Consider the following 1,120,330-nt stretch of genomic DNA (forward strand, 5'->3'; position numbering starts at 1 on the left):
CAAACTCTGGCCCACAGACTGGACCAAACACCGTTTAAAAGTTCAAGTCATGTTCTAGAAAATCAGTTGCCCCAAAACCCAAGTACCAAATGTTAGCGACCCTGCTGCTGACACTATAGAAGATGTTTCAAAGAGCAGAACACCTCAAACCCCTAAACGCAGCTGGAAAAAGCAAGCAAGTTCGGGTGCCACTGGCTGTCAGAATGGGAAATTAATAAACAGCTGGCAATAGAAATTAGATAGTTTAGAGGTGGCCCATCGCTGCCTAGCTAACTGTGTTCTGTGGTGTTCAGGAGCTCACTTGGGAGGAAATTTGTTAATAGAGAAGTTTTTTCAGGGGAAGGATCGCTCAGTGGTTTGGCCTGCTAAACCCAGGGTTGTGAGTTCAATCCTTGAGGGGGCCATTTGGGATCTGGGGCAAAAATTGGGGATTGGTCCTGCTTTGAGCAGGGGGTTGGACTAGATGACCTCCTGAGGTCCCTTCCGATTCTATGTATTCTAGTAAGAGAGACCTTTTCCCCCAGCATCTCTCTTTCTCTGATTTTACAGAATCATTTGGCCTCAAAAATGTCAGTCCTTCCTCAGTGTTGCATTTTGCTGCCAATTCAAAGACTGGCAAGGAAAAATCTGCCAACTTCTTGGGTCTCGGTTATAAATGAGAACATTATAAAGGAGAATTTGTGAGTTAGTTCATTTGTAAACACTACAGCAAGTCACTGTGTAAACACGTCGCTTGTGTTCCTATTATTTCTCTCAAGCAGTTTACCTGGCATCCCACACTGCATGCCAGGATTTTCCTCTCCTTAAGTTACCACAGTTCCTTCACACTTAAAAAAGCCCAGCTTCTTTTCATACTATTTAAAAAACAACCACCACCCAACCCTTTAATTAATCTAATCACAAAGCATCTTGATAATTAGGGTAGGAGAGTCACTGAAAACGTTGTGAATACAAATCAGATCTGCAGGTGCACTTGCATGGCAGGATACCATTCTACTGCAGCCAAGTAGGGAATGAGAACAAGTCAATAAGTAACAGAGGGCTCCAGGTATGTTGCTCATTTGAAACTTTTATCATCATGCAAAAAATTTTTTAGAAAATTCCTCTACAGGCTGTAGTAGCCATTCACATAAAAATACAATTTGAAATCAATGAAAGTCCTACCAGGTTTGGCCCTGTTCATGTTACTCAGAGAGCAGGAATTGGTTTGACAGAGGGTCTTTCATATTCAAGATAATCTCAACGTATTTTTCAAAATAAGGAGTTAGATGCAGATGGTGCAGGGGCAAATCAATCAGCAGTGTGCTGTCAAATGGATCAGCTGTCATGTGCACAGCAGTGGCTGGGACACCAAGGTAATCCCCTACTCTTCAAAAATGAGCAAGGAACCTTCTACCTGCCTCCGAGGCAGGTTTAAGGTTTTGTCTGGAGGAGGGTCTCTCTCTAGCAGGGCAGCGTCTTCCTAGCCCAGAACTACAGCATTAGCAGTAGAAGACAGTGTAGTCTAGTATTTGAAGAAACCTAATCCTGACATTGGCTTGCTGGGTTATGAGACAAATCCATGTTCCATAGTATTCTTACCTGTAAAATGGGGAAATCTAACACCTGTGCAAAGTGCTCTGTAATCCCTGGGTGAAAGTTATTACCTATGGGTATCATTATTGACCCCAGTTCTGGTGTGGGCATGGAACGCACAATTCTATGCGTTAGGAGTATGAGCAACACCAGCTGCAACTGACACAAACCACAATTGGGGCATTAGCTGACTATGAACAGAGGAAAGAAGCAGACCAGATTGAAACATCAATTCTGTTCACAAAATATATTTATTGTTGATACAGAGTGAGACATAATTTTCAATACTTGATGACAGTTGGTAGCATAACATGATCATAGGTTCCTGACAGAATGTAATTAAAAGGCTATTTTACACCTTGCACTCCTTAAGTATTGGAGTTTTAACATGATTCCAGCAGAGGGCATGGCAAGGGAAAGGGGGACTTTTTGGTTACATAATCTTAGTAATAAGTTAGGCAAACATTCCTTCAATTGCATATAGAAAGGAAAAGTTCTTAACAACCAGCATTCAACACAGGCCCTAGAGTATGTAGTAGCAGTTGGCCAGTTCACATAGTGTCACCCTCCCCTGGGACACTAAGCGTTACGTGCCCCTGGATTTGACTGCATGGAGTTACTGAGCAGATTCTACAATGAAATAGCAGCGTTTGGAGACAATTTCCCCTCCTCTAAGGTCAATGGGAGATATTTTTGCTTTACGTTTTTTCAATCACCAATAAGCGAGTTTTATGACGACTGAACAGCACCCTCGGATGTCTCATTTCTGATGTAATAAGATACAGGTCTTAGCTTTTCAAACGGCCACGCTGATTGAACTGTGATGGCTGCTGCTCTTGAAATGGTTCTTCCCGTTCTTCTCTTTATTGGTGTGCTCTGTAAATGGGCTGTCATCTTCTTGGAGAAAATGCCCTGCTGCTGGAATTAGAGTTGATGGCTTTTTGCTTGATTTGGACGTCGCCTTACCCTCCTCTACCAAGCATGCTCTGCTAAGAAAAGGGGAGGAAAAAGCACAGATTTCAACATTTAAAGCTACACTGGATGCTCTCTTAAATGTCAGCAACAACTACACACTGTTTGCAGGTTACCCGTATTCAAGGGAAGATGTTGTAAAGCAAAAGTGTCAGCATATATGTAACCACAGTAAAAAGTTAGGGGACCAGGAAACAGAATGAATCAGTGCTGTAGACTCAATGAGCAGGACACCAAAAGCACACCGAAAAGCTGGAGGAAAAATTCCTTTTATTCTTCCTAACAGTATTGCCTATGGCTGCTAGCCATTTTAGGCCCCTTTAAAAAAAATCTGCCCTTACAGTAAGGAAAAACTCATCCCCAAGGTCAGTAGGTTAATCCTATTCCTAAGTTCTTTAGGATACCACCTTCCATCACATTTTAAAAATATCCCCCCCTACCCCCTGCAATTTCCTGGTGCCCGTGAGCCAGGATCAAACTAGCCTGGCTAGCTTTGAACATGTCACACTGACCACATGCTCCACTGACTATTTTCCAAGCACCATCAGGCCACACAGATGTAACAGCATTGAAGTTTCATATTGTGTGGCTACCCCAAGTACTCCATTATCAAGAGTTCACAAGCTGCACTGATGTTCCTTCTAGCCCCACATCAGAGATCTGTCAAACTCCACCAGCATACCCTGCATCTGGAAGGGAGAGTACAGTAACTCCTCCCTTAGAGTCGTCCCCGTTAACTTTGTTACATTGCTGATCAATTAGGGAACATGCTTGTTTAAAGTTGTGCAATGCTTCCTTATAATGTTGTTTGGCAGCCGCCTGCTTTGCCCACTGCTTGCAGGAAGAGCAGCCCGTTGGAGCGAGCTGGGGAGGGGCTTGGCGCCAGGGTGGGCCGGCAGCCCCCCATCAGCTCCCTGCTCCCCTAAGATCCCTGTGTGGCAGCTGCCCAGCAGGCTATCGATTACTAGGCAGTTCAGGTGTCCCTCCCACCACTGCCCTGTGCTGCTCCTGCCCTCTGCCTTGGAGCTGCTCCCGGGGGCCTCCTGCTTGCTGGGGGGAGGGGGTGTTAGGGGTAGGGGAAAGAGAGTGTCCCCTCCCCCTGCTCCTGCACCCCATCTCCACAGAGCACGGTGGGGGGGGGGGGGAATGGGACATGACAGGGCTCAGGACAAAGGGAGCTTGCTGGCAGCAGCTGCTGTCTCAGCTTGCTGATCTGCTTAAAAAGGCAATGTACTTAGAGTGCGGTCAGCGTACTTAAAGGGGCAATGTGCGTTTCTCTCACACACAGGGTGTGTGTCTCTGTCTCCCATGCTGTCTCCCCTCCCTCCATTCATGATGCCTTGTAGAGTGTGAGTCTGCATTAACAACGTGTTAACCCTTGAGGGCTCAGCCGAGTTCTAATTCATCATTTAGCAGTAAGCCATTCCCTGGGAAATATCCCACCCTCTTATTCCACCACCTCAACCAAGCTTCACAATCATCATTGTGTATGTATGTGTGTGTGTGTATAATCTTTTGTCTGGCAAAAAAAATTTCCCCAGAACCTAACCCCACCCCCATTTACATTAATTCTTATGGGGAAATTGGATTCATTTAACATCGTTTCGCTTAAAGTAGCATTTTTCAGGAACATAACTACAGTGTTAAGCGAGGAGTTACTGTACTGTACCAGGCAAGGGGATCCACCATGGATATAGAGACCCGGATGGTTATGTTCCTGGGCTCGCTGAGGATTTCCTATTGCTATGGCCTGTGGGAGAGGAGGTTGGTGGAAACAAAAACATGTAGAGGTTCCAAGAGGTAAGGGAGGATAGGTACCTGGCTCAGTAAAGAGCATACCACTAAGTGGGAGTTGGTACTAGACTGGCCAGCGGCATGGTAAAAGCATGGTGGAAGCTGGAGGGCTTGGAGGTTAACCAGAAGGAATCTGTTGCTCCTAGTCCTTGGTGTCCAAAAAAGGTAGCAGTGGTAGGTGCGGGACTGTGAATCTTTAGGCCTAATTGAGGTCTGAGCCCCAAATGCAGGCCTTGAAAAGTTACATGGTCTGGTATGACAGGGGAAAAGCCAGGCTACCATCAGTTGGCAATTACTTTAGTAGTTTATGGTGGTACAAGGCAGAGTTTCCAGCTCACCAGTGGTGATTTGGGAGTCGAGAGCCCAGGAATTTAGAGATCAGGAGAGAGGTGGTTAAGGAATGGGGGCTGTTCTCAAAGTGTGCATGTGTGTAGCAAAATAAAGGGAAAAGCTGTAGGTTGTCATTTATAACTTTAACCACACTCACATGATACATTTATTATAGCTCAGAAGATAACCCGCAAGGAGCAGTTCGGGTGTAAGGAAAAGATTGCACTGAGGAACAGTTCCTGGGCGGATCATTGCACCACAAGCGTATGTGTGAAACAAAGAGAACTGCCCCAATGATCACAAATATTGATCAAAACCCAGATTAAATAAATGAGGACAAAGTAAGACAGGTGAGTTTTATATTCCTTAGTTGCTATTAGAAACAAAGCAAAGTAAAACTTTTATTAGTTAACAAAATATATAATCTAAATCTTTACAGCATCACCTAAGAGTTTTCTGCAGAACTGACAAAGGCTATTTTAGCGAGAAGGCTCCACTGCAGTGGTTATATGAAAACTTGCATGTAACTGCTGTTGGTCTGAATATTAACATTACATAAATTTAACACTGCATAAATTAACATAGGAAAATCTTAAAGGATCTGGGGAAAAGCTCTGCAAGTCACAATCTTAAAATTATTTCTTTTGCTTAGGATCCTGCTAACACTGAAATCCTGAAGGTGAGGAAAGAAATTGCAGGTATTGGCCCATCCACAGATTTTTGCCTGCAGCATTTCATCTCCACCCAGAAGGATGTGCTCTACGGCACCGAGAAGGTGGGATTGGTTGAGTGGGGGGTACTTTCTCCTGCTCAACAATAAACAGCAGGGGCCCGCATAAACTAGGAAGAAAACCTCAGAGGCTGAAAACTGTGGGCCGTCTCCTTTTGTTAAAATGATCTTAACAGATTGTGCAAATATAGTGGATCCGTTATCGCCGTGAACGAGGTTTCAGCCTGATTTCTGAATTACAGCTCAGTCATTGTCATGTATGCTGCCCCGTTCTCTCTTCTGGTTGGTTGCGAATGGCAGCACCGTGCTTTGCCAAGTCTTTACAGCATCAACTTAAATTCTGTAACTAGTATCACTGACGTTAGAGAATTAGAGAGTTGTTAGATCCTTTTGTCCACTTCCAGTCAGTGCAGGGCCATTCCCATTTATTTTATACGTGGCCAATCTTGTTCCGAGTATAACAAAGCAGTGGGGCTTCCACTATTTCCTTTGGAAGGCTGCTCTCTTCAAATCACCCACTGGTCATTTTTGTTGCTCTTAACTCTCTCCTCTTAGCCAATATCCTTCTGGCAATGTACCTAGAGCTCAATGGAATGCTCCAGGTTTGTGGCACCATTGTGAGTGGAGGGACTATCACCAGCCTGCTCTGTGATGTGATTCTCATGTCTCATATGCTGCCCACTATCACCCCTATTTCAGTACCAATGTGGACACAAGAACAAATGGATATAAACTGGCCATCAGGAAGCTTAGACTTGAAATTAGACGAAGGTTTCTTACCATCAGAGGAGTGAAGTTCTGGAACAGCCTTCCAATGGAAGCAGGGGGGGCAAAAGACATATCTAGCTTTAAGACTAAGCTTGATAAGTTTATGGAAGAGATGATATGATGGGATAGATCTTCAACTATTAACGGTAGATATGCCCAATGGCCTGTGATGGGATGTTATATGGGGTGGGATCTGAGTTACTACAGAGAATTCTTTCCTGGGTGTCTGGCTGGTAAGTCTTGCCCACATGCTCAGAGTCAAGCTGATCGCCATATTTGGGGATCGGGAAGGAATTTTCCTCCAAGCCAGACTGGCAGAGGCCCTGGGGTTTTTTTGCCTTCCTCTGCAGCGTGGGGCACGGGTCATTTGTTGGAGGATTCTCTGCACCTCAAAGTCTTTAAACCACGATTTGAGGACTTCAATATTTCAGACATAGGTGAGGGGTTTGTTACAGGAGTGGGTGGGTGAGATTCTGTGGTCTGCGTTGTGCAGAAGGTCAGACTAGAAGATCATAATGGTCCCTTCTGACCTTAAAGTCTATGATTCTATTTCAGTATTACTGCTTACCCAGTTTCTCTCCCTCCAGCCAGAGCATCTGCAATCAAATTATTCTCCCCAAAAGCAGCAGCAGTTTTGTTAACTGCTGCCTATGTTTCTAGTTTCTGTAAATTCTCTATTGGTTGTAACAGTTAGTCTCATTTTAATACCATGTGCTAATTTCACCAGTTTGCCGTTTCTTCTCACTCTTCCGAGTCATTAATGAAGGTGTCAAAGGAGAATGGTCCAAACAGTACTCCCTGAGGCACGTACCTCTTCCCCACTTAATAAACTGCCTTTTATTGCTACCTTTCGTTAAAGTCTTTTAGCCAGTTTTCACTCCACTTCTGTTTTCCCAGCCATGCCAAATTTAAAGAATTTTTTAATTCAGATTTTGTAGACAGTATCAAGCGCTTCACTAAAATCCAAATATATCACATTTATTGCAGGGCTTGGTCAAATATGGCTTTATTCTGGTTACGAAGCACTATTAAGGTCCACTCTCTGCTACAAATTGGAATCATGATTGTAACTAGGCTGGGGGACAATGTTTTGTAACCAGGCTTTCTGGCAGTGATGTATTTGTAGTGTACGCTAGGCTAAGGCTTGATACCATGTTTCAAAGTATTTTCAAACACAGCCTAACGTGGCTGTAGAAATTGGCATCCGCGCCTAGCACAGCTACAATTGTACACCTGTACTCAGAACCTGTGCTGTACAGACAGTGTCGGGGTGTAGTATAGATGAGACTACAACTCGAAAATGAGGACCGACTGGTAGCAATGGGGGAGTCTGTAGCGTAGGCAGGGTTCAGGGGGCTTTCCCAATGTCTCATCTATATCTGCTCTGCGTAGACTAATAACAGGGTGATAGAAATGCTGGTAGACAGTCTAGATTAATGCTCTCATTGTTACTATCACTGGTAGTACTGCAACAGTGAAAGAAATTTAAAAAAAATGCCGATGAGGACTCTGCCATAGCGTCTACCCTTAATGATAGTAATAAGTATCCTTCTCCCCCACTATTACAATAGTATGAATAATACACTTCTATTTATTAGACCAGCTTCCTAGGACTTCAGGTAAAGATTTACACATTTGAAGTCAAGATGTCAAACTCCTTAGTATTAGCAGCTCTCCGGGCTTTTCTCAGAAGGGGAGAAAAGACGAGATTGAGACATAAGATTACAGACAGGGAGAGAAATGAAGAGCATATTGAAGAAAGGGTGAAGTGATAACAAGCATGATAGGCAAGAAAGAGGAGTCAATAAATGCAATTTATGAAAAGCGCAGAGAATTCTCTGCCTGAGCATAAGTGCCCAGCTTCCCCACCTGGACACTGGATTAGTTAATTGGTTTTTAATATCTTGGTCTCGTCCCCCTAACAAGTTTTTTCCCCCTTTTGTTTTGCTTCTGGTAGCCAACACCAGTTAACATTTTGCTTCCTGAATCCTCTTTCTATTTATCCCCCTTAGCACACATTTTCATTTGTTAATATTTGCTGTATATTACTATAATATTTAACACGGATTTCATAGTAATTGTACAATTTTGGTAATAAGTAGGTAAAAAATCATTCTATTTACAGCTGTAACACATGAAGGATGAAAACTGCTGATCATTATGACAATGCAATTGTTGTTTCTGGCTGCAAATATTTCCGTCATAGAACGCTTCCCTGAGTCAGGTATATTAAGGTAGTAACTTGAATGAATCACCATTCTTGGAGCATGTATGAATGAGACTGAGAAATGGGCTTTAAAAAACCCCCCATTCTTGTGCAGGAAACATTTGCAACCACTCAAGAGGTTTGGCAAAAAATGGACACTTATTGCCCCCCACCCCCTTCTCCTCACCCTGCATCACAAGAGGATATGAGCATCTCCCAAACATGAATGAATTCATCCCTGTGAACACCCCTGTGAGGAAGGGAAGCATTGTTCATTGTTTATATTAGTTTACAACAGGTTTATACATGATTTAGAGATGTTAAAAATGTTAACAGTAGGTATTATAGATGATTATAAGCACATCAGTAGAAGGTATTATATATGGTTATAAGCAATCTAGAACTATTGATTAACCATTGACTAAAAGAACTACTAACACCCGTATCTATAAACATCCACAACAACATGCCGGAGAGGAAGATGCTTAGTTCAGATTTCAAAGCAGAAAGGCACTGCATGCCAGTAAGTGAAAATGTGGAAAAATTAAATATATGCAGATTAGCAGGGTCTGGCTGGTATGCACCCTAAAGGGTAAAGGGAATTTAGCTAAAGCATTTAGTGAACTTCAGGCAGTTATCTCTGAAGAGACCCAGAGAATTAAGGAGGTTCCAGAAGGCTGGAGAAAAAGCAAACCCTTTCCAGCTGGTGAGTGCCCCACTGGAAAAAATGCAGTCACACTTTTCGTGCTCAAGGGAGTGCAAGGAATGTTGCTGTGGTCAATGCCTGCATGGCGGTCCAAAGCTTCTTGCATTTCCTGACACCTTATGTGCCTGAGCAGGGCTCAGTCATAATCTGCCCCAAAATAATAAATAAAATGGCATTAGGTTTGGCAAAGGAAAAAGACTGGGTATCATGAAAAATTTCATTAGCAGTGAGATCTGTTAGACTGTGGAACATCAAGGGACGTGTGGGAGCACAATTGCTTAGTGCATTTATAACTGGATAGGAAGACGCTCAAGAGAACACACTGGAGGGAACAGCCCTGCATTCCTAGGGGAAATAGAAAAGGTGACCTAATTGGTCCTTTCCATTTCAGATCTTTATACTAACTGTATACTACAGTGAATCATGTTTGGTTGGGACTACTCATTCACAATAAGAAATTAACCACCAAGTGAAGTGGGGAGCTTCGCTAAAAACGTAAAAAATTCCATAGCTTGGATCCCTCTCCACACAGTGCAAACATACTGCAGCTGTTCGGGTGGAGGCCTTTCTTCCAGCGTTGCTAATCCACCAGGGATTCCTATTTCAAAAGGAATACACTAACTACATGGACAAAGGATTATAAGGATGGAAAGAGAGAAGTTTATTAAGTGTTGCCAACCTCAGATGGTACGGGCTATTTTAGCACCGCAACACAACGGTGACTATTTGGCTGGATTGAGATTCCACAGCAGCAGACCATTAGCATATTAATACCAATAAAGATAGCCGCAGTACAAATAAAGCTGCACTGACCCAGAGTTACTGTCAAAAGGCTGAAGTGAATGGATATGGTGAAACTCTTGCTAGTATTCACTACAGGTGTAACTAACTACAATAAAGGAAACAAGGCTACATTATCAGTATCAGAAGAGTTTGCTAAAACACTGGAGCAGGAGCGCTGATGTTTTCCTTTCAACTACTGGAGTTCACCAACATTAAAAATTGAGATCAATGGTCTTATTTAAGCACTTGCTTTTATACATATAAAGCTGTGGGGTGTGTGCATTGCTCCCACTGATTTCTTCAAAGACAGAGAAATTCACAGATTCTAAGGCCAGAAGGGACCACTGTGAACATTCAGTCTGACCTTCTGTATAACACAGGCCATAGATAACTCCTGTCTGAACCACACATATAGCTTTTAGATTAGAACAAAATCCACCCTTGATTTAAAAATTGCCAATGATGGAAAATCCACCACAACTGTTGGTAAATTGTTCTAAAGGTTAATTACCCTCACAGTTAAAAATGTACACCTTCCTTCTAGTCTGAATTTGTTGAGCTTCAACTTCTAGCCACTGACCTTTGTTATACCATTGTTTGCTAAACTGAAGAGCCCATCGTCAAATATTTGTTCCCTGAGTAGGTCCTTACAGACGCAATCAAGTCACTCCTTAACTTTCTCTTTGTTAAGCTACACAGATTGAGCTCCTGGAGTCTATCACTGCAAGGCATGTTTTCTAATCCTGTAATCATTCTTGTGGCTCTTCTTTTAACACCTCCCCCCCCCCAACATTCTTCTTCAATTGTGGATACCAGAACTGGACCGTACTCCAATAGCTGTCGCTCCAAGGCCAAATACAGAGGTAATAGAACCTTCCTATTCCTACTCAATATTCTCATTCATGCATCCAAGGATTGCATTAGCCCTTTGGCCACAGAGAGAGACTGAGAGCTCAAGTTCAGCTGATTACCCACCACAACCCCCAGGTCTTTTTCAGTCACTGCTTCCCAGGATACAGTCCCCTGGAAGTAAGACCTAAGTTCTTTGTTCCTAAATGTACAACTTTACATTAGCCGTATTTAAAATGCATATTGTTTGCTTGTGCCCAGCTTACCAAGAGATCTTCATCATTCTGTATCAGTGACCTGTCCTCTGAGCATGGAATACGTCCCTTGGTACTTACATTGGAGAAGGCCCCAAACCAAGACCCCAGAACTGAACCATCATGAAATATTGTTATGTTCAAAGAACTGAACCCAAGCTTAGAGGCTTGAGTCTATCTCTAATTTAAACACATACTTTGCTCATTTCTAGCCTCTTTCTCCTATGCTGCGCTAATATGTCAATACAACTAAGTGTGGTGAGTCAGCTAGTAGCACCCAAGTGCTTCAGTTACTAGCATAGCTGCAGGTTTGGTTGCTTGTTAGAGTACATAAAGAGCTGCACTTTCACAAAATAAAATACCCAACTGCCACACTATTATGATGTGTATACATCAAAGACCCCTAAAAACTACACCGTGCAGTTACAAGCCAGATACAAAAAGGAATGTTAAATCACTGGCTTTTGAAAGGAGTCACAGACTTTTAAACAAATCTATTATATTTTGCAACTATTCATTTAAAAAATCCTTCAGACATAAGTGGCTAATCAAACTTTTATAGAACATCGGAAGTTTACACTATATGGTAAAATTATAATGCTAGCAAATTAGGCTGCAAAAGGATAGGATAGGCAGGTTACAATGCCACATTCTGGGAGTTGGTTGTACATCAAAAATCAAAACTTCCTACAATCTGACTGGTTCGCTGGCCAGTTTAAGACATGCATTAACTTGTTACTGAAATGGGTGATGTTATGGGTTGCAATTTTATGACAAAAATACCACTCAGATGAATCCGTTTATCTTGCAGCTAAAATCATAGGTACGAGGAAACATTTGCTAACTGTAATGTCTATTACACTGTGGAACAGTCTCCCAAGGGAAGTTATGGAAACACTTTTGCTTGAGTAATTTAAAATTAGACTCTACAAAGCACATGAAAACATACTATTAGGAACAATCCTGCATTGGCAGGTGAAAAGGATTAACAAGATGATCCAACAGTTTTTTCCATTTTATTTCCATAGGCCATTCAGTAGCTGCATTCTTCTACCCACCTGTTTGGCATGATTGACACAATGAAGGTATTGGCTGGCTAGTGCAGAGCAGCTGAGGGTCTCATGTGAGTTTTGCTGATAACATTGGAGAATCTTACTCTGCAGATCAGCACAGACTGGATGAGACTCATATCGCCTGGGGAAAGAAAAACAGAACAACATTTTACAGCTTCCGACTGAGAAAGATTTCATGAGGGCTTTATCCAGCCCTTTTGTTAAAAGTAAACCAAATAGTAAAAGTGAAGGAAAATTTTGTAGAGTTAGGAAGGAAAGCTGCTTCCAGACGATACTGTGCTTTTACCTGAACAACATAAAATACAAGTGCAAAAGGGAGCTATAAACTATTAGGACCAGAGACCAGCTACATCTTCTAGATCCAACATTCAGTTCTAGTTTTTAGAGACACTAACACGCAATTTACTTCACCTGCGCATAGGTCTCTAATTAAAAGGCCCCAAAGCTACTAAACAGGCCTGGTTTCACCTACAATAAGAAAAAGTTACAGAAAGAACCACAAGGTAAGTCAAGCCTCACCAATGCATATCTCTGTGACATCTTAATACTTCTGCTGGTCATGTTGTGCCTGTGTGCATAGGACAGGCAAGGAATGCTATCTTCTTGGACCTGGCCCACAGAGCACATAAAGGACCCACTATTGCCACCAGATGAGGGAGATGACCTTCTGCTCAAATGATATCCTATTATTTTTAGAGCTCAAGGCTGCAAGTTCTAAGCCCAATTCCCTGGTACGTATGTGATTTAAATAAGAATTTTGTCTGTTTTCTTCACTGTATGGGATTCGTGACACTTGCATCAACCTCTCTTGTTAACGCAATGTAGCCATTATCTTCAATGGGAGCTGTGGGAATTGAACACATCTCAGGACCAGTCTTTTAAAATGTAAGCTGTTTTGGGCAAGTATCTTGTCATCTTGCCCTTATCCATGAAGTGCTATCCATGCCTATAGCGCTGCAGAATCAATACATAATTCCTGAGCTCTAAGCATGGCTCAGACACAGATACCCTCTGTAAACTTGTGCAGGTCAAACTGTCACTATTTTCCCATCTGTAAAATGGGGGTAGAATGCATGCCTACCTCAAAGCTAAGAATGTTTGCAAGGTGCTTTCAAGATGAAAAGTGCCAAGTATTATTAGACTGACTGGCGACCTGGGTGTGTTAATTGTAAAAAAAGGCATTTCTATGGCATTCATCACTACAGCATAAGGCCAAATGATGTTTTTTTAAACCCAGTAGTAAAATGCTTTTTTATTGACTATAAATAAACACAGCTTTAAACATTATATGATTCTTCTACTTTGAAGACTAATATTCATTTTATGTGCATATATAGCATACTTAACTTGTCTTCCAGTTAGTCCTTCAAGGAACCTGAAACTGGCTGCTCAAATATACATTCCACAATACATTATTTTCAGCTCAATAAGGTTAAAAAAAAAAAAAAAAAGACTCATCAAGCCAGAGTATCCTCAGATGAATATTTTGCTCCTTATTTGCTGTTTGGCCTAGGCAGCTCTATATTGTACTAGAGTATGAAAGTAAACTGCAATGCACAATACTGTTCCTTAGGGACATTTGCTTCTTGGCAGCCTCTCAAGATGTAGTAACCCCCCCCCCTCAAAAAAAAAAGAAGGTTAAATCTCCTTGATTTTACAGTATATGCCCATATAAAACATCTCTCTCTTACTCTCTTCATCCAGTACCTTACATCTCCATGAAACACCTAAAACAGAATTTAAATCCAGTCCCATTACATTCTGACATTCTTTATGATCTGAAAATTCGGACTTCTGTGGATTCTTATGGATGACGATTTTCCCTTAATCCCGTCTCTGCTGATACTAGCAAGCGTTTTAGAGGCTGTTGTACATCAGAACGTATGACCACAGAATGTTGTACACTGACTGATTAGAGTGAGGTCTTTGGCTGTATCAATATCAAATAAAATGTGAGGGGAAGCACAGCATATGCTCTTTGCAGACTTATGACTCACCACTCTGATGATTCTGTTTCTACCAAGATTCATAGATTCCAAGGCTAAAACCAATGCTCATTTTACCTGACTGAAAGCCTACTCTGGACTGATAATCGAATCAGTTAACAGAAAATAAAGACATGCATACATTGACCTAACCCTGCCTTAATTCACAAGTGACTTTAAAAGTCTGCCATGTATTGTGTCCCATATAAATTGGGAGGTTGGGGGAAGGAAGGAAGGAAATGGTTCTTTATATTTTCATTATGTAAATTTGTCTAAATACTATTTCAATAGTTTTAGGCCACAGACAAGCTTTTGTTTGTTTTTTTGAGTCATCCTATTAGCAACACAGTTCAAAGCCCATAAATTATTTTTTATTTGAAATGTGTCCAGGTATACTTTTATGCTGCTGTCAGTACTACAGCACTTCAGGGCCTTTGATTTTCTGTCTGTTAATCACTTGTTTTCATAATGTTTTTAAAAAAGCACCTGCATCCACTGCCAAGCTCCTCAGACATTCGAACCTGGTATTTATGGGAGCTCAATGCGAACAGATGCAGTTCCTTGAGTAGACCATGGCCATTTGCTTGGATTAGTCTGCTCAGGAAGAACACTGGGCCTGTACTGATCTGCTATGCCTGTTATGCTACCCTAATGCACTGTTTTCACTTTTGAGAAACGTCTAAATGAGATACTATCTAACATTAGGTGGCCATAAAACACAAACTGTGGTACCTTCCATTTGGAAAGAGATTCCAAGATGCTTCCAATGTGCATACTGGTAAGTCTGCCATACAGTTACCACTTGATTTCTGAAGAGGAATGCACTCTCTCCTTATGATGTACAGAACTGCTGTTAGGTGGGCATCACAGAAAGCAAATGGCAAGACAACTCCTTGGAAGGGAAACTAAGTATCTACCTATAAGGGAAGATTTTATAAGGTTTTATAAAAGTGGTTAAGGGCCTGGTGGGTTTGACTGAGGAGGAAAGGTTAAAAGAGTTAAATGATGAAAATGCTAATGAAGTGATACGTGTAATGTATCTTCATTAAGCAATTAATGTATGTATTTCAGGGTTGTTTTTTGTTATTTTTTTTTACAGCGGTCATCACCATTGTGGCTTAAGAGACCACCACGTAATATCCACCCTAATCTACTGTTGATAAATATGTCCTGCCTCTGTTAGATCACCCTGTTCAGAAACAGAGTTTTATGATTCTTAGCCACTCATGATTTACTGTATCTATGGGGTGTGAAAGCACTAAGGAAGGAGAGGAAGTGTTTAGGGTAGTCCAAGGAGATATAATGAGAAACAAAGGTGTTAAATTAAGAAAAGGTAAATTTAAGATGACCATCAGGAGAAACACATCCTGACAGTGAGATCTATTATACTGTAGAACAATTATCCACAGGAAGTGCTGGAATCTTCATCACTTGGGACAGTCACAATGAGACCAGACAAAACAACAGAAAAAATATAATGTAAAGAACAGTCTCTTGCCTGGTAAGGGGATGAGCTGGATAGCTTGATAAGTCTTTCCCACCTCTAATAGATGCAATTCTATGATCACTTTAAGAAAATAACACATCCAAGAGATTTAAAATAGAAAGTTGCTGGTTTTCATGGCAAAAATCAGAATGAGAAACAGGCTGATCTAGGCAGTCCACTATATGGAACAACTGCAACAATTTGTTTTTGAACTTATTACTGTATTACTTCTTGATCTGCTTTTGCTTTCCTAGCTGCCCCTTAAGCACCTGACATGCTAAGAGAATGCTTCTGTGTATGAGAGTACGCCTTAAAGGATGCCATTCACCCACCCTTTCAATAAAGCTGATGTAATGGAAGTTGGTAAAGATAATAAAATGAAAACAAAAAAGAGAATAAGAGGTTGTTGTTTTTTAAATTCACATTCTATGCTATGGGATGAAGAACATATTTAATGAAAGGGACTTTTCTTTCTATCTATATATCTACCTATCTAGTCTTTCTCAAAGAACTTAGCTCATTATAGTCCCAGGGGCTCCAAGAAAGGAACCCTTTAGAATGTTCAAACAAAATGTCAACCAAAGAGGAAATCTGAAGCCAGCATGGTAAGCTACACAGTGTCGTAATAAAACGGGCATCCTGAATGGAAGAATTTGAATGGCTGATGAGTTTCCAACTGTGCAGGTAACTGGTATGATCCCATAGGATGAGGAATCAGACAATTGTCAGAAGAATGTAAAAGCACACATATAAAAGCACTAACACACTTTGAAACATACAGGATACACAGATTTCTCAGGTCATGGAGTTGCTCTTTAGCTTTAGGCCTCTCAACAATAAGGCACATATTTATGTGTGTGTATATATACAGACAGACAGACACACACACGTACACTTATCAGGAAGTGAAACATGTAGTTTCCAGTTGAAACTGCAGGGAATTTAGAGGGACATGAATCCAGTTAACAAAACTGGATTTTTGCCCAGAAGACTTGATTTATCACCATCTCTCATAAAAGAAGTGCCATTGGATCTTAATGGACAGAGGTGGCCAGAGCCTCAGTTTTATTCCTCATTCAAATGCTGGCACCTTCCAACAACACTTATCATCATTATTATTATTTGTGTTACTCTAGTGCCTAGGAATCCTTGTCAAGGCCCAGGACCCCATTGTGCTAAGTGCGGTACAAACAGAACAAAAAGATGCTCCCTGCCCCAAAGAGTTTATAATCTAAGTATAAGGCAAGAGACAAGAGATGGATACTGACAGATGGGGGAGTACACGGACACAATGAGACAATATTGGTCAGCATGACAGGGAGTGGGAGTGGTCTCCACACACCGATAGCTTAACTGTTGTCAAGTTTTTCTGCAGGCATCATGTAAAAGATATTTGAAGGTGGATAATGAGGTGACTTTTCAGATGTTGACAGAAAGCGTGAAGGGAAACTCAGAGGAAAGCACGATGGTGCTTGTTAGAAAATTTAAGATGAGGGTAGGGCTGATGGTGGCTGGCATCATGGGCCAAAAGAAGGCGGGAAATGACATCTCGATAGCGAATGAGAGATGATAGGCATAGGGTGGGGATAGGCCATGAAGGGTCTTGAAAGTGAAGACAAGGAGGAAGAATTCTATAGTATACCTATGGCCTGTGTAAATTGCATTTTTATTATTAATTATTATTATTATTATTATAATGCTTTTAAAATTCACAGCAGCACCACAGGTGTTTGGATTTAATGGGATACGCATGGTGCTGAGTCATTCCCCCACCCCGAACTGATTTTTCCACTATCAAGGAGGATGAAGCAGGCATCCTAGCTTTCACCTAAATGCTGAGGCAGTGCCTGCTTGTGGGGAGTTAGCGGGCCAGTCCCACCTCAGTGGGGATAGGGAAGGCTGCAGGAGGTCTCACTACATGGCGCCACCCCTCTACCCCACCCTGGCCAAGGACAGAGATTGGAGCTCGGCTTACTTCTTATTCAGCTCCAGCCTCGGTCCCTGCTGCTTCTGCTTCCTGGCCAGCTGGGTAGGGCCCCCTCAGGCACCTGCTCATGCTCCAAGTGGTAGATCCTGGTTTCAGTACCTCACCAGCCAGCACTTTGGTTCCAGATCACCGTGGGCCAGGCTGGGGTTCCAGATCACCGTGCACTGTTAGCCCTACCTCCATCTCCCTGCTAGCAGGGCAGGAAACTAGCACCACCATGAGCTGTTGAAGTGGCCCGATACCATGATTTTTCCAACAGCAGGGAGGTAGAAGCAGATGTCTCTGCTTTTGCCTCCCCGCTGTTGGAAAAATAACAGTATTGGGCTTAATTTAATAATTTCTGTGCAACCCTTGAAATCGTGATTTTCATAGGGCCTTAGTTATAACCTTATCTTGACAGATAAAGGAGGACTGATCACAGAACAAAAAATTAGTGGTGGTACTAGGTACAAGTCATCATAACTTGATCACATTTGTTATGTGCAAGCAGAACCTGAAGCCCAAACTAGGAATGCATATACGTGGTGATTTAAAAGGCCAGTTTCACAAAGCGGACAACAATTATAAGCCAAACCAGGTGAGAGAGAGAATTTCAACAGAAACATCTGAATGATACTTGGGAACTGTTTAAGCAAATTTTACTAGATGCCCCAAAAGCCACAATAAAGAAGGCCACAATGATTAAAAAACTGGCTTAGAGGGGAAGTGAAGGAAGTTATAAAAAAAAAAATACATAACAAATGGAAGAAAGGGGAAGTTGATAGTAATGACTATAAACCAGAAGCTAAGAATTTGTAGAAAATTGATAAAGGAAGTAAAAGGACACAAGGACAAAAGGAAATCCAGGGCCGTCCTTACCCATACACAAAGCACGCAGCTGCGTAGGACAGTGCCCTGTGCAGCTGCATGCTGCTCCAGCCCCTGCTCCAGCTCTTCCCCAGGCCCCCGACCCTGCTCTGACCCAGCCCCGCCTCTTCCCTGCCCCAGCCTCCCCTGAAGATTGCAGCCAGGCCTGACCCTGCACTCACGGCATGGTAAGCAGAGCAGCCTGGGGCCCCAGGCCTCCAAGGGGGGGTAGGGGCTGGCCACTTCCTGCGGGAAGTGGAGTGATCCAGCCCCAGCCTGCTCAACTCCCCTGGCTCCTATGCTTGGGGGGAAGGGGAGACCCACCCCCCAACACTCGCCAGCGGTGCGGCTGGGAGCCAGGGGAGCGGAGCAGGCTGGGGCCGGGTCACTTCACTTCCCACAGGAAGCGGCCAGCTCCTGTCCCCCATGGAGGCCTGGAGACAGCCCCCCCCTCCCCTGTGGAGGCCTGGGGGGGCTGCGTAGGACACCAGAATAGCTAGGGATGACCCTGGCAAAATCTATCAAGAGTTCTTATTATCCTGAACTATATTACGGACAAAAAATTCCTCAGAATGGCATTGATACAATACTAGATGGAAATGGTAGAACTAGCCATAATAATGCAGAAAAGGAAGAAGCGTTCAATAACATTTCTGTTCTGTATTTGGGAAAAAAACCCATGTAGTCAGATCATATGATGATCATGCCATCTTCCATTCCAATAGTAACTCAGGATGAAGTTAAACAGCAGATACTGAAGGTAGACATTTTTAAATCAGGAGATCCAGATGACTTGCAGCCAAGAGTTTTAAAAGAGTTGGACAAGGACAATTAATGTTCATTTTTCAATAACTCTTGGAACACTGGGAAAATTCCAAAAGTCTGGAAGAAAGCTAATGTTGTGCCAATATGTAAAATGGGTAAACAAGACGACCTGGGTAATTATAGATCTATCAGCCTGACTTTGGCACTGGGCAGAATAATTGAAAGGCTGATAAGGAACTCAGTTAAAGAATTAGAAGAGATTAATATAATTAATGCCAATCAATATGGATTTATGGAAAATAGTTCCTGTCAAATTGGAAATCTTTTTCTGATGAGATTACAAATTTAGTTGATAAAGGTAAGAGCATTGATGTAACAAACTTCTGTAAAGCATTTGACTAGGTATGCCTGAAATTTTGATTAAAAATAGAATACAAAATTTACATGCACACATTAAATACATTAAAAACTGACTAACTGACAAGTCTCAAAATCTAATTGTAAATGGGGAATCATCATGGAGCAGATGTATTTCTAGTGGCTTCCCACAGGGATCAGTTCTTGCCCTTCTGCTATTTAACATTTTCATCAATAATCTGGAAAAAATTTGCAGATGACACAAAGACTGTAAGCGTGATACATAATGAAGAGGTCAGGACGATGACACAGAGTGATCTGGATCACTTGATAAACTGGGCACAAACAATGTGTGTTATAAATACGGTCAAATGTAAAGCCTAGCAACAAAGAATTGAGGCCATACTTACAGGATTAGGGACTCCATCCTGGGCAGCAGTGACTGTGAAAATGACTTGGGAGTCATGGTGGGTAATCAGCTAAACATGAGCTCCCAGTGTGATGTTCTTGCCAAAAGGGATAACGAATTCCTTGGATGCATAAAGAGGGGAATATCAAGTATGAATGGGGAGATTATATTACCTCTGTATTTGGCCCTGCTGCAATTACTACTAGAATATTGTCCAGTTCTGGTGTCCACAATTCAAGAAGAATGTTGGTACATTGGAGAGGGTTGACAGAAGAGTCATAAGAATGATTAAAGGATTGGAAAACATGCCTTATAATGACAGACACAAGGATCTCAATCCAATAAGCTTAAAGGCCAGACCTACAATAAAAAATTAGGTGAACCCAATTATGTCACTCAGGGGTGTAAAAAAATCCTCACTCCTGAATGACGCAGTTAACCCCGGGTGTAGACAGCACCAGGTCAATGGGCCTACCACCGCCTCTCAGGAGATGGATTAACTACAGCAACGGGAGAATATGTTAACCTTCTCTTTCACTATTTCTTCACTAGAAATGCTGCAGTGGCACATCCGCAGCATTGAAGCTATGCCGCTTTGCCATTTCTAGTGAAGACACAGCCAAAGAGAAGGTTAAGGGGTGACTTGATCACAGGCTATAAGTACCTACATGGGTAATTGGGCTATTTGATAATGAGCACTTCGATCTAGCAGACAAACAGTACAACATGATCCAATGGCTAAAAGTTGAAACTAGTCAAATTCAGACTGGAAAGAGAATGTGTGTTTTTAACAGTGAGCACTTAGCGATTGGAACAATTTACCAAGGATTGTGGTGGATTCTCTATCAATGGCAATCAAGACTGGATGTTTTTCTAAAAGATACTCTCTAGTTCAAACAAGAATTAAATCAGGGAAATCCTATGGCCTGTGTTACACAGTAGGTCAGACTAGATGATGACTATGGTCCCTTCTGGCCTAATAACCTGTGAATCTACATTTGATGCAACAGGGATAGCCTGTGGGGGATGCAAAGAATGGGGTGATACGGTGAAACGACTGGCTAGGAAAAAGATCTTTTCCACAGCATTCTGAATGAACCTGAGTAGGGTAAGACTGCATTTGTCAAGGCCAGCAAAAAGGATGTTGCCTTTATCAAGATGCAAGATGATGAAATCCAGCATGACAGTTTTAGCTCTGAGAATGGATAGGAAAGGCTGTATCTTAGACATGATATGCAGAAATAATCAGCAAGGTATAGACAATGTCTGGATGTGAGGATCTACACAGAGGTCTGAGTTGAAGATGATACACATGTTATGGGCCTGAGTGACAGGCAAAAAGATCACTATGGACAATACCACAAAACAACATAATGTTCACTGCTTTAGTAAGGACTTATGTGAAGGGAGCGCTTTCTACCAAATCACGTCCTAGAACCATGTGAGGGTTTCTGTTCAAAGTGGTAAATAATAATCAGAAAACAAAGGGGAGAGTAACAAGAAGGGACATGATACTAAAGATATATTTTGCACAGTTATTTTTAGTTTCAGAATTCATTTTCCCCTTTGATAAATTATTCAAGACTACCTTCCCACATTCAACACATCACAAGTCATGTGTGGATTATGAAATATGCAAAACACAAATCAAACAATAATGTTCTTTTAAAATATTTTGGCATTACTGCAGTGTAACCAAAATCTACAATGGATATTTCTAAATGGTCCACAATCAAACCCCCATCCATCTACAATCCAGCTGCTTATAACGTGGAAAAAAACACCACCTGAAGACTAAGTGCTCTACAGTTTGATTCTTGTTTGATTTACACTTGACTTTTTTGAGACTTTTTATTGAGACTTTTTTGGTAGATGAAAATGAAAGTGGAACTGTTCCAAGAAAAAACTATAATTAAAATGGTGAAAGTAGACAGGATTAATTTCTCTTCCATCATGATTCAGAATACGGAATAAATGAGGAAATGCTGTACTAACGACTTCTGCACTGTGACCTTGAAAAGAACTCACTCTGCCCACCGTCAAATGAATCAACCATTTATATTACTAGCAATCAGTTACTAGTGTTAATTTCTATAATAGTAAGCCAAAAGAATCTAAAAACGAACACGTATGGTGTATTACAGCAGACTAAATTCAGCATTGACAAACTGCATACGAAAATTTCATAAGCGTCTCGACTTCTCCCTCCTTCCAAGGGGAAGTAAAATCTACTTCACACATTTTGACCTATGAAATTTATAAAAGAGGATAGAGAACATTCAGTTGTCTCTTGAAGGCAATGTTAAACCTTCAGCTATTTCCAGGATGTTAACACAAGCTTTGTACACTGCCCAAAAAGTCACGTTTAACAAACATGACTGGCAGAAGGCTCTATTGACCATTTTATATGTCTTCTTTGCCCTTTCTCAGCTGGTAAAATACCACTGTCTGGCAGGCTTTTCCTGTACTTTTTAGTATAATCTATGAGACGTATATAAATGGAAACCATCCCCAGCAATGCAACACTATATTTACTGAATAAGGGAGTAGCATTAAGATTAAAGGGAAGGAATTAAGACCCCAATGCAACAAAGCATGTAAGAACATGCATAACTTTAAACACTAAGTAGTGCCATTAACTTTAATGAGATTACTCATGTGCTTAAAGTTATAAACATGCTTAAGTACTTTTTGGATGGGGGCTTAAAATTAGTCTTAAGGATCAGGAAAGATTTCTTAACAGTAGGACCCTATTAGGTTGAGGAACCATCTCCCAAGGGAAGTAGTAGAAACCTTATTACTTGGGACATTCAAACCTAGCCTGGACAAACCATTAGTAAATGTGCTGCAGGAAATAACCCTGACCTAGAGCCTTCACAATGACAGAAGTAATGTGATTTAGAGAAGTTAAAAGCACTTGTACAGCATGTCACCACATGCACAGTACATGACTCCTGTTGACTTTGATAGGCAGATTTAGACCCAATAAATTTGTTTCAATCTATGCTGAGTTTCTGTTCTTCCAAAACATTATTCCTTTAAAAAAGCAAAGTATGCCATTACAATATATTATATAAATGCACAGAGGTCACAGTTAGTCACACAGTTGCTGTGGGAACCACAATTTTGGCATCCTGACTTGCAAGTGTTTACATTTTCAGCCATGACACTACAGGAACAGTTTGCTTTGACTATTAAGATATTTTTACTATGTATTTCAGGATAAACAGTGTCTTGATACAACAGTGATGGGCATTTTAGAAATTCTAAGACAGGTAGAAAAATATACTCCCTTAGTGTCAAAAATATAAATCAGTAAACCAGAATTTATTCAAAGAAACTCTAGATGGTGTGGGGGTGCATGCACCTGCATACTTGCCTTCTGTACAATTTGAGAATGGTAAACATTTCCTGGTCTTGTGATGGGAAGAGTTTCTGTGCAAGTCAGGAGAATGGTAATGACAAACAGCCAGCTATACATCTGCTGTACCACAGGGCAGAGAAATATAGAGTAACTCTCCCATGAGGGTGCATCTAGTCATTCTGGTATGCACAGAAACACACACATTTATATCACACATGTGGTTATATAATCATCATATAAACACACATATTTCAAATACCATAGCATGAAATCAAAATGATAAAAATTAACTTTAAACTATACTTGTGGCGTTAGCTCTTTGCCTAAATCTTTCTAACTAGAGAGAATTGTTGAGGCAGAGTTGCTCCCTGGGAACTGGCACTGATACTTTGGCTGACATTCCTGAAAGAGGCGACTAGTCTGCATGCTTCTTATGACCACCTCTTTTCCAGGACTGGTACATGTAATGTAAAATAAACAAGTTCCATAAAGAATATACTCAGCCACTGCATCATTGACTTTTGCAGACGAAAGTCAACCTGCAAGGCCCTGAAATCTGCTATGCAATGCTGAACTACCATACAGTAGTCAAAAGAAGAAAAAGAATAGAGGGAGACAAAAGCAAGGACCAAAAAACCCCAATGAGTAGCATAAACCAAAGGTATGATAGTGTAGGGATGCTGAAAGGTTTTATTGCCAATTGTTTCAGAAAAGCTGCATGATTCTCTTCTGACTCTGTAAAACTCACAAGTAACATGGTCACCCCAAACTCATAGCAATAAAAATTTTATAGCAGCACACACTAATACAGAATCTTGCTTTCATTTTATATATATGTATGTGCTTGGCATAATTCATTTTTTAAAAGAATTCTAACAGATATCAATGTTTCTTTTTAAGCTTTTTAGACTTTTATCTATTTAATTTTTTACAGTTGCGGGTAGTTATTGGGGGCAGTCAATTATTTAATGACTGTAGATGTTGAGATTCAAAAAGTTAAAGCTTTATGAATGCTGTATAATTATCTGCAGCTCCAGCTCCGCTAATGCCGGAATTGGCTATTTTAGCGGCGCTGTAAATATGTGCTTTATGCAGCATTCTTTACCTACAATGCATTTTATACACATTAAGGTGGGACTGTAATAAGTGCTCAGACATCAACTTTCTTACTTCGCCTATCTGTAAATTTTGATTATTTCGATGGAAATATTTTTTCATCAGTTTGTGTGTGTACACAGTGACGCTATTTACAGATATTTATTGATAAATTTAATCCTTCCAAGCCTAAATATATGCAATACTCCGATGTATAGACACACTCTTCCTGAACATCAAAGGTCTCTATAAAATCTACATCACTCTCTATAAAATACCCTGAGGCATACAGCACTATGTTCTGGCACATTACCCCCTAAATATTATTCTCTTGTGTAATATAAGTTTAACTAGTTTTTTCATGGGGAGAGCCAGGAATTAGTGCACAGTCTGAAAGTCTGTTACTGATCACAAAAGAAAGAAATGCTACGGGCAAGAGGTACAGTATAGAGAAAGCAACAAAGGATTTAACTGCTGCTGAAACAGGTTACAATTATTTAAGGGAACTGAAGTTTCCATTCTTCTTAAAAGATGATGTGACAGTAAGATTACTGTATATCCAGATGTATGGATTACAGAAAGCATGTCTTGGATTCACAGTGATGAGCTGCATTTGTTATATGCACCTCTTGAGATCTCTCATTAGGCTGTCATCCTGTCTTTAGGAACTGACCACAGTGTTCAAGTTAACTTGTGATGAGCTAAATTAAATAGCATTGTGTTGGCAAACAAAACCAAAAAAATCAAGAGGCATAAGTCACCTCTGCAAGTACTTTTGATAAGGGGATGCTAGATCTGATTGGAATATTGCTTATCTTTTAACCCTCTCTTACTGTATATTGGAGAAATTTAAAAGAAACTTCCTGAACATCTGTTAGACCTGCCTAACATAGTTATATGGGGAAATGTGCTTCTCACCATGAATACATTTTGAATTGTATTTAGACTAAATTAAGTATTCAGAATAATATAAGATTTTCATGTTAACTTAGTATTCCCTTCACCACCTAGTGGTAAACACCTTCCTGAAATACAGACATGATGTCTGACACTAACAATATATACAGCAGTGTTCTTCAATCGTTTTGGACTCAGGACCTACTTGTAAACCTTGATGGTCTGTCACAACCCAGTGCAAAAAACATCTGGCTTACTAAATATTTTTTTACTCATTAAATGTAATATACACATTAGCATAATAAGTAAGTACTAAATAAGCACATCAGGTGTACCATAGCAGCAGCTCCAAAGGATGTTGTGAAGGCCAAGACTATAAGAGGGTTCAAAAAGAACTAGATAAGTTCACTGAGGTCCATCAATGGCTATTTACAAAAGTATCTTCAAATTTAATTGTAATTATGACAACCTGTGGTAAGGCCTAAACTTATCATGATCTATTAACATCATTTAAATTAAATACAAAATAATATTAAACAGTACATGTTACTGTTGACATTTTAAATAAAAGTCAAAGAACTGAACTGCGGAAGTTACTGGCTAACCAGCTGGAACCAGAGATTGTTGAAATGTTAAACCAGCTTTTGACAGCGGTAGCTTCTTCTGTGGATGCAGAGAATATTTTCTTTATTTCACTTTATTCAACTAGTTCAATTTAATGACTAGTTCATTCAAAGTTCAACTAACTGGGAGTTGATAAAGCAGGAAAGCGTCTCTTCCTCTTACAATCTATGACTAAGAATTAGATGTGAGAAGTATTTATTAGTTCTAAAATCTTGAAGGACATGGTGACCCGCAACAATCGCTTCAATTCACTAAATATTGATTCTACTGTATTTAATAAATCAGTTAGTTTTAAATACAAAACATGTTTTGATAAACTTTTTTTAATGCCTCCAGCACATTTAAGGTAGTTTTATTTAACTAAATTTTTTTTAAATGCTGATTTTGCACGTTTTTCATAGAATTCCAATTTCCATCCAAATAGAGCTTAACACAAAACATAAGTAAAACATAATAATCTAGTACATTAGAAACACATCAGTCACCATTTTCTATTAATCTGAATAAATTTATTAAAGGAATTATATATCTTAAACATACATGCGTAGAGATACAGTGCACTGCCTGGATTAGCAAAAGTAGTAACAAATTTAGTGTAAAGACTGTTGTTAGTTGCAAATCAACATGTTTTAATGGTTACCAACTCTTGAGAATCCACTTTTCTTTTGGAAAGTAACTGCAAAGTACCAATGCAAAAGAAGATTTAAATCAATCTTGTACAATCTATGATTCATTATGGAAGCAACTGTTGATCCAAGAGAAACAAGATGATTCCTGTGGTCAGCTGCAGATGGAAGTTTTTTGGTGCTCTTGGGCACTGTGGTTACTTAGATGTCTAAGTGAAGCACAGGGTCTGAGATGACCCCCCAAAGGAGTGACCAATCTAACAATCTGAGGGCGATTACTTTGATGGCGAGGACTGTAACAGAGGAGGTGAGATTTCAAAGCACTTTTCCCTTCTTCCAGTATCACTTCCATCAAATACCAATAGGCAATTTCTAAACTATTCCTTTTATGTCTTATTATTGATCGAGCCACCAGCAGGAAAGCTACCCCTTTTAAAGGGGTGAAGTAATGTACCTTTTTCACCACCGGTTGTGTAAAACAGTCGGAGAACACCAAGCAAAGCTATAGCCTGTTATCCACTCACATAGTAAGATGGTTCTATTGTAAACTGCACTCTGCACTGACTGAAAGCACCCATCAGTGATACCGAGAGCTCAAAGAGACAATAATGAACATTACTGTAGTTAGTTATTGTTTGGTCTACTTACAGCCCCATTTTATAATGCCTCAGCCATCAGAGCTATTTTATGTGATGTCTTTTTCATGCATCAACTTTTTTATATATCAAAGCAAAAGCCAACACTAGGCAGTTTCTCCTGCAGCCTGTTTGATAATAAATGTTAACACTGAACCCTGGCTGTTATCAATCTTCATAAATGTGTCCATGATATGGCAAGCCTGTTCCACATTACAATGAGCCTGCCACTAATGCATGCACAGGAATGACCCAACGGCTTAATGGTCTTCTAAATGGCTTGAAAAAGGGACCAATTTTACTGGGGAAGGAAGTTTCAAACAAAATTTGTTTTCCCTTTCCTTAAGTATATATGACAAAAAGATTTCACTTTACCTTTGGTCTATCCCTCTCTTGTTTGAGAAATGGTTATAACCTACTTTAATACTAATTCGCAAACATACAATAGAGACCCCAGGGAAATGGCATGTAGTATTCAGGCATTTCTAATAAGAGAAACTTGTTATGAGGATTTAATTAGCTCCTTTTGGCAGATATCTACATGACTGAGGATGTTTTGTCTCCAAGTACAAGAAACAAACTTTGACAGAGATGACTAACTCACTTTTGAAAGTGTACAGCCTATTAAATAACTCTCAATGGCTATGTGGGGCAAGAACCTCATTTATATGTAAGTAATATTTGGGAAGTAGTTGGAAACGCTAATAGGGCAAGCTGTTACTCGAGGTTATTGAGCAAAAAAGCCCATGTGTATGGGGGGTGGGGGGGCCCTTGTATGGTCTTGACAGCGTCTGTATTTTAAATTCCACAGGGTCTAAGGATAAGAATAATCTTACTTGCCTAAATGCTCTATGGTTTGTATGGTCCTGGATACATTAAAGACTGCCTCTCTCTTTGTGCTATAGAGTGGCTGTTGATATCAGCTAAGACAGTCATGTTAAGAGCCTAAAAACTATTCATAGATTCTAAGGCCAGAAGGGGCCAAACTATGATCATCTAGTCTCACCTGCACAACACAGGCCACAGGACTTTCCTGAAATAATTCCTGTTTAAAATGGTGGAGCATGGTAACGGACCTTTACAGTGATGAGTCCTCAGGTGTGGAACTCACTTCCCCTGACTGTCCATCAGAGCCTTATCTGTGGACCAAACAGATGGCTACTTGCAAAGACTTTTTACATGGGGGAAAATGTGAGGGGTCTGCCATTTTTTTTGCTTGAGGAAAGAAGAACCACTGAGCTGGAATCTTACTGGAATTGACTCAATCTGTAAATAATTGTTTACTGTTTTCACAGTATATGCTGATTACCATATTTATATGAAGAGTAATAAATATACTAAATACATCTATTATACTGCATCAGGAACAATCTTAGGGGGGGAATGGGAAGGAAGGAAGGATACATACACTGAAGCAAAGGAAGTAAATTTCACTGTTCAATGTGAGCGGAGAAAGACGCATAGCAAAACAGTGCGGACAACGGGCAATCTACCTCACACAGTTGCATCAATGCACTTCAAACCAGACCTGCAACACCTCATAATCCTGGACTTCCTTTCCGTAGTGTATGCTACACAATGCAGCACTTTCTAAAGTATATTGTCCATCTTGATACATCATTGACAAAACAGTCCATCTCTTCAAGGTTAATGGCCAAGGACACAGCACTCAAGTGGTCTCCTTAAAGATGCACATGTTAACAAACTCCACTTCAATTCAATAATTTTCTTTGGGTTGTAAGCCTTGGATTAGTACATATTTTGACTCTGTACTGCAGTAAGAGAGATGGGGAGGAAGAGAAGCATGTGAGAGGGTGAAGGAGCTTACACGTTTTTACATTGAAAGCTTTCTAGTTTCAACTACAGATCCTTCCTGGGGAACATAGCATTTGTCCTTACAAATATACTGCTCTAGAAACAGGTATGGGTCAAATTTCTGTCACAAAACAATTTTCAGCACTCATCTCTCTTCAGTGCTGGAAGCTGGGGTTGTGTCGTTAATATTTCCAGTCAACTATCACTACATATATTTGAATGGTCACCACTGTTAATGTCAGAATTCAATTTACTACAACTCAAACAAAACTTCTGAGGAAATTTTTGCTGAAAAATTAATGAGATGGCTTTTGTGTGTTCAGAAATTAGGCATGTATTTTAAAAATGGCAAATACCGTGGCTAGATTTAAAAATGGGTTAGGACATTTTATGACCAACAACAGCATTTGTAATTACATGTTAAAATAAGAGTTGTTGAAACACACACTTCACGGCTGCAGCAGTAATCACTAGATGAGTCAGAATGGATGTGAACATCAACAAGATCAGAAATAATTCAGTATGGCACATGGAGATAACTAGAAATAATGGGATAAAATTAAAGGGGAAATACAGACTGAACACCAGGAAAAACTTCCTGACAGCAACATGCATTAAGCTGTTAAATAGTCTGCTGAGACAAATGAATAAAGCTGAGGAGTTTTATAAAAGAGAGGTTACTTATTTTGGGTAAATGGAGTTCTTCTAGATGTGTGATCCCTATCTGTATTCTATGTGGGTATGCATGCACTCCACACACTTGAGACTGGAAGATTCTTGCTAAAGTAGTGTCCATTGGTAAATGCCTGCACACTTTCTCTCCTCAAGCTCCAAGCGGAGGGCATAAGGGACAGTGTGAACCGATTGCCTCTCCCATTCTTTCTCTACCGTGAAACCAAGTGTGATCTGAAGCAGAGGGGCAGGAGGGCGGATAGTGGAATACAGAAAGAGACCACACACCTCACAGAACTCTGATTATGGAAGGTAGGTAACCTCTCTTTCTTCTTCAAGGGCTGATCCCCATGTGTATTCCACTGAAGGTGACCGACAAGCAATTCTCATGAAAGAGGTGGATGCAAGGACCCTTGCGGTATTGAGGATTGAAAGATCACAGACCCAAAAGAATGCATCAGCTGAGAAAGTGTGCACCAGGGCATAGTGTCTTGTGAAGGAATGAATAGGACTCCATGTGGCTGCTTTGCATATGTCCACAAGAGGTACTCCTCCAAGCGCAGCTACTTAGGCAGCCTTTGCTCTGGTGGAGGGGGCCCTCACTCCGTGTGGCAGAGGAGTCTGACAGCTGGCAAAAGAGGAAGATACACTCCGAAATCCAACTAGACAGTTGGTGATGAGATTACCAGCTCTCTCACGCATTCTGCAAGGACAAGAAAGAGTCTGCGTGACTTCCTAAAGGGTTTTGTTCCTTGAAGACAGAGTGCCAACGCTTGATGCACATCCAAGGAATGGAGTCTCTGTTCCTCCTGGGTGGTATGAGGCTTCCAAAAAAAAAAAAAAATACAGGTACATTTATGGACTGATTTTTGTGGAAATCGGAGACTACTTTGGGGACAATTTTAGGGTGGAATCATAAGAAAACCTCATCATCACGGAATACTGTATACAGTGGGTTGGCCATTAGGCCCTCAATTCAATGATGGCTACCAGGAAGGTAACTTTCATAACTAAATGGGATAACAAGCATATTGCTAGTGGTTCAAAAGGTGGTTTAGTTAGTGTCAAAAGGACCACGTTAAGGTCCCAAGCTGGAACATCCGTTACTGGATGTGTGAAGATGAAAACAGTTGTTAATCAGAGAGTGGCAGACACTGATTGCTGCTACATGACCCTGTAGCGGGGTGGTTACCCACTCTGGCCCTGACAGGGCTGAGGCCAGCCCGGGGAGAGGGCTGGGGCTGTGGGGAAAAGCCCAGGCTGATTAAGGGAGCAGCCGCAGCTGTGGCCAGCTCAATCAGGCCCAGCTGGCCCCTATAAAAGGCTGTGAGCCAGGAGCCCAGTCAGTCTGCCTCTGCCTGGAGAGGGAGAAGGGCCTGGCTGCAAGGTGCTGAGCAGGACACCTAGGTGGAATCTCCTTCCTTAGAAGTTTTTAAGGTCAGGCTTGACAAAGCCCTGGCTGGGATGATTTAGTTGGGGATTGGTCCTGCTTTGAGCAGGGGGTTGGACTAGATGACCTCCTGAGGTCCGTTCCAATCCTGATATTCTATGATTCTATGATTAGAGCAAGGCTAGAAAAGGGTCAGAGGAGCTGGGAGCTCCGGCCTCGAAAGCCTCAGGCTGCAGGCCTGACTTCAGGCTGAATACGTGCAGGGTTGCAGAGGGGCAGCCCAAGGGTAAGCGGAGGCAGGAGGTCCAAAACCTCCTTGCCGGTGATGAGTGGCGTATACACTGCAGTCTGCCCCCGATATAAGGCACTAAGTGGGGACTGGCAGTAGCCCAGACTGAGGTGAGGTGGGGTTAGAGAGTGGGGTTTCCCCTGGGTCAGGAGACCCAGAACCCGAGAGTGTGGGGGTACTGCCCTGGGGCAGCACCCCAGACAAAGGGGCACCGGGTCCTGGGACGGACACAGGGGCCGGCAGTAAGGCGGATCACCGGCCTGCAGAGGGCGCTCCAGGGCTGGACAAACTAATTCCCAATGACTACCAGCAGGAGGTGCCGCAGGGGTGAACTGAACCTTTACAGACCCTGAAGTGAGCGAAGGGAGAGATCAAAGGATTTCAAGGTAAGCAGATGGTCTAAGATGGTAAGGACAGTTGAAGAAGAATGCGGAACCAAAATTGCTGTGGTCACCTGGGAGTGATGAGAATGATCACCGCTGTGTCCTGCTGGATCTTTCTGAGAACCCGAGCTAAGAGTAGGATGGGAGGAAAGGCATACATCAGACTTCCTGACCATGAGATTGAGGGCATCTCTTCTGGAGTTTGCTCCCTGAAGAAGTTTATTGTTCACTTCTTGTTATCCCAAATAGGTCCAGAGATGGGGGTCCTCACTGTTGGAATATGTTGCTTACCATTGAGCTGTGAATCTCCCATTAATGATCTGTTGAGAAATGACAGCTGAGATGTTGTGGCTCACAGGGAAGTGTACTGCTGATAGTGTAATAAGATGACACATATACCAATTTCACAGCTGGACTGCATATACGCAACGGGATGTAGATCTTGCTTCCCCCGCTCCTTGATATAGAATAAAATTGTAATATTGTCCGTCACCTGGACATAATGGGACTACATAAATGGTAGGAATCTTTTGCAGGCCTCCTGAACTGCTCTCAATTCCAGAAGATTTATCTGCATTCTTGATACATGAGAGCCATGTACCTGGGCTTGTGCATTTGTCTAGATGCACTCCCCAACCTAACAGAGAAGCATCCATGATTGAGGCCTTCTGAGGAGGTGGGGAGAGTCTTACACCAAACTGGAGAGTCTTGCACCAAACTGGAGAGTCCCATGACCTATGAGGATTTGTAACTAACTTGTCCACACTCTACTTGCTTGGCGCACAAACTGTGCAAAGCCAAGCTTGCAGGCATTAGACGCCACGTGTGCAGGATGATGAGGTATGTCTGAACTGATGTTTGTGGTCTCTGTCTGAGCTGATTGCTCAGAATGTTCATGGACTGGAACTTCCTCCGTAGGAAGGTAAGCTCTATCTCACAGTCTGTGTTGGAGCAAAGGTCGACTTTTCTATATTTATGTAGATTTCTAGTGCTGTTAGGAGAGTAAGGATGAAGTTAATGACATTACTTCCCAATGAGACCTGTCGGTCAGAAGCCAATCATCCAGGTATGGAAAGACTACTGAATTGAGATGAGATTCTTGATGCTAGAGTGACCACTCTGAATCTGAACTTCTGCATAAAGATATTGAGGTGGTGGTAGTCTAAGATGGATCTCCATCCTCTGTCTTGGGGACACATTTGGATTGGAATCCTTTTCCCCAGTGCTGAGGTGATACATGCTCTATCACCCCTTGTTAAAGTAGTATTCTTTTGTGAAAGTGGTCCCTGAAAGGGGATAGGGAAGGGCGTTTGGGGAGGGGATAAGAACTCTATGGTGCATCCAAAGTGAATGACACCAAGGACTCATCAGTTTGTTAAAATTGTTTACCGTCAAAGGAAAATGTGGGCTAGCCAGCCACCAAATCAAATCTTGGAGGAGGGAGAACATGGCCTCCAGGTCAGTTCACAGCTCTGGGAGGTCCCATCAAAAGTACTTCTTGCCTGGTGGTTGAGGATGGAAAGAGGACTATTCTGCTTGGACCTTTGCAACCTCTCTTTCATGGTGTTTCATAGCCTCTTTGATGGAAGAATGGTTGAGCTTGTGGTCTAGGTTTATATGGTCGCTTGCTGTATTTTCTCCTGGCAGCTGTGTGTAAATAGCCAGAGACTGGAGGGTTGCCCATGAGTCTTAACGAGTGTAAGGATTTGTCAGTCTTTTTGCTGAATAAGTTGTCCCCTTCAAAAGGCAGGACCTCCACAGTTGCCTGTTCTTCTCTGGGGAACCCTGAGGAGTGAAGCCAGGATTCCCACTGCATCATAATAGCAGTTGCCATTGATGGTGATGCTGAAGAAGGAATATGATATATCCAACAGGACTGCCGGATCCAGTACTACTACTTCTTCCATGGGTTCCAGAAGGAGCTCGGGCTGGTCTCTGGGAGGAGAGGAATAATGACTCCCTACAGGACCATACTAACTCTGTGTAATGTATATACAGTTTCCATGGTCCCCAATACGGCTAATGGGAAGGGTCCATCATGGGCTGTGGTGGTCCCCAAAGTACCGATGGTCGCAGGGAGGTTATACTGCTCTACAGTGTGGTGGAGGAACCCAGGAGGTACTAGATTTTGCATCTGGCCTAATCTCCCTGGGTGGTGGCTATGATGGTCTTTCCTTAATGCTGGAAGTTTTCTGATGATAACATAGGGTCCAATTCTAATGGTGGTGCCCTTGGTACCATCAATATCTTGCTGGTAGATGAGAGCGGCAAAGAGTCTCTCTCTTCATAGTAATCCAGCACCAATAGTATCAAAATCTCTCTGGTGAGGAACAGTTCTGAAAGGAAGGGAGAGTATGGATCAGACTGGACCATATCCTCAGTTGCAATATACCTCTCCCCAGATAGGAGGGGTGAAGCCTTTTGTCTCCCCATACCAACAGAGCTGGTATAGGAAGTCCATTGGAAGATTTATCTTCTGAGTGCAAGTGTGACAGTATTATTAGTGCTCACTTTTTGAGCGATTTCTTTGCTGGTTCTGCTGGTAGCAGAAGTCTGGGCTTGCGGTGTGTTTTTTTTTTTTTTTTTGCTTGATACTGCTGGTGAGGTGATAGCTGCTGGTACTGGCACCAAAGTGATCTTAGTCTTCCGAGCCTGAGAATCATGCCTTGGGTCTTTGGGTCCAGCACATTATGATTCAGTTGACTTAGAGTTAATCTTTTTAGAAAAGGATTTGGAGGGGGATCTCTAGAATGCAGACAGTGCCTCTCTTGAGTAGAAGTGATGGTACTAGAGGGTGCGCTTCTCAATAACTCTGCCCCATGCACAGGGGTCAGACTGAGGTCTCATCTCTTGCTCCACAAGGTATTATCTGAGTGTCAACTCTCATGCTTGATGGGGCCAGCATGTGAAGGAACAGCAAATTCTGGACTTGCCAGAAATGTGGGCCTCTCCCAAGCAGTACAAGCACATCTGGTTGTTGCTACTGACCGGGAAGGGTCTTGGGCAGAAGACGAAGTCCTTGAATCCTGGTATTTTGGGTACAGCTCTATGTCCATGTCAGGAAAAAGGAAGGAGAGGGACACCAAAAGAAGAAAAAATGGACTAACTATACTAAAAGGACAAACAATCTAGTAAGAAATATTTTTTAAACTGTTTGCAGTTAAGTCGAAGGAAGAGTTCTGAGGACACTGGAGTGTTCTGTCTCAGACCACGTGGCGGTAAGAAGGAACTGGAGAGGCCGTCAGGCTGCATTGTCCCTTATACACTCAATTTTGAGCACAAGGAAAGAAAGCGGAACAATGGACACTACTAGCAGGCATCTTCCAGTCCCTTGTACATGGAGAGCATATGTACCCTCAGTGGAATAGAAACAGGGACCAGCTAGTGAAGAACTAAAATAAAACAGTAGTAACAGTACTGCGGGGAATAAGCCTGCAATGGCAGGGAGATGGGCTGGAAGAACTAATAGTTCTTTTCCACATCTACTATAGTTGCCCCCTTCCTCCAAAAAATATGATATGGTGCAGTTGGCTTTGTATATTAAGAACGGTTTTTTTTAAGCATTAGATATAGATCTTTGCCAGAAATAGGATTTTTGACTTGATGGACCTAGACCTAACCTGCTATGGCAAGGCAAATATAATAGTCTGTGTGTGTGCGCATGCAGGCATGCACTCATGCAAGTAGCAGGGTCTGGCAACCTGGAATGTACTGAACACTGACTGGTGAAACTAAATTTAAGAGGATGTCTACAATTGAAACTCACTGTCAAATTCAAGATGGAAAGAATAAGACATGTTAAGAGAGATAACATTCATAACTGGTTACACACTGCCTTGGATTTATTACATGTTTTTGAGCAAGGTTTCTGGATCTAATCATAAGGGAATAAATATGGTGTGCCTGACTTTGTTTTAAAAAAAAAAAAAAGAGAGAGAGAAGTTTAAGTTTACATCAGATTAGCGGTGCTGTCATGCTGCTCCCCTGCTCAAAGCAGCGTGGGCAGCATAGCACACCAGCAATATGCAGTTCCAACAGAGAAGACATAACCAAAAGAAGAAGTGATGTGTGGGACAGGGAAACAATACAGTACTGCATGATCTGTATCACACTGCATGTTAGGAACATAGGAACTGCCATACCAGATCAAACTCTAGTTTCATCTAGTTCAATAGCCACAGCAACCAGTACCAGATGCTTCAGAGAAAACAACAGGCAGATATGGAGTAATCTGCAGTAGGCAGATATGGAGTAATTTTCCCCCCATGTTAGGTCTCATTTTATCTGTAAGAGTTAGAGATTGCCTTAAGCCTAGAAGCACAAGATTTAATATCCCTTTCAAAATTTTGTAATAATGACAGCTCTGGATAGAGAGGGAGAACAGAAGTTCACTATCTGCTTTCTCTAGAGCATTCATTATTTTATGTACTTTTATCATGTCCCCTCTTATTTGTCTCCTTTCTAAGGTAAACAATCCCAGTTTTCTCAATCTCTCTTCAGTTGATGAATAGGAAAGGATGAAAAGCAGCAAATGTTAACTGACAACATTAGTATTCTGTATCCTAAGCAGGAACGAAGACGGCTAGAATAACTCACACGCACCCGCGACAAGCAGCAGCAGAACGTAAGGTTCAGGGACTATTCTGATAACATCCCTTGAAATGTAACACTATCACACCACCAGGTTTACTTTTGAGAGAAGGTGAGCTAGTGATTTGAACAAGAAATGGGACCCACTAATTCCTGAACTCTAGTTGCAAGTCTGATACAGACCCCCCCTCTGTGGTCTCAGGCAAGTCACTTAACCCCTAGTGCATCTGTGTTCCCTTGTGCTGGGCACTGTTTGTTAAGCACCTTTAACAGAAGGAGTACAATATAAATTCGAAGCATTATCATCAGGGCTTCACATATTTCATAGACCCCTAGGGTTAGAAGGGACCACAATGGTTATCTAGTCTAACCCCCTGCCAAGATGCAGATTTGTTGTGTCTAAACCATCCAAGTCAGATGGCCATCCAGACTCCTTTTAAAAACCTCCTGTGAAGGAACTTCCATGACCTCCATAGGCAGTCTGTTCCATTGTCCTATGGTTCTGACAGTTAGGAAATTTTTTCCTGATATATTATTTAAATCTGCTATGCTGTAATTTGAACCCACTGCCTCTTGTCCTGCCCTATGTGGCAAAAGAGAACAACTTTTCTCCATCTTTTTTTATTGCAGCCTTTAAAGTATTTGAAGACTGCAATCATGTTTCTCCCCCGCCCCCAATCTTCTCATTTTCCAAACTAAACATACCCGGTTCCTTCAGCTTTGCTCATCTGGCTTGCATTCCATCCCTTTAAGCCTCTTTCTCACTCACTTCTGGATCCTCTCCAGATTTTCTACATCCTTTCTACACATTGGTGACCAAAACTGGACATAGTACTCCAGCTGAGGCCTAACCATCGCCAAGTAGAGCAGTATTATCACCTCCCATGATTTGCATGCTATGCCACTATTAATGCAACCTCAAATTGTATTTGCTTTTTTTGCAATAGCATAGCACTGACAACTGTTGTTAAGGTTGTCATCCACCACCACTCCCAGATCCTTCTGAGCAGTGCTGCTGCCAAGCAAGTTAGCCCCCATTCTGTATTTGTGCGTTTGGTTTTTCCTCCCTAAGTATAGCACCTTAAATTTGTCTTTGTTGAATTTCATTTTGTAGTCTATAGCCCAGATGATCCCTTCTAATTTTTTACGCTATCTTGCAAATCTGATCAGTGTGCTCTCTATTCCTACATCCAGGTCATTAATAAAGATGTTAAATATATCACTGGACCCAAAACAGATCCCTGTGGAACTCCACTTAAGACCCCCTTCCAATCTGACATCATTCCATGAATAGCTACTCTTTGTTTTCAGTTGTTTAATTATGTATCCACTTAATGGTAGTTCTGCTGAGCCTGCATTTCTCCAGTTTACTTATCAGAATGTCATGTGGGACTGTGTCAAAAGCCTTGCTAAAGTCCAGGTATATAATGTCCACTTCATTCCCCCATCCACCAAACCAGCTACCCTGTCCTCCAGAATATTCGCAAACTGAACTTTTTTATAATTTTTAAATTTTTCTCTGGTAGCTTCCCAGGGATCAAGGTCAGGCTGACTGGTCTATAGTTCCCCAGCCCCTCCTTTCCCCCCTTTTTAAAAATGGGCACTACGTTAGCCCTCCTCCAGTCTTCCAGCACCTCTACTGTCATGCATGGGTTTATCGCCAGTGATTATCGCCAGTGATTCTACAGCTCCATTATTCACCTCTTCCCAACTGCTCGTTGAAGAATTTTGTTGCATTTAACCAATGAACAAGTGAACTGAGTGGTCACTGACAGTGCTGTCTTCCTGAGTCTGCAGTCAGAATCAAATAACAGCTCAGATGTGAATTTTCCTGTTCATTTCAATGGGCTGTTAAAACTGAAATCTAAAGATGACAATCCCAAACTACTTCCCCACACCTCCACAGGTGCTAAAAGTCCCAACAGTTTCCAGGCCAGTTGCTAATCCCTCCAGCATCACCCCCACCCCCCAGCCACCTACAAGGCAGTTGTATTGTCAATACAAACATCTGCAACATACTTAAAAATGAAAATGTGGGGACAACATAAACTAACTTGAATTTAGTTTCAAAATTAATAACACCAGGACTATTGTTCTGGTTGCATTATACATTTTCCTAATTTAAATGAAGCTGCAACAGAATTTTCAGTCTGCTGCCACAGAGTGTCTTGCTGAAGAATCTAGGGCTAGATTGCCAAAGAGTATTCAGCACTTGGTTATTAACTAAGGTCCATCAGTGGGTTCCCTATGGCACTTTGAATTCTAGAGTCCATTGTGTTTCCATATGGACACACAAAGCTGCACTGCACTTAAAAATGAACCTATGCTCAGAAAAGTAGCTGCTTAAAATGACACTGTTCCCCTCCCCCTGGGTAACTTCGAATCACATCAGCTTCCTACAGTGAAAAAACAATTCCTCACTCCAATTAATCCTTCAGAACTCACACAGTTAAGGGAGATTCTATTTTGAGCTAGATTCTATTTTGGTTCATGCATCATCAACATAACTACCAGATGCTAAATTCTACCTAGTGAATCTTTATGACTGGTGATGATGGAACAGGCAGAAAGAACTCAGCTTGATTTGCAGGTCACATGTGGAACTTGTAATGCTGGTAATTAAAAAAAAAAAAAACAACCCAAACCCCAAACAAAATCCCCCCTACCAAAACAAGAAAATCTAAACAACTTTTGACTTATGACCTAGTCCAATTTGAACTAGAAGCCAGTGAGGGAACCTAAATACTACATGGATCCTCACAATACTATTTTTTACACAATCCATTTTCTGAATATAACAGCACTTTGCAATAAAGTGAGTATTTGGTGTTAGCCGTTTCCAAACTGTTTAATGCACACTTCTGTTTGACAACAGTGATTGCACTTAGCTCGATTCTATACGGAGTGACTGCAGTCTATTTTCTTCACTCATTTTGCAGCTCAAGTATTAGATCAACACTACTGCAAAAAAAGAAAAGAACTGGTTAATTACAACTAGCAGCAAATGAGCTATAATGGAGGTGTTATGAATGTAAATCAGTGACGCCTGATGCAGCAACAGCAGCATCTGTGCATGCAGCTTGCAAAGTAATGAGATTGTGATGATGTACTGGCATCCTGCTTTGATCACTTCATCTTGTTCAAGAGCTCTGCTGGGAAAACAAAGGTTAGTGGACTGACCTCCCTTCCTGCAGCTTGCACATGCACAAATAATATTAGCAATTGATCAAGGACTGATTTCTTTCCAACCCCTTTTCAGAACGGATGGTTTCATAGTTGGAGGCCATGGGTAAACAGATAGCACAAACTCCTACAATATGAAGTGTCATGTTCTAACATGTTGAGGTAATTGGCAATTCATTCTTCACCCTGTAACCAGAAACAGGTGTATGCTACTTTAAAAAAACATACCATCAACTGTGCAAAATGTGTTCCCTCTCATGCAAACAGGTTTGCTGGTACATGCTCAAATGCGGGGGCAGTGAGATTTGTAGATTTTCAATCTACAGATGGCTCAGATGCAATAAAAAAAGAATTTGTAAATCTTAGCAACACAAGATTAAAGAAACAGAACAAATGCATCAAAAAAGACTGCATTTTTTAGCCTCCCTTTGTTTTAATACTGTAATTGGGAAAGGGTTGACTTGTGCTTATGTTAATTCCCAACAAAGCATGTTTAACACATTTAAACAAGAGGCTTTAGTCCTTGAAAGGGATTGTGAAGCCAGATGCATCACTGCAGAGTTTATTTGCCAGCTACACTAAGAACCAGCAGTTCATATTGGTTGTGGGTCACTCATGAAACTGCAGCCAGCAGCAAGAGCATCCCTTAATGAGCACATCTATCAATTTTCAGGGGACTTGGTTGATTACCATTACACAAAAATAAGTACCATGCCAATTTAACTGTTGGCCACTGAAGCGTGAAGGAAGTGTTTCACTCACTTGATTTCATAAGGAAGTCTATAAAATTACTTAACGTGTCCATGTGAGGAGATATGGGAGGCTGGAGGCATTTTAACACAAGTGTGTGTCCATCCACGTTAACATGTGATGATGGGAAAAGATACAAGCTGCACTAGTACATTATCTAAATAGATGTCTTCTTCCTATGCTCATTCTGAAGGGTTATTCCATCAAATTACCTTCCAGAAAAATCTGTATTTTTCCTATTTTAATGAAATCATAAGTTAATGTCAACAAAAAGAAGTTTCTAACTACTGACTTGTTCAAGTTTTAAAGAAAAGCTTTTTTAAAATCTCACATGCAAATGCCAAGTTAAGTGAAAAACTGGTGATTACTTGAGGGGAGCATCTTTAATTTACCTAAGGTTTATACAAGGGGAAGGAGAAAAAGACATACAAGACATGGCTTAGTTCTCTTAATGAACAGGTTTATTATAGTACTGGTTTAAAAAATGAATAAATAGGTGAGTAGACCTACCATAAACCCATTGAAACCTTATTTGTTGGTCTACAGACATAGTTCTCAACACTCAAGTTATATTTGTTGAGCATCTCAACAAAATACTTAACATTTACATGCAAACTAACATGATTCTGTGCTTAAATTACAGCACATGAAGAAATCACAGATTCTTCTCTAAAATCCTCCGCTTCCACTTCATTCAAAATGAATCTACTCCTACCTAAAATGTACATAATTAATATTTCATACAGCTTGGTTGGGTATTCTACATTCCTAATGGATTGTATTGATCAAAGCAAGAAAGTTGAATGTCTATACTGCTGTAGGAAAAACTAAAATTGTCATAGATGAAGTGATCATTGTTTCATAGGTTTAATATGTTGAGTGGAGCTTCTGCAAAGCAGAGGCAACAAATAATGTTTCGGACTCAGACATGTTGAAACTCTGTTCAAATTGTGTCCCTCTAGACATCATACACAGACTACATAATACCACTTACAATATTGGTGAGCATGGTAGACCTGAGTTTAATCATTGTTTCGTTATTTACCAGGGCCAGCCCGAGGGTTTTTGATGCCGTAGGCGAACTATGACTTTGGCATCCCCGCTGCCTCCCCCCCGCACATTCAATGTAGAGAAAAATGAGACGTCTAGAATGAACTTTTAAATTATTTACTTGGCATTGGAAGTGAACAATGTAAACATAAAAATAGATTTTTTTTTATTTTTATTTTTTACTTTTCATTAATACTAACACAATTATTCTGTATAAAAAAAATTAATTTCCGTCTAATTTGGCACCCCTTAAAGCCTGGTGCCCATGGTGACCGCCTTGTTTGCCTATATGGTCGGGCCAGCCCTGTTGCAGACCTGCCATCTGTCAGCATCCATCTGCTGTCTCTTGGCTTTTACTTAAATTGCAAGCTCTTTGCAGCAGTGACTGTCTTTTTGTTCTGTGTTTGTACAGTGCCTGGCAAAATGGGATCCAGTCCATTTACTAGGGCTCTTAAGCACTACAGTAAGGCAAACAACAACAACACTGCGCATTCCCTCTAGCATAACTTGTTATCCAAACAACAAGAGTCCCTCATTCATGATGTGTAGGTAGTGCTATAAATCGTGCCATGTTCCCCCCTAAGGTTCCCACTAGGGTTGAACATGATTTCAGTATGGAATTATTTTCAGAACACTGAAATCCAGAATTTAATTGCAACTTTTAGTCCTGAGGGAATTCTGCACCAAAACATTACAAATTATGCATATTTTATTTGTCAAAGTAACATAATATAATCAGACCATTTTCAAATATTTTGGTAATTTATTACAAAATACTTGTCAGCAAGTATGTCTGTAATAATACAGACAACAAAAAAAGATTCAGGAACTGTTTTTTGACAAATAGATTCCTTAGTAGGCATATTAGCACATCCATATGGCTCCACAGCAAGGGACAGAGTCTTGCATGCATACACGCCCAGCCCTGCCCCCGTGATCCAGGTGTAGGGCAGGCAGGCTCAACCCAACAGGATACAAGTGTGCAGGGGCTTATTGTACGGAAATCCAGGTGTGGGGTGAGAGGGTTCTGTGTGGGGCAATCTGGGTGCTGGTGGCTCAGTAGGGGGTCTGGGGGCAGGGGGGAATCTGGATGCATGGGGGCTCATTGGGGAGTTCTGCGGAGTGGTCCAGGTGAAGGTGGTAGACTCAGCAGGGGTGGTCTGGGTGTGGGGGAGATGGGGCTCGGCAGGGGAGTCTAGGTGCAGGGTGCTCAGCAGCAGGGGTTTGGGTGCTGGAGAAGTGGGGCTTAGTCAGGTGGGGGTCTGGGTGCAGCTGGTTGGGACTCAGTGCAGTGGGGGTCCAGGTGCAGGAGGCTCGGCGGGGTTGGGCTGGGTGCGGAGATGGGTGTCCAAGTGCAGGGGGTGGGGCTCAGTGGGAGGGGAGGGGGGTCTGGGTGTGTGGGGGGTCTGGAAGATTGGGGGACAGCTCCTCATACAGTGACTCTCCCCCCATGGCTGGGGAGCAGTAGAGGTAGGAAGTGGGGGGTGGTGGGGGTGCGGACCTTCCTGCAGCTGAAGGAGGTTCCAGGGGATGGGTCTGACCTCGCCCTGGGAGCAGCCCATGCAGGGGAAGAGGAAGTCCTGGCCCCATCCAGCTCAGCTGGGACTAGCAGCTGGAGCCCAGCACAGGGTAGGAGCCACCGGCTGTGGCGTCCCCAGCCCTGCCTCCCGATGCAGTGATTTACATCTCCCCCGGCTGCTCCCGATGCCCGAAACAGACATGCGTTCCTCCCTCCACCCCCGACCACTGCTTGGGAGGAGTGCATGAATCAGTTTTTCTGCAGAGAAAGAATAAAATCTGTGGAGGACATTCATTCTCCGCTTGCGCAGTGACGCAGAATTCCCTCAGGAGTAAACTTTACCACTAACTTATTGAATAACCTGGAGTGAGTCCAACCTCTGTGCCTCAGTGTTGGAAAATTAAATGTCATGTAGAAGTAATGTAAAATGTGCATGCTACCATTTACCCTTAGACGTACTGTGAGAATTACTTAATATTTGCACGGCACTTACACATGTGGGGTTTTAAGAATAGTATTGTCTAATATTTTACCAGGGGCAAGTAAAAATAAAATGACTAAGTGCTAATACAGCACTAATAAGTTCCGTGCTACCTTTATAAGAGGAAGAAGCTAGGTTCCTCAATTTTTTTTTTTAGATTCCAATGACCTCTGCCAAGCAGGGCTTCCAAAGAAGTCAGTGGGAGTTCAGCTCAGTGAAGGGCTGCAGAATCTGGCCCACTTTTTCCAAATATTTTTCAGTTTTCAGTTATTCAAAGACACTATGTGGTATTTTTGCTGGGATTCAGTAAATACTACATATTATTTTAAAAGTGAATTAATGCTCATGAAAGGTGAAAGCATGGAAGATTGAAGCTGTTTATCCATAAATGTGTCTAAACACAGGCAACAGCGCAAGCTAAGGTATTTTGATGAGCTCCCCATCTATGGAGTCTATAAGTTCACCAAGAAGACTACTGAATTCATCTTCATAAAACCCTTGTAAAACCCATTTTTCAGATGGGGACGCTGAGGCACAGGATGATTAAGTGACTCACCCGAGACTACACTGGTGATAGAGCAGGGAACTAAACCCAGATCTCCTCAGCCCTGTCCAGTGCTTCAACCACAAGACCATCCTTTCTCTCTGCACTGCACTTTTAAAGTACAGAAAGTTAACACCATTGCTTTAGGATCGGGCAATAATATTTCAAGGTCTGTTTTCTTCCTTGTTCATTTAGACAAAGGACAAGTTGACAATAACCTCTTCCTAAACTTTTACTGTAGTACTTTCTTTAGGTCAACAAGTTAAGTAAAGATGATTCAATAAATTGAGCAGATCTCCTTCCTGGCGTATGTACAATTGACCATAAATGATCAAAAGCAATCTGTGCTCCTAAATTCACCTTCCAGACAGGGACCTGAAAGTGTTTTACAAACATGAATAAATTAAATTTCACAGCACACTAGTTGCCAGTTGGAGGAATACCTCATTATTATCCTCTGCCACGCCCTCTGGTTCTCCCATCCAATTATGGATCCAAAGTTCTAATCTTCAAGGCCCTGAACAGGCAGATGCCTGGCTATCATATATATATATATATATATATATATATATATATATATATATATATATATATATATATATATATATATATATATATATATATATATATCATGTCTCCCATCAGAGCTGTGGAAGTTATCTAGGATCAGGTGAAGCTATCAGGTCCCACATAGAAAGAATATTTAGAGGAAGGTTCTAAACTAGCCACTACAGTGAACTCACTGCGAAAAGAGATCAGAATAAGCTGAGAGGTCTTACTAAAAACATTGTGCATTCCCTCTAGCATAAAGTTAGATCAATCACAAGAGCCAGAGGCAATCCCCACAATTGTAGGGCTCAACAACATACAGGCAACCTCACAGTGAGAGGAGAAAAACAAACAAAATCCACCAACAACATCCATCAGTAGGCCAAACTGAGTGGTACATAGAGGCCTCTATGGCCACATCTACCCTACACATCACTGGGGGCAGCATATAGTGTATGTATAGCTACATGCTGCAGTGAAAGCAACACACCCTTTTCCCCTGCCGGAATCTTTCCCTGAAGCAGGGGAAGGGTTTAGCAGCAGAGAGTTGGTGGAGCCTTTCCCTGCTGCACCCCGAGCTGCCGGAGTCTTTCCCTGCTGCGAGGAAGGGCTCCAGCAATGGAGAGCTGCCCGAGCCTTTCCCCATTATGGAAGTCGTTCCCTGAGATGAAGAGAGGCTCCACAGTGGGGAGCTGCCCAAGCCTTTCCTTGCCACCTCCCCCCTGCAAGCGCCATTCCCCACTTGGGGAGTCTTTTCATGAGACAGGAAAAGGCTCCAGAAGCAGGGAGGCAGAGGGACACTGTTAAAAATAGCAGCATAGACAGGGAGGCACAGCTTAGGCAACTAGAGAGAGAGAGTAAGTGTATGGAATGGACTCTCAGACATACCCACCCCCTTCAGGTATGTCTTTACTCTACTTGTCTGAGACACTGCTATTTAGATCTGTGCTAGGGGGCTATGAGGTTATGCTCTCTATATGCCACTGAAAAAATTGTGCAATGTACACATACCTATGGCTAAAAACTATCTGTGTACCTTAATTTTATACTGGTGTCTAGATGTCGGAGTGTTTGGCACTCTATAAACAGAGACAGAAAAACAGTGTTACAAAGCAGGAGGCCCAGAATTTGGCTCCCTCAAAGGCACTGGGAGTTTTGGAGCACTGAAGTGACATTCTTCGTTCCTGGAAAGAGGCTTACCTTTGTTTTGCTCTGCAGCAACACCACCTGGACAGTCCACAACAGCGTGACCTAATTCCCAGAGGGCACCTGGATTTCATCAGTACCTCACAGCTTGCATTTCCTGGCAAAGTCCCCCAACGACTATGGAAAAGTTCTCTCCAAAACAGCAGCAGTACTAGCAAGGTAGTTTTGTGGTATGGGTAGAAATGGAACCGGTGAGGGGCAATGATACAGTTTGTAAAAATGCACTAATGCACAGCTGTTAAAGCTGAAATCCACCAAATGAAGTAAAAAACCCACAGAGGTGAAGGTAACAACATTTATTTTAGGTAGAATTTGGCCTCTACAATTATTTTATCCCTAACTGAATAATCAAGATGTTACTTGGCTCTGAAGACCATGGGGGAATAAAATGTCACCACTACAGCTGCCAAATTTCCTGCTACCAGCCCTCCAAATTAAAGGAAAAACCCATACAGATGCAAAATTTAATTAGTCAGTAAAAGCCCAAATCCTCACCCAAAGCCCTGCTCATCCTGTAATATTGCATTCTTTTCTTCTTGTGTATACTTCTAATTATGAGGGAGACATCTTCATAATATAATAATTCTGGTTATAATGTAACTGCTGGTAACATAACTCCTACATTAGAAAAGGCAGCATGCTCTAGTAATGTTGTTTTAATATAATTTGTGTACTGCAGGAACTGACTGAACCTGATCATTTAGAATTTGATCAATGTGAATTAGTGTCTTAGAGAGATAAACCATTTGATGATTTAGAATTTGATCAATGTGAATCTGGGCCTTAAAGAGATAAAACATTTATCATGCACATTTGGAATATCACACTAATTCATGCAGCACTGAAGTAGATAATAAGCAGGCATCAATAAATAGTGCAGACAAAATACAGAGGATCTATGAGTTCTCTGATACAAGTCTATATAGGGTATTTAGTCTTCTCCCCTTAACGAGTGAATTGTGCATAAAGCCCACTGAAGCCACAAATGACATAATTTCAAGGACTGAAGGGAGGAAGGTAAGGAAAATGCAAGAAAGATAGGTAGATAGTTATTTCAAACTCCTGAAATACATTTTAATTTAAAAGTTGAAACAGAATTCTAAGCTATCTGGATGAAACTTCCTAAAATTCGGGACATGTTTAAAATGATTAGTGGAGCAGCTTCGTAACAATACCACAATTAGTGCTATTAATTTCACACTTTCAACTTGAAATCATACTAACATGCAGCACATTGGTTTACACATTTAACGGAATTATAAATTTAGCAGTTCAACCTTATTTAATTCTTCTTTTACAGCCAATTAAACAAGCTCTTTAAACATTATTGCTTGAAACCCTGTCCTCCATCCTTACATTCAATTACACTGACACAAGAAGCGGCTGGTGATACCAAAAGAGCATCATCTTTAGGTTTCACTAAATCATTCATAATTTATGTATCAAACCCCACACCAAAGACAGTGTTAAAATAGCATTCATTTAGTTTAACCCCACAAGAGCATGGAAATTTACAGTTTTAAAAAGAGACTTTTACATGAAGGAAAATGTGAAATATGGGGTAATAAAATCCATTTGCATCCCAAGTGTCCCTCACTATTTTTGCTAATTATGAAACATATCTGAATTTATAAATGTACTTCCAAATACCTTTTCTTCTAGTCTTTTCTGCCTCTATACAGCAATGAACCATATCTGGAACCACTAATCAGGCTACCCCAACAAACGCTGGCATCTTAGCTTACATACACACTACAGCGTAGGTTGGTATAAGTCAGTGGTTCTCAAACTGTGGGTCGGGACCCCTAAGTCATTTTAATGGGGTCACCAGGGCTGGCTTAGACTTGCTGGGGCCAAAGCCAAAGCCTGGGCCCCATCACCCGGGGCTTCAGCCCTGGGCATCGGGGCTCAGGTTACAGGCCCCCTGCCTTGGACTGAAGCCCTTGGGCTTCAGGCTTGGCCCCCCCGACCCAGGGGGTGGGGTTCGAGTGGGGTCAGGCTTCGGTCCTCTCTCCTAAAATCTCCTGTTGGCTTAGAGTGTCTGCATTAGCAGCATAGCTGCACCACTGTAAGCTTTGCAGTGTAGCCATAGCCTTGGATAAAACAGGATTGGGATACAAACCTCCCCTTTTTAAAAAACACCCTTGTATTTGGCCCTCTGTATTTATTATTAGCATGGATTTCAAGGAGACTACTCTCATGCTTAAAATTAAGGATATAATTTTGTCAAGAGATAGAGTCACCCTGCCCCCCTCACCCCAGACCTTGTCTCCTCCACATCCCCGGTGTCCTCCACATAAAGTGCCCTAGCCATCAGCCTATTGGCTATTCTGGGGTGAATCAATCTTTCTAGTTTTTTTGCTAAAATTTTCAAGAGGTCTTGGTATCATCCCAGTGGGTAACAGGGAACGTTTTAATGTTCAATGACAAGAAAGCCATTTCTCACCCAGGTCTATTTTTACAGTCTGTTGCCAAAGTGTATTTGAGTACAACTATCAGAAACTGCTGACAAGACGGACGAGTTTGCCAAGGTGCACTTGGGGACTTGGTCATCTATGGATGACCGTAAACAGGAAACAACTGGCTTCAAAAGTGTTTACGGGAGACAAGGAAGGTGAGATAATATCTTTGACTGGTCAAAATTACTTCACCCATCTTGTCTCCCTCATATCCTGGGACCAACACGGCTACAACAACACTGCAAACAACAATGGAAGATATAGTCTGAGGGTATATCTACACTGCAGTTAGACACCCACGATTGGCCCACACCAGCTGACAAGGGCTCACAGAGCTCAGGCTAAAGGGCTGTTTAATTGTGGTGTAGACTTTCAGGCTTGGGCTTCATCCCAAACTCTGGGACCCTCCAACCTCACAGGGTCCTCAAGTCTGTGCTCCAGCCCAGGCCTGAATGTCTACACCATAATTAAACAGCCCCTTAGCTTGAGTCAGCTGACACAGGTCAGCTGCAGGTTTTTAACTGCATTGTAGACATACCCTAAGGATCTAATCCACGAATCATGGGACTGGAAGGGACCTCAAGAGGTCATCTAGTCCAATCCCCTGCACCCATTGAAGGACTAAGTATTATCTAGACCAGGGGTCTCAAACATGCAGCCCGCGGGCCGAATGCGGCCCGCCAGCTCCTCACGGCCCCCCGCAGCATTTACCTAGAGTGGCTCCGGCCTGGCACGCACCGGGGGCAGAGCAGGCTCCCTCCCTGGCTGCCTGCCTGCCCTTCCCCCGCACAGCTCCGGGAAGTGGCTGGAACCTGCGGGGGGTGCCACAGGGGTCTGTGTGTTCCCCCATTCCCGGCCAATGGGAGCCTCAGGGGATGTACCTGGAAGAGCGGCCAGCACAACACACAGACCCCTGTGCCCTCCCCCCCCGCCAGCTTTCCGGAGCGGCACGGGGGCAGGGCAGGCAGACAGGGAGCCTGCCCTGCCCCCAGTGCGCGCCGGGCCGGACCCACCCCCTGAACCTCTCCTGCACCCCAACCCCCTGCCCTAAACCCCCTGCCGCACCCCAACCCCCTGCCCTGAGTCCCCTGCCGCACCCCTCCTGCACCCCAACCCCCTGCCCTAAGCCCCCTGCCCTGAGCCCCCTGCCACACCCCTCCTGCACCCCAACCCCCTGCCCTGAGCCCCCTGCCACACCCCTCCTGCACCCCAACCCCCTGCCCTGAGCCCCTTGCCGCACCCCTCCTGCACCCCAACCCCCTGCCCTGAGCCCCCTGCCGCACCCCTCCTGCACCCCCTGGGGGCAAGGAGGGGGCAGAGTTGGGGTGGGAATTTCAGGGAAGGGGTTGGAATGGGGCAGGGAAGGGGTGGGGCCTCACAGAAGGGGCGGAGTGGGGGCGGAGCCAGGGCAGCGTGGGGTGGGGGTGGTCAGTGGTGCAGCCCTCGGGCAAATGTACTAGTCCTCATGTTGCCCTTGTGGTCATTTGAGTTTGAAACCCCTGATCTAGACCATTCCTGACAGGTGTTTGTCTAACCTGCTCTTAAAAATCTCCAATGACTGAGATTCCACAACCTCCCTAGGCAATTTATTCCAGTGCTTAACCACCCTGACAGTTAGGAAGTTTTTCCTAATGTCCAACCTAAACCTCCCTTGCTGCCATTTAAACCCATTGCTTCTTGTCCTATCCTCAGAGGTTAAGAAGAACAATTCTCCCTCCTCCTTTTAACAACCTTTTATGTACTTGAAAACTGTTACCATGTCCCCTCTCAGTCTACTCTTCTCCAGACTAAACAAACCCAATTTTTTTGATCCTAGATATAACATCAGTTCACCTGTTATGCTTCCTTACTTGCACATGCAGGCCAAACTTCCCTGAAATTATTTTCCTTCAATGGTCATTCATGTCTCTGTTGACAATCAGAAGGAGGAAGTCTCAACAAGTCTGAGGATTTCACAATCCCATTCCCCATATCCCCTTTGCACAACTATTTTTCTGGTTAAAAGAGGACTGAATGGAATGCTTTTCACAACTGGTTTTTAAACTTCCCAGATGATTTTATGTTGTGTGATGTTAGGTACTACACCTAGAACCCTGCTGTTTAGGCCAGGCCTGTAAACACCTGGAAGAGCCAGGCAGTACTTGACTGATTTTGGAAATTGTTGGGGGCTGGAACACGGCAGGCCTCCCAACTCTGCAAATGAAGTCACTGGACATAAGTCACAATAGCTACTACCACCTACCAAACTATTATTTCCCTTATTTCATATCTACTAACATGGATCAGCATTCATGTTGCGCTCTCCATCAGTACATGGCCTGGGCCAGAAAAGCTAATGATCCAGCCAGCGGACCAAATTCGGTAATGAATCCTGGTCATGTGTCATGTTGCGCATACGCTAAGAAAAATATATATTTTTTTAATTAAAGAAAGGAAGGAGGGTGCTAATTAGATGTTTCAAATTCAACGATGTTGATAAAATTAATTAGCCCCATAGATGGAAAGGGAGGGAGGGAGGGAAGGAACAACTGAATGAGCAATAGCAACCAAACCATCTTCTCACTCCTACTTGCAGTCCCTCCAGATCAAGGTTGAAGCACAGTGTCATTGTGTAGTTCAATCAATACTTGTTCGATGGTCAGAAATGTTCAGTCCATAAGGCTGCAAGCCTGGTACCTTTAACCAGCACTAAATTAACATAACACTAAACTAAAGAGAGATTCTCAAATAATATGTAGATGAATACACAATGAAATGGCAAACCGATCCAACCACTGAAACATGTAGTAATTTTATATTAAAGTTGTTAAAGACTTTTATCATTTTATTAAGCTACTATAAACCAGACGTAGTCGGGGGCAGGGTATCAGAGCTCTACATAGGCTTCCACACCTCCACCCAAAATATGGCCACAATTCCATAATTTTTGTCTCCAGTATCTATTGGTAGATGGTGAGAGTAAAGGGTTGTAAAAGGTTATTTTCATACTCATACAAAAATGATGAATGGCACTTTCTGCTTAATGGAAGAATTGGCAGAAACTGGAAGTCCAAAGCTAAGGGTCAGAGTCTCTTTGGTCCATCAATTACTGCATCTTCATTTAACCATCCTCAGGTCTAATAATAATTCAACCTGACCTTCGCTATTACAGGCAAAGTTAAATCACTGATTTAAATACCTTTTATGCTAAACAAGAATGGGATGACTACTACTGAAATGCAAGGTTGGCACCCAAGTTCTGGTATTACATTAACGAAGATGCATGTTTAAGGAGTACAGTTTTTCAAAGCATTCTTAAATAGAATCAGGTGTAAATAAATTAATATACTACTAACTGTGCCGTCAAGGTACATAATACAATATGGGCTGACTACCAGATTTCACCAAAATTCTTTCATTTCAATAACCAGTCCTGCAAAAATATATTTCATTTGCCACCTTCCAAGCACAGGCTGCTAGGTCAGGTGGAGAAATTTTTTCCTATTTTAATATGAACACAACTTCATCATATTCACATACTCAAAAAGTATCGGGGGGCGGAGGGGGAGTCTTACTTGAACCTAGCTTCCACTTCTTTGACAGCTTGTTGGTATTGCTCCGTGGTTACTTTGTAGAACTGTGCACTCTGAAAAGAGAGGAGAAAACGTTATGACCTAACGAATATTTACAGTGGTGAAAACATTCCTGGCACTCTACAGAACGTATAAAGAACCCAGGTCCCTGCACTGAACATCTTTCAGTATAATCCTGACAAACAAAAGGTGGGATAACTGTTAAAGTATAAGACGAAGCAGAAGCATTATTGGTGAGCAGTTCACTGCAGAGCTAGAATGGAGAGTTTTCTTATCCAGAGAAAATATTCTATATAGAAAAATGTTTCCATCCCGACTTGGGATGACAAGTCAAAATTTCAAAAACGGTCACAAACCAAAAATCCAAAAAAATTTAGTTCGGGTCAAAATGTCTCATTTCAGTTTTGACTTTACGGTAGTTTAAATTTCTAAACAAAAGCCTCTTTCAAGTTGTAAAACTGGAAATTTTTATTTAGAAAATGTTGAAACAAAATGTATTAACAATTTAGCAACTTCCTCAATTTTTTCATGTTAAAAAATTAGTAGAAACTGACTCTTTCCCCCCAAAAAGTTTCAGTTTCAACAAATCTGCATTTTCTGATGAAAAAGCTTTTAGTCAAAAAATTCTGAACCAGTGCTAATTCTTTGTATAGTAGGAAGGCTGCATAAAAAACTGGTTTTAAGGAAGAACTGGAAGGGGAGGATGACTGGAACATAAATCAGGAGGCTGTTGCCATCATTGAGGGATTCATAATTTTTACATGATTGGATAATCCATAAATGGAATCCTTATTGTTGCGTGTGTATGTATTTACACTTGTGTACACTCAGACTTTATGTGGAGGTGATATTCATGTCATAAATTGCAGTTATGTTATAAATTAACCACTCATCCTCTGACTGTCCAACTGGCTCTTTGCTCACCAGTTCATTTCTTTCTAACTTATTCTAATAGTCCAGACTTTGAGTAACTTCCAACAGCTGCTATTTTATCTTTTTAAAATCAAGCTGCCTTTGTTAGATAGTTTTTCCCTTTCACCAACAAGTGATATGGGGCGGTTGCTGACCTGTAACTTTAGGTTCTTTGAGAAGTTTGGTCCTTAGCTGTATTCCATTGTGGGTTATGCATGCACACCATGTGCCCAGTCTCAGAGAATTTAAAAGTAGGGCCTGTTGGTTGGCACATGAGTCCTAGTTCACCTCTTGCCTGGGATCAAGGGGATAAAGGGCAGAGTGGACCGACTGACTCTCCAGTTTCTTCTCTACCGCAAATCAGATAGGATCTGAAGCAGAGGGGAACGAGGGTGGATAGTGGAATACAGATAGGGACCACACATCTCAAACCTCCCCTTTTTCTTTGAGCGATGGTCCCTATTGTATTCCACTGTGGGTGACTGACATGCAGTACCTATGTAGGATGAGAGTGCAAAAATGTAGATGGTAGAGCTGAGTGGAGGACTGCCATCCCAAAGGAAGCATCAGCAGAGGAGTCCTGCACCAGAGCATAATGTCTCGCAAAGATGTGAACAGAGATCCACGTGGCTGCTTTACAGATGCCAAGGAGGAGTACCTTCTGAGTGATGCCACAGTTGTTGCTTGTGCTCTGGCAGAATAAGCTCTTACCCCAGGGGAAGGTTCAATAGCTGACAGAATAGAATGCAGCCAGAGATCCATTTGGAGGCTCTCTGGTTGGAAATGGCATGCCCCCTGATTCTTTCTACTGTAGTGATGAATAGTCTCTGAGATTTCCTGATTGGTTTTGTTCTTTGCAGGTAAAAGGCCAAGTCCTGCCAAACATAAGGGAGTGGAAACGTAATTCCTCTGTGGAAGCGTGCGGTTTTGGGAAGAACACAATAAGTAAATCGACTGGTTAAGGTGAAATTTGGAAACTACTTTAGGAATGAATTTAGGGTACAGATGCAAATAAAACTTTTCCTTTTGGAACACAGTATAAAGGAGGCTCTGCCAACATTGCTCCAAGCTCACCAATCCTTCTAGGTGAGCTGACGGCTACAAGGAAAGTGACCTTCATGGAAAGGAGAGACATGGAGCAAGAGGCTAAAAATTCAATGGAGGGCCTTGTGAGTACTGAGAGAACAATGTTTAAGTCACACTGGAGAGTAGGCTTCTGAAAAGATGGAAAGATTCTGATTAGGTCTTTCCAGAATCTACTGGACAATGGATGTGCAAAGTCCACGTAGGCCTGAGAAGGTGTATATCATGCACTGATTGCCACCAAGTTGACTTGCAAGGAGCTGATGGATGAGTCTGATGTCTTCAAAGAGAGGATATAATCCAAGAAGAGAGGAGTATGTGCAGTTTCTGGGATAATGCCCCTTTGACATGCCCAAGAAGAGAAGCGCTTCCACTTAGCTAGGTAACATCTTCTAGTAGAGTCCGTTCTACTACTAGAAAGGATGACTTTCATGGCTGTGGAGCATGAACATTCTAAGGACGATGCCCATCCAAATATCAAGCCCAGAGGTGGAGCGTACACAGAGCGGGGTATTTGATCTTGCCATTCCACTGGCTCAGGAAACATTGGGAGGATGGTTGATGGTTGGGAAGACATGTAGGAGGTTGGGAAACCAAAACTGTCTAGGCCAAAAGGGGATGATCAGATCTGTCCTGCTGGATTCTGCATAGAACCTGTGGCAGGAGCACCAGGAGTCTTGCGAACGGGGTAACATAGGTACCCAAGGCCAAGACAGCTTTACAATCCTGCAGTCAATGCTGCCGATACATCCTCTAGCTCTATGGCTATTGCCATCGTCCTGTGCAGGGAATCGTGGTTCCTTAGGGAGGTCCAGAATGCCAATAAGGACCTTCCCTTCAATGAATCACACTTCCCTTCAGTCAGAAGATGGATAAATCCCTGCATACCCTGAAGGACTCCAGAGCTACCTTCCACTCACTGGAGATACACAGGCCTGCCCATAAGAGGAAGTTTTAACGCCCATTGTTCAGACCTAAGCATATGGCTAAGCAGTTTTTCCATCAGAGGCCCTATGAACTACCACGCAAGAGACAGAGGGTTCAGAAGTCCCGCTTTCCTTCACCCTCTGCAACAAGCTCTACATCTCAGTCTCTGAATCAACATTATTTTTGACGGGAGCTTGAGAGCCGCGAAAGACTAAGGCTATCTCTACACTAGTGAGCTTACAGCAGCATAGCTGCACCAATGTAGCTGAGTCGCTGTAAGATATCTAGTGTAGCTGTTCTAAGCCAATGGGAGAGAGCTCTCCCATCAACATAATTAATCCACCCCTAACTGGTGGTGGCAGCTATGTTGGCGGGAGAAGCTCTCCCGCCAACACAGCACTGTCCACACTGGTGCTTATGTCAGTATAATTTATGTCACTCATGGGGGTGGTTTATTCCCTTTTGGAATAGCAACCGCAGCCAGAGTCTTTACTAAGATATTCTTGCCAGTAGCAGCTCATGTCTGACATCGTGGTCTCACTGTCTTTCCCTGCCTCGACAATTGGCTCCTTGTTGGCAAGTCCCACCAGGAAGCCTACTCATCAACTTCTGTGTTGCTACACCTCTCCTCGCTGGGAATCAGCATAAGTGCCAAAAATTCTGTTTTCTCTCCCACACAACCTCTGGATTTCATCAGGGCCGTCTTGAAGGACAGATTCCAGACCATGAACAGTATCATAGCTCAGATCACAGATAACCTCGAGTACTGGTCAAGACATGGTGAGTGTGGATGAATGGAAGAAAGGACCCACACACTCTCCAGATTGCTCGTAACTCCTGAACCTTGATGTGCATCTATCAGACCTTGGAAACTAGCTCTGTCCTGCTGCGGAAGGCTGTCAGTGAACTCTGCAAACTTGGTGTAGTTCAGGAAGTTGAATGTAACCGTTAGTGCCTGGTAACTGGCTAACCTGAACTGGAGGCTGGATGATAAGAAGACCTTTTTCCCCAACAGATCCAGGAATTTGCCCTTTTTATCAGAATGAGTAGACTGAGGATGTTGCTGTGCAGCACTTTTAGGAGCAGACTGGACTACCAGGGAGTTGGGAGCAGGGTGAGAAAACAAAAATTCTGCTCCTTTGGGTGTTACTTAATGGGCCATCAACTTGAATGGTCCATTCACAATGTGCTGGCTAGACTGGATGTAAACTACCTTGTGGGTGTCACTCACATTTGAAATACTGGTACATAGTCAATATTCATAACTTCATATACAATGACAGCACATGTAATCCAATGATCAACAGATCAAGGCTTTTAGAATGATACCTTACAAGGCATACTTTGTACAAAACATGTCATAATTACATCACCATGGTAAATATGGGGGTGTCAATGTGTTGCTTTGGGGTACAGAGTGTCACAATTAGCTCACCCATCTTGTCTCTCCAGAAATGTATTTCCATCTTCCCTAAATTCTGGAATGCCTCTCCCCCTGACTCCACCAATCACCACTTTCAAAATGCAAGACAGGCAAGATTCAACCCATGGGCAGTAAAAACTTTTCTAGACCCGAAAATGTTGGAGCTTCACAGTGGGATGTACAATATTCTAAGACAGTTGACTAACAAGTTGTGACATTTTATGTCTAGATAATGTACTTTTTTGTAATTTTAAAGAGGTTTTTATGGCTTGATCTGAGCTCATCTGAACTCCATGTCAGCACAGCTGGACTTAGGGTAGATCAGCTGAGACACCTGGCTTCATAGTAGGAAGAATAAAAAATGAAGTCAGTCATACAAAACTGTTCAAAACTTCCCTAAACTAGTTTTCTGTAACATGTGGGTCATATACAGAGCACTTGATGTGGTGTGCTATAATGGGTTTGGCACTTGCTAGACCTGATTTAGGGCATTGACACTCTTGAGTAATGTGGCATCACAAAAATCATGCCATTATGCCAATGAAATCTTTATTCCACACCATACTATCACATATTCTACTTTTTTACATATGCACTTTTAAAACTCGAGTTTAATTGTTTACACAGAGTTACAATTCGAGGTTAATTACTATGGCATCCATAAAACATTTAATCTATTTAGATAGCCACAACACAGTCCATGGAAACTATCATTCTAGATTTTCTTTTTTGGGAAAGACACTACTATTTAATTGGGACAGACTGTAACAAGAACAGTTTACGAAAATGTACTGTAAAGGCCTTAGCCTTGATCTTGAGGGATCATCCTTTTGTGAATGCAAAAGCGGATTTGGTCTTCATGATCAGTTGGTCACAAGAGCTTTCCTGAGCAAGTGTTATCTGTGCCAAATGACGTTAAAAGAAAAGCCACAAAGCGGGTTACTGTATTGGAGACTGATCTGAAACCACAAACTTATTTCACTTAGTACTAAAAGAGCAACTCTTTCTGGAAAGGTAAAAAGATAGACATTTCATAGTCTGAGCCACTGTGTCTTCTAAAGGTTTTCCTAATAAATTACAAACTAACTTGAGCTCTTCAAAAATCAAAGAAAAGAATACTAAACTCAGAAGAAGGGTGAAATTAAATTTCAAGTCAAAACATCACCACAAATTATAACAAATTGTGTAACACATACCACAGCCAAAAGCACATAACCGATCACAGAGGGCATGGTGGTCTACTGCACTCCTGCTTCTGTGATCCGGACCTAATAATTCATTTGTATGGGAATTGAGGTTTCATGCACATGACTGGAGGTAGCGTATTTTTTAATAAATCAGTAAGAAAATGAAAACGGAATAGTCTTCACACCAGTGACCTCTTTACATTTAAGCAATCTTGTCTGCCCAATGACAGTCGCAGCCAGGTTTCTTGGACGTAGATAAAATCAATAGGTATGTGATTAGACAGTACACTGACTATAGCGTGAGCATGGACAGGTCACTATTTGAAATGATGAATAGCCCTCTATCAACCTATAGTCCCTTACGATGCTAACATTTACTATAATCTTATTTGGGCTGCAATTTATCTTTCTCGTGCCTGATCAATAAAGATGAACACAACAGTTGTAAGGATCGATTGTAATTTTTTATAATTTTCAAGCATGAAGGTGCATTTTTGACACACAGACAATATTCCAAGTGTACTTGTTCTATTTTTTTAATTGCCGTTTGAGTGATCAAATGAGCTGCTACTAAGAAGACATTTGTCATCTTAGATTGAGTATATCATGTGTTTCTGTGTAATACCTTCCCTTCAGAATTCACTCAGGATTTTATTTCATGTATATAATTGTTTACAATCCAGAGATGAAGTCATTTTAAAAAAATCCTCCCCACTTCTTAGAATAATTTCACCAGTAGCTAGTGCTGAGAATACTGACTAGAAAAGATGCTTGCTATAACATGCTGTCAATTGGAAATTACATGACTGCATTGTCTACTAATGGACTAGCAGAGTAACGGTTGAATTAATAATAGCTTTTATTTCCTCTACTGTTCATGTGGAATAGCCCCTCAATACACCGATAAATACACATCAATGTTGCATGTCTACTGTACATGCACACACACACGTGCTATACTATAATTATTTATTACATACCAGAAAAAACATGTTAAAAGAACAAGTCAAGCACTCAAAAGTTAGGAAATACCAGAATTAAGGTGTCAAGATTCTTTCCCCACTCTGAACTCTAGGGTAGAGATGTGGGGACCTGCATGAAAGACCCCCTAAGCTTATTCTTACCAGCTTAGGTTAAAAACTTCCCCAAGGTACAAACTTGCCCTTGAACAGGATGCTGCCACCACCAAGCGTTTTAAACAAAGAACAGGGAAAGAGACCACTTGGAGACATCTTCCCCCAAAATATTCCTCCCCAAGCCCTACACCTCCTTTCCTGGGGAAGGCTTGATAATAATCCTCACCAACTGGTACAGGAGAACACAGACCCAAACGCTTGGATCTTAAGAACAATGAAAAATCAATCAATCAGGTTCTTAAAAGAAGAATTTTAATTAAAGAAAAGGTAAAAGAATCACCTCTGTAAAATCAGGATGGCAAATGCCTTACAGGTTAATCAGATTCAAAACACAGAGAATCCCTCTAGGCAAAACCTTAAGTTACAAAAAAACATCAACACAGGAAAATACATTCCCTCCAGCACAGCTTTTTTTACAAGCCATTAAACAAAAGAAAATCTAACGCATTTTCTAGCTAGATTACTTACTAACTTTACAGGAGTTGTAAGGCTTACATTCCTAATCTGTTCCCGGCAAAAGCATCACACAGACGGACCAAACCCTTTGTTCCCCCCTGCTCCAGATTTGAAAGAATCTTGTCCTCTCATAGGCCATTTTGGGTCAGGTGCCAGCGGGGTTACCTTAGCTTCTTAACCCTTTATAGGTGAAAGGATTTTGCCTCTGGCCAGGAGGGATTTTATAGCACTGTATACAGAAAGGTGGTTACCCTTCCCTTTATATTTATGACATAAGGTTACCTGTGCAACCTTAATTCTTCCCCATTGTGCATATGCATTATGATACAGTCTTTAATTACACGATCACATACTTTCTCCATACAACCCCTGCTTCAATCAGTGCACGCCTGTACTCACTGAATGGGTAGCTAGTCAATATTTCTTTTTATCCTCATTGTTCAATATGTGGCCCCAGGCATTATTGAGTGCACACCATCCAAACTCTGCACTGAATACAGCATAATTAATTGCCTCATGGATTTTTCTACGATGCCCTCACCATAGTATCTTAAATGTGAAGTTAAACTGGGAGGTAGCATTATTATACTCATTTTACACATTGTGAACTGGTGCAACCACTACTGAAATGCTGTGACCAGTCCTGGTGCCCACAATTAAAGAAGGATGTTGATAAATTGGAAAGGGTTCAGAGAAGAGCCACGAGACTGATTAAAGGATGAGAAAATACTCCTTATAGTGATTGATTCAAAGAGCTCACTCTATTTAGCGTAATAAATAGAAGGTTAAGAGGTGACTTGATTACAGTCTTAAGTATTTACATGGGGAACAAATACTTAGTAACGGACTCTCCAATTTAGCAGAGAAAGGCATAATACAAGCCAATGGCTAGAAGTTGAAGCTAGAAAGTTCAGACTGGAAAAAGGGCTAAATTTTTAACAGTGAGGGTAACTAACCATTGGAACAATTTACCAAAGGTCACGGTGGATTCCCCATAACTGACAATTTTAAAATCAAGATTGATGTTTTTCTAAAAGATATTGTCTATGAATTACTTTGGGGGAAGGTCTATGTTACACAAGAAGTCAGACTGATAATCACAATGGGCCCTTGTGAAACTATGATTTAAAGGACTTCACAATACCTTTTTCTATTGCAGTTTGAAGAGCAAATGAGCAAAGGTAGTAAACTGTTTTATCAGCTACCTTGGAAACTAAATGAAACAATGATTTTCTGTTTAATTTTGGCATCTAAAAATGTTTCCCTGAATCAGAGAGGTGAATTGTGGCAGATAGTATAATGTTAGATAAAGGGGAGGCTACAGAAACAAGTATGCTGTGTGAGAGGAACGGGAATGGCTACCAAAACTAATATACTGCATGAGAAGAATGGAGGTAACTGAGGAATTGACTAAAGTATTACTGTATTCAACTGAGGCTGGCCCCAGCAGGTGTGAAGGCATTAGACACACAATGAAATCACCACATCTTCATCATGCACATTAAAGGCAGACCTCACCACTGTGAGTCAACCAGGGGAATTCCCTGTGTATTGCAGTAGTGCTTTGATGTGGCTCTGTCCACAGCAATGCAGAGGGGTATGACCCTGGGGAAGGGCTAGCGCAGACATTTTTGAAAGAGATACATTAACCCAAATACCTGCTTAACAAATATGCAGGAGGTAATAGCCCACACTGTGAGCTCCATTTGCAGAGCAAAAATAACAAGGATTCCTTGTGGCACCTTAGAGACTAACAAATTTATTTGGGCATAAGCTTTCGTGAGTTAGAACCCACTTTGCCAGATGCATGGAGTGAAAATACAGGAGCAGGTATAAATATATGAAAGGATGGGGGTTGCTTTACCAAGTGTGAGGTCAGTCTAACGAGATAAATCAATATCCACTGGAACTTCATGGCCATGGGGAGGATATACCTTGATTTTAGAAAGACTTTTGACACACTTCCAGAAGATATTCTCGTACACAAGCTAGGGAACTGTAGGCTAGATGAAATGACTATAAAGTGGATGCACAAGTAGTTGAAAAACCATACTCAAAGAGCAGACATCAGTGGGTAACAATCAAACTGGAAGGACTTATCTAGTGGAGTCCTGCAGGCGTCTGTCCTTGGTCTGGTTCCAGTGAGGTTAATTAATCACTGGAACAATTTGCGAAGGGTTGGATTCTCCATCAAGCTTGGATAATTTTTATTTACAGGATATGCTCTATTTCAAAGACATTCTTTTGGCCTGTTTTATACAGGAGGTCAAACAAAACAATCACAATTGTACCTTCTGGAGTTGGAATCTATGCAACACAGTGAACCAACAGAAGTTAGGATGTAACCAAGTCCAGATGACTGTGTAGTGGTGTTGGGAATGCATTTCATTTAGTACTCTTTTTTGTACCCTTTGTTATATGTTTCTTTGAAAAGGTGTACTAAAATTAATTGGATCTTATGGAAGAAGTGCATTTTCAAGAGGAAACCAATGGGGAATGTTGATTTTGGTTGTGGAGGGGGTCCTGGATAGAAGGGGACTTAATCTACTATGTAAAATTAGGAACATTTTAAACTAAAATATTCAGGATGGAACAGAGACAAATAACTAACAATAATGGGATAAACTGAATAAAGGAAAATGTAATTTGAATACTAGAAACACATTTTAATTCTGTCAGACTCTGGAATAATCTTCCTCCAACAGAAGCAGTGGAAGTCACATGTTATGCAGAAATAGGGGAAGAATTCTCTTTGCTGGTAGCAATGATTTTCAAGTTTTGTATTAGAAAACAAGTTCCTACAGAAGCTTACAAGTTCAGTTGTTTCATCTCAAAGCACAAGTGTATTTTTTTACCTATACTGAAAATCTTCAGAAGGTTTTCAGCAAGTTTGAAGCTCTAAAAGTTATTCTGTCATCCAAGCTGACAAAGGTTATCAACAGAATCAAGAGAATGTGAGAACCCTTGTTAAATTTCACTAAAGGAGCAGTACCAACATAACCTATTTCATACCAGAACTCCTTTTTGCTGTTGACGTTTTTCTTTATGTGCCTTTAACTTTTAAAACCTGAACAAATTCAGTAGGAAGGTATATTCCACATAATCTATTTAAAGATTTTTACTTAATAGTTACGTTGTTTTTAGTTTATTTGACAAAGAAAGGGATATGGTCCTTTTATACAAGACTAAAATCTGACTTTTATTACAAGTTAGTGGCATGAAAGATAAAAACAAATTGCTTAATTTTCTGAGGGGCTAAGCACCTGCAGCTCCCACTGAAGGACACAGGAACTCTGAATGCTTGGCACTTTTGAAAATCAGGCCAGAAATTTAAAATTAAAAGCTCCTCCCACCCGAAAGGGTTAAAGCAATCATGATCAGAAACAAATTCACTCAACAACAGCTACAACTACAATGACCCTCCACAATTCCTTCCATAACCCACAATTCCTTCCATAATAACTTTCTGAAGGTTATTTCCATCTCTATGCCTAATGTGACCAAAACACACGTTTGCATCCACTGAATTCCGACACATCAGGGTCTGCTTCTCTCCAATAATATTTCTAACATAGGCCTGGACTGCCTAAGTAGCTGGGTTGTGCAGTGAAGGATTCCTCCAGGGCTAGAGAGTAAGGAATCTCTCTTGTGGCAGTCACTTCACAGCAATGGAACTGATGAGAACACTAATCCAGCCTCGGGGCTGGTGTCCACACTGCTTGCTCGCCACTATATGGGGCTAGGAATAGAGGTTGGAAAGTCTGTGGGTGCTTCTACCCCCAAATCTCTGTAGCATAGTGATGCACAGGGAACTCACATGTGGCTAGGTTTCTTGGAACACACAGGATGCATATCTCCTGTGTGGGCTCCCTAATTCCCTCCCACTGTGCAAAATGGTTCTGCTGCAAGAGGGTCCTTGCCCTGGGAAAGAGGCTAGGATTCATCTGTAAGAGAGATGTTAATTGTCTCCATTTATCTCAAAGGGATTGATCTTTGAAACTTCTGAAGATGCAACAAGTAAGCGTAACAAACAAAACGAAGGGATGGGGGAAAGAATACGAACCTAAATAGATAACATTACCTATTATAAAGCCTAACGATGAGCACAACTTCATGTTCCAAATCATGTTAAAATAGTTGTTAGTTTTTTAATCTACGCCTGTCTCTTAATTGATTTTAACTGTGTCATTGGAAAACCAGATGTACAAATTATACTACAAGCAAATTTGTATGTTGTTTAATATATTATATTTATTCTGCCTTGAATACTATTGAAGTGTTGCATGAAGGAAGTTATCAGTTTGCAAGTCCATAAGATCAGTGCCCTTGTCAAAGTGCTTTATACTAGATTCCAGTCATTTATGATCTCCCTCATTGGGTCTGATTGCATATATTTTTTCCATCCTATAGATGAAGACTGCCAAAGAGCAGATCAGATTTCCAACACCAAATGTTCAGTATAGTGATACATCTCCTAAGTTTGTGAAAGAAAGCGTATCAGATCAGCAAGTGAAGCAAAGCAGAGAATTCAGATATGACCTTTTCATCTGAGCTTCCAAGCTCAACTTTTAGGGACACTTGGCTAACATAACTATTAATATCTCTAAAGCCTCTCCCAAGATACGCTTCACTTCACTTTTCTTTCTTACTAGAACACTGATCTCTAATTGGTTAACACTCAGAGCTGCCAAAGAAAATGAAAACCTTTACTAAAAGGACAAAACTATTCAACATTCTTATTGCTATTCACCCTACCATCAAATCTGCATGTAATTGTAGCATATTCTCTAATACAAATGTTCTCAATCTTACAGACATACGCTCAGATGCACAACTATATTTAAACATCCTATTGATGACAGTATGCCTAATCAAAACCAATCCTGTTTTCAACTTTTCTTCCAAGTCTCACCATGTTTTCAACATTACATGTTACAAATTACATTCTCACTAAGGAACCATATTGTTATTTCTCAGTACTCTAAAGGGCCCTGTCATCGCACACGACTTCAGAACACTGAGGAACCTTAACTGGCAAGTGAGAAGTCGGCACCATTCTCACATCTGTATTGCTCACAATCTAATGCCAACTGTATGTATGCAGTAACTATAATGGCATTTACAAATGGATGTCTGATATTTAAATTATGTACCAGCTTTCATCCCAAAGGATCCCAGTGCATTTTATAAACTTACACTCAAACTGAATATAAAGGAATTATTTATTTTACCACTGAAAGAAAACCACCTCTGGAGTAAAACGTGTTAGCTGATTAATATCCAGCAACACTTCCAAATGGTTTAGGTCAAATAGTAAATAACTCACTACAGCGGAAATTCAGTGAAGCAGAATATCATTATCAAAGTAAGGATTTGGCCAGGACTCTGGTGGTTCACATACCAAATCTGCCCTGTGATTTTTAATGACCATCATTGGTCAGAACTTCTGTTTCATATCCTATCTACAAAAGAGCAGTACAGAGTTCCCGAGGACTACGCTGAGGTAGTGATTCAATATTTATTCAGCAGAAGAGTGCTACCTCCTGAATCACCAATGCTGCACTTCTGCAATACTTAGATGCTCCTTGAAGATCTCAAGATACCCACGTGCACAAGCTTCTCTCAGCTTATGATACCTGACAGGATCACAGAACAGTCTTACTACAGCTATTTCTAAAAGCACTTATTGCCTCATGGTATTTAAGGCAGTGAAATTACATCACTTAGGATGGAATAATTTCCTGAACTGTTAAGAGTAAAGAAACATTGACAAGATGGGACAGGAGTCCTATGTACAGAGAAATACACTATTCCTGGTATTTAAGTTTAGACCCCATGCACACACACTAGGAAGAGGACCCTCTAATTAAAACCATAAGATATTTATTAATTTTAATATATCTTGAGCACCTGTGCAAACTACATCTGCTAAATGTCATTAAATGTACAGCAGGACAAATTTTTTCACCTGAATAGTAAATTTGCTAAAAAAAAATATGTAGTTCTGGGGCAACTGAGATTATTGGCAAATTCCGATCAAATCTGGCAAGCAGATTCAGCTGAATAAGAAAAATGTGGGAATTTTTTTTAATGTCCAGTTTTGCATCAAATCTTCATTTCAACTGAAGCATCATTTTGAAATGTCATTTCAAAATATCATTTCAAAACTGTTTTGTTCCAAAATGTCATTTAGAAATGATATTCAAAATGTTTTGTTCGGCCCAAAAGACATTTTTCAGTCACACCTTAGTGAGGGGGGGGAAAAATAAATGAAAAAATCAGTTTTGGTACAAAATTAACTGAATTTTTTTCTCCCCCGATTTTTCAATTCAGCCCTCAAACTGAAAATATTTCTTGCTCAGCTCTAATTAAATGCAGTATTCTTTGCAACCATGTTTTCTATACATTTGTGGCAGTTTTTGGTATCTGCCCTCCATCCAGTTTCCTTTGGGAGTACCAACAGCAAGAAGAACTCAACATTTCTTTTTGTCAGTATCTATGCCTTCCTGTTAATGCTCACCACCTCAAAGAGCCCATACTTTCTTCTTCGAAGACTCCTTGTGATATTGAAGACAATTAACCACTTAAAGTTCTTCCTTTCATTCTCCATCTTACTTCTCTCCTCTTTTCCTTTTACAAAAAAATTCCTTGTCATATTTATGTCAACTCACAATTCTTTGGTTTTCACTGTATTTCCTGATTATTCTCCTTCCAACATTGTTTTCTCCTTCAAGCCTTTACTGTTACAATATCTTGCCAAACAGCCTTCTTGTTTATTCAACTATTGGCTGTAGGTGTTTCCTAACACTCTGTCGTCTTCTGTATACACTTCTCCCAACCATAGTTTTAGCCTTACCACTCTAAATTCTTTTTTCCCAGTCAAACTAATCATTGCTACCCCTACAGATCAGAGAGAGCATTCTATCTGTGCAGAATCTATATTCTCCAGAGATCCACAATGTACTACTTACCAGTCTGCACAAAATTTTAGCCACCTCTTTAGTTTGCAATCTGCTGCTATTTACAGAGTCCCAAGCATAGTACCAGTGCATTTCTGTGAAAACTAAAACACCTTCAAACATCCTTTTCTTAAGGCTGCTTCATAGTTTTTCAGGCCTGGTTCACAGGACCCAAGAATCTGCTTCTATGCTGCTCATTCCAGCATGAACCAGGTCTACTGATCCCTCAGTTCTTGCTTGGGAGTTGTCCACCAGGATTGGTCTCCTACTGTGGCACCAAGGAGGAGATATGAACTAACCACATTTTAGATTGTAATCTATTTGGGACAGGGACTGTCATTATTATATGTTTGTACCATACCGTAATGTAATAACCTACAACAATGGGGCCTATCTAGTTATGGTCTGTAGGTGCATCCACAATATAAATGTTGAACAGTAATTCTGGGGAGAACTATACACAGTAGAATACACTTTTCCTAAATATCAAGTTTCCTGCCACAACAACCCTACTTAATTCTCCTTCCCCCATTATGAGTAGTGGATCTGCCCATCCATATTACTATACCATGCTCATTACCATAGTATATGGATGGATCTATACATGGACTTTTAAATTTTGATTCTTGCACTTCACTGCATGTACCCAGCTGGCTTTACCCTATACTCGTAAGTATTTAGAATGTGCTTCACACTTTCAGTGCTTTCTCCCCCTTGTTTTACTGCACAGTAACACTGGCCTCATCTGTATTAAACACCTGAAATTCTCATGCCCTAGACATGGTCACTTGTCTTTCAAATCTACAGTGGTAAAACACTAATTTCACAGTTATGAGATTTAGCAAATGTCTTTCAAGATGTAATTCACTGTAAAATTACTTCAAGTTACAATAATTATTTGCAACACTGCCTACTGCCATATTTATTTTTAAATTCTCCTGGGTGCTGTGTAAAGTGACAAGTCTAGTTCTCAGAATCAGCACTTTTGATCTTACAGTGCTCAATGAGCTGACTCCATGCTCTGTCCTGTGGATGAATTCACTAAGAAAGTATCACATTTGTGGTATTTGCAAATTGCAGCTTTCCACTTTATTCTACCATCCACCTCATACTATTCCTAAAGCCTGCACCAAAAGAGAAGCAAAATAATATCAGTCAGTAAACTGTTATTCTATTTACCATTAGCAAAATGGCAGTTTAAAATTTTACAAAGGTTGCGGCAAACACACATATATTGTTTAAGACTGACATCTTTAACATAAAAGTACACTTCTTGTAAGGGTCCATTAAGGAGTCCTTCAATTTTATATATCAACACCTACAATTTCCTCTCGATTCATGGTAACAGCTCAGTGAAAAAAATGCATAAACCTAATTCAACTTCCCAATAAAGGAAGGAAAGAAGAGAAATTTCCTCAACTTCCGTTTTTCCCAGAAAGGTCTTCCTAGTTTCTTCTCTCTTTCCAAACAAAGGCTCCACTAATTAGGTGGGTGGCCATTCATTCTCCCGTGTGCGGCCACCCTGAATGGAGCTCGTGGACCACAGTTTGAGAAGCACTGCTCTAAATGACTCATGTAGAGTTTTACGTTAGTTATTGCCCAATGCTACCACATTAGACTTTTTAGAGTGTAAGCTCTTTGGGGCAATGAATGTCTGTTTTATGTTTTGAGCAGTGTTGTGTACAGTTAGTACTAAACAAGTCAACAGCAAACAAGAAAAACTTGGATGTGAGTAGAATATCTGGTTTAGTAGGTGATGTTAGGTACTAAAAATGCTGCAACACCAAGGAAAGAGAGCGTGTGTAATGGGCAGATGAGCTGTAGCTCACGAAAGCTTATGCTCAAATAAATTGGTTAGTCTCTAAGGTGCCACAAGTCCTCCTTTTCTTTTTGCGAACACAGACTAACACGGCTGCTACTCTGAAACCTGCCTTATGTCTGAATTCTCTTGTTTGTGTCTCTTTCTTAATGTCTTCAACATGAGTGTGTAATAGTGCATATAAATACATAAGCCCTTGTGTATATACGATCTACAGTAATGTATGGGGTTAACCTCTCAGATATGGGGGGAAAATAAAGATTTCAAACATGTCAGCAGAGTATCTACTCATTTCAAAGGCATGATTATCTTCCCATATTTCAAAGGAAAAGCCTTTTGAAAGATCTGGCACAGAAATATGCATGTGAACAGAAGCATATTGTAAAGTTTAAGCTTTCAGGTATAATGGTTCTCAGTTACAAGGCATGAGATGCTAGAATACTTGATTCTTTGTGGTACATTCAACAAAGCAGAGTACACCACCAGCCTGGCATTATCACCTCTGTCCAGCCTCCAATCTGATGGTTAATGAAAACTTTTGTTTGATTGTGGCGTACAGCCCTTCCAAAACTGTACCAAGCTCCGCTCAACTTCTGGGTTGGACCTTATTCATACTGCACAGATAAACGGATTTAGAAGCCAAAAAACTCTGAAATGGTTAGGTCCAATATAAAAAGTAAAGCCAGTTGCCAACCTCTTCTTTTTTGTAAGGAGTGGGGGATCCAGGAATTTAACCAAATACAGGGCTGATGTGTATCAAAGGGGCTCTGATCTTGTCAAGGCAGCATCTGACCAGCAACTATGGGGCTTTTCCACCTAGCCCTTTATTTCCTGTTACCTCCTGCACCTCTATAACATTCCTCTTTGGCTGTTAAAACCAATTAGTAGCTCTGCACTGGTCAGCAGGGATTGCTCATAAGTAATGCAGCAGTCCTACTGAACCCTCCTCAGAGGCAACCCTACTGAAGCCAGCAGTTAGCCTCTGTGCAGAATCTAAACATGCACTTCACAATGAACATCATATGACATATGGTACCTCTCTTCCCACTGCCTCCTTTGTCAGCTGTAGTATGTCTAATGTAGGACCAAATCCTGAGGTCTTGGTCTTGATTCATTCCTTACTCTGGCAAAACACTCACTGAAGAGATGATGCAGTCATTAGATTGTTAACTCTTCAGGGCAGGGACCCCTTATAGACTGTAAAAATTACACCTAAAAATATGGGGAAGACCTATACGCCTAAAACAAGAATAAAAATTGATGCTCCACGCTGTGTAATCATCCAGGGAGTGAATTGCATCCCTTTATGAAAAATTGCTTTAATGAACAGCACAAAAGAAATGTAAGTGCAGTTCTTATAATCTGGAACTCATAATGTGAATTAAATTCTTGAGCTATGCTTTCCCCATACACACATTCACACAAATGGTGATCCACCAAAAACTTGTGTGCCTGAATCAGAGCTTATTGCTCAGTGAACCTCAAACAGCATTACAAAATCCATCAGCTGCCACATGTAAATGACCCTTTCCCAGGGCTCAGCTTCAGCAGTCCTCCTTTGCTGGAGAGAGCCCTCCATTCAATTGAAGGCCAAGTTATTAAGAAATTGTTTGTCGTCGTAGATTGGATTGATCGTTTGTTTCCTGAATTCCTTTTCCTATCATTTACTCATTATACGCCTCCTCCTGATAGGAGAGGACATTTATTTGCTTCTGCATTTATTGTGCTGGCAAACAGAAACATTCTGCAGCATTTCCTGGGGGTTCTCTCATTTATCTATTGGATAAGAGACTGAAGTTTTCTAAGGGCAGAAAAATTAAAATATCACTCAGGCTGACAGCAATGAAAATGAGGGTCTGTTTGTATAAGAAGGCTGTTTCTGAGCTTTGGGTTTACAAGGCTATTTACTAAAGAGGGTTGCAACATTTCATATAGCTACCACTTCTCGTATAATAAAAAAAATTCCTGGCTGTTTCCTAGCTGGATACGCAGATACTCTGAACAGAAGTGCTGAAATATGCCATGTTCTAATGCACATCAGAAAATGGTATTGGTACCTGTTTAAAATGGAAAATACACTTAAAATTATGTAATTTTCTGTTTTAAGGTACATGCCTACCATCCATTGCACGATGGAGCAGCGTGTTCCCGTGATTAGGAACAGGAACTGGGTGTCACGAGTTCTCGGCTGTGTTTCATAATGTCACTGACTCTGTGACCTCAGTCAAGTCATTTAATTTTTTGGTGGCTCAGATTCCCCACTTAGCAAATAAAGTTTATATTTGCCAGCGTCTCAGGAGTCAGATGGGCTGTATGTAAATCACTTGGAGACTTTATGATGAAAGGAGTTACTGAATTATACCTTTATACAATCAGTAAGCATTTTAAAAAGTCTCCTAAAATTTCAGTATGTTGCCTGTAATGTGATGCACTTGAAAGAGTAAGGTAGGATTTTCCCTCAGTTGTTACTTTCCAAAGGTAAATTCAAGCAAGTTACCCAATCTCACATATTTTTAAGTAAAATATTTAATGGCACAGATTTCATATAATCATTTTTATTGTTTATATTACTGTTTGTGCCTAGAGGATCAGCACCCAGTTGAACTAGGCACTCTACAAACACACAGGAAGACACAATTCCTTAGATTTTACAATCTAATTTAAAACCGAATTAAACACTTGGAAGTAAGAAGCAAACAAAGAGACTGGGAGAGAGACAGACAAGGATAACAGAAAAAGGAGGGTGTAGTTACAGATTAGCTACATACATATATAAAAAACTTCTCATGTCCCATATAACACAGGAACCTGTTTGTTAACGTTAATAGCATGTTTACTTGTTTTGGTCAGTACAACCTCTTAAAAATTCCCTAATTACATATTTTAGTTTAGCTCTAGAAAAAGGAGGGGACATCAATCCTACAGGATGGAATTACTTACTCTCTCACACCTTTCAGAATCAGATTCTACTTGCCAGTAAATTCCAGTTTTAAAGCAAGCAAGGGGCAAAGCTGGCAGGACCAGTTCCTATTCTTCCTGACTTTGCAGGTGGGAATCAGAAGAAAAATGGGTGGAATCCAGAGGAACTGTCCACTATAAGCTTCTTTACAGCAAGAATTGTTCCCATATCCTCAGTCCAACCCCAGGTTTTCCCAGTAGTTTCATTTAATCTACATATTCATTCCTAGTAATAATTTGCACTGATGTACATCAGAGGATCACAAAGTGCTTTACAAGTATCAAGAGTCAGGTTATTCTTATGAGGTAGATTCTTATGAGGTAGAAAAATCCTGACTCATGGCGACTGACTATTATTGGACAACCAATAAGTTTCTATCATTAAACCTCCTAAGAGGTTAATAACACTGAGGTCCAGAACAACATTAACCATATTGCATAAATCCATGCTTCTCAAACCACGATCTGTGGAGCCTTCCCTGGAGGTTTGCAGAAGGAAACATTAAAATCAAGCAGGGAGGGACTAGAGCGCTGGGAGTGCAGATGGATTCATGAGGGATCTCTCTTTTACAAAGTTGTCTGTAGAGTGAAGTAGTCATAGAACCTCAGGACAATATATAAATAACTGCTTTCTGATTGGCTGCAATGAGCCCAATGAAAGTTAATACTCCCCTCCTTCTTGGGTCAGTAAATCTCGCATTCACTTACAAAGTCAACAAGGGCCTGATTTTCAGAGGTTCTATGCACCCAGGACTCCAATAGAAGTCAATGCTTAGCACCTCTGAAATCTACACTCAAGTCTCCTTATTGGAAGTTTGTAGTTACAAATGAGTAAACTACAGTTGCTTGTCCAAAATCGTACTGCAATTCAGTAGCAGAGCCAAACCTGTTAGTCCTGACTCCTACTCCTTTGATCTAATCAGATAAAATAAATTCCTTCATGATTGTGATAACAGTGTTTCAGTCCTCTCCCTTCTAGATGTCTTATTTACTAGATTCACTGTAATCGGACAAAAATCACTATCTTTGAAACAATCCCTCTAAAAACTTACTTTTAAAAGTTCATTCAAATTGGCTTGGATAGAAACCATGATACATCCACTGAACACTGGCTGCAGGACTATAAAGAAAGTGTAATGATAAAGGGAAATGTAAACGGCACTAACTCACACTACACTCAAGTAGGAGATGTTGAACATCAATGAGGGCTCAAGAAACAATACAAATTCACCAAGTGAGATCAGAATTAGAACAAGAAATAAAATTGTCGTTCTACCTGGAAAAAGTCAAGCCAAGATGTCTGGGAGAAAATAATTTAACACGCAAAAGTTTAACAGGAAGAAGGCACTTTGAAACAGCAAGTGAGTGTCTAAAGATTGGAAGGAGACTTAAGGATGAATTCCAGACAGCATGTTAGGTAAGAACTTCAATATATTATGGCAGAAAAAGAGTGAAAGCTTTGGATTGCATTTGAAGAGGAATCACATCACAGTATAGGGAGGTGGTAATCATCTATACAGCACGGGGAAATTGGATGCATTCAGTTCAGGACACCAACACAAGACAAAGATATAAAGCAAGAGGGACTAAGAAAAATTCTGTAAAAGTGATAAAAGCGGTAGACGAATAGATTTATGGAGGAAGATTAAAAGAACAACCTCTAAGAACACCAATACTTTTCCTTATATATTTCCAGATGGTTCACACAGTATCCAAACATCAGGTATTAGTATGTTTAAGACAAATGAAGCACTGAAATGTGGTATAAGTTATTGCTACTTAACACACAGTATTCTGCTATTACTGATTTTTATACAAATTAAAGAAAACATAAAGCACAAGACGGATAGTTCCATATTTTGCTTTGCATTTGAAGTGTAGATATAATAATTTTCACAGCCAAAAAAAAAATCAATTTCTTTTGCATGTCTTGGGAATCTGGAAAAATGGATCGTACAAACAGCCTCTATAAAACATGGCTATTCCTGGTGCTACTATATCTTTTCATAGAAACACAGTTTATGATAAAGAAAAATGACCTGAAACATTATTGTATTTTTGTCTCATGTAGTTTATATGTAGAAAAGGAAAAAATTCTCTATTGAAAGAAATGTTTCTCTACACAATAATGTCTATTATTCAGTGTAGTGCATCTGCTTTTTTTTTTTTTGTTATTAAGTGACATTTCAGGACTGCTATTGATTTGATGCAAGAAAATGAAAGATGGGAACGAAAAGTATTTTTTAAACAAGAAAAATGTCATGGAATATAAAGGCAAGGCTGACTTGTGATGGTTGTTGGAAAATACAGTTTTTTTTAAAGTTAATTTAGTGGAAGGCCGTAATAGAAGATGAGTGGAAAAAAAAATCAGTTTAAAAAACAATTGTTTAGAACTATAATGAGGCTCAGCCAGATATGGAGCTAGTGCACTAAAGCAATACTATAGTCAAAAGGCTACAGTTCAGTCTCTGCCTTTTGTCAATCAGGTTGAGGTTAGAGATTTTTTAACTGATTCCTGATCTCAATATGCCAGGCAAAGAGCTCCCTCAACAACAGGGTAATCCCAAAAATATAATGTAATCTAAAGAGAAGAATTTTCCGGCATTTGCAACACGATACTGGATCTCAAGGTGAGTTGACAGCTTTATTATGTGAAATTGGCAACATTACATTCTGGTCAGTACTAAATAGGGTATTGCTATGAACAGTATAGAAACACAAAGCATTGCAAAATTATGATGAACTCCCAGTTTTATCCTTCTGGTGCTGAGTCTGAGTTAAAGCATAGAAAAAATGGTTACTCACTTTCTCGTAACTGTTATTCTTAGAGATGTGTTTTTCATGTCCAATCAGGTGTGTGCTCGCAAACGTGCACAGTAACCAGAAGATTTTTCCCCTAGCAGCAACTGTAGGGTCGGCCTGGGCGCCCCCTGGAGTTGCACCTTCATGGCACCCAATACAGAGCCCTGCTGACCCTACACTGCCTCAGTTCCTTCTTGCCGGCTACTCCAACAGAGGGGTAGGAGGGTGGGTATTGGAATGGACATGAACAACACATCTCAAAGAACAACAGTTATGAGAAGGTGAGTAACCGTTTTTTCTTCTTCAAGTACTTGCTCATGTCAATTCCAAACAGGTGATTCACAAGCCCAAGAACAGGAGGCGGGGTTGGAGTCATCCACTGATTGGAGCACTGCTCGTTTGAAGGCCGCATAGTCTCTGGCCTGCTGAGAAATCGAGGAATGCTGTTGACAAAGTCTGCGCCCTGGTGGGGTACGCAGTAAACAGGGGTGCGGGAACCCCCGCCAGGTTGTAGCATTCCCGGATGCAGGATGAGATCCATGACTAAATGCATTGTGACGACAGGTGTAGGCCTTCCATTCTGTCTGCCACTGCCACAAATAGCTGGGTCGATTTTCTGAACGGCTTCGTTCTCTCAATTGTAAAAGGCTAGTGCCCTGTGACATCTAGTGAACGGAGTCTCTGCTCCTTGCCGCTAGGATGCGGCTTAGGCTAGAACACCGGGAGAAAGATGTCCTGGTTAATGTGAAACTGTGACACAACCTTCGGGAGGAAAGGAGGAGGCAGCCTGAGCTGCAACTTGTGCTTATAAAACATGGCGTAAGGGGGTTCGAAGGTTAGGGCCCTGAGTTCAGACACCCTCCCAGCCGAGGTTATCGCCACCAGGAACGCCACCTTGAAAGAAAGGTAGAGCAGGGAGCATGACGCCACAGACTCAAAAGGTGGTCCCATGAGTCTAGTAAGGACCAGGTTGAGGTCCCAGATCAGGACAGGCTGACAGATGTTAGGGTATAGCCTATTGAGCCCTTTTAAGAACTGGCTGACCATTGGGTTAGTAAACAGAGAGCGGCCCTCCTCGCCCGGGTGAAAGGCCGAGATGACGGCTAAGTGCACCCTTATTGAAGATAACAAAAGCCCCTGCTGCTTCAGATGGAGGAGGCAGTCCAGAATAAGTGGCACTGATGCTAGTGTTGGGGACGAATGGTGTTGTGCCGACCAGATTGAAAATTTCTTCCACTTAACAACGTATGTGGCTCTCATAAAGGGTTTTCTGCTGCCAAGGAGGACCTGTCTAATGTGGTCTGAACAGGAAATCTCCATCGGGTTCAACCATTGAGCTTCCATGCTGTGAGGTGAAGCGACTCAAGGTTCGGGTGTTGAAGACAACCGTGATCTTGTGTCAGGAGGTCTGGGAAGAGCGGCAGGGTGATTGGGGCTTCCACGGACATGTCTAGGAGAGATGTGTACTAGTGCAGATGGGGCCAGGCTGGTGCTATCAATATGACCTGAGCTCGTTCCCTCCGGATCTTGAGGAGTACCTTGTGAATGAGCGGTATGGGCGGAAAGGCGTATAGGAGACCTTGCACCTGTGCTCCTCATGAACCTCCTCCACTGCCCCTAAAGATAGGAGCGACTGCACCTCCTGGATAAGGAGCTGCTTGTGAGAAGGGTCCCTGAAGAGGGACGGGGAAGGGGGGGGTGGAAGAGTGGGAGGGCACAGAATTGGATGGAGTATCCCCTCTCTACCGTGCGGAGGAGCCATCGGTCCGAGGTAATACAGGACCATGCATGGTAGAAAGGGAATAGTTGGGACGAGAAGGTATGGCGGGATGGATCCAGTCTTTGGTGTGGTATACCATCCTCAACCATGCCTTCAAAAGGCCAGTTTGTGTCCTGAAGACAGATTGGGTTGTCCCGAGCCCTGGCCAGAGGGTTGGCGCAGCCTTCTCCTGCCCTTCCGATTCCTCCTTTTGGACCCGTCTTGGCAGTTCTGCTGACCAAACCGCTGCTGGGGCTGAGGATGGACTTGTCTCTGCTGAGTTGAAGGAGTAGAGAGGCCCAGGGACCTGAGGGTGGCTCTGGAATCTTTAAGGCTGTTTAGCCTTTTGTCATCTTCTCTGCGAAGAGAGTCTCACCTTCAAAGGGCAGGTCTTGGATGGTTTGCTGTACCTCACAGGGGAGGCCAGAAACCTGCAGGCATGAGCCCCTTCTCATGGCCACTCCAGTAGCCATAACTCTGGTTGCTGTATCTGCCCTGTCAAGTGCTGCCTGAAGGGACACTCTGGAGATCAGTCTCCCTTCGTCAACCAAAGCCGAAAATTTGGCGTGGAAGTCCGAGGGGAGCAACTCCGTAAATTTAGCCATTGCCGAGCAGGCATTGTAGGAGTACCTGCTGATGATGGCCTACTGGTTGGATACTCGGAGTTGCAGTCCCCCCGTGAAGCAGACTTTTCGCCCAAAAATGTCTAATTTTTTGGCATTCCTATTCTTCGACGAAGGGCCTTGAAATCCTTGCCTCTCGCGCTGGTTAGCAGCATCCACCACCAGAGAATCAGGCAGAGGGTGGTAATAGATGCTTTCATAGCCCTTGGAGGGCACAAAGTACTGGCGCTCATTGTGCTTGGTCGTAGGTGGCAGCGAGGCCGGGGTCTGCCAAAGGGTCTTGGTTATGTCCATGATTGTCTTTATCAGTGGTAAAGCGATAAGGGCAGGGCCGGAGGGAACCAGGATGTCCACCATAGGGTCCTCATCATCCACAACTTCCTCTGCCTTAACGCCCAGAACCTGGGTGACCCGTCACAGCAGCTGCTGCAACACCCTGGAGTCTTCCAGAGCTGGGGCTACTGAAGTGCCTGCTAGGGCCTCATCTGGTGAGGAGGAGGAGGAGACCACCAGGGGAGAGAGTGGCTCCCTACCGTCCCCACTCAAGCTATCTCTTGACCCTGTGGAAACTGCAGTAGGTTGGCCTGGTCCCGCTGCTGTGAAAGGCGCAGGTGTCGATGCCAATGTTGGTCCTCACACCAGTGCCGGTGCCTGGTGCAGCATGTGCGCCAGGGTTCCTGTAGGTGTTGTTGCAGCCAGCGCCGATGATGGAGGCGGTCTCGGTGCCATCGTCAGTGCCGAGGGTGCTGTAGCTGCAATCGGGGCAGCTGAAGCCTCCGGTGCTGAAGTGGTCGATGTCAGTGCTGGTATTAATGACTGAGGCATTGGCTCCGGTGCCAAATGTGGCAGAAAGAACGTCGTGGACACCACTGATGCTGCACCCGAGTGGGACCCCTGGCTCCGACCCTGGGCTTGATGGAAAGCCCACGGAGTCCAAAAGGGCGACTGCGGTGGATTTTGCCATTGAGGGGCCACTGCATCGGGCGGGACCACCTATGGCGAGGAGGATCTTCTGCTTCTGCTATAGTCAGAGCGGTACAAGTCTGACTCCGACTCTGACTCCTAGTAGGAGGACCAGGGTGGTGTTGCTCCTCTCGAGGTAGAGCGTCAGGAAGCAGAGTGCTGAGGTGATGGGGATCGGCGTGTCATCATCGCTGACTTTCCCTTTGACTGCACGGGATGCTGGGATGGAACCTGCGGTACCGGGACACTCTCTTGTCTCGGCGGCAAGAACAGCGCCATGAGCCTCAATAGGTTCTGCACCGCCTCGAAAGCCTCTGGGGTGGACGGGAGCGATAGATGCTCCGATGGGTGCAGTGAGCGAGATGGGCCTATACTCGACTGCCTCGCTTGGGCAGGAGTCAACGTGGCCCCACTCTGAGTCTCCGAGCCATGGCATGACTGAGGTGCCACTGGTGGCTGGTCCCTGGGTCTTGCTGAGGGAGAATGGCCTCTCTCTGACCTCTTTTTATTCTGTTCCGGCAATTGGGACTGGTGCCGAAGGCTGGAATGTCCCCAAGAGGCTCCATGACGGTGCCAAGCTTCCTTACCAGTATCTTTCTTCGGCACTGGATCCTTCAAAGACGGCGCTGGAGCACTTCGCCTCGAAGACAACATGCCAGAAGGAGGATTCCTGGTGCCTGGGTCTGACTGATGTCGGAGAGCAGTCTCCATAAGAAGAATTTTGAGACGCTGCTCCATCTCCCTAATGGTTCTTGGTTGGAATTCCCGACAGATCTTGCAGCGGTCTTTCTGGTGACCCTCACCCAGGCACCGTAAGCAGGAGATGTGGGCGTCACTTTTTGGCATGCGCATCGCGCAAATCTGGCAAGTCGTAAAGCCTGGGATCGCGGCAGGCCCCGATAACAAATGGGGGTGGGGAGGAACCCCCATAGCTGAAACTTATAAAGAAGTACTGAATTATACTAACTACACTATACTATACTAATATATATATACTATATATTGGAAACTAACTATGTAGAGTGAATAAAGCACTGCTAATCCACTTGCCGAAGCAAGAGAAGAGCAAGGGGAAAAGTTCCAGCTACCGTCACAGGAGGTAAGAAGGAACTGAGGGGGTGTAGGGTCGGCAGGGCTCGATATTGGATGCCATGAAGGTGCAACTCCAGCCTATGGTTGCTGCTAGGGGAAAATTCTTCTGGCTACTGTGCACGTGCACACACCTGACTGGAATGGACATGAACAAACACTCGAAGAAGAATGAATAGTTTGAAAGCCCAAGCTCACAGGTGGGAATTTGGCAATCTGGATCTAATTTTAGATCTGCTTCTATTCTCATCTCTGCCACAGAACTGCTGTGTAAACTAGGCCAAGTCACATTATTTCTCTCTGCCTCAATTTCCCCAACTGCAAAATGGGGGGGCAGCAACACCAACCTCACAGAGATGCTATGAGTTTTAATTCATTGTCTACACAATATATTAAGATTTTCAAATGGACATCACACTATGTTTTCTTAGTTATATGTGAAGGAGTTCTGCAAGCAAATACATAGGCTTTTGTTTTTTTCAGCCCCTGTCATTGTCTATAGACAGGAGGATACAGACGCAGTATCTAGGCTGGCATATAGTGATGCTGGAGAAATTTAATTAAGTTTTATAACTAGCCTGCTCTGTGGATGATATTAATGTAATCACATCTCCCTTTCCTTACTCCACTAGCAACACTTAGGACTTTGGTTTATACAGGAAATAGCGTTCTTGGACACATTTTAAATGAAATTCAAAATGTCAGGCAAATTTTGCTGCACTTTTCCCATCCCAACCCCTTGTCTCTTGCCTGGAACCTGGGTGAGAGGGAGAACAGATTCCATTATGGACAACACTTTGCAGGTCTGACATACATTTTCAGCACATGAAGGCTTTATCTTGACCAGGGTTCAAAAGGTGTGTTGTTACCTCATGACAGCTAACCACCTTCCAAAATCCAAAATCCTAGCCCATGCTAAGATGGTTGAGTTAAAGCCTAGTCTTGCACCTCCTAGGCTTTAGCTCAATCAGCTTACCAGGTCCTAAAATGTATCTTGCCTTGCATCTTGCTAGAGTTTTGGAAAGCACTAGTTAGATCGAGACAGCTGATATAACCAAATATCCCATTTTTAAATCTTAGCCAAGATATGGCCAGATACTATGACAAGAGGCACTATGACTTGTGAATCAGGATGGAATCAATGGCATGGCATGGAGTTATGGGGCACTCTGGTGCTGGAGGGGTCGCCTTTCAAATGAGATATGTACACCTAAGTCTTGACCTCTTGCAATCACTAAAGATCCCAACCTCAGCTGTTGCGAAGGGATCAATGTACTGATTACTTATTATTCACATAGTGTTTGCAAAATGTCAAGTGCTAAGCAGTTTTATTAGTGCTGTTGTGTACTGTTATAGTTAGTGGTTTAGAATATGTTAAAACCAGCCCAGGCACAAAAATCTATTTGCCCATCACTTAGCATTATGACTGACAGTATCAAAAAACTTACTGATATTTTACTTGTTCAGCAAGGAAGTTATTCACCCTGGTCAACCAAATACGTAGAACTTTGCCAGTTAGCCAAGTTACACCCCAGAGGTAAATTAATTAATTCTCAAGAACATTCAGAGACAATGTTTACAAAGCTCTCAGTTCCTCACATAAAATGTATTACATACAACTGCATGTTATCATCATCTAAACTCATTTTCCACTCTGATGGATCCAACCCAAAGTCTCCACACATTTTATTGATATCATTGTCATTTGATTCTGAAAGCCATCAATGAATGAAGTCCAAACTTGTACAGAGAAAATGCGTTTGCTGTACTAACTGCAGCTCTTAAACACAGGACAAAAGGAGTTGAATCCTTTCCCGGTTATAAAATTCTTGCTGATACACTAATGCAATATCTTCAAGAAAAGGAACAGGGTGATAGCTTATTTATTTTTTAAATTAAACATGCTTACACTACTGCCAATATATTGTAGAGAACATAAAGGTTTGAATTGATTTACATTGCTTTGTTATAAAACTTTTTGATTCTCTTATTATCTACACCTTGCAAGCTGCAGCTGAGTTGTTGAGTCTCAGAAAGGGTAAACAAAATACTGGAAAATATGAACAAACGTGAAACCTATATTGTTTGAATCTTAGTACTTATGTTCATTACAAACTCAAAAAAAGGCAAGACTTGGCTCTGAAGCTGAACTGTATATTATCTTCTTTTCAGAGCCCTGGGGCTATCATTGCAAAGCACAGTGGTCCATTCTAAGCCCTGAATAGAGAAAAGGAAGAGATCATTAAATTATAATTTCCCTGCACAATTGGTATGAGCATTTCCTACCAACCGGATTAATTTGAACGCAAGATCCCAGAATAAAGCTGCTCAGCAGAAAGGATGGCAGTTTAATGTCTAGTAAATTTGATTTCTCTGAAAACCCTGACACATCATAATAGTGAAATCCTATTTACTGTAGCAAACAGGATGGATTATACTATTTAATACCTGGTATAGTGTGTGCCATCAGCTCACGGCTTTGTGCTCATCTTACCTTAAGGTTAATACTCCTTGACAGCCTAAACGGTAAATAGAATCCCCAAATTAAGTGCTGATCCGATGATTTGTAAATCCTTCCTCAAAATTTAAGTCACGAAAAAAATAAAATGGATTCAGGTGAGACTATCATTTTTCCAGAACTTATGTCTAAATTCTTAGGCTCTGATCTGACAATAAGCTTTGCACAAAAAGAGCCTCTGCACCCATAAGAACTCCACTGAAATCCACAGAGGTCTGCCAACAGAATTCACTGCAGGATCCGGACCTCAGACTTTAAGCTATTTGAGACAGGGATTTTGTCTATCTCCGAGATTGTACAGTACCTACCATGATGTAGGGGGCCTCTGAGGGCTACTATAATATAAACAGTAAATACTAACAATATCTAGCTCTTTTAAAATACATACACGTACTCTGTACACTGCCCAGTGAAGATATTTTTAGGAAATCAGAAGCATAGGAACTTATTGCCTTGACTGAGCCAAAGCCTGACCAATATTAGGGCTTATTTCTTACCCATTCATATGAGACTGGCAGAAGTTAAATAATTTTGTGATATATTAGCTTATTAAAAACTCCTTCATTCTTGCTCCCACAAATAGGGGCATGATTCCCATCAGGATAGAGCTGAACACTAAATAGCAACTGAATGTAAGTTGTTTCACTTCCTATAAATTGTATTACTTATATAGTACCATAGATCTGCATGGCACTGCTAAGGTGAAGAGAGACAACCAGCATTTCTCATGGATTTAAAAATACTCTAAAGCAGCAGCAACTGGATCAAGGAATGGTGGAGCACAAGACACACTATGAACAAAATTAGTACAAATTATTATTATTTTTGTTGGCCTCCAGATAACACAGTGATAAGCACATTAAGAAATGCAAAGACAGATGAGATTTTGAGACAACGTAAAGTTAGACCAATGACAGAATGACTCATATGGCTGATCAGGACTACGGCAAATACAAGAGGGGGACACAATTCTTGGTGTGTGTTAGAAAAAGAGGTCTTGGGAGCCTGCACAGCTTCACAGACAGAAAGTAGTAAAACCTCATCTCATCAATTCTTACACTGCAATTTTAAGGAAAAGTCAACATATTGTATATGTGAACGTTTAGGGTACTATAGAATGTAGAGTGGTTCTATCAAGAGATATTGTTCTATGGGCCTTTTTTTAAATCTAATTTTCTGTTAATTTTTCATTTAACTTACAAGAACCATAAACAGACAATGAAAAATATCTACAACTGCATTACAGCTTCTATTACAATTGCGACAAATAAAGGTACCAGGTCCTGTTTCCATCAGCATAAAAAAAAGTGACCCAGAAACCTTATATCTATATCCTACAATTACATATGTACCAATCCTCAGTGGTCTGTTCTGATCAGAATGTGTGTAAGGAGCAATGTCCATAAATCTCTTGCGTATATACAAAGTAGAATATGCCCCTTTAGGGCTGATGAATGAATTTCTTTCTGAAAGTCTAATGTGGGAACTCTTAAATAATGAGTTTATAGCCTAACCAGATATACTGTATCTGAAGGTTATTTTTTAACTTCTTTGTTAAACTATTCCATCTTGCTTAGCTGCTGTGGAGTATGCAATAACTCTTAGTTTATGTGTCATCTTTGACCTAGAAACACTAGCAGCTGTTGGGGGAATCACTGTTTTTTTGGAAAGTACCAAAGGATTTTTAGCACATAAACCAAATTTATGAACAGCTATTGCCCCTGAGAATTGAATTGTTTATGTTTTAGTACCACAGCTGTCACTGGTGCACAGTTACTTTGTCCTGTATTAATCCCCTGAAAAGGTTGACACATCTTCACTCCAGTCACTGAAATATTTTATAAGTGACATACTTCATCTGGCAGTGAATATGTATAATAATTTCTCTCCGTAAGGAGCACATTGTGCTGACACTAATCTGTTCTGTTGTCATCTCCCTTTATTATCAATGTCCACACTGTTTTTTCAGCAGCACAGAAGAACACAACTGTGAAGCTTCTAATTGAAAAAAAGCTAACTAATCAAAAAGCCAATTAATCATACAGATGAGCTCTGACACTTAGTGATGCAATAGACACAAATGCCACCTATTAGTAACCAAGGTGTTGTTAAAATGTGCTTATCTGATGTAAGAGTGATCTTAAAATTTAATTAGCATGCTTCACCACAGATGACAAGACTAATAATACAAATTTCTTCATATTGACATTTTATTTCTCCAAGTTCCCATCTTTTTATTCCACTCTTATCTTCTCTCTGTTCTACAGCACACACCATTATTTGTGTGCAGACTTCCACTGAAATCAATGAGAGTTTAGAAATAAACTACATGCTACACTACTCTATTAATTTGCACATTATAGCTCCCTTTTAAGCCCACTTCCACCATTCTCTACAACATTGAGACTCCAACGGCCTCTCCATTCCTTCCTTGGTTACTTTCACTTCTATTTAGATCACGGTGCTCAAAAATTATCAGCACTGTTTTGTCTAACAAATGACCCGGAGGTGGGGGGCGACATCCAGGTAAAAAATATCTCAAAACTTGGATGCAGTTCAGATCTTGACCTGAACTTTGCACGTAGCCCCTGTTGTTCTTCCAGTCCTGCACACCCCAAACCTGTTCAGAAGATAAACCAGACTTTGAGGATAGGGCTCATCTCATTTCAGCACCTATGGAACATTCACTGCATTGGAACCTACATGCCTCAGACTTGATTTACAAACAAACAAAATAATCACCTTGCCAAAACAGTGGTTCTTTAATATATCAATACAAAAGGCAGAATGAAGAAATTAGCTTTATAACATGCCATGAAAAGCACCCAACTCTGACAGATAGAGGGCACACACTCCACGGCTGAGAACTCTCAACTGAGAATGTCCTGCTCTCATTCTGAGGAATTCAATTTCAAGAGGAGAAACCAAGATAGAACCATAGAACATTAGAGTTGGAAGAGATCTCAGGGGGTCATCTAGTCCAATCCCCTGCTCAAAGCAGGACCAACCCCAACTAAATCATCCCAGCCAGGGCTTTGTCAAGCCTGACCTTAAAAACCTCTAAGGATGGACATTCCACCACTTCCCCAGGGAACCCATTCCAGTGCTTCACCATCCTCCTAGTGAAACAGTGCTTCCAAATATCCAACCTAGACTTCCTCCACTGCAACTTGAGATCATTGCTTCTTGTTCTGTCATCTGCCACCACTGAGAACAGCCTAGCTCAGGGGTCGGCAACCTTTCAGAAGTGGTGTGCTGAGTCTTCATTTATTCACTCTAATTTAAGGTTTTGCGTGCCAGTAATACATTTTAACGTTTTTAGAAGGCCTCTCTAAGTCTTTATTATGTAACTACACTATTGTTGTATGTAAAGTAAACAATGTTTTTAAAAATGTTTAAGAAGCTTAATTTAAAATTAAATTAAAATGCAGATCTTATCAGTTTAGTGCAGTGGTTCTTAACCTGGGGTGCACACACCCCCTGGGGGTGTGAGATGCCCTTTCTGGGGGTGCGAGACATGCGAGATTTTTTTAGAAGGTAAATAATCAAAAATGCAAATTAAGCACAAGCACATAAGTACAACTACTTTGTTTCATCAAACCTATGTATTTATTAACATTATATATTTTTAAGGATTACTGTAATATACAAAGTTTTTACGTTTTCAAGTTTTTAAGCTAATTGTAATTTTTGATAAGGGGTGCGAGAACATATTTTGAGAACTCCAGACCATCAGTGGGCTGAGCAGGACCAGGTGTAGTGTATTAAATTGCTCCCCATAGGAATGTGCTACTTACGGCATACTACTTACGGCTGCCAGTCCTAGTGCTTTGAGCAGCATGGTACAGGGACGGGGAACAGGGGTGGTTGGATAGGCGTGGGAGTCCCAGGGGTCCTGTCAGGGGTTGGGGGTGTGGATAGGGGTCAGGGCAGTCAGGGGACAGGGGGGCTTGGATGGGGGGGTGGGGTCCCAGGGGGTGGTTAGGGGTGGGGGGTCCCGGCAGGGGGGTGGTCAGGAGACAAGGAACAGGGGGAGTTGGATGGGTGCGGGAGTTCTGAGGGGGGCAGTCAAGGGGCAGGGGGTCCCCGGGGGGGGGGGGACTAGGAGTGAGGGGTCGGGGGAGGTTGGATGGATCGGGGGTTATGAGGGGGGAAGTGGGCTGGCTGTTTGGGGAGGCACAGCCTTCCCTACCCCAGTGTAGAGTATTAAATTTCTCCCCATAGGAATGTGCTACTTACGGTATACTACTTACGGCTGCCAGTCCTGGTGCGCCGCAATTAGCACATTCCTACAGGGAGAAATTTAATACTCTACACCGGTGGACAGAACCCCAGACTGGCAGCAGGCTGAGCTGCTCAGCCCGCCGCTGGTCTGGGGTTCCGTCTGCCGGCTCCTGCCAGCCAGGGTCCCAGCCGCCGGCCCCGCTCAGCCCGCTACTGGCCTGGGGTTCCATTCACCCAGGCCGGCAGCGGCCAGGACCCCAGCTGGCAGGAGCATGCCAGTAAAAATCAGCACTCGTGCCGCACGTTGCCAACCCCTGGCCTAGCTCCATCCTTTTTGGAACCCCCTCCTTCAGGTAATTGAAGGCTGCTATCAGATCCCCCCTCACTCTTGTCTTCTGCAGACTAAATAACCCCAGTTCCCTCAGCAGAGGGAAGATGCAGCAGAGATCCTGTGTCCCTTGACACATGGGAAGGAGTCGTTCATTACAAATCTTCAGCATTGCACAAAAAGCTGGCACTAAAATCAGTACTGTTTGTTATCTCAGTTATATATGCAACAGTACACATTCAACACAGGTATCCTAGATCTCAATTCCACTGAGCTATTCTACTCTGGCCCCTTTTCTCAAGTCTCCTCTGCCACTTTACCTCTGTATCTGCTCTGAATAAACAAAAAGTCACTGAAGGATAAAATGCATTTTACTGTATGTATATGATGTAACTAAAAATATAAAATGACTGTTTATTGATTATCCTTTGTCATGCCTCCTGGAAACCCCCAACTATTACACAGAGCTATAAGAGACATCCTGCTACCAACAAGCCCAAACCAAACTGACAAAAAAGCTTCCCTAGTATTCCTCCGTAAGGTCAAGCAAATGCTTGGCCAAAAAAGTAAGCCTTGCAACATGCGCCACAATCTACAAGATTCTAGTTTTGGTAGAGCACCAGAAAGAAGGAGTTCAACAGCTGAGGAGTCTCAGCTGAGAATGCATTGAGACTCCATGTCTCAATGGTCCAGCTATTGTGTCATCTTAGTGGCAATTTAAAATAAATTGGTATCTGGTCATTTCAAAATATATTTCATTGCCAAAATAATAAGAACTTCATCTGTCTTGTTTGCAAAAAGTAGCTCAAACCATAAAAACACTACATCCCATCTATCCACTAACTAAAACGCTCATTGTAGCCAATTATATACACTGACAATTTGTGCAACATGCTGTCCTCTCTAATCCATTACAAAGTTTTTAGTCGCCTGAATGACACATCTGTATATGTGAATAATTATAAATTACAGTAATATCTTAACCATATTAAGACTTATCAAAACCAAGAAAACTCAAGGTATCCAAAGTTAAGGCTGGCATATTATTCCTAGATTATAAAGCCAGAAGGAATCACTGTAATCAAGTCTGACCTTTTGTATAAAGCAGGCCCTAGGACTTACCCCAAATAATTCCTGTTTGACCTAGAATATCTTTTAGAAAAAGAGCCAATCTGGACTCAAAAAATGCCAAAACCCCAAGTTGTTTCAATGGTTAATTATACTCACTGTTAAAAATTTACATCTTGTTTCCAGTTTCAATTTCTCCTGCTTCAACTTCAGGCAATTCATGTTGTTATACCCTGTGTTTGCTAGACTGAAGAGCCCATTATCAAATATTTATTCCCTATATACATACCTATAGACTGTAATCTAGTCATCCCTTAACCTTCCTTGAGTCTATCACTATATAAGGCATGTTTTCCAATCCTTTAATCATTCTCATGGCTCTTATCTGAATCCTCTCCCATTTATCAATATTTTTATTGAATTGTGGACACCAGAACTGGATACAGTATTCCAGCAGTGGTCACACTGTGCTGAATATAGAGGTAACACCACCTCTTCCACTCATATTCGATATTCCTGTTTATGCATCCAAGGATTACACTAGCCTTTTGGCTACAGCGTCACACTAGAAAGCTCATGCTCAGCTGATTATCCAGAGGGCCTTTAATCCATGTAGTTTCTTGGATGAAAAATGCAAAGCTATGCAAGTTGAAAGTTGTCCCAAATTTTGGGACATGCCTTAAATGATGTCAAAAAGGTGAGAAGCGTGATCTGTTACAAAATTTCATTATGTAAGATGCAAACATTAATAGCAATACATCTTTTTGAAATATTTACTCCATTGAAAAGAATGCATTTCATTACACTTCCACTATCGTTAAGCCATCTGGATTGTTCCAACAGTTTGCAGTGTAGTTTCAAATTCTTTTGAGGTAAATTTGCTAGTGCCTTCTAAACATGTCAAATTACTCTAACACTAAAGGTGAATCTTTCCCTGCATGTCTTGGTGGTTTGGCTAAGAGCAATGATCTCTGCCTAACCAAAGATGTGATTGTGGGTTTTTTTTTTTTTAATTTATTTTTATTTATTTGGAGGAGGAGGGGAAGGGGAAGATAATTACGTTTGAAAGTTGTAATTTCACTCATAATCTTGAGAATGTTGGGCAATGTCCAATGAAACAAAACCAGTTCACCTACACTGGCTCTTCATCCTGTATGCCCTTTATTGCTGGAAAAGTAACCTCTTGTGAAGATAAAAACAGTGTGTGAGTAAATATTGTGAGAAATGAAAACTCATCTTAATCATAGAATATCAGGGTTGTAAGGGACCTCAAGAGGTCATCTAGTCCAACCCCCTGCTCAAAGCAGGACCAATCTCCAATTTTAGCCCCAGATCTCTAAATGGCCCCCTCAAGGATTGAACTCACAACCCTGGGTTTAGCAGGCCAATGCTCAAACCACTGAGTTATCCCTCCCCCCCCAATATGACAATTATATTAATGACAATATTAGTCACCAAGGAATCAAAAAATGATTCTCAAAATAACAACCTCTATCTTCAGTCTTCACTTGTCCTTCTCAAACAGAAAGACAAAAACCAATTAATTCCATCATTTTAATTCTGGCTTATGAAATTCTTTCTGTTGATCTTTAAGCTTAAACAGAAACCACAAAGTTGGTCACAGAAATTAACAAAACTCTTAATTAAACAAGAAAAATGGTCTCACCCTCTCTTCCAGTCGAGCTAGCTGCTCTTTGTAGTATGCATCGTGCTTCTTCAGTTCTCTGTCTTTCTCTTCCAGCTGCTTGGCCTAAAAAAAGAAATGTAAAGATAAAACTGGATCAAGAAAAAGCAGCGCTTGCAGAGCAAAAAGTCTAGTATAAATTGTATCAGTAAGTAGTATACTGCATTTGAAGACTGGAGCCTAATAGTTTTTGCCAAAACAGTATTCAGTATTAATAAGAAGAGGATTGCTGCATTGAAAATGTAAATGTAATTGTCTACTGTATCATTATTATTATTTGCTCAACAGCTGTATTTGGAAATGTCACAAAGGCGCACAAAGCATACCACTCTGAAATTAACTCTTTACTGGAAGGTTATCTTCATGGACAACTATTGCATTTAAGAAAACTTTCCATTAATTCCAGACAAAAGCCATGTGTACTCAGAATGTTAGCATATTAAAAGTCCAAAAATAAAATGGAGATTTTGGTGTGTACATGGCCATGGACCGCACACCAACACACACATTTGCATGTGATTTTAAAAATGTCTTTAAATTATCAGTTCTGCATTGGGCCCCGATCCAATATAGCACTTAAGCATTTGCTTAACTTTAAGCTCTTTATTATTCCCATTGACTTCAATGAGACCACTCAGATGCTTAAATGCTTCATTGGATCAGACCTTAAAGCACAGTGTGCCTATTGCTCCATTGTCCTGTTAGGGTACCATTAAAAACAACTAAACATCAAGGCCCTAAAGTTGAGACACCCTCAAAATACATTCATAGGAAAACTTCTAATGATTCACAAACAAAACTAGACTTTGAACGAAAACCTGTGTTTAAAGTAGTAAGAAATATTGCCATTAAAGAATCATGTTTTGTACAATTCCCATCCCCACCACACACACACTTTCTAATAGGGTAGGCTTGAACTGAACAACATATAATGACTTACAACACTGATATATAAAATGAATTGTTAGCTATATTTTAATGATTTGTAACTATGGGTAGTGAATGAGTACCAATAAGGTAATGAGAAAAGGAGTACTTGTGGCACCTTAGAGACTAACCAATTTATTTGAGCATGAGCTTTCGTGAGCTACAGCTCACTTCATCGGATGCATACTGTGGAAATTGCAGAATACATTATTATATACACAGACACCATGAAACAATACCTCCTCCCACCCCACTCTCCTGCTGGTAATAGCTTATCTAAAGTGATCATCAAGATCAAGATCATCGGATGAAGTGAGCTGTAGCTCACGAAAGCTTATGCTCAAATAAATTGGTTAGTCTCTAAGGTGCCACAAGTACTCCTTTTCTTTTTACCTAAAATGAGTTATTGATCTCTACTGAGTGCCTTTCAGCCAAGCACCAACATCACAGAACCCACCACAACTAACACCCATGATGGTAGCATCAGCTGGAATGCCAAGGAGACTGGAAATTGAGTTACCTTCTCTCTCCTCGAGGCAGCATCTTTAAATCACATTGCCAGAGCCACGCTAGGAAACTTACAAACTCCACTCTCTATATTGTACTTTTTTTGTGGACACAGGACTTATTCTGCTCGTCAAGCCCAGGGAATTCTTTTTTGGTATTCAGCATGTACCATGTTTTTAGGCAAATAGTCTTTCAATGTATAAAATATGTACTCTGCATCCCTCGTTTTGTTCCGTTTTTCTACTTACCTTTATTTCTATCTCCTGAAGCATGTAAAGTTAAAAACAAATAAAGTCATGAATTCAGTGCATGAATGGAGGACATAAAGAATACAAAAGAGACCAGTGTGTGGGTAACGTGTCAGAAATCCAAGGCACATCAGAAAGCTATAGGAAAAATCATATTAATCACATTTATGCAGCCTCGCAAAAAATCTGCTCACCCAGGACGACTCATTTTATTTTCCACTACAATCATCATAGTAAAGGGCAAGCTATTACATTTGTGCCTGAGCTGGTAAATTTTTATGACAATTTTGTAGGGCTGCATGTATGGTCTAGGAATCAAGATGGTAAATTGGAAACACTTACATGTCATTATACTATTATGGTGTGAAGGAATCCACTGTATTACTAAAATACAATGTTCATTACATCTGAAATATGCTTCCAAGAAATAAAAGATTCTGAAAATGCCAGAATCATCAAAAATTGAAATATTTGTTTGTTTTTTTTTTAAATCAAGTGCCTATCAAGATCACCAAAATATATTTACATTTCAATACTACAATGTGGGAATATCATCACACAAGAACCTTTCCGTGAGGGGGCAATTAAGAAATTACAGCATCAGCATAACAGGCACTAGCTACAAAAACTTTACCAGCTCCTCTCTCTATAAAAATCATCTCACCTCTCAGATTCCAAATGCATTATCATCTTAGCTGTCCTGTGCAACTTCATTCCATGTGTGACAATACCTACCATGATCCCTGAAATACTTGAAAACTAACGAACAAAAGGAATACCCAAGTATGGTTAAGTAGCAGAGTAATAAAGAAAATGTAATGAATATTCCATTATGACTATTCCAAATGCTCACAGTAATTTAATAAGCTTTAGGTCTTAGAATTCAATACTATAAATACATCACCTGATCCTACTGATGAGACGAAGTCACCCAATGAAACGGTCTTTGAAAAGTCAACAGAGTGTAAAAAATGTCATAATGCAATTCACCTTCCACATTTCCAAAGATTCACAACTTTAGGAAATTTAAGAGTAAAACACAAAAAAGTCAAATATAAATAGTAATGACTGGGGAGACCACAAAGCACCTAATCACAAACTCATTCTCCTCAACTAGTTCAACCGCTCAATTAAAACCAATTCCCTGTTCTTCACTGAAAGAAACCAATAGTAGCAAATGAAGAGATGCTTCCCAGAAATGAAAACAGGAAGTGGTAGAATGAGAAATATACAGAAGACCATTAAACTTGAAAAAGCAGTCTTAAACCCTACCTGTTCCAAACTAAAAACTGTGGGACATGGTTAAAACTTGATAAGACCCAAGGACTTGTCTATACAAACACTTAGTTTTCAGCAAGCGAGGAGGCGAATCTACCTTGCACTAGCCTGCCATGCGTGAAATGTCTATGCGTACCCTGCTGCCGTACACTAAAAGTTCCCAAGTGTGCTTTGATCTACCCCATTTTTAAATGGGAGAAGATCAAAGGGCACGAGGGAACTCGTAGTGCACAGCAGTAGAGTTCATACAGACTGTCATAAATAGAAAGGGAAGGGTAAACCCCTTTAAAATCCCTCCTGGCCAGAGGAAATCTCCTCTCACTGTAAAGGGTTAAGAAGCTAAAGGTAACCTCGCTGGCACCTGACCAAAATGACCAATGAGGAGACAAGATACTTTCAAAAGCTGGGAGGAGGGAGAGAAACAAAGGGTTTGTGTGTCTGTCTACATTTTGTCTTTGCCGGGGATAGACCAGGAATGAAGCCTTAGAACTTTTAGTAAGTAATCTAGCTAGGTATGTGTTAGATTATGATTTCTTTAAATGGCTGAGAAAAGAATTGTGCTGAATAGAATAACTATTTCTGTCTGTGTATCTTTTTTGTAATTTAAGGTTTTTGCCTAGAGGGGTTCTCTATGTTTTGAATCTAAATTACCCTGTAAGGTATTTACCATCCTGATTTTACAGGGGGGATTTCTTATTTCTAATTCTATTTTTATTAAAAGTCTTCTTGTAAGAAAACTGAATGCTTTTTCATTGTTCTCAGATCCAGGGGTTTGGGTCTGTGGTCACCTATGCAAATTGGTGAGGCTTTTTATCCAACATTTCCCAGGAAAGGGAGGGTGCAAGTGTTGGGAGGATTGTTCATTGTTCTTAAGATCCAAGGGTCTGGGTCTGTAGTCACCTAGGCAAATTGGTGAGGCTTTTTACCAAACCTTGTCCAGGAAGTAGGGTGCAAGGTTTTTGGGAAGTATTTTGGGGGGAAAGACGTGTCCAAACAGCTCTTCCCCAGTAACCAGTATTTGTTTGGTGGTGGTAGCGGCCAATCCAAGGACAAAAGGGTGGAATATTTTGTACCTTGGGGAAGTTTTGACCTAAGCTGGTAAAGATAAGCTTAGGAGGTTTTTCATGCAGGTCCCCACATCTGTACCCTAGAGTTCAGAGTGGGGGAGGAACCTTGACACAGACATTTAATGCATGGCAGGCTTTTGCACGGTAGATTGACAATCCAGCTTTCTGTGAACTAAGTGTTTGTATAGACAAGTCCTAACACAGTTAACATGGTTATGTCCTGTCTGTGCACAAAACTAAGCAATGTTATAACTGTCCCTAATTTGTGCAACAGCTTTGGACTTTGCCAGGCTGCAACATGGTTTCATATCACGTACAACCCAAGAGCAAAGAATGTTTTATTCACGCTGGGAGACTACCATTTTGTAGCCTAGTTCCTCTTTCTCAACTTGGCAGTCTCTAAAGTATAGAGAGAAGTTAAGAACATATCCATAAAAATGTGTATCATGCTAGCTATAACCATGTTAAGCACCATTTTACTTTCCATCCATGTTATTGCCAGCATGGTTTTCCCATCCAATAATTCACAAGGACATGGACAGCGCTAGCCAAAACAATGTTATAGACAGACCTTTAAATAGTTAAAATCATAATTTAACATGATTTGTAATTGTGTTAGAAGCAGACCACTTATTACAAAAGTGTAGGATTGTGAGTGTTTCAAGATAGATTTTTATCTGTATTTGAAACTATCTATGAAGAAAGGACTGCAGATAAGGTAAAGATGGATCAAGATAAAGAGTCAAAAGTTCTGTCAACGATGGCCAGGAAATGGTCATATTTCTAGTAAATGGTGCTTAAAACAGGGTTTCTGCTCAAACCTGAAAAAATGGCAACTTTCAACACTATTTTGAAAATTTGCTTTGAAAAGGAAAAGGTGTATTTGGAAGTAATGTGCTTCACCCATAAGAAACTCTTGTCAAGGAGTTCTGCTTTTTGCACCTGCCTGCGGGATCATTTAAGATACTCAGAGTATGCAGCACTATCCTACTACACAAGTCAATGGCAGAAATTAAAGAAAGTGAATATTTAATAGGTCACAGAAACTATGGAATATGTAAAAATCAAGGAACCATTACACATTCACATTTACAGAGCAACCTTGGATGCAACTACTTGTAGAACTAAAATTCTTCTTTTCTTTGGTAGGCTTAGAACCTACTAACCTGCACAGAGAATGTCAGTTTTTAGTTAGGAATTTCACGTGCACGTTACAACTACAATAGCTGTTCCCTTTGTACTGAGATCTCAGCACTGCAGCCCACTATCTTAGTGCCTGTCATCTATGCTAACTGTAGTAAAACAGCATTACACTTGTCGTTCTGGATGCAATTAGTTTTACGACAGTCCCAGTCAAGCTGCTATAGAACATGATCAGGCATACGTATATATCGTATCAGAGAAACCGTATGTGCTGCTACTAAAGCAGAAATCAAATTTCGTTTGCTTGAAATTTGCCAATTTATCAGGACTCAAAAAACAGAAATGACCAGATATCATTAAAATATATATATATTGGGAATGTTTTTATCTGGCTGCTAGTTGAGTTCTTCTCCAAATTGAGAAAGAGCCAGGACCATAAATGTAGGATTTCCACCACACCTAAGACACTGACGTTTGAACAGTCCGCTGTCATCAGATGTTCGGCTGCGTGCGTGTTCTTTGTGCGTGCCACACTGATTTTGGCCAGATAGCCCATACAGCAAGCTCTGATTAAACTGCCCAATAAGATCACCAGACTTGGTTTAGTAGCAAAGGCGCCCAGCCAAGTTTATTGCTGACGAAGCACGGTGCTAATGCTGTGGCTCAATGGTTACAGGTACACTAACACATGTATGCCTGTGACAATGGACGCAGCTTAGTCAGTAGCGGGACTTTCCACTGCCCGCTTGGCTGGGCAAAGACGCTTTCTCTGAGATACATTTTTATGCATCAATACAAACAAATTACGTATTACCCCTTTCATGTAGTTAGATGCCACTCTTTGACATGGCTAACCCCTCCCCACCACCACCACCACCTTGTACCTAATGGTTTGATTAAAACATTTTCATTCATTATGCTGTCATCCTGACCTTATCTTTAGAATGGGTCAGTGTGTTTTTGTTATCTTTGGGGAATGTGCTGGTATTGAGGTGTTTTGGTACCACCTTTTTGGAACATGTTTGTGTATATATTTTTATGCCTAGCACTATTTAGGAATGTGTGTTTCTGCAATATTAGCCCTGTTTTTGCCAAATTTTGTAAGCAGGGCTTGCCTCTTGCTCATAACTTTACTTTGCTTTATATTAGCAAGTTTGACCATTACTTTAGTTTAGGCCTCATACCAGGCCTCTGATAAAAGGGCTTATGTCTTAGGCTCTCTTCCTATTACAGCCACTAACACATCCTGCTGAGCAGTTATTTTCGTCTGTGCACTGACAACATGGAGCTGACAACATGGAGGTAGCACCTTTTGGAGAACCTTTCTTACTTGCGCTTTCATTCCTGCATCAGGAAACGGGCAGAGCTTCCGCCAGACACTGGTGGGTATTCTGGTGGCATTTTCTGACCCACCAAAGGCACCTGACAGAGCTTATGATGGAGCAGAGAGAGAAGGAAGAGGACGGTGACAAACTGGCTGATGTTCCTCATGATACTCGCTACAACTGCTGATGCCCCCTGTATAGACCAGCACTTCTGGAACATCAAGCACAGACTGTAAGTCCTTCCAGACCTGGGATGAAGCAGCAATGGGTCCAGAACTTTTGCATGACAAACATTACATTTCTGGAGCTTTGTGAGCAGCTTGCTCTGACCCTCCAGCATAAAGACCCACGCATAAAGGCAGCTATCCGGGTGAAAAAGTAAGTTGCTATAGCCATCTGGAAGTTGGCTACCCCAGACTGCTATTGGTCTGTTGCCAGTCACTTTTGTGTTGGAAAGTCGACTGTGGGTAAAGTGGTGGCGGAGGTTTCTGAGGCAATCAGGCATGTGGTTTACCCCAAGATGGCGGGCATAAAAGATATTACTGAAGTAATTGCTAACTTTGAGAGAATGGGGTTTCCAGTCTGCACTGGGGCCACTGATGGGGCTGTGTGCCTATTTTGCCCTCCTCAAGGAGCACATGATTACATAAACCACAAATGGTACTTACTGTTATGCAAGCCCTCATGGACCATAGAGAGCAATTTATTAATGTCAAAATGGGTTGCACTGGAAAAGTTCATGATGACAGGGTTTTTCACTGATCAGGAGTCTATATTCATGGACAGGCTGGGACACTATTCCCACCAAATGACACTATCATAAATGGAGTTGCTGTCCTCACCGTTATTCTGGGGGATGCCACATACCACTTTTTGCCTTGGCTTGTAAAACCATCCCCTAATTTCAGAAGCCCTGGTAAAAGATGGTTTAATTACACTCAGCAGGTATAAAATGTTGTTGAATGTGCTTTTGACAGCTTGAAATCCTGTTGCAGATATTGCGGTTTGCTGTGCTCTTCACAACCTTTGTGAAGCCAGAGACGAGCCATTTCCCCCTAAAGGGACCTATAACAGCGAGGGGCCACTGAATTGGTACCCTCAGCTAGGAAGTGCAGTTACCACAGCTGGAGCTGGATGCACCTGGGCAACAGAAGGCAGAGGTGCTTTGTGCTCCCACATTATGGACTTCTCTGGCCCAATGGAAGAGGGGAAGTAGTACCTTTATGAATGTGCTCTGGACGAATTTGGCACAAAATGTTTTTGTTACAGCACCCCTTCCTCCACATACGTACACACAGTTCACTGTTTCCAGGCAGCTCATTACACTGTTGAGTGGTCACAAAGCAGCGTACTTACAGGCACAGCAATGTAAGGGTATTCTTAAGAAACAGGAATGCACGAGCAAAAATCTGTGCCTTTGCCTTCCAAGTGAATTTTACTGCATTTTAATGTTTGCATTTCCCAATCACCATTTTGAACTCCACATGGGGGTGGGAGGAAAGCCAAGCAGCTGATGGTATACAATCCACCACTAGCTGGGGCTTCTAATATCTCTCCCATTCCTATTTTAATAAACATTAGAATGGAGCCAGAAACTACCAGGCTCAGGGCAGCCTCTGTTCCTTCTGTGTCTGCTCCAGGCTCTGCAATGGGCTGTTCCTTGAAGGGGGGGGGGCATCAACAGCTCCTATGAATACACCCCCAGGATATGCTGCTGCTGCTCCTGCTGCAAAGCCTCCAATGGGACTGGTTACAGCAAAAGAATGACTTTACTGTCCTCAGTCGGCACCTGCTGCTGGCTCCCATCAGTGCCCATGCTGGATTCTGGGGCCAGCAGAGTGCCATCCCAGCTGACCAGGTCATCATGCACCACCACTGGCTCTCTGGTTGGCACAGTGCCCAGCACCCGGTCAAAATCCTCATAAAACGGGCATGATTGTGGCAAGTTGCCTGATATGCGATTCTGGTTCCTGGTTTTTCCGTACTCAGTCTTGACCACTTAATTCGCTCCCTGCACTGGTCACCGGTCTGGTAAATTTGCAACGCGGCAGCTTCTTCGCTATTTGCTGGCATGCTTGATCATTCCTGGTACTCTTAATAAGTTCACTATTTTGCTGACCTTGCACAAGAGATTTGCCAGATTTTGACTTTGCTCCCATGACCATGAAGTAGCATGGTCTGCAAAAAGACTTCTTCAGTTCAGTCTCCACAGCAAACACAGAAGGCTCTCTGATGATATGTTTGCAGCTCGGTTTTCTGAAGAGAACGGAAGGGTTAAATGCTGACTCACCAAGCTGTTCCACTACAGCAAGGAGGGTTGCCTTCATTTCCCTGGAGTTGACTGGAGATTCTTGGGATAGAGAGGACAAAGGAAGTTGTCCCATGGGACTGCGCGATACGGTTGGTGGACTCCCAGGACCCAAGTCGGCAGGGGTGAGGGAACTACATCTACATTACAAAGAAATAGGGCTTGACTCCTGGGTCCTGGCTTGAATCCTCCACCCCCACAGGGTCCTAAGACCCTAGGTCTGAGCCCTGTCCAAGAGATGTGTGTAGATAGAAGGGTGTTTTGGGCTCAGTCCTGTGCCTGAGTCCTGGCTTGATTACACTGCAGTGTAATCATTCCCTGAGAGTACACAATGACATTAATAGCCAATTCTGGTACTCTTACTCTATTAGTGGTAGTATAAAAACAATGCACCTCTATGGGAATGAGCAGTCTCGATAAAAACATTTCGTTTCCTGAACTGTGAAAGAAACTGGTAGTTTTGCCAGCCCTGTAAATAATTCAGTTAAAAAGTATCAACCAAGTGACCAATGCTATTTGTATTTATGGAATAACACAAAGCAAGCAAAATTTAAAATCACCGCAACATTTACAAAGCAAACTGCATAAGCATGCCCACTGTAGGAGAATTCACTGCTCAAATATAAACTTGCAAAGTAATATTGTATTTATGGGGCTGTAGAACACGATCTCAGTGAATATCAATTAGCCGTAACAAAATAATTAACAGTAGCCATGTATTCAATTAACTGAATGTTGCACTTTAGTTGTAAATGAGAAATTATACAAGGTTCATTGCTTCTTTACAAAGTAGCTCTAATAAACAAAGTGTTCACCTAGGTGCTGTTTAGAAAATAACCTCAGAAGGTCACCTTCGAAAAGTAGCCTACAGTCTCCCCTATTAAAAACCTAAATGATGTTAAATGTTACCAGTCATGGGAATCACCATTGCTCAGACCAAGTTCAAATGTTAAGCTAGGTTTCATTTTCAAAAGCAGCAGCTGGGGTCACGTGGTCTGGATTTGAATGCTAACAGCCAAGGAAGCTGCAAAAAAACAACCACCACTACACAATACATCGTCTCCTTCATGCAACATCAGGTGACAGAAGTACAAGTGTTTCAGCAGAAGAAAGAAAAATAGTTTTATATGTATAAAGAAATCAGGGCCGGCTCTAGGTTTTTTGCCACCCCAAGCATAAAATTTGTTGCCCCAAGCTCCGAGAGCACCACTGCCCAAGCAAAAAAAGAAAGAAAAAGAAAAAAAGGACGTCTGGAACGCTGCCCCTGGAATTGTGCCGCCCCAAGCATATGCTTGCTTTGCTGGTGCCCAGAGCCAGTCCTGACAGAAACTCACTTACCAAGAGACAATTGCGCTCTTTCCAAGCTACACACAATACAATACAAACCACCACTGAAAATGCAGCCATCTCGAAGATACAGAATGGCAGCCATGCAAACAGCCAAAGTAAAGAACAACAAAAGAGGGTTCAGGAACAAATTCATAATCTTTAGTTAGTTAACTGACTACTTGTGTGCAGTATTTGAGCTGTATATTGTCTATCATTTTGCTATCCATTGCAGCAGAAAAAACATGATCATTTAGTTTAATTTAGCAGGGTATGTTTAAAAGCAGATTTCAAAATAAGCTCTGGAAAAAATTCCCTGTTCACCACTGCCCATTGGCTCTGAGCTCCAAATTCATTAACAGCTACAGAGTTTTCAGAAGAAAACTTGTCTGAGATCTCCATAGTTAGTCTTCTTCTGCTGGAGAAGAATAGATTGCTTCAAAATAAGAGTTTTGAATTTACTATGCACCATCGTCAATTTAGAAGAGTTCCAATACTTCATCTACTGCTTTCTAAGGGCTTGTCTACACTGGCAAGTTTCTGCGCAGTTAAGCAACGTTTTGTGCTCAAACTGCAGACGAGCACACACTGCCAAGCCACTTTGAGCGCAGAAACTGCTCAGTTGCAGCGCTGCAAAAAAGCCACCTCGACGAGAGGCTCCAGCACTCTATTGCCAGTGCAGACACTTGATTACTTTCTGCGATGTAACTGGCCTCCGGAGCTGTCCCATAATGCTGCAAGTGACCGCTCTGCTGATGGTTTTGAACTCGGCTGCACTGGGTGTGCCCCTCCCCTTTCAAAGCACCGTTTCTGACAGCCCTAGCAAACTGTGCTGATCTGGTCCTGGACACAAAGCAAACCATTAACGTGGAATGCTGGTGCTTTTGAACACAGAGGCAGGTGTGTGTGTGTGTGCGCAGAGAGCCCAGGGAGGGAGACAGGGGCTGATGTCGGGGTTTCCCCCTCCCCCAGGACTGGTTGCTTCCTGCCACTGTCTGAACTTACAAGACACCATGCTGACACATACTCTGTCCCCAAAAACACTCTGTCTCTCTCCCCGCTCCACACACACACACACACACACACCACACTTCAGTTGAAAAACAGCCAGCAATGTAACAGGATGCCCATGGAACAATGGGATTGGGAAACCTGCATCATATGATGCTGTGCCTGCCCCATGAGGCATTGCAAACCCTTCCCAAAGCACCCTGCGGCCAGCTGCACAGTGGGATAGCTACCACAATGCACTGCTAATGTGGATGCGCTCCAGTGTCACAAGGAGCATAGTGTGGACATGCAACAGCACTGTAATTCCAGCGTTTTAATAAAAGTGGTATAATTTGTAGTGCAGAAACTTGCCAGTGTAGACATACCCAGCAATGAGCTGCCAGAAGCTGAAGAACCAGTTCCTCCAGACACTCCGGGTTTTCGACGGCACGTCCTTCAGTCGCTCCGGGACCCGCCACTGAAGTGCCGCCGAAGGTTCGGCGTGCCGCCGGGTAAATAAAAATTCACAGGGGAGCCTCCCCAGCCGACAGCTCAGGCAGGACGGACAGGACGGTCCCACGGGCAGCATGTGGCCCGCGAGCCGGAGTTTGCCCAACCCTTTAACAACTGGTTCTAAACCGGCTTCAACATTTAACAACCGGTTCACGCAAACCGGTGCGAAGCGGCTCCAGCTCACCACTGGACATACCCTAAGCCTGTTCCATGTAATTCCCTCTTTCTGGGGAGGAGGAAGGAAGGAATAGGTGGACAAAGGATAGACTTTGCTAAATGATCTCCAAGGCTGAGAGACTGACAACTGATATAGAGGGTTTGTAAATAAAATAAAGAACTGTCTGTCATATTGACTTGACAGGACTAAAGAAACTTTGCCAGACAAAATGTTAAGTACAGAGATGAGGGCTTTTTTGCCACTGAATAAAGGGAAATGTCACACAAAGTATCCACAGGCCTTTAGGCAGGCCAGCCTACTTAGAAGGGAAGGTTAATGTAATAAAGGGCAAAAGAGAGCAGCTGCTAGAGCACTGGTCCTCTGCAGCCCCGGGAGTATGAAGACCTCGCAGAAAAATTGCTGGCGGGGTGGCTTGAACACAATGTGCTAATGTTACAAGAGAACAGATCTCAAATGCCACAAAAATAGATTTGTCTTTCATGATGTACTCAATGGGGGTTTTACGCATGTAGGATGAGAAAGATTAATTGCTGGTACAAGCTATCATGATCACCACTCATCTTTCACTCATTGCACTGACTTCCAAAAAAGTTCAAATCTCACTTTTAATAATTATGGCCAAGGACAGGGGTGGGCAAACTTTTTGGGCCGAGGGCCACACTGGGGTGCGAAACTGTATGGAGGGCCGGATAGGGAAGGCTGTGCCTCCCCAAACAGCCTGCTCCTGCTCCCGCCCCCTATCCGCCCCCATCCACTTCCTGCCCCTTGACTGCCCCCCTCAGAACCCCCAACCCATCCGCTCCTTGTCCCCTGACCACCCCCTCCCAGCACCCTCTGCCCTAACCGTCCCCCCAGGACCCCACCCCCATCTAACCCCCCCTGCTCCTTGTCCCCTGACTGCCCCAACCCCTATCCACACCCCTGCCTGCTGACAGGCCCCCCCGGACTCCCTTGCCCTATCCAACCCCCCCGTTCCCCGACCACCCCCTCCCCCCCGCAAACCTCTGCCCCATCCAACCACCCCCTGTCCCCTGACTGCCCCCCAGGACTCCCTACCCAACCTCTTGCACTGTCATACATACGAAATGGTGCCCTTCTCTGTTTTTCTTAAATCAGTTCAAAATTGATGCTCGTTATGATAATAAAGGTATTTGAGGGGCATTCAGCCTATGCTGAATTAAACTGGGTGTTCTCAGTCCAGTTTTCAGTAACTGTCCATGTAGCAAAGTTATCGTGAAAATTGTTATCTTTACAGCATGGGCGGTCAACAACTGAATGAAGCATCCTCCTGCCCCTAGAAGGGGCACTTCTCCCTAGGTCAGCACTGAAACACAATGGCAGCTCAGAATGAGGAAAACTTTATTGCCACTGTCTGTTCTGTTTCAGAGTAACAGCCGTGTTAGTCTGTATTCGCAAAAAGAAAAGGAGTACTTGTGGCACCTTAGAGACTAACCAATTTATTTGAGCATAAGCTTTCGTGAGCTACAGCTCACTTCATCGGATGCATACTGTGGAAACTGCAGAAGACATTATATACACAGAGACCATGCAAAATACCTCCTCTCCACTCTCCTGCTGAGAGTGGGGTGGGAGGAGGTATTGTTTCATGGTCTCTGTGTATATAATGTCTTCTGCAGTTTCCACAGTATGCATCCGATGAAGTGAGCTGTAGCTCACGAAAGCTTATGCTCAAATAAATTGGTTAGCCTCTAAGGTGCCACAAGTACTCCTTTTCCTTTTTACTGTCTGTTCTGTAGCTGTTAACAGGATAAAGAGTAGATGGCGCCGCCAAGGCTGTCACTCTAGCACCTTTCACTCTTACCTCAGAAATCAAATAGGATGGCATCTTTCACCAGACCTTATTTTGTATGAAAAGAATTAGTGTTTGATTTGTTTTGCTTTGTAAACAGAAGCTCAAGAAGTGTCATCCACTATAAGTGAAAATAAGCATTAAAATAATTCTCATTGACATTATACTAACATGAGCTGCAATAACCCAACAGCTCCATCAAACACACTTCAACATCAATCACATTCAAAACCTCACAAAACTTATTCAACCCTGTATTTATTAAAAGTGTGTAAGCCTCAAAGATTATGCTGTTTTTCCAACTGTACATATATTGGTTGTTTCATAAAATAATTAAACATATTTGAAACCAGAATAATTTACTTCAAACAGGAGTTGCCATATTAGAGCTGGCTGTTGCACCTTCCCCCTTGGAATCTAATTTCTAATAAAGGGTTAAAGGCTGGATAGAGAAGGATGGTGGTAAGAAAATTTTTTTCCTTCTCAGCTACACAAGTTACTCTCTCGTGCCTGAGATGAGCATTTGTAATTTCTTCATCTTTTGCTTTGCTTTTGAGTTAGGGGAGAATAAGGACATTTCAAAGAAACTAATTTTTTTTTAACATCAGTCTTGTCCATGAAGGATGTTTGGAATATACCAGACTTACTCTTTTCAGGTAATAAAGATGAGGCACTAACAGAGACTGAGGTGTCAAAAGTAGTAGCACTGGACCAATTGACAAATTAAAAGAGTAACAAGTCATGCCAACGCCAGATGAGAGAACATCCAAGAGTTTTAGAAACTTTGGAGTGAAGTGGCTGAGTTGCTAACAAATTTATGCAATCAGCTATTCTAGGGAGGCCAGGGAATGTTTTTTAAAAGAAGAACTGACGTGAGCCTGGAAATTACTGTTAAGATAGTAATTTCTAAAATAAAGTAATTTACCTTAGTTTTAGTTCAGTGTCAAATAAGTTGGTTGAAACAGTAATTACGGAGAGTTTTATAAACAGCTAGATGAACATGAAAGGACAAATCCAATCTACTACAATTCTTTGACTGTGGAAACAAAATAGTGGTGAAAGGTAAAACAGCTGACAATCAGACTTTCAAAAAGCCTTTGACACAGTCCCTTCCAAAAGGTCTGAAAACTAAATACTCATGGGATGAGATGAAAATTACTGTCTTGCATCAGAATCTGTCTAAAAGACAAAAAGCTATAAGAAACATGGTCAATTTTCCATACTACAAAAAGTTTACAGCGTGGGTGCACAAAGTTCCATACTACAACCAGTGTTGTTTATCAATAATCTAAAGGAGGGGACCCCGTGAGATGGCAACATTTGGAGATAACAATTTGTATGTTAGTCAAGACCAGATTAAACTGTGAGGAACTTCAGAGGGACCTAATAAAGTTACAGTGAAGGGGCAGACTGATCGCTGATAAAATTCAATGTTGATAAACACAAGATGATGCATATTGGAAGGAATAACTGCTCTACTCATGTTGATTGTTCGATTATAAACTAAGCAACCATCAAGAAAAAATGACTATGCATTGCTGCAGACAGCTCAATAAGAAGTCCTGCTCCATAAGAACACAACACAACATAAGAATGGCCATACTGGGTCAGACGAAAGGTCCATCTAGCCCAGTATCCGGTCTTCCGACAGTGGCAAATGCCAGGTGCATGTGTAGCAGTGGTCAAAAAACACAAGCAAAACATTAAAATGACTATGTAACAGAACAGAATAATACAGAAAATATTACACTGATTGCTGTAAATCAATTATATGTCTTCACCTAGAGCACTGTATTCAGTTCTGGTCACCCCAGATATAGCAGAAATAGGAGGTTCAGAGACGTACTGAAAAATAATTGGAGATATGGAAAGACTTCCATATGAAGAAAGATTGGAAATGTTTAGTTTAGAGAGAACACGACATGGTAGAGGTATACAAAATAATTAGTTGTACACAGAAGATAAATTAGGCGCTCCTATATTTACTCCTTCTCATAATGCGAGAGAAAGGGGATATTCAGTGAACAGTGAAATTAAAAAACAACAAATCCGAAACTAGTTAAATGCATAATTAACCTGTAGAATTCATTGCCACAAAGTATCACGGCCAATTGTTTAGTAGGATTCAAAAGACTATGTTCTCACAACCAATATAAATATCTACTGTTATATTAGATAAAATAGTTAGGTTTTTGTATTGTATTGTTTGGTTTGGTAGAAAGGACATACACCTCATGCTTTCAGAGTAACAGCCGTGTTAGTCTGTATTCGTAAAAAGAAAAAAGAAAAGGAGTACTTGTGGCACCATCCGATGAAGTGAGCTGTAGCTCACGAAAGCTCATGCTCAAATAAACTGGTTAGTCTCTAAGGTGCCACAAGTACTTCTTTACCTCATGCTTTAGAGAACATTAATAAAAATACCTAACTCAAACTACCAGGAATTAGGAAGAAACTTTCTATATGGACTGCCCAAGTCTGTGACTCCATGGTAAGACTGTTACAGTGATCCGGGAGTTTGCATTTGTTACTGAATTGGTGAAATCGTACCAGTAGCTTAGGGTATCTAACCTGCTTTTTGGACAGCCTGACCTGAGGTTGGTATTCACATTGTGAACCACTTCAGACAGCGTGACAGGGAGTGAAATAAGAGAAGGTACATCAGTTCTATGCTCTGAGTTTGTGGGAACAATGCTATGGATCTCCACCCTCTCCCTGCCAAAAAAAAGGCAGAACAGTCATAAATGCAACTGACATTTCTACACGGACAGTTTATCAGCCCTAATAAATGTATACTGTGGTGTATACATTGAGTCCTTAATTTCCTCTCTAAACACTGAACTAACCATGTGTAAGCCAAATATTCCCACACCTGTCTTTTTGCACGCCCAAAGCCCTATAAAACACATGAGATACATGAGTGTGGTGCTTTATATCATGCAAACTCAAGGCGGCTGCTTTAGTCCTGAGAACTCTTTTCCAACCTTCATAGGCAACTAGTTTAAACCCCAAACATAAGGTTTCATTGCCCATGTAATACTGTTTTAGCTTCCATAGGTGTAAATGTTAATAATAGTTGAAATTATCCACAATATATTTCACCATTATTCATCATTTATTATTTGTATTGCTCAGAGGCTCCAATCATGACTGTCGTTCCATTCTGCCAGGTGCACAGGAAGACACAGCCTTTACTGTGTATGAGACACCATGACCTGATGGTGCATTAAGCATGGGGTTAATACTTGCAGGTATGTTCTGAGGACTGATGTTTGTACAGCATTTTGAAAATGTAAAGTCCTATATAAATGTGCCACGGGGGCTGGCCCTGTAAGGGAAATCAGGGACCAACCTACCTGTGACAAGCTCTTTTCTTGAGGCAGGACCAAGTAAACCTAGACCATTCCTGAGAGGTGTTTGTACAACCTGTTCTTAAAAACCTTCAATGACAAGGATTCCACAACCTCCCTTGGAAGCCTATTCCAGTGCTTAATTACCCTTACACTAAGGACACTAAGGAAGTTTTTCCTAATATCTAACCTAAATGTTCCTTCCTACAGATCATGACAATTATTTCCCATCCTACCTCCAAGTGGACATGGAGATCAGTTGATCTCTTTATAATAGCCCCTAACATATCAAAAAACTGTCATGAGGTTTCTCCGCAGTCATCATTTTTCAAGACTAAACAGGCCCAGTTTTTTAACTTTCCTCATAGGTAGAGCCCTACCAATTTCACAGTCCACTTTGATAAATTTCACAGTCATATGATTTTTAAAATCTTAAATTTCATGGTTTCAGATATTTAAATCTGAAATTTCAACACAGTGTTGTAACTAAGGGGGTCCCATCCCAAAAAGGGGTTGCGGGGGGGAGGAGGGGTTGCAAGGCTATTGTAGGGGGCCAGTGGTATTGCCTTACTTCTGTGCTGCTGGCAGCCATGTTGAGCTTGAGCTGACAGCCAAAAATCCTCAAGGAGATGACAGAGAGACAGGCCAAGATTTAGACCGAAGGAGATGTCTCTGGATTAGAGAGGCAGATCTGCGAGTCATCTGCACAAGGACAGTAGCTGAATTTGTGTATGAGGATGAGATTATCCAGAGATAAGGTGTAGAGGGAGAAAACAAGTGGACCCTCATAGAAGGCTGGAGGGCAAATGAGGAGGATCCTTCACAGGATACTCTGAAGGAGTGACTGGAGTGGTAGAAGGAGAACCAAGAAAGGACAGAGTCATGGAAGCCAAGGGAATAAAAAGTTTGAAGAGGAGGAGCAAGGTTGACTGTGTCGAAAGTGGCTGTCATGTCAGTACTCCATTCTCATTCTGCTTAATTCTGACATTTGGTTATTGTCATGTAAGACTGAAACTATGTCCTGGACCCACTCCCACTGTGGCTAAATATTGCATCAAACTTCCAAATGGAATGATCTTGCTTATTACCAATATATTATCAGGATTGCAGTGAAAAGTACATAAAGAGATACATAAAATAGTCACACTATGTTTATTTTTAAGAGTTCCTTCTATGAGTACCCATTCAACAGTCCAGGCATCCCTTCCAAGATTTAACATATACCAGTTATAATGAATCACTAAAATTCAGTGCCAGGTATCCATATAATCATAAGTCATTCCCAACCACAACTCCATTTTGCCACAATTCAATTTACATACCCCCATCCCACCTTCATTCTGTCCCTTCCCAGCAATGTTCTCACACAGGGTGGAAAAAAGAGACACAGAAAAAGCCTACATATCAATGTTTCCCAGATCCATAGAGAAGAGGTTCGTGGATCCCCAAAATGCTATCTAAGTCAAATCATTAAGCCTCAAAGTCAAAGCTTCAGTGTACTTCACAGAAGGTAGAGTATCCCCACCTCCAAAATTACCATGTAGAGGGTCTGATTAAATTGAGATTAAGTCATGAGTAAGTTGGAATATGAACAAGAGGCTGCTAGGCAGCTCTCTAACTCCACATTCTAGAGGCCATTATCCTCTGATCCCACTGAGGATTACCAAAAGAAGCTACACCATCTGCTCAAGGAACTCCCTGAAAAAGCAGAGGAACAGATCTGTGCAGACACATGCCTAGAACCCCGACCAGGGGTATTCTATCTGCTTCCCAAAAGCCATAAACCTGGAAATCCTGGACGCCCCATCATCTCAGGCATTGGCACCCTGACAGCAGGATTGTCTGGCTATGTGGACTCTCTCCTCAGGCCCTACGCTACCAGCACTCCCAGCTATCTTCGAGACACCACTGACTTCCTGAGGAAACTACAATCCATCAGTGATCTTCCAGAAAACACCCTCCTGGCCACTATGGATGTAGAAGCCCTCTACACCAACATTCCACACAAAGATGGACTACAAGCCGTCAAGAACACTATCCCCGATAATGTTATGGCAAACCTGGTGGCTGAACTCTGTGACTTTGTCCTTACCCATAACTATTTCACATTTGGGGACAATATATACCTTCAAGTCAGCAGCACTGCTATGGGTACCCGCATGGCCCCACAGTATGCTAACATTTTTACGGCTGACTTAGAACAACGCTTCCTTAGCTCTCGTCCCCGAACATCCCTACTCTACTCGCGCTACACTGATGACATCTTCATCATCAGGACCCATGGAAAAGAAGCCCTGGAGGAATTCCACCATGATTTCAACAATTTCCATCCCACCATCAACCTCAGCCTGGACTAATCCACACAAGCGTTCCATTTCCTGGACACAACTGTGCTAATAAGTGATGGTCACATAAACACCACCCTATACCGGAAACCTACTGACCGCTATACTTACGTACATGCCTCCAGCTTCCATCCAGGACACACCACACGATCCATTGTCTACAGCCAAGCTCTAAGATACAACCGCATTTGCTCCAATCCCTCGAACAGAGACAAACACCTACAAAATCTCTATCAAGCATTCTTAAAACTACAATACCCACCTGCTGAAGTGAAAAAACAGATTGACAGAGCCAGAAGAGTACCCAGAAGTCACCTACTACAGGACAGGCCCCAACAAAGAAAACAACAGAACGTCACTAGCTGTCACCTTCAGCCCCCAACTAAAAACTCTCCAGTGCATCATCAAAGACTTACAACCTATCCTGAAATATGATCCCTCACTCTCACAGATCTTGGGAGACAGACCAGTCCTCGCTTACAGACAGGCCCCCAACCTGAAGCAAATACTCACCAGCAACCACACACCACACAAGAAAAACACTAACTCAGGAACCTATCCTTGCAACAAAGCCTGATGCCAACTCTGTCCACATATTTATTCAAGTGACACCATCACAGGACCTAATCACGTTAGCCACGCTCGTTCACCTGCACATCTATCAATGTGATATGTGCCATCATGTGCCAGCAATGCCCCTCTGACATGTACATTGGCCAAACGGGACAGTCTCTATGCAAAAGAATAAATGGACACAAATCTGACATCAGGAATCATAATGTTCAAAAACCGGTAGGAGAACACTTCAACCTCTCTGGCCACTCAGTAAAAGATTTAAGGGTGGCAATTTTGCAACCAAAAAGCTTCAAAAACAGACTCCAATGAGAAACTGCTGAGCTTGAATTAATATGCAAACTAGACACCATTAACTTGGGTTTGAATAGAGACTGGGAGTGGCTGGGTCATTACACATATTGAATCTATTTCCCTAAAGTTAAGTATCCTCACACCTTCTTGTCAACTGTCCAAATGGGCCATCTTGATTATCACTACAAAAGTTTTTTTCTCCTGCTGATAGTAGCTCATCTTAACTAATTAGCCTCTCCCAGTTTGTATGGTAACTTCCACCTTCTCTGTATATGTGTGTGTGTGTGTGTGTGTGTGTGTGTGTGTGTGTGTGTGTCTCTCTCTCTCTCTCTCTCTCTATATCTATATATATCTTCTTACTATATGTTCCATTCTATGCATCTGATGAAATGGGCTGTAGCCCACGAAATCTTGTGCTCTAATAAATTTGTTAGTCTCTAAGGTGCCACAAGTACTCCTGTTCTTTTTTTGGTCCGATTACTGTAACTGCTCCAAAAATAAGGCACAATATGGTGCACAAAGAACTGAATTACAGTCTGAACTTCCTTGCTTTAATGTTTTTGAATCACAGCTTTTCTCTTAGCTAATTTTTATGTTTTAGAATACAAAATTGGGTTTAGTTTTCCACTGTACCCATGTAATAAGCAAACTGATAATGACGATAATATTTTTGGTTCAGCCAACTTGGATTAAATCCCGCAAACCTAGTTTTATTGTTTTTCCTTGTAGAGAAATCATATTACAATACTGAACTTAAAAAAGTATAATTTTTATCCCTAGTTGTTCTGGAATATTTTTTTTTACATAAAATATTTTTAAAAGCACTGTTTGGTTTGAGATTAATCCAGAAATATTTCATTGTGAACATTCTGCAGCTACAGATGTATGAATAGATCACTGCTGTGGAGACTCACAAAGCCTGTAGATATAAAACTCCTCTCTATTTTTTATTTATAAATAGAGAAATCCATCACAAAGCACTCAGCATGCAATAATATCCAGCCATCTGAGTGCCACATGCTTTGAGAGAGATCTAAGACAGCAACAAATTAAACTAGATCCTATTACTTTAAGGTCCAGGACTGAAAAGAGCTGCTGAACACTGGTGGTGAACCTGTGTCACTTTGATCTCTATTGTAACAGAAAAGCAAAATGACATGTTCAAATGAAAATCATTTATAATGGATGAAGGCAGGCCTGCACTCTCCTTGGACCACATATGTTTAGGAGTAATCAAAAAGGGGGAAAAAATAAATCAAATCAACACCCCTCTTCACCCCCCAAAAAAGAAAAAAGTATGCAAAGCAATTATTACATATTTTGAATCCATGGTAAAAAAATAGCTGGCAATAACAGGTCATTTCTTATCTAATTTAGCAGCTATATAAATTGATTCTAATTGTAAGTACACAGTGCCCTGGTAATGCAAATATGAAGTACTGGGGAGGCAAATAATGGTTCAAAGCAGGGAACTTGGTGCTTTTCACCACACTATTACTACCAATTTACAGTGTGAACCTGGGCAACTCAGTTCTCAGTGCTTTAGTTTCCACATCTAGGAATAGAGAAAATGATCCCTGTCTGCATTCATAAAAGTATTTTAACATCCTGCAATGAAAGGTGCTATAAAGTGCAAAGCTACACTACAGAGCCTTCCACTGTACATCCCTATGGCTCTCCTCATATATTTTGGACTTCATGCTACCTTTCAGAGTTTTTATGGTGGTAAATTGTTACTGAGAACAACATATGATCTGTGTTCCAAGCAGTAAGATCTTGGCGGGGCTTGTCATTAAACCCCCCGACGTAAATTTAGGAAGTATTATTCAAAATAGAGTGTTTTTCAATACGTTTTCTTCAATGTTAAAGTCATAATAATCACTATTGTAAAAGTGCAAGAGAAAATATTTTCAAGCTTCCTTTTGAATAATTACTAACCTAGAAATAATTCATTCTTGTCACCCATATTTTTGTCCATTTCCTCTACATCTCAAGTCCACATAACTCTGCTTATACACCACTCTTGGATACGCCAACACATTTCTGGGAACAGGGATACCTTTGTAAGGCTGCCTGGCTCACCAGCCAAAGAATACCACCATTTTTCTTCATAAATCATAGGAATATTTAAAAAACTACAGATTGGCCAGAGTCAAAAACTTCAACTTGCAAATGAGACTCTTAAATTTCAGTATATAACAGATTTGTCTGAATGACCATGCAGAACCTTTGTTAGCCCAATTTTATCTTCTTGGTTATTTCATTCAGCAACAGTTAAGAGAGGACTATGTAGATAGTTAAGCTGCCCTAGTTGTATTAGGCTTAAAAGTCAGGGCCTACGATTTGAAACTGACTAGCAATGTTGGGTTTCCAACTTAAGACACTTTAAAGATGTCTAATTTTCAGAAAGTGCTGAGCACCCATCTTCAGAAAGTCAGGCCTCTTTCAATTTCTCATGGACACTAACAGTTGAGGCACTTAAAACACTAGTCAACAGTGAAAATTTAGGTTCAGATCATCTCCCATATCTAACCTTGATTTAAGCATGTGTTCATCTAGTTTGAGAGTCATGGGAATGGTGTTCAGATCTCCTCATTGCCCTCCCAAATCCCTAACACAGCTGATAAAGTTCCTCCTCTTTGAAGAGGCCCTGGAGTTACCTACATTCAAGTCACCCAATTCAACTGTGGCCGACATCTAATGTGGCCGACTACGTTTCAGAAACAACTCAAGATTTCATGGCTTCCATGACAACATAAGATTATTCCAGGCAGGAACTAGTAACTTACAGAGCTGGTTACACTCAAATCTTGTTTTGGGGCTGCTATTTTAAACCTTCATCATGGACAGGCCTCTACTTTCTGATGTGGGGGCAATCAAATCAAGATAAAAGACTTACTTTACTGTCCACACTTGGAAGTGAAAATAACCAGATCAGTTTCATCAACAGAGCAATAGAATGCACCAGTCAATAGACAACAAGTGATGGTAAATTAAGACATATTTTGTCCACAGATGTTGATATGGTGGCTCCCAAATGCACTTTTCCTAGGCTTCATCATCAGAGCTCACCCTTGCATACTGAGAGACAGATAGAAATGAAGTGGAAGGGAAAATAAGTAGAACACCAGTAGATAAAGTCACATTTTAATTCTAATTGTGGCATAAAGTGATCTCATGACAACTGCACACAAACAAAAAAGTGGTTTCTTGCTTCTACCATAATGTCACCAAGCTCTGATCAGTGAGCATGTTCCAGCCAATAAACAGTAATTCACCAAAGACTTCATTCAGGGGCATTTTACAATGTAAGCAGTTTTCACTTTACTTGGTAGACAAAATTTTGATATCCATGAACGGCAGAACTGGTCCTGGAAGGAACAATCACACATGTTCTCTGCTTGAATCTAGCCTAAATTCACTCACTGATGTTCGAGAGGTACTAAGGGAGGTTTAGCCACCCCCTGCAAAATGGGTCCCATGTTTATCCTAGCTGATAAAATCCAGTGAAGAAACAGTGAAGCAATTATTGAAGAAGATGGGCAATGTTTACATTCAGGAAGGCCTGGTGCCAGCATCTCTTAAGGAAGCCTACAACTGCTCATGATCAAGAAATCATCTATGGACAGATTTCCTTGGCCCTGATTGGTTTGGACACTTGGTATAGTATAGATTCCACTAATTTAAATGAATGATCTCCTAATAGCAATAAACTAGAAACAAGTGTCCATGATGACTTCTCTCAGCTACTTTTGATGTCATTGAACACAATATTGCAGATCTAGTGAAGATCAATGGTTCATTCTTGAGTAGCTTCATTCCTTTCTTGTTCAGAGGACCTAGCAGGTAGCACTGGATGATTGTTTACCTGCCATAAGGGTTATCATGTGGCTTACCCCATATCAAACAGAAGATGTGTGAAGCCACTGAGGGAGATATTTTGAGGAAGAGGAAACGCTTGATTTGTCCAACATTGGCCCTAAGTTACTGTACTTTTATAAGTGTATGCAACCCTGCACTCCTTGACATAGGGCTACTGTCTTGTGTCTCATCCCTAAGTTTGAAGAAGGTAGTTACCCTTCCTGGACATTCAGCCCTCAACCTCAAATTAGTTTTTATCTGCAACACAAAATGTGTTATCAGTGGGCCAGATCAAAAATATATTTTAAAATTTAAATGCACATTAACAGCCACAAACATGAATTAAAAAAAAAATAAAACCAACACATTTTTATATACACAGCACTGCCCGACTAGACATACGTATCTCAGACTCAGTAAACTCTCAAAACGGCTGCTCCATGTAAGTTTCTTCTCTCCCTCAACCCCTTTCCTTGTGTTCAGCACTTGTCCATAAACTTCAAAGATAAAGAAAGAGGGATCATCTTCAAAGATTACCCAGAGCACTGGATGGGCACTTTTTTTAAAAAAAAATCAAAATAAATGCTGCCCGTGCGGGGAGAGCAGCTGAATCTCCAAAGACACACAGTAATTTATGCGCACAGGATTGAGCCCACTACATTTGAATGCCTTCTCCTCTGCACTGTCAGTTAGCAGTGCCTTTTATTGTTCAAACACCACCCCTTTCTTTTCAAATTCAAGCTATTCTCAGTCCTTATCCTTTTCACTCTTCTTGGACTACACAGGGCCTGAACTCCGAAGTAAAAAGTCTACTAAAGAGAATGATGGCCGAAATATCTATATTTTGCGAGTATATAGTATATTATAGCTAAACGTGGGTTTTTCTGCTATGGGTAGCTGACAACTGCAAGACTTCTACTTTAAAATTCTTTTTTTCCTTTACACATATCAATAGGAAATTTAAAAAAACTAGCAGTAGACGCAGTTTTGATTTGTTTTCCACAATGCTTCTCTCTTTCACCCCTGCTGATTCCCTATCTCATATCCTCTAAAATTAGGTATTAGCACCAGCATTTTCTCACAAATTATAGAAACAATGAATATTTAATATTAAAGTACTGATGCAGTTGTACTGCAATGAACTGCGACATAGGAGATTCCAAGCAGATAGGAGCTGGGAATGCTGCTAAGGCAAACACCAAACAGAACCCCTAAGGGATATGGGATGGAGCCAGATAGGGAGATGAGATGAGACAAGTAATGGAATATGAAGCCTTCCATCTCTAAATGGACAGTTCAAATCCAGCCCACGTCAATAATGATCAAAAAAGTTAGAATCTGACAGGTGCTTCGCCTAAATGAAAGCAATATTTCAGCTCCGGTGCTGCTCCTCATGAAAAGGAGTCCACATCGCTACTACATCTAGCATTAACGAGCAACTTAGCTGGCAATCCCAGTAGAGACGCTAAGAAAAGAATAGAGCTTTTGGTTTTAAAAATGGCTAATTAGGGCTTGATACTGAGGTGCTAAGCATCTCCTGGAGAATGCAGAGCCCTTGAATGTTCTCTGAAAGGAATGGACATAAAGAGTGTTCAATACCTTGGTGTCAAACCCTCAGTGACAACAGACTGCCCACCTGCATAGCAACATTTAAAAGGATATTCTGTACATGAAGATTACATTAATAAATCCACCATTTGTTTCAACAGTGGCCATTCATTTCAATACTTTACCATACATAATTTGAGTGGCAGCCTTTTTATCAAATACCCACCTTTTACAGCTTATTTTTACATAGGATGTTACAATCAGCCCTCAGCATTTTTATCTAGCCAGAGAGCAAACCATCTCAAAAAGATATATTGGAATTGGAAAAGGTTCAAAAAAGGGCAACAAAAATTATTAGGGGTATGGAACGGCTTCCATATGAGGTAAGATTAATAAGACTGGGACTTTTCAGCTTGGAAAAGAGATGGCTAAGGGGAGATGTGATTGAGGTCTAAAAGATCATGACTGGTGTGGAGAAAGTAGATAAGGAAGTGTTGTTTACTACTTCTCGTAACACAAGAATGAGGGGTCACCAAATGAAATTAATAGGTAGCAGGTTTAAAACAAATAAAAGGAAGTATTTCTTCACACAATGCACAGTCAACTTGTGGAACTCCTTGCCAGAGGATGTTGTGAAGGCCAAGACCATAACAGAGTTCAAAAAAGAACTAGATAAATTCATGGAGGATAGGTCCATCAATGGCTATTAGCTAGGATGGGTAGGAATGGTGTCCTAACCTCTGTTTGCCAGAAGCTGGGAATGAGCGACAGGGGATGAATCACTTGATGATTACCTGTTCTGTTCATTCCCTCTGGGGCACCTGGCACTGGCCACTGTCAGAAGACAGGATACTAGGCTAGATGGACCTTTGGTCTGACCCCATAGGGCCGTTCTTATGGTAAAGAACAATTTGTAGTTTTTCCTAGTAAGTATAAATAGACTATATATATTAAAGATGTTGTAAAATGAGAAACCCACACAATTACACTCACTAAACATTTTAAACCACTTTCCTTATTTCTAAAAATAAGGCTCCCACTGGGCAGAAGGCATTGTAAAAAACAGAACTGTTTTCCATTGCATTATGGAATCAAGAAAACTGCCAAGAAGTTACTGAATGCATCTGATGAAGTGAGCTGTAGCTCACAAAAGCTTATGCTCAAATAAATTTGTTTGTCTCTAAGGTGCCACAAGTACTCCTTTTCTTTTCACCTTGTACAGTAACGATGGTTCTTCGAGAAGTGTGTCTTTCTGGGTGCTCCAATGTAGGTGTGTCTGTGTCCCTACGCTGCTGATTAGAGAATTTCGGTTGCAGTGTCCATAGGGCCTGCACACATGTTGTCTCTCCTAATGCAGTGCCACAAGGCTAGCCATCGTGCACAGGCTAACCGCCCTCAGTTCCTTCTCTACCGCAGTCTCATAGCAAGAATGCCAACGTAGAGGGAGGGCGGGTAGTGGAGCACCCATAGGGACACATCTCAAAGAACATTCATTACTGCACAAGGTGAGTAACTTCTTCTCCACTGTTGGTGACTCCTAAGCAGTACGCCCTTTGGAGGGCGGGAACTTTAGAGTTGGGTTAGCCACAGATCTAAGTACTGTGGAGCCAAAGATGGCATCAGAGATAGAGTCTCCAGTGATTGAATAATGTTCTGCAAAGGCGTGGACTGATGCCCACGTCGCTGCTCTGAAGATCTCCGAGATGGAGACATTCTTAAAGAAGGTGCTAGATGAGGAGATCGACCTCGTGGAATGCATACAGATCGAATCCAGAGGGTCATGTTACGAATTTGGTAACACTGTCTGATGCAATTCGAGACCCACTTGGAGAATCTTTGGGCTGATATCGCTGAGTCCTTAGATCTTTCAGCCGTAGAGTGGAATTGTCGAAAGGACTTCCTGAAGGCCTTTGTCCTACTGAGGTAGAATGCAAGGACTCTCCTGACGTTGAGGGCATGCAGTATGGCCTCCCTATTGTCTCGGTGAGGCCTGTGGTAGAGGGCAGGAAGGTAAATTCACTGATTCTTGTGAAATGAGGTCACTTCAGGGATGAACCTTGGATGCAGCCTAAGTGTAAGCTTATCAGGGGAGAACACTGTCATGGGGGATGCGCCATCAGAGCGGTTATTTCCCCTATTCTTCGAGCCAAGGTAATTACAAACAGAAAAACCATTTCCACCTTTAGGTATGCAAGCAAACAGGTGGCCATAGGTTTGAAGGGGGGCCTTGTCAAACCTTTCAGCACTTGGTTTAGGTCCCACAATGGGGTAGGAAGTCAAGGTTGAGGGAAGAGGTTTGTTATTCCCTTAGGAACCTGTAGTAGTCGCACGCAATAGTATGGAGTACCTTTCTATGGGTTGATGAAATGCTGTAATAGCTACTAGGTGGACCCTGAGAGAGCTCAGGTATAACCTTGATTTTTTTAAGGGTAAGGCATATTCCAGAATATGTGGAAGAGCTGCTGACACTGGAGAGAGTTGATGGGACGTGCACCAGATCTGAAACCTGGACCATTTCTGCAAGTAACTGCGCCATGTGGAGGACTTTCTACTGTGCAGTAGAACCCCTTGTAGTTCCTTTGAGCACTATCTCTCTTGGTGCTAGAGCCATGTAGAAGCCATGCCTTGAGGCAGAGGATCCCCAAGCTGGGATGTATAGTATGCCCCTTGTCCTGAATGAGAAGGTATGGAGTGACTGGAAGGAAGATTGGTGGATACATTGCGAGCTGCACCAGGTAAGGGTACAAGGTCTGTCTCAGACACGTGGGAGCAATCAAAATTATGTGAGCTCCGTCCCTCTTTATTTTTAGCGGGACCTTCAGCAGAAGGGGAAACAGAGGGAGGAGTAAAGATGGTCCATGTCCCATGGGAAGAAGAGGGCATCACCCAGAGAATGCTGTCCAATCCCCACCCTGGAACAATATCATGGACACTTCTTGTTCTGGTAGAATGGCAAACAGATCTGTGGATGGTGTTCCCCATGTGAACAAGTTGTGAAGTACTGATGGGTGCATCTCCCATTCGTGGTCGTGTGAGAATGTGCAACTGAGCTTGTCCACTATTGCATTTTGCGTGCCTGGGAGGTAAGCTGCGGACAAGGTGACGTTGTGAGAAATACACCAGTTCCATAGTTTCATTGCCTCCATGCATAGGGAGAGTGATCTGGCTCTCTCTGATGGTTGAAATAATAAATGCAGGCTATGCTGTCCATTAGGATCTTTTCCATTAGGACCAATCCTGTTATCAGTGAGAGGAAATGGGCGCAGGGGGTTCCTAACCACTCTCAACTTGAGAAGACTGATATGCCAGGATATCTCTGCAGGTGACCATTTGCCTTGCATTGAGAGACCATTTAAATGCACACCCCATCCTATGAGGGATACTTCGGTGGTAAGAAGCAACGAAGATGGTGCCTGGGGAAAAGGGGATCCAATTGCATGCACTGGCCAGGTTCTTTCACTAGTCCAATGAGTTCTTGATCCTGGTGAGTAGTGACAGGGATTTGTTCAGACTGTCCCTGTTTGGTCTGTAAACCAAGCTCAACCACAGCTGTAGGCATCACATGTGAAGTCTGGAGTGCAGAATCACCACCGTTCCAGCTGCCATATGACCCAGGAGCCAGAGGCAGATTCTGGCTGGCACGTGAGGGCTGCATTGAGCTGGGTCTAGGTGATACCAGGGATAGAAACCAGTCTTGAGGTAGGAAGGCTTTGGCCTATAGCATGTCTAAGTCGGCCACTATGAATTCTAAGCATTGCACTGCTGCGAGGATCAACTTCTGGGAACTGATCTGTAAGCCCAGTTCTGTGAACAAGCGTACTGTGTCCTCGGTGGCTCGACAAGCCTCTTGAAGCGACCAGGCTCTGAGAAGACAATCGTCCAGGTAATGGTAGATCATTTCCCTTGTGATTGCAGATGGGCGGCTACCACTGAGAGAACTTTGGAAGATACTCTCGGGGCTGAGAGTCCAAATGAGAGGACCCTGTACTGGTAGTGGTTGTGACCCAAAGTGAACCGGAGGAAACGTCTGTGAGCCAGTAGTATTGAAATGTGAAAGTAGGCATCTTGTAGGTCAAGGCCCGAAAACCAGTCTTCCTGTTCCAGTGACAGAATGACCATCGATAAGGTAAAAAAAAAAAAAAACAGGAGTACTTGTGGCACCCTAGAGACTAAGAAATTTATTCGAGCATAAGCTTTCGTGGGCTACAGCCCACTTCACTGGATGCATAGAATGGAACATAGTAAGGAGAGAGAGAGAGAGAGAGAGATACACACACACACACACACACATATACAGAGAAGGTGGAGGTTGCCATACAAACTGTGAGAGGATAATTAATTAAGATGAGCTATTATCAGCAGGAGAAAAAAAACTTTTGTAGTGATAATCAACATGGCCCATTTGGACAGTTGACAAGAAGGTGTGAGGATACTTAACATAGGGAAATAGATTCAATATGTGTAATGACCCAGCCACTCCCAGTCTCTATTCAAACCCAAGTTAATAGTATCTAGTTTGCATATTAATTCAAGCTCAGCAGTTTCTCATTGGAGTCTGTTTTTGAAGCTTTTTGGTTGCAAAATTGCCACCCTTAAATCTTTTACTGAGTGGCCAGAGAGGCTGAAGTGTTCTCCTACCGGTTTTTTAATGTTATGATTCCTGATGTCAGATTTATTCTTTTGCGTAGAGACTGTCCGGTTTGGCCAATGTACTTAACATCGGAGGGCCATAAGAACGGCCATACTGAGTCAGACCAAAGGTCCATCTAGCCCAGTATCCTGTCTTCCAACAGTTGCCAGTGCCAGGTGCCCCAGAGGGAATGAACAGAACAAGTAATCATCAAGTGATCCATCCCCTGTCGCTCATTCCCAGCTTCTGGCAAACAGAGGCTAGGGACACCATTCCCGCCCATCCTAGCTAATAGCCATTGATGGACCTATCCTCCATGAATTTATCTAGTTCTTTTTTGAACGCTGTTATAGTCTTGGCCTTCACAACATCCTCTGGCAAGCAGTTCCACAGGTTAACTGTACGTTGTGTGAAAAAATACTTCCTTTTGTTTGTTTTAAACCTGCTGCCTATTAATTTCATTTGGTGACCACTAGTTCGTATGTCATGAGGCATAAAAAACACTTCCTTATTTACTTTCTCCACACCAGTCATGATTTTATAGACCTCTATCATATCGCCCCTCAGTCATCTCTTCTCCTAACTCAAAAGTCCGTGTCTTATTAATCTCTCCTTATATGGCAGCTGTTCTATAACCCTAATCATTTTTGTTGAGGCACAGCATGATTGTGGGGAAATACTCCCTGGTTGACCATGGCTCAGTGCCGTAATCTCGGTACCAATGGGCAGAGAATCAGGAGCTTCCAACATAGCCAGGTGACCAGCTTCATGGAATTCTGCCCGTACCGAGCATCCCAGCGTCAGTGGCAGTGCTGGGGGAGATGGAGACCTTTCCCATACTCATCTCTCTGGTGCCAGATGGGTCAATGTCGCTGGTGGTACTGATGTCAGCTCACGTACTGGGACAGTCTTAGGGCATATGCCCTCACATCTCTGTACCGAAGATTCAGTGCCCATGCCCAAAGGCCGTGAGGCATGGGTGCCAAACAACCTCAGTGCCAGTGGTGCCAAGGATACTGAGTGAGATCGCTTTCGGCTATTGCTGGGCTTGCTGAGGGGACTTCCCGCTCTCATTTTTGACTTGTGAGAAGAGTCTCTGGACCGTCCTGCTATCCTTTGAAATCAAAGGTTGAGGGAAAGACTCATGCCCGCCAGAGGACTGGGGTCGGAGGGCCGCCTCCATTATGTTTTTCAGGCAGAGTGCTCTGTCCCTGCAGGATCTCAGTCAGAGCTGCTGGCAGATAGAACACTTCTGTTGGACTGGCCCTCACCGAGGCAACGAATGCACTGGGAATGCTTGTCCGTGATCAGGATTGCCTCGCTGCAAGTGTGACACTTCTTGAAGCCCATAGAGTCGGACATACCCTTGTCCAGAGGGGTCCCCCCACCACCAGAGGTCGACACAAGAATAAAGTCTCTCTAATATCCTGGGACTGACACAGCTACAACAACACTGCATACAGCTGAAAGTTAGAAATAGCACAATATCTTTAAGTTTTTCCTTGTAACTCAAGGTATCTTCATATAACACTACAAGTACTCCTTAATGCTTAAGAAACTGATTTTCCTAAAGAACCTTTGTGTATGTGGCAAGGAATGGTGGGGGGGTTAATTTTGTTTTTTAAATTATCTAACCTTGTAGATGAGATGCAGACTTTGCAACCAACACAATCTTTCCATCAATCAAACCCAACCAGGTTTTACTGGCAGCCCTTGAGGCCAATTAGGAAACTGAAAAAGCAACCTACTGTTACCAGGTTATATTTTTGCCAATTAGAAAACTTCTTGGGTGCTCTGTGCCAATGAATCTTAGATCTCCAGGTCAAGCAAGAAGGGAAAAGCCCCTGACATCTGTGGAAATAAAGAGGAAACAGAGGACTGAAGGAAGCAGAATAGAGTCAAAAACAGTCTAAATCAAAATGTATAGTACTGTTACCTTTAACAAAATGAGACATTTTTCCGTAAGGACAATAAAAAGAGTGTGTGAATTTTACCCTCCAAGAAAGAAGCTTCCTCTCAATGGTTTCAGCAATGTATTAGTTCTAACATATCAGCAGAGAACATACTACTTCAGCCTGTGACCTCATGAAGTTCAACCCCTGATTCTGTTTAGCTTGTGGGAGACCTCCAGGAAAACTCAGAATTGCTGCCAGAAACAGTCATGGTGACTCAGTAGGTAGCTTTCTTCACTCTGCATCGGGGCTGAAATACTGTCCAGCATGGTGTTAGATGGCACTGTGCATTGCATTGCTTTTCCAGAATGACTCTTTGGAGTCATTAAAGTTCCACATAAAACTGTAGATTATAGTTGTTAAATTCAAAATCCTGACCATGTTCCTATTCAAGTAGCTAACACTCTCCTTACTTAAATTTCCTCCTGAACTTTCATACTGAATACTTTCGTCTTTAGCTTTCTGTCTTGTACAGCACGAAACACACTGTCAGTACTTATTAAATCAATAGAAAAACTACTACTTTATTCACATCCAGTATTTAACTCTTCTGTAACATTACTAAGCGTGTAAATTGCTACCACGTTCCACCTCTGGAGATGATTTCGTTGGTGACAGCAATGAGAAATACAGGTAATTTTATATTTATCTTACAAAAGCTCTTTGAACGCCCTCTAGATAAGAGTCATTATATGAAAGCTTAAAAAAAGGTATTTATAACTATCAATTTGAACATATATATATATAGACCTTATTTTCAAACTGCTTTAATCAATCCTCACAAATCCCCTTGGCAATGGTGTTCGGGAAGCATCAATCCCATTGTACAGAAAGGAAAGAAGGGAGGAAGAGACAGACTGTAGCAACTCCTTTCATATATTTATTCATCCTCACCTTGTTTTCTAGTTAACCAAACAATGTGAAAACAAATGTGATTTGCTGGTCTTATTGTTTTCAGTTGTTTGAAAGATGACACATTAAACCCAGGGTTTGTCTATATGGTGAAGTAGCGCACACTACAGGGGTGTGATTTCTAAAGCACGCTAAATGTGTTGCATATTATGGACCCGGCTGGTGCACACTAAAGTTTCCCTAGTACATTTTAACAGAGTACTGTTCAAGCACTACATTCAAATGCAGTAGGGAACCTTTAATGCGCACCAGCTTGGTCTACATGGACCAATTAATGAAGAACACATTAGTTCGTTTTAGAAATCATACCCCCGTAGTGAGCACTACCCAACCTTGTAGACAAGACCCCAGTATTCTGAGGTTAAGGATATCAAAAGAGTCTTATGGAATTATGTAGTCTGTATCTGAATACTGGCAAAAAACCAACAACGACAAACCAAGTAATAAAGTGAACTGCCACAATGGGACCAGGTTCAGCCAGGGCAAATGCAGTTTTCTCCTTTCATCCATCCAATGCCCTGAACAAGAGTGATGAAAAGTAGTTCAGATTCCATTCCTACTCAGCTCTGGGTCTTTACTAAGAACAGACCCCCAGCTGTACCCAACTGTGTCAAATTATGTGCAGTGTTTTTGTGGTTTTTGTGATTTAGGCTCCTGGGGGTTTATTAATCTATTTGCATCATAAACCTGTTGGTTAAGAAAGAAAAAACTAGAGATGCCTAAAGGCATCAACTCAGTTCTGCCAGCAGATGTTTAAGTATTACACATTATGCAAAAATGGACAAAAAGTTTCTTATCTGTATTAAGCAGAGACATTTTAAAAAAGCAAAGCACAAATAAAATTTCTTATTGTATGCTGAAATATGCTGAAACTCATTTTGCTGTAGACTTATGTATTAGTAGAAAACTCCACTTTTTAGCCCTAGACCAAAACACATACTTGAAGCTACTGTACTACTGCTTTCTCTTCAGCTAACAGTTTATGTCAGACTAAACACAGTTTGGTAGCTATTGTCAAGAAAATTGGAGTTGTTCAGGCATAGTTGCAGTTACTGATGTTATTTGTTTGGAAGCCTTGTGATTTAGTGAAATCACTAGCAATTGTTTAGCAAGTAATTAAACTATAAAGCCGAGACCTGTGATTTTCAGTCTTTTGAAAGCAATAATCATCAAAATTCCAAGAATCATTTAAATGATTCCCATCTAAGTATGCTGGCTACATTTCTGCTGTTGTCACTCATCCAGTTACATAGTTTATATGCTTACATTATTGGCTTTATCCAAATTATACATTTTCTCTCCAATTTTACTGAACATGCACTATAAATGTCCATGTTTTAACAGATCTGGATCACAAGCTTTTAATCACATGAAATGGACATGTGATTTGTGGATTTATGCTCATTCACACTGGCCATGACTTTCATTTACATAATAATAAAAACAATCCTAGTTTAAAAGGTTAAGAAGTTCCAAAAAACTGGACGATTGTTCTCAAAACCTTTTTCAAACCTAAGAATGCATTATATATATTTCACAATTCCCCTAAGTGCCTTAAAATTACACACAATTTAAACCATGATTCACATACCATACTTTGACTTCATGCAATTCTTTTCCTCATCTCAATTATGTCTTAATATTATGGGGGCTGAAATGCATTAAATAAATCATATTTCACAGACTCCGAGTAAAATAATAATACTTGCATGCATTTTTGAAGAAATTGGCCTGCAAGATAAATGTAGTTATAATGTCATTACCTTATTTTCCATATTGACTAAAATATTAGGCAGCAGAGACTGCTTCAAGCTACGGATGGTAGCTTTTAGCAAACCTTATGTTTATTCTGCTGCTGGTAATTAGCTGTTTTAGTTAATATAATTCAGCATTTACAAACAGCAATTTATCCAATATATAAACTCGCTCCTGTAATTAGCAAAACATTGTTATTGATTAAGATTTAATATGGTGGTTGCTGTTTCTGCAGTGTACTATATAAAAGGAACGATCACTAATTTGTCAGAGGACAGTTCCTAATCAGAGGACTATACTTGCACCATACAGTTTGAACTTAATTTTTTATAAAGTCTGTATTCCTAAAATCCAGAATTAAATATAAATATGGAAATGTGGAGATGCTTTAGTGAAAGGGCAATGACAGCGAAAAATAAATCCAATGGATGTGTAATACTTTAGAAGAAAATTAAATATCCAGTCTTTCCATTTAAATCCAGAACATTTTTATTATTGTTTGGGTGTTAAATTAACTGGTATCTGTAATGCTTTACTATCAACACCCATTAATGCATATTCGAAATATGATGAGTTTTATGGGGACCGAGTGGGGAAGGCTGTGCTAGGATTTTTCAAATGCAGCGGTTAACGTACCAAAAGGGAAGTTTTTGAAACAACAACATTCAGAACAGTAAGAAAGTATCAATGCTGTTTAAATATAATAAATACTATATATTTATGAATAATCTCTAGGTGTCCCTAGCCTCTGTTTGCCAGAAGCGGGGAAATGAGCGACAGGGGATGGATCGCTTGATGATTACCTATTCTGTTCATTCCCTCTGGGGCACCTGGAATTGGCCACTGTCAGAAGACAGTATACTGGGCTAGATGGACCCTTGGTCTGACCCAGTATGGCCATTCTTATATTCTTCCTGAGCAACCTGAAGGATTTAATAAGCTATATTACGCACACCCACACACCCCAGCAGCACTGAAATACAACTATCTGAGGGATGGAGGGAGGTCTGATGGCACAGCACCTGCACAACAGTGGGGAGAAAGTTGATGTTATTCAGTGTAGCCACTGAAGAAAGATGAAAGGCTGAGTAACGCAGTTAAACTCTTTGGTGGTAAGGACCATATCTTTACTTTTTATTCGGTAAAGACCTTCTCATACTTTTTGAGATTGTGTTAATAAGTAAAATAGGTTTACTGTAGCTAATAGCAATAACATTGAGAAATTGAATTTTAGAATACAACCATTGCACAAATAAATGTAACGATTCTGACACATTCTAAGTCGCCCATGTATTTAACTATTTACAATGGAATAACTAGCTTCAAGGAACCAGTAAACCAATATTTTTTTTGAAAAATCTCTTATAATTTCATCCACTTAGATTTATACAATGAACTTGGGACTTCAAGAACCACAGATCTCCACTTTAAAGAAACAAAGAGTCAGGAAAACCATTACATTCATTAAAATGTGCCTAAAATAACTAGTTTATCCACTTTGATATAGCACAGAGCACGGTTGAGCATAAATTATTTATGATGTGGTACAGTTTAATGGAGTATAAAATGGATTTCTTTTCTCACTATTAGTACAAGTTGTGATTTTTTTTGTATGGTCCGTTCTACACTCAGCAGTATATTCTATCCATTTAGAATTACGACAGACGCAACAATTTTCTATATCATTCTCTCAACTACGATCTTGAGAAAATTAGTTACGGTACCTGTCAATGTTATTCTCTTAAGTTGACATAGTAGTATCCTGCAGTGAACTACTCTGTGGAATTGTGTGGCCTTCAAACAAGCTGCAGGATGATGGCAAACCCTTCTGAAATTTGAGGAACACCCCAACACAACTTGGACAGCAGCAGTTAGTCATGATTTTGGGGATAAAGATCACAGCAAGATAATCCACTTCAATTTCACCCGGGATCAGGATCACTAACTGCCTAACCTAGTGTTTCTCAAATGCGGCCACCATAGCCTCATGTGGCCACCAGGGGATTTTTCTGCAGCCAGAACAGCCTCTAGGGCAGAGATGGGGGGCAAAGCAGCAGCCCCTCCCTACAGCATCCAGCTGTTGCTCCTGAATGCACTACATTGGTGTTGGCTGGCGCCACCAGCAGGGAATCAGTGCCATGCACCACACAACCTCTTGGAGAGTCCAGGAAGCACATCGGCAGATACATGGGGCTGGGGTGTGTGCTTAGCAGGGGAAGAACCTTCAACTCCGCAGGCAGCTGATGAGTTCCCGACCTACGTTCCCAGGGACAGAGGGGCTTCAGGAGTGGGCATCAGGCTACAGTTCACTGAGGCTCTGAGGGCAGGCTTCAGCGACCCTACCTCCCTGGCTCCCCATCCTCACCCCCCGTCGTGGGGTTCTGGCAGCAGGCTCTGGCCTTCAGCCCTCCCCAGCTCCAGCCTCTGGGCTCCAGCTCTGGACTTCAGCCCCAGGACGGTGGGACTCCGGCTTAGAAAAATTGTCAGAGCAGCCACCAGCAACAGTTGGTGGGCATACTCTGAGGCCACCAAAAAATTTCTTATGAGAACCCCATACCCTATGGAACACACTACAATCACAAGGAATAGATGAGTGGGTAGAAATTTATGCAGAATGCTTGCCCCCAGGCAAGACCTGCCCCTACTTTAGATATCGCTGCATAGAACCAGTAGCTTTTCTAGAGCACAAAACTACAGAAAATATTATGTTCCATGAAGGAACAAGAAACCAATGTTAAATTGATAATTTCCCTCAATACCCCACAAATGATAGGGAAAAACTAAGAAACCCTTCAAAGGATAAGTCTGCATTTTATATATTATTTATATAAAAATCAAGCATTCTATAAAAAAAGAAAGAAGAAAAACAACAGACAAGAAGGAATAGTCCACTGAACAAATATGATTGAGAGGGACGAAACAGACATCTCATATCAGAACACACATATTCTAGGAATAGTCTGGATAGTTTTGATTCTTTTCCTAATATACTATCTAACTTATAGTGGGTGGCGTGGGTGCAAACACACACCACTGAGTCATTTGGACATTACATTGTCTTGTGGCTCTGCATTTTAGCTGCTGATCTAGGGTTACAGTCATTTGCAATAATGTATTCTGTAGTATACTTTTTTCAGTACCTATGTGAAACACACTTATATTGCTACCCTGTCCAAAGATCTGCCTTCCATCAACCAATAATTTACAGGTAAATCTAAACATCATTTCAAGTTTGCTACAACAGAAAAACTATCTGAACATAAAAAGATCTATTCTGTGAAGGAGATGCTTAAATATGATCTTGAAGTCCAGAAATAAGATGGGTGAACTTGAATGCCTGGTATTAAATGACAATATTGATATAACAGGCATCACAGAAATTTGGTAGAACAACGATAATCAATGGGACACAGTAATACCAGGACACAAAATATACAGGATTGATAGATTAGATCATGTTGGTTGGGGAGTGGTATTATATGTGAAAGGAAGCATAGAATTCCACAAGAATTGAAGGAAGTATTCACCTAATTGCTAGACAGACTCCTTTCTCTCCCAAATCTTTCTCCCCAAAGCTAAGCAGCACAGATCACAGCTGGCAGTGCAAGTGGGGAGCCTCACGTACTGGAAAACCAATATTTTAAGTTTCTCAGGAACAATATTCCTGCAGACACTACATCTAATTCAGCAGCCATCCAGATTTGGTCCTCACTGCATTCAATACTCATGGAAGAGTTGAAACAATAGCAAAAATTGGATCAAGTATCTTTTTGTCCACCTTCATTGCTGGGGAGATTTGACGGTTAGGACACCTCCCATGCCAACGTCTGCTGATTAGTGAAACCACCAAAATCTGTACCAATTAGACTACTCTGGCCCCCAGTATCACTTAACGTTGCATGTTTTGTCAATAAAATGGGGGGGGGGTCAGGGGAAACAAGGTGGATGAAAGATTTTTTAAAAATAAAAATTTGATTTTTTATTTAAACTAAATTAAGGTTTATTTTTTAAATAAATGTATTTAAATTAAATTTTTAATTGACAACTTATGTTAAGGCCTAAACATTTTACAATATATTAAAATCATTACAATTAAACACAAATAGAATTTGAATAGTATATATTTGCTTCGAAGTTTTAAAGAAAGTCAAAACCACTGAACCGGTGGAACTCATTGGCTAAGCACCTGGAACCAGAGAGTTTGGTTGAAGTTCTAAGCCACCTTTTGACAGCAGTAGGCTTTTCAGCAAGTATAAAGAGAATATTTTCTTCAGTTCAGTTTATTCAAATGGTTTAGTTCAACGACTAGTTCACTCAAAGTTACGAAACCACTTGGGAGTTGAAAAAAGCAGAAAAGTTTGTTTTCGTCTTCCAATTTCTGAATAAAACTAAGAAGATGAGATGTCCTACTTCTAAAATCTTGAAAGATAGGTCAGTCAAAAACAATGAGTTTAGGTCACTAATTAAAGATAATACTTCCTTTGTTTAATAAATGTTTTAAATGCAAAACATGTTTTGTTAAACTTTTTGATAACTCCTTTCCTGGTGTATCAAGCAGACTGCAGGTAGCTTTATTTAACTAATTAAAAAAAAAATCAAAAAGGTGGTTTTGTGCATGTTTAATTTTTGAATGTGAATTTCCATCCAAATAGAACTTGCAACAAATCACAAGTAAAAATTTAATCTAATAAATAAATGCATCCTTCACCATTTTCTAACATAACATAAAAAAATGTCAAAATTAAGAATCTGAATAACTGTATGTTAAGCTATATAATTGTTCAAATAAATGTATATGGTATAGGCAGCAGGTTTAAAAACAAACAAAAGGAAGTACTTTCTCACACAATGCACCATCAACCTTGACCTTGTTGCCAGGGGATGTTGTGAAGGCCAAAACTATCAGTGGGATCAAAACAAGAATGAGACAAGTTCATGGAGGCCTGTCCATTAGGCTATGTCCATCAATCTCAATCGCTATTAGCCAAAATGGTCAGGGATGCAACGTTATGCTGTGTGTGTCCTTTGCCCCTGACTGCCAGAAGCTGAGAGTGGACAACAGGGGATGGATCATTCAATGACTGCCTGTTCTGTTCATTCCTTCTGAAGCATCTGGCATTGGCTACTGTCAGAAGACAGGACACTGGGCTAGATGGACCATTGGTCTGACCCAGTATGGCCATTCTTATGTATCCTTCCAGTTAGCAAAAAAAGAAGTACCAAGTTTAATACACTGCTATATTTAGTTGCAAAGGAACTTTTTTTAAGCGGTTACCAACCAGTGAGAATCAACCTTTCTTTATGAAAATAAAAAGTGCAAATGCAAAACACAATTAAAATTAATTATTTAACTCAAGGTTTCCAGCTTGCTGATTTAAATCAATCCACCCTGGGGGAAAACAGACCCAAAGAAGAAATCCTCTTGATTTCATTGACCTCAGAAAAGTAGTAGGAATCTAGGATCTCCCTCAGAGCTTTTCAATATATTTCCTGTTTCTGAAAGTCTTCTTTTCAGTTCTTCCTCGAAATGGGATCCACAGACCAATGTAAGCACGAGGTAGAAGAGTTAAAGATGTTGCACTTCACATGAAATTCCTCAAACACCTAAATAAGACTTGTGCCTTAAATATAGTCTGAAAAATTGGTTGAGGAGAACATAATAAAAGAGTGATAATGTAATACAGACCACCTCAGAATCAAACACAAGATAATACAATGACATTCCAAGGCTTCTCAATGTTTCACACACCTTGACCAGAAGGAGCAAAATATATTAAAACTCCTTTCGAAGGCCACAAAGCATTTCTGGCTAATTTCAACTTCCAGTGAAAATCCTGAGAAGCATAAACTGAACTTTGTAGACAGGAACAAAGGATATCACATGAGGGGGCACAGCCTTCATTCTGCCAATAATTCTAGAGGAGCGTTAGTACGTTTTTTAAAAATCCTGAGTTCAGTAAGACAAGGCGGGTGAGGTAATATCTTTTATCAGACCAACTTCAGTTCGTAAGAAAGAGAAAAAGTTGGTCCAATAAAAAAAATTACCTCTCCCACCTTGTCTCGCTAATATCCTGGGTCTGACATGGCTACAACACTGCATACAATGAGTTAAGAAAGAGCAGTACTGAAAAGCATGTTGAGCGAATAGCAAGTTCTGCGTTTCAATGAAACTTTACTCCCAGAATTTTCCAGCAGGTTTTCAAGAGATAACAAAATCAATGAACTCTAAATCAATAGTGTTGTATGATCAAAACAATCTCACTGGCTGATCAGGTCTTGAAGGCACAGCTACTGAAAGTGGCCTTTTCCATATTAACACTGTCACAGGCATCATATACATTACACCCATGAGCAAGGAGTATAAAGGGATAAAATGGGAAAAAAATATTCCCTCTTCAAAAGATTATCCTCAAACACAAAGAGGTGAAGAGAAGGTTCTTTATTTTGATAGAAATGTATAGAGAACAGACACCATTGTTACAACATATGATACTAAAGTATGAGTTGACGCACTACCAGACTATTGTCAGGGGAAAAAATTTTGATCTGCTGTACAAAATTTAAATAGAAAAAATTACATGTAGTTTCATTACAGACACAGCTGATAACTTAATATTTCTTTCCATTTTTAACAAATGCAGACCTAGCTGAATGAAGAACCAACATTACTTAACAGCCCTTGCCCATATTTAGAACTGTTATAAAACTGGATTGACACACTGCAAATGAAACTATTACAAGTTACTTTGGTTGCAAAGAACACCTACCAAAACCAGAAATAACATAACTGCTTTTTTAAAATCTTGAAATAAATTACACCTCGCTAAAAAAGTCAAGAACATAGAAAATTAAAATGGAGCTTGCAAACAGACATGAAATACATGGAAGGCAAAACTGATATTCAAACAGACCTAAATCCACTACTGGTTTACACAAGCAGAACTGCTTTAAATTAACCAGAATCATGCTTGTTTATACTAGTACTGACTCCAGACAACAATTTTCATTTTCTTAAAAGGAGAATTTTAAATTATCTCACACACAAATAAGAATAGTCTGCACAAGATGGAACAAAATATGAATATTAAAAATTCTGGCTATTTAAATTATATCTTCAACATAAATATATACAGAAGCCTATAAATGTCGTATTAACCTTAACATTGCACTGTTAGGAGTTTAGGACTCAAGACTCAGAAAATGCCAATGTTAAGGATGCGCGCACAGCCTCAGCTCTGCCGTTTTGTTTGTTACAAAAACATTATTTTATTTAGATATCAGCAATGAATAACCATAGGTTTTTTTCCATCCCAAGTTCTAAGCACCCTTGTCATCAGTTAAGAACACATTACACTATCATTACAAGCCTAAAGACCAACAAACCCATCCTTCTGTGCACTTAAAACCACCAGGCAGTAAAATAAAACCAAATATAACCAAAATTTCTCCTGCTTCAAATCTGCAAAGGAAACCCCATCCTCAGATCCTTCAGGCCTCCCCAAACATCTGCTTAAGAAAGTGAATTCTTGCAGCACGCCCTCAAGATCAATACTACCACCTCTAGTGCACTCCACAGCCTAGCTTCATCAGCCCAGTGAAAATAATTCAGTCCATGTCACCTCAGTACCATTCTTAACTGCCTCACATACCCATTGAATAAGAGCAATGACAGCACAGAACTTTTCAGTAACCCACAAAATATTGTTCATAGTGAAAAAGTAATTGCCCAGTATTACTCTCCAAGATCTCTCCAAAAGAAGAAAAAAAAGCCCAATCCACTCCCAGTATGGGCTTTGTATGTGTACAAACATCTCCCTCAATGCCACCTCATGATAGATCTAAATATATGATTATGGGCCTCTGATAATTAACTATGTCCAGGAGAATCAAGAAGTGCAACAATTGCACTATCTTTGATCTACTACAGTTGAAATTCCAATTTGCAAGAGCCAAGGAAGTCAGATATCCATATATTTTCTTAGAGTTTTTTTATCCCCACACCCTTTTTCGTAATCTTAATCAAGAATGGAAGATTAGATATCAGTCAATAGTTTACTAGATTGCCAGCATCGATAGATGTTAAAGTATGTGATACTAGAGATATGCTAAAGATACACTTAAGAATCTCAAACAAAGGACCCAGTACTTTGCTTGTGGTCTTCAGCAACCGGGAAAGATAAGGATCCAAAGTACATATTGGGACAAGGCTGTCCCAACACACACTGAGCTTACTCAGTGGTTCTCAACCAGGGGACTGGGAATCCTGGGGGGGGGGGGGGGGGGGGGGGCCATGAGCAGGTTTCAGAGGGTCTGCCAAAATAAACCATAGAGCATGGCCATTGTTAGACTCACTGGCACCCAGGTTAGAAAGCCCAAGCCCAGCCGTCCAGAGCTGAAGCCAAAGCCCGAGCAATTTAGCCTCACGGGGTCCCCTGTGGCATAGGGCTCCAGGCAACTGCCCTGCTTCCTAGCCCCTTAATACCAACCCTGACTGGATATGCAGGAAAACAGTTGTTGTGGCACAGGTGGGCCATGGAATTTTTATGGGGGGGCTCAGAAAGAAAAAGGTTGAGAACCCCTGGCTTCCATGACTGGCTGAAATTCAAGCAGAAAGGACATACCACTGGGCCCTTCCAGATATTGCCCTGCCTCCACAGATGCAATCATAATCTACTATTTCTCAAATATATAAAAAATTGTCCATAACCCTGGAAAGAATTTAACAGTGTTTTTCATTCCTTTATATTTAATCTAATTTTTATTTTCATAATGACCTAGTATGTCTTTATTTGACTGACTTTTACAGTAAATTCTCTTCCTAGGTATGTATTTTAATAATTTTGTCAGTGTCCTTGAAGAGCTCAGGATAGAAACAAGAGAAAAGCTCTCATCCTGAACATGTCAGGAGCCTGATGTAATACAAATGTTATGCGCCCGAAACAGATAGGTTATCATACATTTGTCAGTACAGCTCAGATTTTCAGGGATAAAATTACAAGTGGAGCTGGTAGCCATGCCTATAGTTAAGGTTGCCTAACCACTTGTTTTCAGTTACTTATAACAACTTTAACAAACATTTATCGTTCAGACTGAAATGTCACACGCTAGGTGTTTGTTTCAGCCTCAACCCCTCTCCTCTGAAATGTTTCAGCTAAAAACAGTTTAACCATTTCCAAGAAAAATGGTTAGGAAAAGGTATGTTGGTTTTGACCATCTTAAAAAAATATTACTATTTCACTAAAAGCTCTAGCATTCACATGCTTTGGAGCAGGGACTTGAGATTTGGCAAGACAAGGATGTGTGTCACCCCGGTATCAAAGATGTGTCTTTTGCTGTCCTCATTAAAAACAGCCTAAAATTAGCCACATTATAAGCCTCCAAAAAATTACAGGTTTCAGAGTAGCAGCCGTGTTAGTCTGTATTCGCAAAAAGGAAAGGAGTACTTGTGGCACCTTAGATGCATCCGATGAAGTGAGCTGTAGCTCACGAAAGCTTATGCTCAAATAAATTTGTTAGTCTCTCAGGTGCCACAAGTACTCCTTTTCTTTTTGCAAAAAATTACAGTTCATACACTCAGAGGTTTTTAGCATTTGAGGTTTTTAGCATTTGGTAGCTAAATCCTCCAAAGAAGCATCTCCACACCCTCACAGCTCCTAAGTATGCCCACTGAATGACTGGGCAAGCACCATCTCAGTACTGCAAGAAGTAAGTAGGATTTTTTTCTCAAACTGCTCTTCTCAGCAGCAGGGGGCAGGGTGGTGCCAAGCACCAGAAGTGCAAGCAGGGAGACGGTCTTGCCTATGCTTACATACCCCCAGGGCTAGCACCCAGGAAGCACAGAAGGGAAAAGAGGCAACTTGACTTGCATGCAGAGAGAGAAACTGTGGAGACAGAACCTGACAGAAATGTGGGATGAATAGGAACAGAGGGGTCAGAAACAGAAGCAGAATAATGCTGGAAGGACTGGACAGAAGCAGAAAGATACAAAGGCTGGTAATTGTGGCCAGTCAGTTTGGCCATATTATCCCAAAAGCAATGCCTGTAATTAGTTTCTTGTTTTGAAGATCCACTAATCCGTTAGCATGGTGAGAAACGCATTGTCCTTTTTTTTTTTTTTTTTTTAAGATGGTTAATTCAAATCACGTTTGTAAAACAGTATTTCACAACTTCTCATTTTCCTGATCATCATGCAGATAAACAGGGGGATCATGACATTAGGATAAGTAAGTAGCTTATGATTTTGCTTGGAGAGAGAAACTCTTGCTGTTTTTCATGCCGCCCCCTCCCTTAGGGCTACGCAATAGTAATAAATGAGAAAGTCCAGAGTACTTTATGATAGATAGTTAATGGTCCTGTGCCTGAGCCAACAGACCTCTTTCCACAGCATCTGTTACAATTCAGAGTCATTAGCATACCTTTAATGGTTTCTTTTCAAAATAATTTCTACTAGAGCATATAGAATACATCAAGGGGGGAATATCTGACATTGAAAAGGGAATTCCAAACAGAGGCAAATGTTCTTGCCCATGTAAAACTTAGGAGTAAAATACATCTTTTCAGTATACATAGAGGATATATGAATACACTATGGGCTATTATTTTCCCCACTTTAAAGTTGATTTTTGAAGCCAATTTTTGGCCTCCAGCAAGTTTTTTTTATGCTTCCGATATCTCAGTGATGAAGTGTTATTGTATTGCCCTTTTTGTATTTAGAGCACAGATACTAGCCTAACATCTTAACAAAGGAAACAGAAATGTATACAACACAGAGAGTGGTCAAGTTATTTGTACTGTGAAAGGCTGAACTGAAGGGCTGCCAACAGAGTTTTAAAAATTAAGTCACGATGGTAGACCTCATGATGATAGCTTAGAGTGTCTGGTGTTTTGGTGTAAGTGAGGAAAGACTTCCCTAGGTTATAAGTCAGACTTTCTTTTAATGCTTTTCAAGGCTGGTAAAGAGGAGATTGAGGGTAGGAAGGAGGAAAGTGTTATTTCTACATTTAAATACTGGGGAGGTACTCACAGTATGGTGATGGGGATCATACAAGTACCTAGATAAATAGATCAGTAAAGCCTGGCGTGCTTTTTGCTTTCCTATACTGTAACTAAATTGATATATTGAATTTCTCTTCCTCCCCTATCATCCACCTACTTGGAACAAGAACACATACACAAAAAAAATCACAGCTATTTCTTACAGAAGTTTGTAAAGGTGGGAGCTAGAACAAGATAGGTTCACTCATATCACTTTCTCTGAATACATTAGCCACAAGTGACCTGTGGAATTAAAGAAAAGGTAGGTAAGATTTTCATGCTAGTTTGGTGTGCACTAAAAGTCTACTTTTAGTATTTACTTTAGCTCATTTGACCTTATGGAAAAACAGAGGGAAGAGTGCTAAAGGGAAAGCCCATGTATTCACCTTCAGCAGGATTTATTCCTAGCCTGATAGATTAATTTCTTGTTGGTTGAATAAAAATTCTTGTACTCCAGCTGGTGCATTGGAGGCTGCTGGAAATGGGATTCGTCAGACTGCCTTTCCTAGAAGACAGACTGCCACTTCCTGCAGTAGTAGCTGCAGCTTTCCAGTGGCCTTTAAGGACAGCATCAATGCAGTAGTGTTGAAATAATTATGGCATGACAAGAGACTGAAATTTGAAGAATTATCTTATTTTTGGCAGTTAGTTAATTTTTAGTAAGAAGCCTGGTCCTCTTTTCCCTCTATTCCCATTCTTCTGTTATTAGCATTCACCATCTCTTTTCTAAAATTTTAGACTGAAAGCTTTTCAGGGCTGTGGTTAGGTCATTCTATTTGCCAGAGGCACCTAAAGCACATTTCGGGACACTATATAAGCAAATACATGATTATAGTAATCATATTATTATTTAATTAGGTATAATCAGACTGTTGCTAACTTTCTGTTAACATCTGTTAACTCAAACTTCTGACATACACTTGGGGGAAATGCTGTATTTGTGAAAGATACAACCCCACCTACTTTTCAAACTCAGAGCTGTTAAACTGCCCATTCCTGTCCTCTAAGTAGTCTTCCAGCAAAAATAAGACAACCAAGACCTTATATTTATAGTGGAAAAAGGGAATACATTTTAAAATCCCCAAACATTTGTTACATATAAATTTAAAAATTGCAACAATGGTATTTCTTTGTAGGTCACCATTAAGTTCCCCCATACATTGTCTGAAACCTCTCTGTCTCAGCTAGAACCATGAGCAACCCAATTTTATAACTAAATATTAAATAAGCTATCCTGTGTAAAAAAGCAAAGACAAACCACATAAAAAAAAAAAAGAACTCAACCCAAGAGATAGACAATACTGATGCTTAAACTGTAGTTAATACAGAAAACAGCATCACTGTGGGAATACAGAACATTTTTCCATCTCATTTTTACCTTATTATAAATATTAAATACTAAAAAAAGATTTCACATTTAATTTAATACAGTTTCTCTCTTTCATACACACAAACCTCCAACTTTACATTTAATTGCCGTAGCACCAAATATCAGCCTTCAAAAGTATATAAAGAAATCTCTTTAGTCAACATCATTTTATGAATAGGCAGGCTGGATGGAAAGTTCTTCATTAGTGTGTTCACACTGAAGGTCAGCCAAGTTAGTTCAATATCATACTGCATTCAGGGCAGCAGCATCTGTGACACAGTCCACCTCCAATCCAGACTTATGATGTACTGCAAAATAAGCATTCATTGAAGAAGAAAAAAATCCAAAAAATTTCTTCATTGTTCATCAAAAATTGTTTTGTGGATTAACTAATTTTCCAAAAATACTATAGATATGAAATCAGGGAGCGCTGGTGTTCCTCAGTGCAACAGCAAATAGTTCAGAGGTGTGAACTGCCCTATTCACCATTTGTCTTCCAAGAGTTACTGTTCCCTGATGATGACTATGACATGTTTATGGAAATATGTTTATGAGTGTAAATATAATGTAACTGGAATATGCTTTATGCAAAAGGTCTCTTGTAAGGTATCATTACAAAGCTTCTGATCTGAGTGTGTTCATCCTATTTGTATGAATGTATCACTCTTGTATCTAAAACTAGAAATATGAAGCATTACTCTGAGGTCGTATTTTAATTATGCAAAGTGTGGGCCATTAATGGTAACTTAGGATCTTGATGGCTCCCATTAACTAGAACAATTGGTTGTAAATGGCTCTGTTTACTTATAAACCTTCATAGAATCATAGAATACCAGGGTTGGAAAGGACCTCAGGAGGTCATCTAGTCCAACCCCCTGCTCAAAGCAGGACCAATCCCCAACTAAATGTTCCTTCCTGTGTTCCTGTGAGTCAGGCCGGAAAGAATGGAGGCTTGGGGTCTCATAGGACATGTGACCATGTCACCTGGTACTGGAATCCATCTTAAACCTGGTGCTTTTCCATTTAGGCGGAGGAGGGGTGGGGACCCAGAGAGACAAAGGATTCCCGCCTTGTGCCAAAGCTATAAAAGGGGGTGGAACAGAACAAAGGGGGCTGCATTCATGAGAAAATCCCTAGTTACCATCTGAGCTGTAACTAACAAGAACTATACCGGGGAAAGGATTGGGCCCAGACTAAGAAGGAGTCTAGTCTGTGAAAGAAGCTTATTGGAACAATTCTGAGGGTGAGATTTACCTGTATTCAGTTTCTTAAATGTATTAGGCTTAGACTTGCGTGTTTTGTTTTATTTTGCTTGGTAACTTACTTTGTTCTGTCTGTTATCACTTGAAACCTCTTAAAGCCTACTTTTTATACTTAATAAAATCACTTTTGTTTATTAATTAACTCAGAGTAAGTGATTAATACCTGGGGGAGCAAACAGCTGTGCATATCTCTCTATTAGTGTTATAGAGGGCAGACAAGCTTTATAAAGAGTAAAATGGATTTATTGGAGGTTTGGATCCCATTAGGAACTGGGTGTCTGGGTGCTGGAGATAGGTGACCTGCCGAGCAGTTTTTAGTTGAAGTCTGCAGCTTTGGTGGGTGCAGACCAGACCTGGGTCTGTGTTGCAGTAAGCTAGCGTGTCTGGCTCAACAAGTCAGGCTTCTGGAGTCCCAAGCTGGCAGTGGAAAACGGGCTCAGAGGTAATTCCAGCACATCAGGTGACAGCCTCAAGCGGGTCTCTGTGACTGAACCCATCACAATGACAATGTAAATGTAAACTACTTAACTACTAACTATTTTAAAAACATCCCAGTCATGTGCTTATCTATCATAGGTGGATCTAGAGTCTTGATGGTTGATGTCATGAATTACTGAGGTAGGGGAACTAGGATTTCAAACCTCTCCCCAAAAATGCAGTCACCCCTTAACTGCCAACCAAGAACTAAGCGGCAACTCATGCCGTTTTGAAAGGCCCAAAACTTCCACCACCTTCTGGGTGCAAAAATCCCAGCCATTTCCCATCCACACCTTCCTGAGTGCAAAAAGGCACAAGTGTCCATTCCAGTTTCCCTACCACTCCTAATAACTTCTACTGTGCAACTACACACTGTCAATATAAAATCTGCAGCACATGGAAAATATGGGTAGAGTAAAAAACTGAACATACCAAAATAAACTACAAGGAATGATGTATTTATGGCATTTTTGTATTCAATAAGATCCTCCATTTTTTAGTTTATTTGAAGCTGCAGCAGAATTCAGACGTGGGATATTACAATAAAAAGGGCGCTTACTGCAGAATGTAGGTCTACCTTGCTGCAGAGTAGGAAGAGTCCTGACTACAACTAACATTCCAAAGGTACGTTGAACGAATGTCATAAATCTGCTGATATCATGGTCACTTATATGGCTGCCCATAACTTTTGGGCTTGGCTACACTTGCGAGTTAGAGCGCATTAAAGGAGCCCTGGGCGCACTAGCTCACTACCCGTCCACACTGGCAAGGCACACAGAGCGCTCTGACTCCGCAGCTAGAGCGCTCCTGGTACTCCACCTCGGCGAGTGGAATAATGTTTGGTGCGCCCCCGCTGGAGCACTGTGGTGCCAGTGTGGACGCCCTGGTCTGTTAGTGCGCTCTGATCGGCCTCCAGAAGTGTCCCACAATGCCTGTTCTAGCCACTCTGGTCATCACTTTGAACTCTACTGCCCTGCCCTCAGGCAACTAACCGTCAGACCTGCCCTTTAAATTCTCTGGGAATTTTGAAAATCCCCTTCCTGTTTGCTCAGCCAGGCATGGAGTGCTCTCAGCGAATCTTTCCAGGTGACCATGCCTCCACGTGCCAGGCAATCCCCAGTATGGAGCAATGGCGAGGTGCTGGACCTCATCAGTGTTTGTGGGGAAGAAGCTGTCCAGTCCCAGCTGCGCTCCAGCCATAGGAATTACGATACTTTCGGGCAGATATCAAGGGACATGATGGAAAGGGACCATGACCGGGACACGCTGTAGTGCAGGATTAAAGTGAAAGAGCTGCGGAATGCCTACCGCAAAGCCCGTCAGGAAAACAGCCACTCCTGTGCTGCCCCTGCGACCTGCCATTTCTACAAAGAGCTGGACGCGATACTTGGGGGTGACCCCACCTCCATTCTGAGGACCACCATGGACACTTCAGAGCCCAGTGCAACAAGGCAGGAGGAGGAGCAAAGCAGGACAGAGGGTGCTGAGGCAGAGGAAGACACCCCGGAATCCCTAGATGTATGCAGCCAGGAGCTGTTCTCAAGCCAGGAGGAAGGCAGCCAGTCACGGTGGCGGGTGCTTGGGGAAGGACAAACATGAGGAGGTTCCCGATAAGCGGCTTTTATTTTGGGAAGGAAGTTATTCGGTGCAGGCTCTTGGGGCGAAGAGGGTTAGGGCTGCATGCATGCATAGATGCGGAATAGGGTGTTGATGTGCTCTCTCACATCGCGGTAATCGGCCTCAGTGATCTCTTCAAAGGTCTCATGCAGAACTTGGGCAATGCGCTTGTGCAGGTTTCTCAGGAGAGCCACCGTGGTCCTTGTCCCAGTAAGGCTAACTTGTCTGCACCACTGTGCCATGAGCGGCAGGACGACCATTGCTGCACGCAGGAAAGCTGCATATGGGCCAGGGTGGAAGCCGCATTGCAGTAGAAGACCCTCCCCCCTTGCTTCCCAGGTCACCCTCAGCAGCGAGATATCTTCCAGGACAAACTCCTGGGGAAAATGGGGGGACAGTGTTCAGTAAAGGGGCCCCCTGCCGCTGTTGTCTCTCACCAAGGCACAGAAACCCAGAGGACAGTACAGCCATGAAACAAATAGTCACGCTTGACCCTGAGCTTACTCACCATTTTGGGGCTCCCATAGGTTATGTATGCTCGCTTTGGGACGGGCAACTTATGCTATTGTGTAGACTGTGCTTGCCCTTAAGTACGGGGGAATCATTGCTCTGTCTGGTGTGAACAATGCTGCCTCTGTTAAGTGTTGCATTTTGCTTTTACAGATGCAACCTTGAGATCTCAGCCGCCCGTGTTATCACTGGCAGAAAGACTCCAAAGAATCAGAAAAAGGCCACATAGAAGCAAGGAAGACATGTTGCATGAAGTAATGCAGCATTCAAGTAATGAAAATCATGAAGTGCAGGAGTGGCAGGACAGTGAAAGGAGGATCCGCCAGCAGAATGAGGAGCGCCGGCACAAAAGCGTGGTGCTCCGGCAGCAAAGCATGGATTGGCTCATAAGCATAATAGTCTCTATCCAGGCGCTTGTAGCCATGCAGGTGGAGCACTACAGCGCCCGCCCCTCCCTGCAGCCCTTGTCCCAAAATTCTTTCCCTTGTGTCCCCATGTCACCTCCAACCCACTTTCCCCAACATCCGAGTTCTTACCGCCACCAGCTGCCTCCAACACTTATAGCCTTCACCACCCAACTCTGAAAACTATGACCCTTACACACTGCACTCAACCCCCATCACCATACAGTATAGCCATCCTGAAGTGCAGCACTCACTGCACAGCACTCCAAACAGGAAGGTATGATAACAGAACATATGCAAATCTGTGATTGTACCGTTCCCCACCCCACCCCCTTGCCCTTTCTGTTTCCCAAACAGTTGTGTTTCTTTTCAATAAATGAATTTTCTTTTCAATAAGTGGATTTTTTAGCTGTGAAAACATTCTTTATTATTGCATAAAGTAAAAGATACCTTAGCCCAGGAAAGCAACAGGCACTGCAAGTCAGCATAGCAAACACAGACACCTACTAACATTGGAACCACTGCACTTCACTCCCATGCAGGGCACCAGACATTACTGGTGGCTTTCAGCCTCAAATTGCTCCCTCAAGGCATCCCTAACCCTTGCAGCCCCGCGTTGGGCCCCTCTAATAGCCCTGCTCTCTGGCTGTTCACATTCAGCCTCCAGGTGTTGAACCTCCAAGGTCCATGCCTGAGTGAATCTTTCACCCTTCCCTTCACAAATGTTATGGAGGGTACAGCACGTGGATATAACCGTGGGGATGTTGTCATCGGCCAGGTCCAGCTTCCCATACAGACAGTGCCAGCGGCCCTTTGAACGGCCAAAAACACACTCCACAATCATTCTGCACCAACTCAGCCAGTTGTTGAACTGCTCCTTGCTGCTCTCAAGGCTCCCTGTGTAGGGTTTCATGAGCCACAGCATTAAAGGGTAAGTGGGGTCTCCAAGGATCACAATGGGCATTTCAACTTCCCCTAGGGTGATCTTCTGGTCTGGGAAGAAAGTCCCGACTTGCAGCTTCCTGAACAGGCCTGTGTTCCGAAAGATGAGTGCGTCATGCACCTTTCTGGACCAGCACGCGTTGATGTCAATGAAATGCCCATGGTGATCCACAAGTGTATGGACAACCACAGAGAAATACCCCTTCTGATTAACGTACTCAGAGGCTAGGTGGGCTGGTGCCAGAAGTGGAATATGTGTCCCATCTATCGCCCCTCCGCAGTTAGGGAAACCCATTTGTGCAAAGCCATCCACAATGTCATGCACGTTACCCAGAGTTATGGTTCTTCTGAGCCGGATGCGATTAATAGCCCTGCAAACTTGCATCAACACAATTCCAACGGTCGACTTTCCCACTCCAAACTGGTTAGCGACCGATCGGTAGCTGTCTGGAGTTGCCAGCTTCCAGATTGCAATAGCCACCCGCTTCTCCATCGCCAGGGCGTGTCCTTGCGCCGCAGGGTGGAGGCGAGCTCATCACACAGTCCCATGAAAGTGGCTTTTCTCATCCGAAAGATCTGCAGCCACTGCTCGTCATCCCAATCTTGCATGACGATGTGATCCCACCACTCAGTGCTTGTTTCCCTAGCCCAAAAGCGGCATTCCACGGTGGTGAGCATGTCCGTGAATGCCACAAGCAAACTCGTGTCATATGCGTTACTCGAGTCGATATCATAGTCGGAGCCCTCACTGTCACTTTGGATCATAAGGAATAACTCGACTGCCAAACGTGACATGCTGGCGAGACTTGTCAGCATACTCCTCAGCAGTTCAGGCTCCATTCCTGCAGACCGAAAGGGAAGACAGAGCACGCAGTACAAAAAACGTTGAAAGATGGCGCCAAATGTGGATGGAAGCACAGGGATTGCTGGGATACGAATCAATGCATCTCGGGGCATTGGGACAAGACCCAGAATGCCCCCCCCGGCCCCTTCCCACAAGCCACAGAGCCAGAATAGGAAGAGATGCTCTGTGGGATAGCTGCCCACAATGCACCACTCCCAATGCTGCTGCAAGTGCCGCAAATGTGGCCACGCCAGTGCACTTGTAGCTGTCACTGTGGACGGACTGCAGCCCTTTTCCTACTGCGCTCTCTGAAGGAGGATTTAACTCAAAGTGCTCTACATCTGCAAGTGTAGCCATGCCCTTTATGTTACACAACCAGCTGGAAATCTTTGTTCCAATTTTGTTCAGTTTATAATGTAGGCACATACTCCCAGCTAGTGTACCAATCCAAATCTCCACCCTGGACCATGAAAAATTATTTTAGGACTGTTTAGAATTAATGATTTCATTTCTTGCTCAATTATTTGTTAGGTAACTCAAAACTGTTTTAACTTCTTGCAGAGCAAATTTATCTTTTTTCTCATATCTTGTATTTCAACCCAAGAAAAAAATATAACCGATGTATTCTGGGAGAAAAATGTGTCAAGCCAAGACAGTAACCTATTCTAATAAACAAATATATTACAAAATCAGAATGCAAGTCCTAAGACTTGGCAAGATATTTTGTCAAAATTGAGGGGACTTTATTTGTTACTTTTAAAGATTTCTGTCAGGGGAACGTGTTTTAATCCACTACGTGCGTTTGTACCATGTCATTTACAAGGACAAAACCTGACAACTTTTTGATTTGACTTTTGTTGTGTCACACAACTGGCAGGGTATACACACTCCAAAGGCCCAGAAGTAATCAAGAGGGGGAGATGGGGAGAGAATATGTATACACATGAACTGTGCTGAAAACTAAGGGAGAATGTTATTTAAAACTTGTTCCTTTATGATGTCTGGGGGCAGAAAAGGATCTAGACTCTTTCTAATGTATTGAGTCCCTCAAGAAAAGTGATGGCACTCATTTCAAGAGACGGCACAGTACATCTATTAGCGATTCCATAAAAAAGAGTAGCAGCAAGAACAAATCAGTTCATGTATGAGGGAAGCAAAAGGAGAGTATCAAGCTTCGAATTAAAAATTAACTCAATTTGAATTCAACAGAAAGAACAAATGGATGGAATAGCAAGGTTTGTTAAGTGCTACATGAGCTGAACGCTGGGATAAAACCTTGCTTAATTTTATCTCATAGTATCTTGGGCCTAACTACTATTGAAAAATTAAGAACAGAAGACAAAACTCTCCTTAAACGTTGCTTGGAGTAAAATCAGAGTCAACTCAAGAGCCAAACAATTTTTAAATAATGATAATGAATATATTTTTAGGTCCTACACCTGCCCCCGAAGACACCTGACAATTATAGTGATTTTACAACTCCATTTATTTTCTTTTCCTATCCATGGATTTTTTGAATAGCAACAAACACAGGAAAATACTATGCAGGGGAAACAATTAAACCAACTATACACAAAGTGCTGTTAAATGCACAAAATACATAAACTGGAAAAACAAAAATTATTTTTATTGCTTCATACAGAAGAATGTTCCATTGCCTGAATGAATGCTGTAGTTGACAAACTGGAGATAAGAAAGGGAAGCAGCTCACTCATCTTAGTTCAAAGGCACCCTAAGGGAGGGTTTCAGAGTTGAAATAAAACAACCATTTAACTAGTAAATAGCTCAAATGACAAATCATAGTGGGATTACAACCTGGAGCAGGAAATGTAGCCTCATCTACAGGCCATTTTAAATTATCTTTACTATTTAACTTTCTCAGGAAAAATAAATTGCCTACCACTGTTAATAATGTAATTTGACACATACATGTGTTTTAAACATTTCTTCAAGGCATTGACACATACCATGCCCAGGTGAGAAAATCATGTTATCTAATATATGGGTAGTGCAGCGGGATAGACACCTGCTCCTGCCCTGAGGGGCTTAGAACAGCCCGGGAGAGGGCTGGGGCTGAGGCAAGCAGCCCAGGCTGAGAAGGGAAGTAGGCTCAGCGGGGGCCAGGCCCCAATTAGGGCTCAGCTGGCCTTATAAGTAGGCAGTGAGCCAGGAGCTGACACACTCTCTCAGCCTTTGGAGAGGGAGGGACCTGGCTGTAGGAAGCAGAGAGTACCTAAGTTGGAGCAGGGCTGGGGAAAGGCCTGGGGAGCTCTGGCCTGGAAAATCCCAGGCTGCGGCCTAACAGAAGGCCATACAGGTACTGGGGTTGCAAAGGGGGCCTCAGGAGGTATTTAAATGGGATGAGGAGGGACATTGTGGACCTGTTCAAAGAAGGACGTTCTATATACAGGAACAGCACAGAAACAGCTGTGGGAGAAACAGACAAATGGAGTGCAGGGGAACATATTAAGACACATGTCTGGGTAAGTGGGGAGGAAGAGGAGGAATTCTCTAAAGATTGGAAGGCAATGACTAGGACCCTGCCAAATTCACAGCCATGAAAAATGTGTCACGGACTGTGAAATCCGGTCTCCACCTGTGAAATCTAGTCTTTTCTATGCTTTTACCGTATACTATACAGATTTCACGGGGGAGACCAGTGTTTTTCAAACTGGGGGCCCTGACCCAACAGGGAGTTGCGGAGAGGGGGTATGTGTGTGGAGGGGGGGGTCGCAAGATTATTTGTGGGGGGAAGGGGGGTCGTCATCGCAGTGTTGCCACCCTTACTTCTGCACTGCCTGCAGAGCTGGCTGGCCAGAGAACGGCGGCTGTTGAGGAGGCACCTAGCTCTGATGGCAGCACCCCTCGAGCAGCAGCTCAGAAGTAAGGGTGGCAATATTATACCATGCCACTCTTTCTTCTGGCCTGCGGCCTTCAGAGCTGGGCAGCCAGAAAGTGGCAGCTGCTGACCGAGGGCCCAGCTCTGCAGGAAGCAGCACAAAAGTAAGGGTGGCAATACCATTCCATGCCATCCTTACCTCTGCGCTGCTGCTGGTGGTGGTGGAAGGTGGCTGCCTTCAGAGCTGGGCGGCCAAAGAGCAACAGCTGCTGGCTGGGAGCCTAACTCTGAAGGCAGAGCCGCTGCCAGCAGCACCGCAGAAGAAAGGGTAGCAGTTCTGCAACCCCCTACAATAATCTTGTGACCCCCAACTCCTTTTTGGGTCAGGACCCCTACAATTATAACACTGTGAAATTTCAGATTTAAATAGTTGAAATCATGAAATTTATGATTTTTAAAATCCTATAACCGTGAAAGTGGCAAGGCCCTAGCAATGACAGACTGAAGCTTGAACTTGATGGTGTAGAGAAGGGGGAGACAGAAGAGGGATTCAAAGGGAGAAGGATCACATGGTCAGATAGACAAACAAAGAACGTATGACCCTAGTATCTGCATTTTTGTACGCACTGCAGAGGGGTTAGATGGGTGTCATCGAAGCCAGTGAGGAAGTGGTTACAGTAATCAAAATGGAAGCTGAGGCTCTAGACAAGTACTAATAGCATGAGTAGTAGCAACTGAGTGACAGAAGAGTTTTGATCTTTAAAATGTTGTCAAGGAAGAAGGGATAACATGAGGTTAGACTGAACGTGAGGAAGGAGTTAATGATATAAAAAGGGAAAATATTCACCAGTAGTTCTGATGAAAAGAGATCCTCAGGTAAACAGGATTCTCGTTCCTGACTCCACAGTGTACTCCAACTATTGCTTTCATGCTGAATAAGCAAAAAGCTAGGGGTGAAAATCCTGTTGGAAAAGGTATCGTTAGAGAAGTGATACCACTAAGTTTTCTAGTGTATTTTGGTTTTTCAGATCGATATGGCATGAGATAGAGGCTCATCTTCTAGTTATCGGTGTGTTGAGAGCACTGCTAAGTGAAAGGCCCTTAAACTCTAAGAGAGCTGATTATTTTCCTTGGCAATTTTAGAAGGAACAATATTATTACTATATAGAGTAGGGTACAGTATGTTTGGGAATGAATGAGTCACGAGTACCACCGCCCAATGGCACTCCATAGTAAAACATTTAAGATGCTTCCTTTTAGAAGTAGCAAGCAATATGGTTCCAGGTTCATGACAGCCCTCTCTCATTTGAAAGCCAGTCTATGATAACTATCCATAATAGCACTTTCTCCTCTGGAACCCTCAACACTTCATATCCTCTCCTGTGGCTAGCCAGAGGAATTTACCACATCCTCAGCATTCATTCCAGACTTCCCACTTTTCCCAGGCAATCTGTCAGTCTCTTCTTAAAAAACAAACAAACAAAATGTGCACTCCACCCCATACACAGCATGTTGTGATAGTCTTACTAGGAGATATTCTAGGTTATGAGAATACTGGTAATAGTGCACATATGAATACCATGTCTTCCATAAAAGGAATGAATGTGTCTTTTTTGACAAATCCTCTCTCCTTTTAGAGGTGCTCTGAGTATGTCTTCATGGTAGATGCTGACAACCAATGAAACTGTGGTCACAAATGGGAATGGGACACTTGAGTGAATGTAACCGTGACAGAGTTATGGTGAATGTTCCCCACCAAGCCACTGGACAGAGACCCCAAACAGAACAGCTATCACAAGGGTGTGGGGTGACAACACAAAACCACTGTAACTAATATTGCCCTGTATTGCTTCCAAACTTTATCTAATTTTCCACTCTGAACACTGGTAAGAACCTTTGCTTGTAAGTTGTAAGTAATCATAAATTATTGTCACTGATCATATTCTAAAAAAAAAAAAAAAAAAATAGCTTCGCCCTGTCTACCGTAAGTAATCACATTCTGCTTCGGGCTATGTAGCTTACTTCAAATTATTTCAGAATCATCCAAAAAGACACATTTTTCTATTAAAATGATGAATGGGATAAATGAAGTATGTAATAAATACTCATTTGTAAAAAGACTTCTGTTCTCTTGAGGACAAACACCTTACCTCACCGGGTATATCTGCCCTCGGGTATTTTCTAGTGACATCGTCCCTCTAAAATATGGTTAGTATAGGACTGTTAGGAAAGAGCAAGGATGGTCAGAATATAATCTCTTTATGGAAAACAGGGAACCTCCTTTTAGTAAATCTAAAAATTGAGGACAGGTACAACAGGCCACTAAAGCAAAAGGTCATTGCATAGAAAGTATATACAGTGACTTGGAGAAATCACCCAAGGATGAAGGGGAGAACATCTGAATAGTCAAGCCACATGAGAGGAAGACGTAAATAAAATGTATTCATTTGTGACAAATGGGTCAAATTCATTCCTAATGTAACTCCACCAATCTCAGTGATGATAAATCAAGGGAAGCGTTTGGTCTATTGATTTCAGTGTTCAGAATAAAAAGGGAAGTATTTTATATCTCACATGTGATTTCGCTCGGCAAAAATATCCAATAAACTGATTAGTGCACTCACTCAAACGGCAAAAAATATTTTTAACAGAAGAATGTTTTCTACCATATCGATTTTTTTTAAATAAAGAGAAAAATTATTAGAGTCTTTTAGCGTAAAAACATTTATAAAATGTAAACAAAGATTTAATTAAGTAACTCTTGTTCCCATTTTAACATTGAGACAATGCATAAGGGCAACTTTTAAAATATATAAAAGTGTGGATGAAGAGCCATAATGATAATCAACTTTTAATGTTATGGTTAAAGCAAATGGACAGAACAATATTTCTCTACTCTTCAACAGGAAATGAGACTATAATGTCACTGGCAGCTCAGTAATACTGTTTTCCAACATGTAAGGTCTTAATGACAGCTCATTTCAGCCCAGGTAGTGAAGCAAATATGTTAACGGTAAATGCCAGGTCATTATAAGGAAATGGAAATATGCACTTTGGTTATCTATAGATTTTTTTTCCTCCATGCTCTCCCTATCTCACCCTGACACTCATGATTCAAGTGATGGAATGTCAATAAGCTATTTATGGCAAAGTTGCCACATGTAAAATCACACAACAAGAGGAAGCCCATTTGGTCTGTACACAATTTTGAGATGAAGAAAAAGTTTTTAAAACACAGGCTTCCAAAAATAAAAGTTTTCATAGGATGAGAAGTCTGCCACCAAGAACGCTACTTTAGAATTCTAAGAGCATTCCAAACCACTGCACTGGGACCTCAGCTACAGAAGCACTTGCCAGGAAAAACACCACCAATGCCAAAATTAAGTCTGTTGAGATTAAAATCGAAGATAGACAATTAAGTCTTTCCTCAGGAACACCCCCCATGGGGAACGGACAAGGGAACGACAAGATAAAAACAAAACAGGAGGGTATGACAGAAAACTATTTTTTTTGGATATTTTATCCTTCATTTTGTTCGGTATTTAGATCTCCAGAGAGAAAGACCATAAGACACTTAGTACAGAATTAATTATATAATTGTATATCCTTACAACCCTATCACCACAGTAAGTGGACCCTACAGACTAATGCATGCACTTCCTTAGTATGATTCTGATATAGGCAATCTATTTTGCACATTGGTGAAAACAATCCCAACACAGTTTTCACACAGTGAGGCTACATTAGCACTTTCGGCATTAAAACTTTTGTCACTCAGGGGTGTGAAAACCACCACCCCCCGCCCCCGGCCGACATAAATTACACTGACAGAAGTGTCTGTGGACAGCGCTATGTCAGCAGGAGAGCGTCTCCTGCCAACAGTTACCGCTTCTCATTGGAGGTGGTTTAATTATGCCAACGGGAGAGCTTTCTACTATCAGCATAGAGTGGCTACACAGGAGACCTTACAGCAGCATGAATTGGTACAGATGGGGGTATGACTAAGGATTACTAAGGATCACAGCTGCACACTAAGCAGTGTTGCCAACTCCCACAATTTTGTCATGCACCTCATGATAATTCCTGTTTGACTTAAAGCACAAGCTCCTGGAGTCAAGTGGATATTTGATGACTTCAGCCTTCATTCTTAAAAAAAAAGTAAGTTTCTAGCCCTTGTGGCTGTGAAGAAAGCTTCAAAATGTGACCCTAATGCACCCTAAAGGCTCAAAAAGCAGAAGGCAATTAAAAAGAATACCAAATCTATTATTTTTACATAATCTCATGATTTTAGTGAGCCTGATTCTTGACTTTTGAACATTTGCAATAATTAGCAATACGGCACTAAGGAAAGATAGGTTTAGGCAATGTATGAATGGCTTTTAATGCAGACCATTGGAGTTTGGAAGAGACTGCCAAAGGAATCGACAGCAACTAGATTTAGCACTTGCACAGCACTTTTCAAATGTGAGCAAGATTAATCAAATCCTGTGAGGTAGGTAAGTACTGTCCTTGTTTTACAGATGGCCCACCCAGCCACCACATGGGTTGGAGGAGGGGCAAAAAAAGCTTTCACTGAAGCTGCAGCTGCCAAGCAGTTAGTGAGGAGCAGCATGGAGGAACCCAGCCAGGACCTCCCCGCCCCCGATTGACACAGTTTGGACCCAGGTCTAAACAGAAGATCCCGCCCTTCTACACAGAAGAGTTATCTTTACCTCATGCATTTGTAATGCCGACCCACACAGGGGTGTCAGCAGCAGGGATCAAACTTGGGACCTCTGAAACTAAATGCATGAGCTTCTACCATATAAGCTAAACGACATCTGTTAGCCAAGGCTGTACCAGGCTCATCAATCTCCAGCTGGCCTAGCCACCATGTGAGGGAAACAAAGCGCCACTCCCAGGAAGCAGGGGTTACATATTTGAGGTCTCCTCCAATCACATGTAGAGCCCTACCAAATTCACAGTCTATTTTGATCAATTTCACGGTCAGAGAGTTTTAAAATTGGCCAATTTAACATTTTCAGATGCTTACATCTAAAATTTCACGCTGTTGTAACGGCTGGGGTCCCGACCCAAAAAGGGGTCATGGGCAGGTGGGACTGCAAAGCTGATGTAGGGGTGTCCCAGGATTGCCACCCTCACTTCTGCGCTGCAACAGCCACAGAGCTTACCGTAGCCAGGGCAGATTCCAGGAGGTGGAGGTGGGTCTGATCTCCCCCATGCTGCTGGGAGCCTTCAGAGCTGGCAGTAGCCACGGAGCTTCCTGCAGCTGCGGGAGGTACCCAGAGATGGGTCTCAGCTCCCCCCGAGAGCAGCTGTGCAAGGGAAGAGGAAGTCCCGTTCCTCCCCAGCCTGGTGGACTAGCAGCTGGAGCCCAGTGAACGGTAGGAGCCCCCAGCTGGGTGCCCCCTGCTCTGCCCCTCCAATAGCTAGATTTCACAGGGGAGATCTGATTTCACAGTCCCTGTTTTTCACAGCCATTCATTTGGTAGGACTCTGGTCATATGGACTGGGAAGGTACTAAGGAAGAAATACTTCAGTAGTAACAAATCAGAACCAAAGGAGCACCAGGGCCTTCTAAAGACTCAGGATTTCAGTGATGTTAAAAGCTCGTTTCATATTTGCACCTAGAACCAGCCATAGAATTTTAGAATCATAGACTATCAGGGTTGGAAGGGACCTCAGGAGGTCATCTAGTCCAACCCCCTGCTCAAAGCAGGACCAATCCCCAATCAAATCATCCCAGCCAAGGCTTTGTCAAGCCTGACCTTGAAAACTTCTAAGGAGGGAGATTCCACCACCTCCCTAGGTAACGCATTCCAGTGTTTCACCACCCTCCTAGTGAAAAAGTTTTTCTAATATCCAACCTAAACCTCCCCCACTGCAACTTGAGATCATTACATCTCATTCTGTCATCTGCTACCACTGAGAACAGTCTAGATCCATCCTTTTTGGAACCCCCTTTCAGGTAGTTGAAAGCAGCTATCAAATCCCCCCTCATTCTTCTCTTCCGCAGACTAAACAATCCCAGTTCCCTCAGCCTCTCCTCATAAGTCATGTGTTCCAGTCCCCTCATGATTTCTGTTGCCCTCCGCTGGACGTTTTCCAATTTTTCCACATCCTTCTTATAGTGTGGGGTCCAAAACTGGACACAGTACTCCAGATGAGGCCTCACCAATGTCAAATAGAGCCACTGGGGTCAAAACACTCTTCTAGCCCCAAGAACAGCCGAGGAAAAAAGAGGAGACTTCTCTTCCCTGCCCCACCCCCTCACACCTTTCTGCCCCCACCCATGGGGAAAAAAATCCCCAAAGCGGAGGGGAATTTGGGGAAGAGGAGAGGTAAGGTCCTGGATGTTGGAGAAAGACATGTTAAGAACAAAAGTTAGCAATGCTGGAGGGTGGCACTAATGTTAATGATAGAGCACACGTTTAAATAGGGGACTTTCAAAGGATAATTTTTTTTAAAAAGTTTTCTAACTGCCCACAAATCAAGTCTGAGTAACCACATGAGCCTACGTTGCCATGAATTTATTACCATCTTCCTCTTCCTCCCTTCTCTCCAATTGTTTGTTGTAGTTATCTGTTGCATCTTGTATTAGACTGTAAGCTCTTCAAGGCAGGGTTTAATGTTTTCCCATGTGCTTGTATAGTACCTAGCACAACTGACCTCTATCAGCGGAGGGGACCTTAGGTGCTACCACAATACAGAATATTAAAACAGCTGAGGCAGGGAGGTTAACTGACCAAAAATTACAGATTTAGCACTCAGAAATCCCTTTTCTGTGGAAGTATAAACTGTATAAGTCCACTGAATGCATCTGATGAAGTGAGCTGTAGCTCACGAAAGCTTATGCTCAAATAAATTTGTTAGTCTCTAAGGTGCCACAAGTACTCCTTTTCTTTTTGTATAAGTATTATCATTTAAAAATGGATACATTATTTAACATTGTGACACAAGGACTTCTTCAATGCCAAGCATCAGATGGCAAGGAGTATATAGAGATACAAGGATTGCTTGGGTTCACCAAAACAATGTCACATAAGGTCGCTAATGAAAGCCTATGTCACACTGATCAGCGTAATCATTGTGAGATGTTTGTATAGAAAATGTGACGAATTATATACACAGAGAGAGAGAGAGAGAGAGAGACAGAGCGAGCGCGCATTTTACTCAGATTGTAAATGGACGTTCATTGTGAACAATACAATACTCAATTTGCATATGACTAACCTGAGTGAGATAAGCATTTGCCCCCCCTACCCAACCAGGAGTAGGTAGATTACCTTTTGGTGACCTCTCTTAACTCAAAAAGAAAAGGAGTACTTGTGGCACCTTAGAGACTAACCAATTTATTTGAGCATAAGCTTTCATGAGCTACAGCTCACTTCATCGGATGCATACTGTGGAAAATACAGAAGATGTTTTTATACACACAAACCATGAAAAATATGGGTGTTTATCACTACAAAAGGTTCTCTCTCCCCCCACCCCACTCTCCTGCTGGTAATAGCTTATGTAAAGTGATCACTCTCCTTACAATGTGTATGATAATCAAGGTGGGCCATTTCCAGCACAAATCCAGGATTTAACAAGAATGTCGGGGGGGGGGGGGGCACAAGGGGAAATAGGTTACCTTGCATAATGACTTAGCCACTCCCAGTCTCTATTCAAGCCTAAGTTAATTGTATCCAATTTGCAAATTTATTTGAGCATAAGCTTTCGTGAGCTACAGCTCACTTCATCGGATGCAGTCTCTAAGGTGCCACAAGTACTCCTTTTCTTTTTGCGGATACAGACTAACACGGCTGCTACTCTGAAACCTCTCAAGTCACAGAGCAAGAGAAGATAATTTTGTGTGCACACACACACACACACACACAAAATTATCGTCTCTTGCTCTGTGAGTTAAGACAGGTCACCAAATGGTAATCCACATACTCCTGGCTTGGGGGGGGGGGGGGAAGGGGAGGGGTAAGAGGGGACAAATGCTTATCTCACACTGGTTGGTCATATGCAAATTGAGTATTGTATCGTTCAGAATGAATGTCCATTTACAATCTGAGTAAAATGCTAATAGATGGGGCGAGAGCTGGAGGGAAAAACAAAAATTGCAGGAATTATCCTGTTAGGAGTAAGACAATGAACTTTTGAAACTATATTTGGGGTACAGATGAACCCCCTAGGTACTCCTTCAATCTGTGAGGAAAAGATGTCAGTGGGCTTAATCTTATGAGAAGGGGTCTCAACCAAAATGGTTGAAAATGCTGGGGAAAGAACTTGATTTCCTCTATCATAACCATAACATTTATGTTTTCTTTACACTATTAAAACAATTAAGGATAGCAATGGACATTCATTTTTATAGCACTGTAGGCATGTGCAACGCTTTACAAATAATAATATGAAAAGAGTTGAACCATGGATCTTACACTCCAGATCAAGTTAAAGAAAAGATAAAAAGGTTAGAGTTAGAGTTAAACTACTTGTATAGTGTCAGAGCTTTTCATGTGACTTTGCAGCAGACACGTAAATATGGCCCGCCTTAAAGAGATTAGAATTTAATTTGGATGAACGATAATACCAACATTTAAATATGAGGTGTGAGAGACAGAGCCAAGAGAGTAAACTGACCAGCAGCAGACAAAGAGAGTAGTGGCTTTTAAAAAAAATTTAAAGGACAGTGAGTGTTACTTGGTACCTGAGAACACAGCAGGTTGCCCATAGCCACACATTTAGACAGTTTACATTTATTTAGATTAACTGTTATGTTATATTATATAGATTAATTAGATTATCGGGAACTAAAACAGATCAATAGCCGCTTTGTTTCTTAATAAAGTTTGAAAAATGGCCAAGTTGACACCTGACAGTATTTAGGTAAATGAATGAATTTCAACAGTAACAACAACAATTTAGCACTAACGAAGCACTTTTCACGCAAAGGTCTCTCAACATGTTTCAAAAATTTACAGATTGAAAAATTAAGCTGCAGAAAAGTTACCTGACTTGCCCAAATCACATAGCAAGCCACTGGCAGAGAATTCAGAAAGCTGACTTCTGTTCCCAAGCACAAAATCTGTGCCACACCCAATTGGATAGGCTGCCTCTACATGCACGGCATGCTGTTGTAAACACCATAGGACCATCCCAAATTCCAGGCAATAGGTGCCCTCACCACCATAAGGCAGTGAGATTCTCTGAATGAAGGTCCACGTGAAAAAAGACTGCATAGGATTTTTAAACACCATCATTCCATTCCCTCCCTCCCTCCCTAACAAATGACACATGCATCTTCCCCTGCAGCTACACCTCCGCTTGAAACAAATCCTCGCCCTCCAGCCAGTAAATACAAAATTAATCAACAATGAGTTCTTGATTGTTTCACCAGGCAGATGTGGCTGATGCATTCTAAGCTAAGTGAAACCTAACAATGAAAAGTGACATTTCTGCAAAATAAGCCGTTTTTTAAATTTGTGATAAGAAAAGCCTCAGTGTTCAGAATTTTCAGAGAAAATAGGCCTTTTTCCACATGCAGGTATCAGGTTTTGTTTTATTTTTGGCAGGTCGGAAGGGTGATGTCTCTCTCTTTCTCTCTCTCAACAGGATGAATAAATTAATTACAGAACCAAATAAGTTAAGAAAAGCCTGTTAAGCCCATGCAAAACACCCTCCAAAGCTTTGTTCAGCTAGGATAACAAAAATCTCTTGGTCTAGGCAAGGTTGTACAGACAATCTACTCCAACTGGCAAATCCGTGTTACATGGGTTGAACAAGAATGTGTGTATTTTAGCTGCACTTTAAGGTTCTCAAAAATGTGCTGACCATCTTTTTATAGTTCTCAGAAAGGGAAAGTCTCCAGGGTTATGCATGTATCTATTTCTACTCACATGAGCAGTCCCATTGATTTCAATGAGAATGCTCATATGAGTGAAGTTAACCAAATGCATAATGGTTTGTAAGATACAGCCTTAGATTTTTTTCAGCTTGCAAACACCCATTTGTTCATTGCTTATACTCAAAAAAAAATTTTTTTTTAAAGCAAAATGGTGCTTTCAAGCCTCAAAGAATGGTCATGGGGACTTCTCCCTGAGAACTACAAAGGCAACCGCAGTGATTGATGTGGGAAGCTACAAATCCGCCATACATTTGAAATGGACAGCAATCTAAGGTGTCAATTTTCAGAGAAAAACAGCCTGCTATATTTCACAACTTGGTTGTCAGAGAGGTTTTATATATCAGCTCTCATGAAATACAGTTCTTCAGTACATACTTTTTCAATAAGCTGGTATTGAAGTTTGGGGCATAACCATAAAAAAAATCACACACGTATATAAACATGCTATTTTGGTCTCCAGTATAAATAAGTTGGAGGAGAAAAAAAAGAAAAAATTGTATCTTAGGACAGAGGTGCCGTCTCTCTGAGTTTCCTGGGGTTGCTTGACCCCCACTCTGCCACAGGCACTTCCCCCACTCCACCCCTTCCCCCCACCCCTCCTCTTCCTGCTCCAACCCCTCCCCCAGCATGCCCCTCCTGCACGCCACATAACAGCTCATTGTGGCGGGGGGAGGCACTGGGAGAGAGAGGGAGGAGCTCACTGGCAGGGCCACCAGTGGGCAGGGGGCACTGGGGGAGCAGCCAGTGGGCGCTGAGCACCCACTATTTTTTTCCGATGGGTGCTTCAGCCCCGGAGCACCCACGGAATCAGCGCCTATGTCTTTGGAAAATTCTTAAAATCAGTCAATGTTTAACCAACCACACTGTTAATGTACCTTTATTAATATACATTTATATATAAATGTTTGTGATAAAGTATTCAGTAATTTAATATCACATAATCTAACCAGATCTCCGAACACTTAAATACTGAAAATGAACCAGGCTAGCATCTTAGTTAAGTTATTTGAATGCTCTCCTCACATAAAAGTTTTCTCCCAAAAAGCAACATACTTGTGACACTAAAAAGGACCTGTCAGTTTTAAAGTAGCTGCTCTTTTAAGGACTGTGATATTAACAGGGCAAAGAGAAGAAATCTTCTGGTAATAATCATATTTGCTAAAGAGGAAAAGCACTACGGGAGGATAGAAACATTCTACTTCCTACATTTTACAAAAGAGTTTGCCAAAAGCATAAAAATTTTAGGACACTGACATTTGTTTTTAAACCTTCACATTTACATAAAAAAACTTATTGCACTTACAAAATGCTGTGTCTTCAGGCGTTCCTCTTCTGCCGCAGCTCTCTCTCTAAGAATGGCTCTAGTCAAATGTTCATTTGAAGCAGACCGCTCCCGCTCCAGAACTTTGCCAATTTCATCACGTACATACTTTTGATCTTGTTTCAATCTACATTGAAAAAAGGGTAAAAGAATTTAGAATGGAAATATATTGTCAAATAGCTTGAATGGACAAACACATTATCATCATCAAAAGAGTACAGTACTTATGACAATGTTAAACGATTACTGGCTTTTAGAGCTCACTGAATATCCAATATCAATGCCAGAAATCTGTATATTGCAATTTTGAGACTTAATCAAAAATATAAAACTTCTGGCATTCATATTGGATATGCACTGATTTATTTTATATATATATATATATATATATATACACATACACACACGCACACACACACACACACACACACACACACACAATAAAATAAATATATATACACACATATAATAAATATATATAAAAACACACGTATACATATATTTATACACACACACACCCCTATCAATATCAATAACCCCCAACATCTATCAGTATCAACATCTCTCAATATATATTGAGATTATAAATTCAGCATCCCAACACTACCCAAATCTTAACAGCATTACCTCTGAAATTAAGCAAAATAAGGAATAAAACTAATTAAAATCTCATGCTTAAACAATACACAGTATACAGATTTTTTTAAAGGAATTCTTGTTCAAGAATCCTCAGCTCTATTCCTTTCTCTGGCACTGATACACTTTGTTACTTTTGGGCAGGTCACATCTACTCAGTGCATCCGTTTATTCATCTGCAAAAAGGGTGTAACAGCTATGTTGACATGCTTAACATCTGGAAAAAGACTTAAGAGCATCAGATGAAAGGCGCTATTTAAGTGCAAAGTATTATTATTTCCTGAATTTGTGTTTTCAGAACTTAATCATGCATTATATTAGTCCCAGAGAATTCTCAACATGAATAGAATGTAATGTCACAAGCCATAAAATTAATGGAAATCTTTACAACAATATTTTTATGAAAATGCATGTATATGTTACACGTATATGCAAACACATTTTAAAATAGTTTAGTCAATAAAAACACCTGCTTTACACATATATTCTCATACCAAACACAAAAGTAAATATCTACAAGTTCATCACCGGTAATGGAATATCAAATACTGTTTTTTAAATAGGCATCTGAAAAACAGTGAAGGCGATGAGGCTTCAGAATTTCCACTGAATGTATGTGTTACCAAGGGAGCTGCAGAGAACAAATCATGCCGCCACTTTCTGAAAAGTGTCAGAAAGTCACTGGGGTCACTTTCTGAAAGGCACCAGCATTACAGTACATTAAAGTTTTCCCCAAGGAAAATGTTTAAGAGGGGTGGGGGATGGTGGGGAAGAAGACAGAACGTGTGTCATTTTTGTGCTCAGACACAACCCCTCTGAAAGACATCAACCAACTGGGAGTTTTTATAAAGTTTATTAAGCAGCATCTTCAATTACTCCAGCAAAAAGATTATGCAGACATGGACCAAATTCCATTAAGTGATTTCCCAAGGTCCCCCAAATTAATCCAGCAGCATCAATGTATTTAATCTATCGCACAATCAATGATGCAGACAAAACACACACCAGTTTTCCTTTAGATTACAAAACTATTGTTTCACACAAAGAGAAGAAGTGTCAAAAGAGAAGTCTCAATAATTCCTTTTTTCTGAAGTAAAAGCAGCATTTAGACTTTTCAGAGATTAAAGATTCCCCCCTCCCCCCACCCACAACCCAATCACCTATTTTGTATTCTACTCTCTGCAGTTAAAGACTTGATTCCTCTTTTTATACATTACACTACTGGTAGTATATTTCACATATTTAATTACTGTATTTAGAGAAGCTGCTATTTGCTTGACTTTTTTTTTTGAAAAAGCTTGGGCTTTTTAGCTCATATTCATGTCTCTTCATTTTTGTATTTGGCATTAGGCAGAATTATGCACCTTGATGTTGTCTCCACAATCTCTTTTCCAAAGAGTCAGTTTCCCTAAACCTTATAAATAATAAATTCCTAACTCCTAGATAAGTTGTTTGATGGCTTAACTGAATTGCTGTTACGTTCAACTTCCCTGCTAGCTATACTACAATGAGAATGGAAAAGTTCCTTACCTTTTAGGAGGGGTCAGTGTGTTCCTGTTATCCTTGAGGAATGTTTTTGAACCATCCTTGATATTGGGATGTTCTGCTATCACTCTTCAGGAATGTGTTTGTGTGAGTACTCCGTGCCTAGCACTTCTTAGAAATGTGTGTTTCTGCAACATCAGCCCTGCTCTTGCCAGATTCTCTGAACTTGTAAGTAGGCAGAGCCAGAGGTTTGCTCAAAGTCTCACTTTTGATAACTTTGCTTTATATCAGCAAAGCTCAGGCTTCATACCAAGGCCTCTTATACAAGGACTTCTCAGGCTCTCTTCCTATTATAGATACAAAACTACTCAAGATAGTTAAGTCCCAAACAGACTGCAAAGAGCTGCAAAAGGATCTTACAAAACTGGATTACTGGGCAACAAAATGGCAGATGCAATTTAATGTTGATAAATGCAAAGTAATGCACATTGGAAAGCATAATCCCAACTATACATATAAAATGATGGGGTCTAAATTAGCTGTTACCACTCAAGAAAGAGATCTTGGAATTATTGTGGATAGTTCTCTGAAAACATCCATTCAATGTGCGGCAGCAGTCAAAAAAGCAAACAGAATGCTGGGAATCATTAAGAAAGGGACAGATAATAAAACAGAAAATATCATAATGCCTCTGTATAAATCCATGGTACACCCACATCTTGAATACTGTGTGCAGATGTGGTCACCTCATCTCAAAAAAGATGTACTGGAATTGGAAAACGTTCAGAAAAGGGCAACAAAAATGATTAGGGGTATGGAACAGCTGCCATATGAGGAGAGATGAATAAGATTGGGACTTTTCAGCTTGGAAACATGACGACTGAGGGGGGGATATGATAGAGGTCTATAAAATCATGGCTGGTGTGGAGAAAGTAAATAAAGAAGTGCTATTTACTCCTCATAACCCAAGAACTAGGGGTCACCAAATGAAAATTAATAGGCAGCGGGTTTAAAACAAATAAAAGGAAGTATTTCTTCACACAATGCACAGTCAACTTGTGGAACTCCTTGCCAGAGGATGTTGTGAAGGCCAAACCATAACAGGGTTCAAAAAAGAACTAGATAAATTCATGGAGGATAGGTCCATCAATGGCTATTAGCCAGGATGGGTAGGAATGGTGTCCCTAGCCTCTGTCTGCCAGAAGCTGGGAATGAGTGACAGGGGACGGATCACTTGATGATTAGCTCTTCTGTTCATTCCCTATGGGGCACCTGGCATTGTCCACTGTCGGAAGACAGGATACGGGGCTAGATGGATCTGTGGTCTGACCCAGTATGGTCGTTCTTATATTCTCCAAGAAAGGAGTAAGAGAAGGGAGGGCACCATCTGAACTTCATTCTTCGGATGAATTCACCTTTCTCAGGGCTTGGCTACGATTGCGAGTTAGAGTGCATTAAAGGAGCCCCAGGCACCCTAACTCATGACGTGTTCACAATGGCAAGACACGTAGAGTGCCCAGACTCTGCGGTTGGAGTGCTCCTGGTAATCCACCTCCACGAGAAGCATAACACTTACTGCACACCGGCTGGAGCGCTGCAGGACCAGTGTGGATGCCCTAGTCTATTAAGACAGGTTTCAGAGTAGCAGCCGTGTTAGTCTCTATCTGCAAAAAGAAAAGGAGGACTTGTGGCACCTTAGAGACTAACAAATATATTTGAGCATAAGCTTTCGTTGGCTACAGCCCACTTCATTGGATGCATGCAGTGGAAAATACAGTGGGGAGATTTTATATACACAGAGAACATGAAACAATGGGTATTACCATACGCACTGTAATGAGAGTGATCAGGTAGGGTGAGCTATTACCAGCAGGAGGGGAAGGGGGGAAACAAACACACCCTTTTGTAATGATAATCAAGGTGGGCCATTTCCAGCAGTTGACAAGAACGTCTGAGGAACAGTGGGGGGGGGGGGGGGGAGAATAAACATGGGGAAATAGTTTTACCTTGTGTAATGATGCATCCACTCACAGTCTTTATTCAAGCCTAATGTAATGGTGTCCAGTTTGCAAATTAATTCCAATTCAGCAGCCTCTAGTTGGAGTCTGCTTTTGAAGTTTTTTTGTTGAAGAATTGCGACTTTTAGGTCTGTAATGGAGTGACCAGAGAGATTGAAGTGTTCTCCGACTGGTTTTTGAATGTTATAATTCTTGACGTCTGATCTGTGAATCATTGCTCTGTCTGGTGTGAACAATGCTGCCTCTGTTAAGTGTTGCATTTTGCCTTTACAGATGCAACCTTGAGATCCCAGGCATCCTTGTTATCAACGGCCGAAAGACTCCAAAGAATCAGGAAGCGTACTCAAAAAAGCAAAGAGGACATGCTGCATGAAGTGATGCAGCAGTCCATTAATGAAAATCAAAAAGTGTGGGAATAGCGGGAGAGTGAAAGGAGGGTCCGCCAGCAGAGTACGGATACCCGGCACCAAACCACGGAGCAGCTGCTAAGCATCGTGGAGCACCAAGCAGACTCAATACGGCTCTCGTAGCAATGCAGGTGCAGCACTTCCGCGCCTGCCCCCGCCCCACAGCCCTTGTCCCAAAACTCTTTCCCTTGTGCCCCCATGTCAGCGCCAACCCACTTTCCTCACCATCCGGGTTCTTATCACCACCAGCTGCCTCCAACACCTATGGCTTCACCACCCAGCCCTACAAACTACGATCCTTACACACTGCACTCAACCCCCATCACCATGCATTTTAGCCAGCCTAAACTGCAGAACTCATTGCACGGCACTCCAGACAGGAAGGATGAGTATAACACCATGACATACGCATATCGGTGATTGTCCTGTTCCCCACCCCACCCACTTCGCTCGTCCCACATAGCACAGATGTGTCATGCCCTTCCTGTTTCCCAAGCAGTTGTGTTTCTTTTCAATAAGTGAATTTTTCAGCTTTAAAAACATTTTTATTATTGCATAAAGTAAAAGATACCTTAGCCCAGGAAAGCAACAGGCACTGCAAGTCAGCATAGCAAACACAGACACCTACTAACATTGGAACCACTGCACTTCACTCCATGCAGGGCACCAGACATTACTGGTGGCTTTCAGCCTCAAATTGCTCCCTCAAGGCATCCCTAACCCTTGCAGCCCCGCGCTGGGCCCCTCTAATAGCCCTGCTCTCTGGCTGTTCACATTCAGCCTCCAGGTGTTGAACCTCCAAGGTCCATGCCTGAGTGAATCTTTCACCCTTCCCTTCACAAATGTTATGGAGGGTACAGCACGTGGATATAACCGTGGGGATGTTGTCATCGGCCAGGTCCAGCTTCCCATACAGACAGTGCCAGCGGCCCTTTGAACTGCCAAAAACACACTCCACAATCATTCTGCACCAACTCAGCCAGTTGTTGAACTGCTCCTTGCTGCTCTCAAGGCTCCCTGTGTAGGGTTTCATGAGCCACAGCATTAAAGGGTAAGTGGGGTCTCCAAGGATCACAATGGGCATTTCAACTTCCCCTAGGGTGATCTTCTGGTCTGGGAAGAAAGTCCCGACTTGCAGCTTCCTGAACAGGCCTGTGTTCCGAAAGATGAGTGCGTCATGCACCTTTCTGGACCAGCACGCGTTGATGTCAATGAAATGCCCATGGTGATCCACAAGTGTATGGACAACCACAGAGAAATACCCCTTCTGATTAACACACTCAGAGGCTAGGTGGGCTGGTGCCAGAAGTGGAATATGCTTCCCATCTATCGCCCCCTCCGCAGTTAGGGAAACCCATTTGTGCAAAGCCATCCACAATGTCATGCACGTTACCCAGAGTCACGGTTCTTCTGAGCCGGATGCGATTAATAGCCCTGCAAACTTGCATCAACACAATTCCAACCGTCGACTTTCCCACTCCAAACTGGTTAGCGACCGATCGGTAGCTGTCTGGAGTTGCCAGCTTCCAGACTGCAATAGCCACCCGCTTCTCCACCAGCAGGGCGTGTCCTTGCGCCGCAGGGTGGAGGCGAGCTCATCACGCAGTCCCATGAAAGTGGCTTTTCTCATCCGAAAGATCTGCAGCCACTGCTCGTCATCCCAGACTTGCAGCTCTCCTGAACTTATTTATCCCTTAGATTTTCTTCCTACAGCACCTTACCTATCAGATCTCTGAGTTTGTTAAAGTCTGCTTGTTTGAAGTCCGTTAGCCTTTTTCTGAGGCTCTCGCTCCTTCCTTTCCTTAGTATCATGAAATTTATCAAGTCATGATCACTTTCATCCAAACTGCCTTCAACCTTCAGATTCACAACCAATTCCTTCATGTGAGTCAGAATCAAGCCTAAAATGCCTAGCTCTTGGTTACTTCCTCCACTTTCTGAAACAAAAGGTTGTCAAAGTCCCTGCAGCGCTTGTTCTTGTTGTTGTTTTTGGCATGGGTGGAGGGGGATATTTCTGTTATTTGTTCTAGAAGTGCCTCATCAACATCTTCTCAATGATTCAGTGGTCTATATTAGACCCCCTACCATGAACTGCCCCTGTTTTTTTTCCCTTTTATCTTTATCCAGAGACTTTCAACTGGTCTACTTCTCATGTCCCTTTTGACTCAGAACAAGTGTGTATATAAAGAACTGGTGGAATTTAGAAGCTCATCTTTATGGACACGTCATGGGCTCAGTGATGAAATCCAAGGAAGACTTCTGTGCCATTGTCTGTTCTCCAGATGGCTAGTAGTATCATAATGCCTCTCTCTCCTATTGACAGACAGAAGCGTAGAGGTACTCGGAAGCATCAGATTCATATAGCTGATAAGAGCACAGGCTTGGGAGTCAAGAGACTTTGATTCTACTCTTGGCTCTGTTAGTATTTAATTTTGTGACTAAGGCACTCTCTCTGCCTTTGACCTAGTAGCAACATCAGTATATCTAGCCATGCCCACGTGACTAGAATTAGTTAGTTTCACTGTTCTTATTGAAAAAATTATTCAGGACTTAAAATTCAAAATAAGGGCTGCTTGGGAAATATTTGTACTGATTTATTTGTGCTGCAGCTTTTGTAAGAAAAAACAGTTTGAACTATTTCATAATCGAATGTGTTACATATCTGTCAGGAAGATATGCCTGATATTCATTCTACATTCTCTCTCTCTTTTTGTCTTAATTTGTATTAACATGCCTCATTCTGCAAAATTCTTTGTCCATCTTTGGTGTTATGTCCCCTCTGAGGTACAGCCTGGCTTAACAATGACTGTTTACCTCCTATCCTTTCACTGTAAAAGTGAACCCCTTCAAGCCCCCCTAATCTTTTTGATGTCCAATGTGTCCATATCTTTCCGACACTGAGCAGTCCAGAACCGAACACAATATTTCAGGAACAGTAACTCCACAGCTAAGTCTATACCATACACCTGCTCCATGATTAGAAGCCATTGCATAAGCATCCTAAACCACAATAGCTCTATTTGCTCCCATATTGTAGTGCAAATAGTTATCTAATTTGCTGTTTTATATCAACTCCAGCTCTATTTAAATTATGATATACTGAAATTTCTAATAACTGATATTGGCTAAAAGAAACTAACAAGAGATGGTAAGAAAACAGTAACTGCCCCAACCCTAGTTCATATGATTTAAAATACTTCTCACCATGCGTACTTGAAGTTACTTGAAAATGTTCTTTTTGAAATACTTGTTGGAGTTGACCATGATTTGGGGGCAATGGCAGCATCAAGTTTTATTTACCAAAAAAATTAAATCTCTCTCAACTTATTTAAATTCACCAGAGTTTTAAGCAAAGTAGTATGCTTTTAATGTAAACTTCACTTATTTGCATTATGTAATTGGGTTGCTTGTAGGAGCTTAACGAAACAAATACAAGTTAGCTCTGTCCTAAGATTTCAAACACTTGCTTGCATCAACTTACAGTAGTTTACTTCCTTGACATCATGAACTCATTTTATTGGCATACAGTACAAACTTTACCTGAATGAGAGCAAACACTCACTAAATCTTCAATGATTACTTACATTACTAACTATTCTAAAGCAAAAAATCCAGACTTGTGATTTATATTCAGATACACAGTTACGGATCACACTTTGTCAGTTCAGTCTAATAATCGAAGAACTCTATATAAACAGACATTGCACAATGAAAATTTTAATTACACTAAAATGGAGGGCTCAGTCTAATAGCTTATATTAGACGTTGCAACAGAAAAGGGGGGAAAAAAACAAGCAACTAAAATCTCCCACTGCTCATTTATACGCTGGAAGAAATAATTTAGAAGTCTGAGGGAATGCTGAATCGGCAGTCAAGACTGCTTGCTATACATTTTTAAAAAGAAAAGTTGATAGTTGGTAACTCAGCAAAGTAATTAGATTATACAATATTGACCAACTCAACGTGTACTGCTTTCCAGTCACATTACCTCATTAAGTAAAACAAAAAGCACATAAGTGATCCTGTGACATCACCCCTGTAAGTGGCTGAAAGTAAACGTTAAGTACTAAAGGGAATTCTTGTGGATTCAGATTTAGAACCAACCGCTTTAACATTTTATGTTCTTGTTATTGTATGGCATAAAATTACACGTACAAGGTTTGTACTCCAATAAAAAGAACTCCTCCTCCTGTGTTTCTACAGCACCTTCCCACCTGAAGATCTCAAAGCTCTTCACAGCAACTATGGCAGTATTACACTATTGTCCACATTTTACTGATTAGGAGACTGAGACATACCGGGACCTACCAAGGTCACCTAGCAAGTCTCTGGCACAGCTAGAAGTCTACATCAGATGTCATGTCATCCATGTGTCAACCGTCAGATATCTGTCTGTCTCCACTCCATTAAATCAAACATGCAGCAACAGCCGTTTCGCCCCTCCTAACCCGCCCCAAAGCATTGTCAAACCTATCTTAGTAAAATGACCAGCGGAAAAAAAACCACCACACAATGTGGAAGTAAAGTGAAGGGATAAATTTTCTAAGAAGGCAGTGAGGTTTTAGCCATGTAATTCCCACTGAAGTCAAGCCAGATCGCACAATGCTTGCAACTTCCTTGCTTTTGCTAGCAAAAAGCTGAACATTAAGAACAGGAAAAGTTATACATGCTTACCCGAAAGTTCCCTTTGTCTGAAATTCACTACAACGATACTCAAACCTACTTGCTGTTTGGTGATCGAACAAGATCCATCAATCATTGGCTGCAGCAAAATGTTGCACCTTCTTAAGTTCCTTCCAGTTGAGAAAACTTACAGGAAAAAGGCAAAACTGCTCCTACTGCAGAGCATGGTAAATTTCACCTAATGACAACAGATCCAAATCGTTGGATGTTAATTCCATTTCTATTCTGAAGGACCTATTTGTCTCCAGGGTAGGCCAGATCTGTGGACCTTATAACTTGAAGAAAGGAAGTTTTCAGGTAAGCACAGACAAGTTTTATTCTTCTTCTTCATGCTAAGTTCCACAGAAACATTACAACAGATGTGCCTAGCAGTGTGCCTCCAGAGTGGGAAGCAGGCTCATCCAAAACATGGTAAGATACATAAAATCTCTTCCGTCTTCCCCTGGGCACTAAGGCATATAGAAGACTTCTATCAAAAGAAAGCAAATAGCGTTGGCTAAGACTGGATGACCAATATGCCGAATGTGGTGAACTTATGCATTACAGAACTCAATACAGGAGACGTGATTACTTGTGCCCTGAAACAGTCAGTGCTCCTAAGGACCCGATTTTGGTGCTTAACCAAAGAAGGAATATTTCTTTAATTTACATAGGGAATAAATGCTATGACAGTTGTGAGGACTACCTATCTGAATTCAAAATATAATATTGGGTCTTGTTAGAAAAAGCTCCTAACTTCAAATAAAAAAAAATCATCTGATTGAAAATCGGAGCCTATGGGTGGCCTGTCCTAATGGACAGGAAATATGATACCCACTGAAGGAATTCAGTCTCAGTAGTACTGACAGGAACAGAAAAGGGTTCCATGGTTGGGCTATATTACCTTGCAGGGTTGGAATAAAGGTCGATGCCCTAAAGAAGCATCTAATGTCAGGATTTGTACATTTCCTTTTCTTGAACATGCTAAGAACATTATCCTATTGACCCTTTTACTAGGACACATTTATACACTCACAATAAAAAAAAACCTGGAGGAACACAAGGTTATGTTTCATGGGTTTCCAATGGCAGTTAAATTATGGGCTTCACACTAGCCAGTACATTTATTTTATTTGTTGCCTTCTCTCTTTTGGGATCCATGACAGCCATAATCACTTGTTCCAAATATTTATATTAAACCTGACTGGTTCCCAATGGAGGACTGGTTCTGTAACACTCAGACCTCCTCTCTGAGATAGAGACATCCAAAGATCCAATGTTAGGTTAAATCAGGCCTGAAAGCACAGCCAGAAAGATATAAAAAGTTTCACTACCACACTCTTGTTCTTATCTTTTGTATTGTCCTGAGGAGCAACGAAAAATGTTGGAAAACATAGCAAGGACTTTTCCCAATTTGGGAGAGGTCATTCACCACTTAATTTTCCTGCGTCCTTACAAGGGGCTGCAGGATACTTAATTTACCCTTTCCAGATGCAAAGAGTTTGATTCCCAGCCCACCAAATTGACTTACAATAAGTGAGATATTTCTGGGTATAGGAGCCAGTCTGCTAGTCTGACTTCTGCCAGTAAAACTTGTTGTACATCTCCCACTTCCTTGATGGACAACGTGATACTCACATTGTTATTTGCTTCTGAAACGTGGCCAACGCTAGAAATTCACAACTGGAAGCTTAAGACACTCCATCAGAGATACTCATGGAGAATACTTGCAGTCCACTGATGGGATAAAGTAACTTAATACCGATGTGTTACAAAGGACTGACCAACAGACTATAGAGATAATGATTGGATAAAGACGGCTGAAGTGGTCTGGGCATTTTGTATAGATGTCAAAAAAAACCCACATTCCTAGACAAGCCCTTAACTGGATACCACTTGGTGGAAGATAGAAAAGAGGACAACGAATGATGAAAGAAATCTGTTGAGAAAAATGTTGTCATGAGGTACCTACAATGGAGCAAGAAATGTGGCACTAGCCAGAGGTGGAAAGAGAAGGTTACTCACACTATACAGTAACTGAGGTTCTTCAAGATGTGTTCCCCTATGGGTGCTCCACTATAGGTGTGGCAGCACCCCCTGCACCTCAGATTGGATATCTTCATCAGCAGTGCCCGTCGGACCACACATTCGCACCTCCCCCCTCTCAAGTTGTGAGCGGGATGTATATATAGCGCTGCGGGTTCTGACCACCCCCAGTTCCTTCTCTGCTGCAAAGCATATGTTTAGGGCTCAAAGCAGAAGGGAGAAGAGCGGGTAGTAGAGCCCCCACAGGGAAACACATCTCAAAGAACCTCAGTTACTGCACAGAGTGAGTAATCTTCTCTTCTTCTGAGTGATGTCCCTATGGGTGCCCGACAGGGTGGATAAAAATCAATGGTTTTTTTTTTAAATCAAAATAATTGGATTTTTTTTTAATTTAAATTGGATTTTTTTATAAAAATGCTTTTTGAGGAAAACAACTATCTAAAGATAGTTTTAATTAAGATACATTATAGCTCAAAGATATCTCATCGTGGAATAGGTATTATAAATTCTAATTCTATAGTATGAGACAATATATTCATGTAATGTTTAAGAAAAGTTTTGTAAATGAGTTCCAATAGTTCATGCATTAGGGACCCAATCTTATGGGGTTCCAGGGGCTTTGGTATAGATTATTTAGGTTAATCTTTCTACCTACCCAATGGGACTCAGTGCTCAGTCTAGAAGATACCATCAGAGATGCTTAGTTTTGCAGTTCTCAAACTGTGGATTTGTCTCTTCAATGGTAACATGCTTGTTAAGAGCAAAAGTGTTTTAAATAAATAAATATATAGAGGTGAGAAATAACAGACCTCAACCCTGTTGTCCCTCTGCAAATTTGTGTACACAAAATCAATCCCCTACCTCTCTCCAAAAGTGCAAAGTTTCAAAAAGTTCAATGAATAGAAGATAGTTGGGGGCGGAATAGATCTGGACAAGGAGAAGAAGTCTGGAGATAAATGTGAGAAGGGAGGGACAGGCAGTAGAAACAAAAGTTTCTGTTTGAGCAGCATATTCCAGAAGTCTTAAGGTCTTTCTGAGTGTAGCCTTCATTGATTTGAGATCTCCCATACTATTCTCTCATTAGAAGGGAAAACCTATAATGGCAGCAGGCTGTAAAAGAGACCCAGTTTGGGAATATTTTAATGAAGTTCCTCTACCTCTGGGTAAGACAGGCATGCGTGCAAAATGCAAACAGTGCAACAAAGAAAGGCAAAGCCTGGTTGCCAGGATGAAACAACATAATGAGGAGTGTTTCTTCTCAAGAGGAAGCTGCATTAAAGATAATGAAAGGAACAAGTCTGAACATGCAGGATCTTCAGGCTGGTAAACTTTTTTATTTCATACTTCTCTCTTTAGGACTGCCTGTTTTCCTTCTGGACTATTCTTGAATTCTCATGTTTGAGCAAAAAATATAGTTGTTACTCTATGGTACTATCATTTTAGATGCAGTTGTGATAAAAAAAATACACAACTGAAATAGGCGGATCTTCCTTTTACAATTTCACCTTTAAAGTAGTACTGAGTGTCAGTGAATGCAATGAGCAATACTAAATGAGCAGTATGGTAATAATAACTAAATAACTGCATTGACTTATTTTGTTTCGGAGAAGCCATCCACAACATACAGGATTCTGAAGACTATCCACCTTCAAGATCACCATCATTTTCTATAGTTTCAGAGTTATCTGCCAATTATGTATGTCACATAGCCACAGTATAGCACCTGTAGCAAAAAGAAAAAAAAAAAAACATCTCCATCATCCAGAAACAACCATAGATAAATTTGTGATAAGAACCAGCAGATTACAAAAAGAGGCAATTGATGAAAAAATTGCCCGGTTTGTTTATGCAACAAACTCTCCTTTCCATATGATTGAGAACCCATACTTCATTAACATGGTTCAGTCATTAAGTCATTCAGTCGCAGGCAAACTGCTGGATAAAGTGTATGAAAGAGAAATTGAGCAATGTGCAAAAGGTCCAGATGGTAAAATTGTTAACCTGAGTCTTGATGGGTGGAGCAATGTCCAGAATGATCCTGTTGTATGTGCTTGTGTGACAACAGAAGAAGGAAACATCTTCCTTACGGAAACAATTGATACATCAGGAAACACACACACAGCAGAATACTTACAAGAAGTAGCAGTAAAAGCTATAACAAACTGAAAAAAATTCAAATGTTTAGTACACAGCTTGGTCACAGACAATGCTTTGTATCTAGGTCCCTCTGTATCCTATCCCTACCCTCCAGCGTATCTACCTCTCCTCCCAGTTTAGTGTCATCTGCAAACTTGCTGAGGGTGCAATCCACACCATCCTCCAGATCATTTATGAAGATATTGAACAAAACTGGCCCCAGGACCGACCCTTGGGGCACTCCACTTGATACCAGCTGCCAACTAGACATGGAGCCATTGATCATTACCCGTTGAGCCTGACAATCTAGCCAACTTTCTATCCACCTTATAGTCCATTCATCCAGCCCATACGTCTTTAACTTGCTGGCAAGAATACTGTCCTCCTTTTATCTTGCAAAGTATTCAGAATAGAAGGGAAAGAAAGGGAAGGTATAAAGGAGCGGTGTATCCCATGTTATCAGGAATGCGTCTCCCAGAGATCTGTGTTCCAGTCCCACTCTGAAACAGAATTGAGAGCAGCTGGCATTGTGCAGTGTGGCAAAGAAATCTATGGTGGGGCATCCCCATCGGTTGAAGATGGGCTGAAGTGCTCACATATCCAGTTCCCATATGTGATCAAGGGAGAATCTCATGCTCAATGCATCCGCGATAGTGTTCTGGCATCCAGGAAAGTATGCTGCTGAAATGGTAATAGTGTGTTGGATACACCAGTTCCACAGTTTGAGTGCCTCTGAGCATAAGGAGTGGGACCTTGCTCCACCCTGCCTGTTGATATAATACATGCAGGCGAGACTGGAGCACCCATAGGAACATCACTCCAAGGAGAGCATTGGGTTGCCTCATGCGTCACCAGGCATGAGAGTACGTAATAAAAACTAATAAATAATAATAATCGGTGTGCAGTTCACATAGCTAGGAAAATCTCCTACACTTAAGAAAATCTCTTTGGGGTAAGATTGATATTATTATGAAAACCCTATCAGACACATTGACTGTTGTAATCAGACCTAATCTGCTCTTTCTGGAAGGAGCACGGCTTCAAGATCTCAGTGAATCATTGTGTTCCAAGTCGGTAGACGCTGTGCTCTCCTTTTCTGGTATCCATTTGCTGGACTAAATCAGGAAGCTTCATTTAAAAAAAATCTGATTTATCTGCATTCACCAGTTGTGGGAGCAGAGAATATACAAGTGAAGCTAGATCTCTGCCAATGGATAAGATAGAATGAGATGCAGATGGGATGCCCAGAATTAGTGGATAGTTATCATATGAACGCTGGACCTTTTAAGCATGTGCATATATGATATCAGTTGTCTCAACAGGCTGCAATAAGAAACCATTTTTTGTGTCTGACACTCCTGTTGTTGTTAACCATTACCATCACCTTCATATTCTGCTACCATTCTTCCAAGAGGACACCTTTGCCAAATACTATTCAACCATAGCTCAGGCCTCTGGTTGACTTCCCTGGCACCATGTGTCTGTCCTGAATCTAAGATGCTGGATCACTGAGTGGTAAGGAAGGGCCATTACAGAGGTGGCAGCAGGAAGAGGGAGCCAGCCCTGAAGGCCCCTTACTGCACACCGTGGCATTGCAGCATTATACTGCATCCAGTGCCCTCCATTTCCAACCTGTGACCTATAATACTGATGGACAGCACTATGTAGTAATTCCATACATATATTTCTTGTAATTAGACTTCATTTTTAATGTCACTGCTCCAAATTTGTGGTTTACTCTTCACGTAGGACACTATACGAACGTCTATCCCAGTTTTTCAAAATGAATCTATGATCCAAAGTGAGCCTCAGCAGCAGGATAAAGTTGAAAAGAAGCTACAAGTTTTTAGCATGCATATTAACCCACTTATCTTAAATTTAAAAACATTATTAGATCAAAAAGACACATATTATTCAAATTAGCTATGACATGCACAAGGTAGAATAAGCCTTGAATGACCTGATCCATGACGCGGCTCTTGAAATATTGGATTTCCACACTTGAATAAAAATTTCATTTAAAGCTTTGTTTATATTACAAGGTGTATTGGTTTGAATTGCGTTAATTATGTATTGTTACACATTTAGTTGAGACAGTATAAATCACATATTAATGCCTTCACCACTGCTTCATGTATTAATTTGGCAGATGTGTTGCCTTAATAATAACAATTATAAAAGCAACAAGTGGGAGACCTGTTGACCAATATATCTGGGCTAAAATGTGTGTGTATATCACATTATCAATATGCATTATTCATACTACCTATAGTAATTTGCATTAAGCATACAATATCTACATAACATTATATTGCATATGTATTTCTAGCAGTTATGTGGCCTGAATTGGCCTATGTCTTTCTATAATCTTATTCACTTATGCTAATACTTTGCAAAGCTGAAGTAAGCTTTGGCATTAGAAAATAGAAAACTTGTGAAAGGCAAAATACATTAATGTTTTGCCCTGGTACAAGCTGGAGAGGTACCTTCAAGGACCATTACCTGGAATGCTAACATACAAAACAGACAAGAAAGGTACAGAAAAACAAGTTAAGGAACTGGTACGAACCAGTGGGTCGGACTTTAGTGAAATATAAAGAGTTTTATTATTCGTAAAGCCTCCTATAAATACTAATAGCTGAAATGTGTCACTTTGGAAGCAAATCTTCTGGTAAGGTGAATTCAACAATGCTGCACAAGATGGCTTCCTGGAAATTGGTACTGTATTGAATTTTATTTCCTGTATTATATTTGTATAAATCTCTTATTTGCTCTCTTGCATATATTTCTTAATAAACCAAAGTGTGGTCAATCGAGTATGCAATTTACCAACAAGGGTCAAGGCAACCCCACCTTTGCCTGGGCTATGAGGGGTAAACTGTAGTCTGCCCACAGAGCTGGCCAGTCAAGCTTCCCAAAGATACATTTAATTGGTGGGGGGAGAGCGAGGAAAGTGGGACTGGAAGAGATTCAGACCTTTAATTTTGCCTTTTCTCAGCCTAACTCACTTCAAGAAGCCTGCAGAGGCACCAGTCACTGCAAACCCCTCAGAAGGAGAAGAAGAGTGGAGGGTGACAATTTCCTCAAAAACCAAACGCAGCCCTGGGACACTAGCTGGAAACTACACAGAGTGTGTTGAACTGAACTGTCAGTCTAAAAATATGAAATGAAGTTTAGAGACACAAGGTGGGTTAGATACCTTGTGTCTCTAATATCCTGGGATAGACACAGCTACCACCACGCTGCAAGTAAAAAAGTTTGGCATTTTCCTCAGAAAAGCTCAGTAGTAGCAAGAAAAAGTTAACCATGACAGGATTTGAACATAGGATTCCATTTGATATTTCGTGTCTGAGGCTTAGACCAGTAAGCCATCTCTTCCCCTTTATGAAACATTTTGTTTGGATCTAAAAAAATTCAAGAAATCTTTTATCAGGTCAGTGTGTTCAGTTTGGTACATTGGAAAATGTCTGTTCAGTTCTCATTCGAAAGTGTTCTCATTGTCTTGGATTTCCCAAGCAGGCAGGGACTAAAAGGACTGTTGAAGCAATGCACTCTATCCTGGTACAGTTCGGCTCTCCATAAGCTCTTGAGCATCCTTTCAGCAGATTCAAGAACTGCACTGATCTGTTGTGAAAGATCAACATCCAGGTCTTTTGGACAGCTCAGCCAAACAAAACGGATAGGGGAAGCAAAGAATTATCACCCCTACCAGAGAGACCCTCCCCATCAAATAGATCTGTCTTAAGATATGACTACAGAATGATTGGTGTGCAAGGTGCTTTTCGCAGTCCCCTGCCCTGAAGAGTTTAAATGGTAAACTATTTGTTCCCACACACTACCCATAAGCAACTGTGAAGGATAATCAAAGGTTAAAAAAAAATTGAACATAGAATCATAGAATATTACGGTTGGAAGGGACCTCAGGAGGTCATTTAGTCCAATCCCCAACTAAATCATGTGGATGGTATTCTAAATTTTTACTTAAAAATGTAAAGACTAAGGGTATTAGTGAACAGGATTCACTGACTGTGCTTTCTAAGCACATTACAACCATTACCAGATATGTTTCTGTCATGAGCTGGAGAGAGAAACGCTGTTAATTATACAATATTAGCCTCTGACATAGCACTGAAATCCAGCACAGCATGAACCATGTTAGCTAAACTAACAAAATGAATAATTTAACTTAGTCAGAAAGGATTCACTCTACTACCTTCACTGTTTATCTCAGAATATCAATTTCTGACACTCCTGAAATTACAGTTGTAGGTGATAAAGATTAGCACTATTCACGACTCTAGAAAAATATAATCCAGGGACAGCAGCAAAATTACTAAAAGGTTCAAAGATCGTTATAATATCAAGAGTTTGTACCCCCACCAGCCGCAATTACCACACTGAAATCCTTTATTATAATCTAATTTAGAACTCAAAATTTATAATTGGAAACAATGTAATATTAAAAAACAAATGGGAAATTTTTCTAGAATTTGAAACAGGTATTACATCGAGTGACAGATTAAACATTTTCTTTTAAGTCACTTTTGAGGGAAATAATTGTATAAATCCAAGACTGCAGTAGACTGCTATGAAGGGAGAGAGCAAGTTGATGAGTTCACAGTGATCCAGAATAAACCCTTGCCAATACATCAAAAGTTTGAACTCTATCCCTTTTCGTCACATTATCTACCAAAGCTTACATATTTCCTCGTTTATAGGCCACTAGTAGGAAAGCCATTGTCTTCCTCCGTCTGTGGAGGGCAGAAATCTGAAGATGCAAGTTGATCCTAGTAATCTAAAAGTATTCCCCAGGGTAGAGGAATGATACCACAGCACAACCTCCATGTAACAAAGAATATTTAGGGATATTACAGGACACCTTTTCATTTTGTTATGATGTGCAGGAGGCATTTTGTTGAAAATGAATATTCATTCCATCCAGCTTTCTTCATCTTTCACTGTATTTTACCAGCAGGTTTCTGTGGTCTTTCCTCAATTCAGACTGCTTACACCCTCCAAAAACTCTAGTGGAACATGTTTATTGGGCAAACTGTCATTTTTTGCTTAGTTTGACATGAGCAAGTTTGTTAATGTATTTTGACAGACTTGCATAACATCCTAAAATGTTTTGAACAATGCAGTTTAGACCATGATGCAATATTAATGAGTGAATAATGTTCCTGAATACTGGGTTTAATATTTAATAAGTCTGAGTGCAGGCTGGATGTGCTGCAGAAAGATGTGGCTGGAAATCACTGCAGCTGTCAAGGACCAGAAAAGAGGCTACAGACTCCAAGACAAACCGTTAACCTAAACTTAAGCTGGGGTCTGAGAAGTGTGAAATTGATGTTTCTTCAACTACATTTCTAGTAACTGATCATTATTCATCTGACTGAATCCAGTGCCCTTCATTAAAACTTAAATCATCTAAGCTCTCCTGTCTGCACAGACAAAAAATATGCAGAGTGAGGGAAGAGACACAGCATCTCAGGATTTACAATTGAATCAATCTGAAAGGGATTGCAAGGATGGTTGCTTACTGAAAGTCACATAGAATGTGACAATGCACTTAACATGGCACATGGAAGACTATACTAGAATCCAACAGTGAATTCATCTCAAGTAATTCTATTACTTTAAAATGATTTCTTATCATGTTTGTGCCTTTAAAAAAAAAAAAAACAGAAAGCCCCCTAACTGTACTTCTATGTAAATTATTGGATTCACACACGGCTTTGTATGCTACGGGTAAAAACACCAGTCTATTTTTGCTGCTTTTCTGTTGACAATGCTAACAGTAATTGCTTTCTTCAAAAATCTCTGCCTGATTTCATTTCTAAACCCAGTATTAGAAAGTACGCAAGTGTTCACAGAAAATGTCAGCCTTCACTGCATTTTAAAGTGATAAACTTGAAAATCATATTCGCCTGAAATTTTCGTAGCTACTATAGTTACAAGTAATACTTGTTGATATGTGACAAACTGCAAAAAAAATTTTTTTTTCTTCCAGTTTTCTTTGTTTGACAGTCAGCTTCTCTCTTCTCCCTATTGAGTAGTAGTCCCCTTACTCCCTTGCTGAAATTTTTTTTTATAATCAACTGAACAGAAAACCTTTATACACTTTTCTTTAAATAGGCATAATTTAAAAAAAAAAATAGGACAAAACAATTTAAAAGACGTTTTACTGAAAAAAAATTTTTTAAATCAAGTCCATTAAAAAAAATCCAACTGACAATGTCCCTTTAAAATATCCTGCATCTTTTGATTGTACATTTCATAAAATTTCTTCAGATTAGTGGTTATATTAAGTACCACTTCAGTAACTATATGGAATACATTTCAAAGGCTTGTGTGTCATTTCAGCCATGTGACTTTCACTGAAGTCACTGGGATTTGCATGGCCACAAGTCTATGCAATGCTTCAAACATCTACCCCCAAAGATGTCTATTCACCTGTCATTATACATATGCAGCATATTTAGTGCCCTACCAAATTCATGGATGTGAAAAACGCATCATGGCCCATGAAATCTGGTATCTCTGTGAAATCTGGTTGGGTTGGGGTGTCGCAGTATTGCTACACTGAAGGCAGCACCACCGCCACCATCAGCGCAGAAGTAAAGGTGGCATGTTGGGGAGGCGGGGTGGTCACTTTTGAGAGGGGGGTAGGGCCAGCCTTATGGGTGGGCGACTGCCCAGGGCAATGCAGTGAGAGGGTGCTGTGGTCACTCCACACACACAAAAGCCAACCCAAGGCCTCTTTAACCCCCAAGCACTGGGGAGGGGCAGGGTTGGGGGTGCCCCAGAGCTGGGTCAGACCCACCTCCAGCGGTGGCACAGAAGTAAGGGGGGCAATACCATACCATGCCACCCTAACCTCTATGCTGCTGCTGGCGGCAGCACTGCCTTCAGAGCTTGGCACTCGGCCAGCGGCTGTCATTCTCCTGCCGTCCATCTCTGAAGGCAGCGTCGCCACCAGCAGCAACACAGAAGTAAAGGTGGCTATATTATGATCCCCCTACAATAGCCTTCGACCCCCACATGATCCCCTTTTGGGTCAGGACCCCCACGGCTACAAAACTGTGATTTTTCAGATTTAAATATCTGAAACCATGAAATTTAAGATTTTTTAAATCCTATGACTGTGAAATTTACCAAAATGGACCATGAATTTGGTAGAGCCCTAAACGTATTACATATATCAAGTAAGAATTAGGCAGTTATATACATGGAGAGGAGATTCCAAAACATTTCCATTTCCCTCCACCTCGTATCCTTATCACTTCTGGAAAAAGTTCAGAAAACAAAAGCAGTGCGCCAAGCCCTTGGAATATTTTACAAAGAAAGTAGATTTTTCTCAAAAGTTATATTGTAACCTTAGCTATATGCACGCACACACATACACACATATTCTGGAGGCACTATACTGGCTCTGCACTTGAAGTTCCTTTATTCGCATTTAAAGCATTTTATTTTTCATAAGATTATCATCCCAAAACTTGCAATATTACCTCTTTGAGGAACAAGGAATTTATTTGTAAAGTCAAGGAAAAATTAAATATTAGTTCACCAGTTTAAAATGTTTTAAAGTGATCCACTTTGGTAGCCTACCAAATAAGTGGCTGAATTTTGGAGACTTGAAAACTGATTTAGGGGACAATTTCACCTGGATCTAAGGCCCAGGCAACTTTAAGTTACATAATTTGAAAATAACCATCATTATTCATAAAGGCTTCAATTTATGCCATAGAGTCCTGCGGATAGTGAATTATTTGTCAATAGATGGCAAAGGATATTTTTAGACTATATAACTTTTGATGTCTAAAATCTTCACAGGAGTGAAACTGACATTCTCCTGTCTTGCAGGACTCAACCCCATAGCTGCTTGTCGTCTGAGTGTCTTAGCAGCAGAGCTCCACTCACGCGGACCTCCACTCCTACAAACACCAAAGGCACAGCAGAGGAGCATCTCTTCTATACCCTCCAGCCAGGTAAAGGGATTTAGATCAACAGGGAAATCCTGTCATCACTATATTTATCCATTACATCTTACACTGTTAAAGTATAAATATAAATTTGTGTATGTGTGGATATGATCCAGTTCAACCATAAATTATGGGACTTGATGCAGGTATTCCTGGGAAAAGTCTGTTACACAGTAGGTCAAACTAAATTACTGTAATTCTCCCTCCTTGACTTCAGTCTCTGAAACCGCCAACATCTTCCATCACCTAAAACACAGTTGTGCATCTCCTGCTGCCTTGACTTATTTATTTTCCCTGCTCTGAAGAGCAAGGAATAGCATATGTGTAAAGAGAATGCCAGTTATAAAATGTTATTAAAATTATACACAGATTTATAAAAAAAATTCCTTTTTTGGTTCAACTGTCAATAGTTCATAGAATCATAGACTATCAGAGTTGGAAGGGACCTCTGGAGGTCATCTAGTCCAACCCCCTGCCCAGAGCAGGACCAATCCCCAACTAAATCATCCCAGCCAGGGCTTTGTCAAGCCTGACCTTAAAAACTTCTAAGGAAGGGGATTCCACCACCTCCCTAGGTAATGCATTCCAGTGTTTCACCACCCTCCTAGTAAAAAAGTTTTTCCTAATATCCAACCTAAATCTCCCCCACTGCAACTTGAGACCATTACTCCTTGTCCTGTCATCTGCTATCACTGAAAATAGTCTAGATCCATCCTCTTTGGATCCACCTTTCAGGTAGTTAAAAGCAGCTATCAAATCCCCCCTCATTCTTCTCTTCCGTAGATTAAACAATCCCAGTTCCCTCAGCCTCTCCTCCTAAGTCATGTGTTCCAGACCCCTAATCATTTTTGTTGCCCTTCGCTGGACTCTCTCCAATTTTTCCACATCCTTCTTGTAGTGTGGGGCCCAAAACTGGACACAGTACTCCAGATGAGGCCTCACCCATGTCGAATAGCGGGGAACGATCACGTCCCTCGATCTGCTGGCAATCCCCTACTTATACAACCCAAAATGCCATTGGCCTTCTTGGCAACAAGGGCGCACTGTTGACTGAAAACCAAGAGAAAGTTGCTGAAAACCAAGAGAAAGCCTTGTTGACTTAATCATTATTTGTTTCCACTAGTATCTACATTATGCTACACACTGTATAAATATCCACTGAGATGGTTTGGTGATAGGCAGCTGTACAAAACACTAAGATAGACAGTACAAATACAAAAAACAAAATGGCTTTGACCCAAAGAGCTCAAAGCCAATAATCCATCTACTATGTTAACTGTCTGCAGCTCTCAAAATTATCAATAAAAATGTCACAGACTGTCCTTGCTAATTCATGCTGCAATCTGGACACAGGCTCCTGACAATTTGACTACTACCTATTCTGTACAGAGTTCGTCTTTTTTAGGCAACTATGGTGCAACAGGATGCCTTGTTTCTAAGAGATGCAAACCAAAATCATGCACACATGAAACAGCATAGCAAAAAATACAGGAGAGTTTAACCAGTTTAATTTATGATTTTATGCCACAGGCATGAAGGATCTAACTCAGGACAGTAAAGCTGCTTTAGATAGTTTATTATGTGTTTAGTCTTGAGGTTTTTTTTCCCCCATCTTTGTATAACTTGCAATGAAATTGCTTCCCAATTTAATACTATATAAGTCTCCTCGTGGAATCTGCAAAGACAATCACGATATTGTGGCAACAATATTAATTATCCATTAAAATGAATGGGGCATTAGCGTGAAAAATTAATTAAAGTTTCTCTGCTATGCCTACTCATTTGCTACTTTTCAAAATGAAAGACCTCAGCCGGTTGAAAGCAAAGATTTGTTTTAAAATGCAAAGGGGTGAGGAGAAGAGACTGTTCCTCTCCCCTGCCCTTTTTAATCCATAACTGTGAAGTAGTATTGTTTCTGTGATGCTCTCTCTTTAAAACATAACTCACTGGCTCCAAATCATTTTCTGATCTCGCAAAGGAAAATAAACTTATCAAGATGAATCTTCATATACAAACTGTCAGTTCAGACGCTGAGTTTCGAAACGGAAGTGAAAAATTATCCCCTGAAAATTGGAATTTAAAAAGGTAACAGTGAATTTAAGCAGTGTCCTCTGTAGATCCCACTTCCAGTCTGCGAGATGCATCTCTGTATGTATTTAGGACTGGGTATAATGGTATTAATGGACAGTCATTCCAATAAGACATTGTTGGAGAATGCCAAATACTTTTCATTACAAAACGCAATAAAGGAAAATAAAATGGGCTTCCATGAGTTTGATATTCCCAAGCCGCCTCAGCCTCATAAGAAACAGGAATTGGAAACATCCTGAGACTTACATAATATTATGAAGTTGCTTTACTGAACTTTAACGTGTACAACAGATTGTGATTGTGTTTGCTTATTACAGATGTTATGACAAAAGAAAAGTAAATTGATTTTGTAAATCAGGTCAATACAGGAATGTTGTCGACAGTATTAGAGTATTTTGCCCATTTTAACATTTTGTTTTAATATACAGCCAATGGCCTTCTACCACATCCCCTGGGAATTAGATCTTGTGGAGCAGAGAATCGGTTTGGAAATCAGAATATTTCCATTCTACGTTTTTTTTGCAGAATTTCATATCCCACTATACCTCTGAACCTGGAAATGAAAAGCAGTATTGCAGAGTGTGGATTATACCTTTCCTACTCAATGGTATGATGCCCTGGTCAGAAGTCACATTTGCTTTTCTTGCCAGCTGGTAACCAATTTTTTATGGCTACTTTCTCAAGCTTGTCTGTCACTACAAATATCCTCTGAAATGAACAGGGTTGGGGTTTTTTGGTACTGTATGTTGTATTAAATAGCAACTAAGTTCAACAAGACCTGCAGAAAAAATAATATGTGATAGCATAAATATTATATCAAGGCATACATATAAGGGGGAAGAATTAAGGTTGCACAGGCTACCTTACTTGTGCCATTTCCTAAGGTTTGAGTGTTTTACTTTGCAATCTTAATGACGTTCTTTTAACAGTTATACTTTTAAATAGAATAGTTACACTGCATAGGATAAAAAATTGGAAACACTTGTTCTTCAAGGTTGCCAGGGATTAGGAAGAAACTTCCCCTACTAGCAGGTTATTCCAAAATTGCACTTTACAGGGTTTCTTGAATCTCTCTGAAGCACTTGATACTAGCCCGTCAGAGAGAGGACACTGGACTACTGGTACGATCCAATATGACATTTCCTATATTCCTAAATATAATTACCAGTTAGATAATGTCCCCAACTGCTTTTTAAGACAAAGGTCATTCATTCCAAAAGTTATTAAATCCTTGCTCCAAAACTCCCAAAATGAAAACTGTACTCTCAGGCACTCTCCACTGTAAGATGTGAGGGCTGTCAATCCTCTGTCATATAGCCAGCAGTACTGTAAATATATTACCGCTGTCTGCTTACACAACGCAACAAGAGATCATCAAGAACTCTCAGCCACAGCATATTAAACTACAAACATTATTCTGATGAAACCAGATTTTTGTCCCCCGTATGTGGGAAGAAGCAACTATTCTAATTTGAAAGGTAATATATCAAAGTTAGGTTTCAGAGTAGCAGCTGTGTTAGTCTGTATCCGCAAAAAGAAAAGGAGTACTTGTGGCACCTTAGAGACTAACACATTTATTTGAGCATAAGCTTTCGTGAGCTATAGCTCACTTCATCAGATGCATTCAGTGGAAAATACAGTGGGGAGATTTATATACACAGAGAACATGAAACAATGGGTGTTACCATAAACACTAACGAGAGTGATCACTTAAGGTGAGCTATTACCAGCAGGAAAGAAAAAAAACCTTTTGTAGTGATAATCAAGGTGGGCCATTTCCAGCAGTTGACAAGAACATCTGAGGAACAGTGGGGGCCGGGGGAATAAACATGGAGAAATAGTTTTACTTTGTGTAATGACCCATCCACTCCCAATCTTTATTCAAGCCTAGGTTAATTGTATCCAGTTTGCAAATTAATTCCAATTCAGCAGTCTCTCGTTGGAGTCTGTTTTTGAAGGTTTTTTGTTGAAGAATTGCCACTTTTAGGTTTGTAATCGAGTGACCAAAGAGTGTTTGTCTCTGTCTGAGGGGTTGGAGCAAATGCGGTTGTATCGTAGAGCTTGCCTGTAGACAATGGATCGTGTGGTGTGGTCTGGGTGAAAGCTGGAGGCATGTAGGTAGGAATAGCGGTCAGTAGGTTTCCGGTATAGGGTGGTGTTTATGTGACCATCGTTTATTAGCACCGTAGTGTCCAGGAAGTGGATCTCTTGTGGGGACTGGACCAGGCTGAGGTTGATGGTGGGATGGAAATTGTTGAAATCATGGTGGAATTCCTCAAGGGCTTCTTTTCCATGGGTCCAGCTGATGAAGATGTCATCAATATAGCACAAGTAGAGTAGGGGCGTTAGGGGAGGAGAGCTGAGGAAGCGTTGTTCTAAGTCAGCCATAAAAATGTTGGCATACTGTGGGGCTATGCGGGTACCCATAGCAGTGCCGCTGATTTGAAGGTATACATTGTCCCTAAATGTGAAATAGTTATGGGTGAGGACAAAGTCACAAAGTTCAGCCACCAGGTTTGCATGACATTATCAGGGATACTGTTCCTGACGGCTTGTAGTCCATCTTTGTGTGGAATGTTGGTGTAGAGGGCTTCTACATCCATAGTGGCTAGGATGGTGTTATCAGAAAGCTCACCGATGGATTGTAGTTTCCTCCATTTGCTCCAACCCCTCAGACAGAGATAAACACCTACAAGATCTCTATCAAACGTTCTTACAACTACAATAACCACCTGCTGAAGTGAAGAAACAGATTGATAGAGCCAAAAGAGTACCCAGAAGTCACCTACTACAGGACAGGCCCAACAAAGAAAATAACAGAACGCCACTAGCCATCACCTTCAGCCCCCAACTAAAACCTCTCCAACGCATCATCAAGGATCTACAACCTATCCTGAAGGACGACCCATCACTCTCCCAGATCTTCGGAGTGTCACGGAGTGTGGGGGAGTCCAGGCCCTGCACCCCTCTTCCTGGGATTCACTGAGACTCTCAGCCAGCCAGTAAAACAGAAGGTTTATTGGACAACAGGAACACAGTCCAAAACAGAGCTTGTGGGTACACCCAGGACCCCTCAGTGAAGTCCTTCTGGGGGAGCAGGGAGCTTAGACCCCAGCCCTGGGGTTCCCTGTGTTCCTCCACCCAGCCCCAAACTGAAACTAAACCCACCGAGCAGGTTCCCTGCTGCAGCCTCCGTTCACATTCCTGGGCAGAGGTGTTACCTCCCCCTCCCCGTCCTGGCTCAGGTGACAGGCTCTCAGGTCTCCCGTCCCCAGGGCACATTCCCAGGTCAACACTCCCCCCTCCCTGCTGCGTCACATCGTCACATCTCTCCCCCCTTCGAGACTGAACTGAGCGGGGTCACTGTGACCAGTGACCTGGGGAAGTTCGGGGCCCCCTCTCCGGGACAGCGCATCCGCTATCAGGTTGGCACTTCCCTTCACATGGACCACGTCCATGTCGTAATCCTGCAGGAGCAGGCTCCACCTCAGGAGCTTGGCGTTGGCTCCTTTCATCTGGTGCAGGGGAGAGTGGTCGGTGTACACGGTGAAGTGTCGCCCGAAGAGATAGGGCTCTAGTTTCTTGAGGGCCCACACCATGGCCAGGCACTCCCTCTCGATGGCCGCGTAGTGTTGCTCCCGGGGTAGCAACTTCTTGCTCAGGTACACGATGGGGTGTCTCTCCCCCTTTCCATCCTCCTGCAGTAACACCGCCCCCAGTCCCGTGTCGGAGGCGTCGGTGAAAACCACAAAGGGCTTGTCAAAGTCTGGGTTTGCCAGAACTGGGCCACTGACCAGAGCCTCCTTCAGCTCCCGGAAAGCCTCCTGGCACTGCTCGGTCCAGACCACCTTGTCTGGCTTCCCCTTCTTGCATAGCTCAGTGATGGGGGTGGCTATGGCGCTAAAGTGGGGCACAAATCTTCGGTAGTATCCTGCCATCCCAATAAAGGCTTGGACCTGCTTTTTGGTGTGGGGAGCGGGTCAGTCTCTGATCACCTCCACCTTGGCCGGTTCTGGCTTTAGGCGGCCGCTCCCCACCCGATGGCCCAGGTAAGATACTTCAGCCATCCCCACCTTGCACTTCTCCGCTTTGACAGTCAGCCCAGCCCCCTGGAGTCGGTCCAGCACTTGTCTAACCTGGGACACGTGGTCCTCCCAGGTCTGGCTAAAGACACAGATGTCGTCAATATACGCCACGGCAAAACTCTCCATCCCCCTCAGGAGCTGGTCCACCAGGCGCTGGAAGGTGGCCGGCGCTCCCTTGAGGCCGAAAGGCAGGGTCAGAAACTCATAGAGCCCCAGAGGGGTGATAAAGGCCGATTTCAGCCGGGCATCTGCATCCAGCGGCACCTGCCAGTAGCCCTTTGTAAGGTCCATGGTGGTAAGGTACCGAGCTCCTCCCAGCTTGTCTAGGAGCTCGTCCGGCCTGGGCATGGGGTAGGCATCCGATACAATGATGGCATTGAGCTTCCGATAGTCCACACAGAACCGGACTGACCCATCCTTTTTGGGGACCAGCACCACCGGCGAGGCCCAAGGGCTGGCCGATGGCTGGATCACCCCCAAAGCCAGCATGTCCCGGACCTCTCTTTCCAGGTCCTGAGCAGTTTTCCCTGTGACTCGGAAGGGGGAGCATCTTATCGGCGGGTGCGACCTTGTCTGCACCCGGTGGACAGTCAGATTAGTGCGTCCAGGCTGGTTGGAAAACAGCTGTCGGTACGGATGCAGCACCCCGCTGATCTCAGCTTGCTGGGCAGGGGTGAGCTGATCCGAGAGGGGGATTGTTTCCAGGGGGGAACCAGCTCTGGTCCCAGGGAATAGATCTACTAAAGGGTCATCTCCCTGCTCCTCCCACTGACCACACACAGCTAACACCACATTCCCCCTGGCATAATATGGCTTCATCATATTCACATGGTACACCCGGCGGTGGTGGGCCCGGTTCGACAGCTCCACCACATAGTTTACCTCATTGAGCTGCTTGACGACCTTGAACGGGCCCTCCCAGGTGGCCTGTAGTTTGTTCTTTCTCACGGGGATGAGAACCATCACCTGATCCCCGGTGGCGTAGGCACGGGCCCGCGCCGTGCGGTCATACCAGACCTTCTGCTTCCTCTGGGCTCTGGCCAGATTCTCCCTGGCCAGGCCCATGAGTTCAGCCAGTCTCTCTCGGAAGGTCAGGACATACTCCACCACTGACTCTCCATCGGGAGTGGCCTTCCCCTCCCACTCGTCTCTCATCAGGTCCAGGGGGCCCCTCACCCTCCTTCCATATAACAGTTCGAAAGGCGAAAATCCGGTAGACTCCTGGGGCACCTCCCTGTACGCGAACAGCAGGTGAGGTAAGTACTTGTCCCAATCCTGCGGGTGCTGGTTCATAAAGGTTTTCAGCATCATCTTTAGCGTCCCGTTAAACCTCTCCACCAGCCCATTGGACTGGGGGTGATACGCTGAGGCCCAGTCATGCCGGACCCCACATTTCTCCCACAAGCACCGGAGCAGGGCCGACATGAAGTTGGAGCCTTGGTCTGTCAAGACTTCCCTGGGGAACCCCACTCGGCTGAAAATGGTCAGGAGCGCATCTGCCACGGTGTCTGCTTCAATGGAAGCTAAGGGCACTGCCTCGGGGTAGCGGGTGGCAAAATCTACCACCACCAGAATGTATTTCTTCCCCGACCGGGTCGTCTTGCTGAGAGGCCCCACGATGTCCATGGCCACCTTCTGGAAAGGCTCCTCTATGATGGGCAAAGGTCTCAACGCCGCTTTCCCCTTGTCCCGGGCCTTCCCCACCCTCTGACAGGGGTCACAGGATCGGCAATACTGCCGGACGGTGGTAAAGACCCCGGGCCAGTAAAAGTTCTGTAGCAACCTCTGCCGGGTGCGCCGGATTCCCTGGTGCCCTGCGAGGGGGATGTCATGGGCCAGGGACAGGAGCTTGCGGCGGTACTTCTGGGGGACCACCAGCTGCCTCCTGATCCCACAGGACTCCCCTTCCCCTGGGGGAGCCCATTCTCGGTACAGGAACCCCTTCTCCCACAGGAACCTCTCCTGGCAGCCTCTCCTCATGGTCCGTCCCTCACTGAGGTCGGCCAGGTCCCTGAGCTTCTGCAAGGAGGGATCTTTCCTCAACTCGGCCTGGAACTCAGCGGCTGGGGAAGGGATGGGGCCCGGTTCCCCCTCCGTGGCCAGGTCTGAGGCCGCAGCCTCTCTGAGCCGTGCCCCTCGGCGCTCCCTCCCCACCCGAGTAGGGTCTCGCGCCTCCAGTGTGGTACCCTCCCCAGGGTCAGGTCGCAGTGCCCCTCGCCGGCTCTGGCTACGGGTCACAACCAGGGCGGTCTGGGGGTCGCTTGGCCAGTCCTCTAGGTCTCCCCCCATCAAAACTTCAGTGGGCAAATGGTGGTGTACCCCCACATCCTTGGGGCCCTCCTTGGTCCCCCATTTCAGGTGTACCCTTGCCACGGGCACCTTAAATGGGGTCCCGCCCACCCCCGTCAGGGTCAGGTAGGTGTTGGGCACCACCCGATCTGGGGCCACCACCTCGGGCCGGGCCAGCGTCACCTCCGCGCCCGTATCCCAGTATCCATTGACCTTCCTCCCATCCACCTCCAGGGGAACAAGGCACTCTCTCCGGAGGGACAGCCCCGCACCCACCCTGTAAACCGAGCACCCGGAGTCCAGAGCCTCCAGCCCTCTGGCGGGGCTGGCTGGGGGTACTCTTCCCTCCTGAGCAGGTGGCAAACTGGTAGCCCCCCTTTCCTGGGTCGCCTGCCCCTCGTCCAGCTGAGTCCCTACCCAGTTAACCCTGGGTAGGTTGGGTCTGCTCAGTTTGTCCCTGAGCCCGGGGCACTGGGCCCGTACATGGCCTCTCTGGCCACAGTGATAGCAGCTCAGGTCACGTTGGTCCCCTCGAACGGGTCGGAGGGGCCCGACACCAGGCGTTCCCCTTTGGAGGGGGTTCTCCCTATTTCCCCGCTGGGAGGCCCCATGGTGACTCTCTCTCTGCATCGGGGGGGGCCTGTTCTTTTGGGACTCCTCCCGGCTACCCCCTGACCGACTGTTCACAAACTCGTCGGCCAGCTGCCCTGCGTGCTGGGGGTTCGCGAGCTTTTTGTCCACCAGCCACAGCCTCAGGTCGGAAGGGCACTGTTCATACAGGTGCTCCAGTACAAACAGGTCAAGCAGGTCCTCTTTAGTTTGGGCCCCCGCTGTCCACTTGCGGGCATATCCCTGCATCCTGTTGACCAGTTGTAGGTAGGTGACCTCAGGCGTTTTACGCTGACTCCGGAACCTTCTCCGGTACATCTCGGGGGTCAGCCCAAACTCACGGAGCAGGGCCTGTTTGAACAGTTCATAGTCCCCTGCCTCTGCCCCTGTCATCCGGCTGTAGACCTCCACGGCTTTGGGGTCCAGTAAGGGGGTGAGGAACTGGAGCCTGTCTGCAGGGTCAACCCTGTGCAGCTCGCAGGCATTCTCAAAGGCCGTCAGGAAGCTATCTATGTCCTCCCCCTCCTTCCGCTGGGCCAGGAAGCACTTATCAAAGCTCCTTGCAGTCTTGGGTCCCCCCTCACTCACCGCAGCCGGGGCCCCACTGCTCCTCAGCCTGGCCAGCTCCAGTTCATGCTGTCTTTGTTTCTCCTTCTCCTGCTGCTCATGTTGACGCTCCCTCTCCTTCTCCTGACGCTCCCTCTCCTTCTCCTGACGCTCCCTCTCCTTCTCCTGACGCTCCCTCTCCTTCTCCTCCTGCTCATGTTGACGTTGTTTCTCCTCATGTTGACGTTGTTTTTCATGATCCTCCAGCTCCCTCATTTTCCTCTCCCTCTCCCATTCCAGCCGCATCCGCTCCAGGGATGGGGAGCTCCGCTGGGAGGATCCCCTGCTGGCTGCTGGGGTCAGGGGGCCCTCGGTATTCGCTGGGCTTCCCACAACCCCTCCCCCAGGCATAAGTAGGAAGGGTCTCGGGGTGTCCTGGGCAGCAGTCTGACCCCTCCCAGCCTGGTCAGGCCCCAGGGCCCACGCTGCGTCCGCCGGGCGGCTTCCCTCAGGGACAGGGATCGGGTCATCCAAGCGATCCCTCTCCTCCAGCTGGGCAATCAGCTGTTCCTTGGTGGACCTCCCGACGCGCAGCCCCCTCTGCCTGCACAGCTCCACCAGGTCGCTCTTAAGGCGTTTAGCGTACATCTCCCGGCTGGCCACTCGCAGGCCGGGCAGCTGTCCACGGTTTCCAGGAAAAGCACCTAGTGTGCCAGTCCTTCTTGAGGTCACCACCTCTTTGCCAGGGTCGAGCTGCAGACTCCTCCGCCCCTGGGACCGCTCGCTGCAATCCCCCGGGGGACCCTGTTACTGCAAAAGTCCTTCTCTCTGGTCACACACTCCCAGGGGTTAACCGCCCCCTGAAACCGTCTCTCTCTGAATCTTCAGCACGCCTGGTCCCCGTCAATCCCCCTTCGTTTTACTGTTCCCCAGTCACTTACTGCAGGAAGCGCCGTTCACGGGGTGCAGTAGATCCCACCGCTGCCACCAGTTGTCACGGAGTGTGGGGGAGTCCAGGCCCTGCACCCCTCTTCCTGGGATTCACTGAGACTCTCAGCCAGCCAGTAAAACAGAAGGTTTATTGGACAACAGGAACACAGTCCAAAACAGAGCTTGTGGGTACACCCAGGACCCCTCAGTGAAGTCCTTCTGGGGGAGCAGGGAGCTTAGACCCCAGCCCTGGGGTTCCCTGTGTTCCTCCACCCAGCCCCAAACTGAAACTAAACCCACCGAGCAGGTTCCCTGCTGCAGCCTCCGTTCACATTCCTGGGCAGAGGTGTTACCTCCCCCTCCCCGTCCTGGCTCAGGTGACAGGCTCTCAGGTCTCCCGTCCCCAGGGCACATTCCCAGGTCAACACTCCCCCCTCCCTGCTGCGTCACATCGTCACATCGGAGACAGGCCAGTCCTTGCTTACACACAGCCCCCCAACCTGAAGCAAATACTCACCAGCAACCACACAGCACACAACAGAACCACTAACCCAGGAACCTATCTTTGCAACAAAGCGCTTTGCCAACTGTGTCCACATATCTATTCAGGGGACACCATCATAGGGCCTAATCACAGCAGCCACACTATCAGAGGCTCGTTCACCTGCACATCCACCAATGTGATATATGCCATCATGTGCCAGCAATGCCCTTCTGCCATGTACATTGGTCAAACTGGACAGTCTCTACGTAAAAGAATAAATGGACACAAATCAGATGTCAAGAATTATAACGTTCAAAAACCAGTCGGAGAACACTTCAATCTCTTTGGTCACTCGATTACAGACCTAAAAACAGCAATTCTTCAACAAAAAAACTTCAAAACAGACTCCAACGAGAGACTGCTGAATTGGAATTAATTTGCAAACTGGATACAAGTAACCTAGGCTTGAATAAAGACTGGGAGTGTATGGGTCATTACACAAAGTAAAACTATTTCCCCATGTTTATTTTCCCCCCCACCCCCACCCCACTGTTCCTCAGACGTTCTTGTCAACTGCTGGAAATGACCCACCTTGATTATCACTACAAAAGGTTTTCTCTCTCTCCTGCTGGTAATAGCTCACCTTAAGTGATCACTCTCATTACAACGTGTATGGTAACACCCACTGTTTCATGTTCTCTGCGTATATAAATCTCCTCACTGTATTTTCCACTGAATGCATCCGATGAAGTGAACTGTAGCTCACGAAAGCTTATGCTCAAATAAATTTATTAGTATATCAAAGTTAATTACATGTCACAGCAAAAGCAGAGTTTACTTCAAAAATAAATTAAGGCTAGTTCACAAATCATACAATACCTAACATACTACCCATGTACAATGAATAAGAGAAAATGTATGCATGATTTAGAAATTAAAATACATTGCTCAAACTTTAAATGACTAGTATCAATAAAAAATTTTATTTTTATTTTTTATTTTCCAGATCTATGCCATTAAACTAGAATAAACATGCTATTAACAGAGAAGTCAATAGAAAGCTTTAAAATATACAGTACCACAAAAGATCAAGCCTCAGTATTGATTTTAATATAACATTTTTGCGCAGCTTCCCAAAGGGTTCTTTTCTAATATTGTTTTTCATTTTTCTTTCACTTTGTGCCCTGATTGGTGAATTTGTTGTTTTCCTCTGCAAAAAGCTGTCTACTGCAAGAAGCTTGTCGTATACATGAGATACTGCTAAGATCTGACAAATCAAGATGGAGAAGGGGGAAGCACTCAAACACATCAGAGTATCAATTAAATGGCAAAATGTATTGGAAATATATACTGAACCCCCCACTCCAAACTCGACCACAACAAAAGAATAAGTTTCAGAGTAACAGCCGTGTTAGTCTGTATTCGCAAAAAGAAAAGGAGTACTTGTGGCACCTTAGAGACTAACCAATTTATTTGAGCATAAGCTTCTGTGAGCTACAGCTCACTTCATCGGATGCATACTGTGGAAAGTGTAGAAGATCTTTTTATACACACAAAGCATGAAAAAATACCTCCCCCCACCCCACTCTCCTGCTGGTAATAGCTTATCTAAAGTGACCACTCTCCTTACAATGTGTATGATAATCAAGGTGGGCCATTTCCAGCACAAATCCAGGGTTTAACAAGAATGTCTGGGGGGGGGGGAGGGTAGGAAAAAACAAGGGGATATAGGTTACCTTGCATAATGACTTAGCCACTCCCAGTCTCTATTCAAGCCTAAGTTAATTGTATCCAATTTGCAAATGAATTCCAATTCAACAGTCTCTCGCCGGAGTCTGGATATGAAGTTTTTTTGTTGTAATATCGCAACTTTCATGTCTGTAATCGCGTGACCAGAGAGGTTGAAGTGTTCTCCGACTGGTTTATGAATGTTATAATTCTTGACATCTGATTTGTGTCCATTTATTCTTTTACGTAGAGACTGTCCAGTTTGACCAATGTACATGGCAGAGGGGCATTGCTGGCACATGATGGCCTATATCACATCGGTGGATGTGCAGGTGAACGAGCCTCTGATAGTGTGGCTGCTGTGATTAGGCCCTATGATGGTGTCCCCTGAATAGATATGTGGGCACAGCTGGCAACGGGCTTTGTTGCAAGGATAGGTTCCTGGGTTAGCGGTTCTGTTGTGTGGTATGCGGTTGCTGGTGAGTATTTGCTTCAGGTTGGGGGGCTGTCTGTAAGCAAGGACTGGCCTGTCTCCCAAGATTTGTGAGAGTGTTGGGTCATCCTTCAGGATAGGTTGTAGATCCTTAATAATGCGTTGGAGGGGTTTTAGTTGGGGGCTGAAGGTGACGGCTAGTGGCGTTCTGTTATTTTCTTTGTTAGGCCTGTCCTGTAGTAGGTGACTTCTGGGAACTCTTCTGGCTCTATCAGTCTGTTTCTTCACTTCAGCAGGTGGGTATTGTAGTTGTAAGAATGCTTGACAGAGATCTTGTAGGTGTTTGTCTCTGTCTGAGGGGTTGGAGCAAATGCGGTTGTATCTTAGAGCTTGGCTGTAGACAATGGATCGTGTGGTGTGGTCTGGGTGAAAGCTGGAGGCATGTAGGTAGGAATAGCGGTCAGTAGGTTTCCGGTATAGGGTGGTGGTTATGTGACCATCGTTTATTAGCACCGTAGTGTCCAGGAAGTGGATCTCTTGTGTGGACTGGACCAGGCTGAGGTTGATGGTGGGATGGAAATTGTTGAAATCATGGTGGAATTCCTCAAGGGCTTCTTTTCCATGGGTCCAGCTGATGAAGATGTCATCAATATAGTGCAAGTAGAGTAGGGGCGTTAGGGGAGGAGAGCTGAGGAAGCGTTGTTCTAAGTCAGCCATAAAAATGTTGGCATACTGTGGGGCCATGCGGGTACCCATAGCAGTGCCGCTGATTTGAAGGTATACATTGTCCCCAAATGTAAAATAGTTATGGGTAAGGACAAAGTCACAAAGTTCAGCCACCAGGTTAGCCGTGACATTATCGGGGATAGTGTTCTTGACGGCTTGTAGTCCATCTTTGTGTGGAATGTTGGTGTAGAGTGCTTCTACATCCATAGTGGCCAGGATGGTGTTATCAGGAAGATCACCGATGGATTGTAGTTTCCTCAGGAAGTCAGTGGTGTCTCGAAGGGAGCTGGGAGTGCTGGTAGCATAGGGCCTGAGGAGGGAGTCTACATAGCCAGACAATCCTGCTGTCAGGGTGCCAATGCCTGAGATGATGGAGGGGGTGACCAGGATTTCCAGGTTTATGGATCTTGGGTAGTAGATAGAATATCCCAGGTCGGGGTTCCAGGGGTGTGTCTGTGCAGATTTGATCTTGTGCTTTTTCAGGGAGTTTCTTGAGCAAATGCTGTAGTTTCTTCTGGTAACTCTCAGTGGGATCAGAGGGTAATGGCTTGTAGAAAGTGGTGTTGGAGAGCTGCCGAGCAGCTTGATTGATAGAGCCAGAAGAGTTCCCAGAAGTCACCTACTACAGGACAGGCCTAACAAAGAAAATAACAGAACGCCACTAGCCGTCACCTTCAGCCCCCAACTAAAACCCCTCCAACGCATTATTAAGGATCTACAACCTATCCTGAAGGATGACCCAACACTCTCACAAATCTTGGGAGACAGGCCAGTCCTTGCTTACAGACAGCCCCCCAACCTGAAGCAAATACTCACCAGCAACCGCATACCACACAACAGAACCGCTAACCCAGGAACCTATCCTTGCAACAAAGCCCGTTGCCAGCTGTGCCCACATATCTATTCAGGGGACACCATCATAGGGCCTAATCACAGCAGCCACACTATCAGAGGCTCGTTCACCTGCACATCCACCGATGTGATATAGGCCATCATGTGCCAGCAATGCCCCTCTGCCATGTACATTGGTCAAACTGGACAGTCTCTACGTAAAAGAATAAATGGACACAAATCAGATGTCAAGAATTATAACATTCATAAACCAGTCGGAGAACACTTCAACCTCTCTGGTCACGCGATTACAGACATGAAAGTTGCGATATTACAACAAAAAAACTTCATATCCAGACTCCAGCGAGAGACTGTTGAATTGGAATTCATTTGCAAATTGGATACAATTAACTTAGGCTTGAATAGAGACTGGAAGTGGCTAAGTCATTATGCAAGGTAACCTATATCCCCTTGTTTTTTCCTACCCCCTCCCCCGACGTTCTTGTTAAACCCTGGATTTGTGCTGGAAATGGCCCAACTTGATTATCATACACATTGTAAGGAGAGTGATCACTTTAGATACGCTATTACTAGCAGGAGAGTGGGGTGGGGGGAGGTATTTTTTCATGCTTTGTGTGTATAAAAAGATCTTCTACACTTTCCACAGTAGGCATCCGATGAAGTGAGCTGTAGCTCACGGAAGCTTATGCTCAAATAAATTGGTTAGTCTCTCAGGTGCCACAAGTACTCCTTTTCTTTTAACAAAAGAATAAGCAGCTAATGGCTCCATTCTGATCATGTACCACTGAGACCCACCTTCAGGTAACTACTGTGTACATTTTTTCAAAATTAATTTAGAGTTTTCAAGGATTTTCCTTAACAAATGGATGAGGAGGTTTAGAAATATGTCAGACAGAGGCTGCAGTAAGTTATTAAGAACATAAGAATGGACCTCCTGGGTCAGACCAAAGGCCCATCTAGCCCAATATCCTGTTTTCCGACAGTTGCCAGTGCCAGGTGACCCAGAGGGAATGAACAGAACAGGTAATCATCAAGTGAGCCATCCCTTGTCGCTCATTCCCAGCTTCTGGCAAACAGAGGCTAGGGACAACATTCCTGCCCATCCTGGCTAATAGCCATAGATGGACCTATCCTCCATGAATTTATCTAGTTCTTTTTTGAACCTTGTTATGGTCATTGCCAACTTTCTAATTAGGGTTGCCGACTTTCTAATCGCATAAAACTGAAGACCCCTTCCCCGCCCCCACCCCTTCTCCGAGGCCCTGCCCCCTGCTCGCTCCATCCCCCATCCCTTGGTCACTCACTCTCCCCCACCCTCACTCACTTTCACCGGGCTGGAGCAGGGGGTTGGGGTGTGGGACGGGGGGAGGGCTCCAGCTGGGGGTTTGGGCTCTAGATTGGGGATGAGAGGTCTGGGGTGCAGGAGGGGGCTCCAGGCTGGGGCCGAGGGGTTTGGAGTGCGGGAGGGGGTGCGGGGTTTGGGAGGCAGGGAGTTGGAATGTGAGGGGGTTGCAGGGTACGGGCTCTGGGAGGGAGTTTGGGTGTGGGAAGGGACTCCGGACTGGGGCAGGGGGTTGGGATGCAGGAGAGAATGCGGGGTCCCGATGGCACTTACCGTGGCTCCCAGGAAGCAGTCGCTATGTCCCTGCGGCCCCTAGGCACCTGAGCAGTGAGGGAGGCTCCATGTGCTGCCCTCGTGCCTGCAGGTGCTGCCCCCGCAGCTCCCATTGGTCACAGTTCCCGGTCAATGGGAGCTGTGGAGCCAGCACTCAGGGGGCAGGCAGCGCGCAGAGCCTCCCTGCCCACCCATGCGCCTAGGGAGCCGCGTGGAACCGGGCAGGTAGGAAGCCTGCCTTAGCCTTGGGCCCCTACTGTGCTGATTTTTAATGGCCCGGTCGGCAATGCCGACCAGAGCCACCAGGGTCCCTTTTTGACTGGGCATTCTGGTCAAAAACCCAACGCCTGGGAACCCTGTAAGTTATCCAACTAATGACACACAAAATGCCAAGCTATTTGGGGCCCTATAAAACAAACTTTAGCAATTCATTAACAAGGAACGTCTGAAGAGAAATTGACTGTATTCACTAAAAGCATTTGTCAGGTGAACCTCGTATAACAAAGTTTATAAGACTAGATGGTTCAAATGTGACAGAGGTTAGTAGTTACTGAAAGTTATTACCACCTGATGGTTGTTTGGTGACCTATGATAAAATGAACAGATATCATCATCACTAAAAAAAGTCACAATTAGCAACCCCATTGGCAGTCCCAACAGACTCAAGCAACTTTGGTGTGTGGCTGAGCAAGAATGACTGAATGAGATTGCAAAACAAACTAGAGGCTTGTATACATAAAAGGAGTTGCATTGGTTTGACTAAAGGTGCAATTTAAAACTGACTTTGTTAAGTCAGTGCAAGAGGCTTTGAGACCACTTATTTTGGCTTAATTTAAGTCAATTAAGAAAAGGCTTAAATTGAAGAGAAATAAGCCACTCGAACAGAAATAAGGGTTTCTACAAAGGGGTTTAAAAACCAATTTAAGTTAACTTCTGCATATTGCTGAATTTTTATAACAGAAAATATTAAGCAAAAGCTTTCCATATCATTAATACTTTTTATTTTCTTGTTTGCGTATAAAAATCAGCCATTTCAGGTCTTGGAATAGAGTGCCCAGCAAGTCTCAGAGCAGAGTTACTACTGCTGAGAGACTGAACAACATAGGAGCATATTTCTTATATGTTTTGGGATTTTTTAGCGGGAGGAAAAGATTTAAAGACAGTGATTTTTTTATGTCTCAAGAACTGAGTGCTTGACTTGTGGATGATATTTTTAACACCCAGGACAATACAAACTTGATTAGAGCAAATCTACAGCAGCTCTAATTTTCAAGCTTCCAAGTGCATGACAGCGTCTTTTGACTGATTAACTTGCTTTAAAGGGTCTCCTTTAAAAAAGGACACAATAAAATAGGCTTTATTTGTACAAGGCCTTTCTCTGTGCTTTCTGTCATTACTTTATAAGCTCCATAAAAAAAAAGGGGGGGGGGGGCACGGAAGAGAAATCAGGCGTGCAGAAAAAGGTCATTGCCAGCATCCCTCCAAGACAGTTACACATCAGCAAACTACACAGATACACATCATCTGAAGCTTTTACAAAGCTATCCACGTAAATGCACACATATGTCATCGTTGACAAGGAAATAAAAAGTTACAACAGTGTACATTTTACCTAATTAGGGAGTACAAGTCCTGAGCAGGCATTAGGATTTGTAGAATCCTCTTCCCCTCAATTTGTCCTTTTCTCATAAAAATCCCATCTCTCCCAGGATACAAAATATAAACGAACATATAGGAATGACAGAGTAGGTCATGCTGGTGGGGGAGTGGCTCTATACGTGAAAGAAAGCATGGAGTCAAATATAATAAAAATCCTAAATGAATCGAACTGTACCACAGAATCTCAACGGATGGAAATTCCATGTTAAATAATAAGCGTATAGCAGTAGGAATATACTACGAGCCACCTGACCAGGAGGATGATGGTGATTATGAAATGCTCAGTGAGATTAGAGGCTACAAAAACAGAACTCAATAATAACGTAGGATTTCAACTATCCCCACACAGACTGGGTACATGTCACCTCAGGACGGGATGCAGAAGTAAAGTTTCTACACACAATTAATGACTACTTCTTGAAGCAGCTAGTCCTGGAACTCACAAAGTGAGAGGCAACTCTGGATTTAATCCTAAATGAAGCACAGCGTCTGGTCCAAGAGGTGAATATAGTTGGACTTCTGGGTAATAGCAACCATAATATAAATAAATTTAACATCGGGGGGGGGGGGTGCAGTGGCGAGAATACCAAAGAAGCCCACCATAGCCGCATTTAACTTCAGAAAGGGGGACTACAGAAATATGAGGAAGCTAGTAAAACAGAAATTAAAAGAAACAGCAAAGGAACAGTCACAAGAGTGAAATGTCTGCAAGCCGCATAGAAACTTTAAACACACACACACACGCACACACACAGTAAGAGAGGCTCAAATTAAATGCATACCCTAAATGGAAGAAAAGAAAAAAGAAAAAAAAAAAAGAAGTAAGAGCAACAAAAAAATGCCACCATGGCTAAACAGAGTAAAGGAGGAGATTAGAGGCAAAAAGGCAATCTTTAAAAATGGGAAGTCAAATTCTAGTGAGGAAAACAGAAAGGAGCATAGAAAGTATGAGTAGGCAGGCCAAAAAAGAATTTGAACAATTAGCAAAAGACACAAAAACTAACAGCAAAAAAAATGTTAAGTACATCAGAAGCAGGAAGCCTGCCAATCAACCAACCAGCAGGGCCACTCAATGAAGACAAAACAGAGAGGCTAAATGAATTATTTGCATCGGTCTTCATGGGAGAAGATTTGAAGGAGATTCCCACACCTGTGGAACTCATTGCCAGGGGATGTTGTAAAGGCCAAAACTATAACCGGATTAAAAAAAGAATTAGATAAGTTAATGGAAGCTAGATCCATCAATGGCTATTAGTCAAGATAGTCAGGGATGCAACCCCATACTCTGGATGTCCATAAGCCTCTGACTGGGCATGGATCACTTGAGAATTGCTCTGTTCTGTTCATTCCCTTTGAAGCATCTGGTGTTCGTCACTAATGGAAGACAGGATACTGAGCTACATGGACCACTGATCTGACCAAGTATGGATGTTCTCATGTTCCTCTTCTGTTCCTCTCAAGTGGTTGGGAGGAACAAGCCCTACTAGCCAGTTCTCACAACAGACTAGCAGAGAACATACTTGACTTCATTGGCGCTATGCTAATTTACATCAGCTGAGAACACTGTCCATGATCCTCACTCTGATCACTATGGCTACGATTAGTACACATAGCTGCTAGCAGAGGGCGGATCCATGCACGAAGACAGCCCACAGTCCCAGCCAACAAGATGCCAAAATTCAGATCAATAAAAGCTCTCATGGAACAATTTACATAGTGGTCTTTACATAGTGTAAATTTACATAGTGACTACTATTTCATGGATATATTGTTTCCTCCATTTCCCCATTCACCAACTCAGAAAAGCAGACAGACAAAGCATTAGCCTTTTAGTAAAATCCTAGCTTCAGACAATTAGTACTGATTTTGTTTTGGGAGAAGAGAGAAAGCGACAGCAGAAAAAGGGAAAATATTTAACTAACAAAAAAAAAAAGTTCCTTACCAGTGAAACCGAGAACCCAAGAGTCACTGAGAAATCCAGAGAGGATGGATAAGTTAGCAATTTATTTTTTCATTATAAAAACAACCACTTCTTACAGGCACAGCAGAAGCAGTGCTCTTTCAGTAGGAAACTGAATGAGAGAAAGGTGTCTCAGGATACAGTGGTGTGTCCCATCCATAAGTATACCAGAGACACACACAATTAAAATGTTAACATTCGTCATGAATGTTTTGCCAAATCACATATGAAATACATGGACATACACACATGTACAACAGAAATAATCAAACAAAATGCGCAAATAAAATTTAGTTAAACTGAACTACTTCCAAGATCAATAAGGTTGTTTGAAAGGCAAAGAAATTTCAAATACTTGGAAGCAATAGTTATTAATGTTTGTCTTTTACAATAAGTCTCTTTCACTCATCCTCCTTGTTTCAGTTAAATAAATCTGACAGTCCATTGAGATTGACAACAAGCAAACCTCAGCTACAAGTTCATCAATATCATAATAAAAATTTTAACTTATTCTCCCCTTTTGATTTCCTTTTATACACTTTCTTCTATATCTGCCTTTTAGATTGCAAACTCTTGGAGGCAACTGGATCTGTGTCTTACACAGCACCAAGCACACCGATGAACAAATAATTCTACTTCCAAGGGCAGAATGTCAAGATATCTACCATATTGGAATTGGAATTGCTGTGCAGTTTGCATACGAAACCTGCACCTCCTTCAATATTCACCAACTTGGGGGAGGAGAGGAGTTTGCAACAGTATTTAGGCCACGGACCTGTAAATCAAATTCTAGGGTTCTGACACGAACTTTCTGTATGCCCTGGAGCAAGTCAGTTAACTCTTCTGTGCCTCAATTTTCCCATCTCTAAAGTTCAGAATGCTTACTCTTCTACCTCTCAGGTGTGCCTTGAAGCATATTAAATATTTGCATATGCTCCAAAATACCCAGATGAAAGGCACAATCTGAGCAACTATCACAGTTATTATGTAGTTAGTCACCCACCACTGTTAACAAGGATAGTTCCAAGTACCACCTACTGGCAGTAGATAGCAAGCCTGAGTAATAGCATAAGCCAGAAAACTGTGAAAGTAGAAGAACACTGGAGGGTTGGAAAATCTGAGACTTCATAATACATAAAGTTTGTTTCTTGGCAACAAACCCATCTAGCTTAATATCATTTCTCTCTATTGCGGATATGAATTTTGTTACTTCGTGATCTCTAGGGCTAGCTTAATGCTGTCACTCTCTCCCAAAGGCATGCACACTGCTCCACTGAGTTGTGCAGATTTCTCAGCAGAACTCAATGGAGCAGGCGCCTCTTGCTGACCAGAAGCAGATTCTCATCTCTGAAGTTCATGAGCCATGGCACCATCTGGCACAATGCACGCCATCTCTGTGCCATCAAGACAAATATTTCCAATTATATGAAAATCTTTTACTGGCACATCAACAGCAAGTTCAAACTACCATCATTACCGATATGAACATATAGATATAGCTAACAACTGAACATCAGAATAGTGACACAAGCCAAGTTAGAAATGCAAGGTCTATCTATCATCCTCCCACCCCCATTGAGGGGGAATCTGGAGGACTGCCCTCACCATCACAAGCACTGAAAATTTTATTCACGTATTTTATACAATTTTGTATCTTGACAAAGAATTAAATCACTAACTTCACCTCCACACTTGCTTCTGTACCAGATAATGTTCACACATTTTAACCAACTTGGAAAAACAGTGTGTGTAAACAATCATTTCCTGATTTTTACTGTTGTAAAACTGCATCTTCCCAAGCCTCTTACCTGACTCTTTTCGGTCATCTTTTACAGAATTATGTATATTTGAGGCTGTAAGCTACTCTGGGCAAAGACCTATGCTTTTTCATTGTTTGTGAAGTTTCATGCACTCACTCAATCTAAATAATTAACATGCAAAGGTTCTAACAGATGTTTAATTTTTGTTTTTTAAAGAGATGTACAGCTCTTTACACTAATTTTTATTCTTAGTTTTCAGTACATCAAGTCTAATTTGTTTCTAATATCTATATCAGGAATGTACTTACTGATATGAAATGGTGAAGAGACTATGTGAATGCTCTGTTTTATTATTTTCTGTCTTTATCCTTTTCTCAATGTGCTTCTGTTATATTTAATGAAAAATACAGGAGCCCTGCTGTGACAAATTTAACACCTGTAAATTCCCATGACTGTAACCAAAGTCTGTGTAGCTCAGTAGATGTGCCTGCACAATATTTCAAAGACAGTAAATACAAACTCCGCTGAAGTTGAACTACAGTCACAGTATCACTTCTCTTAAAAAACAAACAAAAAAAACCTTATATGAAAAGCATTTCTAATGTGGAAAAACAAACAATTCAGCTATTTAAAACAAGTGCCCATAATTAATGCTAACTCAGTCCCTCACTGGAGTACCTAAGGCCATACTTTGCAGTATCTTAAGGTTCCTTGATTGAACAAGACATGGCTAACGTGTACTGTTTCCCCAAATCATTCTGAGTATTGTCTTCATTTAAAAAGGTGTACTGAGGAATAGTCTATGTAGAGCTAGCACATTAATCCAATTTGTTAGCATGCGTGGCTGAATTCCTAGTATAACATCTGTACAGATGCTTCATTACAACATCGTTAAGAAAAGTCAGAGGACAGTCTGGTGAAAAGTGTAGAGGCAATGGAAACATAGGATGAAATTCTGGGTCCACTGAGTTAGTGGCAGAACTCCCACTGAGTTCAATAGGTTCAGAATATCACCTCATAGTGTTAATTCTTTTAGTTTAATAACTACATGTGTTCTTGAGATAATCGTGGGTTGCTCTGAAGACTGATAATTGTGTGACATAGTTCATCTTCAAAATCCCAACAACTTGCACCTTTTGGAAAATAACAAAAAACCTAGGGGAGAGAGAATCCAAATCAACTCTGGGGGAATTGTGATCTCATCGAAAATCTCTGATTTCTATTAGCCTCTCATATCGCTCAGGATTTAACTTGACATGTTCTCAGAGAAACAGATGATGGGATTCAGCATCATATCCAGTCACCCAAACACACATGCGCAAAGGTATCAAAGCCACAGATCTGTATTTTACAAATATACAAACACACTTTTTAAATTAAAAGTCTTGGAAATGTATGCTATGAGAGCACTGACAAAAATACAGCTTTCAGCTCTGTGGAAAATGTTAGGAAATGTTTGTTCAAAAGTCAGCAGTTGGAGGAGGACCTTTGGAGGAGTGAGCATGGAGAATTACCAGCAGGAGGTAGTCTGGTCTGGGCTTGCTGAAGTTGACAAGAAACATCTCTCCAGAATCCAGAGACTGGCCCATCAGGAATGACAGAGGTCCTGGCTGCCGACAGAGTAGCGGGGACACCAAATTAGGAGTACATTGGACTCCGTGGTTTATGAAAAAGAAGCCGGAAATGGGGTATGAAATAAGCTTTTCTGGGGCTTGAAAACGACAGTGGGCACTGCCAGATGATTAGGCCTGAAGTGGATTCCTAGGTTTTAATTTTACATAATAAATTACAAATTTTGTTAATTCTTCCTCAAGTGAAGGTATGGTGAAAAGTGATTTCTGCAGCAGGCTTCAAAGAACACCCACTGTCCCTATCAGGGGATCCCTGCACTTGAGGACAGGGTCCTCATAACAAAGAAGCAGAAAGAGGGGGAGTTCCAAAGTAAAATTTCAAAGTGAGAAGTTTAGTGGTGGCAGCAGGTAACCAACGCCAAGGTCACAGGAAACCTGAGGTCATGAGAAGCCCAATCCTGCAAATCCTTAAAACACATGCTCACATATGTGAGGAGTCCATTTGAACTCAATGTGTAAGTTAAACATGGACATAATTCATTTCAAATTCAATTTTATTTTTAATTGAAAGTGATGTAAAACTTATTAGATGTTGTTTTTCACTTTTAACCAATAATGAATGTGAAGTACCCCTCAATAATCAAAACTAGAAGAGAATATTTAAAAAGTTGCATTTGTATAACGAAGAACAGAGTCCAGAAGCCACTAGTACTTCTGTGTAATCAAGTCATTTCTTTCCTTTGCACTTTGATCTTTGAAGACAGCAGAAGACATCTTATAATGAGATCAGGAAGTAGCCATATACAGTGAACACATGCACTTAGATATCTCAGCTCAAACAATTACACCTTTCAGATGTTTCAAAGCATCTTTATGTTTAATAGCATTTTTACTATGAGAATAAGGTTGAAGAAAGCAGACTTTTTTTGAAAGAGGAATAAAAACACAGCTATGTTTCACATGCTATTGTGTGTAAAAAGCTATAAAGCTAATTTAGAGACATGAAAGCATAAACTCGATGTACATTCTGATACAGTCCAGCTTTAAGTGCTTTTATAAAGAAAAGCTAGCAATGAAAAAGTAATATGTTTTCAAATTAAATTGCTTACAAAAGAAATAAAAACCCAAGCACAGCTAAGTTTTTATAATAGAATGTGGTATCATTTAACTTCACTAATGTAAAGAACTGGGGTGAAAGATGTAAAAGCTATTTTTTGATGCATGAGCATTCTGACAGGCACACACCTCTCTACAAATTTCATCAAAAAAGATATTCGATGTGCTGACTGGCTTTTCTAGATAAGAGCTGTGAAAAAGATGTCAAAGGCTAGGGGTCAGAACTGGTGACATTTTTCTCTCTGTCAAAGTCTCTGACAAACGGATTGAGGGAGCAGGTGAGACGTTAATCACAACTGTATATTTTTTTTACTACTCACATGTATACCATTAGGTTCCTGCCAAATTGGCCTAGAACAGTCATGGTAGATACCCACATAGCATTTTGTTATTCAGGGAAGACTACCAACTTACTTTCTAATGCACAGCTCCAGATGTACAAGCCTTGACATATGCACAATGTAAATCACTCCCCATGAAATTTCAACAACACTTTTGTTTCATTTTTCTTCTAATAGGTGCTAATGCATGTGTAGGGAAACAGAATTAACCTAAGCTTCAAGATCTTATCTACATTTTTGCATTTGAATTAAAAAAAAAGGATACCATCAAAAGTATTCCTTCCCCATCAATGTTTATAACCATCTGGAAGGCTAAAAACTATTTTAAGCATTACATGGTAAGTGGGTTTGCTATGATATGTTCTGGACATGTTGGGCTACTAGTGTTTAAAAGTGAATTGTTTGCTTCAGCACTCTAACTCAATTTTAATGAAGAATTACACGGACTCTGCAAAAAGGTAGTGGTGGGCTGGGGAGGGGCCTTAGCAGACTGGTGTGGGAAGTTCCAGAGAAGGAAGAGGGGGTCAACATTTTGCTTCTACTAAAAAGTATGGATCATGACTCAGAACATTGCTGAGTCGGATCAAAAAGGGATCCTGGCGGCTCCAACCAGCACCGCTGACTGGGCCACTGACTGTCCGGTTGGGGGTGCCGTGCAGCAGAGCTGGCAGGCTCCCTGTTAGCCTCTGCACCGCGCGGCCCCCCGGAAGCAGCTGGTATGTTTGTCCCCCCTCCGGCTCCTACACCTACCTACGGCAGGGGTGTGGAACCTAGAACCCACGGGCAGGATTCAGCCCCATGGTTCATTTCATCCAGCCCACGGTGCCCCCCAACAGGGCTGGAGCTGCGAGCTCAGGCTCACCCCATTGTGGGGGGAAGCCCTGAGCTTCCGCGCCCCCCCGCGGGTAAGTGGCCCACGATTGATTTTTTTCTGTGGGTCAATGGCCCGTGACAGAAAAAAGGTTCCCCACCCGAGCCCACTCCCCCAGCCGGAGCCCTCACTCCCTCCCCCGTGCCCCAACCCCCCTGCCCTAGCCCTGATCCCGCTACCACACTCCAAACCCCTCACTCCCAGCCTGGAGAACCCTCCTGCACCCCAAACCTTCATCCCCAGCCTCACATCAGAGCCCTCATCCCCAGCCAGAGCCCTCACCCTCCCCACATATCCCAAACCCCTGCCCCAGCCCAGAGCCCTCAGCCCGCTCCCACACACTGAACCTCTCATTTCTGAGACCACCCCGGAACCCACACCCCCAGCCCAGAGCCCATACCTCCTCCCACACCCCAACTCCCTTCCTCAGCCCGGAGCCCCCTCCCATACTCCAACCCCTCAGCTCTGCCCCCGAGCCCAGAGCCACCTCCCATACCCCAAACCCCTCAACTCTAGCCCCACCCCAGAGCCCGCACCCCCAGCCAGAGCCCTCATCCCCGGTGAAATTGAGCAAGCGACAGAGGGAGAGGGGACTGAGTGAGTGGGAGCGGGGCCTCAGAGAAGGGGCAGGGCAAGGGTGTTCAATTTTGTGAGAGTAGAAAGTTGGCAACCCTATTGCTGAGACATCCTTCACACCCCTGCTCCCTATATAGATTACTATACTCTTCCCAGCATGAATAAACTACGTGGGCTAAACATTGGTTGCATATGGAACCTAAACAACATAAAGCCATTCACAGAGGGACCTACAGAGCAGCTTCTGTAGGGTTCAGCAGAGCCTGATCTAGAATGGAACACTTCCAACCCCATAGCTTTACATTAGCCAGAGTAATTCTAGCATATTCATAAAATGCAAATATCAACTAGAATGTAACTCATAGTATCTGATCAAGACCTCACATCAAGATCAGTGTGAAAAAATTTGCACCTCTTAAGACTGCAAGACAACTTTAAAAAAAAGAAATGAACACTGTTGAAAAACTTTTAAATAACTTTGGCACACCGCATAGAAAGAAAAAAGGAAGAAAAAAAAACCTGATGCTTCTTTCTTACTTAAGATTATTATGTACAAGATTCAAAGACTACTGCCAAGGCTGAGTTTTCTTATCATAGACTCTTCAAACCTCATCTCATTTTAAGACAAGAGAAGTGTATAAGTAGGGGCATTGCCAGCAGATCGAGGGACGTGATCGTTCCCCTCTATTCGACATTGGTGAGGCCTCATCTGGAGTGCTGTGTCCAGTTTTGGGCCCCACACTACAAGAAGGATGTGGAAAAATTGGAGAGAGTCCAGCGAAGGGCAACAAAAATGATTAGGGGTCCGGAACACATGACTTATGAGGAGAAGCTGAGGGAACTGGGATTGTTTAGTCTACGGAAGAGAAGAATGAGGGGGGATTTGATAGCTGCTTTCAACTACCTGAAAGGTGGATCCAAAGAGGATGGATCTAGACTATTCTCAGTGATAGGAGATGACAGGTCAAGGAGTAATGGTCTCAAATTGCAGTGGGGGAGATTTAGGTTGGATATTAGGAAAAACTTGTTCACTAGGAGGGTGGTGAAACACTGGAATGCGTTACCTAGGGAGCTGGTGGAATCCCCTTCCTTAGAAGTTTTTAAGGTCAGGCTTGACAAAGCCCTGGCTGGGATGATTTAGTTGGGATTGGTCCTGCTCTGGGCAGGGGGTTGGACTAGATGGCCTCCAGAGGTCCCTTCCAACTCTGTTATTCTATGATTCTAAGAGAGATCTCATCACCTATAGTATTTTTCTTACATTGACAACAAAATTCTTTATCACTAGCTAAATTCAGGCATGATTGTCAGCAATGATCTTTGCAAAACATGAAATCAGATGTTGAAAAGAAGGTCTGACAAAGCCAATCTGCTTCTTACCAAGGCAGGGCAAATGAAAATTGAATCACGGATATCCACCAATGAAAAAGTCTCAAGTCATAAAATAATAGAACCACAAAATAAAAATTGCCACATGGTAAAAATGTTTACAAATTGCAATAAGTTAATCCTAAATGGAAGTACTGATCAAAATTTCTAAATTAAATTAAAAATAGCTGTAATATTTCAAAGAGAAGAGATTTTACCCTAACATATTGATTGGCTTTACTGCTTAATCAAAGGGGACTGATTATGTTTTAGAGCGTTTGTATTCTAGTATCCAATTATATACTCCGTCAACCTAATGCAATTAAATAATGTAGTGCTGTACAGGAAACAATTGAAATATATGCAGACAATTATAGTAGTACTCATGAAATTATGATTTAAGAAATCTACCATAATGAGCCTTTCTCCCACTCAAAAGGGAAAGGACAGTACCTGGTTTATGATTTTTGTTCCATATGTTTAAAAATATATACGATGCACCCAGAACATGAAAGAATTAGTTAACTAATGACAGAACAGACATTCTCCAAAACCTGGTTAGTAATTCAAATATTTTTAAAATAATTGCTAATGGATTATTGTACACTATTTAAAATATGTCCTAACAATTTCAGGATCCAAGGCCTCATAGCCTCTTTTCCCTGTGAACCATTAAACAGCCACTCATAATAAACAACATTTGTGAGGAATAGATAATAAAAATTAAAAGGACACAAAGAAGTAGCTTCTTTCCACTGAGCTGTTAGTACAGCACTTTGCATCTTTAAAGCACTATGCGAGCACTAAGTATTAAAGCAGTTCCATAACTGAACAAAACACAGAAACATTGGACAAGAAACTAACACTTTTCCTGATGTCAAAATTTACTCTTGTTCAAGCAGAAGAGTTCTAAAGCTGTGTCTACACTAAAGAGGCTTGGTCTACATTTTAAAAAAATTAGGTAGACCTAGCTATGTCACTGAGATCTGTGAAAAAATTCACACCCTAAGCTCCATAATTAGATCGACCTAACCCCTGGTGTAGATGTGGCTAGGCTGATAGAAGAATTCTTCCATTGACCTGACTACTGCAGAAGACATGGATTAACTGCATCAATGGAAAAACCCCTTCCATCAGGGTAGGAAGCTTCTACTATGGCACTACAGTGGCACAGCTATATCACTGTTGCTCTGCCACTGTAGCAGCTGTAATGTAGACATGCCCAGAGGCTATACCAGCACAGCTACGCAAGCATAACCCCATAGCGCAGATGCAGCCTACACCAATGGAAGGGCTTTTCCCTCAGTGTAGGAATACCACCTCCCTGACTCATGGTAACTATGTTGATAGATTTCAGAGTAACAGCCGTGTTAGTCTGTATTCACAAAAAGAAAAGGAGGACTTGTGGCACCTTAGAGACTAACCAATTTATTTGAGCATGAGCTTTCGTGAGCTACAGCTCACTTCATCGGATGCATACTGTGGAAACTGCAGAAGACGTTATATACACAGAGACCATGAAACAACACCTCCTTCCACCCCACTCTCCTGCTGGTAACAGCTTATCTAAAGTGATCATCAAGTTGGGCCATTTCCAGCACAAATCCAGGTTCTCTCACCCTCCGCCCCCCCCCCCCACACACACACACACAAACTCACTCTCCTGCTGGTAATAGCCCATCCAAAGTGACCACTCTCTTCACAATGTGTATGATAATCAAGGTGGGCCATTTCCTGCACAAATCCAGGTTCTCTCACCCCCTCACCCCGCTCCAAAAACCACACACACAAACTCACTCTCCTTTGGATAGGCTATTACCAGCAGGAGAGTGAGTTTGTGTGTGTGGTTTTTGGAGCGGAGTGAGGGGGTGAGAGAAGCTGGATTTGTCCAGGAAATGGCCCACCTTGATTATCATACACATTGTGAAGAGAGTGGTCACTTTGGATGGGCTATTACCAGCAGGAGAGTGAGTTTGTGTGTGTGTGGGGGGGGGGGGGGGCGGAGGGTGAGAGAACCTGGATTTGTGCTGGAAATGGCCCAACTTGATGATCACTTTAGATAAGCTATTACCAGCAGGAGAGTGGGGTGGGAGGAGGTATTGTTTCATGGTCTCTGTGTATATAATGTCTTCTGCAGTTTCCACAGTATGCATCCGATGAAGTGAGCTGTAGCTCACAAAAGCTCATGCTCAAATAAATTGGTTAGTCTCTAAGGTGCCACAAGTACTCCTTTTCTTTTTATGTTGATAGAAGTATTCTTCCGTCGGCTTAGCTGCATCTATACTGGGGGTTAGGTCGGCATAACTGTGTTGGTCAGGAGTGTGTTTTTTCCACGCCCCAAACAGACGTACCTATGTCAACCTAATTTAAGTGTAGGCCAAACCTAAATAGCATAACTCTAAGAAAAATGCAGAGGTATTTCCATGCAGCAAAGTGTTTTCTAGGACTACAGATTTAGTTTAAAAAGAAGAAACTGGCCTGACAAGGCAAGTCAGGCTTGTGATGTCAAAGCAATTTAGATCAAAATTTAATATGAGCAGTTAATTTGTTTTAACAATGCTTAACACCAAAACGTATAATATAAGCAAAAGGACTGCTAAGAGTTTCTACTGATGGCACTGTAGTTCAATATTTACATTAAACAGATCTTATACCTCCTCAGTTACTGTAACCTATCAAAAGCATTACATAAATTTAAAAAATATAGTTACAGCTGATTACAAACAAACCTTTTTTGAGATTCAGTCTCCCTCCTGGCTTGTTCCAATGTCAATTCTTCAGCTACTCTTTTCTTTAGTTCTTCTTCATTAACTACAATTAGCAAAAAAAAAAAATTAACTTTAAACTTGACAATTTAAAAATATGTTGGAGGAACACAGTATTATGTCCAATTACAGAAGCAAGCAAAATTTTGCAAACAGTTTTTTATTTTCTTCATTTCTCTATTCAGCAATGTATGCATTTTCCTCAAATTGTCTTCATTACAAATTTTCAATTAACACACTCCCACCAAAAAAAAAAAAAGTTATGTCATGTCATAAGAGACACACACACACCCCACATAAATCTTCCTGTAACTTTGAACCTCTAACACCTTAGCATCAACAAGTAAACTGGGTTAGGAGGGAAACAAGTTCCCGTAAGAAGGATGCTCCTTTGGTAGCTCCCTTTTGTTTAAGGGAACTCTCTACTGTGGCAAGGAGAAAGAATCATATATTCGGATCCCAAAGCACTTAAGACATTAAGGTTAAAGCCAACACCCTGACCTCCACCCAGGAACTTAACAGAAATCAGTACAGTTTCCAGAGTGCTGCCTCACACATCACTCAAATGGCCTGCTGCATTTTGCATTACCCTGAGACTAAATGGTCCCAAATGGATAAGGGAAGCAGGTTCACATCAGAGAAAGATTTGCACACTTCTAGATAGGCCCAAACTGAAAAAAAAAAAAATCTTCTTCACCACTGGCTACTATTTGATCTTCCAAAAATCAGTCATGAACCTACTAAAAGTCCAAGACTGCACAGTCTGAGTCAAAAATAGCATACTCATCCCCCCCATCTCTTAACCAGGGCTAGAAAGCTCACCCATGCCAGCTACTCCGGTTGCTTTCAACAAATCATTGTCACTGCTTTGGTTTCATCTGCATTTGGCCTAACCCAGCAGAGTCTCAAATTCTCTCCAATTTCATAAAGACACTGATTATTATTATATGGGATTACTCTATTTCCAAATGTGTACCAAATATGTATTTCATATTTTAGAGCATCCCAAAAAGCTAAAAATACAAAAGGTATCAATTAACTTTAAGGAACATTGATCTAGTTCACATGTTGCAGCACACACTAATCTCCCCCAGCACCTCAGTGAGCATCACAGATAAAAACAAAAGCAATTTAGATTCTGTTAAGAACGTAGGAAATTTCTGTATTTTTATGGAGACTCAGTTTACCCACTCACTGTTTTATTGCTACCTACTTGGACTGAGACAATTACCTCTTTCTAGATACTCCCCTAGTGCTAAGGAGACAGGGTGGGGTGTCTGACCCTCTTTAAGGACCATCAACTTATTTTGCAGCTCTCCCTTCATTCTGTCAGGGCATGCCAGAAAGAGGAACTATGAATTCAGAGGAGACGTCATGAACCGGATGACTGCAGACCAACAGAGGGGTCTTGGAACCCTGAAAGGTCATGAACCCCAAAGAATGCTCAAAACTCATGTGAACCTGAGCCATTTAGGGATCTGGGGCAAAAAAAAATTGTCCCTTCGAGCCCTGATATTCTATGATTCTATGATTCACAAGTAATGGTATACATATGCTCACTGTTTTACCTGGATCTGTGTATCTCATGCTGTCTACAGTAGAGAATTATTGTTCTAGAAATCCTTCTGCAAGGCCTGTGTCTGTTTACTTCAACTATCACATGTCCCTGGAAGGGTAAACTATAAACCTGAGTGCCTACAAAGGTGGAGCTTTGAGGAAGGAAGTGTTTAAGCTTCTGGGGATCAACACTAAACTTGGGAGCCTAGGACATTTAGATCACAAGGTGCGATTTCCAGGAGAGGAGTGTAACAGATAATTCAATAAGATCTACCAAAGATATTGTAGAAAATTGCCTTAAGTTTAAATATCTTTGGAATCAACTTTATTATAAATGCAAAGTTTATGTATAATGGTGGGATTGCATGTAACTTCTCTAGGGAGGAGAAATGGCCAATGTAAACCCTGAGAAATGTTATGAGCTTCAAAGGACTATTTTAAATGATATTCTACACATGAAGGAACTTTTGGGACAAACAAGTTAAGTGGGGGAGTAGGTAAATGCAAATTCCCACCTCTGGACCCAGCCTTTTAAAGCTACACACTAAGGAGAGAACCACTGTTTAACTAACTACCTATTCACAGATCAAAGACCCAAATAGTATAAAGGAAAGACTAACCTCTGCATAGGGGTTCTTTTTCTGAGCAAAAGGCATGATGAACTTGTAACCACAGAAAAACCCTTGAGAGAGATTAGAAGGACTGAGCACTACCAGAGCTCTTTTTGGAGCTGGGGTGATCTTTGGTAAGCTTATTAGCATGTGTATAGGTTCTTTAATTGTTCTACTATGTTTTCTCTGTAATGCTATCACCTTAGAAAGACCTGTGTTGTACATTATAGCTGTGGGCAATTACACTGTTTGTAAGTTCTGAGGCAAAAGCAGCATACGCAGGGAGCAGTGCAACCTGGAAAAACCTCAGACAGGAGTGAGAAACATGTAGGACTCTGCCCAAGAGAGGTGACACCTGGGAACTGGAAGCCAAGAAGTGGGTGCCCTTGCTGGACTAGAGAAGCCAGAGCCAGTGACTGAAACCTTCCCACACAAAGCACAGTCTCTAGCTCCAACATCTCTGGCACGCTTCCTGTGCACAGTCTGTCTGGTACTTCTTGTCACAGTTCAGGACAACAGCACCTGTATTCCCTCTCCATAGTCCAGCAAGGGCACGCACTTCTAGGCTTCCAGCTCCCAGCCATCAACTCTTTTGGGAGGAGAGCTGTGAGTTTCCCTCCTGACCACTGTTTTTCCAGGCTGCGTGGTTCCCTGCCTACGCTGCTTTGTTTGCTCCTCAGAGATTGTAAACAGCGTAAATGCCCACAGTTATAAGGTACTACACAGCCATAATACAAGGACTGCAAAAAACATTTTATGTGAATCAATCTGAATATATTAAACTTAACTTTGAAAAGATATTTCAATATTTCACATCTCTAATTCAGCTCTTGGCAACATACACACGTATACAGAATAACAATTAAACTGCTCACCAGAATCAGTTTCCTGAAGTTTATTGTTCTTGTGTAAGAAAAAGGTAAAAAGAAGTCTAATGAAGCATGGAACTGTCTTTTAAAGTATAATAAATAAGATTTAGATATCAGCTAATACAGACATGACACATTTAACCTGATCAATTACATATTGATCAGCCAAATATTAATAGGGAATAAAAAAAAGTGGTAGATCACTGAATAAGATTCTATTATATAGGTGGAATGCTTCATATCTCAGTGAAGATTATAATTTCAAGAGGAGGACGACTTGGTATGAGGAAAAACAGCCTCAAAATTTCATTTGTCAGGAAAACAAAGAATCTGAAAGAAACTGCATCTGTTAGAACAGGTTCTGGGTTAGAGCAAAAAGACTTTTCACATCTAATGGTAATTTCTGCTCAGACCATACGATATTCAAAACAGACAACTGGTAAAAAAAAGGAAAAAACTACCAGAGAACTGGTAGATAAGTCTGGTCAAACAAGTGTCATCTAAGGAAAGTAAAAACAGAGCCATTGCCAAAAATTAAATAAATAAGGTATAACAAAATGGCACAACAACAAAAGAGAAAATTAAAGACAGACCCCACATTTTATTCCTATAACAAATCTTGAAATGTTTGCATCTCACAGACATTATACAGTTCCATAAAGAACTGGTGAATGGTACTTCAGTGTATACACCGTCAAAAGTAAAGCAAAGTGGTTTTGCACCATAGCTCAAAAAAATGTACAACTCCAGAACCCATCTATGACGTCAACCACACCAGTCTTCAGAATGTGCAGTGAATTTAAAATACTCATGGATTGACCAGCCCAGAAGACAGAGAGAAACATCACCCAGACTCCCAATAGCGTCAGCACATCCTCTCCCAAAACTCCAGTTCTGTGGATGTTCTGGGTTCACAATTTAACTCTTACAGGGCAAGTGACAGGTGAAGCAACAGACATACAGACAGACTTTGCCTAGGATTTTAAACACCATTACTCTTTAGATAGCATGAAAAATACACAGATCAAGACAGAACAACATGCACCTTTATATGCAGTTTCCCATCTCAGTTTCCTCACCATTCTGGACAATTTTTTGGTTTTAGGGAAGAGTATTGTGAGAACTCTTGGGGGAGGGATAGCTAAGTGATTTGAGCATTGGCCTGCTAAACCCAGGGTTGTGAGTTCAATCCTTGAGGGGGCCATTTAGGGATCTGCGGCAAAAACTGGGGATTGGTCCTGCTTTGAGCAGGGGGTTGGACTAGATGATCTCCTGAGGTCCCTTACAACCCTGATATTCTCTGACGCCAGGCTCATCATCCTGCATCTGACTTCTCACCAGAATCATATTGTCTGTCTTCCTCTGTTCTAAGTAAGCTTCCTTCCTCTCACCTTATGGTCCTGCAGTAAATCAGGACCCCACCCCCTGAAAGCATGGCGCACTCTCCTGCCCAAGCTTCCTGTGCATCTGTGAGAGACCCTCAAGTTTGTGTGCGCATCCCACCAACAGCCCCAGATTTCTTTCTTCTGCTGCTGGGGTCGTGTCTACGTTACAGGCACTACAGCACTGCAGCTATGCCACGGTAGCACCATAGCTTAGGCACACCTTACAGCAACAGAAGGAGTTTTTCCATTGTTTTAGTAACCTCACACCCCTGAGTGAAGATAGCTAGGTCAATCTAACTGGGTCTACAACAGGGTGTAGCTGCAGTGCTTAGGCGTGTAGCACTATAGCTATGTCAACCCAAGCTTTAAGTGTAGACCAGGCCTACAGATTTTCATTTCTCCAGCCTCCGAGGGCTTGCCTACACTTAGCACACTGCAGTGGTGCAGCTGCACTTAGTGAAGATGCGACCTATGCCGACAGGAGACTCCTGTCAGCAACCAAGAAGCAGTAGATATGTTGACAGGAGAAGCCCTCCCGTCAACACAGTAGTAATGTCTACATGGGGGGTTAGGTCCGTATACTATATCGCTCTGGGGAGTGGATTTTCCACAGCCCTGAGCGACACAGTTATACAGACATAAATTTGTAGTGTAGACCAAGCATAAGGGCAGGTCTACATCTGAAATGCTGCTTCAGTGCGGTTGCATCGGCAGAGAATTAGGTTGGTGTAACTACATTGCTCCGAGGATAAAATCATGGTACTAACATGAGGTTTCTAAGCCATCACTCTGTTCACAAGGATTGTAGGTTACATCCTCTTTCCCATCCTTTGTTTTCTATATTGAAAGTATCAGTTCTTCAGGACAGGAGCTGCATCATACTATACATTTGTACAATGCCTAGTAAAATGAGGCTCAATTGTGGCAGGAGCCTCTAGTCCCACCATAATACAAACAAGTAAATAAATAAAGGATGCAGCTGCAGCAGCAACTGTGGAAGTTTTAATCAGAAAAAGTTCAGCGCAAATGCAGCTGTGAGATAATTGGAGGGTCTGCTGAACTACCTGCGAGTAATGGAAGCAGTTACACAGGGTAAGGACACTACAGACACACAAACCAATGCCTTTGCATCAACCTCTGCCTCAGAAGATGGAGAGAGTTACCTAACCCAGATCTATTACTTTCAGGTAAAAAGTGGAAGCATAGTCAGTCAGAGACGAAGATGTCAAAGAGAGGAGACATTTGAATCAATTAAAAAGCAAAAAGTCATACATCTCTGAAGGAATTTAAGAATGAAGTGCCAAAGTTGCAAACAAAATTATACACTAATTAAAATCAATTACTATACTGGCGGCTTAGAGGGTACCAAATGTTTTACTTAAAAAAAGCAGCAGGGGAAACCCTGAATTATTATAGCCAAACAACTTTACTTTGGTACCGAGTAAGTTAGCTGAAAAGATAGTTACAAATAGAACTATTAAACAACTATAAATGAAAACTATTAAAATCTAATATTATTCTTTGACGATATATCAACAAAATAGTGAAAGAAAGATAACCTTTGACAAAGTTATTCACAAGAGGCTGTTAAGAAAACTAAACAGTCATGATGTGACAGCTAAAGTACTATCATAGATTAAGAACTAGTTAAGACAGAAAACAAAGCAAAAGAAAGTAGCACAGAAAAGAAAACAATCAGTGAGGTGGCAACATCTGCAGATGACTACCCTAAATCACACATGGAGACTACAGAAGACTGTGAGGAACTTAAAAGGGAACTTAGCAGGTGGACACACTGGTAGAAGAAATTCAATTTGGATGAAAAGGCAGTGCACAGTTGAAGGGATAATTTGAATTATTCATGCATGTTGTTGGTTTCTACATCAACTACAGCCATGCAGGAAATATTTGGGTGTCCTGGGCAGTTCAAAGAAAACGTCTGTTTGATGTTCTGAGATGGTCAAAAAGGAAACAACAAAATGTTAGGAGGAAAGGGAATAGAAAATAATGCCAGAACAACAAAAATTAGTAATACTCCCCAGCCCAACTTGAATACCATGTCCATTACGGCCATTCTATCTCAAAATAGATACAGCAAAGAATGGGTCTTTCTAAAAGATCTATCACCTCATCCAGAATTTACAGATTTGATAAAGGAATCACTTAGAGTTCTATGGCCCACATTATGCATTAGGTCAGATTAGATCATCATAATAGTTGCTTCTGACCTTAAAAAAAACCCAATTAATACATGACACAAGGGGTCTAAAAATGAGACGAGTGAAAAAAGTGAAAATGGTTAATTGACAGAAAAGACAGGTATATAAGATAATGAGTAATATGGAGAAGGAAAATCAACAACATTTACTTACCCTCCCATAATTCAGAGATAAGGGGACAATGAAAGAAAGCTGGAGGGCAACACATTTAAAATTGAAAAAGTGTTCTTTGTGGGGGTTTTAATACAAAATGGGCAAAGAAATAGAACCGCCTCAGTTATGTTTTATGGTATAAAAAAAAGTAATAGTCAGGAGTATAACTTAGGGCATAAGAAAACCACTGCCAAATGTTAGAAAGAAATTCTCCCTCTGGGCATACTGTTCCAGAATTCACAAAAAGAAAAGGAGTACTTGCGGCACCTTAGAGACTAACACATTTATTTGAGCATAAGCTTTTGTGAGCTACAGCTCACTTCATCGGATGCATTCAGTGGAAAATACAGTGGGGAGATTTATATACACAGAGAACATGAAACAGTGGGCGTTACCATAAACACTAACGAGAGTGATCACTTAAGGTGAGCTATTACCAGCCTAAGTTAATTGTATCCAGTTTGCAAATTAATTCCAATTCAGCAGTCTCTCGTTGGAGTCTGTTTTTGAAGTTTTTTTGTTGAAGAATTGAAACTTTTAGGTCTGTAATCGAGTGACCGAAGAGATTGAAGTGTTCTCCAACTGGTTTTTGAATGTTATAATTCTTGACGTCTAATTTGCAAACTGGATACAATTAACTTAGGCTTGAATAGAGACTGGGAATGGATGGGTCATTACACAAAGTAAAACTATTTCCCCATATTTATTCCCCCCCTCCACCCCCACTGTTCCTCAGACGTTCTTGCCAACTGCTGGAAATGGCCCACCTTGATTATCACTACAAAAGGTTCCCTCCGCCCCCCCCGTAATAGCTCACCTTAAGTGATCACTCTGGTTACAGTGTGTATGGTAACACCCATGGTTTCATGTTCTCTAGGTATATAAATCTCCCCACTGTATTTTCCACTGAATGCATCCGATGAAGTGAGCTGTAGCTCACGAAAGCTTATGCTCAAATAAATTGGTTAGTCTCTAAGGTGCCACAAGTCCTCCTGTTCTTTTTGCGAATACAGACTAACACGGCTGATACTCTGAAACCTGTTCCAGAATTGTCTACTGCAAGTACCCTGCACTTATTTCTGAAGCATCTAGTACTATTAGAAACAGGATACTGGGATATACAGGTCACTGGTATGATCCTGTATGGAAATTTCCTGTTCTTGTATACACTAAACACTTACATTACCATCAAGTATGGGACCATGCTCCTTAAGGCGGTCTCCAAAACTATCATCTGTCTCACTATCTCGCAAGGCAACTACAGCCCTATAGACATTCAAGTTAATGAAGATGTCAGAAAGAAAATTCTTAACTGCATGCTAATAATCATAAATATTGAATCAGAAAGCACAGTGTTACAAACAACTTGGCGACTTGGAACAACAACAACATCAACCTAAGGGTTTATTGTGTATTTTATTGTGCCTTCAGAATTAAACTGACTTTTCCCTCACCTTCCAATCTGAGATACAATATGCAAATAACTTCACTTTTATTGTTTGCCACTTTATAAGCACTCCAATTTGGACCACAGCTAAGTTCCACACATTATATGACAGGTATACAAGTTGAAAGCCAATGAAAACAAGAACCTTGCAACTTTCATTCTTCTTTTTTTAATCTAGCCAATTGTATAAATTGTATGCAGTGCAAGTAGATTATTAGTTTCCACCTGACCAGAAAAAATTACATGATACATGGACTGAAACACAAAGTACTCTGAGCTATTAGGTTTTGAAGCAAGACAATAGGCAGTTTGCCCATGGGATAAAAAGTCAACATGCAGACACAAAGAAGACTATAGGATATAGTTAAAACAAAAAAATCTCAAACGAAATTGCTTTTCCAAAGGGGATTGACGAGATGCCTAATATGTCTTCTCTATGTCTGATATACTGGAATCCCTAATAAGTTAAACAAACACTAGCTTGATTTTATAACTAATGAAAATCTTGTGTTTAAGGCACTAAACTGGGATTCAGGAGATCTGGATTCAGTTCCTGGCTCCACCAGAGACTTCTTGTGCTATCTTGGGCAAGCTACCTAATCGCTCTGTGCTACAATCCACCACCTGTAAAATACTGAGGAGTTGCAAGGATAAATTCATGAAATGATTGTGAGGTGCTCAGACACTACAGTAAGAGTGCATAAAAGTACCTATATAGAGTACATAGTTGGGCATTCATATTCCTTACTTAGATTGTAAACTCTTTGCTTCAGGGACTATCTTTGTGTTGCGCAGTGCCTACCACAATGGGGTCCATGAATTCCTAGACACTATGATAATACAAATAATAAAAACCACCACATATGCTAGTCAGAAATTATGGGAAGGTCCAAAATATTAGTGCTTTACAAAAAAAAGTGTTACGGCAATCTTTTGAATAATGAATACTGTATTTAAAAGGAATGAACCCATCCGTATTTTTTAATAAAAAAAAAATCCCCAACAACAACAGTTTGGGGAATGGTATTAGAAACAGGTGGGGAAGACAGAATTTTTCATGTCCAGGTTTAAATCCCAAGCAGGAGAGCAGAAACATAATCATTACCACCTGATGACTTTTTATAACCTGATTTTAATAGTGGCCTATTAAAAATGGGTTGGAGGTCTAAAGGCTGCTCTCAGCTGACTAATGTCCACAACATAAAAGCTACCACCAAAATGGCACCTTTCTTCACAGTCTCAAGAGTTGTCTATAAATGACTAGTCTTGGAGACTGAATTCCTCTCACCCTTGAAATAGGTTCCTCCAGGTCAGACGGAAGCACACTGGTAACTCAGGGAAAGCTCACACTACTGTTGCCCACATGCTGCACATGTTCTATGGATACACAGGGAGAGTATGTTTTTAAGAGATTAAAAGTCACTAATGTCATCAAGTAAGTTTTACACCAGTCTCCTGAAAGTATAGCTGAAGTAAAGTGTGCCACTGCACATTTATCAAAAATAATTAGACTGCTGATTAAAAACAAAAGCATTACAAGCCAGGAGACCTCGGTGACCCAAGACACTATCAGACACTGGCTGGAAGAGCAGAACAAAAAAACCCCAACCAACCAAAATTACTTGTTATGCTGGTCTTTGGTGGCTGTCAACTACTCCCTCGTTCTTGATCTGTTACCCTAGACTGTAAATTAGCAGGGGAGGGGCCTTGCCTAACATATATGAAGTGCCAATCATTCTGGTGGTGCTATAAAAATAAAAATAATCTTACACTCTTCCAATGGATTTTTTGGCTTCAGGACTTACTGCCCAACAATGTGAACAAGAGAACACAAGAGCTGTTATGCAGGTTGGGAAATGGAGGTGCAATGTATCTGTTATGAAGTACAACTTGTCTTTTCTTTCTACAAAATGATTTTTAAATAGTCTAGTAGTAGCCAAACAATGTTGTATATAGTCTACAAAACAACAAATTGTCAAAACCAGTCTCTCACTCCATGGAACAGTCATGAACCATCCTTCCACTCCATCAACACTAAATGAAGCACTGGGAATAAGCATCCACCTTAAAAACCAAAATATGCTTTTCTCTTTTGAAAGAGACGGGAATCCCTGAGCGGCCCTCAGGAAGTTTAATGATGTGTGTACTAGGAGAAAAAGCAGAAAAATAATCATCCGCAGGGAAGGCATACCAGAATCACTTTGGCTGACCTTATTATATACTTTCTGAATTTCTGTATTTAAGAGCAACAGATCAAATCACCAGAGTACAGCCCTGAAGAATGCTATTCCTAAGTGGATTTATTTTTTTTAAGGGCAAATGCTACCCTCAGATACATGCCGCAAACAGCTCATATTTAGTCAGGGAGCTAAATTCACCTCTAGCATAGCAGTGGCAATTCCCATGGACTTCAATGGAGTTACAGCCACTTACACCAGTAGTATTTCTGGTACAGAAGCTGGGCCTGCCTCTGAGGGCAGAATTTGGTCTTAAGTGTTTAGTATTGGAACAAAACATTAAGAGATTAGCTAGGGTAATTAACACAAAAACCTAATACAATTTTAAGCACGCACAGTTCCAAAAATACAAGAGTTAAGGTTCTGAATGCAGTATTAACTACATCATGCTGCACATCTTGCGTATTTTATGGTACATATTTTACAATATAAAAATATTAAACTAGAAAAAAAAAAACAACAAAAGATACTACCTGCACCAGATGGAATGTAGCCAAGTCAACATTATGGTTGGAAACTTAGATTTTTCAAATTTTATGACTTTTGTGACTTTAGTTGTGAAACCCTAATATTGAATAAAAATTGATTTTTTTTTTTTGCATTTATTTTCCTTGGTTTTGTTTTTACTTGCCTGTACTTAACATCTGCATTTAATGGGCTTCATTAGTTTGACATTCAGACCTTAGTAAGCTCTTGCTGTTACTACCAGCTCACCTGTGATTGCTTCCTGCAAGGCTAGGCTAAAAGAGTCACATATCAATTTACACAGATGTACATATAAAATGGAAAAAACACAGAATTTTTTTTTTTTTAAATGAAACCTTAAAGCAAAAATTTTGCTCTGGATCCTTCAATCCACAGGTGGAGAATGGGAGAGTAAGACGGCAGAGTGATAATGACCAAGTAGAGTTATCCTGCCCTGCACTAAGCAGTGCTCAACTATGATTTGAAAAAGCAGTAATTACTCCTGGGGGAATTCTGCACCACTGTGCAGTGCAGAATTTTGCAGAAATTAATGTGCATGCAGCATTTCCTTTGCCCCACAGAAATGGGCTGCAGTGCTGCTGGCTGCCACTAGGGGGCGCTGGAGCCAGCAGAGCCCAGATCACACACAGAAGACACAGCCAGGGCATGGGGGGGGGGGGGGGGAAGGCAGCTAGAGGGTTCCCTGCAGCTGCAGTTCCCAGCATGCCCTGAGGGAAGGAGACAGTGAAACGCAGGAATCTCCATACAACCTGGAACCGAGCATCAGGCTGTTTCTCCCTCTTGGTGCTTGGGGAGGGGCGCGCATGGATGCCTGGGCTGGGGGGGGCCACAGCTGTGCTCGCGGGGGAGGGGGTTGGGTGTCTGGGCTAGGAGGGCCCTGCAGCTGGACTCCTGGGGGACGCGGGAGAGTGTGGGTATCTGGGCGGGAGGGGGAGGGGGCCGCAGCTGGACTCTGTGAGGTACCGGGTTCAGATGTATTGGGGGGGAGAGGGGGCACAGCTGGGCTCTAGAGGGGGGAGGGGTTGTGGGTATCTGGTCCCCCGGCAGGGGGAGAGGGGAGCAGAGAAACAGAAACTGGGTTGTCATAGGGGTTTCTTTAACTTTCTACTCCTGGGGGAATTTTGGTGTGTCTGTATTGGTACAAATATACTTGCTGATAGGTATTTTGAAATAAATTACCAAAATAATTGAAACTGGCGTGATTATGTAATGTTATTTTGACAAATAAAATTTGCAGAATTTTAAAATATTGTGCAAAAAAAAAAAAATTTTTTTTGCACAGAATTCCCCCAGGAGTATGTCTGTGCTGCAGTGTTGGTTGCCAGAACCACACAATCATGTACAACTCTCCACTCTGCTCCTCCCACCCCAAGTTCACTCCTAACTCAAGCCGTACTTTTTCACTCCTCCATAAAACTCCTACCCTCCTCATACCCTCTGAAAATGAAATGGGCTTTGGTGAGACAGGGGATTAAGCAGTGTTACACATGGGTGGGGAAGTTGTGTGTAGGATGAGGTCAGGTTTCCTGTGGTGCTGCTATCTTAGTGTTCTGGAGATAGAAAGCACCAGCCCCTGGGTAGCCCTGCAAAAAACTGCTGATGGCTCAGGACACAATGTCTTGGGCTTTCCTACCAGCCACAGTCCCCAACCCCTTCAAACAATTCTTCCCTTGCACAGCTTTAATCTCTCCACTAATGCAAACTTCTATTCACACCCTCATGTCTGCCCAAAACCCAGCTGACCCCTCCATAGTTCAAACTCCCTCTTTCTGCTCATTGTCATCCCCAAGTGCCTGTGGAACCTGAAAAAGTTGATCTCAAAGGAAAACTTCAATGAGACTTTTAAATGCTCCCTCTATTAAAATTAGTGACCACTTAATCACAAATTATAGAAAATTCACCTGCCCCAAAACTGTAAGCATGTTGAATTCCAAGATTAATAGTTAAAATGTGGATCAGCAGGATTCAGCACTGCTTTAATTACAAATCTCAACACAGCCTAGAGTGCCTTCATGATACTTTATAAAGTACCTGTCACAAAGAGCTTAGCATAAAAGCACAAATGGATACAATTCAGAACACAAGTCGCACGGAATCTTTATTGCTGGAATGTTTCTCAGAACAGGAAGGTTTTGTAAGTTGTAAGAAATTTAGTTAAATATGGAATGCTGATGCTAGCCCAAAATGGAAAGGTGCTCTCAGTGCCAATCTTCTGTTGGGATTTTCTTCAAAAAAGAAAGCACTATTTCTATAACAGACTATGCCAAATGCACTCATAAGACAAGGTCCCTGTTCCAGGAAGCTTATAATATAAGCTAAACAAAACACAGAAAAGGGTTGCAAGGAACAGATTACTAGAGCTGGTCAAAATATTTCTGGCAAATGAAAAATGTGTCCAAAAACACACTTCATGAGAGAAAATAGTGAATTGTCATCATGAATGAAGTGCCTCTATGAATGACAATGAATAGTTATTGGGCTAGAGAGAGAAAAGGACTCTATAACCGAGTACTTAGGATACTCACGTAGGCTGCGGGAGACCCAAGTCCATGCTCCAATTATTTATACAAAGTGAAATAGTTTGAACTGGAAAGAGAGAGGGACCCACACAAGAATATCCCATAACCCGGTGTTTGAGCTTTTTTCTGAGAGGTGGCAGACCTGTGTTCAAATCCTTTCTCCACATCCAGCAGAAGGCCCTGACCACTGGGTTAAAGTTCTACCGTCAACACTACCTCCTTCTCCGGACATTTCGTGAATCAAAAAATCAGTTTCATGTTGAATGATACCTGCTTCCCAATTCACCAAAATTTTTTTCAATTTTTAGATTGTTTGACCCAAAATGATATTTTCTACACTTTTTTTTTTTTCAAACTGCATACAACCTCAAAAAATAATCAATTTCACCAACTCTAATTGTAATAAAAAAAGCACGAAATAACTGTTTTTCAAAACACGTGTATGTTTAAAGCAACCTGTAATTTCCTTGCAATTAATGGCTTCAGTGAAGAAGTGGCCAATTTATGTAAATATGGATCTAATTTTTGTTTTTTCAAATATATTTAGGCGCTTCATTTCCTTCCAGAAATATCACTGCCTGTCTGAAGTTTTATTAGACTGGTTAAAATTGCTTTCAGTGTCATTATAAAGTTGTAAACCCTTTAAACTGAACCCTCTTAACCTATCCTCCTCATTCGTCTTTGTCAAGGAGACACAGAATACTTTATTTCGGCACCTATTTAACCATATGTCAATTTGCTGTCAGGAAAAAAGCAAAACACACTTGTCTATGAATGGGAAGAAATACTCACTTTCACAGTGCTAGGCCATCCTGGACAGTATTTCTCTTTAGATTTAAATCAACAGCAACAGTGACTTGTTGTGCTGAAAGTATATTTTAGAATATTTTGTACGGTTTTTTTTGTTTAAAAAACAGGGGGTAGGAGTGTTTGGATCTTAATTTAATATTAAAGAAATAATCACATTGTAAATCATGATGTGAAAGATTTACAGTGCTGCTTTCAATAGGATAAAGTATACAATTTTGTGTCAAGACCATCTAAATTTTTTCTGCTTCTGATCTCAGAGATTCATGAATGTATTGTAAAGTTATTTGATCTCATGGTATGGTGAACTTACTGGGATCCATTTTAATTTCTCTGAACCTTGCTGAAGTCATGACTAATAATGAATGGAGGGGAAAATACGGCATTTAAAAACTCCTAATACCTATTGTCTTCATTTCAAGAATTCAGCATGTGTAGATATACTGTCCAAATATATTTTGATGCTGTAGGACTCCTAACCAGGAACATATATTTTGTTAACAGACAGCAAATAATAAGATAGATGATAAACACTGAAAGGTTGCAAAGCTCAAAGAAAAAGACAAGAGGGGTTTACACACATGGGACATGCCTCAGAAAAAAAACATTGGATTAAATCAGTTACATTATGTGGAAGATGTGATGGTGAATTTAAGTAAATCTCTAATGCAGGAAAGGGCATTGAGAACTTCAGGTTATTTTTTGTATAAACAGATCCTCCTAAGGTATGCTCTCAAAATATCAAACAGCCCTGAAGTGCTATAAGTTAGCGTCAGGTGAAGTTTTACAGAAAAAAATTGGTACCAATACAGTTGAATAACTAGAAGTGTTTCAAAGCAGGATGAATTATAGAGAACTGACAAGATGGAACAATCAAAGCACAAAGTGAATGCACTGAGCGATGCACCATGGATCAGCCAGACTGCGCATTATGTATTTTTATTCCATGGTACCTGAGAATTGAGCAAAGTTCAAAGAAAGACAGGAAAATAGCATTAGAAATAGAAAGTGGTTAGCTTACAGTATTTAGTTGAAAGGAAAGACTTCATCACTGAACCTGCAGAAAAGATCATTGCCAGTTCTGTTTATTAATTGATCTTAGTGCTAAGTAAGATCAACAAAAATCATAGCATTAAAAAAAGGAACAAAAAAAATCTTAATCATTTGTCTTCAGCTGCGAGGTGTAACAATTTAAAGCTTTGGAGAAGGGTGGCTAAGAACTCAGAAGTAGTTTATATAGTGCAAACAAAAGCTATGACCAATTTTTCTTCTTCAATCAAAACCACAAATTTTATATTCATCATCATCATCATCATGTTCCCATTACGCCTCTGGCGTTTAGGGCAGCAACAAAGCTCCTCCACTCCTGTCTGTTTCTGGCAAGTCTTTCGTTCCCCAGCTGTGCCCCATGTTTTTCAGCTTGGCTTCCACAGCTCTTCGCCATGTTGTTTTCGGGCAGCCTCGTTTTCGCTTGCCTTCAGGTGTCTATCTTACTGCTACTCTGGTGATGGAATCAGTTTCCATCCGAAGCACATGGCCAATCCATCTCCAACGCCTCCTGGTAATGATGGTGCTCATATCCTCTTGGCTGCACTGTGTCAATAGATCTTGGTTTGAGATTGTTCTGGGCCAAAAGGTACAGAGGATTTTTCTGAGGCAGGTTGTATGGAATGAAGATAGTTTGGACATGTCATATTTTCTCATTTCCCAGCATTCTGCACTATAAAATAATGCTGAAAGTACGCAGCTCTGATATGTTATGTTTATATATATTTTATGTTCATAAAAGGGTATTTTATGTGCTTCCGTAGATTTTTTAGAAACATGCAAACTCACCAGAACAAGAAAACTTCAAATTAAGTACACCACTATTGATAACAACATATCTCCCACTGTTTTAGAGAGTTGCAGAATTACTCTGACAGTCTACTAGCTGAACTTAATTTTGGTGTGATAATTTCCTTTATAGCTTTCAAGTTCCATCTGCAAAAATGTAGTTTACATACTAGATTTCACCTTATCATCATCATCCCTTTCACAGACTGCTTCCCATCAGACTGAGGGCTTTTCTACCCTTGAAATGTTACAGCGGCACAGCTGCACTGCGGTAGCACTTCAGCGTACATACACACTACCTACGCTGACCAGAAAACCCCTCCCATCAACACAGTTAATCCACCTCCCAGAGAGACAATAGCTAGGTCATCGGAAGAATTCTTCTGTTGACCTAGCGTTGTCCACGCAGGGACTTAGGAGAAATCCACACCCTTGAGCAACGTAGTTAAATTGACCTAAGTGATATAGTTAAGCCAACGTAATTTTCTAGTGTAAACCAGGCCTAAGTGTTTTCTTTTTTTCAGTCATGGTAAAACCATAGGGTTTTCAGGTTTAGGTTTCATTCTTTCTGTCTTTGATCACAAGGAATACATTTCACTGGTTAAGTTTGAGGCTTTTCTGAAAAGCCATTTTACCCTGGCCACTGTGACAAAGATCATGTCTACACTGAAGATTTTAAAGAACTCTCTCAGTGTTGATCTCACACCAGTCCACCTGCATTAGCGACACTGGAAGTAATACCAAAAGCCAATCACAGGCACTTTTGTCACTTTGCTGGCTCACCCAGCTCTCAGCAGAATTAGATGACCCCATGGTAAAGATGCCTGCAGCAAATTTGGACTAGTCTTCCTACCATTACTAAGACCAATGGGTCTGCACTTCTGCCAGACCAAAGTTGGAAAAATTCCCTAAAATTCTCAACACAGACACAGTCCAAGTAGCTGTTTCTGTGCTCCTAAACCACTTCGGTTAGTTCTGAGTACATGTGAAAAGGGGAACAAGAATCTGGATTTTTCTCTATTTATTCTGAAAGAATTTAAGTCTTTTAAACCAGAAGTGATCACAGTTGCAAATAAAGCAAAGTAAATGAAGCACAGCTTTGAAACATACAGGAAAGAAACTGAAAACTTAAGACTCCTTCGGAATGATTTTTAGCATATTATAAAAGTGACCAGAATTTGATAAAATTTGATTATATGAAGGTGAAATCAAATCTTTTAGAAATGGATATTTCCCATAACCCTACTGTCCTAGAATCGGACAAATTCATAACTGAATGAAAAGCAACTGACTTAAGCATAATTCAGGTAAAGTGAGGGGACATTGGTAGAAATGAAGAAGCATTCTGAATAACTGACAAGAGACATGGCTTTGTTCTATTGAGGGTATCTGTCTCTAACATTTTAGATTGAATAAGACCACAATACTGCATAAAAAGAAAGGATGGTCTTGTGGTTAAGGAATGTGATGGGGAATCAGGAGATGTAGGTTTTATTCCTGCATCGGTTACATATTTTTTCTGTGACCTTAGGCAAGTCACTTCAATACTATGCCTCAGTTCCCACATCCATCAAATGACAGTAATACTCAATTATCTCTGAGGGCTCTTGTAGGGCTAAATTTAACATTTGTAAGTCATCTCGTAACATTTTAAGCCTACTGGTTTGTTTGTTTTTTATTATTATTTGCACTGTATATGCACCCAGGTTTGATGGAAACGTTCATATATAATCGACGTTCACATATAACGGCTGTATTTTAAAGAATCCTTATTGAGGTTACAGAGACAAATCATCCCGATGCGTAGAAAAAATAGTAAATATGGCAGGCGACCAGCTTGGCTTCACAGTGAAATCCTTGCTGATCTTAAACACAAAAAAGAAGTGGAAGATTGGACAAATGACCCGGGAAGAATATAAAAATATTGCTCGGGCATGCAGGAGTGAAATCAGGAAGGCCAAATCACACCTGGAGTTGCAGCTAGCAAGAGATGTTAAGAGTAACCAGAAGGGTTTCTTCAGGTATGTTAGCAACAAGAAGAAAGTCAAGGAAAGTGGGGGCCCCTTACAGAATGAGGGAGGCAACCTAGTGACAGAGGATGTGGAAAAAGCGAATGTACTCAGTGCTTTTTTTGCCTGTTTTCACGAACAAGGTCAGCTCCCAGACTACTGCACTGGGCAGCACAGCATGGGGAGGTGACGACCAGCTCTCTGTGGAGAAAGAAGTGGTTCAGGACTATTTAGAAAAGTTGGATGAGCACAAGTCCATGGGGCCGGATGCACTGCATCCGAGAGTCCTAAAGGAGTTGGCGGATGTGATTGCAGAGCCTTTGGACATTATCTTTGAAAACTCATGGCGATCAGCGGAGGTCCCAGACAACTGGAAAAAGGCTAATGTAGTGCCCATCTTTAAACAAGGGAAGGAGGAGGATTCGGGGAACTACAGACCAGCCACTCAGCCTCACCTCAGTCCCTGGAAAAATCATGGAGCAAGTCCTCAAGGAATCAATTCTGAAGCACTTAGAGGAGAGGAAAGTGATCAGGAACAGTCAGCATGGATTCACCAAGGGCAAGTCATGCCTGACTAACCCAATTGCCTTCTATGACGAGATAACTGGTTCTGTGGATGAGGGGAAAGCAGTGGACGTGTTGTTCCTTGACTTTAGCAAAGCTTTTGACACGGTCTCCCTCAGTATTCTCGCCAGCAAGTTAAAGTAGTATGGGCTGGATGAATGGACTATAAAATGGATAGAAAGCTGGCTAGATCGTCGGGCTCAACAGGTAGTAATCAATGTCTCCATGTCTAGTTGGCAGCCGGTATCAAGTGGAGTGCCCCAGGGGTCGGTCCCCACGGGTCGGTTTTGTTCAATATCTTCATTAATGATCTGGAGGATGGCGTGGACTGAACCCTCAGCAAATTTGCAGATGACACTAAACTGGTAGGAGAGGTACATACGCTGGAGGGTAGGGATAGGATACAGAGGGACCTAGACCAATTGGAGGATTGGGCCAAAAGAAATCTGATGAGGTTCAACAAGGACAAGTGCAGAATCCTGCACTTAGGACGGAAGAATCCCATGCACCGCTACAGATTAGGGACCAAATGGCTAGGCAGCAGTTCTGCAGAAAAGGACATAGGGGTTACAGTGGATGAGAAGCTGGATATGAGTCAACAGTGTGCCCTTGTTGTCAAGAAGGCCAGTGGCATTTTGGGATGTATAAGTAGGGGCACTGCCAGCAGATCGAGGGACGTGATCGTTCCCCTCTATTCGACATTGGTGAGGCCTCATCTGGAGTACTGTGTCCAATTTTGGGCCCCACACTACAAGAAGGATGTGGAAAAATTGGAAAGCGTCCAACGGAGGGCAAAAAAAATGATTAGGGGACTGGAACACATGACTTATGAGGAGAGGCTGGGGGAACTGGGATTGTTTAGTCTGCAGAAGAGAAGAATGAGGGGGGATTTGATAGCTGCTTTCAACTACCTGAAAGGGGGTTCCAAAGAGGATGGCTCTAGACTGTTCTCAGTGGTAGCAGATGACAGAACAAGGAGTAATGGTCTCAAGTTGCAGTGGGGGAGGTCTAGGTTTGATATTAGGAAAAACTTTTTCACCACTAGAATGGGTTACCTAGGGAGGTGGTGGAATCTCTTTCCTTTGAGGTTTTTAAGGTCAGGCTTGACAAAGCCCTGGCTGGGATGATTTATTTGGGGATTGGTCCTGCTTTGAGCAGGGGGTTGGACTGGATGACCTCCTGAGGTCCCTTACAACTCTGATATTCTATGATTCTAACAAAACAATTATAATCACCCACTTAATGGAAAAACAATAGGAATCTCAATTTAAGTTTTCAAAACAAATCTGATTTCTCTCTTCCATTGAAAATTTTATATTGATAACACAAGGGATCTTAAAGTCACTTACCGTGCATTCTACCAAGAGCAGACATTGAAAGATCCCAAATGGCATCAATTTGAACGTTCTATCAGGGTGAGGGCAAGGCAAATAAACAGAATGGAAAGATAGAGATAACATTTGCTGCATCATATAGCAAATATCAATCTTTAACAACATGGTGACATTTAGCCTTTTCTACTACTGCTTACAATTTTTTCCAGCATGATATTTATTCACAGCTCCAAATGCTGAAAGAATCTCTCTATTCTCGGAAATCACACTATTAAAAAAAATGCTTTTTTTAAGCAGTAAACAGGACATAAAGACCTAGTTTTTATTCCTCATCAGTAAAGGCTGTTGGAAGTGTTTCACAAACAGATTAGTGTATTACTTTCATCACTACATCTTTCAAAGCTGTAAGCATAATTTATATAAAAAGATCTTTGCTTGATGATTGGAATTATATACAATAGTAATAAAGATATGAAAAATTCTGCTTTCTCCATTTAAAGTAGTCTGACAACCTTACCTCCAGGTTTTCATGGACTAACATGTCGCCAACAATAAATGGTTAGTGTCTATTCTATTTCATTTTGTATAAAAAGGTGTGAGACTATCAGGGGTCTGCTTCAATGGAAAAACTGATCTAGTGCAGCAGTCTCTATATCAAACAATATAAAATTTTGAATACCTATACGTGGGAATTGAAACTCAGCAGCAGTCATCAAAACAGTCACTTTATACATAACTTTTAATAAAGACTTGTGATGATAAATGGCAGAGGTCTTTCTAACAGATATTCTGGTTCTCTCAAGTCTAATCCCTAATTTATTCAGCTTTATAGGGAAAGATTTGTACAGAACTGTTTTCTTTACAGCAGTATGAAGCATACTCTCACATGTAGTTTACTCACCTTGGATGCAAATTGCAACACGCCATCTTCCCTTCATTTGTAACTCCATTCGATTAACAGAAATAATTGAAACCCAAATAGAAATTGAGAGATGTGAACCATTAAAATATATATGTAACTGATAGGTCACTTGTGTGTCCAAGCTTTACAATCCAGTTCAGGGATGAAAATTCTTGGCATACAAACATGGATTCTTTTTTGATGTTCTATTTAAATAGCAGGGACTGTATTTTGTATCTTGCAAAGGGGTTGTAGCCATGTTCGTCCCAGGATATTACACAGACAAGGTGGGTGAGATAAAATATTTGTTATTGGGAGAACTTCTGTTGATGAAAGAGACACCTTTTGAAGTACACAGAGGTCTTTCTTCAGGTCTGTGTAGGTCCGTGTGGCTGAAAAGCGTGTCTCTTTCAACAGAATTTGGTCCAATAAAAGATATTACCTCAAAACCTTGTCTTTCTATTCTGTGTCTTAATTATAGCAGCAGCAACATATACTGAAACAACCTACACTTATTATACAGAAGATAATCTAAAAAAAAAAGTTTACACAAAAAAAGTGACCAGATGTTTACTTTATGTAATACCAGTAACGGAAGACGAAGTCTGGTTGAAATGTCGGCATTAGATATTTCGAATGTGCTTATCACTTAAGTATTCTAGATGCCATGGACACGTGCCTGTAGGTCAGGCACAAATAATAGGTTTTTTAGAGGAAAGGGAGAGAAGTGGAAGGAAATCACAAAAACAATATGAATACAAATGTCGTCTTAATTTCAGTGAAAACACTTTTGTATTTAAGTACCACCTAAAGTGTTTGAAACACAAATCATAGCATTGTGTTTGTGCCTGCTAATCAGAAACTGAACCTGACTACAAACAACATTAACTTTACCTGTATTTTCAGTATTCAGCCAAATGAAATAAAAATTATTTTAATGGTGAAAAATAAATTAGATGTTAAATAGATTATTAAATCTGTAAGAATTTTACATATATCTATAGTAACAGGTAATACGATTTTAAAAATAAACTTTAAAATGACTATGATGCCCTTTAAAGGGACATAGTATTCACAAGAACTCTACTGCTGATAAGCGACCTGCATGCTTATAACATTACAAAATAAGAAAAACATGCCACTATAAAGGGATGCAGCAGGTAATCTTACTGCTGCCGAGAGCAGAACTAGTCTCATTTTAGTAACAAGCTAGATCTAGTACTGCCAGAAAGTAGCATATTTATCCTGCATGAAAGAGCCTCACAAAGGCAGTATTTCTCAATCCTAGCAGGGGGACACAGGGCTACAATACAAGGTCCAGCAAATTTCATCGATTATAAAACTAGAAGGGACAAATGGTCAAATGATAATCCCAAGGACAAAGAACAGGCAGAAATAACAATTTAGTGATCTACACTGCCATACTAAATATGAGTTCAATTCCAATCTGTTGTTCTCCAAACCACTGCCCTGGAATGTAGTGAAAAGAGCATACTCCACTCCTAAATTACGAGAATACAGATCAGAAGGACCTTGTGTCACTGGCTCCACATTCAGGGACCATTCCAGAAGTCTGACACAGCACTGAAAGGAAGCTCTTCAACCAGATTGTTAGTTGGCAACAACAAAACACTTAACTGAAGCAGGAGGTTGCAAAGAAGAGGAGACTCAAAACTCCAGCAAGGACACAGAACATCCTCCTCCTCTCCCAATAGTCATTTTTAACTTGGCTTTTTAAAGGGACACTGTCAAATGCAATGTAGAATTTTTTAAAATGTCTTCGAAGTTGAGACATCCCTATCCCTTGGGCTCACTCCCTTGCCAATATTTGCAGTTTTATTATAATTTTCCAACTTTTTGGAATCCCACACACACAGTCTCTCCCTCTCCCCCTATTGCTGAATGACATTTCTACCGAACAGTGGAAAGTGATTCAGTGACTGAAAAGGAGAAGCAGTAGAAGTGACTCTACACAAAATACTGTCAATTCCATAAGGCTAAATTATTTCCCCCCTCTAATCTTTCCATTACAAATAACACTTAAAAGTGCTGTAACAATAGATTAAGTTATTCTGAGAGGTATGCAATTTTTAACTTCTGAAGGTGTTTCCAAGTTTTAGTGACATTTCTGAACAAAAAGTCAAAGATCTTAAATACATGCAAGCCACTTTCAGGAAATAAGATCAATTTACAGTATTAGTAGATATATTTTTTCCTAGCTCCAAGGGGACAATAAGCAGTAAGTGGTTGCCTCCTGTTTAACTAATAAACAGCTCTTAGAGAGCTTTTGTGGAAGAAGACTATACAGTACACTTAACCTGTCTGATCTGACAGCTGATGAAGAGCTTTAGGAACACTTGGCTCCAGCCTGCACCTGCAGGTGGAAGATAATAAAACAAACCCTTTCTTTTCATGCTGATATGACAAACAGCAGATCCATAGCTCTAAAATGTTCTTTAATATTACATTAAAGATCTTTTAAGCTGCACATAAGTCATCACTGATAGAAAACAAGCACCTCCTGTTACAGCCAGGAGGCATCATTACTTTAGCAGGATGAATGGGGCTCTGTATAGGTATGTCCTTAAGAATCTGCCATATAAAATGTACTTTTTCTCTAATATTGTGAAAAAAATGAGAACCTGCAAAATTCAAAAGGTTTTCCCTCTTCACCTGGAAGAATAAAGAATTGGTTTAAAATCAAAAGTGAATTGAGTTAGACGTACTAAACTCTCCTAGCACACTCCAGTTCATTTTAATTTCGGTGACAGGCCATGTCAATTACATGTAACTCAGATAAGCATGTTCTTGATACCATATAGTACAATCTCTAATTAAACAAAGGATTCAGTAGTTTTGACATGCTAAGAATTTTTGATGCTGCTTAAGTCAAAGCTAAAGAAACCCACTTTAAAAAGGCAGTTATTGTGTTTTTTTGGTTTTTTTTTTTGTTTGTTTGTTTTTTTTAAAGAGAGAGAGCACGTGATCTCACACACACACACACCCCCACACACCAGACAGCTCCCAGGACTTTTATTCTAAATGGCATATTCCTTTACCCTCCTAAGACTAATTACCAAAAAGGAGAAACCTCGCCTGTAATACTAGCATTACACCATAACATCACATTCTTAGCCCACCCAGATTTCATTTGTTGAGCCCCGTGCAATGGCTGCCTGCCACCTTACCACCTCAAACTGTTAAAAAGGGCTCCCCATCCAATCTCTGTCTCCCCTACGCCCTCCCCAGCTCCTTGTCCAGGTCTCACTGCCCAACCAGTTCCAAGTTTCCCCCTCACAGCCAGGCTCCTCATCAGATCTCCCCACACCACACTGGTTCCCAGTTGCATTCCCAGACAGTCCCAGTCTGCTCCAAATCCTGTCTCAGGCTCCCAAGCACCCCTACACGCACCATGTTCCAGTCCATCTCTCCCCACCAGCTTCCAGTCTCAGTTCTCACCCCCGGGCTCCTTGCTCCCATCTATCTCCCAGCCAGTTCCTCTCCCCTCTGCATTCAAATCAGGAAGCTTACTCCCCTATGCTGCCCTGCCATAGTAAAAGGATCACTAAGAACACAGAGGCAGGCTACCTGCTTTCAGTTCTGGTACTCAGATCCAGCATGGTCCCCAGTCACTCAGAGTTGAGACTGCACGGAAACACGTGCTCACCCCCAGGGTTGAGCATGCCCAGTATAGATACATTTCCTAAAGATTCTAATTGTGAAGGTTTAGCAGATCTCTACTAAGGGATATTTCAAAGGGTTACAACTTGGTCAAATTTGGACAGATATTCACGAGGACAGCAAAAGGCACATCCTCAACATAAAAGCCACCTTCCCTGCCCCCACAGCCACATTTCGAGTCCCTGCTCTAAAGAACAAGGGTGCTCAAGATTTTTTAAATACAAGTCCCACCAAAATTTTTTTTTACATGGACAAAACATATTTTCCCCTAGCCTCATGCTCTGAAACAGCTGAACCATTTTGTATAAAAAACACACCACTTAACACACATACCCAGCATGGAGAATTGTAGTGGGAAGTGGTGGACAACCTTAATAATAGGCACCTGTGACGGGGTGTACCAGTCCCTTTGAGAGGCCTCGCAGTCCTACCACACCCTGCCCCAGGAAAGGAGCATTGAAAGTGGGTCCTCCAGGCCTGCCTAGAAAGGCTGCAGGGAAGTAGCCAATGAGAGTGTAGCAGGCTCAGTTAAAAGGAGCTGGAGGGGCCTGAACAGGTCAGTGGATGGCTGGGATCAGAAAGCTGTGAAACTGCACAAGTAAAGAGGCTTGAGAGAGACCCTGGTCAAGTAGGGACCGGACTGTGAAGCTCTCCAGGCAGAAAGGCCTAGGAGAGAGAACCCTAACTAAAAGGGGGCGGAGACTGTTACAAGCTCTCCAAGCAAAGAGGCCTGAGAGAAGATCCTGAGGAATCAAGACAGAGGCTAAGAAACTCTCCAAGCAAGGTGACCTGAGAGAGACCCTGCTCAAACAGAGAGCCCAAGAAGGTGATGGGACTGAGTGAGAAGCAGCCCAAGGAACATAGCAGCAACTATTAAAAGGAAGCAGCACATGGCTGCTGTTTATAGGGTCCCTGGGGTGGGACCCAGAGCAGTGGGCGGTCTTGGGTTCCCCCGCTGGCTGCTGAGGAAATGGCCTAAGGCCCAAGAAGGTGATAAGACTCGGTACTAAAAGCCCAAGAAAGGGGCTAGAATTTAAACAGGCCCAGAGATGGGCTGAAGACCCCAGAGAGGGCCAACCACTTTTTGGATTTTGTTACCCCAGAAGGGGTTTGTTCATGCATATTAACTGAGAGACTTAGCCAGAGGGCTTAGCCACTGAAGACCCACCTAACAAGGGCAAAAGCCGACAGGAGGCGCCAGGAAGAAGAAAAAGTGCAGGATTGCACCCGGCCAACAGGAAGCGTTCAAGAGAGATGAGTGCACCTCGTCACAACAGTACAATAAGCCATGCCCATAACACATACCATTCTGTTCTTAAACCCATCGCTACACACTACTATTTTGTCTGGCAGGAATGTTCTATGATCTAATCATGCATGACTGGAAATACCTCTTCTTCTCTAGCTTAAAAATATCATTCCACACTTTTAGTTGAGAACACCTAAAACACCACAGCTCTGAGAACCTAAACAGCCGAAACATAAGCCAGGTGCCAGCAGCTTTTTATTTTTGGTTTCCCATTAGTTAGTTATTGCCAGGGGAGGGTGTTTTTTGAGCACAAAATCCATATAGTTTGTGAAGAGGATCACTAACTGCAGGTGCCACCCAATAGTCAGCAAGGGCATGGCAGGTTATCTTTTTCCTGGCACTTCCCTGTTGGCAGCAACTCTGGACCTGAAGTGGTCTGTCCTTTCTGTAACTCAGCACTCTGGCCAGATCACGTTTTCTGTATGCTGTTTTCAAGGTACATAGAGTCCAGCAATTGGGGAGTCCTCTGGGTTATGCAAGGGGGCTTTTGTTCTGCCCCTCTAGTTTGAGGTCTTGGGATCTTGACTCTTCTGTCCTTAGGGTTTTTCTCCCTGTATCAGGGGTCTGCTTCTGTTTTTGGCACTTCCTAGATGTTGGTAAGGGAATCCAAGCCCACCCTCTCCACTGGATTCTGATCCAGGGACCACGGTAAGCAGCTAAGTCCTGCACCAACAAATGCTCTACTGCTGCCTCCACGGATCACTTCCTACCAGACTCCTGTTTCCCAATGGGCAAAGCAGCTGGAATCAAAGATAAAGTCTCAGACCTTCTGAGACTCACATCTCCCTTCCCTTGGAGTCCAACACATCTCAAGAGCTCGTTCTCAGGAGTTCAGAGTGCAAGTCAGTTCACCTCCACTGTATTCTGCCCTCCTAAGCTGGGCTGGTCTCCCTTTGAGATCCTCCTCCAAGCCATGCTTGCTTTGCAGGTGTGGCAGAGTGGGGCTGCCTGGGCCCAAAGCAGCTGCTTAACCCCTTCTTTACCAGTGCTGTGTTTGTATAGTCCATCATACTGTGTAACAAAAAACAGATCTGCTCTTCCTAACCTGTACACAGTTTCTAAGCAACCAGATAACGTGTTGCATATAGTATCTTCATAATTGCTGTAAAAACATTTTTGCTATATCTGCATTGCTAAATTACTGAGGAAAAAAAGACTTACAGCAAATATCTGCATTCAGTAAAACCTAATAGAGCGCTTAGAGCTTGGGGTAGGTTAGCATGAAATTCAATTTTGGCAAATCCACCTGAGACCAGGGAAGCACATAATATGCTGTACATTTGGAATGGCCTGTTTTACAGTACATATAGAAACAAAAATGGTACTTCTAAATGAATGTCTATTAAAGGGGAAAACACTGCCTGTGCACAAAAAGTTACCAGAGAGAAAGACAGAGAACTGACCACTAAAAGCAGAACTACTAGACCTACTTTAATCAAATAAATGTTAAACACACTGCTGTGGTAAACAGGAACAAACCAAGTTTCTCCTATCTATTTTTTCCTCCTTTTAGTTTTGTCTTGAGTCTCAAAAATATCCATTGGTTTTCCAAGATGTGAGCCATAAAACCGGTAAAATGATAATTAGACACAAACTTTCCAACTCACTGCTTGAGAATGTTCACGTTGCACTCTTCCACTATGCCTACCTGCTCTGATCTTGATAATTTCAAGACTATGCCAGTTAACAAGAAACCCAGCTCTCCGAACAGCAGAATCGCTGTGAATTTCAAAACAATTTTTTCTACCCTGGGTGGGGAAGAGATCCAGCTATGCTGCGAGCCAGGACCAGCTTGAAACTCTGCCAAACTCTTGCCAGTCCCACCAGCCAAGCACAGACGAGCCTCATGAAGGGAAAGGAACCTCAGTAAGTGTGTGCATGTATTTTCCCTTACAAAGTTTAACTGTAAAGATAGCACCCAGCCCATCCCTAAATTAAGACACAGGTATCAACTTTTCACTGTTTTACTCATAAAAGAAGATATAGCAGTACAACAAGCATTCTCCTGTAAGGTAGGGAAGGAACGCATGTGGAGCAGTTTGTTTATGTACACAGTAATGTCCCTTGTATTACAGTAAGGGCTCTGGAATCCTGAGAGATCTCAATAAAATTTTTATGTAGATACCCTGCAATACTCTTCCAAAGGATGTATGCCTTATTTTTCCTCCGTGGTAGGACACCTTCCCATGCCACTCTGCACTGAGTTTGGCTGGAACCATTACAGTAAACAGGCTAGTGGCACATGGGTCCAGGCAGTTTTGGGACGCCTGTGGCAGCTGTGCCTTTGTTACCCTCAGTGAGATATCAGCTAAAATCACCACCACCTGTGGAAAACAGTACCAGTATTCAGTGCCATTGCCCTATACTTGAACCCATGGAAATAGGGCCCGAAGTGTTATTATTTCATGCAATCTAAAATCTTAATGCCCTCCTCCTTGCCCTTCTGGCCCATATGCATCATGGCCGGGACTTAAGAGAAGTGCTGTGCAGAGGTACTCCAAAGCTGAAGTGTCAATAAACATATCTTTAAAAAAACTGGAATAAGGGAAGGGAGTTTTTAAATTCCTCTTTCACTGCCCATTACAGCTGTAAATCCAACAATGCATCTGTCTGTTTTATCTGTAGCTACTGCCGTTGCAGCCTTGAGGAAGGCCCTTTCCATACCAGCAGAATGCCTGACCTTGAGGAGGAGGACAAAGGAGACAGCTAAGAAGGATATGTTTAGCAAGATCCTGCAAGCAGTTTTGCATCAGATCAGAAACTCAGGGCTTAGTGGGCCAACACGGCAGATGGCAAGCAGAGGAACAGAGAAGACAGGAAAAAAATGGAGAGACACCAGGCATCCCAACAGGAAAAGGAAAGGAAGGTGCATAACAACAGCTCCCACTATAGATTTTCCAACCCCAAAATTATTTCCCACTGACCAGTAGCAATCCCATGCTGCAAGCTACCAGAGTGCATTTGCCACTTGCTTCTTAACTGTCAATGTAGTTCTCATTCTAGTGTCCTTGAGCTGGAAAGGCTGGAGTGAGCTTGGCACACAGATCCAGATATGGAATTTTCAGATGCAAAAGACAACATTCATCATCCCAACCCAACATTACAATGCTATCTCACCAATCAGTGCTCGTTTCTTAGGCTCAAAAGCAGTGCTCCACCGTCTGCAGCTACTCTGTGAATGCCGCCATGAATTGTTTTTCGCTATGCCCCTTAGCAATCTGTCCTCCCAGCTACAGAACTTTGGATTTAACTGTAAATCCACTAAAGGTTCCATAGCTGAGAACGTGTCAAAGCACACAACTGAACTTTTGGTGTACAGTAGGAGTGTCCACACAACGAGTTATTGTGTGGCGAGCTAGTGCGCTGTAGATTCACATCCTGCCCTGCTGTTCACTAACTGTGTAGGCAACCCAATAGTTCACCTACTAATAGCCAAACTAAACAGTGCATTTCCATCTGCCCCAAAGAATGCATCAACAAGATGGCAGAAAGTTTAAGAACAGCCAATAATTATTTACTGATCTGCAAGTAGATTTATCAGGTTATACTAAAATACACACTAAAACAGTTTTAATAACACAAATCAATAGGTCTATATCCTCTATTGTGGAGAATAGGGCATTATATTACACTTTCAGGGGATTGGGTGAAAAAACCTAATAAATTCAATCTCTGATTACCATAAACAAAACAAAAACAAAAAACAATTTGACTTTTTGCTTCTAATTTTTATTCTGTTTTGCACTGAAATATACACCCCACCAAGGTGGTTTGTGACAGTCCACTCAATTAAGATATGCAGCACATAAATTAAGAGGTCTCTCTCATTTCCTATGCATACCACTGTCCTCCATATACTTTTGGCATCTAGGGACATGAGTGCCAGATTAAAAATTATAGTGACAAAATGAAGAATTTGACAACTTTAGCAGGCTACTAGGTTAGAAGACATTTCACCATCTAATTATAAAATTTTACGCTGATACTGAAATGCTTTGGGTGAAAGGTTCAAACTACACACCACTGAAAACAGAGCCAAATCTGAGAAAGAACGTGGCACCAACTGCCATAAACATGCTGCAAGACAGCAGGGGTGTGACTATTTTAGTCAAGGATGCTAGGCCAAATCCCTACTCAACTAAACTGCCTTGTGATCTTTAGCATGTGATGACTGTAATGACTTCTAATCCCTATCTGATCAGCCAGCCATTCAATGCACTTTAGCAAATCTTTTCAAGGGAGTGTAAATTAAGTTTGCTGTCACCAAACAACCAAAAACTTTTATTAAAAGTGTACCTTTTCCAAGATTAAGAGTGGCCTTGCCTGGATCCTTTTTATAAAAAGTGACACCGTCCAAGCGTGGCCATGTTAGACTCTATTTTCATGTACAGACCAAACTTTTTTGTTACTTTAAAATGGTCATCACATGGTAAATGAAAAGGAACAATTATTTTCAGAGTGCAAGACTAGCAAAGGGTGAGAGACTTTACTTGCAGAGGAGCTCTTGATTAACCCAAATGGGCACTAACTTGGCAAATTCTAGTTGCATTCTTCCATGCTGTTTTACAAATCATAAACTCAAAACTAAACAAAGTACAAGCCACACAGAATAGCTCCTATTTTCCCTGAAGCTCCCCGATTCAATTGCTGATGAGCACCACCCAGTAGTCTTTCTATCCTCAGTAACAGGACGCTTCCTTTGAAGGTGCTGAAGTGTTTAAATGAAGACTAGATGTCTTCCTAAAGACATGCTGTAGTTTAAACAGAAGTTATAGGTTTGATGCACAAATTCCAGAGTAAGATTCTTTGGCTAGCATTATGCAGAATGTCAGACTAGATGATTATAATGGTCACTTCTGTACTCAAAAACTATTCCATAGTTTCAGTTGCATCTAGTTAGCTCCCAATGAGGAGCGTCTCCATGAGTTGCCTCCAAATTCTGAATGTAAGTTAACCCTTGAAACCCTAGACCATTGTCTATCTTGACAGGGCTTATTTATAGACACACCTCTGGGGTGGGGTGTTTCAGGTTTTTGAGGGCTCCTACAGGGACAACAAAAGAGCTGTACACCTGCTCACACAGCAAAACACATAATTTAGGGTACCATTTCCAAATGAAAGGACCTGGTCATGTTTTTCTCCTTTTGCTGAACATTCTAAGTCTGACTTACCGTATATACTCGGTCATAAGCCAAATATTTTTGGTAAAAAAATGACGCATCAAAGAGCGAGGGTCGGCTTATAAACGGGTCTACACCAAAATTTGATTATTTTAAACTCTATGAAATCATTGAATTGAATATCTAATATATTGTCGTTTTGTTTACCTGGAGCATCTGCAGGCATGGAGCCCCTCAGTTCCCTGTGGCCGCAGTTTGCCGTTCCCAGCCAATGGGAGCTGTGGGAAGTGGCGCCAGTTCCCCACAGCTCCCATTGGCTAGGAATGACAAACCACGGCCACGGGAACCTGAGGGGCTCCGTGCCTGCGAATGCTCCAGGTAAGCAAAACGCCCCAACCCGCCAGCAGCTTACCCTGACGGGCCAGGAGTCAACATTTGCCAACCCCTGAAATATAGGGTCAGCTTACGGGTCATACAGTTTTTACTATTTTTACATATCCATCTTGGAGGGGCGGGGATCGAATTATAAATGAACCAGCTTATGATCGAGAATATACGGTAGTTTGTTAGCTGGGGGGATAGCGGCTGTTTTATTACTCGTTTGTACAGAGGGGCCTTGATGCTTAACTGATTCTTCTAGGTGCTACTTTAATACGAATAATGAATAACCAATATTATTAGGAACAAAAACAGAAGAGAAAAAAAAGCCTTCAAAACTCAGGAAGAATCTGTTCCCACAAGGGAAGGAACGTTGGTCAGGCATGAGAGCTTTTCTTCCCCCCCTTGTAATCTGGATTGTTGCTTTGGGGTTGTTTTTTTCAAAATAGAATATTAACTTTAGAGTAATCCAGTAAAGCTAAAATGAATTAAATCATTCTCTTTGTCTATTATGACTGAGTTTCAGATATAATACACACACAGAAAAAGCACTTAAATAGGGATATCAAATTACTTTTCATCAATATTGCCCTAGGAATTATAGATATACTGTAAAAAGATTTCACACTTGTTAAATATTTTCAATACATTTAATGTTGCTCAGAAGACAGAAAATGACTCAAGCAACCTATTATGGTTTAAGATATAGTATTCGAACTTCAGATTTCATTATAGTTGTACGGAAAAAAAAAATTCCCAATTGAGGTCAACAATCATTGGCAAGCAAGACATATTCTTGCAAGTGATGTAACCTGTTACTCCTCAGCCTGCAGCTTCAGAAAACTCTACTCAATTTTTCCTACTTAAAGTTTTTGACCACTGTGAAAAGAATTAAAACAAGATATCCCAAGATAAAGGGTGCAGTCCATATGATGTGAGGTTCTTAAATCAACACAGAGATTGACTTTCAAACAAGGGATGTAAGAAAAATCTTGCAAGTCACTGCTTTATCTTATCATCTTATCAGACAAACACGGATGAGGACAAATTAGGTCTGGCTATAGTATAAACAGGTCCACCAGCATTAATGCATCAGAAGAACTCTGTAGTTCTTTCCTGAAAACACTCAAGGAAAAGTATACATTACCACATCTCTCATACCTCTCTAGCATTATTTAATCCTTTTAAATACAAGTCATTTTTTAACAACAAAAGTAAGCTATAACCCCTGCTGTACATTCTAGCAGAAACAGTCACTTCATCTAAATGTATGGTGGCTGTTTTTAAAGTTGAAAGTATATATAAGAAAGATAGTATGAGTTTCCCTAAGCTTGCAAAGGGTCAAACTGAATTTGAAGCCTTTGGAGTTCAATAAAAAGAACTGTATTGATTCCCCCAGCCTACCATACAGAGAGGAGACAAATAAAGCGTACAGTTTATGCACACTAAGATTAGACCTCTGGAATCCCTGGCTGCCAGTCCTGTGCACAGATTACCCATTCCAAATTTCCCTTTTTTCACAGTTGCCTAAACATGAAACTCCCATTCTCAACACTTGTTTCATTTTATTTTCTAAAACTGCCCACAGTGATAATAGTGAGCAACAGCAATCAACATTATTACTGTTTTACAGGGCATTTTAGCACTGTGGTGGGATATATCACAATGAGATTATCTCAAAGGTAAGGGTATGATTTCAGTCAAAAGATACAAAGTGCAGCCTCTGGAGTGGTCCTTTTTATAACAGTAACAGCACACAATGTCACAAGAACTACATTCGTTTAACTAAACTGGACAGTAGTGGGGCTGAGGCACGGCACCAGAGCCCTACTCCAAATCCCACTGAAGTCCATGGAAAAGTCAACTGGACTACACCCTGGAGTGAGGAGATCTGGTTTCCACTCCTTTCTCTACTGCTGATTGGTGTGCGATACGAGGCATGTCACCTTGCCTCTCCATGTCAAAGTTTCCCATTCTGTAAACTGGGGATAGCTCCTTACCAGGTGTGTTGTGATGCTTAATATTTGTAACACACTCAAATACAGTAGATGAAAGATGATACATTCACCTCATTGAAACTTTGCCTCAAGACCCATTTCTACCACAGTGTCTGTGATAAACTGGCAACTGATAGCAACTAAGCAAATGGCTATTAGGGAAGACTGATATTAATATTTCTGGTATATTTTTAAAAAATAGTTTTACTTGAAACCTGCTCATTGTCACATAATTGTATGCTCCTATCACTGTTATTCTTGTCCTCTCCCCTCCACTTATTTGTTGCATCTTGTCTTAATTCAGATTGCAAGGTCTTTGGCACAGAGGCCATTTTCAGCATGTATTTGTATGGGGTTTGGCACAATGGTGCCTTGATCCTAACTGGGGCTTCTGGGCACTAGCAAAATACAAATAAATAACAATCCAGGTAATCTTTAGTACGAGCTACAATTATCCTTATTTTCATCAAGACAAAGAAAACAGATGAAGTATCCATCTTAAGGCATATTCTGTATATCTCTAATAAAACAATGCTAATACTTGATTTTGATAACAACAAAAAAACCCAAAACAAGTAGGAAAAAAAAATCATCATCAGAACCTGAGAGCTACTTCCTAAACTAACATTTTATTTTCTTCCCCTGAACAGATACTCAATATAATTTAGAAAAAATTTAACCAGGGATGTTTTTCCTTTTAGGAAATTCCATACAATTAGATACCTGGCTTCCTTTTAATGAATTTTTAGAGAAGACACATTCATCAATAGCAAGAACATACATAACACTCCAATCACAGAAAAGAAAAAATAAGACAAATTTGAGAGTATTTAAGTGTTCTGACTAGATTGTTTTCCTTATCTGTTTTGTGTGTGTTTAATAAAGCATTTTAAAACATTTAGTTTTAAACAATAAGCAAGAACAATAAGCAAAACTAAGTCCATCCTTATCACTTAGCCTGGAGAGAGGGGGTTATTGTCAATGTCAGGCAAAGAAAGAGTATCAAATAGGATAACTTAAAAATTACAATATTCTAAAAACTCTCATTTTTACAAACTGATCAGCAGGCACATTAACCTACAGAGTCATTTCTACAAAATGGTAACAAGTTTATCACAGTAATTTGAAAACTTCATCATACTCTACTTCTCCCCAAATTCTCAGAAAGTATGGCCATACCTGCAGTACCTCCAAGCAACCCATGATCACCAGATGCTGATCGTCGCTGAAACTGCGGCCTTGCAGTGGACGAAGAAGGCTCCTTCATACGATCAATGACGCTCTCAGACAGCTGAAAAAAACATAAAACCCAGCAAGATAAAACAGGTTGCCAAAAAAAACCCAAACAAAACCACGGAATAAAAACCAAACATCTAAAATTTTATCACAGATTTTGAATTAGCTTTGCAAAGCAATAGGTCTTCCACCCCTACTCCTTTCTTTCTTCCTCTCCAGACAAAGCCTGGAGGTATTTTTGAAAATGGGCAGGGGGAATGAGGGCATTTGGGGCTTGCTATAGAATATGAACAGAAAGCAGCAGGGTGGGGAGTAAATTGGTCTGGGGAAATAAAATAAAAAATGGAAGCAGCATACGAAATGTAACAAGTTCTGTACTGTTGACATATTGTTTAAATTTTGTCCATCAGTTTCTCTTTTCTTAATTATTTGGATCCTAATCAAGGATCATATTTTGTGTTTACATAACCCATAGCCCAAAGGAGCCTTGACCTGACTGGGGTCTCTAGACACTACCACAATACTAATAATAACAACAGCAAGTGTAATCTTCAGCTAAATCCACTCTAACATCAGCATAAGCACAGAATTCCCACATTTGTTAATAGTTCCAATGAATATGAATTGACGTGAGAACAAGAAATGAATGCACAGATTCAAGCATAGTCTGTAATAAGCCTGTAATGAGTTGAGCCCAGGGAAATACTTGACAGTAATATTAGTAAAATGGGTGGTAATATGAAATATTTATAATGTTCCAATTTACAGCTGTATCTTGTTCCCCCAATGCACCTTTTTAGGAAAAAGTAGTAAAACTTTATTATTTACTTCCTGGTCAGATTCTCCTGTGAAAAACAGGTTCCGGCTAATTAAAATCTAGTTTTAACTTTATCAAAATACAAAACCAATTACATAACTAATAAAACCTTGTCTAAAAATATTTTATTGGTATAAATTCTTAATTGAATCTCCCTGCTAAGTCTTTGATCAAATATACACTTGAAGGTTTAAAATTATTCCATCCTCCTTATTTGCAAGGCTTAGTCAACCTCAACCCAGGTATGGTTCTGACCTTCTATCATATGCTTAAATTTTATTCATGTGAGTATTACCACTGAAGCTGGGAATATTTGTAGGAGCAGGATTTTATATTTGTACTATAAGAATTAATGTATGATTTGATCATCCTGCCAGCTACCCTTTTTGAATAGCAGAAAGGAATGACCCTCTGGGGCACTGGTAAAAATGCATCTGACAGACTGCCACTGTCTGTACCAATGTTAAGGCAGGGACAGACCATAACAATCCTTATGACTGATTATGGTCACCCTTTTGTTTTAGGATAAGTTATAATGTCTACTATGGTTTCCTATATGTATTATAAATTAGGCACTCTAGTTAAATATACATTTATTTGTTTTAAGGTTTAGTAAGTAAGAAACAGGATCTTGTATTGCGTCTATTTTAAGGAGATTAGAGGAATGCTGAAGGTCCGGGCCAAAATGTGAACTGTTTTGATTACAAGATTTAGTAACGTTTAATTTACAATGCCTTTCTTGCTCAACATAAAAACCGCTGTATATCTTTGAAGGTCTCTGTAAAAGACTGTTTCTGTGAATGAGGAGTACATGCATCAGGAAAAGATAAGGTGTGAAGGCCATTGTTAAAGTCAGATGGTCAAGAGGGGAGAAGTGAAGAAACTTAACTATACCAGAGAACCATCAACGTGCATCCATAATGAAGGAAGGGCAAATTGACAACCCTGAGGTGGAGGCTGGCACCTCTAAAGACAAGACAATTGATTAAATCGAAACCAGGACAGGATGACCCTCTCAGAGGTGTTCTGGAATGTTAACATCAAAAGATAACACCAATTAAGGAGTAACCGGTCACAAACTGACACAGCAAGATCCATAGACTTCAACAGAGAAAAAAAAGACTATAAGAACAGGGTAGCTGGCCATGGCACTTTGGGTTCATCTTGCCACAACTCCAGAAGCATCGGATTGCGACCGACAGAGCCCGGCTCCCCTGTGCGACCCATCTGGCTGGCAACTAGACTGGTCCAGACTCTAGACTGGTAACTATAAACATCAACTGGCTAACTCAGAGATGGGCAAACTACGGATCGCGGGACCCTCCTTCCCTGGGAGGCTCACCCCTAGCCCCTCCCCCCACAGCCTCAGCATGCTATACTGCTGGTGTGGTGTATTAAACTGCTCCGTGTAGGAATGCGCTACTGGTAGCCGTTACGGAGAGCAATTTACTATACTACACTGGCGCAACGCTCTGGGTGGTGCAGCTGTAGCGCTGCCAGCCACCGGTGCTCTGTGCTGTGCGGTAAAGGGGCAGGGAGTAGGGGGGGTTAGATAGAAGGCAGGGGGGTTCGGGTGGTGGTCAGGAGTGTGGAGGGGGTCGGGGCAGCCAGAGGGCGGTGAAGGGGGCGGGGGGTTGAATAGGGGCAGAGATCCCAGGGGGCTAGTCAGGAAGGAGGAGGAGTTGGATGGGGCAGTGGGGGGAAGTCAGGGACAGGGGTTCTGGGGACAGTCAGGGGACAGGGAGCAGGGGTGGATGGGGCAGGGGTCCTGGGGGGGGGGGGCACATCAGGGAACAGGAGGGGGTTGGATGGGGCAGGAGTCTCGGGGGGGGGGGAGGGCCATCAGGGGACGAGAAGCAAGCGGGGATGCGAACAGGGGGCACAGCCTGGCACAGCCTCCCCTAACCAGCCCTCCACACAATTTGCAAAACCCGATGTGGCCCTCGGGCCAAAAATTTTCCCACCCCTGTGCTAACTGCTGTATTCTCAATAAATGTGGCATATTGCCTTTTTCCCTGAAAAAGATCCCGTGTGATTCTTATACGCATAACATATTCACTAGAGTAATGCTAAGCATTTGCAATATTGGGGCATAACAGACATAGCAAGTAACAAGAAGATTCTAAAACTGCTTGATAGATAGATAGATAGATAGATAGATATAAATACAATATGAACTGCATTTGTCCATGTCCTCCCTATTACCACATCTGAACCCACACTGGTTAATTCCTAATATTTTAAAACCAAGTTTACTCTGCCAAATGTTCTATCCATTCCCCTACATCAGTGCAGTCACACTGACAGTAACAACTTTAAACCACACTGAGGTATTTAAAATACCATGAGTTTTGGGTGAAGAAGAAATACAAGGCTTTTCTGTACATTGAACTGCAGCGTCTGAGACTACCAGATAACCAGGGGAGGGGCAATGCCCATGTACACCACCAGGTATCCCTGTCTGTTCTGGAGCATTCTCCCATGTGAATGTCAGAAAAGGGCAACCACACAACAAGAACCCTACAGTGCCTTGTCTGGTAAAACTTTAATCTTCTGATGCAGGGAACAAGGCATTTCAAACCCTACCAGTGTCATAGAAAAACCTGTGCGTGTGTGTTGACCATTGACAGAATGAAAGGAGAGCGAGAGAAATAGATAGGACATGTGGAAAGGGTGAGAGGAAAACAAGAGGAAGTCAAGGAGTGGGCGCAGGCTCTTCCAGCTCAAGCCTCCCTCCTCTTCGCGTCCTCCTGTGAGTTTTCCTAATGAATCCTGACGACGACGAGATCACAGCGGCCTATTCACGGGAACGGTTCACTGCCGCGCTCTTCCGAAGCGTCCGACAACGCACCCGGCCTCCACGATGAGGGGCCTCCCGCAAACTCCGAGGTGGAGGGTCGGGAGGAGAGGAGGGGTCTCGGTGGCTGGGCCAAGGGCTCAGAAACAGGGGGGGCGGCAGGAATGCGACAGGGCCAGGCGAGAAGCGGCTGCAGGAGGGGAGGAGAAGACGGGGAGTGGGGCCGCAGAGAGGACAGGGGTCCTGGGGAGATGGGCGGGAGGGGGGGGGAGAGACAGGCGCAGGAAGAGCGGGACAGGAGGAGGCAAAGGGAGGGTCTCAGGGGCCGTGGGGGTGGGAGGAAGCTGAGCGGGTCCCCGGCCTGAGGCCGAAGGGGAACGGTGGAGGGAGGAGGCAGCTGCCGGGGGTGGGGGCCGATGGTCGGGGCCCCTGCAGTGGCTGGGGGAGCGTCCCCCGGGTCCCCGGCCCCGCTCTCACCCGCACGCCCTTCACCACCGTGATATTCTCGTTCTCATCCGCCTCGAAGGTGACGCGCCGGGCACTGCTCCCGCCGCCGCCCATCGCGGCTCCAGGCTGCTAGGCCACGGCCGGGGACAACACCAAGGAGACTCGCGCTCCCCTCCGCCAGCTCACCCCGCCACAACACCACCCACCATTGGCCGGCCGCCGGACAAGCCCCGCCTCCCACCGATAGAAGCCCCCTTCCCATTGGCTACTACGCGGTAACCATGGAAATCGCCCGGGAAAGGCAAAGGGTCCGGAAACTTTTTCTACGGAAAACTTCCAGCGGGCGGGCCCTACAAGTCCCGGAATGCACAGCGCCACGAGTGCCCGGCGAAAAGGCCCAGAGGGACGCAGTGCAGGCTGGGTAGAGTAGTCCGCCAGCGTCTCCATTGAGCGAACCAGTCTCCCGTTGCATGCTGGGAGCTATCCGTTTCTTGGCGTCTGGGAAATGTAGTTCTCGTGAGTCGATGGAGGGGCACAGAGGTCGGGTTGCCAGGTGCCTGGTTTTCGATGGGAACACTCCGTCGAAACGGGCCCGGTGGCTGGGCTCTTAAAAGTCCGGTTGGCAGCACGGACGCAGCGGGGCCAGCATGTCCCTCTGGCTCAGAGGTGGCCGCGGGGGCTCCGTGCGCTGCCCCCCGGCCCGAGCGCCGGCTCCGCAGCTCCCATTGGCCGGGAACTGCAGCCAATGGGAGTTGCGGAGGCGGTGCCCGCAGGCAGAGGCAGTGCACAGAACCGGAGGGGCATGCCGGCTGCTTCCCGGCAGACGTCTGAGGGAAACGCTGCCCAGAGTCTGCACCCCTCATCCCCTCCTGCACCCCAACCCCCTGTCCCAGCTCGCAACCCCCTCCTGCACCCAAACTCCTTCCCCAAGTCTGCAGCCCAAGCCCCCTCCCGCACCCTGAGCCCCTCATTTCTGGCCCCACCCTGGAGCCCACACCCCCAGCCTGAGCCCTCACCCCCCTCCCGCACCCCAACCCCCTGCCCCAGCCCGGTGAAAATGGGCGAGGGTGGGGGAGGGCAAGCGACGGAGGGAGGGGGGATGGAGTGAGCAGGGGCAGGGTCTCAGAGAAAGGGGGTGCAGGGGCAGGGCAAGGATGTTTGGGTTTCTGCGATTAGAAAGTTGGCAACCCTAGCACAGGGTGTCCTGAAACTGTCCTCTCCTCCTAACTCTATTTCCCTGTGTGCATCCACTTTGATACCATGTTTAATTACATCACCCCACACTATTTCTCAAATAGTCTATATATAAGGCCCTTCGTTTTTGTTTTTTACTGAAAATTTCCCAGGTTTTACAAAAGCTATTACTCAGTTTTTACCAATTTTAACCTGAATTTTGGACACAGCTTGGTTACCTGCCCAGACCTCAGGGGGACCCCACAGACCCAGCTCCCTGCTGCTGAAGGAGAGATGGGAGCTTGGTAACCGAGCCGCCATCTCTCCTAGAGTGGGCCCAGAAATAGAAGAAGGGAGGAGATGGTGCTCTCACCTCTTTACTTTTTTCTATTTGTTGCTTTTTTCCTGTCCTCCCGTTCCCCAATATTAACCCCAATGTTTATCCAGTAAACTATACGTTTTTGTAATATACACAGATAAATTCCTGAGAAATTTTAAACAAAATAAAAACCAAAATCAAAGGGCCTTGTCTATACAGTAAGATTCCAGGATTGTCACTGTCTGTGTGTCACTCTGTGCATCAATGAAAACAGCTACAAACATGTCTGAGAGCTCTTTTTGTTCAGAATATCACCAGGTTCAATCACCACTGGGATTTGTGGTTTGTTACAGTCCAGTTTTTTAAGTTTCCAGTCATTTTCGGCTTTTTTACATTTTACAGATTACAGCCATACAGGTGCACGGGTTCTCGCATAGTACAACATAAGATTCTGCCATTCTTATGACAGCCCTAGATGCACATTATATTATTTATTATTTGTATTACCACAGCACCTAGGAGCTCTAATCATGGGCTAGGCACTGCCCAAATGCAGAACAAAAAGACGGTCCCAGCACTAAAGAGCTTAAGTCTATAAAAGACAAGAAATAGGTGGATACAAACAGATGGGGGTGTACAAGGAAACAATGTGGCACTGTTCCCTCTAAGCTGTGCATGTGTGAGCACGCACACAGATCCTAAACCCTGCGCACACGGCGAAACACCGCACGCACAAAAATTTGAACAGGACAACAATTTGAACAGACATTTTTTGCACACATGGCCTGTCAAAAATTTGCACAGAAGACATTTTTTGCGCACACAGCCTGTCAAAAATTAGAGGGAACATTGGTGGCAATGTTGGTTAACTTGCTAGACAGTGGTATCATCTACACATGGTGTGTTGTCTTGTAATATTGTTTACCTTAATTTAGTTCAGTGGTTCTCTACCTTTCCCATACAGCACCCTCCCCTTAAAACATTTCAGGATCATGCCTCTTATAGCTTCAGGATCACTCCTGCCATCTAGCCATAAAGAAAGAGAGGTGATCATTACTCCCTGGACTTCTTTTGGACATTACTCTTCTGGATTTGCTGGAGTTCACAACCTCCAGGTGGAGAACCCATGTTCTATTTTCACTGTCCTGGTGGTCCAGTACCTTTATTGACATACACTTTAGATATGTGATCTTCTTTGTAAGAGACTCATGTCAAGAATAGAATCAGTAGCCAATAGTGTACAATAACTTTCCTTTCCAGTCTGCAGCATAACCTTCCTTTGACCCAGTGATATTAGGGATATTCATACTGGTGTAATTTGCTATACCAGTGTAAAACGGGTGGCTTTCCTTGATTTTAAACAGGAGAGAAGTGTATTTTGAAGAGGGAGTTGAAAGAAAAGATGGAGATTACATAGTATGTGGTATTGAGAATGACCTCAGGTTCCACTGTATTGTATTATAGATGCCAGGGATATAAGGACAGTCATGAGGCAGGAGGCAAGCTGTATTGTACATACAGCTTGTCTCCAGGAAAATATGCTCTTTTTACCTCATTCTCCCACTATCCCTATTTGTTTGTTTCATCCACCCAGAGGCAAGATTTGGAGCAGAGACTGTCTTTTTACTGGATGTTTGTACACCATCCAGAACAATGAGACCCCAATCTTTTTACTGGCTCCTCTTGACACTACTGTAATACATATAATAATAATAATAACAACAACAGTGATTTGGGGGTATCTTACATATTTTTTGACCCTTTGGACATCTCCTTAAGTCAAATTCTGCCCTTCACAGCCAAGTTCATGAAAGGACCTCATATTTATACTGAAGCAGCACTGAACCCCACCCCCCTGCAGGAAATCTGCCCCAAAGTGTTTTCTTTTTATCAAAATGGATTATTTAAACTTATGTCAACTGGGTCATTTCATTTCTTTGAAGAGATGTAAACATCATGTTGCTTGCCTCAACAGAACTGCTCATGTGTCCTTGATATATTTTCAAGCAATTTTTATTTGGATGTAAAGTGTCTGTCAGCCAACATTTCAGCAATATCCGCCTTCCTTGGGGTTTAAGATATTGCTGAAGCATTGGCTGATAGCCACTTTACTATCAAATAAATATTGCTTGAAAATATATCAAGGACATATGAGCAGTTTTCTTGAGGTATGCAACATGATGTTTATGCCTGCTTTTATGGATGTTAAACCAGTTTCTCTGAAGGGGCATTTAGCATATTATACATTCAGCACCCTGGGTAATTGTATACATTTTGGAAGGAGTGGATGGACTATATCATCTATGTGTCTATATGGTATTTGAGCACCTGCTAACCAGACGTTTGTTTGACAATTTCTTTACCTCACCAGAAATGTCTTTTCAGAGTCAAATTGTATTTATTCAGTCATCTGTGTAACAATGACGGCAATTTCCTCTTCCAAACCAGGATAATCTCCTGAAATATGTTTTGTCCTCTGTTTTGAAGAGTTCTTTATGTGATATATCTTAGAAAACATTCATGATTTGGTGTATTGAAGGTTCTAGGTTGAAAAGTTCATTGTGTTTCAACAAGAGCTATTCCTTACCAAGAATTTGTATGCCCTCAATCTTTTTCTTTACTATTTGGGATCACTGAATGCAGTGGTACATAGTCATAGATTTCAGAAAAGCAAATTTTGAGTAATTAAGGTCCAGAATTTTTCCTATGGAAAAATCCAGGGAGACAGGGAAGATGGAGGAAACTTACCTCTCAGAATTTCTTCCGATCATTCTGATGAGAGGACAAGGTTCACCACTTGTGGAATGGGCAGGAGTGTGGTCCCCCAGAATCCAGGGATCCCCCAGGATAGGTGCAAAACAAAGCTATCTGCATGGAGGAAGGATTCCCCTCTGGGCTATACAACACATTTTGTGGGGCTTCCAGGGCCAATGATGGGTGAAGGAAGCTCTGTGAAAAAGGCTGCAGCATTTACAGACCATGAATTATGCATAAAAAATGTGAGGCAAATGAACTCAGAAACTGTACCATGTCCACAGACAATCTGCAAACACATAAAAGGCTAGAGTTATTGAATAAATTATCTACTAGAATGATTTTCTTAGTCCTAATATGTAGTATACCCATTTTAAAGATGGGGAATTAATGCACAATAAGGTGAAGTCACTTGCTGGCTCAGGAGCTGAGTAACTCCCCACCAGTTTTTATTAACTGCACTCTGATTGAAAGAGAGTTGGCAGAGGAGGCCAATTAACTGAGTGGAGAATACAATTGAGGTGCTCATTGGATGAAAGTATCCCCAGTATAGGACTATATAGGCAAACAGGAAGGTAGAGGTATGCAGAACTGGCATTTGCTGCACCCTTCCCCAGAAGTAAGTAGGGAAGTCGGCTATTGATTATAAATATAATATCTAATAAGGCATTGTGGTGGCTGTGGTCAGTTACTGAGTCTGGAAAGTACTTTCAGGGGACCACCCTGCGATACTTGTCCAAGGTCACTCATCAAGTCAGTGGTAGATCCAGGAATAGACCCCAAGTCTCCTGACTCCCAGGTCTCTTCTCCAGCTATTAGATAGTACCTTCCCCCAGTCCCAAAAAAGACGACTAACACAGAGCATTGTAACAAATACAGTCTTAACAATGAGCAGAAACCCATAGGTTCCTACCAATTTCTGGTTGAACTGTACCCATTTTTGAAGTGCATTAGCAGAAAGTCAGTCTCAAACTTATAAACTTCCAATATATCAAGAGTATCTTAAATAGCTGTGTGGTAGTTTAATTAGCTTAATTATCGCATTCCCTTTTTGTGATGCTGTATGTTAAGTTCCCATGCAGCATGCTTTTATAGCCAGATTAGGAAATGCTGCCACTCTTCTGCCTTAGTTAATCATTCTTGACTGGATGCATTCCTTTGAGTTAGGATTAGTTCTCAAACCACATAATATACAAATGATATATTTGTATATATATTTTCCTTATATATTCCTGATATATTTTCCTTCCCCATGGAAGGAAAAGGCCTGGGTAGAGACCGTCGAATCGTGGAAGTCAACGAATGGCTACGCAGGTGGTGTCGGAGAGAAGGCTTTGGATTCTTTGACCATGGGATGGTGTTCCAAGAAGGAGTGCTAGGCAGAGACGGCCTCCACCTAACAAAGAGAGGGAAGAGCATCTTCACAAGCAGGCTGGCTAACCTAGTGAGGAGGGCTTTAAACTAGGTTCACCGGGGGAAGGAGACCAAAGCCCTGAGGTAAGTGGGGAAGTGGGATACCGGGAGGAAGCAGGAGCGCACAAGAGGGCAGGGCTCCTGCCTCATACTGAGAAAGAGGAACGATCAGCGAGTTATCTCAAGTGCCTATACACAAATGCAAGAAGCCTGGGAAACAAGCAGGGAGAATTGGAAGTCCTGGCACAGTCAAGGAATTATGATGTGATTGGAATAACAGAGACTTGGTGGGATAACTCACATGACTGGAGTACTGTCATGGATGGATATAAACTGTTCAGGAAGGACAGGCAGGGCAGAAAAGGTGGGGGAGTTGCACTGTATGTAAGGGAGCAGTATGACTGCTCAGAGCTCAAGTATGAAACTGCAGAAAAACCTGAGAGTCTCTGGATTAAGTTTAGAAGTTTGAGCAACAAGGGTGATGTCATGGTGGGAGTCTGCTATAGACCACCGGACCAGGGGGATGAAGTGGACGAGGCTTTCTTCCAGCAACTCATGGAAGTTACTAGATCGCAGGCCCTGGTTCTCATGGGAGACTTCAATCACCCTGATATCTGCTGGGAGAGCAATACAGCGGTGCACAGACAATCCAAGAAGTTTTTGGAAACTGTAGGGGACAATTTCCTGGTGCAAGTGCTGGAGGAACCAACTAGGGGCAGAGCTCTTCTTGACCTGCTGCTCACAAACCAGGAAGAATTAGTAGGGGAAGATAAAGTGGATGGGAACCTGGGAGCCAGTGACCATGAGATGGTTGAGTTCAGGATCCTGACACAGGGAAGAAAGGAGAGCAGCAGAATATGGACCCTGGACTTCAGAATATGGACCCTCAGGGAACTGATGGGCAGGATCCCCTGGGAGAATAACATGAGGGGGAAAGGAGTCCAGGAGAGCTGGCTGTATTTTAAAGAATCTTTATTGAGGTTACAGGGACAAACCATCCTGATGTGTAGAAAGAATAGTAAATATGGCAGGCGACCAGCTTGGCTTCACAGTGAAATCCTTGCTGATCTTAAACACAAAAAAGAAGCTTACAAGAAGTGGAAGATTGGACAAATGACCAGGGAAGAGTATAAAAATATTGCTCGGGCATGTAGGAGTGAAATCAGGAAGGCCAAATCACACCTAGAGTTGCAGCTAGCAAGAGATGTTAAGAGTAACCAGAAGGGTTTCTTCAGGTATGTTAGCAACAAGAAGAAAGTCAAGGAAAGTGTGGGCCCCTTACTGAATGAGGGAGGCAACCTAGTGACAGAGGATGTGGGAAAAGCTAATTTACTCAATGCTTTTTTTGCCTCGGTCTTCACGAACAAGGTCAGCTCCCAGACTACTGCACTGGGCAGCACAGCATGGGAAGGAAGTGACCAGCCCTCTGTGGAGAAAGAAGTGGTTTGGGACTATTTAGAGAAGCTGGACAAGCACAAGTCCATGGGGCCGGATGTGCTGCATCCGAGAGTCCTAAAGGAGTTGGCGGATGTGATTGCAGAGCCATTGGCCATTATCCTTGAAAACTCATGGCGATCCAGGGAAGTCCCAGACGACTGGAAAAAGGCTAATGTAGTGCCCATCTTTTAAAAAGGGAAGAAGGAGGATCCTGGGAACTACAGGTCAGTCAGCCTCACCTCAGTCCCTGGAAAAATCATGGAGCAGGTCCTCAAGGAATCAATTCTGAAGCACTTAGAGGAGAGGAAAGTGATCAGGAACAGTCAGCATGGATTCACCAAGGGCAAGTCATGCCTGACTAATCTAATTGCCTTCTATGACGAGATAACTGGCTCTGTGGATGAGGGGAAAGCAGTGGACGTGTTGTTCCTTGACTTTAGCAAAGCTTTTGACACAGTCTCCCACAGTATTCTTGCCAGCAAGTTAAAGAAGTATGGGCTGGATGAATGGACTATAAGGTGGATAGAAAGTTGGCTAGATTGTCGGGCTCAACGGGTAGTGATCAATGTCTCCATGTCTAGTTGGCAGCTGGTATCAAGTGGAGTGCTGCAAGGGTTGGTCCTCGGGCCGGTTTTGTTCAATATCTTCATAAATGATCTGGAAGATGGTGTGGATTGCACCCTCAGCAAGTTTGCAGATGACACTAAACTGGGAGGAGAGGTAGATACGCTGGAGGGTAGGGATAAGATACAGAGGGACCTGGACAAATTAGAGGATTGGGCCAAAAGAAATCTGATGAGGTTCAACAAGGACAAGTGCAGAATCCTGCACTTAGTACGGAAGAACCCCATGCACCACTACAGACTAGGGACCGAATGGCTCGGCAGCAGTTCTGCAGAAAAGGACCTAGGGGGTTACAGTGGACGAGAAGCTGGATATGAGTCAACAGTGTGCCAAGAAGGCCAATGGCATTTTGGGATGTATATGTAGGGGCATTGCCAGCAGATCGAGGGATGTGATCATTCCCCTCTATTCAACATTGGTGAGGCCTCATCTGGAGTACTGTGTCCAGTTTTGGGCCCCACACTACAAGAAGGATGTGGAAAAATTGGAAAATGTCCAGCGGAGGGCAACAAAAATGATTAGGGGACTGGAACACATGACTTATGAGGAGAGCCTGAGGGAACTGGGATTGTTTAGTCTGCGGAAGAGAAGAATGAGGGGGGATTTGATAGTTGCTTTCAACTACCTGAAAGGGGGTTCCAAAGAGGATGGATCTAGACTGTTCTCAGTGGTAGCAGATGACAGAACAAGGAGTAATGGTCTCAAGTTGCAGTGCGGGAGGTTTAGGTTGGATATTAGGAAAAACTTTTTCACTAGGAGGGTGGTGAAACACTGGAATGTGTTATCTAGGGAGGTGGTGGAATCTCCTTCCTTAGATATTTTTAAGGTCAGGCTTGACAAAGCCTTGGCTGGGATGATTTAGTTGAGGATTGGTCCTGCTTTGAGCAGGGGGTTGGACTAGATGACCTCCTGAGGTCCCTTCCAACCCTGATATTCTATGATTCTATGATAGGTTATAACCTGAATCCAGAGAATGGTGAAGGCCAGCATTACCAGCCATTTACAAACAAATAAATCCTAATGAGCCCAGAAACAAGTTTTCATTAAATATCAAACTACAGTTTCAAAATTTTAAGAAAAGCCATGAAAATACATGATAGGTGAGGTGACATATAAAGGCTCATTACACTTCCACTGAGTGTCAAGTTTCATTTTTCTACTAAGGATCATCCTGTCTGGTCTTTGTTGCTGCAGTGAGCATGTTGCATTTTAGCACTATAAAGTTCTGCAGTTAACCCTTTGTACAGATGTACTCCTGCAGGACATGTTCAGCATGAAAAGATTACTGCAGCCTCAGTGTTTCTTGCTAGTAAGTGTAATGCTGACCCACGCAGGGATGTTGGCAGTAAGATTCAAACCTGGGACCTCTTGAGCTAAATGCAGGCACCTCTACTGCATAAGCTAAATGATACATTTCTCTTAGCCAATGTTGTAGCAGGCTCATCAATCTCTAGACGGCCTTGCCACCACTAGAGGGGGACAGAGTGCCACTCCAAGCAAGCAGGGGGTTACATACTCGCCTTGGGTAAGCAAATGAATTCCCTCGCTTCAGAGACTTTGAATTGCCTAAAATCCCTGTATGGGCCACCACCTGTAACTTTAGCACCCTTGTGGCCAAGATGGAGTCTGCTCTGCAGGCAGCTCCGGCCAAGAAAAGGCACATGCAGAATGCAGCAGGGAAACTCCCTTCTATCCCAGGGACACTTATTCCACACTCCCTGGAGTAAATACACACACACACACACTACAATGAATATAGGAAATGAAATATTTATTAGCAGAGGAATGAATGGAGGAAAACAGAGGGGGAGATAGGGTGAGCTGTAAAACAGGGTTACATCCAACACAAGGCCCCACAGGTCCAGTGGCACTACAATATGAAAGGGCAGACACCAAGCAATGTGTCTACACTCAGAGTTCAGGAGTTCTGGGCAAAGTTCCAATCTGGCAGTGAGTCTTGGGTATTCCTGGTCATCTTTGGCACCAGTAAACTTTCGACAACAAACCCCTCCAGTGCTGCCTTCTTGCTGCTCTCTGCAAACCCACACAGAGCAATAACCTCCCCACTTAGCTAGCTACAGCCTCCCTCCTTATTCCCCATGAAACGTCACAAGCCCCCAATACTCACAGCCTATACAGCTCTGGGCAACAGTGATATTGGTCCAGCTCTGGTTTGTTCTTCTCAGGTGATTCCTCTCGCGCATAGTGGCTTCTGGCTTCTGTCCTGAGGCATCCCCGGTCAGCCACTCTGCCCCCCCTAGTTTCAGGCAGGTTCTCGGTTGCTTCACTTTGTGAGGGCCTGCTCACTGTAGTCCTTTTGTCTGGAACAACAGATGCACATACCCTGTCGCTTCCCCTCTCTCCACACCCCTGGAACAAGCAAGCCTTCCTCTTCCTGGAACCATCAGCACTTCCTCTGCCTCAGGACAAGGTTTCAAAGGGGCCATGCTCTCTAAACCCCAATGGGGTTACAGTAGCAATAACCAACAATGGCAAGGTAATCGCTGCAAGTTCTCCAGATCTAGGTGAGATATGACATGCCCCCATCCCACTGATAGCAAACCTAAGGAGCATCCCTGCACTCAGGCTGTGCCAATTAGGTATACCTGCAGAGTTGGCTCTGCCTGGAGAACTGGGAGCTTAAAAAGGTGGAGCTGGCACCAAAGCAAGGAGGGAAAGTTTGCCCAAGAAGAGAGGCTGCTACAGACTCCTGTAGCCAAAGGAGACCAGCCTAAGGCAGTGATCAGACCTCCCTTTTCCCTCCCCGTCTTTGTTTAAGGCACATAGACACAGCAGCCCTGAGAGGATTTCTGGGGACATCTGCTCTCTGTCATTGCCCTGTAACTAGATCTGAGGAGCAGCGCCAGGGACTTGAGATAAACTCAGAAGGGCCTTGGGAGTGAGCTCATCTCCTGTGGGGAACAGTGAGTTTGCCCAGGGTTCCAGAGGCGACCCAGGGGCAAGAGACAAAGAGACAATGACTGAGCCCAGGCAGAGAGCTGGCCGACTACAAGTGGTGGGGAATGCAGGCATGATGCCTCCACAGCCCCTGCATAGGGAGGCCTGGCAGAGCCCAATACACCTGCCATCCATGCAGGGAAAGTTAACTGAGATGCGGCCCTGTTACTCTGCTGGTTAGGGTATGGTTCTGGACCCAGGCCTTTAGTTTAAAAGACTAGGAAATCTGTTCCGTAAAACACATGTAGTATATTGAATAATACTATAGCATACTTTAGCATATATACACAATAGTAAAAATACGCACCTTAATCCTAGCTCTATTCTTGCTGCTGGGGGCCCTCTAGATCACAAAGCTAGGGGTTCCTTGTTTGCTGTCATCCACTCAATGTGTGAGAGGAACTGAGAAGAATAAACTAGCCTCTCTGCCCCACCCTTTCACTCTGAGGTGAACAACCCCACTGCACATGTACAAATTTAAAAATAAACCTGTCTCTAGGCAGACTTTTCTCATTTTCCCACCAATAAACAATAGCAACCAACTACTAATCATAACCCTTGTGTATGAACTCTGTGCCTGGCAGGGCTGCAGTGTCTCACTAGTTATGGTCTCTGCACATGGTCCCTGGGTGCAGTTAACTTACTCTCCAGCCCAATGAGGATCTGGAGGCATTCCTCATCACCTTTGAGAGGGTAGCATTGGCCTCTCAATGGCCTCTGAAGCATTGGGCACTAGTTCTAGCCCCTACCTGACAGGACAGACACAGCTGGCCTGTCAGAACCTTGACCCAGAGCAGGTTAGGGACTCCCATCTGATGAAGACCACTAATTTAGATTACCTGGATATTAGCAAAGAGACACATGAGCAGCGCTTGAGGGCAGAAACCTGACCCAAAGAGTCATGCACCCAGGTGGTGGGACATCATTTAAAAGAGCTTTGCCAGCAGTGAGGTAGGGGAGTATTGATCTTCCTGTCCTGAGCGTAAGTAAGTGGCAGCTAAGAATGTCCCAAAGGCTCCTTTGGTCTCAATGCCCTTAGTGGAAACCACATTTGAGAGACTAGGAATGGACATGCGGTTGGCTTTAGAGAAGAGATCATCAGGAAACCAGTAAATACTTGTAGTGGTGGACGATGCCACTCACTACTCTGAAGCGCTCAGTTAAGGCAACAGTGATCGCTCCCAAGCTTGTGAGAGTCTTTGCCCGGGAAGGTTTCCCACAGGATATATTGACTGACCAGGGCTCCAGCTTCACCTCGCAGGTGATGCGTGAGCGATGTTCCCTCCTTCAAATCAAGGCCTCGAGGACATCAGTGTACCGTCCACAAATAGATGGCCTGGTGGAAAAATATAACAAGATGTCAAAAGATGTTGAAACGATTTGTCAGGATTGAATCTTGGTGCTGGGACCAGTTCCTCCCACTGCTTCTATTTGCCACGTGAAAGGTACCCTAAGCCTCCACAGGTTTCTCGCCCTTTGAACTGCTCTACAGATGCCAGCCCTGGGGATTCTTGAATGTGTTGCAAAAGGGCTGAGAGGATCAAGATGCAAACATGCTCAGGATGACCCAATACATCATTCGACTACAGGAACATCTCAAGAAGATGACAGGTTTCAGAGTAACAGCCGTGTTAGTCTGTATTCGCAAAAAGAAAAGGAGTACTTGTGGCACCTTAGAGACTAACCAATTTATTTGAGCATAAGCTTTCGTGAGCTACAGCTCACTTCATCGGATGCTGTAGCTCACGAAAGCTTATGCTCAAATAAATTGGTTAGTCTCTAAGGTACCACAAGTACTCCTTTTCTTTTTTCTCAAGAAGATGAGCACTTTCACAAAGGAGGACCTCATCCAGGCTCAACAGAGGCAAGAATAGGGATATAACCAAGGGGCATACTTACAAACCTTCCACCCCAGAAACAGGGTGTTGCTCCTGTTACCATCCTCTGAGCCAAAATGAATGGCCCGTTGGCAGGGCCCATTCAAAGTGCTGAGACAAACAGGCCCAGTCGTTTATGAGATCAAGCTCCCCAGCAAGGGGACAGAGACAAATGTCTATCTTGTCATTTTTCTCAAGCCATGAAAGACACAGGAAGTCCTGATAGAACCTTGGCCAGGGAGTCCTGAACTAGGACCCGAGGTAGCTGCTAGCCCAGAGTCTGAACTCATACCTTTAAATGAGGCCTTGCACCAGAACAGAAAACCCAGTTGGTACAAAATGATCCAAGACTTTGATAAGATGTTTTCTACAAGCCTAGCGAGAACACACATCATACACCATCATTTGGAGACCACACTGGGACAAGTGTTTAGAGAGAATCCTTGACCCTTGCCCAAGAGGATATGGGACACATTCTTAGTAGAGGAGCAGACAATGCTGAGTATGGGGGTCATTGAGGGATCGAAGAGTGACTGGAGGAACCCTACTGCCCTGGTCCCCAAAGCAGATGGCACAGTCCGAGTCTATATTGACTTTTGTAAGGTCAGTTCCCTCACAAAGTTTGACAGTTACCCAGTGCTGCAAGTGGATGAGCTGTTAGAATGGTTTGGCCCAGCACAATATCTCAGCACGGTGGATCTTACAAAAGGCTATTAAGAGATCCTCCTGTCTCCATCCTCTCAGGAGAAAACTTCCTTTGGTCATTTCCACTTTAAAACCATGTCATCTGGCCTGCAAGGGGCCACAGTCACTTCCCAGCACCCAATTAATCAAATATCTCCACCCCACCGGCAATATGCCACGGCTTACCTTGGCAACATTGTAATTTATAGGCATACCTGGAAAGCCCATGTTTGTCACCAAAGAGCAATATTGACTTTCCTACAAGAGACCAGCCTCACTGGTAACCCTGCCAAGTGTAAGTTGGCCATGACAGAAGTGACTTATTTAGGATAGCAGATAGGAGGAGGTCTGGTGAAACTACTGATACATAAAGTCCATGCATTAAACTGCTGCCCTACACCACAGAGCAGAAGACAGATATGCCCCTTCTGGGACCTGGCAGGATATTGTCGCTGGTTCATCCCCAACTTTGCATCAATTGACCTGCTAAAGGGCAAAGAAACCAAAAGGGTCAGGTGGGACGACCAGTGTGATGAAAATTTTAACAACCTGAAGGCGCAGCTGAGATGGGCCTCTGTCCTTGCCAACTTTTGTCACTCAGGGGTGTGAAGAAAACACCTCCCTGAATGAGAAAAGTTTTAATGATGAAAAGCACCGGTATGGACAGCGCTTCATTGGTGGGAGCCGTCGATGAAGCTACCGCCCGTCATCGGGGGCTGGTTTTATAAGAGCAGCTACACTACGTACTTTACAACGGTGCAGCTGCAGCGGCACAGCTGCGTTGTTGTAAGGTGCACAGTGTAGACATAGCCTAAATTAGTTTGTAGATGCTAAGTCCCTTTCATGCCTTAATTGCCTTTACTTTATGTATACAGATGTGTTCAGTTAACCTGATCAAAGATGTGAGACGCTGCAGGAAACTGGTAATAGTACCTATGTTGTCTTCAGCTTATCTATCCCTGTTATAATAAATGCCCGGCAGTTCCCTAATGTAAATCGGTGTAACTAGATTACTCGTGTGCACACAGGAAATAGAATGTTAACTTCAGAGTGACGGGTCAGTGTATAGTCACATGCTGCACTCAGAACACTTGATAGTCTGTCTCAGCTATAAAAGAGAAACCTCAGGCCTGATCCTGCCATCTCTAGTCTGCTGAACTTTAAACAGTTACTTGGAATACCCTGGAAAGTGCATGGAAAGATGCTAACAGATTATACACCTAAGATGCCATTTGGAATATACCCTTTGGAATGATTCCAGAGAGACTTTGTGCAAACCAGCAAACGCCCCATAAATACTACAGATATGATCTAAGGACTTGCAATCATTTGTAATGTATATGATCTTTTAACCATTCAATAACTCTCTTTTATTAATAAATCTTTAGTTAGTTTACTAAGGATTGGCCGACAGCATGATAGTTGAATAAGATCTGAAATATATATTGACCTGGGGATAAGTGTCTGATCCTTTGGGATTGGCAGAACCTCATGTATGGTGAATTGGTTTTTCAATAACCTCTCATCATATAAGACCAGTTTGTCTGGATAGGAACCAAAGACTGGAATGCCTCAAGGGGACTGGGTTTGACTTCTTGTTAACCAGTGTGGTGCTGCTACAGAAGCTCTTTTGTTACTGGTTTGGTAACTCTAATGATAGAATAACTCACCAGTATTATTCATCCGATGAAGTGAGCTGTAGCTCACAAAAGCTTATGCTCAAATAAATTGGTTAGTCTCTAAGGTGCCACAAGTACTCCTTTTCCTTTCACCAGTGTTTGGGGTATGCTTGCCCTGTTTCTTGTGGTCTGCCCTGAGTGCGATATCCTCAGTCCAATCTTGGCACCAGTCACAGTGGCTACACACTGTGAAAGACTCAAACCCCAGGATTATGTGCTGGTGTCTGGCACTCCAGGCCTATGGCTTCTGGATGCAGCACTGAACTGGAAAGGAGCATGCAAATGCAGATTTTTTTCCCTGAGAGATTGGGACTGGATAGATGCCTGAACAAGAAACCTTTCTGTCTTAGGGGACGGGGGAAGTACGTGATAGGACACACCCCCATCCCACTGACAGCAAGCCTAATAAGCGTCCCTGCACTCAGGCAGTGTCAGGTGCACCTGCAGAGCACACACTTCCTGGAAAATGGGCACTTAAAAAGGTGAAGCTGGCCACAGAAGCAGGGGGGAAAGTTTTCTCAAGAAGAGAGTGTGCTAGAGACTTCTAGGTAGCCTTGTAGCCAGTGGATCCCAGCCCAAAGTAGTGACTAGTCTTCCCTTCCCTCCACCCTTTGTTTATGGCAGACAGACAATGCAGCCTTGAGAGGGGTTCTGGATGTCTGCTCTCCGTCAGGGCTCTGTAGCTGGACCTGAGGAGCAGCGCCAGGGATTGGAGATAATTAGACTCAGAAAGGACCCCAGGAGTGAGTGCATCTCCTGCAGGGAGCAATGAGCTTGCCCAGGGATGTGGACCCAGGGGCAAGAGACATAAAGAGATGATGATCAAGTCCAGGTTGAAAGCCGGCCCACTGCACTTGGGCACCCTCTTTCATTGCTGCAAATAGATCTAGACATGGACAATGCTCGTTTGCCATGCAGTGAAGCTAAGAGCTGAGTACTGCACCTCCAGTATACATGGCCAAATCCTGCTCCCATTGAAATCAGGGACATAAGTCTTAGAGACTTTAATAAGAGCAGGGGTACGCCCTTGATCCTTGAAAGGCAAAATTCTGCTCTCTGTTACGCACCGGAGGCCAACTCATATTCTGCCCTCCCAATAGGCATATGCTTCTCATAGACATCAGCAGGAGTTCCACACACAAAGGGAGCAGAATATTAGCGTCAGGTGCCACCTTGCGGAGGCGAAAGCAGAATTTTGCCCTTAGTGAGGAAAAAGAAAAGAAAAAGGCTTTGCAAAGCATCTGGTAAGGCCTGACTGCCTTCCACCTAGTGATCAACCTCCTTTGGGTTGTGTGAGCTTTGCAAACCTAAAATAAAGGCCTGATTTTGCAAGGTGCTGAGCATCCTCCACTCCCATTGCCTTTCCTGGCAGCTGTAGACATCTTGGGATCATTGCCTAAAATCACTACCCTTTGCTCTTCATGCTCTTCATGTTTTGTTCCTGTTACTTTAAGGCCAGCACCAGCTGGGATTTTTCAGCATGGCCTACGGCTGTCCTGCCAGTAGCAGTTAGCAGCTGGTATCACTGAGATAGCCACGTATAGAAAGCTGTGTAAGTCACATCTGCTTGGTTTGCTTTCATGAATCTTCATGGTTAATGACCTGATTCTGTGAGTAAAGACGAATAATTCTCATCTTTGCTGAGCAGTAAAGGGCAAATTCGTCTCATCCCATTGCTGCAACAGGATATCATGCAGTGAGCATGGAGGCCTGGCCACCCATCCAAAGCATGCTGTGAAATTCTGAAGACCAAACTTCACTGTTGGCTGGTTGGCCATTTACTATCTGGAGGAGGCGAAAGCATCCTGCGATCTACCAGCTCTCTACAGAACACCACTGGTCATTGGCCCATAGTTTCAGAACCCTGGGGATACAGCCTTGTTCTCTGTTTCCTGTACTAGATATTATACAGATGCAGTATTTTACCCCGAAGCTTTTCAGTGATGGCTAGTGTAATTCCAATATATCACTTAGCCATATACAGAAAGTAGTTGCAAGGCTTAATTAGTTAATGCATGTAACGTGCTTTGGGATCCTCAGAGGGGAGGTGTTATGGATTTCAAAGCTCAATATATTAATATTATGTCATATTATTATATGATTATTTATGTTGATACATTTTTATCAGTTTGGCATGGTGCACATCAGCACTAAGTACGGCTGCAGAATTTGCAGCCAGCCAGCCTGTCATTTCCAAGACCAGACTTGATTTATGGTCTCATTTCCTGTTTTTCCTCCCACTGCTCACAGACCTTTTCTTTCCTCTCCGTGGTCCATTTATTAAATGTAGAGTTGGAAACACAATTAGAATTTACTCAAGTCTGTAATATCTGACTACTAAATCTTCAGAAGAGTAAAAATTCTTCCCAACTTCCATCTTATCCGCGTTGCCTGTTGAACTGATTAACTCAGCTTTATTTATTGACTGAGTAAAAAAAAAATTGTCCAACTCCAAGCAATAACTATGTGAATAATTCTGAAATGCCTCAGCATTGCTAAAAGACCACAAACCCAAAAGCACAGGAAAAAATGCCTTCTTGGCACCCCATAAGTACTGATGTATGAAGCTGAAAACCTGGAGTGTTGTGGTGTTAAGCATGGATACAGCAGGTGGAACAGATAAGGTTCAAAAGAGAGGGGGAAAGCTATTAGCTGTGGATTATGGGAAGGTCCCTTCCTTAGTCAGTGCCAGCAGAAACTAGATACTGATTTAATTTGAGTCTGTTTCCTCTGCTAAGTGTCACTTTGGGATTCTAATTTGAAAATATCAACATGTATAAAAAATCATTGTATTTAAGCAAGAATTCAACCTTGTTTTTCAGAGGTGCCATTCATGCATCATTTTGTGAAGCAAAAACAAAGGCAGTGGCCAAAAAGAAAGACATAGCTCCAAAACAGCTGAACTAAAATTGTGGGGGAGGCCCATGTTTCTTGTAGACTTTTTGTACACAGCTCACCTTCAGCAAATGGATGCTAAAGCAACAGTCAGGCCAAATACAGTCAAAAGGTAGGTTTTCTGCAGAAGAAGCATTTACAAACCTAAACCCAATAACATTTCTATTATATTTATGTCATACATTTTCAACTAAACAAGGAATTCCCTGTGGTGCTTCCAACTATACATTGCAGCATTATGCTAGTGCATGAGAACTAGAGAGTGAAAATGACTGAAGACCAATTATAAATAAAAGTGACATTGACCAAGTGATTTTCATTGTCCAACATCTCCAGATACGGTGTGATAAGTGTACTAGTAAAACACATGGGGGGGCCAGATTCTTATCTCTTACCCTTGCAATTCGTTTGACTTCAGCAGAGTTACTCCTGAATTGCCCTGGTACAGGGCGAGATCATAATTAGTCCGAGGGAGTTGTCTTGTCAGTAGCTAAAAACTGCATTATACATTTTTGGGGGAAGGATTCTATTCCATCCATAGACTATGTTAATGCCTGTTTACCATAGCAAAAAGCTGTTTATAGAATAATTCTCTATATGAAGATCCTTACACCAAGCCCATCACCGTGGTATCTGAGTGCTGAGATTTCCATAAGACTTGTGACACGATATAGAAGCCTTGCTTGGCATTCTAACTATCCAGGGACCCAGTCTTTGATGCGCTGGGGAGAAGGGTGGAGAGCATGTTGTGTTTTTCTAAATGCTTTGACTATTTTGAATGCTACATTTTGTTAACAAAAACTTTTTCAGTATGTATTAAAAAAGACAGGCAGCTAAAAGAGCTGGGCAAACTATTCTTAGCAGAGAGTTTATTCAATAGATTTAGCCCTATTTTTCCTTTTGGGGTGATCTTCACCACTGTGCAGAATGCCATCTGAATGAATTACCTACAGCCAGATCATGATAGTAGCAGATTTATTTGTTGTTTGCAGTTGTTCCATGGGCAATTCTGTGCGTACGTGATGACTTGGGAAATTTCGTCCGTATAAAACTGATAAATCCTGGTTGATTTTATGAAATTTAAGAACATAAGAATGGCCATACTGGGTTAGACCAAAGGTTCATCTAGCCCGGTATCCTGTCTTCCGACAGTGGCCAATGCCAGGTGCCCCAGAGGGAATTAATAGAACTGGGAATCATCAAGTGATCCATCCTCTGTCACCCATTCCCAGCCAGGGCAGGGATCGGCAACCTTTGGCACGCAGCCCATCCAGGAAATCCGCTGGCAGGCCAGGACAGTTTGTTTACCTGCAGCGTCCACAGGTTCGGCCGATCGCAGCTCCCACTGGCCGTGGTTTGCCGTTCCAGGCCAATGGGGGCTGCAGGAAGCGGCGTGGGCCGAGGGATGTGCTGGCCGCCGCTTCCCAGAGCCCCTATTGGCCTGGAACGGCGAACCATGACCAGTGGAAGCTGCGATCAGCCGAACCTGCGGATACTGCAGGTAAACAAACCGTCCTGGCCTGTCAGCAGATTTCTCTGATGGGCCACGTGCCAAAGGTTGTCGATCCCTGGGGTAGGGACACCATCCCTACCCATCCTGGCTCATAGCCATTGATGGACCTATCCTCCATAAACGTATCTAGTTTTTTTAATCCTGTTATAGTCTTGGCCTTCACAACATCCTCTGGCAAGGAGTTCCACAGGTTGACTGTGTGTTGTATGAAAAAATACTTCCTTTTGTTTGTTTTAAATCTGCTGCCTATTAATTTCATTTGTTGACCCCTAGTTCTTGTGTTATGAGAAGGAGTAAATAACACTTCCTTATTTACTTTCTCCTCACCAGTCATGATTTTACAGACCTCTATCACTTCCCCTTTAGTCGTCTCTTTTCCAAGCTGAAAAGTCCCAGTCTTATTCATCTCTCCTCATATGGAAGCCGTTCCATGCCCTGTTCTGTTGCCCTTTTCTGAACCTTTTCCAATTCCAGTATATCTTCTTTGAGATGGGGTGACCACATCTGCACGCAGTATTCAAGATGTGGGTGCACCCTGGATTTATATAGAGTCAGTATGATATTTTCTGTCTTATTCTCTATCCCTTTCTTAATGATTCCCAACATTCTGTTTGCTTTTTTGACTGCTGCTGCACATCGAGTGGATGTTTTCAGAGAAACATGTATAATTGAATGCCTCAATGTGTATTGATTCAGCCACATGCTAGTGGAGTTTGTGGCACATACCTGGCAGCTCTGGGCTAGGGAGGTATGACAGGAACAACTAAGAATCATTAACCTGAATAGTCTTCCATTCAGGTAGACACACCCTAGGACAGGGTAGTCAATAGGCAGACAGAGGGCCAAATCCAGACCGCCATCTGCTTTTGAATGGACCCTGAAATCATTTTATTTACTTATTATTATTTTTTATTCTTATTATTTTCTTTGGAGTCTGGACCTTGACTATACCTTACCCAAGAAATTTGGACCTTGACAATAAATAATTGACTGCCCCTGCCCTAGGACAAAGAGACAGCGATAGCATACGGGAAAAGGGCTCTCCCCAGGTTGTCTGCAAAGAGTGGGTATGGAGCAATGGAAAATCGCCAGCAGAAAAGAATGAACAAAGAAACAAGGTGTTAGAAGTGTCTGTTAAAATGAGGCATGCTCACTGAGCTAAGGTGGAATCTTTTGACCGCTGGGCCTGAAAAAGCAAAGAGAAGTTTGCAGCAGAGACTCCACAACCAGGAATGGAAAACGGAGCTAGAGGAGCGAGATCCAGTAAAGGCAACCCGGGATGCCTCAAGGCACCGACCAAAATCCAAGGAATGCTCAAAAGTGGGGTGGACTCTGAGGGAGAGAACTGCATGCACGTTTATGATTTTTCAATAGCCCTGCATATCCCTAGTGCTGAGTAAAGTGTGATTGGTTTACACTGCAGTCTGTATCTTACTTGCTTCAACTGTCAGGTGTCCCTGAAAGGCAAAACTACAAAGGTACCCAGGAGTAAGGAGCTCTTGGGAGGATATGCTAGTATGACTGGGGTATCTTGGAGGGTAAGCACTGGTCATGGGAGTCCAAGATAGCTGGACCACAGGGTCTCATTTCCTAGAAGTGATAATAGAGCCAGAGACTGTGTCTGGAACCTCCCCAGGCCAGCTCAGAGCACATAGATCCAGCACAGGCATGCAGACACAGTTGTCTGGTGAGCATCCAGGAGAGGGAGCTCAGCAAGGACTGTGATAACACACTTTTTAGATTATGGGTTGCTTCCATACTACTGGCTCTAAGGATTCCTTCTTTGCACTGTGTGGTTGATTGGGTGACCAGATAGTAAGTATAAAAATCAGGACGGGGGTGGGGGGCAATTGGCACCTCCGTAAGACAAAATAAAATCGGGACATCTGGTCACCCTATTGGTTGGTCACCTCAGTCACATGGTATTGTTTCTTTTCCCTGATTCAATGATCTATGATTTATAAGCAGGATAATTTCCTTTCTTGTTTGCAAGGTATCTGAACATTTGTGACTATTCAACAAATCTACCCTGTGAATAGAATAAAAAGTGTTTGAAAAGGGCCACAAGTGTTTAACACAGTGGTTCTCAACCCACCGGCTGCTTGCGGCCCAATCAGCACACAGCCATGGTCCATGTGACATCCTCAGGGCAATACAGGTAGTATATATATTGTGTGGATGCAACCCACATAACACAGAGACCTGCATATGCAGCTCACAATGGTAAATAGATGGAGAACCACTGGTCTGACACATTAGCAAAGCGTGTGTCATGTTGCCTGTAGTGGCAGGTGCTCTAGGTGATAAGAGCCTACTACTGCTACCACTAATGGAATTACTCCTCTAACTCAAGTGGCGGAGGTCCTTAGGGCAGTGTAGAAGGAGCACCATTGCCTTCTGAGCACCCCCTTGTGGCTGAGTGTGGCTCTGCTGTGGCCTGCCTCAGTTTTCCCTCCTGAATGAGGTAATAATGAGGTCACTTACACAAACTAGTCAAGGAGAAGCCAAACACTATACTTGCTTCTCTGAGTGCTTGCGTATGTCCATTCCACAGTAGGTGTGCGCGCCGCCCATGCACAGTTGTCAGAGAACTTTTTTCCCTCAGCAGTACCCACCAGGGTGGCTCAGGCACCCTCTGTTGTCACCCACCACTGCGTGGAGATATAAGAGAGTGGAGCCACGTCCAATATCCCTCAGTTCCTTTTTACCGCCAGCGATGGTTGTTGGAGCGCTTCCAGACTTCTTGTGGCAAGTACTTCCCTCACTCCTTGTATATACCCTGTTCTTCTTGGATGTTATTTAGTAAGGTAAAGGGTAATTTAGTTAAATTTTAAAATTAGGTTTTCGTCTTTCTGATCAAATTCAAGATTCAGGACCAGGACTGGAACAATGCCTCACTCTCCAGCGTTAAAGTCCTGCCTGTCGTGCGATAAGCTGATGCTGGTCAGTGAAACGCACCCCACCTGCCTGAAATGCTTGGGAGAATCCCACATTAGTGTCACCTCTGTAAAGGATTCAGGCCTCGCTCAAAGAAAGATTGAGTGGCCTGGCTCAAGTGTTTGCTTATGGAGACAGCACTTTGCCCTCCCACCCCCCGCATCAGCGCCATCGCTTCCGGTACACACTCCAAGTACTATAGCTTCAGAACGGAGCAACCCACCAGACATGGCTACGGCTTCTCGATCTTTTTCACTGCTGCTGAAGATGAGGCTCAGTACCTTGGTCGAGTTCAGTGGTACCAAAGTCAGCTACAGGCAAAGTCTCTAGAAGAAGGTCTGAGGAGAGGCACTCCCTAGAACATTTATCAACCAAAAAGAAGATCATTGCTGTTGGAAGTTGTGCCAGGTCTGTTGAGGCCAACCCCTGAAAAATCCTCGCATCATGGGCAGGAATCATTACCTCTACCAACCATTCCCAGGGCATCTGCATCTGCAAAAGATCTGCTTAGCCTCTCAGTACCAGTATTGCTGGTGGTACAGCAAAGCTTCCAGTCAGTACCAAAGCTCCTACAGCTCCTACTACATCACATCAGGAGCATGCAGTACCGTTACCTCCCATGCTTTTTCACAAGCTGGTGCAGTCAAGAGGCAAACCAGCAATGATATCCCCGCTACCTCCATCACTGGGCTCTGATTACCTAACCCCAGTTCTGAATGGCTCTGCTCCTCCGTTGTCAGGGGACTCAGAGTCTTCTTAGTCAGACTTGGAGGTGCGCTCTTCAGGGAGCATACCCTGCCCTGGGTCATGCAGCAGTCACAGCACTGGTCTCCTTCTAAGAGCCCAGATAAAGCTTAAAAGTCCCAAGACAAAAGTCTCTAGGTTCCAACTAGCTCCTTCTGCTCTACGGCCTCAGGCTTCTCTGATACCTGGAGAGCTCTACCATCATTCCCCTGCTTGTTCAGGGTCTCTCTCAGGCCTCCCTGCTCTCCATTTACTTAGTGAGTTAATTATTCCCAGGTGGACGTGGCTTGGCTCATTCCCTTTAGTGTAACCTGGGTATCTAACTCCCCTAAAGGGCCAGCCCTGTGACAGGCAGCGCTGCAGATCAGGATTCAAACCGTGCTGACAACCTCCATGTGAGGTGGTTACAAAAGTGGCAACTGAGCCAGGTCTTGAACTCCCATGAGTCGCAGATGCTTGGGATAAGTTTCACAGGGGAAGAGTGAATGTCCAATCCCCCTTTAATAGCTGGTCCACTAGCGGCTAATAGCTTACTTCTGCTACAAGCTAATGGAATTACTCCGTTGGCTTACACAGAGGACTGTGCTGAGGTAGTTAGGTTCAGTCCCTACTGAAAACCTACACGGTGAGAGGAGCCATTACAAGAATACTTCTACAGTGAATGCTCTGATTAGTATGGATTCATGATGCTTTCCATGAAAAGTCCCATGAGCAAAATGTCACTCTGCCAGCTGTGGGTGAACAAGCAAATGAAAAGAGATGTGGATAGCAATGAAGTGAGTCTGCAGATTTAATTGTAATATCTGAACACATTTCCTTCTGTATTGACAACCACCCTCCAATAGCTGAGGAGATAGACAGCTATAGACATAGATGGCTAGATTGGGGGAGGGGAGCCTACAGTTTATAAAGAGTGAAAAGTAAATTCAATTTTATTTTATTATTCAGTTTTAATAATCTAAAGTGCTATTACTAACATGGGGCAGTAAACCCTTTCTATTTCCGTGCTTTTTTAGAGTCTGACACTGTCCCTTTAATGCAGATAAAGGTCTGCATTAAAGTACCCTGGCAATTATAGGCCAGTAAACCTAACTTCAGTACCAGACAAACTGGTTGAAACTATTGTGAAGAACAGAATTATCGGACACATAGATGAACAAACTATGGTGGAGAAGAGTCAACATGGCTCTTGTAAAGGGAAATCAGGCCTCACCAATCTATCAGAATTCTTTGAGCGAGTCAACAAACATGTGGACAACGGGGATCCAGTAGATATAGTGTACTTGAACTTTCAGAAAGCTTTTGACAAGATTACCATTCAAGAAAGAGATCTTGGAGTCATCGTGGATAGTTTACAGAAAACATCCACTCAATGTACAGCAGCAGTAAAAAAAGCTAACAGAATGTTAGGAATCATTAGGAAAGGGATAGATAACAGAAAATAACATAATTCCACTGTGTAAATCCATGATATGCCCATGGCTTGAAAACTGCATGGTGTTCTGGTCGCCCCATCTCAAAAAAGATATATTAGAACTGGAAAAATACAGGGGAGGTAACAAAAATTATTAGCGGTATGGAACATCTTCCATATGAGGAGAAATTAAAAAGACTGGAACTGCTCATATTAGAAAGGAGATAACTAAGGAGTGGTATGATAGAGGTCTATACAATCATCAGTAGTGTGGAGAAAGTGAATAGGGAAGTGTTATTTACCCCTTCACACAACATAAGAAGCAGAGGTCAGCCAAATGAAATTAATAGGCAGCAAGTTTAAAACAAACATGAAGAAGTACTTCGTCACACAACGCACAGTCAACCTGTGGAACTCATTGCCAGGGAATGTTGCGAAGGCCAAAATGATAACTGGGGTTAAAAAGAATTAGATAAGTTCATGGAGGATAGGTCCATCAATGGCTATTAACCAAGATGGTGATGAACGCAACCCCACACTCTGGTGTTCCTAAGCATTTGACTGCCAGAACTGGGAGTTGACGGCTGGGGATAGATGACTGGATAATTACCCTGTTCTGTTCATTCCATCTGAAGCATCTGTCACTGACCATTATCAGAAGACAGGATACTGGGCTATATTGACCATTGGTCTGACCCAGTATAGTCGTTCTTATGTCTTAAGGGACCAGCAAAAATGAGTTGCCTATTGAAGGCTGTTTATAACTAAGAGTCAAAGAGATTGTACTGTAGCCCACACAGAGATACAAGGGGGGATTCTCGTGGTCATTTAAAATAGAGGGTTGGCTACTGGAGGTCATCCTCTGGGTGGCTTCACTGCACTTGCATTAGTAAATACAACACTGGCTAAGGCTGCAGCACACAGCAGAGTTCCAGTTGCTTCAGCACAAAAGCAGAGGAATTGAGTATTTAACATCAACATCAGCAGAACTGTTTCATGACCTTCAACAGGACCCGGCCCCCTACTGTGTTATTCATCAGCAAAACTTGGCTGGGCTGGGGAATCATTTCAGACACACTCAAACGCCTCCTGCGGAGAGCATCAAGGGCTTGGGGACTTAACAGTGATGAGCCTCACACCGCCCATGCCTGAGTCAGAAGGGCTGGAAGCTGCGCTCTCAGAAGCTGCTTTTGATCAGAAACACGTTCTGTGCTGTCCGAAGACAGATCCACTTGAAACAGTTTCAGTTCATATTCTGACCCATCTTCCCCCTGGGTCACTCAACCCCAGCCACCCGAACTAAAACAAGAACCTTCCTTTGGCTGACATGTGTCATTCCTCTCTGGAAACCCCTCCTCTGGCTCTGTATAAACACAGGGTAGCTGTGGCTGCTCATCAGGACTGGGAGCCACTTGTTTAGAGGGCTATGGGGGCGGGGGGGCTCACACCAAGGAGCCTGCAAGTCCCTGACTGCAGCACCAAAGAGCCCTGTCCCAACCTGGGGTTGCTCAGCGCAGAAAAGGCCACCCAGTACCCCCCCCCACCCCCCAGCTGCTCCACTGTCAGCACCTGCACAGTCCTGAAAGACGGGGCAAGATTATGGTAATGAATTTGCAGCACCTCCAGGACCCCCCATCCCCCCCCCCCCAAGTCTTACCCTCTGCCTCCCTGGTCAGAGCCTACCATGCAATAGTTTCTACAGTGCAGCTTGAGGAGAAGACAGAGCTTTGCTACAGAATGTGCCAGGGGGGTTCTGGGGACTTTTTGCTCAAAGTCTGGCATCATGCTTATAAATCATTAATTGTCTAGTTTTTCCTGTTGTGTTTTGAGGGGCCTTATTGTGTTTTGAGGGGCCTTATTGAGTTTTAGGACCTTGGTATTCAATTCTCCCCCCAACTGTGGGACAGCCTTCCTAAACTGTATTTATTAAGCCACCACTCTCCCCTCAGTCAAACCTCTCTCTCAACTCACTTCTGCTGGGAAGCCCACACCAAGTGAACTAGCTAGAATATTAATTAGAAAACTTGGTCCCCAACTCTATTGGGGAAAAATAAAATCAATAGTTCTGTGTTCTGAAACTGCCTGAGGCAGGAGAGATTTCATTCTTCAAGAGTCCTTAATTTCATGCACCCATAACAAAAATGGATTTAGCAGCAGAATTGTTTCTAAAGAGAATATTTCCCAAACTTTTCCCCTGAGAGACCAATGAACCTGCATTTCTTCCATCTCATTGCAGTAGCTTTAAACAAGGCTCATCAGAAAACAGTTGGAGAAATACTCCTGTTTGCCATCTAGGGTATTTTACATGCACTGATGTTTATTTTACCAGTCGTTTAGAATGCAGCAGGTAGACTTTGAAAAACTGTCTCTTCAGCTATCTGGGATACAAATAGACTGTAATAAATAAAGATAGGTGTAGCGAGTAGGAGGAGAGAGGTGATTTTACGTCCACATACAGCACCGGTGACACCAATAATGGAATACTGTGTCCAATTCTGGTGTCTACATTATGGAAAGAATGTTGAAAAACTGGAGAGATGCAGAGAAGAGTCACAAAAATGATTTGAGGGCTGGAAAAAAGGCTGCTCGATCTGGTTAGTTTATCGAAAAGAAGACTGAGAGATGACTTGATTATGATGTGTAAGTACCGTCACAGACAGCCCATACCGGTTACTAGAATCTAGCAGAGAATGGCAGAACAAGAATCAATGGCGGAAGCTGAAGCCAGACGAATTCAAGTTGGAAACAAGGCACACATTTTTAACAGGGTGATTAACAATGGAACAAACTACTGAGGGAAACCATGGATTCCCCATCTCTTAATGTCTTCAGATGAAGTCCGGATGCCTTTCTGAAAGATACGCTTTAGTCAGGGCCGGCCTTAGGGAAAATGGTGCCCTGGGAGAAAGAAAATGGTCACCCTTTCTTTGAAAGAAACCCAAACTGTACTGCAAGAGATATCACTGCCTAAAGACTGACAGATGGTTCAACACTGCACCTGAAATGGCTCACTGGACCCAGCAGATTCCTCCCTTGAGGAGAGCCAGGGACTATCAATCAGTGAGCATGGAGAGTGTGACAGTGGTGGGCAATTCCAGCTGACCCCTGGCTCCTGGCAAGGGGGATATTTAATTTGGCATCACACAAGGAGCTCAGCAATGCGTGCTGGTCTGAAGCAGCGGCAGGGGCAGCAGAGCAGAGTGGGCAGGTGGGATTCCAGCCCCTCTGCGGGGGCAGGAGCAGCAGCAGCCAGGCGGAGGCAGAGGCAGAGGGAGTGGGGCTGCCCTTGCTGGGAGCATTGGGGCCTGGTGCAGGGCTCCTCAGCCAGGACTGCCCCTTTCTGTAGCAGCCCGCAGCTCCTGCCTAGATGTGCTGCCATGGCTCCCTCCCCATGCACGGAGCATGTGTTAAAGTTACGGAGGCCCTCCAGAGACACGCCTTGCTGCCATGGGAGGGAGAAGGGGCAGCTTGCCTGGATCCTGGGCTCACTGGGGGCTTGGACTCACTACGGGCTGTTCTCAGAGAGGGGGTGCATTTAACACCCTCTTGACCACATCACCCACCCATGAGGCCAGCCCTGTGCATAACCTCTGCTGAGGCAGATACATGGGTGTCCCTAAACACCTGACACAATGGGTATGTGGGGGCCCAGCCACTTGCCAGAATGGGTGGCTATGTATGGGGTGGGAGGCTGGTGTCTGCAAGAACAGATAAGTGGGAGTCCATCTTCTGGGATGAGCACAAGGGGGATAGAGTGTCACCTGCAGGGATGGGTGTACTGGGGTCTATAGTGTATCACAGGTCAGGCGTGTGGGGTTCCTGGTGCCTGCTAGGGCAGGTTTCGTTAATAATTCCATGTGTATGTTTTCTCTCTGAAAGCCCACCTCAGTGCTACTAGATGGCCAGCAAAAGGCACTGTCATTGGATCATAAAAATTGCTGTACCAGGACAGACCAAACAAAGCCTCTAGAACCTGTTATTTTGTCACCAACAGAGGTCAGCGCTGGGTGCTTCAAAGGAATAAGACAATGTTTGTGCTATTTAATACCCGGGACAGGAATTCCTTCCTGACCAATTGACAACCCCGGAAATGAGAATCTGGAGCCCACTGTAGTTTTATCCTAACTGCTGTCAAAATTGCTTGACACACCACGCACCCCAGGGGTTGCCAACATAAAAGGGGGAAAGACCAGGTCTCTGGGAGGTAAAATATGCTCAATATCTGCTCAGGCAGGGGCTGTGTGACAAATTTGGTATTTGAGTCTCTTCTATACAGTGATTTTCATGGGGATTACTGCAGATGCTGCTGTTATAAAGCTGGGAGTGATGGTGCAGTATCAGATCCGTCCCTCCCAAAGAAGGTGACTGGGAGCCCAGCAGGGCATCCTGAGATTGGCTGCATTGGCCTAGACTGCTCCACTCCCCCAGCTTCTCCTTTCACATTCCTCTTCTCCCTGCTGCAGGCCCGGGGAGCCCTTTAGGAATCATTTGGCTGTGAAGCTGGTGTGCTGCCCCGGGCGACACTGAGCCAGGTTCCCCCACTCCTTCTCTGTCCCCTTTTCCTGCCCCCCTTCTGGTCACTCCTCTCACTGACTTGGTGCTGGAGCACGGAGTGTCTGAGCTCCCCCTGCCCAGTCCCCCTCCAGCGGCATCAGTGACTTGCCCTGGCACTCAGTACCTGGGGGCTCAGCGTGAGACGCTCCTTCAGCTTCTGCCACAGCTGAACTCGCTGCCCCACCCACAGCGGCTAGTGGGGCCTGGAGTGCAGCCTGCAACTCAAGGTGGGCTCTGCGTTGTTGCACGGGCGCTGCATCTTGCCAGAACCCACGGCCATCCTGCAGCCCTCTGGCCACTCCTGGCTTGCTCCTCTCGGCGCCTCTGAGGAACGGAGGGGGCACGGCACTCCACACTGTCCCTCACTGCTCTAGGTGCCCTCCTGCCCGCCAGCTGCGCACACTGCTGCGGTGTGCCTGGCACCTCCCTGACCATGGCACCCTGAGCAGTCGCCCAACCCTAAGGCCAGCCTAGTCAAACACAAGTTATTGGGCTCAATGTGGGGGTAACTGAGTGAAATGCTATGGCCTGTTATATACAGGAGGTCAGGATAGATGATCTAATGGTCACTTCTGAACTTAAAAAAAATATCTGTGAATCTGTGACCATCTCGGCCATCATAGTTGTCAACTGCACTGTACACTATGGCCACTTGGAATTTCGCTGTGGGCAAGGAGATTGAATTTATGTCCTACTGCTCCAAAAGCCAGGACAGCTATTATGGGAGTGGCTATGCGAATACGATGATATAATTTTAGCTCTAAGCTACTGTCTGTGTTAAACCTCGCAGCAGGCGCAATCTGAAATAGCTGTTTCCAGAAATCTACACAGGCTCAGACTGAGCTGCTTGCTCATGCAGCTGGCAAAGGTGCTTTCATTGCAACCAGCCCGCTTCACAAATATTTAAGTATTACAGTATCAGAGCCAAGGACAATTACCGCTAGCTGTCAGCAGTATAGGTGCAGTGACACACAGCTGAACCGTTTCTATTCCACCCAGCAGAGGGCTGTGATGCTCACACACTGGCCAGTTCACTACCATCCTTTTCTGGTAACCGACTACAGAAGAATTTAGGAATTAAACAGGCTTGGGACAGTTCCTTTGCTTTGACTTAGTTTATTTTAGGTTCAGAGAGGTCCATTTTACACTAGCTACTCATGTTGCTTTCCTGGGCCAATGGATCTACTCACATGCTTAAAGTTAGGCACATATTTAAGTACCTTGCTAAATCAGGACCCTGGTAATATACAGTAAACCATACTACGAATGAGTAATTCTGCACTGTGCGGAAGCTGTGGCCGTGCAGTGGGGAACTCTTGATCATGTCTTTTGTTTTGGCAGATGTTTAGCCCCATTTTGGGAGCACGTTCGTCTCTAACGCACCATTCCGGCACACTGCAGGGTCTCAAGTTTGTGCTGATTGTGCATTAGCTCCTCTCGGTATAATTCCTTCAGATTTGTCTGTTTCCATTCTAAAAAAGAGACTGCTTGCATGTGCAAAAAAGAAAAACGAAAAAGTACTGTATTACTCGCCTATGGGAAGTTCAAGGATTGTGGAGTCCCCTGTGAAATAGCAAATTGATTAACTGCATGTGACTAGAACAGATTATTTACTCAGTAAAAGACTAGCACAAGGACTTTTATCTTATTTAGAGTCCCAGTCGTTAATCTGTTTGATTTGCCAGTTTGTAAATAGCAGGCTAATACAATTTTGAAATATTAAACCTGGGCCATGATGGCACCTGATGGAATATAAAGGGCAGCAAGTGCTCACACAAATAACAAGGCAATAGCTGAGCAGGGTTTTCTTTATCTATTCAGTTTAGATGGGGAATATAAAAAAGGAAACCAAGTGTGGGAGGGAGAAGCTAACCTGGCCTGCTCCCCATGAAAGCTTCAGGTTACACCCTGTAAAGTCCTGGTTCTTGTAATCTGTATAGTGTTTTCATCCATGGCTCTCAAAGCAGTTGACAAAGGTAAGTATAATTATCCCCATTTTATAGATGGAAAAACTGAGGCACACACTGTGGAAGTGACTTGTCTGATGTCACACAGTGTATCAGTGACCAAACTGGGAAAAAGAACCCAGGACTCCTGACTTCCAAGTCTGTGTTCTGTACTCTAGACCAGCGTTTTTCAACCTTTTTGAGACCAGGGACCGGTTTGCTGCCTTCCTAAACTGTGTCAGGGAGATCTCAGTGACTGGTGCCGGTCCACGAACCGGTCGTTGAGAAACACTGCTCTAAACCACTGCTTCTCCCATGCTACCTTCTTCCCTGCACTTTAGTATACACAAGACTGAGACTAAGTAATAAGAATTATACTGTGATAAAGTCAGTCCACTGGATCCTCAATATTTTTCTAGAAGTAGGTAACTTACATGTTAATTACACACAAAACAATATTGAAAGAACATGATTAAGGTTGTAAAGTCAAGCATGATAAAGCTAGGAAATGCCAGAATTAAAGTTACCCATACAAGCTTAATTCGGCCCCCTTGTGCATGTGCATTATAATAGTGTGTTTAACTACACGATCACATACTTTTTTCACAAGACTGCTGACTCATTCAGTGCACAGGACGGGGGGTGCTTAATGAGCAGCTGTTTAATGTGTGGCCCAATGCCTTATTGACGGCACAATATTCAAACCCTGCTCTGAAGATGGAATTATTAATTTCCTCACAGGCTACCTAATTTTCAACTGCTTTACTTTGCATTTACTAATAATATTCTTTTAATAGAGTTCTTTGTGTGTAGTTTCCTGGGCTTTTTAAAAAGGAAAATGAAAGAAACAAATTTCATCCCGTGATATCCTATTGACACCTACATGGGTCATCATCAGGGCTGAAACTTTTAGATCCACCACACACGGGCTTTTTCCACTTAAGCTAAAGGAGTAACTGATCGCAGTAGTAGTTTGTCAACCTATACATGAACCAGTACCAGAGGGGGATGAGAACCAAACATTTTGCCAGTGGGTTTCACACATATTTGCGGATAGCAGAGGAGTGGTGAGACTTGGGAATACTGGGTTCCATTCCATGCTCTCAAGGGGAGTGTGTTCTAGTGGACACAGACTCTTCTGCCCATTGTCCCCCAAGCACAACTACTTCTGCCCCATCTCCTCCAACGTGTCCCTTTCCCAGTCCTCTGACTTCTCCTCCCCAGCTTCCTGTTCCAGTCCCATTATCACCTAGCTAGTCCTCGTCTCCAGGTTTCTCATTCCAGTCCCAGTGTCCTTGCCCAGAAAGTCCTAGTCTCACCTCTCTGGACTTCCAGTCCTAGTCTCCTCCCAACTCCTAGTCCCAGTCTCCTTGCCCAGCCAGACCCCATTCCCCCTCCTGATTCCTTATGTGTTCTATCTCTCCCCCTGCATCTTGGCCCCCAATGCCCTCATCCCATCAGCATTCCCCATTCCCACTGGCTCCCAGTCCTAACCTCCTTATCCAATGTCAGTGTCCCCCAGTTCAGCTCCAGTCTCGGTGTGCAGATAGTGCCGGTTCTGCCCCCGCACCCTGGCTCCTCCTCAGATCTGTCTCCCCTTCCTCCTCACTTCCTTCCTTCCGCTCCACCGGGCCAACCCCTGGGGTTAAATAGGAGGCTTGGCCAATCAGAGAGCTGTAGAGTACCATCACTCTGGATTTTTTGGGCCGCACTTCCTATGGGACCATCAGCTATTTTAGGCTCAACGAGACCTGGGTTCTAGTCCACAGGTCCTTGCTGTTGAAGCCTGCTTGTTTCTAATCTGAAGTCTGATCCATAAACTGCTGGAGGGTAGTCCTGACAGAGGCCTATTCCCAGGGGTATCATGTGTCAGACCTTCTAGGCCTTGCCTTTGAACAGCAGGCAAAGAAAGCCTAGCTTGGAGGCCTTATCCTAGGCTTTTATTCAGGCAGATCATTCAAAATGGTTGATCCAGCCAACTCAGGCTTGGCTATCCCCAGTATAAGCTCTGGGCATGAAAATGGGTTGCTGCTGCATCTCTCCACCTGCCTTGCCCTCTCTATTTCTGCTCTCGTTGCTCAGGGAAACACTTAGGTCACCAAAATTATTCATTTCTGCCCACCAAAGAGCCTTCATACCTATGGTACCTGCCCCTTAAACCCTGCCAGCCAAATTGGCCATTTGGAATCCCACCACTCCCACCAGTGTCATTCTTGCAGTGCTGGAGTCCACCAAACTCCTGTGGTGACAGGAGCATGCCAGGTGTACCACAACTCAGAGACTAGCACTATGGGTGCCCCACCAGCTAGGCCTTGTAGGTGCTAGCCCTGGTGGGTCCCAGTAACCACTCTGATACATGGATGGGGGAAAGCGTATTTTATTAGGGCTGGTAGGAACTGGAAAGGTGCAGATACCCTAGGTGCAGAGGCTTAAACAGTTACAGTTCAAAATGAACAATGGTTTTTGTTTGGGTCTCTGAGCCATCCAATTGATAGTCAGGGCTCTTCAAGGCTAGTGCCTGGGGTGCCCTCTCCAGCTCAGACTCTGTTCAGGCAAATAAGGACTTGTAGGTTTCCGGGCCAGGCTCAGTTAGTGTCTCTCACTGGGTCCCCTCTGCACTGGTTTCCTGCCCAGCACTGCTACTCCTCGTAAGTCCCACACAGACCTGCACTCCGCTTTGACATCCTGCAGTCACAGCCTGTTCCATAACATGGCTCTGCATACGGCTCCTGGGGAATCCCCTCTGTATACAGCTTCTCTCCAGCTCCTGCTACCCATGTGGATGCCACTTGGCAGATAGAGCCCGGCCACTTCCTGGTTCGGGATCTTTCCCCTTGCCTGGCCAGGGAAAAGGGAAATACAGTAGGGAGGGGTTGATGGAAGTCATAACCCCTGCTTAGCAGATCCATCATAGGAAAATGGGGAAGGAAGAGCAAATAATTAATAATTCACTTACTACAAAAAGGCAGCTATCTTATGCAAACCTCCCTTCGGAAGGTCTGCTGTGGGTAGAAGAGTGTATGTCATCGCAAATGTGTAGCCCCCATCCACGGATTGTAATTAAAAGTGGAACTCAGCCCTCTTAACCAAATGAGTTTGACATCCCTCGCATATTCATAAATGTATTAAACAAGCTTATTGTCCCACTGACAGTTAGTTTGGAAAAGTCATAGTAAAACAGGGAGGTAGCAGAAGATAGAAGAAAATCAAATCTAATCCCAATCTTCAAAAAAAAGGGAAAGGAAGGTGATCCTGTCAGACTTACAGGATGGTCATTAACTTCCACACCCAATGAAATAATGAAACATATACTACAAGAAAAATATATGTTCAACATATATATTCTCTAGACTCCAGAGGATAATGGAAAAATTAAATTAAGGGGAAAGTTGCCTGAATGTGGATGGAGTAATCACTGCAGGATTGGACCATAATTATAAAACTCCTATTTGAGGTTGTTAAGTATTATTTCTCTCATTTTGCATGTGTGTAAACTGAGGCACTGATATGCATACATGACTTGCTTGAGGTCACATATGATTAAATCTCAGGAAAAACTTCCTAACTGTAAAAACAGTCGGGCAATGGAACAGACTGCCTCGAGAGGTTGTGGAAGCTTCTTCACTGGAGATTTTCAAAAGGAGGCTGGATGGCCATGTCATGGATGGTTTAGAAACAACAAATCCTGCATCTTGGAAGGGGGTTAGACTCGATGTCCCTTGTGGTCCCTTCTAACCCTGGGGTTCTATGATTCTAACAGAACACAGCCATAGTTGGCTGTCAGCCCCATGCTGCAGCTACTAGGCCCCATTCCCTCCCTAATAAAATTAATATGTTTTGAAGCATCGTCACCCAGTAGTAACTTCTGTATTATTCCTAATGACCTGGTGAATGTCTTCTCATGGGTCCAATTCCTGTAGTAATAGTTATACTTTATACCCAGTCCTTAATCAGGCAAAGCTTCTACTGACTTCAGTGGGAGTTTTGCCTGAGTAAGACTGAGGACATCAGAACTTGGCTCGATATTTCATAGCAGACGAGGCAGTAAACATTAGTCATTGTGGCAAACTGATTTGTATTCCATATGGCATTTTCAATGGCTTCTGGAAGACTCACAGGTGAAATAATAATCACAGACAAAGTATCTTTTTTTAAAAAATGTGTTTTTTCTCTCTATGCATCACTTCAAGGGATTTTAATTAAGTCCATGCCTGATTATGCTGGATATGACTTTGGCAGCCAAATTATAGTTTGTAGAGTTTTGTCGCAGTGCATGATTGTTCTCGGGGCAAAAACATTTCTACATCTATTCAGTACTGTGTGCTTCTAAAATATGTGAAGGAGATGTGTTTAATTCCACATGTATAGTCAGGTGATGAGAGTCCCATTTTCTTTTTCTTAATAATATATATGTGGAAGAACTTGACTTGGCTTGAGCCAGTGCCATTAACCCCGTATTTTCCTGAGCACAAAATACGTACAGCTCTCCCAGGGCACCTCAACCCAAACTAGAGCTAGGAATTAGGCTCAGAGTTGACATAGAGCCAGTCTCATGAGATCTCAGGCCTAAGATGGTGGAAATCTCAGGAGAGCTGCTGTTCTTAGGAGATTCCATCATCTAGGGAGGGCATCTGAACTGAGTCTAGAAAAATAATCTCCCTCTGGTTTTGGATTCAATCCAGAGCCAAGGACACTGGTGGATTTGGTCCTAGAGATTTGAATCTGAGTCCCCATAAAATTTAGAGGGTGGGGAAGAAGATAAATCTGAGGTTAATTTCAGGCTTCAAACCAATCCCCAGGTGTCATAAATATAAAGGGAAGGGTAACAACCATCCTGTATACAGTGCTATAAAATCCCTCCTGGCCAGAGGCACAAAATCCTTTTACCTGTAAAGGGTTAAGAAGCTCAGGTAACCTGGCTGGCACCTGACCAAAAGGACCAATAAGGGGACAAGATACTTTCAAATCTGGGGGCGGGGGCGGAGGAAGGTTTTAGTCTGTCTATTCTGTGTGATTGCTGGACACAGATCAAGGAAGCAAGCAATCCAATTCCATTAGAATCAGTAAGTACTAGCAAGGGAATGCGTAAGCTTATTTTTGTTTTGGCTTGTGATTTTCTCTGTGCTGAGAGGAAGGTGTATTCCTGGTTTTCTTTTTGTAACATTAAAGTTTGGCCCAGAGGGAAATCCTCTGTGTTTTTGAATCTTTTGTTATCCTGTAAAGTTATTTTCCATCCTGATTTTACAGAGGTGATTTTTACCTTTTTTTTTTTTAAATAAAATCCTTCTTTTAAGAACCTGACTGATTTCTCTATTGTCCTAAGACCCAGGGGTTTGGGTCTGTGATCACTTTGTAACCAGTTAGTTAGGATATTATTCTCAAGCCTCTCCGGGAAAGGGGGTGTAAGGGCTTGGGGGGATATTTTGGGGGAATAGGAACTCCAAGTGGTCCTTTCCCTGATTCTTCGTTAAATTACTTGGTGGTGGCAAAGAATTTGTGCTTTGGGGAAGTTTTAACCTAAGCTGGTAGAAATAAGCTTTGGGGGTCTTTCATGCGCGTCCCCACATCTGTACCCTAGAGTTCAGAGTGGGGAGTGAACCCTGACACCAGGCCTCACTTGTAAGGCCACTGCTTGCTGAAGTGAGATTTTTTTGTGGAGATTTTGTAAACACAAATGGGGAGGAGAATAAGATCCATTTATTATACTCATTTGTAATCATCAGGATGTGACTTGGTTTGTGCAGTCAAAAAGCCTGTTCCTATCTCACTGTACCACCAAACCAGCACGAGGGGCTGATCCTCATTTCACTCACATCAGTGTAAACCAGGAGTAACTCTGCTAAAGTCAGTGGAGAGACCCCCGTGAAAAACTGGTGTGAGAGGAGCATGAGGTCCCATGACTTACATTTTTGCTTGGTAGGATCAATGGTAATTTAAGTCAAAAACTACCTTTGTCCATTCTTTTCAGCATCTCTAGAAACCACAGCTTACAATTCTGCATCTGCTTCAGGTTGTACCTATAAGCATGTTGTAACTGGATGTGTAGACCTCACACAGGGCACAGCACAGAACAGCTATGTCAGACTCCTGCTGAGACTGCAGAAAAACCTGACCATGGGAGAATGCGGCTGGGTTAATGAACGAATCAGGTCCTAATTGAGAGGCAGCTCAGGCTAAAGGCAAAGGGCCCCCAGGGGGAAAGCTGCACTTCTGTAGCACTTGCTTTTCAAGAATCTCATGGTGCTTTGAAAATGTGAAGGCCAAGATTTTCAAAAGGTTCTGGAGACAAAATAGCCTGCTTTGGTATATTTGCCCTCTCAAGATGTTTTCAGAAAGGGCACAAGACAGGCACAAGTTCCCTTGCAATCCCGGAATGTCTTTCCAAGGGGCAGCTCTGTATAGGGTGCTGTCCACATAAGGCAGGTGTCAATAATGTTGCATGGAATGTCAAGTTTTCTATAAGTAATTGCTTCTCCCCCCTGGATAGATACCACCAATGAGCTCCCCACAATGCTTCTGAGTGTGTTTGTATTCTTGCTCCTGCCACTTCGGACCCCATCTGTATAGGAGCCATTTACACTATTTTTGCCAGTGTGTGAGACTTTATATTTGCCCAAGTTGCATTCACTGGTTGGAAGGAGGGACCATATCCCACATCCCACTCTGCTTTTTACTGTCCTGTTGCTGTCCCTTTCATTATGGCAGCAGGACTCATGCTATTTCATTCCTGGTCCCCCCAACTCTTTTTACTTTCATAATAGAATAAAATAAATAATAACTCCTTGTACTATAGGAGGCAACTTTTGTGCCTAGATCCTACGGTGATGAATGCTATAGAAAACCCTCTTAATAGAGATGGGATCCAGGGGAAAGAGGTCACCAAAACAGACTACAGGCCTTATTCTCCACTTTTATCTTATGTAGGCATTTACACCAGTACAAGGCAGTGTATTCCAACGGGTAGAGCATTGTACTGGGTCCCGGGCGACCGGGATTTATTCTACTCCTGGCTCTGCTGAATAACCCTGGGCAAGTCACTTTGCTTCTCATTGCCTCTTTTCCCCTTTCTGACTTTGGTTTGTCTTACCTATTTAGAATGTAAGATGTTTGAAGCTGAAACTATCTTTTACTGTGTGTCTGTACAGCACCTAGCACAGTGGGGGCCTGATCTGAGCTGGGGCCTTTAGGTGCAATTGTAATACAACTAATAATAATAGCGTGCAAAGTGTTACCAGATCACAATCCTGCACACAGGGAAGAGTCTTTTGTACCTCTTCTGCACTCATTTTGCATAAGTGAAAACAAAGGGGCCAGGCAGTGAAGATTCAAGCCCCAAGTCTTTCAAGCCAGCACACAGCTATGCTGAGCATACCCAGAGCTTTCTCTCTTGTCTGTGAAATTCAGCTCATAGCACATCCCTATCTGCTGAAACAATTCAATATTAACAAGATAAATTAGCACTATCAAATATTTAACTGTAGGGAAAAAAAGCTGTTTAAAAACATAAAATATCTACTGTGTAAATCTAAATTGTAGAGAATGGCAATGTTACATTAACAGAGATGATCCGGTGCTTTAATATCTTATTTTAGGCTATTTCCCCTTCGGAGAACATGCAGCACAATTGCCACATCAATTTATGAACACATTCCCATGACCACATTTGTTTGCTCTCTATTGTTTTCTTTGACTTTTATGGCACCTTGGGTGTGTCATTGCTAGAGAATAAGTGATTTTTAATCTTCTAGCTGTGGAATTCTACCACCTTTTTCCATTCAGCGCTCATCTCTTCGTGTTTTATTTTTGGCCCACAGAATTTTAGAATGTCATGAAATGTATGCAACAGACACAGCTGCAAAACTGATGGTGAATCCGACTAACATCATGGCCACAGTTATTAATAATTAACTTAAAATTATCTAGTGCCTGTCACCTCCAAAGGATTACAAGATGCTTTGCAAACTTATATATACAACGTCTGAAACGCAGCCAGCTCTGGAGCAGAGGATGAGAGCCAGTTAGCACATAAAAGAATACTTGCCAGTGTGCAGATTGTGCAGAAACTTTGCTCTCAGTAACTTCCTTATGGAAATGATCATAATAATATTAATTGATAATAATTTACACTTTTGGGGCTTTCATCAGAATCCCATTTAAGACAGTGGAATGACTCCCATCAACTTCAGTAGGCATCGTACGAGGCTCACATAAATTAAAACGTGAAAAGAACTTTAAAAGAAGAAATATTATGGAGGAGAATTCATAGATTATGAAGCCAGAAGGGCTCATTGTGATCATCTAGTCTAACTTCCTGTATAACACAAGCCATTGAACTTCTTTGAATTAATTCCTGTTTGAACTAGAGCAGCTCCTTTCGGAAAAACATCCAGCCTTGATTTTAAAATGTCCAGCAATGGAGAATCCACCAGAACCCTGGGTAAATTATTCCAGTGGTTAATTACCCTCATGATTAAAAATTTAGTCTGAATTTGTCTAGCTTCAACTTCCAGCCACTGGATCTTGTTATACTTTTGTCTGCTAGTTTGAAGACCTTTCCGTTATCAAATTTTTGTTCCCCATGTAGGTACTTATATAGTTTGATCAAGTCACCCCTTAACCTTTTCTTTGTTAAGCTAAACATATAGAGCTCCTTAAGTTTTTAACCTATAAGGCCTATTTTCTAATCTTTTAATAATTCTCGTGGCTCTTCTCTGAACCCTCTCCAAGGTATCAACATCCTTCTTGAGTTGTGGACATTAGAAGAGGACATAGCATTCCAGTAGCAGTCACACCAGTGTCAAAAACAGAGGTAATACGATCTCCCTGCTCTTACTGATTTAGTTGAGGTTGGTCCTGCTTTGAGCAAGGGGGTTGGACTAGATGACCTCCTGAGGTCTCTTCCAACCCTAATCTTCTATGATTCTATGATACTCAATATTTTCCTGTTTATATGTCCAAGCATGGCTTTAGCCCTTTCAGTCAAAGTATCACACGGAGAGCTCAGGTTCAGTTGAGCCCCACAAATTTTTGTCAGTCACTCCTTCCCAAGATGGAGTCCCCCATCCCATAAGTATGACCTACAGTCTATATTCCTAGATGCATGACTTTACATTTGGCCATATTAAAGCACATACTGTCTGCTTGTGTAACACCAAGAGACACCGGTCATCGGGGGAGCAGGATCGAATCTGGGACCCCTGAAGCTTGGTGCATGAGCCTCTACTGCATGAGCTAAAAGCCACATGGCCCTTAGCTAAAGCTGTAACAGACTCGTTTATCTCTAAGTGGTCTCAGTGCCACTAGAGGGGACAGAGCACCACACCCAGGAGGTGTGCGTGTTACACTTGCTACCAGTTTACCAAGCAATCCAGATCACTCTGTATCGGTGACCTGTCCTCTTCATTATGTTCCACTCCCCCAATTTTTGTGTCACCTGCAAATTTTATTAGTGATGATTTTATGTTCTTTTCTGATTGTTGATAAAAATGTTAAATAGCATCAGGCCAAGACCCAATCCTAGAAACATACCCACTGGAGGGTTATTCTCTATTTGCAATTACATTTTGAGACCAGTCAGTTAACAAATTTTTAATCCATTTAATATGTGCCACATTCTTTTGTATTGCTCTAGTTTCTGCTCATTGTAATATAGGTAGATTGGGGCCTATGGTTAAGATGACACCAGTATTGCTACTTTAAACAGTTACTATCAGCGGCTTATAACTCAACATTTTTACTTTTTGGAGTGAAATTGTCCCTAAAGTTCATTTTCAGCCCAGGAACAATATTTCAGATTTTTGGGTTTGGGGAAAAAAAAGATTCCTATTGTATCTAGATGGAGGTAGATGATCCAGATGGAACCACCACTGAAATGCAGCCAGTTCTGAGATCAAATACAGCAACTGGTTAACTACGCATATCAGCACCACTGAATAACAGCAGAGGGCAGGAAGTGGAGATGAATAGGGCAGCTAACTAACTGCAGGGGGAATTTTAGATAGAGATTATATGAGTTGGAATTTGGCCAGGTAACCAATGTTAACATCCTTACTACTGTGAAAATGCCGTGGGATCTTTAATGGCTATAAGTGGCAAGGAGCTTGTCTTTCACATCTTGTCTTTCACATCTCATCTGATAGAAGGAGAGCGGGGAATTAGTTTACTCTCTCTAACACTGGGCTCCAGTACTGCCAAAGTCACAAAGGATATTTCTTTTCAGCCAGATGCTGACTGCTCGCAGGAAGCTGAGAAATGCCAGTTTTAATTAAAAGCTTTATTTTCAAATACAATTCAGAGATTATAAGAGTGAAAAGGGCCTCTCCACTGGGAACCCTCAGCATGCTGCCCTGTGCAAAATGAGCATAATGGAAAGGCAAGGCGTAGTGTCCTTTTGCATCAGCTGGGGCTAACCATGATGCAGGTATACAAATCCAGCCTCTAAAGCCCCTACACAGTGCTTGGAGGGCTGTGAGCTTCCAGGAGTTGCCATTGACACTGCTGATAGGGGAAGAGGAGCCAAAGTGAGGCTCAAGGACTTCCTTTCCCCACTATGGTTGACTTATGGGGAAGAAATGGAGACAGAGAAGGGGGAGGGGAGGAGACTCCTGGGAAGGAAAGGACCAAAGGGCAAACAAACACTTGCTCATCCTCCTGTGATGGAACTGCTAAGCAGAGGACTACAACTCCCATCAGCCTCCTCCCCACTGCATTTCCCCTTACCTGGCCAGGTAAGTGGAAGGGTTCTGAAAAAATCATGGAGCAGGTCCTCAAGGAATCAATTCTGAAGTACTTAGAGGAGAGGAAAGTGATCAGGAACAGTTAGCATGGATTCACCAAGGGCAAGTCATGCCTGACTAACCTAATTGCCTTCTATGACGAGATAACTGGCTCTGTGGATGAGGGGAAAGCAGTGGACATGTTATTCCTCGACTTTAGCAAAGCTTTTGATACGGTCTCCCACAGTATTCTTGCCAGCAAGTTAAAGAAGTATGGGCTGGATGAATGGACTATAAGGTGGATAGAAAGCTGGCTAGATCGTCAGGCTCAACGGGTAGTGATCAATGGCTCCATGTCTAGTTGGCAGCCGGTATCAAGCGGAGTGCCCCAAGGGTCAGTCATGGGGCCGGTTTTGTTCAATATCTTCATTAACGATCTGGAGGATGGCGTGGTTTGCAGGTGACACTAAACTGGGAGGAGTGGTAGATATGCTGGAGAGTAGGGATAGGATACAGAGGGACCTAGACAAATTAGAGGATTGGGCCAAAAGAAATCTGACGAGGTTCAGCAAGGACAAGTGCAGAGTCCTGCACTTAGGATGGAAGACTCCCATTCACTACTACAGACTAGGGACCGAATGGCTAGGCAGCAATTCTGCAGAAAAGGACCTAGGGGTTACAGTGGACAAGAAGCTGGATATGAGTCAACAGTGTGCCCTTGTTGCCAAGAAGGCTAACTGCATTTTGGGATGTATAAGTAGGGGAATTGCCAGCAGATCGAGGGACGTGATCATTCCCTTCTATTCGGCATTGGTGGGGCCTCATCTGGAGTACTGTGTCCAGTTTTGGGCCCCACACTACAAGAAGAATGTGGAAAAATTGGAAAGAGTCCAGCGAAGGACAACAAAAATGATTAGGGGGCTGGAGCACGTGATTTATGAGGAGAGGCTGAGGGAACTGGAATTATTTAGTCTGCAGAAGAGAAGAATGAGGGGGGATTCGATAGCAGCCTTCAGCTACCCGAAGGGGGGTTCCAAAGAGGGTGGATCTAGATTTTTCTCAGTGGTAGCAGATGACAGAACAAGGAGTAATGGTCTCAATTTGCAGTGGGGGAGGTTTAGGTTGGATATTAGGAAAAACTTTTTCACTAGGAGGGTGGGGAAGCATTGGAATGGGTTACCTAGAGAGTTGGTGGAATCTGCTTCCTTAGAGGTTTTTAAGGTCAGGCTTGACAAAGCCCTGGCTGGGATGATTTAGTTGGGGATTGGTCCTGCTTTGAGTGGGGGGTTGGACTAGATGACCTCCTGAGGTCCCTTCCAACCCTGATATTCTATGATGATTCTATGAACTAGGAAGTGGCCAGGATAATCAGCTGCATGGTGAGCCAGGAGCTGCATGAGGGAGAAACCTGCAGGAACCGTGCACAAAGCCTCTTGAGGAATGCTACAGCTGGGTGCAGGTCGATGTGCAGCTTATGGGGGAGCAGCAGTAGCTAAGCAAAGAGCTAGTACAGAGGGGCCTCAGTAAGAGACACACCACTAACCGATCCTGGCCTGGAAACCTGCAAGCTCCTATTTGCTAGAATAGAGACTGGGCTGGCGAGGCCACCCCAGGCACTAGGTCCAAAGAGTCTGAATGCTCAACTAGACTGCCCCAAGGGCCGAAACAAGAACCACTATGGCTCACCTTGAACTGTAACTGTTTGCGATCTGTACCTAAGGTATCTGCAACCTTTCCCTTTCCTGCCACCTCTAGTGAAACACACTTTCCCTTAGCCATGTGGCTGAGTGGTTATTGGGACCCACCAGGGCTAGTGCCTACAAGGCGTAGCTGTTGAAGCACTTGCAGTGCTTGCCTCTGAGTCATGGTACTCCTGGCACGCAAGGGCATCCTTGGGGTTTGATGTACTCAGCAATGAGTCCTAATAATGATGCTCCACTTCCTCATTTGCTTTTTGAGATTCACCTTCTACAGTAACATTTTCATATCATTTGCAGTGACATTAACCAAATACACAGCATTTAGGTTCCATTTACTCTGCACTCTATATTGTTCTGAGTAATGGCCTAGCTCTTACTGGAGATCCTGGTGCAATGCTGTAGCTCTCAGTGGAGCTACACCTGCCTATCCCAGGTATGATGTGACCCTGCTGCCTAAAGCTAACTGGCTTTAAACAAACAGGATAGGCTTTTGTCTGGCTATAGACAAACCCATCCATTCTTCATGGGTACCAAACGGGCCTGTCAGACTCTTCCCTGGTTGCCTTCTGATCTCATGATAGGGCCTTCACCTCCCAGATCACTTCATTACCACTCACCTTCTGCAATGCAACAGAGTTAACGAGGGAGTTAGTTCTCTGCCTTTCTAGGGCTAATACGGGATTTCTGTATGCTTTCACTCACAAATATATATCTTGTGTGGTACTGCTGCTGAGATGGGGCCTATGCCTTCAGTAACACCTATGTCCCTCCCGTAGTACTGGTACAGGGTTTTGTTTAAGGCTGCTTGTATCTTGGCCAACACACCAGGGACTGAACAATGGATATCCAAAGTTAAAAGCATGAGTTGCTACAGCTTGTACTAAAGAATCAAGGCTCCTTAGCTGCATCTGTAACAGACTCCATAACCTCTGCATATCAGGCACTGAGAGGGACCTGTAACATACCAGGGTGTTGCGTTGGCAGTTAGTTAAACATGTCCAGTGTGTGTTACTCCCTGTTTCTGACTGCGTGTGTGTGTGTCAGATTCTGACCTTAGTTATAATAGTGGGAATCTGGAGTAACTCTGTCAATGGAGATATTTATGATTCTACTCTGGTGTGATTGAGAGCAGAATCAGGCCCAGGCTGAACAGCATTACATAATTTTCCTACTCCTCCCCTCTGCCACACCTAGTTTTCTTCCACCTTCTGAGCCCCACTGCTGTTGTAGTGTATCAAATTCTGTACAAATATTTAAGTGTAATAAGATAGATTCCATGAATTGATTTTCCCCAGAGGTCAGGTCAATAAGATTGTATGAGCAGCGAATATACAGTGATTGCCATTAAAAAGAGCCAGCTGTAGTAGATTAATTAAAGATATGCAGTATAGAAACGTCCACATAGCTGCAGCTTTTCTCAGCTCTCATGAGCTATTAGCTGAATGTCCTGCAACATTAGAAGCCTCACTGCCAACCTAACAATGTACAAATTTCTTTTGAAGCAATCACAGCAATGCCAGAGTTTTTGAGAATCCAAAGGGTACTTTTCCCTTTCTATTACACGGAGAAATTGCAGTGTGAAGTAAATAAACGTTTGAAAAAAAAAAACAAAACTGACCTAGCTAATATTTATTGAAGTCTAACAAGGATTGAAAAACATACTGGAAAATTTTCATCTGCTTTTTGTTTCCTCTAGATATCCGGCTTTTAGAAATAAACCATGGACTGTCCTTTCTGGGTAATTTTGAAACTAAAATATAATGTAGCATATATGTGAAATAATATGTTCCTATTAAAATGGTCTAGTGATTAGAACAGGGGCTCGGAGTGAGGACCTCTGGGTTCTATTCCCAGCTCTAGGAATGAGTGTGATCTATTGGTTAGAACACGGGGCTAGGAACCAGTAATTCCTGCTCAAAAAAGAAGAGGGACGGATGTAGACTATTGATCCCTTAGTGACTGAACTGATGTTTCCTAATTCACAAATAGGACACCTAGTTACTACAGTGATAGACTCAGTGGTAGTGTTTAGACAGATATACAGATATACAGGAGCTGTTATAAGAAAAGGAGTACTTGTGGCACCTTAGAGACTAATCAATTTATTTGAGCATAAGCTTTCGTGAGCTACAGCTCACTTCATCGGATGCAACCGGATGGAGCTATTATGTAGCACTTTAATATTGTGTGCAGATTTTGCCCTCACTTACATTCTGTCATTCTGATGGACTGAGTTCTGTAATCAGCTACACTGGTGTAAATCTGGAGTAACTCCTTTGACTTCAGTGGATTTAGACCAGTGTAACTGAGAGCAGAATCTGGCTCATCGACTATAGTGGCTCTGCCTAGGAGATATGTGAAAGCAGAATGTGAGTCCTTTGCCTCTAACTCGTCTTTTAAATATAAAAATGGAAGATTTGTAAGGATATGGGGATCAGATTCTGATCACACTTACACCAGTGTACACAGAGTGAAATAAATGGACTTGATCCAAAGTTACCCTAGGGTCACCTACAGCACAAACTGGTCCCATTGTGAACTGCACTTTAGTGCTCAGTGCAGGAGCTCAGTGGGATAGTGATCTCAGAATTCTGGAAACAGATTTTTGAGACAGAATGGTTACTCCGACAGAGTAATTACAAGGATAATTAAGGAACAATGCAACACTTTGCACAGCCCTAGGGCAAACGCTACCACATGGTTACCACAGAACAATGTGGTTTTGCCATAAAATAGAGGCACTGCTAATTACTTGCAACAAATATTTGCTGTATTAAATTTAATGAGGTGCGTGCGTGGGTATGTGTCTATGTGTAACAAACTACAAAGCCAAGGATATTATGATTCCACTAAGGAACTGGTAGTGAAAGCGAATGTAAGAGGGGAAAAGCTGATGTGGTGACAGATGAAGGATTATCTACAACTGCTCTATGTTAGCCTTTGTTGTTCATAAGCAGGAATATGTCCAAAGAGAGGCACATGCTTTTCTGTGGGAGGTTAGTGGGGTTTTAAGGAACCCACTGGGCTTTGAGGGATGAGATGATAAGTGGTTGTATAAGCTGGCCTCGTAACAATGGCTAGAGATGAGTAGGGGCTCATTTAATGCTGAGGCTATACTGAAGTTCCTGGAGATGGTCCTGATTTCCAAGGGTCTCACCTGTTCTGCAGACCCAGCTCACAGGACAATTTTTAATGTAGCTGTAATAGGCTGGTGTCTGCCCCTTTAAGGGCCCAAGGCTTGGGATCAGCTAGCCCTGATCATTAATCAGATGCAGTGGGGGAGGGGCAGGAGTTGGGCTGTCAATAAGGAAGAAAAGGCAGGAGCAACAGGGAGTTCCCTGGAGAGGCTGGTAGAGTCCTCGGGAAAGGGAGACAGTGGGGAAAAGCTCTGGGTGGGGGAAAAGCCCTGGGTGGCAGCACGCAGCCAAAAAAGCAAGAAGAATTCTGCAGAACCCAAGAGTAGGGGCATAAAGCTTGCAGAAGGGGTACCCTGGAAGGAGGCTGAACTTATGGATTGTTATGTTTAATAAGGACATGGTGGGACCATTCTTGAAGGCCTGCACAGAACAGGGGCCTTGGTAGTGGCAGAAGATCCCCTTTATGATTTCTAGGCTGTTGGATACTGGTAGGTTTATCTGAGGAATTTATCTTTATGCTTGAAAGGGTTATGCTTGTCTTAATAAGTGAGCCCGAAGAGGTGTTATTGAAATGAGGAGTTTGTGAAGTCCCTATTCAAGAGCCTGAGGAAGGGGAAACTGAGCTAGAGCACCTCAGTGTTGGGTCTTGCTGCCGGGGGGGTGGTGCTACAAGATGGAGTGTCATGTGACAGTCTCGTAGAATGATTTATGGGTACCTACACCACTTTCTGCTAACGTAACATCTTCCCATCCCAATGCTGTGTCTAGTGCTGGTTAGAAAGTGATATATGTTTTCTATACAAAATATTTTAAAATGTTCCTTTTGTCTGAAATTTCACTGATTTTCAGTGGGTTTTTGATTAACTAAAATGAAACAAACATTTTGGCTTTCAAACAACTGAAAAATGTTAGTGGTTTTGGATTCTCCCAACCTCCTTTTTTTCCCTCTCTGGAAAAGGGTGGGAAATCCATACCTGAACATATTTCTTTTGTCAAAAAACTGAAAAATCTTTACAAAATCAAACATTTTGTTCTGCTAAAGTTCTTTATTTGATTGAAAAGACTTTATTCAGAGAAAACAAATGTTTCAGCAACTAAGGGAAGATACGACAGAGTCTATAAAATAAAGACTGGTGTGGAGAAAGTGAACAGGGAAGTGTTATTAACCCTTTCACATAACACAAAATTTTCCATATCTCTGAGTGACGTAGTTATACTGACTTAAATTGGTAGTGTAGACCAACCTGAACATCCCAAACCAAAGTTGGCAAACAAGAATGTGTGCTCTGCTTAATTTGCATTTAATCAGTCATCAAGTCATTTAATCAGTCATTTAATCAGAGTCATCAAGCAGGAATGGAAACAAAGAAAGCTCAAGCTGATGAGAAAAAGCCAGTAGGGAACATCCTTCCACATAGACTCTTTGTCTCCAAGTGCCCACCTGGAAAAGTTTTTCAAGAGGGGGACTGAAACTATAAAAAGGAGGGACAAACACCCCAAGGGACACCTCTCTCTCTCTCCCTGCCCATTGCATTCACTCCACCTGAAGAGAAAAAGGAAGCAGTCGTTGGACTCTGGGAGAAGAGTCCTGACTTACAGTGTTTGGTCATTAAGACTGCTGAAAGCATGTGATGAGAAACTTTGCTTGAATCTAATATAGTTTAAGTTAGGCATTAGTACATCTTATCTTTATTTTCCTTGTAACCATTTCTGACTTTTATGCCTCATTACTTGTACTCTCTTAAAATCTATCTTGTTGTAGTTCATAAACTTGTTTTACTGTTTTATCTAATCCAGTGTGTTTAAATGGAAGTGTCTGAATAACTATTTGATATAATAAGATGGCATATTATTCTCTTTAAGGAATAACAGATTTAAAATATTTGAACTGTCTAGGAGAGATCTGGGCAGTACAGGACATACATTTCCAGGGAAATCTGAGACTGGGGGTGTGTTTGGGTCACCCTGCAGCATAACCCAGGCTGGTGAGAGCCAGAGTGTAGCCCAAGTGTGGCTGGCAGGCTGCGGTTCCACACAGACATTCAGGGGATAACTTGCATGCTGGTCGGCTGTTTGTGAGGAGCCCAGGTGGAAGCAGCTTCAGCAAGGCGTTGTAAGGCAGCCAAGGCTGCAGGGCAGGGGTGACACAGCCCCCCACTGGTCTAGACTGTACCCTCATATGTCACAGCAACTATTCCCAGCTCTAGGAATGAGTGTGATCTATTGGTTAGAACACGGGGCTAGAAACCTGTAAATCTATCATCTCCAGTGATCCAGTGCATACAGTGTACTTGGGCTTTCAGAATAGATTGGTGAGGGATGATTTCCCTTTACAAACCAGACTGATAGTTGATATAAAGTACTTGGACTTTCAAAATAGAAAGTGAGGCATGATTTCCCTTTACAAAAGCTGTGTTGACTCTTCCCCAACATATTGTGTTATCCATGTGTCTGATAATTTTGTTCTTTTCTATAGTTTCAACCAGTTTGCCTGGTACTGAAGTTAAACTTAATAGCGTGTAATTGCCAGGTCCACCTCTGGAGCCTTTGTTAAAAATCAGCATTACATTAGCTGCCCTCCAGCCATCTGGAACAGAGCCTGATTTAAGTGGTAGGTTACATGTGATAGTTAGTAGTTCTGTAGTTTCATATTTGAGTTCCTTCAGAACTCTTGGGTGAACCCCATCTAGTCCTGGTGACTTTTACTGTTTAATTTATCAATTAAGTTACTTACCTACATCCCTTAGCATGCTAGCTTACTCGCCCTCTCCTCATTTTTAAACCTGTACTTCTGGGGTTTAGGTGTGGACAGTAAGGGTATTATGGCACAACCACATGTGTGGGCATGTGAACAGTTGCTAGCGTAGATGTACCCAGCATGGGTTGTTTTGGTTATCGTACTTTTCTAATACGATTAGAGAAGTTGCTCTCAGTGGTATACCATGAGCAGCTGGAGTGCATTTGAAGTGTCAACACTCTTCTGCTGCCATTAAGCCAGCACAGCAGGTGTATCCTACATGGACGGGCCTGAAACATTCTGCAGAACAGCAGGTGCCTCCTACACGGACATAACTGAAACATTCAGTAGCAAACAAGCAGTTAAGGGACATAGAAAAAAACAGTGATGTGATAAACTAGGTGAAATAATTCATGGCGGTCAACAAACTTCATTTCTACTGCAGGCCTCTTCTTTTTGACTAGCCTGCCTAGTACTATTATACTGCTAGCAAACTCACTAGTATTCTGCTATGTACACCAGTATTAGATAGTATATTTAGTATACTCAGTAGATAAATAACCACTAAAATGGGTGTTCTGTCTAAAAAGCAGTGTGTGTGTTCCCTGTGAGATTTAAATGATCCAGTGTTATTACAAAGTGCTCTGAGTCATAACTTTGAATGTTAGACCCCATTATGACCTAGGCTGATGTGATACAACATAACAGTCTATGTCACCTCAGTGCTACATGCCAGGAATGCAAAGCAATATATGAATGCACTGAGCCACATCAAGACATAAAATAAAATAAAATAAAACCCTTCTCTAGGCTGATGCATTCTTCTATTTCTAGCTGCAGCGGAAGGATAATTCATTTAAGCAGAATTAGGTGGGCATTTCCAGAACTGATGCTCAGCTGCTAAATATCATGTCATGATACTTGCATTTGTTTTCAAAACCCAGGCTACAAACACATAATCACTTTTGAGAGGAAAAGACAAATGGAGAGTTCCATAGCTGGAGCTTCACATTGTATCTAGAAGTTGAGGTTTGCACTGAATGCACCATGATGTGCTCACTACAGGCAGATTTGTCTGTGGGCCCTGTTTCTCCAGTTTACAATGTGAATCGCATCTCTGACTTACAGTATGAAATGTATTTCATTTGCAAGTCTCTTGGCACAGGGAAGACATGAAAGACTGGGGGAAACACTTTTGTTTCATACCAAGCTGTTGGGTTCCATTTTATACTGATTCAAGGGCCTTGTTTCTGGAAGTGCATAGAATGGGGAGTAAGGCTGCTGCACACCAGCATAGTGTGAGTGAAACTGTGCAGGGGGACAAGTTGAGAGCTAGGCTCAGTTCTGCATGCTAAGCTGTGGGAAGGCCTTGTCTACTCTGGGATTTCAGCCAGTAGTGTTGTTGAAGCAGTAGTGTTTATAGCAATTAGTACATTGCAGTTAGGAAATGCAGACAATTGAAAAAGGAAGCTAAAGGTATCAAAAAAATAAATATAAATACTTTTTTTTAATTGATCACCAGTACGGTTGAGAACAATAACATGGAATTCTTTAAATATAGCAAGAACAAACAAAATCTTTACAATGGTATAGACTTGACACTAGATAAGGATAGTAAAATTGTCAGTCATGATTCAGAAAAGTCAGAAGTATTTAATAAATATTTCTGGTCTAAATTTGGAAAGAAGCAGGATGATATGTTCATATTTTATACTGATACAGCACTGTTGGAATAGAAAGTGTTGCTTTAACTATGTAAGATGTTAAATAGCAACTATTTAAGTTAACTATTTTTAAGTAGGCAGGACTGGATAACTTGCATCCAAAAGTATTAGAAGAATTGGTCAAGAAGCAATGTGAACCATTAATGTTGATTTTTAACAAATTTTGGAACACTGGAGAAATTCCAGAAGATTAGAAAAAAAGTTAAAGTTGCACCAAGATTTTAAAAGGGTAAAGGGCATGATCACAGTTAACCTGTGGAACTCGTAGGCAGGTGACGTTGTGAAGGCCAAAACTATAACTGGGTTAAAAAAAGAATAAGAACTTCACGGAGGATAGGTTCATCAGTGGTTATTAGCTAAGATGGTCAGGGATGCAACCACATGCTCTGGGTGCCAGATGCCGGGACTGGACATCAGGAGATGAATCACTCAGTAACTGCCTGGTTCTGTTCATTCCCTCTGAAACATCTGGCACCAGACACTGTCAGAAGACAGGATACTGGGCCAGACGGACAATTGGTCTGATGCAGTATGGCCGTTCTAATGTTCTTAATAATTGCTGTTCCCTCTTCTGCCAGTGTGGAGGTTCCTGGCAGCAGGAGGAACTGATCTGTTCTGCTTTATAGGTAAGAGAATTCCAGGGGCCCTAAGAATGTAGGTACAACTGGCTCCCTGCAGAGCCCAGTGATGGCTGCCTGTGAGCCAGCACTCATTGTGCTTTGTGGGAAAAGGGAACAGCTGGAGGAGCTGCCACTCTGCAGATCCTCTGGCTGTTTCCCCCCCACATTCCAGCGGGGTGCACCACATCTGGGGCTAGCAGTGGCTCTATAACCTCTCAATGGCCTAGATTGAAAGATCATCCCAGCAAGCTCTCTATATGCTCTGGTTGGGCAGCGGGGACAGCATTGGTCCCACACCCTGTCCAAAAAGCTAAAATGTAAAGAGAAAGTCTTGCTGCATGTTGGCTTCCAGCTGGAAAGATTACTGCTGGCACATGCTGCATTTAGCAGCTAGTGTGGCTGGAATGGAGACACAAAGGGAAAGTCTCCCACCCACAAAATGGCATTATGCAGATTGCGATTAGGCACCGACGGCAGCAACCAGTGGTGCAAGCATCCCGCGCTGCCGCTATCACTGCAAAGGGCTAAATTGCTCTGATTTAACTGAAGTTCACCAGTATATCTGACTAAAAAATACATGATTATAACTGCTCCTTTGTGTGTCTTTCCATGCTCATTTGAAAGAGGTATGGCAGCTCATAAAGCACAGCAACATCCCTTAAGCCCAGAGGGTTTAATGAAGAATTAACGCGATTGTAACAGCATAGCTGAAATAACAGGAAGGAAATTGAATTATTCCTCTCATATTAAATGCATATATTCTTGAACATTTCTGCCATTATAACTTTGCTAACCCATGGTGTGAAATACAGTCTGTTTTCACATGGGTGCATTAAACAAAGATGCGGGCTACAGTACAACAGATTTGAAGGGAATGGCAAGGCATCAGGATGAAAAAGCACCCCTGACGTACGGTTATATCAGTTCTAAATTGTCTCACAGCTGTTTCTAGCTCCATTAGATGGAAGACTGAGTAATTTATAGAAGTCATTTTTAACAATTTGATTGTTGGTATCTATCTGCTGAATTGATTGGCTGGGGAGACAGATCTTTATTTTTATAATAGCAATAACATCCTTTGCAAATTGCTGCTCAATTTATCCATGATGCAAACAGTGCTAGCCAGCATCCATCAATTTATATTGGGAAAATATGCTGTTATTTCTTAATTATCGGTCTAATTGTGGGAAGAGCAGAGCATGAGATGAGCTGGGCTGGACAACAAACTACAGCAGCTAGGACTCTGTCTCTTTCCCTCTTCAAACACATGCAGCTCTCATTGAGACAAATGGGACTTCATATGTACGCAAAGGTGAAGTTTGCTATTCACCACAGCTTAACCTTATGTGGAATAAAGAAACCAATCTTTCCTCCATTGAAGTCAATGCGAATATGATCAGTTCATGCCAACCATCAAATTGTTACAGATGAGAAATTACTTCCATAAATTACCCAGTATTAAGTGTAATGGTGTTGGAAACAGTCATCATGAACAATGACTTGTCCCCAAACCAGACAGGCTCTTCTGATCGAAACATAGGAGTTGCCATACTGGGTCAGATCAGCAGACCATCTTGTTCAGTATCCTGTTTGACAGTGGCCAGTACCAGCCGCTTTTGAGACAGAAACCCGGCAGTGAGCAGTTATAGGATAACCTGTCCTCCAGGATAAGTTTGCTCCTGACCCCCAAGAATCAGATGTTGTTTCAGGCCCAGGAGCATGAGGGTGTATGTTCCTTTTAAGTTCATTTTTTAAAAAAAATTATTATACCACCTCTGGATATTTTCATTTTCCATATATGTGTCCAATCCTGTAAAGGTCTTGGCCCCAATGATATCTTCTGGCAATGAGGTCCACCAGCTCGCTGTGCATTGTGTGAAAAAGTACTTTCATTTCTCAGTTGTGAATTTGCTACCTTTCAGTTTCATTGAATATCCCTTGTTGCCATATTATGAGAGGATGAACAGGAGATTCCAGTCTGCCTTCTCCATAACTATTTGTTATTCATTATATTTTTATCAAGTTCTCTCTTCCCATCTAGTATGAAGAACCCTTTTCTTCCTCCCAATCCTGGTCCCAAAGGGACTGTGGTACAAGACGTTGTTGCTGGGTTCCCAGTGCACTGTGGTACAAGATATAGGTGGTAGAGTAATGGCCACCCTGGACATGTGTTATATGCCAGCTCAGGAGCCAGAAACCCTTAATACCAACCCTTGGTGTTGGTCCTGCTTTGAGCAGGGGGTTGGACTAGATGACCTCCTGAGGTCTCTTCCAACCTAATCTTCTATGATTCTATGATTAATAGTTACCAGTTGGAAGCTAGGTAAATCTTGAGGACCTGATTCATCCAACTATGAATGTCCTCCAGACTGAGGCTTTAGAACTTCATGTAGTTAAGATGTTTCTGAGATTCAGGTTTCAGTTTTGTGTTTGACCTTTTCCCTTCTCTACAATATCCTCAGATCCCAGGGAAGAAAGATACGGACAACAGCAGAGTAAGATAAGTCACAGTGTGGTTCGTTAAGTGACAAAGAGCAATAAAACAACAGGAATCATACCATTCTAGGATTTCTTTCCCCTGGCTTTATTCAAACACACAGACAATCTCCATCAAACTGAATGAGTACAGTGATAACACTGCTGTCGCTCCTTCAATTGTCTATTCATACCCACTTGCCTGGGCAAGTAGATGTGTCTATTACCAAAGTGAAAAGTTACAAATGGCAGTCTAGGGGGGATGGCTATAAAGTTCCAGAGATCGTATGTCTAGCTGTGCTTCATCAAACATCATTACGAGCATCCAGGGCCAGAGTTTCAGTTGGTGTAAATTGACTTCCATGGAGCTACACCAGTGCCTTAAGAATCCTTCCCTGTCCAGCAGTCTGGTTTGCAAGCCCATGACTTCCTTTACATTTCTTAGCAACTGTCTTCTTCCTGACATTGTCCATGGCTTAGGAGGAACTTTGACTCCCTTGGGGAGTTGCAAAGTTCAGGACTTTGCCAACTCCAAAGACAAGTTCCCACATTTTGGACAATCTGAACAGTCCCAACTCTTTGGAAAGCTTCAAAGTTAAATTCCTACAGCCAAATCCTGGAGTCAATATTCAGTTTTTGTTGACGTCAGTGGAAATTTTGCTTGAGTAATGACCAAGTAAGAACTGGGTAAAGGCTTTGGGATTTAGCAAATGAGGGAGGCCCCTTGTAATCAGTGAGTATATAATGTGGGGGAGATATGCAAAGGCACAAAGGGCTATTAGGCACCCAATCCCCTCTGAACTTCAGTAGGAACTTATTACCTATCTCCCATTTGTGCAGTTGAAAAAAATCTCTCCCACGTGCCTAACTCTGAAGCAAGAGCGGCATCACTAAAACAATGGTGAATCTTTCCCCACTCACTATGACGAGTGAATTAATACTGAGCATCTCTTAAATCTGAACTCCAAATGTAGTTGTTATAGTAGCCAGGCAAGGTACTAACAAACTCCAACAGGACTTTATTTTTTAAAGTGGAAACCTCTTTTCCAAGCCGCTGCTGCACCCTCGGTAGCTCTCCCTCAGCCTCTTCATCTCCTCACCCCTCCTTCCTGTCCTTTCAAACTCCCAACAGCCAGTGCTCCCAATTCTAATAATTACAAGCAACATCTAAACACCACATTCCCTCCTCTCTTAAGAAACTCTCCCAATTACAATAAACATTGTTTTTCTAACCACAGGAACAAATAGGAAACAAGGCACTATACTGTTGACAGAATTATTACACTAAAAACACGATACATACAACATAACAGTCTCCAGTCCAGATAGGTGGTCGTCTGGGTCTGACGGGCCGTCTCTCAAGCCCCGGTTCCAGTGCAATGTCTTGTAGTGTTGATACTACGGTGAAGTTATCCAATGCAGATTGGGTGTTGGCATAATCTCCTCTTGGTGCATAGGCAGGTGCAAGATAAGAAGCATTCCATACCTGCTCATCAGAAAGTCGATAGGTGTAAGGCTCCTTCTTCTCTATGATTTTAAGAGGGGCTGTGAATTTATGGTCCCCTTTGTGTAAAATTCCAGGTTTTCATAGTCTAATGAAGGAACCACACTGAAACTTTGGTTCCTTAGCACCGTGCCACTTGCCTGTGAAAGCCTTAGACTTTGCTTGGTTCTGTTCAACTGTGTTTCCTCACATCATCCTCAGTTGGGGACTCAGGTTGTGCCTTTAACAATCCAGCAATGTTCAGTTTAGTATTCATCTGTTTCCCATGCAGTAACTCTGTGGGTGATCTTTGCGTTGTGGCATGTCATGTATCCCGGTATGCTTGGAAGAAATCAGTAGTGAAGATTATCCACAATCGCCCTTCCAGTTTAGCCATTTGCAAACTCTATTTTAAACTTCAGCTAAACCGTTCCATTTCCCCATTGGCTTGAGGGTAGTATAGGGATGACCTTCTGTGTAAAATGTTCCTCTCTGCTAGAAAAGTTTCAAACTTCAGGAAAGTAAATTGACTACCATTATCTGAAACCAGTTCTTTGGAGTTACCTTCTGTCATAAATATAAAGGGAAGGGTAAACACCTTTAAATCCCTCCTGGCCAGAGGAAAAACCCTTTCACCTGTAAAGAATTAAGAAGCTAAAATAACCTCGCTGGCACCTGACCAAAGTGACCAATGAGGAGACAAGATACTTTCAAAGCTGGAGTGGGAGGGGGGAACAAAGGGTCCTGTCTGTCTGTGTGATGCTTTTGCCGGGACCAGAGCAGGAATGCAGGTCAGAATTCCTGTAAAGAGTTAATAAGCAATCTAGTTAGATGTGCGTTAGATTCTGTATTGTTTAAATTGCTGATAAAATAAGTTGTGCTGAATGGGATGTATATTCCTGTTTTTGTGTCTTTTTGTAACTTAAGGTTTTGCCTAGAGGGATTCTCTATATTTTGAATCTGATTACCCTGTAAGGTATTTGCCATCCTGATTTTACAGAGGTGATTCTTTTACTTTTTCTTTAATTAAAATTCTTCTTCTAAGAACCTGATTGCTTTTTCATTGTTCTTAAGATCCAAGGGTTTGGGTCTGTGTTCCCCTATGCAAATTGGTGAGGATTTTTATCAAGCCTTCCCCAGGAAAGGGTGTGTAGTGCTTGGGGGAATATTTTCAGGGGGAGATGTTTCCAAGTGGGCACGTCCCCTGTTCTTTGTGTAACACTTTGGTGGTGGCAGCGTTTAACCTAAGCTGGTAAGAATAAGCTTAGGGGGTCTTTCATGCAGGTCTCCACATCTGTACCCTAGAGTTCAGAGTGGGGAGGGAACCTTGACACCTTCCCTGCTAAAAACATGAAGAGAGGAACTTAATTACTGTAGCAGAAGAGACTTGCGAAGTAAATGCTACCTCAGGCCATTTACTGAAATAGTCTATTAAGGTGATGGCATAACGACAGTCAATTGGAGCACTATCAAAGGGTCCTACAATATCAGTCACCACTTTTTCCCATGCCGATTGAGGAAGAGGAAGAGGCTGTAATGGAGGGGTACATGTCAGTGCTTCAGTTTGAGAGTCCATCCCTGTCCGCCAGTACAGATCCCATAGTCGTTGGTTGGTTCTGACAATTCCTTGATGAGTATTGTGTGCCAGGTGTATGAGTTTTGACTGTAATTCTTCTGGCACAAGTAGCCGGTGTGTATCTCATAGCACACAGCCATCGAGCAAAGAAAGTTCATCCCGAACTCTAAAATAAGGCAGCAAAACTGGGTCAAGGTTTTTAGGATTACTGGGCCATCTCTTTGTCAGAAATTCCCAAAGTTTTTGTTGAATTGGACACGCTGAACAAGCAGCTTGAAATTGTTCTCTTGTAACTGCAGTAAGAGTGCTTGTAATAAGCGCAGTTACTACATCCTCATCCTCCGGTGGACCATCTGGTGAAGGCAAAGGCAGGCGAGAAAGGCAATCAGCTACCCCTTTTTGGTTTCCAAGCTTATATTTCAGTTCATAATTGAAAGAGAGAAGTCTTGCAGACCATCTAGCAATACGATATCCTGCTCTTCCCAGTCCTTTCGTGGTGAGCAACGTTGTCAAAGGGTTGTGGTCTGTGTGCAACTTGAACATGCGGGCCCACAGGTAAGTTCTCCATTTTTCAGTAGCCCAGACACAAGCAAGTGTACCTTTTTTACTCTCAGCATTACTTAGTGTCCTTGAGGCAAATGCAACAGTTCTCTCTGTGTTGTCCTCATGAAGTTGTGTGAGGACATTCCCAAGTCCATAATCAGAAGCATCAGTAGTTACAATTGTGGGCAATGCAGGACTGAATAGTGCAAGTACTGGACTATGTACAATCAAGTCTTTCACTGTTTCGAAACTAGCTTGTGCATCCATTGTCCACACTAAGGTTGAACTTCCCTGTAGTAATTCTCATAATGGTTCAATGACAAAAGCATAGTTGGGAATGAATTTTGCATACCAGGAGGTAAGACCCAAGAAGGAACGTAAGGTTTGCAAATCTGTTGGAGAAGGAGAATTTGAAATTGCCAGAAGTAAGCTGGATCAGGTTTTAGTCCAGCCTGTGAAATTGTATGCCCCAGAAAGGAGAGTTCAGTTTGTCTAAATTTGCATTTGGACCTATTGAGCTTGAGGCCTGCTTTGCTGATGCAGTTTAGTACAGACTGCAGGTTACTGTCATGCTCCTCCGAAGTATTTCCAAACACGATATCATCCAAATAGCACTTGGGGCTGATGCGAGACGATATGGAACACGTTTAAAACAGAATAGTCCCTCATGCGTAATAAATACTGTGAGGTCTCTGCTATCTTCATGCAACATAACCTGGTGCTATGCGCTCTGTCAATCACAATAGCTTTATTTGGCTCCCTTAAGTCCACACAAAGGCGAATGCCTCCACCCTTCTTCTGCATCACTACTATAGGTGAAACCCATTCTGAGGAGTTAATCTCTTCAATAATGTCCTCTTGAACAAGTTTTCTAAGTTCCTCTGAAACAGCTTCCCTGACTGAAAATGGTAAGCGCCGTAATTTCTGTCGTATAGGCATCATATTATTCTGCATTTTAACTTTATGCAGAAACCCATAAGCACAGCTGAGTTTCTCCTCAACCTGGTGTTGGGTCCCAGCTGAAACTGGTGTGTGTACCGCAAGAGTGCTTTGCTGAGGAAGATCAATTCGTCCATTAACTACCCTGAGATTTAAAGCAGCCAATAAATCTCTGCCAAAGATGGGAGTGCCTTTGTGGACAATGTAGAACTCTGCAGTTACACAGCAATCACCAAAAGTAACTATTGCTGGCAGGCAGCCACGTACTGAAATACGGTTTTTCAAATAGCACACCAAGTGAAGCTTGGGTTCAGTAAGAGGCACATCTTTAAAGTAATGCAGATAGATGGAATCAGGTAGTATAGATACGGCTGAGCCAGTGTCCAACATTAGCTGAATAGAGTGTGATTTGCCTGAGAGTATGGCAGAAATGTTTACTGTGCACTTTATTTGCTCTGGAATATGTGCAGTAGTGATTTTGTCCACGCTCAACACAGTAATATCTGGTATTGTAACTGCATGCACCTGTTGACTGAACTGGCTGCTGCGACATACTTTAGCAAAATGCCCAATCTTTTTGCAATGATAGCACTGAGCTACTTTTGCCAGACATCCTATGTAGCTTGCAAGGTGTTGTGGGGATCCACAGCGAAAGCATGCTTTTACTGTATTTTGAATTTGCTGATTTGGTGGTTTTTCATTAGTTTTCCTCTTGTAATTGTTTGTCTACAAAGATAGTGAAATTTTCTGCAAAGGAGTCACAGCCTGGACTGTGCCTCCTGTACCCATACTCATTATTTTGGCTTCAGCTGTAGCTGACTCAATCTGGGTAGCAATGGTTATTGCTTTTTCTAGTGTAAGTTGTGGTTCTAGAAGTAAACGTTCTCTTACACGAAGCATGGTTGTTTTCTCAATGAGCTGGTCTCTAATCATCTCATCTGCCATGTTCACAAAGTTACAAGTTACAATCAGACTCCTCAGGGAAGCAATATACTGCATTATAGTCTCCCCTGGTTTCTGCTCACCCTGGCGAAATCTGTAGCGATTAGCGACTACATTCACTTTTGGTACAAAAAAGTTCTTTAATGCAGTGAGTGCAGTCTCATATTTATCATCGTCAAGGGGAAAAGTGTAAAATATACGCTGCCCTTCTGCTCCAAGGCAGTGGATTAGCAGAGCAGGCTTTCTTACTTCAGAAATCTCTGTAGCAGTGATTGCAAGCAGATAAGTCACAAACATATGGATCCAGGCAGTAAAAGCAATTGGAGGCTCACCTGGGCTTTGTAGAAAGGGTGCAGGGGGTTCAGAGGCAGAAGATCCATCCTCATCGCCAAAATGTTGTAGTAGCCAGGCAAGGTACTAACAAACTTCAACAGGACTTTATTTTTTAAAGTGGAAACCTCTTTTCCAAGCTGCTGCTGCATCCTCGGTAGCTCTCCCTCAGCCTCTTCAACTCCTTACCCCTCCTTCCTGTTTCCTGTCCTTTCAGACTCCCAACAGCCCGTGCTCCCAATTCTAATAATTAAAAGCAACATATAAACACCACAGTAGTGTAAATGTAAGCTTATTTAATTCTGTTCTATAGTGGTACTTATCTTGAACTCACCACTGCAGTAGCTGAGTGCCTTCCAGCTGTGCATTAAGTGATGTGAGTTACATCCTCTCCTCAACGGTTGATTGTGTGCACAGTAGAGTGTTTTGGTTTTGGAGGGTTTTATTAGGTGGGTTTTTTTTTTTTGAGGGGGTTTGTGATGAGGTGTAAATCACAAGAGCTGAATTAGGCCAAGTGGGCCCAATCAGCCAACTAAGCTGCAAATGGGGGAGATTTTGACTGTATGGAGGGAACTAATTGGAAGATAGCTCACCTGTGAGGGAACAGGCAGGGCTTCTATAGAGCCAGGAGTCTGAAAATAGTGTAGGGAAGCAGCTGGGAGGAAGCCTGCAGTCCCTAGAAGAAGTACAGTAGGAAGGAGTCCAGGCGTAAGAGCAGTAAGGTTGGTGTAGATGCCGACCTTAACAGTTCACTACAGGGCCCTGGACTGGAACCCAGAGTAGCTGGTGGGCCTGGGTTCCCCTACCAGCCACTGCAGAGTGGTATGGCTAAGGGCAGCGGATACGAGGACTGCAGGAGTTGCTGCTGGAGTGCCATAGACAGGGCACCGGGTGTGAGGACTGCCTGATGCTGCTTGAGGAGAAAGACCTCAAAAAACCACACCAGAAGAGGAAACCACTGGGTGACCTGGCCAGAGGGCGAGTCCCAAAGAGGAAGCAGCAGCTCCTGGAGTGAAAGACGGGCTGCAGACAGAGAGAGATGGAGTGCAACCTCAGGAAGGGGTGTCCACCTGGCAGAGCTAATCCCCAGAACTGGCAGGAGGAGGCGCCCTCCAGCGGTGAGTAGAGCATTCCGTCACAGGGGTTGCTCTCATTTATTTGTATGTACATGCGATGTACATATGTAAAAAAAAAATCTAACTTTCCTTCCAAATCACAAAGATGTCAATATGCCCAAGCAGATTTGCTACTTTCCTTCTGAGTGATAACATTATCTGCCTGAATATGTATATGGTGTTAGCTCCATTGGGATTTGTCAATATAACTCAGAAACAGCCTCCATTCAAATCCACAGCTTGTAAGTGACTCTCAAACCTGATTTATTAAAAACACATTTGTTTTCAAGAGCACCAGATTTCTGATTAATTTCCAGCACCATGGGTTATTTAATGCTGTAGGTTACATTGTTATTTTTGATTTTCCACAGAGTGCCTGATGGATAGAAGCTATCGTGAGCCTGTTTTTTGAGTGCATTGTTCTGTTACATAACAATAAAAATCTTATTGATGAAATGGCAGTGTGTCTTTTATATAAGGTAAAGTCATCATATCAACTCTGGGGACCGTGGGCCAAACAAATACACAAATGAAGGGAGGATTATTAAATTATGCCAGGAAAGCTTAACATTGCAGAGGAGATACCATTGCCAGTGTAACAGCTACATTTAGTTGGTGTAATGTAACCCAGCGATTCATGACTCTGATATTAATCAATGTTAGATGCTCATTTTATTTTTTTATGCTACTGCTGAATGTTACAAAATTGAGTGTCTTGTGCAGAGGGCATAAATCAATTGTAAATTAAATTAGCCTTTCGTTAGGAAGTTTTTTTCTTTTCTCTTCTACTGATAGCTATCCCCTGAAGTGGATTTATAAAGCACAGGTGGTAGAGGTGGGAAGGAACCTGCTACTCTAAGTCTTTTGGTTCATGTCTTTGCCAGTGCAAGATTGTAGCTCGTACAGCACAATCACCTGTGCACTTTTGAGAGCAAAGCTCCCTGCCCCTTGCTGTTCCCGCTGCAGTGAGAAATTGTGAGTGAGGGGAGTGAAAATTGCATTGTATGGTAGCAGTGAGATCTTCAAGCATGAAAAACAGAACTGACAGTGTCTCTATGCTCCTGTCAAAGTAACCTCACAACTCTGTGGGCTGCGCCACTGATTTAACTCATCAAACTGCAGATCTAAAGGTCAGACAAGTTTGAAGTGGAGCTATCGTCTGGAGGAAGAGGTCTCTCACATTCACTCACAGAGCACTGATGCTTTTAATAGTAGAGGAAGTAGCCTATGAATATAAATAGGCACCTTCACAAGTCATTCAACTAATGGCATTATGTGAGTTGCAGAAGTAAATATTCTTCTGCTCTCCTCCTGGCAGGGAAATATATAATACAGCCATTTTCAAAAATTTGGGATTGAATTTAGTGCTGAGATTAAAGGATTGACAGTCCGTGAGCCCAAAGCCGTAGGCAAAGAACAGGTGCAGAACACACTTATCTCCACCCCAGTTATGGGTTTTGACCCAGACCACTTCTAGAGTAAAATTCTGTTCCCACTGAGTACAATAGAGTTGCACCAATTTAAATTAGAGCAAAATATAGCCATCCATCTCCATTCAGATAGATGCTCCTTTCCGCTTCCCCTTTGTTTCTCCACAAAGGGATCACCATTATAATTTGATTGCTAAACTTAAAGACGGGGGCCCTGATATCGAAGTCTGTTGTGGCCCCTTTACGTCAACCTAGTTTCTGCAGACCTTGCCATCCTACCCTTCAACTAGGGTATCAGGAAAACTGATCCTTCCTAAGACAGTCCCAAAGTCAGTGCCACAGAGCAGCTTATCCAGGAAGGGCTGTTGGAAGGAGTTAATGCTCAGAGGTCTTCTGTGCTGACTGCTGCAGCGGCTTTGCCCTTAGTGCACTGAAATCACAAATCCAAGGTTATTCCCAAAGGCAGCTCTTCCACTCCATGGAGCTGCCACTTTAAGAAATTTGACTTGACTGAGGAGCCAGTGGAGACAATTGCTAGATCGTCATCAGCTATCCCTCAATGCGAGGATGATGTCTGCTGGGGGGAAAAGTCACTGATGAGACTTAAGATGGCTGAGGAGTCCAATTTGTGCTTTACAGGTGTTTCTCTCTGTGTGACAGGTGGCTGCTTGGAGAGACCACAACTGCTGACGAGGATGCTGTACCCTCTCCTTCCTCCTCTGCCGTGTCTCAGCCTCTCGAGCATGGCGATTGTCTTCAGAACGAACCCAGGCTTGATGTGTGATGCAATGCCATTGCAGTCTATTCCCAGCCAGCTCTTCTCAGTTCGGAGGATCAATGCCTCCCTACTTAAGATATACTTTCAGGGTGTCCTGGTAGTATTTCTTCTGTCCCCTGCAGGTCCTCTTACCATGACTTGCTTCGGAAGACAAGTATCAGCCATTCCACACAATGGTCAGCCCAGCCAAGTTGATGTTTCATAATCTTTGTCTCAATGCTGCTGATGTTAGCTGCAGAGAGAATGCTGCCCTTGATACGACAGTCTTCCCATCTGATACAGAGAATCTTCCTAAGGCAGCACTGTTGGTACCACTCCAGATGCTTAAGATGGCTTAGGTACGTCACCCATGTCTTGCACCCATAAAGAAGAGTGGGGCTGACTACTGCATTGTAGACCAGGATCTTAGTTTCCATCTGCAGATCTCTGTCAATAAAGACATGACAGAGCAACTTTCCAAAGGATGCGCTGGCACAACAGACCCTATGTGCAATCTCCACATCAAGATTGGCTGTATGGGAGAGGCAGCTGCCAACATAAGGGAAAAGCTCAACACTTTCCAGGGGCTCACCACTTTGTAGAACCACCCCTGGAAAGTGTTGAGCTTTTCCCTTACCTTGGCAGCAACTTGTCGCTGGGGCAGGCTGGTGGAGCATCTTAGTCTTCCCAATGTTGAGGCTGCAATAGGTGCCTGAGAATAGATCTAGGGTGGGTGATCAAGTCAGCCTTGGTGTGTGTGAGGATAGCACAGTTGACAGCATACCGAAGGTCAATAATAACAGTCCTGGTGACTTTATGTTTAGAATAAAGACGGCGCAGATTGAAGAGCTGGCTGTCCATGAGATACTCAATCCCAACTCCAGAAGAAAGGCAATCATGAGTAAGAATCAATCAAGATAGATAGAAAAAAGGGTTGGGGCAATAACACAGCCCTGCTTACCACCAGTACGGATGGTGAACGGGTCCATCTCCAACCCATTACAGAGGACGGTGGCAGTCATTCCATCATGAAATAGCCTGAGAACATGAATGTACTTCAATGGACAACCAAACCTAGACAGCACCTTCCATAATGCTTCACAATTGAGGGAATCAAAGGCCTTAGGTCAATAAATGCCACAAACAAAGGTTGGTGTTGTTCTCTACACCTCTCTTGGATCTGTTGTGCAACAAAAATCATGTCAGTGGTGCCCCGAGGCAGTCTGAAACCACACTGAGTTCTGGAGGGACGGCTTCAGAAAAGGGAGGAGACGGTTCAAAAGGGTGTGAGCAACGATCTTCTCAGAAATGGAGAGGAGTGCAACAGCTCGGTAATTCCCACACATTGACTTGTCCCATTCCTTAAAAATGGTCACAATATTGGCATTTTTTAGGTTGGGTAGAATTTAGATATAGAATCATAGAAATGTAGGACTGTAAGGGACCTTGATAGATCTTCTAGTCCAGTTTCCTGCACTGAGGCAGGACCAAGTATTACCTAGACAATCCCTGACAGGTGTTTGTCTAACCTGTTCTTAAAAACCTCCAATGATGGTGATTCCACAACCTCCCTAGGTAATTTATTCCAGTGCTTAATTACCCTTACAGTTAGGAAGTTTTTCCTAATGTTCAACCTAAACATCCCTTGCTGAAATTTAAGCCCATTATTTCTTGTCCTGTCCTCAGTGGTTAAGAAGAACAATTTATCAGCCTCCTCCTTGTAACAACCTTTTATGTACTTGAAGATTGTTATCATGTCCCCTCTCAGTCTTCTCTTCTCCAGACTAAACAAACTCTTTCAATCTTTCCTTGTAGGTCATGTTTTCTAGACCTTTAATCATTTTTGTTGCTCTCATCTGGAATTTCTCCAATATGTCCACATCTTTTCCAAAGTGTGGTGCTCAGAACTGGACACAATACTCTAGTTGAGGCCTTATTAGTGCTGAGTAGAGTGGAAGAATTACTTCTCATGTCTTGCTTACAACACTCATGCTAATGAATCCCAGAATGTTGTTTGCTTTCTCTGCAATAGTGTTACATTGTTGACTCATATTTAGTTAGTGATCCCCTATTGCCCCTAAATCCTGTTCTGCAGTACTCCTTCCGACGCAGTCATTTCCCAAATTTGTATTTGTACTATTCATAGAATCATAGAATAACAGAGTTGGAAGGGACCTCTGGAGGCTATCTAGTCCGACCCCCTGCCCAGAGCAGGACCAATCCCAACTAAATCATCCCAGCCAGGGCTTTGTCAAGCCTGACCTTAAAAACTTCTAAGGAAGCAGATTCCACCACCTCCCTAGGTAATGCATTCCAGTGTTTCACCACCCTCCTAGTGAAAAAGTTTTTCCTAATATCCAACCTAAACCTCCCCCACTGCAACTTGAGACCATTACTCCTTGTCTTGTCATCTGCTATCACTGAGAATAGTCTAGATCCATCCTCTTTGGATCCACTTTTCAGGTAGTTAAAAGCAGCTATCAAATCCCCCCTCATTCTTCTCTTCCGTAGACTAAACAATCCCAGTTCCCACAGCCTCTCCTCATAAGTCATGTGTTCCAGTCCCCTAATCATTTTTGTTGCCCTTCGCTGGACTCTCTCCAATTTTTCCACATCCTTCTTGTAGTGTGGGGCCCAAAACTGGACACAGCACTCCAGATGAGGCCTCACCAATGTCGAATAGAGGGGAACGATCACATCCCTCGATCTGCTGGCAATGCCCCTACTTATACACCCCAAAATGCCATTGGCCTTCTTGGCAACAAGGGCACACTGTTGATTCATATCCAGCTTCTCGTCCACTGTCACCCCTAGGTCTTTCTTAATTGATTGTTCCTTCTTAAGTATAGTACTTTGCATTTGTCCTTTTTGAATTTCATCCTTTTTATTTCAGACCATTTCTCAAGTTTGTCAAGATCACTTTGAATTCTAATCCTGTCCTCCCAAGCACTTGCAACCCCTCCCAACTTGGCATCACCTGCAGACTTTATAAGTGTACTTTCTATATCATTATCCAAATCATTTATGAAGATATTGAATAGAACCACCCCCAGGACAGATCCCTGTGGGACCCTGCTTGATATACCCTACCAGCTTGATTGTGAACCATTGATAACTACTCTCTCAGTATGGTTTTCCAGCCACTTGTGCACCCACCTTATAGTAGGTTCATCTAGGCTATTTTTCTCTAGTTTGTTTATGAGAAGATCATGCGAGACATGTGAGTGAAGCCTGATTTAAGTCGAGATACATCACATCAGCTGTTGCCTCCTACCCACAGGGGTTGTTACCCTGTCAAAGAAGGATATTAGGTTGGTTGGACAAGATTTGTTCCTGACAAACCCATGCTGATTGTTACTTATCACCTTATGGGTGATTTGTCCATGTGTGAGGGGGCTGTTGATTCCTTACTGAGACTTAGTGGGTTTTTGGTGGGCCATCTCCCAATACCAGGAGAAAGGAAAAGGACTGAAGAAGAGTCAGGATCCTAAGGCTGACAGTCCCCGGAGCCAGAGGAGTGAGGCCAGCGCTTGGAGTCAGCCAGGCCAACAAGGGAGTCAAGAACCCAGTGGGCCCATCCTCTGTGTGAGCTGGGGCTGCCAGGGGCAGAGTAGAACAGATCCAAACAGGGTGCAGCAGCTGGGGAGAGAGCAATACGCCAGAGCAGCAGGCAGAGGAAGAGCCGAGCTGGAGCAGCCCAGAGCAGGAAAGCTGGAGCAGCGCAGACCAGCCATGCTGACAGGGAGCCAGGGCCAATTTTCAGGGGGAGCCACAGGGCAAGAGCCGGGAAAGCAGACAGCTGCCGTGCCACAAGTAACCCTGAAGCCAAGCACTGTGAGCGGCTAGGGGGAACCCTCGGCAACAAGGGTGCAGCAGAGGGAGAGATCGCCAGACAAGAGACCTTGAAAGCTGGACTCATGGGGGGCATGCAACCCCAACAGGAAGGCTGATACTGGGGAGAAGGGTCCTGCCACCGAGAGCCTGAGGGTGTGTAGCTGCCACCAGAGCAGTGTCTGACCCACTGTATCACTGCAGCGCAGCCAGGCTCTGGGAGGCCTGGGACATGTGAGGAACACACAGTGACCTTTCCTTACGTCCCAGAGACTGCTGTTTATGGTGTCCCTGTGTCAATAGCGTGGGGTTCCTTGTTCCTTTAACCTTTTCTCCCTTATATTTTTAGTTGCTATTTTATAAATTGTATTTGGTTTAAACTCAGTGTAGTGGTCACTGGGCCAGGGCAGTGGCCGGGGTGGAGAGAGTACCCCCTAGCACCTACCCTAAGTGACCCACAACAAGACTGGAGATTAAGCCCCCCAGGAATCCTGGGCCCAGCCTTATCGGGATTACAAGGACTCTGCCACATGGGAGAGTGGAAGAGTCGTCGTCGAGGTCAGGCAGAGATTCAGGTAAAGGGAGTTGGGGTGGGAACTCACAACCTTTTGCTATCTGCTTCCACAGGGATAGTATAGAAGCCAGAAAAGTTCCCCAAAACAGCAGGACCGTTCCCCCTCTTATACATGGAAAAGTAGGTCAGAGTTAAGCCCACTTCCCTTCCATACTTCTCTGGGAAAATTGACTCCACGTTTGCTTTGTTCCCCACTTACGCCCCTGTTGATTGGGTGTACCAGGTCTTTGGTACCTCACTGCCTTGGTATATCCCACTCCAGGCCCCACAATCCCACTCCCCTGTATGCTCCCTGCGTAACACAGCTCCCTATGTGCCCCAGACTCTCCTACCTTGCTCAGCTTTTAAATGTTGATCCATATCGTTGATAGGTGTTGGCGTTATCAACACTGGTACATGTAAAAGCTGAATGTGGTAGCTGAGTGCGGAGCTGAATTATGTGGGGGAAGCATGTTGAAGAGGGGAATTGTGTGGGGGCATAGGAGGATATGGCTGTTTAGGCAGGGAAAATATGGGGTGGGGCGTGGGGCGAGCAGGGCTGCATACAAAAGGGAGCAAGCGGGAAAATATGCATGTGTGGGGAGGAGTTGAGAGGGGATTCATTGGTGGAGATAGAAGTAGGGTGGATTTCCCCCTGACAAACTTCCTACTGTCTATCAGAATGGCATAAGTTGTGAAGCTCATTCACTGAAGGAGAAAACAGTCCCAACCTCTGAGGTAAAATGGTTGCCACACTTGTCTTTCACGCTGGCATTCTATCTGGCAAAGAATCAGTGTTCACAGCTCCCTCTGGCCTCCTGAGGCCACTGTTGGGCATGTGGGCAGCTTAACAGTGTCTGAGAGTAACAGAAAAGGAGTAAGAATAAAGAAAGGGCTGTACCTGAGCCAGTGAACTGCTAGATTCAGGTCTTTTCTGACCAGGCCTGCCCCTCATGAAGCAGCCTTTCAATGCTCTGATAGTATCCTTTTTGATCCATCAATAAAACCCTAATTATTTGATCGTCTGAATCCGATCAGATCCTGATTTCCCCAGAGAATCTTGCTCAGAGTGCAAAAAAGAAAAAAAGGGGGGGGGGAAGCCAGCCATTTTCTCTTTAATGAGTTCATTTGCTGATGTACAAATGCTCAAATTCACTATTAATGTTAAATTAGGTGGTTAAATTAGCTAATTATGTAAAATATGAACAGAACACTCCATATGTAATAGGGAGATTTGGCAGAGAAGGGCTACTCAGCTATAGTGGTCAAGAAATCACATCCCAGGCCAAATGAATTAAGAATGTTGGAAATGCTTATCTCACTTGGATATTGGCCTAAATCCAGTATTCTGCCTACTGAAGTGGCTGATCCCCGATGCTTTGAAGGAAGATGGATTATAAAATAAATTGGCTGAAATTTTCGAACTATGTTTAGACATCTAGGAAAATGACCTACTGCGACCAAGTTAACATGGTCCAATGGAGTGGGCACTTGGGAGACCTGGTTTCTATACCTGCCTCTGCCAGAGAGCTACCACGTAACAATGGACTAGTCACTTCAACTCTTTGTGCTTCTGTTTCCCCTTTAGCTGTGTGTTCTATTTAAATTGTTAGCTCTTTCGGGCAGACACTGTCTCTCATAGAATATCAGGGTTGGAAGGGACCTCAGGAGGTCATCTAGTCCAACCCTCCATACCTCACTATGTTTGTACCGTGCCTAGCACAATGGGTTTCCCCATCTCAGTTAGGGTCTCTAGATACTGCAAGTGGCAGAACCAGGTTTTGCAGCCGGGGGGGGGGATGATGGGTCATTGGTGGTGAGCGAGTCCATCCCACACTCACCCAGCAGTGGCAGCTCCTGTCCTGTGAGGCTGGGCCCAGCTCCCCATTCTGAGTGTTGCAACCTGGCACATGGGTCGCAGCGCCACAAGAGCCCGTGCGCCATGTGGCAACGCCTGGAGTGGGGAGCCAGGCCCAGCTCTGGGGTACAGGAGCTGTCACTGCTGAGTGAGCGTAGGTGGGGTCACTCTCCAGCCCAGTGTGAAAGGCACCACACATACATCTAAAGGCCACAAGAGGGTGCAGTTGCCCCCCCCCACCCCGTCCAGTGGTGGAGCTAATTGGTGCTACTCTAGTACAAATAAAAATAAATTAAGCATTTACAGTCCCCACTGAAATCATACATATTTTACTTTAGTGTCCCAAGTTTGAAAAGTATGGATAAATGTGGATCATCTGAAAATTAAGTACATGGAGGAAAGGTCTTTCCTGAGCCTGATGCCTTATCTCTTTATGCCTTGACGTGTGAGACAACAGGCAGACAGTGCTGAGTATAACGCAGAGCAGTGCTTATGGCTGATGCACATATGGGCAGATTTATCCAAAGGTAATTCCTGGTTACGCCAAAGTTGAATTTAACCCATCATATCTTTCTGTGCCTCACATTCAAGCATGATGCAGAACTTTGTCTAACAGGCTTTTGTTGACATTTTAGCATAACTGTACACATTCACTGGTCTGTTAAAGCCATCAGATCTCATTAAAAGCCAATATTGATCCTGCATTGTGCTACCTTGCCCTGGATCTGAGTCTAGTATTCCCCTGCTGAAGCACCCTGTTGAGCAAACATATATGTCATGACCTTTGAATATGGAACTGGCAGATGTCTAACAGATCTGAATAAGCTTCCGAGTATGTGTGACAAGGTGTACCAGACCTTTGTGGCCCCCTGCTGGAGGTCCCAAGGTCATACCACACCCCACCCCAGGAAAGGAGCTGCAAAGGTGGGTTTTCCAGGCCTGCCTAGAGAGGCTGCATAGAAGCAGCCAATCAGTGCTCAGCAGGCTTAGATAAAAGGAGTTGCAGGAGCTGAGCAGGTCAGTTCCTGACTATATTAGAGGAGCAAGAGAGGGGGCTCCTTGCTGGTCACAGGAGCTTGAGAGAGAACCAGAAGATGGGTTCTGGTGGTACTGGCATTCAGCGAGCAGGAAGAGGATGTGAGAACTTCAGCCCTGAGGAAAGAGTGAAGAGAAAGGGGCTACAGTGGAAAAGGCCCAGGGAGTAGCAGCAGCAAAATTGGTATGTAGTTGCTGTTTATAGGATCCATGGGTTGGGACCTGCAGTAGTGGGTGGTCCCTGGTTTCCCCCCGGGAAAGTGGCCTAAGCCCCGGGAAGAAGACAAGTCTTGTTTAGAAGCCTGCTTGTTACAAAGATGGGGCTGAAGACCTTTGTGAAGGCTGACAGTTTGTTGAACTCTTTGCTACTGGGGAAGGGGTTCATCCATTTTTTACTATGTGCCTTGGCTTGAGGGTGGAGCCTGCCTAGCAAGGTCAATGACCTACAGGGGATGCCAGGAGTGGGGAAAAAAGATTTCAGCATCACATTCAGCTACTAAGAGGCACTTAGGAGGTGAGTGCCCCCTGTCACAGTATGCCAGAATGGTCTAACAAAGGATCCTTTAGGAGGTTTTAAGCCCCCCTACACTACAATCTAATTTAATGAGAGCAATGAGTAAAAATCTATGATTACGTAGCTGATGCAAAGAACGCTGTGAAATGCTGAAGGCTAGCACCAGAGGTGACAAACCCAAATGCACCTTTTCTCTTTCTGTGATGGAGACAATAGATCTCTCCATACAACACGGCAGGAAAGGGGTTAAGAGGGAGCCACAGAGAAATAGGAAATAGTCCAGCTGGACCTGGTCAGGGTATTAAATGATTTCTCTCTCGGGAGGAAGTGGCTCCTATCAGGGAAAAAGACTATTTACTACGCAGCAGAGCTTAGCCTTGCAATGCAATGAAGGAGTCAACAAAGGCTGATTCAGAAAGACTCTCTGCAGGAGTGGAGTCACCTCCTGGTAATAGGCTGTACATATTTGCGGGACAGCTGGAGCAAGTTGTATCCCAAAGGTTTTGTTGAACTCTGGGCTCTAGGTACAACCAGATCCCTGTATGAGGCGATTTATTGCGCCAGCCAGGAGCTAGCTGGAATGGTGCTATGGCTGGAGTGCATAGAGTCATAGAAAGGCAGGGCTGGAAGGGACTGCGAGAAGTCATCAAGTCCTGTGTTGCGGCAGGCCCAAGTAAATTTAGACCATCCTGGATAGGTACGTGTCCAACCTGTCCTTAAAAACCTCCCAAGATGGGGATTCCACAACCTCCCTTGGAAGCCTGTTCCAGAACTTAACTACCCTTAGAGTTAGAAAGTTTTTCTAATATTTAACCTAACTCTCCCTTGGTGCAGATTAAGCCTATTCTACTTGTCCTACCTCCAGAACGATTGATCACGGTCCTCTTTATAACAGCCCTTAACATATTTGAAGACTGTTGTCCGGTTCCACCTCAGTCTTCATTTCTCAACCATGCCCCATTTTTTTAACCTTTCCTTGTAGGTCAGGTCTTCTAAACCTTTTATCATTTTTGTTGCTTCCCTCTGGATTCCAATTTGTCCATCTCTCCTAAAAGGTGGCACCCAGAACTGGACACAGTACTCCAGCTGAGGCCTCGCTAGTGTTGAATAGAGCGTGACGATTATCTCCTGGGTCTTACATATGACAGTCCTGTTAATACAGCCCAGAATATTAGCCTTTTTTGCAACTGCATCACAGACTCATATGCAATTTGTGACCCACTATAACCCCAGATCCTTGTCATCAGTTCTACCACCTAGTCAGTAATTCCCTAGGCATATTTAAACTATATCCCTGCATTAAAACAGTTGGAAGAGCAGAAGAATGCAGTGACATCCTAATAGCAGATGTGGAGAAGCAACCTACTTAGTCCCATTGGGACAGGACTGGGACTGTTTTGACACTGGATAAGCTGGGTAGCTGGAATTCATTACAGACTGTAGCACCTACCAGCCCTGACCCTGTTGGGCTAGGCATGGTACAAACACAGAACAAAAGAGACAATTTCTGCTCTGAAGGGTTTACATTCTGCATCCTTAAATTAAGGGATCCACCTGGACTTGCTGAGGTTGTTTGTGCATGAGAATCAACTGGACCTGCCACACCCAAGAACAGCTGTACAAAGGCTATGGGAGTTCACATCATGCTATGTGGTAGGGAAGGAGGAATTCAGACCTCTGGTTGACACAGTGTAAGCTCTCTGAGGTTACTAAAAGTCGGTCATGATAAGCCAGATTTGGATCCTTTTGGGGCTTGCTGGATATTATAGGAAAATAATATCAGTGTTTGCCACATTAGCGCCTCCTCCCCTACTGACCTCATCAAGATAACAGTCCCCAATAAGTTATGGTATTTGAATTCAGAAGCAGGGACTTTTTTTGGGGGGGGGGGGAGACCAGGCAGAAAAGTCTAAATCCTGCATTATTATTATGTTGTAGCGCGTAAGAGTCCCAGTCCTGGACCAGGACTGATCTGTGCTAAGTCCAGGTGACAGAATAAAAAGTGGACCTTGCCCTAAACTGCTCATAATCTAAATAAGAAAGGTATAAACCCTGCAGTATTTGGGGAGCAGCTTGGTCGTGGTTCTCTGTTCCCAGTCAAGGGGAGCTGTGGGAAGCAGCAGCCAGCCCGTGGGCTGCAGGTTGCCCACCACTCCTCTAATGGCTAGGATGAGCTTGGGGTGGATGGTAGAGAATGTCATGGAGATGTGGCATGTCATCAAGGTATATGGAGCAACTGACCATTTTGGCCTTTAAAGTGCAATCTTGTGACCATGCAGACCCTGAATAGGTTAGTCTATCAACCTGTCTGGCCTCCCTCGGGGTAGTATGAGTGCCTGTCTCACAGATAACGAATGCTGGCAGAGAGATCTGTGGGGTGGCGATATAGATTACCTTCTCTGCTATTCCTACAAAAATAGGCTTGAGCTCTGAAGACCCCTAGAGTCCTCAGTGGAGATCAGCACCTGATTGTGCTAGGTGCTGCACAGACACACAGTAAGGACAATTCCTGCCCTAAAGACCTAAATAGACAAGCGAGACAAAAGGGTGGGAGGGGAAACAGAGGTGAAGTTTCTTGCCCAGAGTCACACAGGCAGTCAGTAGCAGAGCGAGGATAGAACCCAGCTATCTCAAGTCCTTGTCTAGCCCTCATCCACGGGACCATGCTACGCATGTAGACTGACTTCTGCTGATGTTGAGACACAGCACGCCTCTAGCCCACCAGTTCTCAGCGTGTGGCCTGTGGGCTGCTTGTGGCCCAATCAGCACCCAGCTGCAGCCCATGTGACATCCTCAGGGCCATTCATGTAGTATATATATTGTGTGGATGCAGCCCACATACTACATAGAGCTGCATATACAGCCCACAATGGTAAATTGGTTGAGAATAGGGTGACCAGACAGCAAGTGTGAAAAATCAGGATGGAGGTGAGGGGGTAATAGGCGCCTATAGAAGAAAGCCCCAAATATCAGGACTGTCCGTATAAAATAGGGACATTTAGTCACCCTAGTTGAGAACCACTGCTCTAGCCCCTCAGAAGGCAGCTAGGAAAAGCCCAGGGCACTTTGCATGTAGGTTCTACTGGTTTTAACAAAGCTTGCACAGTTTCACCAGTTTGGTGTTAAGGTGAAGACAGGAAAACCCAGCAGTCACCACGCAGCCCAGGAGGAGAGTGCATCTTAGAGAGATTAAATCAAATCAGGGTTTTCAGTCCTTTGAAGGTGAAGGAAAAAAAAATAGGGCAACTATTTTGGTATAAACCATCAGGCCGGGCTGAGAGAACTGGGAGTGGGGAGACAGTAACATAGATGGAGATTTGCTTGTGCACTTTGTGGACGCCGTTGTTGCTGCTGAGGCTGATATACTGGATGTGTCACTCTGACAGTACCTCAGTACGTGGAAAAAGAATATTCACATTTAGTAAAGCCCATCACAACTCTGAAGGCTCAGGAAAGACATCCCAGCAAGGCAGCGATGTAATAAGTACAAGAAACATTTCTGAAAAAGACAGGTCCTTAGCTAAACTGCGTGCACCAGGGGAATCTTTCTGCTGAAATCCTTCGTTATTACTTGATTTTATTTTTGTTATTTCTTTTCCAGCTCTGTAAAAACTGAACAATTATGGTCTTCAATTACCTCTTGGCACCAACTCTATTAATGGCCTTTATGCAGATTGCTTTTTGAACTGTTTGAGAGAAAAGATGATCTGGGTCACCTCTATGAATAGGCTTGTGTCTAGGGGCTTGTATTTTCTGGGAAGCATCATTTGGTTTTTGGGGTGAGTCCAATGAAGCAGATGGGAGGACTCTATGCCTGACTTCAGGCTTGGTCAACGGCAAAGCTTCCACTCACTTCAGTGGTGCAAGATCAGGCCTTTCAAAGAGTCCTTTCTGTTGTACTCCCGGGTCCGTGTCCTGAAGCAGGGTATGCATTAGAGCCAGTCTCCAAGCGACCTAACAAGTGCAGCTGGCTAATAGTAAGCTGGCTGGCTACACTATCTGATTGGTGGAAAGAGTCAGCAGACCAACTCTTAAGCCCAGCAGCAATTTGGTGGCTGCTCAAAGCATTTGCCCATGGAGGTGATCGCTCCTGTGCCTGCTTTTTCCCAGCCCTATTCCTGCCTTGGTCCCAGCCTTGCCTCAAGCCATGTAACTCAGCTCTGACTCCAGGTTATCAACTCCTGCTCTAACTACTAGGTCTGACTGCCCACATCCTGGACAGTTAGTTGCTCTGGTATCCTCTTTTCACCACCTCTTTACACCAAAAGTTTTAAATTACCAGGATCTAAATCTGAGCTGATGTTTTGGATCACCCTTTCCAGGTTGCTTGCTCTCTCTCTTACCTTCCCAGCAAACGTCCTAGCTTTTAAGCCCCAGGTACCAGTGTCAGTGATACAGAGCTAAGTGGTTGGGTCAATGACTGTCTACACTGACTTTAAAGTTATTGAGCCAATATGTTTTGGATCAACAAACAGGGCTAACAGGTCAACCATCCCAGCCTTGTAAATTGATTTTTTCAACAGACTATATTAGAGTCAAGGGGATTGATTGACCTGCTCTCTGGATTCTTGGTGTAAACAAACAGCTGACTGCAACCATCTGGCCAGCACTGTGCTCTTGTGATTCATTACTGTCAACAGGGCCAGACGTATGCCAGCATCCCTCTTGAATGGGCAGCCAGGGCAGGAGGCATGAAGGATCTGATATTAGAGACCACCTTCACTACGTGATAGTGACCAGGATCTAGTATTTCCCTCTAACGTGAAACTATCTTCTGGGTTCCCTTCATGTTTGGCCCTTCACACTGGGTCTGGCCAGACAAGATGCTCTAGGGAAACTTTATTATTAGGGCTGTCAATTATTGGCAATTAACTCAGGTGAGTAACTCAAATTAATCACAATTTAAAAAGATAATCGCAATTAATTGTTCTGTTAAACAATACCAACTGAAATTAAATTTCTACATTTTCAAATATCTATTACAATTATAACAGAATACAAAGCGTACAGTGCTCACTTTATATTTTATTGCAAATATTTGCACTGTAAAAATAGTATTTTTCAATTCATCTCATACAAGTATTGTAGTACAATCTCTTTATCATGAAAGTGCAACTTACAAATATAGTAGCTTTTTTGGTTATATAACTGAACTCAAACAAAACAATGTAAAACTTTACAGCCTACAAGTACACTCAGTCCTACTTCTTGTTCAGCCAATTGCTAAGAGAAACAAGTTTGTTTACATTTACGGGAGATAATGTTGCCCACTTCTTAATGCCACCTGAAAGTGAGAACAGGCCTTCGCAAGGCATGGTCGTAGCCGTTGTCACATGATATTTACAAGCCAGATACGCTAAACATTCATATGCCTCTTCATGCTTTGGCCATCGTTCCAGAGGACATGCTTCCATGCTGATGCTCATTAAAAAAACCACATTGCATTAATTAAATTTGTGACTGAACTCTTTGGGGGAGAACTGTCTCTCCTGCTTTCTGCCATACTTAAAGTTATATAAGTCTTGATGATGATCCAGCACATGTTGTTCATTAAGAACACTTTAACAGCAAATTTGACAAAATGCAAAGAAGATAGCGACAGCACTTGACCCAAGATTTAAGAATCTGAAGTGCCTTACAAAATGTGAGAGGGACAAGGTGTGGAGCATGCTTTCAGAAGTCTTAAAAGAGCAACACGCTGATGTGGAAACTACAGAATCCAAACCACCAAAAAAGAAAATCAACCTTCTGCTGGTGACATGTGACTCAGATGATGAAAATGAACATGCATCGGTCTGCTCTGCTCTGGATTGTTATCAAGCAGAAGCCATCATCAGCATAGAAGCTTGTCCTCTGGAATGGTGGCTGAAGCATGAAGAGACATATGAATCTTTAGCGCCTCTGGCATATAAATATCTTGCGATGCCAGCTACAACAGTGCTATGCAAACACCCGTTCTCACTTCCAGGTGACATTGTAAACAAGCAGGCAGCATTATCTTCTGCAAATGTAAGCAAACTTGTTTCTCTTAGCAATTGGCTGAACAAGAAAGTAGGACTGAGTGTACCTGTAGGCTCTAAAGTTTTTACCTTGCTTTATTTTTGAAGGCAGGGGGGTTTTGTACATAATTCTACATTTGTAAGTTCAACTTTTATGTTGAAGAGATTGCACTACAGCATTTGTATTAGGTGAATTGAAATACTATTTACAGTGAAAATATTTAATCAAAAATAAATGATAAAGTGAGCACTGTACACTTTTGTATTGTGTTATTGAAATCAATTTGAAAATGTAGAAAACATGCAAAAATATTTAAAGGGTATTTGTTTAACAGCACGGTTTTTTTACACTGCTTGACAACCCTATATATTATCCATTAGCCTCTTGCTTCAGCATCCAAAATGGCTGGTCTGCAAATGTTTCAGTGATGCAAACCAGCTGGTGCTGGACAACTTAAGCTTCTTCCACGCCCTAGGAATACCTTGGGGACAGCCATTTGAGGAGAGCTTGATAGGATTCCCTTCAAAACTCATCCACTCTGCTTCTGCTTCCTGGCAACCATAGAGCACCAGGACTATGGATGAAGCTCACCAGTCACTTCCCAGGTGAAACCTGGTCTCCAAAGCCAAGAGTGTAAACCCCAAGTGAGCTGTAGCTCACGAAAGCTTATGCTCAAATAAATTGGTTAGTCTCTAAGATGCCACAAGTACTCCTTTTCTTTTTGCAAATACAGATTAACATGGCTGCTACTTTGAAACCTATCATTTTCTTGGGAAACCCTGACTCTACAGCCTGCCCTCCTTCCCTGGGGATTGACAGACCCTAATCCTGCTTCCATTGGTATTTGGCCAGTAACTTGAATAGAAGCCAGCTCAGGCCCTGAGCTAACAAATGAACTGATGTCTCCTGTACAGCACTGCACAATTCACCCACTAGGTCAGAGACAGCGATAGTAAGAGGCAGTTCCAAAGGGGTTGCTTGACATCAACTTATTGCTACTAAAAACCAGGAAAGAAACACAAAGTTTCACTGCCTTAATATTTACTAGCTCCTGAGAGAATGTATGTGTGTTCAGTGGAACTAGGCTGGTTTACATCTTCTGAAAATCTGTCCCCTGATCACATGTATGTCACCTTAAGCATTCAGATGTTGCACCCCATAACTCCTGTCTGTTCTTCTGGCTTTACACGGTGCAACTCCTCAAGGCAGGACAGTGCCTGGATTGGTTATTGCTGATGTCAACATATTCATATGATCATTCTTTTATTTGATCTCAAAAGTACCCCAAATCACCCCCTAAAAATAGACTAATTTAATTGCCAGATTAGTCCTTCAAAGGATTCTCTGACCTCCATGTACATTTGTTTTCTAGTACATCTGACAATGGATTGTGCCATCCATGCAGCAATGTCTATTTAGAATGTAGCTATCCATTTGTTTGTTAATCTGTGATGGTGTTTCAAATAAATGGTTCAAATTTTCCAATAGAATTGGAATGAAATAAGAGAGGAAATGAAAATAAAGGAGAGATCCCTAAGATGAAACGAGCTAAGATTTCAATAGTGGCTGTTGGCTAAATTCTGCTCAGAGTTATGCCAGGGGTTTGGTGAAATCTGCTTGAAGCTGGTAGACATGCATAAGACTTCAAAATCCTGTCTGCTCTGTGTGGACATTAGACCCCTGGCACTTCCTTTAAGAGAAGGGGTACCTGGTTAATAATATCCCAGTCTCCACAGGCAAAGCATGTTGTACATTGACTGTTTCCCACCACCTCAGAGGTAGATGCAATTCACTGACACTTTGTGTCTAAATGTTGTACAGCATGGAGGGGAGCAAAGTGCATAAGCCCCCTCCGCCCTACCCCAAAAACCAAATGAGGTGTTGCAGCTCTCTGGAATGCTCCCCTCTGTCCTGAACCTTCAGATGACTCATCCCTATGCCAACAAAATGGGATATTTGCCATGCTGGGGGCATGAGCAAGAAGCAACCAGTCTGTGGCATGCTCCCTTAAAAACCTGGCAGACTCCCTGTCATAAATATAAAGGGAAGGGTAAACCCCTTTAAAATCCCTCCTGGCCAGAGGAAATCTCCTCTCACCTGTAAAGGGTTAAGAAGCTAAAGGTAACCTCGCTGGCACCTGACCAAGATGACCAATGAGGAGACAAGATACTTTCAAAAGCTGGGAGGAGGGAGAGAAACAAAGGGTCTGTGTGTCTGTCTATATTCTGTCTTTGCCGGGGATAGATCAGGAATGGAGTCTTAGAACTTTTAGTAAGTAATCTAGCTAGGTACGTGTTAGATTATGATTTCTTTAAATGGCTGAGAAAAGAATTGTGCTGAATAGAATAACTATTTCTGTCTGTATCTTTTTTGTAACTTAAGGTTTTTGCCTAGCGGGGTTCTCTATGTTTTGAATCTAATTACCCTCTAATTATCTGCCATCCTGATATTACAGGGGGGATTTCTTATTTCTAATTACTTCTATTTTTATTAAAAGTCTTCTTGTAAGAAAACTGAATGCTTTTTCATTGTTCTCAGATCCAAGGGTTTGGGTCTGTGGTCACCTATGCAAATTGGTGAGGCTTTTTAACCAACATTTCCCAGGAAAGGGGGGGTGCAAGTGTTGGGAGGATTGTTCATTGTTCTTAGGATCCAAGGGTCTGGGTCTGTAGTCACCTAGGCAAATTGGTGAGGCTTTTTACCAAACCTTGTCCAGAAAGTGGGGTGCAAGGTTTTGGGAAGTATTTTGGGGGGAAAGACGTGTCCAGACAGCTCTTCCCCAGTAACCAATATTTGTTTAGTGGTGGTAGCGGCCAATCCAAGGACAAAGGGTGGAATATTTTGTACCTTGGGGAAGTTTTGACCTAAGCTGGTAAAGATAAGCTTAGAGGGTTTTTCATGCAGGTCCCCACATCTGTACCCTAGAGTTCAGAGTGGGGGAGGAACCTTGACACTCCCCATGGAAATCCAATCAAGAATAATTGTGCTAGCAGCATTATCTCCCCTTCCGTAACTTCTGCCATCTCCAAGAGTAACATGCACGACAATGGAGGTTAGTGCCAGCAGAACAGCGACTGAGTGAGCATGCTGAGGGGGCATGGCTGAGACAAAGCACAAAGGGGTGGGTTCTCCATGCAGATCGATGTGGATCAGGAACATGGACAAGGAGGAGAAAGGAAGTGTGACAGATGAGGGTGGGGGTTCAGATCCAGCTGAGTTGGAAGTGGATTTTCCCCATATCTTCTCTAGCTTTATGGAGTTCCTAGGACACATCCTCCACTCTACAACACCGTCCCTACTGAAGGGGGAATGTTGTGGTAATTAACGCCAGAAGATGAACCTAGGAGAGATTTCTCAAGCACCTTTCTCTCCCTCTTGTAGGATTTTCCCAGGGAAGGGACTGTTAACCCATAAATTGCTTTGAGATCCTTCAGAATTAAAGGTGCTGTGTAATGTCCTGTCCAGACATTGGACTCAAACCTCCTTTGTATGATTGTTTTCCAAGCAGACCAAGTCTGAAATAGACTCATCTTGGCTATAAATATATTAAAAAAATAATCTGCTAGATTATTCAGTGCTCAGCTTTCTGCCTACAATAAAGTAATAGGTCATTTTCTTTGTATTTGGATAGATGTTTCTTGGTATTCAATTCCAGAGCAATTCCTTTCATGCATTTGAAATGCTGTCTTTTTCTGGGCTCCAGTGAGGCTTTTCTTGTCAAGGATTTCCACAACCCACTTTCTTCACCTGAATTACACCGGTTCTCCTCTGATACTTACTTGTGCTTGGAACACTGGAAGTTTAGATGCAGCATCCTGATAGGTTTGTTTCATATTTACTTATGGTGGCTACCAAGGCTAACACTTTCTACCAGGGGAAAACCCTCTGTAAAAAATACAAACCAGTTAAATAGAGAAGAAGTTGTGAAGAACAAGTGAGTGAATATCTGGGGACATGCACCTTCTTTTTCTGTTTACTAGAACGGTTGGTCCCTGTTCCTTGCATTGCACTCTGCATGGTGACATTACACCACCTGGATGCTGGGTGGCAAGTCAGAGCCCTACCAAGGACTGCTCCCACTCTGTTGCAGCACCCCAGAAAAGTTGGAGTGTAGTGTGCTTTGACTACACCTCCCTGTCCATCTGTCTGACATGCTGTACTCTGGGGGCTGTGAAGGATGCCATGTGTGGTCATTCTGCTGGTCCAGCCTCTTATATCAGATGCATTCCCCAGAAAGGAGATCTGCTGGCTTTACATCTATCTCAAATATTTAATTGGCCCCCCATAACCATGGGGTCTCAATCTCCAGTGTAAGGCTGGGAAGTACTATAACCCCATCTTACAGATCGGGAACTGAGGTCCACTTCCTCAGGGTTATTTAGGTGTCTAATTCCCATGGACTTGCCCAGCATCACATAGGAAGCTTGTGACAGAGCAGAGAATTGAATCCCGGTCTCCCAAGTCTCAAGCTAGTCCCCTAAACACTGAACCAGCCTTCTTGTTGGATGTGGGCAGAACTATCATAAACATGTCTGACAGGGAACCCTAGACCAGTACCAGTAAAACTTACTGGCACAAATGTTGACAGCAATCATTTCAATTTCACCAGATTTAAGAGGTGTGAATAGTAGATTCAGATTCTACAAGTTCTTACAGCTGAGGAATGAGACCAGAAGTGCTTGTGCACAGGTACAAAATGCTCCTGGACATCCTAGCCATATTTCACATACATGACCACAGTGTGAATGTTGCTTGAGTAAGGATTAGAGGAAGCATCTGATAAGAAACTCGGAGGCTATAATAGGCTTGTTCACCCATCATGTCCCACTGGCTTTAAGGTCAGCCCAGCCGACTACCCAGAAAGGGATTACACTTCAGATGAAAAAGGATTTTTTTTTAAAACCACAAAGGAAGCAGCAATTTTCCAAAGGTCCCGAAATTTACTGAGCTTGTATTGCCTGCAGTCAGCTGCTGAGGACATGATTTAGTGATATCAAGGAAATGTTTGTTACCTAAGGCTACATACTTATTGCTTTTTCTGTTGGCAAATAAAAGTCGGTTTTATTATACCCATTCCAGTTCCCCTTCCCCTCCCCAAGAAAGCTACAGTGCCAACATGCTGCTCACTGTTCTGCAGCTATTGATTCTTTTTGGTTTGTGCGCTTGAATTTATGGCATATTACCGGCTTGTCTAATCCACTGCTTGCCTGCATGCACTGTTGTGACCTGTGCCAGCCTGGTTGCTGGAAAAGTGTGCCAGCTAAACCTTGCTATGTAGCCATGTTTGTAGGAATCAGAAGTAGTTTCTGCAGCAAGCTGCTCTCTTCTTTTTCTATCTGTCTGGTATCTGTCGCTGGACTGCTGACCTTCAGGAGCACCCATGAGTGGATAGATGGACTGTCACACTGGTAGCTCCCGAGGAGCCTAATGGCCTTTTGTACACACCCTTGCTATTTTGTATAAGATCAGAATAGCAAGTGCTGCAATACTGGGCCTGATCCAGTGCTCCCTGAAGACAACGGGAATACTTCATTCTAATTAGCACCACAGAGCTTTCTGAGAGTGGTTGTCCTCAGATATTGCTAGTTGGGACTAGAAAGAGTAGGAATCTCACAAGAAAGATTATCACAATAGTTAGAATCCAGATGTGCAGATTTAAGAGGTTTGGATAAAATCTGGGAAAGCATCAGAACTTGTAGCACAGCAAGAGCTAATGGCTGGAGGTTGAAGCAAGGCAAATTCATACTTGAGAGGAGATACATTTTTCAGTGAGGGTAATTAATTATAGGAACAATTAACCAAGGGATGTGGTAGATTCTCCATCTGCAGTCTTTAAATCAAGACTGGACAGCTTTCTAAAAAAAGCCTTCTAGATATCCACAATTGGTCTTGAAGCAGGAATTACTGGGGGAGATTCTCTGGCCTAAGTTATACAGGAGGTCAGGCTTGATAATCATAATGGTCCTTTCTGGCCTTGAATCTATGAACTCAACCTGAACTCCAGACTTTGAGGTTCACCCTTCACTACAGTGTACCTTAATCATTTCAGTTTATTTGCACTACAGCAACACCAGTGTTATAAGTCCTCCAGGAAGTGTGGCATCTCTGTACATTCTCACTGCAGTCATTTGCTTTTTCCTCTGAGCCATATAGAAAAACAAATGCAAACAGGACAGGTTTAGTTACAGGCTACAGCTAGAGAATAGCCAGAAGTTGTGTTACTTCATTGGTATAGATGGTCTCCACTCTTAATAAAGTGTTTAACACTGGTCTTGCTTGTCAATAAGATACTGCAACATGCAGGGGCCAATTGAGAACAGGACCCCATTGTGCTAGGTACTGAAGAAATAGAATAAGAGGCAGAAGTGCTTACAGTCTAAATAGACAAGATAAATAAGTGGGGGGAGAAAGGGATAGCACAGACAGGGAAAAGAGTGATGGTTTGCAAGCATCATGTTAGTGCCATTTAAAAGAATCTTTGGGGTTTAGTTAGAGGAATTAGTTAAACAGAAAGGGGAGGGTGTGGGGAGGGGAGCACAAAGCGCAGTGGTAGCGAGGCTCAAGTGGAGAGAGGGGGATGAGAGGTGGCTGGAGCAAACCTCCAATCAGCACCAGGGAGAGAATGGCCACCATGGAACCTGTCTGATGACATCAGCATCTGACAGTCCCTTCTCCAGCTTCTGTGCCTGCTATACTGGGTTAAGTTTCCCTGGCCCAGCAGCTGGCTGCTCCCTGGAACTTTTCTTCCCCAAGCCCAGGTGGGTTTGGGGAGGGAAGATGCTGCATAGGTTGCAATGCTCTCTGGTGGGAAGTTGTGGGGGTCACTGACTGTGAACCTTCACTGCCAACAAACCATCTAATTTTTTTTTTAAACCAGAGATGGGAAGAGCTTTTGCTTGATTTTTATCACTCAATATTGTTTTAAGGATGTACAGGTTACATTTCGGGTTTTGCTCTGTGTTTAATGTTGCTTTACCAGCCTTGAATTGGTATTTGCAAACACTTTGCCACATCATTTGCAGATCATGAAGTTTCACCTCCACTTGTGAAAGTTCCTATGCCCTACTGATAGTTTTATAACTTCTATATCAGGCTGAGAAGCATGCTACCCTGCAGGAAGTATGTGGGGAGGACTGTTTGTGTCTTCTTGCTTGGGTGGTAGACCCACAGCAGCATCACCAGTGGTTATGCTCTCTCTCCACCCCTGGAACGAATCAACACTAGCCTCAAGTCCATTTCAAGCCTTTGCATCAGGGTACAACTTACTAAGCACAAAACTTTTGAGTACTATCAAAAGTAAACAAGTTTCCTGCCCACTACCTAACCCCTGCAGGATTACTCAGACTTTAAGGTCAGAAGGGACCATTATGATCTAGTCTGACCACCTGCAAAATGCAGGCCACAGAATCTCACCTACCCACTCCTGCAATAAACCTCATCTATGTCTGAGCTATTGAAGTCCTCAAATCATGGTTTCAAGACTTGAAGGTGCAGAGAATCCTCCAGCAAGTGACTCATGCTGCAGAGGAAGGTGAAAAACCACCAGGGCCTCTGCCAATCTGCCCTGGAGGAAAATTCCTTCCCGACCCCAAATATGGTGATCAGCTGAACCCTGAGCATGTGGGCAAGATTCACCAGCCAGATACCCAGGAAAGAATTCTCTGTAGTAACTCAGATCCCACCCCGTCTAACATCTCATCACAGGCCATTGGGCCTATTTACCATGAATAGTCAACGATCAACTAATTGCCAAAATCATGTTATCCCATCATAACATTTCCTCCATAAGCTTAATCTTAACCAGATAAGTCTTTTGCCCCCACTGCTTCCCTTGGAAGGCTGTTCCAGAACTTCACTCCTCTGATGGTTAGAAACCTTCATCTAATTTCTAGTCTAAACATCCTGATGGCCAATTTATATCCATTTGTTCTATGTCCACATTGGTACTGAGCTTAAATAAATTCCTCTCTCTCCCTGGTATTTATTCCTCTGATATATTTATAGAGCACAATCCTATCTCCCCTCAGCCTTCTTTTGGTTAGGCTAAACAAGCCAAGCTCTTTGAGTCTCCTTTCATAAGACAGGTTTTCCATTCCTCGGATCATCCTGGTAGCCCTTCTCTGTACCTGTTCCAGTTTGAACTCATCCTTCTTAAACATGGGAGACCAGAACTGCACACAGTATTCCAGATGAGGTCTCACCAGTGCCTTGTATAACGATACTAACACCTCCTTATCTCTACTGGAAATACCTTGCCTAATGCATCCCAAGACCGCATTCCATAGATGTCTATCTGCCTGGGACTCAAGGCAAGTTTCTCTGCTCCTTCTCCTTCCTAGCCTGCTCCCTACAGGATTATACTCCCCAGGCCTAGAAACCACAGGTAAACAAAAGGTTTTCATCCAACCTAGGTACTCCTATAGGAGCCTACCTGCTCCCTACAGCTCTCCTTCAACTGAACTATTTGCTGGCTTTTATGAGGACCACAGGGCTAGAGTCACAAAGGAATTTAGGCATTGCAACACCGAACTCCTATCAGCCCTGAGCTAGGCACCCAGGCTCCTTTTGCATTATGTGGGGAGTATTAGGCATCTCAGTACTGTTGTGAAACTAGCCCCAGGTGATCTTCAAGCATCACCTGGTAACTGACCTCACAGCATTAGCTAGGAGGCAGCCGATTACTCACAGTTGGAGCTGGACCCAACTCCCCTTAAGGGCCAGCCATCCTATGACATATGCTGGGTATTGTGTGGCCACAGGATGGTCAGAGATAATGCTACTTCCCAAGTTCCAATTTTGGCACTGGTTTGCTTAGTGGTCTTGGGATCCACCAAGGGACTTGGGTGTTGCAACGCTGAGCGTTAATGTGCCTAGAAAAAAATCAGAGGAACAAGACTGCACTCCACAGAGCTGAGTTAGGTGCCTAGGCAATGAACAGGGAGACAGACACCTAAGAATGTGAGCCACAAATGTTAGCATGCTAGAGCTGCCTAACACAGCCAGTGGAAGATGCTGACAAGATGTGCTAAGCCCCACCCCTCTCTCCAAGATAGGCACCTAAACCCATGGTGCAGGGAGAGGCCTGTGTCAGTTTAGTCATTTATGAAAGGGAACCCATCTCCTGAGTCAGGTGACTTAGGAACCTGAGCTGCTTTGAAGGACTGAGTTAGGGACCGCTCAATTTACACAGAAGGGCTGGAGGAGCCCACCTTATAGCTTTTAGCTCAGTGGTTAGAGCATTACAGAGGATGTGGGCCTCTCTCAGTGCCCTCAGAGGTCTCTCAGTTTGTCCCTGCTCCAGACTAGAGCAGTGCCCCAGAGCTCCTTCCCTGGAGTTAATGTCTTCATCCTCTCAGGGCCTTTCTGGCCCCAATTCTTCAGCTAGGCTACTACAGTTCAGTTCCCCTTCTGGGGTGCCTCAAGCACCAGGCCACTTTCACAGCAGCTGGCGGGTACCTAGGCCCACCCTATACTCCAGGTCCCAACCCAGGGACCCTATAGATAGCAGCTATCCATCTCCCTTTAAATAAACTGCATTGCTGCTCTAATTCCCTGGGTCACTTCCCCATGGCTCCAGCACATTCTTCGCCATTACCTCAGGGTCTTGTCCTGGTGGAATCCTAGCAGCCAACCCAGAATACCATCCACTCTCCTCTACCTCAAGCAAGGAATTAAACTCAGTCTAGCCCTTCAGCTCTTCTTATACTGACCTACTAGGCCCTGATTGGCTGCTTCCCACACAGCCACTCTAGGCAGCTTGGAGGACTTCTCTACTGCCCTTTTCTGGGGTGGGGTGTGGCAGGGCCACAAGGCCTCCAGCAGGGGGCCTCAGGGCCTAGTTCACCCCATCAGAGTGGTGTACACCATTTAAGCCAGAAGGAGCAAGAGGAAGGAAGTTATCTGTACAATTGGGTGAATTCCAGGTTTCGTGCTACACTGGACCCTACCTTCTTGCCTGATTCCTGAGCCCTGCTTTCCTGCCTAGATCCTGATCCCCACCCCTGGCCTCCAACTCTGGGCCTTGGCTTGACTCCTGATCCTGTTCCGACTGCTAGGTCTGATGACCCTGATCATGACATTGGGTCTCCTACCTCCTAGGTAGATGTCCAAACTACTGGACTACAGTGTCATTCTGACTTTCATGCATTCTCTGTCTCTGGCCCAATGAAAATTCCACTGGAGTTAAATACTTTAAATAGTTACTGGGCCAGAGAGGGAGAGAGAATGTCCCTGATCCAAGGGGAAGGGTTTGGGCCTGGAAGCCAAAGTGCACAGATGCTAGGGAAGTAGCAAAAAGACTTCAGCTTGGTAGGGCTCAGAGAGATCCGCCAAGGCAAGGAAGAGCTGCTGCGAGCAGACTTTGGGAAGAAGAAAAGAGCATCCCAACTAGGAAAGGCTGGGAGTGGCCTGCTCAAAGCAGGGAATTGAGCTGAACTTTGTAGACTTTACTGTGGGACTTTGAATTTTCTTTTGAAGTTCATGAGACCCTAATGAGGGGTGTTTAGACAGAAAGAAGCCAGTGTGTGGCATTTATTGAGGAGCCCCGAAGGCGGAAAACTCAGGCATAATGCTGCAGAGCTACCCCTGGCCCTGAGAGGGCACTGAAGATGCAGCTGAACTGACCCTGTAACATGCATATTAACTTATTAAGATTTAAGAGTCAGAGCCTAGGCACAGATTCCAGTGCTGGGGAATGGGCACTCCCCATCGTGACCTTTGGCATTTGCAATGAATGTGCAGATTGCTGTGTAGGTTAATGCCACTCCTTGCTGCATTAACTCCTTCTGTGTGGCTTTTGACTTACATGGGCAAGGAAGGAGTGAGCAGCTGCAAGGATGGTGCCAAAGGCAATAAGGCCACCCTGCTGGTGCTGTCTCCAGAGGGAGTCTGAAAGGACCACAGAGGGGCAGGTCCTCAAATATCCTGAGGATGAGTGGGCTGGGGGCCAGGATACCCCATGATTCCTTTGCTTCCTCATAATTAAATAATCAGCCCCTTGCTCCTTCCATGCCACTGGCAGCATACAGGGACCATAAAGGAAATGGGGGCATGGAGAACATCTGGCATAGAATTGGCCTCCTGAAAATAACTCCTGCTCAGGGGGCCTCCGTGCCTGGTGGAGAAGAGGTGTAAGGGCTCTAAACTGTCCCTACTTCCAGCCGTGAGTGCAGGGGATGCAGCAGGGGTATGTTGTGCATATGGCCAGGGTACTCTGCGTCAGGGGGTCTCAACCTTTTTGTTTCTGACGTCCCCCCAATATGCTATAAAAACTCCATGGCCCACCTGTGCCGCCACAACTGGGTTTCTGCATATAAAAGCCAGGGCCAGCGTTAGGGGGTAGAAAGCAGGGCAATTGCCTGGGGCCCCACGCCACAGTGGGCCCCACAAAACTAAGTTGCTCAGGCTTCAACTTCAGCCCTAGGTGGCAGAGCTCAGGACCCAGGGCTTCAGCTCTGCACCGCGGGGCTTTGGCTTTCTGCCCTGGGCTCCAGTGAATCTAACGCTGGCCCTGCTTGGTGGACCCCCTGATACCTGCTCATGGCTCCCCAGGGGGCCCCGGACCCCTGACTGAGAACTGCTGCTCTGCATTACAGCTATTCTCTGCTTCCCATGACTCATAGACTTGTACAGGAATTGGAGTGGAAGTTAGAGCAGTCTTCTGGCTATTCTAATTTATGGGGGCAGGAGCTATGGAGGGCTCCTCCACAACTCCAGAATACAGGCAGTACAAAAGTGGATTAAAGTCACTTTAGCTCCTACATCATACGTCCCTGTCCCAAGTTCAGGAATGAATTAACTGAGAATCAAGCCCCATCAATCTGGTGCATATTTTTTTTTAATAACTTATCCCAACACAGAATTTAACTCCTAAAAATAAGCTAGGTTTTTTTAAGTACCTCTCAGGAGTAACTGTGAAATCTTTCAAACTGTGGTTCTTGTGTGACTATTTATAAACAAAAGAAAATAAGTTCTTCCCCATTGCATAAATGGTTTGTGTGTGTCTCAATGCAAAAATGCAGTACAATAAAAGTATCAATCACATGTCGTGGATGACAATATTTCTGGCATGCAGCAGATTGTGGAAAACCTTCTAAGAGTCATTGCTGAGTTTCTGAGATGTCTTTTTAAAAACCTACAAAATAGTCATTCTTCAAATGTATTGAATTTCAAATTGCATCCAAATTCGTCTCAGTTCTTTTCCTTCCCTCTCCCTCTCTCCCCTCCACCACTGCCCCCGCCCCAGCCACCATGGTACGACTGCACCACTTCATTCCCTGGAAATACATGAGCAGATTTGAGACATTGGGATTTTTAGTTATATTGGGCCAAGTTTTGTGGTTTTGCTGCTGCTAAAAGGTGCTGGTTACATAAAAAGAATAAAGAAAAGATATCCATGGTTATATTCAATAGGATGAAAAAATGAGAAGGGACATAAAACCAGTTGGTCAGATCCATAAGCACAAAGGACAGGAACGGAGCTCTGGGTCATCGAATTCAATCCTCTGCTATTGCAGGCACCTCAATAGAATCCTCTTCATAAACTGATTAAGTGCTATTTTAAGCCAGTTAGGTTTCTTGCTCCCACTCCTTCTTTTGGGAGGCTGTTCCACAGCCTGACTCCTTAGATGCTTAGAAACCTCCTTCCAATTTTCAGGCAAAATTTACTCGTGGCTGGTTTACACCTCTTGTCCTTGTGCAGACATTGTTCTTTAGCTTAAAGAGCACTTCTCCCTCCCTGGTGTTTACCCCTTGGATGTATTTAGAGAGCAATCCTATCCCCTCTCAGCCTGCATTTTGCTAATATGGCAACAGTGTGTTCCTATCAAACGCATCATTTAAAAGACATTTTCCTGTTAAAAAAAATAAAGTGAAGGAGAAAAAAACTCCAAAGAATCTTCTTTCACAGTTTCCACCAGGAAAACAGCCCATCTTTCTTCAGAGATTTCCAGTTGCTTCTAAGGGAAAGTACCTCACACTTCTGATCTGATTTTCTGCAGGGATTGCAGTATCCAGGCTTGGTTGCTTTGATAGTTGAAATGCAGCCATACTTTTCCACTTAACTTAATCTCCATTACTATTTTTTCTGGGGAAGCGACACACAATGTGCCTGGGGAAATGTTGGAAGGAAAAGAACAATAAGAAAATACGTTTGAATCATATCTCGGTCTTGATTCCCAGTGTAAAAAGAGGTGACTTTTTCATCTGCCCCATAGATTGCTTAGTTCTTATTCACAAACAGAAACACAATGGCTTGAAGGCAGCTATGAGCTGGGAAACAATACTGGTTGTTGTCATACAGGAAATCAGATTAAAAACAAAAGATCTTTCACACAGACATAAATAATTCTGTGAAAGACAAAGTCATTCAAACACAACTTATCATAGGGCCAAATCCTGATTTCCTTATAAGTCTTAATTTAGTTCTTACTCAGGCAGACTTGTAAGGACTGTGTGAAAACTGAGTGAAGACATCAGGATTTTACCCATTCGGAGGAGCAGAAAGCATGGGACTGGATTTTCTGGTCTCACCCATTGTATGCAGTGTAACGCAACTGATGTCGGTGGAGTTGCTCTTGATTGGAAAACATGCCTCATAGTAATTGAATCACCTGGAATGGTTGCATGAGAGCAGCTAGGGTGCTGCTTCTAATTCCTGGTGTGTGTGGGGGAGGAATGTGGGGAGGGCAGGACATACTGTTCCTATACTGGTCCCAGTGCCTGTTCACTCAGGGAGCAAGGAAGTTTGGGTCCTCCTGTGGCATGATGGAAAAAGATCAAGCTTCAGGAGGGACATATATTGTTGTGTGACTGGAGGCGCAGGGCTTGATTCTGGGCTATGTTCAGATGGGCCGGGGCTGCAGGGAGCCACTTGCAGCAACCTGATACAGGGCTGCCTGATTCCAGAACAACTTAGGGCTGCATTGATGTAGCTCTGCCATACGCAATTGTGGGTCCCTTGTGGCTGGCTGGAGGATCAGACAGAGCAGAGTGGTGCTTCATCTTGCTCCCTCTCCTTGTCCTGCCCAGGCCGATCTCTGGAACTCCCTCTCCTTCTCTTTCATGATGGGGGGATGGGACAGGAGGTAGCAAGGGTGCCTATGCCAGCAGATTGTTCCCCTGTCCAGGGGGAATTCTTCAGTGACTGTTTAAGGCCACTTTGTGCCACTTATTATTTATTATTGTGGTAACACCTGGGTGCCCTATCAGGGACCAGGACCCTGTTGTGCTAGGCCTGTACAAACACAGCACAAAAAGACAGTTCCCTCCCCAAAGAGCTCACAGTCTAAAGTGGACTGGAAAATCGGGCCCTTAGGGGGGGCTGCTCCTGGAGGGGAGAGAACCATGTGGTGCAGGTGCTCAGTGTGTGTAATGTTGTGTATTGCGGACATAGCACAAATCCTGGATTATAAACACGGACATGTGCAGACCCTTGGAGCCATGACAGCGGACTGACTCTGCATTGCATAGACAAAGGAGAAAAAAATAGTAACCACACTCTATAAAAATCAGATTCAACATACACAACTGCTTAAGCAACTATAAGGGCAAATTCACATTAGCAGATTCAGCACTCTGCTCAATACATTCAAATACATCACATCTATCCCACTTGCCCCCCAATGAAATGGGTACACAACTTCAGAAGTGTTTGTGGTCCAGTTACAAGTCAAGTCCTTCCGGTGGCTTGCGTTTTCTTTCTGGATAGTGTCTGCCAAGATTTTGAATGCTTCCCTGAGCAAGGGGTGTGTCTGCAGCATTGTCTGATTTAGATGTTCCCTCAGAAGATGCTGGTTGTTCAGCACAGCTGCTTTCTGGTCTGATGTTATTGCTGTTGCATCAAGCTGGGGCACGAATGCACAAGCTGAATGCACTAACAATGGCTGGAAGCCATGTACTGGGTCCCCAATAATCACATACCAGCACGGTTTGACCCACTTGTAGCTGATGAGGTGCACTGATCTCTCTCACCATAGCTTAACTAATTTGACAATTTCTGACTTGTAGATGTAGATCTGGCTTTAACAAATCCAAGTGTGACCTGAGATTTCGGCCCATAAACAGCATTGCAGGTGTTTGGTTCGTCATGGCATGTATCGCATTTTGATATGCTAGCCACAAGTGTGATAGCTTTTGCTGTAACGACTTCTCTCCTCTGTCATGGATTGTAGGGCTTGTTTAAAAGTTTGTACAAACCTTTCAACCAAGCCAATTGTGGATGGATGATATGGTGCTGAGGTAATTGTCACGGAGTGACAGGTCCAATGCTCCGGAACTACTCTGTATGAAGCCAGACAGGACTCTGGGGCAGAGTCACTCCCCTCAGGGCACGCTGCCCAGGGCAATAAGCCTCTTTGGCTATGGCCTTCCTGGGTCTGACCTCAGAGCATTCAGCACCCCTGTTCTCACTGTGCACCTCCCTCAGTGGGTCCACCTGGAGGGACCCCTGGGGAAGCCAGAGGGGTCCTGCACCCTAACTCCATAGTCAGCAGTGACTCTCAACCAGCATGTAAAACAAAAGGTTTATTAGTCGACAGGAACACAGCGTAGAACAGAGCTTGTTAGAACAGAAAAGAGGACCAATCAGCAAAGTCCATCTTGGGGGGACCCAGGGCCTGGTGCCCCCTGGGCGCTCCCTCTGACCCACAACAGGAGACTGACTCACTTCCAGCATCATGACCTCTGACACCTCGGTGCCCCTCCTCCCGGCCTTTGTCTTGCTTCCTGGGCAAAGTGTCACCTGGTCACATCCCCCTCCTGGTTCTCAGGTTTTGAAGGGCATGAGCCATCGCTTATGTGCAGGCAGCTGGAGCAGTCACCTGCCCCTGAGGTTCTCAGCAAAAGTCACACACCCTGATTCCCCTTATTATTAAGCATTGGCATAATACACAGGGAAACTGAAGTACACACAGTATTCATGCAAAACGGTAAGACTCTTAGAGACTCACGTACAACATAACAAGGGGAAAAACCCCACTTTGTCACAGTAATATGTAGAATACATTTTTCCTCATGAATCACTGAAACTCTTCTGAAGACCATTGTCACTCATAATTTGCTCTGGCAGTGCAGTTTTTGCAAACAAACTTCAAAGTTTTTCTACTCTCTGTGCAGCTATGGTGGTTCTTGTGCAAAAAAATTCTGGCCATCTGGAGCGTGCATCCACATCATTCCTAAAAATGGTCCGGCAAAAATCAACATGCAGATGTTGCCAGGGAGCTGATGGCCATTTCCAGAGGTGTAATGGTGCTGGCTTAGGCATGCACTGTACCTGTTGGGATCCCGAACATTTCTTAGCAAGCTGCTCTATTTGTTGGTCAATGTCTAGCCATCATACAAAACTTCTGGCAAGTGCCTTCATTTTTACTGCCCCAGGTGACCTATGTGGAGCTCTTCTAATATTTTTGTGTGCAGTTTACCAGGTATAATAACACAAATTCTTCACATGATACTCCTTTGATGTATGGGAAGCACCCCTGCATGTGTAAAAGGGTACCAGATTAGGGCTGTCAGTATATTCCCAGCCCTTCAAAGTGGCTGCATAATCCTGAACCAGTGTGGGATCCCTCTTGGTTTCTTGCTCAAACTACAAGCCACTGGGGCACACTCAATTTGAAACAAATTGACAAATTCGATAGATTCTGTCTCTATTACAGGTGGTCCTTCAACTGGCATGAGCAGGTAGGAGAACCCATCTGCATTTGTATGTGCTTATGTTATTTTGAACTCAGTGTCATAGATGTAACCAGGTAAGAAGTGAGTCTAGTATTGCATACGTGTTGCCCTTGTCACAGAAACTCGCTTCCTCAGATGAAGGATTGCTACTAGGGGTTGGTGGCCTGTGACAATGGTGAATTTTCTCCCATATAGATACTAGTTGAATTTCTTCACACCCCATACCAGACTTAAAGCTTCCTTGTCTATTTGTGCATAATTATGATCTGCCACTGTGAGAGATCTTGAGGCAAATGCTGTAGGTGTCTCACTGCCATCTGGCGTTGTCTGCAATATAACTGCCCCAGTTCCACGTGAGAAGGCATCATATCCTAAAGGGTGGGTTCAAGTGTGTGTAAATACACTGTCTGATGTGACCAATTATTTAGCTTCCAGGAAAGGTTTTTACACTCACGTGACCAAACCCACTTTTGACCAGAGTTATAGATATTAGATATTTTTTAGGTCAGAAGGGACCGTTATGATCATCTAGTCTGACCTTCTACACAACGCAGGCCACAGAATTTCACCCACCACTCCTGCAAAAAACCTCTCACCTATGTCTGTGCTATTGAAGTCCTCAAATCGTGGTTTAAAGACTTCAAGGAGCAGAGAATCCTCCAGCAAGTGACCTGTGACCCATGCTACAGAGGAAGGGGAAAAACCTCCAGGGCCTCTTCCAATCTGCCCTGGAGGAAAATTCCTTCCCGACCCCAAATATGGCGATCAGCTAAACCATGAGCATAATGGGCAAGATTCATCAGCCAGATACTACAGAAAATTCTTTCCTGGGTAACTCAGATCCCACCCCATCTAATATCCCATCACAGGCCATTGGGCCTATTTACTATGAATATTTAATTACCAAAACCATGTTATCCTGTGCCCTCCTTGAATACTCCCAATGTCTGACTTAGTATCCCTCCCCTTTAGTGGAGTCTCCTTTTGACTGTTTTAGTGGAGTCTGCTGAAATTGACTGCAGCATCTCCATAGGTTTCCAATCCAGAGGAACTTTATGTAACCATTCACGACCCCACTGGCCCGGTTCCCACTTTCTCAATGACATGTAAGTCTAATAAACACTGCTTATTGATATCCTCCACGTTCACTTACATCACTCCAATTGGCACTATTTTTTCTCTCATATAAGTTTTTAGTAACATTGGTGTCTCCCTCATTTTGGTATTTTTAACAGTTTTATCATATTCTGAACATGAGATAAGAGACACTGCAGAGCCTGTGTCCAATTCCATTTTAAGCATTATTGCCACCACGCAGGGTGTTATCCAGATTGCTGACTTGTCATTTTTGCTCACACTATATATATCCAGGCTGGCTACTCCACTTTCAAAGTCTGTGTCACTACTGCCTCTGTCTACAGAGTGTACAATTGATATTCCTTTTTCTGTACTCTGATTTGGTCTCTTCCTTATTTATCTTACTGTGACAAACTGCTTGGATATAACCTTTTTATTACAGATTCTGCAATATGCATCTTTAAATCAGCAATCAGAAACAGCATGGAACCCTTTTCCACACCAAAAACGTGTCTGTTTGCCTGCTGAGTGGATTGACTCTTGCATTGGGTTACAGATAATTTATGCAGTCCGACTTCTGTTTTCGTGCCATTATGCAATTTTATTGCATCTCTAGCTGCAGTTTCCATTGCTACTCCAGTTTCTACTGCACATTTAAAGGCAAGATTTTCCTCAGTTAAGAGCCTCTTCTGTATGCTTTCAGTAAGCAGTCCACATACAAATGTCTCTTAGGACCTCGTTAAACCCATCCTTAAAAGCACAGAATTCTGATAATCTTAAAATTGTGTGGCAAAGGAGGAAATAGATTCACCTTCAACCTGATTCCACTTATGAAACCTGAACCTTTCTGCTATGATCAGGGGTTTGGGTGACAAGTACTCTTGAACAATTTGCACCATCTCTTTAAAGGTTTTGCTGACTGGCTTCTCTGGGACGATCAGATTGTGTGCGAACTGTATGTTTTCCCTCCCATCACACACAGTAATGCTGCTACATGTTTTTCCGGAGGAATCTCATTTACTTCAAAATACAGCTCCAGTCTCTATAAATGTGGGCCAATGCTGAAGTCCTCAATTTTTCCAATATAGCCTGCTACTTTACCTCGCCGCTGTTAGTTTAGTTGTTCAGAGTATTCATATTTGTAGCAGTCTTCTCTTCCCACCGGGACTGCAAGCAAGCTTACAGATTGTTTTGCTAGTCTGATGCCTAGATCAATGGTCTCCAAACTGGGGTGCGCGCACCCCAGGGGGTGCGCAAGATGATCCCGGGGGGGCGTGGCAACAGGAGCACTGCCGGACGGCGTTCCGCCATTCTTTTTCTTCGGCGGCAGCTCTACACATCCACTGCTGGTGTTCCCCTCCGGCGGCCCGCCTGCGGTAAATCTTCCGGTCTTCTTCCGTCGGCAGGCCGCCTGCGGCTAGTCTTCTGGTCTTCACCCTGGGGGTGCACGAGCCAAAACGTTTGGAGACCACTGGCCTAGATGGTTCTTGACATCCCAGCCTGGTTGCCAACTGTTGTGTATAGTGAACATAGCACAAATCCCGGATTTACAAACACAGCCATGTGCAGACAGTTGGAGCCATGATGGCTGACTGACTCTGTATTGCATATAGGAAGAAGAAAAACAACAAAGTAACCACACTATATAACAGGAGATTCAACATGATCAATTGCTTAAGAAACTACAACTGCAAATTCACATAAGCAGATTCAGCACTCTGCTCAATACATTCAAATACAACACATATAGCAAGAACTGGTTCTTACAACTCTTCCTCCTGATTGCATCATGTATTACTAAGGCTAAGATTTTGTCATGGATATTTTTAGTAAAAGTCACAGAGAGGTCATGGGCAAAAACGAAAAATTCACAGAGGCCATGACCTGTCTGTGACTTTTACTAAAAATATCTGTGACAAAATGGGGATCTGCGGGTCCTCACACTGCCTGAAGCGGGGCAGCTGTGCAGGGGCTAGGAGCCACTTTCAGCAGCTGGGGGCTGCGGGGTACCCTTGCTGCCTGCAGCTCCAGGGGTCCCCTCCTGGCTGTGGGGGCCAAGAGCTGTGGGGTATCCCTGTCGCCCGCAGCTCTGGGGGCCTATGGCAGCCAGGAGCTCAGGGGTTCCCCGCTGCCTGCGGTGGCTGGGAGCTTCGGGGGCCGCAAGAGGCGGCAGGGGTACCCTGAAGCTCCCTGCCCTGTGGGTAGCGGGAGACCCTGCAGCTCCCGACCACCGCAGGCTGAAGTCACGGAGGTCAATGGAAGTCACGGATTCCCTGATTTCTGCGACCTCCATGACAAAATTGCCTTACGTATTACTAATGAAACAGGTCCTGAACTCAGGTTCCCTCTCTATCAGTGTTTCTCAAATGGTAGGTCCCAACCCAATTAAGGGTCATGTGAAGGGTCTAAAGGGGTCACTTGTGCCCTGGAGGTGCTCACTCCTACCCTCACATTCTCATTTCTCTTGGTCAGCAGGCAGAGGCATGGGGAGCAGGATCTGGACAGCAGCAGTCCTGAAGAAGCGCCACAGGGGCACACATGGTGTAGGGACAGGCTGCTGACTGTCTGCTCACTGGCTCCAGCCGCTTCCTCCACACTGCTGTTGCTGCTTGGATCCCACTCCCAGTTCCCCTCGGCAGCAGGTAGCAACTTGGGGAGCAGGATCTGGACAGCAGCAGCGTGAAGGAAGCGACTGGAGTCAGTGAGCACACAATCACCAGTCTGGTAGTGATCATGGCCCACCTGCACGGAGAGAGGGGCAGGGCTGGGAGAGTGAGAGCAAGGAGGTTGGGGGAACTGAGCGGTGATGTGGGGGACAAAGTGGATTGCAAATGCACTAAGGCTGTGATCTAGCAATTACCGTAAAGGACTGAAAGCCAAGAAAGTTACAACTCTTGGAAAAGTTCACTGTTGTATTGATGAAGTTCCTCCTGAATAAGGTGATTGTTGTAGACATCAGGAATCAAGAGGCAGGACCTATTGATTTCAGCCCCACTGTAATCTCTGCAATGTGTGTGTGCAGCATAGTCAATATGAATCACCAATTAACAAAACCCAACATTGGCAAAAAGTCAATTTGAAAAAACTCCCTCCAGCCAGCATATAAAAACTCTGATTCAAAACACCATCTTCAAGCAAAGGCATGAGTAAATCTGCCCAGAAAGTCAATAAAGCTGAGTTTTCCCAGATCAGATAGGAAGCAAGTTCTAGAGCTGAGGGCTTATTTCCAAGGAGAAATTGACCAGAATAGCTATTGCAGAGTAAGATATATATATAATGTTTGTGGGTTCTGGGAGAAGGAAGGTTCTGTCACCCTGGAGGCACAGAAGAGGCCTCCATGTCAATGCTAAGTGTGTGTGGGATATCTATTTCCACCCTGTGACTGGCAGCTCTGTGGACCGTTTTTATCATCTGCATTGTTAATGTGGGGGGCAGAGTTAGTTGTTTTTTCTCTTTGTCCATGTGGTCAGGATTCAGCATCTCCATCTGGCTCTGGATCATTTTGAGCAGCACAGCCCCACTCTGCATCAGAGCTGGCTCATAGGTGGCGAACCTAGTAATCAGAGTCCAGAATCATGAGACAGGAGGCAAATGTCAGTTGCATGAGGATACTGGGAAGTCAGAAACAGAAGATAAGCTGGAGATCAGAACCACAAGGTGGGAACCAGTGTCAGGCTGGGTCAGGATACGAGGGGTCAGAGGCAGGAGACAAACTGGAGATCGGGAACCACAAGTCAGATGCTAGGAAATCAAGCCAGATCAAGATGCCACAAAATCAAGCTGGGGTAGCAGCAGGATGGAGAACAGATATTCCGGCAGTTTCCTATTCTTGCTGCTGGCTTAAGTAGGGCCAGCAGGCCAATCAGCTGCTCTGGACTCTGACAATCAGACCTTGGGGGGCATGAACCTCTCACTCACTTTGTGGGTCCCAGGTAAGCTATTGTTAGCATTTTGCCAGGTGGAAGATTAGAGCATGGCTTCTCCCAGGAGCCTTACAGGCTCTGGTTTGAGACCCATTAGTTGTGATGATCTGCTTGTATCAGGCAGATACAAATTTAGCACCAGGTGATACTGTGGAATGCAGACGTAACAGCATTGCATCAGAACCATGAAATCATGATGCTGTGTTGCCTGGTGAGGCCTTTTTGCTCCTCTCTCCCTTCAATCCTCTATTTTTTTAAAATCTTGGTAGAGTCCAAGACCAAACTAAAAATGAATAGCAATAATAATACATTTGATTGTGAGCTGCCTGGAGCAGGGACTATCTTTCTTCAGTGTTTGGGAAAGTGCCCACCTACCATGTAGAATCATAGAGTCATTGGACTGGAAGGGACCTCCAGAGGTCTTGTAGTCCAGTCCCCTGCCCTCACGGAAGGACTAAGTCTTATCTAGACCATCCCTGACAGGGTGTTTGTCTAACCTGTTCTTAAAAATCCCCAAGGATGGAGATTCCACAACCTCCCTAGGCAGTTTATCCCGGTGCTTAACCCCCCTGACAGTTAGGAAGTTTTTCCTAATGTCCAACCTAAACCGCCCCTTGCTGCCATTTAAATTTACATAAAAAGAAGTATGGGCTGGATGGATGCACTACAAGGTGGGTAGAAAGTTGGCTAGATTGTCGGGCTCAACGGGTAGTGATCAATGGCTCCATATCTAGTTGGCAGCTGGTATCTAGCGGAGTGCCCCAAGGCTCGATCCTGGGGCCGGTTTTGTTCAATATCTTCATTAATGATCTGGAGGATGGTGTGGATTGCACCCTCAGCAAGTTTACGGATGACACTAAACTGGGAGGAGTGGTAGATACGCTGGAGGGTAGGGATAGGATACAGAGGGACCTAGACAAATTGGAGGATTGGGGCAAAAGAAATCTGATGAGGTTCAACAAGGACAAGTGCAGAGTCCTGCACTTAGGACGGAAGAATCCAATGCACCGCTACAGACTAGGGACCGAATGGCTCGGCAGCAGTTCTGCAGAGAAGGACCTAGGGGTGACAGTGGACGAGAAGCTGGATATGAGTCAACAGTGTGCCCTTGTTGCCAAGAAGGCCAATGGGGTGTATTTTGGGGTGTATAAGTAGGGGCATTGCCAGCAGATCGAGGGACGTGATCGTTCTCCTTTATTCGACATTGGTGAGGCCTCATCTGGAGTACTGTGTCCAGTTTTGGGCCCCACACTACAAGAAGGATGTGGAGAAATTGGAGCGAGTCCACCGAAGGGCAACAAAAATGATTAGGGGACTGGAACACATGACTTATGAGGAGAGGCTGAGGGAACTGGGATTGTTTAGTCTACGGAAGAGAAGAATGAGGGGGGATTTGATAGCTGCTTTTAACTACCTGAAAGGTGGATCCAAAGAGGATGGCTCTAGACTGTTCTCAGTGGTAGCAGATGACAGGACAAGGAGTAATGGTCTCAAGTTGCAGTGGGGGATGTTTAGGTTGGATATTAGGAAAAACATTGCACGAGGAGGGTGGTGAAAAACTGGAAAGCGTTACCTAGGGAGGTGGTGGAATCCCCTTCCTTAGAAGTTTTTAAGGTCAGGCTTGACAAAGCCCTGGCTGGGATGATTTAGTTGGGATTGGTCCTGCACTGGGCAGGGGGTTGGACTAGATGGCCTCCAGAGGTCCCTTCCAACTCTTATGCTTATGCTCAAATAAATTGGTTAGTCTCTAAGGTGCCACAAGTCCTCCTTTTCTTTTTGCGAATACAGACTAACACGGCTGCTACTCTGAAACCTTCCAACTCTGTTATTCTATGATTCTAAAACAATACATAATAATAACAATTGGGTGACGCTGGGAATACTGAGGCTATTGAATCGGGCACGTCAGACTGGCTCCAAGCCCCTCCCACTAACCTCTTCCAAGGCTAGAACATTTTATGCCAAGTTCGCCCAGATCAACTCCGTTTCATCGACCAGCTACCTGAGCCTAGGCGGCAGGAAGCAGAACGCTGTGGAAACTACAACTCCCAGCGTGCCCAGGGCCCGCCCCACACGTTGCGGAGACTCTCGCTAGCCATATCCCGCCTCCTCTCGGCTCTTATTGGAATGTTCAGTCCCAGTCGCTCCACTCCCTCGATTCCGATTGGTCGACCTGCAGCCAGCCAGGGGGCGCGACCCTGTGTATGGGGGTGGTCTCAAGATGGCGGGAGAGGCGCCTGGGAGATACAGGAGCACCATGAGCAAGAGCAAGGACCCCTCGGGCCTGCTCATCTCTGTGATCAGGTACGGGGGCTCGCAGGCCCCCCCCCCGCCGCCGCAGGGGATGGGGGCGGCACGTCCCTTCCAGGCCCCTCGCAGTAGGGCTCGCTGGGCCACGCTTCCCCTCAGGCCCCCGGGGGAGCTGCCGTTGGGGTGGCCCCCGAGGCCCGGCCCCCGCCGTTGCAGCAGGGACCTTCTCCAGCAGCGGGGTGCCCACGGCCACGAGAGGCGCCGCTTGTCAGAGCTGAGGGCGCCTGTGGTGCCGTGACTCCAGTGACCCCCCCCCCGGATTTCAGGGACCCCTGCACAGCAGCTGCAGGAGGCCCCCATTTCTCGGGGGTGGGTGTGTGGGGGGAGACGGCTTAGCCTCAGGGGGGATCACAGGCTGTAGCTGCAGGGGACCCCAGGCTCTCAGAAGCCGCTCACACCACTGGGCGCCAGCGTGCCCTGCAGCTGGAGGGTACCCCCTTAGTTATGAGAGGCGCTTGTCTGACACAGCGGCCCTTGTGGGCATGGGGGGGGTGGCGTGTGTTGCCCACATAATCACAACAGCCCTGTTAAGTCCCAACGGCTCTGGCAGAAACAGAGCTAGAGACCGGGCAAACCCAGCAGGGCATCCCCCCTGAGTTTTTAGGAAGCCCATCATTGGGAGTAAGGGCATCCACATGCTCTGTGGAGGCTGTAATGTGTAATAGGTCCTACCCCCTTTCCCTGTCCATTTCCTTGGCTGACTTGATTGAAAAAAGAGGACCTAAGGATCTTGTGACCACAGCAGACTCTTTCTCACAGGCCCCCTGTGCCCTATTCTGGGCAACAGGACTTAGTCAGGACCATTCTCGTGATGTCCTGGAAGGACTGGGAACCTCTATATCATTGTTTGCTGGAGCACCCTGCATGCATAGCGGCCTTTGAGCTGATTAGACGAAGGCTGGTCAGAAAGCACCGGGAAGTGTACATGCAGTCTCATATCCTGTTATAAACACAGTAATTGAAAAGTTGCTGCCTTCCAGGGATTGTATTGTATTGCCTTGCAGGGGATGAAAAGGAGAAACTGCAAGCATGTCAAATCATATTGTGACTCTGCTGTTTTTTGGCTGCACTCACTCCTACAACCCCTCCTCTCTATGTCAGAGGATGATCCAGCTACTGTGCCTGGAGCTGTCTGATCCCCCTCACTCCACTCCACTAGTTTCCCTCTATCTCTTTAAAAAATACTTTTAAAATCACATCCTTTTTATGCTGCTTATAACCAGTGAGTTGGCAGCCACTTTCCCTCACTGGTGTTTACTAATGCCAACCTCTCACATACTGATGCTTACTAATATTATTTGCTGTCCCCACACACACACATCATATTGTAACTACTGTGTATTATGGGATGGTTGCATTAAAAATGCATTATAAAATTCAGTGGCTTTGTATCATCTACCTGGAATAAACTATAAAAATAATTTGCATTTACACAACATTTCTTATTTAAGGATCTTGTGCCCTATTACAAATGGTAATGACTGGAAAACAATCTGGTTTTCTTTAGTGTCCTGCAGGCGTAGGTCAGTGATTGGACACTAGATGCAGAGGACTCTGAGTTACTACAGAAATTTTTTCCCAGATGTCTGGTCGGTGGATCTTGCCCAGATGCTCAGGGTCTAACTGATCACCCTATTTGGGATCGGGGAGGAATTTTCCTCTGGATCAGATTGACAGAGATCCTGGGAAGTTTTCATCTTCCTCTGCAGTATGGATAGGTCACTTGCTAGTTTGAACTAGATTAAATGGTGTATTCTCTGTAACTTCAAGTCTTTAATTTAAGATTTGAGGATTTTAGTAAGTCAGTGAGAGGCTATGGGTAAGTCTGTCACGAATGTCATCAATTCTGTGATTTTATGAGAGCTCTGCGACTGCCTCAAAATTCCAATAATTCAGTCCCAGGTGATAGGACTTGGGCTTCAGCTCTGGGTGGCGGGGCTCAGGCTTCGGTTAAAGTCAGAGCCTTGCCACCCGTAACTTAGGTTCACGGGGCCCCTTGGGGTGTGGGGTCCTGGGCAATTGCCCTGCTTGCTGTGTACATTTTGATTTTATTTTTTATTGCTCGCATACTGGCCATGAAATAAAAATACACATCCCAAAATCTTAGCCTTATGGGCAGGAGTAGGTGGGTGAGGTTGTGTGGTCTGCAATGTGCAGGTCAAGACTAGATGATCATGATGTTCTTTCTGGCCTAAAACTCTATGGGTATGTCTACACTGCAGTTAGACGCCTGTGGTTGGCCTGTTTCAGCTGACTCGGGCTAAGGAGCTTTTTAATTGTAGTATAGATGTTCAGTTTTGAGCTGTAGCCTGACCTCTGGGATCTTTCCATCTTGCAGGGTCCTAGAGCTTGTGCTCCAGTCCTAGCCTGAATATTTACACTGCAATTAAACAGCCTCTTAGCCTGATCCCTGTGAGCCTGAGTCAGTTGGCACAGGCCACGAATGGGTTTTTAATTGCAGTGTAACCATACAAAAAGTGTGTATGAGACCACACAGAATTCCAGAAAGATAGCAACCCTTAGTGGACAGTTGTTTAGATCACATCTAAGGCATGTTGTGTAATCTTTCAAGCATCCCAGATGTGTAACACTAGTTTTTAGAGTGTGTGATGGTAACAAAATAAGAGGCACAAATAATAATACATATAGTGAGATGAAATGAGGTAGATTTCTTCAACACACCTGAAGTTTTCTGTGTCCTTGATTTAAATTTACCACCCAAAAATACATTAAATTATTGAAAGCCAAAGAAATTAATAACCTAAGTGCATTTTGTTGCAGTAGATGACCAAGTTGTAGAGTCCCGTTATAAGATAACTGCAAGAATTCATTTGAGGGAAGATGAAATGTCTAAGCAAAACTAACTCTGTGTGTGTGTATGACATGTTTATAGTGGGAAAACCAAAAGGGGCCCTAACATAAAATTCATATTCTGAAGTAATTATTTACCATAGTTTATTAATGACAGCTTCAAAAATTTTAATAATGTAAATGTGACCACCTTTTACTGCTTAAGTTGTTTTTAGTGTCACTGAGTGTGGCTAGTGAAATTGGATGAATCATGTTTATTTTCTGTTCCTGTTAAGTTTCACTTTATGGTTCTCAAACCCAATGCTCTTGGGTTGAGATTCCAGCATAGCAGGGAAGATTTAAATCTTAAAATTTCCACAGTTTTTAAAAACTGAAAACCATGTCTGTTTATTTTAGATGTTGTCACATCTCCTATCCCCCTTTTTAACCATACTTTAAATTTGGAATCCTTTAGGTTTATAGTGAAATATCCAATATTGTTATATGTTTATGTTTTACCTGTCTAGGAACTTTCATTATGGTAACAGTGCCTCTATAAAAAGAAAAGGAGGACTTGTGGCACCTTAGAGACTAACCAGTTTATTTGAGCATAAGCTTTCGTGAGCTACAGCTCACTTGCATCCGATGAAGTGAGCTGTAGCTCACGAAAGCTTAGCTCAAATAAATTGGTTAGTCGCTAAGGTGCCACAAGTACTCCTTTTCTTTTTGCGAATACAGACTGACACTGTTGCTACTCTGAAAAGTGCCTCTGTAGATAGTTTAGACCCAAACTTTCAATTTAACATTTAGATAAAATACTGCGTGAAAATATTAAAACGTTCTAGTGAGTCATGACATTTAAGAAATAAAAAATCAATGGAAGCTGTTCTTGTTTTGAATCTAAACATTCCCTGCAGTGTTTGCAATCCAGACATCATAATGAACTAGTTCATGGGAATCTGAACGTAAAACTGATTAGCAGTGAAAGGAAAACTGATCCATTAATAACTTCATTTTCTAGTTGAGTGCAAAATGTAAATGGCATAAATGGTGGAAAGGAAGTTATATTATTAAAATTCATTCTCTATGATCTTTTATTAGTAATTAAGATAAAGATGAATGTGCTGGACATCTAATGACATTTCCATGCCGGTTGTTTGGCATATCTAGAAAAATACAAGTAATTTTTATATATGATTGTTGTTATATTTGAAGTAAAACTGAAGGAACCGCATTTGAGCTCAGATGAGAGCCAACTAAGATGATGTCAAGGAATGTTTGCTACATGGGAAAGATACATGGCTGTTAGGGAAAGCCATATAATTTTGAGCTTGCAGTAAGATATTGCCAACTATAATAAGCAAAACTCTTAGTTATTTTTGGTGTAACTCCATTCATGTCCAGTCTTCTATTTGCTTATCTCGTAAGGCTGTTGTAAAGCTTAAAGGGACATCATCAACTTGAAATTTAGTTTGTTTAAAATAAAAAACTTAAAATAATTTAATCTCTACTAAGCTTGCGTCCAAGTTCTCCTGCCAGTTTTTCTGATTTTATAGTCATGGTTTCCTGTTTGTTTAAATGTGAAAGACCCACACAAAAAGCAGGGATAATTTGATGAATTTCTTTGAAACAGTGAACTGGATCAGGATCTAGATAAATGAGAAATCTTCTTAAAAGAACGTTTCCAGAAAACCAGTCTATTTCCAATGCAATGGGCTATGTATCAGAAAAAGTGAAACTGACTATACATAAAATGCTGTCAAACACAAAGAACTGTAAATGAACAGGGAAATAGAGAACATTTGAGAACCCAGTCTTTCATTTACAGTACTCTTAGGTGTTATTTGTAACAATAGTAGGTATGCTTTCAGAAAAAAATATATCTTTTTCAAGATGACAGTGTCCATTAAATTTTTGTTTGCAAAATGCTTTGAGATTTGGATACCCTTACTCTTGTTGAGTAGCCCATTACTTATTGAGTATGATTGATATTGAATATTGTGCCATCTAATGTGATATTAGTGCCAGGAGCCTAGGAATTGGAACTTTTGGATTTTATTTCTAATTTGATGATTTCTTACTCAATGTGAATAAGAGTATCAGAGCCAGATTCTCAGCTAGTGTAAATTGTCAGACTTCTATTGACTTGAGTTGATCTATGACAATTTACAGAAGTTGAGAGGATAATTTAGTGTAGTAGCATCTGCTTCATCAGGATATCTTGGGGGACTGCCTGTCATTGGCCCTCTGAGTTTTCTAAAGGTGGTCTTGTAAGGGTCGTAAGATCCACTTAGACTGTGCCAGGGTCAAAAGCTCTGTCCCTGCAGGGTTTAGAAACTCTAGAATGACCTCAGTCTCTGGGTCACTTAGAAACACCACAGTATCTTGGGATGCAGATAATCAGGAAATTGAGGGATAGTCCATAGAAAGGGCTAGCTTGCGTCTCAATAAAGTAGTACTGTGTTACTGTCCCCAGTTAGTGGCAATCCTTCCCATTGCATTGGGAATAGACTGGTTTTCTGGACACTTTCTTTTTAAGAAGATTTTTCATTTATCTAGGTCCTGATCCAGATCATTGTACAGTACCACGTTTGCTCACAATAACATACAAAGTAGGCAGAGTGGAGGAGATTATCTAATGCAGGGCTTGAAAACTTTGCTGTACACCTACGAGGAGCAGGGAGATAAAGTGGGATTGTACTAAAGCACTGTTTCTGTGACCTGCTGTGAAGCACCCATTTTTTATGTTGGCCTTGTCTGCTAGGTAGCTATTAAATTCAGGAGGAAGAGTCATTGAGTGGTTAGAGCAGCCGACTGCTACTTAGGCTCATATTGTGAGAGCTGAGCAAGGTTCTATTATTAGTGACTTGCTGTGTGGTCTTGGGTGGGTTCCATCACCTCTCTGTGCCTCCATTTTCCTATATGAAAAACCGGGATATTGCATCACAGACCACACAGTACACCCATAACATGTGGTATAAATAACTAGACAGAGAGTTGTACTTAATAAATATTTGTCAAGTACACGGATGATAGGTGCTAGAGACAGGTGCACTATTGCATCTGGATGTTCCCCCTCTCCGCTGCTGCTGCTCGCTTCCCCTCTGGCTGCTTACAGGGGGATCTCCATTCTGTCTTTCCCCCTTGCCCTCGTGGGTGCTGGAAGCAGCACCATTAGCAGTCTTTCTTATTCTCATCCCATTTCCCTCCTGCCTTGTCAGAACAGCAGAATAAAACTGAAATGATGGCAGGGCAGGGACTGTGTTTTTAATATTGGGCCTTGCATTGTGATGTTTAGAGTAGGGCACTGGGAGTCAGGTCTCTTAGGGCAGGTCCACGCGACAGGGTTAAGTCGACCTAAGTTAAACAACTCCAGCTACGTGAATAACTTAGCTGGAGTCAACGTACCTTAGGTTGACTTATTGCGGTATCTACACCGCTCTGGGTTGACGGTAGAAACTCTCCTGTCAACTTACCTTATGCGTCTCATTCCGGTGGAGTACCGGAGTTGACGGGAGAGAGATCGGCGGTTGATTTAGCGGGTCTTCACTAGACCTGCTAAATCGACCCCTGGTGGATCGATCGCTGCAGCGTCCATCCACGGTAGGTATAGGCAAGCCCTGAGATTCTGTTCTCGGCACCACTATTGATTTTCTGTGTATTCTGAAGCAAAATGCTTATCCTCTCTGTGCGTGGTTTACCCATTGGTAAATTGTGCATAATAATCATAGAAATGTAGGACTGTAAGGGACCTCAACAGGTCATCTAGTCCAGTCCCCTGCACTGAGGAAGGACCAAGTATTATCTAGACCATCCCTGACAGGTGTTTGTCTAATCTGTTCTTAAAAACCTCCTGTAATGGAGGTAATTTGTTCCAGTGTTTAACTACCCTTACACTTAGGTAGTTTTTCCTAACATCCAACCTAAATCTCCCTTGCTGCAATTTAAGCCCAGTACTTCTTGTCCTGTCCTCAGTGTTAAGGAGAATAATTTATCACACTCCTCTTTGTAACAACCTTTTTTGTACTTGAAGACTGTTGTCATGTCCCCACTCAGTCTTCTCCAGACTAAACAAACCCATTTTTTTGTTCAGTCTTTCCTCTTAGGTCATGTTTTCTAGACCAGTGGCTCTCAACCTTTCCAGACGACTATACCCCTTTTAGGAATCTGATTTGTCTTGTATACCCCCAAGTTTCACCTTACTTAAAATCTACTTGCTTACAAAATCAGACATAAAAATACAAAAGTGTCACAGTACACTATTACTGAAAATTGCTTACTTTCTCATTTTTACCATATAGTTATAAAATAAATCAATTGGAATATAAATATTGTACTTTTCAGTGTATAGTATATAGATCAGTATAAACAAGTAATTGTTTGTATGAAATTTTAGTTTGTACTGGCTTTGCTAGTGCTTTTTATGTAGCTTACTGTAAAACTAGGCAAATAGCTAGGTGAGCTGATGTGTCCTCTGGAAGAACTCTGTGTACCCCTACGGGTATGCATACCGCTGGTTGAGAACCACTGTTTTAGATTTTTAATCATTTTGTTGCTCTCCTCTGGACTTTCTCCAATTTGTGCACATCTTTCCCATACTGTGGCACCCAGAACTGGGCACAGTACTCCAACTGAGGCCTTATTAGTGCTGAGTAGAGTGGAAGAATTACTATTTGTGTCTTGCTTATCACACTTTTGCTAACACATCCCAGATTGATGGTCATATATTTTGCAACAGTATTACATTGTTGACTCATATTTGGTTTGTGATCCGCTATAATCCCCAGATCCTTTTCTGCAGTACTCCTTCCATGTTGCCTGTTACTTATTACCGTATTTTCTTCTAGGTGCTTACGAATTGATTATTTGCTCCATTATCTTTCTGGGTACTGAAGTTAAGCTGACTGGTCTATAATTCCATGGGTTTTCCTTATTCCCCTTTTTATAGAAAGGTACTATATTTGCCCTTTTCCCATTCTCTGGTATCCTGTCCTCCATGAGTTCTCAAAGATAATTGCTAATGGCTCAGAGATCTCTTCAGCCACCTCCTTAAGTATTCTAGGATGTATTTCATCAGGCCCTGCCGACTTGAAGAGATCAAACTTGTCTAAGTAATTCTTAACTTGTTGTTTTCCTATTTTAGCCTCAGATCCTACCCCATTTAGTCTGGTAGTTGTCCAATCATTGTTAATTTGTTATGGTGAAAACTGAAACAAAAAAGGCATTTACTACTTTGGCCATTGCTGTGTTTTCTGTTGTTGTCTTTCCCTTCTCATTGAGTAATGGGCCTACCCTGTCCTTGGTTTTCCTTTTGTTTCTTACATATTTATAAAGGATAACAAGAAAGCATTTTATATCCCTAGCTAGTTTAATCTTGTTTTGTGCCTTGACCTTTCTAATTTTATTGCTACATGCTTGTGGTGTTTTTTATATTTATCCTTTGTAATTTAACTTAGTTTCCACTTTTTGTACGACTCTTTTTTTGAGTTTCAGGTAATTGAAGATCTGGCTGAGCCAGAGTATCCTCTTACCATACTTTCTGTCTTTCCTACACATTGGTAAAGTTTGCTCTTGAGCCCTTAATGCCTTTCTAAAAACCCACCAACTCTCTAGAACTCTTTTTTCCCCTTAGACTTGCTTCCCATGGGATCTTACCTTCCAATTCTCTGACTTTGCTAACATCCATCTTCTTTAAGTCCATTGTCTTTATTCTGCTGTTTTCCCCCATACCATTCCTTAGAATCATGAACTCTCATTTCATGATCACTTTCATCGAAGCTACCTTCCACTTTCAGATTCTCAACTAGATTCTTCCTATTTTACACTGCTTTTGTATCTTTTAAACATGTTGTGAAGTGCTTTGAGATCTTCCAATGAAAGATACTGTGAAAGTGCAAAATATTATTGTTGGAGGCCAAGACCCAACTGTTGCAGAGGTCTAATGTTAGTCCCATCTGCCTTCATACTGTTTCTTTAAAATGTAATGAATTGGATTGAGAAAATTCTGATCAACTGATGCAAGACAATTTGGGGAATATTTTCTTATCTTGCAGAGGACAAACACGTGTATTTATATTGATTTTTCCTAACCTTTTGTTTTGTCTGTAGTTCATTGAGGCAGCTTTTGTACTATGAAACAAGCAAGCTGGCATTTAGCAAATGCTATTTTTTGAGAGATCTTGTCAGATTTTTAGTGGGTGAATGTCTGCCTTTTATTTATTGTAAGACGTTTTTCTTTCCAATTAAAGGCTGCTATTTTTAAGAAGTGGCCTTTAATAGCTGGTTTAATTGGAAAAACAATCTTTGGTTGTGACTTGATAAGACTTTGTTGTAGTCTAGGTGCAAAGCTTTCACAGAGGCATACGTACGTAGAAACACGCATCTGGATGTAAAGGAGAACTGAGGGCGCAAGTGGAGATATAGCATGTTACCAACTTTGTTTCTAAAATGTGTGCTTCTATAGATGTAAATCTGAAAGCATAGTATTCTCACACATGTAATTCCTTTTCTCTCTCTATATATAAAATAAATACTCATTGGTCTGTTCTTTTATTCTTTTCAAAGTGAACTTTGCTGAATTCATTCTTACTAATGACCTGGCATTTGATCTTCTCTTTCTGTTTAAGAGCATAGAGCTGATTTCCCAATTCATGATTTATAGCAAGGAAGTCCAATATATAGCTGTTGCACTCAGAGTAGCATGCTGGAACTCCCATATTCACCACTGTCAGCTCAACACCTGGAGGAACATCTGGAAGACAAAGACTTTGAACTGGGGAAGGGTGGTCCCAGGCTGGAAGGTAATCCCAGCCTGTGTATTGAGGAACTGTAACCTGTTTGTACCATCTCTTAGGGTGAGACACTGCTTGATTCAAATCCTGCTTAGTTTGTAGACTTAAACTGCAAATTTATTTTTGTTTCTTAAGTAACCAACTCTGATCTCTGTGCCTGCTACTTAGAATCACTTAAAATCTGTCTTTCTGTAGTTAATAAATCTTTTATATATTTTTCCTAAAACAGTGGATTTTGGTTGAAGTGCTTGGGAAATCTTAGCTCAGGTTAACAAGGGCTTTTGCATGTCCACTACCATTTTGTCAGAGTGGCGAACTACTTAATGAACTTGCACTGCCCAAGGGACCCTTGAGCAGTATAAGACAATATAGTCCTGGGGTCCAAGGCTGGGGAGCTGGAGGGAATTGGCTGGAGTCTTTCTGTAGTGGGTTCATGAGTGGCTGGGAAATCATTTGTGTAACACAGTTGGATGTGTCCCTGCCTGTGGAAGTGCAGTACTTGTCAGAGGTTTTCACCTTGACATCACCATCACAGTGTGAGAGGCAACCCAGGTTGGCGTGGGACAGAGAACTCAATGGTCCCACAGTCCAGGTTGCACCCTAGGGACCCCATCACAATAGCTATTGTCCTCATTTCTTGTATCACAGTTAGGATATAACTGTCACAAGAAGTATAGCCCAATAATTCTGATCTGTATACGCTGCAACATTTTGTAAATCTATTTCTATCACAAGCAGTGTTCTAAAACATTTTTAAAAAGACCCTTTCTCCAAGTGTTAAGACCAGCAGCCTGAAAGTTCACAGGATAAAAATATTTATCTCTGTATATAATCTGTGAACTGAATTGTAAATAATAATTTAGACTTTCTGTATTGCCCTCCCTGCTGAAGGGATGCCAAAGCAATTTTATAGACTGTATACATAGATTGACCCTATACGAATCTGAACTAAAATGCGGCACTTACTCCTCATGAAGCAATCACACTACACAGAAGCTTAGGACAGTGAGTGTGAAATGGTACCTTGTCCAGCTGAACCTCCAAGGAATTTTGTTTGTAATACTTTGGCAGAATGCAGTATTCAGATTTGGGCATCTGGCCACAATACTGGGATTAACAGCCTTACTCTTGCAAAACAATCAAGCAAAAAACACAGTGGATTTTTTTCATGACATGGTCCTGGTCATGGTCAGGAGGGCAATTTTTCATGGTCAGGAGGGCAATGGTTTTGCATCTTCAGAAAAGACTATCTCCCAGCAGCACTGTGCCCCCTCTGCAGTGCTGAAGCTTTGGTTCAATCCTGGCACAAAAAGAAGCAAGCTAACTACTGAATCACCAGCACTACTTCCTGCAGCACATAGTTAGACCTTGGAGAGCTCCCACCCAAATACTGACTTTGACCAACCCTGGTTAGCTGTGTGATCTGATGGAAATGAAGCAGTAGGTGGTATAACAAGCTTATAAATGCTGCTTCTGTTTTCATCTTTCAGATGTCTGATCTGAGTAGGATTGTACAGCTTTATTTTAATGGCTGTGAAAAATACTGGTGAAAAGATTCTGTCACTGATGGAAAATGCGGTTGCTTAATGAGCTTAACTTTTTCTTGTGTTTGAATCCATATGAGGTCTATTTGTGCTTGTTTTGGGATCCCTGGTTTGTTTAAAATTAGTAACCAGCTCCCTCTGAAGAGACTGAGATTGTTCTGTTCTATATAGGTTCTTATGCTAGCTTCATCACCAGAGTATCTGTGTGCCTTTCAGTCATGTATTAAGCAGTGTGACTAACATCTGTCATATGTAGTTCATTCTCGCTCTTATCCTCTCCCCATGGGTGTGCAGTGCAGTGTTTTTGGTAGGGTTTTGTTTTTGTTTAAATGTACACCCTGCTTGAGACATCTCACGATGTTGAATTCTTGCTGCTAATGTAAGCTCCGTTAACTGGCATCAAGTCTGTCTGCTTCACAATGTAGTATACAGATATCTTCTGCTTTTTGCTAAATCAACCAGCCATTGGTCAAGCTGACCTCTGCTGTCACGAATACTGGAGACACAAAGCTTTGGAGATGCTCATTTAAGGGTCTGGAGACTATTTGGCTCTTAAGCACTCAACTGAAGCCAAATTGCACAGATCTGCTAAGCTGATTTGGCTCTCAGTGATCAAAGGTTCACCGTCGTTTCCTGTTGGAAATGTTTAAACCTGTGTACAAGAAACAACCGAGATTAATAGAATCCAAAGAGATCGGAGAGAAACAGCGCTTTGATTAGAGTCACTTTCTCTGTTTCTCTTTTATAGTCAGTGAGTTAGTTCCCCTGATTCTTCAAGGTTCTAAGCACCCTCAGTTCCCATTGATAGGGGTGTTGGTGCTCATGGTATTATGCAATGGTTCTCAAACTTATTTGACTGGGCCCTCCTTCTTTGTGTCTGTAGCCGTTCTCAGGCCCCTTCCCCCACAAGTACATATACTGCCACCCAGCTCTGAAGGCAGAGTGGAGAGCAGCGGTTGCTGGCCGGGCGTCCAGCTCTGAAGGCAGAACAGTGACAGCAGCAGTGCAGAAGTAAGGGAGGCAATGTGAAAAGTGATGACATATCACTTTTCACAGCAGACTTATTGCACCGTTGCCACCCTTACGGCTGCTGCCACCGTGGGGCTGACAGTGGGAGCCCCGCCTCCTCCAGGTGAGGGATTGGGTGGGGAGGGGAAGGAGAGCCTGAGCCCAGGCTGCCTCTTGGTGAAGGATTATGGGTGGGAGGAGGAAGGAGAGCCTGGGTGGAGGGGCTCTGGCTGTCATCTTTGTCCCTGCTTCTTGGGTGCGCATGACCCTTCTGCATGAGCCCCAGCCATCTGGGGCTGACAGCCAGCACTCTTAAAAAAAACCACACAGCTCTCACCTCCCTTGACACATTCCTGTGCCTACCTTGGGAGGCCCGCCCCATAGTTTGAGAACCACTGGTATAATGGAAGGATATTCTGCTGGGAGAAGATCTTTTATAGTTCCATAGTCAATTTACTGTTTCCTGATATTGATACCCCCTGCTCCTCACGCCTATTAACTTGTACAGTGCTGATTTTAGTTACCTTCCTGCCAGCATCTCATTGTCTCCCAAAGGTGTATGTTTTATCTCTTAAACATTTTAACTTGTAATTTTCTCTTGCTTTTCATCTTAAACATTCATGTCACTGAATCCACAATTTAATGGGAGCAATCAGTTAACCTGTGGAAATAATGAGAAAACATTTAGCTTGTTGCTGCTCTGTTAAACATCTTTTGGATTTTTTTGTTCCTTTTGTATCCTAGGTTATCTGTTCTTTCTTTAAAGAAGAAGTTTAATGTAATTGTTTCAATGGGATTCTGTGGTAATTTCAGAACATATATTATCAGTTTGTGTTTTGAGGTTAAGTACTGCTGGAAGCTGTAGATCAGTCCATCTGGGATTTATCTTTAAGGCAAAAATTTTCAATTATAAAATTCAAATAAGTCCTTTAGTTTCATGAAGCTTCGGAAATGTATGCTACAGTGTAGATAGCAGGCAGAAAATATAACACTGTTGATCCCAGGGTGCCTCACAAAATTGTGCCCTGTTGAAATTCAGTTGCCTGTAGGGTGTAGCCTACTGGCACACAAAACACTGCACCGGAGTGGTGGGGAGGGAATTGCTAGCTAGATGTACCAGGCAAACTTCTTTCCTTATTGGATCTTTAATGTCCACACAAAGAGGCCTGATTTTGTTTTTAAGGCTTTATCTGAAAGACCCCTCGAGACCACATTCTGATGTCTGTTCTCACAATGAGTTGGACTTTACTGTGAGAGTAGTCCCCTCCAGTGGTATTACTTGTGGAGTATGGTGCTACTCAACATGGATAAACGATCCGCAGTTAACTTGCATGGTCTTTGCTTTGCTCTGTCTGGGCCTGATCCTGGGAATTGCATACCATTGTGGGTTCTAGACACAAGAATCTAATCCTGGGAGGTATTATGTTGTCCCTTCCAGGGTATTTACTTACAGTTAATATCGTTATTAAAGGACATCGTCATTAATTTATGGCTTTTATGACGATTGTCCACTTATCCCTGAAGCACCTCTTTGCTGTCTCCCTTGGTGTCCCTCATGCATGGGAATAAATCCCAGTCAAAATCTGTAAAGCCAGTGCCTTATTTTCTTCAGGATCCTCCTTAAAACTTTGCTCCTTTGGTAATGCAAACAGCAGTCTGCAACCTTACAAGGTTGAGCATGTGGCCTGTTGTGATTACTGCCCTAAGTGGCTAAGAATTGTGCACATCCTGTTGTTTGGTTACTCTGTCTCCCCTGTTCTCCACCTAACCCCCTTGTCTATCTGTTATATCTCATCCATCCATTCTTGTAAGATCTTTGTGGAAGGAACTGTCATTTTCTATAGGTTTGTACAGTGCCTAGCACAGTGAGGCCCCCTGCTTGGTTGGCTTTTAGAGGGCTTCTGCCATATAAATGTTTAATAGTGATGATAATGGTTTAAATTGAAATGATAACTCCTGTGACTGGTCTGTGACTTTAGACATCAAAAAGAGATGCATAGTTAGAGGTAAAATAATAATACTAATAATTAATAATAGGGTTTCTTTTCAGTCTGCTTTTATTATATACTGAAGTCTCGTTGGAGCTTTGCAGACATTTCCTGCACAGAGGAGACAGAGTGTTCCAAGTATCCACAGTGCACCAGTTCAGAGATTTTGTTGCTGGTAGCAACCGCTTCCTTCATTTCACTCCAGATGTTTTTTGTTGGCCTCAAATCAGGTGCCCATGTTGTCCAGTGCAACACATTGATTTTGTTTATCTTCTAGAGGACTGTATACATTCTAATATGCACTTTGGGTGGTTGTTCTGGTGCAAAATAAAACTATCTTGTAAGTTTCCTTCCAGATAGGTTATTTTGATGCTTCACTGTTCATTTTATTGTTCTCAGTTTGCTGAAATTGTACACGACACTTTATGAAACATAAAAAAGAAAAGGTCTCCATCCTAAATAATATTGACACTTAGCACTGAGTGCTTTTTATCTGTACATTTTGAAGGTGGGCAGTAAGCATTATTATCCCAACTTTACAGCTAGGATAACTTGGGCACTTACATGTTTAAGGCCTAAACTAACTTTGATGGAAGTGGATGGTATCTACCTGTATCCTTTTAAAGCCCTGGCTTGCCCAAGGCTAGAGTGTAGTTATATAAGTCCAGCTACACTGCAGCTTCTATGGTGTTTTAACTTGGACAGTCACATTGTAGCTGGGTCTCTTGACTGTTTTATAGCCATGTCTTGGAGAAAGCTAAGCCAAACCATTTTGAGTACTGAAGTAGAATGAGGACTTGACTCTACAATGTAGTGTCAAAATTAGGAATTGGGAGACTTAGCAAGGTATACAGTAGTACAGCAAAGAGCAATATGGAAACGGATGGCAGAGAAGCCTAAAGAACAATGTGGAGTGGAGTACTGTTGCGATCAGAGCTCTGTTTTCTTCATGCTCCTTAGTGATCCAATGCTCCGTTCCCTTTATTTCCAGCTAATTCAGGGGGTAATATACCCCGAATCATTTAATAGATCTTTGTCTCCTTGATCAGCTGAAAACCATATGCATGTTTTACTTTTTCTATTTTTATTTTCCTATGTATGTTTGCAAACTTTTGAGGATTACTAAATTCAGGTGTCTAATTACATAATTTCTTTACAGTTTTAATTACTGCTAAGTAATGTTCCTGTTCTTTAATTCCAGGAGTTTACAGCAATATGGGGGACTGCTTAGTATACAAAATTAGTCAATTAGAGTGGCAATTTTTCACTTCCATAAACTGCCAACACAGAAAAGTTGCTCAGAAAAGCATCCGAGGAAGTGAGCTGTAGCTCACGAAAGCTTATGCTCAAATAAATTGGTTAGTCTCTAAGGTGCCACAAGTCCTCCTTTTCTTTTTGCGAATACAGACTAACACGGCTGCTACTCTGAAACCTGTAGTAATACTGTTTTACTTCCTCAATATTTACAGCGTCATCCATCTGGGAAACTCAAAGCCACTTACAAATATTGAATGAATTAAGCCTCCCAAGTGTTTAGGAATATATTCTCTCTCTCTCTTTTACAAATGTATAAACTGAGATACAGATAAGTAACTTGCCCAAGGTAGCACGGGCGGTTTTAGTTGGAGCTGTAACTTCCAGCTTTCTAACTGTGCACTTAAATTCTCAATCTTAAATGTTACATTAACATTCTTTTCTTCCATTGAATATCCTATATCTACTCTTGTAGCCACAGAGAGAGGAGCCCAAGTTGCACTAGGATCAATAGGGCTCCACCAAGTGTGGAGGAGGATTTAAGGAGCCCATTAAGGGAGTCCGCCTCCTCTGTGAACTACAGGGACGTTCTGCATGTTCCAGCCCAATGGGATTTATGCAGTGTGCCATGGAGATGGAGTTGATGGATCCACCTGAAACATGCTTTGGGACGGGGAGAGGATTCACTCTCCTTTTGTGTCAAACTCACTTACCCAGGCTTTGTGTGGGGTGCGGGTGAAGATCTAGCCCTAATGAATACTGAGCAAAAACACTTAGTATATCTTTTTCATGCAATTTTTTGGCATATCGATGTGCCCATGAAAAAGGAATGGGAGGAAGCTTTTGGAAGTTCTCAGATACTGCAGGATGGGTGTCTTGGAAATTATGTGTGTATAATATATTCAGTTTTATGGATGCAGTCTCTCTCTTTCCCTCCATCCTCTTGATTCTTCGTTTTAAGGCTCAGCAGCCCCTATAGCCAGCAGGTGCTTTTGTGGCACAGCAGCATTATGAAAGCCAGCAATGTGGATGTTGTAAACTTTCTGAGCAGTTTGTGTGAGCACAAAGTGGGGATGATTCTTAGGAACCTTAAATCTTGCTTTAGTCTTTCTGAGTAATACCTATTGTGGTCTGTAGTGTCCCTTTTTTTCACTAACATTTTGGTAGCTCTGGTGATAACGCCTACCCGAAGACAGGTTTCAGAGTAACAGCCGTGTTAGTCTGTATTCGCAAAAAGAAAAGGAGTACTTGTGGCACCTTAGAGACTAACCAATTTATTTGAGCATAAGCTTTCGTGAGCTACAGCTCACTTCATCGGATGCATACTGTGGAAACTGCAGAAGACATTATATACACAGAGACCATGAAACAATACCTCCTCCCAGCCCACACTCCTGCTGGTAATAGCTTATCTAAAGTGATCACTCTCCTTACAATGTGTATGATAATCAAGTTGGGCCATTTCCAGCACAAATCCAGGTTTTCTCACCCTCCGTGCCTCCCCCCCCCAACTCACTCTGCTGCTGGTAATAGCCCATACAAAGTGACCACTCTCTTTACAATGTGTATGATAATCAAGGTGGGCCATTTCCAGCACAAATCCAGGAAATGGCCCAACTTGATTATCGTATACATTGTAAGGAGAAAAGGAGTACTTGTGGCACCTTAGAGACTAACCAATTTATTTGAGCATGCATCCGATGAAGTGAGCTGTAGCTCACAAAAGCTTATGCTCAAATAAATTGGTTAGCCTCTAAGGTGCCACAAGTACTCCTTTTCTTTTTGCGAATACAGACTAACACGGCTGTTACTCTGAAAATTGTAAGGAGAGTGATCACTTTAGATAAGCTATTACCAGCAGGAGAGTGGGGTGGAAGGAGGTGTTGTTTCATGGTCTCTGTGTATATAATGTCTTCTGCAGTTTCCACAGTATGCATCCGATGAAGTGAGCTGTAGCTCACAAAAGCTTATGCTCAAATAAATTGGTTAGTCTCTAAGGTGCCACAAGTCCTCCTTTTCTTTTTACCGGAAGACAGGATCTCAGTTGAAGATGAGAGTAGCAATTTGCCAGGGCCAGTGTATTTCCAAGTACTTTTTCTAGCTGATCATCTCTTAATATCTTTTTCTACTGCAGTAGTTATCTATTATGCTGCTGCATCACGTGACAAATGAGTCTGTTTTCTCTTGCTGTTGAATAATAGGAGAAGCATTCAGTGTCATTTCTATCATGGCTGTGAATAGGTATTTATTGGCTTCTGAAGGAATTATGGGTTGTGTGGTGTCCTTGTTTTTAACATCTGCTAACAGTATGTTTTGGTCCTTCACAGCACAAATAGAAAGAGATGGTCCCAGCCCTGAAGAATTTACAACCTGGTTTTAGATACAGAGCTACATGCAGCAGATGCAAATGTTAAGGAAGGGTTGGGGCAGGGCAGGACAAAGGTTTCATCTTGCAGTTACTCAGTATAGTCATGTGCCTTCTTCCATTGCAGGTAATGATTATTCAATAACAGAGGCAAATGGAAAAAGCTATAACTTTGCAGTTGGACAATAATGTGAACATAATTAGTGCAGTCTGATCGCACAGTTTACTCTTTAGCTGTCACTAAGGTAAATCCATTAATAAATTATATTAAATGAAAGAGAGAACCTCCCCATAGCTCTTATCTGGTGTGTTCCATTTTCAAAGCACTGTATGGAGGAGGGATAGCTCCATGGTTTGAGCATTGGCCTGCTAAACCCAGGGTTGTGAGTTCAATCCTTGAGGGGGCCGTTTAGGGATCTGGGGCAAAAATTGGGGATTGGCCCTGCTTTGCAGGGGATTGGACTAGATGACCTCCTGAGGTCCCTTCCAACCCTGATATTCTATGATTCTAAATATCAACCATCATAGTACCATAGAAATATAGGGCTGGCAGGAACTTTGAGAGGTCATCAAGTACAGGCCCCTGCGCTGTGGCAGGACCAAGTAAACCTAGACCATCCCTGACATCTTTGTCCAAACTTGTATTTAAAAACCTCCAATGATGGGGATTCCACAACCCTACTTGGAAGCTTATTCCAGAGCTTGATTACCCTTATAGTTAGAAAGTTTTTCCTAATGTCTAATATAAATCTCCCTTGCTGCAGATTAAGCCCATTTCTTCTTGTCCTACTTTCAGTAGATATGGACGATAGTTGATCACAGTCCTCTTTATAAAGAGCCCTTAATGTGTTTGAAGACTGTTATCAGGTCCCCCCTTAGTTGTCTTTTCTCAAGACTAAACTTCCCCAGTTTTTTTAAGCTTTCCTGATAAGTCAGGTTTTCTAAACCCTTCATCATTTTTGTTGCTGTCCTGTGGACTCTATCCAGTTTGTCCATCTTTCCCAAAGTGTGGCACCCAGAACTGGACATAGCACTACAGCTGAGGCCACCAGTGCTGAGTAGAGTGGGACAATTCCCTCCTCTGTCCTATGTAAGACACTCCTGTTAGTATACCGCAGCGTGATATTATCCTTTTCCCAGTTGCATCACATTGTTGACTTGTATTCAAATTGTGATCCACTGTAACCCCCGATCCTTTTCTGCAGTACTGCTATCTAGCCACTTATTTCCCATTTTGTAATTGTGCATTTGATTTTTCCTTCCAAAGTGAAGTACTTTGCACTTGTCTTTTTTGAATTGCATCTTGTTGAATTCTGACCAATTCTCCAGTTTGTCAAGGTTGTTTTGAATACTAAACCTGTCCTTTAAAATGCTTGCAACCCCTCCCAGCTTGGTGTCATCTGCAAATTTTATAAGTATACTCTCTCCACTCCATTATCCAAGTCATGAATGAAAATATTGACTAGTATTGGACCTATGACTGACACTGTGTGACCCCACTAGCTACACCTTCCCAGTTTGTCAACGAATCATTGATAAATTACTCTTTGAATACAGTCTTTCAACCAGTTGTAGGTAATAGTATTCTCTATATTAAAGCTGGGAAGAATGAGGTACAGAAGTTATGTGATTTGCCCAAGGCCACTTAGTGAGTCAATAACAGAGACTGGTTTAAAGTACAGATGTCTTTCATCCCTTCGCTCTTAAGGCCTGTTGCAGTGGCCTTGAAGTCAGTGGGAAAAATCTCCTTGACTCAAGGGGTGTTTTGGACCAGGTCCTAAATGTTGCTTTGGCCATTTTGGGGTAAAAACTAACCAGTTTGGGGGGATGCTACAGTAACGAACCTTCTAAAAATGCCTAGAAGTGTCCTAGGTTGGAAAAATGGATATGAGATAAAATGCCTCCTTCTGTGTGAGCTAATGACTTCTTGGAGGTGCCTACACCCTCATCTCCCAGTGGTTTGAACCGTTGTTCAGTTGTTAAGAATACTGTGAGTGTCTCAGGAAAGCTTGACTTCACTAAAGTAGGTTGGTGCAGATAGAGAGAAATACACTCTGAGTCTAATCATGCCAAGCTACTCTGACATTGTAAAGTGACCTTAAAATGTTAGACTAGAGCAGTGTATTGGGGTCCGAGCTTAGCTGAGAATTCAGAACAAAATCGTTGTTTTCACTTTGGTTCCTCTGCAAAGACAGATAATTGGGTTAAACTAGAATACAGCACATGCAATGAAAGCTTCTAGCAATATAAAATTTGCCATAATGAAGGAGACAATATTACATCAAGTCTTGTATTCTGCCTATCAGAGACGAATATCTGTTGTTTCTGCAGAAAGCAAAAAACTCTCACAACGCACCTGTCTAATGCTATAATGCTCTTGGGCAATGCCGTATATGTTGTAAGGAGTTTGATTCTGACCCCAGGACTATTAGCTTATTCAGCCTCATGAGTTGTTTTTTTTTTTTTTTTTTTTTTTTTTTTTTAAAGGAAAATTTAAGAATTTAAATGAAGTTGTTTGGAAAGGACTCGACTAAGCTCCGTAACTTGGTTAAAGGAATTTTTTCGTCTCCACTATGTGGCGAAGGGAAATGGTGCCAGTTGTTCTTCAGTGGAGCTGTTTGGAAAATGAAATTTCTGTCTGACAGAGTATTCTAATACTTGTAGATTTGTTTTCATTTTGAAACAGGATAAAAAGTTAAAATATCAAATATTTTCTTAGAATAAAGTTTTGAAAAATTTCAATTCAGAATAATTGAAATGAAAATGTTGACATTTTAAAAATTATGGAATACCATTGTTCATTCAAAATGAAATGTTTGTTTTTAATTGTCCTATAAAAATCAGAACATGTCATCAAAATCAACATTTTCCTCCGAAAAGTTTTGATTTTGATACATCTCCATATTTTTTTCAGGAAACATTTGTGGTAGAAAATTTTTGACCGAGTGTCATCTTCAGCATTCATTGGTGAGAGAGAACTTTTGAGAAAATGTAGGCTTTGTGCCTAACTCTGAAAATGATCAAATTAGGGTTGGCTTCTGATTTCTTCTGGTAACTTCCTATAATTGGAAATTCTCCTCTAGAACACTTTAACAATTAGGATCACGACCTTGAAATTTACATGAAATATCATAGTCTGAACACATCAGAACCTTCCTATCAGTGTGCAGTAAGTATTGTTAATGTGTTCTTGGGCTCAGTGGTTGGCTTCTCTGTGTTGGATGAGCTGGAGTTTCAATGAGGCCTGTTCCTTCACCCCAGGCTGAGCGTGGTGCAGTGGTCTAACCTGGAGGTATGAGAGCATGGATCACTGCCTTGCTCATCTCAGAGGAATGGGTGCAGTTTCCTGGCTAGTTGGAAATATTGTCATTTACTGTCTGTGTGGAGCAGTGATGAATCCAATAAAATCCTAAGACTCTGAGATGTATTACTTCGACAATTCAAGGGCAGAGACTTATATTTTGTGATCTTAGCTAAGGCACTGAACTAGGTTAGACTCTGCATTCACTTCCTGGCCGTGACCTTGGTCAAGTACTTAATCTCGGTGTACCTCTGTTTCCTCACCTGTAATATGGGGATTGTAACACATCCTTTCTCCTGCCATTTATTATTTTGTTTATTTAGACTGTAAACTCTTTGGGGCTTGAACTCTCTTACTATGTCTTTGTACAGCACCTCGCACAATGGGGCCCTGTTCTCAGAGCTTCTAGGTGCTACAAATTATGATACAAATAAGAACAAATTAAGTTGAGAGCATTGTGAACTGTTTGCGGTCTGTTTATAAACAGAAAAATGTCAAAATGAGTTGAATAAATTATTTGTGCGAATGGTGACAACAGTACCTGTTGAAAAGGATAAATTTAGATGGGCATCGCCGTACTGCATTCTGATGGCATAGAAGCCTGTGGTATCTCAGACCTCACTAAGACTTCTGTAGTCTAATCATTACTCATTAACTCTTTTAACATACTGCGTGGCTTCTGAGAGCAGCATTGTTCCAGTTTTGATCTGTACCTCTCCTGTAGGATACAGGCACTTTGTATTTTGCTGTGCAAATGTCTAGTGGTTTTAGCAAGCTACTTACTTTTCTCATGGTAGGCAGTTTAACTCTGTTATGAGGTCAAAAACACCTGGTCTGTATTTCAGGTCAATATTTTTTTTAAAAGAAGGATGAATGTGAAGGGAATTATTATTATTTTTTTTTTTAAATCTGTTAAACTGGGAGCTTGCTGTAGCATGTAAAATGGGATGTAAGTGTGTCCTCTAGCACCACAGTGATGTTGTTTTAATCTTATGGAAGAGTCTGTGGCACTGCTGTTATACATTATTAGCATTGTAGACAGAGAGGTAAAAATCAAAGAATTATATGAGCTAAAGATGGAAGAGGAGCTGTGAGGTCACCTACTCCATCTCCCTGTGAACGTAATATTTTTTGAATGATTTTTATTGTGTGAAGGGAAGCTAAAAGAACAACCACGAAATAAGAAAAAGAATAAAAGGTAAGTAGACTATAAAGCAAAAGTTGTCATATCACACGATTTAAATTACAACCTTTTATAGTCAAGGGTGTTGAGAGGTGTGGCCAACTTGGCTCAGTATCAGAGACCCCATATCCTGTTTGAGTGCTCCTCTCATCTTAACATAGGTTAGAGAGAATTGACGAGCAATGTCTTTCAGTCTCACACTGAAGCACAGTACAATGATTCCCAAAAAGGGTGGGATATAAGGACCTATCTCATGATATGAAGGAAAGTACTCCCTTCATCATCGCTCAGCAGTTCTCCATAAATATAACTTGTATTCTTCCCCATAAACTATCAATAGAGTACATTTAAAAAACCAAACAAACCAACCCTTGAGCTTTACTGCCTCTATTTATTTTGCATAGAATGGATGAAAATTTTACCCTTTAATCTTATGGGCAAATAAAGTGTGTCTCCTATAACTTGAATGCTTAACACACATTATTAACCTTTATCTAAGGTACTTATATGCCCCGCATTACCATAGTATCTCAGAGCCTCACAGTCTTTAATATATTTATTATCACAGTACCCCTGTGAGGTAGGGAAGTGCTATTATCTTCACTTTATAGATGGGTAGCTGAGACACAAAGAAGTTAAGAGACTTTAGGGTGACTAGATGTCCAGATTTTATGGGGACAGTCCCGATTTTTGGGTCTTTTTCTTATATAGGCTCCTATTCCCTCCCTCCCCGATTTTTCACATTTGCTGTCTGGTCACCCTAAGTGACTTGCCCAAGGTCACGCAGGATGTCTGTGGCAAAACAGAGACTCCAGCCCAGGTCTCCCATGTCCTAGGCTGGTGCCCTACCCACTGGGCCGTCATCCCTCTCAACTTCTCCTTGACTTTTTGTGTTATGTAGCATCTAGGAAGCACTGCTGTACTGTTTTTTCAGCAGTGTTATTCACCAAATCTTTATAGTCTTCTGCATAGTGAACGACAACCTTATTTCCAATGGCTTCCCTATTCTGTAAAAAACCTTGCTGTGGCCAGTTTGAGAAGTGAGCCTTTCTGGGAGTAGTAAAATAATGTAAGGGTGGTGGTGGTGGGGTTTATAGGCACTCTCAATCATTCATTTATATCTACACAAAACCTTGCCCACTGAGTTCCGCAAAACATCCTGTTTAAAAAAGAAAGCAAGAATGAAGCAAATAGTGCTTAGCTGAGGTGGGGGCCCATTGTCTCCGAAGCGGGAGAAGGTGCTCTTTTACAGCCTTTCCATTCATGGGATCTCAGCTGATCCATTTGCATTCTTCAGTCAAGGAGAGGGTCCCTTTCACCGTTTGCAGCTAGGCACTATTTTGAAACAAATTCTGCTGATAGGAGTGAGAACACTACAAAATAAACGGGGTTTATGGGGTATAAATAATTCTGTTAGACCCTTTCTTGTTACTGCTGAAAGAGGTATGGAATGAGTAGCAGTTTTTGAAAGCGCATATATCCTGGCAGTGGCTATTTTGCAGGGGTTAGTGCTTCAGCTTACTGCTCTGCTATGTGGTTTTCCTAGAATACACCATGTATGTAGGATTTGTTTCTGCTGCTCTCCTCAGAGGAAGGCAGCAGGATAAAAGCTGTATAATTGCAACCTCTTTTTTTTTTTTTCTTGCCAAGTCCTTGGTAGTCTAGAATACTATCTCTTGGTTTATAGATACCCTTGCTGTAGTCTTGGGACAGTTACATCAGTTGAGGTGTTTTTTAAAAAGGAGTGAGGGCGCAACTGCTGTTTGCTTTCTCTGAAGGGAAGGGGTAAGGGGATAGAAGCTTTGGCCCCATCTTTGCTGGCAGTAACTTTCTCTTAGGGGTAGGGAGAGCGTTGCCTGTATATATTTTTAGTGCTTTGTCCAGGCTTGTTTTAGATAACTCAAACGATATGGTTTCTACCACTTTCCTTAAGAGACTATTTCACAATCCAATACTGGTTTTAGTTTTTGTCTAGACTTCATTGTTTTAACAAGTCCAAAGTGAAAGCCAAATTGTACAGTAGTAGAGAGCAGTAGCATTCAGTGATTTTTTTTCCCTGCAAACCACTTGACCTGCTGCTCTGAAATATCTGAGTAGCCCTGGCAAGGAATTGATGAGCACTTTCACTCCTAGAACTTTGTTATTTGCATTCTACTTTTAGAGATGAGAGTGAAGGCCATTCTGGAGTTGTGTGCTGTGTCTTAAAAGGTGTAAGCCTCTCTCATCACATGTGTACAAAGCTCCCTGTGTAATATACTTCCAGATTTTCAATTCTGTAGAGTCTCGGGCTTAAATTTTCAAAAGCAGTTAGTGATTTTGGATACCTCAATTTTTGTATGCACAATCTCAGACACCTTTAAAGAGAGTCATTTTCAGAGGGTGGGCACACAGCACTTCCTGAAAGTCAGGTCTCTTTCAGGAGTCTCAAGTTGGACACTCAAACTCACTAGTGCGTTTAGAATTTTAGGCCTACTTCCTTGTCATATCCTCTGCAATTAAAATCGTTCAAAATTCTTAGTCGTGTTTATAGTCCTCACATGCCACAGTATGAGAGTCTAGATAGATAAATTCTATGGGTTTAGTGGAAGCTATATGAAGTGTGCCTGCAGTTCCTCCTGGTTGTGAAGATACACCCAGTCTGTCGGTTGATATCTCACTAATAGGGTAGTTTAACTCTCTCCAGCGAAACCAAAAATTCTAGCTCTTCTAGGGTAACAAAAAGTGACACAGGAATCTAAATGAAAATTCAAACCCTTCTCTTTCTGGGTCACAGCCCTCCCTCAGGGATCTGTTCAATATTCATCCCGCTCCAGGGTATAACAAATGTTACCCTAAATGCCAAAATTTTTACAAACAAATGTTATAGTTATGATCTGTTAAAATCTGGCTATTGATAGTGATTATACAAAGCCATGTCCTGATTATCTTGCTGGGCCTTTTTGGTAATGTCACATCTGTGCACCAATTCCCCAATTTTTCTTGTCAAAAGAAAATCCCTATGACTTCTATGTAAAATGGGTGGGAGAACATAGAACAAAGAATTGGGGCCTGGGGAGAGGGGAGACTTTTCTCTCCCACCCCAGTTCCATTCCGTTTCACCAACCTGACTGGTGACCAGGTAATGGATTAATGATTGATTAGTGGCAATGAGTCAAAATTATTGTTATATTTAAAAAAAAATAATTAAACTATCCAGATGAGAATATCGCTAAACTGTGTGAGTGCCCAGCTGTATACATTTGTCCTTTCTCATCCCATTTCCTGCCTATAGTTTGTTACCCGTACTTACTTGTGTGACATCTGTAAGCTCTTTCGGGCCAGGACTGTGTGTTTATGCATGTTCTGTGGTGCACCTGGTGCACTTCTGGGCTCAGTAGTAATAACAATTTGTAAAAAATAATTGCAATACTGTATGTATTTACTGATCTACCTGAAAAAATTAATAAAGCTCAGTAAATTGTAATAACTAGCGGATGAGAGAGAAAAACATACTTAAAAATAAAACACTTAAAGCAAGGAAGATAATAAAGGAAACTAAAAGATCTGTGTCTCATGCAAACAACTGTTATTGCTGGGTCTCAACTGAACTTTATACAAACATGTTTACCAGAGGTACTGTCCAGTCAATGGCATTTGAAGAATAACATAGTGGCTGCTTTCCAGCCAGTGGTGTACTTTAGATTTAAGAGTTCCTGTGCTGGTAAATCGCTTCTAAACATTGCCATTGTTTTGACCTTGTTGTTAGGACTCTCTCCACCAGTGATGATGTCGAGGACAGAGAGACTGAGAAGGGCCGTCTGGAAGAAGCTTATGAGAAGTGTGACCGGGACTTGGATGAGCTTATTGTTCAGCACTACACGGAACTCACCACAGCTATCCGCACCTACCAGAGCATCACGGAGCGAATCACCACCTCACGCAACAAGATCAAGCAGGTGAAAGGGCAGGCAGCACTATGTCTGGCATCTCTCTCCTCCCCTTACCCCCCCACCTCTGCACCCACCATAAAAGGCTGCATGTGTTCAGATTTGTTTCTGCATTACATATCTACCTTTGCCCTGGTTTCTGTCCCTTTTGTGATGATATAAAATTGAAGTATCAAGGTTTTCATTCAACCCTTACTTCTTCGAGAGCTGTCCCTGTGGGCGCTCCACTCTAGGTTTTGGTGTGTCCCTGCGCCTTCGCTCGGAGATTTTTACAGCAGTACTCGTACCGGTTGCACACATGCAGAGCTTGCCCCCCCGCTCTGAGTGCACCTTAATAGTACGCGTACACGACCGGTCCCCTCAGTTCCTTCTCTACCGTCCCCAGGCTGAGACGGAGCTCAGCAGACTTGTTAGAAAACTTTTTCTCCCTTGTTACTCTTACCCTTTTAGATAGATAGTTTGTTACCAATAGTGTTAGTTATTAGTGTTACCAGTAGTGTGTTAGTTTTGCTTAAAAAAAAAATAAAAAATCCGTAGCTTCTGTGAGCGCAGCCGCTTCCGACATGCCTGGCTCCCCAGGCTTTAAGCACTGCTCTAATTGTAAGGATGTCATCCCTCTGTCTGATGGCCATTCAAAATGCATAAAATGTTTGGGGAGTCCCACATCCCCCAAAAATGTGCCCACTGCAGCCAACTTAAGTCTAGGGCACGAAAGGACAGGGAGTTGAGGCTAAAGCTCCTCCTGCTGCAAAAATCCTTAGGGTCAGCTTCAGACCCAGGCTCTGGATCCGGCTCTTCTCCACACCACAGCCCCCCCACCTCTAACAAGATGAAGAAAACTTCAAAAAAAACATCACTTTCTGTCACCCGCAAAGTGAACTTCGTGGGAGAAGGCTTCTCCCGGCAGGTCTTCCGCCTCCCTCCCAGTGCTCCCTCGGCTGAGCAGTTTTGACGCGCCGGGCTCCTCCGGCGCCGCGCAAAACCCAGCTGTGGCAGTAGCACAAAGCTCCGGTGCCGAGGCTTAGGCTTCCAGTTGCCTGCCTCTCAGATGGCACCTTTTGGCACCACGATGGAAGCGGTGCCGACACATGCGGACATGCCTGACCCCTCGCAGGCTATCACCACTCTCCTGGCACCGGCACCCGCTGAGCTGGCCAGCAGCTAAACGACTTTAAAGACACCGGTGCAGAGTAACTTTTCGTCGCAGCAGATTCCTCTCGCACCGCCCTCACCACACAGAGGAGCTTCAGCACTCCAATTTACGCAGTCAAGTGACCTGCTTGTGTCACCCATTCTGCAGTCACCCTTACTGAATGCCTACTTTTCACCAAATGCTCAGCCAGGGTCCGAACAGCCTTCCTCCAGTGAGGAAGAAGCTGGTCTCCAGGAGGATTTTTCACCATATGAAATCTCTCATCCTCAGACCCCAATTAATAGAAGTCTTAGAAACATCACCTTGTCCTACTCTCAGGATCCTGTCCCGTGGTGTGTGAACCCATGGATAGCACCACCTATGCCTTTCCCACCACAGTGGCAGTATTGGGCCCCGTGGGCATCCTATCCTCGAGACCACACTCGCTATGCCACCTCAACCAGGCCCAACACCGGCCCAGCTCCCCAGGCTTACGAACCTGCCACTGATGCCAGTCACCAGACGGCACCATCACAAGTGCAGAATCAGGCACGACCTGTCTCTATCCCAGTAGACCCGCTTGTTATGCCTGACGAAGCCCTGCTTCCTATTCCCCCGTCGTCTTAAGATGACTTTTCAAAATTTCAAGACCTTTTGAAAAGAGTGGCCAGTGACTTAAGAATTAATCTGGAGGAGGTTCCTGAACAGCAGCATGAGTTAATGGACATCCTGCAACCTTCTTCTTCTTCCAGGATTGCACTGCCAATCAATTCAGCCCTTCTGGAACCTGCCAAAGCCATCTGGCAGACTCCTGCTGCAAGCTTACCTACCTGCAAACGAGCAGACTGCAAGTACTTCATCCCTTCCAAGGGCTCTGAATTTCTTTTCACCCATCCAGCACCTAATTCACTGGTAGTTGATGCAGTCAACCAAAAGAACAAGCACCAGTATCCCCGCTCCACCCCAGCTGATAAAGACAGTAAAGTGTTTAGATCTGCTTGGACGTAAAGTATACGCATCTTCCACCCTACAATTTTGAATTGCTAATTATACGGCCATTCTGGCAAAATATGATCACAAAAATTACAACAAATTCATGGACTTTATTGAGGACATTCCAGAAGCAAAGAAACAACAATTCACTGCTTTAGTCTCTGAGGGACAAATCATATCACGTACCACTCTTCAAGCGGCCCTCGATGCAGCCAATACTGCAGCAAGATCCACCACTACAGCAGTAGTCATGTGCTGAGGGTCGTGGCTCTCTTCTTCTTTTCCTCAAGAGGTCCAGACTACTATTGAAGACCTTCCATTCGACGGTGACAAACTCTTTGTCTCTACAACGAACGACGTCCTTCGCTCTGTGAAGGATTCAAGGGCAACTCTCCAGTCCTTAGGAATACAAACCCCTATGATCAGAAGGCGACAATATAGATACCAACCCTACCACTGTCCACGCTACCCCACATATACCCAGCACTTCCAGAGATCACACGACCAACAACAGCAACAACGCCAGAGACCCAGATACCAGCGTTGCCGCCCCAATTCCACATCAGTGTCTCAACCCCCTCCGACTAACAAGCAGATTTGAAGCCTTGGTCGAGGGTTTAGAAAACAATGTTCCCACTTCAGCGCTTTACACCCCCGTCCCTACTTTTGGACACCCCCTATGACCATTCTTCCATCAATGGCACAACATTACCAATGACAAGTGGGTTTTAGAGGTTATCACACTTGGCTATTCCATCCCCTTCCTATCCGTGCCTCCTACCCACCCACCCTCCCCGTCCCTCTTCAGGGACCCCTCTCACGAGCAACTGCTCTTACAAGAAGTACAACATCCCCTTCTATTGGGAGCAGTGGAGCTTGTGCTCAAAAGACACAGAGGGAAGGAGTTTACTCCCATTATTTCTTAACAAAAAAGAAAACCGGGGATGGCGACCGATCCTTGACCTCAGGCGGCTCAACAATTTTATCAAGAAGCAAGAGTTCAAAGTGGTAACCCTCGCCACCATAATCCCAGCGTTGGAGCAGGGCGATTGCTTTTCAGCCCTCGACCTACAGGACGCCTATTTTCATGTGACAGTACATCCAGCCCACAGACGCTTACTTCGTTTCACCCTTGGCTCGACACATTTTCAATACAGGGTACTACCCTTTTGCCTATCCACTGCCCCCTGTGTTTTTTCCAAGCTCCTGGCCATAGTTACTGCCCACCTCAGGAAGCAAGGAGTCATAATATTTCCTTACCCTAGATGACTGCCTCCTCAAAGCCTTAACACTTCAATTCACGCAACCCACCGTTGATTGTTTCCTATCCCTTGGCCTACCAATAGACAATGACAAATCCACATTAATTCCTACCCAGCACCTGGAGTTCATCGGAGCACACCTCGATTCCCAGACAGGAATAGCATCTCTCCCATCCGATCGCTTCAACACCATAAAGCAGCTGGCAACAAAACTTCGCAACAGTCCTCAAGTTACCGCTCGAGACATTTACAGCTACTAGGTCACATGGCCTCTTTCACTTTCGTGGTCCAAAATGCACGACTCTACATGAGGTGCTTCCAAGCTTGGTTGGCCATGGTGTACAGACCCAATGTGCATGCCCTAAACAAACCCCTATCCATACCTTTCCGAGTCAAAGACAGTCTCCTATGTTGGACAGTTCCCTCCAACCTCTGCTCTGGAGTCCCCTTTCTCCAGGAAGCTCCATCTATCATAATGACTACCGATGCATCCCTCACAGGGTAGGGTGCTCACATGTTACATCACACAACTCAGGGGCTGTGGTCTCCATCGGAAACCTCCCTGCACATAAACATCCTGGAACTTTGAGCTATAAGCAATGCCTGCCGTCACTTCCTCCTGATAATCCGTAACCAACATGTACGGATAATGACAGACCACATTGCCTGCATGTTCTATGTAAACAGGCAGGGAGGAGCTTGCTCTCATTCGCTTTGCACAGAAGCTATGAAACTCTGGAACTGGTGCCTTGTGAACAATATCCGGATATCAGCCGCCTACCTTCCCGGGGCTATGAATACCACAGTGGACGAATTAAGCAGACACTTTCCTTGGGACCATGAATGGGAGATAAACGAAATGATCATCACCAACATATTCCGCATTTGGGCAACCCAGCCATAGACCGCTTTGCAACTGTGAAAAACACGAAATGCCCCGAATTTTGCTCCAGAGCAGGACTGGGCAAGCACTCCCTGGGAGATGCATTTATGATTCCGTGGCACCGGAACTTACTCTGTGCTTTTCCCCCAATCCCGATTCTCCACAGAGTTCTGACAAAAATACGAACAGATCATGCCAAAGTGATCCTGATTGCCCCAGCATGGCCCAGACAACCGTGGTTCCCATTCCTCACCAGGATGTCAACTCGACCACCAATCTCGTTGCTTCTCATTCCGAACCTCCTATCGCAGCAACACAGCCGATTTCTCCACTCCCACCTGTCCATGCTTCACCTCAAAGCTTGGTTCCTACATGGTTCTCCCAAAATGAACTAGCATGCTCTGACGAAGTCCAAAGAGTGCTCCTACATAGCAGAACACAATCTACTCGCACCACCTGTCTCCAGAAGTGGAAGTGATTTACACAGTGGTGCTCAACTAAACAACTGCCTCCTATGTCTGCAACAATGTCTCTTCCTCTTATACTCGACTACCTGTTGGACCTCAAACAATCTGGCCTTTCTTTTAGCTCCATTAAAGTCCACCTAGCTGCTATTAGAACCTTCCATGATAAAATTGACAGTACCTGTGTGTTTGCTCATCTGATCACTAAATGTTTTCTCAAAGGACTTCAATCCCTATACCCAGATGTTAGACCCCCTACCCCTCCGTGGGACCTCCACTTAGTGTTATCTTGCTTAACTCAACAACCATTTGAACCCCTAGCCACTTGCTCCCTCTTACACGTTTTTATGAAAACAGCATTCCTAGTGGCAATCACTTCTGCCAGATAGGCAGGAGAAATAGCAGCTCTCATGGCAGACCCACCGTATACCCTATTTTTTAAGGACAGTTACCCTTCGATTACACCCCAAATTTATTCCAAAGGTCCATTCGTCATTCCACATCAATGAACTGATACACCTGCCGACCTTTTTTCCTAAACCACATGCGAACTCGTTCGTTTGAATCCACAGTGCATACTCTAGATGTATGCAGGGCTTTGTCTTTATATTTGGATAGAACCAAGCCCTTTAGAAATTCTTCTAGACTCTTTGTCTTCATCACGGAGCGATCCAGAGGGACACCTGTTTCCACCCAGAGACTTTCAAAATGGATTTCTGACTGTATCCGATTCTGTTATCAGATATGGAAAGTTATGCCTCCAGCAGACATCAGAACCCACTCCACTAGATCGATGGCTACCTCCGTGGCTTTTCTACGCAAAGTTCCCCTGACTGACATCTGTAAAGCAGCCACTTGGTCTTCTGAACACACTTTTGTTAAGCACTATGCCCTTACTCAGGGCCCCTTCTCGGATACAGGACTAGGCTGAGCTGTTTTAGCTACTGCATTTCTACCCAATCTGAAGTCCCTACCTCCTTGAGATACACTGCTTTTAAGTTACCTGGAGTGGAGCACCCACAGGGACAGCTCTCCAAGAAGAAGAGGAGGATACTCACCCTGTGCAGTAACGGATGTTCTTCGAGATGAGTGTCCCTGTGGGTGCTCCACTACTCACGGTCCTCCCCTCTACTTTGTAGTTGGGGTGGCCTCCGTTGTAGAGAAGGAACTGAGGGGACCGGTCGTGCACGTGTACTATTAAGGTACACTCAGAGAGGGGGGGCAAGCGCTGTGCATGCGCGACCGGTACGAGTACTGCTGTAAAAATCTCCGAGCGAAGGCGCAGGGACGCACCAACACCTAGAGTGGAGCACCCACAGGGACACTCATCTCGAAGAACGTCAGTTACTGCACAGGGTGAGTAACCTCCTCTTCTCTTGTCCTGTCTCCCTTCTACTTGATGATACCTTGTGCTGAACCAAATATTGAATGGAGAAGATGCCATTACCTGCCAGCTTTGAAACCACCATCAGAGTTATTTAAATAGGTCAGATTCTCAGCTAGTGTAAGCCAGTGAGGACCTGGTCTGATTTGTTACTTGACCAGCAGTAGATCACCCAAATCTACACAGCTAAAATCTCTCCATCTAGTCTATTCAGATTCTTATATTGTGCCCATCAGGATGGTCACTGATCACCTGCCACCTAGGTCATCTCAGTGACTCATCAGATGTCCACTGACCCATTAAATATGAATTTTAAGATTATTTGCATAATCAGCTCTTGAGCTGTGCTTCCTGGTGGTGTGCTTCCTATATTTTGATATAGTTTCCTAACATTTATTAACCATATGTTTCCTAACATTTATTACCGCTCTTGTAAATAACAGTGGCGCTCCTAGCACTGGTGAGGGCTTACTCTTTGCTGTTCTCTACCTCCAGTTCTGATTATTATCCCAGTTGATGAATTCGCCACTCTCCCAGCCCTTGTTTTACTTTCTCTGTGGATTGCTGTACTTAAGCCTTGCAAACCAGGTACATAAATTGTTACATTGTCTGACTAGCGCTGTGGAGATCGTGACTTGAAACCTTTCAGAGCAATGCTCCAGAAACAGTAAGCTATGACCCTTCTGAGGCAGCACACTGACCCTTCTGGTTTTTCAAATTCATTTAGCATTTTCAAAGCAAATGAGACCTCTCTGATCCCTTCCAGGGGTAAGAGTTCATTCGAAGGATTTATGTACAAAGCCTGACTCTGTGAAGGCCCAGATCAATAATCTTAAACTTGAAATAAACTATAGCCCGTTTTCACCCAATATGCTAAGCTTTACAGAGGTCAAAAACAGTTCTATAGGGACAATGACATTCCCATCTAAACTAATCACTATGGGGGGGAGGGGGGTGAAGGACCTTTGGATATTTATGTTTTCTGATTAGCTTTAGTCAACAAGTATTAAAGTAACTTTGCCCTAATCTCATGCGAGGCACCATATGTGATGCTAGACTCTGTGCCATCAGTCTAAATTATGCTGTCAAGCTTTCCATTTTGATGTTCCTCTCCTTTGTTATAGGTGGATGTTCATATTGCAACAAACTTGGACAGAAACATTTGTGCAAAAGCAAAATGCTTTGTCTGTGTTTAGTAGTCCGGATATCTGTTTGTGAAACAGCTATTTTCCTCAGCTCATACTTGTCCAGGCACTGAATCTTGTGGGGATGTGTCAGGGCCTGATTCTGATCTCATTTTACGCCCATATAACACCATTGACTTAAAAGGCATTACGGGGTCATGACAGAGGAAAATACATCTTCAGGTGTTCACTCTATCTTCTTTCATATCTCTCCTCCGTCCTAGCAGGATTTTTGAGATTAGCATTGGTATCTGCCTCTTAGTTTAACAGGGAAAAGTGAACAACTTCTCAAGGCAGAGCCGCTCTTTGGATCACTAGTCTATTTTGTACTCTGACAAGGACATCAAGTTTCAAACATTTCATTCATTTCCGTGGACCTTTTGGTCTTTCTTAAAGTGACCACCATTTTGTACAAGGCACCAACAAGGCCACTGAGGCTAAGATGATACTGTCTAGTTTAAGGGCTTGTCTCCACTACCTGCTGGATTGGCAGGCAGCGATCGATACAGCGGGGGGTTGATTTATTGCGTCTCGTATAGATGCGATAAATAGACTGCTGAGCGCTCTCCTGTCGACTTCGGTACTCCACCAGAACGAGGAGCGCAAACAGAGTCGACGGGAGAGCGTCAGCTGTCTGCTTACCACCGTGAAGGCACCGCGGTAAGTAGATCTAAGTACGTTGACTTCAGCTATGCTATTCACGTAGCTGAAGTTGTGTATCTTAGATCGACCCCACATGGTGGTGTAGACAAGATCTAAGATATGCAACAGGGCCTGTGCCCAACAGTTGCTGTGTATGGCATTCAGTTTTTCTCTGCTGTTGTGACAAGTTATGGAGCACGGAATTGTTGAGGTTTTCCCAGTGTCTGAAGATATTTCAAGGAGAGTCTGTTGGGTCCTGAGCCATCTAGAACCTTATCTTTGAAGCTGGGCTTTAATGTGTATACTTCAGAGCATGGTGCTGTTGTGTATTAATTGACTCTATTAGGAGTTGTCTTTCTTTTGGTCCATCTGTATGTTTCAGGAGGTCTCTTCACTTCATCCAAAGGAGGATAGAAGGGAAAGAGGTGCAGTTGAAGCATCGTTGTAGGTTCTTAAAGACTCTATAACTTGAAAATAAATCCAAGGGCCTCTCTGCATTTGTAATTCAGTGATGTTAGTGAGAGTTCTGGCTAAGAAGGGGTTGGGCCCTAAATATTCATGGTTTATCACTGAAACCAGATAACTGGTGTAAATGCTGCGTGTGAAGTGGTGTTAATTGCTTACTGATTTTAAGGCACTTAAATGATCATCCATTTATGGCATGCAAGAAAAATTGGGTTGTACTGACCTTATCCCAGGAGTTTCGGAATGCTGTAGAAAAGCAAGAAGTTCTTTGACAATCTGCAAGAGATGGCTTGAGATTTTAAAACAAAGTGAATGGCAGGCAGTGTACTGTTTTTTCTTAGTGTCATAGTGTCATGATGTGTAATGTAGATGCTGAGCTGAAGTTTATCCTACTTACAATCCATTTTGACATTCTTTCAGACATTTTGTTAGATAAACTCCATCTCTTGCTAACAAATTTGGTGTCACCTGCTGTGACCAGGGTCCCAGGGGGGCCACGCTGAGATTGCTCAATCAGGGCAAACTGCAAAGAATGGGGCAGGCAATCCCCAAAACTGGAGGTTATTTCTAATATTTAGATTTACCAATCCAGCAACAAAACAGCTTTTACAATACCTTACTGATTACTCAGAAGCCAGAAATGCAGTTCCCTTAAAGCAACACAGCCTTGGGCTCCCACCCAGACAGCCACGTCAAATACTTGGAGGATTACTGAAAATCTTGTTCATCATATAAAAAATTCTACCAATCCCAAAGGATTGGACACATTACCCATCAACTTAATGAGTACTTCAGATCTTACCCAATTGGCGTACAGCCAATTCTTATTAATGAAACTAAAATTTATTAAAAAAGAAAAGAGTGCCTGCGTATGGGTTAAAAGATCATTATACCTACAGATATGAATAAAGTTCTTAGGTCAGTTCATGGTAGAGATGGTGAGCTTCAGAGTTGCAAAAAGTTCTTTCAGAATTAGTTCCTTCGGTCATAGTTCAATGTCCAATATCAGGAAGACCCAGTCTGGAGCTGGGGACTTAGTCTTGCGACTCAAACTTCCCCTGATGAAGCTTAAGCAGATCTGAGATAACAGGACAGGGCCCAAGAGTTCTTTTCATAGATCCCCAGCAGCCTCTTGCCAGCAGGCATTCCTTGGGTACAGCATTGTGGCTTTGAAGTAGAAACACCTATTTCCTATGTATACACGGGTAACTAGTTGCATTCATCAGCATAAGGTAGTTATCCGTTAAGCAGTTCATAGACAGTTTACTACAAACTTCAAAGAGAAATATAGACAATGAAATTATTACACTCTAGTCTCATCTAAATGTTAATATTCCCCTTTGATCTCTGAATCAAGGATATAGTAACTGACAGGAACCATCTGTTTACATGGTTAACATCTAACAAGATATAAGTAAACACATACAATCTGTATTACCTCTAATTCTCTAACAGTACAGGTTCACATTTCAAACCTCTAGTCTATGGCTATGTTAGCTGTTTATAAGGAATAGTCCTAATTACCATCTATATACTTTTCTAATATGTCTTTAAAAATTGAATTTGGGTCATTTAGCCTGCTAGTTGCTTAACTCTTTCGGGTTTAATGTCACACCTGAGCTGCTGGTTAACAGGGATCCTCCTGTATAGTCCGCTTTCATAAAATGGAGAAACAATAACTAGAAAAGAGGAGGAGGAGGGAGAGATGCCACAAGAATGTAATAGGCAGACAGAAAATGTTTACAGAGGAACAAAATAGTAGCTATTTATTTACTTACGCTAAACAATTGGCTTCCTGTTTCATGCCTAAATGCTGAATAAATGTTGGAAACAGCTGCAAGTAACTCTTTAGTCCTGGTGTTAAGATGAACATGTGTGGAATCCCATTAAGGCTACTCCAGTAAAGAATACACTAATAGCACAAAACTTGAATTAAGCCCCAGCACCTAGCTTCACTTCATTTCCCCTGTGGTTGCTCTCATTATTTAGGGTGATTATATGATTCCTCTGTGCTAGAGAGGAATAATAAGGCTGGTTTTTAAAAAGAAGTGTATTTGATTATTGCAAGTTGAAACTCATGTTAAAATGAGTGAGTTAGGGGAAGTGCTCCAAGAGAAAGGGCATTAGACTGACCTCATCTTCAACCTGTTGCCTTGTAGGTGAAGGAAAATCTCCTGTCATGCAAGATGCTGCTGCACTGCAAACGGGATGAGCTGCGTAAGTTGTGGATAGAAGGAATTGAGCACAAACACGTCTTGAATTTGCTGGATGAGATTGAGAACATCAAGCAAGTGCCCCAGAAGCTGGAACAGTGCATGGCCAGCAAGCACTACCTCAATGCAACTGACATGCTGGTAAGATGGGATACCTAACATTGATGGTCATCTGTATATTAGAGTCAGCTAATGCAGCTCTCTAGGTAAATAGATCTTTCTCTGTGTGTCCACTGCTTGCTCTCCTCCTGCACTGTTGTTCTCTTTTACCCTGTTACGTCACTCAGTCTGTGCTTGATCTTCAGCTTGCCAACCTCTTTGGCTTCTTTGCTGCCCTCAGCCTTTTCTGACGTGGACTCTGGGTCTCCAATAGCTCTTCCTCCCCTCGTCTCTTGTCCATGGTTTTTTGAAGCCTCCTCCTTCTTTGCACTTCATTGACTCCTTTCCTTTCTTCTGTCACTGTGCTCCTTGCCTCTTGCCGTGCTGGGTTTCCTACTGCATTCATGGCCTTGGTTCTTATTCTCACTGATGACTTCCTCCACTGTAAGATCCTTCTCTTAGCTCCATCTATTTCCTTTCCCTTCCATCTCCTCCCTGACTGGCTCTTGTGCTATCACCCTGATCATCTCTCCTCTACCTTTCACTCTTATAGAATCATAGGACTGGAAGGGACCTCAAGAGGTCATCTTGTCCAGTCCCCTGCACTCCTAGCAGGACTAAGTATTATCTAGACCATCCCTGACAGGTGTTTGTCTAACCTGCTCTTAAAAATCTCCAATGACGGAGGTTCTACAACCTCCCGAGGCAATTTATTCCAGTGCTTAACCACCCTGACAGCTAGGAAGTTTTTCCGAATGTCCAACCTAAACCTCCCTTGCAGCAATTTAAGCCCCATTGCTTCTTGTTTTATCTTCAGAGGTTAAGAAGAACAATTTTTCTCCCTCCTCCTCGTAACAACCTTTTATGTATTGAAAACTGTTATCCTGTTATCCTGTCCCCTCTGTCTTCTCTTCTCCAGACTAATTCTTCTTTCCAGACTAATCCTCTTCTTCTAACTACCTTCCCAGTCATCTGCCTCCACCTCCTTCTCTGCTGAGAACTCGCCAGTTTTTTTTAGAAAAAAAGAAAATTGACTCTTGCCAGCAAGAATTTTCCTCCTCCCTCTCCCATTCTCTCTCTCTCTCATTTCCCTTTCTCCAGCTGGCAGACCCCTGCTTTCTCATTCACCACGGAGGAGGAGAGGCTTCTTGCTTCACAACTCAAGTCTCTCTTTTACTGTTTCCCTCTAATTCCTTGATCTGTGCCCTTGCTCCCATTTCCTTCCACCTGCTCTCATTGTCTGCTCTTTCTCTATGCCTCTTATTGAAGTGCTCTTTCTCCTTGGGCTCATTTCCATCTGCTTTACAAGCACACCTTTCATCCTCAGTCATGAGGAAGCCTCTCCTCACCCACACCCTCTTCTCCAATTTCTGTCCTATTTCTCTCCCTTCCTGTTTCCAAAAACCTCAGGCGTGGTGCCTAGACTTCATGACCAATTCTAGATTCCACCCCCTGCCAAAACTACCCTTTCTTTACCAGTGACACTAGTAACCTTCTGCACGGGGTGGGAGTTTTCTCTGTTTATGTTCTTCTTGATTCTGCCACAGAATTATGTTTCTTGAAATCTCCTTCACCTCCCTCATCAACTCTCTTATCGTTCCTGTCTCTCAGGATTACAACCTTAGTGTTACCTTGGACTCTTCTCTTTCCCACCTTGTAATCCATCACTTCTCAAATTCCTGTTGCTTCTTCCTCTTCAGTATTGCCTGTCCTTTCTTCACTTTTCCCCACTGCCAAAACTCACTCTTGATTTCATTTTTTCGGGTCCCTCTTCTCTATACTGTCCAAAACACGTCTCTCTAAAGTTGTCTTCCTTTCTCACATCTCGTAAAATCTCTTTTCAGGCTTCCTGTTACTCTTGGCCTCAAACTTAAACTCCTCATGTTGGCCTTTAATGACATACATAATCCTGCTTCCGTGTACAACTGCATTTTGTTGTCCCCTTCCTTCCTTTCTGACTCATTACACTCCTTCCAATCCTTTCCTGGCTGTTCTTCTTGCCTTTCTTGCCTTCGTGCCTCCTTTCGTGCCACCCTCTACATCTTGTCTGCCAGTGGTCTTCTCTGTCCTCCCTCCTTAAAAAAGCTTTTCTTCCTGGAACCCTTTTTCAGCCTTGTTCTCTTCATCCTTCTTCCCCTTATTTCAGTGGTTCCCAAACTTTAACAGCCCGCGAACCCCTTTCACTAAATTGTGAAATCTCGTGAACCTCCTCCTAATAATTAATATTTCTAGGGATTTAAGGTTAGATTTCCTCTGCTCTCTGCACTCCGTGGGGCTTCTGCTGCTGGACCCTGTTGACTGCCCCGGTCCACTGAGCTCGGGCTGCAGGCCCCGCTGACCGCCAGGGCTCGGGCTGCCAGCCCCAACTGCCCATCTCTGCTCTCCCTGGGGCTCGGGCTGCTGGCTCCCTCGCTGACGGGGGCAGGGCTCAGGCTGCCAGCCCCAACTGCTGTGCCCCAATCTCCCTGGGGCTCGGGCTGTCTGCCCTGCATCCGGGTCCCACCTGCTGCCTCCAATGCCCGGGGTCCTCTGGCTGCCATGAGTGAAATTCTTCTGGCGAACCCCCTGCAACGTTCTGCGAACCCCAGTTTGGGAACCACTGCCTTATTTGAACGATTGTCCTGTCTCTTGTCTACCTTATTGTAAGTTGTTTGGGGCAGGTCATGAATCTGTTTTATAAAGCACTATGAAAATTTCTGGTACTATATAAAATATTAAGTCAAGCCTATTCTAATTCTTGGAAGGCATTAATAGAGCCATAACAAGAAGAGCAGGGATGGCTAGGATATACTTAGATTTTGAGGTTTTTTTAGTCAAGTCCTTGACGGAGGAAATATGTTATCTGGAGTGAGAGGTGTTTTTTTTTAATACAAGAGAATAAACAGGTTAAGAAGTGGAATAAACAGGCAATGTTCAGTGAAGAAAGAGTTAATGATTGATATCTTGTGGATTAGTATTAGGACAGTTTAAATTCATTACTGTTAACCTGTTGGTTTTTCCCATTTCTGTTACACTTGACCTAGTTAAACCTGTTAAAGAGCTAGTTTGTTGGTCTTTAAAGAATGGTTGCATGGAGGGCCATACCCTGACTTTGTGATAGTGGTGTTCTTCCAGAGAAGAATAGTCCCATTTCCAGCCTGTGCTGAGTTCTGATTTTATTGCTCTAGGAAATGAAAGAAAAATGTTTGTCTGCAAAGTGCTTTGCAAATACTGAGTAATCCTTTGACTCCTCAGTTAGTATCACCCCAGTTTCATAGATGAGAAAACAAAGGTACACGTAGCTGAGACTTGCACAAGGTCGTAAGGGAAGTGAGTGTTAGTGCCTGCTCTTTGTGCTCAGGCTGCTAGACAGTACCATGTTGGTTCTTCGGTAGGGTTATCTGTTGTGACTCATCAAGATGCATTGCTGTAAGGGGTTACCATTTAGCTTTTAAACCAAGCAACGCAGGGAAAGCTGCAATTAAAACTGTATTCATGTATTAATCCTTCCATCAGTACTTTCAATTCCCATTTCAATACAAGTGCAGCTATAGCATGTAAACACAATAACTTATCTGCATCCTGACTGTTTTAATAGACAAAAATTGGTGAGGGCTCATTGGCTTTTGCTATCTTCTTTTAATTCTTCCTGTTTGTCAATGTGATGTTATAATCATGTGCTGGCTGCAGGATAATACCTTTCTCTCGTTATATGATCTGAATAGTGTATAAAATAATTATTAAACTGTCAGGAATGCAGAATGTTTATAGATGTGCTTGTCCTTTTGTTTCCCTCCTCAAGGTAAACAGCTGCTGTTGGTTTATAAAAAGCCTAAAGTGATCTGACAAGGCGCTTGTATCCCTTGCATTGAAATTGGAGAGCTGATTAATATTGTTGCCTGTAGCTTTGTGATATGTACAGTCTAAATTAGACCTTTGCAGCCTTTGTGTTGGGTTGATGCAAGCACATTAATGGCATAATTTCGGGTTGCTGCATCATATTTCTTCAGTCTGTTCTTTGTATTCCACTCACATTAATTGAAGTAATTTTGCCACTGAAGCGTATTTCAAACCCTGCATTTAAATTGAAATTTTAATTCCCTTATTGTTTGGAAAAGATGGCTGAAGATGGCTTGTTACAGGTTTCATTATCACTCAGAACACTCCAGCTGCTGGTTCTAATGTACAATGACTGATTAAATCTGGGAAGAATTATTAATATAAAAATGGCAGCTTTTTCCCAATAGTATGAGCAAGCTCATGTTTGTATGAAGTTAGATTTTTTTTTTTAAAAGTGGATTTTTTTATCCAACTGTTTACATCGGTCTAAAATTGCACAGATGAGCTTTGAACATCACTTATGCAACTTCTATGATATAGCATCCCCCAAAAATTCATTGTAGAATTGCAGTTAAGTAATGCAAGCTGAGCCAGAGAGGAGATTTGGGGGCTCTGTACTAATTGCTAGTCACATATTCCACAAGTAAAATAACTTGTTTCAAACCTCCTTCTGAGTGTGAAGATTTGAATAAGTTTGTTTGTTTGTTTTTGTTTTTTTTTAAAGTGCTGAATGTGCACAGCTCCCACTGAAGTGCCATTTGAGGGCCTTAATTATTTTGGTCTCCTGTTTTTGTGCACATTTGTAGGAATTAATAGCTGTATAATTGGAGAAAGGATACATATATTAAGTATAAATAACCATTACTAGCAGCACCATTTACTCTTGGATAGTAATTGGGCTTATGTCCACTAGGATTGACATAATATGCACTTGAGGTGGTCTGATACTGCCTCCAGTAGAGGGCAGTGCGTCACATAGTATATTGTAGACTGATACCCAGGAGGGTGGGAGAAAACACGGGGACGAGCCAGGTATTAGGAGGAGTAGAAGGGCACTGGGACTTGAACAGTGAGCCTGGAGGGAAAGGCTGTGATACTAGCTGACAAGGTGACTGCAACAAGGAGCGAGGGTGACGGGGTGTGAACGTGAGAGAGACAGGACTGGGACAGGAACAGTCTGGAGAGAACAACACAGTAAAAGAGGCAGTTAGAGGCAAAAAGGCTTTGCTTACAAATTGTAATTCAAATCTTACTGAGGAAAATAGGAGCATAAATTATGGCAAATCAAGAGTAAAACTCAAGTCAGCCTATGGAACTCATTGCCAGGGGATGTTGTGAAGGCCAAAACTATAACAAGGTTCAAAAAAGATTGAGAAAAGTTCCTTGAGGACAGGTGCATCAATGGCTACTAGCCAAGATTCTCAGGGATGCAACCCCATGCTCTGGGTGTCCCTAAACCTCTGACTGCCAGAAGATAGGACTGGATGGCAGGGGCTGGATCACTCAGCAGTTGCCCTGTTCTGTTCATTCCCTCTGAAGCACCTGGCATTGACCACTTACAGAAAACAGGATAGATACTAGGCTACATGGACCATTGATTTGACCCAGTATGGCCATTCTTATGTTTGTTTGGGGGAAGGAGGTGCAGAAGTGTCTGACTAATAGAGCACATTCCCCTTTAGAGCTTGGAAGAGAACCCAAGATTCCTGAATTGACCATTCCTCTGCTGCCAGCAAATATCTGTGAAACAGAGTGGCAAAGTGTGCAGCTCATCCTCTTCTAATGCTCGTCCATATAGAGGATGACAGCCTACTATTGGTATCAGTTATTCTGTTAGCGCAAGTGGCCGAGGTCTGTGCGGTGGCTCTAAAGGTTCCAGCCCTGCTGATGTGGATGTCAATGTGATGCCAGATGATGGAATTCGTTTTTTCAGTTTTTTTAAACCTAAGAAATTACATGCTAAAGAAGAAGAAACAGTATGTGTTCATGTCACTAAAGACTGTATCAATGTTAAAGCCACAAGGGGACCAAATTAAGGATGCACGGGCAACCTTGAGTCTGGCATTTCGCAAGTTCAAGTTCTTCTTTGCAGCCTTACTATCCTTTTAATGGATTTTTTTGTGTTAAATATTTATATAGGTAACTTTTATATTGAGGCAACTCATTTAATCCACAGGGATCCCAAAACACGTGATGAACTGTATACTTACACACACTCACTTCCCCCAGCACTAGAGCACAGCTACCGCTATGGTGGAATGTACCAGCTGTTTAACAAAGCACATTAATGTTACATAATTAGGCTAGTAGCGAGGATGGATTTCTTTTCACATCTTGCTTTACTGTGAATACTGTAAACCACACCAGCGTGCTCTCTGGGAGTTTGTTTTATTATTCTATCTCCTTGTATGGCTTCTATCACTAGTGTCTCAATGCCTCACGATCATAAATTAATTGATCTTTATAGCACCTTAGGGAAAGTGGGGAAAATTATTTATCTCTGCTTTTCAGATGAGACAGAGAGAGGCTAAGTGACTTGCTCCAGGTCACAAAGAGAGTCTGCAGCAGAGTGGGGAACTGAACTCAGATCTTCTAGGTCTCTGTTGAGTACTTAAACCATGAGACCCTCTTTTATTCTATCTGTTCTGTGGAAGTTTTACCCGAGGAGATAAAGTTGTGGGTGGGGTAGAAATTAGATTATCTCCCCATCGCATTGGGTCAGGGAGTTTGCCAACCTTCATAGCTTTTTGCTATGTTTTATCCTTCAAATATTAAGTGCTCCTGTTTAGGTTTCCTTGTGCCAGCGAGAGAAGTATGTAGCTCTCCGTTTCTGCATTCTAAGGTGAATAATAGCATCCAAGATTTCCCTTGAGAGCTAGACCTATTTCTTGAAGCCAGGTCGCATTGTTGCCAACTTCAGTTTAGTTTCTAGAATTGAGCTTGTGAAGATTACTGCTCGTTTATTGCATTCGATTAAAAGCATTCAGCCTAAGATCATTCATTCAGAATAGGAGCCTAGTTTGCAGTAAACTTAGGTCATTTTCGATTGTGCCGATGCATGTTGAGTTCACTGTCTGCCTCTGTATTGTGTGATCTCTGAATCCTAGCTCTCTAGAATCTGTCTGATCTTTTTGCGTAATTTATTATTTATTTTATTGAGCATGTCACTTTGCTTAGTGCTCTGCAACACGACTGCTGCCCTGAGGAGCTTACAAGCTAAACTAGACAAATCAGCTCCGATACCCAGAAAACTGCACAATGCAGATTCTTTGTTTTGTTGTTATAGATTGCATTCCAGCACTGAGGCTTTGAGGCCAAAGTAAATTTTTAAAGTGGGACTTGTCTGATGAGAACGTGGTCAGTTCCTCGGAAGTGGGAGACTTGTTTATAGACACATGAAAAAAAGTGAAGAGATGAGTGTAAAGTCAATGAAATAATCAGTCATGACACAGGCTTGGGATGGAGGAACTGGAGGAGTAGGAAGGAGAGATATAGAGGGGAGAAGGGAGGAATGAAGGGTTGCAGAAGCTTGTATGTGAGTTCAAGTTCCTCATCTTTGACGTGGAAGGTGATGGGAAGACAGTCAAGGGTTTTAAATAATTGAGATTTTTTCTGGGGAGAAGAGGAGAAAATTGTTCCGCTATTTTTCCACTCCCAGGGTGGAGGTGCACTACTTGGTTGCCATTTAGCCATCTCCTGCCTTTCCCTGCATCTCACATTAGTAGCATATGCTGGCAGTTATGGTGGGAAGTAGAAGTCTTATCGGGAGGATGAGCTGGAGTACTGATGAGAAGTGCAGTCAGGAAAGTAACATATACTTTCCTCATGGATTGCATTTTCTAAATGGACATCCAACTTAATTCTTAATTACTGAGGGACAATCTCTTTTGCTTTTCACAGCCAAATCTCTGTACATCTTTTCATGAGTGATGTACCCAAGTATTCAGATTCTAATATCTAAACTGAATTGTTAAATCTATTCACCTAAATTTGGGTTATTGCTGATAATGTATTCTATATATCATATGACTTTTAAAAAACTAACTTTGTATTTGTGGATAATCTAAGCACTATACCCAGATGTATAGACACTCTTTTTCCCAACCAGTGTATTACAGTACCTACCCACTTAACGTCCTCTCGATTAACGTTGTTTCGATCTTACGTCCCTGCTCCATTACAGAACATGCTCGTTTAAAGTTGTGCAACGCTCCGCTATAACGTCGTTTGGCTGCTTGCTTTATCCATGGCTGGCAGCTCCCCATCAGCTCCCTTACTCTGCCCCCCCAAGCGCTTCCGACCCGCTGGTGGACCCCGTGGATTAGCGCCTTCCCCCTGCTCCCCCCGCAAACAGCTGGTTTGTGGCGTGCAGGAGGAAGGGGGGAGGAGCAAGGACGCAGCGTGCAGGCTCCCCCTTCCCTCCCCTGCCTCCTGCCTGTGGCAATCAGCTGGTTTGTGGTGTTCAGGAGGGAGGGGGAGCCTGCGCGCCGTGTCCTCACTCCTTCCCCCTGCCTCCTGAATGTCGCCAACCAATTGATTGCTGTGGGCAGGAGGCGGGGACGGAGGGGGGAGCAGTGAGGACGCGGCATGCGGAGTAAAGGGGGAGGAGGGGGAGAAGAGGCGGGTTAAGGGTGGGGGCTTGGGGGAAGGGGTGGAGTGGGCAGGCCAATGGTTGAGCCCCCCCCCACCCCAGCAAAGTCAGTGCCTGTGCTTGCAAGAACAGCAAGAGTAGCAGGGGGACAATCCACCCTCTTCCACTCTCTGACTCCAACACCTCAACCAAGCTTCATACTCAGCAGTGATGATTTTAGTATTAAAGTGTTTCTTTAAAATTGTTTAAAACTTATACCTATATTAAATTGCTTGTTTAAAATGTATATAATGCCTTTTGTCTGGCAAAAAAAAATTTCCCTGGAACCTAACCACCCCTATTTACATTAATTCTTATGGGGAAATTGGATTCGCTTAACATCATTTCGCTTAAAGTTGCATTTTTCAGGAACATAACTACAACGTTAAGTGAGGAGTTACTGTATATAATTTTTTTTTAACATTAGCTTTAATAACGTTTTTAAATCTGTTCCAAGATAATGTTGGATATCTGTAATCCTAGATGGAAATCGAAGCAAGTATGTTGCATCTTCCTGCTAGTACGTGGTTGCTTAGGGTAATCGTAAACTGTCAATCTAGAAATCCTTTGTAGTAAACAAACATTTGTTGGTATTAATATCGTACATAATTAAAATTTGAAAAAAATTCAACTATTTGTTACTATTTATATGCTTTGTTCACTATCTGCATTTCTCTCATCTCGGGCAATGAAAATCGGTAAGGGCAGTTTTTCATTGGTTTCATCAGTTTTGCTTTCTGCATTTTCCTGCTGCGGTGTTTTGCTTTCAAACACTTCAGCAGAATTTGTTTGTTTAAAACAAATGTTTTCAATGGAGTTTAAAAAAATAGTCTGGTCCTAGCTCTTATAGAGGCATATTTTTACAAAATTTAGACCTTGGGCTATATTTAAACATTGTCTCCTTTAAATAACTCAAACAATAGTACTTCCAACATTTTTCTCCGGAGGCTGTTCCATGGTCTAGCACATCTCACCATTGGGAAGTTGCCTTGATTAAATGGCCAGAATTCTGTTCAAAAAAGGAAAATGTGAAATTTACATTCCAGTGGATTTTATTTCCTTTTGGTGGACACATTGATGTAAGCATTAAGACAAACAAGCAAACAAAATACCTTCTGACTCTGTTAAAACAACTCATTCATGATCACTTTACTCATTGGCATAGCTGATAATTTTTGTCATTGGTGATAGCTGTAGGATTTGACTGGGGAGAGAAAGGAAACAGGTCCTTTATTTATTTTTATTATAGGTAATGTTTGGTGAGAGCATGTTCTAGTGATTAGCATATGAGTATGAGAGTAATGAGTTCTTATTCTTACTTATTATGTTGTATTACCATAGTTTCTAGGAGCTCTAGTGATGGAATTAGAACCTCACTGGGCTAGGTGCTGTAAAAACAGAGAACAAAAAGACAGTCCCCGCCCCAAGGAGTATACTTCTAGCCCTGGCTCTGCTGCTGGTTTACCAGGCAAGCCACTTAAAATGCTGTGCCTCAGTTACCCTATATGTTAAATGGGTATATTATTCTAAGATATTATTTGTTTACCTCAAAGGGGCATGATAAGACTTCACTTATTACGTTTGGGAGGGTGCTTTAAGTTCCTTATAAAAGGCATTTGTGCTAAGTAGTAAGTGTTAGAACTGAGCTGGAAAGAAGTTCTGTTTTTGTATTATTTCTTGAATTCAATTTTCTGATCTTGTTTCAGTTTTTTTTTAATTTGCTATGATAGATTTAAAGATATTTGAAAGTAGAAATTCATAAGTGGAGTGTTTCTTTCCCTTTGTAACATCTTATCATTTCTTCCCTTAATGTACTATTGATAACTTCCTCGCATTCCTTTTATCCTGTGAAATCCATTATCTGAGGGAGTCTGTTGCATTAAACTGTTAGTGCCTAATATTGCCTCATTTGCATTGACACATGCTTGACCTCAGCCCCTCCACTCTCTTAGTTAATGCACCAACAAGCACTGATATCTCTCTGGAGTATTATCATTTGGCTGTTAGCTCAACTAATAACAACCATTCGTTTAAGCTGATGAAGGTTTATTAAATAAAAAACATGCAGTAATGAAGGTGGAATGGAGGTAGCTAGCATCCTGTTTTTACTGGTGAGAGTCTGCTGAGTCTATACGATAGTTACTGGATTTTCTATGGAAGTGGGGGCACCAGTACAGTTGTGATCAATTGTTTGGTTTAGAAACGAGCATTTCTGGACATTTAATTTGATCTCCACTGATTACAATGTAGACACAGTAATAAAAATAATAACCAGCCTTGTCTGTTTAATGATACATCGCCTCTTGGATGTGCCATCCAAACAGCAAATAGCGTTGTGGTTTACATTTCCATGCTTTCACACATGGGATTTGTACCGTAGCTTAGAGATCTTTGAGCTAGAAACTTCAGCTGAATAAGGAAAAATGTAGTGATGGCTTGCCTTTCAATTGATTTAAAAAAAAAAAAAAAAAGTTAAACTTCTAGCCAGCATCATCCATTATATAATTGAATGAAAATCCTTTATTTTGCCAGTGGAATCTTAGGTAGTTTTTTATTAAGCTGACTTATCAAGGCTGTTTTGTAACATTGTTAACCACTTTAATTTCTCTTATAATGCAGCTGTAGTAATGTTTTTGCAGTAATCACTGCTTCTTCAGTTATTTCTCTTGAATTCTGAATCTCACAATCATAATTTTTTCCCTAGTAAATAATGGAACACTATTAAGAGAGAGAAATCACTCAAGATCTCGAGGATAGTGGAAAGACATAAAGCATACGTCTTGCCAGACAAACTTGATTGCATGTTAAAAATAGAACTGCAAAGTTAGTGGGTGAAGAGAAAGGAGATACACTGTTATCTGATTTACCATAGTACATAGGAGCCGCAGTCATGGACCAGGACCCCATTGTGCTATGCACTGTACAAACACAGAACAAAAAGACAGTCCCTGCCCCAAAGAGCTTACTGTCTAAGTAACAGACAGGTAGATGGGGGAATACAAGGAAACAGTATTAGTCAACGTGATAAGCCATGGTCCCAGCAAACCAGCAGCCTAACTGTTGTCAAGTCTTTTGGAGGCATCATGGCACTTGAGGGTTTTAGGGAGGGATTTGAAGGAGGATAAAGTGTTAGTTTTGTGTATGTTTATAGGGCGCTCCTCCCAAGCATGAGGGGCAGTATGGAAAAAAGCACCAAGGTGCTTGTTTGAAAACGTGGAAAGTGGGTGATAGAGGCTGGCGTTATTGGCCCATTGGAGGTGAGAGTCAGCATTTCAGTACTGAATGAGAGATGATAGGTAGGATAGGCCATGAAGAGCCTTGGAAGTGAAGACAAGCAGCTTCTGTTTGATGCAGTAGAGAAGAGGGACCCAAGTATAATATATTTGGATTTTAGTAAAACATTTAGTACAACTGGGATGAATTTGGTCTAGTGTGACTCCACTGAAATCAATCCAGTTACCAGTGGATAAACTTGGCACAATGTTGCATGTAATCTTGTTCTCAAAGAGGCTTGGATAGAAACACTGTCACATAGAATGCAATGGTTATGCCAAACTGCCCATAAACAAAGGCTTATGTAAAATGTTCCCATTTGGGGAGGAAGCTGTGGTTACCTCTAGAGATTGGTGTTAATTCTTGTCTTACAGAATGTCTTCATTGACTATAAATGGGAGATTAGTGAAATTTGGAAGCAATACTAAATTGAAAGAAGTTGAAAATGCCATTGACAACAGAGAAACAGGACAAAGAAGGAGCTACAGAGATTAGAAACACAGGCTGAAAATATCAGGGAATCAACTTGAAACACTGCAAGCAGATAGACATGGGAGAAAATTATTCTTTGTAATGCAATAATAACACAAGGTCCCACATGTGATCGATGCCCCATTGTGTAGTTACTGTACAGACAGGCAGGAGACCATCTCTGCTCCGAAGATCTTACAATCTACAAAGCACACTCAAACTCTGTTTAGTGACAGTTAAGGTTGAATCAAGACCTAAATTGCCACTAAGCTGCATGGCCGTGCAGCAGCCTATTAAGCACCGCGCAGATCATTGTGGCTGCGGCGGGGACAGATGCCTCCCCACCATCCCTGGACCTGCCGTGGCAGAGGGAGGCATCCCTCCCCAGCCTCTCCCGTCCCGCACTGTACCATGTTTATAGTGACACCGAGCCCATGCTCAGCAGGGGCCCTGCCAGCCTGGCACGACACTCCACTTCACTTGTGCTGCGGCCAAGTAGCCGCAGCGCTGGCTCCTCTCCTCTCCGGCCCCTCCCCCGCTTCCAGGTCCACCGGCCCAGGGCTTCTCCCCCCTCCGCCCAATCGCTCCTCTCAGCCGGCCGGCTAAGGGTTCCTTTCTCCGCCTCCATCATTGGCAGGCAGTAGCCGCTGGCTGCCTGCCAGTGATGGTGGGGGGTGGTGTGTGGAAAGGAGCCCACAGCCACTGCCTCTCCTCTGGGCTGACGGTGAGAGATGGTCTGCCGCTTCGGGTTCCCCCAGGGAGCCCGAAGCTGCGGACCGTCACTGGTGGCCCAGACTGCGGCCGGGGGAGAGACGACCTGCCCTGGCCCGGGGGAGAGGCACCCCAACCCAGCCCTGGCCAGGGAGAGGTGCCTGTCCCGCGTCCCCAGCCATAGAGTTGCCGCAGCAGGACGAGGCGCCTCTCCACCACAGCCCAGGTGCTGTTGTGGGGAGTCCTCTCTCCCCACTGTGGCCCCAGGGCAGCCTGCACTCCAAATCCCTCACCCCCAGCTGGAGCCCTCACCCCCAGCTGGAGCCCTCACCCCGCTGCACCGCACCCTCTGCCCCAGTCCTGAGCTCCCTCCTACACTCCAAACCCCTCGGCCCCGCCCCCGCCACATGAATTTTGTGATGTGCGCCAATATGGAGGTGATGTGTCAAACAACAAAATTCATTCCGCATACGCGTGCGAAAATTAGAGGGAATGCTAATCAGCACACAGCCCATTAAATGTAAACCAGAAAAGCATGGGAATAACAAATTAAGGAAAAAGTCTTACAGTCCTTGCTACTTTCACAGTGCCTACAACAGTGTTGGCAGCACACTCTGTAAGGCTTTCGTGTCCACCTCCAACAGTCTCTGAAAAGCCTTATGGATCCCCCCTTCCTGAAACTGGTACTCCAGTGCTAAACATTAACATTACATTGATACACACTTGTATCAGTAGATTGGTACATCTGACTGTCACACACTCCCTACGTTTGGGAAGTTATTCTTCATTAATGTTGTGGAGGTTGCCATTAAGATTTTGTGCTAGAGTACAAGTGAAGAGGGAGGTAATAGTTCCACAGAGCAGGAACGCAGTGGTTTCTCTCTCTGTCTCTGGGAATCAGCCTCTTGGTTCTTTCAGTCCCAGTCACTTCATGACCGAAAGTCATTGTTGAATAGGAAGAAGTTCAGTAGGAACTAAAATGATCTGGGGCGGCTGGTAGGATTGCAGAAAGATTTGAACGAGCTAAATTTGTTTAGCTGGGGAAAGAGACAGCTTCTGAGGGACACAGACCTTAACATGTTTGTAAAATTAAGGTGGAAAAGCAGTTAGTGTAGGACATGGGAGGTGCCTATACTAGTACTAACAGGAAAATGTAAAAGGGAAAATTTAAGTTGAATATGAAGCAAAATAACCTGCTGGCGAGATCTTAATAGTCTCCCAAGGGAAGTGGCAATAGCACCATCATTTGGGACATTTTAAAACTAGAAGTATTATAACAACAAACACAGTCCTGCATTAGTAGGGAGATTGCTAGTTCTCTTTGATCTCTAACTTCTCTGATGCTATGAAACTGGTTGGCCCGTTAACCAAAGAGTTGACTCACCCCTTAATTCTCAGGAGGTAGAACAATGGAGTGTAATGGCCTTTTTAGATGACTACTTAAAAACTGAGCTGCCCACCGTCCTCATTTTTCTTAACCACTGTGCACCTTCCTTCCCACTTTTGTGTGGTGTGATTGGTCATTGCCTGTTTCTGCAGGGGTGGCTGCATTTCAGTGCTGCTGTCTGAACATAAATATATGGAAGCCTTTGATAAAAGGTGCTGTATAAATTCAAAGTATTATTTACTCATTGATTTGTGCAGCATGTTCATAATCTATCTGCCTTGTTTCCCTTTTCCATCAAACTTCTGTTCTAACGTTGTCTGCTTGAATCAGGATGAAGGTATTTCCTTCTCCATTCTCCTCCATGCCTGAGCATTGCCTCCTGTCATAGGTTAATGTTACAGTTACTTCAGTCTTTAGTCTTGATTCGTTCCTTATCCTTTTTGTTTGTGTGTGGCAATTCCTATTAGTTTTTCTCTCAGGATGATTTTAGCCATTTCTGAAATATTCTCTTAGGTAAGATCTTCATTAGCACTGAATCTTTTATAACTTTTCATTTCTGCTCTTAACTTGTTAATGTTACAGGGTCAGTTTTGAACCGTTGGAAAAATTTATTTTGAGACCAGCATGCAATACATTTCTGGTTTTTCTCACCCCACCAGAATTGACCCACCGATGGGCTGTGTGCGGGCTGTCTGCTGATTTTCACCTCATAGGATAAGAAATAGGCTACAAAACCCAACAGGAGTGAGTGAGGGAGAAAGATGCTTGTTTCCTCTTGCTTTTACTGTTACCCTGTTCTGTGTCTGTCCCAACCGTGAGCAGCACCAAATTTCTCCTCTCTCTTGCTTCGCAACCTCCCACAGTGTTCCTTTCTGAGGTAAAATCTATTCCATTTCAGAGCTGATCGCTGTGGGGATAGATGAAGCAGCAGCCAGGCACACATCAGTGAATTTTACTAACCTCAACCTCCCTCTCCTCAGCTCATCCTCCACTCAGCATCATGCCATGTCTCTAATCCTGCAATTCTGTTTCCGTGAATTTTACTCGCAACGTGTCATTTTTGGGTCCCCCCGCCAGGTAGGAAAAGCTTGAGAATCACTTATCTGATATGGGGCTACTCACACACTTAAAGTTATTGCATATGCTTATGTGCTTTGCTGAATCAGGGTCCTAATCATTAAGCCGTTCTCCACATTTTCTCTTTTTTGTCTGATCGCAAAATTCTCAGTAGTAAGAGACTATCTGTGCTCATCCACCTTTTCTTGCTGACAGTGGCAAACATTATAGGTCAGACCCCCCACTGTTGTAAGTCAGGTCTAAATTGATTTCAGTGGAGCTGTGCCAATTTGAATCTGGCCACACACGTTTAAACCATCTCTTAGTCATTTTACTTTCCTGTCTCCCACAAAATTGAATTTCTTGTTTGTTTGTTTTTTAAATCAATTCTCTCCCTTTTAAATGTCAGCATTGTCTTTATTCATACAACTGGGCAGTTAAAACCTTCTAGGTTGCTGATATTTATTTGCCATGTTGTCCAGAAAGTTCAGCTGTCTTTTTCCTTTGTCAAGTATTGTGTGTGGCTTGTTTTTTTTCCCTCTTGTGAGCTATCACATTTTTATGCTTTCCATTATCTTTCCAATACCCCTTTCCTCCATATTTTTTCATCCAGCAATTGCTTTTTGTGTTCATGTACCAAGGGGACTCTGAACTGTGAATAGACTTGTGTCCCAAATATAAACTCAGTGTTCATTCCCTACTCCCATTCTTACCATCCATTATTTGTATTTCTTCTTGCCCAAAGAAGCATCTAAGGAACAGTCCCCAAGCCCAAATTCTTATAAACCTCTAGGAACTGTGACCTCTCTGTTCATCCATCATGTAAGATGGAAAACTAATATTTTGTTCCTTATAACAGTGGTTTTCAAACTTTTTAGGCTGTGTACCCTTTTCCAAATAATATAGTCTACTGTTTGCCAGAAGCTGGGAATGGCCAAAAGGGGATGGCTCACTTGGTGATTACCTGTTCTGTTCATTCCCTCTGGGACACCTGGCATTGGCCACTGTTGAAAGACAGGATACTTGGCTAGATGGACCTTTGGTCTGACCTAGTATGGTTGTTCTTATGTTCTACTGCGTACTCCCATCTGAGATAGGCAGAGGTGATGCGTTGCGGGGGGGGGGGGGTTAGCACGCAGAGTCATGTGCCCCCCCCCCGCCTCTCCCAGATTTCTGCCTTCCATTTAGCAACAGCTTCTAGAGTGGGGGACGTGGAGGAACATTTGTGGGGGCGAAGTGGTGATGCCAGGCAGCTTGGGCCAGCTCCGTATGGCAGAGCTTGGGGAGGGAGTACCACCTTCACCCCCTGACTCACCTCAGCGGGCCATGGAGCTTGTCTGGGTGGAGGGGGTGCAACCAAAAATTTTAACTCAAATGGGAAGCTCGGCTCAAAGTTTGAATTTTTCTGCCATTACAGCGTTTTTCTCGCATACCCCAGTTTGAAAACCACTGCTTTATAACATTTCTCCTCCCCAACTCTCATCTCCTAACTCTGTTCCCAAGTGTGAAATTTTCTGAGAAATATGTTTTCTTAAGAGAGCATTAAAGGTAGATTTAGAGCTGGTTAGAAAACTTAGTTTGAAATGAAATTTTGGAGAAAAAAAAAATTGGTCACATGACATGTTTTCCAGCCATATTGCTAGCGCTCCCTTTTCCTTTGATGAAGAGCAGAATGTAGGGACTAAGTATTAATAGTATTCTTAATGCGGGATTTGAGCCACTGAGGTGATAGGGAGGAGGTTAGAAAAAACAAAGCTTGAGGGGAGGGGAATCTAATGTCTGTTCTTTACTGACACTAGAGCTGGAAGAAAGTAAGTCCTGTCATCTTACAGACCAGCTGTGCTGCTCCTAAATGGAAACAATCCCATGATATCCCGCGCTCATGGCTTCCCCTCTCCTGAATAGAGCGCTGAATTCCTTGGCTCATTCATGGGATAAATTTAGTACTCCACAAAAGCACACTATTTTCGCCATTGGCAACATGAATGCAGAATTTTGAATAAAGTATTTTACAGTATACTCGGACAGAAGATTTGATAAGTCTTTCAAAATGCTTTTATAATATTCTGGTTGCTTTTGTAATGCCAATATTTACTCAGTAACCTCAATTGTATCCTCTTCTAAGTGTACGGGTATACAGTGGTGGTGGTGGTGGTGTGTCTCAGAGACTATTTTTTGTAACTATTGATGGCTATTGGTTTTTATTGCTAAGTCATAAAGCACCTATCTGAAAGGATACCAAAGTCCTTTATCTACATAATACAGACACATTCCTTCACCCTCCTCTGAAAACCAGATACCTAAGAGGTGGGACATGGCAACACACAGAAAAGCTACACCAACATTTTAAGAGAGGAAGTGAAGAATAACAACGAATTCTGAAACTGCAGAGGCAATTTAGATCTGTACACTCTGAGTTTGAACTTGATCACTGAACTCGCTAGGAATAACGCCTCCCCTCTGCCCCCATTTTCCTTAAAGGATGTTTCTGGCCAAAACGTCAGTTTTATGTTTCCTCTGAAAGAAGACTGTAAGACATTACTGTTCCTGAATTTAAAAAAATCCAAAACTCTCACACATTTAACACTTGAAACTTTAGAACAAAAATTGAAGTGCCATTTAGATTGTAAATACGTTGGGGGTGGAGATAAGAACATAACAGTGGCCATACTGGCTCAGATCAATGGTCCGTCTAGCCCAGTATCTTGTCTTCTGACAAGTGGCTAATTCCAAATGCTTCAGAGGAAACAAATAGAACAGGCAATCATCGAGTGATCCAGCTTCTGTTGTCCGGTCCCAGCTTCTGGTAGTCAAAGGTTTAGGAACACCTAGAGCATGGGGTTGCATCCCTGACCATCTTGGCTAATAGCAATTTCATGGAGGACATGTCCATCAATGATCTAATTCTTTTTCGAACCCAGTTATACTTTTGGCTTTCACACCCTCGCATGGCAAAAAGTTCTACAGGTTGAATGTGCATTGTGTGAAGAAATACTTCCTTTTGTTTGTTTTAAACCTGCTGCCTATTAATTACGTTGGGTGACTCCTAGTTCTTGTGTTATGTGAAGAGGTAAATAATACTTCCTTATTCACTATCTCCACACCTTTTGTGATTTTATAGATCTCTATCATATCCCCCCTTAGTCTTCTCTTTTCCAAGCTGAAAGTCCCATTCTTTTTAATCTCTCCTTATATGGAAGCTGTTCCATACCATTAACCATTTTTGTTGCTCTTCTCTGTACCTTTTCCAATTCTAATCTATCTTTTTTGAGAAGGCATGACTAGAACTGCACACAGGATTCAAAGTGTGGGCATACCATGGATTTATATAGTGGCATTAGGGTATTTTCTGTCTTATTATCTATCCCTTTCCTGTACATTTAGCAGATGTTTTGAGAGAACTATCCACAATGACTCCAAGATCTCTTTCTGCAGTGGTAATAGCTAATTCAGATTGCATCATTTTGTATGTATAGATGGGATTATGTTTTCTAATGTGCATTACTTTACATTTGTCAAAATCTGCCATTTTGTTGCCCAGTCACCCAGTTTTGAGAGACCCCTCTGTAACTCTTCTCAGTCTGGACTTTGGACTTCACTATCTTGAGTAATTTTGTATCATCTTCAAATTTTGCCCCCTCACTGTTTACCCATTTTTCCAGATCATTTATGAATCATCTGGTCCTAGTACAGATCCTTGGGGAACCCCACTATTTGCCTCTCTCCATTCTGAAAACTGATAATTTATTCCTACTCTTTGTTTCCCATCTTTTAACCAGCTACTGATCCATGAGAGAACCATCATTCTTATCCCATGACTCCTTGGTTTGCTTAAGAGCCTTTGGTGAGGGATCTTGTCAAAGGCTTTCTGATAGTCCAAATACACTACATCCACTGGATCGTGCTTGTCCACATGTTTGTTGACCCCCCCACCCAAGGAATTCTAAAAGATTGGTGAGCCCTGATTTCCCTTTACAAAAGCTGTGTTGACTCTTTTCCAACAAAGTGTGTTCATCTGTGTGTCTGATAATTCTGTAAGATAGTCTCTTTGTTCTCTGTTTATATAGCACATAGCACAGGGTGGGCTCCTGCTTCGTGTCTAGGACTCCTAGATGCTACTGCAATGCAAATAAATAATACTTGTTTCAGGCTAGCACAATGCCAGCATCACAAATTAAAGTGTGTTTAAAGTGTGTTTAAAGTATTAAATTAAATTAATACTACCGTTTATCTGAATAGACTGAGGGACATTTAGCAAAACTCCCAATTAGTCAAATAAAATTATCAAAACTCCCAATTAGTCAAATAAAATTATTGAAAGGGCAGGAGCCATTCAGCAGCAAGGTGGCCTCCCCTGTGGCCGGGGGCGGCTCCTCCTCCTCGCTGTCCCTGTGCTCTGCCCTGTACATTCACTCCCATGACAGCAGGGCTACAGAGGGCTCCTTGTATTGCCATAGTGCTGATGACACCCAATCCAGGCAGGTGCTGAGTGCAGAGCAGAGGCCCCCTGGCCAGGACTCTGATCTTCCAGACCAGGACTGCAGCCTTCCCTTGCATCTTGTGCTTACAGGGATCTGGTGTCATCGACCCTGAGGCAGTGCATGGAAACCTTTGCGGCTCTGCTTTCCGCTCCTGCTCACTCATGCCAGTGGCAGCAGAGCTGGAGCAGGCTCCCTGCACTGCTGTAGGCACCATTCAGCAGCAGGGTGGCCTCCCCCAAGGCCAGAGACTTTTCCTCCTCCTCCTTGCAGTCCTGGCCAGAGGTCTTTGCTTTATTATCTGAACCTCTATGTTATCGGAATCCCTTCCTTGTTTCCCAGTGTGAGATACATGGGGGACAAGAAAGGGATTCAGATAATGTGGAAGTTTGGATAATAGGGTTTCGGATACATGGGAGTGTATTGCTAATATCTGTTAGCAAAATGGCTCCTCCCCCGCCCCCCCTCCGGTTTCTAAAATAGGTAGATTTTTTTAAATCCCTGATTTTGCAATATAGGTCACAGTTTATTCTGAAAAAGCGGCAGAGTCCTGTGGCACCTTATAGACTAACAGACGTATTGGAGCATAAGCTTTTGTGGGTGAATGAAATATAGGTCACAGATTATTCCTGGATAGGAGGATGCCTTGCAAAATGGTTAGTCTTCTTCTAAAGAATGAAACCAGAAGCCCAGGCAACTCTTTGGCCTGGGTTTGTTCTCTTTGCTGTCAACAGAGAGCAGCAGCATCAGGAGTTTATATTAAAAGATATAACTTGAAGATCCAGAAAGTTCAACTGGGTTGGCACCTGGATAGATGTGTTGGGCTCCACTGATTTCTGTGGCAAGATCCACTATGCTCCCTTGCTGGAAGATCGCACCAATCATCAACCAGTGGAGATATGTGTATTAGCTTTAAGGGGATGGGGGGTGAGGGGGAAAGGGGGCGACCCAACAACAACAACAATATTTCTAACTTACATGGAAAAGAGGAAGACTATATTCAGATCTAGTCATGATTCTGACATTAAAGATAATTGGCCCTAATCTGCAAGGGATCAAAAGAACTTGCAATACATTTTTATTAGGAAAGTTGTGCTTATATATTAAAAATAATTTTTTTTAGACAAAGGCCGAAACATAGAAAGTTGAGTCCCGCGCTGTCCGTTTAACCCTTGTGAGCTAGGTAAGTATTGTAACCATTCTAAGAGTGGATAATATAAAATAAAAGTAGTATAAGTGTCATGCCCAAGGTCACTCAATGAGTCAGTGATACCGCAGGGAATAAAATTCTAGTATCCTCATAGATTCACAAGTTATAATGCCAGAAGGGACCATTGTGATGATCTAAACTGACCTCCTGCATAACACAGGCCATAGGACTTCTCTGTATTAACTTCTGGTTGAAGTAGCACATATCTTTTAGGAAAACATCCAATGTTGATTTAAAAATGTCCAGTGATAGAGTATCCCGCACAACCCTTGGTAACTTGTTCCAGTGGGTATTTACCCTCACTGTTCTAAAAAAAAAAAAAAAAAAAAAAAAAACCTGCACCTTATTTCTAGTCTGGATTTGTCTAGCTTCAACTTTCAGACATTGGATTTTGTTATACCTTTGTCTGCTAGAGTGGAGAGCCCTTTATTATCACATATTTGTTCCCCACTCAGGTATGTGTAGGTTGAGCAAGTCATCCCATAACCTTCTCTTTATTAAGCTATATAGATCGAGACCCTTGAGTCTCTCACTATAAAGACACATTTTCCAATTCTTTAATTATTCTCATGGCCCTTCTCTGAATCTCTCCAACATATCAATGTCCTTCTTGAGTTATGGACGCAAGAACTGGACACAGTAGTTCAGCAGCAGTTGGACCAATGTCAAATACAGAGGTAATAGAACCTCTCTGCTACTCAACGTTTCCTTTTTACACATCCAAGGATTGCATTACCAAAGCATTGCCCTGGGAGCTCATGTTCAGCTTATTATCCATCGCATCCCCCTTGTCTCTTTCAGAGTCACTGCTTCCCATGATAGTCCCCCATCCTGTAAGTATGGCCTACATTCTTTGTTCCTACATGTATGACTTCACATTTGGCCATATTAAAACGCTATTGTGTGTGCCCAGCTCACCAGAATGTCTGGATTGCCTGGTATCAGCAACCTGGCCTCTTCTTTATTTACTACTCCCCCCAATCTTTGGATCCTGTGCAAACTTTATTAATAATTATTTTGTTTTCTTCCAGGTCATTGGTAAGATTATTAAATAGCATAGGGCCAAGAACCAATACTGGAGGGTCCCCACCAGGAAAAAACCCATCTGCTTGATGATTCCCCGTTTATAATTATATTTTGAGAACTGTTAGCCAGCCACTTTTTAATCTGTTGAATGTGTTCTGTATTGATTTTGCATTGGTCTAGTTTCTTACTCACTCCCAGTCCAGTGTTCTAACCATGTTTGATGGGCATGCCAGAACAGAATCCAGCTTGCTCTTCTGTAACTTCATTGGCTTTGAAGTACTAACAGGGGTAAATGCTGCTTTATGTGAGTAAAGAAAAGGGATTTGACTTTGCAGCCACACAAGAAGATAGGCTTTAGAAGATGCTGTTTTTTACATAGGGTTTATTCCAACTCCCAGTGAAGTCAATATGAATCTTTACATTGGCATCAGTGGAGCTGAATCAGACCCATATTTCCTTTTTCTCACCAAAACTGTTCTTTAAATAAAAGCTTTCCCCTTTAGCCTCTTGTGTCTTGGCAATCAACAGTAAATAGGGGTTTACTGAAGTGTGGCAGTGGCTAGGTAAAAGGCTCAAAGCCTGCATAACATTGATCGTTGGCTGTGTTGTTTACCTCTAGAATTCAATCACTGTGAAAGTGGCGTTATCAGGGGCATAACTCTCCTGCATGTCTAACTGCAAATATGAAGTGTCACAAATGCCATTTCCGAAAAAAAATTGCTGTAGTTTTTGCCAAAGAAGAAATGTAAATGTATATGGAAGTTTTTTTTATTCATACAATAAATGATTGACTATTCTATTTGTTTTCCTAAAGCTTTGCTTGAGACTTTTATGTTGATATAATAGTTTAGTTTTGTGCATGGCCTTTTTTTTAAGCTCGAGAAGAAAAAGAAGAAAAGAGCCCAGCGATGTGAGTGAGAAGTAGAATGTCAGCTTTCAAAATGCCTACTTCTTCTTTCCTCACTGCATCCCACTCCCTTCCCATTTCACAATCCTTTCCCCAGCTCTGTTTGTTGATTTAGGTCCTCCTGAATTTGTTCCTGATGTGGTGAAATGCTGAGTGTTTGCTGGGCGGTACCTAATACCCCCAGCTTTCATTGAAGTCCTGGGATGTTAAGGACTCAGCACCTCAAAGGATCAAGCTCTTTGGGCAGACACAGTCAACGCACACCATTACCCGCCCTCCCTTTTATCAAAATATGTCTACCTCTTGTCCTCAATGCCTTTTACCTGCAGGGCTGCAGCCACTTCCCTAGCACAGATCAGCAGAAGAGGGAGTCCCATCCAGTCCTTCCTGGCCAAGGGATGATGTCAGTTGATAAAAGTGGAGGATTCTTAGCTGATTCTTTCCCTTAAGAATAGAAATTTAGTATTTAATTTTTTTGATGTTGCATGCATTGGCATAGTACCTGGGCACTATTTAGAGGTCGACAGTAATACAGACATAAGTTCTACTAAACGGGCCAGGCAGAATAGAATATTACAAACTACAACCATGCACTGATAAAGTCCCCTAACCTCTGGCTGCAGAAACCAAGAATTGGGAAACTACCTGGCTAAGGAGATATGCCTTACGCTGTGCTCCAATGGGCATCAGACCTCCGCTCTCATCCACGAGAGGGAGCAAATTTCACAGGTATGGACTTCTTGCGGAAGCAGAGAAGTCCAGTTTCTTCTTATAAATTTCTCTATTACTGTAAAAGACTGCAATGGCTGAAGCTGCTTCAGGGCAATTCTGGATTTTGGGGTAAGTAAAGCAGGACATAGTTGGCCCGTGAACTGTGTGTATCTGTTAATATTTATTAAGGGATCAGACCTTAGCTTGGCTGCCTGCTTACTAAATCTCCTTGCTTTTCATTTTTAATATCTAACTGACAGGTGCACTGTTAATTTAAATTCTATGTTGTAAGCAAATGTCTTCACTTATTTTACTAACAGCATCTTAGATTATTAAAAGAGAGATTTTAAAAATTCAGTCCCCTTCCATTTATGCTGTTTTATATTTGCATGTCTTTCAGCTTGGATGATGAAAATCTATGAAATAAGTTTCATTTTTGTTGATAGTCACTTTCAGGTTTTTAGTTCTGTGATGTTTAGATTTCAAACATTACAAAGGCGATGGTATATCTCTGAATTCAAAACAACTGCAGAAACATTTCTATTGGTCATAGATTTTATAAAAGTTTGGCTTTACAAAATGTCAGTGCTGGGCCAAATGTAAATTGACAGTGTCCCTTTAATCTACTAGTTTGTCATTCCGAGAGGTTTGTGGTCAAATTCAGTTTTAGGGCACAACTGAAAATTAGCTAGGGATCTCGTTCTAGCGCACAGCAGGTGTTAGCTGGTCACTCTTGAAATGCATTGGCAGAGTTTTGTGGGAGAGGCTTGCCCGGTGCCTACCTATGTTATGCCAGCTCAAGCCACTGCCTGTCACTGTATTAAAGTCTCAAAATGAGGGAAAACATTTTTTCATGCTAAAATTGTGTATGTATTAAACCAAAAAGATTAACCTCCTAGAAGATCTTGATAGCTCAGAGTACTGTCCCCTGTTCTCACCAGACACTGCCTGTGATTCCCATGTAAATCAGACTTGGTTGGTTTAACAGTTCGAATAGGAGACTCTGAGATTCAGGACTTCTGGGTTCCATTTTCTGCTGTGCTACTGAGTCATTACCTTGCGTAAGTGAACTAAAATCTTCATGTCTGTTTCCTCTATCTGTAAAATGGGAACGGTGTGACTGCTCTTTGAAGTTTTGGGAGGTTTAATTGTGTAAGGATGTGAGACTATCAGTTTGGCTGGAGTCACTATTAAGAGAGGAGGAAGCAGACTTAAGACCAACTATTCCAGCACAGAACTTTCAAAGCCTTATTACTTGCTAAACCTATTTCAAGAAGCACTGTGCTCTGGTTTTGTTTAACAATGTTCAGAATAGATTCTCTTTCACGCAAACATCTGATGAGACGTTTGAAGGTGCTCGTGACAGTGATTTTGTTTGTATCTATGTCAGTTTTACAAGTCTACTTGTTTTTTAAGAACAAAATTAAAAATATATTTCTCTTATTTTGAATTTGTGTCTGCTTTAAACAACCTTCCGGACAGCACTCACTGCGGTGTTGATATGTACCAGAAAGAACAGAGATCGTTTCTCTTTGACTAAAGGAAAAATGGGCATTGAGGATAGTGAGGAAGATTTAGGATTAGGAGAGTGGAGCCCACATTTAATATTTAATAAAATTTAGTAACATGATAAATTGTCATATTTATTGAATTTTGTTTCCAGGTATCAGCAGTGGACTCTTTAGAGGGTCCTCTTCTTCAGGTGGAGGGACTGAGTGATCTGAGGCTAGAGCTTCACAGTAAGAAGATGAACATGCACTTAGTCCTAATAGATGAATTGCACCGTCATCTGTACATCAAATCTACTAACCGTGTGGGACAACGGAACAAGGAGAAAGGGAAAATAAGGTTGGTTTCAGGTAGTGTTAACTCAGCACTTGGGGGTGGGAGGGTGGAGGAACCACTTTCTCCCTTGGTGAGCAGAAGACTTTCCAGAGAGAGTGCTATCATCTTCTGCAAAATCTAACCTCTCATTGGGGTGAATATTTCTAGCTCCACTGGTTGAATAAAACCTTCCGATGATGGTCCCTTCTGACTTAAAGTCTATGAGTCTGTTCTGCCTTCTTGAGCCTGCAGACAGACTGCTCCACTGCCGATCCTCAGACATTCCCAAGCTGCAGCCCAGTGAGGACAGGTCAGAGTGTTGTCAGTTTTCACTGCTCCTGTTTGTAACCCTGTGGGTAGTAATGACATTGGCAGTCAGGGTAGTTTCACTCTGCTACGTGTTTAGGAATGCTATAAGTAGCAACAGAGGCAGGCAGCTAGAGTCGTTCAGTAGGGAGGAGAACACAAAAATAGAGATTGTGGAGGGGTAGATTAGTAGATATTCTCCATCCCTATGCAGTGTTCAGGAGGGTCTGGTGGGGTGGTAAGGGTAAGAACAGCGAGAGAGAGAGCATGCTTTCCTCCTCACTTCCAGCAGTCTGAGGGGGATAGAAAGCTTCAAACTAATCATACAGGTTCTAGCCGGAGGTCATGAAATTTGAGGTTTTTAGCAGAGTCTACAGACAGCAACTTGAGTGAGGTAACAGGTTGGTGCTTCTCACCTGGGTGTTGCTTCTGATCATTGGGATACCTCATTGACTTTAGTCCTCTGGCTCTTATTTGTCTGATCAGTGTTTCTATTTCAATCCCTGTGTATGAGGAGGGTGGGTGGGAAGAGATGGATGAGAAAAGCTAGAAAAGAGAAGTAAAGTGGGAGAGGGTATTCTTCTGAATGAGAGAGTGAGAAAATAGAGTGTAGGGAAGCAAATAGGGAGGTAAGAGAGAATACAATGAAAACAACAGAGAGAAAAGATGCATTATGATTTATGTTGGAAAGAAAAAAGAATAGTGTAGCGAAGCCAGGAAGGGTAAGAAGGGGTAATCAAAATAGAGGGGGCGTAGTCAGTTACATTAAACAAATTATTAAACAGAAAGTTGATTGAAGTTGAAATTTCTAAGCAGAAGGCTTGTTAATGAGTCGTCATAGTCTCTTGCTCACTCACCCCATTAATTAAAAACAAACACAAAGCTTGCTGCCCCCATATACACACTTGCTGATAAACGACAATCCTGTGTTCCTGCTGCAGGGACACTTATCTCTTTCCTGCTCTCTTTTCTTACATTTAACACACACCTTCCTGTCGTACCTCATCACTGTTTATACTGTAAGCTGTTTGGGGCAGGGACAGTCTGTCATCTGATGATAGAAATCACCTAGCAAAGTCGGGTCTGATCCTGATTGAGGGCTCAGGATACTACTGCAATATAAATAATTGAATGTTGTTGTTAATTTCACTACAATGACTTGCACAACTTTTTAATTCCTTTGAACTGGGGGTGGTGTGGATTTTGGAGGAGGTTTTCACACAGGCAGCTAGGCCTTGAGTTAGTGCGTGTCAAGAAAGTGTTGCAACCCCTAAGGTAATGTAGCAACCTCATTATAGGAGCATTCTTTGCTTTTCTTAACGTGATTTCTTGCTTGTGTTTCCCCTGCCTCATTCAGCCTCTTGCCTTTCCTTATGTGGCTGGGCAGTTTGACACACTCTTGACAGATAAATGTTAATTTATTGCAGAAAGTAATAAAGTACCTTTCCTTTTACGTAATAGGCCTTGTGGAAGAGGTGAATGTGTGTGTGTTGAGCTGCGATTTTGAAGAGGGGAGAAGGGGGTAGGATGTTGTGGAGTGGGCTGGGAGGAGATTTCCATGCTGCTTAAAAGAAGGCATGGAAGTGGACTTTATCCCTTCTAGTAACGGCGCTAGTTGCCTCATTGGATGGTTAGGCTTCCAGATCGTAATCAACTATTTAATGCCTATTGACCATAATTTTGGCATGAATTCATTTTGTCAGTGCTGGAAGAAGATCCTTTACAATAACCAAGAAACTCCCTTGGTAAAACAATACATCAAAAGTCTTGAGGTATCTGAAGAATGCACTTGAGAGCAGGGGGAATTTTTTGAAGCAAAATCCAATTTGTTTAGGTCCTGATAGTGCAGCTAAAGCCACATAGGCAGGTACAGACTCATATTAAATCAGTGAGACTTTGCGGGGGGCGGGGGGGCTGTCTTTGTGGATCTAGTTGTGGGATCGGGGCCCTGGTTTCCTCTTATGCTTATCTTTTTAAATGAGCTTGCAATAGTAGTGTCTCTTCTGTCTCATTGTTTCCTTGCGCTCTCCCTTTCTGTTTGTATCCAGCTGTTCTCTCCTGTCTTATACTTAGATTGTAAGCTTCTCAGGGCTGGGATTGTCCACGTTAATGTTTTTATAGTGCCTAGCACAATAGGATCGTGGTCTATGATTGGGGTCCCTCGGTGCTACAATAGTATGTTAATGTATTTGAAGCTGTTGGTTTGCTTTTTTCCCCCTGCCCAGTTCACTTGTGAAGGATGCCTCTCCCATACCTCTTATTGACGTGACCAACTTGCCTACACATTGGAAGTTCCTTGACGCCTCCCAGTTCAGCACTCCCGGGAGCTCTAGTGGTGAGTATGAATACCTGCATGTTTCATTTATAGATCTCTAAGTGCAATTGTAAATATCATTATCTCCATGTGTGATGGGGTGCTTACCCCACACAGTCATAAAAGGAGTTAACCAGGCCCTGCCCCAAAAGGAGCAATGGAGGTGAGTCCTGTGAGCAGTGCAGAAAGGCTGCAGGAAGCACAGTCAATCAGGGAGGAGTTGCAGGGAACAACCAATCAGGACCCGGTAGGCTCAAATAAAAGGGAGCTGCCGGGCAGGGTAGGGCTGTTGCTGCTGGGAGCCCAGGGAGTAAGAACTGCATCCCTGGAAGGCTGAGAGAACTGTAAGCACCTTGGACAGAGCTGTGGCTGGCTCCTGGTCCTGAGCAACTCTGAGTGCCCTGAGGTGAGGGTGAAGAAGGTGGTGGGGCTATGGAGAAGGGGGCCTGGGAAGTGGCCCAGGGTAGTAGAGCGGCGCTGACTGAGGTTACAGAGGAGCAGCAGGAAGCTGGTATTTACAGGGTCCCTGGGTTGGGGTCCAGAGTAGTGGGGCAGGCCTGGGGAGGTGGCTGAACTGTTAGACAGGTACACTTCTCCCCCGCCTCCTGGAAGGAGGAAATACAGATGAGAGTCGCAAAGAGGACGCTGCGGTTCTAGGAGCTGAGAGAGGAGCCATAGGGTGGAGCAGAGACAGAGTGACGGTGGGCAGACCGCAAATGTGGGTGTTGGCCTTGAGCTAATCCCCAGTACAACCAGGAGGAGGCGCCAGTTTGGCAATGAGGGCTGCACCTTGTGACACCATTTCACAGATGAGGGACACTGAAGCACAGAGATGTCAAGTGACTTGCCCAAGGTCATAGAGAGAGTTGGTGGCGGAAGCAGGAATAGAGTGCAGTCTGCTAACTCCCATTCAGATGTCCAGTACTAACATGGTTTAGCAGGTTTCTTCCTGACTAGTCATCCATTTACCTATTTTTTTTTGTTCTCTGCTCAAATTAATTATATTTCATTCTATTTGCTGCTCCTGGTTTGATTGTCTTTTTGATATACATACTTCTGGCCAGGAGGGAGGCTTGTAGTTAATTCCCTTTGGGTCCAGACATCTCCTTACCTTATTTAATAGAGGATGGCAGGTAAACAAGACAGTGCAAATTTATTTTTCTGGGTTAGAGCTAAAAAACCAGAACGTTTCTTCTAAAAGCCCTTGTGGAAACTGTTATCTGCAGAGAAACCTCTGCCTATATGCATCATAGCTTTTCAGCATTTATTTCTCTATTTTTATTGTTGCTAGGGAAATTTTCGTAATATATTTTGCACTTCCTTAGCAGTGAAAGTACTGCACGAAGGGTGAATTAAGCCGCCCAACAGCTCAGTGAGTTGAGTCGGCAGGGTTGTCCTTATTTTGCAGAGGAGTATGATGAGCTTAGAAAGAGGTGAAGTGCACGCCTCTCAGTGTGCTGCCCAGCTAAATGAGCAATGCAATATGGAGCACCCTTTCTTCATGGTGCATAAAACAGCTCCACTTTACACAAACTACAAAGGGAATTAAAAGTTAATAACCAGGTTAAGAACCTTCCTTTTTCTTTTTTGTCGAATTTTGTCCTTCTCTCATTGCCATTAGTTTTTTTCCTTTGATTCCTTTTTTCTTGTTTCTTATCTCTCCTTTATTTTCTGTCCCTCTTTCTCCTCACATTTGTCTCATGGCCCCTTTGTTTAACTTGATGGGCTTTCATTTCTCCTACATAGCACATTTCTTCAGCGCTGGTTGTTTGCTATAGAGACCGGCTCTTTATAGAGAGAATGAGTGTGTCTGTATTGCTGTTTAGGAGGGGGATGTGGGAAGAGCTTTCATTAGTGGAATCTGAGCACCAGTTGATGGATTTTTCTCCCCCACGATCTCTTGCTGAGGTCTCTCCACAGAATCTATGACTTGGTGGCTTCAATGCTGGAATATAGGAGCCACCCAAAAGTAATGGAAAATCTGGTCATTTCTGAATTTTCTGTCATTGTTGAAAGGACTGGTTCAGTGACTTGCCCAAGGTCACATGACAAGTAAGTGGAAGACATGGGAAAATGTCCCCTTATGTAAACACTAGCCTGTACTCTCTTCAGTACCTATTTGTATATTCATCTACTTCTGCTGCGTATTCCCCACCTGAAATCCTAATCTTCTGTCTGTGCAATAACAATGACTGTAGTTGTTGTGGAGCTGATGGTGATGTCCCAGAGGATTCTGACTTCAACGGGGAATAAGCAGAAGGAGAAGATGGATCTATTTAATAAACATTAAAACCATCTCTGTGTGAATATGCTCAGCAAGAATAAGATCAAGTGAGAAAAATATCAGGTATATCAGCAAAACAGCTTCTAAATAATACTAAGCCCTTCTAATTCTTCTCACTTTCAGAGGATTGCATAAACTAAGTGATGCCCATCGCATCTTGTGCAGGAGATAAGCACTCATTACTGTACAAGACTGGCCAGCAGATCATGCCAAATCCTATCAAATGTAGACCTGGCCACAGTGATGAATGCATTTTAATGTCTGAGGCTGGACTACCGTAGTTCTTTTTGTTTAGGAAGGAAGTCCATTTCCTGATGAGGTGCCAGCTTGTTCAGAATATCTGGCTGCTCACCAACAGCCCCTAAGACCACTTGACCTCAGTATGCCACTTTCTTTATTGGCTCCACATTAACTGGAGAGTGTCCAGTTCAAGGTCACTGTCCTGACTTTCTAATATTCAATTCCTGTGTGGAATTGGCCATGTGTCCCTGCGACACCATGCTTCCCACTAGAATTGACCCCCACAACAGCTGCATTGCATGGGAGCAATGACTGTGTCAACCAACAAGGGCAGGTTCATGACTGTGAGAGACGGAACTTTCTCGGAGACCAGATCAAGAGTATGGAATTCTCTGCGGGAAGAAATAAGAATGACTGATACTTTTCCCACACTTGGAGCCAAGAGTAAAATCCTCCTCTTTGCCCAGGCTTTCCCAAATATTATTATTATTATTTATTATTTATTTGTATTATCCTAGCACCTAGGAGCTCCATTCATTGATCATGACCTCATTGTGCTAGGTACTGTACAACAGAACCAAAAAATATTCCTTGCCCAAAGAGATTACGCTCGAAGTATGAAATGAGACACAACAGATGGATACAGACAGATGGGAGAGTACAAGGAAATAATGAGATCGTGTTGGTCAGCATGTTAGGCAGTGGTGTCGGCACACCAGCAGCCTAACTGTTGTTAAGGTTTTGTAGGCCTTATGGCAAAGGAGAGTTTTCGGGGGCAGATTTGAAGGAGGATAATATTTACAGGTAGCTCCTGCTAAGCGGAAAGGGGGAGAAAGCACAAAGATGTTTGTTTGAAAATGTAACAAGTGGGCACTGGAGACTGGCCTCATGGGCTAATCAGAGACAGGAGTCAACTGATCCTGAGTGAGAGATGATAGGTGAGGTGGGGATAGGCCATGATGGGTCTTGAATGTGAAGTCAGCAGCTTATGTTTGATGTGATAGAGAAGAGGGAACCGGTAAAGAGATACAAAGAGAGGGGTGATATGGTCAAAGTGACAGGCTAGGAAAATGATCTTTGCAGCAGCATTGTGAAAGGTTATGAGTGGGACAGGATTTGTCAAGGCCAGGGAAAAGGGATGTCACAGTAATTGAAATATGAAATGATGAGAGCCTGGATGCGAGTTTTAGCTGTGTGGACGGGTAGGAAAGGCTGTATCTTAGAGAAGTTATGTAGAAAGGATCTGTAAGACTTAGACATAGCCTGGATATAAAGATCTAGAGAGAGGTCTGAGTCGACACCCAGGTTATGGCTTGCATGACAGGATGACAGTGTTGTCCACAGTGATTGAGAAAGGTGGTAGTGGGGAGAGTTTGGGGAGGAAGATTGAGCTCTGTTATCATGATGTTGAGCTTGAGCTGATGGCAAGATGTCCATGAAAAGAAATCAGAGAGAGAGACTGGGAAGATGCTATTTTTCAGGCAGCAAGTAGGGAGTTACACAGCTCATTCACCAAGGTTGCTAGAAAGGTAAAGAAGACCCCTTTAAAAATGAAGGGGGTTAAGTGGGCAGCGGTTGAAGGTGAGTCTCTTACAGAGTCTCTCTGAGGGCATGTGGCAGCAGCAGTCTGTCTTCATGAGGGCACTTTATAGAATTCCAGTAAGAAACAAGCTGGAAGCCTTTGTCTTTCTGCTGTACTGTGGAATGATATTATATGATTAGAGATATGTAAATCTTACGGCAGATGGGGGTGAATAATGTAATCAAATGACACACTCACCCCAAATGTAAGAATAAATAAATTCCTCAATAGGAATAATACAGTAATTTCTAAAATTAAGTCAGTCACTGGCTGTATACCCTGATTGAGCAAGGTACTTTAAGGACGAATAGTCCTGTTGAGCTTAATAGTGGTACTTGTGTGCTTAAAGTTAGGCATGTGTTTAAAATATCTTGCTGAATAAGGGCCTTAAAAATGCAATTTTGCCTTGAAAAGTGACTGAAAAATGTCATAGTCGGTTTTCCTGTTTATTGGCTATCAATTACTTCTAATTTAAAGCTGCTCAGTTAAGTTAAACGGTGTGTGTTTTACTTGCCAGCGTTGCAGTCTCACCATGAGATCTAAGTCAAGCATGATTCTTTCCTAATGCATTATCATTGGTACTAAAGATTCAACAGACTAAATGATCCTCACAATTACATTTGAATTGCCCCAAATGCCTTTGTTACAGCTACACAAATGCAAGGGAGGGCTTACTTTGAAGGCAGCGGGTTCCACACTCCACAGGTGCAACTTGGAAGACAGTGTGGCTTGCAGAGCTTCTTTTTCCCCCTTCATGAAGGTAATTTATAGATTACAAGGCCAGAAGGGACCATTGTGATTGTCTCGTTTGACCTCCTGTATAGTACAGGTTTGTAGAACTTCCTCAAAATAATTCCTAGAGTAGATCTTTTAGAAAAACATCCAGTCTTTATTTAAAAATTGTCACTGACCAAGAATCCACCATGACCCCAGTAAGTAGTTCCAATGGTTAATTACTCTCACTGTTAAATGTACTCCTTTATTTCCATGATGCATAAACGGGGAAAAAGAATCCACTCTGATTTTCAGATCCAAGGATGAGTTTGCAGAGCTGGGACGTATAAAAAGAAACCCTTCATTTTACTTTATATTTTCTCAGTTTACAGGTAATCGTGATACAAGAAACATGGAAGCCCATGTTGCCAGTTTTATAGTCCTTGTTAGTACCGAACCATACTTTAAACTGACAGCACCAGCTGATTGTTCATATCAGGCTGGCAGCTTGAGTTTTGAAGCATGTAATGTTTTCACGCTTTTTTGTGTGTACTTAGTATTTTTTGTGTGAGAGAAGTCAAAAGATCCAAATACCTGAAACCAGTGGGCCTGCTTCTGTAATATAAGCGATATAATTTCATCCAGTTTCTCCTTTATTGAGCCCAAAAACTTGTTTGACTAAAGCTTATCTTCCAGAAAGGCATTCAGTCTTGATTTGAAGACTTCAAGTTCTCACACCAGTGCAAATGAGGAGTAACTTCACTGAAATGAATGGAGTTAAATTGGCATAAGTTATCTCAGAATCAGTGCTTATAATGCCATGTTGAGGAGGGCAACCTTCTCAGATCAAAATGCTTGTTTCCCAAAGCTAGAAAAGTCATGGAATTGTGGGTAGAACTGTGTGAAAACCATTGCTTTAGAAAGGCTGACGTCCTCCTGGCATTTTTTCCACGGTATTGATCCCTCATATGTTTTGGTATTGGAGTGAGAAGGGAGGCAGGTTAGAAAATGACTGAAGCTTGTATAAAATCATTTTTTTATGACTACCACATGGGCCAAAATAGAAATTGAACAATGGAAATTATGCAGGTGAAGGCTTTCCAAGTAATCTCAAATTAGGCCTTTGGGGCCCTATGAACTTGCATTCTTTTTGTCAAAAAGGGTTAAAGGAAGAGGGGTATAATCTGGAAAGACATAATGTATGGAAAGTAGTACATAAAATTTTACTAGCTGCCCATAAAAGCATGCATCTAAGAAAATATACCATAATAAATAGCAGCAAAATTTGACCGTCATAGGAATGAAAAACATAACCCAAGAGTCTGTTCCTTAGCTACTCTACGTGGATGAGTTATCAGCAGTGGTTTTGCTGGGGATTGGATTGGATTTGGGTGAGTAAAGTGCCTCTTGTAGCAATTTTCCTTCTTGAGAGGTGGTGGAATCATACAAATTAGGTGCCATCTATTAGGACGGATATTTTTATAGAAGATCGTCAGACTGGAGATGCACCAGGGAAATTGCTACCTGAATAAGTGTGGGAGGTATTTAATTATGGTATAAATGATTCAACTTTCTGTTGCTTTAAATCAAACATCTTTTTTGATAAGCGGATAATTGTGCATTTTCATGTTTGTTTCCTGTGATGTAGATTTATGAAAATGACTTTCCGGTTTACTGAAGAACATAAGAACAGCCATACTGGCCCAGTATCCTGCCTCTGAAAGTGTCCAGTGCCAGATGCTTCAGAGGCCATGGACAGAACAGGGCAATTTTGAGTGATCTATCCCCTGTTGTCTTGTCCAAGCTTTCTGACAGTTGGAGATATAGGGACGTCGGGGACATGGCATTGTGCTACTGATCATCTTGGCTAATAGCCATTGATGGACCTATTCTCCATGAACTTATCCAGTTCCTTTTTGAACTCAATTATAGGTTTGGGCTTTACAACCTTACAACCCTGGCATTGAGTTCCGCATGTTGACTGTGCATTGCGTGAAGAAGTACGTCCTTATGTTTGTTTTTGAATTGTTACCTGTTAATTTCATAGGGTGACCCCCTAATTCTTGTGTTATGTGAAGGTGTAAATGCTTTTCACTTTATCCACACCATTATGATTTTATAGATCTCTATCATATCCCCTTCAGTCATCTGTTTTCCAAGCTGAACAGACCCAGTCTTTTTAATCTCTCCTCATATGGAAGCTGTTCCATGCCCTTAATAATTTGTGTTGGCCTTCTCTGCACTTTTTGCAGTTCTAATCTATCTTTTTTGAGATGGGGTGACTAGAACTACACGTAGTATTCAAGTTATGAGCGTACCATAAATTTATATAGTGGCATTATATTTTCGGTTTTGTTATTTATCCCTTTCCTAATGGTTCCTGACATTCTGTTTGCGTTTTTGACTTCCACTGCATATCGAGTGAATATTTTCAGAGAACTATGCACAATGACTCCAAGATCTTTCTTGAGTGGTAACAGCAAATTTAGATTGCATCATTTTGTATGTATAGTTGCAATGATGTTTTCCAATGTGTATAATTTTGCACTTAACATTACACTTCATTGCCATTTTGTTGCCCAGTCACCTAGTTTTGTGAGATCCCTTTGTAACTCTTTGCGTTCAGCTTTGGACTTAATTGTCTTGAGTAATTTTGTGTCATCTGCAAATTTTGCCAAGTCACAGTAAACCCCCTTTTCTAGATCATTTACTGGTCCCAGTACAGATCCTTGGGGGACCCCGCTATTTACCTTTCTCCATTGTGAAAACTGACAGTTTATTCCTGCCCTTCATTTCCTATCTTTTAACCGAGAGGATTTTCCCTCTTATCCCATGACTGCTTAGTTTGCTTAAGAGCTTTTGATGAGGGACCTTGTCATGGGCTTTTTGAAAGTCCAAGTACACTTATAAAAGCTGTGTTGACTCTTCTCCAACATGAAATATGCATCTATGTGTCTGATAATTCTGTTCTTTACTGTAGTTTCAATTATTTTGCCTGGTACTGAAGTTAGGTTTACTGGCCGGTAATTGCCAGGATCGCCTCTGTAGCCTTTTAAAAAAAATTGGCATTACATTATGCGATAGACCCAGGCCAGTTGGGTACAGCAGAGTAGTAGAAGGCGGATATACTGGCCATTGGATAAGCAGTTTTCTGTTCCCTGACTGACCAGAGCAGGGGCTGCTCCAGGCTAGGGTGGACACATGACTCCAATTATCCTGCCAAGAGTCAGGTGAGGCCGTTAAGCTAATGTGAACACCTGACTCTAATTAAGGCCCCTCGGATACTATAAAAAGGCTCACTCCAGTCAGGCCGAGGAGAGCCAGGGAGCCAGAGGAGATGAAGTGTGGCTGAAGGGCTGGGTAATGAAGACACTCTCAAGCCACTGGAAGGGAGCCCTAAGGTAAGGATGAAGAAGGTGTTGAGAGAGAAGCGGGAGACCTGTGGGGAAGTGGCCCAGGGAAATGTAGCAACTCTGGCGATGAAAGGTCGGCTGCCAACAGCTGCTGCCATTAGGGTCCCTGGGCTGGAACTCAGAGTAGAGGGTGGGCCTGGGTTTCCCCCAACCCACCACTACAGAAACACCTCCTGGGAGGGGAAGACTAGTCTCCTGTCCTGACAGGGTCCTAACTGTTCTGGAATAAGCCCTTAGGGACAACAGAGACTGTGGGAGTCCTCCTTCCTGGCTTATGATGAAAATGGCTCAGTAGGCTGTGACCCTTGCCTCTAGAGGGAGAAGGGCTACGTAGAGAGTCACAGTGAGCCTCTGAGTCTAGCGTAATCCGCCAGGAAGCGCAGGACCCACTGAGACAAAGTCGGAGCTCTGCCACAATTAGCTACCATCTATTCTCTAGTACAGAGGCTCGCTTAAGTGGTAGGTTACATACCACAGCTAATAGTTCTGTAGTTTCGTATATGAGTTCCTTCAGACCTCTTGGGTGAATACCATCTGGTCCTGGTGACTTATTACTGTCTAATTTATCAATGTATTCCAAAACCTCCTCTGTTGACACCTCATTATGGAACAATTCCTCAGATATGTCACCTAAAAAGAATGGCTCAAGTGGTGGGAGTCTCTCTCACATCCTCTGCAGTGAGGACAGATGTACAGAATTCATTGAGCTTCTTTGTAATGGCCTTACCTTTCTTGAGTGCTCCTTTAACACCTCGTTCGTCTAGTGGCCTCACTGTCGGCTTGGAAAGCTTCTTGCTTCTGATGTGTATACAGTTTTTTGATGTTCATTTTTGTGTCCTTAGCTAATTGCTCTTCAAATTCTTTACTGGACTGCCTTATTATACTTTTACACTTGACTTGCCAGAGTTTATGCTCCTTTTTATTTTCCTCAGTAGGATTTTACTTCCAGTTTTTAAAAGATGCCTTTTTGCATCTAACCACCTCTTTTACTCTGCTGTTTAGCCACGGTGGCATTTTTTTGTGTGTCCTCTTATTATTTTTTATATGGGGGTATTATTTAAATTGAGCCTCTGTTTTGGTGCTTTTAAGTAGTCTCCATGCAGTTTGCAAGTATTTCACCCTTGTGACTACTGTTCCTTTTAATTTCCATTTAACTAGCTTCCCCATATTTGTGTAGCTCCTCTTTTTGAAGTTAAATGCTATTGTGGTGAATTTCTTTGGCATTTCCCCCCTTCAAGAATGTTAAATTTAAGTATATTATGGTCACGACTACTGAGAGGTTTAGCTATATTCGCCTCTTGGATCTGACCCTATGCTCCATTTAGGACTAGATCAAGAATTGCCTCTCCCCTGGTGGATTCCAGAACAAGGTGCTTCAAGAAGCAGTCATTTGTGATGCCTAAAAATTTTATCTCTGCATCTCTTCGTGACGTGACATATACCCAGTCAGTATCACGAGAGTTGAAATCCCCCGTTATTGTTGTGTTTTCTAGCACTATAGTCTCTCTAATCTCTCAGGGCATTTTCAGTCACTGTCCCCATCCTGTCAGAGGGTCGGTAATACACTCTGATTGCTATACTCTTATTTTCAATCATGGAATTTCTATCTATAGAGATTCTATGGTAAAGTTTATTTTATTTGACTCTTTGCTTTCTTTTACATATTGTGCCACTCCCATGCCATCACAACCCGTTCTCATTCCTGTATGTTTTGTACTCTGGTACTATCATGTATCATTGATTATCCTCATTCCACCACGTTTCTGTAATACCCGTATATCACTATTCTCATTTAATGCAGGCATTCCAGTTCACCCATCTTAGACTTACAGCATTTGTATATATGTTTTTGTAGAGGTAAGGCAAAGACACTGTTCTTCTTCCGAGAGCTTCTGACCTCATGTAATTCTTGGAATGAATTGCATTGTCATATGATAATAGCTTGGTAATTCACTCTAGATTCCTGGGTAGTGTTTTGGACATCTGAAGAAGACCATCTCCCCCAAGCCCATACCAAGTTACACACTGGGCTCAAAGCTTTGGGACAGGCCTCTAGAATTTTCAGTCAGTGCTGTGTAGATGTCCTTGCACTGTATACGTGTCCAGTAAAGTTAGTAGTTATTAATACTGAGTTTCTGCAACAAGGTTCCGTCCATGGTGAGGCTCTCTGGCTGTGTTGATAACATATTTTAAACATAGCTCCCGTTAAACTGGTTTCTAAGAAAGTTTGGTTGTCCAGTCTGGATGGAGCCAAACCATCGGGAAAACAGGTCTAGCCTAGGCAATTCAAGTGATTGCCAAACCATGTTAGAAACTGCTTGGCCAAAGAAACGAGTTTAGCTGAAACCTCATGAGGGGTAAGTGAGGTTCATCCAGCAAATCCTTACTTACCTGAGGAGTCCTTGTGCATGCTAATAGTTGCTTTGGTTTGTATGGGGCTACTCATGTGAGTAAGTATTTGCAGGATCAGGCCCTAAGTTATTAACTGCCTTAGCTGCAGTTATGTTTAAACAGTTCCGATATAACTATGAGGCCAGTATAGAAAGGCCTAATTAAATAAACTGCCAATCTACTGAGCTGCTCAACTGCTGAAATAGGGAGGGAAGGATGCTAATTCTAATAGAAATTGGTTCGTTCAAAACCTTGGTCCACACAACATGTCCTTTTCACTTGGCAAACAGTTTCTGAAAAAACCTAATTATCGCTAACATCTCTTAATGAGCAGTGTGAGTTTCATTTGTGCCGCTTCACAGTCATTTTATTTTGGGAATACAACAAAATGACTTAGATAAAACTGGATTTTTTTTTCTATTTCCTTCGCTGACCCGCAAAAGGAGACTGAAATCTAACTAGCAGACACAAAAATGACTTAGCAAGTAAATAATCACTTCAGTGTATTACAGTGCTTTTATTATTTTGTATGTTTTTTTCATGTCTTCTCTACCTTCTCTAAGTGCTAATGAAATAAGGAAAATAATCTTACTTGTCTTCAAAAATTCCTTACAGATATACTCTAGTTATAAACCTACAGATCTAGGTAGGTATAAAATGTATTCTAACTGTGTTGAGATTCTGACTTGATATTAATGAGTGGCATTGTTAGTGTGCATCATTAGGGCAAGAGAAAATACTGGTCAAGACACTCCATTCTGCAAGACAATCTGAACTGGGATATATATCTGCACCTGCATGGAGCCCTTCTGCCTGTGCCGAGTAGCTTGCAAGATTGGAGCCTTCGGCCTACATTTTCATGTGTGCCTCTTGCCCAATTTTACACTTTTAAGGTTGTCTGATTTCTGTGCCAAAGCTTTGTGTTCAAATGACCCATTGCTGATGTTGAATGACAGAAGAGGGTATGATAAGGGAGAAAGAGGAGTGGTCATAATAGAGAGAGAAGTAACATCTTCAGTTGTATCTTGGGCTGTGATCTAGTCAGGTCCCACGGGACCAACCTAATCTTTCTTTGAGAAGATAACTGATTTTTTTTAGACAAAGGAAATGGAGTAGATCTAATCTACCTAGATTTCAGTAAGGCATTTGATACAGTTCCACATGATAAATTATTAATTAAATTGGAGAAGATGGGGATTAATATGAGATTTGAAAGTTAGATAAGGAACTGGTTGAAGAGGAGACTGTAACACATCATACTGAATTGCTGGAGGGAGGTAGTGGAGTTCCTCAGGGATGGGTCTTGGGACCAATGTTGTTTAACATTTTCATTAATAACCTTGGCACAAAAAGTGATAGTGTGCTAAAAAAGTTTGCAGATGACACAATGTTGGGAGGTAGTGCCAATATGGAGGAGGACCAGCATATCATACAAGAAGATCTGGATGACCTTGAAAACTGGAGTAATACAAATAGGATGAAAGTTAATAGTGCAAAATGCAAGGTCGTGCACTTAGGGACTAGCAGCAAGAATTTTTGCTATAAACTGGGGGCTTCTCAGTTGAAAGAGACAGAGGGAGGAGAAAGAGCTGGGGGTATTGGTTGATCACAGGATGACTATGAGCTGCCAACTTGATGCGACTGTGAAAAAGACTGATGCAATTCCCCATCCCTGAGGTGGCTATATTACACTAATGGATAATTCTCTCCGAAGAACTCATTTCTGCTGTGATGCCCACAAGTTGACTTAATCATAACAAAAAAACTCCTTTCAATTTTATTTTTTTAACTTATTATTTAAAACCTTGCATCCTTCTGCAATTCTTTGTGTCCTGTCTTTTTACATAGCTTGTGCCCCAAGGAGCATACAGTCTCATGTCTGGGTCTTGTACACCTCTGGTGCTTAACAAATGATGAGTATAACTAATGAAATAGGTGAACTATATGTACAGTGAAAAGGTGTACTTGTGGCACCTTAGAGACTAACAAATGTATTTGAGCATAAGCTTTTGTGAGCATCTGTAGCTCACAAAAGCTTATGCTTAAATAAATTTGTTAGTCTCTAAGGTGCCACAAGTCCTCCTTTTCTTTTTGCGAACACAGAGTAACACGGCTGCTGCTCTAAAACCTGTCTATATGTACAGTGTGTGGTACACAAAATGCTTGGCTCTTGGGATGAAAAGTGCAATGAAAATGTGAGCTCTGAACTGAAATGTGTGCACCAATTGTAATATCCTAATAGCTTTGTGATTTAAGTGCATTGTAAATATCTCCTGTGTTCTCACTACCTGCTTGCTAAAAATATCCATGGTGCTTGGCTAAAGTTATCCCCAAAACTTGCACAAATAACACACTTTAGCTGTGGGAGGTTTTTTAAAGAGAATTTAAATTGGCACTGGTTGGTTCTGATTGGTTCCTGTTGCCAACTGTGCCCACATATCTATTCAGGGGACACCATCACAGGGCCTAATAACATCAGCCACACTATCAGAGGCTCGTTTACCTGCACATCCACCAATGTGATATATGCCATCATGTGCCAGCAATGCCCCTCTGCCATGTACATTGGTCAAACTGGACAGTCTCTACGTAAAAGAGTAAATGGTCACAAATCAGATGTCAAGAATTATAACATTCATAAACCAGTCGGAGAACACTTCAATCTCTCTGGTCACGTGATTACAGACATGAAAGTCGCTATTTTACAACAAAAAAACTTCAAATCCAGACTCCAGCGAGAAACTGTTGAATTGGAATTCATTTGCAAATTTGATACAATTAACTTAGGCTTGAATAGAGACTGGGAGTGGCTTAGTCATTATGCAAGGTAGCCTATTTCCCCTTGTTTTTTCCTACCCCCCCCCCCCCCAAGACGTTCTTGTTAAACCCTGGATTTGTGCTGGAAATGGCCCACCTTGATTATCATACACAATGTAAGGAGAGTGGTCACTGTGGATAAGCTATTACCAGCAGGAGAGTGAGTTTGTGTGTGTGTTGGGAGGGGAGGGGGGTGAGAAAACCTGGATTTGTGTTGGAAATGGCCCACCTTGATTATCATACACATTGTAAGGAGAGTGGTCACTTTAGATAAGCTATTACCAGCAGGAGAGTGGGGTGGGAGGAAGTATTTTTTCATGCTTTGTGTGTATATAATAAGATCTTCTACACTTTCCACAGTATGCATCCGATGAAGTGAGCTGTAGCTCACGAAAGCTTATGCTCAAATAAATTGGTTAGTCTCTAAGGTGCCACAAGTACTCCTTTTCTTTTTATAAAAACTCAAGTTATTCTTCTGTCTTGACATTCTGTCATCTAATAGGGTCTACTCTCAGTGTGTGTGCAATGCTCATAGTGGAAATGAATAGGTGAGCAAACTCCTGTAGCACAACAGGGCTGGGCTGAGCTGAGGGGACAGAGTCTGAGGTTATGCCAGTGGAAGAGTGTAATCTCTGCTGAGCAGGTCAGTCAGATCTATAATTAAAAGGATACCATCAGGGTAATATGTGTGCAAGTCAGCTGGCACTGAAATAAATTTTAACTAACCTATTAAAAATGATGCAACATAAATAGTAACATGACAATAAAGCGCATAGGAAAATGTAACAATTACATCTGCACTTTCTGGGAGGAGATGGTGTGCAGGGCAATTTTGAACTTTTGTGGGCCTGGTGATGAGCTGTCTCCAGAAGGTGCTTGAGGTTTGTAACTTGCACCTGCTCCAAGTGTGCCTTTCTAAATGACCTGACTGAAGTAGATTTGAACAGGTTTCAAGCAAGATTTGTTAGTCTTGCCCTCTTCGGTGGCCAGAAGTCATGTCATGGTCCACAGCAATAGGAATATGGGAGTGTTGGTCAGAGACTTTGTTAAAGGGATTAGATTAATACATTCCCCTCCCCTGGAGGAGATAACATAAACTCAGAAGTACCCCTCTAACATTTTGATGAATTATGGAGCTTGTATCTGGGTGGTGGTTAAACAAAGTGTAAATGTAACGAGTGGCTTTGCCTAGGACTTTATATGATGTGACAATGTACACTATAGAAAATATTTATAGTTACATTGCCTTTTACTTTCACATTGGCTTTTCAATCTTTGTTACTCAGGTTGTAAAGCAGTAAGCAACTTTTTTCACTTCTTAAATTCAGGAAAAAGATGTCCAAAATTTTGCTTTTCCTATTGCAATAGTTACTGAGGCGGAAGAAGCATGGGAAGGGCCAGAGCTGAGATGTCAATGAGGAGGCACCTGTTTGGAACATTCTTTTCTGAGAACTCTTGTTTTGACATCTTTGTCCTGACATTTAAGCAAGCCTGTTGATGGACCTTCTGTTTCAGGTGGTGTCACCTCCATAGCTAGCTCTAGAGCTCTGTGTTCCTTGTGACATGCTGTTTCTCTTGTTTGTGAAATCCATTTTGAAGTTTTCTGGTGGTTTATATAAACTTTCTTTACATTCTTGGATGACTCTAGAAGCATATTTTTAAATCACTCCATTATAGAGCAGTATAAGTTACTGGAGTAATTTGTTCTCCAGCAGTCTGAGCTTGGTTCAACACCATCAGGATGAAACAGTTATTTGTCTCTAATCTCTGTATCAGTAACCATTATGAGGTTGGAATCTCTTTATCTGTATACTTCTGAGCTGTGTGTCTGTGTACTTCTGTTAACAATCCATGTGGCCATACAGTTCTTTACAACACATTTTGGTTGGACTTGCCTTGAAGACTTTCACTTCACGTTGGCTTTTCAGTGTATCAGTTAGGTGTTTCACCCAGTCTTTAGTATAGGCTCCCTTTTGTTACTGTTCATTATCTGTAAATTAAGAAATGTTGATTAATGAGCATACTTAAAACAAAAACACATTACCCTGAGATTTTGTGGTTATGGTCTCCTAGCAACAGAACTTCCTGTCAAGATACTCCATGTTATTTCAAGGGGACTGTATCCAGAGTACTCTTAATTCTCCATCTAGTTTTTCAAACCTAATCCTTTTTCTCTTTTAGACAACTTACTAAAAGGTTCTTATTAAAGAGTGTGATTAATATCTTCAGTCTCTTGACAGCAGTAATAAAATAGAATAGGATAACATCAAATCATCATTCCATACTTTATTGTAAACTAGAATGCAAAGAGGAAAAGAAAAAGTCCTTTCCTACAAATTCATCAGGAGTTTGTTCTTGCTAAAATTGGTTCTCACAGTAAAAAATTCTCTTTTGTGAAACATGGAAGATAGCTAGGTTGGGGGTTAAAGCCTATAATTGCATTGATATGTATAGCCCTAAAATGATTATTAATAAAACTCATATTTTATGAATGTCTTAATCACACTAGAGTTCAATATACCCCAGAACTTGCAGGTAACTTATGCCTCCTTGTGTATAACCTCTGACTTTGAATCAGTCTACTTTGCAGGCTGCTATGGTTTGTGTATAGTGAAGAAATTGAGTTGTTTTGTGTTTCAGCGTTTATTCCTGCAGTAGTCCATGATAGGCAGAGTTTTGCTGTGACAAGCCAATTGGAACATTGCATTTGCTTGGTGTTGATCTTACTTTGAGTGGTCTAAACAATTGTTTGTGGTGGTGGTGTGATTTCAGTGCGAGAAGTGAGTGTGCTGGAGATTAAAGAAGATATGGAGCTGGATCCGGAGGAGAACAGTACTGTCTTCATGGGGATCCTCATCAAAGGGCTGGCCAAACTGAAAAAAATCCCTGAGACCGTGAAGGCTATCAAGGATCGTCTGGAACAGGAGCTCAAACAGATTGTCAAGAGGTCCACAACGCAAGTGGCGGACAGTGGCTACCAGAAAGGAGAGAGCCTTTCCCAGGAAAACCAGCCCAGGTAGGCACATTTCAAATGCTGAGGTATGGAGTATTGGCATTTGCTGCAAAAGTAAGCTGTGGGCTGAGGCCATCACCCTCAGAAGCACCAGCAGCCCTTTGGCTACAGCAGTAGTCTCAAAATTTTAAACATGTGCCCCAGTGACTTGGGAAACTAAGTCCCATTTAGCTTTTTGCAGGATCAGGTAATATTTTTTTAATTGTGTTAATGTACCCAGAGGTCTGGGCACTGGGCACATGGTTTTATAAAAGTTGATATGAATGAATGATCAGCAGGAGCTGATGAGCTCCTAAGACACATGGGTTTTGTTTCCATGCAGACCTCCAAAGAATATAAAAAATGATGGAGGAATCATCCTCTGATAAGGGCAAAGGGAGAATTGTTAATAAACAGAATGATATGCAATGTTTTCCATAAGGCATCTCCTGCTTTTAAAAAGTGAATTTAAAATCTTTAGAAAAACAAATGAAATAAAATGTAAGGGTCCCCAATTAACAGAAATCACATGTAGAGAGTTGGGAAACACAGCCAACCTAGACAAATTAGCTACATTTTTAATTGAGTAAGTGACAACTCCTGTCTTAAAAGCCAAAGGTTCTTTTTTCCCCCACAAGAGCCAAATTCTGTAAAATGTTAAAGATGTGTAGAGTATGCCTCTCAACACTGTTTAAATGTTGTTAAGGTTTTTAATGATGGTAGGTTCTTGATCTCAGGACTTGGCGGGTGTAATATGTTTTAGTTCATCTTAAAGCTAGAATCGGATATGAATGCCTTTTGGTGTCTTTCATGTCACTGAGCTCATTGTCTGTCTTCAGCTACTGTACTTAGAAGATATCCATAAAAATGATTACTACTAACAAATAAAATGACTAATAAAGATGACTAAAAAAGATGAAAAGCCCAAAGGATCTGAATCTATAATGAAACTTCTTATGGGCAGCTTGCAGTAACCAGATGTGCACATAACTTGTATTGTCTGTTTTTCCAAGACTGGGTGCTGACTGTTGAAAGACTGACTGGTATTCTTTCCCTTTGAAAAGTGTCATGTCCCCTTCTGCTTGGGCTGGAGGCCAGGAAGTCTGTGTTTGGAAATTCTAGAGTAATTCCTTTAGGAACTTCTCATCAAAATGATTTAAATTCTGTCATTCCATGAGAAAAAGTTACACTTCTGGAGCACAGCCCTAGAATTTCCTAATTTGACAGTGCCCCAGTTTGGATTATGAAAAGGTGTGGTACTTTAATCTCACCGTTGAATATTTTATTTTTCTGCCTATCATTAGCCTAGCCTAGTAAACTCTATAACTTCCATACTGTTCTGAAATATTAATTCACAATGCGTTTACAGAATACACAATTTTTAAAAGCCGTTTATATACTACTGCATACAGATAACAAATTTTTTTGGGGGGAATGCATTTTCTCTGTAATTGACCATGATATACCTCAATCTCACCCTACCCTGCGTTCACCTCTGCTGGAGATAAGCAGTTTGAGAGCACCATTAACCACTAGAGGGAAGTAGGAGGTTTACTTTGCTTAAGCAGTTGTAGAAATTATCAAAACTGTAGACTGCAATGTAGTTGTGTAGAACTACTGTGGAATCTCCACATAGTTGGAACTGATCTTGGCTTTTCTGTAGCTAGTCTCTCTTCCTACCTTTATCACTACCACTGATGTTTAGAACTGTACCTGGGTTCTTTAATATTTCTAGCAGTTTGTGCATTCCCTTGAACAATTATTTGGAGGAGAAAAGGTTCTGATTTTATCTCATTCATGAGCAGTTCATTAGATTGTAAATAGTATCTACAGAAATCTCTGACCTGGCTATGAAGGACAAGGTATAGTGAAAGAGTAAAACTATTGTATTAGTTTTAGTTTGAGAAGTCTGGTAACATTACTACTGATGGACAAAGATATTGGGCCAGATCCTCTGGCTGTGTAAATTGTCATCGCTCCAGTGTCTTCAACTGAGCTATGAGGTTTTACATCGATTGAAGATCCGACTCACTGAGCAGGCATAATAACTATCTCATTACCAAACCCATGCAGCTTTTCCCTTCAGAGCTCTTAGGAAATTTCCTTACTTGTCTTTACCAACTCTTGTTGCTGAGGCTTGAACAGCAAAAACAAAACAAAACATCAAACTCCAAATTACCCTGAATTAAGCGAAGGACGTTATCATTGGTAAAGTGCATGAATTATCATTGGTGACCTCATGCAAGTGTCAGCAGTCACTTCCTATGGACTCATTCTCTCTTATTGCCCAGACAATAGGAGTTGCCTCAGGGCATGTGTCACTTTCTGTCGACATGTTTATGTATTTCTTGGTGAGTGGATGCTGAGAACTTGAATTGACAAACTGCCCGAGCAGCCCTTTGTCATTGCAGATATTTGTTCTGCTCAGGTCACTTGGTCCAAAAAGACCCTCCCCCACAGCTTATGCCTTTGGAGTGAACTATTTTTGTGATGCTTTATGTTGTCTCTTTAACCCGCACTGCATTAATTTTCAGTCACCTTGTCTCAAAATGGCCTAAGAGATTTAGAAAAGGTCCAGAAAAAGGGCAGTTAAACATGATTAGAAGCTTCAGGGGACTTGACTACAAGGAGAACTGGAAAGGATGGGAACTGTTTAAATGGGAGAAGGACGTATGGTAGTTCATTAGCTAAAATGATAACTGTCACAGAGAGTGCCAGTTGGGAGCTTCCAATCAACCCATGCCATAATGTGAGAATATGAAGGCACTTGTAATTAAGAAAAAATATAAATACCTTTTTGTTCAATGCATAATATCATTGAGTGCCAACAGGGTGAACGGTTTTAAATTCTGCAAACAAGTTTACTTAATCCCTTTTATTACAAACACATCTCTCATTTATATTTTCTTATATCTGACATCTGTCTAACCTATTTAATCCAGACTTGCAAAATTTTGCTTGCTTGGGGCAAACAACTTTTTCTTTTTTCTATGGGTGACTAAATTATTATTTGGCTTCATTGTTGCCATGGTAATGGCAGGTGAATCGATTTTGTGCCTGGGCTGATAAATTTTCACAATTATGTATGTTTAATTATGAAGGTGCCCATCGGCTTCAAATTAAGGTTGCCTTCAGTTTTCCGCGCAAAGCAGGGTATAAGTCCTTTCAATATGAAAATGCCAAGCCCTCGCAAATTCTGCCTCCATGTCATATTTTGGCACCCTGGTTCTCTGGCTTCCACCCTTACCAGTTCCTCACCCTTGCTGCTTTTTTGCCTCCTCACTTGCGCCTGCTATAGTGAGCCCCTATCTTTTGTACCTAATAAGGTCTATCAAACTGAGGCTCAGCTCTCCCAAGCCTTAGGTTGTCTATCTGATGGAGAAGCTGCCTATCAGAAATATCGGAGGGGAGCCGTGTTAATCTGTATGCACAAAAACAACGAGGAGTCTGGTGGCACCGTACTCCTTGTTGTTTTTATCAGAAATAGAAGCTCTGTTTCCAGGATGGATAAAGTAGATGCTTTTTTAAAAAATTGGATTTTAAAAATTGGATTTTAAAATTAAAATTAAATAAAGCTCACTTTTGAAACATAAACCTATTTAAATTTGAAATTATGACAACCTATATTAAGGTCTAAAATTACTAAAATCTCTTAAAATCGTTTAAATTAAATAGAAATATATTCAAGATGTACTTATTTCCTGCCGAAGTTTCAAAGAAAGTCAGGCCACCAAAGTGGTTGGAAGTCGCTGGCCAAGCACCAGGAACCAGAGTTGGTTGAAGTGCTAAACCAGCTTTTGACAGCACTAGCCTCTTCTGCATATGCAGAGAGAATATTTTCTTCAGTTTACTCAGTTCTTGACTAGTTCATTCAAAATTGAGAAACTGACTGGGAGTTGAAAAAAAGCTGGCAAGCTTGTTTTCCTCTTCCTACCTCTGAGTAAATAACAGGTGGGAGGGGATGACACCTATTAGTTCTAAAATTTTGAAGGACAGGGTGACCAGAAACAACCAGTTCAATTCACTAATTGCTGTTACTACGTCCTTTGGTTAATAAAGCAGTTAATTTTAAATGTAAAACATTTTAATTTAGGTGAGATATTAGGAAAAACTTTCAAACTATAAGGGTACATAAGCTCTGGAATAGGTTTCCAAGGGAGGTTGTGGAATCCCCATCATTGGAGGTTTTTAAAAACAGGTTGAACAAACACCTGTCAGGGATGGTCTAGGTTTACTTGGTCCTGCCACTGTATAGGGGGTTGGACTTGATGACTTCTTGCGGTCTCTTGCAACCCAGCATTTTGTGTTCGATAAACTTACTGTTTTCTTATGTATCCAGAATAATTAAGGTTATTTTTATTAGTAAAATAAAACCATCTTAAAATGCTGTTTTTGTGCATTTTTAGTTAAATCCCAATTTCCATTCAAATGTAGCTTGACACAAATTACAAGTAAAAAATTAATCATCTAGTAAATGAGAAATGCATCATTCTCCATTGTCTAACATAAACTGTACAAATTAGGAATCAAAATCTTAAGCTATATATATATATATATGTGCGTGTGCCTAAAATATATGTTAAGCAATCTAATTGATTAAATAAATGTGTATAGAGAGAGTGTGTCTTCCTGGTTTGCAGAAAAAAGAACCAAATAGTGTAAAAACTATATTTAGTTGCAAATCAAGATGTTGTAGTGGTTAGCAACCAGTAAGAATCTGATTCTATGATTTCCCCCCGAAAAAAGGTTCTTATTGGTTGCTTTATGCATAAATAAACTATAACTAACTAACAAATAAATAAATAACGTGCAGATGTAAAACAAGTTTAAAATCGATTATTTAGATCATGGTTAAAATTGATGATTAAAATCACTGTTTTAAAATCAATCCACCCTGTCCATTTCTCAGGCAACTTAGTTTCCATGTTACCCCATCTTCCTGACCATTGATGTTGGTAACTTAATAGTAAGGGTACGTTTTAGTCATGGATGTTTTTAGTAAAAGTCATGGACAGGTCATGGGCAGTAAACAAAAATTCACTGTCCGTGACCTGTCTATGACTTGTACTGTATACCCCTAACTAAAACTTTGGCTGGGGCCGCTGGGTGCTCTGGCGGGGGGAGGGGGGACGGGGGGGGGGACAGGCTGGGGGCGCTGCGGGTGCTGTGCAGGGGTTGTCTCGGACACTCGCTGGCGCTGGTGGGAGGGTTGGTGGGGCTGGAATCTATGACCTCTGTGACAGACGTGGAGTCTTACTTAATAGCTGTCGGGGTCAAATAGCAGTCAAGGAGAGGGCAAGATATACAGCTCTGCTTATGGGAGCAGCATCTTTGACATTTTAAGAACTGGCTGTGAAAGCCTAAACAGAAGAGAATAGTCTTTCCTCCATGTTACAGTTACATATTTAAAATGTAATACTATCACCATAGACTAAAGCCTTCTTTCCACTGCCTTCTCCTCCTCATCCATATCCCAGGTGTTGAACGTTGATGCTTTCCCCTGGTAAACACATACAACACACACTTGCAAAGACCTATTGTAGCAGAACAGGGCTACTCTCCTCCACAACTTGTATTCCAAAGCTATTTAAGGTACTGTTGCTAACTTGAAAAACAGTGGAAGTTCCCATACAAACAACTTTATTGAAAGTTAAGATTGCTCAAATACATGCAGTCAGTTAACGTAAGGCAACATATGCAACTACACATGCCTTACCACCCAAATATCCTCATTCCCAAATGCGCATACAGACTCCTGAGTTCTATAACAAACACCTTGTTCAGTATACACCCATCTTCAAAAGCAGTATTTCTGTTCTACATCGTCCCCAGGCTGTCACTTTTACCTGCTACTAATTTGTAGGCATTTCCTAACATTAAAGGTGAAGGGAAAAGCTCCTGGTACCACAAAATGGAATTGCCTTGCAGTACAGGATTTTATATTTTGTTTCATCTGAGAGAGACTAGAGCTGCACATTTCAGATCGGGGTCCAGATTTGAACTTTTCTGGTATTTATAAAGGTGTTTGGGTCTGGGATGTGGTACAGATCATTGTTCAAAGAGAGGGGGGCAGCAATGAAGTTCAATTCGGGATCCAAACTTTCTAAAGGTCAGAGTTTTAATTAGGCACTTTGTTTCAGCCCATCTCTATTATTAGTATAATGTACAGACAAGCCATAGACCTGTTGTACTGTGCTTCTCTACCTTCCTAGACTTGTCATAGAATCATAGAATATCAGGGTTGGAAGAGATCTCAGGAGGTCTAGTCCAACCCCTTGCTCAAAGCAGGACCAATCCCGAACTAATCATCCCAGCCAGGGCTTTGTCAAGCCTGACCTTAAAAATATCTAAGGAAGGAGATTCCACGACCTCCCTAGGTAACGCATTCCAGTGTTTCACCACCCTCCTAGTGAAAAAGTTTTTCCGAATATCCAATCTAAACCTCCCCCACTGCAACTTGAGACCATTACTCCTTGTTATGTCATCTGCTACCACTGAGAACAGTCTACAGCCATCCTCTTTGGAACCCCCTTTCAGGTAGTTGAAAGCAGCTATCAGATCCCCCCTCATTCTTCTATTGCGCAGACTAAACAATCCCAGTTCCCTCAGCCTCTCCTCATAAGTCAAGTGTTCCAGTCCCCTAATGATTTTTGTTGCCCTCCGCTGGACTCTTTCCAATTTTTCCACATCCTTCTTGTAGTGTGGGGCCCAAAACTAGACACAGTACTCCAGATGAGGCCTCACCAGTGTCGAATAGAGGGGAATGATCACGTCCCTCGATCTGCTGGCAATGCCCTTACATATACATCCCAAAATGCCATTGGCCTTCTTGGCAACAAGGGTGCACTGTTGACTCATATCCAGCTTCTCGTCCACTGTAACCCCTAGGTCCTTTTCTGCAGAACTGCTGCCGAGCCATTCGGTCCCTAGTCTGTAGTGGTGCATGGGATTCTTCCGTCCTAAGTGCAGGACTCTGCACTTGTCCTTGTTGAACCTCATCAGATTTCTTTTGGCCCAATCCTCTAATTCGTCTAGGTCCCTCTGTATCCTATTCCTACCTTCCAGCGTATCTACCTCTCCTCCAAGTTTAGTGTCATCTGCAAACTTGCTGAAGGTGCAATCCACACCATCCTCCAGATCATTTATGAAGATGTTGAACAAAAGCGGCCCGAGGACCGACCCTTGGGGCACTCCACTTGATACCGGCTGCCAACTAGACATGGAGCCATTGATCACTACCCGTTGAGCCCGACAATCTAGCCAACTTTCTATCCACCTTATAGTCCATTCATCCAGCCCATACTTCTTTAACTTGCTGGCAAGAATACTGTGGGAGACCGTGTCGAAAGCTTTGCTAAAGTCAAGGAACAACACGTCCACCGCTTTCCCCTCATCCACAGAGCCAGTTATCTCGTCATAGAAGGCAATTAGATTAGTAAGGCATGACTTGCCCTTGGTGAATCCATGCTGACTGTTCCTGATCACTTTCCTCTCCTCTAAGTGCTTCAGAATCGATTCCTTGAGGACCTGCTCCATGATTTTTCCAGGGACTGAGGTGAGGCTGAGTGGCCTGTAGTTCCCAGGGTCCTCCTTCTTCCCTTTTTTAAAGATGGGCACTACATTAGCCTTTTTCCAGTCATCTGGGACTTCCCCCGATCGCCATGAGTTTTCAAAGATAATGGCCAATGGCTCTGCAATCACATCTGCCAACTCCTTTAGCACTCTCAGATGCAGTACATCGGGCCCCATGGACTTATGCTTGTCCAGCTTTTCTAAATAGTCCCGAACCACGTCTTTCTCCACAGAGGGCTGGTCATCTCCTCCCCATGCTGTGCTGCCCAGTGCAGCAGTCTGGGAGCTGACCTTGTTCGTGAAGACAGAGGCAAAAAAAGCATTGAGTACATTAGCTTTTTCCCCATCCTCTGTCACTAGGTTGCCTCCCTCATTCAGTAAGGGGCCCCCACTTTCCTTGACTTTCTTCTTGTTGCTAACATACCTGAAGAAACCCTTCTGGTTACTCTTAACTTCTCTTGCTAGCTGCAACTCCAGGTGTGATTTGGCCTTCCTGATTTCACTCCTGCATGCCCGAGCAATATTTTGATACTCATCCCTGGTCATTTGTCCAATCTTCCACTTCTTGTAAGCCTCTTTTTTGTGTTTAAGATCAGCAAGGATTTCACTATTAAGCCAAGGTGGTCGCCTGCCATATTTACTATTCTTTCTACACATCGGGATGGTTTGTCCCTGTAACCTCAATAAGGATTCTTTAAAATACAGCCAGGTCTCCTGGACTCCTTTCCCCCTCATGTTATTCTCCCAGGGGATCCTGCCCATCAGTTCCCTGAGGGAGTCAGTCTTCTTTTCTGAAGTCCAGGGTCCGTATTCTGCTGCTCTCCTTTCTTCCCTGTGTCAGGATCCTGAACTCGGCCATCTCATGGTCACTGCCTCCCGGGTTCCCATCCACTTTTGCTTCCCTTACTAATTCTTCCCTGTTTGTGAGCAGCAGGTCAAGAAGAGCTCCGCCCCTAGTTGGTTCCTCCAGCACTTGCACCAGGAAATTGTCCCCTACACTTTCCAAAAACTTCCTGGATTGTCTGTGCACCGCTGTATTGCTCTCCCAGCAGATATCAGGGTGATTGAAGTCTCCCATGAGAATCAGGGCCTGCGATCTAGTAACTTCTGTGAGTTGCCGGAAGAAAGCCTCGTCCACCTCATCCCCCTGGTCCGGTGGTCTATAGCAGACTCCTACCACAACATCACCCTTGTTGCTCAGATGCATCCGATGAAGTGAGCTGTAGCTCACGAAAGCTTATGCTCAAATAAATTGGTTAGTCTCTAAGGTGCCACAAGTACTCCTTTTCTTGTTGCGAATTCAGACTAACACAGCTGTTACTCTGAAACCTATCTGGAATAGACATTTCTGTTGGTAATGTCCTGCTTTTACCTTTTGTGTCTGTGCAGTAAGGTCAAGAGAAGGTTTTTGTCCAAGATGGCTAAGTGACATATGTGAGGGGAACACTATCTTTGGGCCTGGGGGTGTTTGTATAACTCGATAACAACAACAAACTTAATTGACATTTTCTTCTAAATAATATCAGTTGTGGTAAGTCATTGTCTTGTCACACAATAGTTACAGGCTTTTGCAACGGCACATTAATTACAATAATTGGGCAGTAAAGAAGCCATAGGAACAGCTAATGTGCCGTTCACCGAGATGAGGTTCTAGCTATAACACCTTATGTGTAATAATAAAATTTTGATGATTGACACAGCTGATAAGGCCTGATACCTCTGGTTTCTGATCTTTCATGTAGGTTTTTAAATTCTTTCATACTGTTCATCCCATAATCCAAAATGGCACGAAACCATTGAATACCATATTATTTTGAGTCTGTGTGTGTAAGTAAATGAGACTTACCTTCTCTCTCAATTTAAGAGAGGGGAAGAAAACAGATAAGCCCCTACTTCCTGCCCCCCACTATGTCTATCTAAGGTACTCGTATGGCCTTCATTACTATGTTATCAGAATGCTTTATGGTCTTCAATGCATTTGTCCTTCCTTCTAGGTTACTTCTGGAACTGCTTGAACTTCTCTTTGACAAATTCAATGCTGTAGCGGCTGCTCACTCTGTGGTGCTGGGACATCTTCAGCAGACCGTGGCCTTTCCATCCAGCCTGTATGATGGTGATGTCAAATTGTATGACATGGCAGATGTGTGGGTGAAGATCCAGGATGTCTTGCAGGTAAGGATCTCTCAAACAGTCATGCACTCAGTTTAGACGAGCAATTTTTGCTGACAATTTCCATGCCAGAAAATTCATTCATATAGAGATTCAAGAAGCATACATGCTGGAATTTGTCTTTATTGTTGGGTAAGTGTCTGTGTTGTTATAATGGACTGCTGGGTCCCAAAGCACATAAACCCCAGCAATCAACGTCTGTTTTGGCTTCATCTTTATGGTACGTGAGGAGGTGATACAAGTTACCTGCCAAGTTACCAAATGATGTTATCAAAAGCTTTCAAACAGTAACATTTAACTCAGTGTTGTTACCTTATCACATTTTCCTGTCACATAGAGTGTCACAACTGAAACCACCTGTCTCCTTATGTCAGCATGCCTTCATTGCAGTCAGCTGAGACACTCAGGCTGGAGCTGCTGCCTGCATATTTTCTCTGAAGACTCTTCAACTTTTGTTCTAAATTGTGGTATACTCTGCTGTAAAGGATTATAGAAAGTTCCATGTTTTATTTCATAGACTATCATGGTTGGAAGGGACCTCAGGAGGTCATCTAGTCCAACCCCCTGCTCAAAGCATTTTCTTTGTTGTTCAGTTTAACTGCACAGTGGTGTGTGATAACTGTCTCTACATATATAGGTATGGATAACTGCATACACCACGTGTGACTTATTAAGTAGTTTTGACTGGCTTACCAGCTCTTTGCCAATTAATCTCTTTTCCCTGGGCCTCTTTCTAGCCCTCTAGGCATCTTCAAACAGGCTCTTTATAAAGAATCAGTTTGACACACACACGTTTCTTTCTCTCCCGATGTGAATTTTAACCCTCCTTCCCTTTGTTATTATACCTGCCCAAACCTCAGGATAGATAATATTCAGCCCCAGGCTAGTGACCGTCACAAATTTTAAAAACCTTGTGCAATTAGAGCTGACTGGAACAGGTTAGTGGCAATGGTTAAGCTTGTGGGTGGCAATAGAGTGCCTAGTTCATGCTCTGGCCATGCTATCGTGGCCCTTGAGGGCCAAAAAACGTTTAAGAGCTTTGGCAGTTCTGCCAGTCTCACTCTAGGGAACAGAGGCCCAGGAGTGAGAATCTTGCACAATGTTATCTCCAGAGAAGCAGAATTACAAGGCAAGTAATTTTCCCTTATCGGCAAGAGTTGATGATGGTTGCATCCCTCGTAAATGGTGAACTATAAAATTGAGAAAACCTTTATACTGGACGACACACACGCAACCCCCACTTCCCCCCAACCGAGTGTGTCTCCTCCGTGACAGAAGAATCGAGTGAGAGAGCTTTAAACTTTGTTATTGGGACTGTTTCTTGTCATCTACCACCTGTGATGCTTAGTTGCTATAAGCCTGACTGTTCAGAGGTCAGAGGGAGTCATAACACCCTCCAGAAATGACCTAAAATAGCTTTTCTGCACATAAAAATGACAGCAATTCAAACTCCATAATCTTGTGCCCATCTGGGGCTGGAAATAAGTGCTGGATCGCCATGGGAAGCTGGGAGTCTTCCCTATTTCTGTTTGTAGAGAGCTCCTATTTATTGCACTGCAGGGTCACAAGCATTGGTGGCTAGGTGCATGGGATGGGGGGAGGCCCCCACTCCAGTGGGTGTGTGGGAGGAGCCTCTTTTATGAGGCCCCACTCTCCAGTGTGTGTGTGTGGGGTGGGGGAGGTCACTGTCTTTATCCAAGCCTCCTATGGAGGGGAGGTCCCTAAGGTGGGGTTAGAAAGCGAGCCCTCCCCACACTCAGCAGCAGTTCCTGCCCCGCAGGGCCGGGCCCGGATCCCCTCCCTGGCCCATTGGCTTTTGCTGCTCGCAGCTGAAGGGCTTGACTCTGCACTTTTCAAGCAGGCAAGACTCATGTTGTCTTCAAAGGGACTCTTCTGCTATTAGAGTAGGATGAGAGATGATGGTTTAAAACCCCTTTTAAGATACATATCATTTAGTTTATTTTAAGTATCTGGTGTATCAGTTCTCATTTGTAAAGTTTTGAACAACACGGTGAGGTCTGGAAAACTTTCTTTCATCCCTGCTAAAAAAACTGAAAAGTTTCTTACCTCTGGGCACGTCATACACAAGGCCATTCTTAACAACTTCTTGGAGCTCAGGTCAAACGTTAGTCAGAGCTGCTTGGCAGTGGTGTCCTTGACATTCATTTTAGTTGTCACTGTTTTTAATTTAATGCCAAACGAAACCAGGTAAAATGTGGCATATAAAAAGAGTAGGAGATAAGATGGTTTGTTTGGTGGTGGTGGGGAAGATGGGGGTGGGAAGGATAAATAACTCCCTGTGATCTAGCCTCCCAGTTGGCCTTGTGGTAGTTTGTGTGCAGAGCCTGAAGACAGCTGGTCAGAGGCAGGGAGCCTAGTCCCCTGAGGGGACTACAAGTTGCAGGCAGTGTTGACTGGGTTGTGCACACGGGGTGGCCTGGAGCGGAGCAGAATTGGCAGGCTGAGAAATTGCAGTGGTTATTTCTGACATGCTGGAGCGTAGCGATGTCCTGTATTTCATCTGCTGGAGCAACACTCTAGACTGCTCCTGAAGCTCTATGCCCCAGCGGCAGAGATAGACATGGGGGAAGGGGGAGTTAGGCCCCCTCCCCCAGGCCACCTGCTGTTTATGTTCATAAGATAGTGGACTTTAAAGTTGACACTTTTAGGTATAGAAAACCTTTACTGGCCTATAACTAAATTGTGTCCATTCTGGTTCTTGAACAGCAATAATTTAAGGACTGAAATTCCACATTTTTGTGAGGAAGAAGAGGAAACATTTCTCTGGCAGATTGTTTTTAAAAAAATCAGTGTTTGTTTCAATGTGTTCAGGGGTTAGGAAGGATGGAAGAAATTGTGAGAAGATGGATTAGTGGCAGAAGTGAAGTCAGGTGATGCAGTCAAAGATGAATGAAATATATTAATGCCTATGCAGTGTGTCCCATGCCTCTACAATTTTTCACATGGATAACACGTCCTCTAATAGTGTGTGTGCATGTGTAATATATTATGAAATAGCTGTTTTTCTAGCAGCATGCATACATACATACATTTGTTTGTATATGTTGGGGGTGGAGAGGCACCCTTGTGAAAAATGTAAGACGGTATTAATTTTTTTCTATCAGCTCAAATGACCTGACTTATTTTTCCTGTAGATATCTGAATGCTTCCCAGTAATATTCACTGTTAGTGCTCGATTCTGTTGTAACCCACGTGCCTAATAGGGAGATATCTCTTTAAGAGACCCATTGGTGGGAGGTAGGAGTGAGTTGTGTCTGAGTCATTGTTGCTAGGCAGATTTAGCACTCCACATCCAGAAGCTTCTGGAATTGGGTGTGGTAGTTTTGGGTATGCTCCGATAGGTTCCCTGTTGCTGGCGTCACACTCCATGAGGGCAAGTGGTCAGGGTAGCTGCTTTGCAGGGGGCCATGTGCCCTGGGTGAGTTGGGAGAAGCTGAGCCCAGGAGCAGAAAGCAGGCTGTCGTCCCTAACTCTGAAGCATTTTGCAGCAGTTTTTTTTATATCTATATACTTAGTGGAGTGATGGGTTAATCAGTTAGCTGGCTGGCTAACAGTGATTTCAGCAGAGGAAGAGTCTGCATGGATTCCAACTAAAGATTTTTATAAGCAAGTGGAGGGAAGATGTTGTTTTAGACTCAGCAGACTGTATAGATTTGGTGATCAAAGACTGAGACTTAGGTGAACTGAACCTAAGCTTTTGGGAATTCTCTGTTACTTCTCACTGTGGTTCTGTGGGGACTAAACTGTTCAGATTTTAATTTTTCTTTATTTATGTTTATATATGACTGTGAAGATAATGCCTGTGGATTATGAAATACCATATTATGCTGTAAAAATTAGATTATTATTTATCATAAAATTTTATAAAGTTGTTTAATTAAATTCATTTTTTAGTTCCTTTTGGGACTTGAGTGTGGGGAGGTTGAGCCTGTGCAATCCTTGCTGAAAATCCTTAATAGAGACTGAACTCTGGGTCTCCAGCTACTTTTCTATGGGAGTTGGGGGTTTTTTTAGGCACTGGAGAAGGGCAACGAAGTGTACTCTAGTCTAGCCCACCCAAAGGTTACACTATTATGTTACTCCTGGGGGCATTCTGTGTGGAATAAAATAAAAATCCTGAGCACAATATTTTAAAATTCAACAAGATTCTGCAATTTTTATTTGTCAAAATAACACTAAGTTATCACTCTAGTTCCAATTATTTTGGTAATTTATTTCAAAATACCTGTCAGCAAGTATGTCTGTAACAATACAGACACACACACACATTCTCCCCGGAGTAGAGATTTAAAGAAACCTCTATGACAACCCAGTTCCTGTTTCTCTGCCCCATTCCCCTCCAGAGCCCAGCCGGGGGGCCAGACACCCACAACCCCTCCCTCCCCCAGAGCCCAGATACCCCTCACCCCGACAGCCAAGCTGCAGGGCCCCCCCCGGCCCAGATACCCACACCCTCTGGCCCTTCAGAGTAACACCAGCATTTAGTTAGATCCTGCTGAAATGTCACCTGTCTGATATGCCAGTCATCTTGTCAGCTGTGTGCTATCAGGGTGTGCAATGCCATGCTGCACTAGAAAACCAAGAAACATCACGACTCTACATCTTTTGAATTGGAGAGTGCCTGTTGGGTCAGGTATCCTGCCTCCAAGTAAAGTCTTTACCAGATTTCTTCTTTTTGTGATATTAATAACTCTCCATTTGCATTGCCTTCCATCCAAGGTTCTCAATGTCCAGGACCTGTGGATCCCCCTCTTAGGCTGGGGGGGCATCCTTTAGCAGTGGATGGGCTTCGCCCGCCTGCTTCCCGGATCCCAATAGGATCCAAGGTTCTCAAGATGCATTACAAACATCAAAAAGAACAGGAGTACTTGTGGCACCTTGGAGACTAACAAATTTATTAGAGCATAAGCTTTCGTGAGCTACAGCCTACTTCATCGGATGCATAGAATGGAACGTATGCATCCGATGAAGTGGGCTGTAGCCCACGAAAGCTTATGCTTTAATAAATGTGTTAGTCTCTAAGGTGCCACATGTACTCTTGTTCTTTTGCGGATACAGACTAACATGGCTGCTACTCTGATACAAACATCAAGTAGTTTAGTTGGCAAAACCTGCATGAAATATTTTATAGATGGGGAAACTGAGATGCAGAGAGATTAAGTGATTTGCCAAACGCACAAAAGAAGTCTTTCAAAACAGAATCCATACCTACTGTCTGCCAGTCCTGTGTCTTTAAGAAAAAGACAATCCTTCTGCACTTTAATCTGTTGTATTATTTCATAGCTGGGGATAGCAGAAAAGTTAAATTGTAAAAAGTGTGCTCCCTCCAGTATGTACATATCTTTTTCCGATACTTGCCTGTAGTCATCCTGTTATACATAGGAGGGAAGTATGGGTTAGTGATTAGTGCAGGAGATTGGGGGTAGGGGAAGACATCTTCACTGCTGAGTTACTCCAGAGTTAGACTAGTGATTGGCACCCAAGTCTGAGCACCTGTGTGTGAGGAGCCACACTGCAAAATCATACCCGAGTTACTGTTTCCTCACATGTCCGTTAATGGCGCTCTGTGCTTCAGTAAGCTGAGAGCCACTGATTCTTTCCCAGTGAATTCTGGGACAACCTTTCTGTCTTTCTGGGCACACAGAGGGAATTGTGGGAATGTATTGGAGGACAATCAGCACTCAGATGACTTAGCCTGCATCCTCCTCTCTGTGAGGTGGATGGGTTACCAGCATGAATTAAAGTGGCACCTGAGCTTTAACCTATGCCCCCATCTTGTTATACCAATCAAATAAAAACCAGCAGGATCTTATTAAAGGGGAAAAGGCAGAATGCCACATTTATTGTGAATACAGAAAGAATCATATTAAACAGTTAGTTATAGCTATAACACATACACAGGTTCTGCAAGGTTGTTATCATAATTACCAGCCTTAGAGTTGCTCATGCCAAGCCACTGGCCAGGTGGCCTGGACACGAGGAGGGAGCAGGGCCTTGTCAGATGCTCATCTGATGCTCCTGGAAGTTGGTTTGCAGAATCAGACCCCAAAGTTCTCAGTTTCTAGAGTCCATTTTTATAGGAATTTATTCCTATGCCAGTCTATGGGAATTGCTTCATCATGCTGTTGCTGAATCAATCAGCAGATGGCACGTTCCTGACGGCTTCGTGCTGCCAGATGTTATCTTGTTCTTCGGTTCTCCCATCCTTGAGGCTGTTGGGTGGATTCCAGTCTGCCCTCTGGGGGTCCTCTGATTGTTTCCACTTGACGCCTTCTTCGGCCGATGGACACTGGATTCTTAGGCTGGCACCTCCCTGATCATTCATTTATTATCTACACCAAGCATCCATCCGCATACATCCTCTATCTCTATTTTAATCACAATTGTTAACAAAGCGAGATAAATACAACAAAAGGATGGGGAGTCTCTGTGTGCTGTTTCTGTTGTTACAAAGTATTGCTTTGAGAACGGACTCTGTCTTCGGATGTACTAACACAATTAGCAGCCAAAAACCAAGAGACCTCCCTCTTAATTAGTAATACCCGGGAATTTAAACTATGGGGAATCAAACTCATTTGTGATTTTAATACAGAACTTCTTTAATATGTTCCAACAATCTGGGCTAATTAGTCCAGATGGAAAGCACCACTAAACTTTCATGAGGATTTTGTGTGTGGACAGGAGTGGAGTTTGAGTCAATACTGAAGTAAGAGCCCAAGTTAACTGTGCAGTGGAAGAATACTCTGATACTTAACTCCTGGTTCTATTTCTGACTCTTCCATTAACTGTGTCCTTGGACATGTTGCCTAACCAGCCTCTGCCTATGTTTCCCGATCTGTAAAATGAGGATAATATTTCATAAGAAGGGCCATACTGGGTCAGACCAAAGGTCCGTCTAGCCCAGTAGCCTGTCTTCTGACAGTGGCCAATACCAGGTGCTTCAGAAGGAATGAACAGAACAGGTAATCATCAAGTGATCCATCTCCTTCAAAAGGGTATTGTGTGACATAATTATTTAAGTACATTAAGATCTTTGGATGAAAAGCAGTAGAGAAGTATAGTGTATTTAATATCTATTTCCATAAACTCCATATGAAATGTAGATGGCGTATATGCAATCCATATATACAGGTTCTCTTTACAGAAACTAATGACATTGTCGTTTCCTCCAAAGCTGAAAGAATGTCCATGACTTGGCTCTTTCTGTTTCCTTTCATATGGCCTTAAGTGCACTGAACTGATGCTTTTGAAATTCTGAATGGTTAGTCTCATTAACAGTATTCTTTCATTTATTGGAGAGGATCCCCGATAATGTCACGGTAAACCTGGTGGCTGAACTTTGTGACTTTATCCTCACCCATAACTATTTCACATTTGGGGACAATGTATACCTTCAAATCAGCAGCACTGTTATGAGTACCTGCATAGCCCTACAGTATGCCAACATTTTTATGGCTGACTTAGAACAACGCTTCCTTAGCTCTCATCCCCTAGTGCCCCTACTCTACTTGCGCTACATTGATGACGACATCATCATCTGGACCCATGGAAAAGAAGCCCTTGAGGAATTCCACCATGATTTCAACAATGTCCATCCCACCATCGAGGACCAGGACCAGTCCACACAAGAGATCCACTTCCTGGACGCTATGGTGTTAATAAGCGATGGTCACATAAACACCACCCTATACCGGAAACCTACTGACCGCTATTCCTACTTACATGCCTCCAGCTTTCATCCAGACCATACCACACGATCCACTGTCTACAGCCAAGCTCTAAGATACAACTGCATTTGCTCCAACCCCTCAGACAGAGACAAACACCTACAAGATCTCTATCAAACGTTCTTACAACTACAATACCCACCTGCTGAAGTGAAGAAACAGATTGACAGAGCCAGAAGAGTTCCCAGAAGTTACCTGCTACAGGACAGGCCCAACAAAGAAAATAACAGAACGCCACTAGCTATCACCTTCAGCCTCCAACTAAAACCTCTCCAACGCATCATCAAGGATCTACAACCTATCCCGAAGAACGACCCATCACTCTCACAGATCTTGGGAGACAGGCCAGTCCTCGCTTACAGACAGCTCCCCAACCTGAAGCAAATACTCACCAGCAACCACACACCACACAACAGAACCACTAACCCAGGAACCTATCCTTGCAACAAAGCCCGTTGCCAACTGTGTCCACATATCTATTCAGGGGACACCATCATAGGGCCTAATCACATCAGCCACACTATCAGAGGCTCGTTCACCTGCACATCTACTAATGTGATATATGCCATCATGTGCCAGCAATGCCCCTCTGCCATGTACCTTGGTCAGACTGGACAGTCTCTACGTAAAAGAATAAATGGACACAAATCAGACATCAAGAATTATAACATTCAAAAACCAGTCGGAGAACACTTCAATCTCTCTGGTCACTCGATTACAGAGCTAAAAGTGGCAATTCTTCAACAAAAAAACTTCAAAAACAGACTCCAACGAGAGACTGCTGAATTGGAATTAATTTGCAAACTGGGTACAATTAACTTAGGCTTGAATAAAGACTGGGAGTGGATGTGTCATTACACAAAGTAAAACTATTTCCCCTTGTTTGTTTCCCCTCCTACTGTTCTTGTAAAGTGCTGGAAATGGCCAACCTTGATGATCACTATAAAAGGTTCCCCCCGCTCTCCTGCTGGTAATAGCTCACCTTTCCTGATCACTCTTGTTACAATGTGTATGGTAACACCCATTGTTTCATGTTCTCTGTGTATATAAAATCTCCCCACTATATTTTTCCACTGTATGCGTCCGATGAACTGAGCTGTAGCTCATGAAAGCTTATGCTCTAATAAATGTGTTAGTCTCTAAGGTGCCACAAGTACTCCTTTTCTTTTTACGGATACAGACTAACACGGCTACTACTCTGAAACCTGGAGGATGGTGTTTGTGAAAGTGGATTGTCTGCTGCTTTTTAAAAATGCAACTTCAGCCAGACTAGCTGTACAAGGAAGGAATATACTCTCAAAGTTGTTAATCTTTTAAAGTCAGACTAGATCTATAGACTTCCCATTTTATTTTTGTTTCCTGTTTTTTATCCAAAAATAAACTTATTTGCATTTTACATAATTTCTTAAACAGCCTGTTGTGGAAAACGTAATGATTACCCTAGTTTGGGTGTGTTGGGTTTTTCTTTGGAAGTATGTAGGATCTAGAACATAAGATATTTAAGTTAGCTTATGACTTTAAGATATATACTTGGAAGACCGCTCAAGAGCTGAGTGGATAACGTAGACAAGATTAGTTTCAGAGTAGCAGCCGTGTTAGTCTGTATTTGCAAAAAGAAAAGGAGTACTTGTGGCACCTTAGAGACTAACCAATTTATTTGAGCATAAGTTTTCGTGAGCTACAGCTCACTTCATCGGATGCATACAGTGGAAAAATATCCGATGAAGTGAGCTGTAGCTCACGAAAGCTTATGGTCAAATAAATTGGTTAGTCTCTAAGGTGCCACAAGTACTCCTTTTCTTTTTGTAGACAAGATTATTCTCAGTCCAAGAGGTGCTCTCTCCGAGTCGGACTGAGCCATGTTGGCAGGGTGGTATGGCAGAAGTTTGCATGGCTGTTCTCATGTTATAGCTTTTCTGTGGATAGAGTTATTTTAGCCCCGGGATGTCAATCTACTGTTTCACAAGCTCTAACATTTACTTAAAGTTCAAAGAGATAAAAGAGTCTGAAAAAATTAATTGGTTTCTATGTAGTGTGCAGTCACCCACTTGAGTTCACTGTCACAGGGGCTCCCTGAGGCTTACAGTTCAGCTGATTTAAAAAGAGGATTAGGTCATTTTAGGGGCATGAACAACATTTGCTGCTGTGTGAGCAGGAACAAAAATATATACACCCCTCCTGCAACGTAAGGCTTTAAGATTCAGTGAAGGCTAATGCTTATGGGGTTCAGATGGATTTTTCTTCTATTTTATAATCTTGATCAATTAACAAGATGTATCACTGAAGATTTTCTAGGTTCATGTCTACACACTTCAGTGATTGGCATCCTAGGAGTACAGTACCTTCGCGTTTTCTTCTCTCTCAAATAATCAAGTAATGATTGATCAGATGGTAACTGAACTAGATGGACCAGTTATCTAGATGCATATAACCTTTTGGACTGCAACTGTAGTACCTTGACTATGATATAATACCTCGCAAGCTGAGGAAATTGGGCCTGATTAGTATTTGGATGGGAGACTTCCAGGGAAAATCTAGAAGAGACAGTGAGAAGTACTCGCAGATCAGCAGGTGGTGGTGGTATTTACTTGGATTCTCTTCTGCTCAATAGTACTAAAAATTCCACAGTAGGGTGTTTGGGGTGCATTTTGCTTCTACTGGTGCCCTGTTTTTCAGAATTATAATACAAAAATACAAAAATCCTGGCCATGTTTGATCATTAAATATTGCCTGGCACTTTTTATAAGGGTATGGGTGCTAATCCTTGGGCCCTGGGAAAATTTCAGTGTGTTATAACACTCTGCCAGATAGAATTCTCCTTGCAGTTTTAGTTATATGTTGTTCTTCACTTTCTGTCCTAAACTATGGAGCAGCTTAGAAACACCTGCCAGGGATCATAGAATATCAGAATTGGAAGGGACCTCAGGAGGTCATCTAGTCCAACCCCCTGCTCAAAGCAGGACCAATCCCCAGTTTTTGCCCCGAATCCCTAAATGGCCCCCTCAAGGATTGAACTCACAACCCTGGGTCTCAAGGATTGAACTCACAACCCTGGGTTTAGCAGGCCAATGCTCAAACCACTGAGCTATCCCTTCCCCCGATAGCTCTATGTTAACTTGGTTGATCTATGTTAACTTGGTATTGCCTTAAGATTGTTTATCTGCACTGTGCTTATAAAAAGAAAAAAGGGAAACAAAACCCATCATTTTACCTCAGTTGTGGCAGCACCTCAGTGACAAGTGATTGATGCTTATAGATTAAAATCCAAATTCTGCCTTGGATGCAAGTAGCAGGTGTAATGGGATACCTCGATGAGACTTGCTACAGACTCAGATTGCAGAATTTTGGCTTCCAGATTGTAAAGCACTCTAGATGTCTTTCAGGTGAAAGGCACTATATAAATCTAAAATCAGTATAAAACTCCTTTATACTTGTTGAGAACCGTGCTAATATCAGTGATGTTGGTGCACAATCTAAGCATTAAACAAAAAACTCATTAATTTTAGGCTCCATTAGAGATGCAAGGAAAAAAAACATGTTTGCCAAATGGAATAGGGCTAAATTGGTAGAAGAAAAATTTTAATTTCAAGCTTCAAAAGAGTACAACAATTAATGGGAGCATTTAAAAAAAAAAAAAAAGAGAACTACTTGATGGGTATCCTTTCAAAATTAATGCAAAAAATAAGGAAAGAAGAGAGAGAAACCCCCCAGTAATAATTGCCATAATTAGAAAAAAAATTACAGTAAGGCCTAGTGGCCGCGGGTAAGATTAGAGCCCCATTGTGCTCGGCCCCGTACAGACCCATGGTAGGAGACAATCCCTGTCCTGAAGATTCTACAGTCTCAAAAGCAAAGATAGACAAAGGGTGGGAGGGGAAACAGAGGCACAGAGAGGTGAACTTACTTGTCCAGGGTCACATAGGCAAGAGCAGGGACTAAAATCAGTGTTTCCTGACAGGGCCGTCTCTACCCATACACAAAGTACGCAGCTGCGTAGGGCACCAGGAAATTTGGGGCACGAAATTTCCAGGTGCCCAATGTAGCTGCTCCAGCCCCTGCCCTGCCTCTTCCTCAGGGCCCCTGTCCCAAGGCCCCCCACCCCTGCTCCACCCCAGCCCCACCCCCACTCCCCTGAGGACTGCAGCAGGGCTGGCCCTGCACTCACCGGCGGCGCGAAGTACAGCGGCCTGGCCCTAGCTGCGCTGCCAGTGAGTGCTGGGGGGTGGTTCCCCTCTCCCCCCAAGCCAGCTCCCCTCCCCCGCTCTGTGGAGGCCTGGCCCCCTCCCCCCACGAATAGGGCCCCAGAATAGCTAGGGACTGCCCTGTTTCCTGAATCCCAATCCAGCTCCCTACTCAGTGGACCACAACATTTTGTAGTAACAGATGGCTTCTAAGAGCAGGTGGACCAAATTTTCTTTTGTAGCTGTTGTTCAGAATGCATCATCTTGAAGTTTCTCCCAACGATTTTAAGATTATGAAGCATCTGTTTCCCATTAGTGCTTTTGAGGAGCAGACTGAAGTGTTTTTCCCAGTGAGATTGTGAAGTGGTTGGTGCACTTTAAATCAAGTTTGCATTTCAAACTGCCAACACTACTATTTTTGTTCTGAATAAGTGGTGTATACAAATGTATAAAAAGAAAGGGTGGTAAGCCTGAAAATCACTTCCGAGCTCTTGTCTTCTGGAATGATTACTCAGTGGGAGACTATAGAAGAGATTAAATAGTATCTGCAATTCAGTGGAAAAAACCCCTGCCTTAAACTGGTTCCCCAGACTCTTGAAAGTCCCATCAGTTAGGTCCATTGTTTGCTATTCTGATTCTTATCAGCATCCTCTGCTCTTCACTCTTGCAACCAGATCAGCCATCTATAATTAGGCGAGACTGTGAGTAGTTCATCAGCAATGTGGACAAGGTTTATACTGGCATAAAACCACACTTTTTTTTTTTTTGATGCGCTGAGTTTATTCACACTGCCTTTGTGTGAGCCGCTTTAGAGGCAGTGAGACATACACTTACCAGCATCATAAAAAGTACTATGGATGAGAAAAGGCCAGATGCTCATCATGTCCACACTGCAAGAGATCTAATCTTTCAGCAGTGCATGTGTGATTCATGCAGTAAACTCCTACTAATGTTAGAGAGCTGCTGATACCCCAGGGAAAAGTTTGAAAACTATTGTATTTCAAAACCTTTCTGCTGCCATGTTGTACATTTTTTTGTATTTTTCCGTTGTTATTTAGTATGCCTGACATTTACATGACAATAGGATAGGGACTTTCTTTTCTGTGTTCACCTGCTCCTGGTGTTTATTCCTGACCCAAAATCCTAATCCTCTGTATTTCTTTGACACTGCATGTTCCTTCAGTAACCATGTGTGAAGTTGGAAACTACAGGGCTACATTGCTTAAAAGCCTTTTAAAAATTCCCTTCTACCAAGAATTCTTGTTCTCCTTACTTGTACCCTGTCCTGACCTGACCTGATCATATTTGCAGGAGAATTATTAGGAACCGTAGATCCTGGACTAGGTTCTCTGGTAGGATTGCTTTGTATTGCCAGAACAGCACAAAGCAGCTGTAGTATACCCATGAATTGAACTTTGTACCTTTTTTCTTTTCAATAAAATGATACATGTTTGAATTTAGTGTTGGTGAAAGGTGCTGGCCTGACAGCCGTAGAGATTGAAGACATCTTTGTATAGGTTGAGTAGCAGAAATTCAAGGCTTTTTCTCCTTCATTCCATTGGTGTGCTTCAACCGTGGCCTAGAAGGGATCACCTCTACCAGGAGAAGGGGGAGTCCAGTCTACACGGCTTAGTTGCTTATTGACTGCTTTTGCGAGCCTGCCATTTGTGGAGGAAGATTTTGGTACGTGGACACCTGAAACTGGACCGGAGCTCACCAATTCACTTCGCACAAGCCAGCAAACAACTTGAAGATACTGTTTTTATGCAAATCGCCTTCACTAATAAAGAACGAGAGAGAAGAAATATGTAGACAGTAGGGAAGAGAAGCTAAACATCCCAACCAAGATGTTTAATGGAAGTTTTCATGAGTAGATTATTAGCTATATGTATCATGGGAATTAGCCATGCCAAGCCCCTTCGCATTGATAACCCAATCTGTGTCCACATTATCTTGCTTTCTCATTATAATATTTGTATCATGCTGTTCATTTTCAAAATTATTTATAGTCACCATCTAATTCTAACAGCTCTCCAAGGAGTTGGATCTTATCTTCATTTTACAGATGGGGAAACTTAGTGAGCTTAAGACCAAAATTTTCAGACACGTCCACTCCTTTTACGTGTCTGATTTTTTCGGTGCTCATTTTGAGATACCCAGAGCTAATTGTCTGGGATGAGGAGTATCTTCAGCTTCCATTGACTTAGAAGTGTTTAAAACATGGAATTGGCCTATTTGGTGCTTCTTAGTAACCTCATCCACGTATTTTATTCTTTGTTCCAAGTGGTTTCACCTATGCTAGAAGTTCTCAGACTTTTATATAATATAGACCATATCTTAACTGAGAGAAAGCATAATGGGCACCTTCCCCCCACTAATCCTGAGGGAATTCTGCACCAAAAAAAAAAAATTTCTGCGCACAATATTTTAAATTTCTGCAAATTTCATTTATCAATGAATGTGGAGGCTACAGCGTGGCAGTGGGGAGCACAGGCCAGTGGCTGCATGGAGGTGGGAGATGGCCCTGAAGCCTTCCCCCTCCCTGCATCCCCACGACATGGACTCGGGGGTGAGGTTGCACCTGACCCTGACACAGTGCAAGGGCCGGGCCTTCCCCAGAAACATCCCGGGGCTCTGCCCCTCTGCGCCATGGGCACCAGGTGTTGGGCAGGCAGGCTCAGCCCAGCAGGATCCAAGGAGGGGCTAAGTGTAGGGGGATCTAGGTGTAGCGTGAGAGAGTTCTGTGTGGGGCAATCTGGGTGCGGGTGGCTCAGTTGCGGGGTCTGGTTGTGAAGGGGATTTGGATGCATACGGGCTCATTGGTGGGTTCTGGGTGCAAGGGCAATGGGACTCTGCCGGGAGGTCCAGGGGAAGGTGGCTGGGGCTCAGTGGGGTGGGTCTAGGTGCAGGAGTGGTGGTCTGGTTGCAGGGGGGTGGGGCTTGGCAGGAGGGTAGTCTGGGTGCAGGGGTGGGTGTCTGTTGGGGCCCAGATGCAGGGGGATGGGTCTCGGTGGGGTGGGGATTTAGGTGTGGGGGGCTCAGTGGAGGGTTCTGGGTGCAAGGGGTGAGGCCCGGTAGGTGGGGTCTGGGTATGAGGGGGTTCAGCTATGAGGGGGTCCAGATGCACAGGGATTGGGTGGACTGAAGAGCAGCTCCCCTCACAGTGACCCCTCCCCCGTTCCCACCCTGGCTGAGGAGTGATGGGGGCAAGAAGTGCGTGGCAGGGAGATTTGGAGCTTCCTGCAGCTGGGGGAAGGGATCCTGGGGGTTCCTGGCCTCTCTATGCAGGGGAAGTGTGCTCCTACCTCATCCCCAGCTCAGCCGGGAATAGGAGGGTAGGAGCCACTGATGGGGGAGGGGTGGGCAGATACGGGGGGGGGGCTTGGTGGGAGCAGCCTGGTGCGACAGGGTGGGGCTTGGTGGAGTGGGGTTCAGGTGCAAGGGTCTAAGTGGGGGGGTTGTGGGTACAAGGAGGCTCAGGCTGGTGGCGGTCTGTGGGTATGGGGTGGGGTCCGGACGTACAGAGGTTGCGCGGACAGGGGGGTAGGTCTGACCCGGCCTTGGCCTGGGTGTCCCTAGCCTCCTACCCCCCCGCAGCGATTTACTTTTCTGCTGGCTATTCTGAGTGCCTGAAAGGCCATGCCTGCACTGCTGGGGAGGGGCATGTGACTCCTCTTGCAGCTTCCCTCTCAGAAAGTCATTTTTCTGCAGGGAACATGAATTCTGCTCCTTTGCTGTGGCACAGAATTCCCCCAGGAATACACCTCATATGTAATTATGCAGACCACCTCCCCTCCCATTCAGAATCACACAACATTCCTGTGTCAGCTACAGCAAGTAGTAATAGTATATGGAGAATATTTAATATGCTTCTAGCTGTTTCAGTGTGGAAATGAGGAAAACCAGAACCATCTGACTAGCCAGCTGTTTGTTGACCACGACCAAATACCCAGTATACCACTGGTGATCCACAGACTCCAGTTGAAAAACCTTTGGCTTACACACCCTTATTCTAGCTGCCCAAACCCTAGTCTTTAGATGGAAGCAGTGCTGCTCTCCATGCAGTGGTTGAGAATATGTTGACACTTGCCTTGTAAACCTGTTTTTATTAGTTTATAACTCATTCGTAAAAAAACTAAAAAACCCCATGCTTTGGGCTCAAGTTTGACAAATAAGACCTCAGCATGGGAGAAATTGATATATAACCAATTAAAATTGCTCTCTTTTCATTTTATAAAATCAATATAAATATAGGGAGGCAAAAGACATTAAACCTGGTTATACAGCAAGAGATTTGAAAAATAGAGAGGTTAGTCCACAACAGCATTTTATATGTTTAAGAAAATATTATACTGAAATGGACTTGTCTCTGTCAGTAACTGCGTGGACTTATTGAACAATTACTGACTGAGGAAATATCTGTTAGCTATTATCTTCAAAAACTCGTGGAAGACTGGAGAAGTTTCAGAGGACTGGCAGAGGGCCAATATAGTGCCAATCTATAAAAAGGGGAATAAGGGCAACAGCCCGGTCAGCTTAATTTGGTACCTAGAAAAATGAAGGAGCAAATAATCAAGCAATGAATTTGCAAACAAAAAAAGAAGATAATAAGGTGATAAGTAACAGTCAACATGGATTTGTCAAGAACACATCGTATCAAACCAACCTAATATATTTCTTTGATAGTGTAACAAGCCTTGTGGATAGTGGGGAAGCGGTAGTTGTGGTGTATGTTGAATTTAATAAGGCTTTTGATACTGCCTTGCATGACCTTCTCATAAACAAACTAGAGAAATACAGCCTAGATGGAGCTATTATAGGGTGGGTGCATAACTGGTGTTGGAAAACTTTTCCCAGAGAGTAGTTATCAGTAAGGCTAAGATTTAGTCACTGGTATGTTTTGTAAAAGTCATGGACAGGTAACGGGTGATAAATAAAAAATTGACGGCCTGTGACCTGTCCATGACTTTTACTAAAAATACTTGTGACTAAATCTCTACTTCTGGGGTCCCGCTGCTCCGGGCCCCTGCTGGGAAGAGCCTTGCTCCAGTGCTGGAAGTTGACTTCCCCCTAGCCGCTGCTCCTGGGGCTGCTGCTCCAGCTGTCCTGGGACCGCCGCTGCTCAGGCGCTCCCTGGAGCGAGCCACACCAGCCACTGTCCCAGTGCCAGCTGCTCGGGGCCACCTGTGCAGCCACCAGGACCACTGCTCAGGTGCTCCCTGGGGCTGCCTGAACAGCGGCTGGTGCAGCTAGCCCTGGGGACCGCCGGAGCAGCTGGCCCCAGGTTGCTCCAACAGTGGAAATCCATGACTTCCGTGATCTCCATGAAAGAATTACAGCCTTTGTTATCAGTGGTTCACAGTCAAGCTGGAAGGGTATATCTAGTGGCATCCCACAGGGATCGGTCCTGGGTCTGGTTGTGTTCAGTATCTTCATAAATGATATAGATAATGGCATAGAGAGTACACGTATAAAGTTTGTGGATGATACCAAGCTGGGAGGGGTTGCAAGTTCTTTGGAGGATAGGATTAAAATTCAAAATAATCTGGACAAACTGCAGAAATTGTCTGAAGTAAATAGGATGAAATTCAATAAGGACAAAGGCAAAGTACTCCACTTAGGAAGGAACAAACAATTGCACACACATGAAATAAGAAATGACTGCCTAGGAAGGAGTAGTGCAAAAAATGGATCTCAGGGTTATAGTGGATCGCAAGCTAAATATGAGTCAACAGTGTAACGCTATTGCAAAAAGAGCAATCATCATTCTGGGATATATTAGCCGGAGTGTTGTAAGCAAGACACAGAAGTAATTATTCCTCTCTACTCTGCACTGATAAGGCCTCAACTGCAGTATTGTGTCCAGTTCTGGGTGCCACATTGCAGGAAAGATTTGAACAAATTGGAGAAAGTCCAGAGGAGAGCAAGGAAAATGATTAAAGGTCTACAAAACATGACCTATGAGGAAAGATTGAAAAAACTGCGTTTGTTTAGTCTAGAGAAGAGAAGACTGAGGGGGGACATAACGGTTTTCAAGTATATAAAAGGTTGTTACAAGGAGGAGGATGAAAAATTGTTTTCATTAACCTCTGAGGATAGGACAAGACGCAATGGGCTTAAATTGCAGCAAGGGAGGTTTAGGTTGGACATTAGGAAAAACTTCCTTACTGTCAGGGTAGTTCAGCACTGGAGCAAATTGCCTTGGGAGGTTGTGGAATGTAGGTAATAGGAGGTTTTTAAGAACAGGTTAGACAAACACCTGTCAGGAATGGTTTAGTTGTTTTGCAGTCGTGCCTTGACTGCAGCAGACTGGATTAGATGACCTATTGAGGTCCCTTCCAGTCCTACATGTCTATGATTCTATGATACTGTATGCTTAGGGCTTAATTTCCAGAGGTGTAGAGCACCCATAGCACACCTATTGATGAAGATATTTCGCATCTCTGAACATCAGGCATTTAGTTCTTAATTATGCATTTTCTGGCACTCTGATTTGTATGGTGATTGAACAGTTATTTCTCAGTAACCATATAGTATGCAAATTCCTGTATTCTGATTGGCCAATGGCCATTAGCTAATCAAAGTGCAGGTTGGGATTTACATAAATCCTGAATAACTATACAGTGATTATTTGAGCCCGTCTGCCCTGATTGACGGCAGTGTTCAGAACTTCCAACCCCTATGCAAACAACAAACATAGTGGCTGAGATAATGTCTTTTATTGGATCAACTTCTGTTGGTGAGAGATACAGGCTTTTGTGCTTACAAAGAGCTCTTCTTCACACCTGAAGAAGAGCTCTAGACAAGCTTGAAAGCTTGTCTCTCCCACCAGTGGAATTTGGTCCAGTAAAATATATTACCTCATCCACTTTGTCTCTCTAACATGACTTTACAAGTAGCGATCAGGTAAACCAGACTGCACAGTACATTCGCAAGAGGGTTAGAGCACTGAATTTGTGCGAGCAGGAAAAGAGAAGAAATGAAATCAGAACTGCTTAGCTACAGTGTAAACTATTTAATTGATGGGCCTGATTCCCTGCTGCCTTGTACCTTGTGGGCTACTCCTGTGAAAAGTGGGTGTGAAATTATACCATTCTTTGCGGATGTATAAGTGACAACACAAGGGTGGGTGGCAGCTGAGAATTAGGTCTGGTAAATTCAATGCCAGATGCCTAGGGGACAATTGTCACTGAGTTATAGTTATTGTACTGAAATGTGCACTCTGTCCTCTTGCTCTTCTGCTCTGGCTACTGGAGTATTGGCAACCCCAAGTATTGAAAAATCATTTGTCAGGCTTTTGAAATCATGAGATTTTAAAAATAAATGCTGTGGGGTTTTTTTTTATTTGCCTTCTGGTTTCTGAGTCTGTAGGTTGTACGTTTTCAAGCTTTCCGCCACAACCAGGAGCACTAGAAACTTACCATTTAGAGAAAATGAAAGATGTGATTCTCAAGATAATCACCCAGTTCTGGGCTGGCGCTTTAAGAAAAATGCCCAACATGGCAAGAAATGACAATACTGTCTCTCTCGTCTCTCTGCTCTTTTGCTACTCCCCTCAGAACTCTTACTGCCTTAAAATCAGGCCTTAAAATCAGATTTAGTTTCTTACCAGCAATCTTTCCACACCTTCCCTTAATGTTTACTATTGTCCCGGATGCCTTAGCATTGTTTGTGTTGGAGTGTAATCTTTTCAGAGCAGCAGATTGCACTCTCTCTGGTTTATGTAGCATCATCTGCTTTGTGCCACTGCATAAAAGAGGAACATGCTGCTGACCTGTTTTGAACTTGATTAGCTTGTGAGATATGACAAGATCACACTTCAGTGTGGCATTATTACTAGTTTATGCTGCCATATTTGACAGAGAATCTCTGTTGTATATCTCAGCGAATAAACTTACTCTGAGTTTCCTATTTCTTAAAATTCAGATATAGGTAACAGTAATGGCAGCCATCTGTAGAATGGAAGGCAGCTGGTGGTCTGTATAAATGGCCTTTGTTCCCTGTCTTGTTCTTGGAATATCAAATATAGCTCCTTGAACATTGCAGTATTTGACTGGATGTATGTGTTAATAGCAGCTTATTTAGCTTAGAATCAGCACGTTACTTACCCTCTTTTGGTAAATGACTGGAAAAGACATTAACTGTGTCCACACTAGGAACTATGGAAACACATTTGCATCCGAGGAAAGGGGTGATGAGGGAATTAGTTAATTAAATGTGGCCTGTATACAGTCATTTTACTCTTGGTATGCAATGTAATTAAATGCCTTGTAAAGCTCCTTGGGATCCTTGGTTACGGGAAAAGGACTGCAGGAACGTGAGTTATTGTTGATGTATTGAGCAACCGTCAGTGAGACAGAGTTGAACAAAAAAAAGGGGTATGAATCAACAATGTAGTATTCTTTCCCGTGGTAATAGAAACTAACCTGGGCTCTTTAGCCTCTAGTATAGCTCGGCTGGAAGAACTTGAAAAATAAAAGAATAAAATGAGAAATGGATGACATTTACTTTTCGTTTCAGAATACCATGACTATATGGTTCTGATAATTGTATTTGCTTTGGGGTTCCCTTTTTCTCCAGTTGAATTCTGTACCCCATGTTTGCTTGTTTTTAACATACATTTGGACTTCGTTTTACTGGTCACTTCTTACCATAATCACTATGGAACAGTTCTTTATTTCCAATGTCTTTTTGATTTGTTTGGTGTAGGTTATTGTGAACCATCCTATAGAGTTCTATCGCAGGGAGATGAACTTTTTTGGAAAGTCCAGCCTAAGGGAGTTTGGTGCCCAAATCCCATGGTTAGTCAATCCCTCCCTTTGATGTCTTTGAAAATCCCAACCTTAATTCTCTGTTAAACTTGATAACATGTCTTAAAAGATCAGAGAAGACTATAGAAAAATAGCATTGTACAGAAATCTGTAGGGCCTTTTCATAAATGGGGTGTTACTTGTCTGGCCTGGTTGCAAGGAACCTCTCTCCTTCTGAGAGACCCCCTTTGGAAAGGATTTTTCGCCTACCTGGCCTCATTGAGCAGGTGTAGGTAGGGGTTCTGGTTTCTTTGCTTTCCCACATCTGACCTAAGACCTTGAGCGCAATTCTGGGGCCAGGAGGCAGCAAGAACAGTATTGAATGTACTACTCGGAAGGGTCATTCCACCTGCATGAGGGCTAGTCGTGACTCTAATTTCCCTTTCTAGCCTTAAACTGTCAGGAGTTGCTGTATATGAAAAGTAGAATAATCCAAATCAGATAAACCTCCCGGTAGGTCAGTAAATAGATAAATCATTGTTCTCTCTTAAGCATATTATTCAAAGTCTTTCCCTGTTGCTCACATATGACTGTGACAAAACCTAGCAGATTTACAGATGATTACCTAGGACACAATAAAAAGATGATCTCACTTTATTACAATGATTTGTTGCTGTATTTCTTTGCAGTTTAATCAGAATGTCACATGTCTGATACTCTTAGAAAAATTGCATATCCCAACCACATTAGCTACCAACATGATAAATAATGGTGCGCTTTGAATTGTTCCTCCTTGCGAACCTCTCTGGATAATTTACCTTAATTTGAGTGATGCCTGTCCTTCAAAATCCAGATTGTCTACTAGTGGAAACAGCAGAACATACCCTAACAATCTGTGGCACCTTTGTGTAGTTGACACTGTTATGCGCACCATGGCCACCTGGAAGGTAACAACAACGATTATGGTAGAACTCCTACTCCAAAATACATTTAAGCTAAGGGAGAACCTCTGCTGGCTGTTAGTAGAATAAGAATTAATGGCACACTTTTGAGAAGTTATGATTCCATCCAGCAGGGAGCAGTAGTACATGCTTGCGCACACACAAGCCTGTTCATTACAACACCATCTGAGTACACAAGGGTTTTGTGAGGGTAAGTATATTAAAGATTGTAAGTGCTCAGATATAATGGTGATGGTCCATATAAGTGCCTTAGATAGATACTGTTGAATGGGCTGAGACACACTGAGAGTTCTGAAGACAAATCCTCTTTTTTTTATCCACAAGATTGCTACAGAAATTACCATCTTTTAGTGTATTAAAAAAAAAAAAACCCAGCTACTAACTTTTCAAAATTGAAGCAGTGATCAATCCATTTCGAGGACACGTTTCAGTAGAATTCCTTTGTGATTAACATTATACAGACAATTGGAGAGCTGGCACCTAAGTATAGTTATTCAAGCAACCTGGCAGTAGCTTTTCATCTCCCTGTCTTCTCACTCTTTGAATTTCGCAAAGGAATAAGCACACTAAAAACCATTTTTGATCAGCACATTAAGTTCTGCAAATACATTCCTTCCTTTGGCTGTGGTTTTTAGTTATCCTTACAGATGGTTAGGCCAAAGCACTGGCAATCAGCAGACCTTATTACTTGGACATTGACAGTAATTCTGATACAGTTTTGGAGTTGAGGAAGTGGTTTTGGAGGACGTGGTGCCCAGCGTGCGTTGAAATGGCTGTATATCAGATAAGTAGTTAGGCTCAGCACCTTGCTAGAACAAGAATCACGGTTCGCTTGTGCTAATGATAATTTGTATTTGTCATTCATTGAAAGCTTTAAAAGCATTTGGGAAATATGAATAAAGCTTCCATGCCCCTGTGACTCAAGTATTATAGTACCGATGATATCATTGAGTAAACTGAGGTTTAAAGAAGTGGTGGTTTGCAGAAGGTCACACAGTGGCTTAGAAGTCAAATTCTGCCTGTCTTGCAGCCTGTGTGGTCACTTTGAATTCAGTGGGATTTCAAAGGGTACAAGACAGGTTACAGTTTGGCTCTTCAGTTCCCTTTCCAAACAATTAGACCACAGTGATTCTTATAATATGACGTTCTGTGCTTTACTATTAAGAGTTTTCTCAGAGATTTTTGTTGAGGAAAGAAGAAATCCTCTTTGCTACACGTGCTTCAAATTTGTTACTCTGTACATATGTTCCCACACTTGTTATATAATACAGTATTTCCTAAAAACTAAACCACTATTATCCGAGTCTTTGCAATGCCAGGATAAATGTATTCTGTTCTCAAACAGCAACAAACGCAGAATGATTTCTTAGTTCTTACAATCCATCTAAACGTGTATTCATAGAACTGTAGAAATGTAGGGCTGCTAAGGACCTCCAAAGGACATCAGATGCAGCTCCCTGTGCTAAGGCAGAACCAAGTAAACTTGATCACCCCTGGCTTTGTCCAACCTGTTCTTTAAAACCTCCTGTGACGGGCTCCCCCCGGGGTGCCAACTGGAACTGGGGTACCACTGAGCCCTCTGACGTACCAGCCTGGGCTGATGTGACAAGCTGCAAAGCCCTCCAATCTTGCACTTTCACCAGCATTCACACAGGTAGGGACACAGCCAGCTGCAGTTACATGCAGGCTTTCCAACCACCCGTCTACCAGTCCAGGACCCCAGAGCAGTACCGTCCTGCCCTGGTCAAATCTGGCCAGTATATGGGTTTAATACCTGGTCCGCCTCTCCCTCAATGTGAAGAGGACCATGCACACTAGCGGTAACCAAGCGGAGATTTTCCCCAGACACCTTAGTCAAACGTACACTGTTTTGGATTAAAACAAAATAAGTTTATTAACTACAAAAAGATTTTAAGTGATTATAAGTGATAGCAAACATATCAAAGCAGATTATCTAGTAAATAAACAAAACTACAAACTGAGTTTAACATACTAGATATGTAGGATATGAATTAGCAAATTCTCATCCTGAGCGATAAACAGGCTGACAGATTCTTAAGGCGCAAGCTACCTTTGCTTTGCAGCATGGGTTTCCCAGGTTTTCATATACAGGTTAGAAATCCCTTTAACTCGGGACCATCACTTCTCCCAGTTCAGTCTTTTGTTCCTCAGATATTACCAGGTGTGTTATTTTAGGGGGAGAGAGGTCACCAGATGATATCACACCCTGCCTTATATAGCTTTAGCATATGACGGGAACGCTTTGTTTCAAAGCTTGGTTCCCATACCAGTCTGTGGAAAAATACTACATCCCAGGATGGAGTCTAGCATCATGTGGTCTGATCACATGTCCTTGTAGAGTCATAGCAGCCATTGCTCAAGGCTGTTTGGCGTGTTCTAAGGAAGGCTCATCATCAGGTGGGAGATAAGCTTCTCCAAAGGCCTATTGTTTTTTCCTAATGGCCCATTTCCTTGAATAGGCCCTTCCCCGCTCACTATCCAGTGGGCATTACCCAGATGTAACTAGATTTGAAATAGATACATAGACAATATTCATAACTTCAGATACAAGTGGCATTAATGATCCTCTGAATTTCTATTTCTTTTATCCCAAAGTGATGTATAAAATTAACATATGTGGATCACATTAACCATCTCTGAATTGCAACTGTCTCAGGAGTGTAGTTAGGTACCTGTTTAATAGAGCAGAGTAGCATTGTGCAATAGTTTAGCACTGGAAGTGAAGAATGCAATAGTCCATGTTTTTTAATACAGAGTTAATTTAGGGAGAAAGATTATAACTCAAATTGGGGTTTGGGTGGGACACTGGTATAAACTCTTCTATTCTTTTTCTTTTTTAAAAGCACCCAGACATCTTTAATGAGTACAAGTAGACAGAACCTCAGTTTTTCATCTGATCCTAAGGACACTTATGCAGTGGATCAAATTGCCCCTGGATTGTTCTTGTGCATTCATATGCGTGTTTGTCAGGGAAGGTGAGGTGATGGGGTGGATGGTCCTAAGAAGTGACAGAGTCAGTGATGCCTTTTGCAAATTTATTTATGCACCATAAATTGTTTCTTAAAATTTACCAACTTTAGTTTTCTAATGGGAACTTCAGTTCGCTTTGTGTGTTTTCTTAAAGTATGTATTTCATTAGCTCAGTTTAGATAATCAAAGGTTTCCACTCTTTATTGATTTTTATAGTGGCTAGTGTAATTTAGTGCCCTTCTTCCTTCTTGTTATGGCTATGCGAGTAGATGTCTCAACACGCTCTTCTGGACATTGCTTACTGATTATAAAATTATTGCAGATGGAAACAGAAAGGTGTTGTTTAAAATCTGACAAACGTCCACTTGCTAGAGTCATGTTTGCTAGTGTGGAGGGTTAACTTTACAGCGCAGACTCAATTGCAGCCAACAAAAACTGTGTAATGTTTTTTAAAGCTTAGAACAACCTGTGGCATGTTCCATCCACTGCTGGCTGATTATTTTCATGATGTATTTTTGGTGCTGTACATAGTTACCCTACCAGGTCAAGGCAGAGAGGTAATTTTATATAAATGTAGGTTTAATTCTGGTTCTGAATGGAATACAAAGCCTTCCAATCAAGGGGAGATGAGAGCTGGAATGTTTTAAAGAACACAATGCATAATATTCACTCTCCTGCATCTGAAGGATCTTTTTACATGTGGCATAGCACTGTAATGCATCTTTCTCACCATTTTATTTGAGGGCTTCCCCCCCAAAGCCTCAAGTCTGTTAATCCCACCATACTCATTATCCTCCTGCATCCATGCATTCCTTTGCTGAAATTTCAATCTCTTCATGACATTTTTGGCTAAGATATAGGGAAGATAACCTGCTTTGAATCTGCTTTTAAAAATTTCCCAAGCTGTGCGAGCACAGAAATGAGATGATTTGGTGATTTCCCTTTCATGAAACTTGTAGGGAGCTGTGCTTCGTAGATTTAATAACTTTTTTGATGGGACACTGTCTTTTGCCATTTGAGCTGCAGTGGTCCCAGGGCCGGATTTCCCATTCGGCACAGTAGGCACGTGCTTAGGGGTGCCGACATTCTCGGGGTGCCTAAAAATTCAAATTTTGCTGCTCCTGGGTCCAGAAGGGGGGTGGCACCACTGAGGGAGAGATGGCCCCACGCAGTCCTGCTGGAGTGTAATGCTCCTCGCTCAGCCCAGCAGACAGTGTCACCTCCCACTGGGACTGGTGAGTGTGTCTGGGGGCAGGGCTTGGGAGAATGGGTCTCTGGGAGGGGCAGCTTGCAGGGGGGGAGTGGGAGGGTGCTGGGTAGTTGGGGCTTTGTGGGGGGCTCTGGGGAGTGGACGAGGTCTGTGTGTGTTGGGGGGGCTCTGGGTAGTGAGGGGGGTCTGTGGGCAGAGGGGTGCCTAAAAGTGGCGGAGTACCCCTACCGTCCATGGTGGTTAGGAGCTCTGAGCTGCTGCAGGAGGTGGGAGTACCCCGCAACTCCCAGGCAGTGGGGGCGGGGGCTCTGAGCTGCCGTGGTTGGCGGGGGTACCCTGCAGCTCCCTGCTGCCACAGGTGCCGGAGTGGGGAGAGGAGAGGGCTCCAAACCCCCCTGCGCCTAGGTGTGCCCAAGGTATAAATCCGGCCCTGAGTGGTACAATGAAGATATTTACATCAACACATTTTGTGGGGTTGCTTCTTTTATACTTTGATGCCATATTCAATCGCTGAAGTGCAAAGCCTGGTGTGGGGAAAGTGTCTTAGTGGTGGTGAAGTACTGAAGGACGGATCAGCTTAGAGTGAATGCCATCTCTCCCTCCCAGGATGCACTGGGCCATAATCCAATTTGTAATTGCCTTCATTCAACTGACTGAGGGTTATAAATTTAAAACAATGTCATTCTGAGTAGCAGTACCATGGTCAGATCTTGATTCTGCCAACATTTATGCACACACCTAATTTGATTCACATGAGCAAGCCCGTTACAGCCAATAGGACTGTTTATCAGAGTATAATTAAGCATGTGCTGCAAGTGTGTGTAGAAGGAGGCCTGACTTTCCTTGTTTCGTGTCCTTAATTCAGAACAGATTGCCATAAAATAATGGTTAAGTAAACCCCTGCTTACTTTTAACAGTGAACTATTAGTGGTGCAGTAATTAACAGGACAAAGTCAATCCGTTTGGACCGAATGTGTATTTTATAAATTAAAGATTTTAGTCCTCTTGAACAGAATTTATTTTTGTGATTAATTTTCTTTTAAGGGATCCTGTTGCGCCCAGGTCATTGTGCCTGTGCATTGTTGAGCCTTTGGTGCGAGAAGTACTCCCCCTTCACATTTATCTTAGCCCGCCTCTACCCACTTTTTAAAAGCATTGCAAATCTTCCCTATACTTAGCCTCCTATTCATGACCTTCCCAGCTCACTTTGCCCTTCCAGCCTTGAATTTTCACCAGCTTGGTTTATTTCATTTATTTGACTTTAAGTGGGTGGCCTTTTAATTGAATGGTTTTGTAGAACTTTGTTTTATAGCCCCCAAAGATGCGAGGGGGCACTTAATAAGTAGTTTTTGGTATTCCTTATAATTAAATCCTCTTATTTCTTCTATTTTTTTATCAATTTGTTTAGTGACAAACAACTTGCTTGTTAGTTGGCTTTAAAACTTGTCTCCCTTTATATGGAAATTTTGTGAATTGCCCATTATTCCAAGGCAGTGTTTACTATTTTTGTTCTTTTCTCATCTGAGGATGAGAATGGAAGGGATAGCTCAGTGGTCTGAGCATTGGCCTGCTAAACTCAGGGTTGTGAGTCCAATCCTTGAGGGGGCCAGTTAGGGATCTGGGGCAAAAATTGGGGATCGGTCCGGCGTTGAGCAGGGGGTTGGACTAGATGACCTCCTGAAGTCCCTTCCAACCCTGATATTCTATGAGGAGGCAGTGTTGCCTGCTGGATAAAGCAACAGACTGGGACTCTGGAGTCCTGCGTACATTTCCCGTCTCTGCCATTGGTTTGTTTAGTGAACTTGGGCAAGGTACTTCACATCCATTTACCTCAGTTTCCCCACCTGTAAAATGAAGATAATTATACTGATCTCCTTTATAAAGTGCTTTGAGATCTGTGGATGAAAAGTGCTATATAAGAGCTAGGTATCGTTATTATTTATTGTTAAATTATTTACATATTAATAACTGCTTTCTGTTTATATATTATTAATTTAGCTTCCTCGTCTCTGTTTTTGGGGTTACTGTCTGGTAAATGCCCTTTCCGCTTCCTTTATTTACTGAGACACACTGGTGGATGAAACAAACAACTGTTTTATTCTGAAGTCCAATACCATAAGGCACCTCCTTGATACAGGCTCTGTGTAATTATTTCTTTCTTGTCTTATTGATTAACTTATTCGCTCTCTCCCCCTGCAACCCAAAATGGTAATCTCTTAAGGATTTCGAACTCCATTCCTTCTTTGTCTGCTCCATTACGGTCTAGAAAAATTGCTATTGATTCCTTTGTTGATTCTTTCCTCATCTGAACAGTGGCGTTAAGAATCCAAAAGCAGTTTGATCAGCCAAGGTCTTTTGCTTCCTTAGCTTTAGTTGTAGCTGCTAAGCAACACAACCTTTTGTGTTATCAAACCATTACAAAACTGGTATGTTTTTGTTTGTTGAGACATCACAATACTGATAAGTTCAATGTGTTCAAGTTGGCAGGGTCTGATGACATTCATTATAGGGTGCTTAAGGAACTAGTTGAAGCAATCTTGGAAGAGTTAGCAGTTATCTTTAAGAACTCCAGAGGACTGGAGAAGGACAACCATCCTTATCTTTAAAAAGGGGAACAAAGAGGACCTGGGGAATGACAGACCTATCCTCCTAACTTCGATACCTGGAAAGATGCCTGGAACAAATTATTAAGCACTCAATTTGTAAGCACCTAGAGGATAATAGAATTATAAGCAATAGCCAGCATGGATTTGTCAAGAACAAATCATGCCAAACCAACCTAATTTCCTTCTTTGACAGGATTGCTGGCCTAATGGATAGAAGGGAAACAGTAGATCACAGAATCATAGAACTGGAAAGGACCTCCAGAGGTCATCTAGTCCAGTCCCCTGCACTTGTGGCAGGACTAAATATTATCTAGACCTGTGGTCACTGACCAGTCAGTCGCGATTGACTGGTCGATCCTAGAGGATCTCCCAGTCGATCGCAATCTCTGGTGGTGCAGTGGGGCTGCCACTAAGGCGGGCACCCTGCTTGCCCACGCTGCTCCTGGAAGTGGCCAGCATGGCCCCGTGGCCCTGGGGTCGGGGGCAGGGGTTTCCCTCCACACGCTGCTCCTGCCTGCAAGCACCTCCCCTCTTCACTCCCTGCAGCTCCCATTGGCCGGGAATGGGGAGCTGTGGCCAGTGAGCGTCCACCCAGTAAAACCAGCCTCTCCGTGTTCGAAGGTTTGAGAGAAAGGCAGGTATTTTGATGTACACTTGATATTTATATGGAGTATTGAGCTATAAATTTGTGACTGAGAGATGAGAGACTAAGTCATGAAGTATGGGAGATTATTGCTGAACAAAGTAAGAGAAAAAGTGAGGTGAAGATGAAGGACAAGGTAAATGGACTAATTATAAAAGCACAGCGGATGTTGGTTGAGGTTGGATGTATGAACCTCAGGAACCTAGGAGAGGAAGATATGAACTTCTGAAAATAGGAGGAAAATTGTATAGTTTAAATTTATAATACACTTTTGTAGATGAGGTGTAGCCAACTTCAGTGATAAGTTTAGCTAGAATTTGAATAATGATAGATAGCAATGATGCAAGAAAATGATTTAAAAACTAAAGTATTGACATGTAGGGCAGCAGCCAAAAGTCGACTTCAAGGGACTGGGGGCATATCTATAACCAGTTCTATTCATACATGTATTTCGGTGTTCAGATAGGTCTTGATCCTGCAGTGTGCTGAGCACTTTGGCCCTGATCCAGAAAAGCTTTTAAGCACAAGTTCAGTGGGACTGCTCACTTACTTAAAATTATGGGCATGGTTTGCTGTCTGGAGGCCAGAATGCTTAGCACCTTATAGCACGAAGGCCATAATTCTTCAATAAACTAGAAAAGTAGAGTTTTTAGAATGTGATTCAGACTTCTTTCCATGTGCTCTCCTGGGAAGTAAACCAAACAGAATATGTAAGGTTCAGAATGGCTCAGAGGCTTATCTTTGTCAGTTCTCAATATCTGGACTATGCTGCTTGTGAACAAAGTTGTATATTTGCATTGCCGTTTGGGGGCTTATATGGAATAATTTTTGGATTTCAGTTTAGTCCCTAGTCTTCATCTGAATACCACAGTCTTGAATGACAGACTTGTTGGCATTCTCAACTGTGATTAAACGGATGATCCCTCTAGATGTGAAGGTTCAGGCACATTTGTGATATTATACGTGTAAAGTCAATGCTGTACTGTTTGTGTGGATAGCTGTCTTAATTCTGGAGGGCTCTCAGTTTCACCTGAATTCTTTAGCACATAATTAAGATGGGATAATGATTTTAATACCATCAGTTTTTAATTTTTAAGAAGCATTTATGCCTATTCTAATGTACTGGAACCATTTAAACAACCATTTTCCAGTATTATATTTGTCCAAAGTATGTTTTTTGTACAACTATTGTTATTTATTAATAGAGTAGCACCTAGAGGCTCCAACCAAGACTTAGCCCCACTGTACTAGGCACTGTACAAATATGTATGGAGCAAATTTGCTCCAGAATGTAAGTAACAATTAAAGAAGACACAAGACATGGTCTTTCTAACAAAGCTAAGATAAGACGACAGCACAACCTAAGAGATCAGGGAACAATGTGCAGGATACCTTTTCTGTTTATTTTTTAAAAAGGCGGGGGAGAACATAAGGGTTTAAGAAAAGAGCAAAAAGAATAATTGTTAGAGCTTATTCCTTCACTCTCCCACTTCCCTGGTCCTTTTTGCATTAACAGAGAGCAACAATGCCCGAAGTCCGAAGGTGCAAACAATTTGATGTTTATTGGGGTGAACTTCCAGCAAGCTTAAATCCAAGTTCCTTTTTCCTTATTTTCGAATCCCAACTTACTTCCTGTTTGCCCCTAATTTATATAGTAATATTCTTAGCTATACCTTAACCAATCATTCTACTGAAATTTACCTAACCAATCTTAATATATTGTAACATATTACATCCGATGAGGTGAGCTGTAGCTCACAAAAGCTTATGTTCTAATAAATTTGTTAATCTCTAAGGTGCCACAAGTACTCCTTTTCTTTTTACAGATACAGACTAACATGGCTGCTACTCTGAAACCTGTCATATTGTAACATGATTCGCTAACCAGTTATATCCCACCACCTTAATTAGTTTACACTCAGCAAAACTAATTATACAGCATACAGAAACAATCACAGAACCAGACAGAGACCATGCAAATAAACAATAGCAACATGGGAACTATAATGACAAAACAATACAGAAGTGAGGATTTCACAAGTACATCTATAAAGACATAAGGGTTTTCCAGCTGTGTCTATTGATAAGTGAGTTCTTACCAGGCAGAAAACTATCAAACTAAATTTCCTTTTACATCTTCTAGGCTCTTCCCTTTCTCTGGAGGTGATAGATCGGATCACCTTGCTACCAGCCCCCTATTGACTAGTTTGGAATGTGAGGATGTGACCATACGCTTCCCAGCTTATGGCTGCCTCTGCTGCTTAGCCAAAGGCATTGGCCTAAGAACAGGGCCTCAGACTGTCACAGTGAGAGAAGGCCCTTACACAGATTCTTTCTTGTATACGTCTATTAGTAGCTAAATGATAAACATATACCTAAATTCTTAAAGTATAGGCCTTTACAGGCAGGCCTGAATATCTATATCCTAACAATAATGAGCCCTTTCCTGCCAATATAGTTGAAATATACATCTTAAGAAAGATAGTGGTGCATTACCAGAGAAAATGATGTACAAAATATTTTCTTATATGTCTTTACAAATGAAGGTATGCCTAAAATAGAGAATAAAAGTCTGTTCTTAGAGCTGCATATTGTGTGGGTATCACAATGATAGTGTGTGTAACAAGGAATAATTTATTTTCAATATGAAAGTGACATGGAGTTGGAAATGGATATCATTTATTATTAAAAAGAAACATTTTGCTTCTGAGAGCAAACAAGAATGAATAAATCAATTATAAACAAAAACATTTCCGGAGAGAGAGTGAGTGCATGGAACTGTAAAAAATTAAAAAGTTAAATAAAAATAAGCCTCCAATCAAGAATAAAAACTACACAGCTGAATACAAACACAAGAAGTTTGAAAGCAAAATAGGTGAACTAGAAGGCATTGCAGAGGATGACAACCTTGTTATGATAGACATTATGGAAACATAGTGGAATGAGAAATGCTAATGGGATAGCTACTCAAGCTATACAGGAAAGACAGTCTAGGTTGAAGAGGTGGAGAAGTAATGCTGTATCAAAAGTATTCTATAGATTCTAGTGAAATAAAAACTATGAGTGGAAAGGACCACACAGTTGAATTTATATGGATGCGAATCACAAACTCCTGAGAGTGTAACATATAAGTAGGAATGAACTATCAGCCCCTGGATCGAGAAAAGGAAATTGAGTACTCACAGTGCTGAGAGAAATTCAGAGCAGCAGCAAAATCTAACAAAATGATGACAATGGGTGACTTCAACTACTAGTGTAGAAACTGGTCAAATGGAACAGCAGGAAGAGGTTGAGAAAAACAATTTCTGTAAGTGATTGCTTCTTGGAACAGCTAGATCTAGAGCTCACAAGAGGAGTGGCTGTTCTTGACAGAGTCCTGGTCTACACTGGGGCGGGGAGGGGGAATCGATCTAAGTTACGCAACTTCACATACGTGAATAACGTAGCTGAAGTCAACTTATTTAGATTGACTTACCGTGGTGTCTTCACCATGGTGAGTCGACTGCTGATGCTCCCCCGTCAACTCTGCCTGCATCTCTCGCGGCGCTGGAGTACAGGAGTCGACGGGAGAGCGCTCGGGGATCGATTTATCGCATCTAGACAAGATAAATCGATCCCCGCTGGATCCATCGCTGCCCGCCGATCCGGCGGGTAGTGAAGACATACCCTTAGTCTTAGATAACACATAGGTGCTAGTTCATGAAGTGACAGTAGCTGAGCCACTAAGGGCAAGTCTACACTACAGCCTAAGTTGATACAATTTATATCGTTCAGTAGTGTGAAAAAGCCTCCCCCCGAACGACACAAGTTTTACCTCGTTCACACCGGCGCTATGTTGGCAGGAGACGTTCTCCCGCCGACATAGATTTGGCTTCTCGACAGGGTGGAGTAATTATGCTAATGGGAGAGTGCACTCCTGTCGACAGTGCGTCTTCACCAGACGCACTACAGTGGTACAGCTGCACTGGTACATCTGTGCTGATGTAGTGCTTAAATGTCGACTTGCCCTAAGTAATGGTGACCACAGCGTAATTAGGCTTACCATTCAAAGGGCAGGAAGAGTACCAGAAAGAGACATTGGTGGTTAAGGTCAGAAAAAGAGACTTCAGTAAAATGAGAAGGTTAGTCAAGAAGTCCCCGAAGTTAAAAGTAAAGGAAGTAAAATCCTTAGTTAAAAAAAAAAAAAAAAAGGCGTCAAAGGCATTTTTACCTCTGAACAAAACGGAAACCAGGAAGAACACCAGTTTGGCTAAGTGTCACTGTTGGAGATACAAAGTTGGTAAATTAATATCTTTTTATTTGGCCAACTTCTGCTGGTGAGAGAGACAAGCTTTGAAGCCACACATAATTCTTCTTCAACTCTGGGAAAGGTACTCTGAGAGATTGTCTACACTACAGGTTACTTCGATATAATTTACATCGCTCACGGGTGTGAATAATCCACACCCTTTAGCGACGTAAATTATACCGACCTAAGTGCCAGAGCTCTCTCCTGTTGGCTTAGAGCATCTCCACCACAAGTGCTACAGTGGTACTGCTGTGCCGCAGTAAGTGCTGTAGTGTTGATGTAGCCTGAGTGTCACAGCTAAATGCAAGGTGGAACAGATGGTTTAGCATAAGTCGTTAGCACATATTGTGAGGGACCATTCAATGTAGAAACTGGATTTATGGCTTATTATGAAAATCTGTAACCCACTAACACCTTCTTATCCCCTTACACCACCAGTGACCAAAGGGTGGATTAAAGAAGTGATTTTATTGCAAAATGAAAGAAAGCTTTAGAATTCATAACTAGAAATATCCTGGAGAATGTGGACACCTGGACAGATCTTGGGTCTTTAAATATATTGTTCAGTATGTTTTCCCAACTCTAGTATTGTGTGCAGATCTGCTAATGTGAGGGAGATGGACAAAACCCATGATCTGCTCTGCCTGAAACAGCAGTAATTCTTATTTAAAATAAGAAAATAAGACAAATGGGATAGTATTTGTTTAAATGCTCCTTTATCTGCTTTTGCTTCTACTTGGAAAGCTTTTCATTGGAAAATATGCATTAGCTATTTCGTCACTGCCTTCCTCCTCTCCATACCACAAATGAAGATTGAAGAGTGAACACTTTTGGAATTGAAGAACCACACAGAATTTGTTAAAAGAAAAGGAGGACTTGTGGCACCTTAGAGACTAACCAATTTATTTGAGCATGAGCTTTTGTGAGCTACAGCTCACTTCATCGGATGCATACTGTGGAAATTGCAGAAGACATTATATACACAGACACCATGAAACAATACCTCCTCCCACCCCACTCTCCTGCTGGTAATAGCTTATCTAAAGTGATCGTCAAGTTGGGCCATTTCCAGCACAAATCCAGGTTTTCTCACCCTCCGCCCCCCCACAGACACAAACCTGGATTTGTGCTGGAAATGGCCCAACTTGACGATCACTTTAGATAAGCTATTACCAGCAGGAGAGTGGGGTGGGAGGAGGTATTGTTTCATGGTGTCTGTGTATATAATGTCTTCTGCAATTTCCACAGTATGCATCCGATGAAGTGAGCTGTAGCTCACGAAAGCTCATGCTCAAATAAATTGGTTAGTCTCTAAGGTGCCACAAGTCCTCCTTTTCTTTTTGCGAATACAGACTAACACGGCTGTTACTCTGAAACCTAACAGAATTTGTTGAAGAAAGCTACAGTGAAAACCAATAATGGAAGACCTGCACTCTTGTTGATTTAAAACATTTTCAGCTGTTCAGTTTAAGATATTAAGTCCTTATACAAGGTTTAATGCAAACACTGTTAAAAACCCATCTTAAGTAAGGATAAATTGTTTCTGGGAAAGAAAGATCATCTTGATTTTCTTATTTCTAGATCATTGATGTTAAACTGTACAGTAGAACCTCAGAGTTATGAACACCTTGGGAATGGAGGTTGTTCGTAAATCTGAAATGTTTGTAACTCTGAACAAAAAGTTATAGTTCTTTCAAAAGTTTACATCTGAACATTGACTTAATAAACTTTACTATGCAGAAGACAAAACCTGCTTTTAACCGTCTTAATTTAAATGAAATAAGCACAGAAACAATTTTGTTACCTTGTCAAATTTTTTTAAAAAGTTCCCTCTATTTTTCAGTGGTTTGCGTTTAACACAGTACTGTACTGTATTTGCTTTTGTTATTATTGTTGTTTCTCATCTGCCTGATTGCATACTTCTGGTTCCAAAAGAGGTGTGTGGTTGAGTGGTCAGTTCGTAACTCTGGTGTTTGAAACTCTGAGGTTCTACTGTATTTTAATCAGGAGAAGAACATTGAAAGGGACATAATAGACTTAGACTTAGACTATCAAAAATATATTCCAGATTTTAGTTTTAGGAAGTTGTGGAATACAAGGCAAGCAGGCATATTGGATTTCTTGTAACTTTTTGGTAAATAGCAGAAAACCAAGAAGCAGACTCTACATACTGTAGTCATAGGAACATAAAAATTGCCGTACTGGATCAGACCAGTCCAGTTTCTAGTCATCAGCAAATTGCCAGTATCAAACTTCAGTTGAAAGTGCAAGAAACCCAGGGAGTTACGCAATAACTTTCTTCAGGGTAAATTTCTTTCTAACCTTCAGTATTTAGAGTTTGGTTTATGCCAGGAAGTGTAGGATTATATAGCCCTTCCGAAAGTTTTTGAGTGGTAGCCGTGTTAGTCTGGATCAGCAAAAACAACGAGGAGTCCTTGTGGCACCTTAGAGACTAATAAATTTATTTGGGCATAAGCTTTCTTGGGCTAAAGCCCACTTCATCAGATGCATGGAGTGAAAAATACAGTAAGCAGTGTATATATACAGCACATGAAAAGATGGGAGTTGCCTTACCAATTCGGGGGTCAGTGCTCACGAGACCAATTCAGTCAAGGTGGATCTGGCCTATTCTCAACAATTGAGAAGAAGGGGTGAATATCAAAAGGGGGGAAATTACTTTTGTAGTGCTAACGAGGCCAATGCAATCAAAGTGAACGTCGGCCATTTCCAACAGTTGACAAGAAGGTATGAATATCAGTAGAGGGAAAATTACTTTTTGTAGTGACCCATCCACTCCCAATCCTTATTCAGGCCTAATTTGATGGTGTCCAGTTTGCAAATTAATTCCAGTTCTGCAGTTTCTCGTTTAATTTTTGTTGAAGAATGGCCACTTTTAAGTCTGTTGTTGAGTGTCCAGGGAGATTGAAGTATTCTCCTACTGGTTTTTGAATGTTACAATTCTTGATGTCTGATTAGTATCCATTTATTCTTTTGTGTAGAGACTGTCCGGTTTGGCCAATGTACATGGCAGAGGGGCATTGTTGGCACATGAGGGCATATATCACATTAGTAGATGTGCAGGTGAATGAGCCTCTGATGCTGTGGCTGATGTGGTTGGGTCGTATGATGGTGTCCCTTGAATAGATATGTGGACAGAGTTGGCAACGGGGTTTGTTGCAGGGATTGGTTCCTGGGTTAGTGATTTTGTTGTGTGGTGCGTAGTTGCTGGTGAGCATTTGCTTCAGGTTGGGGGCTGTCTGTAAGTGATGACTGGCCTGTCTCCCAAGGTCTGTGAGAGTGAGGGATCATCCTTCAGGATAGGTTGTAGATCCTTGATGATGCGCTGGAGAGGTTTTAGTTGGGGGCTGTACGTTATGGCCAGTGGCGTTCTGTTACTTTCTTTGTTGGGCCTGTCCTGTAGTAGGTGACTTCTGGGTACCCTTCTGGCTTTGTCAATCTGTTTCTTCACTTCAGCAGGTGGATATTGTAGTTGTAAGAACGCTTGATAGAGATCTTGTAGGTGTTTGTCTCTGTCTGAGGGATTGGAGCAAATGCGGTTGTATCTTAGAGCTTGGCTGTAGACAATGGATCATGTGATGTGGTCTGGATGAAAGCTGGAGGCATGTAGGTAAGTACAGCAGTCAGTAGGTTTCTGATATAGGGTGGTGTTTATGTGACCGTCACTTATTTGCACTGTAGTGTCCAGGAAGTGGATCTCTTGTGTGGACTGGTTCAGGCTGAGGTTGATGTTGGGGTGGAAATTGTTGAAATCCTGGTGGAATTCCTCAACTGCCTCCTTCCCATGGGTCCAGATGATGAAGATGTCCTCAATGTAGCACAAATAGAGTTGGGTCTCTCGGGGACAAGAGCGGAGGAAGCGTTGTTCTCAGTCAGCCATAAAAATGTTGTCATACACTGCCACCTTAATTGAATTAGCTTTGTTAGCACTGACCCCCCCCCCCACTTGGTAAGGCAACTCCCATCTTTTCATGTGCTGTGTGTATATATATGGGAGCTTACTGTATATATATATATATACTGCTTACTGTATTTTTCACTCCATGAATCTGATGAAGTGGGTTTTAGCCCATGAAAGCCTATGTCCAAATAAATTTGTTAGTCTCTAAGGTGCCACAAGGACTCCTCGTTGTTTCTTCTGAAAGTTGTAATTTTAAATATTCTTTAAACTTTGGATATTCTTGTTATCTATAAAAAATGTCTATTTCTGCTGGGAATCCCACTAAACTTTTGGCTTCAGTTATGTCCTTGGACCATGCGTGCCACATGCTAACCATGCACTGAATGAATAAAAGATCTTGTTGCCCTATCCCTGACTTCCTCTGGACCCCTCTACACCATTCCATTCAGAGCCTTTCTGGAGATCTGCTGTGATACGCATAGGGTGCGTTCTGCCCCCAGCCCGCTCCCTTTTTCTCCCCCTTATCCTCCACACACCGTGCCACTGATGGTGCAAAGGGCCTTACTCAGGACCTTCCGACCAGGGAGAATTTAATGAAAAATGATTGATTTTGGGTGACTTATACTTCCACAGCAGCAGGTAATGTAAATCACTGGGGACTACAATTCTGCCACCTGGAACTGGGTCTCCAGATTCACATCCATCAATCTGCAGGGCTGTCGGGACATTGAAGTCTTGCCACTTTACTCTAAAATCTAAATCTTGTATGTTGGGACTTTGGAGAGTTAAAACCAACAAAATTAAACATGAAATTTCAAGTGTGAAAAGGTGGAACCAGATACTTCTTGGAAAGCAACAGGTGTGAGGCTTCATAAAGAGAGTGATGGGTGCTTTTGGGATTTTGAAGTGACATTTGGGTTGAGCTCAGAAGGGACTACTGGTAGGGTTTCTACCTCTAAGGTACAAAAAACAGGACATTTGGGATGCTTCTGAGCCATAAACCTGGACAGCTGGCAGTGCATACTGAGCACCCCAATAGATTTCCCAGGACAGCTACTTCCCAAACAGGGAAGTTGCTGGGAAAACCTTGACAGGTGGCAACCTGAACTGCTGGTTGGAGGGATTTCAGAGCTGAAATCAAGTTTGTCTGAAGCTGGGGAAAAGCAGTGAGTGCTCTTGGAAGCCTTCTCTATTGGCCTTTGGTGACAATGGTGAAAAGAAGATAGACAGACACAGCTATTTACTCCTAGAAGCTTTCACCCTGATCATTCTAGCAGGCTACAAGAGTCTTACCTGCCTCTTGATTGTGAGTTATTTACTCTCTGACTGATGCATTTAGAACTTTTGAAAATAAAAGTATATTATTCCTCCACTTATGACTGATAGGATCAGGGGGATAAAAGCTGCAGACTAATGGAAGTGAAAAAAGAAGCACTTGGGAACTGCTGGTTCCTTCTTGACAGTGATTTGTCTGTCTATAGATTAGATTATTAAAGTACACATGCTGCTTGGTTGTATTTTAAATGTGCCTGTTGGCTTTTCTTTGGCTTTGTGGTAACCCCCACTCTCTGAGCATTATTTAAAAAACCCAAAACAAACCAGTTTTCTGTCACTGTGCTTGGTTTGACCAAAGGTCCTCCCCATACAGTTATACAGATGCCCTCCTCACTTTTATTTGAGGGGTTCACATTCCTCTTTTCCACCTCTGAACTCTGTCTGCCTACACGTTGGAGGTCAGGATAGTGTTTATCTAGTCTGCAGATAGTCACCTTTGAGAGTAACAGTAGCAATAGAGTGCCTTGGACTAGCCAGCTTGCAGTGAGCAGCTGTCGTGGTCCTGCTCTCTTCCCTTCCATGGGATGCACCTGTTCTAATTTATATTACAGTAACACCAAAAGGCCCCAATCAAGATCAGGGGCCTTTTGTGCTACATGTTATACAAACACAGTGAGAAACAGTCCCTGCCTCATCAGTCTACACAGATGAAACAAAGGGTGGTTTGGGAAACAGATGCAGAAGCAGGTGGAGGTCACACAGCAGATCACCAACTGAGTAGGTCTCTTGCCCTGTCTATTAGCCCACACTCTCTGTGCCTTTTCTGTCCACTGCATGTACAAGTGACCAACTTGAGTCATTTGTTCTCGTGCCATGTTGCATGGCAAAGCTGCCAAACCACCCAGCAAACCTTTCTCATTTTTCTCAGTACCATGGATTCTGTTGACATATACAGAATGTGATGTTCCTTTAAAGTAATTTACACGTTTTGCTGCTTGAAGTCTGTGCTCGTCAAAAGAGAGAAAACCATTTGAATAGCTGCATTTGATCCACTGAAGATAAATCGCTGTCACACATCAATAAATAGGTAACTCTCATGGCTGCCAACAGTATTAGATTGCAGAAGACAATAAATTTACAGACTCCCTCGTGAGTCACAAATGTCTTAAAAAACTCACAAGTAATTATCTGAAACAGACAAGTTAATGCAGATTTGCTATCTCTTCATTTTCCCATCAGTTCTCATCACCCTTGTCTATGGTGGTAATCCAGTCCATATTTTATTTTTTAAGTAATATATGTATAAATTAAATGTACCATCACATAACTAAACACAGAGTACTGTGTATCTTCAATAGCATTGTTGAACCACATTTGTTTGTCAGGTGCAGTTGTGCCATGAAAGATGGGCTTACAGATTGGACCATGAGAATGTTTAGAAGAAGTGTAAATAGAAGCTTTAAATGGTAGGTAGCCTTCTGGAGACTGAGGATGAGGCTGCTTCTCTTTGACAGCCCTGTATTTTTAAGTGGTGTTACGGGAAGCAAAACACAGTTGTTTCACTTAATACCCTAGTAATTGGAAGAATTATGTAGCACTTTGGATAAATGAACTCACCCTTTGTCTCTGAAGTTCAGAAACACAGCGGAAAGAGAGATCCCTGGAATACAATCCCCTACAGGGTAGTATGCAAAATATGGTATCAGGATGACACTGAAATTTTTTATTCTTGCATCTGGTTCCAGTATACCGTGAGATTTAATGACACTACAAATACCCAGCCACGTTTTTATGGCCTTTTAGTTGTTGGGTTGCAGAACTGTGTACTACTGTAGATTTCATTCATCTGTCAAAGCAATATTCATGCTTAAAAATAAGCTAGTGATGCTTTTATTTCTAAACTTTGTTGGCAGTCTTTTTAGAAACTCCATGCTACTGTTGGGAAAATGTAGCCTGCTTGAGTGCTATGCATGCTAGACTGGGATCTTATTGTATGATGATTCCAAAACTCATTTGAGAAAACAAGAGTGGTGGTTATGGGTCTAACTGAAGAAAATTTCTCAAAAATAATTTGAGTCTCAGCTGAGCTCGGCAGAGTATCCGTCATTGAGTTGTCTGCTCACCATATGATCTCAGAACTCTGACTGAGTTACACAGTGGTTCAGTCTGTACCCATGGTGAAGTGCATTACTGCAGTGTGCAGAGAGTCACCTTCCTGCCAGTGAAGTCATTTGGAAATTGAGGGTGGTGTTTTGAGTCCGCATTTGGCATTTGTTAGCATCCCACAGAGCAGTGGTGGTTAGCAAGAAATGGTTGGTAGGTAGGAACGGATGACTGGCACTGCCTCTCTGGATCTAGGCAAAGGCTGGACATGGCTGGCCTTGCTGTTCGTCTTGCAAACTCCTTGCTAGATCTCTGCATGTGGTTTTGATGCTGTTTCGTGTCTTGTGTCGCTAGATGAATCCAGTCAGGGATTTAGAGAAGCAGAATGGGGGGTCTCATAAAGGAAACTGCCTGTCTCCCGAACTGGTGGAGGTACAGATATGACAATCCTCAGCCTTTGCAAATGGTTAAATCTGAAATTTTATGCTTAGCAGAGACAGCTATTGACTTTTTCTCTGACCAAAGAGCTGCAAAACAAACTAAATGATTTTAGAAGGCTTCCCCTTGCCCCTTCAGTTGCGTTCTTAGTTGCATTCTAGTACATAATTAGTATTTCTAACTGCTGTTCACAAGATAAGAGAAAATCTGCCCCAGGAATGGATGCTTTCCTCTCCCCAATTAAGAATTCTATTCAGTCTTCCTGGTGCATCTGTTCAAAGAACAGAGTGAGAAATCTCTTCAAGGTCACACACCTCCTTGAAACCAACACTGTGTTTCTCTTAATCCCATTACAAGGTCCCCAGTATCATTAGATACAAGTGTTACTGTTTAGCTTTCATTTGATAAGCTGATGAAAGGGGGAGAAAAAGACTCCCTGATGCAGAAAGACATTCAAGCAACTACTGTAATGGAGCATGTTTGGAAACACAATAATCCGCTTAACGTTGGCATTTTGGTGGCCCACGACTGGACCTTTCATAGTACAGCATAAAAGAGAGAAGGGATAGAGAGCCTAAAGGGTACTTTAAAAGGAAGAAATGGCTAGTACACTAGAGCTTTGAACAATTTCAAACTTTGATTATTTTTCCCCCACACCTGAAAATGTGAATCTTCTCTTTGCTGTGAGCTCCCCCCTCTGGCATCAGTGTCTTATTAATATCTTGTAAGATGAGCAAGCTTCTCAAAAACAGGTTTCTTACTAGCATTAGTTCAGAGGTGCATTTTGGTAAACGGTGGGGGTTCCTAGTTTTGTCTCAAAAGCTAGGGAAATCAGAATGCTGCTAACAATGTCTGCAGTGATTCTAAACCTCTGTTCATGTAACAACAGGAAGATTAGAAAACCACATTCGTTGTGAGTTTGAGTGAGAATTTCTCTTGAGCTCAGCAGCGTTCAAAGATATTGATGACCTTATAGGCAGTGCCTGAAAGAGTGGCTGTTGTATTGTGTCAAAGGTGAAAGTGCCATCGCATCAGCCTCTTGGGGTGACTAGACTTGCTCCTACAGAAGTCCAGGTCTGCCATCCTTGGTATTAGTAAGGTTATAGATGAAACCTCTCACTTTTGACCTTGCATGGCTGTTTTCTGAGAGGTGCGTTTTGTTTGCTAGGGGTTTTGCCTTTGGGCCACAACTTAATATCCAGATGTGTTCAGATCTTTAAGTTTAAGTTAATACAGCTACAAATAACAACCCTTAGCTGGTGAATCAAGAGAAAATATGGTGTTCATGTGTGTGGCATTTGTTTAAATAGAGTTGTTTTGGCACTCCATCACATTACAAAGAGGCAGCCTCTGAAAATCTTAAGACCTTATTTTTCTCCAGCTAATTCTGACAAACATAGCTAGGTATTGTATACAAACTTACTCTGTCTAGGGTTGTTTTTTTTTTTTTTAATTGGGCCTTCATAATCATTCTCTTGTTAGGTGTGTCTAGCAGACTTTTAACATAAAGCAACAGTGATAATCTTTATCAATAACAAATCAACTTTCCTATTTTTTCAACCACTTTTCATCCTCCGAATTCCTGTCCCTGTTTAGTGAGCGCTTCCTTTGGTAGTGCCCCCTTTTGTGACTGGCTGGAGGGTGGAACAGTTTTTTCCCGTTCCTGCCATTTTGAGGTCACTGGGAAGAAGTGCTGTAATTGGCCTAAACAGAGATGGAGTGGTCTGAATCTGAATAGGATTGGTGCCCAGCACCACTGACCTTTGTCCTTCCGTACTTCGTCCACTCCCTTACCGTTTAATCCCACTTGATGTTACACCTAAAATATGATGGCAAATTCTTCAGAGCAGCGTCCTCAGTATCTTCTGTTTGCACTGTAAGGTATGCAGCACACTGTTGGTTGCTGTAAATATAGTAAATACGATCAGTTTCTGATGCTGCATGTGCTTTACAGTTGTTTTCTTACTTGAGTCTACTTTTCTGTCATATACAACGTTGCCAGGGTGTGTTGACAGCTGCTAAAGATGTAACACAGTTTATTGGCACTTTAGTTTTTCATGCTGAAGGTCCTCTGTTCAGTCTCCACCTGGTGATTGTATTGTCTGTAGCCAAAATTCATTGCGAAGTGGCGCTGCAGATCGGACTCAAACTCTTGCAGAGCTCAGATACTTCTTACTATGTAATACACTGACAAAGTCCTTGTGATCGTAAGCCAGCAACTACACAGCCTGCTATTTAACTGTAAAGTGCGTGGACTGATAACACAATTAATACAAGCATCAGGATAAATTCAATACACAAGGTGAAATCAATGGTAAAAATCCGACCAACTTCAATGAGGCCAGGATTTCACCTGTAAACTTCTGCTCTCTGCATTAGCTAGCAGGTTGTATATATGTTTAATAATGAGTTTGTAATGTATGTACATGCATTGTATCGATCATTGGCAATACCAGAAGAGTGAAGGGTCATGGAGACTGTACTGCCCTCTGAGGTAGTTCAAGGTTAAAATTCAGGAGCAGTGTGTGAAATTTGCCTTGTTGCTCCCAGTGAGCCTGTCCTGTGGCTAAACACAGGGCTTCATGCTGCCATTTTAGCACCATTCAGAAGTACTAAATTCACCCCCAAAAGAAGTTTTTATACTTGTGACTCAGATGGTAATTGATGAGCTATATGCTCAGGGAGCATAAAATCCTCGTGAGTCAGATTTATGAGGGCCTTCAGGTTTCTTTGTCAGAACAGCACTGTTGTTAACAGGGATAGTGAATTACAGGGGAAGCACTGGTATGTTGGAAAACATCTTGTCATATTATTTCTGAACTGGAATATCAGTGTGCCTGTAAGACACTCTCTTCTGTGACACTTGGGGGCAGTGGCTTGGCAGGGATTAAATCCTTAGAAAAAACCAAAGAAGTTTCTGGGATATGCAGGTGGTAACAGAAAAGAATCCCAAGGCTTCCTCCCCCTTCTTGCTGTAGGAATATTGCACATTTTTTAGTCAAGTGCCTGATTAAATTTGACATTTGAAAATAGAACTTCATGCAGAAATAAGTACTGTACTTCTCAGCATTTAATTAAGATGTTTAGTTCCTGTCAAGTCTGATAGTTTCTTTTTCCTGTTAAGGGCAATACGTCTTCAACTTCTGAAATTTCAGAAACCTGTACTTAACCTTTAATCGTCATTCCATTTACATAGAAATCTGATTAACAACTTTTAAAGTTCAGGAGCTGGGAGTAAATGCAATTAAACCCGTTTTGGAGTCTGTTATTAAGAGCTGGCATTTAATGAAAACTGAGGGCATACTACTGTTACTGTCTCCACCGTAGCAGGATGTCTTAAGCAATTAGTTGGAAACATGAAATACATGAAGTGTACTACATTACCTGTGAGTTAACACGGTTGGTATTTAAACAGCATGCTGTCTTCTTCCCTTTGCTGCTGCTGTATTGAATGTGCCGGTTTCTGGATAGTAAAGCAGTTCTCATAGTATTTTGGTTGAGCTGTCGCACTGGTCATTTTGTTGTACATACTAAAGCTGTGCATTTCTTCATTAACTTAGTCTCACTCTGAAAAGTGGCTGTATGGAAAATATCTCAACCCGAATCAACAGATGAGCTTTTCTAGTGTATTCATTGATGTATGAGCTGACTTGAGTTGACCAAATATGCATTGCTGACTAGTTTTTACTCCTGTAAACACTGTGGAACCAGTGCATCTTTGGGAGACTTGTCTGGATTCTTTTTTGGCTAGGGTGACCTGACATCCTGATATTAGGGGCTTTGTCTTGTATATGCAACTATACCCCCCGCCTCGAAAAAAAGTGTCCCAGTTTTTCACACTTGCTATCTGGTCACCCTATTTTTGGCTCACATATCATTGAAAGAAATGTTAACTAATGATGATGACAGGGCCAAATTCTACACTCAGCTGCCCGTCCAGCCCCATTGTACACCTGTTCACTTTTTTTTATACTACTTGAATAAGGGGGAGTTCAATCAACTCGAAAGGCAACATGTTTAAACTCATTACAAATATACTTGCTTACACAACACTTAATGACCTCCTGCTTTTGTGCCTCTCTTGTGAAGCCTATTGCTTCTTGCACCTTTTGTGGACATACTCAGCTGGTGACCTGCACGCTTACATATGTTAGTGGGCTGTATATATTGTACAAATACTTACTAGTCGCAACAGAGAGACTGAGGATCGATGGGCAACGATGGATTGGGCAGCGATCGATCCAGCGGAGGGGTCGATTTATCACGTCTAGTCTAGTCTTGACGTTATAAATTGACCGCCGAGTGCTGTCCCATCAACTCTGGTACTCCACCGGAGCGAGAGGTGCAGGCGGAGTTGACGGGGGAGTGTCAGCTGTTGACTCACCTGCAGTGAGGACACCGCGGTGAGTAGATCTAAGTACATCAACTTCAGCTACGTTATTTACATAGCTGAAGTTGTGTAACTTAGATTGATCCCCTGCTCCCAGTGTAGACCAGGCCTAAGGATTGAAAGGCTAAATTGAATGTAGCCAATAAGCAAACAGAAGAATTACAGTTGTTACTAGGCATATGCCAATTTACGTGCCAAAGGAGATGGATGAGTTCTTCCCCTGCCCTTGGTACTAACAATGAGGGGTAAATTTTCAAAGCAGTGGTCAGTTTTTTATTTGTGTGATTTCCATTGATTTTAATGGGAGTTGCACAGCTGAAACCCGATGCATTGCTATGAAAATGTACCCCATTAAGTTTTGCTTATATCTCAAGAAAATGGAAGAAGAAAAGGAGTACTTGTGGCACCTTAGAGACTAACAAATTTATTTGAGCATAAGCTTTCATGAGCTACAGCTCACTTCATCGGATGCATTCAGTGGAAAATACAGTGGGGAGATTTTTATACACAGAGAACATGAAACAATGCCATACACACTGTAACGAGAGTGATCAGGTAAGGTGAGCTATTACCAGCAGGAGAGCATGGGGGCGGGGGGGGGAACCTTTTGTAGTACAAATTTATTTGAGCATAAGCTTTTGTGAGCTACAGCTCACTTCATCGGAAAAGTTCCCCTCTCCCCCCCACTCTCCTGCTGATAATAGCTTACATTACCTGATCACTCTTGTTACAGTGTGTATGGTAACACCCATTGTTTCACGTTCTCTGTGTATATAAATCTCCCCACTGTATTTTCCACTGAATGCATCTGATGAAGTGAGATGTAGCTCACGAAAGCTTATGCTCAAATAAATTTTAGTCTCTAAGGTGCCACAAGTACTCCTTTTCTTTTTGCAGATACAGACTAGCACGGCTGCTACTCTGAAACCTGTCAAGAAAATGGATATCCCTGATGGATTTTTTTTTTCCTCTTTGTTTTGTTTTGTGTTAAGCTTCTGACCCTGGTGGCAAAAAGCTGCCCGTCATACTGGATAATTTCTATTAAAATAATCTTTATTTAAAGAACGGCTGATGTGTAAGGGCCAAATTCAAACTCACTGTTTGTTTTCTGTCCTAATTTTCAAATTCACTCTTGGCAGTTGAAAGAAATTTGCCAGCAATCTGTTTTTTATTTTGCATGAAAGCAGCAGAACTGCTGGGAAAGAAGAGGGAGAGAGGAGGGGCAGAGGGGAGAGAGACGCCTGCACATGCACGCACATGTGGCCCTGCTAAGAGAAGAACCAATCTTCACATTTTGGGGAGGACATCTAAATAACCTGCTACATCACCGCTGTACTGTGAAGGGAATGGTAATGCCTGAAGTGGTCTACTGTATACTCTTGTAAATCAAGTGCATATTAAAAATGTAACTTCCCAGTTGCAGAACTACTCACCCATGACTTGGGAAAGGGGTCACCCTGTTCAATTCACGGTGCAGCCCCTGCTGTTACTCCTTTTGGCTAACAGCTTCCAGAAGCTGATTCACCAGGCTTACCTGGTGTGGCAGCTCTCAGCACCTCACCCTTTGGCTCTGCTTATCTTGTGTGTTGCAGATGTAGGTTAAGATGAAAACTCTAATAGCTGGCATTTCACAGGTGCATAAAGGTGGGGAGAGAGGGCATAAGGAGCCTCTTGTCTTATGCCTTTCTGCCAGCAGTAGAACACAGACTGTCTCTGTCCCCTTGCAGCCCTCAATGACAGGGAGAATCAGAGAGGGAAATCCTGGCTCTGTGGCAAATGAAAGTTTTGCCACTGCTTTCACAGGGAACAGAAGGATACCTAGAATCTGTAAAATTAGACAGACCCTCAACAAGGTGTTGATGATTAATTAGCTAAAGTTTGTACAGAACATTCAATATGTAAATTGCTATATAGTGTCATGTATGTTGGTTTATTATTTCAGCCAGAGTTCTTTTCTTGGTTGAAGGTTGAGCTCCCTTGGTCCTTCTTGAAATTCGGAGCTTAACATGTGGCCTATTAAGTGTCTTAAGGTGATGATACACAGACTGAGACTTGGGAGCTGCAAGCTCCACTTGTAGAATACATGGTCAGTTATTTTGCCGTGAGAATTATTTATATATATATATATATTAGGCTGTTGAATAATTGCAGTTAACTCACGCAATTAACTCAAAAAAATTAATTACGATTAAAAAAATTAATCACGATTAATCACACTGTTAAACAATAGCATACCAATTGAAATTAATTAAATATTGTGGATGTTTTTCTACGTTTTCATATATGTTGTATTCTGTGTTGTAACTGAAATCAAAGTGTTTTTTATTACAAATATTTGCACTGTAAAGTCATAAACGAAAGAGATAGTATTTTACAATTCACCTCATTCAGGTACTGTAGTGCAATCTCTTGGTAGTGAAAGTGCAACTTACAAATGTAGATTTTTTTTTTGTTACATAACTGGACTCAAAAATAAAACAATATAAAATTTTAGGGCTACAAGTCCACTCAGTCCTTCTTCTTGGTCAGCCAATCGCTAAGACAAACAAGTTTGTTTACATTTACAGGAGATAATGCTGCCCTCTTCTTATTTACAATGTTACCAGAAAGTGGGAACAGACATTTGCATGACACTTTTGTAGCCGGCATTGCAATGTATTTACGTGCCAGATATGCTAAACATTTGTATGCCCCTTCATGCTTTGGCCACCATATGTATGAAACAATGAATTCACACTGGTGTGGTTATTTTGGGTAAAGTTGATCCCTAATTTGGCTCTTGAACCACTGTGGTCTTAGTATCACTGGTCTAAAGACTTCTCCTTTTGCTCTGCTAATAAATATGGAACCTCGTTACTTTGTAAAATATTCTCAGATACAGAGTACATCCCTTCACAAAGTACAGTAAAACCAAATATGGTTCTGTGTGTTGTGTGTACGAAAAGGTCCATGCAATTGTTCTTGGCAGCTGCAGAAAGAACTCACAACCACATCAGACTTCTGAAATAAAAGAATTCCAGTTTTAAACCTTCCAGAGCTGGCTAAGAAGGTGTATGATTCAGTACCTAATAAAACTGCCTTTAAAGAGTTGAGTTTAAAATGCTTTTGGGGTTAATTCACCCCCCCCCGCCCCCACTGAGATGTGGAAACATTCACAGGTCTATGCTAATGGCTGTGCTAATTGAACAACTGGAATTGATAATGAATGCAGTAGAGTTGGCAGGCGTTCTGTTACTTAAATGGTTTTGTTTTTTATTTAAAAAACTTTAGTCCTTGTATGATGATAGACCTGGATAGTGCACTGAGAAAATTGAGTTTTTTTACTGTCTTGTTGTAGTTAATTTCATGCGGCGCATCAGGATTATATGGAACAGGTTGTATCGCACTAAACAGTCTTCACTGCCCCTTATAGACTGTAAAAAGAAAAGGAGGACTTGTGGCACCTTAGAGACTAACCAATTTATTTGAGCATAAGCTTTCGTGAGCTACAGCTCACTTCATCGGATGCATACTGTGGAAAATACAGAAGATGTTTTTATACACACAGACCATGAAAAAATGGATGTTTATCACTACAAAAAGTTTTCTCTCCCCCCACCCCACTCTCCTGCTGGTAATAGCTTATCTAAAGTGATCACTCTCCTTACAATGTGTATGATAATCAAGGTGGGCCATTTCCAGCACAAATCCAGGTTCCTCCTCCCCCCACCCCCAACCCACTCTCCTGTTGGTAATAGCTTTGGGTTTGGGGCGGGGGGAGAAGAAAACCTGGATTTGTGCTGGAAATGGCTCACCTTGATTATCATACACGTTATAAGGAGAGTGATCACTTTAGATAAGCTATTACCAGCAGGAGAGTGGGGTGGGGGGAGAGAAAACCTTTTGTAGTGATAAACACCCATTTTTTCATGGTCTGTGTGTATAAAAATATCTTCTGTATTTTCCACAGTATGCATCCGATGAAGTGAGCTGTAGCTCACGAAAGCTTATGCTCAAATAAATTGGTTAGTCTCTAAGGTGCCACAAGTACTCCTTTTCTTTTTGTGAATACAGACTAACACGGCTGTTACTCTGGAACCTTATAGACTGTGTTTATTCTCTCTTGGACTTACTGTGTTTGCCTTGTCCTATCTAGTTCTGTTTAAGTCTCAGTCCTTTGTGTATTTAGCCTCTGTTCTGTTGAATTTTTGATCCAGTATGGTTTGTGTAGAAAGCCGGGTTTTAAAACACAGTCGAAGAGTTTTCTTTTGACACTTTACAGGATTTGTGGGTGACAGTGGTGTTTGATTACTGAAATGCAGATAGTACAGGTTTGATACAGTTAATTAGCCCATGGCTGTATGTACTATTGGCTCAAAACATCTCTCACCAAAATTCTCATACAGGCTTTCATATCACCTCACCTTAACTTGGCTACCTCTTCTTTTGAGGGCCTCACAAAGTCCCAGCTTTCCAGTTTGTGAATAATGCTGCTGCCCATCTTCCTGCATTTACAGAGACGGGCCCACATATCATACTAAAATACCCCATTCACTTGAGGATCTGTTTTGCCATTGCCTTCCTTGTTAAAACCTTCCATGGACTTGCTTCAGCAGTCTTCACAGACAGCATGTCCTCTCTAGTCTGCTCCCTTTGCTTTGCTTTCATCAGCCAACTCTCTGCACTTTGATGCAGTTTTGCATCTGTGGGTGCCAGGGCTCCATCTGTAAACTGGCATCTAGAAAGTGCTCTCGACTGACCTTTGCTGATTGCAAATGTCAACATAAAACTTGCTTTCTCTTTGCTTGTAGCCTCAGCTTCTTGTTCTCTCTCATTAATTCTGGAATTAAAATTTAACTCTCCAAAACATTTTCAGATGTCTAGTAGGAAAGATTCTGCCCAAAGTAAAGTTAGCAACATGTAAGTACTGGCTGCAATAATAAATAACCTAAATGGACTGGTGCCATCCATCATGTTGAAAGGCAATGATAAGTTGAGAGTAAATCTTGTTCCTAATGCCAACTCCAAGTAGTGTGGTGCTGGAGATCTTCACAGGGGTGCGAAGAGGAGAATTCCCCCACTTGTCCTTCCATTTTACCACCATTAACCATTTCCTTAAAAACCAGATCATCAGGTAATCGGCCAGATCATCAGGTAATGTAAATCAGTATAGCTGCATGCAGTGCAGTGGAACTTTCCTGTCATATTCTGGTCTAACCAGACCAGTGAGGGTTTGTGTCGCTTGCCTGCCTTGTAGCCCAAAGTGCTTCAAAGGGTTCTGCTGCTGTGGTTCTCTTGTCTGCATGCTCCCAGACACCATATAAACATTGTTGTATTATATTGAGTTTTTTGATTGATGGTTTAGCAACTGTGAATCAAATGTTGTAGGAACAAATCCTGAAATCCTTACTTTGTCCTGTGGTGAAACTCCTGTTCACTTTGGTAGGCAGAACAATGTGGTTTTATTGATTTTAAAGTTTAAACTGACTGTGGTTTTTATAAGTACAGGCCAGGCTAATAATTTTTGACACTGAAATATGGAGTTTATTAAGGTCTTGCATTGTGAGGATTGCAGAGGGTGCAGAACTGCTGGAGATGTTGGGGTGGAAGAGATGCAGAAAATGTTGAGATGGATGAAGACAAGCTGAGAAGTATGTAGGGTACAATTGGCCTATGGAACTAATACAGCAGGATGTTATTGAGGCAAATAACTGAGTAAGTTTTTTTTTTTTTAAAGATGTTTTCATACATGTAAATAAGATCTGCTTTGTTAAAAATTAAAAGGGCTTCAGCTGATCCCCTGCAGGGGGCACGAAGTACTTTCCCTCATTGTGCTGTGTTTTAAAGTTGGTCAGTTGTATTGAAAGATAGTGTTTTTTCTCTTAAGAACTTGGTCTCACTGCTGGAGTCAGGACACTGGACCACATGGAGCAGTGGTCTGATCCAGTGTGGTTTCTCCTATGTGCATATTGGTATAATTTATCTGTTTTTCAATATCCATACATAGTGAGAGCCAGCCCTTCATCTTATCTTATCTATCTCTAGGTTCTGGTGACATCACAACCACCCATGTTATTTCCCCTTTTGGTTTGTGGTTGTCTTCAAACCCCTCTTATGACTGTATAACCATATTACCATACATTTTGGTGTTTGTTTGATGATGATCTTGTAGCAAGACCAGTTCTTTGTGGTTCTAGTTTAACTCTTTACTGACATCTTGTAATCCTTGAGTAAAATACTGCGTTATTCACTTCAGATATCCTGCTCATGTTAGCTCTAGATTTAGGATAGTTTCAAAATCATGGGGCCCATTATGAGTACGTTCTGTCCATGAAATGAGGAAAATTGCCAAGCTTTTTTTCCTGGAAAAGATTTTAAATGACCTTTTGTTATTTTTAAGGTTATGGATTCAAGTAAACAAAGCAAACACCTAACCAGAGAATACGGAGCAGCACTGGTACATTACTGGGGAAAAAACCCCCACAATAACCTTAGTGTAGTAATTAGTTTTTATATGGCAAGAATCATGCTTGTATTTTAAAACCTTCTCTCAGATGAAGTTTTAATTGAGATATTTTAGGAATTGAAATCAAGTTACCTTTATTTAATTGTGTTGTATCTTTTTAGAGCAATTCTCAATTGTTCCTAATTAGTGGCATGATATCGTTTGCCTAGATATTATTTCCTAGATACTATTTCTTAGTAATTTGTTTAAAAATAGACAGCACAGACCTGATGTATGCCTCTCATTATGCTCAACACTTTGATTGGGTTTGGCTGGCTCATAATAGAATGGAATGTGGAATGTGTTATCAATAGCTCCAAGATGCTTAAAGCTTCTCAAGTATATTCAGGGAGTTTAATTTCTTGACAAAAGTAAGTTTGTTTTGTTTTTGTTTTCTTAAACTGCATTAGCTTCCTTTATCTCTCCAGAGCCAACACAGCTAAAAGTGAATGAGCTGGATTGTAATCCTGTTTCTGCATAATGAACAGAATTAGTAGTTCCTGGGCCAATCAGTTAGTTCTTTGCTACTCCACTGAAGGTGTTGGGGTTGCACAGATTTTACCGAGGGTGTTATTTGCCCTTTAGAACTTCCATCATTGATGATGGGCTAGAAGAAAACTCGGCTCGATTGAGAGATCCTAAATTGAGCATGGAGGGCTGGTAGCAAGGGAGGAGAAATCTGTATTCTTATTTAAATAGAAAGTACATTTGGTCTGGTAATCACTGAGAGACAGCCATGCCATATTTTTTCAAAAATAGGACCCTCATTTTAAGCTGTATGCAACAATCCATGGTTCCTAACTCCCAGAGAAACGTACCAACCGCTGGACCATCCTTCCTCTTTCTCTAATTCAAGTACTTTACAGGCTCTGCTGGGAAAGCCTGAGGCTTCACAGCAAATAAGTGGCATAGTCAGGTTGAAAATTCAGAGGTTCTTCGCTACTAGACAGTCTTGTGTCCACACTCTCCTCTTGTATTTGTGTCCATCACTGTAGTATCTAAGTATGTACACTTGTGCTCAGTCCACTAGACCATAAGGCCTCCCTCCCTGTAATCAGCTAGAATTTAGGTGGTGATTCAACTGTTTGAATTAACAGCACTTTTAAATCTCTCCTGTTAAATATATCCATTTAAATATTCCAGGTGTGTGGTACATATATTTAAAGGGATATGATGATGTAGTTTATGCCCTAAATTTCAGTTTAAAAAAAAGAAAAAGAAACATGTCTTACAAAAAGCAATCTGAAAATAAATAATTTAATCATGCACTGTATTTCAGTAGAACTGGTATTTTGTGTTTTGGGGGGAAGTAGTATGGATATCTATGTGGTACAGAAAATTCAAACAAAGTGGCACTGAGCTGGTGCAGTAGAACCAAACATTGGAAATAATAAACAGAAGGGGAATAAAGTGTCTAATTCCTTCATTTTTAATTATCTTAAAGCCTTGTCTACACTGTGACATTTTGTAACCCCTCCTCCATCATTGCTGAACAAGTTCAGCTTCAGAGGTGTCAGCAATATTGGGAGGCCTTGTCTAGACAGGCTGCAGCTAGTGTTTTAAGCACCGTGATATGGAACCTTAATGGTAGGTATTGATAGGTCTTTAAACACCAGCTGCCAAGCTACAATAAAGTTCTCAATGTTGTTAACATCAGTGGAGTTGTACCAGTGCTGACTGCATCTGCAAAATTTTGCAAAACTTCTGGAATGTAGACAGTACTTTTATGGTGGTCTTAAATTAAGCGAGTGATTTAGGAGCTAAGCTTCATTGAAAATCAATTGGACTTAGGCTCGCAAGTCACTTAGGCACTTTTGAAAATTTTACCAATTGTCATTTTTTAGTTTAGGAGTGTCCTGTTAAGACACTTAGGATTTGTGAATAAACTTGCATCGCTGTTCTATTTCAAATGTTGCATTCCTCTTCTCCCTGCTCTCAGATGCTGCTGACAGAATACTTGGATATGAAGAACACTCGGACTGCTTCAGAACCATCAGCCCAGCTTAGCTATGCCAGCTCTGGCAGAGAATTTGCTGCTTTCTTTGCAAAGAAGAAACCTCAAAGGCCTAAAAACCCTCTGTTCAAGTAAGTGTTGTTATGATGCCAGAATAGTACCTGGCATTGAGGTTGTCTCTGGAGCATCAAGTATTGTGCACTTCAGATGGAAATGAACTACCAAAGCTGGAGCTTCTCTGTCATCCGAGAGCCGTACACTGTTTCTTCTTCACTGTAAGACATCATGCCTGCCCTGATGTGCTTACAGTCGAAGTAAAGACGAAAAGCACACAAGCGAGAGCAGAAATTGAAGGGCTGCATAGGGAAAAGGAGAACAGGACAAACAAGATCATTGTGTAAAGACTAGGCGTTTAATCATATCACATTTTAAAGGAAAAATTTGGAGTGAAATTAGAGTTGAAAGTGTGGAGTAGAATGAAGCAGATGGGAGGGGAATGTAGGCATAAGAGTGAGGGGGAGTGGGAGTTGGACATGAGAGAGGAAGAAAATATGGGGAAGCAATTTGACTGCCAGGGAGAGGGAGGTTGGTAGGGTCTGGGGAGTAATGCAGATAGGAGAAGTTAAGGCCTTGTCGTTAAGGCACTGAGTCAGGAGGGGACTTGTGTTTGATTCCCTTCTCTGCCACTGGTTTCCTGCACTAGTCTCTAACTTCTCCGGGCCTCATTTCCCCAGCTGTAAAATGGGGATGTTAATACTTCCTTTCTCTCTCCCCTCCCCCCACTTTGTCTGCCTTGTCTATTTAGACTAAGCCCGGATTGTCTTTCATTATGTATGGGGCTTAACATAAAGGGGACCCAATCTCAGCTGAGGCCTTTGGGCTCTGTTGTAGTACAGATACATAATAATAATGAGGAGGAGCTTCAGGGAGAGAGGAGGAACAGCAGGGAGCAGAGAAGGAAAATGTAAAGTCCAAATTTAACAAATCCAGTCAATCTGTTGCTCTGAGGAAACTGGAAGGAAATTAATGTGAGCATAGGCCTGTCCTGCTGGAATTGGAGGTGGGGTCCTCCTGGCTAGGTTGGCTCAGCATGTGGAAATGGGAAGAATGCAGGAACTTGGCATCCCTGGATGGCTTGCCCTAACTTCGTCAGTGGGACGGGCTAGGAGAAGATATGTCCTGCATTAACACACTCCTGCACTGCTGAAGCAGCTGTTTGTGGGGAAGGGAGGTATTGGGTGCTGGGCCTCTTTCCAGCCCTCCCTAAAGCTTCTCCTGCTTTCTTTAATCATTAAGAACCAGTCAGTGGCCTCCTTATTCTTTTTTTTTTCTTTTCTCCAAACCTTAACTATAGCAGACCCAGTTTTTATTGTCTGTGTTCTGGTAGGGCCTAAAGGGCCAGTGAGAAATCAGGACTCCGTGTGCAAGGCACAGTCACACACACACACACACACTGAAAAGATGATCCCAGCCCCAGAGAGCCTAAACATAATCCCCTGGTATCAAAGGCTTTCACTTTTTCCAGAGAGTTGGACGAACATCTGGCCCAGCCACGACTGATCCAATAGGTGGCTTTAGATCCACATCCCCAACATTTCTCTCCCCAGATTCTCTGTCTACTCCTGTCTACTCTGCCAGAACTCCCCTTTGGATTTAATTCCATTTCTAAGATGACTTGCAGATGTGCTTCAGAGCGCCACAGGGCTGCTCTCCTTTCTCCATTACTTAGCACGCAAATTCTGCAGCATTCTCAGCCCCTCTCAGTCTGAGGAGAGAGGAGGATGAATTAATCTGCTCTGTTTCACCCACAGTACTCTAAGCCTGTGTACTCCTTTCTATCAGTTGAAAATGAAGTTAAGGATAATTGGTTAACGTGATGGTGCCTAACTTCATAAGAATAGCCATCTTTTACCACTCAGGCTCCTGTCACTAAGTCACTGCTAGCACCTTAGTGACAGTGACGCTTATCAGGATCTCTCATTCTGTTATCTGTCTTCTGTCAGCTGTCACTACGTGTCTATGGAAATCTCTCTGTTGAAATGGAATTTTTCTGTCCGCCGAGGGATGCACCTGTTTGATAAAGTCATATTCTTGTCATCTATTCCATCTTCAGTTTTTTTCTCTCCAGACAGAGAGGCTCTCTTCCTTGTATTTCCATCCCCTGCTTCCAATTTAGAGAAGCCATCCACTTGTCATAAAAGTCTCCGCGTTTAGAGTCCCCACTTTGGAAATCACTTGAACAGGCGAAGGAGCCTTGCTCTCATAGATGGATAGAGCTGTATGATGTGTGAGCAGTTCGTATAGCTCCTTGGAAGCTAATTTTATAGATAACTGGGTAGAGGGAATGTGATCTAGCTACACCAGTAGAAATAAGAACTTCTGGGTTCTGTTCCTGAGATTCTGAGACTGACTTGGCGTCATTTGTTCAAGTCATTTAATTGTTCTGTGCCTCAAAATTTCCCCATCTCTGAAGTGAGTGTAATACCCATATAACAGGGCTGTTGCGTAGCTTACCTGATGAATGCTTGTAAAGAACTTTGAGATCTTCAGATGAAAGGCCCTACATTAATTCAAATTATAATGTATACTGTAATAGGCCCCAGTCAGTCATGGCTCCATACACAGTGTCCATACTGTGAAGAGCTGGCAATCTGAACAATCAAAAATGATACCCATGGTGTGTGGGAAAGGGATGGGTGTACAAGCAAGGTGGCAATGGGTCCACAACATGTTAAGCTCATGTTTTGGGGTTTTTAACACATTTGACTATATAATTGTTTTATTTATAAAAGCATAGTTTTAGAGACTTTTATCTTGGAATCATTTGCGATTGAAGTGGAGGAAAGGAAAGGATTGCATGAGTAAGAGTGCGAAGTGGAAACTGGAGGCAGGGAGCAGAGGGGAAAGGATAGAGAGGAGGGGTGGTGAGAAGTCAAGTAAAGCAGGGGGAGCGTAAAGTTGGATAGCGGTAGGAGAGGGATCTGCTGTAGGGGGCCCAACAACAAATGACAATTCAGCAACTGAGGAAAAATCCAGTCTCCAGGTCTCAGAGCTGAGTGAATGATAATGCTAGGAGGCTGATAAAGCTTGCTACTGTCGTGCCCCATCAGAAACGTCTTCTGGGCCTGGAGCCTGGGTGGGTCTCTCTGCTTCTGGTGGGAGGCTGGAAGGCTGGAAGGCTCTTTCACTTCCTGTCCCCCAAGCTCCATCTAGTGGGGGCTGCTTTGAGGAAAGACTTGAAATGGAGATTTCCATAGTTAGCTCCCTATGGGCACCTCTTGGCTGCTGCTGAAGCAACACAATAATAAATAATTGAATAGTTTGTTACTCCTAGTTTTCCAGGGGAGTACTGAGTTTTAATCACTGGCTGCAGCGCTTCCCTGTTAAGAGCTGAGGTGTGTGCTTAGTGCGTGGGTTTGGTTTTGTGGAATCCACCTGTTTGCTGGGTCTTCTCTGTTTGGAAAGCGCCTAGCTGTCAGAGCTAATGGAATTAAGTAACAAATAATTTCTCATTTAGTCTAACACAGTATCTCAATCTTTGTGGCTACAGAAAAGGCACCATGAGTTGTGTGACTGACTGCATGCTTTTTATTGCAGGTTTGAGTCGTCCTCCCATGCTATTAGCATGAGTGCCTATTTGCGTGAGCAGAGAAGGGAGCTCTACAGCAGGAGTGGAGAACTTCAAGGTGGGAAGCTTGATAGCTCATTAGTTTGGTTGATTGCTTTGCCAAGTATCTGCAGACCCTGCCTGGATGGCTCAGAACTGTTGTTAGCTCCTCTCTAACAAACCATATGTAGGCCATAGTCTAAGGCCATGTCTACACTAGCGCTTACGTCAGCAAAACTTGTCGCTCAGGAGTGTGAAAACACACCCCCTAAGTGGCATAAATTTAGGCGGCATAAGCCCCTATGTGCACAGCGCTATGTTGATGCTCTCCTACTGACATAGCTACTGCTGCTCGTGGAGGTGGTTTTATGATGTCGACTGGAGAGCTCTTTCCCATCGGTATGATGCGGCTACATGAGTGCTCTTACAGCGGCACGGCTGTATCGGTACAGCTGTGCTGCTGTAAGCTTGTAAGTGTAGACGTGGCCTAAGACTCTGTAAACTTGGCCAGCTCATATCCTCTATTTATTTGCTCTAGGTAGGAAGGCAAACACTTCTATATTTTCTTTTTTCCCTTTCTAACCGCACATACTATAGGTGTGAGTTTAAAAGGACACACATAAAACAATGACTTAAAAGAAAAAAGATCTCACTCTAAATGATGCTTTTGGAAGATTGAAACTGATGTTTGTTTCCTTACCTGAAATTTATTTTCACACTGGCACATGCACATGTGCCCTGGCTGGGTCATCTGCAGGGACTGAACTCTGCATCTGAAAGCATGAGCCTCTACTGCTTGAGCTAAAGGACCGTTCTTTTGCCGACGAGGCAGTTACAGGCACACAAGTCTCTTTACCTGATCCAACCACTAGAGGGGGGACAAAGAACCACAATGTGTTAATGTGGGTTACATGTTTTTTTAAAAGGTAGATTTGGAACGCTGAGCTGTTGTCATTAGTTTGTTGTTCATGAGAGATGGGGTGTGTATGCAACAATATATATATATATATACACACACACACACACAAAAATGTACATATATATATATGTAGCATCTTTCCTCTGAACATTGAACAACTGTAAATTTCTCTTCCTGACGGCTTTATCCATAAGGGATGACTTTTTTTCAGCAGCAGGGGAGAGTGGGACATTAGGTAAAATCTTCTGAAAAATCTTCATAGTAATATGTATAAGAAAGACCAGATTGGTTCTATATAATCTGATCCAGTCTCTTACAGCATGCATATTGCCCTAATGTAAGTTGATTATGGGATCTCCGTTGAAGTCATTGTTGTCCAGATAGCAATGATGGGCAGAGGCAGAATTGTACCCTGAAATCCTATTCACAAGAATATTGGGGTGATTTTAACAGACTCTAGATATTTACAGCTGAGGTATCAGGTGATTTGTAGTTCCAGTTCCCTCCCCAGTGACTTACATCCATCCTCCAGCCAGAAGTTGACCCTACAACGACTTGAGAGTAAACTCTTATGTAGAGTGTTCTTTTGGATGGTTATGCTATATCTAGCTTAGCTGATGTTACAGAATATATCCATATAGCAAGGCTTGGATGCTCTGTTGATGGCTCTCTGGAAAACCCTAAATTAGGTAGACAGACACCTAAATTGACACTTGACCTTCACTATGGTCTGACAGTTTGTAAAAATAAGATAGAGGTGAAAATGTCTATCTTTGAGGTGTGATATCATGGTCTAAGCACATTACGGGGTGTTCAGTTTACTTCTCTTCATCTTAGAGGCTAAAACTGTCAGCTGTAGAAACCTGCCACATGTATTTATGTGCTGTGAGAAACACGTTTGTGGACATGTGGTTAGTGGCTGTGCAAAGAAGTTTAGAAAGATAAGGCAAGTAAAGCACTGTCCTATTATAGGGAATTGGGGAAGCTCAAAGGGTGGGGTTTCATTTTGTTATTACACCCACGCAGTTCTAATATCAAATCTAAAAAATCCTGTTTTTAAAATTTTGTAGTAGTAATAATTCTAACAAGCTCTACCGTGCTGCATCTAAACTACAGTACGCACAACCCTCACCTTTCTCGTCATAAATTATCAGATTTTTCCATACCAAATGGCTGTGGGATTTAATTACTGACTGTACCAATGCCACCCATTGCATCCCAGAAATTAGATGGAGCAGCACGATCGAAATCCAAGAGTGGGAATTCCTGACAGGAGTTACATGCTTAAAGCTGTGAGAGGAGCTGCCACTGCTTCCTTTCAGTTTAGGTATCTTCCTTGGTGCTTTCAGGCGTACTGGGATTGTCCTAATTGCAACCCTCCAATATAACCACCATGTCATCTCAGGACCTGGCTAGTTTCCTATTTAGCCTTTAGAAAAGAGGGGGTGAGAAAACAATATTAACCCATCCCACGTACATTCCCTCTTCCAGATCTGCTACGGCTGAGAGGTTGTGGTGATAGTGGTTTTTCATATATAATTATGCTGTTACTTTGAATTGATGGTTTATTTTATATAGCTCTGTTTATTGATGTGATAGTGCTATACAAACATTGATGAGGCATGTTCCCTTCCCTAAAGAGTTCTCTACCCATGGCCCTCATCCTCCAAGGGATTGGAGCCTAAATGAGGCCTGGCCTACTGTAGAAAATTAGGTCGGAATAACTACGTTGCTCTGGCATGTGAAAAACAGAAGAATTCTTCCGTTGACCTAGCTACCGCCTGTTGGGGAGGTGGATTATCTATGTCAATGGGAGGAGTTCTCCTGTCAGCATAAGTAGTTTCTACACTGACATGCTACAAGTGTGCTGTTTTAAGTGTAGACAAGCCTGAGATAAGACAAGTCATGGGACAACAGTTCAAGAGAAGGGAGAGTATGAAGATTTCTGAAGAGAAGAACTGGGTTTTAAGGAAGCATTAGAAGTAGAAAAGAAAGAGAGCTTAAGTGAGATGATGAGGGAGACTGTTCCAGGCATAGGGGTGGGATGTTAGGAGTGGGAAGAAAGGAGGGGGAATCACAGGACTTAACAAGCAAGAAAAGTCATAGATGTAGGTGGAGACAAGATTATGCATCCCTTTGTGTATGAGTGTGAAAAGCTTGACTATGATGCAATAGGAGATGAGCAATCAGTGCAGGGAGTCGACAGGGAGGATAGATTAGGTGAATTTAGTAAGAAATCATCACTATTGAGCCAGAGGGGAAAGTTCCCTGTTAATTTTTTTTTCTGTGTTAAAAATCTCCCCGCCTCTCTTTCCATTATAAAGTGCAGTTGTTCCCTTTCAGCTAGCCCATTTATCTGCCTGATCCCTGGATCACAGCCAGATCTGCATTTCCATTGATCCCTTAAAATATAATTGAATTGTTCAGTCAGGTTAGTGGAAGGCTGACTTGCAACACCATGCTCCTCTGAACATCGCGAGTTGCTCTTCTCAACAGCCTTATCCATGGGGATGACTTTTTCAGCAGCAGCAGGGAGAGGGTGGAATACTAGGGAAAAAATCTGCTGAAAAGATGTTCAAAGTAACACATAAAAGAAAAACTTGAAGTTCATTTCACGCCAACTTTTTGAAATAGGATTTTAATTTCAGTTGCCTTAAAATCCACAACGATCAGGCTGACGCTTGGTCGTTAAGTGGTGCCATTTGGTCTGAAATATTGCAGTGCATATGGCATGCATTATCACCCACTATTGGAAGAGACCCTGCTGCAAGAAGGTTAGGGATGGAAACATTAATTCTTGAGGGTCTAATCCCAGTGAAGTCAATGGAAGAAGAATCAGGCCCTAGGTTTTTTTGCTTTTGTTTAAGCTGGACGCCTCACATTGTTTGCAAGAGAAGTTACATCAATTCACAGTCATTTAAAAAAATGGAAAACATAGTATTCCTTCCTCTGAGTTAGTACAGAACCCGTGTCCCAGCGTGGTGGTGATGGGGTGTAATGTTTCTGGAGGGTTCTATCTTTTTTGTATGAAACATAAAACATGGGTTCTGACCACTTATGGGCATTTGAATTCCTATGTATCTGCTGCTGATGCAGCTGCAAATGCAGGGTTGTTAACTGATGTATCTTGGTCAGATTCTAATGTTACACTTTCCTTCTTACGTTTCTCCTGCAGTTTCAGTTGGATTGGTTATTCCTCTTTACTGATAGCCTTAGGTAGGTAGTATTTTGCTGTGCATTGTCAAAAAGCTGCTGCATTTCACCTCAGAGGTGACTGCATGTCAGTGGTCAATGAAGTGATTTCTATGTATAAGCTATATTTCATTTTGCTTTTAGAGTGCTTTGGAAATGGAATCCCTTGGGATGCAAAGTGTTGGTGGCGTTGGGGCAACTGTTGCTAGGCCAGCATGTTCGTCAACTGCCGTGTGCTTTTTGTTCTCATTGTACTGGGTGAGATTTGGACATGCAGGACATAACTTTTCCATTCAGAGGAGAAAGTTATTGTGAAATACATACATTGTTATACCATTTGTGGTAGTCAGATCATCATTTTGGGGAAGTTCTTACACATCATTTGGTCTTGCTGGATAGACAGGCTATAGTTCAGCTCAGAGCTATCTGAAGTTTAAGGGTTGGCATAATTTAAGAAGATGGTTAAAACAGTTCAGTTCCATCATAACTGCAAGTTTGAACTGTATAGGGGGATCTGGATTACCAAGCTGTAACTGCTACAAAAATGGTGGTATTTGCAGTGTAGATGGGACTTAAAAGAGAATATAGAACCTTAAAGGTGGGTCATCATCTTTGCATTCCATTCTTTTGTTTTTTAGTTGAAACCATTCTGGACAGTACCATTGCCTGTCTGTTTTTTATTTGTATTATGGTAATGCCTTACGCCCCCAGCCTAGAGCTGGCCTTCGTTGTGCTAGGCATGATACGTACATGTGGAGACAGTTCCTGCCCCGAAGAGTTTACAGTCTGTTGTTTTTCATGTTTCTCTAGCTGTCATCAGCGACAGCTGAACAGTGCGGAATGTATTGGGCTCTGCATGGCAAAAGACAAATGATGATTGACATGATTAAACTCTGTGTGTATGTAGCTGGAATGGAAGAGGGGCAGCAGGGGGAATTTTGGAGCTACCTTGCTAACTGGTTCAAAGCACACAAGTACAAAATACACGGGAAAAACAGTGGCAGCCAAAAATTAAAACTCAGTGGGTTATATCCTTTTTGTCTTATGCATCTGAGGAAGGAGTCTAACCTAAGCTGCTGATCTTTCTTACCAATAGCTATTCCTGTGTTTGCTGGATTCAGAACACCTGAGGTAGAAAGGCCATAGAGCATCTTATCAGCAGGCAAATACCATAATAATGTTTGTTTTGCTAATAATTTCTAGCACAGTTATCATTTTGTTGAAGGTGCCATTGGTCATGGACTCTTAAATACATCAAGTGTTATATCAGGTCCCTGTCGCTGCAGGTAGTTGTGTAGTTGTTTGGAGTGTTTGTAGAAGCTGTGGCCTCAGTTCAGTTTATCAGCAGAACTGGTAAGGGAATTTTTATGTGCTGTGAAAATCCTGAAGAGCCTTAAGGGGACTGATCAGCATGGAAAATAGCATCCAGTCCCTCTCAGTTTTCTGTGCTAGTGCAGGCCCTAGCAGTTCATATCAAGGTCAACTTTGCTGGTGTTGTGCATCTGGGGTTTGGATTTTTAAGAATGAACTGTTAAGAGCTGCTGAACAGTTAATGGCATCTGCAGCTGCTCAGCACCTCTTAGAAGTTTGGACCCTCATTTCTTTCATCTGAGGATCTCAAAGCATTTAAAGATAAGTATTTTATTCTTATTTTATAGTTGGGCAAGCTGAAGCACAGAGTGAGTAGTCCAAGGAGTGTACAGACTGAGTAGCAAAATTAGGGTCAGAACTATGGAGTCCTCACTTTTGAGTTCCTTGTTGTTCAGAACAATAGTGCATGCTGACTAGGTGTCAGTATACATTAGCCCACCGTTGATATACTTGCTGGACTGATATTCTCGCCAGATGGTGTCTCTCTGAAATTTCAGCCTGTAATAATGTGCAGTGTATAATGATCAAAATGTTCTAGTTTCTCTATTATTCCCTAGAGTGTAAGTTCCTTGGAGAATGGCTGTCCTCCTTCAGTGTTTGGGAAGCCTAGAGCAGGGGTTTTCAAGCTTCATTGCACTGTGACCCCATTCTAACAACAAAAATTACTACATGACCCCAGGAAGGGGGACCAAAGTCTGAGCCTGCCTGAGCCCCCACACCTGAGGCTGTTGTTGGTAGTGGTGGGGGGGTGGCAAAGCCCAAGGGCTTCAGCCCCAGGTGGGGGTGGGGGGGGGCTGTCACCTGAGCCCCGCAACCCAGTGCTGAAGCCCTCAGGCTTTGGCCTGGGCGGTGGGGCTTGGGCTATGGCTTCAGCCCCAGGTGCCAGCAAGTCTAATGCCAGTCCTGGCGACCCCATTAAAATGGATCCCAACCTACAGTTGGAAAACCGTTGGCCTAGATCTGTCTGTCTACGGTAATTATATGGTCTCTATCACCATAGTATCTGAACTCCTCACAAGCTTTCGTGGGTAGAAAAACACTTCTTCAGATGCATAGAGTGAAAATTACAGATGCAGGCATTATATAATGACACATGAAGAGAAGGGAGTTTCCTCACAAGTGGAGAACCAGTGTTGACAGGGCCAGTTCGATCAGAGTGGATGTAGTCCACTCCCAATAATAGATGAGGAGGTGTCAATTCCAGGAGAGGCAAAGCTGCTTTTGTAATGAGCTAGCCACTCCCAGTCCCTATTCAAGCCCAAATTAATGGTGTTAATTTTTGTTTATTGCCCATGACCTGTCCATGACTTTTACTAAAAATACCCATGACTAAATCTTAGCCTTAATTATCAGTAACCTTATGAACATAAGGAAACTAAGGTCTTAGTTTGAGTCAGAGGCAGAATTAGAACTGAAGACTTCCACGGATCAGTTCTGGGTCCAGTTCTGTTCAATATCTTCATCAATTATTTAGATAATGGCATAGACAGTACACTTATAAAGTTTGTGCACAATACCAAGCTGGGAGGGGTTGTAAGTGCTTTGGAGGATAGGATTGAAATTAAAAATGATCTGGACAAACCTCAGCATGTTTGCCCAATCCCTTGTAATATTTGCAGGTCATAGAATCATAGAAGATTAGGGTTGGAAGAGACCTCAGGAGGTCATCTAGTCTAACCCCCTGCTCAAAGTAGGACCAACCCCAGTTAAACCGTCACAGCCAGGGCTTTGTCAAGCTTTGTCAAGCTGAGCCTTAAAAACCTCTAAGGAAGGAGATTCCACCACCTCCCTCCGTAACCCATTCCAGTGCTTCACCACCCTCCTTCTGAAATAGTGTTTCCTAATATCCAACCTAGACCTCTCCCACTGCAACTTGAGACCATTTCTCCTTGTTCTGTCATCTGACAGTCGAGCTCCATCCTCTTTGCAACTCCCCTTCAGGTAGTTGAAGGCTGCTATCAATTCCCCCCCCCACCCCCCTTTCTCTTCTGCAGACTAAATAATCCCAGTTCCCTCAGCCTCTCCTCGAAAGTTATTTGCCCCAGCGCCCTAATCATTTTCGTTGCCCTCCGCTGGACTCTCTCCAATTTGTCCATGTCCTTTCTGTAGTGGAGGACCCAAAACTGGATGCAATACTCCAGATGTGGCCTCACCAGTGCTGAATAGAGGGAAATAATCACTTCCCTTGATCTGCTGGCAATGCTCCTACTAATGCAGCCCAATATGCCATTAGCCTCTTGGCAACAAGGGCACACTGTTGACTCATATCCAGCTTCTCATCTACTGTAATCCCCAGGTCCTTTTCTGCAGGACTGCGGCTTAGCCAGATGGTCCCCAGCCTGTAGCAGGTGCATGGGATTCTTCTGTCCTGAGTGCAGGACTCTGCGTTTGTCCTTGTTGAACCTCATTAGATTTTTTTTTTTTTTTTAGCTCAATCCTCCAATTTGTCTAGGTCAGTGCTACTCAAAGTGGTGGTCCGCGGACTGGTGCCGGTCCGCGAGCCATCGGCTGCCAGCCTGTGCGCACATTTGGAAAAAAAAATTGCCGGTCCCCCACATCAGATAGCTTGAGAAGCACTGGTCTAGGTTACTCTGGACCCTATCCCTACCCTGTATCTACCTGTCCCCCCAGTTTAGTGTCATCCACGAACTTGCTGAGGGTGCAATCCATCCCATCATCCAGATCATTAATGAAGATGTTGAACAAAACCGGTCCCAGGACTGGCCCCTGGACCGGCCCCTGGGGCACTCCATTTGATACTGGCTGCCAACTAGACATTGAGCCGTTGATCACCACCCACTGAGATACACATGCAAATGATTTTTGGTGGGGCTAATAAAGCCCCATTTTTTAATTCAATTTACGGAAGTCAAATGATTCAATGTTGAAGTTGCTACAAGACAGTAGCTGGCCAGATTGTGAGGTAGTATGTTCAAACTATATTTGTATATTACTTTGTCTCAACCTTTTGCCAAAGACCAAGTGTAGCATCTGTTTTAATAGCTAAATAATCTTTTACAATAGGGATGTATCCATCCCTTGAAGTACGGAGGATCTGAAGGTTGTCTTCATGTAGGTCTGTGGTCTGGTTGAGTTACTTATTGCTGTGGCAGGGTCATGAACTTTTAGAATTTTCTGACTCTTGTGCATTTAAGATCTCAACCATAGCATACTTTGTACCCCATAAGTGGATCAGAAGTAGAGCTGCAAGAATGTGAGCTCATATAAGGAGTGTATGGATAAGTTTTACCATCAGGGAGCAGCGCCTGGAAATTGAGATGTCATATTATATATATGTTTATAAATGAGTCTCAAGGGTTCCCAGAGCCTTGGATGGATGCTCTTTGGTGGAGTTTTAAAATTTCAGTGTCCATAAATCAATACGCTTATTATGGTTTGGACCTGGGTGGAATGTTCACTATTGGTCAAGTGCTAAATCATAGAATATCAGGGTTGGAAGGGACCCCAGGAGGTCATCTAGTCCAACCCCCTGCTCAAAGCAGGACCAATCCCCAGCTAAATCATCCCAGCCAGGGCTTTGTTAAGCCTGACCTTAAAAACTTCTAAGGAAGGAGATTCCACCACCTCCCTAGATAACGCATTCCAGTGCTTCACCACCCTCCTAGTGAAAAAGTTTTCCCTAATATTCAAGCTAAGCTTCCCCTACTGCAACTTGAGACCATTACTCCCTGTTCTGTCATCTGCTACCACTGAGAACTGTTTAGATCCATCCTCTTTGGAACCCCCGTTCAGGTAGTTGAAAGCAGCTATCAAATCCCCCCCTCATTCTTCTCTTCCGTAGACTAAACAATCCCAGTTCCCTCAGCCTCTCCTCATAAGTCATGTGTTCCAGTCCCCTAATGATTTTTGTTGCCCTCCGCTGGACTCTTTCCAATTTTTCCACATCTTTCTTGTAGTGTGGGGCCGAAAACTGGTCGCAGTACTCCAAATGAGGCCTCACCAATGTCGAATAGAAGGAAATGATCACGTCTCTCGATCTGCTGGCAATGCCCCTACTTATACATCCCAAAATGCCGTTAGTCTTCTTGGCAACAAGGGCACGCTTTTTACTCATCTCCAGCTTCTCGTCCACTAACCCTTAGGTCCTTTTCTGCAGAACTGCTGTCTAGCCATTCGGTCCCTAATCTGTAGCGGTGCATGGGATTCTTCCGTCCTAGTGAAATAAATACAAGTGGAATATGCCAAGCATAAACATGATTCTGGTTTGCACTGGATAACTGGTATTATTCCTGTTAAACCTCAGCCATTGTGTGCCATTGTTTAGGCTTGTTCTGCAGTTGGAAATTCCTTACCTTTTTTTTTTTTTGGTTTTGTTGTTGTTGTAATTAATGAAATCAAAGCAAACTGCTACTAATTAAGATTTTTCTTTCCTCGTTGAGAGCTGAAGAAGCAGTGATGGCGGCAGCAGCAGCAAATGATATCTCAGACTGACAAGTGGTAAATTAAAACTTGTACATTAGGCCAGGCCCAGAAAAATGCAGTTATGTGTAGGTGCCTTGTTCCATTTGAATTAACCAAAGGGCTGTCTGAGGAGGCCAGCTGTGTTCTCTGATGACAAAAACGAATCTTGACATTTTGGATAATGAAAATTCAGTTCAGCACCTCTTAGAGATGCATATGATAATATGTTGTCAGTCAGATGCTTGCGGGGGAAACAGAATTCTTATCTTATTACAAGAGAGAGTGTGACAAGTGGACAGTCCCAGTTAAAAATATACCCCCACAAAGGAGAGACGGTGGGAGGGAGTCTGAGGTGTAGAAACTCAGTTGCGTTAAGAAGGGGAAAATTATTTGACGCGGTGAACCCTCTTTCTGGCGGCTGCCTTTGTCTCCCCAGGATGCAAAGTATCACGGTTTTATCTGAGGGTGTAGGGAGGTGGGGGGCAGAGAATCACTTTTTTGTGATTTGACAGTATTAATGCAATCATCCAGTTCAGACCTTGTAAACCCACTTATTATTTCCTCTGCGTGTGTTTTTTCTAGTTTAGTGGATTAGCTGCACTGTCTCTTCAAAGGCTATCCAATCAAAAAGGGGTTATTAAAACCAGGGTGCTTTATGACTGAGAATTAATTAGAGCAGCATTTTCATGCAAAACATCCAATTTTTTGATTAGCAATGGAGCAGGGCCGCAATTAACACTTTAGGAAGCTTACATTTCCAGCATTTTGATTCTCAGGAAATGAGATTATCAAACCAGGGTTAGACACTTAACAGCAAAAGGGGGATTATGTGTAAGAAAATAATTTGTTTCTTGATTTTGCTTCTGAGATTGCCATTAAGGAAGCAGTGAAATCAGAGGGAGTTAAGAAAGGGGGGAGGGGTGGGAGAAAAGAAATGGACGCAGGAGAGGTCCCTGTGCTTCATTAGTGTCCCGCTTGCTATGCAAAGTGCCTTCTTCGTCTATTTTAGTTTCAGCACATTTTACATTTGAAACACAGCAACAGGTTTTTATTGCACTGTTGTTATTATACAGCCTTTTCTAATAGATTTCTGGGATTCTTCCGCAGTTGTTAAATATTCAAAATATTTATATCCTTGGGGAGGAGAAAAAGATCCTTTCAGTAGACACACAGCTTTGTCTGTGTTGCTTTAAGTAGATGTGTGCTGGTTTATTTCCTAAACCATTTTCTGATCTGCTGTTGGTATCTGAGGACATAGATTGCAGCTTATTAAAGGCTGACCTTTGCCAGGAGTATGTGTCTGTGATAAGAAGCAAAGCATCTTCGTCACTGTTGTAAAATGCTGAGCGTTTCCATCTCTAGTTTAATTGTTCTCCCTGTTCAGGGAGACACAAGGTAATGAAAGTCAGACTTCGGGCTGTGGAATCTTTTCATTCCTCAGTTTGTGTCTCCATCTTACGAAAGGCTAAAAAGAAACGGATCTCGTTTGAAGGCTGATCAATCGCTGCTTGTTATTAAGTGCTCCAAAGCTGTGATTTAATGTCTTACCTCAGGGGAAAGAATTAGGGGGCACCTGTCCTGCCAGTCTAGTTATATTTTAAAATGGCCATTTAACTCCAGTTTAATCTTTTGATATTTTTTAAAATTTATATTTGGATGAAATTGTTGCTCATGAAAGTAATTAGCTAACAGTGACAGTCAGAATGCGAAAAGGCCCAGTATAAGCTGCCCCCACATATCACTTCTGCCTGGGCATCCCCATCTTGACTTGCAATGCCCATTAGCCTGCAGCAACCATTTGTCTTCCAGTGTTGGTCCCCACACAATTCTCCTTAGTTTTGACCTGCTAGTTCACCTCTCCTCCCCACTGCTGCTTTGCTAATGCATTCTAATTCTGACCTGCAACATCCTCTGCTATTCTGTTTCTGGATTTCCATAACGCTCTTGCTAAATAAGGTTCCTCGGTCTTGAATTTCAGCTTCTCCTGCTGTTCGAGTCCTTGGCCCACCATACAGCTCTGCTGGTATACCTCATTTCTGAACAGCATTGCCTCTGCTATTCCAAGTCAAGTCAAAGGATGTCAGCCATTTGATTGGGACAGACTAAAATACCAGGAGTGCTGCGCACTGAGAAAAGTCCTGTCAGTAGAGCAGCTTGCTGAATTAAGATCGAAACCCAAAGGTTCCGAAAAAGAGGTTCATGAGCCCCCCCCCCCCCGAGTCAGCTAGTCACATGCTGCTTCATTCTTTTCCCTGTATGGAGGAGAATGTTGAAGGAATGTTCAAATGAACAAAACCTTCAATGGATGAATGTTTATAAAGAATCACTTCTGAAGCTCTAGGTGACACTAGTGCTACTGGGTGGTAGGCCTCTACAATTGTGAGTTTGTGCCTTTGCAGGGTTTGTGTTGGCATGGTATAGCTGTCTGAAGCAGTTTTTTTCACAGTTGCATTCCTTCTGACTGTTATCAGGCGGGTCTAGTGAAGAACGGTGATGTCGTGTGGTGAAATAGAAAATATGTTGAGAGATGATCTGTTACTCTGCAGTGCAGATTAGTAAGAGAAATAGGAGGGTAGTTGGCAGATAGAAAATACATCTGCTGCTGATAATGCCCTACTCTGCCTCTGTTGTAGGGCTTTTAGTTATTTATGGCCTACTTTTCGGAGGTGCTGAGTAGCTTCAGCTTTCATTGAAGTTCATGAGATGTGCAAGTCCTGGACACCTTTGCCATCAGGTCACTTGGGTCTTCATCCTCTTTTGGGTCTAATTGGACATTGAGGAGTCTAAGTGAACATTAGTTGTGCATCTTGGTACCTCTGACTTAGAACAGCTGTAAAAGGCATGGGGTGAAATTAAATACATTTCAGTAATATGTCTCCCCCAAAATCTGTGAAGATTTTTCCTCCATATATACATGCATCCCTTATGCAACAACCAATGCAGAGGCATGGTTGGCTAGAGTGTATCATGAGGGGGACCTGTCAAATAGTGTTCAGCCATTGGTTTTGCAGCTCTCAGATAGTTGTTTGGCATGTGTCTTTCTCCCCCCACCCTCCCGCTGCTGAACCAGAGTGGAACATGTAAATGTTGTTTTTCTTTATTGATGACCTTTCCTCAGCGCAGCCTGCAAGCGTGGCAATATTTCTGACAGTCAATCATGGGATTCCTCTTACTGCAATTTGAAAAAGCATCTTGGTCTTTTTAGCTTCATAAAGTTTCCTTTTTCTTCATTAACCTTTTGGACTTCCACTCTCTCCTCTGAAGTATGTGTGTGTTCTTTTTGTATGGTGTGTGATAGAGAAATGTTTCATGTACCGTGGCTTGCAACAGCTGGGTGTTTAAGAACATGATTCATTGACCCAACCTGGCCCTTCATGCCCTAGGCTGACATGCAGTATTGTGTGTCAGTCTCCTCTAATACCCCCTCCATCTGTGAAGGAATATCCATTGCTACATGAATCAGCATGGACTGCAGTCCAATCTTGAGCTAAGAAAAAGAGCTGCTTCTTGTAGCTTGTTAAGTTGATGGTACAAAATTTGTCTTCCAACCTTGGTTTATTCAGTACTGTGTTATAGTCGTCCCCCATACTATGCAATCTGGACCCTATTCCTGAGTCTCAGTTGTCATTAGAGAGCCATTCACTGCAAAGCCTTCTCTGTACCATTTGAGGAACGTTACTATATTGTGCCCTCATTATCATTTGATACAAATTATCATTGCACGCCTTTGGGTACCTCTGTCTTCTCTCCCTGCAAATGTCTCCTTGTTGGCCTTCGTGACAAAAATAGTTTGCACTTCTATAGTACCTTCATCTGGAGATTTCTAAGTGCTTTAATTAAGTCTCACAACACCCCTATGAGGTAGGTTAAAGTGAAGGATGCATAAGGGATTACTTCATCCATCACAGAAAAGCATCCATGTCAAGTGGAGTGCAGCAGCTGTTAAACAGTGCACAGCAATGCCGTACATCAGTTCAGGAAGTGAAGTGAAGAATATAGTATTCAACTGAAATGGCAATGGGAACGTAGGTAGACTGAATGTAATTACCTGAGTTGGAATTTGCCCAGGACATTGGGGCTAATAACCTTCCTCTTGCAGAAAGCACAGTGGGATCTTTAATGACCACATAGGGTCAAGTCTTCTGATTTATGTCTCATCTAAAAGACTTCCAGCAAAAGGATTCAACTCGTTCTAAAAGCTGCATCTTGAATTATTGCTTTACTTTAAAAGTTCAATTCATTCTCAAGTCACTATGTTAGCATGAAATATCTGCTTGCATAGTCTTTAAATCTGGATTGTGAATTAGTTCAGAGCTCTGGGGCATCTTATTTGCTTGAGTTATTATATATGGTGCTGCTGCCCACACTTTGCTTTTCAGTGGTTTTGGATATCTTGTTGAACTCTGTCTTGCATCACAAGTAATGGATGCAGTCAAGAAGTTTCTGTCACAAGTTCTGACTTGTAAGATCAGGAACTTTCTGTCTTTCTCGCTACCCCAGTTATATAACAAAACACTAAAGACATTATTGTTTGGTATAGCGATTATTTCGCTTCTAGATTGTGTTTATCATTTTCTACGTTGTTTGGTTCTAGTTGTACAGGTTGAGCAGATGTCACTAAGAGAGTTAAGGTTTATGTTTCCTTTCTTCGTTTTGGAATTGAACCCCAAAAGCATTGCATAAAATTTGATTTGTTATAATCTACTCAGAAAACAAAAATATTTTGCTACCAGTGGACAAATGGCCCCACTTGGATGAAGGTGAGTTTGGTAGCTAAAGTGACAGTGTTTGATTTTAAAGGAAAATAGATTTATATTGCCACATATTTCTAGGTACTATTCTGAAATTCAAAAACAATCCTTCCTTTTAAAAATAATTTGTCCTCTGGACTACTCTAATTTCCACAAATGGACTATATGAACTAACAAGAGCAATGGAGAGTGTGAACAGGTACTGTATGAACTTCCTCCAGCCACAGCTTTACCGCTGCCCTGCAGTCCTCATTTAAACGGCAACCACCCTGAACCCCCCTTGTGGGACTTTTCTTAGAAGGGACCAGATGTATTGTTAATTGTAGCTTTGGAGCCACAGAAAGTTCTATGTCTGACGATGACCAGTCTTTCTGGTTTTCTCAGAAAAGGAGCACTCTCTACATGAATGAATGGAGCAGACACCTTTGGAACTGTTAATCTATATAAGAAGTTTCCAGGAATGTCACTCAGTGTGTCACGCTGAAGCCTGGAATGTCTTTTTAGTCTTTGTGAAGCAATGGAAGCAGTTACGAACATAGTTGGAAGCTCTTTTTGTTCAGAATATCACTGGGCTTTGTGGCTTGTGTAACTGTCCAATTTTTAAATTCTCAACCATTTTGACTTACAAATTACATCCGTGCAGTGTACAGCTACAGTAAGGCACATATCTATGGCCTGCCAAGAGTCCTTAAACCATTGTGATATCAGAGGTGACTAACCCAGTAATCCCCTTATTCTACAGCCAATGTGCATGCAACAGTTTCATAGGTTGTGAGAGAGAGACTGTACAGATAGATGGTGGATCACTTGGCCCAGCCACCACATCAGTGTGCCTTGCTGCCATCTACACAAATCAACACAAATCTCCCAAAACAACCAGCACGCACAATAACCCCAAATGTCACTCTGAAGCCTCAAAAATCTGTTGAGCCTGCGTGAAGCGACGGAAACAGCTGCAGGCATGGTTGAGAACTCTTTTTTTTGGAATATCACCTGGACCAGTCATTTATTGGGATTCGTGGTGTATTACCTGAAAGTTTTTAAGTTCTTGGTCATTATTGGCTTTTTTTATACACACGACTTTATAAATTATACTTGTGTGAGATCACAGGCTTTCAGCTACTAGTAGAATACTAAAATCCTTTAATCTCTGGGTTAATGATTCTAATTTAACCCACTAGTTACAAGCAAGAAATCATTTCCACCTAATGGTTTTTCTGTATCCCACAAGAAATAAGTTGTTGGTCTTAGCCCAGTTTCTAGCAGTGAGTCACTTTTATCACAAAAAGCAGCAGCACTGTTGGCTTTCTTATTGGCAATCTCAGCAAAAAGGTCAAGGATTGAACTGGCCGTGGAGACTGAACTGCCCTCTTGCTCCTTCAGATAGTACTTCTGTGGCCAACTTGGGGCATGCCATAACAGAACCCAGATAGTACTGTGTGTGGGGTTCACCAGAAGTATAGACACAGAGTAAGCTCTCTTTGGTACTGTCCTGTGTTGTACCTGCTCAGTGGATAAAGAGAGGTGTTTGGTGTTAAGCCCTGTCATTCCAATGCCTTTCACCACTGCTGAATTCACATTAAAAAAAGAAATAAAGGACATGAAACATTGTCATGATCTTTAAGGTGAATTTTTAAAAAAATACACCAGTAGCAGCTGTATTAGTATTTGCATTTTTTTTTCTCTTCTTGCTTTGACTGTCTGACCTTTTTTTTTTTTTTACTGAAGAGTTTTATCTGATAATGTCAGAATGAAAAGTTACAGTGACAGAGTGGTGGGAAGCTGGATGGAGCCCTGCTTTCAGTTAGGGTTAAAGCCATCTAGGTGAGTGTGAATTAACATTTCCCTTGTCTTGTAAAAGGTCACCCTTTAATTGAGATTCAATGCGTTTAGTCCAAAACCTAGGTTCTAGGAGACCTCTGTTCACAAAGAGGGCACAAATAGGCAGCATAATCTCATCAGAAGCTTGGGTTATATAATAATAAATCATTGAATTCAAAGCTAAGGTGACTGCTACAGAGCATAAAACAAGATAGATGCTTGAAAGACTTGCATGGCTTGTTGTTTGAATTACTAACTCAGACTTGGAGGATTTGTAGGTGTCCAGGGTTTATCTTGATAAGGAAAAACAGGTGGGGGAACAGAATTCTTACTTCATTACAGGATTTTAAAAAACATTCCGATTTGGCTTTGTTAGTTGTTGTTCATTCCAGCCAGTGTGTGAATTTGAGGTGTAATGTACTGTATAGCTGTATGCATATGAGATTTGGGAATTTACGTTACAGCTTTATTTTATGTAACATCTTTCATATACACTTAATCCCCAAAACAATTTACGGAGTTAAATGTTACACTGAAAAGTTAATTTATTTCCCCCTCTGGTATTAAGAGGTGATGATGAGCAAGAAAAGTTTTTTATGTGGTTTTATGGACATAAATATAAAGCATTTTATGTGCTATGAAGATGCAGAGGATAAAATTTGTCAAAAATGTGTAAGGCCCCCATTTTTAAAGGTGTTTAGGCATTGCTGTGCTCAGCATTGCAATGCCTAACTGATTTAGGAGTCCAGGTCTTGTCTTCAAAAACGATTTAGGCACTTAGGAGCCAAAATCCCTAAATCCCTTTAAAAATATGGACCTAGGTGACTTAAGTGCTTCAGTATAATTGAAAATCAAACTGATTTAGGCTCTTAAGAAAATATTCCAAATACAATATTATTGAAATAGTCTCTCAAATGAGATCTTAAATGAAAACGGAATGGATAAGGTCGATAGATGCAAAAAGTCTGTTCTGGGTACAGGAACTTAAGGGGAGAAGCACCCTCCAGTGGGCAGTGCCAGCCATTCCTTTGCCTTGGAGGTTAACAATAGCAGCATCTCAGTCCCTGAGTCCCTTTGAAGTGTTTCCCTGTCGTGTCTAGCTCCCTTATCCACTGAACGCTCACAGAAACGCTAGGTCGGTTGTCCCCAAAGGAGCAGTGCACACACTAGTGTGTATGATTCAGCTCAGGATCAGAACTTTGCTTAATATCACAGCACATATTTATAGTGGAAACAATACATTTATGATCAAAGATTCAAGTGACAGTGAGTAAGAATATTGGAAACAAATGGTTACATATAAAATAAAACCGTAACACGCTTCTAGAACTTAAACTTAACAGGGTAACTGCCTGTCTAAAGAAGTTTTATCTCACCCAATGTCTTCTGCAGCTTTTCAAAAAGGTTGGCTGAGGTCCCATTTTCATGAATGTGAACACACTGCCCATTTACTTCCTAGGTGCAAGATAAGGGGTTGTCTGCTTTGCCTTCTGCTTGTACTCCCCAAAGTTCATTATCCAAACTCAGAGACAGTATAACCACCTGTGTGTTGCTTCCCTATTGACTTCACACTTCCTCATCGTCTTCGTACATAAATGGTATCCATTGTGTTAGCCTACAATTAATAACTCCTTACACACTATCTGTACATACATTTCACATCAATATTAATGACCAGAGTGTCCCTGACTTTCATTTAAGACCTCACATGACATTCTTTGATGAACTGGAATGTACATACCAGAATCAGGATGTTCCTGTATCTCCCTTGCCAGCTGACATTAAGGAGTTCTTAGGTCACAACCATCTCCTTCAGCTCCAGTACTGACTCCTGCATCATCTTCTGGGATGGTACCTGTTCGTCCTCAACGCATGTTGCAAGTGGCTAGGAAGCTGTTCATGCATCCTCCAGAACCATGCCCCCTATGCTGGGTCTAGATCACAGTCATCAAGGTCCCCTTCTGGTATTGCACCACCCTGGCTCTCAGGATATTCTGATTCCTTGTCAGACTCTGAGGTAGATTTGCAGATATCTTGGTACTGAGAGTCCAGAGCTTCTTCCTGCGCCTGGTTCCATACTCACTGGCAGGGTTTTGAGAGAACTGCATGCTTGGGGCAGACTTGCGTGGGGCCTGATAGGGGCATTGTGGGGACTGGTATACTATCGGATACTTCCAGCACCCAGATCTACTTGCAGTCCTTTGAGATCCTGGTGGAGATGAAACAAACAATTGAGGACCTCCTTTTTGAAGGGTGTGCCTTGTTCTCATCCAGGACAGATGAGGCTTTGCACATGTAAAGGACTCAAGTGGTGTCAAAATCATTGGGCCCTTACAAAATATCGTGCTCAGAACAAGCTTAGGGAGCAATCTTACCCCTTCTGGCAAGCTGGACCAGTCCAAGAAGAGGCAAAAGTTACATAGCAGGAAGAAGACTACACCCTCTCTTTCCTCACTCTCCTCTTCCCAGCAGTCAAAGGCCTTGGAGCAATCATTTTGACTCTCAGGTTGAGGACAGTGAACAGCCCAACCTGGATCTCATTGTCCATTCGCCTTTCCAGGACAGGTTATCCCATTTCCTACATGCCTGGCTATCCCACTGGTATATACCCTCCAGTTCATTTCCCTCCCCTGCTCCCGGCTCCTTACAGGTTGCCTGCTCCTCTGTGCTGATCCATCCTGGCCACAGTAGATGCGTGACGTTTGTTGTACGAGATAATTGATAATTACCAGTGCAGTGTTGTCGTCCCCCCCTTCCCCCCCCCCCGACCTATTATTAGCTCTGAGAATATTTACCAAGTGCTTGGCAGTAGTGGCTGCATACCTATGCAAAAGAGACGTCCTCAGGTATCCTTACCTGGATGCCTGGTTAGTCCAAGGTCATTCTCGTCATCACATGTAGGTTGCTGTGCAGCAAATCCTGTGTTTGTTCAGTGCCCTAGGCCTGAAATTAAACAAAGAAAAGTTGACATTAGTACCTGTGCAGAGGGCAGAGTTCATCGGTGCAGTCCTGGATTTGTCCTCAGCCAGGGCTTCTCTGCCTCTTGACAGATTTCACACTATATGGGGCCTTTCTGCATCCCTCAAGGACCATCCATGCACCCCTGTGAGGACTTGTCTCATGCTCTTAGGGCTGGACCTCAGAGCTTTGCAGGTATGTCTAATGCCAGTCTATGAGCCCCAGATTCATCATCTAGACAAGCTACTGTGCCTCCCAGACAGAGTGCTGTTGTCTTTGACCTGGCTGAAGAGCCAAGACAACCTGTGCAGGGGCGGCAGCGTCTTTCCCAACAATGACTTCGGTAATGGACATGTCAACCATGGGAGGTGGGTGGGGTACACATCTGGATGACCTTCAGTCTCAATGTTTGTAGATTGCCTATGAGGCCAGATTAAAGATAAATATTTTTGAACTGCACACAACGTTCCAGGCATATCAGTACTTTGTACCACACATTCAGGGAAAGACCGTTTTGGTGCTTACCAATAGTGCTGCAGTGGTTTTCTATGTGAACGAGCAGAGAACAGCCAGAACAGAGCCTCTGCCAGGACACAGTCAAGCTGTAGAGCTTGCATATTCGGAGATCAGTCACTCTCAGAATGTCACACCTGTGGGGGGTTCCGAGTGGCCTGCTGGATCCTCTGAACCCGTGGTTCTCAAGCAGGGGTACACATACCCCTGAGAGTATGCAGAGGTCTTCCAGGGGGTACATCAATTCATCTAGATATTTGCCTAATTTTACAACAGGCTACATAAAAAGCACTAGCAAAGTTGGTACAAAGTAAAATTTCATACAAACAATGACTTGTTCATACTGCTCTATATATTATACACTGAAGTATAAGTAGAATATTTATATTCCAATCGATTTATTTTATAATTATATGATAAAAATGAGAAAGTAAGCCCTTTTTCAGTAATAGTGTGCTGTGACACTTTTGTATTTTTATGTCTGATTTTGTGAGCAAGTTTTTAAGTGAGGTGAAACTTGTGGGTATGCAAGACAAATAGACTCATAAAAGGGGTACAGTAGTCTGGAAAGGTTAAGAGCCACTGCTCTGAACAGATGCTTCAGTTTGGACCATGAATAGTCCCACAATAGTTCTAGCCTGGGTGTTTCATGTAGGGGATGTTCTGTCCCTGGGCCTGTTTATGGCTCCACAGAACAGTAAGTGTCCACTGTTCTGCTGCTGAGTGGGTCAGAGCGCAGGATTGATATCAGACACTTTTCTGTTTTGGTAGTGTAGGGAGCTCCTCTGCATGTATCTTCCGGTACCCCTGATTCCCAGGATGATGATCATGCTCGAGCAAGAACATGGCAGAATGATCCTTATTGCTTCAGCCTGGCTGAGACAGATGTGGTATTCAGACCTCTGCAAACTGTCCACTGGAGAATCTCTGCCAGTAACCAGAGACCTCCTGACATAAAGCCAAAGCCAGGTGCTGGACCCGAACCCACAAGTGCTGCACTTCACGGCATGGTTCCTTTGTGGCTGCTACACAAGAGGCATGTTGTTCAGCGGCAGTCCATAATGTGCTCCGTAATAGCAGGAGACACCTTTCACAGGAGCTACTTACATGAGTAAGTGGAAATATTTCTCTGTCTGGTCAGTCTCCCCTAATGTGTTCCCAGCGTGGGCTAATATTCAGATGATCCTGGATTATCTGTTTTACTTCAAGAGTCAGGTCTTGCCACTGGCTGTATCAGGGTGCATCTGGTGGCCATCTCAGTGTTTCACCCTCCAATTGAGAGTAAGTCTGTTTTTACACAGACTATCACATTCAGGTTCCTAATAGGTCTGGACAGATTATTTCCACCAGTCAGAGACCCAGTGCCTTCCTGGGATTTGAATCTCATGTTGTCTGCACTTATGGACCCTTTTTTTTGAAATGTTAGCATTGTGCTCATTTTTACACTCGTCAGCAGAGGTAGCCTTCTTGGTGGCCACCACCTCCAGCAGGAGTGTAGGTGAACTGAGTGCATTGGTCATGGATCCCTGTACACTGTTTTCTACAAGCACAAGGTGCAGCTGCGACCTCACCCCAAGTTTCTTTCAAAAGGGGTTTCTGATTTCCATCTGAATCATTCTATCTACCTGCTATTTTTCTTCTTGCAAACCCATATGCATAGTGATGAGCAATGACTCCACACCCTAGACATTCATCAAGCATTGGCTTTTTACCTCAATAGAACAAAGCCCTTGAGGGTTTCTTCCCAGCTCTTTGTCTTGTATGCGTAATGTCTGAGGTCTCAGCCAGTTGCCACTCAGGGGCTCTTGAAATGAATCACAAGCTGCATTACAGTATGTTATGCTGCCAAAGGAGTGACACCACCTCCTAAACTCACGGCATGCTTGCCCAGAGCACGTTCGATCTGAACAGTGTTTGTTGCATGTGTCCCAATTATGGACATCTGCAGAACGGAGACATGGTCATCCGTTCATACTCTTACCAGGCACTATGAGCTGTCTGTGCAGTCAAAGGAAGATGCAAATATATACAAGGCGGTCCTACAGTCCCTCTTCCGATGAGACTCTGAGTCCCAGCAGTAATTAATTGGGACATTACAGTGTAATGGGCATATATAAACACGTGAAGAAAGAAAAATGGTTACTTACTTTTTGTAAATGTTGTTCTTTGAGTTGTGTTGCATGTGTCATTACACGATCCACCCTCCTTCCGCAGTGTATCGGTGTGTATCATAGGTTTCCAGTGCAAAAGAATTTGAGTCTGGGGTGGGGCAACTCCACCCTCTGTGCCATCTTCACAGAGCACCAGGAGCTCATTGATGAGAGGGAGCACCAGGAGCTCATTGCCCTGACAGGTCCCGCTAGGGAAAACTCTCTGGCACCAGTGCACAAGTCGCATGCATGCACACCTACAGTGTAATGGACATATGCAGTACACTTTGATGAATAGTTACAAAAAGATACATAACCATTTTTCCTTACTGTTGGACTTAAGAGGCCATCTCTAGGGCTGACAGGGATGTTCAGGCCTTGGCTTCACTAGTGAGACTGCTAACATGGTCACCAGATAGTACTGATAGGATTGGTTTATTTTTGTGTGTAATTTAGAAATTTACAAACTGGGAACTGCACTGAGACCCCCAAAGTCATTTCACTCAAGCCATCAAATGGTAAATGACTTGCAATCACTATCAACTGAGAGAAAGCTCAACAGACAGTCTAATGTTGGAAAGCTCTACGTCCCATTACCAATCCCCTGAGCCATCCAGTCACCGCTGTGAAATCTGTCATGGCACCAGATGTTTCTGTGAGTTTTCTCCATCATAAACCCCTTTTATAACTCAGCTTGTGGCAATTTACTCCAAGTTAGTTGGAAAAACCACACTACATTTGTTTCCTCTAAGTAATGGGTACAGTTTAAGTACTTTTTGAAGATCTCATTAGTGTTTTCAAATTTCAGTCTAATTACTTGACAGTATAATAACAAAGACTTGATGTGCTGTAACTGGATTCTCTTAAATAATATAAAAAATATTGTAAGTGATTACGAGCTTGGATTTCTTCCCGTGTTCCTCTCTGGGATTTTTAATTGCAGTGATTGTGTAGTTGTGTTTGACTTAATTGTCATCAGCAGCTACTGGATAAAGTCCCCTGTGTAAGTGCTGTGTATTCATTGCACCTCAGTGGCATCTAGAGATGTGTGAATAAATTTAACAAATGTCACTTTCTTTGTGTGTTTAATGAATATATAAATGCTTTCAAATGGCCTCTTCCCGAGACTATAACTATATATTTCTCTTTTAATGGCAGATGTGCTGATAATACATGGAAAAGCTGTAATTTAGATAATAATTGGTTTATAGTGTACTTGCCGCCTTTCCTGCAGCTGGATGAGAGATGCCCATTTTAAATAACCCCAGGTTAAGTAAGTAATAAGTAACGCATGACCAGGTGTGTGCTTATGGGATATCTCTATGCCTGGGGTGAGTCATGTGGAATAAGAACTATTGCTTTTTTACCCAATAGTGAGATGGGAGAATTTTTTCATTATCTTAATTTTTAAAGTGAGTTGTTACATAATTTTTTTAACAATATATGTTTAATTATGTAAAGCCAGTAACTACACCAAGGTTAAGCAAGCTTTAAAATAACATGGTACAGAGCAAATTGTATCACATAGTTTGTATGACTTGTGGAGAAGGAAGGAAGCTATTACAATTGTATTTTAATTTAATTAGCTATTACAGTCTAATACACTGAAAAATGGACGTTCCTTTGTACACCCAGTGATATTTGATGTTTAATTTATTTGGGCCATATATGGCTAATGCATTTCTCATTATCTGGCTGTTATCTGGTTGAGTCACAAAATAAATAATAATGCTTTGAATGAACATAGTGTTGTTTTCATCCATAGATCTCAAATCACTTTATAAAGTTGAGTGAGCATTATTATGTCCATGTTACATGTAGGAAAACGGAGGCACAAAAGTGACTTACTGGCAGCCATGCAGCAAAGTAATTGCCAGAGCCAAGAACAGAACTCAGATCCGATGATTTCCCAGCTTGGTGCTCTCTTGTTGGTCACCTGTTACTCTATCCTATTTTTGATCATACCTAGCACTTGCTATCTTCCAGACATTAGTTACATACAGTGGGATTTCAGAAACTTAATCATAGGTGATTAAAATTGAGTTTATAATGGGAAGTGTCTTGAAAGCCTAACTGGTAGACATTTCAATGGCTTTCTAATACTAGTGAACTCTGTGTTTCTGAATTTTTCTGAAATTTAGACTTTTAAAAATAAAATTCCAATGTTCCCAATTTCAAATATATGTCCCAGTCTATTCAGAGATTCAGGATTTACATGCAATAAGAAAACTTTCTAATGGTGAGATCTGTTAGTATGCTGGGAAAAACCCTTTTCTTAGACATTTAAAACTAAACTTGTTGCACTAAGCATTATCAAATATAGTATAAGGAACAATCTTATGTTGGCAGAGGAATAGACTAAATCAGATCTTTTCTATCTCTGACTTTCAGTGATTAACTTGTAACTAGAGAACTGTGCTATATAAGTTTAAAAAGAAATCAGCAGTGACTTGCTGGATTGTCCCCCTCTTATTAACACTCGGGTATTTCTAAATGTGCTCTTTAACTGAGTATCTAGGTTCTATCATGTTTCTTGCCACCTTTGACTTTCTAATTCTGTTCCTTAGAACAGGAGGGTCTATTAGTGTTAATACATCTATTATGTGTGCACACAGAGGGGACATTTCCAAACAAACATCTGACAATTCTGGTTGTGTTAATATACATCTGTTAGCACTAATTGATGACTGCAATGGTGTGTTGAGTATTCCACACGTCAAAAACCTGCAGGCCTTTCTTGACTTTGTAAGGTCCTGAGGTGAGCTGAAGAAAGGCAAATGTTTACTTAGAGTTGTGATAAGTGGAGACACACTGATGGAATACCCAGTGGCATTGGTCTCACAGAGATGTCTGGCTGTAATCATTAGTTTCAGTGGAGCAATCAGTTTAACATTATACTAAACAAACGAGATAAAGCACTTGTCATTAGCATTATGCTACATCTCGGATTATATAGTCTTATTACTATTTTTTTCTCTTAGCGGCTGTTTGGAATATAGAATATTGGGGTAAGGATAAAAGGAAAGGACGGTTTTTATTGACATTATTTATAGCATCCTTTTTTCAGCAACTGTCTTCGGGGCAGGGATCTTGTCTGACTTTGTGGTTTTGTTAAGTGCCGTATATTCTCTCTTACTAGTAATCATCACTCACTCAATCCTCTTTCAGTGCCTGAATTTTTCAAAGTGGAATTATTATAACAAGTTACAGTGTCCTGACTAGTTCAGTCAAGGACACTGTATCCTCCTATCAGCAGATGGAAATGGGGGTGGGGTGGGAGGTGGAAAAAACCTTGCGACATCAGACACACTATAAATAATGCTGTGCCAGCTGAGCATCCTAGTTCTATCTTGTCTCCCACCAGATGGGAAGAATTTTTTGTCTGCTAAGCTATTTTGTTTGGTTTGTTTCCCCAGCTACCTTGCTGTTAAAGAAGCCACTTGGGAATACATAGAGTTTCCATAAAAACACTTGGAAGCTGATCTAAGTAATATACATATGTTATGTATCAAATGTTCTGGCTTGATGAACCATTCCACCATTCTTTGCTCCTCCTACATCCCTCATGACAGATAGCCTTTTTGTCCTACAGTGGTAATTGACAGGCAGAAGGACCATTAGAGAAGCTGAAAGTGTCTGTCCCTAAATGTCTCTCTAATGGTTACATTCCAGAATAATTTCACTTCTGTTTTGCCTGCAGAATACAAGAGGAGCTAGTCATCTCCCTTAATTTGTCAGAGGAAAACAGGTTTGGAAGTCAAGTGTCTGAGAACAATGAAATAAAGCCACGTGGGGGCTCTTAGTAGGTGGGGTGGGTGCTGCCTACCATGTTCTGAACTGAGTATGCTATGATTTTTATGCACTTCTGTAAGCTGGAATGCACCTTTATGTGACCATTACACTTACACAGTTTCAGATGCAACCAGCCGACAATGGAAGAAAGAGGAGAATAAACACTCTGTACCTCCACTTTGCTGAATAGAGGCCACAGGACTGATATGTGCAGAAGTGGTGAATTTAAGGAAGGAGGAAAATATAGGCTTTCCTCCTCAAGCTGTCAAAGGACAAATGCCCTACTTAGCAAGTACATGATCACCGCTTCTTGTCTCTTCCTTGCTGCTGCTTTTCCTCTGTGGAAATCTCAGAGGAGTCCTCCCTCACAAACCTTACTGCTGAGGATATGGGTTCAACACTAAAAATTATGTTAGAATCTGGGCTTCAGTTACTATGCAGAGTGTAGAAAGGATTTACTCATATAGTGTAGAAGAGACTACCCATTTCCTGTCGTAAAAAGCCTTGAAAAAAAGACAGAAATGCCATCTGAGCTTCACCACTTATGCAGAATATCTGGTATACCCAGGACCTTTTGTAGTCCTTTCCGCCTGTGCAAAGTGAATATAGAATTGAATCACACCAATTTGGTAGGTTTCAGAGTAGCAGCTGTGTTAGTCTGTATCCGCTAAAAGAAAAGGAGGACTTGTGGCACCTTAGAGACTAACCAATTTATTTGAGCATAAGCTTTCGTCAGCTACAGTTCGCTTCATCGGATGTATTCAGTGGAAGATACAGTGGGGAGATTTATATACACAGAGAACATGAAACAATGGGTGTTTGAAGTGAGCTGTAGCTCATGAAAGCTTATGCTCAAATAAATTGGTTAGTCTCTAAGGTGCCACAAGTACTCCTTTTCTTTTTACAGATTTGGTAGCGTTCCGTGCTCACATTGCATTGGTGGAAATGACTGCACATGGTTAATTGGGCCCTCATCCTCATGGCTTACACTGTATGCCATACTGAGAGATTAATGGGATTTACGGGGCACAGTACTTTCATGGATCTACTGCCACTATGGCAGGCTCTAATTATTTAATTTTATTTCTTGCAAGCATTTAACAAGGTAAAATAATTTATGATTAATATAGCACCGCATGCAAGTATGTGAGTTTGCAACAAATAGGAGACATGGTCCCTCCCCTGGAGAATTTACAATCTGGATATGATCTCAGAACCATTGTATCACTTTGGCAGGGATGTTTCTGTGCCTAATTCTGAAGACAGAGAAATTGAAGCCGAGGCTTAGAAAGAAATTTGAATTCTGCCCCCTGGGTTTAGGTACTGATTTGTCAAATACTTTTAGCCAGAGCTCATCTTAGTTTGTGTGAAACAACTAGATATGTTTCAGAGTGGTAGCCATGTTAGTCTGTATCAGCAAAAACAACGAGGAGTCTTTGTGACACCTTAGAGAATAACAAATTTATTTGGGCATTAGCTTTCGTGTTCTAGCCTACAAATTTATTTGGGCATTAGCCTTTTGTGTAGGCAAGAACACGAAAGCTAATGCCCAAATAAATTTCTTAGTCTCTAAGGTGCTACAAGGATGCCTCTTTGTTTTAACTAGATATGTGTGAATGGCTTAAAAGGAAAATTCTTCAGAAAACAAGGAAACGTTTGGAAGCTCTAGCTCCAAACTTCATTTTGAGAGGCATTCTCGGTTCACAGGGCCAAAGGAGGCCATTCTCTAGTGGCCTGACTTCTGAATCCCAAGAAAAGTCTGTAAGGAAAGAGATCTCAATTTTAGTGCCTCTAATTTGGCTAAGGTGCACTTTATGGGTTTTCAGTTACTGGCGAAGGTTGCCTTGCTTCATCTTCCGGTGACAGCCTATTTAATATCATAAGGTCCCATTTCCCAAACGGGCTAAAAAAAAATTGGCCTCTAGGCATTACTTGTGAGCAAGGATATCCATTGAAAAGTTAGGAATTAAATCCAAAAAGGTAGTCACGCCCAAATCATATTGCAGACAGTGTCCTGTGACGTATAGGAGGTCAGACTAGATGATCTGGTGGTCCCTTCTGGCCTGAAACTTATTGACTAAATAATTTTTTCCTCAATGCAGTAAATGAAAATCCTTAGAATTATTTTTTCTGGATTGTTCTGGTATGTCATGTTAGTGTCATGAGACCAGGGAGTTTGTGACTTTGTGTATTGGACCATCTGTCTGCTAGTCATTCCTCTGATAATAGAAAGCCATTCAGTTTACACTGATGGAGCAAAACTGCAGAAACACTATTCATTATTCTGTTATTCCTATTTGTTATTTCTACCACTTCTCTTTGCTGGGTCTGGTATCTCCTGAATTAGTCTAACCAAGTATCAGCTGTGTCTGATGTACTATAGAGAATCATTATAACTGAGTAATGCCGTGTGATTGAATTAAAGGTGGGGAAAGAAGATTGAAACCTTTTTCCATTTGAATATGAAGCTGATGCAAATGGCAGAAGATAAGCAAATTGCAATATGTTTTGATGAAAATGTGTGGAGTTGGAATGATAGGGTTTGATTGTCTATATTGGAAGTTAATGATGCAGTTGTGGTGAAGCAGTATGGAGGGATGAAGACAGTGGATATAATATGGTGAAATTAAACAGGCTAATTTCCGTCCTTGATGCAAGACTGCATTATTTTGAGCTATGAGTGCAGATTATTACACGGTTAGATAATGGGTTTAACCCTCTAGATGCTTTCTGATTGTGCCTAAAGACACCAACCAAAGGAAGGAAAAACTTTAGCTTTATTGTTTTTTTCCTTCATTCCCATGAATATAAAAATTCTTCATCAGAAAGTAGCCATGTCCAGTGAGTTCAGTGTAATGCAGATGGCAAGTCTCACGTCTTATGAAAGTGCTTTGGGATCTCTAATGGTCCCATAAAATAGATATAATTTGTATATTTCATCTGAAATATTTACATAAAAAGTTTCCATACAGTTTACTCTAAGTTTGATTTTAAGCTGCCCCTCAGTATGGTCTAGTTTCGGCAGGTCCAGTTCTGAACCTGCTTTTTATGTCTGTGCATGAGTGTGTGTGCACACATGCAAGTGCTACCAATTAATTGGAGGCAAAAATATTGGCGCATTCTGAAACCCCAAGGAAGTCAATGGAAAGAATCCCATTTTCTCTCTTTGGCTTTGGACCCTTAGACAGCTAGGTACTGTATTCTGAACAAATCAGGTATCTCTACGTCAACTGAAAGGATTTGCACCTACATTTAATTGCTGGCATAATTTGAACCTCTAGACCAGGAGTGGCCAAACTTACTGACCTTCCAAGCCATATACGACAATCTTCAGAAGTTTGAGAGCTGGGGCGCACCTGCCAGGGTTCAGCGCTTCAGCCTCTTGGAGAGGTGGGTCTAGAGGCTTCAGCCCCATGGTAGGTGGCTTGGGGCTTCAGCGGGGCATGCTTTTTGTGTTGCACCCTCCCCTTACCCCTGTCTGCGCCTACCCCTCCAGGAGCCGTGGTCGGGGGCCAACTCCATGGCTGGGGGCCGGGAGCTGACACTGTGGCCGAGGCCGTGGCCGGAGATTGGGAGCCGGTCTGGGCTGGGAGTAGGGCCACTGCCAGGTCATGGTCGGGGCGAGCAGCTGGGTGCAGGGCCGAGGCAGAGCTCCGGGCAGAGCAAGCCTGGTTGATGCTCCCTCCACGTTCCTGTGGGAACTGGCCAAGGCCCCGCCACACTCCCCTGAATGTTCCTTCACGCCCCCCTTGTGAGGGAATCCCACAGTTTGGGGACCACTGATCTAGTATGTAATATGACATCATATTGGTAGAACTATCTGCATTTTTTATGCCAGTGATACCCAGAGAGGAAGCTGGAAGTGCTCTCAGTTACATTTTTCTAACACCATTATTTTGCAATTATGCCCTCAGTGACACTGGCACAACCCAGGAGGAAAAAATCTATTCTCAGATTTGCACAGGTGTAACTGATTGGAAATTAGCAAAGAATTCTTTTGATGCCAAAAGGGAATAGAATCCAGCTCATTGTCTCTTACTTGTATTGGCTCTGAATGGCAAACAGGAGTCAAAAATGGTAAACATTTTTCTGTATGCCTGCATGACAAGAATAAGAATCCCCACAAGGGGGGGACCTGTTGGGTAAATGGTGTATTTTTACATAGTCACATTTCAGAGATGGGATCCCACTTTAAAATTTTTTTTCCCATTTGGTTTGCATCAGCCAGTCACGTGCAGGGGAACAGCATTGGATTAGAAAGTCACCTTTTTCTTTGGAGACCTTGGCAAATAGGAAGTCATATTCTTATCAGCTTGAATCTGTGCATTGTTGACTATTGAGAAAAGCGAATCCATAATTGATACTTCTCATTAGTGTGGTATAGCTGTTTTAACCTTAGGTAACAGAAAACCTAACTACATTGTATTTACAGCCATTTATGCTGTAAGCTGTGTGTGTGTGTGTGTTTGTGTTTTTCACTGGGATCTGGGTTGAGTTTTCCCCCTTAGCTATGGGTCTGGCGCATCTTGATTTCTGAATGTTCTTGACTGCAGCTTCTCTTGTGGTCCTAGACAGATAATTTAATGGCATGGTATTCAAATACTATATTAATTTCTTTATTTTCCGAAGACTGGTACAGGCATGTTATGTTCATAAATATGTCAAGGCTATTCCTTTTGCTGTGCAACTCCTGTTGCCGTGAATAAAAATTAAGGGTATTATAATGAATCCAATCTTACTATTTTTATTGGGTGGAGACCATTCCCTTACTAATGACTGATAGCTTACTACCTGAGCATACTTGGGCCTCATTTGGACAGGATATAATCTTTGTATACATGAAAAATAATAATGCTTTGAACAAATTAAAAAAATGGATAACACTGAATGGAGAAAGAAAACATTAATTCTAGGCCACATAAAGACATGTTTTTCCTAACACAATTGAATATATGAAATAAGCAGCTGGGAAGAATCTCTTACAACACAATCACAGTGCCATACATAATGAGTTTTTTTTTAAAAATAATGGTTGATTGTTAAGATTGCTGCTAGGAAAGAGAAAAGCTACCTCTACTAACACGAAGAAAGGTTTTTGGTATCAAGGATTTAAAATCCCATCCTAGAAGTTTCTCATTTGACTAAATCTAGAGTTTTACTTTCTCTTTGCTGATGCCAAGAGCAGAAAATGCCTCTTAGATGAAGGCTGTTATGTAAAATTGCTTTTGAAAAAGTAAGACCTCTCTCTGGTGTTTAATTTACTCCCTAATGTTTAGATTCACCTAATGCCAACAAGTAACTGTGCTGAAGCTGCACGCTGCCATTATCACTGCTTAACCTTTGTTAACTCCTTGGCGACTTTGGGATACTAGCCAGGAGAGTTGGTCTCTTGAGCTCAGTCAGTCAGAGCAGATGGACAAACAGAGGAAAAATATTAAGCATAAAAACAGATAAAACAAATACCAGAGATAAAGAAAATAAATGAATTTGAAAAGGACATGATAACATAGGACAAAATTTGATTTTTTAAAAAAATATTTGTAATCTCATAGAGGATGTTTTGTGGATTAATTTTTTTTTATCATGTACTCCCTGGCGGAGAGATTTTTGTGAGGCCTACAGAAAAACAGCACTTAGCTCTTATGCTGCCTATGCTAGCTCCACATCAGCTAATTAGCATGCAGTTTTCCCTGTAGATTTTGCGTGTTCTTGGTCTTGGTGCCTGAAAAAGAAACAAACGAAATGGAGCTATTGGTATCAGCTGCATTTGAAACCATGGTGTCAGGGGGAATATATTTTTTCCAAAAGAAAAAAGAGCAAACACCATTAAGAAATAAAATTGATTTTCAAGCATCTAATAGTTTATCAGTTGGTGCCAAAATTTTTCAAGACTTCAGGTTAAATTTTCAAAAGTGATTTAGGAGCTCATTAGAGACACAAGGTGGGTGAGGTAATATCTTTTATTGGACAAACGTTTGAGCCTACATAGAGCTGTGTGACTAAGGGCTTGTCTACATGGGAACATCCAGGGAAATTAATCTGAATTAATTGAAAGGTTATTAACGAATTTGACGTGGATTAGTTAAACTGTATTAAACCCCTGTGTGAACACCCTTAATCAGAATTAAAGTGACCTTAATTTTGTTTCTCTTAATTCACTTCCAAAGTATGTTAAACTAAACTGAATTAAGGTCACTTTAATTCTGAATAACACGTCCATACAGGGGTTTAATTTGTTTTAGCTAATCCACTTCAAATTCACACTTTAGTTAATTTGGATTAATTTTCCTGGATGCCCCCATGTAGGCCAACGCTTAGTCTCCTAAGTGTCTATTACTTTTTAAAATGGGATGTAGGCTGCTAGGAGTTTATCTGCGCTGCCCCACTGTTCACACTATGGGGATGTGAATAGCCGTGCGAACCAAAGTGCTCCACTGCAACTCCCCCGTTGCAGGCACAATCTAAAAAGTTCCTGATTTACATTAATGTAGCCCTCTTCAAACAACACTACATTAATGTGAACTCGGAACCCTTTACTATGAGCCTGCAGTGTACACACCTGGGAGTTACAGAGTAGCACTTAGGTGCACGCTGCTATTCACAACCCTGTAGTCCAAAATGTGTACGCTGTGTCACTTCGGTGCTGTAGAAAACTTTACCCTTCAGCCCCAAATGGCAGAAATCTCACTAGACCAGATTTTTTTGTGACATTTATGTTATCGACAAAGGTTACAAAGGGGGCACAGATGCTTGGGTACCTCAGTTCCATATGAAGTACAAAAGCTTAGGTGTATGAACTGAATGGAAAAGAGGGAAGATCTGATGTGGAACCAAAATGGCCGGGGGAGGTTCAGTTCGGAGATTCATATCCTGCCTCTGAAATTCAGAGGGGTCTGGAATTGAGTTTTTGGTTTTAACCCATCTCTCTGTGATAAGGGGTTTGTTGTTCAAAGACACAAGCGGCAGTAAGGTGTGCTCACCTCCCACTCATTTCAGTGGGAGTTGGGCACTGAACTGTCCTTTGTCCCTTTGGAACATCTCCCCCTAAATGCTTACACTGCCATGTGCAAAGGATGGCAGTGGAGACTGCAGAACGGAGCTGAGAGTTAAAGAGGGGTAAAAATAAAAGCGGAGAGTGAATAGTCTTTAAGCTGAGTTTCTGATGAATGCCACTTTATTCAAATAGATGAGGATACAGGGTTTACTCAGGGAGACAGGGCGGAGCTGTATGAGGTACTGAGGGATGTTTAATTTGCAGGAGAGGTATAATTTGCAGCATTGTGCTGGCTTTGCTGTAGTTCTGGTTGAAGAGGCACTGTCATTACAAGCTCCTATTTTCAAGAGTTTATAACTTTCAAAAATTGTCCTCGTGGAATGAAACTGTTCATGCTTCTTAGCTCGTAGATAAATTTGGTTGTTAAAAGTTTGCTTGAATTCCTGTCAGCTGCTTTTGAGCTAGCTGAGTGGGGTTGGACAATGGTTCTTTTCACAGTATAGGAAATGTGTCAGGATTTTTGTGGATGGGGTGTTGGGAACTGGGTGGATATTTTAGGTTACTTTAATCCCTATTTTAGACATTGCTTTACTAACCAGACATGGACTTTGCCCCTTCGTGAGATGCCTTTGACCTATTGAGACACATTTGGTCTTGAAGGTCTGAGTCGTGTTTCTGAAAGTCATTGACAGCACAAGTGCTGGATGTGAGGTACTGGCAAACATGTATCATAGCGAGCTGTGGAACTCCATATTTATGTCTGGGCATGACTCTGTCTGGAGCTCTTCACAGCTGGATTTGTTTCCGTCATTATACGTTATGATCTGATCCTGCTCCCACCGAAGTCAGTGACAAAGCTTCAGGGGTAGAGGATCAGATGCTTATCTTCCAAGTGTAAGATGGGATACCTCTGGGGTGCCAAGAGGGGACTTCAGCAAAGGGAGTTGTCATAAATATAAAGGGAAGGGTAAACCCCTTTAAAATCCCTCCTGGCCAGAGGAAATCTCCTCTCACCTGTAAAGGGTTAAGAAGCTAAAGGTAACCTCGCTGGCACCTGACCAAGATGACCAATGAGGAGACAAGATACTTTCAAAAGCTGGGAGGAGGGAGAGAAACAAGGGGTATGTGTGTCTGTCTATATTTTGTCTTTGCCGGAGAGAGACCAGGAATGAAGCCTTAGAGTTTTTAGTAAGTAATCTAGCTAGGTACGTGTTAGATTATGATTTCTTTAAATGGCTGAGAAAAGAATTGTGCTGAATAGAATAACTATTTCTGTCTGTGTATCTTTTTTGTAACTTAAGGTTTTTGCCTAGCAGGGTTCTCTATGTTTTGAATCTAATTACCCTGTAAGGTATTTACCATCCTGATTTTACAGGGGGGATTTTTTTTTTATTTCTATTTACTTCTATTTCTATTAAAAGTCTTTTTGTAAGAAAACTGAATGCTTTTTCATTGTTCTCAGATCCAAGGGTTTGGGTCTGTGGTCACCTATGCAAATTGGTGAGGCTTTTTATCCAACATTTCCCTGGAAAGGGGGGGTGCAAGTGTTGGGAGGATTGTTCATTGTTCTTAAGATCCAAGGGTCTGGGTCTGTAGTCACCTAGGCAAATTGGTGAGGCTTTTTACCAAACCTTGTCCAGGAAGTGGGGTGCAAGGTTTTGGGAAGTATTTTGGGGGGAAAGACGTGTCCAAACAGCTCTTCCCCAGTAACCAGTATTTGTTTAGTGGTGGTAGCGGCCAATCCAAGGACAAAAAGGTGGAATATTTTGTACCTTGGGGAAGTTTTGACCTAAGCTGGTAAAGATAAGCTTAGGAGGTTTTTCATGCAGGTCCCCACATCTGTACCCTAGAGTTCAGAGTGGGGGAGGAACCTTGACAGGAGTGCAGGAGAAGTGAGCAAGAGCTCCATTAGTTGCCAACCCAGCCCCCCAAGAATGCTATTATCAGAGCTCCCTCTGGCCTCCCTCTCTCCAGTACACAGTGCCTCTCAGCGAACCCTTTCTATCTGCAATATACTGCGCGCTGTATCACCAGTTCTGCCTGGTAGCCCCAGCAGAATTCTCCTGGCAGCTGCCTATCTGTTTTGGAAGTGAGGTTGCTTTTCAGATACCCCTTTTCATTGGATGTGCTCTTCCCTTCCTGTCACCAATTAAGGCGGTGGGCACCACCAGAATTTATGCTAACAGGCAGCCAGGCAGTTACTGTTGCGGCTCGCCCCCCTGCTGAGCACCTAGGGCCTTAGCCTACTGGGATTGTTAAGCAGAATGCCCCATTGAAATCAGATGGGGGTTCTTCTGAAAAAAAAACGATGGCATAATATGGCTCATAGCTAGCAGTGCCCAGTAGGGTTAGGGCTTCTCTTTAGACAAATGGGGCCCTTTGGAGCCCCAAAGTGACATAAATTTATATTTTACTTTTTTAAAAAATAAACCAAGACTGACACGTTGCTTCCCAATGGCAAGGTGGTCTCTCAGTTGTCTTTTAAAGTCTCAACAATAATGTCAAATTAATATAAGTTTATAGATGATGCACAGAGAATGTGTTTTTACTTCTAAGTTTCTGTCACAATGTTCACCAAGGAGTAGGGTAGAAAGATGCAGGAACACAGAGATTAGGTTTTCAAATTGAAAAAGGAGGGAAAAAAAAAGGTAGAAATCAGGCTTGCCCAGAATCAGAAATTAGGGGGTCAGGAAATGGAGACAGCTGGAGACATCAAGGTCCGCTCGTATCCATCCTAAATTTCTGAAGGAAGTGGCCCAGGACGTGAAAAGGACCTTGAACAGATTGATTCAAAACTTCTTTGCTAGAACTAACAAATGTTAATGAGGGCATTAGGGAATATCCAGTAAAGTACGGCTTTACAAACTGGGCATAAGCAGTACAGTAGATGATGCTTTGCAGGATATAATGAACTGTGACAGAATACGGGTACACCCAGAAGTTGTTTATAGTGATACCTCTTTGAATGTTATAGTTAAGAAATCCTCAGCATTTCCATGATTTGTTTTCTAGTTTATACACATGTTTATTCAGTTTAGTATGTCCAAGCTTTTCTTTCTGATCACTTGTCATGACTTCTAGGAGAAAAAAAGACTTCAAATATATTAATCAACTAAATAAGCATGACTTAATGATGAAAAATAGTTCCACGACCCCCTCCATCCTTTCAGCCACACCCTCAGCAGAATCTGAATAAATACCTAAACCTTGCAACATATCTTGATGTTCAACAAATCCCAGCTCTGGATGACCCTCTGCTGTCTCACCTTCACAGAACACGAATGAGCTGAGACATCTCAGTCTATCTCTAGTACTGGATAAGAGCATAAATAGAGAGGTTGTCTCTCGAAATTGTGAGCACTTTGTTTATTTATTTTTACTCTTAGCATGATTATAGCAGGAGTTTTCAGTTACAGGCATTAAAAAAAATAAAAATTCTTCCACATCTCTAGAGATTCCTTTTTGGAGCCATATCTCCTTTTGGACTGCTGCCCCTCTGAAAGTGGAATTCTTCCAGCTTTCCCTGACTTTATCTAAGCTCTCAGAATATTTTTTCTTTCTCTTATCTTAGAAAACATCTTTCATCTTTGCTTTAAGTAGTCAAAAACAAGAATTAATCAAATCATCTATCTTGGGACTTGCCCTGATTTGGGGTGTTCCTTTGGAAGTGCTAGCAACATTGCGTTTTAAAGCTTCTTATCTAGCAGGGCTCTAAGTATGGACCCTCATGTGGAAATTGGAAGGCATAGATAGAGGTTCTCACCTATTAAATCTTTTCTCCAAAAAGAGGTCTGTCATCCCTCCACCTATTTTTTTTATTTGTTTGACCATTGACATGCTCTGCCTAAGATTTTCAAATGTGGCTAGTAATTTGTTGACTCAGTTTTTGAAACACCTTAATGATTGAAGATCAGCATTTTCTGAAAATCAGGCCCTCCACTAATAGGCGTCTCAAGTGGACACCCCAAAACCTAACATGCTGAAATTCACTAGTTAGTTTAAATAATGTTGGCCTCTGTCTTTCAGCTTCTTTGTAAATACAGGACCAACTGTACATTCAGCAGAAAATGGGCACTAATAGAACGTGGCTCAAAGGATGATCTGTGCCATGTTATTTCAGAGATGTCCTCTGCTTTCTTAGCACAGCTGCTGTGATTAGGTTAGTGTTGTCACAGATTAAATCAGCTATGGAAAATTATTTCCCTGGTGAGACAAAGCCACCTCAGCTCTTTTCCAGGTCTTTATGAAAAATCAGAGTATGAATAATAGGGATTTTTGGTTTTGGACCGGGCTAGCAAATATTTCTAGATTCTAACAGAACTATGACCATATGTGTTTGCTTGGACTTTTCTTAATGTTTACATGTGGTTTTCTGGACACTTCTGGTCCGTTTGTATTGGCAGGTTTTCTGAGGGGATTGCCATCTGGTATTTTCAGCATTGCTATATATCACCTGTCCAAAGGGCTAAAGTGACTTTGCTCCTTGTCTTCCTTTCTGAGATGAGTTCATTAATTAAAAAATTAACAGAGGAGGAAAACAATACTTCACTATGCATACTTAGGATACCCTGGATCTGCCATTTACACTACTGGGGAAGAGACAGGAAGTGCAACTCACCATCAACGAGAGAGTGAAGCTGACTCTAGAGAGAGTCCTTTAACATGCACAAAGTAAAGAAACTGGTGCGAGGGGAAGAGAGAAATAATGCTTTTCTTCTGATCTTTCATTTATAATCATCCTCACTGTTACTTGAACAGTACTGTGATTTCAATTTGACCGTGTCCTTTTAAAGGAAGAGCCTTCGTCTCCTGCTTCTCTACCTAACCTGATGGGTCGTCTTACACAGTTGATGATCTTGACAAGTTCTCAGCTGGATGATCAATGAAAATCACATTGTTTTCTCTAATATGTTGTCTTAGCACATCACGAATGCTCAAGTACATACAATGCAATGACTGGAACTTTTTTTGCCATCTTTATTGTAGGCAGTCATTGAGGTGGGCTGCAGAACATTATGCAGGAAGTCCAAACATCAGAAAATGGGACATTTGGCTTTTTTTAGTGACCATTTATATATGTATCTCATTTTCCTTTGTAAATTCTTGATGTGAAAGGCCTGTACTCCCATCTGTTAGCTGACCCAGAAGCAGTGCAATTCTTTAATGTAATCACAAGACAGTCTCTTTAGATGTCTCTCATTCTAAGCCCATAGCTTCAGGATCATTTACAGCACTGGTTTTCAACCTTTTTTCATTTGCGGACCTGTAAAAAATTTCATATGGAGGTGCGGATCCCTTTGAAAATCCTATACATAGTCTGTGGACCGCCAGGGGTCCGCGGACCACAGGTTGAAACCCACAGATTTACAGCAACTAAATGTATAGGTTGTATAGAATTGCTATTCTGAACACCAGGGAACTCTTTCAGAGGGAAGAGGTTATGCACTCCTTCCCCAGCATTTAAATAATCAGTGGGCAAATGTTTTGCTTAGCAAATCCTAAATAATGCATTTCCTTACCGCCTAATGTTCTCACACCTTAACTGAAAATCACTTGCTGGCTTGCAGCCCTACCTCTCCTTTGAATACTGTGGACCCCGCATTTCATACAAACGGGTTCCTTTCATACATCCTTCTCTTTTTTGTTCTTGGTATAGGATGCACTCAGATATCTACTTTGCATTGTGATGGTCTTTGCACTTATATAAAGGCTTTCACCCAAGAGTAACAAAGTGTTTCACAAAGATGAGTTGTGTTAGCCCCACTTTTGCTATCTGTAAAAGAGGAATAAGCCCATTATGGCAGACCTGGAAAAAGTACCCTGATGACCTCACTTCCAGTGCCCCACTTCTAATTGCTATATACGCAGTCATCTTTTTTCAGGGGTGGGGGAAGGGGTGTGTGTGGAAATGCACCATGTCTGGTATGCTTCCTTCTGGCTCAGCTTTGAGTATTCGTCTATACAGACTTAAAAAAAATCAAGATTTCCAGAAGTAGGCACTAATTCCATCCACCTTTGAATATTTAGGGATTCTGTCCTCACTGCATGCTTTGTAAAGAACGTGGATGCGGGTCGCGGACTATATCTCCAGTGTTTTGTCAAAGGAGTCTCAATTTTTTTTTACCTTCTCCGAGGGTTTGGTGGTTCAACACTGAATCTCTAGTTGTATACTTTTGTTTCTTACAGCCAGGCTTCCATTTTATTTTCTTGTCATTTGGAATAACAGGTATAGAGCCATCACTCATGGTCTGTTCTGCATCAGTTCTCCTGTCAGGTAGGATTTGTGCAGCAGAGTCAAGTATTGGAGCCTACTCGGGTATCAAAAGTTATACCACTTTCATAGTCTGTTACATCTCAAACCAGGAGTGTTAGAAATAAGTGCTGTATGCCAATGGATACCTGGTAACTGCTTTTCATTGGCATCCAGTATTCAATGCCTAAATGCTACAATGATGGGTGCACTACAAATACTAAAAAAATTCATTTATAACCCTAGTGAGTCACATAAAATTGGCCCATAAATTCACATCTCTCTAATTTACCATATTGACTCTTTTCACCCCACATCCATTTTAGCTTGTTTTAGTAGCTGCCATTTCAAGAACTACTAGAGCTTGGAAATCAGTGATTTATACCATCTGAAAGCAGCTGGGGATTCCAGTTTTCAAATATTATAAAGCATTAACCTCTGACACTAGAGGTTTGTGATATATTAGCTGTTACGATCATGCTAGAAATGAAGAATGTAGGAGGAAGAAAGGGAAGTAGGATGGTAATTAGAGTGATTGTATTTTACAATTTAGGTGTCAACTGGTTTTCAAAGGGCAAAGTTCTGTGAGGTTTTACAAAGCTAATAGTCAATAAAAACAACTACTGAAAAAATTATTTCAGTAAGTTCCCCATAAGAACCCAAAGTTGCAGCCCACTGGCTTCAATGCTGTTGTGATGTGCATGCTCTTGTGATGCTTCTGCATGCCCTTTCATATAGAAGAGATGTGTAGAATTTACTTGGGATGAAACCAAGACAGTTCTATATAATAAGGCTTAGTGAAAATTACTCTAAAAATCTATGGAATTTGAGAGAATGAACTCTTTTCTACAGAATTTTTAAAGTAGAATGTTGTAGAAGAATGCAAATCTCTATTGGGGAGGAAAGGCTGGTCTAGTAGGTAGGGCCCAGGTCTGGGAATCAAGAGACCTGGGTTTAGTTCCCAGCTCAGCCACAGTCTTCCTGTGGGACCTCAGGCAAGTCTCTTCATGTACCCTGTGTGTCTGTTCCCCTTTTGTGAAATGGGGATAGTACTTCCATACCACACATCAAAATTAATTAACAATTGCGAGATATTAATATGGTAGAGCGCCGAGGGCCATATAAGTACCTAGAAGGGGCTGGTCTACATAGCGCTACAGTCCAGACTGCAGGGGTATGATTTGTAGAGCATTTTCTACAAAAAGTGCCCCAATTAAACTCTGACATCAATTTCCATGCATTGCACTTCAGTGGGATTCCACAGCAGCTGCCCCTTACAGAGAAGTCCTATAGAATTCAGGAACGATCTTTCTCCACAATTTTTAATACAACCCACAGAATATAATGTCTATCTATCTATGAGCTTGTTAAACAGTGCTGCAGTCCGGACTAGGAGGGTGTGATTTGTAGAGCACTCTAAAGTGTTGCACTCTTGCTGTTCCATGTAGACCCTGCTGGCATGAACTGAAAGGTGCCTAGTTCACATTGATGTAGTCATGTTTCAAACAGTATTATGCTAATATGAACGTGATACCTTTTAGTTCGCACCTGTAGGGTCTACATGAGGCAGCAAGAGTGCGACACTTCAGAGTGGTCTACAAATCACACCCTCGTAGTCCGGACTGCAGCACTGTTTAGACAAGCTCATAGATAGACAGACATTATATTCTGTGGGTTGTATTAAAAATTGTGGAGAAAGATTGTTCCTGACTTCTATAGGACTTCTCTGTAAGGGGCAGCTGCTGTGGAATCCCACTGAAGTGCAGTGCATGGAAATTGATGTCAGAGTTTAATTGGAGCACTTTTTGGTAAGATTGTAGTGAAGATAAAAATCTTTGTATGAATGAAAGCAAATGACAAAGAGAAGGTACAGAGCCTATAGGAGGGAAAGTGAGTTACAAATTATTTCAATATTTTGTCTTTTTGTTACAACAGCTGAAATATTTTTCCAAACCTTTATAATGTACTGAAGCATTCCATCCGTTAGCCAGCCTTCTAAAGACAATCTTCCTTCTTCAAGCCGTGTTCAGCGGTATTTGTGACAATGCCGCATGGAGTAGGCAAGGTCCTCAGAGCAAATGGAAGGCTGGCTGGCTCCATTTTTGGAGGAACAAGTTTATCTGTGTAGATTCTTATATGGTACTCATCCCCAGGGAGGCTGAGTACCCAAGTTTAAAATCTGAGGTGTTGACTGTCCCATACTGTTCAAACAATTCATTATAGAACCTGAAAAATATTTCATTTGTTAAAAAACAAAACAAAAAACCCACCCTGAACAAAGATGCCTTTGCTTGCTTGCTTCCATGTTGTGTAAGCATATGTGTGTTTATATCTTTGAGTCTTTCTAGTCTTATATTTTGAGGCCATCATTGCATCAGGGCTGCTAAGGAAGAATCTGAGAAGAGCAAGCACAAGTCCAATTATTTTGTTCACTAGAGGCAATAATTGACTTGTTCAGAAGTAATGAGATCATTCAGATGTAAATTCATTTTTGAGAGGGAATTTTAATAATGGATAGTGTAGGAAATTGTGTTATAAATGAAATAATATTTTGTTTATAAAAGGAACCAGTAATGTGACTACAGAAGGTTAAGGCCATTTCAGCTAATTCACAGCTGGAAAATAATTCTGGGAGACTGTGTTTGACTGATGCATAAATAGTATGCATTCTGGGATGTTAGTGTGAGGTTTTAACGAGGGAATTATCATATGAATACAGATCGTACATGTCCCTGAAACTGCACTAAGGGTACTTCTACACTGCAAAAGAAACTCCTACAGCAGCGAGTCTCAGAGCCTAGGTCAACTGACTTGGGCTCACACTGCAGGGCTAAAAATAGTAGTGTAGGCGTTGCCACTTGGGCCGGAGCTGCGGGAGGTCTCAGAACCCGGTCTCCAGCCTGAGCGGGAATGTCTCTGATGCTATTTTTAGCCCTTTAGCGCAATCCCGGGTCACTTGATCTAGGCTCTGAGACTAGCTGCTGGGATTAATTGATTTATTTTTGCAGTGTCGCCATATCCTGAGACTACAGGTGATAGTCTTTGGGCATGTAAAGTTTTAGGTTTTGATACAAGGGTAACCCATTTTACTGCTGTATTTTATGACAATGGAATTCCCCCTGCTGTGGATAACACAGAAGATAAATATGCAGATGCCCATACCCTGAGTTGCTCCAGTCTGGAATAAAGACACCAAAATGTAATAAAGCCGCTCAGACTAAGAAAAAAATCTTTGTTTATAGGAAAACAGTTTGAGGGCTAATTAAGATTCTTTATCAGTCTAAACACAATTTTATCATTACAGCAATACAGTAAATACTATGCAAACAAAAATAATAGTATCAAACATACAGTTTTCTTCAGTACCAAAAGATACACAGGCCACAAATTTTATGCATTTAAAACATGCATCACTGTTTTGGCACTGTCATCACCACGTCGTCCTGAGCTGAACAAACACCAAGTGCCCAGTTCTTTGCATAGGCTGATATCCTTCTCCTTGTGGTTATCTTCGTCCTGCAAGAAGTAAAAGCAGGCCTGTAATTGTCGGCCCTCGGAGCAGAGGTCTTCACCTCCTCTCCAATATGGCTATCTCCCTCTGGGTCTGGTTGAATTAATTGACTGAAGAGTTTTGAGCAGTAGCTCCCTGCCTCGCCCACATAAAATATACATCACAAACACACAATACAGTACCATATTCTTAAACATCTAACAACAACAGTTCCTTACAGGGAATCTCTAACTAAGTTTGCTTCTAACACATACCTGTAATAAGTAAAAACAGGCCTGTTAGCATCAGCTCAGGGCAGAGATCTTCACCTCCCTTCCAGTACGGTTGTTTCCCTCGCGGTCTGGCTAACTGAAGAGTTTGGTTCCCTCCCCCACTTTTTTTTCCCCCCACTTGGGAATGGAATTGGACTTCACTCTTGGAGATGCCATGCTCAGAATGCTCCAAGTGTTTGTGATTTTTTTCTTTTTCCCTACTAGTCCCAGACTAGCTGAAGTCAGTAGACAGCTCCTTCGCTCTTATGATGAAAAAACCTGACTACTACTGTTTAAAGGAGCAGCGACAGAAACATGGGTTATGCAAGCATAACTTCATCGATTTGCTAAATTTGGGGTCCTACTCAGGCCCACCTGTAAACAGAGTCCAGTTGTTGACTGATATGTGAATTCTGAGTAAATAATATTTAATGTTCTTCTTTAAGTGCTGGTCCTTATGTGTATGCCATGTGCTCTGTGCACCCAGAGATGGAGAATTTTAAAAGCAGTGTCCATTGGTCTGGATGTACACCCTTGATGAGCTCATGCCTCCAACTGAGGGGATAAAGGGCAGGTTGGCTGACCTGTTCCTTCTCACCACTGCATGGAACCTCTCGTGTCCAAAGTTTCAGCTTTATTCTTTTATCTGTGAACATATATTATACATCTGTAAATAGTTTTAGAAATTTTTAGAGGTTAAAGTTCTTTATCTGATGGTTTTACTATTTTATGGTTAGTTAGACTCCCTGACCTGGGGAACCCCATGCCTCCCCCATATCCCGTTTTGGGTACTGGACTATGCCCAGGACTCCAGGTTACAAAATTTGTGCTTCCCACCTGCACTCCTTCTTGGTCAGCGATGACCACCAATATTCCTTGTGCTGCCTTGAGGAAGCCCCCATTGTGGCAAGGTGCAATATCTGATGTTCATTCTCTAGTTGTGCCTGAGAAGGGCAGGAACTTTGTCTTAGGAATCACCTAATGGAAAAGGCCATGATGCCACAACTGAACCCAGGCTGGGAGACTCCACCCTTTACACTGACCTTACTCAGCAAGGAGTTCATCTCTTACCACAAGGTCTGACTCTGGAGCGAGGGAGCTTACCCTCACAGATCCCTCATTTAGGTCTTGCTGAGAGAGCTGGGAGCATTCTCATAAGCATGAGATTAAATCCTTCTCCAAATTCACTTCAAAGAAGTTGGATTCAGCCCTTTCTAAACCGAGCAAGTCTCTAAGCTCAGCCCAAGAGAATTTAGTAGTCCTAAATCTCAGGAGAATGATGAGAAAGCCCACAAGTTTAGGACTCCATTGCCACCGGATTGTGATTTGGAGGGCATGATGCCTCTAGAACCACCCAAGCACAAGTTCCGGGTCTGTTGGCACCTACAAAGAGCAATCAACACTGGCTATCCGTGGTACCAGCTTTGTCTTCCATGGCTGTGGCACAGATTGTCTCTACTGCAGCTCCATCAATTCATGCAAACAGGACCCCACACACCCTGGGAAGAGCCAAGATCTATGCTCCTCCTTTACTCTCCCAGATCCAGTGTCTCCTGCTCCATTGGTTCCCTCCCTCTCGAGAGTGGTCCCAACTCCACCGGGAGAGCCGACTTTTGGGAAGAGTCTGCCTCCCATTCCATCATTGGATTTTAACTTCCCTCCAGCGGCACCATCAGTACCGCCACTGGATCTGGAATCAGCTTTCTTTTTCTTGGAAGATTTTGAACTGCCTGATGAATTGTTATTTCCTCCTCCAAGACATGTCTTCTCGGAGAGGTGGTCTGGACCCACTTGGGACCAGCCTCCACCTCACCACCTGCCTCAGAGCCATTGGTACACCAAGCCATTAGGACCTCTGCAACCTCCATTCAATCCATCCTGTTGGCCATACTGGAGGCCATGGGGGACACACAACATCCCGCAGAGTGGGTCTGGTCTGCTAGGGAGTCCTCCCATCCCCTCTCTCCAAGAGGGCAACTCGAGATGCTTCCTGATCCTGTTGAGAAGGAGGAATACATGCTGGATCCAGTGGTTCTGTGAAAACCAATGAGATTGCCACATTTGTCCACAGAGGAGTTAGTAACTCCAGTGTCTTCCTTCCCTCTCCCTTCCACCCCAACCCCTTCCCCCCCCCCCCCCCGATGACTAGAAGGAGTTCCAAGAACTCCTTCTCAGAATTGCTGGTGAGCTGTAAATTCCTCTTGAGGAAATTCGGAATCCTCAACATAAGCTCCTGGACGTCCTCCAGTTCCATTTGAATAGTGCTCCCTGTTAACAAAGCTGTCCTGGACCAGCTAGAGCGGTCTGGTATACCCCAGTGACCTGAACCCCTACTCCTAAGAGGGCAGAGGGATGCTACTATGTCCCAGCCAAAGGGGTGGAATTTCTGTTCTCTCATCCTGCCCCTAACTCTTTAGTGGTCAAGGACTCCATGGAGAGATCTAGGCAGCAACACAGTTATCCTGACTGTTAAGGCGGGCAAGCATCTAGACTTAGTGGGAAGTAAGGTCTTTTCTTCTTTTAGCCTTTTGTTCGGGATAGCCAACTACCAAGCGCTAATGGATGAGTATGATTTCCTGAATTATTCAAAATGTGTGGACTTTGCTGACAGGATTCTCAGCAGGACAGAGCTCATTCTAGGCTCTCATAGAAGAAGACAAGATGGTTGCCAGGACAGCTCTTCAATCAACAGTAGATGCAGTGGATACATCTTTGAGGAATATGGCTACTCGCATTGTAATGTGCAGGGAATTGTTGCTTCATGCTTCAGAGTTTCCCAAGGAGGTTCAGAACACTATTGAAGAAGACCTGCCCTTTGATGAGAATAATCTGGTAACCAGAAGATGGATGAGTCTTTGCATACCCTGAAGGATTCCAGGGCCACCCTTTTTTCCTTGGATATGTATACTCCTGCCCCCAAAAGAAAATTTCATAAGCAGCCATACAAGCCTAAACCAGTGGCTCAACAATTCTACCACAAGAAACCTTATAAGCCACTCCATAAGAGGAAGAGGGTTCAAAAGCCCTACTTCCCTGCACCTTCCACAGCATGTTCTTTGTCCCAATCCTGAACCTCGGCTAAGCATTATTTTTGATGGGAGCTCAGGAGCTGCAAACCACCAAGTCCAGCATCTGCCAATACCCATGCACCTTTTGGGGATTGTCTGGCACTCTTTTTCAGCACCTGGTGTGCAATAACAGACAAATGAGTGCTGAACATCATCTGTTCTGGCTATGTGATAGAGTTTACATCTGTGCCCCCTCTAAACCCCTCTTCCTCACCCTCTTTCGGAGGCCCTTTGGAACTGTGGTCCTTTGTTCTGCTTTGCCATCTGCACCCTCACACCCACCTCCTACTTGAGTACTGCTTGTCAGTCACCCACAATGGAATGCACATCGGGACCAGCATTCGAAGAAGAGAAAATTACTTACAGTAACTGGAGGTTGTTTTAGGTTGGGGTCAGAGGCGCCGACTCCATGGGTGCTCCGGGGCTGGAGCACCCACTGGGAAAAAATGGTGGGTGCTGAGCACCTACTGGCAGCCCACATCAGCTCTCCCCACCCCAGTACCTCCTGCCTGCTGGCGGGCCCCGCAGATAAGTGCTTCCCCCTCCCTCCCTGCACTTCCCACCCACCACAGTCAGCTGTTTCATGGCGTGCAGGAGGCTTTGGGAGGGAGGGTAGCGAGGGCACGGCATTCTGGGGGGAGGGGGCGGAATAGGCTGGGAAGAGGCAGGGGCAAGGGTGGAGTGGGAGTGGGGTGGGGCTTAGGGCAGCGTTGGGGGTTGAGCACTCCCCCTCCCCGGCACTTTGGAAAGTTGGTGCCTGTGTGTGTGGTCCCAATATGTATTCCACTAACCACCCTCCTTCCTCTCTGCTTTGGATCATCTTTGCGTTTGTGATGGACAAGGAACTGAATAGGTGGTTGGTCTGCTCTGCCCTTTATCTCCTCGGTCAGAGGCACAAGTGAGCACGGGTGCACGTGTAGACTAATGGGCAGTGGAATTCAGATAGGGTCCACATATCTCAAAGAACCTCCAGTTACTATAAGGTAAGTAACTTTCTCTTGCTTGTGACATCTTTCAGATGCTTTCAAAAATGCACCACTGTGTCCTCCCTCTAGTGTTTAAACAGATGATTGGTGAATCCAGAAGTTTCTTGACTTTGTTAATTTCAGAAACTGTCACTCTGAACACTAAATGATATCCATTATTTAGAGGGGGGACAAGGAGCCAGAATTTCTGGGCTCTGTTCCTTGTTCTGTCACTGGCTTGCCTTATGACTTTTTGCAAGTCACTTAGGTTAACATTCCCCAACTTGGACACCTACATCCAGTGAAGTCACTGGGTGCTATCAAGCCTCAGTACCTCTGAAAAGCAAATAACTTATTACGTGCCCAAATTTAGACATCCAAGTTTCAACTTTAACTTAAACTTCTTTGTGCTTTAATATACACACTTGCAAAATAGCAGCATGTGTTGTGAGGCTTAATTAATTTTTGAGACCCTCAAATGAAAGACCCTGTTATCTTAATGATGGCCACGGTAGGATCACAGAGCTTTTGAGTCTGGGAGCTATATCTTTTTTCCTTTGGGTGGGTGAATTTTAGAGTAGAATTAATGGCTGCTGGCTCGTACCAGGCACAGTAGAAACAAGAATGTTACAGCACCTGGCGCTGCTGTAAGGACCAACCTAGGGGCACCTCTGGGAAGTGTTGGGAGGTTGGAAGCATGCTGGCTTGAGAAGGTGGAAGAAGGAGGATTGATGGATTTGAAGGGCAGAAGGCATATGGAAGGCGTTGAGTTTTGGTGGAGAGAAGAGGAATGGGAAGTATGAAACTGGTGGATTTTGGTGTTGGGAAGGGAAGTATGGGGATGATGAGACTTTTGGAGGGACTAGGATTTTTCTCTGGGCATGCCCTGTATTATTAACTGGAGTTGACCGTTCTTCAGGGAGCCCCTTGTTGTTAGCATTTTGACAGGACATCACTGGTTTCGCCCCACTCTGTCTTTTAAATTGTGTCTCGTGTGTTCAGTGTGTCATACAGGGGGACCCTGATTCTAGTTGGAGCCCCTGCAATCTGCCACAACATAATAAATAAAAATGAATAAGCCTTAACGTTTAAACTAGTCTTTGATTACTGCACTGATGTATTGTGGGGGTCCAGGATTTCTAGGAAAGTTGTGTAGAAGTTTACAGTGTTCTGTGTGATTATAATAAAAGAGGAGGAGGAAGAGAGGGGGAGAAGAATATAATTGGTTTCCTTTGCACTTTGCTGATAAACACGTTGCTCTTGTCTCCTTTTTGCTTCAGGAATGTTTGTTGTGCTGCGAGTTGTGTTCCAGGCTCCTGTTTTGTCCTGTGCTGAGGAACCTTGGTTAATTTTAATCAAGCCTGAACTGTCATTCTGGTTCATCAGTGTCACATTAGCATCATTCCCGTTCATCCATGTCTTAGCAGCAAATCTGAAATTGCTGATTATTAAAGTGGATGGAAATCACAGCTCTGTGTGTGGCCAAATAGCTACTCATCAGTTGGGTTTTTGACGGCGGCTGATAGTGTAATGCAGGCCTTAATCAAGGGCTTCCAAGTATTTTCTTTGCTGGTTTTAAACTTCACAGTATTGAATTACATTAACACATACACAGACACCCTGCCTATGTTATTTTAACATTAAGCACCTGCTTTAAACATATCTGAGCAGTGACATTCTAAAACCAGTTGGTTACTTCCTTTTTGTTAGGCTGTGCTAAGGAGACAAAGTATCACTGGCACCTAAGAAGAACGGAGAGATTAAGGAAGGGGGAGAATCATCCTGTGGGGAGTGTGAGCTCTTGTGTTTGGAGCAGGGGCCCCTGAGCCCAGACGCTACCTGTTCTATCCACTGCAGAGTTAACTCTGGCTCTTACTCGGGTGTTGCCGTTAATTCCCATCCTGCCCACATACAAATCCCTCTCACCGAAGTATTGTGATGCTTTAAACGCAGGCTTGCTGGTCCAGTGGGAGTGTGCGTTAGAATTCAGGTGCTGCTTACACTTGGGCTGGTAACTCATGCACTTCTCACTGAGCATGCAGGCTAAACCACTTAAGGGCTGGTAGTCATCCAGTGCCTTCTCAGAATTCTACTTGTGTGCCGAGAAGGACAGACAAGTTTTCCCATGTTTCACTGGGAAAGAATCATAGGGCATGTCTCCACTTGGAGCTGGAGGAGGATACATACCCCCGCTAGCTCTGATGGGTTAGCATACTAAAAGAACAGTAGATGGGATGGCAGGAACTAGCTGCCCTGAGGACATACCTCGTGACTTGGATAGGTATATACTCGGGTTTCAGAGTAGCAGCCGTGTTAGTCTGTATTCGCAAAAAGAAAAGGAGTACTTGTGGCACCTTAGAGACTAACCAATTTATTTGAGCATAAGCTTTCGTGAGCTACAGCTCACGAAAGCTTATGCTCAAATAAATTGGTTAGTCTCTAAGGTGCCACAAGTACTCCCTTTCTTTTTTGTATAAACTCAGGGTGGCTAGTCCCTCCTGCTGTTTGCACCAGCATGTCTGTACTCTGTTCTTAGCACACTAGCTCAATCAGAGTTAGAGTGAATGTCTTCTTGACCTGGAATTTGCACTCCAGCTCCAAGTGGAGACATTCCCACAGAGCGGCTCAGCTTACTCAGCACAAAAAAACGTGGGAGGTGGCCCCAGAAATCCTAGTGGCTAAGGTGAATACAGCACCAGTGAGGATACTAACTCAGGTATAACTTTGCAGTGTTGCTGCTGACAGGTAGGCAAGGCTAGGGTGGTTACTTATGGCTTGTCTACACTACCAGCCAGATTGACAGGCAGCGATCGATCCAGCGGGGGTCGATTTATTGTGTCTAGTATAGATGCGATAAATTGACAGCTGATCGCTCTAGCGTCGACTCGGGTACTCCATCTCAAGGAGAAGCGCAAGGTGAAGACACCGCGGTAAGTAGAGCTAAGGACGTTGACTTCAGCTACGTTATTCACATAACTGAAGTTGCATAACTGAGATTGATTCTGCCCCGTAGTGTAGACCAGCCCTTAGATTTGGGTTCCAACCTGAGTTAACCCTGCGATAAAGACAGGGCCGTCCTTAGGATTTATGGGGCCCTATGCGGTATTATTAAACTGGTGTGTCATGCCCGACGGCAGTCCCGGCTCGCATGTGTATTTTAGATAAGGGTGATCTTTTGAAGGTTTCATTTAAAAAACTATATGTCTGAAGATCTAAGCATTTAAGGCTAAAGATGAATAATCAGACTGTGCATCTAAAAATCGATGCAAGGATTTTTTAGAGATGTGATTTTATAAACTTCAGCAACACACTAATGAAATATTTTTAAAGCATATTTTAAATGAAGGTCCTGTAGACCAGCATGTTCTGAGTAAATATTACAGTAATGCACAACTGTTTTTGTCAGTAAATTCAGAAACTGAGGGTATATACTTGGGGTTTGGCAAATGCCTGTTAAATGGCTTCCTTACCCTTGAATGGCTCTTTAACAGTTTCAGTGTAGTGCTAATAGGTCTGGCAGACTGGAGGCTTTTTCACTTTTAAGTACTAGATCCCCTCTGGAGGAAGACTCACCAGCCTGCAAAGCCAGCTGTGTTGGGAGCCTGCAGGAAGGGTCAGAACAGAAATAGGAAGAGGGTGAAGGGTGGACACTAAGACCCAGGGCTGCCCCACGCAGCCCAGTATGCTGCATATGCCTAAGGATGGTCCTGGATAAAGACATTCCACAGAGGTGAATGACAAAAGAAAATGTAACCTGGTCCAGCAGTAGTTTGTTTAAAGCAAAAAAAATTGACCTTCCCTGATTCAGAAGCTTTCACCCTAGCAATAGTAGATGGTTTTTGTAGCAGAAAGGAAATCGGGATTTGTCTGATTTGGGCCAAGTGAGTGAACGTTTTCCGGGGTGAGGGGGCCCTCATAGGAATTCCGCAAGGAGAGCTCCCCTTTCTGCTGTAACATGGGGGCATCAGCTCAAGTGCCTCTGCTTCTGTGCCAGACAATGGAACATTTTTTCTTTCTTTTTTATTGAATAGCTTTAAAACTTAGGGTTCAGAGTACCCCACACTAGCCATGTTGAATTGATTTCAGTTTTTCTCTCTGTCCACACTAGCACTGCCCTAAACCGTTTTAATGGCTGAAAGTTCTGGGTATCTTTTCCACAATTCCTGCCTCAGCTCCTAGAAGCAGTGCGTTCTGGAAGATTTTGCAAGGTCTGCAGTACATTGTGGGACAGGAAGAGGAGCACTAGTTTAACCATTTTGGCTTGTCTTGATCCAGACTGTTCCTAGACTTAGAGATAGACTTCATTGGCGTGACAAGCTATACAAATGTTACCAAAGTAGAGAAAAAGAAAAAGCCCTAAGATGTCTGTCAGTGGTATGTATGACTCTCGCAAGGTAGAGTTATGCTAAACCCATTCTGATGAGCCATTTAACCTGTAACCAGTTAGTTATTAAGGATGCTGAAAGGTGCTTATAACCAGTTATTAGAGTAAACCGTTTGTGTACCATTTAGGGGTTTTTGTTTGTGGATACAAAGTGTTCTACAAACATTGATGGGGCATTGTCTGGTTTAACGTTAGGATAGACCATGTCTGTAGGTTTTGTTGTTTGCCCTCATGTGACTGGCCCGTTTTAAAAGGATCCAAAGTAGGGCTGTCAATTAGTCGCAGTTAACTGACATGATTAACTTAAAAAAATTAATCGCGATTAATCATGGTTTTAATTGCACTGTTAAACAATAGAATACCAATTGAAATTTATTAAATATTTTGGATGTTTTCCTACATTTTCATATAGTATTCTGTGTTGTAATTGAAATCAAAGTGCATATTTTTATTACAAATATTTGCACTGTAAAAATTATAAACAAAAAAAAATATTTTTCAGTTCACCTCATACAAGTACTGCAGTGCAATCTCTTTGTCGTGACAGTGCAACTTACACATGTAGATTTTTTTTTGGTACATAATTGTACTCAAAAGCAAAACAATGTAAAACTTCAGTGCCTACAAGTCCACTCAGTCCTAATTCTTGTTCAGCCAGTTGCTAAGACAAACAAGTGTGTTTACATTTACGGGAGATAATGCTGCCCTCTTCTTAATTACAAAGTCACCAGAAAGTGAGAACAGGCATTTGCATGGCACTTTTGTAGCAAGGTATTTACATGGCAGATATGCTAAACATTCATAGGCCCCTTCATGCTTCGGCCACCATTCCAGAGGACATGCTTCCATGCTGATGATGCTCGTTTTGGGGGGTGGGGGGAAGCATTAATTAAATTTGTGACTGAACTCCTTGCGGGAGATCCTGTATGTCCCCTGTTCTATTTTACCTGCATTCTCTCATACATTTCATGTTATAGCAGTCTCAGATGATGACCCAGCACATGTTGTTCATTTTAAGAACACTTTCACTGCAGATCTGACAAAACGCAAAGAAGGTACCAATGTGAGTTTTCTAAAGATAGCTACAGCACTCGACCCAAGGTTTAAGAATCTGAAGTGACTTCTAAAATCTGAGAGGGACGAGGTGTGGAGCATGCTTTCAGATGTCTTAAAAGAGCAACACTCCGATGCAGAAACTACAGAACCCGAACCACCAAAAAAGAAAATCAACCTTCTGCTGGGGGCATCTGACTCAGATGATGAAAATGAACATGCATCAATCCGCTCTGCTTTGGATTGTTATCGAGCGGAACCCGTCATCAGCATGGCTGCATATCCCCTGGAATGGTGGTTGAAGCATGAAGGGACATATGAATCTTTAGTGCATCTGGCACGTAAATATCTTGCGATGCCAGCTGCAACAGTGCCATGAGAATGCGTGTTCTCACTTTCAGGTGACATTGTAAACAAGAAGCGGGCAGCATTATTTTCTGCATATGTAAATAAACTTGTTTGAGCAATTGGCTGAACAAGAAGTAGGACTGAGTGGACTTGCAGGCTCTAAAATTTTACTTTGTATTATTTTTAAATGCAGGTTTTTTAGTACATAATTCTACATTTGCAAGTTCAACACTTATGATAAAGAGATTACACTACAGTACTTGTATTAGATGAATTGAAAAATACTATTTCTTTTGTGTTTATACAGTGCAAATACTTGTAATAAAAATAAATATAAAGTGAGCACTGTACACTTCGTATTCTGTGTTGTTATTGAAATGAGTATATTTGAAAATGTAGAAGACATCCAAAAATATTTCAGTAAATGGTATTCTGTTGTTGTTTAACAGTGCGGTTAATCGTGATTAACTTTTTTAATTGCTTGACAGCCCTAATCCAAACTGATTTAAAATGGGTTTTGTAACCAGTTCTTAATAAATCCAAGTCACAGTCTTCTTTGGCCATGGCAAGTTTCTTTGAGTAAGTCAAGAAGTTAAAACGCTGAAATTTACAGTACTGTTGATGAAATCCATATTCTTTAAGGCCCAGTACAAAGCTGTTGAAGTCAATGGAAAGGCTCATAGGGGTAGTGGCTCAGACCCTCATAGAGCTACTGGGAGCTGCTACAATTGGAAGCCTTGTTTCACAGCCTGGCCCAGCCCTGCTTTATGGATGGACACCGGTCTATTGTGATTGGATCCAACCTCTGAATCCTACATTCGTCCAAGCCCACTGGATCTTGGTAGTGACTGGTCACGATGCCTACTGCTGGGTCTCTCACGCACTCCCAAGGTGCAGATCTCATATCTGACATCCTTCTTGGGAACTGGGACCCCACAGTCTGGCCACCTAGGTCCCAGAGCCAATGTCACAATCTTCTCAAGCCCCAGTTGCTTACACACATGTCCTTTCCCCGCCCCAAGTCCACTTGACTGTGGAAACTCTGGTTTACTAGTTATATCCTTCGGGGACAATGTGACAGTAAAAGCAAGGCACGCATGTTTTACTGTTAAAAATCACAAGAGTATAACCTTTGGGTTTTCCCAAATCCTTAGGCTAGGTAGCACTTCTGGATCTGGCCATTATCACTTGCTTAGAGCAGCACCCCTTTTAAAATTGGCTTTATCCCCTGTTTCCCCATGTGCTGCAAGCTGGGGGGAGGCCTAGGTTTCAGTCCCCCATCCGTGACACTCTCCTCCCTGTCAGCTTCTGTGTAGAGACATTCAAAGTCAATGGCTCTGTTGGTGAAAATCCCATTATTCTACTATGGAAGAGTTGTTCACCATTGATGGCTCTTGATTGCTCTGTTGGAGTGTCTCATAGTCTGTCCATTAGGTGTCAGGTGTCTGCTACAAAATGGCTGCTCTAATCCACAGTGCTTTAGAAGAATACTAGGTACTGAATGGAATGGATGTGTAACAAATGCTGAGATTAATGCAGAAAGTTCATCCATGCCTTATGTAAAGTTATTCAGAAAAAGAGATGGAAATATTTGGGAAGTGTTAAAGACGATGCTAGCATATTGCCCAGGCAGATGTGCCATTGGGTAGCTGGAAAAAGAAAAGGGGCTGACCAAAAGAATCTCTCAACCACTAGTCAAAGAACTTAACCTGTAGAACTTAACAACACAGAGGACATGCAAAGAGCGGTCCAGGACTCACAAGGATGCCAATGCCTTGTTTGTGCCCTAAGTGACCTCTGATGGTGCAGGAGGGATTCGGGTTCAGAACCCACCATGAAAGTTGGAATCATAAATGATATTCACAAAACTAAATGGAATTCATAATTTGACACAGATGTATCCCCAAACTGTCTCACCGTGATCTGAGGTGAGAGGCTTATCTTTGTCTCAAAGTTATAAAGAAATTAATGGTGCTCAACAGATGTAAAGACAGCCCTGAGCTGCAAAATTTAGATCTGGAGCTAACTCAGGGTTTGGTTAGGCCAGTTTCTAAACAGAACCATGAGTCCACCAGTTGTTGACCAGTTGTGGTAAGCATGTGATTAATTTAAACAGAGGTACAGAAGAAGTGTTACTATCATACCAAAGCACAAATGGGCTATTTAAGAACAGAGGCACCACACACCTCTAACTTTGTCTTTTCTTGCTTTTTTTGGCATATATTTAGCCCTTCTATGGTGCTGTGAGGAATTGTGTGTGAATGTAAATTACTACCAACATTTATTTTTTTAAATCATGCTGAAGTACAGGCTGCTTCTTTATGCATAAAATAGCTACCTCGTTCTCTCTTCTGTCTAAACCTGTCTTTGAAGCCATAGTTCTCATTTATGTTGCACTTGGCTTACTTGAGGAGCGGAGTGTCTGTACTTTACTCCCCCTATTTGCCAGCTGTAACACAGATTTAAAAAAATTGATTGAAAGTGATTTGAAATGTGGGATTTTGCATATTAAATGCGCACATGGTGATGGAATGTTGTTTTCATCCTATTTATCAATGAGTCATTACTGGAAATTTCCCAACACCACAGTATAGGGAGCATGGAAATGATGACACCATTAAAAACGATTGCACTATTCAACTGATTACACACCATCACATCTCTGCTCCCTCTGAAAACTATTAAAAGAACATTACATTTCTGAGAACTGCTTCACTTTCATAATCTATTTATTTAATTGCTATGTTGAAGTTTTATTCATTGCCCAAAATCCTCAAGCCTTTTTTAATGCAGTTCAGCCTATAAAAGCATATAAAAGTTAGCTATTCTTTTCCATATTCTCCGTACACTCATTTTTGTCATTTCTCCTGTATTCAACTAGTTCACTCTCTGAGAAGATCTGTTGTGTTGTATATGATACTTCCCGGGAGTACACAGGATCGCCACCAGCTGCCTTTAGCATGAGGGAGTCTTGTCTGTGCCTGCTGTGGATCAGCTTACTGAAACCACCAGCCTTTGGCAACACAAGCACTGCCTTCCATTAGCATTAGACTCAGTATGTAAATATGCCTCCATTGTAAAGTTGGTAGTACTTTGTTTACATGTAGCCAGAAAGAGAGACATTTCTTACTTCCTGTCTGGTGGAACCATTCTAAGGCATGTCACCTTACATGCTTTAAGAACATAATTTTTGTACAGATTCATAACTCCTTAAATATCACCTGTGCATACATCTTGCAATGATTAAGGGGACCACTATGACACAGGCTTTCATTAGAGACCTTACAGGACACTCTTTGGTGAACTACAATGTAAATACCAGACCCAGGGGATCCCTGTAACCCTTGTGCTTCCCTTATGCCCTCTGCCAGATGGCATCAACAACTCCCTGGGTCACATTGTACTAATTATTTTTGTTCAGCTTTGAGCCGGTGCTAGCTTTGCATGTTAGTAGTAATAATAATTTATCAATAAATAGTGGCTCCTTGTAGAGGATCTTGAAGAACTCTACAAACATTTAACTAATTAGTCATTGCAGCACTACTGTGACAGAAGTCAGTGTTATGTCCATTTTAAAGATGGGTAACTGAAGCAAAGAATGGTTAAGTGACTTTCCTAAGTTCACACTATACCAAATCCTCCTCTGGTGTATATTGGTATAATTCCATTGATTTTGGAGTTATGCTGAGTATCTTGTCCAAAACACATGGCAGAAGCAAGACTGCATTTCGCTGGTAGTTAACATGAATCCTTCAGAGTGTATGTCAGTTAAATTTGTAAAGCTCTTTGGGCTAATAATACTTAGCCTTACAAAGTGTCTCACATCTACAAATGTTAAGTAATTCTTCAGGATGAAAGTTTCTATATAGGAACAACATTATCATTATTTTATTATTGAATAAGTGGACTGTAAATCATTTTGAATGATAACTTACCTACAAAAGAGACATCATGGTCCAGTTATCAGGGCATTAGACTTGGACTCCGGATGCCTGGGTTCTCTTCCCAGCTTTGCCAAGGACTTAACTATGTAACCTAGTGCAAGTCATTTCATCTTTGTCGGTTTCCTAACTCATTCTTTGTTTCTCTCTTGTGTTTAGATTTTAAGCTCTTCAAGGCCCTTCCTATGAGTACCTAACACAATGTGGCCCTGGTATTGTTGGGGCATCTAGGTGCTATTCAATAATACAATAGTTGCATAGCAAAAGTCAGAAGCTGTGATTTCAGTTTCTTCCTCACCCCTGCCTTCCTGTTATAAGTGGTGGTGACTGGAAAAGTTACTGGGTCCAAAATAACTTGTTCCAGGATCCTCTAGTGTGTCTGTGTTCAGATGGGAATGTGTGACGGTACTGACCCTTCAATTCATTTTAGGATGTGAAGTGATTTCTTAAATCTTGGGAGTTAGAATCATAGAATATCAGGGTTGGAAGGGACCTCATGAGGTCATCTAGTCCAACCCCCTGCTCAAAGCAGGACCGATCCCCAACTAAATCATCCCAGCCAGGGCTTTGTCAAGTCTGATCTTAAAAACTTCTAAGGAAGGAGATTCCACCACCTCCCAAGGTAACGCATTCCAGTGTTTCACCACCCTCCTAGTGAAAAAGTTTTCCCTAATATTCAAGCTAAGCTTCCCCTACTGCAACTTGAGACCACTACTCCTGGTTCTGTCATCTGCTACCACTGAGAACTGTTTAGATCCATCCTCTTTGGAACCCCCTTTCAGGTAGTTGAAAGCAGCTATCAAATCCCCCCTCATTCTTCTCTTGCGCAGACTAAACAATCCCAGTTCCCTCAGCCTCTCCTCATAAGTCATGTGATCCAGTCCCCTAATCATTTTTGTTGCCCTCCGCTGGACGCTTTCCAATTTTTCCACATCCTTCTTGGAGTGTGGGGCCCAAAACTGGACACAGTACTCCAAATGAGGCCTCACCAGTGTCGAATAGAGGGGAACGATCATGTCCCTTGATCTGCTGGCAGTGCCCCTACTTATACATCCCAAAATGCCATTGGCCTTCTTGGCAACAAGGGCACCCTGTTGACTCATATCCAGCTTCTCGTCCACTGTAACCCCTAGGTCCTTTTCTGCAGAACTGCTGCCGAGCCATTCGGTCCCTAGTCTGTAACGGTGCATTGGATTCTTCCGTCCTAAGTGCAGGACTCTGCACTTGTCCTTGTTGAACCTCATCAGATTTCTTTTGGCCCAATCCTCCAATTTGTCTAGGTCCCTCTTTATCCTATCCCTACCCTCCAGCATATCTGCTTCTCCTCCCAGTTTAGTGTCATCTGCAAACTTGCTGAGGGTGCAATCCACACCATCCTCCAGATCGTTTATGAAGATATTGAACAAAACCGGCCCCAGGACCGACCCTTGGGGCACTCCACTTGATACCGGCTGCCAACTAGACATGGAGCCATTGATCACTACCCGTTGAGCCCGACAATCTAGCCAACTTTCTATCCACCTTATAGTCCATTCATCCAGCCCATACTACTTTAACTTGCTGGCAAGAATACTGTGGAAGACCGTGTCAAAAACTTTGCTAAAGTCAAGGAACAACACGTCCGCCGCTTTCTCTTCATCCACAGAGCCAGTTATCTCGTCATAGAAGGCAATTAGATTAGTCAGGCATGACTTGCCCTTGGTGAATCCATGCTGACTGTTCCTGATCACTTTCCTCTCCTCTAAGTGCTTCAGAATTGATTCCTTGAGGACCTGCTCCATGATTTTTCCAGGGACTGAGGTGAGGCTGACTGGCCTGTAGTTCCCGGGATCCTTCTTCTTCCCTTTTTTAAAGATGGGTACTACATTAGCCTTTTTCCAGTAGTCCGGGACTTCCCCCGATCGCCATGAGTTTTCAAAGATAATGGCCAATGGCTCTGCAATCACATCCGCCAACTCCTTTAGCACTCTCGGATGCAACGCATCCGGCCCCATGGACTTGTGCACGTCCAGCTTTTCTAAATAGTCCCGAACCACTTCTTTCTCCACAGAGGGCTGGTCACTTCCTCCCCATGCTGTGCTGCCCAGTGCAGTAGTCTGGGAGCTGACCTTGTTCGTGAAGACAGAGGCAAAAAAAGCATTGAGTACATTAGCTTTTTCCACATCCTCTGTCACTAGGTTGCCTCCCTCATTCAGTAAGGGGCCCCCACTTTCCTTGACTTTCTTCTTGTTGCTAACATACCTGAAGAAACCCTTCTTGTTACTCTTAACATCTCTTGCTAGCTGCAACTCCAGGTGTGATTTGGCCTTCCTGATTTCACTCCTGCATGCCCGAGCAATATTTTTATAGTCCTCCCTGGTCATTTGTCCAATCTTCCACTTCTTGTAAGCTTCTTTTTTGTATTTAAGATCAGCAAGGATTTCACTGTTAAGCCAAGCTGGTCGCCTGCCATATTTACTATTCTTTCTACACATTTACTATTCTTTCTACACTATTCTTTCTTTACTATTCTTTCTACAGTTCTGGAAAGCCTGTGTGTATTATCTCTGTCTCTTCATTTTATCTTCTTTTACCCCAGCTACTGTAATCCTTTTAACACACAGTTAAATTGATTTTCTGTAAAATACTTCTTGGCCCAATGACCTTTCTTAGTGATTTCCTCCATATGCTCATTACCCCTTTCTGTGAAGGTGATTTTGCTAAACTCTCCTTGATTTTAATACCTTGATTTTTGAGCATATGTCCTTTCATTTTTTCTTTTTTACCATTAGCGGGAATTTCTGAATACATCTCCTTGAGACAAATTAAATTAGGTCACAACTCAGCGTCCCATCCATATAAATTCTTTGGCTTTGCTTTTTAACTTAAATGTTTGAACCTTGGCACTGTCTTTTGTTGTTGTTGTTCTCTCAGTGTGTTAGCACCAGGACAAAATTAATAAGCACTTGAGACATCACCGAATGGTAGGTCAGGTTGAACCAAGTTCTTGAAATGGAAATTAGAGCATCATCTTTTTTTTACATTCCCTTTCTTAAACAACAGGATATTGATCCAGTGGGCTGTTCTGTTATCTTCCTAGTTTGTTTTTCTGGAGGAGCATGCTTTAGTTACCTTTACATTTAACATGATGAAAGAAGATGGAGATCAGGTTTAAGTTATTATGAAGCTAAGTCTTCCCCTTCTTTCTGTACTTTCTTATTCTGACTTATACGACTGATAAAAGTCAGGGGATCTGAGGCTGAGCTTTGTCTGAAAGTTTTTGAGCTGTGAAAAAGGTTCTTGTTAAATATCTATTTAAGATTAAAGCAAGATGCACAAAAAAGCATTGATGTGTTAAATCTTAATAAGTGAATTTAGTTCCTCTTTTGGTTTTCCATGTGCTGCATTATGGGGCAATAAAACTCTGTTTGGACAGAGTCTTTCATACAAGTAATATCTGAAACCCCATACATAGTTAAATACTACAGTAAATTGGAAATTGAGAGCCTCAGGGGAGAGAGCTATTATTATTATTTGTACTACAGTATTGCCTAGAGACCCCAGTCAGACGTCAGGGCCAAATTGTGCTAGACACTGACCAAACATTTCGTAAAAATACCCCTGAGAATTGGTATCAAGGTTAACAACAAGACACAACAGATGAATAAGAGAAACAGCTGCTGCCCATTGCACTTCTCCTAGCCTTCTAGTTCCAGCCTCCTTTCTGTCCCTTGCCTTTTGATATGGGCATCCACTCTTCTGCAGCTTCTGCTGACCAGTACTGGCTCATTGTTTCCTTATACTCCCCCAAGATGGGCCATCTAGGGTATATCTATACTACCCACCAGATTGGCGGGCAGCAATTGATCCAGTGGGGGGTCGATTCATCGCGTCTAGTCTAGAAGCGATAAATCGACTCCCCAAGCACTCTCCCGTCGACTCCTGTACTCCAGCGCCGCGAGAGGCGTAGACAGTCAACGGGGGAGAGGCAGCAGTCGACTCACCGTAGTGAAGACACCGCGATGAGTACGTCTAAGTATGTCGACTTCAGCTATGTTATTCACGTAGCTAAAGTTGTGTAACTTAGATCGACCCCCCTCCCCCTTCCTCCTCCCCCCCCGCCCCTGAAGTGTAGACCAGGCCTTTATGTTCTCTCATCTCATACATTTAGATTATATGCTCCTTACAGTACGGACCACCTTTTTGTTTGTTTGTACAGCGCCTAGCACAAGGGGGTCCTGGTCCATGACTTGGGCTCCTAGGAGCTATGGAAAAACAAATAATAAATGATGTCTGGAATAGTTTACATCTCTCCTCCTCACTCTCTCTCTCCTTTTTCCAGATCTTTCTCCTTTGGCTGTGCCTCTTAATAATTATAGATCAGATATGCTGTGTGTGTGTATTTGGGATGATGTTGGGGTGTTGTGTGTGTCGTATCTATTTATTTATAATACGTAACATAAAAACATTTGATTTTAAATAGCATTTGATCTATCTGCTATGCACAAATGGAATCATGCTCCTGTAATATAGCCCTCTATTGTCTAATCATGTCCTCTGTAGAATGTATATGGATACCCAAGACTGGCTTATTTTTGATTACTGCTTTTTCCCAGCAGTATAACTGATAGCTTGCTGTGGTGTGTCCAACAATGAGCTTTGAAATACATATTTTAAAATGATCTAATCAGGCATTGCGTTGATTCCCAGAACTGGAAATGGGTTACAGAGCCTTTCAGCTCCACATCAGTGATTCAGATTTGGTACTTGTCCTTAGTGACCAAAGTTACCATCTGATGGCTCTGTGGCATATGTGAAATGAAATGATGGTCCCAGTTTTCAGTAAGCAAATATTCACATCACAGAATCCATTGTCACAATTGGCACCATCTTCGTACAGTTATTGTCAATGTCAGCAGAGGCCCCAGCCTGAATGCGTAATAATGAAAGCACTGCTGCATAGCTGTTGTTATTTCTGCCCAAGATTGAGGCCTAAGCGGAGAGCTTTGAGTTATGCATTGTATTAGCATGATAAAGGTGAGCTGAAGCCCATGTCTCCTCACACGCTTACTCTCCATTATCCCTTACCCCTTTTTTATACCTTTACACTTGTCCATAAAGCTGGTGCACTGGAGGTGGAGGTGTGGTGTTGAGACTTCATACGTGCAGTGTGTAGGGCTATGCCTATTGCTTCCTGTAGCTTTCTGAGCCTACGTGTGCCCTTTATTTATGTTGTAGTGCTACTGTTTTACACAGCCTGCTGTGTACCATGCAAGAACTCGCTTGAGCAAGAACTTAATCTGTCTCCGTCTTCTTTTCATCCCTCATAAAAAGGGGATAACGATACATACTACTTCACAGCGGAGTTCTGAAGTTTAATAACTGTTTCTCAAGTGTGCTGAAATGAAGAATGGGTCCAATCTGGCAAGCACTTGTTAGTGGAAGTGGTTCTTCTTGACGTATGTAGTTCCATTGACTTCAGTGGGACAGCAGGCTGCAGGAAGCCCTGTGTCCACTGGGCCATGTATTGTTCTCCAGGGTGCTGTATCAGTGATTACTAAACTGGTATGCTTTGGGTCTTTTGTTATCTGTCCAGCTCTGAAACTTTCACACTGCAGGAGGAGAGTGGAAGTTGGCTCCCGAGCATTTGATGGCCTACATTGTACAGTATTTTAAATGTCTTATAGCACGTGAGTGCTAGGACTAAAATTTAAGTGGCTGAGGTCAGACAGAGGGAATTAATACAGTGAGACAGCCAGTTGTTCTGAAATCACATCCAAGTATTTTGTCATATGCTGATATCGAGCCAAAGCATATGGATCTCCATATGGTGACTCTTTCTAGTTTTGTACCACCTGTAGTCAAGCTGATTTTCAATCACTGAATTCGCTTGAGAGGTAAAGCAAAATAAATATGGTAATGAAAATAAGATGGCAGTGTTAAAGTGCTGAAGTTTTGTGTGAGTTATTGTTATTACAATAATTACTAGAAGAAGAAAAAACAAGTTTATTTAATGAGCACATTAGTAATATACAAATGAGTGTTTCTAACACCTTGTTAGCAGTGGTGGGGTGGGTTCTGTGCACTTCTTTGTCTCTGAAGAGAGGGAAACTCATTTTTGTTTTGACTGAGTTTCCATGAGAAGATGGAGTTAACTCATTTCAGGTATCTTTAGAAGTAATATCAGTGATAATCCATTTAAATGTCTTCGTGATTCAGGAATAATGATATTGTGAATGACATCCTGCATTTTGATTGAATAAAAAGAAAAGCAATAAAGCTGCTCACATTCTAGCTCCATGCTATTTGCAGTAGCTTTATACCATTAAGGGAGCCTTGATTTAAAAAATGAGGAGAAAATGCAGTTTTTTTAAATGTAATTTTTCATTCCCTTTTTTTCCTCCCAGATGCATGGGCTGTGTTGTTGCTTTGTGTGGCACGCAGTCATTTCGCTACATCACATGTTATTTGTGGGAGAGGGTTTTGAAAAGTAAGTGCCAAGGCAGAGAGGATGTTCTGAGTAGCTGGGTAGTGTGGCGATGCACACACACAGTGCGCTCTGCTGCGTTCCATTTGCCCAAGTGATGCTCTAGCTCCCTCTAGCAGAAAAGCCACCCAAAAGCGGGGGGGAGTCACAGAAAAACTCCTACAATGCCTACTCTAACTGCTAGCCAGAGGTTTTCCAAATGTCAGTAAGAAATGGCTGGTGAGGACGCGGTAGCCAGAGCACCTGGAGGATTTGCTGGTTCAATGCATCCCTCAAACAGTCTCTGCCAGCAGGGCTCCTACAGTGGACACCACTTCCTATCATGCTGACTGATATCATCTCCCCCATCTGTCTGTCTCCATCTGTAGTCTCTTGTCTTATATTTGTCTTAGATTGTAAATTCTTTAGGGCAAGGGTCATCATTTTGTTCTGTGTTTTTGTACCGTGCCTAATGCAATGGGATCCTGGTCCATGACTGGCGCTCAGAGGCGCTATGGTAATAAAAATAATAATCAAGTAAAGCTGCCATCTGCTGTGCCCTAAGGGTGAATCCCCTCAGGTGTGCAGCCTTCCCCATTGGTGTGCGGGGAGCTGTTAGTGGCAGGGGGTGTGAATCAAGTCCGTTAGTCATGGTGTGTCCAAAGATCTCCTCCCTGAGCTAACAGCATGATGGTATGGGGATAGCATACCCATGTATTTTCTTCAGAGTGCCTTTTGAAGCACTCCTTGTGGCTCCCATTCGACAGCTTGCCTGATGGATGTTGATGATGATGTTGTCTTGCAGTGTGGCAGCTCTGTTCTAAATTAATCACTGGCAGAATGGGCACAGCTCCATTGACTTGGTTGTAGCCCCTGCTCAGAAGTTGGTAGTAGTTCCATACAGCCTTTAGGAACACAACTTGCTGTCAGTACACTCTTAAGGGGGGGAGGGGCTATTGCAGGGCACACTCACTAAATTCCACCTGCCCAATCTCACCCTGCAGAAGAGCTCTTTGTAGATCAGAAGCTTCTCTCTTTCACCAACAGAAGTTGGTCCAATAACATATATTTCCGCACCCACCTTGTCTCTCCAATCTTACTTGGGCAGGTGGAATGTCGTTCGCTTTTCATTATTGCTAAAAATGTGGGTAGGTTTTGCATCTGGGGTGGTAAATTGTCATGACCTCTTTGTAAGGATTGTGCTGATGGGAAGTCAGTAGAGCAGCATCGCAAGGAACTACAGAGCCAGAGGCTAGATCTGTGGGGATCTGGAGTTGGATTTGCTGCTGCTTTGGTGTGTGTGTTGTAGGGAAAGGGAGGGGAAACAAACCTGCTGATAAGAATATTCGGAGGCCACTCCACAGAGGGAAACCTTGTGGAACTTTCCTTGTCCCCTGGGTGTCTGGTTGTGGTTTCCTGGTGTTAGGGCTTATCTGGGCCACAGTGAGTAGGTGAAAGCCATTGCTATTAGAACTGTATCCTATTCCTTCCCACCACTTCCTTCCCAATGTCTTTATTCCGTGTAAGCATTAGAGCAGGGATTGGCAACCTTTGGCACGCAGCCCGCCAGGGTAAGCTCCGGGCTAGTTAGATTCCCTCACTTTGTTGAGGGACATATTTTAATAAGCACTAGATTCAATTGAAATACGGAGCAAATTGTTGCATTTCAAAGAGAGAATTTACTGAAAATTCCAAATGCTCGTGAGGAAAGTGAACACGGCATCTCTGAAAAAAAAAATACTGACTGAAGTGATTTTGCACAAACTCTATTCTTGCCTGCAGCTGCCCAGAGTTAAGTCATTAAAATACAACCAGCTACCTGTATTCTTTAACTTGCCACCAGATATGTTCTTAATAGATTGTTGTAGCTTTAATGAAATCCAGCCTCGCTGAATCACTAAACTTGCTTTCTCTTGGAAGGCTCTTTATTGGGACCTGACAGATCACTTCTCCAGTGCTTCCAGACGTCCTGGCTCTCTAATTCTTCTTCATAACGAGTTTTGTGCTGCATGATAAAATATTCATGTTAAAATAGGTTCTAAACTAATTATCTGCAGCCAGCAGTTGCCAGTGCAGTCATTTGCTATTAGCTTGGCTCAAGTTAATGGCTTGTATTGCAGTACAAATAGTCCCTCCTGGCTGTTTCCTGTCGTTGATTCTTATCCTAAATGGAATTTCCATACATATCTAGACTTAATTCTTCTTACTTTCACAGATGCTTTTTCTTCCTGCTTTTTGCACCCTGTTTTTAAAGATTAGGAGGTGTTATGTATTTTTTTCATGCAGTAGTAGCTGCAACCTCATATTCCTCTGAAACAATAATCCAATAGGTCCTGTCTTTGTATACAGTGAGCCTACATTTCAAGTCTTTTTTTTTTTTTTTTTTTTTTTTTTTTTTAAAGTGGCCAGGTATTCTTCGCAAGAATAGAAAGTGGCCGTTCTATGGAAAGTGATCTTTCTGTTTTAGCACTGAAGTTATATAAAGAAAAGAGGGGAAGGTGGCCTGTGTTTAAAAAAAGAAAAAGAAAAATTATTTTAATAATTTGATCTGTCTTGGTTTTGGATAAAAAGTTGTTAGCTGAAGTCTTTCTGACATAATTAAAAAATGTAAATCCACCCATTTTAAGTCTTAGCAGTGTACTTAACAGACAAATGTGATGTAAGAGAATTGAATAAAAGTGTGTTGGATATCATAAGGTTATTAACATCTTTATTTTTCTTTGTTGCAAGTGGGAGAGGCCATAAAAACTTTACCCCCACCCCCAAAATGATTTATAAAAATTTCCTCTTGACTTTAAAGCAACAATATTACATCTCATATGAAATATATTTTTCCTAATAATATCTTATGCCCCAGTTCTGCAAAAACTGATACATATCAATAAGCTAGCTGAAGTAATTAGGACTAGCTACATGCCCAATGTTTAGGTACATGCTTACTTGTTTGCAGGATATGGGCATAAGATTATTTAAAATGGAATGAATTTAGAAATTTCGTTTTTGCCATTCAGGCTCTTTGTTTATATTTTTGGGGTAAGTCCTATGGCCTGTGTTATACAGGAGGTCAGACTAGATTATTACAATAATTCCTTCTGGCTTGGAATCAATGAGTATTTCAGACCCTTTGCATGGTAAAAATAGTCTTGTCAATTTCACTCTTGTTTCTGTTCCGTTTCAGTTTCTGGTTTGCATACTCTAGGGGCACTGGGGTTCCCGATTCTAAGGGAAACTTTAAATCCAAATGAAACTGTTGTCATTTGAAATTTTTATAGGTGTAATTACAGCAATTCTATCAAGGTTTTGTACAAGTGGTTGGTTTTTTTAAATCTATGTTTGGGGCATAAAGAACGTAACACACATCCTTTTAAATCAGGGCTCCTCAAACTGTGATCTAAGGCTTTCAGATAGACTGTGAAGCCGTCTCTTGATTCTCAAAGTTCAGCTGTGTGTGTGATTTCCTGGCCTCCTATGGAATCCATCCCAAGCCTTTGTAGAAAGCTGTCCTCCTTAAATGGCCTCTCCACATTCTGCTGCTAGGAACTTAAATATCATGGTGATGGACATGGTATAAGAACTTGATTAGAATAGAATTGGTTTGCTCCTTTGGGAAGAGTCAAGCAGGCTTCATTTCAGATCAGTTGGGAAACAAAACAAAAATTCCGTGTTAATAGTCATCTCTGTTATGATGCCTACAAAACTCATCTGTTGATAATGGGTAGGCGGTTGGTCAGATATGCCTACTATTTACTGTGCAAAACCTGCATATTTCACTGTTACCTCATACTACCTAGCCCCATTTGTTTGTTGCATCTTGATTGTAAACTATGTAGGATAGGGGGCTGTTGTTAATTTCATATTTCTAGAGAGCCTAGCACAATAGGGCCTTAATCCTAGATTGCAGCATTTAGATGCTAATTGAATACAAATAATGAAAACAAAGAAAGAAAGAAAGAAAGAAAGAAAGAAAGAAAGAAAGTAAAGTAATTTGCTCAGCCTAACAGCAGTCAGGAGTAGCTATTCTGTCAGTTTAAGGTCTTGAGTAGATTATTGTGCAAATCAGGAACAAAGTTGCTTTTTCATATGGTTGGTCTTTGGCCCAAACGTCAGTTTCATAGTTGTCCCACAAATAAAGAGGAAAATCCTGTTAGGACCGTACAAATAATTTTTTCCAGTTTAATGATTTTCAAATCTCAAGCATGTTTTTGTGGCGAATAAAAGTAATCATGTGAAAATAAAATGTACGATGTAAATTTCCGTACCAGGAGAATGGCGGGTGGACTATTAGGGAGAGGTGTGGGGAGGAGAGAGAAGCTTTCTTTCTGTATTGAATACTGTAAAGCTCTCAAAGCTACATGGAGTTTTAAATCATGTGGACAACAGTACATTTTTTCACTATCTTGTTTTATTGTAGCTGACGTTTGGCAACATGAAAATACTGTCGCGGTGTCAATGGGATTAAGGAGTATATACTCTTGTAAAGGGAAGTTGATCTCAGAGCAGTTGAGGGATTGGGATAGTTTTGTAGTGTGTAATCTGTTCCACATTTTATTCTACTCTTCTCCTTTATATCATTCTCCTCACCATAGTATCTGAGCATCTTGCAAAAGTGCTTTTAAGGGTATCTCTACACTATGAGCTATGGAAGTGGTTCCCGGTTCACACAGGCATACTTGTGCTAGCTCACATCTGAGCTAGCATGCTAAAAATAATAGCGTAGTTACAGTTTCATGCACAGCGGTAGTGGTAGCAGGAGCTACTCTCCCTACATACACACCCAGGACTGCTGACCAGGAGCGGGGTGGGGGAAGCAATTGCCCAGGGGCCTGGGCAATTTAGAAGGGCCTGGGGGCCCCCGGCTGCTGCCGCTGCTGTAGTAGCCACGGCTGGGAGCTCCAGGCCCTTTCAAATTGCCTGGGCAGGCTGCAGGGCTCCTGGGCACGCGCGGGGTTGTGCTGGTGGTGGCGAAGGCCAGCGGGTGGGCATGTGGAAGCCCTGGAAGAGCTGGCAGCAGCTCGCTGGACACCAGCCAGCACAGGCGCAGCACAGCCCAAATATCAGGCAGACCATGTCCCCCTCTTTCCATACGCCTGCAGTGCAGGATACCCACTACATGACTCACCCCACTATATACGACCTTTCCCCTGCTAATGTGGGACCCTCCTCTCTAACATCCCTGATGAGCCTTTCTCTGGAGCTGGAGCACTGTCTCCCTGGTTCAGAAGTGTCCCAGGCAGGATCACACAAGACGGCCACAATGTGATTTTTGGGTCCACCTCTGCAAACTTTGTCCGCCCATGAGCCCTCCTGCTCTCTCTTGGTGGTTTAACTTTCCTCCTTTGGTCACTGCTGGGATCCTGGCTGTTGTTCGGGGGAGGGAGGCCAGAAAGCAGGAAGGACGTTCCCGGTTTCCTTAAACCAACACCTGCGAGCAGGAAGCTTTTACAGATCTCCCCAGGAGGAGCAAGACTTGTAAAGGTAAGCAAACTGTATCAAACTGAATTTCCTCTTGTGTGTGTCAAGGGGGAGCATAGGAGAGGTCCGATGCCCATTTGTTCTCAGCACTGCCTCCCACTCTGTGCACAGGTCTAACGATTCAGGGGAATGGATGAACTCTTGGGAAGCAACGTAGTCATCCTCTGACTCCTTGGGAATTCTTGAGCTGAGCAGCAGCACCCCAAAAGTTGTCTTAGCTGAAAATGACCTGCGTTTGTGGGGTAGGAGGACAGGGTGATTGGGTACGAGGAACGTTTCTGCTTCATCAATCACCGGTACTGATTTACGCCAGATTTCGAAGGCAGTGGCGGTGGCTGGGGTGGGCAGCTGCCCGGGTAGCGCCAAAGCCTCCCTCTGGAGCAAGAAGGCAGCCCGAGCCCATGAGCAGAGGGGCGACAAGGCCGGGGGCAGACAGCAGGCTTGGGGGAGGAAGGGGAAGAGAGATCACCCCCCACCACCCCCCACCCAGCAGCTGGGAGGGTCGCTGAGAAGTGAAAAGCAATGCAAATGATTAGCGTCCAAAGGGAGGTGACCTGCATCCAACGTTTTCCCTCTGCATGGCCAGCCTTTTCCCCCCCTGCTGTTTCAGGCAAACCTCCCCAAACCCCTTATACGCACTGCCCATGCTGTTCATTTCCCCCCCTCTTTTCCCCTGAAGGAGAGGAACGTGTTCTGTTAAACACCTGCAAAGTGAAGCAGTCATTAGAGGAAGGAGAGAGACCAAGTTTTCCTGAAGGACCCCTCCCTCCATTTCTGAAAAAAGAAAAGGAGTACTTGTGGCACCTTAGAGACTAACCAATTTATTTGAGCGTAAGCTTTCGTGAGCTACAGCTCACTTCATCGGATGCATCTGAGTGATTTCTAGCATCTCTTTACAAAGGGGTTTGAAGGAATGTAAAGGGAAGTTTTACATTCTCATTCAGCAGTATCGGGCACTCCTGTTTCATAAGAATGCTGTTAGTGTGCTCTCTCTCAATGTATTGCTAAACTGACCCTTCCTACTGCTGCGTAAAAATGCCAGTTGTTCTCAGACTGGTGGAAAATGGAGATTCCATATGATGATTGCTCCAGTTCATTGATCACTGTTGCTTTTGTTGTTTACAGCTATTCAAATTAGTATTCTGTTCTCATTACCCTGCTGCTCTAGAAAAATGATTCTTACCCTTGCACAGGAATGAAAGCTCTTGTCTTACCAGGTGATAAACAGATATGTAAAAACAAATCAATAGTGTCCATATTCAGTTTTTGCTTCGAGAGATATTTTTAATGGAGACTGTAGGGATGGAGATAGAAGAAGCTCTAAATTGGAATAATGCACCTTTATTATAGACTTTTGGCCCCATTTTCCGAGGTGTTGGACACCCGCAAATCCAGCTGAAGTTAATGGTGGCTACATGTGCTCAGCACATCTGAAAATCGAGCAGCAGGAGCTGCAGCATCTCTCACAGTGCTCAGCACCACCATCTCATCACAATGAACAGTAAACAGAGCACACAGGAGCTGTTGGTCAGCAATCTTCCCCAAAAGTTTGTAGTCTTCACACAGCCTTGAGAAGCACGCCCTACTGCATTCCGTCCAATCAGCCACATCAAAGAATAGCCATACTGGGTCAGACCAAAGGTCCATCCAGCCCAGTATCCTGTCTACTGACAGTGGCCAATGCCAAGTGTCCCAGAAGGAGTGAACCTAACAGGTAATGATCAAGTGATCTCTCTCCTGCCATCCATCTCCACCCTCTGACAAACAGAGGCTAGGGACACCATTCCTTACCCATCCTGGCTAATAGCCATTCAAGGACTTAACTTCCATGAATTTATCCAGTTTTCTTTTAAACCCTGTTATAGTCCTAGCCTTCACAATCTCCTCAGGCAAGGAGTTCCATAGGTTGACTGTGCGCTGAGTGAAGAAGAATTTCCTTTTATTTGTTTTAAACCTGCTACCCATTAATTTCATTTGGTAACCCCTAGTTCTTACATTATAGGAACAAGTAAATAACTTTTCCTTATTCACTTTCTCCACACCACTCATGATATTATAGACCTCTGTCATATCCCCGCTTAGTCTCCTCTTTTCCAAGCTGAAAAGTCCTAGCCTCTTTAATCTCTCCTCATATGGGACCCGTTCCAAACCCCTAATCATTTTAGTTGCCCTTTTCTGAACCTTTGCTAATGCCAGTATATCTTTTCTGAGATGAGGAGACCAAATCTGTACGCAATATTCAAGATGTGGGTATACCATGGATTTATATAAGGGCAATAAGATATTCTCTGTCTTACTCTCTATCCCTTTTTTAATGATTCCTAACATCCCGTTTGCTTTTTTGACTGCCGCTGCACGCTGCGTGGACGTCTTCAGAGAACTATCCATGATGACTCCAAGATCTTTCTCCTAATTAGTTGTAGCTAAATTAGCCCCCATCGTATTTTATGTATAGTTGGGGTTATTTTTTCCAGTGTGCATTACTTTACATTTATCCACATTAAATTTCAATTGCCATTTTGTTGCCCAGTCACTTAGTTTTGTGAGATCTTTTTGAAGTTTTTCACAGTCTGCTTTGGTCTTAACTATCTTGAGCAGTTTAGTATCATCTGCAAACTTTGCCACCTCACTGTTTACCCTTCCTCCAGATCATTTATGAATAAGTTGAATAAGATTGGTCCTAGGACTGACCCTTGGGGAACACCACTAGTTACCCCTCTCCATTCTGAAAATTTACCATTTATTCCTACCCTTTGTTCCCTGTCTTTTAACCAGTTCTCAATCCATGAAAGGATCTTTCCTCTTATCCCATGACAATTTAATTTAAGTAACATCGTACATAACATCGTTGAACCAACACTAGCTGCAGGTGCCATATGGCGCTAGTTCCTGAAAACCTTGCTTTGGCAATCTCCCTCGTTCATCCAACCAACATGTCTCATAAACTCAAGCTTCCTTTGTTTTAATGTCTTGATGATACCAGGTATCACTGCAGTATTCAGATACCCACATGTTTCAAGCACTTTAATTTTCTGCACTTTAGTATTCTGAAATCTGAATTGCTTTCCCTGGAAAATCCATCACCGGTGTCATAGCATTAACTTTCTCTGGTCATTTTCCCTCATGAGTTGTCAACAAATCAAACAAAAACTAGTTATGGACTAGTTTATAAATCCTGTTTGTGTGGTGGAGATGGGTTAATACAATGGGGAATTTAGTGTAAAAACTTGTTACAAAATCTGTGGCCTTTTGAATACTTTTTGTCTTCCACCCCTGACGTAAGGGGGGATATGATAGAGGTCTATAAAATCATGACGGGTTTGGAGAAAGTAAGTAAGGAAGTGTTATTAACTCCTCATAACACAAGAACTAAGGGTCACCAAATGAAAATAATAGGCAGCAGGTTTAAAACAAACAAGAGGAAGTATTTCTTCATATTTCTGTGGAACTGTTTGCCAGAGGATGTTGTGAAGACTATAACAGGGTTCAGAAAGGAACTAGACAAATTCATGGTGGATAGGTCCATCAATAGCTATTAGCCAAGATGGGCAGGGATGGTGTCCCTAGCCTCTGTTTGCCAGAAGCTGGGAAAGGGTGACATGGGATGGATCACATGATGATTACCTGTTCTGTTCATTCCTCTGAACCACTTGGCATTGGCCATTGTCAGAAGACAGGATACTGGGCTAGATGGACCTTTGGTCTGACCCGGTTTTGCCATTCTTATGTTCTTATGATGTTGATACTAAGATCTCGCACCACTCTTTAAAATTACTTTTAGAGTCTCGATTCTGATGAAGCAAACCCTTTCAGGCTTCAAGAATGTAACATAATTAACGTCCTTTAAATTCCTCAGTATCTACAGCACACATGCATCCTTTGAAGGAACAATAGTATTGATGGAATTTATGAACGATTTTTGATAGCAAAATGTATTATTTTTGAAACCTCATAATAGCATCTTAGTCTTCAAGATCTCTAATTAAAATAATCTAGCACACTGCTACACAATTCGTCATGTGCAGCGGTTTCTGTATAGGAAAGGCCCAGGATGGAAATGGTGTATTTTTATAATTTGGGATTGAGGTGTGTTAGCACAGCTGTGAGTGAAGTTGACACTGCTACTATGTTTTGTTCAGACCAGAGTTGTTCATCGGTTGCTTTCACAAGCATTAAATGTACTTACTTTTATATATTTATATTTTTAGAAAAGCCCATTTTAACATGCTATGACTTCTAATGTACATGAAGGCTCAGTAATGTAAAAAGTTAAAGGAAAATTTATCCTCCTTAAAACTCAGTGTTTCACCTACTTCTGTTTTTGGATTGCTTGTGGTTTCTGCATAGCACTGACTAGCCCCACACTAGAGTGGTAATGTTGTTTAGTGGGGTAGGCATGGGGTTGGTAGTCATGAATGCCTGAATGTTAATTTTGCTCTACAACTGGCTCTCTGTTTGCCATTAGACAAGCCACTTAACTTTTTTGTCCCATCATTCATTGATTTGTGAAGGAGTGTGAACATTAACGATGACCAGCAATACCTCACTGGATCATCGTGACGAATGATTAGTTAATGGGTGTACAGTGCTGTGAAAACGTAAAGTGCTCTCTACTGAAGTTTCACTTATTTGTTACTAATGGAGCGCTTTATAACCCAAGAAAGGTATTGGGTTTACTTAGAGCACTTCTAGATGTTCTTTCTAAAAGGCAGTAATGAGAATTGAGCTCAGACTCTGATACTGAACTGAAAGGCACATTCTGAGCTAGGCAAGGAAGACAGAAAAGAATCTGTAGAAAGGTTTCAGAGTAGGAGCTGTTTTAGTCTGTATCCGCAAAAAGACAAGGAGTACTTGTGGCACCTTAGAGACTAACAAATTTATTTGAGCATAAGCTTTTGTGAGCTACAGCTCACTTCATTGGATGCATGCAGTGGAAAATCTGTAGAAAGTACAGCTATAGCGATGGTTTGTTGTTTTGGATGGAATGGCTAATGTATCTTGTGTCTCTGATGTCACACTGGCCTGACTACTCAGGGACTCCAAAACAAAAAGGAGCCTAACATGCCATTATTAATCTTCATGCCTCTTAATAAGAGCTTTTAACTTTCATTTTCTGAACCATCAACTTTTTGCTTTGAAAGCCCTGGTGACATAACCAAATACGTTCCTAATTAGTTTTAATAATAGGAAGACTTATTAGTGATGTGTGTTGGTCTACTGGGAGAGACCATGATTGAGATTGATACCAGGGAAGACAATGAAATCAATTTTGGCATTTCAGTGGAATTTCTCTGTAAGACAGGAGCTGAAGAGGGGAAGTGGAGTACAGTCAGTGGTCAGCAGTGAATAGGTTAAATGTGAAGTTTGATCTGCTTGGTTTTAGATTGAGTGGGTAGAGACTGGGAGTGAGGGTTGGAGGGACTCTTGGTGGCATACATAACTGAAGGAGCTCTATTAACCTTTTTTTATGTTTTAGAGAGCCCTAAAGAAAAGTAGGCTTTGTGTACCAAGGCTCGAGAGTTTTTAAGAAAGTGGGTCAATCTGGTTAAATTGTGAATGAGTATTCTCCTGTGAACATCTGTAAACTGTTGAGTTTAATTGGATTGCAGCTGGTGTTGATTGTAGGTTTCTGGGGATTTTTTTTCTTCATTTACTTTATATCTCATTTCCTCTTTCCTACTGTTTCCTGGTGCAGTTTGTTTTTTCTGGTGTGTTTTAAAAAAAATTAAAGAGCCCTAGATAGAAGTGGGTTTATCTGTTAAGCCTTTTTTCCCTGCAAACACCTGTTTACAGTTGAGTGTAATTGGGCGACACCTGATGCTGAGTATGTATGGGAAGAGTAGATGGTGTTTATGGACTGACTTATTGGGTTTTACGTTGTGACATTCTCTTCTTTCAGATGCTTTGATGTCTTTTAGAAACAGGTTAGCAAACATTTTTTGAGGCTTCTTAATGCAGGGTCTGTTCTGAACAATAACTAGTGAAAAGGGCAAATTCCTATTCAGCCTGTTTTGTTTCTTTTGTGCATTTGGAGTCAGAACAGCTGAATGCAATGACAATTGCTTTTTACTCCCGTTAGTCCCGCAGAGCCAACACAGCTGAGAGGTGACTTGAATTCCGCTCCTTCTTGTGCTTCTGCAGCAGAATTGTTCCAGTCAGCTTCTCACCTATACATTAAAATTTCACCTGTGCGATTGCAGGCAGAATTGGAAGGCATTGTGGTTGTACAGGTAAAGAGCCTAATTTGGCCTTCAGAAGATGTACTACTCGAATGGATGCACAAGAAAGTAATAATGTAACTTGGTTTTCAGAAGCCAGAGTGAGGATTGCATGGTTACTGTTAACTAGCCATCTTTATTTACATTAGATGGTGAAATTGGAGTACAACAAACATGGAATCCCCAAAGCTATGTTTATAGAGTTACTTTTCAGGGTAGAAAAGCACTTTAACAACATACTTTAACCCAACTAGCACTTTTCTTTCGTTGTTTTTTTTTAAGTCACGTACCCCTTATCAAATGTGTTGCACAAATTGTACAGATCCTGGTTTGTGACCCTATGGAATCAGGCCCCTAAAACTATAAGAGAGGTGTATAGAAAATCATAGCATACAGCGGAACCCAAGAACACAAGATATCTTTACAAATGTGTACCTGAGCTTTTGGGAAAGTGCATGACGTGTTACTATTTGCCAAACTCCATACAATTATAAAAAGTCCCTAAGTGTTCCAGGGGTTTGTGTACAGGTGTCTACTAATTGCTGGCTCTGCCAGGGACCAAGATTTTTCAGTTGTTTCTCCTCCTCTGGATGTGGTCTCAGACAGGTAGATGCAGGCTGGAAAGAAGCTGTAGGTATCTTAATGGATAAATGCATTTGGTGTAGTAAAAGTGGGTCTGTCCAGTGTGCTGCAAGATTGCTGGCTTAAAGAGCTGGCCATGGTACTACCCAACATTCAGGTGGGATGGAAGGGTCATAGTTGAGATGATGTCCAGAACACACTGTGGATGCCTCTGGATGTAGTACATAGGAGGGAGAATTTAAGAAATGATTACCATAATCCTAGTATAATCCATGGTTGGTATGGCTATTTGTCCATCGCTAGTGGCTATAACCCTTAGAGAGTTTGGAGTTTGCTACTGCCTCTTAGTTAATGGGCCTAATCATTTAGTGTATGCAGTAGAGGCTTGAATTTTTAGCTCCAGAGGTTCTGGGTTCATTCCTTGCAGCCGACCCTGCTAAAGAAGCCGGCCCTGTTATGCTAGTTTAATTTGTAATTAGGAAGATAAAGTGAGCTGAATTTCAGATTTTCATATTTTACAAGTATAAGAGTCATTATATGGAAACAAAAGGAGCTGAAAAGCAGCTGTGGAGAAAATTAGAAATGTTAAGATTAAATTAGTGTTTGCCCTTCTTATGGTCTGTGTATCCTTTTAACAGAAAAATAAAATACCAAAGTGGATGAAACAGCTGATGCAAATGCACTCACTAGTAAAGAAAAAACCTATAAAGTTTAAGGTTAAAATGAAAGAGTGGGAAGACTGTGGAATGAAGTCAAGACAGAATAAAAATGATGCAGAAAAAAGGAATGGTGGAGAAAGGAAAAAAAAGATTGTACAATACGTTTGAACATATACAAACATTTTTCGTAACAAACCAGGAGGAGACAATGTCAGTGAAGGAGTAAATACAGGCTTTCAGAGACTAGGCTAATAGAGCTAGACATAGATTCAAAAAATCATCATATGAATGATTTGGCTCAGGGTTCACAAAGGAAGATGATGGAACAGTTGCCAGAAACAGAGAGAGACGTTTCCTAACGGTGGAAGAAGAAACTATACGAACTCAGGGCCATGCCAGAACAGGTGATCAAAACCCATAAATGACTGGAGTCTGACAAAGCTCAAACTGGATTCTGTCCAGAATTCTGAAGCGGGGAAAGAGAGCCGGGGAAGGAGAGCAGTGCCTGGAGATGACAGAGAAGCTAACCTAACACTTGTGTGTAGTAAATAAGGATTCTTGGTTTTGTTTCAAATCAAAAGCAGTTGATAAAACAGCAATCCTATTTTTTAAGCAAGTAAACACTGATAGAAATAAAAAATGGCAATGGCAATGTTCCTTTAAAGCGTGTTTTACCTTTCCTTTGCTTTCTGTTCATACTATCCACTGCTACTCTTTTTATGTTCATATTTGCTGCTGTTCATTCTTTGGTCATGCAGGGCAGGAGTGTGGGAATTGCTAGAGCAGGGGTTCTCAAACTTCATTGCACCACGATCCCCCTTCTTACAACAGAAATTAGTACATAACCCCATAAGGGGGGACTGAAGCCTGAGCCTGCGAGCCCCACTGCCCTGGGTGGAGGGGCCAAGCCCAAGCCTGAGGGCTTCAGCCCGCAGCGGGGGGTCTGTAACCTGAACCCCGCCACCCAGGGCTGAAGCCCTCAAGGTTCAGCTTTGGCCCCGGGCAGTGGGACTCAGTCTTTGGCCCCAGAAGGCGGGGCTCGGGCCTCAGCAAGTCTAATCCCAGCCCTGGTGACCCCATTAAAACAGGGTCTTGACCCACTTAGGAGTCTCAACCCACAGTTGGAGAACTGCTGTGCTAGAAGAAGTGGTCTGTGTGCATGAAGACGCTAGATTGCCAGAAGGCAATGGACTAATACCGTACATCGTGGTTCAATGGTGAACGTCACTGCCACTGTGTTGTGGCAAAACAGTCGATTTAAGCTCACAATTGTATAACCACAATTAAAATAAACTTGTAGGAACAAATTTTCAAAGATGTGAAAAAGCAACAAACTACTTACAGATAAACACCTAATATTAATGAGAACCAGAAACTGAAAACTGGGAGATGGTTTCACTTTAGCATGGGGAACAATACTGGTGAAAACTCCCATTGACTTCAGTGGGCTTTGGATCAGGCCTGTGGAAAGTAAAGGTTGAAATGAACATAAGCAGCATTTATCACCAAAGTGTGTGAGGGGTGGTAAATGGTGTCCATGATTTGCTAGAAGTTTATTATTGCTTCTGAAGGTAGTATCCTACAAAAAAGACTCTTTTGTAAGATCATATGAGTATGGTATATGGGATGAGCTACTTGAGCAGTTAAAAAACTAGCTTGGATATTAAAATTAATGTGCCCAATTTGTTCATTTCATATTGCAATGACCTGGAAAAGTGATATACAGTAATGTGATCAAATTTGCTGATAATTAGGGCCCTACCAAATTCACAGTCCCTTTTGGTCAATTTCACGGTCATAAGATTTAAAAAATTGTAAATTTCATGATTCCAGCTATTTAAATGTGAAATTTCACAGTGTTGTAATTGTAGGGGTCCTGACCCAAAAAAGGAGTTGTGGGGAGGTCGCAAGGTTATTGTCGGGGGGTTGCGGTACTGCTACCCTTACTTCTGCACTGCTGCTGGCGGTGGTGCTGCCTACAGAGCTGGGCAGCTGGAGAGCAGCGGTTGCTGGCTTGGAGTCCAGCTCTGAAGCCAGAGCTGCCACCGGCAGCAGCGCAGAAGTAAGGATGGTCTGGTCTGGTGTTGCCACCCTTATGTCTGTGCTGCTGCCTGAAGAGCTGGGCCCTCAGTCCACTCTCTGGCCGACCAGCTCTGAAGGCAGCAGTAAGGGTGGCATGGTACGGTATTGCCACCCTTACTGCTGCTGGTGGGGTGCTGCCTTCAGAGCTGGGCGCCTGGCCAACAGCTGCCACTCTCCGGCCACCAGCTGCTGCTCTCCAGCCACCCAGCTCCGAAGGCAGTATAGAAGTAAGGGTGGAAAAACCGTGACCCCACTAAAAACCATGCAGTCCCCCCTGCAAGTCCCTTTTGGGACAGGACCCCCAATGTGAGAAATGCTGGTAGTCTCCCCCATGAAATCTCTATAGTATAGGTTAAAAGCACACAAAAGACCAGATTTCACAGTGGGAGACCAGACTTCACAGTCCATGACACGTTTTTCATGGCCTTGAATTTGGTAGGGCCCTACTGATAATCCAAAACTGGGTGAACCCATATAAGGGAGAATTCAAGGCCATGAGTACAAGAACCTCATAATGGCTTGGATGAGGTAGGACAGGAACACCTAAAATACAGCCTGAAGGTGAAATTCAGGTCATGATTGTTGCCCTGTAGTTTGTGGCGTGTTATATGTAAGGGTACAGCCTATGGAGCCCGAAAAGCTAGATTTTGATCCTCAAGCTGGTTTAAGTTTGTGACTCGGTTCAAGTCAATTTCTCTCATGCATATTTGTCCAGATGCAGCCCTTCTGATTATCAGGTTGGACAAAGGGGGCAGGGTTTCTTTAGACTGTTGAGCGCTTGTCGGATGCCTACTGAACATGTGCAGAAATGGTTTTTCAATTGCTAACAGCCTCATTAAAATCAGGTTTCAGAGTAGCAGCTGTGTTAGTCTGTATCCGCAAAAGGAAAAGGAGGACTTGTGGCACCTTAGAGACTAACAAATTTATTTGAGCATAAGCTTTTGTGAGCTAATGAGTCACATTATTTGTTCCTGCATTTTTGCTGTGACCCCATAAATTGCATTGATGTGCTAAATTCTGATTGCTAGCTCAGTGGCGTAAAACTAGTGTAATTCAATTTAAATCCTTTATTTACTCCACATTTATAAAAACGGCAACTCCAGTCAGAATCTGTTCCCCTGTTACTCAAAGTGGGTGTAGAAGTAGGGCTATATTTTTGGAAAAGAGGAGAGCTCACCACAGTATACAAAATTCTGCAGGGAACAGAGGGTAGATAATACATGACTATGTAATCTAACATTAAATGCAAGACCAGTGGGGTATGATCTTCTTTAAAGAGATTTAAAACACAATTTCTTTAACCAGAGAACAGTTAATACATGTATTTAAACTGTTGAGAGCAGCAGAAGCAGCAACTGGTATACTTTTAAAAGACTAGCTGAATAAGTGCTATGTGTACAGGGGAAAAATATTGCAGGGCAGAACTGTGTTAACTCAAAGGAGGAGACAGATTTTAGATGAGCTTTTTGGCCTGGCTTTGTCCTAAACTTTCCTCTGTTCCAATTGGATGAAAAGATGATCCTCTTAGTCTTAACGACCATCGCTTTCAGGAATTGTAAAATTACCAGATCTCATTAATGCAGGGCTCTATCATTCATCAAAGCTCTTCTTATGCATCATGCTGGCTTCTTTTCTTTCCACCTCTTAATCTTTCTCTCATTATAACTATGTGTCTGCCCTTTGGACCTAGCTGCTTCCAAGAAGTTGACACCTGCAGAGATATTATTTGGCAAAGATTTGTTAACTCTTTCACAGTTGGAATGGTATGCTGAGCCTTCAGTGGAGGACAAAAAAAATCTGTTGACAGCTGCTGTGTAGAATGAGCGCTGCTGTAAATATCATAGCAACAAAGACCAATGAAGGGATGGCACACTAATGAAAAGTAATTATTTGTATAACTATCCATTGTGTACTCTTGATAAATTATTAGTATAGTTTCCTGCATGTACAGTTGCGCATCAACATTTCTTTTGCAAAGCTCCACTTCGGCGGCTCTCTTCTGATCGAATAAATTTTTCAGATGTGCCTCATGTATTTGGATAATTCAGGAAAAAAAGATTTAAAAATAAGACCAACTTTCCATGGATTGTAGCCCTCAAAGAGGGAACGTATCTTCACAAAATCTAGTACTCAAAATGATACTAATAGTTGTATAGCTCCTTTCATCTAAAGAACTAAAGCACTTCGCAAACACTCATTTTGCAGAAGCACTGCAGTGATCACGTGTTTTAGCCAAATGAATACTGTTTATAAAGGAATTGTCAAGAGTTTTTTAGAAATACCTGTCACTGGTCCAGTGTCTTTGTTCATTGATTAGGGCTCTTATCTCTCTCAGTGGGGGATGCCAATTTAATGATGTATTTTGCTGTTTTAAACCCAGTTTCAGGAGCATATTAGGGCTGAGAAAACCCATGTCCCGTTGCAAGTAAGAATTTGAAAGTTGTTTTAAGTTGATTCTGTAAATATATATATTTTTAAGTTGGCTGATTTGTGAGCTGTCCTACTTCCTCTTAAAGTAACCAAGTCATTTTTTATATGTAGTTTATTTTAAAATAACTTTAAAATTTGCATTTGGCATTTGATTTAGTACTGCTCTACATTCTTCTTTTTAAAAAATTGCACTATACTCCATCAATAGAGCACACGTTAAATGGATCAAGGACTGGCCAACTGACAGTCTTAAAAAGTAGTTGTCCAGGGGAATTATAGAATCATAGAAACCCCCTGCACTGAAGTAGGACTAAGTATACCAAGACCTTTGCTGTCAGGTGTTTGTCTAACCTGTTTTAAACAACCTCCAATGATGGGGGATTTCACAACCTCCCTTGGAAGCCTATTCCTGTGCTTAACATCCCCATTTGATGACATAAGGATAGTTTTTGTTGAGGGTTCCACAAGGATTGATACTAGCCCTGATGCTATTCATTGTTTCATCAATGATCTGGAAGTAAATATAGAATTGCTGCAGATGATACAAAGACTGTCAGAGTGGTGAAATGATGTTAGGATAGTCAGTCATACAGGGCGATCTGGATCACTTGGTAAGCAGGGCCCATTCAAACAAAAGTGGGTTTTAATACAGCCAACCGCAAAGCCATGCATCTAGGAACAAGGAATTTAGGTCTCACCGACAGAATGAAGAATTGTATCCTAGAAAGAAGTGACTCTGAAACGGAAATTCAGGGTCTGCATTTTAAAGAGAATGTTGAAAAAATTGAAGAGGTGCAGAGAAGAGCCACAATATGATTGTAGGACTGGAGAAAATGTCTTTCACTGAGGTATAAGAGCCTTCAGAGGAGAAAATACTGGATGGTAAAGGACTCTTTCATCTAGTGGAGAAAAGCATAACAAGAACCAATGGCTGGAAATTGAAACCAGACAAATTCAAATTAGGAATTAGGCACAGATTTCTAACGGTGACCATGATTAACTATTGGAACAAACTACCAAGGGAAATAGTAGATTCTCCATATCTTGATGTCTTAAAATCAAGATTGGATGCCATTTTGGAATATATGCTTTAGTCAAACACAAATTATTGGGCTCAATCCAAGGGTAACTGGGTGAAATGTAATGGCCTCTGGTATACAGAAGGTTAGACTAGATGATCTGCTATGTTTTCTGGTCTTAAACATAATATATTTCCATTAGGAGATTCATTTTTCAGTCATAATCTGCTTCACATATTGTCAACATGGCATCTCCATGTCCTGTTAATGATTTTTTTTTTATTATTATATGTCAGCCAGTTGAAAATAACGGTCTTGTAATTGATTGGCATATCACTTCTGTTGCATTGCAACTCAGAGCAGTGGGACAAAATTTAGGAGTGAATTCCCTCTTCCTCCTCCCTTTTCATTTTTTCCACTAGAAGACTTCCAGGTCCTCTACAGTCCCAACATTTGCTTGAGTTTGTCAACATAACACAGTGATAGGTGGGAGGGAGGGAAATGACTGTTCAGCCACACACTGAGGGTTAGACTTCAAAAGTGCATAAGGCAGTTAAGTACCCAGTTTTTACTGAAAGTTAATAGGAATTAAGTACCTAACTCCCTTTTGGTACTTCTGATAATGCCAGACAGAGTCTTTGTAAACTCAGGCCAAGTTCTTGTCCCCGATCCCTGAAATGGCTATTTAGCTCTACAATTTAATTCAGTGGAGTTTGACTACATTCTTATGTTGCAGAGAGCAGAGCAGTTCCTTAGGCCCATGCTTGATTGTATATAAATGAAAATAATTCCTTTTCTTGCCCTCAGCACAAAATGGCATGCATCATGGGGAATTCAAAAGATTTTGGGTGACTGACACTCGTTAACTGCTATTCACCTGCTTTGGTGGACCAGTCCTATCTCTCATAACGGCAATCTGCTTTCATGTTTCTTAGCCTGATTTCTCTTGGCAGCCAAACTGGATGTGGTTGACAGATTATGTCTGAAAAGAGCTTTGGTAATTGCTCGATCTGTTCAGCGACTATGTCAATGACAGATGGTCGCACTGAATGTTTAAAATGTTCAGGACTTCTGGATGCTCCTTAAGCTTATGAGCAGCAAGCTTTACCTACATTTCTGCTATCTATTAGCAAAAAAATTAAAATATTCCCGTGCATTGCTGTTTTCCCCCCCAAGTCTTCAGGCATGTTCCATGTGGATCTGTGTTTTCCTGATACTTTCTCCTTTTTTTTTTAAGTAGAGAACGTCTCAAGATGTTACTGCAGACTGGCATAAGTAAGTGCCAGCTGCTCTTCCAGACTCGTTAATGAATTTATTTTTGCCTGAGAACTGCACATATGGCCCAGAGTGGAAATATTGGGGTCTGTAGTTGTTGCGAGGGCTGGCAGATTTCATTTTAGAAGAAATAAATATATTTTTAATCTATGTCAGGGGTTTCTTAACTTTTTCACAGCATTGACCATATCTTAATGGGGAGATTGTGTCATGGATCAGCTCCCCTCCAATTCATAATCACATAACATCCATGTGGCAATGGGAGCAATTGCATACATGGAGAAATAATGTTAGGAAAGTAGCTAATTCATTTGTAGCTGTTTTAAATACAATGCAATTAACAGTTGCAAACAAGGGGAGCCAGCACCCTCTGACCTGCTATTCTTCTATGGAGCACCAGTTGTCTACAAATCATGGACTGAGAACTGCTATCCTACAACATATGGCTTGGGAATAGAGTTGTATACAGTAGCACATAATAGTTCATATAATGTATGTCTTCCTCTCAGGTTGAAATACTCATTTGGATATACTTATTTATTACTCTTCTTTTTAAAATTTTTGTTTATAGGTGCTTTCAGTCATTTAAGTTATTCTTAAACTTGACCACTGCCTAGGGAACAGATATGGGCTAAAGCTATTTAGGATCCTCTTTCTTCTCTCAGGTAACTTGATGACACAAATTAGGAAGAAAGATACAAATTTTCTTGAATTTTAATAGGCCTTCTAAGATTTTCTTCCCCCATCTATTTCTAACCAATTATAATATGGTTAGCTCCGTACACTGTGACCAGATTGTCAAGGTGATACCAGGTTCTAGCATAGTTCCTTTGCTGCATAGGTGGAAATGCCAATCAATCCGTGTAACAAGCCAGGCCTCCTGCACCCACCTCAGGTTTCTTTGCATAGTGCCATATGTTAATTTCCAGCTACTTGATGACGTTAGGTCAACCATACCATGTGTCAGACCTACCTGTGCCACCAGTGTGTGGTAAATTGATTTAAAATGGCGGTTACTTGCTGTTGCAAGCCATAGCGGTCTCCTAAGCACACCATTCTATGGGATAGCTGTATTCTTGTGCTAGCTACATGTCTGGAATAGAAGAGAAGTGGGTGGGAGTGGGGGTTTGTTCTTTAAAATATACTTGTTGCTATGTATTTATGTTAGAGAAGGTTTTCAGTCCTGTCTCCTTTATTGCACAGTTAAAAATTAAACATTTTTATTGGAGCTCCTCTTTAACATACTGAATATATGGGTTTCAGAGTAACAGCTGTGAGCTGTAGCTCACGAAAGCTTATGCTCAAATAAATTGGTTAGTCTCTAAGGTGCCACAAGTACTCCTTTTCTTTTTGAATATATGGGAAGGTTGTATTCCCATCACTTTGTGCTCAGTCTTAAGCCAGAGTTGTACTGTACGTTCTAATAGCAGAGCCAAGGATAATACGAACCCTCAAGGAAAGTGAACTGACATTTAAAAATACTTTTGAGTAACTTCTGAATGAATAATTGTTTCAGGTGTTGAAGCCAGCACCTGCTCGGTGTGTTCTATCTAAAGCTGCTATTAAAGAGCCGATCAGGAAAGCTAAGCCAGTTGTGATAATGCTCACTAGGAAATAGCTGCATTTGCCAGCATCAGCTTTAGATATAGACATTGGCAAGCTGGCACAAATATTCAAGGAGTATTGGCCCATTTCCGTGCTATCCTTTTTAATGATCTTTGTATTGCAGAAGATTTGCAAATTCTACAAATACCATTGTGCGGTACCTCTGTGGTTTGATTGCCACAGGTTTTACTGGTAGTTTCTCTCTTTCCCAAAAGCAGCTTCTCCAGGTTCTTGGATCTGCCAGTGGTGGGGCTGTTGGGCATTGCCCTAAAGCAGCCCTCAGAACAAAGGACACTTAGCCTTTTGGTCCAGTATGTTCTGGATATTTGTTCCATATGGTAACTGGGGTGAGAGGAACCAACTTCTGTACATATTTATTTTTGAAAGTTTTCCCCTTTCTGCACACAACAATCTGAATAAAAATAAGAAAAAGAGCAAAACACACCCATCTGGTCTACCTGGCAGAGCATCGTAGCCCCCATAGGAGACCTTCCAGCTCAACACAACAGAGAAGAATCCAGTAAAACTAAACCAAAAAGCAAAATTAAAACATCTCAGTCTTTTAAACTTGTGGTTCATAGAATCATAGAATATCAGGGCTGGAAGGGACCTCAGGAGGTCATCTAGTCCAACCCCTTCTGCTCAAAGCAGGACTAATCCCCAATTTTTGCCCTGATCCCTAAATGGCCCCCTCAAGGATTGAACTCACAACCCTGGGTTTAGCAGGCCAATGCTCAAACCACTGAGCTATCCGTCCCCCCATCACACACAGTCCTGGCAGGTTGAGTGGGTGCATAGTAAAAATGCACCATACTCAGGGGTCATATGTAAAGTGGCTAGGAGAAAATCTAAGGCAGTATGACATGAAACTTCTGCCAGTCCTTCAGTTTGTAAGTTGTATCAGTTTAGGTTCCCTTAAACCCATTTACAATGTGTAACTTATACCCCTTTTCAGATCAGCTGTGAACGTGAGCATAGTGATGTGTTCAAAAGCTTGTTTTTAAATGAGGAAGTAGTCCTTTTGACTTTCCACAGTACCAATGATTGAAAAGTGCAGTTTAATTTTTAGAGTCTGGGTATTTTTCTAAGTGGTTTCTTATGTAAGCAACTACACATTGCTATCTTGCATGCCAGATCTTCTTTCCCATCTCTCTTCCATTTGTGGCCTGTGATTCTATAATAGACTATCAGCTGATCTGAGAGAGATACTGCAAGATCTTTTTGAGCACTGGCCATGGATTTCAAATTTTGCCAGTAGTTAATTGGGTAGCTGTGTTACCTGATGTCCTTCACTGACCCTCACTAGTCTGTCTCATAATGTTGTTCTCGGGATATATTTTAATGACTATCTTTTAGCCACTGTGTTTCTTGAAATTGTAGCAGTGGTCACAATAATAATATTAAAGTAACTCACTTGACATGCTTTCACTTTTGAGTCCAGCTTTTAATTAAACAGCTCATTTCAAAAGCCATTGCTAGAAAAGTTGCCAGAAGAATTACATTAATTTGAGAATATAAGGCCAGAGTTCCCTATAGTTAGTTACAGCTGCAAATGAATGTAATATTGAATTTAATTGAGGACGTTACTGGCACCGTTGTCCGTCATACAAACCAATACCTTTTTGTTGTTGCTGTAGCTGTCTTCCAGCCTGAAAGTGATGAAATCTTTAATAAATGTGTGACTGCATGGGGTCTCCTGGGCTGGTGGTAAATACCAAGCGCCAAGATACTGTTGAAATATATTTGGAAACATAAAAATGTAGCACAGAAAGAAAAATAAAATAAAATATGTAAAATAAAAATAAACCCCCTCAAAGTCATGGAAAAGGGATGACTTTGAAACTCTCTGTAATTATTGTGCCCCAAACTCTGCGTTCAAGAGTGCTTGTTAATCCGAAAAACCTCCAGGATTACATAAATAATGAAAGAGCTAAAAATGCCTTGGTTTTGTAATGTAGATGAAGGCAAGGTGTCATGTCAGGACCACATTTACATACTAGAATTATTTAGTTATCCTGTCTTGCCCTCGAAAGAAGTGAAATGATTATAAATATTCATAGGCTCAATTAAAATATTAATGGCACACTGATACTTTTGTTTTAGGTCTCCAAACACCCGTAAAGAGTCTCATTTAAATATGATGAAGAGTGTAGGGGATAGCGTGTAAGGAGCAAGAATTGTCCTTTTGCATGGGGATTCACGCTTATCCTGAAGTTACAAGTAAATAAGTTATTTACTCTGTGTTTACCGAGCAGTATGCAGTAGTTTAAAAAAAAAAAAAACTTTGTTACAATAGTTTGATACAGTACTACATGTACACATGTAACTCCCACTGACAGTCATGGGTATTCGGGTAGTTTAAGAACTGCAGGATCAGGTCCCTAATCAACGAATTATTGAGGTCTACTAACTAGTCTGGGAACATGTGTAATTCCGTGGACAAGTTTATGATAGGAAGGTAAGGGAGATGTCATTTGATTTGTAAAAATCTACCAAATCATAATTTCGGTGGTGTCATACTCTGTGGCATGGCACAGGGGAATCACTCTCCTCCTCCCCCCCACCCCCCCCGCCCCGCCGCATGTCAAGTTCAAGGTCCTCTGATTGGTGGAAATTGTGAATAAAGTATTGTTGGAAGTGGGTTGAGTTGGGTATCATTTGAAAGCCCTTTCTCCCATGAACACTATGGTACCAAGTATGGCAAACCTAGAACAATTACCAGTGAGTAGATATATATTCAAGAAAATATTTACAAATCAAGCTCTTTTTAATTATACTTTAACACAGGGGTGCATTGCTTGCATAAAAAAGACATTCATCTTTGGTAATCCTATGGAAATTAGCCTTGACATGTGGGACTGAAAACATTTATTCATCAAAGTTATCATCAGTTTTGTCTCCATCTAGGACACTACTGCTAGACATGTTGTTCCACTGATCCTCATCCACACTGCACTTGCACATCTCTGTACAAGGCAGGCTGCTGGCCAAACATTTGCAGGTTGGTGAGCATCTGGTCTTTAAAGCACATGGGGATTTGATTATCTGACAGCTTGATTTGGGAGCACATGGTATTTCACACACAACTGGTGTGATGCGTCCCTCCTCCAGATCCCATCCATGCCCAACAGAGGAGGCTAGTTTTGGATGTGCTTGATCATCCTGGAGCCATACCATTGCTTGATAATTTGCCTTCTTGACAGCTGGTGTAAATGCATCCCTTGTTGGTGGCAATTTTTCCGAGCAAACTGAGCTATCAACGGGGCTAGCAGATATGATTGGCAGGATGCATACAAGGGTCATTTTCTGTGGCACCTCAAGTAGTGCTGAGTTAAAGACTGACCATGTTGTAACGTACCTGACTCCTGAAATGGTGTGGTATGGTAAGTCCTGGGTGTCCAAATCATTTGATGGTCCATCTTCTATCTCTTCAGCTGAAGCCATATTCAATGATTTTTTGCCTGTGGAGTACATCTCACTTTTGCATAATAGCTATGTATGGTCAAGGTTAGTGAACACAGAATGCTTTACTATAGTCTGTTTAACTGATGCATAAATGAAAACCGGACTTCATGGTTCCAGAATTTTTGCACCTTAGTAGGAAAGTGAGTCATGAAATCAGGAAGTTTCTTCAAAGAATGGTTCTTTGCTGGTCCAGACAGCCCTTGAGGCTGGGCTGAGTTGTCCCCATTAATATGCTTCTGATAGCAGACCATGACAGTAGCATGAAGAGTACCTTTGCTATCTGCTGTATATTCAAGGAAGTCTAAGTTATCAGCAGCACAACATATAAACCTACTCTTGATGAGGTCTGGGGTAACATACAACATTTCCGTGTGGCAAAGAACCTCACTTGCAATTTCAGTCTCCAGGTGGAGTACTTCATTATAGTCAATGGAGCAGGCAATGCCATGCATAAGCTGCACAAGGAATTTGCTATGGGTTTTGGAATGAATTGTTAAACCAACAGCCACGTGTAGATTTTGATTTATACCTGTGTCGCACAGTTGGGGTGTGTGTGTGTGTATGTGCATGTTGGAAACCTTGCTTTCACTCAAGCACTCGTACATGGTGCTTTGTGATAAAATGGCAGCCTTGTGTTCCATTTGCTCACTGTCATACTTGCTGGTGCTGATGTCACTGTGAGTGCAGGTCACATGATAATGTTTTTTCCGGTTTGTCAGCAGCTATAGATCCCTGAAGTGCCCACGTACTACAGGACGAAATGCTTTTCCATAAGAATTTAGCAGCTGCAAACAGATCTTCCTATTACTGTTGATACAGCAGCATGTGGTTTGTAGCTTTTAAGGATATGCATTTTGATTAATTTCTGCAGATAGTTTTTAGTAATCCTGTGCCTATATTCCACAGTTCATCTTCTGTAAGTGCTTTAAGAGTCTTTCTGATAAACATTCATTCCCCCTTCAATCCTAGTCAAAGCACACATTTCTCTGTACTTTGCCTCTGCATCGTCATTTTCAACACCATTTTCCCATCCATCAGAGTTCTGTGAGGCAGTTTATGAGCTCCAGTTGAGTTGCAGTTTGCAGTAGTAAAATCAGTATTTGTTTCTGTTGCTTTTACCTTTTGACCCAACATATTACACACATTCTTGGTGTAACACTCAATGTGATATGCAATGTCATATGCGTGAGCATCTTTTTGGTCATTGCACCCACTTAACATTACTTTCCGTGCAATGTTCTTGCTAAGAGAGACTGCTTCGTACAGTTTCATGTGTTGGAACTGGCCTTAGTTGATGCCTTTGGGCTTCCAGCTTACTGCAGAAGAAGCAGGTGTTCTTCTCAAAACGCATGCCATAGGACTTAGTATAAGGCATGTCTCCCCCACAGCTGGCACTTGTCCCAGCATCTCCAACTTTTTCCTGATGCTCAATGTACTTCGTCTTCAACCTTGCCAAAATCTGTTTGTGGATACATTTCTTATAGCATGTAAGGTGCCACCAAGCATTGTGTTTAACCAGGTTTTCCACTGTGGTATCAACTAATCAGGACTCTTTCTATCCCCATTGATGCCTAAAAATGATCCAGATCAAAGTAAAAACAAAGATTTTGTAATAAATTACTTTGAGATTGTAATTAATTATGTTATGTAATGTATGGTATGTAATCAGACATGACAAACCCATGTTAAAAAACACAGAAATTGGGCTTGTTTTTGGCTTAATTGCCTTGTGAGTTGCTTGTTGGCTAGTTTTTGGCTTGTTGTTTGTTTGGCTTGTTGCTTGTTGTAGCTTGTTGCTTCTTGTTTTTTGATTGGCTCCCAGCAAGGTGGGGGGATGGGGGGCAAGCAGAGGCCAGGGGCAAGGGGGGAGAGAGAGTTAGGGGTGCACAGCAGGCCCACCACAGTCGCAGACTGCATGCCGGGGGGATCTAGTCACGTAGAGTGGGGATTCTTAGAGATTGGCTTCTTTTGGCCTTGTTTTGAAGTGGGATTAGCTTGATTTTTGGTTTATTGTGAAAGTCTGGGTGCTTATTTAACGTATGAAAGTTGACAATTGAGTATGTAATATGTGCGTATCATTTTGGATGGATTCCAGTAATCTACCCAACTTGACCCATTTCTGATGACATCGTATTATCAAAATTTCCACCAACCAGAGGGCCTTGAGCTCGGAGCCAGGGGGCAGCAAGTCCCCTCTGCCATGCTACAGCAGGTGACACCATTGAAATTCTGTAGATTTTTACAAATCAAAGGACAGCTCCCTTACCCTTCTATGACTAAGTTGCCCATGGAATGAGATTATCCTACATTATGCTCCCAGACTTGTCCTCCTTATGTGCCTAAAAGCCCCATCAATGGCAGTGAGGAGCCACATCCACTTGTTATGCGAGGGAATAGATCCCAATGATGTGTGAATTGCTTCTTCAGTTCCGTGACCCCTTTCAGATGTGGGTTATTGATGTGACACTGGAGGAATTCACACACATGCTTACTGCACCTGGTGCAAGACGGTTTTTTCAGCAGTGTGCTCTGTGTCATTTGTTTCTAGCATTTGTAGTATCCAATGGCTCCAGCCGTCTCATGTTTTACTGATGATCCTATGTGATCACAGCACGTATAATTGACCCTGGGCACTTTAAAATAGGTTAATTTAAAGCCATCTCTTTGCAGTTAAAAATCTTCGAATTTAAGTGGTAACAAAATGTACCTGGAAGTTCACCCTATTGGATCTCTCTCTTGAAGACAGCCAGTAAATATTTCACATGATTGAGCAGATTTAACTAAAGGAATAAAAAGGCAAAATAGAAACCCGAACAACAGATGGTTCAGAAAAGTTCAATGAAGCCTCAGATCTGAATTTTTAATAAAGACATCTCCCTAGAAGAATGGAAAATAGGCATGCAGCATTCAAGAAGGTACTATGAAGGAATGTACTACCCCTTTAAGGGACATGCTGGAACCTACATCTGGGGCAGCCTAGGGTGTAATCAAGGAGGTTCTGCCTAAGGGCTGCCCTGTGAAAATGAGGAAAAGAAGCTGTGAAAGAGAGGGGAGTAGAAGCCATGCGGGCTGCAGTGGGTGATGGTGTTTTTCTCTCAGACTCTGAGAGACCAGCCTAATCAGAGACTTTGTTTTGTGGACTTGGAGTTGGGGGCCTAACCAAGTTCCTCAGGTGAGGACCTTGTGGACTGTGCCTTGTAATTTCTTCTGTCCGGAAGCCTTATTAAATAGGACATGATGTTTTGTTAGTGTGTGTTGGCTTCTCCATTCCCCAGGATGTTAAAGAAACCTATTGCCGTACCCACATCGCCATACTGGACCACAAAGGGGCGTGCAGAGGCTGCCTGCACCTTTACAGGGTCATATATATACCAGTTATTTTGCCTTTTTCCTTACAAATTTGGAGTATGTTTCATTCACATATAGAAAAACAAATACAAAGCCCCCAGACTAAACTGTGAGGTGAATGTGAAAATAACCTTTATGTTGATAAGTTGTTTGGGAGTAGGCATGGTGGAGTAGTGGGTAGAAATGTGTTTTGTATCTTGTCTGAGCAGGTGGGCAGTGGCCCATTCTTTCAGATGCTGACATAGCCTAATTTTACTTCTATGCTAGGATACCTCAGTGTCTTCTCCCTAGGATCTACTGTGAAGCTCATGCAAAAGTTTCACTAGGCCCCATACACCACAGCTCATTTCCTGTTTGGGACACAGAACCTATTACTTGATACTCTGTACTCTACATTGATTTCCCCTGCAGCCCTGGGCTTGTTGCCAGGTTGTCCTCCTAACCTTCAAACTTCTTAATGGGCCAGGGCAAAATTCCCTCAGGAGGCCACCATTCTTAGAATAATAGAATTCACAGCTACAGCTGAGGGCACTCATGATGAAAATCTCAGTGGCTGAAGCAGGGTTTCTCAGCACAATGCAACTCCCCTACTGGATGTTTTCTTCTCACCAGTGGAACATCCTACCACTAGAGATCAGTCAGATGGCTTCTCGCCTCCTTTACTGCATGGTACTTAAGTACTGACAATGTTTTTGGCACTAGATGTGGCATAAAGACAGTCCTTGCCCCAAAGAGGTTACAATATGAAAGCCGTTCACAGTCTAAAAGATTGGACATGCAGCAGTATGTAAAAAAGGGACCTTCTTAATCAACATATCTGCTCCCTGTATGTTGTCTAGATCCTACTACTTATGTCTTGGGCCTAGGTGCTGCGGTGAATAGCACAATATGAGTATGTACATAGTCAGTCATAGCCGCTTGCTTTAATGAAGGAAGCAAATTCTTATTTCGGTTTCACCTACAGAGGAAATACAGCTACGTGAGAATGAGTTGAATTCTCTTCTGCCTTCTGCATCATCCACTACATTGTCAGCGATGCTCTAGTTGCAGGCCCTTTAATATTGGCAATGCTGCACGAAGATGAAGATACGCATCTTGATTTTTGGGTTCCAGGGTGAGTTTGCAGCATTGGCAGTCAGAAAAATGGTCCTTTGGCTTGTAAAAGAAGCCAGCTTGATCAGGAAGTTATTGAACAAGAAGAAATATGGAACTCCAAGATGCTATTTGTTCAGTCACTTTTAAGAATACAATATAACACTGCTTTATTACACAAATTCTAGACTTAAAATGCTCCCTTCTTCAAGTATTACTTTCATTTCAGGGAGAACTTTGAAACTATTTTTGTTAAGAACAGATGTGGGGAAAATAGAAAAAAGATGAGTCAATTAAGTGACAAAACCTTTCACTACATCTCTTACACTATATAGGGATTCGATTGTAAGGGTTGACTAAAGAAGTGTCAGTTAATATCCTATATGGGCATATTAGCTGATGAACATTACTAATTAAAACATCGTTGTGGTCCCTTTTCACTGATACCTGTAATTAGCTGATATAAATTTGAATGATATATTATCTGTACTTACATATGACTTATAATATTGATAAGTTTCACCACAAAACTTTGCAACCACAGCACATCATCTGGGCTCTGCCTTGTGAAATCAGGGCAGTGCCATCCTCATTAAGAAACAGCTGATCCTCCATGATCAGTCACATCACCTGCAGTTGCAGTTCCAGTACTCTCATCAGGTTTACACATTCAGCTTGTTGCATGAGGGCTGCCTTGTTCATAAAAACAGGTCTGTTGTTCATAGAAATTATCACTGTTGCCAGTGCTGGTGGCAGTGCCACTGGGCAGGGTTTTAACCACATAGTCCTCTAACTATGTTTAGAGCAAATCTAGATGACAGCGTGGTTGAAATGTTGGCAGCCTCTCGATCATAGGACTCCCAGTGTTGCTATCGCTGGTGGAGCTGCACCAGGCACTGCAGTGGTGGGGAGAATGAAAAGGGGAAAAGTCTGGTGTTGTATTATTATTTGTTTTTGAGTACACATGGAGACCCCAAGCATAAACCGGGACCCCATTGTGTTAGGCACTGTATAAACATGGTCTAAAAAGTAGGGCTGTCAATTAATCATAGTTAACTCATGCGATTAACTAAAAAAATTACTGTGATTAAAAAAATTAATTGTCATTAATCACACTGTTAAACAATAGAATGCAAATTGAAATATATTAAATATTTTGGATGTTTTTCTACATTTTCAAATATATTGATTTCTCTTACAACACAGAATACAAAATGTACGGTGCTCGCTTTATATTATTTTTGATTACAAATATTTGCACTGTAAAAATGATAAAAGAAATACTAGTTTTAATTCACCTCATGCAAGTACTGTAGTGCAATCTCTTTGTGATGAAAGTGTAACTTACAAATGTATTTTTTTTTTTTTGTTACATAACTGCACTCAAAAAGAAAATAATGCAAAACTTTAGAGCCTACAATTCCACTCAGTCCTACTTGTTGTTCAGCCAATTGCTAAGACAAACAAGTTTGTTTACATTTACGGGAGATAATGCTGCCTGCTCCTTATTTACAATGTCACCTGAAAGTGAGAACAGGCGTTTGCATGGCACTTTTGTAGCCGGCATTGCAAGATATATACATGCTGGATATGCTAAACATTCATATGCCCCTTCATGCTTTGGCCAGTATTCCAGAGGACATGCTTCCATGCTGATGATGCTCGTCTTAAAAAAAAAAAAAAAAAAAGCGTTAATTAAATTTGGGACTGAACTCCTTGGGGAAGAATTGTATGTCTCCTATTCTATTTTATTCACATTCTGCCATGTATTTCATGTCATAGCAGTCTTGGATGATGACCGAGAACATGTTTGTTTTAAGAACACTTTTAAGAACACTTTTATAGCAGATTTGACAAAACAAGGTACCAGTGTGAGATTTCTAAGGATAGCTACAGCACTCGACCCAAGGTTTAAGAATCTGAAGTGCCTTCCAAAATCTGAGAGGGACGAGGTGTGGAGCATGCTTTCAGAAGTCTTAAAAGAGCAACACTCTGATGCGCAAACTACAGAACCCAAGCCACCAAAAAAGAAAATCAGCTTTCTGCTTGTGGCATCTGACTCAGATGATGAAAATGAACATGCATCGGTCCGCTCTGCTTTGGATCGTTATCAAGCAGAACCCGTCATCAGCATGCACGCCTGTCCTCTGGAATTGTGGCTGAAGCATGAAGGGACACATGAATCTTTAGTGCATCCGGCACGTAAATATCTTGCGATGCCGGCTACAACGGTGCCATGCGGAAGCCTGTTCTCACTTTCAGGTGACATTGTAAACAAGACGTGTGCAGCATTATCTCCTGCAAATTGTAACCAAACTTGTTTGTCTGAGCAATTGGCAGAAGTAGAACTGAATGGACTTGTAGGTTCTAAAGTTTTACATTGTTTTATTTTTGAATGCAGTTATATTTTGTACATAATTCTACATTTGTAAGTTCAACTTTCATTATAAAGAGATTGCACAATGGTACTTGTATTAGGTTGTAATAAAAAATAAATATAAAATGAGCACTGTACACTTTGTATTCTGTGTAGTAATTGAAATCAATATATTTGAAAATGTAGAAAACATCCAAAAATATTTAAATAAATGGTATTCTATTATCGATTAATTTTTTAAATTGCACAATTAATCATGATAATTTTTTTAATTGCTTGACAGCCCTGCTAAAAATATGGCGCTTGCCCCAAATCTCAATATAAGGTAAGAGACGATAGGTGGTTACAAGAGACAGACAGAGGTAGGCAGTGCCCAGGAGAATACCATGGAACCATCCTGCCTGACAGAAATGGAAACTGTTCAGGAGGATCCAAGGGTGACAGGAGACTTTATTGCTCAGCTAGGGCAGTTGTCACAGAATTTTGCACAGATGTTAGGAAGGGAGGGGGAGAGAGAGACACTTTAAGTATGAGTGTAGAGGAGGATATGGAAGTGCCATAATACAAATTACCATTTCTGGTGACAGGATCTAGAAGAAATGTTTGCCTCTGAAGGGTTAAATGAAATTCTTGACAGCTATGACGTGAAGGCTACATAGATATTATTGCATTTATTTTGAACTTTAAAAACCAACAGTTTGATTAGCCGGAGCAGGTTTTCCCCCTGAGGGAAGACTGTGGAATGTAATTTCATTACAAAATATAGTGCTTGGACTTGAACTGAAGTAGGATTTTTTTCTTCCCTTAGGTAATTGACATTTCTGTTTCTTGACATTTCTCCTGTTGTTAGACTAGCTTCTTCGTGCTTATTTTTTCTGGTGAAATTGTAACTTTGTCTCCTCAAAGCCAGGGATGTCTTCTCCTGTAGATAAAACTGCTAATAGTTTGAATTAGCTTACCTGGTAGCATAATAGGCAGATCATTAGACAGCAAGGATATATTGACGTATTTAAATATAGGGTACCTGAAGATACAATGAATTATAGAAAAGGAATTAAGCGGCAGTCAGTGAAAATGGATACATTAAAATTGCCGTTAGCAAAAAGTTTTGAAAAATAAAACAACGACGGGGCTTAGGGTGAAAAATGATAATGTGCTACCTACTGTATGTTGCAAAAAGAAAAGGAGGACTAGTGGCACCTTAGAGACTAACCAATTTATTTGAGCATAAGCTTTCGTGAGCTACAGCTCACTTCATCAGATGCATTCAGTGGAAAATACAGTGAGGAGATTTATATACCCTACTGTACCTTAAAAGCTCTGGGTGGATGCATTTTAAATGCATCAGAAATAGAACAAAATAATGATTAGCTTGACTCCTGCAGCCCATTGTTTTAAAGATGTCACTTGTTTGCCTGCAGCTCAAATAACATTTTTGATAGGGTGTCTGGGACTTAGGCTCTCTCTGTCCTCTGCTCGATTTCTTTGCCAGCAGTCAGCCTTTGGGCTAACACATGGTGTTGCATGTCATTTGGTATCTAATACATTGGAGTATCAGATACATGCGTGGGAGTGGAATTTATGATCTGCTAGGTCTTTTCCAACCATTATGATTCTGTGCAAGTCGTGTCACACTGGGTTGTAGCAGGGTGGAGACATCTTTCTTCTAGTCGTGCTTACAGGACGAAATGCTTATTTCACCCCTAACTGAGTAGCATATTGGCTAATCCAACAGTGACGATGCATGGTTCCCAACCTTTTCCAGTTTGATTCCTCTTCGTAGTTCATCTGCCAAAGTGCTGGAGAGCGTTTTGCTCGTAAGGTGAAGAAAGTACTCGTTCCACTCAGCAACTGACTTGCTGCTAGATGATCTTAATTGCTTTCCATGCTTACTTAGGTCCTTTAATTTTCTCCTCTGTGTGTGAAAATTGAAAAACTGAATCCCCTTCATACAGAAATTAAAAGGATAGGAATAAAAAAATTCAAAAACTCTTTAGTCCTCTTTATCAGGTATCTGCTCTCTCAGGCAGACCAGCTTCCATTGTGCCTGAGAGAAGCTGTCTACCAGTAACTTCCAGCATCTCTGTTTTAGCCCATGTATTGGTTCTCTGTGATGCAGGAAACTGTTCAGAGCTCCAGTTTTTCCTGATAACTGTGTTGCAGCAAGCCTTTGCATTACTGAGCTGCTCTTCCCAAATAACGGAACTCCTTTGCCATGATTTGATCTGACTGCTTTCCCCAATCTGTAATTAGCCTGAGCAGAGTATAGATTTAAGCAAGATATTATAAATAAATTCTCTATCAGATAAGGGTTCTCCTATTTTGGGGGGGATAGAAGAGATGTGTCTTCTGATTTTTCATGATGAACAGGGTTTTTCAAGGTAGCTTTTGTAAATACTTGAAACCAAAAGATTAGGACCACAGTAGATGTGGGGACCCTGAACTGAATACGCCTTTGCTGTTTGCAGATGCAGATGGGCTTAAGTCCACCCTTAGAAAGAAAGGGATGGATTCTCCAGCCCTCATTTAGAGATGGCACACAGCTCTTCGGAACGTAGAGCTAGCTAATAGTGAAAAGCTCACTTCATGCTCAAATAAATTGGTTAGTCTCTAAGGTGCCACAAGTACTCCTTTTCTTTTTGCGAATACAGACTAACACGGCTGGTTACTCTGAAACCTTTCCACAGTATGCATCCGATGAAGTGAGCTGTAGCTCACGAAAGCTCATGCTCAAATAAATTGGTTAGTCTCTAAGGTGCCACAAGTCCTCCTTTTCTTCTAGCTAATAGTGCAAGCTTCTCAATATTATTACACAAATGAGCCTTCACATTTAGAAAGTTTACCTCCTAGGGGTATAAGGATAACTTAGTTGTATGCCCATTCACTTCTTTAGCTCTCTCTATACCTTTTGATTTGTTTGCACTTGGCACCAAGTGTAATCATGGCCTTTGTGATGTAGACATCAGAACTGAGCTAAGGACATCCAAGTCTGTTCTCATTAGCGACTGGCCACCACCAGCTTTAGATGTGCGTGATCATATTCACACCAGTGATGTAGATGAATGAGGCCAGGTCTACACTACAATTTACACTGGCATAACTACATCGCTCGGGGTGTGTGAAAAATCCTTACCCCCTGAGCAATGTAGTTCTACCAACCTCTAACCCCTGATGTAGACAGCGCTATGTCGATGGGAGTGCTTCTTCTGCCAACATAGCTACCGTCTCTCACAGAAGTGGATTAACTAAGCTGATGGGAGAAGCTCTCCCCCGTCATCTTAGAGTGTTTTCCTTAAAGCACTGCAGCGGTGCAGCTGCAGCTTTTTAAATGTAGACCTCCTTGAGATTTATCACATCACTAGTCAGGGCATTGGGGGAGAACAGTAGTCTTGGGTGTTGTGAAGTAAATCTTCATAACTTGTGTTCTGTGTTTGTACAGCACCTAGCACAATGGTTGGGTCTTTTAGGCATGGCTGGGCATCTTAGGTATTGCTGCCATACACTTAATAATAATAATAATAGGTTTCAGAGTAGCAGCCGTGTTAGTCTGTATTCGCAAAAAGAAAAGGAGGACTTGTGGCACCTTAGAGACTAACTAATTTATTTGAGCATAAGTATATAAATCTCCCCACTGTATTTTCCACTGAATGCATCCGATGAAGTGAGCTGTAGCTCACGAAAGCTTATGCTCAAATAAATTTGTTAGTCTCTAAGGTGCCACAAGTCCTCCTTTTCTTTTTGCAAATAATAATAATGTATATCCTTTTCCTTACTGCGTTTTGAGAATCAAAAGCACCTGTCATTAGCGCTCGTAAAAGTGTGAATAAAAGTTGTTCTAAAACACAGGATGAATGCTGTTCAGAGGCTCGGTTATTGAGGGTGGAGGCTGATGAGTCAGCAAGAAACCTGGGTTTAATTTTTACAGTGAAATTCAAACCTTCATTTCCCCATTTTATTGCAAGTAGATGTTTTTTATTACAATTTGACAATTATTGCTTCTGTCTACCTTCTTGATTTTTCTGACACTGAGTTCTGTGCTTTTCAGCCTTGAAATATCTGTGTAAAAGTAGAAAGAAAAAATCCTAACAGTATTCTGGAAGATGTAGGTAATAACTGTTCTATTCTTCACACAGGAGAAATCTCGTGTTTCATTGCATCTATAACATACAGAAACATATGGAAAGGTCTATTCATTTTTTTCCCTGGAATTTGCTAAATTAGGTCCAGCATGATTCTGACACACTGGCTTTTATTAAATTGGTTTTTATTAAAGTCTGCAGGTTGTTCTTGTGCTACCAGTGGCTTTGATTAAGCACTGTGGTAGGGTCATATCCTGGAATAACAGCATTTCCAAATCCCTGGCTGTGTTTGAAAGAATTGTGATTAAAGTTCTGGCTGTTTTCCCGCAGTTGCTAATGTCTGCTGAGGGTTGAATTACCATGCTTGTTATTGGTGCTTGATTTCTGTTATAGCCCCTTGCGCTTTCTTGCCAATATCAGTGGCAGTCTCTGGAGGGAAGCAGTTTTGCATTGAAATGGGAGAACTAAAAACTGTAACAAAATTAACAGAGGGGTCTAGAGTTTCTGATGTGACTAGAGAGCCAGAGTGTTGGATGTTTTCTAATGTCTAATTCATCTTTGATTGAATTTCAGACAAGACAAAGCAAGGAGGATGAGGAGGTGGGGAAACCCATCTAAAAAAGATTATGGATGAACAGGCTGAGAAATGCTGTCCGACAGGTCATATTCTGAGCAATCTCATAATTTCTGCTCGAGCCAGGAATTGTTTTTGTGCATTTTGTTCGCTGGCATGGACAATCCATTTAGGGCTCCCCGTGGGAAAATCCATGTTATTAGCACAGATCTTTTTGCATATTGCTGGAAAATGAATTAATTCAAACTAGTTTCTGTACATATGAGAAGAAATGGCACACTTTTATGGTTGCAAATTTATAGAGACATCACAACGCAGACTCGCCATGTTGGATGATTTTTTTTAGCACTGCCTGACATATAGATCATGCTCCTGAGCAGTAATATTTTCATAACTTGTCAAAGAGCTGACATGTTTATCTGCATTAGAAATGATTCATTCATGAAAACCTGGGAAGCAAATATACCACAGTCCCCTGGATGGTATCTTAGGCACCAGAAATCCAGTTGTATAAGGTTCCTAAATCTTCTGCTTTCTTTGTTTTACATGAAGAAGGAAGGTGCTCACATACATACATACACGTGAATATACAGAGTGTATGTGTGTAACTTGTATTTCTATAGTACCTTCCCGCATATGACCTCAAAGCACTTTACAAACATTGATCGATTGATTAATCCTCGCAACAGCCCCATGAGAGAGGCAAGTAAAATAACCCCATTTTACAGATGGGCAAAGTGAGGCACAGAATAATTGAGCCGTTTTCTCACAGTCACACAGCAAGTCTGTGTAATCAAAGAGTAATCAAAGCCTTGTTGAGTCATGCTTGTGCTCCAACCACTACACATGCTTCCTTCATTTAAAAATTCTGTAAGAATTAAGCTAAGTTAAGTTATGGTAGATGAAATATGGACCTGCTTTGGTCCTGCTTTGAACAGGGAGTTGGACTAGATGACCTCCCAAGGTCTCTTCCAACCCTGATCTTCTCTGATTCTGTGACCTCCTTTTAGGGAAGATATGTGAGCAATTTCCAAGAATATAAAATAACAGATAACTATATGGCTAGAAATATCTTTGTCCTTTTTTCTCTCTTTCTTTCTCTCCAGTTATTTTTCAGACATTCACTTTGAATGTGAAACATGTCAGGAATATAAAATTTCTAGATAGGAGCTGGTTGCCACTTAGAGAGATAAGATAGTGAAAGGATGCTGTGAAAGGAAAAAAATCTTAAACTGAAGGCAGTGTGGCATGTGGGTAAGTAATCACACTTCATTAGCACTGGCACGTTCTCTGGTTTCCGATAAGGATTTGTACTGCACCCATGCCTTGGAACGGATTATGTCTGTAGACATTAATTTTAGGGAGACCAACAAAAATAGTAAATATGTGAGCTGACAAATACATTAATCAGAGTTCCTGCTTCTGAGTCCTGAACTTAAAAAACAAAAACAAAAAACCCCCCATGAATTTTAAACTTATTATGGAGCTGAAAGGAGACTTTGCATATGCGTCTGACACTCTGATCAAATGATAAAGTGGAGTCAAACTGAACCTCAACCTTTTGTACAGCCTGTGAAAATGAAGGCACATTGCAGTTTTTCAAGGCAGATGGAGTGTGAGAAACTAATAAATCAGGTTTTGAAACATTAAAGAGCAACTTATTTGAATGCATATGGTGCTGGATCTCAGACAAGGCAGTACTGGGGAGTCTAAATAGGTTTGGGCATGGAGACATGAGCAGAAAAATATGTCTGGGCATCAACTGCATGACCATATCTGAATCCATTACTTGCAATAATGTCCAGAAATTTAGTAATGGAGGATAACATTTTGTCAAAATATGCGTAGGAACCCCACGGAGTTGCAGGCAAGCGATCAGAATAAGATGTATTCAAACAAGCTATCAGCTCTCATTCTGCTAAATTTGGCTCATACATATTGTTTATAGAGCAGAAAGTTGCAAGGCTTAAGTAATAACCTCCCCCCAGCCAGTATGATAACACTTTGTTCTTTTACAGTGCTTTTCTTCCATAGATCTGAAATAGCTTTACACAGGAAGGTAAGAATCATCATTCCCATTCTACAGATTGGCAAACTAAACAGCAGAGACCTGAACTAACTTGCTGAAGTCATGCAGCAGGCTGGTGGCAGACCTGGGACTAGAATCTGGGTGTATAGCTGAACAACATTAATATATTAAACGTGGGTTGCCTGAGCTGCATTGACTGCCTATTGTACTCTGGATTGATTCTAAAGTATTGGTGTGACTCTGAACCTTAAATGGCTGGGACCAAAGTACGGAAGATGCCCTGCTGCTGTAATTGTGGTCAGTGGAGTTGCTTGAGCTGAGGCTTCCTTGGAATAATAGAAAAGCCACAGCTGGTAGGGCACTGTCTCTTTGATTTCCTTACCTTTGAAATCATGCCCCCTCCCCAGCTTTGGGTCTGAAACAGACCAAGTTTGTTGAACTTCAGGGCATGCTGCAAGGTTCATCCTTGCTCCCTGGCTTTTAGGGAGAGGGGAGATGGGTGAGGTTGGGTAGGGGTGGAAGGTTCTTTTGGGAGATTGAATTTTGTGTAAATTTTGCTGCATTGGGGCGTTATGTTTTGGAGGAGGCCTGTTTGCTTATTTATATATTTTCAAGGATTATCAAGGATGCCTGGAGCTCTCTCGTAGCAGGAGTTATATATGCTGAAATAAGTAAATAAATGTAGAAGGAAATATACACGTGTGACCCATACACAATCAGCCCAGTGTTAAGATATACCTGGCGAGACAATTTCCATAGGGAGTGCTTAAAATGTAGGGTAGTAAGAACAATGGTAAAGTATGAGACAGTGTTCCCTGTTAGTAGGCATATAACCAAGAGGTTATTAAGCTGATAGCAGGAACTTGTTTCTGATATCACTTATACCAGTAAAAATCAGTGCTAACTCAGTCACTGGATTTGAAGTGGTTTAAAACCATTGTCAGGTACTCAGAATCAGGCCATAGGTCTGCAAGCAAAAACTAGCTAGTGTGCTCAAAAATAATGATATCCTAAGGCAGGCAATATATCAGAGAGAGATGGATGCAGTAATTCATGCAAATAAAGCTGGAGAGATGGGGGGACAGTGTCAGGAGAGAAGTCAGGAAGCAATTGGAACATTGAATTGTGGGATTAACAAATCAAAATGAGTATTTTGGCATGAAAGTATTTACTATTTTTAACACTCATAAATAGTTAATTAAGGGAGCCTCTAAACTTTACTTTGAAAGTATCAAAATAAACAAGTGGACAAAGCACTAGGAATTGTATTGCAGGAAATAGTCAGCTAGGTGATCAAAGGAAACAGTGTGAATGAACATTCTAGTCAAAGGGGTCTTGTCCATCCTTGATTTTTCACAGTGCTGGGAAACATTTCTTGCCTTTAGCAGAGAAAAAAGGGTAGGGTTTTCTAAAGAGCCTAGGTGATTTAGGAGCAAAAATGCTAGTAAGTCACACAGACTTTGAAAATCTAGAGCTTTGTTATGAGTATGTTGAAAGATCCTAGAATGAAAATATACTTTATATGGGGGCATTTGAGGGAGGGTTCAAGAACTGGTTTATTTCTAGTAATATTAGGACTAGTATTAATTTTAATATTTATTGTATTTTAAAGTAGTGCTTAGTGACTCCAGCCAGCATCAGGGCCCTATTTTGTTAGCTGGTGTACGAATGCATGGTAAGAGACAAGTCCCTGCCTTAGATTCACAAATTCTAAGGCCAGAAGGGACCACAGTGATCATCTAGCCTGACCTCCTGTGTAGCACAGTCCGTAGAATTTCCCCAAAATAATTCCTGGTGCATATCTTTTAGAAAGACAAGCAGTCTTGATTAAAAAATGGTCAGTGATGGAGAATCCACCAAGACCTTCGGTAAATTGTTCCAATGGTTAATTACTCTCACCATTAAAAATTTACATCTTATTTCCACTCTGAATTTGTCTAGCTTCATCTTCCAGCCATTGAATCATGTTATACCTTCCTGTGTTTGAGCTTGAAGAGTTTACAATCTAAATAGACAAAACAGACAAAGGGTGGGAGGAGACAGGGTTACAGAGAGGGGAAGGCATGCCCGAGTTTACACAGCATATAATTAGTGGAGCTGGGAATAGAAACCAGATATCCTGAATCTCAGACTAATGGATTTATCCCCTGGACCATGCTGCCTAGGGAAGGAATAAATATAAATGATAAAGCAACATGAATTTGAAGTACAGCAAATCCAGTACAACACAAAGGATAATTTTTGGTGGATGTCCAGTTTCTGCTGATTGGAAGAGAAAAAAAAACACACTTTCCTGCCTGTCATTACTTAAGCCTTGTAATGCTAATCTTCCCTGCAAAGGAAGACCTGCAGAGAATCGCTAAAAATACTGGTACTGATAAGAGAACTAGCAGCTCCCAGAATTAGGAACGTCTAGTTTTAGTTTTGCCCCCAACATTTCAGCTTTGATAGCTTGAATTCAAATGTAGAGCATTACACCACTGAAATAAGATCAAGGGTTTCAACCTGCTCTTGTCTTGTTATGTGTTCAGATCTCACATCTACCATACAACCGGCAATCCATGCTCAGGAGATGACTGGTATTAGAATAGCTGCAGTGTTACAGGTCAGCAATTAGGAGTGTCAGTAGGCTGTAATTGGGAAACTTTCCCTCCTGACAATGATTGTTTTGCTCTTACCAGGGCTATTCATGATTAGTTTTTGTGGCTATTAAAGCCTGGAATAGGGAGAAATAATGTTAATATTAAGTGACAATCAGGTGTTGCAATTTTCTCGTCATGATACAGACAAGAGCAATTGTTTTCTAAAGGTACAAAGTATAGAGAGAATTTTTCTTAACTGTTAAGGGAAGACGGTCTTGTAGTTAAGGAACATGACTTAGACTCTAGGTCTGTGTTCTGTTCCCACTTCTCATTCCTTTGTGACCTGGGAGAAATGAGTAGTCTCTCTCTGCCTCAGTGTTCTCATACACAAAGTGCAGATGACAAGAGTTGTGGGATTGTTGTGAAGCTTAATTAATTTGCAAAACATTTGAGTTTATTGGATGAAGGGTGCTATAGAAGAGCTAAGCATAGGCATTATCATAATGTTTATTAATATAATATGTGTTGCTCATGTACTGTACATTAAGTGGGTGCATACACTTGTAAGTCTTTGAGGGGAGTGGCACTCCATCTTGATGAGCTGGAGAACTGCTTCTTAAAGAACTGAGTTGCAGAGAGCCCTGAAATCATGGTACAGTGTCACAACGTGGCCTTGAGATTATGGGTCTTCACAGCATGAGCTCCTCGTGTACTGATGTAACCTGATTATGAGAATATTTCCAGGCCATGTCAGGAATTTGGTATATGATTTAGTGGATCTTGGCTACTCCTTTTATTTAATAAAATGTCTCCTCTGCCTTTCTTCCTCTCTCCTCTTGTCTGCTGAATGGGTGAGGAAGAAGTTTTCTGTCTGTACCACTCTGGCTAGTAAAAGAGGTCCCTGAGTTACTGTGGCACACAGAGACTTTCCCAGTGATCAGTCAGATAAATCCTCTTGAGACCCAAGCAGCATGGGATCCGGGGGTTGGAAGTGGACATGCCTGATGGGAGCTGCTACTTACAAAGAGAAGTGCAGAAAGGAAGAATCAGAGCACTCTGAGATTCTCGCTCTCTTCGTCATCTGCTCTTGCCTTGTGTTTGCTCATTGTGTAGCATGACATTTCAGTGGCTCCACTACGGAACCATGTGGTACATTAGTAACAGACCCATCTCTGACTCCCACCCAGAAAGATATTCACTTCACTGATGGCACAGCATGAGGATATCATTAACTTTGAAAAAATTTCACTTCACCTCAAGTGTTTTTCCCTTGTAGCTTATTACTCAGCAGATTAAATCAGCAAGCTGGTGCTCATGAGAAGAAATGAGTGCAACAGTTGCATTTCTTGTAACAGCTGCAACACGTTTACGTTGTTCCTGGTTGCTGTAAAATGTGGCTATTGCAGTTGCCTGTCAAACTATTTTAAAGTTTAAAAAAAGCAACCAAAGATCATGCTAACATGTTGGGGGGCGGGGGGGTGGGGAGTGGGTGTTTTGTCTCTCTCTATTGTCTACTTCCTAAACTTGGTATCAGTCAGGGATTCCACTGGGAGGCCACTGGTTTCTTTGGGTATGTGTGCAAACACGCCCCCGCTCCCCGCAGCAAGTCTCAGAGCCCAAGTCTACCAACTCGGCTTGTGGGGCTTGTGCCGTGGCACTAAAAATAACAAGGTAGATGTTCCCGATCGGGCTGGAGCTTCAGCTCTGAGACCCAGGGTGGGATGGGTATCAGAGCCCAGGCTCCAGCCCAAGCAAGAACATCTGCTCTATTATTTTTAGTGCTGCGGTGCATGCCTGAATCTGTGGACTCGGGCTCTGCGACTCACCGCCTGGGTTTATTTTTCTGTGTAGACATACCCTTTGTAGGATGGATGACCGGATACCTTCTGCTGCTGTGGAGCAGCCAGGAGTATGGGACACTGTGTTGGCACAGCGATGCGTATAGTGTATTACAAAACAAAGACCGTCCCTGCTCTGAAGAGCTTAGTCTAAGGCCTTGTCTAACAGGGGATTTCAGCCATCATTGGCCAGGCACTGCACATCTGCACCATTTGTATAGGCAGACAAAAAGTCTGCATTAAGAGTACCCATTTTGTATGCAGACAAAAAAGCCGAAAGCCACAGTATGCACCCATGTAGTTTATTCCTGCTTGGAATCAGGAATAAACTCTTCTGTGCAAATCACAGTTTTTCACAGTGTAGTTGTATCTATACTGATAGCTGGCCTCCAGCTAAGTTCAGACAGAGAGTAGAGGTGGGAGGTCACAGCACAAGGAGAGGCCAAGGGAATGAGGACAGTTGTAGGTTATATTTTAATAGAAAGGTTTGTTGCAACGGTGTGCCTGTTTTTGTATATTTAAGACATCATTGTATCTTTCCGGTAAAATATTTTAATATAAATAAAATTACTTTTTTTTGTAGTTCCCACCTACGCACAGAGCATCTATTATTATTAATTGAAAGTTTAGGAGCAGAGAAGATTAAAAAGCATATCCTTCTGCCTGAGTTCTGGTTGCATAATGTGCTCAAGCAGATAAGACAGATTGTTTTATTCCTTGCTATGAAGTTCGTCCCAGTCAATAATATTGATTAGTGTAGGGTGACTTGACGTAACAAGAATAACGCCCTTTTCTTAATTTGAGCCTGTATTTCCTAATTCATGCCTCAATAGTTCATGCTTGGATGAGTTCTTCAATAAGTCAGTTAGTGACAGACGCCACTGGAAAATGCAGAGTCAGACGTTAATGGGAGAGATGAATAATTGGCACTTTTTTTCTCCTTTCTACATTTAAATTCTGTCATATTTGTGAGGGTTTTTTTAAGTTAGCTTGAGCATAAACATTTCAATTTCATGTTTTGAGAATTGTCCTTTCTTTAATTGGAAATAGAATATATTTGTGAACTGTGTATCCTTAGCTAGTTGTGTGTGTTCATTGAATCCTCTTGTTAGCACAGAAATTTTCATATGTCTTAATGTGCCCTAACTCTTCTGTTAATACTTATATACACATCTGGAGAGCTGAGTTTACTTGTTAAAGTACTCTAAGTAACTCTAAATACCCCTGGTTTATGTGGTTAACTCACTCCTCCATTTACCCACCCACCCATTTTAATGATCTCATAAAAAAACATGCAATACAGCATACAGAAATATCTTTGACAAAGATTTTCATCATAGAAATACTGTGTAGTGGAACCTAGAGGTCAAGACTTGAAGTCCTGAAGTCTGCTCTGGGTTCTGCCCTTGACTCAGAATCACTTAACTTCTGTGTATCTCAGCCCTGGTCTAAATTACAAACTTTTAGTCGGTATAACTATTGGAAAATCCATACCCCTGAGTGACGCAGTTATAGCAACCTAACTCTTGGTGTAGACAGTGCTATGTTGATGGGAGAGCTTCTCCTGTCGACATAGCTACTGCCTCTCGGGGAGGTGGAGTACTTATTCTGACGGGAGAAGCTCTCCAGTTGGCATAGGTGGTGTCTTCACGAAGCACTGCAGCAGGTCAGCTGCAGCGCTGGAAGTGTAGACAAGCCCTCTGTTTCCTTATGTATTTAATTGGAATTTTAACGTTTACCTACCTAATAGGGGTATTGTGAGGATCTCTTTGAATCAATATCAGGACTGCAAATTGTTCTATATCAGTGTTTCTTGACAACCTATCCGTGGACCAATGCCAGTCCCTGAGATCTCCCTCATGCAGTTTAGGAAGGTGACAAGCCTATCTCTGGTATCAAAAAGGTTGAGAAACACTGTTCTGTATAACAGTACTGAACTGGAGGGACCATTGCTAGGGTGGAAAGGGAGTTGGCATCTCTCACCTGATTAGTCCCTTATCTCTGTACTAAGATTGTTAACACAGTGACCAAATAGATCAAGCTGTGGTAGAGCTTTTGCATGACTTGAATACTAGGCAAAGGACTGAGGCATGTAAACTTCACTCTGAAAAGAAGATGGGAGTCATTTATTCATTGGTTCTCACCTTTCCCCCCTCATTTCAAGATTCAGTCTTCCTTCCATCTCATGGGAGATAGATATGAAGGTCAAAGAGCATTGTAGTATTGTAGATGAGAAAGAGGCTATCAAAATAATGTGACTAGGCTCTTTATTATTTATTTTTAATTAATGGATGATTCATGTGTATTATGTGCCATTACAAGAATACCACCAAAATATCCTTACAAACATAACCCAACTGACTTAGATTGCTTAGGGCTAGATTCAGCCCAGGTTCTTAGAGCCTAACACTTAGAAGTAAAAAAGGGGAAAAGGTTGTGTTTAAGACTCCATTATCAACCACAAAGTGACCAGTGCTGAGTGACGGGGCCAAGATGATAGGGTAATATAATATATCGAATGATCAAAGATTCCACAGTCAGAAATTTTTGTCATTCACATTTGAGGCAGAATAGACTCCAGCTTGCTCTCCCATCGTTTTGTTTAGGGTCAACAGGAGTACAGTCTTGTTACTGTCAAGAGATATGACACACAGAATGAATGGCTCTGTCAAGTAAGAAAATGCCAGTTTACCATTATTTTCTTTCTATATCTGTGCTTAAAGCCAATTGATAATAGTGGGATTTATCTGTGGCAGTAACTTTGGTACAGATGTAATGACACAAGACTGGTGTTTCATTTCTGATTTTAAGATCTTTAGTCCAGATTTCAGCTCTGTAAATCACACTAAGTATGTGTATACTGTACCTTCCAAGAGATGGCCTTGGATTGATTAACTGATGCAAGTGAATGTGCCAGATCAGATCTGTTTATTTCTGCTATATCTGCAAAACACTGATTTTGCATGTACTGTACCTGGAATTTCGGCAGAGAAGTCACAAGAGTCAAACAATGTGGGAAACTGTTTGACTCTTAAAAGACTTTATAAGAGATCTAAAAAAATCAATGGAGCTACACAAAACAAAACGAAATAAAAAGGAACAATAGTTATGCTATCATAAGCTACACAATATAAAAACCAAGCTAGCTCCTAAGGAAACAAACAGCAGCAGGGTGGAAGGTCCCTACCTGCAATAATATTTTGCACTTTTATAGAGCCTTTCATGCTAGGATCAAAAGCACTTTCCAGACATTATAGTTAAGTTTCCAAATATCTCTTAAAGGTAGGTGGTGTTATCCCTGTTGACCAGAGCCTGGTTGTTAGCTCAAGCAATAGAGACACTCATTCTTTTGAGAAAGGATGGTTCAGTGGTTGGGGCACTAACCTGGGACTTGGGAGACCCGGGTTCTATTTGCTGTTTTTCCACAGACTTCCTGTGTGACCTTGGGCTAGTGACTTTAACTCGGTTCCTCATCAGTAAATGGGAGAAATACTTCTAGGAGTGTTGTGAGGATAGAATCCATTTATAATATCTGATCATTTCAGAACTATGGTAATGGGGCCATATAAGTATCTAAGAAAGATAGGTGGGTAAAGTGAGGCACAGGGCAGTTGATGGTTTGTTCAAGGACACACAGAAATTCAGATGCAACAATGGGAATTGAAACTGGGGCTAACTGATGCTTAATTCTGTGCTCAGTCCTCTAGGCCAACTCTCAACCCAAACTGTTGCTAACAACCAGGAAGGAATACAGTCTCTTATGTTTACTAATGGTGATCTGATTCATGTCTTTATTTCGTCTTTTGGTCAGAAGTAAAACATTAGAAGCCCAGTTTATCCTAATAGAACAGAAGAATTGAAATATGTTCATTTAATTACAGACCTTTCATGATGCATGCTGAGGGAGGGGAGGAGCCTGAAATCATTTTAAGATGCTAATGAATTTTAGAAAGGGTACATTCAGATCTTGTAAGAAAACTCTTCTTGTGTGTTTTTGTTTTCAAGGAGGTCCTGATGATAATTTAATCGAAGGTGGTGGATCAAAGTTTGTCTGCAAACCAGGCGCAAGAAATATTACTGTCATCTTCCATCCATTACTCAGGTAAGATTTCATGTATATATATCTATAAATACAAATAAATGGAGCAAGTTAAAATAATGTGCTTTCCTGAATTGTGTTTGTCTTGCGGTTTGTTTTGTTTTGTAGAGAGGAGTGGTGTTTCTGTTTCTGAGATGAAATACCATAGCAGTGATGATGTATTGATGCTCTTGCAGTAAAGTTATTCTCCTAGATAAGTTCATGGAGGATAGGTCCATCAATGGCTATTAGCCAAGATGGGCAGGGATGGTGTCCTTAGCCTCTGTTTGCCAGAAGCTGGGAATGGGCAACAGGGGATGGATCACTTGATGATTACCTGTTCTGTTCATTCCCTCTGGGGCACCTGGCATTGGTCACTGTCGGAAGATAAGATACTGAGTTAGATGGACCTCTAGTCTGATCCAGTATGGCTGTTCTTATGTTCTTCTGTAAAAAATCTCTAGGTAGCTTTAAAGCAGATGTGCACTTCACCTCTTAAAGCTGGATAGCTCTCCTGCTGGGCTTACTTGCTTGTTTTGACCCCTTTTGCATCAAACAGTGTAATTTTTATTAATCAGGGCTGGGAAAAGTTTAATCACAGCTTGTGGCAAACTGTTGATCACTCATTGTCCGTTATGTTTAATAAAAGTCAGAGGAATATTTTCTGTGCTGCATGGTAAGTTAATTTCTCAATAAACAGGTACAACTTACGGACTGCAAATTAAGTCCCTGGTCTAGGATGCAGCATCAATTATTAAAATACATTAGAAATTCTTAGCTGAAAGCTCATCAAGGGCTGTTGGAAGTTTTAAAATATCTGAGCTGAGTTAGTTAGAAATAGGAGGCTTATTGCAGCGCTGTTCAATTTTAATCTCACCCTTTCCACCTTGTGATTAATTTTCTTTTTATCGTCAGTGCAGAATAATATGAGGTTTCTGTTACCAAGCGATAGCCTACAAACTTGTCTTGCACCTCTAGTTTTTCACATGATTCCCCCCTCTCATGCCTGATTTTCCCCTAGTCAGTCGCAGACCAGACCTCAGAATAGTACCATCTCTTAACATTATTTATATTACTATTAAAAATCACTGATGTTAGTGTGAATTTTTGCAGCACTTTATAAACATTGGGCCTCATCATAAGAGGAACTGAAACCCCCCAATTGCCATAAACGTTTGAGTGCTGTGGGCATTTATTATTTCTCAGTGTCAGAGTTATGAAGTAAAGCATGTTCCTTGCCCTGGAGGGCTAACACGCCGATATTTGTTTGAGGTGGCCATGTTTAGTGATCAGAGCTGGGAGTAAACTCCAGAGTTCTGTTCTCCTCCCTGCAGATGGCTTGCTAACTGCTTTTAAGCAAATTACATAATGTTTCTGTGCCTCGATTTCTTCAACCATAAAACGGAGATAAAGTAATATATCTTTGACAGGGTCACTGGCCTAGTGAATAACAGGGAAGCTGTAGATGTGATATATCTTGATTTTAGTAAGGCATTTGGCACAATCGTACATGACAGTCTCATAAACAAACTAGAATTGTGGTGTAGATGAAATTACGATAAGGTGGGTGTGTAGCTGGTTGAAAGACCATAGTCAAAGAGTAGTTATCAATGGTTTGCTGTCAAACTGGGAGGACATATCTTCAGGGGGTCAGTCCTGGGTCTGGTACTAGTCAGTATTTTCATTAATGACTTGGATAATAGAGTGGAGAGTATGCCTATAAAATTTGTAGGTGTCACCAAGCTGGGAGGATTTGCAGACACTTTGGAGGACAGGATTAGAATTCAAAATGACCGTGACAAATTGGAGAATTGTTCTGAAATCAACAAAATAAAATTCAATAAAGACACGTGCAAAGTTCAACACTTAAGAAGAAAAAATCAAGTGTGTAACTACAAAATGGGGACTAACTGGCTAGGTGGTAGTACTGCTAAAAGGGATCTAGGGTTATAGTAGACCACAAATTGAATATGAGTCAACTGTGTAATACAGTTGCAAAAAAGCCTGATATCATTCTGTGTTGTATGTAAGAAGACAAAGGAGGTAATTGTCCTGCTCTGCTCTGCCCTGGTGAGGTCTAGGCTAGAGTACTGTGTCCAGTTCTGGGTGGACCAGTTTAAAAAAGAAATGTGGACATGTTAGAGAGAGTCCAGAGGAGAGCTATGAAAATTATAAAAGGTTTTTAGAAAACTTGACCTATGAGCAAAGATTAAAAACATGTGGCATGTTTAGTCTTGAGAAAAGAGTGAGGTGGGGACCTGGTTAGTCTTCAGATATGTTAAGAGTTGTTATAGAGGACAGTGATCAAATATTCTCCATGTCCATTAAAGGTAGGGCAAGAAGTAATGGGCTTAATCTGCAGCAAGGGTGATTTAGATTAGATACTGGGGAAAACTTTCTAACCATAAGGATAGTTAAGCTCTGGAATAGGCTTCCAAGGGAGATTGTGGAATTCCCCATCACTGGAGGCTTTTAAAAACAGGTTAGACAAACATCTGACTGGGAAGGTCTCCGTATACTTGGTCCTGCTTCAATGTAGGGGACTGGGCTTGATGAGCTCTCATGGTCCTTTCGAACCCTACATTTCTATGATTCTATAATAGCCTATCTCTACAAGTCTTAAAAAATAAATCCCTGTATGTGGCAAGAATATATTAATTAAGATTTGTTGTGTGCTTTGAAATCCTTGGATGAAAGGGGCTACATATATTCAAATTACTACTGTATGATACTGTATGAGCCAATATCAATAAATGAATTAGATTATTTTTGTTAACAACATTTTATTTCCCCTGTCTCCTTTACATCGGAAGAAACACTGATTGCTAATTTATATGCTGTACTTTTTTCTTCTTCATTTGACAAGGAGCTTTTGCTCTTCAATTAAAATCTTTGTTTAATGAATTTACTGGCAATTAATAACTACTGTGTAAATAGCTCCAGAAAGCATGTTGCATAAAGTCATCAATCACTTTATTATGACAGAGAAAGACAACTATTATTATAATGTGCTATACAAAGTGACCATTTTACCATGGCATGTAGTTCTGGCTGTTCATCTTTAGTGACTCTGTTGGCTTGTCACAGCAATCAGATATTGCTTTATTGCTGACAGACTTTACAAGTGTGTGAGGTAAATGAAAACTTCTTTACCCCTTTTCTCTCTTCTCTCACTCCCACCTTCCCATCCCCCGCCCCAGTCAACACAGATGATGCATTTTGAATAGCAATTTTCATGACACCCTCTGGTTTCATTACCAGCTTGATGGGTAGGCAGTGGAAATAATTTGTGTCATAAAAGCCGTTACAACAAGATTTAAGATTGAAAGATCTCGGCATGCAATATGCTTGTCACACAGTGAGAAAGATGGCATTTGCAACATTTTAACTTACTTTTGTGGAGTAGCACATCAATAACTGTGAAGAGAAAAAATGGCTTTGTGGCACAAATTATCATTTACTTACCCCACTCTACAGTGAGGTGAGCCTCGGGAGTGGAGAGTTGTTAGTAATGTGATTTGTTTAGCATAATGCCACTAACCATAGAATCATAGAATCATAGAATATCAGGGTTGGAAGGGACCCCAGAAGGTCATCTAGTCCAACCCCCTGCTCGAAGCAGGACCAATTCCCAGTTAAATCATCCCAGCCAGGGCTTTGTCAAGCCTGACCTTAAAAACCTCTAAGGAAGGAGATTCTACCACCTCCCTAGGTAACGCATTCCAGTGTTTCACCACCCTCTTAGTGAAAAAGTTTTTCCTAATATCCAATCTAAACCTCCCCCATTGCAACTTGAGACCATTACTCCTCGTTCTGTCATCTGCTACCATTGAGAACAGTCTAGAGCCATCCTCTTTGGAACCCCCTTTCAGGTAGTTGAAAGCAGCTATCAAATCCCCCCTCATTCTTCTCTTCTGCAGACTAAACAATCCCAGCTCCCTCAGCCTCTCTTCATAAGTCATGTGCTCTAGACCCCTAATCATTTTTGTTGCCCTTCGCTGGACTCTCTCCAATTTATCCACATCCTTCTTGTAGTGTGGGGCCCAAAACTGGACACAGTACTCCAGATGAGGCCTCACCAGTGTCGAATAGAGGGGAACGATCACATCCCTCGATCTGCTCGCTATGCCCCTACTTATACATCCCAAAATGCCATTGGCCTTCTTGGCAACAAGGGCACACTGTTGACTCATATCCAGCTTCTCGTCCACTGTCACCCCTAGGTCCTTTTCCGCAGAACTGCTGCCTAGCCATTCGGTCCCTAGTCTGTAGCGGTGCATTGGATTCTTCCATCCTAAGTGCAGGACCCTGCACTTATCCTTATTGAACCTCATCAGATTTCTTTTGGCCCAATCCTCCAATTTGTCTAGGTCCTTCTGTATCCTATCCCTCCCCTCCAGCGTATCTACCACTCCTCCCAGTTTAGTATCATCTGCAAATTTGCTGAGAGTGCAATCCACACCATCCTCCAGATCATTTATGAAGATATTGAACAAAACCGGCCCCAGGACCGACCCCTGGGGCACTCCACTTGACACCGGCTGCCAACTAGACATGGAGCCATTTATCACTACCCGTTGAGCCCGACAATCTAGCCAGCTTTCTACCCACCTTATAGTGCATTCATCTAGCCCATACTTCCTTAACTTGCTGACAAGAATACTGTGGGAGACCGTGTCAAAAGCTTTGCTAAAGTCAAGAAACAATACATCCACTGCTTTCCCTTCATCCACAGAACCAGTAATCTCATCATAAAAGGCGATTAGATTAGTCAGGCATGACCTTCCCTTGGTGAATCCATGCTGACTGTTCCTGATCACTTTCCTCTCATGTAAGTGCTTCAGGATTGATTCTTCATACCCATCAAGAGAATAAATAGGTGTGTAGATTAGAAGACCTGGCTGTTTGGTTGTAATTAACAAGAATATCTTCTGCTACAATGAAAGCCTTCTTGCCGTAACTGCAAATGAGAGCTGCCATGACATGGACAGAACTGGTTCCCAACACTACTGTTTGTGGGATGAGGGTAGCACTGATTTTTTTTAAATAAATAACAATAATAACCCAGTAGAAATAAGGCAAAATAGCAGGAGCTGAACACATTCCTGACAATGTACTGGTTTACCAGATATAACCCAGGCAGTAATTTAGCCACTGACCTTAAAACTAACTGGCCTTACTATGTCATTTTTGGATGAAAAGAGCAGAATTTGATGGACTTTTGTAAATAATGTTGACATTTGGGAGAACTCACAGCGCAAAATCTTGCAATTAGTGCGTGTTTGCCAGACCTTTGACAACACTGTATCTTATACACTCTTGTATTAAGGGCATAGCTATTATGGAGAGAATTCCTTTAGACCAGCGTATTTTTTACTTTTTTTTATTTGTTAGGGCTTGTCTACATGAACTTTTAGTTTGTTGAAAGCTGATATGCAAACCTACCCCACGCTGGGCTGCCTATCTGCATGGCCCTTTCTGACACACATTAACAGTTCATTAATACCCTTTCGTCTAGTCCGGTTTCCAAAACACTAGATAAAAGTACATTAATGAACTATTAATGTACGTCAGTGGGATCCACATGGACAGTTAGTGTGCAGCAGGGTAATTTGGGGTGGATTCACACCTTAGCTTGCTGCAAACTAATATTTTCTGTTCTTCACCTGGTTAAATTTTTGCACCAACAGGAAAGTTTTAAAAATACCTCAGATACTAGCTGTTGTTTATTCAGACTCTTAATGACTGGAAACACTGAGCTGCCTCAGGATCACTGAAATTCCAATGAATGTTCTAATGATATAACACTCCTGTCTTACGTTTTGCTAGCCGAGTGTGCTGTCACTTAATGTCCTGCTGCGTTGAATCTTGTGTGGAGTGGTCTAAACCACAACCTTCCAGCTTTCCTGGTCCTGAGTTTGAATTAATCTCTCATTTTTGTCAGGTTTCAGAGTAGCAGCCGTGTTAGTTCTGTAGCCGCAAAAAGAAAAGGAGGACTTGTGGCACCTTAGAGACTAACCAATTTATTTGAGCATAAGCTTTCGTGAGCTACAGCTCACTTCATCGGATGCATGCAGTGGAACATACAGTGGGGAGATTTTATATACACGGAGAACATGAAACAATGGGTGTTACCATACACACTGTAACGAGAGTGATTAGGTGAGGTGAGCTATTACCAGCAGGAGAGAAAAAAAACCTTTTGTAGTGTTTTTACGTAAAAGAATAAATGGACACAAATCAGATGTCAAGAATTATAACATTCAAAAATCAGTCGGAGAACACTTCAATCTCTCTGGTCACTCGATTACAGATCTAAAAGTCGCAATTCTTCAAAAAAAACAAAAAACAAAAAAAAACTTCAAAACCAGACTCCAGCGAGAGACTGCTGAATTAGAGTTAATTTGCAAACTGGACACCATTACATTAGGCTTGAATAAAGACTGGGAGTGGATGTGTCATTACACAAAGTAAAACTATTTCCCCGTGTTTATTCCACCCACACACACACACACTGTTCCTCAGACGTTCTTGTCAACTGCTGGAAATGGCCCACCTTGATTATCACTACAAAAGGTTTTTTTTCTCTCCTGCTGGTAATAGCTCACCTTATCTGATCACTCTCCTTACAGTGTGTATGTTCTCTGTGTATATAAAATCTCCCCACTGTATTTTCCACTGCATGCATCCGATGAAGTGAGCTGTAGCTCACGAAAGCTTATGCTCAAATAAATTTGTTAGTTTCTAAGGTGCCACAAGTACTCCTTTTCTCTCATTTTGTGTTTCTATTCTGAAAAGCAGCTGTTTAAATGATAGCCTGGGGCTCCATGTTTTCTGTGTGTCTGTGATTTCCCAATAAAATATGCTCAGATTTTTTTTCTGACTTACATCTTGGGCTCTGAAAATCAAGTAGGGATCTGTCCTTTTCGCACACACGGATCAAACCTTGATCCAAAGCCCACTGAAGATTGTGGAAGTGTTTCCGTAGACTTCACTGGGCTTTGGATTATCCCCATTATCCCCAGTAATATAGGTTCTACCTGTGCACTATTGTCTTGATTGGGTTTGCCCGGGTGGAAGTGACTGGAACTTAATAAAGAGGCAAGGTGGGTGAGGTAAAATCTTTAGTTGGGCCAACTAGTGTTAGTGAAGGAGACAAGCTTTGAGCTACACAGAGCTCTTTTCCAGGTCTGGGGTGTCTCTTTCACCCACACAAATTGGTCCAATAAAAGATTAAAAAAATATTACCTAAAATATTATTAAAAGATATTACCTTATCCACCTTGTGTCTCTCATATCCTGGGACCAACATTGCTACAACAACATTGGAACTTAATAATCAGTTCTGTTGAGGATTCACAAGAAGCAATAAAATGAAGTTTACTTTTCCGTAACTGTACTGGCTCTGCGAAACTACAAAGAGTTAAAAGCAGTAAACACTTGCTTTAATCACTGAAGTCAGCAAAATGCTTGTGAATGTGCACAGAGAGCAAATCTGTTGAGTGAGGTGCTTTTTTTATGTAGCCATTTGTCAGAATAAAACCACCCTTTAAAAATGCACTTGTTTTTTATTTTGCTTCTGAACTCTTACATACTGTTACTCCAGACACAACACTTATGATTTCAAAATGTCAAAGAGGACAAATATGTGAACTGTTTTCAAAGTGTGCCTGCCTTAGAATTCATGTGGTGTAGCAAGCCAGAAATGGGAAGGGAAATGCTATGCAGCTCTGGGATATGGTCCTAATTTCCACTAGGACAAATAAGATGCACCCCCCCCGATTAATTACCAGCCCTTAATGATATACCACCCCACAAGTAATAAATGAACAATGGATTTTCAGAAGGCAAGTGGGTATTCAAAAAGAGATGATTCCTGGGAATAGATTTTTACTAGCAGGTTTTGAACATATGAAAACTAATTGCACTTACAAATTGAAAAGGAATACACATCTGATTTTCCTTAATTACATATTGTGGGAGGTGTTGAAGTATAAAAGTTAGCACAATGAGAGTCCAGTTTCTTTCTTCATCCTCCACTGATAACCAGCATCTGCTTGCATTGTTAATGTGACAGGCAGAAGGTGTTATTGGTGTGTGGACTCCCATTGGCGGAAGACAATGTGGAGGACCAAATCCAAACTCCTGTGCATTGTGGAATCTTAACAGCCTGAGTGACAAGTCTGGTCTAACATTTGCTTGGTGTTCTTCTTTCTTTGTTTGTTTCAGCTGGCATTTGAAAGGCACATGGCTCTTCAGGGTAATAATCATTTTACATATGCTTTATGGAGTATGTTTATTACCAGACAATTGAAGAACAGATGTCTGCAGTCTTGAGGCTGTGTGTGTGGAAGGGGGAGATGGACGAGAAGGAGCTGGAGACATGGGGATAACATTTCAAATTGTGAAAACCCTGTTGATCCTAATGCAGTTGAACACTGTTTGGATGTTAGGTATCAGGGCCTCAAGGGGGTATCTCTTTATTAATATCAGCCACACTTTATTAGGATCAGACCGCAATTAAGAGTTGTAGGATGGCACAGACAGCAAAATGCTGCTCATCAGCCTGAAAGAAGCAGTTGCTTCTTATCAAGTTTGTATCCATGTCAGGAAATGGAATGGGAAAACTAAACTGTCTTGGCACCCCAGTTTACCTGTCTGTCTGATGGGTAGTCTCTGTCAGATAAGTAGGCAGCTGCTTGAAAGGAAAAATTGCAATGTAATATCGCTGATCTTCTAATCACTGCATCCAGTTGCAGAGGGTGAGTAGTTAGAGAGTTTGTCTTACATAAAGTAAAAGGGACTAACAAACAGGAAGCTGCCATCTTGATAATCTGGTCATATAGTTTGAGACACAGGAAACACAGCACAACAGTTAAATACATAAATGATGGGACACCTGTCAGTTGCTGAAAGGTAAGTTTTTGTATTGCTTTGAATTCAGTGGGGGCGAGGTTAATTTAACAAATTAAACTATTAGGTCCACATTAAACTAACTCCCATAATTCTAAAATAGCAGTGTTTGTCTTACAGCAGCTTAGAAAGTTCCTGTCTCTTTCATCCATTCTATTGCTGAAACAGTGAGAAAAGCCGTGTGTGTGTCTTTGTGTGTGTGAGAGTGTGTGTGAGCGTGAGAGAGAGAGAGAACACATATAACATACTGACAGCATGTGCTTTGTCCCCCTCTAGGGGCTGGTTCTAGGGGATAATGGTTTACTCTACTGCATGTTGGAATTACTTTGTCAGCCAAGTGTTATCAGTCTGTGCTAAGGTGCTGAAGTTTGGGATTCAAATCCCATTGATAATCCATGAGGGAGTTTGTTACATATACGTAAATACTATGCATGATATATATGTAAATATACATATGTATATTTGCTTAGTAACTATTGCCTGGCAGCATTAGAAATAACCATTGCAAACTTTAATTTTTGATAGGTGTTTTATAAAATGAAGGTCATTGTTGACTTCCGTTAAAATGTAGCAATTACTAAACGCTTTGGCAGCTTTGAAAATAGCAACCTAAGGGTTTTGGATGCTATATTTCCTAAGCAGCTTTGAAAATGTCAGCTGCAAATACAGTCTGGGTGTGATTCTAAATGTATGTCTGTAAATAATTCAAATGAAAGAATCCACTTACACAACCTATAGGTACTTTACAGGTAACACTTTATATAAAAGTAATATTTATGAAGTTTTACTAGTTAATGTTTTATAAAAAGCGTTTTTCAATAAATCATAAATTGTGCTATAAAATTCTGTAGAGAAGTACTACAAAATTACATCAGTATTTCATATTACTTACATTCCTATTATATGAAACATGCAAATGGGAAAACGAACAGGTTGGTGTATATGGTGTGTGTTAATATATATGTATAATTAATTTATATTAAATATATATAATTGTCTTTGCACCATATTAAAATAATCTTGAAATAAGTTGCCAGGAAAATATATTTACATTAATAATTTAACTGTTAATGTGATTATTAAATTAAATGCACAATGTCACATAGTTTTAGGCCTAAAACTATGGTTTTACTAAATATATATGAATAAAAATGTTTTTATCTTTTTAAAATGAGTAAATTTTAAAAAATCCTCTGTATATTTGGTGAATCAAAGTGGTATTGTGCTAGTGCAGGGGAATCAGATAATGAAAATTACTCTAACTCAAAATGAAACTGACCATTCTTACTTCAGGGATCAAGCTGAACAATGTTCAGAAAACAACCAAGTAGCTTACACAGAGAAGAGAAAGTAGATTTTAAAAACTCAAATGTAATAATTTAAGATGTTAGTTATACATATAAGGAATTGTTAAACATTTGCCCAAAAAAACACATCAAACCATCAGAAACCCTGTTTAAAATGTAACTATTTATCTTTCATGAATAAGAATTTTTAATGTTGTATCAAGACATATTGCTTATAGCCATTCTGTATCTTCAGAGCACTGTACAAATATTTAGCTAGTTATTCTTAACACCAATAGTACAAGGCAGGTACTGTCCAAACTTCACACATCAGGAGACTGGAAATTACTCAAGCCGCATGGTTAATCAGTGATGGATAGCATTTAGAACTTGGGAGATCTTGACTCCTGATTCCGATAATAACAATGATGTTTAATGCCCACGTCTTTATTTTGGAATCATTAATGTTTGTTCTAGAATATGGTGAATGTTTTATGCAACTTTTCTTAGACTAGGTGTTTACTTCAATTGACCTCTGGATTTCAGGCAACAAAATCTTAAGTGAGCAAGTTGATACCCACCTAGTGAATCTTTCTCCCTGTGGTTTAATGAGTATTTAGAAGACATTTAGTTGAGGTGTCCCTTGCTGTTGACATTTAGTTCTTTATTCTGTTGACAGCAGGAATGAATGCTTCTTGCAGGCGCATCCTAACTCTCTTTCTTTTGACAGGCTCTCATAAAGTCTGTGTAGCTGAATTACAAAGACACATTTCAAAAAGCTTGTTGTTGTGACATTGCTAAGAAGAGGGTTAGTTCTGATTCAGGTCACTGCAAAAATGCTGTGTGTGAGTGGGGGCGAGATTATTAACTTCTGCCATTTTTTAATGCTTTATGAGAGCTGACAGTCTTGCTTTGTGCGTCTGATTAAAGATGACAGTTTATAAAAACCTTAAGGTAAGGCTGTTCATTTCCTCTGACAGCAAATAAAGTGCCCCCACCTCCCACACAAACACACTTGCACACCAAAAAGCTCCTAATATGTGATACATTCATCTTATATTGTCTGTCAGAGAAGGTGCTACATCAGATCTGTCGAGTTTTGAGTTTGCAAACATGCTTCGTCCATACTGTAAATCAGACAGCCTGTCATAAATTTCACATCTCTCCAGCTCCTCCTACCCCCCCCAGAACACAATCAGTGGAATCCTAAACAGCGTACACATTTTGACACACATGGTTACTTGTGCAGAATGGCTGAGAGTCCTGTTCACAATTTTCAACCCTGCCTGTTGCGAATACCTGTTAGAAGTGTATGAAACCATTTTTACATGTTACTCCTACAGATTTTTTGTTAATTAATACTTAGCAATTAGTAGTTATTTTCATCTTCAAAGCTCTCTACAGGCACCAGCAAATCTTCAGAGCAGCCTTGTGACGAAGGTAACTGAAATGTGCACGTGAGGAAACTGAGGCATAGTATTTGAGGCGGACCCAAGGCCACAGAAGACATCAGTGGGAAAAACATAACTAGAACTCTGCAGTTCCTGGCTTCCAGTTCTGTGATCAGACACCGGACCTTACTCTCTTGCCTCATGTGAGCATGCTGTCACCCAGTAGCTATAGTCTTTGAAAGAAATCTCTGCACACTTTCCATCCCTAAGGAGTTCTCCCAGTGCCTCTTTCCTGAAGAGGTTTTAATGTGTCTGTGACTCCTTGGTTTTTCAACATTCTTTCTATGCAAAGCCTCACACATTTTCTTCCTCTTTTCACAAGGGCAAACCCACTAAAATGGGTTCTGCCAATGTGAGCATATTGTCAACAGATTCGTGTGACTTTACATAAAACAGACATCTGTGGCAAGGAAATGCTCTTACTATTAACTACACCACTCCATGCTTGGAGCTGGTTACAGTGGCGACTGGCTGGATAAATGAGTTAGTTCCAGCTTTCATAACAGAACAGGATACAGGTGGTAGGCATGATTCGCAAGATGCCCAATACTGTTTCAAAAGGAACCTGAACCTTCCCATACCAACTTGGATCAGCTCTAAGTTGTAATCACCTATTGTCACCCTTATTGGCAGTCTCAGTAAGTTAGGTTAGAGATGTTTGCGGTGTTTGGAGACTAAACTTCCCTCGTCTATCTCCAGAGGATCATGTCTCCAAGTCAGGGCTGAGACAAATTCATGCAGGTTGGTGTAGTAGAAATATGCCTCCAGAATTGTACCAGAATATTGCTTTCTTATTTATTGCATGTAAACGTGACGTTTGGAATATTTTTTGCAGTAGTCTGTATGCTATTAACCAGGAAATTCAAGCTGTTTTTCCCTCTTAGTAGTCCAAACACTAGTGAAATGGGTGTTCATGTGCCTTCTGAATACTGATGATTTTTATCTTAAAGCATGTACATGACCATTAATCTGCAGATCTGACAGTGGATAAAGTTTTGTTGACATACCATATAAGATGGTGGAAAGAGGTTATGGAGGGAAATCAGAGATTCACTGAGTCCAATTCAAGAGTTTTGTCCGTATCTTCAAGTCACTCAATGGTCTGGACCCAGGGTACCTAAAAAGTGTCTGAAGCACCAGGATGAGAACCATGGTCATCAGCTTTGCTCTTCAGGCACAACAGAATTGTCCACCACAAACTACCTGTGCAGGAGACAGCTTTCTCAGAAGCCAGTCCAAGACCCTGGAGTGAGCTCCCATGAGTACTAAGAACTGCCTCAATCCTCCTCAACTTTCACTCCAAGTGGAAGGCCTTTACTTTGTCCTTGACTTCAGTAATAAATATACAGAGCACAACAGAAAATAAAATTTAAAAAATGGAACCTCACATAATTTTTCACTTGGGGAGAAAAGAGAGAAGGAGAGAACCAAATGTGACAAATTCTAGTCATGTTCCTGCGTGCACTTCTGGAACCTGCTCAAAAAATATGATGAAGAGGGTGTTATAAGAGCCTGAATAGAATAGAGTAGATCCAAGAAAGAAAATCTACAGTGCGGTAAATGTATTAAATATTAGAATATCCTGAAGCACCTTGCTAGGGAACACATGTCTTCCATAAAATTCTTTCAGTTGTTGATTCAGGGACAGAGAGGGGCACAACCAGATTCTTAATGAAAGTAAAGGCAAAATATCTTCTGCTTTTTGTCCAGATTTGACAAGGTGTAAACAATGAATAGGGATACCACTTGTATTTTCTTCTTACTGTAAACATATAGAGATCATGGATCCAAAAAAACCAGAACACAGATTTTCATGTATTTGGAATTGCATAGTTTACAGGCACTTTTACCCTAGGAAAAGTTTAGGTAATGACTATGTCAATTCTGAGTTTCAAGTAATTTATGTCAGGGGCTCTGAAACCTCTGTGCTCGTTTTAGCTGCATTGTTCTGAATTATTTGCACATAATTAGGAGGATCTTGAATAGAACAGAACGAAATTCAGAATGTCCATGGTGGGGAAAATTCTGACATTTCAACATTTGATTTCATCCCAAATTGGAACAAAAAGTTGAAATTTTTTACTGAATGGAAATTAAAAAAAAGATTCAGAAATGTTGAAATGATCAAAATGAAACATTATTTCATTGTTTCTTGAATTGACCCTAAATGCTTCTTTTCCAGTCACTTCAACAGTAAACTGCATTTTCCCATTGTGGTGCATTGCCTGATGGGAATTATGTTTTGGAAGCCTGATACTCCCAGTCGCTCTTGTGGACCAGGCTCCCTGGCCAGACTGTTATATTCCCATGATATACAGTAACTCCTCACTTAACGTCGTCCCGGTTAATGTTGTTTCATTGACACGTCACTGATCAATTAGGGAACATGCTCATTTAAAGTTGCGCAATGCTCCCTTACAACGTTTGGCAGCTGCCTGCTTTGCCCACTGCTTGCAGAAAGAGCAGTCCGTTGGAGCGAGCTGGTGGGGGCTTGGAACCAGAGTGGGCCGGCAGCCTCCCTATCAGCTCCCCCAGGTTCCCTGTGGGGCGGCTGCCCAGCAGGCTATCAATTACCAGGAAGTTCAGGTGTCTTTCCCCCCACTGCCTTGTGCTGCTCCTGCCCTCTGCCTTGGAGCTGCTCCCAGGAGCTTTCTGCTTGCTGTGCAGGGGTGGGGGGGGGGTGGGAAAGAGGGGTGCTAATGTCAGGGTGTCTCCCTCCGCCCACTCCTTCCCCCTGCTTCTGTACCCCATCTCCACAGAGCTGGGGAGGGGGGCATGACAGGGCTCAGGACGGAGGGAGCTTGCTGGCAGCAGTTGCTATCTCAACTTGCTGATCTACTTAAAAAGGCAATGTACTTACAGTGGGGTCAGCATATTTAAAGGGGCAATGTGTGTGTGTTTCTCTCTCACACACACACACACTCTCTCTCTCTCTGTCTCACACACACATGCACCACCCGGCACTTCGGAAAGTGGAGGGAGTGGTGCGCTCCAGTGAGATAGCGTGGGTTCATCATCACATTCAGTTTCTGCAGGGAGTGTTTGCAGCCACTGCCATGCGTCGATTGTGTCTCCTCCCTCCATTCGTGCTGCCTTGTAGAGTGTGAGGCTACATTAACAATGTGTTAACCCTTGAGGGCTTAGCCGAGTGCTAGTTCATCGTTTAGCAGCAAGGCATTCCCTGGGAAATATTCCACCCTCTGACTCCACCACCTCAGCCAAGCTTCATAATCATCATTGCTGTGTACAGTATTAAATTGTTTGTTTAACACTTATACTCTGTGTGTGTGTGTACGTACATATATATTTATATTTATATTATATATAAAGAAAGGGGGCCTGAACTAGACTAGGCAATGTGCTGATAGAGTAATGCTGTTCAGTGTTTTATTGAGCTGATTTGAAATGAAACATTCCAGGTCATTTCAACACAACAGAATAATCTGAATTGGGTCGATCTGACCCAAAACAAAATCTTTCATTTTGATTTTTCTGATGGAAAATTGAAAACTTTCTGGAAAATCAAGATTTGCCCATAGAACATTCCAACTTTCTGGAAGGTGCATTTTCTGTCTGAAATATTTTCTGACAGAAAATTTCCAATCAGCTGTTGTCTCAGTTCTGTTAAGAAATTTTAGCTATGCTATGGAAATCCCCAAGTAGCTATAATTGAATTCTGCAGAAAAGGAATGGTCCTATATTTTGATTAGTTGGGTCCCAAAGTAATGGCGTACCACATATATTAGTAGTAATTAGGGCTGTAAAGTGATTAAAAGAATTAATTGTGCTGTTAAACAATAATAGAATACCATTTATTTAAATATTTTTGATGTTTTCTACATTTTCAAATATATTGATTTCAATTACAATATAGAATACAAAGAGTACAGTGCTCACTTTATTTTTATTTTTGATTACAAATATTTGCACTGTAAAAAACAAAAGAAATAGTATTTTTCAATTCACCTAATACAAGTACTGTAGTACAATCTCTTTATCATGAAAGTTGATCTTACAAAGGTAGAATTATTTACAGAAAAAACCTGCATTCAGCAATAAAACAATGTAACACTTTAGAGCCTACAAGTCCAATCAGTCCTACTTTTTGTTCAGCCAATCGCTCAGACAAACAAGTTTGTTTACATTTGCAGAAGATAATGCTGCCCATTTCTTGTTTGCAATGTCACCTGAAAGTGAGAACAGGGGTTTCCATGGCACTGTTTTAGCTGGTGTCGTAAGATATTTACATGCCAGATGTGCTAAAGATTCATATGTCCCTTCATGCTTCAGCCACCATTCCAGAGGACATACATCCATGCTGATGACTGGTTCTGCTCAATAACGATCCAAAGCAGAGCGGACCGATGCATGTTCGTTTTCATCATCTGAGTCAGATGCCACAAGCAGAAAGTTGATTTTCTTTTTTGGTGGCTTGTGTTCTGTAGTTTCCACATCAGAGTGTTTCTCTTTTAAGACTTCTGAAAGTATTCTCCACACCTTGTCCCTCTAAGATTATGGAAGGCACTTCAGATTCTTAAACCTCGGCTTGAGTGCTGTTTCTATCCTTAGAAATCTCACATTTGGTACTTTTTGTCAAATCTGCTGTGAAAGTGTTCTTAAAACGAATATGTGCTGGGTCATCATCCGAGACTGCTATGACATGACATGAAATACATGGCAGAATGTGGGTAAAACAAACAGGAGACATACAATTCTCCCCCAAGCAGTTAATTCACAAATTTAATTAACACTTTTTTTTTTTAAATGAGCATCATCAGCATGGAAGCATGTCCTCCGGAATGGTGGCCGAAGCATGAAGGGGCACATGAATGTTTAGCATATCTAGCACGTAAATATCTTGCAACACCAGCTACAACAGTGCCATGTGAATGCCTGTTCTCACTTTCAGGTGACATTTTAATTAAGACGTGGGCAGCATTATCTCCCATAAATGTAAACAAACTTGTTTCTCTTAGCGTTTGGCTGAACAAGAAGTAGGACTGAGTGGACTTGTAGACTCTAAAGTTTTTCATTGTTTTGTTTTTGAGTGCAGTTATGTAACAAACCTACATTTGTAAGTTGCTCTTTCATGATAAAGAAATTGCACTACAGTACTTGTATGAGGTGAATTGTAAAATGCTGTTTCTTTTGTTTTTTACAGTGCAAATATTTGTAATAAAAATAATATAAAGTGAGCACTGTACACTTTGTATTCTGTGTTGTAATCGAAATCGATATATTTGAAAATGTAGAAAAGCATCCAAAAAATTTAATAAATTTCAATTGGTATTCTATTGTTTAACAGTGCGATTAATGGTAATTAATTTTTTTAAATCATGATTAATTTTTTTGAGTTAATCGCATGAGTTAAGTGCGATTAATTGACAACCCTAGTCGTAATTGCATACTATTACTTAGTATTTCCATGACTCCTTTCACCTGATGTTTTCAAGCCCTTTACAGGCATCAATTAATTAAACCTCACAACACCTCACTACATGTAAACCCTGATTATCTGACATGTTGATGGGGCATCTGAAACATTCAGATAATCAGGTGGAATTGTTTCTGTATGGATTTTGGATTCCTGGGATTTATTTAAAAATCAGATAATCTTAATTTGGATAATCTGGATTCAGGTAATTTGTTGAATATTACACTTCAGGAGACCAACTGACTTGCCCCAGGACACATACGTCAGAGTCAGGCCAGTGCTCAGAATCCAGATATTCAGTCCCCTGATCTAACCACTAGACCACAGTATTGCATAGCTTTTAGAGTTCTCTCTCTTAGACAACACAGCTTCCTTTAATTTTATATTTAGCATACAGGAGCTCTTTCACACAGGAAGTTTTGTGAATATACTTCATGACCTCCAGGAAGCTTTTCTCCCCCCCTTCAAATCACTCCTAAAGTCTCATTTTTACCCACAATCCCTCAATCAATCCTTTCATTCCCTACAGATTATTTAAAAAGTCACATCCTTTTTCCTGCATCTTTGTCAGAAGACAGGTTTCAGAGTAGCAGCCGTGTTAGTCTGTATTCGCAAAAAGAAAAGGAGTACTTGTGGCACCTTAGAGACTAACAAATTTATTTAAGCATTAAATTTGTTAGTCTTTAAGGTGCCACAAGTACTCCTTTTCTTTTTGTCAGAAGAGAGAAGGATGGTCCCATGTTTAGGGTGCTAGCCTGGGAGATGTCAGTCCTCTATCCAAGGTTTCCTGTGCCACCTCATGGAAGTCACTTAATCTGCCTTGGGGGGATAATAGAAGTTCCCTGCTTCATAGGGGTGTTGTAAGACTCAGTACGTTAAAGTCTGTGAGGTGCTCAAAAATGATGGTAATGGGTGGCCATATAAGTCTGATAGCATTTGTCCATGTTGTAAACTCTTCAGGACAGGGACCTGTATTTTTTCTTTCTGTTTATAAAGCTATTCACAGAGGATTTAGTACTGCATAAAATAAGGTATAACCCCATGGTAACTTGCACATAGATGCTGGACTTTACATTAAAATTATGCAATCCTCTGTTTTTTCCCATCTTGTAAATGTTTTTGAAATGACAACTGGCCGTATGATCCAAAGTGCCATTTGATCAAACTCAAGCTAAATTGCTATCTTGCACTTCAGCTTTTGATCTGTGGCTGGGTTCCTTTAAATAATGCAATTTTCTTGCCTCTAAATGCACCTCTGCTCTTCTTCCCACCTCTTTGCCTGATTTAAATGAATTTTAAAGCAAGGTGGCCTGGTGGGGATATGAAAGGAAAAGGGACATCCTTGTTCTGGATTTTGATTCCTTTGAACTTAATGGTGCTCACAAAATAACAAGTTGAAGAGCATTTTCTGCCATTCCTTTTTTTTTTTTTTTAATCCAGTGCCGAGAAGCCGGAGCTCTTATGTACTTTTTTTGTTTGTTGGTTTGTCTGGAAAGGTAGTTGAATGAAATTGATATGTTGGTTAAGGAGTTGTTGGAGCCGATATCCTTGATACGATTGCAGCAAAATCAAAATAGTGTCAAGTATTAGAGGGGAAAAAGCAGCAGGCAAATGTGATTCTTTTTGCCCCTTAATTAACTATCTTTTGAAGTCAATATCTATTCTCTTCTTTAATGCAACTGAATTCTTCCATCTTGACTTTTAAAACTAAACTTTAGATGGGACAGAACATTGGGAGAGAAGAAGTCAAAGAGGAAAGTTACAGGGCTTTTAGCAGCAGATGGCCGTGAGGTTTTTGTGTTGGTATGTCCAATGGAAAATGCTCCAGTAGTTCTGAACTCACTGTTACCTGAATGTTTATAATTTATATTTGGTATTTTGGTAGCAACAGTCATTTGTCTGTGATTTTCTCGCTATACTTCTGATCAACATTTGTGTGAATGAAATAAAATGCGCATGAATTCTCTGTTTTGTCCCACATCTGTATTAAATACTCAAAGAATTGCGTAGTTGTTTGTTTGTGCATTAAATGAGCGTTTTTACCATGGATTTTCTTCCCCAACGTGTCAAGTGTTTTCTGTTTGGAAAGATAGATCATGGTGTGTGGTTTGATGGTCAAAGAAGGCTAGTACAAGGGATCATTCATCTGGGTTGTGTTCCCAGCTCTAAAACGGATTCCCTGTGTGACTCTGGGCAGGTCACTTAATTGCGCTGTACCTCAGTTTGCCATCTATAAAATGCGATATGATGACACCTGTTAATTTAGTATTCTAGTAGTGAAGTAACTTTTGCCTCATGTGCATGTATAATGAACCATTACTGCATCTATCTACGCACCTTGGTCATCACTGAGCGAGTGATAGAAATCTGTGTGTTTGATTCTGAAGGTCATTGCTTGAATCCCTATGAACAACTATAGCGTGTTTAGTTACGTAGCCACGTTTTGTTGCATACTCACTCACTGTGGCTAGTGCTCATAAGCACATCCTACAATACCCGCAGACAGATTCTAGCCACTTGGAAGTGTCACAGAGAACTCATGACAGGAGTTCAATTAGGTATGAACTAGAGATGAAGGAGGCGTGGTCCTCATGGTCATGCACACGTTCTCCCATATCAACGTGTACCCTAATGCACGAAAGCCAGCCACATAATCTCGTTGTTGTAAGCCTTCTTGTCCTATTTCCTTACACCACCCCATTACAGTGGTTATTGCTTACCTTGTATCTGAAGTAAGATAGTGAACCCCTTTGGGGCAGGAACTCTCTTTTGTTTGTCTCTCTAGTTTCAGGTATCCTTATGACATTACTTAATTCTGATATCCAACAGTGGTCTCTCGGCATTGTCTCTTGCGGAGATGATTTTTTTTTCTTGTAGTAGGAATGGATTATGTAAGAGGATTGTGTGTTTGTATCTGGTCTCAGCCAAAGTAGTGATGCATATTAATACTTCTAGAGCAGCAAATGTGTGCTTATTTGGGTGGCACCATAATGCCTCTTCCAAGGCAATAAATATAATTTAGCTCTATTGTACTGGTTCTGTCTGTATTTTCAGGCATTCTTTTCAATCCAGTGGTATGAGTCTTATACTGGCTTGTTCCAATATTCTCTTCTTCAGTTGTAACCTATGTTAAAATGTCACACAGGCCTCTGGGCATGGAGCAAACTCTGAAGGCCTCCTATCAGTTTGATGGTTAGCCTTTCCCCCTCCTGAAGTTAGAATGGTCAAGTGGAGAGAGCACAGGATTAGTACTAATCCTGGACTTGTTGTGTGATCTTGACACATTTAATCTCTTTTGCCTTTGTTTTCCTATCTCTAAATGGGGATACTGATACTTCCTCTCCTATTAATCACTTTGATCTGTAGAGGGATAACCCTATCTAAGTGCTAATTTATTTTAATTTTGCCTTTCTTACTTTTGTTTTATAGTCAGTTGAAAGCATATTTCCTTTCATAGACAGTGTGTAATTAGAGGAGTTTTATGTAGTTTTTCTGTTGAAGCATTCCCAGTGAATCACAGATGGTTTGAGTACCGTAGACATTTATTTTAGGGTATGGGCACCAATAAATAGTTTTGCTTCTGTGAAAAATCTGGACAATAAAATACATCCAGAATTTAATTTGTGAAATGGACCCTTTAAATTCAATTTTTCCTCTTGATAGTGGCAACTTGAGGTCTTGAAAGCTAAATAGTGCCTTTTAATGTCAGGGACTTAGACCTATTTGTATCTTCATACTGGTGTTTTGTTTTTTCGGCAGTGACTGTGAAATAAATGTTGCAAGATAGAAGAACCTAAAAGCTTGACCATTTTTTTTTTTTTATGGAGGCTAAAGCACCAATCCTGTAATAGTTTTTAAAACTAATGGAGTGGTTGTTCCAGGGGCACTGAATGATGTGGTAATGCCTCTGAACAGAGAAGTGCGTCTTTTATTAAGGTGTTGCACTGGCTGGTCTGGTTGGCTTCTCACAGGATGAAAAGGCTGCAATAAACGTGTTTTATTGGTGCTGTATGTCCTGTAAAAGATACTCACCATCAAACACTGTCTCTGCTGCTTTGTCGTGTTCATAATTTTGGAGATTTTTAGGAATCCCATTATTTCTGCAGTAATCCCGGGGAAAGTGAGTATTTTAAAAGAAAAAAAAATGATTCCATATGCTAGCACTCCATAAAATGTTATAGCCCTTCTAAGATAAGGGCTCCGATCCAAGCTTCCTAGCAAATATCTGAGGCATCGTGCTTGGGATACTTGGATTGGTGCCTTTTAGTTCTGGATAAGGCAGGTAACTAGTTCAGTGGACAAGAGATAGGTTACATTGATATAGTTATTGTGATTATAAAGGTAACTCAGAGATTCTACAAATAACAAGAAGGAACAAAGATCCAAAGAACCGTCAGACTTGGTTTTCTTTAAATAGGTCCCAAGAGCTTCAGGTAAAAAATCATCATCCTTTTGTCAGTTTGGTTTTTTTTAAATGAAAATGACTGACAGCATTCTCAGAGAGCCCTGGTTTAGTTGGGGTCCAGGCAATGGATAGATCACAGCAGAGAAGATCAAAACTCTGCTGCACAGAGTAGGAAAGTTTACATTTTCTGAACTTGTATAAAGCTGAGGGGGGGAGGAAATAAGCCATCCTTGTTTCACCTTCACAAAAAATGGAGATGGGGTTCCTTCACCACTCTGCAGTCCAGAAGCACTGTTCATCTGTATTTATGAGGCACCTCCAGTTAATCATTGCAATTAGTTCATCATGGATAAATCATCCCTAGTAATACACCAGACAGTTGAGTTTCATGAAAATTGGCCTTGGAATTCACCATGAGGATCAGATTGAGCCCTTGCCTCACATAAATCATTACTCCAAGGTGAAAATCAAATTGCTATTCAGAAGTAGCATTCTGATAGAAATTAGTTAATTACAAGGAATCTATAGATTGTTGGAGTTGCTGTACTCTGCTTTCTTTGCTACACCCTCTTTCCATGCCTCATACTACTCTGTTATCCTCTCTCCTAAATATTCCCTTTGGCTCCTCCTTCACAGCTTCTTTCATACCACCCCTTAGACCTGGAGCAGTTTCCGACTCACTAAGCGCTCCCACTTTTCTCTTTAAGTCCTCTCTTAAAATCCACTGCTTTACAGAACCTTTTCAGTATTGATTTCAGTGACAGTCTGATTATCACTGATTATCACAATTAATCCTGGCATATTTCTAATATACATTCGTTGTGTTCGTGTCTAGACACCACTAGCCATTGTTTCCATGTGCTTCATCCTTGTGTTTACATGCTCTTCAGGACAGAACTTTTAATGCACTGTTTTTAACAGTACCATGTACACTTACAGTACTCTGTTTAAAAAAGAAAAAAGACTGTTGTCCTTGGGGCTCAAATCTGTGGAGGCTACTTGCAAAAAATGGGTAGTGGTTGCCAGTTTGGGATATGGACAGAGCAATGGCTCGTCGTCCTTCTACACTCAGTTCGATGGAGGACAGCAGCAGGTTTAGTTGGTGATTGTCATTCTTAAGGGTAGAACGATGCATTGTATGGTTCATTCTCATAAAGTACTATTAGTATGTCCAAGTTTCTCTTCAAATGTTTGAGGATGGTTTTTAAAATGATGTTAGTAAGAACTTTGAACTGAAAATGGTAGCTGTTGAGAGGAATGGCTAAGGCTTATAGCGGCAGATAGAGCTACGTTGATTTATTGGTGAATGTAAGACTTCACTTCAGGGCAGGATTCAGTATGACAGAGTCACCATGAAAAGGCACTTACCATGTGTTAGGCATCACAGGTAGTGTGTAGTTGAAATACACACTGGGATGTATTGTACTGTGTATGTGTACTCAGTCTCAATCTCTCTGTTTATATTTATAATATATATTTGTTACAAAAATTGGCCTCCCAGTAATCCTAGACACTTGCACAGCAAGTAAAATGTGACCTCCTTCAAAAATTAAAATCAAACCAACTAGCAAGAGAATGTGAAAAAAAATACCCCATCTTTTCTCCCTATGACTTCAAATCTTCCCAAAAGCTCAGGAGAAATAGAAAGGCCGTGAAGCATGCCCTCAAGGTTTGCGAATGTGAGTTATTTCAGGCTGCTATGCGTGTACTTTTTGAGTTTCAGAATTGAGGGCATCTGCAGAAAACAGTCTACAGGGAGCTTCGTTCCATTTACACGTAAGGGACCTCCACCTCGATTGCTTCCGCTGATCTCGGCTGTGGTGGTCTCAGACAGGAGAGAGCTGATTTTTCAGGTAGAGTGGTCCCAAAATGTCTACCAAAATTGATGGTAGAGAGTGATAGATGGGACAGATATTCCAATTTGTATCCACCTCAACTGTTTCTACAAATGACTAAATTGATTCCTACCTAGCCATGTTGATGTAGAATTACCAGATGTGCATGCACCATCATTTCCATGGTGTGCATAATCTTGGATAGAGCTGGCGAATTTTGTTCAGTGTTTGGGTCGGATTGAGTGAATTGTTTTGGCTGAAAAAAAGAGGGAACGTCAAAACAGTTCATTCTGACATTTTCACGATGAACTGTCTAGACATTTTGCTTTGAAATGACATTTGTGAAACAAAATGTCAGTTTAAATTGACCCAAACTATGTGTTTTGGGGTGTTTTTATTTTGGTTTGGGACTCTAAAAAAAAATACTAAACAAAACAAACCAGCCGCACACATTTTTGGTACTCTAAAAAAACCAAGAATTTGATTCAAAGCGAACCATTTTTTAAAAATATTTTTTCAGTTTTGCAATTGAACAGAAAAGTCAGTTGGCTCAATTCCAGGCCTGGTGCAATTTCTCGTGTACGTTTTTGCCCATCGGACCATTGACCTCTGTTTTTGACAGCATGCATACCAGTGCCCTTTCACGTTTCTGTAACTTTGTCGTGAAATGTTGAATACCCCAAATTCTTTAAAAATGTGGTATTAGTTAAATTGAATGTGATGGAGGGACATGATGCAGTTGCATGAGCACCACAGAAATCGATCGCAACTGATGGCATTAACAACAGTGAGCTATCCTGTTTACGTTCTTTCCACTGTCAGTGTTGCAAACCTTGATATAAAATAAAAGCATCGTTATCTGAATTAATTGGTCTTCAGGCCCATTTGGCTGTGAGACGTATTCATATTAGTGGAACACCAAGTGTAAGATGAGTGAAGGACAGGATGCTTGGTGTCTATTTTATTTTAAATGTCGGTCTTCAATTAAAGTATTTAAATATATGCAAAAAATGAGCATTTTTTCCAGAAGGGTGGCGTGCGTGTATGCTCTGATGATGGGATTTGTACTGTCACAAACTAAATGAAATTTAGCTAACAAATGACATTTTAAAAAAATGCTTGTTCATCTAATTTAACACATGTTGAGAAAAGAGATAAAGATCGCCTGTGAACTAATCAAAAGTGGCAGATTTTGTTCTCTTCCTTAGTAAAGCCTCTAAAGATGACACTGTGTGTGTGTGTGTGTGTGTTTTTAAATGACTGTTTTAAACTTCTAATATTTAAGTAGATCTTTTGAAAGACATGATGTGTATATTTCAGCTGGCCTTGCGAATTTTATTTTAAACAAAATTTTAAATGTAATTATTTTTTCCCCTTCCATACAAAATCAAACTGAGATAACTGGGACTGACAGTACATTTGTATAGAACTTAATAGGTGTAAATCCCTCTCTTGTTGGAATTAGCATCAGGCACAGAGAACCTGGCTTGGGGAGAAGAGGATGTCATTGTCACTCATGGGCATGAGCTAAGACTTCCCTGTGTTTTGTGGCTGGTCCCAGCAGCTTAACACAAAAACAAGTCAAATTGTCAAAAGTCATTAGTGATTGTCACTTCACAGACCGTCACTGTTGCACCCCCTTGGAATCTCAGCAGAATGTTTTTTTCCCCCTTCCCTCTTCCTTAAGTAACTAGGGCAATCTAACATTGTGTGTGGACAGATACAATTTAACCCTTGTGGAGCTTTTTGGATTTTGGATTAATGGGAGGTGGAAAATCATTACTTTTCTGGTCCAGGACCCTGGATATTGAGCTCTGACATCTATATACAAGAGAGAAGAGAGAGAGAGAGATTACTTTTTTGGTGATCTTTATAGTCTGAGAGGAAGGATGGTCCAGGAGTTAGGTTGCTAGTCTGGATTTTGGGATCCCTGGGCTCAGCTGTAAACTTCCTGTGTGACTTTTGGCAAGTCAGGTAGTCTCTCTTTGTGAATCCCACAACTGTGAAATGGGAATAATAGCACTTCCCTACTTCATGGGGTGGTGAGACTAAATACATGAAAGATTTGGGATGCTCAGGTGGGGGCACAGGTATCTTAAATTAAAAAAAAATTCGTTTGCCACTCCCTGCCTTCAACTCCAGATTTCCTCAAGTCCCTAGGGATACAGTGTCTTATCTACCCTGGGATTTTAGCATGTTAGTTCACACACATTAAAAATACAACCTCTTTTCCCACTGTAGACTTGGCCGTAAAGCATGATAGGTCAAAACCAACAAAAGGAGAGAAGGGCCGAGATGTAAGTATTCTTCTTCTTCAAGAAGGTCGTGTCATCTGATTCACTCCTTGTGGGCTGGGTCCTTCCTCAGCTAATTGGACTGTTCCTGTGCAAAAAGAGCTCCCAGCTGCCTGCTTGGCATCCTACCCATCTGGCAGTAAATTGGTGGGAGGAGCTCTCTACAAACCTAACTAGCTGCCTGCCATCCAAATAGCAGAGTGGACCCAACTCCCAAGCAGCAAATCAGAGAGAATGTGCCTTCTTTGAGAACAGATATTGGCAGATAAAGGACAACATTTTGCTTTATCTGCAGCATACAGCAGTGGAAACTGAGGAACACAGAATCTAAGTGACTTGCCCAAGGTCCCATATAAAGTCAGTGACAGAACTGGGGATAGACTCCAGATTGCTGGATTTATCTTTCTCTGCTTTCACCACACGGTTTATCTTTTCTCCTCTGGGATGTGCAAGATGCACAATCCAATAGTTGTTACCACTGCACAGATATTTTCTTTAGCTAATGCAGATTAGTCTTGAATTAGTTGCTTCCCTCCCCAGAAGAACACACTATGTGATCCTGATTGTGTGCCATAATCAACAGACTGGGCAGTGAGTGATCTGTTTCCCAGTGTATTGCTTCACTCTGTCTTGGGAACAGGGTGAACTTTTGATCAATCAACAGATGTACAGTCTAAGGAGTGTTTATGTAACTCTGCATGGTGCTTTAGGCATGTGCTTTCCACCACAGCAGTCATTGGAGTTCAGCTGCCTGGCTCCGACACACTGTAACAGGTTACTAATATGGCACCAAGATGCTACGGTAATAGGAGAATTAGAAATGCTAATAGGTAGAACGAATACAAATAACTTTCATCTCTTCATCCTCTCTCTCTCTCTGGCTGCCTTAACAGTCACTGGTATCTTGGGGTCTGTCACCTGCCTGAATAAATCCCACAAACAAACAGTAGTCACTCTTGGGTGACATTGGGCAAGTCATGCGACCTGTAAAATGGGAATATTATTACCTCTTTTGTAACTTGCTTTGAGATCTGCTAATGAAAAATGCTGTGTAACAGCTGAGTATTCTTATTATTGCTGTTTATACCTTACTGCAACAAACGTGAAGTTATGGCATTTGTCTGTGGCTGTTCGTAAGTGGATATCTTTTCCACAGATCTATTCCCCTATTTTCTTATTAGTTTCATTTTGATTATTAATTGAGACAGACAATTTAATGTAGGAAAGAGAGAGGTGTTCAGAGGACAAGAGGGATTACTGGGATGTAAATAGGTAGGCTTCTTGTGGGACATTGTCATCACTTGTGATGAGATCATTCAGTGATTGGGTTGCTACTGGTGTCGGTTATATAGGAGCCATTTTCTTTATCAGACATTGTCATACAGTATTGTAAAGCCTAGTTTACGCTTAAGTTTTGCTGGCTTAACTCTGTCAATCAGGGGTGTGACTTCCGCCCTCCTTCCCCGTGCCTGACTGACATAGCTATGCTGGCAAAACACCTAGTGTAGATGTAGTTGTCTCATCGTAAAAGTCCTTGTGGCAGCACATGATAACCAGGGGCACCCTAGACTAGCTGCCAGCAACTGGCGCTCTAGGTGAACCATGCAATCGGCGCCCCCAAACCCAAGGGCAGATCTAGGCTGAGGTTTTTGGTGAACAGAAACATTTTGCCCCTTTTTTCCTTTTAATGTTTTTTTAAGTGCTTTTTTTTTAAACAGAGGCTTAATTATTTGGTTTGTCTGTCCGTCTGTCCAACCAATGTTTCCGAGATCAGATAAAATAGAGACATGCAATTTTCAGAATGGATTTATACATGACAGCTAGATGATATTTCAGCCTGATTTCAAATAAAAATGTTAATTATAATTCATATTATTACAAATCCAAAATCATCCATTACACTATCTTGCTTTAACTGCCATTACCACCACATCCAATATAGAAAGAAATAAGAAAACTCTTCAATTAACTTTAACCTGTATTTACAAAACACTCTGAATAAAAAACACTGTGTTCTTAAAACATGACTTTTCTTGCTTTAAGTTTTGAAAATTCGATCACTAGTTCTTTTAGATCCAGTTTTCCAGCTATTTCATGCTCTATTGACATTGTGGCAAGTCCAACAAGTCTCTCTTGCACCATTGTTGAACGCAGACATGTTTTTATCAATTTTAACTTTGAGAAGCTATGCTCCCCACTAGCTACGGAAACTGGCAAAGTTAAAAGAATGCATAGAGCTATAACAATGTTTGGGAAACTCTGAGTTTATTTTCACAAACAAACTTCAGGAGATCTTCAGGAGTGGACTGTTTCTTAAATCGTCTTGAAAAAGCCTGAAGTTCACTACACAAATGTGTAGCATCAATGTCTTTTGAATTTTCATGAGTCAATGCCAACTCCATTTTATACAAAATTCTCTTATCTGTTTTGTTGTTTTCTTTTGCAAGCTGTAGATATCGTATAGAAAGCCAAATACTGACTCTAGCTGCTGCACTCAACCGAGTGAATAGCAATATCAAAGACTGCAAAGTAGAAATTCACTTTGAACTTTTGTTTTGGGTTCTGAATGGGTGTATCTCGTCCTTCATACAAAAACTGCTGTTTCTTTTGCTGAATGCAAACGGGCTCTGGTTCAAATTCTGTCGGAAAGTCTATTTCTTCAGCAGGCTCGAGAAAATCTACCAGTGTTCTTTTGAACCCTTCATCGCTTCTGAATTCCTCCAGAATATTTTTAGTTTGCTGCAGTTTTTAAATAGCAGAATATATGTTCAGGTTCTTTTCCTGCAGCTGCTTACTAGTGAGGTTAATCTCGAAAAGCATATTCTACCACAAAATGAGTGAAGTCACAAATTTGAACTCGGAAGGGCCATTTGCAAGAGCTTCTGCATCTGAATGTGCCATCTTGCCAGACGAGCCAGTAAAGGTAGTATCAGAAATTTCAATTCAGGCACCATAAATGTTTCCAGGTTCATAGCGAAAAGGCTTCAAAGCATCAACGCAACTCTCCCATCTTGTCTGACTAAGTGGTTTCGCAGTTAAAGAATTCACATGGCGAGTCAGAATCTCCCAACGGCATGTTGAGCCTGAGAAAAACACATAAACACGTTGCACCAGGTCAAAGAAACTGCTTGCCTCCAAACAGCATCTAGCAGCATCATTGACAACCAAATTCAGAGAATGCACACTGCAAGGAACAAAAAAGGCCCTAGGATTGATTTCCATCATTCTCCTTTGCACACCATTGTCTTTACCCTTCATATTACTCCCATTATCATAGCCTCGGCCACGTAAGTTTTCAACAGATAAGGATGTTGTTTCAAGCTCTTGTAGAATAGTTTCAGTCATAAATGCTCCAGTTGTCTCCTTCAATGGTACGAAACCCAAAAAATGTTACTTTATGAGCACTTCAACATTATCTTCATTTGAAGACTTTTCCATAGCCACAAAACAAATGATCATCGTCATTTGTTCAACGTGACTCACATCTGGTGTACAGTCCAGTATTATTGAAAAGTATTTTGCAGAATGGGCAGCTTCTACAATTTTCATTTTAATGGCATTTGCTAGGATTTGAGTCACTTCATTCTGCATATTTTTTCCTAAGTAATGAACCTGTGTTGCATGATCAGTTATTTTACATAGATGCTCCTTCATGACTGGATCAAACAAAGGTAGGTATTCAACAAATTTTTAAAAGTTTCCATTACCTGGAGTGTATAATTTTTCATTTCTACCACGTCCGCGGAATGCAAAATTTTCCCCACCAAGAACTCTCACTAAAGCAATCAGATGCTCTAATATTTGTTGCCAATATTCTTCCTTTTCCTTGATCACACGTAAATTTTCTTCATCGATAATTTTTCCTTTTTTTCAATTGTAATTCAAGTTCTTTCCAATTTTGAAAACACTCCAAATGTTCTGTACTACTTTCATGTGAAGAGAGAATTGAAGATATGTTTTTCCAGTCCTTCGAACCATTTTCAGTAAGTGATGTACCAATTCCTTGATTTCTGAACAACTTGCAGCAAAAGCAAAACACAGAGTCCTTCGACACTGAATATTGTAACCAGTTTTGATGAATTTCTTCCCCATTAATGAGTTTCCTCTTGTAATGCTGAGCAGAGAATTTTCTTTTATTCCCATCCTTAGAGAAGGGAAATTCATGAACTTGTTCTGGTCCATGTTCCGCGAGTATTTGCCACACATTGTCATCACATCTCGGCCATAAAGCTGGGTCCCCATACTGTAACTTGTTTGTAACTTCCTCATACTTTCTTCCTTCAACTTCATTTACTTAAATTTCTGTATAAATTTTCTCCACTTCCATATCAGTCTGATGCTGTGACGTCACAAATTGAAAAAAAAAATTCACTAAAATATTATTTATTTTTGCAGTAAATAAAAGATTTGACTTGGTAATAAATTCTCAGAAATGTAAAGAAATTAATTATAATTCATATTCCCTCCATACGCGCGTGGGAATTGAAATAATGACATCTTTGTTATTTTATTTGTATTTTTTTCATCTTTTTCATTTTTTTTTTCAATTTGATTTTTTCCTCGAATTTGGCGCCCCATTTAACTTGGCACTGTAGGCGACCGCCTAGTTCGCCTGTGTGGACGGGACGCCCCGATGATAACTCTGTTCGGGGAATGGTTAAAACTAAGAGAACGCTTTTACCAGTATAAACCGTGTCTCTGCTAGAGACGTTTGCTGGTATACCTCTGCCTGTAGAACTACACTGCCAAATCCTTTCAAGCGCAGAAAGACTTACGATGTTCTCTCTTTCATCCTTCCTTCCTTCTCTGTCTGTCTGAAGGACTGTTGAGAGTCTTATATGTTTGTAAAATGTCAAGTTCCTCAGATGCAGGGTGTTGTAGAATTACCTATTTAGTATTATTAATTGTTCAGTAGACAACACCCTGTTTTACCTATGGTTCATAAGGCATGATAGGTTTTACTGGACAAAGTGGAAGACATTTCTTTTTTCCCCAAGTGTTTTTTATTGTAATCAGTCAAAAAATGAGGGTTTTACCGCTGCTGTAATTCTCAGTACCTCTGGCTAGTCAAATGGCATGTTAGTTACTTCAGAATTACTTCTTAAGCACAACATTTTAGTACTCCTTCGGTTTTTGCTAATTGCTGTTTTCTGATTGTTATTACTGTACTTCACTCTCTGTATATATATCTTCTCTCTCTTTCTCACTCACGCGCACACACACACACACACACACACAGTCACTCATAGCTCTCTTTGCTTAAGACATGCAGAGCAGATACTTGCATTCTCCCATTTCCTGTGTTTTGTAGCTTTCTGGGAGATGATTTGTAGAGTGTAAGTTGTATTTCAATTTCTAAGAACAATCGGAGGTACCATGTCAGTTTTAGAAAGGTACAGGAGTGGGAAATAGTTGTTGAAGCAGAAACGGCAGCAAACAAAAACTGCTGATAGAAAAGGAGTACTTGTGGCACCTTAGAGACTAACCAATTTATTTGAGCATGAGCTTTCGTGAAGCGAGCTGTAGCTCACGAAAGCTTATGCTCAAATAAATTGGTTAGTCTCTAAGGTGCCACAAGTCCTCCTTTTCTTTTTGCCAATACGGACTAACACGGCTGTTACTCTAAAAACTGCTGATGTTACAGATAGAGCCCTGGGCAGATACAAAAATGAGTATCCACATTCAATACGCATCCGCAAAAATTATCTGCGGATATCCGCGGATTTGCAGGGCTCTACACCAGGGCCCCACTTAGGCTCTGATGCGCATGTGCACACCCCCACTCCCACCCCGCTGCAGCCCGGTTGGGGAAAGCTGAGCCACATGGGCAGCTGTGAGGAGCCCGCACAGAGTCGCAGACCCTCCACCTGCCCTTGGCCAGGCGAGGAGTCCAGGGGGCAAGGACACAGCTGGGGGCTGCTCTCAGCACCCCCGCACTGTGAGCAGGTGGAGGGTCTGCCGTGGCTCCCTGGCCGGGCTCCGCACTGGCCGGGCTGGGGGGTGTAATCTGTAGAGCTGCCCAGGGCAGGTGGAGGGTCCGCCGCAGCTCCCCACAGCTGCTTGCCTGGTTCTTGCTGTGGTCGGGCTGCGGCTCCAAGCTCCCCTTGCTGGAGCCGGGTTGGGAGAGCTGTACTGGCAACTGTGGGGAGCCTGCGTCCCTCCAACCGCCCTTGGCGGGAGGAGGTCTGGGGGACAGGGACAAGGGCCAGGGGCTGCTCAGGTAAAAGCCGGGCAGGCAGCTGTGGGGAGCCGCCCTGGCTCCCAGGCCCCCTGCCCAGGGCAGGTGGAGGGACCCAGGCTACCCACAGCTGCCAGTGCGGCTCTCCCCGACCCGGCTCCGAAGTGGGGGGGCTGGCGATGGCTTGGTGCCACAGCCTGGCCACAGTAAGAGCTGGGTGGGCAGCTGTGGGGAGCCACGGCGGACCGTCCACCTGTCCTGGGTGGGGGGCCTGAGCAGCCCCTGTCCCTGCCCCACAGATCTCCTGCCCAGGGCAGGTGGAGGGTCTGTGCCATGGTTCCTTACAGCTGCCGTCCCAGCTGTTACAGTCAGAGCCATGCACAGATACAAAATTTTTATCCGCATCCGCGCTGCTATGCGCAAAAATGGTCCACAGATATAAAGCGGATACCCACTGATTTGCAGGGCTCTAGTTACGTCTGCCGATGATATGAGAACTGGCTGGTTGTGTGGATGTGTAGCATAGTCACAGCATTGTTAGAGAAAAGGTTTAAAAATATGTATAAATATAATGCAGCTTAGTTTTAAAATTGTGACTCTACTGTGATCAGTGAGAGGCAAGATTTGTTGAGGAAAAAGAAGAAAGAAAATAACCATGAGATCATGAAAATCACCTTGACCTTTGCCTGAAGATTCTTTCTTTTACTGTACATCTTTTGACATTTTTGATAACCATGTCATTACAAAAAGGGGGGAAAATTCCCACCTCGCATGACAAGCCACCTCACAGAGACCCATTTTGTCACAGGCCATTAATGTTCGTCATTACATAGCTTAACGTGGCTGCCTCTTCTCTTCACTGAACTCTACAGAGATTTATCTTGGAGGGCATCCATGGGGCTGGGAGGGAAGAAATGTTGTGAAGCTCTGTGCTTAGAGGCTTCCTCTCTTGTGTAGCGTGTTGAAAAAGCCAGTCGCCCAGAGGGGGCTTGTATTGAGTTGTTGGTGAGTAACACATGGCTTCAGTGTCACTTTGGTTTTAATAGGAAATGCTTGTTCTTTAGAGATGGCTGAAGCCTGGGGTGCTTCAAGTGAGCTCCCTGGGGCAGGAATTATGGTTAGCTCATGCTGGAGCACACTACGCAGTGGGAGGATAAGGTTCACATGCTGTCCTAAGGCAGTTGCTTTGCAAAGCTGCTTTACGGAGCTAGCAACGATGGTCAACATACTTCAGTTGGAAAACTGCTGTCTTTCCGGATTTATTGGGCTTTAATTAAAGTTACGCCTATTCTCTGTTTGAGTACTTGTCACGTGGTAAGTAGTATACCAATATCCAGGGCAAGAAAGCATTGCCACTTTTCAAGCGCTGCTGCTGTTACTTTTTGTTATTTCTGTACAAAATTCTATATACAATGCTGTCATAAATATAAAGGGAAGGGTAAACACCTTTAAATCCCTCCTGGCCAGAGGAAAAACCCTTTCACCTGTAAAGGGTTAAGAAGCTAAGACAATCTCGCTGGCACCTGACCTGCATTCCTGCTCTGGTCCGGGCAAAAGCAAAACACACACAGAGAGAACCCTTTGTTCCTCCCCCCACCCACCCCCCCACCCCCAGCTTTGAAAGTATCTTGTCTCCTCATTGGTCCTTTTGGTCAGGTGCCAGCGAGGTTGTCTTAGCTTCAGACTAACATCACATCCGATGAAGTGAGCTGTAGCTCACGAAAGCTCATGCTCAAATAAATTGGTTAGTCTCTAAGGTGCCACAAGTCCTCCTTTTCTTTTTGTGAATACAGACTAACACGGCTGCTACTCTGAAACCTGTCCCTTACGTTGAGGAAGCCATGAAATCTTTAAAGGAAGTAAAAGATAAAAGAGAAAACGCAAAAAGTATCTGATCTCTGATTTATATATAGCACCAGTAACTGCGATATCCAAATGCTGATATAATCTCTCGGTTTCACTTATAAAGCACACAGCAGAATGTCTCCAGAATACATGCACCAAGTCCTGTTGTATACCCCAAAGGGTGGAAAAGTGGCAGCGATCCAGTGCTACAGCTGTTGGGTGTAAGGAGTCCTACAGGGATTGTGTTGGAGGGAACAAGGTGGCACACTACACTATTTGGGCTTTGAATCTCGCTGTTAACTTGTTCTGGATTCCTATCCCACAATTCATCATCCAGTGACCAGGAAGTACAGCCAGGGACCAGGAAGTGCAGGGCTACTGTCACCTAAAATCATCATGTTACAATGCTACTTGTTGCGTTGCTACAAAATCAGTCCTCAGTGTCATCCGTCCTCAAAGTATTTCAGAGACAACGTCTTCTAGGGCATTGAGAAGGCAGTGATTTCTCTTCCAGGAAGAGTGTCACAGAAATGACTTTCCTTCTGCAGATCTTTGTTACGTGTTGTTTTGCCTCGTTAAATTGCCTTTGCAGTTCCCGATTAGAAAAAGAACACAAACGACAAAAGAAACTGCCATAAGTAGGCCTAAATCAATGCAAGATTGGAGACAGAGACTCTGGGAAAGATCCTCTCAGTTGGCTTAAATTGTCATACCTCCATTGTCTTCAGTGTTATCAAGGGAGCTGTGATAATTTACACCGAGGATCTGCTCCAGTCCATGACTACATGGAAAGAGTAGAACAGAGGGACAGCTAGGAGACAGGGCCTTTCATACCCTTTATTTCAGAGTGTATCATGGACAGGTGCTGTCCACTCGCCTCAATCTCAGTAGTTTTAGTATTATTAGGGATACCACGGCTTGCAAGGTAAGGCATTGACTCACCTTTCTTTCTCATACTAGCCAGCGTTTTCAGTGATGTGCTCCGAGTATTAGTCTAATGACTTCCAGCAGTGGAGACTTGCCAAATCGTCATGAAAATTTGCCGGACACAGAATCTGCTTGTCTATGCTTTTACACAAGGATGAACATACTGAAAATTTTGGGACACCGAATGAGCAATTTAATTTGATTACACAAAAAACAATTAATTGCCCTAAGCAAGTATAGGTAATGCAGGTTTTCAAGCCCAAACTCTCATGCTTAGAGAACATTTACAATTATGTCTATATTCCTTTCTTTCTCCCCCTTTCTCTACCCTGTTGATGGGCTTCAGGTGGGTGTCCAGACTCAACTGAACCAATAGATGGGACCAGAAACAAATGTTTCTACAGGAGTCAGTGTGAACAAGGGGATATCTTGTTATTAATTGTCTGTCATCTTCATTTGTGTTCTGTCTAAGGCAAAGCTTAGCTGACAACAGAAGCTGCACATTCCCCTTACTATGTTTATAACTATGGAGCTGTGTATTTGTCAATTTTGAGAAATGTTCCCTTGCATTGCATATCAAATATAGTGACAAATCAGAAATATCTTGCCGATATGCTGGTAGGTATTAGCAAGAATATATATTCCACCTTCTGAATTGCATATAAAGTAGAGAGCATCATCTAACTCTCTCCTTATTAAAACAAATGTTAGAAAGGACATGCCAAATTATCTTAGTTTTTTTTTTTTTCCCCCCTCTGCATGGAGTCTTTCAGGGTTGTTTTTTTTAATCACTAATTTTGTCATTCAGCTCAGAATTTCCTAATATTGGCAGTCACAGAAGACAAGGTAGAATGTCTGTCTCATAATTACATGATATGCAAAATAATATCTCCTAGGTATAGTCAAAGATTCATTCAGAAGGTTCTACTGATATTGATAAACCTTAAGAAAACTTTGGTTAACCTTATACTGTGTCAGTCCCAGGATAATTTATCATAACTTCTGAAACTTCTGAATGGATATTTAGCTTTTACTTCAAATTTATTAATCCCATTTCCTATTCCTTCACTTCTTTTGTTGCCTGTAATTCAAGGGCAAAAAGTAAAGCATGTTTGATGAGTCAGTCTATGTAGAGCTAGAAATAATAGACTGAAATGTTAATGATATGCAAAGGAGCCTTGAAATGAGTTTAAGAATTTGTGGAAAAAGTTTAAAGATTGTTAAAAAAAAATGAGCTTAACAAAACAAAACTTACACTGACTTTTTAAAAAACTTTTTATTGTATGCATCATGTGGTGATAAACTAGTTTATGGTTTTATCTAAATGTGATCTTTTGGGCAACAGGAATTGTATGATTGTAAGAACTGCAAAAGATCACTGCAATGTACATCTTTAAAGAAATGGGCATTGATCCTCTGTTTTACCCTCTTTGGAGCATTGGCAGTGCTATACTAAGAAATGGGAACACTCTATTAAATTTCACCACTGAATACGGTGTATGTTCATTTTTTTAATGATGCTTACTTTAATCTATGCAGACAGCCATGAAAACGCTTCTTACTCAGTTGCCAGCTGTCATTTCTAATGAGGCACTTGATTATGATAGTAAAGTGAATGTGGGGGACATATAAGAACCTAGATAGACAGAAACCTCCAAAAAGCTCTTTGCCTTTTCTTCAAAGCCAAGTGTTGACACTGGAATATTCATGGATCTTAGAAAACAAGTGCAATTACTAATATTATTGATATTGCTCAAAGCTAGCAAAGATTAAGAAAATTACTACTGTATATCAATGATTTTACAAATGACTCTGGAATGGTTTTCCAGGGGTAGTTGTGGAAGCCCCATAGTGTGAGTCATTTAAAACCAGACAGTACAAAACACTCTTAAAATACACCACAGGAAACAGTCTTGCTTTGGCAGAGAAATAGAGTGGATGAGCCAGAAAGTCTTTTCCATCTCTAACTTCTGTGACTGCTTGAGATGTTTAGCCATTAAGTTTCGCTTGCACACTTTCCCAGCTGTCTGTCAGGGTTCTACAGGCAATGTGTTAAGTGTCAAAAAATTAAGTAGCTTCAAGCTTTAATAATCTATTCTTACAAGGTTCAGTGAACACATTTTAAGTATGACTTATTCAAGTGGGGATTGACACTTTTGACAACTGCTGGTTGTATATCACAACAGCAACAAAAAAATTGGCTTTGCAAAGATGGCATTGGCATATCCCTCACAGCCAAAAAAATATCATCAGCTCTTTTTTATTAATCTGCTTCATCCAGATGTGAATCGTTGCATTTCTATACTCAGATCCTATTAATATTCACCTCAATTTAGGTTATTAGAAATCTGATTGTAATATGTTGGGAGGTGAAAAAGGATACAGATGGGATGTTTTTAAGAGGTCTCTGATGATGAAACACGAGTGCAGTTGTTAAAGGGTTAATTAAGCATGCATTCTGAGTGGACTAACCTTCTGTCAGAAATTTCTAAAATGACCAAAATAACCCAAACTCCAAATAAATGTCCAAAGTAACATTTTAAATTCATGGAGTGCCAGTGTGACCTGCATGTATTATATATTCAGCTTTACAATCTCAAATACTGAGAAGATATTTAACTCATTGGACATCCTCTGTTGACAGTACATATCATCTTCACCCGTTGAAGGCCTCTGAACAACAAAAAATAACTCCCTTCATTTGAGATGAGACAATTCCCTAAAAGAAGGATGAACATAACGATCACAGCCCATTACTCTGACTGCAGTGTGTGCGTGACCATGAACCCTGAAAGCACTGCTGCTTGTCCTTTTAAAGCTGACATCTCGAACCGGGTGATCTCGGATTCTAGGCTTTAAACATATGTATAAAGAAAAGGAGTACTTGTGGCACCTTAGAGACTAACCAATTTATTTGAGCATAAGCTTTCGTGAGCTACAGCTCACTTCATCGGATGCATACTGTGGAAAGTGTAGAAGATCTTTTTATACACACAAAGCATGAAAAAATATCTCCCCCCACGCCACTCTCCTGCTGGCAATTGCCCATCTAAAGTGATCACTCTCCTTACAATGTGTATGATAATCAAGCTGGGCCATTTCCAGCACAAATCAAGGTCGTCGTCCCCCCCACACACACACACAAACCCACTCTCCTGTTGGTAATAGCTTATCTAAAGTGACCGCTCTCCTTACAATGTGTATGATAATCAAGGTGGGCCATTTCCAGCACAAATCCAGGGTTTAACAAGAACGTCTGAGGGGGAGGGGCGGTGTAGGAAAAAACAAGGGGAAATAGGTTACCTTGCATAATGACTTAGCTACTCCCAGTCTCTATTCAAGCCTAAGCCTACATATGTATGTAATGCAAGTCTCTCTTCCCTAATAGGACTTCCTCACCACCCAGCATCAGACTTCAGTTACTGGAATTTCTAAACACCTTTGCTGAATGCTTGGTCTTATTTTTAATAGCAATTTATATCTTTGTGCTTTCCCACATGCCTGACTTCTCTGGTACAAAGTAGACGGCTGTGCCATACTGATGGTTTGCAATGATAAATTTCCCATTAACTTTACTTGCCGCCACACCAGAGCAACCAAGACAAAAACAAAATGATTCCAGCTAACTAATTCTAGTTGAAGAGAGTTCCAGGTCCTCCTTTCTTTAATGTCACTGCTGTCCTGTGGTAACCTGATACTGAGATGTATTGTGTTCCCCCTGACGTATGTTACAGGAAGTAGTGACCTGACCTTTTAAAAATTTTATTAACATTTATGCGTTTATTTTAGTGTGTGATGTTGAGAGAAAAATTATTTTTCACTCAAAGAGACAGAGGACTTCCTAGGGCCTGGATTGATATCTCTGGCTTTTTCATTTTTGTAGTTGCATATTTAAAACCGCTTCTATCTGAAGTATCCTTATCTAATCTAGCTGTCTGTTTATCTGTCTTTGTGATATGTAAGTAGTTATAATGTGCCTGTCACAATGTTATCTATACACTAAGGGCTTGATTCATAGCCTGTTGAAATAAGTGGAAAGGCTTCCTTTCAATTCAGTGGATTTTGGTCTCGAATGATGAAATTTTGGGTTTGGGAAGAAAGTATATGAAGCAAGTAAAAAAGCCTTGACCTTCTCTTACCCCAGAGACTCCTTAGGCTGCCACCTGTTGTAACAGGGGTGTTTGTGTGTGTTCGGGGGGGGAGGAATGAATATCTTGTCAGCCCTATGGGTTAGGGAAGTTATTTCAGGAACTGAGTGGCAGCATTTGTAAGATGGACTCGCGCTCCACACTGTACTGGACCACACTGTAGGGGTCTGGTAATCCCTGATGAGGCTCAAGAGCAACTGGAATTTTAATTTTACTTTCATTAATACAGTTCAAGAAAGGAAAAATAATCAAACAGGCAAAACTGGAGAGGGAAACTACAAGTCAAGCCTCAGAATGCTCTCCATAAAGTCCCCACATAAAGAACCTAATGCAATCAAAGATTTATCAAGTAGGTAAGGATAGCAGGGTTTCCTATGCTGCTATGCCACTCCTCCCTGTCAACTGCTTTAATGGGAAGGCCATCAGACACACTGAACATGCCACATTCCCTCATGGTAGTGGACAGAATTTTGGCTTGTTTTGCCAGCTGTCTCACCAGTTTTCCTGCCCTTTCCCAGAAGCCTCTTTGTCCCCAGCTGGTTGAACAGGGAATCTTCAATAGCGTGGGTCTCTGAACCATAGTAACCAGTAATTTGCCATGCTGACTTGACCACTTAGACACACTTCTGTACAGTGATCTGAATGACCTGGTTGTAAGTGATCACAACCCCCCAAAAATGTGTGCAATACAACCAAAGGCAAAATAATATAACTGGGAATCAAGAGTGCAGGTTACACCTACAGGAGTGGTGGCTCTGTCTTGGAAAGCAGTGACTCGGGGGAGGACTGGCTTGATTTGACTCTTTTATGCTGGTGTAAATCACGTATAGCTAATAAGGTGGGGGAAGTTGCACCAGTGTAAGACCAGTGTGAGAGCAGGATCAAGGCATTGGTGGGTATGCCCTGTGGTTTTGGAACCAATTTAATTTTGAGAAACCTAAATGTTTTAGTTCATAAATCACTGAGTATCTTGAGCAAGATACTTCCTCAGTGTCATTTTTTTGTTGGTTCCTTGGAGCAAAGGACTGGGAGCCAGAAACGCCAGAGCTCAAATCCCAGCTCTGCCACTGACACCATCTGTATCCTCTCTGCCTCCATTTCATCCTTTTACTAAATGAAGATTCTACCACATACCTCCTTCACCAGGCTTTGGTGAAGGTGAAGACTGTTGTATCATATTTATATTTCCCAACTCATAGGATCTGCCTCTCCCATCTGTCTAGCCATTCAAATAATAACAATTTTAAAACATACACAATAATAATGATTGAAATTACTATCCTAGAAATGATACCGTCCGTTAGTGAGAACTATATCAGCCAGCTGAGTTATCAAAGTGGCACTGCCCCTCTGCACACATGTGCGTTGTCTTCATCGTTATGTAGCCATCTTGCTTTATTACATCCTTATTAGAATGAATGTTTTCCACATCTTTATGGAGTACCTGTTAATAGCATTTACTTGATTTAAGGAATGGCTCCAGTATATGAACACAACTCATTTCGATTAATAAATTTAGCACTTTAATGCTATTTATTTACTCCGCACTATAAAATGTAATGTAATAAATAATGGGTCCCACAGGGGTGTGGGGTAAGTCAGTGATCATCTTCTCAGTAGGCAGATGAACACAGCTCAAGTACAGAAATAATGATCAAAATTCACAGTGCTCCCTGGGATCTTATTTATATACGTGAATCTAATAAAGAAGGAATTACAATGCTTAACAGTGTGCTTAGTGCTGAGATCTGAATGTAATGAGACTGGGTGTGGGGAATGCACAGCCACATTAGCTAAATCTGAAAACATCAAATCAGCCTCAAATCAGAGGTCTGGGCAGCTAGAACTGAGAGGTCTAACGCTAGCCTGCACGTCATCCTTCCTTGATGGCAAATGGAGGTTCAGGGCTATATATTTCCTGTATATCTTACTGTCCAAAACCTGCTGTTGAAGGCTAATTTGGGGTTTTCAAGATTTAGCTAATAGAACTGTACCCATAACTCACATAAATGAAGACTGAGAGAGAAAGGGGAGGTGTGGTGTGTGTGTTTATATATATCCCATATATATTATATATAAAAATCTATGTTAAAATTTTATTAAGGTTGAAAATCAAGAAGTTAGCAAATGCCAGAGTTAAGGTTGCCTGTTCTGGCTTGCACGTGTTTGTTTTACGAACACTGTGTGGGTCACTATGTCTGATCACAGCTGCCCCAAACCGAATCAGATCTGCTGGGTAGTAAGCGGTTGGTATGCTTGGGATAGTCTGATCCATGTCCCAGTCTAAGATTGGGAGAATTGCAAAAGTCCTCACTGACACAGGCTAAGGGCAAGAGGCCCAAGACCTGAGCTGGGTGCAGTCAGAGAGACCAGAAAGGGGACAGAAAGGCAGCAAGCCCTGCAACTGGGACATCCTCCTTTTACAGACAGTTTTCATAGTAGATCTGCACTTGTAAGGCAGATCATTAAGAATTGCAGGCCCCCATTATATTTGGATACAGCGCACACGTTGTTGCATTGTTTTAATGACTGAGAGATAGTAAGTGAAACTGGCTAGAAACCGTTCTCTGTTTTCATTCTCCAAGCTTGAGAGAAGTGCAGAAATAAATACATAAATAGTGAAAAAAGTGAAAATTTAATATTTGTAATAATCAAAGGTATCTAATTCAGTAACCCATGTAAGGGAATTTGTTTATAATAATGTCCTTTTTAACCTGTCTGTATTGCTGGTAGCATTTTTTGTGGGGGAAAAAAGTACCTTTTTGCCTTCTAATTGCCAGCCCTGCAAACTCCACCTGGAATCTTTACTTCTTCTCTCCATCATCAGTTAAAAAAAAGAAAGAAAGAAAAAGATTCTGTAGGCCATCGTATGTCCTTAATTACAACCATGCCAGCAATATTGTCTTAAAATATTCCCTCAGTAATGTCTTTCAACCTCGTTCAGTGGGTTTCCTCAGGTATAGCTGATTAGTAAATAATTCAGTAACTGATGCACAAGAAGGAATAGAATCCACCACAGTCTCCCAGAGCTGTATTGACTGTGCAGTAGTGAAACACAATTAAGATGAAGTGAGCTGTAGCTCACGAAAGCTTATGCTCAAATAAATTTGTTAGCCTCTAAGGTGCCACACGTCCTCCTGTTCTTTTTGCGGATACAGACTAACATGGCTGCTATGAAACCTGACAATTAAGACTGATATTTCAGAGAAGTGTCAGCAATAGAGCTAGCCACAAAGATGATGATGTCGTTCCCCTCCCCCTCGCCTCTCCCTCCCCCCCCCCCCCCGGAAAATGTTGACTTTTCAGTAAAAAATCAAAAATGTTGTCCATCAACAGATAATTTTGGTGCTGTGGTGCCTCGTGGAAATTGTAGTTTATATGCCTTAAGGCTCCCATTCTCCTTATGGGCCAAGCTTCCTGGCTAGACTACATTTCCATTGATGCCCAATGGTCTCTTCCTTTTGCTGAGTCACCATGGTGCATGATGGGAAATGTAATCCATCTGGGAAACCTGGCCCATAGAGAAGAATTGGGGGAACAAAGCACCCAAACTACAACTCCCACAAAACATCACAGCAGCATTTCCAGATTGAACATTTCAACGTTTGGGCACTTGGCTTTTCCAAAAAAAATTTTCCAAAGAATTTTTCTATGGAAAGCAGCCACTTTTTAGGGGAAAAAAATCATTTAGTCAAAAATCCTATTTTCCATCAAAAACTGTTTTGATGGAAAAATTTGCACCAGCCTAAGCATCAGATAGAATACACCCAGGGAGCAGATCTGTTGAGTAAGAAGGTGCCATTTTTGTATAGACCCTTTTCCAAGTAGGGCCCACACTATAAAAAGAAATGTAATTTACATCTCACTCAGACAGTTGGAATTCCCAGTTGTCTATAGTCTGTTAAATTTCTTTTCATTTTGGCTAAATAAATCATTTCCTGCATGTGAGAATAGAGCTGTCTCTGTCCTTCTGTATATAGGAGCCATTTCACACACGCTATTCATACAGCACATGAAAGGCATCTTGCAGAAATAATTTGGGTTGGCTATTTTTAGGCAGCATCAGCAAAACCACTGCAAAGGTCTCTTCGGCCCTTGCTACACATCGTTGAGTAAAAGAAGTCTCTTGCTGCTGGAGCATTATGACCAGACAGATGCGTCTGCTAAGATCAGTTTTGCTTCTTACTGGGCAATAATTTCTCTTTTATCTCTGTAGAAAGCCTCTATGAAGGGTGGTATTTGGGGGGTGTCCAACTGGTGGAATCACAGGATCACCCATATTACCTCGGAGGCATGGTAGGCCTCAGTTTGTTGAGGTTGTATACTTTTCTGGGAGGTGTGGGGTGAGGTTTGAATAGCCTCCTTGGAACGAGCTATAATATGCTGATTCCAGCATTCATGGCTGCCTGCACCTGCCTCGGTCTCATTAATGGGATCACAGACTCTATCCAACCTGATTGTCTTCTAGGCATGCTGTTGGGACACAAAGAGCATACTTGGTGCCTTCTCTTGGTGTCCTAGAATGTGTGCGAGGGAGGGGTTGGGTAGAGGATCTTATTGGCTGCGCTGAAACAGAGGAGATGAAAAGGGCGTCTTATGCTGAGCCATTGCCAGCCATGTCTGTTTTTAGAGGAAGAATAAGAATAGACTTGATGGGGGAGGAACCAGTTTTCTTTAATCCCTCTCCTCCTTTCCCCTCATTAGGAAGCTCATACACCTTTCATCCTACAGTCATGTCATTCTCACCCCTTTGGTCTTCTTCCTGTTTAAAAAACAAAAAGTCACTTTATTCTGGCCATTCTCAATTGCAGCATTTTGGCCACTCAGGGATGTACCATTTTTGACCATGCTGTTTGCACTACCTTAGGACTACCTTTTTGTTGAGCTTCTGCAAGGAACTGCCTCATTTGGGGCAGCAAACTGTAAAATCCAGAGTACGTTCTGTGAGCTTAAAAAATGTAATATGCAGCAGCAAGAGCTGCCCCACTGCCAGGTGGGAGAAATTGGTTTAATTCCCAGGCCTTCCTGCTCAAAGGTGTAGAAGCTGGTAATACAATCAAGGTTAAAGGGTGGCATGAGGTAAAGGAGAAGTAATGTGGTGATAGTCCATTGGATTGTGCTGGCACCTGGCTAAGGTGTTGGATAGCCTTTTGTCTGTGGGGAACTGGTTTGAAGTTGTTTCCCCAGAGTTGGAACATGTCTTATACGTCAGAATTTTGTAACTTTACATACAATGTTGCCACACACGTTTTACCAGGACAATAGTATTCAATATATTATGAGTTTTCAGGTGATACGTCAGAAGGCAACGTTGTACAAAATCCATTATAGTTTTGTTAAAGGATACAGACTGTCACAGTTCGTAATAGATTTTTGGAAATGAAATGAAGGAGATGAAGGAATAAATGAAACCTTTCCTTTTTAAAACTCAGTCAAGTTGCACTTCAATTACAATGTCTCTGGTAAGAAAAATATTTTGGAATGTTTGGTTATGCCAAGTAACAATGGATGAAAAGCTGAGGCTATGGCACTTTGTTTCCAAAATATCACCAGGAGTAACTTCATATGCTTTGTAGTTTCTCTATAGCTGGTGGAGGAATGGAGTTAATGGGGTCTGAATGGCAACAAATTGGTTGCCATCAACATCTACTGACAATTTTTGTGAGATGGTGTCTGAGATATTGTAAACTCAGTGCGTGTCTTTCTCTGAATCTCTGTGGGCTTTGATGGGGTCCTACATTTGGAATAAAATATCTCCATAGAGTCTTACATAATACGGTATGAAAAGTGTTGTTAGTTGTTAATATTTCATTGGTGTCCACTCTATCTGTCCAGTATGCAGTCAAGATAGGTGTGGTAATATCTTTTATTGGACCAACTTCTGTTGGTGAGAGACAAACTCTCTGACAAACAGAAGTTGGTCCAATAAAGGATATTAACTCACCCACCTTGTCTCCTTAATATCCTGGGACGAATATGGCTATAACTACACTGCATACAGGATGCAGTCAGGTAGATGGTGGCTTTGATACAAAACTTTCACTGTGGAGAACAGGTGGAATGTGGGAGTTCACAGGGGGCTTAATAAAGACCATCTTTACACCTCACCACTGAGAAGAAAGTAAGAGCATTTGACTGTCATTTATTTATCTATCTATACAGATATTTGGCTCTCTGTGTGTGTGTGATGTTATGTACTATTTATTATAAACACCTCTAGCCCGATATAAAGTGACCCGATATAACACGAATTCGGATGTAACGCGGTAAAGCAGCGCTCTGGGGGGCGGGGCTGCATGCTGCGGCGGGTCAGTGTGTCTGGCTCCAACACGCTGTTCTGAGTGGTGTGTTAAGGGTGCCGGGCCGGGGAGTTGGATAAGGGGCAGAGGCTCTCAGGGGACAGGGAGCTGGGGGGTTGGATGGTTCGGAGGTTCTGGGGGTGGGGCGGTCAGGGGACGGGGACCTGGGCCTTGGATAGGGCTTGGGAGTCCCCGGGGGCCTGTCAGGGGTGGGGGTGTGGATAGGGGTCGGGGCGGTCAGGGGACACAGAGCAGAGGGGCTTGGATAGGTGGTGGGGTCTTGGGAGGGGTGGTTAGGGGCAGGGGGGTCTCTGGAGGGGGTAGTCAGGGGACAAGGAGTCGGGGGGGTTGGATGGGTCGGGGGTTCTGAGGGGTCAGTCAGGGGGCGGGAAGTGACTATTAATAACAGAAATGCTTGAGGCCAAAGAAACTTCGATATAACGCAGTTTCACCTATAACGCGGTGAGATTTTTTGGCTCCCGAGGACCGCATTATATCGGGGTAGAGGTGTATATATGAAACAAAGCATGAAAAGACAAGAATATAAACCAGCCTGCAGAAGTTGAGTGGTCACTAGTTCACGTGTTCTTGGGTTAGAACGTCTATTACCTTACATAAATCTCCCAGAAAACCATGGAAAGTACATTCCTTGGACATACAATTTGAAAAATGGACCTACAACAGTTACTTTTAGGAACTTTAGAGCAATCTACAGGAATCCTGACTCTGACTTAATTTTCATGGAAAGATTCTTCCCTCACCTCCACCTTGTAAGCTCAATATAATTGAGTAAAATTCCTACCAAGCCTTGAATGGATTTCAAAGCCTATTTGTGTCATGGACCCACAAATGACCTCTAAATCCTACTGACTGTTTGCCTAAATATATTTTATTTCCTAACCATGGAAGCATTGGATGAACTTTTCACACTTGCACATGTTAAAGCATTTCACAGATTAACAAGATGAGTGGCATCATTTCTTCTTAATATATGACACCCACCTCTGTAGTATCTGGGTGCTATAAAGAAGAAAAGTATTAGAGGCTTTTATAAAAACCACTGTAATATACTGTAATAAACAGCTGTATTGATCGACCTCAGTTTAAATGAAGACAGCTGCTCCATTTTTAGTTATTCACGTGTTCACTAACCCATCCATTACCCATGTCTTCATACATTTAATGCCTTCATACATTTTTTACCCTTATTTTTAGGTATAGAGGCCATCATTTTGTCAATAGTCTGTTCTAAGATTTCCAAGATTTACAGGAAAAATTTGACATCCCGATATCTTTAAAGTTTAATTGGTTTTGCCAGGTGTCCTCTTGGTTCTATTATTATTCTTGTTTGTTAGTTACAACATGCCGTTGGTGGAGCGCCAGGCATTTTAGGTTTGAAATCAATCTCTGAGTATGGACATGAGTCTTCCTCATACTTCCCGCCCCTCCCCTATTGATGATTGATGTTAACTGAATATGCTGCCAAGCCTAGAAAAATAATGTTCATACTATTGATTTTATTTAACTTTATTTTCCACAATAATTCTTTGAGAAATGGTAATTATAAAAAGAACCCTTTCTGGGCCTGATCCAAATCTTGTTGAAGTTAATGGGTGTCTCTGGGAGCTGAATCAGATGCTTTGGTGCCTATTTATTATGTATAAGTAGTTCATGTGTTTAGTTCATAAGCATAGTGTTGTAATACGGCATCTAATATACATTAGGCGGATCTGTTTTTAACTGCTCAGAGCTGGAGATATCAAGCCTGTTTTACTACTGCTCTGGTATAACACCGCTTTAATTTCAATGAAATTACACCATCATAAAACTGGAATAACACAATGGTACATCAGACTCATTGATTTGAACCATGAGGCTATTTTATCCTTGGCACAAGATATCTGACTGACTAATAGCCAAGCAGATATCATGCAGTACAGTGAAAACCCAAACAAACACAGTATGGTAAGAGGACATGTTATAGCTAGACTTCTTGGAAAGGGGAATAAGTATAGAGTTTAGCATACAGCTAGAGCTTCTTCACGTTATCTCAGAATAAGGTGAGGTATGAACTGAAGGGCTATAGCTATTCCAGAATAGCTCCCGGTCTGAACGCTCTTATTCTAGTATAAGAGTGTCCACATGAAGAGCTATTCCAGAATAACTATTGTAGAATAGTTTATTCCACAATAGCTATTCTTATCCATATCCCCATGTAGATATGCCGTTGGTGAAAGGCATCATGAAAGAACGTATAGCTTGAGATTTTCAGGGGATTTAACCACACCTCTTCAATAAAGTCGTAAGTCAATTAAGCGAATGAAAGGAGTGGTTAGGAGAGAATTGGGGTCCTGAATCAAAAACTTATATACCATGAACAGTCATTCAAAAGAATTTTCTATCCCATTTTCCCACTGGAATACAGCCTGGCTCAATTTGTATCACTATTGCCCTGTAGGCCAACATGTTATGACTTCAGATTTCACACTGAAATTTAGGCTTAAGTGTGGATGTTTTATTACCATGGTGAGGATGCTGCATGGTAAAAGGTATTAAATAAGGGTCTCTTCTACCCTGCTCTGGTGGTTGCTGTCCAAGTGGCATTTAAAGGTTCTGGGATTCTAATGCTGGAGATAATCCCTGACCAACTTTCCCTTCATTAAAATGGATTTTGATGTGCAAAGTTGCCTTTGAGCTATTGGCTGGGTACATTAGGGCTGCCCTGTTGGCTTAATATCTTAATCGTTGTCAAGGGAACCTACGACGAGATCCTGAGGTGGTGTAAATCAGTGTAGCTCCACGGAAGCCATTGGTATTACACCAGTTTACACCAGCTGAGGATGTGGTCTGGAGAGTACAAGAACATGTTGAGCCAGATTCCATATTATACTAGAAAAGAGAACAAACTTTGTGTAAGAAATTTATAATCTGAGCAAGTTTAAGAAGAGAAATTTGTGCCATGGCCATCTCTTCACCATGCACCACATTTTCTAAACATTTTATAGATTATAGTCATAGGAAACACCTTAATATGCCAGAAAATTGAGGGCTTGCAGGAGAGGGGATCATTTGTGTGTGTTTCAAATGTGTGTTCTTTCCTTTTCACTGGAAGATACTTCCCATTCTTTAAATAGTTGGTGGTTTGGCCTTGTGAAGAAAACGGTTGTATGGGGGGAAAACAAATCAAGGAATGTTTTCAAAGTCAGCCTTTCCACCAAAACCCTTCAATCTCCTGGTTCATTTTCTGAGCACTGTGACCCTCTTGAATGTCATCTGCTCTATTCCAATTCTAAAGCCTTTCTCTCTCCTCTCTCGCTCCCTTCTCTTGTGGATCTCCTCTATTCTGTCCTCTGTCCTTTCTTCCTTTGTGATGCTTCCCTCCTCCTTCTCCTCCTGCTGCTGCCAAAGGAGTTGCATTATCTGGCTCATTCTAGCTGACACCTTTTGTTAGTGTTATCAGACAGATTAGAGTGACTAAAATCTGTGTGGGTGCTGGTGCAAATTCTTCCCGGTCAACAGGTTTGTTTCCGATGATAGCTCTCTTTGATTGCTTAGCTAGAGTGGTGATTGATCAATACCAAATTTGCAGTTTATCCCAAGTCTGAATTCTTGTGAATTTAACTAGCTGAGCACTGATTTGCAGAGACTGTGTTTGCTTCTCTGGTTGACTCAAAGTTTGGTTATTTCAGATATCAAGTAGATTGTCTGTCTGATTGGGCAAAACTTCTTAGTTCCTTCCTACACTAGCTGACTTTGGGAAACAACATCCACTGTTTAAAATTAGGTTTCAGAGTAGCAGCCGTGCTAGTCTGTATTCGCAAAAAGAAAAGGAGGACTAGTGGCACCTTAGAGACTAACCAATTTATTTGAGCATAAGCTTTCATGAGCTACAGCTCACTTCATCGGATGCATTCAGTGGAAAATACAGTGGGGAGATTTATATACACACAGAACATGAAAAAATGGGTGTTATCGTACACATTGTAAGGAGAGTGATCACTTAAGATGAGCTATTACCAGCAGGAGGGGTGGGGGGAGAAAACCTAGTGATAATCAAGGTGGGCCGTTGCCAGCAGTTAACAGGAACGTCTTGAGGAGCAGTGGGGGTGGGGTGGTGGGGGGGAAGGTTTTCTCCCCTCCTCCCCCCCGCTCTCCTGCTGGTAATAGCTCATCTTAAGTGATCACTCTTCTTACAATGTGTATAACACCCATTTTTTCATGTTCTGTGTGTATATAAATCTCCCCACTGTATTTTCCACTGAATGCATCCGATGAAGTGAGCTGTAGCTCATGAAAGCTTATGCTCAAATAAATTGGTTAGTCTCTAAGGTGCCACTAGTCCTCCTTTTCTTTTTGTTTAACATTAACTAATTTAGTGCTCATCAAGGTGAGGGAGTCCTAACGCTGGCTTGAGCCAAGCATAGTGAAGTGTCAGCCTTGTGCAGCGCTGTCTGTGGAACCTTTGTCAGGACACTCATTGCTTCACTACTAATCTTAACGCTCCACTGAGTGCTGCCAATCCACCACAGACCTGTCCTGCAGTGTCTGATCCTCTCCCAGTAAGGAGACCCCACCAGGCTCTTTCTGTACATTTTAATCTAAATGTGTACTACCCCCTGCTTTTCCATTCCTGACACCATATAGTGTTCTGCCAGCGGACCTGGTTTACAATTGGCACCTATTTCAAATGACATTCCGGAACCTATTGCATTTGTTGCTAAAAATGTTGTTTGCAACACTGGGACAATGTGTGAACCCCTATGACATAAATCAGAAACCAGTTTCCATCCTACTTTCATAATGGAATAACCATCCTAAACCAACTCTAAAATGTGCAAAGGGTCCAAGGTTTACATTTAAAATATTATTATAGTCTCACTTTTGACTGTTGAGAGCAAGATCCACAGTGGATGTAAATTGATATAGCTGCATTGAAGTCTGTAAAAACAACGAGGAGTCCTTGTGGCACCTTAGAGACTAACAAATGTATTTGGGCATAAGCTTTCGTGGGCTAAAACCCACTTCATCAGATTCATGGAGTGAAAAATACAGTAAGCAGTATAAATATTGCCATCTCCTCGCATTGTAATATTTATACTGCTTATTGTATTTTTCACCCCATCTGATGTGGGTTTTAGCCCACAAAAGCTTATGCCCAAATAAATTTGTTAGTCTCTAAGGTGCCACAAGGACTCCTCGTTTTTGCTGATACAGACTTAACAGGGCTATCACTCTGAAACCTGTCACCATTGAAGTCTGTGTAGCTCTGTTGGTTTACACCAACTGAGGTCCTTTATTTCACTCCTTACTTTAGCTTTACCAAAAATGCAATGGGTGCATGTGAAATACATTGTGTTATAACAGCGAATGTTTGAGAACAATGTATCCAAGTAGAACCATTTGCTTTCCCTCTAACGTGGATCCATATAATACACATAGTCGTATCTTCAGGGAACCATGCAATTTATTAATGGACCTCAACAAAGCAGAGTTGCATTAGGTCTCTGTCAGGGTTAACCTATAACAGAGGCTATTCTGCAAGGGAGAAATGTATCTCCTAAAGGGAAAGTGAAGAAAGAGAGAGGGAGCAACAGCAAAACAAGCTCTCTCAGCGTTTTAATTTGCGTCCCAGTGGATTAGCAATAGTAGTTGTCCTTAGCAATGATAGTGCAGAGATGGTTGCTCTAAGTAGCGCGGCAGGTTGCAGAGCCCAAAGGGCAGAGTCGAGCGGTGTTTTTAAATTAATGAAGTTACCTTTGGAGAAAGATGAAACTGTTAAAATTAAGATTTTGTTTCTTTTTCTTTTTGTTTGAGAGTGATTGAATACATCTGTTATTTTTTATTAAACACGGGATTTATATTTCTCTATGCTGGTCTTAGTCAATTTGATTGAAAAATTATTGACTTCCCCTTTTATAGTCTTTGGTGAAGTTTGTGCAGTAGCGTCTGAGCACACACGGTTAAAGGAAAACATTTTTCTCTCAGATCTGAGTTTCTGGTCTTGACTGATCTTCTGTTCCTTTTACATGCACAGAGCTCAGGGTATGGACCAGTTCTGAAGATTTTGCTGCCCTAGGTAAACTGACAATCCTCTGCCCCTGAAGCATACCACAGTAACTCCGATGAAGTGAACTGTAGCTCACGAAAGCTTATGCTCAAATAAATTTGTTAGTCTCTAAGGTGCCACACGTACTCCTTTTCTCCTTGCAAACAGTTACTGCGAGTTTCACTTTCTATGAGGTGCTCTCATTCTGTTCCCTGTGTTGGAAAGCAGACTACTTGGGAAGCCGAATATTGGAATCGAGACCAAGGAGAATTTTCCCAAAGTGGTTGTGTGTTGGTTTTTTTTTTTTTTTAAACTTGAAAAATAGTAATTTTTTTTATTTCAACTTCTGACGTCAAAGAAATTTACAACTACTGATGAATGAAGTCTCAGCCATCTTGGTGAGCTAGACCAATATTATACCCATTTTACAGTTGTGTAAACTGAGGCAGAGAGCGAGAGAAAGTGATTTACCTGAAATTTCACAGTAAGTTAGTGGCAGAGACTTCTTATGTACATTATAAACTTGGAGAGGTTTTGAAAGATTTTGAGTGAATACAGGTCTCATAGGGTGACTGGCTCCTTTAAGAGGAAACAGGGTCCAGGGCACCTATGATTGATTGCCTGCTGCCCGGTTGATCTTAGTGGAAGGGACCTGGGCCTTGTAAAGTGGGAGACAGCAGCAGGCGAAGGATGGTTACCCACTGACCTCTCTCAACTCAGGGAAATAGTGGTGGTGCTAAAGGAAGCTCTGGCAAAGGCTGCAAAGAACAGGAGACCTTCAGTAATTTTGCTAAAATACCATCACAGTTGGGTCTACTCAGCATTTTTTCCTCCAGAATACAGACATCAGTGTGGCTATTATAATCTGATGTGAATTAAGTATGTGTCTGTAAACCTGTTGAGTAGAATGATATTCAGAAGGGCTGTATTTATACACTATCATTAATCAATTATATGAACCATCATGTTCTAAAATGACTGAAAGTCAAAGTATGCAGTGTTGTAGCCGTGTCAGCCCCAGAATATTAGAGAGAGACAAGCTGGGTGAGGTAATATCTTTTATTGGACCAATACTTGTGAGAGAGACAAGCTTTCAAGCCACACAAAGCTCTTCTTCAGGTCTGAGGAAGGTACTGAGAGTGTCATAATAGCTCATCTTAATTAATTAGCCTCTTACTCCACATTTTCATGTTCTCTGTATGTATGTGTATATATATCTTCTTACTATATGTTCCATTCTGTGCATTCGATGAAGTGAGCTGTAGCTCACGAAAGCTTATGCTCTAATAAATTTGTTAGTCTCTAAGGTGCAACAAGTACTCCTGTTCTTTTTACAGTTAAATACAAGACTGAAGAGGTAGTTCAGCATAAGTAGCTAGCATCTTTTGAAAGTGTTGTGCAGATCTCCTTTGAGGACTGAGGACTTGCAAGTTACAGCGCAATAAAGAAGACCCAGGAGCACTAGCTCACTCCCTGTCCACACTGGCAAGGCACTCAGAGCGCTCTGACTCCACGGCTACAGCGCTGCTGGTACTCCTCCTCGGCGAGTGGAATAACGTTTGCTGCGCTCCCACTGGAGCGCCACGGTGCCAGTGTGAACGAGGTGTTGCTTTACTGCGCTCTGATCAGCCTCCAGAAATGCCCCACTCTTGTCATTGTTGTGAAATCGGCTGCAGGAATGTGGAAATGCCCTTTCAAAGCTCTGTTTCGGAGAAACTGGCTGCTTATCAGCTCCGAGAAAAAGCAAACATTTACTGTTTGTTTTGAGTGAGTGAGAGAGAGAGAGGCGGGGGGTATCTGAACTTACAAGACAGCGTGCTGACACGCTCTCAGCACCCCAAAAACCCACACTCTCTCCCCCCACATACACACAACACACTCCCTGTCACACACACACACCCCCATTTGAAAAGCACATTGCAGTCACTTGCATGCTGGGATAGCTGCCCATAAGGCACCGATCCCAATGCTGCTGCAAGTGCCACAAATGTGGCCACGCCAGTGCGCTGTCAGCTGTCAGTGTGGACAGACTGCAGCGCTTTCCCTACTGCGCTCTCTGAAGGCGAGTTTAACTCACAGCACTCTACATCTGCAAGTATAGCCATACCCTGATAGGTCAGACATAGAGTGATGGTTTTGTGAAAAGTGTTCACCCACAGGTGGTATGGTGTCAGAGGGCCAAAGCTGCATTTTCTTCTGAGACAGGACTGCACAGGGTAGGGATTGCTGTGAGCTTTTTAATGTTGTCGCTCATGTTAATTTGTATGTGCTTCTTAAATCCAGGTCATGACTTCAAGCTCTATCTTAGTTAACAAATAAATAAAAGTAATAGCTGCCTGTCCTGTACACTGGGTTTGGCCTGTGGAGAGATGAAGTGCTACATTTTTCAGCGCTGCAAATCCTTTAATCTGCCTTACCACACACACTGTGTTCACCCAACAACTTCTAATTGCATGTCTTTTGGTAAAGGCAATGATAGTTGCTGGCACCATTTCTTTTTTCTCAATCATTGCACAAGAAAGGAGTAAAAATACTTAAAATTAAATTATAACATTTCTTCTGGTGAGATAAGAACATAGATTTGAGAAATATTATTGACCTTTATCAGCCTAACATCCTCTTTTTCAGCAGACAATCAATTTATGCAACATTACTAGCTCAATCTGTGATCTCATCTGACTTCATAGAATAGGGTAAACTGGGTCAGTATTTGGATGGAAGATTTATAGGGAAAGCATGAATGCAGTACTGAACCAAAATCCCAGTATCGCAGACTTATTGCTGGAGATGTCTTTTGTCTGTAAAAGTAATATCCTAATGGCTTTGTCATAAAAAAGGCATTTTTTTTATTTTTGCAAGAATGAGAGGTGTTAACCTTGATCCCCTGGTCAGATCCTACTTTGGATAATTACATCCCTAAATTGCCACTGCAGTTTGAATGAGATGAGATGAGGTTCCTCACTGCTTATTACAAACTGTTCTGTCGCATTGCTGTGTGGCGTCTAAATAGCTTCAGCATTCCAGCCCAGAGAGAGGTGCATTCACTGTTGACTGGAGTCTTTCCTATGCATGTAGTTTGTACAGTCAGTTAATAAAGTTCATACGAAGCTCTGGGATGTGTCCGGATCAAAGTCTGTTTATTCATGCAAGGTCAGTTATTGAAACACATTCTGTTTTTATTGAGATATGGTATGCCAAGAATTTTTGAAAATTATTATATTATTTTCTCTACGTGAGGGGAAGGAGAATGCCCTCACAGACAGACTGTAGCTTTTCAATGTGTCTCTACAGTTGGTTCATGGGGTAGGCCAATGGTATATGTATATTAAAGGCAAATGTCCATGATTTTCACATTATTGTCACATCTTCTCATGTATTTATACCTGCTCCTGTATTTTCCACTCCATGCATCTGATGAAGTGGGTTCTAGCCCACGAAAGCTTATGCCCAAATACATGTGTTAGTCTCTAAAGTGCCACAAGGACTCCTCGTGGTTTTTGCTGGTACAGACTGACACGGCTACCACTCTGAAACCTGCCCATGATTGGTTTGGTGTGGGGACCCCAGCATTCCAATCAAAATGTATCCTGCAACCCATACATTTATTGGCATGGGAGGTGCATACTGAGCACTGGATTAAGGCAGTCCAGGGCCCTAGGCATAGCACAATATAGGGTCTTCATGGCACTGCCCCCACGCCATGCTCCTGCTCCTTACTTGGAGTGGCAAAGACAGGGGTCCTCCCCATCCTCCCAGAGATTCAGGGTTAGCAGCATGGAGCCCCTTTCTCCCTGTCTGGAAATGGCAGCGGAGGTCCCCCTTGTGATGTTATTGACATAAGCTGGGACCGTATAGATCATTGTTGCAACCAAAGTCCTGTAGTGGCACCAAATCTTGTATAAAGGGGGTCAAATGAGGTGTCTAAGACAAAGTTATGGTTTGCTGGTTATGATTATGCTGTCTATATGTGTGTATCATTTTTATAGTTAAAGTTATGAATATTGGCTCTATACTGTCTGTATTTCAAACCTGTGCTATGCTTCTGGGGAACACTCCAAACAAGTTGGTGTCTGCTCTGCCTAGCCTGCTTGATGGCCCATTAAGGACCCTCAGCTACACAACTGACCCAGTGAGAGAAGGCAGACTCGCCTTATGACTCAGCAAGGTATGCAGGGACATGCCTATGGACAACTCTGAGGTTTTCCCATGCCATGTGATGGACAGCTTGTCTTTGGGACAAAGAAAGAAAGACCACATGGCAAGAGAATATAAAAAGCTGCTGCAGCTCCTCCATCTGGTCTTCAATCCTGCTTCTTACCTCTTGAGGGACTTTGCTACACTGAAGCTTTGAATCAAGGACTGAAAGACCCATCCCAGCTGTGAATGTACTCCAGAGACTTGATTTGAACCTGCAGTTTATTTGATCACTGCTGCAAGCCTGAACCAAGAACTTTGCCATCACTGTATGTCATTGATTCCATTTCCCCAGTTCTAGCTCTCATCTATATCTTTTTCCTTTTATGAATAAACCTTTAGATTTTAGATTCTAAAGGATTGGCAACATCGTGATTTGTGGGCAAGATCTGATTTGTATATTGACCTGGGTCTGGGGCTTGGTCCTTTGGGATCGAGAGAACCTTTTTTCTTTTACTGGGGTCTTGGTTTTCATAACCATTTGGCCCCATAACGAGTGGCCCTGGGATGCTGGGAAACTGGAGTGTCTAAGGGAATTGCTGGTGTGACTTGTGGTGAGCCAGTGGGGTAAAACCAAAATCTTCTCTGTTTGGCTGGTTTGGGTTGCCTTGGTGTGCATAGAAACCCCAGCCTTGGGCTGTAACTGCCCTGCTTGAAGCAAAGTGTCCTGAATTGGCTCTCTCCGTTGGGTCCCGCCAGAACCAGCCTCGTTACACCCCTCTCCTCAGGTAAAGCAGTGGTGCCGGCAGGAGCCCTTTTTTCCACTTCTGCAGAGGTAAGGGTGGCAGCGGGGACCTCCAGTACTTCCCCCAGCAGCTGCAGTTTGTGCGTGGGGGGCCAAGGCGACTGTGCTCGTCTCCTGCCACACACGCAGTCCTCTGCTTGGGGTGGTGTTGGTGGGGGGCCCCACAGGTCTTTGTGTTAAGCCTCCATTGAGAAGCATGGGGCAGTTTACATCTCAGGCTCCCTGCAGACTGAGGCAGGCATTGGAGCAGGGTCATACTTGGGTCCCATTTTCAAGCTTTTTCTTTGTGGTTTGAAGAGCTGGAATCTTTTTATCTTTTTTTAATGAAAGCAAAGATTCTGATGTAACCACATGACTCCAGGAGCTGGGGCCCTAAGCATGGGCCTGTACCTATATCTTACTACAAAGCAGAGGAAAAGTGAGCTTTTCTTATTGGTATCAGGTGCATGGTTTTCCCACAGCTGAAAGGATCTGTTCTGCCTGTCGGGTTTTTTTTTTTTTTAATTTTTAATCAACTGTATTTTGTTCCATTTGCATAAAGCGCTTCACATGTGGTTTTGGGCTGCCAGCAGTCCAGCTTGGTCCTTTGTACTGGCAAGAAATTGCCCAGCCTCTAAGCTCAAAAATTACTGATCATTCACTCCAATAACCAAGGAGGATTTGGAGCAAGAGCGCTCTGTTGCTTATCTGCCAAAGCTTTGAACCTTCTCTCTCCTACCCCATGTGCACTGCCATCAATTGCTAAATCTATGGCCACACTCCCAATCCCATCCTTAAAACTTGAAGAATGATCTGAATTTGAGTGGTTTTTAAATCTCTTTGGGTTGATCTTCTTATCCTTCACCTAAAAAGCTGTGAGTAGCTTATTGAGGCTGTGCCAATTTCCGGGACCCACGATTGGCGTGATAAAGTTGCCAAGCATTGTAGGGAAGCTTCTGGCCTGCCAACCCTGCAACAACATGACAAGCATGAGTGTAGCCTCATCCAGAGTGTTCTTGAGTGCTTGGGTTGAGATCCAAGCGGTATCACAGCTCCAAAAGCAAGCGAGTACATAAGTAGAAGTCTTTGTAGGGATCTTAATGTAGCGTGAGAGCCCTCACCAAATATTTAGGACCCATTTATAAATTCTTGGAAATGAATGTTGTTGTTGTTGTTTTAGAGATCAGTCACATTTGGCCCCGTATTTTTAGATTTTCTCTATAAACTTGGGTGCCTAAAATTAGCCTGATTTTTCCGAAGTGCTGAGCACATTTGGCTTCCAGAAAATTCATCAGGGTGCCGAAAATCAGGCCACCTCTATTTACGTGTTTAAATGTAGAGGTTATATGCCTATCTTTAACTAACCAAATTTGAGCATTTTAGTCTACGTCTTTGTATATAAACCAAATACAAATAGAAAAGTTTCCATGACTTTGTTTTTAAAAATATTCTCCTGCACCATTTGCAACCCAAATTTTGCATCGTGTTAATGCCTGAGAATGGGAAAGTGAAATTTACTAGACCATGACTGAAAATAAAAGTGACTGATTTATTTTTCATTGTCCAATTTGAGAGCATGGCAGGAAGTAATTAAAGTGCACAAATGGTAAGAGCAGTATTAGCATTGTAAAATGTTTGAGGTCTAAGATTTTATTTCTAACTTGCATCCGTTTGACAGACCCTTAACTATGGCACTGTCTACATGGCAAAAAACAGAATTTGCCAATTTGTTAAAGTCTCTTGCAGCTTTCTTGTGTTCTAGCATGATTCAGCCTGTTCTGTGCAGGACTAGATGATGATCATTTTCAAAAACTGCTCTGCTCTAGATCTATGCCTGGAGTTAGGGAATTTTTTAAGCTCAATTATAATATGACTTGGCCTCATCCACAAAGGGTAGGCTGACCTGTGCTGTAATACGTTTGACTTGCAACTGACAACCATTGCTAAACACTGTAGCAACGAACTATTGTTAAGGGTCTGTCAAACTGAAGATAATTTCTGGGTGGGGTGCCCAAATTCCAAGGTGATGAGGCCACTGTTTGTTACTAAATGGATGCTTTCTGGTTATGCAGTGTAGGTGTAGCCATGTGGGTCCCAGGATATTAGAGAGACCAGGTGTTTGAGGTAATATCTTTTATTGGACCAAATTCGATTGACGAGAGAGACAAGCTTTGAAACCACACAGAGCTCTTCTTCAAGTCTGGAAAGGTGCTCCCAGCATCACAGCTAAATGCAAAGTGGAACAGATTGTTTAGCATAAGTACTTAGCACATGTTATAAGATATGTTATGGCTTATTACAAAAACCTACTAACCCCCTCTTTTTGTCCTGTGACTGCAGAGGTGTTAACGGGCCCCTGAGCAACATAAGTTTTGCTGGCATAAGCGGTAGTGTATACATTGCTATGTCGGCAGGAGAGCTTCTCCTGCCAACATGTTGGGGGTGGTTTAATTATGTCGACAGGAAAGCTCTCTCCTGGCGGCATAGATCGACTACTCGAGAGATCTTACAGCAGCGCAGCTGTATTGGTATAGCTGTACCTCTGTAAAGTCTGTCGTGTGGACATAGCCGTAGCCTGAACTCTCAAACGTCAGGATTTTTTTTTCAGTCGATTCAATTGTTTGTTTGAGCGTTGGCCCTCCATTTCTTTTATATGTCAGATGAAGTTTCTCTTCACTGCTGGGGGGTAGCCAGGCTGTCTCTTCCCCACTTGTTAGCTTGATTGCTTTGTTTATTGGCTGTGTAAATGAATTCTCATTGCCTTTCACAGTCCTTTGGAATTAAATGCCCAGTGGAGAAACCACATTCCTTTGTTTAGGATGGGGTGACTCCTGTGGGACTGGAAACACATTTGTGCTGCTGCTGCTGAAAAAAACCAAATCCTGACATTTGAGAGTTCTATCCTGAGATCATGAGTGAGGCTTAATTTCATGCATAAATCACAACTCCTGTGATCAGTTTGAGAGCAGTGGCATGTCTGCCTCACCCACTTGGATTTTCTGGTTAAAAATTCTATTCTTAGACCTTGAATTCCTTATCTAACGCTTCAAATTTAAGGCAAAAGCAATCCCAAGCTGCAGCTGAGATTAACGGTTTTGTCATACAGTAACTCTCATCTCTTTAAAAAGAAAAGGAGGACTTGTGGCACCTTAGAGACTAACACATTTATTTGAGCATAAGCTTTCGTGAGCTACAGCTCGCTTCACGAAAGCTCATGCTCAAATAAATTGGTTAGTCTCTAAGGTGCCACAAGTACTCCTTTTCTTTTTGCGAATACAGACTAACACGGCTGCTACTCTGAAACCTGTCATCTCTTTGACAATCCAGGCCATATTAAGTGTTCATTGTACCAAGGGCCTTTTCTGTGCTTGTTCTTTTTTTAATTTGAAGTAAGAAATTAAGCTTTAGGACTCACTTAACATGTGATTTGATAGGCTTTGTACCCAGACTCCTGTCTGAAAGGTAGGATGAGTGAATTTAGAATGCTACTTAGCTAATACAGCGACAAACATCGTTCTATCAAACAGAAACAAAGAAAAGATACAACCATTGACCGTGCAGCAATTTATTTTCTGAACATCCTCTAGATTTTAATCTACAGAACCACAGAACTGTTCCATTTCCTATCATTCATTTTCTCTGTTTGCAATGATATTGAACTGCAGCGCCCATTTTTTCCCCCCCCAAAAATAAAAATAAAACTGCGAAGGGCCACAGTCTGCTATCAGATGCACCAGTGTAAACCCAGATGAATTTTGCTGAATGCAGTGGAATTACTTTGATTTCCACCATTGTAACTGAGAGCCTTTTCTGGCTGTAAGAACCCCTTCCCATTTCAGGGAAACCATATTTCTGTGTTGAGAGAAACTCTGGATGCTGCTGTGTAAGTTACACATAAAAGACAGCTGCAATGGAGCATATGGGTCATTATATTAAAGCTGGATCAAAGGCTTGTGTTTAACTGGAAGCAGATTGGGCTAGTAAAAATTCTGTATTTAGCACATAATAAGGCCAGAGGAATTCTGAATCCAGGCAGGACTCCAGAGACAGATCATGAAAACTTGTGAATCTTCATGATGAAACAGCAGCAGCTTATTTTCATGTCAACAAAATAAAAGACTGAAAAATAAATAATGCTGAATTTGCTCCTTGTAATGGTGGCTGATCACCTGGATTAAATCCAGTGCAGGTATCGCTCCATAGGTAAATGCCCTTGACATACGAAATGACTTTCTGCTCGCTCCATTGCCAGCAAATCATTACCATTTTGATGATCACACCAAAACACAATGCATTCACAGCCTTCTTGAGATCCCCGAACTGCTGTTTTGGATCAGATAACAAACACGCTTTGTGATGACTCATTGCCCTCCAGAGATGTTAACCGCCATCTATAGAAGCATGAACACCGATGGTGATATATAAGAAACTTGTCCTCTCTTTCAAGGTCTTACACAACCTGGCTCTGGCTGACCTCACTTATTCCATTTTACATCATGTCACATCCTCAGCTCCAGTAGCCTTATTGCACGGTCTCTGTTTCCCACTCCTATCGCTGTGTCTTTTTCCATGCTAATCCATCCTTGTTCACAAGTCGCCACGCTCCATATTGAGGTACCTCTTAAAGACTCCCTTCTTCTGTGATGCACACAAGCAAACCAAAAAGTCCTGAAGGCTGAGGGCGCTTAGCACCATGGAGGATCAGCCCAGTGTCTGCCCTGTTTTTCTAAACTCTATCCAACTAATTTGTCACACGCTTTGGGATACTTTTGACTGGGAAAGGCACTAGATAAAACCCAGTTCTGCTCTCTTATCTTCATACAAAAGAGAAACAATGATTGGCGTGCACATTAGCTGGTTATTGTACTACTGGGCCCCCAAAGGGGCTTCATAAACCTTCTGCTGTCAGACTTGTGCTCAGATGGAGGAGTAAACAAAAGCTGAGCTAGTGAATGCAGCAGCAGCAAAGCAATAAAATATTGGCTTTACAGGGAGAATCACAAGAGTCCTGGGTAAGGGTATTGGACGTAAAGGGAGAGAGAGGAGAGAGAACATTCACATTGTCTTTGTAGCGTAACACATTGCGACAGTGTGTAGAGGGGAGGCACAACGCTCCTGGTTCCAGGGCACCCAATGTTTCGTGACACTGAGGGGCAGCAAAGGCAATTGGCCAAGAATCGAAGTGGGGCATCCAGTAATATAGACATGCCTTTCTGTATATATATTGTTCCCTTGTACTCTGACAGTCTTTGAGAGATGACTTGACTCACCAGTTTCAAAAAATTGAGTGGTTGAATTTTGTCCTCCTGCAGTTACAATGGGGGGGGGACGACCCTGGACCACACATTATTCTTCCCATTGTAGCTTCTTAAAATGAGCTGTGGCTGAAGTCTGTAGGGGAAGGGTATGAGAAGGGTGAGAATGGAAATAGGATTTCTGGATTCAAATGCTGTACCAATAATAAGGATTTCTTGCCAGCTGGTCTGTCCGTCCAATCTCTCCATCCAGCCTCATCTTTCTTTATTTGATTATTATGTCTGCTGGGTCATGTGTACGTATATTGCTGGCATGGGGTAGTGGGTTGAGCTGTCCATCAAGGTATTTGTTGTGCACATTAAATGATGTGAGGATACTCAGAACATGGGAGAGTGGCGATTGGACATAAAGAGAGGGTTTGTCTTATATTGTTTTATAAATATTCTAAGCATCCATAACATGCTCATAAATGTGGTATCTGAGCACCTTCCTCAGTGTAATCTCTTGAGCTTTTGAGCATTCCTTTTTAAAGTAAAAATGGCCTGCTTACTCCAGGATCCATATACATTAAAGCAGGCATTCTCAACTGGGGTTGGGACCCCTCAGGGGGTCGTGAGGTTATTACAGGGGGTCACGAGTTTTCAGCCTCCACCCCAAACCCCATTTTGCCTCCAGCATTTATAATGGTGTTAAATATATTAAAAAGTGTTTTTAATTTATAAGGGGGGTTGCACTCAGGGGCTTCCTATGTGAAAGGGGTCACCAGTACAAAAGTTTGAGAACCACTGCATGATTAAAGTATCTTGTTTTGCATGTGACACTCTAGGAGGGTAATGTTTTTTTTCCTGTAAGCATTAATACAATAAAATGCAAAAGAATTAAAAGATCAATAGCTATAAGGAGATACTGGGTTACTGGGTAACTTTGAATCATTGCTTTCATGATGGGGAGGAGCATGTGGCTGGGCATTAGTTTTAGTTTTCATATCCTAAAGGGCCAAATAGTGTTGGCTGGAGTCAGGCAAAGTCCTGGCAGGTGCGTGGTGACTTATATCACAATAGCTGTGTGTCAAAAGTATATCTCACTTTTGACCTGTTGCTCCTCCATGTTTGGTTCTTTTCTTACATGCATTTAAATCTGAATCCTGACCTGTAGCACACCCTGCTATTCTAGTCCTGAGTTCATATTGCGCAGAAACAGCAGCAGTATGTATTAACTTGGGTCAGTTAGCGTGGGGCCTTTGTGATGTAGATATGGGTATGTCTACAGTGGGAATGAGCCTCCGAGCCCAGGTAGACAGACTCACATTAGCAGGACTTGAGCTAGCACACTAAAAATACCTGCGTGGGCTTTTTAGCACTCATCCTAGCCACCCAAGCTCCGATCTAGGGTGTTGGATGGTCTAAGCTCAGGTACAATGTCCACACTGCTATTTTTAGTGTGCTAACATGACCCCCACGTGTGCAAATCTGTCTGTCCAGCCTGGGAGGTTCTCTCCAAGCTGCAGTGTAGACCAGCCCTGCATCTGCTTAGGGAGTGTGTGTTAGACCATCAAAATAATAACTTGTGACATCAGCCAGGCGTTGAATCCAGGGTTCCAAAGGGAATGGCTAGTGCTCTTAAACTGCTGTGCTGAGATCTTTAGACACATCAGTGTGTCATAGCTCTGAAGTTCCTTTCTTTTGTCAGCTGATTTTATAGCCTTTCCAGATTGTAACATTGTTTTTTTTTGTAAACAAGAGTACATTGAAAACCTGGTCATGTTACAGGACGTTATTGTGTCTGTTTAAAGACACATACGATTTTTAAATGGAGCATCCATCAGTCTATCAAAAAAAAAAGTGAGGGGAAAATATTAGCCATGTTGTTGATGAAACAGAATGGAGGATACAATATGCAGCAATGTGTCTATTGAACAAAAGCAGTAGAAAATGAACTTTATTATTTCTCACTCACTGGTTCTGTCGGTGATTGAGGCATTTCAGAGAACAGCCAGGAAAATAATAGGTTGCTTTCACAACAGTAGAAGTTTAACAAATGCTCGTTCATTCTTTCTACATCATTGCTGTCATTGGCGAGAGCTTTAGTCTATGATATTGATGCTTTGCTTCATTCTTATTGCTGTATTCTTTTCAGATTCAATCTGTCTTTGATGGACCACTAAACATTTCAATTTGCTACCTATAGAGTTGGATTGAAATGCTTGGGCTAAAATGAGAAGGAAATGATTTGGGGTGAGAAAGAAGGCTTAGAACTTCATGGCTTTATGTATAAGGCATTGCACACGTTGAAATCCTCTGATAAGACACAGGTTTACTTGTGAATATCTCATAGCTGTTTGTGGTGCTAGGCAATTCAAGGGTGCTTATAAGTAAAAATGTTCTCAGTTGAATATTGATAAGCACCCTCTGCGTTGTGTGGAACTCTGAATTCATATTAACCTGACATGCACTTTCTGTTACATGGTACTGTTTTAGTGGCCATGGGGTTTGTCTAAACCTAGGTTGTACTTAGTACTCTTGAAAGAACTTTGCATACACTAACTAAAGTCTGTTATGCAGAATCACCAGGGGTGTGTTAAGGATGGAAACGCAATGGATAGGCTAATAATCAGTTGATAGTAATTAATAACATTTTGCATCTAATCTTTCAAGGGAGTAGTCTGCTTCCATTGTTCCTTCCATCTGAGGATCCCAAAGCACTTGACAAATGTTAATGAATTTTGCTTCACTACACCCCCATGAATTTTTTTAAGGATTAGTTATTCCTGCTTTATGGATGGAGAAACTGAAGCACAAGGGTTAAATTTGCTGTAGGTCGGTGGCATAAGTGGGAATGTAAGTCATATCTCTCAACTCCTACTCTTGTTATCTAATCTACCTACTGGTGGTAAAGTGTGTAGCAATTACTTGATCACACTTTGTTTCATTATGAAATATATACAAGAAACCAAATAACTAATATCAGTCAGGTTTATTGCGAAAAGTCAATAATAGGTTAGTACAGGAAAAAAAGATTCACTACGAAGCCAGTTTCTGGGAAGTCATCTCATGCAGTGTGGTTGAATTCAGCTTACACAGAAGGCTTGCTTCCAAAGTGACACATTTCAACTAGAAGTATTTATAGGATGATTTTACAAGTTACAAAATTCATTACGTATCTCTAAAATCTAACCCATCACTTCGTACTAGTTCACTAACTTGTTGTTCTGTACCTTTTTTTTTTTTCATAGATATTTAGGTCAGAAGGGACCATTATGATCATCTAGTCTGACCTCCTGCACAACGCAGGCCACAGAATTTCACCCATCACTCCTACAAAAAAAAACCTCACACCTATATCTGTGCTATTGAAGTCCTCAAATCGTAGTTTAAAGACTTCAAGGAGCAGAGAATCCTCCAGCAAGTGACCCGTGCCCCATGCTGCAGAGGAAGGGGAAAAACCTCCAGGGCCTCTTCCAATCTGCCCTGGAGGAAAATTCCTTCCCGACCCCAGATATGGTGATCAGCTAAACCCTGAGCATATGGGCAAGATTCATCAGCCAGATACTACAGAAAATTCTTTCCTGGGTAACTTGGATCTCACCCCATCTAATAGCCCATCAGAGGCCATTGGGCCTATTTACCATGAATATTTAATTACCAAAACCATGTTATCCCATCATACCATCTCCTCCATAAACTTATCGAGTTTAATCTTAAAGCCAGATAGATCTTTTGCCCCCACTGATTCCCTTGGAGGGCTATTCCAAAACTTCACTCCTCTGATGGTTAAAAACCTTCGTCTAATTTCTAGTCTAAATTTCCTAGTGGCCAGTTTATATCCATTTGTTCTTGTGTCCACATTGGTACTGAGCTTAAATAATTCCTCTCCCTCGCCGGTATTTATCCCTCTGATATATTTATAGAGAGCAATCATATCTCCCCTCAACCTTCTTTTAGTTAGGCTAAACAAGCCAAGCTCCCTGAGTCTCCTTTCATAAGACAAGTTTTCCATTCCTCGGATCATCCTAGTAGCCCTTCTCTGTACCTGTTCCAGTTTGAATTCATCCTTCTTAAACATGGGAGACCGGAACTGCACACAGTATTCCAGGTGAGGTCTCACCAGTGCCTTGTATAACGGTACTAAAACCTCCTTATCCCTACTGGAAATACCTCTCCTGATGCATCTCAAGACCGCATTAGCTTTTTTCACAGCCATATCACATTGGCGGCTCATAGTCATCCTATGATCAACCAATACTCCAAGGTCCTTTTCCTCCTCCGTTACTTCTAATTGATGCGTCCCTAGCTTATAACAAAAATTCTTGTTATTAATCCCTAAATGCATGACCTTACACTTCTCACTATTAAATTTCATCCTATTACTATTACTCCAGTTTACAAGGTCATCCAGATCCTCCTGTAGGGTATCCCTGTCCTTCTCTAAATTGGCAATACCTCCCAGCTTTGTATCATCCGCAGACTTTATTAACACACTCCCACTTTTTGTGCCAAGGTCAGTAATAAAAAGATTAAATAAGATTGGTCCCAAAACCGATCCTTGAGGAACTCCACTGGTAACCTCCCTCCAGCCTGACAGTTCACCTTTCAGTAGGACCCACTGTAGTCTCCCCTTTAACAAATTCCTTATCCACCTTTCAATTTTCATATTGATCCCCATCTTTTCCAATTTAATTAATAATTTCCCATGTGGCACGGTATCAAACGCCTTACTAAAATCTAGGTAAATTAAATCCACTGCGTTTCCTTTGTCTAAAACATCTGTTACTTTCTCAAAGAAGGAGATTACCTTCCTTATGTTTGTTTTGGATACTAGCATTCCAGGTGTTGGTCCATGAAGGTACCTCCCCAGCTTGTACCAGAGCAGAACATTAATGTATTTTGCCTTTGACAAGTTTTCTGTTTTCTAATGCAAAAGCTGACTTCAGGCTTGCAAAGTATTATGGGATACTTAGCACAAATGAACAGAATTATAGAAAGACATACACCAATTGGGGTTGCATAGCTGCTAGAAACATATTTATACAATTAATATGTGATTTATGTCTCAACACGCTGCGCAAGCGGTAATATATAATCAACACAAATAAAACTAATACATTTTCATGCAAAGCTTTAAATGCATCTTCTGTCCAGGTGTGGGAAATCAATATTTTAAAATCCCCATCATGGATAAGGTGAGTCAAAGTTTGTTTTTGCCTTGTGCATGTTGTTGCTAATTTTGAATAAGTATGTCTTTTCGATTTAATAATATTTTAAAATTTAAGGTAAGTGGGTCAACATTAAAAACTGATAGATACTTTTTATTTTTATGCTGTACTGGGGCTCACTTTGTGTTATGGATTTACTCTGGGAAAACTGGGGTAGGCATTGTTATGGTGTGTCCTACATTGCTACGTACATGAGTAAAACAAAAATTTGGAGTAGTGACATTACAAACGAGGTTTCTATATATACATTTCTTGTAATCAGTTACCACACAGTCCATCCATATTATAGGTCACTCTTATTGTTGATTGTCACCATCTGGTAAGATTAACTGGGTAGGAGACAGGAGTGGCTAGCTTCTCTGTCTCGTTGTACTGGTTCAAGCCGTCATGGCCACACACACATGATGTCAAAAACATCGCATCAGCATACGTATCCATATCCCTTAATGGAATGGCAAGCTGTATCTAGTATCCTTTAGGTTCACATTATTGAGTGGTGCACCAGTAGCTAAGGTAGATTCAGAGATTCCTTGTAGATGCTCTCTTCCAGGTAATCTCCTGAATGGACAGTAGCTACTTTATTAAATATTGCTGTTAAGATTCGTATGGGTCAAGATACCTTAAAGAACCAGGTTTCAGAGTAACAGCCGTGTTAGTCTGTATTCGTAAAAAGAAAAAAGAAAAGGAGTACTTGTGGCACCTTAGAGACTAACCAGTTTATTTGAGCATGAGCTTTATTGCTGTGCACATTGTAAGATGAGCTATTGCCAGCAGGAGAGTGAGTTTGTGTGTGTGGTTTTTGGAGGGGGGTGTGGGGGGGGGTGAGAAAACCTGGATTAGTGCTGGAAATGACCCACCTTGATTATCATGCGCATTATAAAGAGAGGTTTCAAAGAGGGATGGGCTATTACCAGCAGGAGAGTGAGTTTGTATGTGTGTATGTGGGGGGGGGGGAAGGGTGAGAAAACCTGGATTTGTGCTGGAAATGGCCCTACTTGAAGATCACTTTAGATAAGCTGTTACCAGCAGGAGAGTGGGGTGGGAGGAAGTTTTGTTTCATGGTCTCTGTGTGTATATAATGTCTTCTGCAGTTTCCACGATATGCTATGCATCCGATGAAGTGAGCTGTAGCTCACGAAAGCTCATGCTCAAATAAACTGGTTAGTCTCTAAGGTGCCACAAGTACTCCTTTTCTTTTTTCTTCTTAAAGAACCAGACATTGTGTAAGATTGTTTTGAATAACATGAGCTTCAGTTAGGATGCGGTGTCACTGACCCTAACTACAAGTTGTGCTAAAGGGGATTTGTTTGCATAATTTAACGCATTACCAATTCACCATAGTTTTGTTATCAACGGAGGACAATTCCACCTAGCTAAATGCTCTTCATTTATAAGGTCTGGTAATTTCCCTTTTTCAGTATTTGATAATGAAATGGTTATGGCAGTTAAAACATAATTCTCAAAAGCGGTACAAATCATTTCCTTACCAACATGGTTTTCCCTTGCCATCAAATTGCTTACTGCATTTAGTTCATTCATTTTTACTTGTTTGATTAAACAGCTTAGCAATGTCATGCATATTGTACACCGTGTATCATTCTTCACTAACCAGGCCCTCGATACCGTGATTTGTGGGTTTAGAGCAATGGTGCAAAAACTTTTCCAGTCGTGCCTCCCTTGCCATTAATGAAATCTGCTTGCCCTACCCTTCTGCCGCCCCACCCCCACCCCATTACTGCACAATCAAGGCTTCCTCAGCAGTGGAGCTTGGGCTGAAGGTGGAGCTGGGGGCGGAAGGGGTAGGAGCTGGGGCTAGAGGCGGAGCTGGTCAGGGGACGGAGAGGGAATGAGGGCAGGGATGGGGGTCGGGATGGGGCGGAGCAGGGTTGGTGTTGGAGTTGGACTGAGGGCGGAGCAGGACTGGAGGCTGAATGGGGTTGAGGGGCGGAGCTGGTCTGGGAGCGGAGCGGCACTGACCTCCGGGACTGAATCATATCCTTCCTGTTAAGATGCTATTATATTAATTAACAAAGAAGCATACAAGGATACATAGACTTTTACACAAAAAGCTAATTTAGACATATTCCAATGAGAGAGATTTAAAACTACACGTATATGCATGAACTCACTTTGCTTAATAATGTACAGTTTAAATAACAGTTATACCTGGCCACGCTAGTGGTTTTTATAATATGTCTGTAGTCAATTGCATATTCAATTGTCCAGATATAGTAGGTTGAAGTGTGGCTGACCAGTCTGTTGTTTATAACACACTGTGTCTTTTCTTCTTCCAAAACCAGGAGGTTTCTTGACTGTGTGCACTGATTATTCTGGTGTCTCTAGTCCGTGGGATGCATTCTTAATCTGCTCATATTGGTTAACATACTGCATTTTTTTATTTTCCGTTTCTCTTGTTTTTTCAGTAACCCGAATTTATACACAGATGAACTTAGTTTATTTACATGTTTTAGGGACCAAGACATTTATTACACAAGCTGTGCTTTGGTACAGCATAAGTTGGAAGAATGGCCTGGGTTTTTTTACTCTTTATTTTTTTCTTTGTTAAAATACATTTTTGTTCTTTGCTCTGATTTTTTCCATTCTTTAGGGAAACCCTCCCCCCGCCCCCGACCCCAAATGTGTTTAGATGCATTTGTAGTTTTTGCATAAAGACATTCGTTTTTACTTCCTTAACCTGTACATGACTGGTTTCCATAATAAATATAGTACTTGACTGCTAAGAGAAATGCTCACAATCTTCTGTCAGAAGATGTATTGTTCTCCCCTCCTGAGCAATATCATTTACCAAGATGGATGGCAACGAAATTTTTACTCAAGCTTTTTACAGTTTTGCTTGTGGTAGCGATTCCAAATATTTAACAAAATTTTAATCATAAATTTTAATAACCAAACTTTTTTTAAACATAGCACAGTAAAAATAGTATAAAATTGAAGTAAAATGAAGTTTAAATGCAGACTTATGCAAACATTTTGAGGGTGATAAATTTATGACATTTGCTTGTGCATGGGAGACAAAGGTAGCGATCTGTTAAAATTTGTTTGGTTAGCTTTAACATTTTGCAATATTACTAAACATCATATATATATATATATATATATATATATATATATATATATATATATATCTTTTTAAACATTTTGGTTATAACATACCTATTACTATATTTTCATATTTAAGAAAGGTGCAAACAAGTTTAAAAAAAACCCTAAAACAGTTGATTTTATTAATATTACCATTGCATTAATATTGAGGTTTTTTGCCTGCAGTTTTTTCTTCAAACAAATAGCCTTTAATAAATAAATAAAAACAAAAAAGTTTTCTGTTTGCTGTTGAATTATTTATCGTGACAGCAATATTTATTTATAACATACAGGCCTTTCTGAGCTTTTCAAAATAAATTTAATTGGTATTATGAGATGATGTTTATAACCTAATCATAAAATAGTACGGTACCACTAATGGTTTTTTTAATATATTTCATTCAGGCCAGGTAACTGCTGGAAATATATATGAAATATAATTTTATCCTGATATTGTGTGCTTTACACATGAATATATGTGATGTGAATAATACATATTGATGATATGATGTGTATATATATTAGCCCAGCATATATTGGTGAACACCACCAATTCTGTGGCCACCATTGCCTGAGTGCTACCTAAGCATTTTCGCAATGACAATCTCTCTTTCATCTCTCCTAGCCTATAAGAGAAGTAAGCTGATTAATTATAGAGGGCATGAGAGAGAGGAGGGTGTGTTGTGTGTTTGAATCTGTGTCTAAGAGATGAGTTTTGCGATTATTTCTGGATGTGGTACCTTTTAATCACGGGATCATTTTCCCTCTCCTGCCGGTCAAAGAATCCACTTCCCAGATTCTTAAAGCAGCAAGGAAATGGGATTTCCTTGTGGTCTTCATGAGAAACCTGGAAATTGAATGTGGAGAATGGAACGAATAAGAGGGGCAGAGTTACCTCTGATGCTGTAATCCTGCCACCAGACAGGCTGCCCTGCATGGGTAGGCCCCTACCAAACTTACGGTTGTGAAAAATGTGTCACGGACCATGAAACCTGGCTATTGTAAGGGAGGGGCATGACTGGTGGTGCCCCACTCCAGGGGCTCCTATTGTGCGTTGGGCTCCAGCTGCTAGTCCTGGCCCAGCTGGGGAGGGACAAGACTTTCTCTTCCCCTGCAGGGGCCACTCCCCGAGCAGGGTCAGACCCACCTCTGGCAACCTCCTTCCGCTGCAGGAAGCTCTGTGGCTGCTGACTGGGAGCCCAGATTTAAAGGCAGCTGTCAACTCCTGACCCGGGCGGGAGGCTACGGCCCCAGCTGTCAACTCCTGACCCGGGCGGGAGGCTGCGGCCCCAGCTGTCAGGCCCCGACCCGGGCGGGAGGCTGCGGCCCCAGCTGTCAGGCCCCGACCCGGGCGGGAGGCTGCGGCCCCAGCTGTCAGCCCCTGACCTGGGCGGGAGGCTGCCCGGGAAACCCAGACGTTTGGTAACTTTCCTCCCCATACAAAGTAACCCTCACTTCTGAGCTGCTGCTGGTGGTACTGGCTTTAGAGCTTGGTGCCTGGCCAGCAACCACTGCTGCCTAGCTCTGAAGGCTGTGCCCCCGCCAGCAGCAGCGCAGAAGTAAGGGTGGCCATCCCACGAGCCCCCTATACTAACCTTGTGGCCCCTTCCTCCCACATCCTCTTTTTGGGTCGGGACCCCCATGGTTACAACACCATGAAATTTCAGAGGTAAACATCTGAAACTGTGAAATTGACTATTTTAAAAATCCTATGACCATGAAATTGACCAAAATGGCCCATGAATTTGGTAGAGCCCTACTCATGGGGCTGCAGCGGGGAGCAGTCAGAAGACAGGAACAAGGAGGGGTGAGTGGAAGCTATGCTGGAGGTCATCCATTTCCTGGTAATGACAGCAGATATTTGATCATAGCTGCTTCACCTGGGCCACACTTTAAGGAGCATGGCTTGTCTCAGAACAACTTTCCTCTTAAGTGCATAATGGTCCTCGTGAAGAGGAAACTGAAGTCCTCTCCGTGTCCATACAACAGCACAGGAAGTAGCAGTATGGGTTTCCCAATGTGTCACCAAAATTTCTGTCCCGGGCAGTGGTGGGATGGGGCCCGTACAGCCTTTGGCCTTGCTGGCAGTCCCAACATAAGGGGTGCCACTTAATAGTGAATAGGATGCTGCCTTGTATAATGTGTTCAAGCCATAAAACATCCATTGGGGGTAACTGCTTTCACTCAGTACCAAGGTGGGGTGGATGCAAACCAGTGCCCCAGAGGTTAAAATCTCTGTATCTTGTCATCTATCCCATGAGACATCAGCCCTCCCAGGACTTTTAAAAATCTTAATCTGTCTCCTGATAGAAGTTGCTCATAAGAATTTGGCCCATTAGCATGGTAATAATATCCATGCTACCTCTGACATGGATCATCCTGCTCTGTTTTTATTTCTATTTGGTGATTCTTGCACTTCCAGTTAAAATATTGGGTTTGCTTTTATTTATCAGCATGTGAAATGACTGAAGTGCTGGCCCTATGAAGGGAAGGTAAATTTGTTTCTCTTTGAATTGATGTTCTCTTACATGCATTATTGTAGACCCATCAGAGGCAATTCTTTAGTCTGTCTTAGCCACATACTTCTATTTTGTCATGCCTACAGTATATGGGTTTTTAATAACTGTATGAAGATCAATAAAATAAAATCAGATCTGAATAGGTGGCTTTGAATGCAGTCTCTCAGAAGCTTCTTCAGCCTTTGTAAGTTATAGCTTTGTTGCTGATCTTTAATTAATGTAATTTGTAGTTCAGAATTTCCCCCCTTTGGTTTTTAAAATCTTCCACTCGCTCCAGCATACCTAGCTCACTAACATTGTATCTCTCAGCCTTCCATACCACTTGTCAGCCCTGGCCTCCTTTGTTTACCTTCTCACAACCTGACAGGTGTTGATTCAAGAGCCTTCTCCATGTTAACTCTCTCCATTTGTTAGTCTCAGAGAAATTGCCACCCTGGATGAGATCGATGGTCTGTCTAAACCAGTACCCAACACCAGATGCATCAGAGGAGGGTATAAGCTCCTCGTAGTAGGAAATAGGCAGGCTCCCTGTGTCATTCTGCATCTCATTTCATATCTCATCAGAAAACAGTTTTCTCTTTGTTGCTCCCTCTGTCTTTGTAGCTCTGTGAAGCATTTTGGGACTAGTTTGTGTGTAAACCACTGTACAAGGGAAGTTGCATTGTAGTTGAGATTGTAAATTATTTGCGGCAGATTGGACTGCCGGGTTCCTCCTGTTTACCCTTTGCCTGAAAACACTCATGTTGTCTATGCTGAGGGCAAGATGATACCTAGGGAGACACCCCACCCCACCCCACCCCCTAGGAGCTGGGTTACTCCTTCCAGAGCATTTCCAGCTGGCCCCGGGGAGCAGTGGACTATAGAAGATGTACATTATGGCATCATGACAAATGAACATAGCAGACTGTCACTTGGACAAATAAATAAAATAAAAGCGGTCACCTTTTGATTCCTATTCCTTAAAATATAGTGTAGCAGAATAATGTCATCAGTCTAAAGAGAATTATGGACTTCCCTCTGAAATATTATCTATAGAATGCTTGGCTCATTTGTTATAGATCAATATTTTCCTACTTGCTAGGAACCATGCAGAAATTAGGCCTTTAATTCTGGAACCTGTTTCTCTTTGAGTTTCTTTAATAAACTCTCGTAATTTATGGACTGTATTTTACATCATTTTCCCCTTCCTCATATCCCCCAGGGCTAGTACTCGCCAGCTATGAAGAAATGAGATATCGAGTTATTATTATTCTTGATTAAGTCAGTAAAATCCATTTGTCTTGTTAAGCAAGTAGCTCCATTTGGCGTGTTGTGCAATCCCAGATTTTACAGTTGAGGGGAGAAATTAATACCCGAGACAATGATTAATTGTTTGAAAATCAGAATTGACCATCCGGTACTCCAAGTTAGCAACGCTTTCTTGTAGCTGTACTGTACAGTTAGGTCTGTGCAGTGTAACCAAAATGACAGTTTTATGTGTAATTTCAAATTATTAACTGATGATTACTTTGATCATTGAAGAACATTTGTCTTTTTAGATGACAGAAGTCAATTTTTTTCCCCAAGTAGTTTCAGTGTGAAAATTAGGCAATGGGGAAAAAAGAAATTTGCTCTGAATCTAGATGATCCATTGGGTTAGTACACTAATTCGAGACCCCTAGCAGCCTTGGTTCTGATTCTCATTGAGACAAGATCAATTCTCACATCACAAAGCCACTACATAGGTTGTCATGACTGAAAGTACTGGTCCAGGTGAGACCCTGGGCTGGAAATGATGCAGATGAAAACTCAAGTGTTGTGGCAGCACTGTGTGAAAGAATCCTGCCCATAGGACCATTTTGCACTATACCTGACTCTAGGATCATTCCCGTTAGCATGAATTTCACCTCAGTATCACACTGAATCAGGAAAAAGAAAAGGAGTACTTGTGGCACTTAGAGACTAACAAATTTATTTGAGCATAAGCTTTCCTGAGCTGCAGCTCACTTCATCGGATGAAAGCTGTAGCTCACGAAAGCTTATGCTCAAATAAATTTGTTAGTCTCTAAGGTGCCACAAGTACTCCTTTTCTTTTTGCGAATACAGACTAACACGGCTGTTGCTCTGAAAACTGAATCAGTGTGGATCATGGATATGATACCCACACATCATTTCAGTGAGAAAGCACTATTCAGATTGTAAAATCTTTTAATTCAATCCTCAACTCTGAATTTCCTAACTTTCATCCCAGTAAATATTCAGTCCTAGGACTGGATTCACAACATTCCTTTTGTTGAATACCCTGTAGTTTGTCAGAGATAAGGTGGGTGAGGTAATATCTTTTATTGGACCAGTTTCTGTTGGTGAGAGAGACACTTTCAAGCTACACAGAGCTCTTCTTCAGGTCTGTGAAACGTACTCAGTGTCACAACTAAATACACCAACCGAAGTTGGTCCAATAAAAGACATTTCTTCACCCACCTTGTGTCTCTAATATCCCAGGATCGACATGGCTACAACATTCCATATAACTGTTTTTTCAGGCCAATAAAAAACAAATCCATCCTGCTCCCCCCCTCCGCCCCCCTTTAGAGCCTCTCTTGAGCTCAGCAGCAGTAACCACTAAGTCCTAACTGTATTTTGTTTGTTGGTAAACCAGCAGATGTTATACAGATACTTCATAATTTAGATCAGTATCCAGATTTAGAGTACCCCGAAGATCAGAGATTTTGTTTAGACCCATAGTAAAGATAGGGGTCATTTGCAGAATTCAGGTCCAGACTTGAGTCCCAAACCCCCGTTGGTCAGGTGTCCGACTTCAGGGTTTTATGGGAAAGTACAAAGCTGTTCTGCTAATTCACCCTGACAAACAGACTAGGTGGGTCTCTTTAGCTTCAGCTTGGAAATACAGAGTACGGCCACGCTAAAAAAAGAAAAACACCAAAAAAGACCTGTGGCAACGAATTTCAGAGCCCAGGGTCAACTCCCATGCATGCATGGGCTTGCACACGGGACTAAAAATAGCAGGATAGACATTCCCACTTGGGCTGCAGCCCAGGCTCTGAAACCCGGTAAGTGGGGAGTGGAGGGGAACAGGATGTATGGCTGGGACCAGGAGTATTGTGAAGGAGCTTGGACTAAGCTTTAAGTTTTGTTGGTATACATTCATAGAATATCAGGGTTGGACGAGACCTCAGGAGGTCATCTAGTCCAACCCTCTGCTCAACACAAGACCAACCCCAATTAAATCATCCCGGCCAGGGCTTTGTCAAGTCGGACCTTAAAAACCTCTAAGGATGGAGATTCCACTACCTTCTGAAGTAACCCATTCCAGTGCTTCACCACCCTCCTAGTGAAATAGTGTTTCCTAATATCCAACCTAGACCTCCCCCACTGCAACTTGAGACCATTACTCCTTGTTCTGTCATCTGCCACTACTGAGAACAGCCGAGCTCCATCCTCTTTGGAACCCCTCTTCAGGTACTTGAAGGCTGCTATCAAATTCCCTCCCCCCCTCCCGCCCCACGCTTCTCTTCTGCGGACCAAATAAGCCCACCTCCCTCAGCCTCTCCTCATAAGTCATGTGCCCCAGCCCCCTGATCATTTTCGTTGTCCTCCACTGGACTCTCTCCAATTTGTCCACATCCTTTCTGTAGTGGGGGAACCAAAACTGGACGCTATACTCCAGGTGTGGCCTCACCAGTGCCGAATAAAGGGGAATAATCACTTCCCTCGATGTGCTGGCAACGCTCCTACCACTTTGTCTCAGGGCTTTGATAGTTCAGTGAAGAATAAAGGCAAAAACATGACGAGGCAGCTGAGGTTTTGGGCCGCGACCTAGAGTGTGTATACAAGGGATTGAGAGTCAATGCAGGACTCTGCCCGTATACACACAGTCTTCGCCTCAACAGTCCACGTTGTTTGGGTCCATTTTTACTAAATGACATGAGTCCCCTTGCATTCTGTTAGCACAGGGTATGTCTACACTGTGGTTAAAAAACCCATGGCACCAACCTCAGAGCTTGGGTCACTTGACTTGGGCTTTCAGGGCTAAAAATAGCAGTGTAGGCATTCAGGCTGGAGCCTCCCCCATTGTGGGATGTCAGAGCCTGAGCATCTACACTGGGGGATCTACACTGCTATTTTATAGCCCCACAGCCTGAGCCCTGCGAGCCCAAATTAGTGGACCTGGGCCAGCCACGGCCATGCCACGGGTCTTTTATTGCAGTGTAGACGTACCCTCAGACATTCAAAACACGTGCTATAAATGTAGAGAACAGAGGTACAAAGGCTATCGTTTTAGAGAAAACTGTAGGAAACTAAAGCAGTCCCTGTTTGAGGACTCCCTGCTGCTCTGCTGTGATTTTAGGCATCTTACCTGCCTCGCATGCAGAACTTTTTAAACTCTGACAAAAGTATGTGTAAGTTAAAGGGTTCCCATGAAGCTGGTAATTGAGGACAGAAACACTTAGTGCTGGAATTGAATTCAGCAGAGAACAAAATAGAGAACATCCATATTTTAAAGGTAAATAACCAGCAAAAGGAGAAACTAGATCAAAACAAGAAATGCCTTCCTGCCCCTTCCTCTTACACTTCTGTGAGTCTGTCCTGCAGGGGGATCCAATTAAAAGGCAAATGGAGGGATGGATACATGGAACTGATAATGTATTAAGGACATTTTTCCTGTCTCAGTATTAATGGTACAGCCTTAGGTTTGGATGCAGGCAAGAAACCAGCAGCCTGGCTTGCTTTCTGCATGATGATTAAGAGAAGCAGCCTTACTTTGTACATTTATCTGCTGCTCCATCACCTTGCAATTTATGGTGTTCTCTTTGCTCGCAGGAGTCTATTATATGCAGACAGACTTTACAATATAACCAAGTACGAGGCTTTTTATTTTATTTTTACCCACTGGGATTCTCAAAATGGCAGTTTAAAGGGCCGTCATCAAGCATGACAGCTCCAAAATTCAATTTAGTGTTTGTGTTTTTCTCTTAGCTCTGTTTGCCATCCTGAAAATGCTATCTGACTCTCTAAAGAGAGGGATACAATGCTGTTAAAATCCAGCATCTCTAAAGATCCCCAGCACTGCAGATTTCTGCTCCCAGGGTTGTGTTTTGGGCATATTTTCAATCAGTTAATCCAAGAGAGTCGTTCAAAGTGCCAGTGTTCCAGCAACCTCTGTGAAATAGCCCCAACAACAACTCGAGCCTTCTATCTCCTGACCCCGCATTTGGGGAAGAACTCTGTCTCTAGTTATTGCACTTGTTGTCTCAACAGTAGCGTGTTATCAATTTATTCAGCTTATCCTACAAGGAATCCTTATCTTCCCAAACCTTGTGTCCTTTCATAATATACCATTCCATTCGGACCCCTTCCCCTTAGTTCATTAATAACATTTGCATGGTTTTGGTCTCTGTGATGCCAGCAGATCAGGTGCCAGCTCATGCCAAGGTCCCCAGGTCCCAACTGAACAGTGATAAAATACATGATTGGAAGCAGTCTGGTTCCCTGTATGTTAGTATTGCTAAAATAGGTATTGAGATTACATAAGAATCTATTTAGTGTTTAGACTTTATTGAATGCTTGTGAGTTGCTGTATGCACTTATAACATCTGTATCCCATATAGCAGCGGTCCTCAAACTGTGGGGCATGCCCTGCGAGGGTGGCGTGGAAGAACGTTCACTGGGCACACGCTGCAGCCCGGGCTAGCCCCCATGGGGGGCAGGGAGGGAGTGCCATGCTTCCAGACCCACCCTGCCAATTCCAGTCTTGCTTCACTTCCAGGCACAGCTCTGTCTCCAGACTAGATCTGCACCCAGGCCCACACCACCCCCAACCCCACTCTGCCTCCAGCTCTACCCCCATTCCCTCTCCACCCCCAGACCAGCACCTCCCCCATCCTCAGTTCCACCCCCAGCTACACTTTCAGCCCAAGCTTTGCTGCTGAGGAAGCCTTGTCTGTGCAGTAATGGAGGGGGGCTTGGACAGATTCAGTTAATAGTACTGCAGGGTTTGACTGGAAAAGTTTGCGCACCATCATATAGTAAGCTCTTCTCCAGCCACCCTCCTGCTGCGTGTCCGTAGGCGGGCCAGGGAGTGTGCACCCAGCATGCGGCATCTCCTCACTGCAGATGCACAGAGTGAGTCAGGACAACAAATCAGCAGTGTGGGCATGAATTTTTTTTTTTTTTAGGGAAGTGGAAGAAGCCAAAAAGTACAAAACCCGCAACTCTATAACATTTTAAGCAACTTTTTTTAAAAAACCAAGCCCAATTCCATATCCCAAGTGGTAAGGTAATATTTAAGCATTTGTATTGTATGCACCTGTGACTGTGACACTCACCAGACAGGAGAGAGATTAAATAAAGTGTTGATCTCTAGCAGAAGGTGTTACATCCTGGTGGACACCAGATGTGCTATTGTGGAACATTAAAGAGAACAAAAGACTTGTTCTGCTCTCCTGTCCTACCCCTCACGAAGAGGAGAGATGCAAGTGAATTCCTCCCATCATCTGAGTTTGCAGCTCAGAGCACATGAGGGTTGTGAGGAAGGGAATAAAAATCCCTGACAAGAAGGAACTGGATCTCTATGCTGCTTGGACTCTGCAGGGCAAGGTTTCCTTAACACAAGCAAGAGATCCCTGGCTTCTTAGCCTTAGGTTCCTTAGGTTTTTGTGCAATCAACTCTTAAAGCAAAGTATTTTGTTTTTGCTATTTTAGGCTGTGTCTTGGAATGGTGAGGCAATGTAGCAGCTGCAAGGAGTCAAGATATGGCCTATAGCAGTTATATAACCTATTTCTCTCGCTAGGACTGGTTTTGAGATGTCTCCCTATTTGGGAGAATTTATTATCCCTATTTAGAACAAACAAGGTATCATCTCCCACCCGCCAGAATTGAAACAAGTTTGTACTGCTGTTGCTCAAGGCAATTTCACCTGGTTTCTCATTTCCCACTCCGGCCTGGTGTGCATCAGCTGAGGATCTGGTCCAGTGACTTTAATGAACCTATGTTGATTTACACCATCTGGGGTTCTGGCCCAAATATACCACAACAGATCATTACTGCCGACTCACTTGCCTTCCTGCCTGCAGAATTGAGCATACAATTAAAATGTCTTTTTAATATTCCATAATTTTACCTTTCCATAGAAAGGTTGTAACCAAAAGTCTCCATGGCTGTACTGTAAGGGGAGTACCATTCATTCAGACATAGTTGAGCAGAGGAGGAAATTGAGGGATCAGAGGAATTCTTGCCCCTTGGACTGTAGCAGTAGATTCTCTGTTTCAGTGAGGCACAAAGCTTGTGTTTTTAAGGGAATGATTTCCTGACTTGTCTAAATGGTCTTTATCAGTTCAGTGCATCTTCCATGAGCACAGCCTAAAGCATCATGAGATTGATGCTGGTATAGCCAAGGATATCCTGGCTGTTGATTCACTGTAAAGTCTGGTGCAAGTACAGTAAGTGGGGCCTTCAGCCACAGACATGATCTGAATATTAATAAATAACACTGTACCTAGCAAAATTTGATAAGAAGCACTGCTGCTTCAAAACCAAATGGGTTTTTAGACAAATCCCCAGAGATTTCACTTCACTTTGATTGTCTCTTCTACTGCCTTACAACGATACCCAGATGGCATCTGGATTAGATTCTTTTCCGGAGACAGCTTACGTGACTTCGTTTTGCATCCTTTGACACCAAATTATATTTCCAGTAGCTCCTTTACGGAACAGTACAACCCAGGAGTTGATCTTAATCTCTGAAAAACAGGTATCCTCTAATGAATCAACTTCACGTTGGCACGACTTGCCCTTGAGAATCATGGTGCCGGTGTGTGCACTGAATCCTGCAGCCTTCTGAAGGACACATTAGAGACCTCTAGAGACCAGCCATTTTTCTCCAGGTGAAACAGCATTTCTGAAACTCAAATGGAAATCATTAAACAGTGAAAACCTATTTGCCTTACAAGAGTGGAGTTCACATGAATTTGCTGTGTTCTTAGATTCATGCTGTTATACAGAATCTCTGCTGTCGTATTTATTGTCCAGTCACAGTGGTGTTTAGGGCCTTTACCCGGTGCCAATTGGCACGGCAAAACCTGCTAAATGGAGATAGTTTAAACCCTTTTCTCATTACAGGGAACCATGGAAGCTAGAGGTGGAAAAAGGCTTATTAGATCATCCATACCACCTCTCTGCCAGTGCAGGATTGTTGTTATTTGTTATACTTATTATGGTAACACAAAGAGGTCTCCACCACCACTGAGGCCCCGCTGTTTGCTAGGCATTATGCATATACATAGTAAGAGAGAGTCCCTGCCCCCAAAAGCTTATAGTCTGAATAGGCAAGAGGGACGAGGGGTGAGAGAAAGACAGTAATATTATCTCCATTTCACAGATTGGGAACTAAGGCAGAGAGAGAGAAAGGGATTGATCCTGTACGGTGCTGAGCACTCTGGCCCTGCTTCAGCAAACTGCTTCCACATCTGTTCCCCTTTAATCCTGTGATTTAGGATTGAACTCAGGAACTGAACCCCGATCTTCTGAGTCCCAGTTCTGTGCCTTAACTAGAAGCTCATCCTTGCTCTCAGTGAATTGTTCCCTACCTTATATTTCTTTAATGTTTGTCCAGCCTAGTTTTATGTCAAGAACCAGCAATTGAATGTATTCAGAAAAAAGATGCTTATTTTAAAAGGGAATAGCAGTATTGTTAAGCCATGATTTAGGTAATTAAGTGTTCCTATCACCAGCCAGCATTTTGATAGGGCTTGCTAATGTTGCCTTTATTGATAATAAAACTGCTGCAGTAAACAGAGATGATAACTGTTGGACTATTTAACACAACATTTTGGGGCTTTTAGAGGTCAAGGGGAAAAGGGGGAAAAATCCATGACCTATCAACATTTTACCAAGCGTGTTATTTAAAAATCAATGTAGAATTATGCCACCAATCACGATGTAAAATAGCACATAATATCACTTCTCCAAATTGCCCCAAATTGTTGCATTTTAAACCAAGCCAGCTTAGTTTAAGTAATGGCTCCACACACAAACTCTGTTTCCTTGATTGGGTTATTACTATGTGAGTGTCTTAGCAAGAAAAATGAATTTTGTGTCAGTCTGAGTTGCAGCTTTACTTATATTATTTAAGAGCACTCTTAACCTCTCCCTAGGTCAATGATCATCTACTTGCAGATTGCTTTTATTCTTATTCCTTAGAGCATGTGATTCCTTTCTTTATGAGTATTATTTATAAGCCAAATGTTACTTTAGCATTTACATTAATGCTAATGAATTATTAAGATGTTTAGGAATTCATGTTACCACTTTACCATATGAAAGCTGTCGGATCCTCATTGAGAGATTTATTGCAAGTTGAAGGCAGCATACTTTGGTGACCTATGTGGAATAAGTTGTTGCTTCTCATTCCATTCTGTAACAGATGGATATTTGCATCTCAAAAATTACCACTATCCTTGTGTTTCATCTTCCCCCTTGTTGCCAATCTCATCAGAGGAGCCAAGGACAGAATGGACCACAGGAATCACATTGCCTAGGAAAGGGCCTTTCTGGATCAGAGTTGAGACCTATTCCCAGAGCATGGTCAGTAGCTTGTAGGAGTGCTGTACCTGGCCCGTGAGTAATCAGAGGTCTTTCGTTTCTGGAGCTGTCAGCGTGGAGCCGTCGGTGTGGAGCCGTGCACTTGGCCCTGGTTTTTTTATTTTTTGTCCCCTGTGGTTTGTTGATTTCTAGGTTTTGTGGCCCCTTCCTCACCTGAGCAGATCAACCTTTCATTGCTTTGATGGGTGTTGGCCACCAATCCCAGCTATTGAACAGGCTGGCACCTTTCCCCAGCATTAAATTCACCCAGTGGTTCAGTTATTAAGGCAGCAGCCCAAATGCCACTGCTGTGACTGCATTGATAGTATATTGCTCCCCTCCAAATTGATATAAAAGGGGGTAGAAGAGCAGTATCTTTTTAGATTTCTTGCCAGTTGAGAGTCGGATCCTGTGAGGTGCTGGGTAATGGGAGTAGTAAAGAGCAGAACCCGTCTCATGAGTCACTCGGCACCTCACAGAGTCTGCAGAAGTGCATCATTGTCCTGCTGGAGTTCCTAACGATAGATGCAACCATTAGGCGTTGGTGGAGGGACAAGTTTGACTTAACGCAGTGACTCCTTTCTATTTTTGATTTCTATTCTGTGTGGATAAAACACTGTGTGGATGGAACACCTTGCATTGTATTACCATCCTGTCGCAGAACGACAGAGCGCAGTACCCACGTACAACTGGAGTGAACAGCAAACTTGTGCACAGCGGCAAATAAAGGCTGTGCCATCCTTGCCCCCTTCCCGTTTTACACCGTGCATCAAGGTTCTGTTAGTGCCTCTCCTTTCAATGGTTTTTGAGGTTGTCTAGCTCCGCTGAATCCCATTCTGAATCTCCTCTGAAGTGCCTCTTTCCTTGTGGATCAGCGGAGCAGCCCTGAGTGAGAAGGAGCCAGAGCTAAAGTCAACACTTACAACTTTTTCATTAGGCCTTAAAACGTGACATTAAACATTTATTGCTGCACAGTTGGTGGGGGAGAATGTAGGGAAGGGGAGGTTCCGAAAACCTTTGGTTAACAACTTCCCGATCTTTCTGCAGGTACAAGTGATACTTCCACCAAATCAGTAACTTTCCTGAGGTTTGTGTGTAGAAGGGGTGTGTGTGTGTGTGTGTATAAGTAACATGCAGGACCTTGGTTAATGAATTCATTACTCAGATCATATATAAAATGCATTGAGGGTTGGTGGGTAAAATTTTCAAAAGCACGTAAGTGACATAGGCTCTAAAGTGACTTAATCCCTTTTGAAAAAGAGGACTTAGGTTCCTTAAGCATTTGTAAAAATGTATTCAATGTCTGTGCCAAATGAAAGGTTGTAGGGTGCAAAGGAGTGGACGGGTCCCAGAGAACTGTAGATCCTACTTTGTGGATTTAATTCCAGATATTCCTGAGATTCTGCTGCTTGAGTAATTTACAGAGAGTTGTTGCATTCAGTATTTTAAATCAGATTGGAAAGAATAGTATATGATGAGGAAAAAAAGGCTATAATATTCACCATGGTTGATGTTCTCTCCTACACTGGTGTATTCTCCTACACTACTAAGTTCATCTGGAAAGGAATTTGGGGCTCCCCTAATGTAAACATGGAAGAAATGCCTCCCTCACTGTAAATGTCTTCATTTTGGAAAGTTACTAAAAATGTTTTTGAAAGTTTTCTTAACAGGTGCACCTGGGGTAGGTCTATGCCCTTTTATTTCTTACTGGGTGATTCCCATCATGTGGATGGGTATAAGCCACATAGTTTATTGACTGTTCAGTATTGAATAGATACTTCTATTCCAGATGAGTTCTAAGCACAACAAATCCAATAAAGGGGAAAATGTATTGTGTGTTCTCTGAATATTGGAACCTCACCCCCGGGGAAATACTGACCCCATCTTTTAACTGAGCCCCTGTTTTCGTCCCCACAATAATTTCAGGTTAGTACATTTAGGCACCTCCATACCTAATTGCACTGGCAAAACATGTTCATAGCTACATAAGCGGTCTAAATTGTACTTCCTGATAGCTACAAGGATAAAATTGTAGGCCTGTGTTTGAAAATCTGGAGCTGAAAGTCTGATAGTCAGCTGATGTTGTGAGACTGCTGCCTATCATGCCAACCGATATGGTATCATTGATTCCTTGTGCTCCCCTGCCTGTCTGCATCCACTTGTTCTGTCTCGTTCTATATTTAGGATGTTAGTTCTTTGGGGTAAAGGGGACAGTTCTATTGTTCTCTGTTTGTACAGCGCCTAGCCGTGGGATCCTGATCCATAAGGGGGGCTCCTCGGCAGTACCACAAGACTAATAATATTAAAAGTCCCCAAACCACCCCAAAGATCTTGTGCATCACACTTTGGCCACAGCCACTGACAATCAGTGCACTCCCTAGAGGGTACAAGTAGAATTCATACTCTGAAATTTCTAACTATTGCCGGTTATCCTGACCCCTAATGTTATTTTTTAAAGTATTTGTGTGTGGATTTATTTCCAGTGCTAGTTTTCAAAAAAACAAAGACAGTCTCTTTTTTGAAGGTTTACAGAAATTGATGTGACAGACTGACAGCTGCTTTGGTGACAGCTTCTTAAGTGAAAACAGTCTTGGACCATTTTTGAAACTGATTGAGTCTGTGTGAGAGACAGTAATTGATCTGATGTGTCATGCAGTTGTTAATATGTTGCTGTTTATGCCTTTGACGCTAATCATTTCCTAGGTTTTGCTGAAGGTTATTATGCAAATCTGAATCTAACCTCCAGCCCCCTTTTTATAAGCAAATGTTTGGCCTGATAGACCTAGTTGTGTAAACACCCATTTTCCTAGGGTAGACATTCTGCTCAGATGGACAGAAAATATGACATGACAATACAAGTTACTTATCGTGTATTCTCAAGGTTTTTATACAGTTGTAATCAACTCTTGACAGATCAGCTCCGTAGGTCACTAGCCAGCAGACTGATGCAGCTGCTACTTGTTAAATGCAGAGAAGGTTTGGGGTGAACAAGGAATGACAAAACCTCCTAGCCACTATAGTAGGAGGCAAAATTCAGGCCTTGTCCTTAATTGTCCTTGGTCAATTTTGGCTGGTTTCAAGATGTACTGGGTTCAAATCACCATACAATAATGTAAACTGTATCTATGCTGGTGGGTTTCATTAGTGGCTAAGAAACAAGTGTAGATATGGCCTGCTGAAGAGATTGTGAGGATGATGAACTGAATTGATAGAGGTACACCCCAGCGAGATGAATGGAGGCAGTTCAGAATTCTCTGTTATTTCAGGCACTCTCTTTGCAGAGTCAGGAACACAGCACTGCATGAGTTCACATTTGGTTTCCTTCTCACCCAGAAGAGCCAGAATTTAGTTATTACTCAATATTTTTGTTTATCAGTTCTTCACCACTGACTGAGAGCAGCTTGTCAAGCCAAGTTGCCAATATTTCTAGTGAAATTACTGTGATTTAATGCAGCTATTTCAAACTGTGCCAATGTATCTGTGCAATAATATGCACTCTCCAGACGCTATACGTGGTTTTTGGAACAATCTCAGTTTTAACAAATGAAAAATCTGAAGACTTTAAATATTCAAGTGTGAGAATCTTCTTTCTTTCTTTCTTTCTTTCTTTCTTTTCCAGCAGTTGACAAGAAGGTGTGCGTAACAGTAAGGGGAAAAATAAACATGGGGAAATACTTTTACTTTGTGTAATGACCCATCCACTCCCAGTCTTTATTCAAGCCTAATTTAATGGTGTCCAGTCAGAGAACACTTCAATCTCCCTGGTCACTCGATTACAGACCTCAAAGTCGCAATATTACAACAAAAAAACTTCAAAAACAGACTCGAACGAGAAACTGCTGAATTGGATTTAATTTGCAAACTGGACACCATTAAATTAGGCTTGAATAAAGACTGGGAGTGGATGGGTCTCTAAGGTGCCACAAGTACTCCTCATTCTATTTCCAGCAGAGATCCCAGAACTCTGCTAAGAGACAATTTTTGACATTGCCAGATGGCTTTGTCTCAGTTAGTTCCTTCTCACTGTACATTGACACCCTGTAAGCAATCGTTTTGACTGCCTCCTTGAGGACAGCATACCAATCTCACCATTTATCCCACCTTTTGGAAGATGTCTATTGTTGTTTTACAGCACTTGGAACAAAATAACAGCATACAAGTGGGTGCTCAGCACTGTAAAGGAGAGAGATGTTATCCAGTTCCCCCTCTCCCTTTCTCCAACCCACCTTCCCCATTCCTTTTCAGTAACCCATCTCATGAAACTGTGTTGCTTTAAGAAGTATGGTCTCTTCTGCAATAGCGAGCTATAGACGTGGTTCCTTCTTATCGCAGAAGTAAAGGAGTCTGTTCCTGTTACTTCCTAATTCATAAAAAGACTGGTGGCCTATATCCCATTTAAGACCTCAGCATGTTGAACCACTTTATCAAGAAAATCAAGTTCAAGATGGTTTCCCTTGTTTCCATTATCCCAGGACACTGGAGATTGATATATTGTCTTCATCTTGTAGGACACATACTTCCACATGACAATACTTCCTGACCAGAGGAAATACCTTTGCTTTATATCAGGGGAGATGCACTACCAGTACACGGTGCTCCCGTATGGACTGTTGTTGGCCCCAGAAGTCTTCACAAAATGCATGGCAGTCGTAGCAGCCCACCTATGCCACTTGGGTGTCCAAACTTTCCCTTACCTGGATGGTTGGCTAGTGTACCGAGCTGCAAGCATCCATAGCAGCTTCCTCATTATTACACAGCTGGGCCTCAAACTGAATTTAGAGAAATCAAAGTTACTGCCAATGTAGTATGTAACATTCATAGGAGCAGATCTCGACACCATAACCATGGTGGCCTATTTTCCAAAGCACAGGAGTCCCGCCTTGGTCAACTTCCTGTGCAAACTCTGTGGTCATCTCAGGAGGCCCCTCTGCACATAAATGTGCAGGAACTCTGTGTTGGGCCAGGAGACATTTATGTCTACTAGGAAGAGCCAAGTGGTGCAAATCTTTACAGACAATACCTCTACCATGTTTTCTCTCAACAGGCAGGGGGTCCAGTGTCATGGTGCAACTCAGCTATAGATAGAATCATAGAATATCAGGGTTGGAAGGGACCTCAGGAGGTCATCTCGTCCAACCCTCTGCTCAAAACAGGACCAATCCCCAACTAAATCATCCCAGCCAGGGCTATGAGAAACAAAGTTACCTTGAGAGCTTTTCATCTTTCAGGAGTGAGGAGCACCATTGCAGATTCCCTCCGCAGCAATTTTGTAGACCACATAGAATGGTCACTCAGAAAGGACATCCTCCTCCAGATCTTCCATCAGTGGGGATACCCAGAAATAGACTTGTTGGCTACCAACCTGAACAGCAAGAGGTTTTGCACCAGGGCGGGCTGCAGTCCTGGTTCCTTAACAGGTGCATTTCTCCTCCTGTGGACCAATCCTCTCCTGTGTGTTTTTCCTCCAGTCCATCTCATCCCAAGGATACTCAGAAGCTGAAAACAAACAAAGCAACATTAATTTTAGTGGCACCAGCCTGGTTAAGACAGTACTGGTTCAGGGATCTACACCAACGTTCAATCAGGCCACTTACAACTTTGTTTTTATTCAGGGATCTCCTATCTCAGAACCAGGGCAGGTCTCTGCATTCCATCCTCCAAACTCTCCATCTCACCTCCACCTCACAAGTTAAATGCTTGCAAAAAAATTGTGCTCCAGAGACATCCCCGGTATCTTAGTGAGCAGCAGGAAGGATTCCACTAGAGCCACATACATAGCAAAGCGGAAGAGATTTTCCATGCAGGCATGATCTCAGCCTTTATCACCCCATTGATCAGACATTAGCCATATACTGGATTACTTACTGCATTTGAAGTCATTCTGGCCTTTCAGTTAGCTCTGCGAGAGTTCACCTGGCTTTCAGTTCTACAGTTCGTCCATCAATAGAGGGGTTTTCTGTTTTCTCTCATTCTCTGGTATCCAGATTTCTGAAAGGTCTAGTCAATGTCTATCCACCAGTGTCTGACTCAGTGCTGTCACGGGACCCTAACCTAGTTCTTTCAGGGTTGATGCTCCCTCCCACCTTTTGAACCTCTAACAACAAACTCTGTGAAAGTTGTTTCAGAGTAGCAACCATGTTAGTCTGTATCTGCAAAAAGAAAAGGAGGACTTGTGGCACCTTAGAGACTAACAAATTTATTTGAGCATAGGCTTTTGTGAGCTACAGCTCACTTCATCGGATGCATGCAGTGGGAAATACAGTGGGGAGATTTTATATTCACAGAGAACATGAAACAATGGGTGTTACCATACACACTGTAACGAGAGTGATCAGGTAAGGTGAGCTATTACCAGCAGGAGAGAAAAAAAACCTTTTGTAGTGATAATCAAGGTGGGCCATTTCCAGCAGTTGACAAGAACGTCTGAGGAACAATGCGGGGGGGGCGGGAATAAACATGGGGAAATCATTTTACTTTGTGTAATGACACATCCACTCCCAGTCTTTATTCAAGCCTAAGTTAATTATATCCAGTTTGCAAATTAATTCCAATTCAGCAGTCTCTCGTTGGAGTCTGTTTTTGAAGGTTTTTTGTTGAAGAATTGCCACTTTTAGGTCTGTAATCGAGTGACCAAAGAGATTGACGTGTTCTCCGACTGGATTTTGAACGTTATAATTCTTGACGTCTGATTTGTGTCCATTTTTTCTTTTATGTAGAGACTGTCCAGTTTGGCCAATGTACATGGCAGAGGTGCATTGCTGGCACATGATGGCATATATCACACTGGTAGATGCGCAGGTGAATGAGCCTCTGATAGTGTGGCTGATGTGATTACGCCCTGTGATGGTGTCCCCGAATAGATATGTGGACACAGCTGGCAACGGGCTTTGTTGCAAGGATATGTTCCTTTGTTAGTGGTTCTGTTGTGTGGTGTGTGGTTGCTGGTGAGTATTTGCTTCAAGTTGGGGGGCTGTCTGTAATCAAGGACTGGCCTGTTTCCCAAGATCTGTGAGAGTGATGGGTCGTCCTTCAGGATAGGTTGTAGATCCTTAATAATGCGTTGGAGAGGTTTTAGTTGGGGGCTGAAGGTGACGGCTAGTGGCGTTCTGTTATTTTCTTTGTTCGGCCTGTCCTGTAGTAGGTTGTGTTTCTTATGGCAATTATTTCTGCAAGAAGAGTTTCGGAGCTACAACTACTACTGTACTAACTGACCATCCTTACGTTTTCTGCAATCTGTGCCGCTTCAGGTGCTTTTTCTGAAACCTCGTTCTTCCAAAGCTGAAGGAAGACTTCACACTGTGGGTGTCCGTGGAACTTTGGTGTTCTACCTTGACTGAACTAAGTTGTTCAGAGCCTCTCTGAGGCTCTTTGTAGCCTATGCTGAGAGACTCAATGACCAGCCAGGGACAGCTCAACGTATTTCATGCTGGATTTCTAACTGTGTCAAAGTTAGTTACAATCTTGTGAAAATGTGTCCTCTGCTAAAAATAATGGCTCACTCTGCCACGTCTCAGTCCACTTCCTCAGCATTTTTGAGCAATGTTCCCATAACAGATAGCTGCGAAGCAGCAACATGGTCACCTGTACATATCTTTTCCAGACATTATGCCATCACTTAGGCCTCTCAGGGCAGTGCCAACTTTGGCAAGTCAATATTGCCATCTCTGTTCAGATAATCTGAAGTCCCTCCACCTGTAAGGGAACCACTGCAGAGTCATCTGCTTTGGAATGTATAGATGCACAATCGCTCGAAGGAGAAATACACTCACTTACAGTGATGGTTGTTCTTCGAGATGTGTTGTGCACGTATACCTTCCACGACCCTCCCACCTTCCCTGCTACTTTGGACAATAATTTCACAAGCAGTGAGAAGGAATGGAGAGGGTGATGATGGACACACCCCTTTCATGGCCTCGGTTCAACACATGAGGAGGGCAGGGGTGCATGTGCTACCTAGTGGCTGGCAAAAGTCTCCAAATTGAGCGCATTGGGTGTTTAGGCACACCTGCAATGGAATGCAAATGTGCACAACACATTGCAAAGACCAACCGTTACTGTAGGTAAGTAAGCATTTTTTTCTCTCCATTATATTTAAACAAGTACTGGTAGAATTTAAGTCTTCGTGTGAAACTGAAACATTGAAGCTCTTCACACACAGCTGTGGGATTAACCTTTGGCATGGGCACCAAGATACAGAAATTTGTTCGTCTTGGTTTGACTGCAGGGCATGGTGAGGTTGAAGAGGGTCTTTGAGTCCCTGTCAAAACACTGAGGTATGATCTTATTTTCTCCATGCCCCAGCCCTGAGTAATGACCTTTCACTCACTTCCTTCTGGCCCGGGGTGACAGGATACAAGTAGTCTTTGAAGCCCATCAACTCTCTCTGATGGAATCCTTACCTATCACTCACTAATTGAGCTTCACTAGCACCTGTCCTTTTGCCTGCATCTGCCTTTTTCTTAGTCCTTTTTGGATTCATCAGCCAACTGAGTAGTGAGTGCAAAGTGTAGATCCCATGCTGTGGAAATGGGATTGCTGGCTCTTCAAAGTCCCTGGACTTCCTCTGACCTGGAGTATGTTGTCTGGTTCCCTCTCCATTTCTTAAGTCACTGAGAACAAGTGTCAACAACAACTGTCCGTAGACTGCCAAGAAAGAAATGAAAATTCACAGTACCAGCAAATAGGAAATCAATATGTTTGGAGATGTTAATGACTCATTTTTAATGCAAGTGTACATGAACACAGGAAAAATTAAATGTAGAGGATCATTACTTCTCTTGTTAGGACTTTAAGATTGGCAGTACATTGCTTTGTGCAACACTTCACAACCTAGAATTCTTTTTGCGGCATTAGTTTAATACTTGAGGATTTTTATAATAGATTAACAACAATTTGATTTTTTTCTCTGGCTTTCTGTCACAGTGATCTTTAAGTGATTACCAGTCAAAGTCCATATGGGTCCAGAAGCACCATGTTGTTACTGATGATTTTTCTTTGCAGAAAGGATGTGGACAAACTGGAGAGAGTCCAGCAGATGGCAATGCAAATGATTAGGGGGCTGGGGCACATGACGTATGAGGAGAGGCTGAGGGAACTGGGCTTATTTAGTCTGCAGAAGAGAAGACTGAGGGGGGGATTTGATAGCAGCCTTCAACTACCTGAAGGGGGGTTCCAAAGAGGATGGAGCTCAGCTGTTCTCAGTGGTGGCAGATGACAGAACAAGGAGCAATCATCTCAAGTTACAGTGTGGGAGATCTAGGTTGCATATTAGGAAAAACTATTTCACTAGGAGGGTGGTGAAGCACTGGAATGGGTTACTTAGGGAGGTGGTGAAATCTCCATCCTCAGAGGTTTTTAAGGCCTGGCTTGAGAGTGCCCTGGTTGGGATGATTTAGTTGGGGTTGGACTAGATGACCTCCTGAGGTCTCTTCCCACCCTAATCTTCTATGATTCTATGATACTCCTGCTTGACATGCAGATGTAGCTAAGGGAAAGTGAGTTGGATTCTCTTTTGTCTTACGATCCACTACATCTGATTTCAGACTTTTTTTTTTTTTTTTTTTAAATTTTCTAGTAATGGTGTGAGAGGCAGAATCCAGTTGTAAGGAGAGTGATCATTTTAGATAAGCTATTACCAGCAGGAGAGTGGGGTGGGAGGAGGTATTTTTTCATGCTTTGTGTGTATAAAAAGATCTTCTACACTTTCCACAGTATGCATCCGATGAAGTGAGCTGTAGCTCACGAAAGCTTATGCTCAAATAAATTGGTTAGTCTCTAAGGTGCCACAAGTACTCCTTTTCTTTTTGAGAATCCAGTTGGATTTTCAGATCCAACCCTTAAAGACAATAAATTTTTAATGTGATATGGGGTCCAAGGGAAGCAAGTGAAGCAGTTTAAAAGAGGGGAGTGACATGGTAAGATCCAGCAAAGAAGAAAATTTTGGCTGTAACACATTCTGGATGAATTGGATGGGATAGCTATGGGACTTCTCAATGCTGAGAAGACCAGAGAAGAGAGGAGATTTCAGAAATCAAGGCAAAAGATAAGGGCATGGACAAATGATTTAGTTGTGCATCTGACAACAGTGTTACTACAGTCTACATTGTAGTTACTGCAGTGGGAATCTTCCCATTTTCTTCCATGAGCTTTGGATTAGGCCCTTGTTGTGTACAGTAAATGGTGTTAAATATGGGCTGCACACCTGTGACTTAGACATAAATGTATTGCACCTCTGTTCTATCTGCCCCCTTGTGGGGAGGCCCGACGGCCAAAACTGAGGCAAGCATCTGTGCTGAAGTGGCATTCTCTTTGGCAATGATGCTGCTCAAAAGCACAGAGCAAGAGTCCATGGCAGATTGTGAAATACAGAAAAGTGTGATTTTTTGCAAAGGTGCAGCTCATTATCTGGTCACCTAATTGCATTTTGTTTTTCACTGGCTGCTCTTCTTATCAGAGCCACACAAAACTCTGCAAGTTCAGTCAATACTTGTATATTCACAGGAGGCAATCAATACAAAAATTAAAAAAGAGAGTCAGGGTAATTAGGCTAAAGCTGCTGCTTACGAGTTTTCAATAATTACTTTAGCTGCCTTCTTTTCTTACGTCTCAAGAAAAATGGTGCATGATTGAAAGAGTGGATCTTGTTTGACTGAGGACATGTCAGAATTCTACAAAGCCAAGCAGGAAGTAAAATTAGTGCTCTTTGTTTTAGCACATAAAGGGGGCTTTACAGGATGGCAGGGAAAGAATAGGCTTGATTTGGATGGTGCCAGCTAACAGCTGTGCCATTGTGTTTTACCTGTTTGATGTCCTCTGTTTCCATACCCGGTAGTATTAGTTTCCCTGACATTAACCCAGGGACTCAAAACTCTCATTAGTGCTTTGGGGAGAGGTACTGGCTTGAGCATTTGTGGAAGTTCGGGGGAGTTTTGCTGAATCCCATAGACTAATCACTGATGCTGCACCCATGGATTTATGTTGTTGTTTTATATTTATATTACAGTAATGCCCAATAACGGCCAAGGCTGATTAAAGCAATGTGGGGCCATAGCCACAACTCCACATAGGACACCTGGTGTCCCACCCATTCTTTTGGACAGTTGGTGACAAGAACCACACACACAAGGACCATCTGCTAGTCTGGAAGTCAGCCTGCCACCTATCCGCTCCTGTGTGCTGATCGCTTCCCTTCTCCCTGGCTCATCACTCCTCCTTTTCAGGCAGGCTAAATCCATCAAAACCAAGGGAGGCCTCGGTTTCCTGCCATCCCAGCAGAGGTCTCTGCTGAGATTGCAGAGTGGTAGATGCGGGGGAGACTTGCAGCCACAGAGTCCTGTGTGAGGCACTGAAGACTTCCTTTCCTCTAGCTAGATCCTGGCGGGCCCAAAGACAGGGAGCAGTGAGCTGAGAAGGAGGCAGGCCCTGGCCAGCCTGAAAACCGACATTGAGGGCCTCCACTGATGTCCAACCACACTGCAGAGGGTTCTCGGTGTGCGGGCCTTCCTGCTACTGCAACAGAGGGCTGACAGTACGGAGACCCCCGCTCCTGCACAGCCCTCTCCTGGGGTGGTAAGAGAAACTCCTACCCCCAGCCCTCTGGGCTGGAGGTGAGGTTGACAGCCTCCACCACCCACAGACGGGCTTCTGTTCCAGAGGTCGCTTGACAGGGCTGCCACTGTGCTACAGTGCAGCAACCAGTTAACAGCTCACAGCAACACACTACGCCACAGCTAATAAGAGGAAGAAGAATAAGGGGCCGATTTGAAACTACAGTTGCAATTTGACTAGAACATTACTGTTAACACTCATGTATTAACCCATTAATGGTATTGAAAGAAGCAATCATAGTTCATACCCCTGACCTGGCTAATTGTTTTTAACTACTGCTGCTGTATTCAAATCTGATGATCACTTGTGATAAAAATGGTGCAAGACTGGCAGATCCCACATGGTAATGCTCACCCAGCTCTCTCTCACTCTATGTGTGTGTGTGTATACGTACATGTGTAAATTCTTTCTGACAAGTAAATTCTTTCTCCCTGGCACTTCAGTGTAAGGTTCCTCTGTATTTGCAGAGGGGAATTTTGAGCATCAGCTCACTCTATAAGGTATCCTGCCTTGTATCCAGACTGGATTTACTGAACAAAAAGAGGTTATACGGTGAATGTCTTAACATGAAACCTGGGATTCTCCTGTCAGTCATTTGTTCCAGCCAATAACGAGACCACACATTATCACGTCCTGGCCTCGATACTAGGAAGGGACCCATCAGTCCTTACCTGGTAAGACTGGTAAAGAAAGTCTACCTTAAATACATACACATATATATTCAAACACAGCAAAGATGTGTTTCATTATCTTGCACTGTCTTCGCTTCCCCACAGAAATTGCATGTCACTCTGGGGTTCACGCAAGGCACTCGTATCCCTGAATCTCATTTTCCGAGTAGGTTGGGCTCTAAAAGCAATGCAAAGCTATTGATGAACAGACCAATACTTGAACTAATTCAAAAGGAATGCTGAGCCCTTTTCATCTTTTCTCTATGACGTTTCAAAGCCATGGAAATGCAGCCTGTCTCTCCTCTCTATTATTCATGCTGGTGGTGTGACAGCAATGGATCCCACACTATTCCGTTTTGGCCCTGAACAGAATGTGCTCTTCTCCGTAAAGAGATCTTCACCCTAGCTTTTACAAAAAGAGAGAAAGGAAAAGAAAGAGATTGTAATATCTGAATTTATCACACTTTCTTTTACCCTCTCTCCAGAAGTTCTGCTTTTGTGTAAGAAGTGTTGGAATTAATTTAAGCGTTAGTGAAGGATGCTGGTAGATACAGCTGTAAAAGCACCAGGCCCTGCAAAGGCCCACAAAGAACAGTCAGAGTTTAGCTATTTGTGGAGGGGTTTTTTATTTTTTTTAATATGTAGAAGCTACTTGTCATTTTTCAAGATTCAAGGCAGCTTTTAAAATTGGCTCAGTGCTTTCTGGTGCTCCATTCTTGCTGTGTTGCTGTATGGTGGTGACCTAGACTTTCCAGATGATAGTTAGTCTTGTTACTCTGTGTATTCATTAGCGGTGCTTGGGTTGGGAATGGAGAGTAAATCACTGAACTATAATAATACTGCATCCAAGTATTCGTCCTCCTTCACCCCACTAGTGCACCAGCATAGATCATAACAGACTGAACATGGTCTCTGTGTGTATATAATGTCTTCTGCAGTTTCCATGATATGCTATGCATCCGATGAAGTGAGCTGTAGCTCACGAAAGCTCATGCTCAAATAAACTGGTTAGTCTCTAAGGTGCCACAAGTCCTCCTTTTCTTTTTTCTTATTGCAGTGGTGGTGATTCAAGATGTTGGAGTTGTTCCAGTATGATTTGTATGGCTTTCACATACCCATATCCCTTGGTTTCTGGGATGTCACCTCCTCTGCCCTCCCACGCCCTATTTGCAACTTGACATAGGAGATGCCCTGGAACATCAGTCTCCTTTATAAGATGGAAATACTGTCATGTGCTGTCTACTAAGAGGTGCAGGGGAACTATGCAGCATGTTCTCTCCTGGCTTCAGGGCTGATAACATCAATTCCATCATTCTGGGTGGCCAAACGTGAGAGAAACCAGATCTCTCAGAAATCATTGTGGAAATAATCACTAAACCCATTATATTCTAAATCACTAGTGCTGGTTTTGAACATTTAGGACCTCCCATCTAAATGGGTCAAATTCACCTCCTTGTTATCTCCAGTGACACAGGATTTCTGTTTTCAGGTCTCTATATCCCCTTCACATAAAAACATCCTTTTCGTTTTCTATGGCTGCTTGATTGTGGGACTGTTGTACTTCCTGGATGATTCTTTTGTGTTGGCAGAAGAATTGTCTTTGAGTTTTAAACAAATGTAGCAGTGACAGAAGCTTGTACTTTCTATAAGAGGTATGTTTAGTCTTAGCCTCACTGGGGCAACAAGAGTCCTGTCTTTATGCTTGCCCTCACCAAGCCCTGAAATCTTAAGGCTTGGTTCATCTAGGAAATCTGGTTCAGGGTAGATGTAGCCTAGGGTTTTTACTCAAGAATAAATATTTACTTCTTTTGGGTTTCTTATTGTCTGTTGTTCAAGTTGTGGCAGTCCCATTGCAACAAAGTACTGTCTTCATGTCTTAGATGGGGTGACACTGATATTGTCCCCAGCACCTGTTTTTCTTGAGGCCACCTCCCACCATCTGTTATAGAACTGAAAAAGGCAGCGTGAGGGTTCTTATTGGGGAGAAAAAGTACATCCAGCTTATGTTACCTGTATAGTTTGAGGGCCGAATTTAGGAAATGTTCTGATAGTTGGGAACTGTTACAGATGTTCTTCCCTGACAGCATTGAAAATGGTTGCTTCTGTGGTCGATTTCATAGAATCATACCAATTAGAGATGGAGGGCAGAGAGGTGTCCTATCGTAGGTCATCTTGGCCACTCCTCTGCCAGTGTAGGCTTGTTCCCTAAATAATGTCTTACAATACTGGAGAGAGAGTGAGGAAGTAGACCATGGAGGCACTTAAGCAGACACTACAATATACCTTTTTGGAACTGATGATACTTCAATTTGCTCTTCATATTCTGAATCACTTGAAAAATTTTCCTTCGTGATTTCAGTACATTCATTCCAGCTGTCATCTGGCAGCCTATTGCATACACAAACAGAGGAACAGAGGAAACCAGCTTTCTAGATTCTAAACCCCTTCATTCCCCAGACATCTTTCTGAGTGTACAGGGTAGTATTCTGGATCCTCAGCAGCCAACTGGCAGCAAATTATTTAACAAGCTCTATTGTAGGCTTGTCCTACAGCACTTTTCCACGTTTCTGCTGACAGTCCACTGCTGCTCTGAAATGTGTGTGTCCACTGGTCCATTCAATCCAATGACACCAAAGCACTAGTGGCAGAAATGAAAAAAGTGTTTCAGTCCTGGGGGGACAGCATTTGAACGGCATGCAGAAAGCTGGACACAACACAATAGTTGTCTGGGTTTTTGAAAAGTCGTGTGTGTGGGTGGCAATATTTGTCTTAAATCAAATTGTTCACCTTCTCCTAATGCTGAAAATAGATCCCAGTTCCTCTCTTTATATCAGAGATTGTTAGCTTTGGGATTGACCATAACATTTAGTGTAGTACAGTGGCTCAAGGATGTGTGATCACATCCTCCCCTAGTGGCTGAACCAGAGGGAAAGATAAAAGTCCTATTGCTATCAGATAATGGAAATTGGTTATAAATTATTGAATTAGCAGGGGAAGTTTCTTAGCCCTATCCCTGCTGGCAGCCATGGTGTCTGAACATTTGTAAGGCTTGGGTTCATAATAGGCGGGGTGCAATTATTTTTGATATAGCAGACTAGCCAATGGTGGTTTCTAACAAAACAGTTCAGATCAGATAATTCTGTATTTACTCTGCCATTAATAAAAGGATCATGCACTAGAAACACAGAGCATACTACAGTCTGTGGTCCAGGGAGAGAGAGAGAGAGAGAGAGACTCTTGTCTTTCTAAAGTGGTGTGTAAGGTTACCAAATAAGCACAAGAAAGGGGATATCAGTGTCACACTTATTAAAGTCACATAGAATATAATGATAAATACAATCCAAACCCATCACATATCTAGATGATCATGGTTTATCAAAGTAAATACTGTAACATCTTAAATTTATTTACGCCTTTCATGCTGAAGCATCAGCAAGTGCTCCATAAATGCATATACAAACTAGACTGAGTGTGAAACCACAGGGATATGTTTGCTAGAATGCACCTTCCTCCAAGGTGGAATCTTGCACCTGTTCAGTAATGCGTAGGTTCACTGTCAGTTTGGAGCATATATGAAGAACACTTTATACAGTTGAAATTGCAGGGGGAATTTAATTAGGTGGAGTATAATTACCTTACCTAGAATTGGGGCAGGATGCGGATTAATTCTACTATATTTCTAAAAGTGTCATAGGATTTCATAGGGGTCCTGGGCACTGTGATATAAATAATAATAATGCTTACAAGTGATCAAGGCCTCAATTTTTTCAGTCTGGTCTGTACAAATTTCAAGATAGGCACCTTGTCCCCTTCCCCAATTTTAACTTAAGTAGGATCCATTATTCGGCTTTCAGGGCCTGTTTCTGGTCTAATTTTCTGTGGTGTAAACCAGGAGTAAGTCCATCAAAGACATTGGACTACAATGAGAACAGAGTGAGGCCTTGAGAACCCAATAGATTAGGCAGTAATCTGTAAAGCTTTCACTTGAAAGTGGATAGAAGATCTTGAGTTTCTTGAGCTGTTTGGATTTCAAAGAGCCCTGTGTGGTTTTGAAATCGGTGAAAGTTGTACTGAACATAAGACTGCCATACAGTGAAGCTCTTTGGAGTTTATTTTCCTACACTTTCCCAAACATGACTCTTGTAAGTTGGTCACATGGCATATTTTTTTCAAATTGTTTGGCAGACCTCTTTAGAGACCTTCGTTTCATCTGCAAATAAAACCATCAAAATGTTTTGAAGGCCAGTTCGTTTTCCTGCTCACAAAGGCGCCTTTAATTGCTCCCATGAAGTAGTCTCTTGTCTTTCTCCTTCCCAATAAAGTGACATTTATTAGCATTTCTATGGTGGTTATTTGTAATTGCATTGCTGTTCCTGATGCCTGCATGTTATAATTAAATCATTTCAGATCCTAGTTACAGTGCGAAACAGCTGCACCAAATTACAGCTGAAGATGTAAGCTGAAAATATGCAGTTCCAATTAGCTAAGTATCTGGGGTGCAGTGGGGGTGAAAAAAACCAAGAAAACAAGAGGCCCAGAATAGGTTGCAGCTTCCTTTCTTCCATGCTTTGCCTGGATGCCATCTGCAAAAGTCTTCACCTAGCTGGGTGATGAGGGAGGCGTCCTGGTGTCCTGCTTTCCTTCCAGAATGATCTCCCCAGATTCCTTAGATTGGATTCCGTAACACAGAAGTCTATGGTTTTGTTTATCTTTTACTCCCAATTTTCCACCATTGCTACTGTTGGAGGGAGCAGCAGTGTAGTACCACAGAGTCAACCCTGATAAGAGCAAGTCTGCATGACCTGGTGGTTAAAATGAACACTGGTGGCTTGTTTGCTCCCATCATCTGTACCAGAGAGATAGGAAGAAGAAGGATGGTCCAATGGTTTGTGTGTTAGCCTGGGACTCTGGAACCTTGGGTTCTATTCCTTACTCTGCCACCGACTTCCTATTTGACCTTGGGCGAGTCACTTAGCCATCTGTGCCTCATTCCTCTATCTGTAATATAGGGATAGTAGCACTACCCTGCCTCAAGTGGAGGTTGTGAGGTAAATGCATTAAGGATTGCAAGGTGCTCTGGTACTACAGTAATGGGGACCATTTAAGTATCTTCAATAGATGCCTCTTTCTGCATGAATAGTAAAGGTGGGAAATTTTGAGAAGAAAAGTTTGATGTAGACAAGTCTGTGTATGTAGGATTGGAGAGGTAAGTGCGGAGATTCCATTCCAAACAGTTGTGTGTGCTATTTACATCCCCTTCTTCACTGCTGGGCCCTCTACACACTTCACAAATAACCATGCGTGAGAACAAACTCTGTTATATAACTTGGTTTATTCTTCCCTGCATGGATATCTGGGGTAGTGCTGGAATGGTATCACTAATGCTTTAAGCTATAGTGTAGACACCGTGCTGGGGATTTTAATACATCAATGCTGTCAGGGAATATCATCACCTAGGTGTGATCTCATAGGCTTGCTTTTTTTTCCACATTGTGGTCACTCAGCATGGGGCCATCTCCACTACACATATATCTTTGTCAGGGTGCCCCGTCACAGTATGCTACTCCCCAGCACAGCTGAAACACGTTTTAGTTTTTCAGTATAGGTGGGTCATGTGGAACTTGCAAAGTGGCTTCATGCTTGTCCTCAAAGGTCATAAAAAGGAGAGTGTTTAGGCCCTGTCTTAGGGCTTGTAATTTTTAAAATTACGGTAGTGGCATAGCATGCAAGTCACAGAAGGTGATAGTACCGCTCTACTCAGTGCTGGTTAGGCCTCAGCTGGAGAACTGTGTCCGATTTTGGTCACCAATGTACAGAAAGGATGTGGAGAAACTGCAAAGGATCCAGAGGCAAGCGACAAAGATGGTCGAATGCAAGCCATACGACCAAAGGCTGAAGGAACTGGGCATGTTTAGTTGGGACAAGAGGAGATTAAGGGGGGACATGATCGCAGTCTTCAATTGCTTGAAAGGCTGCCAAAAAAGATGGAGAAAAGTTGTTCTCTCTTGCCACAGAGGGCCGGACAAAAGGCAATGGGTTCAAACTACAACATAACAGATTTAGATTATATCTCAGGAAAAGCTTCCTAATGGTAAGTAGGACAGTAGGACAATGGAACAGACTGCCTAGCGAGGTTATGGAAGCTCCTTCCCGCCTAGGGAGGCTGGATGACCATCTGTCTTGGATAGGTTAGACAGAACAAATCCTGCATCTTGGTAGGAGGTTGGACTAGATGACTCCTGCGGTCCCTTCTAACCTTCGGGTTCCATAATTTTAAAACTGAATCTGAACATGGTTATGCCTCTGCTGCAGTGCGGTGTAGCACCCGGTTACATCATGTGGGGGCATTGGATTAGTACTTTCTCAGAGGGAAAAGCACCACCGCACCCTTTCCAATAAGATCCAGGTCTCCTTCATGGTCTCTCGTCCATGTAATGACCAGTGTCACTGAAATTACATGCTGCAGAAACCCCACATATTAGCACAGATTTTGGATCTTGCTATGAATGTTAGGCAAAATTTCCTGAAGATTTCCAGTGGCCCTAACAACAGCCTAGCCAGAGTTTGCTTAGCTTGATCACTGATAAAGTAAGAGTACGAAGTCTAACAATATCTAGGTACTTGTCGAATATCCATGACCCTAGTATTGGATTTAGCTACTTGATACTGTCTCTGTCCATAACTTAATGTCAATGGTGCATTTTGAAGAGCTAAATTGGTGTATGCACATGCACTAAGTATTGTTACTAATATATTATTTAAAAGCTTAAACCATCCCTGTGGCTAGATGTCACGTGATCATGTCCACTGTCTTTTTAGGAAGAATCTAAACTGTGCCTTGAAAAGGCCTCTTTAACCATGTGCTTAAAGCATGTGCCTGTTTACTTATAAAAGATAAAATAAAGCAGTAAATGTATTCCCAAGCAGCCATCTTTGCATTTTCTTAAAACATATCTGTGTTAAATTGCCTGTTAGAGATTTCTTTTTGTGTGTGTGAGAGGATAAGCAAGTGTTAACATCCTGACTTAGTATGGCTGAGGCTTGTCTTTCTTCCCATGTGTGCTGCTTTCATGGAAGGATAGTGGAATCCTGGCTTTAGATTTAGATTATGGTTGAGAAAGGATTTGACACTGAATGTAAGTCATTGAACATAATATCATTTTATAGCTGTGGTTAAGCAGCTCAGAATTTTTCTTCGATGGGGAAAGAAAAAGGGAGAAGAAAACGGTTTTAGAAAGATGAGGCTTCTCATTTCACTGTGACCTAGGCTGTGTTTGCTTTGTGATTTAGAAGTTCACAGGGGTGCCATAAAGATTCTTCAGTGTAGGCACTACCTGAAATTGGCAGGGATGCGAATAAAGATAGATGGTCATGTCTTCCTTTCTTAATCACAGTTCAGTGTATTCTTTTTTCAGATTTCTATCCAAAAAGGCTTTTGTGAAATGGCTCCAGCTCCCCGCCTTTTGAAACTGGAGAAGGCAAAGCCAGCCATTGGGTAGACGGGGGGCCCCCTCACTCAGTGGGTCATCACTGTTTATATAGTGTCCAAAGCATGCCCAGTACTTTACAGAACAAAAGAGACATGCCAGTGTGTTCAAATTTGGGTTAAACACTTAAGTCTCCTCAGCACCTCAGAAAATCAAACCCACTGATTGTAGGTGCCTAAATATGGAGTTAGAATCATAGAATATCAGGGTTGGAAGGGACCTCAGGAGGTCATCTAGTCCAACCCCCTGCTCAAAGCAGGACCAACCCACAACTAAATCATCCCAGCCAGGACTTTGTCAAGCCTGACCTTAAAAACTTCTAAGGAAGGAGATTCCACCACCTCCCTAGGTAACGCATTCCAGTGTTTCACCACCCTCATAGTGAAAAAGTTTTTCCTAATATCCAACCTAAACCTCCCCCACTGCAACTTGAGACCATTACTCCTCGTTCTGTCATCTGCTACCACTGAGAACAGTCTAGATCCATCCTCTTTGGAACCCCCTTTCAGGTAGTTGAAAGCAATTATCAAATCCCCCCTCATTCTTCTCTTCCGTAGACTAAACAATCCCAGTTCCCTCAGCCTCTCCTCATAAGTCATGTGTTCCAGTCCCCTACATTTTTGTTGCCCTCCGCTGGACTCTTTCCAATTTTTCCACATCCTCCTTGTGGTGTAGTGCCCAAAACTGGACACAGTACTCCAGATGAGGCCTCACCAATGTCAAATAGAGGGGAACGATCACGTCCCTTGATCTGCTGGCAATGCCCCTACTTATACATCCCAAAATGCCATTGGCCTTCTTGGCAACAAGGGCACACTTTTGACTCATCTCCAGCTTCTCGTCCACTGTAACCCCTAGGTCCTTTTCCGCAGAACTGCTGCCGAGCCATTCGGTCCCTAGTCTGTAGCGGTGCATGGGATTCTTCCATCCTAAGTGCAAGACTCTGCACTTGTCCTTGTTGAACCTCATCAGATTTCTTTTGGCCCAATCCTCCAATTTGTCTAGGTCCCTCTGTATCCTATCCCTGCCCTCCAGCGTATCTACCTCTCCTCCCAGTTTAGTGTCATCTGCAAACTTACTGAGGGTGCAATCCACACCATCTTCCAAATCATTAATGAAGATATTGAACAAAACTGGCCCGAGGACCTACCCTTGGGGCACTTGACTTAATGCCAGCTGCCAACTAGACATGGAGCCATTGATCACTACCCGTTGAGCCCGACAATCTAGCCAGCTTTCTATCCACCTTATAGTCCATTCATCCAGCCCATATTTCTTTAACTTGCTGGCAAGAATACTGTGGGAGACCGTGTCAAAAGCTTTGCTAAAGTCAAGGAACAAGACATCCACTGCTTTCCCCTTATTCACAGAGCCAGTTATCTCGTCATAGAAGGCCATTAGATTAGTCAGGCATGACTTGCCCTTGGTGAATCCATGCTGACTGTTCCTGATCACTTTCCTCTCCTCTAAGTTCTTCAGAATTGATTCCTTGAGGACCTGCTCCATGATTTTTCCAGAGACTGAGGTGAGGCTGACTGGCCTGAGTTCCCAGGATCCTCCTTCTTTCCTTTTTAAAAGATGGGCACTATTTTAGCCTTTTTCCAATCATCCAGGACCTCCCGCGATCGCCATGAGTTTTCAAAGATAATGGCCAATGGCTCTGCAATCACATCCGCCAATTCCTTTAGCACTCTCAGATGCAGCACATCCGGCACCATGGACCTGTGCTCGTCCAGCTTTTCTAAATAGTCCCGAACCACTTCTTTCTCCACAGGGGGCTGGTCACCTCCTCCCCATGCTGTGCTGGCCAGTGCAATAGTAGTGCCTAACCATCCAGTTCTGAACCTTTTGACCACAGTTTCTTCTTTGAGGAGCATGTAATCTAAAAATACACAAAACGTAAGGGGAGATGAGAGTGGAGAGCGGGGGCTGGGGATTGGAGGACGAGATTCACCTCAGTGAGATTAGGTGGTAGCTTTGGTTAGTTATTCACATTTCACGGACATCATATTTCTTGTAATGCATGTAGGAGGTCGGGGTGAAATGGGGGAGGAGAAAGCGTTGGGAGCAGAGGAGATGGGAGGAGAAAGAGAAGAGCCAGGGGAAGGATAGAGGCAAAAACGGGGAGAAGCATGGAGTGATTGACTATAGGTTGGAGGGTAGTGATGTAGCACAGCAGGCAAGAGTAAAGAAAACTGATGGAAGCAGAGGTTAGAATTCCAAAGAAGTTCAGATTTACTTGACTGCTGTTGGTAGGTCATGTGGTGACTCGCCCCTGGCTCCCTGAGGGCTGGGAGGGATCTCTTGAAGCCAAAATGCTTTGATAGCACACCATAAAGAATGATCCTAGCTGGATCTGGAGTCACTGGGGCTCCATGCTTCTGCCGGTACAGTGGGTAATGATGATGGGGATAGGCCAGTCTGGCACTCACTTCTGGTATCTGGCTGGTGCCAGTGCCACTAACTGCAAGGGCCTCCAAGGAAACATCCATAATAAGGAGCCCTGGAGAGTGCTCACAGCGGGGTCCTGGGACACTGGCGTGCGAACTGCTGAGTCCCGTTTGCTCTTTTACTCACCACCTCTCTTCCCCCAGCCGAAGAGTTGTAGGCGCCAGCTGAATCTGTGCTCAGGCCTGGCTCCTCAGCTTTGAATGTTGGTACCGTGGGATTCCCCAAATAGTTCTTGTCCTGTGCTCTACCTTGAGTTCCGATGAGTCTTCTTTTCAGAGTTGCTTGGGCTGGAAGGTTTGGGAGGGAGAGCACAAAGGCAATGTTTTCCAAGTGGAGCAATTCCATCAGAAAGTTTTTCTTAGATTGCCTGTGCTCAGAAATATTAACTCTAACATGCTCTCATTTAGGCTTTTAAGTTCACAGCTCGTTGAGATAAATAGGGTGAATGTGCTCATACTGTTATCTTTGCTGGTGCTGTGGTTTAATTGGTGACATGTTTCTGCAAGGCTGGGTTAATGGGGTAGCAGCGCTTGCATTTACGTTTTCATGTCTATTTGTGTCATTGAAAAGAATGCATGCTTTTTTTAAAAAAAAGAGTGAAAGCTTTGATTCTGTAGAATCTGGTGTCCTTCGATTACTTGGGTTCCCATTGCCCCTTCTTGCTCCCTAGACCGGGTTCCTAGGCTTTCCATACCAGTTGCTTCCCACCATAGCTTGCCTTTCCAGTTGGAAATGTTCATCCTTGTCAAATTGTGAGAGTACCTGCCCTGTGATGAAATTCACTGAGTCTAACCTAATGTTTAAAAAAGTATACATCAAAGAGTATATGTGGTGTATGACACACCCGTGAAAGGTCCATTTGTAACAATAGGAGCTATACAGAAGAAGGACGGTCTTGTGGTTAAGGTGCTGGATTGGGATTCAAGAGATCTAGCTTAATTTCTCAGCTCTGACACAGACTCCCTGTGTGTCTGTGGGCAAATGACTTAACCTGTCTGTTTCATCATATTCCCCACCTGTTACTGGGGATAATAATACGTCCATTCTTACAGTCTAAAACAGAAACACTGGGAGTTCTTTGGGGCAGGAACTGTCTATTATGATGTGCATGTATTGCAGTGCCTAACACAATGGGGCCACAGTAATGATTGGATTCTGCATGCACTACCTTCATACAAATGAATAACAATAACTATTCCCCGGTGCTCCTGGAAGTTTTGAGTCAAGATAGTGTTCTGATGAGATGATGCTTCTGTTGTGAGTTTTGTTGCTTGAGTATATTGTAATTCAGTATCCTTTTGGGAGGACTTGTGCATGTACAGTCCCTCTTAAAGTCATGAGGGTTTTCTATTTCTTTTTTAGGTACTTATATGGCCCTCATCTCTAAAGGCTGTGAGGCACTCAGATAGTACAATGTGTTTTTCCTCGAACATTCCCATGAGGTCAGTAACCCCATTTTACAAATGGGAAACTGAGGCACGGAGAGACTTAGGGCGGGTCTACATGGCAGCTGTAATTTCTAGCTTGGGTAGTCACACACTTGATCTAGTATCCAAAAATTGTGGTGTGGCCATGACAGCATGTGCTAGTCACCCAAGTATGTACCAAAAGGGTCAGGCAGAATTGAGTTCAGGCAGCTAACGTGCTGTCGCCCATGTGGCCATAGCCACGTTGCTAATTTTAGCACATCAGCACAAGCAAAGCTAGCATGTGTATGTCTGCCCAAGCTGGGAACTACACCTCCCCACTGCTGTGCAGATGTACTGTAAGTGACTTGCCCAAGGTCACATGGACTCTCTGACAAAGCAAGGCCAAATCCTAGGCTAGCAGCCTAACCACTGGACCATCCTTCCCCCTTTACATTTGTTTGTTTAAATTACTTACAGACTCGCTGATTATTTTAATAACAAAAGGAGAAACTGACTGACATAAATGTGACAATCAAAACTCGGACAACAGTTTACAAAATGAGTAGCAGCCGTTTTAGTGCTGCAGATGTTGACAAGCAAGTGCTTACATTTTGACACAGTTATAGAAAATATCCTGTGGGGGGGACACACCGATAGCATCTCTAGCAAAGCACAGTGCCACTGATGCCAAATTATGAGTAGAGTTTCTAGAGCCCTGATTCATGCAGTTCTATGTCAATATGTAAAGCAGTCAAGCTCAATCCTTCCTTTTAGCGGCGAGAGCAAAAAATTAAACGCTGCACTCAAAGGCCTCTGGGCAACACAGTAATACAAATAATAAAATAATAATAGGGAACATACTGCAAAATACTGGCTTTCAGCCTTAGGCTAAAAATAAACTGATGAAGAGAGAATTTAGTATTAATAATAAATCCATTCGGATACAGACCTTCCCTGATTACAGGGTGTCGTGCAAGAAATTAGCATTTTGTTGTTGTTGTTGTTTACCTCTGTAATTTAGGAAGAGACCAAGAGTGAACAAAAGATGCCCCAAGGTGCATTTCTGAAAGAAGTCCAACCATTGCAAAGTTACACAGATGAATTGATTTAATTAGCCTGTGTAACATCATTTCTGCTACAGCATCTGAGATACTCATAAGAGATGATATTATGTGATGCAGTTTCTGTATTGTTTGCCTGTTTCAAGGGTGCCTATGAGTCTTCTACACAGTATATGCCATGGAAGTCCCTCCCAAAGTCGTAGTTTAATAGTTTATATGCATTCTCTGTTTCTTTAATTTTTCTGATTTTTTTTTGTAGAGGGATGTGTGTTGGGTGTCCATATGCATGTGAATATGTCTATAAATTAGGGCTGTCAAGCAATCAAAAAAATTAATCGTGATTAATCGCACTGTTAAAATAGAATACCATTTATTTAAATATTTTTGGATGTTTTCTACATTTTCAAATATATTGATTTAAATTACAATACAGAATACAAAGTGTGCAGTGCTCACTTTACATTTATTTTTATTACAAATATTTGCTCTGTAAAAAACAAAAGAAATAGTATATTTCAATTCACCTAATACAAATACTGTAGTGCAATCTCTTTATCATGAAAGTTGAACTTACAAAGGTAGAATTATGTACAAAAAATAACTGCATTCAAAAATAAAACAATGTAAAACTTTAGAACCAACAAGTCCACTTAGTCTTACTTCAGCCAATTGCTCAGACAAGCAAGTTTGGTTACAATTTGCAGGAGATAATGCTGCACACGTCTTGTTTACAATGGCACCTGAAATTGTAACATTGTAACAAATTGTAACACAAACATTCGTATGTCCCTTAATGCTTCAACCACCATTCCAGAAGACATGCGTCCATGCTGATGACGGGTTCTGCTCGATAAAGATGCAAAGTAGACTGGACCGACACATGTTCATTTTCATCATCTGAGTCAGATGCCACCAGCAGAAGATTGATTTTCTTTTTTGGTGGTTCGGGTTCTGTAGTTTCCGCATCGGAGTGTTGCTCCTTTAAGACATCTGAAAGCATGCTCCACACCTCATCCCTCTCAGATTTTGGAAGACACTTCAGAGTCTTAAACCTTGGGTCCAGTGCTGTATCTATCCTTAGAAATCTCACATTTGTACCTTCTTTGTGTTTTTCAAATCTGTTGTGAAAGTGTTCTTAAAACGAACATGTACTGTGTCATCATCCGAGACTGCTATACCATGAAATACATGGCAGAATGTGGGTAAGACAGAACAGGAGACATACAGTTCTCCCCCAAGCAGTTCATTCACAAATTTAATTAACGCATTATTTTTTTAACACACATCATCAGCATGGAAGCATGTCCTCTGGAATGGTGGCCGAAGCATGAAGGGGCATATGAATATTTAGCATACCTGGCACGTAAATACCTTGCAATGCTGGCTACAAAAGTGCCATGCGAACACCTGTTCTCACTTTCAGGTGACATTGTAAATAAGAAGCAGTCAGCAGTATCTCCCGTAAATGTAAACAAACTTGTTTGTCTTAGCAATTGGCTGAACAAGAAGTAGGACTGAGTGGACTTGTAAGCTCTAAAGTTTTGCATTGTTTTGTTTTTTGAGTGCAGTTATGTAACAAAAAAAATCTACATTTGTAAGTTACTGTTTCATGATAAAGAGATTGCACTATAGTACTTGTATGAGGTGAACTGAAAAATAGTATTTCTTCTATCATTTTTACAGTGCAAATATTTGTAATAAAGAATAATAAAATAAAGTGAGCACTATACACTTTGTATTCTGTCTTGTAATAAAAATCAATATATTTTAAAATGTAGCAAAACATCCAAAATATTTAATAAATTTCAATTGGTATTCTATTGTTTAACAGTGCAATTAATCGTGATTAATTGTTTTAATCACAGTTAATTTTTTTGAGTTAATCGTGTGAGTTAACTGCAGTTAATCGACAGCCCTACTATAAATATATTTAATATTATGACTCGGTTATATTTTGCACTTAGAGTGAGAGTTCAACCTCTTTGTTTTGTATGAAAAATATAATGTATCTGCTTCAATTTTTCAGCACGTAATTTCTGAATTAAGCTTGAATTTCCTGAGGATTTTCAAGCAAGTTTGTTAATTAGCGTCCAGTTGAAAATTGGCCTTAAAAAACGTTCACGTTCTGAGTCTCATGATTTTTTTGAGTCCTCTTGGCTTAAAAAATACAAACTTGTAGGAAGACAAAACTGTGTATGTACGTAGAGTGTTTGCTGGTTAGGTAGTAATCTGGTTAGCTTCAAAGAAAAAATTATTAGTGGTGTTTGTCATAGCTGAATCTTTTATTCACTGCAGTTAGCTGATGGGGAACATGATTTGTGTCAGCTACTTCCTGTCCCTGACATGGTTTTTGGAACCCTTTGTGAGCAGTGTAGGAGAGAAATATAACGTTGCTTTTTGTCATATGCCCGCAGCTCTTTTCCTTACATCTGAAAGTGGGGGCTAAACATGGTGCACGGGAAATGGATTTTGCTGGTCCAGAGGCATTTATGGTGTGTCCAATAATTTGATCTTCAATTAAGGAGTAGCGTTTGCGTCCAAAATCAGTATCCCTTGAAATTGTTCAGAAGTGTAACAGTTTTGCAAAGAACAGGATCTTCGACTCTTTACTCTGTGGAGGATGCTGGTCTTCATGAAACTGGTTCAAGAGCTCCACTCATGAATCAGCTGGGCAGTTTCACAGAGATCCTGTTCTTCACAAAAGCAACAACTATTATGTCAAAAATCCTGGTCTTTGTGAAACTGTTCAGACAGTTTAGGAGCAGAGCAGCCTTGTAGTTACAGTAGATGCACTCAGGGCTTGATCCAAAGCACACTGAAGTCAGTTTGATCTCGATGAGCTTTGGATCAGGGCCCCAGAGAGTACTGAAGATTTTAATAAGCAGAGTTAGACTTAGTATTTTGGAGATGGGTTGTGAAACAGTTTTATGGCCCCTGCCCAGCAAACAAAACCACTTTCAATCTATTATGAGTACTCTGCTACGCACAGGACCAGCACAAAGATGTTGGGGATGCTCAGTGAGAGTATTATTATTATTATTTTTTTTTTTAGAAGAAAGCTCAAACTTAGACGTGTTTTCCAGTAATAGTGCATGCATTGGGATGTCCTGTAGGGTCTCCCCACCTTCCTGCTGCAGGAGTGGAGCCCAGCTGCATATTCCTTTCAATCTTAGCAATCACTTATTTTAAAGGCTATATCAGCAAGAAAAAGCGCTAGACATTTGCTACTTAAAAAAAAAAAAGAAAGAAAGAAAACGTTTTCTCCTTTGCAGTTCCTGAAGGCCAGGTCTGCTAATAAATTCATGTGGCCCCTCCTGCCCCGAGGTAATCAGTATCAAGTTCTGTTCTAGTTGTTTGTTGAAGCAGGGATATGAAGGAGTTCAGCAACCAATACGTTTACTTCCTTGGTAAGTGTATTGGTTGCTGAACCAAAAGCTCCAAATTAAATCAAGCCATTCAAAAAAACAAACAAGCCTCATCATGGCTGGGCTTTGTTTGGATTCTGTTCATTTCAGTTGGGTTACATGGGGCCTACTTTTTAGATCTTGTGTTCTCGAGACTCTTGAAATTGCTTTATAATCACCGTGTAAAACTTTGAAGTAGTAAAGAATACATTGGCAAGATCTAGTACAATTACTTTGTCATGCATCTTGTTATGTTGCCATATTTGTTTAATTAAATTCCTTGCTAATTAGAACTGTATGTACTTGCGTTAATTATTATTTGCTTAACACAATCAACAGTGTAATTCTTTTCAGTAAAGCAGCACGCTTCCTAGTTAAATTAAATTACTGATTTCATAGAATCATAGAATCATAGAATATCAGGGTTGGAAGGGACCCCAGAAGGTCATCTAGTCCAACCCCCTGCTCGAAGCAGGACCAATTCCCAGTTAAATCATCCCAGCCAGGGCTTTGTCAAGCCTGACCTTAAAAACCTCTAAGGAAGGAGATTCTACCACCTCCCTAGGTAACGCATTCCAGTGTTTCACCACCCTCTTAGTGAAAAAGTTTTTCCTAATATCCAATCTAAACCTCCCCCATTGCAACTTGAGACCATTACTCCTCGTTCTGTCATCTGCTACCATTGAGAACAGTCTAGAGCCATCCTCTTTGGAACCCCCTTTCAGGTAGTTGAAAGCAGCTATCAAATCCCCCCTCATTCTTCTCTTCTGCAGACTAAACAATCCCAGCTCCCTCAGCCTCTCCTCATAAGTCATGTGCTCTAGACCCCTAATCATTTTTGTTGCCCTTCGCTGGACTCTCTCCAATTTATCCACATCCTTCTTGTAGTGTGGGGCCCAAAACTGGACACAGTACTCCAGATGAGGCCTCACCAGTGTCGAATAGAGGGGAACGATCACGTCCCTCGATCTGCTCGCTATGCCCCTACTTATACATCCCAAAATGCCATTGGCCTTCTTGGCAACAAGGGCACACTGTTGACTCATATCCAGCTTCTCGTCCACTGTCACCCCTAGGTCCTTTTCCGCAGAACTGCTGCCTAGCCATTCGGTCCCTAGTCTGTAGCGGTGCATTGGATTCTTCCATCCTAAGTGCAGGACCCTGCACTTATCCTTATTGAACCTCATCAGATTTCTTTTGGCCCAATCCTCCAATTTGTCTAGGTCCTTCTGTATCCTATCCCTCCCCTCCAGCGTATCTACCACTCCTCCCAGTTTAGTATCATCCGCAAATTTGCTGAGAGTGCAATCCACACCATCCTCCAGATCATTTATGAAGATATTGAACAAAACCGGCCCCAGGACCGACCCCTGGGGCACTCCACTTGACACCGGCTGCCAACTAGACATGGAGCCATTGATCACTACCCGTTGAGCCCGACAATCTAGCCAGCTTTCTACCCACCTTATAGTGCATTCAACCAGCCCATACTTCCTTAACTTGCTGACAAGAATACTGTGGGAGACCGTGTCAAAAGCTTTGCTAAAGTCAAGAAACAATACATCCACTGCTTTCCCTTCATCCACAGAACCAGTAATCTCATCATAAAAGGCGATTAGATTAGTCAGGCATGACCTTCCCTTGGTGAATCCATGCTGACTGTTCCTGATCACTTTCCTCTCATGTAAGTGCTTCAGGATTGATTCTTTGAGGACCTGCTCCATGATTTTTCCAGGGACTGAGGTGAGGCTGACTGGCCTGTAGTTCCCAGGATCCTCCTTCTTCCCTTTTTTAAAGATTGGCACTACATTAGCCTTTTTCCAGTCATCCGGGACTTCCCCCGTTCGCCACGAGTTTTCAAAGATAATGGCCAAGGGCTCTGCAATCACAGCCGCCAATTCCTTCAGCACTCTCGGATGCAACTTGTCCGGCCCCATGGACTTGTGCACGTCCAGCTTTTCTAAATAGTCCCTAACCACCTTTATCTCCACAGAGGGCTGGCCATCTCTTCCCCATTCTGTGATGCCCAGCGCAGCAGTCTGGGAGCTGACCTTGTTAGTGAAAACAGAGGCAAAAAAAGCATTGAGTACATTAGCTTTTTCCACATCCTCTGTCACTAGGTTGCCTCCCTCATTCAGTAAGGGGCCCACACTTTCCTTGGCTTTCTTCTTGTTGCCAACATACCTGAAGAAACCCTTCTTGTTACTCTTGACATCTCTTGCTAGCTGCAGCTCCAGGTGCGATTTGGCCCTCCTGATATCTTTCCTACATGCCCGAGCAATATTTTTATACTCTTCCCTGGTCATATGTCCAACCTTCCACTTCTTGTAAGCTTCTTTTTTATGTTTAAGATCCGCTAGGATTTCACCATTAAGCCAAGCTGGTCGCCTGCCATATTTACTATTCTTTCGACTCATCGGGATGGTTTGTCCCTGTAACCTCAACAGGGATTCCTTGAAATACAGCCAGCTCTCCTGGACTCCCTTCCCCTTCATGTTAGTCCCCCAGGGGATCCTGGCCATCTGTTCCCTGAGGGAGTCGAAGTCTGCTTTCCTGAAGTCCAGGGTCCGTATCCTGCTGCTTACCTTTCTTCCCTGTGTCAGGATCCTGAACTCAACCAACTCATGGTCACTGCCTCCCAGATTCCCATCCACTTTTGCTTCCCCCACTAATTCTACCCGGTTTGTGAGCAGCAGGTCAAGAAAAGCGCCCCCCCTAGTTGGCTCCCCTAGCACTTGCGCCAGGAAATTGTCCCCTACGCTTTCCAAAAACTTCCTGGATTGTCTATGCACCGCTGTATTGCTCTCCCAGCAGATATCAGGAAAATTAAAGTCACCCATGAGAATCAGGGCATGCGATCTAGTAGCTTCCGTGAGTTGCCGGAAGAAAGCCTCATCCCCCTGGTCCGGTGGCCTATAGCAGACTCCCACCACTACATCACTCTTGTTGCACACACTTCTAAACTTAATCCAGAGACACTCAGGTTTTTCCACAGTTTCGTACCGGAGCTCTGAGCAGTCATACTCAGCAGTCATACTCATGTGCTTTCTGAAAGAATAGATGTGCCATTTTTGTCAAATGGTATGTTGGGTTTTTTAGTATGACTGAAATTCAGTTTGGACTAACTGGAATTTAACATAATATTTTTTAATTGGTCTTTAAGCAAGAAGAATTCCACATTCCATTTGCTACCTCAGCACAAAGATGTTTTTCTCTTTGTCAGTTAAAAAATTAGATCAGACTCCTATTCCTCACCCCATTGGATCTATTTCCAGATGCAGAAGGGAAAATATTTTGGTTTTAATTGTTGCTTCAGAGCAACAGTTCCACACAAACAAACACACACACACAAAAAACTCAGTGCGATTTGGGGGTTTTATCAGGTTTTCAGTGTTTTCCTATCTTTTTTGAACATGCAGTACTATAGAATATTGTAAATATTTCAAAACTTTTTCCTACCACACCCACTAGGCTCTGATTTCAATCTGTGAACGAAAATTGATAGCTAATTTAAAAAGTGAAAGGGAAGTGAGAGGAAATATCAAGATTCTTATTATGCCTATAAGGAGATTATACGAAGGCTGTAGGATTGTTTTAATGATAGATGGTATGAGGAATGGGAGGAGTCATTGGTAACTGGAGGGCGTGGAACAGCTATAGGGTGGAATAAACAAACTTTGGAGGTTGAAGAGAGGAGAGGAGATGAAGAGGTAAACCATTAAGGGATGCTTGATTCTCTAGAATCAGTAACTTCTGAATGACGTTACAAGTGCTGATGATACGGTTCTGTGTAAATCTGGCAAGCTCAGTCTTCACAGCAATGACTTTTCTAGATAATTTTTTTCATTTTAATTGTAGTAAGTGTGTGAGCTGCTGATCAGTACTGCTAACTAGTGTTTAGTGTTCAGTGATTATCAAAGAGAAGCATATGAATTTAACTCAGTGTGCCTCACATTGAAGAAGGCAGTCAGAAGCAAGCAAGTGAATGGACTGATGTAATAGAAACATCTGTAACAGATAATTCTTCTAAAGCAAAACATAAACATTGTCAAGAGATTAAATAGCAAGATAGAAAGGATTCTTTCTTATCCAACGAGTGCAAGTAATTGGTTTCTTGGATTTTTCAAGATCAAATGTGCCATTGAATGAAACTTTGGTCTGTTGCAGTGGAAAAGCAGATTATTAATGAGTTTGACCCCACAAGTGAGACATTTTGATGCCATTGTAGTCATTGAAATGTAGCAACACTGATAATTTAAGTGTGTTTCCAAGACCTTTCAGTAGTTCTTCAGCATCAGTATCTGTTTTCCATCACCTAAAAATGGGAAAGAACAATTAGTGAGTGTGCCACAAAACCAACTGAAAGGCAAAGGCTTAAAGGGTCCAGTTCAGGAAAGCACTTAAGTAGATGCTTAAGTCCATCCATATTTAGCATCCGTATTCATTCACTGGGGTGCTGGTCCATGACTGGGACTCCCAGACGTTAATACAAATAATAATTCCAGCTGTATTCCACAAAGCACTTCAGTGGCATCTGCTGAAGTGCTTTGCAGAATAGGATTAATTTTCTGAATCAGGGCAAAACTTTGATAAATCTTTTATGTTAGCAACAGTCACCTTCAGTGTATCAGAAAATTAACAGTGTAAGGAAATGATTGATATACTTGTGCAGGTAGAGTTAAGCTCACGGGTCCACTACTATGTGTTGCAAGAGAAGAATTAGGGGAAGGGGGGGATATAAAAGAGCTACGAGAATCAATTCTGACATTAATGCAAGATGGTTGGTCAGGTCATAAAAAATAATCTGGTAATGTCTATGTTGAAAATCCATTCTGATTTACTGCTGTTGATTTTACACCTGAAAAGAAATACATTGGATGTTGTGTCCCAAGTTACCAAAGATGTCATTCCAGAATGCAGAGAACAGTATAACAAGGTCGGTAGGGGTGGTTTTTGGCATTTCATTGTACAACAAAAACAAAATGAAGATGACAAGAGAACTTTTCTGGGGCAGTCCTCCTGCATGTCTGGCATAAAGGTGTCTGGCACACCTTTTAAAACTCACTGAAGATGTCATAACACCTAACATGGTAGAAGTTCAAAAATTCTTCCACAACCATCATCAGTCTCTATGCTGGTTGAAGCACTAAGGCATATGCCCCCTGCTTCCTGTGACATTCAGTGGTGCACTCAAGAAAATGGTGAGCTTGATTCTCTTCTTGCACCAGGATAAATCAGGAGTAATGAAATTAGTGCTGTGACATTGGTGGGTAAAGAAGAATTAGACCCATAGGGTAAATTCCTGATCCCATCAAAGTCTATGGCACAACTCCCATTGACTTCAATAAGGCCGGATTTCATGCCCAGTCTCTACATTTGAATTTAAAGACTCCACTATGTTGAGATTTGTACTAAGAAGAGTTTGGCGGAATATTTGTAGTTAACAAAGGTGTGAAAATGCTTAAAACTCAAGGAGAGTTTCACCAGTTTAGTGCCAAAAGTCTCTCTGAACATGGCAGATAATGGGGAGTAATTCGCTTCATTAAATTAGCAAGGTGATTGTATATCAGCCTTTGTTTTAATGGAAGTAGAGTTGTGATAAAAATGTACTTTTCCAGAGGAGATCGGGGGCCAAGGAGGCAGGTAAAAACCTATGTAAAATCTATACTGTCTCCTCTTTTCCTCTCTCACTTCCCAGTAGAATTACTTATAAATGTTAAGTTCTTTACCTGTTTTTTGTAGCTAAGCTTACTGGGGTATTGTCAGAACCTACCAGCTTGTTTTCAGTAATGGGATTTCTGTAAATTTCACTTTACCGGACATGCTTTCTATCTAGTTTTTAGTGTTGTAGATAGTGGAAATAAGCTCCATATAACTCTGACTGCAACATTTAAGGGGGTTCATTCAGCACAACTCAGGTTACTTAAGTATGAACACTTCAGACAGACCTGTTTATCTGAGGTACTTATAAGGTCCCCACTACCATGCTGCTGGAGAGCCTTACAATCATTTGAATGCATTTATCTTCACAACACCCCTCTGAGGTAGGATAGTTCTATTATCCCCATTTTACAGATGGGAAACTGAGACATAAAGAGGCCAAGCGACTTGCCCCTTGACTCCCACACAGGAAGTCTGTGGCAGATCAGGGAATTGAACCAAGGTCCCCCAGCTCTTAGGCTAGTGCTCTAATCACTGAACCATTTTCCAAGATCACAGCTCCAGTAACTAAAATGTCTCCTTGTCTTAAGTTCATGATCAGCCAAGGCATTTGAACTGTTGTGATGGTGTAACCCTGGACACCTATGAAAGGGATCTGTGTCACAAGGGTGAACATGTGACAAAGAGTAGCCCCGGGTGTCTAGGGGAGAAACTGGTGACATACGACTAACTAGAAAATGCAAATTCAGGGACTTGGACTTCAGTAATAGCCTCAAAGCTCTAACCCCTCTTTTGAACCCTTAAAGTTAAGTGAAGTAAGATACTCTATTTACAAATACCAATCAAAGAATAGACCAAGGGAACTTCAAGTCCTAATGATTAATGAACCCTCTCAAAGATTCCCTGAACAAGTAGTTTTTGAGAGATCAGCTCTTCCTTTCTATTCTGATGCTGTATCTGATTTTCATTTTTTTTCTGAAATCAGTCTGCAGACCCTAAAATGCGCAGCTCAGATAAGGACACATTACACCATCCTGTGGATCTAGGAGAGTATTGAACACTTGTGTAAAAAGAACTCATTTGGAGACACTGTTTTGTACATTTCCATAGGTCAAAGACTTCATTCTTCCACAAGGCAAACATGCTATGTTAAGATGGTTAATTTCCAGATTAGGAGAATCACACTTTTTCCTATTCTGTACATGTTGACATATGATGTAGCCACTTATGAAAAATTAGGCAAAATCTAGATGTTTGAGGCAACCATAATAGAGAACCTTTGGATTCTGGTATTAAAATCTTCTTACCAGGATCTGATTTCTGTGCAGCTTTTGTCACATTACCACAACATACTGGAGTTATACTATTCTTCTGGTAGATTTCTCATCTGAGAAGAGGGAGCGATTGAGAGAAATCCATAGTCAGATTATTCATATTGAAAGAGTCCCAGTTTCCCATCCGAAGTGTGGACATCCTCAACCCTCCTCTTGAGAGAAGATTCTTTTCTAGTCCTTTTACTAATATTCTGACCCTAGCAGTCACGTTTGGAGACTTCACAGCTTGAAGAGGTACAAGGTACCTCTATCATTGAATGCTAATCAATTCCTATCCTATGTATTGCACTGCTTCCTCCTAACAAATCTAACCGAGACACAGAGAGATTAATTTATGCCTTGCTCTAATTAATAAAAAAGAGAGCTAAGATCTAACCGTGTGATGTAGTACTAAGAAAATAAGCCCTGTAAGTGTCATTGTTATTTAGATATAATTGTTTCATTAGATGGCTAATAGTTTTGCAGACAGCTTCCACTTTCATGTCATACTTGTGTTCCAGTCCTTCTCTAAGGCTGAGTAGTAAGAAGCCAGCAAGGAAGTGGTTTTAAATCCATCACTTGTTTGAAACGTGAACACCAAAAGGGAGAAGGGGCTTGTGAGGAAACCAGGTTGTTTAATAAGACAACAAAATTCATTCACCAGCTTGTTTGAAAGGGGCCTTTAATATTCTGGAGCTAAATTAGGCAGCAGATCCAGCATAGGCCCCAGGCTTTGATATGTGTTTTATAATGACAGTTAATTAGATGCTGTCTGCAGCAATCATAGGCTGTCATTCCTAATACATGTCTAGTAACTTGAAGGACAGGAGAATTTCCCTCCTCCCCCCAACTGAAATCAGTTGCCAAAATTAACTATGAATATATGAAGTGTTAATTTGGCAATTAATATAGCCTTTCCCTGCATGCCAGCAAGTGGGCCCCTTTTAACTCCTTTTTCTCTATGTGCTTGACATTTCAGGCTGTTTTGTGTATACTCCATGGCAGGCAGAGAGGGATATTATTTCCTAGTAGTATTTAGGAACATCACACCGCTCCTCCCAACCTCATTCTTTCTCAGGGTATGTGTTACCTGTCATGAAGTCTTACATATTATAACATTAAGAACTGTCTAGTTCCACAAATCACTTCCAGTCACATTCCACTGCTCCACCAATGCAGGACAAGGACGTTATTACCTTAGGGGATTTGGCTCAAGCCATTAGAATGGGAAGGCAATTTTGTTGTCATTCATGCAGGTGTGCATGTGTATATATAAATATACCTCAGAAATTCCTAAGTCCCAACAATTTATTGTACTTCCTACCATACTTCAAGAAGAATGGCTGTAATTCTTCTGTTACTTGCTTAGTAGATCCAAATGCCCTGAGGTTCTTGCCTGATCCCATCTCTCTTTTCACCTTTCCCCCCTCAAAAGACTGCCCAATGAAAGTAGATCACCTTCTTCCTACTAGAAATAAAGGGCCTGATCCTGAGAGGGCTGAACCCTCAGCTTTTAGGGGCAGGTCAAGAAATATCTCCATCACATGAACAGGCCTTGAGCATCAATTCAAGAGCTATGGACAAGGCTTTCCAGAGCCCCATAAGTTGGGATTTAAACAGTTTCCATTGAGACACCATGTTAGGATGTCACAACCAATGATATCCCAAGTGCAGGTCCTCAGAGTGTTGTTGCATGTGCAAGTCATAGGTCTATATTCAATTTATAACAATACTTTACATTTTACCCTGCTACACTTATTACCCTGTTACCACCCTCCACCACAGCATTAAATTCTCTCTCTTCAGAATAAATCCAGCCTGAGTCTAGACCCTTGGTAACTTAAAACCCAACTCTGAGGCAATCAAGAAAGCAACCCATTAAGAGCTGTAGGTGCTAGGATCTTCCAGCAGCTTCTGGATTCTCTTTTACGCATTGTGGATCATGACTGCAGTAATGGTTCCTGTATGTCATGAAGAATAAGGGCAACTGCTATGATCACCATAACCAAGAACATGTCTGATTTGCCTTCATTGGATATTTGTCCTTTGGGACCTAAGAACTGGGTGCTCTTCACTGCCCCAGGTTTAGTAATGATATTTATAAATAGAGGATAGGTTAGGGCAGGTTGAGATTTCGGACCCCAGGGTCAATTCCCTTCTGTGCCTCAGGCTTCCTGTATGACCTTGGGCAAATCACGTAGTCTTTGTGTCCCTCCGTTCCCTGTCTGTAAAATAATAGCACTTCCCTAGCCCACAGGGTGTTGTGAGGATAAATACATTAAAGATTATGAGGTGCTCAAATACTAAGGGGCCTACAGACATACCTAAAATAGATTTAGAACAGATAGCTCTTTATATGTGTTAGTCAATCCTCACAGCCCTTGTGTGTGGTTGTTAGATGTATTGCTCACATTTTACTGATGGGGAAGTCGACACAGAGAAGTTGTGACTTGCCACGACCACAAAGCAAGACCTGGTCAAGGTCTGGATTAGAACTCTGTTTTCGTGGGTTGCTGGCCCTATGCTTAGACTGTACCTCATGCTGGAGATTTGTTGCTGCTGATGTCATTCTTAAGGGCTGGAGTGCTCATTTAGCATAACTTCAGCCAAAGTTCTTCTGTTCTGGCTGAAGCACAAGGACAATAGGCATCAACACACTGGAATTATGAGCCATCCATATGGCGTCTTAATAAAACAGCATATGCCAGTCCTCTGTGACCATCATGATTCAGTGGCTTATGCCAGTAGAACAGGAGGAACTATTTGCAGCCACATGATTCTGGAAGCCAAGTTGCTGGGCACCTCATTCTTCCTCTCAGCTGTTTCTACAAACAAGACCAATGTCCTACCAGATTGGCTCAGTCACAGAGAGACCTTCTGCCAGGAAGACTTATGCTAGACCCTCAAGATCTTCCTCTTCATGGTTTATCATATAGTTCAACTAATTATTGTTATATTTGCCAACCAAGCTTTTGCTTAGCTACCCATTTCCTTTAGAAATGCTGACCTTAAAAGGCAGTTCTGCTCTGAAAAGCGATTGTTAAAGTATCATTGTGGGTTTCCATGTTTGGGTATCAGTAACAATGTTGGATTATCTCCCATTCCAGCTAAGGACTAAGAGTCAAACTGGGTTCTTTCCTCCTTACACATCATCACCAGAAATGAAAGATTTTCAGACCAAATTATGTTCTCATTCAGTTACATCTGTGAGATCCCATTAACTTCAAATGATACCTTCAGTGGCAGTTTAGATGTTTCATTGTCCTCATTAGGTTTGCAGAGCTAAGAGAGAGTGAGCTGGAGGTGGTTTCTTCTTGTGTATCAGTAGAATAACTCTGATTCATTCTTGTCACTCATTCATTGGTTTCAGTTTTAAGCCAGGCTATAATGCTTTGCATCTCTATTGCACTTTTCATCAAAGGAATCTCAAAGCATTTTGCAGCCATTAACAAATTAAGCTTCATACTGTGAAGCAAGTTCTATTATTCCCATTTGACAGCTTGGGGAAAATAAGACACAGAGAGATGAAGTTACTTGCCTTGTTTCTTATAGGGCATAGATAGTGGGAATAGAACCCAGGAGTCCCAACTCCTAGTTCCTTGCTTTCACCACTAGACCACACTCTCCCTATCATGTAGCTTTGCCCTTCGTTTATAATAGCCTAACCTATATATATATTACATTTTACAAAATTAGTTCAAGATTTTGATCTGGTTCTGGTGCCTTTGACAGCATTATTAAACTCTTTGTCTTTTACTGTGAGATAATGTGGCATGCCTTACAATAACCCGTTAGTAGATTGGGAAATACTGCATAGCACTACAGCTTTATGTCTCAGTTCATCTTGCCTGGTTGTTAAGTACATGAAAATAGGAGTTTCAAACCTATCCTCCACGTATGTTGTTTAAATCAGTATATACAGTGCAGGCTATTAATATTGTGATTGGTTTCAGAGTAGCAGCCGTGTTAGTCTGTATTCGCAAAAAGACAAGGAGTACTTGTGGCACCTTAGAGACTAACCAATTTATTTGAGCATGAGCTTTCGTGAGCTACAGCTAAATGCATCCGATAGCTTATGCTCAAATAAATTTTTTAGTCTCTAAGGTGCCACAAGTACTCCTTTTCTTTTTGCGAATATTGTGATTGTAACTTTGTCTCATTGTTTTTTCTTACCGTTGAGTAATCAGCTTCAAAATCTTCCAGTCCAACCCTGTCTGGGAGTATTGCCCGGTGTGGCAAGTGTGTCTTTAGCACTCACAATCCAATTCAAAATCAGACTCAAGAAACTTAGAGCCTGTTGACTGCTGCCTACTGTACGAGGCGATTGTAGCACGACACACCTTCTGTGCTAATGGGTGTAACAGGTGGAATCCCTGAGCATCCATTTATATAAATGGCAGCTCAGCACAGTGGCCCAGTGGTTGGACTGGACGGTGAGACAACTAATTGCACCTCCATATGAAGCATCAGCCTTTTGATTCCTGACTGATAAATAGCAGAAACCCTATGGAGAAAAGGAGCTCAGACACCAGCAGTGCAGGAAGCACATACAGCTAGGAACTTAGTCTAGTGAACCAACCTGCAGGACATTTCGCCAAATAGTCTGGGAGTCTGGTGGCTGCCAGACAATTCTGTGCTCATTCTGGTGACTTTGAGATTATGTTCTATTTAGAAGAATAATCTAAAATTTACTAATAGGCACATAAAATCCTCTAGGGCCTGCCAGATCCTTGGCTTGTTTGAAAAGTCAGAGAATGTTACCCCTTTTCTGCCTTCAGTTGTTCTCTTCCAGGGCTTCCCTTGCCCCTCACTCTCTGTGATTCATCCTTATTACCATGAACACTGAATCTCTCTTCCTACAGTAGCATACAGGCAGCTGCTCAGTGGCTTCCTCCCCTGGTTATTTGTCTCACCTGCAGGCAACCATCCTCTGGCTCCACACATCTGCTGCTGCCTGTCGACCTGTTCAGGAGCTGCCTGAGATCAGTACCTTTGAGAGGTGAGACCACTGAGCAGCTGGGAGGGGAGTCTGCCAGCAACGGGACATTGGGCCAGGATGGATCAGTGGGTTGACTTTCAAAACCTAAGACTATCTCAGCCAAACCAAGTAGGTAGGCAGTTACTTGAAGAGTTTGGGAGTCGCTGTCTCAAGGCAAGCAATCCTGACAAAAGCTTGCGTCTCTTATTGCATCATGTGGCCCCAAAACAATGGTGCTATAATTGCTTCATCTAATCCCGTATTAGCCTGTAATGTGGTTTCTGTCATGTCAGACTTTTTTATTTAATTTCAATAAAATGCTAACAATATTTTGCTTCTCATTCATCCTCATCCAGGCTGCTTCAGAGACTTATAAGTAGATTGTTACGGCATTAATTTCGATTTCATGGTCAGGCCCTGTTCCTCAATAGGGATGATATGATTTTGCCCCCACTGTGTCTTCAGACAAGGAATCTACAAACATCCCTATGATGTCTCCTACCGCTTTAGAAGATTTGATATAATGGAGGGATGATGAAGCCATCAAACAAATCCTATTTACACATCCCTGCGAGTATAATTCATGCATCAGTGAGCACTCTCAATGGAAAATTACCTTTGGAGTTTAAATTTCCATTCCAAAGTTGCATTACAAAGATAATTTTGTTTTCATAGGCCACAGGGTTTTGCTTTTTAGAGACCATGAAATTTATATCTAGTTGCTATTTTCATTGTACAAGCGAAAAGCTTAAATACAAAGTTTTTAATGTCCCCGTCTATAAAAACTAGATTTTTAATGGCTTACTCAATAGCACTGACTTTCACCTTTTTTCTTTAGTTTCCCAGTGGCTCAAATGTACAGACTTTTTTAAGAAAAAAGAAAGAAACCAACTAAATACATAACTGAAAAAGCAGCCCAAAACAGATTTGATTTTAGAGACCGATCAGCAAACTCTGTGTGTCTTCTTACCGCCCGTTTGGGGTTTTATTTTAGCAAATGGTAAGATTTATGTGAGAAATCTCATTAGCACAATTTACAGCACAGAATTGCTGCAGAAATCAGTGCTGTATACTGTACACAAGGAATAGCTTTCCATACTCTCTGGGATGCAGCTGTGCCTGGATTTCATTTTAAAAATAAAAGGGGGAAGTTTGTGATTCAACGTTTTATAAATAGAATTAAGATATCAGTGATGTCCATCCACTGTTACTAGCCACAGTTCTCACTGATGGGAATAGGAACTGGTGGTGAGTCCACTACATATCATGTCAGTATTGTTTTCTTAGAAACATAGTACTGTACTTGTATAGATCTTGATTCTGAAAGTTCTTGCAGTGTGCTTTGCAAGTCACTTGTGGTATTTGCACTCCATCACCAGGGCAGACTACATGCAATGCAGGTGATGAAGGAGTGGGGCATGGGTGGAGAATGTATGTGTCTGAAGAGACATGGCCACGAGTGTAATCCTCCTCATGTTAGTGAGGCACTCAGCTGTCTGCTTCCCTCTTAGGTCTCTCTCCTGCTGGTAGGAGCCATGTTTCATGAATGCAGGATCTGGTTCCCCTGCACCATCTCTGCTACTCAATTCTCAATTTGCACAACATTCAGTGCCTGGATTGTGCAGGATCAGGCCCTTTTGAGTTTCATACAGCAATCTCACAAATATTAATCCACACAATACGCTTCGGTAGGTAAATGTTGGCTATTTTACAAATAGGAAACTGAGGCACAGAGTGGGTAAATGATTTGCTCAGGGTTACACTATGGGTCAGTGTCAGAGCCAGGAGTAAAACACAGGAATCTTGGATCCCAGTTCCCATTGCTCTAACCCACTAGCTGACAGTCTGTTCGTCTGTCACTTAAAACATGTTCTATACAGTGCTTCTTCTATGGAGAATGAACCCAATCTGCCAAAAGAATGCCAGTTAGGGGAACTGTATCCCTCTCTGTCCATGCAAATGCTGCTCCATGTAGACTTGGGGGATTTTGGTCGGAATTCAGACTGGATCAGGCAAGGTGGGTGAGCTAATATCTTTTATTGGACCAACTTCTGCTAGTGGAAGAGACAAGCTTTCGAGCCACACAGAGCTCTTCTTCAGGTCTTGAAAAGGTTTTGTCTGAGGCTTTGTCTACACTGCACTTTCGTCGGTGAAACTTTTGTCGTTCAGGGATGTGAAACCCCCTGCACCCCGAATGACAGAAGTTTTACCGACGAAAAGCGCCAGTGTGGACCGCTCTACCGCCTCTCGTTGGGGGTGGATTTATTTTGTTGGTGGGAGAGCTCCCTCCCGCTGACAAAGAGCGGCTACACTGTGCACCTCTTAGCAGCATGGCTGTAGTGCCACAGCTCTGTCGCTAAAAGGTGCCTAGTGTAGACATAGCCTGAGTGTCACAGCTAAATGCAAGGTGGAGCAGATTGTTTAGCATAAGTTGTTAGCACATATTGTGAGGGACCATTCAGAGTGGCCAATTAACACCTCTGCAGTTATAGGACAAAGAGAGGGCATTAGTGTGTTACAGACTGCTGTAATAAGCCATAAATCCACTGTGTCTTTTCCGTCCATGATTTTTAGTGTCTAGCAGAATTATGAATTTAAGCTCCCAGGCTCATCTTTTGAAAGTGTTGTGCAGGTTTTCTTTGCGTTTGAAGACTGATAGGTGAGACATAGAGTGATGGTTTTGTGAAAAGCATTCACGCACAGGTCATAGGATGTCTCATTTGAGGGTGTCTCACTCTGACCTATCAGTCCTCACCAAAATAAGTCGGTCCAATAGAAGATATGACCTCATCCACCTTGTTTCCCCAGTATCCTGGGACTGACATGGCTACAACTACATTGCATACTGGATCAGACAAAAGCCAATAAGGATTTATGTTTAATCTAGGTATCTGAGGTTCCTGTCAAACCTGTCGAAAGCATCTACGTACTATCTGGGCACCTTACACATCTTTTTAAAAAAACAAAGCACATAGGATCTCAGTTTCTTCAGTCATAATTAAATGGCTTAAACCTGATCACGATATGCATGAAATAATTTTTTCTGTGCCTTAGTTAGGAGAAGCACTGGAGATCTGGTTGCTAGGATTGGGTAGCATTACAATACCCCAAATGGTCCTCCTTTGGAACACTACAACTCCTGGAAGTCCTGGAGCAGAATCATAGAACTGTTAACTGTTTAAGCAGGAAACAATGGTAGTTTTTTTTCTCCCTCTCGGTTTTGGGAGGGTTGCTGTGACCAGCACAGTGACTTTCATGTAACTTTTGAGGGAAGGCAGCATCACCCCAGCATGAACGCTGCAGCTGCCTTTGAACAGGTATAGACTTAATTTGACTGAAGCTCCACTTATCTTGAACAAGTGGATCTGACACCCTTTGAACTGTGCCAAAGTAGCACATCACATGTAGCTGGGTCTCTTATCACTGGGCTGTAATGAGAAGGAAACATTCTCAGGATGTCTTCTCTATTTTTAAATTGCTTCTTTATAGATTATTCGTGCCATTTTCTGATACTACATGTACCCCTTTGTATTTGATTTTTTTAGTGGGGGGCGGGGTATCAGCTCCTAAGAAGGAAAAATTCTCTTTTTACAAAAGTGCGTGGGAAATTTAGTCTAGATGATCTATAATGGGGCAAATTATAAATGCATAAATTGTTTAAACTCAGGAGGGCAGTCTTCAAAACTATTCAGTATTTGGCTTGTCATTGGAGTGTTCCCATTGACTTCAGGGAGAGCAGAGTTAGACCAATGCTGAGTGCTGTTGAAAATCCCACACGTGGTCAAGAGTGGCGAGATTAAGGAACTTGGATGGCTGAGGGATTTAGCTTGCTCAGATCTAGCCTTGGGTGATGGGCGACAGGGGATGGATCACTTGGTGATTACCTGTTCTGTTCATTCCCTCTGGAGTACCTCGCACTGGCCACTGTCGGAAGACAGGATATTGGGCTAGATATATCTTTGGTCTGACCCAGTATGGCTGTTCTTATGTGCTTAACCAAAAACTATTCGCATTTCATGGCGGCTTAGTGGTTTAGAGAACTATTTGAAATGGTTCTTGTATTTCTCAGTCTTCCTCCCAGTGGATAATGTTTCACATCACAAAAACCACTATCCCTGACATGTGTCAGAGTAGCAGTCATGTTAGTCTGTATTCGCAAAAAGAAAATGAGTACTTGTGGCACCTTAGAGACTAACAAATTTATTTAAGCATAAGCGTTCGTGGGCTACAGCTCACTTCATTGGACATGGCACTTGATGCTGTTTGGCCATTTTTGGGACAGCTCCAGTAGAAAACACTGGATATCTAATGAACCACGGAGACTGAACTAGCTTCAGGTGAGTCTGGGTCTTTTACTAAGCATGAGGGGCAGGGCTGTGAATTGCACATGATGGCTCAGATTGCTTGTTTGAGGTTCTCTCGTGTGCCTGGGACCAAGGCTGAGAAAGGCGGAAGTCGTGGGGTTGGTATGTGGTTCCTCTGGCATAACTTCATCCCAGATTCAGTTCATCTCTGTAAACACGGTTGGCAGTTTTCACAATGCTGAGTTTTAGATGACATGTGATTAACCATCCTGGAAAGTTCATGATTTAGCAGCTGCAATAACCAAAGGGAAGAATCATCTCTTCACTTTTATCATGATCATGGAGCAAGAATCTAGGAAACTCTTGTGTTGAAGTTTGCCTTTGCCTTGGATCTTTGCCATCAGCATTTGAGTTTGCTTCCTTTTTAGGTTCATTCATTGCAAGTCATCAGAGAACTATGGTGATATGTGAGATGGTAAAGGAGAAGGTGGTGTTTAGATGCCAGGACATCTCTGCTTATGCTCAGTGTGTAGTTATGATGTTTTTGAGGATGTTCTCAAATTTAGTTGGATCCATGAGCTTACTGTGACAGGCCATGAAGGTGGAAGTGTATGGAGGGTAGTTACTAGGTACTTCATTGTTGTTTCCCCTTGTTGGTGGATGTTTCCGGTGTCTGTTTCTTCCTGTCAGAACTGGGGTTATGTTGATTATCCAGCAGTGGGGGTAAAGGTTAGCAGGATGTACCAGATGTTAGAAGATCTGGCAGCCGTCTTGGATGTTGTGTTTGGCTTGTGTTGTGGGAAAGGTCAGAGCTGGTGAAGATGAGTTCTAGAATACTAGAAGGAAGTATGGCAAGCTGGTAGCATTATTTATTTATTCTTTTATTGGTCCTGTGTCTTTAAATGAACAGTGCTGTCATGCTGTGGTGGTAGACTGTATGTCTTGCAATGAGGCCACACAGGCTCCTACTTCGTGAATGACAGCTCCAGTGGTGGTGGGCGGCTGCTCCTCTTTGGTTCCTGCTGTTGAGGAAAGGTTAAGAGTGTGGTCACTTACCCAGGAGTTTGACCTTTGAAAGTCTCTGGCCCCTGGATGGCAGCTGTAACCACACAACTGCATGCTTTGCAAGCCAGGGGGTGGAACCTGCCATGTCTGTGCCATCGCTAGCCTGGGAATGAGAGCTAGGAATTAGGAATGGAACTCAGGTCGCCAGCACAGCCAGGCAGAATACTCTATGAGCAGGCGTGTGCTGCAAAGATTTTGATTCCATCATTTGAATGAGACTCAGAAACATTATTTAAAGTTTGGCCAAGTGATGAGAAGAAAATGGTGGTGGTTCTAATGCCATAGCACTCGTCAGCTGGGGAGAATAAAGCACATCATTATTTTTGTTCTCAAAGGGGTAGAATAATGGAGTGAAGAGCATTTTGTGAGAGCGCTTTTCTTGTATGTCTTTAATCACCTTTTTCTCATTAACTTAATTTCTCCTACAATCAAATCATTAAGGTCACAGAAGGAGAATAAGATGAAAGAATAGAGCAGCTCAGGAGCTAACATAGGAAGTGGGGGTTGTTACAATTTAAATTAACTTTTTTAGGCTTCGTCCAGACACCTCTCTACCTTTTAACATGGAGTTTAATAGAATAAGAGATGAAGAAGACTTTTTCGCCAAGGTCAAGTGTCAGCATCCATTTAATGTCTGACGTATCATCTGTTTGGTCTTCTACATATCTACCCACTGTACTACGATCCTGAGATTAAGGGTGAGCCAACTGGATAAAATACAGCAAAATTTTCCCCTGCTGCTCATCTATACTCCAAACTCAAATCACACCAAATCTGATTTTTTTTTTTTTTTTAGGAGCAAGTGTTTAAAAACACTGGGAAATTTTTTTGTTTATATATAATTTTGTGCCTGCATCTGCACTTGTTTCTCTGCTTTCAGCAAAGAATTGGAGGTGCCAAGATGCTGTGAAAATACCAAAATGCACATGTTTTACAGTGGCCCGATATCACACACGAACCAGGGGTCACCCAATGAAATGTATAGGCAGCAGGTTTAGAACAAGCAAACAAAAGGAAGTACTTCTTCACACAATACACACACAATCTGTGGAAATTGTTGTTGGGGCGTGGTGTGAAGGCCAAAGCTATAACAGGGTTCAAAAAAGAATAAGGTAAGTTCATGGAGGATAGGTCCATCCATGGCTATTAGCCAAGATGGTCAGGGTACAACCCTATGCTTTGGGTGTCCCTAAGCCTCTGACTGCCAGATGATGTGGACGGCAGGGGATGGATCACTCAATAATTGCCCTATTCTGTTCATTCCCTTTGAAGCATCTGCATTGGCTACTGCCGGAGAAATGATACTGGGCTAGATGACCAAAGATCTGACACAGTATGGCCATTTTTAAATTCTTATGACCGTAAAACAGGAAGCTCTACAAATCATACAAGAAAGCCTAGCTATCCTTACAGAGAGTGTTAAACATATGTTACATGCTGCTCTCTCTTAAACTTTGGATATAATAATATGCCAACCCTTGTGGATTCTGCCCTCCAGCACCCGGATTCTGCCCTCCAGCACCCAGATTCTGTGGTAATGGAGTCATATAAATACTGTAGGTAGAAGGGCTCAAATTCATCCTCTGTTCCTTTCCAGAAACTCGTTGTAGACTAGGTAAGGAGGCCGAATCTAACGATGCCTGAGCAGGTCCAGGGTTCATGATTACAGACCAGCCTCCATGTAGTGGTTCTCAAACATTTGCACCTGGGACAAATTCCCAAACCATCCATGAATACACGTGACTCCAATTTACAATCTTTTAGTTAATTTTATAAATATAATATTAATGTTATGTATTTTCCAGAAGGAGGTTGAGGAAAGAATCAGCTTCACACAGTATTGTTCTCTGTTGCTTTAAGATGATGGCATGTGTACCACATTCCATCTCCTTGACCTGTTTCCCTAAGGTCTAGTGTCATACCAGTTTAATATCACCACTAATATATTGACACCTGCTGTCTTGGGAGACTATAACCTGTTCTTGCTGTAGGGTGGATGTGCTTGATGATCTGATAGGTCTTTTCCTTCTCTCACTGATGAATAGAGGGAACACATGGGAGAAGTTGTCTAAGCAGCATCTATCAGGAAAGTCTGTGAGTGTTTGGAGGAAGTTTGAAGTGTTCTGTTTGTTTTCGATGGATAATTCTCAAGGTTCTAATTCCCCTTCCCCAAGTTCCTCCTCTGCTGTTAGGTGACTGGCACATTGAACCGAAGGGTATGTCTACACTATGAAATTAGGTCGAATTTATAGAAGTCGTTTTTTTAGAAATCGGTTTTATATATTCGAGTGTGTGTGTCCCCACAGAAAATGCTCTTAGTGCATTAAGTGCATTAACTCGGCAGAGTGCTTCCACAGTACCGAGGCTAGAGTCGACTTCCGGAGCGTTGCACTGTGGGTAGCTATCCCACAGTTCCCGCAGTCTCCACTGCCCATTGGAATTCTGGGTTGAGATCCCAATGCCTGATGGGGCTAAAACATTGTCGCGGGTGGTTCTGGGTACATATTGTCAGGCCCCCGTTCCCTCCCTCCCTCCGTGAAAGCAAGGGCAGACAATCGTTTCGCGCCTTTTTTCCTGAGTTACCTGTGCAGACGCCATACCACGGCAAGCATGGAGCCCGCTCAGCTCACTGTCACCGTATATCTCCTGGGTGCTGGCAAACACGGTACTGCATTGCTACACAGTAGCATCAACCCATTGCCTTGTGGCGGCAGACGGTGCAATAGGACTGGTAGCCATCATCGTCATGTCCGAGGTGCTCCTGGTCGCCTGTGTGAGGTCGATCAGGAGCGCCTGGGCAGACATGGGTGCAGGGACTAAATTTGGAGTGACTTGATCAGGTCATTCTCTTTAGTCCTGCAGTCAGTCCTATTGAACCATCTTATGGTGAGCAGGCAGGCGATATGGATTGCTAGCAGTCCTATTGCATCATCTTCTGCCGGGCAGGCAAGAGATGAGGATGGCTAGCAGTCGTATTGTACCATCTTCTGCCGAGCAGCCCTGAGATGTGGATGGCATGCAGTCCTTCTGCACCGTCTGCTGCCAGCCAAAGATGTAAAAGATAGATGGAGTGGATCAAAACAAGAAATAGACCAGATTTGTTTTGTACTCATTTGCTTCCTCCTCCTCCCCCGTCTAGGGGACTCATTCCTCTAGGTCACACTACAGTCACTCACAGAGAAGGTGCAGCGAGGTAAATCTAGCCATGTATCAATCAGAGGCCAGACTAACCTCTTTGTTCCAATAAGAACAATAACTTAGGTGCACCATTTCTTATTGGAACCCTCCGTGAAGTCCTGCCTGAAATACTCCTTGATGTAAAGCCACCCCCTTTGTTGATTTTAGCTCCCTGAAGCCAACTCTGTAAGCCGTGTCGTCAGTCACCCCTCCCTGCGTCAGAGCAACGGCAAACAATCGTGCATCTGAGTTGAGAGTGCTGTCCAGAGCAGTCACAATGGAGCACTCTGATGGGGCTAAAACATTGTTGCGGGTGGTTCTGGGTACATTTCGTCAGGCCCCGTTCCCTCCATCCATGAAAGCAAGGGCAGACAATCGTTTCGCGCCTTTTTTCCTGAGTTACCTGTGCAGACGCCATACCATGGCAAGCATGGAGCCCGATCAGCTCACCGTCACCGTATGTCTCCTGGGTGCTGGCAGACGCGGTACTGCATTGCTACACAGCAGCAGCAACCCATTGCCTTGTGGAAGCAAACGGTACAATACGACTGGTAGCTGTCATCGTCATGTCCGAGGTGCTCCTGGCCACGTCGGCCAGGAGCGCCTGGGCAGACATGGGCGCAGGGACTAAATTTGGAGTGACTTGACCAGATCATTCTCTTTAGTCCTGCAGTCAGTCCTATTGAACCATCTTATGGTGAGCAGGCAGGCGATACGGATTGCTAGCAGTCGTACTGTACCATCTTCTGCCAGGCAGGCAAGAGATGAGGATTGCTAGCAGTCCTATTGCACCGTCTTCTGCCGAGCAGCCATGAGATGTGGATGGCATGCAGTCCTTCTGCACCGTCTGCTGCCAGCCAAAGATGTAAAAGATAGATGGAGTGGATCAAAACAAGAAATAGACCAGATTTGTTTTGTACTCATTTGCTTCCCCCCCTCCCCCGTCTAGGGGACTCATTCCTCTAGGTCACACTGCAGTCACTCACAGAGAAGGTGCAGCGAGGTAAATCTAGCCATATATCAATCAGAGGCCAGACTAACCTCCTTGTTCCAATAAGAACAATAACTTAGGTGCACCATTTCTTATTGGAACCCTCCGTGAAGTCCTGCCTGAAATACTCCTTGATGTAAAGCCACCCCCTTTGTTGATTTTAGCTCCCTGAAGCCAACCCTGTAAGCCGTGTCGTCAGTTGCCCCTCCCTCCGTCAGAGCAACGGCAGACAATCGTTCCGCGCCTTTTTTCTGTGCGGACGCCATACCAAGGCAAGCATGGAGGCCGCTCAGCTCACTTTGGCAATTAGGAGCACATTAAACACCACACGCATTATCCAGCAGTATATGCGGCACCAGAACCTGGCAGAGCGCTACCGGGCGAGGAGGCGACGTCAGCGCGGTCATGTGAGTGATCAGGACATGGACACAGATTTCTCTGAAAGCATGGGCCCTGCCAATGCATGCATCATGGTGCTAATGGGGCAGGTTCATGCTGTGGAACGCCAATTCTGGGCTCGGGAAACAAGCACAGACTGGTGGGACCGCATAGTGTTGCAGGTCTGGGACGATTCCCAGTGGCTGCGAAACTTTCGCATGCGTAAGGGCACTTTCATGGAACTTTGTGACTTGCTTTCCCCTGCCCTGTAGCGCATGAATACCAAGATGAGAGCAGCCCTCACAGTTGAGAAGCGAGTGGCGATAGCCCTGTGGAAGCTTGCAACGCCAGACAGCTACCGGTCAGTCGGGAATCAATTTGGAGTGGGCAAATCTACTGTGGGGGCTGCTGTGATGCAAGTAGCCCACGCAATCAAAGATCTGCTGATATCAAGGGTAGTGACCCTGGGAAATGTGCAGGTCATAGTGGATGGCTTTGCTGCAATGGGATTCCCTAACTGCGGTGGGGCCATAGACGGAACCCATATCCCTATCTTGGCACCGGAGCACCAATCCGGCGAGTACATAAACCGCAAGGGGTATTTTTCAATAGTGCTGCAAGCTCTGGTGGATCACAAGGGACATTTCACCAACATCAACGTGGGATGGCCGGGAAAGGTACATGACGCTCGCATCTTCAGGAACTCTCATAGAATCATAGAATATCAGGGTTGGAAGGGACCTCAGGAGGTCATCTAGTCCAACCCCCTGCTCAAAGCAGGACCAATCCCCAATCAAATCATCCCAGCCAAGGCTTTGTCAAGCCTGACCTTAAAAACTTCCAAGGAAGGAGATTCTACCACCTCCCTAGGTAAAGCATTCCAGTGTTTCACCACCCTCCTAGTGAAAAAGTTTTTCCTAATATCCAACCTAAACCTCCCCCACTGCAACTTGAGACCATTACTCCTTGTCCTGTCCTCTTCTACCACTGAGAATAGTCTAGAACCATCCTCTCTGGAACCACCTCTCAGGTAGTTGAAAGCAGCTATCAAATCCCCCCTCATTCTTCTCTTCCGCAGACTAAACAATCCCAGTTCTCTCAGCCTCTCCTCATAAGTCATGTGTTCCAGACCCCTAATCATTTTTGTTGCCCTTCGCTGGACTCTCTCCAATTTCTCCACATCCTTCTTGTAGTGTGGGGCCCAAAACTGGACACAGTACTCCAGATGAGGCCTCACCAATGTCGAATAGAGGGGAACGATCACGTCCCTCGATCTGCTCGCTATGCCCCTACTTATACATCCCAAAATGCCATTGGCCTTCTTGGCAACAAGGGCACACTGTTGACTCATATCCAGCTTCTCGTCCACTGTCACCCCTAGGTCCTTTTCCGCAGAACTGCTGCCTAGCCATTCGGTCCCTAGTCTGTAGCTGTGCATTGGGTTCTTCTGTCCTAAGTGCAGGACCCTGCACTTATCCTTATTGAACCTCATCAGGTTTCTTTTGGCCCAATCCTCCAATTTGTCTAGGTCCCTCTGTATCCTATCTCTGCCCTCCAGCGTATCTACCACTCCTCCCAGTTTAGTATCATCCGCAAATTTGCTGAGAGTGCAATCCACACCATCCTCCAGATCATTTATGAAGATACTGAACAAAACTCTGGTCTGTTTCAAAAGCTGTAGGAAGGGACTTTATTCCCAGACCAGAAAATAACTGTTGGGGATGTTGAAATGCCTATAGTTATCCTTGGGGACCCAGGCTACCCCTTAATGCCATGGCTCATGAAGCTGTACACAGGCAGCCTGGACAGTAGTCAGGAGCTGTTCAACTACAGGCTGAGCAAGTGCAGAATGGTGGTAGAATGTGCATTTGGACGCTTAAAGGCGCGCTGGCGCAGTTTACTGACTCGCTTAGACCTCAGCGAAACCAATATTCCCACTGTTATTACTGCTTGCTGTGCACTCCACAATATCTGTGAGAGTAAGGGGGAGACGTTTATGGCGGGGTGGGAGGTTGAGGCAAATTGCCTGGCTGCTGGTTACGCGCAGCCAGACACCAGGGCAGTTAGAAGAGCACAGGAGGGCGCGATACGCATCAGAGAAGCTTTGAAAACCAGTTTCATGACTGGCCAGGCTACGGTGTGAAAGTTCTCTTTGTTTCTCCTTGATGAAACCCCCCGCCCCTTGGTTCACTCTACTTCCCTATAAGCTAACCACCCTCCCCTCCTCCCTTCAATCACCGCTTGCAGAGGCAATAAAGTCATTGTTGCTTCACATTCATGTATTCTTTATTCATTCATCACACAAATAGGGGGATGACTACCAAGGTAGCCCAGGAGGGGTGGTGGAGGAGGGAAGGAAAATGCCACACAGCACTTTAAAAGTTTACAACTTTAAAATTTATTGAATGCCAGCCTTCTGTTTTTTGGGCAATCCTCTGTGGTGGAGTGGCTAGTTGGCTGGAGGTCCCCCCACCGCGTTCTTGGGCGTCTGGGTGTGGAGGCTATGGAACTTGGGGAGGAGGGCGGTTCGTTACACAGGGGCTGTAGTGGCAGTCTGTGCTCCAGCTGCCTTTGCTGCAGCTCAATCATACACTGGAGCATACTGGTTTGATCCTCCAGCAGCCTCAGCATTGAATCCTGCCTCCTCTCATCATGCTGCTGCCACATTTGAGCTTCAGCCCTGTCTTCAGCCCGCCACTTACTCTCTTCAGCCCGCCACCTCTCCTCCCGGTCATTTTGTGCTTTCCTGCACTCTGACATTATTTGCCTCCACGCATTCGTCTGTGCTCTGACAGTGTGGGAGGACAGCATGAGCTCAGAGAACATTTCATCACGAGTTGAGCTCTTTTGCGATTCTGGGACTCCATCATGGTCACCTCTGCTGATGAGCTCTGCATGGTCACCTGCAGCTTGCCACGCTGGCCAAACAGGAAATGAGATTCAAAAGTTCGTGTTTCTTTTCCTGTCTACCTGGCCAGTGCATCTGAGTTGAGAGTGCTGTCCAGAGCGGTCACAATAGAGCACTGTGGCATAGCTCCCGGAGGCCAATACCGTCGAATTGTGTCCACAGTACCCCAAATTCGACCCGGCAAGGCCGATTTAAGCGCTAATCCACTTGTCAGGGGTGGAGTAAGGAAATCGATTTTAAGAGCCCTTTAAGTCGAAATAAAGGGCTTCATCGTGTGGATGGGTGCAGGTTTACATCGATTGAACGCCGCTAAATTCGACCTAAAGTCCTAATGTAGACCAGGGCTAAGAGTACCATTCCATTGCTCCTCCTTTCTAATTGCTTCCTGTTCTCTTCCTTTCTCACATGTCCCTCTTCCACATTTGCCTTTTCTTACTACCGTTGGTGACAGTTACAAGTGTCTGGGATTGTGCACTTTGCTCTTAACACAGGCCAGTCAGTAGCTATTTAATTACAGTTTATGTATCTTAATCAGTGTGTGGGTTTTTATATAGACAAAAGTTCAGTGAGTGCATATAGAATTAGCAGAATCTTCTATTTATTTTAACTGAAACATACAGCGTCTGTGTGTAGCTAGCTCTCTCTCTGTATATCTATATTTATGATTACCTATGTAAAGATAGTGGAAGGATTGAGAAGAGGAAGGCCTTAGCCATCCTTTCATCAGAAGGTTTTAGTACTGAATGTAAATGTTTGGGGAAAACGAGCTGTTTGGTTCCTCTTTCCATTTACCCCCTTCCCTCGGTAGGGTTTATGCCAGAGCAATGTGGCATAGTTTGTGCACTCCATCTGGAGAGCTGACAGCACAGGCTGGCTATAATAATGCTTTCAGATTTCTTCTAAGTCTGTAATTAAATGACATCACTGAGTCTTAAATGCATCTGGTGTAAAAGTCAGAAGGCTAAAACATCCCATTAAAGGGAGGAAAGTGTTACTCAGTAGTAAAAGAGTTAGTCCTCCAGGAAAGCTGTTTTAAACCCACCTGAGCATGTTACATTGTAGGAAGATTAGTAGGCTGGTAAGCATGTTATGGTTCAAAATAAGCTCTTAAGGTGAAGCTGTCAGGTCAAATTTGCCCCAGTATTTAGTTTTTAAAAAGCCTTTTATAAACCTTAATAGAATGTTTCCATAAGATCACACACACACACCCCTCTATGTGTTCATTTTAAGCAATGTGCTTGTTAATTTTTAAGCATTATCTATTACCCTGAAGTGGCCTCAAACAAATCATTACAAGTGTTCGAGAGGCAAGTGGTGAAACTGCATATAAATAAAGTTGAAACTGGCTAGTCTATTTTCCTTACATAGGCTGAGAGATTTGTAAAAAGTAAACAGCATAAGTAGTGATAAGAAAACTAGATTTGTATAGCTCTTTCATCCTTAATCATCTATATTGGTGTCAGAAATGTAACTAAAGAAACTTGTGTTTTCAAAGTGTGTAGTGTTTTAAACCTGATAGTGTTTTAAACCTGACAGTGTCTCCTTAAAGTGGAGAAATACATGAAACATATTCGGTAAAAATGAAATCATGGAGTGCCAGATTAAATTAGCCCTCTCCATGGCTTCCCAGTCAAATCAACTCAATTTACATGTCAGAAGATGAATTTTCTAACTCCCCATGCCTCAGTCTCCCCCTGAGATCTGAAAATCAAGTTTGGTTCTTTCTGCCTCTTCTGTTATCACCAGTAAAAGATTCTATAGTGGGACCTTACTTAGTAAGTTGGTTGAGCAGGCATGAGACAGAATAGAATCCAACTCATTCTCCCATAGCTATGTTGGATCTGATCTGCTGGACTAATAGGATAAAAGCTTGTTTTCATAAGTGAAGAAAGTATATGTAATTGTAAAACAAATAGGGAACAGATCTATGGAGCAAGAAGGTGACATTTTTTATATGCAGGCAGTTTTCTTGCCATAACTTCATTAAAACAAAATTGCAAACCCTGAAACATTCAATATTTTATCTCATCCCCAGTTCAGCTCTTTACTGCCTATCCTCTGCTCTAATATCTCTTATATTAAAGGCCCTTAAGACATGCCACTGAAGTTAATGGAGCATCAGGACAGCACCTACAGGTTCAGCAGTACAGGATACACATTCTGCCGACATATAGCTAGTGTATTCCACAACACTTAATCATATACTTTTCCTTCCTCATCATTGCCAATTCCCAATTTGTTTCTCTTCTATAACCAGCCTTCCTCCTCCTGCCTGATTTATTAAATGAAGCCACGATCCAATTTTTGTGATGTTGCAGACATTAAATTGATCGCTGTAGGAAGTGGGCTGGAGGCAGAGTAAATCTAATGGAGACGACTTCTGTTTATACACAAATACTGTAGCTGTAATCAGCAATGATGAGAAAGAGAGGCTGCAAAATCAAAGGATATTTTAATGGACTTTATGTCTTGTTAAATTGTGCTTAGTAAAGATTTACCAGGTGCTGCATTTGCTTTATCCCCAGAAATAGAACAGTATGTTCTGTGCAGATGTGTTGGTGAAATTTTGGTCCTTTACAAATGAAAAAAATAGTATCTAACAAGACGGTAGGAAAACAAATCAGTTGATCTTATATTGTCACTGTAATTGGGCATACCAGCTTTTTAAGGCTGTTAAGGGAATCCTCCATCACTACCCCCGCCCCCCATTCCAGTTTTCTTTCTAAAATAAAACTCTGGGACAGGGGGCATGGCCGTTGAGGAAGAAGAAATGGTCTCAGGAACTTTGGGGAAATTCCAAACTGTTGGCTTTAGTTTAGGGCCTGTTTTTGAATAGTGTGGGCTGGAACTCCGTTCTCTCAGTGCTGAAGGATCAGACTGGGTATGAGGGTACCAGCCAGTATATCTCTCTGAACTGAGAGTCTTATAGTACTTGATGTTGAACTTAAAGTGCCAGTTCCTGGAGAAAAGTGATTGTGAGAACCTCATCTTTCATTTAAAAAAATAAAAAGTAAGTTTTTCTTCCTTGTGGTTATGGGGAAAAGCTTGAATATATGTCCCAAATGAACCCTAAAGGTTAAGACACCAGAACGCAAATAAAAATAATCCAAATGTTTTTGATTTTGTTTTTTTAACAAACACCTATTTTTTATAAGCTAGTCTCATGAGTTTTTGAGACCCGGCTTATAATTCTTGAACATTTGTGGTTGGCAATACTGCGTATCTGTTGTTGTTGTTTTTAAATTGTCAGAGGGACACGATCTTGAGAAGTATAAAATCCAAGAGACCATGGAAGATGTGGACGCTTGGATAAGTGTATTCCCCACATTCTTTCCCTATGAAAATAAGGTGACTGGTAACACTAAGTCACATTATGAATATTATGGGCATCACAGTTCTTCCCTGCTAGTGGGCTTCATTCCTGACTCGCAACATCCCCTCACTGTTCTGATTCTGTATGTCTTCTGAGCAGAGGCAGCTCAACTGCCGAGTGGTGGTTGTGATCTGGTCAGAGTGACCCACAAGGACTTCAAGATAAGATCATCCAACTTTTTCAATCAAGACCATCATCCAGGTCTCCAGAAATGAAGAGCTAGAGGACCTCATCATCAAGTCTTCTCACCACAGCTGAATTCACCTCCGGCAGCTTCTCAGGGAATGCAGTAGGCTAAAACATAACTGTGTGAAGCTACACACCATGGTTCTTTCACCTTCTCTATCGATCATTCGCTGGTCTGATTAACTCATGTGGGAGCAAAAGGGCATGTTGAGGTTTTTCTTCAGGTGAAGTAGTCTGTATTCATAAGGAAGCATAATAGTGAAAAACTCAAAGCTCCGTGCAATCAATATTTCATGGCAATGCCGTTCCAGAATTGAATTAGCTTAGAAGGCTTTCCTATATAACAAGACCTCGCTTTGAGGCAACCAGTCGCTCAGCAGCCTTGCAGGGGCAGCACTCAAAGGCATTTGTTTTCAAATGTTTACATGAATCTTGTGCCTAGTGCACACTGTAAAAAATGTTCAAGCTTTCCATAGTGTAGCATACAGCTGTTAACGCAGGTTCCACTACTCTTGTCACCCCCATCCCCCGGTTCCTCCAAAATGTGTCTCCCGCGAGCACCATGTCGGAATATGCCCAAAGGACTGCCTCTTACAGGAGAGCCCACTGCTCACGATTGAACCACAGAGCCAGCAGCAGCACCTGCTGTCTGCAGGGCTGTCATGTATCAGAGCTGGTGGTATACATCCTGGAAGACACTGGTTCAGAGGCTGCCTGCCTCATGGGTAAATTATGAGCGTTTTGCTAACACAGCTCTGAAATCTGATATTGCTCTGCTGCAATAAGAGCAGTCCCACCTCAGGCTCTTTCTTGTGCTAAGTCAAGCCGTGGCAGCTGCTTGTGCTGACTTATCACTACTGGAGCGGAAATGAAGACTTCTAGGAATAAGATATTCATCATTTGTATAAATGGAAAGGAATCCAATCAACACAGTGTTTGAGAGGCACAAAGGAAAGTCTCAGATAAGGCATCCCTGAGATTGGAAATGCCCCCAAAATCACCATTTAGGAGCGAGGCCAAGAGCTGTATAGGTCTGGAGACTGAATTGCCCACTGAGCACTAGAAGTGTTCTCGTCAGTTTATCAGCTCACAATTGAGGCAGATTGGCACAGCAGTGTAGGGGAACTTGCACTGCTTCTGGCTGTACTGGGATAATAGGAGACTTCAGTTATCAGTGCTGTTCATCTGGCTGTTTTTCCCAGGCTACATCTGCTCTACGGACCTGATAGCGACACAGCTAAGGTCTCCCGTGTAGCCGCTCTTTGCCGGCAGAAGAGAGCTCTCCTGCCAGCATAATTAAACCACCCCCAATGAGCGGCATTAGCTATAGTCGGCAGGAGAGCCTCTCCTGCTGACATAGCGCTGTCCACACCAGCACTTATGTCGGTTGGGGGCTGTTTTTTCACATACCCCTTTGGTAGTGTAGACAAAGCCATAATGGGCAAATACCTTGACATCTTTATACAGAGATGAGACTTTTAACTGCCAAGAGAATAACAATCAGTCTGTCCTTTTATCAAAGGCTCTCAGGATGCCTTGGGCTAGAATTTCAAAAGTGACTAATAATTTGGGATTCCTCAATTTATGGTTTCTCATGATGGGTATCCTACGAAGGGGTCTGGTTATAGAGGGCAGGTGCTCAGCACTTTCTGAAGATAGGGCTCCTCTAAGGGGTGTCAAGCTGGGCACCCCAAAAAGTGAAGCACTCGAAATCAGCATGCACTTTTGAAAATCTGGGCCTTTGTAAACATATATGAATGGAGCTTATCAGCTCCCCTATGAGGTTGATAAGCAATAGTATCCCCATTTTATAGATGAGGAAACTGAAATACAGAGAGGTGAAATGATTTTGCTCAAGGAAACAAAGGAAGTCCCTGCCAGAGCTGGCATTAGACCCCACATTGTCTAACTCCAACTCTTGTGCTGTAAGCATTAGACAAGTTGCTTCCTTTGACTGAATAGCTGGGTTCTTACAGCAGTGTTAAAAAAACCCTAAAACCAAAAACTCATTTACAGGAAGAGAGAATTGTTGGCAAAGAGCATGCACTGAAACTGCTGTAATCCCGTAAATGAGCCTATTATAGAATATACATTCTTAGATAGAAATGGGAGTAGAATGGAGAGAAACCTACCCAAAGTAATTGGGAAAAAATGTAGGGAATTTTTGAAATAGAATGTGAACAAGCTGAGCACAAATTTAAAATACAGGTGGTTACGATGACAGTATTTTATACCATGAAAATACATTAATATATCCCTAATAAAGACTGACAGCTCTACTAGTCACTGAGAATCCACCTCCACTCATTCCCTTCTTCGAACTCTGCTTCACCAAGCACAGTTTGAATTTGGGCTGAGATGTATTGTGCCATATAGAAATGCAAAATATGTACATGGTACTTTAAAGACCACAATAATATGCATAGCACTTGGGGAGTGATTTACATTTCCAAAGCACAGTCTGGCAGTAAGCTGAATTCACCCCGATGAGCTCCAGCCTTTACAGCTGTAAGCCACAGCACATGGCCCTTGGCATTGGACAGTCTAACTGGGGAGGATGGGTTTTCAGAAAGCTGCGACAATCTTACAGCAGCCAGTATACCCCAAAAAGAGGGTGGCGCTGGCTGGGGGAAGGGAGTAGCTGGGAATGCATTGCGTCAGCACATCCCCTGTGTATCCTCAGCTAGTGTGGTTCCTGTAGAGCCACAAGCATCCACAAAAGGTGCCCCTCCCTAGGGAAACCCCAAAAGGTGAATGATGATGGAGACTGTGCCTGCCAACCCCTGGAGGAGAATCCCCCTCAACTCACTGTGTCACAAGGGGCCTCACTGGCAAAGAGAGGGGCAGAGCATACTTCCCTGCACTGTCAGGAACGAATTCATCCCATGAACTAATGAGTTCAGAATAAAGCATCCCCGATGGATTTGGTTGCATTACATTCTCCTGCATTGCAGGTGTGCCTGGAGGCGATTCCCTGGGTCCCTAAAATCTTGGTGAATGACGTAGACTATTCCAAAGTCAGCAGTGTTCAGATATCAGCCTCTGAGACTGCACTGGCAGTGGCGTTTTTTGAGATGTGATGTTTATAAAGCCAAGTGATACCTGAGTGCATTGTGTGTATCTGTGCAAACTAAGGTAATTATATGGGTAATGAAACCTCATACTTCAGGACATGAGCTGAACGTGTGCCAGGGATAAGAGAGAATTTTCCCCAAGGTGATAAAATCATCTTACGTTTATACTGTGCCTTGCATCCTGAGGCCTCCTCATGAGCTTTCCCAGTCTAAGAAATTATAGACCCTGTACGGATGAATCTACCCACAGCTGGAAAGCAGCTGCCTCTGGGGTGGAACTCAGCACTTGTTTAGCAACACGCCCACGCAATAGTTTGAGAGCAGGAGGTAGAGAAAGATAGTGAATGTGATTGAAACTGCAAGGGGGAATTGAAGTAGGCAGATTGTAGTTCTTGAAGTTTGGAACTGGCTAAGACATGAGGGCAAACATCCTTGTGAGAAGAGACTTCCGTAATGACCTAACCCTCAGTTATATTAACTCATCTGAAACTCCATGCCTCCTGGAGCACTGCATGATTGGTTCATGGGTCATTATCATGGGAGTCCTCTTTCCTCTCAAGCATCAGTTACGGTATTATCTTCTGCTGGAGGCTGAACGTGATGAACAATGTTTTGATCTGGGGCAGCTCTGATACTGTAATGGATCTGTTTTTCTGCCTGTGTTTTTCAGAATCTGTTAAAAGAAAATTACCTTGATTAATCTTCCTTCTTATAATAAAATGAGCTCACTGGACCTTGTCTCAACACTTAAAGGAGTGACTATAGAAATAATTCTAAAACCTATTGGTTTTGCACATACCTCCTAGGGCATATGGTAAACTTTACACCATTTTTCAGTTGTATTCGGTTCCTTAGATGAGGCACATGCTTGTGAATAGCTGCAGTCTGGAGCACAGCTGATTGCCTTCAATCACTTTGTTTTCACCTTAAAGAGCAATATCGCTTGGCCCCATTGAGCTGAGTTTCTCTGCCAGCCTAATAATGAATCTGATTAGGCTGAAATGGTACATGGCTGAACATAGGCTGGCTTGGTTTGTACTATGGTTCACACACATACGTTGTGTTTACCTTGCCTGGCATTTGTCTCTAGCACCCCTTCATTGTGTTCCTAACCACACACAACAGCCGTGACTCAGTAGTGCCCAGCAAGAGAGCACACATGGCTACATTTACAGCCAGATCCTGTGAGGTGCTGAGCACCTCCTGTGCAGTGTTGGGTACCTGAACTCAGTGTGAGTGGGAGTTGTGGATGCTCAGCCATTGGCAGGATCAGATGAGGAAAGTGTAAGAGGAGCCCAGTTCTTTCCATTTGTGCTTCCTGCTCTTCTGTTGCCATGATATCTTAGGTGGTGGTATTTTATTAATAATGATCATTTGTTTTGATGAATGGTTTTGGGGGGGTTTTTTTGCACCTGTCTCCTCTTCATGTGCCCTGTGCTTCTCATAGGAAAAGAAAGGTGACTTCAGGCAGTAAAGAATTTTGGCCACTACTCACTTGGGCAAGATTTTATCTGGTCAGATTGCCCATTAAAACCCAGGTTGGTAGTGACTGAAATTCGTCACTTCCCACATCCTTTTCAAAATTAGTTGGTGATCTCCAGTCTGGTTCCTTGTGGTCAGTTGTCCACGTCACAGAAAAATCACCCCTATTCTTGACACTAGTTGTGATCCCTTTAGCAGCAGACACCAAGAACTTAACTTGCAATGCGCACTGAACTGCCCTTTACCCCTTGGATGAAGTCTCTCTGGGTCAAGACGGAGGCATATTCGCACTGGCGAGGCTCATGTGTCTGATACATACTATACTTTTTTGTGGCAATAAAGAAACTCTATTCTCCAGAGCCGTCAAAACGACACCTTTCTTCTGAATTCACTTTGCGGAGTAACAGACAGTCATTACGATTGGCTGATAAATGACAATAAACCTCCAAAGGAAAGTATACTGGCTTCATAAAAGCTTATTTAACTTCCCTAATTTTGGCATGGCTCTAAGCTTATCTCTTCTGTTCTCTGTAGATGGATAGAATAGGCAGAGATAGGCATGCTGCAGAATATAGATGCTTCTTAATCAGGAAGGAATGGAATAATTTAGGAAAGATGGTACTGCAGTTAATGACCATGTTTTCTCCTCAAACCAAGACTTTAAAAGCATAATCCTCATTAAAGAGCTGTAAGTTGCCTGCTTAGAGTGGCTTAGCACACTAATGCTTACTTCCTTTTTGTGCATTTTAGTGCAATGACCCCTCTGTTTTCTGCAACTATGAGGCTGAGATTTGCTGCCTCTGGGCATTATTATTCATAATGAGAGGACAGAGTTTCTAGATCCCTTTCAAGCTACCAGTTGTTATCCTTGGTGATGAGGAGAGCCTAAGAGGCGCCCAAGTCACTCCAGCATTGTCTCCGTTGCTCTGACTCTTTCATCGCTGAGCAAAAGGTCCTGGCTGCTGGTCTGCACAGCCAGGCACTTCTGAGTTCCGTTCCTGACTTTGTCACTGTCTCGCTGTGACCATGGACAAGTCACTGAGGACCGCATTTTTAGACATGCTGTTGCACCTGTGTATCCCATTGACTTTACTGGGCAGCTGGATGTTCAGCACTTCTGAAAATCAGATCCAGTGACTTGTGTGCACCTTGGTTTCCCTATCTTTAAAAGGAGTGTCGTCATGTTTCCTTCCCAAACTAATAGGCTCGATCCCCCAGCCACAGAATTTCATCAGTCACAAACTTGACCCCCCCCCCCCCCCGCACTCACACAAACAGCTTCCCAATAAACCAAGATTAATCAGATCCAGATTTGCATTGTGTACATTGAAACAATCTGGGTATTCCTTCCACATCACTTAGAGTTGCTTTTTTAATCGGAGTTCCTTGTAAAAGGGTTCTGTTAGGTTTATAATTCCTCTTTTTCCCTGCCCGTTCTGTGCATTTCCTTGCTTATTAGTGGAACATTCCCTGAGTCACCCATCGTACACTTTATGAAGCTTGTGTCCCCTGCATGGAGACACGGTGCAATAGTTAATCTCAGTCACGCAAGTCAAATATGGCCATTCTCCTTCCCTCCCTCTCCCCCCCATACACTTGAGGAAACTACACTTTTGCAGGTATGGGAGGTGGGATTATAGCAAAGGCAGAAAGATGGCCCATTGATTAGGGCACTAGCTGGGAAATTGGGAGACACTGATCTGCCACAGACTTGTTATGTGACCAGAGGCAGGCCCTTAATCTATCTGTGCCTTAGTTCCACATCTGTAAAATGGGGATAATAATACCTCAGGTTTGTTGGGAGGATAACTACCTTAAAATGTAATTATCTAGGTGCCATTGGATGGATGGATGGATGCATAGATTGGTCTCTGAGGCATCCACTGATGGAGTCTTAGGTTATTTTCATTTGTATCAGCCCTTTTATTTACCCTGGTGAGTTTTCGGACTAAAAACGCTTGATATAATTGATTGGCTGCACCCTGGTTATGCGCACTAGAGGCTAATAAATCAGTTGGATGATAATGAAAGATCGTGCCATCTGTCTGCTTATTTAATGGAGTGTCAGCAACATACCAAATAGGAAGTAATTGGATTGACAGACATAAAGCCAGTTATTAGTCTGTTGTTATCTGATTGGAAAAAGCATTCGGCGGAGCACAGAACTGTAGCAAAGCTAATCTGATAATGTCTGTTGTTGCAGGCGTGAAGTCTGCCACGCCAGATTCATAGGCTTTGAAACCCCCAGCCAAATGGAGTTCTTTCTGCATTTCCATCGTCTTTAAATTCATCTTTGCATTCTTATTACAAATCATTATAATGCAATCTAATAAAACACAGTTTGCATAAAGATGGTGCCCATTTATAAAGCTGTCACCACAGCCACTCTATTAATAGAGCCATTTTAAAGATTTATAGTCAGCATGTGCTATCTTTTACAGGAGTCCATACTGAGGAGTTGTAGGATTTCAACATGCAAGAATGTGCCACCAGATTAGATTTAAAAATAATACTAAAAATAATTAATTTTTAAAAGCTACTCTGTTCAGAAAGTAGCATGAAGTATTTGATCTTGTATGCATTTTAGATACGGTCATCAACAAATCTCATTTAATAAGGCATTCAAGGGGGGAAAGGAGGATTTACCATTCAATGGGAAACAATTACATTAACGTAGAGTGAAGATTGCTTGGTGGTATGTCGTACACTTGCACTTGCAGCAGTATCCCAATATGCTTTGTTAACACACACACATGGCTTTACTCTGCCAACTCCACTGTCACTGAAATTTACAAGCTCTTCATCTCCTTTTACAACCCATCACTCTTGCCCATGGGATTCCATTCCGTCTAACTCTATTAAAGGAGAAAAAGGGGGGAGACAAGGTTGCCCACACCACCTTTCCTCTGCCCTCTTTGAGCAATGTCTCATTATGCACATACTTACACTGGCCCTTTTGGATACCCCACTAGCTGCCAATCATCATCTTTAGGCACCTAAATACCTTTACAAATCTGGCCCAAAGTGTTTTATACACACCATTTAATTAAGCATCACAACACCTCTGTAGATCAGCCGGGGATTACTATAGATAGATTTTCAAGCTTGCTTAAATTGTAAGCTCTTTGAAGTAGAGACTACCTGCATTTTTTGTGTATTTTCTTTCTTTTACAGTGCCAAATATATTGTTGATTAGTTGAAAAATATTCTACCCATTTTATAGGCAGGAAAACTGAGGCATTGTCCCTAGTCACATAGCAACTCAGCAGCAGAACTGGCAATAGGACTCGAGACCTGACCCACAGTTCCCTGCTCTGACCGTTAGACTGTGCTCACACCCATTGCATCTACCTTAAGTTCTTGTAAATAAACTTACTGCAGAGCCTCTTTCAGACATGGTTAGTACATTAATTTTTTGCTTCTGCAGTCTTGGGTTTAAATTGTACCTGGAGCAGCAGTAGGTAATTTAGTTCAGCCGTCTCTTTGGATAATCACTAACATCACAAAACCACGGTGAAACAGAGGGCTGTTTGGCACAACTGGCAGGCTTTGCTCAAGAACTAGGGGCCAGCAAATGAAATTAATGGGCAGTAGGTTTAAAACAAATAAAAGGAAGTTCTTCTTCGCACAGCGCACAGTCAACCTGTGGAACTCCTTGCCTGAGGAGGTTGTGAAGGCTAGGACTATAACAGGTTTTAAAAGAGAACTGGATAAATTCATGGAGGTTAAGTCCATTAATGGCTATTAGCCAGGATGGGTAAGGAATGGTGTCCCTAGCCTCTGTTTGTCAGAGGGTGGAGATGGATGGCAGGAGAGAAGTCACTTGATCATTACCTGTTAGGTTTCCTCCCTCCGGGGCACCTGGCATTGGCCACTGTCGGCAGACAGGATACTGGGCTGGATGGACCTTTGGTCTGACCCAGTCTGGCCATTCTTATGTTCTTATTATGTTGAAGTGCAGGCTAGGATTGGAGTACTTCGGAGTGCTGCAGGTCAGGGTTCATGGTCCCTTGGCAGAGAGAGGTGGAGGCTTAGATTGGAATACGAGTTGCAGTGGGGTGTGATGCGGTGCAGCATTGATATCTAGTGCAGGGAGAAGCTTGCCCTGGGTGTGCTTGCTCTGCACCTTGCTTCAGTTCTCTGGATCCTCAAAGTGCATAAAAACAAAATGTCTTTCAATAGCAACTCCATGAGCATAAAAAACATACAGATAATCAAAGTGAGGCATCGGGTTAAAGGCTGAATGTATTGCTCTGAGTGTTCATATTATCTTGCCCTGCATTATAGCTCTCTGCTCTCCCCATTAGCCAAGCATTGTACTTGCTGAAACAAAACCAGAGAAGCAGAGTGCTGGGCATTTTTCAGAAAACTTTTTACCTGGACGCGAGTAATAATACTAATTATACTCTGCTTTTCTACAGTGCCTTCCCTCTCAGGGGCTCTCAGCACTTTACAAACATCACTTAAGGCTCACAACAGCACTGCAAAGGAAGTAAATATGAATGCCATTTTACTGAAGAGGAAACTGAAGCTCAGCTAGAAGAAGTGACTCCTTCCAGATCTCCCAGGGAGTTGTTAGTAGCTGTAGGGTTTGATTAGCAAGTCTCCTGGTACCCAGCCGTATGTGCTAGCTAATATTCCAGGGAACCTTTCACCTACTTATTAAAGAGACCAGAAGGAGGAACAATGCATACAGGGAATCAGGGTACATTTCTGGGAGTAAATGTTATGTGCCCAGAATCCAGCACAATTTGTTGTATGGGGGGGTTATAATATAAATGGCACCAGTTACAGAAGCCGCCATATAAAAATCTTTTACAGTGATGCAGCACTTTCATTCCAAAAGCTCCCAGACTGCACTGCGTATTAAATATGAAGTATATACTGTGTACCACAATGTAGCCAGCACTGGGTGGAGATTAATAAATAGACAGCATACTACGCAGTGGTGGGAAAAGAAGAAATGTCCAAGAGCAAGACCCCATTCTTATAGAATGTGGCACAGTGTAGTCAAAGTCCACAAGGCTCAGAGAGGACCTGAGCTATTAAGGCTTTTAAGGCCTAATCTGAAAGATGCCAAACCACCCCCTTTCTCCCGGCCAGTAAACTGCATGGAACTCAATTTATGTAACTTGGAAGGATGAAGTGCTTAGAAGGATGAATCGAAGGGAACACTTATGTGGGGGGAGCGGCGTGGTACATTGGCTTCATGTCTCATACTGCGCTAAATGTAGCAGAGCCAGAATTTTCTCTTCACACTGAAGTGCTATAAGGGAAAAGGCCTGTGTGTGTGTGTGTGTGTAGATTTATCTGATGAGATGTACTACGTGATGAATAAATAAGTGCCTCAAAAGGCCCAGCTCCCTTCACTATTTTTATGAATCATAGACTTTAAGGTCAGAAGGGACCATTATGATAGTCTAGTCTGACCTCCTACACAACGCAGGCCACAGAATCTCACCCCCCGACTCCTGTAACAAACCTCTAATCTATGTCTGAGCTATTGGAGTCCTCAAATCGTGGTTTAAAGACTTGGAGGTGCAGAGAATCCTCCAGCAAGTGACCTGTGCCCCACGCTGCAGAGAAAGGCGAAAAATCCCCAGGGCCTCTGCCAATCTGCCCTGGAGGAAAATTCCTTCCCGACCCCAAATATGGTGACCAGCTAAACCCTGAGCATGTGGGCAAGACTCACCAGCCAGACACCCAGGAAAGAATTCTCTGTAGTAACTCAGATCCCACCCCATCTAACGTCTCATCACAGGCCATTGTTCGTATCTACCGCTAATAGTTAAAGATCATTTAATTGCCAAAATTATGCTATCCCATGATATCATACCTTCCATAAACTTATCAAGCTTAGTCTTGAAGCCAGATAGGTCTTTTGCCCCCACTGCTTCCCTTGGAAGGCTGATCCAGAACTTCACTCCTCTGATGGTTAGAAACCTTTGTCTAATTTCAAGTCTAAACTTCCTGACGGCCAGTTTATATCCATTTGTTCTTGTGTCCACATTGGTACTGAGCTTAAATAATTCTTCTCCCTCCTTGGTATTTATCCCTCTGATATATTTATAGAGAGCAATCCTATCTCCCCTCAGCCTTCTTTTGGTTAGGCTAAACAAGCCAAACTCTTTGAGTCTCCTTTCATAAGACAGGTTTTCCATTCCTCGGATCATCCTAGTAGCCCTTCTCTGTACCTGTTCCAGTTTGAATTCATCCTTCTTAAACATGGGAGACCGGAACTGCACACAGTATTCCAGGTGAGGTCTCACCAGTGCCTTGTATAACGGTACTAACACCTCCTTATCTCTACTGGAAATACCTCGCCTGATGCATCCCAAGACCGCATTCGCTTTTTTCACAGCCATATCACATTGGTGGCTCATAGTCATCCTGTGGTCATCCAATACTCCGAGGTCCTTCTCCTCCTCTGTTACTTCCAAGTGATGCGTCCCCAGTTTATAACTAAAATTCTTGTTATTAATCCCTAAATGCATGATCTTGCACTTCTCACTATTAAATTTCATCCTATTACTATTACTCCAGTTTACAAGGTCATCCAAATCCTCCTGTAGGATATCCCTGTCCTTCTCTGTATTGGCAATACCTCCCAGCTTTGTGTCATCCACAAACTTTATTAGCACATTCCCACTTTTTGTGCCAAGGTCAGTAATAAAAAGATTAAATAAGATTGGTCCCAAAACCGATCCCTGAGGAACTCCACTGGTAACCTCCTTCCAGCCTGACAGTTTACCTTTCATTGTGACCCATTGTAGTCTCCCCTTGAACCAATTCCTTATCCACCTTTCAATTTTCATATTGATCCCCGTCTTTTCCAATTTAGCTAATAATTCCCCATGTGGACTGTATCAAATGCCTTACTGAAATCGAGGTAAATTAGATCCACTGCATTTCCTTTGTCTAAAAAATCTGTTACCTTCTCAAAGAAGGAGACCAGGTTGGTTTGACACGATCTACCTTTTGTAAAACCATGTTGTATTTTGTCCCAATTACCATTGACCTCAATGTCCTTAACTACTTTCTCCTTCAAAATTTTTTCCCAGACCTTGCATACTACAGATGTCAAACTAACAGGCCTGTAGTTACCCGGATCACTTTTTTTTCCTTTCTTAAAAATAGGAACTGTGTTAGCAATTCTCCAGACATATAGTACAACCCCTGAGTTTACAGATTTATTAAAATTTTTTGCTAATGGGCTTGCAATTTCATATACCAGTTCCTTTAATATTCTTGGATGAAGATTATCTGGGCCCCCTGATTTAGTCCCATTAAGCTGTTCAAGTTTGGATTCTACCTTGAATGTGGTAATATCTACCTCCATATCCTCCTTCCCATTTGTCATCCTACCATTATCCCTAAGCCCCTCATTAGCCTTATTAAAGACTGAGGCAAAGTATTTGTTTAGATATCGGGCCATGCCTAGATTATCCTTGACTTCCACTCCATCCTCAGGGTTTAGTGGCCCCACTTCTTCTTTCTTTGTTTTTTTCTTATTTATATGGCTATAGAACCTTTTACTATTGGTTTTAATTCCTTTTGCAAGGTCCAACTCTACTTGACTTTTAGCCTTTCTCACTTTATGCCTACATATTCTGACCTCAATAAGGTAGCTTTCCTTGCTGATCCCTCCCATATTCCACTCCTTGTAGGCTTTCTGCTTTTTCTTAATCACCTCTCTGAGATGCTTGATCATCCAGCTTGGTCTACAACTCCTGCCTATGAATTTTTTCCCCTTTCTTGGGATACAGGCTTCTGATAGTTTCTGCAACTTTGACTTGAAGTAATTCCAGGCCTCCTCCACCTTTAGATCCACAAATTCTTCAGTCCAATCCAGTTCCCTAACTAATTACCTTAATCTTTTAAAGTTAGCTCTTTTGAAATCAAAAACCCTAGCAGGAGTTCAGAAAAGAATGAAGATGCTGAATGCTGGGTTAACTTTGTTTGTGGAGTATTGAGAAGTCCCCTCCTTTCCCAGTTCTGTTACTAACGCTTTGCCTTCCAATGCAAATTTCTTAAAATATGCTCTGCTGGGATGATTTTAAACTTGATGCTGGGAGCCGTGTCACAATTCACTGGTGTCCCTGGCTTGTTTTTGCCAGTAAAGAAGTACATTGTATGTTGGTCATCATGAATAATCAAAAAGCCTAGTACCGGTGAATTAGAGCAATATCATCAGTCATTTCTGAATAGTCACCCAGAGAGGCATCACAGTGGCAGTGTGACACAGAAAGAGAGGAAAAAGGAGTGCCAGCATCAGCAAGTTGTTAAGTTGCCCAGCTGGCAGTGAATCCTACGTGGTGGAGAGTAAATGTAAAGCAGGCTACACAACCCAGCACTAGTGGTGAAGTCATCGTGAATTGCTTTTGTAGAGCTTGGAAATACAGTCATTTCTCATTTTGGGTGCATCTGCACTACTGAATTAACTGAAGTGATCCAACCCTGAGTTACTTCCCTCATGTTAGCCGGTCATGAAGGGAGAGTGGCAACACTGCAAAATAGCAGCTGAGTTATGCGGAGGTGGTTGCAGTGTCCTGCAATCACACTGGCCCTGTACTCATGTGGCACTAAGACTTCTGCGGACACATCCCATGGGTTATAGTTGCCACAGTTAACTGTGCCACTCTGTAAATGCTCTTGCATCGTGTGAGAGAATTTGTCTGCTCTTCTGGGGTCAGGGGCAGAAATGGTACGAACCAGGCGAATCACAACATTTAACCGGTTCTGGGTAACTGTACTCTTTGCCAGCGTGGAAAGGCATGGATCCAGCTCAGAATGGTGACACAAGGGCAAGTCTCATTTTGGGGAAAAGAGGAAGAAGTGGGGCACAAGACGCAGCTGTGTATGATTTGGCGATGGCTTGGTGCCATGAGAAAGATACAGCATACTTCCTTAAAGGGTCTGTGCAAGCTCTCCTTAAGGAGTGGAGACAGTGGGTGCAGGTTCTGATAGCAGATAAATTCCCTTATGCTGAGTGGTGGCAGTGGTCTAGGTCCACAAGCACAACATGGTGGGACTACATTGTCATGTAGACCTTTGCTGACCAGGAATGGGCCCAGAATTTACATAGGAGGATGGCGTTGTTCCTGGAGCTGTGTGAGGAGCTCACCTCGTCCTGCAAGGACACAGGGATGAGAGACATTGTACCAGTCCAGAAATGAATTGCTATTACCCAGTAGAAGCTGGCTATCCTGGTTTATTACAGATTTATGGCGAAACAGTTTGGTGTTGGCAAGTCAACTGTTAGTTCTGTGGTGGTGGATGTTTACCAGGCAATTATTGCTTTGATTCTTCCACCAGGTGTAGGGAGAAGTAACATGGTAATAGTATCTAGCGATAGAAACGGAATAAAGTTAGACTTTGGATGCTATAAACTTCACAGGACCATATTCCACTCTCAGGTACACCAGTGGAAATAGGGAAGAACTCCTGTGAAACCAGTAGCTTTACATGGTTGTAACTGGGATCAGAATCTGGCACAGATGACCCTGGAGTTTCTCCCAAATTTCCATTGCTAGTATCTGAATAATAGAAATCAGAGACAGAAAAGAAGTGTCTGTTAGGTCATTTAAATCCATTCCTCTGCCAACATTCTCCATGATATATTTTCCAGTGCTTTGCCCTGACTGTGACATTTATATCCTTTTCACAGCTTTCCTTACACAATAATGGTTTTCAGTTCTTCTGTCTTGCTGCTTTTGAAACAAAGCTGACTTCCTTATGGAAGGTCAGAAAACTGCTTCAGTTTACCACCTTAGGAAGAATCACCTCTGAATATCAGTTAAGTTCTGGCAGCTGCCAAACAACTCTGAGATATGCAGCAGCTTCCTGAAGCTTGCTGGTGCCCTCACAAGATATTAGAGGATAGATAATGTGTGATCTGAGTGGTAGTCAAATAACCTTTCCCAAAACTTTTTATCAGGCTGGATCTTGCTAATGTTTGCAACATGTTAATTACACTGTGCAGGCTTTGTTGTGGAAATCATTACTTCTGTAATGAGATCCACCTCCAACATGATTAAAATAAAAAGAGAGGGAGAGAGGCTTTGGAGCAATGAATCTGAACTCAACTGAATCAGAGCAGAAAGATATTTTCACTGATGCCTAAGCTTGTTAATGAAGATTTCCTGTGTTAGGAGACTGCTGAGATCCAGACCAGGTGGACCAAAAACTAATGTCTACAATAGCATAGCCCTCCTTTTTAGTGGGGTCTTTCGTCTCTTGGATGCACATGCCTACTTCCTATTAAAGTAAATGGGACTGGCTTGATTGCATAGAGATGAGAATTAGGCCCTCTGGGTTAAAACTGGAAATGGACTTTGTTGTAATACAGTATTACTGTTAAAATGAGCTAGCCAAGTAATGAGGGGAATAGATGCCTTTGCTACATCATTTCCCCCTCTCCTATGTATCTACAATGTCTAATTCAGGGCTCAATGGGAAAGACTCTCATTGACTTCAGTGGGAGTTGGATGACGTCCTTATAAGCGGAGACCTTTTTTTGTGTCAGTAAAGTGAAGCTCATGCCTATGGCTCTGTAGAAATAACTGGGAGAAGCCAGCAAAACCTGCGTAGCGTTACGGTTTACAGGTATGCTATGGTTTTGAGAGTATAACCCATGCTTACATAGTGTGACTTTTGTACCCCTCTAGTGACTAGTCCACATATAGACACTTATGAATCGGCTACAGCCTTTGAATTATGGAACATGGGGTCTTTAGCTTAGGCAGTAAATGCTCATACTTTTTACATCCAGAGTTCCCGGGTCCAAGGAGCCCTGGCTAATCATCCTATGCTCTAACCACTAACAATACTCCCCACTTTGATTCCATATAAGAAACAGTATTCTATCGTAGAGGCATTTCAACTAATCTAGAAACTTGTGATCTGCAGGAATTAGCTAGTTACTAAACAATAGCTGATTCAGCACAAATTAATTGTAAAATACACCTTTTATTCTCTGAAAAAAGAAAAGGAGTACTTGTGGCACCTTAGAGACTAACCAATTTATTTGAGCATGAGCATTCGTGAGCTACAGCTCACTTCATCGGATGCATACTGTGGAAACTGCAGAAGACATTATATATATATGCAGTATGCATCCGATGAAGTGAGCTGTAGCTCACGAAAGCTCATGCTCAAATAAATTGGTTAGTCTCTAAGGTGCCACAAGTACTCCTTTTCTTTTTGCGAATACAGACTAACACGGCTGTTACTCTGAAACCTTTTATTCTCTGTACTCATGTGGCCTCCATCACCATAATATCTCAGTACCTCACAAACATTAACAAATGTATCCTCACAGTACCCCTGTGCAGATAGGAAGTCTTATTACCCCCATTTTATAGGTGGGAAATAGGAGCAGAGAGAGAGAAAACTTGCCCAAGAGTCACACAGGGAGTCTGTGATAGAACAAGTAATGGAATCCAAACCGCCTGGATCCTAGTGCCTTAGTCACAAGACCATCATCCTTCCTCCCTTATACTGCTATAGGGACGAATCCTGAAGTCTTTACTCATCCAAAAAGCTTGTTGAAGTCAGTGACTGTTTTTCCTGAGTAGGGACTTCTGATTTGATAGATTTTCAGGCTGGAAGGGACCATTACGGTAATCTGTTGCCTAAAACATCCTACAGAATTCGGCCCCATCATGTTTCACTGAACATAAGTTCAATTCCAACTGGTACTGCAATGTATTAGAGGGGCAAATGCTGTATATAAGCCTCTCCCATACTTCTCTATCAGGTGTATTTTAGTCTTGACTGGCAAACTCTGTTTTCCCAGCACTGAGCAGAGATTAGCCACCCAGCCAAAATGTGCACTGCTTTTGTGATATGGGCAGAAGCTGGTGACCTCAGCCAGGATTTGAAGACAGGTCTCTGCACTCTCTACTACTTTGACCACAGAAGAGTTAACTTACATTACATTGACACCTAGTTACTTGGATGACAGATGCCTAAGATTTAGTGGTCTCCCCTTAAAGCTTGCCAGTTTTCTTAAATAACTGTTACCTCAACATTTTGCCACGTTGCCTGGGTACATCCTATAGTTAGTCCAGGGAATCCTTCAGATACTGACGTCAACTTAAGTATTTATCTCAGAGGAAGCTGACAAGCTTTAAATACGACCACCATGGACGGATCTCCAGTAAGGAGTTGTGCCTACACCTTCTGTTGGCTTGTGCTCTGTCATCTAGATGGGAGCTTGGGCTTCCATTTCCTATGTACTATTCCCTTCACACAGTCTTTTCATGTAGATAGCTGGTTTATCTTCGATATGGTTAAGGTATTTATCATTAGCACCTTCCTCAGAGATATATCAATTCAATGGTAACTGCTAATACTGTAATCAAAATAATTCCCAATGGTCCAGTTTTTCTGTGGAAATACTGTGCATTCCATCATTTTAGTATCTACTCAACTGATGGGTCTTCAATGGCAAATGATCTCTGGTGTACCCACAATGGTGGATGTTTTATATTTATTGTATTTATTATACAACGTACATATGTAATGATCAGAACCACTTGACATTTCAAGAGCCTTAATGGGATTTCACTTCAAGAGCAAAGAAAGGAATGGGAGGATGAAATGGAGTGAGGATTGTGTTGAGAATTGAGTTCTATTCCAACCAGATTGTTTTGTCAACCAATTTAGTACATGAAATAGCTATTTAGGGGGATGGAAAAAAGCAAGCCAATGATTTCATTGTAAGCAGAGTGTATTATAAGCAGCTCCGTAGTACCAGTTTCATGGGATGTTGTTTAATCACTTCTCTCCCCATGCTGTACTGTCATAGCTGCAGTCAATAGGGACATTTGATCTGAGTCCCCCTAGTTATAAAGGAGAGAGGATGTCTGGCAGGATGTTCTCTGTGTAGGTTCTATAATGTATTAAGTATCTGAAGGGTGTGATCACCCAGGAGGAAGAAAAAATTGTGTAAGGTGGCACAGGGGCATAACAGGATGAAATGAAGAGAAGGAAATTTAGGCTTAATATCACAGAAAACTTCCCAATAGTGAGATCTATCAAGCTTTGGAATATTTTATCAAGGGAAGTGCTGAAAACACCCACCACTTGGGATATTAAAATGTAGACAAGACAAAGTATTCAACAGTGTAACGAAGGGAACAATTCTGCACCAGCAAGGGGATTGACTGAATAACCGAGTTTGTTTTAATCATCTCTTATTTCAGTTTTTAGGGTTAAACTTCAAAACTTTATTTTGTTATTAGATAAATATGTACACAGGGTGACAGGGAAGCAGTTTAAGTGTCAACCTGTGAAGTAGAAATGAAAGTACAGAAAATCAGGGATGCAAAAATTCTACCAGCTCACCTAGTCTATCCACTATGCTGTTGTAAGATTGGTCCCTAGGGAATGTTTTCCAATGCATTGTACAATCTTGTTCTGAATAGTATGAAGCTTCCACCACTTCCTGGGGGTGCCTATTTCACAGCCTCATACACTTCACAGTTTATTAATTCCTCCTCCTAATCAATCTAAAATTACCTTAAAGGCTGGAAAATGATTTTGGGAAAGCCATTCACAATTAAAAGCTTTTTAAACACCCCTCTTCTGCTGTGTTGCATACAGTGAATTGAACAGATTTGTGTATGTACTGTCAATTGTTCTATTTGTCTACCCTTAGATTGTGATCTTCTCCTAGCTGATGCTGTCCCTTCTTGAATGTATGAAAAGCATCTACCACATCATGGGAACTACCGTACATTATTATTAATTATAATAATACAAAATAGTCTACAGTGAAATAAACATGAAATGATTCTGGAGTAGTTGAGTGGGGATTAGCTAGTATATAATAGGCAGGTTTTTCAAAAGCACCTAAGTAACTTAGGAGTACAAATCCCATTGACTTTCAATGGGACTTGTGCTCCTAAGTGATTTAGGTGCTTTTGAAAATCCAACCCTGTTGTTTGTTTTGGGGGCGCTTTCGGATAATAGCTTCATTAGTTAAATCAGGGTAGGCTTAACTGAAGTTGCTGGTGTTACTGGAATTCAGTGAGGCATTTTCTATATTTTTAATTACATTTCTTTTTATTAGAGGTTTAATAACAAAAGGAATAAACACCTAAGCATGAGAAGAATGATATAAGTTTCTGAATCAATCTTTTTTTTAAAACACATACAGCATAGGTAAGGCAGCCATCAAAGTTGGGAGTTAGAATGACTTAAATATTCTGAAATGATGTGCTTTTTTAAAAAATCCAAATGACTGTCATTTGCAAAAAGGCACTTCATTTTACCTAAAGTGCTTTTCTGTCTACAGGGAACACTTAATTGTAGTCACAAATCACCTCAAATGCTTTCATAGAGAGATAAAACAAGTTAAATTTGTATATTACTCTGCAAGTGCAGGTTGTGAATTGGATATGAGATGCAGATTTCCATTTTTTCCTCATCTTTTCAGGATCTACATCCCATGCAGACATTTCACAAAAATGTATATCTGATCAGTTGAATCCCACTTAGCTTCATTAGGATTTTGGACAATTAACCTGGAGTATATGCAGTAACCATGGTCCAGCATCTGATGGTGTGCTTGGTTTGCATTTTTATTTGGAGAAAGCTTTGGAGCATTTTACAGAAGGAGGAATGCAGTTATGTTAAGTAAGTGTAATTACCAAGTGTTAGGGGAATGTTCTTGATGCACCATATGACTTATTCTCACCCATCAAGAGAATGCACCCCACAGTGCGTTAACCTTTATGGGTTTTTCTTCAATTTTCATGTGCCAGTGAGAGATGGTTTTAAATGAGGCTGTTGATAGTGTTTCTTGAATCCCTTGTAAATTGCATCTGAAGGGTTCTTTTTCTAGTAAAACAATCTAAGCAGACCATTTGAATCAAACCTCTTCTTCTGAGGCTTCATCCCTTCTTTATGGTCCTATTTGGCAGCAAAGTGTATCTAAAATCTCACTCTTCGGAGAATAAAACGAAAATAGTAACTGTTGAAATGATCTATCATTGAGCCATTTTCACCATCATGGTGATTTCTTATGGGTTTTTTTATTTGGATTTATGGAAATGCATCTGATTCCAGAGGCCCATTGGCACACAGTCATGTGTGCATCACACACTCGACTGTGCCTCATTTGAGGGTTTTAATCCAGAGTCAGAAGTTTTCAATGATTTAATTTTTAAACCGTTTTATATTTGGTGAGTTTTTCACTCAAAATGACATTTCTTATCCTCTTCTCTGGGTGGGATGACTGAGGGGGTGAGTTGAGTGAGGAGGATTTTTGGAAGGCATTCTTGTGAAGATATTTATTTAATTATGATGGTCACTCAGTCAAATGTCTCATGTCTGTTGTAAAGATCAGAAAGTGCCTAGAGTTCAGATAGGTATTGTTGTAAACTGAAATAAATAATAGTGTATATACGTGCCTGTCTGTCTATAAAATATTATCGGTCAGGCTGGGAGCTGAGTAGGACTTTCCCTGAAATTGCAGCTCTTGGCTGTTTCAAGCTGTTCAGGTCCAGCCATCTGAACTGAGAGTGGGAAGACTCTCTTTCCTGAGCTCTCAATGGGACATACCCCTGCTGGGCCAAGGTCTGTGGGGGAAGAAGCTGCCTAAGTCAAATGGAGAAGGGTCAGAAGGAAGAATGGCACAGGGGGGACAGGTGGGTGGAGGGGTGACTGGTGGCCAGGTTGCTGGGTAGGGTTGCCAACCCCTGCCCCGCCTCTTTCCCCCAAGGCCCTGGCCCCGTCACTCTTCTTCCCTCCTCCCCTCTCTCGCTGTGTTTCCACTCTTCCCCCCTCCCCTCTACCTAGGGCAGGAGGGACTAGCCTGCAGAGCCAGGGCTGGGAGCTGCAGCCGCCCAATGCAGGTAGGAGGCAGCCCCGGCTGAGTAGGAGCTGGTGGGGGTGGTGACCCGGCACCTCCCCGCCCGCAGTAACCAGACTTTGGATGTCTGGTCAGGTGCCCTTTTCGACCAGACTTTTCTGTCAGACACTGGTCACCTGGCCACCCTATTGCTGTGAGATAGATAGATCAATTAAGGACGTGGGTGAGGAGGAACAGGGATTGGCTGGGCATGGAGACTGAGGAGAAGCGGCTGGGGAGCTGGCAGGAACAGGAAGTAGGTGGGGCAAGTAGATTGGGACTAGATATGGGTGGAGACTGGGACTGGGTCAGGGAGTCCAGAAGAATGAGACCGAGGATTTGTTGGGCAAGGAGTCTGAGATTGGGGCTGGATTAGGTAAGGAGAATGGGCCTGGGACAAGCCATGGTGTGAAAGTGACCAGACTGGGTCACAAGGACAGATTGGTGGTAATGGGGTAGCAGGGATCACATTTGTGGGGCAGTGGGCAGACAAGTCTGTACCCATTAGATCACATGCCCCTCTAGAGCCTGGAAGGGAACCCAAGGATCCTGAGTCTCATCATTCTTCTGCTGTTAGCAACTATCTGTGAAATGCACTGGAAAAGTGCCCCATCCCTCGCTAGTGCTGATCCACATAGAGGATGACAACCAACTACTGCTATCTGTTATTCCATTAACTCCAGTGGCAGAGCTTGAGGTTCCAACCCTGCTGTTGAGTACACGACCTTGATTCATTCCCAGAGGGGGGCCATCCCGTTCACTGAAGGAGGGGCCAAACTAATGTTGTACAAATAACCTTAATTCTGACGTTTCCTACCTTTTGAGTGCCTGACTTAGCAACCTTAATAATGTTCTTTTAATATAGGGGGTTTTGTGCGTCATATATTTTCCATGAGATCAGTTTTTTAGTGAGATCATAAATAGTGAGGGCAGGGGAAAATCACTTATAGCATCCACCCACACTGCTTAGCTGTTCCCTTTGAGATGTATTCAGACATCCTTATTAAGTTTTTACTCAGTCTTTTCTCATGCAAAATCCCCACTTACTTTAAATGGAGTCTTTTGAACCAGTGAAAATTTCAGTTTAATATCATTTAATCCTACTGTCCTTGAATATTTGCAGTGATGGTTCCTCGACCATATCCCTCAGTCATCCATTCCACTGAGTATTTGCTTTGGCACTTAATAACTTTTCTCTAATATTTAGCTTGAACTTTCTTTCCTTAGTTTTAGACCATTGTTCTTGGAAGCTTTGCTGAGCAGTCGTTAAGTTTCACACTCCCTAAATCATCTCTGCCTGTCAGCATTCACATGCACTGTGATTACTTTACAGTTCCTGTCAAGTAAAATACAAATCCCTTAAAGCACCGTGGACATGCTTCTGGTCCTTACTGAATGATAATGAGCCACTCTCGCCCTATCTGTGCCAAGAAATCACATAATATTAGAACACATGGTTACCTAACCTGGTGTAGTTTCCTCATGTAGACAAGGTCTATGGTGGTTGAAGTGGGAGTCCTTAGGAGAGTTTGGGGATAGAAATTAATGCACAAGGCTGAGAGCCAAGAATTCTGCATCTAATCCTGGGTCTGATACCAACTTTTCCTGTGGCCTTCAGCAAGTCATTTACACCCCAATCCTACAGACAGTTACGCACATGCTCAAATTGTAAACATGTGAGTAGTCCCTTTGACCTCCATGGCAGTATTCATCTGCTTAAAGCTTAGCATGCGCATATGCATTTGTGGAACAAGGCACTCTGCCTTGCTTTCCTTATCTGTAAAACAAGGATACAACTAGGGGCATTGGGAAGGTTAATTCTTATTTCTAAAATTACTTTCCAGATCAGAAATGCTCTGTAAGAAGCCCTGTATAACGAAGATTATCCATATAAAGAGTGATATGAACATTGCAAATAGATATGGGAACAAATATAAAGACACAGTAGGTCACAGCTTAATCTTGACAAGCATCCGCTTGAAGACATCCATAAATGTCGGTCCACAGAAGCTGGTGACATTGGGTGTGTTATTTCAGAGATAGGCCTCTTCTGCCTCTCTCTCGCTGCATGACTCTGCAGTTTCTCTGGTGGATAACTTTATTCGCTTTATCAATCTGTGCAAACAAGGGAGTTGCCTTCCTTTGTGTTTCTTTCCTTGTGCTTTTTGTTGGGGGAAGTCGCACTGCAGCTCTGACAGTTGAGTGAATTTTCGAAGTTATCAGAGTGAATGGGTCCCCATGCAGATGGTGCCTCACCCCGTATGTGTCGTTTTAGACTGATGAAATCAGCAGAGTGTAAGCATTAGGGAACAAATGGTTTAAATCTGATAGAAATCATGCTGCTGAAATTGACTGGACACTCCATCAATCCTGCTAAGAGAAGTTACCTCACCTAGAGAACTACATATGGAAGTAGAAAATATGGACAATTAAGAAAATCATATTGATCTGTTTGGGGGCATAGTAACTGCTAAGAAGTCACTGATAAATGCTGGAAATGTCAGAAATGCCTCTGTTCAAAAAATCCTTCCCATGCAGAGGAGGGATGGCCCAGTGGTTAAGGGACTGACTTGGGAGACTTAGGTTCAAATCCCGGCTCCACCAAAGGTTTCCTGTGTGACCTTTGGCCAATCATTTCGTCTCTCCGTGCCTCAATCCCCCCCCCCCCCCCCCCCGCAAAACAGAGTTAGTAGCACTGCCCTGCATCACCAGGTTGTGGTGAGCGTAAATACATTAAAGCCTGCAAGGTGCTCAGATACTGCTGTAGTGGGAGCCATACAAGTACTATAGATTGATAAATCAGTTAATTGTGACTTCTGTTGTTATTGTCCTCATCACTTCAAGAAATAAAGAAAAAAATGACTTTCACTTCAGTCATTTTGGATGTAAATCCAATAAACCATCTTTGCCTTGAGGGTGTCACTTTATTGATGTGAGAGGAGGTGGTTCCTGGAAGAAGCGGCTGACTTGGCCAAGCAAATTATGTCAGTGAAATACAGATGTGTTGATGAAGGAGATGCTGAAATTTTTTAGGAGGGTGGGACATTAAGTGGGGCGGGGATATTTGGAAAAAGGTAGCATGCCTTCTGCATGCATATAAGTGAATGTGATCCAATCGCTTCTCCTGGAATAAAATAATAATACATAGCACATATACAGCATTTTGCTTCCAGGGATCAATCGGTGCATTAGGTGGGGCACTGTGCCCAAGTGGATAGAGCTCTGGACTGGAACATAGGAGATCTGGGTTCTATACCTGGTTCTCAGCCTGGCTGGGTGACTTTGGGCATGGCATGTCATGTCACCTCTCTGTTTCTCACTTTCCCTGTCTATAAAATGGGAACAATGATACCAAACTCCTTTGTAAAGTGCTTTGAGATCTGCTGATGAAAAGCGCCATTTAAGAGTGAGGGATTGTTATTGTTAGAAATAAAGTGGAACATCATTATCCCCATTTTACAGAAAGGGAAACTGAGTCATGGGTAGGTAAAATAAATTATTTGCCCAAGTTCACATGCAGGTCAGAATTTTCAAAAGTGACTAATGATTTTGGGTGCCTCCATTTTAAGTGGATTCTCAGCCCTTTCTGAGGATCAGGATCCTTTAAGGTATTTCAAATTGGGTACAGTCAAGGGCATAGCGGGGGGATAAACTCAGGAGACCTGCCTGTGTCCAGTGCACTCTGTTAGAACTCCATTGCCTCTGAATCTTACAGCTCCCCCCCGCCAGCTCCCACGGTTGACCCTATGTTCTCCCACTAGCTGTATGCTTGGGACGTTACAGTGTATAGCTCATGGTAATTGTATTGTGTGACTAAGTATGATTTCCCTTTTTATATTTTAGATTTATTCAGGAGATTGAGCATGCCCTGGGCCTTGTCCCAACCAAACAATGTCCGCTCCGGGAGTTCCTCACCATATACATCAAGAACATCTTCCTTAATCAAGTCCTAGCAGAGATCAACAAAGAGATAGAAGGTGTCACCAAGGCATCTGACCCCCTGAAGATATTGGCCAATGCGGACACCATGAAGATGCTAGGAGTGCAACGGCCTCTTCTGCAGGTAACCAAGCTGAGCGATTCGCCAGCGTTTTTCTGTTGTCCCATGCCTGTGGCTGTATTGGCAGCAGAAGCAGTGTGCAATTTGTTTTTTAGAGAGATGTTTGCAAACTACTCATGCCCTCCGATATTAAGTCCCCTTAATTTGGTGGCTTTTACCTATTTACTGTTTTGTACTCCCTAACTTTTGCATTGGTGCATGGAGGGAGGAGGCAACCAAACATGACACAATCTCTCCCTCGTCGTCCTTAGCTCTCTCCTTCGCAGGGACTATTACTTGACACACCTGGCTCTGATTTGAATGACTTCCTTACCTCCCCTTTGTTCTGAAACCAGCTTTCACTCCTGTGTTGCTCCCCTTGCATTTTTCCTACTGTCTCCAACACCCACCCATCAAGTTACACCTATGTTTTCCCTGTACAGGAGGGTAAATCACACCGGCAACCCTGCAGTTAATTGCATCTCACCCATTATAGTGCACTAATCTGGTGGTAGGGCTTATTCTTCTTCCTGGGCCATAGCGTGGCACTTTCACAAGGAGTCCAGATGATGTAATCATCCAATAAACAACAGTAAATCCATCATGAAGTATTTTCTTAAAACATTTGCTACAAGGTTTTTTTTTTTTTTTTTAATATAGTATTATCTTGTGTCTGACATTTGGAAACTGGGGATGCTTGCAAATCTTACAACATTTCAAGCTGACTAAACAATATTTTGTTGTTAAGAAATTTGCCTTAAAGGTTACAATATTTAAATGGGACAAATGCTTCATTGGAACAGTTCTTTATCAGTCTCATAAGGACTAGTAGTAAATCTATTTCTTCTCCTTCGTTGGGTGATAACGAAATACTACAGAGGCCCTTTGAGAGGTCTGGTGTGATGTCTAGTGCACAGGACTGGGAGGCCAGAACTGAGTTCTAACCCTGGCTCTGATATTGACTCCTCTCATGGCCGTTTTCAAGTAATTTAACTTCTCCTCCTCACTTATCCCATCTATAAAATGGACATATTATTACTTGTCCACATGACCATAGGTGCTGGAACTACGGATGCAGCGGACACTGCCGCACCCCCTGACCTGAAGCAGTTTCCATTATATACAAGGTATACAGTTTGGTTTGATGGCTCTCAGCACCCCCACTATACAAATTGTTCCAGCACCCCTGCACATGGCAGGGGTATTTTGAGGATTGACTAGCATTTGAAATGTTCTTTGAAGATTAAAAGTGCTGTCCAAGTGCCTACATAATATGTATCACTGTCATGTATTTGCAATTTATATTTTAGTTTAGAAAAGATTAATTGTGAAAACAGTCTCTAGCAGTCTGTATTTCATGTTTTGTTATTCATACTAATGATCTTCAAGACAAATACCACCAGTCTATTGATCCAAGTACAATGGATTTGAGTAGCTGCATCTCCAACAAGTTTAGAATATATTTAAACTATCACAAACAAATGAAAGCTAGAGTCAGGGGAACGATTTTCAAAAGTGCCTAGAGGGATTTAGGCGTGCAAGTCCCTTAGATCAGTGTTTCTCAACCACTGGTCTGTGGACCAGCGCTAGTCCACGGCAGCCTCCTTGCCAGTCCCCAAGATTTCCCTGACACAGTTTAGAAAGGGAGCAGGCAGCCTCCTGGTGGGTCCCTGAGATCTCCCTGACACAGTTTAGGAAGGCAGCAAGCCGGTCCCTGGTTCAAAAAGATTCAGAAACGTTGCCTTAGCTGCTTTGGAAACTCTCCTCCTCACAGTAGAATATTTTGGGGCAGCACAACATCTCCAAACTCCTAGGTTTTTAACATGGATTTCTCTTCCCTGCAATGTGAATCTTTTACAGTCACCTGCCAGCCTCCATTTGCAAGACCAGGGGACCTAATGTATTATCAATAACATGTCCCTCATATATAATGTCACAAAATACCGTTGTTCCAGCCAAAGAGCAGCCGGGATTGTTAAATGAGCATATGGAAAATGACGGGGAGCAGGGGCACCTTTGGAGTAGCTTTTTACCTCTGGACTTCTGAGTTCAGATCCTTACGTGAGCTGAAGATAACTTTGGTGAATCTCATCCTAGCTTTGGAATAGCAGAAATGTTACAGATCAGAACTGAGATGTAATAGCAGGACTGCAATAGCAGGCAAGCTGCAAGGCAGAATCATGAAACATAAACAGAGTTGTGTGAAGAACCTTCCATTAGACTAGTAGGAGTTTTTATAGATCAGAACTAGGAAGCAGATGCAGAGCGATCTGGCTCGCTTGGGAAGCTGGGTACAAGCAAACAATATGGGTTTTAATACGGCTAAATGTAAATGTATGCATAGAAGAACAAAGAACATCGACCAGACTTTACAGGATATGAGACTTTATCCAGGGAAGCAGCTACTCAGAAAAAGATTTGGGAGTCATGGTGGATAATCATTTGAACATGAGCTCCTACTTCAATGCTGTGGCCAAAAGGGCTAATGTGATCCTTGGATGTCTGCCTGATAGTTTTACACTCAAGGAGCTGAATCAATTCAGTTTAACATAGAGAAGGCTAAGGGGTGACTTTATTATAGTCTGTAAGTACCTACATGGGGATCATATATTTAGTAACAGGCTCTTCAATCTAGGAGAGAAAGGTATCATATGATCCAATGGCTGAAAATTGAAGCTAGACAAATTCAGACTGGAAATAAGTAAATTTTTAAAATTAAGAATAATGAACCATTGGAACAATTTACCAAGTGTTGTGGTGGGTTCTCCAACACAGACAATTTTAAAATCAGGTTTGGATTTTGTTCCCAAAGATCTGCTCTAGGAATGATTCTGGGGAAGTTCTATAGCTTGTATTATGCAGGTCAGAGTAGATGATCCCAAGGGTCCCTTCTGGCCTTGGAAACTTGGAATCCATGAAAAGCATTAGCAGATCTGGGTTGGCCAGAGTGTGGTATAGTTCAACAGTGAGGTGTATCTGCACTGGTGGAAGTTTTGCATGATGCTTTCTCATCCCATGGCTGTCTCCGGTACTAATAGTTCCTCACTTTCACAGGTTCCAAATGAAAGAGGAAATAGACATGGTTGGTTGTGAGCAATGAAATCCTTTGAGACTTGACTTTCAGTCGATAGTGGAAAATCACATTTCAAGCCTGGTCTACTGGCTTCAGGGGCAGAAAAACTGTATTAAAACTGAAATAAAAAGATGTAATACAAGGCAGAGTGATTTAAGTTCAAGACTAGATGGCTTGAAACAGCATCACCAGTCAAATCCATTTGAGTTGTATAGGAAAAAATGCAGATTATTGTTGTGGGCATTCCTTGAGTATCTTGCTTTTTCTCTTTCTCTTTCACATCAGCAACTCGCTTGTGAGAATTAGAATGGATAAGTTTCAGAGTAACAGCCGTGTTAGTCTGTATTCGCAAAAAGAAAAGGAGTACTTGTGGCACCTTAGAGACTAACCAATTTATTTGAGCATAAGCTTTCGGAATAAATTGGTTAGTCTCTAGAATGGATAAGAAACCCAAATCAGTCTGCCCAAGCAGATGACCTTATCAAGAGCTGATAATTCTATTTGGTCATATCAGAGTGTAGGCTTTGGATCAGGGCCATTAAAGCTGTTAACCTTCCAAATTTGTTTTGGATTCTTAGCAAGATGATACGATATATGTCTGCCTCCTCTGAAGCCGTGTGAATTTGCTTAAGGTCCATTTGAGGTTGAAGAGACGGACTGGATTGTGATTTCTCATTCAGTTTCTATAATTTGTCAATCCTTAGTACCTTTATTGAGGCTTGCCACAAAGGGTATGTCTACACAGTAACTAGACACAGGACCCTGCGAGGTGGGAGGGGCCCAGAGCTCGAGCTCTGGCTTGAGCCCAGAAGTCTTCACAGGAATGAAACAGCCCCACAGCCCAAGCCCCACGAGCCCTAGTTGGCTGACGCAGGCCAGACAAGGGTGTCTAGTTGCTGTGAAAATGTACGCAAAGGGGCTAGTCACGGTGGTAGTTTTATGATGTAGACACACATTCACTAGGAACTGGTTTAAGAACTATTAAGAACCATCCACTCCCTTTGCATAGTTCACCTTGAGATGTTTGAAGCAAAGACCTCCATCGTAGGGGAAAGGTTTTCTGCCATCCTAACCCATCATGTCCCTCTCAAATTAGTGATGTAATTCTACAATGATTAAGCTAAAAACATTGTAGTAGGCCATTAAAAATATTGCGCTTAACTATGAATAGGGCCTCATTAAGTACTTTTTAGCCATTATTCTATAGTCAAATGGAAGATTTTGTTAATCACTCCCCTTTTAATACTGCCAGAACAGTCATGAACAAAAAACTAAATTGTTGTCAAATATTCTGCATTAACGTTCATGCTACAGTTGTTTAAATTAGTATTAAATCAGGCTGAAAACAGCTTGACAACTTCTTGTATCCTGTTCCCATGCTGTCAACATCAAAAATGATAGATCTTTTCAGCAAGGTGGCCACTACCAACAATGACTTTGGAAATGCAGTTTCAAACGTGTTTCACAGTTTATGCCAGTGAAAAGTGTTTCTTGCTGTTTGATCTTTACAACTCCTGGGCTATACAATACAAGCCAGACTGAAATTGGCCTTTAAGGCATATGCATTTACTACCATGTATCATAGCAGCATAATTTGTCATATATGGCAGGGCATAAAAGTTTCTGACAAAGGGCTGATTGCTGAAAATCTAGTTAAAGTCTCATTCAGAAATCTGAGTGCACAGCTGCTTGCTGGATAATGACTTGCTTGAGATAATTACCCGTTGCCCTGACTGATTATCTCGAACGCTAAGCTGAGTCACTGCCAGGATCACTTGTGACTTTCCTGAGGAAACATTATCAACAGCAATGGCACATTGTTTTCATCCTGTCAAATTACGGCATGTTAATAAGAAGAATGATCGCAGTGAGTGGCATTCAACTGTGGTGGTTGTTGCACACATTGGTTCAAAGTGGATTTCTTTATTATTAGTGTAAACAAATTAGTCTTCTTTAAGGTCCACTTGCAGCAGTAATCAAAATCTATTAGGCTACAACTGTGGCTGGTCAATTGAATTTCTTGGTTTTGAGGGTGAACATAACCTTTGAGGAAGCACCTGTGATTCTAATCAATAATTTCTAATAATATTTTACAATGACACGGTGCATCAAGAATATCAAAGTGCTTTACAAATAGTTACACCCTCTGTGGCAGGTGGCATCCATTTTTGCAGATGGGAGAACTAAGACACCAAGCGGTTGAAATATGTTCAAGGTCACATTTTGAGCAGTGGCAGAGCTGTAAATAGAATCCAGGAGTCCAGTTCCCAGTCTCCTGTTTGAACCACTAGACAAAATTCCCTCTCAATGGAGAATCTTCCTATTCACTTGAGTACTTCTTTACACTGATTCTTGCTCCCTCAACATACTGCTATCTCTTCTGGAAGCATTTATGCTCTGCATTGAGACAGATCATGTGACCACAGCATGGTCTAAATGCTATTGCTAGTTTAAGGCAAAATGTTACAATTGATTTGTTTTATTTTAAAAAAACAAGTTCACACGCATATTCAGTAAAGCATAGATGGGAGAACGGATTGAGTTGACAAGTTCATAAGGATTTATGTGGACATACTGGCATGGCATGCCATCATGCTGAATTATTTTCTTTATCCCCAGTATAGGAACATTCCCCTCCCCCTCTTGCCTCCCGCCCCCCACCCCCGCCCACGCCTCCATAACAGTAGTCTTAGCTTCTAGCTTCTTCAAACCATCCCACTAATGTGCTTCAAACTTGACCAAAAGCGGACAGAAGTAGGAATGAATCTAGAGGTCCGTCTCTATTGTCCGTTCAGTCCTGACTCTCATCATGAGATTGCCAGTTAACGAAATGTCTAGAGATACTTGATTAGCTACCTAGGTTCCACCACCATCTTATTTTATTTAGGCCACCAAATGTGTGTCACATGGTAATAACTTTTGGCCAATTCCAGCCCCAGAAAGATTTGAATTTATGAGTCAAAGAGATTACCAATGTGCCCATCTCATTTCTAATAATTTCTAATTACAAAATCATCCAAAGCACAGGACTTGGTGGTGATAGGGGACTTCACCTACCCAGACATCTGTTGGGAAAATAATATAGTAGGGCATAGATTAGCCAACAAGTTCTTGGAATGTATTGGAAACAATTTTTTTATTTCAGAAGGTGGTGAAAGCTGCTAGGAGATAGCTGTTCTAGATTTGATTTTGACAAATAGGGAGGAACTGGTTGAGAATTTGAAAGTGGAGGGCAGCTTAGGTGAAAGTGATCATGAAATAGTAGAGTTCATGATTCTAAAGAATGGTGGGAGGGAAAACAGCACAATAAAGATAATGGATTTCAAGAATGCAGGCTTTAACAAACTCACAAAGCTGGTAGGTAAGATCCCATGGGAAGCAAGTCTACAGGGAAAAACAGTTCAAGAGAGTTGGCAGTTTTTCAAAGAGACATTATTAAGGGCACAAGAGCAAACTATCCCACTGCGTAAGAAAGATAGGTACTAATGCGGAGAGTGGACTAGATGATACATCTAAGGGAAGGGAACAGAGGGAGACTCCGCCGATTGGAAGGCATGAGATGCACTGTCCTAGGGTTGGGGGTTCCACGACCACCGCTCCCAAGAGAAGGAGGCGGGTGGTGGTGGTCAGGGACTCTCTCCTCAGGGAGACGGAGTCATCTATCTGCCGCCCCGACCGGGAAAACCGAGAAGTCTGCTGCTTGCCAGGAGCTAAGATTCACGATGTGACGGAGAGACTGCCGAGACTCATCAAGCCCTCGGATCGCTACCTCTTCCTGCTTCTCCACGTGGGCACCAATGATACTGCCAAGAATGACCTTGAGCAGCTCACTGCAGACTACATGGCTTTGGGAAGAAGGATAAAGGAGTTTGAGGTGCAAGTGGTGTTCTCGTCCATCCTCCCTGTGGAAGGAAAAGGCCTGGGTAGAGACCGTCAAATTGTGGAAGTCAACAAATGGCTACGCAGGTGGTGTCGGAGAGAAGGCTTTGGATTCTTTGACCATGGGATGGTGTTCCAAGAAGGAGGAGTGCTAGGCAGAGACAAGCTCCACCTAACGAAGAGAGGGAATAGCATCTTCACAAGCAGGCTGGCTAACCTAGTGAGGAGGGCTTTAAACTAGATTCACCGGGGGAAGGAGACCAAAGCCCTGAGGTAAGTGGGGAAGTGGAATACCGGGAGGAAGCACGAGCAGGAGCGCGTGAGAGGGGAGGGCTCCTGCCTCATACTGAGAAAGAGGGAGGATCAGCGAGTTATCTCAAGTGCCTATACACAAATGCAAGAAGCCTGGGAAACAAGCAGGGAGAACTGGAAGTCCTGGCACAGTCAAGGAATTATGATGTGATTGGAATAACAGAAACTTGGTGGGATAACTCACATGGCTGGAGTACTGTCATGGATGGATATCAACTGTTCAGGAAGGACAGGCAGGGCAGAAAAGGTGGGGGAGTTGCATAGTATGTAAGAGAGCAGTAGAACTGCTCAGAGCTCTGGTATGAAGCTGCAGAAAAACCTGAGAGTCTCTGGATTAAGTTTAGAAGTGTGAGCAACAAGGGTGATGTCGTGGTGGGAGTCTGCAATAGACCACCGGACCAGGGGGATGAGGTGGACGAGGCTTTCTTCTGGCAACTCACAGAAGTTACTAGATCGCAGGCCCTGGTTCTCATGGGAGACTTCAATCACCCTGATATCTGCTGGGAGAGCAATACAGCAGTGCACAGACAATCCAGGACATTTTTGGAAAGTGTAGGGGACAATTTCCTGGTGCAAGTGCTGGAGGAACCAACTAGGGGCAGAGCTCTTCTTGTCCCGCTGCTCACAAACCGGGAAGAATTAGTAAGGGAAGCAAAAGTGGATGGGAACCTGGAAGGCAGTGAGCATGAGAGGGTCGAGTTCAGGATCCTGACACAGGGAAGAAAGGAGAGCAGCAGAATACGGACCCTGGACTTCAGAAAAGCAGACTTTGACTCCCTCAGGGAACTGATGGGCAGAATGACATGAGGGGGAAAGGAGTCCAGGAGAGCTGGCTGTATTTTAAAGAATCCTTATTGAGGTTACAGGGACAAACCATCCTGATGTGTAGAAAGAATAGTAAATATGGCAGGCGACCAGCTTGGCTTCACAGTGAAATCCTTGCTGATCTTAAACACAAAAAAGAAGCTTAAAAGAAGTGGAAGATTGGACAAAGGACCAGGGATGAGTATATAAATATTGCTCGGGCATGTAGGAATGAAATCAGGAAAGCTAAATCACACCTGGAGTTGCAGCTAGCGAGGGATGTTAAGAGTAACAAGAAGGGTTTCTTCAGGTATGTTAGCAATAAGAAGAAAGCCAAGGAAAGTGTGGGCCCCTTACTGAATGAGGGTGGCAACCTAGTGACAGAGGATGTGGAAAAAGCTAATGTACTCAATGCTTTTTTTGCCTCTGTCTTCACGAACAAGGTCAGCTCCCAGACTGCTGCACTGGGCAGCACAGCATGGGGAGGAGGTGACCAGCCCTCTGTGGAGAAAGAAGTGGTTCGGGACTATTTAGAAAAGCTGGACATGCACAAGTCCATGAGGCCGGATGCCCAGCATCCGAGAGTGCGAAAGGAGTTGGCAGATGTGATTACAGAGCCATTGGCCATTATCTTTGAAAACTCATGGCGATCGGGGGAAGTCCCGGACGACTGGAAAAAGGCTAATGTAGTGCCCATCTTTAAAAAAGGGAAGAAGGAGGATCCTGGGAACTACAGGCCAGTCAGCCTCACCTCAGTCCCTGGAAAAATCATGGAGCAGGTCCTCAAGGAATCAATTCCGAAGCACTTAGAGGAGAGGAAAGTGATCAGGAACAGTCAGCATGGATTCACCAAGGGCAAGTCATGCCTGACTAATCTAATTGCCTTCTATGACGAGATAACTGGCCCTGTGGATGAGGGGAAAGCGGCGGACGTGGTGTTCCTTGACTTTAGCAAAGTTTTTGACATGGTCTCCCACAGTATTCTTGCCAGCAAGTTAAAGTAGTATGGGCTGGATGAATGGACTATAAGGTGGATAGAAAGTTGGCTAGATTGTCGGGCTCAACGGGTAGTGATCAATGGCTCTATGTCTAGTGGGCAGCCGGTATCAAGTGGAGTGCCCCAGGGGTCGGTCCTGGGGCCGGTTTTATTCAATATCTTCATAAGTGATCTGGAGGATGGTGTGGATTGTACCCTCAGCAAGTTTGCAGATGACACTAAACTGGGAGGAGAGGTAGATACGCTGGAGGGAAGGGATAGGATACAGAGGGCCCTAGACAAAATGGAGGATTGGGCCAAAAGAAATCTGATGAGGTTCAACAAGGACAAGTGCAGAGTCCTGCACTTAGGACGGAAGAATCTCATGCACCGCTACAGACTAGGGACCGAATGGCTAAGCAGCAGTTCGGCAGAAAAGGACCTAGGGGTTACAGTGGACGAGAAGCTGGATATGAGTCAACAGTGTGCCCTTGTTGCCAAGAAGGCCAATGACATTTTGGGACGTATAAGTAGGGGCATTGCCAGCAGATCAAGGGACGTGATCGTTCCCCTCTATTTGACATTGGTGAGGCCTCATCTGGAGTACTGGGTCCAGTTTTGGGCCTCACACTACAAGAAGGATGTGGAAAAATTGGAAAACGTCCAGCGGAGGGCAACAAAAATGATTAGGGGACTGGATCACATGACTTATGAGGAGAGGCTGTGGGAACTGGGATTGTTTAGTCTGTGCAAGAGAAGAATGAGGGGGGATTTGATAGCTGCTTTCAACTACCTGAAAGGGGGTTCCAAAGAGGATGGATCTAGACTGTTCTCAGTGGTAGCAGATGACAGAACAAGGAATAATGGTCTCAAGTTGCAGTGGGGGAGGTTTAGGTTGGATATTAGGAAAAACTTTTTCACTAGGAGGGTGGTGAAACACTGGAATGCATTACCTAGGGAGGTGGTGGAATCTCCTTCCTTAGAAGTTTTTATGGTCAGGCTTGACAAAGCCCTGGCTGGGATGATTTAGTTGGGGATTGGTCCTGCTTTGAGCAGGGGGTTGGGCTAGATGACCTCCTGAGGTCCTTTCCAACCCTTATATTCTATGATTCTATGATAAGAAGTATGGCAAGAGACCACTCTGGCTTACCCGGGAAATCTTCAGTGATCTGAAACTCAAAAAAGCATCCCACAAAGAGTGGAAACTAGGTCAAATTACAAAGGATGAATATAACCAAATAACACAAGTATTTAGGGACAAAAATAAAAAGACCAAGGCACAAAACAGGATTAAACTAGCTAGAGACATTAAGGGTAACAAGAAGACATTCTACAAATTTATTAGAAGCAAGAGGAAGACCAAGGACAGGGTAGGCAACCAGGGACAGAAAATGTAGAAATGGCAGAAGTGCTGAATGACTTTTTTTGTTTTTTTTTTTCACCAAAAAGGTTAGTAGCACTTGGACATCAAACATAGTGAAAGGCAGTGAAACTGAGGTAGTTCAGAGGCTAAAATAGGGAAAGAACAAGTTAAAAATTACTGAGACAAGTTAGGTGTCTACAAGGCACCAGGACCTGATGAAATACATCCTAGAATACTCAAGGAACTGACTGAGAAGATGTCTGAGCCATTTTTGAATATTTTCGAAAGGTCGTGAAAGACAGGAGAGATTCCAGAGGACTGGAAAAGGGCAAATATAGTACCTACCTGTAAAAAGGAAAATAAAGACAACCCCGGGGAATTACGGACCAGTCAGCTTAACTTCGGTACCTGGAAAGATAATCGAGCAAATAACCAAGCAATCAATTTGCAAACACCTAGAAGATACTAATATGATAAGTAACAGTCAGTGGGCCACAGGGATGTGCTGGCCACCAGTTCCCGCAGCTCCCATTGGCCAGGAACAACAACCATGGCCACTGGAATCTGCGGGCAGTCGTGCCTGCAGACGGTCAATGTAAACAAACTGTTTTGCAGCCCGCCAGCGGATTACCCTAACAGGCCACAGGTTGCCCACCACTGGTCTCGATACTACTTAGTCCTGCCTTGAGTGCAGGGGACTGGACTAGATAACCTCTCAACGTCCCGTCCAGGCCTACGATTCTATGAATTCTCTAAATATTTGCTTACCCAATCTAACTGGTATCCTATCATTTAAGAAGCTTCTTAATTTATTTCACATATTTATTTTATTTATTTTAATTTTCATGAAGTGCATAATTAAACCCAAGGCGCTTGTATGGAACTGTAAAACTTACCACCAGTGTAGCATTTGTAACACCTGTGCAGTGTGTTTGAAGCTGCACTTAATAAGCAGGTGACCGCATTCTGCACTAGCGTAAGTTTCCAAATGGTATTAATATGTTGCCCCATGTAGAGGATGTTGTGGTGTCTGGATTTCTGATTTAAATTATTCCAGCACTATTAATGATAATAGTAATATAATCATACCTAGGTCTTTTATAGGGCTTTTCATCGATAGATCTCAAAGCACTGTACAAAAGAAATCAGTATCATTATCCCCACTTTACAGGTGACAACGTGAAAATGCAACTTAGCATTTATTAAATTTGCTATCTGTAGGTTCTTTTTCTAACCCCACAGACATGATTTCTCTCTCTCTCTAAATCTGTGTATTTTATAGTGCACTAACCAGTTTGGTTTCTAGGTGCCTCATACTAGTACTTTAAAATGAATTGATGGCATTAAGTATGTTTGCAATTTTTTTATGATGGCACAATTTACGGTATCAGCCCAGATTCTCGACCTTAACTTTGTGGGTTTGAGTCGGGTCTTTATCATTAATTTAAACATAGTTTGGATCTGACTTCCTCGAGTTGGAAAAGAACAGTTTCCTTGGCTTTCGGTGTTCTGCAAACCTTGATTGGAACAGGGTCAACCTTTGCATTTTCAGGGGATGTTTTAGGGTGTTGATTGGTTGCTGTCTGTTTTGATCTTTCTGCTGCAGGACTGCTTGGTGAATAAGCAGGAGAGAGGTAATGGTTTATGACACATCTGCTGACAGGGACTGAACTTCATTAGCACTCTGTCAATCTGATCTTTCAAGAGCTGACTTTTTTGAAACATATTTGACTTTACTCGCTATCAAAGGCATCTTCAGTTTTCAGTGCTGCTTAGGATGTTCAGCAGTCAGTCAAGAAGGGGGAAATGACTGGATTCCAGACCTGAAACCAGCAGGAACGGCTGTGGTTAGGGAGTAGCAAAAGTGCTAAATCTGTGAGGTTACCCTAGGAGCTAGTATGAGCATGAAGGGAGGACTGCGTCTGGGTGAATTTTGAGGCTCTCTTGTTTCTCTGATAATTCATCTCATAACTGGAGACAGTAACCAAAGCAGAGGGAGTGTCACTCCACTTGTCACGCATCAGAGATGGCTTTGCGAAAAAAAAAAAGAAAAAAAAAAGCCATCACCCTCTTCTTTGGCCTACAAATTTAGCACCTCATTGTCAGTTATAGCAGAGCAAGTCTATCAACTGTCACTACCATCCTCTCCCCCACCCCCATTTCTGCTTTTTTAAGGTCTCTGCTTCATAGGTGCAGTCACTGAGGGGTGGGAGGGGCGGGTCACTGGACTGGGGGAGGGTTACTCCAGCCTTTCTCTAGCCTGTTGATATTCCCTTCTAGAACAGCTAGAGAAACTCTACATGCATTTTCCTCTGGATCCTTCCCAGGTCTATTTATATGGTTGTACCTTTGTGATCCTGTAGCGATTGCGTGTACACCATTATCTTTGGCTTCACTGGAAATTGGTGGGAGTTTAATATGCACAACAGCTTAAGGATGGAGACTGTGGAGCTTAATCAGTAAGGTATGAAACACTCCTGAGATGCTGAGCACCACCAGCTCCCGCTGACTTGATTGGGCCTTGACGAGGACTCAGTACATTGCAGGATTAAGCCCTTAATGAGGACTTTGCTGCAGCAGCAGTTACAATATACATTCTCACCACAGATTGAGCGGCTGTTTTTAGTGGCAATGCATTGAGCAATCACTAGACCAGTAAAAGCACTAAAACGTCCTCATAAGTCGTTTTATTTATTTTTTCTCACATTCTGGCTTTTCTAGGAGTTGCTTTTGACATTTGGTTTATCCCCAACTTTTCATCTGCCCCAGCCTTGGACATAGGCATTGATTGATTATTTTAATTAGTAAAACAGCACAGACAGGCTGCCTTCACAGGATAAATATTGCACTCATAAATCTTCATTTTGCCTCCTCCGCTGAGCCCACATGGTTGGTGTCAGCAATGGCTGCCGTCGTCTTATGTCCATCGTAGAAGCCATTTGGCTTGGCCGTGCTCGTATTTATTTGAAGATTGTGCATTTTATTTGTTACTTCGTTAAATACACAAGGGCCTTGCCGTTTGGGATGCAGAGGAAGATCGGGCCTTCTCGTTAACTGATCATCAGTGCTGGCACTGATCTTTTGAAAAGTGCATGTGGGATTTTAGTTAGAACTGCATCAATAATCCCCACCACATATATCCATCCTTACAGCTCCCTTTTTTTCTTATATACTTTTTCATTTTTAATCTGATGTTTCGGTTTAGCTGTGGCTTTTTCTTTGATGGATGTCCATATCTGCAGTGTCCAGAATGCCCTTAGCATTCACTTACAAATAACTACAAAGGCAAATGCTAATAAACTGCACTCAAACGAAACACATCATTCTGTGACCAGAAAGACTCTAGAGTTTTCTTGCTTACCCCCATTTTTGCTAGGAAAGCTTAATTGGCACTCATACTTGCGGCTCTGTAGCATTTTTTGGACTTTCTGTGCACTGATTAACCCAAAGTTAATACTCTGTATCATGGCAACGCGGAAATGCTCTGTTGCCCTGGCCTCTTCTGTTTGCAGAATTAGTACGCTTTGTGACTCCCAAGTCTAATTTAGAATGTGAATCCCAAGTCCAATTTATAATGCTATATAGTGTGACGTAAGAGAGACAAGGTGGGTGAAGTAATACATTTTATTGGTCCAATTTCTGTTGGTGGAAGGGACAAGTTTTCGAGCTCCACAGAGCTCTTCTTCAGGTCTGAGGAAAGTAGCCACAGTGTCTGAGGGTAAGTCTACACTGCGACGTTGTCGACAAAACTTTTGTCTTTCGCGGGTACTTAAAAAAGCCCCTCCCCCCCCACACGAAAGACACAAGTTTTGCTAACGCAAGTGGCAGTGTGAACGTGGCTTTGTCAGCAGGAGCGCTTGAAGTAAAGTGCCAACAAAATACCGATAGAGAGCGTTCACACACACTGACTTTTAGCGACAAGCTTTTAATGTCTATCAGAGTTATGAAATTCCCATGCTCATCTTTTGAAGGCATTGTGCTGGTTTCCTTTGAGGACAAGGACTAAGAGGTCAGATATGGAGTGATCACATTGAGAAAAGTATTTTCTCACAGGTTATATGATATTTTTGTCTTTTATCATTTTTCTGTGTGAATTCATTAGAGAACATAGTTTCACCCACACCGTTGTTGGTGAGGTATTTGATGCACTTGATGAGATGCGTCATACATTGTGATAGGCATGAGTAGGAGATGTAAATCTTAAAAAGTGTGTCGTGGAGGGTATAGATCATCATGGCAGTGGTGGTATGTCTGAAGGTTTTGCATCTGTTGTTCTGGGCAGCGTTCGTCACTGTTTTCAGTTGTTGCATCCTGGTCTGTGGGGAACTTGCTTCTGATGATTAAGTTGGTGAGGTTGGAGGGTTGTTTGAAGGCCAGAAGAGGGGGTTTGGGAAAGATTTTTTTCAGGATGTGGTTCCCATCAAGTAATTGTTTGATCATACCCTGTAAATGTTCTGTGGGGGGTGGTAGGTGAAAACTAGGGGTGTGCAGTCAGCGAAGTTTTTTTTGTCTGCATTGAAACAGGTTTTCCTGGAGTATTTGGGTGGCCCTTTCCATGATGCAATCGACTTCTCTGGTGGAGAGTCCATATTTTAAGTGTGTTTATAACTGCAAGAACTCCATAGAACGTCACTTCTAGGAGAAGCAACAACACTAGGACCCACCACATGGACGCTACATGACTCCCCAATATCATTAACCTATCAAAGCTAACTCAGAAGTATTTGTAGTCTCCAAAGGACTAAACTGCTGCCCCACCATAGAATCTGATACCATGCTAACATGTGGAGAACTAGAAGAATTCTTCCACCAACTCTGCCGCAAGGAATTTTTTCACAACAAAGACGATACCACACACAACTACCAAATCCCTATCAACAGTCATAAGCAAAAGGAATCATGTGACTGGACACCCCAATAGGACAAACCCTCACACTGGATCATTACATCGATTGCTTCAGGAAAAATATTGACTGTGAGATCCTCAACGAACATTAGATCCACCACAATCTCTACCACCAAGAGGACAGCTAAATAGTCCCTGAAATCCAACCACCAAATAGCGATCAAACCAGCAGACAAAGGGGGTGCCATTGTAGTCCTTAATCGTAATGACTACGTCAACAAAGCCAATAGACAACTCTCTGAATCCCTATTAGAGAATTCAAGGAAGACCCCAATAGACAGGTCATGCATGAAATCCTTTCTCAAACTATTGCAAGAAAAACCCTACAATCTCATCCCCCACAAACCCACCACAGGACCTTCTCCCGGCTTCCCAAGATACACAAACAAGGGAACCAAGGCAGACCAATCATATCTGGCCATGGCACTCTTATGGAAGGAATATTGGGACTCATAGAAACCATCCTCAAATCACTCACCACACAAAAGGCCAGCTTCCTCCAAGATCCTAGCAACTTCCTCCAGAAGTGCCGCAACATCAAAACTTCCTCCAGAACACTATCCTTGCCACCATGGATGTCACCTCCCTATTCACCAACATCCCTCACCATGATAGCATTGCTGTCCACCTCAAATACTTACAAGATAACGTATAGGGTTTGGAAATCCACCCTAAACACATCACCAAACTCATCCATTTCATCCTCATCCACCACATCTTCACATTTAACATCAAACACTTTGTCCAAACCTTGAGAACATCCGTGCGTGCTAGGATGGCTCCCCAATATGTCAGCCTCTTTATGGGCCATCTCAAGGAAGAATTTCTGGAAAAATGCGCCACAAAACCAACAATATACCTGACATACATGGATGATATTTTCATCGTCATGACAGACAACCTGAACAAAGATTTGCAGCACAAATTCAACAACCACACCCCTATCTATCAAACTCGCTCTAGAAAACTCCACCCGAGCATCAGTTTCCCGGACACCATGAACAGCTTCAACAATGGAACCTTACGAACGACTATATCTAAAAACCTGACCAATCACCATACGTACCTTCACAGATCCACCAACCACTCCAGACACACCAAGAAATCTGTTATCTACTGCCAGGCACTCAGATACCACAGAATTTTCTCCAAAGAGAAAGTCTGGGATACACACCAAAGCACACTTAAAACTGCCTTTACTAAACAAGGACACTCCCCCAGAGAAGTAGGTCACATTGTGGAACAGGCCACCCAAATACCCTGGGAGAACCTACTTCAATAAAGAAAAAAAAAAAAACCTCTCTCAGCACACTCCTAGTTGTCACCTACCACCCCACACAGGAATACATACAGGGTATCGTCAAACAATTACAACCTATACTTGATGGGGGACCACATCCTGAAATAAATCTTTCCCGAACCCTCTCTTCTGGCCTTCAAACAACCCCCCAGCCTCATTATGTTCATAGTCAAGAGTAAACTCCCCATAGTCCAGGACACACCTACTCAAAATGGCACCAGTCCCTGCCAGAACAACAGATGCAAAACCTGCAAGACATATCTCCACTGCTACAATGAGCAAGACCCATAGGTAAGGCTACAGTCTAGTCATGGGTATTTTTAGTAAAAGTCAAAGACAGGTCATGGGCAATAAACAAAAATTCACGGCCTGTGACCTGTCCATGATTTATACCGTAAATACCCCCTGACTAAATCTTGTGGGGGGGGGGCGGGGGGAGGGGAAGTGTTGCTGAGGGGCAGTCCTGTGGGGGAGCCACTGCTAGGGGGAGGTGAGCAGCATCCATCCCATGGGCCATGGCCCCGCTGCTTGCTGCTGGGGGCCGCCGAGCAGCAGCTGCTCCAGCTGTCCCCAGGACTTTTGCTCTGGCGGTCCCCAGGGCCAGCCGCATTGACTGCTGTTCTGGCGATCCCTGGGGCCAGCTGTCAGGTGCTGCCCAAGCAGCAGCTGGCTGCAGAGCCACTCCGGCAGCTGCCAGTGTGGCTGTCTCTGGGGCCACCTGAGCAGCTGGCCTCAGGGCCAGCTGCTTGGGAAGCCCAAGGGTTAACCACACTGGCCGCTGCAGAAGTCACGGAGGTCATGGAAAGTCACGGAATCCATAACTTCCGCGACTTCCATGACACACACACAGAGCCCTACCCATAGATCCTCCACATGTCGATCACAACATATGGTGTACCTCATCCAGGGTATCAAATACTCCAACAACTATGTGGGTGAAGCCAGACAATCACTACTATCTTGAATGAACTCACAGAGAAAAATAATAAAAGGCAAAAACACTGTATCACCCATGGGCAAACATTTTTCCCAAAGCCATCACTCCATATCTGACCTCTCAGACTTTGCCCTCAAAGGAAATCTGCACTGTGCCTTCAAAAATGAGCTGGAGAACTTATATTCATAACTCTGCTAGTCACTAAAAACCGTGGTGTCAATAAAGACACTGATTTTATAGCTCATTCCAACAATTTGTAGCACACCTACTGCCTGCTAAGTCTTAATTGCCCTCTTCATTTTAAGTGGTCTCCTGCAGCCTGTGTGAACCCCCTTGTAGCGGGGCGGTCACCCCGCTCTGGCCCGGAAAGGGTTAAAGCCAGCCCTTGGAGAGGGCTGGGGCTGAGAGAAAAGCCTTGGCTGATTGGGGAAGCAGCCACAGCTGGCCCTTTGAAAGGGCTGTGAGCCAGGAGCAGTCAGTCTCTCTCTAGCTGTGGAGAGAGAAGGATCTGGCTGCCTGGGAGCTGAGCAGGGTACCTGAGTAGAGTAGTGCTGTGGACAGGCAAGAGGAGCTGGGGAGCTCCAACCTGGCAACTCCCCAGGCTGAGACTTCGGATAAGGCCCAAAGCAGGTACTGAGGCTACAGAGGTGTAGCCTGGGGTTAGGCAGAGGCAGCTGGTCCAAACCCCCTTTGCCAATGATGAGTGGCCATGACAGACTGCAGTCTGCCCCAGTGAGTGGGGGCTAGAGGATGACTGGCAGTAGCCACTCAGGCAAGGTGGGGATAGAGGGTTAGAGGTTCCTCTGGGTGGGGAGACCCAGAGTGTGGGGGCACTGCCAGGAATCAGCATCCCAAGGTAAAGGGGCACCAGGGTCTGGGAGGAACACGGGGGCCAGCAGCAGGCCAGACACCAGCCTGCAGAGGGCGCTCCAGGCTGGAAGAGCTAATTCCTGAGACAACCAGCAGTAGGCGCCGCACTGGTGAGTCATCGCCTCGCTACACCCCCTTATGTTGTAAGAATCTGTCCCAATTTATATTTTGCTCAGATACTCTGGTTACCTTCCCCAGACCCGAAGAAGAGCTTTGTGAAGCTCAAAAGCTTGTCCCTTCAACCAACAGAAGTTGGTCCAGTAAAAGATATTACCTCACCTACCTATTTTCTCTCGTATCCTAGGAGCAACATGACTACAACACTACAAACATATAGTTGTGATACACTTTTTATAAAGGACCCCAAGATACGATGCAGAGAATAAATTTTCCTACATTGCTGTTAGGCTCATTGGAAAGTCACATTTACATTAGCGTGCATTCTTTTTTCTGTGTTTTGAAGTCTGGGACCATTTCGCTCAGAAAGAATCACATTATAATTTCTAGTTTTTGAAATGTTTTTCCAATCAGAAAAGCCACTGTGTTTTAAATAATTGATGGCTAATTTATTGAATTGTCAGCATTAATCCATTCTCCTTTTGAAATGTTCAAATGCTCAAAGGAACTAATCCTTTTACAACACACTCATTTTTAATTCCATTTTTATAATTACATTATTCACAGTGGAATGTAATTGCAGATGTGTAGTGGGGGGAAAAGAAACCATGTGCTAGCCTTTTCGAGTTGTAAAGGACCCACCGCTAATTCCTGCGCCATCCCTCCTATTAGACATTTAATTATACCTGTTGTAAAAGCATATTTCAAAATGTGACATCTACCTCTTGCAGAGAACAAAAGAGAGATTAATCTATTGTTAAATGGAAAAGGTAAAGAAGCTGCTTTACGTCAGGACCCGCCCCTTCCTGACAAGGTGCGTTCCTTGGAGCGAGGGCAGAAAGGCTGCCACCGTTTTGAAGAAGTGGATTTGTCAATTGCAGAATAGAAAGCAGGAAAATAGACCCTCAAGTGCTGTGATCAGAGTATTCATTTCTGCATTATGGATTTTTTTCCCCTTTGGGGAATATAAAGGTTCTTACGAAAGTGTATAAACTTTTTGCTAGCAGTTTAAAGGTTAATAATGTTCTAAATTACATCCGAAACAATTCAGAGAAGGCAATAAATTTAAAGTTTCCCCTTTCGTTACTAATCTGTAAATAGACCTTTTCACTTAAAAATTACTGATTCTCTCTCACGCACAGAAGAGCCTGTCAGAATGGTAATTTTTGCAAAACGATCTGCTTTTGTGATAAAAGATATTTTCCAGTGTTGCCCCAAGTTGACGTTGTGAAATTGTCATGTATTACCATGCATGATGGGCTTGATTCTGATCATTATGGGCTTGATGTAGGAATCACTGGGTGAAATGCTCTGTCCAACATTATACAAAAAGAACAGGAGTACTTGTGGCACCTTAGAGACTAACAAATTTATTAGAGCATAAGCTTTCGTGGGCTACAGCCCACTTCATCGCATGGAACATATAGTAAGAAGATATATATATATACAGACTTACAGAGAAAGTGGAAGTTGCCATGCATCATCAATTAGCCTCTTACAGTTTGTATGGAAACTTCCACCTTCTCTGTACGTCTGTGTGTGTGTGTGTGTGTGTATATATATGTGTGTGTGTGTGTGTGTGTATATATATATATATATATATCTTCTTACTATATGTTCCATTCTATGCAGCCGATGAAGTGGGCTGTAGCCCACGAAAGCTTATTCTCTAATAAATTTGTTAGTCTCTAAGGTGCCACAAGTACTCCTGTTCTTTTTGCGGATACAGACTAACATGGCTGCTACTCTGAAACCAACATTATACAGAAGGTATGAATCAGAATGGTCCCTTCTAGCTTTAAAATCTGTGAATCTCATGCTTCTATAAACCTGAAAAAATCTCACTGGAGTCAAGGGAGTTAAAGCCATGTAAAACTGATATAAAAAGATCAGAATCCTGCCCAGTGCAGTGTTCTGTTAACTTACCGTGGATTGTAGTTCCTGTAAAAGGTAGAGAGAATTAAAGCGTATCCGAGTCTTAAAGACAATATATTAGATTCTGATCTCAGTTGACCTTGAAGTCAATGGAGGTACACTGGATTTACACCAGTGCAAATGAGATGAGATCTATCCTATTAACTCTAAATAATGACTCAAGATAGTCCTTTTAAGCTTAAAGGGCAAAAAAGGATTGTATGCACAGTTGCATCAGATTCCTGTTTGTATGAATAACTTCAGCCTGAATAACTGCTTGTGTCCCATGTAATTAAAAGAAAAAACAATTTGGCATAGATTTTAATGTATCTGTTGTTGCAACCATCCTCTGCTATGTACCTTTTTGGGGGGAGGGATAGCTCAGTGGTTTGAGCGTTGGCCTGCTAAACCCAGGGGTTGTGAGTTCAATCCTTGAGGGGACCATTTTAGGGATCTGGGCCAAAAATTGGGGATTGGTCCTGCTTTGAGCAGGGGGTTGGACTAGATGACCTCCTGAGGTCCCTTCCAACCGTGATATTCTGTGATCCTATGAAGGAGTGAATCATAACACTCTGAGCTCACCGGACAAGCCATTTTCTAGTGATAATCAGCGGGAGTTAGCTGTCTAATTGCCCTGTTTATGCCTTTGAAAATCTCTCCCCAAATATGTGATGTGGGGAACTGTGTGAAAAAGGAAATGAGCATGACAAGCCAAAAAGCATGTCTTTGGTTTAAACAGCTGTATTTCGTGTTTGCTCCTGCTCTCTCATTTCATGTCATACTTAAGGGAAGCAAAGTGATCTGCATCAAATTTCTCCAGCAGCTTCTGGGCCCCCAAAAGTCTAACGAATCACTCTAACCAGGGATCGTATCTTTGCCCATGACTGAGCTGGCTTGCCCACTTTGTCAGCAGAGATCACTTCCTTGGGTTTGTTTCTGGAATCTTGACTGCTCGCAGAGTTCTAGGTGACTGTGACAGACAGAAATTTCTCTCTTTCATCTTCATTTGTCTTGAAGTTTGCGATCATATCTCTCAGATGTGGACAGTGTTGCAATTATTTGTGCTTGTGTGACCTTCAGCCTGGAATATTGCAATGCACTCTACATGTGCTAATCACTTGGAAGCATCAGAATTGTAGAGAATTGTGTGTATTAAGGGAGCATTTTAAGTCAATGCACCGAACTGTCTCCATGTTCTTTTCTGGGTGCATTTCAAAGGGTTGATCTCTAAATGTTTTGAGTCCTATTGTCACTACTTGAGAAGCTACCAGTTTACTTGGGCACATTGCCAAAATATCTGAAATTAGCTGGCGCTCTTGTCATTCCCTAGAGCTGAACATCTGGGGCTTTTAGCAGGGTGTTCAGTGGAGGGACTTTGGCTCTGGGCATTAGTCTGATGACCTTAGGGAATGGTCTAAAGTCCATCCGTAAAATCTGGTGTAATGTTATCATGGTGTAAAATCTGTACAGTCAGGCTTTTGCTTGATAGATTATATTTTGAACTTTGGTGTGGTTTCTTTTAATATATCCTTGCTATATTTGGACTGATTTTTGTAGTTTTTTCTTAAAGAATTTGTGTTCATGGGCCTAGGGACATGCTCTGTGTGATGAAAGGAAATGTAGGAGTTTGCATAGAATCAGATGGCACATGCCCCAAATTCAGGCTCCAGTGCATAAACTCAGTACGAGCAAGAGGCATAAAACAGTGAGTGATAATACTTCAAACATACATATAGTGCTTTCCATCTGAGGATCTTAAATTACTTTAGAAAGGTAGGTAAGTGTTGTTATTCCCATTTTACAGATGGGGGGATTTAAGAGACAGAATTTGAGATTACCCAAGGACACAGAGGAGGGCAGTGGCAGAGCTGGGGATAAATCCCAGGCTTCCTAATTATCATTGCCCATTTAAACCACTCGACCACATTGCCTCTAAGAAACGTCCCTGCACAACGCAGTGTTGAACATTTATGGGCATGGTGAAGCTCTCGCACCTTCCTGGACTACAGCAATCACTATACCTTATATTTATGTCAGATCCTTCACAATAATGCCAGGGCCTCCAGTAATAAAATAATCAGCATTTTTGGACAGTTATAACCTATAATTAGCATGAGAGAGAGAGAAAGAGATGGCAGCATCCAACGTAGCAATCTGTTGTTAGATCAGGAAGGGGTCCTGCTGATAAATGGCCACATGGAATCAAACCCCACATATTACATAGTCCAGCTGTGGGTGGATCTTAATTATCTAGCAGATACCTGAGGGTTTTTAAAAAAAACACACACACAAAGACACACACACACCAACAACAACACCACACCTCTGGCAACGTTTGTACAGCTTATCATGGCAATAAAGTCTCATTTAATTGAAGTGAACTGATTATGTGTACCTATGTGTGTATTTCCTTGTCCTGGTCTTGAACCAATGACACGGACAGCCCATCTTTTTATTTCCTTAGGCACTACATTCCATAGCTGGGGTGCATAGTTGCCAAGTATCCTGGCTCCCAGTGAATCAAAGTTTACAGCCAGAGAAAACAAAATATCCTGCTAATTCTGACCTTAATAATTGGCCAGAAACAGAACAAAAGACAAACAGAGAACTGGCAGGTGAATGAACCACAGACGTTTAGGACCTTGAAGGAGAGGAAAAGAACTTTCAGAGCAAAATGTGATTTGACGGGGAGCCAAAGCCAAGAGTTTAAAACAGCAGTAATATGCTCAGACAAGGGTATGTGTGTCTGGAATGATGTGAGCTGCTGCATCCTGAATAAGCTCCATTCTAGATGTAGCAGGAGGAATTGCTCCTGAACATAAATAATCGAGCCTCGGAAAGACGAAAAACATTTATCAGTAGCTTCGCATTTGTTTTGCCGATCACCAGTCTCAGTCTGACAACATTTCATAGGTGATGAAAAGGAATCGGACTAATGGAACTAAAAAGGTACAAACCCCTCGATCAATCTGAGGCTAGAGTAATGCCTACATTCTATATCTGAAGATGGAATTGATGATACATTATCAAAGGGGAGGAGCATCAGGGCTGTCAATGCTGCCAGATCTGCACTGGCAGGGAGACCCTTCCAAAGTACGTATGCTATTTACCACTCAAGCTCCAACACCAGGTGATGTGGAGTAGAGCATTATGATGGTAACTTGAGGCCCCTGGGGAATCAGAATTTCTCCCTTTTTGTCATGGCCTTGGCAGAGTTGTGTGTGTCAGATTCCTGCCTCTTCGCATGTAAAAGAAAGCCTCCGTCCACTAGTTTGCTAAATCCCCCATCACAAGTACTCTTTACATGCTTTACTGGGCATGGCATGGAAATCTGGTGATAGACAAAGGGTGTTGCACAGAATCTTGAGCCTTGACGCCCAGGGACAGTAGAGATCCAACTGAATGACTCAGATAAATAGTTTTGGTCCCTTGGTTATAAGAAATCGGTTTTATTTAAATGGGAAAACAAATGAACAGATTCACCAGTCCCTGGGGTTTATTACAGGGTGAGGAGTAAAATTGTGTGGTAGCCTCTGGCACCCCATTAGTGGAGCTGAGCCTGCCGTCACAAGGTCCTTGTATAGACTCTCACCCAAATGCTCAGTTTCACAGTGAGGTGGGATTTGCAGTGGCAATACACTCAAAGAGCCACAATTCCAGCAAATCACCTGCCTTTCTTTCTGAACTATTTGCTCTTTCATTTATGGATGTACATGTGTGTGTTATGTTGGGGGGGGGGGGTTTTAAAGCAAATTTTCTCACCATATAATTTGGCGCTGCTCCACGTTTGGGTAATGAGAGAGTTTGTTGTGCCTGTGATGAGGAAAATGATTTAAATGTTTTTTTAATAACTTAGCAGGAGCAAGTGTTGAAATTGCTGTAATGAAATAATGACAGGGGAGCCTCTCGTCCTGAACATACTGTGGCAGCGGAAAACATGGGGTTCGTTGATTTCATTTTTGCTTCTAATTTCCACTCTCTGGGTTATTCTGTCATGCCTCTTCGTCTGCTTTGCTGTTAATAATCAAATGGAGCTTGAAAGTGCAGCTTGGCTTCAGGATGAGAGACAGCCACTGAGCCCAGGGAAGTATAGTGTGGTGGTTATCTTATATTGTGATTTACATCTAAAGCAGGATGCAGTCTCTGCCTGGAAAACTTTATAGTCTAACAAGATGAAATGTAGAAAGTGTAGGGGAAAAGGGATACAAGTTACCAATGATGACTGGTCATGATTTGATGATACAATATTGATAAATCAAGGTGTTTTTTTTAATTAGATATGTAAACTATCCCCATGTACGCCCATACTTGCCGTTACTGAATTGGCTAATTTCTTGTAAACATCATGGTAGGAGTAGATCTTCAAGAGGGATTTGAACATAACATCAGAACCTAAGAACAGCCATACTGGGTCAGACCAATTGTCCACCTTTTCCAGTATCCTGTCTTCTTACAATGGCCAATGCCAGTTGTGTTAGAGGGAGTGAATAGAATAGGCAGTCATCGAGTGATTCGTCGACTGTCATCCACTCTCAGCTTCTTGCAATCAGGGGCTAGGGACACTCAGAACATGGGGTTGCATCCCTGCCTATCTTGGCTAATAGCCATTGATGGATCTATTCTCTACGATCTTATCTCATTCTTTTTTTAATCCTGTTATCATTTTGGCCTTCACAACATCACCTGGCAATGAGTTCCACAGATTGACTGCATTGTGTGAAGCAGTAATTCCTTTTGTTCCTGCTGCCTTTTAATTTCATTGGGTGAAGCCTGATTTCTGTGTTATGTGAAGTAGTAAATAACACTTCCTTGTTCATTTTCTCCACACCATTGACAATTTTATAGACCTCTATCATATCCCTTCTTAGTCGTCTCTTTTGTAAGATAAACAGTCCCAGTCTTTTTAATCTCTCCTCATATTGAAGCTGTTCCATGCCCTTAATAATTTTTGTTGCCCTTCTCTGTACCTTTTCCAATTCTAATATATCGTTTTTGAGATGGGGTGGCCAGAATTGCATGTAGTATTCAAGATATGGGAGTACCCTGGAATACCATGGATTTATATTATCTACCCTTTCTTCATGGTTCCTAATATTCTGTTAGCTTTTTTTGACTTCCACTTTACATTGAGCAGATGTTTTCAGATAACTATCCACAAGGACTCCAAAATCTCTTTCCAGAATGGTAGCAGCTAATTTAGTTCCCATAATTTTGTATGTATAGTTGATGTTATGTTTTCCAGTGTGCGGTACTTTTCATTTATCAACATTGAATTTTATCTGCCATTTTGCTGCTCAGTCAGCCAGTTTTATGAGATCTCTCTGGAACTATTCAAAGTCTGCCTTGGACTTGACTATTCTGAGTAATTTTGTATCATCTGCAAATTTTGCCACCTCGCTGTTTACCCCTTTTTTCCAGATCATTCATTAATAGGTTGAACAGCACTGGTCCCAGTACAGATCCTTGGGGGACATCACTATTTACCTCTCCCATTGTGAAAACTGACTATTTCTGTCCTTTGTTTCCTGTCTTTTAACTAGTTACTGATCAATTAGAGGACCTTTCTGCTTCTCCCATGACTGCTTAGTTTGCATAAGAACAGTTGGTGAGGGACTTTGTTGAGGCTTTCTGAAGGTCCATGTACACTATATCCACGGGACCACCCTTGTCCATGTTTGCTGACCCCCTCAAAGAATGAAGGGAGGGTAGTGACCTAGCAGACCAGGTCAGGGAGGATAGTCTATACATAAGGAGTGGGGGGTAGAAGAACATACTGAGGTGTTGTGTTGGAAATGGACAGATGGTGTCTGCAAGACTAGCATTGTTATCAGAGCAGAAGTGACATGCAAACAGACCCGGGTGGTTAAGTAGGGGAGGGAGTTGAATTATGCAGGGCCCAGAAAGCTGTGTTCTATTTCTGTGTTTGCCATTGACTCACTTTGTCTCTTCACTTATTTGCAAAATGATATGGTAGTCGTGATCTCGCTATCATCATCATGAGGTAGTCCCTCCTTTTTGCAAAGCACTTTGAGATCCCCAGGTGAAATGTGCTCAGGAAGTGTCAAGCATCCTTGTCAATAATATGGCTGAGATGAGGAGTCTTGCTCTCTTTCTTCTCCCCACATCTTTTATGCAGGGCACTTGGTGCCAGAGCACTGAACTCTAGAGACGCGGATGAGCCCTTGCAAAATCAGCAGATAGCCAGTCAAAATATTCAGCTCAGTGTAGTCAAGGAGCTGGAATCAGGTGTCTACTTGAATGGATTAACAGCTCAGTTTCTCATGTCAGACCACGTCAGGACAATCCTGTCGTTTTTTTGGCACTGGAGTAAAGGTGCTGACTGTAATGCCTGCATAGCTAACAGAAATTAGTTAATTTAACCTGGTTTCATATATTGACGTCTTCATACAGTTTAATGCACAAAAGCAATAAAAGGAGGATAGGAAAGCACTTGTTTTGCCCATATAATGCATGGTAGGTCTGGACATTTGTTGGATTCTGAGGGTTTTGTGGAATTATCCATAACACTTGGCTGCTGAAGAATTGTGTAAGTAGGCAAATAGATATGACAGTAAAGAACAGATGAGCAAACCTCACAGAGAGACTCGAGCTGCAAAGAGAAACCCTGGGCTGTATGACAGGCTGGTAAAGATCGGTGACTCCAAAGATCAGAACAGTGGATTCGGCCCTGTAATGTGATGAGCACTTTCCACATCCTTTAAGGAACTCAGGGTGCTCAACCCCATGAGATTTGAGGGCACTTAGCAGCAACTCACAACCAGATTTGCAACAAATGGCAAGTTTGCCTCCAGTGAGAACTCTAACCCCATAAAGTAGTTCTACCTCTCTAAAGCCCTCTTGCCTTCATGCCCCAAGTTGATTGTACAGAAATTAGGCATTGGAGAGGCAACTGCTGTGTTGCTTATAACCCAGTCTTTGCCTAGTATCATTAACAATGGGAATATAAAGGTGGTTATAAGTGTCAATACATGCCCCGTTTTTTTTTGCTTATGTTCCTGTAATTTTGCATTTTTTTGTAAATTCCCACTTACTTTTATTATAATAATAAATAACAGCAGTCATCACACAATCTCAGCCATTTTGGATCTTTGTGATTGACACTGTTCCTCACTTAGGTCAATACCAACAGCTCCTTTCTCCTGGCTGTCTCATAAATGCTTGATAAAATGTAGCCTCCAACTCCTTCTTGGTTTGTTTTCACGAACCAGGCTTTTATGAAAGGAAAATGAAAATGGAAGTGGCATAGAAAACTGAGTACAGTAATTGCTTTTTCAATCAACTTTAGAGAGCTGCTGTAGGAAGAAAAATATCAGAGCCTTTAAATATAGATGATATTTATTTTTTCAGTTTATTGCAGCAAAATGTTTATGTATCTTTCCTGTGCTTAGTGAATGACTAAGAAGCTAGCATAAGATGATATAGGTAGGTTTGGTCAATAAAAGCATGTTTTGGTTGACCCTTTTGCTGCCCTTTTCTTAGACCTTCACCTAAATGGATTGCAGCGATTTTCCTTGATTGGCTTTTATTTGTGTTCTGTGTAAAATATGTAGCGGCTGCTAATATAGAGTGAAATCCTCAAGTCCTTATTCAGTCTTTAATCAGCTCTCACTTATTGAATTCAATGGAGGTTTGCACGGGTACAGACTGAGAAGAGGAAAGAACTTCAAGATTTGACCTCTGTTTTAAGTGTGTACAGACAGTTTTGTGCATGACAAAGTTAGGAAATCAGGAAAAGTGTGTATAAGTAAAAGTAACACAAAGAACAGAATTACCACCACCAAGAGCACATGAATTCTTTAAGGACAAGATCTTGGGTTCCTGCAAATATATTTCTTAATAAAGAACCAGGAAAGAGAAATATCACAGAGTCTGTGATGTAGGGTGCTGTCACTTGAAAAGTATCGGGGATTGATGAAGTCTCTGGCCCACTGCTCATGTGCCACTGTCTTGGCTCTCCCCCCTGAAAGCATGGAATCGCAGCGGCTGCTTTAGAAGTTGTAAAGGCTTTGCATTGCATATACATACTCAAAGGCCTGGGCTACACTTGTGGGGGGGTGGGGTTCGAACTAAGGTACACAACTTCAGCTACGCTATTCACGTAGCTGAAGTTGAAGTATCTTAGTTCGACTTACCTGGCCATCCTCACGGCGGCGAGTCAACCACAGCAGCTCCCCCGTTGACTCCGCTTACTCCTCCTGCCGAGGTGGAGTACAGGCGTCGATCCCCGATAGATCAATCACTTCCCCCCGATCCAGCAGGTAGTGAAGACGTACCCAAAGAAACCGTTTCAAATAAAAAGCAAATCTTGTAAAACTTCGAAAATGACAGCAGCTGCTTTGAGTGTAGAACTTTTAAATTTAAAAACCAATGCTTGAGCCATTGGCGTGGGATGTTCCAGATCAAGACTGTGGCGCTTTTGCAGAATTGTGTGAAGGGCCCAGCACTGGAAGTTAGGATTGAGGTACATTGGTAGAGCTCTGTGAGAAGCTCAGAACTGGAACAGGAGGAGATGTTCTAGCCCAAGATTGAGATGCATTGGCAGATGTGTGAAGGAATTTGGCAGAATGCCTGCTGTGCTATGCTAGGCTTTCACCATGGCTATAAATAATATTTTCCTGAGCACACACGCTCACTCTCTCTTAACGTAGGAATAATGAGATTTCCAGATCTCCCGTACGTCTTTTATGCGTAAGTCAAATGTGTGCCAACGATAGAAGATTAAATGTATTCTGTTTTATGGGTCTCTGTTTTAGGCAACCACAAAATTATAGTGATGGGTTGATGAATTGCAGTATTCTGACTGATTATTATTTAATGTATTTTACCAACATGTGAATAAGACTTAGATATTGGCATTAGGGAAATCCCTCTGTTTTTATCGTAGTACATAATAATAGGCTTAATTCCAGTTTGGTTCAGTACTAATAAGCGCTATTTTATTTGTTTCTTTTAATTTTATAACTAACCTGTTTTAAAAAAAAAAAAAAAAAGTGCTTCTTCTTGGATTCATAGATTCCAAGGCCAAAAGGGACCATTGTGATCAGCTACTCTGACTTCCTTTATAACACAGGCCATAGAACTTCCCCAAAATAATTGCTAAAGCAGATTTTTTTAGAAAACCATCCAGTCTTGATTTAAAAATTGTCCATGATGGAGAATCCACCATGACCCTCAGTAGATTTTCAACGGTTAATTATTCTCACTGTTCAAAATGTATGCCTTATTTCCCATCTGAATTTGTCTAGCTTCAACTTCCAGCCATTGGATTGTATTTTACCTTTCACTGCTAGATTTAAGAGCCCATTGTTAAATATTTGTTCCCCATGCAGATACTTATTGACAGTAATCAAGTTCTCACCCCGCCCCCACCCCACAACTCCCTTTGTTAAGCTCTTTGAGTCCATCACTTTGATCATTCTCATGGTTCTTCTTTGAACCCTCTCCAATTTATCAAAAACCTTCTTGAACTATTGGCACCAGAAATGGGCACAGTATTCCAGCAGCAGTCACACAAGTGCAGAAGTAACCTCTCTATCCCTACTCAACATTCCTGTTTATGCACCCCAGGTTCACATTAGCTTTTTTGGCCACAGCGGCACACTGGCAGTTCATGTTCAGCTGGTTACCCACCATGACCCCAAAATCTTTTTTCGGAGTCACTGCTTCCCAGGATAGAGCCCTCCATCTGGTAAGTAGAACCTACATTCTTCTGTGCATCTTTGTCAAAAGCAGGTTTTGCTTTGTTGCATTCTTTGAACAAGAATAGGACACGAGGGCAGCCAAGGATCCTTGTCTCAAATAGCAGGATCCTTTATTACCAGAAGTTTTGCCATTGTCTTCAGTGGCACCGGGGTTTTACCCAAGGAATCTTCAGGGCTCAGTGAAGGATATTCAGAAGGATTCCTGGGGAAGTGGAGACATACAGTTCAGGGCTTCAATACACTTGGCCTATTACTCTGTCTTCAATGTCTAGGAACAGACTGTCTACCAGCAAGGTCTGACCATTGGTCCGGTTAGTGCAGTATTGTGCCACACTAAATTGTCCAACAGATCCATCTCGTTTGGTATCCTTCCTCCAAGAGTGGCCAGTGAGGAAGATGATAAAATCTACAATGTTCCTGGCTAACAGTGAAAGTTCTGTGCATTCGAAGGACACTTTATGCTGATGCCTGAAATTTGATTCCTCTATTTTCCCCTACCTGAAAACTCCACGCAGTAACGGATTGATCTCCAGTGTAATGATTTCCTCAGGCCAACTACACTGCCTGAAGTTATAGTTAGAACAGACAAAAGGAAATACAACTGCCATTCTAAATTTACCTGTTCTTTTAAAAAGAAAGATCTACTACTTTATATGTGTTCATTTACAATCAAAATAGAAGATAAAGAGAAAAATATAAGTTTTGCTCATTTCTAAATGATGCCACTTAAAGTTCAGTGTCACTTATAATGGTGCAGCCTAGCGCAGGCTGGGCCGTTGTCTACTGAGAATCTGGGGGGGTAACTTTCTGAAGAGATCAGCACCCACCACTGCCATTGGAATTAACAGGAGATGCAAGCACTTGGCACCTCTGAAAATCAATACATTACATTTAGAAACCTTTCAGGTAAGTGTCCTGCTGCTTGCTCCTATTCAGTCTTTAAACGTTCAAACAATGGTTTTGAACGACAGCAGCAGCACCCAGACTGTGACAGGTGCATCCATGTGACAAAAATGCTCCTGAAAAGACCCCTGATAATTATCATCCCTCCTGGCGACATCTAAGCTCACTGGAAGTAGAGCATTTAGGAACACAGCAATTCTCATACTGTATCAGATCCGCAATCTAATATGGTATCCTGTCTCTGACCGTGGCCAGTAGCAGATACTTCAGATGAACCTCACAGTAGCACACGTGGGATAAGATGTTTCCTCGACTCCACATTAGGTCTCATCCTGGTCTCTAATGGTTAGAGATTGGCTTAATCCATGAAGCAGAAGATTTAATTTAATATCACTGCTGAAATGTTTGTTATTAATTATAACAACTCTGGATATTCTTGATATCCATATACATGTCCAAACCCTTTTTGAATCTTGCTAAATTCTTGGCTTCAGTGACTTCCTGTGACAGTAAATTCCACAATCTAACTGCATGCTGGGTTGAAAAGTATTTCTTTTTATCAGTTTTGAATTTCCCACTGTTTAATTGTGTTGAATATCCCCTTATTTCTTGAGACAGGGAGGATCAGATTCACTTTCCTCATCGGTCTTCTCTGTTCCGTTCATTTTTAAGCACTTTTATCATGTTCCCTCTTATTCGACTCCTTTCTGAGGTGAACAATTCCAGTCTTTTCAGTCTCTTCATATGAGACTTTTCTTGGGTCCTTGATCATTCTTATCACCATTCTCTGAACTCCTTCTAGTTCAGCAATATCCTTTTGATATGGCATGAAAAGTACTGCACACAGTATCCAGGTGAGGCCACACCACGTATAAAAGCAGAATAGTATTGTCATATCATTCATTATCCCATTCCTTATGCGTTCTAACATAGTTAGCTTTTTTTGACCGCAGCTGCACATTGAACAGAGATCTTCATTGAGCTAATGACACAAGTCCCTTGAGCTGATACAGTTGATTCAGAACCCTGTAAGGTGTATAAGTAGTTTATTTTTTCCCTCCACTGTACATTACTTCACATTTATCGACATTGAATTTCATTTGCCATCATGTTATCCATTCACCTGGCTTGGTTAGGTTTGTCTGAAGCTCCTCATAGTCCCCTCTAATCCTGACTAACCTAAATAATGTTGTATCATCTGCAGATTTTGCTACCTCACTCCTTTTCCAGATCATTAATAAATGTAGTAAACAACATGGGACCTAGTACAAAACCTTACTGCACTTGTTATTAACTTTTGACCATGATGAAAACTGCCCATTTAATCCTACACTTTGCTTTCTGGCTCCTACCCACTTTTTTGGTCCATAACAATACTTTGCCTCTTGTTCCATGACCACTAGTAGCTTCCTGTGCAAGACCTTGTCCTAGGCCTTTGGGAGCTAAATATATTTATTTAGCAATAAGAAGAACTTGTTTTCAAAGGACTCAGACTAATTGGCAGCCACTATGCAGCTTCTGTGTCACAAAAGTGGTGCTCTCAGCAATCAAAAATGGCAAACATCCACAGTTTCATCACAGGGTCTGGTTTGTTTTCGTGATTGATTCCTTCAAGACCTCAACCTCCGCTACATCAATTCTGCACCAAGCTGTTCAGGCTGCACCCTCCTGGCTTTGAAGTTCTCAGTCTGAATGTGAATGGGGAGCAAGATGACAGCTGGGAAAAGGGGAACTCCAGGGTGAAGGCGGGAATCATTTGACACTGGGGTATGGATGTGTTCTCCCCAATCTCTTCCTCCACCAGGCTTTGTTTCCAGATGCTGTCATTCAGCGCCTGGTGGGTGAGGCTGTCTCAGGTGAATCTGCCTTCCCCGTGCTCTGTTATAGCCTGGGAGCAAAGAAAGGAGTGTAAGAGAGAAGGTTCAGTTTAGATCTGACCCACTCTGGTCACAGCTGATAAAACTGCAAGGGAAAGGCAATTGGAGCTGGCAGAATTCAGTTCACTCCTTCCATGTAGTTGTCCACTGTTTTAGTTAGGAAACACTGCTCTGCTCTCTGGGCCTGCAAGCAAATCTCTGATCCCAGTGGACACTTGAAAATGTAAGGCCATCTTACTGTCACCATATTTCTCTTCACTGACTTTCCCCCTCCCCCCCTATTGGTCTCACTCCGCAAGAAGTGAAGGAGGTGGCTTTTCTGGAAGGAGAACAATAATATTTTCCTTTTATTCAGACCCCTCCTACCACAGTTTAGACCTCACTTTGAGCTGGCCCTCTTTATAGTATGTTGAAAGATGGCTGGATGCAGCTCCTCAATGGCACAATGAGGAAAGGGATTCACTCCTTTGGGATACCAGGCACTTCCTCCACTCTCCTCAGTGCAGAGCTTGCACCCCTAGGAGCTTCTCCTATTAGCAAGGGAGCACGCTTCATCTTGATCTCTGTCCTTCAAATGACAGCACAACATGCTGCAACCGTTCTGCTTAGCCTACTAGGCCGTGTCCTTGGTGTGACATTCCCCTTGCTGCTTCTGTAATACAGTGGGTACATTTCAGGTTGAAAATAAATTTCACACACACATTTTGTTTGTCATCTGTTTATTTTTGAACTCTTGGGTTTGGCAGTACTGCCGTTTGAGGAGCATCTTGTCAGACTCTGAAGCATCGCTGTTCCAAACCCGTTCCTGAGCAGACTTTCAGGGTCTGCATGCGCTGACTGACAAACGCCATTTCACAATGGGATCGACTCCGCATCTGATGTGAAGTATTAAAAGGAGGGTGTTGTGGTTGCAGCACAGGACTAGGAGTCAGGATTCCCATGTTTTGGTAGGTGGGTTGGTTTTCCCACAGCTCTGTCATGACTTGCATGTCTTTGAGCAAGTCACTTACCCTTTCTGTGCCTCCATTCCCCCATCTGTCAAATAGAGTTTTATCTGCCTTACGGGCACATTGGGAGGCTTAATTCGTCAATTTGTGAAGCACTTTGAGATCCTTAGATGGAAGGTGACACAAGTGCAAAGTGATGGTGCTTTGTATGACGCATCCTTGGCAACTGCTGATCCTTTTAAGCTCTTATAAGCATTTTTAAACAAACTATTTCCTCCCTAATGTTGGTACAAACACGTTACCTTCTGTTCTGACCCAACAACAGCACCGGACTGCTTTAAGCTTTGCTTCAACTTCAGGAATTGAGTCAACTGGGCTGCTTCATTTTGTCAACTCTCTTCCCTCATCCCAAGTGTCCCACTCCCAAAAAGCACTGACCAAGCTCATCGCCTCTTCATCATCAAGGCTGCATTCCATCCAGGCCTCGTCTTTCTCTGGATAGCCAGAGTGCTCCACTCTCCAATACCCTTTTTAAAAAAGCCAAACAATTCATTGAGTTAGCATAATTGATACTCATCAGTTGAATTGAGTTAAATCTGTTGCCATTGTTTTCACCTGCACATTGCTGAGAGAGGCAAATTTCTCCTCTGCTCTTGCTTCATTTTGAAGTACATGTCCCAGAGGTCGGAAGATGTTGCACCAATCTTGAGTGCCACCTGGCTCCCTGATAAGCTTTTGTTTTATCTGACTCGGTTGTTGGAGCAATCACTTCCCTTATCAGCATTGCATTGCCAGAGAGTCCTTGCAAATATGACAGCAGGCTAAAGACAAATTGTCTCCTTTCTGAGTTAATTTCTGTTTCCCAGCAGGGCTCTGGTGTGACCCTGCTGGGTTTGGAAATGCTGCTGTTTGGTTAATGGATGAATGTTTTGTCGATGAGTGTACCCGTGCTCTGCTGGCGCCAAGTTTGGCTTCCCCTGCTCTCTCGATTTCTCCCTTGCAGCCAGCATTGCTTAGACCTAAATGGATTTATTCACAGGAGAATAACTTGACTTGTCATTAGCATGGGGGAAATAATGGATGAGCAAAAGACAAAACAAAATGCTTATTTTGTGCAATCCATAACTGCCTGGGAGAACTCTAAAAGATACTGGAGAGAGCCATCTGTTCTGGAAGTGGCGACTGTCAGGGAATCATAGAAGTTAGAGATGGAAAAAGATCTATTCAGCCCATCCTCCTATAAAAGCAGGATTGCCCCTGACTGCATGTGTTCCAGTGCTTTGGTCAGTCAAGTCTTAAGTATCCTGAGCAATGGAATTTCCATCATTATTAGACATGGCTTGTAATGAATTGACCCAATAGGTCTCTTCCATCTCTGATTTCTATGAAATTTTTTCTTTGAAGAGGGTGAGGGGAAAAGACTGACCTCTTACACACGTTCAAGCAGAGCTTATGAGTATTTCTAAAACATGGGTTTTCAAGCATGCAACCCTTGGAGTTTCTTCACTCTGGGTTATACGGTGGATAGTAACTAAACTGTAGCGTAAGAGCTGACTTCCAATCATTCTTATTCACTGCAGCGAGTTCACATGGGAACATTCATCACTAGATGGTAGACACTGTGAACTGCAATTGAACAATGGTTTGGTTTCTTTTTTTGGTTGATTTGGGCATTTTCTGAGCCTGTGGACAGATCCTGTTGACAAAGTGGCATAGTTTGTAATTGGGGTGCTGTGTCCAAGAGTATAACCCAGTATCCATTATGCTATGAGAGGAGAGAATGTGGTTAGAAGAGAGGACTAGAGGCTTTTGCTCTGTGGAGGGTAGGCGCCTGCAATGCAGGGGAGGAAGAGGAGGAGAGTAAATTGTTTGATTCCACTAAGAAGGAGGCTTGTCTGCTGTGTTCTGTGCTTGTGGCTTCGTATCCTGGCCTGTGACCCAGTCTGTCTACCCCCCTGGGCTAAGAGTTCCTGTCTGGTCTTTTATGGCAGTTCCGCTACTGCTGGGATCATATATAATGTCTGTCTTGACATCAGGATGGATGCCACCAAGCATTCTGGTACATCCTATCCGTCCTGTCACGAGCGGGTGGAGGAGGGGGCAGACATGAATGAAACAAAAAAGTTCCCATTACATGTCTAGTTCAGAGTTTATCTATAGTAAGAAATTTTTCTCAGTGTGTATACTTTTAGGATGCAAAACTGAGAAAAATGACCTGACTTTTAATATAAACATTTATCAACAGGTTTTCCTCCAAACCAGATTTGTTTTCTTTCTGAAGGAGTTCTCCTCCCCTCATCTCCAATTTGAATGCCGATTTGACAATAAATCTGTTTCAGCAGGGTTCATGCCCCATTTGTAGTAATTTTTCAGCAAACTTTTGAGAGATTTGAGTTTTACCAACAGTTTTAAGCTTGTGCATTCAAGTATTCACCTCTAAGGCAGGAGTATGTCTTGTATGGGATGGCACCCTGCTAATTAACACAGCACTAGCACAGCATTCCCAGAACTCGTCACCTGAGCTCTGGCCCAGAGGTGATTAAATGAACCAGACAATGACCTGAATGCACTAGTCAGGGATCCAGGACTGATCATACACATAGTTGCTTTGTGTCAGTGGCTGATGTTGATGACAGAAAATTACAGACCATAAATGCATCACATATTTTATATGGGATGGCTCTTGTTTCTTAACACAAACACCTTGCCAGAGATCCAGCATAGTTCATGAGTAAACCAGAGAAGGCGCTATATCCACACCTTTTTGCAGCTAGGATGGTTTATGCACGTGCATTTATCTTGATCCAGATTCTGATACCATTACTCACACTGAGAAGCAACTTATTTTGCAAATGGTCCCACAATGGGATCACTTATGGAGTGATATGCTATTCAACGTGAGTAAGGTTTGCTGAATCTGACCATTTGTATATATGTGGCAAGAGAAAATACCATTTAAACTCTGCACATACCCCATAAATCTTACAGTCTCCTAGGGAGCGGTAGTAATTACTGTAAGATCTGGTGGCTTCTTCTGTACCATTTCTCGATCATAAGAGTTATGTTCGTTGAATCAGAACAGGAGCACCATGTGGGTTATGTAACCAAGCATCACTAACTGATGCAGCTTGAATACAGGCTATGAGATAGTCCGAGCAAACTGTTGTTGACCTTTTTCACAAAATAATCCAGTAATTAAATGCAAAGAAAATCATGATCTGCTCGCTTGTTTGATGTGTAGAACACCAGACTACACGTATTGAGTAAATTCCCCTTCATATCTGTTCATCCCTAAAACCAGCACACAAGTTTTTCTCCCCTTCCATGACTTTTTGGCGGAGTGTTAGGATGTTAAAAATCCATCTGGTATGTTGTTAACCCAGGGATGGCCAAGTTGTGCTAGTATTTTTCCCTGAACCATCAGCAAGTGCAGCTGATTAGAAACAGTCACCACCAACTTGCCGTTGTCCTAGCTGCGGGAAATGCAAAAAGTCAACAAAGGGTATAAATGATAAAAAGTCTATACGAATTTTGTGTTCTGTGGCCTGTTTATGTAGGAGGTGACACTAGAATCAAAATGATCCTTTCTGGACTTAAAATCTATGAATTAAATGCAGACAGCTTTAACACCCGAATATGTCACAAGGCTAAGGGAATTGGGGTTGGTATTTTTTGTAATATGTTTTTTCTTTTTACGCTAAGTACTGTACAGCCCTGCTCACTACTTAGTAACCTCTCTGTTTACCTACAAACTAAATTGTGCATGGAAAGGACAGAGAAAGTATTGCTGATTACATTCAGAAGAGCTCTGTCCAGTGCTGGTCAGACCATGTTTTGTTGAAACTGAAACATTTCACAGATCTGTTGGTTTTGACATTTTCATAAGGAAGGGAGTGGGGTGGGGAAACCGACTCTCACACTATATAGCCTCACAAATAGGTCACTGGTCTGGGGTATGGGAGACTCAGATTCACAAACTGCTCTAAATCAAGCAGACACCCACCCGCCATGCTTCGGTCCGAAAACAGGCATTTTGACACAATTCAGTTTTTGTGAGAACGTTTGCAAGGTTTTGGTTTTGATCCAGTGCAGAACGAGAACTAATTTTGAAACCTCAAAAGTTTCAGCAAAACGGAATTGTCATCCTCCAGTCAGCTCTAGGATTGTCTTTGTTTGCGGGCACTGGGGTATAAATGAAGATCAACATAAACATGTAGAACCCAACTGCTCCTACCTGAGGGCGACGCTCCAGGAGATGTTAGTTGTTGATGGCCCATTAGTCATAGCTGTCAATGATAATCTCCAGGCCCTACTCTGACAGGACCAGACTGTGTGTGGCAACATGTTATAACTGGAATAATTGTAATAAGAGATTGGCAAAAGTGTAACTGTCTGCTGAGTTATAGATCTGTATCCAGAGAATACAGCTGATGTTTGGCTTTTGAAAAGTGTATTGGGGTATCTTTATACTTGTTTTCCTTTCTCTCCTCTCAGACATCCTCATTTTAAAGAAACACTACTGCAGATTTGCCCTGAGCTATTGTAATCGCTCTTTTGTTTCTTGCTTTTCTTTATAAACGAATTAAGACTTCTTGCGCAAAGCCATTTTTCGAGTGGTTGCCATTTAAAAAATATCAACATATACATCCTGTGGTGATTACATGTACTGTGGTCTTTGTTATTTTTTAATCAAAATACAGAAAACATCACAGAAATGTCTCAATAAAAGATATGACCTCACCCACCTTGTTTCTCTAATATCTTGGGACCGACATGTCTGTAACTACACTGCAGATGCCAATGCTGGTATTTTGTAGGGTCTCCCACTGTAATTTGAATCCATTTTAACCATCCCAGGACCCTCTTGTATGGCTCTGCTCTATTCCCATTCCCTCAGAGGGAGTCCTTCCCACATGGATCCAGAGTAACAGCCGTGTTAGTCTGTATTCGCAAAAAGAAAAGGAGTACTTGTGGCACCTTAGAGACTAACCAATTTATTTGAGCATAAGCTTTCGTGAGCTACAGCTCACTTCATCGAATGCATCACGAAAGCTCATGCTCAAATAAATTGGTTAGTCTCTAAGGTGCCACAAGTACTCCTTTTCTTCTTCCCACATGGAAACTTCAAAACACTGAACAGTATTTGAGGCATGTTTGGGTTAATGAAGATTAAGAGGCTTGATAGACAGAAAATTGAAACACCCAGCTGTAAGGTGAAGTCTGAGTGACCTGTGCCTCTAGGGTCCATCCAGCCTTCCTCACTAGTGACTTTATCCTCACTTGTCCACCCAAGAGTATGCATTTACAAATGAGACTCTTTGAAATAAGATAACTGACAATCTCTCCAAACCCTGACAAATGATCTCTGTTAATTTAGGGGAGGTGGCTTCTTACGGACCTCAAAACTCAGCTGGGCTAATTTCTAGAGCTGTGTGGAACTGATAGATTCTTTTTTTGCCATTTTGTTTCAGATGATCTTTCACCCTCTGAATTTCAATTAGCTTCAGGTTGAAGCTGGATCATAGTCATTCTCTAGGCCTTTGTATTGGTGCCTGTCTGGGTGCATGCATCTCACAAGGTAGCAGCCATTTCTTTTTTGCCCCAGGCCCTGTCGTGACACATTCTCATTCTGTTTTTCCAGTTTTCCACTCTTAAAAAATGAAGCACTGTGCATGTGCTAAGTACTAGTGTCCTTGTGACTCTTGTGTGTGTGTTGTATGTATGATTAATTGTTCAGTGTGCTCTCCTTTTTCTTGCTGTTAAACATTAGGTTGAGGGTCTTCCATTTTGTTCATTGGGCCTGGTCGTGGCTGGTCCTGTGCTTAGAGGGAGAGGGGATGCAATGAGCCTTCTCCTTGTGTACATCTATGCACAAGAGCCAAGAGGAAGGATGGCCTTGTGATTAAGGCACTGGACTGGGACTCAGGGGCACTTGGGTTCAATCCCTGGCTCTGCCACAGATTCTCTTTGTGACCTGGGGCAAGGCATTTAGTCTCTCTGTGTCTTGGTTCCCCATCCATACATAGGGGATAACAGCACTGCCCTATCTCAAAGAAGCGTTCTGAGGATAAACTGTAAATACATGAGAGGAGCTCAGACACTGCATTCGTGGAGCCATATAAAAATCTGAATCGACGGAGACTTTTGCACTCCCTGAGTACAAAGATAAACCCTACCCTGGCTCCATCAGGTGTTCTGGCTGTAAAGGGTACAATGAACTGACAGGGCCATCAGCCAGCTTGTGTCAAGTGCATGTGTCAAGTTTGCTGTCCCCCACCCCACCAGAGGAGTTCTGCGTCCCTCACTGGTGCCCCCCCAAAAGCAGTAAAATTGAAATTCCTGTGCACATCCCTGCCAGCAGCTGATTAAAGTGACTCAGAATAGAGCTCCTTCCAAACAGGTGTATTGAGTAGCTCCTTCCAAACAGGTCTATTGAGTGTTCACCCAAAGGTGCACTGCAAGCACATCAAGGGTTAAAACCCCAGAAGGACTGCATGCCTAGGTCTTGCCTAAAGGTCAGTGCTTCTCTCAAAGTTTAGGCAAGTCTAGCTGCCTCAGACACATCCTGCAGGGCCTGTCTCAGACCGACTGACTGACCCTTCTGCCTTCTCTGCCTCTTTGTGTCTCTCCATCAGTGTTTCTCCTCCTGAGCAGCTTCTGGGGACTCAGTGAACTGAGGTTTGCACTCCAAACACTTGCAAAATAGGCCCTAATGGATTGAAAAGTGAGGGATAAAAGTGCAAGCTATGGTTTATTATTTTCTTTTCTTTATTTTGGGTTACGGGATATTATCTAATTTGAAAGTGTAACCCCCAAGGTTGTGTCTTTACATCTGTTTTCTATGTAACTTGTATATGTTTGTTTTCCCTTGCTGTTTCATCTTTGAATCTCTGATTTTTCTATTAAAAAAAAAATGTTTTCTTTACTTTTATTCCAAGCAGCAGTCTCTGGTCTGCAAACTGTGTGACCTGTGCACACCAAAGCAAGCTGATATCTGGGAGGGGAGGCTGGTTTCATGCCTTCGGGGTGACGAACCAGAGGGGAGAGGTCAGAGTGTTTGGTAGATAAGTACTCAGGGAGGACGGATTTGTGGAGACTCAGGACTGGAAGGGCTGTTGGCATCACCCTGCAAAGAGTAATTAGGCTGGTGGGAGCCATGGGGAGACTTTTATGCTTACAGTCTGGCTACTGGTGTCTGGGATCTGAGCCAGAGCTGCACAGCACAAAGGCCCCCAACGTTACAGGGCAGGTAGTGAAAGAACTCTTTACTGGTCTGGGTGATCCCCAAAACATCACATTGGCATTAAATCAGTTGATTTAACAACTCATTTTGGGGGTTTAAACCTTCTGTTCTCCCTTTGGAGCATCTGGACCCTGATTGTCACACCCCTTCCTTTCTAGCTAGGGATTTGTTATTGGTTTAGTGTCCTTTTGGTCTTATGCTCCCAACCCTGAAAAAACAGACTGGCTACCTGGCTGGAGGTAGGGAGGTAGGTAGACGCTTCGCAATTAATAGCCCACCCAATGTTCTTTTTGAGGACACTTGAAGTATTTTGCCCAGGGATATATGTCATCTCTAGTCATTGTTTTGCTTCCTCTTTGTTCTTCATAACAGCCTTTTAAATTCAACTCCCGGTAGACAAAGGGAAGAATATCATCAAGCCGGTAAACTGAGGTACATGTAGTAGTTTTAAAAAACAATACAGGCCATCTCCCTCATTCTCCATTACTGAGATACCAGCATGGAAACATGTTTCAAAGAGTCTCACTCCACTCCCAGAATTTATGTCCTGCCTCTTAACATCATTAATTTCATGGGCCATATTCAATTTGTGCCATGCTGCCGTGTGGTAATGATGTTGTAAAGCAGATATTAAAAAGAGAGAGAAGCGTGCCACTCACTAGATGGAAAATAGTTTAATTGCCTTGAGTTTGTCTCTAAATTGGGAAAGAGTGGTGTAAAATCCTAAAAAGAGCCGCTTCTGCTGATGAGAATGTTCAGCTAGGTTAAAAAGGCACGGTAGTAGCTCCTGAGCTCCCGGAGACATGAACTCTGTGTGATACAACTGAGACGTGCGGCCTTTCAATACGACCCTGCACAAATAAGTATCGATTAATAAAGGAAGAGCATGGCTTGTGCTTGCACTTCTGAGTGATATACAGTTATGCAACAGTAAAGAGGGTACATTAAGGGTAAAAGCTAATGACTTTTCTTGTGTATGTAACACAGTAAAACCAGCATGAGCCTAAAGCTATTTCATCATGTTGCTAATGTCCCTGACAACGTTCACTGGGTAGGAGTGAATGAATGGAAATCCATTTAGAGGAGTAAATTAAAATACCTTAAAAAATGTCTTTAATAATAGTCAGCAGAACTCAGCAATATCATAAAAGTGAGAAATAGAGAAAGCCTATTAGGTTGTCCAGTCCATTTCCCTGCAGGAGCAGCAGTGTTCCTTATACAGTTACTAAAGTATCATTCAGACTATTATTATTTATTTGTACTACTGTAGTGCCTAGGAGCCATAGCCATAGACTGGGACCCCATTGTGCTAGGTGCTGTACAAACACAGAACAAAAAGACGGTTCATGCCCCAAAGAGCTTACAATCGAAGTATAAGACGAAAGACAACTGATGGAAACAGGTAGATTGACAAGGGAGTACAAGGAAACAATGCGACAGTATTGGTCAGCATGATCAACAGTGGTCTCAGCACACCAGCAGCCTAACCATTACCGAGTTTTTTGTAGGCATCACAGCAAAGGAGAGTTTTAAGGAAGGATTTGAAGGGAGATGATGAATTAGTTTTGCTGGTGTTTACAGGGAGCTTCTCCCAAGTGTGAGGGGCAGAATGGGAGAAAGCATGAAGGGTTTTGTTTGAAAACTTACCAAGTGGGTGATGGAGGCTGGCCTCATGGGCTGATTGGAAGTAGAAGTCAACCTTGTGCTACTCCGTGAGAGATAAGTAAAGTGGGTTTTAGGCCATGAAGGGCCTAGGAACTGAAGAAAAGTAGTTTGTTTGATATGACAGAAAAGAGGGACCTAATGGGAGGATGCAAAGAGAAGGGTGACATGCTCATAATGATGGCTAGGAAAATTACCCTTTCAGAATACTGTGGCTGCTTGAATATGATTTAAATGTCCCAAATGATGGCCTTTCCACCACTTCCCCTGGGAGAGTATTCCACAACCTAAGAACACACTGCTCTATCAGAAAGTTTCCCCTGGCATTCAGCCTAAATTTTCCCTTTTCTAAATGTCTTATGTGCATATTTCATGTTTGCGTTGTGGGAGAGAATGCAGGAGAATTACTATGAGAACCTTAACTTTGGCATTTAATTGCTGTGTGTGCGTGTTTTTTAAAGGAAAAAGATGAAATCACCAGTGTCTACTGATTTCCCTGAGTATGTCCATAGTTGCATAGCCAGAATATTAGGGAGTTATGCAGCTCTTAGTTAGGGGTCCCAAGTATGAGCTATGCAGATATTATGGGCAGGCTCTGTTTGGCTCTATGTCATCCATTTGCATCTAAACCGTTTTAGACCTCTTTTCTATGTGATTTATAGCAGTCTGTTCTCAGGGTCACTAGTTCACCTTTTCTGTAGCAGTGAGTGGTCTTTTCTGATGATCCATCTTAGAGAGCAATGGAGCCCAGTGGGTTTCACTGTCCGCTCTCCCAGTGATGTGGTGGGACACTTACTTCTTTTGTCCTTAGCCTTTCAAACAGTGTCTCCAGAACACTCATTCTCAGTTCCATAGTGTTCAGGTGACCCATGGCTATAGTGCTAATGGCCATAGTCTTGTTCTGAACTGGATCAGGTGCAATTCTGCCATAGTTGAGGTAAATACGGGTGATTGAGCTCAGTCCACCTTGGTACACAAAGGGCAGGACGCTCTCCAGGAAGGCCCCTTTCCTTTGGAATGTGATCCTCTATGTTCCCCTGGGTTTAAAGTAGCCCCTGTGCCTTCCAGGCATGCTGGCAAGTCCATCTCTTTGAGCGGGTGGTGGTGGATGGCTAAGGCTGTTAAAAGTGGGATTTCTGTCTGATGGGAAAATGCAATGGAGGTTTGGAGGGATTAAACCATTTTGGTCTAGTGAATCCTGATTTGTTCAGTTGTGGTAGGGCTGGAGGAAGAAGTGTTTCTGCTGCTTTTAGTTGATTTATGTTTCGTAATTCCTGTGGCATTGTGTCTTTAAATGTCTATTGGGGCATCCTTTGGCATGGAGTTTGTTAGATTAAAATCAAAGTAAATTCGTAGATTTTTAGGCCAGAAGGGACCATTATGATCATCTGTTCTGACCTCCTGTATAACACAGTGTAGAGCAGCGGTTCTCAAACTTTAGTAATCTGAGGACCCCCGTTTTGATTTAAAATTTTGCTGTGCTCCAAACCCCACCGCTCAGTCCCAGGCCCCACCCCACTCCACTCCTTCCCCCAAGGCCCCACCTCTTCCCGCCCCCCACTCCACACCTGCCTCTACTCTTCCCCGCCTCTTTCTGCCCCCTCCCCTGATCGCCCCATCCCTCCTCTTCACCTCTCCAGCTGTTCCCTAGTGTGCAGGAGGTGCTGGGGGGGAGGGAGAGGAGTTGATCAGTGGGCCTGCAGACCCCCTAGACCTCAGTTTGAGAAACGCTGGTCAAGAGAACCTCACCCAGTACTTTCTGTCTCAAGCCCATACAGCATATCTTTGAAAAAGACATTGAGTCTTGATTTAAAGATGTCAAGTGCTGGAGAATACACCACATCCCTAGGTAAGTTGTTCCAGTGGTTAATTGTCAGTGTTAACAATTTGCACCTTATTTCTAGTCTGAACTTGTTTAGCTTCAGCTTCCAGCCATTGGATTTCATTTTCTGCTAGACTGAAGCGTTTAAATAAAATAAAGACCTTTAAACTTATGCTGTAGCAACTCAGGAGGCCAAGTGGAGTTTCTCCATATATACGGTTACATCGGCAAAGGCCTGAACAGTGGAACTGTTCTGGGAAGCTGACAACTCTGGGTAATCAGGGCTGCTTGGAGCTGATGTGAGAGTGGGGTGTTTCTCACTGTGAAGGATTAGAAATCTGTAGAGAAGATTGCTCATATCAGGACACAGCTTTATTACTCTGTGGTGGCGGAATTGGTTCCCAGGGGCGCACATAAAGAGTCTTCGCTATGTGTCAGCTCGTGATGTTCACTAAGGCTGCTGGAGAACGTACGAGTAACAAGCTGTGCATTAGATTCTTGTCCCACATGGCTGGTGAAAGTCAATGGGGGGGCTGTGAAGCTGTTGCCAGAGATGAGTGCCAGTGATGTGCTGAGAAAGGGCTAGGTGCCAGGTTTTTAAAAAGCAACAGTTGTTACACCCTTGTTGAGGAAAATGATTATTTAACATAAGCTGGTACCTGGAGAGACTGTCCATCTCAAATCTCTTCTTTTGGGGGAAGAATATCGAGAAGAATGTCATTTAGAAATACCTGGAGGTATTCATGCCTCTTCAGCCTGCCTCAATCCTGATGTTTCGCCTACTTGCAGTACAGAAATGGCTTGCTTGGTATTGGTGGTCAACCGTGCATCAGTGGATGAAGATCATATATCCGTGCTGAGTATGTTATCTGTCAGCATTCTTTGATACCGTTGACTCTGAAGTAGTGTTTATCCATTTATTGGATCCTAGCAGAAGAGGGGAGAGTTGATTTTTTTTCAGTCCTTCTCATTTTAGGTTGGTTGTGTAATAAAAAACCATGTGTTTCAAATCATGTACTGTGCCTAGAACATAGGGTGGACGTATCTGTGAAAGCTAAATAAATAAATATGTGTGCATGTAGTTTGACAAGAAGAAAGCAATTCTACTTCATGATCAGAGGTAATAGAGTAATATGCATATCTTCACAGTACATGTTCTATCTTAAAGAGCTGTACAATTTACTCTTCATCAGTATTGCAGCTTGTTGGAGCAAAAGCATGCTGGATCACTTGATACAAGGCAAACATGACAGCTAAATAATAACTTACATATGCATTCACTTAATACCAGGATATAAAATATATAGGAATGACAGAGTAGGTCACGCTGGTGGGGGAGTGGCACTATATGTGAAAGAAAGCACAGAGTCAAATATAGTAAAAGTCTTAAATGAATCAAACTGTACCATAGAATCTCTGTGGATAGAAATTCCATGCTCTAATAATAAGAATATAGCAACAGAAATATAATACTGACCACTTGACCAGGATGGTGGTGATGACTGTGAAATGCTCAGTGAGATAATAGAGGGTGCAAAGGTAGAAAACTCAATAATGGGGGATTTCAACTATCCCCATATTGACTGGGTACATGTCACCTCAGAAAAGGATGCAGAGATAAAATTTCTAGGCACCACTAATGACTGCCTCTTGGAGCAGCTAGTCCTGAAATTAAAAAGGAAGAGGCAATTCTTGATTTAGTCCTAAGTGGCACAAAGGATCTGGCGGAAGAGGTGAATGTATCTGAACCAGTTGGTAATAGTGATCATAAAGCAATTAAATTTAACTTCCTTGTAGAGGAGGAAATAGCTAAGAAACCCACCACTGTAACATTTAACTTCAAAAAGGGGAACTACACAAAAATGAGGAAACTAGTTAAACAGAAGTTAATAGGAACAGTCACAAGAATGAAATGCCTGCAAGCTGTGTGGAAATTTTGTAATAATGCTGTAATAGAGGCTCAAATTAAATGTTTACGTCAAATTTAAAAAAACAGTAAGAGAACCAAAAAAATGCCACTGTGGCTAAACAGCAGAGGAAAAGAGGTGGTTAGAGGCAAAAAGACATCCTTTTAAAATTGGAAGTCAAATCCTACTGAGGATTGATAGATGGAATGGGTTCTGAGGATGGAATGGGTTATCTAGGGAGGTGGTGGAATCTCCATCCTTAGAGGCTTTTAAGGCTCGGCTTGACAAAGCCCTGGCCAGGATGATTGCGTTGGGGTTGGTCCTGTTTTGAGCAGGGGGTTGGACTAGATGACCTCCTGAGGTCTTTTTCAACCCTCATCTTCTATGATTGTATGAGGAAAATAGAAAGGAGCATAAACTCTGGCAAGTCAAGTGTGAAAGTATAATTAGGCAAGCTAAAAAGAATTTGAACAGCAACTAGCCAAAGACTCAAAAACTAACCGCAAAAAACCTAAGTACGTCAGAAGCAGGAAGCCTGCTAAACAGTCAGTGGGGCCACTGGATAATTGAGATGCTAAAGGAGCACTCAAGGATGATAAGGCCATTGCAGAGAAATTAAATGAATTCCTTACATCCGTCTTCACTGCAGAGGATGGGAGGGAGATTCCCACACCTGAGCCACTCTTTTTAGGTGACAAATCTGAGGAAGTGTCCCAGATTGAGGGGTCATTAGAGGAGGTTTTGGAACAAATTTATAAATTAAACAGTAATAAGTCACCAGGACCAGATGATATTCGCCCAAGACTTCTGAAAGAACTCAAATGTGAAATTGCAGAATACTAACTGTGGTATATAACCTATCATTTAAATCAGCCTCTATTTCAGATGACTGGAGGACAGCTAATGTTATGCTCATTTTTAGAAAGAGCTCCAGAGGCGATCCTGGCAATTACAGGCCAATAAACCTAACTTCAGTACCAGGCAAGCTGGTTGAAACTGTAGTAAAGAACAGAATTATGAGACACATTATGTTGGGGAAGAGTCAACACAGCTTTTGTGAAGAGAAATCATGCCTCACCAATCTATTAGAATTCTTTGAGGGAGGGTCAACAAGCATGATCAAGTGGATATCATGTACTTGGACTTTCAGAAAGCCTTTGACAAGGACCCTCACCAAAGGCTCTTAACCAAAGTTAAGCAGTCATGGGATGAGAGGGAAGGTGTCTCGTGGATCAGTTACTGATTAAAAGACAGGAAACCAAAGGTAGGAATAAATAGTCAGTTATCACAATGGAGAGAGGTAAATAGCGGTGTGCCTCGAGGATCTGTGCTGGGACCAGTGATGTTCAACATATTCATAAATGTTCTGGAAAAAGGGGTAAACAATGAGGTGCAAAATTTGTAGATGATACAAAATTACTCAAGATACTAACGTGCAAAGCTGACTGTAAAGAGTTACAAAGAGATCTCACAAAACTGAGTGACTGGGCAAGAAAATGGCAGATTAAATTCGATGTTGTAAATGCAAAGTAATGCACATTGGAAAACATAATCCCAGCTATACATACAAAATGATTGGGTCTGTAGCGGGGAGGGATAGCTTAGTGGTTTGAGCATTGGCCTGCTAAACCCAGGGTTGTGAGTTCAATCCTTGAGGGGGCCATTTAGGGATCTGGGCCAAAAATTGGGGATTGGTCCTGCTTTGAGCAGGGGGTTGGACTAGATGACCTCCTGAGGTCCCTTCCAACCCTGATATTCTATGATTCTGTTTATTAGCTGTTACCACTCAAGAAAGAGATCTTGGAGTCCTTCTGGATAGTTCTCTGAAGACATCTACTCAATGTGCAGTGGCAGACAAAAATATTGGGCACCATTAGGAAAGGGAAGGGGTAGATAATAAGACAGAAAATATAATGCCACTATATAAATCCATGGTATGCCCACATCTTGAAGACTGTATACAGTTCTGGTTACCGCATCTCACAAAAGATAGATTAGAATTGGAAAAATTTCAAAGAAGGGCAACAAAAATTATTAGGGGTATGGAGCAGTTTCCATGTGAGGAGAGAGTAAAACAACTGGGACTATTCAGTTTAGAAAAGAGACGACTAAGAGGGGCTATGTTAGCAGTCTATAAAATCATGAATAGCATGGAGAAAATGAATAGGGAAGAGTTATTTACCCCTTCACATAACACATGAATCAGGGGTCACCCAGTGAAATTAATAGGCAGCAGGTTTAAAACAAACAGAAGGAAGTACTTCTTCACACAACACATAGCCAAGCTGTGGAACCTGTTGCCAGGAAATGTTGTGAAGGCCAGAAGTATAACTGGGTTCCAAAAAGAATTGGGTAAGTTCATGGAGGATTGGTCTATCAATGGCTATTAGCCACGAGGGTCAGGGACACAACCTCATGCTCTGTGTGTCCCTAAACCTCCAACTGCCAGAGGCTGAGAATGGATGACAGGGGATGGCTACCTCAATGGTTACCCTGTTCTGTTCATTCCTTCTGGGGCATCTGGTACTGGCCCCTGCTGCAAGACAGGATGCTGGGTTAAATGGACCATTGGTCTGAACCAATGAGGCTCCGTTTTAGAGGAGCTGAGACGTATAGAGCATCCTTATCGCCCACTTACTTCAGTGAGGAGCCAAGTGCTCAGCCCCTCACAGGATAAAGCCAATGAGAACAAAATACCACAGTAGACAGACACCACATGTACTCGTGGCTAGAAAGTTCTTATATCTATTCTTGTATTTTTGATTGGAGTTCATCTATTTTTGAGTTATGGGTCAGCAAAGTTTTACACTTTCCCTGGTAGAAAAAGAAGTTATTTTCCATTCACATATAATTAAAGAGAGGTGGGGGTGTGACATCTCCCAGGGTGCAATTCAGACAGTAGGACAACTGTGCCCCCTTAATTTTCCAGTCTGGTGTGTACTGTGCCCTGCTTTGCTGTGTGAACTGGCACTCAGCCTAGCCTCCAGCATGCAAGTCAGCCCCAGACATGTACCAAACTGCTAGGCCCAGCCTCCCTTGAATAACCTATAGGATGACACCCGCATATTCCTAGTCCTAGCCTTGCATCCCAGAAATGTACCATCCTGCCAAGTGAATATTATAATTGGATAGAGTTACATGGCATTGGTAAGACTGTTGGAACTATGGCAAAGCGAGTGGAGCTGCTTACCTGTACATCTCTAGCAGGTTGTGAGAACTGTTCGCTGTTCAAGGCTCTAGGAGCACTTGATATTTACTGGATCACAAGAGTCTGTCCAGATTTTTAGCAGCTTGACTGTTTTCTGCAACTGCCTCCTTTGCCCCAACACCAGAAAACCTCATCATGTGCTGGGAGAGCACCACACAGCACTATGCTTCACCCACCTGCCGAATAACAAACTGTTATTAATTGACAACAGAGTATCCAAATGGCAACTGGCAGCCTAACATTGCAGAGCATCACATGTCAGAAAACAGCGGGTTTCTAGATCCCAGGTGGCGGAGTCTGGGTTGCGATGGGGAGGAGGTTGGACAGACGCAGCTTAATGTTTCAGATTGGATGCAAAGCTGTTTGCCTAAGGTACATTTTTGGCAAAGCTCACACTGCTGTTGAAACCCTGTCAGTTTGTGTAAAGTCATAATACATTCAAGGGACTCAGGGAAAATGGGAGGGGGGCCGAGTATCTGAGAGAGAGGAAGAACAGAAATTCTCTATCTTGTGAAGACATCTGTGATCATTTTAAAAAGAGTAGCATAGGAGAGACCTGTATTTGTATCTTCTGCCCTCAGTACGCTCCTACCGGATGGAGAAATTCATTTTCCAAAACTTCACTCTTCCTGTAAATTTATCTGTAGGTATCAACTTAAAAGGAAGACTATAAGGATTCAAATAGCCTCCCTTCTTAATTACCATGCAGTGCTTTATTACTAGGAGTAACAATAAAGGTTACTTTAAAGAAATGGATTTGAACCAAAGTCTAAACACCCTGAAATTCTGAGGAAGTTCAGATCCAGAATGGATCTTTGTCACTGTGGAAGGATGGTCCAGTGGTTAGGGCACCAGCCTAAGACTTGGGAGACCAGAGTTCAGTTTTCTGCTTCCCCATAGACTTCCTGTGAGACTTTGGAATTAGCCTCTCTGTGCCTCAGTTTCCCTCTATTGCCATCTGTAAAATGGGAATGATAAAAACAATACTTCCCTACCTCATATGGGTGTTGTGAGGGTTAATATATTAAAAATTGTGAGGCACTTTGAGATCTGCTGATGGAAAGCCCTATATAAGAACCAGGTATTATTATTATTATATTCAAAAGTAGGTTGAACCAAAAATCCCAGGTCAGAACACCCTTGAACTTTCGGGAAGTGCATGTCCTGTTTCCGATTTGAAATGTTCAGCTGAGGCAGATATCTAATAATAGTACCAAGGACATGATTCCTCTCTGCATTACTCCAGTTTTGCACTGGTGTAATGCCGTTGAAATCAGTGGAGTTATACCAGTCTAGTGTGGCAGTAATGCAGTAGTGAATCAAGCTCTGACAGTCTATAACACGCTCCATACCCTCTTCGTACTTTTGCTACAATGATGAAAATGAAAAGGAGTACTTGTGGCACCTTAGAGACGAACAAATTTATTTGAGCATAAACTTTCATGAGCTACAGCTCACTTCATCAGATGCATGCCGATGAAGTGAGCTGTAGCTCACGAAAGCTTATGCTTACATAAATTTGTTCATCTCTAAGGTGCCACAAGTACTCCTTTTCTTTTTGTGGATACAGACTAACACGGCTGTTACTCTGAATGATGAAAATGTTGAGCAACCCATAAACCTCCTGTTTTCAGGCAGAGTAAGCAGCTTGCAGCCTGGAAGCAGACGAGCTTTGGACCTGTGAGCAGAGATTCTCTGTTTAAAAGACAACAGAAAAAACAAACAATGTCCCATATGCCCTGGGACTGTGTAAAAGCTTTTCATGTAAGCCTGCTCTGCCACTTAAAATGCTTGCAGTTGGCACGCGGGTGTAGCGATTTGGCAGTTACCCTAGAAGGGATTTTGAGACAATATGGGAAGAGCCTGCGCTGTAATATGGAGAACGGGTCCAGAGGGGAATGAAGGATGGATATGTTCGGTTATAGGATAGAGAGCCGAAAAAGATCTTTGGCAACTGTTCACATCCTACAGCCTTGCTAAAGAGAGGAAACTTTGCATGTGATTTTAGATTTGTCTAGCTGCAACTTCGTCTTGCACCTTTGGCTAAGACCTAGTTTAGAGCTGGGCCCAAACCAAAATCCTGTGATTTAAATAGCCCCAACTTTGCTAGAGTTCAGACGGATATAGACCCAGAACCAAATTTCAACAATAGCCCTTATTGTTGTATTGCAGTGAATCAAAACCCTAGATCAAAACACCTGTGAACACTAAAGAAGTCCAGATTTGAGACTCTTCATACCCCTCTTGACCTGAATGTAGAATCAGACTAATATCTATGTCCTCTGTTGGGAGACTATCTAGCCTGCCCTGGCAGGAGTGAATGGAATCAGTGATCTGATAGGTTTTAACTACCAAGATTCTGAATTGTTGCCACCTCATAAGGGAGCTTATTCCTCCTTCCTACTGTCCTTTGACCAGGCCCCCTTCTCTGCATTTCACCTCCGACGCAACGACGCACGTGAGTAACTGAAGCTGCATGGATTTGTAGGGAAGCTTGTCAGCATAATTGATTATTACATGGTGTATGCTACTGAAGACAGGTGAGGCTGCATAGAGCGGAACAAATCTGTTTGTATCATGCATTCCTGCTGGGTCAGGCCGGGGCTTCTTCCTCTGACATGTTGATTTATATGTTTGCAGCTCCTCCCTAATGAATAGTGCCCCATCATGGGTCACTGGAGCCCCCTGCTGAAAAGACCCTGTCAGTGCTGTGAAGAAGAATGAATAATGTTTTTTAAAGCCTGATGTTGTGAATTTAACAGCTCTTGGGCATCAAGGGGGGCAGCTGAGAAGATGTAATTAAAAAACAAAAAAAAATACATCAATAAGGAAACACTATATGTCCAGATGCCAATTTCTATGGAATTTAACCTTTAGTCTGTTGGGGCTTTGAAATACACTAGAAACCCACAACTGTGGATCAATAGTGGGAGAAATGTGGGTTGAAAACCTTTTAATCTGTCCTACTGTGCCTTTAATTGCAGCCTCACTCTGCATAACACCTTAAAAACCTCTGCCTTTCAGCTCTAACCTTGCTTAAAAACCTTTATATTTATTTTCCTTGTAGCCGCAACAGCCTTCACTCATCTGGCACCTATTGCCAAGACATCTTGAGGTGCTTTATAAATGATGGGCAATAATTTACTAATAATCTGCAACCCTCAGAATGCCAAAGTCACTTTCCCCCTCTCTGCTGCATTCTGGAGAAGATATTGCATGTGGTGACAAGACTTCTGTGTCCCTGGTTTGTTTTTGTTTTGTTTTTTCTTCTATCTACCAGTTCTAAGAAAAGAAAAACCAAGAATTTGTAAATGCATGGGTGTCTGAGGGTATGTTACCAGCCATAAACTATAAAGAGGCCCCAGTTCCTGTGAAATACATTCAGGGCAGAGATTATTCTTCTGATATTCCCTAGCTCAGAGTTTACATAACTTATAATTACAGATCTAAAATCTAAAGATGATAGGAGGGTTGGGGACCCAATGTTTTGACCTATTTTTGGTATGTCTGCAATGTCTATGCAATTTTTTCTATAGACCTGTTAAAATATTACAATATTCTGCAGTAATAATTGAAAACACTTCATCTCTCAGTAATGTGACATAGTGTTGCTGGATCAGCACTGTAGAATACTGTAGTATTTTTAGAAGGGTATATAATGTTGGGAGTTAAGTAACCCTGGAGAATCAGACAAGCACGCTATATGCATTCTTGTCCTTGTGAGTGAAGCTACAGCAGCAAGCTAATGTGTCAGGCCTGGCATTCATGGTTAAATCTGCGGTGACAAACCAGTGCAAACAATGCTCACAGTTGACCCCACAGTGCCAGATCAGTTCTCTTGAATGGTTCTATAGCAATAAACCAGTGAATGCAGCCAAGCCCTTATGAGTAATGTAGATAACAAATCACTGGATATATTTATCTTTGAAGAGGGGAAATAGGTAAGCAAACAAATTTCAATTTCTGGCTTCCAAAGGAGAGGCCCTGTGCAGTGGCGTGACCGGAAGCACAGGAGTTCTAATCCTGGTTCTGACAATAACTTGCAGTCTGACCTTGGGCAATTCTCTTAACCTCTCTACTTCAATTTCCCTATCCGTAAAATGAGGATGTTAATACTATTGGGCCTCTTTCTTATTTATATACCATTCTGGCAGTGTAAAGGTGCCATAAATTGGGGTAGGTTATACTCCCCTTAAGGCTCCTTTACACTACTGGAGGGGTATAAAGAGGCTTTAAGGTAAGCGGGAATCAGACCCCCCCTTGAGGATTAATTAGCTTGTTTGTTAGATTAGTTTGTAAAATACTTGAAGGACTTGGCTACACTTGCAGTGGCCTGTAGGGTATGTGCAGCTACACACCACAGTAAAAGGCAGGATGTATCCACACCGCGAGGTGTAGCTATAAGTGGCAGTGAAAGGAGGGAGCTATACGTGGCACGAGGGAGGGAGCCTTTCCCAGTTGCTAGAGCCTTTCACTGTGGCAGGGAAAAGCTCCAACAGCTGGGAGGCAGAGGGACACTACGCTGCTAAAAATAGTGGGGTAGACATGGGGGGCACAGCGTGGGCATGTGGAGAGCTATCTAGGGTTCTGGCGTGTCTGCGTTCTACTTGCCTAAGCAGTGGCTCACCAGCTGCACAGCGATTTATGCCCGTGCTAGCTGGGTGTGCAGGGTCAGAACTCTCCGCACAGCTGTAAGTGTAGACCTACCTTAGAAGGAAAAACACGACGTTAGTGGTGAGTGTTGTTATTTCTTATCATGCTACGTCAGTAGTAGCTATTGGTGAGTGATTCTTAACAGGAGCTTTTTCCTCTCTTTGTTAGTCTTAAGTTTCTTTCAAAGCCTCCTTACTGTGCCATAAGAGCAATGCATTAGACCTGTGGCACAATGTTAAAATTCAGCACCATACACGGGTTTCAAGTGGGAGGAGATTAATATTGGTCCGTGCATGAATTTCCTTGTTAGTGTGTTTTTAAAAGGCTTCATTGAAGTGTCTTGCCATAAAATTACACTGTGATCATAGGCATTTAATGTTAACAGAACCAGATGGGTTAGCAGCATCCAAGCTGTAACTCTCCAATAGTACGTGCGTTGCCTTTCATTTTCTTCCATAGGGTTATGGAAGATGTTTTGCGGTGCCAGTTAACAAATCCAGCTGTATTAACGTGGACTAATGCATTTACAGTAATCCTAGTGACAAATGCATATTTGTTAGGATTCATCCACAAAAGGTTAAAATGTTACACAAAAAATAGCCATTACATATCCAGTGCAGTCTTTTTTCATATAGTATGTCTCCATTTTATTAAAATCAGGATGAGTAGCAGAGGGCATCTAGAGAGACACAAGACTCAGTTCCTGCCAAATTTGTATTTTAAAACTTTACTGTGTTTTTAATGTTGGTGGAGAGGAGCTGTCAGAAACCGTTGAGAACCATTGTTTGCTCTCTCTTCTCAATGTATACGCTTTGTTTTAAAATCGTTCAATTGCTTTATGTTGTCTAAAAGTAAGAGAACAAGGGGTCATTTCACGAAACAAGTCAATGTAAATCAAATACAAAGAAAATACTTTCACACATCATGTGTGGAAGTCAGTCTATGGAGGGCATGCAGAAGGCTAGATCCTACAGGTGGTGTAAATTAGCATCGCTCCATTGATGTCAGTGGTGCTGCGTCAGTTCACACCAGCTAAGAATCTAATGTTGTAGCTGTTTTTTCTAAGGGGACTGGGTAATTTTATGTCATTCACTATAATAAAATTTGTAGTTATACATTATAAAATGAGAGTAATCATACTCATCCTCCAGGGCATTAGCAGATTGCCGCATGGACCAGGAAGAAATTTTTCCCTTTATGTAAAGTGTTGGATAATTACTCATATGCATTTATTTTTTTCCCCATCACTGAAGTATCAGACCTAGACCAAAGCCAAAAGCAAGATGCTGGATTTGCACATGGCAAATTCTATATTCAATATATCTAATCTAATTGATTTAATCTATATAATCTACTGTATATAGTTTTTATACTTCACTCATCATGATATCGGCATCTACATTGATTTTTTGCATATGTGAAAGGTCTCATATCAACAATCCTGTTTTAGTGAGATTTGGCTGGTTTATTTAAATTAACCTCTTTGCATCCCCTCTTACCATGTTCAACACCTAGAAGCTGCAGCGAGTGGCACTCTGGAACTAAGATAAGTGATGACTAAGCAAAGAGCCAGTTGGTGTTACTGTGATTACTGCTGCTACTGATTGGCTATCAATTGTGCAAACAGCTAGTCTGTGCTAAAATGTCTGCTTATTGTTATTATCCCATCCTCCCTATCTTCAGCCATTTGTTTAATTCACCCCCACACCACATACTACAACTTGTCATTTATATTGTAAACTCTTTGGGGCAGGGTCTGTTTTTTACTGTCTGTATGTATAACACCTAGCACAATGGGACCTGTCTGTAGTTGAGTCTCTAATAGCTTTTACAGTAGGCGCTTGTTTGCAGCAAGACCTTGTAAGAAAAACTGCTGCTTACGAGCAACATTTCCCTTGGGAATGCTTTCCCTAATGTGAATTATCGACACTCCCCATAACAGCAACCGCCTCTTAGGAGCAACATAACAAAAGGGCACTGATAGGTTGCTACTGACATGTGTCTACTGTATAGTATAAATAATTGTAATAAAAGATATCAGAGGCGATATAAAAAGAATGCCTGGAAAATGGTATATTTTTGTTTGGACACATCTATTTTTGAAATATAGCTAGTTATATTAAAAATTACCTTGTTCGTGTGGTTTGTTTAAAAAACTCAACTTTGGGTGTAAGAGGAGATGAAATGATGTTTGTCACCCTAGTACATTGCTAGCCAAGCACACTCCACAAAGCACACTTAGTGCAAAGCTCCGTTTAAAGATCCCGTTGTACAGGTTAAGGAATAACCCAGGTACTGAATGAGGGTGAGGTTTTCTGAATCTTTTTATCAGCTCACAGACAAGTAGCAAAACAGAATCAATTCCTGTCACTCATAGGTAAATATGGAGGAACAGGATTATGGAGCTGGGTGCCGTTGCAGTTCTTTAATCTGAAAATCGATGCAGAGACCAAAGTTGGGCTTGTGGGGATATTGCAGAGACTGTGTTGTGGGCTTCGATGAGATTTTTGCTCTGCAAACAAAGGACTGAGTTCTAAATTAATCCCTGATGTAATTCTGTTGAAGTTAGTGGAGTTACCCCAGAGATGAATTTACCCCAATAGCCATAAAACCAAACAAGGATTGGCAAATGCTTCAGCCTCTCTTTCTCTTTTTCTGCCTGTGTGCATAGCTCAGAAATAATCCTTCAAGCTCCCTCCTAGCCTATTATTAACTCATTTTATATATTGCAGGATTTTTGTAACACTCCATCCCCATGGTTTGTAAACAAGGAAATGAAATACCCAGGGCTATGTTACAAATGCAGGAAATCTCATTGAGTCACCTTGAGATAACTCCCCAATCCTAAAATTTGCAGCGACTCTACAGACTTCAGATATGTTGTTAGATATGCAGTGCCCCCTGCTCCTGCAGACTGTTCTTTGGGATATGACACAGAATTTTAAAGCAGTAAGCTTGCCCTTTTGTGGTTCATATTTAAGGCTATGTTTTAGTCACAGGTATTTTAGTAAAAGTCATGGACAGGTCATGGGCTGTAAACACAAATTCACAGGCCCGTGACCTGTCCATGACTTTTACTAAAAATACCCGCCGTGCCTAAAACTTGGGTGGGGCGCTGCGGGTGCTGGGGGAGATGGCCCGGGAACCCCGCTGGTGCTGGGGGTAGGGAGGGTTGGGTTCGGTTGGTGGGGCTGACAGGGGCTTCCTACCCAGCTCCGCATCCCTGCAGCTCTTAGGCAGCGGAAGAGCCAGGGCAGGGGCTCCACTGCTCCTGCCACCAGCGCCCGCTGCCGCAGCTCCCATTGGCCAGGAACTGCAGCCAATGGGAATTGCGGGGGCAGGGCCTGCAGGCACAAGCAGCATGCGGCGCAGAGCTCCCCCGGTCCCTCCGCCACCTGCAGGGCCATGCCAGTGGGAGCTGGGGAGCCCCCCACCCCAAGGTAAGTGCCCCCCATACCCCTCCACCCCCTGCCCCTAGCCCTGAGTCCCCTCCCACACACCCAAACAGCTGATGCTGCCTGAGCTGGGCAGCCCCTGAGCCAGCACCAGCCGCTGCAGAAGTCACGGAGGTCAGAGAAAGTCACAGAATCTGTGACTTCCATGACAGACTCACAGCCTCATTCATATTACTTAAATATAGTGCCTATCATATCAAAAGGATCCCAAGGTACTTCTCAAACCATACCTGCCAGCAGAACATGCCTGGGGTGGAAGGTGGCTGTCCCCCAACACACAGCAATTTGTACAGTGGTAGGGAGACGAATTTGGAGACAAAAACAACAGGCCAAATCTAATCTTAAAAGTTACATGAGATCCACCCATGTCAAGATGTAGTGACCAGGCTTGCTGAATATCCACACTCCAGCTGAAGTCAGTGGGAACTTGCAAGTGCTTGGCACTTCTGAAAATTAGGCCCTACAGGTTCAGTCTTGTCCATTAAAATGTATGATAGTTTATCATACAGTTTATCATACAGTTTATCAACTTTGGAAAGATTAATGGCTGAGTCATCCCTGCCAGGATTCAGGCCTCTGGCTCTAGAAAATCTAGGGATTTCAAACCTGATAATTAGACCAATATACTACCGTTTTATACAGTTCCTGCTTTTCCTTTTATCAGTCCATTTTACATCACTCAGCAGTCCACAGTGTTCAGTAATTCAAGTCAGTGATGGGAGTTGGTGGGTTTCTGCTGTAAGGTTGGATCCACAATACAGATTGACGACATCCAGGAAATTCAAAGTTAAGGTTGTGCTTAACCCTTTACTTTTACTTCCTTTTTTTAACAACTTCAAAACCCAAGTAATAAAAGTCCATGTGAATTCTGAATGCTGCCAATGAGCACTAATTTTTATGGCAGTTTTTACGGTGTGGTCAGTTGCCTGCTAACAACTGGAATTAGCACCCTCATCTCATTTGATACAGCTCATTGAAAGGTCTTTGTGTGATGATTAATTTGGGCCAGTATCAACCCAATCCGATTTAAACCAGTACCCTGGAACTGAAATGTTCTTTAACCCATTGCCAGTCAATATCATTGTGACCTTAAGACTACCCCAATGCCAGATGGCACACTGTTGCCGTGATATTTACCCAAAAGGTGGCATTGTAACACATCACTGGAAAACTAATAACTCATTTATCTTAATTTTCTTGCATGATGTATGTATGGATAACCCACAAAGAACTTTACAGATGTGCTCGAAATATATGACTAAAATGTGTTTGAACCAGGCAGGACCAGGGGAGTTGATAAATGGGTTTTCTCCAGACAAAGGAAAGAGGTGAACACCTCAGACCAGGCAGGGCCAAATTCAGTGGGCTATTCATTAGTATTGGAGATTGCAGGAAGAGATAATTTGCATTGTAAAAATCACCAGGAGGGGAGGGACCAGCATGGCGTCTACAACCAGCAGGGGAAAGGAACTTTATCGAGGAATACGTTTTAGAAGGCTACATTTCAAAGGCTTACTGGACTGTAAAGAGAGGGGGAGCGAACCCTGAAATCATCCTTCACCCGAAGAGCTAAAGGCCTAGTCAGCCATATTGGAGGAAAGACTGGTGAAAAAAGCATCTTTGAACAAACGGCTCTAGTCTGTTAAGCTAGACTGAAGTCTTACTGAAGTATTTTTACTTTTGTTTGTTTGTAACTATTTCAATCCTTATACTTGATATCGCTTAAATCAGTGTCATTTTGTTCATAAACTTGTTTTACTTTTACCATGAACCAAATGCGTGCTTTGATTGAAATAGAGGGTGTGTTAACCCCAGTTAAGGTCATAAGCTCTTGTGTACTGTCTCTTTAAAGGAGCAGCAAAGTTGGTAAGGTTTTAAAGGTGCTACAGTCAGAGGGGCTGAGCATTGCAGGTGGATGTCTCTGTGGAACTCAAGAATTGGGGGGCACTGATTGTTTAATGCGAGACAAGGTTTGGACTAGGAGCATCCTTAAGAGTTTGCTGACAAGCCACATAGGTTGGTGTGTCAAGGAGCTGACACATAGTTTAGCAACAGCAAACCTCCCACTTGCTGGGGCTGAGAAGAGTAACACAGTGGTTCCCCAGCAGATTGTCACACCCATCCCTTCCAGGATCTGTGGTTCTCTTGCCTGTTCCCCACATCCTCTTCCATTGGTTACATGAAAAATGTTGTGTCATCATGCCCTTTCTTTTCCAGAGTACAGTAATTGTGGAGAAGACAGTCCAGGACCTCATGAACCTGATGCATGACCTGAGTGCTTATTCAGATCAGTTCCTCAACATGGTGTGTGTGAAGCTCCAGGACTACAAGGAAACCTGCTCTACTGCCTACAGGTATAGCCTAGCCCAGGGAACCAGACCCTCCTATACAATAAGGAGAATGAGCCCGACCTCACAAAATTGTTGGGGAGGATTAAGATGAAAGATGTGTAGGTCTGAAGTGTTGTTTTATTTCAGTATGTGCAGGATGGAGTTACTTCCTCTTGGAAAGCTTGTCTGCTTGGTTAGTGGGCGGGAGAGAAATCTGAGGTAATAGCCATCCAAGAGGCTGGGCAGACCCGGTGACTTCTCACACCCATATGCATACTTTCCAAAAACACTGATGCAGGTGGTTGGTAGAATCAAAAGAGACATGTCCTTGTTCTTAATCAGAGAGATGAATTAATCAGGGAAAGTAGGGTGGAAAAGTGTGATCTCCATAACCGTGTGATCGCATCAGCTCTGTTATACTTGGTTACATGCAGTGAGAAAACAAGTTGAATCCTTTCATATTACAAGTTCTCAAGATATATAGGATGAGATTTTTAAAGCCAGCTGATTTCAGTGCCCAATTCCTATTCATTTTAATGAATCTGGGCATTTAAGTCCCCTAAACTGCTTTGAAATTTGTGGCTATAATATATGCACAGTATACACAGGATTTTATTTAATATTTAAAACATTTAACATTCCTATAGCACCATTTTCTCCAAAGGATCCTAAAATGCTTTACATACAGGACTGAATTCATGCATCCTTAAAGATCTGGGGCTGAAGTCTAACAGCTAACAGCACCACCACATGGGAACCTAGGCTCGGAAATAAAGGATGTGCTAGTGGTTAGGGTGCTAGCCTGGGACTGAGGAGACTCTGGTTTAATTCCCTGCTCTGCCACCAACTTCCTCTGTGACCTTGGGCAAGTGACTTAATCTCCCCGTATCTCAGTTCCCTCATCTGTAAAACGGGGATAACAGCTTCACAGGGGTGTTGTGAGGATAAAAACACTAAAGACTGTGAGGTGCTCAGGTACTGTGGTAATGTGGGCCATATTAGTACCATAAAAAGTACCTTTTAAGAGCTAATTGAAGCTGGTGGTAGCAGGGAAAGTAGTAAAATCCCTTTGTGTGTTCCAACCAGTAGTGCTAAGAAATTATTTCTTATTGCCTGATTTCATTCAGAAAAGTTTCATCTGGTAATGGGCTACCTATGGGAATATTATTAACACCATATACGTACACGTGTGGTGGGTGTGTCTATATACATCTATATTATGTATTATTATTATTACAATTAATGTTCCTTTATTATGCCTGTTTCAATAAACCTTATGGAGCGAAATCAGGCTGTAGAAAGTAATTGCTTTATAGCTGTTGGTCGAATTTGATAAAGGATCTTTCTTTCTTTCTGACACCTGCTGAGGAGTAATTAGGACAGCACTAATTTGGACTACCATATCCTGATTACAGCAGGAGGAAAAACAGGAAGTGTTCTAGTTTTGCTGCTAGCAAATGACTGACGGAAATAGAAATCTATATACGGTTCAGATGATTCAGAAGAGCATAACAGGGACAGGAGAAATTCTGCTACCCCTGTTTTCGTGTGTGTGTGTGAGTAGCTTGAGATATTCCAAAGAGATGATCAAATCCATAAGGTAGCAATGCCCTCTGCTGGGAGCTCTCATGTTGCCAAAGCTCTGTGCAGTCTCGCCCTGTGAACCATGGTTTCCCCCAAGGTTTTTGAGAAGGGCAGAGGTGAACCAACAATTAGTCTTATTGGCCACCCTCCCCCTCAAACTTTGGTAATATTTGGAAATATTAAGGCTTAATCTTCAACTGATGAAAATCAGCTCCTTTAAAGTCAGTAAAAAGAAAAGGAGTATTTGTGGCACCTTAGAGACTAACCAATTTATTTGAGCATAAGCTCAGCTACAGCTCACTTCATCGGTGGAATTCCACCTAAGGATCTGGCCCTACAAATTTACAGCGTAAATTGTAAGTGGCAGTACACTAAGGTTTAGTCAAAGGGCTTTCTGGGAAGGAAGTTTTTGTGTGTGCATGATAGAGATGGTGGGCAGCAAATGACAGTATAAGATAGCTACCATCTTCTTTGGAGTTCAGGGAAACCACAAATATGAACATTGCAAGTCTTACTAACTAGTATACAAAGTGAGATGCCATGTTGACAGGCTCTTTATAAGCTAGAAAGGTAAATAATAGAAGACTTGTGCAGTGGCCAGTTGGTTCGTTAGCTTGGCTTTGTGTATGTGTGTTTCTAATAGGGAAAAATAATTCAAATAGCCCGTATGGTCCTCTCTATTCATGTGGTGAATCTGCTGTGCTCCAGATGACCAATATCCTGAATCCTTTCAGCTTCAGCCATGTAATAGCTATTATTTAATAGTGATGTTTTGATGGTTTCAGAAATAGGCCCCAACCTCCAACAACTGGAGCTTCAGAAGAAACTTTCCCTGGATGTATAGAATCCTAACTGTACACTGCAGCATTTCTTAACCCTTCATCTGACGAAGCGGGTATAGACCAAAATTGAACTGAATGGAGCACTGGACTTATTCATGGCCATTCCTAACCAGAGATTTCTGATCTGGAGGAATGGACCCAGGTTTTTAGCGGCCGTATGACAAAGGTTGCATGAATCCTGAAAGTGAAACTCATTCTTTGGTAGAGGGGACTGATATAGACCGTGTGAAATGTTCACATCATGCCAGAAACTTGAAATCTGAGGCTTTTCCAGTTCCATTTGAGTTTTATTTTAATTTTCCAGTGAGGACAAGAACCTAGCAAGATTCAAAAACAGCCTAGATATGTATGTAGCTATCAAGAAAACCCCATGTTGTCATAATTAAAGAGAACAAATTTTGGCAGGGTTATTAAGCCTTGTGCTTCAGGGTTTAAGTCAGTCTCTGGCAATTGGAAATCAGCAAGAGCCCTAATGTGGCAAACACATTATCACATATCTGCCTATTGTGGGGCACTGACCTCTCCCTCTAAAGTGTCAGATACTGGCCACTGACTGAGAAGGGGCATTAAACTAGCTAGACCTTGGTTCTGATCCAATCTGGCAAATCCTATGTTTCTTGAACGTTTCTTAAATTTAAAATGTTCATGTTAACAAAGGTCAGTTTTCATCCTGAAAAACAGCATTTTGAAAATTCATATGTTTGGATGCAAAAACTGCCATTCACGAGTGTTTCATGGAAAGCAAAATTGGGGACCACAAAATGACCCAGAGTGAAATTTGCGAATTTTTTTTTTTTTAATGTTGGGGTGAAATGTTACTAAAAAAACATTTGCCAGCTTCCCCTACCCTGGTATAGGTGACATAGCCAGATCAATAATATGGTCTCTTGCTGATTCGAATCAGCCTTTGCCAAAGGATTGTCGCTGGGCTGGGGGATAGCAGTAAAGAACAATACGAGGTTTTAGGAACTAGAAAAGACCTAACGACATCAACATGGCTGCCCATTTTTGTTGATTCCAATCAATCCTTCCTCTTTTAGTTTCTCACCATGTTCCTCTTCCACCACAAATGAACCTTGCTCTGTTTTGAACCAGATAGCTGACCTTAGCTTTTCTTGGTGACTTATCCTGTTAGAACTGCCAGAGTTCCTTTTCTAACTCTTTCAGGCAACTCACCCTCAGTCCCTCAGAGAGTCCACTAATTTCCTACAACCTTTTTTTTCAAAGACTGATTCCTGCTGTACCACCGAAAACACCTTGTAGCTGAGCCCATTTCTCAGATGGGGAACCAAGGCACAAAGAGACTTAGGGTATGTCTACCCTGCAATCGGGAGATGTAATTGCAACACATGTGGACACATAGCCAAGATAGCTGTGATCAAGCTAGCTCAAGTAACAACAGCAGTAAAGCCATGGGGGCCGCTCAGCTGTGTACCCAAGGTTCTAGGTGGGCAGGTCTAGCCCATGCAGTCAGCTATACTGCTGCAGATTCACTACTGTTGTTATTCAAACTAGCTTTGATCTAGCTAGGACCAGGAGAACAGCTTGTGTATTTCTGCACGTGCTGCAGTCACACCTCCCAGTTGCAATGTGGATGTACCGTATGTGACTCATTCATGGTCATGCCGGAAGTCTGCAGCTGAGCAGGGAATTTATCCCAGGTCTCCAGAGTCTCAGACTGGTGCCCTAACCAGTGGCTGTTGTTTGCTTCTTTCTCCCACTGTTTTTTACGTATGTTTTTAGCTGGTATGTTGTCTATTTAGATATGTAAGCTTTTCAGGGAAGGGGCCTGTCTTTGGCTCATATTGAGCACACATTAATAATAGATTCTAAACTCTCACCAGCGTGAACAAATCACAGCGTGGAAACGGTTATGAATCACCAATTCCTAGAGTTCGGAGTAGCTTCTATCTTGGTCCTGCAAAAGAAAACATCGTTCCTGGCTGCGTTTGTCATGAAATAGCTGAATCCAATTAGCCCCTCTGGCCCCCAGTTGTTTTCCTAATGAAACGGCTTGGCACCCCAGCTGTGTCCAGGGACCGTTAGTAATCACTCTGCACAACTGCTCCAAAGGGGAAACGGTGTGAGTCTGTGGCTACTACCACTGGCAGATGTTTTATGAATAAAACTCGCTGAGCTATGGAGGGGTGGGCCCTTCTCAGCGGTGCACCATCACCTGTTCAAGTGTTACACCTATTTTCCTGCCCCCTCCTGGGAGCTAGGTACAAACGGCCACACAGATGGCACTGCCTGTGGCCCATTGAGCTGAGAATTAATTAGCAGATTATGGCACTGGTGGTAATGATTAACCCCATTACCATAGCAGAGACATTGCACAGGGTTTTTCATGGTGTGGGAGGGTATTTGTAAATAACTATTCTGGACTCTAGTAAAGCTTTTCATAGTGTCTTATGATGTGTTATTAAAGATCTAAGTTAGACCAACATGTATACGAAGTTACCATATAGACTGAAATCCAGATGAAAGACCGAAGAAAGGGTACTGGTAAAGGGCCATGCGGTTGGTAAAGGCTGGATGTCTGGTGGGTTACCACAGGGATCAGTGCTAGTTCCGATCCTATTTAACGTCTCCACTAATGAGCGGGTAAATGGAGTAAAAACAGAACGTCAACCAAACCAGAAGGCGCACACATGAGAGTTCTGTTTAAAGCGCCAGTTGTATGTGGCCCCATGAACAGGATATAATGCAAAAGTGAAGGATACATACTAATGCTTTTGAAGCCAGATAATCAAGAACAATAGGAGAAAGACTCTTGAAAGGCCATGATGCTGGAAAAGAATAAATAGACAATACGTTGGAGCTGAGCTTGCAGTTCAGTATAGCAGTGACAAAACAAAAAAGCCAATGTGATTTTGAGCAGCCGATGTCTCACCTTGTAAAGCAGACAGGTAACTGTGTCTTTCTCTGTACAATGCTGGTGAGAATGCTCCCGAAGATTGCATTCAATCCTAGGCATCTGAAAGGATATGATAACGGTCTATAAATAATTGAAGGGTGTGAACCGTAAGGGCAGTGAGGAATTGAGGCTGTTACAATGGATGTAACTGGGAGTAATGAGATAAAATTAAGCTGAGAAAAACTTAGACACTGTATCAGGGGTTTTTTCCCCCAGAGTTAGGTTTGTTCAACTGTGAAATAGACTTTCAAGGAAGTAGTAGTAGTTCCATTGCTTCAGTCATTTAAATTTTGAATGGACAAAGCACTGGCTAATATAGTATAGGGAACAGTCATCCTGCATTAGCGGGGAAATGGACAGAAATGACCTCATTTGCCTTTTCTATCTCAAATGTCTAATAATAATAAAGTCATAATAAATTAATATGAAACATTGATTTCTGACTCTGTATTCAATGGTGCAGCATTTTTGTTCAAGACAACTTTTACCTGTATTTTTGCTTTGTTGTCAGGTTGTTTGTGGAGTGTTTTTAAATAAGGTTTTAGTTAGATTCCATTTTTACCAGTGAAAAAATGCAAAGTTCCAAATAGCAGTAGGAGGTAAAATTGCTAGTCAGACATTGAGATCTTGTGCTGCTGAAAAAACAAAAGTGCTTCATTTTGTCTGTGGCAAATTAAACACAAAATATCTAGGTAGAAAAGTGAAGCTCATCTGCAAGTATATGTGGCAAGCAGAAAGCGATTCGCTTTCGTAAATGGTGTGTATTTGAGAATTTCAGGTTGCCTTCTTGGTGTTGCTTGAAAGGTACAATCAGTTGATGGGTGTTAGTGGCGAGAGAAGATAATCTGTCCCATTTAGAGATAAATCTGTGTTGTCTCATGATACCTCACTGCCATTTTCACTATATTCCTTTTAGCAGCTCATAGACACTGGTGAATTTAATTTCTTTTATCCCCATTCCTTTACCATAACATACCTTCAATATATTTAAAATAAGGGTGGCTTTTCCACACACCATAAAGTGTCTCAAAAATCACCAGTCAGTCACTAACTCCTGGTTAATGACTGAAGTATTTTAAGTTGGTGTTAGACAAGGTGGGTTTTGTGTCAAGGCCATACCAGCCATTGGCAGGTCTGAGGCAAATATCCTTAGGGTTCCCATTGCACTAACTGGAAATAAGGAACATAACAGGTATACTTCTTTAGCACCTTCCGTCATAAGGGTCTCAAAACATTTTACAAACATTAATTAGATTCTTACTACCCCTTGGGTAGGTGGTGGTATTCTCATTTAGGCACAGTGCAGGTGTGGAATCTTGTGTTATCACAAAGGAAAAAGTGATGAGTTATGGAGGGAGCTGAGGGGAACTTGATTCAGCTTTAATCTGTAGCTCAGCATCTCAGCAGGAGGAGGATCATGGTTAAACCCACGTCTCTTAATATGTTTCCTTTCCCCTCATACCCTGCCCATTTTCTACCTACCCCATGCTCTTCAGAGTAAGAGTGAGTACACAGGGGGCTTGACTGCCACACACACTACCTTGCTGTTAATCTTACTGGGCCCTGCACATAGCCGCCACGTCCACAACCCTGCTGTTCACCGTGCACAGACTTCATAGATGGACCAACAGAAGCACAGAAAGGTTGGGGGACATGCTTAAGGTCACACAGAAAGTCAGTGATGGAGCCGGAACACAGCCCGTGAGCCTGTGAACTCTGACTCGCACTCCCCTCTTTTAACCACTAGAGCAGTGTTTCTCAGCTCCTTTCAAACTACTGACCACTTCACAGGAAGTGAGGCCCACCAATGCATGGTTCTTAATTTCCTCCACTGGGGCACTGGTGGTCAGTGGAGAACAGTTGGGAAGGTTACATATGCTAGGTCATATGCTGCTATTCATCCCTGAGTAATTTCATCTGGGAAAAGAGGCGCTAATCAGCACCTTTATATGAAATGTCCCTTCTGTCACCTGGAATTTCCAGCATGATTTTCAAGAGCATAGATATTCGTTATACTGCCAAAAATGTTAAACAGGAAAGCCTTTGTAATTAGAATGCAGTGTAATCTTTGATTCAGGTTTACACAAACTGTTTAGCTGATATATCTCATATTAGATGACTCAAACAACTGGGAGTAGGATATAGAACCATTAGTCTCCTAGCTGCTGCTTCATATATACTCCCAAAGTTGCTACCATTGGATAGCTGCCTGACAATTGGTATGAGCTTGCTGGACAGATACCCATATGGCATGAGGTCACGGCAGAGTTGGCACTAGTTAGCGATTGCAGCAGAAATTCCAAGAAGCAAATGAGCCAGGGGGACTACACCACCCTCTGCCCATATTAGACAAGATTAGAGATGAGCAAAAAAAATTGGTTGAATAGTAAATTTGCTGAAAATGCAGTTGGGGTCAAATTCAGTGAATAGTTTCAGTCATATAAAAAAATAAGGATTTTTTTAAAAGTCAGAATGGTTTGTTTCAACATTTTCAAAAGACCCCTTTCAGCTTTTCATTTTGAAACTGTGTTTTGAAATGTAACTATGTTTATTTTAAGGAAACCAGAAAAGAGTGGGAAAACCCATATCAAAACAAAAAAGTGAAAAAAATTCATTTTGGGTTGACTGAAACATTTTGTTTTTGTATTTGTTTGGGGGAGGGTTTTGGTAAGAAAAAAAACATCTGTTGGGTTCAAAACTAACTGAATTTGGCGGGATTTTCCATTTCAGCCACCAAAACAATTGAGCTCTTCTCTCAGCTCTGGATGAGCTCTTTATGTGGTGTAAATCAGTATAGCGCCATTGACTTCAAGGAATCCGAGGATCTGACCTCTATTGTCCCTTCAAAGAACATAATAGAGGGGGCAGTGTGGAGAATCTTGCACTGCGGCTGCCCGTACTGCTTCCGTCCTGTGGACAAATGGAGAGTTACACTCTTTGTTGACCTCCTCGTGGAACTATTCGTTAGTGTTGTACATTTTTATAATATAAAGGAGAAAGTGTCAAATACCTGTGAAGCCATTACCCACACGAGAAGTAAGACATGCCCTTTTCCTAACGTGACCATTGTTGGTTTCACTTAGGAGCATTGCTCAGTCAGATGAAAAGCTGGTTATCAGTGCATCCTGGGCAAAAGATGATGACATCACCAGGCTCTTGAAGTCTCTGCCCAACTGGATCAACATGGCTCAGCCCAAGCAACTCAGACCAAAGAGAGAAGAAGAGGAAGACTTTATAAGGTAACATATTTTTTAGCTGATGTTCTAATACACTTTGAAGCTACAGTAACACCAATGGATTATAGTTATACAAATTACCGCTTTCTTTTTAACGTTTGGCTAGTGTTTATGACCACAGAACATAAACCACTTACCCAGGTGCTTAAGTCCATCCTTATTCAGCAGAGCATTTAAGCATGGACTTAAGTGCCATTTAATTCCATGAGACTTAAGCATGAGTTTAAAGTTAAGCACATGCCGAAGTGGTTTGCCGAACTGGGGTGTAACAGTACAAAGAATCCCTATGCAACTGCTAACACTTGGTAATGATTCCTATTCTGTGGATTGCAGTCTTGAAGCAGGTCACCAGCAGGAATCTCATACTTCTTGGTATGTTGCTGAGCTCCATCGACATGTGCTCTGCTTGCTTTGGGTGGGCAGAGAAACCTGCCCTTAGTTATCCCTTTCCTAACAGCCAGGATGGAGAGAGGAGGAAGTGGAGATCTATGTAGCTATTTTAGCTAGATTGAAGCTATGCCTACTGAAGCTGCAACCACACCTTTGGTTGCAGGTAGACACATCCCTCCATATTCCATTCCATTCTGTAATGTATTGGCCCTCATTGCAGCCCCATCATCACTTGTTCTCAGCTTTCCCTTTCAGTGACCCCCAATGTCCTGTGACCATCGCTCCTTTTGTTTCCCATGAACCCAACGCTCCCTTTGTGCTGGTTCCTGTCGTGGTTCAAAGGGCTCCCAGCAGAGGTAGAATTTCACTCCTTTTCCTCCCACCTGGCTCTCGGGAGTGGAAGATCAGCACAGGCTTGCATGCCTGCCCAGAACCCTGCGTATTCACTCACGTTGCTAGCCTGCTCCTGGTTCCATGCCACAGTGTCTTCTCCACTATTTTTAGCCACACTACCTGGGTTGCAATCACACCTCCGATTTCAATGTAAACATATCCTAAGACTCCTCCTAGCTACTAGCAAACCGGCTCGCCCCTCACCGTGCTCGGACTCTGCGGCTCCTGGGCATATGACCCGCCTCCACCCCTCCTGCTGCCTCAGCACTCTGCAGGGGAGGGGCTGTGTGCCCGGCAGCATGTTTGCCTCCACGTGGAGCCAGCGTCTGACCGCCATGGGCATGGTCAGGGGAGTCCCAGCTGGGGGGCAGTCAGGGAGCGGGGAAGGGTTGGATGGGTCGGGAGGTCTGGGGGGCGCTGTCAGGGGGCGGGGTGTGAAGAGGGGTCAGAGCAGTCAGGGGACGGGGGGGGTTGGATGGGTCAGGAGTTCTGGGGGGGCTGTTGGGGCGGGGGTGTGGAGAGGGGTCGGGGCAGTCAGGGGACAGGTAGGGGGTAGGGTCCTAAGGGGGCAGTTAGGGTTGCGGGGGGTCTGAAGAGGGTGCAGTCAGGGGACAAGGAACAGGGAGGCTGAGGTAGGGGTGGAGTTCTTGGGGGCAGATAGTGGCAGGAGTCCCAGGAGGGGGCAGTCAGGGGACAAGGAGCAGGGAGGGGGGTTGGGGATTCTGAGGGGGGCAGTCAGGGGGTGGGAAGTGGGAGGGAGTGGATGGGGCGGGGCTAGGGCAGGGCTCTCCCCGTTCTCTTTTTTGACTGTTGAAATATGGTAACCCTAGGCAAGGGAGGAGCTGGGGGGCGCACGGGGGCTGGCGCCCGCATGCATCCGCTGCAGCCTGCAGGAGCCCCGGGGGGGGGGTGCCGGGCCGCAGCCTGGGCAGGAGGGGGGGGCGCGGCTGCTCCCTGCTAGTGCCGCCGCCGCCTTTGCAGGGCTGGTGCCCCCCTGCACCGCACTGGCTCCTCCATGGCTGGGGCTCACAGCCGCCACAGTCGGGGCGCTCTGGCTCTCCGTTGCCTCCGGAAGGCGGCTCCTCCCTGCCAAGCCGCTGCAGCTGCCCAAGCCCAGCAAAGCCAGTGAGTGGACTCGGGGTGGGGTGCGGTGGGGTGGGAAGGGAAGGGCTTGCGCGGGGGGGCTGTGCGCTCTCCAGGGGAGTTCAGGGGGTGGGAAGGGGGGAACCTGATCTGGGGAGCAGCCCCTGGGCACAGCTGGCCGCTGGGGTCTATAAAGGCTCATTGGGATTTGCCCTTCAATGAACCAATGTGCAGGGAGGGGTGGGGCACAAGGTGGAAGTTTCGCCTAGGGCGCAAAATATCCTTGCACCGACCCTGCTTATGCTGAAGAAGCCAGTCATCTTTACATTTCTGGTTAGCCGCAAGCCTGTGCTTTCCCATCACTATTCATCGTTCCTTTGATTGGCATTTAGCTATAATATTGTAAGAGCAAGTGAGGCTGTTTAAAATTAATCTAATTCACCCAAATTATCTTTTTACTTATTCAGTGAATGCAAGAACGATAAAGATGATGCAGTTTAGAGAAAGGAATGATTAACAACGTAAATCGTGGGTATTTGCGGAACTGTTTGCTCATGCTGCACTGGCATCAGTGCACTTTAAAAATCCTGTTTGATATTTGGGAGTCTGGGAGAAAAAAACACGTATTGCTTGTGAAGTAAACATGCAATTCTTGTGGTTTTAACCTTCATGAATTATCCCTCCTTTCCTACAGCTAGGGTTAAAGCTGGTCTTAACATCTTTCCTTTACTTCCACTATTTGGTTGATCTTGGTGTGGATAAGGGTTGGGGCAGTCAGGGGACAGGTAGGGGGTAGGGTCCTAAGGGGGTAGTTAGGGTGGGGGGGGGTCTCAGGAGGGGGCAGTCAGGGGACAAGGAACAGGGAGGCTTAGGTAGGGGGTGGAGTTCTGGGGGGCAGTTAGGGGCAGGAGTCCCAAGAGGGGCAGTCAGGGAACAAGGAGCAGGGAGGGGGGTTGGGAGTTCTGAGGGGGGCAGTCAGGGGGTGGGAAGTGGGGGGGAGTGGATGGGGCGGCGCTCTCTGCCCCTCCCCCCCCCCCCGGTCCTCTTTTTTGATTGTTGAAATATGGTAACCCTAGGCAAGGGAGGAGGGGGCGGAGGGGGCGCTGGATCATACTGATCAAAGTTGAAGTCTTACCATAAAATCCTGGCCACATTGAAATCAGTAGCAAAATTGTCATCAGCTTCAGTGGTGCCCCCAAGATTTCAACCTTAATGTCAGTTCTTTTTTCTTATTTTTTAATTTTATTATCCATTGATTGAGATTTCTTCATAAGCAATGTGACTTATAAATTTTCCTTAGGAAGCTATTCGATGTCTAATTTCTCCTGAAAGCTGGAAAATAGCATTTAATTCTTTCTCCGGTTTTTGTCCTATTTTCCCACTTAGCTAATTTCTTAACCATTACTGTAAGAGCTCAAATTCATGTGATTTTTGTTTCTGTCATTGTTTGCACCTTGGTATTGTCGATATATGAGAGCAACTCTGGGAATAACATTCGCTATCTAACTGTTTCTGCAGAGCCAGGGGGAAACAAAACATTGGTTTTATGGGTCCCACAGAAATTGAGGTGGAGGTTAATTTCTCTCTGACTCATGAGCCTGCTAGGTCCAGTTGTCCATTATCTAATCATCCAAGATATTTTAAAGATGCATATTACCTTGCTATTTAACCGTCTTCATATATTGTTACAACAAGGTACACAGACCTTCTTCCTGAGCTAGCAGGGAAAGAGTTAAGTCTGGGAAAGGCCACAGCTGGGGTGCACTAAGGGGGGGGCAGAGTGAGCTGGGAGGAAGGGGATGTCTGACTCTCTCTCTGCCTAGGAGGGCAGCGTGGTGTGTGGTAAGAAGAGCCCTCTCCTATGAAACTCTCCATGGGATGTTAGGACTATGTTAGCGCAGTGAGGGAGCAAGCACCGGGGAGAGGGTTGGGTGGACTATTGGAGCCTGGAGAAAGAGTTATGTGGAGGTGAATGTTTTGCTAATAAATCAGATCCCAGAGGTAGAGGTCTGATTTGAAACACCCTCCATCCAATCCCTGCTGTGTAGCATTTTGACTGAAAGGAAAGAAACTGAGGCATGGCCGTGTCAGGCACCCAGTCTGGGGAGGGAGCAACACCCTGCCACAGTTGTACTTAAACTATTTGACAATATCCCTTTAAGTATATTAATTCAGTTATGTCCTGTAGTTTTAACACTAGTCTGTGGAGGATTGTGGGGTGGGGTGGGGGAAGTACTGTTAGTTTTTTTTCTTTTCCTTAGGTTTCCGGTGTCTCATTAGCTTAATTAGAGTGAAGAATCAAAATAGTGTCCTTACAAAAACCTCATGCATATCTCTGTTAACACTGATTGATTCTGTTGTCTTTAACCTGCCACTATCTCTGTTGTGATTAGATGTCAAAAGTCAGGGTAGGGAGTGGGTGAATCTCACCGTTAATATTCTTGTGTGGTTGGATAAACAAAAGAGACCTGATTGAGCATATTATAGTAGCTTGGAACTTGGCAAGGACAGGAAGGAAAGAAAAGTCATGCCTCTCCTGATATAATTAGTTTTTGAATCTGGGAAGGCTATTTGGCACTTGGCTGGATGTGAAATAAAATGTCCTTCTTGCTGTATAAAGGTTAGCATTCGGTTCATTACTGAATCAGGCACGTTAGAGATAAAAACCAAAAATGTATTATTTCCAGACTTAACTTTGAGTGGAAAGAATAGAAAAGAATGTTAGATCTGACCACTGGCAAATCACAGCAACCCCCCAGCCTTCTGTGTTGCAGCTGCTCTGTATCACAAGGGGTGGCAAGGGTACTACATTAAAGAGGCAACGCATATTAGGAGAGCTGTGAAAAAGAAAGCAGCGCCCGCGTTGCTCATCCCAGCATCCTGGGAGTTCACAGGGTGAAAATCATTTTGCTGCAAACCTCAAGCTGAGCTTGTTTGAGGAGCTCTCCAGGATGGAGATGGTGATAGAGCAGAATGTATTTGGCTGCAGATCTCAAGTAACAAATCTGCTGGTACAATAAGGATAATTGGGAGACTTGAACTCCTCCCAATATGGTCTTGTTTTGGTGTCAGAACTCCTAACTTTGGACCAGATTCTCAGACTGAAGTCAGCAGTGCTATGCCGATTTCCACCAGCTGAGAATCTGGCCCTTCTTACTGTGACAGTTAATTGTACTAGGATCTGATTTATAGCTTTGCACTAAATGAAAAGTGCCAGATTCTGCCATTCTTACTCTGGCCAAGTAGTGCCTTACTTCCCAAGTAGCCCTTTTCATTTCACTACAACTACTCACTGAATAAGGTACTACTCAATGTGAGTAAGGGAGAATCTGATCCTTTATGAGCCCATCTGATCGCTCTATGTATAGTTTCTATCTGAATATACTGCATAGTTACTTTGGGGAAATCTGTCCATGCGCTCAACTCCCACCATCTGTAAGAACAGAATGCTGGGGGGCGGGAGGTGTTACTGGCGTACTGGCGCATCATTCATAGAGGGCAGAGCTGAGGATGGATTGTGGGGATGGCATGAACCATAACTCTGTATATTATGGTTTTCAGAGGTTTGAGGTTAGCTGAACACAATGTTCCCGAAGGGCACAAGGTACCATCAAGCTAACTGTGTGTTAACAAGGATTTTGGGCATTTGGTTTGTTCTTTAAATTATTTCTCTGCATCCCCATGTACCACAGCCCAACTCTCCCCCTCCACTGGGTCTGACTCCTTGGCAATGATTATCCAGCCCACAGAATGCACTGGCTGCATGTCAGTTGCTTCACTGCCTGTGTATCATCTCCTGTCTCTCTGCTTGTCCACCACAGCCCAGTTCTCCCTCCTTAACACCCTTCTTGTAGAGAGATGGGTGTTAGAATGGGACCTGCAGGTTGAGGAGCTGGGGAAAGGATGCAGGAACAGTCTAGAGACTAGCATGGAGTAAGTAGGGGCATTTTTCAGATGGGGTGACAGACCTGGGGGTGGGGGGAATTTGGGGACACAACAACCCTCACTCCATATCTGACCCTCTCCTTTCTACACCACTCTTCATTGCACTGCTTCAACACCCCACACACATTTCCCACTGTGCCAAGTGTGGTTTTACTGGTCCCAAAGGTGTTACACCACCATTGCTCTGACACTGATCCAGCATTCCCCCCATCACACCCATTGCTCTGACTGCTCACATGCTCCCGCTGCTCTGAGCCCCCTACTCACACACCAGCTCCATCCTCCTCCTTGCGTCCATGCCCCTGGTAAGCTTGGACAGGCAATGGGAGGTGGTGGGACAGTGAGGAGTGCAAATACAAGCAAGAGGCATGAGGGGGCAGGAGAGTGGAGATCCAGAGTCCCCTACTCTATATCTAGTGTATGGGGAAGGGCTCTACACACCCATCTGCAGCATAGCAGGCTCAGAGAGGTGTGAAGTCATCCATTCATCTCAATGAGATGATGTTCTCTGCTGAATGAGGCCACCCCACAGAGATGAATACGGCATGAAGCAATGTGTGAACTGCTCCACTCATCTCATTGGGTGTTCTCATCTTCCCTCCCTGAGCTGCCAAGCTTATGGGCCAGTACCATGCACTACACATGGCTGTTTTCAGCTCTCCGTCCCAGTCTCGGTACTGTTGGGCATGGTTTGAATGGGGGACAGAAAAGTTATGAAAGCGAGCTGGTTTTTGTGGGGTAAAGCTGAAGCACCCACTGCATCCCCTATTATACAGTTCTGACTTGTACCATTTCTCCTCTTACTCTCCAGCACTTCTTTGACTTCCCTTTTTCCCCTAGAAAAAATAGCATCAGGGGACATACGAGCCTGGAATCCCTTCCCTACTGCTGGAGGCAGCATAGGCAAGGTGGGGGTCTCTACCCCCTAAGCCCCCTCAAACCTCTCCCTGCACTCTGCCAACTTTCACACCTCCTGCACTGCTCTAATACCCCTCCCCCACATTCCCTAGCTCTGCACCCAGAATGTTATAAGAATATGGAAATGTTATGACCAGCACATATTAGGGCGCCTGTGTTTCAGGAACCGCTTGACCGAATGACCCTGCGACTTGCTTTCCTCTGATCACATTCAGTTCCATTGTTTGGATTGATTACATGGCCATAACTGCTTACTGGAGTATTTCATCTTCCCTCTATTTAATTAATGCTAATTTCCTGGACTCTACTTCTAAAGTAAAATCTGAGTCTGCCTGTGGTTTTCTAGAGCACTTTGAAATATCACTTTTAAACTGGACATTTCTGTCTCCGGGCAAAACCTTCAACAGGAGTCCCTGCAGAATGCAGGCAGAGAGCAAGGAACATTTACCACACGCATCTTCTGAAAACTGCCAATGGTGGGGCTCACATGGTCACAGCCTATCACCTTGAGGCACCCAGTGACCGTGACAGTCTGTTCATCCTTTCACTCTAAGCAGAGCCCTAGTCTTGCTTTATATGAGCATTTCATTCTTTTTGGCTTGAACTACTGATGCTCTGGAGTTCCTAATTAACCCTGAGTAACTTATTCGCTATAACACAAACACATACCCCAAAGGGGCAAGAGGTGTCATGCAGTAGCTGAAATAAATCCCAAGTGGATGAGATCAGTTTGGGGATGATTAGAGCCATAGTTTGAGCCCAGGTGTGTGCAAAACAAAAAAATTTGAACAGAGGTAATTTTTGTAAACACATATTGGAGGGGCAGTGTCTTGAAAAGGTCTTGCTCAAGAGACCCCAAATTTGGACCACTAACCCTACCCCGCACCACCATGAAGCAGAGAAAAACAATCTGAGCTATTGCGTGGATTTTAGAGCACTTAGAATAGTAGACTTTTAAACTCTCAATCTTAATTATAACAGAGCTCCTGCTCCACTATAATGATTATATACAAATATACATCTGCAATTTGTTATTACTATAGATGTTTAAAATGCTAACAATCCTGAATGTAGCCATCTTAAACTGACTGATTTCTTAAGAATTGTGGCGGAGGTGGATCTCAGAGTAGTCGTCGTTAATATCTTTACCAGTGCAAGCTGAGTTAATGATGAAGATACTCAAACCTCATGCCAGCTGATTGCCAGCAAAAGGTCAAGGAATAAATCTCTCCTCCTTTTTCCTCCTCTCATCCATGTGCAACATGCACACTTGGTGATGTTTAGTTATTGATGTTTCCTTCTTCTGAAGTATCAGGCCCGTGCTAGGGGCAGGATGCCAGATTTAGTTGGACCAGTCCTGAACCAGAATGTCAGGAATCAAGTGACTTTCTGACACAACCATCTGTTGTGGTGCAGCGGGAGGCAGGATGGCAGACTAAATGGCCCAATGACAATTCCTATGTGCCTAAAGCGACAGCTGTACTAAAATTGGCATTTAAGGGCCCTTTTGGTGGTGCTGAAAAGTGACCTTTGTGATTACGCAGTGTGGATTCAGGACAAATCTAGGGATCTGACTTCGGGGTGGGTTAGGGTTCTTTCCTCACACCATTTAGACTCACTGACTGATCCCAGACATGAAGAGCTGTGTAAGCTCGAAGGCTTGTCTCTCTGACTAACAGAAGTTGGTCCAATAAACGATATTACCTCACCCACCTTGTCTGAGCTCAGGCTGAGGCACTCCTGCTTGCTAGGCAGTGTGCAGCCTAGGTCTATCATGGCTGCAAGTTGTTACCATCTGATGGCTGTTGAGTGGCCTATGTGAAATTAGTTTGTGGATTTCTGTCCAATCCCCGTGGAAAACATCTACATCAGAAAAATCCCCTTGTTGGGAATCTCAGCATTGAGGCCTAGAACTAAATGGGCACTGGAAGATTGAGTTCCTCTTCAACTTCAGGGAACAGTCCCTCCGTTTGAAGCACAGAGGTGCGACAATTTGTTCGTGCTGCACTTGATCTGTGATTGCAGAGAAGTGTCTTTTGTTCCCTCTTTCTGTGGATTACATAGACTCATGATTCAACCCTCAGAGAAATGGCTGTGGCATGAGGAAATTGAACACCCACTTTCAGATTTGTTACTCCTGCAAGATGCATCCTCCATTGAAATGAACTTAGCAACAGTCCTGGCTCTGCTAAACCTTGTTACTGTTTCACAGCATACAACAAGACATTTGCTAATACACAATGGTACATTAGGCAACATAATTGAAACTGAATTAGACTGGTCCAGGAAATGAACAAAGAACATCATGTGATGCATTATTCTTCTTATTTTATTATTTTAAGAATAAATTAGTGATCCACTGTCTTATGGTCTTGTGACCCCTTAGATGTGCAGCTGTCCAGTGCTAATCTTGCTCTTCTCTCTTACAGATCCCTGGGATCAAGTGAGATATTTGTTTCAAATCTCAGTGACCCTCCAATTTAGGTCAGCATTAGAGAGGGCTGAATCCGCAGTAGTGTAAAGCGGCATAGCTTTGTTGATTTTTCTCGACTGTATTGCTGTGCAGAAGTTCAGAGAAATGTCCTCACAAGTTGAATCTTTGCAACTACTTTGCAACAAACAAGACCACAAATTCTGTAAAAAGTTATTGAATTTACTTTTATTGGTCTTGTTGCAGAGAGTCATGTTAGAGTGATTCCTTTGGCAGAAAACGCCCACTCTTGTTGGTCTCTGTTTTGGTGCTTGGACAATATCTCGATGATCCTCAGACAACTTTTGGAACAGGGAAGGCAACTAAAGTGAAGCAAGGGCCTTTTTTCTAAATTCTTTTTGATAAACAAGAACAATATTTTTGTAGGATTATTGGTTTGTTTCTTTCAATTCAAGTGAAAGGCTTCTGCCTTGGTAACTTTTGTATAAAGCTTTTAAATGTAGTCTCCAAGTCTCAGCCAGAGCTAAGCTAGAAGGTTGACTTTGTGGCTAAAGCATAGAGCTCTACATCAGGAAATCAAAGTTCTATTCTGCACTTGCTGTGTGATTTTAGGCAATTTTCTATACAGTTGGTCAGCGGGGGAAGCCCGGCCTTCCTTCTAACTAGCGTGCTGAGGGAACGGTGGGGCATCTTTTTCAACACACAAAGGAAATCCTTCTTTCTCACTGGTGTACCGTATACTCTGCAAGAATTGAGGAGTATCGGGGATGCCGCCAAGCATAGCAATTACAAATGTATATTTACTCTGAGGCAGCTCAGTCTCGTGGGTTTAACTCAGAGCTGGGATCCAGAAACTCTTGTGCTCTTACATGTGGTGTTGGGCAAGTCACTTAACCACTCTCTGCCACAGTTTCACCATCTGTCAGGTGGGGAAATATCTACCACAGGAGTTGTGAAGAATAATTAGTGTTTGCAGAAGTGCCGCCTAAGTGATAAATATTATTATTCTGTATTATGCTTTCCACGGGGCACCACACATACGTTCACCTCTTGTCTGGCCCCTGATATTCTGGACCACTGGCTACAAGCTCCGCACAGTGCTATTAACTGAAGTTTGAATTCACTGTGATGCCTATCAGCTAAGAGCATCTGACTCTCACTCTGAAAAACTAGCCCTTCAAGAGCTGCTTCAAAGCACAGTGTGGAAAATGACAAAAGGGACCTTGTCAGAATGGTAAATTCACTCCTCAGGGAATTTTTCCTCTTCCCCTCTGTAATTTTGCCCTTGGGGGGCTAGAGAGGGGAAAAGGGGAGTGTGACACTCAAATGGTCCCTCTTGTTTGCACAGCTCCCTGGACACATTCTCCCAGTGAACTGATTCATATTCATCATTTGCTGAAGGAATAATTGAAGCTAATTCCTTGGCCATGAAAAGGGAGAGAAGCAGTAAACGAATGTAAAGCTGTTGCCAAGGGCACACAGGAGGCCTCATTCCGTCACTGTTTTGTATTGATGTGGATACTTGGCTGGTTCTCAGCCCTGCTCTGACATGGCCAGAATGCCTTAACATAGCAAAGGTGATCTTGATTTGTCATGTCTGCCCTTCGTTGGCCCTTGTTTTCCTTTCACTATGTAAGTATTAAAGTAAGAGAGAGGGAAGCCTCGTGTCACCATCAGATCACGTATTTCCAGTCTAAGTCAATGTGTGATTTAATTTTATTAACATCTCAGCCCCTGAAAAACATAGATATTGCTTCTCCGGAAGAGGAGAGAGAACCCATTCTTTCTGCTGGATATTCATTTCAGGTGGGGGGCACTGTCTTCCACTGTGTATCCCTATATGTGCAATGCTAAGAACAGGCTATGCATGTTACAGGGTATCCAATAAAACAGAACAGATCTAAAGCCAATCCTGGTATTAGAGAAAGAATATTATAGCAATAGCGATGACACAGCAGAGGGAAACAGAATGACACTTAGACAAGCGATATTTTGTTAGTCAGATGACTTGATCAGACCAGACCTGCATTCTTTGGCAAAAAGGAGATTAAGAGTAGACCCTATTGACCCACACACAAATCTTTATGGGAAACAAGAAGGTTGCATATTCAGTCTTAACTTTGGTATTTCCTTACTTTTAAGTGCTTAGCTGGGCAAACATAATAGTCCATTAATGTAAAGGGGGAGGAATTATAGGGGATTGCATTTAATATGTATTGTGAAACCTGCCCTAAGCAGCCACCCAAAAGACCAGCAAAAGTAAGTTGCCTCATATAGCTGGGTGTTAACTGAAGGTAAAAAAAGAAAAAAAAAACCCACTCTGGGGATCCTTGGGGATACTTTAAAGTGATCTTTTAAGACAGAGTTGCTTGTTGAAGGTTATCTTCATTGCAGATTTCAGTGTGTGTGTAATGATGGAATTGTGAGCTTGGATTTCTGCGGCCAAATAGATACATTTGAGAAAACAAGTGAACATATTTGCTGTACTTTTGCTATAAATTCCTACTAAACCATTGTTCTCTTAGAATAAAAGCCTGTTTCCCATACATGCCAATCATAATTAGGAGCATAATTTCATTGATAGGGATACATTTGTTCCCACCCCGTGTTAAAAATAATAAATATGCAATAGTGTGAGATGTAGATTTTATTAACCTGAGTTTGGGATGATCAAATGATTCATGTAATGGCTATGCAGGTCACCCCAAACAAGTGCCAATAAAACTTTGTTCTTTGCTTTTTGTGTTGTAGAAACTGTTTGGGGAAAGAGTTGGAGTCCTTTGGGAACAAATTACGTTGTAATCACTGTTTTGGGTAATGGCAAACTAGTGTTTCGTAATCCAACATTTCGCAAACTGTGGTCTGTGAAGAACTGCACAGTTACGTTGTACTAACTCCGCTCCTTATTTCCAGCTGCTAAACCAAGTTAAAAGAAGCTAAAAGTAGATTAAGTATTTCCTCTTACTACTTTGCCAGGTAAAAAAGTTGCTGTAGTTGCCATAGGAGTGTTGTTCGATTCATAGACCCTAAAGCTGAAAGGGACCAGCGTGGTCATCTCCTCTGACCTCCTGTACAGTGCAGGCCATAGAACTCCCCCAAAATGATTCCTAGAGCAGATCTTTTAGAAAAACATCCCATCTCGATTTAAAATTTGTCAGTGACGAAGAATCCACTGCGACCGTTGGCAAACTGTTGGTTAATCTCTCTCACCATTAAATATTCGTCTAGCTTCAACTTCCTGCCATTGCCAGTGGGGCAAATGATGGTCCACCTGGGAGAGGAGAAGGTGTCAATGAGACGTACCCGCTATTAAGATGTGGTACACTCCAGAAGACATTGTAAGAACATCTGTACTACCTACCAAGGCAGAGCTGAAATGAGATATTTCCCTTGCTGTTTGACAAGTTACTTAAGTATAGGAGCATACAGTACAGAGGACAGTTAGGGCACTAGCCTGGGACTCAGGAGACGTGGGTTCTATTCCCGGCTGTGCTCCAAGACACCCTGTGTGACTTTGTGCAAATCGTTTAGTCTCTCTCTGCCTTGGTTGTCAATCTGTAAAACAGCTGTTCTCTACCTCACAGGGGTGTTGTGAGCATAAACATATTAACGATTGGAAGGTACTTAGATGCTAGGGTAAGGGGGGGCATAGAAGTACCTAAGATGGAGACAAAGATATAACATAATTTGTAACTGTCTGCCCTTATGATCAATCTTGTTGGATCTCTTTCTCTGTCAGCCATGAAAGTGTGTTGGATGGGGAGCACAGCTGGTGTGGTAAATGTAAGTACCATTATGACAACTTCCAGGAATCTATTAGCAATGCCCAGCCTGTCCATAGGAGGAGCCTGGGGGGATTTAATCAATTCCAAACAGCCATGAGACTGATTAAAATCAGTCACATGCTGTAGAGAAAAAAGGAGTCAAATTCAACCCTGGTGTATTTCCACTGAAGTCAAAGGCATCCCCTTACCTCCCAATCCTCAGCATTAGCCAACAGATGCTACTTCCTCTCAGACCATACTGTCAGAGACAACAGCTCTACAGCACCACCTTGAGGGATGTAGCTTTATTTTTTTTTACATTCTCAAGCAAAATCCCTGAAAGTGAAGGGTTTGGGGGTTTTTTAAAATATTTTAATTAAATGTTTAAAATTTTAAACCCTATTCAGATTTATATGTCGTTTAATAAATCAAAAATAAGTGCAGTGAAGCTACTTAAACACATCTAGTTTGAGGTTCTGGCAGTGTGACTGCTTGCATGGTTTAAAAGACCACTGATGGAATTTAGAGTAGCAGCCGTGTTAGTCTGTATCCGCAAAAAGAACAGGAGTACTTGTGGCACCTTAGAGACTAACCAATTTATTAGAGCATAAGCTTTCATGTCCATTTATTCTTTTGCGTAGAGACTATCCGGTTTGGCCAATGTGCATGTACAGTCTCTACGCAAAAGAATCAATGGACACAAATCTGACATCAAGAATCATAACATTCAAAAACCGGTAGGAGAACACTTCAGCCTCTCTGGCCACTCAGTAAAAGATTTAAGGGTGGCAGTTTTGCAACAGAAAAGCTTCAAAAACAGACTCAAACAAGAAACTGCTGAGCTTGAATTAATATGCAAACTGGATACCATTAACTTGGTTTGAATAGAGACTGGGAGTGGCTGGGTCATTATACATATTGAATCTATTTCCCTAAGTTAAGTATCCTCACACCTTCTTGTCAACTGTCTAAATGGGCCATCTTGATTATCACTACAAAAGTTTTTTTCCTTCTGCTGATAATAGCTCATCTTAATTAATTAGCCTCTTTCAGTTTGTATGGCAACTTCCACCTCCTCTGTATGTGTATATATATCTCTTCTTACTATATGTTCCATTCTATGCATGAAGTGGGCTGTAGCTCACGAAAGCTTATGCTAGAATAAATTTGTTCGTCTCTAAGGTGCCACAAGTACTCCTGTTCTTTTTACTGATGGAATTATTTTCCCGCAGCTATTCATCTATCATTCTCAGTGGCATGAGTTCTCATTGTAAGATCTAGTGACTGAAAGTTGAAGTTGGCAACATTCAAGCTGGGAAAAAGATTTTAACAGTGATGGTAACTAATGATCGGAACAACTTACAAAGGGCTGTAGTAAATTCACAATCACCTGGAGTCTTCAACTCAAAACTGGATGTCTCAATAAGATACGGTTTAGTTCATCCACAAGTTATTGAGTTTAGATGTAGGAAATAATGGGTGAAAATCTCTGGTTTATGTTTTATCCAGGAGGTCAGACTAGGTGATCATAATGGTCCCTTCTGGTCTGTGTGTCTCAACCTGTGTAAGTGCTTAGTGGTGGTTTTACGTGCAGGTAAACTTGGCAAGATTCTTTTGGAATCTGGCATTTAGGACTTTGCTGTGCTAGTCCTCTCAAGCCCTACGGAGAAGAGCATGGCAGAGGGCTAAAATAGAGTGCAGGAGATGATTGTGACGCAAACCTGAAAGACAATGAAACCTGAAGAACAATGAAAGTAATAGGTGGCAGGTTTAAAACAAACATAAGGAAGCACTTCTTCACACAAGGCACAGTCAACCTGTGGAATTCATTGACAGGCTACAACCTGTGGCTCTCAAAGGCCAAAAGCATAACTGGGTTCAAAAAAGAATTAGCTAAGTTCATGGAGGAGAGATCCATCAATGGCTATTAGACAAGATGGTCAGGTATGCAGCCCTGGGCTCTGAGTGGCCCTAAAACTCCAACTGCCAGAAGCTGGGACGGATGACAGGGGTGGATTACTCAATAATTACCTTGCTCTGTTCATTCCCTCTGAAGCATCTGGCACTTGACACTGTCTGAAGACAGGTTACTGGGCTAGAGAGACCATTGGTCTGACAAGTATGACCATTCTTATGTTCATATCCTCTATATTCTTATGACCCCTGGAAGAAGTTCTTTGGAGCTTATGTACAAATCAATGTGCTACGTAAACACATTTGTCTTGATTGTCACTTTTCACCAAATACTACATCTGTGCTAGTAAAATAATGCAGAGCCTAATTTTCAAAGCTGTTTATTTGCCTCCTTGTTCTTTTGAGCCATCAAGCTCCAGGGTACGTTTCATTTGATGTATGTATGTATGAAAAATGATTCAGAAGTTGAAGGGACTGACTTACAAGGGAAGATTAAATGAACTAAATATGTGTAACTTGTCTAAATGCCAACTACAGGGAGACATGAAAACAGCTATACATGCATCTGAAAGGTATATTTGCCAAGGAGGGTCTGGAGTTGTTTGGAGTGATGCCAGGAGAAGTAACTGAGAGTAATGGGATGAAGTAGAAAGAGTGCAATCAGGCAGAATATCAAAGAAAACTCCATGAGAATGAGATGAATTGGGCAGTGGAATTGTTTTTCCCAAAATGGATAGTGTCCACAAAGCTGATAGAAGCTCCAACAAATGAGATATTTAAAACTAGAGTGGACATAGCTCTTAAGAGCTGAGTGTAAGGAGCAATCTTACATTGGCCAAGGGTGGATGTTCAAAATCAGTGGTTCTCGACCTTTTTGGGCTCAGAACCTATTTGTAAATATTTATGGCCTATCACGACCCAGTAAAAAGTCTGTGGGTGGAGGCTTTGTTTCGGTTGGGTCATGGCCCCTGGGGAGGGAGTTTGGGTACTGCCTGGCACTCACCCCACAGAGGTGGCTCCTGCAGCTCCTGTGCTGTGGGGCTGGCTGGGCTTGGCTCTCTGTCCTGGGTATTGAAACCTCCAGGATTGCAGCACCTCTCAGGTTTGGTCCCACCATCCTGACTGGTCCAAATTTGTACGAGTGGAGTTGTGACCTGGCTCATGGAGTTGAAGTGCCGCTTACTCAAATTTGACCTACCCAGACTCCTGTCATCATGACAGCTAAGCCAAACCTGAGTAGCTCTGGGACCCCAGAGGTTGCAGTGCCTGGAACAGGGAGAGGAGCTCAGCCAGCCCTGTGGGACAAGGCCCGCAGGAGCTGCCATATAACCCTCTGAAACATTCTGGTGACCCAATTTTGGGTCCCGAACCATGGATTGGGAAACCCTGTTCTAAATGACCGAACTGGTCCTTGCCCATCTCCACTCTTGTTGACTCTGTGATATATTAACATTCCTGTTTGTGTTTGCATTTCAGGGCTGCCTTCAGCAAAGAGTCAGAAGTTCTCATTGGGAACCTGGGAGATAAACTAATCCCGCAGCAGGAGATCCTGCGTGATGTCAGTGATCTGAAGGCCTTGGCCAATATGCATGAAAGCCTGGAGTGGTTAGCTGGTCGGATAAAGGCAGCCTTCTCCAACCTTCCAACAGCCCAGAGTGAGTAGCTGTCATGGGTCTCTTGATTGTATGGAAACACTGGTCTTGATGGTAAAACCTACCAGTAACTGTGTCATGAAACTGGAGAGGAGAACCTCTTACAGGCTAGATCCAAGGGGTTTTAAAATCCACCTGCAGACTTAGGTTCTGCTGGGTTACAACTCATACAGCACTAGGCTGTTTTTAAGGAGCAGCCCTGGAGCATAGGGCATGTGGAGACGCATCTTCAGAGTGGTAGAACTGGAGCCAGTTGCCTTAGGCAGGCACAGTTCCTCAAAAGGCTCAAGAAGCACAAGGCAAAGCATCTCCACCTTTCTACAGAGCATAGTATGTGCTTCCCTCTGCACGGTGCCAGCTCTGCTCGCTTGTGTGGGAGTAGTCCTACAACCCCACTCCTCACAATAGTGGGGCACCAGCACCACTGGGAACACAAGCCATGGGCAATCTCTGCATGCAGAACCAACAGGTGAAGATGGCATCTTGCCCCCATCCTTCTCTTGTATATGCACACAGGGCCAGACACAATCCTGGCCACAAAATTTTAAACAACTCCTGCTGATGAGGTTCCATAGGGTCAGATATTAGTAGTGAGCCATCGGGACACTTTTTGTGTTTGAATAAAATAAAGCATAGCTAGATCATTAGATATTTTAGAACAGTTTTATATGGATCCAGTAGAGAAATAGGAAAACTTACCTCTTTTCTATAAGATGCATGACATACAATATAACAGGAAGAAATGCTGTCTTTTCACTTTCCCAAATGCCTTCATTACCTCTTGTTTCTTCTGGTTATTCCAAAGCATGAAAGATGGGGGAAAGAACATATTTTTATGAAAGATCCACATTGGAAAGCAATTCAAACCATTTCAGCTTCCCCAGGTTACAGTACAGGAGGCCGGGAAATTGCTCTGTATTGAGCTGAGGCTGAAAAGCCTGCTTAGGAGGAAAAATGATTGAGAGATACTCTTTTAACTAGAGACATCCTGGTTTATATATTGAAACGGCTTATTACTGTGGCATTGTTACATTGGCAGATGATAAATCTACTGAGCTGGCAGTGGCCCCCCTCATACTGAGATGCATTGTGGTCCAACAGATAGCGTAGAGGACTGGGAATCTAGCTTCTATTTCTGGTGGCATAACCTCTGGCAAATCATTCTACTTCCCTGCAACACTGTTCTCTGGGGATAATGATAGGACCCTCATCTGTGGAGTACTTGGAGATCTATGAATGAAGAATGCTAGGCAAATGATTGTGGTAGCTCTGATTATTAGCATTATTATTGTTATTGCCCGCAGAGATTCTCGGCCAAAGCAATTATGCAGCGGAAATACAAATTGATCTCAGCCATGATTTCCTTCTTTCTGAATGAATGAATCAGCTATAGTAAAAATACAGTTGCTATTTAAAAAATGCTGTAGGAATAATACTTCACTTGCAACTTAGTCATATTTCTGTTGTTTGTACATCACTGAGTCCCCTGACACGACTGATGCTGACAGACCTGTGCCTATAATGTTCACCATTATGCAGAGGATGACATCGTTGACCGAATAGTGTCCCCTATGTCATTTCATTGTAGCAATAACATGCTCTGCCTGGTACATCTCAGGGTGATTATTACACTTCTGGAAGTTTAAAGCCATTGAGCTATCAGCCTCATAGTATAACACTCTCCCAAGCATGCTATAATTGCCTAGAAAAGTACTGACTCTCAGGTCTTTTTACTTACATGACTGAGGGACATTCAGCACATCAGTTAACTCAACTGGCACCCTTCCTAACCATCTCATTGTAAACAAGCCTTTGAATAGCAGAAAGACTTTATAGCAGCAGTCCTTTTTACTGTGGTTGCTTATGGAAGGAGGGTTTATTTCTTAATAGGTAACACTATAATGAATTAGCTAGTGTGTATGTTTACCAGTATTAAAACTGCTCCTGTGTGTGACATAGAGTCTATGCTGCTAATGGCTAATGAAGATTCTCCTTTAACTCAAATGGCAGGGGTTTGTGTTCTTTTGGAGCAGTAGGGGATGAGTTCAATCCTTACTTTTGCTCTGATGTTCCAAATGGCTGTAGGGTGCAAGGCAGTGACCACTACAAAGTGGCCATTTATTTGTTACGGGACTTTGCATTTCTTTAACTGCCTCTCATCTGAGGAGCCGAATGTGCTTTACAGTCATTATGCATCAACACCGTTGCAAAGAAGACAATGGCAGTATTAAATCGGCTGCCTCTAGGGTGGAGTGAAGCAGCTGTCAACTGTAACGCTACACCACAGTTCAGGAAAGGAGGAGAAGGAAATTGTAAGTAGACAATGGAATTACACAAGTGAAGTGTAACCAGGACACCTGAAACAGGTTGCCTAGTGTGGACACACTGCACTTTTTCAGTTCAGTCACACCAGTGCAAATAGCAGTGGTGCAGTTGTCTGGGTTGAGATTTTCAAAACACTGAAGGGTGATGGGTAACCAGTTCTCATTAATTTTAATGGCCTTTAGGTATCCAAATACTTAACTGTAATTGAAAAAAATCTCAGCTTTAGTCTTAGCAGTGTTACTAAACGATGGAGTCTATTGACCTAATGGTCAGAAGTGAAGCCTGGTGGGATGAGACTCATAAATGGAATGTCAACACAGCCAAGTGCAATCTATACAGGAGAAATAAAAAGTGAAGAGAAGGGGCAGAGGTGATGGCATGTGTCAAAAGTATTTACAAATCTGCCAAGCTACAATGAAGAGTGTGGTGGTGAAATTCTTTTGGGGAAGGATACAAAGAATAAAGAACAAAGGAGACAAGGCATCTGCCTACATTCCATCAGCACAGGAGAACAAACAAATAAAAACAAATAAATAAATAAATCCTAGGCTGACTTGGAAAGTGCTTGAAACAACTGGATACTGAACTCCTGCGGGATTATAACTACCCAGATCTGGCTGGTTTAGCGATTCACACAACACCAGTGCCATAAAACTTACCTGTGCCACAATTTATTCGATTCTAGATAGATACTTATACATCACTCATCTCCTTAGCACCTAAATACTGCTGTCCACCATGCACAAAGGAGAATGGGGCAATAAATAAGCTAAATAAAGGTGTCTCCCATCATAAACTGTCCAAATTCAAGCTCTGGCTGATTGCCGGGCAGAGTAGATGCTAAAGACAGGGGTCCTGAGCTCTGCAGTCGTTAGGAAAACTGACCCAAGCCCCTAGAGTCATTCTCAATTTCAGCTTTTGTCACTTCGATTTTGAGATATTTGCAGATTTGAAACCTGCGGATTCTGTGCAAATGCAACTGACTGACTGCTCCTTGATTCTTTGAAATAATCTGTGTGTAGAGACCTCTTCATCATTTCTGTGCCAAGTTTATAGAGTGCTGGCTATCCCTCTGTCTTAGCAGGCTGACTTTGAGCTATAGGGCAGCATGATAGTCATTGTCATCTTCTGTTTCTGAACAGGTCCATCTTCAGCCTTATTTTGTACTTTGGAATAGGTGCTATATTAAGAGCCTCTGTCACTTGAGCTACAGCAGTAATTCCAGTAGGCGGTAACAGTTGTAGGCTCTTATCCTTTCTGGACTAGCCATCAGATTGGGGCCAAACATGCTTGGCCTGAGTGTTACCTGTAAAAAGCATGATAAGAAAATGAAAGCTTTGCTGCGGTGTGACATGGGACGGGGAACTAGGAACTCTGGGCTTTTCTTCTGACTCTCCAGCTTTGGACCAGGAAATTCCCACTTGGGGAGGAATTTTCCAAAAGGGCCAAAGTGACTTAGGAGCACAAATCCTGTTGAAAGTCAATGGGACATGTTCTCAGTCACACGGGTGCTTTTGAAAATCCCACCCTTGCGAGCATTTTCCTCCTCTGTATAGCGGGGTCACCAGCATGTAGCCCCCTCTTAGCACTGCTGTGCGGATTATTTGCTTAATGTTTGTACGTTTCCTATGTGGAGAATACTGCTGTTGCAGGGGGTTGCTCTACGCAGGACTCAAAAGGTGAGAGGAGCCTGTTTATGCTCCTGTCTGCGACACAGATACGGACAGAGTCTGCTGCCTTTCTGAAGTCCTTTTTGGCTGACCTTGGCGGCCATAGGCTGTTCAATCCCAGCTGGTTCCTCTTCCTCTCTTAAGGATAGAAAATCCTCCATTCACAGGTTTGCGCAAGGGCAGGGCTCAGCAGCCCTGGGGCTCATTTCTGGTTTATGTCACATGTTCCTCAAAGCTCATGTTGCAGGGTTTCAGCCAGCCGCCTGCTGCGGTAGGATGGGATTCCCCTCCCTCCCCCCCCCCCCTTTGTATTCCGGGGTTTTGGGTTTTTAATCTCCTTCATCTAAAGCATCAGAGATGATCACGGCTAGACATGGGATATTGCACAGGAAGGGCCAGGAATCGGAGGAGGCAGCGAGCATTCTCTCTCTCAGATGCTTGGCTGGCTGGCTCTTGCTTGCATGCTCAGGGTCTAACAATGTGTGTGGTTGGGAAGGATTTTTTCCTCAATCAGATTAGCAGTGAGCTTGGGGGGGTTTCACCTTCCTCTCCAGCATGTGGGTGCGGGTAACTTTCCAGGATTCTCTGGGTATAGCTTACTTAAATATTTCCTTGCCATTGTCGGGGCTTCAGGCAATGGTGCGTCTCAGTCCCTCCTATTTCCTGCCTATGTCACATTATAGTCTAGTCTCATGTGGGCTATAATACTTGGTCTAATTTTAGTTGTTGGGTTTGGTGTGCGGGTGCTCAGTGGTGGTGGCGGCAACCTCTGATGTAGAGGGAGTCAGACTAGTGATTTGGCCTTCAGTTTTTGGACTCTCTGTAGGCCACAGTTGTAATCCCCCTGAATCAACAGACAAATCCCATTGCATTTAAAATTCAGACTGGTTACTCAAGAAAAAGAGAAGAGAAACCACTGCGAGTCAATAAAAGCACTTACCCAGATTCTTCTTTTGAAGCAGAAATGGGAACGTGGGTTTCTGATAGTCCAGAAACTTCAGCTATCAAATTCAGTGACTGGTATTATTTATACAGCACCAAGTATGGGCTGCATGCTTTACAGAACAAATGAGAGCCGGGCCCTGTCCCCATGAACATACAACCTCCTTTCAGATGTGATTCAACAACTGAGAGCAACAGACAACAAGGGAGAAGAGAAGAGTACGGAACAAAGGGCCACAATAATAAGATGAGACTCTGTGCATCTTGATGGTATCACTGTTTTATTTTGGTACTTGTCGTCTTACCTGCTATTATCTGTGTCTCCCTTCGTAGCTGTTTCTTGGAGCGTGTCCTCCCAACACTCTGTGTCCACCCATTCTTACAAGAAAGGATTGTCATTTGTGTGTGTGCGTGTGCATGATGAAGCCCAGGTTTTTGTTCTTTTCCACGGGTCCTGACCTGTGCTAATGCTTTTGGGTGACGTTTTGGACCTATTCGAGTCAATGGCAAAACTCCCACTGAATTCAGTGGGGCCAGGATTTCACCCTTGGTTGTATTATCAGAAGTACATTTACTGGAAAATGTCCATAATTTGTTTCTTTTAGCCCGCTCCCTCAACTCCCCACCACACAGACACATGTCCCTCCTTAGGGTGCCTTCCCCTATAGACAGCCCATAGCTTTTTCGTGTAATGAAATAGCAGATGTTATGTGAATATGAATATACAGAAAATGGGTAAAATTTTCAGGCATACATTTACAGTTGGTTGAGTAAGAAAATGTGGTAGGGAACCGGGGGTGGAGGAGGTTAAGGAAGCCTTTTATGAATTCCACTAAAGAAAGAACTATATGTAGGTGACTTTTTGGTTAGACTGTCAAAAGGCCCCTTACTACAGATAAAAATTCAATAACCTTTCCCTGAGAATGTGTCACAATTATCACTCATTTAAAAACAGTCCTGCTAATAGAGTGTTTTATCATGCCGGGCAGTCTCTGCGTTGTTCATTATTTAGTGTTTGCTAAGCTGATGGCACTTCCATAGCTCTCCCCTTATCTGCATTTCTTCAGAATTGGATTTTATATTTTTCAAACCAGTCAGATATGACAAAGCCATTTGCTTTTTCTCTTGTCTTTTAAGGGAACACAAACTTCTTTTTAACAATCACCATTTAAGGATTAAAGTTGGAGGAAGTGACTGAATTAGCCAAGGTAGTCAAGCAAATTTTAAATAGATTATATGTTAAATGGAAGTGGAACTTTCCTCTCTTCCCCCCTCTATTTCTCCGTCTCATTGTATGTAGATATAACATATACAATCCTCCATTCCCTCTTTAGAACACTATCCTTCGGAAGCCCTCTGAATATTATGCAGAAATGAATTATAATGCACAGTGATGAAGTTGGAAGACAAGCTGTTGCAGTCTTACCTAGATGCATTATAAGATGGGTTGTGTACTGTGTGCATGTGTGAAGATGGAAGATAATGACATTAGCCTAACACCTTGGAGACACCAATTTACATTCAACTGGTTGTTTTGCATATAGTGACTTTGGACTGTTACAGTCAGCAGTTACTTATGTTGAGTTTAAAGAGACTCTGGGGACTGAGATAACATAAAGACAGAATTGCCTTTCTTCACTAGAGAGATTACTTCAGGTACAGTTAAGTTTGTACATTTGTACAATGTACCTGTGTGTATGTAAAAATATATAGATATAGATATATAATTCTGTGTAAAACCAAGGATATACTTGGTCCATTATCATCTATCATTCTATGTGTGGTTTCTATTTCTTGTCTCTGTAGAGGAAGATTTTTGAGACTCCAATAGAGTAATACCTTGACTATTCCTCAGCTGGAAGAACAGCATCCTAGTGATATTCTCAGGAAAGACCACACATTGAGATCTCAATCACATTTCCCCATCCAGAGATCGTACTGCTGAAGAGATTGAAGATCCATAAAATATTCTGTCTGTCTGACTTGGAATAGTTTTGACCCAGTGAACCAGGAGTAGGAATGATGTTTCCACGGATAGGATATGTACACTCAAGGGCTGGACTTTTTGAGACTTGGCTCATATATTGGGATGCTTCCCATCCATCACTGTTGTATGCTGCTTCCCAGTGAGTACTGAAGGGGGAAACAGCAGAACCTTCAGAAGGAGCTTTAAAGGAAACCCCCACAGTCTCCCTGGAATGATGAAACAGAAACAGCTCCCAGGATCCTACACAAGTTCATCAGATGCCCAAAGAGCAGATTAACCCATGAATATTCACGTTGCACTAGCTGCTGTAGAAAAGAGAAAAAGCAGCATAAAACAACTCTGCAGTGAGACGTTAACAAAGCATTTTCTAAACAAAGAATTGCTTCCAATACTTGAATAACTCCCTGTAAGGGAGATTCCCTTTTGAAATGAATACTCCAGGTTCCCCCATGTTCCTTCAAAGCAGAGGTTATGTGGATCAGAGGTATGACAGGAGAGGAAGTAACAGTTTGGAAAAACATTGAAAACAAGGGAGAAACTCACAACAGTCTAATAATATTCCAGTGTAGCCAGAGCTCATGATTTGATCATGCATCTTGCAATAGCTCGTGCTCTTCTTGAAGCCCTGGCTCTTGGAGTCACATGATGAGATGAGAATCTTTGCTTTCATTTTTATAAACAGTCTAGTTCTTATGGGTCTGGAGAAAAGCTTGAAAATATGAGCTCTAAAGTCTAAAACACCAGAAAACAAATGAAAAACCCCCACAGTTGTTGGCTTTATTTTAAATCTCATGATCTTTAAGCCAATCTCATTTGTGAGGGCTCATTCTTTTTGAATGTTTGGGGTTGACAATGCTGAGATACGAGAGAGAAAGTGAAATGTGACAACAGTTAAACAGGGCAAGAAACCTCGTAAAAATGCATTTGAAAATACTTTATGGAGTTAAATAACACGAACGCAAAGAGAAATAATAAGAAAAAGAGTGATACTAGAAGAGAGCCCAGAGACTGTACAATGCTTTCAACAAAGGCTTGAAATGGGATGGAGAGTCAGTGAGGAGGAGAGAGGGGAAAGCAACGGTAGCAAGAGCACACAGAGGGACAGAGAGGAGGCCAGTGTTTGCAGAAGAGAGAGAGACGGTCAAGGAGCCTGAAGCAAGCCCATGGAGTGTTTGGTTAACAAGAATGCGTATTCTGAACCGAATGATGTGAGGAGCTAGTGTATCTCTGAGAGCTTCTTAAGACGGGGGTTGGGCTTTTTCTTATGTGTAATAAGGAAGGGAGCAGCTGTGTGCACATGGTGGAGCCTGGAGAGTTGGGACTCAGTGAAGACAAAGAGAAGGAGTTGGGAGATCTCATTTCCTTGTGGGTGGAGTTAACCGTGCTGCCTTTGCATGGGAAAAAGGGAAGCCCCTGCTGCTATATTGGAGATTTAGGCTATGTCTACACTAGGAGCTGGGGTGTGATGCCCAGCTCATGTACACATACTGGTGGTAGCTCTCATCTGAGCTAGCACACTAAAAACAGTACTGTATTCCAAGGTCGCATGGGCAGTTGTGAGTGGCAGATTTGAGGAGAGCGAGCACGAGTATGTCTGATCAAGCTGGGAATCACTCCCCCTACCTTGTAGGGCAGACGTAGCCTTAGAGATGGCAGTAGTTTGATCAGTGGGAACTGTGGGGAGAGGAGTTGGGGGGGAAGGAGCTGTGGGGAGAGGAGTTGGGGGGGAAGGGGCAGTGGACTTGTTGGGGCAGGTACTTCCAGCAGTGCTCCAAGCTCCTTTGACAGGTGTCTACCCGAGCTGCAAACCTGCTAAGGAGTGCAGAAGTGGAGATCCTCTCTTGATCTGGCCAGTCCAAGGAGCTTGGGAGAGCCCAGGAGCTGGGGCAGGAGGGTGTTGGGAAGGAGCAGGTTTCCAGGGGAGATTGGCAGAGAGAGAGATTTGATAACCAGGGAGCCAGACATTCAAATGGAAATTCCTAACGTTTTCCCCACAGCCTGGTTTTAATCAGCTTCACAGCTGATCCAGTGTCTGGAGTGGAATGTGCCAAAAGTCTGGCCCAAAACAGCTTTGAGCTCTGGAAAAGTTCTGATCCAAATCTGGGATCAAACTTTCCAGCTCAGCATGGGCAGCCTGGTATTGCTGTAGATTGGATTATGGAACACTGCTGCCGAGGCCAGGCTACACTGCCTGGAGGCTTTGCCCCACCCAAAGGCTGCACCTCTCCCTACCCAGAGGCTGCACTAGCTACACCACTAACCACAAAAACATTTGCAAACTCCCAGCTGTCAAGAACAAACCCATTTCAGAAAGCACACTCCCTCATCTACATGCTTGCCATTTCAGAGATGTGGTTTGTAATTGCTTATTGGAATAGGTGAACCTTGCAGTACAGTGTTTTGTATTAGACGTGAAGCTAATTACTGTGTTTGGCCAAGCCAACCACACGTGAGATTTTAATGGAAGGTATAGCATCATGCTGTGGAAGCATCCCCCCCCCCCCCCCCCCACACACACACACACACAGAAGGGGCTTTGCATTTGCTGCAGTATCAGCTTCTTTCCCAGAAGGGCTTCGCCTTGCAGCTTTTTCTCCCTCTTGGAAAAGAGGAGATTCCTTAGCCCTAGTCAGCTGGAGATGGATGCTGAATCCTTCCACTGACTATATCTTTCTGCCAATGCACATGTAATTAGGGCTTGATTATGATAATTGCCTGCAGGTGAGCACAGCCTCTTCTGCCTCTTATTCCTCTTGAGAAAGTATTTCCCTTTTTGTTCCTGATTCCTCTATCACCCATCTGGACAGTCTGAAGTTACTCCTAATGTCATGGAACCGGCGCACCACTCTGGCTTCTGTCTACACAGCCTCATAGTTCATTGCTCTCATCCATTTTACTTTGGAATCCAGCAGATTTTCTCATAGCACTATAATACTCACCACTGTCATGTTTTGCTCTTTTTATCAGTTGTATCTGAGTCATTTAGTCAAAGTTTTTGGAGTTTGTTTTCCGGTGATATAAAGCCGGGAGTCTGTCTATTTTTTAGGTCCAAATTATGTCGGACTTAAACTGGGATGTGAATCAGGGCAGAACTTGACCCTTATTAAAATGTAAGAGCCACTCAGCACATCCCTTGGAAACCCCCGTGTGAGGAGTTGGTGGTTCCCAGGACAGTTTGCAGCGAACAGGAATCCACATAACAAAGGTGACCATCTGATTAGGTTTGCCAGCAAGGGTGTCAGTGTCTTTACAGAGCAACCCAGGAGTGATTAGGCCATTTAGATTGACCTGTCCCTTTCCCCTATGTGAGGGCTCTCCAGGTCAGGTGATCTTCCTCCTACCACAGACGATCGCTCCAGAACTGGAGGCATATTGGTAGGGCAGTATGAGGAAGATGCTGTCTCCACTTGTTATGTAGATGTGTGCAGGCTTCAGACAGCACCTTTTATAAGCACAAAATTTACTCCAAAGTAGAAATAAAATGTTAATGTAACGGAGGTTTCCCAGATACTGTACTTAGGTATTGCAGGGGTCTGTCAATGGGGCACAGTCTTATTAATACTACTTAGCAGTTTCCATCCATAGATCTCAAAGCACTATGCAAAGCTTGCGGAGTAAGGCTACTACAGTGTCTCGACTAAGCTGGACCACTTACAGCGCAGGGTGTTAGCCTTCTTTTTGCAAATTGCTATATACCTACTATTGCCTAAGCAGAGAACTGTGACTGTTAAAGGAAAGCACTCTTCATCACTGACAAAGGGATGTCCTTAAAAAATGACACTATAAAGCTCCTTTATACCACTCTTCCAGTGTAAATGGGCACATGCTTTACACCCACTTTAGGGCACCTTGATGCTGGCAGGGTGGTGTAAAGGAACCTTAGTATGAATGAAAATCAAGCCCGATGAGGTGTTAGAATTGATGCCTTTCTCTTTATCGTCAGCCTGCGCTGCTCTGCTGAGATGGGTCTTTATGTTTAACCCAAACGTTTCAAATTAACTGAATTAAGCTCTTAAATGTGGGTATATTTCCCCCAAGATGGAGCTTATTTTGTCCATTGCTGAACTTGTAACACATCTCACTGAATCGATTATTCACTGGGACCTTTTTTTTTCCTTAGAGACTTTTTATTAATAGATAACTTTATTTAAAAGCCAGAATAATGAAAGACTACAAAATGTCTGCCTGACCTCCAACAGCAACAGGAGGACTTAACGAATGTGTCTGCTCCATTAGTGCAATAAATGTGGATTTTTTAACAGAAAATGCTGTAAATCTTCTCTTAATGCGAAACATCTACCATTAGCTTAAAGTGCTGAATTTTGAGTGCTTGTATTCTCTGATGAATTCCTGTTGCTTAGACATAACTTAGACTAAATGAGAGTTTTCCTTTTTAGCAACATAAGCAGTCTCGCCGTCTTCCAGTATCCATTCCGCTCCTCAGCTCAAGTCAGGATACTTAAAAAGTTAATGGTACACTTACTATATATACTAAAAGCTGGGTCAAAACCCCTCCTTCTCAACTTTTTATCCATTCTCGGCTTTCACAAGGCTGTCCTCTGTTTCTTCTCTTCATAACTTTTATGGCCTCACATACTCCTCCTCTTCCACTGCCCATAGGTGGGGCCCTACTAAACTTGCGGCCGTGAAAAACGCATTTCGGACTGTGAAATCTGATCTTTTCTCTACTTTTACCCAATACTATACAGATTTCATAGGGGAGACTTACATTGCTCAAACTGGGGGTCCTGACCCAAAAGGAGGTTGCAGGGGAGGGGAGGGATTGCAAGGTTATTGTAGGAGGGGTTGTGGTATTGCCACCCTTATTTCTGCGCTGCCTTCGGAGCTGGGTGACCGGAGAGCGGCGCCTGCTGGCCAGGCACCCAGCTCTGACGGCAGCGCCCTGCCAGCAGCAGCACAGAAGTAAGGGTGGCAATACCAGACCATGCCACCCTTCCTTCTGCTCTGATGCCTTGGGAGCTGGGTGGCTGGAGAGTGGAAGCTGCTGGCCAAGGGCCCAGCTCTGAAGGCAGCAGCACAGAAGTAAGGGTGGCAATACCATCCCATGCCATCTTTACTTCTGCACTGCTGCCGACAAAGGCGCTGCCTTCAGAGCTGGGCTCCGAGCCAGCAGCAGCCACTCCGAGCCTGCTGCCCAGCCCCAAAGGCAGCGCCACCTGCAGCAGCATAAAAGTAAGGGCGACAGTACTGCAACCCCCCTACAATAACCTTGCGACACACACACCAGGTAGCCCCCTTTTGGGTCAGGACCCCTACAGTTACAACCCTGTGAAATTTCAAATCTAAATTGCTGAAATCATGACATTTATTATTTTTAAAATCCTATGATTGTGAAATTGACCAAAACAGACCGTGAATTTGGTAGGGACCTACCCATAGGGGGTCCAGGTGTCCTCACTTTGGCTCCCTTCTTGCTGAGCCAGTCTTTCTTTGATTGATCACGTTCACTCACAGATTTTCAGCTACCTTATCTGCACTGACGACTCAGGGATCTACTTGTCTTCCTCCAGACAATCTCACATCTCAGCCTGTCACTCTGACATCCCTTGTTGGTTATTACACAAATAAGTTAAACTCATTGTGTCCAAACACTCTCTGAAAGCCTCTCCATGCCCTTTTCCCTCCATCACATCAGTAAAGTCAGCAGGCAATATTTGAGATGCATGAAGGGAGCAGATACACTGAGTGGGAAGGAGAACAGGAGTATGTGTGGTACCTTAGAGACTAACAAATTTATTAGAGCATAAGGTTTCGTGGGCTACAGCTCACTTCATTGGATGCATAGAATGGAACATATAGTAAGAAGATATCTCTATCTATCTCTATCTATCTATATATACACACACAGAGAAGGTGGAAGTTGCCATACAAACTGTAAGAGGCTAATTAATTAAGATGAGCTATTATCAGGAGAAAAGGGGCATTTTAACACAGTCACTTATTCTGGCTGTGGCTGTTCTTTGCGGAAGAACTTTTGGCCATTGACATCTGACTGCATAAATGTTTGGCACATGTCGTTCTATGGCATTCGTAATCCAAGCGACTCATTGCTTTTCTGGACCACTGGGAATCGGGCACCCAATCTCCAGCCAGCTGTGTTAGCCAGGTCCTGATATTCTTTTTTTGAGAGCAATCTTCCCTCCTCATTCAGTGCCCTAACGCTCTTTCCTGATACTTCTGTGCAGTAACTGCCCTTGTAGATTAGCAGATAGTGCCATCGCCCCCTTGACCATTTGCATCAAATATTTAATGGCTAGAGGATTAGAAAGTTGTTTTTCTGACCCAGATCCACAGAGCTCATGGCTTTTCTTCTTAGACAACATGTATACTGCTGTGCCACACAGTCCTGGGCATTGATCTGGTATCTTGGGGGTCAGCTTTTTAGCTTAAAGTTATGATGATACTAATTACTCTTGTTCCAGTTTCTTTCCTCCCCCTCACCCCCTGAAGCACAGGGGATTGTCACATAAAGAAGTGACCTAATTAGCAGCGCAATCAAACAGTCTTCCCATAAAGATTCCTCGTCAGTGACCCCAGGAATGCAAGGCCAATCTTCATGGCACCAGCTTCAAGGACTGCACCATATGGGAGCCTCTTCCCCACTGATGCACTACATCCAGTTCAGTCCATGCATAAGGCTCAGCTGTCCGTCAGTTACTAGTAAAATGGCTCATTCGTGTCAAAGATCAGCAGCAGCTAGTCCACCTGACCCTCCTTCATTTGGTGTTGGAAACAATTTAACTGCTGGTGTAGATGGGTCAAAACAGTTTTCAAACCCAGTTGTGGGGATCCAGGAGGACCCGTTGATAATAGCCATTGTCAGCAAAGGGTTATTTCATAGTGTTGATGCAGTAAAACTGGGTGCACACGCTTTATGTTCGTGAGAATTGGGAAAACAAAAAACTGTAAACTCTGCTTTAATTCCAGTTCGTGCTGGTGGCAAAGAAGTCAGCCTGTGACTTTGGGCCTGCACTGCTCCTTATAAATCTGGGGCATAATCTCTTCTGACCTAGTGTAGACCTTGTAACTCCCCTTGTTTCCTTTCCAATGGGCGGTACTTTGCCTCTTCCCATTTTGCCGCCTAGGCCTGGAATATCCTCCCTGCTTCTCTGTAGCATTCATATAGGGCTTCTGGTTTTGGATTTTAACTGATGAACACTGATGAAACACCACAATTAAAGAAAAAAGAACAACAATACCAGAAATGGTTACTCGTATCCAAGGGCTTGTCTACACAGAGAAGTAATGCTGAGTACAGGAGTGTGATTTCTAAAGCACACTAACATGCTGCTCATTAATTCGTCTGTGTAGACCCTGCTGGGGTGCACTAAAGATTCCTTAGTGTGCTTTAACTGTCTGAAAGAGTACCACACTAAAGCTCACTAAGAAACTTTACAAAAAGATTACACATTGCAATATAGTCTACTTAATGAGTAATGTCTATAATATATAACGATATAATGTAATGTGCATTGCTCATTACAGTATATACAAAGACAAAGCCCCAAAACACCCGGATTTTTGGACATCTATATAAAACTTGAAAATTGCTGAAAATAACCCCCTCAAAAAATGAAATTAATAAACCCCCCAAAACAGAAGCCCTACATACACCTCAGTCTCCCTCCTTCTCCAGATCATTCCTGGAGAGACTCATTACTTTCAGTTTGTCGACCAACACTGATCTCCTTTCCACCATTCCTACCACCTTCATGGACATAGCGCTCTCAAACTAATTTAGTAACTTTTAAATAAATAAATCAAACTACTATGTCCAAAATCGCATACACTCTAAAGAGGAAGCAATAAATCAATAAGATGTGTATGTAACTAAAGCATCTCTTTTTATCTTCATTATCTCTTGCTGTTGTAGTCCTCATTCTTCTGGTCCCCACCCCCTTGTTTGTCATCTGTTACTGTCTTGTATCCTGCTTGGGGCCAGATCTTGCAAACAGTGCTCACTACAAAGTGTGGTCTCATTGATGGCAGTGGAGACTGCTCCCAGTAGTGAGTGCTATGCTCTGTAGTAAGCATTTAGAAGATCAGGACTGGAATTGAAGTGGCATGTGGGTCCGGTACCTGTCTCTTTATGTATCTAGTGCAATTCACCAAGACAGCATACAACTGAATCTTGCTAAAATTCACATGTTCACAAATCCTTTAACTCTCTCAAAATACCCAATATTCTTACTCCACTTCTTAACGAAGATTTTATGGCAGAGATGATAGTGCTGTCAGTTGGTCAGGTACTACTGAAATTTCATTAATTTTATGAAACATATAGTACGTTTACTCTGAATGCTATGAAGTACTGCTATAAACAACTCAAACTAAAGTACCCTTCATAAACTAAATGAACAAGGTGCATTTTATAAAGCAGTAGCCTTGGGCTTTGTTTTTCTAAATCACTTTTGTGCATTTGTTCACAAATTTTGACAACCCTCAATGGAGCCTCATCTCTGCTTCACATTGAAATCAATGACAAAACTCCTATTGAGTTCAGTGAGGGAAGGAATGAGCTCTTCCGGGAAATCCTGGCTCTAGTAAAGTCAATGGGAGTTTTGCCATTGATTTAAATGAAGCCAGGATTTCAACCCTAGTCTTTGGTGTGAATTAGCCAGGTGAAGCCTGCATCTGTTTTTGAGCTAGCCAAGCGTACACGAAGGAGGGTGCTGAACATTTAACAGGTGAAAAATGCCTCCGATAACTCAGTAGCGGCTGAATGGATTTTTTGTTAAGCTTTCCAAACCAATTCATCTCTGAGCCGAACATGAGAGAATTCAGGCCAAGAGGAAACTTTTTGGGGGGAGTGGCAGGAAATGACAGTATAAGTGACTGAAAACAGGGGAGTTAGAATGCAGAGTGCATCTTAGCCTAGTGATGCACTAGAAGAGCAAACGGACTTGCGCAGTGGGAGTCTTGCATGTCCAAACCCTAGAACTATAAAATCCATGTACTGCAGAAGCAGATAAGGTATGGGGGGCTTTTTCCAGTGAAGAAAACCTACTCTGTATGCCATTAGGTTCATTTCTGTTTAGAACAGGAATTTGTTTCTTTCCATCCTTTACCAGGAGCTCTGATTCAAAAAATGTCCAGTGAGTCTGAGGGTATCTTCTCCTTCAATGGATTGCACTACCCCAGGGCTAGGATGTTCTGCTTCTCTCTTATTCCTTCCCTCCCCTTCAAACTCCGAGGTGTGTTTTTCCCTGATAATCCCTTTCTCAAGGCAGCGTGTTTGCAGAAACTAATGGAAAACAAACCACTTTTAAAGGAATTATTGCCTTTTTAAAAGTGCTAATTTCCATGTGAAATTTATGCCTGCCAGCAGAGGCAGCCGAGGAGCACCACAGGCAGTTCTAACGAGACAATTCATTAGCCGGCGAGTGTACACACGCCATAAAGAACATTAATTCGCAAAATGGAAAACTAATAGAGTGTTTAGCTGGCTCTTTATCACCAGTGACAGTCTGCACTCTTCTCATCATTAGTGTTTACTGAACTGATGGGGGCTGCAGCCCGGCCAGCTTATCACTACTCATCTCAAATGAGTTTGCGATGCTTTTTCAGCTTGGCTGGCCTTCCTCTCTCCTCCCTTGCTTTAGTTTTAACCTGTAGTTAGAAACACAGATTTATGGGAGGAAGCTCATAGCTTCCATTGCTCTTAGCACTTTCTGTACTTCACTTCTCTTTCCTTGCACATGCCATTAGGGGCTCCGAGGATCTTCACCCCAGAGTCCCCTAGTTATCTGGAAGATCTTTCATTATGGTCATGGTCCCCTCTGGCTGAGGACTGGATGCTGTTCCTTAATTAGCTAGATGGACGCTGTTGTTAATGACAGGTTTCAGAGTAGGCCAGTTACATGTTCCCCATTCAAAGGCTGAACATGCTGCCTCCTTTGCCCTGTATGGACTTTGTCTGAGTATTTAATTCACTCACAAATTGTGAGATTTTCAAGGCACTCAGTGTTGGGCTAACTTTGCTGCCATTGAAGTCAAGGGGAGTTTTGCCATTGATTTCAGTAAGGGCTGAGTTTGACCAATGCAGAGCACTTAGAAAATCTCATCCTACACTGATCTTTTATTTGTGAGGTCCAGGCCTGGCCCTTAAAATTCCTCCTCTCGTGCAGGAAAGAAGTGCCTTTTTATTTTTGCCGGACTCCATGCTGTTCACTTCATTTTTCTCTTGATAAATCTGGGTTAGTCATTCTCAGTCCCTTGTTCTTTTTGCACGCGTGTGTTAAATATTCCTGGAGCCTTGCACAGACTGGAGAAGCAGAGCAACTCTTTGTCCAGAGATGACGTCTGTATTTGATGCTCACGATAGCATAGAGAGTCGTAGTGCCAACTTGAACAAGGCTTGGCCTACTGTGCAGGGTGCTTAAACCAGGTACTCAAGGTTCTGTGCAAGCTCCATACCTACAACAATTGCTGCACCAATGAACCTAAGACCTGACCTGCAGCATCCCTGCTATTCCACACTTGGGCCCCAAATTGCTTTGGCCAATGAAACTCAAGCCTGACCCACAGCAAGAATGGTGGCTGAAATGTTCAAAAGTATGTTCCCTCTCCCCGTGTTCCTTTGAGCAACTGCACATTAAAGATCAGGCAAACGTACACATATGGAACTTTACTCACGTGAGTTGTCTCAATTAAGTCAATGGGTCAGCTCAACTGAGTAAAGCTACATACACGTATGAGTGTTTGCAGGGTCAAGGACTAAGAAGATGAACTAAATAATCTTTCTACAGATGTCCTCACCCAGGTCCCCGGAAGTGAAAGCCAGAGCACTGACCTGCAGTGCTTAACTTTTGTCAATTGGGGGGGGGAGGGGGGTTATTGCTTTTTCAGGACAAGATGGAAACAGTGGTCAGTAGGAAGACAAGTTTTTTAGACAAGTAGTTGTAGAGTAGTCATGCCTGTGTAAAGTAGTCTCAAACCCTCAGTCTAAACACTCCTAACTATGAATGGGAAGGGTGTCGTAGTCCAAATCTGGATTTAGCTCACAATTTCCCATATCCCTACAACAGGCTGAACAGAAAACCCACTATTAGAGCGGTGCAAATAGCTGACCAACCTGAAAAACCAAGGGGGAAAATTGTTTCAGGTCCACCTGAAATGAAAAGTTTTGGCAAAATGGAGAAGTAGGAAACCAATTGTTTTGAGTAAAATAAAACGTTTTGTTGGAACTGAAATGACGTGTTTCATTTGACTTTTAACTTTTTTTACCCTTTAAAAGAAAATTCTAATGAAATTGACGTTTCAAATTGAAAAATTGAAGTGTTTCATTCAGAAGATGTCAAAACAAAACGTTTTGATTTTTTCAGACTTTTTTGGAGTTTTTTAATTTGAAAAAATGCAACAGGAATTTGTTAAATAGTTTAGTTGACCTAAATCTGCAATTTTTTTTGGTGAAAAAAAGTTTTATCGAAAAAAATTCATCTAGCTCTAATCAATATCCAAATATCTCATCGGCATTCGGAGAGTCAAAATATTTTATTTAGAGATGTAGCCCTAAGATGCCAAACAGGACAATTTAGATTGAGACCGTGAGTGATCTACACCTTAGAGCCTCAAATGATTGTGCTGCAGCAGAAAGCAGTCCAAGCGATTATTTTTTAAAAGTCATGGAAGACAGGAGAGATTCCAGAAGCCTGGAAAAGGGCAAATATAGTGCCAATCTATAAAAAGGGAAATAAGGACAACCCAGAGAATTACAGACCAGTCAACTTAACTTCTGTACCTGGAAAGATAATGGATCAAATAATTAAGCAATTAATTTGCAAACATCAAAAGAAGATAATAAGGTGATAAGTAACTGTCAGCATGAATTTGTCAAAAACAAATCGTGTCAAACCAACCTGATAGCTTTCTTTGACAGGGCAACAAGCCTTGTGGATAGGGGGGAAGTGGTAGATGTGATATATCTTGACTTTAGTAAAGCTTTTGATACTGTCTCGCATGACCTTCTCATAAACAAACTAGGGAAATGCAACTTAGATTGAGCTACTATAAGGTGGGTGCAAAACTGGTTGGAAAACTGTTCCCAGAGAGTAATCATCAGTGGATCACATACAAAATTGGAAATGACTGTCTAGGAAGGAGTACTACGGAAATGGATCTAAGGGTCACAGTGGACCACAAGCTACATATGAGTCAACAGTGTAACACCGTTGCAAAAAAAGCGAACATCATTCTGGGATGCAGGAGTGTGGTCTGCAAGACACGAGAAGTAATTCTTCCGCTCTACTCCGCACTGATTAGGCCTTAACTGGAGTATTGCATCCAGTTCTAGGCGCCACATTTCAGGAAGGATGTGGACAAATTGGAGAGAGTCCAGAGAAGAGCACAAAAATGATTAAAGGTCTAGAAAACATGACCTATGAGGGAAGATTGAAAAAATTGGGTTTGTTTAGTCTGGAAAAGAGAAGACTGAGAGGGGACATGATAATAGTTTTCAAGCACATAAGAGGTTGTTACAAGGAGGAGGGAGAAGAATTGTTCTTCTTAACCTCTGAGGATAGGACAAGAAACAATGGGCTTAAATTGCAACAAAGGAGGTTTAGGTTGGACATTAGGAAAAACTTCCTAACTGTCAGGGTGGTTAAGCACTGGAATAAATTGCCCAGGGAGGTTGTGGAGTCTCCATCATTGGAGATTTTTAAGAGCAGGTTAGACAAACACCTGTCAGGAATGGTCTAGATAATACTTAGTCCTGCCAGGAGTGCAGGGGACTGGACTAGATGACCTCTCGAGGTCCCTTCCAGTCCTATGATTCTAAGTGGACATATGGCTTGCATACAGTTGTTGTTTATTATTTCTTTAGTGCCACAAAAAGAAAAGGAGTACTTGTGGCACCTTAGAGACTAACCAATTTATTTGAGCATAAGCTTATTTATTTGTTTATCTATTTGAGCATAAGCATAAGTGCCACAAGTGTACATAGCCCTTTGCAAGAAGATAAAAAGACAAAGTCCCTGCTTCTTGGAGTTTACACTCTAAATTAGATCCAGACTGCATTGCAACAACTGCAAGAGAGCAAAGTGGAAGGAAAAATGCGTAAGCACAAGAAGAAAAGAATTGTTTGAGAGCAGTATCCCAGCTGTTATTCCCACAGAGAGAAAATCATTTAAGTTGATAAACTTTGCATTTCTTATTGGTTATGTAGGCTTTTTAATTTTATATGTTTGGGGTTGATTCCTGACTTGTTCGGGTGAGATAGAGAATTAGATCTGAGGGACATCAGCATACTGAAAACTCCACAGAATGTGCCACTTAATAGTCCCTCCCAAAGGCCCCGTACAGGTTGAATAGAAGGGGAGACAACCTAACTTTGTGGAACTCCATATAACAGCACCTTTGGATGATGAGCTGTTGCCCTACACCCCACTCTAGGAATGCAGCGCAAGGAGAGCATCAGCATGGATGCCTGTTCTTCATCCATCCCCAGGAAGCAATCATGTACCAACATCACCCAGGGCCGTTTCTTTCCTGTACCCAAGTCTGTACCCAGACTGACAAAGGGCGTGAAGATCTGAGGCTTAATTGAAAGAAGGATGGCGTTGCTAATTGTGATATTGTAAAAAGACATCTCTTGACTGTCCTGTCACTGGCTTCAAAACGTAGAGGTCTCCTGATGTTTGCCTCCCCCTAAGAAATCTACTTGAAATAAATCCTTGATGTTGGATCTGACACATACCCATTGTACATACTTGTGTGTGCTCCACCTCTTTGCTTCTTTAGAAAGCAAACATTTGCTAGTCTGTCTGATTTCTTCCCACTCCTTACAAGGCGTTTTCTGTCAAATACCGTTTATTCTTATTTATTTTTATTACACGAGTGCCCAGAGGCCCCAAGTGAGATCAACGCCGGTCCCACTGTGCTAGAAGCTACAAACACAGTGAGAGACATTCCTTGACTCAGAAAGCTCACACTCTAAATAGCCATGGCACGCAAAGGAAATATTAGCACCTTTTTACAGATAGTGACTTGGAGCACAGAGAGATTCAGTGACTTGCCCAAGGTCACACAGGAAGTCTGTTGCAGAGCCACAAACTGAACCCGGGCCTCCAGAGGTCTAGTCCAAAGCAGTAACCACAAGAGTGTCCTTCCTCGTGCGTTTATTTGTAGTTAGCACTTTGTAGTGATTTGCTGTTTTCATCTGACAATGAGTAAGTCTTGCTGGCCCCAGGATTGTGGAGTGAACTCCCGTAGCAGCTAAGACCATCGTAGACCTCTAAGTGCACATTTTTTGTCCTTGCCTCCTCTAATGTAACATATAAAAAAGCTCCAAACAAAATATTGCACTACATATGCTTCACCCCTGGGGAGAGGGTAAAAGAACAATATGTGACAGACGTTAGTCACATTGCTCCAGGGCTCGAGTACCCCCGGGGAAAAATTAGTGGGTGCTCTGTACCCACTGGCAGCCAAGCTCCCCTTTGAAATGCAAACAGAAGCCATTTATTTATATAAATACATTTTATCTAACAGATGAAAACACGCATGCATGCACCCGCCAGATTTACTTCACAGGGTTAGATTGTGCAGCAGCTAAATCAGAACCTATAATCCCAAACTGATTTGCTCCCCAATGCTATTAAATCATTCAAATCCGCTAGTAGTCATTCTGATCAAGCAGGAAGCGAGCAGAACGCTTGCAATGTAGGTGTTGATTGGTTACATAGGTTTGTATATGAGGAACATTGCAGGTTACGTTTAATGTTCCCGAGGACTTGTAATTTACATCCATCGATTTACAAGGCACAGTGTTTCAAGAGGCACCAGCATTGCTTTGAATTACAAAATGATTGAAATCATTGGTGACAACCAGCATACTGGATTTATTTTTCTTAAGTTTGGTGGAATGAAACATTTCTTCTCTTTGTTTTTCTCTCTGTTTTGGCAGCACCCGGAGCAGGCTAGGGAAAATCCTCTTGGCCAGCAGGACAACCCAACCCAGTTCAGACAAATGAAAGTTGGTTACTTACTGCTTAGCAGTCACATTGCTGGACAGTATTTAAAAATCCTGGGTGATTTAGTTGAGCAGCAGGTCTGACTTCTGGCTGAATGAGAAAAATGACCATATGGCCAAGATTCCTTGTAGGTACCACCAAGTAGCAGAAGAAATGGATGCCTGCCCAGCCTGCTAATGCATCTCCTATTGCATTTCTGGAAGAGCACTCCTATGCACTGTCCCCAAAAGGCAGCGTGGGGTTCACCTGCCATTGGGTGACATTTACCACAGGCCCACAAGCTCATCAGCCTGTGCTCTGTAAGCTGCACTGGCTCCTTCTCCTATACCAGATCCTATTTAAAGACTCTGATCAGGACCTTTAAGGCCCTCAGTGCCCTGGGTATCTCTTACCCCACCCGCTCTCCATGAACACATTTGCTGAGGACGTACAGGATGATGGAATTACTGGTACCTAGAGCAAGACCTGGGGGAGCAGGGGATCTGCTCAGTGGCTGGCTCTCAGCTGCTGAACTAACTATTCCACCAGTCACAAGACGAGGAAGAGGAAGGAAGGTACTTGAATTGACAAGTTGGTTGCACACCATGCTGGAGAAAATGCAAAACAGTGTATCTTAAGACCCTGTTGTAATGGAAGGAGGCCAAGCTGGAATAGATTCTGCTATAGAGACCTGGATTCTGGAAGGAAGGGGATGTTCTTGTGGTTAAGGCACTAGGCTGGGGCTTAAGAAATCTTCATTCCCTGTCTCGCTCTATCATAAGCTTATTGTGCAACCTTGGGCACGTCACTTAATCTCTCTGTGATCCAGGGTCTGGATATTTTTGTGATAAAAATCTCATAATTTTACATAGCTTTTTTTGCAGATTTAATCTAATTTGATTGTTCGTCTTGTATTAATGTCTTCCCCCCCTTGTGGCAAGGAAAAAAGAGATGTCTTCAGGAAGGACTGTCCAGCTGTAGAAATCCATACCCGCCTCTCACTGCAGTGCAGTACTTGACTTAAAATGGGAGGAATCGATCTACAGCCTCTGAGAGCAGCAACTACCATTTTGGGTGTCGTTCCGCCCCCCCCCCCCCCCCCCGGCCTTCCAACCCACCGCCCCCCCCGGCCTGGTGTAATGAGCCACCCAAATTGACTTTTCCACATTTGATTTAAATAAAGAGCACATTGTCCCATTCCCATCTCCCCACCAGCACCAAATGTAATTCTATCTTTACTTAAACTGTTGCAAATTAATTGAAGAGCTGTGCACACAAAAAAACCCACTGCAAGGGAAATTAGCTGAGTCTTGTATTTCAGATGACATGGCCATCCATCTCCCTGCCCTCTAACGAGGCACTAGCAGAGCGAGCTGCAACAGGCCATTCCGGTTTCTTAGGTAGCTTGCTGCCCCACCATCACCTTCAGCTGATTAAAGGAAAATGATTCTTTCACTTATAATACCCCGGGCGCAGCTCCGCGACTCAGGGAGCAGCTGAATCCAAGAGCTTTTTCCATGGGATTTAAGGAATATTTTATTATAAATTGAATGGAAAATTGTGGGTTTTTTACCCCTTTGAAGAGAGTTGTGCATGGTGACGGGAGGGAGGGAGGGAGGGAGACTTTCTGACTAAAACTGTGATGAAATAAATAACCTCAGACCTGATCCTGCAAGATCCAGGGAGCGCCCCTCCCCCATTGAAATGAATGACAATTGAGAGTACTCAGCAGGTTACTGGGTCGGGTCCTAAATGGAAAAGCATTAACTTGTCTTTCCAAACCCTTCCTGGAATCACCTATTAACGTGCTTATACTGAGATAGGGACTTAGCAGGCCAGCTGATTAAAACCTCAAAGAGTATACTGAGCTACATATATAAATATGCTGTATTTTGCTTGTAAAGATTAGTGGGTGGGTGTGTTATGCGCACACTTCCCAGCCTTGTCTGCATCACCGTGAGCAGATTCCATCAGGGTTACTTCCTTGTGTTTTTCCCTTTGACATTTAGGAGCTAGTTAATTACTGTCACTTGTCTTTGCTTCCTGGGCTCTGACTTTCTTTACTCACGACTGTCTCCTTGGTAAAAAGACTTCATAAATTTCATTGAGCTGAGAGGAGAGTTCATAAAGCAGTCTTCCCAGAGACACCCCATTTTGATGCTGTCTCACTATGTGCACGTTTTTCTTTTGCTGTCGCTTACACTAAAAGTAGCTGCACAGTTCGGTTGCGTGCTTTGTGCAGTCCTTTTCGTTATGTTGTTGCTAATTTCTGTTTAATTTTGCTGCTGTCTTCTGTGTTTATCTTGATCTCTTTTACTTACAAATGATCATTTGACGTTTTTAGCGATTTTTCATGTACTTGCTTTCTTTACAGAATACATTTTCAGGGGCTCTTTTAATTTTATGAAGAAGCTTAAGAACTACAGTAGATTCATTTTGTGAAGGGTTTTTTTTTTTTTGGTACATGGCAATAGAAGACTTTAAATGAATCCGTCCCCCCCGTCTTTTCACTAAGCCCTTGGTGACTCTAGCACTCATGCCTTCTTTCCCAAGCAGTGTGTGTGTGTGATTTCTTTCACTAGTGGTTGGTCTACTGAAGGACAAAGAAGAGCCTTTTATTGCTGCTACCTAGGGGTGTGATTTCCCTGCTCGTGGGCATATACTCATGGTAGTCCAATGAGAGCTAGCAGGGGTATAAATAATACTGTAGCCAAGGTAGCGCGGGCCGGGCAGCTGAGCCATGCCAAGTATATACCCACTGTGTTCAGGCAGGTTTGTACTCGCTGCCACTGCCCGTGTTACTGTGGCTACACTGCTATTTATATTCACATCGAGCTACCATGAGTATATGTATGCAAGCAGGGGAATTGCACCCCTAGGTCTTGGTGCAGACAAAGCCTAAGATACTAATTGACACACTCCTCTGAAAGGTAGCATGGTTTAGTGTTCCGGGAACAAGGGGTGTGACAAATAGAAATACTTTAAGACTGTATGCCGGCCTGGCTCTGTCATGGTGGTTTCTATACGAATATCTTTGATTAAGGACTTCCCAATAGGTGGCCATCTGGAATGGGTTAGTCAGGAAAGAGATGGCTCAAGGTGGTTGCTTAATCAGCTTCTGCCTATGAGTGCTTAAGGGACAGTGCCGGCACTCTTGGCTCTGATGACTCTGGCTTGGTCCCCCAGCAGCCTACAGAGTTGGTTTTACCAGGGAGGGCCAAAGCCCACCAACACTTGCAAAAGGGGCTGGGGACAAAGAAGCCTTGCAGGATTTATAAGGACATTCTCTCAGGGATGCTGGAGGGAGCCAGACTGAGAGAAACTCAGACCCAGGAGCCCTGAGGGGTGTCTGGAGAAGCTAGGCCTGGCTGGGTGGCCATTATGGGACAGTAGGTAAGATAAGATATGTGCACAAATGATTTGTTTTAAAATCCGGTTTTTCTCACTAATGCTTCATTCCTACTATTACCTAAACATACTTTGTTTTAAGAAGGCTGTTGGTCACTATAGACTGGTCACAGGTTCCCAAAGGAAAGCAATGCAGTGCCCGAAACCCAGTCAGACCTGCAGGTGGTAAACAGGGTGACCAGACAGCAAGTGTGCAAAATCGGGACGGGGTGGGGGGTAATAGGAGCCCATATTAAAAAAAAAGCCCCAAATATCGGGACTGTCCCTATAAAATCGGGACATCTGGTTGCCCTAGTGGTAAATGGTTGGTGTACATGGGATAGTGACCCCAAGTATCAGAGCGGAAGAACTGCAAGATTCCACCCCCAAGACAGGTAAGGACAAAAGGCCCAAAACCTAATGTGGGTGCTCGAGCTAGTGCATTAAATATAGCAGTGTGGCCACAGCGCCACGGGGCAGCTTGGACCAGCACCATGTGCACAATCCCACCTGTCCCCTTAGGTACATCCTTTGGCCTGAGTTACTGCACATGCCTCTGCAGCCACGCTGCTATTTTTAATCGCTAGCTTGGATAAACTTACATGCACTAGCTCAAGCAGAGCTAGTGCATGTATGTCTACCCAAGTTGGGAATTACCCTCCCAGCCGCTGTGTAGGGGTACCCTGAGAGATGGACTGGCTGTAAATGTTCCCTTGTCTTCCAGGAGCAGAAACCTCCATTGTGCTGCAGTATACTTGCAAGCAAATGATTTTGGTGGTTGATTAAACGCCTTGGCTTTACTTTGGAGTTAAATCAATTGCAGAAACAGTTTGTTGCTTCATATACTCCATGATCTTAGACATTATTGCTTAGCTAAACCTGTGAGAATGCATGTGCATATGGTGGAAATAAATGACATGACATGGTTGCTAAAGCACAGCTGTTTGATTAAATATATTACCAACTGTTAATACGTAGACACTCTCTATCTCTCACACATATCTATATCAGCGCCATCACCTGGTCAGGACAGCCATGCAAATATGGACCTCCCACCGGTGTCAGAACAGATCATGCAAACGCTGAGTGAATTGGCCAAGTCCTTCCAAGAGATGGCTGACCGCTGCTTGCTGGTTCTGCATTTGGAAGTCAGGTATGGCATAGAACCTCTGAATCTAGAATGTGAACTTTTTGAGGTTAAGGCTACTATTAAAGCTTTAGTAATTAGATTAGCTTCTTCTAGTGGGTTCCCTACTCTCAATGAGAGAGATGTGATCATAGATCATAAAACCAGAAGGGACCATTGTAATCATCTAGTCTGATTTCCCAAGCCATAGAACTTCTCTGAATTAATTCCTGTTTCAACTACGGTATATATTTTAGAAACACGTCCGATCTTGATTTTAAAATTGTAGTGATAGAAAATCTACCACAACCCTTGGGAATTTTTTCCAATGGTTAATAACCCTCAGTATTGAAAATGTGTGCCTTATTTCCAGTCTGAATTTGTCTAGCTTCAACTTCCAGCCACTGGATCTTGTTATACCTTTGTCTGCCAGACTGAAGAGCCAATTATCAAATATTTGTTCCCCGTGTAGGTATTTATAGACTGTGATCAAGTCACCCGTTAACCTTCTCTTTGTTAAACTACGTAGATTGAGCTCCTTGAATCTATCACTATAAGGCATTTTTTCCAATCCTTTAATCGTTCTCATGGCTCTTCTCTGAAGTTGAACCCTCTCTAATTTATCAACATCCTTCCTGAATTGTGAAACCAGAACTGGACATAGTATTCCAGTAGTGAACACACCAATGCTAAGTAGAGAGATAATGTAATCTCCTATTCAATATTCTGCTGGTTATATATTCAAAGATCACATTTGCCCATTTGACCACAGTGTCCTAGTGGGATCTCATGTTTAGTTGATTATGTACCATGACCTGAAAGTCCTTCTCAGAGTCACTCCTTTGCAGGATAGGGTCCCCCATCCTATAAGTGAACCTGACAGCGTTTAGTGAATCCTCTCAAATTTCACAAGCTTAAATCTCCTGATTTCAATGGGGTTCTAGAAGAGAAATGGAAAAATTAGGGAAGAATTTTTTGTTTAAACAGAAAAGAATTATTTTCCAGTGTCTCCTTGTGTGTTGGAAACATCACCAGGAAGAATTATTTTTCTGGGATCTTTTCTATATGAACCTCCAAAAGAATGCTCTTTTGCGCTACTTTGTTTGAAGGCTTTTTTATGTTTATCATCTGCTGTGCTCTGGATTCCAAATGGGAACCTATTGTTGCTAACTGTTGAAAGGATAATACAATTGGAGAAGGATGAGGGCACTGCCTTGATTTTTTTTAAAGGGCTGGATAATTTTATGACATGTGGTTACAAATGCAGAGATCAAGATAATCAAATCTCTGGCTTCAGGCCATCAGCTGATTGGTATGGGGGTTGGGAAGGAATTTTTCCCTTACGCACAATATGAGCCAGGTGTATTATAGCTGGTATTTGCCTTTCTCTAAGGCATCAGGTTTAAGCTCATGTTAGTGGCAGGGTATGAGATTTGATGGACCAGCAGTTTGTTCTGTTGTGACAGATTCTGGGCTATATCCTGTACCAGTGTAAACTGGTGTAACTCCATTTAAGCTATGCCAATTTATACCAGTGAAGGATCTGTCCCATTATTTATATTTACATTACATAGTTTTCAAAAATAAATAAATTCACATCATGTACTGTCGGTAGCCCCTCAACCTACTCTCCATTCTCAGCTGGACACTGTATTGTAGGCATCTCAGAAGAACTGGGACTTGAGGGATTTTAAGGTACAGATAGTTAAGTTATTGAAATAGAACATTTTTCCAGTTTAGTACTGGGTGACACCAAAACTAACCCTACAACTGCTGTTGTAAATGGACCAGAGCAAATGGGCTTCTCTACAAAAACCCTCTGTAGTTTTCTGTTGCACCAGGCAGCTGAGTTTTGAGTAGTGTCAAGTGTGACGTGCAATTCAGGAGTTCAGGGTTTGTCTTAATAGGCGCCAGGTTTAAAACAAACAAAAGGAAGTATTTCTTCACACAACTCACAATTTGTGGAACTCTTTGCCAAGCCTATAACGGGGTTCAAAAAAGAACTAGATAAGTTCATGGAGGATAGGTCCATCAATGACTATTAGCCAGGATGGGCTGGGATGGTGTCCCTAGCCTCTGTTTGCCAGAAGCTGGGAATGGGCGACAGGGATAGATCACTTGATGATTACCTGTTTTGTTCATTCCCCCTGGGGCACCTGGCATTGGGCACTGTCGGAAGACAGGATACTGGGCTAGATGGACCTTTGGTCTGACCCAGTATGGCCGTTCTTATGTTCGTATGTCTGAAGCAGACCATTCCCCATCTAGTCTGGCATCCTGCCTCTACTGATGGCCGCAATCTGATGCTGCAGATACACCAAGCCAGTTGTGTAATGCTCTGCATCACAGGCATGGGAAGTAGGGGTGCGGGGTGCTGCAGCACCCCTAGGTTTTGCGCCCAGCCCCGCGCCCCTGCTGCCCAGGGTCCTGGCCACCAGGCCCGCTGCTTCCTGGGTCCCGCTTGACCACCAGTCCCAGGTCCCGCTCAGCCGTGGGTCCCACTCAGGGTCCCGGCTGCCAACCCCAGCTCCAAAGGGCATGGACAGGGATAAGGGGGGTGGAGGGAGTGCAGCTCAGCACCCCCACTTCAGAAACTCTTCCAGCGCCACTGCTCTGCATGGATGAGTGGAAGGGAGAGAAGGGAAGGTGTGCTAATGACCAGTAAACACCCAGTCTCTGTGAGAGTTCCCCCCTATTAATCACACTCTGTTGTGCAACCACCTGCAGTAACACCAGAAAAAATAGCCGTCACTTTGGTGACTGTGAATAGCGGGATTCTCTGAAATTACTATGTGAGCTCCCAGAATTCATGTAATTGTCCAGCTGTATAATGCAGTGTGTTTTCATTCACAAAAACCTGTTCTCTAAACGAGCCTTCATGGCACATCTTCATGGAGTTGCATTGGAATTTATCAGCACCGGCTCCATTTCAAGGAGGGTGCAAGCGAACAACCAGGCAGGGTTTTATGCCAAAGCATCAGTTCCTCTCTGCTTTCTCCCTCCTCAGGCTCTCTGTTCGCTTCCAGATTTTGCCAGATGCAGTCACACTACGGTGTTTGACTAGTTGGGCCTCACAGCTCTCTGGAACCATGTGAGAAAATGATCCAGGGACCACTGTAAAGCCAATGTAATTCTACTTAAATCAGTGAATTTACTCTGGGTTTACAGCAGCATAGGTAGGATCAGAATTTGGCCCTCAAATTTGTAGCTGCTTATCTAAACCAAACCCGTTGAGATTCACAGGCCATTAACCGTTATCCCATTTAAAAATAATAATGGTGCTTTGCACTTCTTTGGTTCTGCTTGAGGATCATAAAGTGCTTTTAAAACATTTATTTAGCCTCATACCAGTTCTCAGAGGCCAGGAAACATTATTAACTCAGTTTTACAGAGGAGGCCATGGAGGCACAGAGAGACCGTATGACTTGCCCTCCTTCACCCTCAAAGTCTGGGGCAGAGCTGGGACTAAAATCCAAGTCATCTGACTCCCTGTCTTCTGCCTTAACTACAGCTCCATCCTTCCTGTTCAGGACAGAATGTAACAGAAAATATATTTTTTTTCTGTAGGTTATTTGTACCCTCCTATAGAAAGTAACAGAAGATTATTGGCTGAATGCTCAGGAGCAGTGCATGGTGTATAGAGGTGGGCACAAGGAAGGCTTAGCCACAACCTTTCTGCCCCATCCCACCTATGGGCAACTGGAACCCTGTGCAAGTTAGAGACACCTCAGGGCTGGTCTGAATTGTACTAGTTTGTAAGGGCCCCTTTGGGGATGTTTTGGTAGTGGGGATCACCAGAGGGCAGGGCACTTCAGTCACATTCCCTCCCATCCCCACGCAACACAACCCTTTCACTGGTTGGGCCAGGGAGTGATAGAATGGAGTCAGCTGGGCCAGCTGTGTGCCAGGGATTCTTCTGTGCTTGACTACCTTTGTGCTTGTCTGTGAATGCAGCAAAATGACATGCTAAGCGGTAGATATATTGGAAGTAAAAGTCACCAGCCCAGTTTTTATGATTATTATTATTCACCTATTTGAACTTTAAAAGGAAAATATTCAACTGTCACTTTATACAGGGCACGCTCATAATGTCACCTCTATCAGGCAGTTTCCTTAAATAAAAGATCTACCTTCAGGAGGCCTTCCAGTGTGTTCAGCAGCGATCTCCTAGCACTGCAACATCCTAAATATGCACTTTATAAAAATCAACCTTCCTGCTGTGCAATCAGCAATGTTTTCAGAAAACCTTAATGCCAAAGTCATATTGAGGTCAGAACAAACATGCCAGTGCTTTGAAGGGGGAAAAAAGCCTGTTTCTCTCTTTCTATTTCACTTTTGTAGCAGTCTCAGTCCCTTTTCACATTGCGAACAAAATATTGCCAATCAGTTCTATTTGGGATCAGCCAGTACACTAAAAGCAGTGTAAATTACTGAAGAACTGGGGACCTTGGACAGTTTCAGGGAAGCAGTAATGAAATAAAGAGCCTTTCTCTGCTAGGCCACCGGTTCAAAGCCAGCTTAGGTCAGTAAGGGTCAAAAGTGACGGCTATCTGGGGATTACTCAGTGATTTACATGGACTGAACTTTTGGGTCACAGTCTAGCTCCAGAGAAGGGTTTTTACCACAGAGAAGTGCCACCGGAATTGTCACCCTTGTTAGCAGTTTCAGCTGAAAGGCCGTGGCGGCTGAATGTGGCCCCTCCAAATCACGGTGGTGGTTCTGTTCCCTGTTGCTGCGTCTGCTGTGTGCATCTCAGAGGACTTGATGCAGCTCCCGTTAAAGAGGAGAGTCTTCCATTGGCCTCAGTGGCAATTGGACCACCCTGAGAGGACTTCCGGGTATGCAGCTGTCCATCCAGCATGTTTAGACCAGCAGTAAATTCATCCCGAGCACATTTTTTAAAGGAGGGAAAACTTATTTTTCTTCCCACTGGGTCTGGGTACATGAGAAAATAAAACCCGTTGTCGTTATTTTTCCCAGCCAAAGCCATGTTCAGTAAGGTCAGTATCTTATTTGGGCAAACGTTAACATCTTACTGTGTTTCTCTCCGTAGTGACTCTCTGCCTTCTGTCTTCTAGAGTTCATTGCTTCCATTATCTGATCCCACTGGCTAAACAAGGGAATTATGCCATAGTGGCCAACGTGGAAAGTATGGATTATGACCCCCTTGTGGTGCGGCTAAATAAAGACATCAGTGCCGTTGAGGAAGCTATGAGTGCCAGCCTCCAGCAGCACAAGTTCCAGTATATCTTTGAAGGTCAGGCATTTGCCAGTGTGCTCAGTTGATGTGCTGGGAGGAAGGTGGGGGCTGGGGATATGCTCATCAGCGTTAAAACTATCTGCGGTATGGATCAGCCTGGCAATCATTGGTCTTTCTCAGCCTGAAGATGAAAACCTTCTTGTTTGGTTAAGACTGACTGCAGAATGGTTGCCATCTGCTCCGGATTGATGAGGAGACCTGTGCAGGCAGATGGCAGCCCTGCTGCCTCCGTGCCACTCCTTCGTGTATATCCATAAACTGGGAGGAATGGGCTCAGACTGAATGGGGGAAATATAAAATTAAGTACATGCAGCAAGGATCTTCATCAGGAAAGCCATGTAGGAGTGTTTATGTATTACAAACATAGCTACTGTGGTCCGCACACCTCCTGGATGTGGTGTTCTGTCCCCTCTAGTAGCAACAAGACCACTGAGAGATTAATCAGTCTGCTCTACATCATTAGCTAAGGGCCATGTGGCTTTTAGCTCATGCAGTAGAGGCTCATGCATTTAGCTCCAGAGGTCCCAGGTTTGATCCTGCCTGCTGACAGCCACTGTCTATTGGTGTTACAATATGTTACGGAGTGGTCACTGTTAGGACCTAATACTGTTCTGTTTCTAACATTAAATTGGGAGAATTTCAGCTGCTCTAATTATTTAAAGATCTTTAAGAATCTAAATCATGTTTCAGTTAATCTCATCTATATTCTGTGGCTTTAACACACCATTCTAAAGGCCTGGGTAGCCATAAGGTGCATCGTTTTATTCAACAGATTGTACAAGGTCAGGAAAAGTACTGTGAATCACATCAAGTGTCTGATGTGATGTGCTGGACAGAAAAAGGGGGCGCAAAAACAGGGTTTTACAGTGCTGGTTCTCCCTAGATTCCATGCCATTTGAATCCCCTAGTAGAAGTTTTGAAGATCCGTAAAGTTCCCCAACCCCCATTTCTTCCCACCATTGATAGCTATTTGTTTAGTACACAAATCCCCTGGGCTGGACAGAGACGTTTGAAACCACACCAGTCAAAGCACTAGAATATCAAATAAACTATAAATATATAATGAAGGACTCTGCCAGGCACAGACCTTCACTGGCAGAAGGATGGACTACAGACTGGAACAGGTCTTTGGTATCTCTAACCTTTCTGATACTGTGGCAGGCTGTGATAACACCATCCCATGGAAAAGAGCTGTCTCGCTGCGTAAGTCCGACCGTTTGTGTTCAAAAAGAGGGAAGTTCACCTCATAGCAATGGACCCTACACAAAGCCTGGTGAACCATTTGTGAGCTACTTCGGCGCATAGGGTGAAATTTCTGTCTCTGCAGAGAGCCAACTCACAGCCCAGTCACTTCTTTATCCATATTTTGACTATTTACATTGAATGTAAGCAATACATAGGCCTTGCGGTTGCTCTCTCTCAGGTGTGAATTCTCTCAGTTTGCGGTTTGTACAAGCCTTTTTTGCTGGGATGAATTTGACCTTAAACTTGTTTGCCATGAGACTGTTCTGGTGTTGGAATGACTCTGGCAGCCTGCTTAAGGCAAGGAGAGAGACCTCAGTGCAATTATGCTCAGAATATGACTCTGTAAAGATAGCATCTTGTTGTTTCCTGTGCTTAGTCTCTGGAAGTGGCATATATATCCATGTTTACAAGCAAAACCAGATTTGTTTCCTAGCCACCTGCCTTGGAGGATCTCTACCTGGAGATCACAGCGTGCTTTTTCTACTCCATGCATCCTGACCCACCGTGATGATTCTGCAATTAGACCTGACCTGAGGCTGATGGCGCATGAGGCAGAATTCAGGGCAGGGCAGCTCACTCTTCTCCGGCGAAATTTGCTTTGCTGGGAGGACAGCGCATTAAAAAAAAAACCAACTTGATTTTATTAGTAGATTAAGCTGCTGTGATGCAGTAGATATGTGGAGTAGTAGAAATGGTCAGTGACAAGATGCTATAAACACTTCTGATGTTCTATTCGAGAGGAGCTGAACAGAAATTAGCCTAGGTCTGTTTATAAACCACCAGTGCCCATTTGAAGGTCCTGAAATATCTGTGGCTATGAAAATTTCACAGATAGTGGATACTTCTGCTCCTCATGCCATTTTTTTTGGTGTGTTCAATTTTTTTATGAATCAAGAACCTTTGGCGGGAAGTCACCTCAAAACACACTGAGGGTGGTGGTAAAGGCCAACTTCAGAAACACCTTAGGAACGTGAGCAGCAGCATCTATTACAGATATGTTTTAAGAGTAGGCACCTGTTTAAATGGTTTGTGTGGCTGGTGACTAGAAAGCAATCTCTTGCTAAACATTTTCTTCCTCTTTGCAATTCTTTGGCTTATCTCCCCTCCCAGGCTTGGGCCACTTGATTTCCTGTATTCTCATCAATGGCGCCCAGTACTTCAAGCGCATCAGTGAATCTGGTATCAAGAAAATGTGTAGAAACATCTTCATCCTCCAGCAGAACCTGACCAACATCACCATGTCGCGCGAGGCCGACCTGGACTTTGCAAGGTGTGTTGGAAACCATGCCCCTTGTTTGTTAATGCTGTGACAACAGAAGTAGCCTTAAAAGGTTAAACCATCAATTGTGTAGGTGACTGAATAAGCTGATCAATGGAGTAAAACCCTAGAACTGTTTGAAATGCCATCCACTTCTCCCTCCGCTATTCAGCAGACTCAGCAGAGAATGATTCAATGGAATGAAAGTCCCTTTGAGCTTATCTTCCACCAAATTAGTTACATTACAGTTGCTACATGCTATGAGTTTGCTGAAGGTTGATACCTGTAGTGCCCCCTTGAAAATGTACGGCTAGGTGGCAAGATCAGAGTCCCAGAATGCTCTCTCCCTTTACAGCTCTTGGTGGGGTGGGGGTAGGGGGATGCAGGAGAAAGGCAACATCCACTGTACATGTTGTTTGTCCCTATTTAACTGCTTCACTTATTGTCCTCCATGCTAGTCTCTGTGCTACTGCTCAGAAGACATTCCATTAAAATCAAAAGAACATCACGCTGCTGCTAATGCTTCTGGCAGCTCTGCAGGTGCGTTCTGGCAAGCTTGCCATAGCTGCTTGTCATAGCAAGCAGTTGTGAAAGAGACAGCTCATTGTCTTGACAAAAATATTCCCACTCGCCCAGAAAAGGTCACACATTGGGATTTAATGGGACACTTGTCCCTGAGGTGAAGAAGAATCTTGTATTCATTTGAAACCTAAGAGGGAATTTTAGGTAGGCAGACTATTTGGAAACTGGAATTTGACCATTAAACTGAGGTTAATGCCCTACTCCTGTTCAAATAGCTTGAGCTGTTTAATAACCCAGTGATAAAAATCTATGTTTAGCATAAAGTAAAAAGTTGACCTCTGCAGAAGTCAAGAGGCAACAGGAGTTGACAGGTATTCATTAAAGCTCCATAAGGCATACAAAAGGTACAACAAAGTCATATCCCTATTTTATAGATGTGAAAAGTGAGGCTGAGAGATTAAATGACTTGCCCAGGGCCACAGAATGGAGATGGTGTCAGAGCTGGAGCTGGATCCTAAGATTTCCTGGCTCCCAGTCCTGTGCTTAGACTTATAGACCATGCCTCTCTAAAGAGAGAAAGTTTGGCTTTTCAGTCCTTTTACAATGTACCTCCAGCTCCCAGGTGCTGAGAATTCAAATAGACATTTCACAAAAAGCAGATGGAGCATGTTAACAAAAGCAAATGTTAAAACGCACACGAAGAAGTGGATTGGCTTTGCAAATGGATATAAGAACAGAACTGGTGTTTCAGATCTGTTGGCTCACTGAGGCTGGTAGTGACCATTTCAATAATAGGCAGCTGAGTACACATGAAATATTCATAGGGAAGAGTTTGGGGGGCTAGAAATCTAAAAGCACGGGTGGGTGCAAGGCAAAAAAAATTGTCCAAGGCTAGAACAATCCACAAATAATGGCAAGTGGATTTTGTCATGTTTTGGCCATCTCTCTCAGAGACTGAATTAGGTTGAAAATCTGACTCACTCAGATTAAGGTATGACTGAGTGCTTCATTTATTTGGGCGCTCATTTGGGGTATGGTGTCATTACTGTATTAGTCTATTCCTAATAACACTGACGTGGGGGAGTTCTGAATGCTGAGGCCTGAGGAGGGAGAGAGATCCATCACTAATTCTCTGAGGAATACAATTCCCAAATTCAATCATCCGTTTTAAATGATTTTTTTTAGTTGAAATGTTAAGTAAATTAGTCCAGGCTTTTGGCAGGCAGAGCAAGGCTTGAAGATGTGTTAATGGTAACTGGAATCCAAATAATGAAACGTTGACCAAGCCCCAGTGGAGGTTGGCATCCTTGGGCCATCAGCTGTTTGCAGAGGCATTTGAGGCACTAGTTGAATAGCGATGGAGTTGTGCCTTTCAATGCCGCACTGTGTGTCACTTGGGAAGGGCTAGAATCGAAAATGTTAGTTCCTCCCTTAGTACAAGTTCAAGAGCATTTTTGACAGCTCAGATGGCTGTATTGTTTCTTTCTTTCTTTTGGAGCAGATTTCTGTGATATGCTACATCCCTTTGAGTTTCAAATTACTATGGAATCCAGGTACCTGGATCTCCACTATTTGAACCTCCCTTGCTAATGACATCCCTGTTCCATTGACACCTGCTGATCTGAATTTGCAATTATCCAAACACATTTAGTGCTGGCCCAATTAGTGGTCCAGCAATCAAATCCTCCTGTAAATATAAAATATGCATAACAATACCAAAAGAGCAAATAGTAACAGTGACAGTGATCCTATAGCACCTCTCATACTAGGATTTCAAAGCACTCTGCAAAGGTAGGCAAATATCATTTCCTCCGTTTTATAAATGGGGAAACTGAGTCACTGAGAGGTTTTTGTCACCCACCTTGTCAGTATTAGAGCCACCCCAGAAGTCCCTGATTCCCAGTCCCATCTGCTAACTAGTAACGCTGCTATTGGGGAAAATGACCTGTGACTGTAGGATGTGACTGAGTATTCCTAAACCACATTTAATCCAGTTTGTGAAACATTGCAACCCCTGTATTTCTGTAGAACCAGCCTTGAAGAAAAATAATCCATAGTTCATTCCTATTAGATGGGGGGGGGAGGGGAAATTGTGACTAGTGCATATGTTACATATTTCAAATAGTTCTGTATTTCGTGAATCAATAGAGATGGAGGAAGAGCTGAATTGTTTCCAACAGAAAAAACTCAGGTGTATTCCAGTTTTCATGAGACTATTTATTGTACAAGGTCTTTGTCATTCACATTCAGATTTGGACGGCTGATGTTTCCCCGGCTAGGCATTCAGTACTGATATTAGCTCCCTCGCTCGCCCTGTCGTTACTTGTCTGCCCATTAGAGCTTGAAGTCTAGAGTTCAATATACAGACAAATACTATTTAAAGTTAATATGCTGCTCTCTTCACATTATGTTTTAAATTTGGAACAAGACAGCTGGTTAGGCTGTAAATTTATTCTATAAATTAACACATCCGAGCTCTGGTGTGTTGTGTTTTACAGTGGAGGCTGGTGCCACCTGAGAAAGGGCTGGGGAACCTAGCATATTTGTGTTCTCTGAGTGTTGGTCCTTTTTTCTTCTTTACATTCCTCAAGGGTTTGTACAGAGCACTGAAGAGCATTGCTTACCCTGCCTAGTCTGGAGTGGCTCCCTTTGGAAGTTTATTAGCAACCTAAAGCAGAATAAACCTCCATAAGGAAGTGTGAGTGGGAAGCCCTTTCTTCTATGAAGTTAAAGCCATGCAGAATATTCTCACTGAAACCTGAATCCACATAATACTCACCTGGTTCTGGTGAGACTTTGCAATTTCAACCACATTTATTAAAACGTTTGTGAACCTGCAGTTCACATCAGAATCCTGTGAAATTCACTGCTTTGTGGGGTTTTAATATGATGCAGGAGATTTCATTTCAAATGAGTTTTACTTGGAGGTTTTGGGTTCGCCCTCTGCTCCAAGTTACGTCAGGGAGGGGAAGAGGAACTCTGAGCAAAAGCACACCAAGGGGAATGTTGGCATGTCATAGAGAGCTCTATCAGCGATGGTCTTAGGTATACTTGGTCTTGCCTCAGCACCTGCGGAAGGACTGGGTGACCTCTGGAGATCCCTTCCTGTCCTACATTTCTTAGATTCTATGATTCTGTGTTTCCCTGCAAAAAGTGAAACTGCCAACTTTCATACTGCTTTAGAAATAATTGTATCCAGTCACATAAGAGGAGGTGTAAATGATGCAGATAACTGACTGCAGTATTTGTGCATTTCTCTGTTTTACAAAAGCTATAAAGATCGGTTTTCTAAAGTTCATATTAATATTTTCAGGGATTTGGGCAGAGATTGCCTTTTTATTACATACGTCTAGTGTCTGGCACATTAGGGCCCTGATCGCTGATTGGAGCCTCTGGGTGCTACCAAAATACAAATGAATAATAAGGGTTTTCCTCCTACAGTAATTCTTTATTTAAAAAGGACGTGTGCTGCAAAATTTAGATCTGGGACTGTATTTCAAAGGATCCAAAGTTCTGAAACTTTCAGATCCGGGGTTTCGGTTTGTGCCATTGTAGAAATCAAAGACTAGCTGTGAAATGTGTATGTGAATTCAGGTCTGAAACGCATGTGCCCATGCGCACACGCACATCTTCCAAGGTGTCCAGATCTCCATTTCTGGTTCAGACATGTCTTTAAATAAAATGTTCTTCCACTGTTAGAGGGTTTAATCAATGGAAGACTTATTCTTCTGCCATCCTGCTGTTCTCTCATTCTGATGCAGAGGGTGATGGTAATACTGCCTTCTTCCAGGAAGTTAATTGAGTTGGGCGTGAGAGAGTGATGGAAAATGTTAAATTTCTTAAAACAGCATGTAATTTTGACCTCTCTGGCATCAGGTGGATTGAGAGTTGCTACTGTTCGCTATTAGGTCTGAAAGGCTAGTTTGCGCTGGAAGATAATTGCAGATTAACTAGAGGGAATAAGGATATTATCAGACTTCCTTACATCAGTAGAACTCCTATGAAATGAGCAAACTGTCTTTGAATCAGATGTAATCTTGTTTCTCCAACCTGAGCCAGGAGGCCAGCTGAATGGTTAATGCGCTACACAGCCATGCCTAGGGCACACGTTTGGCTTCAGATTGGTCTCTCTCTGCCCCTTCCACCTTCACACAGTTTAGCTGGTGCTGGGAGCACTAGTTAATCAGGTCCATCTGTTTTTTGCCCAGCATTGATCACTCTGGCCAGTTCTTTTCCAGTATAATAGGGATTTGACAGGAGGTAATCTTTTCCTCCTCTGGAAAGGAGAGAGGCACAACACACATGGCTTACAGTGGGAGCGTAGGGATTACTCTAAGTATTTAGAGGACTCTGTGGGGTGAGAGAAGATATTAAGTTGGCATCTAAAAATAAAACTCCGTGTTAAAGGAGAGTAATAATGACTAATTGGCCAGGAGACAAACACATGCATAGTAAATCTTTTGTGGTGAAGCAGGGGAACCTTTTCTAATGTGGGGCCTAATTTACAAGAGATGAAAGGCAACGGGTCCTGCAGACTCTTGGAGATCCTGTTCCTGCTACTTTAGAAACTGCGCTCTTGGATTTAAAGGCATCTTTCTAAGAGATGTGGAGTGTATGTTTCCATTGCAGTCAAACCCAGACTGTCCTAGAGAAAGCCCAATGAAAAGGGTATCAGAACAAGCTATCAGCATTCCAGACATTGTTCACAGATTGGCCATGAATAGGCCCTTGCAGTGTAGTTCACATGCATATAATCAGCACCATCTGTATGTACGCAAGGACCATCTTGAATTTTTATCCTTCAGGAAGGATAAAGACCTTTACTTCTGCTTCGCAGTGAAATGCAGCTGCTGTTGCTGCTCCTGTCATTGTACGTCTCTGCAGGTGGCCATCCAGCTACTTGCTGTTTACTCATAATGATGTTCCAACATACATGTAGTTGCTGGTATATGTATATTCTAAGGGGTAATTCCTGTCCCACCACCCACTCAGCCAGAGAATGTCCTGTCTGCAGTGGATTCAGAGACAAGATAACGGCTGCAGTCATGTTGGCTTAGAAGTAGTGAGGACACCCCGATGGTTTGTAGGAAATCACTAATGTCCCAAGAAAATTAAATGCATACTCCCAGAATCAAACCTACAAATCTCTTTTCCCAGACATCACCAGGCTAGGCTGTATTTTCCTAAGAGGCTAGCTACACTGCTGTTTTCAAGCCACTCACGCTGAGTATTAGCTGCTTTTGACTCCCACAGAGCATTGCCCTCGGACCAAGGGAAGCTGACCACCATTCACCTTTCAAAAAGGCTCCCTTTGTCATTTGTTTGATCTGTTGTTAAATCGGGCAAAAATTGGCGCTTAACATTTTTAAAGTTGCTCTGGGCAGGCCCTGGTTAATCATTCCAGAGCATGCATTTTCTTTTAAACTGATATTGTTTCTAAAAATTGTCGTGGATAAATAGCATCCTCTGTGACATATAGACAGAGGTGGTAGGATAGTCACACAGGATGCAGGCCTGCTTGTGTTGAAATAATTGTCAGTGGGAGCAGGATCAGACTCAGTAATGGGATTTCTGAGAGGCTTTAATTCCTCACTGCAATGCCATTTAGGTTGCTGGGTTCCAAGAGCCCCTTTTATTCTGGGATTATTTGGTTGGAGATATTTTGTTTGGCTGTGTAGGAAGCCAGAGTCTGATCTGCATGTGGCCATCAGACCACTAGGAATTAGCAGTAACATGCTGCCATCTACTGGAGTTATCCAGTGGGAATTGGACAGCAAGAGTGCTTTAGACTGAGGTTCCTCAGAAATCTTTGTGCTGCTGAAATGTGATCCTCCCAAAGCTACTGAGTCTGGGTTTGATTGCTACTGCTACACTGGGTAAATATATTATTTATCTTTCTGTTTTTGTTCTTTTTCTCTTAATAAATATATAATCAAGCACATTTGATGCCTGTGAATCTAAGAGGCTGTGGAAATAGCTAGAGACAGGCATTGTTCGGGAAGCTACTCTGCAAGTTCTAACTGAACACAATTCTGAGGATGAGCTTCAATTCCGACCTGCACCCGGTGTACCTTAATGTCAACCTGCAGCAAAAAGCCCTAGCCTGGAGCCTTACGCAACTTTGGTGGGGCTAGCTCTCTCCTGTGGTGGTTTTGTGATACTCACTAGAGCTCCCCCAGACTCCCACTTCACTTGTAACTGGAACGGGATAAAAACGTGCAGGTCAAAAGGGAAATATTATCATGGCTCCTGATTCAGTGGGGATGTGTGTTTGGGGACTTCAGTCTAACAAGAGGATGCTGCCTGAGTGGGCATGCCTGGGCACCCAGTGCTATATCAGATGGTGTGCCACCAAGCCTGACCACAGGAGAGATGTAAAACCAGAGTGGGCAAACCCCTCGAAAGTATATTATAGGTAGCTGGATGTGAGCAGGGCAAGGACTGGTTGAACTAATAATCTTTTTTCCGTTTCTGATTTCTGTGATCCTAACACAATGTACAATGCACACTCAAGTCCTGTTTTTTCCAGGGCCTCCCTACATGGGAGCCTCTTCTGCCATACTTAGGCAGGGGAGAGCTGGATGGGTGACGCTAGACAGTCTGCATTGGACACAGTGGCAGGGGAGTAATGGAGCAGGGTATGTCCGTGACCAATCCCCCATCAGGCACTGGTTGTAATATGCAACGTGGAAGAGCATTTACCATGCTGATGGGCACAGTGTAAGAACCTGAATAAGCAGAATAGCTGAAGCCTTGCCTCTGGATCAGATACAGCTGCAGTGCATTTCCTCAGTTGATGGGAGACATGCCTGCTCCTCCAGGTCGGGATTCTAGGGGTCCCTGTTCTGGCAGTGCCCTCTACCTTCCACCTCCCCAAGAACCGTCACAGATTCCCAAATGTTCAATCACTCTGCCTTGGCTAAAGTCGTTAAAAATGGGGCGGCCATATATGTTTTGATGTGTAGGAAAGTAGCTTTCAGCGGCTGACAATGAAACCGAGTGGCAGTTCAAGGGTTAAGTGCACTCCGCAAGGTGCATTCACAAGATTCCCATTTGTGGATGACCTGTTCTCATACCCAAGCCGTGGACTGGGCCATAAAGGCTTCATTCTGCCCTCAGCTATCTATAGGAGTTAAAGATGTACAGCACCTTGCAGAACTGAGCCCTACTGGAGTTACTCTGCAAAGGAACCAGAAGCAGAATCGACTGTAAGGAAAGCTCTCCCAGGCTGAAAGTCCCCTATCTGGAGCCTGGGAAAGATGTGTTATCTCCATGCTTGTGAAGTCAGACCAATATTGTGTGCTTATGGAGCATTGCCCCAGATTTGCTTTTGCTCATTTTAATTAAAAAGTTGTTTTATTTTTCAATTAAGAATTTGGCTTCAAAAATATTTCCTTTTCCTTTCTTTGTCTCTTGTTTTTTCCCCTCTGTAGTTTTCATTGAGCTCTGATCTCAGCACAGCTTTAAATTAGCTGTAATTAGTAGTTTCACTGCATTAACCAAATATCCTAACTGCAGAGGATTAAAAACCACTCCTCCACTTGATTGCTTTTCCCATTTGTGTTGGGTAATCAGAGAATGGGCTTTCCCCCTCGTGTTTCTTTACTGGCCATCTCACATGACACAGGTGCAGTGGGGGAACTAGGGACAGTTGCTTTCATAAGAACGGCCATACTGGGTCAGACCAAAGGTCCATCTAGCCCAGTATCCTGTCTTCCGTCAGTGGCCAGTGCCAGGTGCCCCAGAGGGAATGAACAGAACAGGTAATCATCAAGTGATCCATTCCCTGTCACCCATTCCCAACTTCTGGCAAAAATAGCCATTGATGGATCTGTGCGTGTGTAGGAACACACTGGAATGCATACCCCATTGGGTCATATGGTCCAATTTATTATGTCCAGAAGTTCTCAGTGCTTCAGAGGAAAGGCTACAAACCAACACACATCCCTCAGTGCACATAGCTAACTGTGCAGAACTATAGCACAGGGCAAATTTGTACCCTGCCCCAGCTGCTGATCATCTTATGCCCTATGAAATATGAAAGTTGAGGAGTGAGATTTTCACTCAGTTAATGTGACTGCAATTTATATTCTTATTCACACGATGGAGAGGTTTAAAAATACATAATTTTCTCAGGTTCCTTTAGTTGTCAAGTAACACCTACTGGTGAACAGCTGAAATGTTAGTATCTGGTGAAAGGCACTCATTATTTGCTGTGTTCAGAAAACTGCATCAGAAACTCTTACTGTGTATTTGCATGCCAGTAACACTTAGAGGGCACCAATCAAAGATCAAGGCGCATTGTGATACATGCTATACCGATACGTAATAAAAATCCAGTCCCTGCTCCAGAAAGCTCACAATCTAGGTTATGACAAGATGTAACAGGTGGATAAGACAACCATCAAGATGTGGGAAGACAAGATGAGAAAGCAAGCAAGTCACTGCACAGTAAATGTAGTACTCTCAGCTCACCACCTGCCTGTTTGTTCTCCCTCAGGACTGAGGCTTTGTACACACTACAGCTTAGGTTGGTACAAGTTATGTCGCTCAGGGGTGTAAATAAGCCACCCCCCTGAGCGATGTAAGTTACACCGACCTACCCACCGATGTGAACAGAGCTATGTCAGCAGGAGAGCTTCTCCTGCAGACATAGCTCCTCCGCTCGCGGGGCATGGAGTAATTAATCCGACAGGAGAGCTCTCTCCTGTCGGCTTAGAGTGTACACTCGCAGCACGATAGTGGCGCAGCTGTAAACTCTGTAGTGTAGCCATAGCCTCAGTCCTGGGAAGTTTTGTTTCTGAGTTTGCATCAGATGCATCAGAAAAATATCTCACCTGGTGCTGATTTTCCGTGTTTAGAAATTCAAAAACACCAGAAGTTCTAAAGCAAAGAATCTGACTCTTGGGGGAGGATATTTCTGATGTTTGTCCTTAAGTAATTTTTCTGAAATGTGAGCACTTGAATATAAGGGCTGGCTGAAAGGGACTTAGTCACGGGTTAACAATAACGTGTAGCTCCCTTTCCTCTCTTCTTTGTTGTCTCTCCTGATTACAAGCCCCTGGAGAAAGGGGTTTTTATGCTGCTGTTATTATTGTTTTACTGTAGGTGTCCAGAGGGCATAAGGCACTTCACTGACAAACAGAACATATGTGGTTCCTGGCGCCCCAAAGAACTTACAGTTTAAGGCCCCAGTCCAACAAAGCACATAAGCAGGTGCTTCACTTTAAACACATGAGTAGTGCCAGTGAATCATTGAAATCAACGGGACTATACTTGAGCTGGGTTGGGGCCTAACTGTACCCATGACACAGAAAGCAAAGGCAGTAAAGAGTGGAGAAGATAAGAACTAGACAGATAGAAATAAGGCAAGGAGAGTAATGTGTCGAAAGAGGGGGAGATTCTGGAACAAACTGATAAAGAGCAATAAGTCACTGGGACACAGGTAAGATCTAAGAGCTCTGAAGGGACTTGAGAATAAAGTGGGTGAGCTGAGTTAGGCTGGAGCAAATCCATCAAGCGTTTTAAAAACCAAATGGATTCATTCTGAATTGATTCTGAGTGAAGTGGGGAGGCCAGCGGTGTTTTCTGGGGCACTTGCTAACATATCTGCATATGACTGAGATAGTAGGCAGTATAATAATGTACATTCTGCAGAGCTGGTGCTTAAGGATGCCTTGAGAAGGGAGTTGCATGCAGAGGTACGAAATAGCTAAAAGCATGCTGCGATGCTTCCCGGGAGCACCAGGGCTGTGAAGCATCTCGCTACCGCCTGCCTTGAGCATGAGGAAGCCTTGTTTGTGCCTGGCATGGGTCAGCTCCCCAACTCCAGTGGCCATAAGCCCTCCCCTCTAGTCCTGTGGAGGCCCTGCTCTCTCTCTGCAGGTTAGTGAATGGCACACTCAAGCCTCCAAGCATCTCCCTGGAGCATGCAGCCCCTGGTCCACTGGACACTTGCAATATTCACAGATTCACTGCTTCCAAAGAAACAGCACATCCAAGCTCACCAGTCCACCTCAGATCACTGCTCCACTTAACACACAGCATGTCGATATGGTGATAGCAAAATCAGGTATCTGTGTATTTAACAAAGCATAAAGATGCAAGTGGTAACAAGTAGAAACCTCAAAGACAAATGGTCACATATAAAAAAAATCATAACATGCATTCTAGAGCTTAGACTTAATTAACAAGATACTCTCATGTAATCTCATGTAATCATGTAAACTGAGAGCGAACGTGTATCCCACCAGGGAATACCTAGGGCGTGGCAAAAACAATCACAACGTACAGTGCAGGCATTGTAATGCCTCATATGAATCACTTTCTCATGTTCTGGGACAATGTCCAGCAGTTCAAGGTGCACGTATCCACAGACATAACAAGTTATGCGTAATACTCACACGAGAAGCCCGTAAACTTAAGTGGACAATTTATCAAGAACCACATCTGCACACTGCCAATAAGGAACTACGAAAACCAGACCTTGTTTTTGTCAAAGATGGAACAGCCCTGGTGGTCGATGTCACCGTACGCTTTGAATACAAAGACCAAACTTTCTCTGATGCGGCGGCTGAGAAAGTCCAACACTATGCATCTCTGACAGATGAAGTCAGAAAACTAACTGGAGCCACTAAGGTCAAGTACTTTGGCTTCCCTCTCGGCACGAGAGGAAAATGGCCCAAAATCAACGAGCAAGTCCTCTCAGCCCTTGGTATGTCAGAGTACACACAAGGAAGAGCTGCTAAACTGTTCAGCCGTAGAGCTCTCCTGTAATTCCTTGGCCTACCAACAACTCTTGTGTTTTCCACGCTGCGAGTTTTGTTTAGGTTGACTGGCTTGGATTCTTTCTGCATTTCGTACCACGGGGTGGGTCCGTCTCTTATGGTGGGAGAGGCCTGATTTGGTGCCAAATTGTTTGGCACAAACCTCACAAGCGCAGTCACCAGCTGGTTCCTGTGATGTCAGCCCCTTGTATTTAGGGATGTAACATAGGATGCTGTGTGCTTTAGGATCGATCTTATTACACAAAGAACATTGGAATTCAACATCCTTCCCTCCGTGGTGACGTTTAAGATGTACATGCAGAGCAGTTGGTTTCCCTACATGATCCCCGCAAAGGGGACATGCTGGGTTATCGTTGGGTAATCTCACCAGAACCTTTCCCTGCACCCTAGTCTTGCATTCTCCTTCTGTCACCGCGACAGTGGATGTCTTGGCAGAAACACTGATGGTATCGTTTCTATCGTCTGCCAGTGTTTCAGAGCCAATGTGATATATGCCATCATGTGCCAGCAATGCCCCTCTGCCATGTACATTGGCCAAACTGGACAGTCTCTACATAAAAGAATAAATGGACAGAAATCAGACGTCAAGAATTATAACTTTCAAAAACCAGTCGGAGAACACTTCAATCTCTTTGGTCACTCGATTACAGACCTAAAAGTGGCAATACTTCAACAAAAAAACTTCAAAAACAGACTCCAACGAGAGACTGCTGAATTGGAATTAATTTGCAAACTAGATACAGTTAACTTAGGCTTGAATAAAGACTGGGAGTGGATGTGTCATTACACAAAGTAAAACTATTTCCCCATGTTTATTTCGCCCCCACCCCCTGCTGTTCCTCAGACGTTCTTAACTGCTGGAAATGGCCCACCTTGATTATCACTACAAAAGGTTTCCCCCCGCAGTCTCCTGCTGGTAATAGCTCACCTCACCTGATCACTCTCGTTACAGTGTGTATGATAACACCCATTGTTTCATGTTCTCTGTGTATATAAATCTCCCCACTGTATTTTCTAAATGCATCCGATGAAGTGAGCTGTAGCTCACGAAAGCTTATGCTCAAATAAATTTGTTAGTCTCTAAGGTGCCACAAGTCCTCCTTTTCTTCTCATGTCTCGTAGAGTATTGCTTACCCAAAAGCCTTGTACTCTACAGCCAGGCTGGCAGTGAGCCTTCTTTTGTGAGACAAGCACAATATCAGTTTGCCTCCTAAGTCAAGGGATCAGTGTGTCGCTTTACACTCCACGTTATACCAGAACAATCCTTATACATAAACAGGACACCCCCTCCCACTGGGTGTTTGTTCCTGTAGATTTCCTCTCTTGTACATTTCACTATATCTCAGCCCTCACCTGGCTCAGTATGCAAACGATGCAGGCATTGTGAGGCATGCAATACACAAGCGGCCAGCCAGGGAGATACATGGCTGAGGTATGTCACCTCCTGGCCACCTGTCTTAATTCCAAGACCTTAAGAACACAATTTTTATTATAGATCCATAACTCCTTAAATGTTATCTGTACATACATTTCTCAGTGATAATGATGACCAGTGGGTTATGGGCTCTTGGTAGAGACCTCACGTGCCACCCTTCGGTGAACTGTTATGTATATTTCTTACCCAGGGGATCCCCATAAAACCCTATGCACCTCCTATGCCCTCTGCCAGTTGGCAACAGGAGCTCCCTGGATCACACATGACCAGTGACACCCAGCGAAATGGAAAGATGACAAATTTCCAACTGAGGAAAAGGCAGTACTTTTCTTACACAGTTCATAATTAACCTGTGGGATCTGACTGCCACCAGATATTAATGAGGCTACAAGTTTAGCAGAGTTGAAAAACAAAATGAGACATTATATAAGGAGGAAAAATATCCAAAGTTAAAACAGATAGACCAAGACAAGGGGGGTTGGTCCAATAAAAGATATTACCCCACCCACCTTATCTATCTCATATCCTGGGAGTGACCCAGCTACAACATTGCAAACAATAGCTAGAACTTAACACTAGCTGTCCGGACTTTAGGAAGTATTTCCCCTATGGGCAATTTAATCCATAATTGTCCTTCGTGAGGTCTTATACCTTCTTCTGAAGCAGCCAGTACTGGCCACTGATAGAGACAGGATGCTGTATTAGCTAGACTTGTGGATTGATCTGGTCTGGTAATGCCTGAACATACTGCACCATATGTAATCATACAGTATTATAACGTTCACATATAACTATTCAAAAAGCAAAACAATCGTCTTAAAATATCCATCTAGCATCTCACTGCTGCTGCACCTTCTCTCTCTCTAGCCATGCTGAAGTTTTCCTATTGACTCAAAGGTTGTATTTAGATTAGCCATTTCAGTTTTTCCTGGAGGCACTTTTAATCTTTGCGCTATGACCTTTAAAGGTATAGGTTTTCGTGGCCTCAGTAATGATTTTTATTGCCTGAATATGGATGTTTGGTTTCCTCCAAGTAAACAGTTGAATTCCATTTTCCTAAGCTGGAAATGGACTAAAGAAAAACGAAGGGGGGCTTCATTGACTTTCCTTACCTGGCACTCAGCATTGTGGCTGGGGGGGGAGGGGAATCAATGGGATGAACTTTTCAACAGGCAAAAAAACTGCTTTCACTCTCCCAGAGAAAATAAGGCCAAGGAAGGTGCTGAATGAATATTTATTGGTTTGGTTTGGTTTTTTGGGTTTGGTTTTAGACTCGGTGCTGAAGCACTTTTATCAACTGCATTGACAGCTTCATGATATATCCTCCTAGAAATCAAATTACAAGCAAGTTCCTCATTTCTCTCTTAAGCGACCGTCTTTTCTTGATACCCGTTTTTAACAATATTTTTCAATGTGGATGAAAAATACCAAGTAATTACTTCATGTTCCTGAGTCCTTCATTTGTATCTGGAAGTGTGGGTACGTGTCTGTCTATTTCAGTCCCTTTTTCTATCCTGCTGCACTTTGAATGTTAATTAAAAGGCAAGCATTACTTTCTTTTTAAAACTTTTGTTTTGGAATTGCTATGTTCAATGACTTTCCAGGGGCCATGTAAGAATACACAGCTGGTGTTTATTTACTTGTATGACTGAGGTTACTTTGAGACTAGGGTCTCAGTTTGAGATTGTTGACAGTACCACTGGAGTCCGAGAGGTCATTCTACAGTATTTTGCAAAGTCTGTAGTGTGTAGGGGTGTGGAATATCGATTGATCACACAGACCAGGTTTTGAGAGCATGCACTCTAAAATGAGTGCACACAGGTCCTGATTTGCACCTGCAAAGTAGTATTGACATATGCAAACCATTTGATAATAGAGTCCCAAATGGTCCAGGTTTTCATAGCAGAAACATCAGGCTATTGTCTGATCAGGCAGAAAGTCTTCTGTTTAATGGGGGCTCGCTGGCTCTCTCTGAAAACCCTGCAGTGGTGGTGTTGCTTGTTTTACTGCACTGGATTCAGTGCCAGTCTGCAGCTTCCACTGTCAGTCCTTCGCCTCAGTTAGGCCTGGGGCTTTGATGCTGTTATGGAATTGAAGGGTCACCTCTTTGCCAACCTACTCATTTTTGTACCCCTTCTCTACAACAGGTTCTCTTACTGTCTGCCACAAACCCTCTCCATATTCCTTACTTGTTCCCCCAAACCTGGGGATCACTCCCCTGAAACAAAGGCAGAAAGGCTATTGGCTGACATTCCCCACCAGCAACGCTTTCCCCAGCACATTTACTGAGAGTCTCCAGCCCATGCTTGTAGAATGTGAAAACACTCGTGCAGTACTGAGCTGGGAATTGTTCTGCCCCAGTACTAGCTCCTGAACCGTGGCTGCTTAGAAAGCTGTCGGAATAAAAGTGCTTCACGTTCCAAAGCACTAACGGTATTGTCAGCTTCTGTCAGCAGACTCACATTGACGTCTCCAGTGTTGGTGGGTGAGGCATGCCTCTTGGGGCACCACGCAGCGCACCCCCCAAAGGAATGGAACAGTTGGGGTGTCCGTGATGTTGTGTGTCAGGCTGTAGTTAAGCAGTGCATGTCCCATCTAGACCTCCAGGACCAATAACATAGATGTAATAACTCTTCATGGAGGCCAGTAGGCTAGATTCAGAGGGTTAGCTTGCAGATTCCTATAAAATAGGAAATCCCAGTGACCCTGTGAACCAGTGAACTTTCTGCTCTCAGCCATAAAGATGGTTTTAAGGTTCTTTTCTTTAACTCTTCCATCAGAGAGTCTTGTCTGCCTCCATCCCAGATCCTGCAGAGCTCTCTCTACCACCCTACTGCCAAGCCTCTGAGCTTCCACAGTTCCCTGGTGGCTAAATGGCCAGGTCAGAAGCTATTTTCAAACCTGTGGGAAGCTGGTTGATGCTGAAGCCCGTCTCACATCTCTGAGGCACTGCCAGTCCAGATCCTGGGTGATCACAGGAAGGAACTGTCATAGTTGATGGCAGTGAAATGACATCTGGGAGCATGAGGTACCCAGGAAAGATTTTTGTTTATTTGTTTCTAACCCTGGGTAAGGTCCAGAAAGATGGGGGAGGAGGCCTGGATCTCAACGTTTTTCTTAGCCCAAGACAGAATGGCAGATTTTCAGGCAGACACTCAAGAATAAGCCCCCGTTTTTGTTGTGGCATCAGAAGCAAATCAGATGCACAGCCCAGTTAAATACTGCTCGGATCATGGCAAGATGAGCTGGGAGGAAAATGCAAGCGGGAACCTAACAGCCCTCTTACATATCCTTCCTTGGATCGCCCTCTTCCAGGTGACTGGTGCCAGCACAGTGGTTTTTCCCAGCCAGTGGTGTTCTTCTGTGTTCAGCAGGACACTGAAATGTGTTGGCTCAGTGGGAGGCTTTATCCTCTGAGAAACGAGTCCAGGATGCCACCCACCTGGAATGTGAGTGAGTTTTCCCAGGCCCTGCCATATGCCATCTTGCCAGTACCTGCTAGTCAGTGACACTTTAAAATACACATAATGGTTTTATTATTTTAAGTGAATTTAATGCTGGGGAAAGGTGCTGATTGAAACACTGGAGACCTGAGTGTGTTTATAAAGAGAACAGGTACAACATGCCTCAACCCTGACCCAGCAAGACCACCTGTCTTCCGCAAATCTCTCTTCCATGCGGCTAAAGGATACTGAAATAATCTTGGGGCTTGTGCAACATCACGACATTTACGTCATAATGCAGGACAAATAATTAACATTGACCTAAGGTGTCCTGAATCAGTCTAAGAGTGCTACTCAACCCCTGTGGGTGACCATACAGTACAGGCCCCGGGTGATTGGTCATAGGGCCCAGTCATCCTCTTTGGAGTAATAAAGATGCATCAGGTGAAAGGATGATCCATATATCATTCCAAACCAAGGAAGTATAAACTTGCACCCTTTTGTCCCATCCTTAGGTGCCAGTCACACAGGGTGATCCATTTGAGGAAAAGACAGCTTTCACCTCCCTCCTCTAGAAGGCCTTTTATTTATGATTCTTGGAGACCCAGAGCATAACAGGCTGCCCATAATAACAACAGGTTCAGATATGAACGATCTCGATGATCCAAAGCATAGAGATCATAGCAGCCATGGCAACAGCTGAAGCAGTAGGCAAACAATACAAGCATGGAAGATGAATGGACAGTAGTAATAATCCAGCTCTGTCCAGTCCTCCTGCCACAAGGAAGTTGAGCCCATAAAATGGACCCTTATGCTGTGAGTGGAGAGAAAGCAGATGATCACAGGGCTCGTGGAAGGACACAGAAACACCAGGTAGGGAAGAAAGGAGGAATATTCTGAGCCTCCCATTTCCAAGGGTTTACGAGTAAATTTCACACATGGAGTAGTGTCCATTAGCAAAGCAAAGGTACCATCCATTTTCCGAGTTAAAGGAAATGTAGTATTTCTCCTTTCCTCCCACCATACAGGCAGCTCTTCTGAGGGTTACCTGGGAAGGGCAGTTGCTTCTTGTTGCTTGGCTTCTGCAGCTACTACAAGGGACTGCCACTCTGTTTCCACAGTGACTGGGGACTATTTCTTTTCCTGCAAATGGGAAGCTCGATGTTCTCAATTCAAGAAGCAAACAGTGTGGCCAAAAAAGGGCATGTAATACTTATGCCTGAAAACATCCCTCTGGGGACCAGTAGGGCAGGGGAAGAATCAGAGAGCTGATAGCAAAGGTTAGCACGTTATAGAGAAGTGTGAGGGAGAAACTGACAGGAACCCTGTTAGCATGGGACCTACATATTCATGTTGACTATAGAGAGATTGTCTCTGAGGTTTCGGTAGCCCTGTGGGAGGACAGTGATGTGTTTTTGTAACCTTGGATGTGACAGCAGCACCTCCAGACAGAAGCATACACAGGGCAGTACAGTGTATTTTTTTAAGTTTTCAAGGTGATTGCTATCCAGGGAGAATGTGGGGGAGGGGGAATGTATTTTGTAAAAACCAAGTTCTTCGTTAACAATAGGAACTCCAGAGGGCCAGCAAATAGCAATCAAGCAGAATCTGTAGAATTGACTCTTTGTCTGGATTGATTTTACTCACTCTTTACCTTCTAGCACTCGGAGATGCCTGCTGTCCTGGGGAGGGGTCTGCCTAGGAGTGAAGGGAGGGGAAGTGGCTGGAAAGAGGAGAACCATTTAAGCTCAGCTAGGGTGGCTTGCGCGGTGATGGGGGAAGCATAAACGTTACATCCCCTTGAGAAATGTCTGATTAGGAAGAGAGCCTGGAGAAATACAGGGATGGGAAACAAACAAGGAACTCTCCAGATTGCCTGTTACATTTCCTGTAGCACCCAAGTAATGTAACAGAGGCAGCCTTGATGCCAGATGCTGATTTCACACTGAGATAGCACCATTGACTTAAATGGAGCTGCCCCTGGTTTACATTGGTGTAACTGGGATCAGAAGCAGGCCCCAGGACTCCAGCAAGGGAATGAACTTTCAGGGTCATCCCACTTTGAATGGGTCAAGAGACAGACTCCCCTGGAAGCTCTCTTTTCAAATGTGGGGTCCCTATCTGGGCACTCAGCTGATCTACGTAGACTCATCAATTATCTAGTTTACCTCCTGAGCCGCGACTCCAAACATAGCATTTAGGAAACTTCTTTATGCGCCCATGATTGAAAATGATGCCCTCCCTGTGCTAACTCTCGCCTGCAAGGAAATTCCACTTACGCACGCAGGTGTCAGCGATCCGCAAACAAAGGTGTTAGAGGAGGGACAGGTTTTTGAAAAGAAAAATTGACACAAGACAAAAAGAATCATGGAGGGGAAAAAACCTCAGTATGTGAAGAACAACTGTCTGGACATTTGTCTACAAATTGTTTCAAAAAGTAAATATTAGATTGTCAGCCTGAAGTGTAACTCCATTGCTTTGTTTCAGGCTGCAAATGGAAGCAATTAGAAAAAATGTCCTGCTCCTTTCAGTGTCGGCTGTTTCTTTCTACCACAAACCCCCACAGATAGGAGGGAATGCACTCAAGTGCTTTAGTAGTGGATTGGTTTACCCCGTCAGTCAGATCTCATTAGAAACTGCAATGCTTCATGCCCAGTAATCTGCTAGAATGTGGCAGATATTTGTGCTGTGTAATATGTTTGAGGGTCACCACTCATCACTTTTCTATGCCATTAAAGCACATATTTCGCAGATGTCTCTCCTTTAATTAAATTAAGGCGAGGAGATGAGCTCTTTACGGGCCAATGCGGCGGCATTATGGCGGCAGAAATAGGAAGGCACAAAAGCAGGCGGGGGCAGCCGATGTGGAGAGGTGTGAAGTACTGGTGTTAGCCCCAGCGTGGGGGATAGGTGGAGCGGTGGCTGGTTCTAGACAGGTTAGGCGAGAGGAGCAGACTGCTCCAGAGAACATGTCTGGTGTGGCAGCGGCAGAAGGGCAAGTTCTGGCAGCAGGGGGAGAGAGAGGGAAGCTAAGCCCAGGCCATAAATGGCAGAGCAGAGAGAATAGCTGCCACTAATGAGAGGGAAGTCATTTTATGTGGCGTACTGTAATCTCAGTTAGAGCAAAGGGCTGAGAGTCACAGGTTCTAGTCCCAGATCTGCTGTGGACTCACGGAGCGATCTTGGGCAGGGTCTTTCTAACGCACTGTGTCTCTTTTTCATGCTGTAAAACAAGGATAATAGAACTGCAATAAATTAATATGTGGCCACCAAGGGCTTCAGTTCTGTCACTGTGTTGCCCAATGAGGCTATTTGGAGCTTTATGGTAACCTCAGGGATGGAACCCAGGTCCTCTTGCTCCATAACGACAGGACTCTACCATCTGAGTTAAAGGACATTTTCCATTAGCAGTTAGCTGTATAGTACAAGGGACACACCATAAACAATTCTGATTCCATCTAGCAGAGAGTAGCAGCATGTGCATGTATAGTGAGTTCATTATAGTATTTTCCTACTTGATAGGTGTGATCTGTAGGCTGTAAATCCAAAGTACTATAGTCGATTATATCTTTCCTGTATCCAAAACCAAATCTGAGTTCTTTGGCGAAAGAGCAAAGACTTTTATTTAGTATTTCAAATGCTAAGAGTTTTAATTCTCAGAAAAGGTTCAGCCCGCTTTTGGATGGTGAAGTGTGATTCTGAGGAATTAGGGTCGCTAAGTATGTGTTTTAATAAAAAGTGGCACATCTTGGTTTTGTTGGCTCACGTGTAAACTAGGAAACAGTTAAGTGGATTCAATGATCCCTGCAATACTGAAAGTGACTGGCTCCTGGGTACAGTACAGCACCAACCTAGTGGGAGATGCAGGCCAGGCGACTCCTATGTGTCCAGTATGGATCCTCCGGTGAAGCAGATATTGACAATTCTGACTAAGATGCAGGAAACATGGAGTTAAGGAGGTGAATTATTGATTCAACGCAAGTATTAACATATCTGGCAGATGGAGACTGTCTGAGAAAATTTTGCAGAGTGGCATCTGCAACATGCCTGATTGGCATTCCTGAACTTTCACATATCAGATGTAGAATTTCAACACACAAACTCTGATGTGGCAATTAAATTCGTCCCATTATGATCCTGTGCTCTTTAGCCAAGAAAAAAGTGTGAATTCAGGTAGATATTTAAAACCTTAAGTCTTGGTTTTTAAGAGCAGTTTTAAAATAATTATATCGAAATTGCTGTGTTTGAACATACATGTATGATGTTGATTTATAAGAATGATATATTCTTTTCAGGAAACAATCTCCAGCATGTAATTTCTTATTCAGACATTATTGTAGGCTACAAAGCTTGCCTAGAATTGAAAAATTTTTATTCCAGATCTGAGATCAAATATATCATGGATATAAAATTCAAATGAGATATCATAGCACATAAAGGCATTACATTTGAAGCTAAAGTAAGTTCCTTGTGAGTGTATTTAAGATATGTATCAGATACAAGGTCAGGCTTGAGAAAGCCCTGGTTGGGATGATTTAGTTGGGGATTGGTCCTGCTTTGAGCAGGGGGTTCGATTAGATGACCTCCTGAGGTCCCTTCCAACCCTGATATTCTATAATTCTATACAAAATTATGCCCCCCACACACACAAAAAGAGAGAGAAGAGGAAAAGAGGTGCAAATAGTGATTAAGCTGTGTGCTATCATGGAAAACAGCTCACTACTTATTGAAGGAAAGGTAGTTGTAAAAGATACCCTTGGTAATGCAATATGGTACCATGTGATTCTTCGGTTTCTTGTTCAAATCCAGCGCAGGTTGGTAAATAACTACGTTTTTACGATCTGTTCATTGTTCAGTGGCTTATGTGAATTTGGTTGGCAAGTCAGAATCCACTTCCTAGTGACCAAGTGGCCACATCACAAAAGCCACCAGCAAAATTGGCATTGCATCTCAGCAAAGAGGCAAAGGATCAAGTCTACTATGGAGAGTGACCCCCAAGGTGAATGAAGAGGAAGGTTCAGAAGGGGCAGTTTCAGGTGCTGATAACATGTCCTTTTCTAGAATCAGGAGTACCTTTTTCTTTCTGGAAGCTTGAAATGTGAAGCCACTCTGCATCTTCTGCTGTTGTTTCAGCTGGAAATCTGACTGGGGACTGTGTTATGAAATAAGTAACCTGCTTCTCGAGCTCTCCATCCTGAATATATACCCACGTCCTCTTATGTTCTTCTGAGACAGCATCATACTATACACAAAACTTACCAGACAGATGCAAACATCCATGGTTTTTCTCATGGTTGGATCCATGAACAACCAGGGCTGGACAGTGTTCTTGTTTTCTTCATCCAAGAACCCTCTAGTGTTTCACTGCTCTCTCCCTTGCTAGTAGCGTTTTAGGTGCCCCCAGTCCCATCCCACCATTCATCTATCCCCAGAGAGAGGGACAGAGCACTCAATCCCCTTCTCTGCTGGTGTTAATTGTGCTTCACTGATGGGCCAGTCAGTGATACTTAGGATGCTTCATTGTAGTCTTGACTTCGATAGTCCTCTGTCCCATGTCCAGCAAGCAAGAACTTGCAGACCATCCCAAAAGCCCCCAGAATCTTCAGGGCTCACACAACGTGATGATGATGAACCTTGATGTCACCAAAAAGACATTACATCATCTTATGTGAGGCAATAGCTTTGCCCTTGAAGCAAAGAATCTAAAAAGTGGTGACCCAGTGGAAGTTGCCACATGTCCAGTTGGCAAAAGACCACATTCTGATTTTGGTGTGTCACTGCCCATAAAAGTCCAGTTACCAGCATTGGCAGCCACTAAAGTAGGCAAGCCAAGAGAATTCATGAGTGAAATCAGAGCATAAGCTGGTCCTTTTCAAGAACATGGAATTTAGGCAATTGGTCAGTTATATTGAGTTTAAAAGGTTTTTGGAAGCATCAGCTCCTGACTGCTGCCAGAGCAGGATGTTGGATTAGAAGGACCCAATATCTGATACAGCCTTTCCCACGTTGCCACGTATTTTGCTTTGATTATAAATGAATGACGTGATCCCATAAGATGTGCCCTTCACACACCAATAATATTAATGTCTATTTCCATTAAACACTTGCAAATGCGCACCACTACGCCTCCCCTTGATTACAGCATCAGGCTTTTCTGTGCAGTTCTGAACCAGTTGATTGTAAATATGGCAGGATTTTAGCCACAGTAATTGTCATTCCCAAGGGGTAGCTAGAATTGTATTAGTTTTTTTGCTGACTGGAGCAGTTTTTGCAGTACTTTCCTTCGAACTGCTGACTCTCCTCTTCGGGGCTGCATTCATTTCCAAGTCTCCCCTCGTTTACACATGAGGCAGGGGGAAAAATTGCTTCATATTCTTTATAAACTGGCATACGGTTTAGGTAATATTTTACCATATGCAGTAAAAATGCAAATGTGCATGGTTTATTTGCAAATGCAGGCATTAATAACTGATATTTAAACAAGTCAGATGAGCACTTTTACTGATATATTCAAAAAGATTTTTTCCCAATCATTTGCACACTCAGAATCAATTTGAGTACAACATGTAAATTGAATTGAATTTTTTTTAAATAAAGTTGCACTTATCTGCTTGAACCATTAAATTTACTATTTAATATGTACTTTCCAGCTCACTTGGCTAGAATTTCATTGCTCTTTATCTGTATAAATTTAATTAGCCTTGATATCATCAGTGTATTATAGAACTAATTAAAGATTTAGATAAGTGCTGAGGGTGCTTATTTAATACCCTATAAAGTTGCATTTGGAGAGTGAGAATTTCTGTTCTTCGCTTCATTTTGCTAGTCAATGTGAAGCCACCAGGAGTGTCATAGACATTGTTTATGAGCAATCATTTAACAGGTTTGAATGGTCTTTTTTGATGCCTTAATATGGATTCAGAAGTTTAGTTTTAGGCTTCTTTAAAAAAAACTCTTAGGCAAAATTGCTTGGCCCCCAGGTTAGAGTCCTGGAGTCTGTCCCCAAAGGGAGGCTCAAGTACAGATCTGGGTGATGGGACATCAGTGCTCTATTCTCATCTCTGCCACTGTTTCTTTTTCTTTGGACAAGTCACTTAAACTCTCTGTGTCTTAGTTCCCCCATTTGTAAAAGGAGCTCACACTACCCCCACTTCACTGGAGGGGGTTGTAAACCTTAATTCATAAAAGTTTGGTGAGCTTGGCATAAGTTTATGGAGGGGATGGTATGATGAGATTGCCTACAATGGCATATGGCCCATCCGCGACCGCTATTAGCAAATATCTCCAGCGGTCGGTGATGGGCCACTAGATGGGGAGGGCTCTGAGTTACTATAAAGAATTCTTTCCCAGGTGTCTGGCTGGTGGATCTTGCCCACGTGCTCAGGGTGTAACTGTTTGCCATCTTTGGGGCCAGGAAGGAATTTGCCCCCAGGTCAGACTGGCAGAGACCCTGGGGGTTTTTTCCACCCTCCTCTTCAGAGTGGGGCACAGGTCACTTGCTGATGCTGGATTCTCTGTAACTTGAAGTCTTTAACTCAAGATTTCAGGAGTTCGGTAACTCAGCCAAAGGTTAGGGGTCTATTAGAAGAGTGAGGTTCTGTGGCCTGTGATTTGCAGAGGTCAGACTAGATGATCATGATGCTCCTTTCTGGCCATAAAGTCTAAAGAGCCTATAACATGTTTTGATTTTCAGAGGAGTGCAAAGTAGCATTATTTTATAAATTCTCTGTTATTTCTTCCTTTCAAGTTATATTTCCTTTAACACACCATTTCACTTCTTGAAAATTTCCATCATTATTCCCCTAAGTGAAATTGTTTATATACTTTATTCTTGTTTTACTTCAGGAAGGCATTGGTGATAGTATTCTTCATTTTCTGTCCTGAATTGCTACATAGTCTTGCACTGCCCTGTTACAGAGCTGCTGTCTTTCTTTCCTCTGACAAGAGGCTGCATGTCAGTAGCATGTGAAGTGATCAATTGTACGGTTGCAAAGTTCTTTTGAAATGAAGGATCATTATGAGGATCGCTATCATTGTCTGAACAGGCCCAAAAGAATGTAAATCGGATTAAGTTAAACAAAGAACATTTTAAAAGGATTATGAGGAATAGTGGGACCATGACTGGACATAGCACGTAGAGAATACAGTGTAGGAAGTGATCCTGCACATCTGGTAGAATGGACTCTGTGATGTACAGTAGTAAGTGTTCCATTTCTAATTGCTTTTATGCTCTCATGAGCTCCCAGTGGGAAAGAAGGACCAGGAACTCACCTTTGTAGGCTCCTACTTGCTTTAAAACAAACATAATTGGAAAGCATGCAAAAATCACAGTTGTCTTTGTAAAGAGTGGGAATGTCTGAGAAATACTGGATTCCATGGGCTCCCCTTTGCCCAGTGTATCAAGTTTAAAAGTCCTGCCTTTGCATTCAGGGCCCTGCACAATGCTGCAGCAGCCAACGTTTTAGACCTCATCTCTCTCCTGCCCCCACTGCTCCACTAATGACACCCACCTTTAACCTGTTAGATTTCCTCTCCCGCCCCTATCTCTTGTGCTCCCTACAGATAATGTCCCCACGATCCCTGTTCGCCAATCCATCACCCTCTTGTCTCCCCATTCAAATCACTCCCCAAACCACCACCTTCCATATGGCCAACAAGAAATGATCTAGAAACAAAAGACTGGAAAGGACCTCCTGGTTCATCTAGTCCAGTCCCGTTATCACAGGCAGCCACGTCACATCCTATTCATCAGCTTATCAAGCGCCAACTTAAAACCAACAGTTGGTTGTTTGCCCCCTACTACTCCTATTGCGAGGCTGTTCCAGCACATTACTCCTTAGATAGTTAGAACCCTTCTTCTAATTTCCAGCCTAAATTTATTCATGGCCAATATATATTCATTTGTTCTTGTGCCAGTACTGTCCTTTAGTTTCAGGAGTTAAAGGACACATATATACATATGCTCTTACTCGTTCACTCACACGCTCTCTGAATATATAACTTACTGGCACCACCAAGATCTTGCACGTACTTACACTAAGTGACTGATTACTGCAACCTTTCACTTTCTTCATCTTGACCGCCTATTGTTTGTTATTCTCACTTGTGGTTAACTCCTCAAGAGAGGTCATTTTACTTGCTTTGTACAGCACCCAGCATGTTTGTGGGTATGCACAAAAAAAGGGGAGGATATAATGGGAAGAACACTTCCTATATTTGCTAAGCCAGCATTCAGAGCTGAATTTGTAGCTGCGGAATCCATACCTCACTGCCTTGCGTTGTTACAGAATTGGCATCTATGTAAAAACATGAATAATAAAAGTGATGTTCCTTATTCTAAAATAACACAGCAGAAATCAGAAGGTCTTTCTCTTAAGATGAGAGCAAATCATTCTTAAGAAAATCGTGATTGAATTTTGAATTCACCTGACCATCCTCTGAAAAACTTTTCTATGTGCAGGTCCCGGGTTATAGGTTAACATTAGCATTTAAATGGAGAGTCGTATTAATAGCTCTCAAAGGAGCTTGTCTCATCATGATTGCCTTTTCAGAAAAAAAAAATTTTTAAGTGAGAAACCCTCTTTTTTTTCTTTCCTCCAAAAAAGAGAGTTCAAGAGACGATCATTTTGACAAAGAGGTTTTTATGTCTAATAAACGTGCTCAGAACTGCAGCGTTGTTAAATGGGTTCAGTACTGGGGATCTGGACGTTTTGTTTTGAAACCATCATTTTGAAAACACAACCCTCTTTTCTGGTCTTTGGCTTCTTTTGTTCCGTCTCTTCAGATTTGTTCTCAGCGTGTCTTCATTTGATCCCAGCATCGTGTCCGACACGGATATCAATATCTCCCATTTGTTGTTAGTACAGAAGGGAGTCACTTACAGCAATAGTTCTTCATGGGCCAGATCCAAAGCCTACTGAAATCAATAGAAAGAGTCCCATTGACTTCACTGGGCATCGGATCCAGCTCCACGTGCTCTAAAGACCAAGACATAGTGTTTATCCTCTTACCCTAAATCCTACCATAAGAATTTTAGGACACACCAGAGAATTCAGAAACTTTGGGCCCAATGCCCCAGCCCTGACAGGTGAACAGGCCTTAAATAAATGGCCCGGGGCTTTCCATGAGATGAGTTAGGGACCACTCACACGAGCAAGGGTGGCAGGACTGAGCCTTGTGTTTTCCAAATAAGTTTCATGTCATAAAGACAAGGCTGGTTCCGCTGCCTGTATTACCAGCTGTTGAAGCGCTTCCCCCGGGTCGTCCTTTGAACCATCATTGAAGTTCTGAGACATTCCATCACTTCCCTTCCCCCATCCCCCCCCTAAGCCTCTGTATTACTGCCACCAATCTGCTGGGTGAACATAGACAGAGAGGGCTGGTCCTGAGGCATCTGTCACCCTCTCCGGCTTCTCCCATTCTAAAGAGCAAAAGGAAGGGAGTGAATTAGTTGTTTCCTTCCTCTCCTAAGGAGGTAATTGCTTTTACTGTCACCTGACATCAGGAGTAATCCATTCTAAGAACTTGTAAAAGATGTACAGATATAAGGTCTGCCATACCAGGTCAAGCCAATGAGCCATCAAACCAGGTCCACGTCCCCAGGTGATCAGTTGTGCAAACAGGAAGGTTGAATTTCTTCCTGACCCTGCAGCGATCAACTCCCACCAGTGCTAAAGCCACGTTGCCAGTAGCCTGGAGGGGCCCGCTCTGAGAATGCATCAGTCCTGCTCCTGCACTGAGGGGGACATGAGCAGAATGGGATAAAGCTGGAGTGGGGATATGCTCCTCTCCATAGTGGTTGCACGCTTGGCTTACCACCTGAAGCGTGAGCTTTGATTACCTGTATCTCAGCATGCGTAACTGCCACAGACTCTTCGTATTGGCTGTAACATCATCCAGTCCTTTCCAGATCTGGAGATGGTATGTGACAGCAGCTGATCACACAGTGTGAGCCTGGCTCTGATCACCACTTTTACTCTGGTGTAACAATGGAGTTCCTCTTGATTTACAGGAGTGTAAGGGAGAGCAATGTCAGACCATGTGTGAAGAACCAATTCCTTATTTGTTTTAAACGTGACCTATCTTTTGCTTTGCATGGCCCCTTCTTCTCTTACCGGGGAGGGTGCACAAAGGAGAGGCCTGATTAGTATTTTTACCCCTCAGAGTCACAAAAACCTTCCTGATTTGTTTGGGCACCAACACCCATATACAGGATTTAATGCCTTGGGTGGCAGTGCCAGAGGGCCTGGAGGACAGCCTGGCGCCCTATGGTGTCCTTTAAATGCTGAGATTAGCCCGACTGGCATTTCCCAAAGGCTCTCGATACAGGGAAGATGCTGCAACTTTACTCAGGGTGATCACAAGATCCTTTGCAAAGTCATGGGCTCTTGGCAGAGAAGACCCAGCTGAGAGCGAATCGATCCCAATGATACTCAGACTGAGGCTTGGGAGCTGCAATTGGCTCTTTAATGTGTCTCCTGCGGCTCTTTATAGCACTTGATATTAAAACACTGTGTGAATTAATTATTAACCAATCAGGATGCTTTTACTACATTATTAACCACTTGTAGAATACTTGGTCAGTCATTTTGCTGCGACAATTTATATATATAGAGAGAGAGAGTAAATGAAACAGTGAATTCACACTACTGTGGCTCTTCTGGCTAATGTTGATCACTAATTTGGCTCCTGAACCATTGAGGTCTGAGTATCATAGGTCTAACCTGTGTTCACACAGTTGTTGTTATTTATTTGTAATAATAAGGGCCCCAGTAATGGATCAGGTCCGCATTGTGCAAGGTGCTGTACAAACACAGAACAAAGAGACAGTCCCTGCTCCCAACAAGCTTACAATCACACAAATAGTCCTCACTCTCTCAAGCAGCTCCGTGACTTCAGTGGGTCTCCTCAGGTGCGAAAGATTTGTGGGATCAGGCTCCAATCTGTTCCATTCTATACAGGTTCTGATACTGCGCCTGTCTTTGTGTATCTGACGCCCGGCAGATCTGATTTTCCATGCAGGGGTGGACGCTTGCACCCAAACACAGTCACAATGAAGCTGATTGGAGGCCAAGGGCATTAGGGGTTTTTTGTTAGGTGTGTTAATACATATTAGTATTTATTAACTTGTCTCATCAGATGGTGGAAGAAACTTCTGATAAATGTTAATTGGGTTTTTTTAGATTTTAAATGGCAAGGTTAAAAAGCAAAGTATTTTGTGAAGTTCCACTGAGTGCAGAACAACTCTCCGTAACCTGTCCTCCCCTTCTGACAATCAAAAGAACATTTGTAGTGGCAAGCACAAACGCATTTCTGAAAGTAAAATGAAGAGCCTAAATAAAAAATCACAGAACAAGAGATTAATTCCACTCACTCTTTCATATTTCATTATTTGATAACATCAGGAGATGAGTCCATTAGAATTGCTTTGGCAAAGGCAAACAGGAGCGTGTCTGATCAATATTTATTAATACTTTCAAAGACAAGGGAGGAAAAGTTGAGCAGACTCAGTAACGCAGTGAATAATTATTCCTACAAATCGGGCTTGGCCAAAGGCGATGCAATGCCAGAGAGGCCGAGTTTTCATTTTACCCAATTAAAAATGCATACCTTTCTTTTTCTTTGTAGGAAATTTTTAATTAAAAAAATAATCTGATTCTGAAAAGAGTGACAGGTGACTCCTGAATTGATTAGGTGCCGATTTCTACTGCAAAAGAAACTGAGGGTTTAGGACACGTTACAGAGGGGAAGGGGGGAGGAGGCAATCTGCATCGTCATGGTAAAAGAATGGTGAAGGCGGGGCCAGTGTTAGCATTTTTGGACAAGGTTGTGAACCTTTTCTGTCTCCCCGGTGCCAACTCAAACCTATTGATCACATGGAGATTTAGGGAGGGTCAGCAAGATGATTTGTTAGGATGCACCCCAAAACCAGGAGCTCATATCCCAGGGCGGTCAGTGTAACATAAATGCTTCCACAGACAGACAAATAAAAGTAGGGTGACCAGATGTCCCGATTTTATAGGGACAGTCCTGATTTTTGAGTCTTTTTCTTATATAGGCTCCTATTACCCCCCACCCCCTGTCCCGATTTTTCACACTTGCTGTCTGGTCACCCTAAATAAAAGGGATGTGGACATCTTTGTCCAGCCTCCTGCTGAAAGAGATGTGTGACCCAGCTGCTTGTGCATAGTTTGAAACATTTCAGAAAGTTTTGAAAAGAACAGGTGTCCAGATGAGCTGGGGCCAGGGAGAGCACCAGAAGGTTTTGTGTGTGCTTTTAGCACATTATAGTGCAGCCTAGCATTATGGCTGCCTGACATTTCCCTGGGTAAGACCCTGCTTTCGGTTGCTTATAATTTGGTTGCTTACAACTTCACCAAACTTTGGGCTGAAATTTCTCAGGCTGTGTGTCTGTCTCAGGCTGGCTTGTTTTGGAAAGTTTCAGCTGGAATGGTTCGGCCATTTCTGAGAAAGAGATTAAGGGGAAATAGGTTGTTTTGCCCATGTTAGACAAAAATTCTGGTGACCTTTTCCTTGAGAGGCTCTACTGCCCCCATGCATTGGTGCAGGGACTTGAAATTTGGCAGGAGAGTGACTGTTATGTTAGGGATATGCCTTTTGCCATCCCTGTGAAAATCCACCTCAATCTGGCTAAATTTATAAACTTCTGAAAAATCTCAGTGTGCACGTACTCAGTAGAAATTTGTTTGAGCTTTGCAGCTAAGTTCTCCAAAGGGGGCAGGCATTTTTTGACTTTTGAGTGCTTGACTTTACAACCTTACTGTTCTTTTAATGTAGAGGGTGAGTGGGGAAGCGGGGTGTAGGTAATACACATTGAACAAGAGTTTCAAACTTACTCTAAAATTAGATTCCTACATTCATATTTAGGCACTTAAATATGTGGTCTGATTTTCCAACATGTTTTGAGCAGCCAGCAGCTCCCAGGGAGGTTAATGGGAGCTGCTAGTTGCTCAGCACTTCAGAAAAATCAGACCATTTATTTAGGTGCCTCGATATGGATTAAGGAGCCTCACTTTAGAGAGCCATCTTTCAGATTTTACGCCTTTATCATCACAGCATCCCGTTTGCCATAGGATTTTGCAAATGGGGAATCTCAGGCAAGAAAGGTTAAGAGACTTAACTAAGGTCAAAAGAGGAAGCTGGAATAAAAATCAATAGTCCAGTGCTCCTTAGTCCCATGCTTAGCCCACTTGATCGCGAAGCTACTCGTGCTATTCAGCTACCCCTGCTTGTGACCAGAGTTCCCACTGACTGCTTAGCTGAAGAACTGGCTGAGCTGCAAGCAGCTGGCTGGGAGACAGCTTGTGGCAGCCCTGGGGCTATAAAGGGGAACATGCCCCGTTCTGTGATCTGCCACCACATCCACAAACCTGGAACTGCCCAAGGTCTGCGGAGGTTTTTGGCTCCTGTGCACCAACATGGGAGGGGAGGCAGGCAGTGGCGTAGCTAGGTGAAGCGAACAGGGGGAGCGGACATAAAGAAAGGTGTCACCCGCTTGTACTCACCGGGCGGCGCTCCGGGTCCCCAGCAGTACTGAAGGCCCTCGCCGCCGAAATGCCGCCAAGGACCTGGAGCGCGTGAAGGGCCCCGCCACCAAAGTGCCGGACCGGCCGGCGAAGACCCAGAGCGCCGCCGGGTGAGTAAAAATTTTAAAAGGTGCCAAAAAATTAAAAAGGCACCACTTGTGCTCAATGGGGGAGCAGCTGCTCCCCCCGCAGCTACGCTACTGGAAGCAGGATCTGACCCTAAAAGAATAGTGGATCCATTAGTATGGTTGGCTAGACGTGTTGGCTTCTTCATGATGGGTTCCTGAGTTAAACAGTTTTGCCCCACAGTAAGGGCTTCTCAGGACTTTGTTATCCATTTTGCTATCAGCAGAGTGCTGAGGCTTTGTCATTCTGCTGGGATTATAGTACCAGCATTAGACAGGTCTATTTCAGGACACGTAGGAGACAAAGTTAGGCTTGGTCTCTCGCTATTTTAGTGCAATATTAAGCAAATTTGGTCCCAAAGTTTCTTAGCTTTCCCCAGTGATGCTCTACGAATGTTCCATAAAAGATTTCAGGGCCGTGCTCTTAGAGGGGCAGTCTCAGCCTTACAAAATGCTTCTCACCTGGGGAAAATAGATGTTTTTGACCAGCGTCTGAAATAGCGTTGGTTTCATTCAGCACAGTCAACATCCCAGTCAGAGTGAGTGAGACAGAGAAACAGCTGCTGAAAAGAATACAGCAATAAAATCTTAGAACATCCAGTGTTGCCCCTGGACATTTTAGCTTTTCGGGGGGCTCACTCCATGGAAGCTGCCATAGGGCTGTTAATATAGGCGTGACGTAACGAAGTTCAGGACGGGAACAAAATCATTCTGTATTGAAATCAGTGGGGGAAACATGGATGACTTGGATGTTCGATGGAGTAGCAGATCTGCCCAGGAGTGTGTGGCTGAAATACTATTAGGGGTTATAACGTCTCCAGACCGCAGCAACTAGAGGGCAGTAGAAGATCTCTCCTGTCTGTCTGTCTGTCTGTCTGTCTCACCCCCCTCCACACACACTCTTGAACAGGTGAGTGCTCTAGATAACATAGCCAGTAAAACACTGGGATTCCCTGAGGTGAGAGGCCCTATAAAAGGCATAGTTATTAAGCCTGTTCTGGGTGAAATGGGTGGATTTCATCCACTGAAGGTTATGCGGGGATCCATCCCCTGACCCAGGGCTGGAACTCACCCGAACAGCATTCCGGCACTTTTTCTGCGTGGAGGACACCAGGTTGTTCTCAAAATGGTGTCCTCTACACTGTGTGACCTCTCACGCACCGTTCCCATGCTGGCGGGGGAGTTACGATAGCCCCGGAAATAAAAGTGATCAGGGACAGTTAGGCAGATGCCAAAGGCGTCCTTGACACAAGAAAGTTTGGGAGCCACTGTTCAATATCATCACAGATTCCCTGACCCGTTTGTCCTATGTTTCTGGTGGGGATAGTGCCTTGCAGTACCAGCAACGTCACAAACTCTCAGGGGATGTCTTGTGATGGCTCGGAAACTTCACCAGTGAACTGGCCCTTTGACTCTCTCTAGCTCCCGGAACTTTCTTGACTGTAACGTTAACCTGGAAACTAACCAGCTCTCTTTGTTTTTCAGTTTAACCCAGTGGAACGCTCTTAAGGAGCTTCTTTCTATTTCCATTTCCTCTGCCCTTCCCTGCACATCCCGCCTCTGACACACACACTCGGGCAGCTCACCCGAACTCCTGTCCATCACCCATCCTGTGTTGTGCTCCAAATTGGGGATGAGTTTTGTGTCACCATCATTTAGCCGTCAGAACCACCCCGCCCCCAGCCGGCTCAGGATGAGGATAACTTGGGAACAGACTCAAGCTACGGGAACAAATCCTTCAAGCCGCAGCAGTGGATTAAGTCTTGAAGGACACAGAGACAGATAACATCTCTGCTGGACTGTAGCGAGACCAGCACAGTGTGAGAATCTAGCCAGTCACAATGTGAGCTTTGTGGCACCTGGACAAGGCCATCTGTAAAACTGATTAGTGCTCCAGTTTGTATGCTGGGTACTGTGTGCAAGCAGTGGGGTCTCTCAATTAGGCCATCCCTGGGGCCTGCACACCAAAGGACCGGAGGAATGTAATATTTAGTGCACCGCTTTCCAGTGGCTCCTCAGATTGCCATTTTAATGCATTCAGACAGCGGAGAGGAGCCGAAGGTGATAGCTTTCCTGGGTTACCCCTGGAAGCGCTTAAATTATTTACTCCACCACGTCCCATTGCCGGAGCTCACACAAACAACACCGATTTCACCTTCAGACACACTGCAGCATTCCTGCCTTCCCTTGCTCTGCAGCTGGGAGACGTACAGGGTGCTCAAATGGTGCTCATTTGAAATGAGTTCTTGTTGCAATATGCTGCATGCAAAGAGAAATGGATCTTTATCCTGAGCTTCTAAGACCCTTGTTTCTTTAGGATCCGCACAAAGGAAAAAGGGTAGTTGGTTCCTAACTGGCAAAGAGAGATTTTCCATCTGTCTATCCATCCATCCATCCTATACTCCCTGTGCCTGTGACACCCCCAGAGAAAGGCAGACCCAGCAGCCAGGTCTCAACACCTACCTGGGAGAACCAGCCTTGCAGTTCCACAAGTAAAGCAGTGTACAAGGAACTTTCTCCCAGCAGGGTCTGCCCAGAATTGCAGCACCTGCCACCGTTAAAGGGACTGGGGGTTGATGGAGCCAGAGCCCCGATGCCTCAACACTGGCCAGAAGGGTAGGATAGCCATGGAGGGAAGAAAATGCTGCTTCCTAAAGGGAATAACCCAACAGCACCCTAAGGCATAATGCTTCCAAAGCGCCCCCGGCCTGGGGCGCTCCAGCCCACCCCCACACTGGCCTCTCCCTTCATGGTACAGTCTGGACCTCAGACTCCTGGCAGCTTCATGAGATCCTTCTTGGTAAGCATTATTCTGCCCATTGTACAGATGAGGCACCAAGAAGCTGTGTGTTTTGTGCAAGGCCACACAGTTATAGTGCCATGCAAAGAAACCCAGTGTCCTGACGCCTAGTCCCCTGCTCCAACCACTAGACAACACTCCCCCTCTCTAGAGAGATCACTGACGTTCCCTCATTTTACAAATAATTAAAATGAGCTTGTCATTAAATAGGTTTATTCTTAGGAGAAGAGGGGGCGGAAAAAGTAAAACCTCTCAACCAGTCTCCTACCACAAATCCAATAAAAGTACAGGCAAGTGTAATTGCTTCTTTCTGATTGGCTGGAACACAGGAATAAAATCCAATCCGTAGGCCAATCAAAGCACAACCTTTCCATAATGGTCTGGTGCTTAACTGTTAGACTGTTCACCATCAACCCCCTTGGAAAGTGACACCTTCATCACTGAAGTGACTCCTTGCTTAAATTCACAGCTTTAAAATGCATTCTTTAATTCGGTGCATTTAACACTAATTGAAACTAACGAGACCTGCAGCTTCTGTACGACCCTCATCTCGGCTTTAACTTATTCCAAGAGCCACCCAGACCCATCTGAAAGACATTTTCATTTTTTGAATTTCTTTTTCAAATGTTGGGCAATTACAATGACATTGACTGACTCTGAGTTTAGGGCCCTGCCTGTAGATCCACTCTGCTTCCTATTAGGGTTGCCAATTTTGGCTGGATGTATTCCTGGATATTTCATCACAGAAATTACTGACGAGTCCAGGCCAATCCTGGAGGGTTGACAACCCTACTTCCTTTTAGCATCCATTAGTTGGGGCAAGGGCATAAGCTCTTATCATGTTAATTGAACCCCTCCAATCCTGAAGGTTTCTGCCCTTTGACCAGGTTGGACTGAGAAAGTCTAAATGAACTGCAATGTGCTGGCTGGCTTGTACTTGTCCCACTGCCCTCTAGAGACCAGATGTCTAAAGATAACATTCCTGCTGTTACTAACTTCTAAAGAAGATTTTCCCTGTAGGTTCCCATGGCACAGAGGTGTGATTTAGTTGTGGATGAATGGTGTGAGATGTGGAGGGGCGCAAGGGATGTCCTCCTCATCTGTCTATCTGTTCAGCACTGGTGAGGCCACATCTGGAGTATTGAGTCCAGTCTTGGTCCCCCTACTACAGAAGGGATGTGGACAAATTGGAGAGAGTCCAGCAGAGGGCAATGAAAATGATTAGGGGGCTGGGGCACAGGAATTACGAGGAGATGCTGAGGGAACTGGGGTTATTTAGTCTGCAGATGAGAAGAGTGAGGGGGGATTTGATAGCAGCCTTCAACTGCCTGAAGGGGGGTTCCAAAGAGGATGGAGCTCAGCTGTTCTCAGTGGTGGCAGATGACAGAACAAGGAGCAATGGTCTCAAGTTGCTGTGGGGGAGGTCTAGGTTGGATATTAGGAAACCCTATTTCACTAGGAGGGTGGTGAAGCACTGGAATGGGTTCCCTAGGGAGGTGGTGGAATCTCCATCCTTAGGGGTTTTTAAGGCCTGGCTTGACAACTCCCTGGCTGGGATGATTTAGTTGGGGTTGGTCCTGCTTTGAGCAGGGTGTTGGACTAGATGACCTCCTGAGGTCTCTTCCAACCCTAATATTCTATGATCTGTCTGTATTACCTTTTGTCTCTCGTCTTATACTTAGATTGTAAGTCTTTGGGGGCAGGAGCCGTCTTTTCTGTGTTTGTACAGCACCTAGCACAGCGAGGCCCAGGTCTATGACTGGGACTCATAGGCGCTACCGTAATACCAATAATACATAAATTACAGTATACTGTAAATGGATGTATTGATTCAAAAGCGCCTGGGATCATGCTCATGGCTGGTTTCCTTGCTTGCTTTACAGGCAGTATTATGAGATGCTGTACAACACGGCGGATGAGCTCTTAAACGTAGTGGTGGATCAAGGAGTGAAGTACACGGAGCTGGAGTACATCTACGCCTTGAGCTTGCTGCACCGTAGCCAGACTGGCGTCGGGGACCAGACAACCCAGAACATGAGACTGCAGCGTCTGAAAGAGATCATCTGCGAGCAGGCTGCCATCAAACAGGCCACCAAGGACAAGAAAATCACTACAGTGTAATCCATGGCATCATGTCCCAGAATCAGAGCAGCATGGGCCACTTCTCCTGCTGTGCAATCTACAGTAACTATGGATGAAACACGTAGGTTACGGGTGGTATTGTGCTGTAGTAATAGCGAGGGGACATACAGTCTGAGGTTTGGGGTTTTTTACACTTAATCATGCCAAGCTCCCCTAATGTGTTATCCTGAGAGCATTTGCACTGATCTCCCTTCACCAAGAGGAAACTTACAAAGTTTAACCTAGATGAAATTTGGATAGGGGTGGGGAGGGGGGGATAGAGGTGCAAATAAATATCGGGCTGTCTCTGTTGAGCTGTTGCTGCTTTGCCTTGAGTTCTAAAGGGGGCAGCCAGCTGTGGGGGGCGGGGGGACAGTGAGGGGAAGGATTCTCTCTTTGTTTGTCTGATACCGTAAATGGAAGTTCAGCTATCACTAATGGAAACAGCACCATGACCGTCAAGGGCAGATCTCGATCTAATTTGTGAAATCTTGATGGTCTTGAAGTTGTCCCAAGGTTTTGTTGATTTGAGCTCTGTTGACACTATTGCTCTTCTGTACAATGCTGTGTAGGTGCATTGATTTTTCTTTTTTCTTCGCTGTTTCCACTGCAAAGAGAACTGGTTGCTAGTTTCCCGACTGATGGAACTTGGCTTTCATTTGGATGGTGTTGAGCCAATTCATATATCATTAGAGGCAACACATTGGGTCATCAATTTCAATTTCCACAGTTCCTCTGCCTCAGAGCCATGAATCATCAGTTTCCAGAGATCATCCTGTTCCAGATAATGGTGGAAGTAGGCGGAAATTGCCAGCTCAACTTTTTAACAGGCAGGGAAACTTCTTCAGACATTTAACTCTCCTTTTCGTAAATATCACTTGTGTCAGTCACAGTGCTTGAAAGATACACCCCGATTCACATCACAGGTACTGTAGCAGACATGTACTCAACAGTAATGGGCAGGGAAGGAAGGAGGAGGTAGGTTACGAGGGCCCACCTGTCTGAGATGAGTTTCTGGAATACCATGCTAATCTGTTGCAGCATCACTTCCATCTTTCCTTCCACCATTCACTACTGTCACCCACACTGGAAAAGGATCCTTATTCATCATGGCTGATGGATTTCTTCCAATCTTTAATACTAAGTGTGCATTGTATTCATATTTTTGAGAGGGAAATTGCTACCCAAGGTTTGGTGTCATGTCCCGGGCTGTGTTCTCTTTGTCCTGCAAACCTGCTTTTGCAGCAGCTGTCTTGAAACAACTGGAAAATTAAAGGATGTTTTAAGAATCCTTAAAGATTGTTGTGGAGGTTTTTTAAATTATTGTTATAAATCTTAGTGTTTATTTTGTACTTGCTCAGCACCTGGCACCTAGGGATTGTCCAGCACTTTACAATTAGGTTAAATGACGCTTATATCACCCTTGTGTGGGAGGTATTCCCACCTTTGTACAGATGGGGAAAATGGGGACACAGAAGGGTGACGGGGAATGCCCAAGATCACTCAGTAAAATAGAACCAGACATAGACACCATGACCCTTGCTCTAACCACTAGATAAGTGTCTTTCTGATTTCTTAATAGCCCTAGTAGTCTGCCAAAGAAATTCAATGTCAACTACTTCAGACAATGAGCCTGGGATGTTCCCCAGCAGATACTTTCAGACTGTGAGAGGGATGGTGAAAACCTTTGTCAACAGCCTCTAATTTTCCATCTGTCCCTTGTTAGTTTATTTGAATGATCTTTAACACACCCGCTAGAGAAGCAATTTTGTATGTGACACAAGTTCAGTGTCAATGGTCCACAAATAACAGGAGCCTCTTATATGTGTTCACTTGCATAAGCCCTCATAAGCATGTCACTGGAATAACTGTTACTTGGTTTCATTTTATGATTATTGTTCTAGGTGGAGCCAGTACTGCTGCCTCTAGGTAAGATTGCCTGGAACTTTAAATTATAAGACCCCGTTTTCAGTTGTTTACAACGTGGTAGAAAATTTTAGTCTGAATGGTTGAAGTTTTATCCCGGGTGGCTGCCTCAGGCTCCCATATATTTGAAAGTTCAGCAAAAAGAAAAGAAAAAGGGTTCAGCTGTTTCTCAGAAAAAGATTAGGGAAAAATACATGGTTTGACCACGTTAGAAGAATTCTTACAGCTGTTGAATTGAGATGATCTAGTGCCTCCCGGCCATAGAGTAGGTGCTTGACCTTTCAAATCCACCCTGGTGTTAGGGATGTGCCTTTTTGTGTCCCCATGAAAAGAAAGGGTGGTCGCAAGGTTCGCGCAATCAAGTGCCACACTGGAGAATTGGGTTCTGTCCCTTCCTCCGCCACGAAGTTCCTATGTGAACTTCACGCCATGAAAATTCACCCAAATGTGCCCAAGTTATAAGCCTCCAAAACCTGCAATTTCACATGTTCAGTAGCGATTTAAGAGACTAGATATTCAGTGCACAGGATGGATGAGGTTCTGGGAATGAATCAGGCTTGTCCGTAGGGCTCCTGCCTCATTTGTTGCAGAAATTGGAAAATGTGTAGTAAATGAGACAGGGAATTACGGGAAGAAAAAGGATGTTTCAAGATTAACGCAATCAGATGCCACTCTGCAGAATTAGATTCTATCCCTGCCTCTGCCACAGAACTGGGCAAGTCACTTAAACCAAATTTTTCACAGGTGGCCACTAATTCTATGTGCCTCATTTTTGGCAGCACTCACAACTGCAAGCCAGTGCTTAATTTGTGCCGGGCTTTGCCAGGGCTGAGCCCCGGCACCTCTGGGCTTGCCGCGTCAGTTATGAAAGTAAAAAAATTGCTTGAGCCCCGGTACCTCTTTCATTACAAATTAAGCAACCTTCACATTCTTCAAAGTCATTTTTCTGAATGTGATTATTTATGTAGGGTGACATTTATCCCTGTGCAGAGGGCTCAGCGCAAGGATCAATATCCCCCACAGCAGCCAAAGTGCGCTGGACAAATAAGCAGAGACGGTCCCCTGCCCTTGAGGAGCTTACAGTCTAAACGGTGTCCAGTGAGCTACATCTGGGGTCCTTTCAACCAGTATAGCCAGATAAAATATGAGGTACTATCAGTCAGTGCAGGTGCTTACATAGCCCTCACCACTGTACTACCTGAGCACCTCGCAATTATCAATGGATTTTATCCCACAACACCCCTGGCAGGCCGGTATTATCCCATTTTACAGATGGGTGACTAAAGGCCAGGGGAGACTGTTACTTGCCCAAGGTCACACAAGCAGGATGTGGCTGAGATGGGAATTGAACCCAATTGTCCTGAATCATAGTCCAGTGCCCAACAGATCTGCCCCTAACTAGGTACATTCTTTGTAGACACATTTCTTCTATTGGAACCTCTGACATATTCTAGTAACCCTCAGAGAGGCCAACTCCCTTCCTTCCATTTGTGTAGCCTAAAGCGTCTTTAATTTCCAATCATGACTGCATGTAATTCCTTCTCCCTGAAGGAAAGCTCCTTAGCTCGTCCTTGCTTTGACAACGTAACAGAACTTGAGAGCATTGATAGCGTTACCCATGTGACGGGCACAAGAAGAGACTATTCATCATTCACAGCAGGAGAGGGATGGAAAAGGACTCCTTCAGTCATGTACTGCCGGGTTCTCAGACCCTTTGATGGACCGAGGTGATGTGTGGAAAGCTTTGAACTTGAAGTTATGGGCTGTTGTAAGCATTCGTCAGTCCATTGGGGCAGGGGAGGGCAGGCTTGATTCAAACCAGGTACAAAAGGGTTGACACATGATTATTTTCATCCTTAAAAAATTGCTTAGTAATCTGAAACTCTGCCTTGTCCTTACAATTCTAGGTTGATCTCAGACTTGAGTCCACATTTTCCATCCACCGAGTAGCTGTGCTGGCTGGTGCCTTGACAGATTGCATGAAATCACAGAAATTCTAAATTTGGGACTACCTTTTTCTTCCTAAATAAATCACTTAAAAGAATCTCTTCTGAACTGCAACTTGCATCGTTGCTCATGTCACCACGAGCTGTAAAATACAATTATAGCTCCAGCTCCTCTCCCTGTGCAGAAATACAATGAAATTGCTGACTCATATGGTAGAAGAGCACAACTTCAAGAACGCAAAGAGAGAAAATGTAATGGGACGTTTTCCAGCAGCATAGAAAAGTAGGATTAGAAGGGACCATGAGAGGTCACCTATTCCCACCCCCTGCGCTGGAGCAGGGTATGTGCCATGGACAATTTGATAATGCTGTGTACTTTGCTAGCCTCTTTCACCCAAGGATCTCACAGCTAAGTGGTGGTGTTGTTAATCCTCCCATAAAATCTTCCTATGGTCAGACTCCGTGGTCAAACGGAGGGACAGTGAGGCTAACAGTCTCGCCCCAGGCCACAGAGAAGATCAGTGGCAGAGATGGGAACCTAGGAATTCTGACTGCAAATACCCTGCTCTAGCCACTAGTTGGCACTCCACAGTACAGGCTTTCTTTCTGCATCATAAGAAGATGCCATTGGAAATAACCACTCACTATCACTAATATAATCTTTAATTAATATTCTACATTGAGCAGCAGCCTTCGAATGCATCACTTTTTCTTGCAGACAAGGGCTATGAAACTTCAGGGCTGGGGCCAAGATTTTAAAAAAGCAGGAGCATGAAGTTAGGCTCCTAAATCCATGTTTAGGCTTGTTACCGGTGGCTCTACTCACTGCTGGACTAGGCTGACCACCTGTTCTGAACTGAGCAGGACAGTCCTGAAATGTAGAGTTCAAGTCCTGGTCCCGGGCTGAATGCCGCCAGGACAGCATTTGTTCCAGATTCCCAACAATATCTGGCCGAGGCTCAGGGGCAGTGCCAGCCTCTTCCCGGTGAGGGGGGCTGAGGTGGGCCTTAGCCCCCCACTCGCCACAAGGCCCTGCCCCTGCTGCTGTTTCCCCAAGGCTCCGCCAGTACCGGGCCATTGTAAGAGCTGCCCAGCTAGCCTGGGCCTCTGATGGGAGTCCCAGACCCTCCAACTACCCTGAGCGATGTGCCCCGAGGGACATGGGCCGGGGGGCTGCTCTCAGGCCCCCTGACCCCTGCCCACGGCAGGTGAAAGGTCCAGGGCTCCCTATAGCGTCCCGGGCTCTCTGGGCAGCTCTTATCGAGGCCTGTCTCCAGCTTCTGGCCTGGTCAAGGGGCTGGTCCTCGGGGGAGCAGGAGCGGGAGGGGCCCATGTGGGGGCGGGCGGAGCTCCTGCATGTGGCCGGGTTTTCCCTTTTGGAAAGGTGGTCACCCTACACTGGGCAGCACCATTTCCTGGTGGTTCTGGGGACTAGCTCGGTTAGGCTGACGCCCCTTCCAGCGGTTACATCCCTTCAGTCCTTGCAGCCCCTTCTCTCACAGCGTCGTCTTCATGACTCAGCCCTCCGGCCAGGTCACTAGTGTGGTTCCCCTTCCGGGGAGGGTGGAGAGTGTATCCAGGTTCCTGCTCTCCAGCAGTTTCAGTCTTCTGCTTCACTGACCCACAGTGCCACTCCCGCAGTGGCTGGTGGGGGAGCCCGCACCCACCCTCTCCTCCGGGTTCCACCTCTACACAGCAGCCAAGGTCCGTCCCCTGCACCTTGCTGCCTTTCCCTGAGCCGCTTCCATACCTCCTGATCTTCTATGGTGACTGGATAACAAGGGTGTAAAAGTGGGATGGGGGTGGGAGGTAAGAGGCACCTGATAATATCTAGACGTCTCATCACCCTGTGGCCTTCCCCACTGCCCTGGGTTTGCCAGTCTCTTCACTCCCTCCTCCCAGGGAGTAACTTTAGGCAGCTCATCTCTGCAGCCCCCCAAACAGACCTCCCTCTTCCCAGGGAGTGACTGGAGACTCCTTCCCTGGAGCCCCCCCTTCCAATTTTCTGTCTTTTTCTCGAAGCCACACCTGTCCCTCACGGGTGAGCTGCTCTCTGATCAGCTGCCTCCAGCCTCACTCTCCTCCATTTGCAGCCTAATTAGCGGACTGGGCCCACCTGGCCCCATTCAGCTCTTGAAGGGCCAGAGTGGGGAGCAATCCCCATCACACGGCCCCCTCCCTGATTTTCAGAAGCGCTAAGCACCTAGCGCTCTCATTGGCTTTCACAGGCGGTCTGCATGTTCTGCTCCTTGCAACCAAGCCCTGCAGTTCACGTGCGCTAACCAGGGCCCTACCAAATTCATGGTCCATTTCGGTCAATTTCACGATCATGGGATTAAAAAATCCTAAATTTCATGATTTCAGCTATTTAAATCTGAAATTTCAGTGGTGGTGTTGTAGGGGTCCCGCCCCAAAAAGGAGTTGGGGGGGGTGCAAAATTATTGGGGGGGGCGGGTTGCGGTACTGCTACCCTTACTTCTGTACTGCTGCTGGTGATGGCTCTGCCTTCAGAGCTGGGCGGCTGCTGGCCGGGAGCCCAGCTCTGAAGACCAATACCTGGTCTGGTATTGCCACCCTTACTTCTGCCCTGCTGCTGGCAAGGATGCTGCCTTCAGAGCTGGGCGCCTGGCCAACAGCCGCCGCTCTCCGGCCACCTAGCTCTGAAGGCAGAGCAGAAGTAAGAGTGGCAATACTGTGACCCACCCCCTAAAATAACCTTGGACCTCCCCTGCAACTCCCTTTTGGGTCAGGATCCCCAGTTTGAGAAATGCTGGGCTGCCCTGTGAAATCTGTATAGTAGAGGGTAAAAGCACACAAAAGAGCAGATTTCATGGCGGGGAGACCAGATTTCACGGTCCATGAGGCGTTTTTCATGGCTGTGGATTTCGTAGGGCCCTAGCAATAACATTTCCACTTCAAAGACAGCAATGTTCAACCCAGCCTCTTGGGTGCTTCCCTGACAACACCTACGGAACATGCTCTTCCAAATGCACAAAAGGTCAGTGGCACTGACCTGGGCGGTTGGCGTTAACTGAGTTATTCTGACAGCAGTTTTCTGGCTGATGTGGAATATGTTAGAAATCTCAGTGGCTGGTTCCCTGTGTCACTAAACCCACCCTTCCAATGCGTGCCCTTGCTGGAGTTTGCACAAAGGTGCCAACAATTGAAAAAGCCATTGAGTCAGAAGCCTCTTAGAAATGAGCCTTCCAGGTTAGGTCTGAGTCAGATACACAGGGGGTAAGTTTGTTGTGCCAGATCTGTTCCCCTGATGAAGGGAGGATTTTAATGCTCTCATTCTCTTTTTATGAGACCACAAATAACAGCCATCTCCAGGTTATGTGACTCCGATGAATTTTGCTTTCAGAAACCTGCATTCCCTGCCACGTTACCACAAAGAAATATCAATTTATGGACAAGACCTGGAGTTTCTATTTCATCAGGCAACATGAAATGCTGCCAGGACAGCCAGTATGCAAAGAGTAATCATATATAGACATGAGCCTTTGGTACTTAAAGGGGCAAGAAAATACACCTCCAGCTTGCAGAGAGAAATATTTTCACTGCGGCTATAAAAGTTCATGGGGGGTTTCATGATTTCCTTTTTACAGCCTCGTAATTTTGAATGGGTCTTCATTATCACATTATTTCAAAGCCAGTGCCAGACACAATACCGTAAGAGGCGGGTGAAGGGAAATAACTCACATGCCTTCCAGCCTCATGTCTTAATTGGCAGCCCTCCCCCTAGACTCTCCCTTGATTGAGTTTGAAATAAGCCAGCCTGTGTCATAGCAACGATCAAAAAATAACCCCCATGTGATGTCCCAATCTCATATGTTGCCAGACACATGATGGTGACACAGGCACTCAGGGAAAACACTCTTCGGGAAGGCATTGCTCCACTGAAATCCTCCCGTATGGTTTTATCGGTTGCTATTTTATTCTCACAGGTCATACTTGCACATTTCCGTCCAATGTGGTAAGTAGCCACGAACAGGACAAGGCTAGCCAAGAGGAAATTAGCATGCAAGATTATTATTTTTAATCTGATTCTAAACAGCTTTGGTACAGTTGGACTCTTCTTGGTCATTTACCATTTTCTGTACCAAAAAACAAAAGCACAGGTAAGTTACAAGCGTTAGCCACAGTCGCACGGCTAATCACCCTCAGATCTGAGGCCAGATTGGGAAGGTGAAATGGGAATTCTGCATATCACCTCCCACCCATTTCAACGGACTCAACCCTCCTCCCCACAGATGAGCTTGCTTTTGTTTCAGTGACAAACTATGCAAGAGACCAAAGAGTTTTCCAGAAGCTGGGAATGAGCGACAGGGATGGATCACTTGGTGATTCCCTGTTCTGTTCATTCCTTCGGGGGCACCTGGTATTGGCCACTGTCAGAAGACCGGATACTGGGCTAGATGGACCTTTGGTCTGACCCAGTATGGATGTTCTTATGAGTACCACAAGGTCTTTTCTGTGTTAATCTTCATTCCGGCCTCGGTGCTGGAAAGCACTAACCACATTCACGGTCTTCAGTGGGACTTAAGCACATGCTTACGGGTGTGTCTACACTTAAAAACACTACAGCTGCACCGCTGCAGTGCTTCAGTGTAGATGCTGGAGGGCATAGATCAGCATTCACATCGTGCTCCCTGGCAGTACCTGGCCCAAGCCGGGGAAGCTAACGATCCAACCAGCGGACCAAATTCAGTGATGAATCCTGGTTACGTGCCACCTGAGGCACATTGCGCAAACTCTGAGAAGGCGAAGTGTAGATGCTACCTACTCCAATGGGAGGGATTCTCCCATCTGCATAGATAATCCACCTCCCCGAGAGGTCATAGCTGGGTCAGTGGAAGAACTCATCCATCGGCCTAGCACTGTCTACATGGGCACATATGTTGGCTTAACAACGCCGCTCAGGAGCGTGGATTTTTCATGCCCCGACCAATATAGTTAAAATCAATCTAATTTGCCAGTGTAGACCAGGCCTAAGTGCTTTTCAGAATTGGGGCCTGAGTTTGCTGCTGGTTCTATCTCCTCCTCAGAGGAAGGGATGCCTAGGAAATAAGGGGAATGGGATTCCAGGACTCCTGAGTTCTTTTTCTGTCTCTACCACTGGACGATTTAGGGGAAATCATTTTCTGCCTCTGTGCCTCAGTTTCCCAATCTGTAAAATGTTCACCGTACTCCTCTTCTTCCCAAGGATGTGGAGAGGCTTAAACATTGTGTTCAATGCACTGAAAGAGCCTCAGGTGAAAGGTGCTGTAGAAGGGCAAAGGAGTAGTAGTTGCTGGCACTCTGACTCTACAGACATCAGGTTACATTAATGCTCTATTGGCTCGGTTTAATGAGTTGCCAGACCCACCTGAGCCAAATTTTCTGGTCCGGATGCATCAAGTTAGACACCTGAACAAAAAGATGCCTGATTTGTCAGATGCGCTGCGCACCCATCGCTCCCCCTGGCAGACCCAAAGGCTGAGTTCAGCGTCTAACTCGATTGTTTTATTTTGAGCAGGGTTGATAGTGCCACCTATCATTAAGGTTGTCTAACACTTTCCGTTATAAAACCATTTTCAGTTGCTTATAACTTTGCCAAGCTCCAACCATTCAGGCTGAAATTCCCCACGCTGGGTGTCTGCCGCAGGCTGAATATTTGGGGAACACTTCAGCAAAAAACCGTTCAGCTGTTTATCAGAAGAGGTTAGGGGAAAATAAGTTTCGCCCACGTTAAAAACAGCTTGCAGCCATTTCACTGAGAAGCTCTATCTCCTCCTTGCTTTGCAGCAGGGCCTTGAAACATGTTGCCTTGGTGTCAGAGATGTGCCCATGAACATCCATGTACATTTGGTCATGTTAGATGCTTCTGGAAAAAAAATGCAGTTTGCACATGCTCAGTAGCGACTCATTAGAGTTTTCTCTGAAAATTCTCTCAGCACGGGATATTTAGGGCCTGAGAGTCAACCCAGTGGTCCATCTGGCCCAGTAGCATATCTCCAACAGTGGCCAGTACTAGAATTTCAGGGGTAGTGTGCAGAACAGGACAGTTGAAGTGATCCACCCCTGTCTCCCCTGGCTTCTGGCAGTCAGAGGTTTAGGGTCACTCCAGCCTGGGGATGCATCCCTGACCATCTTGGCTAATAGCCATTGATGGACCTGTCCTCCATTAATTTATTTAGTTCATCTTTGAACCTAGTTATACTTTTGGTCATCCCAACATCCAATGGAAATGAGTTCCACAGATGAATTGTGCATTGTGTGAAAAATTACTTTGTTTGTATTAAACTGGCTGTCTGTCAATTTCATTCGATGACCCTGGGTTTTTGTATTGTGCGAAAGGGTAAATAACACTTCTCTATTCACTTTCTCCACAACCTTCATGATTTATAGACCTCTGTCATGTTCCCCCTTTAACCATCTCTTTGCTAAGCTGAACAGCCCTAATCATTTTAGTCTCTCCTCATTTGGAAGCTGTTCCATACCCTTGATCAATTTTGTTACCTTTTGCTGAACCTTTTGCAGTTCCACTGTATCAGTTTCGAGATGGGGAGACCAGAACTGGACACAGTACTCAAGGTGTGGGTGCACCATGGATTTATATAGTGGCATTATGATATTTTCTGTCTTATTTTCTATCCTTTTCCTCATGGTTCCTAACATTCTATGAGCGTTTTTGATTGCCGCTTGCGCACTGAGCTGAAGTTTTCAGAGAAACATCCACGGTAATTCCAAGGTCTCTTTCTTGAGTGGTAAGAGCTAATTTCCCTGCAATTGCTCTTCTCAGCTGCCGGGGGCGGGCCCAGGGCAGTAGGCACAGGAACTGAGATCAAGGAGACCGTCTTTCCTATATTCTCAATGCTCTCGCTGCCAGCACTCAGGAGAAGGAGAAAGCTGCCTGACTAGAATGCAAGGGGCAGGCAGAGAAAACCTCCAGAAAGCAAATGCCTCCTCATTCCTCTGCTGCCAGGTAGCTGTGAAACCAATGGCAGAGTGGCTTGTCCACAGAGAAGATGACAACTTGCTACCAGTTATTCCATCTGCTCACATGTCAGCCCTGTGCCATGGATCTAACACCTCCAGTCCAGCTGGTGACCCGTGTGAGGGATCAGCATGGTTCTGTATAATAGCATGTCTGTTTTTTCACTTCATTTGTTTTGTTTTTAAACCTAGAAAATTACAGAGTTGCACAGGAATCTGTAATTCTGGCACGTCATTACTCTTGAGTGCGTGACTTAACAATCTTAATGTTCTTTTCACAGTTTTCTGGAGTGTAATTTATATTACAGTAGCTCCTAGAGGCCCCCAGCAAGATCAAGTTCTCTGTGTACATGTAACACGGAGAGACTCCCGTCGTCAGTGGGCGGGATCGAACCTGGGACCTCTGGAGCTAAGTGCATGAGCCTCTACTGCATGAGCTAAAAGCCACCTGGCCCCTAGCTAAGGCTGTAGCAGACTCGTTAATCTCTGACTCAGTCCCACTAGAGGGAACAGAGTACCATACGCAGGAGGTGTGTGGGTTACATATACACATAGTGAGAGACCGTCCCAGCAGACATGACAGACAAAGGATGGGAGGGGCAAGAGAGGAACGAGAGATGCAGTGACTTAACCCAGGTCATGCAGCTGGTGAGCAGCAGAGCTGGGAATAAACCCCGCGCCAGGCTCTACCAGCTCACCCAGGGGCCTTTCCAGCATTCTGCATCCACGCTTGAAAACATTTCCCCAGGTGTCCTACAGCTCAGGTTTTACCTTCCCACCACTGACTCGAGAATGGGCTTTGTAGTCTGGTGTCTTGTTTGATTTTCCGTTCCCACCTCTGCTGATTGGATCGGACAGAAAGAAAGAAAGAAAAAGTGATCGGGTGGCTCTTGCCAGCGTATAGTCATTAAATTTGCTTTGGGATGACCGATGTGAAATTCAGCAGCAGCAGTTTATTGGGCTGTTCACTGCAGCAGTGTTCATTATCTACTCTGCTAGACTCCGGCACAATGGCAGTCAGGGGGCAAGACAGGACTGTTAGGGCCTTGGATGTCAGGGTTGGTAATTTCCTCTACTGAGTTGCAGCGTGAAATACATTTGGCACAGACAAATTACTCCCTCCATTATGGCTCCGTACAAGCGCAGCTTAGCTGGTCTTTCATGCCTGGGACATCGCTGTGTGTCTGATAACTAGAGATAACTACGGCAAAAGTTGTCCTGAAAAAATTAAAAGTGGCTTGAATCTCTACCCCTAGTGCTGAACAGCTTGAGGCTTGGTTACATCTCTGTCGCTTTCTCCCCCATCTTCTGCCCACGCTGATGCAAGGTTATTTACGTGGACCAGCTGCTGCCCCAATACTTGCTAGATCTCCCAGTTTGCACCCCTTCCCATTGTCCAAACAACTGACATCATCTAATCTCAGGCACTCCGGGCCTTGCCTGATGTCAGGAAAGCACAATGCATTATGGGGTAGCTCTGGCCTAGGGAAATCCTGGAACACAGAAGGTCCAAAAACAGCAGCTAGCCCAACAGAAGGCTAGCCCAGCTGTGATCCTGGAGTGGATTCTGAAGCACACAGGAAGACAAGGCAAAGAAAGTATAGGCAGAGAGGAGGAAGCAAAAGCCATTAGCCCCAGTTGATTCATGTAGTCTGGGAGCATAATCTCATGCTGTGGGCAATTATCATAGAATATCAGGGTTGGAAGGGACCTCAGGAGATCATCTAGTCCAACCCCCTGCTCAAAGCAGGACCAGTCCCCAATTTTTGCCCCAGATCCCTAAATGGCCCCCCAAAGAATTGAACTCAGAACCCTGGGTTTAGCAGGCCAATGCTCAAACCACTGAGCTATCCTTCCCCCAAAGCGGTAAAAAGGTAAGGGATTCATAAAAATCTACAGAATCATAATTTCAGTGGTGCTATCCTCTGCAGCGTGGCAGGGGCTCCCAGCTCCTGGTTCTCTGGTTGGTGGAAAAGTTGATAATACAATGTTGTCAGAAATGGGTCGAGCTGGGTGTCATTTCAAAGCCCTTTCTCCCATGAACACAATGGTACCAAACATGCTGGTTACAGTGGACGAGAAGCTGGATATGAGTCAACAGTGTGCCCTTGTTGCCAAGAAGGCTAACGGCATTTTGGCCTGTATAAGTAGGGGCATTGCCAGCAGATCGAGGGATGTGATCGCTCCCCTCTATTCAACACTGGTGAGGCCTCATCTGGAGTACTGTGTCCAGTTTTGGGCCCCACACTCCAAGAAGGATGTGGAAAAATTGGGAAGCGTCCAGCAGAGGGCAACAAAAATGATTAGGGGACTGGAACACATGACTTATGAGGAGGGGCTGAGGGAACTGGGATTATTTAGTCTGCGGAAGAGAAGAATAAGGGGGGATTTGATAGCTGCTTTCAACTACCCGAAAGGGGGTTCCAAAGAGGATGGATCTAGACTGTTCTCAGTCGTAGCTGATGACAGAACAAGGAGTAATGGTCTCAAGTTGCAGTGAGGGAGGTTTAGGTTGGATATTAGCAAAAACTTTTTCACTAGGAGGGTAGTGAAGCACTGGAATGTGTTACCTGGGGGTGATGGAATCTCCTTCCTTTGAAGTTTTTAAGGTCAGGCTTGACAAAGCCCTGGCTGGGATGAATTAGTTGGGGCTTGGTCCTGCTTTGAGCAGGGGGTTGGACTAGATGACCTCCTGAGGTCCCTTCCAACCCTGATATTCTATGACAAACCTAGAAAAGGTATGTAGCTATTGTAGTAGAGAGAGAGCTGAGCATTGGGCCTGGTGCAAGACTTGAGTCTGGAATAGGGTTCAGAGTGTGGGAGGGGGCTCTGGGCTGAGCCTGGGGCAGGGACTTGGGGTGCAGGAGGGGGTGCAAGCTCCGGGAGGCCGTTTGGGTGTGGGGAGGGGGTCAGGGCTGGGGCAGAGGGTTAGAGTGCAGGAGGGGGTGAGAGGTGTGGGCTGTGGGAAGGAGTTTGGGTGCAGGAGGGAGTGAGGGATGTGGGCTCTGGGAGGGGGCTCAGGGCTGGGGCAGGGGGTTGGGGTGCAGGCTCCGGCTGGGAGGCGCTTACCTTGGGTGGCTCCCAATTGGCAGCATAGCAGGGCTAAGGCAGGCTCCCTGCCTGCCCTGGCCCCGCGCCACTCCTGGAAGCAGCTGGCACGTCCCTGCGGCCCCTGGGTAGGGAGTATGGGGGCTCCGCACACTGCCCGCGCCCGCAAGCACTGCTCCCGCAGCTCCCATTGGCCATGGTGCGCGGAGATCCCTTGCCCTCCGCAGGGGCCACAGGGACATGCCGGCTGCTTCCGGGAGTGGCGCGGGGCCAGGGCAGGTAGGGAGCCTGCCTTAGCCCCGCTGCGCCGCCTGACTTTTAGTGGCCTAAAAATCTCCCGGTTTGGCTTCCGTAGCCTCTGGGAGATAAAGCCTGATTCCGGGAGACTCCCAGCGAAACCGGAAGGGTTAGCAACCCTAGGCCAGAACCAGTCAGCAAAACCAAGCTGTGCTGTGACCCAAAGTCAGGCCCTGTTATAAAGCAGATGCTTGCTTACAAGTTCACTGTCTGGTATATGAACTTGACAAAGGTATGGCAAGCGTTGCTAAAACACAGGCACTGCTAGGTCCTGGGTATTCATGTAAACACATTCCTGGGAGATGGTACAGGAACACATTGACCCCGAGTAAGACAAGGATGGGAGGACAGACTAATGAATGGGTGTGTTTGAACCAGCAGGTGTGGGTTGCTAACTAACCACATCAGGAGTGTGATACGTAACTTGTTTCTATCAATGTATAAAACAGAAATCTTAGGAGGGCTACCTCTGTCCAGCTTAGAGGGCAGCAGAAAACCTCGCTGCCGACTGAGATGGTCCACTGATGGTGGGCATACATGCGGTAGTGTATCTGGAGCACGTATGGGGCACTAGGACTGTGCTTTGTTGACAATAAACCTGGCTGAGCGCCTTCACCACCGGACTGAGTCTGTGGTCTTCCTGGATAATATTATCGAGGTCTGTTGAGCTGGCTATCTGCACAGAGCTGGGACATCCCACAGAGCGAACACACATACATGTCTACTGACAACAGAAATATATTTGAGAAAATGTTTAAAAATTATGGGTTTTTTAATTTAACACACGGATACATTGCTTGATATTTGCTAATCCTAGGGAAGTTAGCCATATGTGTAGGACCAAAAAAGTGTATTCATCAAAGTCATCATCAGTGTCACCTTCGTAGGGCACCATCGTTAGATACTTTGTCACACTGATCTTCATCCATGCTGCACTCACATCTCCATAAAACGTGGGCTGCTGGCCAAACATCTGCAGGGTGGTGAGCATCTGGTCTTTGCACGAGCATTTGATTAGCTGAAGGATTGACTTGGGAACGCATGATATTTCACACACAAGCCTCCAACACCCATCCACGCCCAGTAGGGGAGGATACTTTGGGATGTGCGCCATCATCCCAAAGCCATCCCATTGCTTGATCATTTGCCCTCTTGGGAGCAGGTGTTAATGCACCCTTTGTTGGTGGCAATTTTTCTCCATGTGTCTGCTTCTCGGAAGACACCCACCAATGTAGCTCTGTGTTGTAACATTGGTCTTCAAATGGTAAACTCAGCATATGAATGCCTCCAGTGCATTTATGGCCTCAGCAGTGACAGTCTCAGCCATTACGAGCACCTTCAGAGTGAGCAAGGCAGAGCATCTTTGGAGGCTGAATTGAATGACTTCCAGTAAAGTAATTTGGTCTTGTCAGCCAACCTTCTAGTGGTGTCACATCCCAGTAACGTGGCGGCTTTTAACGAGTGATAGGAACACATCTCTGAGGGAAATACTGCGATTCTATTCCCCAGCAGCAGGGACAAAAATCAGAGTCTTGAGTAGCGTCTCACAGAAAGCAGTAGAAGGCAGCAGCTTCATTGGTGCAAAAAAAGGATCAAGACCAAAGTAAAAAGGATTTTGCAATAACATAATTAATTACAAACCCAAAGTAATTTATGGAATGTATGTTATGTAACTGTGTGCGTACCGTTTGCAGATAGATGCCAGTAATTTCTGGCTGGATGCTGACAGCTTAACCAGTGTCTCATTGCAACTCTTTTGGCCTAATAAAAAAAGCTGATAACCAAGACCACTACGCCCTTCTTTTTTTGCCGATGACGGCAAAACAACTTGACGCACCCCTTCCATTTATAGTAATCTGTAACATTCAAAAACTTAATCAGGTATCATATCATGAACAGGGAGGAATTGGTGGTGAATCTGAAGGTGAAAGGCAATTTGGGTGACAATGATCATGAATCATGTACCATGATTCAAAGGAAATGAAGGAGAGAGAGCAGTAGAATACGGACAATGGACTTCAACCAAGCAGAGAACAAACTCAGAGCACTGGTAGGTAAGGACCCACAGGAAGAAAATCTAGGGGGAAAAGAGTTCAGGAGAGCTGGCAGTCCCTCAAGAAGACACAACTGCAAACTATTCCGATGCAAAGGAAAGATAAGAATAGTAAGAGCCTGTCTACACTACCGCGTGGGGTCGATCTAAGATACGCAACTTCAGCTACGTGAATAGCGAAGCTGAAGTCGACATACTTAGATCTACTCACCGCGGTGTCTTCACTGCAGTAAGTCAACAGCTGACGCTCCCCCGTCGACTCTGCTGGCGCTTCTCGTTCTGGGAGTATCAGAGTCGACAGGAGAGCGCTCAGCGGTCAATTTATCATGTCTAAACTAGACGTAATAAATCGACCCCCACTGGATCGATTGTTACCCGCTGATCCGGCGGGTAGTGTAGACAAGCCCTAAGAGGCCAGTGTGGCTCCTTCAGGAGCTCTTTAATGACCTGAAAATCAAAAATCCTACAAAAAAAAGTGGAAACCTGCAAAGAGGGAGAATCCCAGAGCCTGGGCTCCAGCCTGAGCCCAGATGTCTACACTACAATTTTATAGTCCCACAGCCTGAGCCCCACGAGTTGACATGGGACAGCCACAGGTGTTTTATTGCAGTAGATGTACCTTCAGCTTATGAGCAAAGGGCTCTCGGGTTGGGGTTTAAAGAGAGAAAAAGCTGTAAGATAAGGAGATGAGCCAAAGCCCTAGCCCTGCAAGCAGGGAGAGCGCCATCCCGGGGAACGGCAGTCAGACTACACAGCTGCTTGCTGGCCGTTGTGCTGCTGGCCCTAAGTGTACAGCAAGGTGGTTGTGCTCTCGCACAAATAATAGTGGAAGCCACAGGTGGGCCAGCGCAGGCTAGGTATTCGGCATAGAAGGTATTAGACAGAGCAGCAGCAGGTCTCAAGCCCCCTGCACACCCCTGCCTAACTTGCAAGGACTCAGGGTAGAAAGGGGCAGGGTATGGGCACAGAATGGGCAGGACCTGGATAAGCAGTTTTCTGCTCATGCTAATGAAGGGCTCAGCTCCGGGCTCCCCTCATTGACCTCACTCCTGCTACTGGGCAGGAATAACTGGGCAGGGTGCGCGCCCCGGCCTGCTCAGCACTTCTTTACCTTGTTTGTAGCGGTCACTCGCTGCACCCTGCCACAGCAAGGAGGCAGGGCTGTGCAGTTGCAAAGGGCCATCGATGTGTCAAGGCCTCCTATAAATCTGCTCTGCCTACAGTGTCCCTCTGAGAGCTGGCTACGTTTATAATTGCTTTGTAAATCAATGTCTTTGAGAAGGTGTTTGCCTCAATGCTCGGAGTCCGAAGTGCTCCATCCATTGCTATTTTGGAAGGTTTTCGTAGGACAATAACGATTGATTTAAACCTTCAAAGCCAGATTTTTATGCCCGGTCTTGTGTTCTGTTCCAGAGTCAGGGAGACTCGAGAATCGGTCACGCACCAGCCAGGAACGGATTGGGCCACGGAGACCGATGAGCCCCAGCGGTGCCCGCAATGAGGCTGTGTGTTTGTGGAGCAGCCTGCTGCTATGCGTGGCCTCTGCGCAACTCAAGTTCCACTTAACTGGGTTTTTAGGGCTGTAGTGGTCAGAGCTGAGTTTCACCCGCTGCACCCATTCAGTGCCTAACCACAGGACTTCCAGCGCCTTCCATCAGTGCAGGAGTGCCTCTGCCTGCTTTCCTAAAGTTACAGGCAAAGCCCAGCACAGGCATGGACTTTCCAAAGTGCCAGGGGGTGCTCAACCCCCTGCTCTGCCACAGGCCCTGCTCCCACTCCACCCTTCCCCCAAGGTCCCACCCGCCCCACCTCTTCCCGCCCTCCCCCAGCGCGCTGCATCCTCGCTCCTCCCTCCTTTCCCCCCCAGCCTCCTGCACGCCACGAAACAGCTGATCGCATCGGGCAGGAGGTGCTGATCCACGGGGCCCACCGGCGGGTGGGAGGCGCTGGGGGGAGCTAATAGGGGGCTGGCAGTGGGTGCTGAGCACCCACCATTTCCCCCCCATGGCTGCTCCAACCCCGGAGCACCCACGGAGTTGGCGACCACAGGCCCCACGCCGCGAGTGCCAGGGATCAAGCATTGGCTCAAACTGCTGCCCAGCTTGGCTATCACTGTGAGAGCGCAGCTTGCCTTCCGCTCTTTCTGTGGCATCTCAACGGGACAATCGCCAGCTGGCCTCCACCTGCATCTCCTGGCCCTGCTGAGTGGCTCTGCCCCATTATACCAAAGATGGAAGAACAAACACAGCGTACGCCCCGTTATCCAAATAGCAGGGGGGACACGGATTGTAGTCGGCTAAACGGGAGTTCGGATCATCCAGAGGGCAGGAGCCATTCAGCAGCAGGGTGTCCTCCCCTGTGGCTGGGGCTCATTGTCTGCCTCACATTCCTAGCCAGGAGGCTCTGCTCTGCCCCACACACTCACTCCCGTGACAGCAGGGCGGCAGAGGGCTCCCTGCACCGCTGCAGGGCTGGTGACCACTGATCCCTGCATGCGCTGGGTGCAGAGCCGAGACCCTCGGCCAGGATTCTGCTCTGCCCTGCCAGGACCGCAGCCTTCCCTGCACCTCGTGCCTGCAGGGAGCAAGAGTCACCAGGCTTGTGACAGCACATGGAGCCCTTTGCAGCTCTGCTTTCTGGCCCTGCTCTGTCACCCCAGTGGCAGCTGGACTGGGACACAGGTGCCATTCAGCAGCAGGGTGGCCTCCACCCATGGCTGGGGGCTTGTCCCCTCATCCTCTTCTCAATCCAGGCTGGGGTGGCGGGTCTCTGTTCTATTATCTGAACCTCTGTGTTCTCCGAATCCCTTCTTTGTCTGTCCCCCAGCATGAGATACACGCGGGCCAAGGAAGGGGTTTGGATAGTGCGGAGGTTCAGATAAACGGGAGTGTACTGAATTTAAAAGGAGAACGGTCACCCGTCATTCCTGATTGTACTGGGTTTAAGGTTACACAGGCCTACCGTTGGCAATCACTTTTCATTCGTACTGGACAGTGTCAGAGACTGGACTTGCTGGCCCATTGCTCTGATCCAGGATGGCAATTCCTATGGAAAATCAGGTCACGTTTTATATTAAGGTTCCATGTATAGATAGTTTATAAAGGGTTAAAATGACAAATAGAGCTTATTACCGTAGCTTATAACCATGCACATAACCCATTCCAGTGCTATGCATGTAACACATGCTATCATGCCTACAACAGCCTTACAACATCCGACGAAGTGGGTATTCGCCCACGAAAGCCTGTGCTCCAATACGTCTGTTCGTCTATAAGGTGCCACAGGACTCTTTGCCGTTTTTACAGATCCCGACTAACACAGCTACCCCTCTTGAGCCTTATAACAGCTCATCATCATTTGTTAACCCTTTATAAACCATTTATAAATGGAACCGTCACATGAATGAATGAATGAGCCTCACTCCTCTGGTTTCACTGGGATGCAGAAGTGCTGGAAAAATGAGCTCCCTTGCCCATTCACACCCTTTCTTGTCACTGTGCTCGCTCGCACCTCTCTTTGTCCAGGCTGAATAGGACGGTGCGAGGAAAAGCGAGGGTATATGCCCCTGTGGCAGTGTATGCATGGCCCGTCTCCGGCTGAAGTGGATGATGGGTGTGCTGACGCTGTGGTTACAGTCTACCCGACTGGTTTGGGCCTCACCACACTAAGGCACAATGGTCAGATTCAAAAGGGCGGCCCCCGGGGTCAGGGCTGTGCGGCCCAGGGGCCAGAGTCACAGAAATGGGCCACCACCTAGGAGTGGGTGGCAGCGGCAGGGGGAGGAGTAGGGGGCCCACCCCCTCTCTCTCCACCAGGTCCCGGCCCCTGTCAGCAGGGAGCGTGGTCCCCACCCAGTCAGCAGGGATCCTTCTGCAACACACTGACCCTCCTTGGGTGCGAGGAGCCCCTCACTCCACCCCCCTGGGCCACGTCCGACCATGAGTCCTGAAGCCGGGGGGTCTATTTGTCATCAGGGTCTCCAAGCTCCTGGACGCAGGTAGATTATTGGGACTCCAACTCCTGTCGACTGGCTGTAGGCGACCGGTCCCCGGTTTGGCTCACTGGTTCCTGCAGGCAGCCGGAGCCTCCACCCAGCGTCCTTTTCCCCTGGGGATCAGCCCAGAATGAGCTGGGCGGCTCTCCTTTATACTTGTGCAGCTTTTGGAGCATGCCCAGTCTGGTCTAAGGGGCGGGACTTCTGCTGCCCATAATGTGGGATTAACCCTTTCCTACCTAGCGTGGGATAGGCATGCCCCGTCACAGCATCTCTTTTCCCAGAGTACTGTGCACCTGAAAGCTCCTCTGGCTGAAGCTCCTCCCACTTACATTTTTGTCTCAGCCAGGGATTTCATGGGAAATGCTCGTGCAAAAGTGTTTGCTAGTGTAACCCACTGGTCAGTGTGTTCTGTGTCACCCTCTGTGCTGTGAACCTGCTGTAGCCCCAAGCGGCAGGGAAGATTGTTCTTTAGCTCAGACTGTAGCAGCTTGTGCTTGTGACAGTGGAGGTCCCCAGTGCGAATCCTGTGTTGGCCGACTCCTGCCAGTTGTCACGCTAGCTTGACTGCTGTCGTTCCAGCCTGTGCTTCCTATCGAGATGGGGCATACGCGATAGGGCCCCTTGTGTCCTCAGGCTGCACCTCTTTATCCCACGCAAGGGCTGCATCATGGGTCACGCTTTAACTCTCCCTGCTTGGCTATTGAGTGACACCCCTTCGGCCGCATGTAACCCTATCACCCGGCTGGGCTTCAGCCCTGATAATATATTGCACCCGCAATACATTGCACCCAGTTTTCTCCCTTAGTGCACAGAGAACAAGACCTCCCCGAATGAGCTATTAATAACCATGCCTATGTCACTGAGATGCAGGTGATTAATCATTTAGAAGAGAAGCCATAAACTATAAAAGTCGCTCATTTGCATGATTACTTCTTACCCAGCTGATTTCAAAAGAAAGACACTCATTGAGCTCTCTTTAAATGCGACTAGATTATCCGGAAAGCAAAGGGAAATCCAAGGTAACTCCTCTTCCTCCCCCTCTTCTCTGGTTTATGAAAGAGAAATACATTGGAAAGGGCAGAATTTGAATTAGGAGACAGTAAAGGGCTCGCTATACAAACACCAACCCCTCTCTCCCTCGCTGGGATTCAGTTACACTTTGTTTGCTGTTCCTTGGCACAGGCCCGACCTTACCAATTTGAAATCTTACGCACGCTGCTGGCCCTGTTTAAGTTACACACCAGAGCAACACCTCTGTCCTTCACAAGCCGTGTATCTTTGGTTATCATCAACTACAAACTGCAAAGAAGTGCAAAGGATCATTAGCCACGATGCAAGGGAGGTAGGGTTGTGAGAACATAAGTGAATGCATGACCCTGGGTGCATTAGAAATACGAGATTCAATCAGCTGGTGGCAGCAGCAGCCCCAGTGCAAACTTCCTCCACGCTGCCCCGACCATCTGGAAGGCCCATCACTAGGGGTCATCTCCATCTCTGCATAGGGACATATTACCCCTGCCCTCGAATGGGCAAGCAGGGTGTGGCAGCCACTAGAAGTCTCTCCCCACCCTCAGCGCCCAGCACACTCTGCACAAAATTGGGGCTGGATGATCTTTATATCCTGATACCTGTAAGGCAGGAGGTGGGACAGTGGTCATCCCCACCAGCCTCCATCCCAGCACAGATCCAAGACCTCTGCAGACTCCAGTACTTCCATGAAGGCAGCTAAGCTCCGTTTCCTTCAGTGAATGGTGCTATCCAGCTGTGAATCCAATGGGTACGATGGGCACGCAACACATGATCCCATTGCAACCAATGGGATTACTCAGGTAAGCCTTGCAGAATTGGGCCCTACCTCTCCAACCACGGGCGCCTGGACACCTGTCCATTAGGAGCTGGAGAGAGAGACAGTTCATTTCAGCTATGTGGTGGTAACAACCTGGGCCAGATTTGAAGCAATGTCCTAGAAGGGAGCAGGCTTCATATCCCGTTATCAGCCATACGGCCCTCTCAGCTGGCATGTCCAAATAGCAGACTTGTTGCTTTGACACAGAGACGGTTGCAGAAATCTTGACCAAGCAAGCGCACTGAACTAGGGGCGCTGCTACGCCTTGGGGAAACGAATGCAGGGTACGTGGAACAACCGACCCACTTTGTCCCACCTGGCTCAACCAGCTCTGGCAAACGAGGACTATGGTGAATTTGAATGGGCTGAGTAGCAAGGTGGCAGGGCCCAAACACAGATGCTGGAGCTCCATTCAGCAAAAGCTCTCACTTAATGCCACGCATGTGCAAAAACGCAAAGCGTGGAATCCCGCTACCCCTTCCTGAGCCTCTGGCTGTGGGGGCCGAGTGAGTGGCAATCAGTCTTATAGTGAAATTGAAACACGCTGAGATGTTAATAAAGCGCAGCGAGTGTGAGATGTTTGAAGATTATTTAGAGATGCATAATTACTGCTTAATCCTGTGCCCCACGCCATCAAAGGCGTCTGCAGAAGTTTAAACTCTACAGCTTAATGCAGTAAACAGCACCGTTCTGATTATTCATCTCTCCTCCAGTGGATCGAGCAGCCGTCAGTGATAATGTTATCAGCTGCTATCAGCCAGCTTTTCTCTTCAACATGCAGCACAGGGCTCCCAATCAAAGCACTTGAAATGTTGGTGGGGGGAGGGAATCAAGTGCTGCATATTTAGTAGCCAGATTAGCGCAATGAATGAGAAGCGGGAGGCTGGGGGTGAATATCATGGGCTCTGGGGACACTTGAGTCTGGCTGGGTCAGAAAAGGTCTTGTCTGGAGCACAGGAGATGCTGGATCTGACATGTTTGGCAATCGCTGAGGGGAAGATGGAGGTGGGGTGAAACAATGGGCTTGTGATTAAGGCACTGAGCTAGCCTGCAGGGGTTCTGGGTTCGATTCCTGGTCCTGCCATGGCCCCCCCATGTGACTTGGGCCAAGTCAAAGAAGAGCCCATTGTCTCAGGCCTAAAAAAGGGGGGATACTTTTCGATCTCACAAAGGTATTAGTGTCAGGAGGGTTAGCTGCTGGGCTGGGACCATAAAAGTGCACAGATGGATAGGAATCTGGAGCAGTAGAGGGAGAAGTATTGCATGCAAGTTTTAAATAGTTTACCTTCCAAAGCAGATAAAGTAACCAGCCCCCACCAGGTGATGTGTGGGGATAACTACCCTCCAGAATCATCTGTCAAAGCCATCTCTAGGCAGAGTCCTAATTTAAATAAGCAAGGGCCTGTATCCTATGTGGCAGAGAACCCAGAAATATGTACCAGTGCCCCTCCCCCATCTCTCTCACCAATCCCCCATTTTTCATAAGCGTAGGGGTGTCAACTCCAATGCTCTGCTCAGATTCTAACAAAAAGAACAGGAGGACTTGTGGCACCTTAGAGACTAAGAAATTTATTAGCACATAAGCTTTCATGGGCTACAGCCCACGTCATCAGATGCATAGAACAGAACATACAGTAAGAAGATAGATATATACAGACAGAAGGTGGAAGTTGCCATACAAACTGTAAGAGGCTAATTAATTAAGATGAGCTATTATCAACAGGAGAAAAAAAAACTTTTGTAGTGATAATCAAGATGGCCCATTTAGACAGTTGACAAGAAGGTGAGAGGATACTTAAGGAAATAGATTCAATATGTGTAATGACCCAGCCACTCCCAGTCTCTATTCAAACCCAAGTTGATGGTATCTAGTTTGCATATTAATTCAAGCTCAGCAGTTTCTCGTTGGAGTCTGTTTTTGAAGCTTTTCTGTTGCAAAATTGCCACCCTTAAGTCTTTTACTGAGTGGCCAGAGAGGCTTAAGTGTTCTCCTACCGGTTTTTGAATGTTATGATTCCTGATGTCAGATTTGTGTCCATTGATTCTTTTGCGTAGAGACTGTCCGGTTTGGCCAATGTACATGGCAGAGGGGCATTGCTGGCACATGATGGCATATACCACATCGGTAGATGTGCAGGTGAACGAGCCCCTGATGGCATGGCTAATGTGATTAGGTCCTATGATGGTGTCACTTGAATAAATATGTGAACAGAATTGGCATCGGGCTTTGTTGCAAGGCTCCTGGGTTAGTGTTTTTGTTGTGTGGTGTTTGGTTGCTGGAGAGTATTTGCTTCAGGTTGGAGGGCTGTCTGTAAGCGAAGACTGGCCTGTAACCCAAGATTCTAACCTGGTCATTGCATTCTACATACCTAAATTCCCCCTGCAATTTCAATTCCAACCTGTGTTCCTCACACCTGGACCTAAACTGCCATCTGCAGTTGAACTGCGATTGCCCCACCTCAGGGTGGCTGCATTTCCGGGTGTTCCCTCTTTTTGCTTATCGACAACCACATACCGGTTTGCAAAATGCTGCGAGGTTCTTCAAGATGAAAAAGGCTACAGAAATGGAACTACTGCTGTTCCAATTGTGTAAAGACCACAGGTGTAAGTTTAGTCAGTTTCATACACGGTTGTTGGGGAAGGGTTGGAACTGCATTTGAGGAGGCAATGCCACCTACCCTTTCTTTGGCACGGGTCACGGCTCAGGGGGATTGCAATGCTTTGCGGGGGAAGAGGGAAGTATGAGGCACTGAGGCCAAGTAGTGTCTTGCAGAGCATTCAGAGATTAAAGTTTTGCAGACAAAGCACAGGCCAGGAGCTCAATTCGTAGCTCTGCCCTGACTCCCTGGGCAAGTGATTTAACCCATCTGTGCCTTGGGTCTCCCTCTGATCAGACGGGGTTAATGCCTACCTCACAGAGGTGTTTTGAGGAGAAATCCATGCGTGTTTGTAACGTTCTTTGAGCCCTCTACAGGTGGGCTAGCCACTAGAGGGAGACAGAGAGCCATGCTGGGTTACGTGGGCTTAACTTGAAGCATGTGCTTAAATCCCGTTGAAGTGAAGCACATGGTGAATATGGTTTGCGGAATATGGATGGACTGCGGAATCAGGTCCTGTGTGAGGAGATAGATCTCTGTCTTTGGGGCTCTGAAGGATGAAGATTTCCCATGCCGTTTCAGAGGCTATAACTGAGCATTGCATTTTAGCAGGGGACTGTCACCAGCTTTCATACGGCCTGATTTCTGGCTCTGTCAAGGCCTCAGCTGCTGCCTGCCCATTTTCCAGGATTTTCACGGCTCCATGCGGGAGCCGTCTGTCTCGGGTCTGAAATACATACGGCTATTTGCATTCAAATTGCCAGCCGTCACGGAGAGGTGCTTTAAAGGAGTTTTGCTACTTGGGCTGAGTGAATAGGCAGCGCTCCCCACCCTGCCAAGCTGAACAGATGGGGGTTTTGTGTTCCTGAAGTTTTAATAATCTGCCCTCCTGTCTGAATCATCACAATTCCCAATGGAAGGGCGAGCGTTTTCCAGATGGTGGCAAATAAACTCTGGGAGACTTCAATGCAAGAACTCATTAGCCCAGGTTGGCTACGCGCCAAACACAGTGGCAACTCATGTAGACTCTTTTGGGGCCTGCCCTTCCTTTGTCATATCGTCCCACCAGATCCTCAGACCTGTCTTACAAGGACAATCTACCTATCTAGCCATTAATTTGATTACTGGTGGCCTTTGCCTCTCGGAGAACTTGCCGTCTGCCCAGCAAATCTACTACAGGTGAAACATGGCTTCTGTGCTTCCTTCCACTCCGTGTTAACTGGATGGTGAAGCTGATCTGATGAGGATGATGTGGTCGCTATGTGACAGCCAGGACAGCTGAGGAGGGAGGCAGAGAATTTTTCTGGTTGGCCTCAGTGCAGCAAAAGCAGAGGGCTGAAAAAATTGCAGCGTGACCCAGTTCAGGAAAAATCTGATGTCACGACTGTGTTTTGAATAGGCTGTAACTGTGTACTCCGCATACCAGGTGATTTGGCCTTCTATGGAACACACACACGAGGTAAGTATTGTACCAGTTCCATGGGCTACCTAAGTCTTCATGGCGGTAACTGTGCTGCACAGCACGGCAGCTTGGGACATTTCAGCAATAGCAAGGACAGAATTCAGATTGTCCTTCTCCAAAAACTCCGGCTCCTGCTACTTGAACTAAAGAAGAATCTCCATTAGCTGCTAGCAATATAGGGCCTATGACACACTGTTTGAGCCGTTCTGATTCCATCCATTACTTTACTTCTGTGTGTATTTTCTATGCTATGTGTGGATTTAGATCTAGATCATAATATTTATTGCACCTCTGGCTCGCTAAACACAGTTGAATTAGTTTAAAGAGTAATGAGTCCTGGCATAGTTTCGCCCTCCTACCTGCTCAACGGTTTGTAGCATGTCTGTGCCAAAAATTAGTGGCAGACTCCTTGGTAACGGAAATGGCATCATACAAGCAATTGGCTTTAAAACACGAAGCTCCAGCTCAAGGTGAATGTTTGAGCAGCACAACTGGGCAAAAAGACCCTCAGCTTTCAACATGTCAATGTAATGTTATGGCAGGGGTCACCAGATGACACCGTTACACATACTCTTCCACGGCTGTTTCTTAGCATGGTAGCAATATTCAGTCTTTCAAGAAATTCTTATATGGTTGTTAGTGTTGTGAAGATGTTTCGTTTTTGGAGGGATAACTGTGGCAAGCAGCAACAGTATTTGCTGTCTCCCTTAATCTCTCTAACTAGAGTCAATGTTGAGGCAGAACTGCTTCCTGGGAGCCAAGCATTGGTATTTTGGCTAAGATTCCTGAATGAGGGGATTGCTCGTGTGCTGTTTGTGACCACCTCTGTTCCAGGGCTGGTGTCTCTACTGCAAAATAAACAAGTTGCACCAAGAATATACCCAGATTCCACGTCAGTGAGTTCTCCTCCAGTGGAAAGCCGACTTGCAAGGCCCAAACATCTGCCACCTCTCAGCAGAGGGACTAAACATATTCTACATTTAGTGCAATGGTTCCCTAGCACTTGGGCTGCATTATAGCAGCCAGACAAGCATGGGGAGAAATAAGTGCAAATAGAGCAAAGGGGGAAGAATGGCTCGTGGGATTGGTAAAGGGATCTAAGTCTGTTAGTCTCCAGGTCACTGGTTAAAATCCAAACCATGCAGGTAGTGCCTGAAAGTTGTTAGCACCTGATGTCTTTTCAGTGACCAAAGTGAAATGCACTGGTGGTTTTCAGTCCAGTTCTTAATGGACAAGTGTCAACATCACAAAAGCCACCATCACAATCAGTACTTTAGCAATCTCAACAAAAAGCCAATGACTGAATGGCCTATGGAAACTCAACTGCTCTCTCATTCCTGGAGGTGATCCCTCCAAGGCTAGTATCTGGCAAACTGATCGGACAGCGTCTGGGGGAGCTTGCCTGGCTGCCACGCCCTGTGAATAAACTGAGAACTCCAGGACTGTCCATAGAAATGGGTGAGCCATTTTTAGGAAATAATTTGACATATCTTGTCTGTTTTGAGTTGCCCACAAACAGATAGCAAAATGGGTGATTTTTTTTCATTAGTTCAAATTATTCACAAATGATCCATTAATGATTAGCGTTAGCCTGGATTGGCAGATTGTTCTTATTGAGTGAAACTGATTCCCTGTGCAGAAGGTCATTGTACAACTTATATCCTGAAGGCTGCTCTAAATGTGCCCAGAACCAAACCAGCTCCAGGACAGGAGAGAGACATTTCCTAACCCCACTCTCCTGTCCACCCATTGGCATGGTGTGCCAGACCTGACACTAGTGGTGCTAACTCCCACAATTTGATCCTGAGTATTGCAATATTGGTATTTTTCTAAAAGCCCCAGCTCCTGCATTCAGGTGAATACATGAGAAGCTCTGTAAGTTTCTCGCCCTCATGGTTGCAGAAAAAACCTTGAAAATGCGATCCAAGTGAACTCTAAAAGCTCAAAGACCAGAAGGGAAAGAAAGAAAACCCCAAAATGAATTGTGGGTTTTTTCCCCTTTGAATTTCATGATTTTTACACCAACCTCATGATTATGGGGACCCCCGACTTCTGATTTATGAGCACTGGGGTTGGCAATACAGCAGAGTCATGGGAATGACTGCAGGCCCAAAGATACTACAGGTCCAGCACCTTGGGGCACAAAAAAGACATTTTTAAAGGCTACAATGAAATGTATTCTATGTAGACAGGTCTTTTCATTTATAAGGAAAACTACTATTGCTTGGGTTGAAAAAGTGCCCTCCAGTGGGTAATAAGAATTCTGCTTCTAGCTACAAGCATTGCACCTCACTGTCAGTTAAAACAAGTGATAGGTAGAGTAAAAAATATCTCCCCTGCCAGCTAAAAGGACCGTGTTGGGGAGGAAAATCTTATTTCCTAGCTAGATGTAGCTGGTTAAAGGGTTATAATTTATGGTCAGGGGCTATATGTAAATAAGACTTTGTTTTGTACAATACAGTCCCCACCCAACAAACTGTTCAGTGGATTTGAGTTGGTAACAAAACCAAAAGCTGTTGGTGTGGTTTCTGGTTTAGTTTCAAGTGTTTCACCCAGCTTTGCTTACAGAGCTGCTACAGTCAATGTGCTGAGATTGCACAAGGCAGCAGAGGTCTGGGTCACAGGCCAGGATCCCATCCTGCACGGGTAGGCGTGCCTGCGTAGGCTACAAATACAGGTGATTTTAGGGTCTGACATCCCACAAGGCACCACACCTAGAGACTGATACTGTGCCCCATTGGGCAGTATGTAAGCCCGGCTTTCCAATGGCATATGGCAGGGGTGGCCAAGCTGCAGCTCCGGAGCCACATGCGGCTCTTCAGAGGTTAACATGCGGCTCCTTGTCTAGGCACCGACTCCGGGGCTGGAGCTACAGGTGCCAACTTTCCAATGTGTCGGGGGGGGGCTCACTGCTCAACCCCTGGCTCTGCCACAGGCCCTGCCCCCACTCTGCCCCTCCCTACCTCTTACCCTGAGCCTGCCATGCCCTCGCTCCTTCCTCTCCCTCCTGCACGCCACAAAACAGCTGCTCGGGAGGTGCGGGGAGGGAGGGGGAGGTGCTGATTGGCGGGGCTGCCGGTGGGTGGGAGGCGCTGGGAGTGGTGCGGGCGGAGCTGATCGGGGGCTGCTGACGTATTACTGTGGCTCTTTGGCAATGTACATTGGTAAATTCTGGCTCCTTCTCAGGCTCAGGTTGGCCACCGCTGGTTTATAGGTTCAGTTTCTAGATCTGGCGGCTCACAAGTTATTCTATCTTGGAATGGTCATGGTTTCAGCTAAAAAAACCCAAATAGGCCATATCCACTACCAGACAGCACATATCTCCAGCGGTCTGGTTCAGTCCAATCCTAGGAGGTAGCACCTGAGCAGTGGTAGACTCTAGCCTTTTCCCTCTTGTTTGTTCTAAGCGTATGGAGGCCTTTCCTTTGTTGCAGCTCCCAGAATGCAATTCTCAGACATATACCATCTGGAGAAAAGCTTTCGCAGGGCAGCCACTATGCCCAAGGGGGCCCTGGGAGCAGGCGGAGGGTGCTTAGTGTAAAAAGAGTAAATCTCATTAAGGGTTTTCACATTTCTGACTGGTGAGATAATGAAGGAAGGTAATTTGGGGTAGCTTTATTGCAGTAGTTATAATGTTTCCCTGAAGCATAGAGATAAAAGTCAGTGAATGGTGTCCATAAGGACTTTTTTTTTTTTTAAACCGACAGCCACAGCAATCAGAGATCATTCTGACATTGTCATTCCCGGGTGAGGGTTCTGGGCTAGGCTGAGAAATTGAATTATAAAACCTCTTAGAATCATGAGCTTTAACTTGCAGTCTTTGCTCAGACCCAGAACCCATTCAAATGAACCAGTTAGTCCCCAACAATCAACCTTTCCATCCTGAGTGCTAGTGATCGGCCTACCTGTGTCTCCTCAGAAAAGTATGTCGACTCTGGAGGGTAGGGATAGGGTCCAGAGTGACCTAGACAAATTGGAGGATTGGGCTAAAAGAAATCTGATGAGGTTCAACAAGGACAAGTGCAGAGTCCTGCACTTAGGGCGGAAGAATCCCATGCACCGCTACAGGCTGGGGACCGACTGGCTAAGTGGCAATTCTGTAGAAAAGGACCTGGGGATTACAGTGGACGTAGAAGCTGGATATAAGTTAGCCGTGTGCCCTTGTTGCCAAGAAAGCTAACGGCATATTGGGCGGTATTAGTAGGAGCATTGCCAGCACATCGAGGGAAATGATTATTTCCCTCTATTTCCCTCTATAGAGGCCACATCTGGAGTATTGTGTCCAGTTTTGGGCCCTCCACTACAGAAAGGATGTGGACAAATTGGAGAGAGTCCAACAGAGGGCAATGAAAATGGTCAGAGGGTTGGGGCACATGATTTATGAGGAGAGGCTGAGAGAGCTGGGCTTGTTTAGTCTGCAGAAGAGAAGAGTGAGGGGGGATTTGATAGCAGCCTTCAGCTACCTGAAGGGGGGTTCCAAAGAGGATGGAGCTCGGCTGTCATCTGCCACCACTGAGAACAGAACAAGGAGCAATGGTCTCAAGTTGCAGTGGGGGAGGTCTAGGTTGGATATTAGGAAACACTATTTCATTAGGAGGGTGGTGAAGCACTGGAATGGGTTACCTAGGGAGGTGGTGGAATCTCCATCCTTAGAGGTTTTTAAGGCCTGGCTTGACAACTCCATGGCTGGGATGATTTAGTTGGGGTTGGTCCTGCTTTGAGCAGGGTGTTGGACTAGATGACCTCCTGAGGTCTCTTCCAACCCTAATCTTCTATGATTCTATGATTCTTGGAGCTGGGTTCTGGCAGGCTGCATGTTTGCGTCCTTCGCATCAAATTCCACATCACTTTTCTTTGTTGCTTGACTTCCTCCATTGACCCGTTTTTGCAATACAATAACACAGTCAATGAAATGGAAAAGCAGCAGATTTAAAACTGATTGAAAGAAATGTCTTTTTCTTTTTTACACGTTGCATAATTAACCCATGGAACTCACTGCCAGAGAATATCACTGGGGCTAAGCACTGAGCAGGTTTTCTTAGAAAGGGGTTACATGTTTCTATGTATAATTGAAACATCCACAGATACATTAGACAGGGACATAAAAAAGGGATATAAATTCTCATGCTTCAGGGCACAAGCCAACTCGGTTATTTCATTATGGGATATCTTGCAACTTCCTCTGAAGTATTTGGTATTGGTCACTGTCGGAGACACAGTATAAGAACAGCCATACTTAAGGTTGCCAACTTTCTATGACACAAAACCAAACACCCCTCCTCATCCCCTGCCCCGCTGCTGCCCCAAGGCTCTGCCCCTTCTCCGAGGCCCCACCCTCCGCTTGCTCCATTCCCCCTCCCTCCATTGCTCACTTTTCCCCACCCTCACTTTCACCAGGCTGGGGCAGGGGGTTGGGGTGTGGGAGGTGGGTAAGAGCTCCAGCTGGGGGTGCGGGCTCTGGGGTGGGGCTGGGGATGAGGGGTTTGGGGTGTGGGAGAGGGCTCTGGGCTGGGGCAGGAGGTTGGGGTGGGGGGGTTTGGGCTCTGGGCTGGGAGTGCAGACTCTGGGTGGGGCCAGAAATGAGGGGTTCAGGGTGCGGGAGAGGGCTCCAGGCTGGGGCAAAGGGTTGAGGTACAGGAGGGGGTGTGGGCTCTGGCTGGGAGTTTGTGGGCTTTGAGGTGGGGCTGGGGATGAGGGGTTTGGGGTGCAGAAGGGGGCTCAGGGCTGGGGCAGTGGGTTGGGGTGTGGGAGGAAGTTTGGGGTGCAGGGTCAGCAGGGGTTGGGGCACATGGGCAGCCAGGGAGGCTCTGCGCACTTCCCTCACACCCGCAGGCGCAGTCCCCGCAGCTCCCATTGGTCACGGTTCCAGCCAATGGGAGCTGCGGAGCTGGTGCTAGGGGCAGTGCACAGAGCCTCCCTGGCCGCCCATGTGTCTAGCGGCCCCAGGGACCTGGCGGCCGCTTCCAAGAACCAGGTGGAGCTAGGGCAGGCAGGGAGCCTGCCTTAGCCTCGGGCCCCTGCTGTGCCGCTGACCAGACTTTTAATGGCCCGGTCGGCAGTGCCGAGCAGAACCACCAGGGTCCCTTTTCGACTGGGTGTACTGGCCGAAAACTGGATACATGGCAACCCTAGCCATACTGGGTCTGACCAAAGGTCCATCTAGCCCAGTAGCCTGTCTTCCAACTGTGCCCAATGCCAGAAGCTTCAGAGGGAATGAACAGAACAGTTAATCATCAAGCAATCCATCCCGTTGTCCATCCCCAGCTTCTGACAACCAGAGGATAGGGACCCCATCTCTGCCCATCCTGGAAGCTAATAGCCATTGATGGACCTATCCTTCATGAATGTATCTAGTTCTTTTTTTAACCCTGTTATAGAATTGGTCTTCACAACATCCTCTGGCAAAGAATTCCACAGGTTGACTGTGTGAAGAAATGCTTCCTTTTGTTTGTTTTAAATCTACTGCCTGTTCATTTCATTTGGTGACCTCTAGTTCTTGTGTTACAAGAAGGAGTAAATAACACTTCCTTATTTACTTTCTCCACACCTAGATTTATAGACCTCTATCATATCCCACCTTACAGTTGTCTCTTTTCCAAGATGAAAAGTCCCAGTCTTATTAATCTCTCCTCATACAGAAGCCATTCCATACCCCTAATCATTTTTGTTGCTCTTTTCTGAACTGTTTGCAATTCCAATATCTCTTTTTGAGATGAGGCAACTAGATCTGTGCGCAGTATTCAAGATATGGGCGTACCATGTATTTATATAGAGGCAATGTGATATTTTCTGTCTTATTATCTATCCTTTTCCTAATGAATCCCAACATTCTGTTCATTTTTCTGCCTGTCGCTGCACATTGAGTGGATGTTTTCAGAGAACTGTCCACGATGACTCCAAGATCTCTTTCTTGAGTGGTAACAGCTAATTTAGACCCCCATCATTGTATATGTATAGTTGGGATTATGTTTTCCAATGTGCATTACTTTGCATTTATCAACACTGAATTTCATCTGCCATTTTCTTTCCCAGTCACCCAGTTTTGTGAGATCATAGAATATCAGGGTTGGAAGTGACCCTAGGCGGTCATCTAGTCCAACCCCCATCTCAAAGCGGGACCAATCCCCAACTAAATCATCCCAGCCAGGGCTTTGTCAAGCGTGACCTTAAAAGCCTCTAAGGATGGAGATTCCACCACCTCCCTAAGTATCCCATTCCAGTGCTTCACCACTCTCCTAGTGAAAAAGTTTTTCCTAATATCCAACCTAAACCTACCTCATTGCAACTTGAGACTATTACTCCTTGTTCTGTCATCTGTTACCAAAGATTCCTTTGTAACTCTTTGCAGTCAGCTTTGTACCTAACTATCTTGAGTAGTCCTGTATCATCTGCACTTTTTGCCATCTGTTTATCCCATTTTCCAGATCATTTATAAATATGTTGAATAGTACTGGTCCCAGTACAGACCCCTGGGGGACACAGCTATTTACCTCTCTCCATTCTGAAAACTGACCATTTATTCCTACCCTTTATTTCCTATCTTTTAACCAGTTACTAAGGCATGAGAGAACCTTCCTTCTTATCCCATGACAGCTTACTTTGCTTAAGAGCCTTTGGTGAGGGACTTTGTCAAAGGCTTTCTGAAAATCTAAATACACTATATCCACTGGATTACCCTTATCCATATGTTTGTTCACCCCTCAAAGAATTCTAGTAGATTGGTGAGGCATGATTTCCCTTTACAAAAACCATGTTGATATTGGACTGGATGGACCATTGGTCTAATCTGGTTCGGCAACTCCTCGGTTCCTTTGAAAAGGTCAGAGTGAAACAAAAAACATGTTTTTTGGCAGCTGTTGTCATTTCAAAGACATTAGTTCTCTTATGGTGTGAATATCTTTTATGTTTTCCTCACCTGAAATGTTAAAATAAACAATTCTATTATAGCAGAGGCATGGAGGCCCTAAGGAAAATCAGGTGCCCATTGTGGTAGGCACTGCCACACAGATAAGAGACAGTCACCGGCCTGATGAGTTTACAGACTAAATAGACAAGAGAAACGGAGGGTGGAAACAGAGGCCGAGAGATAAAGGGACTTAGTCAGAGTCATGCAGCCACTAATAGAATTCAGATCTCCTGATTTCCAGACGAAGGCCCTGGCCACTGCATCACACTGCCTCTTGAGTAATTCTTGAAATATCCCCCTACCATCTCGAAGAATGGTGTGTTTATATTTGTACTTAGAAGAGCTTCTTTCCTATTCCCCTAACATCATGTCTGATCAGTTTTCACCCCCGTGATGTAGCCTGGAATCCTTAATGGACACTCCGTTTTGGTGAAGACTTGCCACTATAATGTAGATTTTCAGCTTGTCTCATCAATGCTCCAGCTGCTGGGCTGTGATTCAAATGTTCGCCTTTTTGTTCCAATATATATATAGATCCATGGGTAATGGGCACATAGTTGTAAAAAGTGTGTCAAGTTTAATGCTGATAGACAGTAAAGTCAAAGCTGATTATGGGTACAAGATTGATTTACCCCATTTACCAGGGTAAATCACAGTGAAGGACATTTGAAAATAAATGTATTCTATAGAAGCCACATTACTGAAAATACCCAACAAGTACAGCTTTTTCTCAAGAGATGCCTTCTCGTTTTTCAAAAACGTCCAGAGAATTTTTGTTTGCAGTGTTGTTGTAGCCGTGTTGGTCTCAGGCTATTATAGAGACAAGGTGTGTGAGTAATATCTTTTATTGGACTGTCTGTTGGTGAAAGAGACAAGTTTTGAGTTTCACAGAGCTCTTCAGAAGTTGGGCCAATAAGAGATATTACCTCTCCCACCTTATCGCTCACGGAATTTTTGTTTATGGGATTTTTTTTCCTGTTTTTGAAAGTTGTAATTTTTTTAAATGACATTTTTAGATTTCAAAATCCAAACATTTTCAAAATGAACCTTTTTTGATGGGGTTTAGAGGGAAACCACCTTGTGACTAAGCTACCCCCTTAGAATGGACAAAGTTACCTATTCCATCCTTCATTCCTCCCCACAAAAACAATAGGAGTTAGGATAGCCTTGTGGTTAAAACCTTGGACTGGAATTCAGAGGCCTTAGGTTCACTGCCTGGCCCTCCTATAGCCTCTTGGGGTGACCATGGGCAAGTTGCTCAGATGTCATTAGTTTTTCACCCTGTACCTGTTGCCAACTCTAGTTGGGATCCTCAACTTTGTGACCTCCCAGCTGGGTAATCACAAGCCCAGGGCTGAGACCTGGGAGCTGGCAGGCAGGCTGTTTGTACAGTTTTTAAGCCAGAAAGTTCTCTTTGCCTAAGGCAGGGGTAGTCTATTGTTTCTTGTCAAGGTCCAAATTTCTTGGTCAAGGTATAGTCAAGGTCCAAACTCCAGAGAAAATAATAAAGATAAGTAAACACAAAGATTTCGGGGTCTATTCAAAACTGTCTGGTGATCCAGATTGGCCTGCGCTCCACCTATTGTTTGAGGCTCTAAGGGTTAGCCCCCTGTCTGGTATGGGATGGGGAACACCGAGCGCCCCGCCGGCGTGACCTTACGTGCACCGTGCATGGTGGTGGGGGTGGGGTACTGCTGGTGGGGGGTCACGCCAGCGGGGGCAGGGTCACGCCGTTCGCCGAAGCACCAGAACGTCCTGTATTCTGTGGCTGCGGCAGTGCCCCCCTGGTGCCCAGGGCGGGGACCCAGCCTCCCCGCCTGCTGGCTGCACAGCCGGGCCTCTCCCACCTGGCCTGGCACAACCCAGACTAGGGTGACCAGAGAGCACGTGTGAAACCTTGGGAGCGGGGGTGGGGGGTAATAGGAGCCCATATTAAAAAAAAAAGCCCCAAATACAGCATCAGGACTGTCCCTATAAAAGCAGGACGGCTGGTCACCCTCGCCCACACCCAGCACGCCCCGCACAGGACGTGGCCCTGCTCGCCGTCGCACAGCGAGTGGCGGACAGTCCTGCACCAGCCGGGCAGCGATGCTGGGTGGGCTCTGCTGCGAGGCTGGGGGAGCCAGGTGCCCAGGCCGGGGGAGGGGGGGTGTAGGCAAGGTGAGCTGTGCTGAGAACTACATCCCCCAGCATGCCCCGCTGCCCAACGGCTCTCCCTCGCGGTGGGAACGACATCGCCCAGCATGCCCCGCGTCCCAACGGCTCTCCCTCGCGGGGGAACTACATCGCCCAGCATGCCCCGCGTCCCAAGGGCTCTCCCCTCGCGGTGGGAACGACATCGCCCCGCATCCGCTTGCTCCCGCTTTCCCAGGAGCCCCCACGAGCCGGCGCCCCGTTTCCTAAGCAACGGGCTGGTAAACAAGATGGCGGCAACCGGGCCCCCGCGGGGGGGCAGCCGAGTCTGAAACACCAGCACATTCGCCCCCTTCCCCGTCTCCCCCCGCCCCCGCTGCTCCCCATGGCCGAGCGCGGGGGCGAGGAGGCCGGCACGTGGGGGCTGCCCCGCCCCCCGTCCCAGCTCCTCGGCGGGGTCCCCCTGGGACCGACGCCGCCTGGGGACGGGCCCCGCCTCGGGCAGTCGCAGCTCAGTGGCTGCGAGCCGGAGCCGCAGGCGGGGGAGGAGGACTCGGACTCGGACCTGGACCTGGACCTGGAGCCGCAGCCCATGGAGGTTCAGCTCGGTCCCCGCCCCCGGGCTGGGGGAGCGGGGTCTGTCCCAGGAAGGCAGCGGAAAGGATGAGGGGGCCGGGGCACATGACTTGCGCGGAGGGGCCTGGGGTTATTTAGCCTGCAGCAGAGAAGCGGGGGGGGGTTGGTAGCAGCCTTCAGCTCCCTGAAGGGGGGTCCAAAGAGGACGGAGCTGGGCTGGTCTCAGTGGCGGCAGATGACAGAACAAGGAGTAATGGTCTCATGTTGCAGTGGGGGGGGGGGTCTAGGCTGGATATTAGGAAACACTATTTCACTAGGAGGGTGGTGAAGCACTGGAATGGGTTCCCTAGGGAGGTGGTGGAATCTCCTTCCTTAGAGGTTTTTAAGGTCAGGCTTGACAAAGCCCTGGCTGGGATGATTTAGTTGGGGTTGATCCTGCTTTGAGCAGGGGGTTGGACTAGATCAGTGGTTCTCAAACGTTTGTATTGGTGACCCCCTTCCCATAGCAGGTCTCTGAGTGCGACCCCCTTTATAAATTAAAAACACTTTTTTGTATATTTAACACCATTATAAATGGTGGAGGCGAAGCAGGGTTTGGGGTGGAGGCTGGCACCTCTCAACTCCCCCTGCAATAACTTTGCAACCCGCTGAGGGGTCCCGACCCCCAGTTTGCGAACCCCTGAACTAGGTGACCTCCTGAGGTCTCTTCCAACCCTAATATTCTGTGATTCTATGACTGAGCCATTAAGGCCCGAGCTGGGCAGCACTTCCTCTGCAAGGAGGCTGCAGCCCTGTGGGATCTGCTCTGACGGTGATAGGGAAGCTCCTTCCCTCTGAACACGCAGCCCGGCTGGGGGCATGACCCAGCTCACAGATGGCAGGTGTTTGGAGGGTGTGGGGACGCCTGGCCCGGGTGGACAGACTGGGGCTGTGTAGACCTTGCCGCTTGGGCTGGAGCTCAGGCTCTCACGTCTAGGTAGCGGGGTGGGAGCCGCAACTCCAAAGCCCTCTCTCTACACAGCTATTTGTAGCGGGGGCAGCTCTGCCAGCCTGCCTGAATCTGTTGACCACTGGCTGGGTGGTCTGGCAGTGTCCTCCCTTTGTGTCGCTGCCAGGCAGGGCAGGGGGATCTGATCATGAATTTTCTATTCACTCCCCCAACCCCAGTGTGTCACTGTGTCAGACAGAAGGAGGGGCATAGCTGAGGCTATTTCCCTGCCCTCCATCCCTCCCTCCCCTGTGTTGCTTCCATCAGTGGGGAACTGGTGTGTTTTCTTCTTCTGCACCCTACCGGTTACCTGCCAGAAAGGAGAGGAAAGCAGGCTGGCATGCAAATTGCTGAATTAATGCAGGAGAGCAAAGGCACCTCAGCGTAGCTGTGTGCAATGCATGTGCCCAGCCCTGACGTTCAATACCTTCCCAGGAAGGGGTGGATTTGTTTCCTTTCATCTGTCTCTAATCTACCCATCACCAAGGCATTATCACCTCATATTTTTTAATCATGTCTTAAATATCTCTGTAGCACCATCCACTGTAGTATCTCTGTAGCTCCAATTGCTGTAGGAGGTGCTAGGATTTGCATTATTACTCTTTGATAAATTATTTATCTTTGGTCCCTAGATATGAGATCATTGTGTGGCTTTTCCAAGCCCATAGGAATTTCACAAATCATTGGCTTATTTTCTCATTAAACCTGTGCACTGGTTCACTAGTGCCATCTGTTAACCACCCCCTTTGGCAGAGGACTGGTTGTTTTGTGAAAAGGATTTCATGTTATTCAGGCAAAAAAATGTTAAGGGGCCATTGATTCTCTGGATATGTTTGTTTTTGAGTACCCAGCTTGAGATATTTTAGGTCTGATCTGCAGAAGAACTGAGCATTCATAACTCAGTTGATGTCTAAGGGAGATGCGTGCACTCAGCGCCTCTGCAGATCAAGCCCTTTCTAAAGTTGAGAATCTGAAATGTGAGGTACAGAAAACTAAATGGCCCCTTTTGAAAATGTTGAACTCAGCCTTTTCTATTGCCCATGTGAGAGTTCAGAGCTAGTGTACAGTATGTTCTAGTATGTTTTGAATGCTAAAGTTATATCCAATGTTTTTGTTTTTCGGAGTGTATAAAGCTGTTGCAAATGGTGCCACAGCAGGGACATGAGGCTAGAACTAAAACCTGTGTTCTGTTCTGACTTGCATCCGATGCAATCCCAGTGACTTCAGTAGGATTGAACAGCATAGTATTTGGTTTCTTAAATCTACCTAAGAGTGTGTCTGTCCTTCTGGTGTTTTGCAGGAACATTTTGATGGGGTACTGGATGAAGATACTGTCGGTGAGGCCCTGTACAAACTGGGGCGTTCAGCCCCTGGTGCCAAGTTTGTTTACCTTAATCTGTTGCTTTCAGTGAGTACAACCAAAGAACAAACATCTTTCAGCAGAGCCATCATTGTGATCGCTCATGTGATTATCTGCTCACAAGGGTCACCCTAAGCTGAGCTTCACTCTTAAGAGGTGATGGCCTGCGTGGCAAGATATGTCTTCTTTTTTAGGAGGCAGGCGTAATTGTTTCACCTTCTGTAGATGACACTTCTGTGCCTGTATGTGGGGACCTTTGGAAGGCTGTGACTTCACTCCTGAATCAGTCCCTCTTTGTTTTCTATTAGGAACAGCTATAGCTGTAGGTGTCAGGGATTCTCTTTACTCTGTCTCCAGGGTAACTTCCTACAGTACTCTTGTTCTGCTCAGTCAGAGCAGAGGAGGAGAAGCGGGAGGTGATAATCCCCTTGGAATACAGCCTGTAACATCACTCTGGTGGGAGGCAATTGTTGCTGTCCAAGATCCATGGGCAACCATGGAGACAAATGTATTACTGCCTTTTTGAACAGTCTCAAGGTAAAGACAGCACAGGTTAAGGCAGCTGTGTGGCAATAATTGAACTTGGTGGCTAAGTTGTTACAGACAAATTGCACTACCTTAAAGAACTAAATGTAGGAGTAAGTAATTTAAAAAAAAAATTAGCAGAGTTGAACCGAGTTAAAGATGATTCGCCACAGATTCCTCTTATATGCAGCCTGATGTGGCATTCCCTCTGGATGCAGCCATCTCTCATGACTGCATTTTTTTTTTTCTGCTTTGACTTTTTCCCCCATTTGTGTCTGGTTTTGGGCATGCGGTTACACAGCGAGTTATTAAAGCTTCTTTGCTTTTTATTTTCCCAGGGGTGTAATTTAAGCGACATTAGCATTCTCTCCAGATACATTCACCTAGAGAAGTTGGAGCTTTCATACAATAAAATTAATGGTATGTAGTAAGTACTCTAGTAAGCTCTTGGCTTGTAAAATCATTTAAGATGAAAAATGCAGTGTTCTGTGTAGCTTTAATATCACAAAAACCTGTCCACACATTAATGACATCACTAATCCAACTCTGTAGAGTGATACAGTAGCTGCGTCTCCTTGAGAATGATTTACTGATGGTATTCATAGAGCTGTACCAGCATATGCTAGGCAACGTGAAAGTAAAGATTATTGTCCAGTTTATTATTTGGACATAAAGTGCAAACAACCATGTTAGTGCAAGGTTAAGGTGGAGATTTTACACTTGCAAACATCAGAGCACATAAAGTTATGTCTGTGATAGCTATTCCAGTCTTGGGAGTTCTCTTCAGCAAAGATTTCCAGCTGAGGTTGAAGTGTACCAAATTGCGTGCTGCTTTTATGGATGATCACAACTGGGGAGTAGGACGAGACCCACCAAACTAACAATCAGGTCTCATGTCATTTTATTCTGTGTTTGCACAGCACCTAGCACAATGGGCCCTGGTCCATGATTATTAATAATAATAATTAATAAGTAAGGCCTGTGCAGTAACTTGCTGCATCATGTAGCCTCTGCCTTAGTACTTATACATTTGGAGAGCTGGAGATCAGTGCATCTCTGTGACTGTAACAACCTCGCTGTGCCCATTTTACTTTTTTCCAAGTAGAGTACCAAATAGATGCCTGAACTGAATAGGGCCCTTCTCCCAAGAGATAATCACTCCTTTCTTGACCCCTTTAAGATTGTCTTTTATGAAATAATTACTAATATCTAAATTCGGGGGGGGAATCACATGCTCTGCTATTATGCATATACCTCTTAAAATTGGCTTGAGTGATGCTGTGTGGAAGATAGATTAATTTGTGACTGATCTAAATATACATTTTCAGTCTTGTCTGAGACTAAAGAACCTAAGTCACTTTTGGAAATGAGATTTAGGCTCATAAGTCACTAAGGTTCTTTTGCAAATTTTATCTCTAGGTGACAAAGTTAAATTAGGATGATAGAAAACTAAACCAATTTTAAAAAATAGGGATTTGATTTAGGAATTGGACGTTTATCTCTGTCTTGAGTTGTTCACAAAGTATCTTTTGTGTAGGAAGAGGTGCGAATACATTGAATTACTGCGTGCCAAGCCTTGCTTTGTGTCTTGCATGATTTAAAATTGATTTTTGGTTGCTAGCGGGTATAATTACTATATTACATTATGACTCTGTAATCTATGTATTTCCCTTTGTATTATTTTACTTAATTTGCTGTTTTCCCTTTGTTATAGATCTGTCTTGTGTCAGTCACATGCCTTACTTACTGGAACTTGATGCTTCCAATAATGAACTGACTACATACTTTGATTTCAAGCCACCTAAAAATCTCAAGGTAAGTTGTGAAAAATGTCCTTTGTCAGGTGTGAATTCAAAGAGGCCTTTTAAACGTAATTTAGATTCTGTATTAGGCCAGGCAAAGAGATCAAACTTTCTTTGTCCCCTACACATCCATCTTATTCTGGTTGCCATTTGAAAAAAATAATTGCACCTCTCATTTGGTTTCACGTTCCTGAACCCCAAACACTATGGGAATGGCATTTTACACAGTTTGTTGTACTGGTTAAGATTTTGCCAAATGAATCAAATCTTGAATGGAATCAATTCTCACCTTTCAGACTGACTGGTACCAATCGATACTATGAAAGATGTGTGTGAAGTATAGCCATATATTGTTCCACTTTCTCTGCTATTGTTTTGATATAGTCCACTATGGTTTACAAAGATCTGTATATTATTTTGAAACACTACCACTATGGATTCCTCTGCTTTCCCTTCCTGATCCCTAATCTTTATGCATCATTGCCAGGACCATTTAATATCGTCTGTAGGAGGAACAAAGAATAGCTAATGAAGCTTCCAAAATTTGAGTTATGTATCTAATAAAAAACCCTTTTGTTATGTCTCACCATGTATTAATATTAATGACCCTTTTATTTTGTCTACAAAACCCACCACAAGTATAATGGAAAAGCCAGTTAGTTTCACAGGGCAGTGGAAAGTGCAGAAGAAAGGAAAGCAACCTTGTGTGTCCTTTTTCTCTTCAGGAGGTGGATTTTTCGTATAATCAAATACCTGAAATGCGAGATCTGTCCGCATACCAGTCACTTACTAAACTCACACTGGACCGTATCCTTTGTGGAAACCACAACAGGAGAAGGTAGTTTGTTGTTGTTTTTGTGAAGGCTGTTCATTCTGTGTAGCTGCCCATCTATACTGTGTAGCTTCACTCAACCATACAATTCTGCCTTGAAAATCAAGGTGAAATAGTTTTAAATCTAATGATGAAATTGATTTTAACTTAGTAAAACATTCATATTTATAAAGGCAGGGTGGGTGGGAGTGTTTGTAAAGATCAAATTCTATATGCTTGTCATGGGAAAACAAAAAACCTTCATGCCCTGAAAAGCTAAGAAAGCCGTGAATCATACTCCCCAGACATGACAAAGATGATAAACAAATGCTCGCTGCAGCACTGGGATATGAAGTGTGATCTTTGGAGTTTGCTTAAACTCCTTTGTGCTCAGATGCAGGATTTCCCTAAGCTATAAGTGAGAAGCTGGGAGGGGAAGACAGGTTGCCTGTTCTGTACATTTCCTCTAAAGCTCAGATACTGGCCACTATCAGGGCAGGATACTGGGCTAGATGGACCATTGGTGTGACCCAGTCTGATTGTTCTTATGATATACACCTGTTAAAGAAAGAATTTAATGTTAATATGAATAATAAATAATAATTACTTGGGCCTGTGGTATTAATTTAGATGTCATATATGGGCTAAACATGTTAACATAATCAAGTCACTGTCCAACATTAAACAGTGTTAAATAGGGCCGAGACCTCAGCCTGCTTAGTACCATGGCAAACACACCATTAACAATCCTTTGAACTTTAGAAGGAAAAAGAATTAACACATTTGAAATGTTAAATATTAAATAAGGCTTTCATTTTGAATAATATCCCTTATTCCTTTTCACTGGAGAGATTTTAAAAGAAAAAAACAACCACCTTGTTTGACAGTCTCTTAGGTAGATGATAATAGCTGTACATTTGAGGAAGAGAGAAGTATGCATCCGATGAAGTGAGCTGTAGCTCACGAAAGCTCATGCTCAAATAAATTGGTTAGTCTCTAAGGTGCCACAAGTACTCCTTTTTGCAAATACAGACTAACACGGCTGTTACTCTGAAACTTGAGACAGACTGGAGCTGCTGCTGTTAAAGTCTGATCCTGTTTCATCCCAGGTGGCGGCTGGGATCCAACTATAGCTAGCAAAGGTGGTGATGTCATCTGGGTCCCTCTCTCTGGCTCAGCCTGGTCAGGACATCTTTCAGGATTAGGATGAAGAAGTTCCGGGGTCCCAGGAGATGGTGGGGGTGGAACCCATGATGGTGAAACTTGGACCTGTAGCCAATTTTTCTCCCAAAATCTCTTCCTTTAAGGACCCCAAAAGGGAGTGATAGGTGGAATAGCCCATTCCCTCTTTATTTTGTCCACCAATTAGGTCTAGTTTCCAACACACCAATTTTGGTTCACTGATTTTTGGTTGCACACTTTTCTGGTTTACCAAGCGTGATCTTAACACAGTCCTTAAGTTATATAAGGAGACTTTTTTTTATTTGGACTAATTCAATCTTTCTGTCTCTGTTTTGGTCCTTTTCCCATCAACATTTGTTATTCTGGGTTATTGTGACATTTTATAAGCTGTCATGTACTTGTTACAATTGAGCTCATAATTAGGGTAAATTTGTAGGCCCAATTATTACAATAAGCCTCAGTCATGGACCAGGACCCCATTGTGCTAGGTGCTGGACAAAAACCAAACAAAAAGACAGTGCATGCCCCAAAGAACTTATAATCCAAGTACAGTATAAGACAAAAGACAATGGATGGATACTGACAGATGGGGGGGAGTACAAGGAAACAGACAGTGTTAATCACCATCATTTGAAATGGTCTCAGCACACCAATGGCTCAACAGTTGTCGGGATTTTGTTGGTGTCACAGCAAAGGAGAGTTAATGGGCAGGAAGTTCCTGCTTTTCGCATTAAAGGGGGTTCAGCATTTATGTAGATTTAATTTGATTGACTGAAAATCAACTTGGTGACAGGTGAGCTGCTTTAACTGAAAAAACTCTCTGCTGTGTAACTTCAAAAGTAGCTAAAATGGACTGATTTTCAGGTTCCCACAGAGTCTGGGAAAGTTAAGGCTATTAAATGTCAGTGTACAAGATCGTGCTTGTATGAGGTAAGACTACACACGGTGCAAATTGTTCTCAAAAACACCTTTCAGTCTGTGAGTATGCTGCCCAGGTTGTGGGGTAGTAAACCTCATTCTGGTGGAGATCTGATAAGGATGTGTTAGATACTTAAGTTTTTCCACGGTCTGCTTTTCCAAGGCACCTGCTGTGCAGAACTGCTCTTATTCCTCCTGAAGGCTCTCCTTCTCCTACACTTTTCTAAGGCTTGGTCAAGGGTGTGACAAAATCTCCATTATAGACACAGCTGTGCTGACAGAAGAGTGCTTCTGTCCGCTTAGGTAATGGGATTTGGAGGGGAGGTGTTCCCACATGGACAGAAAACCTCCTTCTGTTGGTGCACACCACATTTACACTAGGGGGCTATACAACCATAGCCATGCCAGTAAAGGGTCTGTAGTCTAGACACAGTCTAAGCTAATGCTCTGTGTTGCTCTTTTGTATTCCCATATAAGCTTATAAATGCTTACTAAGGCTTAGGAACCTCTTTTCTCCTGCCTTGCACATTGCATCCTGAGTCTTTGCTCTAGGAGGAGAGGATTGCAGGCTGTATCATTTTGGTTCCTTGTCTTCCATACTCACATAACCCTATTACTGAAGGATGTTATTTCAGCATTCTTATTTCTCACAGGGGTGGTTAGCTCATTTGCAGGGTTTTCAGGTTACATTATTGACAAGTTTCACAAGGTGTACAGGTGACATGATTCTTGTTGGAGAATGGCACTGAGACGCCATTCAAATTTCCTATTGCAAAGCAAAAATCATGTGACCAATAAAAAAGGGTCAAGGGTTGTTATCACTGATCTGAATAGGAATTAGGATTTTTCATTTGCTTTGAATGCAATAGTTCAATATTTTTATTTGCTGGCAACAAATCAAATGAATCAATATGGGAAGAACAACTGTGTATATGAGTGCATCAGGACCATTTGAAATTCAGAACATGAACGCAGAGTTTAAAATGCAACATGGCACCATTCCTAACTTGTGTCAAGCAAAACTCTCAGAAGACATGGCAGCCAAAACAAGCTGTTCTTATAATCTACAAATGAAACAACATTTCTTAGATATCTTACAGTGGTGAAAGTGTTTGGGATGCATTTCTTAGCAGACAGTAACTAAGCATCTCTTGCCATATTTCAGTGAGTTGTGATGCAGATGGTAAGGTCATGACAAGTTTTCCTGACAGTTGCACACACAAACATACCTGACAGGATAATAAATTAATCTTCGTAGAGGAAATTGTCTAAAACAGAAAGGAATACAGTTTACTAAGGCAGTAATACCTGACCAGCCAGTTGTAGTGGGCCATTAAGATTCTAAAATCGGTTGTTAGTGCTGACTGATTTCCTGCATCTTATTGGTGCAATCGTCTTTTATTTTACGTTTGTAATCTCTTGGAAACTAATAGGCTGGTGTTCTACTTACTGGCAATCAATGAGTGAGTGGGTCCACTGTGACCAATATCAATCATGTGCCCACTGAAGTTTTGCCATAGACTTCAATTGGAAGAGGAGCAACCCTATTTTGTCGGAAAGTCACTGTCTAACTATCAAGTGTGGTACACTTAATCCTGCCTCAGCACAGGGGGATGGACTAGATGACCTCTTGAGGTCTCTTCCAGTCCTACATTCTATTGTGGTCTGAGTGCACTTTTCAAAATACGTCAAGCAGCCTAGCATAGGCCCTATAAAATGATAGATCTACAGTAGGAAAATGATAGATCCTACTAGGTAGGAATCTAGGTTAGAATGTAGTGTTGGGGTTTAGTTATAGTTTGACACTGTTAGTGCAGATTGGGCCAACCCGTGTTAGGGGGTGTGTGGCAAAAGCTGGCCAAACCCTGGTCATTCAGCACAACACACAGTCAACCTATGGAACTCGTTGCCTGGGAATGTTGTGAAGGCCAAAAGTATAACTTGGTTCAAAAAAGAATTAGAGAAGTTCATGGAGGATAGGTCCATCAGTGGCTATTAGCCAAGATGGTCAGGCATGCAACCCCATGCTCTGGGTGTCCCTAAACCTCTAATTGCCAGAAGCTGAGACTGGATCACAGGTGATGGATCACTCAATAAATTGCCCTGTTCTGTTCATTCCCTTTGAATCATCTGGCACCAGCCACTGTTGGAAGACAAGATACTGGGCTAGATGTGCCGCTGTTCTTGTGTTCTTATAACTAGATTGTATTTTCTTTCATTACCCTTGCAGGATAAATGCAGTTCCTAATTCCATTTGATTAGAATTATTGGTATGGTTCTGGCAAGGAAAAAATAACCTGATTGTTTGTCTACAGGCATCTAAGAATTGAAATGTGGTTGGCTGTGAAACCTTACAAAAAGAAGTCGCTGTCCCAGTTTTCGGACTGTGGTATCATTCTCTCATGTACATTAAAATGAAATATTGTTGCCCCTGTGATTGCATAAAGGCATCACTCTGAATCCTGCTTATTCTATTTTGGAGTATTATAGCAGGGTTTCTTATTTATATTCTCTTGTTTTTAAAGTGCCTGATTCCATTTTGGTCTTATGTGATATGTTTAGTTTTGCCTTTGCTTTACTTTAAATTAAAATGACACAGTCACCACCACTTGGACACAGAATCAGTAGTGAGACTGTTATAACTTACTTCAAATTCAAGTAAAAATTTGAATGCCTAAATAATATCATGGATAATGTATATTATACTTATTTATTGTTATGTTTTATGGTCTATGCAGTAATGCTTTGGGGTCTTATTGTGCTAGGTACTGCACAAGTGTACAGTAAAGTATAGTCCCTGCCTCAAAGAATTTATAATCTTGAGTCTTGGATCCTGCAACTGACTTGAATCATAGAATCAGAGTTGGAAGGGACCTCAGGAGGTCATCTAGTCCAAGCCCCTGCTCAAAGAGGACTTGCCCTTGGTGAATTCATGCTGATTTGCCCATGACTTGCCCTTGGTGAATCCATGCTGACTGTTCCTGATCACTTTCCTCTCCTCTAAGTCCTTCAGAATTGATTCCTTGAGGACCTGCTCTATGATTTTTCCAGGGACTGAGGTGAGTCTGACTGGCCTGTAGTTCCCCAGATCCTCCTCCTTCCCTTTTTAAAGATGGGCACTACATTAGCCTTTTTCCAGTCATCCGGGACCTCCCCTGATCTCCATGAGTTTTCAAAGATAACGGCCAATGGCTCTGCAATCGCATCTGCCAACACCTTTAGCACCCTCGGGTGCAGTGCATCTGGCCCCATGGACTTGTGCTCGTCCAGCTTTCCTAAATATCCTGAACCACTTCTGTCTCCACAGAGGGCTGGTCACCTCCTCCCCATGCTGTGCTGCCCAGTGCAGTAGTCTGGGAGCTGAGCTGACCTTGTTCATGAAGACAGAGGCAAAACTTGACATGGGTGGAGCCCCATTGACTTCAGTGGACCTCCGAACAGGTGTAAAGAACTGCCCACATGCACGCAGTTGCAGGATTGGGGCTCGGGCTTGAGAGACAAGATGTAACTGGTGGTTGAAACAAATAAGTTACAGTGGAAGGAGGAAGACAGGGTATTAGTAAAATGAACGTCTGTGTATGAGAGAGAAACTGACCTGCTAACTTAGTTCTAAATATTGCTATGATTTTTTGTATGTGATTATTTTCCTTAAGTGCAACATTGATGCATAGATAATAATATAGAGGAGATCAAAGGGCTAGAGAAGTGCCATAGTCTGACTTATCTTAGCTTGGCACACAACAGGATCACTACAATCAGTGGCCTGAAAAACTTACCTATCAAAATACTCTGTCTGGTAAGTGATGACTTAATTTTTTTTAATAAAGGCTTTCTTTTTTAAATAGTCTAGTTCATCTCCTTAAGAAATGTATTTGTGATAAGTAGGCTGGTTTCCAGAGGTCTGTTTATAGTGGATACAAGTAAACTTTGGTTAAAAGTTTGCTTTTGTACTATATACTGTTTTAGTAATGTCCTATCTCATTTTCTCGTTGGTAACCCTTTTAGAAGATAAAAATATCAACAGTGTGTGAGCCCTAAATATAATGTTTGAAAGAATCAAAACTTTATTTTGAAAGAATCAGATGTGTATAGAAAAAATGAATTAATAAAAAAATTGAAAATGGTGATGTTTTGAAATAGACATTCCCTTGCAAAGTTGTTTTGGTTTACAGTAGCACTGTGCTCAGGTCTGAGGGGTGAAAGGGAAACTGACCAGTCTACATTTATTTTCCAAGATGAATAAAATTCAGTAAGTTAATAACATCAATTATAGAAGAAAACTTATTTTGAGGCTCTTGAAGTCAAAGTGGCAGCATGATCCAATGAATAAGTCATGGGCCTTATTTCAGGATATGTTGGTTCTGTTCCTGACTCTCTCACTGTGTGGTTCGCTTACCTCAGTGTGCCTTTGTGTCTCAGTTTCCCCTTCTGTAAAATGGGGATAATACCTAGCCTTATTTGTAAAGCCCTTTGCGATTCTTTAGTGAAAAGTACTACGTAAATGCTAAGTAGTAATAGCTGTAAGTGGTGGTAGAAACGTAGATAAGAATATTTTTAAATGAGCTGAAAGTGTGCTTTTAAATCGTTGTAAAAGCACAAAGTACATTTTTCCACCTCTTCATTTTATTTTCTTTGTAATTATGATCTTTAAAATAATGTAATTGATATCTTCAGGAACTTGAATCTGAAAATACATATGTACCTGCTTAAGTTTATACACATTAATAGCAAATAAATACATTAGTGTGTCATGTAAAGCAAGTTCTTTATTTTTAAGTCCATAAAATTTTTAATTCGTTTTTCTGTGCTAACTTACAAAATGGCACCGTAGTATAGAAAAGAATAGTTAAATCCTACATAAGTCAAATGCAGTTGTTCCTTGCACTTCTTTAACTGATTAGCTTATTTTAATATGCACTAGAATGTGTTCATTTTTAATAGTAGACAAAGTAATGAGCACTCTTGTATTTCAGGCATACCGTTCTTTGCAAATCCCTCAGTGCCAGTGAATCTGGAGCTCTGGCTCTCAGTGGAAGTAGAAAAGATTGATTCAGATTGAGAAAAATCCTATATTTAAAAAAAATGAAATGAATTATGAACTTGTTGAAAACTAAATTTTCAGAAAGATCTCTTTTCTCTTTATACAGTGTAAAAAACACTTATTCATCCTTTTCTTTAAGTAGCAACAGAGCAAGTCACCTAACTTCTCTGTTTCTGTTTCCCCATCTGTAAAAGGGGCTAATAATACCTATACCTAATTAGTTGTATTTGAAAATGTTTTGAAGGTGAAAACTGCTATGAAACTGCAAAGCATTATTAATATGACCACGTTCTGTATTTTTGTATTTCCATGCTACTGTGACTGCTCACATAAAGACTTCTCTTTTTTCTTTAATCAGCAAAGTAGGTAATCACATAAAAATGATGTAAATAGTGAAATTTCAATGTAGTGTTTTCTTTTACAAATTCAGTTAAGATGTAAACAGACTGTACATGGCAGAAAAGGGTTATTTTTTCCCGTTGATTCAGCTTTCTTTCCATTCCCTCTTGAGCTCTTTAGGAAAGAAAATAGAACAGTCTCAAGTTCAGAAGAAGGAACATCAGTAACTGAAAAAACTGCTTAGATATGCCAAAGAGGCCATATTCTGCTCTTGTTTGCAAAAAATAATGAATAGTGCTGTAATGAACTGGATGCTCAGGAAGTTTACACTTTCCAAAAGAGGATTCCTCACACAAATCCCTTGGTGCACAGAAATTTGTTTGCACCATTTGCACAGCACTTTGCAACTACAACTCTTAGCTGTACCTTATTGAGCAGAAGTCTCATGAGGAAGAGGGAGGGAAGACAGAGTGTCCTTGCTATTAATAGCCCGATCAAAGATTTAAAAGTCAGGAAAAATGTCAATGGTAGACAACCGGATCAACATTGCAATGCATTTATTTATTTATTAATCGCATTTGAAGTTCCAAAATAGCTTTCAGCATACAGTGACACTGGTGGAATGAGATACGTAGCTTTCAAGGTTATGGTTACAGATTGCATCTGTAATTGGGGCCCAAGATTAACGCATAAGGTTGCATGCTGTATCATGCTAGGAGTTGATAATAGGGATGGCTGTATGATTGATGGGGCTTCAAGAAATGAAACTACCTGGAATCTACTCAGAAACATGTGACCTTCTCATCTGTTTTCTCTTGTGGAGAAAGGGGAATCAGGCCTTGTGTGGTGTACAATGAAAAGCTACTTCAGGGGGCCCCAAAAGCACTGAGCAATCCCAACTGTCAGATTCTGATATGCTTTCTTACAATAATTTCAGTGGTGGTATTAATGGAGTAAGATACTACCCAAACTAGAGGTTTCCTTAGGTTAACAACCCACTGAGGTGAATAAGATAAGTTGACACATCAGAGAGCTATTGTTTTGGGCTGCCTGCAGAGTCAGGAAAATAACAGTATATTGGTTTATGTACAGTTTACATTTTGATCTTTTTGCAGGCATATAGGTAACAAACATAATTTTTAAATAGATGAAAGCTTGGCTTCTGGGCACAATTCTACAGTGGTGAGGGGATTCTGTAGCCACTTCCATGGCTATGAAATTGCAGAGAAAATGAGGGCCCAGTTTATTTTACTGACACGCATCACCAACCTGCTACTTAAAGTAGTGCACTGAAGATAAACCAGTCAGGAGGTTGCCCCGTTTGTTACTTCTTGAGCAGAATGAGAAATTATAAACTGGCATCTCAAGGTGAGGATGGGATTAATATGAGGGACAATGTCACTTTCATGCAATGCTAATGTATACAAGACCCAGGAGAAGAGAAATGGCCTGTCCTGTTCTATTAAGACTGTAAATGGTATTTAAAGTGAACACAGAAATTACCCATTTAGACAGTAGGATGTTGTTCCTCATCAGAAACATTTTTTTCGTGAAAGCTGGTGAGAACTTATTATATACTTTGGATTGATTTTCAGTGCTCTAACCAGATTGAGAAGATAACCGGTTTGGAGGACCTGAAAGTCCTCCAGAACTTGGACTTGTCTAGTAATAAAATCAGCAGCTTAGAAGGTTTGGAGGAGCATGATCTACTAGAAGTGATCAACCTAGAAAATAATCAGGTAACATCCTTCATACTAATCTGAATTGTTTTTAGCTTTACCGTCTCTTTCTGAAATTCAGCTCTTTGAAGGTTCAGCCAAAAATCGCATAACGCTACAAGAAAGAAATGACTTTCACTTTACAACCCATTCTGCCACCCTTGCTTATGTTGAGTAGAACCTTACTCCCTGCTCTTGTTTAATTGCTTGGGCTAATTTCTGTTTATGTGGGTAACTCTGAGGGAGCATTTAATGGTCAGGACAGCGTTCCCTAGAATGGATACCACATTGCAGGGAAGGGCTGCACAGGCACTGACTCTGGGCGCTCCGGGACTGGAGCACCCATGGGAAAAAAATAGTGGGAGCTCAGCACCCACCGGCCACCCAGATCAGCTCCGCGCCCTCCCCCCCACAGCGCCTCCCGCCCACCATGATCAGCTGTTCAGTGGCGTGCAGGAGGCATTGTGTGGGAAGAGGAGGAAAGGGGGATGGGAAGAGGCAAGGGGAAGGGCAGGGGTAGGGCAAGGGGGAAGGGGTGGAGTGGGGGCGGGGCCTGGGGTGGAGTGGGGGTCCAGCACCCTCAGGGAAATCACAAAGTCAGTGCCTCTGAATGGCTGTGCTGCCTTCTTCCATCCAGCTATGCCAGAGAACCTCTACTTATACCTTAGCTACTCCAGCATCCAACCCCAACAGATCTTGCCAATGTCCCTCAATCCTGTAACATGCAGGAGGTCAGACTGGATGATCATGATGATCCCTTCTGACCTTAAAATATGTGAGCTTCTCCTGGGCCTCTGTCATAGAATACCAGTCATGCATACTGTAAAATGGCTTTTGTTATACAGATAAATGTTCACTGGAGACTAGGGTCAGACTATCCAGCTCTTTTATATCTGTAATCTTAACAAGGATTTGAACCCTGGGCCCTATAGGCTACAATTAATCCATTAACCCAGCAGATCACTGAGACACCAAGGTCTTTAATTTCAGAAACAACCCTCAGTGGATGAAGTAATATATTTTATTGGACCATCTTCTGTTGGTGAATTCAATAAAAGATACTACCTAACCCACTTTGTCTCTCGAATCCTGTGACCAACACGGCTATAACACAGTCTACCTCAATGGATGAGTCATTCTCGTGTCAAAGCCAAGACTTTGTGGTTATGATCTTAACCCACCTGAAATTATGTATTTTAAAATGCAAATAAAAAGCAACAATAAAAACTGGAAATTGAAATATTCAGATTATTCTCCCAATTTTCAGGATACACCTACAAGCGTTAACATAACCATTGTGAATTCTCTTTATAGCGTCATATTCAGGTCAACATTTAAAAACACATCAGTGTTTAAAATCACAGAAGGCAGGATATTAACTATAGCATGGTCCATCATTAGAATTAATAATGCAGCCTCCATTGCCTCATGTAGTTTTTTGTTCTCTATAGCAGGCAAAAGCCATTAATTCTGCCTCATCAACATTGGTTTATGTCCTCTTTTAATGAAATGTTACTGAAACTGATCAATGAATTGCCACCTTTCCAATATCTCCTTCTCTAGAGTGACTTTAAGGGGATATTGCTAACATTGGTAAAATCTCAAATTTCATTTACCTGAAAATGTTGCATTAAACTATTCAGTGTTCAGTCAGTATCTTAGGTGGCTAGTGTTCTTTTTTTGACAATTTCAGAGTAACAGCCGTGTTAGTCTGTATTTGCAAAAAAAAAAAAAAAAGGAGTACTTGTGGCACCTTAGAGACTAACCAATTTATTTGAGCATATGCTTTCGTGAGCTACAGCTCACTTCATCCGATGAAGTGAGCTGTAGCTCACGAAAGCTTATGCTCAAATAAATTGGTTAGTCTCTAAGGTGCCACAAGTACTCCTTTTTTTTTTTTGACAATGATACTAGAGTCAATGTATTTGATTAAAAATTCCAAACCATGTTACCTACTAGTGCAGAGTTTCTCTGTTATCGCAAATGATCACACTAGATTTCATCTTCTCCCACTTTCAAGGGTTGGAAGAAAGGTCTGGAACCAGTTCTGACTCTGGAACAGTCTTCCAAGTGTTCACAGCTTCTTCCATATGAATGGATCGGAGGCAGGACTTATGGTTCTTATGTCCCTGAACTTTAATCCCTAAGCAAATGGAGTAGCATTGTGATCTATGGCCCTCATTTAGATATCTTAGACAGTGGTTATGCGGGTCAAAATAGAGAATGTAGAGCTGTAAGGGCTGTTCCTTGATCCCTATGATCTTTTGCAGGTTTTGACATATATAGCAAGTAAGAAAGATTTTATGGGAAAATTTCCCTCTAAAAACAACATTAGGGTGCAGAACCAAGAAACAATAAATTATCTACTTCCAGAGGGAAAACCCCTATCTAGGGGAATAAACAGTGTCCAACAAGATAAGAAACAGAGGGAATTCAGACTTGCTGCTTTGGCATTAGGAAGGAATTGTTGGTTTATGGGAGGCCATGTCCCATCATGTAGCTTCACATGGAACTTTTTCAGGCACAGGTGCATTCCAGGATCCTTCAGAAGTGTCTAGTGTAACAGTCATTTCTGGGAGAGAGTGACAGTACTCTAGGCAGGTTTTCTGATCAGTGGAGTCTTTTGAGTTTCCCTTTTCCATGAGGCCAAGGAGACTGAGTGTTCCTCTTATGCCAGAGGTAGATAGGACACATTGATGGGACAGTGTAGGGAAATCTTTAGCTACCACTTCATGAACTGTATACATCTTAAGGTTAAAATAACTATCCAGGGATCAGATTTCAGAGTAGCAGCCGTGTAAGTCTGTATTCGCAAAAAGAAAAGGAGTACTTGTGGCACCTTAGAGACTAACAAATTTATTTGAGCATAAGCTTTCATGAGCTACAGCTCACTTCTTCGGATGCATTCAGTGGAAAATACAGTGGGGAGATTTATATACATAGAGAACATGAAACAATGGGTATTACCCTACACACTGTAACCAGTGATCACTTAAGGTGAGCTATTACCAGCAGGGGGGTGGGGGGGAACTTTTTGTAGTGATAATCAAGGTGGGCCATTTCCAGCAGTTGACAAGAACGTAAGAATGGCTGACTTAGAGCAACGCTTCCTCAGCTCTCGTCCCCTAATGCCCCTACTCTACTTGCGCTACATTGATGACATCTTCATCATCTGGACCCATGGAAAAGAAGCCCTTGAGGAATTCCACCATGATTTCAACAATTTCCATCCCACCATCAACCTCAGCCTGGATCAGTCCACACAAGAGATCCACTTCCTGGACACTACGGTGCTAATAAGCGATGGACACATAAACACCACCCTATACCGGAAACCTACTGACCGCTATTCCTACCTACATGCCTCCAGCTTTCACCCTGACCACACCACACGATCCATTGTCTACAGCCAAGCTCTGCGATACAACTGCATTTGCTCCAACCCCTCAGACAGAGACAAACACCTACAAGATCTCTATCAAGCATACTTACAACTACAATACCCACCTGCTGAAGTGAAGAAACAGATTGACAGAGCCAGAAGAGTACCCAGAAGTCACCTACTACAGGACCGGCCCAACAAAGAAAATAACAGAATGCCACTAGCCATCACCTTCAGCTCCCAACTTAAACCTCTCCAATGCATCATTAAGGATCTACAGCCTATCCGGAAGGACGACCCATCACTCTCACAGATCTTGGGAGACAGGCCAGTCCTTGCCTACAGACAGCCCCCCAACCTGAAGCAAATACTCACCAGCAACCACACAACAGAACCACTAACCCAGGAACCTATCCTTGCAACAAAGCCCGTTGCCAACTGTGTCCACATATCTATTCAGGGGACACCATCACAGGGCCTAATCACATCAGCCACACTATCAGAGGCTCGTTCACCTGCATATCTACCAGTGTGATATATGCCATCATGTGCCAGCAATGCCCCTCTGCCATGTACATTGGTCAAACTGGATAGTCTCTACATAAAAGAATAAATGACACAAATCAGACGTCGAGAATTATAACATTCAAAAACGAGTCAGAGAACACTTCAATCTCTCTGGTCACTCGATTACAGACCTAAAAGTGGCAATACTGCAACAAAAAAACAGACTCCCCCCCACGCTCCACTGTTCCTCAGACGTTCTTGTCAACTGCTGGAAATGGCCCACCTTGATTATCACTACAAAAGGTTTTTTCCCACCCGCTGTCCTGCTAGTAATAGCTCACCTTAAGTGATCACTGGTTACAGTGTGTATGGTAACACCCATTGTTTCATGTTCTCTATGTATATAAATCTCCCCACTGTATTTTCCACTGAATGCATCCGATGAAGTGAGCTGTAGCTCACGAAAGCTTCTGCTCAAATAAATTTGTTAGTCTCTAAGGTGCCACAAGTCCTCCTTTTCTGTTATCCAGAGATGATATTGTTCTGGGCCCTTTCAGCTGTCCTGAATTCAACAAAACTTGGAGCAGAAGTATAACACTAGCTTGGTTAGATGCACAATATGTCTGTTTTAAGGACAAGTGTCTCATTTACTGCTCTGTAATCATAATATGGCACCTGTGTTATCTCACCATAGTGGGACATTTTTCCTTTAAGTACTGTTCTGTTGGAATTCTTCATTCATAGTATCAAAAGAATAGGTCTGGAAAATATAAAGCAAAAGGTACACCAATTACTACCTTTCAGCAGGTGCTTAATATTCCTGCATAAGAAAGAGAAATCAGAACCCTATGATATAAAATAGGAGGATTTTTTAATGTAGCCACAATCAAAACACAGTGACACTGTTACTGCAGCAACATGGATGCTGGAGTAGGTGTGTCTGTAGCACAAGCAGTGGTGCTTGCTCCAGAGATGGTGCATTTCCAGGTGAAATGACTCACCCACTTACTTTTCTTCTGGAAGGTCAAGAAGCTTTTCGCATCTCAAGAAGGAATCATTAAGGGGTTGCAGAAACTAAGAAGAGGTCAGGTCGGGCAGGAGGTCCTAGTATCAGGAGTTGTGACAGTTGGATGAACACTGAGTAAAGCCTGGGGTGCAAAGCTGTGTCATGCAACTTGTTTTTAATTAGTTATTTTTGAGAGTCCTTGTTCTCCATTATTCAGTTTCAGAAAAGCTTGAACTGAATGAAAGCTTAAAATGTCTGAAACAGCTGGTCTGTGTTCTCTGAATCCTATATTGAGAGGTTTCAGAGTGGCAGCCGTGTTAGTCTGTATCAGCAAAAAGAACAAGGAGTACTTGTGGCACCTTAGAAACTAACAAATGTATTGGGGCATAAGCTTTCGTGGGCTAAAACCCACTTCATCAGATGCATGCAGTGGAAAATACAGTGGGAAGATATATATATATAGATACACACAGAGAACATGAAAAAATGAGGGTTGCAATACCAGAGAAGCTATATGCATCTGTTTGAGATCCTAGCGTGCAACCCTCTAGCCACCCACTAGGCCTTCTGGGAGGGGAATCCAAGCCTCTGAGTTCTGAATACCTTGGGGTGTGTTAAACTCCTGGAGCCCAAACAGAGTCAAGCCTTCACCCCAATCTCTGGTTTCCTAGGCACACTTTCAGGGTGCAGACCTTCTATCTGGCATCCCCCTCTGAATGCTGAAATCCGCTGTCTACCCTTTAGGCACAGTGCTGACCCTTCAGACTTTCCAGTGTTTAAACACAGACCTCTCCCAGAACTCCATCCATAAGGTGTGATGCTTCTGGTTTGCAGTTTAGCTCTCTCAGGGGCATGCAGTAGTTGTGAAGCAGTCAACACACATGCATTTGTTAAGTCTATCAACTTTATTCATTTTATATTTAATCATGTAAAACACAGGTGAGTACAGACCCGCAGGCTACTTGTCCAATTTTAAACTGGACTGGCCTGCTTCTGTAATCTTTGTCCCTTGTCCAGTGCTGAAATGAAACCAGACAAAGTTTTGTCCAGTATCAGATGTGGGACGACATAATGAAGAGTGTGGTGTTCTGCCCATGCTGGCGTGACCTCGCACACAACATGCGTGCGAAGCCATGCTGGCAGGGACAAGGCAGTGCGTTCAAAATGGCATCCCCTTGCGGCTTGACCTCGCATGTACTGTGAGTGTAAGGTTACACCGGCGGAGGTGGGGTCATGCTGGTGGAGGTAGGCTCACACCATTCCCAGAAGCACCAGAATGTCCAGTATTCCAGGAATGTGTGAGTGGCCACCCTAAGTACAGATCACACAAACAATAAAATACTCTAGACACAGTGTCCCTCGCTAGCTCATCCTTCTCTTGGGAATCCTTGGAGGATCATCTGTGTTCTCTCAGGCAGGCAGGCTCTTCTGCCCCCTTGCCTATCCTGCCCCTGCAGCAGCCTCCCTCATCTTAATCTGGTACAAAATGGCGTTCAGTCCCAGTTTGTTCATTCTCCTCTGTGATTCCCTTTATAGACTCCTGCTAGGGTCACTTGCTTCTTTTGTTCTGCCTTTTGGTAATTTCTCACTGCTCTCGACCTCCCCCATCTTCAGACAACTGGGGGCAGTGTCTTCTCCTCCCAGCTAGAGCAAACCCATTAGCCCAAAGTATTTGAATAGACCATCATTCAATGCACTCACCATTGTCTCTGACCTAGAAGAGACATGACACAGCCCCGCTAACTCAGAGTGGATCTACATGCCTATAAGCTTTCCATGACACAGTAGATTCATGATACAATTTAATAAAATTCACAATTCAGAAGCGGTACAGACCAAACCTGCAATTCCTCACAGCATCAGTTCAGGACTCTCTAAAAATATAAAGCTCTCCTACAAAATAAAGTGAAATAAGTGGGCAAAGTTACTATTTTTGAAACAGTACAGAATGATTTAAAAGATTTACATTAACTGGCTCCCACAATGACAATTTACAATCCATGGTTCTTCAAAAGTGGGCATAACGGTCTTATCTGCAAAAAAAAATCCATACTTGTGAATGCAACATGTATGATTGCATAGGAAAAGGGATAATTGTGTGCACAAATGAGTACTTGCATGTGCAGATAATAAGGGTGGGGAGACTTCCTGATTAGGCGTCATTCTACACACACATCCACTGTCAGTGCATTTATTCAGAATCATTCAGTATCTTGTGTTGTTTTTCAACACAGGTAATATATAGGTAGGTGATGACATATCTTGTTTTAATTGTCAAGTCCTGTGATTGGCTGCTTTTGAATGCTAAGACCAATCAGACAGGTTTTAGAGTGAGGGCCTTCACTCTGACTTTGTGGACACCAAATGAAAAAAAAAGTCCTTTACAGAAAGGGAGGTTTTTTTCCTGCTTGTGACTCTAAACCTGCAGGAACTGACTGCAAACTACAGTCTTTCAGGGCACCCTATTGCCTGGCTAGTTCACTTCAGCCAAAAGTACTACTATCTGATAGCGGTTTGTTTAATGGCCCGTATGAAATGTGTTGGTGGTTCTTAGTGTATTTCCTAAGGGTCCAGGTACTACATAAAAAAAAAAAAAAAAAAATTTGGGCACTTCAGGGTTTGGCAAGATACTATACAAGGGTTGGAGAGAGCTGTCTTTTTAAAATAACCATCCAGTCTTGCCTAAGCAAGTTACCCAAGCATTATCGAAGCTACCTGAGTTGTGTGACAAGAAGTGTGTTACTGCATGCCGTGGATATGTTACACCTTTGGTAGGTGTAGTGGGGTTTTCATGTCCACATTTTAGTTTGGCACTAAGATGCTTTCTCCCCATAGTTATCTTATGCTATGTGGCTTTTTACTGATATTGTTTTTTTCTGTGCATAACTAGATTTCTGAACTGGGTGAGCTGGAATATCTTGAAGACCTGCCTCTCCTCAGAGTGTTCAATCTGTTAAGGAACCCAGTACAGGTAAGAAAGAGGTGAACACGTAACTGAAAATATACTTGCAGTGAATAGTTCATCCTATGTCAAAGAGTTAGAGAGATGTATGGACAGAATAGATGCTGGGCATGCCCCTCTAAAAATATGTAAAAGCGTTAGGGCCCTGATTCAATTCACAATGAAGTTCATGGAAAGGATCCCATTAATTTCAGTGGCAGCTAGATCGAACCCTAAGTGAGCAGTCACCTTTTAAAACTGCCTCTCCTTGGAATCACTGTAGCTTGTCAGTCCCAGGATATTAGAGAGAGAAGGTGTTTGAGGTAATATCTTTTATGGGACCAAACTCTTGGTGAGAGAGACAGGCTTTTGAGCTTACACAGAGCTCTTCTTGTGTAAGCTCGAAAGCTTCTCTCTCACCAACAGAAGCCTCATCCACCTTGTCTGTCCTTGGAATGGGCATCTTCTTTCTTTCTTTCTTTATGATAGACTTGTTTCTCATTCAAGGGCCCTACAATCTTCCCTGATTGATGAGCTAAAACAGCCCATTTATCAGTGACAGAAACCTTTAATGTGGAGTCAAATCTTATGTACTGTCTTTGTACATCATGTATTTATAACGTGTACTGGATGGTGCTGAAGATTAAAGATCCTAGCACCCTGCTTTGATGATTTTAGATCCTCTTTGAACTTCGCAGTGATTTCCAATGTCTGGGGAAGAAATATTAAGGGCTTGGCTTCTCCCTCCTGTTTTAAGATAACTCTGTTGATTTCTGAGGTGGCTTCCTTGAGAATAGTCTGTTGTTGCATGCAATGGAATGAACGTAAAGAAATGTTTGAAATACACCACCTCTTCCTGACCTTGCAGCATTCTGCATCGTTTCAGAAAAAATTTGGACCGGTGAAGGAGGGGCAACACATTTAGAACATTATCTGTGATTATATTATGTCCTGTAAAGTTGCAGAGTTGGGTGGGGGGAAGTGGAGCATAGGGACCTGTGAAAAGTTGGGGAGGTGGGGAACCAAGGTCAAGGGGGTCTGTTGCATCCCTTGCCCCATAGCAAATGATGTCCCTACCCCTTTGATATCACAATAGACAAAGCTCCTGAGAGCAGAATTTTACCCCATTAAAATGCATCTCTGTGTGTGTGCGTGCGTGCATATTTTTTCCAGTTAATTTACAGGGTTTTCAGTTACTTGTGAAAAATAAACAACAATTATCTTAAAACAGCTTTGCGACTGTCTTTGAATTTCAATGGTTTAACAGGACCTGACTTTTCTCAGAATTAATATGCTTCAGCAGGTTGTCAAGATGTCAGCTTCTTATTTAATTGTTAATGATTCTTTTTTATTATGTATCAGACTTATTTTTTTAGTGATTTACAAGCATACATAGTGATTATATTTTATACTCTAACTAAAGAAAAGTTCCCATAACACTTCTTGCAAGATTAGTGGTATTAGCCATGGGTGGTTATCTAATTCCCATATGGGTAATTACTTTCTGTCCATCCATGTTCTCTGTACATTTTCAGTTGGATATGGTATTATTCTTCAGTTCCTGTTCCAAACTGTTATACAATGTTGCTTCAAGGTGGTAAAGAGCTCTCTGATGTCTTTCTAGAGGTGGCTGCATTTCAGTGGTGGGGGAAGTGATCGGTTTATGCAACACATTGAGATCTTTCATGATGAAAGACATTATACAATATTATGTTAAAATGGCCTTTGGGATATTATATGCTATTTGAATTTAAATATTTATATATGTAAAAGTGAAAACAACTGAATGCTTCTCTTATTTCTACCAGGAGCAAACAGAATATTGGCTCTTGGTGATTTTCATGTTGCTCCGACTAACAGAGCTGGATCAGAGGAAGATTAAAGTGGAAGAAAAGGTATATGGCAACTGTTGGAAACACCATATAGTTCTGGAATGGTGCTAAATAATCCTGTTTCCTTCTGGGCAAAGGTGGTAAATTCAACTAGTTTTCATAAATATTTATGTGCAGATAAAAAATTGCTTTATGTGAGGGGAAAAAATTCCCCACACTCCAGCCAGGAGGTATCAGTTCAGTTTTGCTTTTAAGACCCTGACATCTGACGATATATCTGTTGTATTGTCAAAAGCTACTCTAGTTTATCAATATACAAATATTACATAAAGACTACGTTTCTTAATGAAAAAGTAGATTCTAACAGTTAGAGAAGTCCCTAGTTAGTTGTTTAGATTCATTAGTTAATATTTGTAAAGTGCTTTGACGTAATCACCATGTTACTTCTGTTATTTTCTTAAGATATCTTATACTGCAAAGTGAACTGTCTGAAAGCTATAAAATACTGGTAATTCTTTTAGCTGTTTTTATTAGTCAGGATGTGATTTTAAAAGAGCCTTCTGCAAGAAATAACTGGAGGGACCAGTTGGTAACCTGGCACTGTGCAGAATGTTTCACTTCTGGGGCTCCTTTTGTACTTACAGGGGAGCTGTATTTAGAAATACACGATTCCTGTGTATAAGGGACTGGAATGCATGGGCCAAACCCATATTAGAATCATCAGGATTAACAATTTGCTAGCCTAGGTTGGAGTCTTGGCCAGAAAACTTCCTTTAAAAATGGTCCTTAGCTCGTTCACTCCAGCCTTGTCACCCATATTAGAACTCTTTTCAAATATGATTCCCCAGCAAGTGTAGACAGGGTCTAGATCACTGACTTAAATCTGTCTGGGATGAAGTAGCCAAAAGGGCTACCATCTGATAGCTCTGGTTTGGTGGCCTGTATGAAATAAGTTAGTGGCTCTTAATCTGTTTCCTAATGGGCTGCTGTCTACATAAAAAAATATCCACTGATCAGTAACATGATTAGAAGTTTCAGCAGAATGGACCAAGAATAGAATGGACTCAGAGACTGACCTCACCTCTCCCTCCTACATCAAAGCTGAAGTACATTTTCAGGACCATTTTGGGGGAAGCTTGCATTGGTGGTACCCCAGCTTTCACTTTTTTGGGGAATAAATGAAGGATTTCTGTCTCTATGACTTTCAATCTGGCATTTTTCACCAGCACTAAGAACAGAAAAAATAATGAATAATGAAAATATAGACAAAATGAGTGTGTACTTTATGAGCTGACCCCCATCCCTTAGCCTTATTCCTCCAGCCAAGAAAAGATAGAATAAATTAAGAGAGATGATGAGTTAGTTTTGGGTGCTTTCCACCTATTTATTGAGCGGAGTTTAAATTTCCCAAAAAGCTTTTTATAGTCGAGCAATCATAGACAAGCAAGATATAATGATTGCCTCTTGTAAATACGAAGCCATCATTATTCAGACTACTTTATTCAGGGTATTGCAGGTAAGAACAAGGACATCACTTTTCCCTTCCTATGCCTCTAACTCTGGAAACAGGTTGCTGCTGTGAACAAGTATGATCCTCCTCCAGAAGTAGTTGCCGCTAAAGATCACATGACCCATATTATGTACAGCATGATTCAGCCACATAGGATCTTTGACAGGTAATCTGATTTTCAATTCACATCTGGTCCTGTAGGTGGCACTCAGGTAAAGCAGAATATGTGGTTATATTTAGTGGGACATTTCTCTGTCCCTTTTCCACCATTAAATCAGTCTAACAAAGAGTAGGCATTCTGCAGTCTGCTGTTGTCAGCCTGGAAATTAGGCATATCCTGCTTGGTTGAATTGATTATGAAATGAAGTTAGTTGCTCACCTTGAAGCTCTGAGACAGATTGCCCACAGCTCTGTTTCTTTTAAACAATCTGTTGAAGCAGATGGCCATTTGCACCATAAATGAAAGATGCAAACATTCTGTCAATACCCAGTGGCAATTTAAAAATCTCTAGAGGGAGAAGAGAGCTCTAAAATTTATCTTCTTTCTATTCTATTTACTTCTTCCCTTCAAACTGTTGGCATCCCATTGTGAGCAAAATAGCTTTACTTTGCAACTCAGAGCACAATTTACACGCCCAGAGCCAAATTTTCAAGCTTGCATTTATGGAATTCTGGCCAGTTCTGCATTTGGAAGAAAAAGGTGTTGACTACTGGTTAAAGCACAGAACTGGGAGTCAAATCTTGGTCCTGTTCCCTGCATTGCTGTTGTCTTGCTGTGTGACCTCTCTCTGCTTCATTTTCCATCTCTAAAATGGGACTGTCTATTTCCCAGGGATGTTGGGCTCACCATCTCTTAATTCTTGAATGTTTGTAAAGTGCTTTGAAATACTCAGATGAAAGGTGCTGTAGATATGCACATTATTATTATTAAGGTCAAGATTTAGGCACTTATTGCCACTTAAGTTCCCAAAAGCCTACTTTAGCACCTAAGTACCAATTTGGGTACCTAAACTGGGCACTCTGACTTTTAGAAGACACTCATTGTGATTCCTACAGTTAGAATGGCTTCCTCTCTATGGACCTGATCCTGAAAGTTGCTGAGCATTGTCTTCATGGCTCTGATTGCTCTCAAGGGGCCCAGAAGCCTGCAAAAGGTAGTTAGCATCTTGCAAGATTGGGCTGTAATTGAGTATTTCTTGACTAGCACAATTGTTTTTCCAGAAGGCATCCATGTTTGGCATCCCTTCCAACACAGACATAGGCCCAGTTCAGGTATTTCTTTATGGGTATGTATGTGAGTTCAGTGCTGGAGATATACATGTCTGTAAACCTCTGTATTGAGTCAGAAGTACTGTATAAACAAACAGGTAAACATATAGTCTGGCACTTAAGGTAGCAACCGATAATGTTAATTAAGCTTTGAGTGCCTGCCAGTGCTCAGCTGGAAAAGCATGCACTGCATTCATTAGTGAAATCTTCCTAATGATGATTTTTTCTAATTTTCTAAATTAGAAAATTCTCCTTGTAGCCACATTTTTATAGTTCATTTGCATTAATCTCCTTAGATCACATGCAGGACATTTTTATTTACTGTATTATTAATAATTCCATTAAAAAACTATGTAAAGAACTGTAAAGTTGAATAGTTGTACACTCAACAATCAGGAAATGTCAACATTGACATTGTGCAATGCCCTTTCTCCATAGGCAATACAATACTGTCTTTAATTATAGAACATTCTACTATTTAAATAATACAATATAATATGTTATTTTTTTTCTACAACTTTAGATACACATGAAGGCTAAGTCACAGTATATAAGTACATGGGGAAAAGAAATTTTGTCACAGAGAGCTTTTCAGTCTAGCAAACAAAGGTATGAGTTAGGTATAAAGGCTGGAAGTTGAAGCTAGAGAAATTAAGGTTAGAAATAAGGCACAATTTTTTTTTTAACAGCGAGGGTAATTAACCATTAGAACAACTTAACAAGCATTGTGGTGGATTTTCCATTACTGCAGATTTTAAAATTAAGATTGGATGTTTTTCCAAAGATATGTTTTGGCTCAACCACAGCTATTGGACTTGAAGTCCTATGGCCTGTGTTATACAGGAGAGCAGACTGAATGATCACAGTGGTCACTTTGGACCTTAAAATCTATGAATCTTTGAGAACTGTGTATTACTTTGAATGCCAAAGCCCACAAGTTGCAAAATACACAGTGAATGAGCTGAGGGCACCGCACCTTACAAGATACTCCTTACAAGGTTGTGGGGGGGAAATTGTATGACGGTGTAATTAAAGACTTTATTGTAATGTGTTCTTCTGATAAAATAGTAAATATGGGGACTTTGAGGACATGTTCCTGTGGTCTAGCAACAGGAATGTATTTAAAGAAATTAGAGTTCTAAGTGTAGTCATATCAAGTAATTATATATTGTATAGTTACACGATATGACACTACTTTATAAAAGAGATGACAATAGAGAGAAATCTGCAGGTTGTATCAGGTACTTGTGTGTTATATGTATTTATAAGGGATCTATTATAAATCTATTGAAGAAACTGATTTTATCTTTACATGCTGGGTTGGCATCATTAGTCACATGTGACATGGCAATGAGAACATCTGTACTGTGTGTAGATAAATTCTGAAATCACCAGTTATTAAACATGTTTCATGGAATTCCCATATTTAAAATGGTCCCTTTTTAATAATTCACTCATTGGCTGTAATAGTTATTGCTGTCACTGGCATCTGTTGGGCTTGTTCTGTGTTGAACTGGTCCCTTTCTGACAGCAAATGGCAGAAAGAGGGAAGGCAACATGAAAACATGGAGTAACAGTGAAGGAAGGGAGAGTTTCTTGACTTGAACTGAATGCATCACAGTAGCAACTTTTTGATGTAAAAAATATAGAGAGAATATTTTGCATATTGTTATCATATTGACATTTTTAATGTCTTGGTGTATTTTGTAACGATTATTTTTGTGGTAGTTGTGTAAATATGTCTAAAATCAGGATGAAAGCTATGTCCCTAAGGGTGCAGCACTTCGGGTGCTCATGCGCCCTGTGCCTTTGATCAGAGATTTTTGGTGGCAGTGTCCATTCAGCCCGCACATGTGCCCTACACATCCTCATGCCCTGCACTGAAGCTATAGAGAGCTGTGTGGGCAAACCATCCTCAGTTCCTTCTCAACCACCTTCAGCCTGAGACTAAGTCTCTAGCATGTCTCCTTCTACTAATACTTTAGCATAGTTAGTTAGTTATAGTTGTAAATAGTTTATATTTGTAGATGGTTTCCCTTTGCTTTGTTTTCCCCGTTTAGTGGTGTCACTTTGGACTCTATTTCTGGGGTATGCCTGGATTCCCAGTCTTTAAACATCGTGTTTCCTGTAAGGAGTCTCTCCTGATTAGTGATAGACACTCTGTGTGTGTGTCAAGTGTTTGGGGGATACTCATATTCCCTTGAAATGTAAGATCTGTACTTTATTTCAAAGAAGATCTCATCAGAAGAGGGAGATCAAATTCAGGCTTCTCATGATGGAGCAAGCCTTAAAACCAGCTTTGGATCGGGGCTTTGAGAACTCCCCTATATGTACTGCCCTGTATATCTCTGGATTTCAGTCTCCTGGAGCTTCAAGGAGTGAGACTGCTAATACGTCATCTACCTACAGATCCAGGTCACCAAGAGCTTTTAGGGGTAAGATTCCTGCTATCCCAGTTGCCTCAGGATCTTGGTCACCGAGGGACATAAAGGAGAAGGTGGTGACTACCTCAGCCATTTCAGGATCCCTGTCATCAAAAACCTCCGTGGGGGTGTCTGCATCTGTGCCTATAGTACCAAGACTCTAGCACTCCAAGTTGATGGAAACTGATAAGAAAAGCAGGAGTGCTAAATCTCTGTGAAAGAGGCCTCGGTCACGGAAGACCACCATCCCCAAAAGGAGCACTGCTGAGGCTCCAAGTGCTTCTGGTACCATGAAGAGTTTGAGGCTGCTTCTAAGGCCGCTACTAAAAAAACCACTGGTTCCAAAGATCTCCTTTGCTTCCAGTAGTCACAACCACACTCGCAAGAACTCAGCGTTACTTGACCCTTCAGTACCCTTGGTACTTATGCCCTGGACTGCAACGTGTGAATATGTTACTTGGGCGTGCTGATTCCTCAAGACAGATACCTACCTCATATTGACACCAACCTCTTATGTTCTTTGGTATCACAGGAGTTCAGATACTTAAGAGATCTCTGTTTCTAATGAACTGAAATATCCACTGCTTACTGGTATCGTACACCTTTTCATACAGAGATCATCTGGGTCACCGGCTACCCACATCTCATTGAGTCCTTCTGGTTCTCCAACTTCGATAATTCATGGAGATCAGTTATCACCTCCTTAAGAGAATGTGCATGAGGACTCTGACACTCAGTTTTCAGTTCAAGGGTCTCTATTTGAAGAGTGTTTATTCACCTCTGCCTACTGAAAGAAGCGAGGATAAACTTCCACCACTTTCAACCAGTTGGGATGACCAATGGTAGCTATCTCTGTCTATGCCCTATGACTCTCTCCAGCAATCTTACTGGGACCCCTAGGTCCTCTACTGCCAACAGTTTCTAAGGGCTCAGAGTACAAACTGCAGGGAACATAGGAAATTCCATTTCCCTGTGCCTTTGCTCCCTCCTCATCAAACAGAGTTTGTACAAGAGACCTTTGAGGAGCAGGAGGCAAGGGCTGATGAGGAGGTGAAACCTCATCCAAATATCTCTTCTTCATCCCCTGATGAGGCTATGATGCCCCCTCTACCTTCATGGCAGATGAGTTTTGTCAGTTGCAGGACCTGATGAAGTGAGTTGTGGACATGCTTCAAATTCCTTTTGAGGAAGTTCAGGACTCCCATTATAAACTCCTAGATATTTTGCAAACCTCAACCTTGTTGCAAGTGGCTTTTCCAATTAACAAGGCTCTCTTTGAGCCAGCCACACCGATCTGTGCAGTCTTATGTAGCCTCAGTGCAGGGCATGAGGATGTGTAGGGCATGTGTGTGGGCCAAATGAGCACTGCTACCAAAAAATCTGATTAAAGATGCAGGGCCACATGTACCTGAAGTGGAGCACCCACAGGGAAAGACATCTTGAAGAACTCCAGTTACTGCACAAGGTGAGTAACCTCTTCTTCTACTGAGGGATTCTACTGGCATCCTAACCCAAGGATGTAAGGGTAGTCTAGAGCAGTGTGTCTCAACCTTTTTTTACACCAGGATCTGGCTTGCTGTGTCAGGGAGATCTCAGGAACTGGTGCCAGTCCACAGACCGGTCATTGAGAAACACTGGTCTAGAGAACAGGGCACTAGACTGGGATGCTGGTGACCTCAGTTCAGTTCTCAGTTTAGCCACAGAATCCCTCTGTGACCTTGGGCAAGTCACTTAAATCTAATCTGTGTCTCTGTTTCTCATCTGTAAAGTGAGGATAGAACATCCCTACCTCACAGGAGTGTTGTGATGATGAAATTTATTAATGCTTTAGAGGCACAGAGAGAGTATGGTACTATATCAGTAGCTAGACAGAGAGAACTGTTTTGCTGGTGTGAGCTGATGCAGGAGAGAAGCCATTACTCTGAATTATCTAATTTTTTCCCTTCACTTATGCTCAGCAGCTAACATTACTTCAGATAGATTAATCATCTACTTCTGTTGCTGTTTCCATTATACACTCTGTTTTTGGTTATTTATACTTAGCTATTTTAAATTATATTAGTCTGAAGTTTGGAACCTAGATGTGATCTGTTTTCTTTAAAAGAAAATGTTAATGGGTCAAGCCGTTTATTAGTTTCCCAAAAAGGTGTGGTTTTTAAAAATTATTTCAGCTGGTGTTTGTCACATCAAATGACATAATCTTAACGTCTCTGGTAAGATTTTCAAAAACAAAATGTCTAAATTTACACTCCATATGTAGGCACCTAATAAGAGGCCTCACTTTCAAAAGTGCAGAGCACCCACAAATGCCCATTGACTTTAAAGGGAGCTGCTGAATGCTCAGCACTTCTGAAAATCAAGCCACTTAATATGGATTTAGGCTGAGATTTTGTAAAAATGGACACCTAAAGTTAGGCCTCTGTGTTTCTGCAAATACTTTGCATCTGCAGAGTGCTTCGGTCAGTGGGAATTAAGGGTGCTTCATGCTATGCAGGATTGGGCCCATAATCCTTAGTGTCTTTCATCCCATTTGTAGAGCACTTTGCAAACTATCACCTTGATCCTGCAAACCCTTCAAGTCAATGAGATTACTTTCACGAGAGTTATAAAGGTTTGCAGGATCGATCATAAATATGGTCAAGACTCAATTATCCCACCACTGAAATGTTGCCATGTCTGAGGTGGAGCTGGGCAACTCTTTAACAGTCCACAGCAACTGTAACTGCAGAGGGAATTTCAGAAAAGATGGTAAATCCAAGTTACAATCTGAGCAGGATACACCAGGTTTAACATCCTTCTTTTTGCAAAAAATGCTATGGGATTTTTTAAGGAAATATTTTGTGCTCTTTTCATGTTTAAATCATGCATAAATGCACACACTTGATTTTCCATTGCTTTCTTTGTCTATGCGGTGAATGACATGAATAGTATAGACTCACAGATTTTAAGGTCAGAAGGTAACATCATGATCTAGTCTGACCTCCTGAATGTTGCAGGCCACGGAACCTCACTCACCTACTCCTGTAATAGACCCCTAACCTCTGGCTGATTTACTGAAGTCCTCAAATCATGGTTTAAAGACTTCAAGTAACAGAGAAACCACCATTTACACTAGTTTAAACCTGCAAGTGAGCCATGCTCCATGCTGAAGAGGAAGGCGAAAAACTACCAGGGTCTCTGTCAATCTGATCCGGAGAAAAATTCCTTCCCGACTCCAAATATGGCAGTCAGACCCTGAGCGTGTGGGCAAGACCCATCAACCAGACACCTGAGAGAGAATTCTCTGTAGTAACTCAGAGCCCTCCCCATCTAGTGTCCCATCACTGGCCATTGGAGATAGTTGTTGCTAGCCTTCGCAAATCGACTAGTGTTAGGATATAGATATTCAGGTCTGCCTGTAAAGGCCTATACTCTAAGAATTTAGGTGTATTCTTATCACTTGGCTAGTTATAGAGGTATAAAAGAAAGAATCAAAACCACTGTCCGCCAGTGTAAGGGCCTTCTCTTACTGTGACAGTCTGAGGCCCTGTTCTTAGGTTAAAGCCTTTGGCTAAGCAACAGAGGCAGCCATAAACTGGGAAGTGAACGGTCACATCCTCACGTTCCAAAGTAGTCACATTGAAATAAGGAGCTATTGGGCTGTTAGGAATACAATCCTGTCCTGATAGTGCCTATCACCTCCAGAGAAAGGGAAGTGCCTAGAAAATGTAAAAGGAAACTTAGTTTGATAGCATCCTGTCTGGCAAGAACTCACTTATCAATAGCTGGGATGTGAAATCCTCACTTCTGTATTGTTTTGTCATTATAGTTCCCACTTTGCTATTGTTTGTCTGTATAATCGCTGTCTGGTTCTGTGATTGTTCTTGTCTGCTGTATAATTAATTTTGCTGGGTGTAAACTAATTAAGGTGGTGGGATATAATTGGTTAAATAATCATGTTACAATATGTTAGGATTGGTTAGTTAAATTTCAGGAAAATGATTGGTTAAGGTATAGCAAAGCAGAACTCAAGTTTTACTATATAGTCTGCAGTCAATCAGGAAGTGGGGAGGGGTGGGGGAGATGGGAACAGGGAATGGGGGTAAGAAAATTGGAATCATGTTTTGCTAAAGGGGGAAATGGGAACAGGGAATGGGAGTAAGGAAGTTGGAATCATGTTTTGCTAAGGGCAGGAATGGGAACAGGGACACAAGTGTAAGGCTCTGTGGTGTCAGAGCTGGGAAGGAGGACACTAAGGAAGAAAACTGGAATCATGCTTGCTGGAAGTTCACCCCAATAAACATCGAATTGTTTGCACCTTTGGACTTCGGGTATTGTTGCTCTCTGTTCATGCGAGAAGGACCAGGGAAGTAAGTGGGTGAAGGAATAAGCCCCCTAACACATGCCATTGAAGGTAGTCTCATCATGCCATCCCCTCCATAAATTTATCAAGCTCAGTCTTGAAGCCAGATAGGTTTCCCACTCCCCTCTCCCCCATACATTAGATTAGATCAGTTCCCTTGATGATATGCTGTTCCCAAAGACCTATATGATGCCAGTACAAGTGTCCATTGTAGGAAGTGTAATAGTGCCTTGTTTGTTTTTTCTTCTTGCAGCACTTTGCCTAGTCTTGATGCTCCCTACCCCATGTTAATATTAGTTGGACCCATGGCCTGTGGAAAGCGGGAACTTTCTCACAGAATCTGCAGACAGTTCAACAATTTCTTCAGATACAGGTAAATTTACTCTATCAGTTTAAGAGACCATCGAGTGCAGTCATGGCTCAAATTGTTGCTTTTTTTTTTTTTAAGTTAAATATTACAGAAGACTGTTAAATGGTCATTGCAAGGCGTTCTGTCTCCTACTAGATCTAGGCTGTCTGAAGTCATCATATAATATCTCCTTATTTTTTAATATGCTATATAAATTATCAAGATTTTTTAAAAGAGAACTGCAAAGCAAAATCAGCACCTTTTTACTGCTCCTTTTATCTGTCTGTCCATCCATCCATTCATCTGAACTTTTTCTTTAGTTCATGTTACTGTGCCCAGTGTCACAGTTCAGGGCAACTGCACTTGTATTTCCCCTCAGGTTCAGCAAGGGCACCTACTCTTGGCTTCCAGCTCCCCAGCTATTTTCTTTCTGGATGGAGGCCCGCATCCCTCTCCCTTTGGACCAGGGTATTCTCAGGCTGCATATTTCCCTACCTTCACTGTGTATTTCCCAGCACAGACAGGTTGCTCAAGGACCCCTCCTTACTTTCTCTTCAGAGACAACAGAGTGATTGTCAACAGATATGTTATCACACAGCACTTCCTAGGCAAGCCTACTTTAGTCTTAAGGTACAAAACATTACAGAGAAAATATACTAAAACAATAAAAAAACTTACATGCATCCCAAAAGCTTGCCAAAATAACCCCAAGCCTATCGTGGATTCTGGAGGACCCAGTCCTTCAATCCCTACCCTGAGGATTGGGACCCTCGATGGACCAGGGGTCCTGTCCATTTTCTGAATCGGGAAGAAGGCCATGAGCCAATTTAAGACCAGCCTATTTGTCCAAAAATTCTTTCCTTATCTGTCAGTCTCTGGAGAATCCAGTTGGAAATAGTGTATGTATACTTTGCCATGGGGGTGGTTTCTCTGGAGATGTTACAACCTGAGTGAATTTGCCTAATCACCCCCTGCTCTTCTCCTATTTACCTTTCCCATGGAAATACATACAGTTCCACAATAACACATACACAATTGCATTTTTAATACAATGAACTCCAAAGATGTTAAAATGAACTCTGTAAGGTTTAACTTAATTCAGTAAAGTTCATTCAGGATATTACAAGAAACTGCCAGCCTGCCACACCCCACTACAAAAGTGTTAGGGTGCATCTATACAGGGCACCTACATATTGCATCCAGAAGTGAATAGGATGAATAGTGTAATTACTGAACTATTACAATATGCTTTCTGTGACTAATGCCGACAAAGTGGGAATCCTCCATTCTTCACCAGCTGTAGAGTCTAAATTTCAAGGTCGCTGGACCAGTGTAATAATCTTTTTGTAGCTAATTGTGACAAAGCAAATGGGCATCCTTCATTCTTCACCAGCTGTAACTTCTGCCTTTCAAAGGTAGTGCTATATAGTACACATTGCAGTAATCTGTGTAGCCGTGTGTTACTGGTGCTCACTTGTTGCATTTTGCCTTATTTTAAACTATAAGTTCCTTGGGGCAGGGACTATGTATGTATCTATATACATTACTATGTATATGTACAGCACCTAACAGAATGGGGCCTCTGGGTACTAATGTAATAAGTCATAAGAATAGAGCCTTAAGTGCATATATAATAGCTGACAATGTAGAAGCGGAATTAGTTCTTTGGATGCCCAGCACCACAGAATCCTAGACTGAGTATCAGTAATGTTATATAATAGGCACCTCCTTCAACTCAAGTCCTATAATGTGAAGATCTGCTGTGTGTTTGTAATATTTTATAATGCTAGATTAAGTCACATGACTTGCAAGTCCAAAGGACTTTTTGACAGAAAAGCTGTGACGGTTACAAGATTGGAAAAATCATGCACAGTGAGTGCTTTGAGAGACCAGCTTGGAAATTATAAGTAATTGAAAACTGGCCCGAATTTTCCAAGCACTGTCTGATTTCCAAAAGCATTGTTTTTTATATGTATTATTCCTCAAAAGTTTTATGTATGAGAAAAAAGGAGAGAGAGAATTTTAACAGAGCAGAACATTGCAACTACAAAGCAAAGTTGTATTTTAATTATTCAGTGGAGATTTCAGCAATTTTATGGCTTACTTTTTTAAATTTCAAACAGTCCACTCATTAAAAATGTATTTCGTGTAAGATATCCTGGCAGTTCAAATGTGAACATGGCCTTGCAATTAAAAAAGTTGTAATGGGTAAAAGTCTTTCAAAAAAATAAATAAAATGAAATTGGACACTGAGACCATCTGGTTTGTACTCAGGAATGACCTTTAAAGCTGGATATGTTTCTAATGTCTTTGAGAAAATCAAGCCTTTGAAGTTAAAGTTTTATAGGGTCCATGTGCACCACACTGTTCTCATTTGCCATAGTTCACTGATTAAAATAGTGGTACACACTAGTGCTGCTACAGTTAAGGATCTGTCAGCCTCTGCATTATAAACTTAATTTCTTAGTGGTTTATAACTCAGTTGTATTAAAGAAAAGAATTTATTCCACATTAAATCTAAGGTCTCAGTACAGGGGGAAAAAAAATCTCTCCCCTTTGACTTAGATATTTATTTATTCAGGGTTGTATTAATAGGAGCGTTGTATGTAAGACCCAGGAAATAATTGTCCTGCTCTGCTCAGCATTGGTGAGGACTCAGCTGGAGTACTGTGTTCAGTTTTAGGCACCACACTTTAAGAAAGATGTGGACAAATTGGAGAAAGTCCAGAGAAAATCAACAAAAATGATGAAAAGTTTAGAAAGTCTGACTCATGAGGAAAAGTTTAAAAAAACCTGGGCATGTTTAGTCTTGAGAAGAGAAGACTGAGGAGGGACCTGATAAGAGTTTTCAAATATTTTAAGTGCTGTTATAAAGAGGACAGGGATCAATTGTTCTCCGTGTCTACTGAACATAGGACAAGAAGTATTGGGCTTAATTTTCAGAAAGGGAGATTTAGGTTAGATATTAGGAAAAACTTTCCAAATATAAGTTAAGTAAGGAATAGGTTACCTAGGGAGGTAGTAGAATCCCCATTATTGGAGGTTTTTAAGTACAGGTTAGACAAACATCTCAGGGATGGTCAAGGTCCTGCGTCAGCGTGGGGGGATGGATTAGTTCAGTGTTTCTCAACCCAGGGGTCGTGACCCAAAAGCGGGTCGCAAGAATGTAGGAAAGGGTCGTGGCTGTCCGGAGCCATCCCATGGGGGGGCGAGAGCCCAGAGCCTTGCCACCCGGGGCTGAAGTCGCAAAGGTCACATAAAATCATGGAATCCATTACCTCTGTGACCCATTTGTAGCCTCATCAATTAGACAATCGAATGCAAAGCGGGAAGTTATGGGAGATGAGTGTTCCATGTAGAACTTTCAGTGACGAGTGTGCATTTTAATCACAAAGTGAGTCTTTAGTCAGTGAAATGGATACATTTTAAACCTGTTCTGTTGCAACTGCAAGTACAAGTGATAGCAGGAATTCATCACAGCCTGAGAAGAAAAATAATCATAGGTACGACCCTGTTTACTTAAAGTTTGGGTTTTCATTTATTGAGGACCGAAATGGTGAACACAGGCCACAGTGTGTCATCTGCTTGAACTGTTAGCAAATGAAAGCCTAAAACCATCAAAGTTACATAGGCATTTCTAGACAAAGCACTCTGGCTGTAAAGACAAGCCTCTTGATTTTTTTAAACAAAAAAGGAAAGATTTGGAAATGTCACAAAAAACACTTGAATGTGTATCTACTATCTGGGAGCAAGCATTGCATGCTTCTTACCTTTTTGCGCACTGCATTGTGAAATGTAAAAAAGCTCACACGGTCACTGAGAAGTTAATTTTACCTTCTGCTATTGACATGTGCACTGAATTATTGGGTGAGTTGGCTGCAAAAAAATTAAAAACAATCCCTCTCTCCAGTGATACAATACAGAGAAGAATCTGCGATATCTTAGAAGACCTCAAACTGCAAACAGCTGATAGTCTTTCAGTACGCGACTGTTTACAGACTGATACAGAGTGCGATTTGATACATATCTTGCTGGTTTTTGTGAGGCACATGTGGGAAAGTGATTTTCAAGAATCATAGAATCGTAGGATGGGAAGGGACCTCGAGAGTCCAGTCCCCTACACACAAGGCAGGACTAAGTATTATGTAGACCATCCCTGACAGGTGTTTGTCTAACCTGCTCTTAAAAATCCCCAATAATGGAGATTCCACAAGCTCCCAAGGCTATTTGTTCCAGTGCCTAACCACCCTGACAGCTAGGAAGATTTTCCTAATCTCCATCCTAAGCCATTTTGCTGCAGTTTAGGCCCATTGCTTCTTGTCCTATCCTCAGAGACTGAGAACAATTTTCCTCCCTCTTCCTTGTAACAGCCTTTTATGTACTTGAAAACTGTTATCATGTCCCTTCTCAGTCTACTCTTCTCTAGACTAAACAAACCCAATTTTTTCAGTCATCCCTCGTAGGTAATGTTTATCAAATCATTTTTGTTGCTAATCTCTGGACTTCCTCTAATTTGTCCGCATCTTTCCTGAAATGTGGCGCCCAGAACTAGACATAATATTCCAGTTGAGGCCTTATCAGTGCAGAGTAGAGTGGAAGAATTACTTCTCGTGTCTTGCTTACAACACTCCTGCTAATACATCCCAGAACGATGTTTGCTTTTTTTGCAACAGTGCTACACTGTTGACTCATATTTAACTTGTCATCCATATGACCCCCAGATCCGTTTCTGCAGTACTCTTTCCTAGGCAGTCATTTCCCATTTTGTATGTGTGGAACTGATTGTTCCTTCCTAAGTGGAATATTTTGCCTTTGTCCTTTATTGAATTTCATCCTGTTTACTTCAGACCATTTCTCCAGTTTGTCCACATCATTTTGAGTTTTACACCTATCCTCTAAAGCACTTGCAACCCCTCCCAGCTTGGTATTGTCTGCAAACTTTATAAGTGTACTCTCTATGACATTATCTAAATCATGGATGAAGATATTGAACAGACCCAGACCCAGAACTGATCCCTATGGGACCCCACTTGATATGCCCTTCCAGCTTGACTTTGAACCATTCATAACTACTCTCTGGGAATGGTTTTCCAACCAGTTCTGCACCCACCTTATAGTAGCTCCATCTAGGTTGCATTTCCCTAGTTTGTTTATGAGAAGGTCATGTGAGACAGTACCACAAGCCTTACTAAAGTCAAGATATACCACATCTACTGCTTCCCCCATCCACAAAGCTTGTTACCTTATCCAGTACTTGTTTAGTGTGGATTTGCCTACTTCTACTACTGCTGCTGATATATTTGTTGCATTGGATGATTACTTGGAGTCCGTGGGATTGAGCTGGTCGAAGTGTATTGGAGTTACAACTGTTGGAGCTGCTTCAAAGACAAGGAAACATTTCAGAAGTTGTTCAGATAATCTTTTTGAAAGAACCCAGTGCAATGTGGAACCACTGTTTCCTGCACAGGGAGGCATTATCAGCTAAAGACATGGTACCTGAGCTTCACAAAACTCTTAAAGATGCTGTCAAAATTGTGAATTACATCAAACAATATGCCAAGAATTCATGATGCTTTCAAGTTTTCTGTCAGGAAATGGGCAGTGCACATTACATCTGCTTTACGATGCTGAGGTTCGCTGGCTGTCCCATGGCAAAGTGTTGTCTCGTGTATTTGAACTTAAAAGTGAGTTGGCAGCTTTTTTTTTAAGAAAAAAAAAATCTCACCTGGCAAAGCACTTCAGTAACGACACATGGCTTCCTCATGTTGCATATATGGCAGATATATTTGATTATCCAAATTATTTGAATCTGTCTTCACAGGGAAGAGGGCACAATCGCTTTGAGCAAACTGATAAAATTGTTGTGTTCAAAAAAAACTTTCTCTGGTGAACAAACATGTTTCAAATGATAGAATGGACATGTTTCGTAATGAGTCTCTAGAAACAAAAAATTGGAAAGATTCTACTAGCCAGGAAGCACTGAAGAAAACAATCAGTAATCATTTAACTAAATTACACAAAAGATTCTGAGATTACTTTCCAGACAAAGAACTCAAGGGAAAAGAATGGATACAGGATCCATTTGGAGTTGTGTTGGAAAATGTTAGTCTACCATGGAGGAAGAATCTCAGCTGGTCGAGTTACCTTGTGATCGCAGTCTACAGAGAAAATATACTGAAATGAGCCTTCCCCAGTTTTGGTGCAGTGCTGCTGTTGGAATATCCTGCTCTTGCTTGCCAGGCTATTATAGTCATTTTGCCTGTCAGTATAACATACTTGTGAGAAACTGAATTCTCTGCCCTGACTCAACTGAAGAACAAAAGCAGAAACAGACTGGATGTTGAACATGACCTTTGGATTGTGCTGACTAAATTTACACCAAACTTTGATTAAACTCATCAAAGAGCATAGAATCATAGAATATCAGGGTTGGAAGGGACCTCAGGAGGTCATCTAGTCCAACCCCCTGCTCAAAGCAGGACCAATCCCCAACTAAATCATCCCAGCCAAGGCTTTGTCAAGACTGACCTAAAAAACTTCTAAGGAAGGAGATTCCACCACCTCCCTAGGTAATGCATTCCAGTGTTTCACCACCCTCCTAGTGAAAAAGTTTTTCCTAATATCCAACCTAAACCTCCCCCACTGCAACTTGAGACCATTACTCCTTGTTCTGTCTTCTGCTACCACTGAGAACAGTCTAGAGCCATCCTCTTTGGAACCCCCTTTCAGGTAGTTGAAAGCAGCTATCAAATTCCCTCTCATTCTTCTCTTGCGCAGACTAAACAATCCCAGTTCCCTCAGCCTCTCCTCATAAGTCAAGTGTTCCAGTCCCCTAATCATTTTTGTTGCCCTCCGCTGGACTCTTTACAATTTTTCCACATCCTTCTTGGAGTGTGGGGCCCAAAACTGGACACAGCCTCACCAGTGTCGAATAGAGGGGAACGATCACGTCCCTCGATCTGCTGGCAATGCCCCTACATATACATCCCAAAATGCCATTGGCCTTCTTGGCAACAAGGGCACACTGTTGACTCATATCCAGCTTCTTGTCCACTGTAACCCTAGGTCCTTTTCTGCAGAACTGCTGCCGAGCCATTCGGTCCCTAGTCTGTAGCGGTGCATGGGATTCTTCCGTCCTAAGTGCAGGACTCTGCACTTGTCCTTGTTGAACCTCATCAGATTTCTTTTGGCCCAATCCTCTAATTTGTCTAGGGCAGCAAGCTCGGGTATCTCATTAAATGGAACCTAAGATTTATTATACTGTTGTTAATCTGTTCCTGTTGTTGATTTCTGCCTTTAACTTTAACTGTTGATCTTCTTTAACTTATTACTATTGTTATTACATGTAGTGGGTAAAAAGTATTTTGGGGCCAAAACACTCGTGTGTTTTCTACTTAAGCTATTTATTGGGTCGGGATTGGCCACCAGTGTTTACAAATGGGTCCTCGTCCAAAAAAGGTTGAAAACCATTGGACTAGATGACCTCTCAAGGTCTCTTCCAGCCCTAGATTTCTATGATCAAATTAATAAAATTACAGGGAAACAAGAGAGGTTTTACAAGATCTTCATTATCAAAACTCAAAAGAAATAAAAACAAAGAGGGCCTTGTTTTTGGAAGGGGTTTTTTATTTGTATTACTGTAGCACCTAGGAGCTTTAGTCATTGACCAGGAACCCGTTGTGCTTGGTGCTGACTATTTTATGGTATTAGGAGTCCACTGAAATACCTATGGGACAAAAAAAGAGAATGGAAAGAAATAAGCAGTTCAAAGTTAAATGCAAATGGTACATCTACTCACATAGGTTTTGGCATAGAAAGTAATAGACATACAAGGGTCTGATTCTCACTCACAGTAGGGTTCTTTTACACTACTCTGGCAATGTAAAAGGGCCTAAGTATAAATGAGAACCAGGCTCATAAGTATTCTATTTTTCATCAGTTACCCAATACCCATACCAAATAAAGCCTGTTTGTGTCACACTTGGGAATGAAATCTGGGTTCCCAGACTCACGGTTCCCAGACCTAGACAATGCTGCCCCTAAGTGTGACATGACTTTTTTTCATTCTGTGGTCTCCAGCTTGAGGCTTCAAGACCCAAAGCTCAGCAAACAAGCTGTCTGTCCAGTTTTATTTTGCAAAGCTGGTTAAAATCCATTATCAGTGTTTTAATAACACAGCCAGGCTCCGTATATTTAGATGTGAATATTTTTTGCTATGTTTTGTCTGAGATGGAGGAGTCAAAAAGTCAAGGAGACAAAATATTGTCAGTGTAAGTCTATGCATAACATTTTTGTTCTGCTTGTCCTGTGGTACAAAAACACTATTAGCAAAGTACCACCTCTCAGGAATGTGACCCACTGTTAGGAGTGACTGAGGACCATATGCTGGTGCTTATGTGAAACAGCATGTGTAGGAAGGGACTGGAGCCTTTAAACTAAAATTTCTTCATATGTAGACTTAGCTATTTGGCCAGATTCATATTTGTATGACCCTCATCTCAAAAGAAAGTTCATGTGTCAGATATTTCAAATGGTTGCCCTTAAATAGAGGTGTGCATTTGAAATAGTTCCCTTACCTCCCCCTACTTCCAGCCAACCTCATTGATTCCAGCACTGATACCCTCTTACTGCTGGTTCTGGAGCTCACCACTGGTCCCTCCATCTACTTCTATTAATTGCTCAACCTGCCTCCCACCACCCCTCCTGTATCTAAGATTCCTATCTATCAGCCAGGAGTCAACAAAGCGGGGGTGTGGGGGGGAGGATGAATTTATCACTTCCCTACTTATCAGTGCTGTGACAGCTTCCACTGAGACAGTCCTGTGTGTTTGGATTTATAGCCCAAATGTAATGTGTTATTAATACAGTTTTTTTGCATTTATAGGTTATTCTTTCAAATATGCAGCATTAGTGGTATGATTTTGCACCTCTTTATAGTCCTCATATTTCTTCTCTGTTTAAAATAAAATGATTTCTCCTGCTCTTCCCTCCTCCTCCTCCACTACCAGCTTCTTAAATGATTGAAAACTGATGGTTCCTTTAACGTACCGTATATCTTCCAGCCCCTGTCACACCACGAGGGCATCTTACTTCGGAGAAGACAACAGACTTGATTACTACTTCATTTCTCAGGAGGTGTTTGACAATATGTTGAACATGGTAAGAATTGGACTTGTGTCTTGGTAGGCCTAATCCTGTAGTATCAGTGAGTTCACTGGATCTCATGAAACAAAAAGTCTCTAAAGGCCTGATTTCTGAAAAAATGAGATGTGTGCACAATTAGATGACTAATATGCATGTCCAGTAAGCACAGTTTCATGTGCAAATCAGGTATTTATTTGTGCAAATGGTCAGCTAGACTGTCTCTTACTGTGTTTAGCTACAGTACCTTTTACAGTGGGGCATATAGATCAGTTGGAGTCTTTAGGTACTATTGTAATATTAATAAATAATAGGTCATTTGCATATGTGAATACCAAGTAAGTGTGTGTGTGTGTGTGTGTGTGTTAGGGGGTGGGGAGGATAGGGGTGCTAGAAAGCCAAAAGGAGGCTTGTGGATAGGGTCCTGCCATGTTTCTCAATGTTCTAGGAGCCCTATGGGGAGCACAGGATTTAAAGGGTAGCAGATTGACCCTGGAGACATTGTACCTGCTTCTCTTCTCTCTATAGACAGAATGTCTCCAGCTACTGCTTCTGGTGCATATCTGTACTCCCAATGCAGTTTGGGCGCAAAAAGCCCAATTATAGTACTTTATTGGTAGATACACAAGGCCTACACATTCATAAGCCATTGAACTGATGTTTAGTGTTTACCTCTCAATGAGAGTGTGGTTTAATTTCCAAAGAATATCTTTGGACACAAAGTACTGGGCACCAAAGTTTTTTTTTGCCAAGTTTCACTGTTGAAATTTACTTCCCAAGTATATGTTCCCCTTGCAGGTTTGCTTTGTGTACCCACTTTCCTCTTTGGTATCTTCTCTTTTATCTGGTGCTGCCATTCATTTTGAGGCACTGTCAAAGGAAGATGCCCCTTGCTTTAGAGCTTGTGCTTCTTTGCAGGGTGAATGAATAACCAATGTAAAGTTGTAACCCATCAGCTGCTTGTTTTCAATGAGCTGATGTTTTATTATTCCCAAACAATGTACAGCCTGCACCCTTGAGGCCTGTTCTTTGCTGCTCTCTGCAAGTTTTGCACCCCAGGTGGCCTTGTTATCACTGATGATTTAGGCTTTGTGGAGCTGTATACTAATGGTAACCAAGTCTAGAACAATCATTTTTACTGTGCTTCTGTAGGAAAGCTGTTTTCATTACAGTCTTTCGATTGTCATGACACATCACTATTTTAATTTCAGGGGAAATTTATTGCAACCTATAAATATAGCAGCCACTACTATGGATTAGGAAGAGATACTGTAGAATCCATTGCCAGAGAGGGACTGGCAAGCTGTGTTCATTTGGAAATAGAGGTAGGCGTTACTATTACTTAACCATTATAACATCATCGAAAAACAAAATATGGAAACGTGTCCATTATCAATCCAAAAGAATAACATTTACCTTTGTAGTTTCTGCTCTAATTAAATAATTCTCATTATGAGAATTCCTCTCATGTGAGAGGAAGGATGATGTAGTGGTCAGGGCACTAAGGTAGGACTTGGGAGACTCAGGTTCAATTCCCTGCTCTGCTACAGACTTCCTGAGCGACCTTGGGCAGGTTACTGGGCCTGGATGCACAAAAGGAGTTAGATGTTGCTAAGCTGAGCATCAAACCCCCAACTTTTGGGAGTCTAGAAAATCATATAAACATACTGCAATTCACGAACCCTGAGTTAGGTGCCTAGGCTCCCCATACAATGAATGGGGAGAGATAGGGGCCTTAAAATGCTATTCACAAAAGCTAGCGTGCCAGGCAGGGAGACACCTAAGCTAGCCAGAGGAAGATGAACAGAGGGATGTGTGCTAAGTACCTCAAGGAGATAGGTGTCTAAGTTCAGGCTGCAGGGAGGTGCCATCTCTGCTAGCAAGTCACAGATGGGATACCCCTCCCTTATAACTTGTAGCCCAGTGGTTAGGGTACTCATCTGGGATGTGGGAGATGCCTGATTCAAGTTGTCCCTCCCAGGTGGGTTTGAACTGAGATCCACCACCTCTCGGGTAACTGCTGTAACCACTGGGCTATGGGATATTCTGTTATGGGGCTCCCTCATTCTCTCTTGTTGAAGCTTTTCCACTGTGAATAAATAACTAAAGAGTCATTGGAGTAGGATGAGTGGAGCCTGGGTGAGTGCTCTAACCATTGGGCTATAGAGTCATTCTCATGCTTGTGCTCGCTCGTGCTCTCTCTCTGGCCCACGTGACTCTTTAATTATTGATCCACAGTAAGACAGCTTCAACAGGAGAGACTGAGGCAGCCCCACAACAGAATACCCCATAACTCAGTGGTTAGAGCTCTCACCTGAGAGGTGGTAGATCTCATTCAAATCCCTTCTTCCTCTCAGGTGGAGGAAGGACTTGAACCAGGCATCTCCCAGATGAGTACTCTAAGCACTGGGATAAAAAAGTTATGCCCTCCCTGGTGGTTTTGTGTCAATTTGCCTGAGGGGCCCAATCTGGTAGGCTGCCTCTGAGCACACCTTCCGGATCAGGCCCCGCCTGTGGTTCGGCAGCCAAACATCTTTCTTCTCCTGGTTTGTAGATTGCTCTGGGACTTGTGGGAGGCAGCAGTGCGCATGCACAGAGACAGAAACATTGGTGCCTAGCGAACTTTTTATTGCAAAAACATAGGTGCCGAGTAAGTTTAGGTGCCTACAAGATTCAGTGGGAGTAGTTTATGTGCATTATTATTAATCATTTATATATTGCCAGAAATGTACAAGCCACTGTATAGCGATAGCTCTGTATCAAAGGGCCAACAATTAAATGGTCTGATCTTGCAATCTGAGTGCCTATTTTGAGGTATTAGCATATTCAACTCCCATTGACTTTAACAGGCATTGAGGATGCTCAGCTTCTCACAGGCTAGGACCCTAAATTCACAAGTGAAGACAAACTGGACATGACACAGTGGGATGTGTCTCATAAAGCTTGAATGCTTCTCAAAATAGGTATATTACTAAATGATGGAGAAGTTAGGGCCTGTATATGAATAGGGAAGTTATTGTGTCTTTATTGGATATTATCAACAGCAATATCATGAACAGCTAGTTAAGAAATGCCTCTGGTGCCAGAGTTCTAAAGCGTGTAATAATTATGCAGCAGTCTGCATTGCTGTGGCCTCTACCTGTTGATGACAAACCATAATGGTGAGTTATGCATCTGAAACAGAAAGGCTTCAAGTTCATTATCATCTCCTAAGCCCCTAACAAAAGTGATTCATGCCTATTAAAAGAACACTTTAATTATGGTTCATGAGCTGAGGCTAAACATTTGAGCCATTTAATACCCTTTAATCTACCACCTCTGCACTGTTAGGAGGTGGGATTTGTCCCCTTTGTAGTAACTATATTTCTAGTCAGTGAAGTTCCTGTTGCATTCTGCAACACAGTGAGGGGAGATGTTCCAGGGCACTTTCAGGATCCATCCCTTGTTTACGTGGCCGTTGGTGCATACAGTTACCCCATTTGAACATAAAATTGCAGTGGCTGCATGTGCACATTAGGCGTACAATTTAAGTTTCAATCCTATTTTTCAGATACGTCTTCAGTTTTAAGTTTCGGTTGGCCCCCGCACAGACTCCATCCCCACCCCTCATTTTAGTGATGTATCATTTTTGGTTTTTGATTTGTTTTACACTTGAAGGCACATTTTGTTGGTTTTGTAGACAGAGCTTATTGCAAACACCAGGAGTTCCTTGCATCTCTCTATTCCCACCACTTTGTGGGCCACCCTCCAATCCCTTTTTATTTCAGGGGCATATGTAAGTAAGGCTGGGTCTACGCTATATGCTTACTTCGGTATAACTAGGTCACTCAGGGGTGTGAAAAATCCACACTCCTGAGCGACACACTTATACTGACCTCAACCCAGCGGTATGTTGGCTGGGTGCTGCAAATTATGATGCTGTCGGGAGAGAGTGTCTTCAGCAGAAGCACTACAACTGTGCAGCTGCACCAAACCAAGCTTGTAATGTAGACCTGCCCTAAGTGTAGGTATGTAAGACCCTCATCCCGCAAATACTTTTGTACTTGAACAGTATCATTGAAGTCAGTAGGACTGTTCTCATGCTTGAAGTTAAGCATGTTCATGTTTATAGGATTGGAGGCCTAAGGTACTCACTCAGGACTCATTTTTGCTGGTTAGGCCGAGCCCTAGATTGGATGGGATGGAGCTATATAGCTCTGTCTTCTCTCCTTTGCCTTTGGGCATTTGTATATCCCAGATGGTTGTGGGGGAAGTCAGGATGGAGCAGCCCATATGCTACCCAGAGCAGACAGCTGCAGTTTTGTCTGGCCCTTACATATTAGCCTTCCTCCCCTCACCGTTATATAGCCACATATGCAGAATTTGGACTCAAACAGAGAAGCCAGTTGATCTGTGCCAAGTGCTTTAGGATCCTGTATAAATGTCACATACTGTATTTTTTATTTCTTTATGCTATTCAGGTATATTTAGTGCGGATGTAGACTTCCCCCTTTCTCAGAATATCTTGGTTTGGTACAAGGGATGCCATCAAAAATTCAAAAGCAGTTTGCTTACTGTCATAAACTACTGTGGTTTAATAAACCCTCATTCTCCAAAAGTTATCAGGCTGCTCAGCATCAGTTAGAAAGATATTCTGATTGAGAAGAAGATTCTGATGTGGTTCATTGTAAAAATGAAAGGGCCAAATTCAGTGGTGGTGAAAGTGACATGTGGGGTATAAATTGGTCAGAAAATGGTTGTAAGAAATATAGTATGACTTCTGACATGCAAAATAAGGGGGGAGAAAGGATAGGGCCTAACAGGAAAAACAGTTACTAGGCAGGTATATGAAAGCAAGGTGCTTTAAATCACCAGTGATCTGTAGGGTTCCTGGGAGTTGTACTCACTCACTTCAAGATGAATTCGATGCCAGATTTTGAAAACCATAGACTTAAATAACTTACCAACATTGCTAAATATGATGGTTTGTAATAAGTAAGGGGTCATCATGAACACAGCATGTCAGTAAGTAGTCACTGAGTTTCAGGAATAAAACATTACTGGGTGCTTTCTGTCTAATCTTAAAGGGTGTGCAAAGTTTGAAAAATACCTACTTTGAACCTCGATATATCCTGTTAGTACCAATGAACAAAGAAAAATATGAGGGACATCTGCGGAGGAAGGGGCTGTTTAGCAGGCCAGAGATTGAAACTGCAGTCTCCAGAGTGGACATGTATATCAAAATAAATCAGGATTTTCCAGGATACTTTGATGCGGTAATAAACACAGGTGAGTTAACCTCTTTTGTACCAAGAATCTGATTACCCAGGGTGATGGCAACGGATGCCCCCAAACTGCCATGCAGATAAAGTCATCTCTGAAACAAAAACTAGGGAAGGCAAATTGATGCTCAGAGTAGCTGGTTTGAGTCTGCCAGAAATGGAACCCAGCTAGTTCTTATCCAGAGGACATAAAGAACTGCGGATTTGTATCTTTGTCACCTCAAGATTGAATTACTGCATTATGTGCTAGCTACATCTTAAATCCATCAAGAAACTGAACCTGGTGTAGAATTCAGCTGCACATTTGTTATGCAGTGTCTTTCATGAGGCCGTTACACTGAAGTTCCGTGATCTGTCCTAAGACCCAGATCCTCAAAGGTATTCAGATCCTTTGAGGATCTGGGCCTAATTGTCAGTTGGTTTCTGAATGGAGTTCAGTGTGTTGCTTTTGTCCTGTTAGGCCCTAAATGGCCTGAGGTCTGGCTGCCTTTTACCCTGTGCCATACTGCCACCGTTGAGGTCCGCAGGGGCATAAAGAGAGGAACTGCTGCAAGGGCCTTCTCTGTGAGGACCCTTCTACTTTGAAACTTGATCTCCTCCTTTGGGTAAAATAATTGAATCTGTTGATCTTTCTCAGATGTTTTCTCACTGTTGTTTAGGGAGTGAGAGAAAATCATGAGGGAGGGTAGCAAGTAGTGGGACAGGGGATTTTTCCTAGTTTATTATTTTTTTTTTTTTGACTGGCCATTGCTGCGGTGGATTTGGGACTAGGGTTTAGATGAAATAGCTGGCCTTGTGAATTATTACAATCATATTTTTAACTATTGTTGAGGACACCTGAAGCCAGGGATAGGCAGCCTTACATTTTTAGTGTAAAACAGAAGAAATAAAAGGCAATAAATAAAATGAAATTGAGGAGGAGAACATTTAGGCTGACTTATAGGAGTTTAGAATGTGGCTGAATTTAGGAAATGCTTCTTCACAGTAGTAGGCTGTGGATTATTCTCCCAAGGGAAGTTCCTCAAGTGATGAGGTTTTACCTCATCACTTGAGGAACATTTACAGCTAGACTGGGAATACATTTACCAGAGAATGTATTGTGGAGAAGAAGCCCAAACTGGTAGGGAGATATGCTGGGTGAGCTAACAGGACATTTTCATCTCTGACTTCTGTTATAATTTCGTTCTGGTGCATGGCTGTTCTTTTGTCATACATCCTTTCCCTCCCTCCTTGAAATGTGCAACTGTTTCCTGTAGATGATTACGATGAGGCATACACCCAGCTGAGTCTCCTCATAAAGGAATACCTAGGTATGGTACAGCCTTCAGATTTGGACAGCAGTCGTGTCTTGGATGACAAAACAGTCACAGGTACTGTACATGACTTTCCAACTGTGCCAATCAGGAACTAACACCAACTTTATTAGGAGAATGTTACTAATTACTTGTCAGTTAGAAACCTTTGTGCCCTATCTGTGAGAGAGGTGGCCTCCATGATTACTGGCCTGTGAAAACTCTGCAGGCCTCCCACTGAGTAATGTGCCTCCCTGACTGCCCCTCTCCGAGGAACCGAGTCTGTGATGCTGCTCCTTCCAGTTACTTACAGTTACTTTATATGGCAACTGACTTGGGAGAACAATGTTGGGAAGAGCGCATTGTGTGACCCTAATGTTATATGGAGGCAGGTTACTCCGTAGCGGATAGACATCCACTCATCAGGGAAGGTTTTTAAGGGAGATTCACAACACAAAACATGTCTCCTTGGCTGCCATCTTTGTGCCTATCAGACTAATGAGAAAAAAGAAATGGAGCTCTGAGGCTGAAGACTTACATTCCCCCTGGCCTGGTGACCAGGGATATGAATGGGGTCTCTCCAAATCAGGATCCCTCTTGCCATTGGCCAATAACCCCCATCTCCTTTTAACAATAATTCCTTACTGCCGAGTTAGCCTGGGTGATTGACACCTGGGTTAACCTAGCCCAGGTACAGCCACACGGCACAGCCACATCTGAGTTACTTTGTCCTCAGTGGTGCTGCACGCTTTTATGTGTGTCGCTAGGGCTTTGGGGGCATAGCCCATAATTCTTTGTGCTGCAATGAACTAAGCCTCTTTAGGAGTCTTTCCCAGTGAATTGTGGGAGAACTTGTCTATCGTTTTCGACACACGGGGGAATGGTGGGCAGGCACCCCAGGACTATCAGCACTCGAGTGATATAGCCCGCATTCTCACTGCAAAGTGGGTGGCGTACCAGCCTCAGTGAAAGTGGAACCCAGGCTCTCACCCATACCCCCATTTGGGCCAGCTAGCTCAGGTATAAAGCACCACTAAATTCAGATGTGTGGACAACAGGAGACTTAAGGGAGACACCTGGGCTAACTCTGTGGTGAAGACATGCTTAATGGTGAGACATGCTTCTCCCTAATGCCAAGTAAATTATTTAAGAAATCCATCCTTATTCTGGCCCTAGATTCCATTCTGTCTCCTCTATTTGGACTATACACTCCTGTAATTAATAGAGCCCCCAGTGGGAACGAGGAAGGGGAGACAGAGAGTTTCTTGACAGAGAGTTGTGTAATAAGGGAGACAAGAAACTTGTTTATGATAGCTCTTTTCTCCAAGAGCTTCCACAGTTCATAGGTTACTTTAAATCCAGTGCTGAAGGAGGGTGACTGTTTTACTAAACAGGGGAAGAGCCAATACTCGTGACTTTCTGCATGGCTCGCAAGGCTGCAGATTAGAGAATCTGAAGAGAGTGTAAGACTGGCACAAAAATGTTCATGACAAATAGTGTAAAATTCATCACTTTTTCAGGTCAAGTGGTTTCATATCCTGAAAGAATTAATAAATGTTGATTACTACATGGGGAATGAAAAGCCTCAACATGGATTGTAACATATAGATACTACCATGACAGGTAGCTTTCTAAAGAAACCAGTAAATTTAATCTAAATCTGGACTATCTTAATTTTTACTTCTAGAAGTGCCAGTGTTTGTTTGAGCTTAGGGAAGGCTTGTGGGGCTGACTGGTTTTTGGAGAAGCAGGTTACCATGTATGCTGTATCTTGTTCTTGCAATCTTGCTCTTAGTTATTTTCTGCTAAAACACTAGGGCAGGTGTTCTCAAACTTCGTTGCACCATGACCCCCTTCTGACAACAAAAATTACTCCATGACCCCAGGAAGGGGAACAGAAGCCTGGGCCTGTCTGAGCCCCACTGCCCCAGATGGTGGGGGTTCAGCCCCAGGCAGGGGGCCTGTAACCTGAGCTCCACTGCTGAGGGCTGAAGCGCTCGGGTTTAGGCTTTGGCCCTGGGTGATGGAGGTTGGGCTTCAGCCCTGGGCCCCAGCAAGTCTAAGCCAGCCCTGGTGACCCTATTAAAATGGGGTCCCAACCCACAGTTTGAGAACCGCTTCACTAGGAAATAGAACTTTCTAGCACAGGAGGGAGCGCAAAGTGGAAGGATTATGGACAGAAGAGAATCTTATCTAATTATAATATGTTCTATCTAAAGCACCTGACATTCCTTTAACAAAATCTTAATATTCTTTCACATTTTGGAATTGTGTCAATTTGTACTTTGTTGTTAGCCACAGAAATTCCATTAATAGTACTGGGTTTTGGTAATTTTGCTCTCCATAAAGTAACTTTTAAATTGACTATGCATCGTTAAATTCACTTAGAGCTTCATTTATAGGAGTTTAAATAAATTTAACTATCTTAGTTCTGGAGAGAGTGTCTCTTCTTATGGACTGTGTGAAATAATTCATTTTAAAGAATTTGCCTCAAGGTTGACTTTATTTTGGACATTTTTAGTAAGAGAGTAGAAGGGAGAAGATTGGTTCTCTGATATTATGATAGGTTGTTAATTCTTTTTTTAATGAGCTGCCATTTGAGATCTTTTGTTCATGTACAGAATAAAGACACTGGGAGAAATCAATAAGCTCTTCTTTTGAAACACTTTTTATAGAAGAAATTACCGTACTCATATGATAATGCTTTGCGCGTACGTAGCAGTTTTCATCCAAGATGTCGGTGCTTTATAACTATTAAGTAAGCCTCACAACACTCTGGATAGGAATACATACTTCACAACATTTCACAGATGGGACATTGGGGCTGTAGCTGATTATCAGTGGTGCTGCGCACTCAGAATTCCCCTTGAAGTTGGTGGGAGTGGTGGGTGCTCAGCATGTCTGTAAATCAGGCTCAGTTAATCATTTGCAGCACCTGGAATAGAACTCAGGAGCCATAACTCCCTTGTTTTAATCACTAGAAATTCCAGCATATGCATATCAGCAACTTGAGCTGGCTAGGCTGAGGGACATTTGGGGAAAGTTGGCATTTATTTATTACATAATTACAAAACCAAACATACACAAAATATGAATGTGTGTGTAAGATTGTATGTATTTGATTGTCTCCCTCTCCTCCACCCTTCATTTATTACTCTTCTCTTTAGATTGTAGGTACTTTGAGAGAACTACTTTTGTACAGCACCTACTACAATGGAGCCTTTCTCCTGAGTGGGTTTTCCAAACACTGCCATAATATAAATATTCGTAAGGGTTTTCTTTAAATTTTAAATTGATATTTAGGGGTAATTTGTTAGCTAAACTGAAGCCCAGCCTCCTTATTTGTGGCTGTAGTTTTGCACCCTCAGATTTTGCTTGAAAAAAGTGAGTTAGTTATATCTCCAGCTATCTGGTTTAGTTGCATTTCTGACTACCTGTAAATCAGGTAGAGGTGCAAGTACTTACATTTGCGCCCAGAGGTGAATTGTGTGCACAAAAATTCAGGTGCAAATAATTCTGACAGAAGGAAGGGCAAGTGATTCAAATTCCCTGGCTGTGAGGTAGGTCAAACATAGCCTTTGAACAGCTTAACAGTGGTAACAATGTTTAATAGCTAGCACCTCAGGCAAATAAAATTAAGCAAAGCAACATGCCGTACACCATCGGTGTCCCTCAGTGGTTTCTGTTTTGAGTATTTTTGGGAGCCTACACTTCCCTAGGTATTTTGAGGATGAATTTGTTAATATTTGTAAAGTGTTTTACAAATTACAAAAAGTGCTAAGTATATTTATTCCATTCCCTGGCATCTATTTCTTAGAACTGAGTATCTTCTTATCTTTTTAACTTTCATTCTTACCACTTGCAAACCCAGAACAGTGTGAAAAGGTACCTGGTTATTCTGCAACTGCAGACATGGAGTTTCTTCAACAGGATTTCAACTTCTTGTAAACAGAGTTTAAATTAAGGGTTTTGTTGCAATAATAACTATACCTGTTCCCTACTAGATTCCAGCTCACTGTCTTTTGGAGATCACAAAACTTTAACCAGTGGAGGGACCATTAGAATTGCCCAGTCTTCTGACATCAATGAATTTTCGGACTCTTCAGCCAGAAACTACTCTGTTAGAATCTCAGCCAAACTTGCCGCACAAAAAACGCCAGTGGTAAGGGGGAAATGCTCTAATTTTAAACATATAGAATGCTAACCTATGAGTAGGATGTTTATGCTTTGGTCTATCCCTCCAGCCCCCATATCATTTTTACTGCTGTTCTCTGAACTCCTTCCAGTTTGTCAATATTTTCCCAGAGTGGAATGCCCAGAATCAAGTGTACCAAAGGCAGCTGAAAGAAAATGTCATGAGCATCATCATCTGAGGAGGAGATGGGGTAGGGAACTGTGGGCTTAATCTTTTCACACCAGTTTTACACCAGAGTAACTTCATTGATTCTGTTGGAGTTGCTTCTGATTTATGTGGTTTAAGTTGGATGAGGATCAGCTCCTATATACTTCTACAAGAATGCATGGAAACAATCCAAATTCAGGATAAATAATGGATATGCTGCCATGAGATATAAGGAAATCGTCTAACAGGACATCAAGAGCTTTGAACCTGATTCTGCTCCCACTGAAGTCAATGACAAAACTCTCATTCACCTGAGTGGCTGCATGTTTGGCATGGTTGTCACCAGAGATTGAATTCAGACATGTTTCACTGCTGCTTTTTCTTCTTTTTTTGGCCCAGAGACTCAACAGTGTGCTTAAATTTTAAACAACCTTGTGCAATCTAAGCTTCATTTTTTTTATAGGTTGTTCCCTAAAGGCAGACTTTAACTCACTCTCCTTGCAGGCAGTGGTGGAGTTAGTGCTGTCAAGCAGATATTTCTAATGATCCTTTTCAATGACAACGGCAGGGGAAAGAAAAAAACAATGGAAGCTTCAAAATATGTTCCATTCCAGGGCTATGAAGTCATAATGATGAATGATGGTTTGGGCAGGCCTGGCTTGCTGGATAGTTATTGCCACTATCTCTGTATTTATAGCAAGCTATACCTGATTCTGATGTCTAGAGTTTTGATTCTGGATGGAGCAGAGAATCAAAAAAAATCACTGCTATCCAAGACTTAAAGAAAGGCTTTCTTTAGTGGGGAGAAAGGTATGACTGTAAAATGGGCTACCCAGACAGGGAACCCTCCCATCTTTCAGACATCTTAAGCAAAATCCCATGTCTCATGCCATGTAGAGTTAAATAACTGTCATTTCATTTTATGTTTATTTCATCAGAATATATATTAGCTTAAACTGAAGGAGAAGGCTGTGTTTCTCTCACTTCAGCAGCTTTCTGCCGTCATCTGTATCACAGCGATTTATGTCTCTCTCTCTTTATTGCATCTTATATTGACACTTTACATTTTGTCAAGCCAGGGAAATAAGTATTTTATGATGAAGGTGGCTATAATTTAGCCCGGGTTTAAGTTCTTCAGTGGGCTAGAAGGCTTCCTTTATTAGTTTCCATGTTCGTTGCTGGGAATATCTGCCAAGCTATTTACTTGGCCTTCTAAGTGCCCAATATATTTGTTCATGTGTATGATGAGGTTCTGTAGGATCAACTGAAATGTCAGTCAGTAAGTGCTCCAATGTGAAACATGAGTGCAGCTCCAATAATTTTCAATATTAAAGATTGTAAATATGTCTGTTATGAATTTAAAGTAAAATCCTGTTTAATTGTTCCATTTGGAAGGAGAAATGATTCGTTACTTTTGGCAACAAAAGCATATGGCATGACTGCTACAACTGCATTCCATGCTTCCTATGTGTAGAATGGCAAAGTGAGAGAGAGCATAAAAAGACTAGCACTGGCAATCCAGGAGCAGGGTAAGAGGAAAGGCTTGCTGACCAGGAAAAGAACCATCATTCTCCATGGCCCTTGCAACTTGTGGGTGCAAAACACATTATACCAATGTTGCACAAGTAGAAATAATTACACGAGTTGCAAGGCAGTACAGAACCAGGCCCTGCAATCCATGCAAAAATCAGAAAGAATTGCTTCTTTACAAAGTACATGATTTGTGAAACATCTGTCTGAAATCTGTGTAGGTCTGGACCTAGCTGGAGTAGCAAAAGGGAAGGAAATCACAACAATCTGTGGGTGAATAGGTTCAACAAGGCAATCTGGCTCTCTTTCTTGTGAACGCTTTGCCATCTGGAGAGCTATTCCTGGGATGGGAGTCAGAGTCACCAGATAAATTGTGGTGTGGGGTCTTATTGTACCATTGTGATGCCAAATCAATATGTGATAATGTCACTATAAAATGACTGTTGTTTTTCTGAGCATTCTCTTGCCTTACCCACACTGGATTTGTCTGCACTGGGAAATTATATTGTGCTGATGCAGCACATGTTAACTAACACACTGATTCTCCAGTCTGCTAAGGCTACCTTGTGCTAGGTATACACAGAACCCTGAAAGTGGCCATAGATTTCCAGCAGAGAATTCCCTCTGTGTAGGGGAAATCTCAGCTGGTGTAGAGTTGGCACAGGTGGGTAGCCACCAACCACTCCCCTACGCTTAGAGTGAGAGGACAAGGAAAGCAGCATGTCAGGAGTGTGTTGGAGCCAAATTCTACTATACTCCTTCCCAGTGTTTTCCCCAGGAATTGAAATTAAGGGGGGGTGTTTGAATTTGGGGGGGGGGGGGGAAGGTCAGGGCCGATGAGGGGTGAGACTGTGAGGGTGAAGGTGGGCTGTATGGCACCAGAGTAAAAACTGAAAAATGTTCCATGACCATTTTATTAGATTTAACTCATGTTTTAAAATCATCACACAAATGGAAGTTGGCTACTCAAGCGTTCTATGAAGCACTACATCTACATCCTTCTTGGTTTCTTGTTATAATTTTGCACAACTCCGTTAATGAACTTCTTGAATGCAATGTGTGTTCATCTTTGGTGGCTTCTCGTGTGTTCAGTACTTCCATTCCTTCAATTGATATGCTCATTAGTTCATTCACATGATCAGGCAGAAGATGACTTCTTTCAGAACACAAAATTCTATCCAATGATGAAAAAGAACGCTCAGCTGTAGCTGTTGTGACTGGGAGTAACGAGATGAATTCCTAGTTCTTTCATCTCAGGAAACATAGCACAAATATCAGGTTGAGCCACTAGTGATGATAAAAAAGAAGTTGAAGTCAAAACTTCATTCATCCCTCGTATGGTATTCCATTGTGTGTTCAAATTCTCTATTCTGTCCTGAGCACATGGCAGCCCCATTGCTGGTAGTGCCTCACTCCACTCAACTGTCAGTGTTTTATAGGACAGGGATCTGTAAAAGCTACATAGAGGTTGAGTAGAATCTAGAAGTTGCTGTTGTACATTTTTAAGAATCAAGTCTGTGTACCTTTTCAGTTGTCTTAACAAACAATTCTTGTCCTCTTCACTTAAGGATTCAGTATAAATGCCTTCATTAGTCAACTTCTGGACTGAAGTCTTTGCTTCTTCCAGTACTTTTTCAATGGTTAGGTCTCTGATCCAAATGTAGCTTCTATTGCTGGACAGAGATCTACCACTGTTGTAGCAGATGCCTGGATGGCATTGTTTAATGACCCAAGTGGTTTCAACAGTGGACTTACAAGAGAGAGAATGGCAATAGTCTTCTCTGAATGTAGTAGCAAAAGTAATCCACCAGCCTCACTACTTAGATCCATCCCATCTTGGTAGAGACTTTCCAAAGCCAGTAATAACGGCTGGAGTAATTTTAAGACAACAGCCAAGGATCGCTCATGAGAAAGACAGAGGGTGTTCCCAGGTTGGACTAACTTGAACTTCAGTCCCAGTGTATCTTCTGTATTTTCCAAGATATTCAGTCTTTTTGGACGCTTGCTGAAAAAAGAATATAATGAAGACATTAAATTTATAACTTTTTAAATGTCTTTTGAAGAGTCTGCGGCTCGTACTAGCACTAGTTGGAGTAGATGGCCTCTGCAGTGTGTATAGGAGAGATCAGGGTTACGCTTTTCTCAGAACAAAGCTTGTACTTCACCATGTCTTCCAGAGAAGTTTGCAGCTCCATCAAATTCACAAGCAGCCATCTGTTTGGGGTCCAATTGACAAGCATTTAACTCTTCTAAGATGTGAGTTGTCACAGATGCAGCCGATGTGTCTTCTATAACTTGAACATCGAGAAATGCATCTACTGGCCTACCACTGACATCCAGATAACATACACAATGACTTAATACTTGATGCCCATTTGCATCGGTGCATTCATCAGCCACGTATGCAAATTTTTTGAATGTGGTGAGAGAGTTCTTCACTTTTTCAACTGTTGAGTCTTTCACTGTTGCACCACGTGCTTCTAGCCAGTCAGTTGAGTTTCTTGCAGAAAGATAGTGAGCATTTGCTGGTCTTGTTCAGAACCAGGGTTCAGCTTCAGGATGAACAAGTGACAATGCACTTAACATTGGCCTCCAGTTTGTAGTGTGTGGTATCTCTTGCTTAAATAGAAAGTATGATGCCACAGCCATGTTTGTTCGCATGAACTGTGTTGTGTCTCCAGCATTCTTAACAGCCTCATTAACACTCACCGGTGTTGTCCTTGGTCAGTGGAGACTGAGTACAGAGGTGCTTTCACATGAGTTCACCTCCCAGGTGGGGGGCAAGAAGGCGCCTTGCTCGTTCCTCCAGCTGCTCACTGTTCGCTCTGGCCACTGTTGTTCATTGTGCCCCCCGTTCACTCCATCACTCTGTTGCCAGTAGCCCTGTGCCATCACTTCTGCTGCCACCTGCCACTGTGACCTCTGCGAGTTGGTCTCTTGAGGTTCCACCAGCTCTCAGTGATTTCAGCTGAGCTCTCAGTGGGGGAACCTCACTGCTAGTGCAGGCTGGGCCGTCTCTTCCACAGAAACACTGTCCCACAGCAGGTCTAAGCACTTAGACCTGATTATCAATGATTTCAGCTGTAGTGGTCACTTAACACAACAAAAGACTATCTATGGAGCCTAATCAGCTCTGTCTTTAAACAGTGGAGAGGGGCAGGTCAAATAGTACTTGTGACTCAGGCAGACCATCAAGCAAAACACCCGTCCGCACCCTCTCTCTTGATGCCCTCAATCAGCACAGGCTGAGTACAGTTCTACTGCCCTTTACTCATACAATAAGAATAACAACATTTCATTCCTGCCCCCACCCCCATTCAAGTGATTTGTAACCGAACCCCAGCCAAAATCTATCATTGGGGCAACACAGCTCTGTTTGCTGGATACCTAGGTAGATTAGGTTTGAATGTAAATACAATCTGGTCCTGCAGCCTTTCCCCCCAGCCCTCAGCTCATCACTCGCTGTCAGGGAGAGCACATTTAGACTTTGCTTACAAATCATCATTTGAAATTATTAGGTTGGCCAACATCACCGAAATGAATGCACTGACACTGTCATAAAAAACAACAGCTGTATAAGGAAGCTAGTCTATGTTCATACTTTTCAAATCTATTCTACCTTTTCAGATACACATATTTTATCATGCACATTATGTGCTTTTAAAGTGTGTATTAATATTTCAATTTCAATTCAAATTTCGAAGCAATCACTAAATTGGCAACACAGCATGTAACTATTCACAAAACTAGGGGGAGTGTTGGGGAAATTCACGGGGGGTGTAGGGAAATCCCTGCTACATCCTTTGCTGGTGAAAGGAACCTTATGCAAGCAGCGTAAATTAAAGTAGGATTATTCTTGTTTTAATTTATACTGGGACTGTGAATCAACCAGCTCCCTGCAGTCACCCCTTTCTGCTACATCCTAGCATAGCTCAGATGTAGTGAAGAATCAGGGCTTCAGTGTAAACCAGGACCGCCATGTTTAAAATCAGGCGTGACTTTAAAGACAAAAGTCCTGTCTACACTGAGTGCTGAGTGATATTTAACACTGTGTTAGTTAACGTGTTATAACACAATGTAATTTCCCAGTATAGCTAAACCTATACACTCAAGAGCCTTAGGCTATGTCTACACTACCACTTTTGTCAGCAAAACTGGTGTTGCTCAGGGGTGTGAAACCCGCCCCCCTGCCGAGTAACATGAGTTTCACTGGCATAAGTGGTAGTGTGCACAGCACTATGCCGGTGGGAGAGCTTCTCCTGCTGACATAATTACCGCTGCTCATTGGAAGTGCTCTCCCCCTTTGGCATAGAGCGGCTACATGAGAGATCTTGTAGCGGTACAGCTGGGCCACTGTAAGGTCTCTAGTGTAAACATAGCCTTAGCCAGAGACAGGAATGTCGTGGCCATTTGTTACCTTTTTGAAGGCCTGTATGTACTTGTAAGTTATTGTAATAAGTTGATCATATTTCTTGCTCAGGAAAAAGCATCTCTGCAGAGGCGGCAACGTGCAGCACGTCAGGCGCTGTTGGGGAAGGCTCCTAGTGCATATGCCCAACTTTTTCAAAGGTAACGCGGGCATTTGTATTAGTCACGCCCTTTTCAGCCGAATGGAAAATGTCCATCTTGAATTCCTTTCCCATTGTGTCTGGAAGATGAATGATCAGAAGCTCTTAAAGATCACAAGTCCCATGGCTGACTCTTCTTCTTAAAGCGTTTAAGTCGAATCCTACAGTTAAGCCCTATACATGGAGATAGTTTAAGACCATTTTGGCTCTCAAGTCAGAGGGTGGACTAACAGCATGAGGCCAACCTGCAGTATATCTGGGACTGTGAATTTATAACACACACAATGACAAGGCTGCCTAGCTCGCAGCAGGGAGCAGTTGGGAGGGTGCGAGAAGCTGGGGCATCTGGACTCCACTTCTGGCGGGCGAGAAGCCCCGGGCTACTTCCCCTTGCTCCCGGCAAGGAGCAAGGGGCAGCCCTCCAGGAGCCTACTGGGCAGGGTTCCCAGTAGGGAGCTGCAACGGAGTTGAGAGACTGGGCTCTCAGCTCCCCACACTGTCCGTCTTAGGTCGGTGGATGCCCACCACCTGTATATATTAAGTCGACTTACATTTCTAGCATAGATATACCCTTAGTCCACTGTTATTTGCTGCCTTTATTTCACAGTGCCTTGCTCATATTTTGGATTCTTTGTTTGGAGTGAAAATAAGACTTTGTTTTGGCAGAGCTGTCAGATAGGTGAAAGAAACTCCTATCACCCTCATTTGGTATTTGCAATTACCAGCCCTGAAGGGACATCTGTGCTCGGTGAAAACAAATTGGATGCAGGAGTAGACAACACTCCATTCCATATGGTGATGCAAGAAGTGAAGTCAGGAAATGCCATAAATATGAACGGTTGAGACTCTGAGAGTTGGACAATGAACCCTGAAATCATAGATATTAGATAGAAAAGAGACCTACAGGGTCATTTAGTGCATACCAATGGCTGGTGCATGATTGTTCCCTATACGTAGTATGTTTACTAGTGCAATATCCAGTCGAGTTTTAAATGTACCTTGAGACTGGCTTTTCACCTTAGAAGGCTCTTCCGCAGTTTAATACATCTCCCTATCAGAAAGATTATCGTGATATCTACCCTAAATTATCACTATCCAGTTTCATCCCATTACTCCTAGTTATACGCCTTGTACCACTCAATATAACCCCTCTTCTTTTTTTATGCATTTCAGAAAATTAGACTGTTACCATGTGTCCACTCTCTATTAGTCAACAATTAGCCAAACTACATATAGTTACATCTTTCCTCATAAGTCTGTTCCTCTGGACCCCTGGTAAATTTTGGTGTTGTGCTCTAAATTCCCTTCAATCTGTTAACATCTGGTAATTAGGTGCCAGAATTGATCACAATATTCCAGGTGCAGCTGCAACAACGGGTAGCAAAGAAGGCAAAATTACCTCCTGTCTCTGGGACATGATACCTCATTGCCACTGCATATGCAGCTCAAAATTGCATTGGCCTTTTGTGGTCATTTTGTGTGACAAACCCAAGTCTCAGTAGCAGCCGTGTCAGTATCCGCAAAAAGAAAAGGAGGACTTGAGGCACCTTAGAAATTAATAAATTTATTTGAGCATAAGCTTTCGTGAGCTACAGCTCACTTCATCGGATGCATGCAGTGGAAAATACAGTGGGGAGATTTATATACACACAGAACATGAAACAATGGGTGTTATCATACACGCTGTAACAAGAGTGATCAGGTAAGGTGAGCTGTTACCAGCAGGAGAGCCGGGGGGAGGAGGGGGAAACCTTTTGTAGTGATAAGGTGGGCCATTTCCAGCAGTTGACAAGAACGTCTGAGGAACAGTGCGGGGAGGGGAGGAGAATAAACATGGGGAAATAGTTTTACTTTGTGTAATGATCCATCCATTCCCAGTCTTTATTCAAGCCTAAGTTAATTGTACCCAGTTTGCAAATTAATTCCAATTCAGCAGACTCTCGTTGGAGTCTGTTTTTGAAGTTGTTTTGTTGAAGAATTGTCACTTTTAGGTCTGTAATCAAGTGACCAAAGAGATTGAAGTGTTCTCCGACTGGTTTTTGAACGCTCTAATTCTTGACGTCTGATTTGTGTCCATTTATTCTTTTACGTAGAGACTGTCCAGTTTGGCCAATGTACATGGCAGAGGGGCATTGCTGGCACATGATGGCATATATCACATTGGTAGATGTGCAGGTGAACGAGCCTCTGATAGTGTGGCTGATGTGATTAGGCCCTATTTTGGAGTCCCCTGAATAGATATGTGGACACAGTTGGCAACGGGCTTTGTTACAAGGATAGGTTCCTGGGTTCGTGGTTCTGTTGTGTGATGTGTGGTTGCTGGTGAGTATTTGCTTCAGGTTGGGGGGGGCTGTCTGTAAGCAAGGACTGGCCTGTCTCCCAAGATCTGTGAGAGTGATGGGTCGTCCTTCAGGATAGGTTGTAGATCCTTGATGATGCATTGGAGAGGTTTTAGTTGGGGGCTGACTTCCTGTTCGTTGTCATCTCTAGGTTTTTTCAGCATGCTGCTTCCTAGGTTTCTCCTCTCTGTGGAGTATCTGTCCACTTATCTTTATCTGTGACTTAGATTATTTTTCCCCAGTGTGTATTTTATTTTGACTTTTTTTTGTTTCTACTTGGCTACACAAGTAAAGCACAAATCACATCTCTCTGAAATTTGATTATAAAAATTTCTCTTGACATCCATCATTTTTCTCTTGTCAGCTTTGATATTGTATATTGTCTACTTTCATTTAAAATACAATTCAATTCAATACAATACAAATACCCATTCAGGGAAAATGTTTCTTAATCTCAAAGTTCAGTGACTGTGGGAGGGAGCTTCTTACTGTACTCTGTTGTCAAGAAAAAGAGAATTACTGTTTACATCGAAAGCTATCCTTTTTACTGGCAGTGCAGTTGAACTAACTGAGAGAATGCTGGTCCTAGAGTTGTGCTGACATAACTGAAGATGCTAATAGACAAAGAAAAAAATATACTCAAAAAAGCTATATTAACTCCAAGCTCCATTGAAATGGAAAGTGGAAAACCACTGTTCGCCACAATGGATGAACTTAGTAGGGAAAGAAACTTTGTTCCATTGAGGGCATTGTAAATAATTTGGAACAAAATAAATTTATAGCTATAATAAAATACTGTTTTTAAAAAAGCACAGCTGTCTAATTGGTAAATATACAGAGTATTTGCCATATAGAAATACCAGTGTTTTTATACAATGCTATAAACTACTGAATTGGATATTTTAAGATTTTGGGACATGTCCTTGACCAACGTAAATCAAAAGTAGCTCAGTTTAAATCAAAGAAGTTATATTGGTTTTAAAAGTGGTTTAAAGGAAGAATCAGTTCTGTTTTTATTTATTGCAACAGCCAAAGGAATAACTACATAAATTTATATTTTTAAATTGAGATAATTTAAAATCTGACTTCCTTATTTTGTTCCTGTAGCTGTGTGCAGTTGCAATTGAGGTTATTTTGATGTTTAACTACCTGAAACAGTATGTGGGCACAATTGGGTAGTTTGACATCTAATAATAATATCTAGTTCGTGTCAATTGTGCCTGTGCTATTAAAGGTACAAAATAAGAGGCTGGGGTGAGGTCTAACTGAAATCAGGCCCTTAGCCATTGAATAACTTGTTGATGTCCCCTGAATGCCCCCTGAGGGCCTGGATTCTGTCACATACACATATGAGTAAAGAAGAGAAGGCATGGCCAAGAAGAGAACTGCAAAGTGTAATTGACAGTGCCACGGTCCTGGCTCCACCCCAACTCAGGGAATTCACACACTTTGCAGTCTCTGCACTGCTTTCCAGGATGGGGCTTTGTTGGAGCATACAGGAGGTATGTTCCATGCATTTTAACATAACACACTTGATACACTCTCTTCTGCCTGGATAGCTCATGGTCAGGGCATGAGTATTCCACGCAGGTGGCTGTATGAGAGATTTGCTGGCTTTCCTGTCTGATCATAAGAACATAAGAATGGCCATCCTGGGTCAGACCAAAGGTCCATCTAGCCCAGTATCCTGTCTTCCGACAGTGGCCAGGTGCCCCACATTCCCACTGGACGATCAAGATGCTAATGGAGCACTGAAGGACGATAAGGCCATTGCAGAGAAACTAAATGAATTCTTTGCATCGGTCTTCATGGTTGAGGAGGTGAGGGAGGTTTCCAAACATGAGCCATTCTTTTTAGGTGACAAATCTGAGGAACTGTCCCAGATTGAGGTGTCATTAGAGGAGGTTTCGGAACAAATTGATAAACAGTATCACCCTGAGCTCTTCCAGCTAAGCCATCCTGGTCTCCGAAGACCATACACGGTCTCTGAGGGCCAGGAGTTCCTTACACCAAATGCACACAAATGCCACCTGCCCATAGGGCAGGTAATCATACATGCTGCATTGGGTGCAATAAACTGGGTAACCCCCACTCTGTTGCTGGACTTCTTCCTACATTCTCTTTTTACTCCTGAAGCTTGTTCCTTTGTTGTTGTTTTGTTTTTATCAGGGGGTGTGTTTGGCTTTAAGTTTCAAGAAGTTTAGGGAATGTTAAGTGAATGTGCCCCCCTCCCCTCACACTCTCCCTGGAGAACTCCCTCGCAAAACTCCCCTCTTTGCTCGCTCCCCTGGTCACTTAGGGGCGGGCTTTTTAAGGCCCTGGTCTTCCTGAGTAGCCCTGCCCCTTGGTTAAGGGTTGATGGGTACAGGATACAGGTACAACATAATGTTGCTTTGCCACATTATTCTGTGCCCATTTGGGGGGCAGAAAGGAAGAAGCAGTAACTGTGGCCCCAGGTACATGGGTGTCCTCTTCAGAGTGTCAAAGTGGATGAGGTAATTTCTTTTATTGGACCAGCTTCTGCTGTTCAGGGAGAGACAAGCTTTTGAGCTTACACAGAGCCCTTCTTCAGGTTTGGGAAATGTACTCAGAAATACTGAAACATACTCAGAAGCTCTGTGGAAGCTCGAAAGCTCCTCTCTGTCCCTAACAGAAGTTGGTCCAATAAAAGATATTATCTCCCCCACCTAGTCTCTCTAATATCCTGGTACCAACATGGCTACATCAACACTGCATATGCTTCAGAGTGTGTAATTTAACTTAGCTGACATGTTTTTCTTTCTTAATCAAGCTGCGGCAGCCTGGAGCAACAGAAATTATAAACTCCTGGAATATGAATGTTTCTAATGAAACTGATGACAAAACCTTAATGACAGTCACACACTCAATTGGCAGTGTGAAAAATAAGGGATTTGGCAGGGAGGGGGAAATCCCTGTGAAGCCTTTTAAAACACGTTTCTTTCAATTGTCTGGCTGGTTGTTTTAAGCGTATCTATCAGTAGGGATTTAGCCTTTGAGAATGGGTCACTGATTCTAAATCAAAGCCTTCACTTCAGGGAGCAGAGTCCATTTTCCTGTGGCGGATGAGTCCTTAGACTGTGACCTTCTATCTGAAGTGGTGCATGATGTATCCTCTTCTCAGATTTCTGTTTGAGCTCTCCTAACCTCTGCTGTCAAGCTGCGTGTTTCAGCATTGCATATTGAGTGGAGATATTTGTTAGGAAATGTGTGTGGGCGGAGGGTTGTTTTTTGTTTCTTTGAAATGCCATGACGTTGATTTAGAAGGCTTTTGAGAGTCATCAGTGGCTCTGAGAGCCAGCAATGGGATAAAGAACCCTTTTTCCTCTATGTAATTGGTTCAGGCCAATAATGACCAAAAGCCGTTACCTGCTGGCAACCATTTGGTGGCCTATGCAATAGAAATTTTTGGTCTCACTTTAAGGGAGATTTATTTATAAGTAGGATTAATAGGATGAAACTAAGAAAGGGCAAATGAAAGACCAATGGCAGAAAAATCCTGTTTGCAGTGAAACGTGTTAGGCTATGGAATGATTCCCCAAGGAAACTGGTGACAATCCCATCACTGAGACATTTTAAAAAATAAACAGGACAAAGCACTAGAAAACATACAATAGGAAACAATCCTGCATTGGTAAAGGTTGGTTTAGACAACCTAAAAGATCTTTTGTGATTCTAGTATCTGTGATTTCTATGGGACAAGGATCTACAAACCACTTCTGCAGTTGACAACATTATTGGCAATCTTAGCAGAAGAGCTGAAGAATGAGGGGACATGCTGAGTTGGGGTGTATCAGCAAGATGGCTGCTGCACCTGTACATAGGATAGATAAAGGGCATCTTTTAAGAGCTGTAACTTAATTTTAAATAAAATATTTTAAGAGGGACTTCTCTTACGTTGGAAATTCAGCAGTGCTCTTTGGCACGTGACTAATGTTTATATATAAAATGGAGGCAATACTGCAGTTAGCGTGGGTTACATTTTGTTAGATGTTACCATGAGTGACTGTTGTAGAAGACACGAAGAAGGAACTCCAGGCCTTGTTAATAACAGACACAAGATGATGAGAAAAATAATGTTGTAGGCAAGACTTTCAAATGGGACCTGTGCTCCTAAATCACTTGAATACTTTTGAAAAGCTCACCCTTAACAGGTATAACCTCTTTTAATAGATCAAAACTATTTTTTTTTCATTAAAAATAAATGTGCTTAGCTTACCACTTTGGAATCAGGCGAGCATAGATGCAATACTGATTGTCGTTCCAGGAGTCTGTATTTATTGTTGTACCACACAAGTTTTATTACAATGTGGTCTACTAAGCAGAGATGGGGACTGGGAGTCTGGACTCCTGCTTTCTCTTACTGCTTCAGTTGGTGCCTTGATACGTAACCTTGGGCAAGTCACTTAGGCCAAAATTTTCAAACATGGGCACCTAAGGTTAGGCACCTATATCCATTTAGAAATCTACATTAGTGGCCTGAATTTTAAAGATGCTGTCAGAATTCCCATTAAAATCTAGGAGCTATGGGAAGTTTTGGCTTTAACGTCTGTGGCTCACTTTTCCCATCTGTAAAATTGGCATAATACTAACCCAGCTTTATAAAGCACTCTGAGATACTCTGATGAAGGACACTAGATCAGTGTGCCGAACGTAGTGTATTAGAATACATGAATGTATGCTCTGCATGCTTAACTTTCTTTTTATGTCATTTCAGACATCTTGCAAGTACCCCAGCAGCGATCAGCCCACATGGATTACTGGAGCCAACATCATATAGCTCTATGCTCCCAAGTGGAAGTAATGTCACCCAAGACCGGAGTCTGCTCCCTGCTAGCCCAGACACCAGGTGAGTTTAGCTGCTGGATGAACAGATTATTGCTGGACAGGTTAAAAGATAATGCCATAGCGCACAAGACTTAAAACGATTTCCCCAACTAATGCAATTGTCTCCTCTGTTACATCAACTGCCTTGCTAAACACATGTTGCGACAATGTAAAACAGAACCTGGGGATGATATTGCATAAGTGCTGTAACTCATGTGGATGACGTAGCTGCAGACTGAAGATTTCATGAGCTTTGTTTTTAAAGGGGCATATTGGAGAAGGGAATGAAAAAAATGAAAAAGGATAGGGAGAAGAATGAAAGAGCTTGGGACTCCATGTAGAGAAACAAAACTAGAGTGATCACTATTTAAACTCATAATTTACCAACAGTTACTGCACAGTGGTATCCAGGAGACCACAGTGTTTTTAAGGAGATACTGGTGGTGACTGGAATACCATTGGGCCAGGCGGGATGGTGATGGTGGTGATATCCCTGTTTACTCAAATTCTGATCTTGTGAATTGTTTCAGCATCAGCAATCCCTCCAGATCACTCTACCCAACCCTCCCACCCTGTGCTCCATTTGTCTCCTCTCTCATTGTGTCCCTGTGCCTTTGTTATAACCCCTTCTTATGTCTGGACCCTCTCTGTCAAAGATGGCAAAGAGCTTAGAGGGTGGGGGGGGCAGCTTGATCATTGTGCACTGAGCTCCCAGCTCCTCCTGCGACTGCCTGGGAAACCTCTGAATGATCCTTTGCTGCTGTGAGGGAGGGGAGATAGGCCTCGGTCTTCTGCTCCAAGTAGGAGACAGAGACAGGGAAGTCTAATCTTCATTTTTAGAGAAGGGGAAACTGAGGCACAGCATGGTGAATTAATTTGCCTTTGTTTGTCCAGTGAGTCAGTGGTAAAGTCAGGATTAGAATGTATTGTTTCCTGACTGCCAGTCCCATTCTCATTCCAGACAGACCATAGTGCCTTTCCAGGGGTATTTGAAAGAGATCATTTTTTTCTCTGTCTTTTTTACCTTTCTAAAAAAGTAGTGTTAATTAGTTCTTGAAAACTTGCTGTCATAAATATAAAGGGAAGGGTAAACACCTTTAAATCCCTCCTGGCCAGAGGAAAAACCCTTTCACCTGTAAAGAGTTAAGAAGCTAAAATAACCTCGCTGGCACCTGACCAAAATGACCAATTAGGAGACAAGATACTTTCAAAGCTGGAGGGGGGCGTGGAACAAAGGGTTCTCTCTGTCTGTGTTGTTTTTTTGCTGGGACCAGAGCAGGAATGCAGGTCAGAACTCCTGTAAAGGGTTAATAAGCAGTCTAGTTAGATATGCGTTAGATTCTGTTTTGTTTAAATGGCTGATAAAATAAGTTGTGCTGAATGGAATGTATATTCCTGTTTTTGTGTCTTTTTGTAACTTAATGTTTTGCCTAGAGGGATTCTCTATATTTTGAATGTGATTACCCTGTAAGGTATTTACCATCCTGATTTTACAGAGGTGATTCTTTTACCTTTTCTTTAATTAAAATTCTTCTTTTAAGAACCTAATTGCTTTTTCATTGTTCTTAAGATCCAAGGGTTTGGGTCTGTGTTCACCTCTACCAATTGGTGAGGATTTTTATCAAGCCTTCCCCAGAAAAGGGGGTGTAGGGCTTGGGGGGATTTGAAGGGGGGGGGGGGAAGAGACGTTTCCAAGTGGGCTCTTTCCCTGTTATTTTTGTTAGACGCTTGGTGGTGGCAGCAATAAGGTCCAGGGACAAAAGGTAAAATAGTTCGTACCTTGGGGAAGTTTTAACCTAAGCTGGTAAAAATAAGCGTAGGGGTTTTTCATGCAGGTCCCCACATCTGTACCCTAGAGTTCAGAGTGGGGAAGGAACCTTGACACTTGTGTACGTAGACAGTGACTTGGTCTGATTTTGAGAGATACAAAACATCCACGATCACCTTTAAAGGCTATGAAGCTGTTCACTTTATCCCTTGTCCTTTAGGCTGCAGAGTTCTTGCTCTTTTGTGGATAAACTTGCTGGTGAAATACACTGTACTGTTCTGTTCAAATCATAAAGAGCTCATACATTTCCACTATATGCTGTCCAGCCAGCCACTGTAATTACAGAGGTTAATTAACACGCTGTAAAAACGTTGAAATGGTAGGCCTCTGTGGATTAGATTGTACTGTGTACTTGTACAATATTGGAGCATTCTGAAGGGAACAGAGTGAGTGCATGAGAGAGACTCCGTGCATAATAGATTGCCAAGGGATTATGCATCATCTGTCCACACCAGTAAAAAGAGGCAAAACCTATAACCCAAGTGAGTGTGAAGCTATGATGAGTTGTAAAAGCGTTAAAGCCCTTCACATAAGGGAATAAATGTGTCTTTCCACTCTAGCACAGTTTGGTGTTTTGACTGTAGCAATGTTTTCATTTAACGCTCTTAATAACACAGTGGGAAAACAACTCTGAGGAGAGAGAAAAAACAAACTGCTAATCTAATTCATTTTCTGTGCATGCATCAGGCCTACCGCAAAATAGACAGTCATGCTGTCAAATCCTTTTGCAAGGAAAAATAATGAAGGCTTGGCTGAAAGTTGTTCATAGGCATGATGGCAATGTCTTGTATAGACTCCCTCTAGCGCTTTTGTAAAACATCACTTCAGAGACTTAATGCTAAAACCTGTGGTGGGTTTTTTGGGTTCGCGTATTGAGGTGAATTAATATTCTTGTATTTTCAATTCCATGCTTCCAACATTTGGGATGGCAGAAGCAGTAAAATGAAAAACCGCATGGGGTAAGAGTATGGTGCAAATGTGAATTACTGGCTTGTGGGTGTAGCAAACAAAGCACTGTCTCCTGACCTCTGGGATTTGGGCCAGCTAATGAGTTGGAGAACTCATTAGGCAACGTCCCAAATCAGATGCGTAATTCATCACATTCATCAGTTACTGCCCTAGTTTGAGCTGTTATGGAAACCAAACCAACTGTTATCCCTAAAAGCAGGAGGCCTGCAGGCCACTGACACTTGGTGTGGTGATGCTCAGTTCTGTAGCTGGTCTGTGAATAAAAACCAGGAATTCCATGGTTCTGCTCCAAGGGCCAGCCCAAAACACATGTCTAGTGGGTGGCTCCACAGGGACCTGCATTCTTTCAGCACACCTATTCTTCTTTTCTTCTCTACCTTGTAAGGTGAACTTCAGGGCCCAACCCTCCATCGTCCCACAGAAGAAAGCCCCATAAGCCACACTTCCTAGGACTTCTGATATTCTCTGCCGGTTACTAATCTCTCCCCTCATAAATGTGCTGTGTGGGTTTCTGTCAGAGGATCCACTTATGTTCACCCAGGGGCATAAACTAGTTTGGTTGTTACTGGTCTCTTAGCCAGTGCAGACGTGGAGCCAGATGCTTAGCTGGTGTAGATCAATGCAGCTCCATTGACTTCAATGGAGCTGTGTTGATTTACACCAGCTGAGGGTCTGACCCAGAATATTAATTAATTAATGTTAATGAAAGTCCCATCACCACCATACAACATGCAATGGAAAACACTGATCTTCTGCAATGCCATGTGTTGACATGGAATTATGTATATTCAAGTTGAGAATTTGTTTTGCAGTCCAATACAGATACATACAGTACAGTGAGCATACCTATGAGACCCCATTACAGTCCAGTGCTTTAATCCTCAATTTATTTCTTTTCGATATATTAGTTATATGCACTATGATCTCATTATTCCACTTTATTGTCCTATTTTGAGCATGTTGTTTTCTGTGCTTTTCACTTTAACAGAGTCATGGGGTGGGGAATTTGTCTTGGTGGAAGGAAAAGAGGAGAAAAGTAATTCCGAAGAAAAGCCTGGCCATCCCGACCTAACTATATACACTAATTATTTTCCCAGTGCCCCTATGGTGAGGGGTTGAAGATGTGCTAGATGATCAGAACTGATTTACAGAATGCTTGGCCAGAGGTAGTGCCTGGGGGAGATATTTCAAAGGCACAAATGGCAGTTGAAAGTCCATAAGTTGACAAGCACTCAGATTCTGTGATGGCAGGGACCATATAACTCCTGCTTGCCCCACCCAATTCACTGGAATTTGTTTTTCATGCCGAGGAACTTTTCGGGAGTCCTGTAGTATATGATTGTTTATTTTTATGACATTTTATGCTGAGAAGCCCAATCAAGGATCAGGATCCTTTGTGCACAGCCTGTATCAGACTTATCAGTAGAGCCCCTGATACAGACTTATTACAACTCACCGGGTGTAAGGGATGAGTTAACAGAAAGACATCAACGGTTTTTTCTGGTCGTTAGTTATATACCTTGTGTCCCAAATGCCACATTATCATCCATCGCTCTTCAGGGACACAGGGTAAGACAACTCAGAATTGCCCGTTATTGCACTGGATTGTATCGCATTGTGTTCAGACGTGACGTGTTCATGTATACTATATGGAGATGGACACAGGATTAAATTCCAACCTGAATGCAATTTATTTGTAGTTTCTGTTAGGAGACAGATGCAGGGCTGGGTTCTAGAATAGCAGAGCAGGGAACTGACCCTTTAGAAACTAGTATTTGCATTGGCACTGATATTTTTGAAAAATCCAAAGCTGCTGGTTATTCTTAGCCTGGATTTACAACTCCCAGTAATTGCTCTGCCACCCTGTAATGATGCCTGGTGGGTGTTATGGGGAGCTAAAATGAGATCACTGTTAGGGTTAATCACAGTGCTTCAGCAGGGCAGTACGTGGTGCTGAGCCTTCCCGGGTCACATTGACTTCAGCGAGAGATGTGAGTGTTCAGGACTTCTCAGGATCTAATCCTGCTGGGATTGAGGTCAATGGCAGAATCCCCATTGCTGTCCATGGGCCAGGATCAGGCCTGTAGTGAAGATCATTTCCTGGTGTTTTTTCCTGGGCTTTATGCCACTGTTGTATCTCATTATTTTGATTCTTCCCCCCTCATATTTTGAATTTCCTTATATTTTTTTTAATTTCAAAGGCTCTACCATTGCATAACACTGTCTGCTCCTTTAACCATTCTCCCTTCTCCCCGAGAGACATTCTAATCACAATGTTATCACAAGTAATTGCACTCCACACAGGAATCATTGGGCTAAATGCTCTGGCCTGGCTTGTGCATTAGATCATCAGAATGGTCCCTTCTGGCTTTAGAATCTACGAATCAATGTTTTCTTTCACACAATAGGCCAGAACAGCTGTTGTGTAAAGATGGACTTTATTAAATGTCTACAGTGTCTACTACAGCCTCTTAAAAGTTTCCATGTGATTTCTTGTTTAAAATGGGTATTTACTGTTATGAAACATCTTCTTTGGAGTAAATGTGCACCAAAGCATTTTTTTCCTTCAACAAATTCAGTGTTTGTTATAGATGCTGAATTCACACACTTGGAAACTGAAATCTGGGTAGTCCCAGGACAAGTTACAACCTGGGCACTACCATTGTCATGCTAATCTGTGTCCACGTTGACCTGCAGGCAAGCTGCCCATTCAGGCCTTGGTCCCTGTTGATTTCCCACAGTAGAGCCAAATGCAGAGGTGGCTTTGTGCCACAGAGACCTGCCCACTGATGAGTGAAGTGAGACCACCAACTGCTTCTGTATAGGATACCCAACAGCCAGGTTATTTATTAGTAGTATTGCAGAGGTACTTGCTTTCTCCAACGCCCATTGTGCTAGGCAATGCACATATGCATGGTCAGAGATGGTCCTTTCCCTGAGGAGTGTACACTCGAAATAGACAAGACAGAGAAGGTGTGGAAGAAAGGAGGTATTATTCATTTCATTTTACAGAAGGGGAATTGAGGCAGAAAGAGACTAAGTGACTGGCCAAAAATCACCTTGGCAGTCTGAGTCAGAGCTGGGAACTGAAACCAGATCTTCTAAATCCCAGTTCCGGGCCTTTACCACAAAACCATCCTTGGATTCTGCCGGAATGTGTCGTCTAGACAACGCTAAACTTTCCTTATGAGCCTTGCAGATCCTCTATTCAATAAATAGGTCTTCGTAACTTTTGTAAATTCTTCACTTTATCCCAAAATCACTCACTAAGAGACACCGTTTATTATGCTGAACATATAATTGGCAAACAGGATCTCTTTGAGGTCTAATCCCATCTCTCCAGCTGATTCACTCTGTAGCATGAAGCTCTGCTTTTCTTCCCCTGTCTGTGATTGATTAAATACATTAAAAATTAAAGTGGGTGGTGGCAGTTTTGTTTACTACCTCCAAAGGAGTGTTGTCATGTGTGGAACAAGTGCTGTGTAACTGCTGAGTCTGATGATTTATTTCAGGCTCCTGATTGACAATATTACTGGTGTCATTGAAGTCATGTTAAACAAACTCACAGAGTCTGGTTTCTATTACCACAAAAGAATAAATCCGTTCTCACTCTCAGCTCCAGAGAATCACATGCCACTACTGGGTTATCTATAATGTCCTCGGCTGGTGCATTTTCTACAGAAAGCTTGTCTGCTCGGAGCCCAGTTCCCAATGCTCCATACTCCGAAGAGGCCAATGCAGAACATGGGGACGCTGGAGGAGTCAGCAATGGAATGGAAAGTTTGAAAGGTATGAATTGTTTTCCAAAATCTACTTTTTTGCTGAGCCTTTGTAATAGGGCACAGTAATTATAGTGTAGGCCGGGGTACTCAGACTGAGGCTCACAAGTGACTCTTTAATGTGGTATCTGCGGCTCTTTGCGGCGCATGATATTAACACACTGTGTGACGTAATTATTAGCCAGTCTAAGCTATTAACCAATCAGGATGCTTTGACTATGTTATTACCCAATTGTAGTTTATAAAATAATAATACTTTATCAGCAATTTTGCTTTGACAGTAATATATAAACTAAATATTTCCCCTCTCATAGTGTTTAAAGAGGAATCTAAAGTACTGTAGTAAATGAAACAGTGAACTCACATGACTGTGGCTCTTTTGACTAACGATCGCTAATTTGGTTCCTGAACCACTGATATCTGAGTATCAGGGTATAAGTATATCCAGATTACAGTGCAATTACATTGTCTCAGCTTCTAATAGTACCTGTCTTAAAAACACCAAAGGGTGGTAATAAATGTAGACATGTAGTTAACCTTCCACTTCTATGAATTAGGGGTAGTCACTAGGGCTGGTTGAAAATTTCCTGTTAACTGTTTTTCAACAGAAAATTGAGTTTTCAGCTAAATAAATTTTGTGGAAAATTTCAACTTTTTATTGAAAAACAAAATGCAAAAAATTTCAATGCAGAAATTTTGCTGTGATGCTTCATGGGAGTTGTAGTTTGGGTGCCTCATGCCCCCATCCTCCTCTCTGGGCTGAGTTCCCCAGCTGGACTACATCTTCCTTTTCCTTTCACCCCTATAAGATCATTTGAACTATGGGTCACAGGCTCGGTATAGATCCGTTCTCCACTGGGAAAGTTCCAGCTGAATCACATCCAGATTTCTCAGCTGGTGGAAGTTTTGAAATAATGTCTGCTTGCTCTGTTGCTTGCGAGGGAGTGGGGTACCACGGAGGAAGACCAACGGCGGGATTATATAGTGTTGTTCAGTGAGAACAATCTTTATTTCCTTGAAATTGCTTACTAATTTGTTTGTTAATTCTTGCAGACGCTGAACTTTCTAGTGACATGCTTGAAAAAAAACCCAGCAAATCCAAGTCCAGTTCTCCTCGTGTGCCCCAGACTACAAACCGACCAGGCTCCAACTCCAAACCCGTCCTACCTCCAATCCCATCAGGGCGGAAAAAGACAAACCCTTGATGGTCGACATCAGCTGAGGCATTGTCTTGATCATGCCCGTTTCCGCTGTCTAACTTGAATACTGGTTTTGATATAATTTCCCCCCCACACACACACACAAAGAAAAGTCTATCAAAGAATATTATCTTTCTGAATCCATCTCTGATTAATTCTGAATCACTCTTCTCTTTAAAAAAAGTTATTTATTTATAACTTTATTAAAAAGTACTTCCTGCTTTTCCCAGAGCTAGAAATGATTTCCCCAGGTGCTCCCCCACTTGGAAATGTCATAGAATTTCCCCCGAGATCCATGTGAACAGATCTTCCAGAGATATTTTTTCTATTTCACTGACTTAATTGAGGTGTGGAAGCTTGAAGGCCTCTGATGATGATGTTGCTTATAGTACAAGACTGCTGAATTAGTTTTTGCTAAGAGGGATTTAATGTGATACTTAGATTTCAGTGAGGAAGGGAAACTACTTAATTCCAAGGCAACCTCTTATAGAAGCTATATCTTTAGAAATGAGAAGTTATTTTTAATATACATGTATATTTAAACAAACAACCCACAAAGGAATCACCAGAAAAAATCCTTAATTAATTTGATTTTGCTAACGTTTTAACTATTTTCTGATTATGCTGAGATCTGTTTTTGCCATATATGATAGAAATGGCATCTCAATATTAAATAAAACTCATACCTTAGCCTTTTTCATTATTAATTTATATTACTATATATATTTACTTTGTTGTATTTACTGAACAAATAACCTGCTCTGATAAGCTTGCACTGTGGAGCCCTATTGCTGTTTATATAACACCAGTCATCTGCATGGCACTTTGCAAATATGAGAAGACATGATCTATGATCTATTATACCAGAGTGGATTAAAGTTTGCTTGTGGAACTGCTCTGGATTCACCCCCAATATAACTGATCAGAATTTGGCCATGGTCTATAAAATCTAAATAGACAGACCAAAAAAGAACAAGAGATCATGGCATGTAAGGGATAAACCCAATATCCTGAACTTAATAAATATTACAAAAATACAGTGAAGGCTGTAGAAGAACCCAACTTTAGGAAGCTTACTATCTCGCGAGCAGCCTAAAGTATCCCCAGACGGCATCTAGCTCTGTGCCATCTCCTTTAGAAGATACATCTCTTCTAAGGAACCAGTTTTTACAGCAGGTTTTGCGTGAACAGAGCCAAAACTCATCAAGCCAGATATGCAAAGGTATCATCATCAAGGCAAGTTACCAAAGGAAGCAGCATCCTTACAGATTGAGCCCACCAGGATGCTGTCTTCAGCTAGGTCCTTAAGATGGGCTGGCTGGATGTTCAGCCTATGTCAGTCATTGGTGATCTTATCGCTTTTGGCAACCAAGTGATCGCTGAGCATGTTGCAGCATTCCTTGGTAAATGTGCAATTGCTAAAGTGTTTAGACAGCTAAAGATGCAGATAGGTGCCTAAAGAGATTTTTCAAAAATGCCTACACAAATTAGGCAGTTTCAGTAGTTGTTAGGTACGTTACCTGTTTAGTAGCATTTGAAAATCCCATTAGGTGTCAATCTGCATCCGTAGGTGCCTAAATACCTTTGAAAATCTGGCCCCTACTGCTATTCCTGCTCCACTGCTGACTTACACGGTAACGTGAGGCATGTCACTTAACTTCTCACGATGTCATTTTCACTGTTTTACCAATGAGGATAATTATATCACTCTACCTCTCACTATTGCTGTTAGGCTTAATCAATTAATGTCTATAAAGTGCTTTGAGATCCTTGTTTCAGAGCTGTAGCCGTGTTAGTCTGTATCAGCAAAAAAAAAAGAGTACATGTGGCACCTTAGAGACTAACAAATTTATTTGGGCATAAGCTTTCGTGGGCTGAAACCTACTTCATTGGATGCATGCAGTGGAAAATACAGTAGGAAGATATATATATACACACAGAGAACATGGGAAAAAAATGGGTATTGCCATACCAACTGTAACGAGACCAATTAATTAAGGTGGGCTATTATCAGCAGGAGAAGAAAACCCTTTTGTAGTGATAATCAGGATGGCCCATTTCAAACAGTTGATAAGAAGGTGTGAGTAACAATAGGGGGGGAAAATTAGCTTGGGGAAATAGTTTTTACTTTGCGTAATGACCCATCCACTCCCAGTCCTCCTTCAAGCCTAATTGAATGGTGTCCAGTTTGCAAATTAATTCCAATTCTGCAGTTTCTCGTTGGAGTCTGTTTTTTTTGTTGGAGAATTGCAGATTTTCGGTCTGAAATTGAGTGATCCTTGTGTGATAGTTACTATTATATAATGTTATAATTAACAAAAGAGAAACATACCCTGAGAACACAGAGTTCTGTAGCATCCTTGTTTAAGTAGCTATATGCAGCATATTCTGGAAACACGGACTGTAGGTGCTGAAAGATCTCTCCTTCTCCCGCACCCCATGTCTGTGTATTTTCCCATCAGATTCCCTATGCATAGACTTCTGTCCCTATCCCAGTCTGCCACCTCACAACCTTTCCCCACACTCGGATCCCTCCTAAACACTCCAACACCCACCAAATTTTTCACTTCCATTTAAAACAACCACCACCATCACCTCCATGTTATTCTTTCCTCTGTGCTAGCCAGGGTGACCTGATCTTCCCTGTGTCTTAGGGTGTGTCTACGCAGCAACTACACACCCGCAGCTGGCCCAGGCCAGCTGACTTGGACTTGGGTTGCAGGGTTGTTTCATTGTTGGGTAGACTTCTGGGCTCAGGCTGCAGCCCGAACGCTGGGACCCCTCCCACCTCGTAGGGCCCTCGAGCCCAGGCTCCAGCCTGAGCCCAGAAGTCTACGGCAAAGAAATAGCCCCACAGCCCAAGTCCTGCAAACCCGAGTCAGCTGGCACAGGCCAGCCACGGGTGACTAGTTGCTGTGTAGGCATACTCTTAGAGGACCCAGTCCTGGAAACACTTATGCACATGTGTAACTTTAAGCACATGAGCACCTACTGACTCAATGGGTCTACTTACTTGTAAAGTTATGCACACCCTTAAGTTTTTGTAGGATCGGTGCTCTTGATTTTAATCTCTCCAGCACAGGGATTGTCGTTATTTTGGTGTGCTATCCAGTTCTGAGCACACTGGTCATACCTGACTTATACCATTTCTCTTATTTCCCAGTTGGCAGCAGAGAAAGGACCCTGGTCCTGCCATCAGCTCTGCGTGGGCAAATCTTTGCTGGGTGAAGGCATAAGTTCGCTCACTTACATTCATATCAGCTGACTGCATTTGTGTGGAAGGAGAATTTCCAGTTTGGCATTAATTCTCTTGGGCCTGCAAACACTTATGAATATGACTAGCACTACTGAGTGCAATGACTCCGCTCAAGTGTTTGCAGGCTCAGGGCCTCGGATAGTATGCGAACTCCTGAGTTTAAAAATAATAAAGAGAGATGTTGGTTTCTGCATCTTCATTCAGATTAGCTCAGAAGTGTGATGGTGTTAGTTCAACAATATATTCAGTTGCACTCTCCCCTCACCAACCTCCTTCATGCACACACACACTCACTCTCTCTCTCTTTCTCCCGCACAGGCTGAGAAGCTGTGGATTCCCAGACCTTTTATGGTTACTGCAGTGCACCTGCAAACAGACTTTCCTTGTTTCTCCCCTCACAATCTTATCAGCCCTTTTGCCCACAGTTATCTTACTTTTTTTTGCTGTCTGTGTTTGTGTGCATAATAAAACAAAGTGGACTGAGAAAAAAAGGCTCTTTGTTCATTCCACACATGGTGGTTGGTAGGGGTAGAGTTTACAGTGGAGAAAAGGCAATAGAAGGGATAGTTTGGTACAGAACAACACAGGTAAGTGTTACATTACTGTGATTCATTGCTGAAACTGGTTTTCAAAACCTCACAGAGATGCAGAGCCCCTCAATGGGCTCTTCTTATTGCCCTGGTATCTGGCTGTTCAAAGTTGGCTGCTAATCGATCAGCCTCAACCCCCCGCCCCCGCCCCCCAGCAGAAAGTTTTCTCCCTTTGTTTCACAGATATTATGGAGCACACATCAGGCAGCAATAGCAATGGGGATATTGCTTTCCCGGAGGTCTAACCTAGTAAGCAAACAGCGCCAGCGACCTTTTAAACATCCTTACTACTATGCAGGCAGCTGGTGTACGGTTTCATGAGTCATGGGAGCAAGGGGTAGGCTGGGTCTCCCAGGAGCACAATTGGCATGGCAACATAATCAATGGTTATTTTGCAGTCAGGACAGAAAGTCCCTGCTGCCAACTTTCTGAACAGACCTGTGTTCCTAAAGATGCGCATGTCATGCACCTTTCCCGACCATCCCACATTGACTTTGGTGAAATGGCCTCTGTGATCCACCAGCACTTGCCACACTACTGAGAAGGATTCTTTTCGGTTTATGTATGCTTTGGCAAGGTGGTCTGGTGCCATGATTGGGATGTGCGTGCCATCTATTGCCCCACTGCAGTTAGGGAACCCCAACATGGCAACACCATCCACTATATCCTGCATGTTGCCCAGAGTCACTACCCTTCTTTGCAGAAGTCGATTAATGGCCCTGCAGACTTGAATCACAACAGCTTCTAGGGATTTACCAACTCTGAACTGATTCCCCACTAACCAGTAACAGTCTGGCATTGCAAGCTGCCATAGAGCGATCACCACTTGTTTCTCCACTGTCAAAGCAGCCCTCATTTTAGTATTGCTGCGCTTCAGGGCTGGGGAAAGTTCTGCACAAAGTTCCCGGAATGTGGCCTTCCGCATTGGAAAGTTCTGGAGCCACTGCTCATCATCCCATAGCTGCATAACGATCCGGTCCCACCAGTCAGTGCTGCTTTCCCAGGACCAGAAACGGTGCTCAACTGATGTGCGACTGCCACCGGCAACTGATCATTGTTTTGCTCTCTGGCTTGCAGCAGGGCTGCTTGTGTGACATAGCAATGTTCCGCATGGCGGCTCCTGTCTCGGCTGTAGAAATACTGCAGGATAAGGTGCAAGGTGTTTGTAATGCTCACAAGAAGAGTGCACAGCTGAGTGGGGTCCGTGCTTATCTGGCTATGGCATCTGCGCGGCTAAAAGACGTGAAAAAGCCTTGGTTTGTTTGCTGTTGATCTCAGGGAGGGAGGAAAGTGCATTATGGGAGGCTAACATCATGTTCCCATTACCACCCGTAAAAATGTTTGGTCCCATGAAGCATTGCAGCCCTACCCAAAATTTTCTTTCGGCTACTTGCACTGTGGGCTAGCTACCCACAGTGCAGTGCACCGTGCATCAATGCAAGCATTACTAGTGAGGACGCACGCCGCCGACACAGTGAGCATGGTGTGGACACACAGGATCGACCTGCTTAAGTCGGAGACTTGATGTCAACTTACATAAAGTCGACTTAACTTCGTAGTGTAGACATGGCTGAAGTCTCTGAGTTTTACAAAGGGCAGTATTACAAGCTGTTTAATTTCCTTTTTTCCCCGCAAGTAAACATTCAGCAGTCACAAGAAAGCCAGTGACCAAGAAGAAATGCTCAAGACTATGGCTTCTTGCTTTGTGAACTCAAGATTCAGCACTTCACAGATAATTTATGTGGTTTTTTTCACCCAACCTGTGAGATTAAGTATTAGTTCCATTTTACAGATGGGTAAAATGAGAGCTGGAGTGATTTGCCCATCTCACAGAGTGTAGAGTTGAGAATAGAACCCAGAAGTCCTGGCTCCCAGTCCCCTATTCTAACCACCAGCCAGTTCTAATGCATGGGGAGAGATGGGGGAAACTGCCTTTATTATGAGTTATGCAAAGAGAAGACTGTCATGAGGAGCACACAGCAGGTAGGCTCTCAGGTTGTAAATACTTCCATAAATACAAAGGAAGGAAATTCGTCATGATTTTGGATAATGGTGGGCAAGGAAAAATGGCCTGAAGCTAAGGTGTGGAAAGTTTGTTAGCCATTAAGACAAGGTTCTTGTCTCCATTTGAATAGACTAGCCCCAGTTAGGTGGGTATTGATTAGCAAGCATGATGTAAGCCTTAATCCCACAAAGGCCAAGACGTCAGAAAGGATCCATCACAATGGCCTTTGCTGGCCCTCTGAGCTTAGAGCTGAGCTGAAACTCAGCGTAATTGTGGAGGGTAGTCTCTGAGACATTGTCTAATGTAAGGAATGGAAAGCATCCATGGGCGAAGAGCCTGACCCAGAGCCCATGGAAGTCAGTGGAAATCTTTCCATTGATTGCAATGAGTTTTGGATTAGGTCCATAAATAATAAAATAAAATCTAGACATTATTCCCTCTTGCAAAGCTACTGGAAATTTTTGAGGGATAGAGGAAAAGCAATTTACAAATGAGCATAAAGGTGGATAGGATCCATAGTCATCAGTGGTAGTGGAACAGTTTTTATAGTGGGAGGTGCTGAAGGCATAAAGTCTGTATTTGGGTTGTTATTACTACTTCAAACCAGGGGGTGTGGCAGCACCCCCCAGTACCCCTAGTTCCAGCACTGATAGCCATCTAGTCCAACCTGCTGCCCACTTTGTGGTGGCCAAAGGGTGGGATTTTAACTGGCCTGATTCTCCAGCACTTTACACCTTGCAGAGTCTTTTACATCTGTGCAAAGTGGGTGTAAACTGCTTCTACATAGGGGCAAATGACTGCAAGATGCAACACAGCGGAGAAGCAGGCCTTACTCATTCCAGAACATGCTAGACTCCTAGGGGAACAACAGTGTGAACTATGAAAACCCACCCGGTGGGCTCTTGGCTGGGTATAAAAGCCCAGGTATTTTCATCTCTCTTAAAAAGGCCCAACAAATCTCAGCTAGTTACCAAAAATGTATTTTTAACACAGCTGCAGTCGTATCAGATACTAACTGCAGGGCTGTTGTTCGTTTCTACAATACGGAAAAAGAAAGCACAAAGCTGGTTCCAAAAATACCTGTTTAAAGACTATTGTTGCATTCCAGGGGTGGCTAGCTAACTTCTATTCCCTCAGGAGCTTGTCTAATTGAATGTGCTGCATAATATGCTGTTAATTTGGCAGCTGTCAAAGTGAATTATAATTTTTTTAACAGTAAATGTGGGGGGCTTTTTTGCCACAAAGAGTGTATTTCCTTGGTTACCTTTGATCCACTTTATTCGCGGGACAGATGAGGAATGGCTGCAAACATAGCGTGGGGATGATTCTGCCCCCCTTGCTCTTCCTGTGGAGTGTTACCTTAGACCTCCAACCCTACAGCCTGACCCACACATGCTGACTTTGGGGCTTTGTGCTGCTCCGGCGTCCGCCCACACAGATCAGGTTGCAGGATCGGGACCTTAATCTGCAAGTGGTCCTACTGAGCTCAAGGAGTAGGATAGTACTCAGTGGGAGTAAAGGTGCCGGAATTGGGCTTCTTAAGAACACTTGTATTTTAATGCCTATACTCTCATTCCCAGGTGTGATCATCTAGTCCTGCACATGGCTAATTTTACTCACACAAGTAGTCACCGTGACTCCCACGGGGTGCAGGTGGATCCTGACACAGGATCAGGGCCCTAATCAATAATACTTAGTGCTTGACAAACAATAGCCAATTAAGGCATGAGCAGGGTCACCAGCAAATCTTACTGGTTGGCCAGATCCCACTAAATATTTCAAGCTTTTGAGCTATTTTTCCTCCTCATTAAAAAAAAAAATAAAAAATCCCTAAAGATGAGTTTCTTTTTCATGCCCCAGGGTACACACATTTTTATTGTGTGTGTATTAAGTGTTCATACCTGTGAGCAAGTATGAGCATCAAAATGTGTCAGTGGGACCCCATCGGGCTTGGAGACCGGTGCTAGCAGATTCCATTGCTGGACGGGCGCCTGTGAGAGGAAACACAGTTTAGTGGCTAAGGTCCAGGTGTTGGAATCAGAAGATCTAGGCCCCGAGTCCTCATTGCATTGGGGTCCCTTTTAGTTGCTTCCACAATACAAAATTGCCCCGAAGCCGGTAGGTCTGGCCACTAGGCCTTGGGGAATCTTGGGCGGTATAGAGCTGGCGTAGCAACCCTTACGCTAACCCTTCTCCTGCAGCCAATGCCAGCTGCTTGGCTTGGCCCTTTGGGATCAGAGCAGTCCTCAGGCCAATGTCAGGATAGCGTAGGATCAAGGGTTAAAGACGGATTTCCACCAAACCCTTCCTGAGGGCTCCACGACCACAGCTCAGGCTCTGGGCCTTGGTTTGTATTCCGTTCTCCGCCAACCCCTTGCTGTGTGGGGCTGGGTTTCCTATGCTTCAGCTTTCCCATCTGTAAAGTGGGGATAGCTCCTGGCCTCTGAGTGTCAATCTCTTAGGTGCCTGCAGCGTGTCCGGCTAGAGAGGAGAAAAGCTTTAGTGTCTTATTAATTCTAACAGCGGCCCTAGTTAAAACGTTAATGCCTGCGAGGCTTCGTGCCTTGTAAAATTGGACTCTTGACACGAGCAAGGATTTTTCCTTTTGAGCTGATGAGAGAGGAGTTTATTACAGCCAGGTAAACTTGACATGCTCTCTTCTGCCCTGCACGCAGGTTGCCAGGTGCATGGGAAGACACACAGTCCCTAGCGGGGACGAGAGCTCCGGCAACGCTTAAGGCAAGCAAAGGTGAAGCTCAGCCTGCATAACGTGGCATGACTGGGATACTAATCAATACCCATCAGCTAGGGGAGGCTCTAATTACAGGAGATCAGGAGCAGCTAAAAAGTTAGGGGGGACCAGTCTAGGCTGTCTTTCCAAACAGTCTCTGGGCAGCAGTGGTCCCATGCTACAAGCAAAGGATTTCTGCCACTGCATAGATGAGCTTAATCCAATGTTCACTCACAAAAAGACGTGAGGGCCATTCCTCGGCTGGTGTGAATTTAGAGGGAGCCCTCCAATTCCACAGCAGACAATGGAGCTCCAGTGACATTAGGTGAGGGTCTGGCCATTGGATCTTAATTGCCACTGGGCCAAATTCACTGCAGACATCAGTGGGTGCAACTCATAGGAGCCTACTGATCTGTCTCGTTTGGGATCTTTCTGTGCTATGGCCTGGTATCAGATTCCAAGGCCAGAAAAGACCCTTGTGACCGTCTAGTCCAGGGGTGGCCAAGCTGGGGCTCCGGAGCCCCATGCGGCTCTTCAGAAGTTAACATGCGGCTCCTTGTCTAGGCCCCGACTCTGGGGCTGGAGCTACAGGTGCCAACTTTCCAATGTGCCGGGGGGTGCTCACTGCTCTGCCACAGGCCCTGCCCCACTCCACCCCTTCCCACCTGCTCCCCTGAGCCTGCCGTGCCCTCGATCCTCCCTCTCCCTCCCAGAGCCTCCTGCACACCACGAAACAGCTGATGGGGAGGGAAGGGGAGGCACTGCCGGTGGGTGGGAGGTGCTGGGAGCAGGGGGAGGGGAGCTGATCGGGGGCTGCTCACGTATTGCTGTGGCTCTTTGGCAATGTACATTGGTAAATTCTGGCCCCTTCTCAGGCTCAGGTGGGCCACCCCGATCTAGTCTGACCTCCTGCATAACACAGGCCAGAGAACTTTCCCAAAATAATTCCTAGAGCAGAGCTTTTAGGAAAACACCCAATCTTGATTTAAAAACTGTCAGTGATGGAGAATCCACCGTGACCCTTGGTAAATTGTTCCAATGATGAATTACTCTGCAGTTAAAGATGTGTCTTATTTCCAGTCTGTATTTGCCTAGATTCAGCTGCCAGCCATTGGATTACGGAGTGGGTTGCAGACAGCTCTCTGTAGAGGAGTTCGAGATGGGTGTCAGTCATGGTTCTAGTCAATCTCTTGAACCTCTGGAATCTGTAACAAACTATGAACCATTTATCGAAACATCTTTTAATCAGTTATTAACCGGTCGTGAGCTACTCTCAATGTAGCCTTCCTATCATATGGCCTCTCTTTGGGGGCAATGGAGTTGCAGGAGTTTATTATACCACAGATAAGTTTGGCCCAGTGTGTCCAATCATCTCACTCCTTTTCCATATAGGCCACCCCCTCAATTGTTCAGGTTTTAAGCCCCACCCAAGCTCTGTGACTCCTTTAAGCCACTTCTCCAAAATGGCATCAGGACAGAGTCTGAGAAAGGAGCGGCAGAGACATGATTTATCAGTCAGCTTACTTGACTATTTTTCTCATGCTGTGGTTCATTAAATCCTGTACTTGCCTTGTGCCAGCAGTCGTGACATTAGGAGCAGCCTCAGGATAAGTGGGCTCAACTTCCTATACATGTCCTATCATCTCCAAAAGCCATCCCTCACCTCAGATACCTGGCCATGGCCATTGTTTCCTAAATAATGAATCAGGTTTGCATTGGTTAAGGGAATGAGAAACTAAACCCCACCAGGGAATTTCTGCCTCCTTCTACTGCATCTACTGTCTCTCCTGCTTTGAAAAGCGATAGGCCTCTTAGCTCAGACAAAACAGTGACAACTAAATTACACAGTGGCATTTTACAGAGCCATTTACCAGGCCACCTGACTGAGGGAATCACAGTTTAAGCTGCTCCGTACCATGCGATTACCAGATTAAAGACCAGGGAGAATGAAATGCTAAGCTTTGGCCTGCCAACTGCGCCCGTACCTGACAGTGGCTCTGTTGATACGCGTGTGGGGCTGACAGGCTATAATTGGCCATTGATGCAGCTTGAGTGACAGGTCTTAAAAATTAGCTTGGGGAAAAAGGCAACAAAATGTAAATGCTGGATTCTCCCACCTGCAAACACAGAAGCCAGCTCTCAGATAGCAATTTTCAAGCCCCACCATTTCGTCCTCTGAGAGAGTCTAAAACCATATTTGATTTTTTCCTCCCCTTGCAAAAGAACAAGACCCCCCCCCACCCCACTCGACAACTGCATTTGCAGGGGCAGACCCATGCGATGCTCCAGTGACTCAGTGGGGCGCCGCGTGGGTGCTTGGCTCCTCCCACACCGATCAGGCACGGACGTCTGCATGGCCCCACACCACCCGAGAGACCCAACGCAAAGTGGTGGTGCTACTCGACAGTGTTTTGGGCATGAGCCTCGCCCCAATAACCAAACTTCCACCGACTTGAAAGACAACAGGCTCAGGGTGCTGGGGTGTGTGTGGGGGGGTGCTTGTGTGTGTCTCCCCTTCCACCCCTCCCCCCAACACCCTGAATAAAGACCTCCCTATGGATTCACTACACTACAGGTTTGTCACTTCTCCAGGACCAGGGCTGCTACTCCATTCACTGGTATATCTTGCCGGGGGAGTATTTTTGCCTTTCTGAGAGGAAGCCTCGCTAGTTCGGTTGCTGTGGCCAAAGCCCTTAAACGTATACCTACCTACCCCCCCCCCCCCCCGAGGTAGTTACCGGCAGATGGCTGCCAGGCTGCTCTGCTCTTAGAGCGGAGCCTTTGTGTGCTGTCTGGGGATTTGCCACACCTCTGCTGCAGGAGTAAAATCCTGCCCGCTTTAGCCGGCAACAGAAAACCGCTGCTTGCCAAGGCCACTGCAGGCCAGGCCTTGGCTCACGTCAGCCGGACGCCTGCCCTTTGCACCACAGCTGCACCTGCCCGCCGGAATTTCCACATTGCCGCTGGTCCAGAGGCGGGCAAACTTTTTGGCCCGAGGGCCACATCTGGGTGGGGAAATTGCACGCAGGGCCATGAATCTAGGGCAGGGGGTTGGGGTGTGGGCCGTGGGGGGGGGGTGCACGAAGGGGCTCAGGGCAGGGGGTTGGGGTGTGGGGGTGCAGCGGGGGTGCAGAAGGGGGCACAGGGCAGGGGGTTGGGAAGCAGGAGGAGTCCGGCAGGGGGGTTGGGGTGCAGGGGGCATGTGGGATGCGGAAGGGGGTTCAGGGCAGGGGGGGGGCGGGGTGTGCTGTGCAGGAGGGAGCTCAGGGCAAGGGGTTGGGGTGCAGGGTGCTGGAGGTGGCTCAGGGCAAGGGGTTGGGGGTGCAAGAGCAGTCTGGTGTGCAGGAGGGGGCTCAGGCAACTAATATCCCCGGCAGGCTGTGGGACCAGAGTGGCATACGGACTGGCCCCCAAGGGTTCCTCGCCCTCCTCAGAGGACGGGACATGCGGCAGGGGAAGTGGATGGTACAAAGCACGAGCGTGCACAGAGGTGCGGTTTAGAGGCAGGCTGGCTGGCGTTCAGCCGTCTCAGGTTGCACATCGTTTTCAGCCAAGGAGGCTCACGGGGCAGGCGCCCGAGGACGAGCTCTGAAGGGCCAGGGGCGAGAGGGTGGCTTCCTCCTGTAGGCCTCACTCAAGGAAGGCAAGGCTGCCCTCACCTTCTGGAGGACTCGACAGGGCATACGCAGGGTGGACAGCCTCATACGCTGGCCAAGCACCGCAGGGTTCACCCAGTCCCTCTGATCGGCGTCCAGGAGGTCTCTGACTGACAATTGCTTGCAGGGTTAAGCTAAAACAATCAAACTCCAGAGGTCCAGCTACTACTGTACATCTCCCTGTCGTGCCTAATTATCGCTGCGTGTATCCCCCAAATGTGGATGGTGTCCCTGTACCAAACTGCTTCTATTTCTGCCACCAAATGCCAAGTGAGCGTGCTGTCCAGGAAGCTGATGCTCGTGTGGGAGTGCTCCAGAGAGAGTTTAATGGCTGGGTGGTGGTTGTCGAAGCTGTGGTGGAAATCTATGAGGGAGTTTAAGTCTGTCCAGAGGACGAAAATACCCTCACTGTATTTCAGGTGGATCATTGGTTTTGTGGTGCATTTGTCCAGAAATTATTTTTCAAGGGGGCCTATGACAAGGTTGGCACATTGGGGAGCCATCCTAGTACCCGTGGCTGTTCCCGTGTTTGGACAAAGTGTTTGTTGGTGACTGTAAAATTGTTACGGGAGAGGATGAAATGGATGAGTTTGGCGCTGCGTTTGGGGTGGGTATCTGAGGGTTGTCCATTGTCTTCATGGCTTTCCATCACAACTTCAGCAACCACCACCCCTCCATTAAACCCTCTCTGCAAAACTTCCACCCTAGCATCAACTTCCTGGACACCAGGATCAACTTCAACAAGGGAACCCTACAGATCCCTAGTACGTTGTTACTAAGCAGACGGGCTGCTGTGTTTTGCACCAGTTGGAGCTTTTCCAGGGAGCATGACTTCAGCCACTTCTGCAAAGTGTTTGAGATCTGTAGCTGAAAGGTGCTAAGTACTAGAATTATAAAATCAGGCGAGATGGATTGTCTCAGCATTAAACAGTCTTCTGGAGGCTCGGAATGGATACAAGGAGAAGCAGCAATTGCCAGAGTATTGCTGGGACAGTGCCAGAGGCGCCGACTTACAAAAGTGCCGGGGGCAGGGGGGTGCTCAACCCCCAGCTCTGCCTCAGGCCCTGCCCCCACTGCACCCCTTCCCCCAAGGCCCCACCCCTGCCCCACCCCTTTCCGCCCCATTTCACCCTCTCAGTAGGAGGCGCTGAACCTCGGGGCCTGCCCACAGGCACTGTGGGTGGGAGGGAGCTGACCGGGGGGCTGCCGGTGGGTGCTCAGTACCCACCATTTTTTCCCTGGGGGTGCTCCAGCCCCAGAGCACCCTCTGAGTCGGCCCCTATGGACAGTGCTGTCAGACAAAAACGTGTGCACGCATGTAGCCTTCAAAAAGCCGGTTGTGCCTCGCCAGCAATTCGGAAGCAGGTGTAACTCTCCAGGGGTGGAAAGCGGCTTTTGATTGATCCAGCTGGTGGGGGTTAGAAAAGCAGGACACTGGCAACCGTTTGAAGCAAAGACCCCAGCAAGCTCCGGAGAACTGTCGAAGGAGGAGAACACCCACTCCAATGGCAACAGTGCGTGCCGGCACCGGCCATCCGCCTCTCAATCACAATGATTCCAGGCAAGCTGAGCCTGCCTCCCGCTGGCTACGGAGTCGGAGATGAAATAGGCAGAGGACCGTCTTCATTTATGTTTTGTTCCACAAATTCATAAAATCCTCCCCCTACGGAGCCTTGCTGCAAAGATTGCACAGTTGGGGGATTTGCTATTTCCGAGGCACACGAGGAGAGACAGTGCATCAAAGTCTGAATGTTTTAAAGACCCAAGCCAGCGAGGTGAAAGGTCTTTTCTGGCCCCACCTCTCTCGCTCCCCATGACTTTGCTCTCAAAAAGCCTGATCAAATTCCCTCCAAGTCAATGGGATTTTTCCTCCCCATTGACTTCAGTGGGCTTTCGATATGTCCCATGGACAGAGCTGCTCTTGACCTGCGTATGGTAGATATGGCCATTTCCTGCAATATCCTGGGCAAATCTGATTGAATTACCTTAAACCTTATTGAGTTAAGGTTCAGTAACTTAAGAGTTCATTGTATTAAAAATGCAAGTGTCTATGTATCACTGTGGGATTGTACGTAATGTCTGTAGGGAGCAGACCTGGCCAGTGTAAAGCCTGGGCAATATTATGAACTTCAAGGGACTCTTTGAAACAATGTTCTAGACCTGGGTTTCTCAAGCCCCGGGGTCAGGAACCAAAATTGGGTTGCGTGACAGCATCTGTGAGCTCGCCTCCCTGCTCCTGGCACCACAACCTCAGGGGTCCCAGTGCCACTCAGGTTTGGCTCAGCCATCATGATGATGGGAGTCCAGGTAGGCCAAATTTGAGTGAGTGGCACTGCAACCCCATGACTGAGGTCACAACTTCACTCACACACATTTGGGTCAGTCGGGGGGCAGGGCCAAACATAACGGTCATACGGGGTCAGATCAATGGTCCATCTAGCTCAGTATCCTGTCTTCTGACAGTGGCCAGTGCCAGGTGCCCCAAAGGGAGTGAACAGAACAGGTAATCATCAAGTGATCCATCCCCTGTTGCCCATTCCCAGCTCCTGGCAAACAGAGGCTAGGGACACTTCAGAGCATGATTTTGCACCCCTGCCCATCCTAGCTAATAGCCACTGAAGGATCTATCCTCCAGGAACATATCTAGTTCTTTTTTGAACCCTGTTTTAGTCTTGGCCTTCACAACATCCTCTGGCAAGGAGTTCCACAGGTTGACTGTGTGTTGTGTGAAGAAATCACACCAAGGCCTCCACCCCCAAACTATTTACTAGGTCACGGCAGGTGAAGAACTTTTACAAGTGGATCCTGAGCCTAGAAAGGTTGAAACCCACTGTGCTAGACCAAGTTAAATGGGATTCCTAGGAAATACTTGGAAGGAGGGGAAGGCAAATTCTCACCTCCAGACTCCACCTTTCGAATCTGTGCCCCGAGGAGAAGCCCATTGTCTGCAAAACCTGCAGACATATCTTCACTGCTAAAATGATCAACAACCCCCCTTTGAAGATCCATGGGGCCTACACATGCCTGTCACCACAGATGGTGTCCCTCAGACCTCAGATCTTGGCCTCCTGTAACCCTGTCACTGAAGGACAAGATCAGAGGCCAAGAATGGATGAAGGCATGACTCAGAGATTCATGGGGATGCTGTTATCAACTTGTGACCACTGACAAATCCCTTGGGGGAGGGTTCTGAAGGACTGATCACAGGCCAGAGCCCTTGCTGGAAGTGGAGTGATCTCTGGTAAGCTCATTAGCAGGCATGTAGGTTCTTTGATTCTTTTTAATATGTTTTCTCTGCAATGCTTTTACCTATGGTAATTGCACTGTTAACACTTCTGAGGCAAAGGCAGCCAAAGCAGGGCTGCTGAGGCAATCTGACTTGCTAGGGAACTCAGAGTATAGGCAAGGGTCTGTGCAACCTGGAAATACACTGGTCAGGAGGGAGAGAGATGTGGACTCCACCCAAGGGAGGTGACAGCTGGGGTGCTGAAGGCCTAAGAGTAGGTGCCCATGCTGGACCATTGGGGGGTAGGGGGGGCGGGGGGGAGATGCAGTTGCCCTGAACTGTTACAATGCAAATTACTTCCCCTCCTCCATTTCCCTTGTCAGTAAATCTCACCTTTTTTTTAACCATCCTGGCCTTTGCAGCTGCTGATTTATGTTCACTGTAATGAACGAGGCTCCACAAAAATGAACTGTGCTGTCAGGTGTGATTTATGAAGCCATCTTTACTGCTCGCAGAATCATCTTCTTCCCCTCTTGTTTAATTTAGTGACAGGAGCCAGTTTTATACCTCAAAAGCAACCAGGACTTAGATCTCCAAAGGAACCTTAAGGTTTTCTTTTTGCTTTACAAGTCCCTTGTTCCTTCGACCCCCACAGTGGGAAGGGCTGAAGACAGACTGAAGTCATGAATATACACTAGTACACTCCCTAAAAGGCAAAGATTTCACGCTAAAACCTCAAGCTTTTATGAATGAAGAGCCCAGCAGATAGGGACGTATTAATCAGACCTCGGCAATGTTAGGGGAGAAAGATGATTTGTTCGATTAGAGATATAGACTCCATAACTGCTGTGGAATTAAGTGCAGCTATTAAATGTCTAATATGTGGGATTTATAGGTGTGTATGTTAACCGTGAAATTACAGGCAGGCTTTGAAGAGGTATCTTCGTGAGCACATTAGCCCTTTATAAAGTGATTGAGCCTTCACTCGCGTATAGAAGGACCTCCGACATCTGCTTTTTTTATCCACTCACGGTCCCCGCTACTCAGCTTTACTAGAGGAAAGCCTGTCTGAGGGTCTGCCTTCGGTCGTCAGTGGGCAGCGAGAGCCAAGCAGCAGGGGCTGAACAAAGCACGTTTGAGGTGTGGCTGCGCACCAAGCTTTTCAGGCGTCAGAAGCCTGACTTTCGGGAGGGACGTCGATATTTAGACACCTCAGGAAGAGGCCCGATTTTCAGATGTGCCGAGCGCTCAGCAGTTCCCACCTTAAACTCTGGCCCACTTAGCGAGTTGGCTCAATAGGGACTTAGACCTCTAAATTTAGGCACCCAACTTCTGAGAATCTGGGCTCATGCGTGAGGTGTATGGACAGGTTGCATCCCTGATCATCTTGGCTAACAGCCATTGCTGGACCTCTCCTCCATGAACTTACCTAATTCTTTTTTGAACCCTGTTATGCTTTTGCCAGCTCAACATCTCATGGCAATGAGTTCCACAGGTTAACTGTGTATTGTGTGAGGTGGAGTTTTGCTTCTAAGGGATAGGCCAGGGGTGGGAGAAGGCCGTGGGACAGATGTAGGGGTTGTAACAATACAGGATTCTAAGACAACATTAGGATGACAATGACTTTATATCCATATGCTTGGTCCTAGCCCTTCAAAGAAATCTGTTGCACCCTGCCAGTTTGCTACCTGGGTGAGGTTCCTTTCCAAAACTTTGCTCATATGGCTAGGGTGCGACTCGGGCCACCTGGGTTCAATTCTCTGTGCCCCCGTTCATCATCTGTAAACTGGGGTGACTAGCACTGCCCTACGTTACAGGGCTGTTCTGCGTAGAGCACGAGACCCCCAGGGCCCATTGTAATAAGAGGCGAAAGAGATATCTGCGATGGGTAGGCTGATAAGGATTGTGTTAAATCTGAGTTTAGAACAAGCTAAAGTAGCCACTGCTCTTAGTCTAACTTTAGAGCAATTAGCTTTCAAATCAGCCTTACCCTCCCAGCTAGAAAACTAAAGAGCTTGGTTTTCAGCTCCCACTGACTTCAAGTAGAGATGGGGGGGTTCTGCCCCACTGAAAAAAAAAACCTAGTTTCCACCCCCCAGTTCTGACTCCGATTCAGCTGCCATCCTCCGTTCCTCCTGAGTGCGAGTTCTTTACTGATGGGCAGTCCAGATCCTCCAGAATGGGATCTGGTAGCAGCAGGAAGGTCAGGGCTCCTTGATTGCTCAACGTTCATTTTTGTTTGCAAGCCAGCACTGAGACCAGTTACTGACCTTCTGGACTGAGCTGTGGCACACTGTCATTTGCAAACGCTGGGGCTGGCTGGCTGCTCCCCGGAGGGAAGGTTAACCCTGAAACCAGAGAGCCTGCTCTGAAGCCCACCTGTTGAAGGAGTATGACTTCAAGGCAGCAGTACCTGGGTTACTTCCCTTAGCAAAGTGTGTTCAGCAGCAGGAACATACAACAACAAAAGTCACAGTCAGCAATCACAACAAAAGCTAAGGGTCAGGAGCAGATTTATTTAAGAAAAACCTCAAACCTAAATCTCTACTTCCATTAAGAAAGCATTTCAGATCTTTGGGGTTGGGCTTTTTCAAGTGTCTATTTGCATATGCGCTAAATCACTGTCGGTCATTCAAGTATACAATTTAAAAACAAGTCCCCTACCCCTACCGTGAGGACACTGACAGAGTGTCTCTGGATAGTCCAGGGTGTCTCACCATTTTCCTTCCCCTCTGCCTCTCATGACTTTATAAAGACTATCACTTAGAGATACTAGAATACAGGAGGGAAGCCATCACTACTGGTGTCTGGTGATAACTACTCGGCAACACCTAGGCTGTCTTGTAAACAGAGATATATGTAAAAACATCATGGTGATTTCATTCAAATAAAATCCAGATACAGAACATGGCAAAAAAAACTGCATCACATGAAACAGGAGACCACATACAGTGTAGCTGATAAATGAGAGCAGCCTATGTACAAATACTACATTACATTCACTTTCACGCTTGCCAAGCTATTGTTTGGCTAGCAACAGTGAACCCACACTACTTGAGCCACATTCACGGCTAGTGTAAACTGGTTCCATGTGGAGTGGAGGCCAGTGCTGAATTTGACTCCATGTCTCAGCCCCATGCCAGATTTTCACTCTTTGACCTACCAGCTTTACTGCTGCTTTAACACTGAATTCTACTTGTGCTGAACACATTCCCTGCTCTGAGTCTGTGTAAAAAGCTTTCCCCCACTCTGTGATGAAGATCAAGGTGGAGATCTTACTTCTGGGCTGGTCTTTCCCAAGGTGTGTATATACCAGCTGATGAGCAGAAGCAGGGTTTAAACCAAGTTATTTGTGGGAAGGAGGGATAGACCTTCCAGTGAACATGCAGGCTTATTCTCCCCCTGCCTGAGAAAATACTTTGAAAACCATGTGCTGTTTGGGGCACTCCGAAGGCAGGAAGTTTTGCTCCTCAGAGATATTGCTTTGAGTCAGCAGATGCCAACTCCATCCTGCTATGGGCGGCTTCCCAGTTACAGGAAAGAATGAACTTCAAAGGCAGTGAATCCCTTCCCGTCCACTTGAACACTGATTGTAACACAGGGGTGTTTGCTTGTGTGCTGTTCTCTGGCAAATTAGAGGAGCAGCCGGTGGAACAAGTCTGGTTGTCAAACTTAAAGAGCGTTAGGAACAGTGGAGCGTGGAAAGGATAGGCTGGCTGATTATGACCCTTTCATTTAGTCTGTGGTATAAGCAGACACTTTCAATAGCACAGGAAGGAAGGAAGGAAGCAAGCTGTAAATTCGTTTGACCAGCTGCTCAAAGTCAAGACAGCTGAAAATGGGGAGCTAATCTGGCTATGGAACAGTTCTAGGAAGTGGCATTGCAAGCTTCCCCACAAGGCACCAGCTGTGACCTATGGGGACCTCTGCTAAAGGTCATCACAGTGGCTAATTCAGGCCTTGTTCTCTGCTGAGACAGCCAAAGGCTGCCACCCTCAGAGCTACTTATGCTGGCTTTCGCTCTTCCGCTATCATGGCTTATTCTAGCCAGATGCTCAGCTAGCTGCCTGCGGGCAGTAAATGTAATCTAATATGGGAACGTGTTGGCTTTGTATTCAGATTGGTTTATGCCTCTTAACATTCACCCATTAGCAGAGTCCCGGCCGTGTACTCGCTTGTGGGTTTGTTACTGCACATTTATCTTTCCTCCTTGCTCCTAAAAAGGACAATACAGAACCCTGCCACTATTAATTCTCTATTGCTACAACCCCTGTGCAAGCTCATTCCTGAACACTGCTGGCCAGGTCTACCACAATGCACAGAACTTGTCCGTGCACTTGCAGCCAAACAGGAGGATACGCACATCCAAAACCTCACATGGGGCCTGGATGTATAAATCCTAACACAGGGGGTAGAAATGGCACGGCACAAAGAACTGGCACACCCAAATCAAAGCGAGGATCGGAAAGGTTGGCTCCTTGACCTTGCCAAGTCATTTAGCAGGACACTAAGTGGAAGCCATCTTTATGGACCTGATGTCACAAGAGTGCCACCCCTGGTTGATTCAGAGGCTTAAGCAGCAGCAGCAGAGGGGTCAACAGTGGTGAACACAGGGAAAGCTCCATGTTAGACCTGAGCAGTAACTTCACCATGGGATTCAGAGACAGTCAACCATGCAAAGGCCTTCAACATGGTTGACCTCATCTGAGCCCTTCGGGGGAAACACCTGTAATTTCACTGGGCATGTCACTCAGCGGGGTGGTTCTCCTCCGCAAATGGAATGTAAAAGAGGCACCTTCTGATTCAAGAGATCTGTTCCCTGGCTGCACTCAGGAACACAAACAAAGCCTCTACTCTTAGCCACACAGAGCCGACAGCCTCCAGCTCACTCACTCTTGGCTATTGCATCTTGTGCTCCAGCAGAATAGTCTAAATTCTAATCAGTCTCATCTTGACAAACCCACTGGGCTCAGGTTGCTAGGAGTCACTGAGGCTCTAATTTGGCCTGCAAAGTCCAGCTGGGTTCTTTGGATCAGGGCTGGCTTTACTATGCTAGCCATTAGGAGGGGAAAAGTGACCTGGGAACTGGACACAGCTGACCAGGATGGAGTCCCCGGTGCCATTTGTCACCTGCGCTTTAAAAGGTGACCTGCAAAGTGAAACTGAGTCAAGCCCTGATCTTACGTATGTCCAGAGCAGGAGACCAGGACAACAGCGTGACTGACCTTTTAAATGTCTTTCCCAGCTCAGTGACACTCTCTCACACGTCTGGGCTCACTGAAGAGCCCACAACGCGATATCACAAATGGAGAGTCTTGTTGCAGGCTCTGCGCCGGCGCAGAATGCATCGTTCCTAGCCACGTGCACCGAGCCAAGAACGGCAGAGGACTTCACAGAGGGAGCAGGAGACTTGGGAAGAGGCGGTAGCCACAGCAGTTTTGAATGCCCCCTGCAGCTAGGGAGCCAGCCCAGAAGCCGGGGCTTGGCATCCATGCTTTGTGATTGAACTTTACAACGCTGCGCTGGGCATTAGCGGCACCAGGCTGCGAGTAAGGTAATGGGAATGGTAATGGACAGCAGCCAAAGAGTAAAATCAGACAGGTGGGGAGGGAGGGTGGGCCGACAGCACCACAGGCAGGGGGCCAGTGCCAAGCCAGCGTCTAACAGATGCATGTTACCTTTACAGTATTAAAAATTTTAAAAGGACCATTTTAAAATGAAAGGGGCTGCGAGCCGAACTCACTAAACTCGTTCTCTACACGTTCCCCACAGCTTGGCGCAGCCAGCAGCTCCTCTGTATTACAGAAACGACCCCCCTTGCAGGGGAGTCCCTGGTGTTCTGCCCTGGAAAACCATAAAAAAAAGTCCTTCCCGAGACAGTCCTTTACTCCTTCTTGGCCTCCTTCCTCTGTCTGGCCAGCAGAGGCCCCAGGCTGTTCCACACTTCGGTGTACATCAGCGTGCCCACAAAGACAAAGAGGGTGCCCAGCCAGTGCCAGGCGGTGAAGGGGTTCTTGAAGTACAGGATGGAGAAGATGAGGCTGACAAACTTGCGCAGTGTCACCACCAGGGTGACGGTCAGGGAGGTGCACTCCGTGGTGAGGATGAAGACTCCCCGAATGCACACGTATCTGGGTGGGGTGAGTTAAGGGCACAGCGAGTGGAGAGCAGCACAAGCCGGTGGTTGGCCGTTTGAGAACACGGGGGCCTTGGGTGGGTCCAGTGGACGGATTAAGCCCTCGGGAAAGTGAAACGGATAGCACCAGCTTGAGCCAGGGACAGTGCAGCTAAGTGCTACTTCCCGACCCACAGAACCCCTGCCATTCCAACCCTGAGCTCCTCCTGCCCAGCTCTGCCAATGCCCCTCCAGCCTGACCCACAGTCCCTCCTCCTGGCCTCTCCCCACACACAGAGCTCTGCCTATGCCCCTCAATCCTGCCCCCTGCCCCGCCCCACCCTCCTATTCCAGTACTGCTCTCCCCGCGCACACAGCTCTGCTGATGCCCCTCCGTCCTGACCTGCAACTCTCCTTCCACTCCCTGCTCTTCCAGCCATGGGCCCCCACTCAGCTCTGCTAAACTCACTCCAGTCCTGCAGCGCCCCCCAGGCCTTCTGTCCCTGTCGCCCAACCCAGTTCTGCGAAGGCTTCTCACCCCTGAAGGAAGCTGGGTTTGCTCATGTTCTTTTAATGCTAAAATATTTCTTATTTGCCCATCTAGCTTGTTCTTCTTCCCTGTTTCATGGTTTCTGTACGGACACTGCCCCTGCTCATAGCCATGACAGATATTCACAGGTGCTTCTCCTGCTGCCCCAATCGCCTACAGTCTGAAGGCTCATCTGCCCCACATAGCTGCAAAGGCACCTCAAAGCTACCCCCTCCCCAGGTTCCAGCCATCCATTCATGCACAATCCAAACTAGCCAATGGAGCACGGCTGGGAGATCTTTTTGCTCCTTTGCTCTATGCCCTGTTCCCGGAAGCTGGGTTTGCAGGCTCTCTGGTAATTCCTACCAACGTCCATGCACCTTTACAGCTCTCTCAATACAAGGGATGATACGATGTCCTTCAACGGAGGCCAAACCCTAGGAGATTCAGGATCACTACCATGCGCCTTTAAGTATAAGAGCTAGTAGCCTCATTCCTCACATTATTCAGGGCTAGACTTACGTGACTTAAGGCCACCAGCCACAAGGGAATACTCAAGATCCACCCCTGCCCCCACCCGGAAAGAATTGACTTTAAAGAGAGGCACAAAATTTGTTCTCCTCTTCTAAGCCCTTAATATGTTTCCATAGCCGTTTGCAGTGCCTATACGAATCCCCCCACTCCTCGACACCAGCCAGAGCTCTCGGAGAATCCAGCCATCATAATCTCAGAACCAAACACAGAGCTAGAGCAGCCACTCTCTTAAAGAAGGGTTAAAAAGTTGCACTAATGTGCTGACAGCACCTGCTGCAAGACCAGGTAGGCTAAATCTAAGAGCTATCAATCCTCCTGCTGCAGGGCATAAGCTGATAAACAGCGGGAGTGGAGAAGTTTCTTCCCCTCCACGCCCCCTTGCTAGATACAGGAGGGATGTGTTTAAGGAGGTTTTTTTTTTTTTTTTTTTTACCAAGAGGCTAGTGAAGCAGTAGAAAGGCTCCTCACTGGGGTGCAGAGGGAATAGTGAAACAAGGACTGATAGCTGGGGGGGTGGAATTTCTAAGACAAAGGGGTGGTAGAATTTCGACACAGAGCCAGCTGGCTGCCTTTTTCGGGGGATCGGGAAGCTTCTCACTGATCCATCTTTCCCCTTCCCCGGGACAGGCAAGAGTGTTTGTATTCACAGGAATATTTCCACCCTCCTCTGGCCCAGTAAGTGTAGAGGACAAAGGTAGAGTTCAATGATAGGTAAGTAGAGTTGCCTAAGTGCTAAAGCCAGTTAGTTGTCAAGCCATTCCACCCACACAGGACCCTAGGCTGGCTTCTGTGGCTACTTGACTCAAATTATATATGCACAGCTGTCTGGATCTCTTTCCAAATTTCCTCTGAAGTATCCTGCAGTGGCTGCTGTCAGAGAGAGGGATACTGGTCTAGGTGGAGTATTGGTTTGCTGCAGTGCAACGGGAGGTGGCATATTGTACTAGATGAACCATTGTTGCTTTATACGCAGGTGCACACAAGTTGCCATTGCAGAACAGACCAATCCTTGCACAGAGATTGGGAGGGAACAGAAACAGACCCCTCCCCCCTTCCACATAAAGAGCTTACAATAACCGCAAGCCATAACTCGGTGACAAACTGCAGGAGCATCTGTCTCACCCCTGTATCGCCGAGGTGTGTTCATAACAAACAAGAACCACAGGGTGCCATTATCGAAATGCTTGGGTCCCCGTCTCTTCTGTTGCCTTCACTCACTGCATTCTGCCTGAATTCAGAGAGCAAGAGCTTCCCTGCCCCACAGGATCCTCTCTGCCTGCCTTTTCCAACTTGACACGCACACTTTCAATAATTATTACCCGTAGAAGTTTAGCTGCTGTGTCCATACCTTACATCAGCTCAAGCGCACCTGTCAACGCCTCTGGTCTCTTGGACACAACACGCACGCTGTTTCAGCAGCTGACAGCACCTCTTGCACATCAGCTCTGAATTCAGGGAGGTCTAAGAGCACAAGGCAGGATTTACACAACTGATCTTTTGGCCCCGTTTTCTCAAAACAATTGAATCCCTGCTGCCTGCCCTGGCTCTGCCGCCAGTGTGTTTGAAGGATACTGAGTGATGACGTTCACGACGAGGTAGAACCACATGATGGGCAAGGTCAGCCCGATCCCCGGGACTTGGAATGGCTCTGCGAGGAGAGGGGAAAGAAGAAAGGTCCATGTCTGATCTCAGCCCAGCTTTTAATAGCACAAAACCACACGCAATGGCAACGAGCCCCCTTCTTGGTGGTCTCAGCAGGGAAGCCTCTCAATTGCGTCTCACTCAGGGAGGCCTGCAGGAAAAGCTGTGGGGAGCTTTCATTGCGGCTGACGATGCTGTACCCACGCTAGGGATAAACACACCACAGCTCTGGAGACGGAAGGGCATTCAGCACCACTGGCATTCTAAAGCAGACTGGAAAACAGTAACAGTTGCACATGCTCCAGGGGCCCTGGGCCCTACCACCTGGAAAGGGGCCCAGTTCTGGTTCTGATCTAGTGGGGTAACTTGACTTTTATTGCTAGGTAGAAACATCATGGTGAGGTGCCATCTCTTACTGCTCGCTGGCGTCTCCTGCTGTACGTGCATTACACACAGAAGCTGGGCAAAGCTTTTGCCGCGATAAGCACCATGAGAGCTGTGCATTTCTGAATTCTCAGCCGAAGACGGGTCCACTATCAAGCAGCTACTGGCGGTGAGAACATGAATTCCAGTTTGCACGTGCTTCTGCAAGTTTTTTGGGGAGGAAAGGAAATCTCACAAAGGCAACACTGTGCTGGCAATACCCCACTGGAAAAGTGTGTGTGAAAAAGCTGTATGAAAACATTTGTCATTTTCACACAGTTCATCTACCCGGACACGCATCATGGGCTAGAGCAGGGGTTGCCAAGCTGGGGCTCCGGAGCCACATGCGGCTCTTCAGAAGTTAATATGCGGCTCCTTGTCTAGGCACCAACTCCAGGGCTGGAGCTACAGGCGCCAACTTTCCAATGTGCCAGGGGGTGCTCACTGCTCAACCCCTGGCTCCGCCACAGGCCCTGCCGTGCCCTGGCTCCTCTCCCATCCCAACCAGGGCCTCCTGCATGCCAGGAAACAGCTGCTCGGGAGGAGCGGGGAGGGAGGGGGAGGCGCTGATTGGTGGGGCTGCCGGTGGGGGGGAGGCGCTGGGAGCTGCTGACGTATTACTGTGGCTCTTTGGCAATGCACATTGGTAAATCCTGCCTCCTTCTCAGGCGGGCCACCCCTGGGCTAGATCCTCAGCTGCTGTAAGCCTCTGCAGCTTCATTGATTCCAATTTCAGAGCTATGCTGATTTCAACCAAAGTATCTGGCCTGTTTTGTGCTCATGCCCTGCCCCATGCCAAGGCATCACTTATGTGAATGGTTTAATGAAATCTGTTATCACTTGATTTTCTGAATGGGGAGGAAAAACAGCCCTTCTTTTCCGCTAGATAGAAGGATTTTCATTTTTAAATGGCTGTGACTGACGAGGGAAGATGAACTGTATGTTACAGGGAAACCTGTTTACGAAACATCACGTAGAAAAGTTTTTGGCTGTCAGATAAAATTGGGGATCTGTGTATGTGAGGTGGGGCTTATTTAACAATAACATTCACCAGTTTTCAGGTTTCACTTCTGCATGTGAGTAACTTTATGCACACAAAACAGACCCACTGATTTTGACAGGACTACTGATGATAGATAAAGTTAAGCATGGGTGTATTAGCAGGGTTGGGAACTTGACAAGTTTCTAATCCCTCTGCTGGGTTAAAGCATTCTTCATAGCAACCCACAGATTTAAGTTCAGAAGGGAGCATTGTAATTACTTAGGCTGACCTACATAACCACCAGCCAGAGAGTCTCACCCAGAGATTCCTGCACTGCAGAGAAGCAACAAGTGCATCGACTTGCACAAAGAAAACTCACCAGACTGGCTGAAGAGAACAGCATGGGCGTAGATGTCCGGAGCGAGGAGGAGGAAGCCAGGGAGGGGCAGGGCATGCTATGGCAAGAGACAGAAATTCAATGCAGAGGTTTAAACTGACACCATGCAGAGAATCCACATCAGTACAGGGAGCCAGCGTATGTGCATTTCAAGTAATATTAAAGGACAAATGCTTTAACATACTAATTGCCACTACGAGGCTGCCCATGTATAATCTGAGCTCATGTACAGTTTATCCATCCCTCCGAACTCAAGTGAAAATGATCAGTCACTCTTGGTAGAGCAGTCCAGGATTACGACAGGATGAAATGCATTCACTGACCCAGCCCTCAAGTTCTAAAGGGCTGAACACCTGAGAGAGAGGCTTGGAGACAGTTTTTGATCAATGCAGGCCTCATTTCCCCTACCCCCTCTACAGTATAGTAACCTGGCATCATAGGCCTTAAAGATGGGAAGGGACCTACTATAAAATCATCATGCAGGATTATTTCCTACAAAACATTTCCTACCGCCGAGCACCGCCAGGGATTGCCCTCATGGCTCTGACCATAGGATCAGGGCCTTCAGGTCTGGATTCTTTCTACAAAAAGGTTCCAGCTGGGCCAGTGTCTCTATCGCATAGAGCAGACTAGAACACTGCATGAAATGTATATTTGAAATGCTTTGGTTTGAGATAAAGCCAGCCGTTGCTTACGTTGTAAAACAGTGCCTCCTTGGAATGCTTTCCAAACTGTTTGTAGATGGTCTCTTGAAAGATCCCCATTCTGGCTGACATCAGGAGGGCGAAGGTCAGTGCCACGATTCCTGTAACACAAAAGCAGCCTTACTGTCCTGCCCCAGAGCTTAATAAACCTCACATCAATCAGCGTACGCAGATCTCCAGGGCGTGACTCGAAACGCAAGAGAATGGGAAAACCGACAAGAGACTGGTGCCGCAGCCGAAAAATGTTGGGGCCTTTGACTATTTTACCCATGTGACTTAGGCGCTACGTCTCATGGAAAGCCAATAGGATTTAAGCACCTATGGCCCATTTTCAAAAGTGATTTCGCTGCTTTAGATGATGTTACCCCCTTGACTGATATCAAAATCTGAAGCCAGCCCCTAGATGGAGTTACTGCCCCACATGCAAAGAGACCAGTGATGATATCGGGTTCCTCAAGATATCAACCCCAGCCACTAAAAGCAGCCAGAAAGTGAAGACTGGCCATATTAAACTCTTTAGTACCAGTTTTCTAAAAAGGCTCCTCCATGGTATATCAGACCCATAAAATACAACCAAGCTTGTAGGTAACTGCTCCCTTGTGGGGTAGTCTGCAGCACCTGGGTGAACAAGAAGGCCCTCTATTGTAGGGAGGAATTGGGCCAGTACTGTCGGCATACATATGGGGCCAAATACATGCCTGGTTTAAACCTGCTGTAGGCAATGGAGTGACACCCAGGACTGAGACTGTCCTTTGATCTCTAAGCAATTCTTTTACGCCCCCCTCTCCAGCTTCAGCGGATGACGGGATGCTGCAATATTTTCAGAAGCCATCATTTCTTGGGTTATTCTCCCGTGTCTCTTTCCTACAGGGAGTCTGCTTTACAGAGTTAGGCCCAGATTCTAATCTTGGTTACATCAGTGGCACCTGCCCAATGGAGATCAGACTCTGCCCTGTTTGTACTTAATATGAATCTCTCAAATTCACTGCTGAAAAGTAACCTGGGAAGAGAGCTGATAAAGGAGCAACCCAGCTCCATCACTAACCCGCACGAACACTCTGAATACTATTTTTGACCAGCTGGTTGCAAGCAGCTTTTTGCAATGTGATAGGCTTGTATCAACAGGGTGAGAGAGGGCAACGTGATTCTGCTTAAATCGATAGCAGAAATGTAACTGATCCCTGGAGCCGGGCATCCCACCGCTCTCTGCTGCCGTGCAGTTTAAGCACAGCTGCAGGCCTGGAGATCAACCCCATGAAAGCAACTTCGACCAACATAATTGCAAAGCCAATTAGTGTCACTGCACTTACAGACCTAACAGCCACCACATGAAGACATGGAGTCCGTCCGCTTCACTTAAGCTGGATTTAGAAGCCTACGGAAGGTGGGGACAAGAGAGTCAGATCATTATAATGGATGCAGTTTGGCAGTTTGCAAGTGACTAAGTTTGTCTCTCTGTTCCCAATAGCTGATGGATTGTGTTCCAAACCTATATACAACCAGTGTATCGAAGACAGCCCTGAGCGTCCTTCCTGTGCACCTGCAAGTCCCTTCACTGGTTAAAGAGAGTATGTGGTAGTTCTGGCTTTCACCCCTGCTTTAGTGAAATTGGTGGGTTATGGACATCACTTCATCGGATGCATACTGTGGAAAGTATAGAAGATCTTTTTATACACACAAAGCAAGAAAAAATGGGTGTTTACCATTTTGTACTGGTAAACACCCATTTTTTCAAGCTTTGTGTGTATAGAAAGATCTTTCTATACTTTCCACAGTATGCATCCGATGAAGTGAGCTGTAGCTCACGAAAGCTTATGCTCAAATAAATTGGTTAGTCTCTAAGGTGCCACAAGTACTCCTTTTCTTTTTGCTCAGAGATGGTGAGCTCCTGAGGAAGTCAACAGGAGCTGCAGGTGCACAGCCTCCTTTGCGGGGTAGAAAACAGACTTATCCAAGCGTGCACCTATTGAAAATGGGATACAGGCTCACACATGCTGATATCCACGCCTGCACTCCATGGCACATGCCTAACTCACAGTATTTGCTGTGAACCTATTAAAGTTAACTTGGATTATTACTTCTAATCTAGTCTAGAAGTACAGCTGTTCAATGCATCTGGGGATGCATTAATCTCCTGAAATCTGCATTATAAATAAGCAAGGATCCTACAGAACCCAGCCTCTTTCACTGCAGACTAACTGTAAGCAGCTGTCTCTGTGAAAGAGCAACAGGGCTGCTTATAGTTATTGCACAAGGAATCAGGCCTGGCTCCATGAGCATCTTGTAAGTTTTTCCTCTCTACAGGTGCCTGTGACAGCAGGAGATTGGTCTCTGACCCAGGAGGTCCCTTCCGATTCTACGTTCTGAAGTATATTTTCCCCCATGATAAAGCGTTATTGTCACTGCAAGTCTGCAGTGGGCTTACACACTATTCAAACCCTCAAAACTGGGCCAAATTAAATCAGTTTTCACCAAGACCCTGGAAGGGGCATCTCTCTAAGACCTATCTCCATGGTCAGTTTCAATTTTCTGGACTTACCTCTTTAAAACCTGTTAAACCAAGAAGGAAAAACCTAAAACAAGAAAAGTTGCACACGTGTGTGCATTCTCCTTACCCCGAAACCACACTCTCCTTGCTCGCAAAAAATTGCTATCCTGTTTATGCTCAAACTTACCCAAAAAATAAAAATCACACTTGGTTTCGGGCCAGGCCTGGAAAATTCTAGTTTGAAAAGTGACCAGTTCTGGAAGCTGAGAGCAAGGTTTTTAGATAAGCTACTGCCAGTCTAAGCAAAGTCACCACAATGGTTGTGCAACAGCTAATAATCAAATATATTAAACCCAATAATTCTGTTTCCTCTGCAGGTAAAAGTAACTTGATATTCAGTGTGCCCCTTGGAAAAGAAAAAACTAAGCAGCATGTCATAAAAGGCACCTTGAACTAAAAAATAAAAAAAAGGGAAGGCCAGCAAAAATCAGGTGTCTGACTGTGGGAAAGCTCTCTAGGGAAACAGACAAAAATAGGCACTGTACTTCCTTCCCATTGATACAAAGGGAATTGCCTGATTAAGGCATCCGTGGCAGCTCCTACTCTTAATAGGGCTCACAGCTGCACAGACTCAGACACTTGAAAAGCATTCCTTACCACTTGCTTTGCAGACATTAAAGTGCAGATAAAGATCCCCATGGACACCAGGGCTATGGATGTGTATTTAGACACACTGTATCTGCAACAAGAGAAGAACAGAGAGACTTCAGCATTCTAGTCTCCCCTTTCCAAGCTGGGAGCTTTCACCCAATGCTGCACTGAAGAGGCATTAGGCCTGATTCTGCTCAGTTACCCTGGTGTAAATCCGGAGTAACTACTGATTGGAAACTGTTGAACAGAAGATCCACGGAAAAGCTCTTTCAGTTCTAGCCCTTTCCATGCTCAAAAATTTAAGTGCTCTCTTTCCAAGAACTAGTCCAGGACCAAAGGGTTCCTAGCCCCACTAGATCACAAGATAGGGAGCCTTAAGATCATGTAATTCTGATTACTCTCTTGCTGAGCCGCTTACTTTTCATTTGCTGATACCCACACACAGATGGAAAGGTCAGCAGAAGAGAGCTCTTATGGCAAAACCTAGCCTCACTCCCGCCTGGCCCAGCAGCATGTCTCGAGCCCTGGTTCATCAGTGCTAACAGTATCTGTTACATAAACCAGACACTGGAGGGGGACAAAGACCCACACGCTCCTATTGCGGCAAAACCAAAAGCTTCTTGAAAAATATTTAAGCCGATACCCCACATGGAAGGGAGTCCTACCCAGGCCTCAGCTGGAAGGCTGGTGGCTGCAAAGGGAGTGACAGGGGCTACTGAGTGACAAAGCACTCTCTTCCCTGTTGCTCCTCAGCCACTTACAGTCACACGGCCAGCCCATGAGCAGCAACCTGGGACCAACTCTCCTTAACTACTTACCTATCAGTAAGGGGTGATATAGGGCTTAATTGATTAATGATCATAAAACACTGTGCAGCTCAGACAGAAGGTGGTACAATGAAATGCAAAGCAGGAGTACTGAAATGCTCCCTCTTCAGATACAGCTGGAGCACCAATCCCAGCTTTGACATGGACTCCCACCCTGACTTCTGGCAAGTCACTTACCTTCAGTGCCTCAGTTTCCCCATCAGTGAGAGGAGGAGAACACTTACACTGGGGGATGACAGATCAAGTCTAAAGTGCATTGCAGATGAACAGGTTTGCACATGTGCCAAATGCTGCTGACTATCAGATGTTGCCCTAACTAAGTCAATAACATACATTTTTTTTCTGATGAAACCGGGAGATATAATTTACCTTTTTTTCAGAATGATGATACCTAGAACCATGCTCGCTATTAGAGAACCCTGGAGAGGTGGGGGGGAGAGAAAAGCAAAACAAGGTCAGTGTGTCAGGCACCCCCCCAGAAATAGGAGCACATTCAACAAGAAATCCTGTGTGCTCTGAACAGTTAAGTACAGTTCACTAATAGAAATAACAGCTTCAAGATAAGGATGGAGAGAGACCAAAATCAGAGAAGGACTGATTCTCATTGGACCCAGAGAAGAGAAGTAATAGGACTTGCGGGCGCAGCAGGAAAATTTAGGTTTTCTCCTTGTCGTATTTACGCTAAAACAGATACAAGGGCAGTTCAGGAAGAGAACAAACTAAAAGTTTCTGGCATCAACATAGTGGGGAACAAGCGTAGACCCTCTATCTATCTGGGGATGGCTCAGGAATGATAATGTTCAGGTGAGAAAACTACGAGGTTATCTAGCTCAGCGCAGGACTGGTTCTTAAACTGTATCCTCTTTTTATTTTATTTTTTAAACAGTCTAGATTTAAGATGTGTCAAGCCATTGGCCATCCACCGCTTCTCATGGAAGGTTACTCCACAGCTTAGTAAGCGATACCTGATACTCAAGCATTTGATACATTTCCTTTTTGCTTTAATGTAAGTTTACCTTGCCACTTGTTTTGCAGACATTAACATTTGTGAAACTAACATGGACGGGGCAGCATTTTCTAAACCCTGAGGTGCACCCACTAGGGGGGCATGAAGGACTAGCAGCATGAGCACACACATGCGTGCTGTGTGGGCCTTTAATACGGCATGGTGCTGCAGAAGGGAGGAGGTGAGAAGGGTTTAGTTTTCTTGAGGTGGGGCTCAGCTTTCAGGTGACATCTTCTTACCCAAATGATCCTGTTTGTACATTTCATGGCTCATTGGGTGAATACATCTCCCCATGCTAGTAGTTTTATTATGTCAAAGTGAAGCTCTCCTCCTCAGCCGGGCCTGGAGGGAGACTGAACAGACAGGTTCCGCTCCCCTGGGACATTGTGCATGCCCACACTGAGAGAAAGGCTGGCAGAGGTACTCACTGATCTGAAGATCATGTGGAGTGGCATGGCTATGTTTAGATTCAGGGCGTAGTTATTCACTACGCTGACTGTGAAGAACATGGCCACCATGATCAGGTAGTATCTGAAAGGGAAACACAAGGGGCTGGTCAGCAAAGCAAGCTGACGACCGGGAAGTTCCTTCTAGATGTTCTCTCATGCAATGCTCAGGCAGCGCTAATCTGTGAGCCCCAGAGACTCAAGTTCTCTGCTCATCCTCCGAGCAGGAAAAGCCCAGGCGGTGCAAGTCTCCCTCCCTTACGCGCAACAGTGCTCCCACATCTGCTCCAGGTTGGGTGGGGAATTCAATCTCCATCGTCTCCGTAAGTAGACTGTTGGTGCCAGCAACGGGACCAACTGTGAACAGGCTGGTATTTAGCGATCCACTCGGCACCAGTCTGAAACCAAGTCGTTTCACACAGGCCATCAAGTCGCAGGGATCAGAGGTGGAAAAACCAATCAGGTTTTCTAGGCCACACTGCTGCCAATGCAGGATTGTCCCCCACAGAATAAGTGGGGGTAAAAGAAGAATTTTTGCAAGACTTCTTTCCCCACAGATTTCCAGTGGGCCCCACTCATTACCAAACCCAAGAGAGATCCAGTCCCCTAAAAGACACGCTTGCTTACTCAACAGCTACTAACATGTTCCTTAGGAGAGAAGACTCTGAAAGCAGTTTCCTATTAATAGTCCTGGATAAATGAGTTCATATTTTACCAGGCATGACAAGTTCTGAATGAGGCGTTGCTAACTCTGGAAAAGGAATGGGGTTTAGACAGGAGAAAAGGATAAGCTGTTTTATTAAACACGAAGAGATAACAGATATCTAGTCAATTCAAGCCCAGCCAAAGCATTTAAGTCTACTGTACCTTATTGGGATGGCTGGCCGCTTCCTTCCGAAGTTGGCTTCAAAGATAAAACCTTCCACTGCTATAAATAAGAACTGTGCAAATGTCACTATGTTCCCGCATCCTGGAAACTCTCTGGATTTGTGGGGAAGAGAGAGAAGGAGAAACATGACGACACAGAATATATTGTAACTGAATGCACCCAGGAGGAGACCAGTAGCTTACACACATTCATAGAGCACTTACCAGTGTTTACCATTCTAACACACCAGACAAGCTTACTTAGCATGGTTCTTACATAGCCCTAATCACTGTAGTATAGGCACTTCCACCGTAAATTCATATACAAACTACTCACAAGGATCACTTCACTCATCACTGGGATGTAGCAACCTCTGGGGAGCAGCTTGGCAGCTGTTTAACTGTGCACAGCAACACCACTCAGCAGGCTTAAGACAGGAAGTGAAGTAGGATATCATTTTCTTCTATATAGGTTTTTTGACTGCCAGCATCCTTGTATATCTGAGCACCTTCCAGTCATGTTATTCACATTGCTTAATGCAGCTGTCACCCGTGGCTCATTCTCTTATCCTTCCCCCAAGAGGAGAACTGTGCATGCGGTGGAGGGTTTGGGTTTGATAAGGAGAGAGATATTCTTTTTTATGTACACACTATCTGTGTTTGCTAGAAAAGGGCGGTCAAAATGGTGCACCTTGCACTTGGAGAGGAAGGAGATAAGGTTTAGGATGGTCTTTAGTTCCTGGGGGAGTTTGTTCCAGTCTCAGACCAGCCCCTGAGAGAGCTCTGTCTCTTGAAGCGCTTTACCCTCATGGGAGAACGTTTCACTGTGCCGGAGGAGCAGAGCTGTTGCCCAGAGTCCTCACTCTGGAGCGTCAGGCGATCTTTCAGATATCCTTGCCCCTGGCCACTGAACATGCTGAGAAGCAGGCCCGAGACCTTTAGATTGTTATCCATTGGAAACTGCAGTGAAAACTAGGAAAGAGAAACGACTAGCCATTTGGAATTCAGCTAGGACACCAGCGTTACTTACCTTGCGTTTTATTTTTGCAAGAAGGGCGTTGATCTTTAACCACCATAAGAGGCCAGTGTTTCAGTTTTACATTTCATCAGAAAGATTTGGGCTATGGTAGCACCTCTGTGCTAGGCCCTGTATGAACACAGTAAGTCAGTACGTACAGTGGCATAGGTCCATCTGCCACTATGCTGGGGCATTTGCTCAGTACTGACCCAGAGGGGAGAGTGCCACCTATTGGATCACTCATTTAAATGAAGCTTATTGAGATGAGCAAGCATACAAGATACAGTGCAGTCAGACGGACACAGGATCGGGCTTCACAGAAATAATGAATTTTTGTACCAGGTGTCCACTCCATCATATTTGTTTCTACTTGGTAGCAGGTTGCCACATCTTACAGTTACTGTTGTCGCCTCTTTCACTCCTCTCAGAGCCAGACTCAATTTTCCTTCCTTGCATTTCAACAGGAAATCTTTTGAAGAAGCACTTTTTCCACAGCTCGGGGTTTAGATGGTGGAATGGAAGATGTCTCCGTTTTACTGTGTCACATGGTTAACAGAGCTGTTCCTCCCTGCACTTCCAGTGTCTGATTGCCTGTTATGGAACTGCAAAGAGCCTATGTTCTGTCTCTCACTGAGCTAAGGCAGTCTGATAGGGTGAGGTTTCTGTGTATCACTATCGTTTGCTGTGGGCTTTTTATTGTTTATTTGCTGTTCTTCCTGATGTACTGGATAGGGACTTGATTTTAGGGTTGGTGTGTCTTGAACATTCATTTCTGAGGGGGGTTATTTTATATCACTACATTACCTTGATGCTAAAGAAGAGTGGATGGCTCATCTGGGCTCTTGTTTTAAGTTGTCTGGTATGGGTCTTCTAGTATCTTGGGAGGGGAGTAAGCATATGGTTATTTGCTATTTATGGCAGTAACTAGGTGTTTGCTTGAGACCTCCCATTCCAGAAATGATCGAGCCCAAACCTGCTTAGCTTGGGAGATCAGACATGACAACAGCATTAAGTGTTTCGTGCACATGGGATATTTAGTGCTGGAGTAGTGTGCTGGGCCCAGGATATCAGTGAGACAATTACTTCTCACCCACCTTGTTTCAGGAAGTGGAATTTAGGCAATGCAGGAACAACTAGAAAGAAGCCAGTTTTTCTTGTTACAGTGTCGGGCTTCCACAGACTATTGGTAGTGATACACAGAATCCAATCCCTGAGATTCAGGCCCCTGCTGCCCGGTTCTTCTTCTCCCCCCAGGGACCCAACCATCTCCCTACCCCTGGTGGTCACTAACTCAGGAGTCTGGATCACCGCCAGTGTAATATTCCTCCAATACTTGCCCCTTCAGTACTCCCATCCCACCACAAGATCTGGAAGTCTAATGCTCCTGCACTAACTATAAAGTCTTGTTGAAATTGTAGAGCTCTGGGAGCAAATGGAGAAACCATAATTAATCTAAGAATCAAGCAATTACTCACAAGGGTGTGACTGTGTCCTGAGGTGAACCAACTACCGGTTGCATACATCTACTGTGTGTGTGTGTGCGCGCGCACACACACCGGAATAGCCAGGGCCAACATTCAGAGATTCTCCCAAGGAACTTTGATGCTGGGACAGGACAACATGCAGCTATCACAGAGCATTTGCTAGAGTACATGACTGGCTGGGAGCTCAGATGCAAGAGCAGCCCACTATGCTGTGCCCCTCCCCGCCCAATTGCATGCATGCATCATGCTGATTGTTGCTAGTTTATAGTCATAGGGGACAACTGAAAGTTGAGTTGACACTTCCCCTTTTCTGACAGTCTCTGAAAACCACCGACCCCTCTGATGCAACAGAGAAACCAGTGCAAAGGACTCTTGAACATATCTGAGCACTGGCTGTGACGAGCTAAAACTCTGGTGTGTCAGACTGGAGAGGACCCATTTTTCACTGATTTGCTGTCCAGTTGTGTCTAAGTTGCAAACTCAATTAACAGGAATGTGTAGACAAATATGTTGTTAGCCATTTGTAGGTCTCTATCTGGCCTTTACCTTTGGTTCACATCCCACGACTGGTGTGGGGTGATTTGAGAGGGGCTGGGAAAGAGGAATTAAAAGCCTGGTGGGATGCCAGAGTGGTCTCTGACTAGACTAGGATTTGGTCATTCATCTAGTCCATTCCCCTTCGCTCTCTCTTGAGCCACAGGAACTCTGCCTCATTGCTCCGCAAGTAAAAGAAAGAAGTTAGGGACAAGCCCGGTTCTAAATTGTGTCAACATAAAGCTATCTGCAAATTTTACAAGACAAACACAAATGAAAAACAGACTAACCAGTCACACACCCATATAACAGTATCCTGACACCTTGGCAGGTTTACAGAAAATGGCTAGGAGCCTAGTTATATCAATTAATTTTTGACAGCTATTTTAACTCTACCCAACTCGGCAATTCTCTTTCGTTAGGACAATAATCCTCCAATAAATTTAAATTACATACAAATTGTAAGGCACCAGAAGGCTGGGTGGTTCTGGGTCTCTCATTTTGCTATTACATTAAGATCACAACCCTTTTTTGTTTCACTTCTCTTCCTGCCTTCTAGGAGACTGAATTTTCTCTTCTGGGCAGCCTGGTACAAAGTCCAGAATGCAGGATTTTTCCGTAGCATGGGCTAGAACAATGGCTTTCTACCTTTCCAGTCTACAATACCTCTTACAGGAGTCTGATTTGTCTTGTGTACCCCTAGTTTCATATCACTTAAAAACTACTTGCTTACAAAATCAGGCATAAAAATACAAAAGCATCACAGTACACTAGTACTGAAAAACTGCTTACTTTTTATTTTTAAAGTTATATGGTAAAAATGAGATCAACTGAAATACAAATATTGTACTTACATTTCAGTGTATAGTATATAGAGCAGTATAAACGAGTCATTGTATGAAATTTTAGTTTGTACTTACTTCACTAGTGATTTTTATGTAGCCTGTTGTAAAACTAGGCAAATATCTAGATGAGTTGATGTACCCCGCAGAAGACCTCTGCGTACCCCTGGTTGAGAACCACTGGGCTAGAACTCATTACAGAGAACAGCTTTTCAGCCTCCTCTCTGCCCATTCCCAATCACATAACTGTTAGCGTCTGGGAACAACAGCAACAGTCTGGAAGAGGTAGCAGGAATCTCTTGATGCAATTTTGCAGCTGGAACCAACTAGAATAGCCAAAACCATGCAACCAGCCAGCTCTCAGCAGACCATTAGAAAGTGGACCACAGTTTGGGAGTCCTGGCATAATGGACTTGCTCATTCAGTTCATCTCATCCAAGTGACTGTTCCAATGTATTTCTATCTGTCGTCATGAAGGGACTGGCTACAGTGTCGTGCGCTCTCTCTCTCGCATTATGTATGTGTATATAGAGTACATCACCTGTCAGGCCTCCTTCATACATCATAAAGGAGAAGAGCCCATGTGCCCAATTCAAAAAGGGAAAAGTCCTTTTTGCTGGTCACCTTTAAAGAAGTCTGCTGCACATTGACATCTTACATTTAGTGAGGATGATTTACCTGCAGTATTCTCAGGTGAAGTTTCAAAACATGGAACTCACAACTCTGGTTTGCTAAGTGGATTCATATGGATCTCTTTCTGATACCAAGCGTGATGCTTTGCTACCAGTATCCTCTTCTTTTTAGGTTATCATCTTAAGCTCTGATCCTGCCACCAGATCTACACAACTCATGCCTCTATATAGAACCTCATTGACTTGGGGCTTTAATTGCTTGAGCAGGGGCTAGGAGGCTTGAAAACCAATCTGTTAGGTTTGTATAGCTTGAAAGCTTGTCTCTCTCACCAACAGCAGTTGGCCCAATAAGAGATTGCAGCGTTGACTCTGAAATTTTCTGGATTTCCACTGCTTGCTTTTTTGATAACCACAAAATCCTCTCTGAGGTTTTTCATCCTTTTAAATGGGAAAATCTGAGCTCAGCTTCAACTCTAGCTTAATAAAACACTGCCATATGCCAATAATACTGTATAGCACTTTGCATTTTCAAATACTGTAGGGACATTACATATAGATTATGTAGGTAAACACTGGCATGTTACTGATGGGGAAACTGAGTCACAGAAAGGGGCTGTGACTTGCACAGGAGGCATTGCAGTGTTGCCAGCTCTCATGATTTGATCATAAGTCCTGTGATATTTTTAGTGCCCGAGCTCCTTGAGTCATATGAATATATTAAAATCTCTGCTTTCATTTGAAACCCCCTCTCCCCCACCCACAAAAACCCTATGTTTTCAGAGAAAAACTTGAAAACATGACTCAAGTGCACCCTAAAGGCTCAAAAATGAGAAGGCAAATAAAAACATTAAAAAATAGTATTTCTGAAAAAAAAAACCAAAAACACAACCAAGTCAACCATGATGTTCGGTGGTTGATTGTTTGATTTTTGAAAACCTGGGGTTGGCCATGCTGCCATGTACAGGGCTGTAAACCAGGATAAGCTGGCTCTTGACACGGACACACTGGTGGCCTTGGGCACGTCACATGCCTGGCCTGATTTTTCTGACGTTCTAAGCACTCACACGTGCCACTGACTTCAGCGGGTGGTTAGTGCTACGGCTGCCTTCTGGGCTGACCCACTGGGGTCTGAACTGGGAACCTTCAAAGCGAAAAGCATTGACTGCTACAACTAGAGGTAAACAGCCAACGCTCCTGAGCTAGGGACTGTAACAACTCATATCCTCTGCAGACCCACACAGAGGGAGGGAGACCTGATACACACTCACCAGTGGGTTATATGAGCACCTCCAGGAAGGAAAAGAGACAGGTCATTAATTTCTTTGAGCCTCACTTTTCTCATCCACAATATGGGAGTCATGTCACAAACCTACCACACAGGGGGCTTCCCCCCTCTGCTATCAGAGGATTTTCCTTCGCTCACAAGGAACAGTCTCTCCACATATTGCCATCATACGATAATGCTCCCATTTGCAGACCAGGCTCCAGTACCCACCATACGCTCTCCCCTTTCTTCTAACACAAGGGAGACCCCTCATGTCCCATTACACAGCTGTCTCCATCCCCATCCCATGCATGCCCAGGGCCTCCTCTCCCTATTATTTAGAAAACTATTTGCATCTGCGTATGAGTCATTCTGCAGGAGTGTTGGGAAAAGAAAACAGAAAACCCCAACACATTTTAAGTTGCTGCTCCTGCTAAAATCTTATGCCCTATCACTTCAGGTGCATTGCCACAGATGACAGCCCCCTTCTCTTTAACGCAGGCATGCATCCCAGGGGGAAAATAGGCTCCAACAGGTGATGCACCCTCTTAAATTGCAGCATGGCCAGAAACTGGGGTCCACCCTGGGCTCCAAGCTTGGTTGTTTAGAGGGCCCCGTCACAAGACTAGGGCACTAGGTAGCCATCTAGCTCCACATTGGGGTGGACTCTGGGATACAGGGCAGCCCCCCTGAACTCAGCATTAGATCTGCCAGATAAGGGATTACAATACTGAATGACATTGGACTAAGAACCGATCCCCAAGGAACAACACCAGAAACACCTTACTCAATGGCCCCATACACAGGATAGATAGCACGATGCTGAGCTATGGACTGAAATCTGAGGTGGGTCAAAGCACATGGTCGTAACAGTGGGGTGCAGGGTGGCCCCAGAAGCTCAGGGGTGAATCAGAGCCCACAGCCAAAGCTCTGGGCTGCCAGACGCCCATGGCTGGGAAGAGCACCAGGTGACAATACCCACACAAGGTGCAGACTCATCAAAAACTGCTTAGCCCCCCCACCCCCTACCTTCACAAGTGCCCCCAGCCTGGGCCTTAACCTAGTGACCCCAGCATGGCACTCCCCACCCCAGCAGGCTGTGCGCAGATCAGACCCCGCAATCCTAGGGTGCTAACAAGTCACTGGGCCAGATGCCCCCAAGCCTAGGGGACAGCACAAGGACCCTGCCCCCGAAGATGCTACCACTCACCTGATTGGGAGCCCCCAGGCCAGGGACACTGCCCCTCACCTAGGCAGTGACAATACACCTGGCCAAGCAACACCAGCTCAGAAGCCCTGCCCGCCCCCCGCCCAGTAGCCACATCAGGAGCCATGCCCCCCTCCAAACCCAACCCAGCCCAGGAGCCACATCAGGAGACCTGCCCTCCCCCAACCCAGCCCAGCCCCAGCCCAGGAGCCACATCAAAAGCCCAGCCCCCCCCCCCCCCCCAGCAGCCCTGCCCCCCCCCCAAGCCCAGGAGCCCTGTCAGGAGACCTTCCCCCTCCCCAGCCCAGGAGCCCTATCAGGAGATCTGCCCCCACCACAAACCTAACCCAACCGCCCTGCCCCCACCCCACCCCCAACCCAGGAGCCCCATCAGGAGACTTGCCCCGCCCAACCCAACCCAGCAGCCCCGCCCCCCCCAACCCAGAAGCCCCGCCCCCCCAACCCAGAAGCCCCATCAGGAGACCTGCCCCCCCCAACCCAACCCAGCAGCCCTGCCCCCCAAGCCCAGGAGCCCTATCAAGAGACCTGCCCCCCCCTCACAAACCCAACCCAGCAGCCCTGCCCCCCCCAACCCAGGAGCCCTATCAGGAGACCTGCCCCCCCCAACCCAACCCAGCAGCCCTGCCCCCCGAGCCCAGGAGCCCTATCAAGAGACCTGCCCCCCCCGCCCCAAACCCAACCCAGCAGCCCCGCCCCCCCCCCGAGCCCAGGAGCCCTATCAAGAGACCTGCCCCCCTCAACCCAACCCAGCAGCCCTGCCCCCCCCAAGCCCAGGAGCCCCACCAGGAGACCTGCCCCCCTCGCCCCCAACCCAGCAGCCCTGCCCCCCTCGCCCCCAACCCAGAAGCCCCATCAGGAGACCTGCCCCCCCAACCCAACCGCCCTGCCCCCCCCACCCGCAACCCAGGAGCCCTATCAGGAGACCTGCCCCCCCCCAACCCAACCCAACCCAACCCAACCCAGCAGCCCTGCCCCCCGAGCCCAGGAGTCCTATCAAGAGACCTGCCCCCCCCAAACCCAACCCAGCAGCCCTGCCCCCCCCGAGCACAGGAGCCCCATCAGGAGACCTGCTCCCCCACAAACCCAACCCACCTGGCCAGCAGCTCCAGGAAAACCACGTTGCTGCAGCAGCCGCTGAAGACCAGCCCGACGGCCAAGGCGCGGCGCATGGTAGCGGCTGGGGGCCCCGCTCCCACCGCCGCGCTGAGCCTCCCGCCGGCCCCGGCGCCACCAACCCGGCCGGCGCCGGCGCCATCCCGCCCTGCGGTAGTTCCTCCCCCGCCCGCCTGCCATGCGTCCCGACGGCCGCCCCGCCCGCGGGGAACTACAGCTCCCAGCACCCCCCGCGCCCGGCTCCACGGGCCCCGGCGACTTTGCCGCGCGGCTCCGGGCTCCCGGGGGCTGATGGGAGTTGTAGTTCCTGGGCTGCCCGCGCTCACCTGGCCCTGAGCTCGCCCGTGGGGACGAGCTGTTGTAGCAACTGGAGAAGGGGCGGGGGCGGGGGCGGGGGGGGAGGCAGCCCCTGGCAGGCAGAGCAGCTCCCCACAAGGAGTGGGAAGGATTTCAGGCCCACAGGTAAAAGCTCACCGGGATCGAGCCCCTTCTGGGCGGCAAGCTCGCGGGGTGCGTGCCCGCCCCTGGCCTGGAGCGGGAGGGGGACTCGGGCAGAATTCCTGCCCCCCCCCCCGAGTTTTGCTCGATTGCTGGCTAAGGCTAGGCTGATCAGTGAGCGGATGAGCATTAATGAGCGCGAAAAGCTGGCGAAATGCCAACGGCGCGCTCGGTGCTGTACGGGGCACCGCTCTGGCCTGAAGAGCTTACCGCCTGGACAGGCACAGCCTTCCCCAGTTCCTACCCCCGCTCCCTGGGCCTGACCGTGGTGGGCCTTATTGGGAACGAACACCCTCCTACCCTACACCTTCCACTGAAGGCTCCAGGAGAGGCACCTTCTTCCTCTGCTTCTCGCCAGCGAGCAGGAGGTCGCTGTCCTTTTATCTGAGAATGGCCCGAAAGGACAGACCCCAATGGAAGAGCCGGTAACGCCAAAGGTCTTACAGTACGGAGAGGAAACCAAACTGAATCAAAGATCATCAAAATATAAAATCTTACCTAGTCTAAGGTCTGGGTAATGGTCCCTCTAGGGGCCTGATCTCAAGGCTACTGAATTCCTTGGAAAGTCTCCCATTGACTGCAGTGGGCTTTAGATCAGGCGGTGGATGGAGTAACATTTGTCGTTACTTTAGAATGAGCAAGAACAAAATTCTTACATTTTCAGAGCAGCCGTGAGCTTCTTCTAGCCCCGTTTCCTGAGAGTGAAGCAAACTCTTTGTCCTTTAACAAGCAAACTAAGATGTCGTGTTCAGGCCACTGTGTTACTACTCTGCCTTAGCAAGAGTCAGAGCTTTACTGCTGCTGAGTTATGTGTCTGCTCCCTGCCACACCAGCCCGTCTGCTTCATCAGCACACTCTTCGACTCTGCTGGTCTAAACCTTGCCTTGCAGGTACCAATCAGGAAACCCCAGAGACGTCTCCCTGCAGTCTCCAGTCCCTCTCATAGGACACTCTCAGAAGTCACCAAGTTCGCTGTCTCCAAAGAGACAGAGCTGTTAGGTTAGCTGAAGACTTACACATCACTTTAATACACAGCACTGAGATGGTTTTGTAGTAAAATCACGAATAGGTTTATTAATGAAGAACTGAGATTCACATGATACTAAGCAAGAGAAAAAGACAGGTCTGGTTACAAGTAAAACATGCTTTCCAGTGACTAAAACTTAATCTTAGCAAGTTACAATATTTGCTTAAGTAGTTTTCTTTCTTACATCAAGTTACCAGCATCCCCAGCCCTCCAGACTAGGGGATCCTGCTTTCACAGGCTTACAGGGTGGTGCTGTTCCCTGTGTTCCCTACGTGGCTTTTTTGCTTCTGCTTATATTTCCCTCATTATTTTGTCTCCAGAACCAGGATGACCTTCTGCCGTCCTTCCCAGTCTGTGGACTTCCCATCCTCCTCCTGATTCCTATGTAAATAGGGTTTCCATTGTTTTGATTACATAGTGCTTAATTTAAACTGGAGACAGGTAGATAGCTATCTTCCATCCTGTCTGGGAGAAAGCCTGTTTCTCCCTTTGTTTGGGCATAGGCTTTCAATCATAATATCCGTGAGTGTCCATAATTGCTCATATAGTGTTAATACATACATGATATTAATCACTGGTGTGTCATGAAAGACCTCACTTGATACACTCTTATAGTACAGTGATGTTGTATACAATCAGTTGATTCAATTGCTTATTCTTTGAGGTTCAGAAGCCATGTTCTAACCCTGGGGTATCTGGACCCTGATGGTCACACAAACCTCTTACTGATTTCCAGCGAGGCCCCAGTGTAATTCAGTGAAAGGTTTTGCCGTTGACTTTAATGGGAAGAGGATCAGACATTAAAGGACTGGAGAATTTTGGCCCAGCAAGAAGTATTAGGCTGTAGAATAATCTCCCTAGAGAAGCAGTGGGAGTACTACTGCTTGACACACCTTTAAAACTAGATGGGACAAAGCACTGGGAAACTGTACAGCATGTTGCTTGGGAGAAGATAGAAAAGACTTTACATCATCTTGTCCATTCCTATGAGTCTATCAAATCATAAGCAACAAAAGATCTTGTTTTCATCCTTAGTCATTAAAACCCCCAACACAAAACAACTGATATATATTGAGATAATTATCCCTATCTAGAAGGTTTCCAGAGTTTTTTACGAGGTGGGCACCAACAGGAATTTTAGTAACATGGGTTTGGGAGCTTGATTTAAGTGCCAATCATTAACGTTCAAACTTTCATGCTCTAACTCTCCCCGAAAAACCTGGTTCCCCAGCCAGACCATACTTCCCATTATGTACCATGGACATACAAAGGCTGAACTGAACCTGGGTCTGCCATATCCCAGCTGAGTTCCCTAACCAGGGGTCTAAAGTTTGTAAGCAAGGCTTCTATCACCATCCTCTCCCATGCCTGCTTTGTGAATCTAGTCCTCCTTTGCATTTCTCAAAATGCCCAAAATGAAAATGAAAAATGTCAAGTTTCGTTTTGACCTGACTCGAAGTTTTTTTTACTTTTTCATTTAACGAAATTTTTGAAAAATCTCGGTTTTGGTTCAGACCAAAACGAAATATTTTTCCCTCCCAGAATTGCCGCGAGCCGAAAACTCCATTCCTTGCCCAGCTTTAATCATGGGAGATGTAGTCCAGTCCGTAGAAGAGAATGGGGGCATGAGGTAGCCGAATTACCGCTCCCAAGAAGCTCTGCAGAGATATGTACAAATCAGAATGTTGAGTTTTAAACTTTTTTTGTTTTTGTTTTTGTCACAATTTTCTTTGGAGAAAAATAACCTGTTTTCCAACCACCTCAAGTGAAAAGCGATTGAGTGGCAGTGTAGCCCAGTGAGTAACAGGGACTAACCTGTGGACTCAGGAACTAACACCCTGTCACTCAAATCCCCACCATTTCAGATCAGTTGGGTGCTCAGGCAGTGGCCAGAGGAGGCCAATTAACTGCGTAAAGATTCAGCTGAGGGGCTAATTGGTGGAAGTATCCCCAGCAACTGGGACTAGATGAGCAAACAGGAAGGAAGTGCTGGGAGCCTGAAGGAAGGCAGAACAGGCTGCTGCTATTGTACCTGTCCCCAGAAGCAAGTGGGGAAGCTGGCTACTGGCTGTAAATATAATAAAGTGTGGTGGTAGTGAAGAAGACCTGAAATGATTGTGACCTGGATTGTGGCCTGAAAGGACCCTCAGTGGACCACCCCATGACAGTAGGGCACTTGACTGGGACATGAGAAGCCTGTATTCTGTTCCTGGCACTGGCACTCACCTGCTGAGTGACACTGAGCCAGTCACCTCATCTCTCTGTGCTGCAGTTTCCCCCTGCCTTTCCCTTTCTCTCTCTTGTCTATGTAGACTGTAAATTCTTTGGGGGCGGGGACTGTCTTGTATTATGTCTGTGGCTACTGAAATGCAGCTAACACTAATTTTCTCCTTGTCTGACTACTGTCCAGGGACAAGTTAGCTCTGTTAGCCCCCCAGATGTTCTTGTGATGCCTGTGACAGAAATGGCAATCCCATGCAGTATCTTTGGGGACCCTGGCATTACATTTTGGAATGGTTTATGTATGATTGAGTTCTACTCCATGGGAGTGGCTTACCACAGCTCCTACAGGAACTAAAGACAATAGGGGGTGGCTACCCCTGAGACTGTAAAGGACTCCAAAGAAGTTCCGGCCCCTGCAGTGGTTGGCATCGACTGGATCAGGCGGGTTTTCCAGAGACTAGGATACAAAGGAAGGGTTTTACTATAAAAGGATGAGCTTGAACTGTCTCAGTGCCTTCTTTCTGATCCAGCAAATGGACAGGACCTTCTGTCCAAGGTGAGCCCCAACCCTTGCTAGGGCCCCATAAGACTGAGGGGCAACTCCTGGTATGTTTTGTGTGTGTTTAAATGTGTGGGTTGTTTTTTATGTTTTCTCTGTAATGCTTTTGCCTTAAGAATAAATGTGCTTGCTTAGAAAGCGCCGTGCGGACGGCTGTGATGATACTGTTCATTGCACTCGGAGAGAGAGAGCAAAGTACAGGCGCTGGTTGTTAGGCTGACTGGTGTGTGGGATAAGCAGGGAGTGTAAGGCAGGGAGACGTGCAACCTTAAAACTCCTGGTCAGAAAAGTGTGGGACAAAGGTCCCTGCCCAGAGACAGGGGCTGGCTGGATACCTGAGACATGACTGGGAACTCCTGGATTGGACCACGGAGGGATGAATACAGATGCAGTTACCCTGAAATCGTGAAAATGCCTTCAGATGAAATTTCCTCCCAATATACCAGCTGAATTTCTCCTGTTGTCAGCTGTGTTTGATGACTAATAGTTGCCAATTTAATTCCTGCAATACAGTTTTTCCTCCCCTTTGGCGCTGGGTGCTTTGCAGGGATCAGACTTTTTTCAGACCCTGAGTCCAGCACCGCTGTGGTTTTCCAGCCGTCTCCAGACACGGAGTAACGGGCTTCTGGGCAGCTCTTTGCATGGACCATTCTAAAACTTGCTGATGGTGGCCCTACTGCATCAGCAATTTCTAGTCTTCCTTGCTGTGGCTTCCCACTGCTCGGGCAATTCCTCCTCATTGCCTGCAAATTTCACCTGGCCTGGGACCCACTCAGGAAGTGGTCTCATCTGAGCCACAGGTTACCTGCAAATAGCTTTTACTTGGGCCTCCTCTGACTTTTAATTTTATTTTTTTTAAAGCTACTTCCCTGGCAATTGTTTCTCTAAGTGCTGTATCTGGTACAAGGAGTCACCTGGGAGGCTGGGAATTAAAAGGAGATACCTTTAAGGAAACTCCAGTTTCTACTTCCGCATTTGTAACTCTGTATATAGCCAGGCCCATAGGTTTATCCCTTGTGTTATCTCCCTTCACTAGCAGGTCATGAAGCTCTCCCGTTAAAGTGATTTTTTTCACCCAGGATTCTGCCATGGCTTGCCACTGGGCACACGCCCCCCGTCTGCATTGCAGTTCAGGATCTGGTGCAGCGGGTTCCGCTTCACATGAGCGGGAATTGACATTTGTGATACTGGCTGAAGACTGGTGGTGCAGGCCTTGAAAGTGAAGACAAGTAGCTTCTGTTTGATGCAATAGAGAAGAGGGAGCTGGTGGAGGGGTGTAAAGAGAGGGGTGACTCCGACCTGGGTCGAGGATTCCTCACTTCCTGCTCCCTAAGATGCTAGGTAGGTTGCTGCCTGTGCGCTTTTAAATATCTGCTGTGTACGCCCCAGAGGTGGCTGCATTTAAGTGGTGGGTAAAGTTATCCCTTCATGTGTAGTTTTTGTTATCGGTTTTGTAAAGCACTTTGGGGACTGTGATACAGGAGGGCCAGGGAGCAGTGGTAGACTGGTCGAGGGGAAATATATAAGCCCAAGGCTAATTAAGATGTGGTTCCCTGTAGACTAGGGAGGGTTGCTACAGGTTAACTGGAGCACCTGCAGTCAATTAAGGCCCTGTCAGGAACCTAATAAAATGCCCTGCTGGACGAGGACTAGGACTGGAGCTTGGAGGTGTGTTGTGAGAACTGAAAGACCAGAGAACCGAAGTAAGGGAGACCCTGCCCTGCAGGGCAGGGAGACTCCCTCCCCTAGCGTCTAAGGACCGAGGATAACCCCACCCAAGGGGGAAGAGGGTAAGAAACCTGCAGGGGTTGAGAGGGGCTGCGACTCAGAATGAGGAGCAAACCCAGACCCCTCCCCTGCTTCCTTCTTCTACCACCTTCCCGGGCCACTAGCGGGGCCTTCGGCCCCCAAGAGCAGGGGCAAAGAGTGGCATCTTAGCTGCCGCCCCCCCGTTCCCGAGTTCCCCAGAGACGTCCCTTTCACTGGACATGCTCAGACATTACCAGGTCCGCTACCTCCAAAGAAACTGTGCACACACCAGCTTGTTGGCTCAGCTGAGGACCCACACTTCACTTTAATACACAGCACCGAGAGGGTTTATTGTAAAACTTAGCATACAGTTTATTAATCAAGAACAGAGATTTAAGTGGTACTCAGCAAGAGAAAAAGAGACATGTCTCATTACAAGCAAAACAAAAATAGCACACTTCTTAGTGACTAGAACGTAACTTTAGGAAGCTACAAGCTTTGCCTAAGCAGCTTTCTCACTTACATCAAGCTACCAGCAACTGCAGTCCCTTGGGCAGGGGGACCCACCATTCACAGAATCAGAGGGTTCTGTTCCCTTTGTCCCCTAAGTGATGGATAACAAAGAAATCCCTCCTTTCTTTCCTTTTATAGCCCAGAAAACCTTGAAATGTATTCTTTGAAAAGTAAACCCAGACAGAGTTCCTCTCCCTGGCTGCTGGTTCTTTGGGTTGCAAGCGCCAAGCTCCTCCTTCATCCACTGCTCAATTCTCTTTTTCAATTGGCTTGATCACTTTGGTGACTTGAGATGCAAATGTACTTCTGTTGTCCTTTGCTTGTTAGCTTGATCCAGGCAGATGGGTAAATCCACATTCCTTTGTCTAGGGCGGTCTTGTTTATCAACTGCCTCCACAACTCATCTTTTAAGAACATATTTCCAGCACACATACCTAACTCTTTACACACAAGCCGTGCATACATCACGCAATGACAGTTGTGACCAGCGGTTCACCAGTTTTTAAGTAGTACCTTACAAGATACTGTTTGGCTAAAGATTCTGACGACAGTGTGTTAGGTTGGCAAAAAGGCATTCGTAGGATCACAGAGCCTGATCCAAAAACCTATTGAAGTTGATACAAAGGATCCCATTGATTTCATTTAGCTTTGGGTCAGGCCCTCTGTTATGCGTTTATATATTATTAAAAAGCAACACAGTTCAATAGCAGCGAACAAAGAAAAATAGTCTCGCTCACTGGAGCGTTTTAGTGTGTCCAGGACTTTGTACCTGCGATTCCTCAACTGCTGTACAGGTCAGAATGATTGATCTCTCTTCCTGTCATTAATAACCTCTTGCAGACTTGTGTTCAGTTATTCTTGTTCTCTTTCTAGTCACTTCCTCCTCGCTTCAAAGTTTTCTCTCCCGCGATAAATCTGCTGCCCCTCGCTTCCTGAGTGCGTTGCCGCAGAACGAATTGCTTCTTTTGAACAGCTCCAGCTTAACAATAAAAATAAGGTCTCGGCTCATAAAACATCTGACCATTTTCTTATTGCTTGGCACCCGTGGAAGGTTACCCTCATCTGGCTGGCAAGCACTTCCAAAGCCCCTTCCAACATTTCAGTTACAAGGAGAAGTTCTTTTGCGGGGAGGGAGAGGTTGGGGAACTGCCTGACTCAGGAGAATAATGAAGAGAAATGGAGCCCTTTACCTCTTTGTTGATCAGCTGCAGCCAAAAATCATTATCATCTGACAGCTCAGAGCAGTGGCCTATATAAACAGAGTTATGGTCCTTAGTCCAGTTCCCAGCAAACAGGTGTTCACGTCATCACAAAATCTACCCAAGCAAATGGCCTCTATCCTTCTGAGCAGTCTAAAGAAAGAGACTAGAGATGTGTCTACACTGCAATTGGGGTGTGGCTGCAGCATGTGTAGATGTACCTGAGCTAGTTTTGATCTAGCTAGCTCAAGTAACAACAGCAGTGAAGCCTACCCGCACTCCTCAGGCTCCGGAGTCCGAGCTCCAGCCCGAGCCACGATATCTGTGTAGCTATTGTGAGCCTGAGCTCTGAGACTTGCTACCATGCATTTTAAAAAGCAATGTAGATGAACCTGGGTTGTGCCAAGGCAGCTCGCCTCTACTGCTGCCCAAGCTGCTGTGACTTCCTTGATATCGTTACTCAAGCTAGCTAGATCAAAGCTAGCTCGGCTATATCTACCCATGCTAGAGTCACTCCTCTGTTTGCAGTAAGGATCAAAAGGGTCAATCTCTGGACACTGTGAACGAAGCTTGCGTTATCTTTGCCTGACTTCTACCTATGAAGGTTTCTGTTCCCGGACAGCCAGTCTGGCACTTTTCACCAATACTGACATTTCATTTAAAAAGATCCTCACCCTAAGATTTGTTTCAACCTCATTTTGCCTCCCATGATTTTGTTTTAATCCTTCTTTCCCTTTTGGTCTGATCCTGCACCCACTGAAGTCGGAGTCAAACCTCCCATGACCTTCACTGCAGCAGGAATGGTGTTACTTTGTTGTGGTCACTAACATGTGTGCTCTGCCTTCATGGATGATTTGGGGCAATTTTAATAGCTAGACTTCGCAGAATTCAACTTTATTTTTTTGAGGATTTTAATGGATAACATCAATGTTTATTTTAAGCATTTTAAAAGATTTTTATTCATTTAAAATTTCAGTTGTGCAAAATTATGGGTCTTAAGCATTTCCCCCCCTATTTTTTATCAATTTAAATTTTCACAGTTATGGAAAATTATAGGGGATCAGACAATTATTTAATGACAGTAGATGCTGAGATTCAAAAAGTTAAAGCTTTATAACTGCTAAAATGCAAACTGTCGAGGTCCCCTCTCAAATATACAAAATATATATCCTTAAATCAAACTCTAATGATTTCGCAAGCAGCATTTTTCTTACTTTGCCCCTCTGTACATTTTGATTATTGTCTATGGAAATATTTTTTGTGGGTTTCTGTGTTTGCAGTGAAATTGATGTTTATTGACATTTACTGATTTAAAAAAATAATTGAATCCTTCTAAGCCCATTACAAGTGTGTACAAGATTCACTGAGACCTAGAACTCGGAATGGTGGTTTATTCTCTGTTTTTTAAATAGATAGTATTCCGAGGCCGTTCTCAGAGTCACAAAACTGTTATGAAAGTTTTTGACAATGAGAGATCTTAGATTCTGATCTGAGGCCTTGCCTGTAGAACTAAATGGATTTAAAGTCTATTAGTTATTATTTGTCTTGTGGTAGTGCTCGGGGACCCCAGCCATGGGCCAGAACCCCATTGTGTTAGATGTTGTACAAGCATAGAACAAAACTACGGTCCCTGCCGCAATGAGGGTACAATCGAAGTATTGAATCTGAGGTTGGGTGTACACTAGAAAATGAGTTTGGCTTAATGAAGTCACTCGGGGTTTGAAAGTGCAGAGGGTGCTAGGTCGAAGGAACTGCATTATTCTAACTTTCTGCAGAGATCTTTGAGATAAAAGGCAGTTTTTCATAGATATTAAGGTCAGAAGGGGCCATTATGATCATCTAGTCTGACCTCCTGCACAACGCAGGCCACAGAATCTCACCCACCCACTCCTGCAATAAATCTCTCACCTATGTCTGAGCTATTGGAGTCCTCAAATCGTGGTTTAAAGACTTCAAGGAGCAGAGAGTCCTCCAGCAAGTGACCCGTGCCCCATGCTACAGAGGAAAGCGAAAACCCTCCAGGGCCTCTTCCAATCTGCCCTGGAGGAAAATTCCTTCCCGACCCCAAATATGGCGATCAGCTGAACCCTGAGCATGTGGGCAAGATTCACCAGCCAGATACCCAGGAAAGAATTCTCTGTAGTAACTCAGATCCCACCCCATCTAACATCCCATCACAGGCCACTGGGCCTATTTACCATGAATATTTAAAGATCAATTAATTGTCAAAATCATATTATCCCATCATACCATCTCCTCCATAAACGTATCGAGTTTAATCTTAAAGCCAGATAGGTCTTTTGCCCCCACTGCTTCCCTTGGAAGGCTATTCCAAAACTTCACTCCTCTGATGGTTGGAAACCTTTGTCTAATTTCAAGTCTAAACTTCCCGATGACCAGTTTATATCCATTGTTCTTGTGTCCACATTGGTATGAGCTAAATAATTCCTCTCCCTCTCCGGTATTTATCCCTCTGATATATTTATAGAGAGCAATCCTATCTCCCCTCAACCTTCTTTTGGTTAGGCTAAACAAGCCAAGCTCCTTGAGTCTCCTTTCATAAGACAGGTTTTCCATTCCTCGGATCATCCTAGTAGCCCTTCTCTGTACCTGTTCCAGTTTGAATTCATCCTTCTTAAACATAGGAGACCAGAACTGCACACAGTATTCCAGGTGAGGTCTCACCAGTTCCTTGTATAACGGTACTAACACCTCCTTATCTCTACTGGAAATACCTCGCCTAATGCATCCCAAGACCGCATTAGCTTTTTTCACAGCCATATCACATTGGCCGCCCATAGTCATCCTGTGATCAACCAATACTCCAAGGTCCTCCTCCTCCTCCGTTACTTCTAATTGATGCGTCCCCAGCTTATAACTAAAATTTTTTGTTATTAATCCCTAAATGCATAACCTTACACTTCTCACTATTAAATTTAATCCTATTACTATTACTCCAGTTTACAAGGTCATCCAGATCTTCCTGTATGATATCCCGGTCTCTCTCTAAATTGGCAATACCTCCCAGCTTTGTATCAGCTGCAAACTTTATTAGCACACTCCCACTTTTTGTGCCGAGGTCAGTAATAAAAAGATTGGTCCCAAAACCAATCCCTGAGGAACTCCATTGGTAACCTCCATCCAGCCAGACAGTTCACCTTTCAGTATGACCTGCTGTAGTCTCCCTGTTAACCAATTCCTTATCCACCTTTCAATTTTCATATGGATCCCCATCTTTTCCAATTTAACTAATAATTCTCTGTGTGGCACCGTATCAAACGCCTTACTGAAATCTAGGTAAACTAGATCCACTGCGTTTCCTTTGTCTAAAAAAATCTGTTACTTTCTCAAAGAAGGAGATCGGGTTGGTTTGGCACGATCTACCTTTTGTAAAACCATGTTGTATTTTGTCCCAATTACTATTGACCTCAATGTCCTTAACTACTTTTTCCTTCAAAATTTTTTCCCAGACCTTGCATACTACAGATGTCAAACTAACAGGCCTGTAGTTACCCGGATCACTTTTTTTTCCTTTCTTAAAAATAGGAACTATGTTAGCAATTCTCCAATCATATGGTACAACCCCTGAGTTTACAGATTCATTAAAATTCTTGCTAATGGGCTTGCAATTTCATGTGCCAATTCCTTTAATATTCTTGGATGAAGATTATCTGGGCCCCCCAATTTAGTCCCATTAAGATGTTCGAGTTTCACTTCTACCTCAGATATGGTAATATCTACTTCCATATCCTCATTCCCATTTGTCATGCTACCATTATCCCTAAGATCCTCATTAGCCTTATTAAAGACTGAGGCAAAGTATTTGTTTAGATATTGGGCCATGCCTAGATTATCCTTGACCTCCACTCCATCCTCCGTGTTTAGCAGTCCCACTTCTTCTTTCTTTGTTTTCTTCTTATTTATATGGCTATAGAACCTTTTACTATTGGTTTTTAATTCCCTTTGCAAGGTCCAACTCTACTTGACTTTTAGCCTTTCTCACTTTATCCCTACATGTTCTGACCTCAATAAAGTAGCTTTCCTTGCTGATCCCTCCCTTCTTCCACTCCCTGTATGCTTTCTGCTTTTTCTTAATCACCTCTCTGAGATGCTTACTCATCCAGCTGGGTCTACAACTCCTGCCGATGAATTTTTTCCCCTTTCTTGGGATGCAGGCTTCCGATAGATTCTGCAGCTTTGACTTGAAGTAATCCCAGGCCTCCTCTGCCTTTAGATCCATAAATTCTTCAGTCCAATCCACTTCCCTAACTAATTTCCTTAATTTTTGAAAGTCAGCCCTTTTGAAATCAAAAACCCTACTCGCAGATTTATTTTTGTTAATCCTTCCGTTCAGTTTGAACTGAATTAGCTCATGATCACTTGAACCAAGGTTGTCCCCTACAACCATTTCTTCTACTAGGTCCTCACTACTCACCAAACCCAAATCTAAAATGGCATCCCCTCTAGTCGGTTCAACAACTATTTGATGCAGCTGTCTGTGCCGCTGCCTGCCTGGCTGGCTACCTTTATAGGACCCCTTCTGCTCCAACAGAACTCCCACTGAAACTCCCTGTTTACAGGTTTCAGAGTAACAGCCGTGTTAGTCTGTATTGGCAAAAGGAAAAGGAGGACTTGTGGTGCCACAAGTCCTCCTTTCCCCTGTTTACAGCTCTGTTTGCTGGCTCCTGTGCTGCTGCAGCTGTCTGCAGTTGCTTGCTTTCAGCTCATTAAAAGTAGGAGGCCTTTTCCTGCCTGTAACAGGCCTATAGCTCCCCTCTAATGTGAATGTACAGCCTTTCACGGGTTGACTAGAGCCCTGAGGCAATTAGAACTCTCCTTCTGAAATACACTTCTGAGCAAGGTTGCAAACTTACACTGCTGGTGCCAGGGGTTTTGTGTTGATTTACTGCATACTTCAAAAATCCTTTCTTTAGCTGTGCCTAAGAGCCACATTGGTGAGGTCTCCCATGTGTTAGTGCTTAAGAACAATGGGCTTACGTAGTAAAATGAATTTTGCTTCTCTCCTTTTAATTACGGGCTTTAACATTATTTCCAACACACAGGCCTGGTCTACACTAATGAGGTAAGTCAATCTAAGTTATGTAAGTTACGTAACTTAGGGCATGGCTACACTTGCAGATGTAGAGCGCTTTGAGTGAATCCAGCCTTCGGAGAGCGCAGTAGGGAAAGCGCTGCAGTCTGTCCACGCTGACAGCTGCAAGGGCACTGGCGTGGCCACATTTGTGGCACTTGCAGCGGCATTGGGAGTGGTGCATTATGGGCAGCTATCCCAGCATGCAAGTGGCTGCAACGTGCTTTTCAAATGGGGGGGGGGTGGAGTGTGACAGGGAGTGTGTTGTGTGTATGTGGGGGGAGAGAGAGTGGGTTTGGGGGGGGGCTGAGAGCATGTCAGCATGCTGTCTTGTAAGTTCAGACAGCAGCAGACCCCCGCCTCTCTCTCTCACACCCAGCATTCCACAGTAATGGTTGCTTTGTCTCAGAGCAGATAAGCATGCCGGCTGTCAGAAACGGAGCTTTCAACGGGCATATCCGCATTCCTACAGCGAGTTCAAAACAATGACAAGAGTGGCCACTTGACTGAAGGGGATTATGGGACGTTTCCAAAGGCTGATCAGAGCGCAGTAATGCAACACCTCCACACTGGCGCTGAGGCGCTGCAGCGGGGGCGCAGCAAACGTTATTCCACTCGCCGAGGACGAGTACCAGCAGCGCTGTAGCCACGGAGTCAGAGCGCTCTACGTGCCTTGCCAGTGTGGATGGGTAGTGAGCTATTGCACCCAGGGCTCCTTTATTGCACTGTAATTCGCAAGTGTAGCCAGGGCCTTTAGTCGTCGTAGCTTAGATTGATTTTACAGTGGGTCTGGTGAAGACGTGATAAGTCTGGTGAAGACGCATAAAACTGGTGTGACGCTGTCTACACATTTTTGCATGAAAAAATCTTGAGGTTTCATTTAAGGAGACAGTTTTGAGCCCTTTGGGTTTTGCACAAAGTGACAAAATAGTTGTTATTTTAGCATCCCAAAGAGCTGCAAAATTTTGAATTGCGAACGTGTACCCAGTTCAAATCTGAATGCCCAAAGCCGCCTTTTGATGGGAGCGTGCCCATTTGTATTTGGGAACAGGCTGCTTTTCATTGGGAAAGGGATGCATTTTTGAGGAAAACCTTTTTTAAAAGCTGGCTATTTTCTCTGGGAATGGGACCATTTTCCGAGTTCTTAATTTACATGGAAAAAAAATCAGTTTCAGATACTTTCACCTCTCATTGTCGATATGCAGCTGGCACGTGCTAGTGAAAGGCTGATCGTGCCAGGCATGGCGTGGCAGCTGTAACCCACTGATGTGTAATAGGTTCCCCCTTTGTGCCTGATCCACAAGGGATCCGAGTGTAGCAGCTTGTAGTTTTAGCTCTGGAAGTTCCCGATTCAGTCCCTGGTGCATCAGTCAAGTTGGCGGTCATCACACAGATACTGTGCAGATATCCCAAAGGCACCTGTAAGGGACTGCGGAAGACTTTGTTACGGCCTAGCTAGGGAACTTCCGCTTTCTCGAGGCCGCCCGGTCACTGTAGGACATGGAAAAGCAGCTATAACCAGCTTTAGGCCGGTTCTATCTGCCCTGCATGGCCCTTTGCCAGGTAGCGGAAAGCCCCTTTAGGAAAGTACCTAATTATATATTCATGAGCTGTTTCTGTATAGTGCTTATTATGGCTCGCTGTTTACCCCTTCGTTGGACTCCGTCCCAGGCAAAGCTCCGGTGTGCTGGGTTCTCCGTCTCCGTGACAGCAACGCTTGGAGTCCCCGTTGCGGGTGTTTCACTAACCTTCAATAAAGCCAATAACTCGCTGCTTAGCTGCGTGTGAGTCTCGTTTTCCAGAGTACCTCTGCCGGCCTGCGGTGCTTTGAACACCTTGGCCCAGAACAGCAGCTCCGCCAATAGACCACACTCAATGTAATCAGCTCTGAGGCGGTGAACTCTGCAGTCATGAAGATACCGTAGACGCATAATGGTGCAGTTTGCAGCAAGCTAAAAGCTTTACAGCATCTCAGCTACATAAATGGCAGCTCACAATCAATTCACCAACCTAGTTCCCCAGCGTCCTGGTTCCCACATGTTAGCAGCCCCCTCCTTCCTGTTTTCCTTCCCCCCTGCGTCAGCATATATTGAATCACAGTCATTTGTAAACAGGAGGCAGTTGTTACACAAAATCACCATAACTGCAGACACTAACAAATGGGCTTCCACAGAGCTTGTGCTCTGGCTTGTCTTGCCTTTGTTGACCAGGATCTGGACCTATATACGCCACAGAGAGACATCTAGTGGCTGAGAAACATACTACAGTATCATTGCCTCTCCCAACCAGCTCTGTCCCTCTCTGTTCCTCTTCAGGTGGCAGCGTCCCTGCAAGCAAAACAGTCTGACATACTGTTGATGACTACAGGGCCACCACTGCAGTGCTGTGGAGTCTTTTCATAGTAGCTGTTCCAGTAAGGAGATCCAAAACCAGAGAGCCATGCTTCTCTCTAACCTGTGTCTGCCTGTGGCTCTGTGTTCTCAAGGCGTTCTCAAAGACGGGTGAGAAGATGAACCGGCAGTTTGTTGAGGATCGGGCCGTGGCGATCGACCTGCTCCCTTTCATCTGGAATGTGAAAGGACCTGGGCCTCACTGCTGTCTTGATATGAAGATGTCCTGGCTCAAACGACTGGCCTTCGCCTTTGAATTTGGATCAGTGAACCCCAGGTAAGAGGGCGACTCTAACAACAAAAGAAAAGAGAAACCCATCCAGCCCAGTCTGAAAAGGGGAAATAACTGACCACGAGAAAAACCGATTTAAATCTGATTGTGGAAGCTCTGAGGAGGGAGTCAGTTCTTGGTGAGCTCAGGCGTGGGTGTGGAGGTGCCTACAGGCTGGATAGTAGGCCACTAAACTGCTGCTGATTCAGTTCCCCCAGGGGTCTTGGGTGGCATTCACCAGTGTGATAGTTACTTCCTCCGTGGAGAGGGCACAGCTTGCTCCTCCCGTTGCTCCTGGCCAGCCCTGATAGAAGGGAGGTGGGACCTTGTTCCAGCTTTCAGCCTGCCCAGTTTCAGGCAGGAGGAAACCGTGGGGTTGCTAGGAGGGAGAAGGGCCTGCAGCTTCCCAGCCACGCTATTGCTGGCTATTGGGTATGGGGCCAAGAGGGCCATGAGAGGGGCTTTGTCACTTCTCCCCACCCCCAGCTTTTGTACCCTCCCAGGGTTTTCTCCCTCTACATTTCAGAGCACCCCTCCTTCTCTCTCGGTGATGTAGGCTATGTCAGGTTTATTATGACCATCTATGATACCATCCACTGTATCATGGTATATGCCCCTCTTAGCTTATGAGGGGCATACACCATGAGGGTATACACCATGCTGGCAAGCAGGCGTGCTGGGCACCATTCCTAGCCTCAGTCCCTCTTGCCACTGACTAAGAGGGTCTGGGGTGCTCAATATAGGAGGGGGAGTCTTAGGCATGACGATTAAGGAGTGAGGTCGATGGGGTCCTCATGCCAGTGACAGAGGGTGGAGGCACCCAGCATTAACCCTTTAAAGACCCCCCAAGACCTCTATCCACTATCCGATATCAGTCTCAGGACCTTCACTTACTTGGTGCAACTGTCCAGGGAGCTCACCTGGCTCCTTTGCCTGCCTCCCCTCTGGTCTAGTCCTGTCTATTCCAAGGCTGCTGGTTGATCCCACTAAAGGCAGGCTTAGTACATTAAAATTAGCATATCAGTAGATAAAATAAAGAGCCCTTCCAATATCAGGCCACCCTGACGATCAGACCTGACTACTTTTTCTTTTCCAGACAATCGTTCCCAGTGACTGAGTTTCCTGAAAGGTAAAGAAGAGATTTAAGACCTTGCATAATCGTCAGCACCGATGTGTTGGGAAGGGATGTGCGTTATCTTCTGGGTTTATCGCTGGGTTCTTTCATGGCAAAAGCATCAATAGTTCTTTGCTCAGAAATAGTGCTTAGATGCTACACTGTGGGGCACTCTAGAAAAACCAGGACAACACTAAATCCTAGTGAGGCCTGGGCCCCAGATAGCATTTTTCATCCATAAATTTTAAAACTCTTTACAAAGGCTAGTAAATATTGTTAACCCCACTTTACAGAGAGGAAAACTAAGATGCAGCAAGGGGGAAAGATTCGCCCAAGGTCACCCAGCGGGTCAGTGGTGAAGCTGGGAAAAAGATCTAGGTCTCCTGCATGCCAATTCAGTGTCCTATTTGCTGGCCTACGCTGGATCTTTCTAGAATCTCAATGCACAAGAACAACCCACAGTATTTGCACAGGAAGTAGGGGAACACAATTACAAGCTTTCCAAAGGGGTGCATACTGCAAACACTTGTGAAGAATTTTTAGCCATGTACTTTCCAAAGAGGTATTATCAATAGCAAAGACTTGTTGGTGCATCCAGCCAGAAGTCCTGCCTGCAATACATGATCTAGTCTGTTCTCAAATGTTTTCAGTCTGTGGGCTGAAAGAGAAATCCGTTTGTGGAACTATCCTGCTGCCAACGCCATAATCCCCAATCCCTTGCATCTCCATGTCTTTCATTCTGCGGATTATCACCAAGATGAGTTCTCCAGACCACAGGTGTTCCACACCTGGAGAATCACTCTGCTTTCTCCAGCCTAGCTGGAAATATCCCAAGCATTGGGGCTTCTGTGACTGGAAGGACATCTGCTGGGAGATTTTTTCTTAATGACACCCCCATTAGTTATTTTTTTTAAAACCAGTGATATATTTTTAGATGAGCTAGCCAGAGATGATATTCTCCCCCTTCTTTCTGTTTTGTGTTCTTTGGCTCTGCATGTATCGTCACATTCCAGCTCCACAGAGTATTCCTTCTCCCACCTCTTCTGTGTATTTTTCAGTGGTTTCCATTATTATTTTCTAAACATCTTGCAACTTCTCCCTCCACAGATTCCAGTCCTTGCATGTCTTCCCTTGATCCCATGCATTTCCCAGTCACGCGTTTGAACAACTGGCAGAGATACCAACTGCCTCAAACATTTGATTTTTTTCCCCCAAAGGTGCACAAGCTGCTTTGTCACACGCAGATGTTTTCTAGACACACTATGCACCAGATCCCCAGCTGGTGTAAGCTGACGTTTAACTCCATTAACCAACATGAGATACATGGTGCTACCTCGATTTATATTGGCTGAGGGTCTGGCTCTCTCATTCATGTCACTTTTTAAGCTCTCATTTTTCTAAAGAGTATTATTTTGAGTGGTTTCCAATATACAGCTTCTCTAACCGGGCAGTGCTAGCGTTGAAACTCTCTCTGAGTGTTGCTGCTTGTCAAACATGATGATTACATCAGAAGCTAAAAACTCCAGACATTTTTTTTTTGGGTGGTGGGGGGATTGGAAATAGTTTGATTTTTTTACTCTCTCTCTCATTCCTTAGGATCGTTAAACTTGACATCTCTTTAAATGAGCTGGAAGAACTGCAGCCTGAAGCACTTTTCCCTTTTGAGAATCTCTCTGACTTGGATGCATCCCTCAATGCGTTAGGCATGTGAGTATGACATAGTGTAAGTGATAGATGGGCTCTCATGAAAATGTTCTTGTCATAAAAAGGAGGGGAGGCATTTTTTTATTATTATTAGAGCCCTGAAAGCGAGGGACTGTTAGTTCTGGCAAAATGTTGGCAGGTTTCTTCTCTCCTGGCTCAGCCAGTGCACCTTCATATGTAGCCTGCATCCCTCTGAAATTTCAGTTGTGATCGGCACCACATAACTCTGTCAAAATACCTTGCTCTCGAAATTTACCACTCTGGTATTCCAGTGCTAGTCTTTGCCACAAAGGCATGTTCGGGTATCTCACTCCAAACCAGATGAGCGCAGCCATTTCTGAGCAGAGAGAGCTGCTCGTTCCTAAAACATTAGACATGAAGGCTCTGCAATGTGGACAAATGACCATGAGTGGTAACTATCAAATTCGTCTCTGCTTATGATCTGAGGCTGGATTTGAACTGCTCTCAGGTGAAGGACTAGTACACTAACTCACTGCAGCACCAAGGCATCAGATAGAGAGGATTCTTCATTAAACTTGATGTATCCTCCCCAAATATTGCTTGTTGTCTTTTGAGTGTTCCGTAGGATAGTGGCTGGAAGGGAAGCCACAAAACCTTTATGTACTAGAGGTGGACTTAAGCTGCAATTAAGCTGATTGTCTCTCAGATACTCGGATCTGGGGTTTTGGTCGAACCTTTTATAAAGGCCATTTGCAAATCCTGCACCTGAGTTCAGATGTCCCCCAACCCTAAAAGTTCCAGTAATATTGGTTTCCAGAGTTTGGTTAGTTACCTCCATCACTGACCTGTATTATTCAGGAGCTCTACCTATTACTAATACCCTTCCCAACTGTTTTGTCTTTGGTTCCAGCATCAGAGGGGTTGAAGTTCTTCCCAACCTCGTCGTATTAAACCTCAGTCATAATGCACTCAGTGACCTGAGAAGTTTAGAAACCTGCATCCACCTGTCTGTGCTGAATGTGTCTCACAATCAAGTGAGAGCCCTGGGGGACATGCCACTCCTGAGCCACCTGACGCGGCTTCACTTGGGTTCCAACAAGGTATTTTCCACGCTGCACCGGTGGCAGGGCACCGTGATGTGCTCATGGGCAGAAGAGATGGGTTACGTACTGAAGGTAATCCTAGGGATCCTCTACCTGAGCTGGAATTTTAGTCAAGACACTGGGTTTAACACCTCTTTTCTTGAAAAGAATGACTTGGGAGCTTCAACAACCACAAGTTGTCAGGAATAGATTTTAAGTCTCTAAAAGACAGCAGCAGGGGAGCCACTATGTTCTGTGGGACTTGGTATGAGGTAAGATGCGTGTAAGCCACCCCTTTTACTCCCCTGCCTGTGACTGGGCTCTTCCTTCCTGCAACCTCTGTCCAACCAAGAGGAGAGCTCAGGTAGGAATTCCACCTCTGATTCCACAGCTGACGAAGCGATGAAGAAAAGACCGGGGCAGTGGTCACCAACCAGTCGATTGTGATTGACTGGTCGATCCTGGAGGATCTCCCAGTTGATCGCGATCTCTGACTGCGCAGCAGGGCTGCTGCTAAGACAGGCTCCCTGCCTGCCCCGGCCCCATGCCGCTTCCGGAAGCGGCCAGCATGGCCCCACAGCCCCGGGGGCAGGCAGGGGTCTCCCTCCGCATGCTGCTCTTGCCTGTAAGCACCGTTCCCGCAGCTCCCATTGGCCGGGAATGGGGAGCTGTGGCCAGTGGGAGCTGTGTGGGCGGTGCTTGCAGAGAGGGGCAGTGTGCAGAGCCACGTGCTGCCCCCCCCAGGGCCGCAGGGGCATCTTGGCCCTTTCCAGGAGCAGTGTGGGGCCAAGGTAGGCAGGGAGCCTGCCTTAGTGGCAGCCACCGACCGGGAGCCGCTGGAGGTAAATGCTGCCCAGCAGGAGGCCTCACTCCAACCCCCAGCCCTGAGCCCCCTTCAGGAGCAAGTACCCTATACCCTCTCCTGCACCCTGAACGCCCTCCCGCACCCCAACCCCCGCCCCAAGCTCAGCCCAGAGCCTCCTCCCACACTGTGAACCCCTTGGCCCCAGCCCAGAGCCTGCACCCCCTCCCAAACCCCAACCCCTACGCCAGCCCGGTGAAAGTGAGTGACGGGGAGGGGGGGAATGGAGTGAGCAGGGTGGGACTTTGGGGAAGGGGTGGGGTAGATCCTGGGTTGCCCTTAAATTCAAAAGGTGATCTTGGGCATAAAAAGGTTGGAGACCCCTGGTCTAGAGGTACAGTTTGTGGCACCATTGGGGGCAGATGAGTAGTGAGGTCAGCCCTCCCCATAGGAAGTATAGGCCTCCACCACCCACTCTGGCATCGTGCTGTGTCACTCACTCAGTAGTGACTCCAAGGGAAGAATCACTATTGTCAGTGCCTGTCAGACCTGAGTTCTCCTTGGCCTGCTCCAGGTCCAGCTCTGCTTAGTTTGATAGGCTCCAGTGCTGGTTTTCTGTAGCCAATACAAGACTCTGTGGTAATAGCAATAGAATCAACAGCTGATATCCGTCCCCCATCTTCCCGTCCTGAAATCTCAGCATGCAGCCTCCGAAATCGTCACCTTCACACACCACTTCACGCCTTGACCCCTCAGTGAGCGCATCCCTCCCGTGTCTCTGGCTCCCCCCTGTGCAGCTGTCAGGCCACTAAGTCTTAGCTAGGATCCCCAGCTTGTCTCATGTCCTGCTTTCTCATTGTTTCCTCCTCCTCCTGTTCCCCCTGTAGCTGAGGTCTCTGGAAGGCATTCAGATTTTGCCCCAGCTCTGTGAACTCTATGTCCAGAAGAACCGGATTTCCAGCTTGCTGCCTCTCTCTTCCTCGCTGGCTCTCAACATACTGGGTGCTGACAGCAATGAGATCGGCTCCCTGCAGCAGGCCCTGCATGTGCTTGGAGGACTCCGCAGGCTGAGACATCTCAAACTCCAGGTGAGTTTGGGGCCTACTATAAAGTACTAACGAGGCAGGGCATTCAGATCAGATTCAGATTGCTTTACCAGCTGGCCAAGGGCTGCGTCTAATTCCCAGATACGTTTACATACTAATGTCCGCAGGATGAGGAGGTTGGAATAAAGGGGCCGTGGAACGAAACCTGGCCAATTCTCGTTCTGGTTACAGATCTATATATAAACCTGGGAGTCACCAGTTCACACTGGGCTACCAAACTTGCAAACTTGGTAGAGGGCCACCCCAGGGTGTGCTGGGTACTAAGCCAGTCCATTCACCCACCCTTGTGCTGGTCTGCGGGTTCTAGCGCTGCAGCCTGGGGGCTATGAGGAAGAAAAACCCCTTCCATCCATGTACGAAGTGTCGACGCTGCCATGCTACAGTGGCACAGCTGCCTCGCCATACCTATGCCAGTGTAGCTGCTGTCAGGGTTGTTGCTCCAGAGAACCACTGGGTCAGTAATTACTTGTGCTTTATTCCCCCACCACGACTTTACAAGGGCAACCCGCTGGCCCGGGATAGCCGCTACGTCGCCGCAATCAAACAGGCCACTTCCGTGGAGCTCCTGGATGATGTGCTTCTTAGGGACCCACCTCGCTGCTCAGCCTTGTCTTTGTTCAGCTGGTCTCTAGTGGTTGGTTTGATGGACCAAGGAGGATCTGAAAAAATCAGCTAGGAGGATCTTCCTGGAGAGACGGCAGCATCAGACAGAGAGCGCTGAGGGCGTCGTACATCACTTGCATAGCAGAATACTGTAAGGAGTGTGCGGTCTTTCTGCTTGTTTAGGTAGCGTAAGGGCCGGGGGTGCCGGAACAGGGGGGCCAAGGGGCCATGGCCCTCCCACTTTTTGCCCGGCCCTCTGCCCCTCCTCTTCCCCCCCCCCCAGGGCCCCACCCCCCGGCCAAGCCGGAAGCTGGAGCCCAGCATGGGCAGCTATGGGGAGCCGTGGACCCTCCACCTGCCTGGGGCGGGGGAGCCCGAGAGCAGTCCCTGGCCTGTGTCCCTGCCCCCCGGGCCCTCCTCCCAGGGCACATGGATGGTCTGTGGCTCCTCACAGCTGCCTGGGCAGCTGTTACCATGGCCTGGCTGCAGCTCTTTGGCCCCCCCAAGGCCCCGCCCCCAGGCTGGAAGCCAGAGCCATGTCGGGGTAACAGCTGCATGGACAGCTGTGGACCTGGGCAAGGGTCACGGGTGCGGGGACAAGGGCCGTGCTGCTCTTGCCCCTCTTCCGCCGCCCTCCCACCCCCCCGCTGGCAGGTGGAGGGGCCTGGGCTCCCTGGCCCAGATCCAGCTTCTGGCTTGGCTGGGGGGCAGGGCCTCGGGGGGAAGAGGAGGGGTAGGGGTGGGGCCATGGAGGGGACAGGGTCTCATGGCCCCCCCCTTTCAGGAAGAATCCGTCGCCCCTGGTAAGGGCTTATGTGGCCGCAGCAGCTATTTCTTATGCATGCAGATTTAAACTGATCACCCAGTTTGGGGCTGGAAAGGAGGAGTTTTCTTCCACTGCGGTTTTGGCACAGACCTTGTGAATTTATTGGCACAACAGTGGACTGCTGAGAAGGATTCTCCACCGGGATTAGGTGGACATATCCCATCCTACACGCTCTCTCTCTCTCTCCTGCATCCCGGAGGGACCATAGGTCAATTTCAGCCCCTCTGACCATGGGGAATGCGATTTATACATGGCAAGGGGTCATCTATAACGCTCAGCTCCATGGCCAGGCTCCTGGAGATGTGGGGGAATTTTGCCACTGTTGATGCTGTGCAGTGATGGGGATGTTTGCTGACATTGTTAATGGACACGAAGTGGTAGGAGCAATTCTGCATGGCTAGAACCCTGGAGGAACAGGGGCATGTGCCTGTATTTATTGTACAGTAAGTGCATGGCACTTTGTCTTGGGTCGTCAGTGGGGACTCCCCCATGTGACTCGCGACATGTTAAATCCCCACATACTGCCCTGGATATGCAAACTCCTGGGTGAGTCACAGGACAGCACCCAGCGTGGTGTCAGCTGAATATGCTGGTCAGATGCGAGCATGGCTCTTCGCCATGCAACTGCCAGCCAGGCTAAACCTATTGAGAAATCCTCCCCATGGTTCACGGTAGGGTGAGATTTTCCTCTCTCTCTCTCTGACAGGGACCTGCGGGAAGAGCTGAGAGAATACGAAGAAACCTTTAGAACAGAAGTGGATGGCTCCATAAGGTAACGTGAGCCATGTCATGCTACGGAGGGTCTGACTGCATCTCAGCAGTCTCAGGTGCCAGGAAGCCGGACCGGGCTCTTTGCACAGACTGGAAGTGAACCAACCTCTTCCTCTGGTATTTAAATGTTATTCCATGCTGCATATGGGAGTATGCAGCATGTATAAGAGAGACAGCGTGGCCTAGTGGATAGTGCCCTGGCCTGGGACTCAGGAGACATGGGTTCTGTTCTCGGGTCTGCAGCTGGGTGATCTTGGGCAAGTCATTTTGCCTCACCATGCCTCAATTTCCCCATCTGACCTCCTTTGTAAAGTGCGATATAAGAGCTAGGTAATATTATTATATAGCATTGATATATCAGGATATACACTGGACTGGATGAAATCATAAGAGATGGGAAGGATGTATAATCCTGCACTGGCAGGGTGGTGGACTGGATCACCCAATATGTGTCTTCCATCCCTAACATCTACGCTAGATCAGCCATTCCTTCCCACCAAGTGTAGAGGACCCACTAGATATCAAACTGTAGAGGACCCACTTGATATCAAACTGATATTACATGAAGAGGTGCTTGATCAAGGCACTTATGGCCCAGATGCACCATGAGACCAATGTCATTATAACTCCATCGCTATAAAACAACTTAACCTAGAATCTTGTCTGCCATACAGATTGTGTCCAAAATGCAAACTGTGGGATGAAGGAGCAGCACTCCCTGGGTCGTGCTGGGGCATTAGTGATGCAGGATTGGTGCTAGTGTGTTCAGCTGATGCAGGAGGAAACAAAGTCTTTTAACGCAATGTCAAACCTTCTCCCTCTCTAGGTACATTGACGCTCTCCCATCTGAGGATATCCAGGGCTTGGTTAATCCTCAGGAGATCCCGAATGCTATGGAGAAGTACCTGTTCACCAAGTTCTGGGAGAGGTGGCAGCATGGCAGAAGGAAGCCGGCCAATATACCCTACAAGGAGCTGACCAAACCTGAGGAAGTAAGAAGTGTAATTGTTAGCAATCGTTGCGCCTGTCAAACGCTGCAGACTCAGCTCGTGGGCCCATCAGGGAAGTTTCCTTCTGATTGTTCCTTCTGCTGTGTGTCTAAAATATAACCAGGTGCTAGCATGGGCCGAGGGCAGGAGAGTGAGAGAATACATCAAGTGCAGAGAGCTGCTCCTGATTAAAACAAGGGCAAAAGGATTCCCCCAGCTGGAGGCCAGCAGTGGGGTCTAGGTCTCATCTCAGTCCACTGCAGAGGCCGTGGGTGAAATCCGGGCCCCACTGAAGTCAATGGGAGTTTTGCCATTGACATAAAAGGATCCAGGATTTCACCCAGTGACTTCTAAATGCTCACCCTCTTGTGGGGTTCCCGCTTCCCCTTCCCTAATGTCCCAGTTGGCCTAAACTGAGCTCAGACGCGTTCCTCTCGTGGCTGGGTTCGCTGGCAATCGCTGCAGTGAACTCAGGCAATTGAGGAAAATTCTCTGCTTTGTGGGAAGGGAGATTTTTAACCCTTTCTCTGCCAGTTATGTGAGATAAGACCATAAGAATGGCCATCCTGGGTCCATCTAGCCCAGTATCCTGTCTTCCGACAGTGGCCAATGCCAGGTGCCCCGGGGGAATGAACAGAACAGGTCATCATCAAGTGATCTGTCGCCCATTCCCAGCTTCTGGTAAACAGAGGCTAGGGACACCGTCCCTGCCCATCCTGGGTAATAGCCATTGATGGTCATATCCTCCATGAACTTATCTAGTTCTTTTTTGAACCCTGTTTTAGTCTTTGCCAGCAGATGCTGTGAAAGCCAAGAGTTCCACAGACTGACTGTGTGTTGTGTGAAGAAATATTTCCTTTTGTTTGGTTTAAACCTGCTGCCTGGGGTCTGCACCTGATCACGGACACTGTACAAGTCTCCGCTGCACAGGGGTGCTGGAACAGTTTGTATAGTGGGGGTGCTGAGAGCCATTGAACCAAACTATAAACCCTGTATATGATGGAAACCATTTCAAGCCAGGGATGTGGCAGCACCTCCAGCACCCACGCCACTGCATATCGGGCAATGGGTGTGTGTTAGCCTGTACTTTGGCAGGGTGTTACAGAATGCTAGGACTTCCTCGTTGTTTTCGTCAAACCAGTCTTGATGCCAATGAGTGGTGCCAACAGATTAAGGAGAAGTGCAGAAAGCAACACAAGGGACGGCTCCTGGCATTCATTGACCTAACAAAGGCCTTTGACTCGATCCATCGTGATGCCCTATGGAAGGTGCTGTGTTGGTTTGGCTGTCCACAGAAATTCATTTCCATCGTCAGACTGCTCCATCATGGGATGACGGCCACCATGCTGTGCAACGGCTCAGAGACTGAACCATTCATCATTGGCACTGGTGTCAAGCAGGGCTGTGTCATTGCTCCGACACTCTTCTCCATTTACCTTGCCGTGCTCCTGATCCTCATCCGCGACTGCCATCCTGATGGAATCGGGTTTGAGTATCGTATGGATGGTGAACTCCCCAATCTCCGACATCTCCAAACAACATCTAAGATCACGAGAATTGGCATCACTGACCTTCAGTATACAGATGATCGCATCATCCTTGCACACACAGAGCACGACCTGCAAAGTGCTCTAAATCTTTTTGCAGATGCCTAGCATAGCCTGGGTCTCTCTCTCAACATCAGGAAAACCAAGGTACTTTACCAGCCCTCACCTGCACAAACTACTCTTCGTACTCCACAAATCACCAGCAACGGAGAACGCCTGGAAAATGCGGATCATTTTCCGTACCTTGGCAGCCACCTCTCCCAAACAGCATTGACACAGAAATGAAATACAGGATCCGCTGTGCCAGCACATCCTTTGGAAGACACTCAAATGAGTCTTCAATGATAGGGATTTACAAACAGGCACCAAGATCTTGGTTTACAAGGCAATTGTCATCCCCACCCTTCTCTATGGGTGTGAGACCTGGGTAACCTACAGGCGACATCTCAAGTGGCTGGAGTGGTTCCAGCAGTGCTGCCTCAGGAGGAGTCTCGGGATCAGCTGGGAAGACTGACCCACTCACATCAGTGTTCTCTCTGCAGCCAACATCAGCAGTATAGACGAGCAGGTCACGAAACACCAACTCTGCTGGGCCAGCCACTGTCTACGTATGCCTGACACTTGCCTCCTGAAGCAAGTACTCTTCTCTCAGTTAAGTCAGGGAAGAAGGGCTTGCGGAGGGCAGCAGAAGCACTTCAAAGACATACTGGAAGTACACCTCAAAAAAGGAGTTATCAACACAACAAACGGGGAGGACTCGGCACGGAACAGAACACGGTGGCACCACACCATACACCAAGCCACAGCTCACTTTGAGGAGAACAGATGTGCTCATGAGACAGAGGAGTGACAAAGGAGGAAAGAAAGAGCACAACAGGCCAGCCAACAACTGTTTCCTCCAAGATCACACCTGTCACTTCTGTGGGAAAATCTGAAGGGTATGAATTGGGCTCCTCAGCCACCTAAAAACCCACCAATGAACCCCTTTGGCAGACATCCTTTTGGCATTGAGGGATAGCCGAAGAAGAGGCAGGGTGTGACAAAGTGCGGGCAATTGTCAGGGGAGCTGGAGAAAGCTGATGGGGGTAATTGAGGTTAATTATCTAATCAGGTGTGGGGGAGCGGCTAGGGGAGCTAAAGAGCCAATTATCAGTCTTGAGCTGATAGGCTAAGAAGAGCACAGGAAGGACGTGAGAGGAGAGAGAGGCACAGGACTGGGTTAGCTGAATCCTATCCTCACAGAGATGGGACACATCTGCTCCTCTCTGGTCCTGGGGACACAGCACTGCTTCATGGGACTGTGAAGGTGTTCATGGAGGGAAGGTAAATGAATAGCGTGGTGTGGAGTCAGCAGTTCCCATGGTGCTAAAAGGCAGGAGGAGGGGAGTATGCTCTGCGACGCAGAAGGAGCTTATGACAAGTTACAGTGCCAGGGTGAAGGGAGTTTTTTTCTTTCTTGTGTGAGTGCTGAAGGTCAAAGGGGCAGTAATGAAGTTAAACAGCTCTAGTGGAAGACGCAAACCCTTGATTCACTAGGGGAACAAAACCAGGTTAGACATGATGTCTGTAAAGAGCCAATGTCCTTCCTATTGTTCCCACAACAGCTACCTGAGTTAACTCAAGTTTTAAAACTCACATACCCTTCATGATCGCTCTTTGTTGGCTCTTGTGCATTTCAACTCGGCTGGCTGGCTGTAAACAGAACCTCCCACTTTTCTTTCTAGCCAGCTTCTCTTCATTTCATGACCCTGAAAAAGGGCTAACGGCCTCATTTCCGTGTCAGACCCTGCCCCAGATTCCCTAGTTCCAGAGAGGAAAAACCACCACAGTTGCTGCCTTTGAATTATTCTCCCCTGCTGGGGGCTGAGTTGTTAACATAAAATAAGGGTTTAAATCAAAACTAGCAAAGAGTCCTGTGGCACCTTATAGACTAACAGACGTATTGGAGCATAAGCTTTCGTGGGTGTATACCCACTTCGTCTATAAGGTGCTACAGGACTCTTTGTCGCTTTTACAGATCCAGACTAACACAGCTACCCTTCATAGAATCATAGAATATCAGGGTTGGAAGGGACCTCAGGAGGTCATCTAGTCCAACCCCGTGCTCAAAGCAGGACCAATCCCCAACTGATACTTGAAATCAAAAATAGACTCTCCCAGCCTTCTCCACCAGGCCCAGTAGTCCCCTCTGTCCCTCACAAGCTCGTAATTCTATCTTAAGGGTTTTGCTTCTGCCCCTCATTGCAGATATCTTCAACCACTCTTTACCCTCTATCCAGGAGAACAAGCTTCTTCCCCACTCCTCTTTGGTCTCACTCCTCTCTACCCTTGTATCAGGCCCTAGCACTTGCCCTCTTTCTCTTTAGGCCTCTCCAGGGAGTCTTTCCCCATAGATCTTCCTTACTTCCCGATCTCCCCTTCCCTTAGGCTTTTTCTATAGGAAGTCCCATCCTCACATGATGCCGGTCACCTGATCTAACCACCAGCTCAAATGCATCACCTGGGAGGTTGTTAACTAGGCACTGGTGTGGATGAGCTCCATTCCCTTAAAGGGACAGCCCGCCCTGTGACACGTCGTCAAGCGGGCGTGAGGTGCTCTGAGGAATTGCTCTGGCAGAGGAGGCCTCCTCGGCAGATGCAGAGCTAGAATACCCAGCTCTTTGCCTTTCCACTGCCAGTACCCCATGCACTGGGGGCATGGCTGGGGCATTCTTGTGACATGGCTTTTCTGCAGGGGTGGAATGGCCCATAGTGGCTAGTGGTCTGGGGCACAAGTTAGGACAGCCCTCAGTGCTGCTGTACCCTGCACCAGTGGTCCATTCTCCACTGCCTTGGCACAAGGGTGCATGATTACATTGGGTGCCTGACAATGGAGAATCAGGCACCTAATTCAGTTAGCTTGAGCAATGGGCAGCCTCTTAAGTGCCCCTATTTGTGGATAAGGGGTTAAGCACCCACTTGGGCAAAGTATTCAGTCCAAGATTTTCAAAAGTAACTAGGGATTTGGGGGGGCCTTCCAAGTGCCCTGTTCAGGGTGCCCTATAGGGGCTTGACTTTCAGGGGGTGTTGAGCACCCACCTTCCAAAAATCAGTCCCCTCCCAGGTCCTTCAACTTCTTGTTATAAGCAGATCTGGGCTTCTTCTGTTCCTGAGTTGCTTGGTTTGTTTCTCTGAAGCAGCGGGTCGCGGTTGTTTGGGCTGCTCTCCAAGATGGCTGCTTGTTTTTGTGCTTCATACTGAGAAGCAAACGACCAATGGAAAAGAAAGCCCTGCCCCTGCCGGCGTAAACTTGCAGGCACTTCATGGCACCCACCCTCGCCTTGCCTCAGGCAATGGCTGATCAATGGCTGCTTGTCTTGTCATGTGGCCACAGGAGGCCAATCATGTGCCTCATCTGCTCACTTTTTCAAAAAGCCATCAGCGTATAAAACCGGGCAACCAAACTCACTAGTCCCTTAAAAAAATGATGGCCCTGTCGTCTTCCAGTGCCCTGCCCCTTCCCCCACACTTTCGGAAACTTGTCTATCCGTTATGTTGAGTATAACACACAGGCCATATGGACCCCAATGCATTTGTGAAATAATACTGAACCCTAACAGTACACTGTAACTTTTTTGCTCCTACACTGCTTGGAATTTTCCCTTGCAGAATGGTGACTGGGTCCTGAGTTCATCTGTGGGGGTGGGTGAGATGGAAGGTGGGTCATAAAAAGTCTAGACGGATGTGGCCTCCCTCAGAGACTCCATCTTTATTAAACAGGCCAGAGTCCCGGCCTGCGTGAAGAGGCTGGATATGAGCTAATGACAGAGCCATCTCAGGGCAGCACCATCTTTAACTCTTTCAGTTTGCAGCACCGTTTCTACAACTCTCTTTTCAATAAACAAACAGTTATTTTTGCCTTTTGTGGGCAGGGAACTCACTGTGTAGATGTGGATGGCTGCTGGCGAAATATGCTGGTTTAACAGCCCTGGAGACTGAAATCCTTTGTTTTCGCACCAAACAGCTGCAGCATGGACTATGTTAGTGCATGATTTTACCACATTGTAAGCTGGTGAGAGAGCCCACCAGTTTACAGTGTGCCAAACAAACACTCTCCAGCCACAGGATTTCAGTTTCTTTCTTTCTTTCTTTCTTTCTTCAAAAAAAAAAAAAAAAAACCTGTTTAACCTCTCAGGGCAGGTCTACATTACAGCCTAAGTCGATATAACTTACATTGCTCAGGGGTGTGAACCCCCCCCCCCCCCCCCAGCAACGCAAGCTTTGCACTGTCCACACTGGTGCTATGTCGGCGGGAGACACTCTTCCACTGACATAGCTTCTTGTCGAGGTGGAGTAATTATGCCAATGGGAGAATGCTGTCTCAGGTGTCTCATACTGTGTCTTCACCTGAGATGCCGCAGTAGGACTGTAGTGTAGACTTGCCCTCAGTTGTGTCCTTTCCCCAGACACAAGTTCTTCTGCAGGGGCATAATGTTCTTAGTTCAATCACTAAAGAGAACAGAATCCATTGGTTGGAAATATCCATGCATTAGTCCATTTGGGTAAACCCCAAATGTTCACAGTTTGCTTTTGGCTTAGATATCAGCACCCAAAAGTTTGGGTGGCTTTTTCACACTATCTAGATTTCTTGAGATTACAAAGGTGACCTGGAAACCTCACAAGATCAGTCTGTTTCATGAGGTGTCTTAATTTTCTGCAGCTGGACAGGCTGGAAATTCCACAAGACCAGCCTTACATCTGGTACTTGGACACTTCTGGTTCTTAACTGCATCATAATAATAATGCATCAAATCATGTCCTCATTCAGTTTTTACTGGGGGCAGAAGTTAGGCCTCTGTCGTTCCTCAAACAAAGTCCCAGCAATGTAAAAAATAAAAGGCCATCTTCATAAGAAGGAAGGGGGATAAAAGGCTACCCTAGACCACCTCCTGATTTCCAGAACTCCTCCTCCATGTACTGCTCGCTGCTCAGACTCTGTAGCATGAGCAAGGTATAAATGCAGAGATGACTAGATTAGCTGTAAAGAGAGAGAAGAGTTTGAGATGACACCAGCCCTGGGAGGCAGGACAGTGGAGTTGTCAATGGTGATATGGGAAGGAAGTTCTGGAAGGACTAAGAATCCCTAAGGCCTCCTGGTAGATGGAGGTCTTTGTCTCTGTTTGAACATCTTCCATGATGGTGCTTCCAAAACTCCCCCTGCAGTTTTTCCTTTTGTTCTAAATATTAGGATTATTATGCTGTTTTATCCAAAACCTGATGCTGAATGAGTCTATTGCTACTTCTTTTGTTCTCATTCACAAGGGGAAATAATTGTTTCTCTTTCTCTTAGCAACATCTCAGTATATAATTGTATACCAATATTGAACACAACAATGGCCATACTGGGTCGGACCAGTGGTCCACCTGACCTAGCCCAGTATCCTGTCTTCTGACAGTGGCCTATGCCAGATGCTTCTGAATGAACAGAACAGGGCAATTATGTGAGTGATCCATCCCCTGTTGTCCAGTCCCAGCTTCCAGCAATTTTGTTGACTCCACCATTGTAGAGTATGTGCCTTTAACAGAGACAAGGGTGTGAGAGAGTCCTCCTCATGTCACAACCATCTTTATTGGCTATATTCAGCCAGGGCTGAGTAAGGGAGAGAAGGAGCTTTGTGTCTCCAGGGTTTGGAGACGTACTGCGATTTTTTTTTTTTTTTTTTTTTTTTTTTGTGCAAGGCATGCTTGTGTTGGGAGAATTGACGGAGAATGGAACTGTGAGCAAAGTCTACAAACCTGTCACTCAAGCAGACCTGAGAAGCAAATGGAGGCCTGCATTTGATGCTGGCTTGTGTTCGTGTGATTCGAAATCTGCTATGGGTCTCTTTGCACTGCTGCGGTATAGCTGGTTTAAGCAGCCAGCTGGGAATCCCCCCATTGTCAGGGGAATCCCTGGGCGACATAATTGGCCTAGCCAGCCCTCCTCTCAGCCCTTGGGGTAGGAGACATGTAGGGGGTGGGCTGAGGGTGGGAGGAGTGGGCTGAGAGCTGTGTGCACTGGCAATCCCCGCTGGCAGAAACAGACCCACAGGGGCACTCGCAGCTGGGGTGTTGCTGAGAGCAGCCCTGAGGGAAATGGAGTCACTGTCAGCTCGTTTCTGGCTCCTCCGCCTCTCCTGAACCCAGTCTGCACTGGCTGCCTCCAAGAATCGAGCCCCCAGTGACCAGCTGCCTCCAAACATTGGAGGGGGCAATGGACATGTCACAGCATGAAGGGGCATATAGATTATAAGCGACTCATGCCAGTAGTTCTCCCAGCTCTAGTGATGGCCTCTTTCTTGATACTTTACTGGCAACATCTGACTTCTCTGCACTCAATAACTCACTGTCAACAACTGCCTCTCTTGCAGAAGGAAACTCAGTGGGCTTGCTTCTCCGATATCTTAGTCTTCATGGAATCTGCAGGATTTTCAATATGTCATCCAGAAGGGTTTGGTATTTTTATCTTCTTCTCCTTTTAAGCTATGTCCCAGTGTTTGGAGGGGCTTCAGTAGAAGAATAATTCTGAAACACATTACAGTTGCGTGGGCTGACAAATGTATAGATCCTTGCCTGTCATTTTCCTTCTTTCTATTGTCAAGGTCAGTGGGAAGGGAAGTAGATGTGTGTTAGAAATGTTTGAGATGCCAAAGACAAGGCGCTCTGAGGACAATCCCTTGGATGATAGATTGCAGAACCAGGAGAGTCTGGTTCTAATTTTGATTCAGAGCAAAGCAAAAAAAGATATGGCGAGAGAAAGCATAGCATCGTTTTATGTCTTATCTCTGCGTCATGTGGATTTATGCTGTGAATTTTTGGAGATGATGTTGTGTTTGATAAATCGCACTTCTTTTAGTCAAGTATTTTGGAAAAGGCAAGAGTGAGGAGACAATGATGATGATTTTGAGATGGGCCTGACTCAAATATCTGGACCAAAATGCCCCAAACTTTGGACAAGCTCAGACCTGGATCCAGATTTTGTAGTTCAGGCCCATTTGCGTTCTTTTCTTCTTTCCGATTCATTTTGATTTATTACATATTTTCAAGAAGGATAACAGCCATGAGCTGTGCAAAACGTTCATTGTGAAATATGAAATCATGTGAAATTTGCTGGCATTTAGAACAAATTCAAAACTGACCCCAGAGGTGTTTGCTCAGATTCCTGAGTCCAGTTTCACCTGGGATTGTTTTGGTCTTCATAAGAGCTCTCTGTAGGAAGCCAGGCACCCCATTCCATAGTCTTGGACTGGTAGAGGAATTGCTGGACTGGATCAGACCTGAGGTCCCCAGTGTCCTGTTTGAAGGAACTGGCCACTGTGCCAAAGGAAGGTACTAGAACCCTTCAGTACACAAATGTGGGATAATATGCCTCCCAACCTCTGCACTAGGTCTCACCTTTCTCTCTAATAGTTAGAAATGGGCTTAAACCCTGAAGTATGAGATTTAACAGCCCATCTTCAAAATGTCTGTAATCATTAATTATGATAACTGTGGATGTTCTTGATATCCACAGCCATGTCCCTTTTTGAAGCTTGCTAAGTTCTTGGCCTCCATGCCTTCCAGTAACAATGAGTTCCACAGGTTAATTACACACTTTGTGAAAAAGTATGTCCTCTGGTCATTTTCGAATTTGCCAACCTTTAATTTCACTGAATGTCCTCTTGTTCATGTGTACAATACAGGGGGAGAGAAGTTCTCAATCTACCTTCTATCCCAATCGTTATTTTGTGGACTTTTATCATGTCCCCTTTTATTCATCTCCTTTCTAAGGTTAAAACCCAAGTCTTTTCAATCTCTCCTGAAAGGAATATGTTTTCATGCTCTTGTTCATTCTTGTTGCCCTTCTCCGAACCCCCTCTCATTCAGCAACATCCTTTTTGAGGGGGGCTGACCAGTTCTTCGCACAGTGAATTGAGCCACCCAAGTAGCGGCAGTAAGGGAGTAAATAGAGAAGAAACTCTTCCTCCAGTCAAGCAGCTTAGACAGCTGAGGCAGGTGCCTTCAGCAGCCCTATCTTCTGTGATTTTCCTCATCTTTATATCAATGCCCTTTGTCAGTTCTGACCATGTGACCCAGAGCAGTTGCATCCAGGGTGATGGAAAGACCAACCCCTGTGGTAGATTCCCAGTGCCTTGTCATTTTAAAGGTCACAGCCTCAGGGTTTCCACCTCCTCCTTCAGGAGACTGTTCTCCCACGTGAGCATCATCAGTGTAGTGACCATCAGTCCTCTGAGCAATGTACTTCCAGCCACCGCTGCCAAGGACAGCATCTGTATATTAACCGTCTGTTTTGCTGTTGCCTTTAAATGCTCCTGTCAGGCATTCAGGTGTTCAGGGAATACAAATGCCAGCCCATGTGAAAGGCGAGGAGCTGCTCCATCTCCGGGATGTGTTGCGTGTATGCAGCTATGCCAGGAATCTGCTCAGCTCCACGGCTCCCTTCAGCTGTAGGAAGAATGAATTCTGATAAGTTAAGACGAGATAACTGGCCTGATTCTCCACAGGCTTTGCACCGCTTCCTCTGTGGAGTCATGATTCTGCTTGGGTACCATCTCGCACCCCCTTTGCACTCACTCAGCCCATGTGGAAATGGCTGTGCAAGGTGGCGGGGGAATGGGGCCCACTGTTGGGATTTATTGCACGACAAAGCCTTTTTGCTGTTCAGGTTTTACATGGGTTGTGAGCTCTCTTTGATTCTGTGTAAGTGCAACACCCAACACAGCGGAGCCCTAATCCACGCGTGCAATGCAAATACACTTCATGTAGCTATTTAACCTCACTATCTTTTGGTCAGTTGAACAAAAACGGGTGCAAAACGTCAGGGCCCAATCCGCTAAGGTCCCTTACTTCTGCAAATAGCCCTTACGCAAGCAGCCCTGGCTAAGACAGGAGAAACTTCCCATGGCACACAGGTAACCCCCTCCCTTTTGCAAGACTATTAAAAGGAAATCCCTCGTTAACCTCTCGGGCATAAGGGTCACATTACTGAAGAGCCTAGTGAGCTGAGACTCAGGGCTCAGTAGCCTGAAGCCATGCAGCGTTGTATAGGTTCCCTGTCACAGGTCCCAAACTGAGCTGGGCCTGGTCAGTGCCTGGCGGGGAAGCTCCAAGGAGCCCCTACGGGCTGCAGGAAGTGGTGATTCACTAGTAGGAGCTCTTTCTCTCAGTCAGGGTTCAACCACCGTCCATCCCTGCCAGGTGGTAGTGAGCTGGGGTTGTTGTCATCTGACTGAGACATAAGTCTATGGTCATTACAGATCCCATGGCATTTTTTTTAATAAGAGCAGGATGTTCATTCCAGTGCCCTGGCCAGTTTGGGGGACTGTATTCAGCCTAACTGAATCCCTCAGTTGCATCTTCTAAGATATGCACTGAGTGAGTGAAGGACTTTTTGGTGCCTCAGCCTCATGGGCCTGGTGGGTATAATAGGCCAGGGAAGGCTCTGCCTTCCCTGGCTGGAGCCACTGCCACAGGACACTGGGATGCGGTTGCTCAGGCTGGCCAGACCGGGGCTCCTCTGGCGGTGGGGGTGGCTCAGGTTCCAGTCGGCCTGGGCCTTCTCTGGCCATGGGAGGGGGAGGCGAGGGGGCTCAGGGCTGCTGCCACAGAGGGTGGGGGAAGGGGCTCAGCCTCATTGAGGGGAAGATCTATTGTGGGTTGGTTTTTTTTTTTTTTGTCCTATCCTTGTTCTCAGAAATGGCTGAACCATTTGTGCTGAATTTCAGCAGGTGTCAAAAACCCAGCATAGAAAATTTCTGCCCTAACCGTTAACATTTAGCAAAGTTCTAGGAGACCTAACCAGGAGCTTATAGCCTAGAGTGTTGGACAACTATAACTATAGGGATTGCTGGCAGCACTGCCTATAATGTGTGTAACTAATTATAACCTAACAGTGTCCCCTTTAAATGATCAGGTATCTTTCATTCAGTCTGATTTCTGGTCATAACAGATACCAGGACTCCCGGACGTACCACGGCTGTCTTCTGGTCTGAGCGCCTGCTGTGGGAGGCTGGGCGAGTGGGGCTCTTGCTTGAATTTTCTGGGATCCAGCCCGGTGGGTCCTGGCACTGTTCCAACGCTGATTAAGCTGGTTTACCAGATTGCTTAAACGAAGAGGTGTTCTGCTGCCATTTCCAAAGGGGGTGTGGGTGTGTGTGTGTGTGTGTGTGTGTATTAAATGAACTTCTTGTATACCCTTGCAACGGAAGCAATTTCCTACCACACAGGTCATGAGTTGTTGATCAGTCCACTGTCTAAATAACTTCATATCCTCCCTCTCTTCTGATCTGTGATTTCTGCCCTTGTTATTTTCAAGACCCAAGGTGCTTTGTGGCTGAATGAAGGCCAGTTGGAGTTGAGGGATGCTAAGTACCTGGCTGGTGGTCTTGCAGGATTGGGTACACAGTTTGCATCTAGTTTGGTTACTGTGGGTCCCATTTTCCCCTAGTCTAAGCAGATAATTATTTCCATCCACTCATTTAATGCATCCTCTCTCATTGTTACCATTTGGTCTTGGGGTGATCATTGGCCTTGTTGCATTTCATTGCTCCATTTCAAATCATCTAACATCTGCCACGTGGCCTCTCCTCGAATGCCGCTGCTGTAGTTGTCAAACGGCGCCTGTAATTGATGTGTGATGGGGGTGCGATGCAATTCCAGCCCAACTTCCCAGTCTTGTCATGCTGTCGTGTCCTGCTAGCCTTGTGATAGATCACAGCAGAGAGATTTCCGTATAGCTCCTTGAAGCCGGTCAGCCGGCCTAAATGAAATGTGTTCTGCATTTTCCTGAGGGGTTTAAAATGGGTTGGTGTGGGGGAGGTCTGCGTTCTTTCTGATCTGGTTTAATCTCATTTATTTAGTGGCCTTGCTCTTTGTTGAGGTCTTTTTATTATCTCAAAGCATTTTCTCTCTCCTGCATGGGTCCATGGGCCTTCCACATTGTTGCATTTAAAAGAAAAATGTTCCAAGTGGCTTTAGCTTTGGTGAAAGGGGCTGGGGTGTTTAACTGTAGGGGAAGGGAATGGGCCAGGCCCTTGAAGCCCTGCTCAAAAAAGCCAAAGGGCCCCACCCCTCAGGTAGAGGGGAGGGATCAGAAGAGAAGGACGAGTCAAAAGGGCTGAGTCAGGATCAAACAAGCAATCAAATTGCCAGGGAGGGACACTAATTAGCAAACCCCAGGTGATGCCCACTGCCCTAAGAAGTCTAGGGAATCAGGGGATGCTGCCTAGTGGAACTCTGCTTGGATAAGGGAGTGAAAATAAGCCAGACTCTTTGGTTGGGGAGGTGGGTACGACAAGACCTAAGAGAATGGCCTACTCCTCGAGCCCAGGAGAAGGGCCTTCGGGAACCAGGGGACAAAGAAAAGGGGAGAAAAGTGGTCCAGAGGTGGAAAGGAGGGAACCAGTGTTGGGACACTGGGCAGGGAACCCCAGACAGCACCCCAGGTACCCTGAAGGGATTGAGGCAATTGGCAGGCATGGTCTGGTGGAACTTTGCCCTGATACAGGAGCGAAAGGGACCTAGTTTGCAGCTCAGGAGACTAAAGTCCTCTGCTTATCCATCAAGTGGTCCTTCCGCAACCCAGCTGAGCTCAGTAATCTGCCTGGGGGCTGGGCTGGCTAGTCCTCATCCCTGACCTATTTCCACTGAAGGTGCTTGGTCCTGAAACAGTGTGGTTCAAACTAGATCTTGAGGGACTTCCTCTCTGGTTGACCATTCAGTCCTGGGCTACAGCTGCGAGCAGGCGGTGGTTTTGCGATGTGGGCAATTTGGTGAGCCCCACAAGTCATCAAATGGCTATCGGATGCTAATGGGTTTCAGTCGCTGGTAACCCCAGTCCAGAGATGAGCTGATGCCTAGAGGTGAAATTCTCCACAGCCCGTTAGCCAATTCCCAGAGCCATGCTTTTAACAGCATGATTCTGTGGAGGGAGGGGTGCTGGGAAGAATGTAAGTGCTAAGTGCTGTCTCAAGCCCTAACTGCTGTGAATGTCTCCATCTAATTTATTACCTGTCACAGACATGAACTGGCTGTTTGGGATCATTTGCTCCGAACAATGTGGGGGATATTAAAATGCTGAACCTCGCGCTTGATGCTTTCCTTTCTCAGCTAGTGGCCATGATCTTGGCTTGCTGAGTGTGTGACACAGCCCTGTTGGGGACGGGAAGGCAGCAGTGTATTGCAGTATGGCTGAGCTGGTGCTGATTTCAAATGGCCCGTGCAGCAAGGCGCCACATGGAGTTTTTAAAAGGGAGTTGGAGCCCCCAGCAAACTGTGAATTGTGGCAGGGGAATGGAGGAGTTTATGGAGTCACTGAACGACCTAGAGGATGAGCTGTGGAAACAGGTCAGGGATGAGTTGCTCAGAGGCTTTTAAATACAATGAGCCAGATCCTCAGCTGGTAAAACTCAGCCTAGGTCCATTGACACCAATGGGGATGCACCAGTTTACACCAGTGGAGAATGTGAACCCAACTACTTAACTCCAAGTTAGAAATGGGGCCCAGCTGGAACCCAGACCCAACTGTTCACGAATGTTGGGGGAAATCTGAATCCTGATCCAGCTCTGAACTTGGCTTGGGGCCCATCTCTATTCCTAACCTAGCATCAAGCTTGTCAGGCAAAGTGTGTCCCAGGCTCGGGGTGGTGTGAAGATGGCTTAAAGTGTCCTTTGCCTTCTGACTCTAGACTAGCTGGGCCAAAGATCAAATATCTGTAGCTAGAGCAGAATCTATGGAAGCAGGTAATGAGAAGTGTAAACCCCACAGCCACGTCTGCTCGTGCGTGGGCCTGATCCCTTCATCTCTGCTGCATGTTCTAGACCCTGTTCACATCAGACTGAGTTAAATCTCAATTGCAAAACACTGCAGTTCCCAGGGTTAAAGGCCCACCTTCATCTTCCCTTCAATCCATTCTGGGCTCTCCAAGTAGATTCGGTAACTGATACCCGCTGTCCCCTCGCTCCTGCCCACCATCTAGGTCCGGGAGACTGGCAGAAGGGGATGTGGACGCTCCTGTAATGTGCAGTTTGACAGCGAGAAGGAAAGACACGTGCTTTCTGAGCAACAGGGGATGGGAAGGCCAGGAGCTTTCCATATGATCCCCCCTCTCATAAGCTGACTTGGAAGCTGTAATCTCTCTCCTGCGTGTGACAGAAGGGTTCTCTCGTCAGGTCTGGGCAGCACCTGCAGCTCCGGGGGGAAGGTGTGGTTGATGTATGGTTCGAGCTTTGTGAATGGGAAGCCCGGGGCTGGGACTTGTCAAACCAATACATGCCTCCTTTAAAAAAAAAAAAAAAAGAAAAAAAGAAAATGTAGCCACAGGCCCTGAGCAGGAGCAGCTGCGATTGTTGCGCGCCTAGAAAGAGCTCGCTGGAGTTCCAGGGTGGGGTGCTTCCCTAGTGCCGTGTGAGGGAGCATGGCAAGGAAGGATGGTCTAGTGGTTAGGGCAAAGCCTAAGAATTAAGAGACCTGGGTTCAAGTCCTTGCTCCACCAGTGACTTCCTATCTGGCTTTGGGCAAGTCACTGAGCCCCTCGGGTTCTAGCTCACCATACGAGGAGAGAGACAACAGCCCGGCCCTAACCTCACATGGGTGCTGTGAAGCTAAATCCGTTAACAATTGTGATGGGCTCGGGCTCTGCCCTGAAGAGGTTCAGGTAAGTAGTTAAGGTAGAACAGGTTGGTGTCTGTGGAGCCGATTGTCCGCCATAGTTTGTCTCAACTGTCCTGCGCACCACCATGCACTGAGCGAGCCTTTCCTTTAACTTCCGTTCAGTGCGGGCTCAGGGTCAGAAAAGTGTCTCTCTGATTCTCCCCTGGAGCTAGGAAGGGTGTGGTCCCTGGGGGTGACAGCAGTCCCTTCTGGGTCGATGGTGGAGCGCCATGTCCCCTGCAGCCATAAGGTCTGGGACGCGCCTGAGATCACAGAGGGCTGCTGGCAGCTGCTTGGGTAGAGGCAAGAGGCCAACCCTGCCCTTGCCCTGTTCCCTTCCAGCGCTGGCCAACAGGAGTGGCAGCATGGGTAGTGGAAGAGCAGGACAGGCCGCCCTCAGTGCCCAGGCTGAAAGCAGGAAGAGGAGACGGGAGGGAAGTGAGTGGTTAACTGGGCTCTCCGCCCTCTGGCGTGCAAGTGGGTATGAAGTCCCTCTCGCATGGGTTTTGGCTGCAGCACTGCCTCCAGCATGGCCCTTGTGATGATGAGCCGTGCTGGGGCCCCCTCCGTTAGCACGAGGGAGTGAGGCCCTGGCGTACTCATTTAGCTTGAGTGCTGACAGATGAGGGATTTGGGTCATGCAGGTTTCTCTCTCTCTTTGGCTGGTTACATCTCATCGCTGCATGAGCCCTGGGCGTTGAAAAGCTGTTTGTGCTGTGGGTACGTAACCCTGCTCCCCCCCCTCTGTGACTGGGGAAAAGGGAAGCCGACTGACTGCCCTGTGCAGAGGTTTCTGGTCAGGTGGATGGGAACTGGGTGTGCTAATGACAACAGGCTGGGAAACTATCGTGGTCCAGAACCTATAGGGGCCTTATTACCTGTCTGTCCTGAACTTCCTGTGAGGAACGGGCAGGGAGAACTCCCTGATGCATCATCTAAGTGGACCACAAAAGGATTTTAGAACCATCATCACCAGCGCAGGCCAAGAAACGACAGGGTATGCTGCAAATAGTGTGTGGGAGTCTTTATCCTGCACGAGCTATGGCTGAAATATATTCACTGGGTGCAATTCACTCCAGTTCAGGGTCCAGCCCCTAGCCCCAGCCGTGCTGCTCAGCATGGGAGCCAGTGGGTCGGCTTGGGTTAGTTAGGACTGCCTGGTCGGGGACCGTATAGACGCGTTCCAAACGGTACACAGTCAGGGTCGTTCCCATTAGGCAGACTGATATGAGCCTTTCTATTGGCGTGTCCCCTTCCATGCCACCTCAAAGCTAGGTCATGATAAGCTGCAAGGTGGTGATTCTCACTCTCATGCTAATGGTTAAATGGTTACCTTTACAAAGACCGAGTGGGACGATTTTCCAGACAGATGTGTTCATGGCACCATGGTGACACTTACCTTCTCCCCGTCTCTCTCTGCAAGGGGCAGCAAAACTCTTCACCGTCTGGAACAGCTTCCCTGTCTCTCGGCAACTTACTGTGGTTTCTCTGATCTTGAATGAGTCTTGTTTCTTCTCCTCAGACTAACTGATAAAATGGATCAAGTCTGACTCCCTGAGCTAACCCAGAAGTTATGAGTGTTGCCTCCTGCCAATTCCCTTCTTCCATTTTTTCCTCTTCCTCCATTCACTGACTCATCCCTCCCTCTCTGTCTGTTTTCTGATTTCCGTGAGCTGGTTTCTCTTTCCCGTTCTTATTTTTCACTATTCTTTCTTTTCAAAATGGCGTCCTCTGATTCTTCCTGTCACATTCGACCCTATTCTCTGTTGTTCACCTCCCATGCTGTCTTCCATGTTTATATGGAAGATCTTATTAACCACACTTGGTCAGGTTTACCATTTGGGCAGGAAGACTTCTGCTATAGAGGCTACTACCCAATAATGCCAACCCCAAGTATTTAATAGTCATGAGTCTGGCCCCCAAACATCTGAGATTATCTTAAAAATCATATTTGTTAAAATAGATTTTTGCATGGGGATGATGCAGTTTTCTGCATGGCACTTCCTTGCTTTTGTTTTCCTTCTTTGCTTTATTGGGAAAAGAAAAGAAGGAAGAGGAAATGTTTGCCCACTGTTGTGACCAGCTGTAAATGGATGAAAATCAACTGCAACAAGCGTGGAACTTTATTCTGTTACAAAATCAGGGCAGGTAAAATTGATGCTGAAATCGTAAGCAAGGGCCACTCTGTTCTGCAATTATTATGGTCCCTTATGCACCAAATTGCAACTAATAATATCCTTTCCTGGAGTGGAACAGTATCTGGAAGAATAAAATGAGCTCCTAGAGCAAGCAGCTTCAGAAAACAGCTTTTAGATGAGATGGCAAAATGGTCTTAATCTCCACAATGAGTGGCAAAGCAATCAGTCTGTGCTGCTTTTCTCCTTGGGGGAAGCCCGGTGTGTGGAAGGCAACAAAAAGGGTACCATTTTCAGATTATGCTGTAATTAACCGCTTTACTGCTGGTCCTCTTCTCTAGCTTGCTGTGTTGCAGCAGGATGCTGTTTGTGTCCCTGTATTCCTGTGGGATCTTGGTGGAAGGGCATGGTGGTGAGAGATTTTGTCCTATGTGCTTGGCATTTGAGGCAACAGTGTATGGGATAATGATGAAAGGAAAGGAGTATCCCATACAGTACAAACACACATGCACTTGTCAGCCCTCCCAGTACCCAGGGAATCCTCAGCATTTTCATTTGTAATTGTTGTCTCCCCTCCACTGTCTGTTAAGTGTAAATAAACCTTAAGGGGCGGGGGAAGCTGATTTTACACTTGATTTTATTAGCAGTGAGATTATCCCACTGAATAGAGGTTTCCTGACTCCCTGTCATGCATGTGGAGCTGGTTAGGGATTTTTCCATGAAATGTTTATGGCGGAATAATGCTGATTAATCAAAATTGAATCTTTGCAGAACAGGGTCCGTTTCGATGAGTCTCCTGACTTGAAAATAATAATAATAAAAAGTTTTGAAATTGTCAAAATGTTTCATTTCAACTCTTTTGAAAGGAAAAAATTCTAGTTTGAAATTACTTTTCATTTCAAAACTTAAGCTAATTAGGCTAAAATAAGAAAATAAAAGTCAAAATTCAAAAAATTACATTGCATGACAAAATTATTGAAGCAAAATGTTTTGATTGACACACATTGATTTTTATTTATTTATTTATTTATTTATTTGGTCTTGATTTGGGATGATGATTTTTCAAACTTTTCTGGATGGGAAAACTGTTTGCCATCTTCCTCTAATATGACGGTGAAACCACAATGAATCTCCCATATACCATGTCCCTGTAATTGGTGTGTGCATGCACACGTGTGTAATGTAATATATCTATATATATAAGCATACAGCAGCAGAATGTGGAACGATTTGCAATATTTCAGACAATGCCAAAGAATCTTATAAGGACAAAGTTGTTCTTTTCAAAGTGACAACAACCTGATTTAATTCCACCGTATCAAAGCCTGTTGGCTTCTTGATTCAGGAATGTTCCTAAATAACTGTTTATAATCAAATTAACAATTACTGCTGAAATCTGTTTACTTATATAGCCCCTATGACCACAGTATCTGAGCACCTCACAAGCATTTAATGAATTATCTTCTATGGCAATTCAAGTCCCCATATGGGTCATGTTTTGTGTGATGACCCCTTGAATGGGATATATGGGGGGACTGAACCCAGGACCTCTGGCTCTAAGAAGCATGAGCTTGTCCTGCTTCAGGTAAATAACCACATCTGTTGGCTGGAAGGCAATAACAGATTCATAGATCTGTTTACATTGTCCAACCACTAGAGGGGACAAATCCTCACCCTGGTGGTAATTGCATTTCCATCTGAGGCGCTCAGTGGCACCACACAGTAGGGAGGTGTTATCCACATGTTAGTGATGGGGAAACTGAGGTGCAGAGCAGATGTGACTCACCCATGCTCAAGCAGTCAGTCAGCGACAAGGCCAAGAAGAGAAACAGATCCCTGCCTCGTGCTTTAATCCCAAGACTGCCCGCCCTCCTGGGTGTTAAATCTAAATCCATGTTGTCTGTTTCCTACCATAGGTGATTAACGCTGTGGTTCGGCTGCTTTCGAACCCACCGCTCCATCCACCTCCTGGCGATGCCAACGCCTGATGCCATTTCTGGTACCTGAACTATCAGTACAAGTGTTAGGCAGAAACTGATGAGATCCCATTCCTCTCTAGGCTGGCTGAGTGACTTTGCTCCAAGGATTCCATGGCAGAGGCATGGGAGGCCATTCTGGTGCCCTGTTCACCTCGCTTGGTTGGGTCTCTCTGGAGCTCCGCACAGCCTTCTTCAGTCCAGACTAACCTAAGTAATTTTGCATCAGCTGCAGATTTTACCACCTCATTGCTCAGCCCCCTTTCCCAGATATTCATAAATATGAAGGCCAGAAGGGACCATTATGATCATCTGGTCTGCCATCCTGCATAACACAGGCTTGGCTCCTCACTCAGTAGTTTCTGCAGCAAGACCGTATCACTTCTGTTTGAGCTGTGGCATATATCTTACAGAGACATCCAGTCTTGATTTAAGACTTGACATGATGGAGAATCCACCACAACCCTTTGTAAGTCATACCAGTGGCTAATTGCCTTCACTGTTAAAAACATGTGCCTTATTTCTAGTGGTAATGGAGCTGCAGGGTGTGCCATCATTAACCTTCCGCCACGCGGAACATGGATCATTTCTTCCTGCCCTTTGTTCTCTGGCTCTTGCCCACTTTCATAGAATCATTCTAATCCCTGACTATACGTTTGCCTCT

At 43.2% G+C, this 1,120,330-nt stretch overlaps 4 protein-coding genes and 1 long non-coding RNA gene across 10 annotated transcripts; 3 read left to right on the forward strand and 2 right to left on the reverse strand.

Annotated features, from left to right (window-relative positions):
- Window positions 1-1,843: 1,843 nt before the first annotated feature.
- CHCHD3 (coiled-coil-helix-coiled-coil-helix domain containing 3) lies at window positions 1,844-245,502 on the reverse strand. Of its 4 annotated transcripts, none has more exons than XM_074942703.1 (9): window positions 245,334-245,502; window positions 241,186-241,297; window positions 206,552-206,633; window positions 154,823-154,967; window positions 89,169-89,183; window positions 87,469-87,552; window positions 51,551-51,621; window positions 12,026-12,161; window positions 1,844-2,561 (listed from the first exon to the last, which is right to left on the reverse strand). In XM_074942703.1, the coding sequence occupies exons 1-9, from the start codon at window positions 245,415-245,417 to the stop codon at window positions 2,538-2,540; spliced, it is 753 nt and encodes a 250-aa protein (XP_074798804.1). In that variant the 5' UTR covers window positions 245,418-245,502; the 3' UTR covers window positions 1,844-2,537. The 4 variants fall into 4 exon arrangements, with proteins under 4 accessions (XP_074798804.1, XP_074798803.1, XP_074798807.1 ...); XM_074942702.1 differs by having other exon boundaries at window positions 1,846-2,564; window positions 245,334-245,501; XM_074942706.1 differs by lacking the exon at window positions 89,169-89,183 and having other exon boundaries at window positions 1,847-2,561; window positions 245,334-245,500.
- Window positions 245,503-346,093: 100,591 nt separating this feature from the next.
- On the forward strand, window positions 346,094-922,813 carry EXOC4 (exocyst complex component 4). Of its 2 annotated transcripts, none has more exons than XM_074952890.1 (18): window positions 346,094-346,216; window positions 372,192-372,393; window positions 382,941-383,135; window positions 408,436-408,620; window positions 411,128-411,237; window positions 427,430-427,673; window positions 437,216-437,393; window positions 491,318-491,463; window positions 494,930-495,018; window positions 604,770-604,866; window positions 767,173-767,392; window positions 827,436-827,572; window positions 835,975-836,130; window positions 852,442-852,620; window positions 878,912-879,053; window positions 884,105-884,283; window positions 886,642-886,801; window positions 922,331-922,813. In XM_074952890.1, exons 1-18 carry the CDS (start codon window positions 346,134-346,136, stop codon window positions 922,566-922,568), a joined length of 2,940 nt encoding a protein of 979 aa, XP_074808991.1. In that variant the 5' UTR covers window positions 346,094-346,133; the 3' UTR covers window positions 922,569-922,813. The 2 variants fall into 2 exon arrangements, with proteins under 2 accessions (XP_074808991.1, XP_074809000.1); XM_074952899.1 differs by having other exon boundaries at window positions 372,192-372,381; window positions 922,331-922,812.
- Window positions 922,814-959,142: 36,329 nt separating this feature from the next.
- On the forward strand, window positions 959,143-1,037,317 carry LRGUK (leucine rich repeats and guanylate kinase domain containing). 2 transcript variants are annotated; one of them, XM_074942708.1, is made up of 21 exons: window positions 959,143-959,355; window positions 961,622-961,729; window positions 962,545-962,626; window positions 963,921-964,021; window positions 964,734-964,815; window positions 970,591-970,715; window positions 973,895-974,038; window positions 981,803-981,883; window positions 983,662-983,748; window positions 985,255-985,361; window positions 993,483-993,602; window positions 1,002,641-1,002,737; window positions 1,003,931-1,004,044; window positions 1,007,786-1,007,987; window positions 1,009,237-1,009,350; window positions 1,013,277-1,013,434; window positions 1,019,625-1,019,713; window positions 1,026,787-1,026,918; window positions 1,029,657-1,029,683; window positions 1,033,310-1,033,482; window positions 1,034,526-1,037,317. In XM_074942708.1, the coding sequence occupies exons 1-21, from the start codon at window positions 959,143-959,145 to the stop codon at window positions 1,034,675-1,034,677; spliced, it is 2,508 nt and encodes an 835-aa protein (XP_074798809.1). In that variant the 3' UTR covers window positions 1,034,678-1,037,317. The 2 variants fall into 2 exon arrangements, with proteins under 2 accessions (XP_074798809.1, XP_074798810.1); XM_074942709.1 differs by lacking the exon at window positions 1,029,657-1,029,683 and having other exon boundaries at window positions 959,256-959,355; window positions 1,034,526-1,037,316.
- A 15,342-nt stretch (window positions 1,037,318-1,052,659) lies between these two features.
- SLC35B4 (solute carrier family 35 member B4) lies at window positions 1,052,660-1,075,973 on the reverse strand. Its single transcript, XM_074942710.1, has 10 exons — window positions 1,075,840-1,075,973; window positions 1,067,746-1,067,859; window positions 1,066,861-1,066,963; window positions 1,065,796-1,065,845; window positions 1,064,606-1,064,687; window positions 1,062,775-1,062,835; window positions 1,061,452-1,061,561; window positions 1,060,739-1,060,814; window positions 1,058,886-1,058,961; window positions 1,052,660-1,056,266 (listed from the first exon to the last, which is right to left on the reverse strand). Exons 1-10 carry the CDS (start codon window positions 1,075,914-1,075,916, stop codon window positions 1,056,020-1,056,022), a joined length of 996 nt encoding a protein of 331 aa, XP_074798811.1. The 5' UTR covers window positions 1,075,917-1,075,973; the 3' UTR covers window positions 1,052,660-1,056,019.
- A 21,747-nt stretch (window positions 1,075,974-1,097,720) lies between these two features.
- Window positions 1,097,721-1,100,293, forward strand: LOC141987514 (uncharacterized). Its single transcript, XR_012639554.1, has 3 exons — window positions 1,097,721-1,097,904; window positions 1,099,286-1,099,351; window positions 1,100,177-1,100,293. It is a non-coding gene; the product is annotated as an uncharacterized LOC141987514 (long non-coding RNA).
- The last annotated feature ends 20,037 nt before the right edge of the window (window positions 1,100,294-1,120,330 follow it).

The sequence above is a fragment of the Natator depressus genome, chromosome 1 (assembly GCF_965152275.1).
Source record: "Natator depressus isolate rNatDep1 chromosome 1, rNatDep2.hap1, whole genome shotgun sequence".
Lineage (NCBI taxonomy): Eukaryota > Metazoa > Chordata > Testudines > Cheloniidae > Natator > Natator depressus.

Bases quoted from the DNA above. Each gene is read 5' to 3' on its own strand.
- SLC35B4 (XM_074942710.1), bottom strand. From the start codon at position 1,075,916: ATGCGCCGCGCCTTGGCCGTCGGGCTGGTCTTCAGCGGCTGCTGCAGC. The intron at 1,062,836-1,064,605 runs GTAAGGAATGCT...CACCTTCCGTAG, and splicing joins TAATGTCTGCAAAGCAAGTG to GCTTCTAAATCCAGCTTAAG. The intron at 1,061,562-1,062,774 runs GTCTGTAAGTGC...TTTGTGTTACAG, and splicing joins CTTCATGTGGTGGCTGTTAG to GAATCGTGGCACTGACCTTC.
- CHCHD3 (XM_074942702.1), bottom strand. From the start codon at position 245,417: ATGGGCGGCGGCGGGAGCAGTGCCCGGCGCGTCACCTTCGAGGCGGAT. The intron at 206,634-241,185 runs GTATGGCCATAC...TGCTAATTGTAG, and splicing joins GTTGCTTGGAGGTACTGCAG to TTAATGAAGAAGAACTAAAG. The intron at 154,968-206,551 runs GTTTGTTTGTAA...TTTTCAATGTAG, and splicing joins GAGACTGAATCTCAAAAAAG to ATTGAAACAAGATCAAAAGT.
- LRGUK (XM_074942708.1), top strand. From the start codon at position 959,143: ATGGCCGAGCGCGGGGGCGAGGAGGCCGGCACGTGGGGGCTGCCCCGC. The intron at 959,356-961,621 runs GTTCAGCTCGGT...GGTGTTTTGCAG, and splicing joins TGGAGCCGCAGCCCATGGAG to GAACATTTTGATGGGGTACT. The intron at 981,884-983,661 runs GTAAGAAAGAGG...TATTTCTACCAG, and splicing joins TGTTAAGGAACCCAGTACAG to GAGCAAACAGAATATTGGCT.
- EXOC4 (XM_074952890.1), top strand. From the start codon at position 346,134: ATGGCGGGAGAGGCGCCTGGGAGATACAGGAGCACCATGAGCAAGAGC. The intron at 372,394-382,940 runs GCAGCACTATGT...GTTGCCTTGTAG, and splicing joins TCAAGCAGGTGAAAGGGCAG to GTGAAGGAAAATCTCCTGTC. The intron at 491,464-494,929 runs GTAAGTGTTGTT...TTTTTATTGCAG, and splicing joins CCTAAAAACCCTCTGTTCAA to GTTTGAGTCGTCCTCCCATG.